Genomic DNA, 970,334 nt, shown 5'->3' with positions numbered 1-970,334 from the left:
GCTCCCCAAATTTGTGGCAGTGTAGGTTGTCCTTCAACTGCTGCCATATATATGGTTTTTCAGTCCTTCAGTAGACCTTGTACTTTTCCCTGAGTTATACGAGGAAATAATTATTGTCATGGGTTTGGAGGTTTAATGAGGTTCTTGACATAGTTTTTGAGGAGACAGGTATTTTTACAATTTGGATACTATCAAATTATTTAAGCCATAAGATTGGACATGACTATCAAGAGAGTGAGCATAGATAGGATTGAGAAAAGGTGCAAGGGCCAATCCCATCATTTAGGGATCAGGTTGAGGAAGATGAACCAGCAAAGGAAGAATGGCCAATGAGGTAAGAGGAAAACTGTGATTCCTGGAAAAAGGTGAAGAATGTGAGGTGGCGCCCGTAGCTCAGTGGGAAGGGCGCCGGCCAAATGCACCAGGGCTGGTGAGTTCAAACCTGGCCTGGGCCAGCTAAAACAATGACAGCTGCAAACAAACAAACAAACAAAAATTGTGTTTCAAGGAGAAAAGAGAGATCAATGGACTAAAAATTAATTATTGGACTTGGCCACATAAATGTTTTTGGTTACTTTGAGAGGCAGTTTGAGAACAGTGCCTGTAGCTCAGTCAGCAGGGCGCTGGCCACATACACCTAGGGTAGCGAGTTCAAACCCTGCCCGGGCATGCTGAGCAACAATGACAACTGCAACCAAAAAATAGCCAGGTGTTGTGGTGGGTACCTGTAGTCCCAGCTATTTGGGAGGCTGAGGGAAGAGAACTGCTTAAGCCCAAGAGTTTGAGGTTGCTGTGAGCTGTGATGCCACAGCACTCTACCCAGTGTGACAGCTTGAGACTCTGTCTCAAAAAAATAAAAATAAAGAAAGGAAGGCAGTTTCAGTTGATTGATGGGGAAAAAACCCTAACTGGAGTAAGTCTAAGAGAAGTCATGGGAAGAAGTTGTAGACAGAGAATACAGGCAACGGTTAGGAAGAGTTTCGTTATAACAAGAGTAGAGGAATGGAGTGGAAGCTGGAGGAAGATGTCAGGTCAAAGGAGGATATCTCTCTTTGGGATGGGAGATTTTACCCTATGTTTCTGTGCTCATGGAAATGGTCCAGTAGAGACAGAGAAACTGATGCAGTAGGGTGAGAGGAGAATTCCTAGAGTAATGTCCTTGATGAGGTGAGAAGAGATGAAATGGGATCTATTGCTCAAATAGAGGGATTGGCTTTAGGACCATAGACAATCCATTTTTAGAAAAAGGACAAAAGACAGTATCTGTGCAGAGATGTAGGGTGGGTGGATGTGATGATGGTAGGAAATTGTAGAAATTATCTCTTGAGAGCTGGTCTTTGCTTGGTAAAATAGTCAATGAGGTCACTTTTGAAAGAATCGTTTTTGAAGATTTCACTAAAATTTTATAAAAATTTTACAAAATTTATTTTTCCTTAATTTTATTAATATATAATTTACATACAATAACGTGCACAGATCTTACATATATAACTTGTGAGGTAAGACAATGTACCCTCCTGTGTAACACACACCCCAGCCCAGACAAACCCAGAACATTTCCATCAACAGAGCAACTTTCCTCCAGTCCCTTTCCATTCAATCTCCTCAACCTTTTCCCTCCATCTCCCACTGTCCAGCAATCCCAGGCAACAACTATTCTTATTTTTACCAATATAGATTAGTTTTACCTTCACATAAGTAGAATAATAAAGTATGTGGTAGAGAACTATTCCTCTTTATTATGTGTATCAGTAGTTTATTTATCTGTACTGTGGAATAGTATTCCATGATACGAATGTCAACAGTGTGCATATTTATTCTGTTGAGCATTTGGATTGTTTCCAGTTTTTGAATAAAGCTCCAATTATGAAGCTTTATTAAGTTTCCAATTATGAGTAAAGCTGCCATGAACGTTCTTGGGCAAATCTTTTTGACAACTGTTTTCAATTCCAAAATCTGTACATTGGAACAGAACTTTTCCCTCAGCTTCAGATTCACATACCTGGTGGTGATGCCTGCTTGAATCACCATTTGGATGACTACTAGGTTCCTCAGACTCAAAATTCCCAAACTGAACTCTCCCCTAGACTTGGTCCTGCTCTAATATCTCCTCTCTCAGTAATACCATCATTACCTACCTACCAGCCCCTGGTAGAAATTTGGTAGTAACTCTCAAATTTTCCTCCCTCACCTACAGTGTTCAAACATTCACCATAACTTGTTGATTCTGTTGTCTATTCTCTTTTGTAAACATCTTTTGAATCCATCCACTTATCTACTGCAGTCTAATCCATTACCTACATAAAAACTATTTTCTGACTGGCCAGGTTTTGTGGTGGGCACCTGTAGGCTCAGTTACCTGGGAGGCTGAGGCAGAAGATTGCTTAAGCCCAAGAGTTTGAGGCTGCTGTGAGCTATGATGACACTATGGCACTCTACCCAGAGTGACAGAGTGAGACTCTGTCACAGAAAACAAAAGCAAAAACAAAAATCTCCAACTATTTTCTAAAGCTCAGATCTGATCATTCATCTTTTTCCTGATCAACTCTTCCATAATATCCCTTGGTTTACCTGTACGATAAAAATCAAACTCCTTAGCATGATTGATAGTCATGATATGGCCTCCAATGCCTCTCTAGCCTGATCTCAAAGCTCTAGGCACATGGAACATGTTTCTGTTTTTCAAATGTTCTCTCTTGCTTCTGAGGCCTAATTTAGAGTTCTTCACTTTGTCTAGAATATTCTCTCTCTTCCTCTTGTTTCCCTGGCTAATTCCTAGTAATCTTTTAGGTTGCAGCTAAAATTTCACTTCTTCTGGGCAGTGCTCTTTGACCTCTCAAATAGGCCAGTTGCTCTTCTTATAATACTTCATAGTCTGCACTTGATTGTACAATAATTACTCATTGAATTTTCTTTATTTCCTTCTAGCTCATTGGTTCTCAACCTTCCTAATGCCATGGCCCTTTCATATAGTTCCTGTGGGTTGCGACCCACAGGTTGAGAATCGCTGCTCTAGCTTGAGAATACTAGCCTTTTTTTTTTTTTTTTCTGTTGCCCCCAGGCTAGAGTTCTATGACATCATAGCTCACAGTAACCTCAAACACGTGGGCTCAAGAGATCCTCCTCCCTCAACCTCCAAGTCCTCAGTAGCTGGGACTATAGGCATGCACCGCCATGCCTGGGAATATTCCTGATTTTTTAAGGAAGAGAACACGAGTGGTATTTTTATCCTGAAGCTTCTCATGTTTTCTCTTGCCAGCACACATAAACACATCGGTTCACACTTGTTTCACATTTTGAGAACTAAAAATAAAATCCTCAGCCCTCCAACTACTGAGCAGACTGAGGGACCCCATAAAAACCTTAAAAACTGAGTCCCCAGCCACGACGAGATGAAAGATAGATATGCCTCGGTGTAATCCCTCCCTTTTGAAGTTTAGACACAACAACTGACCAGCATTATTGTTAGAATAGGGATCGTAAGAGTCTCAGAATGGACTCTGGGATAACCAATAATAAACAGAACCTAAAGCCTTGCCAGGGAAGGGTTAAGTAACACCCTCGTACACTTAAAGAACAAACCACATTCTAACTGCCACAAGGTTTTCCTTTTTTTCTCTAGCAGCAAAATAAGCCTTGTGATAGGCAATATTAAAACAATTACAGCTCGTCTACAGCCAGACACTGAGTAACTGAACCCCTTGTTTCATAGCCATAACGGCAGATTTGTCAGGGCAAAAAACTGATTTCAGTAACTTTCTCCTGTTCAGAAGACCACAGACTATGGACTGGTTCTGGCCAGAGTCTGCACACTGAGCACCTTCGTGTTTTGTTTTGTCTTTTGACATATAGAGACTAATAGATATTTAAACATTAAGTCTCCCCTCCAAAGAGTGGATGGGTCATGTGTAACTTGCATGTTTATTGAATACATGTGTTAGAACCCCTTTCATGAATATTCATAGATCCTTCTACAAACTATTGAATATGTATACTTGGCCCACCTATTCAGCATAAATTCTTGTTCCACCCTCCATTCCCTTGAAGTACTTGCCTTTTGGTCCGGACCAGTGGCTAAGCTTCCCAGCCTGTCAGGACAGCAACCTTTCACTAAGTTGATAATTTCAGGGGTCCTCAAACTACAGCCCGCAGGCCACATGAGGCTGTGTGATTGTATTTGTTCCCGTTTTGTTTTTTTACTTCAAAATATGTGCAGTATGCATAGGAATTTGTTCATAGTTTTTTCTTTAAACCATAGTCTGGCCCTCCAATGGTCTGAGGGACAGTGAACTGTTCCCCTGATTAAAAAGTTTGAGGACCTCTGAAACAATAGCTTGCATTTCACATTTTATCCATCTAAACTTTGTTAAACACTCTGTTACAGTGGAAGCTCTAAATCTCTAAATGAGGACTTTCTGATTTTTAGTCATTTATAAGTAACCCATTCTAGTCTGCTTAAAGGCTAAAACCTTCTTATCCATTCCCTCGCCACATAGTATGTCTATATGTAGGTCTTTCCCCATTCATTTTGTGCCACATTTTTCTTTATTTTCAGGTCCTCTTTTAGGGTTAGACATTTTCATTCAATTTGTCTTTGATTTACTATTGATATTACTTCTGTCCAAATTCCTGTACATTATTCCTTAAACATACTCATAATTCTTAGTTTGGATTTTTATCTCATCTTCATCTTTAGTCTTTTTGCTTCTTTTTCTTTTTTTTTTTTTTTGAGACACAGTCTCACTATGTCACCCTCAGTAGAGTACCTGGCATCACAGCTCACAGCAATCTCAAACTCTTGGCCTCAAGTGATTCTCTTGCTTCAGCCTCCCAAGTAGCTGGGACTACAGGCACCCACCACAATGCCGGCTATTTTTTTGTTGTAGTTGTCTTTGTTGTTTAATAGGCCCAGGCCAGGTTTGAACCCGCCAGCCCTGGTGTATATGGCAGTGCCCTACTCACTGAACTATGGGCACTGAGCCATCTTTTTGTTTCTGTTTCATACAATCCATAACTTTTCTTTTTTTTTTTTTTTGAGACAGGGTCTCACTCTGTTGCTCCAGTATCACTGCAGCCTCAAATTCCTGGGCTCAGGAAGGCTTCCTGCTTCAGTCCTTTGAATAACTGGGACTACATGTGCATGCCACCTTGCCCAGCTACTTTTTTCCCCCTATATTTTGTAGAGACAGGATCTCAGTGTTCCTCAGGCTGGTCTAAAACTCCTGGCCTCAAGCAATCCTCCTGCGTCAGCCTCCAAAAGTTCTAGGGTCACAGGTGTGAGCCACTCTGCCTGGCTAAGGATGTCAGTTTTTTTCTTTTCTTTTCTTTCTTCTTCTTCTTCTTTTTTTTTTTTAAGACAGAGTCTCACTTCGTTGTCCTTGCTAGAATGCTGTGTTGTCATAGCTTACAACAAACTCAGACTCTTGGACTCAAGTGATAGTCCTGCCTCAGCCTCCCAAATAGCTAGGACTATAGGCATCTGCCACAACATCTGGCTATTTTTTTAGAGATGGGGTCTTGTTCTTGCATAGGCTAGTCTCAAATTCCTGAGTTCAGGCAATCCATCCACCTTGGCCTCTCAGAGTCCTAGAATTATAGGCATGAGCCACCGCACCCAACCTTGTGTGTGTATGTGTGTGTGTGTGACAAGGTCTTGCTTGCCTGTTGCCCAGGCTGGAATGCAGTGGTGTGATCATGGCTCACTGCAGTCTCCTGGGCTCAAATAATCCTTCCACCTCCTGAGTAGTTGGGACTACGGGTGCACACCACCATGGTAACCTAATTTTTTTTGTAGCGATGGGGGTCTTGCTATCTTACTCAGTCTGGTCCTGAACTCCTGGCCACAAGCAATCCTCCCACCTTGGTCTCCCAAAGTGCTGCAATTACAGCTATGAGCCACCACACCCAGACAGGATGTCAGTTTTCTAAAAGAGGTTTCCTTGGAAAATCACTTTTACACTGGGTGCAGTGGCTTACACCTATAATCCTAGCACTCTGGGAGGCAAAAGAAGGTGGATTGCTCCCAGCTCACAGTTTTGAGACCGGCCTGAGCAAGAGCAAGACCCTATCTCTAAAAATAGCCAGGCATTGTAGCGGGTGCCTGTAGTCCCAGCTACTTGGGAGGCTGAGGCCAAGAGAATCGCTTAAGCCCAAGGATTTGTTGCTATGAACTATGACACCATGGTACTCTACCGAGAGTGACAAAGTGAGACTCTGTCTCAAAAAAACAAAAAAAGGAAAAATCACTTTTAGGCTGGCATGTTGGCTTACCTCTATAATCTCAGAATTTTGGGAGGCCAAGGTGGTAAGATCACTTGAGGCTAGGAGTTTGAGGTTGCAATGAGCTGTGATCATGCCACTGCAGGCCAACCTGGATGACAGAGTGAGATCCTGTCTCAAAAAATAAATGTATATCAATAAAAATAAAGAAAAAGAAAATCAATTCCAGAGATAACTAAGTCTTCTGAATCTTCTATATTATGTCCCTTTCCTCTTCTCTTTATTATCTTTTTAAGTCTCTCCTGGAGCAAAAAGAGGGCATGGGTGTTTGATAGGGATCAGAGTTCCATAGATTTGGGATAGGTTCTATGCAAGTAAGCAAGGCTGGCCACCAGCTGTGGGACAGGGAACAATGGGGAGTTAAAGTCTAAGAGCCTTGGCAAGCAACCTTGGGAAGCAAACACTAATCTGAAACTTACAATTTGTGGGAGAAGATGAACTCAAGAACTGGGTCTTTATCAAAGGTCGTTAGGAAAGATTGACTTCAGCTAGTTGGTTCTAGAGATAGGGCCAGAAATGTTAACCCAAGGAAATAAAACACACAAACATGTGACAGCTTTTCTTTCTTTCTTTCTCTTTCTTTCTTTCTCTCTTTTTTCTTTCTTTCTTTCTTCCTTTTCTTTTCTTTCTTTCTCTCTCTCTCTCTTTCCTTCCTTCCTTCCTTCCTTCCTTCCTTCCTTCCTTCCTTCCTTCCTTCCTTCCTTCCTTCCTTCCTTCCTTCCTTCCTTCCTTCCTTCCTTCCTTCCTTCCTTCCTTCCTTCCTTTCTTTTCTTTCTTTCTTTTTTATTTTTTGAGACATTATGTCAGCCTTGGCAGAATGCTGTAATGTCACAGCTCACAGCAACCTCAAACTCTTGGGCTTAAGTGATTCTCTTGCCTCAGCCTCCCAAGTAGCCGGGACTACAACACCTGGCTAATTTTTTTGTTGCAGTTGTTATTGTTGTTTAGCAGGCCCGGGCAGGGTTCGAACCCACCAGCTTTGGTGTATGTGGCCAGCGCCCTAACCACTAAGCAACAGGCACCAAGCCATGATAGCTTTTCATAGTGCTAAATGTAGAGGGGATTACTAAATCCTTAGGTCAGTCTGGACAGTTTTTTCCCCTTCTTAACTTTGTCATCTATATATGGTATATTCACTATTATCCAGACAGAAAATTTGGATTTCTTTTAGTCCCACCCTCAGGATAGATTGATCTGCCCTTATCAGAGTAATTCCAGTGTCTTTTCTCGTGATTCTGCTATACTATGATAGTTCATTATGGTCCTAATGATGGGACTTGCCTGAGGATGGGAAGTAATTCTCTGACAACAAACCAATGGCATCCATGATCTGCTATCAGCCCAGCAAGCACGGTAACCAACACTGCTTGTAAATTATTCACAGGGACAAATGTGTCAGGGCAAATGGACAACTATCTGTCTATCTACCCCATCTTTTCCCTTTGAATTTCGGAAGTTGCAGCTTCCACTCACTCACATAAAGATAATAATCTCTAAGAGTACTACCACCACCTCTCAAAGCAGGATTTTGGATTGCGGGGGCTGCAGAAGGCCAGCTGCTCAGTTTGTAGTTCTGCATGGGCTCTGGCTCTGATTCAATGAGAGAGTGGAGGAGGGATGCACAGACTTCAGACCTTCTTTCCGATGGGCGGATCTGTTCTGTATCACAAGGCAGCATATGGACAGGCCACCAGTTGTTTTTCTGACTCCAACTCCAGTAGTCTCGTAAATTAGAATAATTCCTCCTGGCAGGGAGCATCCTGTCATTCTTCATGCTCTGTATCACTATGGTTTTTCTAATTTTTCTTTATCTTTTTATATGCTTTAGGCAATAGTTGAGAGAGATAGAGTCAGGGACTGCCAGCCAAATACCATTTAAAACTAGAAATGCCTTATCAATTTTTATTGTGATTGCAGCAGCCTGGTCTCATTCGTTAGCTCCGACTGTGGGATTCATCAGGGTGCCGTCTTTGGCTGGCTGCTCAATCTGCACTCTCCATCAGAGGACTAATCTACTCTTAAACCTGATGACTCTTAAACTGCTATCTCTCATCTTGCTTCTCACCTAAATTGTGGTCCTTTATTTTCCAACTAAAATAAATTTTTACTTGTCTCTTCCACGAATTCTTTTTTTTTTTTTGAGATAGAGTCTCACTTTGTCACCCTCGGTAGAGTGCCATGGCATCATAGTTCACAGCAACCTCAAACTGTTGGGTTCAAGCGATTCTCTCGCCTCAGCCTCCTAAGTAGCTGGGAGGTGCCCATCACAAGGCCTGGCTATTTTAGATGGGGTCTTGCTCTTGCTCAGGCTGCTCTCGAACCCCTGAGGTTAGGCAATCCACCACCCTGGCCTCCCAGAGTGCTAGGATTACAGGTGTGAGCCACTGTGCCCTGCCTCCCATGAATTCTTGTATCCCTGGTGGATGTACTCCTACCTTAATTATTAAAACTGCTAAATTAGCAAGGACCAAAGTCCTGGGGACAGGAAATAAACATGGTCATTAAAAACTTTTCAAGGCACAACTCCATTTACATTTCTTTGGTTCTCGGAGAAGACAAAGTACACCATATATTATTCAAAGATCCAGAGTATCACTTCATCTTGTAGGACCACACCCCAACTTCACACCCCAATACAGCACAGCTCCCCAGTTGGCAATGTAACTGAAGATGTGATTGGATTGTTGTAATCTCTTGGGAGGCTGAGGCAAGAGAATCACTTAAGTTTGAGGTTGCTGTGACAACACTGCACTCTACCGAGGGAGACTTAGTGAGACTGTCTCAAAAAAAAAGGATGGCTCCGGGCGGCGCCTGTGGCTCAGTCGGTAAGGCGCTGGCCCCATATACCAAGGGTGGCGGGTTCAAACCCCGCCCTGGCTGAACTGCAACCAAAAAATAGCCGGGCGTTGTGGCAGGCCCCTGTAGTCCCAGCTACTCGGGAGGCTGAGGCAAGAGAATCGCTTAAGCCCAGGAGTTGGAGGTTGCTGTGAGCTGTGTGACACCACGACACTCTACCGAGGGCCATAAAGTGAGACTCTGTCTCTACAAAAAAAAAAAAAAAGGATGGCTCGGCGCCTGTGGCTCAAACAGCTAAGGTGCCAACCGCATACACCTGAGCTGGCAGGTTCAAATCCAGCCTGGGGCCAAACAACAATGACGGCTGCAACAAAAAAATATCCAGGTGTTGTGGTGGGCACCTGTAGTCCCAGCTACTTGGGAGGTGGAGGCAGGAGACTTGCTTGAGCCCAGGAGTTGGAGATTGCTGTGAGCTGTGATGCCACGGCAGTCTACCCAGAGCCACAGCTTGAGGCTCTGTCTCAAAATAAAGGGGAAGCAACTCCTCATCTGTTCATGCTATTGTAAGTTTTCAATAGCATGTCACTATATGATCAGGACCAAGTGCTTCTGGCTGATCGGGTACCAGATAAGACCTATAAATCCAATGGCTGTCAGAATATTGACTCATGAAATTCATTTGTTTTAAGCAATGCTTTATGGAAAATTCATGTCATGTAGGATGTTTCAAGTTGTAAGGAAGGAGCATACTATCCAAAAAGGTATAGTTATTGAAGTTTCTCACAGGAAGAACATCTCTTTCCCATTATCCTTCAGGGTTTACCTAAATGGATTTGAATGTCACAGAAGTCCATTTAGGGCAAGAGCTATGACATTCCACAGAGCTTTCTATAAACTTAGAGTTTTCTTCCTCCCCAGGCAAGTGATCACAGAAGTCCACAGGAGCGGGATGTGAGAGATACTGCAGTGAAATCAGACAAGAGTGTGAGGTATCTGCATGGGTGACTTTCTTGTGACTTTGAACCTGTTTGCCTCTCGTCCTGTTTCCACTGTTTCCACTTGGTGATGATGTACAAAGATACCTTGGATATGTATCCTTGTACATCAGACAACTGCAATAAAGCAAGTATCACAATAAATATTTTAGCATCCCAGTTCACATAAAAGTTATGTGACTAGTCCATTGCTAGTATGCAATAGCACTATATCTGAAAACACAATGTACATACTTTAATTTACAAATACTATATTGCTAAAAGTGCTAATGATCATCTGAGCCTTCTGCAAGTCCCAGAATTTTCACTGGTGGAGGAAGGTCTTGCCTCCGTTTGATGGCTGCTTCACTGATCCGGTTGGTGGTTGCTTAAAGTTGGGGTGGTGTAGCAACTTATTAAAATAAGGCAGCAATGTTTACTGAAAGGAGGGAATTAACTCTCCCTTTCACAAAACATTTCTCTGTAGCATGTGCTGCTGTTTGATAGCATTTTACCTGCCCACAGGTAGAACTTCTTTCTAGATTGGAGTCAATTCTCTAAACCCTGCTGCTGCTTTATCAACTAAGTTTAGGTAATATTTTAAGTCCTTTCTTGTCATTTCAAAAATGTTCACAGCATCTTCACCACGAGTAGATTCTATCTCAAAAAACCACTTTCTTTGCTCATTCATAAGAAGCAACTCCTGGCTCGGCGCCCGTGGCACAGTGATTACGGCACCAGCCACATACACCAAGTCTGGCAGGTTCGAACCCGGCCCTGACCAACTAAACAACGATGACAACTGCAACAAAAAATAGCCAAGCATTGTGGCAGGCTCCTGTAGTCTCAGCTACTTAGGAGGCTGAGGCAAGAGAATCGCTTAAGGCTAAGAGTTTGAGGTTGCTGTGATACCACTGCACTCTACTGAGGGCAACATAATGAGACTCTGTCTCAAAAAAAAAAAAAAAAGAGAGAGAAGCAAGTCCTCATCTGTTCAATTTTATTATGAGATTACAACAATCCAATTACATCTTCAGGCTCTACTTCTAATTCTCATTCCTTGCTGTTTCTACCACCCTTGAACTCTTGAAAACATCCACAAGGGCTGGAATCAGTTTCTTCCAAATGCCTGTTGATATTTTGACACCCTCCCATGAATCACCAACATTCTTTTTTTTTTTTTATTTTTTTATTTTTTTTATTTTTGACCGGGGCTGGGCTTGAACCCGCCACTTCCGGCATATGGGACCGGCACCCTACCCGTTGAGCCACAGGCGCCGCCCCTTTATTTTTTTATTTTTTTTAATCACCAACATTCTTAATGATATCTAGAATGGTGAATCTTCTCTAAAAGGATTTTTTTTTTTTTTGAGACAGTTTCACTATGTCACCCTCAGTAGAGTGCTGTGGCCTCACAGCTCACAGCAACCTCAAACTCTTGGGCTCAAGCAATTCTCCTGCCTCAGCTTCCCAAGTAGCTGGGATTACAGACACCCACCACCACGCCCAGCTATTTTTTGTTGCAGTTGTCATTGTTGGTTAGCTGGCCCGGGCTGAGTTCGAACCCGCCACCTTTGGTGTATGTGGCTGGTGCCGAAACCACTGTGCTACAGGTGCTGAGCCACCCGGTCATTTTTTTGTTGCAGTTATCATCATTGTTGTTTAGTTGGCCTGGGCAGGGTTCAAACCCACCAACCTCAATGCATGTGGCTGGCTCTGTAACCACTGTGCTAGGACACTAATCCTCTCTGAAAGGTTTTCAATTGACTTTGCCCAGATCCATCAGAGGAATTACTATCTGTGGCAGATATTGCCTTACAAAATATATTCCTTAAATAATGAGACTTGAAAGTGAAAATTAGTGCAAGAAAAAAAAAAGGTTAAAACTAGTTATTGATTCATGGGCTACACAGTGGATATTGTTAGCAGCCATGAAAACAATGTTCATCTCCTTGTACATCCCCATCAAAGAACTTGGGTGATTAGGTGCATTGTCAATGAACAGTAATATTTTGAAAGGAATCTTCTTTCCTGAGAAGTAGCTCTCAACAGAGGGCTTACAATATTCAGTAAACTGTGCTATAAACAAATATGCTGTCATCCAGGCTTTGTTGTTCCATTTATAAAGGACAAGTAGCTTAATTTAGCACAATTCTTAAGGGCCATAGGATTTTCAGACTGATAAATGAGCATTGGCTTCAACTGAAAGTTACCAGCTGTGTTAGCTCCCAACAAGAGGATCTGCCTGTCCTTTGAAACTTTGAAGGCAGGCATTGACTTCTCCTCTCTAGCTATGAAAGTCCTAGATGGCATCTTCTTCCAATGGAAGGCTGTTACATCTACATAGGAAATCTGTTGATTAGTGCAGCCACCTTCGCCAACTATCTTAGCTAAATCTTTGGGGTAACTTGCTGTACTTTCTACTTCAGCACTTCTGCTTCACCTTGCATTTTTTTTTTTTTTCTTTTTGGATATGGAAATAGCTTCTTTCAGGTAAACCTCAGGAACTGAACAGAGTTAGGGCCTTGCTCTGGATTAGAATTTGGCTCAAGGGAATGTTACAGCAGGTTTGATCTTCTATCCAGAACAGGAAAACTTTCTCCATCTCTTTAATAAGGCTGCTTTTTATTTCCTTCCTTTCTTATCTTTTCTTTCTTCCTTCCTTCCATCCTTCCCTCCCTTGTTTCCTCTCCTTTCTTTCTTTTGATAGGGTCTCCCTCTTGTTACCCAGGCTAGAGTGCAGTACAGAGGCATCATCATAGCTCATAGCAACCTCAAACTCCTGGGCTCACGTGGTCCTCCTACCTTAGCCTATAGACATGTGCCACTGCACCTGCCTAATTTTTTCTAATTTTAGTAGAGATGGAGTCTCACTCTTCCTCAGGTTGGTCTTAAATTGCTGACCTCAAGCAATCCTTCCATCTCAGCCTTTCAGAGTGCTAGGATTATAGACCTGAGCCATGGCGTCCAGACAGTGCTTTCTTATCATCTGTGTGTTCACTGGAGTAGTGCTTTTTTTTTCCAATTTGAAAGCAGTCACTGTTTATTAACTGACCAGATTACAAAAACAATCAAGGCAGATACCTTAGTTCATTCTTCTAATAAGCCTATTGATTTGATCTTCCCTGTTACCAGCATCTCCACCTTCTACAAAGTGGGTTGTTTTTTACTTCATTCCCCCCCGTGGAGATGATAACTTAAAGGGCCACAAGAAGTTATTTGCTTCTTTGAAGCATTTTCCAACAGAATAGATCTCATGAATCAGATCCTCCATGCAGATGATGCCATATTTACCAAGAGATCGCGCAATCAAACTGTTATCAGTCAACACAATTCGTTTCTTATTGATTTTGCCATAACCACGCTTGTAGATTAGCTCATTTGCAGACTTCAGATTTGGGTACCCCCATGCAATATACGGTTCTACAATCCTTAGCATGTTAATGGAAACCTTGTTGAGCTTAACAAAAGTTCCATTGAAGATCTGGTGAAGGCGAAGAAGCTGCAACACTTTTCAGACCTTTGGACTCACACCATTGATACCACTGATCCTGATGACAAATGCCAATTTTGGTTCTGCAGGTACATAGAAGTTGCCAGCTTTTCTTGCCATCCTAGCCATCTGAATCTCAGTTCTGTACATCTGCCTATATTCTTTATGATAATGCTTAGCTTTTTCATAGATAAGCTTCCTCCTCACCTTTCGAAGCATCTTTTGGGCACATTTCTTTCTCAGACGCTTTATCTTTAGCTCTGCGAAATTCTTTCGCTTTTTCTTAAGGGTTTCTGGCACAGCAGGAACCTTCTTTTTCTTCTCTTCAACACCCTCCATGGTTCCAGCCGGAAAAAGAGCTGGAGTAGTGTTTTTAATTTCTTTCAAGAATCTTTTCTTTTGGCTGGCACAGTGGCTCACACCTGTAATCATAGCACTCCGGGAGGCTGAGGCAGGCAGATTACTTGAGCTCACAAGTTTGAGACCAGCCTGAGCAAGAGCAAGACCCTATCTCTACTAAAAATAGAAAAAACTATCTGGGCATGGTGGCACATACCTGTAATCCCAGCTACTTTGGAGGCTGAGATAAGAGGATCGCTCAAGTCCAAGAGTTTGAGGTAGCTGTGAGCTATGATGCCAGGGCACTCTACTCAGGGTGACAGGGTGAGACTCTGTTTCAAAAAAAAAAAAAGAATGTTTTTTCATTCACAATGTGGCTATGTGGAGCAAGAGGTCTACCTTTCAGCTTATCTTGGTTTTCCACATGCTGTCCTCACTAAGCCTAATTATTTCTAGCTTTGGATTCAGAAAGAGAGAGAGACCCTTCCTTTCTCTTACACACTTAGAGGTCATTGTAGGGCTACCAATTAGCCTAATTTCAAAGTTGTTTTGTCTTAGTCATAGGGAGGCCTGAGGAGAGGGAGAGGTTGGGGGATGGCCAGCCAGTGGTGTGGTCAGAACAGACACAGACTTTGTCTGTGAAGTTTGCCATCTTACATGTGTGCAGTTTATTACTGTTGTATATAGTAATATCAGGATCACTGATCATGATCATCATAACAAATATAATAATTATGAAAAATATTGTGTGATCTACCTGAAGTAAGCACTTGCTATTAGAAAATGGTACTGGTAGACTTGCCATTGCAGGGTTGACACGAATCTTAAATTTGTAAAAAAATGCACTATCTAGCAAGTGCCATAAAGTGAAGCACAATAAAATGAAGTGTGCTTATACTGATGTTTAATTTTATGTTTAGTTAGATAATATCAAGTTCATGACTAATACCAGCTATCAGTATCCACCAGAGATCAATAGCAAGGCACAGGCTGTTTCTTAAAAAATTATATATTTATATAATTTTTATTATATATTATATTTTTTCATAAGAGAGTGTAGGTTTGTTTTACTTCAAAGCCCTGCTGTGATTCTAACACTGCACAGAGAAGTTGGTACATTCTCTATAAGGCATAATTGACCAATCTTTGAGCACCACTGACTGAGAACCACTTGTACTTCAGCCTGGATCAGTTAGGATAGTCCTTCTAAAATGAAGATCATGCTGTTACTCTCCCTACCATTAAGAAAGAAACATATGGTTTGTGAGTTCTTTGGATTTTGGAGGCAGCATACACCACATTTGAATATGCTATTCTAATCCTTTTCCAGATTAACATAAAAGATTCTTGGCTTTGACAGAGCCCCAGAATAAAGGGATTTTCTCTAGTTGATCAAGGCAGATCCAAAAGCTTTATGGAGATGATGACAAGTTCCAGCCTTAAATTCCATTCAACTGGAAAAGCAGATCAGAGGCTTGGTTTTGGACACACTAAGTTTGAGCTATCTGTCATGACTCCCATTGGAGATACCTTCAGTTGGACATATGAATCTGAATTTCAGGAAAGAGGACTTGGTGATTGCTCCATTCAGAGGTATTCCTGAAAGACAATGGAAAAGAAAAATCTTCCCAGTCAATTAAGCAAGATTTCTCATTTTTCTCTTTACCTAAAAGGAGAAATGACATAGGATAGATACAGACAATGATTCACAGACAATACCTAATAGTTTGCTGAATGGTCAGGGACTTGGGAGTAAAAGGATTGAAGAGCTGTTGAAAAGGAGTTTTAGAAATCTGGTGTGGAAAATAAAAAAAAAAAAAGAAATCTGGTGTGAAGCTAGACCTCTCAGAATGGGTCCAGAATGTTAGAATATTTGTGTCCCATGAAAATGCTGACCAAAAGATATCAATTGCAAAGGAAAATATCAATGATCGGGTGGATAAAATAACTGATTCTATACATGTTACTCAGCGTCTTTCTGCATCCATCCAAGTGTTTGCATGCTGAGCTCAAAAACAAAGTGGCCATTGTGGTGGATGAAGGTTATGAGTGGGGTCAAAGACCTAAACTTCCTCTCATCAAGGCCACTGAGGCTGCTACCTCTACCAAGTGCCTCAATTTCTAGCAGTTAACCCTGTGCCCCTGACATGATACTGCACAAAACAAAACTCGGTTCACATATTTGACCTATCAAGAGCATTTGGCACAATTCATCCCTCTTTCCTCCTTGAAACACATTCTTCAGTGTCTTCTTGGCCACCCCTCCCTCCTGGTTTTCTTTCTTCTTCTTTACTTCTCAGAATATTTTTGCTGGCTCCTTCTCATTTCCCCAACCTCTTATGTTGGGGTGCCCCAGAGCTCAAACTCTGCATTTCTTTTCTTCTCTATATACTTTTCTTTCCCAGATGATCCTATGAAGTCTTATGGCTTTAAGTATTATAGATTTGCTAACAAGTCACAAACTTCAATTGTTTTTAGCCTAGTCCTAAAGTCCAGATCTATTTATTCAATTGAATACATTTCTACCTGGATGGATATTGTACATTTAATTGGTCAAAAACTGAGCCATAGATCACTCCCCTAAGCCTGTTCCTCCTGCAACCTTCCATTCCTGAATTGATCACAGCTTCAACTTTCTAGTTACTTAGACGGAAAATCCTGGAGTCAATGTTGACTCCCCTCGTCCTCTCATACTACACAGCTAATTCACCAGCAAATCCTATGGACACTAGCTTTGAAATCAACCCTAAATTTGATCACTTACCACTACCACTACCACTACCACTCTGGATCAAAACACCATGATCTCTTGTATTATCACAATAGCTTTTTAGCTTATCTCACTGCAACTGCTCTTGCCCACCAACAGTCTGTTCTCTATACTGCATCCTGAGTTTTCCTTAGAAAAATAAGTTTTCAGGTCATTCTCTACTTAAGACATCCAATGACTCTCATACCATTCAAAGTAGAAGCCAAGGCAGGGTGTGGTGGTTTACGCGTGTAATCCTAGCATTCTGGTGGGTGGATTGCCTGAGTTCAGGATTTCAAGACCATTTTGAGCAAAGTGAGACCCCATCTCTACAAAAAATAGAAAAATTAGTTGGGCATCGTGGTGGGTGCCTATAGTCCCAGCTACTTGGGAAGCTGAGGTAGAAGGATCACTTGAACTCAGGAGTTAGAGGTTGCTGTGAGTGGGTTTGACACCATGGCACTCTAGCCCGGGCAACAGAGTGAGACTCTGTCTCAACAAACAAACAAACAATCTTCTATTGAATAACAGATGGGTGCCGGAAGAAATAAAACAGGAAATCATTAACTTCCTTGAGCATAACAACAATGAAGACACAAGCTACCAAAACCTGTGGGATACTGCAAAAGCAGTTTGGAGAGGAAAATTCATCACTTTAGATGCCTACATTCGAAAAACAGAAAGAGAGCACATCAAGAATCTCACAAGCCATCTTATGGAATTGGAAAAAGAAGAACAATCTAAGCCTAAACTCAGTAGAAGAAAAGAAATATCCAAAATCAAATCAGAGATCAATGAAATTGAAAACAAAAGAATCATTCAGAAAATTAATGAAACAAGGAGTTGGTTTTTTGAAAAAATAAATAAAATAGATAAACCAATGGCCAGACTAACAAGAAATAGAAAAGTAAAATCTCTAGTAACCTCAATCAGAAATGATAAAGGGGAAATAACAACTGATCCCACAGAGATACAAGAGATCATCTCTGAATACTACCAGAATCTACTCTATGCCCAGAAATTTGACAATGTGAAGGAAATGGATCAATATTTGGAATCACACCCTCTCCCTAGACCTACCCAGGAAGAAATAGAGCTCCTGAACAGACCAATTTCAAGCACTGAGATCAAAGAAACAATAAAAAAGCTTCCAACCAAAAGATACCCTGGTCCAGATGGCTTCACTCCAGAATTCTATCAAACCTTCAAGGAAGAGCTTATTCCTGTACTGCAGAAATTATTCCAAAAAATTGAGGAAGAAGGAATCCTCCCCAACACATTCTATGAAGCAAACATCACTCTGATACCAAAACCAGGAAAAGATCCAACCAAAAAGGAGAATTTCAGACCAATCTCACTCATGAATATAGAGGCAAAAATTCTCAACAAAATCCTAGCCAATAGATTACAGCTTATCATCAAAAAAGTCATTCATCATGATGAAGTAGGCTTCATTCCAGGGATGCAAGGCTGGTTTAACATACACAAGTCCATAAATGTTATCCACCATATTCACAGAGGCAAAAATAAAGATCACATGATCCTCTCATTAGATGCAGAAAAAGCATTTGATAAAATCCAGCATCCTTTTCTAATTAGAACACTGAAGAGTATAGGCATAGGTGGCACATTTCTAAAACTGATTGAAGCTATCTATGACAAACCCACAGCTAATATTTTATTAAATGGAGTAAAACTGAAAGCTACTCCTCTTAGAACTGGAACCAGACAAGGTTGTCCTCTGTCACCTTTACTATTCAACATAGTGCTGGAAGTTCTAGCCAATACAATTAGGCAAGACAAGGAAATAAAGAGAATCCAAATGGGAGCAGAGGAGGTCAAACTCTCGCTCTTTGCTGACGACATGATCTTATACTTAGAGAACCCCGAAGACTCAACCACAAGACTCCTAGAAGTCATCAAAAATTACCGTAACGTTTCAGGATATAAAATCAATGTCCACAAGTCAGTAGCCTTTGTATACACCAATAACAGTCAAGATGAGAAGCTAATTAAGGACACAACTCCCTTTACCATAGTTTCAAAGAAAATGAAATACCTAGGAATATACCTAACGAAGGAGGTGAAGGACCTCTATAAAGAAAACTATGAAATCCTCAGAAAGGAAATAGCAGAGGATATTAACAAATGGAAGAACATACCATGCTCATGGATGGGAAGAATCAACATTGTTAAAATGTCTATACTTCCCAAAGCAATCTACCTATTCAATGCCATTCCTATCAAAAATACCAACATCGTACATTCAAGATTTGGAGAAAATGATTCTGCGTTTTGTATGGAACCAGAAAAAACCCCGTATAGTTAAGGCAGTTCTTAGTAATAAAAATAAAGCTGCGGGCATCAGCATACCAGATTTTAGTCTGTACTACAAAGCCATAGTGGTCAAGATAGCATGGTACTGGCACAAAAACAGAGACATAGACACTTGGAATCGAATTGAAAACCAAGAAATGAAACTAACATCTTACAACCACCTAATCTTCAATAAACCAAACAAGAACATACCTTGGGGGAAAGACTCCCTATTCAATAAATGGTGTTGGGAGAACTGGATATCTACATGTAAAAGACTGAAACTGGACCCACACCTTTCCCCACTCACAAAAATGGATTCAAGATGGATAAAGGGCTTAAATTTAAGGCATGAAACAATAAAAATCCTCCAAGAAAGCATAGGAAAAACACTAGACGATATTGGCCTGGGGAAAGACTTCATGAAGAAGACTGCCATGGCAATTGCAACAACAACAAAAATAAACAAATGGGACTTCATTAAACTGAAAAGCTTCTGTACAGCTAAGGAGACAACAACCAAAGCAAAGAGACAACCTACACAATGGGAAAGGATATTTGCATATTTTCAATCAGACAAAAGCTTGATAACTAGGATCTATAGAGAACTCAAATTAATCCACATGAAAAAAGCCAACAATCCCATATATCAATGGGCTAGAGACATGAATAGAACCTTTTCTAAAGATGACAGACGAATGGCTAACGAACACATGAAAAAATGTTCATCATCTCTTTATATTAGAGAAATGCAAATCAAAACCACCCTGAGATATCATCTAACCCCAGTGAGAATGGCCCACATCACAAAATCTCAAAACTGCAGATGCTGGCGTGGATGTGGAGAGAAGGGAACACTTTTACACTGCTGGTGGGACTGCAAGCTAGTACAATCTTTCTGGAAGGAAGTATGGAGAAATCTCAAAGCACTCAAGCTAGACCTCCCATTTGATCCTGCAATCCCATTACTGGGCATCTACCCAGAAGGAAAGAAATTCTTTTATCATAAGGACACTTGTACTAGACTGTTTATTGCAGCTCAATTTACAATCGCCAAAATGTGGAAACAGCCTAAATGCCCACCAACCCAGGAATGGATTAACAAGCTGTGGTATATGTACACCATGGAATACTATTCAGCTATTAAAAAAAATGGAGACTACATCCTTCGCATTAACCTGGATGGAAGTGGAAGACATTATTCTTAGTAACGTATCACAAGAATGGAGAAGCATGAATCCTATGTACTCAATTTTGATATGAGGACAATTAATGACAATTAACGTTATGAGGGGGAGGAAAAGCAGAAAGAGGGACGGAGAGAGGGGGGTGGGGCCTTGGTGTGTGTCACACTTTATGGGGGCAAGACATGATTGCAAGAGGGACTTTACCTAACAATTGCAATCAGTGTAACCTGGCTTATTGTACCCTCAATGAATCCCCAACAATAAAAAAAAGAAAACTACAAAAAAAAAAAAAAGTATTCTTTTTTTTTTTTTTTTTGTAGAGACAGAGTCTCACTGTACCGCCCTCGGGTAGAGTGCCGTGGCATCACACGGCTCACAGCAACCTCCAACTCCCGGGCTTACGCGATTCTCCTGCCTGAGCCTCCCGAGCAGCTGGGACTACAGGTGCCCACCACAACGCCCGGCTATTTTTCTGTTGCAGTTTGGCCAGGGCTGGGCCCGAACCCGCCACCCTCGGCATGTGGGGCCGGCGCCCTACTCACTGAGCCACAGTTCTGATATACAAATGAAGAACTGAACAGAAGAATTGGAAGATCCAGTTGAGAATATCTTCCAGACAGTAGGACAAAAATAAGCATCACAAAATAAGAGAGAAGAAGAAAGAAAAAATCCAGAGAACCAGTTTAAGAAATATGACATCTAATAGGTGATGCAGACAGAGAGAAATAAGAAAACTATTAGGGGCTCAGTGCCTGTAGCTCAGTGGCTAAGGCGCGGGCCATATACACCAGGGCTGGCGGGTTCGAACCTGGCCTAGGCCTGCCAAACAACGACGACAACTACAGCAACAACAATAACAACAGCAACAGAAAACTGTTAGGAAGTTTTCTTTTTTTATCCTAGGAAAGAGTGACAGGATTCTCTAAGGTATTCATCAAGGGAGGTCCCAGTACGACAGCTACGCAACAAGTCAAAGATCACAATAACTTAAGAAAATTTCTAAAAACTGAAGCCCAAGAGTTTTCAGACTGAAAGATCTTACTGAGTGCATAGCACAAGGGGCAGGAAAAGACCCACTCCCATGCACATTACTGTCAGATTTTAGGACACTGAAGACAAAGGGGAGACCCTACAAAATTTCAAAGGAAAAGGAGTCACACAGGATCAATAATCAGAATGCCTTCAGACTCCTAAATTGCAATATTAGAAGGCAGAAAGCAATGGAAAAATTGCCTCAATTTCTGGCAGGAAATTTTTTCCAATCTAGAATTCTATACCCAGTATAGTTTGTATGAAAAAAAATGTAGGAAGACATTTTCAGACTGCAAAGTCTCAAACAATTTATTTCCTTTATATCCTTTCTGAGGAAGTTACTAAAGGTTGTATACCTTAAAAACAGGAGGTCTATCCTAGGAAAGAGTGACAGGATTCTCTAAGGTATGTCATCAAGGGAGATCCCAGTATGACAGTTATGCAACACGTCAAAGTTGAGACAGGTCAGAGGCTCTGGAACAGAAATTTTTAGGAATATAAAACTGATATAATGGGCGGCGCCTGTGGCTCAGTTGGTAAGGCGCCGGCCCCATATACCGAGGGTGACGGGTTCAAACCCAGCCCCGGCCAAACTGCAACCAAAAAATAGCCAGGTGTTCTGGCAGGTGCCTGTAGTCCCAGCTACTCGGGAGGCTGAGGCAAGAGAATCGCTTAAGCCCAGGAGTTGGAGGTTGCTGTGAGCTGTGTGAGGCCACGGCACTCTACCGAGGGCCATAAAGTGAGACTCTGTCTCTCCAAAAAAAAAAAAAAAACTGATATAATAAATTACATAAATTTAAATAACTGGCAGAGAGTTTGATTGAATATGAATTAGAGAATTAAACATACACACATGAGAAAAAAATTTGTTTGAGACAGAGTCTCACCCTGTTTCCCTGAGTTCAATGGTGTCATAGCTCATAGCAACTTCAAATTCCTGGGTTCAAGCTATCCTTTTGAACCTCTGAGGTTGCCGTGAGCTATGATGCCACAGCACTCTACCAAGGCTGACAAAGTGAGACTGTGTCTCAGAAAAATTAAAAAAAAAAAAAAAAGAGTTCTTACCATAAACAAGGCGTGGTGAACAAAATAATAACTATTGCAGTGTCCTCAATAATGCTTCAGCCTCCCCTGAAGTAGCTGGGACTACTGGCACCTACTACAATGCTCAGCTAATTTTTCCTAAAAATACGGAACACTTTATGAATTAGTGTGTCATCCTTGCACAGGGGCCATGTTAATCTTCTCTGTGTCATTCCAATGTTAGTATATGTGCTGCTGAAGAGAGCACTACACATGAAAATCATTAAGTCCATGGATAGCAAACCTTTTTGCAAAAAAAGAAAAGATCATAAATTGACCACATTGCTCTGTTCTACAAGAATATGTTATCATAATAATACAAGCAATATGTATTTCTGTGACAAAATTTACATCGTTATATTGTGTTAAGAATGAGAACCACTTGTACATATGTGTTTAATCATGGTGGGGTGAGGAAAGGCAATAGCAAATGTCTACCACATGAAATGGTACTACAAGCATGTTATTTAGAGTATGGAGGGACATATGAAGAAAATCATCTAACGTTGAAAGTAGTTGCTTTTGGAGACAGAGAAATGACGGGTAGAAGAATTGAGAACTTTTTGTTTGTTTGTTTCAACATATCCCATAAAACTTGTTGACTTTTTGAAAATGAAGGCAAAAAGTTAATTGATATTTCAGCAGTATTATTTAGTATACTGCAATAGTTGTTATTTTACCATGCTTTGTATATGGTAAGGACTCCTGTTTTTTATTTTATTTATATATTTTTTATTTTATTTACTTGGTTTTTTTGAGACAGAGTCTCACTATGTCACCCTCAGTAGAGTGCTGTGATATCACAGTTCACAGCAACCTCAAACTCTTGGGCTTAAGCCAGTGGTTCTCAACCTTCCTAATGTTGTGGCCCACAGGTTGAGAACCACTGGCTTATGTTACCCTCTTGCCTCAGCCTCCCAAGTAGCAGGGCCTACTGGCAACTGCCACAACACCCAGCTATATTTTGGTTGTAGTTGTCATTGTTGTTTGGCAGGCCCGGGCTGCATTTGAACCCACCAGCTCCGGTGTTTGTGGTTGGCACCCTAGCTGCTGAACTATAGGCACTGAGCCAGTATGTTTATTTTTTTAAGACAGAGTCTCACTTTGTCGTCTTTGGTACAGTGCCATGGCATCATAGCTCACAGCAACCTCAAATTCTTGGGCTCAAGTGATTTTGCCTTAGCCTCCCAAGTAGCTGGGACTACAGGTGCCCACCAAAATGCCTGGCTATTTTTAGAGACGGGGGTCTCACTCTTACTCAGTCTGATCTGGAACTCCTGGCTCAGACAATCCACCCTCCTTGGCCTCCCAGAGTGTTGGGATTACAGGCATGAGCTACTGCACTGGCCTAGGACTCTTGTTTTTTTAATGAAATCCTTGAAAGTGTCTCAGACATTGTTAGTCATTACTAGTCTGTGAGGTCTTTGAGATGAGGTATTATTTCTTATACATCCTTACAGTTTCTTCAGAACACTATGTGGCATCATTTGTATTGTACTTGTTTTAATGTGTAGAATGTATAAGTGTCAAAAAGAACCAAGTCAAATTCCTTTTCAGGCTTAGTTAATGTATAAACAACCCTGAGTGGAATATTTCACTTTTTAAGTAAGATCTGCTCTTTTTATTTACTTTTTAAATATTTTTTTATTAAATCATAAACACATAGATCATGTATACATTAATGCATTTATGGGATACAATGTGCTGATTTCATATAGACTTAGGAACTTTTACATCCTACTGGTTAATATATACCTCATCTCGTTTACTTAATTATTGTGTTAAGACATTTATACTCTGATCGAACAGAGTACCCTTTTATAGATCCGACATGTACCCTTGCATTATGCACCATAGGTGTGATCCCACATTCACCCTCCCTCGATCTGATCTCCCTCTATCACCCCCCTCCCTCCTTTATCTTGGGCCATAGTTGTGATCTATTCTTCATATGAAAGTGTGAATGATTATAAATTGGTTTCATAATAGTATTGAGTACATTGGATATTTTTTCTTCCATTCTTGAGATACTTTACTAAGTAGGATATGTTCCAGCTCCATCCATTTAAATGTAAAAGAGATAAAGTCTCCATCTTTTTTTAAGGCTGCATAATATTCCATGGTATACATATATCACAATTTATTAATCCATTCATGGGTCAGTGGGCACTTGGCTGCTTCCATGACTTGGCTATTATGATTTGAGCTGCAGTGAACCATCTGGTGCAAATATCTTTGTTATAATGTGATTTTTGGTCTTCTGGATATGCATCTAGTAGAGGAATTGCAGGATCAAACAGCAGGTCTACTTTTAGATCCCCGCGTATTCTCCATACTTCTTACCAAAAGGCACATATTAGCTTGCATTCCCACCAGCAGTGCAGAAGTCTTCTCTTTTCTCCACCTCCATGCCAACATCTGGGACATTTTGGGTTTTGTTATGTGAGCCACTCTTACAGGTGTTAGATGATATCTCAAAGTAGTTTTGATTTGCATTTCTCTGATGATTAAAGATGATGAGCATTTCTTCATGTGTCTGTAGGCCATGTGCCTATCATCTTCAGAGAAGGTTCTGTTCAAGTCCCTTGCCCACAATGAAATGGGATTACTTGTCCTTTTCTTATTAATAAGTTTGAGTTCTCTGTGGATTCTGGTTATCAAACCTTTGTCAGAAGCATAACCTGCAAATATCCTCTCCCATTCTGAGGGCTGTCTGCTTGCTTTACTTACTATGTTCTTGGCTGTGCAGAAGCTTTTTAGTTTGATCAGGTCCCAGTAATGTATTTTTGGTGTTGCTTCAATTGCCCGGGGGTTCCTCCTCATAAAGTGTTCTCAGGCCGATTTCTTCAAATGTTTTTCCTGCACTCTCTCCAAGAATATTTATAGTTTCATGTCTTGAGTTTAAATCTTTTATCCAGTGAGAGTCAATTTTTGTTAATGGTGAAAGGTGTGGGTTCAGTTTCAGTCTTCTACAAGTCGCCAGCCAATTCTCCTAGCACCATTTGTTAAATAGAATCTTTCCCCCAATTTCTATTTTTGATAAGCTTATCAAAGATCAAATGATGATAAGTGTCTGGGTTCATCTCTTGATTCTCCATTCTGTTCCATACATCTACCACTCTATTTTTGTGCCAATACCATGCTGTTTTGACCACTATTGATTTATAGTATAGTTTGAAGTCTGGTAGCATAATTCCTCTTGATTTGTTTTTATTTCTGAGTAATGTCTTGGCTATTTGAGGTTTTTTTCTGGTTCCATATAAAATGAAGTACTATTTTTTTCCAGATCTTTAAAATATGACAGTAGTGCTTTGATAGGGATTGCATTAAATTTGTAAATTGCTTTGGGTAATATGGACATTTTAACAATGTTGATTCTTCCTAGACACAAGCATGGTATGTTTTTCCATTCATTAACATTTTCAGCTATTTCTTTTCTCAGAGTTTCATAATTCTCTTTATAGAGATCTTTCATATCCTTTGTTAGTTAAATTCCCAAATATTTCAGCTCCTTTGGCACAACTGTAAAGGGAATAGAGTCCTTGACTGTTTTTTTCAGCTTGACTATTATTGGTACATATAAAAGCTACTGATTTGTGAGTATTGATTTTGTATCCTGAGACACTACTGTATTCCTTGATCATTTCTAAGAGTTTTGTGGTTGAGTCCCTGAGGTTTTTCAGGTATAAAGTCATATCATCTGCAAAGAGTGAAAGTTTGATCTCCTCTGACCCTATTTGTATACCCTTTATCACCTTCTTTTGCCTGATAGTGATGGCTAAGACTTCCATTACAATGTTAAAAAGCAGTGGAGACGCTGGACAACCTTGCCCAGTTCCTGATCTAAGTGGAAATGATTTCAATTTAACTCCATTCAATATGATATTGGCTGTGGGTTTGCTGTAGATGGCCTCTATCAGTTTAAGAAAAGTCCCTTCTATACCTATTTTCTTAAGTGTTCAGATCATGAAAGGAAGCTGGATAATGTCAAAAGCTTTTTCTGCATCTATTGAGAGAATCATATGGTCTTTGTTTTTTAGTTTTTTTTTATGTGATGTATTATTTATAGATTTATGTATATTGAACAAACCTTGAGACCCTGGGATAAAACCCACTTGGTTATGGTATATAATTCGTTTGATATGTTGCTGGATTCTGTTTGCTAGGATCTTTTTGAGTATTTTTGCATCTATGTTCATTAAAAATATTGGTCTATAGTTTTCTTTTCTTGTTGGGTATTTTCCTGGTTTGGGGATCAGGGTGATATTTGCCTCATAAAATGTGTTGGGAAACATTCCTTTTTCAATGTTTTGGAAAAGGTTAAGTAATATAGGTACTAGTTCCTCTTTAAAGGTTTGGTAAAATTCTGGTGTGAAGCCATCTGGTCCTGTACTCTTCTTTTTTGGGAGATTTCGTATAGTTGATTCTATTTCAGTACTTGATATAGGTCTGTTTAGCATTTCCAATTATTTCTGATTAAGTCTAGGAAGTTGGTGTGCTTCCAAGTATCGGTAAACTTCTTCCAATTTTCATATTTCTGAGAATAAAGTTTTTTGTAGTATTCATTAAGGATGTTTTGAATTTCTGAGGTGTCTGTTTTTATTTTGCCTTTGTCATTTCTGATTGATGATACTATGGACTTTAATTTTCTATTTTTGGTGAGGTTGGCCAAAGTTTTATCAATTTTGTTGAATTTTTTAAAAAACCTACGTTTTGATTCATTGATCTTTTGAATAATTCTTTTGTTTTCTATTTCATTTAATTCTGCTCTAATTTTAGTTATTTCTTTTCTTCTGTTGGGTTTGGGGTTGGAATATTCTTCCTTTTCAGGTGCTTAATATGTCCCATTAAGTTATTGACTTCCTCTCTTTCCGTTCTCTTGAGGAAGGTTTATAATGCTATAAATTTCCCTTTTAGGACTGCCTTTGCAGTATCCCACAGGTTCTGATAATTTGTGTCTTCATTATTGTTTTGTTCCAAAAATTTGGCAATTTCCTCCTTAATCTTATCTATGACCCAAGTATCATTCAGCATAAGGTTATTTAGTTTCCATGTCTTTGTATGAGTATGTAGATACCTGTTATTGGTAAGTTCAACTTTTATTGAGTGATGATCTGAGAAAATAGAAGGAATAATTTCTATACTTTTAAATTTGCTGAGGTTAGACTTGTGACCTAAGATGTGATCAATTTTGGAGGATGTTCCATGAATTGATGAGAAGAATGTGCATTCAGTTTAGTTAGGATGAAATGTTCTGTAGATGTCTGTTAAATTTGAGTGTTGTATGGTGAACTTGAAGTCCAAAATTTCTTTCCTTAGTTTCTTATTGGAGGATCTATCCAAAAATGCCAAAGGGGTGTTAAAATCTCCAACTATTATGGTGCTGGAAGATATTAAATTGCTCATGTCTGTTAGGGTCTCCCTTATAAATTGAGGAGCATTCTGGTTAGGCCCATAAATGTTAATAATTGACATCTCATCATGTTGAGTGTTTTCCTTGACAAATATGAAGTGACCATCCTTGTCTTTTCTTACTTTTGTTGGTTTAAAGCCTAGTGTATCTGCAAATAAAATTGCCACCCCTGCTTTTTTCTGATTTCTGTTTGCCTGAATTAAAGATGCCCATCCCTTCACCCTGAGTCTGTATTTATCCTTTAAGGTAAGATGAGATTCTTGTATGCAGCAAATATCTGGCCTGAGTTTTTGTATCCAGTCAGCCAACCTGTGCCTCTTAAGAGGCACGTTAATTGAGAGTATTGATAAGCCTGGTAGTATTTTGGGTGTCAAGTTTTTGAAAAGTCCAGTGGACACTTTGAATCTTTTCACCACTGCGGAAATTGCATTTTGGTCAAGAATTTCAGAGTGAGTTTACTTTGATGATAGAGCATTGTGCTGGTCATTATGGAGGATGGGTCTGAGGATATCCTGAACAGCTGGTTTCATTATGGCAAATTTCTTCCACGTGTGTATGTCATTAAAGTATTTAACTTCTCTGTAATAAATGAAGCTCAATTTAGCTGGATACAGGATCCTGGGCTGAAGGTTGTTTTGTTTCAGGAGATTGAAGGTCAATGACTATCCTCTTCTGGCTTAAAAAGTTTCAGCAGAGAGATCTGCAGTCATTCTAATATTCTTCCCCTTGTAGGTTATGATTTTCTTACATTTGGCTGCTTGCAGAATTTTCTCCTTCATATTAACTTTGGTGAAGTTAATTACAATGTGTCTAGAAGATGCTTTATTTGGGTTGAGTCGTACTGGGGTTCTAAAACCATCTGCTATCTGAATTTCAGTATCTCTTGCCATGCTTGGGAAGTTCTCCTCAATTATCTCTTGGAGTAGAGTGTGCCTTTTGGACCATCCTCTTCTCCTTCAGGGATTCTTATGAGGCAAATGTTTGCTCTTTTGGAGTGGTCCCACAACTTTCTCAGGGAATGATCCATTTTTGCTCTCCACTTCTCTTCCTCTTTGAGCATTTGGGAGCATTCAAAAACTTTGTCTTCAATGTCAGAGATCCTTTCTTCTGCCTGCTCCATTCTGTTACTGAGGGATTCTACTGTATTTTTCAGATCTTTGAGGGCTGCAAGTTCTTGCCTCAATGCATCAAAATCTTTGGTGATTTTTGTCTTTTAATTCATTGAATTCTTGAGACAACTTTTGAATTGTTCCTTGAATTTCTAATTCCATCTTTACCTCCATTCTGTTGATCTTATTTGCAATCCAAATTTTGAATTCAATTTCTGACATCTCAGCCATTTGTTTATGAATGGGATCTTCAGTTGTGTCTCTTTTATCATTCCTTGGGGGAGTTATTCATGATTATTCATGTTGCCAGAGTTTTTCTGCTGATTCCACCTCACGATTATTTTTTCACCATTTGGCTAGAGAAGCCGGCAAGGTGAAATTGAATTGAGGGCTCTGGGAGTTGTAATTAACCAGCCCTTTACCAAAGAACTGGGACTGGTGATTGTGGCTTTTCCCTTAGAGCTTTACAAAGGTCCCATTCAGAACTACTGCCTGAAACTCTGGGCACCTATTTGGTGTGGTGGGGCTAGATGGCGCTGACCGGTATTCAGCTAGTCTCTGTCCAATCCTAGTGAATCAGTGGCTTTGGGCTGAAATAGCTGTGGAGATATAAGCAACTAAGACACCCCACCCCACCCCCTGCAGGCAACAACTGGAAGGGGAGAATCCCACACTCCCACAACAACACAACCAGGGTACAACCTTGGTGGGTCCCTGGGTGATTGGCCCAGGTCAAGAGTTCCAAACCAATTGTCTCAGTCAACACAAACACCGATCAGGTGGGAGAGTTCAATAGGTCTTCAGCATCTAGGCAGCTGAGGTCCACTGGCAGCTCAATTTGACCCCAGTGGGAGGGACTGTGGAGCTCCTGCCACTATCAGGGGCAGCGCTGCCACTGTCGGGGAGTGGTGCCACTGGTCTGGGGTACTGCTATGTGCAGGTCACAGGAGCCAGAAGGGAGCTGGAAGGCATTACCACTGGCGCAAGGGTCACAGGAGCCGGGCGGGGAGCTGAGCTGCCCACTGCAGGCTGCTAAGCCAGGGAGCTGGTGGGCGATGGTTTGGGTGGCCAGTGTTTGGTAGTGTGGCACCAAGATACGCTCTTTCCAACATGGAGAAAGTCTCTCCAGAGGGCGGAGCTGCTGACCCCTAGCCTTGGGCTACAGGAGCCAGGCGGGAAGCTGAAGGGTGGAGTTGCAGGCCTCAAAGGGCCTCAGGGGTTGCCGGTGCTGGGCAGGAGTTGCTGGCCATGGGTTGTGGGTCGCAGGAGCTGGGTGGGAGTCACTGGCCATGGGCCACAGGTCACAAGGGCTGGGCAGGAGTCATTCGCCCCGGGCCTTGGGTCTCAGGAGTTGGGTGGGAGTTGCTGACTGTAGGCCACAGGTTGCAGGAGCCAAGTGGGGAGCTAAGCTGCCCACCTCAGGCTGCTGAGCCAGGGAACCGGTGGGCCACGGTCCTGGTGGTTGGTAGCATGGGACCTGAACTTTGCTTTTCCCAACATGGGGCAATTCTCCCTCCCCTTGTGACTCCCCACCTGTATTAAAGTTATAGTGTCAGCACAACTGTCCCACAACTCATGAGGTGCCCTGCCCTAGCAAAAATCTGCCAAATGCTGTGAATTATGCAGGGGGTAGTCTTCCAGACTGCCAGGAGAGGGAGGAGGGGAGGCTTGGGAGTTCAGGAAAGTAGGAGAATATTAGATCAACTTTTGGCCCAGGCAAGAGACTGCCTGGGCTGGCAGCAGTATCTCTCCATGGAGGGAGTCCCAGCCCTCAGTCATTCTCTCCCCTTTGGTGAATCAAAAGGTCCTCTGTTCTCTACTCACCTCAAGTCACTCTCCTGGGAATGGGAGAGAGGAAGGATTCCCATCCTCTTTGGGATGGGTTTTGTACCTGAAATTTGTTTCCTTGGAGTCCCAGCTTGTTGCAGCAGGGGTGATGCAAACCTATCGATTCTCTCTCTCAGCTCAGCTCTTGATCTTCCATTTTATTGGGTTATTTCTGGCCATTATTTCTCCCTCTGGACAGGAGCCTCGGCTGAAAGCTAGCTTCAGTCAGCCATCTTGCCTCCTCCCATGATCTGCTCTTTTTAGTACTATGAATCTAAACTCTACCTCCAAGTCAGCAAATACCTATGCTGAGTTTGAATATGTGTCCTCCAAAATTCAAATATTGTCAATGTGGTAGTGTTGGGAAGTGGATCTTTGAAAGGTAATTGGGGCATGAGGGCTCCTCCATGGTGGGTGGGATTGGGTGACCTTGTAAAAGGGTTTGATGGAGGCAGCTAGTCCTTTCTGCCCTTCTGTTTTTCCACTATGTAAGGACAAAGTGTTCTTCCCCTCCAGAGGATGCAGCATTCAAAGCATCATCTTAGAAGAAGAGGCTGGACCCTCATCAGACAATGAATTTGCCAGTGCCTTGGTCCTGGACTTCCCAGGCTCCACAAATGTGAAAAAATTTTCTATTGTTTATAAATTACACAGACTGTTACAGCAGCATAAATGGACTAAGGCAAACCAGGAAAAATTTTTTTTGAGTACTTTTTCAGAAAAGACAGATCACATAGTTGTTTTTGTTTGTTTCCCTGTACCTTAAGGACAATATCAGATTACATACAGTTGTTTTTTTTTTTTGAGACAGAGTCTCACTATATCACCTTAGTAGAGTGCTGTGGTGTCACAGCTCACAGGAACCTCCAACTCCTGGGCTTAAATGATTCTCTTGCCTCAGCCGCCCAAGTAGCTGGGACTACAGGCACCCATCACAAAGCCTGGCTATTTTTTGGTTGTAGTTGTCATTGTTGTTTGGCAGGCCCAAGTTGGATTCGAACCCGCCAGCTCTGGTGTATGTGGCTGGCATCCTAGCTGCTGAGTTACAGGCACTGAGCCAGATTACATACAGTTTTTCATTAAAAACTACATTACTAGGCCAGGCATGGTGGCTCAAGAGGTAATACCTAGAACTCTGGGAGGCCAACGCAGGTGGATCACCTGAGGTCATGGAGACCAGCCTGAGGCAGAGTTAGACACCATCTCTAAAAAAGCCTGGTGTTGGTGTTGTGGTGGGTGCCTATAGTCCCAGCTCCTAGGGAGGCTGAGGCAAGGGGCTCTCTTGAGCCCAAGAGTTTGAGGTTGCTGTGAGGTATTACGCCACGGCACTCTATCCAGAGTGACAAAATAAGACTCTATCTCAAAAAACAAAACAAAACAAACAAACAAAAAAACTATATTACTACATTTACTAACTGTATTACATTCTCTAGGAAAAGAATTTGAGAGATTGCCAAGGTCACTCAGAGGATCAGTCAGCACCACCTCTTCAGATCATTTGTCCCAAACTAAACTTTTGTGAAAAAATGCACTCAGAGTAGGTGTGAGGAAAGAGTCACAAGGATTTATCCCACTTGAGATTAATAGCCAGTGTCGGTTGTCTCCAACTAAAGTGTTGATGGATAAAAGACAAAAACTGGTGTGTAAATTCAGCTTTCACTTGTTGAAAGAGGCTTAAAATAGAAAGGAATTCTATTTAGGTTTAAACAGTGAGAGTTGAGAAATAGAAAAAAACTTTGGTAAAGGGGTAGGTTTGAGATATTTTTTCCTACTGAAGAACCCAAATTATGGAGCTGCCAGAATAAGCTTCTTGCCTGCCTGCTTGTGTTTCTGGTATTTTGATTAATCACATAGCTGTCCTGCATCAGCAGTTTTTAATCTATAAATTTACAGCTCCAGAGAGTTAATGTGAGATTATCCAGACACTATTTAAAGGGCCAGAGATAAAAGAAACAAAGCAGCCACTTCACAGAAGCTATTTGAGTTCTTTCCTAGTTCTTAGGCACTTGGTAATTTCACAAAGTAGATATGGTATATTTGTCAAGTAAATCTCTTTCAACACATTCTCTTCCTCTCCATTTTCCCTCCTCATTATAAATGGAGTTTATATTCTATGCCTCTGATAGGGGGTAATATTTTAATTAGAACCATTCACCAGTTTCTATTTGCTATATTGATGGTTGTCTCCTGTATGGAATCTCATTTTTCACATCGTAGGTTTAAAAAAGAAAATCTTAATAGGGAATAGAATGGTGGCTACCAGAGACTGTGAAGGGAAGGAGAGAGGGAGAGAGATGAAGAAAAATTGTTTAATGGGTACAAAAATACAGTCAGAAGAAACAAATCCTAGTATCTGATAGTACAGTAGGGAAATTATCGTTAATAATAATTTTTTGTATATTTCAAAATAGCTAGATAATTTTCTTTGTGTAATATTCCCAAAGAAAGATAAATATTTGAGGAAATGGATTTTATCATTACCCTGATTTGATCATATCTCACTGCATACATGTACTAAAATATTACATGTACCCCCTGAAATATGCACAACTATGATATATTAATTAAAAACCTAAGAAGAGCATTCTCAGAATTTAAGGAACCATAGTATAATTCATAAAGCTTTTGAAAGAATGGAATCCTACAAACAGTTAAGTGCAAGAAAATTGCATTAATAATTGCCATTTAAAAATCTGTCATACAGAAGATAAAATGGTAAGACGATAAATGCCATATGCAAACTTAAAATGACTTCTCTATTAGCTTCTGTAATTTTAAATCGATTTTCAGAGACATGTTTTCTAGAGAAAATGAAAGGAAGCATTCTGCATTTTCTAGATATAAAGAAAGGAAGCACTCTGCATTCTATCTTAAATGCTAGAAGATATAATTCAATAATAACACTTTCCATTTACTGTTTCATACTTTGAAAAATGCTTTTGTGTACATAATTTGATATAGGCAGTGCGGTTATTATTATTATTTATAGATTGAGGAAACTCAAGACATGAGAATTAAAGTGATGTGGCCAAGGCCTCAAAACTACATTGTGAAGGACAGAACAAGAATTCTTGTTCCAGTGTTTCGTTCTTTACCATCTGTCAGTAAAAATTGTATCTTTGATTAAATACAGGCATTCCCATTTTATAGTTCAATATATGAAGACACAACAAAAATGTTAAGGGGTTTGTACAAGGTCACTCTGTAAGAGAAATGAACAGCTAAGAAAAATACACAGAAATCCTGACTTGAAATCCTTTCCTCAAATCACTTGACCACAATAAATATAAGAGCAAGGACAAAAGAGTTGCGCAGAACACACTGTCCATTACTGTTCCTGAAATTTGTCCTAGATAAAAGGTTTCCATTAAAATCTATTTCTTCTTGGCAAACACAGTAACCCTTTTATAACTACTCTTTTCTTCAAGACATACTAAAAACAAAAGAGAGAAATTTTTTTCCCCTGGTAAATAATAAAAATGGTCCAATTCCTTATGACAAAGGTCAGAATAACTAAATTTTTTACAAACTAAGTATAGGATCATTTCCATCGTAGATTTGCATAGCACAACAGTTATAAACTATTATGTGGCCAAATAATTATAATATTACAGTAACATTCTGTTATCTGACTTTTTTTTTTTTGAGACAGTTTCACTATGTCACCTCAGAAAAGTGCTGTGAGGTCACAGCTCACAGCAACCTCAAACTCTTAGGCTTAAGGGATTCTCTTGCCTCAGCCTCCCAAGTAGCTGGGACCACAGGTGCTGGTATCTGACTTTTAAAAATTTGAAAAGAAAGAAATCATTTATCTGGTATACACCAGCCAGATAAATGGTTGCCTCAGTGTTCTTAAATAAATAATATTAGAGAATTAAAAATAATTTGGATACTATAGTAGGAATTGGTCATTATTTGGGCCACCTGAACTTCTTCTCTATATTTAGAGTATTCCTACCAGGTAAATCTTGGTGGCAAGCAAAGGCTGCTTTCCATAATGGAAGCTGACGTCATATGTGGTCTACTCATTTTCTCTTCCTCCCTTGCAGTGAGAATGCAGGAATGTGACCTGGCTTTTCTTTTCTTTTTGTTGAGACAGTCTCGCTCTGTCACCCTGGGTAGAGTGCCAGGGAGTCATCACTCACAGACAACTCAAATTCTTGGTTCAAGCCATCCTCTTGCCTCAGCTTCCCTGAGTAGGTGGGACTACAGGTGCCCACCACAACGCTTGGCTAGTTTTTCTGTTTTTAATAGAGACAGGTCTTGCTCTTGGTCAGGCTGGTCTCAAACTCGAGCTCAAGTGATCCACCCACTGCGGTCTCCTAGTGTGCTAGGATTACAGGCGTGAGACACTGCCCCAGCGTGACGTAGGCTTTTCAACCAGACATCTGTGCTAGATCTTTGACTCAGACCTGGAGAGACAAGTAAGACAACACAGTTTGTCTCCTTCTCTTTATCTCTCCCTCCCTCTCTCTTTCCTAGTGGCAGTAGACGTTACCGAAAGCTTGAGTTCCCAGTGCATAAATGGCCAAAGAGCAAATCGTTTTGTCTGTCTTGTGCTTGATGTCTGCGGTGCTAGCTGCAGGATGACTGCTTTGTCATCCTTGGCCCAGCACTTTCCAGATTATAGCATGGAAGCCTCCAAATCCCTGGAAACCACTGAAGTCAACTCAGTCCTGGGAAAACCAACATAGTTGTAACACTAGCCAAGTTCCTCATCATATCAGTTCTGTGGCTGGTTTATCCCTTCTGCTCAGTTTCAGGCCTTTCAGCAATTCTGTTCGCTACCCAATAACTCTTTAAAAACATTTATAGAAGTATAACTGAATATCTGCTATGGTCTGAATATCTGTGTCCCACCAAAACTCTTTCTTTTTTTTTCTTTTTGGGACAGAATCTCAGTTTGTTGCCGTCGGTAGAGTGCTGCGGCATCATAACTCACGGCAACTTCAGACTTTTGAGCTCAAATGATTCTCTTGCCTCAGCTTCCCAAGTAGCTGGGACTATAGACATCCACTACAGTGCCCGGCTATTTTTAGAGATGGTGTCTCGCTCTTGCTTAGGCTGGTCTTGAACCCGTGAGCTGAAGCAATTCACCCGCCTCGGCCTCCCAGAGTGCTAGGATTATAGGCATGAGCCACTGAGCCTGGACCCCCTCAAACTCTTAGGTTGAAATCTAATCACCAATGTGAAGGTGTCAGGAGGTGGGGCCTTTAGTAAGGGTTAGGACATAAGGGCAAAGTCGTCATGACTGGGATTAGTGCCCTTATAAAAGAGGCCCCAGAGAGCTGCCTTGTTTCTTCTACCACTTAAGGACACAGTGATAAAGTGCCACCCATGACTCAAGCAATGGACCCTCACCAGGCACCAAATCTACTAGTCCCTTGATTTCAGACTTCCCAGACTCTGGAATTGTAAGACAAAATTCTGTTGTTCGTAAGGGCGGCTCCTGTGGCTCAAAGGAGTGATGTGCTGGCCCCATATGCTGGAGGTGGTGGGTTCAAACCCAGCCCTGGCCAAAACCTGCAAAAACAAAAAAACAAAAATTCTGTTGTTTGTAAGCTACCCAATCTATGGAATTTTGTTATATACAGCCCAAACAATCAAGACAGCATCCTTTTAGTAACTACTGTTCTGCTTATATCAGGAGGAGTTGGTCTTTATTATTCCTACTAAGGAGCTTGACTGAAACAGACATTTTTGTGTGTAAGCAGTTTGGGAACCTGTGCTTCACCAGTGATCCTAGGAATTATACCAGCTAAATTCAGTTCATATAATTATTTTTATTTTATTTTATTTATTTATTTTTTGAGACAGTTTTGCTTTGTAGCCCTCGGTAGAGTGCCGTGGTGTCACAGCTCACAGCAACCTCAAACTCCTGGGTTTAAGTGATTCTCTTGCCTCAGCCTCCCAAGTAGGCTGGGATGATAGGTACCCACCACAACACATGGCTATTTTTAGTGATGAGGGCTCTCTCTGGCTCAGGCCTGTCTCGAACCTGTGAGCTCAGGCAAACCACCCACCTTGGCCTCCCAAGTGCTGGGATTACAAGCGTGAGCTAACGTGCCCAGCCAGCTCATATAGTTATTACAGATACTTTCTGAGGTTAGCACACCTTTTAGTATTTTGAAAGGCTCTCAGAAAAGTATCAAATAATGATGCTCTTACTGTATTTTTGAGATTCTGAGGTATTTCTTGTAATTGAAACTATCATGAACCATTTTCCCCACAATGAGATAAACATTGACAGGATGTAAAATCATTTAAAAGTATAATTGCTGACAGAAAATATTTGATTTTCCCCATCCCATAACCCCTAAATGTCTGAATGCTTATTTCTCAAGATGAAGAATTTTTAAAGTCAGGGAAATAGAATGAAGCAGTCACCTAAAATATCTATTCGGCTATTCATCTTTGGAGCATGTATAAAAGTTCTTCATGTTTTTTCCTGATAGTTATGGCGTCCCTCCTGAAAACATCTACCTCTCATCCAGCTTCACGTTCTTAATATTCTTATATTTCTGCACTTTGATTTTCCATCCTTTGGAGAGGAAATTTTCAGTGAAGATAATTCTGCTTATAAAATGGTCATAAAAATGTTAGTACATAAATAACACATGTAATTAAAGAATAACAGAAAATACAACAAGACAAACAGAAAAAAGCATCCATAATTCTGCCACTGCTAACATTTTGATATTTGTTCTTGGAAACATTTATATCTGTAGCTATAGAATTTTTTATAATTTGGGGTCTAACTATCCATACTATTTCAGAACCTGTTTTATTACTGGTATTGTGAATTTCTTTCTAAATAGATAAAATGATTTTAAATGCGCACTTCACAGTGTACAGAAGTATCTTAATATGTCATCATCGAGTTTTTAGCTTTTATAAACAATACTGTCAAAAAATGTATATTTATCCTTGAACATTTTTCTGATTGCTTAAAAAAAATGTGTATTATAATTAGAATGTTTGTTTCAGAGGTGTGCTCATTTTTTAGGCTTTTATTATATTACATATTTTGACAAATTGCTGCCCAGAAGGGTTGTGCCTTTTATGTTCCTATCAGTCACCTGTGATGCTGTCTACTTCCACCCTCAAATTAGTAGTATTAGTTTATTAACACTAAACACTACTACTATTTTATTAACATTAAATACTACTACTCTTTTAAATCTTTATTAATTTGTTAGGTAAAAAGATATCTCATTGTTTTATTGATTGTAAACATTTTAATACACATATGCCTTTTGGCCTTCTATTTCTTCTTTTGTGAATTATCTCTGATCAGGTACCTTTTTTCTTTTTTTCTTTTTGAGACAGAGTCTCAAGCTGTCACCCTGGGTAGAATGCTGTGGCATCACAGCTCACAGCAACCTCAAATTCTTGGGCTTAAGGGATTCTCTTGCCTCAGCCTTCCAAGTAGTTGGGACTACAGGAACCACGCCACAATGCCTGGGTATTTTTTTGTTGTTGTTGTTACAGTTTTCATTGTTGTTTTAGCAGGCCCGGACCGGGTTCAAACCCGCCAGCTTCAGTGTATGTGGCTGGCACCCTACCCACTGAGCTGTGGGCACTGCCCCAGGTACCTATTTTTCTTGAATGTGGATATATGAGATTAACCACTTAATTCTGTCTTCATGCCTAGATGTTTGGTTTTTATAAATTATTTCCTCCCTGAAATAGCTTTTCAGCTGATTTCTGCCTTTTTAAAAAGTCCTCAGATTTTCAAAATTTATTTTCTTTTATCCCAGGAAGTACCATACTCAGATTGAACTACTTATTTTAAATATGGATTTTTTTTTTTTTTTTGAGACAGAGTCTCATTTTGTTGCCCTTAGTAGAGTGCCGTGGTGTCATAGATCACAGCAACCTCAAAATCTTGGGCGCAAGCAATCCTCTTGCCTCAGCCTTCTGAGTAGCTGGGACTATAGGTGCCTGCCACAAGGCCCAACTGTTTTTTTGAAACTGGGTCTCACTCTTGCTCAGCCTGGTCTGTAACTCCTGAGCTTGGGCAATCCACCTGCCTCAGATCCCAGAGTGCTAGGATTAAAGGCATGAGCTACCATGCCTGGCCTAAAGGTGGATTCTTGGAAATTTATACTGTGTATAAATAGTATAAACAAGAAGTAACCAAATATAATCTAATCAATCAGTTTTCTCTTTAGGCTAAAAATATTGTCTGCCTTTTAAAAAGGAAAAAAAAATTACATCTTTTGATTTTTTTCTTCTATTTAAAGAACATATAAACTATTAAATAGAATAATTACAATGCTTGTATTTGTCATAAGGTGAGAGTTTAGAGATGAGAGTTTAATCATTATCTCTGGGACAGTAGATGCTGCCTATTTCCTGCTTTGCCCTTATTTCCTGACCCTCACGTCTAATATTAGTTCAAAACGCGTCATCACCCACTTCGAAATCATACCTACTAGGTGTTGTTGGAGGCTGTTAATACCAATCACACCAGAGAGAAGAGAGAAACTCTTCAGGGAGTTCTTGTTGGCTTTCCTATCTTAGCTCTATTTTTAACTCTGCAATCAATGTTGATGACATTAGGCATTTTCTTTCCTTTCCTTGGCTCATTCCTCTCACACCTTGGAACCTGCTCCCAAGCTACACCCCATGCTCTGAGTGACCATATGCTCTCCATTTTTCAGGACAGTCCCAATTTCAGATATTCTGTCCTGTTGCCAAATCAGATGCCAGGCCATATGCTTTGTATTTCTTTGGGGAAATATACTTACCTTTGCTTCAGTTCCCTGAAGTTGGCTTATCAAGATTTCTATTGGTTTTGTTAGACAGTTTATTAAAAAATGTTAATCCAAAATGCAGCTCAGATGTCTTCTCCCCGGGAGGCATTCCTTCACAGCGTTCCTCCCTTTGATGCTATTCTCATCCATTAGGACTGACTTCCTTCGTTTATTTGGCAAAAATGAAGGCAAAAGGGATTGCTCCACATCTGCTATGGGTTTACCCACCTGCACTCTGGTGCTCAGGAAGGCGTTCTCTGCCCAATCAGAGGATACTGTTCAGTCCTGCCGCTGATGGTTTGAGTTGCAAACTGTAGTCTATATCCTCTTTCCCCCTCCTGGTAGGTTATAGATCTGAGTATCTTCAGGAGCGTATTTCCCTACCTTGCATGTTTTAGTCTAGAATGGATAGGAGTTTCAGGAGGGCTTTCCATTTTAGGTCCAGTTGCATAGTTTAGAGCAGGGATATCCCAACTTTTTTTTTTCCTGCCTCCCTTTGGAAGAATAAGAGTTGTCTGGGGCCATACAGTAAAGGCACAAATGCTAATGAAAGCTAATTACTAAAAAAAGGTCTGTGCATACTTTTTGTGACATCCAACGCCATACATAACCAAAAGAGTCCTCACAAAATCTGCATGAGGCTGGCAGCAGATTGGACATCCCTGGTTTAAAATATAGAGGAGAGCTTTGGTATTCTAAGGATCTGGGAGATATTTACTGGATCAGGCACATGTATATCAATTGACTTCCCAAGGACAAACATCAATTTTAAAAGCAGTATCCCTAAGAAGGAAAAGAAACATTTTCTTAACTATTCTATATACTGGCCGGGCATGGTGGCTCATGCCTGTAACCCTATCACTCTGGGAGGCCAAGACAGGTGAATTGCTTGAGCTCAGGAGTTTGAAACAAGTCTGAGTAAGTGTGAGACTCTGCCTCTAAAAAAAATAGCCGAGTGGGCTTGGTGCCTGAGCTTAGCGGCTAGGGTGCCAGCCACATACACCAGGGCTGGTGGGTTTGAACCTGGCCCAGGCCTGCCAAACAACAATAACAACTACAACTACAACAACAAAACAAAAATAGCTGGGGCAGAGAGAGCAAGATGGCGGCCGAGTAACAGCTTCCCTGCATCTGGGCATCATGAGTCTGGGAAGACAAGACTCCAGGCATCTCTGGCTGGTGGGATCTGCCTATAATCATTCCTTTGAGGATACAGGGAATCAGCGAGAGACTTTTGGACCCCAAGAGGAGGACAAAAACAGTGGAAAGCTGGCAAGTGGTTGCGTGTGTTCAATCAGCCTAATCTTGCCGACAGCTATAAGTACAGTAGCAGCGAGACTGCAAACTGGAAAGGCCTTACCTGTGAACTGTTTTGGTGTTTTTGGACTTGGCACTCAGTTGAACTGCCTTGGAGAGAGCTTGAGCAGGAGTGCGGAGAACTTTGGGCGTTGTCTATGGCCCCAGACTGAGCCGCTGAGCCGAATGGAGCTAATAGTGTTTGGCTATGGGCCACAGGGAGCCACTGGGAGAGAACTGCCCCAGCAAGATCTGCCCTCAGGGTTGCAGAGCAAGGATTGGGCGGGAGCTAGTAACCTAGTGACTGAGCAGCCTTACAGCCCTAACCCTCAGGGGCAGAGTGAGACCTGTTTTGGCACACTGGGTAAGTGGATAGCCACTTCAGCAGTGATTCCAGTCATAAGCACTTTCCTGGGAAAGCTTCTGCTTAGCAAGTTTAGAAGTTTAAAGTGCCCTTTAAGAGGGCTGAAGAGAGATTTAGGGTGTCTACCGTGTGGGGTTTGAGAAATCAGCGGAAGCCTCCATTCATATCAGCATTGTGATTAACATCTCATACCCCAGAAGACCACCTGTTGTCCAGACAATATTCAACAAGATATATATACTGCTTTGTTTTTGGTTGTTTTTTTCTTTTTGTTCATTTGTTTTTTGTTTATATTGATGTTGTTGTTGTTGTTTTGTTTTTTAATTTCAACCTTTTCCGTACAGATATTTTCTTTCTCAATTTTTCTAGTTTAAATACAATTTCCCATTGCTGCCTTTTTCAATAACTAGAACTTCATTTTTGCTAGGGTTTCTACCTCTATTATTTGGTTTTTCACCCAATTTTATCCTGTAAAGTTTTCTGTTTGCTTGTTTTGGTTTGATTTATAGCATTTTTGTCTTTTCTTTCTACTTGGTGGAGGTGGGGTACTGTGTCTGATCAGGTTAGCAAAGAGCTGCTGACCTCAAGGGAACCACCCAACCGGACACCCCCAGAGGTTGGGTTTTTTTAAGATTGTGTCAAAGTACCCTACTGTACACCTATATTGCTCTGTCCCCCTCTTTCTGTGCCTCTCTTCTTTTTGTCAATATTCCTTTTACCCACCCCCTCTCCTTTCTCTATTTTCTTTTCGTTCTTTCCTTCTTTCTTTCATCCCTTCTTGCTCTTCAACCTTCTCATCCTTCTGGTCCTATATCAAAAGGACTCATCAAAACGTTAGTCCACAGCCATGGGAACTTAAAGAGCAAGAGGAAGTGAAAGGAAAATTAGGGCAAGGAAACAGATAAATCACTAATGAGGAAGAATCAGCAGAAATCTCCAGGCAACATGAAGAACCAGTCCAGAACAACCCCTCCAAGGGACCATGAGGTAGCTACTGCAGAGGATTCCACCTATAAAGAAATGTTAGGAATGACAGAAAGGGAATTTAGAATACACATGATGAAAACAATGAAGGAAATGATGGAAACAATGAAGGAAACTGCTAATAAAGTGGAAAATAACCAAAAGGAAATCCAAAAACAGAATCAAATAAGAGATGAACGATATGAAGAATATAGAAAGGATATAGCAGAGCTGAGGGAACTGAAGCAGTCAAATAGGGAACTTAAAGATGCAATGGAAAGTATCAGCAACAGGTTAGACCATGCAGAAGAAAGAATTTCAGAGGTAGAAGACAAAGTTCTTGAGATAACTCAGATAGTAAAAGAGGCAGAAAAGAGGAGAGAGAAAACAGAACGTTCACTGTCAGAATTATGGGACTTTATGAAGTGTCCCAACATACGAGTTATAGGAATCCCAAAGGGGAAGAAGAATGCCCCAGAGGAATGGAAGCCATACTAGAGAATATTATAAAAGAAAATTTCCCAAATATCACCAAAGATTCTGACACACTGCTTTCAGAGGGATATCGGACCCCAGGTCGCCTCAACTCTAACCGAGCTTCTCCAAGACACATTGTGATGAACCTGTCCAAAGTCAAGACAAAAGAAAAGATTCTGCAAGCTGCCAGGAGTAAGTGCCAGTTGACCTACAGGGGCAAATCCATCAGATTGACCGCAGACTTCTCTAATGAAACTTTCCAAGCAAGAAGACAATGGTCATCTACCTTTAATCTACTTAAACAGAACAATTTCCAGCCCAGAATTCTGTACCCTGCTAAGCTAACCTTTAAAATTGACAGAGAAATCAAATCATTTACGGATATACAAACATTGAGGAAATTCGCCACAACAAGACCAGCTCTACAGGAAATACTTCAACCTGTTCTACACACTGACCACAATAGATCAGCAGCAAAGTAAGAACTCAGAAATTAAAGGACAGAACCTAACCTCCACACTGATGCAAAAGATAAAACTAAGCAATGGACTCTCACCAAATAAGACGAATAGAATACTACCACACTTATCAATTATCTCAATAAATGTTAATGGCTTGAATTTCCCACTGAAGAGACATAGATTGGCTGACTGGATTAAAAACACAAGCCATCCATTTGCTGTCTGCAAGAAACACACCTGGCTTCAAAAGACAAATTACAACTCTGAGTCAAGGGTTGGAAGACAATTTTTCAGGCAAATGGCATTCAGAAGAAAAGAGGAGTTGTGATCTTATTTTCAGATTCATGTGGATTTAAAGCAACTGAAGTCAAAAAAGACAAAGATGGTCACTTTATATTGGTCAAGGGAAAAATACAACAAGAAGACATTTCAATTCTAAATATTTATGCACCCAATTTAAATGCTCCCAGATTCTTGAAACAGACCTTACTCAGTCTGAGCAATATGATATCTGATAATACCATCATAACAGGGGACTTTAACACTCCTCTTACAGAGCTGGACAGATCCTCTGAACAGAAATTAAACAAAGATATAAGAGATTTAAATGAGACCCTAGAACAACTATGCTTGATAGATCCATATAGAACACTCCATCCCAAAGATAAAGAATATACATTCTTCTCATCACCCCATGGAACATTCTCCAAAATTGATCATATCCTGGAACACAAAACAATTATCAACAGAATCAAAAGAATTGAAATTTTACCTTGTATCTTCTCAGACCATAAGGCACTAAAGGTGGAACTCAACTCTAACAAAAACGTTCGACCCCACACAAAGGCATAGAAATTAAACAGCCTTCTGTTGAATAACAGATGGGAGCAGGAAGAAATAAAACAGGAAATCATTAACTTCCTTGAGCATAACAACAATGAAGACATAAGCTACCAAAACCTGCGGGATACTGCAAAAGCAGTTTTGAGAGGAAAATTCATTGCTTTAGATGCCTACATTCGAAAAACAGAAAGAGAACGCATCAACAAACTCACAAGCCATCTTATGGAATTGAAAACAGAAGAACAATCTAAGCCTAAATTCAGTAGAAGAAACGAAATATCCAAAATCAAATCAGAGTAGGGCGCATGTGGCTCATACAGGTGGGGTGTCAGCCCCATATGCCAGAGGTGGTGGGTTCAAACCCAGCCCCAGCCAAAAACCACACACACACAAAAAAAATAAATAAATAAATGTTCAATAAGAAAAGAGATGTTTAAAAAAAAATGAAATTGAAAACAAAAGAATCATTCAGAAAATTAATGAAACAAGGAGTTGGTTTTTTGAAAAAATAAATAAAATAGATAAACCATTGGCGAGACTAACGAGAAATAGAAAAGGAAAATCTCTCGTAACCTCAATCAGAAATGATAAAGGGGAAATAACAACTGATCCCACAGAGATACAAGAGATCATCTCTGAATACTACCAGAAACTCTATGCCCAGAAATTTGACAATGTGAAAGAAATGGATCAATATTTGGAATCACACCCTCTCCCTAGACTCAGCCAGGAAGAAATAGAGCTCCTGAACAGACCAATTTCAAGCACTGAGATCAAAGAAACAATAAAAAAGCTTCCAACCAAAAAATGCCTTGGTCCAGATGGCTTCACACCAGAATTCTATCAAACCTTCAAGGAAGAGCTTATTCCTGTACTGCAGAAATTATTCCAAAAAGCTGAGGAGAAAGGAATCTTCCCCAACACATTCTATGAAGCAAACATCACCCTGATACCAAAACCAGGAAAAGATCCAACCAAAGAGAAGAATTTCAGACCAATCTCACTCATGAATATAGAGGCAAAAATTCTCAACAAAATCCTAGGCAATAGATTAGAGCTTATCATCAAAAAAGTCATACATCATGATCAAGTAGGTTTCATCCCAGGGATGCAAGGCTGGTTTAACATACGCGCAAGTCCATAAACGTTATCCTCCGTATTAACAGAGGCAAAAATAAAGATCATATGATCCTCTCAATAGATGCAGAAAAAGCTTTTGATAAAATCCAGCATCCTTTTCTAATTAGAACACTGAAGAGTATAGGCATAGGTGGCACATTTCTTTTTTTTTTTTTTTTGGTGGGTTTTGGCCGGGGCTGGGTTTGAACCTGCCACCTTCGGCATATGGGACCGGCGCCCTACCACTTTGAGCCACAGGTGCCGCCCAACAAAAAATGAGGTGGCACATTTCTAAAACTGATTGAAGCTGTCTATGACAAACCCACAGCTAATATTTTACTGAATGGAGTAAAACTGAAAGCTTTTCCTCTTAGAACTGGAACCAGACAAGCTGTCATCTTTACTGTTCAACATAGTGCTGGAAGTTCTAGCCAATACAATTAGGCAAGACAAGGAAATAAAGAGAATCCAAATGGGAGCAGAGGAGGTCAAACTCTCCTTCTTTGCTGACGACATGATCTTATACTTAGAGAATCCCAAAGACTCAACCACAAGACTCCTAGAAGTCATCAAAAAATACAGTAACGTTTCAGGATATAAAATCAATGTCCACAAGTCAGTAGCCTTTGTATACGCCAATAACAGTGAAGATGAGGGGCTAATTAAGGACACAACTCCCTTCACCATAGTTTCAAAGAAAATGAAATATCTAGGAATATACCTAACGAAGGAGGTGAAGGACCTCTATAAAGAAAATTATGAAATCCTCAGAAAGGAAATAGCAGAGAATTTTAACAAATGGAAGAACACACCATGCTCATGGATGGGAAGACTCAACATTGTTAAAATGTCTATACTTCCCAAAGCAATCTACCTATTCAATGCCATTCCTATCAAATACCAACATCGTACTTTCAAGATTTGGAAAAAATGATTCTACGTTTTGTATGGAACCAGAAAAAACCCCGTATAGCTAAGGCAGTTCTTAGTAATAAAAATAAAGCTGGGGGCATCAGCATACCAGATTTTAGTCTGTACTACAAAGCCATAGTGCTCAAGACAGCATGGTACTGGGACAAAAATAGAGACATAGACACTTGGAATCGAATTGAAAACCAAGAAATGAAACTAACATCTTACAACCACCTAATCTTCAATAAATCAAACAAGAAAATACCTTGGGAGAAAGACTCCCTATTCAATAAATGGTGTTGGGAGAACTGGATGTCTACATGTAAAAGACTGAAACTGGACCCACACCTTTCCCCACTCACAAAAATGGATTCAAGATGGATAAAGAACTTAAATTTAAGGCATGAAACAATAAAAATCCTCAAAGAAAGCATAGGAAAAACACTGGAAGATATTGGCCTGGGGAATGACTTCATGAAGAAGACTGCCATGGTAATTGCAGCAACAAAAATAAACAAATGGGACTTAATTAAACTGAAAAGCTTCTGTACAGCTAAGGAGACAACAACCAAAGCAAATAGACAACCTACACAATGGGAAAGGCTATTTGCATATTTTCAATCAGACAAAAGCTTGATAACTAGGATCTATAGAGAACTCAAATTAATCCACATGAAAAAAGACAACAATCCCATATATCAATGGGCAAGAGACATGAATAGAACCTTCTCTAAAGAAGACAGACAAATGGCTAACAAACATATGAAAAAATGTTCATCATCCCTATATATTAGAGAAATGCAAATCAAAACCACCCTGAGATACCATCTAACCCCAGTGAGAATGGTCCACATCACAAAATCTCAAAACTGCAGATGCTGGCATGGATGTGGAGAGAAGAGAACACTTTTACACTGCTGGTGGGACTGCAAACTAGTACAACCTTTCTGGAAGGAAGTATGGAGAAACCTCAAAGAACTCAAGTTAGAAAGAAAAAAATCCTGTTATCATAAGGACACTTGTACTAGACTGTTTACTGAAGCTCAATTTACAATTGCCAAAATGTGGAAACAGCCTAAATGCCCACCAACCCAGGAATGGATTAACAAGCTGTGGTATATGTATACCATGGAATACTATTCAGCCATTAAAAAAAATGGAGACTTTACATCCTTCGTATTAACCTGGATGGAAGTGGAAGACATTATTCTTAGTAAAGCACCACAAGAATGGAGAAGCATGAATCCTATGTACTCAATTTTGATATGAGGACAATTAATGACAATTAAGGTCGGGGGTGGGGGAAGGAAAAGCAGAGAGAGGGAAGGAGGGAAGGGGCGGGGCCTTGGTGTGTGCCACGCCTTCTGGGAGCAAGACATGATTGCAAGAGGGACTTTACCTAACAAATGCAATCAGTGTAACCTGGCTTATTGTACCCTCAATGAATCCCCAACAACAACAACAACAACAACAACAAAAATAGCTGGTTGTTGTGGGGGTGCCTATAGTCCCAGCTACTTGGAAGGCTAAGGCAAGAGAATTGCTTAAGCCCAAGACTTGGAGGTTGCTGTGAGCTGTGATGCTAGGGAACTCTACCCAGGATGACATAGTGAGACTCTGTCTCAAAAAAAAAAAAAAAAAAAAGCCTGGTGTTGTGGCAGGCACATGTAATCCTAGCTACTTAGGTGGCTGAAGCAAGAGGATCACTTGAGCCCAGGAGTTCGAGGTTGCTGTGAGCTATGATGTCGTAGCACTCTGTCCAGGGTGACAGAGCAAGACTCTGTCTTAAACAAGATACAAACAACAACAATAAAATCGTATTCTATATATTATAACATAGCCCTAGTAGCCAATGGAGTTAGAGCTTTACATTATAATGAAGAACAGCATGAGGTCTTTTATCTTTCCCCTCTTCTATTCTGCTTTTAAATAAGGAGCTTCCCCCTAACCAGAAATGAGAAAATGGACCAATTGCTGAGCCTAATTTCTTCAAAATGAATAAAAATTTGATATAAATTGTGGCCCTTCTCTGAAGAAAAAGATATACCTAGCCAACATACAGAGAATTTTACATAGTTTCAGGGTATCCATAACCCTCTCTAGAAGATTGCTACATTTTAGGATGATTCCTTACATATTCATATTTGTGCTAGTCATTGGAAAAGCAGACATTAATCAAAGAATCACCAAACAAATGTAAAATTACTGTTGTAATTTTAGACCAATAATAGGTTGAGTTGCTTTCCCTGTTTTTTTTTTGTTTTCAGATGCACATTGGAAGAATTGTCTTGGGCCGGGTGGCGCCTGTGGCTCAAGGGGTAGGGCGCCGGTCCCATATGCCGGAGGTGGTGGGTTCAAACCCAGCCCCTGCCAAAAACCAAAAAAAAAAAAAAAAAAAAGAATTGTCTTGGGCCACACATTAAATACACAAGCACTAATGAAAGCTGATGGGCAAAATAAGTCTGTGCATCATTTTTGCAGTATATGACACCACAGATAACCAAAACAGGCCTCAAATAATCCACACATGGCCCATGGGCCAGAGGCTGGACACTCCTGGGAGAAGTCCCAGAAAGTTGCTCTGGTGAAATGACAATTGAGATAGAGTGAACTGGAAGAATAGAGAGAGTCCAGAAAGGAAACAGCATATTCAAAGCCCTTTGGCTAGAAGGAGTAGGCATACTTAGGGAATGAAGGCCAATGTGGCTAACGTACATAAATGAGAGAGAGACCTAGTAAACCTGATGCTAGAGAGAGAACTGGCTCAGGTTAGAAAGAGTATTGTAGAATTTGGTCTTAATTCTACAGCATTGGGAACTCTCCTTGGTAGAAGGTTGATATCTGGTTGTAGCTTTGAATAGAACACTCTGGCTATCATGTGGATAATGAATTACAGGGAAGCAAGAGTGGATGAAATCAGTTAGGATACTATGACTCCAATCCAGGTATGAGAGAATGATAACTGAAAGATGGCAGTGGAGGAAAAGAGAAATGTCTGGGTTCAAGGAATGGTGAAAAAGTAAATTTATAGAACTTAGAGATGAACTGAAAACTGAGAGAACAGGTAAGAAAGAGAGGAAAATTTCAAGAATACTATTGAGATTTTGGGCTTCCATAACAGGTCAAATAGTGATGTCATTCAGAGAGATGGAACTGCTAACAGAGGACCAAGTTTTGGTGGGGAAGATCCTAGGTTCATTTTGCACCTGTTGAATTTGAGATGTCTTTAATTCTTTCAACTGAAGGGTGTATCAGTTTGCTAGGGCTTCCATAACGAAATACCACAGACTAGGTTACTTAGACTGCAGACATTTATTTTCTCACCATTCTAGAGGCCAGAAGTCCAAGATCAATGTACCAACAGGGTTGATTTCTGGTGAGGTTTCTCTTCCAGGCTTGCAGATGGCTCCGTTCTCCTTGTATCTTCATATGGGCTTTTTTCTGTGCGCAGATGGAGCGAGAGAGAGAGAGAGAGAGAGAGAGAGGGAGAAAACACTGTGGTATCTCTTCTTATTATAAAAATACCAGCACTATTGGATTAGGGACCCACCCATAAGACCTCATTTAAGCTCAGTTACCTCCATAAAGGCCCTATTTCCAAATATTGGGGGGGGGGATTAGGACTTCAACATATGAATTTGGCAGTGGGGGTGGCACAATTCAGTCCACAATGAAGTGTGGACTATCTATTACAAGATAGGTAAAATCATGAACATTTAAGTCTAAGGGAACTGGATTTAAAAACATGTCCACCACAACCCAAAATGTTCATCAACAGGTGCATGGATAAATACAGTTGACCCTTGAAAAACAGAGGTTTGAACTACCCAAGTCTACTTATATGTGGATTTTTTTTCAACTGAAGGTGAGTTGAAAATACTTTATTCAAGGGATGACAATACTGGGTATATGGAGGGCAGACTTTTCATATGGAGGGGTTCCTCAGGGCTGAATGCAGGACATGAGTATGCTTGGATTTTGGTATGGTGGAGTCCTGGAACCAATCCTCTGCTCATAGCTCACAGCAATCTCAAATTCCTGGGCTTAAGCAATTCTCCTGCCTTAGCCTCCCAAGTAGGTTGGACTATAGGTATGTGCCATCACACCTGGCTAATTTTCAAATTTTATTTTGTAGAGACAGGGTCTTGCTATATTGCCCAGGCTGATCTTGAATTCCTGGGCTCAAGTGATCTTCCCACCTCGGCTTCTCAAAGTGCTGGGATTATAGGCATGAGCCACTGTGCCTGGACTGTATATTTATCTTAAAGGCAGTAAAACCATCACCTCTACAACTGTGATTTTAAAAGCAAACAAAAACAAAAAATCTTTGTTATCTTCATTTCCATGAAATTCAGGACTGATATTAGAATTCTCATTTCTTTCCTGGTGACCATTGAATACCAGCTGATCATTCTTTCCTTTCTGCTTGATACCATTATCCTCATTTACTTCCTATACAGCACACTTTCCTGATTTCCCATCTACTTCCTCAGCTACTCATCCTCAGTCTCCTTTGACAGTGTATTCTCATCTCTTCCGCCTCTAAATATTCAAGTGACTAGGGCTCTGCCCTTGGCCCTTTTCTCTTCTCCATCTCTGTTCCCTCTTTTGGTAATCTCATTCAGTTTCCTGACTTCAAAACCTTTCCTACTACTGGCAGTTGCAAATTTGTATCTCTGGCTTAGACCTCTCTCTCCAGTACTACACTCATCAATCCAACGCCATAGCTCTAATTGCCTATTTGGTATTTATATTTGGATATTTAATAGGCATCTAAAACTTTACACATTCAAAATTTAACTCTAGATTCTGCCCCCTTTCCACTTTAAACTTGCTCCTCCTAAAATTTCCCCCTTCTCAGTGTATGACAAATCCACCTTTCTAGTTCCCTCCACTTTAGAAGAAAAACCTAAAATTTAGAGAGCAAGTCTCCTGGGGTATTTCCCAGTGTTCTTCCCCATATTACATATGGCAACCAGGAGTGAAGGGTAGCAGAATTGGCACAGTAATTCCCAGAAGTTGGCAGTACAAGTTTGAGACTATTCACGATCTCCTGCCTCTTCAACAAACCCCCCCTGGCCTAGATTGTTTTTCCTTCTTTTCATTCTAGGTGATAAGAAAAATAATATAATAAACTGATTAGTTTTAGGGTGATACATTTTAACAAGATTTATGCCTTTAAAAACCTCTCTCTCTACTATGAGTTTCCTCTGTTGGCATCTTATAACAAGCTCCTTTTCCTTGCTGAATTATTCCAAAATAACAATATATATATTTAACAGAAACCTTCAGTGTTTTAAAATCCAAAACAGTAAACATTGTCCTCCATAGCATGACTAGTGGGGAATACGTTATTGAGCAAGATAGTCTTTTGGTGTCAGTTAAAAATATCATTTTATTGTACTTCTCACAAATTCTCCCTCTCCCCACAGGCTAATTCTGCTTCAGAAAGTACTATTTTAATATTTTTCTGTTTTTTTTCCTTCAGAAGAGTTTCATATTCAAACAGCCCAATTTTTTCCCCAGAAAAGTATTCTTTTTCCCTGCCCCAAGACAGGTCTCACTCTATCACCCAGAGTACAGTAGTATCATTATAAACTCACTGCAACCTCAAACTCCTAGGCTGAAGCCTCTTGAGTAGCTGAAACTACAGGAATCCACCACCATACTCAGCTATTTTGTTTTCTATTTTTTGGTAGAGATGGGCGTCTTGTTCTTGTTCAGAGCTGGTCTTGAACTCCTCACCTCAAGCTGTCCTCCTACCTCCTGGAGCACTGAAATTGTAGGTGTGAGCCACTGCACCAGGCCTAGAAAGGCCTGAATGAAGTATTCTCTCCTTTTTCATACATTTATTCAGCATCTGAAGAATTACCCAAAGGAGGAATGAATCTGTATGAGATGGCTCATATTTCAGAAAGTTTCAAAATTATTTTCACATCGACTTCCTCATTTGGTTCTACTATTACACATCCTAACACTCCTTCTATTACTATTCTCTCTTAATTCTATTATTACTATTATTGTTGTACCATTACCAGAACTGTTTCTTATCCCTGCTACAAGCTGGTACCACTCACCCTCACTATTTGTATAGCTTCCTTACAGATTTCTCTGAATTGCTGCTCTTTGTTCTAATCCATCATGCTTTCTACTATTAAAAAGAAGAACCCAAAACTGATTTATCAAATCTGGACTATTTGACCTTCCCTTCATCATTTGCTATAAATAACAACTTTACAATTTTCAAGGAGTTTTCTTATTTATTTCTTAATTCTTCTGATAGCCCTGTAAAGTATCACTAATAGCACTTTACAGATGATGCAAAAACATACAGCAAGAGAGTAAGCATCACCAAAGAAACTTAACAAAGGTAATGTGTGTTAGAACTGAGATTCAAACCCAGGTTTTCTTATTCCAGCTTAAGTATTTTTTTTTTTTTTAAACAGAGATGCTCTTTTAGAATCCCTCTGCCTACTTTAGTTCTTTACAAACTACATATTATCCTCAGCCCCTCCTGTGGAATATGACTACTTTCCGTCTTAGTACCACATTCCACATACTCCCTAGAAATAGCTGATTGGATCAAGTATAGATATTTGAGAAAAACTGAGTCAATAAAATTCCCCCTTGCAAGAAGTTGGAAATGGATCACAGAAACTGACAAGTTCTTTGCAACGAAGGCTAGGGGCTAATGTAGGCTTTTCTTCCTGTGTGCACATGTTGGTTTCTACTTCTTCTTTGTTTTTTTTTTTTTGGTAGAGACACAGTCTCACTGTACCGCCCTCGGGTAGAGTGCCGTGGCGTCACACGGCTCACAGCAACCTCTAACTCTTGGGCTTACGCGATTCTCTTGCCTCAGCCTCCCGAGCAGCTGGGACTACAGGCGCCCGCCACAACGCCCGGCTATTTTTTTGTTGCAGTTTGGCTGTGGCTGGGTTTGAACCCGCCACCCTTGGCATATGGGGCCGGCGCCCTACTCACTGAGCCACAGCGCCGCCCCTGGTTTCTACTTCTTTTTTTTTTTTTTTTGTAGAGACAGAGTCTCACTTTATGGCCCTCGGTAGAGTGCCGTGGCCTCACACAGCTCACAGCAACCTCCAACTCCTGGGCTTAAGCGATTCTCTTGCCTCAGCCTCCTGAGTAGCTGGGACTACAGGCGCCCGCCACAACACCCGGCTATTTTTTGGTTGCAGTTTGGCTGGGGCCGGGTTTGAACCCACCACCCTTGGTATATGGGGCCGGCGCCTTACCGACTGAGCCACAGGCGCCACCCTGGTTTCTACTTCTTGAAGGAGCCAAACTGACCCACCAGGGTGGTGAGAGAGAAAAGAAACAGACAACGAAAAACAAAAACGAGAGATAATTGTTTCCGGAAAGAAGGAAAGATAAACCGTGGTTCTTAACTTTCCATTCACTAATTCCACATGCTTTTGGGGCCCACATATACTTCCAACCCATCCTTCAATCTGAGATATTCTCATTTTTAAAAATTCCTATTTTATCTGAACTTGATTGAGTAGTTTTTTTGTTCTTTCTGTCAAATTATTTCTAAGACATGTTACTCTTTTCATTCATTTTTTTCCTTAATTACCTCCAATATCTTTGTTCATGTTCTGCCTAGAATGCTTTCTTAACCTATTCTTTACCTTTCAAAATTCTTCTATCCTTCAAGTCCCGGTTCAAATACCATGTCTTCTTTAATGCATTCTGTGTTTATTCCACGTGGGATGAGCAATCATTCTGTATAACTATAGCATTCAATTGGTATCAACAATATAACACACATCACGTTGCTTTATAGAATTAATTATGGTGCACATCTCATCTGGCCTACTATTGAGAAAACCTCTTGAGAGTAGAAAACTTAGCATATTAATTTTTATGTTCCCCGACTAAGCCAACATATGCCAGTTGTTCAAGTAATTGTGAGTGAAAGAGTGAGCACATGAAGGCCTTGGTCTACCCAGTTCTAAAAGGGAATGAAGCATAAGGACCTCTAAGTGGAGCCATATATAGCTAGTTTCATACAGTCGGTACTAAAGTATTCACCTATTGGTTTAGTCATACTATCTGTACTGAGATAATAAAATTACTGAACTAACAGTTATCTAAGCTATTGATACTTCAGGGCAATTAGAGGAGTGAGGTAGGTTGACATATTTAAGTTAATAGCCCCTTGCTCTAAAAGGAAAAATTTAGCCTAGTATTTCTTTCTTTTTTTTTTTTTTGAGACAGAGTCTCACTATGTCACCCTTGGTAGAGTGCTGTGGCATCACAGCTCACAGCAACCTCAAACTCTTGGGCTTAAGCAATTCTCTTGCCTCAGCTTCTCAAGTAGCTGGGATTACAGACGCCCACCACAACACCCAGCTATTTTTTGTTGCAGTTGTCATTGTTGTTTAGCAGGCCTGGGCAGGGTTCAAACCCACCAGCCTCAGTGTATGTGGCCGGTGCCCTAACCACTGAGCTACGGGTGCCAAGCCTAGTCTCTAGTATTTCTTAAACTGCATTCAATTTAAAGATAACAAACAGTTGTCATTTATTACACAGTCATTAGATGTACAATGGTGATATTGATGACAATAATAACATTGAATTTTAAATTTATTTAGTCATTCCTGGCCACATAAACTATATTATCTCTAAATTTGATTGGCAATTACAATGAAGAAGATAATACATATATATTTAAATATATACACACATATATATTTAAATATATGTACACACATATATATTTAAATATATGTACATACATATACATGTATCATTATGGTGAAACTACTTTATAATTTTTATTAAAATGCATTTGAAACATCATATGGTTAATAGTTCATAAAATCTTTTATGAGATGTTTTGTACTATTAGCAGTCACAGAGCTCACACACTCAACACACTTGCCCTTCTCTCCTTCAGTACTTGCTTAGCAAAATCCCCAGCCTGGTAAAATACAACTTCCCACCTACTCAGTGCCTACACTTCATCAACTGGAGGAAAACAAATTACCATGATAAATGGATTCACTTGAAAATTATGACCTCACACCTCAAGTGGGTTCTCAGCATTGCCCAGCAATTCTTTACAGTTCCCTGGTCATTTGATTCTTCTGCTCTTCAGATGAGTTTTTCCTTTCAAGTCTTTTCTGTCCTCCCCCCTCTCAGCTGATGACTTTGCTTTTAATTTCACTGTGGGAAAAACAAGCAATTAGAAGAGAATGTTCACAGCCTCTCACCACTAATCTCATTCACTTACCTGCTTCTAACCTTTATTCCTGTTAAGAAGATTGAAATGTTCCTATTTCTGACTCTAACCCCGTGTGTAGTCTGGGTCCTACCCCCTTTTGTCTTTGGTGTTATCCCATATCAATTTTCCCCTTTCTTAAGGATCATTAACATCAACATAAAATATATTTAATATCTCATTTAATAAAAGAAACTCTCTTTTTTTTTTTTTTGAGACTCTGTCTCAAAGAGTCTCACTATGTCGCCCTTGGTAGAGTGCTGTGGCATCATAGCTCACAGCAATCTCGAATTCCTGGGCTCAAAGCTATTCTCTTGCCTCAGCCTCTCTGGTAGCTGGGACTACAGGCACCCACCACAGTGCCTGGCTATTTTTTAGAGACAGGGTCTCACTCTTCCTCTGGAACTCAGGCAATCTACTCACCTCGGCCTTCTAGAGTGCTAGGATTACAGGCGTGAGCCACTGTGCCCAGCCTTAAGACACTCTCTCTTGATCCCATATCCCTCTGTAGCCAAAGCCCAATTTCTTTACTCTTTTTTTTTTTTTTCCAGAAAATCTCAAAGGAATTTTTTTTTTTTTTAATTTCAGTGTGCTTGTTCATTCTTCTTTGTTTGAAGTACTCCTTTTTTGTTGATTTTCTTCTTTCTCCTGCGGTGCTGGCTGTTTTTGATGTTGTTAGTAGAGACGGGGTCTTACTCTGGCTCACTGCTGTTACATACAGGTCTCGAACCTCTGAGCTCAGGCAATCCACCCGCCTCGGCCTCCCACAGCGCTGGGACTACAGGCGTGAGCCACCATGCCCGGCCCAAAGGAATTATTTTTTAATCCCCTCATCACCAACTGTCATTTTGGATTCACTCCGGATAAGACTTCCTGCCATCACTATTCCACTGGCAATACTCTCATCAAGTATACTATTGCCCTCCAGATCACTACACCCACTGCTGAAATCTCAGTTTTCATCATGCCTGACCTCTAGCGACATTTAATACACTTGGTGTTCTTGGAACACATTCTACATTGGCTTCCAAGAAACCCCTCTCCTGGTTTTCCCCCATCTCTTTGGCTCCTCCATAGTCTACTTTGTTGGTTCCTGTTCATTACTTTGACAAGAAAATTTCAAAATTGGAGTTCCCCAAGGCTCAGTTCTCCTCTATCAAGCCTCATTCCATAGGAGCTCTCAACCAGTCTCATGGTTTCAAAAACTATCCAGATGGCACTTTATCTTTCTCTTGCTAAATAATTTGTTCCCAAAGCCATTAGGTGGAAAGTACAAGGTTGGAATTAGGCTTGAGTTGGAGAGAATCACAGAAGGTATAATTGGGATTTTGAAGCCCAATCTGGGGAAGAAAAGTGTCCGCATAAGAGGACTACCTAGCAAGGACAGTCATAGAATGAACTTTGAGGGGGAAAATCCATGCAGAGGGGCAGCCTGGCATGGGCTTTTAGGTATCCACACAGAAAGCTAGCCATGCATGGGGAGTCAAAGCCTAAGCAGAATGAGAAGGGCATTCGCATGGGAAGGGTAGACAGGTGTGGGTGTCAGAGGCTGAATGGAGTGAGGAGGGCATCTGTGCAGAGAAGGAAGTGGTGGTGATGATGGAAGATGTTAGTTATAGGGGAACTGATTACATAAATAAATATATTAAAAAGTTGGAGTCAGGATCCTATTGTCAGATGGAAAAGAAGAACACTGGAATGAAACTTTTTTTTTTTTTGAGACAAGTCTCACTCAGTCACCCTGGGATTGAGTGCAATGATGTCATAGCTCACAGTAGCCTCAAACTCTTGAGCTCAAGTGATCATCTTGCCTCAGCCCCCCAAGTAGCTTGGACTATAGGTGCCTGTGACAATGCCTGGCTATTTTTTCAGAGACAGGGTCTAGCTCTTGCTCCAGCTGGTCTTGAACTGCTGAGCTTAAGCAATCCACCTGCCTCAGCCTCCCAGAGTGCTGGGATTACAGGCATAAGCCCCTGGGACCAGCTGGAATGAAACTTGTGATGTTGAATGGGAATAGAAAGTATTTGTGTGAATTCATGGTTACACATCTAAATAGAATTACAGATATATAGATTTAGAAATAAAGAGGTAAAAGTTCTGTGTAGTGAGAGGGCCCGAAAGCAGCAACACTCTAAAGTCACTGAGTGCCTCTATTGTGCAGATTTTGGCTTGGAAATTCTTCACAAAAGTAATCAGGGCTCTTGGGAAAATGGCTGATTCCAGTACTAGGGCAGCAAAAGTATAAGATAACCCTGGAACATCCATTGAGTCAGAAAGGCAACTTCTCCAGGAATGAGTGGGGTATGTCAAAAACGTCATAGAAGTGAGCTTGAAGGAGTTTCTACTGGCCAAATTTGAGACAATTTCAGCATTAAATAATGATGGAAACATTAAAAAAAGAGTCAATACAGACATAAATAAATCAACTGAAGACAAGGAAAGTTTGAATGAAGGATGGGACATTTGCAAAGTTTCAAATATCTTTAAACAAAATATTTATTAATTTTGTATTTATTATTATTATTATTATTTTGACACAGGGTCTTGCTGTGGTGCTCAGGCTAGACTTGCACTCTTGGACTCAAATGATCCTTCTGCTTCAGCCTTCTATGTAGCTGTGATTCATCACATCTGGCTCCAAAATACTTATTAATTACAATAGGGAAAAGAATAATTTTTAAGTGGAGAAACTCGTAAGATATCACCTCAATCAAGTGACTCAAATGAATATCATCAATAATAAAACAGATTGAAATTTTGTCCTGGGTGGTGCCTGTGGCTCAAAGAGGTAGGGCGCTGGCCCCATATGCCAGAGGTGGCGGGTTTAAACCCAGCCCTGGCCAAAAACTACAAAAAAAAAAAGAAAGAAATTTTGTCCCTACCACATGGTAGTATTCAACAAGAAGAATATAGGATTACTTTTTTGATATTCCTAATAAATATGCATAATCTGAATCTAATACTGATGGAATATCAAAGAAATACAAATTAGAGGACATACTTCAAAATAACGGGACTGTAATCTTCAAAAGTGACAAGGTCATGAAAATCAAAGACAGACTAAGGAATTGAATTGTTCCTAAGCAAAGTAGATTAGAGACATATTAGATAAAGGTAGCATATGATTCTGAACTGAATCCTTTCACTATAAAGAACTAATGATTTGAGTAAGGTCTAAGGGTTATGTGGGAGTAATATAGCAGTCTTAATTTCTGGATTTTGACGGTTTTATTGTGTTTATGCAGAAAATGTCATTTGTAGGAAGAATACACCACAGTATCAGGGAATAATAGGGCTTTGGGTGAGCATTCTCATTCTGTCATTCTTGGGTTAATCTTGGTCATTATTCTCAAATAATTATGGAAAAACTTTGTTGGTGCAATACTTGCAACTTTCCTATAATTTTTTGAGATTATTAAAGAAAAAAATATGCTAATGAGTCTTATATTTCTTTCTCTAGCTTGAACCTGAACCCAAGATCGTGATTAATTTTCTAATCAAAACCTTCACTTGGATGTCTAACCCTTGCCAGTGTTAAAACTTGAAACTGAACCTTAGATTGTTGTGTACCTGTCCGTGAACTCCATTTATTCCTTCCCCAGTGTTCCCACCATTTACCTAGTTACTCAGATAAACTTCTTATAATGCTTGACTCCACTTTAATTCTGAAGTCGTCAGCAAATCCTGTTGGTTCTGTCTTCAGAGTACACCCAGAATCCAATTACTTCTTTTACCTCTTCCACTACCACTCCATTTCAAGCTACTTTTGTTTTGTCTTCTAAATGGCTGGTCTCCTTGCTTCCCTATAGTTGATTCTCAATATTTTAGACAGAATGATATTTTTAATGCATAGATCTGATCTCACCACTCCTCTCCATCAACTTAGAATAAAACCTAAGCTCTTTCCATAATCTGCTAGGCCCTCTGTCATATTGGCCACCCGCTGTTCTCCCAAACCCATTTCCTATCACTTTTACTTCAATTGTTGGCCTCAAACATACTGGTTTCCTTGTTATTCTTAGAGTGCACCCTGTCCTCTCAGGCCATATGTACTAACTGACATCATTATTTGTAATAACCAAAATTATTAGGGTTTCTGCCCAGACATACTTCCTCAGAGAGGCTTTCCCTGACTACCCTATTTTAAATGGCACTTTCTCTTTCTTTAAAATGTTTTATTTTTCTCTATTGCATGTATCACCACCTGACGTTGTATTATAATGTCTATATTTGTTTGTCTGTTTATTTATTTATCTACTGTTGATGCTTTCCACAAGTATCCATGAGGGACTTTTTCTGTTAAGTTTACTATTGCATCCCCAACACCTAAAATAGGACCTTTTACCAAGAAGTACTCAATAGATATTTATTCAGTGAATGAATATAAATGGCCACTATTAAACTAGTATGATCAAATGAAAATCACATGGTAAGCTCTGACAAAGAGAGAAGAGGAGTACTTTGAAGTAGTATTTCTCAAAAGGCAGAATTTAGGGGATAAGTAAAGATTATATCTTATTGTGATAGTTGGGGATGTGGGGAGTAAGAAGGGAAGCATGGCAGGGACAGAAGTCCATTTTATGCCTACATTTCCCTTTTCTTTTTTCTGCTTATCCACTTAGAATGAAAGGGAAGTCGGGCGGCGCCTGTGGCTCAGTGAGTAGGGCCCCGGCCCCATATGCCGAGGGTGGCGGGTTCAAACCCAGCCCTGGCCAAACTGCAACAACAACAAAAAAAATAGCCGGGCGTTGTGGCGGGCGCCTGTAGTCCCAGCTGCTCGGGAGGCTGAGGCAAGAGAATCGCGTAAGCCCAAGAGTTAGAGGTTGCTGTGAGCCGTGTGACGCCACGGCACTCTACCTGAGGGCGGTACAGTGAGACTCTGTCTCTACAAAAAAAAAAAAAAAAAGAAAGGGAAGTCTTTGGAAAAAAGAAAGTTAAAATATGGAGAAATTTAACTCAGTAGCAAGCAGTGTAAAATAGTCACTGGAATTATCCCACAAATGGATGCAGCTCCATATATATCTAGAAAGGCATTTGATTTTTAAAGAGACATTTGGTTTTAAAGAGTCAGTCAGAAATATACACTGAAATATTTTTTTTATATATATACTGAGATGAAGAGTTCAGGGTTTGTTAGTGGAGGGTTTCTTAGGCCTGAAGGAAGTCATGGAGTGGGGAAGAGGATGTAGGAATTCAAAGAAACTATTGATAAAATTTACTGATCAAAGAGAAAAATAACAAATTTTACTTTGTATATTAGTGACTTCTGTCACTAATATAATTGTCAATTGATAATTATGATCAATTTATATTCCCGGTGTTCTAATAAAGGGTTCAAATTATTAAAACATAATTTACTGGGAAACTATGTTAACCTTCTCTTGGTTAAATATATCTGTGAGAAGCTTGGCTATTTGAATCCTGAAGCTACAACCAATGTAATGGAAGTTTGCATAGACAATTTTAGCCTAAGCCCTCCATTGCAATAGGTGTGATATTTCAGAGTGAAATACCAGATCAGAAAGCAGAAATTTCAAAACAAGTTTCCCCTGCTTAGGTGGTTCTCAAAAACCACAAAGGTCAGACAGTAGAAACAGATGGTATCTGGGAGAGGTGTTCTTTAGAGAAGGCCGCGCTGTATACCCTATGCCCCCTCACTGTAGTGTAGGAGGGGAGGGTGTCCGCCCCTTTACCTCAGGCTTCTTGAGTGGGACTTCTCACAGAATTGTTCACAGGACTATAGAGGGAAGGATGGGGTGCAAAGAGACTGATGTCTGATCCTCCTCAGGAAAATCTAGAGGGCCTAAAAGAGAAATGCCTGGCAGGCTCCTTCCTGTTGGAGAAGATATACACAGTTGCCTTAGGCCCAGCCAGCTCCCTCAGAGTTTGTCAAGACAAAGGATGCATGTTGCTCCCCAGTACAAGATGTGGGCTGCACAGGAAATAAAGAGCTAGTCTAGAGCTCTTTTTGACACCTGCCCAAGAGAACTGCCGGAGATGTCAACTGGGCTCTAACAGGAAGAACAATATGATATAGATTTCTAAAGAAATCTGAGGCTAAGAGAAAAGTAGCAGCAAGAGGAATAGAACATAGGGTCTGCCTCATACAAGGTGGAGGAGTTATAGATTGAGCCGCCAAATTGTAGCTGAACATCTGAGGAACTCACAAAACAGTCAGCTTTAAACTTCCGTTAGGCTCAGGGAGTGCAAAGCCATCCACTCCAGCTGTAGTCAATCAACACCTTTCTGCTCCCTTTTTCCTCTTCCCTCCCTCACTCTAACTCTGAGAGCCACTGAATAGCAGCCCCTGAGTAGGGGAGAACCTGAGCAGAAAAGGAAGAAGCAGCTGACCACATTCCCTTTCTGTATAACTTTCCTTTCTAAACATCAAACTGAAGCTGAATTTTGTCATTTTAAAAATGTTAAGACTTTATATTTTCTTAGTGGTGGGGAAAAACTAACCCCTCTGAGTTAATTTCCAGAGAACAGTTATGTTTTGACTATATATCACAACAGACCATGCTAGCTCAATGTAAAAATACACAGATTTTCCATTGTACAGTTGGTGGAAACATTTTAGAACTTGCAGGTAAAAGTCTTTGTAGGAAAAAAAAGCATTGCAAACCCAAATTTATAAAACAAAAGAATGTTACAATTCCTGTGTTAGTTTCATTCACCAGTCAGGAGTCTAGAATCCTGAAATGAATGAAATGTAGATTACTCAAACTTTCTGGAAGAAATAAATTAAAACTTTGAAAGAAAAAAATTCAGTCTTCTTAAGAGAAGGAAAAATGCAGTGTATTTTCAGCAAAACTACCCTATTTCCCCGAAAATAAGATAGTGTCTTATTTTAAGGTGTGCTCCCAAAGATGCGCTAGATCTTATTTTCAGGGGACGTCTTATCGTTCCTGTAAGTAGGTCTTATTTTCGGAGGATGTCTTATTTTTGGGGAAACAGGGTATATCAAACCAAAAGGAACTTTAAAAAACCTTTAACAACAACAACAACAAAAAAAACAAACCTTTAACCATGGTTACTAAGACAAAATAATTACTATAATTCTTATCCGAACTTCTTATATCAGCTATCCTAGATAGGATGGATCTAAATGAGGAATTTTTATTTTAAGAGAATTATATCATTATGAAACTACTTTAACTCTCCTTTCTAAAATTGTGAGAATCAATTAAGAAGAAATGTAACTGTAAGATAAGGTTTAAGGGTAAGAATGTGGTTAGAAATAAGTTTAGTTGCAGTGAGTAAAATAAAAATTAATAAATTATAAATTAAATACACAAGGTTCCATTTTCTATAGAAGTTTGAAAGTTGGCATTTCAAGTGGGAGAGAGGCTCTGCAGAGTAATCAGAGACCTAAATTCCTTGTTGTTCATTACTCCATCACTTTAGTTTAAGATAGCTGTTAGATTCAATCATTATATCAATGTTCTAGGTCAAAGAAGGGAAGAAAGAGAAAAGTCCATTCTCTGTCTTTAAAGAAAATTTGCCAATTACTTCTCATTTTATGTATACACAACTTTTTTTTTTTTTTTTTGAGACAGAGTCTTACTATATCATCCTCAGTAGAGTGCTGGGAGTCACAGCTCACAGCAACTTCAAACTGTTGGGCTTAAGCAATTCTCTTGCCTCAACCTCCTAAGTAGCCAGGACTACAGGTGCCTGCCACAATGCCCGGCTATATACACATCTTAATCTGATAAATTTGGGGTTTTGTTTCTCCTTCTAAAGTAGATGTTGAGGCAAGCAATTAAAATCTCTGACATAGAGGCAAATATATTTCTTCAGAGTAAATGGTTAGGTCTAACATCGATATTGGTAGTAATAAGTTAAAATTACTGGTAAAGATCCTTAATTATACCGTAATTTTCTTTTTTAGACTTTTTTTTTTTTGCAGTTTTTGGGCGGGGCTGGGTTTGAACCCACCACCTCTGGTATATGGGGCCGGTGCCCCACTCCTTGAGCCACAGGTGCTGCCCCCCCGTAATTTTCTTTAAATGCTTGCTTTCTTTATGTAAAGAACATTTCTGTCACTTACAACCAAAAAAGACTAATCTGTGGTCAGTTATCAGGAAACTCAGAAATTTGTGATGTTATTTAAGCTCTTTTTCATTGAGAAGAGAGGCATCTCAGTAATTTCTAACATAAATTTGTTAATGCATTCTTTCATCCTATCATTCATATAATAAACACTGAATGCCTAGATACCAAGGAAAAAAGGTGGAACTTTACAGAGCACAGGTAAAGATAGTCCTGAAAAATTAAAAATGGGCTCTGTGCCCATAGCTCAGTGGTTAGGGCTCTGGCCACATACACCGGGGATGGCAGGTTTGGAACCTACCCAGGCCTGTTAAACAACAATGACAATTACAACAAAAGAAAACAATAGCTGGGTGTTGTGGCGGCACCTGTAGTCCCAGCTACTTGGGAGGCAGAGGCAAGAGAATAGCTTAAATCCAAGAGTTTGAGGTTGCTGTGACCTGTGACGTCACTCTACCAAGGGGGCGACATAGACTCTGTCTCAAAAAAAAAAAAAAGAAAAATAAAAAATGTAAGAAAGGGGCAGTGCCTGTGGCTCAAGGAGTAGGGTGCTGGCCCCATATACCGGAGGTGGTGGGTTCAAATCCAGCCCCCGCCAAAAACCACAAAAAAAAAAAAAAGTAAGAAAGTGTTATAGGTACTCTTAAAAAGTATGTAACGAGGTATGTGGGTACAGTACAGAGATATCATTTCTACAAAAGAGAAAATGATTTACAATTTAAATACACTAATAGGTAGAAATAGAGAGGATCACACAATGAACATCCATTTACCTAACATCTACCTATGCAATAAGATATTTTGAATATAATTACAGAATACAATTGTGATTAAAAATACTACTGGATTTTGGTATGAAGTTTAAAATTATTAGCAATGGTGTATGTAGGTATAAACATCAGAAACTAATGATCCAAAGAGGTTGTTATTGTCATCAAATTAAAGAATTAAAAAGTAGGAAACATTTTCCTGAAATAGGAAAAGTGGTAGAATCTGTTTTTTCTTTTTTGAGACAGAGTCTTGCTCTGTTGCATAGCTCACTCCAACCTCTATCTCCTGGGTTCAAGCAATCCTCTTACCTCACCCTTCTGATTAGCTGGAACTTACAAGCACATGTCACCATGTACATCTTGGCTAGTTTTTTAAGTAGAGACTGGGTCTCTCTCTTACTCAGCCTTATCTTAAACTCCTAAACTTAAGCGATCCTCCAGCCTTAGCCCAGAGTGCTAAAATTACAGGCATAAGCAATCACACATGGCCAGGAATCTTTTAATAAAGCAATAGCATTTGTCATTTAACATTTCTCACTTACTTTTTATATTTGGTAGACTCTTAAAGAATTTATATGTACATCTTTTGTCAAATTTGCAGCTCATTTTTATGTGGCAAAGGGAAAAGGAACTAAAAAAAAAATGTCTTGAAGGGGCTCAGTGCCCATACTCAGTGTTTAGGGTGCTGGCCTAATACACCGAGGCAGGCAGGTTCGAACCCAGCCCAAGCCTGCTAAACAATGACAGATGCAACAAACACATAGCCAGACATTGTGGTGGGTGCCTGTGGTCCCAGCTACTTGGGAGGTGGAGGCAAGAGAATCACTTAAGTCTAAGAGTTTGAGGTTGCTGTGAGCTGTGATGTCAAAGCACTCTACCGAGGGCGACATACTGAGACTCTGCCTCAAACAACAAAAAAAATGTTTTGAAGGGAAGGCCTGGGTGTGGTGGAGAGGGCATGGATTTCCCTTGATTCAGGAGAGGAAAGTGGTAATTATCCTCCCTTTACTATGAAAGTATTTGTAAGTTTTGAAGTTGCTTTTCTGAAAAACACATATATTTAAGGAATATTTCTTACATACCAAAAACCTAGAATTTACTAGGCCTGTGACAAATACTGACAGGGATTTTGGGGTTTACTTGCATAGCTGTGTTTGCAAAGATTGGTGTAGAGAAAGTTCTTCAGGAAGGAAGAACCCTGCTAAAATGGCTGATACCACATCTATAGAGACAGGATCCTGCTTTGCCTAGTTTCTTCACATTGTTAAAAAATAAAGTTCCAGGCGGCGCCTGTGGCTCAGTGGGTAGGGCGCCGGCCCCATGTGCCGAGGGTGATGGGTTCAAGCCCAGCCCTGGCCAAACTGCAACAAAAAATAGCCGAGCGTTGTGGCAGGTGCCTGTAGTCCCAGCTACTTGGGAGGCTGAGGCAAGAGAATCGCCTAAGCTCATGAGTTGGAGGTTGCTGTGAGCTGTGATGCCATAGCACTCTACTGAGGGTGACAAAGTGAGACTCTGAATCTACAAAAAAAAAAAAAAAAAGTTCCTTTTCAACGGAGTTCTTTACATTGTTAAAAGAATTAATATAATTCAGATTAATATGGCAAACTAGGTTGACAAGGGAAGATGCATTACCTTTCCAAAAATACAAAAAGGCTGATTTATTAACTATTAAAACTGCTGAATTAAATAATCATTAAAATTATTAACTTTATTTATTTATTATTATTTTTTTTTGAGACAGAGTTTTCCTTTGCCACTCTCAGTAGAGTGCCATGGTGTCACAGCTCACAGCAACCTCCAGCTCTTGGGCTTAGGTGATTCTCTTGCCTCAGCCTCCCAAGTAGCTGGGACTACAGGCACCCACCACAATGCTCCGCTATTTTTTTTTTTTTGCTCCGCTATTTTTTGTTGCAGTTTGTCCAGGGCTGGGTTTGAACCTGTCACCCTCAGTATATGGGGCCGGTGTCCTACTCGCTGAGCCACAGGTGCCGCCCAAAATTATTAACTTTAAAAAGGGAGAAAATATATTTTGCCAAGCTTGAAAGCAAGAAAGGGAAATCTTTAGATTTTAGAAGAAGAAAAACAGAAAAACAGAATTTGAGGGAGCTGATGGCAAGTACATATTGAAGTCCAATGGATCATGTGGGTGTTGGAACTGGAAACATACTGTCAGACTTGAAATTAAAAAGGAAAAGAATATTAACACGTACAATAACATGGATAAATCTCAAAATAATTATGCAGAGTGAAAAAAGCAACACAAAAAATGATTCATTCATATATGATTTCCTTTATATAAAACTCTGAAAAATGTGATTATTGTGACAACAGATCAGTAGTTGCCTGAGGACTGGGGAGATGAGGCAGAGTGGAAGGAGAAATAACAAAGGGCACGAGAAAACTTTTTGGGATCTTGACTGTGGTGATGGTTTCACAAGTGTATACGCAAGTCAAAACTCCTCCAATTATACATTTTAAATATGTAAATTTATTATATCTCATGAAGCTGTTAAAAAGGAAAAAAATTAACATCCAAGCAAGTTCAATAGATCCTCTTTCTCAGTTATATTTATGCAGTTTATTTGATGAAGGAACTTGGTAGTTTGACCTTAGAGTCTCCCATATTCTGAATTTTATTGATCATGAAGTGCCTGTCTCAGGCAAGGTGATTTACAAAAGGGCACAGGATTCAAATCAAAGTACGAAAAAAGTGTAGTGATTGGTTCTCAGGCATTAGGTAACCTTGTTAAGTACAGATTTTTGGGGAGTGATCAAGTTGTTTTCAAGGCCCTCTAAAATCTTTCCAAACAGATAAGATCGTCATCTCATTGGAAATGTATCCTTGATCCTTGAAAAATCATATAAGGCAACTCTAGATCTTCCTTCTGTAACATACATGGAAAAATGTAGCTTTGGATTTAAGTAATAAAAAGGCAATCTCGAGCTTTCTTAAACAGCTACAAAAATTTATTGTCTCAGAGAAGTTACTAAATCCAAAGGAAGGGGTAGCCTTCAAGCTGGGTTTGAGCCCTTTCATCATGTGTCAGCTTCATCCTCAGGCTGGCTTCTTTCACAGTAGCAAAGTGGCTGCAGTATATGTAGGACTCAATTCCATCCATCACACCAGAGTAAGAAAAAGCATTTTTCATTTCCCAGCAAACACAATACGATTGGTCCATACAATTGGGATGAATTTAGGCTTATGTCAGTGCCCATGAATGAACAGGTCAAGTGGGGATGGCATTAGGATGATTACTGTACATCAGGGCTCACACCTGGATATGAGCCTAATCAAATCCTTGGCTGCCTCACCATTGCAGAGGGATATAAATGTATGCTGGGGAATCAACCAATATAATGCACATTATAAAAACAAAATGATATTCTATACTATTAAGTATCACAGTTTAAACTCTTCCATAATTGTTTAATGTTGAACTTGTTTCCAGTTTTTTGATACTAAGATTATTATAAACAGGGAGTTGCAGATCTTATTAAGGGAAACAAGACTGTAAGATACAATAGGGAATGCAGACACTTTGGCAAAAGAGAGAATGCACATCCCATACCTGATGGCTGCCATGTAAGAATGTAAACCTACTGTTAGAAAATCTTCCACTGTTTAAAGAGAAGCTCAGAATGCTTAGAAATATTCTGGTTTTTAACTGGCTAATTTTTCCCCTAAGCTTAATGCAGGCCAAAAAAAAACAAAAACAAAAAACAAAAAACCTATACACACCCATATTTATAGGTTCGATTTGGCCCTGGGCCACCAGTTTCTGTCATGTTATGAATCACGCTAGAATATTTTATAGCACCTTCTCTGAAAGTGAGAGCTTCTGTCCTTTCTTGGCCCAGGGCTGCTAAGATATGCTTAGTGCAAATGGAGAGAGAAGTGAGCAGCGCTCATTGTGGGAGGAATGCTTTGTTATTAATTCTTTGGCATGTGCTTAGAACTGTTTTCCTGGTGGTTAGGATAAGTTTGCACCAAATCACCTTCATTGTCTCTTATCTAGGTTCTCTTGTGACTCATTTCTTATCTAGGTACTCTTGTGACTCCTCTTTGGTTCGACTTAGAGGAAAAGTTCAGTTTTACAGAATGATCCCTGGTGACTAGAGGTGTGATATGTGGTCATGGGACAGGATTTTTCCTTGTAAAAAGGTGGCACATGGATTGATCCTATCACAGTAACTGACATGCCTTGTTTCCCTTAAATAGAAGAATTAACTAGCAATGGCTAAAGGTAGCACTCTTAATGCTTTCAAAGACACGTAGAACTGAATTTTGGGAACATAAAGGCTGTTTGCGTCTCATCATTTAATTTTTTTGTTTCTTTTTGGCTAAGTTTCTTTGAATGCCCATTACTACTTCAGCATTGCCCTTTTTGTCGGAAAGCTTCACTCCAGTTAGGATATATAAGAAGGCAGAAATTATGGGTTTTTCATCTGTTGACTTCCTCATGGTGCCCAGGATAACTTTGATAGCACTTTATTTAGTAGAAGCTCAGTACTTACTTGTTGGCATATTTATTAAAATCTTGCATGTCTCAGATGTCAATGGATGATTTGTATTATTCCAACTCCAACTTTATTAAATACCATCAAAACTTCCAGTATGTATTGTCACGCCTAGGGCTGGGTAAGCTTTTGGCATAGAGAAGTTAATAAAGGATCTTCTGGGACAGAGCCCAGCAGGGGCCTGCAGGCTGCACGGGAATTATCTGAAGACTTTTTTGCTTATCTGTGGTGTCAGATATCACAAAAATTATGCACATACCATTTCCCCCCCTCATCAGCTTTTGTTAGTGTTTGTGTGTTTAATGTGTGGCCCAAGACAACTCTTCTTGTTCCAACATGGCACAGAGAAGCCAAAAGATTGGACACCCCTGAGGTAGGGAAACAGAGTTGCAACACTCCTGATATGATAGTCTAGACATTAACATTAGGAAAAGGGGAAAAAAAGGAACTTGGGAGGGTAGGCTCTTTGGACAAATGTCACATTTCTCAGAGTAGCTTTTGGATATGGGTGGTGAAACGAAAGCAGGGGAATTGGAGTGGGATAAAAGGGAGAATTTTAAACTAAAGAAGTCATTTTAGAGCTCACATTACTTAACATTCAGGTAACTCTTGCTGCACTATATTACCTTATGCATGCAATCACATTTATTGAGTACTTCAGGCACGATGCATAGTAGAAGATACAAAATGAATGAAGCAGGTCATGAAGGATTCTTTAGCAGTGGTTCTCAACCTTCCTAATGCTGCGACCCTTTAATACAGTTCATGTTGTGGTGACTCCTAACCGTAAAATTATTTTCGTTGCTACTTCATAACTGTAATTTTGCTACTGTTATGAATCATAATGTAAATATCTGATATGCAGGATGTATTTAGGCGACCCCTGTGAAAGGGTCGTTTGCCCCCAAAAGGGTCGCGACCCACAGGTTGAGAACCGCTGCTCTAGGGGGATAAAATACTGCACAGATTAACAAAGATAAGCTTGAATATATTAGGTGCCTCGAACTCACTGAAACTAAGTGCTATGGAGATTCAGAAAATCTACAGGTTATTTCCGGTTGCAGGAGCTAAGGACATCCACAGTTTAAACAAGGATCAATACAATATTTGTAGCTAAAAAAGAGATGATTTTATCTTTATCTAATTTATAGTTCCGAATCTGTGACTCCATAGGATAAAAAAGGTGAAAATGAGGGCACATTTCTTCATAAAAATACACAACAGTGCCTTTGGCTTTCCTGCTCATCCTTCACCTATTTCCCCCTTCAATGTCGCCTGAATCTCATAGATGGAATTAACTTCGTGAGCACACAGACACCTAGAAAGAATAGCACAGGGTAACTGGTGAAAAAGTTCGTACTCTTTAAAGTGACTTCCTGAAGATTACTTAACATTAATAATGAAAACATGAAAACCATCTTCCCCAGTTCAGAGTTGTCTCGGAACGCAGTAACCGCTCGGCAGACGCATCCTAGTCGGGGTGGGCTCGCGGGCGTGGTTAAAGCCCCCCTGCCCTCGAGAGGTTGTCAGGGCCACCAGCACCGGCCCCGGCGCGTCCCGGCTCTAACAACGCTGGTTCTGTCAGGTCCTCACGCCCCAGCTCCTAGCGCAACGCCAGCCAGGAGCTACGCGTAGGCGCTTCTACGCCGCTGCCGCGGGGCAGAGAAGGCGCCTCCGCTCTCGGGAGCGCGCACGCCGCGCCGAGGGTCCTCGACGGGCGCGCTCCCGATCCGCCGCCTCCCCGGCCCGCCCCCTCCCTCGCCTCTTCCTGCCAGGCCGTCCCTCTCCCCTCCCCTCACCGCTCCCTCCGCCCTCCCAGGGCTCTGGCGGCGGCGGAGTGAACGGGACTGGCCCGGCCGCAGAGCGCGGGGCGGCGGGTGGGAAGCGGGCCTCTGAAGGAGTTGTACCGGCAGCGCCTGCGGAGACGTGAGGAGGTAAGGCGAGGGCGGCCTCCTGGGGGCTCGAGGAAGGCCCGGCGGTTCGGAGCCGCGGGCCGGGACTGCCCGGGGGTGTTGGCGCCGCGGCTGAGCCCGGGGAGGGTTGAGGTGGGGCTCCGGCCCCGGCCCCGGCCCCGGCCCGGGACCTTGATGCAGGAGGATCGCGGGGAGGAGAGCACGGGGCGGGTTCGGGGCTGTCGGCCACCTCACGGACGCCGCGGTTCTCCCTGGTGGCCGCTTCCCACAACCGGGGCGGGCCGGGTCGGCGCCCTTACCTGGGGGCGGGGTGGTGGCTTCTGTGGCCGCAGCCTCCAGCTGTGCCCTCCTGACATTGCTGCCGCCTCCGCCGCTGCCGCTTGCAGCTACGCTGTGGCTGCTGTCGGCTTCGCAGCCTCAGCAGCCCTGCGTCCGGGGGGCGTGTGGTTAGGGCATTAACCCACGCGCAGGCTTCTGTTCGTGACCGTGTAGCTCACTCAGCCTTCCCCTTCCTTCGCCGAGCACTTTGCTCGGCTCCTGCTGTTCATGCTTGCGGTTTTGCAGTCTGGGATGGGCTGCGTCCCGGGCAGATCTCTACCTGCAAGGAATGCTTTGCTTCAAAGTTGACCGCCTGAGCCGTGACAAACAGCCCCACTTACCACCTCGCTTCCCGGGCTGTGAGGGCTCAATGTCCTGATAACTGAGTCAAAGTTTCTGAGACTGGGCTAGTACTTTGCACTGGTCGCCAACGGTGCAGGGTTGGGCGGTGCGTCAGCCTGTGGAAAGGGGCCACCCGCCAGAGGGAGGTGGTTGGGTTCAAGGGGCTGAACTGACAGGAGTTCATTTCTGATCCTAGGGCAATGTGTCCAGGCTTGTGTGTTCTCTTTGGACTTTTCAGATAGGGTTAACTTAGAAAGGGTACTAAAATTTAGGTGAAACCTAACTAACTTGTGGGGTTGATGGTTTCATACAAGTGAACTCAGTTGCCAAGCTCATTACACTAATGCTGAGAAGAACTTTTGCTTGCTTGACGAATTTAAGCACAGTTTGGAAACTTCTTTGAAGGCCTGCATTTTTGGCAGTGGAAGGCTTAGGGATTTTTTTTTGGTAGAGACAGTCTCACTTTATGGCCCTCGGTAGAGTGCCGTGGCCTCACACAGCTCACAGCAACCTCCAACTCCTGGGCTTAGGCGATTCTCTTGCCTCAGCCTCCCGAGTAGCTGGGACTACAGGCGCCCGCCACAACACCCGGCTATTTTTTGGTTGCAATTTGGCCTGGGCCGGGTTTGAACCCACCACCCTCGGTATATGGGGCCGGCGCCTTACCGACTGAGCCACAGGCGCCACCCAGCTTAGGGATTTTTAATACGTTCGACTTTTTTTGTGCGTGGTGGGAGGTAAGCATTTGCTTGTTAAAATTCTGAAAGTACAGTTTTGTGAAAACCTGACTTTTCTCACAGTAATGTTTATATTTGGCATTTCTGTACTTCTATAAAGTATCCAGTATTTATGATGTCAGAAGATATGGACATGAAGTTTGCTTGTCAAATTGGAAGTGAATTTTGCCCATGAAAAACAGGGTTCATAAGCTTTTAGCACTGGGAAACTGGCCTGTGATTCCTTATCTCAGTGGAGCATCCTATATATGAAACTGACAATGATATTGTAAAGGAGAAAAGACTAGATGAACTTAATGTTTTACATTACCAACAAATTGTATTAAATGTTCACCTGCTTGTGGGGTTAGCTAAGACTTTGAATTACTGTACTGATCAGTTCAAGATATGCTTTGATATTATGTATTGTTTATCATCTGTAGAGAAGTAGATGAAGCCAGGCAGAGCTTATATGTGAACATATTGTATTATGTGCTCTACCTTGTACTCTAGAAAGCTGGAAACAAAATAAGTCTCAGTACTGTTGGGTCATTTAGTGAATATACAAACCAGCTTTCAAAGATACGAATATAAGTATATGAATTTTTTTTGACCTAAGTTACTAGATGAGAATTTCTAAGTTATAGTTCTGAGAATTTCTAAGTTATAGTTCTGATGTTCTGAGCATTTTTTTTGTTTTTTTAATAGTTATTTCATGATTTAGTTAATTTTTTACCTAGCACTTATAACATTCTTTTTTTGAATGACAATTTTATTAATCACGTGGAATAAGAGTTTTCATGTTTATCAGCTCACCAGTTCTAAATTTGTGACTTTTAAAAACTGTACTTAAATTTTTTTTCTTTGTCTTAACCCAAACTTGAAATTGCTCAGTTACTGTGTTCGAACTCCCAGATGATACAGGATTAAAGCTGGAAGTCCTTTTATCCATTCTTATGGAGTAGTCAAAAGAGGGAATTCTGTTCTACAAAGTAAAAATATTCTATGCAGGAGATAGCCAGGCTTCAACAGATCAACTTTAAAGAGAGTAGTAGTGAAGGAGTAAACATTTCTTGTTTGGGGAGCATAGAACTGTGACTGCATTCCAGCCTACCATGTCTCAAGTGGTGTGGGGATGATTATGACTGGATAGAGAATGTTTGGAGAAAGAAGTTGAAGCAGGGGTCCTCAAACTTTTTAAACAGGGGGCCAGTTCACTGTCCCTCAGACCGTTGGAGGGCTGGACTATAGTTTTAAAAAAAAACTATGAACAAATTCCTATGCACACTGCACATATCTTATTTTGAAGTGAAAAAACAAAATGGGAACAAATACAAATCACACCGCCTCATGTGGCCCACGGGCCGTAGTTTGAGGACCTACTCTATGGCATTCCCAGACATAGAACGTTTTTGCTTATGTTTCACAAATTTTAATAAATTGCTACATGTTTATAACTCTTGCCTTATATAAATAGGTCAGCCCTGGGTTCTGACGATAACCAAGGCTATTCCAGCTGCTGGTGTTTCAAAGACAGCTTAGGGGTTTCATACAGAGATAGTCTAATGAGCATCTGCCACACAAACGGGAGGCAGAAAATACAGACTGGAGCCTGAGGTATGGTAAAACATCATTTTTAAAGGAGAATTTTGTTGAGATTATAAAAACATTGCTTTACTCGTGGCTTTTCAGAATGGGGAATAATTTTGACTTTATGGTCAGCATTTGATTTGGGTATAAGGATGTGAACATCAGAGTACCGTAATAGGGAAGAGTTAATAAATTAAGCAGAACATACATCTCCTTTCTTCATTTACTTTCCAAATTGCTGTTATTCAACAGACAGGATTCCATAATTATTTGAGTATGGCTTATTTATGCTCATGTTGACTCTTGTTTTGGTCATCTTTGGGTGTTTTTGGTGTAATTTTTGGGGACTTTTCCTGGGAAACTTCTAGGCATATATTCTTTTGATTTAGAGGTAGATTTGGGGTAAGGTCATTAGTATACTTGAAATTCTGAGCTGTCTTGTTTTATAAATAGCCTTAAAAATAGAAAACACAATTCTTTATAAATGCAGCATGAAAAATCTGGTTACAAGGCTGTGTTGTGATAGACATAGTATAGCCAAAAATATATTCAAGAAATTTTTCTCCTCATCCAGTTTAGTAAGCTTAAATAAGAAGTAATAAAAAAGAAAGTTTTTTTCAACAAAAGCCTTATTTTCCCAGAATATCAAGTCTAACAACTATTTGTTATATTATTTTCCTTTTTGCCTATTCTAAATTCAACAAGTACTACATGCCTGTGGGCCATAACAAAAACTTAGTTCTAGTTTGGCAGTGGTCCCCACCCTTTTTGGCACCAGGGACTGGTTTCATGGAAAACAGTTTTTCCACAGATAGGGGTTTGGGGGAGAATGGGACAGGAGGCAGACTGGTTCCTAAGGGGCCATAAACTGGGTACTGGTTTATGGCATGGGATCGGGGACTTGAGGGAATTCTTAGTAATGGAGGTCCCATTGAAGGACGCAAGCTTGTACTGTGGAATTTGACTGGGAAACATCAGGAATGGAAATTTTACTTTTTTTTTGCAGTTTTTGGCCGGGGCTGGGTTTGAACCCACCTCTAGCATATGGGGCTGGCGTCCTACTCCTTTGAGCCACAGGCGCCGCCCAGAAATTTTACTTTTTATCACTCTGGTTTTTCTCTGTACCTGAATTTTCAGTAGGGTGGGAGCATGGGAACAAATACCACAATTAACCTGGATTTTTTTTTTTTTTATACTATAAATTTCTTCTCCCCTGCGAACCATTCTTTCTTTCTTTTTTTTTTTTTTTTATTGTTGGGGATTCATTGAGGGTACAATAAGCCAGGTTACACTGATTGCAAGAACCATTCTTTCTTAAGTGAGCCATTGCTACTATTAGGAGTGTGTTGTATACTTCTGGTGTGTGTGGTTGGACAAAGGCTGAGAATCTTGGCCCCTGGCAATTTTCCTTAAGCCAAATTTGTACTTCTTGTAATTTATTTGCCTTCTGGTGATATCAGTAGACATCTCTGTTTCTCTCTCTCTTTTTTTTTCTTCAGAGATAGGGTCTGTCTTTGTCTCACAGGCTAGATAGAGTAGCACAATCATAGCTCACTGCAGTCTTGTCATCCGGGCTCAAGAAATCCTTCTGCCTTAGCCTCTGGATTTCAGGTGCACACTACCGTGGTTGGCTAATTAAAAAAAATTTTTTGTGGAGATGGATTCTTACTATGTTGCCCATGCTGGTCTGGAACTCCTGGGCTTAAGTGATCCTCCCAGTTTGGCCTGCCAAAGTGCTGGAATTACAGGCATGAGCCACTGTGCCCAGTTCCATTACTTTCATTTTTTTTTGAGCCAAGAGTTTTACTATGTTGTCCTCAGTAGAGTGTTGTGGTGTCACAGCTCACAGCAACCCCCAACTCTTGCCTCAGCCTCCCAAGTAGCTGGGACTACAGGCACCTACCACAAGGCCTGGCTGTTTTTTGGTTGTAGTTGTCATCGTTTTTTTTTTTGTTGCCGTTTGGCCGGGGCTGGGTTTGAACCCACCACCTTCGGCATATGGGGCCGGCGCCCTACTCACTGAGCCACAGGCGCCACCCCAGTAGTTGTCATTGTTGTTTTGGCAGGCCTGGGCTGGGTTCGAACCTGCCAGCTCCAGTGTATGTGGCCGGCACCCTAGCCACTGAGCTATAGGCACTGAGCCCCTGTTACTTTCATTTTTGAAGAGAAATATTGGGAAGGAGCCTAAACATATAAACAAAATTGAGATTTATTGAATGATATAGTTAACATGGAGGCGACTAGGGGCTTGTTTAGCTGAACATTCATTACACTCTTCTGACTGTGACACATTTTACATCTTGATTCAGCATGCATACCTACATATAAAGTTGAAAGGAAAGTTTAGTAAAACAATAGTTACCTTTTCAGAAACCTATTGAGTTGGTTTATAATAGCTTGTAAGAGCAATTGTGCATATCCCTTCCCTTTTAGCTCTACAGATGTTCAGTGACATGATGCTGGTAGCTTGAAATTGGTCATGGTGTGAATATTTATGCTAGGGAAATCAACAAATGGTACACTCAGCCCCACTCCGCCCCTGCATAGCTAATTGTTAAATATTTATAGCATAGCACTGCTTGTAACCACACTTTAATATATTCTATTTTTTTCCATTTCATTAAAAAATGTTGGATTTTGTCCTGCAGATTAATTTATATACAGCTACTGGATAATAGCCTATAGTTAAAAAATGAACAAACTGGTAACTTTGCACCACCCTCCTAACTTTGCTTGTGAACATACTAAAAGCCTAAAGTCCAAGGTCATATAACTAGTTATTAGCAAAGCCAGGGCTCTGGACTCCTAATCTGGAGTTGTTTCTAGTAGGCTTCTCTTCTTTCCTAACCCAGGCCATTTATTGAATTAAGTTAGAGTGCTTAATATGTGCAAAGCATTGCTGTTAAAATAGTTAAATAGAGATGAATAAGGCAGGGACCTTGACCTGGGGACTTTATGCTCAGGTAGGGGATTAAATCTGGAAACAAAGATAATGAAAGGCTGAAAGTAATGGTTGGTAAAGAGATAAAGATGAGATACTACAAGAATTTAGAAAGGAACAAGAGAGTACTCTTAGCTGTAAGAATAAGAGAAGAGGTGAAATTTGAATTATGGTTTGAAGAGGGTGGTGCCTGTGGCTCAGTGGGTAGAGGCCGGCCCCATATACTGAGGTTGGGGAGTTCAAACCCGGCCGCGGCCAAATTGCAACAAAAAAAATAGCTGGGGGGCGGCGCCTGTGTCTCAAGGAGTAGGGCGCCGGTCCCATATGCCGGAGGTGGCGGGTTCAAACCTAGCCCTGGCCAAAATCCAAAAAATAGCTGGGCGTTGTGGTGGGTGCCTGTAGTTGCAGCTACTCGGGAAGCTGAGGCAAGAGAATCTCTTAAGCCCAGGAGTTGGAGGTTGCTGTGAGCTGTGTGATGCCACGGCACTCTACCAAGGGTGATAAAGTGAGACTCTGTCTCTACCAAAAAAAAAAAAAATTATGGTTTGAAGAATGGGTAGAATTTGGACATCTGGAAATAGGACAATTAGCATGGAGAAAAAAGCCTTTCTGGTCTAGGGCCAGAGGCCAATGTGATCAGAGGTATAGAGGCATGGACAGAGAGAAATGAAGTGAAATAGCTAGGCAAGAACGTGAATTAGCACCAGGTGGTTAACAGCCTAGAATGCCAGTTTTCCTTTCTGCTTTTCAGTTTATCTTTCATTTTTGACTGTGGAGTCATCTAGTACTTCTTAACATTAAACAAGTTTTATATGCTGTGCTTCTGATTAAAATATGACCCACAGAGCACTTAAGTATCCTAAGAGTAAAAGATGAAGGGAGAAATTATTAGTATTAGAGAAACAACTTTGGGTTTTACCAATCCTAAAACTGCTGGACAGGGAAAATATTTTTTTGTGAAGTGATATAGTGTTTTTTTGCTTTGCCAAATAGACAGCCTTAAATTGGCTGTAGTAGAACAGGAAGCAGTTTTGAAAGTCTTTTCAAAGGGCCTTCTAAAATGTAATTTCTAAATGACTGGATCTTAATTTTTGAAGGCAGGGCGAGTTCAGGCAGAAATGTAGAACCCCAGCTGAGCTGAGTAGCTGTCAGAATTTAGGGCAGCAACATATTTCAGAACAAATCCAATTGTGAAGGATTGATATTTTTTTGTACTCCAAGAACTTCCTTGGATTTTAGCATTTATGTATTTGACAGCCTGTATGACTGAGGTGGGGCTTACCTTGTTCCATAGGAGAATTGGGTGGTTAGAAATGAAGATAAATGAGGGTTAAGTTGTGTCTGTTAATCAAATTGAAGCACTGGTGGCAGTTTTCAGGTTTTTCTGTCTGCTGATGATTTCACACTCACTGCTTCTAATTAAAATGATGTACAGTTGATTTTAAGAAACCTTGCTTCTCTTTGACCCACCAGTTCTGTAAAGGAAAAAGCCCTCTTAGAGTGTTGCCCAGGTAACAACACATGCAGAAACTGTTTAATAGCTCATCACTGAAGTGTATGGAAAATTTTGGAAATGTTGGTAATGAAGTTGCTATAGTAAATAACCACTTGTACTTCTGGATGGTTGACAGAGAATTTTGAGGATCTAACATACATATGAATTTTGTCTTTGCTATACTGTTTTACTCATTTATGCTTCTGATGTGTAACTATGTTGTCCTGTCATTTTAAAAGGTTTTAGACATTCTAGATGAACTGCTCCACAAGATAACAACACCCCATACAGCATGATATAAGTCCAGATGCGATATACCCCAGATGGCTCACAGCAGTTGAATGATGTAGCTAATCATGTCAGCACAGGATTTTTTTTTTTGTTTGTTTGTTTGTTTTCTTCATTTTTTTGGGAGACCCGTTAAGTCTCCCAATTTGAGTTCTTTGTGATAAAATCTTTCCTAATTTTCTACTACCTTTTTTTTGTGTGTATTGAAAAGAGTGATGTTGGTGCTCTTAAGAGAAATTATGTAAACAAAAGGTGTAGACGTGTGTGTCTATCTGCATACATACATTTAGTCCTTAAAATTTGTGGTGAAAATTCAGTGCACCTGGCAAGTGACTGAAAACAAGTGATCTGGCTCTTTGAAGACTACCATGTGAAGTATTCACAAATGTGAAAGTGGTGCAGACCAATAGGAGTTTTCCTTTCCAGGAAAGGCGCACATTTAAAAAGGCAAAGGTGTAGAATTCATTCTCAGAGAAGAATTTCTCATCCTCTTCTTAACCCCACATATATACTCATATTCTGCCCTCATTATCAGCAGTAAGCAAAACTACAAAACTTTTAAAATCCAACTTATACCATTGGAGACAGATGCAAATAACAAACACTATTTTTAGAAAAAATACAAACCTGTGGTTTTCAGTTTTGAAGGTTTAAGACACATTTATCACTAGATCAACTATACAGAGTGTTTGTTCTATGCTTCAAGATGTTATAATTGTCATTTTGGGGCCTGCTGCTAACTAAGAGCATATATAAAAGCAAATAGTTGTTAAAATGTTTATTAGGTATTTCTTTGAATAGTTTATTTTTCTGTAGTCAATTTATCTTGGTTTAATACTTTGAATAGATTATATTCCTACTTTAGTGAAAAATTAGCCATTGGAGGGAACTTATGGTTGTACTGTCAGACAGAAGGGTTTGTGAGGTTGTTTTAGAGTAACTTTGTTATTTAGTAGCTATTTGCCTCATTTATTTATTATTGTGTTTTCAAAATGTTTTTCTCTCATTCTTTACATTTTAAATCCTTGTCTCATATTTGCCCTGCTGTCAACGGTCATGTTTGGACTACTGTTTTGATTTGCCTTTGTCTCAAACATTCTCTGTAGATGTCTTACCAAATTGTACTATCAAGTTGGTAGTGATTGGTATTTAATTTAATGTCTTCTTTCCACTGTTTGTTTTTTCTTAATATTCTAGAATTTAATACTATCCTAAGCTTCCTGGCAAAGTTGACAGGAAAATGAAATTAGATATTATTATTATTATTATCATTATCATTATTTATCCTAGCACCACAATAGTGAACCTACAAAAATTTTCAGCATGAGGTATGCAGCTTAATTTTTCACTAAGTCTAGACATCTTAAGTTTTTAAAAAAAAATTCTGACATGCACTTTATATTTCTTGTCAGCTTTGTCAATAGTTTTGGTAGGTGAAACAGGTTTCTCTTATTGTAGTTGGTATCCCGATCATACATTAGCCATCATTACCATTTGAAAATACCATTTGAAAAGGTAATGCAATAGTAGGTTAGAGAAACCAGTTTGTTTATTAATTAATCTGACATTTCCCATTCTGAGTATAAATTTTATCATGTTGTGTGCTCACTTCATTATGTTCTATTGAGAATATACTTTTCTAAAGAGAGGCCTTAGCAGTTTTTCAACTTTTGAGAATTTCTCTTATAGAAGAGGATGATAGTAACTTACCAAGTTTCTGTTGGTTGCTCAGGGTGGAAAAAAAGAAAAACAGTTGTTAAGTAGCTAAAAACATATTTAGTTTTGTGGAAGACAGTATAGATAGAATGGGGGATGTTAATTCTTTATCTAGTGCTACCGTGAGATTGAGAAAATAAGTAATTTGCACAGCCCCCCCTTTTGGTACTGTAATAATAATGGGTTAACATTGAATGTTTTTTAATGAGATATTACATAAGATAATGTACATTATCTAGCTAATCTTCACTGTAATCATATGACGTAGGAACTATTATAATGCCATTCCAATTTGAAGATGAGGAAATAGGCTTAGAGAAGTTCAGTAACTTGCTTAAAACCATGTGGCTCATAAATAAATAAATTCATAAACAAATAATAAATAAATTCATAAATTCTCCTGAATTAATCTCATAGTGACTTTTCTGCTACTACTGTATATTGAAGATCTTTAAATGGGATGATGATACTTGCCTATTTTGTAGGGTGATTATGAGATTCAAGAAGGATAAGATTTATAAAATACATAAATGTCTCTGGTTTATTAATTTAATTGGATAATATGTGAGCTGCCAGTGAAATCTTATATCTCATTTCCTTATATTAGTTTATAATCTGTAATCAGGAATGCCATAAAATAAACTGAACAAATGAATATTTGCAAGGCTATTATCTGCAAAGTAGAAGACAATTTTGTGTAAGTTTGGAGAACCTGTGAGTGACAGGCAGAGGAAGGCAAAAATCTAGGGATGTATTGATTAAAAAGTGGCTTGAATGATCTCTAGCAGCCTGAGTTCTTTCTGCAGTGAGGAAGAATATATGTAAATAACAGGTGACCTGTAAGATTCTTTCAACATTAATAATCTTATGAATCTTTGTTACATGTGATTTTTCTTGTATTCTGATATCCTCAAACTAGCTTGACATGCCAAAAATAGTTTTATTATTTTAGCATAAATCATCAACAATCAGTATTCTTTTTTCCTTTTCTAAAATTGTATATTTTCATGGTATATATATGCTATTTTAATATACATATACACAGTGAAATAATTATTACACCAAGCAAATTTTTTTTTTTTTGAGACAAAGCCTCACTACGTTGCCCTTAGTAGAGTGCGGTGGTGTCACAGCAACCTCAAACGCTTGGGCTCAAGTGATTCTCTTGCCTCAGCCTCCTAAGTAGCTGGGACTACAGTCGCCTGCCACAATGCCTGGCTATTTTTTGGTTCAAACCCGCCTCCTTTGGTGTATGTGGCTGGCGCTGTAACCACTGTGCTGTGGGTGCCGATCCACAAGCAAATTATTGACCTATTCATTACCTTCTATGGTTACCTTTTTTTTTGGCATGTGTGATATAAGCATCTATAATCTACTGTTTTAGCAAATTTTCAGCATTCTATACAATATTATTATAATCCTCAATTAGTCACAAGGCAAAGTGTGCATTTGAAAGAATGAGAAAGTTTCTTCACAATAAAAATAAAACAAGAAATGTCAAAATAAAATATTGAGAGGTATCAACTATCAAACTTAGTACTTAAGGAAATTGGACATTTCACACTCAACAACCTAAATTTTATTATTTTTATGATTACCACTTTTGCTATTGAGTTGTATGTATTCCTTATATATTTTGGATGTTAACCCCTTATTAGATACTTAGTTTGCAAGTATTTTCTCCTAATCCATAGGCTACCTTTTCACTTTGTTGATTGTTTTTTTGGGGGGATAGAAGCCTTTTAACTTGTTTAGTCCTCCTTGTTTATATTTGCTTTGTTGCCTGAGCTTTTATGTGATACCCACCAATGTCATTGCCAAATCCACTATCAAGGAGCTTTCCCTTATGTTTTCTTCTAGGAGTTTTATGGTTTTTGGTCTTATGTTTAGTTCTTTAATCCATTAACAAACAACATTCTTTAATTCTTTTTTTTCCTTTTTATTGAGACGAGGTGGCTCACAGCAACCTCAAACTCTTGGGCTCAAGGGATTTTTCTTGCCTCAGCCTCTCAAGTAGATGGGACTACAGGCACCTCAGACAACACCTGGCTATTTTTAGAGATGAGGTCTCGCTCTAGCTCAGGCTGGTCTTGAACTTGTGAGCTTAGGCAATCCACCCACCTTGGCCTCCCAGAGTGACAAACACTATTCTTTAAATGTCACTTCCACTTTGGTTGAACTTAAGTATGTATTTGCCTGAGTAAAATGCAGTGTTTTTTGTTTGTTTTTTTCCTCCAAGTTAAGAAGATTTTTTTGGGGGTGGGGGACGTGTTGTGGGTGAAATAGCTTAATAAAATGTCACATCTTTATACTTAATACTTTTTTTATGACTTCCCTTTAAATTTGGATTTCCTTAATATGCATTTTCAGAAGAGTGTTAAGATCATTGTGAATATGAAAGGTTATTTTTGTTTTATGGAGTATTGTAGTTTATGGCTTTTTATTTACTTATTTATAATTTTTCCAACCCCAAAGACAAGAAACTTTATGGCTTTTTATACATTTGGTTTCATTCTCTGTCATTTTTTTTTCAACAAGCATTTATTTGTAAGGTGGAGTATGGATTTTATGTTAGAGAAGCAGAGAAGAGAGATTGTTAAAGAGCTGACGGTTATATTTGGGAAACATAAATATAGTGCAGTGTGGCAAGGCAGCACAGGATGTGTTTTACAGTAAAGCTTCAGAGGAACATGTATATATCTGGTCTGGTGTTAGATAAGGTTGCCTGAAATATCAAGTTGAGTTTATAAAGAGGGATATTTTGGATAGAGACATGAAAATTTGAAGTAGTAATGAGCCTTTACCTATCTAGACCTAGTGGCAACTCTTTATCTTTCTGAAACATTGCCAAAAATAATACATACCAGATACATACCATTTTAAAAAATAACATTTTTTAGGCTTTCACTAGGAGCTTTTTATATATGGTATTTACTGTTTTTAAGGTCATAGCATATGAGAGGAATAATTTAGAAGCTATAAGATACTGCCATCAAATATATACAGACCGCAGGACATTGAGATTGTTAACAATATGATAGCAATGAAGAAATTGGAGAAAAATTATGTATGTAAAAAACTGAGTCATAAATAATATAAAGAAAACGAAAACATCCTCGGACAACCTAATTGGTTTTAAGGGTATCAATTGTATTTATATTAGTACAGAATAATAATGAAAGTTTGCCATCCTCTCTGTTACCAAGAAAAGGTTAAAAATATGGTGTGTATAATATATATATTATTCAAGGTTTCTCCAGAGAAACAGAACCAATAGGATGGAAAGATAGGGTGGATAGTTAGATATATATCTCTTAGGGGAGTTGGCACACATGATTATGGAAGCTGAGAAGTCCCAGGATAGGCCATCTATAAACTGGAGAACCAAGGAAGCTGGTAGCATGGCTTAGTCCAAGTTTGAAGGCCTGAGAACCAAGGAAAATGGCTTTCAATCTTAGGCCAAAGGCTGGCAATCTGGAGAGCCACTGGTATGAGTTCTAGAATATGACGACTGGAGAACATGGAGTTCTGATTGTAAAGGCAGGAGAAGACAGCTGTCTTCACTCTAGAAGAGAGAAGGAATTCACTTTTCCTTTGCCTTCTCTCTTCTGGAGCTAGATTGGATGGTGCCCACCTACACTGGGTGAGGGTGGATCTTTACTCAGTCCATTGATTCAAATGCCACTGTCTTCCGGAAATACTCTCATACACTGAGACACTGAATCAGTAAGTGTAATGCAGATATTCTAAAATCCAAAAAAAATCAGGACTTAAGAACATTTCGGATAAGGGATATGTACTTAGTGTGTAGACTTACTTGTCTTGAGTAAGTTAATGACTGTAGAGGAGATGTAGTTCAGTTCCTAGCACATATTTAAGTGCTCATAAATGAGCATTTAACTCCTTTCCTCCCCTCCCCTCCCCTCTTGTCTTTTGTTTTGTTTTTGGGACAGAGTTTTTGTTGCCCTGGGTAGAGTGCCATGGCGTCATAGCAGCCTCAAAATCTTGGGCTCAAGTGACCCTCTTGCCTCAGCCTCCCTGCATCTACAGGCACCTGCCACAACACCCAGCTAATTTTTTCTATTTTTAGTAGAGCTGGAGTCTCAATTTTTCTCAGTCTGGTCTCGAACTCATGAGCTCAGGTGATCCACCTTCCTCAGCCTCCTACAGAGCTAGGATTACAGGCATGACATCCTTCCTTTCTTTCCTCTTGTGACAGGAATTTGTGAAGTTTCAATAACACTTGTTAAGTGAATGTGTAAACTGTGTTAGAACTGATGTGGAACTATCTATCTGTCATTAAGCTTAAAATGAATACTAACTAGTGTATAATAATACACATATGGTCTTTAAACTAGGTGGGAGCAAGTTATTTAGTCTCCAAATTAGATTACCAGCCTGAGAAACTTTCTCTGGTTCTTGTTAGGCTTGTAATTGTTACGATGGTGATAGGTGTTAAGTATCTTAAAGATAATGTCAGTGATATGTATTGCTAAGGAGTTTAAAGTAGATGGAAAAGATTTAAAATTTATTTTCCTGGACTTGCTGCTTTCTGACTTTGTTGGTTTGTGTTGGATCAAGTTGTAAGCAGGTTGGATTTCTTCTGAGGCCTCTGTGGGCTTGCAGATGGCTTCCTTTTCTCTCTGTTTTCACATGGTCTTTCCTCTTGTGCAGCATCTTTGGTATCTCTCGTGTCCAAATTTCCATGTCTTATAAGCAGTAGGGCCTATGCTAATGGCATCATTTTAACCTAATCACATATGTAAAGGCCTTTTTTCCATATACAGTCATTCTCTGTATGTGGAATATACATAATGAATTTCAGGAGCCGAGGGACATAGTTTAGTTCGTAACAATGTTGCTTACTGTTGGTTTATTCAAACTAAGATCTAATTGAACACTATACAGTTGCACTGAAGCATTTGTAAATTAATGTCTGTTTTAATCTACAACATCTCTCCTAGTGTTTTTTCCCTTTACCTTTTCATAGCTATCCAGATACCTAGCCACATCTAGCTGCTTCCAATCCTTTAAAATATTCCACATTTTGAATTTGCCCGATTTATTCCTCCACCCCCCCCCCTTTTTTCTATTTCCTATGAGCTGAAAGCTCAATCAAAAGGTTTGTTTAAACTAAAACATTTGGGGGAACAAACACTTCATAGTTGATGCTGTATATATTGTGATTCCTTATATCTGGAGGCATGTATCCAGCTGTCCTACTCTTAGTGCTGCTGATTGATAACTGGGTAAAGTGTGACAAAATATGACACTTCTATTAAAAAAATTTACTTTTCCCCTAGTAACCAGTAAGTAATCTGTGGGATGTTACTTTGACTCTAAATACTATATAGTTTTGGTAATTGTTATTCGAGATAATGTGGTTGCCTGAATGCCATCAGTTAGGGTTGTTATGAGTAGTGAGTACTTGGCGCATATATATATATATATATATATATATATTTTGCTTTTCATCATTTGAACCCAGTTCTTATATTTGGGAAATTCTACCAACTTACAAGACAGATCCTCCTTTTCACTGGAGAAGCTAAAATTGTTAGATGTTTTGTTCCTAGCCCCCCCCCCCCCTTTATGGAAAACAATATTCCATGCAACCTAGCCCCCTTTACTTCAGGCATGAGTACATACCATGATTCCATCAATAAAATATACCTTCCTCTAATTTTTGGTTGGAAATTAGTAATATAAAGAATATGGAACTGTACAAAATCCAGTCTGATCTGATCTAGCAGTAGCTCTGATCTCATTTAGTTTCAGAAGCAACAAAAGTAGTGGTTCTAAGTGTGGTGTCTGGACTGCTGACTGTGGGTGGTGCAAGCTATGGCATCTGTGCCCAGTAGCAACAGTGGAGCAACAGTGGTGTCATCCCTGGGCAAGTTGAGGCATGCTTTTGGGCATGTTCTTGGCTGTGCGAATTAATAATTCTGGGTCCTTGATACTCTGAAGTTGTCTTTAAAAAAAAATTCTTTTATATTTAGCTATAATTTGCTTTTCTTAATAACAATGAACTCTGAGACAAATGCTTTGGAAGGATAATTTAGATTTGAAGTTGGACTCATTGGCCTCTAAAGTACCCTTATATCTGAGATTACATTTACCTACCCATATAAAAAGTTATTACATATTGGCTCGGCACCTGTAGCTTACCAGCTAGGGTGCTGGCCATATACACCAAGGCTGGTGGGTTTGAACCTGGCCCAGGCCTGCCAAATATAACAATGACAACTACAACCAAAAAATAGCCAGGTGTTGTGGCGGGCACCTGTAGTCTCAGCTACTTGGGAGGCTGAGGTAAGAGAATTGCTTAAGCCTAAGAGTTTGAGGTTGCTGTGAGCTGTGACACCTGGGCACTTTACCGAGGACAACATAGTGAGACCTTGTCTCCAAAAAAAAAGTCATTATTATATATTCTTCTTGTTCTTTGGTATATATCTTGTTTATTAATTGTCAAGTTTTAAAACTTTCATTTTATAGGTGCTCATTTTATTTCCACTGTGTGTTGACTTGGAGATACAAAGATGAATAGTTTGCCTTCAAGGATAATAAATTATATAGTGATATTAATCTTGAAAGATAAAGTGCATTCACAAATCAAATAGGAAATCATTTGTAGGGGAAGGGGTTGGAAATTATGAAAAAGGTAGCTGTTGAATTTTGGAAGATTGGTAGTATCTGGAGGTGGCTATATGGGGGGAGAAAGGATTCTTCGAGTGAAAGAACAGGATAACTGAAGGTAGGATGCTAAACAAGGGGATGTTTATGAGAGATTGCAACTGATAATATGCTTATTTATTCATATAAAACAATAAAAAACCCATTGCATTTAACATCAATAACTTCCTTTTAATGAAAGGTAACTGTTTCTAAAGCAAAATAATTTAGTGAGAAGGCAGCGTTGTTTTTCATTTTACACACATCTGTAATGTCTGGCCTAGTAGGAGAGAGCCATTCAAATAATTGCTACTGCATTGACCCTATTGTGTTGTGCTGTTTGGTTGAAGTAGGCAAAGCAAAGCTAAAGGGAGGTATATTTTAATGTTGATATTTTTCTTTGATACCACACCAGAATTCTACACTGATGTCAAAGAAATGGTGGGTAAGATTGCTAGTGCCTTAGAACAAATGAAGCTGTAGCATCAAAGTGTACATGTAGTCACAGTATTCTTCACCACCATACAAGAAATCTGGTGTGATATCAATGGTTAGTTGCCATGTAGAATCTGGCATCATATTAATGGAACTTTTTATAACTTGTTACATTTAAAATCCACTGGTGTATCTTACACTTTGAATGGATCTTTTACTGGTGCATGTTTTACCTGTGCATGATTTTGTAGCATCGATGATTTGAAAGGCATTGGCTCCCTAAGCTATGTTGCTTTTTATGATGTTGACATGTTTAATTATACAATATAAAGAAGTCACATTGGTAATATTGCTATAAATCTCATCAGGAAAGTCTTTAAACAGTGGGAAACTGTTAAGTTAATATTTGATTGAAAACTCTAATTTTATCATTGGCAACAGATACCATCAGTTATTTTCTTTGAAGTTACAGCCATTGTTTGAATATGAGAAGCTGTCTTTCAAATAATCAATTCCTTATAACCATTGTTTGTTTGTTCTTTTAAGCAAAAATGGTATGCTGTGAAGAAAGTAGTTTAACTTGTAACACAAAAATTACATAATTTTCTTTTTTTTTTTTTTTTTTTTGTGGTTTTTTGGCCAGGGCTGCCACCTCCGGCACCTGCCACCTCCGGCATATGGGACCGGCGCCCTACTCCTTGAGCCACAGGCGCCGCCCAAAATTACATAATTTTCCTCTAACAATTTCTTTTAGAAGAAATTTAGCATTTTCTTCTAAAAACTACGTTATTTTTGTGTGTAGCAGAAATACTTTGTGTACTTCCTATTTTGTTACATAGAGTGTTAAAATGTGTACTCAAAGGTTGAAACTTAATAAAATTAGTACTTTTTATTGCTTCATTAAAGGCAGTCTAAGCAAACTTAGACTGTTGCTCTTACTGTATTGCTATTTTTTATTGGTTTCATTTTCCCCCAAATACTTTCAATATGCAGTTGGTTGAACCTGAGGATGTGGAACTCACAGATACAGAGGGCCAACTGTTTATCAACCTTGCTAGTTATGACTTTAATACAGGCAGTTTCCCAATTCTGGCCCATGCAACCTACAGAGAAGTTCACTGGGGAACTTCTAGAAAATATTTCCCTCATTTAATAAAGAGATGCTTCTCTTTTTTGTCTGAATAATGGCATCTACACACAATGCTAGATTTGCTGTAGTTTTCCTGAATAATGAGGGAAGAAATGAACATATTGAGGATGACAGGTCAAAATGATAGAAAGCCCCTGAGAACTTGGTGATGTTTCTGAGCTGCTGAATTAACCAACCTGCCACTGCTGTCCTACTATTAATGTGACATAATAAAAGCTTCTTGTAGGTTAAGGTATTTTTCTGGTGTTATTTGCAGCAAAAAACAACCAAATAGATAAGGGTTTACATTTCAGTTCTGCCACTTATAAATCGTGTCATGTTGGACAAGTTACTCAACTTCTTTGTATCCTCTTTTTTCTCATCTGAAAATAAATAAGGAAGGTACTTATTTCCTAGGGTTGATTTTAAATGAAATAATTCACGTAAACCATTTAACAAGTACCACGTGTATTAGGTTTGACAATTAAGTTCTTTAACTTGCCACTCTGTCCTTATATTGGCAGCATTGTACAACTCGGTAAGGTTTCATAACCTTGATATATTAGTGTCTGACAGCTGTGTATGTGTTGACTTGTGACAGTGTCTTGCTGAGTGGTGTTCATTATTGCGTGTTTTTGTGTGCCATTGAGAGAATGTCAGAGCTTGAATTAGAGCAATGAACAAACATTCAATTTCTTGTTAAACTTGGCAAGAGTGGAAGTGAAATCTGGGACATGTTAGTCCAAGTTTATGGGGATAATGCCATGATCAAAACAGCAGGGTACAAATTGATTAAACATTTTTCTGAGGAGAGAAAAAGTGTTGATGAAGAGAGGTCATGGCTGCCAGTAACAAGCAGAACCGATGAAAGCATTGCAAGAATTTGTTGAATTGCATGTCAAAATCACTGGCTGACTGAGAGAAGCATAGCAGACGAAATAAATATTGATAGAGAAACAGGAAAATCTTAACCAAAAATCTTGGCATGAGAAAGGTTTGTGCAAAAAATGGTCCCAAGGGAGATCACTGATGAACACTGTCTGTGAGGGAGTTTTTAGCCAGTAAACAAATAACTCTATTGGAACATCCTCCCTACTCACCTGATCTGGCCCTCAGTGACTTTTTTCTTTACCTAGGAAATATTGAAAGGAGAACATTTTGATGAGATTCAGGATATCAAGGGTAATATGACAATAACTCTGATGGCTATTACAGAAAAAGAGTTCCAAAATTGCTTTGAAGGGTGGACTAGGAGCTGGCATTAATACATAGCTTCCCAAGGGGAGTACTTCAAAGGTGACTGTAGTGATAATCAGCAAGGAGGTATGTAGCGCTTTATCTAGGATGAGTTCACAAACTTATTTGTCAGATCTCATAAATTTACAGATGATTTGAAGTATATGGGAGGGTTTGCATAAGTTATATGCCAATACTAAGCCATTTTATATATACAAGGATTTGAACATCTGCAGATTTTGGTGTTCTTGGAGGATCCTGAAACCAGTACCCTATGGATATTGAGGGACTGTAAACATTACTAGCTGGGGCTGTGAAGAGAGAGTGTGTGTGTGATCTCCATTCTTAACCACCTGGTAGTGAAGGTGCCAGCCTAAACAAGTTAAGGGGTCTGCCAACAGAAAGAAGGGGGGTTGTGGAGATAATAATTTCATAGGTAACAGAGTTTCTGCTACCTTATGTCTTTGTGACTCTTTTTTTCCTTTCTTCCTTTCTTCTTCTTCTTTTTTTTTTTTTTTTTTTGAGACAGAGTTTTCCCTGTCAGCTCCGGTAGCGTGATTATAGGTCATTGCCACCTCAAACTCTTGGGCTCAAGCGATTCTCCTGCTTCAGCCTCTCAGAGTGCTAAGATTACAAGGCTGAGCCACTGTGCCCAGCCCTTTGTGACTGTTAACCACCTCTGTACTATGCTCCCTCTCTAATTTAAGAAGGTCTGTTTAAAAAAAAAGTTGAGTGTAAATGAGGGAGAAATGTAAAGGTAATACATTTCAGGATAGAACAAATACTATCTATAAAAATTTGACAGTGACAGTGTTCAAATAGTCTTAAGTTCTGATGCAGATGGGTGAGTAATACAAATCACGTGAAAAAGCAAATTTGAGATGAATTAATCTGGGATATGTTAATATAACTATGTCTTTCATAGGCTTATGGGTTATCTTTTGTTTTAATTAACCCTAATTAGGTCGATATTAAAGAATTCAGTTTAGCTATGTAGTTTCAGGGTTATGGGAAGAAATTCAGAAGAGTCAGAGAAAAGAAAATGAAATATACATTAAGGAGATGAAGCATAGGCTAAGTAAATTACCAGAATTAGTAGAATTTTCTTTCTCTTGGTAAAGAGAAAGTTAATAAGTGACCTTAATAGTAGACTTCAAGCTTGTAAAAAAATTTTAAGTTTGACTGATTAATGGCTCTCCCCCTCCTTTCCTAGAAAAGGAAATCGAGAGTGCAATAAAATACTTCAAAGATAAAGAGCAGCTTTCTGAGTATAAAGGTTGTTAAACCTGGATCACAGGGCCAGCTGTAGGTTTTTGTCAAAATGAGGTTAGATCTATAAGTCGTAATTATAGCTTAAATTATGGGCAGATTTTTAAAAAGCTGTTGGAGTTGGGATGTAATTCTGAGTCTGAATATATTTTCAGTCAAGCTCTTGAAGGTCCCACCCACCCAGCTTCTCTCCCTACTTGAATGGACCTTTGGTAGCTATTTAAGATGTTTATTTTTCCCCCATAAATAGCTCTACAACAGTGTGGGATAAATTAATTAATTGATTTTGTGACAGAGTCTTACTTTCTCACCCTTGGTAGACTGCTGTGGTGTCATAGCTCACAGCAACCTCAAACTCTTGGGGCTCAAGCGATCTTCTTGCCTCAGCCTCCTGAGTAACTGGGACTACAGGCACCTACTGCGACATGCAGCTGTTTTTCTTTTTTTTGGTAGCGATGGCATCTCATTCTTGCTCAGGCTGGCCTTGAACTCCTGAGCTTAGGCAATCCACCCACCTTGGCCTCCCAGAGTGCTAGGATTATAAGTACGAGCCACTGGACCAGGCTAACAGTATGGAATTCAAAAAATTAGAACAAACTTGTGTCCCCATAACAGATACAAAAGCTGTTTTGATTTTTTTCATTGTTGCCTTTTAAAGTATGGCTACATAAAGTTTCTTAAGTTTCACCCCCCACACTGACAGAAGTTATCTATATTATAGAAAAACAGCAATAATTTTTGTGAACATCTAGATATATATTCTTCTAAAGCCTTTTCTTCATACGCATGTGTTTCAGGGTTGTGTGACTCTGTGCTTCTATAGCATCATACATATGAATAGTGAGTTATAGTAATTATTTGTCTCTTTTCTATTAGATTTTGAGCCCTTAAAAGACATATATTATTGTTTTCATCTTTGTTTCCCCTATAAAGTCTAGTACTTCACATAGAAAATTTGTAGATACAATTTGTCTATTTTCTTACTATTACATTTGCCATGTTGCTTTATCATTTTTTCTAATTTTATTTTTAATGTTTGCATAATATTCCACTGGGTTCTATTGAGTTGAATAGCTTATCTGTTTTTGTATGGCACTAGTTTTAACAAAATTTGAAAGAAATTGAAGTAGTCATGATTCCAAAAGGCATTAAGTAAAATGCTTTCTAAAGAAGAAAAAGGTAACCAGCCTGAGCCAGAGTGAGACCCTGTCTCTAAAAATAGCTGAGCATTGTGTCAGGTGCCTATAGTCCCAGCTACTAGGGAGGTTGAGGCAAGAAAATCATTTGAGCCCAAGAGTGAGAGGTTGCTGTGAGCTGTGATACCATGGCACTCTACCGAGGGTGACAAAGTGAGACTATGTCTCAAGAAAAAAAAAGAAAGATGCTCGGTGCCTGTAGCTCAGTGGGTAGGGCGCCTGTCACATACACCAGAGCCAGTAGGTTTCGAATCCAGCCTGGGCCTGCCAAACAACAATGACAACTACAATCAAAAGATAGCTGGGCGCTATGGTGGGTGCCTGGGAGGCTGAGGCAAGAGAATCACTTAAGCCCAAGAGTTTGAGGTAGCTGTGAGCTGTGACACCACAGCACTCTACCAAGGGTGACATAGTGAGACTCTGTCTCAAAAAAAAAAAATTCTGTTTTAAGATTCATTAAAAAATTAATACCATCTCACATAATCTTGTTTCTTAATATTTAAGGCACAATTTACTATGCTCTATGCAAGTACAGGCCTCGAACCCACATGCCTGAGTTTAAATTCCAATTCTTCCACTTACTATGTGATCTCAAGTGAGTAACATAATTTCTCTGTGCCTCAGTTTTCACACCTATAAAATGATGTTAATAATACCAACCTTCTAAGGTTATTTGAGCATTAAATGAATAAATACATGTAGTACACTTGATCATCAACTGACACATAGAAAACCCTTAGTAAATAGCTAGCTGTTATTACTCCTCAGTATTACCAGCCAAGTAACTGCCCCAAGGCCTTTATACTACCCATAAGACCTTTTCTAAGAAACAAGAGAGTCATTACAAATATTATGTAATGATATGTGTCCATTGTTATAACACACATATCACATAGAATAGTTTCATTATTCAAAAAGTCTTGTATTCATGGAGGAAAGAATCCCTATTCAGTAAATGGTGCTGGGAGAACTGGATATCTGTATGTAAAAGACTGAAACTGAACCCGCACTTTTCTCCACTCACAAAAATTGATTCATTGTGGTTAAAAGACCTAAATTTAAGGCATGAAATGATAAAAAATCCTCAAAGAAAGATTGGGAAAAACAGTAGAAGATATCAGCCTGGGGAAAGACTTTTTGAAGACGTCTTCCAAGGCAATTGCAACAACAAAAATAAACAAATGGGACTTAATTAAACTGAAAAGCTTCTGTACAGCTAAGGAGACAACAACCAAAGCAAATAGACAACCTACACAATGGGAAAGGAAGGATATTTGCATATTTTGAATGGGACAAAAGCTTGTTAACTAGGATCTACAGAGAACTCAAATTAATCAACATAAAAAGAGCCAACAATCCCTTGTATTACTGGGCAAGAGAGATGAATAGAACCTTCGCTAAAGAAGACAAACGACTGACTAACAAATACACGAAAAAATGCTCATCATTCCTAATTATTAGAGAAATGCAAATCAAAACCACCCTGAGATATCATCTGACCTCAACAAGAATGGCCCACATCACAAAAATCTCAAAACTGCAGATGCTGGCGTGGATGTGGAGAGAAGGGAACACTTTTACACTGCTGGTGGGACTGCAAACTAATACAACCTTTTTGGAAGGAAGTATGGAGAACCTTCAAAGAACTCAAAGTAGACCTCCCATTTGATCCTGCAATCCCATTACTGGGTATCTACCCAGAAGAAAAAAAAATCCTTTTATCATAAGGACACTTGCACCTGTTTACTGCAGCTCAATTTACAATCGCCAAAATGTGGAAACAGCCTAAATGCCCACCAACCCAGGAGTGTATTAACAAGCTGTGGTATATGTACACCCTGGAATACTATTCAGCCATTAAAAAAGATGGAGACTTTACATCTTTTGTATTAACCTGGATGGAAGTGGAACACATTATTCTTAGTAAAGCATCACAAGCATGGAGAAGCAAGAATCCTATGTACTCAATTCTGATATGAGGACAATTAATGACCTAGTACATGGTGGGGGGTGAGGAAAGGGGAGAGCACAGAGAGGGAAGGTGGGAGGGGGAGGGGGTCAAGTATTTGAAACACCTTTTGGGGTTGGAACACAATTATAAGAGGGACTTTACCTAACAAATGCAATCAATGTAACCTGGTTCTTTGTGCCCTCAATGAATCCCCAACAATAAAAAAGAAAAGAAAAAAATTTTGTGTTCAGCCTATTTATCCTTTCCTCCACCCTAAACCCTGGCAATCATTGATCTTTTTATTGCCTCTTCTAGTTGGAACCATATAGTATATAGCCTTTTCAGATTGGCTTCTTTCCCTCAGTAATGTATGCATTTAATGTTCCTGCATGTGTTTCATGGCTTAATAGCCCTGTCTTCCCCTCCCCTCCCTTCCCTTCCCATTCCATTGTTCCATTCCCTCCCCTGCTCTCCTCCTCATCCCCTTTCTGTCTTCTTTTCTCTCTCCCCCTTCCATTCCCTTCTCTCTCTCTTCCCCTTCCCTTTCCCCTTTCTCTTTCTCTTTCCCCTTCCCTTCCCCATTTCCTCCTTTTTTCTTTCTGTGAGATGTAATTCTCTTGCTTAGACTAGAGTGCAGTGATGCAATCATTGTTAGCCTCAAACACTTAGGCCGAAGCAATCCTGTCTCCTCAGCCTCTTGAGTATTTGGAACCAGATGTGTGTATCACCATGGTGGCTAATTTTTCTTATTTTCTTTTTGTAGAGACAGGATCTTTCTTGTTGTTGTTGTTACAGTTGTCATTGTTTAGCTGGCTCAGGCTGGGTTTGAACCGGCCAGCCTTGGTGTACGTGGCCGGTGTTGTAACCACTGTGCTACAGGTGCTGAGCCAAGATGGACAGGGTCTTGCTGTGTTGCCCAGGCTTGTCAAATCCTTAGCCTCCCACCTTGGCCTTCCAAAGTGCTGGGATTTCTGGTGTGAGCCACTGTGCCTGGCTCAACTAATTTCTTTTCAGTGCTGATTAATATTCTGTTGCTTGATGTGCCATGATTTAGTCTGTTCACTTGCTGAAGGGCATCTTGTTGGTTCCAAGTTTTGACAGTTATGAATAAAGCTGCTATAAACATCTATGTTTAGGCTTTGTGTGGACATGTTTTCAACTATTTTATGTGAATGGAATACCGAGGAATATGATTGTGGAATCATATGGTAAAAGACTATGTTTAGTTTTGTAAGAAACCAACAAACCGTTTTACAGAGCGGCTGTACCATTTTGCATTCCTACCAGCAATGAATGAAAGTACCTGTTGTTCCATGTTGCATCATTTGGTGCTCCTGGATTTTGGCCATTCTAATAGGTATGTGGTAGTATCTCATTCTTGTTTTAATTTGCAGTTTTCTAATGGCCTGTGGTGTTGAGCATCTTTTTATATGTTTATTTGCTATCTGTATATATATATATATATATATATTTTTTTTTTTTTTTTTTTTTTTTTTGATTAGGTGTCTGTTCAGGTCTTTTGCCTGTTTTTTAATCAGGGTTTTTTTTTTTGGTTGTTTTCTTTTTATGTTATTGTTTTTGATATTCTTTTCCCCCTTTAAAGAGAATAACATGAAAGATTGTGTCTTAGTAATTAAGACTTGTTCCTTTGGAATTAGACTGAGTGTGTTAGAATCCTGGCTCCATCATTTAATAGCTGTGTGACTTTGTGCAGATTACATAAGCTCTCTGCACTTTAAGTTCCTTTTTGGTAAAAAGGAGTAAACTGTAATCAAAATGATGGTTAAATGAGCTGGTACATATAAAGGGCTTAGGATAAGGCCTGACCTGTAGTAAGCAATTAATAAATATTGGTATGTAGTTATTACTCATGTATTCATGGTCCGTCTCTGTTCTTTACTGTATTCCCTCTAGAAAAATTCTATTAAATTTTACTGTAAACTGTAAATTATTTGTAGGAGTATTTTTAAAATTCTTTACTATATTTAAAAAAGCACCTTGTTACCACATGCTGATTTTTTTTTGGTAAAAGATTCAAGTGATACACGATTATATATAGTAAAAAGTGAAGTCCTTGTATATACCCCTCCCCTTCTCTTCTTTCCACATATAATTACTGTTAACAGTTAATCAGTTAATAGTAGGTTGGGGCTAAGCAGATTGGTCTGATTAAAAGAAAACCCAATGTCTTAATACTCTTTCTGGGAGTATAGAAGATGTTTGTATTTTTAAACTAAATTTATAACAAGTGTAACGTATATGAAAAAGCATACACATTGTACTCATATAGCCCAATAAATTTTCATGATGGGACCACAACTGTGTGATGATCACCTAGATGGAGACAGCAAATTATTAGTACCTCAGAAGCCTTTCTGTGTTGCCTTTCAGTTACTGCTTCCCCCAGAGATAACTATCCTGACTTTTAACACTTGCTTTGAACTTCATGTGAATGGAATTATTTGGAATTTACTCTTTTGTACCTGGCTTCTTTCACTGATCATTATTTGTGAAACTTATCAATGTTGTAATGCATAGTTATAGTTTGTTAATTCTCATTGCTGTCTTATATTGCACTGTATAAATATACCAAATTCATTCATTTTGTTAATGATGAACATTTGGGTTATTTTCAGTTTTGGGCAATTATGGTTAGTGCTGCAAGGAATATTCTTTTTTTTTTTTGTAGAGACAGAGTCTCACTGTACCGCCCTCGGGTAGAGTGCCGTGGCGTTACACGGCTCACAGCAGCCTCTAACTCTTGGGCTTACACGATTCTCTTGCCTCAGCCTCCCGAGCAGCTGGGACTACAGGCGCCTGCCACAACGCCCGGCTATTTTTCTGTTGCAGTTTGGCCGGGGCTGGGTTTGAACCCGCCACCCTCGGCATATGGGGCCGGCGCCCTACTCACTGAGCCACAGGTGCCGCCCGCAAGGAATATTCTTTTTTTTTTTTTTGGTATTTTTTGGCTGGGGCTAGGTTTGAACCCACCACCTCCGGCATATGGGACCGGCGCCCTACTCCTTGAGCCACAGGTGCCGCCTGCAAGGAATATTCTTATACACATCATTTGATGAATGCATATATTAATTTCTGTTGATTGTATACCATCGAGTGGAATTACTAAATCATAGAATATGTGCATTAGTTATCTATAGCTGCATAACAAATTCCCCCCAAATTAGTGACTTAAACCAATAAATACTTATTTTGTCCCAGTTTTTGTGGGTTGGGAATCCAGAATTAGCTTTGCTGGGTATTTATGTCTCAAGGGGTAACAGTCAAGATGTTGTACGGATAAGATACGGTAAGATAGCTTGATAAGATCACTTTCTAAGATAGCTTATGCAGGTAGTTGGCAAGTTAGGCTTGTTGGCCAGAGGCCTGTTCTTCACTATGAATGGCTTCACCTGCAGGGATGTCCAACCTTTCTTTTTTCCTTTGCCGCACTGGGAGTATTGTTTTGGGCCATAAAGTAAACACACAAACACGATGAAAGCTGATTTGCAAAAAAAGGAAAGAAAATAAAAAAGGTCCATGCATACCTTCTGTGGCATCTGACCACACAGATAAGCAAAAGAAGTCCTCACAGAATCACCATGCAGATTGGACACTCCTGAAGAACAAGTGATGTAAAAGGGAAAGCAAGGAGGAAGCCAAAATGCCTTTTAAAAATTGGTCTCCAAAGTTACACCATCACTTTCTCCACATTCCGTTTGTTAGAAGCAAGTCACTAAACTGACCCACATTCAAGGGGAGGGACGTTACACTCCACTTTTTGAAGGGACAATTTTTTAAACAAATATTTTATTTAGTAGATAACATCAACCATAAATTCCAGAAAGGTTATTTGATTGATACTTCTTACAATATTAGAAAAGTTCTAGTCCCTATCCTCAGCAACACTTGATATTAAAGTTGTTCATAGATTGACATCCAATGGAACTTGAGTTTCGGTGATAAAGTATTAATTTTTTTTATTAAATCATAGCTGTGTACATTAATGCAGTCATGGGTTAAAGCATTAATGTTGTCTAAGAAATATTTATTTAAATATCATTATCTTCTTAGCATCCTTAAAAAATTGTCCCATGTAGGAAATTAGCTACTTTGCTTATACCAAGGCTTTTTCTAATGCATATGTGGCACTCTCAGGAGATGGAGAAACTGGATTCTGTGGAATGGAAGATTTTTGCCTATGTAAACACAATATTAATTTGGAGGTAAAACTGTGTGCATTTGGCAACTAAGTTAACTGGTGCTTTTCAAAAAATTGAGTAGAGGCTGGGTGTAGTGGCTCATGCCTGTGATCTTAGCACTCTTGGGAGGCCGAGCGGTTGCATTGTCTGAGCTAAGGAGTTTGAGACCAGCCTGAGTCAGAATGAGACCTTGTCTCCCTTAAAAATAGAAAACACTATCTGGGTGTTGTGGCAGGTGTCTGTAGTCCCAGTTACTCGGGAGGCTGAGGCTGGAGGATTGCTTAAGTGTAGCATTGAGGTTGCTGTGAGTTGTTACACCAGAGCACTGTACCTACTCTAGTCAGGGCCACAGAGTGACACTATCTCAAAAAAAAAAAAAAAGAAAAACTGAATAGAGAGTGAGACTACAGTGTATCATTAAAGGAAGTTGTTTTAATACTGTGAAAAGTCATTATGATAAATCTTATCATTTTACATGTTAGTAAAATATTTAATATATTAATGTATATGTGGATTAATTACATATATGTATTACAGATTGAGTATCTTTTATCTGAAATGCTTGGGACCAGAAGTGTTTTGGATTTTGGACATTTTGGGTTTTGGAATATTTGCTTTATGTATTAGTTTACCAATTGAGCATCTCTAATGTGAAAATCTGAAATACAAAATGCTCCAATAAGTATTTGCTTTGAGAATCATGTTGGTGCTCCAATTGTTTTGCTTTTTGGAGCATTTTGGATTTTGGATATGCAGTTTAGGGATATTCAACCTCTATACTATATATAATGTATATTTGTATATTAGTATAAATATTTTCTTTTTTTCTGGTTTGATCTCCTTTATTGAGGACCTTAACCTATTTGAAATGACAATGAAGTTTTTTTTTTCACTTAAATTTAAACTGATATCAGTCCATACTGAAATCTGTCAGTATTTTTCTTATCAATTAAGACTAGGAAAAAAACAAAACATTTCCAAATTTAGGAAATTGCCCTCCAGAAGACCTTTGTTTTCAGAGCCTCAAGCTATCGCCCTGGGTAAAGTGCTGTGGCATCACAGCTCACAGCAACCTCCAACTCCTGGGCTCAAGTGATTCTCCTGCCTCATCCTCCCACGTAGCTGGGACTACAGGCGCCTGCCACAATGCCTGGCTATTTTTTGGTTGCAGCCATCGTTGTTTGGCAGCCTGGGCTGTATTCGAACCTGCCAGCTGAGGTGTATGTGGCTGGTGCCTTAGTCACTTGAGCCACAGGCCGCAAGCCTCCAGAAGACTTTTAAAATATCCCAGACCAATTGGGGCTTAGTAGATTGGTCTCAGATATCATTTACATACATACATTCATTTATTTATTTTTTTAAAGAAGTCTTCTGGCAGCTCTTCTTGCTTAGGATCGCTCCTAATAGAGGTTTCTGAAACTGCAGTGTTACTCCCTTGTATTCTCCTCAGGATTTAGTAACTCAGATCGCCAGGTTACAACCTATTCTCTTTATTTACTTCTTCAATTTATGGTAGCCAAAGGAATCTTGGCATACGTATGATGGAAATACCTACTTTATTTAAGTAGATTCTAAGTGGTAGGGGAGGTGATCCCACGGGTCATTCAGGGTTGGGGTGGAATTGTAGTGACAGCCCTTCCTTGCTCAACTTGTTTGCTATGTAGGGCAATGATTCTTGACCTCTTTGGGTTTATAGACTTTATTGAAGTGTGTTTCTAGTGATAGGAGGAATGTTGGAGGCAGCTGTCAGTGCTTTCTGCCATCCTCTTCTGTCTGGGAAATAGAGACCTGGAGATGCCTTACAGTCTTTTAAACCAACTTCATTTTTTTATTGATACTATGTTGAGAATTCTGATCATCTTGTGGGAAATTCAGAAAAGCTTGGAAGGTCATAGTTACTATTATTAGTAATTATAGAATATTTTCCCTAAAGTAATTAAGAATCTTCTTTGTGATCTGCATATGTGTAGTGTAATGATACTTGCTCTCTGGAGAACTGAAGAGGCTTAAAGTACAGAACTAGAACTGGAGCATAAGTAATTAAAGCTAAACTAATATCTTGTAATTCTGATTTGTCATATCTTAAGATCTCTTGCCCCTAATAAGATATGCTAGGATAAAGAGAATAGAAGGCATCATTTATTAAGATTTTCCTGTTTATTTATACTTTTGATTGCGTATGATCAGAAATTTTCTGATTTTTTTATACTTTAGATAAAGAGCTGTATGTAGTGAGTTGATTAGGGTTTGTCTTTATATTAACTCTATGATCTCTTGACTATGGATGAGGAAATTATCCTTTCAAATGCCATTAGCTGTAAAGTGGTTTGGATTTGGTATTTGTATTGAATGTCTAATGTAATTCAAATCCAAAATTCTCCGTGTTGAAATGATCTTATTAGAAATTATTTTGGCCTTTGAAATATGTAAGTTTATCTCATTCATTCAGCAAATATTATCAGGGGTCTATTGTGCTCCTTATACTTTCCAGGGAGCTGGGACTGCAAAGATGACTAAAGTGTTGTGTTGTTATAGATGAAATAATTACAACTGATGAGATACATATAAATAATTATGTGGTATGATAAATGATAGAGGAGGGATATAAATTATGTAAAGTGTTGTGTAAGCACTGTAGAGGGAGTGATTGACTCTTTTTGGGAAAGTTAGAGAAAGTTTCTTGATGAGTTAATGGATTAATGGGTTATCAGAGAGTAGGACTGATAAAAAGAGAAAGATCATAGCTATTAAAGCATGCTCAGTCTTCTTGCCATGTGATACCCTCTTCTGCTTTAGGACTTTGCAGAGAGTTTCCATCTGTAAGAAGGCTCTCATCAAATGCTATTTATTGACCTTGAACTTCTCAGCCTCTGTAAGAAATAAATTATTTTTCTTTATAAATGGTCCAGTTTCAGATATTCTGTTGTAAGCAACAGAAAATGGACTAAAACATAGCTCATGAATCAGCCTCTGCTAGTTTCAAACTTCCGCAGCTTTCTCACCTTTCTGATCCTTCAAAGAATTAGTTAGGGACTTGCTCTGGATTAGGCTTTGTTTTAAGGGAATATTGGGCTGGTTAGATCGTCTATCCAGACAACTAACATTTTCTGTATGTCAGAAATAAGCTGTTTACCTTTATCATAATTGGTGTGTTCACTGGAGTGGCACTTTTCATTTTCTTCAAGAACTTCTCCTTTGGTTCAGCTCCTGTAGCTCAGTGGCCGGCGCACTAACCACATATACTGGAGCTGGTGGGTTTGAACGCAGACCGGGCCTGCCAAACAGCAATGACAACTACAACCAAAAAGAAAAAATAGCCAGGCGTGTGGTGGGCACCTGTAGTCCCAGCTACTTGGGAAGCTGAGGCAAGAGAATCACTTAAGCCCTAGAGTTTGAGGTTGCTGTGAGCTGTGACACCATAGCACTCTACTGAGGGTGACATAGTGAAACTGTCTAAAAAAAAAAAACCTTCTCCTTTACATTCACAACTTGGCTGTTTGGTATAAGAGGCCTAGCTTTTGGCCTCTCTCACCTTTTGACAGCCTTTCATACAAAGCTTAATCATTTTGATTATAGCTGTTGATTTAAAGAGACATATGACTTTTCCATCTTATATGGACATGTTTTGTGGTACCCCAAAACAATACAATGGTAACATCAGTGATCACTAATCACACATCACCCTAACAGATAGATTAATAATGAAAAAGTTGAAATATTGTGGGAATTACCTAAATGTGACACAGACACAAAGTGATCAACATAGTGTGGGAAAATGGCACTGATAGACTTGCTTGTGGCAAGGTTGCCGCAAACCTTCATCTTAAAAAAAAGTCTGCAAAGCACAATAAAGTGAAATACAACAAAATGAAGTAAGTATGCATGTACCTTAGTATAGCTTGAAAATTTCTAAATTATGTGTTTTATCTTAAGAATTCATGTGAAATACATGAATTTGTATTTCACCTGCCATTGTCACAGTCCCTTCAGATGGACACTTTTGACAGGATTAGGCAGGTATGTTTTAGACCATTTAACCCAATCCCTCTTCTGACTACCGCTGGGCTTGATATAGGCTTCTGACCAGTGGGCAGTCATTGTAGGAGACAGACCACTACAAAGTGAGATTAATTTGTTTGCTTCAAATCTGGACTCCACATTTAATTATCCATATTAATTAGAATAAATTAATCTTTTGATTGTATTTCTTCATCTGTAAGGTGAGAATACAATTAGTTCAGTGATTATTGTGAACATAAACAAAGATAACTAAAATGGCCGATACTGATTGGTTTATAGTAGGCATTTGGTAAATAGTAGTGATAAAATAACTGCTATTTGTGGGTAGTAACTTATTCTCAGCAAATTAGACCTTGAATGCATGTTTAAATCTGTAAAAATTACAACTGCTACATTAAACCCATAGCATATGATAGTTGTTATATTCCAGATTATGTTGTTAAAAATAGAAAACATGTTTCCTCAAACTCATATTGCTTCTTTGACCTACTCATTTCATGAAAAAAGGCTAGAATTGCCTTTATGCTCATGTGCTCTGAATTAACAGACTTGACTATGTATAAGAATATTACACAAATGCCAGGAATAGGTTTTGATTTTCCTCTGAGAATGGACTCTCAAAAATATTCTGCACATAGTTTGGGGAAAGAAGATGTATGGGTCAACAGCACTAGTGAACACCTGTTTCTCTTAGGTATTTTAAGTGTTATTTGAAATAGGAACTTTTAAAATTGTATATACTTCAGGTGTAAAACTTGATGTTTTGATAATATGATTACTATATTGAATTAGGAACTTTAATGTATCAACATTGCGAAAAGAAAGTTACATCAGGATGTAGCAAAACATACAGAAAACACTGACTTAACTTAAACTCTGTATGAGAGACTTTGCACATAGTTATCGTTTAGTAAATTTTTGTTGACTGGTCTCTTACTATACATTCATTTACTCAAATGCATTAATGGAAGTCTTAAGGTACTTAAGATTTGAATACATAAATAGGGTAGTCCCTTTACCTATGGAATGACCATGTTTAGTTGTCTTCCGTCTGTTTGATGCTAGAAGTTATAATAAGGGGCTAGAGTTTCTGGTACTAAATTATGTTATATTTTGGGGATAGAATTCTAGGGTTTTTCTTGGAGCAGTTATTATTTATTGATTTGATTTTAAACATGTACATGAAGAAAGCTATGCAAATATATGGCTTTGTGAGTTTCTTAAATTGTCTGTATCAAGTTTATTTTCATTATTCTTTCTCTCTTTTTTTTTTTTTTTTTTTTGAGACAGTCTCACTTTGTTGCCCTTAGTAGAATGTGGTAGTGTCATAGCGCACTGCAGTCTCAAACTCTTGGGCTTAAGTGATCCTCTTGCCTCAGCTTCCTGAGTAGCTAGGACTATAGGCTGGTTTTTCTGTTTTTTAATACAGATGGCAATCTTGCTCTTGCTCAGGGTGTTCTCGAACTCCTAAGCTCAAGCAATCCACCCGCCTTGGTCTCCCAGAGTGTTAGGATTATAGGTGAGAGCCACTGTGCTCGCCTTCATTGTTCTCTTGATAGAACAAATTGAAATGTATCTTTGGCTTATAGAAGTTTGATGTATTTTGACAAGATTATGACAAATTGTTGAGGTCTCATCCTTTTCTATTTTTTTTTATTATTTTTTTTGGGACAGAGTCTCACTGTGTTGCCCTTGGTAGACTGCTATGGCATCACACTCACAGCAACCTCAAACTCTTGCCTCAGCCTCCCAAGTAGTTGGGACTGCAGGTGCCTGCCACAATGCCGAGTTATTTTTTGGTTGTAGTTGTGATTGTTGCTTGGCAGGCCCAGGCTGGATTCGAACCCGTCAGCTCCCGTGTATGTGGCTGGTGCCCTACTTATTAATAAGTATTTTATTATTTTGCTTCTATCTTAAATGGGAGTACTTTCTTAATTTCTTTTTTCTTTGTTTTTTAATCAAAACTAAAGCTTTTGTTTTTAAAAATTTTTTTATTAAATCATAACTGTATACATTAATGCATTTATGGGGTACAATTTGCTGATTTTATATACAATTTGGAATGCTTACATCAAACTGGTTAACATAACCTTCACTTCACTTACTTACTGTGTTAAGACATTTATACTCTACACTTAATAGATTTGACATGTACCCTTGCAATAAGCACCATAGGTGTGGTCCCACTGATTACTTTCTCTCCATACAACCTCCCTCCTCCCCTCCCCTTCCTTTCTTCCCTCCTTCATCCTGGCCTATACTTGTGTTTTATCTTTCATAAGAAAGTGTAGTGCTAGATGAATTAGCTGGCAACTTGCAGAAGATTGAAACTGGACCCATACCTTTCACTATTAACAAAAATTGACTATCCACTGGATAAAAGATTAAAAGATAAACTTAAGACATGAAACTATAAAGATACTTGGAGAAAGTGCAGGGGAAATACTTGAAGAAATTAGCCTGGGAGAATACTTTATGAGGAGGACCCCCTGGGCAATTGAAGCAACACCAAAAGTACATTACTGGGATCAGATCAAACTAAAAAGCTTGCACAGCCAAAAACACACTAAGAAAAGGAAGCAGACAGCCCTCAGAATGGGAGAAGATATGTAGGTTATGTTTCTGACAAAGGTTTGATAACCAGAAACCAGAGAGAACTCAAACTTATTAATAAGAAAAGAATAAGTGCTGAGGCAAGAGAATCGCTTAAGCCCAGGAGTTGGAGGTTGCTGTGAGCTGTGTGAGGCCACGGCACTCTACCGAGGGCCATAAAGTGAGACTCTCTCTACAAAAAAAACAAAAAAAAAGAATAAGTGATCCCATTTCATTGTGGGCAAGAGTCTTGAACAGAAGCTTATCTGAAGAAGACAGGCGCCTACAGACACCTGACACATCATTTTTAATCATCAAAGAAATGCAAATCAAAACCATTTTGAGATATCATGTAACTCCAGTAAGAGTAGCCCACATAACAAAATCCCCAAAACTATAGATATTGGCGTGGATGTGGAGAAAAGGGAACAATTCTGCCCTGCTGGTGGGAATGCAAGCTAATATGTTCCTTTTGGAAAGAAGTTTGGAGAACACTTAGGGATCTAAAAGTCGACCTGCTGTTTGATCCTGCAATTCCTCTACTATGTGTATATCCAGAAGTCCAAAAATCACTTTACAACAAAGATATTTGCACCAGAATGTTTATTGCAGTCCAATTCATAATTGCCAAATTACAGAAGCAGCCCAAATGCCCATTGACCCATGAATGGATTAATAAATTGTGGTATATATACACCATAGAATATTATGCAGCCTTAAAAAAGGATGGAGACTTTACCTCTGTTATGTTTACATGGATGGAGCTGGAACATCTTCTTAGTAAAGTATTTTAAGAATGGAAGAAAAAGTATCCAGTGTACTCAGTACTATTATGAAACCAATATATAATCACCCACACTTTCATATGAACGATAAAACTTTTATTTTTTTAAACTTTTATAATCCTTGCTTTATCATAAACATCAGATGTTATTGAAGTTGTGTGCTATTATGAAAGGCTGATAATATTTAGCATGTTATGCACAAATTACTTAAATGACATGTGTAAATTAATTTAAGGTGTTAAGAAGGGCTTTAACTCATAGGAGGAAGGTTATTTGCTGATATTAAAAAATGAAGTTCAGGGCAGTGCCTGTGGCTCAAAGGAGTAGGGCGCCAGCCCCATATGCCGGAGGTGGTGGGTTCAAACCCAGCCTCGGCCAAAAACTGCAAAAAAAAAAAAAAAAAAGTGAAGTTCAAGTACAGAGTTAACTACTCTGGTTTCTGGGTTGATTATCATGGAAACAATTTCTCCTTTGTAAAATTTAGCTTAAAAGTGGTAATTTCGATATAAAATACTTGAGTTTTTATCTGAATTCCTTTGTTCAGAAGGAAAAACCCGAAAGTCTCCAGTTATCACTAAAAATTGTCATGAAATTCTCTACTGAATTCTCCAGTTGTGTTTTTAATACACAGCTAAATGCTATTTGTTATCTTTTTTTCCTAAGGCAAAAAAAAAAAAAAAACAAATGAGTATGAGTCCTCTCCTGCTTCTGAACATGAAGGCAGAGGTTTGCCTTGTTTGCCTTCAGCTGAGAATGTGTGCCAGGTGACTTCAGTGTTTTGCCACTGTGAATGTCTGTAAATGACTGCAAAAAGGCTGCAAATATTGATTTTTGAGGTTCCAAATAATTTTAGTGAGTAGGGAACTTAAATGTAGAAACTGTAAATAATATCAACTATATACTAATTGTGAAGCTTAGAAATTTAATGTAAATATGTATCTTTTTTAATTAGGATTTTTGTTGATATTCTGTTGTTTTTGCCCAAGTTATTATTTTCTAATTTCATATAAATCAGTTACATTGAATCTCCCAGTGATTTCAGCTTTGTACTGTGTAATTGATTTTATTGTTCATTTTTAGTTCTTTATGGAGTTAACTTCCCTGTCCCTGAGTATTTGTTTTTAAATTTTGGCTCTCTCATGGTAAGCTGGGACATATATTTAGGTGATTATTTTCAAGAAGATATGAGTGATCTAATTTCTGAGTTCTTCAGCTGAGAAGGACCTGGTCATATACATGTATTGACATTGGGTTCTTAGGTTTTGATCTTTCTGTTTTTCCCCTGGAAAGTTTAAGAATTGATGTAGTATAATCTGGCTTTTAGTTTTCCAGATGAAAAGGTTAAGTTTGAGATTAATTTGATTCTCCCCCACCCACGTTCCCACTTTTCATCTCTGTAAATAATTCTTTATTATTCCTTATTTTACTATAGGACTTAAAAATATAATTTTACCAGGCTATATATATCTAGATGTTGGCATGTTTTAATTAATTTTTCTTTTATGCTTAAAAGTCTATAGATATTCAGATTCAGATTCAGATTTTCCTTCAGTTTAGAAAAATTTCCTTCTTAATCTTTTTGGAAGACATAGGATAGTGGTTAAGAACACAAACTGAGGAACCACATTGTTTGATTTCTAGTTCCTACTATGAGACTAGTGACTTGGGGCAAGGTTCTTGACTTTTATGTGCTTCAGTTTACTCACCTGTGAAATAGGGACAATAGTAGACCTAGAGAATAATAACTGGCATATTTTAAGACTTCTTCTCTATTATAATAGCCTTTTGTATTATTATTTTCACTTCACTTCTTTCTTTTCTTTTTGTGTAATTATTGTCTATTTAGATTTCCTCTTTTGGATCTGATCATATTTGTCTTACCTTAGCATTTATATTTCGTAATTCTTTTATTCTTTCTGGGAAAAACTTTTAATTGTTAAATCATCTTTCTTAATTTGATCAGAAAAGTAATCTTAATCTGACCAGATTAAGATGTTGGCCAGATCTGCTGTGGTTTTCCTTTAGCAATCATGTTATTTTGTTTGTGCAGTTTCTCTGAATCTGAGATTCTTCTCTCTTCTTAACTTCCTGTTCAGGTTTCATGTTTGTAGTCCTCTCTTGAATTGTCCTGAAAAGATCAATTAGAAATTTTATAAACTTGTTTTCCTATATCTTGTAGTAAATCTATTTTGGAAAAAAATTTTTCATTGTTCAGGTTAGTATCTGCAGTTTAAATTCTGATATTTTTTTGAATTGGCATTTTATGAAGTATTGTATGTTTTTGGATGTGATTTTTTTTCCTGTTGATTTTTATAGTAAAAGGTCTCTGGTTGGCCACTTTTGGTCTTAGTATAAGGTAGAATTTGAGATGTATTTTAACAAAGATGGATGGATGTGGATCTTTTTTTTGGAGACAGAGTCTGGCTCTCTCACCCTGGTTAGAGTGCAGTGGTGTCTTAGCTTACTGCAACCTCAAACTCCTGGGCTCAGGTGATCCTCCTGACTCAGCCTCCCAAGTAGCTTGGGACTACAGGGGTATACCACCATACCTGGCTAATTTTTATTTTCTTTATTTTTTTTCTTTTTTTGAGACAGAGTCTCACTATGTCGCCCTTGGTAGAGTGCTGTGGCATCACAGCTCACAGCAACCTCCAACTCTTGGGCTTAAGTGATTCTCTTGTTTCAGCCTCCCAAGTAGCTGGGACTACAGGTGCCCACCATAATGCCTAGCTATTTTTGTTGTTGTTGTTGTTGTAGTTGTCATTGTTGTTTGGCAGGCTGGGCTGGTTTCAAACCCGCCAGCCCTAGCGTATGTGGTTGGTGCCTTAGCTCCTGTGCTACAGGAGCCCAGCCCCTGGCTCATTTTTCTTTCTTTTTTTTTTTGGTAGAGACAGGGTCTCACTTTTGCTCAGGTTTGTCTTGAATTCCTAAGGTCAGGTGATCCTCCTTCCTCTCCCTACCTAAAAGCGAGGATTATAGGCATGAACTACTGTGCTCAGCCCATTTTCTTACATCTATGATGTAAGAAAAACGAAGGGAGACGATGTTTCTTGAATCCCCAGAAATGACTGATTCGGGATTCTCAATATCCTAGAAAGGAACAGTAAATGATAATCATTAATATTTATTCATTTTTTTAATGTGCCAAGTTTTTTACATTTATTACATCCTTTAATCTTTCCTAACAATTCTAAGGTGGATATTATTATCCCTTATGTTTTAAATATAATGAAGTTGGAGTTTAGAGATTTACTCACTTATCGGTCATAAATTTCATAAATGGTAGAGCCGAGATTAAACCTTGGGGGTGTGTGTGTGTGAGATTCCAGCAGTTGGGTGCTTAATAGGCTTTAATGTTCTCTCATCAATATTCCAAAGGGCTTCAACTCTTACAAGTAGGCAAGTTTTGTTCCAAACTGATGTACGGCTCTATTTTACCCATAATAGTCATTGGAAGATGTGTTTAGATGCCTCTTAGTGAAAGAATTCCGCAAGGTTCTACTTAATATATTTTGGAAAATCACATTTATTCTCAATTTTGCTTATTCACAGATAACCTTTCTTATTGCTGTACTATATTTGATTACCCATTTGTTAAGCATAACAGAATACTTTTGATTTCTTGCTTTTTAAAACTATTCTTAGAGTTTCCTGGAGAGAAGAGAGCCACATTTTATATGAATGTGTTTTCAGAGTCTATCATTGTCCCTATCACAATAGGGTTGAATGAATGTTATGTAAGTTAAATTAGGTAAGGAAATTCCATGAGGAGATTCCATTGCATAATTCCTCCAGTGGTTGAGTATGTTTATTACAATTAGCTGAAAACCCTTTTCTGACATACAGATGCTTATTATGACTTAGAACCACTGTTTTAAGATTTTGAGTGTATTTGGAGACACCTAAGTGATTGATAAATAATTTCTGCCTTTCTTCTTAGGTGTTCATGCTGTAATGATGAAAATGTTCAATTCCATATCAATGTACACAGCTATGATTTAATAAAAAAAGATAAAAAAAAAAAAAGAAAATGTTCAATTCCATAGTGTTGGTTTAGATGTTGTTTATAACATACAGAGAAAGGCCATTTAAGAGCTTTAATGAAGCTGGGTGCCTGTAGTTCAATGGTTAGAGTGCTGGCCCAGTGCACTGGGGGTGGTGGGTTTGAACCTGGCCGGGGTGTGCTAAACAACAACAAAAGATCTTTAATGAGATAATAAGCACATTATTGTCTAGTTCATAATGGAGTTATTTACTAAACCAGTCCCATAATGACTTTGCACATTGTGATATTAATTTTGGCCTTTAGAGTGGGAAAGACATACAATAAATGATTCCTAGATCCAGGGACTTGACTTATGGAGAATAAATTTAGAACAGGTTAATTTTTAAGCTCTTTGGAATTTGGGATAGTATTTTGATTTGATTTAAGATGATTAATCTGATTCCATCAATGAAAATAAGTTTTTCTAAAATGAAAATATGTGTAGTAATCAAAAAGGAAATGAAATATTCTGATCAACAACACTGTACTGGGGAATTAAGATATAAATGTAATATTTTAAAATTCATTTACCAAGGAAAGTAAAAAAAAAAATTAATGTCTTCAATATAAATACTTAAAATCACAGGACATAAAAATTATGGGATTATATCAGACCTGAATTTTAAGTTATTTTACCTACTTTACTAGTAGGGTTTTGAGTCATATACTTTTTTTTATTTTTAAAAGAATTTTAATAGAGTTAGAGGGTACAATTTGAATTCCATCACATTATAATAGTAGAGTCTGGGCTTTTGTTGTATATTACATCTCAAAGGTAATTTTTTATTACTCCCACCTTTCCCTCTTTGGAATTTTCAGTGTCCATTGTATTACTCTGTGTGTCTTTGTGTAGCTATGCTTTAGCTCCCATTTATAAGTGATAACACGTGACATTTATTTTTCTGTTCCTAAGTTACTTCACTTAGGACAGTGGTCACCAGTTCTATCCAAGTTGGTACAAAAGACATTGTTTCATTCTTTCTTATGATGAATAGTACTTCATGGTATATTATATCACATTTTCTTAATCTGCTCATCAGTTGATGGGCACTTAGGCCGATTCAGTATCTGCAGTTATGAATTGTGCTGCAGTAAATATAGGAGTGTAAGTACCTTTTGATACAATGATTTCTTTTCCTCTGGGTAGATACCCAATAGTGAATCAAATGAGAGATCTACTTTTAGTTCTTTGAGGAATCTCCATAAAGGTTTACTAATTTACATTTCCACCAACAGTGTGTAAGTGTTGCCTTTTTACCACATCTGTACCAACGTCAACATCTGTTGTTTTTTTGCTTTTTAATAATGTCCATTCTAATTGGAATAAGATGGTATCTCATTGTGGTTTAATTTTTGTTTCTCTGATGGTTTGTGAAGTTGAATGTTTTTTTCTTTTTTTTTAATTGTTTTTTTATTAAATCATAACCTGGTGCATTGATGCATTTATGGGGTTCAGGGTTCTGGTTCGATATACAATGTGAAATGTTCACATTGAACTAAGTAACACATCCATCACAATTATACTCATTTCTTAATAGTTTTGAAATATACCATTGCGTTATGCACATTAGGTGAGGTCCTCCCAAATACCCTCCCTGCTCTCATGTCCCCCCTTCCTTCCCCTCCCCTCTCCTCTTCCCTTCTACTTTCTGGACTATAGTTATGTTTTGTCATTTGTATGAGTGTGTAGGTGATTATATATTGATTTCATAGTAGTATTGAATACATTGGATACTTTTTTTCCCATTCTTGAAATACTTTACTAAGAAGAATATATTCCAGCTCCAGCCATGTAAACATAAAAGATGTGAAGTCTCCATCTTTTTTATGGCTGCATAGTATTTGATAGTGTACATATACCACAATTTGTTAATCCACTCATGGATCAGTGGGCACTTGGGCTGTTTCCATGTCTTGGCTATTATGAATTGGGCTGCAATAAACATTCTGGTACAAATGTCTTTGTTGTAAAATAATTTTTGATCATCTGGGTACATAACTAGTAGAAGAATTGCAGGATTGACCAGTAGGTCTACTTTTAGTTTCTTGAGTGTTCTCGAAACTTCTTTCCAAAAAGGTGATATTAGGTTGCATTCCCACCAGCAATGTAGAAGCGTTTCCTTCTCGAAACTTCTTTCCAAAAAGGTGATATTAGGTTGCATTCCCACCAGCAATGTAGAAGCGTTTCCTTCTCTCTGCATCCATGCCAACATTTCTGGTTGGGATTTTGTGATGTGGGCTAATCTTACTAGAGTTAGATTATATCTCCAAGTGGTTTTGATTTTCATTTCTTTGATGATTAAGGATGATGAGCATTTTTTCATGTGTTTGTAGGCTATGCGCCTGTCTTCATCAGAGAAGTTTCTGTTCAAGTCACTTGCCCACATAGAAATGGGGTTATTTATTCTTTTCTTATTGATTAGTTTGAGTTCTCTGTAGATTCTAGTTATCAGACCTTTGTCGGAAGCATAACCTGCAAAAATCTTCTCCCATTCTGAAGGTTATCTGTTTGCTTTACTTACTGTGCTCTTGGCTGTGCAAAAGCTTTTTAGTTTGATTAGATCCCAGTAATGTATTTTTGGTGTTGCTTCAGTTGCCTGGCGGGGGTGGGGGGTCTTCCTCAAAAAATATCCTCCCAGGCCAATTTCTTCAAGTGCTTTCCCTGCACTCTCTTCTAGTATTTTTATAGTTTCATGTCCTAAGTTTAAATCTTTTATCAAAAAAAAAAAAAGAAAAGAAAAGAAAAAAACATCTTTTATCCAGTGAGAATCAATTTTTGTTAATGGTGAGAAGTGGGGGTCAGTTTCAATCTTCTACAGGTCGTCAGCCAATTCACCCAGCACCATTTGTTAAATAGGGAGTCCTTCCCCCACTGAATATTTTTGATAGGCTTGTTGAAGATCACATGATGATAAGTAGTAGCTGGGTTCATCTCTTGGTTCTCTATTCTGTTCCATAAATCTACTGCTCTGTTTTTGTGCCAGTACTATGCTGTTTTGATCACTGTAGATTTATAGTACAGCCTGAAGTCTGGTAATGTGATACTTCCTGATTTGTTCTCATTTCTGTGATGTGCTTGCTATTCAAAGTTTTTTTCTGATTCCATATAAAATGAAGTACTATTTTTTCAAGTTCTTTAAAGTATGACAGTGGTGCTTTAATAGGGATTGCATTAAATCTGAAGATTGCTTTCAGTAGTATGGATATTTTAACAATGTTGATTCTTCCCAGCCATGAGCATGGTATGTTTTTCCATTTGTTAACATCTTCAGCTATTTCTTTTCTCAGAGTTTCATAGTTCTCTTTATAGAGATCTTTCATGTCCTTTGTTAGGTAAACTGTCAAAGGGGTGTTAAAATCTCCAACTGTTATAGTGCAGGAAGATACCAAGTTGTTCATATCCATTCTGGTAGGGTGCATAAATGGTAGTTATCAAAATCTCTTCATGTTGGATGTTTCCTTTGACAAATATGTAGTGACCTTCCTTATCTTTCTTTATCTTTGTTGGTTTAAAGCCAATTGTATCTGCTACTAAAATTGCAACTTCTGCTTTTTTCTGGTTTCCATTTGCCTGTATTATACAAGTTCATCCCTTCACTCTGAGTCTATTTTTATCCTTTAAGATAAGGTGAGATATCTGGTCTGAGTTTATGTATCCAGTCAGCCAGCCTTTGCCTCTTTAGAGGACAATTTAAATCATTCACATTAATTGAGAGAATTGATAAGCCTGGTTGTGTTTTGGGTGTCGTGATTTTCGGATGTCTGGTGGACATTTTTAATCCTTTCACCACTGTGTAAATTGGGTTTTGTTCAAAAATTTCTGCGTGAGTTTACTTCAGAGGTAGAGCATTGTGTTGGTCATTGTGGAGGATGGGTCTGAGAATATACTGGAAAGCTGGTTTAGTTATGGCAAATTTCTTCAACATGTCTTTGTCATTAAAGTATTTGATTTCTCCATCATAAATGAAATTCAGTTTAGCTGGATAAAGGATGCTGGAATGGAAGTTGTTTTCTTTTAGGAGATTGAAGGTTGATGACCATCTTCGTCTGGCTTGAAATGTTTCAGCTGAGAGATCTGCAGTCATTCTGATGTTTCTCCCTTTGTAGGTGATACTTTTCTTATGTCTGGCTGCTTGCAGAATTTTCTCCTTTGTCTTAACTTTGGCAAAGTTAATCACAATGTGTCTAGGAGATGCTTTATTTGGAGTGAGTCTTGCTGGGGTTCTGAAACTGCTATCTGAAGTTCTGTCTTTCTTGCAATGCTTGGGAAATTCTTCTCCATAATCTCTTGGAGTAGAGCATCTGTACCTTTAGGACCATCCTCTTCTCCTTTGGGAATTCCTTTAAGATGAATGTTTGATCTTTCGGAGTGATCCCACAACTCTCTCAGGGAATGATCAGTTTTTACTCTCCATTTGTCTGTCTCTTTGAGTGTTTGGGAATGTTCAAAAGCTTTGTCTTCAGTTTCAGAGATCCTTTCTTCTGCCTGGTCAACTATTATTGAGGGATTCTACTGTATTTCGGAGCTCCTCAACTAACTTTTTTGTTTCCTTGAGCTCTGCTATCTCTTTTCTCATTATGTCCATATCTTTGGTGACTTGGGCTTTGAATTCAATAATTTCTTGAGACAACTTCAGAACTACTCTTTGGAATTCAATTTCTATCTTTTCTTCCATTCTATTTATCTTATTTGCTATCCATATTCTGAATTCTATTTCTGACATTGCTGCCATTTGTCTATGCATGGCATCTTCAGTTGTATCTCCTTTGTCATTTCTTAGAGGGGGTTGATCTACTCTGGTTATTCATGTTGCCAGAGTTGTTCTGTTGGGTCCACACCATGTTTATTTTCCACCATTTGGTTATTAGAACTGGTAGTGTGAGATTGAATTGGGGTTCCCAAGTAGTAGAGATAGCCCCTTACCAAAATGCTAGGCTTTGTAATTGTGGCTTATCTCCTAGAACCTTACAAAGGCCCCTTTTAGAGTTTTGGCCAGAGACTCTGAGGACCTGCTTGGTGAAATAGTACAAGCTAGGTCTGTTTTGATATCAGCCAACCTCTACCCTATCCTAAGAAACCACAGTATTAGGTTTAAATCTCGACTGTGAAGAGATACAAACAGCTGTGGCGCCCAGCCCCCACCCTTCAGTTCTTTTCTGCTACAGAACTTCGAAGGTCAACCTCAGAAGTTGCTGAGTGGACAGCTCCAGACCTGGGTTCCAACCAAATTGTCTCAGGCAGTGCAAACCCTGCCCAACAGAGAGGGATTCAAGGGTCTCCAACAGCACGATTGGAGCCAGGGATCCACACTCCCACCCACCAGACTCAGTCTACACTGTTGTTCTCTTCTCTGCTCACAGGCCCAGCTGGAGACAGGAGCCGCCCCTGCCCACCAGTCTCAGTCCACACTAGCAGCTAGCCTCTGCTTTCCAGACCAGTTGGAGTCAGGGACCACGCCCCCGCCTGCCAGTCTCAGTCCATTGCCTGGCAAGCCTCTGTTTGCAGGCTCTATTAGAGTCAGGGCACCACACTCCTGCCACAGGTCTCAGACATCATCCAGTAAGCTTCTGCTCACCAGCCCCACTGGAGACAGGGGACCATGCCCTAGTCCTCAGGTCTTGGTTCACACCCAGTAAGCCACTGCTTGAGGGTTCTGTTAGAATCAGGGGACCACGCCCTTGCTTTCAGGTTGCAGTCCACCCCTATCAAGCCTCTTCTCGCAGGCCCAGCAGGGCCTGGGGACCAGCCCTGTCTGCCAAACTCAGTCCACATGGGGCAACCACTCTCCCTCTGTGGGTGCCGTTAGAGCTCAGGGTTCTGCATCCTGTCCCACCAGACACAGCCTGAACTGAGGGTCAACACCCACTGGCCGGGCATAGTCATAACCAGGGGACTGCTCCTCCTCCCATCGAGTGTCCCTTTCTTTCCACACCCTCTTTCTTCCTCGTTAGTCACAGATTCTGTCCTGATGGTTGGCGGTTCACACTATGCATAGATCTCTCAGGACAAGACCAAACACTCTGTGCTCTGCAGGGGGGGCAGAACTTCAGACCTCCATGCAAGGGGGAAGGGTGGACTGGGAGTTTGGACTTGGAGGGGAAAATATCTGTTCAATTTTATGCCTGGCGGGGTGGTATCTAGATTCATGAGTGGGACCTCCCTGGAGAAAGATACCTGGAGTGGCTCTCTCCGGCGACGTAAAATGAGAGGTCTTTTGTTCCCTGCTTATTGGCAGATGGTCTGTGGCAGGCCTCCTGCTTGGGGGAGGGGTCTCCCGTCCTCTTATTGATAGGCTTTGTACCTGTAATTTGTGTTCTTGAATGCTCTTCCTTGGAGTTACAACTTGCTGAACTTTTTTCTTCATTCAGTTCCCCACCTTTGGCTTCATAGAGTCTGATTCCACTCAGTTTTTCTTCCTCAGCTCCGGAGCCTCTGCCAAGGGTTGCTGTCAGTCGGCCATTTCCCCAGAATTCCTCCTGAACATTTTTTCATATGTTTCTTGGCCATTTGTGTGTCTTCTTTTGAAAAATGGCTGTTTATGTCATTTGCCCAAATTTTACAGGTTTTTTTTGTTTTTTTAAATTCTTGCTGAGTTTTTTGAGTTTCTTGTAGATTCTGGATATTAGTCTTTTGATGGAAACATAGTTTACGAATATTTTCTCCAATTTCTGTAGCTTTTCTATTTACTCTTGATTATTTCTTTTGCTCTATAGAAGCTGTAGTTTAAGTCCTCTTTGTCTGTTTTTGTTTTTACTGTATTTGCTTTTAGGTCTTAGTTATAAATTCTTTTCCCTAGACCAGTGTCCAGAAGTTTTTCCTAGGTTTTCTTCTAAGATTTTTATTTTTTTCAGGTTCTCCTGAAAAAATTTGAGTCTTTAATTCATTTCGAGTTTATTATTGTATATGGTGGAAGACAGGGATTCAGTTTCATTCTTCTGAATTAGATATGGCTATCCAATATTCTCAGCAACATTTATTGAAAAAAGTGTCCTTTCTCCAGATATGTTCTCGTCAACTTTGTCAAAAATCAGTCAGCTGTAAATACATGCTTAATTTCTAGGTTCTCTATTCTGTTGCATTGATCTATGTGTCTTTTTATGTACTGGTATCATGCTGTTTTGGTTATTGTAGCTGTGTAGTATGATTTGAAGTCTGGCAATGTGATGCCTCCAGATTTGTTCTTTTTGCTTTGTATTGCTTTGGTTATTTGGGCTCTTTTTTGGTTCCATATGAATTTTAGAATTGTTTTTCTAATTCTGTGAAAAATGACATTGGCATTTTGATAGGAATTGCATCGACTATGTAGATTTCTTTGAGTAGTATAGTCATTTTTTTTTCTTTTTTTTTTTTTGTAGAGACAGAGTCTCACTTTACCCCCCTCGGTAGAGTGCCATGGCATCACACAGCTCACAGCAACCTCCAACTCCTGGGCTGAAGCTATTCTCTTGCCTCAGCCTCCCGAGCAGCTGGGACCACAGGCGCCCGCCACAACGCCCAGCTATTTTTTGGTTTGCAGTTCAGCCGGGGCCAGGTTTGAACCCGCCATCCTCAGTATATGGGGCCGGCGCCTTACCGACTGAGCCACAGGCGCCACCCGAGTAGTATAGTCATTTTAACAATATTGATTCTTCCAATCCATGAGCATGGGATGTTTTTTCATTAGTGTTGTCTCTGATTTCTTTCATCAGAGATTTGTAGTTCTCCTTGGACAGATCTTTCACCTCCTCAGTTAAATTTATTCCTAGGTTTTTTTTTTTTTTTTTTTTCCAGCTATTGTAAATGGGATTTGATTCTTAGCTTGGTTGTTCTTGGAGCCTTTTGGAGGAGTTCTTATGGTTTTTTTAGGCATAGATCATATGGGCAAGCAGGTATAATTTGACTTCCTCTTTTTCAGTTTGAATGCCCGTTCTTTCTTCTGTCTGATTGCTCTGGCTAGCACTTCCAGTACTATGTTGAATAGAAGTGGTGAAAGTGGGCACCATTGTCTTATGCCAGTTCTCAGGGGAAATGCTTTGAGCTTTTCCTCATTCAGTATGATGTTGGCTATGGATTTGTAATATATGGCTTTCATTATTTTGAGGTATGTTTTTTCTAGGCCCAGTTCTTTGAGGGCTTTTATCATGATGGATGCTGGATTTTATCAATTGTTTTTTCTGCATCGATTGAGATGATTATATGTTTTTTATTTTAATTCTGTTCAGGTAGTAAAGCATATTTATTTATTTTGCAGTTTTTTTGGCCAGGACTGGGCTTGAACCCACCACCTCCGGCACATGAGGCCAGTGCCCTACTCCTTTGAGCCACAGGTGCTGCCCGTAAAGCACATTTATTGATTGACTTAGGTATGTTGAACTATCCTTGCATCACTGGGATAAAACCCAGTTGATCATGGTGAATTATCCTTTTTTATGACTTGTTGGATTCAGTTTGCTAGTATTTTGTTGAGGTTTTTTTTTTTTTTTTTTTTTTGCTGCATTCTTTCCCAGTTTTTCTGGTCATATATCATAGTGGAGGAGATTTTATTCATACATTGTTTCTTAGTTCCAAAGCATTCTCTTTTAAAAGATTAGTAGTTTTGGTCATTAATTCCTTAATAGTATATTCCTCCAGAATTGTGAAAGCCAATTTAATATCTTTAATTGTTTTTTACAAATCTTAAGTACAGCAAAGTTTATTCTAAGTTTCCATGATTTTAAAATTTATGTTGATGGTTTTAGTCTCCCTTCCCTTATAAAATGGCTTGGATACATTTATTCAGGGAAATAACAGTGAAGCTGGTTGAGGGAAAATTGAAAAACCCATAAAGAAGTAATAGCTATTCTTAGAATTATTGATTCTGAAAAAACATTTTCTTAGATTCATTGTAGTGCTTATTTATAAGAAAAAAAATATGAGATTTATAGTTTTAATAGTGTTAAGTAAAGTAGTCATATATGCATTATGTTCATTAAGATTTGAGATTTTTGTGGCAAGTAAGAGTAAGAGGTAATTGAAAATAAAATAAGCTGAAATAGGTAAAGGAGATGTCTTCATATAAGTTCTTGTATAGGTGGTAGCTAACAATCTGGTATTCCTAGAATGTGAAATGCAATTTGGCAAATTATCAGAAACAGGCATAGGCATAACAGTCTGTTCCTGTTAATAATTTATCTAATGGACTAAGTCAAATTCAATTCTTGTATTTGACTTAGTCCATTAGATAAATTATTGTCTCCATTTTCCAAAGTGTGTGTTAATTTTTTTTTTAATTTATGGATGAGCTAGATATATTTTTTAAAAAATATAAACCAATAGGATAATATTTTATTAGAGTTGATTAATCAAATAGGGAGATTTTTGAAACTGCTTCCAGAGATGATACAAGTTATGTTTTGAAGATAAAAATTGTGTTATATCTTGTTTGTACTACTTTAGTACTTCTAAGATTTAAGTTTTTATACCTTTTTAAAGTTTTTTGTTTACTTGATATTTCTGGGATTTGAGGTAGTGTTTATTTTCTGTTATGTTCATTTTCTACTTGAGTTGATCCTAGTACTTTTAATAATCATGCTGTTGTGTTATTTGACACATAAATTTTAGCTATGTTTTCTTGTCCCTGCTGATTATATTTTGATTTTTATAAAAGACCATTATAGAACAAGGTACAGTCTCTCTTTTACCTTGAAACAAACAAACAAACAAACAAACAAAAAAACGAAAAGTCTTTCCAGTGTGTCCTCATTCTGTTCTAGTCATCCAAATGTGAGGTCACTGTCACTGTGGATTTGCTTGTTTGAATGAGTTTCTTTTTGGGGTCTCTCAGTAGCAACTACTAGGGCCAGTGTTTTACATGACTTTTTTTTTTTTAATTCAAAAGGAGTTTGGTTATTAATTTTTGTCTTAATCTACTCCCATCATGGTATTTAAAGAAATGATTCTTTAGTTGTGACATGTGTTTATTCCTTCATCATTTATTTTACTTAAGTACCACATAATGTGCTAGGTGCTGAAGGGAATGTGTGCTTGTGGTTTTTTGTTATTCTTGTTACATTTACTTTCTTTGCAATTATTACTTTTTTTTAATTTTTATTTTGACAAATTTGAAGTATATACAGAATCAGAGAGAAGAATGTAAATATTCTCAAGAGCTTCTATCAAATTTAGCAATTATCAAATGATGACCATACCCTAGTCTACCCCTGATTATATGAAGCAAGTTCAGGCAGTCATATCATTAAATCTGTAAATATTTCAGTATGTATAGCTAACAGTCAAGGATTTTCTCATAACCATATCACTATCCTTATACTCTCAACAATATCAATAATAATTTCTTAAAATCATTAACTATTAACTAATCAGTGTTTTCATTGTCCTTGCATAAATGGGAAATTTGAAGGGGAAGTCTCTGACACTTAAACTACTCTGTTTTTTTAAAAAAGTTGTCTTTTGGTGTTTTGTTGCATCATAAACCTTTAGAAGTTTAAGAGTGTGTGCTGGTGAGTTACTTAGTGAAAGAAAATGTCAGTGCTCTTATCGTATTCCCTTAATGGCATAATTCTGATCAGGCTATGGGGTACTGGATAACTCCTAGGGTTTCAGAAATTTTTATTTTACTCATCTTAGATACTTTATTTATGCAGCAAATATTTAACTATCTGATTTGTGCTAGGTATTCTTCTAGATGTTTGCATTACACCAATAAATAAAGCAAAGAATTTCTTCTTTGTCAATGCCATAATTCTTGTGAAAGAGATAATAAATGATAAATATTATATGAAAATATATTAGATTATATGTTAAAAAATAAGTGCTCTGGAAAAGAAGAATACATAGAGCAGGATAAAGGAGAGTTGAAATTTGGTGGTAGTGGGAAGCAGTATAAGATAAGGTGATCAGGTTAGGTCTCTGAGAGGATGAGATTTGAGCAAAGATATGAACAGGGGACTAAGGAAGGAAGCCAAGGAGATATCTGAGAGAAGAATGTTTATTGTGGTGGAACAGCCATTTTTAGAACAAGCGTGCCAGGCTTGTTTGCCAGGCTCGTTTGAGATCATTGTAGCTAGAGTTGAGTAAACAAGGAGGAGAATTGTCATATATATATATATGAAAGATGAAGTGGGATGAGGGGATAGTAAGGAGGGCTAGTTTGTAGTACCAGGCATACAATGGCTTTGGAGGTCATTTGGTTTTTATTCTCAGTGTAATTGGGGGGTGGGGGTGTTAGAGGATTTTGATCAGAGAAATGTCAGGAACTAAATAAAAAGGATTGCTATGGCTGCTTTTTAGAAAATAGCCCATAGGGGAGCACCTAAAGAAATAGGAAGACTTCTTAGGAGGCTTTTAAAATAATCTAGGTAAGACATGATAGTGGCTGGGACTGGGTAATGGCAGTGGAGATGGGGAGAAACAGATGATTGACTGGATATGATTTGAAGGTAGAATCAAAAGAATTTGCTGACTGTAGAAGTAAGGAGTCTGTGTGTTTATGTGTGTTTGTGTGTGTCTGAAGAAGAAGAGAAAGAAAAATTGAGTGTCATGACTCTAAGGTTTTTGGTTAGAGTGACTAGAAGGATGGAGTTGTTATCAACTGAAATGAGAAAGTCTGCAGGAGGCTGTTTTCTGGGTAGGGGTTCATTGGAGGGGGAAAGAGAGAAAGTTTGATTTTTGAATGAGTTGAAATGTTTCCTTAAATATCTAATTGATTTGGCTACACAACTATGCCTGGCAGATAATAAGTGTTTAATACTACATCACCACCAACAAATGCTTGTTAAAAGAATGAATAAATTGAATTCTATGTGAGCAACATTAGAGACTGTAATATTTGGCTGTAATAGTCTAGATTCTGACCTCAGTATGGCAACAAGTCTGTTGTGGCTTATGACCCAGTATTTAAATGCATGACAAATGCCAAAAGGGACATCAGCATCCCTGTGGGGACTTCAGCACCTGAGTGTCAGATACTTGATTGTTGATTGTATTTTATCATGCTTTACCTTTTAAAACACCAGCAAGCACTTAAAAATATTCTTTAGGTGGGATACTATGTATTCGGTAGAAACCATTATCAGGCTAGTACCCTGTTTCTCCGAAAATAAGACATCCTCAGAAAATAAGACCTACTTACAGGAAAGATAAGATGTCCCTTGAAAATAAGACCTAGCGCATCTTTGGGAGTACACTTTAAAGTAAGACACTGTCTTATTTTCGGGGAAACAGGGTAGATTATATTGCAAACATGAATAGTTTGCTTTTTAATAATATAAAGTACCTTTGAATTTTGTTTCCCTTGTGAGTGAAAAATTATAAAGTAGAAGAATCCTGTACGAGAAAAGTTTTTTTTTTTTTTTTTTGTAGAGACAGAGTCTCACTGTACCGCCCTGGGGTAGAGGTGCCGTGGCGTCACACGGCTCACAGCAACCTCTAACTCTTGGGCTTACGTGATTCTCTTGCCTCAGCCTCCCCAGCAGCTGGGACTACAGGCGTCCGCCACAACGCCCAGCAATTTTTTTGTTGCAGTTTGGCCGGGGCTGGGTTTGAACCCGCCACCCTCGGCATATGGGGCCGGCACCCTGCTCACTGAGCCACAGGCACCGCCCGAGAAAAGTTTTTTACGTTGAGTTTTCCAAATGAATAGTGACTCAGTTTTTAGTTTATATTTTCAACTCAGCAAGAGTTGCTCTTCCTTTGCTTTTGTAAGCACATGACATTATGTAATTTCATAGAAACTACTTAAGAAATTTTAGGCATGTCATGATATTTCCTAAATATAGACTTCTTCAGATCTTTCTTCTGAGTGTTTTTTAAATCACTGATCAATTCAATTATATAATGTAATGAATTTACTTCTTAGGAAAGTAAGGGAATTACACTGCTGAAAATTTGAGAAAAACGGAAGAGAAGAAACTCACCCACTATCATTTGGTAGGTACATTTCTTTGCAGTTGTTCTCTCCCGTTACGTTTTCTTTCAGTTATTTTAAAACTATATAATTAAACTTGGAAAAATCTCATTTTGCTAAGTGGAAAACAGTAGCAGTATACTTCTGGATATTTTTATTTTTGTTCTAATTGGTCACTGATTATCATGTCTAAGTCAGCTGTGACTTGTGCAGAAGAGTTTGAAAAAATCCTCTTTTTATAGATTTCAAATTTCTCCCTATATTTTATAACTTTTCCTCATAAACATCTTCCTGGATCATTTTACTGAAAATATTAGATATGGTCTCAGATGTAAACTGTTCTGTGTGTAAATTTTTACTGAATCAAAGGAAAATGCCCTTTTTAAAAAATCTAGTTAATTTGAGGGGTTTTCATAAATTTAAACTTTTATATGGATCTCTGTTTTGCATTTTCACTGGTTCTGTAGAACTAGGCAGATATAAATGCATATACATAGACACACACGTGCACACAGACACGCACGATATCCCAAGAAGCCTTTGGGTGCAGTGTATTTCAATTCTTCTCATGGGTTAGGAAGTATTAATATATCTGAGCAAATACTAAATGTTCTAGTAAACCGAAAGCTGTGTGCTTCAAGGACACAAGTCAGATCTTTGCTTGTAGGCTTTAACAGGAAAAGAAAACTAGTTAAGTTTAGATGATTTGGCTTCTCTTACTTAGCTGTGTCGATACTCTATCTTCTTGGGCAATGATTGAGACTCCTCTGACTGCTGATCTTGTTTGAATCAAATAGTTGAAGAGGATAACAGGGAAATCTTAGTCTTTTTCTTAGCTTCAGAAACCATGTTTGGTTCATACATTTTTTTTGTTTCTACCTTTAGTCTTTCAGTATTAGAACCAATAAATTGAGTAATGTTTTCCCTGTTAACTTAATGCCAGTTATATAGGATATACACAGTAAACATTAACTCACTCCCTTACCTTCTTATTTCTGCTTGGTGTTATACTTCAGTATACTTTTATAGAGTGCTTTATGTGACAGCAGAAAAGGTAGTCAGCTGGAATCAAAATGTTGTAATGTGTCATAATTTGTGAATCCTGGGAAAAGGAATATTCTAGTAAATATATGTCTCAACTGAGGACTTCTGGATCCTGTTTCTGGCTCTGTAAGTTTTCTTTTTCTTTTTTTTTTTTTTGTAGAGACAGAGTCTCACTTTATGGCCCTCGGTAGAGTGCCGTGGCCTCACACAGCTCACAGCAACCTCCACCTCCTGGGCTTAAGCGATTCTCTTGCCTCAGCCTTCCAAGTAGCTGGGACTACAGGCGCCCGCCACAACGCCCAGCTATCTTTTTTTTTTTGAGACAGTGTCTCACTATGTCACCCTTGGTAGAGTGCTGTGGCATCACAGCTCACAGCAACCTCCAGCTCTTGGGCTCAAGCGATTCTCCTGCCTCAGCCTCCCAAGTAGCTGGGACACAGGTGCATGCCACAACACCTGGCTATATATATATATATATATATATATATATTTTTTTTTTTTTTTTTTTTTTCTTGTTGTTGTTGTTGCAGTTGTCATTGTTGGTTAGCTGGCCCGGGCTGGGTTCAACCTGCCACCTTCAGTGTATGTGGCTGGCACTGTAACCACTATACTACGGGTACTGAACCTGGCTCTGTAACTTTTTTTTTTTTTTTTTTTTTTTATTGTTGGGGATTCATTGAGGGTACAATAAGCCAGGTTACACTGATTGCAATTGTCAGGTAAAGTCCCTCTTCCAATCATGTCTTGCCCCCATAAAGTGTGACACACACCAAGGCCCCACCCACCTCCCTCCTTCCCTCTTTCTGTTCCCCCCCCATAACCATAATTGTCATTAATTGTCCTCATATCAAAATTGAGTACATAGGATTCATGCTTCTCCATTCTTGTGATGCTTTACTAAGAATAATGTCTTCCACGTCCATCCAGGTTAATACGAAGGATGTAAAGTCTCCATTTTTTTTAATGGCTGAATAGTATTCCATGGTATACATATACCACAGCTTGTTAATCCATTCCTGGGTTGGTGGGCATTTAGGCTGTTTCCACATTTTGGCGATTGTAAATTGAGCTGCAATAAACAGTCTAGTACAAGTGTCCTTATGATAAAAGGATTTTTTTCTTTCTGGGTAGATGCCCAGTAATGGGATTGCAGGATCAAATGGGAGGTCTAGCTTGAGTGCTTTGAGGTTTCTCCATACTTCCTTCCAGAAAGGTTGTACTAGTTTGCAGTCCCACCAGCAGTGTAAAAGTGTTCCCTTCTCTCCACATCCACGCCAGCATCTGCAGTTTTGAGATTTTGTGATGTGGGCCATTCTCACTGGGGTTAGATGATATCTCAGGGTTGTTTTGATTTGCATTTCTCTAATATATAGAGATGATGAACACTTTTTCATGTGTTTGTTAGCCATTCGTCTGTCATCTTTAGAGAAAGTTCTATTCATGTCTCTTGCCCCTTGATATAAGGGATTGTTGGCTTTTTTCATGTGGATTAATTTGAGTTCTCTATAGATCCTAGTTATCAAGCTTTTGTCTGATTGAAAATATGCAAATATCCTTTCCCATTGTGTAGGTTGTCTCTTTGCTTTGGTTATTGTCTCCTTAGCTGTACAGAAGCTTTTCGGTTTAATGAAGTCCCATTTGTTTATTTTTGTTGTTGTTGCAATTGCCATGGCAGTCTTCTTCATGAAGTCTTTCCCCAGGCCAATATCTTCCAGTGTTTTTCCTATGCTTTCTTGGAGGATTTTTATTGTTTCATGCCTTAAGTTTAAGTCCTTTATCCATCTTGAATCAATTTTTGTGAGTGGGGAAAGGTGTGGGTCCAGTTTCAGTCTTTTACATGTAGACATCATTTATTCTCCCAACACCATTTATTGAATAGGGAGTGTTTCCCCCAAGGTATGTTCTTGTTTGGTTTATCAACTTTTAGGTGGTTGTAAAATGTTAGTTTCATATCTTGGTTTTCAATTCGATTCCAAGTGTCTATGTCTCTGTTTTTGTGCCAGTACCATGCTGTCTTGAGCACTATGGCTTTGTAGTACAGACTAAAATCTGGTATGCTGATGCCCCCAGCTTTATTTTTGTTACAGAGAACTGCCTTAGCTATACGGGGTTTTTTCTGGTTGAATACAAAACGCAGAATCATTTTTTCCAAATCTTGAAAGTACGATGTTGGTATTTTGATAGGAATGGCATTGAATAGGTAGATTGCTTTGGGAAGTATAGACATTTTAACAATGTTGATTCTTCCCATCCATGAGCATGGTATGTTCTTCCATTTGTTAATATCCTCTGCTATTTCCTTTCTGAGGATTTCATAGTTTTCTTTATAGAGGTCCTTCACCTCCTTCGTTAGGTATATTCCTAGGTATTTCATTTTCTTTGAGACTATGGTGAAGGGAGTTGTGTCCTTAATTAGCTTCTCATCTTGACTGTTATTGGTGTATACAAAGGCTACTGACTTGTGGACATTGATTTTATATCCTGAAACATTACTGTATTTTTTGATAACTTCTAGGAGTCTTGTGGTTGAGTCTTTGGGATTCTCTAAGTATAAGATCATGTCGTCAGCAAAGAGGGAGAGTTTGACCTCCTCTGCTCCCATTTGGATTCCCTTTATTTCCTTGTCTTGCCTAATTGTATTGGCTAGAACTTCCAGCACTACGTTGAATAGTAAAGGTGACAGAGGACAACCTTGTCTGGTTCCAGTTCGAAGAGGAAAAGCTTTCAGTTTTACTCCATTCAGTAAAATATTGGCTGTGGGTTTGTCATAGATAGCTTCAATCAGTTTTAGAAATGTGCCACCTATGCCTATACTCTTCAGTGTTCTAATTAGAAAAGGATGCTGGATTTTATCAAATGCTTTTTCTGCATCTAATGAGAGGATCATGTGATCTTTATTTTTGCCTCTGTTAATATGGTGGATAACGTTTATAGACTTGCGTATGTTAAACCAGCCTTGCATCCCTGGGATGAAGCCTACTTGATCATGATGAATGACTTTTTTGATGATAAGCTGTAATCTATTGGCTAGGATTTTGTTGAGAATTTTTGCGTCTATGTTCATGAGTGAGATTGGTCTGAAATTCTCCTTTTTGTTTGGGTCTTTTCCTGGTTTTGGTATCAGGGTGATGTTTGCTTCATAGAATGTGTTGGGGAAGAGTCCTTCTTCCTCAATTTTTTGGAATAATTTCTGCAGTACAGGAATAAGCTCTTCCTTGAAGGTTTGATAGAATTCTGGAGTGAAGCCATCTGGACCAGGGCATTTTTTGGTTGGAAGGTTTTTTATTGTTTCTTTGATCTCAGTGCTTGAAATTGGTCTGTTCAGGAGCTCTATTTCTTCCTGGCTAAGTCTAGGGAGAGGGTGTGACTCCAAATATTGATCCATTTCTTTGACATTGTCAAATTTCTGGGCATAGAGTTTCTGGTAGTATTCAGAGATGATCTCTTGTATCTCTGTGGGATCAGTTGTTATTTCCCCTTTATCATTTCTGATTGAGGTTACTAGAGATTTTACTTTTCTATTCCTCGTTAGTCTGGCCAATGGTTTATCTATTTTATTTATTTTTTCAAAAAACCAACTCCTTGTTTCATTAATTTTCTGAATGATTCTTTTGTTTTCAATTTCATTGATCTCTGATTTGATTTTGGATATTTCTTTTCTTCTACTGAGTTTAGGCTTAGATTGTTCTTCTTTTTCCAATTCCATAAGATCTCTTGTGAGATTGTTGATGTGCTCTCTTTCTGTTTTTCGAATGTAGGCATCTAAAGCGATGAATTTTCCTCTCAAAACTGCTTTTGCAGTATCCCACAGGTTTTCGTAGTTTGTGTCTTATTTTTTGTTATGCTCAAGGAAGTTAATGATTTCCTGTTTTATTTCTTCCTTCACCCATCTGTTATTCAACAGAAGATTGTTTAGTTTCCATGCCTTTGGGTGGGGTCGAGCATTTTTGTTAGAGTTGAGTTCCACCTTTAGTGCCTTATGGTCTGAGAAGATACAAGGTAAAATTTCAATTCTTTTGATTCTGTTGATATTTGTTTTGTGTCCCAGGATATGATCAATTTTGGAGAATGTTCCATGCGGTGATGAGAAGAATGTATATTCTTTATCTTTGGGGTGGAGTGTTCTATATGCGTCTATCAAGCACAGTTGTTCGAGGGTCTCATTTATGTCTCTTATATCCTTGTTTAATTTCTGTTTAGAGGATCTGTCCAGCTCTGTAAGAGGAGTGTTAAGGTCCCCTGTTATTATGGTGTTATCAGATATCATATTGCTCAGACTGAGTAAGGTCTGTTTCAAGAATCTGGGAGCATTTAAATTGGGTGCATAGATATTAGAATTGAAATGTCTTCATGTTGTATTTTTCCCTTGACCAATATAAAGTGACCATCTTTGTCTTTTTTGACTTTAGTTGCTTTAAATCCACATGTATCTGAAAATAAGATTGCAACTCCTCTTATCTTCTGAATTCCATTTGCCTGAAAAATTGTCTTCCAACCCTTGACTCGGAGCTTTAATTTGTCTTTTGAAGCCAGGTGTGTTTCTTGCAGACAGCAAATGGATGGCTTGTGTTTTTTAATCCAGTCAACCAATCTATGTCTCTTCAGTGGGGAATTCAAGCCATTAACATTTATTGAGATAATTGCTAAGTGTGGTAGTATTCTATTTGTCTTATTTTGTGAGAGTCCATTGCTTAGTTTTATCTTTCGCATCATTGTGGAGGTTTGGTTCTGTCCTGTAATTTCTGAGTTCTTACTTTGCTGCTGATCCATTGTGGTGGTCAGTGTGCAGAACAGGTTGAAGTATTTCCTGTAGAGCTGGTCTTGTTGTGGCGAATTTCCTCAATGTTTGTATGTCCGTAAATGATTTGATTTCTCCGTCAATTTTGAAGCTTAGCTTAGCAGGATACAGAATTCTGGGCTGGATATTCTTCTGTTTAAGTAGATTAAAGGTAGATGACCATTGTCTTCTTGCTTGGAAAGTTTCATTAGAGAAGTCTGCGGTCAATCTGATGGATTTGCCCCTGTAGGTCAACTGGCGCTTACTCCTGGCAGCTTGCAGAATCTTTTCTTTTGTGTTGACTTTGGACAGGTTCATCACAATGTGTCTTGGAGAAGCTTGGTTAGAGTTGAGGCGACCTGGGGTCCGATATCCCTCTGAAAGCAGTGTGTCAGAATCTTTGGTGATATTTGGGAAATTTTCTTTTATAATATTCTCTAGTATGACTTCCATTCCTCTGGGGCATTCTTCTTCCCCTTCTGGAATTCCTATAACTCGTATGTTGGAACGCTTCTTAAAGTCCCATAATTCTCACAGTGAACGTTCTGCTTTCTCGCTCTTCTTTTCTGCCTCTTTTACCATCTGAGTTATCTCAAAAACTTTGTCTTCTACCTCTGAAATTCTTTCTTCTGCATGGTCTAACCTGTTGCTGATACTTTCCATTGCATCTTTAAGTTCCCTGATTGACTGTTTCATTTCCTTCAGCTCTGCTATATCCTTTTTATATTCTTCATATCGTTCATCTCTGATTTGATTCTGTTTTTGGATTTCCTTTTGGTTATTTTCCACTTTATTAGCAGTTTCCTTCATTGTTTCCATCATTTCTTTCATTGTTTTCAACATGTGTATTCTAAATTCCCTTTCTGTCATTCCTAACATTTCTGTATAGGTGGAATCCTCTGCAGTAGCTACCTCATGGTCCCTTGGCGGGGTTGTTGTGGACTGGTTCTTCATGTTGCCTGGAGTTTTCTGCTGATTCTTCCTCATGAGTGATTTCTTTTATCTGTTTCCTTGCCCTAATTTTCCTTTCACTTCCTCTTGCTCTTTAAGTTCTCGTGCCGGTTTTCCACTGTTTTAGTCCTCCTCTTGGGGTCCAGAAGTCTCTCGCTGACTCCCTGTATCCTCTCAGGGGTGATGATAGGCAGATCCCACCAGCCAGAGATGCCTGGAGTCCTATATCCCCAGACTCATGGTACCCAGATGCAAGGAAGCTGTTACTCGGCTGCTATCTTGCTCCGCCTCCTGGCTCTGTAACTTTTTAAGGAAACTAATTTCAGTGTGCCTTAATGTCTTAGTTCATATTATATTTCCTCTTCATTTACAGATAATGTTCTAAACATAATTGATTTATAGAATTTTTAGAGCTCAGAGATAATAGAAATCAATTAGCCCAACCCTTTTTTTTCAAATAAAGAAACCAATGTGTTATTATAGAGATGAAATGCCTTTCCTGTGGACATAGTAGACTAGAAAGAACTCAAAATTTTTGGCTGTTTATGTGCATTGCGCAGCATGACATATCAAAATACTATACTACACTGCCTTTTTCCAATACTAGATGATGATCCAAAAATCATAAAAGTTTTTAAGAATTGTTTTCTTAATACCAGTGGTGGGGGGAGGGCTACAGTCAAGTGAGCTCTTTAGTGACTATTTATGTGAAGAGAATTTTTTTCTCCTCTCTCTCCCTGTCTCTTGGGCACTAAGTTGTCTTCACTGTTAAGACAAGTTTATAGAACTTTGAATCATTTAGCTGACAATTGTGGTTTTCCAGGTAAGAAGTGGCTACATAAAGCACACCATTTTATCAACCTTGACTCTTGAATAGAATGCCTATGTAACTGTAGCAGAAATACCAAGAGAAAAATCTAGAATCAAAGTCCTTATTAAAATAATTTTGAGAATATTTGTTTTTGAAATATTTTTCATTTGTTATTGCCTATGAGATATTGCTTAATAGGCTTCTTTAAGCTACGATATAATATATGGGTCAAAATTATACAGTGGGTATGTATACCTAGAGTTGAGTTATACTATTAGAATGGTAGCCTGTTGAAGTACATTTTAATTAAGTGGAAAGTTTAATTATAGAAACCACTAGATTTGTTACATCATAATAGAAGGCCTGTATCAATATCTCCTTGAGAAATTGATCTGCTAGTTATAATGTTAGCTTTTTCTGATTTTCATTTAGTCTAAATATAAAAATGTTGAAGAAATTTAAAAACCACTGAAATAGTATTGCTATGTTAATGCTGTATAATAACACTAAAAGATTTGATAGCTTACAACAGCAAACTTTTTTTTTTTTAAACTCATGGTTCTATGGGTCTGTGAAATAGACTTTGCTTCAGTCTGTGGACTGGATTCAGTTCTTTTTCACATGTTGTGTTTTAGATCTATTGTAACCTGGGGCATGTTCATCTCATGGTTGGTGCCAGATGCCAAAGAGACCAAGACAAGTCACTCAGGCACATTCAAAGTCTGCTCAAGTTGTGCTACTGATAGTCTATTGTCAAAGGCAAATTACATGACCAAGCCCTCCGGTCCCACATGCCGGAGGTGGCAGGTTCAAGCCTAGCCCCGGCCAAAAAAAAAGAAAGGCACTTAGGTTGTTTCCCCATCTTTGCAATTGTGAATTGTGCTGCTATAAAGATTTGTATGCAAGTGTCTTTATGGTAGAATTTGTTTTTTCCTTTGGGTAAATACCTAGTAATGGGATTGCAGATTCACATCGTAGGTCTACTTTTAGCTCTTTGAGGAATCTTCATTTTGCCTTCCATAAAGGTTGCAGTCCCACCAACAGCGTATAAGAGTTACTTTCTCTCTGAATCCCTACCAGTATTTTTTGTTTTGGGACTTTCATAATGTAAGCCATTCTTTCTGGGGTTAGGTGATATCTCAGTGTGGTTTTGATTTGTATTTCTCTGATGATTAGAGACAATGAGCATTTTTTTCATGTGTCTATAAAAAACAATTATAGATAGTGATTATTTTAGAGTTTATAACATACATTTTAACTAATTTAAGTCTATTTCCAAACAACATTATACTATCATGCACAAAACCCATGTATGTGTAGTATGTGTAGTGTGTGTGTTAGTACCTTATAATAGGGTATGTCCATTCCTCCTTGTTCTTTTTCCATTGCTGCCATTCATTTCCTTTATCCACATGCTATAATCAGCCAGTACGTTGTTACTCTTCCTTTTATTACATAGATCCAGGTTTTTGACCTATATAATTTTCCTTCAGTCTAAAGAACCACTTTTAACCTTTTTTTTAGGACAGGTTTGCTGGCAGCAAATTTCCTTGATTTTTGCTTGTCTTAGAACTTGCTGTAATTAAGGAGCCATAATGAGAAAGTGGCAGGGGCAAGGAAGGGTTTATCGGGCCTCTTGGGTCCTGGGAGTAGTTTGGATTTGATTTGAATTGTGCAAAGAGGTTTTAGTTTGGAGTTTTAATGTAATTTATTTTACAAAAATTTTCTTTGGCAGTTTTGTGAAGTGGCAACATAGATTGAGGGGGAGGAGATGAGATAGAAGATGGGTTAGTAGGATTCTATCGTAGATAAGAGCATAGCTTAGACGTGGGTGGTAGAAGTAGAGATGAAGGAAAATGGATAGATAGATGAAAGAAAATGAATAGTGGGGTTTATTTTGGAAATGATGCTGACATGACTTACTCATGTGAGGAGTAAAGAAGTAGAGATGAATCAAGGATGATATACGTATAAGTAGAAGGTAGTGTTATTTACTGAAATGGGAAATCTAGACTAGAAACAAGTTTGGAAGAAACATTAGGAATTCCATTTTGTTCACATATTTATAAGACTTCCACATGGAAATACCAAGTAGAGAATTGAATTCCAAGTTAGGATTTTAGAGGAGACGTTTGAGTTAGGTTATAAATTTGGGAGACTATCAGCCTATAGATAGTATTTAAACCTATGAAAATGAGAGTTATTACTTAGAATATGTGACAAGTGAAAAGAGCTTATGACTTGAACTCAGGGGATTTCCAGACATTTAGGAGTCAGGTGGAGGAGCAGCAACTTGGAGAAGTATCTTGACAGTCAAGGATCTATGGGGTACAGCTTAGAAGAGTAAAGACATGACTTCATTAACACACACTGCATTTTCAGAAAAGTTTTTCGAAAAGTGAGGAAAATGAGGACAGAATAATGTGCTTGAAGTGTTTTTTAAAAAGGATGTTAACATGCATAACAAATAAATTATGGCTAGTTAATTACACTAGCCTAGGAGTGTAATTATTCTTTCTTTTGATAGTCTTAGAAATTTTGATTTTTTAAAAAGAAAGATGGAAATTAATATGTTTTAAAAAATGGAGCTGGAAGCAAATTATTTTTTTTATTGCAAGAATAAGGGTATTAGCGTCACCTAATGGCGAAATTTAATATTGCAGCCATATTTATCTGCAACAGTGAAAAATAACCTAATTTGAAGGTGAACTACATTTCTGGGGGTATTTTATGTTATTTTATTTTATTGATGTATTTTTTTTGAGAAAGAGTCTCACTATGTTGCCCTTGGTAGAATGCCATGGTGCCACAGCTCACAGCAATCTTAAACTCTTGGGCTTAAGTGATTCTCTTCCCTCTGCCTCCCAAGTAGCTGGGACTATAGGCACCCGCCACAATGCCCAGCTATTTTTTTGTTGTAGTTGTCATTGTTGTTTGGCAGGCCTGGGCTGGGTTCAAACCTGCCAGCCCTGGTGTATGTGGCTGGTGCCCTTGCCACTGAGCTACAGGTGCTGAGCCTCTGGGGCTATTTTAGGTATGGATCAGTAGACTACTATCGTTTACTGGGTTCTATGTTCTTTGGCCCCACCCTCTTTGAAGGCCCTTCTATTATGTTACCCATCTGGTCACTGACCAGATTATATAGCATATAGTTCTTTTCTGTCTTTCAGGTTTGAGCTCAAATAGTTTCCTCATAGAGTTATTTCCTGCCACCTTAATGAAAGTTGTCCTTATATTCCCTACAGTTACTCTTTGTCAGATTATCCTGTTTATTTTCACCATACCCTTTAGAGTGATTTAGAATCAATTTATTTGCTAACTTTCTTGTTTACTTGTTTTCTTACTAATATGTAAGCTCCATGTGAGCAGGCTGCCTATCTCTATTTTATTCATTCCTATAACCTCAGGGCTGAGTAATGTCTGTTACTTAGTGCATATCTTCAGTTAAAATTAGTTGTGGGAATACGTGAACTTCTGGAAATTATAGAGTATTATTTGTAAGAAAAAAAGTATTATTTGTGTGGTGTAAAGCATTTATCCAGACAACAGAATTATACTGTATTTAATTATTGAAACATTATTTGCTACATGAATGTAATGTGAAAGAATTTTTATACATTGTTTCCTACACAAATGCAATGTGACCTTTTTTTTTTTTTTTTTTGGTGCTAAGTGGTAATGTGTCTGGAAAAGAAAGATACATGTTTTAATGAATTCTATATTAGTTAAATTCTATGATCCAGAAAAAATATTTTAAGTTATAGTACTTGGTCTTGAGAAGATAAGTTTTTTGGAATTATTTGGATTTAATTAATAATGTCAGTGAATGTGTTTTTGTTTGTGAATGTCCATTTGTGGACATTTCTGGTATCATTGTTTCCTCTATTAAAATGAACAAAAATAGTATTTCCAGAAGATATGAGAGAGGGAGTAAATTAAACAGTGGTAAATACGTTTAGTTGAGATAAGGCTGGTTAGTGCTGTTTTTCAGAGAACTGAGTTGTTCTTTTAGTCTGGAAATGCAGGGTGAAGAGAGTACATTTCCATTATGTGTGCCAGTCCAAGAAGGTAGCCTCCCTAAATTTGAGATAATTATCTAGCCAGCAGTATTCTTCTTCACATGAGTCATGTTTAAAGCTTCATTAGTTCATGTTTTTTAATTAGTGCATGTTTTTAATCAATATATATTTTCAAAAATTCCTGTGGTTTTGCCAGGTGGATGTGGGAAGAGAAGTTTGCAGAACTGAAATGGAGGTCACAGCTTCTTTACAGAAGGTTAGTGGGTCATCTGCTTCTGTGGGTACACTGAACAGTGAAGAATTTGTTTTGGTTCCTCAGCATGCTGATGATTCTTCTACAAAAGATGAAGAAAAACCTCACCTGAAGGTATTTTTTACTTTTCTACATATGGCACTGTTTTTAATTATTGTTTTTAAAACCATTTGAAATTCATCTCAAGAGATGAGTAAAATCCAATGGCTTTTCCCAAGTATTCATTTTGAGAGTAAAATCAATGATTTATCCAGAGCCTAGTTATTTTGTATGTGTATTTTTAAAGTTTTTTGCTTTACACTTTTTTGCTTTTGGTTATTTACCTTTTAATTTGGAATTTTAAGAGGAAGGAATAAAAGAGACAAAAGAAGATAAAGGGTAATGGGCAAATTCGATTTATCAGTTAGATCTTACATTAATATATCTGGATGTTTTTCTCTTACTGCTAGCTTTTAGTAGCTAATTATATGAACTTTAGAAATTAATTATTTGAAGTTAATTTTACTTCACATCAGAGACTTTTTAAATTTATGGTGATTATGTTTTAAATCAGCTGGTAATATTCCGGTATGTGATTTAAAAGTTGACTTCTCTGAATATTTTTTAAGCATATGTTTTATATTTTTAGCAGTAGAGTTTTTATTTGGATATGGCCCTTTTTCATTTTTGTGTAGCCTTTCCTAAATCAGGAAAGAGGAAGCCAGCAAACCCAGATTATATATATGCATGAGAACTATATAACTATCCTGTAGAAACAATAATGGAAAAATTAGTCAAAAGTGCTACATTTTATTTATAACTCTTACTTAGTTTTAACTGTGGCATCAAATGTGTATTACTTTATCAGTTTATAAAATGTACTGTAAAAATAAAAGAAGTATTCAATACCTATTTTATATTGTGTTGAGAATATATTGTTTTATAATATTATTTAAATTCCTATTGACTTTATTTTTAGGTATTAATATTTTAAATAATGTTGTTAAAGACAACACTTATTTACTTTAGTTTTGTGTCTTGAGTACTTTTAAGAAGATGAATCAACTTTAAGGAAATTGACAAAGCTTCTGTTGGCAGTTAGTGGTTTGTAAAGAAATCCAAATTATGTTTATTCTATGATAACAAGAAATATAACCTTTTAAATGATATTCACAGTAGACCCTATTTACTTACCTATTTTTTTCCCATTTAAAACATATAATTAAGGTTATCTGATTTTTAGGATGTATTCCTAAAAAATAAAAATAAAAATAAAGAAATCTCTGCAAATAGGAAATTCTATCAAATATAGTTGAAAGCTGCCAGAAAGTTTTTATAAAGAATGTTTTTGTGAAAATAATAGTCCTCCTCTAAGTTTGTTTGCTTTATAATTTAGGATTTTAGTGTATTATATCTGTGTGAAATTAGTTATAATTGCACAAATTCCTAGTATTTAATAACTATATTTAAAGATTTACTTTGTTTTAATTTCTTTTAGAAATGAAATATTTTCATAAAATTAAGCTTCGGAGCCAAAATAAGATTGAAACAGAATTGTCTTGTTCTATCTATAGATAGTTTCTAATGGTGATGAACAATTGGAAAAAGCCATGGAAGAGATTTTGAGAGATTCTGAGAAAGGGCAAAGCAGTCTTCTTCTTGACTGTCACAGTTCCAGTGAGATTTCAGAACATTCATTTGGAGATACTACAGCTAGCCAAACAAATAAGCCATCTCTTCAGTTAATTTTGGATCCTTCTAATACAGGTACTGTAGTAAACTTTTAGGAACTATAAGAGAAATGGAATAAAGCAATAATGAAAATTTAAAGATGAAAATTAGAAATGCTATTCTGGGTTTCACTTTTGTTTCAGAGTTCCCATTGTGGTTCTTACATTTCTGTCTATATCTACCTCATGATCAATGAGGGACATGTACTGTGTCTAGGTTCTCATTTTACCCCCGTACTTGGCGTATGATTAATCCTCAGTAGATGCAGAGTCCCGATGACATGCTCAACCGTAGCCTTATTTGCTAATTGCTCCTCAAGGGGTCACAAGAAAGTGGATGAAGGGGATGCTGTCACCAAACTGTTGGGGGACAACATGAACCACAAACCTGTGTGCAGCCCTGGCTCATAGGATTAAATGATGTCATCTGTGTAGTTCCGTAGCATGAATGGCATAAAGTATGCATCTAATAAAATATTTATCATCATCATTATTATCAATCATCAGTACTTGGAAACCTTAAACCCCAAAATAGAGTTAAATAAAATTTTAAGTCCAAGACTAATAATTATAATTTACTTGCTTAAAATGGGTGTCAGCTGGGAATAGGTTCTTAGTCTATGTTGAAGTATCTTGGAACCTCTTGATTTCTATTGAACAATGCTCCTTGAAAAGCATTTAGATTCTTTTGATTAAGTAGCTGAGGCCCAGATTCATACAAATTTTGTGTCAGAAATGGGATTAGAGGGTGGCGCCTGTGGCTCAAAGGAGTAAGGTGCTGGCCCCATATGCCGGTGGGTTCAAGCGCAGCCCTGGCCAAAAACTGCAAAAAAAAAAAAAAAAGAAATGGGATTAGAATCATTTCTCTGCAACATTATAGAATGAGTTCACTACATATATTAAGAAAAACTTAGCATATTAGAAATAGCCCAACTTTACCTTTCTTTTGGAAAACATATGTTCTTGCACTAAAACTATAAAAAATTAGTTTAATACATTCTCTGTTTCTAATATTGTTTAAAATCTATTTCACAAATTTATTAAAATAGTTAATGCTTTGGTTTGGCTTTTTTAGTCAGCATAATTATTTTCAGACCCATCTATATTGATGCATATATCAAGTTTATTTATTTTCAACATTTTTATTTTTATTTCAAATTAATATGAGGGTACAAATTTTTTGATGATATTGTTCTCACTTACAAGGTAAAGTTCCAGTTGTAAAAGAACCCCTCACCTAAGGGGTGTTCTATCTACCTTCACTTTGTGCTAGGTATGGTGGCTCACATCTATAATCCTAGCACTCTGGGAGGCCAAGACAGGTAGATTGCTTGAGCTCAAGAGTTTGAGACCACACTGAGCAAGAGCAAGACCCTGTCTCTACTAAAAATAGAAAAGTAAGCTGAGTGTTGTGGTTGGCATGGCTGAGGTAAGAGGATCACTTGAGCCTAGGAGTTTGAGGTTGCTGTAAACTATGTTACCACAGCACTCTAGCCTGGGGCAACCGAGTGTGACTCTGTCTCAAAAAAAAAAAAAAAAAATAAAAAAGAAAAGAAAACAGTGTAATGTAGGTTCTTCTGAGTTGCCTGTTATTGTTTATTTTTTAAAAAGAGTCCTCAGATAGTTGCCCTTCATATTGTGTCCAGAGTTTTTAGTTCTAATTTGTGACAGAGATAAACTATAACAGACTTATTACTTTGGTTTGCCTGGTTAGTTCTGTTAGTTTTTGCTTTAGGTATTTTGGAAGTTCTGGTACTAAGGGAATGGTCATTTATTATGTTTTCTTAATGAAACATAATGAATTAACCATTTTGTCATTGCGAAGTGTCCCTTTCCCCATGGTTAATATTTCTTGTTCTAAAGTCTAGTTTTTCTGATATTAATATAGCCAATTTATGGGGCGGTGCCTGTGACTCAGTGGGTAGGGCGCCTACCCCATATACCGAGGGTGGCGGGTTCAAACCTGGCCCTGGCCAAACTGCAACAATAACGACAACAAAAATAGCCGTGCATTGTGGCGGGCGTCTGTAATCCCAGCTACTCCGGAGGCTGAGGCAAGAGAATCGCTTAAGCCCAGGAGGTGGAGGTTGCTGTGAGCTATGTGACGCTATGGCACTCTACGAGGGTGATAGAGTGAGACTCTGTCTTTACAAGAAAAAAAAAAAGCCAATTTAGTTTTCATATAATTAGTGTTTGCATGGTATATCTTTTCCTGATTTTTTTTCTTTTAACCTGTTTGTCTCTATATATTATATTTAAAGTGTGTTTCTCATAGAATGCTTTTTAAAATCCAGTTGACAATCTTGTATTTTGATTGGATTTAGACCAGGGGTGGCAAACTACTGTCAACCCTAACAAATGATTGAGGCAAAAATCTCAATCAGTGGGGATTTATTAAGTTAAGATTTAGGGGACACACTGGGGAAAAACATGAACCACAGAAATACTGTGGTTTTTTCCTGAAGGGGAGGTTGAAACTTCAGCATTTTAAAGGCATGCAGAGAGAAGGATAAAGGAGGGTAGATGAGGTGGTGGGTATTTTCTTGTGAGCCCCAAGAATCTACGTTTCCTCAGGTAGGTGGAAGAATGTCTGATTGTGTCTTGTCTCCAGTTCTGTTACCTGTAACAAACTTGTAATTCATTATTAGTATGGAACTGGATTGGTTTTAGTTTTAGGTGCTAGACATAGGTACAATTTGTATGTGTTTGCTTATGGGAGAGTAGCAAGAAATTTCCATAGTGAATGACATGTGAGGGCCAGTTCTTCAACCTGCTCCTCAGGTTGTGATTTTCTTTTTATGCTACTATCTGTGGGCCAGATCCTGCCACCTCCTTGTTTTTGGTATGGCTTTTAAAGTAACAATGATTTTTATGTTTTTAAATGGTTGAAACTTGTCAAAAGGAGAATAATATTTTGTGACACATGAAGATTACATAAAATTCAAATTTCAGTGTCTATGAATTAAGTTTTGAATGCTGTCAAAAAAACAAAAACTGTGGTAGGTTGTTTCCTCTCTGATTATATATACACCTGAATAATATGTTAGATTTTTGGCTTTTAAAAAGCCCATATAACCCAAAATATTATCATATGGCTCTTTATGGAAAAAGCTGATGACCCCTCTTATTGACTATTTACTGTTAATATAATTTTTAAATATTTGGATCTAAGTGTACCTACTCTTTTCCTGTTTGTTTTCTGTATTGCTTCCGTTTTTTGTTTCTTTTTCCTGCTTTTTATTCTTTTAGATTGAGCATTTTTTAATCTTCCATTTTATCTCCATTATTGGCATATTAGCTATGTAATTTTGTTTTATTATTATTGTGGTTGCCTTTGGAGTTTATACCCTCAGTCACTAAGAAAGTTTTGAGAGAGACTGTGTTATGGTCTATTTCACTTCCAAGTAACAAGTTGGCAGTATCCTTTCTGATTTACCCATGTAAGTTTCAACTAGATCAGCTTGTTGATGTTACTGTGAGGGCTTCATTTGTTTCTATCTGCTTGAATTTTACGTTTCTTGATTTTTATTTATCTCAAGACTTCTTTAATGACCCATCCTCTAACCGGAATCTTTAAGACATATGCATTCTAATAATATCGTAACACTTTATGTATCTAATAAGAATCTTCTATTTGTTTCTTTGTAGACTTTATGCTTCCGCTGTCACTCATTTTGTTTATATATATGTTACAAATTCTACAAATTTTTATTCAATAGTCTGTTATTTTTTTAACTTAATTTTTATTAAATCATAACTAAATACATTAATGGGGTACACTGTGATGATTTGATATATAATGTGGAATACTTAAACTGATTAATATAACCATCACCTCACTTATTTTTGTGGTACATATATGATATACGCTTTTTTTTTTTTTTTTTTTGCAGTTTTGGTTGGAACTGGGCTCAAACCCATCACCTCTGGTATATGGCTCAAGTGCTCTACTCCTTGAGCCACAGGGACTGCCCCATTTATAATATACTCTTAGTTGTTTTGAAATGTACCCTTGCATTGTGTACATTAGGTGAGACCCCACCATATACCCTCCCTCCATTCTCCTCCCCTTGCCTTCTGTCTCCCTTCTCTCCCCTCTTTCTTTCTGGACTATCTTTGTATTTTATCATTCATGTGAAAGTGTAAGTGTTTATATATTGGTTTCATAATAGTATTGAGTAAATTGGATACTTTTTCCCCATCCTTGAGGTACGTTACTAAGAAGAATATGTTCCAGTTCCATTCAGGTAAACAAAAGATGTAAACTCTCCCTCTTTTTATGGCTGTGTAGTATTCCATGGTATACCTATACCACAATTTGTTTATACATTTATGGGTTGATGGGCATTTGGGCTGCTTCCATGACTTAGTTATTGTGAATTGGGCTGCAATAAACATTCTGGTGCAAATGTCTTTGTTGTATAATGTTCAGGGGTGGCACCTGTGGCTCAAAGGAGTAGGGTGCTGGCTCCATATGCCGGAGGTGGTGGGTTCAAACCCAGCCCTGGCCAAAAACTAAAAAAAAAAAAAAAAAAAATTTTTTTTTTGTTCATCTGGTTAGATACCTAGTAATGATATTGCAGGATCAAATGGTAGGTTAACTTTTAGTTCCTTAAATATTCTCCACACTTCTTTCCAAAGGGGCCTTATTAGTTTGCACTTCCACCAGCAGTGTAGAAGTGTTCCCTTCTCTCTGTATCCCTGCCAGCATCTGTAGTTTTAGGATTTTTGTGATGTGGGCTAATCTTACTGGAGTTAGATGATATCCCAAAATAGTTTTGATTTGTATTTCTCTGATGATTAAAGATGATGAGCATTTTTTCATGTGTTTGTATGCCATCTGCCTGTCATCTTCAGAGAAGTTTCTGTTCAAGTCTCATGCCCACAAAGAAATGGGGTTGTTTGTTCTTTTCTTAGTTTGAGTTCTCTGTGGATTTCAGTTATCAGACCTTTGTTGGAAACATAACCTGCAAAAATCTTCTTCCATTCTGAAGGCTGTCTGCCTGCTTTACTTACAGTGCCCTTAGCTCTGCAGAAACTTTTTAGCTTGATCAGTTCCCAGTAATATATTTTTGGTGTTGCTTCAGTTGCCAGCATGGTCCTCTTCATAAATTATTTTCCCAGAGCAATATCTTCAAGCATTTTCCCTGCAGTCTCTTCTAGTATTTTTATAGTTTCATGTCTTAAGTTTAAATATTTTATTCAGTGAGAATCAATTTTTGTCAGTGGTGAAAGGTGTGGGTCCAGTTTCAGTCTTCTACAGATCACTAGCCAGTTTACCCAGCACCATTTGTTAAATAGGGAATTTGTTCCCCAGTGTATGTTTTTGTTACGCTTATCAAAGATTAAATGACGATATGTACTTGGGTTCATCTCTAGTTTGTCAGTTCTGTTCCATATATCTACATCTCTGTTTTTTTGCCAAAACCATGTTGTTTTGATTGCTATAGATGTATAGTATAATCTGAAGTCTAGTAATGTGATGCCTCCTGTTTTGTTTTTATTACTAAGTAATGGCTATTTTTGTTTTTTTCTGATTCCATATCAAATGAAGTGCTACTTTTTCAAGTTCTTTAAAGCATAACATTGGTGCTTTGCTAGGGATTGCATTAAATCTGTAGATCGCTTTGGGTAATGTGCACATTTTAACAATGTTGACTCTTCCCAGCCACAAGCATGGTGTATTTTTCCTTTTGTTAACATCTTCAGGTATCTCTTTTCTCAGGATCTCATCGTTCTTATTATAGAGATCTTTCACTTCCTTTGTTAGGTAAATTCCCAGATATTTCATCTTCTTTGGCACTATTGTAAAAGGGATAGAGTCCTTGACTATGTTTTCAGTTTGACTATTGTTGTCATATACAAAAGCTACTGATTTGTAAGTATTGATTTTGTATCCTGAGACACTGCTGTATTCCTTGATCAGTTCTAAGAGCTTTGTAGTTGAGTCCCTGGGCTTTTCCAGGTATAAGATCATGTCATCTGTGAAGAATAAGAGTTTGATCTCCTCTGACCCTATTTGAATACCCTTGATCCCCTTCTCTTGCCTGATTGTGATGGCTAGGACTTCCATTACTATGTTGAATAGCAGTGATGATAATGTCTAGTTTTGGATCTAAGTGGAAATATTATCAATTTTACTCTGTTCAATATGATATTGGCTGTGGGTTTGCTATGGATGGCCTCTATCAGTTTAAGAAATGTCCCATCTTGGCCTATTTTCTTAAGTGTTCTAATCATGAAAGGATGCTAGATATAATCAAAAGCTTTTGTTGCATCAATTAATAGAATCATATGGTCTTTGTTTTTTAATTTATTTATGTGATGTATTGTATTTATAGATTTACATTTGAACCCATTTTATAACCCTGGAATAAAACCAGCTCTGTTATATTTTTTAGAAATTTAAAAGCAAGGAAAAAGTCTCTTCCACATATGTAAAACTTTTGATGCTCTTCAGTTCTCTCTAGATCATTTTTTCTTTTAGTCTAAGGAACTTCTTTTAACATTCTTTTTCTACAGTTTAGAATCTGCTCTACTAGATACATATATCCATATGGGGAATATTTCACTTCAGACTTGTTTTTTTAAACTCTATAATTTCTTTTAGTTTTTTGTGTCTTTCATTTTTCTTTTGTTAGATTTTTTTCTTTAAAATCTTGATCATTTGGGGTGGCGCCTGTGGCTCAGTTGGTAAGGCGCCGGCCCCATATACCGAGGGTGGCGGGTTCAAACCCGGCCCCGGCCAAATTGCAACCAAAAAATAGCCGGGCGTTGTGGCGGGCGCCTGTAGTCCCAGCTGCTCGGGAGGCTGAGGCAAGAGAATCGTTTAAGCCCAGGAATTGGAGGTTGCTGTGAGCTGTGTGAGGCCACGGCACTCTACCGAGGGCCATAAAGTGAGACTCTGTCTCTACAAAAAAAAAAAAAAAAAATCTTGATCATTTGTAACAATTACTGTAAAGGCCTTGTCTGCCAGTTTTATCATTTGTCATTAATCTACTGTTTCCTATTCTGACTCTATAGACTTACGAATATTGGGTTACACAGATTTATAAAATATTTCCTCAAATGCCTTTTTTTTCTCTTGCCTCCATTTTTCTCTTTGTTCGTGAAAAGTGTAAATGCTGGTGGTGCCTGGAGATGAGAAGGGGCCTGCACAGGAGATGTTGAGGCCAGGTTTATTGACAGAGGAGGGAAACCTCTGGGCAGTGCAAAGGTGGTGTCTGGTGCGGGGGTTAGTGACAGACCCCTTTTATATGGAGCTGTGGGTGATGGGCACATTCCACAGGTTGCTGGTCAGGTTAGGGTCTTTTGGCACAAACTTCTTGTGGGGGGACAAGCCAGATCTTTTGTGTCTTTGTCTTAGGAGGAGAGGGGGAGGAGGAAGGAAAAAGGGTTTATGTGTGGCTGTGTTAGGCCCCCCAAATAGTTAGGTCCCCAGTTACCACTTGAATTGCTTAATTGCCCATGCTAGTCAGTCACTGAGGCATGGTTTTACCATAGGACCTTGCAAATAATTGTCTCCAAATAAATTATTGCTAAATAAAAAAGTGCATAATAACATGTATTATAATAACATAATATGAAATAAGTAATTGTATTTATTTATTTTTGAAATATAGCATGTTAAACTGATTCAAAGGGAGAAAAACATGTTTCATTAATTGAAGAACATGCTAAATGGAAGTTCATTTTGCATGGCTTTTGTTTCTCAACAAAAAACATCAGTGATGAGCTAGCATATTTTAGTGTGATATTTAGAAGCTGGAATGGGGTGGTATGAAATGGCTTTTGTGAATTATTTATTAAAATCCTTCAAGCATAAATCTGGTAATGAGAATTTGAACATACTGCAAAGCTTGGATTGGAAGAAGGAGGAAAAGTGGTTGAGGAAAAGGAAAGGAGTTTTGTAATTTGCTGGCAAATGAGGAGAATGGCAGACTTCTGTCCTAAAGTACTGTCATCCTCCCCATGAGCAGAAATAGAGTTTTTAAAAGGAGGGTTTTCAGGTTCGGCGTATTATACTGTTTATGGTTCCGACAGATCCAAGTTAAGTAGAACAGAGGACACTCTCCTGCCCTTCTGGACTACTGGCCTGAGGCAGGGATACAGATTTTAGCTCTTGAAAAGGATAAGGGCATTTTAAAGAGACAAAACAATTTTATCCTTTCTCAGACCTTTTCCTCTGTTCCAGATCTATGTCAAGTGAGACAAGTATGGTCGGTTTTGTGTAGCATGGATGTGGGTAACAGAGGGGAAGAGTTGGAGATGAATATGGGTAGGGACACAAAGGGAGAACCTTGTACTACCTTGTATTTGTAAATGATACTCTAACCATGGTTGGGCCTTTGCTGCATCCTGTAGTTAGAATTAAAGTGAACAGATTTTTTTTTTTTTGTAAGAAATTTATTATGGGAAATGAGGGTGGTAGAATTGGGTGAAGCAGTTATAGAATCATTAATCAAAAATCATTATTTTGAGGAAAAAATTTCCATTGGAGTACTTAACTTTGTTCATGAAAGCCATCAAGCCAGGGAGGAGTGAAATAAGGATCTTGACTTTTATTATTGATATGAGATATAACATTTTAACATTGTTTATTTTTGCTTAGGAAGTTAGGCTGCTCAGTGAATGTGGGCTATGAAGGATCTTTACATTCAAGATAAACTTTTAACCAATTTTACTTTTATTTACTCCTGATTATTTCTAGGTTATATCACACTGTCTTTAGTTTTTTCTCCTTATTTTTTAACATTTGAAATTCATATTTTAAAATAAATAAATCTTAAAGAAATTTTTTCTTTTATTTAAAGAATTTATAGACAAGGTAATATTTTGAGAGATTTAAAAGTACCAAATGGCCAGTTCCAGAACTCTGAACTAAAATTTAGGATTAGCAATAAGAGAAATCCAACTGGGAGAGACTTAAATTTTGTTTGAAATATTTCATTTTTGAGGGGAGGATTTGGTAAAATTGTACTGTAGAGTTTTGCATTGAATTTTGAGTGTTTCTTTTCTTCTTTATTCAGAAATTTCTACACCAAGACCATCTTCTCCAAGTGGACTACCTGAGGAAGATAGTGTTTTATTTAACAAACTGACCTACTTAGGATGTATGAAGGTTTCTTCCCCACGTAATGAAGTGGAGGCTTTACGGGCAATGGCAACCATGAAATCTTCCAGTCAGTACCCTTTTCCTGTTACTCTATATGTGCCAAATGTTCCAGAAGGTTCTGTGAGGTGAGCTTTAATTTTTTTCTTTCCATGTGTTTTAAGTCTTTTGGGTGGTGGTGAGGATGTTATATCATAAATCAGGTGTGGAGCTTACTGTGTTCACTTACAATAGATATGCAAAGTAGATGTTAGACTGTATTTGTTATTTGAAAGGGGCATTTGCATAATTATTCCTAGCATATTATAAATGAAATAAAACTATAAAAATACTTGTAATTTGTGTTTCTCTATTGTGATGGAGCAAAATAACCCTGCCTTCATATTGTCATGTAATAGTGGTTTAAAAAACTAGAATGATTCTTAGATTTTAAGGTATTTACAATCAGACTGGAAAGCAAAATGACTTTTTCCTTTCATGCTTAATATGGAATACCATATAATGTTATCTTCACCTTGAATTTCTTTAAATGTAAACTAGATAATGTCATTCTTCTATACTTAGCTTTCCAGTGGCCTCTAACACATTTGTTGTTATATTAAAAATCTTTATCATGCCTGGCCACTGATGACCAACTGCTTTTACTTGGTCTTCTTCCCCTCTTCCTCCTTCTTTCCCTCCTGTATTAGCCTGTTTGGGCTGCTATAACAAACTGTCATAGACTGAGTGGTTTATAAACAATAGAAATTTATTTCTCACAGTTAGGGTGACTTAGAATTCCTAGATCAAAGTTCCAACATATCTGGTGTCTAATGATGGTCAGTTTCCTAACTCAACGTGTCTTTACATGGTGGAAGGGTCTGAAAGCACTGTTTCGCGTCCCTTTTATGACGGCACCGTTTATGGGGCCTCCTCTGTCTTTCTCCATCATCTTTTCTCTGCATCCTAAGATTTGCAAGAATATGAAGTTAATTTATTTTCTTGCATTATTAGACCAGTACCCCTCCTGGTCTCTCTCTTCATTTACTAAATTCTAGTCATACTACGAGCCTCTTTGTTTTTTCCCAAAAGGCTTATCAGTCAGGATTCCTGCCTTGAGGCCTTTGCATATTCTCTTTCCTCTGTGTATATTATTGTTTCCTGGTTTTCTGATGTCTTTTTCATTTCTCTCTAGTTTTACCTCAAGAAACAATTTGTCATAAGAAGTCTTCCTTGATTGTATCTCGTAACTATCCCTGTTTTTCCTCATACAGGGCCTTTTTTTCTACATACCATTTTTTTGACTTCACATTATGTTATTTAATTCATCAATTAATTTATTAATTTATTTATTTAGAGACAATATCAGGCTGTCCCCCTGGGTAGAGTGCCTTGGCATCATAGCTCACAGCAATCTCCAACTCTTGGGCTCAAGTGATCCTCTTGCCTCAGTCTCCCTAGTAGCTGGGATTATAGGCACCTGCCACAATAGCTGGCTATTTTTTTGTTTAGCAGGCCCTGGCTGTTCGAACCCACCAGCCCCAGAGGACGTGGCTAGCACGCTAACTGCTAAGCTATGGGTGCTGAGCCACATTATGTTATCTTTACATTTATTTGCTTATTAGCTTATCGTTTATTTTCATCACTAGATTATAAAGTTCATGGGAATAGATTCTTTGTATTTTTCCGTCTGTAGCTTTGGTGCCTAGAGAATAACTGGTCCACTATAAGATTCTGGTAAATATTTGCTGCGTAAACAAATAAGTGGATCAGGTCAAGGAATTTAGCCCAAATCAGTCCTGAACTTGTAATGATCCCTGAAAGTTGTTATAAGATTTTTTTCAAACCCTTTCTGGTTTGCCTTATTCTCTAAAGTTTAGAATGTGGGAAAACTTTAAGTTGTAAGTTCCAAAATAATAGCAACATAAATTTACTAAGTTTTAATTAAAAAACTTTCAGTTTTTAAGGAAGGGATGTCATAAATACATTGTTTATATGTTGCCTCCTAAAAATGTCAAAATATCTTTTAATGTTATCCTAGTTAGTTTGCATTTGCCAAATACACCTTGACAAAGACTTAGTGTTTTGACTTGCATCTTTATTCCTGGTGGTTGTCCTCCTACCCCTCGGTTTCGTGGTTTGAGATCTTGAATGTTTGAATCAATTCAGGGCTTTGGATTTGTGTAGGGAGAGTCAGAGAATTACTTGCTTCTAAATCCCACAAACTCCTTTCAGCTCTTTGATTTTGTTGAATACATCTGACTTTTTCTGGGGTAAAAGAAACCTCAGGTGAACAATGACTTGAGCTTAGATAACTTAGAGATGCTGATCTGAATAGAAGACGACTCTGCAGGGATGGTTTGTGCTATCCTGTGCTATTTCATGCTGACATTCTTTTGCTGTAACAGCAGTTATTCTGTAATAGACTTTAGAGATGGTTGGTAGAGACTTTACCTGACAATGTATACTTAGCTTTGGAGTATATGAATTGGATCATGAAAAACATAAGAATGAAGAAATTCATTCTTCATTGAGATGAAGCATTTATGTGTGTATATTAAGATTTTGAGAATATGAAGTAATTTGTTTTCTAGCATTATTAGTATCAGTTATTTTTGTGATTTAACATAGGTATGTTTATATGTTGCTCTAGTAAAACTATTCATCTTTGTTACTTGGTAGTTAATATTTTTTCCAATTTTTCATCTCTTTTCTGCAGAATCATAGACCAATCCAGCAATGTGGAGATAGCATCTTTTCCAATCTATAAGGTGTTATTCTGTGCACGTGGACATGATGGGACAACAGAGAGCAATTGCTTTGCATTTACAGAGAGTTCTCATGGTTCAGAAGAATTCCAGATACATGTTTTTTCCTGTGAAATTAAAGAGGCAGTAAGTATGACATAATACACCAATTTGCTACAGAGGTGAATTAGGGTACTACTTTTGAGCACTTACCTAACTGTCATATAAATACATTACATATGTTTGAAGTATATTTCTAAAGACAGAATTAATATTTTTAATGGCATAGAGCTGAATATGGAAAGCTAAGTCTGAAATGTCTGTGTACTAAAATGATATAATACATAGTTTAGCAAGTGTCACAGAAAAATACCACTGGATGAACTATCCTCCCTACCATAGTAGTAAACTGCAGGAATATTTTTGTGTATCCATTATTATTTTACCTTAGTAGACTGGTCCATTTGATTTGAGAAAAGGACTGTAAAAATACTTCTTTCTCTTGCATATTGTTTTCAGTTAGATATTGCGCTAGATCTGTATGATTTTCACTGGCAATTTTTTATGTGCGTTCATTCAGAGGCTAGATTTGCTCCTAACTGGCCTAATTAAAAATACAAATGCTTACATGTGCAGGGTTATCAACTTGTAGTATTTGAAGATGCTGGTGAGTTTTTCTTAGCAATTACTAATTAGTTATTTTTAGACAGTAGAAATAGTTCATAATCAAGTGGATGTTAGACACAGAGGGACATATCTTTCCTTTCTGTTTCTAATGAACTCTCCCCAAATTAACAACAGGTTGTACTATTAGAACTTTAAGTACTTGCAACCATTTGAAAGGCATTAATAAATAAATGGGTTTGGATGGTAAGGTCTCAGGTATGTTTCGTTTTGGAATTATAAATTACCAGCAGAAAATGCTAAAAGTAGCACTTATTCTAGTCTCTATTTACCACAAAAAATGAATACGCCATTATATTGACAGGAGTCTTGAGAGTTTATTTCTGGCCACAAAATGGGAATTCATAGAAATACAGATTTCTGTGAGTTTGATATTAAACATGATGAGTATGTCAGTTCTTATACCCTGCTGATCAATTTCTTTTATACTAAAACGAACCTGCACAGACACACATAATTTAGATTGTAACTTTAGAAATTCTCTGCCAGAACCCATGCTTTGTGTAAGAGTTCAAATTTTGTGTTTTGTTGTTTTTGTTTTTAGGGCTTAATGTATGTCACCACTCATATATGTATGTATATGTTGACTTCCTGCTCAAAAAGATGTGATAGAGTGAGTGAGTGAGTACAAGTGTGCTACTGTTGTTCCTGGCATATCGTAGGCAGTGAATATAAAATTGTTGAAAGGATATGTGTGTGTTTGTGAATGAGGGGAGCTATTTGTGATTCTTATAAACTCCACTACAGAGGTGGGGAAGCATATGGTAGAGTCCTGGCATTTCATGTTGGCAGCTGTCAATTAATGCACCTGTGTGGTTTCTGGATTACTGGAGCTAAACAGCAAGAGAATGAGCTTTGAAGAAGTGGAGAATCCTTGGCTTGGAGAGATAGAAACATTGCTGCAGAAGGAAATTGAAAGGGACCTTGCTGCAAGCAGCTTCTGTAACTGACGGTATGCAGCTCTTTTTTTTTGGATTATAGCATCACTTGTTAATAAGTGGGGAAAATGTTATATTTAGAGCTTTAATGGGGATAAGCAGCGGAAAATCCTATGGGAAATTCTTGGCCTTTTTATTTTGGATATAGCATTGAATACTATTACTTGTATTTGTAGGGAACATATTTGTTACATTGCACTTTGTGAGAAAGTGATTTCTATGTATTACTTAATTTTTTAGAGTAGATTTTCAAAGTTTTATATTGTGGGTACATTGTTTGAAGGTAAAATACATGACAGTGATTATTAAATCTTATTATGAGATGTCATTTCTAAGTGAAGAATAACTCGTATAAATGGATTGCTTATGTCAGGCACTATGCTAATCATTTACTTCATACTTGTGACATCCCATGACCAGGTAGTATTTATTTAGACAAGTGATCTTATGTTTCTCTTTGTCTGAGCAGTCCTACTTTATATTTGTTGTCCAGTTATTACCAATATCCTCTTTTTTATTCTCAAAAGTGTTGTGGTTTAGATGATACATGTATATGGTTACCCTTTTTTTTAATCCTAAGGCTAAGAGAATGGATGGTAAAGTTGAATTTCAAATTAAGGTCTCTGACTCTGAATATAGTCATATAGTTTTCAGTAACACCTTTCCTGTAGCTTAATTATTATGAAAAATAAATGTGGATTTTTATTTTTTGATTATGTTTTATAAATCACATAGCTTTCATTCCAGTTACCTTTGTGTTTTCAGACCCTTTTATAGGAGATGTCTAACATCTTCTCCACTCCAAAAATACGTTAGTTCGTGTGCACAAACAATTGGCACAGATACCTCATGAACCAAATGACAGACATTCTTTTTTTTTTGGAAGAAAAGGTTTTTTCTTTTTATTTTGCTTTTCCTAATCCTGGAGCATTGACAGACATTCTTATCTCTTTAAATATGTACTATGTAGCAAGGCCACTAATTTATTTGTTTCCATCTTTTTTTTGCAGAGTCTGTACATGAGATCTGAAGAAGTTTGCCAGTTAAAGGCAAGAGGTCTTCTCAAGCAAGAGACCATTGCTGTGATGCTCTAATGTTTCTGTAAACCTCTCAAGCAGCAGGAGCCACCAGTGGTAGAAGAGAAACCCAAAGAGGATTATGTCTGTTTTGGATGCTTGGGACACAAGGATTAGGGGTTTCCACAGAAGGGTTAGGACACATTTGACTTGTTACATTGGAGCTTCTTCTGCAAGACAATGCTGAAGTGGATCTTCATAATTTATGGCAAAAGAGTTGGGCAATCTAGCCAGAAGTATCTTGATGTCAATGATTTTTGTACAGAGAGAAGGATGTGTAGGTTTCTGCTAAAGAATTGCAGACAAAGGGGAAAGCATAGTGAAAAAGCCCAAGAGGCACCTATTCTGTTGCATTCTCGTGGATATATGTTATACTAAACTTTTTAAAGATACGTTAAAATCCTAGTTGATCTTCTTTAAGATTTTATTCATACTAGGCAGTATGACCATTTTCTTCAAAGCAAATTTTGATGATGTTATTTCTATGTTTTAACCTACATATCAATACTAGTAACTCTCAGTTTTATTATCTGGCGTTATGGGCAGTCAGAAATATTTCATGATAGATATCAAGGCTATCATTGGGAAGATCTTTATTCTTTTCTTTTCTTTCTTTTTTTAGAAATAATCTCACTTTGTTACCCTTGGTAGAGTGCTGTGGTGTCACAGCTCACAGCAACCTCAAACTCTTGGGGTTAAGTGATTCTCTTGTCTTAGCCTCCCAAGTAGCAGGGACTACAGGCACCCACTACAACACCTGGCTATTCTTTAGAGATGGGGTCGTGCTCTGGCTGAGGCTGGTCTTGAATTCCTGAGGTCAAGCAGTCTGCCTGCCTACCGGAAGCATGGTGTGAGCCACCGTGCCACAACTAAGAACTTTCTTGGGTTTTTTTTTTTTTTTTTTTTGAGACAGAGTCTCACTATGTCTCCCTCAATAGAGTGCTGTAACGTCACAGCTCACCGCAACCTCAAACTCTTGGGCTTAAGTGATTATCTTGCTTCAACCTCCCAAGTAGCTGGGACAACGGGTGCCTGCCACAACGCCCAGCTATTTTTTGTTGTTGTTGCAGTTGTCGTCGTTTTAGCTGGCCTGGGTTGGGTTCAAACTTGCCAGCCTTGGTATATGTGGCTGGCGCCCTACCCACTGAGCTATGGCCCTGCCAAGAGCTTTATTCTTAATGCACTGGTTTTTCTTGGGGTTGTTGGTATGTCACTATGTAAAAGAAAACCTTATTCCTTGCTTGGGAGAATATTATTAATTAATTTAGTAATTTATTTATTTTGTTGATAGCTCTGATTTGAGGGAGAGAGAATTTTATTTTTCAACAGATATTTAGTGAGTTGGTATTTTAGGTGAATGCTTTATTTTGGAAGATTATTCAGAAGTTATTTTGCTAGTCTTTTTCTTATATAAATTGCTTTTTATAACTGTTTTTTTTTTTGAGACAGAGTCTCAAGCTGTTCCCCTGGGTAGGGTGCCGTGGCATCATAGCTCACAGCAACCTCAAACTCCTGGGCTTAAGCGATTCTCTTGCCTCAGTCTCCCAAGTAGCTGGGACTATAGGTGTCCGCCACAATGCCTGGCTATTTTTTTGTTGCAGTTGTCATTACCTGCCAGCCTGGGTGTATGTGGTCAGTGCCCTACCCACTGAGGTGTGGGTGCCACCATGATTTTTATAATTTTTTAGAAGTTTCTTAGATGATTTGCTTCTTATTTAGCTCTTTCCCATGAACAATGTACTTAAGACATATTTTTCAAGGTACCTTTCATAGATTGATTTTTCTTTTTTTTTTTTTTTTTTTTTTTTTTTAGATTGATTTTTCTACATTAATTTCTTTTCTTTTTTTTTGAGACAGAGTCTTACTTTGTCATCCTGGGTAGAGTGTCGTGGTGTCACAGCTTACAGCAACCTCATACTCTTGGGCTTAAGTGATTCTCTTGCCCCAGCCTCCCAAGTAGCTGAGACTATAGGTGCCTACCACAATGCCTGGCTATTTTTAGAGATGAGGTCTCGCTCTGGCTCAGGCTGGTCTTGAACCTGTGAGCTCAAGCGGTCTACCCACCTTGGCCTCCCAGAGTGCTAGGATTACAGGCACTTAATTTCTTTTTTCTTATTGAGCAATAATAATAATGCAAAAAAAGTAACATTCACATTGTCAGGCAAGAGTATGTCTATCATAGAATCCTTTGACTCTGAGGTTCAGTATGGAGTCATCAGTTAACATCTTCTTTTTTTCCCCAAAGTCTCAAAAAATAGACAACTAATATTTATAAATAAAAAGTAAGATAATTTAAAAACACAGATCACGCCTAATCTTGTAGACAATAGAAAAAGAAGAAACACTGCAAAATCATTCTACTTCATCTGGATACACCTGATATTAAAATTGGAAAAAATATATTATTATAAAGGGGAAATTACAAACATATTTCACTTATAAATGAGGATCAATATCCTAAGGCACTTAATTTCTGAGATTAATTTAGAGAAAAGTTGGAGGGCTTCCTAGTTGGAGCCCCACCCTCCACTGCCAGAGATTCTATTCCCCTTCTTTTGCTTATCAACTTTTCTATTAGTCTGGGCACAATGGCTCGGGCTTGTAATCCTAGCACTCTGGGTTCGAGACCAGCCTGAGCACGTGTGAGACCCTGTCTCTAAAAATAGCTGGGCATTGTGTTGGGTGCCCAGCTGCTTGGGAGGCTAAGGCAAGAGGATGACTTGAGCCAAAGAGTTTGAGGTTGCTGTGAGCTATGATGCCATGACACTTTACCTAAATCAACAAAGTGAGACTCTCTCAAAAAAAATTTTTTTTTCTATCAACCTTTTTGTGTCAATAAACTGTATCCTGTCACTTGTCAAAAAAAAAAAAAATTTCTTAAGTGAACATTTTTGATATATGGTGTTTCTAAAAAAGTTGGTTTTCTTTTACCAGTATAATGAAAAGACTTTTTCTTGGAGTACCTACTTGTGATATTTATTTTAAATAAATCCCTTTGTTATTGAATAACATCATTTGGACTTTTAACATGTAATATGTATTTGAGAATTTGGAAAATACTTAAATAAAGAAGAAAATAAAAAGTGCTCAAAATTCCACCACAGTTAAGTTGTTGCATCTTCATTCCGGTATCTACATATTTCCCCTCCCCCCCCTTTAAAAATGACAACAGCAAAAAACCCAGACAGATACACAGTTTTATGTTTGATTAGTACTTTCTATAGATGCTACTTTCTGGGGAAAAATTGTGCTGTATTATTTATCAATAAACTTTTGCCTTCTGCAAAGAAAATGCCCATTCTAGATTATTGTGTGTGTGTGTGTGTGTGTGTCTGTGTCCGTGTTTGTGTGTGTATGTTGTAGTAGTATGACAGAAATGGAACTGTTTGTTATGGTATAGTTTTAAATTTTCTTTTCTTGATATATAGTAATCTCTCCATACCCATGGGTTCTGATTCAACCAACTGTAAATCAAAAATATTTTTGGGGAAAAAAGTACAGTTGCATCTGTACTGAACATGCATAGATTTTTTTCCTTATCATTATTCTATAAACAATATAACAAGTATTTACATTTACTCATTTATTATGAGTAATCTAGAGATGATTTAAAAATATATGAGAGAATGTGTGTGGGTTATATACAAATATTATACCATTTTTAAAAGGAACTTGAGCATCCATGGATTTTGGTCTATTTAGGGGTTCCTGGGATGAATCCTCCATGGATACTGAGGGATAACAGTTGTAATTGGTTATCCATTTTATTCTAAGACTATAAACATTGTTAATCTTTGTTTCTGAGGTTTTCTTCACCATTCCTTAGATTACCATTTCAGCTTATTTGCAGAATCTAGAATTCACATGAATTTAACCCTTTTGGGAGAAGTCTCAACTTCTAAGAGGTACTCAGTGTTAAATGTAGTTTGATTGCTGTTAATGAAGTTAATGTACTGTTGTGTACTTTCTAGAGACAAAGGTGGAGTCTTTTTTTTTCTTTTTTAAATCATTCTTTACAACTCTTACTCAGCTTTATTTATATACCTAGCTTTTTAAAAAGAAATTCCTGGAACCTTGCCATCTACTGTAGAAATTGCCAACTTCTTTGACTTTTTTTGTGTCGCCTTCTGATATGACAAGTTTGCTGATATCTGTAAAACAAAAAATAATGAAAGTGTTAGAAGAAAATATGGGAAAGGGGGCGGCGCCTGTGGCTCAAGGAGTAGGGCGCCGGTCCCATATGCCGGAGGTGGTGGGTTCAAACCCAGCCCCGGCCAAAAAAATAAATAAAAACCAAATTCTTAAAAAAAAAAAAAAAAAAAAAAGAAAATATGGGAAAGGGGGAAAAAGAATTAATATGATTGGCATTTGACTCTATTAATATAGGCAAAATTATGAACAGGTGTTCTCCTATTTTCACATATAATGCTTTCTTACAAATACAGTAGAATCTCCATAGCTGACCACCTCTGTACGGTGACCTCCTCCTACTTTGCACAGACTGGACATGCCTCACATGTATGTGTCAGTACATAGTTTCTCATGTTCATCACCTCCAGGTGTTGACTGGTTTGCTACAATTCCTTGTTTGGTCAATTTACAGAGGTTCTACTACACACTGAAATTGAATGTATAAAAAGTAGATAGTAGACTTCACATTTTTTGTGAGGGTAGGAAGTGAGGAATCCCCAAAGAACTAAAAGTAGTTTAAGGCTCTGTTTACAATTGATTAGGTATAATCTTCAATGGCGTATTTGTAGAGTACTGTCTTCGTTTATAACACTTAAATTATTGGACTAAGTCCAATAAGTATGCAGCCGAGGCTAAACCTTTCTTTTGGCTTATCTAGTGATTCCCTCTCATCCACTCTAAGTACACTGTGCTTACATTTGCTGGAATGTAAACTCCATGTTCTCTGCTGTATTTCTAGCGCTTAGAATAACAGTATACTGAAAGTGCTCAAAATGTATTTATTGAATGAATGAATTAAGCATTGTCTTAATTATAAGAGATTTAGGGCCTACATTTCTTCTTAATGTCAATCCTTGCTGCTTTTGTTGTTTTTACTCATTTATAAAATAAGATTATAGTGGGATAGCATAGTAAAATACTTTAAAAGTTGTATAAATATTGTAAAACAAATATGGTACTACTATAGAAGTTGAGCAGGCAACATTCCTATACAGTTAAAAGTGTTAATTAGTTAATAAAAGAGACTATTAATATGACTTTTGGAAGGCAGTCTAGCGTAATATTGATTAATGGATATTGTGGCTATTGGGAGTCAGAGGACCTCTTCTTTTTTTTTTTTTTTCTTTGAGACAGAGTCTTATTTTGTTGCCCTCGGTAGAGTGCCGTGGCATCACAGCTCACAGCAACCTCTAGCTTTTGGGCATAGGCAATTCTTTTGCCTCAGCCTCCCGAGTAGGTGGGACTACAAGCGCCCACCACAATGCCCGGCTATTTTTTGTTGCAGTTTGGCCGGGGCTGTGTTGGAACCCACCACCCTCAGAATATGGGGCCAGTGCCCTACTCACTAAGCCACAGGCGCCGCCCAGGACCTCTTCTTTTTAAATGTGATAGACTGTATAGGACAAGGTGGCAGGATATATAAATAAAACAAAAATAGAAAAACGAGTTAAGACCCCACACTTTAACAAGTTCTACTATTGAAGAGAGTGCTCTCATTGCAAGTAACTTACAAATATTGTATTTCTAGAGTTATGTGGTTCAAAGGACAATTTGAATTCACTTTAAAGTGAAGGATTTATAGGGCTGCGCCTGTGGCTCAGAGGGGTAGGGTGCTGGCCCCATATGCTGGAGGTGGCAGGTTCAAACCCAGCCCCAGCCAAAAACTGAAATAAATAAAATAAATAAAGCGAAGGATTTATTAATATTCAGAGCAGTGTCCTTACTTGTACTTTCTAATGTAAAGTATTGAAAATATGACCTTTGTTTAACCCTTCACTTTTCACCTCTTATTCAACTATAAGTGGGCTGAATAATTTGGAGAATTTTTTATGCTTTAATATCACAAGTTTGAGATGGTATAATTAATGCTTTTGCAATCAAGGAAAAGAATAACTATTGGAAAATTGTGGGGTTCATAGTACTTCACATTAGGGGAAGAATATGAGCCACATAATATAAATTTTTTTTTAGTTACTGCAGTAGGCTAATTCTAATAGAATAGATAAGACCATGGGAATTCTTTTAATTTTTATACCACAACAGCACTGAGTAAAAGTACTGGAAGCTCTTTAAATCGTATTATCATGTATCTTACTGCTAAAACCAGTATTTGCTTTATTATAGAGGCTCAATATCAGAAGCTGAGGGAAGTGAAGAGAAGTATTGAAGACTTAGGCTAAAACCTTGTTTGTGAATGTTCATTGGGAAGAATTAGATGTCAACATCATTTTAGTAATTATGTTAAGTTCCATTCATTATAATACTGCATAGTATATTTTGAATGCTATAAGCATATATATAAATAAATATAGCTTATTTTGTGAACCTAAGTTAGTTCAACACTTTTATTACCATCTTTTTTTTTTTTTTTTTTTGTAGAGACAGAGTCTCACTTTATGGCCCTCGGTAGAGTGCCGTGGCCTCACACAGCTCACAGCAACCTCCAACTCCTGGGCCTAAGCGATTCTCTTGCCTCAGCCTCCCAAGTAGCTGGGACTACAGGCGCCTGTTTATTACCATCTTAAATGCCAGAATTGAGAGAAGAAAAGCAAGAATATTTGAAAGAGTATTTTAAAGAGTTTTTTTTTTTTTTAAGTTAAAGAATCCTTTTTTAGTGAAGCTGCCATTCCTTTTTAGGAACACACTGGACATATTTTTACAGACACATATACATAAATTCATGGTGCTTGATTCTTTACTCTTTGAGAGGAAACTATTGATAGTAAAGAATTAGTCAAAATAATTTTAGGAGGCAGTCTCATTAAGAAACCCTCAACTCAGAATTCTAGTCCTAGCTCTGTCACTAAACAGCTGCATGACTTTAGGAAATTCTTTGGACCTCATTTAATTCTCATTTGTAAAAGGTATTGCAAATACCTGTTAGGCCTGCTTGGATAAAGTTATTTTTGAGGATCAAAAGAAGTAATATATAAAAATGAAGTTTATAAACCAAAACCTATATAAATGTGAAGAATTGTTATTGATAATGATAAATAACATCTAAGTTTCCTTAGAGAGGAATAACTAATACTTTGTATCCAGCACACGAGATATTCTGGCTGCTTGTACTGGGGGGTTATTTCCATAGTAATAAAATATTCTTTGCTCTATAGAATAAAATTTTTCTTAGGGAGAGATTTGTTAAAGGATACAAAATTATATGTAGATAAAGGAAAACCACTATAGAATAGAAAACCATATTTGTGTATTAGAATTTAAAATAGCTAGAAAAGAGGATATTGAAGATTACGAACACAAAGAAATGATACATGTTTGAGATGGTAGACATGCTCATTCCTTGATCTGATCACCGTATGTTGTATAGAAACATCGCTATATGTCCCATAAATACATATAATTAAAAAGTTTTTTTCCTTGACAAATGATGTGCATGCTATCTCTAAATAATGGCCAAACATAACTATCTAGAAAGGTAGTTTCTTTGAAGGGAATCTTGCCTTTTCATTAAGTATTATCTGAGAATGTCTTCAAAGAAAATTTTTTATGGTAAAGACATTGATTCCTTCTCACAATGACCATATTATTTTCTAGCCACACCTTTGATATATTTTCAAAATGGGAAAGGTTCTGAATTAAAGACATTAAGTTATTATCTCCCCTGGGTGGTCCTTGTCTTCTTGTCTTTCTTGATTCTAAGGATGCCTAGATCCTAGTTTCAGCTCCTAAACTGTAGTTCTTTTCTTATCTCTAGTGTTTATATGGGTGGTATTTACTCTTGAATTTTATCTATGTAAGTTTAAAAACATACCTCATATTTTAACTTAGGTCTCTGGGAAATGAAGTAATGCCCTGTTATTAATTTCAAAGTTAAAAATTCTGTGTAATTACTTTTTGTTGGATACTTTTAGTAATGTTTTTTTCTTAGACTTCACATTGATGAGAGTCTTTAGGCTGTAATAACATAGAGTTAGGATGGTCTACATTTACCCTGTATAGTTGTTTACCTACCTCTCTTTAATGCATGAGTGATGAAAATTTTGTCATGTAATAAGTAAATAACTGATAGTTGCTCAAGCTATATGCTTTATCTGTCAAAGAAAACTGTGATCATGGAAAGTTATAGATTGAAGAATTAGGAGAGAAGGATATCATCATGCAGTTGAAATATTTGCCTAATAGTATTTCCATTTTTATTCTTTTAGGTAAGCAGAATTTTATATAGTTTCTGTACAGCATTCAAACGTTCTTCTAGACAAGTGTCCGATGTGAAAGACTCCATTATTCCTACCCCTGACAGTGATGTGTTTACCTTCAGTGTTTCCTTGGAGGTAAAAGAAGATGATGGAAAAGGAAACTTTAGGTGAGTTATTTGGAAAGAATAAAAATTAGCATTGTGCCTGAAATATATTATTCAGAAACTTTACAATATTGGCATAAAGATTTAAACTGAGAAATATTTGGCTGGCGAATGAATATGTTTTGCTGTTCTTATCCTTTTTAGATACTTAAATGATTTTCTTAATGATTTAAGAAATACTTTTATTTTTGTAGAAAATTTAGTAAAATAATAAAAGTAGAATGAAATGCTATAAACTTATCAGTCACAACCACTTTTAACATTTCTTTTATTCCCTTTGCTTATTTCTAGGGGAACTTTTGCACAATTATATATATAATTTTTTTTCCTTTTTATGATATAATTTTTTCATTAAAATGTCCTTCAAATTATTTTTAATGGTTATGAATAATACATGATTTGACTAAAATTTAATTATATTAACCTTCTCTTGTACATTTAGAATATTTTTCTCTATTTTAAAAATAGGCAGTTAATAGGAAACAGTTATACTATGTACTATACTATTTAATAATCATCTGTGGGCATTAACAGTGTTTTTAATTCTAATGATAATTGCTAGATAGTATTTTATCTGTATTTTACAGATAGAAAAATTGATTCTCAGGTCAAATAAGTTGCTTAAGTTATTTTTGTTTGTCAGATAAGATATCCTGTATTTTTGACTTTTATTATTTTAATGAATTAATTCAGAAGAATAGTCAGTCTGGCCTAGGCTAGAATTTTTTAATTTTATTCTTTTTAGAGAATGAGGCCTCACTCTGCTGTCCAGGCTAGAGTATGGTACAATCATAGCTCACTGCAGCCTTGAACTTTTGGGCTCAAGTGATCTCCTTCCTCAGCTTTCCACATAGCTGGGATTATAGGTATAGGCTTCCATGCCTGGCTGATTTTTAAGAAAATTTTTCTTTGGAGATGAGGTCTCTTTTCTTTTTTGAGACAGGGTCTCTCTCTGTCACCCAGGCTAAGTTTTGAATTCTTGGCCTAAAGCAATCCTCTTACATCACGGGGATTATAGGCATGAGCCACTGCACCCAGCTGTATATCGTGTCAATTTTAAGATCTTGGTTTTAGCCTTGGTTAGAAGATAAAAATAAGGCTTTTGTAAATCCAGTTTAAAAATTAATAGCAACTCTGTTTTGCTAACTATTATGTAATTTACTACCTGTGGCAAGGTAGAGTTTAATACATTTCATTTCAAGAATAGAGTGCTTTGCTTAAATGCTTTGTTTTATTCTAATGTTGGAATAGTTTTTTTTTTTTTATCATTTATTGGATTATTGTATTGGTAATTCTTGTTTTCTCTGAATATTTCAGTCCTGTGCCTAAGGATAGAGATAAATTTTATTTCAAATTAAAGCAAGGAATAGAGAAGAAAGTTGTGATTACAGTACAGCAACTTTCTAACAAAGAATTAGCTATTGAAAGGTAAGTGGCTTGCTTCTAAATGCTATCAGTGTATTACTGTAATGTATTAATGTTGTTATTGTGTGAGATACACTATTGAATCTCAGCTGTATGTATTATTCCCTGTGGCTTTTCACCAGACTTCAGTTTTTCTAATTAAAAATGAGGTTGAAAACAATAATTCTTTCTCCAAGGTAGATCTAACTGGTGCATTAAAAAATCTCAATTAATAGGGGAGATAAATATGAAATGGCTTTATTTTTTCAGTAATCACTGCTTCCATCCTGGTCATATCCCTTTTTCTTACTGTTCCTTGTTTTCATGTAGTATAAATACCTTAACTTGCCATTCACTTCTGATTATTTTTCTGCTTAGCTAGGATTTTAAAAGCTTATAGATACCTATCTTTTAAATATATAAATGCACACACATATATGTGTAATGTGTATGTCAGTTCACAGAAAAGCTATTCAGAAAACAACAAAAGAACTTGTAGGACAAAGGATACCATAAACAAAGTCAATAACAAATGATGATTTTGGAAAAATATTTGGTTGGGGCTGGGTTTGAACCCACCACCTCAGGCATGTGGGGCGGCGCCCTACTCCATTAAGCCACAGGCGCCACCTGAAAAATATTTGTAATATAGATGACAGATAAGATTTGTAATATAAAAATTTCTTAACAATTGGCAGAAAAGAAAGGAGAAAAACAGGCAAGAGAATGAATAGACAAATACAGGAAGGCAGGTCAGGTGGATAGCAAATGTGTAAAAGTGTTCTGATTCACAAATAGGGAAATGCAAATCGAAGTAACCTTAATCAAATTGCAAAACTATTTGGTGATGGTGGAGCTATGGGAACAGGGTATTTTTATATTGTTAATGGAAGTGTGAAGTGTGTGTACACCCTTTTTGAAAACCAGTCTGGCAACATCTATAAAAATAAAATAATACCTATTTAGGACATTAGTCTTATCCTAGGGAGTCTATGCTAAAAGTATCACTATTATAGAGCAAGGCCCTTGGCATCCTCTTTGCCAGAGGTTCACTGAAAAATACTGACATAAAGCAGATTGATTAATAGTAGAAAAGACATACTATTTTTTTTTTTTTTGAGACATAGCCTCACTTTGTCACCCTCAGTAGAGTGCTGTGACATCACAGCTCATAGCAACCTCAAACTCTTGGGCTTAAGAAGTTCTCTTACCCAAGTACCTGGAACTACAGGCGCCTGCCACACGATGGCCTGTTTTTAGAGACAGGGGTCTCGCTCTGGCTCAGGCTGGTCTCGAACCTGTGAGCTCAGGCAATCCACCCACCTCTGCCCCCCAGAAGGCTAGGATTACAGGTGTGAGCCACTGCGCCCGGCTTCAGGCATACAATTTTAATGTGTATTCTTGGGAGCCTTTGGAATAAAGACCCAAAGAAACATGTCAAATTGTCCATTTTTATGTTCAACAAAGTATGGACAGCTATGTAGAAATATGATTGGACAAAAAGGGAACGACCTAATGTTAATAGACTGAGTGGAGAAATGCAGCAAAGCCTGTCTGTCTAGGTTCTTTTTGGCCTCTTTTGAGTATTCATTGCTGCTTTCTGGGTATAGGACAGGACCCTCCCTGGAATGAAAAGGAGGGTGTCTTAGGATCTACAGTTAAACAAGACAGGTCAGATAATTTCTGTATGGCCTGCTTTTACACAAAATAATTTTAAGTTTTATATCTGGCTTTTGGGAAAGGGGGTTCTGGCGTTTATGGCCTGCCTTAGGGAAGAGGGATTTTAATTTCTATGGCTAGCCTCAGGGGAAAGTGGGAGGACAGCAGAAAGAAAAAAACTTTTTGCTTCTGAGATCTTCATTTTGGGGTACAGTTTTCTGAGCTTCAGCATTATCTAAGGACATCTTTTTTAAGGACATTTATTAATGAACAGCATTGTTTGTAGTGGCCAGAACTGGAAATATAAACGCCTATTTACTTAACTTTGAGGACTGGGAGAAATTGGTGATAACTAAGAGAAAGAAAAAGCTATTCTTCAAGATTGCTGCAAGTGTAAGACATTTTATTTGGAAGTAATTGCAGACTTGTAGAAGAGTTTAGAAAAATAAAATTAGTACTGAGAATTTTTGTATACATTGCTAACTTGGGTTTTTAATATTTCCTTATGATTAGATTGATATTGTTCTTTGCTGTGTAGTTGATGTATCCTTCATCAGGTATGACATCTGAAGGTAGCTTGATAACCATTGGTTTCTTGCTGGTGATGTTACTTTTGATTACTTAGTAAAGATATCTGGTTTCTTCACTGCATAATTTTTATCCTGCCTTGCAACTAGTAATCAGTCTGTGAGGAGACATTATAAGATCGGGAAAATATATCAAAATTTCCTCCTTGATTTAACATTCATTCTTGGTTCTTACCTGTTCCAGTCTTTACTATGGTAATTGCAAAATTGATAATTTCCCAACTCCTTCATTTTCTCTACATTTACCAATTGGTCCATGGCATTCTGATATAAACCAGAGCTTTCCCTTCTCTTCCATTTATTTATATACTTATCGTTGGTATGGACTCCTGAATTTCTTTTCCCCCCCAGCACTTTAACTCATTATAGTACATAATTATTTTGGTGTTCAGATTGCCCCAGAGTTAGCCAGCAGGAGCTCCTTCAAACCCCATGTCTTTATAACTATTCATAGTAAATATACATATAATTAATAATAAATGTTATTTAAAAATCTTGGAGTTTTATGATTCAATGGTATATTATACCCAAACAATGCCTGAATATGTCCTTCCTTTTCTCAACAGAAAGATTCAAGCTTGATTAACTTGAATATAGAAACCTTGACAAATATAGGTGAAATACCTAATTATAAATATTTCAGTTGCCAGCTTGGTTAAACATTTACACATTCATTTTAAGTATATTATACAAAATAATATCTTAGAAATGTTACTTTTGCTTCCTCTTGTATTACAAAGCAATTTTATTTACACTTTAATAATCTTCAGTATTGTCTTCATCATCACTTAAGCTACTCTCTGAGTAATTTTGAGGCATTTTTCCAGAGCTTGTGATCCTCAGCTTCTGCCTAAGTTGTTTTAAGGAAGCAGCCTTTTTTTTTTTTTAATTGAGGGTACAAAGAATTAGATTATAACGTTTGCATTTGTTAGGTAAAGTCCCTCTTGTAATTGTGTCCTGTCCTGAAGAGGTGTGCCATATACTCTGACATTGTGCCTATTAAGTGGGAGCACACCCGTGCCCCCATTCCCTGCCCCGCACCTTGAATTGATTTGAGTTTTTCTTTTATGGGGGTGTATAATAGGTAGTCTACTGGCTTCATATTATAATTGAGTACATTGGATTCTTGGTTCTCCATTTTTGTGATACTTAACTAAGAACACTGTATTCCAACTCCATCCAGGTTAACATAGGAAACTGCCGTTTGAATCAGCATATGTTGCTATCATTAGAAATTTTAACGACACAAGTACACTTTTGTATACATTGGGATAATTGTTCTTAAAATTAATTAGAATGCATAATCACTTATAATTTTGCTTTTATTTCTTTTTTAGATTGATTTTCTTTTTTTTTTTTTTGAGATAGAGTCTAACTATGTCACCCTTGGTAGAGTGCTTTGGTGTCACAGCTCACAGAAACCTCAAACTCTTGGGCTTAAGCGATTCTTTTGCCTCAGCCTCCCATGCAGCTGGGACTACAGGCACCCGCCACAACGCCCAGCTATTTTTTGGTCATAGTTGTCATTGTTTGGGAGGTCTGGGCTGGGTTCGAACCCACCAATTCCAGTGTATATAGCTGGCACCCTTACCCCTGAGCTACAGGCGCCAAGCCTAAATTGACTTTTTAATCGACAGAAGTTGTAGATATTTATTGTGTACAACCTATTTTGATATTGTATTCATTGCGGAATGGCTAAATTATATTGATTTTATTTCAATATAACTATTTTGCTGATGCTCATATCTAAAACTTACAGTTATGGGTTTATGTATCCAATAATAATTACTGAATCTGTGTTAAATATCTTTGCTTCCTTTTCACTCATTCTGTCAGGTGAATCCTATAAACATGAGACTTAACTAAGATTTCCTCAGGATAATGAATCTTTCCCCAATAATATGTTCAGAATAGAAGAATTACCTGTGATATGAGGGATTTTGTAAATTCTCAGATTTTTCTATTTTGGAAAAAAATAAAGCTTTGCCTTTTATTGGGTTAAGTGTGGTATTTAATGTGTTTAAATCACCAACTGTAAATGGTGGAAGTTAAGGTAGTCCAGTAGGTGGCAGTGGTATCAAAAGAATGCTTTATACTTCTGAATCCTTAATACTGCTGCTGACAAAGTTACTTTGTTGTATAAAGACATTGGTGTGAAAGAAAATATTTCTTTTCTTTTTTTTTTTTTTTGCAGTTTTTGGACAGGGCTGTGTTTGAACCTGCCACCTCTGGTATATGGGGCCGGCACCCTACTCCTTGAGCCACAGGCGCCGCCCCAGAAAGAAAATATTTCAAATTACATAATTTTTATATTTTGAAGAAGAAAATAAAATTTATCATTAAAAAAACCCTTTGATAATGTAACATTTCCAACATTTACAAAAGTAGAAAGAATAATATATTGAACTCTTATATACTCATTACCCACCTACAATGCTATTATCATATACTGTTTTTCAAAAATATTAATTTTTGTCATAAAAGCCATTTCTCTGTGCATCCAGTGGTTCAGAGGTCCTCATATGCAGATACTTGACAAACTATGTTGCAGTTGTCTGTCTTAATACCTTTAAGGCAAGTACTACTTTGTTTACCCAAGAATCTTTAGCATCTAGTGCACCATGTGGGACACAGAGCTTTATACTTAGCAATTTAATCCTTACTTAGCACCTTCTCTATGCTGGCCACTGGTCTAGGTGCTATTTATGAGGTGTGGATACTATTATCTTCATTTTACAGTTAAGGAAACCAAGGCACAGAGGTTGCAAAACTTTCCCGAGGTCATACAGTTAATTTTGAACCAAATCCATCCATGTTAATAGAACATGTGCTTTTACTTAATAGTGATTCTTTTAAAAACTTGGCTAAATGAATAAAAATTATATACGATTTTATAAAGTTAAAACTTTGGCTAAATTTGTTGTAATATGGAATGAATAACTGAACATGCACCTGAAAAAAATCCTGTGTTTTTTTTTTTTTTTGCGGCAGAATCTCACTATGTCACCCTTGGTAGAGTGCCGTAACCTCACAGCTCACAGCAACCTCCAACTCTTGGGCTTAAGTGATTCTCTTACCTTAGCCTCCCAAGTAGCTGGGACTACAGGCACTGCCACAACACTATCTTTTGTTGCAGTTGTCATTGTTTTTTAGCTGGCCCCGGGACAGGATTGAACCCACCACCCTTGTTGTATGTGACTGGTGTCTTAACCATTGTGCTACAGGTGCCAAGCCAAAATCCTGTGTTTTTATAGAGAATACTATGTAAAAACTGCTCTCATATCTTACCAACTTCTAAATTCTTTTTCTTTTCTCAGTTACCCATATTGGATGTTACTTGTTAGTTATGCTTTATTTAAGAACAGAACATAAGAGAGAAAACAATAAAAATAATAGCCAACATTTAATAAACACTGTTTAATGGCTGCTGGACAATTTAATTGTTTTGCCAACATATGAGGAAGGTACTGTTATTATTAGTCATTTTTGCAAATGGTGAAACAGGTTTACTTAGGTTAAGTAACTTCGGTCACTGGCCAGAAACTGGTAGAGCTAGTATTTAAACCAAGCTGATCTAATTCCTGAGTGTATTCTCTTAAAGACTTTCTTAAAAACCCAGGTAAATATTCATTATATACCAGGGTAAAATTAATCAAGCCAGTTAGAAGACAAATGAACTGGTATTCTTTTGGTGTCTTTTCAGTAGAATTGAAAATGAGAACATACAGCTGGGCGTTGTGGAGGGCATCTGTAGTCCCAGCTACTTGGGAGGCTGAGACAAGAGAACTGCTTAAGCCCAGGAGTTGGAGGTTGCTATGAGCTGTGATGCCACAGCATTCTACCCAGGGTGACAGCTTGAGGCTCTGTCTCAAAAAACAAACAAACAAAAAATGAGAACATACAGATGTTGAGGCATTCAAGTGATTGCTCAGGAATTTCACACCCACTATGTTCTGGGAGAAAAGCTGATTGATTTGTAGAAGAGAAAGCCAACATTAACAACTGAGAGGAGAAAGCAAGATGATTATACTCTGCACTGTGTGAGACCTGAGCCTACTTATTGAGGGGATTCAGATGAAATGTTAAAGTGTGTGCACATCTATTCAGGTCAAGATCTTCCTGTGTTCCCAAAACAGAAATGGCGATCATTTCTGTCATTGACCAGCTGACGTTCCCATGGGTTTTGATATCACCACATGTAGAAATATTGTCATAGATTTTCTTGCACACTACTTTTACTTGATATGGAAAAGCCTTTCCTCATGTTTAAGACACACTGCTACTGGCACTATTACCTTGTACCCACTTGGATGCTTTCAATAGATTGCTATGCTGATATCAAAAAAAGGAGAAAGGGAAGGGGAAATTTTTTAGTCTTTGCCATCTTAGTTATCTGATTAGTTGGTTTTTGTGAAATATTTCTTCTAGTTTCATAATAAAATGATTCAGGATCAATAATACCCTATACATTTATAAAATTGTCCTCTGTATAATTCCCTAACAAGAAGAGGTTCTAATGATAGTAATTTCAGGCCTTGTGGAAGGGTAATTGGAAAGAGATTTTTTGGCTTCAGGTTTTTCTTTTTTGTTTTTTAGAGCCTCCCTTTATCACTCTTGGTAGAGTGCTATGGCATCAAAGCTCACAGCAACCTCCAACTCCTGGGCTTCGGCGATTCTCTTGCTTCAGCCTACTGAAGCTGGGACTACAGCGCCTGCCACAACGCCTGGCTATTTTTTTGCTGCAATTTGTTCGAACCCGCCACCCTCGGTATATGGGGCCAACACCTTGCACACTGAGCCACAGGCGCTGCCCTGACTTGAGGATTTTATATCTATCATATTATTGTGTTCCTAGGGGTCTGCCCTCTTGCCTGCTTTGCTAACCAGAATGAAACAATACAGCAAACAAGACATAATGATTAGGTTTGTTATAAGCACATAACTCAGTTTGCTTTGAGTAACATGGGCCAACACTGTTAGAAAGGAAGGATTTCCATGAGTCACTTTTATTTAACCCTAATTTGGGGGATAAAATCATCATATATACATTAGAAAAAATACAACACATCATTAATAAAAGATGGTGATCCTATCAGACCATACAGAGCAGTAGGTTGAAGACCTATGTATATAGGTTGATCATCTACAGAGTGATTTAGTGATGTGCCTTTAATGACAGATTTTGCTTCAGCTTTTAAATTGTGCATGGTAGCTCGCTTCAAGATCATATAATGACAAATTTAAGTGATAAGAACTATACCCCACAGAACTAGTGATTGTCAGACACATTTGCTATGACATTTTTTTGAGGAAAAGATTTTCTGGTTAAGGATTGTGGAAAAACAATCATTTTGGGGGGCTCTTCTCATAAAATAAATATAGTATGACTTGATATCACTAAATTTGATGGGTGGTAGTATTATATTTGAATTGTTTATTTTTTTTGGGCTGATTTGTTTCTTTTTTTTTTTGTCTGTTTTACTTTTATTTTTTATTTTTTTTATTAAATCATAACTGTATACATTGATATGATCATGGGGCATCATACACTCGCTTCATAAACCATTTGACACATTTTTATCACAGTGGTTAACATAGCCTTTCTGGCGTTATCTCAGTTACTGTGCCAAAACATTTACATTCTACATTTACCAAGTTTCGCAAATACCCCTGTAAGATGCACCACAGGTGTGATCCCACCGATCCCCCTCCCTCTACCCACCCTCCCTTCCCACTTCCCCCTATTGTTAAGTTGTAGCTGGGTTATAGCTTTCATGTGAGAGTCCCAAATTAGTTTCATAGTAGGGCTGTGTACATTGGGTACTTTTTCTTCCATTCTTGGGATACTTTACTAAGAAGAATATGTTCCAGCTCCATCCATGTAAACATGAAAGAGGTAAAGTCTCCATCTTTCTTTAAGGCTGCATAGTATTCCATGGTATACATATACCACAATTTATTAATCCATTCGTGGATCGATGGGCACTTGGGCTTTTTCCATGACTTAGCTATTACGAATTGGGCTGCAATAAACATTCTGGTACAAATATCTTTGTTATGTTGTGATTTTTGGTCTTCTGGGTATATGCCCAGCAGAGGAATTACAGGATTGAATGGCAGATCTATTTTTAGATCTCTGAGTGTTCTCCATATATCTTTCCAAAAGGAATGTATTAATTTGCATTCCCACCAGCAGTGCAGAAGTGTTCCCTTTTCTCCGCATCCACGCCAACATCTCTGGTCTTGAGATTTTGTGATATAGGCTAGTCTCATTGGAGTTAGATGATATCTCAAAGTAGTTTTGATTTGCATTTCTCTGATGATTAAAGATGATGAGCATTTTTTCATATGTCTGAAGGCCTTGCGCCTGTCTTCTTCAGAGAAGTTTCTCTTCAAATCCCTTGCCCAGCCTGCAATGGGATCCCTTGTTTTTTTCTTGCTGATGCGTTTGAGTTCTCTGTGGATTCTGGTTATTAAACCTTTGTCAGAGATATACCCTGCAAATATCTTCTCCCATTCTGAGGGCTGTCTGCTTGCTCTGCTTACTGTGTTCTTAGCTGTGCAGAAGCTTTTTAGTTTGATCAAGTCCCAGTAGTGTATTTTTGAAGCTGCTTCAATTGCCCGGGGGGGTTCTCCTCATGAAATACTCACCCAGACCAATTTCTTCAAGGGTTTTCCCTGCATTCTCCTCTAGTATTTTTATAGTTTCATGTTTTAAGTTTAAATCTTTAATCCAATGAGAGTCTATCTTAGTTAATGGTGAAAGGTGTGGGTCCAATTTCAGTCTTCTGCAGGTTGCCAGCCAGTTCACCCAGCACCATTTGTTAAATAGGGAATCTTTTCCCCACGGAATGTTTTTAATTGGCTTGTCAAAAATCAAATAGCGGTAAGTAGCTGGATTCATCTCTTGGTTCTCTATTCTGTTCCAGATATCTACTTCTCTGTTTTTGTGCCAATACCATGCTGTTTTGATCACTATCGATTTGTAGTAAAGTCTGAGGTCTGGTAGTGTGATTCCTCCTGTTTTGTTTTTATTTCTGAGTAATGTCTTGGCTATTCGAGGTTTTTTCTGATTCCATATAAAACGAAGTAATGTTTTTTCAAGATCTTTAAAATATGACAGTGGAGCTTTAAAAGGGAGTGCGTTGAAATTATATATTGCTTTGGGTAGTATGGACATTTTGATAATGTTGATTCTTCCCAGCCATGAGCATGGTATGTTTTTCCATTTGTTAACATTTTCAGCTATTTCTTTTCTTAGAGTTTCATAGTTCTCTTTATAGAGATCTTTCACGTCTTTTGTTAGGTAAATTCCCAAATATTTCATCTTCTTTGGTACTACTGTGAATGGGATAGAGTCCTTAACTGCTTTTTCAATTTGACTGTTGTTGGTGTATATAAAGGCTACCGATTTATGAATGTTGATTTTGTAACCTGAGATGCTGCTGTATTCCTTGATCACTTCTAGGAGTTTTGTAGTAGAGTCCTTAGTGTTTTCCAGATACACAATCATATCATCTGCGAAGAGCGAGAGTTTGATCTCTTCTGACCCTATATGGATACCCTTGATCGCCTTTTCTTCCCTAATTGCGGTGGCTAAAACTTCCATTACAATGTTGAAAAGCAATGGAGACAATGGGCAGCCTTGTCTGGTTCCTGATCTGAGTGGAAATGATTCCAATTTAACTCCATTCAATATGATATTGGCTGTGGGTTTGCTGTAGATAGCCTCTATCAGTTTAAGAAAAGTCCCTTCTAGACCAATTTTCTTGAGTGTTCTGATCATGAAGGGATGCTGGATATTATCAAAAGCTTTTTCTGCATCAATTGAGAGAATCATATGGTCTTTGTTTTTTAATTTGTTTATGTGCTGAATTACATTTATAGATTTACGTATATTGAACCAGCCTTGAGACCCTGGGATAAAACCAACTTGGTCATGATGTGTAATTTGTTTGATGTGTTGCTGGATTCTGTTTGTTAGGATCTTGTTGAATATTTTTGCATCTATATTCATTAGTGATATTGGTCTATAATTTTCTTTTCTTGTTGGGTCTTTTCCTGGTTTGGGGATCAGGGTGATGTTTGCTTCATAGAACGTGTTGGGTAGTCTTCCTTCTTTTTCTACATTTTGGAACAGGTTGAGTAATATAGGTACTAATTCCTCTTTAAAGGTTTGGTAGAATTCTGACGTGAAACCATCTGGTCCCGGGCTTTTCTTTTTAGGGAGGTTTTGTATAGTTGATGCTATTTCTGAACTTGATATGGGTCTATTCAACATTTCCACTTGATTCTGGTTAAGTCTTGGAAGGTGGCGCGCTTCCAAGTATCGGTCTAGTTCCTTCAGATTTTCATATTTCTGAGAATAAAGTTTCTTGTAATATTCATTAAGGATTTTTTGGATTTCTGATGAGTCTGTGGTTATTTCGTCTTTGTTGTTTCTGATTGATGATATTAGAGATTTTACTCTTTTTTTCCTGATTAGGTTGGCCAGAGGTTTATCTATTTTATTGACCTTTTCAAAAAACCAGTTTTTTGATTTATTGATCTGTTGTATTATTCTTTTGTTTTCAATTTCATTTAATTCTGCTCTAATTTTGGTTATTTCTTTTCTTCTACTGGGTTTGGGGTTGGAATGTTCTTCCTTTTCCAGTTGTGTGAGATGTCCCATTAAGTTGTTTACTTCCTCTCTTTCCGTTCTCTTGAGGAAGGCTTGCAGTGCTATAAATTTCCCTCTTAGAACTGCCTTTGCGGTGTCCCAGAGGTTCTGATAGTTTGTGTCTTCATTGTCGTTTTGTTCCAAAAAATTGGCGATTTCTTTTTTAATCTCATCTCTGACCCAGCTATCATTCAGCATAAGGTTATTTAACTTCCATGTTTTTGTATGTGTATGCAGATTCCTGTTGTTACTCAATTCAAGTTTTATTCCATGATGGTCCGAGAAGATGCATGGAATAATTTCTATTCCTTTAAATTTACTGAGGTTAGACTTGTGACCTAAAATGTGGTCAATTTTGGAGTAAGTTCCGTGGGCTGATGAGAAGTATGTGTATTCAGTTTTGTTGGGATGAAATGTTCTGTAGATGTCTGCTAAATCTAAATATTGGATGGTTAGGTTTAAATCTAAGATTTCTTTGCTCAGCTTCTTTCTGGAGGATCGATCCAACACTGCCAAGGGAGTGTTGAAATCTCTGACGATTATGGAGCTGGAGGAAATCAAGTTACTCATGTCTGTTAGAGTTTCTCTTATAAATTGAGGTGCATTCTGGTTGGGTGCATAGATATTAATAATTGAGATCTCATCATATTGATTATTACCCTTAACAGATATGAAGTGACCATTCTTGTCCTTCCTTACTTTTGATGGTTTAAAGCCTACTGTATCTGCAAATAAAATTGTAACACCTGCTTTTTTCTGATTACCATTTGCCTGAAATATGGATGACCATCCTTTCACCCTGAGTCTGTATTTGTCTTTTAAGTTGAGATGTGACTCTTGTATGCAACATATATCTGGCTTGAGTTTTTGTATCCAGTCAGCTAACCTATGTCTCTTTAGAGGACAGTTTAAGCCATTCACATTGATGGAGAGTATTGAAAAGTCTGGTGGAATTTTGGGTATCGAGTTTTTCAAAGGTCCAGTGGACATTTTTAATCCTTTCGCCAGTGTGGAATTTGGAGTTTGATCCGAAGTTTCTGAGTGAGTTTACTTTTGTGGTATAGGATTGGGTTGGTCATTGTGGAGGATAGGTCTGAGAACATCCTGAAGAGCTGGTTTACTTATGGCAAATTTTTTCAACATATGAATGTCATTGAAGTATTTAATTTCTCCATCATAGATGAAACTCAGTTTAGCTGGATACAAGATCCTGGGTTGAAAGTTTTTTTGCTTTAGGAGATTAAAAGTTGATGACCAGCCTCTTCTGGCTTGAAAAGTTTCAGCAGAGAGATCTGCAGTTATTCTAATATTCTTACCTTTGTACGTTATAGTTTTCTTTCGCCGGGCTGCTTTGAGAATCTTCTCTTTCATGTTAACTTTAGTGAAGCTAATTATGATATGTCTGGGGGATGACTTATTGGGGTTGAATCGTGCTGGCGTTCTGAAACTGTCTGCTATCTGAATTTCAGATTCTCTAGGCATGTCTGGAAAATTTTCTTTCATAATTTCATGCAGAAGGGCCTCTGTGCCCTTGGTGGCGACTTTATCATTCTCAGAAATTCCTATAATCCTTATGTTGCTTTTTTTCGAATTATCTGAGAGTTCTCTGAGTGAGTGATCCGTTTTTGCTCTCCATTTCTCTTCCTCTTTGAGAGATTGGGAGCGTTCAAAGACTTTATCTTCAATGTCAGAAATCCTTTCTTCTGCTTGCTCCATTCTGTTACTGAGGGATTCTACTGTATTTTTCATATCTTTGAGGGCTGTAAGTTCTTGCTTCAGTGTGTCTAAGTCTTTGGTGGTTTTGTCTTTAAATTCATTAAATTCTTGAGACAATTTTTGAATTTCTCCTCGAATTCCTAATTCCATTTTATTAATCTTGTCTGCAATCCAAATTCTGAATTCGATTTCTGACATTTCAGCCAGTTGTTTATGAATGGGATCTTCAATCATATCTCCCATATCTTTTCTTGGGGGGGTTGATCTATTCTGGTTATTCATGTTACCAGAGTTTTTCCGCTGATTCCGCCCCATGGTTATTTTACTCCCTTTGGTTTTTCCCCTGGGGTTTTATCGAGGGCCCGTACAGTGTTGTGGCCTGAGAAACTGGGGCCCTGTCTGGTGTGGTGGAGTAAAGTGGTTCTGTCTTGCTTTCAGCTGGTTTCTGTTCGATCCTATTGCAACTTCTACTCTGGCTTGAAGTCTCAGCTGTGTGGAAAAATCAGCAATTAAGTCACCCCGCCTGCCCACCTCTGGCCCCAGTTGGAAAAGGAGAATCAAACCTTCCTCCAATCGCACACCCAGGGCACCGCCTGAAAAGTCCTCAGTCTATTAGCCCAGTTCAAAAGGTCCAAATCCGCTGTCTCAATCGGCACTTGTCTCGGGTGGGAGAGTTCAAGAGGTCTCTGGGAACTGGATCACAGGGGCCTGGTGACTCCTCTGACACGGCTCACCCCAGTGCAGCGTGGAGTCAGGAGGAGCCACCCAGCAAACAGAGCAGTCTAGGAAGGTTGTCGTCTCCTTCCCCACTTTGCCCCTCCGTTGGACCCAGTCACTGGTATCTCTGCAGATGGCTAACCCAGTTGCCTGCAGTGAACAGACACTCCAGGGGTTTGCACCTGCCTGAATCACAAGGAAGTCTGCCAGGCCCCCGCAGACTGCCGCTATCTAGGAGGAGGAGATGGGGCCTGACATCTTTGAGTGTTTGATGCAGATGATGGGAAGGAGGTGTTCACTCAGGCTTAGCCCCATCCCTGATGGATGCTGCTAACAGAACAGAACAGAACAGAACAGACAACTTTGCGGGGTTCTGTCTCTGTTCCTGTCGAAATCGCCTACAGAAGACGGGCTGTTTTGAGTTCAAACGTCTTTGCTGCTGGAGATTTGCGTTCGAACACTTCTCTGGGTCGGCCCCACCCTGGAAGTTTCCCGGGTTTGTGAGCCGTGTCAGGAAATCCCCCGCTCAGCTCACCGGTGGCCTCCTCTGGTTGCCCAGGGAGACAGGGGGTGTGGCCTCAGAATATCCAGAAGTGAGCGTTCTGCCGTTAAAGAAAAAACGGCTGTTGATCTACCTCCAGGGAACTGCTGCTCTGGTGTGGGCACTCAGGTGACCCTTTTCTCCTCTGTCCCGCGCCCCAGAGTCAGCACTGAGCGGCCGCAGTTTGTGCTGGGTCCACACCCCTCAAGAGATCCCCCAAGAATCAGAACTGTTGGGGGATGGGCTCCCAGACCCCGATTGGGAGTGGTGGGGGGGAAGCTAGAGTTTCATTCAGTTTTACGCAATACTACCGCCCGGGGAGGGCTCCTGCACTGCACCGCAGGGAAGTGCCGCCAAGGCTTGATTTCCCCTCAGCAGAGTGCCCTCTCGTCGCTCACGTGTCCCAGAGTTAGCGCTGACCTGACGCAGCTCAGGCACTGTGCACTCCCTTCGAGAAATCACCCAAGGATCCGAACTCCGGGGGGATAGGCCCTCAGACCCCGAGTGAGAGTAGCCCCTACTCTCAGCTCTCAGCGGGGAAGCTAGAGTCTTATTCAGTCTTGTGCCCCGTAATGTTGCCCGGGGAGGGTTGGTGCACTGCACCGCAGGGAAGTGCCGCCGAGGCGTGACTCCCCTTCAGCCCGGTGCCCTCTCCTCACTCGCACGCCTCAGAGTCAATGCTGACTAGTCGCAACTCGGGGACTGTCCACTCCCCTTGAGAAATCACCCAAGGATCCGAATTCCTGGGGGACAGGCCTCCAGACCTCAGTGGGCGGGAGGGGAGCGCCCAGGATTCAGGGTTGCCGGCAAAGGATTCCCAAAGTTTTATTCAGCCCTATGTCCGGCAGGAGAACGCCACGGCACCCCAGTAGGGGAGGTAGGTCCAGTTTTTAGAAGGTCTCTCCCTGGAGTGTAGTGGGAGGACCTTTAATTTCTGCCCACTTGTTCAATTGTGGGGCTCTTGAGCCGGTCTCATGGGGGAGGGGGACTCCCGTCCGCCTGGTGGTGGATTTTGTACCTTTTGTTTGCGTCCTTGTGATCACAGCTTGCCTCAGCGGTGTTGATGTACATTCTTCAACCTTCTCTCTTGGTGAGGCTCAAGTCCACCAGGACACCTACTAAATTCCTGTTCCTTAACTTTCCTTCTGGACGGGAGCCTCTGTTGAAAGCTGGCTTCAGTCCGCCATCTTGTCTCGATCCTGATTTGTTTTCATGTTAAACCATTCTTAAGGTATTTTGTAGAATTTACATAGTATATATTTTTGCCTTTACTGTAGCAAACTGTTCTAGTTTTATTTAGAAAGAAGCTCAAGCTATTGACTTGAGGTTGCCTAGATGTTAGTCTGATATGCATGTTTTATTCTGTTATATAAATTAAGATATTTATGAACTTTTTTGGCAAAATCAAGAATTTCAGATGTTCTAATACTTTTTCTTAAAGAACATCATTCCTCCCCTTCTTGAAAACAAGAAAAAATTAGTGGAATGACACTGCATAATATATACATATATATATTCTTCTTCTTTTTTTTTGAGACTGAGTCTCAAGCTGTCGCCCTGGGTAGAGTGCTGGGTCATCACACCAACCTCAAACTCTTGGGCTTAAGTGATTCTCTTGCCTCAGCCTCCCAAGTACCTGGGACTACAGATGCCTGCTACAGTGCTTGGCTATTTTTGTTGTTGTAGTTGTTGTTATTGTAGCTGGCCCAGGCCGGGTTCAAACCCACCAGCCTTTGTGTATGTGGCTGGCACCCTACCCACTGAGCTATGGGCACCACCCGATACTGCATAATTTTTAAAAAGCTTGCTCCATGAGCTTATTCATTTGTCCTTTTGTGCTTTCTTTTAAGGTATAGAAAGATGACACTCTTTTTCTTTAGGAAAACGGGGTATTATATAAAAATACTCTCATTATTTTCTGATTGTGACTTTACATGACAATTGCGAGAAAGTTATTGGCATTGTCAGGTGCGTTAGGGTATGGATAACTGGCAGTCTTTATCTGTCTCTCAGTCTTAGGACTGAAACTTGCAATTAGGACAGAATTTTCAGTATCTTTCTGCTGCAAATACACTGAGTGCTGGCTTTTGCTAGTACCCAATGGAAGGCGGTAGCACCATAAATATGTGTGTTGCTCTATTTTTCAGCATCATTTTTAAGAAGTAACTTAGAAATATGACTTTTGAAAACATTTTCTGTAATGTATGTTTATAAGTTAATAAATTCGAGGTGTGATAGCTCATTTTAAAAAACTTTTTGGTTTAAAATAATTACAGATTCACAGGAAATTGCAATAATAGTACAAAACAGCTCCATGTACACTTCCTCAGTTTCTCCCATTGATAATATCATGCATAACTATAGTAAATACCACGACTTAGGAAATTGACGTTGGGATAGTCTTCAGACCTCTGTGGAGCTCTTTTTGAATCCTTCTGTGAATCATAGTATACTTCTATAATAATAATTTATTAATGTATCAGTTTTAAAAATTTGGATTTCTGTTCAGTAACTGAGATAAGAAATTATGTCTTATGCCACTTACCAGTTTATTGCCCCTTAGCTTCATGTTTATCTTCTTACCTGATCTGATTGAGCTTCAAACATTTCTTTTTCGCAGCAAGCACACTACTAAATTGTGCCAATAGAGGGTGCTGGAGGGATACTGCAGAACCAAGGGCCTTCCCTTCCAGTTTCTGATGTGCTGCGATTGTCTCTTGCTCTTGCTGCAAGGTCTGGGGGACATCCAGCTCTTCTTTTGCTGTTTGGTTCACCCCGCTGGGCACCCAGTCCCTCAGTGAGCTTATGGCATTGGTTCTGCCTCAGTGAGGTCCTCCTAAAGTCCTTCTGACACAGACACTATGTACCAGACCTAGCATCAATCACCTTGCCAGTGAGCTGGCTCCAGGAGCCCTGACTTCTGTTGCTCACCTGCCTGCCATCCTTTGCTGTCTGTACTCCAGAGGGTTGTTTCCTACTTACCTGTGGTCCAGCTTTCCCTAGGCAGTACAACAAACTTTTTTGCTATTCATTGGGGGTGCTGTCACACTCACTGCAGTGAGGTCTGAACACCAGCTTTAGAGAAAAGAGCCACACTTCCAAGTTTGCACTTCCTTGGGCTAATCTCCCTTAGCCTTAGAGTTATAATTCTTTTTATAGTTACTCTTTTATTACAGTTAATAATTCTTTATAGTAAAATTTTCCTGTTCAAATTTTGTGTTTTCTTTTGATTGGACTCCGACTGACAGTACCTAGCTGATTTGATGTCTAATGATAATAACTAGTTCCATGGATAAAGTTTCTGATACTTTTTGTGAAAAACAAAACAAAAACCCACAACTGGTTATTTTAGATAGTCTTTTAAGTGTCATAATAATGGCAAGGATAAAAACCAGTAGTTAATGATTTCTACCACATGTTTATTTTCATTTCAAGTATTTTAAGGCACAGTTTTTCGTTTTCATACTAAAGCAAGACACCCTGCAAAGGAGGTTATCTTTTATTGACTCTTTGGTGGGGACGATGGGAAGAAGCTAAAGCATGTTATTTTGCCTTGCTAAAAAAATAGCTAATGAGCAGCAATGCAAAGATTTGAATCCAGGATATCTTGCTGTTTTTCCTAAAAACATTTTCATTGGACTCTTCTGTATGACTCTTGGGGAAGTGAGGCAGGGGAAAGTATTAAGTACCTATACATAGGATATGATTATTTTATTTCACTAGTAAATATTGCTTAGTTACTGATATTTTGTCCTTATTTATAATGGTGACATAGTTTTTTCCTTTTAAAGATCTCTGGGTCATTTGAAAGGAAGAGGGAGGAAGACCTAAACATGTTATTTTATTTATTTATTTTTTGAGACAGAGTCTCACTTTATCGCCCTCGGTAGAGTGCCGTGGCATCACAGCTCACAGCAACCTCCAACTCCCGGGTTTAGGCGATTCTCTTCCCTCAGCCTCTCAACTAGCTGGGAGTATAGGTGCCTGCCACAAAGCTCGGCTATTTTTTTGTTGCAGTTTGGCCAGGCTTGAACCCGCCCCCCTCGGTATATGGGGCTGGTGCCCTACCCACTGAGCCACAGGAGCTGCCCTAAGCATGTTATTTTTTTTTTTATTTTTTTTTTTGTGTTTTTTTTTTTTTTTTTTGGCCGGGGCCGGGTTTGAACCTGCCACCTCTGGCATATGGGACTGGCACCCTACTCCTTGAGCCACAGGCGCCACCCGTAAGCATGTTATTTTTATATAGAAGGACTTGAGGCAATTAATTAACAAATGTTAAATATATCTTTCTTATAATGACATTTTATATTTATGCTTTAAATACTGCTTTGATTTTTTTATATTTTCAATATATTTTAATAAATTTATTCATCTTTTTTATTCTGTTGTTTCGCTAATTATTATTCACAAGTTTTTAGGGTTTATATACTTAGGTGAATTATTTCATTATCCCACTCTACTCTAGGAAGCTCTCTAATTCTCTTAATAACAGCAAAGCTTGATTCAACTGTTTTAAGTGAATTGAGCTTCTAGGAATCCATATTATTTTGCACATAGATGATGTTGTTTTATATTAAAACTTAATTTACTAAAAATATAAACACCAGGGTGGCGCCTGTGGCTCAGTGAGTAGGGCACTATATACCGAGGGTGGCGGGTTCAAACCCAGCCCCGGCCGAACGGCAGCAAAAAAATAGCCGGGCATTGTGGCGGGCGCCTGTATTCCCAGCTGCTTGGGAGGCTGAGGCAGGAGAATCGCGGAAGCCCAAGAGCTGGAGGTTGCTGTGAGTCCTGTGACATCATGGCACTCTACCGAGGGTGGTAAAGTGAGACTCTGTCTCTACAAAAAAAAAAAAAAAAAAAAAAAATATATATATATATACACATACACCAAAATAAGGCTTGTAGAAAAGAGTTAGCATAGCATGCTTGAAACTGTTACTCCTATCATCCCACTTGTAAGGTTGGTCCTTGACTGGCGTCTGGAAACTGACAGGAGTGACTCACTGTGCTTAAACTGTTTGTACAAGCAATGAAGTTTATGTTGAACACCTGCTTTCCTTCTGGGAGTCTAGAATTCTGGTAGGTGCTAGGCAGAGGGTGTCTGTGTGACCAAACTTTAGTAAGAAACTTGGACACTGAGTCGCTCTGAGTTTCCATGGTAGACAAGATTTCACATATGTTGTCACAGCTCATTGCTGGAGGAATTAATATTCTCTGTGACTCTACTGGGAAAAGACTCTTAGAAGCTTGCATCTGGTTTTCTCCAGATTTCACCTCTTGTGCCTTTTCTCTTTGTTGATTTAGCTTTGTGTCCAGTTCTGTGTAATAAATCGTAAGTACAACTATGTGCTGAATCCTGTGAGTCCTTCTAGAAAATCATAGAATCTGCAGTGGTCTTGGGATCCCCAACACAAGGGTGTTCTCTGTTTCTAATTTTTCAGCCAGGAATCACATCTAAAGTCACTATTTCCCTCCTTGGTGTATGTGTAGGTGTAGGTTCTGTATTTTATTTGCCTAATTAAAGGCCTATTTATGAGGTATGGGATAGCTCTTTTGGATGGATCTTTTCTTCAAAGGAGCAGTAAAATTGTGAGATGAGCTTATGAGCAAATGCATAATTAATAAATATTTGGGTTTACTATTTTCCAAGCACCCTATGTCTTTGGGTACCCAGAAGTCATCTTTCTTTTCTTGATGTACTACAAGCAAAACCTTGTTCACACAAACATACTCTGCTCTTCTGCTCCTCCTTCCCAATAATAGTAAGTGGGTGTTCAGTACTATACATTCCTCATAATACTACTCCTTCTTTAATTTGTGCACCTTAGGTAGCCAAAACTGGAGTAAAGTGGGCTGCCATAGGGCTCTGCATGCTCCTGCTAAGATCCTTCCCCCTACCCCCAGCATCTAGCCTCACTGATACAATCTATTTTATTTTGCCTGTTTCTGTCAGGATGCCTGGGTTTTCTGTCAATACTCAGATCCTCATCCCCACGTATGTTCCCTCGTCTGACTCCCATCTTTCATTGTTGTCTAACTTCCTAACTCATACCATTCTACACTCTGGAAGTCATAGTCCATCAGCTCAATTCTTTTTAGCCTCAACTTTATTTCTATATATTATCTTTCTAAAATCTGGCTTTTGCTTGAGTCCGCTGCTTCTCTTATAGCCCTTTCAAATGACGCTGTTCTCCGTCTTCCAGCCCTTGTTCCTCTGGCCTGAAGACGTGACGTGCAAGTATCTTTCTTGTTCTTTCTTCTTCCACACTGTTACTTTTTTTTTTTTAACTCCTTAAAAACTCCATGCCTTGCAGTTCATGCTGTAAGATTTTACTATCTGCTAACCTCTTCTTGCAGTTGTCTATAAAAATCCTTGGGGTTCAAATCATCCTTTGAAGATTTTAGCTCCTGGGCTCACTTTCACTCTATTTGATATTATGCTCATCTTAATTTCTGGCCATTTAAATATCTATTTAGTTGAGTTTTCTAAAGAACTCCGTTCTGACTCAACCATCTGCTTTGCATGGTTATACTCTAGAGGTTGCCATTACCAATAACTGGACCCCCTTTATAATCTCAATTTCAAGTATCCCATTCTCTGATCACCACCCCCTATCCCTCTGATTCACTAATATTTTCTCAATTCCATTAATTTTTTTTATTCCATGGAGACTAATAAGCTATGGTCCTACCATGTTTTTATGTCTCTCACCTATTTACCCATGTTTTTACTTATTTCTCAGCTAAGATTTTCTAAGCATACATTCCACTATCTATAAGTGATTCCTTTGTATATACTCCTGCAAGTCTCTTGCATTCTCTCCCATCTTCCTATTTTCCTGACATATTCCCAACTCCTTTGCACCACAATACCTGTTGTAGCTAATGCTGCTGGTGGGGAAACCAACCAACAATCATGTAATCATGCTGATTGTCTCACTTCAGATTCATGTCCATTACTTCAGGTGGGCCTCAGTATTGCCAGAAATCTACTTTCTTTTTACTAGACAGGTTATTCCATTTCTCTCTTAGACTATTTCACACCATCTTTTTAAATTTTTATCTTCTACCGTTTTTACTGTCCGCCAATAATCTTCTTTTATATTAAGGACAGTAGAAGTATAATAATAGGAGTAGCACTTTAGATAGTCCCATCTCCTTATCTACCAGTCTATCTCATCTGTACTCCCATATGCCTTCTTCTTTCTTTGGATGAAATGCGCATGCTTTTAAGGCCAGTTTTCTACTTGTATACTAGATTTTATTACATTTTGCCTTCTCAAAGACATTATTTTAGCCATTTCTCCCTCCATTGCACTTGCTCCTTAGGTTAGCTCATCCATTCTCTTGACTTTATCTAATAAATGGATGACTCCAAATCTGACCTGAGGTCTCCAAACTTACATATCCAACAACTTCAGATTTTCATTTGGCATCTCAAAGTTAATATGTTTAATAATCAAACTAAAAATTTAAGTTTTGACATACCCTAAACTTTCTCTTCTTGTAATTTCTCACAGTCATATGGATTAGTAACTTAAATCTAATTACTCAGGTTGAAAAACTTGGCATTATCTTTGATTCCTTTCTCTCTCACTTCACACCTAATTCTCGATTAAATCATATTATTTCTACTTCAACTATATAAAAAGATAATTCTCCAGGAAAGGGATAGACATAATAGACATAGAAGAAAATGTAGACTGTAGATAAAAGAAAAAATGACTAAAAAACAAACGAAGTGAAATGACAAAAAAGAGAAAGGAACTATAATCGAAATCAAGAAAGAAACCTAGTATTCTTATTTTATCAAAAAGTTAGTGTTGTTTGCTTTTGCTGTACATTTTCTTATAACATTGAATTAACATACTTTGCTGATGTTTGGTTCCACCCCATCTAAATTTGACTTACCTTTGTGCTGGAGAAACCTGGGCCCTTGTTAGCCAGCTGTAGCTATAGAGGACAAAAATTTACTTTTGTTAGTACTTTTTTGAAGTTTTTGAATTGTGTTTACATTTATATTTCATTTTAAAAATACTTGTATTTTGTCATTTATTTTGATACATATACCTACTAATATGCAAAAGCCTAAATAATGTATCACTGTCCACATTTGCTGTATTTTTTTTTTTTTTTTCCGAGACAAAGTCTCACTATGTCATCCTCGGTAGAGTGCCATGGCGTCACAGCTCATAGCAAACTCAAACTCCTGGGCTTCAGTGATTCTCTTACCTCAGCTTCCCAAATAGCTGGGATTACAGACGCCTATCACAACAACATGGTTGTTTTTGTTGCGGTTGTCATTGTTGTCCAGCAGGACTGGGCCAGGTTCGAACCTGCCAGCCTTGGTGCAAATGGCTGGTGCCGTAACGATTGTGCTATGGGTGCTGAGCCACATTTGCTGTATTCTTATTGATAAAAAGCAAAATAGTTGATTTTAAATGTTTTTAATGATGATTACACTATTTTAGATTTTGAAATTTATTGTTGTTATAATTTTAATATTGTATTTTTTTATCTGAATAGCTGAGTTCTCATTTTGTATTTGACAAGAGTTAGTAAAGTATTCATGTTTGAGTTATGGTTCCTTATATTGAATTTTGACCCTTTTTTAATGTGTGTTAATGGGAACATTATGCCCAAGGGTGGTATAGAAGTAGTTGTATGTTTCTGAAGTATATTTATTGAAAATTTAATAAATGTTTACCTCAAATTATCAACTCTTACTATAGCCTTCCCGTAGATTAAATTCTTTGTACTGGTAGCATATTAAGACAATCCTAAGCATATTTTTTTTTAGTAATTTGTCCTTGTTTACTAGGAAGTCTTTGTAGAACAAATACAATTTCCTAACTGATGAATGAAAGGAGTTTTTCATTCAGTTTTTTTTTTTAATCTCTTTGCTATTAAGTATAAATCTTAATGGAGAGAGTCCATCCCTTTACTGATGATGACACTGAAGTTAGTAAAGTGAAAATTTTAAGATCAACAACTGTGGTGTTTCCTCACCTCGGTTTGAGTCTTGGCTATACAATGATTATGAAATTATTTAAATTCTCTTTGCTTTAGTTTCTCATTTGTAAATTGTGAACGATACTTCTTGGCTGGGCTTGGTGGCTCACTCTTACAATCCTCACACTCTGGGAGGCAGAGGCAGGAGGACTGCTTAAACTCAGGAGTTTGAGAGCAGAGTGAGCAAGACTGAGACCCCCATCTCTACTAAAAACAGAAAAATTAGCCAGGTACAATTGTGCCTATATTACAGGTACTTAGGGGCTGAGGCAGGAGGATTGCGTGAGACCAGCTGTTTGAGCTTGCTCTGAGCTATGCATCGTGCCACTGTGCTTTAGCCTGGGTGACAAGAATAAGATTCTGTCTTAGAAACAAAACAAAAAACAAACAAAAACTTTCTTAAGATTGTTGGGAAGATAAGATTAACTAATGTATGTAAAGTACTTGGAATACTCTTTGACAGAAAATAAATGCTTATTAAATGATTACTGTTATTAATGTTGGTGGAACTATTACCACCACAATCATGGTTTTTACTGAGTCTAATGGTGATAACCAGGAATAAGTAGCTTTCAGAATCAAAGTTCCTGCCATTATCCGAAGGCAAAATCTGTGGCAGATTTATTTAGAACCTGTGTATCTATACAGGCAGTCCTTTGCACAGTCATAATATACATGAAATTTCTGTTTCTATGTTTTAGTTAAGTGACATTTGTCTCACAACTACATGGTTCAGATTTCTGTTACTATAGTCTATTAACTCTAATTGAATAAAGTATAGACTTTGCAGTTAGCTCTTCAGTGTACAGTTAACTATATAAATATGTGATCAGTGGCCAGTCATTTCATTTCTATCAAAGTCTGTTGGTGATTGTTCACAATGCAGTTGTTATCCGTTCATTCACAAATAGCATAGTATGTGGTTGTGTTGTCTCTTTGTCTCCTAGTGATAAATTTATGTGACATTTTACAAAAACCAAATAGTAGAAAGGGAAATTGGCTAACAAACATAAAAGTACAGCAAAGAAATTAAAAGTGATAGATAATGCTGAAAGTGAAATTACATGTGATCTGAGAAAACTGCATAATCTTAGAAGGTCTGAAAATAATGACAGCAATATGAAGATAGGATGAGACCTAGGCTAGAGTGAAGCTGTGATATGAACCATATGGAGAAAGTCTAATGAATTAAAAAAAAAATGTTAAAGTCACTTTAACTTCTTTTAGTTTGAGTTACACTAGGAACAGAAGGCCACTTATGTTGAAGTGGAGCATTTACTTCTAATTTGGATTGAAGGTTACAGTAAGAAAAAAATCCAATCAATCTTGGGTTAGCACTCAAGCCAAAGTATTGAAGCTAGTTGCCGCATTGAAGGAAATAGTAATTACAAGGAGGCTGGCCATCATATAATTTTTTTTTTAGCTTAATTTCAGAAAGAATATGGCATAAAGTTTATAATTGAAAGCATTCAAGCATCATGGCAGGGAATGACAATGAATAGTATGCGTGTAGTGTGTCAAAACTTTTAACTTCATTATAGAACCAACTTTTCAGTTGAATTTGAATAGGACATATATGGAGATGTAGAAGAAGTAGCTGACTGTGTGAATGTTGACACGGACACTATTCAGTGGACTCCAGATGTGTAGCCAGAGGAGCTTAGTGAAGACAAATTCATCTGCATAAATTAATATATGGTTGTAATGAAAAGGATGAATATCCCAGAGAAAAATGACTCTGGCAAAAACTTCACATTAAAAGAACTCAAATATTTTATAACATTGAAAATGCAAAGGATGAAATAATGGAAACTGATCCAAACTTAAAAAGGAATAGGACAGTTTGCCAAGACAAAAAAGGATACTTCATATTGTAAATTATATGAGAAGACACTGTTAAAACGATTTTTGTTATTTTTTCAAATAAAGAAAATAATTTTTAATGTTTCTAAGTGCTTTAAATGATAAAGTACTAAGTAAATAATAGTTTTAGTTTTTTTTCTATTTCCTATGCATTTATAACTGACAATAAGGGAATTACTAATGCTTTAATGAAAAAATTTAAAGGTCACAGAACAATTATACTTATTCCCAGTACATAATCATTTTGTATAGTTTCAGATTATAATCATTATTTTTATGATTAGACACTACTGCATGTAGTAAGCAATGCCTGTACATCTTTCTCTGTTTGATTCCTTTAGTAAGGGAAAAACAATCTCAATGACTCTCATATTAGGAGATTTTTCCCAACTATCTTTTTTTTTTTTTTTTTTATTGTTGGGGATTCATTGAGGGTACAATAAGCCAGGTAACACTGATTGCAATTGTTAGGTAAAGTCCCTCTTGCAATCATGTCTTGCCCCCATAAAGTGTGACACACACCAAGGCACCACCCGCCTCCCTCCGTCCCTCTTTCTGATTCCCACCCCCATAACCTTAATTGTCATTAATTGTCCTCATATCAAAATTGAGTACATAGGATTCATGCTTCTCCATTCTTGTGATGCTTTACTAAGAATAATGTCTTCCACTTCCATCCAGGTTAATACGAAGGATATAAAGTCTCCATTTTTTTTAATGGCTGAATAGTATTCCATGGTGTACATATACCACAGCTTGTTAATCCATTCCTGGGTTGGTGGGCATTTAGGCTGTTTCCACATTTTGGCGATTGTAAATTGAGCTGCAATAAATAGTCTAGTACAAGTGTCCTTATGATAAAAGGATTTTTTTCCTTCTGGGTAGATGCCCAGTAATGGGATTGCAGGATCAAATGGGAGGTCTAGCTTGAGTGCTTTGAGGTTTCTCCATAGTTCCTTCCAGAAAGGTTGTACTAGTTTACAGTCCCACCAGCAGTGTAAAAGTGTTCCCTTCTCTCCACATCCACGCCAGCATCTGCCGTTTTGAGATTTTGTGATGTGGGCCATTCTCACTGGGGTTAGATGATATCTCAGGGTTGTTTTGATTTGCATTTCTCTAATATATAGAGATGATGAACATTTTTTCATGTGTTTGTTAGCCATTTGTCTGTCATCTTTAGAGAAAGTTCTATTCATGTCTCTTGCCCATTGATATAAGGGATTGTTGGCTTTTTTCATGTGGATTAATTTGAGTTCTCTATAGATCCTAGTTATCAAGCTTTTGTCTGATTGAAAATATGCAAATATCCTTTCCCATTGTGTAGGTTGTCTTTTTGCTTTGGTTATTGTCTCCTTAGCTGTACAGAAGCTTTTCAGTTTAATGAAGTCCCATTTGTTTATTTTTGTTGTTGTTGGAATTGCCATGGCAGTCTTCTTCATGAAGTCTTTCCCCAGGCCAATATCTTCCAGTGTTTTTCCTATGCTTTCTTTGAGGATTTTTATTGTTTCATGCCTTAAATTTAAGTCCTTTATCCATCTTGAATCAATTTTTGTGAGTGGGGAAAGGTGTGGGTCCAGTTTCAGTCTTTTACATGTAGACATCCAGTTCTCCCAACACCATTTATTGAATAGGGAGTCTTTCCCCCAAGGTATGTTCTTGTTTGGTTTATCGAAGATTAGGTGGTTGTAAGATGTTAGTTTCATTTCTTGGTTTTCCATTCGATTCCAAGTGTCTATGTCTCTGTTTTTGTGCCAGTACCATGCTGTCTTGAGCACTATGGCTTTGTAGTACAGACTAAAATCTGGTATGCTGATGCCCCTAGCTTTATTTTTATTACTAAGAACTGCCTTAGCTATACGGGGTTTTTTCTGGTTTCATACAAAACGCAGAATCATTTTCTCCAAATCTTGAAAGTACGATGTTGGTATTTTGATAGGAATGGCATTGAATAGGTAGATTGCTTTGGGAAGTATAGACATTTTAACAATGTTGATTCTTCCCATCCATGAGCATGGTATGTTCTTCCATTTGTTAATATCCTCTGCTATTTCCTTTCTGATGATTTCATAGTTTTCTTTATAGAGGTCCTTCACCTCATTCGTTAGGTATATTCCTAGGTATTTCATTTTCTTTGAAACTACGGTGAAGGGAGTTGTGTCCTTAATTAGCTTCTCATCTTGACTGTTATTGGTGTACACAAAGGCTACTGACTTGTGGACATTGATTTTATATCCTGAAACATTACTGTATTTTTTGATGACTTCTAGGAGTCTCGTGGTTGAGTCTTTGGGGTTCTCTAAGTATAAGATCATGTCGTCAGCAAAGAGGGAGAGTTTGACCTCCTCTGCTCCCATTTGGATTCCCTTTATTTCCTTGTCTTGCCTAATTGTATTGGCTAGAACTTCCAGCACTATGTTGAATAGTAAAGGTGACAGAGGACAACCTTGTCTGGTTGCAGTTCTAAGAGGAAAAGCTTTCAGTTTTACTCCATTCAGTAAAATATTAGCTGTGGGTTTGTCATAGATAGCTTCAATCAGTTTTAGAAATGTGCCACCTATGCCTATACTCTTCAGTGTTCTAATTAGAAAAGGATGCTGGATTTTATCAAATGCTTTTTCTGCATCTATTGAGAGGATCATGTGATCTTTATTTTTGCCTCTGTTAATACGGTGGATAACGTTTATGGACTTGCATATGTTAAACCAGCCTTGCGTCCCTGGGATGAAGCCTACTTGATCATGATGAATGACTTTTTTGATGATAAGCTGTAATCTATTGGCTAGGATTTTGTTGAGAATTTTTGCATCTATATTCATGAGTGAGATTGGTCTGAAATTCTCCTTTTTGGTTGGGTCTTTTCCTGGTTTTGGTATCAGGTTGATGTTTGCTTCATAGAATGTGTTGGGGAAGATTCCTTCTTCCTCAATTTTTTGGAATAATTTCTGCAGTACAGGAATAAGCTCTTCCTTGAAGGTTTGATACAATTCTGGAGTGAAGCCATCTGGACCAGGGCATTTTTTGGTTGGAAGCTTTTTTATTGTTTCTTTGATCTCAGTGCTTGAAATTGTTCTGTTCAGGAGCTCTATTTCTTCCTGGCTGAGTCTAGGAAGAGGGTGTGATTCCAAATATTGATCCATTTCTTTGACATTGTCAAATTTCTGGGCATAGAGTTTCTGGTAGTATTCAGAGATGATCTCTTGTATCTCTGTGGGATCAGTTGTTATTTCCCCTTTATCATTTCTGATTGAGGTTACTAGAGATTTTACTTTTCTATTCCTCATTAGTCTGGCCAATGGTTTATCTATTTTATTTATTTTTTCAAAACACCAACTCCTTGTTTCATTAATTTTCTGAATGATTCTTTTGTTTTCAATTTCATTGATCTCTGATTTGATTTTGGATATTTCTTTTCTTCTACAGAGTTTAGACTTAGATTGTTCTTCTTTTTCCAATTGCATAAGATCTCTTGTGAGATTGTTGATGCGCTCTCTTTCTGTTTTTCGAATGTAGGCATCTAAAGCGATGAATTTTCCTCTCAAAACTGCTTTAGCAGTATCCCACAGGTTTTGGTAGCTTGTGTCTTCATTGTTGTTATGCTCAAGGAAGTTAATGATTTCCTGTTTTATTTCTTCCTTCACCCATCTGTTATTCCACAGAAGATTGTTTAATTTCCATGCCTTTGGTTGGGGTCGAGCATTTTTGTTAGAGTTGAGTTCCACCTTTAGTGCCTTATGGTCTGAGAAGATACAAGGTAAAATTTCAGTTCTTTTGATTCTGTTGATATTTGTTTTGTGTCCGAGGATATGATCAATTTTGGAGAATGTTCCATGGGGTGATGAGAAGAATGTATATTCTTTATCTTTGGGGTGGAGTGTTCTATATGCGTCTATCAAGCACAGTTGTTCTAGGGTCTCATTTAAATCTCTTATATCTTTGTTTAACTTCTGTTTAGAGGATCTGTCCAGCTCTGTAAGAGGAGTGTTAAAGTCCCCTGTTATTATGGTATTATCAGATATCATATTGCTCAGATTGAGTAAGGTGTGTTTCAAGAATCTGGGAGCATTTAAATTGGGTGCATAAATATTTAGAATTGAAATGTCTTCTTGTATTTTTCCCTTGACCAATATAAAGTGACCATCTTTGTCTTTTTTGACTTTACTTGCTTTAAATCCACATGTATCTGAAAATAAGATTGCAACTCCTCTTTTCTTCTGAATGCCATTTGCCTCAACAATTGTCTTCCAACCCTTGACTCAGCTTTAATTTGTCTTTTGAAGCCAGGTGTGTTTCTTGCAGACAGCAAATGGATGGCTTGTGTTTTTTAATCCAGTCAACCAATCTATGTCTCTTCAGTGGGGAATTCAAGCCATTAACATTTATTGAGATAATTGATAAGTGTGGTAGTATTGTATTCGTCTTATTTTGTGAGAGTCCATTGCTTAGTTTTATCTTTTGCATCAGTGTGGAGGTTAGGTTCTGTCCTTTAATTTCTGAGTTCTTACTTTGCTGCTGATCCATTGTGGTGGTCAGTGTGCAAAACAGGTTGAAGTATTTCCTGTAGAGCTGGTCTTGTTGTGGCGAGTTTCCTCAATGTTTGTATATCTATAAATGATTTGATTTCTCTGTCAATTTTTAAGCTTAGCTTAGCAGGGTACAGAATTCTGGGCTGGAAATTGTTCTGTTTAAGTAGATTAAAGGTAGATGACCATTGTCTTCTTGCTTGGAAAGTTTCATTATTGAAGTGCGCAGTCACTCTGATGGATTTGCCCCTGTAGGTCAACTGGCGCTTACTCCTGGCAGCTTGCAGAATCTTTTCTTTTGTCTTGACTTTGGACAGGTTCATCACAATGTGTCTTGGAGAAGCTCGGTTAGAGTTGAGGCGACCCGGGGTCTGATATCCCTCTGAAAGCAGTGTGTCAGAATCTTTGGTGATGTTTGGGAAATTTTCTTTTATAATATTCTCTATATTGGCTTCCATTCCTCTGGGGCATTCTTCTTCCCCTTCTGGAATTCCTATAACTCGTATGTTGGAACGCTTCAAAAGTCCCATAATTCTGACAGTGAACGTTCTGCTTTCTCTCTCTTCTTTTCTGCCTCTTTTACTATCTGAGTTATCTCAAAAACTTTGTCTTCTACCTCTGAAATTCTTTCTTCTGCATGGTCTAACCTGTTGCTGATACTCTCCATTTTATCTTTAGGTTCCATAATTGACTGTTTCAGTTCCTTCAGCTCTGCTATATCCTTTTTATATTCTTCATATCATTCATCTCTTATTTGATTCTGTTTTTGGATTTCCTTTTGGTTATTTTCCACTTTATTAGCAGTTTCCTTCATTGTTTCCATCATTTCTTTCATTGTTTTCAACATGTGTATTCTAAATTCCCTTTCTGTCATTCCTAACATTTCTGTATAGGTGGAATCCTCTGCAGTAGCTACCTCATGGTCCCTTGGCGGGGTTGTTCTGTACTGGTTCTTCATGTTGCCTGGAGTTTTCTGCTGATTCTTCCTCATGAGTGATTTCTTTTATCTGTTTCCTTGCCCTAATTTTCCTTTCACTTCCTCTTGCTCTTTAGGTTCTCGTGCCCTGTCTGAGTGACCGTGATGCAAGTAAATTTATGGCATATCAGGTACCCCTACAGCAGGCAAAGGGAGTGGAATGATGTGGTTTAGCTCGAGCATTAAGCTGAGTTATAGAGGCTGAAAAATCCAAGGTCATGGGGCTGCATCTGATGAGAGGCTTCTTGCTGGTGGGAGGCAGCACAAGGTATCACTTGACAGGTGTCTGGGCGTCCCAATTATCTTTTTGTTTTAGTCTCTTTACAGTAGGATGGATTGGGTTTCCAGCTTTTATAAAATTACGTAGTTTTAATGTTTTACATATTGCTCAAAAAAACTGTGATTGAATTTTAGATTTTATTTTTTGCAGTTCTATTTACCCCTTTCTATTATGTTATCATTTTCTCATTTTTAATAACAAAAATTTAGTATAGCAAGAGCCAGGGTTCTTTAACTGAGGTTTGGTCAGATCCTTCCTCTCTTCCATTTTTACCTGTGGTCTTCAAGGAATTGTATAGAATTCCTAATGCTTTCATGGACCAAAGGCAAAAGTAAAAAAGAAAAGTTAAAGTTTCTTATTATAGGAGATTAAGGTAACATCTTCTTTTCTTATTTTTTTCCCCTGCAGTTAAGTCTAAAGCAATACTAGAGATGTTGATTTTTTGGTGTTATGAATCTAAAGTGGTATTAAAAGCTGCTTAAATCTCTATTTTGAGTAAAAACCTCATTAAGTACTGTGGAAGTCAGAGCTTTCTCTTCTTAATGAGAATGGAAGGTGTAAAAGTAATTTATAACTGGTAACTACTTTATAGTTTACAGTGCACTTTTACTGTGAGTTTTTTTATTTCAACTTTTATGTTAACATAATGAACATATAAGCAGGTATTTGTGTTTTAGAAATGTGGACAGTAAGACTTTGGCATTTGTGACTTTCCCAGGGTTATGCTGGGAATTTATAGTCTTTTCTGTTGCTAGCTTAGGAGAAGTGGCAGGCTATAATGTAAAAGACCATACACCTTCGTAGTAATAAACTTGGGCTTAAATTCTAGTCTTTTTTTTTTTTTTGTAGAGACAGAGTTTCACTTTATGGCCCTTGGTAGAGTGCCGTGGCCTCACACAGCTCATAGCAACCTCCAACTCCTGGGCTTAAGCGATTCTCCTGCCTCAGCCTCCCGAGTAGCTGGGACTACAGGCGCTCGCCACAACGCCCAGCTTCTAGTCTTATAATTCAGTAGCTATGTTGCTTTGAGCAGACCACTTCTACTTTCTGAAATCAGGGCTGTTTTCAAACATAATTGCACTAATATCGAAGTGTCTGCCTTAAAGTTGAGGTAGTCAATAAATAGTGGCTTCTATTTTAACGATAATATCACATATCCTTCTCAAGAGGTTTTATTTCTAATTTTTGGTCAGGTCAGTTATTTGCTATATTATAAATAATGTTGTGTGTGTCTCCTCTCTGGTTTGTTAACATTCTCTACTTAATAGATATCACAGAACTGACTGTATCTTGTCTGACTTCTTGTCTACTTATTTTCCTCCCCTGCTAGACCGTAAACTCATTGAAAAAATAGGTGGGATAGCAATTTGCTTTCTCTTTTATTTACAGAGTTAATCAGAGAAGATGGAATACTTTGAACTATCTGATGAAACACCCCATATTCCATTAGGTGTTTGTGTTACTAATAATATTGATCTAATTCCTGACACATTATTCCTAATATATCTTGCTGGTCTCTGTAGGAATCCTGATGTGCTTTAATGAAGTATAATTTTGGAAATGACTAATACATTTTGATAGAAAATGATTATGTAATTTTAGTGCTGGAAGAACTCTTAAAGTTTGTGTATCATACCTCTCCTATTTGCTAGGTGAGGAAGAAGAGGCCCAAGGGGGTTAAGTGAGTCCTCTAAAGGCACATATAAGTCAGGAAAAGACCAGTATACCAAAGATAAAAAAATGAGGTGATAAGTATTACCATTTAAAGGAAAATCTAAACATCTAAGGTTCCTTTTTGAGTAGAACTTAATATGGGAATATTATGCTAAAAAAGTATAAAATTTTATCCATTTTATCATTTGTCTGGAAGTCCTTGAGAAACAAAATGGTATAAAACTTTAAATTTTCAAAAAGACCAAAAGGAAAAGTAGAACAATAATTCGAACTGTTAGCATTGGTTCCTGAGGGGCTGAGAGAGAAGGGAGAAATCTTTTTTTTTTCCTTACATACTTCAGTATTTGTTAATTTATTATAATGAGCATGTAATAATAGTTTACAATTTAAAAAATCATAACATAGTAAATTCTTCTAGAAAAACCCATGGGAGATACAAGCTGAAGCAAAGTATATGGGGACATGTGAGACAAATCTGTCTTCATTGACCTGGGTTTTTATTTTTTGAGACAGAGTTTCACTGTGTTGCCCTTGGTAGAATGCTGTGGTATCACAGCTCACAGCAACCTCAAAGTCTTGGGCTTAAGTGATTCTCTTGCCTCAACCTCCCGAGTAGCTGGGACTACAGGCGCCTGCCACAACACCCGGCTGTTTTTTTGTTGCAGTTGTTTAGCTATCCTGGGCCAGGTTCAAACCTGCCAACCTCGGTGTATATGGCTGGCGTGGGTAATCACTGTGCTGTGGGTACCGAGCCTGACCTGAGTTTTTAGTTAGAGAAACCAAATTTTGTATCTGAAAAAGAATTAGATTTTTTAAAATTCTTGCTTAGCAAGAATTTAAGACAATAGTGAAAGAAATAGTACAGTGAACTGCATGATTATCATTTAATTTGTAGAGACAGTGTTTATTTTAGGAGTTCATAGGAAAGAGACACTGGGTATAGTACTCTTATTGAAATTATGAATGTTAGAGTATTGTTATTTTGTGTACTTACTAAGCTTATATTTGGACAGAACCAATCACTTGTTTTATTCATGTAAGAAAAAGACACACTACTACAAAAGTAAACCTTTGGAAAACAATAAGGATCAGATTAAGTTTTGACAGGTCATCTGCCACTGTTTGAAATTTTGGAACTCTTATATTTAATTCAGTAATATTCTTTACCTCTTCTATAAAGTGCCCCATAGTGTATCTTTAAATTTTGGGAAGCTGCAATAAAAATAGTGTTGTAAGTGTGGGTATGTGTTGTTGGCAAAGGAACACTGTGGATAAATTATATTGCCTCTTGAGTTATAAGACCTAATTAAGAGCAATATGAATTTGGGTAAATTGCTTTTCTGAACTTTATTTTGCTTACCCGTAAAGTAGAGTTAATAATAGCTAACAAATTTCAAAATCTTAGATTTAGCTGAATTTTAAGAGCTTATGAAAATCCTTTTCAAATAAAGTGGTAGTAAGATTCCTAAAGCTTCTCTAGTATTGTGAAACACAGAGCAATGTAAAGAATTAATACTATATTAATAGTATATTGGATAGGCAGTGCCCATAGCTCAGTGGGCAGGGTACCGGCCACATATACCCAAGCTAGTGGGTTCGAACCCAGCCTGGGCCAGCTAAACAACAATGACGACTGCAACAAAAAAATAGCTGGGTGTTATGGGCGGCACCTATAGTCCCAGCTACCTGGGAGGCTGAGGCAAGAGAATCGCTTAAGCCCAAGAGTTTGAGGTTGCTGTGAGCTGTAATGCCATGGCACTCTACCGAGGGCGTCATAGTGAGACTCTGTCTCACAACAAACAAACAAAACCCACAAAAAAAAAACCAAACAAAAATAGTATATTGGATAATATCTTTACTAAAGTAGCACATTTAGTAATAAAGTTTATATAACTTCTTTTTTTAAACTGAGAATATACTGTGGCATTAACATGTTGTACTCAATGGCCATGACTGTTGAGGCCCAGAGTAATAGTTGCTTTCTGTTAATCTGGTTAGATGCAAAGTGGGAGCTCAATGTCTTACTTTTAGAAACCTCCTTTTGACTTAGCTGGGTTAACTGATCTTAACCAATATGTTTGGAATAACTCTAAGGCAAATAAAAGCTCTTATCTCCCTAGAAACTAGTTTATATCTCACTGCCTATTTAATTTCAGTCACCAATTTGTGGCCTTTTGGCGGAGGAGTACAATTTATGACTGTTGGTAATATTTTACATGCAATATAAAGATCTGGGAATTTAGATAACTTATTTCCATGTGATTTTATTATGTATCTCCATGAATTCTTATTTCTGGTGTTCCTAGAAAAAGAAGCAACTAAAGCTCTTTGTAAGTACACAGCTCAGATTATGTAGTTATTTAAAAAGAATTTTTGCTCACTGGGCTTCTATATATTCTTGATACCTTATTTCTCCTTTTTTTTTCCCCCCAATATTTTCAGATGTTTTGGAATGTTATTAAGCCCAGGTCGAAACGTGAAGAACAGTGACATGCATTTACTGGATATGGTAATGATAATCTTAAGCGCTTAACCAAGTATAGATGATAGTTATTTTATATTTTAAAAGTATTTTCTATTTAAAAATTTTGTCATATTGTCAAAATTGTTTCTTTCAGGCATATAATAGTAATTTAATTTGGAAACCTGAACTTAAAGTTACATGTGAGGGGAGCGATTTAGGACAATTTCCACCCAAATAGTCATTTGCAAGTTGAAAGCAAGTAAAAGGATAGTGTTAATGACAGTGTACTTCTATTCATCATCTTAGGAAGATGACTTTTCTTGGAACCCAAAATAATAAGTACATGATTATAATAAGTATCTCCAGAGTGAATATGTGTTTCATTTATTTTAATATACATTATAAATTTGAGTATTGTGATTAATGCTTTTGTTTTCTATAAAGCATTTCCCTTTCTTAATTTCTTCTTGATTACCTGTCCTTAGCAAAATATATTTATTGTGGGAGTGGTATTTATTTAAGGCAGGGGTCCTCAAACTATGGCCCGTGGGCCACATGCAGTGATGTGATTGTATTTGTTCCCGTTTTGTTTTTTTACTTCAAAATAAGATATGTGCAGTGTACATAGGAATTTCTTCATAGTTTTTTTTTTTTTAAACTATAGTCCAGCCCTCCAATGGTCTGAGGGACAGTGAACTGGCTCCCTGTTTAAAAAGTTTGAGGACCCCTGATTTAAGGAATGCCCTTAAAGGTTAATATATTCAATAGCTGGTAAAAGCAGCAAGTCATCTTAACTTTTAAACAAAACTACTTTTTAATAATGCAGTTATTGAAAACATTTAGTTTATGATTTAGAAATGTCATAGGAAATAACATTAAAATGAGAAAATAAGTATAAAGGTCTTTAGTGAATTGAGATTTTTATATTTATTAATAAGCACTACATGTTTTCTTTCTTTCAGCTGTGTTTTGCAAATGTCAGTTAAATATTGCTAATTATTTTAACTTTTTCTTTAAATTATTTCATGGTAATATCAACACTAATTTTCTACCAGTAATGGAATGGTCATTCAGGCTTTTGGGCATCTGTTTGTGTACCAAGTGTTTTGTGAAGGTCTGGGGTTATAGAGATGAGTAAAATATAGTTATTACCATGTGTGGGTTCATAATCTTGGGGTGGAAACCTGTTATATATGTGACTATAGCAATGGGTTAAGTACTCTCTATAGTAGTAAAATGAGTTCAGAAATATCAAGGAAGCACTGCCTGGATAGGTCAGATAAGGACAAGATAAGTTAACTTGAATGTGAAAACATAAGTTAGCTATTGATCTCTCTCTCTCTTTCATTTATCTTTACCACATATCAGTAATGAATGTGGCTTACTTAAGCCAAGCCGTAGCATTTTAGAGCTCTGAAAATTCTGTGAGGAGGTACTTTGGAAGCACATTGGCCAAAAACTGCAAAAAAAATTTTTTTTTAAGATTGTAGGTCCCAATTAATCAGAGTCTTTCAGAATTTTAAAGATGAAGGTGAATCACTGTCACAGATTTGTCCACAAAGTCTTAGTTCAGATTATAGAATTATAGATACCATTTAACTTTCTGGGGCTCCTTCATCATGGCTGTCTAATTTGCAGAACAGTCCTTCACCTTTGAGTCTGTATCAAAACAAAGGCTTGTCACAATTCAGAGAAGGGGCTTACCTCCACAGCAAATAGTTGGGCGTTGTGGCGGGTGCCCTAGTCACAGCTACTCGGGTTTATATTTGCAATTTGTTATTACCCAGTTCTGTAATTTTCGTGATATCTCTAATATGTGGTCATTGAGTCTCAGCTAGACTACATCTAATAAAAAGGAACTTACTAACTTATGTTAAAGTCTAAGGGAAAGTTCTGGTTATTACAAAATTATTTCATGATAATCACCATATAATCATATTTCTTGTAACTTTGCCTGATTATTCTTTGTTCTGCCTTCTAGAGCAAGTTGTTAATACTTCTGCTCCTTCTGTGACATACCCAAGTACCATGTGAACACTGGAAACAAATTTATCCTTCTTATACTTATTTATTCTCATGAATTTTGAAAAAGCATGCCAATTACATTTCATTTAACTCGAGCATTTGTGAGACTTTTCTGTTTGTTTTGAACAATTTTTAACCAATATAGTCCTTTCTTCCTTGTGAATATTTCTGATAAGCAAGGTGATTTGAGATTTTTCTAGGTTAATAAATCCATAATGTTTTTAGTTTAATGTAAAATCTTTGTAAAATGAAAGTCACAAACCATAGTCAGATTACTTACTCATGTATTGCACAATGACGTATTGGTCAAAGATAGCTTGTCTCTCTGACAGTGACCCCATAAGTTTATAATACTGTATTTTACTGTGCTTTTCCTGTGTTTAGATACATAAATGCTTACCATTTTGTTATAACTACCTAGAGTATTCAATATAGTAACATTGTGTACAAGTTTGTAGCCTCAAACAAATAGGCTGTACCATATGCCTGGGTGTGTGGTAAGCTATGGGTGGGAACCTGTGGTCTTCTGATTTCAAGATTGTTCTTTTTTATGCACCAAAGGAGGCAAGGAAAACTTCATCTTTCTCTACTGCACCCCTTTTAATAAAAGAATTTCTTTTGTAAAATTTCTTCAGTCAAAAGGCCATAATTAAGGACCTAGAAGGCCATGTGTGGCCTTACGGCTATAGGTTCCCCACCTGATATTCAAACCCTGATGAAATTCCCTCAGAAGACATTCTCAGAAAGTATCCCTGTGGCATTAAGCAACACATGACTTTATATATATATATGTGTGTGTATATAAATGTATATAAATAAAATAACATATAGGGTGGCACCTGTGGCTCAGTGGGTAGGGTATCGGCCCCATATACCGAGGGTGGCGGGCCCCGGCCAAACTGCAACAAAAAATAGCCTGGCGTTGTGGCGGGTGCCTTAGTCACAGCTACTCAGGAGGCTGGGGTAAAGAATCGCTTAAGCCCAGGAGTTGGAGGTTTCTGTGAGCTGTGATGCCACAGCACTCTACCAAGGACGATAAAAAAAAAAATAAATAAATAAAATCATATATAAATGAAAATAGTTTTTTGGGGTGTACAAGTAACAAAGACTCCATTTTCTTCCAATAGTAAGAATATTTTTGGTCAAAGTACTTGTAGTGTAGGAATAAGGGGCTGAGAATTTTTGATCCCTAGCTGTTGATACCTAAGAAAACCCTAATGAATGGCAAGGAACCAAGAAAAGCAGAAAACCCAGCAGAGGCAGGTTTCTTGGTACTGCAACACAATATAAACTTTGGAAATGCCTCAGAAAGTTTGTGGATCTTTACCATTAGCCATTTATTGACACTAGACAATAGCTGTATCTACAGTTAAAAATACATTTTGTGTTGTAATCCAGTACTCATGTAATGTGCATATGTGTAAAACAGTGAAAGTGAATATTTCATTTTACAGTTCCTAATCCTTACGTCCTCTGTTATCTTCTCTTGTACTTGCTCCCTCCCTGTCCCATCTCTGTCCTTTTATCTCTGATCCCACTCCTTCTGCTTCTCTCTCCATTCCTTCTTGCCTCATGGTATCTGCCTTTGTTTTTTATCTGCATAACTTATAATTTTTTAAGTTTTTTAATGGTATTTTCTCCATTTGTTACCACTTAGTAATTTCCAAACACTCTGTTTTCATATATATATTTTTTCCTGCTTCATAACATGTTATCTTGTAACCTTTTCTTCTGTGTGGCCTTTTTATGGTTATTTTCTCCATTTCTTTATTACTATTTAGCAGTTTCCAACTACTTTACTTTTTTAAAAAATATTTTTTCCCCCTACTTCATAATATGTTGTAACTTTTTCTTGTTGATGGCCTGACTTGTCATCAAAATCTTTTAGCTTCCACTGCTGAGTGCCCAATGTCTTTGGTATGTATTTGTTAATTGAAAGAGAGATTTTAATTGGTCTAGCTCACCTTTTGAGACTTAAGTATAGCAAAAGTTCCAGTCTAGACATGAATTTGGTTCTTTGGGGTCAGAAGCCAATTCCTGTTCTAATTGGAGGCCTAATTAGGAGATAAACGGGTTGGGGGAGGGCACGGGGGTTGGGGTATACGTAAGTGTGTGTATCTGTGAGAGAGAAAAAGAGAACACGTGAGTGTTTGGTTTGCTAAGTGGATATCCTTTATACATAGCCTTGCGTGTACCTTATCTCTCAAATGTAGAGTCTCTGCACTCAATCTGTGTGCTCTGATTAGTGAAATACCAGTAACATACTAGGAAAATGTAGATAGTGATTACCAAATAATACAATTTTACAGGGGTTCAGAGGAGCATGTATATGGGGGTAATAATAAAAAAAAAGGAAAGAAAAGGGCGGTGCCTGTGGCTCAGTGAGTAAGGCGCCGGCCCCATATGCTGAGGGTGGCGGGTTCAAACCCAGCCCCAGCCAAAGTGCAACCAAAAAATAGCCGGGCGTTGTGGCGGGCGCCTGTAGTCCCAGCTACTCGGGAAGCTGAGGCAAGAGAATCGCGTAAGCCCAAGCGTTAGAGGTTGCTGTGAGCCGTGTGACGCCACGGCACTCTACCCGAGGGCGGTACAGTGAGACTCTGTCTCTACAAAAAAAAAAATAAATAAATAAAAAAAATAAAAAAAAAGGAAAGAAAAAATTTCCCCTTTGTTATAGTCTAATCCTTTTAGTACTCTCTAATTGTAATATGAGAAAATTGGCACAGACAATTGAGATAGCATAGATGCCATTCTTTTGCATGTGCACTTGTATGTTTTGTGCTGTTCTTCCCTGGGACAGTTTCTACTCCTTGTATCCCTACACACACACACACACACACACACACACAACTTATATGGGGCCTTGCTTTTGATGTAGGAATTGCTAGCTTTTTAGTGAGAGTCAAGAGCTGGCTTGATCAAAGTATTAAAGAACAAAGGAGAGAGAAGAGGGAATAATATAAGGGTAGACGGAGAGAGTTGGATGTTGCTTATAAACCACAATTAGTCTAAGATTATGATTAGAAGAAAGTACACAAGTATCTGCCATATAGATAATGTAAAAATATTAATTTGGAGGCATTAATTGCTATAAATTAAATTAATATTTTAAGAATACACTAAAAATTAGGACATGAGAAGAACATTAACTTTCTCCTATGATTAGCTATTAATTCAGTTTAACTATCTTCAGTTAATTCTGTATTATAGTTTTAATAGAAATAATGTACATCCTTATAGGTGTAGTTATATGAGAGTTTTGACAACCAGTATAAGTTCAAGTTAAATATAACTTAGTGGCAATGTTAAGTTTTTGTGATTGATTATGTAAGGGCATGCCTCCTTTTATCCAGGAGGTTGATGTCTCTAGAAACTGTGCTTGAAGAAAGCTATAGCAGAATTTAATATTTATAGAAATGCTTTTGTAATGCTTTTTGTAAGATGAAAAAAAATTGTAATAAAGATAAAGCCGTTATTTGATTGTTAGTCTAAATTAGATAAATTGAATTGCTTAATGTAAGATACTGTTTAAAGAGACGATGGTGTTGATGTATGTATTATCGGTGATTCCTATTTGAATTTTATAGGAATCCATGGGAAAGAGTTATGATGGGAGAGCTTATGTCATCACCGGCATGTGGAACCCCAATGCATCAATATTTCTGGCACTTAATGAGGAAACACCAAAAGGTGACTTTTCTTAAAAAATCCCTTACTATTTGCTTTAAATTTTATATTATGAACAATGTTGTTTTGCCATATTTAAAAAAAATTTGGTAGTCATTTAAAATGAATATATTCTTTTCATTTAGAATTTGAGGTGCTTTTTTGTACTTCATGCTTCTATGGGGAAAAACCTGCTATATAAAAGAATACCCCCCCAAATATGTGAATTAGTTTAATTAGATTATGTAGAAAGTATTTGGGCTTTGTGTTTCATATATCACAATAGAATTATTTTAGTTGGGGGAATCATGGAGGAGTATGATGAAAGGAAACAAATTCTGGAGTTTTTACACATCTATGATTATTATTTAAACTATTTTTAACGGTATAGATTACTTATATGTTTTTTTCACTTATATTTTTTATTGAATAATTATTAGTTCTAGTCTTTTGACTTTGTGGCAAATATTTTTCTTGTTTTTTTTTTTTTTTACCTTTTTATTTATTTATTTATTTTTTGCAGTTTTGACTGGGGCTGGGCTTGAACCCACCACCCCTGGTATATGGGACTGGTGCCCTATTCCTTGAGCCACAGGTGCCGCCCTGGCCTTTTCATTTTTTTAAACATAAATTCTGTATTGGGAAGAATTTATAAATATCGAATAGTCATATTTATCATTTTTTCATTTTTTTATTCTCGTTTTATATAGACATCTCTTTTTTTTATTATTAAATCATAGCTGTGTACGTTAATGCGATTATGGGGCACCATACACTGGTTTTATAGACCGTTTGACACATTTTCATCACACTGGTTAACATAGCCTTCCTGGCATTTTCTTAGTTATTGTGTTAAGACATTTACATTTTACATTTACTAAGTTTCACATATACCCTTGTAAGATGCACCGCAGGTGTAATCCCACCAATCACCCTCCCTCCGCCCTCCTCCCCTCCCCCTTCCCTCCCTTTCTCCCTTCCCCCTATTTTTAGGTTATAATTGGGTTATAGCTTTCATGTGAAAGCCATAACAGACATCTCTTAATTGCCTGTGTTTTTTTGCCCCTCCATCATTTTATTTTAAACTAAATATAAAGTTTTACCCAATGAGTTATATTCTTACCTTACTGTCAGTCAAATAATAATTTATATTTAGCATGTAATGGATTACTTTGTTTTATCTTGAAACCTAATAGTATTTAGTTTACACCCACAGTAGATTTTTGGTTAAATATAGGAGCATTTGTGAATATTGATATGCTAATATGTTAGTGAAGAACATCAAAATGATAATTATTCTCTAATTTCTTATTAGAGTTTTGTGTATTTTGTATATTGCATGCATTTGATCTCACATTCAGTTGTCTAAAAGTTAATGCTAAAAAGAGAGAAAAAAGACTATAAAATTTATTTTTTCATATATTTAATATTAATAAATAATTTTTATACTCGCAATTTGTTATTTCTGGAGACATGCTTGTAAATACCAGCCTGTAACCTTCTTTCTTATAGTGGTTCAGAAAGAAAACACAAAAATGAGAAAAATAAGCCCCATTGATAAGTTTGAAGACTCAAATATAGGAGTATCCAGTTATAAAAGTACTTTCTGTTTTAATGTAGCAAATTTCATTTGGTATTGTCATATACTTTTTGTCTTCCAGCAAGAGAAAATTCTTTTTTTTTTTTTTTTGAGACAGAGTCTCACCACAGAGTGCTGTAGTGTCACAGCTCACAGCAACCTCTAACTCTTGGGCTTAAGTGATTCTGTTGCCTCAGCTTCCCAAGTAGCTGGGACTACAGGTACCTGCCACAATGCATGGCCATTTTTTGATCGCAGTTGTCATTGTTTTTTGGCAGGCCTGGCTAGGTTCGAACCTGCCAGCTCCAGTGTATGTGGCTGGTGCCCTAGCCACTGAGCTATAGGTACCAAACCAAGAGAAAATTCATTTGTAGTTTATTTGTTCGATTAAAATAAACTTTGTATAATTTTATAATACAATAATATCCAAAATATAATGTGCTTTAAATATTTTTTATTTATTTAGATAAAATATCATTCTTTTGCTCCAGGCGGGTACCTGAAACTCCTAGGCAATCCTCTTGCCTCAGCTTCCTGAGTAGGTGGGACTACTGGCACACTCCACCACTCTTGGCTAATTTTTCTATTTTTTTAGTAGAGAGGGGGTCTCACTCTTGCTCAGGCTGGTCTTGAACTCCTGAGCTCAAGCAATCTACTGGCCTTGGCCTTCCGGAGTGCTAGGATCACAGGTGTGAGCCACGACACACAGCCTATGCTTTAAATTTAAAGTTAATTTATCTGCCACACAAAAATGTTGACGATTTTTTTCTTCTTATTTTTTTTTTTTGGAGATATAATCTCGCTCTGTCTGATGCCTGGGTAGAGTGCCTTGGCATCATAGTTTACAGCAACCTCAAACCCTTGGCCTCGGGTGATCCTCTTGCCTCAGTCTCCTGAGTGGTTGAGACTAAAGGTATGCGCCACCATGTCTGCCTGTTTTTTTTATTTATTTTTTTTATTTTTAGTAGAGACAAGGTCTCACTCTTGCTTAGGTTGTTCTTGAACTCCTGACCTCAAGAATTTTCTGGCCTCAACCTCCCAGGGTGCTGGTATTATAGGTGTGTGTGGGCCTATTACAATTTTTTTTTTTTTTTTTTTTGTAGAGACAGAGTCTCACTGTACCGCCCTCGGGTAGAGTGCCATGGCGTCACATGGCTCACAGCAACCTCTTAACTCCTGGGCTTACGTGATTCTCTTGCCTCAGCCTCCCAAGCAGCTGGGACTACAGGCGCCCGCCACAACGCCCGGCTATTTTTTGGTTGCAGTTTGGCCGGGGTTGGGTTTGAACCTGCCACCCTCGGCATATGGGACTGGCGCCCTACTCACTGAGCCACAGGCGCCACCCCTGTTATAATATTTTTTAAGAACCACAATCGAAGTTTCCTTCTAATCATAGGCTTGGGTATTTGGACATTCCTTTAACTGAGAACTAAAAGCTATGAACAAAATAGATTTTAAAAATATTTAAAAAGAAATTAAGAGATTTTAAAATAATATGAAATGACTAGGCCACAGATGTAAGAAACCCAATGAAGCAGGGTAAACAAAAAAAAAAATGAAATCCATGTTTCGGTTAATCATAGTAAAACTGAAAAAGTCAATAGATATTAGCCTAGAGGTTTCTAGAGTCAATTTAAATGATGTCTGTGGCCAAGTTAGACATTTTAAATAATAACTAGAATTTTGACCTGAAACATACTGTTGTCTAAAGGTGAACCATGAGGGTACTGACAAATTTCCAGGAACTTCTCTTAAAGGATACAACACGGGGATATTTATATCAATAACATTTTACCTGTACAAGCTTAACATATGGAAGGCTGTGCTTCTTTTCTGATTTGACAGTTTTTCCCATGCAATTCACTAAAACAAGCCTAATAATTTCTAGTATCTTTTTTTTTTTTAATAAAAGGACAAATATCTGTGTTTTAAAGAGGATCTCTGGAAAATATGATAGTTTTAGAATAAAAGGTATCATTTTAACATTTTGTATTATTTATTTTTATGTTAAGAATTTAATTTGGTGAATGAAAAAAAAATCATCAGGAGATTTGGACACTTGATTAAGATAGGATAATTAGTGCCTGAGAAACATACTTGGAATACTTGGTTACCTATTTAATCATATTAAAATGTTTAAAAAATAAATATAAAAGGTAGTATGATTGTAAAGTACCTTGATTCTTTCTTGAGTGAGGAAACTTTGTTTTCTTAAATAATCAAAGATTAATAAAGCCAGAATGAAACCCAGAAAATTTCTACTACAGATAAACGAGTGTACATGACCGTGGCAGTGGATATGGTAGTTACAGAGGTGGTGGAGCCTGTCCGCTTTCTCCTGGAGACAGTAGTTCGTGTATACCCTGCAAATGAGCGATTTTGGTATTTCAGCAGAAAGACTTTCACAGAAACTTTCTTCATGAGATTGAAACAGGTAGGATCTCTTTGCTCTTTTCATATAGTAACACATATTTTTCTTCCTACCTTTCTTTTTTAATTCCAAGATAATTCCTGAAGTAGTAGTACAATTCCTCAGAAAATAATAATATTCTAAGTCAACCAAGAGAGTATTGAAAAATCCACATCTACTGCTTGGCGCCTGTAACTCAAGCGGTTAAGGTGCTAGCCACATACATTAGAGCTGGTGGGTTCGAATGCAGTCCGGGCCCGCCAAACAACAATGACAGCTACAACCAGAAAATAGCTGGCATTGTGGTGGGTGCCTCTAGTCCCAGCTACTTGGGAGGCTGAGGCAAGAGAATCGCTTAAGCCCAGGAGTAGGAGGTTGCTGTGAGCTGTGATGCCACGGCACTCTACCCAGGGTGACAGCTTGAGGCTCTGTCTCAAAAAAAAGAAAGAAAGAAATGAAAAATCCACATCTAGGTAATGTAAACTAAAATACTCAACTAGTGTAATAATTTTGTACTTTTTTCCTAGACTGTATAGTGAACATACTTAATAGAAATATTGATCCTGCATATAAAACAGCTTTTGTGCTTTTCATGTATAATTACTTTAAACCAAAAAGACAGAACACAGTAATAATGTCTGCTTATAAAGTTCTAATGAAACAATTTCCAAGAAATACCTAATTTAGATAGTTACTCCTGCCTTTAATACTAGGTAATACACATTACATAGTATGCATACATCTTGCTTGACTCATCAATAAAGTTATAAAAGTATATTAGCATTAATAAAAAAATTAAGGTTTTTATGACATCTTTAAAGTAGGCAGTGTTCGTAGATAAAATATGTAATTTTTATTTTATTGTGAAGGAAGAAGATAACAGTGAAAAATAATTTGAATTTTAAATAGTGTCAGCTTTTAAAAATCAGGGCAAACTGCTCCCTTGAATAATAGAAATCCTTTATGTTTGTTTTTGTTAGTACTCCCACTCTCTTCAGTTCTAAAATACTTGTTTCATACACTGTAATATGTGAACTGTAATGAGGTAAAAGCAAGTACAAGCACAGTGAACAAATATAGAAACCACTTATCTATTTTCATATTAAAAAACTTGTCAGGGCTCAGTTAGGCTTCATATACTAGATACTTTGAAATTATTGTGATTTTCATCTTTCGTAAAATTATTATAGCTGTGGTTTGACTCAGCTTTTATTACTGTGTGGACTGTTTTTGCAACATACTCTAATGAAGATTATATGAGCAATATTCAAAACTTCAGTCTCCCGAGCAGCGTTTAATATTTTGTTATGAGATTATTTTCCCTCTCTCCCTCACTCTGCATCCTTCTGTCCCTTCTTTTGATAGCTTAGTTTTTATGACTATCAAGGGATTCTTCATTTTGAGCCAAAAGATTATTCAGAGTTGCATAATAGTGAATAAAGGAGCTGTATAGAAAGTGGGTTGTCATTCTTCCAGTGATAATAAATGATTATGATGTAAATTATACCTCCTGGAGACCTGAAAAAAAGTTAGTTCCCTAAACCCCCCACCCCCATGCCCAGTTCAAGAACCCTAGTTCTCCCTCTATTTTATAAATATAAAATATATAAAAATTCTACCTGATATTATACATATAAAATGAAGGTAGTTTAAAAAAAATTTTCAGATTAATATGAATTAGATTACAGTGTTTACATTTCTTAGGTAAAGTCCAAGATTTGGTTGAGCCCTTTACCTAGGAGGTGTGCCATGTACCCTTATGTTGTGCCTGTTAGGTTAGAATACACCAATCCCCCTCCATCCTTCCTTCTCCCTGCTCTTCTCTCCCCACACCTGAATTTAATTGTGTTTTTTTCTTGGGTGGGTATGTAGTTCATCTACTGGTTTCATATTAGTATTGAGTACACTAGATACTTGCTTTTCCATTCTTGTGATATTTCCCTAAACAGTATATTCTTCAACTCCATCCAGGTTAATACAAAAGGTGTAACATCTTCATCTTTTTTATGGTCAAATAATATTCCTTGGTATACATATACCACAGTTTATTAATCCATTCACAGGTTGATGGGCACTTGAGTTGATTCCACATCTTGATGATTGTGAATTTGAGCTGTGATAAACATTTGAATGCAAATGTTCATATGGTAAAATGCTTTTTTTTCTTCTTGGTAGATACCAAGTAATGAGATTATGGAATCAAACGGAAGGTCTACTTTTAGCTCTTTGAGAATTCTCCATACTTCTTTCCAAAGAGGCTGTATTTGCAGTCCCCCCAGCAGTGTAAAAGTGTTCCCTTCTCTCCAGAACCACTCCAGCATCTGTAGCTTTGGGACTTTGTGATGTGGGCTATTCTCACTGGGGTTCATTGATATCTCAAGGTGATTTTGATTTGCATTTCTCTGATGATTAGGGATGATGAGGATTTTTTCATGTGTTTGTTAGCCATTCAGCTATCTTCTTCAGAGATGGTTCTATTCATGTTTCTTACCCAGTGAAAAACGGGATTGTTTGCTATTTTTTTGTTGATTAATTTGAGTTCTCTATAGATCTGGTTATGAGCCCTTAAGGCAGTGGTTCTCAACCTTCATAATGCCGCAACACTTTAATACAGTTCCTCATGTTGTGGTGACCCCCAACCATAAAATTGTTTTTGTTGCTACTTCATAACTGTAATTTTTGCTTCTGTTATGAATTGTAATGTAAATATCTGATATTAGGTGACTCCTGTGAAAGGGTCATTCTACCCCCAAAGGGGTCGCGATCCACAGGTTGACAACCTCTGCCTAAAGGGGTTTGGGCATGAGGATTGAAGAGTCTTGACACAGAGTCTGTGCCGGGGAACTGAGGAGTCAGGGAGAAGTCCTCTTGAGCAAACCTCAGGTCTGTGTTTTTTATCATAAAACAGGAGGAAGTAGATAAAAGTTTCTTATCTGACATCGGCACTGATAGAGAGGACATAGAGAATATAAGATAGAATGTCTCCACCTTTGTTTTTGCAAAACTGCAGACTTTGAGCACGATCTTTGCCTCTGGTGTCAAGAGACCTAGGATATCTAAAGAATCTTTACCAGAACTATTAGGCCTGGAATTGCCATATCTACATAAACATTCTTTCTTGGAGGTCAGTTTTCTGCCCCCCTGTACATACACAATTCACGTGCCATTCTCGTGACCAGAAAATGAGCTTATGCTCAAGGTCAGGGCATAGTTTTCCCTACAGGGGAATGAATCTTTGTCAGATTTGTAACATGCAGATATCTTTTACATTCTGAAAGCTGTCGGTTTGCTTTAATTATTGTGTCCTTAGCTCTGCAGAAGCTTTTTAGCTTAATTAGGTCCCATTTATTTTTCTTGTTGCGATTGCCAATAAAGTCTTCATAAAATCTTTCCCCAGGCCAATAGCATCAAAAAACCTTCTAGGATTTTTATGATTTCATGTGTTAGATTAAATCTTTTATCTGTCATGAGTCAATTTTTGTAAGTGATGAGAGGTGCAGGTCCAGTTTCAGTCTTTTATATGTTGTTATCCAGTTATTCTAGCACTGTTTATTGAGTGGGTGCTTTTCTCTAGTGTATGCTTCTGTCGGTTCATCAAAGATCAGATGGTGATATGAGGCTGGTTTCATCTCCAGATTTTCTATTTTGTTTCATAGCTCTAGGTTTCTATTTTTGTTTGATACCATGCTGTTTTGATCACTGTGGACTTAAGGTATAACCTGAAATCTACTAAAGTAACACTTCTGGAGTTGTTTTTATTACTAAGAATTGTGTTGGCTCTGTGGGTTTTTTTCTGGTTCCACCCAAAAAGAACTATTTTTTTTGAGTTCTCAAAGTATGCTGTTGGTATTTTAATGGGGATTGCATTAAATCTGTGGCTTGCTTTGGGTAGTATAGACATTTTAACAATGTTGATTTTTTTTGGCTTGGTGCCTGTAGCACAGTGGTTACAGCGTCAGCCACATACACCAAGGCTAAATGACATTGACAACTGCAACAAAAAATAGCCCGGCATTGTGGCGGGTGTGTGTAGTCCCAGCTACTTGGGAAGCTGAGGCAAGAGAATCGTTCAAGCCCAAGAGTTTGAGGTTGCTGTGAGCTGTGATGCTATGGCATTCTACTGAGGGCGACATAATGAGACTCTGTTTCAAAAAAAAAAAAAATACTGATTTTTCCTAGCCCAAAGCATAGTATATTCTTTCATTTATTAATGCCTTCTGCTTTTTCTTTTCTTAAGGTTTTGTAATTCTTTCTGTAGAGATCCTTCACCTCTTTTGTGTGTGTGTTGTAGATACATAAAACACACACACACAGGTTTTCATTTTCTTTGAAGCTACTGTGAGAGGTATTGTGTCCTTGATTTGCTTCTCAGCTTGATTGTTATTGGTGTATAGGAAAACTCCTGACTTGGGGACATTGATTTTATATCCCAAGATGTTAACTGTATTTCTTGATCACTTCTAGGAATCTTGTGGTTGAGTCTCTGGGATTTTCTTCATCTTCTTCTTCTTCTTCTTTTTTTTTTTTTTGGAACACTTTACTAATTTGTGTGTCATCCTTATGCAGAGACCATGCTGATCTTCTCTGTATTGTTCCCACTTTAGTATATGTGCTGCCAAACTGAGCTCGTCTCTGGGCTTTTCTAGGTATAAGATCATATCATGATGAGAGGGAGAGTTGACCTCCTCTATCCCCATTTGGATACCCTTCATATCCTTCTCTTGCCTAATTGCATTGGCTAGAACTCCAGCACAATGTTGAATAGTAGTGGTGATAGCGGACATCCTTATCTGGTTCCAGTTCTAAGTGAAAATGCTTTCAGTTTTACTTCATTCAGTAAAATATTGGCTGTGAGTTTGTTGTAGATAGCTTCTATCAGTTTAAAAAATGTCCTATCTATGCCTGTTTTCTTAAGTGTTCTTGTCAGATAAGGATGCCGAATTTTGCCAAATGCTTTGAGAGGATCATATGGTCTTTGTTTTTGCTTCTATTTATGTGTGGATTACATTTATGGGTTTGTGTATGTTAAACCAACCTTGCATCCCTAGGATAAAGCCTACTTGAGTGTGATATATAATTTTCTTTAATGTGTAGCTATATTCTGTTTCTTAGGATTTTATTGAGGATTTTTGCATCAGTATTCTTTAGGGAAATTGGTGGGTAGTTCTCCTTTTTTGTTGGGCCCTTTCTTGGTTTTGGTATCAGGGTGATTTTACTTCATAGAATGTGTTGGGGATAGTTCCTTCCTTCTCAGTGTTTTGGAATAGGTTCTGCAGTATAGTTACAAGCTCTTCTTTGAAGGTTTGATAGAATTCTGATGTATAAAGCCATCTGGTCCAGGGCTCTTTTTTTGTTAGGAGCTTTTTTATTGTTGTTGCAATTCAGTGTTTGATATTGGTCTGTTCAAGACATCTATTTTTTCTTGGTTAAAACCAGTAAGGTTGTGTGATTCCAGGTATTAGTCCATTTCTTCTACATTTCCAAATTTCTGGGCATAGAAGATTTTTATAGTAATCAGGGATGATCTTTTATATTACTGTGAAATCTATTCTTATTTCCCCTTTTTCATTTCTGATTGAGGTTATTAGAGACCTTACTTTTCTGTTTCTAGTTAATCTAGGCAAAGGTTTATCTATGTTGTTTATCTTTTTGAAGAACCAACTTTTTGTTGCATTAATTTTCAAATGATTTTGTTTTCACTTTCCTTTGTTTCTGATCTAATTTTGGTTATTTATTTTCTTCCGCTAGATTTGGGATTGGATTTTTCTTCCTTTTCTAGTTCCTTGAGATGATTTATTAGGTTGTTGATATGTGCCCTTTCTGTGTTTTGGATGTGGGCATCTAATGCGATACATTTTCTTTATAGGACTGCTTTTCCCAGAGGATTTGATAGCTTTTGGCTTTATTATCGTTATGTTCCAGGAATCTAACAATTTTCTTCTTTATCTCTTCCTTAACCCAGTTGTGTTCAGCATAAGGTTGTTTAGTTTCTCTGACTTTGTGTAGGGATGAAGGTTTTTGTTGGAATTGGGTCCTATCTTTATTCCCTTATGGTCTGAAAAGATACTAGGTATAATTTCCATTTTTAAAATTTTGTTGAGGTTTGATTTGTATACTAGGATATGTTCAATTTTGGAGTATAACTCATAAGATGATGAGAAGAACATATTATAGGGCAATTTTTATTAAATGGTTATTTTTGTATTTTTAAAATTGTTAATGTTGATGACTTTGGTAAATACCATGAGGATTTTCTCAGTAATAAAACATTAAAAATGCTATATGAACCAGGCATGGTGGCTCACGCCTGTAATCCTAGCACTTTGGGAGGCTGAGGAGGGTGAATTTCCTGAGTTTAGGATTTTGATACCAGCCTAAGCAAGAGCCAGAACCTGTCTGTACTAAAAAATAGAAAAATTAGCCAGGCATTGTGGTGGGTGCCTGTAGTCCTGGCTTCTTGGGAGGCTGAGGCAAGAAGATTGCTTAAACCTAAGAGTTTTAGGTTGTCAACTATGATACTGTAGTATTCTACCCAGGGCAACAGAGTGAGACTCTGTCTCAAAAAAATAAAAAAATAAAAGTTACATGAGATCAGTTGATAGGAATTAAAAAGATTATATTAGATTTAATTGTAATAATCAACTCTATTAAATGTGAGACTGATTAAATGAAACTTAAATATGAAGAAAATGGCTTTTAACTTTACTGCTATAATCTGTATTAAAGAAAAGGTTGAAAGCAGTGGAAAATTGACTAGGTTACATATGAAGACATACCTATCTTGAGCAGAAATACTGTAATTAAAAGGAAAAAACGGAAATATAGAGAAGTTAAATGAGTCGTTAAAATTCATTTGAGTAATGATTATGGATTATGAAATCTGAGACTATACCTCTTTGCCTTAAACAGACTATGCTGCCGTAAGGTCAGGCTAGCTTTTCCTGCAGCTGCAGAGATTAGGTTGGTTTGTGAGTAATCTGGGGGATATTGGTTTAGACTAGACACAGTTGGTAAAAAGAGGAAGTAGGTCAACATCCAGTGCAATTAACAGTTGCCTTTGAGAATCCAGACCTAGGTCATTAATACTTTAGAGGATTTAAGGGAGAATAGGAGAATAGGTTAATTTTAGTTCTGAGTGATTTTTACGTAGACACTATTTCTTTCATTCTAAGTTATTGGACTTAATGAATGACTCAGAACTAATCCGGTGCCTGTATAGGAGTAGACCACATTTGTAGGGCCAACACATAACTAGATGGGATGCCCTGTCCCAAATTATTTTTTCTTGCCCGTTTTCTTATTCTCAAATACTATATATAGCAGGACTTTTATCTGTGGGCAGTGGGGGTATACATCTTTTTTATATTGTGTATCCATTAACAGATTACCATAGCTGTAGTTATTTTTATTTTTATTTTTGGAGACAGAGTCTCTGTTGCCCTATCTAGAGTATACTGGCATCATTGTAGTTCACTGTAACCTCAAACTCCTGGATTCAAGTGAGTCTTCTGCCTCAGCCTCCTGAGTACCAGGGATTATAGGCATGTACCATCAGACCTAGCTAATTTTCCCTTTGTTGTAGAAATGGGGGTCTCATTCTTGTTCAGCCTGGTCTCAAACTCCTGAGCTCAAGTAATCCTCTTGACTTGGCCTTCCAGAATTCTAGGATTACAAGCATGAGCCACCATACTTGTTAATATGTGTTATATTATTGTTAATATGCTTTTTTAACTATTACTGCAGAGTTAAAAGTGATGTATGCATTACCATAACAATATTGGAGAATTTCAGAATGGATATGGTAGTTCTCACCACACTTTCCAGAGGCCAAGGCAGGATGATTGCTTGAGGCCAGGAGTTTGAGACCTACCTGGACAACACAGTGAGGGTTAATCTCTATGCAAAATATAAAAACCACCTTGTATACTTGTAGTCTCAGTTGCTTGAGAGGCTAATGAGGGAAGATTGCTATATTAGGAAGAGTTCAAGGCTGTAGTGAACTATGATCACACTACTGCACTCTAGGTGAGTGAGACCTTGGCTCTAAAAGTGGAACAAACATTAAAAAAAGATAGAATTCTGATTTTTGACTATATATTTATTAGTGAGTTTTATGCATGCTTATGTTTTTACATTGTTCGTTTGTGTCCTTTGAAGAACTCCCATTACCATTTTCTATAAGTCAGATCTAGTGATATTTAACTCCTTTGGCTTTTGTTGGGGGAAAGTCTTTATTTCTTCTTCATTTCTGAAGATAGATTTGTCAAGTGTAGTATTCTTCATTGGCAGGGTTTTCGATTCAATATATTGAATACATCATTCAACTTTCTCTTGGCCTGCAAAGTATCAGCTAAGAAATCCATTTATAGTCTAATGTGGGGCTCCTTTGTATATGACAAGGTGCTTTTCTCTTGATATTTTTATAAGTCTGTCTTTATTTTTGACTTTGATAATTTAATTATGCTATGGCTTGGTAGACCTTTTCGGGTTCAACATATTTGGGGATTTTGGGGTTCTTGAATCTGGATGTCCATTTTCCTCTCCAAATTTGGGAAGTTTTCAGCCATTATTTCCTTAAAGAGATTTTCCTGTCTCTTTATCTGTTTTATTTCCTTCTGATATTTTTGTAATGCATGTATTGTTTTGCTTGATGACTAATTTTAAATGACTTATATTTGAGTTCACTTATTTTTCTGCTTGACCAAGTCTGCTATTGCAACCTCTATTAAATTTTTCAATTGTCATTGTATTCTTGAACTCCAGGATTTGTTAAATGGTGTTATTGCTTTGTTTTAGTTATTTTATTGATGTATTGTTTTCCTGATTACTTTTTGTTGTCCATCTGTGGTTTCTTGTGTTTATTGAACTTTGAGAGGATTATTCTGAATTCTTCGTTGGTCATTTTGCATATCTCTATTCTTTTTATTTTTTTTATTAAATCATAACTGTATACATTGATATAATCATGGGGCATCATACACTCGCTTCATAAACCATTTGACACATTTTTATCACAGTGGTTAACATAGCCTTTCTGGCGTTATCTCAGTTACTGTGCCAAAACATTTACATTCTACATTTACCAAGTTTCGCAAATACCCCTGTAAGATGCACCACAGGTGTGATCCCACCGATCCCCCTCCCTCTACCCACCCTCCCTTCCCACTTCCCCCTATTGTTAAGTTGTAGCTGGGTTATAGCTTTCATGTGAGAGTCCCAAATTAGTTTCATAGTAGGGCTGTGTACATTGGGTACTTTTTCTTCCATTCTTGGGATACTTTACTAAGAAGAATATGTTCCAGCTCCATCCATGTAAACATGAAAGAGGTAAAGTCTCCATCTTTCTTTAAGGCTGCATAGTATTCCATGGTATACATATACCACAATTTATTAATCCATTCGTGGATCGATGGGCACTTGGGCTTTTTCCATGACTTAGCTATTACGAATTGGGCTGCAATAAACATTCTGGTACAAATATCTTTGTTATGTTGTGATTTTTGGTCTTCTGGGTATATGCCCAGCAGAGGAATTACAGGATTGAATGGCAGATCTATTTTTAGATCTCTGAGTGTTCTCCATATATCTTTCCAAAAGGAATGTATTAATTTGCATTCCCACCAGCAGTGCAGAAGTGTTCCCTTTTCTCCGCATCCACGCCAACATCTCTGGTCTTGAGATTTTGTGATATAGGCTAGTCTCATTGGAGTTAGATGATATCTCAAAGTAGTTTTGATTTGCATTTCTCTGATGATTAAAGATGATGAGCATTTTTTCATATGTCTGAAGGCCTTGCGCCTGTCTTCTTCAGAGAAGTTTCTCTTCAAATCCCTTGCCCAGCCTGCAATGGGATCCCTTGTTTTTTTCTTGCTGATGCGTTTGAGTTCTCTGTGGATTCTGGTTATTAAACCTTTGTCAGAGATATACCCTGCAAATATCTTCTCCCATTCTGAGGGCTGTCTGCTTGCTCTGCTTACTGTGTTCTTAGCTGTGCAGAAGCTTTTTAGTTTGATCAAGTCCCAGTAGTGTATTTTTGAAGCTGCTTCAATTGCCCGGGGGGGTTCTCCTCATGAAATACTCACCCAGACCAATTTCTTCAAGGGTTTTCCCTGCATTCTCCTCTAGTATTTTTATAGTTTCATGTTTTAAGTTTAAATCTTTAATCCAATGAGAGTCTATCTTAGTTAATGGTGAAAGGTGTGGGTCCAATTTCAGTCTTCTGCAGGTTGCCAGCCAGTTCACCCAGCACCATTTGTTAAATAGGGAATCTTTTCCCCACGGAATGTTTTTAATTGGCTTGTCAAAAATCAAATAGCGGTAAGTAGCTGGATTCATCTCTTGGTTCTCTATTCTGTTCCAGATATCTACTTCTCTGTTTTTGTGCCAATACCATGCTGTTTTGATCACTATCGATTTGTAGTAAAGTCTGAGGTCTGGTAGTGTGATTCCTCCTGTTTTGTTTTTATTTCTGAGTAATGTCTTGGCTATTCGAGGTTTTTTCTGATTCCATATAAAACGAAGTAATGTTTTTTCAAGATCTTTAAAATATGACAGTGGAGCTTTAATAGGGAGTGCGTTGAAATTATATATTGCTTTGGGTAGTATGGACATTTTGATAATGTTGATTCTTCCCAGCCATGAGCATGGTATGTTTTTCCATTTGTTAACATTTTCAGCTATTTCTTTTCTTAGAGTTTCATAGTTCTCTTTATAGAGATCTTTCACGTCTTTTGTTAGGTAAATTCCCAAATATTTCATCTTCTTTGGTACTACTGTGAATGGGATACAGTCCTTAACTGCTTTTTCAACTTGACTGTTGTTGGTGTATATAAAGGCTACCGATTTATGAATGTTGATTTTGTAACCTGAGACGCTGCTGTATTCCTTGATCACTTCTAGGAGTTTTGTAGTAGAGTCTCTAGTGTTTTCCAGATACACAATCATATCATCTGCGAAGAGCGAAAGTTTGATCTCTTCTGACCCTATATGGATACCCTTGATCGCCTTTTCTTCCCTAATTGCGGTGGCTAAAACTTCCATTACAATGTTGAAAAGCAATGGAGACAATGGGCAGCCTTGTCTGGCTCCTGATCTGAGTGGAAATGATTCCAATTTAACTCCATTCAATATGATATTGGCTGTGGGTTTGCTGTAGATAGCCTCTATCAGTTTAAGAAAAGTCCCTTCTAGACCAATTTTCTTGAGTGTTCTGATCATGAAGGGATGCTGGATATTATCAAAAGCTTTTTCTGCATCAATTGAGAGAATCATATGGTCTTTGTTTTTTAATTTGTTTATGTGCTGAATTACATTTATAGATTTACGTATATTGAACCAGCCTTGAGACCCTGGGATAAAACCAACTTGGTCATGATGTATAATTTGTTTGATGTGTTGCTGGATTCTGTTTGTTAGGATCTTGTTGAATATTTTTGCATCTATATTCATTAGTGATATTGGTCTATAATTTTCTTTTCTTGTTGGGTCTTTTCCTGGTTTGGGGATCAGGGTGATGTTTGCTTCATAGAACGTGTTGGGTAGTCTTCCTTCTTTTTCTACCTTTTGGAACAGGTTGAGTAATATAGGTACTAATTCCTCTTTAAAAGTTTGGTAGAATTCTGACGTGAAACCATCTGGTCCCGGGCTTTTCTTTTTAGGGAGGTTTTGTATAGTTGATGCTATTTCTGAACTTGATATGGGTCTGTTCAATATTTCCACTTGATTCTGGTTAAGTCTTGGAAGGTGGCGTGCTTCCAAGTATCGGTCTATTTCCTTCAGATTTTCATATTTCTGAGAATAAAGTTTCTTGTAATATTCATTAAGGATTTTTTGGATTTCTGATGAGTCTGTGGTTATTTCGTCTTTGTTGTTTCTGATTGATGATATTAGGGATTTTACTCTTTTTTTCCTGATTAGGTTGGCCAGAGGTTTATCTATTTTATTGACCTTTTCAAAAAACCAGCTTTTTGATTTATTGATCTGTTGTATTATTCTTTTGTTTTCAATTTCATTTAATTCTGCTCTAATTTTGGTTATTTCTTTTCTTCTACTGGGTTTGGGGTTGGAATGTTCTTCCTTTTCCAGTTGCGTGAGATGTCCCATTAAGTTGTTAACTTCCTCTCTTTCCGTTCTCTTGAGGAAGGCTTGCAGTGCTATAAATTTCCCTCTTAGAACTGCCTTTGCGGTGTCCCAGAGGTTCTGATAGTTTGTGTCTTCATTGTCGTTTTGTTCCACAAAATTGGCGATTTCTTTCTTAATCTCATCTCTGACCCAGCTATCATTCAGCATAAGGTTATTTAACTTCCATGTTTTTGTATGGGTATGCAGATTCCTGTTGTTACTCAATTCAAGTTTTATTCCATGATGGTCCGAGAAGATGCATGGAATAATTTCTATTCCTTTAAATTTACTGAGGTTAGACTTGTGACCTAAAATGTGGTCAATTTTGGAGTAAGTTCCGTGGGCTGATGAGAAGTATGTGTATTCAGTTTTGTTGGGATGAAATGTTCTGTAGATGTCTGCTAAATCTAAATATTGGATGGTTAGGTTTAAATCTAAGATTTCTTTGCTCAGCTTCTTTCTGGAGGATCGATCCAACACTGCCAAGGGAGTGTTGAAATCTCTGACGATTATGGAGCTGGAGGAAATCAAGTTACTCATGTCTGTTAGAGTTTCTCTTATAAATTGAGGTGCATTCTGGTTGGGTGCATAGATATTAATAATTGAGATCTCATCATATTGATTATTACCCTTAACAAATATGAAGTGACCATTCTTGTCCTTCCTTACTTTTGATGGTTTAAAGCCTACTGTATCTGCAAATAAAATTGCAACACCTGTTTTTTTCTGATTACCATTTGCCTGAAATATGGATGACCATCCTTTCACCCTGAGTCTGTATTTGTCTTTTAAGTTGAGATGTGACTCTTGTATGCAACAAATATCTGGCTTGAGTTTTTGTATCCAGTCAGCTAACCTATGCTTCTTTAGAGGACAGTTTAAGCCATTCACATTGATGGAGAGTATTGATAAGCCTGGTGGAATTTTGGGTATCGAGTTTTTCAAAGGTCCAGTGGACATTTTTAATCCTTTCGCCAGTGTGGAAGTTGGAGTTTGATCCGAAGTTTCTGAGTGAGTTTACTTTTGTGGTGTAGGATTGGGTTGGTCATTGTGGAGGAGAGGTCTGAGAATATCCTGAAGAGCTGGTTTACTTATGGCAAATTTTTTCAACATATGAATGTCATTGAAGTATTTAATTTCTCCATCAGAGATGAAACTCAGTTTAGCTGGATACAAGATCCTGGGTTGAAAATTTTTTTGCTTTAGGAGATTAAAAGTTGATGACCAGCCTCTTCTGGCTTGAAAAGTTTCAGCAGAGAGATCTGCAGTTATTCTAATATTCTTACCTTTGTACGTTATAGTTTTCTTTCGCCGGGCTGCTTTGAGAATCTTCTCTTTCATGTTAACTTCAGTGAAGCTAAGTATGATATGTCTGGGGGATGACTTACTGGGGTTGAATCGTGCTGGGGTTCTGAAGCTGTCTGCTATCTGAATTTCAGATTCTCTAGGCACGTCTGGAAAAGTTTCTTTCATAATTTCATGCAGAAGGGCCTCTGTGCCCTTGGAGGCCACTTCATCGTTATCAGAAATTCCTATAATCCTTATGTTGCTTTTTTTCGAATTATCTGAGAGTTCTCTGAGTGAGTCATCCGTTTTTGCTCTCCATTTCTCTTCCTCTTTGAGAGATTGGGAGCGTTCGAAGACTTTATCTTCAATGTCAGAAATCCTTTCTTCTGCTTGCTCCATTCTGTTACTGAGGGATTCTACTGTATTTTTCATATCTTTGAGGGCTGTAAGTTCTTGCTTCAGTGTGTCTAAGTCTTTGGTGGTTTTGTCTTTAAATTCATTAAATTCTTGAGACGATTTTTGAATTTCTCCTCGGATTCCTAATTCCATTTTATTAATCTTGTCTGCAAACCAAATTCTGAATTCGACTTCTGACATCTCAGCCAGTTGTTTATGAATGGGATCTTCAATCACATCTGCCGTGTCTTTTCTTGGGGGGGTTGACCTATTCTGGTTATTCATGTTACCAGAGTTTTTCCGCTGATTCCACCCCATGGTTATTTTACTCCCTTTGGTTTTTCCCCTGGGGTTTTATCGAGGGCCCATACAGTGTTGTGGCCTGAGAAACTGGGGTCCTGTCTGGTGTGGTGGAGCAAAGTGGTTCTGTCTTGTTTTCAGCTGGTTTCTGTTCGATCCTATTGCAACTTCTACTCTGGCTTGAAGTCTCAGCTGTGTGGAAAAATCAGCAATTAAGTCACCCCGCCTGCCCACCTCTGGCCCCAGTTGGAAAAGGAGAATCAACCTTCCTAGAACCGTAGACCCAGGGCACCGCCTGAAAAGTCCTCAGTCTATTAGCCCAGTTCAAAAGGTTCAAATCAACTGTCTCAATCGGCACTTGTCTCGGGTGAGAGTGTTCAAGAGGTCTCTGGGAACTGGATCACAGGGGCGTGGTGACTCCTCTGACACGGCTCACCCCAGTGCAGCGTGGAGTCAGGAGGAGCCACCCAGCAAACAGAGCAGTCTAGGAAGGTTGACGTCTCCTTCCCCACTTTGCCCCTTCGTCGGACCCAGTCACTGGTATCTCTGCAGATGGCTAACCCAGTTGCCTGCAGTGAACAGACACTCCAGCTGTTTGCACCTGCCTGAATCGCAAGGATGTCTGCCAGGCCCCCGCAGACTGCCGCTATCTAGCAGGAGTAGATGGGGCCTGACATCTATGAGTGTTTGATGCAGGTGATGGGAGGGAGGTGTTCACTCAGGCTTAGCCCCGTCCCTGATGGATGCTGCTAACAGAACAGAACAGACAACTTTGCGGGGTTCTGTCTCTGTTCCTGTCGAAATCGCCTACAGAAGACGAGCTGTTTTGAGTTCAAACGTCTTTGGTGTTGGAGGTTTGAGTCCGATCACCTCTCTGGGTCGGCCCCGCCCTGGAAGCTTCCCGGGTTTGTGAGCAGTGTCAGGAAATCCCCCGCTCACCGGTGGCCTCCTCTGGTTGCCCAGGGAGACAGGGGGTGTGGCCTCAGAATATCCAGAAGTGACCGTTCTGCCGTTAAAGAAAAAACGGCTGTTGATCTACCTCCACGGGGGTTCCCAGCCGTAGGGAGCCCGGTTGACAGCGAGTAGATTCAGTTTTTCCCAGTCTCTCGCCCGGTTGTACTGCCGCAGCTCAAGCCTTCAGGCTTCAGAGTGGGGGCGGGGTGGGAGGGAGCGGCTGGAGCCCAGAACCGCTGGGCAGTGGACAGACTCGGCTATCCCCAGTTCCCTGCCCAGCCACACGGCAGGTGTTCAGGTCTCCGGACCACAGAGTGAGGGCGGGGGAGTGCCAGGCACTCCGAGCCAGCAGGGGCTCCAAGCCGTAGGGAGCCTGGTCGACAGCGAGCAGATTCAGATTCTCCCGGTCTCTCGCCTGGTTGTACCGCCGCAGCTCAAGCCTTTAGGCTTTAGAGTGGGGGCAGGGTGGAGGGAGTGGCTGTAGCTCAGAACCGAGCAGGTGTTCAGGTCTCCGGACCACAGAGCGAGGGTGGGGTGAACGCTGGGAGCCCGGGGCTTTCGGCAGTAAGGAAATTCAGATTCTTCCCGTCTCTCGCCTGGTTGTACTGCCGTAGCTCAAGCCTTCAGGCTTCAGAGTGGGGGCGGGGTGGGAGGGAGCGGCTGGAGTCCAGAACTGCTGGGCAGCGAACAGACTCGGCTATCCCCAGTTCCCTGCCCAGCCACACAGCAGGCATTCAGGTCTCCGGACCACAGAATGAGGGCGGGGGGAGCGCCAGGCACTCAGAGCAGCTGGTAGCGAGTTCGACTCAGCTATATGCCTGGAGGTATTGTTGCCCAAGGAGGGCTGCTGCACCTCGCCTCGGGGAAGTGCCACCCTGGCGAGGGTCTCCCTCCGCTGACTGTCCTAACCTCTCTCCCGTGCCCCAGAAACAGCGCTGACCAGCCACAGCTCAGGGACTGTCCTCTCCCCTTTAGGAGCCACCCAAGAATCCGAACTCCTGGGGGACAGGCTTTCAGACCTCAGAGAGAGTGGAGGGAAGTGCTGGGTACTCAGAGTCACCGGCAAAGGAAATTTACAGATTTATACAGTTTTATGCCTGGCAGGATAACGCCTAGGCCTCCTAGTAAGGGAGGTAGGTCTAGTTTGTAGTAGGTCTTTCCCGTGAAGTGTAGTGGGATGGCCTTTGATTTCTGCCCTTTTGTTTGTGGGGCCCTTAAGCCGATCAGGTGTGGAGGGGGTCTCCCGTCCGCTTGGTGATGGGTTTTGTACCTTTTGTTTGCTTCCTTGTGATCGCAGCTCTCCTCAGCGGGGTTGATGTGCGTTCTTCAACTTTCTCGCTTGGTGTTGCTGGAATCCATCAGGTTATTTGCTAAATTTTCATCCCCTAACTCTCCTTCAGGACAGGAGCCTCTATGGAAAGCTGGCTTCAGTCCGCCATCTTCCCATCATCCCCCGCATATCTCTATTCTTTTAGGGTCAGTTATTGAAGCTTTATTAGTTAGTTGGGTATGATGGGAGAAGAAACATAATTTATATTTAATGGTGAAATTTTGCTTATTTTATAGTAAGGCAAACTTTTTTTAGATCCAGATAATATTCTTTTAGAACTGTAGTGTTAAAAAAATAGCCGGGTGTTGTGGCAGGCTACTTGGGAGGCAGAGGCAGGAGAATCGCTTGAGTACTAGGAGTTGGAGGTTGCTGTGAGCTGTGATACCACAGCACTCTACTCAGGGCGACAGCTTGAGGCTTTGTCTAAAAAAAAAAAAAAAGAACTGTAGTGTTACTCTTATAATATTTGTTCAGCATTTTGAGATATAAGTGTTCTCCGTAAAGATGTTTTCTACTTTGTGCCAGTGCCAAAATGTAGTAAAACTTGATGAGAGCAAAGATATTTTAGACTTGAAGGGGTAGACAAATGTGGAGATAAGAGCTTGGAAAATATAACACTTTAATGAACTTAGTGAACTTTTATTTCATAATTAGGCCTCTATGAGAATAAGTGTGTCAGGGAAAATAAGAGTACTTGTCTAAAGGAAGTTATAAAACAGTTCAATTCTTGAGGAGTCAGCTGAGTCAGCAGAGTGAAAACATGTAGGAGTTGGTTCTTGAACTCTTGCTTATTTGGGAATAGATGATCAACTACAAAGAAGAGTTTGAGGCAATTATAGAAACAATCTTATGAAGAAAGAATGCTTAAATATAATTTCAAATAATGTTTAAATATAATCTTAACTAATGCTATTAATGAGATTAATTTTGGAAATCTGTAACATTTTGAGGCTAGCATATTTTAATGCTTAGTGACATTTCTTGAGATAGAGAACATGTGTTGTTGAGTTAGGAATTTGAAATAATTTCTATTGGCACATCTCATTTTGTGATGAACAAATTTTCTGAACAAATTATTGCTTATTATGGAGTTTTTAAAAACTCTAATAAAATTATTTATTTATGTATTTATTTATTATTTAGTTATTGGAACATCCATCCTGAAAAGATGTACTGAATTTCACATTTGATTGAAAAGAAATCATCTGCTCTCATTTATACATGTAATGAATATATTTTGCATTTAATACATGAAATAAGTGTTTTGAATTTTATATAAAATAAGTATATCTCAATAGATGATCACAAGTAAGTCTTGATAGGAATCACTTATCTCTCTAATCTTTAGTTTTTGTATTAGAAAGTAAGAGTGGTTTAATACAACTGAAGTTCTTTTCGTCTCTAAAATTTCATGACATTTGAATTACTGAACTATGTAAAAGGTTTTTAGCATAAGTAATTCCGTGACTTTTATAGCCAAGTTAATTCAGAAGGTAAAGGCTTATTTCTAATATCTGTGGTATGGTAGTGGCCACAATGAGGATACAGTGTTTAAAATACAACCCTTACCTCCAAAATATCTCTGTGTCACCTCATATTAAGAAAGAAATTTATAAAAATTACCACTATACAAGGAAGTGGATGGTAAATACTAAATGAAGAGAATACACACAATACTATGGTGGCTTAGAAAAAGGACAGACTGCCCCAGTAGAATGAAAAGAAGTCTCTTTAAGGAAATACGTGAGTCATTTTCTGGCAGCCCTTCAGAAATTGAGAGCAGAATATATGTCTAGCATATAAGGTAATGTTTGTGTTATCACTTACATTATAATTGTGTTATCGTTTATCATTATACACTGTAGACTGTATAATGGCACAAGAAGGTAGGCCATAATATTGATTTGATTTTGATACCCGCATGAGGCTAGGTCCCCATTCTGCCATTCGGTAATTGTGTCTATGAACCTTAGCTTCTTCATGTGTGAAATGGAGATGATGATATCTACCACATAGAGCTGTTTGCTCATTTACTCATTCATTCATTCAATAACATAAAGAAGTGAATGCTTCTTACTTCAAGACAAGATTGAAGATTCTTACTTCATGGAACTTATATTTTCTACCTTAAGCAAGAAGGGCAGGGAGACAGGCATAAAAACAAATGGCAAAATAGCAGCACACAGTGATATGATGAGTGGGTAGATATTTTGATTAAGCCATCAAGGAAGGCCTCCTTGAGGAAGTGACATTTAATGTCTAAGATCTGAATGACAAGAAGGAGCCCACCATATGAAGAGCTGGGGAAAGACCTTTCAAAGTTCTAATTCAAAAATCCAAAAATGCAGATAGGCTTGGCTGTCAGGATTAAATGTTTACTATCCTTATTATTATTACCATTGTAATTATTTGTATAGGATTTTAGAGTAGACCTAGAAAGATGTGGAAGCCACCTTTGTTTCTTAGTTATTCCTCTTACTTGCCTGTCACATGCCGATTTTGTGAGGGCTTTATTTGCTTATCTGCGGTATTAGATATCACAAAAAATATGCATGGATCTTCTTTTTTGCTAACCAGCTTTCTGTTAGTGTTTGTTTATTTACTGTGTGGCCTAATACAACTCTTATTCTTACAATACAGAGCAGGGAAAAAAAATATTGGACACTTCCTGGTAGAGTCTCTCATGTCTTAAAGTGTTATATTGGGTGGTGTCTGTGGCTCAAAGGAGTAGGGCACCGGCCCCATATACCGGAGGTGGTGAGTTCAAACCTAGCCCCCGCCAAAAAAAAAAAAAAAACTTCAAAAAAAAAAATAAATTATTATATCAACTAACCTCACGAAACAACAGTTAGTAATACTTCTGTAGCATTTTCTGTGTGTTAAACGTTGTTCTAAATACTTGCCTTTTGTGTCTGTCTTAGAATAGAATTTGGATTCAGAAAAGAGAGAAGTTTAAGAAACAAGAGAGGAGGGAGAATTTGAAAGAATTGAAAGGAGTTAACAATCCTGGAGACAGAATTGAGACCGTAGGTGTTATGTTAAGTGGGAGGAAAAGCTTTTTCTTTGATAAATCTGTTCCCCAAACACCATTTTCCTGTGTTTTGTTTTTAGGCAAGGGATAGTTGGAAGGGAGGAAGCTTGCCTCTAAGAAAAGGATAGGTTTCAGGTTAGGACATGAGGTTCTAACAGTCTTACCTGTTCTCAGAAGATCCTCTGACTTGACCTTTACTACAGGAAGGTGAGTTACTTTTTCATTCTTCTCCAGAAGAACGTGAGTAGCCATCCTGGAGGTAGAAGTAGTTGCCTGTTTTTGTGCTTTTTTCCTACCACAGGCCTCTTTTAGGCTGTTGGGCTCTGTGCTAACCATGGTTTTAGCATTAAAATATCAAATGTACTTTTGCCCTCTCCTCCAAATCTCTTCTTTGCTTTTGGATATCTTAGCAGTCCTTTAAGTTGGAGAAAAGCATTTTATCAACTGTGTAGAAGTTAAAAAGCATAAAAGGAAAATTCCCTTTTGAAAGTGAATGTTGATTTCAGTCTGTTTAAAGTATAATCAGCCAGTAAATATTTTTAAGAGTAAATGAAAAATAAGAATAACTTCTAATTGCAGAAAGATGAAAATGTACAAGGTTGTGGGTAAATAAAAGCCTGTGGAAGACATTAAAATTTTTTTTTTTTTTTGCTAACTTAGCACTTGTGATTAGTATTGGCTTTCTTTACTGACACCTGTGCAGAGGCAAATCTGCTTGGAAAGGTTTTTTTTTTTTTTTCATGTGATTTTATCTATCCATGGCTGGGTGACAATATCTAATTCTGTTATATGATTTAATACACATTTTTGTTAAAAACAAGAGGTCTTGTAGGAAATAGTTCTCAAGTCAGCTATGCATCAGAATCACTTGTGACCTTTTATTTTTAATTTAATTTTCAAAATTTGTATGAACTTATGGGGTACAATTATAATTTTGTTACATGGATAGATTGCATAGTGGTGAAGCAAGGCTTTAGAGTATCCATCACCTGAATAATGTGTATTGTACTCATTAAGTAATTCCTCATCATGTACCCATCCCCTCACCCTTGAGTCTCCATTGTTTATCATTCTTCACTTTATAACCATATTTCCATGTTATGAGGTCTGATAATTAAGTTCATGAACTCATCCTAAAAAAAGTGCTACATACCCCACTGTGGAATATCAGTACAGTCACCTTCAAAGTACTCCCCTTGGGAAGCTATGCACCGATGCCAATGCCTAGACCACCCTTCAAAGCAATTTTGGATGGCCATAAGAGCTATTGTCATGTTACCCTTGATGTCCTGAATGTCATCAAAATGTCGTCAGTGCTCTTGTCATGTTATCCTTGATGTCCTGAATGTCAACAAAATGTCTTCCTTGCACTATTTCCTTTATCTTTGGGGAAAGAAAAAAGTCATTGGGGGCCAGATCAGGTAGATGAGTAAGGAGGATGCTCCAATACAGGTATTTATTTAATGGCTGAGAAATTTCTCACAGACAATGCTGTGTGAGCTGGTGCATTGTCGTTGATGCAAAAGCTACACCTTTCTCATGCCAGGATTTTCAGTTGTAATTTATGGGCTTTGTATGGTGTCCTGAGAGTATTGTATAGGAAACATTATTGTGAAGGAGCTATGCAGCTAGCAATACAAATGTTCTTGCCCACAAGGCATTAAAGAAAAACACTGAAAATTAAAAAAGGAAACTAACCAAGCAGTCCATTTTTAGAAATAGCTCTTAGTGACCTCAAAACATTAAAAATAAAATTGTTTTCCTAAGGGGGGAAAAGATTTTCCTGTTTTCTTTATCGATGTCTACTTGGTCTGCTATGCTTTTCTAATAGTCAGTTGATGATTTTTGGTGTGCAATTTGAAGAATTTTTGTAATGTTTTTGTCAATTCTTCTTGTTACTGGCCACCCTGAGCTCTTTTCATCAGTGACACTTTCTCCTCAGAGAAATGTTTAATCCATTTGTACACTGCCATTTTCTTCAAGGCATTATCCCCATAAACTTGGGCTAACATCTCCCTGATTTCATATCTACTCTTGCCAAGTTTAAGTAGAAATTTGTTTGTTTGTTCCTGTAATTCAAGCTCTTGCATTCTCAGGATGGCACATAAAAACATGAAACAACAATGAATGCCATTCAGCAAGACAATGCCACATGTTGACAGGAGCACTACTGTGAGACACTGAGGTAACAAGGTTATGAAATCTTACTGAGTTGTGTAGTGCTGCCAACTTAATCATATGGTGGGAAGTTCGTGAAATTAGTTGTTACACCTTATTTACCTCCCACGTATAAGTGAGAGCATGCAGTGTTGTCTTTCTGTGTCTGATTTGTTGCACTTAAGGTAGTGGCCTCCACTTCCATTCATGTTGCTGCAAAAGGTAGGATTGTAGGATTCTAGTATTTTTTTTTTTTTTGGCTGAGTAGGATTCCATTGTATTTAGATACCACATTTTCATTAGCCAGTCTTTGATTGATGGACACTTAGTTTGATTTCATATCTTAGCTATTATGAATAATGCTGTGATAAACATAAGTGCAGGCATCTTTTTTATATAATGATTTCTTTTCCTGTGTATCTACCAATAGTAGGATTGCTGGATCAAATGATAGTTCTATTTTTAGTTCTTTGAGAAATCTACATATGGTTTTCCATAGAGGTTATACTAATTTATACTGTCACCAACAATGTGTAAGTGTTCTGTTTTCTTGATATCCTTGCCAATATTTGTTATTTTGTGTCTTTTTTTTAAGCTGTTCTGACTTAGTGTAAGATGATATCTCATTGTGGTTTTAATTTGCATTTTCTGATGGTTAGTGATGTTGAGCGTTTTTTTCTTTTTTTGTAGAGACAGAGTTTCACTTTATGGCCCTCGGTAGAGTGCCATGGCATCACACAGCTCACAGCAACCTCCAACTCCTGGGCTTAAGCGATTCTCTTGCCTCAGCCTCCCGAGTAGCTGGGACTCCAGGCGCACGCCACCACACCCGGCTATTTTTTTGTTGCAGTTCTGCCGGGGCCGGGTTTAAACCTGCCACCCTCGGTATATGGGGCCAGTGCCCTACCGACTGAGCCACAGGTGCCGCCCCATTTTTTTCATATACCTGTCGGTCATTTGTAAATTTCTTTTGAATAATGTCTATTCATGCCTTTTGCCCACTTTTTAATGATATTATTTGTTTTTGTTGTTGTTGAATTAATTGAGTTCCTTGCACATTCTTAATATAAGGCCCATGTTGGGTGCATAATTTGCAAATGTGTACTCTCATCCTGCAGGTTGTCTGTTCACTCTGTTGATTATTTCTTTTACTGTGCAGAATCTTTGTAGTTTAATTAAGTCTCATTTGTCTATTTTTGGTATTGTTGCTGTGCTTTTTAGGTCTTAGTTACAAATTCTTTGCTGAGATTACTGTCCAGAAGAGTTTTTCCTATGTTTTCTTCTAGTATTTTTATAGTTTCAGGTCTTACATGTAAACATTTAATATTCTTGAGTTAATTTTTGTATATAGTGAAAGATAGGGATCTGGTTTCATTCTTCTGAATATGGCAGTCCAGTTTTCCTAGCACCATTTATTGTAAAGATTGTTCTTTCCACAGTATATGTCCTTTCCATTTTGCCAAAGATGAGTTCACTACAAAGTATTGATTTTATTTCTGGGTTCTCAATTCTGTTCTTTTGATCTATTTTTTTATAGCAGTATCATGCTGTTTTGCTTACTATAGCTTTGTAGCATAATTTGAAGTCAGGTACTGTGATAGCAGCTTTGTTGTTTTTCCTTAGAATTGCTTTGGCTAATTGGGCTCTTTTTTTGGTTCTATGTGAATTTTAGGATTTTTTTTTTTTTTTATAATTGTGTGAAAAATGACCTTGGAATTTTGATAGATACTGCCCTGAACTTGTAAATTGCTTTGGGCAATATGTTTATTTTATTTAATTAATTAATTAATTTTTTTATTGTTGGGGATTCATTGAGGGTACAATAAGCCAGGTTACATTGATTGCAATTGTTAGGCAAAGTCCCTCTTGCAATCATGTCTTGCCCCCATAAAGTGTGACATACACCAAGGTGGGCAATATGTTTATTTTTAATAATATTAATACTTCTGATCCATAAGCATGGAATGTTTTTTCATTTGTTTGTGATTTCTATAGTTTCTTTCATTCAATGTTTGGAAGTTTTTCCAGTAGAGATCTTTCACCTCCTGGCTTAAATATATTCCTTGATATATTATTTATTTATTTTTGTTGTTATTGTAAATGAGATTGGCTTCTTTATGTGACTCTCAGCTAGATCACTATTGTTGTATAGAATGCTACTGATTTCTTTCTTTCTTTCTTTCTTTCTTTCTTTCTTTCTTTCTTTCTTTCTTTCTTTCTTTCTTTCTTTCTTTCTTTCTTTCTTTTCTTTTCTTTTCTTTTCTTTCTTTTCTTTCTCTGTCTTTCTTTCTTTGTCTTTCTTTCCTTTGTTTGTTTGTTTTTTTGCAGTTTTTGGCCGGGGCTGGGCCTGAACCTGCCAACTCTGGCATATGGGGCCAGCGCCCTACTTTGTTGAGCCACAGGCACCACCCAAAATGCTACTGATTTCTATATGATGATTTTGTATTCTGAAACTTTACTGAATTCACTTGTCAAATCTAAGAGTTTTGGTGGGTCTTTAGGATTTTCAAGATACAAGATCATATTAAGAGCAAACAAGGATAATTTGACTTCTTCTTTTTCAATTTGGATGTCTATTATTTCTTTCTGTTGCCTGATTACTCTGGTTAGGACTTTCAGTACTGTGTTGAATAGGATTGGTGTAAGTGTGCAACTTTGTCTTATTCCAGTTCTTAGAGGCATTGCTTTCAGCTTTTCCCTATTTAGTGTGCGTTTGTTGTATATGGCCTTTATTATTTTGAAGTGTGTTTCATCTATGCCAAATTTGTTGAAGGTTTTTGTCATGAAGGATGTCAGATTTTATCAAGTGCTTTTTCTGAATTTATTGAGGTGGTCATTTGGTTTTTGTCCTTAATTCTGTTTATATGATGTATCACCTTCATTGGTTTGCATATGTTGAACGATCCTGGAATAAAACCTGGATCATGGACTTGGTAATAGTCAGTTATCTTTTGATATGCTGTTGGATTCATTTTGCTAGTGTTCATTAAGGATTTTTGTGGCTATGTTCATTAGGGATACAAGTCTGTATTTTTCCTTTTTTGTGTCTTGGTCTGGTTTTGGTATCAGACTGATACTGGACTCTTAGAATAAGTTAGAATTCCCCTCTCAATTTTTGGGAATAGTTTCAGTAGGAATGGTATCAGTTCTTTGTATGTTTCATAAAATTAGGCCATGAATCCATCTTGTCCTGGGCTTTTTTTTTTGTTGAGTGATTTTTGTGACCCTTACAGTCCAGATTCCTGTTTTCTACCCTAAAGATTCTGACTAATAGACATCAGTGTTTACAATATTAAAAACCCCAGGCCTGTTTCCCTCATTTTTCTTCATTTTATAGGTGGCACTTAAACCAGTGGCTTCTGAGGATTTATAAATAGTGATGATAGCATATTGTATGTTGTCTTTGATGAATAGTATACCATTTTGAAAAAGGTTTTAGAGTTTATTTAGGTGTGATGAATGTTTGTAATGTAATTCGATAAAGCTCCTATTACATATTTACATGTTGCTAAGCTGTAATGAATTCTAAAATGAACCAGGCAAATTACTTTACAAATAGAGATTGACTTTTTAATTATCTAAAAATATGAGAATATGAGAAATAAAAATTATTTTAATTAAAAATGCTATATTTGAAATTCAATTGCTAGGTACAATATTTAGATTCTATATGTGATCAAAGACGTACAGATTCTGCTTCTATGGGGAGCTCAACAGATAAATATTTTACCCCTATTGTAAAACTTTTATGCTACAACAAAGTTGAGTAGTTATGGCTTACAAAGCCTAAAATGTTTTCTGTCTGGCCCTTCATACAAAAAGTTTGTCAACTCCCAAGAAAGATAATTATAATGTTTGTGAATAAGAGCAGTTTTATTTCCAATCTGTGTACCTTTTCTTTCTTTTTCTTTTCTTACTGGCCAGAACTAGGATGTTCAATAGGAGTGTGACAGTGCACATTTTTGCTTTATTCTCCATCTCAGGGGGAAAGCAGTCAGTCTTTTACCATGAAGTATTTTTCATAAATACTTTTTATCAGATTGAGGAAACTCCCTTGTATTCCTTTCAGGAGGAAAGCATTCATTCTTTCACCATTAAGTATTTTTCATACATTCTTTTTATCAGGTTGAGGAAGCTTCCTTATATTCCTAGTTTACTGAAAGTTTTTAATGTGAACAAATACAGAATTTTCTAAAATGCATTTTCCATATCAATTGATATGATCACGTGGTCTTTCTTTTTTTTAAAAATTTAATTGATATGTAATAGTTGCATATATTTTATTGGGATGTGTGATATTTTGATACCTGTATACAACATGTAATGATCAAATCAGGGAACTGGGTTATTGGTCACCTCAAATGTTATCTTTTCTTTGTGTTGGAAACATTACAAGTTTTCTCTTTTAGCAGTTGTGAAATATATAATGTTATTTTTAGGTGTGATTATCTACTATACTATCAAATATTAGAACTTATTCCTTCTACCTAACTGCATTTTTGTACCTATTAACCAAAACTCTTCTTTATCTCCATCCCTCTCCCTTCTTTCACCTAACAATATGGTGAATGATGCTGATTGAGGTTTCCAAGTTTGAACCAGTTTTACATTCCCTAGATAAATCCCACTGGTTGAGATTTTTTAAAAATATAGATATGTGTGTGTGTGTGTGTGTGTGTGTGTTTGTATAGATAGATTTGAAATATATTTGATTTGAAATTGATTTTTATATAAAAAATAGCTGGATTTGATTTGTTAATATTTACTTGAGGAGTTTTGTCTGTGTTTGTAGGGATTTTGATTTGTTGTCTTTTCTGGTAATAATTCCTTTAGTTTTTGTATCAGAGGAATGGTGGCCTTGTGCAATGAGTTGGGAAGTATTCTCTTTAATTTCCTGAAAGGTTTTTTTATAGCATTAGTGTCATTTCTTCTTTATATATTTAGTAGAATTTGTTATTGAAACTATCTCACTTTAAGTTTTTATTTTCAGAAAGATTTTAACTACAAATTCAATTTGTTTAATAGATAATAAAATTTTTTCAGGATGTCTGTTTATTTCTGGAGAAGTGTGGGTAGTTCATGGCTTTTGAGGAATTTGTCCATTTAATCTGAGTTGTCCAATTAATATGTATCCGGCTATTAGTAGTATTCCTTTGTTATTCTTTTGATGTCTGTGGAGCCTGTAGTGATATGTACTCTTTCATTTCTGATATCGGTAATATATATATTTGCCAGTTTAGCTGGAGGTTTATCAATATATTGATGTTTTCGAAGAACTACCTTTTGGTTTTGTTGATTTAAAAATTTTTCTTTCTCTAATTTTATTTCTGCTGTTATTTTATTTCTTCTGCTTATTTATTTATTTATTTTTGTATATCCTTTTTCTAACTTCTTAGGGTGGATGATGAGATTATTAATTTTTTTTTTGTTTTGTTTTTTTGAGACAGCGTCTCACTATGTCACCCTTGGTAGAGTGCTGTAATGTCACAGCTCACAGCAACCTCCAACTCTTGGGCTTAAATGATTCTCTTGCCTCAGCCTCCCAAGTAGCTGGGACCACAGGTGCATGCTAAAACACCCGGCTATTGTTTTTGTTGTTGTTGTTGCAGTTGTCATTGTTGTTTGGGAGACCCAAGCCGGGTTCAAACCTGCCAGCCTCTGTGTATGTGGCTGGCACTGATTATTGGTGCCAGGACAGATTGTTTATTTTTGGATGCTGTTTTTGTAATATAAGCATTTATAGCTCTAACTGCCCCATGTATATTTTTTAGATGTAGTTCAGTGGTTTTGATTTCTATTTTTATTTTCATTTTTTAAATTTCCAAATATTTGGGAATTTTTTAAACCTATTTTTGTTGTTGATTCCCAATTTAATATGGTAACTAAACATATTTTTTCTAATTTCAATTTTTAAAGATTTTAAAATTTTTTCATTATTCAGAAAATGGTTTATCTGAGTAAATGTTCTATGTGCATTTAGAAACAATGTGCATGCTGCTATTTTTTTGGAGGGAGGTGATGTATAAATATCAGATTCTGTTGATTGATGATGTTCAATTCTTCTATATCTTGCTGAATTTTTGTATAATTTTTTTATTAATTATGGAAAGAGGAATGTTAAAGTCTCCAATGTTTTTCTATTTCCTTCATTATCTATCTGTTTTTACTTCATGTACTTGAGACTTTCTTTTAAGGTACATAAAGTTATATTATTCTTACGTGTTCTTGTTAAATTTATCTTTTTTAACATTGTATAATGCCCTTTTTTGTCCCTGGTGATTTTTTTTTCTTGGTTTGGTAGTCTATTTTGTCTTGTATTAATAAAGTAATTTTAGCTTTCTTTTGATGAGTGTTTTCATGGTATATCTTTTCCCCTTGTTTTACTTTTAACCTGCTTATATTTTTACACTTAAAGTGGTATTTGTTTGAGATAAGGTCTCACTTTGTCATCCTTGGTCGAATGCAAGGGCATCACAGTTCACAGCAACCTCAAACTCTTTGGCTTAAGAGATTCTCTTTCCTCAGCCTCCTGTGTAGCTGGGACTATAAGGCAGCTGCGTCTGCCTATAGCCAGACAAGGCAACGTCTGGCTATTTTTAGAGACAGGATCTTGATCTTGCTCAGGCTGGTCTTGAACTCCTAAGCTCAGGCAATCCACTTTGGCCTTTCAGAGTGATAGAATTATTGGCATGAGCCACTGTGCCAATATCCAAAACTGGATATTTTTTATAGAGAAAATGTAGTTGTGCCTTGTTTTTAGTATAATCTGACATCTGTCTTTTAATTGATATGTTTATGCCATTTATATCTAATATAACTATTGATATATTTCAATTCATTTGATATTTCTATTATTTATTTTTTGCTTATTTTCTATTTTTCACTCCTGTGTTCCCTCCACCTTCCTGACATCTTTTGGATTATTTGAACATTTTGTTAGTATTTCATTTTTGCTGTATCTCTTTATATGATTCTTTCAATGGTTATTCAGTGGATCCAGGCCTCTGTTTCTTGCATATAGAAATGTAATGAAAATTTAGTTAGTTTAAATGTGACCACTTAACTTTTCATGGCCGTCTTTTTTTTCTCTATTTTTTATGCACTGGACAATTTTAGTTTTCATTATTTGAGTTATTTTGAAAATATGCTTGAAGTTTGAATATGATTCAGAATTAATGCTTGAAAACAGTGAATTAAAATAGTTATATTTTCATAACTTGATTGTAGTACACGTACATATTGGAGATAATTATGTCTTTAAAATGCCTGTATTCTTATTTTGTGTTTTTTAGAACCTAATGTTTTGCTGTAAACATAATTATAATTAATAAAAAGCTATTGTAGGTAATTGGGATGTCAGAGTATCATTATATTTAATCTTAACAATTTGAAGTATGTATTGTTTCCATTTTATCAATACAGATACCATGGCTTGGCAAAGTTACATAGTTTGTCCAATATTATGCATATGATCAGTAATGAAACTTAAAATCCATATTTTGCCACTAGTCTAGTCATTATCTCACATGTATTTATTGAATATCTACTGTGTATCAGATATCATATAATCTGTTTGAAATCAACACCATCCTTGCCCTTATGATGCTTACTGTCTTGTGGATGAGACAAATATTCAATCAATAAATATAAAAACAACATGTAATTAGATTAAATGCAGTAAAGGGGAAGGACAGGGTATAATGAAAATCTTTTGATGGGAAACTTAGAGGAGGGTTTAGAAACCTCTTTGTAGAAGTAGTAACATTTGAGGTTAGGATTCAAGATGGCTGGAAATTAGTCAAGAATAGGAGAAAACCTGTATTGGCAGAGAGAAAAACATGTCCTAAGGCCTTCAGCTGGGAAAGAGTTTAAAGGGTTCAAGGAGCTGAAACAAGGCCACACTGGTTGGAGTATAGCAACAAACTGTGTGAGATGAAACTAGAGAGAGAGACAGGGACCAATTTAACCCTGATAATTGGTCTCTGAACTATCAATTTATCCCATTGATAGTTGCCATAAATTTCCCTCCTATATGAAAGTGTCCATTCAGACTACAGACTGTTCATAAGGTAAAACCTTTATTTGCATGAATTAGTTTTAATGGGTAGAGCCGATATCTCTACCTCAGTGTAACGTTGTCAGCTTTACGAATCTAGCATCATTTGCTTATCTATCTTTCCTAGACTGAAGTGTCTTAAGTTCTTCTGGTAAAAAGAAATTGAGTTTTTGCAAAATGGTTAGTAGGTTTCATTGTACTGGTTAAAACAATACTGGAGTAACCTATGTTTAGAATATCATGCGAAGAATAATGCCTTTAAAGTTTTTCAACTTCATTTGGCCCTGTACAGAAAAAATTTGCTGACTCTTGTCTCATATAAACTGAGTTTCAAACTGCAAAAATAAAAAAGTTTTTCAACTTCAGACTTACTAGATCAAATGTAACAGATATGTTTCTTTTCCTTTCAGCCCTTTTGAATGAACCATTGAAATCTTTCAGTGCTTCCTTTAAATTTCTGAAATTTAAAATATTGTTATATCTTTTTCAGTCTGAGGGAAAGGGTCATACCAATGCTGGAGATGCAATATATGAGGTGGTGAGTCTACAGCGAGAGTCAGACAAGGAGGAACCAGTCACTCCTACTGGTGGAGGGGGTCCATTGTCACCCCAGGAGGATGAAGCAGAAGAGGGTAAGAAGTTGAACTTATTTGGTTTCCTTTGTTTATATAGCTGCTTTACTTATGTCTTCAAAGGTGTGTGTGTGTGTGTGTGTGTGTGTGTGTGTATGCAAGAGTGGGGAGGAGTGAGTGGTGGTTAGTCCTAGTTTCTGCCACTCTTAGGCTAGTGGTTCTCAACCTTCCTAATGCTGCAACCCTTTAATACAGTTCCTGTGGGTTGCGACCCACAGATTGAGAACTGCTGGTCTGCTAGAAAATAGATTCTGCTAGATGGAAAAGAGAGTTTGATTCATTTTGTTCCTTTGTTGTATGGTCCCCAGTGCCCTTAGGCAAGTATTTAAATTTGACAACATCACTACTGATTTTCTTTCCTATTTTATTTCAAGTGTTTTTGAAGTATGTAGTGAAAATTCAAATTCTCTTGTGTTTTTAGAATTTCAGTTGTAGGTACTACTTTGCATTTGACATTATTCAATTCTGATTTGTTTTTTGTTTTGCTGTACCACTTACTGCTCACTTTTTTGTCTTAGCATGATATCTGCTCTGTTTACTACATGGGCACTGCTGAAAGATGCTAACCATCTCACAAGAATCACACATCATTTAGCTCTTAACTCATTATAGAAAATGGAGCTAAATGATAGATTTTTACTTTATACTCTTATATTATCTGCTTTAAGGGAATGATTTATTAACAGCAAATTTCTGAATTTATCTTCTGTTTGATAAGAAAGCATCTTAGAATTCTCAGCCTTTCTCTGTGATGAATTCCTTTCTTTGTCATAAAAATCAGTTATTTTAAACTAATATTTATTGAATACTTACTATATGCTAAAATCATTTTAAGTATTTCAAAGGTGTGAACTTATTTAATTCTGACAATCCTATGAATACACTCATTAACTTGGTTTTAGGGATAAGAAACTGAGACACAGAGAGTGCTTAAGGTCACTCATCTAGAAGTGACAAAGCTGAGATCTCAACCCAGGCTATTTAATTTTAACATTCATACTTGTTATGACATTATTCTGTCAAGTTAGCCAAGCAAATAAAACACATAAGCAACTCATTTTTTAGAAAGCAAGGTAAAATTCACACAACAAAAAGTGAACTATTGAAAAGTGTACAATTTGATGGCATTTCCACAAGGTGGAAGCTGCAGTGCCTTTCATTTCTTAGCCTTGGAGTCATACCTCATCACTTCCACAGTGTTCTATTGATCACAGAGTTCAACCTTTATTTTTCATTGTATGGGTCTACTGTATTCTATAGAAGACTTCCAAAAACACTTTGGCAAGTCATCCCCGTCCCAGATGACATGAATGGAAAAAGAACAGAGATCTCATGCAGGAGATTTTTAGGCCAGAGCTAGAAGATGTGCTCATTCTTTCCTGATAAACAAGAATTGTAGGAGCAATTGGGGAATGTAATTGAGCCCTGTGCTCAGAAAAGAAATAGATGTAAAAAGCATCTACCAGGAGGTAATCTTGAACACAAGATTTTAGGTAATGTCATGCAAAAATACCATTATTTATAGAAATAAAAAGTATGTGGAACTATAAAGAGAACAAAATTAATAGAATAGAAAGTGCTATTCAATAATAATATATAATTTAGTATCACATAATTCTGCTTTTTGCTCTAATTTAATAAAAAATATTCCTCACTTCTATATATTCCACTTACTTTGGAGAATGATAACTAATATATATTAAGTATCTGTTTGTGGCATATAAAGTATTGGATATTTAATACATGTAGTTTCATATTGTACTCATATTAAAACCCTGATAAATAATTATTGTTATCTTTATACTCATGTGAGGAAAAAGACTAAAAGATTTTCAAGATATCATTCAAGTCCATAGGGCTTAGGAGTAATATATACGCAATTCAAATCTTATCTTTCTCACCCTAAAACCTCATTTTAATTGTTTAAAAGGTAATATTTTAAAAATTACATTTATAGATATTCTAGATCTTATATATTCTAGATAACATTCATAACATGTTAGATAACATTCTGAATCTGTCTAAAATTGCAGTGTTTGGATAGAAGGATGTAATATATCATAATGTGAAAATAGAACATGAAACTCTTTCTTCCAAATAGCATTTGTTTAGGGAGCTTTCAAATGCTATTTGAAAGCAGTTTTAGAGTGATTTCAAACATGCAGATAAACTAGTACCTTGTCAGGGACCTTTAGGTATAGAATATTTAAATTATGTCAGCCATAAGTCATATTTACTTCTGTAAAAAAAATGGCTGTTGAAAAATCTACTGGAAATCAAAATATTCTTTTCTAAAGAAGTCTGTTAGACAACAAACATGAGTTAATTTCCCATGCATTTTGTATGATAAATTACTAAATGACATTCCAGTTTTAGAAAGGTATTTTATGATCCCATGATGATTACATTAGGTGTGATGAGATTTTAAAGTTGTATAGATACGTTCTTTAATGGAAGATCTATTTACTTATGAAAAGAAACATTACTATAAAACTGATAAATTTATAAGTAAATGGCAAGTCGAACGACCCCACAGTTCTGGCTTGTATTAATCTGCAAGGGATCCAGAAACATCAATTGCTAGAATCCTAAAATTGTGTAGATAAATGATTGGAAAAATCATCATTTCTTTGGTATTAGAAGAAAGATAAATTGACATAGCCATTTTGACCACAGTTGTCTTGTTACAGTTACATTGAAGTGGCTACCTCAAGATATAAGAAATGAGTGACAGAAGAGAGGTTTGAAATATTCTGAAGATAAAATCAGTGAGGCTTATAAATGACTTGGATGTCATGGGTGGTAGCAGAGAAGGGAGGAAAAATAATCTAAGGTTATATCTTAGTTTCTAGCTTAGGTGATTGAATGATCTTGGTGCCGACAAATGACATGGGGAACACAGGAGGAGGAAGAGTGGGTTTGGAAGTGGGAATAATATTCATTCAGTGTTAGAAATTGATGAGTTTACCAGAAGGAAAGAAATCCTTTTATCATAAGGACACTTGTACTAGACTGTTTATTGCAGCTCAATTTACAATCGCCAAAATGTGGAAACAGCCTAAATGCCCACCAACCCAGGAATGGATTAACAAGCTGTGGTATATGTATACCATGGAATACTATTCAGCCATTAAAAAAAATGGAGACTTTACATCCTTCGTATTAACCTGGATGGACGTGGAAGACATTATTCTTAGTAAAGCATCACAAGAATGGAGAAGCATGAATCCTATGTACTCAATTTTGATATGAGGACAATTAATGACAATTATGGTTATGGGGGGGGAAACAGAAAGAGGGAAGGAGGGAGGTGGGTGGGGCCTTGGTGTGTGTCACACTTTATGGGGGCAAGACATGATTGGAAGAGGGACTTTACCTGACAATTGCAATCAGTGTAACCTGGCTTATTGTACCCTCAATGAATCCCCAACAATAAAAAAAAAAAAAAAAAAAGAAAAAAGAAATTGATGAGTTCAATGGGTAACATTAAAATTGAACTATTTCTTCAGCTATTAGAAATGATCTTAAACTTTGAGAAAAGTTGTACAGCTAGAGCTAAAGGTTTGAGAGTCATCAGTTCAAAGCAATGAGAAGGCTGAAATTACATTAGGGGAAAATGTGTGAAAGGTGGGTTAAAAATAGATGTTAGGAAATCCTTAATGTTTAAGGGTTAGGTCCTGGAAAAGACAGCCTCAGCTAAAAGATCTGCAGAAAAGTGATGGCAATATAAGGAAAGCCAACATAGTGTAGTGATAGTATAAGGAGTAGAGATTCTTAAGGAAGGAGTGATCTGCAATGCTGTTCAGATGTAACAGAGAGGTTCAATTAGATAAGAACCAAAACTTGTTCATTGGATTTGGTTAATCTGGGGAGTCACTAAACCCTATGATGGTGATTCTAATAAAGCTGGGAAAGAACCATCATCTTATGAATTGAGGATTAGCTAGAGGTGAGGAAGGGAAGAATAGTATTCAAATTATTCTTTTAAGAAATTTGATTAGAAGAGGAAGGATATTAAACTAAAAATAATGCATTATTTCTGACCAAGAGAGGGCAATTTTAGTGTGTAAGGGACCAGAACTTCTTTGGAAAGTGAGAGCTAAAAATAGAGCAGAAAGAGGGACGGAGGAAGTGGGGTGGGGCCTTGGTGTGTGTCACACTTTATGGGAGCAAGACATGATTGCAAGAGGGACTTTATCTAACAATTGCAATCAGTGTAACCTGGCTTATTGTACCCTCAATAAATCCCCAACAATACAAAAAAAAAATAGAGATAAGTTCACCCACCCAGCACATAACCATACAATTTCCTGTCATGCTTCTGTGTCTTCTGCTTAGAAGGCTTTTTCCACTTAAGTCTAGCCGTGTAAGGTTTTCGAAAAAGACATGATAATAGTTGCATGCAAGAAAATAGTAATTTTAGCATAGTGGCAGTTTCTATACGTAGAAAATTTTCAAAATATTGTCTATGACTTTTTAATTTTATTCTTTTGTAGAGACGGAGTCTTACTTTATCACCCTCAATAGAGTACCATGGTGTCACACGGCTCACAGCAACCTCCAACTTCTGGGTGTAGGTGATTCTCTTGCCTCAGCCTCCTGAGTAGGTGGGACTAGAAGCGCCTGCCACAATATCTGGCTGTTTTTTTGTTGCACTTTGGCCGGGGCTGGGTTTAAGCCCGTCACCGTCGGTATATGGGCCTGGCGCCCTACCCACTGAGCCACAGGTGCTGCCCATCTATGACATTTTTTAATATGTTACTCAGACAAATTACATTTAAAATGCATTTAAGGGATTGAACAAGATAGTGGAGTATTTCTCTCCAATGACAGTAGCCCCCAAAGGTATCAGTTTCAACAGTTGTCCACAGTGAAATTACTTTCAGAAGAACTAAGGGAACATGAACATACCAGTGAAGCAGTAAAGCCCCTTTGGGCTGCAAAAATGAGTAAAGCTGCAGTTGGGTGGTAAGGGGATTGGTTCTCTGTGGCTGTGTTGCCCCTCCCTCTGAGCCATTACAGTACTACATTTGGAAAGTCTCCCTGGACCCATGGTTGCTACACTGAAAAAAGTAAACTAGAGGTGTGCAGAATAGCTTCTCCACTATTCTATGTCTCTTATCAGAAACTCACTCCTTCATTGAACCTTGGGGAATAAGTATTATAAGTACTAGTGGGGCTGGACCATCTGAAGCTAGCTAGGGACAAACTGAAGGGATGGAGCTACTGGAATTTGGTATGGGCTTACCATTCCTGCTGGAGAGAGAGAATGTATCAGAGAGTCTGTTTATGGGTACTACATTGCAAGAAGCACATTTCACATATCCTCTGGGCTCAAGAGCCTGAGTGGCTCTCCTGCACTCCCTAGGGGCCCTTCATGCATCTCCCACAGGTCCATCCAGGGTGACATTGCATCAGCATCAGAGCCACATGAGATGCACATCTAACCTGGGCTTGGGGCACTCTCCAGTGCTGAAATGGAATACAACAGTCAGCTCAATTTCTAAACAAGCCCACTGACATAGAATGATCATAAACAAATGTAGTCTGTGAAAACTCAAATAGATATCCAATTTGTTAATGTGTAGACAGAGGTGCATGTTTACAAAAAATAAGAATACCCTAGGCAAGGTAGTCTCACCTAATAAAACATAGTACTAGCAACTGATTCTTAAAACACGCAGGTGAATTATCTAGCAGACAAAGAATTCAGAATACCTCTATAAAGAAAACTCAGTGAACTTCAGTGAAATGCAGAAATAATCGAGAAACTGATCAGAGAAATCCAGTAGATAAAATGAAATAATAAAAGAAAAATCAAACAGAAATCCTGGAGCTGAAAAGTACAGTAAATAAAATGAAAATTTAAATAGAGGGCATCACCAACAGAATTGATCAAGCAGAAGAAAGAATCAGTGAACCCCAAAATAGGCTATTTGAAAATATACAGTCAGAGGAGAAAAATGAAAAAAGAGTGAGAAGGAGTGAAAAAACTGATAAGATTGATGGAATACCATCAGAAGAGCATATGTGTGTATCATTCATGTTCAAGAGGGACTAGAGGCTTGGTGCCTATGGCTCAAGTGGCCAAGGCGGGTTTGAATCCAGCCTGGGCCTGCCAAACAATAATGACAACTGCAACCAAAAAATAGCTGGCCATTGTGGCGGGCACCTGTAGTCCCAGCTACTTGGGAGGCTGAGGCAAGAGAATCGCTTAAGCCCAGGAGTTGGAGGTTGCTGTGAGCTGTGATGCCATGGCATTCTACCTAGGGTAACAGTTTGAGGCTCTGTCTCAAAAAAAAAAAAAAAAAAAAAAGAGGGACTAGAGCATTTAGAAAGGGTAAAAAGCTTATTTCAGGAAATAATAACAGAAAACTTTATAAACTTGGAGAAAGATACAATATCCATGTATAGAAGGTAAAAGGTAATTATCAGGTTTGACCTAAATAAGCACAAGACATATTATAATCTAACTCTGAAAGGTCAAAGACAAAGGGAGGATTCTGAAAGCAGCAAGAGTGAGCAAATAGCACATAAAGGAATTTAAATATGGTAGCAAACTTCTCAGAGGAATCCTACAGGCAAGGAAAGAATGGTTTGATATATTCAAAGTGAATCAACTGCTCACCCACAGAAGAGAAAAGCATAATTTATTTCAAATGAGGGGGAAAGTGGAGAAAGAAGGGATGGGCAAGCGCTCACTTAATGGGCACAATGTAAGGGTATATGGCATACCTCCTGGGTGAAGGGCTCAACTACAACTTCGGCTTTCCCTAACAAACAAAAGCAATGTAACCTAATCATCTATATCCTCACATTAATCTGAAAATTTTAGGAAAGTGCTGAAGGGAAAAACAAACAAACAAATAAATTTCCAACCGAGGATACTATACCCAGGAAAACTATCCTTTAGAAATGAAAGAGGTGAAGACATTCCTAGACAAACAAAAGCTGAGAGAATTCACTGCAACCAGATCTTTCTTAAAAAAAAAAAAAGAGTTCTTCAAACTGAAAGAAAAAACATCTGAGGGTATAAAACGCACAGGAAAAATAACTGTACTGATAAATTCAAAATACTTTAACATGGTAATTTGGGTACATAAGCCATTTACATCCTTAGTATAAAAGAACAGAGAAAATAAAAATCATGACTATAATTATTTTAAGGGATAAGCAATACAAAAGATATAAATAGGCCAGGTGTGGTGGCTCATGCCTTGTAATCACAGCCCTTTGGTAGCTCAAAGTGGGAGAATCACTTGAGGCCATGAGTTTGAGACCAGCTTGAGTAACATAGCAAGACTCCATTCCCATAAAATTTAAGAAATAAATATAAAAAGTGTAAATTATGTCATCAAAAATATAGGGGATTAACAGTTAAATAGTAGTGTTCCCCCCCTTTTTGTGACCAAATTTAAAAAAGTTGGAAGCTTTTCTTCCAATTTCTGGAAAAAGGATGCCCACTTTCACCACTGGTATTCAACATAGTGCTGGAAATTTTAGTAAGGGAAATTCAGCAAGAGAAAGAAATAAAAGACATCCAGATTTGAAAAGGAGAAATCAAATTGTCCTCGTTTGTGTATAGAAAACCCTAAAGATTCCACCCAAAATGTTTAGAACTAGTAAGCAATTCAGTAAAGTTGCAGGATAAAAATTCAGCATAAACAATCAGTAGCATTTCTATAAACTAATAGTGAACTATCTGAAAAAGTAATCAAGGAAGCTCTGTTACCAATAGTTACCCAAAACAGACAACCTCAACAAACTGCCTAGGAGTAAGTTTGACCAAAGAAGTGAAAGAGTTCTACAATGAAGACTATAAAGCATTTATGAAATAAGTTGAAGAAGACACAAATAAATGGATATCCCATGTTCATGGGCTGGAAGAGTTAATATTGTGAAAATGTCCATACTCAAGTTATCTACAGATTTAATGCAGTCCTTATCAAAATTCCAATGTCATTCTTAACAGAAAAGAAAAAACAATCCTGAAATTTATATGGAACCACAAAAGATTCTGCATAGGCAAGACATATTGAGCAAAAAGAATAAAGCTGGAGATATCTATCACACTATCTGACTTCAAAATATACCATAAAGTTATAGTAACCAAAGCAATACAGCATTGCTGTAAAAACAGACGCACAGACTGATGGAACAAAATAACCTATAAATAAATGTATGCATTTACAGCTAACTGATTTTCTACAGATTTGTCATAAACACACAATGGGGAAAGAAGAGTTTCTTCAATAAGTGATACTGGGAATACTGGATAGCCACATCTTAAAGAATGATGCTAGACCCCTATCCCTCTCACTGTATACAAAAGTCAACTTAAGATGGATTAATGACTTAGATGTACGATCCTAGACTATGAAACTGCTAGAAGAAATCATAGAGGAAACACTATATGGCATTGGTCTAGAGAAAGATTTTTTAATTAAATTAATATTTTGGAGGATTTTTTTAGATAGGGCCACCTCAGAAACATGAGAAACAAAACCAAAATAAACAAATGGGATTACATCAAACCAAAAAGCTTCTACACAGAAAAGGAAAAAAATAGCAGAGAGAAGAAACAACTGATGACATGGGAGAAAATATTTGCAAACTTTACATCTAACAAGTAGTTAATATCTAAAATTTATAAGGAACTCAAATGACTCAACAAGAAAAAATAGAAATTAAAACCAACCACAAATAAAGTGATCAAAAATGGGTAAACGACATGACTAGACATTTGTCTAAGGAAGATATAGAAATAGCCAACAGATACATGAAAAGAAGCTGGATGTCACTAACCATTAGGAAAATTCAAATCAAAATTAATATGGGATATTGCCTTATCCAAGATAGAAAGCTTGTTATCGAAAGATAAAATAAATATTGGTGAGGATGTGGACACAGGGGAATGCTTTAACACTGTTGGTAAGAATGTAAATTAGTACAGCTCTTATAGAAAGTAGTAGGGAGGTTTCTCAAAAAATTAAAAATAGATACACTGTTTGATCCAGCAATCCCATTGCTGGGTACATAGCTGAAGGAAATGAAATCAAGGTATCAAAGAGGTATCCGCACTTGGCATGTTTATTGTGGCACTATTCACAATAGCTAAGAAAAGTCAGTCTGGTCATCAACAGATGAATGGATAAAGAAAATATGGTATATTATAAACACTTTGGAATACTATTCACTCATTAAAAGGAATGAAATCTGTCAATCATGGCAACATAGATGGAACTGGAGGGCATAATGTTAAATGAAACAAGCCAAGCACAGATAAATACTGCATGATCTCACTCTTAAGTGGAATGTATAAAACATTGATCTCACAGAATTGAGAACAGAAAGTGGTTACTATAGAAATGGGAGACTAGGGGGAAAGAGTGATGTGAAGAGGTTGGCCAGTGTGTACAATGTTATAGTTAGAAATAATTCTGCTACTCTGTTGCACAGTAGGGTGACTATAGCTAACAATAATGTGTATTTCAAATAGCTAGTAGAGAGGATTGTGAATGATCTCACAGCGAAGAAATTATCAATATTTAAGGTGATTGATATGCCAATTATTGTGATTTGATCATTACACAATGTATACATATTGAAACATCATACTGTACATCATAAATATGTAAAATTTTTGTGTGTAAATAAAAATACATAAATTGTGTGAATTTAGCACAGATTGATTGAAGGGGGAGTTCAGCAAGTCTGTTTATCACAAAGTAATGATAAAAGTGGGTGAACTTGTCAAAAATAGCCTTTTTAGGACTTTGGAAATTGACCAGAATCACTCAACAAGTTGGGATTTATTCAAGAAAAACTACTGAAACTAAAATACTTGTGTAAGAACAGTATATTTGGTGGTGTTTTAGCCCTGAAGGCTGCTCCCATTTTGCTCATTCTCAGCACTGACTTATTGTCATGGTAGTTTTATTAGGGTGGGGCAGGCTGTAAAAACTAGCACCTTTGCTTTCACTGCTGGAGGTGGCTCACTTGATTTGGAGCAGAGCATAGAAAAACTTCATGTTTCCAGAGCATTGTTAGAAACAATAGTGATTGTTACATCAAAAGAATGAGAAGCTTTGTGTTGGAGGCAGCCTACAGTTACAATATCTGGCTGGGGAAAACCATAGGTTAGCCAGGATTTCTTTTTTTTTTTTTTTGTAAAGACAGAGTCTCACTTTATGGCCCTCGGTAGAGTGCCGTGGCATCACACAGCTCACAGCAACCTCCAACTCCAGGCTCAAGCGATTCTCCTGCCTCAGCCTCCCGAGTAGCTGGGACTACAGGCGCCTGCCACAACGCCCGGCTATTTTTTGGTTGCAGTTCAGCTGGGGCCAGGTTTGAACCCGCCACCCTCGGTATATGGGGCCGGCGCCCTACCGACTGAGCCACAGGCGCCACCCTGTTAGCCAGGATTTCAATAAGATGATCTGAGAAATTAATGGGTCCCTTGTGAGATCCTACATATTACTGGTGGTTTGGAAGGTAATCTGCATGTGCAAGTCTTTGCTCATACTCTTGAGGAAACAGAGAGGGTCCTACTAGTCATACATCCATGTTGCACATGAGGGCTTGCACATACTTGTATGATGGAGACAGGTTTTTAGAATCTGTCTAAAAGGAATGGTTTTGCTTTTTTCATTTCTATTGTATGGAGAGAATATATGTTCCAGGCTGAGTAATGATTGAAGCCTGATTGTTCCACAACCGAGTCACTTGTCAGCAAGTGCCAGCTGTTAGGCTACAAATCTGGGAATCTACAATCCAACCTCTATCTGGCCCTATTTTTTCTGTATTGGATTATTGTGATACCTCCAAATTGGTCTCCTGCCATTACACTCGTCTGGGATTTGTGTCCACATACCAACTGTAATTGAAATTTGTCAGATCACTTTACTCCTCTTAAAATCCTTCGGTGGCTTCTCATTTCACTTAGCTAAAGTTCTTTACCATGGTTCACAAGGCCAAATATTAATATAGCTTTGCTATTTGATTTTTACATTTCTGATCTCATTTCCTACCACTCTTAGCCTTATAAATTACACACCTGTCCTTCTGCTGTTTTTCATACACACCAGATGCCTGCTCTGGGCTATTACACTTGCTCTTCCCTCTGCTTGCAACTCTCCCCGCAAATAGCCATGTGCTTCTCCCTCTTATTTATTTATTTATGAGTCAGAGTCTTAATTTGCCCTTGGTAAAGTGCCATGCTGTCATAGCTTTTAGCAACTTCAAACTCTTGGCTTCAAGACATCTTCCTGCCCCAGCCTCCCAAATAGCTGGGACTACAGGTGCCTACCACAATGCCTGGCTATTTTTTTTTTGAGACAGAGTTTCACTATGTTGCCCTTGGTGGAGTGCTATGGTGTCACAGCTCACAGCAACCTCCAACTCTTGGGCCTAAGCAGTTGTAGCTGGGACTATAGGTGGCCACCACAATGCCCGGCTATTTTTTGTTGCAGTTGTCATTGTTTAGCTGGCCCGGGCTGGGTTTGAACCCGCCAGCCTCATTGTATGTGGCTGGCGCCATAACCACTGTGCTACAGGTGCTGAGCCTGCCTGGGTATTTTTTAGAGATGGGGTCTCGCTCTTGCTTAGGCTGGTCTTGAACTCCTGAGCTCAGGCAGTCCACCTGCCTTGGATTGTAGGCATGAGCCACCACGCCTGGCCATCCTCCTCTTTCTAATCTTTGTTCTCAATGAGATCTTGCCTGCTCAGTAAATAGTATGAATAATAGTAAATGGGTGAATGCATAATAATCAAAGAATGAATTTTTTATAGGATCTTAAAATTTTTCAGTACTGTGAAAAACTGGAAAAGCATAACATTTCTGGAATTGCTTTTGAAAATATGAAAAATATAAATAAAATTTGCAATTTCTCATTCTTACATATGGTCTGAATTGGAGCAAGGCATCAATTTCTGTTTTCTCTAAAATTTTTTCACTTGTGCTCTTAAAAATTTTTCACAATTTGAGATGTCATCTTGTCTTTTGAAAAATCTATTAGCCATCACCTACATAAAAAAAGCTACAAAAATCACAGAGTAGGAAGTAATAGTTTCTTTTCTTTTATAGATTAGGCATTTCATACATCTTCAATACACTTTATTATTAGTTCTGTAATTGACATTTCTGTCAACGCAAACATCAAAAGTTAGAACTGGAGGTGGCATAGAAATGTTTTCCTGCTGGGGGGAATTGGAGTATTCTTTTATTTAATTATTTTCAACAATTTGCCTGTCAAAGCAAAAGTGGAAGTTCATGTCATTCTAAATTGTCTTGCCTTAGCCTGTAATTTGATTAAAACGGATACAAATTTAAAATGACTAAAATTGCTCTTAATTTTCTGGGAACGATCTGAAGTAAAGTGAATTAGGGTGTGTTTGCACATTTCAAATGCTGTTCAAAAAAGTGTGTTAAAGGGTATCATTGAGTACAGGGAGTCTTAACAGAAATTTAAATCCACCCGTGTAGCATTATAAAGATTATGTTTAAATTACCTTGTCGCCTTTATACATTTCTACATGTTCTGGATTGCCCTTGTTGTTGAAACTTGAATTACACTGGGTATTACTTCATAAGAATTTCAAACTGGCTTTCTGTTTTTTTGTTGGCTAATACTTGCATTTAGTTACTTGTAACATAGATAGCAAGCAATAATAGGAAATTATTTTAAGGCAGCAAATACCAGTTACGATCTTTTGTCATTTATGGTATTTGTCAAGTAATTGTGAAAGTCCAGGTTCACAGTAATATTAGGTAAGTTTAACATTTGATTGTACCTTTTAGGTTTAGTATAATCTACATGTTTTTATTTTGTTTTTCTATTTGGATTGGCTAAAATGCTATTTAAAAAATAATTCCCCATGATTTATTGTGAACAGCTTTTATTATAGAAACAAGTTTGCAAATCAGAATTCTTTAAATTCAAATGAAAAGCGGATAGAGGATATAGAAAAGAAATGAACTTTTACAGAAAAGAGAATAATTATATAGCCTTTATGTGTTTTAAACTTTAACTGTTTATATACATTATCTAGATATTTTGTTAAAATGAAACCTTATTTTTGTTTTTTTAATTTTGTAACTGTAATTTATTTTCTTTGATTTTTTGTTTCTCCTTACTTTCTTTTTTTTATTTTTTATTTTATTTTTATTTTTTATTTTTTTTAATGTTGGGGATTCATTGAGGGTACAATAAGCCAGGTTACACTGATTGCAATTGTTAGGTAAAGTCCCTCTTGCAATCATGTCTTGCCCCCATAAAGTGTGACACAAACCAAGGCCCCACCCACCTCCCTCCTTCCTTCTTTCTGTTTCCCCCCCCATAACCATAATTGTCATTAATTGTCCTCATATCAAAATTGAGTACATAGGATTCATGCTTCTCCATTCTTGTGATGCTTTACTAAGAATAATGTCTTCCACGTCCATCCAGGTTAATACGAAGGATGTAAAGTCTCCATTTTTTTTAATGGCTGAATAGTATTCCATGGTATACATATACCACAGCTTGTTAATCCATTCCTGGGTTGGTGGGCATTTAGGCTGTTTCCACATTTTGGCGATTGTAAATTGAGCTGCAATAAACAGTCTAGTACAAGTGTCCTTATGATAAAAGGATTTCTTTCCTTCTGGGTAGATGCCCAGTAATGGGATTGCAGGATCAAATGGGAGGTCTAGCTTGAGTGCTTTGAGGTTTCTCCATATTTCCTTCCAGAAAGGTTGTACTAGTTTGCAGTGCCACCAGCAGTGTAAAAGTGTTCCATTCTCTCCACATCCATGCCAGCATCTGCAGTTTTGAGATTTTGTGATGTGGGCCATTCTCACTGGGGTTAGATGATTTCTCAGGGTTGTTTTGATTTGCATTTCTCTAGTATATAGAGATGATGAACATTTTTTCATGTGTTTGTTAGCCATTCGTCTGTCATCTTTAGAGAAAGTTCTATTCATGTCTCTTGCCCATTGATAATAAGGGATTGTTGGCTTTTTTCATGTGGATTAATTTGAGTTCTCTACAGATCCTAGTTATCAAGCTTTTGTCTGATTGAAAATATGCAAATATCCTTTCCCATTGTGTTAGTTGTCTCTTTGCTTTGGTTATTGTCTCCTTAGCTGTACAGAAGCTTTTCAGTTTAATGAAGTCCCATTTGTTTATTTTTGTTGTTGTTGGAATTGCCATGGCAGTCTTCTTCATGAAGTCTTTCCCCAGGCCAATATCTTCCAGTGTTTTTCCTATGCTTTCTTTGAGGATTTTTATTGTTTCATGCCTTAAATTTAAGCCCTTTATCCATCTTGAATCCATTTTTGTGAGTGGGGAAAGGTACGGGTCCAGTTTCAGTCTTTTACATGTAGACATCCAGTTCTCCCAACACCATTTATTGAATAGGGAGGGAGTCTTTCCCCCAAGGTATGTTCTTGTTTGGTTTATCAAAGATTAGGTGGTTGTAAAATGTTAGTTTCATTTCTTGGTTTTCAATTTGATTCTAAGTGTCTATGTCTTTGTCTTTGTGCCAGTACCATGCTGTCTTGAGCACTATGGCTTTGTAGTACAGACTAAAATCTGGTATGCTGATGCCCCCAGCTTTATTTTTGTTACAGAGAACTGCCTTAGCTATATGGGGTTTTTTCCGGTTCCATACAAAACCAGAGTCATGTTTTCCAAATCTTGAAAGTACGATGTTGGTATTTTGATAGGAATGGCATTGAATAGGTAGATTGCTTTGGGAAGTATAGACATTTTAACAATGTTGATTCTTCCGATCCATGAGCATGGTATGTTCTTCCATTTGTTAATATCCTCTGCTATTTCCTTTCTGAGGATTTCATAGTTTTCTTTATACAGGTCCTTCACCTCCTTCGTTAGGTATATTCCTAGGTATTTCATTTTCTTTGAGACTATGGTGAAGGGAGTTGTGTCCTTAATTAGCTTCTCATCTTGCCTGTTATTGGTGTACACAAAGGCTACTGACTTGTGGACATTGATTTTATATCCTGAAACATTACTGTATTTTTTGATGACTTCTAGGAGTCTTGTGGTTGAGTCTTTGGGGTTCTCTAAGTATAAGATCATGTTGTCAGCAAAGAGGGAGAGTTTGACCTCCTCTGCTCCCATTTGGATTCCCTTTATTCCCTTGTCTTGCCTAATTGTATTGGCTAGAACTTCCAGCACTACGTTGAATATTAAAGGTGACAGAGGACAACCTTGTCTGGTTCCAGTTCTAAGAGGAATAGCTTTCAGTTTTACTCCATTCAGTAAAATATTGGCTGCGGGTTTGTCATAGATAGCTTCAATCAGTTTTAGAAATGTGCCACCTATGCCTATACTCTTCAGTGTTCTAATTAGAAAAGGATGCTGGATTTTATCAAATGCTTTTTCTGCATCTATTGAGAGGATCATGTGATCTTTATTTTTGCCTCTGTTAATATGGTGGATAACGTTTATAGACTTGCGTATGTTAAACCAGCCTTGCATCCCTGGGATGAAGCCTACTTGATCATGATGAATGACTTTTTTGATGATAAGCTGTAATCTATTGGCTAGGATTTTGTTGAGAATTTTTGCGTCTATGTTCATGAGTGAGATTGGTCTGAAATTCTCCTTTTTGTTTGGGTCTTTTCCTGGTTTTGGTATCAGGGTGATGTTGGCTTCATAGAAGTGTTGGGGAAGATTCCTTCTTCCTCAATGTTTTGGAATAATTTCTGCAGTACAGGAATAAGCTCTTCCTTGAAGGTTTGGTAGAATTCTGGAGTGAAGCCATCTGGACCAGGGCATTTTTTGGTTGGAAGCTTTTTTATTGTTTCTTTGATCTCAGTGCTTGAAATTGGTCTGTTCAGGAGCTCTATTTCTTCCTGGCTGAGTGTAGGGAGAGGGTGTGATTCCAAATATTGATCCATTTCTTTGACATTGTCAAATTTCTGGGCATAGAGTTTCTGGTAGTATTCAGAGATGATCTCTTGTATCTCTGTGGGATCAGTTGTTATTTCCTCTTTATCATTTCTGATTGAGGTTACTAGAGATTTTACTTTTCTATTCCTCGTTAGTCTGGCCAATGGTTTATCTATTTTTTTTTTTTTTTTTTCAAAACACCAACTCCTTGTTTCATTAATTTTCTGAATGATTCTTTTGTTTTCAATTTCATTGATCTCTGATTTGATTTTGGATATTTCTTTTCTTCTACTGAGTTTAGGCTTAGATTGTTCTTCTTTTTCCAATTCCATAAGATCTCTTGTGAGATTGTTGATGTGCTCTCTTTCTGTTTTTCAAATGTAGGCATCTAAAGCGATGAATTTTCCTCTCAAAACTGCTTTAGCAGTATCCCACAGGTTTTGGTAGCTTGTGTCTTCATTGTTGTTATGCTCAAGGAAGTTAATGATTTCCTGTTTTATTTCTTCCTTCACCCATCTGTTATTCCACAGAAGATTGTTTAGTTTCCATGCCTTTGGGTGGGGTTGAGCATTTTAGTTAGAGTTGAGTTCCACCTTTAGTGCCTTATGGTCTGAGAAGATACAAGGTAAAATTTCAATTCTTTTGATTCTGTTGATATTTGTTTTGTGTCCCAGGATATGATCAATTTTGGAGAATGTTCCATGCGGTGATGAGAAGAATGTATATTCTTTATGTTTGCGATGGAGCGTTCTATATGCATCTATCAAGGACAGTTGTTCTAGGGTCTCATTTAAGTCTCTTATATCCTTGTTTAATTTCTGTTTAGAGGATCTGTCCAGCTCTGTAAGAGGAGTGTTAAGGTCCCCTGTTATTATGGTATTATCAGATATCATATTGCTCAGACTGAGTAAGGTCTGTTTCAAGAATCTGGGAGCATTTAAATTGGGTGCATAGATATTTAGAATTGAAATGTCTTCTTGTTGTATTTTTCCCTTGACCAATATAAAGTGACCATCTTTGTCTTTTTTGACTTTAGTTGCTTTAAATCCACAAGTATCTGAAAATAAGATTGCAACTCCTCTTCTCTTCTGAATGCCATTTGCCTGAAAAATTGTCTTTCAACCCTTGACTCGGAGGTTTAATTTGTCTTTTGAAGCCAGGTGTGTTTCTTGCAGACAGCAAATGGATGGCTTGTGTTTTTTAATCCAGTCAACCAATCTATGTCTCTTCAGTGGGGAATTCAAGCCATTAACATTTATTGAGATAATTGATAAGTGTGGTAGTATTGTATTCGTCTTATTTTGTGAGAGTCCATTGCTTAGTTTTATCTTTTGCATCAGTGTGGAGGTTAGGTTCTGTCCTTTAATTTCTGAGTTCTTACTTTGCTGCTGATCCATTGTGGTGGTCAGTGTGCAGAACAGGTTGAAGTATTTCCTGTAGAGCTGGTCTTGTTGTGGCGAATTACCTCAATGTTTGTATATCCGTAAATGATTTGATTTCTCCATCAATTTTGAAGCTTAGCTTAGCAGGGTACAGAATTCTGGGCTGGAAATTGTTCTGTTTAAGTACATTAAAGGTCGATGACCATTGTCTTCTTGCTTGGAAAGTTTCATTAGAGAAGTCTGCGGTCACTCTGATGGATTTGCCCCTGTAGGTCAACTGGCGCTTATTCCTGGCAGCTTTCAGAATCTTTTCTTTTGTGTTGACTTTGGACAGGTTCATCACAATGTGTCTTGGAGAAGCTCGGTTAGAGTTGAGGCGACCTGGGGTCCGATAGTCCTCTGAAAGCAGTGTGTCAGAATCTTTGGTGATATTTGGGAAATTTTCTTTTATAACATTCTCTAGTATGGCTTCCATTCCTCTGGGGCATTCTTCTTCCCCTTCTGGAATTCCTATAACTTGTATTTTAGAACGCTTCATAAAGTCCCATAATTCTGACAGTGAACATTCTGCTTTCTCTCTCTTCTTTTCTGCCTCTTTTACTATCTGAGTTATCTCAAAAACTTTGTCTTCTACCTCTGAAATTCTTTCTTCTGCATGGTCTAACCTGTTGCTGATACTTTCCATTGCATCTTGAAGTTCCCTGATTGACTGTTTCATTTCCTTCAGCTCTGCTATATCCTTTTTATATTCTTCATATGGTTCATCTCTGATTTGATTCTGTTTTTGGATTTCCTTTTGGTTATCTTCCACTTTATTAGCAGTTTCCTTCATTGTTTCCATCATTTCTTTCATTGTTTTCAACATGTGTATTCTAAATTCCCTTTCTGTCATTCCTAACATTTCTGTATAGGTGGAATCCTCTGCAGTAGCTACCTCATGGTCCCTTGGCGGGATTGTTCTGGACTGGTTCTTCATGTTGCCTGGAGTTTTCTGCTGATTCTTCCTCATGAGTGATTTCTTTTATCTGTTTCCTTGCCCTAATTTTCCTTTCACTTCCTCTTGCTGTTTAAGTTCTCGTGGCTGTGGAAGTTGCAGGCGGGTTTAGACGGATTGAACACACGCGACCACTTGCTGGTTTTCCACTGTTTTAATCCTCCTCTTGGGGTCCAGAAGTCTCTCGCTGACTCCCTGTATCCTCTCAGGGGTGATGATAGGCAGGTCCCACCAGCCAGAGTTGCCTGGAGTCCTATATCCCCAGACTCACGGTGCCCAGATGCAAGGAAGCTGTTACTCGGCTGCCATCTTGCTCCGCCTCCAAAATGAAACCTTATTTTTTAAGTGTGAGGTAGGGCCTAATCTGCTTTTCTAAAAAAAATCTCTCATTGGGCGGCGCCTGTGGCTCAGTGAGTAGGGCGCCGGCCCCATATGCCGAGGGTGGCGGGTTGAAGCCCAGCCCCGGCCAAACTGCAACAAAAAAAAAAAATAGCCGGGCGTTGTGGCGGGCGCCTGTAGTCCCAGCTGCTCGGGAGGCTGAGGCAAGAGAATCGCGTAAGCCCAGGAGTTAGAGGTTGCTGTGAGCCGTGTGACGCCATGGCACTCTACCCGAGGGTGGTACAGTGACACTCTGTCTCTACAAAAAAAAAAAAAAAAAAAAAAAATCTCTCATCTGATGCCACTGTTTTTGGTTACACCACACTTTGAGTAGCAAGAGTTTAAATTGTCTACCCATATTAACTCATTTAACCCGCACTTCCACCCTATAAGGTAGGTACAGTTATTCTATCCATTTTATGGATGAGGAAATAGATCTCAATAAATAATCTTGGCATGTTAGACACTATTTCTTTATCACTCACATACTATACTTTTCTATGTTTGTGTGTGTCAGAAAGAGAAAGAGGGATCAAGAGAATGGGGTGGGAAGAGAGAAAGAAAAAAGGGAGAGAGGAAAGGACTTTGAAATATTATTTCATTCTAGCATTTTTATGTTATCTATTCCAACAAATGAAAATATTTAAAATTTGTATTTAATAAGGAACTTACCAGAAAATTTGCTATCTTAAATCATCACATATTATCTCTCAGTTTTCATGAGTCAACTGTCTAGAGATGGCTTAATTGGGTCTTCTGTTCAGGGTCTCACATGTGTCTGTAACCAAAGTGTTGGCCAGAGCTACCATGACTTTTGAGATTTAGGATCCCCTTCAAAGTTCATATGATTTGGGCAGAATTCATTTCTTTGCAGCTTTAGAACTCATGGTAGCTTGCTTCTTCAAGACCAGCAGGAGCTATCAGGGAGAAGAATAAAGTAGAAATGAACAATTTGACATTTTTGAAAGTAGTTGGAAGCAGAATTTGAAGTATGGCTATGAGATAGACTGGAGGATGAGGTTGGAGAGGAAAGTTGAGAGCAGGCCATGGAGAACCTTAATGGAAATATTAATCAGCGTGTGCACTTTAAGTGTGTAAAGCACCGTGGCATGAACCAAGATTTGAATTAGGAAGATTAAGCTGGACTTAAGCTATGCAAAATGCAGTTAAGAACAATGACAAACCTATGATAGCTATATAAGTCTAATTTGAGGAAAGAAAAATCTGAAATAAGATGTTGGCCCTGGAAAGAGAAAATGACTTATTTTAGGGAAATAATTGGCAGGAAAAGATAACTGAGTCATACCTGTCTTTAATTGCCATATCCAGGGCCTCAGTGCTGAGTTAACTTCCCCTGGAAGAGGGCATATTTGTGTATTAATTTAATTAATTTAACAAATATTTGTGTACCTATTATATTTTTGGCACTAGGCTTGATTCCAAGAGATGACAAAAAGTTCTCTTATGGTTACTTAAATTTTAGGTGGAAATAAACAATTTACATCAGTATAGAAGTTAAAGACTGCTATGAAACATCACAATGTTAATGGTATTTAACCCAGGTATAATCAAGTACCGAATATGTGGCTTAGGTCCTAAGTGCTGTGAGACTAGTTAGGAGTGTCATTTGGGCTCTTAACCTTTTCCAATACAGAGAACCAGGGTGTTTCAAAAAACAACTGATCTAACCATTGGGTGCTTGAGTATGATAGGGTCCCATATCAACTGAACTAAAGCATTTTATATTAATTTCCTCCCCTGTGACTAGAGTTTTATTTAAAAATCTAAAATCCAAATTATCAGTGTTAAATTTATTAAGGATAGTCTTTTAAGGTCTAATCTAATTCTATACTCAATCATATAGTAATCTTTATATATTTTTAAAATACAGAAGCTTTAGTAATCTTTATATATTTTTAAAATACAGAAGCTTCTAATGAATGAAAATCTATAGCATTTAAAGAAAGTACATTAAATTTTCAGGTTTCCAGGTTGTGTGTCTTTTACCAGTAAAAATCCTCATGCAGTTTTAATGAGTAATTGACCTTTCAGTTTGACAAAGACTGTATTTTAATCAGTTCCTGTAGCAATGTTTTTGTCCTTAGAGAGTTTAATATCCTGTTTTTAACTGTTGGAAAATTCACTGGAGTCTAGTGTTTTATTTGTTGTAAGAGATAAGATTATTGAATTTGGGGGTTGAAATCTGTTTTGAATGTGTGGGTGTGGTGTATGGGTACCTAAGAGCATATAGTACTTAAATCTTATTTTTGTGGTTATTGCTAGTGAATGCCGTCTGTGATGATAATAGCAACAACAGGAGTTAACTGGCAGTGAGCATTTACACATGCCTGGGATTACTGTCAGCATTTTAGATCTGTTCTCTGTAGGTTAAAGTGAGCCCTCTCTGGCCTGTGATTCCTAGAAGTACAGTAAAGGTCTGTAGCTATGCAGAGTCCTCTTCTTCAGAGGCTTGTGTCTAGGAACACTTCCATAATTTATATGCCATTATCTTCCATGGCCATTTTGCCTTCTTTTGCTGCCAACTTAATGATTAGGATGCAGACTAAAAAATGACCTTGGTGTTATGATTCACTCCTCATGGTGATAGTGATACAGTTGCATCTTTTCAGTGAACTTTTGAATTAGAAGAGGTCTTAGATACTGCTTGCCCTCTCTTGAAGCAGAATTTCCTTAATATCTCATGCGTTGAGTGGCCACTGTGGAAGCAGATTGAGTGACTGATTCATAAAGCAATTAATTCCACTTTGTAGTTATTAATAATAATGGAATATACATTAGAATGTGTAACTCTGAATTGTCCACTTCTATTAGCCCTGTAAGGTGGCATTCTACCAATTTTTAAGATAGAAAATTGAAGATCAGAGAGGTTAACAGTTTGCCCAAGGTCATATACTTTGTGAATATTTTTCTTGCTAAGACTTTTTCTTTGTTTTTCAGGATTAGACCTTGCTTGAATCTCCTCTTTCCTCCTCAGGCACTGCCCTCATTTCAAGAAGGACCTGAGTAAGGCAAACTCCCATTGTTTATCATCCTCATGCTAGGGTTTGGGTTGGAGCCAGAAATTATTGACAGTAACTGTGACTCCCAAGTGCATTTCTGAGCAGGCCCTGGGGAGATAGGTGTCTGAGAAAAAGCCCAGAGGAGGTGGGTGCTGGTTGTTTGATTGGATCTGCATTGTCTTTATATAATCTATTACAATTAGGAAAACGTTAGTAACCTTAAATCATTATAATATTTAAAATTTAGAGTCTGACAACAACTTAGGCATTGCCTATTTGCATACAGAATATACTTGATGTATGTGTATGTGGCTTGAATTTAATTATATTGAACCATCTCATTTATAGTTCTGGAAACTGAATCCCTGAGATTAAGTGACAATGTCAGGACTAGAACCTAGGCTTCTGAGTACTTTTTAATTACACTCTGTAAACAGTTTTAGCTGGAGCAAGACTAAACACTTACTATTTACAGAAAGTTTATGAAAATAATTTATATGCCATTATCTTTAGCAGCAGTTAGTATTTAGAAGGAAAGAGCTTAATTTTTTCAGTTGGAGAAATTATGGCTCTTGTCACACCTTGGGGATGTGGTGTTCTAATGATTTGATTTTGGCATTGGGAGTTGAGTGACTCATATATCTTATAACTGCAGGGAAGAAGCTGAGCTTTCTGAAAACAGTGCTAAAACTATTACACTGGCTTTATTACTGGGGCTGGAGTAAATATTTGTAAAATGTATGTCAGCTTGAGGGCTACACAGTAGAGTACTGTTGGTGTTTTCATTAAACTGTAAATAGAGTTAAAATTGTGAACAGGCAAACTATTCAATAAAAATTGCAAGTGGTACCCATTTGCATACAGTACAATTTTTTGAGTGATATTTTAACAATAAAACTAAAGCCTAGATCTAGATAATTAGAGCTTTAATTGTTTTTTTCTTTTATACACAGATGACAACCAAGAGAAAACCACATCAGAGAAAGTTGTTGGATTTTTCATGTCTCTTTGTAGTTGCCTGACCATAATTTGCTTAATAGCCTTTACAGTTGCTTCTCTCCTCATAACTTTTGTGATTCTCCAGTGCTACTCTTCTCTTACTTGCTCCCACCAGTCCCAAGGTTTGCGTTGTCCTTACCCTTCATTTCCAGATTCCTTTCTTTTATTCTTTTCACATTTAATTCGATTTAGTGCCTGTCACATGTGAGATACTTTGTTAAATGCTTAAGATATAGGTTGTGTCTTTAAGGAGCTTTTTAGTCTAGAGATGGAAAGAGATGTGTATAAAATAAATGCAAGATATTAGCGATACAGGTACTCTGAGAAAGATGTGTTGAATTCTAGCAGCTAGAATTTGGATACCTCTTGAAGGCTATGATCATTTCCAGAGTAATAATTCTGTTGAACATTTATAATGGTCATGTTATCCAGTTAAGGGATAAAACTCTCAAATTTAACTTAAGTTCCACTTTCACTACTTTTCTGGAAAAGAGGAGGATATTTTGTTCAAGTATAATAATAAGCCTTAATTGTAGAATAATGTAGCTAGATTTCTATATCTTTCATTATGACCAGAAACCAGATTTTATGGCATAGGAGCCAGAAATGTGGATTGTGGTTTGAATTTAATGGAATGTTTGACTTTCACCTAAGTCACATTTTCTGTGCTGGGCTTTATCAAAAATTTTTTAAGGGAAAGAAAGTGTGTTATAAATTACAAAAGATTAATGTGTCAGATCTTACGTGATGTTTTCCAATTGAAGAAATAGCTAAAGAACTTTTTTTATTTCAGATTAATGTGAGAGCACAATTGGGTTACAATGTTTGCATTTGTTACGTAGAGTCCTTGTCGTAGTTGTGTACTGCACCCAGAAGGTGTGCCATGTAACCTTACGTTGTGCCCATAAATGGGAGCACATCCATCCCTCTCCCTCCTCTCTTTTCTCCCCTCCCCCATCTTGAATTGAATTGAATTAAATTGGGCAAGAATACTAGTTTTTTTTTGGTGGGGGGGAAGTAAATTTATTTCCAGTTAATGTGAGGATACAAACAACTAGGTGAAAATATTTGATTTTGTTAGGTAGACTCCCTCTTGTGGTTATGTCCCATACATAAAAGGTATGCCAACCCCTCCCCCCACCCTGTGCCCATTCAGTGAGAGCACTCCAATACCCCCTTTTTCCCTTCCCTCGTTACCTTTTTCCCCAACTTGAATTGAAATGAATTTTTTTCCTATGTGGACATGCATCAGATTGTCTACTGGTTTCATATTATTATTGAGTACGTTGGATAATTGCTTTTCCACCCTTGTGATACTTCACTAAGAAGAATGTGTTTCAACTCCATCCAGGATATTACAAAAGATGTAAAGTTACCGTCTTTTTTATGGCTGATTCTGTGGTGTGCAAGTACCACAATTTGTTTGTTAATCCATTCCTGAGTTGATGCATTTAGGTTGTTTCCACGTCTTGGTGATTGTAAATTGAGCTGTGATAAACAATCTAGTACAACTGTCCTTACCATTTTTCTTCTGGGTAGATGCCTAGTAGTGGGATTGTGGGGGTCAAATGGGAGATCTAATTTGAGATCTTTGAGGAAGAACACTAATTCCTAATACATGAGAGTGCCTTGTTAATTCGGGACCGTGTGCCTCCACTTGAGAATTTACTGTGTATACTGAAGAGTATTATTCATGAGAATATGCTACATATTTGAATGATATAAAAGTAGAAAAGGTTGACAACCATTGTTTATGGATCACTTATACTGAGGTTCGTGGTCCTCAACCCAGGTGTGAAAGGTTCTTTGACTTCTCACTGCAGTTTCATTTGCCTACTCATGCACCTACCAAGTATACATGACAAATGGGTCTTCTTTTATTCACAGTGTAGACTACAAGTACATTTTGGCCTTACTAATGAGCTCAGTTGTGAAGCCTTTACTATAGACCCTATGAAAAATGGAGACAATTGATAATTAGGGTGGATCCTCTGAAGAAAATATTAATGATTTATTCTTCTGGGTTTTTCAAGTGTGATTCATGGGATAGTTAGGATCATTAGGAAACCATATATAACTCAAACATCTTATTCAGTTGGTTTCATCAAACTTCTAAAAGTTTAATAAACCTTTATTTTTATTTGTTTATACTTTTTAATTGACAAATAATAATTATACATACTTATGGGGTACGTTTAATAAACTCATAGTGGATAATTACTACTCCCCTAAGTGCTGTGGACACAAAGATAAATAAGACATGACTCTTATGGAAACAGACCCATGAGTAGATAATTTTTGCAAAATGTGATAAGGGCAGTAATAAAATATGAACAAGGTACTGTGTGAGCTGACTAAAAGGAGCTTAATCAGGGTTGGGAATTCAGGGAAAGGTTTTTGGAGGTGAGACCTCTGTCCTCAGCTTAATTTATGTATATTGTTTAGACAGAAATACTTGGATGCCATAGTAAGGGAAGCCTTCCAGGCAGAGGGAAACTTTGCATGATGAGAAACAGCATTGTGTGCATAGCAAAATAAGTATAGTTCACTTCTAAGGGTGGAGAACAACAGATGAATTTAGAGAGAATGCTGAGGCTTAGTACCAGAGGGCCTTTATGGCATACTAGTCTTGCGTTCCTGCTTTAATTAAGGGGTGATATAAGATACATCTCTATAGGTGTGAAAATGTCTTCAAGGATGTGATTTATTATGTTATTGTTTAAAGACTTAGGAGATCATTTTTTCATACAGCTTAGAAAAAGATATCTCTCCCAGTGAAATTATTTTTTAACTTTTTATGAGTGAAATTTGTATGTGTAACCCATCTTATTTTTTTCTTCTTTGCCTTATTTTTAGAGAAGGATAGGATAAAGCTTAGTTTTTCACTCATCTGTTGCATGTTACTTTAGCTTAGGTATTCAGATTTAAAGCATCTTTTCCCACTAGCCCCAACCCTTGACTTTTCTGTTCCTATCCATTTTAGCATGTTTTCTGCTAAAGTATCTGTATGTTATGATCTATATCTATTTGGATATCTATATCTATTTGGAGTTATGTATCTATATCTATTTCCATTTTTCAACTAAAACATAAATTCTTCAAGGGCAGGAAACATATCTATCTATTCTACATTTTAAAGCTAAGCCATGTAGTGAGTGCTTAGTAGATATTTGAATGAATGAATAATGGGTCAATTGATTTTTGGCTTCATTTTACTTTTATCTGTTTTTAACTTTTGCCTCGAATACTTTCTGTAAATGGATAGGGTAGATATAAATGCTAGTGATGTGGGCTTTGTGTATCTAATCTTTTAAATCATTAAACATTTATATGTTAAGTTTTCTTAACATATAAAGAGAACATAATATTATAATAACAGCTACCATTTATTGAATGCTTACTATATGCTAGGTACTTAAAGCTTTTCCTCAAATGGATCTTCTCTGCAACAACACGTGTTACTTCATTTTGGAGGTACTTTCATCAGACCTTCTGTTAGCTGCCTTTTTCTCATCATTTAGATCTCAGCTGAATGCTCTTGTGTTAACTCTTCAGAGTCTTCCTTGACTACTCTTTGGAAAAGTAGGCTATTCCTTCTCTATCTCTCTCTCTTTTTTGAGACAGAGTGTTCGTTGGTCACCCTCGGTATCACAGTTCATAGCAGCCTCAAACCCCTGGACTTACGCAATTCTCTTGCTTCAGCCTCCCAAGTAGCTGGGACTACAGGCACCAGCCATGATTCCTGGCTAGTTTTTTTATTTTAAGTAGAGACAAGGTCCACTCTTGCTCAGACTGGTCTCAAACTCCTGAGCTCAAGCACTCTGTCTGCCTTGGACTCTCAGAGTGTTAGGATTACAGACATGAGCCACCCAACCCAGTCTTTCTCTCTCTCTTTTTTTTTTTGTCTTGAAAAGTCTTCCAGGCAGTGCCTGTGGCTCAGTAAGTAGGATGCCGGCCCCATATACCAAGGGTGGCAGGTTTGAACCCAGTCTCTGCCAAACTGCAACAAAAAAATATCTGGGCGTTGTGGCAGGCACCCATAGTCCCAGCTACTTGGGAGGCTGAGGCAAGAGAATCGCCTAAGCCCAAGAACTGGAGGTTGCTGTGAGCTGTGATGCCACAGTACTCTACCGAGGGAGACAAAGTAAGACTCTGTCTCTAACAATAAATAAATAAATAAATAAATGTCTTCCCTTACATGATTAGGCAGTGTTAGTTTTTCCATTGTCTTGCTCTAATAGTTCTTAATAGTTCTTTGAATATATCATCATAATAATTCTTAAGATACTGTATTTGGGTTTTTTTTTTTTTTTTTTGGAGACAGAATCTCTGTTGCCTAAGCTTGAATGCTGTAGTGTCAGCCTAGCTCACAAGAACCTCAAACTTTTGGTTTAAGTGATCCTCCTATCTCAGTTTTCCAAGTAGCTATAGGCTTTGGCCACATCACCTGGCTAGTTTTCTCTATTTTTAGTATAGATAGGATCTCACTTTTGCTCGGGCTGGTCTCAAATTCCTGAGCTCACTTTCCTCCTGCCTTGGCCTCCAAGAATGCTAGGATTACAGGTGTGAGCCACCTCACCCAGCAAAGTACTGTATTATTAATATGATCTTTGTTTACTCATCTTTATTACCTTCTAGAGTGTGAGTTCTTAAGGGGAAGATGGTATTTATTCTTTTCTGAATTTCACTGCATAATATATGGCAGATGTTTAAATAAATATTTGTTTAATGGATGATAATCTCTCTGAAATGTTAGATTCAGAGAAGAACAATATATTTTTATTTTTCAAATCTGCTAATGGAAGTCAGAATAGGTAATACAGGAATAATTAAGAGTGCATGAAAGAGTTAACATAGCAGGTTTTGGTCTGATAAAGAAGTCTCTTTCCAAAGTTGGTCCTTGGCTGGTATTGGGGAACTTAGATTTTTGGGAGGGTTCCCACCATTCCCTAACTTACATTCTTCGTATTAACCTGGATGGAAGTGGAAGACATTATTCTTAGTAAAGCATCACAAGAATAGAGAAGCATGAGTCCTATGTACTCAATTTTGATATGAGGACAATTAATGACAATTAAGGTCATGGGGGGGAGGAAAAGCAGAAAGACGGAAGGAGAGAGAGGGGTGGGGCCTTGGTGTATGCCACACCTTCTGGGGGCAAGACATGATCGCAAGAGGGACTTTACCTAACAAATGCAATCAGTGTAACCTGGCTTATTGTACCCTCGATGAATCCCCAACAATAAAAAAAAAAAAAAAAAAAAAGAATGGCCTACTGTACTTAAAGTGCTGTACTAATAGTATGGTTTATGCCAAACTCCTGCTTTCCTTCTTGGAGTTTGGAATTTTGATATGTGCTAGGTAGGAGGGTACTTATGTGACCAGCCCCAATTCAAACCACAGGCATTGATTTTCTAATGAGTTTTCTTGGTGGAGGGCATTTCACACGTGTTGTTACAATCTGATGTTGGAATAACTAAGTATGATCTATGTGGCCCTACTTTGAGAGGTTTCTTGGAGGCTTATGCCTGATTTCTTTGGGACTTTGCCTCTTGTATCTATCTCTTTGTTGATTTTGATTTTTATTCTTTTACTATAATGAATATTAGCTGTGAATATGGATATGTCCTGAATGCCATGTCTGCCTATTGAACTATTGATCTTTGGAATTGTTCAAAGATAGGTAATTTCTCCCTGCTTCTGATGAAAGCATGATGACAAATAATAAATAAGAAAACTATCAAGAACTTTATATTCCATTCAGGTAATTCAAATTGGTTGATTGGTAGAATGTTTGCATTGTTACTTTAGATTGAACATTCAGCAAAAATTTCTCTGAGTTATTGGTATTTAAAGTGAGATCTAAACGACAAGAGGAAACTAGCCTTTGGAAGATGGGGAAGAACTTTTCAGGAGAGGGAAAAGTTAGTGCAGAGGCTCAGAGGTAATAAAACTGCTTTGTGTGTTTAAAGAAAAGAAATGAGGACAAATGACTGAAGGATAGGAGGCAAGCAAGAGAGGAGAACAGGATAGGCATGGACAGGTAGCCAGGAGAGATCGTGTAAGTTCCTGTCATCCACAGTGAGAAATTTGTTTTCAAGTGAATTGAAGCCTGTGAAGGGTTTTAGGCTTCGAAGGATTTTAAGCGGCAGGACAAAGATTTGATTCATGGTTTTAAAACACCACTCCAGCTGTATTATCTGGAGAATGGATGTCAGTGGAGCAGACAGAAGGAAGCAGGGAGACCATTGGGAGACTCTTAACGATAGAGTCTGCCATTTCTCTGCCAGAAATGTTGGAGGCTTGGAGTGTGGTCTTGCTTGGAAAGGGAGAAAAAAAAATGGGTAGATTTGATTTTTTTTTGGGGGGGGGGGACAGAGTCTCACTTTATTGCCGTCATCAGAGTGTCATGGTGTCATAGCTCACAGCAATCTTAAACTCTTGGGCGCAATCGATCCTCTTACCTCAGCCTTCTGAATAGTTGGGACTACAGGTACCTGGCATAACACCCAACTATTTTTAGAGAAGGGGGTCTTCCTCTTGCTCAGGCTGGTCTCGAACTCCTGAGCTCAAGCAGTCTACCTGCCTTGGCCTTCCAGAGTGCTAGGATTACAGGCGTGAACTACCGCTCCTGGCCTGAGATGTGTTTTTAAGGTGGAGTCAATACAGTTTGGTATTAAATGTAGATGGCGAGGATAAAAACTTTCAAGAATAACTTGTAGATTTTTAGTTTGAACAACTGGGTAGAAAGTGCTGTAATTTATGAAAATGGGAGGAAATAAGACAAGTATGAGAAAAAAATCAATATTTTAGTTTTGAAATATTATTAGATATCCAAATGGAAACATCTAGTGCAGCGGTTCTCAACCTGTGGGTTGAGACCCCTTTGTAACAATAAAAATATATCCTGCATATCAGATATTTACATTACGATTTATAACAGTAGCAAAATTACAGTTAAGTAGCAATGAAAATAAATTTTATGTTTGAGGGGGTCACAACAGGAGGAACTGTATTGAAGGGGCGTGGCATTAGGAGGCATTAGAGAAGGTTGAGGACCACTGGTCTAGTGGGTTAATTGGATACTTGATATGTAGCTTCTGAATTTGTTGAAGTTTTAAATTTTATTTATCAAACATTTGTTGAATGCTTGTCAGTTGCCAAGTACTTTGGTAGAGTAGGGAATGCAGTGATGACTAGAACACAATCTCTTAATCAGTAGCTTGATCTAGAAAGGAAGACAGGCAATACACAGGCCATTATGGAAGATGTGTTATCCTAGAGCTATGTAGAAGATGCTTGGCAGGCCCATCAAAATAGCAATTTTATGCTAAAATCTTACTCCAAAATCCATTATTTTTTGTTGCTTTCACTATTTTATTGTTTATTATTTTTATTTTTGACAGAGTCTCAAGCTGTCACCCTGGATAGAGTGCTGTGGCATCACAGCTCACAGCAACCTCAAACTCTTGGGCTTAAGCGATTCTCTTGCTTCAGCCTCCAGCCTCCCAAGTAGCTGGACTACAGGCGCCCTCCACAATGCCCAGCTGTTTTGTTGTTGTTGTAGTGGTCATTGTTTTTTTTTTTTTTTTTTTTTTTTAAGCTAGCCCCAGCCAGGTTCGAACCACTAGCCTCAGGGTTTGTGGCCAGTACCCTACCAAATAAACTACGGGCGCTGCCCATGCTTTGCAATTGTACAGCTCAGTTTTGAATTTTAAAGTCCTTATGTGTATGAGCTGATCAATATTAAAGACTTACCCAGTCTGTTTTGGGGGTGGCTGCTTTCTGCATCCCTTAAGTAGACCTGTTTCCTCCAGAGTTTATATTCCCCCCTCCCACCCAGATAGAAAAATTGGAAACATTTATCCATGGCTTTCTCTTACTTGCTCCATCCTGCTTTCATTGTCTACATACATACGTAGACATGGAAAGATACTTTGTCTTCACCATGTTTAGTTGTCTGATTTTCTCAGTAACTCAACTTGATTCTTATATGTCATTACATATAGTCTTTAGGAGGGGATTATAAAAAGTCTGATGTGGATGAGCCTAGTCTCACTTTTACTGCTGGATTTTATGTGGCTGTTTTCACTAGTGTTGTGAGCATGTCCCCTTTCTAATTGCTTTGAGAGTATTTTCACTTTCCACATTTGATTGAAAACAGGGATCTGCTCAGTTAGGGAAGAGCTCTCATATCTAATATGGCACATGTTAGCATGTTCCTTTTATATCTATTAATTAAATTTGAGCTATCTTGATGGGTTCTTTCTTCTCTTGCACCACTTTGCCTCTGATTACCTCTAGCCCTTACTTAATTTTTTTTTTTACTAATTGATTGGCTGCCTTAAAAGAAAAATCATTCCTTGAATGATATGTTTAAAAATAATCCTTCCTTAGTACAACCTTTCTGGAAGGAAGTATGGAGAAACCTCAAAGCACTCAACCTAGACCTCCCATTCGATCCTGCAATCCCATTACTGGGCATCTACCCAGAAGGAAAAAAATCCTTTTATCATAAGGACACTTGTACTAGACTGTTTATTGCAGCTCAATTTACAATCGCCAAATGTGGAAACAGCCTAAATGCCCACCAACCCAGGAATGGATTAACAAGCTGTGGTATATGTATACCATGGAATACTATTCAGCCATTAAAAAAAATGGAGACTTTACATCCTTTGTATCAACCTGGATGGACGTGGAAGACATTATTCTTAGTAAAGCATCACAAGAATGGAGAAGCATGAATCCTATGTACTCAATCTTGATATGAGGACAATTAATGACAATTAAGGTTATCGGGGGGGGGGGGGGGAAGCAGAAAGAGGGATGGAGGGAGGGGGGTGGGGCCTTAGTGTGTGTCACACTTTATGGGGGCAAGACATGATTGCAAGAGGGACTTTACCTAACAATTGCAATCAGTGTAACTGGCTTATTGTACCCTCAATGAATCCCCAACAATAAAAAAAAAAAATCCTTCCTGTAGCAATTTATATATATTCTTTCTTGCAATCTGCCAGCTTTTCTCCTTCTTCACCACCCCCGAATTTACTTTGAATAAACTCAAGTATATATTTCTTAATTAAAAAAAATTTTTAATAGTAACAATCTACTAGCCTCGTAATTAAGAAAGCAATTTGCTTAATATTGTTAATTGTTCTTCAGGTAAAGTGTATTGGCTGCCCTAGTTCTCCTGAGTATTATTGACAGGTTTCAATGATTAATGATACTTTTTCATTAATCACTTATACTTAGCAACTACAGGGATTATTAATTAGAAACCTGTAATTATATTCAGAATGACAGTGACGACGATTTAGTTGAGAAAGAAATCATTCAAGTTGTGTCTTCTCTACGTTGAATCTTCTCTCTATAATACATCCCCTTGCTTTTGACAGTAGGAAATGTTATAACATTTCAGAAAGTAGGGATGATTTTTTTGTATTAGCTTTAATGATTGACATTTGCATATCAGCTTCTACAAAGAACAAGTAAGTATTCTGCCACTATTATGTGAGAAAGGAGAGATTATATTTAAGGTCAGACATATGTGGTTTTAGTTTTCAGCTGTCAAAAATGACATTATTTTGGGAAGTAATTAAAGCAAATAACTTTAGTACTTTTCCACATTGGCAGGTATTATTATTATCTTTACAGACCTGTGCTTCTCTAGGTTTTACATGATGAACAAACCCACACACAGTGTGGTTTGGGGAGAGTTTATAACAACCTTTGGTTGTCTGTATTATTTTTAGCAAGCATTTTTTTTTTTAAGAAGAGTAAAATTAAGAGGAAAATCTCTGTAAATCCTCAATAGTCACATTTTATCTACATTGACTTGGCAGCTTTCTCTTTTATGAGTAATTCCTTAGTTAAAAAAAGGAAAACTGAAAGGTTATGAATATTTGCCCTTAATTTTATAATTTATTTTTAACTTTATTTGAAAAATAAAAAGAATTATCTATCTATCTAATCTGTCGATCCATCCATCCACCCTTTCTGTCTATCTATATTCCTTTTATGATGTCAGTTAATACTAGTTCTGAATTTTCCCTTTTATGATTAGGATGAAAAATATTGCTAGCAGGAATAAAAAAAAATTTTTTTTTTCAAAGCACAGAGTGGCCACAGTTAAGAGAAGTCCTTAAATTACTTTTATTGAAGCATCATACATGGTTATTTTGTTTGATCTAAAAATTTACAACTATTGTATCTTCTTTTGGTATTGTACAAGTGGGTACTGCTCTCTGCATGTTAAAAATCAGTGGATAATAAGAGATAAAACAACCTGAAATGCTTTTCTTGGTACTTTGAAGTAAAGGACTGAAAACTGAGGACTCAATAACAGCAATAATAAAAATGATATCTTGCACTTGAATAGCACTGTGTGCCAGACACTTGTGTTCAGTACTTCATATGTATTTTAATTTTATGTTTACTACAGTATGTGGTTAAGACTATTCTTTCCATTTAACATGTATTTGGATAGAAGAAAGTACTATTCCTACTGTGTGGGTCTAATAATATCTGGAGTACTCTGTGTAGTTCTGTTTTTTGAAGGAGACAAATTACAGGGAAACCAAAATAGATAAGGAAAATGTTCATGAAAAGGAATTGGAGTTAGGAATATTAGAGGAGTCTTTACCAAATTCTACTTCCTAAGTTAAGCTTAGTCTCTCAGAGACTGATTTTTATGTTAAACTTCATAGAAGAAGTTGAGACTATTAGTTGTGAATTCCCTTACCTCCCTTTCTTAACATTTTTGTAAATATTTTTTCAAAGCCCCATATCGAGTTAAAAGATGATATGCTCTTCTGATTAGTCACATCCCCAAAGCTGGGCACTTTCATGTCTTTAGTAGATTTATGTGATTCCTCATCTTTCTCTCACCAGTGTTTACTTTCCATTGCCCTATGGATATGAATATATTCTAAAAATAAAGCAATAACAAAGAAATTATGTTTATTTCACATTTGAGTGTTATATATGAAAAGACAAGTAAGACAAAGTCCCAGCACTCAAAGAACCTGAATTCTAGGAGAGGGAAAGAGACATGTAAAATGTGAATGTTGTAGATCTTAAATACATGGGTAAATAATGAAAACAAACATGTTTCTATGAAAGTCTTTTAGGCTTTATGGTCAAAGTCTATGTGGGAACAAAATGGAAGGACTGACTGATTTTTCAGGGAATGAGGGTTGATAAAGGAAGTGTAATGTTTGAATTGATCCCATAGTTCTCTTTAGCTATTATATGGGGTGTTCATAAAGTTCTTATGCAATTTAAAATAGGTGTTGTAGATGACCTTTATGGATACCCTACGTATTACCCTTTCACCTCCCCATATTTCACGAGTCTGAGTAAAGAAAAATCTACAGTTTACTGTCTTCACTTCTCTCTCATTCATTCCTCAATCCCTGCACTCCAGTCTCTACCCTGGTACTCAACATTACAGGCATTCATTTGTTGAATAAAAATAGCACATGATAGCTAACATTTGTATGCCAGACACTGGAAAACTTGTTTTGCTTTAATAACTTACTTACTTACAGCTACACACTAAGATAGATACTACTATTATCCTCATTTTAGAGACAGGCAACTGAAGCACAGAGAGGTTAAGCACCTGGACCAGGATCACAGATAATCAGTAGTGGAATGGGGTTTGAAATCCAGGCAGTTTGGCTTCAGGATCCATGCATGATGAATGAATGAACAAACCTCGAGCCCTTTTATCCATAGCGGCACACAAATGTAAGGCATACATTTTTCTAATTATAATGGATTTCCCTCATTCATTTGGAAACCTTTGAACACTTTTATGTCCAGTATTAATCTGGCCCTTGGAATATAGAAATAATAGTCTCTACTGTCAAGAAACTCATAGCCTGATGGGAGAGGAAGATAGACAATTATATGTTGTGTAAAGTGCTATGGTGAGACAGGCCTAGAGGGGGAGCATTTAACCCAGCCAGAAAAGGGTAACCCATAATCTGGAGTATGATGGAAAAGGGGATTTAGTCAAGCCCCTTTGGCTTGGATAGAAGGCTATTTGTCCTTCTTTTTTTTTCCTGTGTAGAATGGGATGCAGTTGTTTTTCTAGAACTTTATCCTTTTGCATTTTTCCTTCCCGTTGTTATGTTCTGGTTGCCAGCATTCTGTATATTCTGGTCTCCAATGTGTTCTTCATTCTTATTTTTTTTACTCTTAGTTTATTTCTTTAATCCTATCTAGAAACACTGTCTTACCTAATACAGTAAAAACTTTAATTTACTTTTGTTCAGTCTCATTCTTCCTCTCTAGCAGGTAGGCCACTCATGTTTATTGGTTTCTATAACAAGGAAGATAGAGTTGAGTCACACTTTTGAGGTCACTAGGATATTAATTTCATTTTTGTTCTTCCTGAGCATTAAGGTGAATTACAACCCTCTGTTGCCCCTAATTAAGTATTTCTTTGACATGTTGCTTTAAATGTGTCTCACTTTTTTGTTTTTGGCTCTGGTTTCCAACAGTTATTAGATATTGGCGTCTGGTGCACAGAGTGGTATCTGCTAAATGCCAAATACAGCCTCTTCTAAAAAACATGGTAGGAAGAATTATAAGGAGAGGTAGGATTTGATTCTGGATTCAAAACAGGGTTGACTTCTATCTATCTATACTTACTAGCAGATAACTTTGGGCAAGTTTTTTAACTTCTCTATGCCTCCATTTTCTCGTTTTTAAGGTGGTTAAGTAGTGACTACCAATTAGGTCGTTTTGAGGATTCAGTGAGTTAATACTTAAAAACTTAGACCTGTGTCTGGAATATAGATAAAAAAGAAGACATTTGATATAAATCTGGGATTCCTATCCTTTTTGGCTGGGTTCTATTTTTCCACCCAGATATTTGGCCCCTGATTTGCTGTCGCCTCTTTCTTACTTGTTCATCAAGGATCCGGTTTTGCTTCAAATTGTGCTTATTTTCTGTCCTTTTCCTGTGTTCCCCTTTGATAATCTAGGATTTCACGGTTCTTGATATCTTTTGTTCCTGGTGGAAAATAACTTGGCAGATTGTCAGAAAGATAATACATTGTTACCAGTGATGATTTTACGGCTCATTAGTAGGGTTTATAATAATAAAATAGGTTTTTATTTCAAATGCAATAGAGATTATTCAAAAGATAAATATTCTTTCTTCTTATCATCATTATGCATACTTATTATAAAAGTTTAGAGTATTTCAGAAATACAAAACTCAGAAGTAAAAGATGTGTTCCTTAAATATTTATTTAGTGCTGACTGTGTGATAAGGTACTGTTTGTTAGGTGCTGAAACAAAGTTGCTATTAGTAGTTTGGTATATTTTCTAATATAGAGATTTATCCCATTTTTAAAAACTACTTGATAGTATTCTTTTGAATATAATTTAGTTAATAAAACTTATTTTGATGGCTTCCTGATAAAGTTTCTAATTATTACAATTAGTGATACCATTGAGAGTCCTCTTACATATATCCCTTTGGAGTATGTGTTTCTGGAGGATACATTTTAGAAGTGCAGGATACACTTTTTAAAATAGTATAACATTCATTGGATATCATAAAATGGTATATTTAGATCAAATAGTATATTAATTTAGAATCTTAATAAATTAAAAATGATTGCTTTTATTTAAATTCTACCTTCTTGTCTATTTCCCTATACTTTTAGGAAAAGTATATATTTTTAATCTTTATACTCTCTCTCAATATAATTGATGCATATGTTTCATTGTTTTATTTTATATTTATACTTGATCTTAGCCAAAAACCAGAGAAGTGATTAATTTACATTTAAAAATTATTAATGCAATGTGGCTCTCTTTAATATTCTTATTGATCATATTTTGTATGTTGTGCTTGGTACTGTGTTCATGTCCTTGGTCCAATTATGTAGTAGATTATTATTTATTTTATTGATTGGTAAGACTGTGACATATATACACACACACTGTCTATACCTTACTTTATAGACTTTTAAATTTATAGTCATATTTTTTAATCTTTTTAATGGCATCTTGGTTTTATTTTTATGCTTAGGAATTCCTTTCCCCCAAAGAGTAATAAGAACCTGAAATATATTCTGTATCAGGATTTTTTCCTGATATTCATTCATTTATTTTTTTTAGAATCTATTCTGTAGTGGCATCATCAGAGCTCACTGTAGTCTCATACCCCTAGGCTCAAGCTGTCCTCCAATTTCAGCTTCCTGAATAGTTTGGACTACAGGTGTGTGCCACCACACACAACTAATTAAAAAAAAGTGTTTTTTTTTTTTTTTTGTAGGGACAGGATCTTGCTATGTTGCTCAGGCTGGTCTTGAACTCCTCTGCCTCAAGTAATTCTTGTGCCTTGGCCTCCCAAAATACTAGGATTAAAGATGTGAGCCACTGTGCCTGGCTTGTTTCCTGATTTTCATAATAATAAATTTTTGTGATATCCAATGAATGTTTATTTCCTTTTCTCTTTTTCCTTTTCATTGTGTTTCTTGATTTTGGTCTTTGATTTAGTATGTACAACTTCACCAGATATTTTGGAACCTTGGCATATTATATAGAATAGAGTATAAGGTGGGACTGTCTTGGATTTGAATACCAGTCTATATTATAAGTACTTAACTGTTAGTCCCTGTTTGCCTGAGAAAATCTACGTTTAACCTGTTTTCCAGTGTAATTTTTAATGGTCCCCTTTCACTTTCAAAAGTGTCTCAGTTTAAAGAAAAAATTAAAGAGTTGTAAATGACAGTTGTTTACATGGGACAGTTTCTTAGTATATTGTTACGAAAGTTTCAGTTGTTTTGGTTTACGTTATTCAGTTGTTTCTGTTTATATTATTCCTCTAATACTTAGTATTCATAATATTTTATTTGCTTTAATTAAAAAATCTCATTTCTATTATTTTCATGATGAACTTGTTATAGACTTCACAGAGTTGCTTATCTGAGGTATTTCCAGAGCAGATATCTAGTGTGTACCTCTTTGTATTCATTCCACTTTCCAGAATGACGTTCACTTTTTCAGTAAAATGCCCCTCAAATTCTTATTTATTTGATATTGGTCTAAAGATGATGAAGAATTTGTGCATGTGTCATGTTTTTGTTTTATTTTACTAAATATGTGATCAGATCTTTTCATTTGGCTTTGTCCAAATCATTTAACCTAGCCCCCAAATCCTTCATTACATTAATGTTTTTGGTGTTGCATATGTATATCCCTGGATATTAATTAGTTTTTACTTGGGTCATTGGATTTTGTAGTTTTCTAATACATCCTTAATATAGATCCTTGTGGGAGCCACTTAATACGAATTGCTACTGTACTGTTACAGCGCTGAAAAAACTTTGGTACTTGTTATCTGCTGAATAGATTTTTTTGCTAGTGTATAAAATAATATTCGAGCATACTAGTCTGGTGAGTAGAACATCATATAGGGGTTTTCATTTATGTTACCATTAGCTTTGAAATGTTGGTCTCTTTAGATAAAACTTTTTATTTTTAGGTATTTTCAATTTCATGGTGGGTAAATTGTAGATGAAAATTTTCATAAAATGTTTGCTTTGAGAATATTTAGGCACTGGAGAAAAATTACATCAATGAAGTTTTTACTGTTATTTGTTTGCAGTGGGTGTAGTAAGATAAGAAGTATTTGTTTTGTCACATACAATCATACTTCTTGTTTTATAGTATACATACATATACTATAATACATAATGTAATGTTTGTTGGTTATTCTTATGTCTGCAGAGAGTGATAATGAACTCTCAAGTGGAACAGGTGATGTGTCTAAGGATTGTCCTGAGAAGATCCTATATTCTTGGGGAGAACTGCTGGGAAGATGGTAAGATTTTATTTTTCTTATGGGAAATTTTACATTAAAATTGTTGATGTTTGTTTTATTAATTATAATTTATGTATTAAAATATATTGTATATATAAAATATAGATTAATATTATAATCTATCTTAACATTAATATCTTAGTGTGCTTTGAAAACATAAAGACTAAAATATAATTCATAGATATACTTGATGATTGGCTAGATCTTCTCCAACTTACTTTTGAAAGATAGATTTGTCTTCTTATTACACTAAGACATAATATTGTTCTGGGTGGTCAGTTTTATGCTATATTGTCAACATATTTAAATGTCTATTATTGGGGTTACATTTTTTTTTCTTTACCAAGTCTGTTAACCACTGAAAGGGTCTATACGATGTAGAATTACTCATTAAACCACTGATTGTAAATTAAATCAGCTTGTTTTATTTTATACTGACTACAACTATTACTTTTCATTTTTGGGTATTGTATGTGGAGTTACAATAAAAGTTACTCTGTTTATACTTATTATAATAATTACTCTGTATTTATGATAAGTAAATTTTTTTTTATTGTTGGGGATTCATTGAGGGTACAAAAAAACCAGGTTACATTGATTGCATTTGTTAGGTAAAGTCCCTCTTATAATTGTGTCCTGTTTCCAAAACGTGTGTCACACATGGTGACCCTCCTCTCAATCCTCCCCTTCTTTCCTCTGTCTGCTCTCACCTTCCTCCACCCGCCACTGTGTACTAGGTCATTAATTGTCCTCATATTAGAATTGAGTACATAGGATTCTTGCTTCTCCATGCTTGTGATGCTTTACTAAGAATGATGCATTCCACTTCCATCCAGGTCAATATAAAAGATGTAAAGTCTCCATCTTTTTTAATGGCTAAATAGTATTCCATGGTATACATATACCACGGCTTGTTAATCCATTCCTGGGTTGGTGGGCATTTAGGCTGTTTCCACACTGTGGTAATTGTAAATTGAGCTGCAATAAACAGTCTGGTGTTAGTGTCCTTATGGTAAAAGATTTTTTTTCTTCTGGGTAGATGCCCAGTAATGGGATTGCAGGATCAAATGGGAGGTCTACTTTGAGTTCTTTGAGGGTTCTCCGTACTTTCTTCCAAGAAGGTTGTATTAGTTTGCAGTCCCACCAGCAGTGTAAAAGTGTTCCCTTCTCTCCACATCCACTGAGGCATCTACAGTTTTGAGATTTGGTGATGTGGGCCATTCTCACTGGGGTTAGGTAATATCTCAGTGTAGTTTTGATTTGCATTTCTTTAATAATTAGGGACGATGAGCATGTTTTGATATGTTTGCTAGCCATTCATCTGTCTTCTTCAGAGAAGATTCTATTCATCTCTCTTTCCCAGTGATATAAGGGATTGTTGGCCCTTTTTATGTTGATTAATTTGAATTCTCTATAGATCCTAGTTATCAAGCTTTTGTCCCATTCAAGATATGCAACTATCCTTTCCCATTGTGTAGGTTGTCTATTTGCTTTGGTTGTCTCCTTACAGATGCTTTTCAGTTTAATTAAGTCCCATTTGTTTATTTTTGTTGTTGCAGTTGCCATGGAAGTCTTCTTCATAAAGTCTTTCCCCAGGCCAGTATCTTTCAGTGTTTTTCCCATGCTTTCTTTGAGGATTTTTATCATTTCATTCCTTAAATTTAGGTCTTTTATCCACTTGAATCAATTTTTGTGAGCGGACAAAGGTGTGGGTAGAGTTTCAGTCTCTTACATGCAGATAACCAATTCTCCCAGCACCATTTATTGAATAGGGATTCCTTCCCCCAATGTATGTTCTTGTTTGGTTTATCAAAGATTAGGTGGCTGTAAGATGTTTCATCTCTTGATTTTCTATTCAGTCCCAGATGTTCGTGTCTCTATTTTTTGTAATAATACCATGCTGTTTTGATCACTATGTCCTTGTAGTATAGCCTAAAGTCTGATAGGCTGATGCCTGCCAGCTTTATTTTTATTACTAAGAATTACCTTAGCTATACAAGGTTTTTTCTGGTGCCATATAAAATTAAGAATTATTTTTTCCAATCTTGAAATTATGATGTTGGTATTTTAATAGGGATGGCATTGAATTGGTAGTATTGCCAATTCAATTGCTTTGGGAAGTATAGACATTATTATAACAATGTTGATTCTTCCCAGCCATGACTATGGGATGTTCTTCTGTTTGTTAGTATCTTTGTTAGTATCTTCTGCTATGTCTTTTCTTAGGGTTTCATAATTTTCTTTATAGAGATCCTTCACCTCTTTTGTTAGGTATATTCTTAGGTATTTCATTTTCTTTGAAGCTATTGTGAAGCAGATTGTATCCTTAACTAGCTTCTCATCTTGGCTGCTATTATTGGCTGTTATTGGTGTATATAAAGGCTGCTTATTTGTGGACATTTATTTTATAACCTGAAACATTACTGTAGTTTTTGATCACTTCCAGGAGTCTTGTGGTTGAGTCTTCCGGTTTCTCTAAGAATATGATCATGTCATCAACAAAGAGGGAGATGCCCTTTTGGCTGGAACTTCCCCATTTGGATGCCCTTTATTTCCTTCTCTTGCCTGATTATATTGGCTGGAACTTCCAGCACTATGTTAAATAGAAGTGGCAATAGAGAACAACCTTGTCTGGTTCCAGTTCTAAGTGGAAAAGCTTTTGGTTTTACTCCATTCAGTAAAATATTAGCTGTGGGTTTGTCGTAGATGGCTTTGATCAGTTTATGAAATGCGCCACCTATGCCTATATTCTTCAGTGTTCTAATTACAAAGGGATGCTGGATTTTATGGAATGCTTTTTCTGCATCTGTTGAGAGGATCATATAGTCTTTGTTTTTTGCTTCTGTTGATATGGCGAATTACATATATGGATTTGTGTGTGTTAAACCAGCCTTGAATCCCTGGGACGAAACCCTAGTTGATCATGGTATATGATTTTTTTGATGAGAGGCTGTAGTCTATTGGCTAGGATTTTGTTGAGAATTTTTGTATCTATATTCATTAGTGAAACTGGTCTGAAGTTCTCTATTTTAGTTGGGTCCTTTCCTGGTTTTGGTATCAGGGTGATGTTTGCTTTGTAGAATGTATTGGGGAAGATTCCTTCCTTTTCAATTTTTTGGAATCATTTCTGCAGTATGGGTATGAGCTCTTCTTTAAAGGTTTGGTAGAATGCTGGTGTGACACCATTTGGACCAGGGCATTTTTTTGTTAGGAGATTTTTTATTGTTTCTTTGATCTCAGTGCTTGAAATTGGTCTATTCAGGAGATCTGTTTCTTCCTGGCTAAGTCAAGGGAGAGGGTGTGATTCCAAAAATTGATCCATTTCCTTCACATTGTCGAGTTTCTAGGTATAAAGTTTCTTGTAGTATTCAGAGATAATCTCTTGTATCTCTGTGCTATCAGTTGTTTTTTCCCCTTTATAATTTCTGATGGATGTCACCAGAGATTTTATTTTTCTATTTCTAGTTAATCTAGCCAAAGTTTTATCTGTTTTAATTATTTTTTCAAAAATCCAACTCCTTGTTTCATTAATTTTCTGAATGATTCTTTTGTTTTTAGTTTCATTAATTTCTGATTTAATTTTGGATATTTCCTTTCTTTTGCTGGGCTTAGGTTTAGATTGTTCTTCTTTTTTAGTTCCATAAGATGGTTTGTGAGTTTGTTGATGTGCTCTCTTTCTGTTTTTTGGATGTAGGCATCTAAAGTGATAATTTTTCCTCTCAGGACTGCTTTTGCGGTATCCCACAGGTTTTGGTAGCTTGTGTCTTCATTGTTGTTTTACTCAAGGAAGTTAATGATTTCCTTTTTCATCTCTTCCTGAACCCAACTATCAGTCAGCTTAAGGTTGTTTAATTTCCATGTCTTTGTGTGGGGATGAACGTTTTTGTTGGAATTGAGTTCCACCTTTATTGCCTTGTGGTCTGAGAAGATATAAGGTGATATTTCAATTCTTTTGATTTTGTTGAGATTTAATTTGTGTCCTAGGATATGATCTATTTTGGAGAATGTTCAAAGGGCCAAGGAGAAGAACATATATTCTTTAGCTTTGGGATGGAGTGTTCTATATATGTCATTAAGGACAATTGTTCTAGGGTCACATTTAAGTCCCTTGTATCTTTATTTAAGTTTAGAGGATCTGTCCAGCTCTGTAAGAGGAATGTAAAGTCCCCTGTTACTATGGTGTTATGGGATATCATATTGCTCACACTAATTAAGGTCTGTTTCAAGAATCTGGGAGCATTTAAGTTGGGTACATAAATATTTAGAATTGAAATGTCTTCTTGTTGTATTGTTCCCTTGACCAATAGTAAGTGTTCATCTTTGTCTTTTTTGACTTTAGTTGCTTTAAATCCACTTGTATCTGAGAATAAGATTGCAACCCCAGTTTTCTTCTGAATTCCATTTACTTGAAAAACTGTCTTTTATCCCTTAACCTTGACTTTTAATTTGTCCTTCAAGGCTAGGTATGTCTCCTGCAGACAGCAAATAGATGGCCCTTGGTTTTTATCCAATCAGCCAGCCTATGTCTCTTCAGTGGAGAATTGAAGCCATTAACATTTATTGAGGTAATTGATAAGTGTGGTGGAGTTCTATTCATCTTATTTTGTGAAAGTCTATTGCTTAGTTTTATCCTATGAGTCATTGTGAAAGCTAGGTTTTGTCCTTTAGTTTGTGGTTGTTTACTTTGCTGGTGATCCATTGTGATGATCAGTGTGTAGGTTACGTCTAAGTATTTCCTGTAGAGGTGGTCTTGTTGTGGCAAACTTCCTCAATGTTTGCATATCAGTAAAATATTTCATTTCTCCTTCAATTTTAAAGCTTATCTTAGTAGGATATAGAATTCTGGGTTGAAAATTGTTTTGTTAAAGTAGGTTAAAGATAGATGACCATTGTCTTTTGGCTTAAAAAGTTTCATTAGAGAAGTCTGCAGTCACCCTGATGGATTTGCCCAAGTAGGTCAATTGGTGCCTACTCCTGGCAGCTTGCAGAATCTTCTTTTTTTGACTTTGGACAGGTTCATGACAATGTGTCTTGGAGAAGCTTGTTTTGAGTTGAGGTGACCTGGGGTCCGATATCCCTCTGAAAGGAGTGTGTCAGAATCTTTGGTGATACTTGGGAAATTTTCATTTCTGATATCCTCTAGTAGGGCTTCCATGCTGCTGAGTGTTCTTCCCCTTCTGGAATACCTATAACTTGTATTTTTGTATGCTTGATGAAGTCCCGTAATTCTGTCACCGAACATTCTGTTTTCTCTCTCTTTTTTTCTTTCCCTTTAACTGCTCGAAAAGCTCAAAAGCTTCATCCTCTACCTCTGACATTCTTTCTTCTGCATGGGCTAGTCTGCAGCAGACACTTTCTGCTGCATCTTTAAGTTTCCTGATTGACTGCTTCAATTACTTCAGCTCCGCTATATTATATCCTTTCACATTCTTCATAGTGTTCCTCTCTTATTTGATTCTGTTTTTGGATTTCCTTTTGGTTATTTTCCACTTTCTCAGAAATTTCCTTCATTATTTTTACCATCCATGTTTTAAATTCCCCTTCTGTCATTTTTTTTTCTTTCTTTTTCTTTTTTATTGTTGGGGATTCATTGAGGGTACAATAAGCCCCTTCTGTCATTTTTAACACTTCTTTATAGGTGGAATCTTCTGCAGTGGCTACCTCATGATCCCTTTGGGGGTTGTTCTGGTCTCATTTTTCCTGTTGCCAGGATTTTTCTGTTGTTTCTTCCTCATGAGTATTTTCTTTTTGTCTGTTTCCTTGCCCTACTTTTTCCTTTCACTGCCTCTTCATCTTTAAGTTACTGTGCCTGTGATGTAAGGTGTTGAAGTGTCTTGTTGGTAAAGGACTAAAAGGACAGGAAGAGTGAAGAGCAAGAAGGGATAAAAGGAAAAAAAAAAAAAGAGAGAAATGAGAAAGGAAAGGGGGTGAGTAAAAGGGAAGACTCACAGAAAGAAGAGAGGAACAGAAAGAGAGAGATAAGAGTAATAGTTGGTGTACAGTAGGGTACTTTGACCCACACCCACACATTCCAACATTAGGGGGGTGGGGGCTGGGTTGGATGGTTCCCTTGATGTCTGCAGTTCTTTTCCAGCTTGAGCAGACACAGCAACCCACCTCCACCAAATAGAGAAGAAAAACAAAAATATTATAAATCTAACCAAAACAAACAAATAAAAAAACTTAAGAGATAAAATTGGGGGAAAAACAATGATCAAGGCAGAAAAACTAGCAAAAATGAAGTCCTTATTAAAGAAGGAAACAATGAAAAAATATATTTACATGAAAAAACATGAAGAAAAGAAAAAATCTGGGGGAAAATTTGAAAATGGAAAAAAAATTTTTTTTGAAAAGAAAAAACTAACAATAACATCAACTTCAACAACAAAAAAAAGAAAGAAGGAAAGAAAAAAAGTATGTATATGCTACACACACATATACAAACACACACATATTTTACTGAATATTGCCTGGGCAATAGGCCATTTTTCAGGGATATGAGTTGCTAATCACAATATAGCTGTATAAGATGGAGACCAGAAGCCTCTGCTGACTTCTTTGCCCTCAAACCCCACAGGGTTGGGAGCCCAGTTCTCTCCTCAGCCTGCTTAATATACACGCCTCAACTTGCCTCAACCTTTCCAAACTGTGTCCCTTGGCTAAGCAGTGGTTATCCCAGGAAAGGATGTGTTGCTCAGATCTCTCCAGAAGTGGCTGCCTGCTTGTTAGGCATGCAGAAACTGCCTAGATTTGGCTGATCCTGCAAGGCAACTTTCCCCCAATGGTTGCACACAGCCTGCAGCCAAACAATGAAACCTCTGTTCTGCCCTAGCGGTTCAGTTCTGGCCTCTGGGTGCTGTTCAAAGTCACTTGCTCACTCACCCAAGGTCTTCCAGAACCGGCCTCACTCTAGGACCCTGAGAGTTGAGCCTGCAAGGCAGCTCTCCCACAATTAATATGAAAAGAGTATATTTGCCTAACATAGGGGGAAGTTTTTATCTTTTATATAGGGATTGTGGAAAAAATTTTAATTGCTTTTAATTCTTTAAAAAGAATTTCTTTTTAAACATTAGTCTTGAGATTTAGAGATTTTTCAAGTATCCAGAGGTATGTTAGGTAATATAGGTATGTTAGGTAATATATTTACATAAATATATTTTTATGATTTACTTAGGTAAATGCATTTTTTTATGTAGAGCCCTACACTTTGTGCTTTGGGAACAGTTTCTTAAAAGTAGGAGACAATTTGTATTATCAATGAAATTTTAAATAAAATATGTTTAAAATATAGAAGTTAAAAATCCATATATAAAAAAATAGAATTTACATACTTAAATATACCCTGAGAAAAATGTAAGGAAAAATGTTGAATACTAAGTTGAAATCATTAGAAGAAATAAAGATAATATGGAAAAGAAAACTAAGAACAGACTATATAAAAAGTTCAGTAATGGAGGTCGTTTTTGGAATTAAGATACATTGAAGAAATAAGGACACAAACAAAGCAAGTGAACTAAAGGTGGAGAGAGATGTTAAGAGAGAGAGTGAAAGAAAACATTTGTGATGGCGGAACTTGTAAAAACCACCTGAAAGTGAGAGCAAGATTTCTTTCAGATGTTGAATGTATTCAGAATGATGATGATTCAGATGATAATGATTTAGATATTATTTAAAAAAATTAAGGAATTGGACAGAATAATTTCTGGATAACTGTTACCTGGTTTTGAAAATGTATGGAAAACTTGAAAAATCTAAAGACTAGAAAAAGGTAGTGTTGACTGAGCATTTAAGCATAAAAGTCAACATTTTTAGCAGGAAGATTTTCTAAACAAAAAAAAAAAAATTAAGTGAATGGCTAAGGAAAAAAATTGAGTATTTGTTTATTGTATCAAGCAGAATAATCTTCAAATAATTCATTCTTTTTTATTGGAATAAATTTTGATTGTATTCTTCATAGTTGTATGTTACTCATCATCAAAGTGGGAAAATGTATTTTTATTTTTGGATACAAAAAAAAAACCATTTCTGTCACCCAGGCTGGAGTACGGTGGCATGATCATAGCTGATTGTAGCCTCAAACTCTTGGGCTCAAGTGGTCTTCCTGCCCCTGCCTGCTGAGTAGCTAGGACTACAGGTGTGTGCCATCATTCAGGCCTGGCTAATTTATTTTATTTTTTATAAAAACAGCATCTCACTTTGTTGCTCAGGCTGATCTTGAACTCCTATCCTCAAGAAATCCTCCTGCCTCAGCCTCCCAAAGTGCTGGGGTTACAGGAGTGAGCCACCATGCCAGGCCAGAGGATGCAGTCTTTTTTTTTTTTTTGAGACGAGTCTCACTTTGTCACCCCTAGTAGAGTGCTGTGGTATAATAGCTCACAGCAACCTCAAACTCTTGGGCTCAAGAGATTCTCTTGCCTCAGCCTCCCATGTAGCTGAGATATAGGTGCCCGCCAAAACACCCAGCTATTTTTAGAGGCGGGGTTTCTGGCTCAGGCTTGTCTCAAACCTGTGAGCTCAAGGCAATCCACCCGGCTCGGCCTCCAGAGTGCTAGGATTACAAGCGTGAGCCACTGCGCTGGCCTAGAAGATGTATTCTTAATCAAAGTTCTCTCAACCTAGTTGAACATCAGCAAACTGTGACGAAAACACAAGAAATGTAAGCTTAGAGGAAACTTGGAAGATTAAAATCACTAAGCGTAAACACACATAGCTTTCTTCCTTTTCGCTTTAATGCTCCATTTTTTTTTTAAACTGAGGAAAAATCCAGAAAAAACACAAGCAAATCAAGACAAAAATTTGTACTGTTCATCTTCATAATGACCTTTAACCTATCCTTTTTCTTGAAACTTTTCTTAATGGTTGTATATCATCTATGTATCTTGTTTGCCTCATTACTGTGGATGGAGAAATCTGCAACCTTTCTTGATGAGACCCATCTTTTAATTTCAGTTGTAGTTCTTTTTCTGAGAAAACTTTTTCAAATGGGTCAGGCTGTTGTTCTCATACTCTCATATGTAATAGCCATCTATTTCTACCTACCCCATCTCTATCAAAATTGCCCTAATTCCATTGCTGACTTCTCAGTCATCATAATCACTGACTTTTCTTCTCATCTCTTGATTTGCAGCTGTTTTTTAAATGACACCTTTTCTTTGAAATTCTCTCCTCTAGTTTTAAAAATAGAAAGAATCTGTATATGCCTAGTTTTATGAAAATCTTTTCTGAAGGCAAAGGAAATTTAACTAGATGAGCACATGACAGTTTTTTGATCCTGTTAAAATCAATCAGAATGTTTGCTTCTATAAAAGTATTTTCTTGGTTTAACTGTAGTATGAATAATTGACATATTTCATTTTATAAATACATTCATTTATCAGAAATGTATTGAGTACTTCTATGTGCCAAGCACTGTTTTAGATAACTCAGGATTTATAAGTATAGAAGATATTAAAAACTAGCGGATTACTGTATGATCAATGTATATTTGTTTTAGTTTTTTAAGTGATAAAGCGATAGTTTAGTAGAGGATGGAACTGAAAAGCTTTCAATACAGTGGAAGAGGTTCCAAACAGGTTGCCCTATGTTGACTTTTAAATAATTGTATTAGGTATCAATCTTGTTTCTAGAGCAGAATTCAGCATGTGTTATAACTACATTCCTATTTTGAAGTTCCTGATAGCTGCAATTAATGTTGCATAAAATCAGTAGCCATACGTAGTTATATTTTTATCAGAAATATTGAAAGCAATGATTATTCTTATAAATTGCTTTTTTATTTATTTGAGTATTCACTGGTCATAGATATATACCAGCAACATTTGGCTTAATATTTATTAATATTTCTTAAGGAATAGGGTGCCGGTATAATTGCTATACTTTTTACCAAGATTACTAGTAAATTTTGAGTGAGCCAGTTGAGTGAGCCATTTTGAGTGAGCCAGTTCTTCTTAAATGCCATTCTGTAAAGATAAATTGAATAGTGCCTAGGTTTGTAAGAGAAGAGAAAAGACATTTTCATTATGCCTGGCAAACAAGTGGCCAAGGGGCATCTAGAAGTTGAATGTCAATTGAGTTGAATGTTATGTTCACTGGGGACCATTTGCTATAAACCTTAATGAGTGTGTGTGTATGTATGCATATTTGTGTATGTAGAAAGAGATATTCCAACTTTAAAGCTTATTAAATTATTTTACAAAATAATCAGAGCCAATAGAATATTTAATCAAGTTGTTTGTTCTGTTTATTCTGCCTACAATGTTAAAAATATGTTGTAGTAGGATGAGTAGATATTAGGCTATTGCAAAGGTCTAGGGTGGATAAAATTTGTGGCAGTTGATATAGAGAGAAGTGCATGGACTTCGGAGAGGTTGGAAAAATATTAGTAAGGTCCATAGACTTAGTAATGGGTTATGGGGCAGAGAGTAATGTCAAAAATAATTCCTAGATTTCTGGTGTAGATGGATTATGGTAATAATCACTAAGATGAAATATCCTAGAGAACAACCAGGTTTAGGGAGAAGAATATGAGTTCACACCTGGACTTGTCAATTTTTAATTGTTTTGGAGGACAGAGTCTCACTCAGTTTCCCCAGGCTAGATTGCTGTGCCTTCCACCTAGCTCACAACAACCAAACTCTTGGGTTCAAGCAATCCTCCTTCCTGGGACTACAGGTCCCAAGGTGGGGACTACTGGTGCCCACCATGACCCCCACTAATTTTTCTATTTTTTAGTAGAGACCAGGGTTAAGGGGAGACGTATTTTGCTCAGGCTAGTATCAAACTCCTGTGCTCAAGTGATCCTTCCCATGTTGGCCTCAAAGAGTGCTAGGGTTACAGGCTTGAACCACTTTGTCCGATGGACTTGTAAATTTTGAGGGAACTTTGAGCCTCTGGACCTCAAAATACATGCTAATAGTTGATACTGCTCACAGACAAGAGAGTAAAAGAATTGGGTTACTGAGGGGAAGAGTATAGAGCGAGTACTCAGAACACTTAAGAGGTTACGAGAAGAAATCAACGATGGATTTTGTAAAGGTGAATAAAAAGGTAATGCTTTATCCTGAAACCAAGGAAAACTGAGTAGTTAACACTGAAAAGACTGTTAATGTCTCTTGAATCTAGTAGCTTGGAAGAGAGGTCATAAGGGGAACACTTTTCAAGGAGAGTTACAGAACCCATATTGAACAGAATTGAGGAATGAGCGGGAGGGAAAGAAATAGAGATATTAAAAGATGGTGATTATACAACTCTTGAGAATTTAGATGAGTAGGATGAGAGACAATATGTTAGAGAGTTACTATATTTTGGTGTATATAATGTACTCTCATGTGTAATGTATACCCATGTTTTTGACCCAAACTTTTAGGAAAATGTCCCTTGAAAAAGATGTTGGCTCTCAGCTGGGAGAGACACATCTGGGAAGGGCTCAAGCTCCCCTCCTGTAGCAACCCACTCTGTGAAGGCTGCCCCTTCCCTCTCTCCCAGGACTCCTTTTCTCTCCACCACGTCGGGGTCCACTGCCAAGATGGGCATACATGTGGTTGGCAGAGTGGGAGCTTCTGAGGCCACTAGGCTCGTGGACAGCCAGGTGGGTGCCTGGGCTTGCATAGGGAGGGCTTCTGCTCACCTCTATGTGGCTGGGCCTTGAGCCTCAGCCCTCACCCCACATAGCTGTGGCCTGCTCTCACCTGACCCCCGATCCTCTTGGACTGGAATGCTGTGCACCCATCAGGCCCCAGAAGAAGGTGCTGTGGCCCTGGGAGAGCCACTGGGCTCTTCTGCTCCTGAGCTCTGATACCCATGTATAATGTGCATCCTCTTTTTTTCCCTCAAAAATTTGGGCAAAAAATTAAATATTATACATGGCAAAATGCAATATATAGGGTTGAATACAGGTTTCTTTAACATGGAGTTTTAATTTAGTTTAATTTATTGGAGTTTTAATGGTTATAGATACATAATGATGGCTCCACTGATTTCTATGTGTATATGACATGTGGCATATACTTTAATTACTTTGAATTTTCCCTATATATTGTACATTGTGGGATTCATAATCCAGAGTACTTTGCATTTAATTTCAGAGGAAATTTGTTCTTTGCACATTGTTGCTTTTAATTAACTCAGTTTTCTACACTAAAAGTACAGAAATTTAGCTACCTTTCAGCCATATATGTTTTTCCTATTTAAAAGTATAATCAGAGTGAAACATTAAATTACAAAAAAGACGTTTTCATGACTGATGCTGATTCTCTTGTGGCGTAATATTCATTGGCAATCTCAAACTCAACTGGATAATGAAGAAGAGGCAGGTGGAAGGAAGTTCCAGGCATCAAATAGTTTACCCAGGTGACAGTCTTCTCAAGAATAAGTAATACACTCTTTCCACTTGACAGATTTTGTTTAATGTAATTATCTATAGTGTTTTCCAAATTAACTAAAATTATATTTTAATTTAACTCCATGAGATAAATTTAAAGAATTGAAATGAATTTTTTGTGTTTTATGGTTATGGAAGATCTTTGTAAATATTTCAGACAGTATAGGAAAATAAAAGGGGATTTTCCCTCTTAATTCTATTACATAGGCACATCGGAATATATTCATCCATGCTCTTTTTCTGTGCATATTTAAAAGCAAGTTTCAAGGACTGGGCACGGTGGATCATGCCTGTAATCCTAGCACTCTGGAAGGCCGAGGCAGGTGGATTGCTTGAGCTCAGGAGTTTGAGACCAGCGTTAGCAAAAGCGAGACCCCGTTTCTAAAAAAAACTATCCGGGCATTGTGGAGTGTGCCTGTAGTTCCAACTACTTGGGAGGCTGAGGCAAGAGGATCACTTGAGCCCAAGACTTTGACATTGCTGTAAGCTATGATGCCAGGGCACTCTACCCAGGGGGAAAGAACAAGGCACTGTCTCAAAAAAATAAGATAAGATAAAATAAAAAAATAAAATAAAAGCAAGTTTCAAAATTGTGTGTGTGTATTTAAAACAACACATATACTATTTTGAAACCTGCTCTTGTCTCTTAAACATAACTGTAAATAGGTTCTTTAACAATATGATAGCATGTTAAATCATATAAACTCTACCCTTTCTGCTTTGTTTTGCTTCAAGCCCATCAGTACTATTAACTTAGACTCTCTAACCCAACAACATGAAAGTTTAGTCAGAAGAGGCTGAAAGAAAGCAGAATGTGTGCAAAACTGATAATGTATTATCAGGTTAATGAGATGAATATTAATGAGATGAATTTAGCATTTACTTGAACTTGTTTGAATTATGGAAATTATGGTTTTTTTGGTTTTTATTTTTCCTGAGATAGCCAGATATGGTATTATGGGGAAAACATGGAATATATTTTCAGAGGAAAATATATTTTGTGCAGTTGTGTAGGTTCTGGGGTCAGGCTGGAGGTGAAAGAATGTGTATAATCTAGAGAAGTAGGTTAGGAGGCCAATTTTAGAAAATAAACATGTAGATTGACTTTTGGGGCTTAACTTGAAACTTGAGTCTAGGGAAAAACAAGATTATATTGTCAAGGTTTGGAGTTCAAATGGTTACAACAGGGTCAGATCAAAAGTGAGAAGCAAATTCAAATAGAAAGTCTGAGTAAAAAGGCACAGACCCCTAGATGTAAGGTAGGCACCAGGAAAAAGGTGAGGAATGGAATTACATTCACAAGTTTGAGAAATGCAGTTCAGTGTCTTTGCTAGATGGGCATCATAGCGTACCTTCTATGTCATCACTGACATTAGGATGAGAGATATTTGCCTTTGTTATGATTCTAAACACCCTTGGGAATGGGTAAGGCTGGTAAAATGCTTAATTTAGCAGGGTGCAGTTGTGTGGGTTCTGGTGATTGCAGGAAAGGGCTAGTTCTTTCCTTTTGGGGTTTGAAGTTGTAAAAGTCAGGGAGACAAAACCAGAATTGCAAATAATGATGAATTATTCTTACTATAAAACCTATTTTAGATAATTTTAATATGGAATATCCTTGATATTTAAGTTTATGCTAGAACAGAGAATTCTAAGTTAGATCATCAAGAGGTAGGGTTCCCCAGAGGACCTTTGGGTCAGGAATGTAACTGTCACAGAAAACTGAAGTGTCTAGCTTTCATGCCTCCTTTACTGTGGAACCTGCTCTTTGCACTTGGCCCAGTCAGCCTGACCTCAGAGAAAAGGATATAGTCAAGTTGTGATAGGCCTGTGATCCATTTTCATCATCCATTCCTGAACACCATCTTCCACCACATACCTCATTCATTTTCCAATTTGCTATACATTTATTTCAGGAGATTCGGATGGTTCCTTTTATGCCTTGAAATGTTGCCTATATGTATGTAATTTAAAACATTAACTATTAATCAAAAGTTCATAGGATGATTAAAGTAAATGACAGGAAGGAAACACTTCTTCTGACTCTGGAATAACATGGCTCACTAGTAAAGAAGATGAGATCAAGAAAAAAGTCAAAGACATCATTGAGTTTATGCACTACTGCTATTTTATACCCCTGCCATTTTTCTCTTAACCCAGGCTTATAATTTTATATAAACTAATAAATATGCTTTTCACTACAACAGGAGTTCAAGAGTGGTAAAGGAATTAATGGTTTATTTTCTTGTTTTTTCAGGCACAGTAACCTTGGTGCACGACCGAAAGGGCTATCCACCTTGGTGAAGAGTGGTGTCCCTGAAGCATTAAGGGCAGAGGTATGGCAGTTATTGGCAGGCTGTCATGACAACCAGGCAATGCTGGATAGATACCGAATTCTCATCACAAAGGTAGGGAGCTCTTTTCATATTATTTTCATGGGACAGTATATTAAATAAATCCTATTTTCCATAGCTCCCATAAATCATAATGCTTTGAAATTCTTTTAAAAATGTATTGTCAAAGATAAATATAAGCAGATCTTCCTGGGTGGTGTGGACAAGAGGACCCAGTTTTGGCTCTACTTTGCAGAGAATCTGGCATCAGGTGGTGCCGCTGGGGCCATATCCTTGTGTTTTGTGTATCCTCTTGATTTTGTGTGTACCGGTCTAGCAGCTGATGTGGGTAAAGCTAGAGTAGAAAGGGAATTCAAAGGCCTTGGTGACTGCCTGGTTAAGATCTATAAATCTAATGGGCTTAAGGGCCGGTACCAAGGCTTTCACGTGTCTGTCCAAGGTATTATCATCTACCGAGCTGCCTACTTTGGGTATCTATGACACTTGATGCAAAGGGAATGCTTCCAGATCTGAAGAATAACTCATATCATCATCAGTTGGATGATTGCACAGTCTGTCACTGCCGTTGCTGGGTTGGCTTCCTATCCGTTTGACACTGTTTGCCGTCTCATGATGATGCAGTCAGGGAGCAAAGGAATTGACATCATGTATAACGGCACAATTGACTGCTGGTGGAAGATCCTTTATGATGAAGGAGGCAAAGCTTTTTCCAAGGGTGCATAGTCCAATGTTCTCAGAGGCATGGGTGGTACGTTTGTACCTGTCTTATATGATGAAATCAAGAAGTACACATAAGTTATTTCCTGATTTCCCTCTGTGAACAGGCATGTTGTATTATATCTGGAACATATCTTGAACATTCTTGACAGGCTCATGGCTGTCTATTTATCAGTGGTAACTATTTACTGGTTGAAACTGGGAAGCAGTAATATTCATGTGACTGGTTTTATCTTAAACCCATTTCCATGATGATGATGGGACTCAATTATATTTTTTATTTCAGTCACTCCTGATGAATAACAAATTTGGAAAAATAAAAATATCTAAAAAAAAAAAAGTCTTACTAACGTCACTCTTGGTAGAGGGCTGTGACGCCATAGCTCACAGTAACCTCCAACTCTTGGGCTTAAGCGATTCTGTTGCCTCAGCCAAGTAGCTGGGACTACAGGCGCCCGCCACAATGTCTGGCTATATTTTTCTTGCAGTTGTCACTGTTGGTGGCCTGGGTTGGGCTTAAACCCGCCAACCTTGTGCATGTGACTGGTGCTGTAACCCCTGTGCTATGGGTGCTGAGCCTTGGTTTTCATTTTTTCATTTGAGTGATTTTATAACTACTTATCAAATTGGACTATATTTATAATTTCAAGTGTTTTCTAACTTTTTAATTAATATTTTTTATTGTATAAGATTTATGTAGTTCTCCTCATCACAATTACTCCAGTATATTTGTTAAATAAAATTAAAATGAAACTAAAAGACCTTCTATGCTGTGTCACCTTACATTTAAGTGATGTGAATTGTTGCCCATATCCTTATTGTGGCAGAAGCCTTTGGTTCTACTATAAATCCCTTGGTTATTTCCAGCAAGCTGATTTTAGAGCATATTTGTGAAGTTAAGTATTGCCCTTGATCCTAGAATCTCCCAATTGCATAATCTATTCTAAATCATGCATTTCTAAATAATAGTAAAATAATAGTAACATTTTATTTGTTTTAAAAGTCTCTGTTCATAAACGAGATTTTTGATAACCAAAGTCTTACTTCTCTGACTTTTAAAACTTTTTATCCCCTGTAATTCCTTCTTGCTTTATTTGTGTCTTTGCCTCCTTCCCTTCCACAAACGTTTTCTGAGTGCCTAGTGTATTCAGTCACTGATAAATTCAGTGTTTTTGTTTTTTTTTTAAACTTTTACTTTTTTTTACTGGTCTTTATTTTTTTATTTTTTTTATTAAATCATAGCTGTGTCCATTAATGTGATCATGGGGCACCATACCCTGGTTTCATAGACCGTTTGACACATTTTCATCACACTGGTTAACATAGCCTTCCTGGCATTTTCTTAGTTATTGTGTTAAGACATTTACATTCTTCATTTACTGAGTTTCACATATACCCTTGTAAGATGCACCGCAGGTGTAATGAGATTGGTGGGGTTTACTGGTCTTTACCATGGGATATGCAATATAATTTATTGGTTTGCAGAGGAAAAATGTGTAAAGTTGCATTTGTATTTTTTTTAAATACAAAACCAAAAGGATGTTGAGGTCTACTGATATTTTCTGTGCCATGGTACTGAGGCCTCACTAAGGTCCGATGGTCGTTTTTTCCGAATGGTATAGGAGTGGTTTAGGGAAGAGTGGAACTTGAACACCTTGGAGTGGAACAACTGTGGGGCTCACACCATATATTCACTTTAAAAATGTTAATATTTTCTTATAGTTTGCATGTCTAGATTAAGTGAATTTATAGGTTATCTAGTTTTTAATCGTCACAAAATAGATGAGTCATTTAAAAAGTCTACTGTCACAGGATAGTACATGTCAAATTATTTATCTTTAAATGCACAATGTGTTCTTTCAAGGAAGAATTAACGTTAAAATAATGAATGACAAAACAACTACTTTTGAAAATAAATTCGTGTTATAAAGAAGGAAATTTTGAAACATTGGCAACTTAAACCTCACTTTATGATTTGGTCACTGAAAACTACATGCATATCCTACTCTAAAAACTCTTACAAATTCACATGTAAAAACCTGGAATCAGAAATTTTAAATATGTTTAAAACTTGTAAAATTGTTGCAGAGAATTTGAAACTGATTGTTAAAAATATAAAAACACAACACATTCTGATATATTAATAAGAATCCCCACCTTGGCGCCTGTAGCTCAGCGGCTAGGATGCCAGCCACATACCCGGAGCTGGCAGGTTCGAATCCAGCCCAGGCCTGCCAAACAACAATGACAACTACAACCAAAAAACAGCTGGGTGTTGTGTTGGGTGCCTGTAGTCCCAGCTACTTGGGAGGCTGAGGCAAGAGAATGGCTTAAGCCCAAGAGTTGGAGGTTGCTGTGAGCTGTGATGCTACAGCACTCTACTGAGGGTGACATAGTGAGACTCTGTCTCAAAAAAAAAGCTGGGTGTGGTGGTGCATGCCTCTAGTCCCACAACTACTTGGGAGGCCTAGGTAAGAGTATTGCTTGAGGCCAGGAGTTTAAGGCTGTATTGTACCTGTGAATAGCACTGTTATCAAGCCTATGCAACCTTGCCAGATACTGTTTGTTTGTTTGGAGAAAAAGAATACCTAGAGAAATTTGGTAATTTCTTAGCCAGATTCAACAAAAAAATTGATCGTCCTAACCAAAAAAATGATGCAATTCTACGTGGGGTTGTGGATTTTTGTAAGTCCTTTTTAGTTATGATAAATATTATGATAAAATTAAAATTATTACTCAAAAACAGATTTAGAAATAAGTTTTCATACACTGTTAAACATATTAAAAATAATGACCCATATTGTATGATTCTATTTACATAAAATGTTCAGAACAGGCAAAGCTATAGGAACAGAAAGTAGACTAATGGTTGCCAGGGAATGGGAGCAATAGGAATGGGAAGTGACTGCCAACAAATATGGGGTTTATAGTTGGAGTGATAGATATGCTCTGGAATTAGATAACAGTGATAGTTGCTGAACACTGTGAATATACTAAAAGACACTAAATTGTTCACTTTAATGGTAAATTTTATGTTTTGTGACATTTTTAGCAACAGGAAAATATACAAAATGAAGTAACATATTTAATGTGGAATAGTATTTTTGTAGTGTTTTTGTGAAGCAAAGTTTCTATTTTTATCTTTTTTTATATATCTTATCTAAGTTTTTATGTTTTGTAGTATCCATAATGTGTTAGTGCAAAATAAAAATAAATATACATTTATTGCAAATTTATGCACAGAAAGATTTTCATAGGCTATAACTCTGGATATCAGATAATTTTTTCATGTAAATAATGAAATAAATAACTTTTATTAACTGCTTATGGAGTAAGAAGTACTGCTATGACCCTTTTTTCCACTAAGAGGATTTATTGATTCATATCGTTAAAGATTTCAAACCTTTGGAAAAATATAACGAATACTGTCTCACAGTAGTACTTACGAACTCTTGATAATGTAGTATATGTTTACATAGTAATACAAGTTTCATCATTTCTACCAAACATCATGGTGATTTCAAATACTTGACTTGTAGAAAAACTTAAGATCAAGAGACAGACTGGCAAAAATCATTTTCATTAAATAAAATATATGGAAGACACTTGGAGACTGGGGAATTACATTTCCTTGCTTCCTTTCCCTTTGGAGTTCTGGCTGTGATTTACTTCCTGCTGGTGGAGATCGCAGGGAGGCAAAAGCCACATTATCTTTCTTAAGCAGTGGTGGGCAGATGCCTGGTCTTTGCCATTTGTGAGGTTTTGCATTCTCAATCACTTGCCTCATTCTGTGGTATCTTTTTCTTGCAGTTTTCTGACTTGAATTGCAACAGCAGCCTTCCAATTCTCTGAACTATAGTTATGGTGGCAAACCTAAAATCTAGCAGCAATATCTCTAGTGTTTTGTCCTTCTAGCTTTTCCAGTATTTGAGTACCTTCATTCCTGCATTAAATCTTTTAAAAAAAAGCAGAAAGAGAGAGGGAGGGAGTGGGGTGGGGCCTTAGTGTGTGTCACACTTTATGGGGGCAGGACATGATTGCAAGAGGGACTTTACCTAGCAATTGCAATCAGTGTAACTGGCTTATTGTACCCTCAATGAATCCCCAACAATAAAAAAAAAAGAAAAAAAAAATCTTTTAAAAAAATACAGCAGGTTCTTTTCGCTGACTGAACCCTGTCTGATACACTTGACATGGGTTTATCTCCTTGTTGTAACAACATAGTTGTTCTACATCCACCATTACGTTCAGAAAAGAAGAAAGGAAAGACAAAGGCTGCTCAGATTAGCCAAACTTTAGGCTAAGGGCCAAGTCCTCCAGACGGTCTACTTTGTCTAAGACTTTTTGACATCAGCCACAAATTTGGGGTCCTTTGATGCTGACTTCAGACTAGCTGGCTACAAATTTGGGTGTCCCTGCAGACTCCATCAGGTTTGATAATTTGCTAGAATGACTCATAGAACTTTACAAAGTGCTATACTTACAATTATGGGTTTTTTAAAAGAATAAGTTGATACAGATTAGAACCAGGGAATGGAAGAGATACATAGGGCAGAATATGGAACAGGGAGAGTTCCAAATGTGAAATTTCCTTTATCCTAAGGGACTTGTTACCCTCCTGGCATCATCCTTAAGGACTCATTATCTTCCTGGCATTAATGTGTGGCAATACATAGTTGCAGTATTTTCAACCTAAGAAGTTCATGTAGCTTTTGTGTCCAGAGTTTTTATTGGGTTTTCATTACATAAATGTGATTAATTGGTACATTACCTACCTGGTTGAATTCAATTTCTAGGCCCCCTCTCTTTCTTCCCCTGAGAATGGGCTGATATCACATGGCTCAGGGCCCCAACATGCACATCACATGGATGGTCTCTGTGGCTTGGTTAACCTTCATCCTGAATCTTTACATTACTATTCATAAACTATCTAAGGGTTTACCATGAATCACCTCGTTAGCATAAACTATCAGATGTGATTGGAGGAGCCCACCATGAATAACAAAGAACTGCTTCCATTTAGGGAATTCTAGGTTACCTTCCATGACCCTGGACAAGATCAGATCTCTCTTTGGCAAGTCTAAATAAAGTCCACTACCCTTTTTAAGAACTTTCCCTTAAGCCTTAAACAAGTCCACCTTTTTATCTCCTTGAACCAGAATTCTGTTACATGGCTATTATCTCCATGGAAAACTGAGATTTTTTTTCTTTTTAAGATGGGCACAATACTTCTTCTCTTTACTCACTTATTCCCTCAGAAAATCCCTATTTGTATTTTTTTAATAAAGAACAAAGTGAATATAAAATGTCTTAACACAATAAGTAAGAAAGGAAGGTTATGTTAACCAGTGTGATGAAAATGTGTCAAACAGTCTATAAAACCAGTGTATGGTGCCCCATGATCGCATTAATGTACACAGCTATGATTTAATAAAAAAAATTAAAAAATAAAAGTTGCAATAAGCTAAAAAAAATCCATATTTGTATTTTTTAATAAAGAAGAAAGTGAATTGGTATTGGGTAGATAACTACCTTTGTCTGCCATAGCTGCCTCTTAATAGTGGCAACAGTTGAGGTCTATTGTAGAATAATTTCTTCTGAAAATATATGTAAACCTAGTTTATTTTAAAACAGCAAATATGTACTACTTGTTGTTTGAGATTGACTAGCAATGTATGATTAAGGTAATATAATAAATATTTCTACATTCAACTAGTAGATCTATGGTACCATAACGTTTTTCATGTTATTTCTCTTGTTAACAATATAATTTATCAAAACATTTTAATACAAATAATGTAAAATGTGTGGCTCTGATCCTATGCCTTTATTCAAGCTCTCAAGTTACAATGTTTCTGTGACGGAAAATGTAGTAGTATATTTAATTTTACTGTTTTCATTGCATTATAGCCTAAGAAAATAAGATAAATAATATCATTATTTTAAAAAACAGTTTTCTCAGGCGGCGCCTGTGGCTCAGTGAGTAGGGCGCCGGCCCCATATGCCGAGGGTGGCGGGTTCAAAACCCAGCCCCGGCCAAACTGCAACAAAAATATAGCCGGGCGTTGTGGCGGGTACCTGTGGTCCCAGCTGCTCGGGAGGCTGAGGCAAGAGAATCACGTAAGCCCAAGAGTTAGAGGTTGCTGTGAGCCGTGTGACGCCACGGCACTCTACCCGAGGGCGGTACAGTGAGACTCTGTCTCTACAAAAACAAACAAACAAAAAAAAAACAGTTTTCTCTTTTCTCTATGCTTAGGGGTAGAAATGAGACAGCAAGTGCTTATAACCAAGAATGTATGTATGTATGCTGGTGGTGAATCCAGCTGAGCTTATCAGCCACTCAGTGGAAAGAGCGTGAATTCCCGGAGGATTTTCAGTAAGAAGTGCTTATGTATTTGGCACTTTTTGGTCATGGTTCAGCAGCAATTAGTCTTTTCTTTTGGTTTAGTTAATTTTTCCTGTCTTATTAAGGGAATGGCAGTATCTCAAAATCAGTTAATAAAATAGTTCGACTTGAACAGAGTTGCTTTATAAAAAGGGTCCTAGAAAACTCAGATAACACAGGGAAGAAGGAATATGAAGTATTTACAAAAATCTTACTTATGATTTGGCTCTGTAAAAAAATAGCCTATCATTTAATTTGATAGTAGGAGTGTGCTAGTTTAGAAGTTGAAGCCACAAGTCACATTCCAAAACATTCTTTTCAGGGTGTCAGGCTGGATATAGCCTACAAATATGCTTTGTGTAGCCATCCATACATCAAAGGATTATACACTTCTGGCTCAAACTTGTACTTTCTGTTTTGCTTTGGGCTTACTGTTCTATTATTTACTTTCTATCTTTTACATATGTTAATATCTGTTTGCTCTCAAACGTATTTGATTTTACCACCGTGTCAGCCATCATATCATAGGAGGTGGCTGTCATAGTGTGTTTGTGAGTATTTGATTTTACCACTTTGTCTCCATCAGAGGAGGTGGCTGTCACAGTGTGTTTGTAACTGATTAATGTGTACCTCTCCAGCACACTCTAGTGTCCAAGGGAGCAAAGACCACAACTGTTTTGCTCTTTGTAGCATGACCTGCATCTGACATATTTTGCATGTTCTAGATGATAAATAAAACTTTTTCCCACCCAAGAGGAACATAAGGTCATCAGTTGACTTATTCTCTCCTTTTTTTTTTTTCCTTTTCATAAATTATAGCTTTACAATGGGTTAGGCCCTAGAGAAAGCTGATAAAGTACGAAGGCAGTATATTTTGTGCAGGAAACCTATCCATCTCACTGGGGAGAGTTGTACCCAATGGGTTAGTTTGGGCAGCAGTTTCTGGTGAACTAGCCTCCGTTGTTTTTGCAAGAGAGTAGGTAAGAGCCCCTAAGAATTATTTGGCCTAGAAAGTTTTGTAGAGTACTGGGTCATGTAGACTGAGTCACTCTGAGTCATGTAGGTCAAAGCCATAGCAGAATAATGAACAGGGAAGGGGGTTGGGATTACACCACAGAAAAATCATACTTTGTAGTCTTGTTAACTGTAGAAAATAAGGCTCTCTCTATATTTTTGATTGAGGGACCAAAAGATGAAGAACTGTGGAATAGATTCAAGTGAAAATGAATAGGTTCAGGAGCTATATACAAACCAAAACCTTCAATATGGAGCCAGGGATCAAGCAGGATAAGTAAGAAGAGCTGCTATATCTAACTCTATGGAAATTTATATAGATTCTACTGCCAGCATCAGCAGGAGCTCTCAGGTATAACTTGCTTTGATAAAAGTGGTAATAGTTCCATTTTAGGAGGAAATGCTGGTGCTCACTATAGAGGGAGACCCTAGGTGTAATTCTTAAACCCTTTTGCTTTTTAGCTGTGACCTTGGGCAAGCTCCTTAGCTATCCTCAGTCTCAATCTCCTCTTTTTTAAAATGGGTATAATATGATGTATGTTACAGGTTTGTTGTGAGAATTCAATATAATAATTCATGTGAATCACTCTGTACATGCCTAATACATGGTAAGCACTCACTTATGATAGGGAATTAGGAAAATTATAAAGCAGTAATGCTTAAATATTAAATAAGTGACACAGAAAAATGACATTAGAAAATATGGAGATTACTTGGGCTCTGGAGTTCTATTCAGGTTTCAGGACATCCATCTGAGAAATGAGAAAGAAAGAAAAAAGATTTGTATAACAACAAAAAAGAGAATTATATAGCACATGGATGTCTACTTGTACCACTAATCCATTCTTTAATTTATCAAATAGCATCTCTTTTGTGTCAGACACTATGTTAAGTGCTAGAGATATAAAGAAAAGTAACACTTGTACCTTATCTCTGAAGAATTTACAGTCCAGTGGGGGAAGCAGTCAAAAAGCAGAGAAAAGATGATAACATGGTTAAATTACATGGCTATAAACAAGGCATATTGGATCAGCCAATTATGCCTAAGAGCAAAGAATGGGAGTATGCCATAGAGACTGTGTCTTTATATGACAGTGCCATATATAAAGACACAGAGTTGTGCAAGGTCCTACCAGGGAAGTTCAGAATGACTCATGGAGACACTCTGGACTGTATAGTCTATGTGAGCAAAAATGGTGTCTGGGTTTTGCTTGCTGCTATAGCCACTTGCCCTGCCCTCTAGCAGATGCTAGATAGACACTTGCTGAAGGAATTAATGGAGTATATGGTGGTCATTATGTCTAGCGCTTTCATATACCCGCTTTATATTTGCCTCACACCATTTTTACCATTGAGAAAACAGGAGATGCAGAGGGATTGAGTCACATAGCTCATAAACAGTAGAGTTAATATCAGAAACCATGAAGTAGAGAACTCTAAAACTGAAATAAAAGGGATAAGTCATTGCTCCTTTTCGCTTTTAAAGGATCCTTTAGAGGGAAAAACTCTGTTTTTCTGATCACTAGTCATTAAAAGCAATAAAGAACAGGTTGGCTAGGTACCCATAGCTCAGTGCTTAGGGTCCCAGCCACATGCACTGGGGTTGGTGGATTCGAACCTGGCGAGAGCCTGCTAAACAACAATGACAACTATAACAAAATAAAAATAGCAGGGCGTTGTGGTGGGCGCCTGTAGTCCCAGCTACTTGGGAGGCTGAGGCAAGAGATTGCTTAAGCCCAAGAGTCTGAGGTTGCTGTGAGCTGTGACACCATAGCACTCTACCAAGGGCAACATAGTGAGTCGCTGTCTCAAAAAACAAACAAACAAACAAACAAAAAACAAGTTGAAGAGATAAAAGCAGTACTTTTTTTTGTACTTCATGTTATTCTTTGTATATAAATGAACATTTTAAATTTAGAAACTATTCTTTTTCTGTCAGGAAACATGTATGAACCTTTTAAGTCAGTCAGTAATAGACAAGTTCTAAAGTACCTAACTTTATGACCTCGATTTTAAGAGCAGTCTTTTCATTGTTTATTTTATTGTTGTTGCAGTTTGGCTAGGGCCAGGTTTGAACCTACCACCCTCGGTATATGGGCCCTCACCCTACTCACTGAGCCACAGGTGCCGCCCTCCATTGTTTATTTTAAAGTAGACTTGAGCCTTCCACCATTATCTGCTGCTACATGATTTTTACCATATATTTCTGAAATCTTAAGGCTTTTATTGCTTATCATTGATATTTCTTGTTATTCCCATTGAACTAGTGTTCTTCATAATTTTTGAGGTGATTTGAAAGGATGATAGGAGGATTATGATGACTTTGCTGCTCCTATAGAAACAAGCAAAACGGAATTTAGAGCTTCTGAAATGAGGATTAAATCTTAATTAGCTGGCTTAATGGCCTATTGAGCAATAATCTGACTTTTACGTACTCTGAGCCACTTGACTTGGGGGAGATTGTGTATGTTTTAGGGGTATTTGACTTTTATGTAGTATAACAGAAATGTAAGTGTGATTTCAGTAATTACATAACATGTGATATACCTAATAGGTCTGCTGATTACTTATGTAACAGAAAATATGGAGATAAATATTTTATAAAACTATAAAATATTATAGTTTTATTCTCTTTTGCAGAAGTACAAGTGTCTTATTTGTAACGTTCATACTTTATACTGTGTAAAAATCAAAAATAAACTTTTAATTGATAAGCTTTCAGGAATAACATCATCATGAGCCATTCCTCCCTGCCACTTGAATTCTTTTTTTCCAAAATAAATCTTCTCTTCTAAGAGTGTGTGTATATGTATTTATATGTGTATATGTGTGTGTATACCATTTCTTCTTCTTTTATTTTTACAGACAAGATCTGGCTATGTTGCCAAGTGGAGTGCAGTGGCTATTCATAAGTGTGACAGTGTTGTCATTTCTTTTTAAAGGATTTAAGTTCTAGTGTTCAATAGACCTGGATTTGAGTCTCACCTCTCTCTCTTCTCTCCCTCTCCCTCTCCCCCTCTCCCCCCCCCACCGCCCCCCTCTCGTGTTAATTTGTGGTCTTGGAACATTTTCTCAATTTTCTAAGCCTCAGTTTCATAACTGTAAATCAGGCATCATAGTCATATGTACTGGGATTGTCATGTGTGTTAAATAGAATGATGAAGTGCTCAAGTAACTACTCAAGATAAGCTTCTACTATCATTATCGATATGATAGTACATCATGAACAATAGTAATGATAATGGTAATAATGGATCTTGGGGTCAGTGTATCTTTCTACTTTAATAAAAGTGTTAGACAAGTTCCAATCGCATAAGTTTTACAAGAACACATGATATGAATAGTAGCTGATGAAACTAAAGTATATGAAGTGTCAGATTTGTGTTTTTCTGGGGGTTTTTTGTTCTGATTGTTGAATATTATGGAATATTTGAATCCTAAAACCTGACTTTATACTGATTATAATTTTAGAAATATACAAATTCAAGTATATAATAGAGTCCAATGATATTCTCTATAAACCACTCCTAAAGACTATCTAATATAATCAAGGCTGCAAAACAAGTATTAATCTCACTCACTCATTAATTAATTCATTTATTTAATAACTCTTGATTGTTCATCATTTATGGTCTAGATGCTTTGTGGTTTCCAGGGCTATGTAGACAAATATGTTCATACTTTTGAGGAGTGCAGTTTAGGAAAAGCCAGGCCTATGTGTGTATAGGTTAAGTATATTATCATAAAAGTTATAATGAGTGTCTTAATCAAGTGTGAGGAATGCAAAAGAGGTAGTGACAGCTATGCTCAGGGTGATCCAGGGAAGACTTGACAGAGGGTGGGATGTCCAAGGTGGGACTTGAAGTATATATCTGAGCAGGATAGAAGAGAGAATGTGTTAATTTACCTGCCATTGATGAATTATCTTGGGTTATCCAAGGAGCCTTTGAAAGTGAAATTGGTGTGCTTCTTCCTTCTCCAAGTCTCATCCCAATTGGCCAACTACATCTACTAATCATGCATCAATGCCTATCTCCTTGTCAAAGAGGAAGAACTTAATATAAGTTCTGTTAGAACAAATATATGTCATCAAAACCCTCAGAAAATGTGTGTCATATCAAAATGATATCACAGAGAATATTTAATTAGTCATCTAGGGTTGATGTAATAGAATTTTAACCAGTTATATTACAGTGTCTAGTTAATAAATGCTTAAGTACCTACTGGGTGCAAATATTATGCTAGGATGTTCATGCTTATTAATTTAAAAGTAAATTAACTGAAAAATAATTGATTGCATAAATTAAAACAGGATAAACTTGCAGACCAGAAGCACAGCTTTATTAACTACAGAAAGCATTTGCTAAAACCTGTATCAGAGAGCAAAAGGGGCAATAGTTGTAAATACTACTTGGCAATTGCTGCCAAAAATTCTTTTTGGATGGCCTGTTCTAAGATTCTGCAAGTTCTCTGCTTTTGTGAGCATTGTATGGATGGATAAAGCTTCACTGTTTTTATTCCTTTCATATTATTGGTACTGCTCAGTGGAAAGCCTGTCTTTTCTCTGTGTGCCAGCATATTATGGTAGCAGGTGGCTTTTAATAAAATAACTAAAGAAAGATTTTTATAAAGTTTGGTAGACTGTATTATAATACCAGAAATTTTAAAGAGGAAATGTTTAAATTGGTATTTTTTCTTATGATTGAATAATATTTGGTAAATATTTAATTGAAAAGTTAAATTATGGCATTAGTTATATAGTTTTTTATTTGACAGGTTTTCACAATAAATTAAACCTTATTTGTCATTTAGCCAAGTAAATGTTTGCTTTTTCTTTACATGGTTTACTTTTTAAAAACTTCATGCAGTTTGTTAGTAAAATAACAGTCAACACCAGATTTCATTGAGCTTTAGAACAATGCTCAATTACATGGCTGTTCTGATCTCTCTCAACACCTTGTCTAGTTGTAGACAATGAGATTTTTGATAGGAAGAGGTTATTCCAGCTGGATCAGTAGCATTGGTTATGTATAAAAACCACAGGCTTTTATACTGGTACATTACTGATGCGGCTATAACATTTATAGAAATTTCTTTAGAAATTTATAGTTTTTTAAAATTTACTAACAAAAAATACCAAAAAAGTGGATAAGGAGAATAAAGAGTACTCATTGTGTTATAATATAAATACTTTGAACATATAGATACTGGAAGGTCTTTATTAAAGGAAACTGAGAATGAATGAAAGAGAATCTTTAAGAAAATATACCTTTTATTTTCTCTTTTCTTGTATAATTATATCATTGCTTATTACGATTATTTTCTTCTGATCCCTTCAGGGATCCTTTTTATAAAAATTAAAATAATACTCCAGTTGTTTCAAGTGCTTAAGTGGTTTTTCTATTACTAGTAACAAATATGGGTTTTGGACTATTTTTAAACATTTAATTGTTTTCAAGTAAATTGAGGAAATGATGATTTTTCTAATGTTAACATCTTTCTCATATTAAGGAATTAGAGTGGGAGTGTACTTTTTTTTTTAATGTACTATTTTGAGGGAAGACTTTTTGAGATTATTGTTGAGCATTGATTATTCCATGGCATAACAAAATCAGTATTGCCTTATAGCCATAGTTGTATTTATAGCCGTAGAATTAAGGAGAAGAGGAAAGCAATGATGTTTTTCTTAAATTGTGCAGATTTTCAAGAGCCTGGAATCATACTTCTGTTTCCCAATTTCATAATAACTTTATTGATGTGAGCACATATTTCTAGAACATGTTTATGTTTTATTGGATAATACTGTGTGATGAGTTTTTTCCTAGGACTTTTTCATTAGCTTTGATTTACTTTTCCTTTCAAATTTATGTTTAGATGTGTTTACCATTGATTAGTGTCAAGGTGAAAAAAGGATAAGTAATAGATACCTATGAGGCAGTTACAAAAAATCTACCTTCTTCCCCCTGTTCAGTCAACACTTTTCTGCTGATGTTTTTTTATTTTCTCTTAAATATTTTTAATTTTTTACTTATCCATAAAATGATCATCAATTAGCACCCCTCCATACTTTTGCAGCTTCTTTCTTGATTGCTTCATGAATATCTTTCTCAGTATCTTCTTTTTCTCTTTTTGTGTCTTTTTATACTTAATTTTTCTCTGTCCCTCCATCATATCTTCCATTCTGTTTATTACCTGCCTCTCTTTCTTAACTGTGCATACTGTGCAGTTGACCCTTGAATGCCTCAAGGGTTAGGGACACTGCCTCCTCTTCCTTTAGCTCTGCCAACACAGTTGGAAATCTGTATATAACTTTTTGTTCCTTATCTGCTCACTATCCTAAAACCTTAACTACTAATAGCCCACTGTTGACTGCAAAGCTTACCAATAACATAAACAGTCAATTGACACATACTCTGTATTTTGAAAAAAGGATAGGGTTTTTGTGCCTGCTACATAGCTGCAGGAATGGCTTCATGAATTTCCTTATCTTTCTTCACAATGTTGCTTAACTTAAGGAGGTGGTCAATGTAGGGAGGTGGATTCATTTATCTTGAAATGGTGGGTAGCTGAAACTGTAGACCTATGGTGCATATCAAGCTGTTCAACAACTATTGTAGTGTCATGACTTTTCTCTGCTTCTTGGGAGCACTTTCAGCATCACTAGTCGCACTATGCATAGGTTCCGTGGTTAAAGTTTACAGTATTGCATTAAACATGATGAAAAATATGCTAAGATTCTAAGAGGATGCTTTTTACTGACATACGCATTTTACTAGAGCAATGAACTGCTTATGTGGAGATGATTAGCTTATAGGGGGTTTTAAATGGATGCTAGCAACACTTGAGTTCACTACAATAGCAAACTGAGGTGTGAAATTATTATAGTAGGGTAGTATGTACTACAGTTGATTTTATGCAGTTATTATTTAATGCTGCATCTTTACATTTGTTTACATTTCTCCGAACTGCAAATGGCATCATGTATGATTTGTGTGCTTAAGTTTGGATAAGTTTTAACTTTTTATTTGTTTATTCAGTAGAACCTCCATAGTTGACCACCTCCCTACATTGACCACCTCCTTAAGTTGACTTGCTTTTCATAGACCAGACATATACCTCATGTATATATCAGTGTAGTAGGCCTAGTTCCTTATATTGACCACTTCTGTATGTGGACCAGTTTGTTATAGTCCCTGAGGTGGTCAACTTACAGAGTTCTACTGTATATTGTGGTAGTAAATGATAAAATAGACAAGTATCAACATATATTTATACATTCACAACATAACTTTTTCTTAATTTTTTCAGTATTTCTAGCTGTGTGGTTTATCTGCAAGTTTTTTAAAATTGTCACAAATCTTTAAAAAAAATTTCAATGTATTTATTGAAAAAAAAAATCTGTGTATGAGTAGACCCATGCAGTGCAAACCCACATTGTTCAAGGGTGAACAGTTGTGAAAAGTAGTTTTCATTATTTGTTTTATGTTTGTTGTATTCCTGTGCATTTCTCAGATTAGGCTACTTTTCAGTCGCATGTCTTTGAGTTGACTTTAAACTGACAGAATGGTAGGCTGTGTCATCATAGAGAAACTATGTCATTTTGTCGTACTTTCTATCCCCAGGGTCTGACATTGGCCTTTAATAAACATTAATAAGTAAGTGTTGAATGACTAAATGAATCAGACTCTTAGGTCAGTGCTTCATGATTAAAAGAAAAAAAGAAGAGTTCAGTTGGCTTTAGAATTGTAATTGAAGAATTTGATTACGTTCTGAATTTTGGGGTTATTTTATAGAAAACTTCAAATTATAAACCATAGCTGATTAATTGAAATCTCATTTTTTTTTATGACATTTGGGAGTAGTTCCTGGGGACACAAAACTAGTCATTGAAAAGTTGTCTTTTTAATTTGTTCATTTTTTCACTATAATTGTTCTATTTTACTTATTACTTATGAGATAGATATATAGTTGTTAATATACAAATGCACACAAACGCATACTCCAAAATATGTATATGACCTGTGGTATATCCCTATTGCAAACTAATTTACGAGTTTCTATTTCCTTTTTTCATGAAATAGAAAAAGAAAAAGGAAAAATTAAAAGACCCCTGAGAAAATTTAAACTCTATAGGCATTGAAAAAATTAATATCCTCTATGAAATTTCTTGAGCTTCTTCAAAAGGATTTCATATAAATACCATGTTGGAGATATTATTGGTACCGTAATTTTTGTAGACATTAAAGCTTTATTCCATAAATGGACTTTTGATTTACATAACATATTATTCATTTAGCTTTATTCATGAAATTGATTTAAACTATTATGATCAGTTCAACATATTGCAATTTTAAAAGAATAATTATATCATAAGAATTCATTAGGATTTTCTAGTTTTTTTCTCTGTATTAAATCTTTATTTGTTACAGTTTCACAATTTATCAGTAATACTTCCATTAAGTACACAATAGATTTCAATTTTTTATATATTAACATTATTCCTAATGAATATTGAATAGACTAGGTCAGTGGTTCTCAACCTTCCTAATGCCACCACCATTTAATACAATTCCTGTGGGTTGCAACCCACAGGTTGAGAACCGCTAGACTAGGTAAAAGTTTCTCAGAACTTTTTATTCCTAGGTTGAAAACTCATGCATATGTATACTTTCTTCCGTAAGAGTGAGCTTTATTTGTTACTAATGTCAGGATAATTCAATCACTTTCATCCTTTGAGAAGCTGATCTTTGACATGTTTATGAAAACTACTTTATCTTCTAATAGATGACTAATTTTTAAAGACAGCATCATGAGGCTTTAACCTTGATACCTGCAAAGATATGAAAAGGAGCAATTTTCATTTGACTCTTTAAGTCTTCAGTTCTTGTCTAAAAAAATAGAATGGCAATTTTAGATTGAAAGCTTATCTTAATTTTTCTACCATCTGTCTAGTTGGTATTTAGACATTCTGAGTAAGGTTCCATTTCTTTAGAGATTCTTTAATCGAAGTTGCTGTAGCTGTCTTACTTTACTTTTCAGAGACCTCAGATCTTCTTTACTTTGAGCTTTTTAAAGTTCAGGTATTTTTAGGGCTAATTTGGGTATGTTTACAAAATTTTTGTTTCTTTCAGTCCTACAGATGTGATCTTGCATTCAAAAGGGTAATTGATCTTTATTTATACTATTTAAAGTCAAGATTTTCTGAGTAAACTGTACCAGAAATATTGAAGGAAATTCCCTAGATAATTTATATATTCTGTTTTCTTCTTGGGACTTATGATATATCTCTTGCTATTGCGCTGTAGTTTTCCCAATTCACTTCTGCCATGAAAAGACTCTTTCCCATTTGAACAGAAAATAGATTGAACTTAATCCAAGGGAAAAGATGATGCTTAGCCTTTATGATGAAGAGAATTATTGTTCATCCCAGAGGGACAGTGTAGTCTTGCATTAAGTGTTCTGGGACTAATTAATCAGGAAACAACTCTAATTAAAAGGAAACTGCTCATCAACTGCCTGCTCAGGCTATTTTACAGAAAGAAACTATAGACCTGGGTATTTACACTCCAGGTCTTTAACTGCTTTATGTCCTAACTGAAAGAGGTTATTTAAAGATTTTTAGCAGATTTTATTTTGTAGTGGTAAACTTTAAAATTTAAGGGAGTTTTTGGATATAAATTTACATAAAAGCAATAATTCTGAAGTTAGAATATTTTGGCTAATTTGTAATGCTTTTTAAAAATAGTCATAGACTAAAGGGGTGGGGGTTCCTGTTCTTTTTGCACATCTTATTAAAGCAGACAAGCAAACATGCAAGATCAAACTGGCAGTGGGATCTGTCCCTAGACTCCCCCTGCTTGGTAACCAACTGTTAACTTTTAATCTAACATATTTTTTACATCATGTAACAAGCCATGCTACTTAGAAATAATGCTAGTAGTCAAAATTTGAGTATGTATGTGAAATATATGTAAAAGTAAAAGTATATTTGTCATGCTGGATCGAAATTAGAAATCTAACAACTATTACTGAATTCATTTACTTAAATCATATTGACATTTCTGTTAGCTTAACAATTTATTTGGCTTAATTTGCTAATTTAATTTGTAAGAGTCCTTTTAAGTTACATTCATTATTCATTATATCCCTAGTAGTATTCTAAATGCTCAAGAGGATTTATAAACTAGTGTTTGATTTTATTACTAATATGTTTTTTATGCAACTTAGTTTTGAAGATCCAACGTATATTCAGGTTTTGTGGGGCCTAAAGGTTATATAATTTGGAGGGATGAGCTCTTTAAGGAAAATAACCTTTTTTGAGTGTATGTATGCTTGAAGTATCACTTCAAGCATATAATGAAGTGATCATGTTTCTTGGGGCATGTTCTAGGACACAATGAAGATTAAGGTAAGCTTCATTTTCTGCTGTTATCACAAACTGAGGAAATATTTTGAATTCGAATATTTTTCATGTTTAAGTACAGTCCAATATGTTTGGAAAGAAAAGCATAAATTGGGCGGCGCCTGTGGCTCAGTGAGTAGGGCGCTGGCCCCATATGCCGAGGGTGGCAGGTTCAAACCCAGCCCCGGCCAAACTGCAACAAAAAAATAGCCAGGCGTTGTGGCAGGTGCCTGTAGTCCCAGCTGCTTGGTAGGCTGAGGCAAGAGAATCGCGTAAGCCCAAGAGTTAGAGGTTGCTGTGAGCCGTGTGATGCCACGGCACTCTATCCGAGGGCGGTACAGTGAGACACTGTCTCTACAAAAAAAAAAAAAAAAAACAGAAAAACCTAAATTTTTTTACGTTACAACTGGGATTCAAGCATGGGCTTCCTCCATCTTCTTTGCTGCTGCTAGAGTCTTAGGTACATCTTTTTCCTAGGCAACAAGAATAGCTTTCTAAATGGCCTTCACACATGCATTTTTTCACATACACCCCTCTCCTGCAGCCTGTTCTCCATAGTGCAACCAGACAATTCTTCTTCAAAATGTTTCAGTGATGTATTTAGGATAAAGAACAAAATCTAAGTTATTTTTATTGTTTTCAGTGCTCTTCACTCATTCCTGAAGATCTAAGTTTCTCTCTGCTATCATTTCCCTTGAGCCGGAAATAATTTCTTTAGCACTTCTTATGGTTCACATCTGTTCTTGACAACTTCTCATAGTTTTCTTTTATTTGAAAAATCTCCCTTTTGCCTTTATTCTTAAGGGGCATTTTTCAGTGGATTGAGAGTATGGTTGAACAATTTTTTGCTTTCAGCTTGCTGAAGATGTCGTTCCACTGCCTTCTGGTCTTTATACTTTCTGTTTTGTATATCATTATTCCAGGGTGGGTTTTATGGGCATGTGACCTATGCATTTGCATAGGGCCCACCCTTAGGAAGGTCTAATGCTTAGTTAAATGTTTTGCTACTGCTGTGTTGAAATTCTTTATGATTATTGAACAAAGGGCTTTATATTTTCCTTTTGCACTTTTTTCTGTGGTTTCTTCCAGTTTGCAAACTTATATTTTGTATATAAAACAATCCAGAATATATTTTGTGCCTACAGGGTGAAAATTGTCTTGCTTACCTGTGCTTGATTAGTAAGTATCATCAAGACTTAAACAGTCTTCTTTAACATTTGACTGACTTCCAAAAAAGTTGTTGAGAATAGAAAATAAAATGTATAATAATAAGAATACTCATTATTTCATGGTCCTTTACGGTTTATAATTTATTTCCATATACTTTCTAATTTCATCCTGGTAAAAGCCCTAGGAGTTAGGTAAGTAATAAAGCTACCTCCTTTTTTTGATGTGTAAACGGAGAACCAAGGAATATTATATGAAACATTCTTAAATAAGTCAGGTAAATTCCTCACAGACTAAAATCTGCCTTAAGATGTTTTTCTTTAACTGTTATTGGTAAAAATAGTGACACTTTAAGCACATACTATAATTTCCCCCCAAATGTTCATAAATATCTCATTTAATTTTCTAACCCGCCATCTGAGATAAGCAATATAATTGTTGTATTACCCTTTTTTACAGACAAAAAAATCTAGGTGCAAAAACTTATTTTTATAGGTTCTATAAGAATAACTGTAGGATCTGATGCAGCTGAAATCTCTGACACTAAGTTCTCTGTCCATTCTTTTATGCTGCACTATATTCTTTTGCATATAGATGAAAATGACAATATGCAATATCTCTTTATCTCACTAATATTTTTCCATAGAGTCTTTAAGCTGTATCTGAGGTTGTAGGAAGCACCCAACACTATTGAATCAACAAATAATGAATGTAAATACATCTTTTAGCAGTTTCTGATGGCCTTTGGACTTTTTTCTTTTTTATTCTCTTCTGGAAATTGTGCTGTGGGTAAAACAGCTTTCTCTTAGTCTTAAAACATATAATATTTCTAAAGTGCCAGGTACCTATACTTTGAATTATGAATCAATGAATAAAAAAAATAAAAGACTTCTGGGCCAAAGGGGCTATTTAAATGCTATTAATATGCTTTGGGATGAAAATATGTTATAAATATTTATATTTAATAAATTTTCCACATAACCCTTTGGGTATCTTTTGAAGACATCTTTCTTTGTTTGCTCCTTCCTACTTCCCTTTCTCCCTCCCTTCTTTCCTCCTTTTCTATATAAAGTGCTGTTTTGTAAAAGCTATATTCTATCTTCTGCCTACCCCTCAAAACTAATTTTGGAACAACTTCTGTAGGTAATTTAAGTACAGAAGGTAGATTGAATGTTCATTTTATTTTTGACTTATATGTGACATCTGTTTAGTACCAAACTTTCTCTCTTTTTAGAAACAGAAGAAAAAGTTATTTTGGGATATGTAGGCCAAAGGCAAATGATCTAAGAAGAAGTCCCCTTGTTTCTAAAGGAGAAATCATCACAGTTTATGACAAAAGACTATATGTGACCAAGACCAAAGGATTTCAGAAAGGAAGCATAGCATACAATAGGCTTTTGAGAAAAACTTTACTTAACGAGGAACTAATGAAAATGTGTCTGTTTTTATGGACTACTAGAATACAGGATATATCTTCCATTTTTTGATGCATTATCAAAAAGTGTTATAAAATTGCTGTCTTTTGTAGTATTGACCTACAACAAGACTTACTATAGTGGAAAAATACTAGCTTTTATGAGACTTATTGTCAGACTTTGTGCCTTTAGAATAAGTAGAAACATTGGCTAATAGCTTTAAGTCCTGCTACTTTTCCATTCTAAACATAGCATTTAAAATTAGTGAAATGCAGACCTTTATTTCTTCTCTCAAATCTAAGTCATTTCTGTATTTCATTAGTTCTTAAATGCTTATTGATAATACAGTAAAACTATATATTGCATGGGTTTTAGGAGCATTTTCATCATATACTTTCAAACTGTAGAGCCTCTAACAATAACCATGTTTTAAATCAAAATTGGGCTTTTTTGTTTCTTTTGTAGAAAATGAAAAGGTACTGGAAAAAGTGCTGAGTAATTTTAACCACACGCAGTGCACAGATCACCTTGAAATAATACTCTTTCTGAAGTGTCTTATTGTTACTATGAAATATAAACAAGAATAAATTTTAGTCTTTTCTTTTTTTTTTGAGCACTCTATGTATATCCATTACATATGTCTGTAACATGAATGTTTCAATTTGTAGGTGGGGGGATAAAATTTAGGTCGTATTTTATTTTATTTATTTATTTATTTTATTGTTAAATCATAGCTGTGTACATTAGTGCAATCGCCTGTACCCATTCTAAGATGCACCATAGATGTGGCCCCACCCATTATCCTCCCTCTACCAAAACCTCTCCCCTCCCTTCCCCTTCCTTGGCCCTTTCCCCATAGTCTTGTGCTATAGTTGGGTTATAGTCTTCATGTGAAAGCTATAATTTAGCTTCATTGTAGGGCTGAGTACATTGGATACTTTTTCTTCCATTCCTGAGATACTTTGCTAAGAACAGTATGTTCCAGCTCCATCCATGTAAACATGAAAGAGGTAAAGTCTCCATCTTTCTTTAAGGCTGCATAATATTCCATGGTATACGTGTACCACAATTTGCTAGTCCATTCGTGGGTCGATGGGCACTTGGGCTTCTTCCAAGACTTAGCAATTACGAATTGGGCTGCAATAAACATTCTAGTACAGATGTCTTTGTTATATTGTGACTTTTGGTCTTCTGGGTATAAACCTAGTAAAGGAATTATAGGATCGAATGGCAGGTCTATTTTTAGGTCTGTAAGTGTTCTCCAAACGTCCTTCCAGAAGGAACGTATTAGTGTGCATTCCCACCAGCAGTGTAGAAGTGTGCCCTTTCCTCCACATCCATGCCAACATTTCTGGTTTTGGGATTTTGTTATGTGGGCTACTCTTACTGGGGTTAGGTGATATCTCAGAGTAGTTTTGATTTGCATTTCTCTGATGATTAAGGATGATGAGCTTTTTTTCATGTGTTTGTAGATCTTGCGTCGGTCTTCTTTAGAGAAGTTTCTCTTCAATTCCCTTGCCCACCCTGAGATGGGGTCACGTGTTCTTTTCTTGTTAATATGTTTGAGTTCTCTGTGGATTCTGGTTATTAGACCTTTATCGGAGGTATAACCTGCAAATATTTTCTCCCATTCTGAGGGCTGTCTGCTTGCTTTACTCACTATCTTCTTGGTTGTGCAGAAGCTTTTTAGTTTGATCAGGTCCCAGTAGTGTATTTTTGATACTGCTTCAATTGCCTGGGAGTCCTCCTCATAAAATATTTACCCAGGCCGATTCCTTCAAGAGTTTTCCCTGCACTTTCTTCAAGTATTTTTATAGTTTCATGCCTTAAGTTTAAATCTTTAATCCAGTGAGAGTCTATCTTAGTTAATGGTGAAAGGTGTGGGTCCAGTTTCAGTCTTGTACAGGTTGCCAGCCAGTTCACCCAGCACCATTTGTTAAATAGGGAGTCTTTTCCCCACTGAATGTTTTTAATTGGCTTGTCAAAGATCAGATAACGGTAAGTAGCTGGATCCATCTCTTGGTTCTCTATTCTGTTCCAGACATCTACTTCTCTGCTTTTGTGCCAGTACCATGCTGTTTTGATCACTATGGATTTATAGTACAGTCTCAGGTCTGGTAGCATGATTCCTCCTGCTTTGTTTTTATTGCTCAGTAATGTTTTGGCTATTCGAGGTTTTTTCTGATTCCATATTAAATGAAGTATTATTTTTTCAAGATCTTTAAAGTATGACCAATGGAGCTTTAATAGGAATTGCATTAAAATTATATATCGCTTTGGGCAGTATGGACATTTTAACAATGTTGATTCTTCCCAGCCATTAGCATGGTATGTTTTTCCATCTGTTAACATCTTCGGCTATTTCTTTTCTTAGAGTTTCATAGTTCTCTTTGTAGAGATCTTTCACGTCCTTTGTTAGGTATACTCCCAAATATTTCATCTTCTTTGGCACTACTGTGAAAGGAATAGAGTCCTTGACTGTTTGTTCGGCTTGGTTATTGTTGGTATATATAAAGGCTACAGATTTATGGGTGTTGATTTTGTAGCCTGAGACATTGCTATATTCCTTGATCACTTCTAAAAGTTTTGTAGTAGAATCCCTAGTGTTTTCCAGATATACAATCATATCATCTGCAAAGAGTGAAAGTTTGATCTGTTCTGTCCCTATGTGGATACCCTTGATCACCTTTTCTTCTCTAATTGCAATGGCTAAAACTTCCATTACAATGTTAAAGAGCAATGGAGACAATGGGCAACCTTGCCTGGTTCCTGATCTAAGTGGAAATGATTTCAATTTAACTCCATTCAATATGATATTGTCTGTGGGTTTGCTGTAGATGGCCTCTATTAGTTTAAGAAATGTCCCTTCTATACCAATTTTCTTAAGTGTTCTGATCATGAAGGGATGCTGGATATTATCAAAAGCTTTTTCTGCATCAATTGAAAGAATCATATGGTCTTTATTTTTAAGTTTGTTTATGTGTTGAATTATATTTATAGATTTACGTATATTGAACCAGCCTTGAGACCCTGGGATAAATCCGACTTGGTCATGGTATATAATTTTTTTGATGTGTTGTTGGATTCTGTTTGTTAGGATCTTATTGAGTATTTTAGCATCTATATTCATTAGTGATATTGGTCTATAATTTTCTTTTCTTGTTGGGTCTTTCCCTGGTTTGGGGATCAAGGTGATCTTTGCTTGATAGAATGTGCTGGGTAATATTCCTTCTTTTTCTATATTTTGGAAGAGGTTTAGTGGTTTAGGTACTAGTTGTTCTTTAAATGTTTGGTAGAATTCTGACGTAAAGCCATCTGGTCCTGGGCTTTTCTTTTTAGGGAGATTTTGTATAGTTGATGCTATTTCAGAACTTGATATAGGCCTGTTCAACATTTCCACTTCGTTCTGGCTAAGTCTTGGTAGGTGGTGTGCTTCCAGGTCTTGGTCGATTTCTTTCAGATTTTCATATTTGTGAGAATAGAGTTTCCTGTAGTATTCATTAAGGATTTTTTGAATTTCTGAGGGGTCTGTTGTTATTTCATCATTACCATTTCTGATTGATGAAATTAGATATTTTACTCTTTTTTTCCTGGTTAGGTTGGCCAAAGGTTTATCTATTTTATCGATTTTTTCAAAAAACCAGCTTTTGGATTTATTGATCTGTTGTATAATTCTTTTGTTTTCAATTTCATTTAGCTCTGCTCTGATTTTGGTTATTTCTTTTCTTCTGCTGGGTTTGAGGTTGGAGTGTTCTTCCTTCTCCAGTTGCTTGAGATGTCCCATTAAGTTCTTAACTTCCTCTCTTTCCATTTTCTTGAGGAAGGCTTGCATTGCTATAAATTTCCCTCTTAGGACTGCCTTTGCAGTATCCCAGAGGTTCTGGTAATTTGTGTCTTGATTGTTGTTTAGTTCCAAAAATTTGGTGATTTCCTTCTTAATCTCATCTATAACCCATCTATCCTTCAGCATAAGGTTGTTTAGCTGCCATGTTTTTGTATGGGTATGCAGGTTCCTGTTGTTATTGAGTTCAACTTTTATTCCATGATGGTCTGAGAAGATGCAAGGAATAATTTCTATTTTTTTAAATTTGCTGAGGTTAGATTTGTGGCCTAGGATGTGGGTGATTTTGGAGTATGTTCTGTGGGCTGATGAGAAGAATGTGTATTCAGTTTTGTTGGATGAAATGTTCTGTAGATGTCCGTTAAGTCCAGATGTTGAATGGTTGAGTTTAAATCTAAAATTTCTTTGCTTAGCTTCTTTTTGGAGGATCTATCCAGCACTGCTAAAGGGGTGTTAAAATCTCCAACTACTATGGAAGTGGAGGAAATTGAGTTGCTCATGTCTAATGTTAGAGTTTCTCTTATAAATTGAGGTGTGTTGTGGTTGGGTGCATAAATATTAATATTAGAGATCTCATCATATTGAGTATTACCTTTAGCAAATATGAAGTGTCCATCCTTATCCTTAATTATTTTGGTTGGTTTAAAGTCTATTGCGTCTGTGAACAGGATTGCAATGCCTGCTTTTTTCTGCTTTCCATTTGCCTGGAATATAGCTGACCATCCCTTCACCTTGAGTCTAAAATTATCTTTTAATGTAAGATGCGATTCTTGTAGGCAGCAGATATCTGGCTTGAGTTTTTGTATCCAGTCAGCCAACCTGTGCCTCTTCAGAGGACAATTTAAACCATTCACATTAATTGAGAGTATTGATAAGCTTTTGGAGAGTCCAGTGGACATTTTTAATCCTTTTGCGACTGTGGAAGTTGGAATTTGATCAAAATTTTCTGGGTGAGTTTACTTTTGTGGTGGAGGATTACGCTGGTCTTTATGGAGGATAGGTCTAAGAATGTCCTGGAGAGCTGGTTTAGTTGTGGCAAATTTCTTCAACATGTGAATATTGTTGAAGTATTTAATTTCTCTGTCATAAATGAAGCTCAGTTTAGCTGGATACAGGATCCTGAGTTGAAAGTTATTTTGTTTTAGGAGATTACAAGTCGATGACCATTCTCTTCTAGCTTGAAAGGTTTCAGCAGAGAGATCTGCAGTTATTCTGATATTCTTCCCCTTGTAGGTAATGGTTTTCTGTTGTCTGGCAGCTTTCAGAATTTTTTCCTTCATATTAACTTTAGTGAAATTGATTATGATGTGTCTGGGGGATGTCTTATTTGGGTTGAGTCGTGCTGGAGTTCTGAAACTGTCTGCTTTCTGAATTTCGGAATCTCTTGGCATGTCTGGAAAGTTCTCCTTCATAATCTCATGGAGAAGAGACTCTGTGCCTTGTGAAGCCACTTCGTCACTTTCGGGGATCCCTATTAGACGAATATTGGTTTTCTTCAAATTATCCGAGAGCTGTCTGAGAGAGTGGTCTGTTTTTGCTCTCCATTTCTCTTCTTCTTTGAGGGTTTGGGAGCATTCGAAAGCTTTGTCTTCGATGTCAGAAATCCTTTCTTCTGCTTGCTCCATTCTGTTACTGAGGGATTCTACTGTGTTTCTCAGATCTTTGAGGGATGCAACTTCTTGTCTCAATGTGTCGAAATCTTTGGTCATTTGGTCTTTGAATCCATTGAATTCTTAAGATAACTTTTGGAATTCTAATTCGATCTTATTTGCTATCCAGATCCTGAATTCAATTTATGACATTCAGCTATTTGTGCATGGGGTCTTGTGCTGTTTCTGCCCCATTGATGATTGGGGGAGTTGATCTACTCTGATTATTCATATTTCCAGAGTTTTTCTGTTGATTTCGCCTCATGATTGTTTTTCACTGTTGCCTCTGGCCGTCCTCAGAGTTGGGGAGGTGTCTCTCCAAGATTAGACCGCAGTGGGATCACTCTGTTGTTGCTGGATCTTTGTAGGGAGTGACCCTGTGTAGTTCCTCTGGGGCTGCTCTAGCTAGGGAGTTCTGGTTGTGGAAGCAGCTCTGGTTTGTGACACACCCGGATCCAGCAACAGGGCCGGGTGTGGTGCGCATAGTTCTGGGAGTGCCAGGCGCCCAGTGACTTTGGCACAGAGAGCCCAAGGCTCCAGAAGTCTCTGGCCAGGAGAAGAGCTCTGTGCAGAGGCAGGGAGGGCTCCAGCGGGCACGCAGCTACCAGAGTCCCTGTCCAGATGAACTGGCTAGTGTGGAAGCTGGGAGGACAGAGGAGGGAGGATGCAGGGTTGCGTGGCTCCCGCAGTTCCTGGTCAGGGAATGTGGAGGCTCCGTGGGTGTGAGTCACGGGTCGGGGGTCGCTACACAGCTCTTATGGAGGTCTGGGCGGCGCCAGGCCCAGGAGTTTGAGGTTGCTATGAGCTGTGATGTCACGGCACTCTACCCAGGGCAACAGCCCAAGGCTCCAGTGTGCCAAAAGCGTCTCACTCTGCCCCTAAGGATTAAGGTTGTAAGGCAGCTCAGTCCCTGCCTTTAGGCTGCTCAGTCAGTAGGTTACTTTGACCCGCCCAATCCTTGGTCTGAGACCCTGAGGGTGGAGCTTTCCGGGGCAGTTCTTTCACAATGGCTTCCTGCGCCCAGCTCAGTGGCTCAGTCTGGGGTCCCAGACAATGCCCAAAGTTCTCCACACTCCTGTTCAAGCTCTCCCCAAGGCAGTTCAACTGAGCGCCAAGTGCAAGAACACCGAAACAGTTCACAGGTAAGGCCTTTCCAGTTTGCAGTCTCACTGCTGCTTGTACTTACGGTTGCCGGCGTGATTAGGTCTATCGAACACACACAGCCACTTGCCAGTTTTCCACTGTTTTTGTCCTCCTCTTGGGGTCCAGAAGTCCCTTGCTAGCTCCCTGTATCCTCAAAGGGATGATTATAGGCAGATCCCACCGGCCAGAGAAGCCTGAAGTCTTGCCTCCCCAGACTTGCTGTTCCCAGTTGCAGGGAAGCTGTTACTCGGCCGCCATCTTTAATCTCCTCCCAAAATTTTAGTCTTTAACACGTTTCATTGGCTTATATATTGTGTCTTTCATGGCACAAATTATGTTCCATTCATGCACATGATTAACACTTTCTTGGCATTATTATGGATATAAAATTCTAACACACAATTGGAATTCAATTTTTTTTAATGGAAGTAAAACGAGACAACAATAGTAGTTTCACTAAACATTTTTAAAAAGATTAAATCATCCTTGTAGGTCAGAACAAGCAAATAATAGGATTTTATACATTTTTTGTTGCTGGTTTTAGTTGGGATGGAACATTGTTATTATACTGAATATTATTTGTAATGTGTAGATCATAAGCTGGACCATTGAAAGTCTTTTAGTTATGCTGAGTTTTTTATTTTATTTATTTATTTTTATTTTTTTATTAAATCATAAGTGTATACAATGATATGATTATGGGGCATCATACACTCACTTCATAAACCATTTGACACATTTTTATCCCAGTGGTTAACATAGCCTTTCCGGCGTTATCTCAGTTACTGTGCCAAAACATTTATATTCTACATTTACCAAGTTTCGCAAATACCCCTGTAATATGCACCACAGGTGTGATCCCACCGATTCCCCTCCCTCTACCCACCCCCCCCTTTCCCACTTCCCCCTGTTGTTAAGTTGTAGCTGGGTTATAGCTTTCATGTGAGAGTCCCAAATTAGTTTCATAGTAGGGCTGTGTACATTGGATATTTTTTCTTCCATTCTTGGGATACTTTACTAAGAAGAATATGTTCCAGCTCCATCCATGTAAACATGAAAGAGGTAAAGTCTCCATCTTTCTTTAAGGCTGCATAGTATTCCATGGTATACATATACCACAATTTATTAATCCATTCGTGGATCGATGGGCACTTCGGCTTTTTCCATGACTTAGCAATTATGAATTGGGCTGCAATAAACATTCTGGTACAAATATCTTTGTTATGTTGTGATTTTTGGTCTTCTGGGTATATGCCCAGCAGAGGAATTACAGGATTGAATGTCAGATCTATTTTTAGATCTCTGAGTGTTCTCCATATATCCCTCCAAAAGGAATGTATTAATTTGCATTCCCACCAGCAGTGCAGAAGTGTTCCCTTTTCTCCGCATCCACGCCAACATCTCTGGTCTTGAGATTTTGTGATATAGGCTAGTCTCATTGGAGTTAGATGATATCTCAAAGTAGTTTTGATTTGCATTTCTCTTATGATTAAAGATGATGAGCATTTTTTCATATGTCTGAAGGCCGTGCGCCTGTCTTCTTCAGAGAAGTTTCTCTTCAAATCCCTTGCCCAGCCTGCGATGGGATCCCTTGTTTTTTTCTTGCTGATGCGTTTGAGTTCTCTGTGGATTCTGGTTATTAAACCTTTGTCAGAGTTATACCCTGCAAATATCTTCTCCCATTCTGAGGGCTGTCTGCTTGCTCTGCTTACTGTGTTCTTAGCTGTGCAGAAGCTTTTTAGTTTGATCAAGTCCCAGTAGTGTATTTTTGAAGCTGCTTCAATTGCCCGGGGGGTTCTCCTCATGAAATACTCACCCAGACCAATTTCTTCAAGGGTTTTCCCTGCATTCTCCTCTAGTATTTTTATAGTTTCATGTCTTAAGTTTAAATCTTTAATCCAATGAGAGTCTATCTTAGTTAATGGTGAAAGGTGTGGGTCTAATTTCAGTCTTCTGCAGGTTGCCAGCCAGTTCACCCAGCACCATTTGTTAAATAGGGAATCTTTTCCCCACTGAATGTTTTTAATTGGCTTGTCAAAAATCAAATAGCGGTAAGTAGCTGGATTCATCTCTTGGTTCTCTATTCTATTCCAGATATCTACTTCTCTGTTTTTGTGCCAATACCATGCTGTTTTGATCACTATCGATTTGTAGTAAAGTCTGAGGTCTGGTAGTGTGATTCCTCCTGTTTTGTTTTTATTTCTGAGTAATGTCTTGGCTATTCGAGGTTTTTTCTGATTCCATATAAAACGAAGTAATGTTTTTTCAAGATCTTTAAAATATGACAGTGGAGCTTTAATAGGGAGTGCGTTGAAAGTATATATTGCTTTGGGTAGTATGGACATTTTGATAATGTTGATTCTTCCTAGCCATGAGCATGGTATGTTTTTCCATTTGTTAACATTTTCAGCTATTTCTTTTCTTAGAGTTTCATAGTTCTCTTTATAGAGATCTTTCACGTCTTTTGTTAGGTAAATTCCCAAATATTTCATCTTCTTTGGCACTACTGTGAATGGGATAGAGTCCTTAACTGCTTTTTCAATTTGACTGTTGTTGGTGTATATAAAGGCTACCGATTTATGAATGTTGATTTTGTAACCTGAGACGCTGCTGTATTCCTTGATCACTTCTAGGAGTTTTGTAGTAGAGTCCCTAGTGTTTTCCAGATACACAATCATATCATCTGCGAAGAGCGAGAGTTTGATCTCTTCTGACCCTATATGGATACCCTTGATCGCCTTTTCTTCCCTAATTGCGGTGGCTAAAACTTCCATTACAATGTTGAAAAGCAATGGAGACAATGGGCAGCCTTGTCTGGTTCCTGATCTGAGTGGAAATGATTCCAATTTAACTCCATTCAATATGATATTGGCTGTGGGTTTGCTGTAGATAGCCTCTATCAGTTTAAGAAAAGTCCCTTCTAGACCAATTTTCTTGAGTGTTCTGATCATGAAGGGATGCTGGATATTATCAAAAGCTTTTTCTGCATCAATTGAGAGAATCATATGGTCTTTGTTTTTTAATTTGTTTATGTGCTGAATTACATTTATAGATTTACGTATATTGAACCAGCCTTGAGACCCTGGGATAAAACCAACTTGGTCATGATGTATAATTTGTTTGATGTGTTGCTGGATTCTGTTTGTTAGGATCTTGTTGAATATTTTTGCATCTATATTCATTAGTGATATTGGTCTATAATTTTCTTTTCTTGTTGGGTCTTTTCCTGGTTTGGGGATCAGGGTGATATTTGCTTCATAGAACGTGTTGGGTAGTCTTCCTTCTTTTTCTACATTTTGGAACAGGTTGAGTAATATAGGTACTAATTCCTCTTTAAAGGTTTGGTAGAATTCTGACGTGAAACCATCTGGTCCCGGGCTTTTCTTTTTAGGGAGGTTTTGTATAGTTGATGCTATTTCTGAACTTGATATGGGTCTGTTCAACATTTCCACTTGATTCTGGTTAAGTCTTGGAAGGTGGCGTGCTTCCAAGTATCGGTCTATTTCCTTCAGATTTTCATATTTCTGAGAATAAAGTTTCTTGTAATATTCATTAAGGATTTTTTGGATTTCTGATGAGTCTGTGGTTATTTTGTCTTTGTTGTTTCTGATTGATGATATTAGAGATTTTACTCTTTTTTTCCTGATTAGGTTGGCCAGAGGTTTATCTATTTTATTGACCTTTTCAAAAAACCAGCTTTTTGATTTATTGATCTGTTGTATTATTCTTTTGTTTTCAATTTCATTTAATTCTGCTCTAATTTTGGTTATTTCTTTTCTTCTACTGGGTTTGGGGTTGGAATGTTCTTCCTTTTCCAGTTGCGTGAGATGTCCCATTAAGTTGTTAACTTCCTCTCTTTCCGTTCTCTTGAGGAAGGCTTGCAGTGCTATAAATTTCCCTCTTAGAACTGCCTTTGCAGTGTCCCAGAGGTTCTGATAGCTTGTGTCTTCATTGTCATTTTGTTCCAAAAAATTGGTGATTTCTTTCTTAATCTCATCTCTGACCCAGCTATCATTCAGCATAAGGTTATTTAACTTCCATGTTTTTGTATGGGTATGCAGATTCCTGTTGTTACTCAATTCAAGTTTTATTCCATGATGGTCCGAGAAGATGCACGGAATAATTTCTATTCCTTTAAATTTACTGAGGTTAGACTTGTGACCTAAAATGTGATCAATTTTGGAGTAAGTTCCGTGGGCTGATGAGAAGTATGTGTATTCAGTTTTGTTGGGATGAAATGTTCTGTAGATGTCTGCTAAATCTAAATATTGGATGGTTAGGTTTAAATCTAAGATTTCTTTGCTCAGCTTCTTTCTGGAGGATCGATCCAACACTGCCAAGGGAGTGTTGAAATCTCCAACAATTATGGAGCTGGAGGAAATCAAGTTACTCATGTCTGTTAGAGTTTCTCTTATAAATTGAGGTGCATTCTGGTTGGGTGCATAGATATTAATAATTGAGATCTCGTCATATTGAGTATTACCCTTAACAAATATGAAGTGACCATTCTTGTCCTTCCTTACTTTTGATGGTTTAAAGCCTACTGTATCTGCAAATAAAATTGCAACACCTGCTTTTTTCTGATTACCATTTGCCTGAAATATGGATGACCATCCTTTCACCCTGAGTCTGTATTTGTCTTTTAAGTTGAGATGTGACTCTTGTATGCAACAAATATCTGGCTTAAGTTTTTGTATCCAGTCAGCTAACCTATGCCTCTTTAGAGGACAGTTTAAGCCATTCACATTGATGGAGAGTAAGGATAAGTCTGGTGGAATTTTGGGTATCGAGTTTTTCAAAGGTCCAGTGGACATTTTTAATCCTTTCGCCAGTGTGGAAGTTGGAGTTTGATCCGAAGTTTCTGAGTGAGTTTACTTTTGTGGTATAGGATTGGGTTGGTCATTGTGGAGGATAGGTCTGAGAACATCCTGAAGAGCTGGTTTACTTATGGCAAATTTTTTCAACATATGAATGTCATTGAAGTATTTAATTTCTCCATCATAGATGAAACTCAGTTTAGCTGGATACAAGATCCTGGGTTGAAAGTTTTTTTGCTTTAGGAGATTAAAAGTTGATGACCAGCCTCTTCTTGCTTGAAAAGTTTCAGCAGAGAGATCTGCAGTTATTCTAATATTCTTACCTTTGTACGTTATAGTTTTCTTTCGCCGGGCTGCTTTGAGAATCTTCTCTTTCATGTTAACTTTAGTGAAGCTAATTATGATATGTCTGGGAGATGGCTTTTTGGGGTTGAATCGTGCTGGGGTTCTGAAGCTGTCTGCTATCTGAATTTCAGATTCTCTAGGCATGTCTGGAAAATTTTCTTTCATAATTTCATGTAGAAGGGCCTCTGTGCCCTTGGCTGCCATGTCATCAGCCTCCGAAATTCCTATAACCCTTATGTTATGTTTTTTCGAATTATCTGAGAGCTCTCTGAGTGAGTGATCCGTTTTTGCTCTCCATTTCTCTTCCTCTTTGAGAGATTGGGAGCGTTCGAAGACTTTATCTTCAATGTCAGAAATCCTTTCTTCTGCTTGCTCCATTCTGTTACTGAGGGATTCTACTGTATTTTTCATATCTTTGAGGGCTGTAAGTTCTTGTTTCAGTGTGTCTAAGTCTTTGGTGGTTTTGTCTTTAAATTCGTTAAATTCTTGAGACAGTTTTTGAATTTCTCCACGAATTCCTAATTCCATTTTATTAATCTTGTCTGCAAACCAAATTCTGAATTCGACTTCTGACATCTCAGCCAGTTGTTTATGAATGGGATCTTCAATCACATCTGCCGTATCTTTTCTTGGGGGGGTTGATCTATTCTGGTTATTCATGTTACCAGAGTTTTTCCGCTGATTCCGCCCCATGGTTTACTCCCTTTGGTTTTTCCCCTGGGGTTTTATCGAGGGCCCATACAGTGTTGTGGCCTGAGAAACTGGGGCCCTGTCTGGTGTGGTGGAGCAAAGTGGTTCTGTCTTGTTTTCAGCTGGTTTCTGTTCTATCCTATTGCAACTTCTACTCTGGCTTGAAGTCTCAGCTGTGTGGAAAAATCAGCAATTAAGTCACCCCGCCTGCCCACCTCTGGCCCCAGTTGGAAAAGGAGAATCAAACCTTCCTACAATCGCACACCCAGGGCACCACCTGAAAAGTCCTCAGTCTATTAGCCCAGTTCAAAAGGTCCGAATCAACTGTCTCAATCGGCACTTGTCTCAGGTGGAAGGGTTCAAGAGGTCTCTGGGAACTGGATCACAGGGGCCTGGTGACTCCTCTGAGACAGCTCACTCCAGTGCAGCGTGGAGTCAGGAGGAGCCACCCCGCAAACAGAGCAGTCTGGGAAGGTTGACGTCTCCTTCCCCACTTTGCCCCTCCGTCGGACCCAGTCACTGGTATCTCTGCAGATGGCTAACCCAGTTGCCTGCAGTGAACAGACACTCCAGGGGTTTGCACCTGCCTGAATCGCGAGGAAGTCTGCCAGGCCCCCGCAGACTGCCGCTATCTAGCAGGAGGAGATGGGGCCTGACATCTTTGAGTGTTTGATGCAGGTGATGGGAAGGAGGTGTTCACTCAGGCTTAGCCCCGTCCCTGATGGATGCTGCTAACAGAACAGAACAGAACAGACAACTTTGTGAGGTTCTGTCTCTGTTCCTGTCGTCGCCTACAGGAGACGGGCTGTTTTGAGTTCAAACGTCTTTGCTGCTGGAGAATTGCGTCTGAACACCTCTCTGGGTCGGCCCCGCCCTGGAGGCTTCTGGGTTTGTGAGTCGTGACACAGGTGGCCTCCTCTGGTTGCCCAGGGAGACAGGGGGTGTGGCCTCAGAATATCCAGAAGTGAGCGTTCTGCCGTTAAAGAAAAAACGGCTGTTGATCTACCTCCAGGGAACTGCTGCTCTGGTGTGGGCACTCAGGCGACCCTTTTCTCCTCTGTCCCGCGCCCCAGAGTCAGCACTGAGCGGCCGCAGTTTGTGCTGGGTCCACACCCCTTAAGAGATCCCCCAAGAATCAGAACTCTTGGGGGATGGGCGCCCAGACCCGGATTGGGAGTGGGGCGGGGGGAAGCTAGAGTTTCATTCAGTTTCACGCAATACTACGGTCCGGGGAGGGCTCCTGCACTGCACCGCAGGGAAGTGCCGCCAAGGCTTGATTTCCCCTCAGCGGAGTGCCCTCTCCTCGCTCACGTATCCCAGAGTCAGCGCTGACCTGACGCAGCTCTGGCACTGTGCACTCCCCTCGAGAAATCACCCAAGGAGCCGAACTCCGGAGGGATAGGCCCTCAGACCCCGAGTGAGAGTAGGGGCTCTCAGCTCTCAGCGGGGAGGCCAGAGTCTTATTCAGTCTTGTGCCCGGGGAGGGCTCCTGCACTGCACTGCAGGGAAGTGCCGCCAAGGCTTGATTTCCCCTCAGCGGAGTGCCCTCTCCTCGCTCACGTATCCCAGAGTCAGCGCTGACCTGACGCAGCTCAGGCACTGTGCACTCCCCTCGAGAAATCACCCAAGGAGCTGAACTCCTGGGGGATAGGCCCTCAGACCCCGAGTGAGAGTAGGGGTTCTCAGCTCTCAGCGGGGAGGCCAGAGTCTGATTCAGTCTTGGGCCCCGTATGCCCGGGGAGGGTTGGTGCACTGCACCGCAGGGAAGTGCCGCGAGGCGTGACTCCCCCTCAGCCTGGTGCCCTCTCCTCACTCGCGCGCCTCAGAGTCAATGCTGACCAGACGCAACTCGGGGACTGTCCACTCCCCTTGAGAAATCACCCAAGGATCCGAAGTCCTGGGGGACAGGCCTCCAGACCTCAGTGGGCGGGAGGGGAGCGCCGGGGATTCAGGGTTGCCGGCAAAGGATTCCCAAAGTTTTATTCAGCCCTATGTCCGGCAGGAGAACGCCACGGCACCCCAGTAGGGGAGGTAGGTCCAGTTTTTAGAAGGTCTCTCCCGTGGAGTGTAGTGGGAGGGGCTTTAATTTCTGCCCACTTGTTCAATTGTGGGGCTACAGAGCCGGTCTCATGGGGGAGGGGGACTCCCGTCCGCTTGGTGGTGGATTTTGTACCTTTTGTTTGCGTCCTTGTGATCACAACTTGCCTCAGCGGTGTTGATGTGCGTTCTTCAGCCTTCTCTCTTGGTGAGGCTCAAGTCCACCGGGATACTTACTAAATTCCTGTCCCTTAACTCTCCTTCTGGACGGGAGCCTTTGTTGAAAGCTGGCTTCAGTCCGCCATCTTGTCTCTCAGTCCTATGCTGAGTTTTTTAATTGGAATTTGTTGTGGCATTTGCTATAAATGGGATTTATCCTGTATAATCAATAGAGACTGTGGTATTTTATTTTATTTATTATTGGTGATTCATTGAGGGTACAAGAAACCAAGTTACACTGACTGAATTTGTTAGGTAAAGTCCCTGCTACAATGTGTCTTGTCCCCAAGATGTGAGTCACACACCAAGACCCTGACCCCTCCCTCTTTCTCTCTGCTATTCTTTATCAGTAGTTTTCTGAAACATTATTCTACAGTTGTGTATCCCAGCCACATTTATAATATTCATATCTCTCTCTTTTCTTTTTTTTTTTATTGTTGGGGATTCATTGAGGGTACAATAAGCCAGGTTACACTCATTGCAATTGTTAGGTAAAGTCCCTCTTACAATCATGTCTTGCCCCCATTAAGTGTGACACACACCAAGGCCCCACCCACCTCCCTCCGTCCCTCTTTCTGCTCCCCCCCCATAACCTTAATTGTCATTAATTGTCCTCATATCAAAATTGAGTACATAGGATCCATGCTTCTCCATTCTTGTGATGCTTTACTAAGAATAATGTCTTCCAAGTCCATCCAGGTTAATACGAAGGATGTAAAGTCTCCATTTTTTTTTAATGGCTGAATAGTATTCCATGGTATACATATACCACAGCTTGTTAATCCATTCCTGGGTTGGTGGGCATTTAGGCTGTTTCCACATTTTGGCGATTGTAAATTGAGCTGCAATAAACACTCTAGTTCAAGTGTCCTTATGATAAAAGGATTTCTTTCCTTCTGGGTAGATGCCCAGTAATGGGATTGCAGGATCAAATGGGAGGTCTAGCTTGAGTGCTTTGAGGTTTCTCCATACTTCCTTCTAGAAAGGTTGTACTAGTTTGCAGTCCCACCAGCAGTGTAAAAGTGTTCCCTTCTCTCCACATCCACGCCAGCATCTGCAGTTTTGAGATTTTGTGATGTGGGCCATTCTCACTGGGGTTAGATGATATCTCAGGGTTGTTTTGATTTGCATTTCTCTAATATATAGAGATGATGAACATTTTTTCATGTGTTTGTTAGCCATTCGTCTGTCATCTTTAGAGAAAGTTCTATTCATGTCTCTTGCCCATTGATATATGGGATTGTTGGCTTTTTTCATGTGGATTAATTTGAGTTCTCTATAGATCCTAGTTATCAAGCTTTTGTCTGATTGAAAATATGCAAATATCCTTTCCCATTGTGTAGGTTGTCTCCTTGCTTTGGTTGTTGTCTCCTTAGCTTTTCAGTTTAATGAAGTCCCATTTGTTTATTTTTGTTGTTGTTGCAATTGCCATGGCAGTCTTATTCATGAAGTCTTTCCCCAGGCCAATATCTTCTAGTGTTTTTCCTATGCTTTCTTTGAGGATTTTTATTGTTTCATGCCTTAAATTTAAGTCCTTTATCCATCTTGAATCCATTTTTGTGAGTGGGGAAAGGTGTGGGTCCAGTTTCAGTCCTTTACATGTAGACATCCAGTTCTCCCAACACCATTTATTGAATAGGGAGGGAGTCTTTCCCCCAAGGAATGTTCTTGTTTGGTTTATCGAAGATTAGGTGGTTGTAAGATGTTAGTTTCATTTCTTGGTTTTCCATTCGATTCCAAGTGTCTATGTCTCTGTTTTTGTGCCAGTACCATGCTGTCTTGAGCACTATGGCTTTGTAGGACAAACTAAAATCTGGTATGCTTATGCCCCCAGCTTTATTTTTATTACTAAGAACTGCCTTAGCTATACGGGTTTTTTTCTGGTTCCATACAAAACGTAGAATCATTTTGTCCAAATCTTGAAAGTACGATGTTGGTATTTTGATAGGAATGGCATTGAATAGGTAGACTGCTTTGGGAAGTATAATATTCATATCTCTTAATAGGTACTTTTGTCAATGTGAAAATTTCAGAGCTTTCCAGAACTTCAAAAGGGCCCCTAGTCTTGCTACTGCATGCTTCAGATGGTAAGCATCTTGTTTTATAAATGAGACAGACAGACATTTAAAACTGAGAGAAGGTGAATTCTCATGAAAGTCCCCCCAAATGTAACAAATAAATGAGATATAACTAAATTGTTTTTATTTTAAAAGAGGTTTATAAGACTGAATAAATAAAACACAGTAAAAATACCTTACTCTGTCCTGTCTGCTATCTTTTTCTAATGAATTTTGGGCTTTACACTAATATTTTACAGAAGTACAATACATGCTCATATTATCTAATAATATTTTCTCTTTTTTTATGTTGGTTAAATCTGTTTTATGCAAAGTTAAAATTTACAGATATAAAGACATTCCATGGATATTGGTTAAATGGTTTCTCTGAAAATTTCCAAAAGTTAGTTCTAATACCCATTTTGTATATACACAAAAATCTTAATACTGTTATACATGTATTAATGGTTTATTAGGAAGTTCTAAGGATTAGACCTATATTTATAATTAAGTTTCTTCTATTTAGAGGGAAAAAGCTTAGTTTATTGAATAACACTTATTATTGTAATCATTATTGGTTAAGTGGCATAATTTTACTGTGTGGTACAACTAGCCAACATCATTCTCATGAAGTTCTTTCTGTAGGAAATACTGCCTATTTAATACATTTGCTCTTGAACAACACCAATAATTTAATTTTTTCTTAGGACATACAGCTGTTTCCAGCCTACTCGGTGTCATGTCAGGGCATAAAATCATCTTGACTGAAAGCTTTAAATTATAAATAGTCCCATAATGACATTCAGCTTGGGCGGTACATTTATAAAAGGAGTTATTAAGGAAAATGTCATTCCAACCCATTACTATAACTAGAATCCCTCACATTTTTTGCAGCCATCTTTTGGTAGCCAGATAATATTTATATATGTAAGCTTTTAAACAGAGCAATCAAATTTACATGTATAAAAACATAATAGGGGTATTAGATAAATGGTTTCCTAAAATTTTCTCAAACTTTTCTGCCACACATACATCCCTTTTATTTATTTATTTATTTATTTATTTTTTTTATTTTTTAGAGACAAGGTCTTGCTCTGTTTGTTGTTCTAGAGTGCAGTATAGTCATAGATCATTGCAGCCTCAAACTCCTAAGGAATCCTCTTACTACAGCCTGCTGAGTAGCTGGGGATATAGGAATGAGCCACGATGCTCAGCCACAAATACATCTTAATACACGCCTTTGCCCTATGATTACTGCTTAAATATTGGAGAATTAAGACTCCAAGGCCCAGTGCTAGAAATACTTCATATATAATAAAAGAAGAAAAGAACCAGAAGATGATTTTTTTCTTGTTGTTATATTATAAGCAACTTCAGAATATTGGGTATTTAATAAAAAATTTTTTTTTTAATAAAGGGTTTATCTCTTTTATTTATTTATTTATTTATTTTGCAGTTTTTGGCCGGGGCTGGGTTTGAACCTGCCACCTCCGGCATTTGGGGCCGGCGCCCTACTCCTTTGAACCACAGGCACCGCCCCTATTTAATAAAATTTTATGAGAACTTTTTTCCTAGTGTAAATGTTGATTATAAGTTACTTGGTGTTTTTGTTTTTGTTTTTAAATACCCAATTATTTCTAGCATCTTTTAGACATTTAAATTCTGTGAGAATCTACTTTTAACCCTCAGCATATTTTTCTTTGATTAAAACTATATTTATTCATAAAAGCTTTACTATTTCTATAACTATAATGCTGTAAGTCATTTTTCTATTTTGTGCTGCTTACATATCTCATTGTTACAGTAGCTGAAAGTAGAGATAGGTAAAAGAAAGTGAATGGGAAAATCAGATAATTGTATCAGTTTGTAATACGAGTCCATGTTGCAGAGCCAAATTTATCAAGCTTTATCCTGTGTTACAATTGTTACTGAAAAAATCTGAGAGCATTGCTGATTTGAAGCTGGTATAGCAGGATGTTAGTGTTAGATTAATAGGTACATTTAACCTCTATGAATATGTGTATATGTGTCTATGTACATATGTGTGTGAACATTCATTTTGATTTAAAGTACTATCCCCAAACCCAACAGTTCATAAACATTATTGTACTGAACTGCTTAGTAGGCCAGAAATTACCCAAGATAATTGCTGATCCCTATTGCAATCTTCCAATTCATTTTTTTTTTTTTTTTGAGAGAGTCTTACTCTGTCACCCTGGGTAGGTTGCTGTGGCAGTATAGCTCAACTTTTGGGCTCAAGCGATCCTCTTGCATCATCCTTCCAAGTAGCTGAGACTATAGGCACCCACCAGAATGTCTGGCTACTTTTTCTGTTTTTAGCAGGGACAGGGTCTCACTCTTGCTTGGGCTGGTCTGGAACTCCTGAGGTCAAATTATTCACCTGCCTTGGCCTCCTAGAGTACTAGGATTACAGGCATTACCTGTTGCTTCCTGCTCTCCAATTCCATTTTAATCACATTTCTTCTTTGATCCCAAATACATTTCAATAGAGATTTTCTTTTTTAGCGAAGCTTCTCCCAGTTTAGCAACATTCATTCCTCTTGTAGGGATGTCTTGAAAACACAGTAATAAGTTTACTTTTTTCTCAATTTCTGTCTCTCTCTCTCTCTCTTTTTTTTTTTTTTTGTTTGAATAAATATGAGGGTCCATACACTTAGGTTACATTGTTTGCATTTATAAGGCAAAGTTCAAATTGTAATCAGTATGTCATATACCCCTGTATATACCCATTGGATAGGAGCTTTCCAACACTGCTCCCCCTCTTCTTGAATTTAACTGAGGTTTTATCTCGTGTGGGCCTGTACTTAGCAATCTACTCATTTCAACTAGGCACTGAGTACATGGAATTGTTGTTTTTCCATTCTTACGGGGAGTGTTCTCCAAATGCTTCCAGGTTGTTATAAAAGATACAAAATTTCCATCTTTTATGGCTGAATAGTATTCCATGGTATACCACTGTATATTATTCCCTTCATGCGTTGGAGGGCACTTGGGTTGTTTCCACATCTTTGCAGTTGTGAATTGAGCTGCTATAAACATTCTAGTGCAAATATCTTTATGGTAAAAAGATTTTTTTTCTTTTGGGTAGATACCTAGTAATGGGATTGCAGGATCAAATGGAAGGTCTAGTTTTAGTTGGTTTGTGAACTCTCCATACTTCTTTCCGAAGAGATTGTACTAGTTTTAGTCCCACCGACAGTGTATGAGTCTTCCCTTCTCTGCACCCACGCCAGCATTTGCAGCTTAGAATCTTGTGATGTGAGCCATTCTCACTGGGGTTAGGTGAGATCTCAAAATGATTTTGGTTTGCATTTCTCTGATGATTAGAGATGAGCATTTTTTCACGTTTATTGGCCATTCATCCTGTCCACATGAGAAAAGATTATGTTATTATTTCTTTCCGGTTACTAAAGGGGTTGCTCTTTTCTTATTGATTTTCTTGAGTTCTTTGTAGATTCTGGTCATTAGCACTTTGTCAGATTCATAGCATGCAAATAACTTCTCCCATTCTGAAGGTTGTCTCTTTGCTTTGTTGATTGTGTCCTTAGCTGTACAGAAGCTTTTTACCTTGATCAAGTCCCATTTACTTATTTTTCTTGTTGCTGCAATTACCAATGGGGTCTTCTTCATAAATTCTTTTCCTAGGATAAGATTCGGAGTTTTTGTTTGTTTGTTTGTTTGAGACAGAGTCTCACTATGTTGCCCTCGGTAGAGTGTGGTGGCATCACATCTCACAGCAACTTCAAATTCTTGGGCTTAAGTGATTCTCTTGCCTCAGCCTCCCAAGTAGCTGGGACTGCAGGCACCTGCTACAACACCCGGCTATTTTTTTGTTGTCATTGTTGCAATTGTCATTGTTGTTTAGCAGGCCCTGGCTGGGTTTGAACCTACCAGCCCCAGTGTATGCGGCTGGTGCCCTAACCACTCAGCTATGGGCACTGAGCCCTGAGCACCATTTCTTAAATAGGATATGCTTCTGTTTGCTTTATTGAAGATCAGGTATAGTATTCAGTGGTGATGTTTTGTATCTCTGTGATATTTGTTATTTCTCCTTTTTCATTTCTGATTGAGGTTATTAGAGATCTTTTCTGTTTCTAGTTAATCTGGTCAAAGGTTTATCAATTTTACTTATCTTTTCAAAGAACCACCGTTTATTTTGTTAATCTTCTGAATGGTTCTTTTGTTCTCGATTTCATTTAGGTCTGATCTAATTGTGGTTATTTCTTTTCTTCTGCTGGGTTTGGGATTGGATTGCTCTTCCTTTTCTAGTTCCTTAAGCTGACTCATTAGATTGTTCATTTGTGCTTCTTCTGATTTCTGCATATGGGCATTTAATGCAATAAATTTCCCTCTTAGGACTGCTTTTGCAGTGTCTCACTGGTTTTGATAGCTTGTGGATTCATTGTCATTTTGTTCAAGGAGTCTGGTGATTTCATTCTTAATCTCCTCCTTGATCCTGTTATTGTTCAGCAAAAGGTTGTTTAATTTCCATGTCTGTTGAGGACAGCCCCAAACTATACCATGAGTTCTCTCCCAGTAACTGGTGGAAATGAGAGGATGAGGGAAAAATGAAAAAGTCAAGACACAAAGAGACAGTTTTTTTAGAGAGCTGGGTCAGGTGGCAGATCACCTTCAAGTGTGAGGTCCAGTAGAAAGTTCCTCACTCTAGGCTAGCTCCATTTTTATTATACACATCACCGTTTTAATCATCAATCTAATGGGGGGAAAGCTAAACCTTTACATCATGGTTCATTGCTGGGCTTGCATTTTCTAACCAAACCATTTCTTTAACTAACTACATTAATTAGACTGATTTACCTCTTATAATTATTGCTCTAAGTTATTTATGATCTTAACACAAACAGAGCATGGGACAGGAAACACAGTCCAAGAGCAGGACATCAAAGCAGACCCAATTAGACCATGTATACAAATCTCAGGAAAGCCTTGGGGTCAGATGACCTGACACTTGTGCCCATACTGAGATGACAGAATAAAGGAGATATTTTTCTCCTTATCTTTCCTGAGAGACTTTTTCTCTCTTAATGAGAGAGAAGGTCCTCCTGTTCCAATGTGTTCTGCATTCTCTAACTCCCCCAAAGCACTCATTCTCCCTGAGAAGGCATTCCCGCCTGGCTTTCAAGCTGTTGCATTTTGCAACAGATTTTGGGTTTCTCTGATCCACTTCTCTCCTGTCTTATTCCCTTTTGCTCCTCATCTACAATCATTTTCTTAATTTAATTCTTAACCTATGTATAATATTTGAATATTGGTTTTAAGCTTATCAAATCATTATTTCTAGCAGTACAAGCACATTAAGATATGACTCTTCCCTCAAGTACCCACATGTCCACCAGCACATGACTTTGGGTGGTGATGAGTGTTTCTGTTGGAATTGAGTTCTACTTTTATTCCATTGTGGTCTTTAAAGAGGCAAGGTATAATTTCTGTTCTTTTAAATTTCTTGAGGTTTGATTTGTGTCCTAGGATATGATCAGTTTTGGAGAATGATCCATTAGCTGATGAGAAAAACATATAGTCAGTAGTACTGGGGTGAAATGTTCTGTATATGTTTGTTAAGCATTTGTGTTCTAGAGTTGTGTTTAAGTCGATCATTTCTTTGTTTAGATTCTGCTGGGTGGATCTATCCACTTCTGTCAGTGGGGTGTTGAAGTCTCTGGCTTTTATGGTGTTGTTGTTGTTATTATATTGTTCACATCAAGTAGGGTTTGTTTTATAAATGTGGGAGCATTAATGTTGGGTGCATAAATATTTAGGATTGAAATGTCTTCTTATGGTATTGTTCCCTTGACCTACGTATAGTGTCTATCCTATCTTTCTTTACTTTTGTTGCTTTAAAGTCAATTGTATCTCAAAAAGGATTGTAACCCCCACTTTCTTTTGGTTTTAATTTGCCTTAAATAATGTTTTTAACCCTTTACTCTGAGTCTTGATGTGTCCCTGGGAGTTAATTGAGTACCTGAAGACAGAAAATACTTGGGTTTTACTTTTTATCAAATCATCTAGCCTGTGCCTCTTCAGTGGGAAATTCAAGCTGGCCACAGTTATTGAGAGAATTGATAAGTAGGGTGGAGTTTTGTTCATCTTACTGTGTGGAGGTCTGTTGCCTTGTTTCACTTGTACCATTGTGTTAGCAAGGCTTTGTCCCTTAGTTTCTGGGTGTCTTTACTTTGCTAGTGATCTGTTGTGTTGGTTTGTGTATGGTAGAAGTCTGAGTACTTCCTGTAGACCAGGTCTTACGGGGCAAATTTCCTCGATGTTTGCTTGTCAGTAAAAGATTTGATTTCTCTATCAGATATGAAACTTAGTTTTGCAGGGTACAGAATCCTAGGCTGGCAGTGTTTTGTTTGAGAAGATTGAAGGTGGCAGCCCACTCTTTTCTGGCTTATAAAGTTTTAGCTGATGGTTTTGTGTTCGTAGGTCTGCTGCTGTTTATGCCTGGATGCTTGTAGAATTTTCTCTTTAATTTTGACTTTGGCAAGGTTAATGACAATGTGTCTAAGAGATGCTCTGTTTGAATTGAATCAACCCAGGCTTCAATATCTATCTAGTAAATGTATATCTGAATCTTTGGCAATGCTTGGGAAATTTTTAGGTATAATATTATCAACCAGAGTTTCCATGCCATTGGAACTCTCTTTTTTTCCTTCAGGGATACCTTTAATATATATGTTTGTATTTTCATAATTCTCTATGAGATTTCTCTGCTTCTGCTTCTTCTTTTAGAAGAGAGCCTTTTCTTCAAGCTCTGAGTTTTTTTTCTTCTCTATGATTTAATCTGTTGTTGAAAGTTTCTATTAAGTTTTGAAACTCCCTAAACGACTCTTTCATTTCTTTAAGCTGTTTCTAATTTTGTCCTTATCCTTGGAGACTTTGTCTTATCTTTTGTTACTTTCTTGAGTCACATTTTGGATTTCCTTTTGCTGGTTTTCCACTTTTACTTCATCATTTTTGCCATCTGTAATCTGAATTCCATTTCTGTCATTTCCACAGTTTCTTTACAGTTGGAATCTTCCGTGGCAGCTATATTGTGATCCCTTGGGAGAATTGATCTGTTCTCATTTTTCAGGTTGTGAAAAATGTGTGTGTGTGTGTGTTTTTTTTTTTGTTAGTTCCTCTTCATTTGGAGTTTCTTTTTTTACTTTTTTTTCCCCTACTTAATTCTGTCTCTTCATTCTTCTCTTTGATCTTCTTTGCTTCTAGGCTTTGAGGCCGAAATGGCTCTCTCGCCCTTATCTTTTCTGCTCCTAGTGTCCCAGGCTGTCACTCTGTGCTTTTGCTGGGTGGCATCATCCATCTGGAGGTGGATAGTCTCTTTTCTCTGACCTTCTGGATAGGGACTGGTGTGAAGATGTCTCTAACCTACCATCTTGGAGGCTCCTCCCCTGTCTTCTATTTCTATCTTTTAAAAGTAGTTTCTGTCAAAGGTTTAATATTCTGAGTTGTTCATTATGCTACCTAAGCACTTTAGCCACTTAACTTTGAAACTGCCTGGTGTACTGACAGATGTAAGTGCACTGATTTTATTTCTCATTTTCATTCTTCTCCTATAACATTACCCAAGAATAATGAGAAAGGAGAATATTTTTAGCTTTCTTTTAAAATACTTTATATTCTGCATTAGTTTAAGCCAACCGCATTTCTGATACTTTAGAGAATCTTAATGTTTACTCTAGATTGGGCTCTTGCTTTATAAAAGAATTCTTTGTTTTGATATTTAGCAGGAAAGGAACAAAAATGAGTCATGCTGACTGATTTAGCAAATATTATTACCTTCTACTAGGTGCCAGGCATTGTGCTTGTAGTAATGAAAGATAGTCTCAGAGAAGCTTATAGCCTAATGAAGATGATTGAACACATTCAAATCTTGTAGTTGGTGAATTAAATTGTCCAGTAAATTATTTTAGGCACCTGGAACAGGTATTTCTTGATATTCTGGTAGTACATTCCTGGTCCCAGGGTTGGAAGGTTTTAATTTTGTTCCTTTCAGTTGAAATTTAATCTTCCATCATATATTTAAAACAGTATAATCTTAAGTAAGCAATATAACATATTCATAAAGTCAGTGATGTCTGTTTATAAAGTACTTGGAATATGAGATCTTTGGGGGTAAAGTGCTGGGTCAATAGAAACATTGTCCTTTCAACAAATATGTACTGAGTATCTGTAACTAATACAATGTCAAGCTCCATGATAAAATGCAAAGATAAATGAGATAGTTGTCTAAGTTTAGATGCTGACAGTGCAGTGTATTGGTGAAAATAAGCCACAGGGGAGGTTTGTGGAAAGAGTAACAATCATGATATATGTTTAATGCTTACATGTAACAGCAGGTGTTTGTTTAAATGTATATCTTATGATTATTAACTATATTCTCTCTTGTAACTCTTTTCTATCTGTTCATAATGATATATAGTTGAATATTTCCCATAAGCTTAATGGGCACTACAAACTAAAGAATTAAGTTAGTTTCTTATCAACTTAGTTAAGTAGCATTCTTTAGCTTTGCCTTTCCTTTAACTTGTATTGCTAGTGTACTTAATCATCATTATTAATAGACATTTTAAAAATGTCAACTGTGTGTGTCAGAGCTTTCAACTTTGATTAAATGCCACACCATTTCATGGGGAAAGAAAGTCTTCAAAAATACTCTTTCCACCAGTGTTGATTATATATGTTATTTCAATTTATCTAAATATGTGGAGATTTAACATTAAACTCTTTGCACTTTTAACTCTTACAACCGTAAGAAATATAAGAGAAGTAAACCATCAAACCAATAAATGTGTTTATTTACCATATTAATTCAGTACTATAGATTTGATTGTCTTCTAAAAACTGAATTGCTGCTAACATTGTGACTATGACACCAATAACTACAATATCGACTTTTTTTTTCTTTTCTTGGAGTTTACCAGGGTAGTAAGGCCATGTGTCTTCAGATGACTTGTATGGTGTGCTGAAAGATGATATAATCTTCACTTGGTACAACATTTACATATCAAATCTCTTTATGTTCTCTTTTCTTACCCTGTAACAAATTAAGAACTACTTATCTCTAACATGATGGTAAATACTTCAATAAATATTGGCACAAATATTGCATAACAATATTTTGCTATGAGATAACAGCCAGATTATCAGAATGTACTCAAGAAAAGCCTTTAGATTGTTGTGGAAATAAAGGTCGAATATTTTTAAAAATTAAATATTTAATTTTGGCAACTAAAGATAACACCCTTTGTGTTAGAAATTTCTTGGATTCCATTTTAGGGAATGTATACTATATAAGGGCACATAGACACTGTATATATGTAGCATAAAAAGTAGAAATACAACAACTTATGAAATTGGTCATATAGGTACTACATGGATACAAATTACTATATAGTTAAGTATAATCAATTTCATCGTTGAACAATTCACTTTTATTTTGAAGATACATAAGCACTTATTACGACTATGTAAAATTATATTAAGTTTTTTTCCTGGTGTTTTTGAATGCTTATAATTTTTTTTGTAAAAAATTAGTTTTTTTTGTATAATGCTAATAAGCATGGGTTAAGAATAAAGCAAGATATAGCAAATCATTCATCTAAAGGACGGTAATGGCTGTTATTTATTTATTTATTTTTTGAGACAGAGCCTCAAGCTGTCACCCTGGGTAGAGTGCCATGGCATCACAGCTCATGGTAACCTCCGACTCCTCAGCTTAAGCAATTCTCATCTCAGCCTCCCAAGTAGCTGGGACTACAGGTGCCTGCCACAATGCCCAGCTATTTTTTGGGTTGTTGTCATTGTTGTTTGGCAGGCCTGGGCTGGATTCAAACCTGCCACCTCTGGTGTATGTGGCTGGCACCTTAGCCACTTGAGCTACAGGCGCCAACCCATGGCTATTTATTTTAATGAAAGGCAACAGAATTATGTTAAACTAGGACTAAAATAATACTTGTTGCTTTTTGTTTACCTGGTAAGGTAGTTAAGGGAAGGAAGTATATGTTTTGAATGCATTCTCTTTTGATAGAGTTATTGGAATCTATAGTATGTATAACAGGAGGCTTTACCTAATCAATACATGCCGCAATTGTCCTTTTCTAGGTGCACAGAAAATCATGGCACTCTTTCCCACCACGCCATCTGATCTTCTCAACTCTTCTTTACTAACACACAAGAGAAACCGATGGCTTTAAGGGGAAGGAAAAACTAAAAAGGAGATAGATAAAAGGTATAAATAATGGTATGACGAGAGACATACACAGGGGCCCATTTACAGCCAATTATTTTTAGTCCATAGACTACTGGAGAAATGTGCTATGTAGCAATATACATTATATTTGTCAGTGAATCCTGTTCATTAGTTATTAGCTGGCAACACATGAAACTAAAGACTTTTCTTAATCTCCTAACACGAAGAATGTAAATCTAAAATTTTTATTTCTCAATAAAGCCATCTCTGCAAAAAATTTTAATTAGCATTACTTCTCAGTTTAAATTCTTCAAAGGCCTTATCACTGCTTGCCGAATCTTCATGAATTTTTTCCTGTGTGAGAACAGGGTCTTAGAATCTCAAACAATAACTAGCATGCACTTGGCCTTCAGTAGATTTTTAATTTAATTGAACTCTTACTGGATGAATCTGGGCACATTTCTGCAGTAAGTGGATCTTTCCTATTTTTAGTGTATTCTAGGGAATACCAGTGAAGAGTGGAGGTCAGAAACAAGTTAGAAGAGCAGACAATCTAAATTTCATACAAAATGAATACTTGAGTTCAATTCAACAGACATTTATTGAATGATCAACATTTCCCACTATTCATGGAGGTCAGTAACATTAGGGTTGTCAAAGCCACAGTGTTGAATATGTATAGAATGTTGAAAGATATAAGTGATATAAAAAATACTTCAATTTTAGCTGGGTGTTGTGGCAGGTGCCTGTAGTCCCAGCTATTTGGGAGGCTGAGGCAAGAGGATTGCTTAAGCCCAAGAGTTGAGGCTGCTATGAGAAGTGACGCCATGACACTTTACCCAGGGTGACAGCTTGAGATTCTGTCTCAAAAAAACAAAATTTTCAATTCTTATGCTGAAGTTTTTGTTTTTTTGTTTTTTAATTTGGACTGCAGAGATAACTCAAAAACAAAAGCGTGAGTATTTCAAGTTTTCTTTTGAAAACTGAGTCATAGATGTTGCATTTCAAGCCAAGTGAAGGTTTGATCATTCTACACTTCATGGCTTTTTTAAAATCTAGTTGCTATAACAACTTTGATATTTCTTTGTTATTTTTAGTACTTCAGTTGCCATAACAATAAGATATCTTTAAAAAAATAGTGATTTTCTAAGGGAAAAATTTCTTTCAATTAAAAATGAATTTGAATCAACATTTTTTTCCTATAATGTGAACCTTTTATTTAAAATAGGATTGTGTTCCTCTGTCTTCATAAAATTTTAACAGACTTTTGAAGGCAATGTTTTAAGGTTCAACTTTTTTTTCTCTGCTTTTACTGTATAAAAATTGGAAGGAGGGCAGCCCTGTGGCTTAAGGGAGTAGGGTGCTGGGCCCATATACTGGAGGTGGCGGGTTCAAACCCGGCCCTGACCAAAAAAAAAAAAGGGAGGGAAGTAGCTGTTTTGAACCCTTCTGTGAGTTAATATTAATTCTTGATGGGATTTTGTTGATAATAAAAGTCTTAAACAATTTCCAGATTTGTTATTCCAGAAAGTAGGAAAAGATGGTGATTGATGGATAGCTCTTAGCTGTGAGAAATTTAAGAAAGCTTGGAATTTCCATTTTTCCTGTGTTATTTTTAAGTGCATTTTCACTCTATTGGCATACTGAAAGTTACCACCTCACTTATTTCTCACTAGAAATAACTGACAGCTTATATCGGAGCTATGTTGCTTTATTCATATAGCAGTACCTTTATTTACTCTTTGAGAAAAATATTCTTTTAAGCTTAGCTTTTGATATTCAAACCTCTAGAAAATGAAAGGTAGAAAATTAAGAGGAGAATGTGGGAATACTGCTATGTTTGCTGTGAAAATAGAGTCAGGAAACACAGGGATCTGTATTTTAGATTTTAGATGTCTGATTACTTGTAGAAATTAAATCAGTATCTGTGTGTACACCTATATATGTATATGCATGCATGTTGAACCCAATAGCTACAAAGGTATTATTGTATTAGAAGATAATATTCTAATTGATATTACCAGTAATGATTCTAGCTTACTAGGAAAATATTACATGATTTTTGGAATTCCTGGGTTTAAGAAGTCAGAGGAGTAGAGAATCTATCTGAGAACCTTATAAGTGTCAAATTTGATAGAATGAAACAAAATTTTAAAAACTGCTTTTAAAAAGCAAAGCCCTTCAGTTATCTGGGAAACACAGGATCTATGCAACTAAAGTTTTTATGTACAAAGGCTAGGTAATTCTTAGGTAATTTTGTTGGTAATCAGAATTTTCCTAGAATGTCTGATAAGGTTCAGGCAATGATCTTTTAAAAAGAAATGTTGAAGGAGGTGGCAATTCAATAGAAAAGAGAAAGTATTGTTATTAATTTCCTAGTCTTAGCAGGTTACTTATAGTTTTAGTTTTTTAAGGAAAGACAATTAAACAAAAGACCTTACTAATAATAGAATAATATGCTTATCTTAGTATTGGTGAGCTTTGAATGAACAACTTCTGTGCGCCTTATAACCTTTATTTTTAATTTCTGATTTTCATAACTAACTTTCACAGGTAGGTGCTAGTATCTCCATTTTACAGATGGAAGCTGAGACATGAGAAGAGAATGATATACCCAAGGCCTAATAGTTAATGAGTGATATAGCCATTGTGCCACATTAATCTGTCTGATTCTAAAGCCTTGAGACTTTTCTCTAAGTCATAGTCTCTCCTAGTCTTCAAACTTAATAAATGTTCATTAAAGGTAACCACAAACCCAGAGGAAATTTTGGAAAGAAAGATCATACTGCGTATGATTTTATTTTATTGCTTTACATACTGTTTTTTGGCCAATTACTGTAGTTTTAAACAAAGATTGTATATTTGAGAGTTTCTCCAAATAAAAATAAGGTAACACATAAATTAGTATTTTCATTCTCCATTTTATTTTGTAACTGACCAAATATAATGGAATCTCTCAAAAGCAGCGGTTCTCAACCTGTGGGTCTGTATTAAAGGGCTGCGGCATTAGGAAGGTTGAGAACCACTGCTCGGGAGTTTTGCTTACTTGACTAATTTTTGTTGCTGCAGTTTTTGGCCGGAGCTGGGTTTGAACCCTCCACTTCTGACATGGGGGGCCGGCGCCCTACTCCTTGAGCCACAGGGGCCACCCCCGGCTAATTGTTTTTGATCCCAGCTAGCTAGGGCAACGTCCAGGATGTAAAACTGGCATTTAATAAATCTTTTTTTTTTTTTTTTTTAATTGTTGGGGATTCATTGAGGGTACAATAAGCCAGGTTACATTGATTGCAATCGTTAGGCAAAGTCCCTCTTGCAATCATGTCTTGCCCCCATAAAGTGTGACACACAACAAGGCCCCACCCCCGTCCCTCCGTCCCTCTTTCTGCTTTTCCTCCCCCCTCCCATAACCTTAATTGTCATTAATTGTCCTCATATCAAAATTGAGTACATAGGATTCATGCTTCTCCATTCTTGTGATGCTTTACTAAGAATAATGTCTTCCACGTCCATCCAGGTTAATACGAAGGATGTAAAGTCTCCATTTTTTTTTAATGGCTGAATAGTATTCCATGGTATACATATACCACAGCTTGTTAATCCATTCCTGGGTTGGTGGGCATTTAGGCTGTTTCCACATTTTGGCGATTGTGAATTGAGCTGCAATAAACAGTCTAGTACAAGTGTCCTTATGATAAAAGGATTTTTTTCCTTCTGGGTAGATGCCCAGTAATGGGATTGCAGGATCAAATGGGAGGTCTAGCTTGAGTGCTTTGAGGTTTCTCCATACTTCCTTCCAGAAAGGTTGTACTAGTTTGCAGTCCCACCAGCAGTGTAAAAGTGTTCCCTTCTCTCCACATCCACGCCAGCATCTGCAGTTTTGAGATTTTGTGATGTGGGCCATTCTCACTGGGGTTAGATGATATCTCAGGGTTGTTTTGATTTGCATTTCTCTAGTATATAGAGATGATGAACATTTTTTCATGTGTTTGTTAGCCATTCGTCTGTCATCTTTAGAGAAAGTTCTATTCATGTCTCTTGCCCATTGATATAAGGGATTGTTGGCTTTTTTCATGTGGATTAATTTGAGTTCTCTATAGATCCTAGTTATCAAGCTTTTGTCTGATTGAAAATATGCAAATATCCTTTCCCATTGTGTAGGTTGTCTGTTTGCTTTGGTTGTTGTCTCCTTAGCTGTACAGAAGCTTTTCAGTTTAATGAAGTCCCATTTGTTTATTTTTGTTGTTGTTGGAATTGCCATGGCAGTCTTCTTCATGAAGTCTTTCCCCAGGCCAATATCTTCCAGTGTTTTTCCTATGCTTTCTTTGAGGATTTTTATTGTTTCATGCCTTAAATTTAAGTCCTTTATACATTTTATAAATCTTTTCTCACTCAGGGTTTCACTTGCATCTGGGCTGTTGTGTCTGTGAGTATAGACATTGAGCCGTGAGTCAGATGTACTGATTGAGTGTGAAAGTAAGCACAGGCTAGGTGTGCTTATTCTGTCCACCAGTATTCTTTCTTAGAAGTTTCAGAGGCCCTTGTTCTTGATAGCACAGGGTTCTGGTATTTTTCTTTTTAAGTGTAAATACATCATAGAATTTCCTAGCATTACCTAACAATTTACTCAAATAATTTAGGACTTTCATTTGGTCTTTTTGCACAGAAATGGAACACTTGATATATGGAAATGTAATCACAGCTTTTATCATTCTCTTAGCTTTAACTTACACAGGTCTTAAATGTTTACATTTTGATGAGTTTTGACATGTGTGCATGTGTGTAACCTACATCTATCAAGATACAGAATGTTTGCCTCATCCCTGAAAGTTCCCTTATGCATGTACCTCCTGTCAGTCAGTTCTTGACTGGTATGTGCACACACTCACACATGGGTGTACACACACACACACACCACCTGAGGCAACTACTCTTTTGATTTCTTTCAGCAAAACTTATTTTTTCCTATTTTAGAACTTCATATAAAATCTCACAGTCTGTACTCTTTAATGTATGGTTTCTTTCCTTTTAAGATGCATCCATATTGTGTGTATTATTACTTTTGTTCCTTTTTATTGTTGTATTCCATTTTATGGGCATATCACAATTTGTTTATTCATTCCCCTATTTATGGACACGTGTGTAGGTTATTTACAGTTTTGGCTGTTCAATTTTACACATACCAGTATGAACATTTTAATGTTGTTTGTAGACATGTGTTTACCTTTCTACTGGATGGAACTGAATTGGAGATAGAGTAAATTTGAGTAATGTAAGAAGCTCCAAAATAGTTTTTCAAAGTTGTCAAAATTGAGCCATTTGACACTACCACCAGTAATTTATGAAGATGTCAGTTGTTCTGTATCCTCCATCACTTGTCAGTCAGTCTCTTAAGTTTTAGTCATTCTAATGGGTATATTTTGGTATCTCGTTGTGGGTTTATTTTGCCTTTTCCTGACAAAGACATTGAGCACTTTTTCATTTTCTTTTAAAAAAATTTTTTTTATTAAATCATAATTGTGTACATTAATGCAATTATGGGGTACAGTGTGCTAGTTTTATATACAATTTGACATACTTTCATCAAACTGGTTAACATAGCCTTCACCGCATTTTCTTAGTTAATTGTGTTAAGATATGTATATCACAGGTGTTGTCCCACCATACTACCCAAAGCAATATACAATTTTAATGCAATCCCTATTAAAGCACCACTGTCATTCTTTAAGGACCTCGAAAAAATAATACTTCATTTTATATGGAATCAGAAAAAACCTCAAATAGCCAAAATATTCCTCAGAAATAAAAGCAAATCAGGAGGAATCACACTACCAAACCTCAGATTATACTATAAATTGATAGTGATCAAAACTTTTTCATTTTCTTAATGGCCATTTGTAAAGTGTCTGTTTAGTTTTTTTCCCTAGTTTTAATTGGGTTATTGGTGCTTTTATTAACAAATTGTAGGAGCCAGTTATATATTTTGTATGCAAGTTCTTTGTCAGTTGTTTTGCTAATGTTTTCTTCCTATCTTTCAGTTTACTAACTTGTTTTCTTAATGATGTCTCTTGATAAGCAGAATTTTTATTTTAAATATAATTTATTACATTTTTGTTCATACTGAATGGTTTCAGTATCCTAAGAAATATTTGTGTATTCTTATATAATGAAGATCTGTATCACGAAATATTTTAAATAGGGAAATGACATGATCTAGTTTGCATGTTAGAAATAATGTTCTGTCTGTTTTGTGGATAATGAATTGAAGAGAGACTACAAATGGTAAGGCACTGCAGTAGTCCAAGCACAAGATGATACTAGCTTATCTAGGGTAATAACAGTGGAGATAAAGAGACGTTAACAGATAAGGAGAGTAATAGAGGAAATAGATAGTTCTGAATGTATGCACCTTTTGGTACTGTGTAAAATGTATTAAAAGACAACTTTTACTTTAACCTCTATTTGTTTACTTCTATGACACAATGTTGTGTATGCAGTTCTCTCCGATAGTCATTACCTACTCTTTATCCTATTTGCCATCCTATTGGCTCTCTCTTGCTTAGCTTTCTAGGTCCTATTGAGTAGTTGTTTGCGTTGACTGGCTGTTTAGTACCAAAATATTGATAAATATAAAAGAACATGTAAAATGTATCTAATATATAAATAAAAGATCAAATGCCTATGACATATTATATAATAAAGATGTATGGTTTGGGCTGTTAAAAGTAGTTTTGAAGTAATCTCAAATTATGATTCCTCTTAGATATTTTCTGATTATCATTCATCAGTTGAACGGAGAAGGAAGTCGTTGATAATGATTATGAAAAGAAAGGCAATAATAGAACACCTAATGACCCTTAAAATGAAGAAAATTATGCCTAATATAAAAAAAGAATGCTTTATATAATGAGCTATGTAAATATATCTTAGGTAGTATTCTTCGTCATTAGAGCTTCACATTATAAATTGGTTTCTGCTATAAACATATCAAAAAAAAAAGATAGAAAAGAAGAATAGTGAAGGGTTGGTAGAGTCAGTTGCTAAAAAGAAAAAAAAAATTACCTTTTAGAGCTACCAAAGGTTGTTTTTTTTTGGTTTGGAATTTAGTAGACAGAAAGAAGGAGGCTTAGTGGGTTAAAAATTCTACTTCTTTAAACTCTCCATCTCATATTATCATATACCTTAGGAAGGATGTGCAATTATGGAACATTTGGAATATTTCTAGATTCAAATCCCTGCTAGTGATCATTTTTTGGAAATAAACATGTCAAACTAATGTGATCCTGTATTTGTAATTCTCTAAATGAGATTTTTTTGACATTTCCCTAATTTTAGGAATATGAGTCAAATTGTTTTGAAAGTGTGTAAATACTATACTTTTTCTTTTCTTTTTTTTTTTTTTGTGGTTTTTTGGCCAGGGCTGGGTTTGAACCCGCCACCTCCGGCATATGGGACTGGCGCCCTACTCCTTGAGCCACAGGCGCCGCCCTAAATACTATCCTTTTTCAATGATTTTATAGAAAAACTTAGTATTTAATTTTTCTTTATATAGAATGTGGGACCTATCTATGTTCATGAATATTTATCAATGATAATTTATTTTGTATATTTATCATTATTGTACTATAGAATGTTAGATCTGATCTTATCTGATTTTAATACTTTATGTTATCTCTAAAAGTCAAAATATTCCTCTGAAAATAGGACATTTTAGCCATTCTGTAGTGTGTTTAAAATTGACTTTCAGACCTAAACATGGTATTAATTTTAAGATTATTCTCACCTGTCTCATAAATATTTCTGATAATGAGAAATACACTTACCATTCTATATTTTATCTAAACTCCCAAAGATTTTGGCAATAACCATGCTTCCTAAATGGAATTCAATATGGATGAAACAAAGTGTTTCTATTCTCTAGAATTCATTTTTTTATTGGTAGATAATAGCTCTATGTATTTACGGGGTACATGTGGTACTTAGATAAATCAGGGATATTGGGATGTTTATCACCTTAAACATTTATTATTTCTTCTGTTGTCAACATTTTAAATCTTGTAGCTACTTAGAAAAACAATAAATTCTGGTTAACTATAGTTGCCCTACTGTGCTATCAAACACTAGGACTTATTTCACCGATCTAATTTTATTTTTGTACCCATAACCAATCTCTCTTCATTTCCCCCCATCCATACCCTTTGGAGCCTCTAGTAACCACCATTCTACTCATCATCTGCAGGAAATTAATCTTTTTGGTTCCCACATATGAGTGAGAACATGTAATATTCCTATTTCTGTGCTTGCTTTATTTTACTTAACATCCTCCAGTTATATCCATGTTTCTGTAAATGATAGAAGTTTCTTTTTTATGGCCAAATAATATTCCACTGTGTATATTCACCTCAGTTTCCTTATCCATTCATCTGTTGATTGACATGCAAATTGATTCCATATCTTGGCTGTTGGGAATAGCATTGCAATAAACATGAGAATGCACATATCTCTTTGATACATTGATTTTCTTTCTTTGGTTATATATCCAGCAGTGGGATTGGTGGATCATGTGTATGTCCTCTTTTCAGAAATGTCTATTCAGATCTTTGGCCACTTTTTTTTTTTGAATTGTCTGTTTTTTAGCTGTTGAGTTGTTAGAATTACTTATATATTTTGGTTATTAATCACTTGTTGGATGAATAGTTTGAAAATATTTTCTCCCATTCTCTATGTTGTTTCTTTACTCCGTTGATTATTTCCTTCACTGTGCAGAAGCTTTTTAGTTTGATATAATCCCATTCGCCTGTTTTTGCTTTTGTTGACTGTGATTTTACAGTCTTACTAAAAAAAAAAAAAAAAAAAAACCCTTGCCCAAGCTAATGTCATGAAGTAGTTTCCTACTATTTTCTTTTAGTAATTTTATAGTTTCAGGTTTTACATTTAAGTCTTTAAGCCATTTTGTTTTGGTTTTTCTATATGGTGAGAGGAGTCTAATTTCATTCTTCTCCATATGGATGTCCAGAATTCCCAGCATCATTGTTCTTTCTTCAGTGTGTGTTCTTGTCACTTTTGTCAAAAGTGAGTTGGCTGTAAATGCACAGATTTATTTCTGGATTATCTGTTCTGTTCTTTTTCGTCTATGTGTCTGTTTTTTTTTTTTTTTTTTTTTTTTAGCAGTTTTTGGCCGGGGCTAGGTTTGAACCTGCCACCTTCCAGCATATGGGGCTGGTGCACTACTCCTTTGAGCCACAGGCACTGCCTTCTATGTGTCTGTTTTTATGCCAGAACCTGCTGTTTTAGTTACTATAGCTTTGTAGTATATTTTGAATCAATTAGTATGGGAAGCCTCCAACTTTGTTCTTTTTGCTTAAGATTGTTTTGGTTATTTAGTTTTTTTTTATGGTTCCATATGAATTTTAGGATTCTTTTTTCTATGTCTATAAGGAAGGTAATTGGTATTTTGATAGGGATTGCATTAAATCTATAGACCACTTTGGGTAAAATTACCATTTTAACAATATTAACTTCAGTCCATGAACAGGACATATCTTCCCATTAATTTTTGTGTATGTCATCTTCAATTTCTGTCATCAGTTTTTTATATTTTTCCTTACATAGTTCACTTCTTCAGTTATATTTATTCCTAGATATTTTATATTCTTTATAGTTATTATAAATGAGATTAATTTCTTGATTTCTTTTAGATCATTTGCTGTTGATGTATAGAAATGCTCCTGATTTTTGTATGTTGATTTTGCACCCTACAACTTTACTGAATTTGTTTATCAGTTCTCAAGACTTTTTAGGGGAGTTCTTGTGTTTTTCTAAATATAAAATTATGTATGCAATCAAGTAGGTTTGGCGTTTTTTTATAAATTGGATGCTCTTCATTTCTTTCTCTTGTGTAGCTCTGGCCAGGACTTCCAGTTATATAGAACAACAGTGGTAAAATCAGGATCCTTATATTGATCCAGATCTTAGAGGAAAGGCTTTCAGTTTTTCCCCATGCAGTATATTAGCTGTGGGTTTGTTGTATGTGGCCTTTTTTGTTTTAAGGTATGTTTTTTTCTATACTCAACTTATTGAGAGTTTTTATCATGAAGGGGTGTTGAATTTTGTTAAATGCTTTTTCAATATCTACTGAAAAGATCATTTGATTTTTGTCAATTCTGTTAATGTGATGTATTACGTTATTGATTTGCATATGGTGACCCATTCTTGCATCTCTAGGATTATTTTCACTTGATCATCATGGTGGATGATCTTTTTAATGTGTTGTTGAATTTGGTTTGCTCATGTTTTCTTAAGGGTTTTTGTGTTTGTGTTTTTCAGAGATATTGGCCTGTAGTTTTCTTTTTTCCAGGTCTAGATTTGGTATTAGGGTAATGCCTGCTTCATAGAATGACTTTGGAAATATTGTGTCCTCTTTTATCTGTTTGGAATAGCTCATCTAGAATTGTCATTAGTTCTTTGTTTGCTAGAAGTCAGCAGCTTTAGGTTCCCAGCTTTTCTTTGATTGGAGGCTTTTTGTTACTTCTTCAATCTCTGTTTCTTCATGGTTGACTCTTGGTAGGTGATATGTATCCAGGAATTTAATCCTTTCTTTTTTAAGTTTTCTAATTTGTTGACATATAGTTATTCATAATTGTCTCTAATGATCCCTTGTCTGTATGCATTTCTATGGTATTCTATAATTTTAATATTTCCTTTTTCATCTCTGATTTTATTTGGGTCTCCTCTCTCCCTTGTTGTTGTTGTTTTTTTTTGTCTATATAAAGCAGTGGTTCTCAACCTTCCTAATGCCGTAATTCACTGGCAAAGTGATAATGATGACATATGTACTTCACAGAGTTTTAAGGGTTTTGTAGAGAAAAAAATATATAAAGCACATAGCACAAGGCTTGGCACATAGAACATGCTCAACAAATGTTAGTTGTCTTCCATTTTTATCTTAATTTTCCTGATTTACTTTAATTATGAAATAATTTATAAATTAAGTTTATAAATTTAAAAGTGCTGGCTCTGTTTGATGTTTAAAAATAATGAAAATTTGTGTGTAGTAAGTAAAAATAAATATTTTCAATGTCTGTCATATATTCAAGTTTAATTTGCTTTCTTCTAACTTGGGTATGTGTAGTTCAGCATTTTTTTTTTTTTTTTTTTTACCCTTTGACCCTTTTTCATATGAGGTAAAAAGTGGACTAAGTAATCTTTCTATTTATTCTAATGCCTATAATCTTATAAGATCATACACCTTAAATATTTCTCTGAATAGATTTTTCTGTAGTGGTATTAGTTCCAATGTTTTGTTTGTACAGTTAAATATTTGCACATCAAACTCAGCAATTTTATGTGAGTTTGGCAGGGATTAGAAAGATTTGTAAATGACTTGTAACTTCTGTTTATCAAAGTATAACTATATATTTTAGAGAGAAAAACCATTAGTCACATCTCTTGAGTTCATGAAAACTTGGCTGATTTTTAATAATTAATAAGTTTTTTCTGCCAATGAGCATTAGATTACTGCTGAGTTTTTAGAGTCAAAGTACCTTGTGGTAGTTCTTTACAGGGTTTAAAGGTGTATGCCAGTTTTTTTCTGTCCTGTCCACAGGAAATCATCCTTATAGATGATAATAAGGAGATTACCTCTAAAAGTTCAAAAATGCCATTAATATATTGTAGGGATTGGTCAGTTTCATTGTCTTCTTTTGTCAATCTTGATCGGAGCTTGCCGAGTAAGTCTATAAGCCTGCATGTGCCTGGCAACTGTTACCTAGTGACAGTTTCAGCTGCAGTAGCCATTGGCTGTGCTGTTGATTGGGGCAGGAGGACCGAGTCACCTTTCTCATGGTGAGTTCTTCTGCATCAGCCCTGAATGAGGAGGAGGAGCAGGGCTCGGGCTCAGGTGGAAGCATTGATGCTGAGAGATTGCGAAGAATATACTGACAGCATCTTTGTAACTGCATCACAGTAAATCGGACTTCTGAATCAAGCAGCCCAGCCTAACAGCTCATAAGAGTGAATGTAGGTGAGAAACATTACCTTATTCCTGTAACAACAGAACTATTTTGTGATAAGTTAAACTAGGAATGTCCAAGGAGAAATATCCTATGGCTATTAAAAAAGAAGAAGGACTTGCCTGACTTGGTGGTTCACGAGAAAATAACTTTCAGAAGAATGCTTTCTACTAAGCTGCTTCATTGTTCCTGGAGGAAATGTTTTTACTTCTAGTGCATGTTATTTCTTCAAAAGGTATGACAATAAAGACTCACAAGAGACTCTCTGAAATGCCTATGGTTTAAAAAAGACTTGGCAAATGTTAACCTGATATCAGAATGACCTTGGAAGCCTTTTGGATGCATTCTATCCTGCCAGCCTTTCAGCATTTCAAACTCTAGGTTTGAACTCATCTTGATGCTTAGAAGTATTTTAAAACAAGACTTACAATCTACCTAATGACCCCTGTATTAATTGAGCATCTGCTCAAAATAGAATACAGAAATAGAAGAGGCATTTTCTTAACATAAGGCTGCTACATAACTGCAAATATAATAAACAAGGTAAATTTCCATTTTCAGAAGATTTGGTTGAAGTAGTGATTTAATGTGTTAATCATCTACTGAAAATAGAAAAGGTATAACAAATAGAATATGAAGCCTACTAGAAATACCAAAGTAATAAATAATGGCAGCATTTCTAGTCAGATAAGCTCAGAGTGTAAAGTTTTTATTATTGTCTACATTTTATATATATTAATGTAAATAATGTGAGATATGAGTATGATTGCAAAGGTAACAAATAACATTGAGCTACATATTATCATGCTTCATTGTAAGGAAGGTGACATATCAAATAAAATAATGAAAGTTATTTTCCGTTATGGATACCAAATTAATAGCAAAAAAATATATTTTTGCATATTATAAAGGAAGAAGTATAATTCACATTGCTGTTAGTAGCACCAGTAATTATAATGGACTAAAACTGTTTTTCTCTAAATGCTTAAAAATGCAGAATTAAAACTTCAGAAGTCTACCATATTTTGTCAGGTTTTAATACATTACTTCATTACATATTATCTTCCCTATTGGAAATATGCTTTTTTCTCATGCAAATTATCAGGCAATCTGGGGGTCTTTTACCTCTCCTTTATGCCTATAAAGAGATGAGCCTTTTAAAATTAACCTTAATGGAGTTGTTTTTCTTAGATTTTAAATCTGAGAGAGAAATAGATCATAAAGTTGACCTACCAGCATCAAACCTTGAGCTGAACCCAAAGACAGTCTTTGCCACAAGGAACTTTTTCTTAGCTTTTCAAGCAAATCTAAGATCTTACTTAAATTCAAAAATATGAATGCATTTTCATCATAGTTGAAGCAAAAAAACCTGAGACAATTTAAGACTTTTTCTTTTCTCATTCTTTCTAGTTGATCTCTAAGAAACTACCTTTCTCAGGAAAACAAACGACCCACAGAAGCTTTTCTTCCCTGGGCAATTGATTTACTTTTCCTTTTACAGATTTAATTTTTCTTAGTACAAGATAATAAGAAATCCATTTTCTCTAGAAGTGCCTTGTGTCTGCAAAAAGTTCTTTGAGAGCACTGACGGAAGTTAATCAGTGACCTCTTTTCACCCCCTTTCTAGCTTACCTCTCTCCCTCCCCCTTCCCCCCCCAAAGCTGAGGTGTGTCACTGCTGCACTGAGGGTGATGAAGAGACTTGAACACTCTCTGGGACTTTCAGCTGTGACAGAAGCTCTGACACTGCCTACTGAAGCAGGTTCTGAAGCTCTCATGTGCAGCGTTTAACAGATGCTGAGCAGGGCACCTGGTTGCATTAGCCAAGACTGCAGGTTTCCTTAATTCCAAGCCATGAATGAATCCAGGTGGACTGAATGGAGGCTCCTGAACATGAGCAGTGGCATTGTGAATGTGTCCGAACGCCACTCCTGCCCACTTGGATTTGGCTACTACAGTGCAGTGGATGTCTGCATCTTCGAGACAGTTGTTATTGTCTTGCTGACGTTTCTGATCATTGCTGGGAATTTAACAGTTATCTTTGTCTTTCACTGTGCTCCACTTTTACATCATTATACCACCAGCTATTTCATTCAGACGATGGCATATGCTGACCTTTTCGTTGGAGTTAGCTGCTTGGTTCCTACTCTCTCACTTCTCCACTACTCCACAGGTGTCCACGAGTCACTGACTTGCCAGGTTTTTGGATATATCATCTCAGTTTTAAAAAGTGTTTCTATGGCATGTCTTGCTTGCATCAGTGTGGATCGCTACCTTGCTATAACCAAGCCTCTTTCCTACAATCAACTGGTCACTCCTTGTCGCCTGAGAATTTGCATTATTTTGATCTGGATCTACTCCTGCCTAATTTTCTTGCCTTCCTTTTTTGGCTGGGGGAAACCTGGTTATCATGGTGACATTTTTGAATGGTGTGCCACCTCTTGGCTTACCAGTGCCTATTTTACCGGCTTTATTGTTTGTTTACTTTATGCTCCTGCGGCCTTGGTTGTCTGCTTCACTTACTTCCACATTTTCAAAATTTGCCGGCAGCACACCAAAGAGATAAATGACCGAAGGGCTCGATTCCCCAGCCATGAGGTAGATACTTCCAGAGAGACTGGACACAGCCCTGATCGTCGCTATGCCATGGTTTTGTTTAGAATTACCAGTGTATTTTACATGCTGTGGCTACCTTACATCATTTACTTTCTTCTAGAAAGTTCCCGTGTCTTGGACAATCCAACACTGTCCTTCCTAACAACCTGGCTTGCTATAAGTAATAGTTTTTGTAACTGTGTGATATATAGTCTCTCCAACAGCGTTTTCCGGCTAGGCCTACGAAGACTGTCTGAGACAATGTGCACATCTTGTTTGTGTGTGAAGGATCAGGAAGCACAAGGGCCCAAACCTAGGAAACGGGCTAATTCCTTTTCCATTTGAAGAGGACTATGTAGTAAATCAAAGGAAATCTGACAGTGGTTTTGGATTGTAGTCTTGATTCATGTGGAAATTTGCCATCATACATATATTTACTTGAATAATTGACTCTGAAGTGAAGGATGAGACTAAAGGTTTCTTTTCTTTTTCCTTTTTGTGGAAGAAACTGAAGAAAAGGATGTATAGAGGGTTATCTCATAAGATAATTATAGCGTGTGAGTATAATTGTGCAGTAATAGGAAAAATTAAGCAGTGAGGATGAAAAAAGTATCTCAAACCTTATGTAGGACTTCAGCAAGCCCCTTGGCATCTGTGTCTCTGATTATATACTCTCTGCCTCTTTGTCTCTCATTTTGTCTGTCTCTGTTTTGCTCACTCTTTGGGTTTTTGCAAGTTATGACTTACGTAAATTGCCCTTTATAGAAAAATGCTACGTATTATTTTTGTGATAAAGAATAATCTTTTGCATCAAAGTGTACCTTTAAACACACTGATCTGCCACCCATAAGTAGTCTCTTCATGGAGGATGTGCAGTAACATTGTATTTTATTACATGCCACATAACCACCTTGCTTGTGCTTTTATTATCTACAATGCAACACAAATTGTCTGTTATAAACAAATAAAAACAGTATTTTTGTTTCTTCTGGGTAAAATGACATTTGCTTTTTACCCTCTTCCTAATAGCCTGCTTTTTTTTTCTCTTTTCTTCCCGATCTGTATCCTTTGGTACCTTCAAAGTGTCTTAGCTAATGATAGAATCTGCAGTATAAAGCAACCGTAATGTTAAGTAATTCATTCTTTCCAACAAAGCAATCTGGTAGTCTGTTAAATATTTTTAATGATTTTTGGAAACGTTTTTATCTGGTTCCTTTTAATTATTTCATGTGCCTAAAAGTGATGTCTTTTTTTGTGATAAAAAAAAGCTTCATTTTTCAAGAAAACCCACAAATAATTCTAATGCACATGCAGAGTACTCACCCAGCAATGAGATATCAATCTTAATGCTACTTGGAATGTCCTGTTTAAAAAAAAACAAAACAGAACAGTGAAACATTAATCTTTTTTGTGCTAGGTCTATAATATCTTATGCTGTGTCCACTACTCATCCTTGTGATAGGTGTTTGCACATACAGCAAGGAAAATGTAAATTATATTATGTGATCTGTGCCTAATTGTTTTTTTAGCACAATATATAGATCAATGTTGTTTAAGTTGTCAACATTGGGAAAAGTGTATACAAATCTTATTTTAAGAGAAAAATACTTTTGTGTAGTTATTCAGATATTTATATTAGACAAAGCTGCTAAAAATACAATATACTTTATCAAATACAGATAAGAGTTGTCAGTATTTTCTTTTGTAATGATCTGTTTTCAAATGCAGAGATTAACTTATTTTTTAGTTTGCTAAATGAGATTGTGTAATTCATTGTCAGGGGTTTAGACGTAGCAAAGTGGCATTTGGGGAATTAGTAGTGAAGCAGGTATGAATAGTAAAACATCTAAAACTTTACTTTTTTACCATAAGTTTCTTGCCTGAAAGATATTTTAAAATTTATATCAAACTACTGAGTATTTTTCTTCTCAGCATTTTTGATTTCTTTGTTTTATGAATGCATTTAATGAAATGTGCCTATGACTCTTCAAATTAAAAGCCAACCAACCATGTTTGCACACTGGTGGTTTGACTTCAGAAGTCCTTTATTAGAAATATTGTCATTTTATTGAGGTTGTTCTGAACCCCTGTATATTTTTAAAGATGTACAAAAGTATTAAAATAAAGAATAAAATAGTATTCTATATACATGAAAATCAGACTTTGCTTCAGTTTAATGAAATATTTCCTTAGAATAAAAGGTTACTTGTTTGGGAATCAAAATTTAATTGTTGTACACTCTGTAGCTTGAGTTTATATTATTCTTATTCCCTCTTTGCCATTGGCATCCTGGGTGAGTTAAAGTGTGCCTTTTAAATCAGACTAGTACAAGAAAATCATAAAGTTCAAGGAAACATGGTACTGCTAACTTTTCAGGTGTCATAAATAAAACCTTCATTATTGTATGTATTATTTAAGAATCAGGTTTTGTTTTCTTTAGGGTATAAATATAGTTTGAAAAGATCCAGTATAGATCCTGTGTACAGAAATTCTGAGGCCATGTTATTGCATTTTCCTCTTCTGGCTTTCCCTCATAATTTACTAAGTGTTAATATTACATATGTTATAACATTTAATCCTCACTACAGCCTTTTGAGATAGTAGTGTTATCGTTCTCACTATAGAGAAGAGGAAACTAAAGAAAAGTGATTTATTCAGACTCACTCAACTAGTCATTGACAGAGGTTCCTGTGCACTCAGCAGGCCTTGAGCCAAAACCTGTACACTTCACCGGTATGCTGCCCTGCTTTCTTTTCGTAAGAAAATCTTATGTACTTTCAAATCTTTGTACCTTTGTACATTTCCCTTACAGAATTTCTCCAAGTTTAATTTCTCTTTTCTTACCGCAAGTCTTTTGCTTCATTTCTTTTTTTACAGTATCTTTTTCTTTGATCTTACATTTCTTTTATTAAAATAGCAATCTGATAAGCTCAAATTTGCCAGTTTAGTCTACGATCAAACTGAAATTCTTGATATTACTTTTGTTCATTTTTATTGTTTTCCTTGAATGACTTTTTGAAATATTTGCAAATTTCTTTTTGAAAAAGAAATTTTGAAGGGGGAAAAGTGGTAAAGAAAGGGTTTATCTAGGCTGAAAGAGGCTGAATGAGACAAGTGCTAGGATTAGGTTCTTCATTTACTGCCGTGTTTCGTGTGCATCTCGAAGGGAAGGGACTTAATTTCCTTTTGACATATTTTAATGTGTTTATATAATAACAATACTTATTTGGAAGCTCCTCTGTCTTTTTTAGGTTAGTGTGTTTTAAGAATAGGAAGCATACCCATTATTCCTGTCATTATATTCTGTGGTGATTATCTAGTTTGGTTATAAATGATAGCCAAAAAATAAAATGATGCGGGTGGCGCCTGTGGCTCAGTGAGTAGGGCGCTGGCCCCATATACCGAGGGTGGCGGGTTCAAACCCAGCCCCGGCTGAACTGCAACCAAAAAATAGCCGGGCGTTGTGGCGGGCTCCTGTAGTCCCAGCTGCTCAGGAGGCTGAGGCAGGAGAATCTCTGAAGCCCAAGAGCTAGAGGTTGCTGTGAGTCCTGTGACATCATGGCACTCTAGTGAAGGAGGTAAAGTGAGACTCTGTCTCTACAAAAAAAAAAAATAATAATAATAAAAAAACAAAATGATTCTCTATTCTTTTACTTAAGCCTTCTATGTAGGTCACTATGAAAGTTTTGAGACAGACTGTATTATGGTCCATTATTTGACATGCAAGAAACACAGTCAAGAGCATTCCCTCTGCTTCATCTGTGAAAGTTCAACTTACTCTGCTTACTGATGTTGCTGGGAGGGCTTCATTTGTTTTTGTCTATGCTGATTTTATGTTCCTTTATTTTTGTGTATCTCAAAACTTTTATAATGATCCACATATTATTTGTATAGTTGTTTCTAAAGTTATGGAATATTGGAAGGCTTTATAATTTACTAACATATGAAACCTTGGCTGAAATCTAAGTCCTCATAAGCTGCTTGGCTTTCAGGTAAGTTACTGAACGTTCCCAAACCTTAGTTTGGGCATTTGGGGGGGACAAAAAGGCAGACACTTGTACCCCACATTCGGCTAGATTTGAAGGCTTAAGAAGATTTTATAGTCTGTATGCCCAGTACAGTTCCTGGCACATAGGAAGTGTTCAGCATGTGGTGATAGCTGTTTTATTATCTTCTTGAATGCCATGTTTATCATCATCACAATTTAAAGGTCACTAATCCCACTTCAAACAGAATTAATACATTGCACATTAGGGTTTTCTAAGAGCATTTTTATCCCCTTAAATCCGTTAGGCTCAAATTTTGAGTTGAACTCGGATATTTTTGTATTTTTTAGTTTTTTTGCAGTTTTTGGCCAGGGTTGGGTTTAAACCCGCTACCTGTGGCATATGGGGCCGGCACCCTACTCCTTTGAGCCATAGGTGCCACCCTGAACGCGGATGTTTTAAATACGGAAAAGTTTCATAATTTCTGAAAGCTCATTTCTCAGGAATAATTATTCATAAAGACATCATTTGAGATTAAAGATAACACATCAAAAAGGCATTAAGATGAGATAGTCTGGGATCATTCTGAGATTAACCCACCTCCTTATTATGTTAAGTATGCTTAAATATCTTTTTTCTCAATAGGATGTCAATAGTAGGAAAGGGTTGTCCAGAGATGTCTTAATATTTGTCTTCGCATTTTAATTTTCCTCATTTATTAAAATGGAAAATGAGCTATTTTTTCCACATAATATTTATTACTCAGAAGAAAGATTGATTAATAAGCTGATTTGCTTTACAGATACCATTAATTACATGAGTTTTAAAAAAGATGAAGTTGTCTTACAGTTCCTTTCTTTGTTCCTCCCCATTCTGGAAGCTAATCTGTAGATGTGAATAAGCTATAATTATGTAATGAACAGATAAAAAAAGCTTAAGATGTGGGGAATCTGTTGATACAACATTCTGAGCATAGCATCACCATGTTGGTAATGGGAGCATGTGTTAGTGAGTTGATACCATATTCTAAAATATGTAGGTTCTAGTAGATTCTTTTTTCTCTGAACAAAACTTTATTTTACAATTAAGGATATGTAGAAAATGGTGTATTCTGTAACCAAATGTATAGATATTGAGGAAAAGAAAATGGCTAGAAAAGATCCCTTTTTAATGTTTCTTATGAAAGATTGATTCAGTGCTAGTTTTACTCTATAATTTGAAATATATAGAATTTTTTCAATAGTAAAAGTGGTTGTCTTTTAAAAAGGTTAAAAATGATGTAATAGGCTCAGCGGCTGTGGCTCAAGCGGCTACGGTGCCAGTCACATACATCTGAGCTGCTCGGTTCGAATCCAGCCCTGGCCCGCCAAACAACAATGATGGCTGTAACCAAAAAATAGCCGGGCGTTGTGGCAGGCGCCTGTAGTCCCAGCTACTCGGGAGGCTGAGGCAAGAGAATTGCCTAAGCCCAAGAGCTGGAGGTTGCTGTGAGCTGTGATGCCACACACTACCGAGGGCGACAGTGAGATTTGTCTCAAAAAAAAATTTTTAAAAAGGCTCAAGAAAGAAGTTGAACTAGCCTTTTTTTCTCTCACCTCTCTTTCTTTCTTTCTTTTTTTCTTTTTGAAGTAGAGTCTCTCTGTGTTGCCCTCAGTAGAGTTTCATGGCATCATAGCTCATAGCAACCTCAGACCCTTGGGCTCAAACAGTTCTCTTGCCTCAGCCTCCCAAATGGTTGGAACTACCACAGGGGCCTACCACAACTATTTATTATTATTTTTTTTAAGAGATGAGGTCTCACTATAGCTTAGTCTGGTCTTGAACTCATGAGTCAGCTGATCCGCCCGCCTCGGCCTCCCAATTACAGAGGTGAGCTGCTGTGCCCTGCAGCCTGTTCTTTAAAATTCAAAATTGTAGAGTATAGAAAGAGATGGACAGTACCTTTGTCTGTGATTATACCTGACACAAAGAAGGGTGGTTCTTGTGTATGCTCTATGTAAAATACAATTTTGAGACATTTACTTATGTCCCTAATAGAGTTTGAAGTTTAAAATAGACATTACTAGATCATGCATTTTATACTAATAGCTTCTTTACGGTTATTCCATGTATATTTTAAGGAAGTTTTTAATTAAAAATGCAATATTAGTCAGATTGATGTTGTAAGTAACAGGTTTGGAAAGAATTAAAAGAGAATTTGGGAAGGAGGATGTTTAAAAAATCCTGAAAATCCTCATGTTAATATAAAAAGCTAAATTATATTTGGATTTTTCTTATGTCTATTATTTTGGCAAAGAAAGATAATTCAAAATGCTGTTTTTGGAATTGTTTGATGTTATCAGTTTCAAAGTAGAGCAAAATGTCTTATATGTAAGAAACTTAGATATAATTTATATCTTATTTTTTATGAAACGGTCTTCTTGCCATAGATTGATTTTAAAATGTACTTTATATTGTAATAGGACAAATATATATACACTCAAGTTTTCACTCTCTTACAATAGATTTTGAAAATAAAACTCCCCAAATTAGTTTTATTTCATTCCCTATTTCTGTTGCCCAAAGGCAATTTTAAAAATTTATAACATGTCCAAGATTATAAAATTTTACTTGATTTTTAGGTGTATGTATTTGGGAATAAATCTGGAAAAGTACATTTTGAAAATTTGTATTTAGAGTTCTGTGTTACTGAATGGGTCTTGGGATGGCTTGTTATTTCAGTCGTCAGTTTCCTCTATCAGCTCTCTTCTTTCTTGGTCTATGAATCTGATTTATGCTTATAATTCAACAACCAGTAAACTTTATTAGAGGACTTTATCTTGATTTACTTTTATTAATTTTGAAGTCCATGACATCCAGTGGTAGAAAGGGGGCAAATTAATGTGTATATATGGGTGTATTTGTATTGTAACACTTTTACTTACACCCACTGCTCTTAGATGGGAGGAGCCCTGTTCTCTCAATTTGCAAGTAGGCTATTTAGTTATTTTCATCATAGTTAGAGGTACACATTTTTAAAGAAAACATATTAAGGTTTAAAGCAGTAGTTCTCAACCTGTGGGTCATGACCCACAGGAACTATATTAAAGGGCCGCAGCATTAGGAAGGTTGAGAACCACTGGTTTAAAGTAACATTCTTGTGTGGAATTAACCATGGTATATCAATTTTGGAATAGTATAATAATAAGGGATATATTCAAGTGACTTGATATATCACAAGGAAAATGAAAACAGGTCCTTGCTCCTCTCATGTGTGAGGGTTAAGAAGTTATTGGAGGCTGGGAGTGAAGGCTCATGCCTGTAATCTTAGCATTCTGGGAGGCTGAGACAGGTAGATTGCTTGAGCTCAGGAGTTCGAGACCAACCTGCAAGAGTGAGACCCTGTCTCTACTAAAAAATAGAAAACTAGCCAGACAATGGTGGCACATGCCTGTAGTGTCAGCTACTTGAGATGCTGATGCAAGAGGATTGGTTGAGCCCAGAAGTTTGAGGTTGCTGTGAGCTATGATGATACCATGACACTCTACCCAGAGTAACAGAGTGAAATTCTGTCTCTGAAAAAAGAAAGAAAATAAAATAAATTATTGGGAAAAACCTTCAAAATAAAATTTGAAAAAGCTTAAAATGGTTTTGAACATTTATAATGCCCTTGACATTATGCATTAGGTATAATCTAAAAGTGTTTGCGAGTAAACATGATCTCATTTCACATGTAGAATTCTTGAGATAAAAGTTTTTTAGTGACCTTAATGAAATCATATAATGAGACAGGTATACTACGGACTATATATCTTATGTAGCAGTAGTATTACCTGTAAAATGGTTCTTAGCCAGGCGTCGTGGCAGGCGCCTGTAGTCCTAGTTACTCGGGAGGCTGAGGCAAGAGAATCGCCTAAGCCCAAGAGCTGGAGGTTGCTGTTTGCTGTGAGGCCACAGCACTCCACCGAAGGTAACAAAGTGAGACTCTGTCTCTTAAAAAAGAAAAAGGTTCTTAATAATGTACTTATGCATGGCTGGTAGTAGAGTGACCTGACCTTTCTTTCTTGAGTAGAAAATGAAGAATTAGTTGATATGGAAAAATTCCATATGAAATTTTATCTTTTAACTTATAAAGTAGGAATATTTATTTTAAAATTAACTGTAAGGCCAGGTGCAGTGGCATGTAATTCCAGCATTCTGGGAGGCTGAGGTGGGTGGATTGCTTGAGCTCACAAGTTCAAGACCAGCCTGAGCAAAAGCAAGACCCCCCCATCCCTACTAAAAACAGTAAAACTGAGGCAAGAGGATCGCTTGAGCCCAAAGGTTGAAGGTTACTGTGAGCTATGATGCCACAACACTTTACCCAGGGCAACAGTTTGAGACTCTGTCACAAAAAAATATAAAAATCAATCAATAAGTAAATAAATAAAATTAACTGTATATTGAAGACGAAATTTTGAGACATTAATATTTCTTGAAACAGTTTCTTATTTGTATTTTATTGTATTTTCTTATTTGTAAATATTTAGGATACTAAAAATTTCTTACTGTATTTTCTTATTTGTAAATATTTAGGATACTAAAAATGTACCTCTCCTTTTGAAAACATGACAGTCATTTGCTGAGTATATTGAGAGAGATGTAGACTGACTTGAACAGTATTTTCTGTGTATTTAAAAAGTTATAGTCTTAATTATGAAGAATTGTTAAAATCACATTATTTTCATGTAACTACTTTTAGAAAGTAATCATGTCATAGGCCTGGACTTTTTATGTTCTGAAATTTCTTTGTAATAGATTTACAGTGATGTTGAAATCATCATGTGTTGGATTTTTCTCAAGCATTATGATGGCAAAGGTTTTCATATTTCCTGCTACAGTGTTTTTTAAATATAGGGGATGCCCAAAAATATATTAAACATTTTAGAAAAGGAAAAAACTACATTAAAATAGTAATACTCAATGTATACTAGTAACAAAAGGTGAATACCCGTTGTGTTTGACTTCTACAGTTATAAGCAGTGCTCAAAGTGATTACCAACAATGTCCAGACACTTCTGATTACAGCAGACTATTGCTTGAGTAACGTTGACCAAAGTATCCACTTGTATCACTTGCATAACATTTCAGTTCCTTCCCAGAGTACTGCCATTGTAGCTGGTTCTCTACTGCACACCACATCCTTTAAGGTCTCCCATACTCATGCCTCCATTATCATTGTACTTCTCCAATGTTCTCACATTTCAAATACTACTTCAAAGTGGTCTTGTGCTCCTTGAATGACAACCATGTTGCCATTTTCTTTGACTACGGTGCCTATTGTATGGTGGTGCTAGCATTCATTTGATTCCACCATCTTTTGAGTGAACATCATACTGCACATTGCTATGTTAATTGAATTCGACTTCAAAAAGTAATGTGTAGATCACATTTCTTAAAATCTGTATATGTTTTTGGGGCACCCTCTGTATTTGTATATAATATATAAAATATTCAGGGAACGATATTAATCTAAATTAGTGATGTTTTAAATAAAACCTTAAATAAAACCTTTTAAATATATAATTTAGTTTTATTTCAATAAACTAATATACTTACAGAAAATTAAAGGAATTCAAATTAGGAGAACACAAAGTTATCTTGTAAATATCTTTAGATGAAACCTTTTCTTAAATATTAATAGTTTATGGTATATGTATCAAGTGAATGTATATAAATTTCACTGAGTTACTTGAAATGTTTATATTCATAAATATTTAAAATTTCCACAATTATGGCTACCTAATTTATGCTACTTATTTAAAGAGTTTGCAAGACATTGCTAAGTCCAAATTCTGATTTTAATATTTTTGGCATTCCAAATCAAGTTAGGACAATGATTTATTGATTGTGTTATGTCCAGGGCATAAATTATGGTTCTGTATTAATCCTGGATCCTGTTAAATCGATGAATAACTTATTTAATTGTGGGGACAGATTATCTAATTTGTAGAATTTGAGGGAGAGATTGCAGAAAAGTCTTAGGAACAGGGCAGTAGTTTGAAGAGTTAGTGGGATCAATGCATTTAAAAATATGAGTTGATGGGCGGCGCCTGTGGCTCAAGGAGTAGGGTGCCGGTCCTATATGCCGGAGGTGGCAGGTTCAAACCCAGCCCCGGCCAAAAACCAAAAAAAAAAAAAAAAAAAATATATATATATATATATATATATATATGAGTTGATCTCAATATTTATCCATTTGTTTGGATGTTATAGCTACAGGAACCTTGGGATATTTATGAAGTTATTGAAGTAACAGGAGAGGAAATGTTTAATGTTCAAATTAGTACAAAAGAACTGTGTGGAGAAATATACAGTATCACTGGGCTGCAGTATATGAAAAAGAAAATATCCTTTATGTGGAATAAATCTGATTCAAAAAAAATTATTACCTTAGGTGCAATTAATTATAAGCTCTGCAATTTGGATAAGACTATTAACATGGGTAGAATTAGCTTGAGGGACTGCACATAGAACACATTCTACCAACTTAGGCGTCTTCCTAGGCTACTTCTGAAGTTGTTTTCCCTAATATTCATTACCTGATTATAGGTGAATATCACTATATGAAGTCTGTTATTAAAGACAGATTTTAACTTTCTGCCAAATAATCAAGCTAATCATATTATATGAACCTGATGTTTTCTTAATAATAAAATCATTCATTCATTCACTCAGGTATTCATTAGGTTGTTACTTTGTGCCAGGGACTATTCCAAATTATTTGCAAGATAATGAGATTTCTACATTAAACAGATTTTCAGTCTCCCAAGAGCCTATAGACTACTGGGGATATATGGAGTATATATAGATAACAATAGGATAAGATAAGGGTTGAGAATTTCCAGTTCACTGCTTACTATACATAAAATTTTATTGGACCATAGCGGGGCCCATTATGTATTGCCCATGGCTGCTTTCATGCCACAATGGTGGAATTAAGTTGCTGTAATAGAGATTTTACGTTGTGCAAATCCTAAAATATTTACTCTCTGACTCTATACAGAAGAATAAATTTGCTAGCCCCTGATAGAAGACATTATAATGGCCATTTTGTGTTACTCACGATAGAAGGTTGTGCTTTTCTAATTGTTAAAGAATCTCATAAGAAGGAGTGATTACTGATTTCAGCTTGATTCATTCAGGCGTCAGGAAAATGTCTAGTGTGTGGGTCAAAATCCAGACATTCATTCATCCTCTGTGATTCAGTTTGTCAACTGAATACTTTTCTCTACTGAAACAGATTTCCTCTTTCTAATTAGTTCTTACCTTACAATGTTAGCCTGCATACTTACATTTAGGTCATGTTCCTATTTGGATAAAGTTCTTTGCATATAAACCTTGATTTCTAGTCTCTTTACTCTTATTAAGTATAATCGTATATTACCTATAGGTATGTAATGAATAATAATCAACATTGGATATAATTTTTAAGCATCAGAAACATTTATTAAACTTCTCATCAATAAATGATAATCTTATAGTTTGAAAGAGTTAATTATAATTAAGCAAGCCTTTTTTTTAGTACTTTAATCAGTAAAACAGAAAACTAACAAACAGAATATGAATATATAGGAACCAAATTTGTATGCAACTCTAAAATGTATATGATTTAAGAGAATTTATAATTCTTCATTGCTGTATAACATTATTAGTAGGTCTTGTTAATTTATAAGTGAGGAAATAAATCTATATAGTCATACTTGTGGCTAAGATTTATTATGACACTAGCAATTTTGTGTTTTCTGATGTTGTTAACTAATGGATGAAAATACAAACCAGTTTCAAGTGAGCCACAATTTATATTTATATAAATTAAGCATTTTAGGAAACACTGCTGATTCAGTTAATCACAGGTATTTGATATATTATTAAAATATGCCTTGGTTAGTACTATTGTTTTAAACTAATCCATTAGATAGTTTGGGTTTTCTTCAAGTTTTGTATGTGAGTGAGAAAAGGAATAAAGGATCCTGTCATTCATTTTGAAGATAATACTTTATTTGGTCTATTAGAATAAAAGCAAATACCATGTTACACTGGTCTCTCATTATCCATGGGGGGTTGTTCCAGGACACCCCATGGATATCAAAATCCACAGATTCTCAAGTCCCTTATATAAAAACAGGGTAGTATAACCTGCATACATCCTTCTGTATATTTTCAGTCTTCTCTAGATTACTTGTAATATCTAATACAGTGTAAATCCTACGTAAATGGTTATGATACTATATTGCTTAGGTAATAAAGAAATAAAAGCATGTTCTATACATATACAACCATCCTTTTAAAAAATAAGTGTTTTAATGCTGTGGTTGATTGAATCCACAGATGCAAAACCCATGGATATGGAGAGCTGATTTTATGTGCTGTTCCAACTCACTGAGATTTTAGAGCAGCAGTTCTCAACCTGTGGGTCGTGATCCACAGGAACTTTATTAAAGGGCCATGGCATTAGGAAGGTTGAGAACCACTGTTTTAGAGGCATCATTTGAACCCAGATTGTCTTGGTGAACGCCTTAATGCTGTTGATCATGTTTTCCCAAAACTAATGAATAGGATAATTTTATGTAAGATGGTGTATACAAAGATAATAAATAGTCATGTTTCCATTAATTTTATTTATTTATTTATTTTTGAGACAGAGTTTCACTATGTCACCCTTGGTAGAGTGCTGTGGTGTTACAGCTCACAGCAACCTCAAATTGTTGGGCTTAAGTGATTCTCTTGACTCAGCTTCTCAAGTAGCTGAGACTACAGGAACCTGCCACAATGCGCAGCGATTTTTTGGTTATAGTTGTCATTGTTTTTAGCAGGCCTGGGCCAGGTTTGAACCCGCCAGCCCCAGTATATTGGGCCAGTGTCCTTACCACTGATCTATGGACGCTGAGCCCATTACTTTGATTTTAAATAAAAGATATCAGAGAATCATTAGGTCCTCCTACTTTTTTCAGAACAGGTAATAGGATGGTGGGTCTTAAGAGATGTGGTCAAGGATTTCTAACAGAGATAATTGAGTGGCAAAATACTGTCTTCACTTTTTTCTGTACTCAACAACTGGCCTTTCTGTAATCAACACCTTTTAATTTCTGACAACTCTGTAAAAGAATGAGTTATATATGAACTAATCAGCATAAGCTTGGCTCTAAATTCTGTTTCTTCCTAGTTCTCCCTTTGGCATAACTTCCTCTTTTCCTTCTCAATCAAGATTAATTTTAATTGTGTTTATTTTTAACTTTTAAAGAAATATTTCTCCTGAAGGAAATTTAGAAAGTATTCAGAAAGATAAGAAAGAGAATAAATCATGACTGTTTCTCTTACCCAGATTTAATTAGGTTTGATAATGACTTATGACTATATGATAGATTTATTACAGCAAAAGAATATAAAGCAACATTAGGAAAGGGAACCAGGTAGAAGCTTTTCAGGGTCTTCTCCAGGTAGATTCATAACTGTACATACGCAGTTCTTTCAGGAAATAGTTGTGACAACACATGCAAGGTATTGTGTACCAGCGAAGCTCATTAGAGACTCAGTACCAAGGTTTATTGGGGGTTGGTCACACAGACATTCTCTGCCTAGCACCTACCAAAATTCTAGATTCCCAAAAGGAAAGCAGATATTTAATATAAACAATTTTGTTTGCATGCTCTAGGTGCAGTGACCCATTCTTTTCTTTTAGGGGATAAAAAGATCAGTGTAGGGAACAGTTTATTGGCCAAGTTCCCAGAAGCCAGCTATGGGCCAAAGTTGCAAGCAGGTGTTCTAAGCATAGGTGATCGCAGATTGTTAGATTAACCTTTTTTCTATATATTATTATGTCATATTGACATTTCCTAGAATATATGTTTCATAGTGTGTTTTAGGATATTGGTGTCCAATTTCCTCTGTGCATAACAAGAGGAGTCATTCAGTACTCCTATGTTCATGGAAGTGACTGAATGATGACCTGTTTGGTAAGATTTTTATTTTACAGCAGTAGACTTTTCATTTGTAATGTATCATACCTTACTACTTGTGTTAATTTTTTCTAGATTTTGTTATATGCCTTTGCTCAGAATGGTTAACATTTGCCTCTTTTTTCTCATGATCAATAATTGCAAAATATTTACTCAATTATAAAGAAGCTATGCAATTTATAGAACCTAGTTTTCTTCTGTTTAGTATTTTAGCCATGTTTATGATTGTATGGTCTTAAGAGGAGAATTAACAAAAATCACAATTTGGAAAATTAAACTAATTAAATCTTCATAATTGAAATTTAATGGATTATGTTTTATTTAAGTTGTTGCCAAAAGATTGCTTATTTTAACTCTTAATTTGATGTAATCCAGATAAATATTTTGGACTTGTCAGAGGCGTGTATTTTATTTTCTAAAGCTTATATATTGAATTATAAAATTTTAAAAGACCAAGAAATCTTTAAGTCCTCTGTTTATTCATTTTGCAAGTCAAAGTGTAATTAAATATGCAATTATTTGATACCATTTACTATGAGTAATTTTATCGTTTGTATTTTTTAATTAGCTTTAAATATAGAAAGATTTTACTACACGTATCTTTAGCATTTATGACATATTTTGCAGAGATATTTTCAAGACTGCCTTTTAATGGAGGTTTTTAAGATGAAAGATAATGACCTTTGGGATTTTTATTTAAGTGCACTTCTGCCCAAGGACAAATGAATGAGTTGATGACTTTTCAAAATGATCTTTACAGAGTTATAATTTTATAACGTTCTCCCTATCCCTAACTCATTGTTCTCTTTAAATATTTCCACAGAGAACCCATCTACTCTCAAGGATTAAAGTATCATCCTTTTGCCAAATGTTCCAAAATAGAGGTCTCTAAATCTGGCCTTGTACCTTTTTTCCTTTCATGTGTACTTAGCTGCCTTCAACCTTCTTATTCTGGATTTCTCAGAAAAATTGAAACCCAAACAATTACAAAGGGAAAGCATTATTTCTAACTCCTATTCCTTAAAAGTGATCATCTCTTTTTGTTTTGTTTTCTTAACATTATTCATAACAGTATCTTCCTAGATTTCCAACATAGAGCCCTGTATGTTTAATAAATGTTTATTGAAAAAAGACTATGAAGACTTTTTCCTTACTTCCTATTTCATTCAGAATCCCATTTATTCAATTCTTTCTTCACTGTCAATTTCTTTTCTTCCATTGAAAAATCATGTTCTTTCAATCTTCACGTATAGTTTTATTATATTCTTTATGTGCTTTGAATTGTAGGAACTTTAGGTTAACTGATGATTTAGGGATATAGCTTCTTACCCTAAGAATCCTTTTATAACTAGTAAGGTTGCCTCTTGAATTGTTAGGCAACTCTACGACTTAGCAGATACTTCCTAATTGTGAGCCAAAATCTTCTTCCTTGAAATGTTTACCATTTGCTCCTACGGTCCTATGTCCATGTGATCGTATATGTGGAGAAGCACAAAAATAACTCTCCCTTTTTGATACAAATCTTCTGGTATATGAAAGCTACCGTTTATATCTTCTTTCTCAGATTGAACATCTTTATTTCTTCGACACTTTGCCCATTCTTTCATTTAGCAAATATTTATTGGACACCAAAAGGTGACAGTCACTATTTAGATTCTGAGAATATGGTGAAAAAGAATGGTAAGCTTGCTTTTCATTAGGCTTACATCCAAATAGAGGTAAACAAAAAGTATTCCAGATTAAGGTACCAATGAGTAAAAATTAAGACAATTTCAGACTATGGTAGATGCGATGGAGAAAATAAAACCGGTTTTAGGATAGCAAAGTCATGGAGATGGTAGACAACTTCTCTGTGCACTTTGGTTGAAAAATATCTCATCATTTTTGTTAACTTCCACTACAACATGCAGTACAACATTTGGTACTTTTCAAATTCCTATACTGACAAAATTCTGGTTTGCTAATGTCTTCTATGTACGTAGGAAGGTAGGAGCTTCTTAGTTATGTGTTAGATGGAGATATTTTGGACTACCATATCAATAAAGCCACTTTTAAAAAAGAGGACGTGAGTATTTATACTTTGGGGGTTACTTTTGGATTTACACACAGTATTCTGTGGCCTAGTTTGGTCTTACAGTGGGACTAGTAGTTGCCCTACTTGGACGGTGGACTTCCCTTAGTTCAGCCCCAGATGTACTTAGTTGCTTTAATAGCAAGTCACCCTACTTTGTAGTGAATTTTCATCTTACCTATTTTGAACTTGGAAAATCAGTTTATTGAGCCTACTTGCTTGGCCTTTTTCCTTACTTACTCAGCCCTTCCTTCTAGTTTTATGTGATCTTTTTGAATCTTGTAACAGATTTGGAAAGCTTACCTTCTCTGTTGTCTTTCAAGTCAGTAATAGTGATGTAGTAAACAGAAGGGTACCTGGGCAGAACTGAGTAATAAGCTTTCTTATATGTTGGGATTTTTTTGTTTTATTTTTTAAAATTTTAAAAATTTGATTTAACTTTTTGAGGAAAGGTCTCATTATCTCTCAGGCTGGAGTGTATGATCATAGCTCACTGCAGCCTCGAACTCCTGAGCTCACATGATCCTCTTGCCTGAGCCTCCCAAGTAGCTGAGATTACATGTGTGCTCTACTACATTTTGCTAATTGTTTTCATTTTTTTTTAAGAAACAGAGCGTCACTCTGGTGCCCAGGCTAGTTTCAAACTCCTGGCCTCCAGTGATCCTCCCACTTCAGCCTCCTGAGTAGGTGGGACTAAAGGTATGAATCACCATATATACCATTGCTTTATCTAATTAGCCTATTTCCTATATTGCCATACATCGATCTATAACTCTACCTAAATGTGTTAATATCTAGTTCTCAGTCTTCTTCATGAAGTCTTTCCCCAGGCCAATATCTTCCAGTGTTTTTCCTATGCTTTCTTTGAGGATTTTTATTGTTTCATGCCTTAAATTTAAGTCCTTTATCCATCTTGAATCAATTTTTGTGAGTGGGGAAAGGTGTGGGTCCAGTTTCAGTCTTTTACATGTAGACATCCAGTTCTCCCAACACCATTTATTGAATAGGGAGTCTTTCCCCCAAGGTATGTTCCTGTTTGGTTTATCGAAGATTAGGTGGTTGTAAGATGTTAGTTTCATTTCTTGGTTTTCAATTCGATTCCAAGTGTCTATGTCTCTGTTTTTGTGCCAGTACCATGCTGTCTTGAGCACTATGGCTTTGTAGTACAGACTAAAATCTGGTATGCTGATGCCCCCAGCTTTATTTTTATTACTAAGAACTGCCTTAGCTATACGGGGTTTTTTCCTGTTCCACAATTGCAACAACAACAAAAATAAACAAATGGGACTTCATTAAACTGAAAAGCTTCTGTACAGCTAAGGAGACAACAACCAAAGCAAAGAGACAACCTACACAATGGGAAAGGATATTTGCATATTTTCAATCAGACAAAAGCTTGATAACTAGGATCTCTAGAGAACTCAAATTAATCCACATGAAAAAAGCCAACAATCCCATATATCAATGGGCAAGAGACATGAATAGAACTTTCTCTAAAGATGACAGACGAATGGCTAGCAAACACATGAAAAAATGTTCATCATCTCTATATATTAGAGAAATGCAAATGAAAACAACCCTGAGATATCATCTAACCCCTGTGAGAATGGCCCACATCACAAAATCTCAAAACTGCAGATGCTGGCGTGGATGTGGAGAGAAGGGAACACTTTTACACTGCTGGTGGGACTGTAAACTAGTACAACCTTTCTGGAAGGAAGTATGGAGAAACCTCAAAGCACTCAAGCTAGACCTCCCATTTGATCCTGCAATCCCATTACTGGGCATCTACCCAGAAGGAAAGAAATCCTTTTATCATAAGGACACTTGAACTAGAGTGTTTATTGCAGCTCAAAAATGTGGAAACAGCCTAAATGCCCACCAACCCAGGAATGGATTAACAAGCTGTGGTATATGTATACCATGGAATACTATTCAGCCATTAAAAAAAATGGAGACTTCACATCCTTCGTATTAACCTGGATGGACGTGGAAGACATTATTCTTAGTAAAGCATCACAAGAATGGAGAAGCACGAATCCTATGTACTCAATTTTGATATGAGGACAATTAATGAAAATAAAGGTTATGGGGGGGGAGTAGAAAGAGGGAAGGAGGGAGGGGGGTGGGGCCTTGGTGTGTGTCACACTTTATGGGGGCAAGACATGATTGCAAGAGGGACTTTACCTAACAATTGCAATCAGTGTAACCTGGCTTATTGTACCCTCAATGAATCCCTAACAATAAAAAAAAACCAAAAAAAAAAAAAAAAAAAACTATGAATACAAAAAAAAAATCTAGTTCTCATTTTTTCCTTTTATTTTCAATTATTTTATGAGATGTTTGTCAAAGAGAGTGAAGCATAATGTGTCAGAATGCACTCGAATACAAATGATTTGGATTTTAATTGTTTCTTTCATTTTTTGTTACCTGTGTAATACTGGGCATGCTACCCAGCTTCTCCGACACTTGGTTTCCTAACAATTGCTCCTGATTTATAGGAATATGTGAGATAATGAATACAAATCACCTATCACAGTGCCCGTAATATAAAAGAACCTATGAAATGTTAGCAGTACAGCTTTAATCTTTGTTGTTATTGGCCTACAGATTAAATATAGTCTCTTGGGCTTTCTTGGTCTAAAATACCTTTAAATGCATGTGCACACATACAAATGTACAGAGTTAGTTTTTGCCATTTATTCTTAGGGATGGACACAGTAAAAACATTTTTATTTTTTTAAGTCTCATAAGCCATCTGTCTAGAATTTTACTAGATGTAGCATCAAAGTTACCATCTCTGAAATCCATATGTTCTTACTGAAAGCTCAAAAGTTGTCTTCTCTCTAATCAGTTATCATCTTTTCTAGGGTCTATAATTTCTCCAAGATTAATAATACTACCGGAACTTTTGGTAGCTATTTTGGGGTATCTTTGAGACTAGTTAAAAATGAGGCATGGCATGGGAGGCAGAAAGTAAATTTGGGAATTACTTGAGTATTTTACTTAGCTATGGTTCTCAGGTGTTTGTTGGAGACTAAAATTGTAGCAAGGAAGAAAAATAAAATTTCTGTTCAATATAGAAATAACTAATAAATAACTACTAAACGACATAGCTGTTGCATAAGCCCTGTAAATATAATAAATATCCATTATTATTATTATTTTGTTTAACTCCTTTAGCAACTCTGTATCAACTATTAGAAATTTGCCTGTCCTTGCTTGTATATATCTAGGAACAAGTTACTACTTTTTAGTTTTACAAGTGAGGATGGTAACCATCTGAACTTAGATGGGTCAGCGCACATCTAAGTGGCAGAACCTATAGAAGTCAAATCTAGTTTTTTATCTAACTTCAAACTCACTTTTTCCCACATAACCCATGCTGCCTTCCTTTTCCTCCTATTATTTGAAAATTAATGTTATACTGATACTGTATAGTAAATTGAAACTACTATTATTTTCAATGTTATTTCTTTTTTTTTTTTTTTGTGGTTTTTGGCCGGGGCTGGGTTTGAACCCGCCACCTCCGGCATGTGGGACCAGCACCCTACTTCTTGAGCCACAGGTGCCACCCAAAACTACTATTATTTTCTTTCAATAGCCATTTATCCCTGAGAAGCTAGTAAAGGTTTGTTACAGAGAGAGTCAGAGAATGGATGAGTATCATGAGTGAATTTGACAAATTTCTCTAAATAAGAAAATGTTAGCCTTTTAGAAGTATTATGAAATTATAAATCTTACAGTTGAAGAGAACTTCTTGGTTGTGAGGTTTTGTTTTTTCTGACCATGTAACAATCATATGTGGTCTTACTTTATAAAGAGGCAATTTTCGTATTTCTGTGTCTGGAATATTTTGACTGAAATTTAAGATCACTTCTTGCTTTTGTTTACTTATTTACTTTATTTTTTTCTTTATAACACATTGTATTTTAAAAGCTACTTTTGTGTTTCTACAATCTAATGGTTACACAAATCTGATATGTGCAAATAAGGATAAACAAATAGAGATTTTAGAATTCTTCCACATGTAAAAGATGCCTTGATGCTACAGTTATAATAAAGAGATCCTAAGGATATACTAAAATACTGAAAGAGAGTTTTTGTATGAAAAAAAATAAGTACAAGTAGACCTATTTTATGTTAATTTTTCTTTAATATTGTTGGACTTGCATTCTACATTCCTCTAATGTAATCCTGCTAGTGTTATAGTATAAAATATAGTTATCTTCTTTGAGTTTAAATGAATATTGATAAGGTAAAATTAAACAGATTCTCTATGATAGAATGGATAGATATTTTTGTATAAGTGTCTAACAGTGAATTTCAAATAATGGCTAGTTCCTGAGAATGATACTGAATAATAAATAAGTACTTTAGAACCCACAAAGAATTTAAAGAAAACATTTTAAGACCCAGAGAAGAAAAAATAAAAACTAATATTTATGTGTGTGTATGTATGTTAGATCATTCCAGTTATCTCTTACTAGAACATAAAGTTTCCTGAAGGCAGGGAGTGTGTCACCTTCCTCACTGTTTTTCTCTCACTTAGAGCAGGATGCCACATGAGATATGTGCTCAATAAGTATTCATAGAAAGACTATCTTGGCTTTTTTTTTTTTAAGTCTGTGATTTCATTTTATTATTTATTGAGACTTATTTTATTCTTAATTTTGGATTAATACAAGGGTACATATGATGAGGTTACATTGTTTGTGTTGGGAGTTTCAGTTGAGTCCTTCACCCAGATAGTATGCCATGTACCGCTACATTGAACCCGTTGGGTGGGAATTTACCAAACCTTTTTCTCCGTTCTTGAATTTATTTTTTATTTTTGCAGTTTTTGCTGGGGCTGGGTTTGAACCTGCCACCTCTGGTATATGAGGCTGGCGCTCTACTCCTTTGAGCCACAGGCGCCGCCCACTGTTCTTAAATTTAATAGGTTTTTTTTCTCACATAGGCCTATAATTGTAGATCTACTAGTTTCAACATAGTATTGAGTATATGGGATGCATGGTTTTTCCTTCTTGAGGTACTTTACTTAGGAGAATGCTTTCCAAAACCATCCAGGTAGAAATAAAAGATGCAATGCCTCCATCATTTTTTATGGCTGAATAGTATTCTGTGGCATACATATTCCACAGTTTATTAATTCGTTCATGTGTTGATGGGCACTTGGGTTGTTTCCACATCTTTGTGATTGTGAACTAAGCAGCTATAAACATTTGAGTGTGCATAGCCGCATGACAAAATGAATTTTTTCTTCTAGGTAGATAACTTGCAATGGGATTGTAGGATCAAATGGAAGGTCTACTTTTAGCTCTTTGAGGATTTTTCCATACTTCTTTCCAAAAGGGCTATGTCAGTTTGCAATAGTCTACTAAAAAGGAGGGGAATATTTTTGCTTTTGAATAGATTATACTGATAGTCATTTAAAGTTTTGCCTGAATACTTTTAAAAGTTTATAATTCTTTTCCTCTAAATTTCTAGATGCTATTAGCAAAATGTTTTTTACAAAAGCCAATAACAAAATGTACGTATTTGAGATAACTATACCAAACACATGCTTGTGTTCATACACAAGTCTTTTTATCCAGTATTAGAACAATATAACAATAATATAACTATGATGTATAATAGTCTTTCATAAATTTGTAAATGTCAAGTAAGTATGATTTATTGTTCCAGATAAGAGGCTCATGTAATTGTATGCAAATATATTGGTGACAAGGGATATTATTTTGCTTATCTAATATCAGAAACTTGCCTACATTTCTCTAGTAACAAAATTACTACTTTCTAATAAAACGGATCTTTTGTTAGATGCAAATTAATCCTTAAAGCCACTAATCCAGCATTTCTTAGAAGTGTAAACTATGCGCAGCTTACATCAGATTCACTGGTAGAGTTTATCTGATTACAGATTCTTAGCAACTACCATAAACCTTCAAAAGCAGAATATTTGGGATATAGTTCTCTGAAATGTGAATTTTTGACAAGCTCTATAGGTGATCTCTCTGCACTCAGAAGTTCGAAAATCATTGTAAGAATCTTTGCTGGAAGTGTTTCTACCCTGGAGAAAGGATGGATCCTGGAAGCTCTGTCAAAAGAATAATTTACCACAAGCTCTCTTTCTCACAAAAGTTCCAAAGCAGTTAGTCTTAAGACACTAATTGTATCAATTTGAATTAGAACTAAACATACACTGTTTTCTAAAGTTGATAACCTGGAACGAAAGGGGAACTTCTAAATTGTTTCCTAAATCAGTCCTCATAGGAAAATTGCACTCAGTTCCTGACAATATCCCAGGAAATGTCTCGGCTGCCTTCACTGGTGATTGTTAATGAGAAACAGGGCTTACCCTTTTAAAGCTTAGTGGGGGGCCAGCTACTATTCTACTACTTAGAATTGAGCTGCCTAGAGAAAAAAAATATATATATCACTTGCTCTCCAGGTCTACAAGGTCTACAATAGCAGAGCTTTCTCTGGGTGCTGTTTCAGACTACATGAGCCTTGTGTGTGTGATCATATCCTGACTATAATATTGTCAAGTCCTCTCTTCATGAAGCTGTCATCCACCTTAATTATATTTACTAGTTGCACAAGTCCACTACTGCATTTGACAGGTATCTATCTAACTGCTCTGGTTCCCCATCTCCCCATTTCACAAAGTAGTTACCACTTCATATGTTGATTTACATTATTCTCACCTCTCTATTATCAACTACAAACTGATTCTGAGTTTCAGGGCTTAAGATTGGCACTCTTACATTCTAGTTCCCCCAAAGTCAATATGATTTCACACAGGCACACTGCACATGTAAGTTTGTATCAGAGAAGTAAATGGTAATGCTGCCTTTTGTATACAAAGATGGTGACGTTGAATTAATTTTCCAGATGTAATTATGAGTTTTTATTGATGCGCCCATGTTGTAATATCTAACCCTCGTTAACCTTAAATTCAGGGCATTCTAAAATACAGTGGTTAGTAATAGAACAAAGCACACCAATTAATGTATACGTAGATTAAATCTGTGACTTCACTGGCATTGTGCCTTAGTCAAATTAACTGCCAGAGAAATTGGATTTTGCATCTGTATTTGCCTCAGATTCTTAATCAAATATTAAGAGTGCTGACATTATATATTAAGCTTTTTGTATTTCCTGAAGTAACTAACTAGTATGTGGCTTATATTTCGCAAATATTTAGGGAAAAAACCTTGATGTATCGATACTGATTATGTTTTAATACAAGGGCATTTCAGCTACTTTGCATGGGTTTCTTTGGAAAGAATTTACTAAAATTTTTATTTATTTGTTCTTGTGTATCGTGTTTGTGTTTGAATTCAGTCCTACTGAGTACATAGCTGTCTTCTTACTGAAATTCCTTTTGGATTGAATGTGATTATTGCATTAATGATATATTAGTTATCTTGAAAATTTCTGTCCAATTCTATTAAAAAATTTATTACAAACCTGTTATGTGATTCAGGTTGGAGATATGATGATGCTATTAAGATGATGTTTATCATCTTTAATAGAAAGTAAAACTATTCAACTTTAGAGCTTTTTAAAAATATATACAAAATTATCTATTAAAGGACAAGTAAAACTATTTAAAAATAGAAAAAGTAAAACTATGCTTTCAAATACTCAGGTTCCAGAATGCAGAATTTATTCCAGGAGTCAGAGAGCCCAGATAAAAGACTGTTATGTATTGAATGTTTGTGACCTCCTCCACTGTCTTTCCACTTCATGTATCTAAGTTCTAACTCCCAATTAACTGTGCTAGGAGATGGGGCCTGTGGGGATGTAATAAAGGTTAAATGAGGTTGTAAGGCTGGGGCTATAATCAGGTAGGGATAGTTCCCTTATAAAAAGAGGAAGAGATGCCGGAGTTCTTTCTCCATCCACTATGTGAGGACACAACAAAGAAGTGAGAAGGAAGTCATCTCCAAGCCACAAAATCAGCCAGCACCTTGATCTTGGACTTCTCAGCTACCTAGAACTGTGTGAAATAAATTTCTGTTGTTTAAGCCACCCAGTCTAGGGAGTATTTTGTTATGGGAGCCAGGAAAGACTTAGATATTTAATATTTGTGAGGTCTCCCTTAGAGTCCCTAACCTCAAAGAGTCTATATTTTAAAATTAATTTTAGATCCTCGGTGCCTAATGTGATCCTACTATATAATAGGTAGTTTATAAATACTACATTGAAATGAATAAATTTATTCAACAATTTTTTTTTTCTTTTTGAGACAGAGTCCCAAACTATTGTCCTGGATAGAGTGCTGTGGCATCACAGCTCACAGAAACCTCCAACTCTTGGGCTCAAGTGATCGTCTTGCCTCAGTTTTTCTATTTTTAGTAGAGACGGGGTCTTGCTTTTTGTTTGGGCTGGTCCCGAACTTGTGAACTCAAGCAATTCACCCATTGCAGTCTTCCAGAGTGCTAGGATTACAGGCGTGAGCCAACATGCCCAGCCTATCCAACACTTTTGGAAATTATACATATTGTACTGTCATTTTGTATTCGTTGATGTTTTAATTTTTAATGGTTCTATTGTTTGTTTGAGCTCATTTATTTCTTCAACTAGATTATCACCTTTTTAAAAACTTATAATATCTCCCTTTTACCATAAAAGCCAGTATAATGGAAGCACTTTGATTAACTAAAGAGAATTCCATTGAAATGCCACTATACTATAGCTTTACTCTCTTATTACAATTGATTGGATTGTCTTTGGCAATTATTCTGTATCTTTTCAGAAATCATGACTGTGTTTTTAAGGGAGTTAATACTTTGGACTCATATATTGTTTTGAAAAGCTTGTTTCTTGTTAAAATGTCAAGGATACAATTATTTTTTTTTTTTTTAAGACAGGGTCTCACTATGTCACCCTCAGTAGAGTGCTGTAGTGTCATAGCTCACAGTAACCTCAAACTCGTGGGCTTAAGTAATTCTCTTGCCTCAGCCTCCCAAGTAGCTGAGACTACAGGCGCCTGCCACAACACCCGCCTTTTTTTTTGTTGTTGTTGTCATTGTTGTTTGGCAGGCCTGGGCTGGGTTCGAACCCACCATCTGCGGTGTATGTGGTTGGCACCCTAGCTGCTGAGCTGTAGGCACTGAGCCAAGGACACATTATTTTTTTGGTTCTTGCAATGATGTATATCAAACAATTAGGAGTGAACAGTTAAGGTAAACATGATGATCCTACTTATGGAGGTAAACAGATGTGTTACATATGAAAGGATGCCAAGCAAGGATTTATGGTCCCTTGAGGTAGATCAAGTCTTAAGCCATTTTGTACTGCTGTATATGGATTATCTATAAACAAAGAATTAAAAGTGTAAACCTAAATACCCATAGTTAAATGAACTTTATAAACCTTTCTAAATTTGAATTTTGGCTTGGAGTCAGGAGATGTGAATTGTGGTTTTGGCTCCAGCAAAGGTTAGCAAGGTGACCTTGGAAAGGTAAGAGTTAAATACTAACTTTTTCGTGCATTCATGATACTTTATGAAAAGGGCTTTTCAACAAAGTTCTCAGTATTCTATGTAGGAAAAGATCTCATATATAACAATTTTCTAATCTTCATTGTTCTGAGTTTAAATGTAAAACTAGAAAATATTTAAAATTAGTTATGCCTCTGTTTTTATGTTTATTATATTAATTTTGTTAAATTTTAATAGTAAATTTTGGAGCAATTTACTGACCAATTGAATATCTTAGCTATTTCTTCAAAATTTGAATATATTTTTATAAAAATATAAATTAAAGCAATTGTAAAAAAATTTAAACTAATTTTAGGCTTTTTAATACATGTAATATTATTGGTTAAAGGACAAAACAGAAGATATTTATGGATAAAAATTACAATTAAGAGCATATAGAACATAAAGTATTTATGAGTGTAAAATGCTCTGTAGCCCCTATGTACAGCTCTTGCAAATAGTCATGTTAATTTGTGAGTACCTCCACAAACACAGATTAAAACATGGAGTAAGAAAATGGATACTTGACATTATTGGGAAATGATACTTGGCTAAGTAGGGATTTATTGCATTCATGGTATCTGAGAGGAAGGATTTGACGAGTTAATTTGTGTTTTAGCTCCACAGCAATATCCTTCTCTGTCTTCAGCAGCAACACAACCAGCAAACATTCAGGGTATTCTGCTATATGACCCCCTTTTATTTTGAGGACTTAGGGCAAGAGATGTGGAGAAGCATTTTCTTGGGGCTTGCTGATGCCACTTGTGAAAGACCTCAGGGGTAGAAGGCATCTATGTGTTCTTTAATAAATTTAATTGGGGTTATTTGTGATAGCTAGGGCCCTCTGAAACACAGGCTCTGTGGCAGTGTCCCCTTTTCTAAGATGTAAGGGTTGTTCCCCTTGAGTACTATTGTCGCTGGAGCAGGGTTTGCTGAGATATCAAATTTATGCATACTATGTGTAATCTCAACCAAAATATTGGTTAAATTAAAGTATTATTTGGGTGCCAGATAAAATATCAAAACTTATTACATGGTGGGCTGCTCTTGCACATCTCTACAGCTAGTTTATATGTTGTGATGGCAACCAGACTATCAAAAGTATAGGAACAAACAGCACTGCAAACTAAAATTATCATGTTAATAAACAAATAATGTTCACTGTGCTTTTTTTTTTTTTCTTTTTTATTGTTGGGGATTCATTGAGGGTACAATAAGCCAGGTTACACTGATTGCAATTGTTAGGTAAAGTCCCTCTTGCAATCATGTCTTGCCCCCATAAATTGTGACACACACCAAGGCCCCACCCACCTCCCTCCTTCCCTCCTTCTGTTCCCCCCCATAACCATAATTGTCATTAATTGTCCTCATATCAAAATTGAGTACATAGGATTCATGCTTCTCCATTCTTGTGATGCTTTACTAAGAATAATGTCTTCCACGTCCATCCAGGTTAATACGAAGGATGTAAAGTCTCCATTTTTTTTAATGGCTGAATAGTATTCCATGGTATACGTATACCACAGCTTGTTAATCCATTCCTGGGTTGGTGGGCATTTAGGCTGTTTCCACATTTTGGCAATGGTAAATTGAGCTGCAATAAACAGTCTAGTACAAGTGTCCTTATGATAAAAGGATTTCTTTCCTTCTGGGTAGATGCCCAGTAATGGGATTGCAGGATCAAATGGGAGGTCTAGCTTGAGTGCTTTGAGGTTTCTTCATACTTCCTTCCAGAAAGGTTGTACTAGTTTGCAGTGCCACCAGCAGTGTAAAAGTGTTCCCTTCTCTCCACATCCACGCCAGCATCTGCAGTTTTGAGATTTTGTGATGTGGGCCATTCTCACTGGGGTTAGATGATATCTCAGGGTTGTTTTGATTTGCATTTCTCTAATATATAGAGATGATGAACATTTTTTCATGTGTTTGTTAGCCATTCATCTGTCGTCTTTAGACAAAGTTCTATTCATGTCTCTTGCCCATTGATATAAGGGATTGTTGGCTTTTTTCATGTGGATTAATTTGAGTTCTCTATAGATCCTAGTTATCAAGCTTTTGTCTGATTGAAAATATGCAAATATCCTTTCCCATTGTGTAGGTTGTCTCTTTGCTTTGGTTATTGTCTCCTTAGCTGTACAGAAGCTTTTCAGTTTAATGAAGTCCCATTTGTTTATTTTTGTAGTTGTTGCAATTGCCATGGCAGTCTTCTTCATGAAGTCTTTCGCCAGGCCAATATCTTCCAGTGTTGTGCCTATGCTTTCTTTGAGGATTTTTATTGTTTCATGCCTTAAGTTTAAGTCCTTTATCCATCTTGAATCAATTTTTGTGAGTGGGGAAAGGTGTGGGTCCAGTTTCAGTCTTTTACATGTAGACATCCAGTTCTCCCAACACCATTTATTGAATAGGGAGTCTTTCCCCCAAGGTATGTTCTTGTTTGGTTTATCAAAGATTAGGTGGTTGTAAAATGTTAGTTTCATTTCTTGGTTTTCAATTCGATTCCAAGTGTCTATGTCTCTGTTTTTGTGCCAGTACCATGCTGTCTTGAGCACTATGGCTTTGTAGTACAGACTAAAATCTGGTATGCTGATGCCCCCAGCTTTATTTTTGTTACAGAGAACTGCCTAAGCTATACGGGGTTTTTTCCACTTCCATACAAAGCGCAGAATCATTTTTTCCATATCTTGAAAGTACGATGTTGGTATTTTGATAGGAATGTCATTGAATAGGTAGATTGCTTTGGGAAGTATAGACATTTTAACAATGTTGATTCTTCCCATCCATGAGCATGGTATGTTCTTCCATTTGTTAATATCCTCTGCTATTTCCTTTCTGAGGATTTCATAGTTTTCTTTATAGAGGTCCTTCACCTCCTTCGTTAGGTATATTCCTAGGTATTTCATTTTCTTTGAGACTATGGTGAAGGGAGTTGTGTCCTTAATTAGCTTCTCATCTTGACTGTTATTGGTGTACACAAAGGCTACTGACTTGTGGACATTGATTTTATATCCTGAAACATTACTGTATTTTTTGATGACTTCTAGGAGTCTTGTGGTTGAGTCTTTGGGGTTCTCTAAGTATAAGATCATGTCGTCAGCAAAGAGGGAGAGTTTGACCTCCTCTGCTCCCATTTGGATTCCCTTTATTCCCTTGTCTTGCCTAATTGTATTGGCTAGAACTTCCAGCACTACGTTGAATAGTAAAGGTGACAGAGGACAACCTTGTCTGGTTCCAGTTCTAAGAGGAAAAGCTTTCAGTTTTACTTCATTCAGTAAAATATTGGCTGTGGGTTTGTCATAGATAGCTTCAATCAGTTTTAGAAATGTGCCACCTATGCCTATACTCTTCAGTGTTCTAATTAGAGAAGGATGCTGGATTTTATCAAATGCTTTTTCTGCATCTAATGAGAGGATCATGTGATCTTTATTTTTGCCTCTGTTAATATGGTGGATAACGTTTATAGACTTGCGTATGTTAAACCAGCATTGCATCCCTGGGATGAAGCCTACTTGATCATGATGAATGACTTTTTGATGATAAGCCATAATCTATTGGCTAGGATTTTGTTGAGAATTTTTGTGTCTATGTTCAAGAGTGAGATTGGTCCGAAATTCTCCTTTTTGTTTGGGTCTTTTCCTGGTTTTGGTATCAGGGTGATGTTTGCTTCATAGAATGTGTTGGGGGAGATTCCTTCTTTCTCAATTTTTTGGAATAATTTCTGCAGTACAGGAATAAGCTCTTCCTTGAAGGTTTGATAGAATTCTGGAGTGAAGCCATCTGGACCAAGGCATTTTTTGGTTGGAAGATTTTTTATTGTTTCTTTGATCTCAGTGCTTGAAATTGGTCTGTTCAGGAGCTCTATTTCTTCCTGGCTGAGTCTAGGAAGAGGATGTGATTCCAAATATTGATCCATTTCTTTCACATTGTCAAATTTCTGGGCATAGAGTTTCTGGTAGTATTCAGAGATGATCTCTTGTATCTCTGTGGGATCAGTTGTTATTTCCCCTTTATCATTTCTGATTGAGGTTACCAGAGATTTTACTTTTCTATTCCTCATTATTCTGGCCAATGGTTTATTTTATTAATTTTTTTCAAAAAACCAATTCCTTGTTTCATTAATTTTCTGAATGATTCTTTTGTTTTCAATTCCATTGATCTCTGATTTGATTTTGGATATTTCTTTTCTTCTACTGTGTTTAGGCTTAGATTGTTCTTCTTTTTCCAATTCCATAAGATCTCTTGTGAGATTGTTGATGTGCTCTCTTTCTGTTTTTCGAATGTAGGCATCTAAAGTGATGAATTTTCCTCTCAAAACTGCTTTTGCAGTATCCCACAGGTTTTGGTAGCTTGTGTCTTCATTTTTGTTATGCTCAAGGAAGTTAATGATTTCCTGTTTTATTTCTTCCTTCACCCATCTGTTATTCAACAGAAGATTGTTTAGTTTCCATGCCTTTGCGTGGGGTCGAGCATTTTTGTTAGAGTTGAGTTCCACCTTTAGTGCCTTATGGTCTGAGAAGATACAAGGTAAAATTTCAATTCTTTTGATTCTGTTGATATTTGTTTTGTGTCCCAGGATATGATCAATTTTGGAGAATGTTCCATGGGGTGATGAGAAGAATGTATATTCTTTATCTTTGGTGTGGAGTGTTCTATATGCATCTATCAAGCACAGTTGTTCTATGGTCTCATTTAAGTCTCTTATATCCTTGTTCAATTTCTGTTTAGAGGATCTGTCCAGCTCTGTAAGAGGAGTGTTAAGGTCCCCTGTTATTATGGTATTATCAGATATCATATTGCTCAGACTGAGTAAGGTCTGTTTCAAGAATCTGGGAGCATTTAAATTGGGTGCATAGATATTTAGAATTGAAATGTCTTCTTCTTGTATTTTTCCCTAGACCAATATAAAGTGACCATCTTTGTCTTTTTTGACTTTAGTTGCTTTAAATCCACATGAATCTGAAAATAAGATCACAACTCCTCTTTTCTTCTGAATGCCATTTGCCTGACAAATTGTCTTCCAACCCTTGACTCGGAGCTTTAATTTGTCTTTTGAAGCCAGGTGTGTTTCTTGCAGACAGCAGATGGATGGCTTGTGTTTTTTAATCCAGTCAACCAATCTATGTCTCTTCAGTGGGGAATTCAAGCCATTAACATTTATTGAGATAATTGCTAAGTGTGGTAGTATTCCATTCGCCTTATTTTGTGAGAGTCCATTGCTTAGTTTTATCTTTTGCATCAGTGTGGAGGTTTGGTTCTGTCCTTTAATTTCTGAGTTCTTACTTTGCTGCTGATCCATTGTGGTGGTCAGTGTGCAGAACAGGTTGAAGTATTTCCTGTAGAGCTGGTCTTGTTGTGGCGAATTTCCTCAATGTTTGTATATCCGTAAATGATTTGATTTCTCCGTCAATTTTGAAGCTTAGCTTAGCAGGGTACAGAATTCTGGGCTGGAAATTGTTCTGTTTAAGTAGATTAAACGTAGATGACCATTGTCTTCTTGCTTGGAAAGTTTCATTAGAGTAGTGTGCGGTCAATCTGATGGATTTGCCCTTGTAGGTCAACTGGCGCTTAGTCCTGGCAGCTTGCAGAATCTTTTCTTTTGTCTTGACTTTGGACAGGTTCATCACAATGTGTCTTGGAGAAGCTCGGTTAGAGTTGAGGCGACCTGGGATCCGATATCCCTCTGAAAGCAGTGTGTCAGAATCTTTGGTGATATTTGGGAAATTTTCTTTTATAATATTCTGTAGTATGGCTTCCATTCCTCTGGGGCATTCTTCTTCCCCTTCTGGGATTCCTATAACTCGTATGTTGGAACGCTTCATAAAGTCCCATAATTCTGACAGTGAACGTTCTGCTTTCTCTCTCTTCTTTTCTGCCTCTTTTACTATCTGAGTTATCTCAAAAACTTTGTCTTCTACCTCTGAAATTCTTTCTTCTGCATGATCTAACCTGTTGCTGATACTTTCCATTGCATCTTTAAGTTCCCTGATTGACTGTTTCATTTCCTTCAGCTCTGCTATATCCTTTTTATATTCTTCATATCGTTCATCTCTGATTTGATTCTGTTTTTGGATTTCCTTTTGGTTATTTTCCACTTTATTAGCAGTTTTCTTCATTGTTTCCATCATTTCTTTCATTGTTTTCAACATGTGTATTCTAAATTCCCTTTCTGTCATTCCTAACATTTCTGTATAGGTGGAATCCTCTGCAGTAGCTACCTCATGGTCCCTTGGCGGGGTTGTTCTTGACTGGTTCTTCATGTTGCCTGGAGTTTTCTGCTGATTCTTCCTCATGGGTGTTTTCTTTTATCTGTTTCCTTGCCCTAATTTTCCTTCACTTCCTCTTGTTCTTTAAGTTCTCGTGCCTGTGCACTAAGGGTTACAGGACCAGAAGGGTGAGAAGGTTTAAGAGCAAAAAAGGGATGAAAGAAAGGAGGACCGAGTGATAAGAAAAAATAAAAGAAAAATAGAGAAAGGAGAGGGGGTGGGTAAAAGGAATATTGACAAAAAGAAGAGAGGTATAGAAAGAGGGAGACAGAGCAATATAGGTGTACAGTAGGGTACTTTGATACAACCTTAAAAAAAAACCACCTTCTGGGGGTGCCCAGTTGGGTCGTTCCCTTGAGGTCAGCAAGTGTTTGCTAACCTGATCAGACACAGTATCCCACCTCCACCAAGTAGAGAGGAAAGACAAAAATGCTATAAATCAAACCAAAACAAGCAAACAGAAAACTTTACGGGATAAAATTGGCTGGAAAAACCAAATAATAGTGGTAGAAACACTGACAAAAATGAAGTTCTAATAATTGAAATAGGCAGCAATGTGAAATTATAATTAAACTAGAAAAATTGAGAAAGAAAAAGGATCTGTATGGAAAAGGTTGAACTTGAAAAACAAAACAACAATCCACAACATCAAAATAAACAAACAAACAAAAAAACACAACCAAAAACAAAGCAGTATGTATATGTTATTGAATATTGTCTGGGCAACATGTGGTCTTCTGGGGTATGAGATGTTAATCACAGTTCTGATACGACTGGAGGCTGCTCATTTCTCAAACCCCAGCAGGTAGACACCCTAAATCTCTCTTCAGCCCACTTAAAAGGCACTTTGAACTTGTTCACTTACTGAGCAGAAGCTTTCTCAGGGAAGTGCTTGTTGCTGGAATCACTGCTGAAGTGGCTATCCACTTACCCTGTGTGTCAAAACTGGTCTCCCTCTGCCCCCGAGGGTTAGGGCTGCAAGGCGGCTCAGACCCCGCCCTTAGGCTACTTGGTCGCTGGGTTACCAGCTCCCACCCAATTCCAGCTCTGCGACCCTGAGGGCGGAGCTTGCCGGGGCAGATCGTTCACAATGTCTGCCTGTGACCCAGAGCCGAACACTATTAGCTCCGTCTGGCTAAGCAGCTCAGACTGAGGCCCTAGACAAAGGCCAAAGTTCTCCGCACTCCCGCTCAGGCTCTCCCCAAGGCAGTTCAGCTGAGTGCCAAGTCCAAAGACACTAAAACAGTTCACAGGTAAGGCCTTTCTGGTTTGCAGTCTCGCTGCTGCTGAACTTACAGTTGCAGGCGTGTTAAGACGGATTGAACACACGCGACCACTTGCCAGTTTTCCACTGTTTTAGTCCTCCTCTTGGGGTCGAGAAGTCTCTCGCTGACTCCCTGTGTCCTCTCAGGGGTGATGATAGGCAGATCCCAACAGCCAGAGATGCCTGGAGTCTTATATCCCCAGACTCACGGTGCCCAGATGCAAGGAAGCTGTTACTCGGCTGCCATCTTGCTCTGCCTTCCTGTTCACTGTGCTTTGAAGCACCTTGGAGTTATTTTTTCTTGGTTATAGCCACTGTTGTCATGTTCAAATTTAGTAGTCATTGTTTAACATTTCATACTGTTGAGCAATGAACTAAGTGTATTTTTATCTCATTTCTAGAATAGGAAGTAGGAAAGGAAGTGGAAAGTTTTCAGGTTAGTGTTGTTTCAAAGTCATTAAGTAGATGATAGATATTTCACACGAGTTTCTGGTATTTGCTCCCTAGAGGATTATTTTCGAACTCATTTCTCAAGGTCCTGAGATGGAGACAGGTACTGGATATCTGGATAGTATTTTTCCTCTGCTAGTATTGTCATAGTTGTGGCATATTTTATGTTTAAAACTGATGTAATCATCATCAGGTAATATTGTAATATAGAATAGTGTCCCTTATATAATGTGTGAAAATAGTAAAATTATATTTATTCAAGAGAATATTGCCATTTATTTTGTACTTAACTCTGTGTAAAATTACTTCTTATTGTACCCATATTAATAAGATTTGCAGTAAGTGCTTTGAGATCAGTTTTTTCATGAATGAGTGCTTAAAGACTGGTTCTCCAAAGATATTTTTTCAAGCACTTATATAAAACCTGCCAAATATATTTTATAAATAGTCTCCATTCTCATATCTGAGTGGTAATAATATCATTAACTAGTAATAAGTTTTATAACTTCTTTAATTTGCTTCTGTGATTAAGAAAATATGTATTATTTCTATGTGAAGTATTATTTATGAGGCAGCATAATATTTTGTCAAACAGTAGAAAATTTATCTAGTATGTACATATTACCTTCTATTTTCCCATGTGTAGTTTTCAAGTATACCTTTTTGAATTTTAGTCCCCTATATGATTGATTCATATGCTACTTTGTTTTTAAAAACTCAAGGGAACTGTCTCTTAATTTTTTCCCGTGTATTTTGGTTTTTGATCCTTTCTGGCAAGTGTTTTTATTAAATATAAAACTATTTCCCAACCTCAAGTGCATTCATATATGGGGAAATGTAACTTTTAGAATGTGCTAAACTTATAAATGAATAAAGTTTTGGTTATTATTTCTCACTTAAGTGGGTCTTAAATTAGGAACCAACACTATAGTACAACCTCTGTGGTTGATCACCTCCCTACATGGACCATCTCCTTAAGTTGACCTAATTTTCACAGACTGAACATGCACTACATGTTCCTTATGTCTACCACCTCCATATGTTGACCAGTTTGTTACATTCCTTTGGATGGCCAGCTACACAGGTTCTACTGTATTTGCTATCTCTGAAATTTCTTATTCAGCTTTTGTCTGTTCTTAGTTGTATTTTGAGTGACTATCATACGTATTTCAGGTGCTTGCCACAAGTTTTTAATATATTTTGCTGTTTGATATAAAATTAGTCCAGGAACTGATTTTAGGAACACCTGCATCCAAGAACATCCAAAGCCCTAGACCTTGGGCTTTAATGCCAATACCAGCCACCTGGGAATCTTATTAAAATGCAAGTTCTGATTCAACATGGTTGAGATGGGCCTGTTAATCTGCATTTCTAACAAGCTCTTTCGTGATGCTGCAGTTTCCCATCTAGGGACTATACCTTGAGTGCAAAGTATGGGTTACATCTATATGTCAGGTGCTTCTTACTGCATTACCGAGTGTTACGGGTCTAACTTGTTCTTAGGCAGTGATTCTCAAACTTTAACGTGCACCAAAATTACTTTGAGAATGTTTACTAAAAATATACATGCCTGGTCTGTTGTGGTGTACTTTGGAACTCAGGAGTCTGCACTTTTGAAGTTGTGGGCTTACACCACACTTTGAGAAATAGTACTTTGAAGTTTGGAATTCTCATGGAAATTCATGTCACCTTCTGGAATGACAACTTGTTAAAGCCAATGATATGGTGAAAAGCCCAGAGGTGATCGCTTTGAATGCCAGTGTAGTATTTGGTTAATGGGAAGCAGTGATATAATTTTGTATGCTTTTCTTTTCTATTCTATTGCCTCAGGCTGAGGGTTCATAATTTATTATAATATATCAATGGTGAAGACCATAGCTCATTCACTTCCCAATTAACCCCGAAGGGGTCTCAACTGGATAATTGGTTAGAAGTAACAAATGAGCAGATATATTAAATGTTGTTGAATGGATCATCAGAGTTGATTCTTTTCTTGGATTTTCTGACCAGGATATTCACCTCTCTCTGGAAAACATCTTCATCTCTGTCTAATATTACTTTTTACTATATATACCAGGTGTCATAAGACTAGCCTGTTCCACATATAAAATACAGAGTTGGTTCTCATCTTTAAAAAAAAGTTAAGAATTCGGGTAACCAATGAGTTATTTGTCATTGTGGTTTAAAACAGAAGTTAAATTCTGAAAGTATGTCATTCAAAGAGAATTTTTTTAAAAATTACATCTTTTAATAACTTTAAAATTGATTCTTCATCTCCTCATGTCTCTATTTAAAGGATGTGGGTGGTATTTATATAATACCTAATTGATTCTACATAAATTATTTAAAACAAAAGGGTTATACAGAGGTTGCAGTTATTAGATAATCTTACCAGAAACAGTGAGTGCATTTAGAATACTTGGTTCAGCAAATTGTGTAAAGTCAGCCAAAGTGATTTAAAAGCTTTATTTAGGATTAATTCATCATCTGCTTAAATTTATTATCTCATTTATTCACTAATTTGCATAGTATTTTGCAATTCAAAAATTTTAAGCAAATAGTGGTGTACCTAAAATGGATTACAGGCTGAATCAAATTAAAGCAGACTATAGTCAAGGCCAGCCTGGACACAAGTGTGGGATTAATGACAATGTCATTCCTTTTCTGCTCCTCTGCAATTAACATGTAACATAATCCTCTCTTGGGTGCAAATACTAGAACTAATGACATTTGTGAGGTTTCTCTCTGTTGTGAATTTTCTAGTTTATAAGTAAGCTAAGAATTACCTTCACAATCTGTAATATTTACAACTCTTAACACAAAGATAGTTAAGATTGGGGATGAAAGAGTCTCTACTAATATTTAAAGTAGACCTAAGCAATTTACATTGTAGTTTGGGAAGGAGTTTCATTGAAATTTGAGTAAAGATTTTCCTTTCATGCTCTCCAGAATAATATTAGGTCAATTGTCAATGAATTGAAAAGGCATCATACTTTTGTAGCTATTTCTTTGACTTAAGAGATCATAACAATGGAAGAGAAATGTAAAAAGTATATGTGTTTAAGTACTGTTACATTTTTTTCTTTTACTTTTTACTTTATTTTTATTTTTATTTACTTATTTATTTATTTATTTATTTTTATTGTTGGGGATTCATTGAGGGTACAATAAGCAAGGTTACACTGATTGCATTGTTAGGTAAAGTCCCTCTTGCAATTATGTCTTGCCCCCATAAAGTGTGACACACACCAAGGCCCCACCCCCATCCCTCCTTCCCTCTTTCTGTCCCCCCCCATAACCATAATTGTCATTAATTGTCCTCATATCAAAATTGAGTACATAGGATTCATGCTTCTCCATTCTTGTGATGCTTTACTAAGAATAATGTCTTCCACGTCCATCCAGGTTAATACGAAGGATGTAAAGTCTCCATTTTTTTTAATGGCTGAATAGTATTCCATGGTATACGTATACCACAGCTTGTTAATCCATTCCTGGGTTGGTGGGCATTTAGGCTGTTTCCACATTTTGGCAATGGTAAATTGAGCTGCAATAAACAGTCTAGTACAAGTGTCCTTATGATAAAAGGATTTCTTTCCTTCTGGGTAGATGCCCAATAATGGGATTGCAGGATCAAATGGGAGGTCTAGCTTGAGTGCTTTGAGGTTTCTCCATACTTCCTTCCAGAAAGGTTGTACTAGTTTGCAGTCCCACCAGCAGTGTAAAAGTGTTCCCTTCTCTCCACATCCACGCCAGCATCTGCAGTTTTGAGATTTTGTGATGTGGGCCATTCTCACTGGGGTTAGATGATATCTCAGGGTTGTTTTGATTTGCATTTCTCTAATATATAGAGATGATGAACATTTTTTCATCTGTTTGTTAGCCATTCATCTGTCGTCTTTAGAGAAAGTTCTATTCATGTCTCTTGCCCATTGATATATGGGATTGTTGGCTTTTTTCATGTGGATTAATTTGAGTTCTCTAGAGATCCTAGTTATCAAGCTTCTGTCTGATTGAAAATATGCAAATATCCTTTCCCATTGTGTAGGTTGTCTCTTTGCTTTGGTTGTTGTCTCCTTAGCTGTACAGAAGCTTTTCAGTTTAATGAAGTCCCATTTGTTTATTTTTGTAGTTGTTGCAATTGCCATGGCAGTCTTCTTCATGAAGTCTTTCCCCAGGCCAGCATCTTGCAGTGTTTTTCCTATGCTTTCTGGAGGATTTTTATTGTTTCATGCCTTAAATTTAAGTCCTTTATCCATCTTGAATCAATTTTTGTGAGTGGGGAAAAGTGTGGGTCCAGTTTCAGTCTTTTACATGTAGACATCCAGTTCTCCCAACACCATGTATTGAATAGGGAGTCTTTCCCCCAAGGTACTTTCTTGTTTGGTTTATCAAAGATTAGGTGGTTGTAAAATGTTAGTTTCATTTCTTGGTTTTCAATTCGATTCCAAGTGTCTATGTCTCTGCTTTTGTGCCAGTACCATGCTGTCTTGAGCACTATGGCTTTGTAGTACAGACTAAAATCTGGTATGCTGATTCCCCCAGCTTTATTTTTGTTACAGAGAACTGCCTTAGCTATACGGGATTTTTTCCGGTTCCATACCAAATGCAGAATCATTTTTTCCAAATCTTGAAAGTACGATGTTGGTATTTTGATAGGAATGGCATTGAATAGGTAGATTGCTTTGCGAAATATAGACATTTTAACAATGTTAATTCTTCCCATCCATGAGCATGGTATGTTCTTCCATTTGTTAATATCCTCTCCTATTTCCTTTCTGAGGATTTCATAGTTTTCTTTATAGAGGTCCTTCACCTCCTTCGTTAGGTATATTCCTAGGTATTTCATTTTCTTTGAGACTATGGTGAAGGGAGTTGTGTCCTTAATTAGCTTCTCATCTTGACTGTTATTGGTGTACACAAAGGCTACTGACTTGTGGACATTGATTTTATATCCTGAAACATTACTGTATTTTTTGATGACTTCTAGGAGTCTTGTGGTTGAGTCTTTGGGGTTCTCTAAGTATAAGATCATGTCGTCAGCAAAGAGGGAGAGTTTGACCTCCTCTGCTCCCATTTGGATTCCCTTTATTCCCTTGTCTTGCCTAATTGTATTGGCTAGAACTTCCAGCACTACGTTGAATAGTAAAGGTGACAGAGGACAACCTTGTCTGGTTCCAGTTCTAAGAGGAAAAGCTTTCAGTTTTACTTCATTCAGTAAAATATTGGCTGTGGGTTTGTCATAGATAGCTTCAATCAGTTTTAGAAATGTGCCACCTATGCCTATACTCTTCATGTTCTAATTAGAAAAGGATGCTGGATTTTATCAAATGCTTTTTCTGCATCTATTGAGAGGATCATGTGATCTTTATTTTTGTCTCTGTTAATATGGTGGATAATGTTTATGGATTTGTGTATGTTAAACCAGCCTTGCATCCCTGGGATGAAGCCTACTTGATCATGATGAATGACTTTTTTGATGATAAGCTGTAATCTATTGGCTATGATTTTGTTGAGAATTTTTGCGTCTATATTCATGAGTGAGATTGGTCTGAAATTCTCCTTTTTGTTTGGGTCTTTTACTGGTTTTGGTATCAGGGTGATGTTTGCTTCATAGAATGTGTTGGGGAAGATTCCTTCTTCCTCAATTTTTTGGAATAATTTCTGCAGTACAGGAATAAGTTCTTCCTTGAAGGTTTGATAGAATTCTGGAGTGAAGCCATCTGGACCAGGGCATTTTTTGGTTGGAAGGTTTTTTATTGTTTCTTTGATCTCAGTGCTTGAAATTGGTCTGTTCAGGAGCTCTATTTCTTCCTGGCTGAGTCTAGGGAGAGGGTGTGATTCCAAATATTGATCCATTTCTTTCCCATTGTCAAATTTCTGGGCATAGAGTTTCTGGTAGTATTCAGAGATGATCTCTTGTATCTCTGTGGGATCAGTTGTTATTTCCCCTTTATCATTTCTGATTGAGGTTACTAGAGATTTTACTTTTCTATTCCTCGTTAGTCTGGCCAATGGTTTATCTATTTTATTTATTTTTTCAGAAAACCATCTCCTTGTTTCATTAATTTTCTGAATGATTCTTTTGTTTTCAATTTCATTGATCTCTGATTTGATTTTGGATATTTCTTTTCGTCTACTGAGTTGAGGCTTAGATTGTTCTTCTTTTTCCAATTCCATAAGATCTCTTGTGAGATTGTTGATGTGCTCTCTTTCTGTTTTTCGAATGTAGGCATCTAAAGCGATGAATTTTCCTCTCAAAACTGCTTTTGCAGTGTCCCACAGGTTTTGGTAGCTTGTGACTTCATTGTTGTTAAGCTCAAGGAAGTTAATGATTTCCTGTTTTATTTCTTCCTGCACCCATCTGTTATTCAACAGAAGATTGTTTAGTTCCCATGCCTTTGGGTCGGGTCGAGCATTTTTGTTAGAGTTGAGTTCCACCTTTAGTGCCTTATGGTCTGAGAAGATACAAGGTAAAATTTCAATTCTTTTGATTCTGTTGATATTTGTTTTGTGTCCCAGGATATGATCAATTTTGGAGAATGTTCCATGCGGTGATGAGAAGAATGTATATTCTTTATCTTTGGTATGGAGTGTTCTTTATGCGTCTATCAAGCACAGTTGTTCTAGGGTCTCATTTAAATCTCTTATATCTTTGTTTAATTTCTGTTTAGAGGATCTGTCCAGCTCTGTAAGAGGAGTGTTAAGGTCCCCTGTTATTATGGTATTATCAGATATCATATTGCTCAGACTGAGTAAGGTCTGTTTCGAGAATCTGGGAGCATTTAAATTGGGTGCATAGATATTTAGAATTGAAATGTCTTCTTGTTGTATTTTTCCCTTGACCAATATAAAGTGACCATCTTTGTCTTTTTTGAGTTTAGTTGCTTGAAATCCACATGTATCTGAAAATAAGATTGCAACTCCTCTTTTCTTCTGAATGCCATTTGCCTGACAAATTGTCTTCCAACCCTTGACTCGGAGCTTTAATTTGTCTTTTGAAGCCAGGTGTGTTTCTTGCAGACAGCAAATGGATGGCTTGTGTTTTTTAATCCAGTCAACCAATCTATGTCTCTTCAGTGGGGAATTCAAGCCATTAACATTTATTGAGATAATTGATGAGTGCGGTAGTATTCTATTCATCTTATTTGGTGAGAGTCCATTGCTTAGTTTTATCTTTTGCATCAGTGTGGAGGTTAGGTTCTGTCCTTTAATTTCTGAGTTCTTACTTTGCTGCTGATCCATTGTGGTCGTCAGTGTGCAGAACAGGTTGAAGTATTTCCTGTAGAGCTGGTCTTGTTGTGGCGAATTTCCTCAATGTTTGTATATCCGTAAAGGATTAGATTTCTCCGTCAATTTTGAAGCTTAGCTTAGCAGGGTACAGAATTCTGGGCTGGAAATTGTTCTGTTTAAGTAGATTAAACGTAGATGACCATTGTCTTCTTGCTTGGAAAGTTTCATTAGAGTAGTCTGCGGTCACTCTGATTTATTTGCCCCTGTAGGTCAACTGGCGCTTACTCCTGGCAGCTTGCAGAATCTTTTCTTTTGTCTTAACTTTGGACAGGTTCATCACAATTTGTCTTGGAGAAGCTCGGTTAGAGTTGAGGCGACCTGGGATCCAATAACCCTCTGAAAGCAGTGTGTCAGAATCTTTGGTGATGTTTGGGAAATTTTCTTTTATAATATTCTCTAGTATGGCTTCCATTCCTCTGGGGCATTCTTCTTCCCCTTCTGGAATTCCTATAACTCGTATGTTGGAACGCTTCATAAAGTCCCATAATTCTGACAGTGAACGTTCTGCTTTCTCTCTCTTCTTTTCTGCCTCTTTTACTATCTGAGTTATCTCAAAAACTTTGTCTTCTACCTCTGAAATTCTTTCTTCTGCATGGTCTAACCTGTTGCTGATACTTTCCATTGCATCTTTAAGTTCCCTGATTGACTGTTTCAGTTCCTTCAGCTCTGCTATATCCTTTTTATATTCTTCATATTGTTCATCTCTGATTTGATTCTGTTTTTGGATTTCCTTTTGGTTATTTTCCACTTTATTAGCAGTTTCCTTCATTGTTTCCATCATTTCTTTCATTGTTTTCAACCTGTGTATTCTAAATTCCCTTTCTGTCATTCCTAACATTTCTGTATAGGTGGAATCCTCTGCAGTAGGTACCTCATGGTCCCTTGGCGGCGTTGTTCTGGACTGGTTCTTCATGTTGCCTGGAGTTTTCTGCTCATTCTTCCTCATGAGTGATTTCTTTTATCTGTTTCATTGCCCTAATTTTCCTTTCATTTCCTCTTGCTCTTTAAGTTCTTGTGCCTGTGGGATTTGCGGGCGGCTTTAGACGGATTGAACACTCGTGACCACTTGCCGGTTTTCCACCGTTTTAGGCCTCCTCTTGGAGTCCAGAAGTCTCTCGCTAACTCCCTGTATCCTCTCAGGGGTGATGATAGGCAGATCCCACCAGCCAGAGATGCCTGGAGTCCTATCTCCCCAGACTAACGGTGCCCAGATGCAAGGAAGCTGTTACTTGGCTGCCATCTTGCTCCGCCTCCAAGTCCTGTTACATTTTTAAGAGGAATGGATTTCTAATTAAGAAGAAAATCAGGGCAACTTTTGTACTGATGGTGGAAAGTCTGTGTTATAGACCACTGTGAAGTTGTTTTCATTTTCTGAGTTTGTACACGTATAGTTTGAGGTGTACTTGTTCAGACAAAATTACCTCATCAAAATGTAACTTCACGAATATCTCTTACAAGAATGAAAGTATTTTATTATCAATTAGAAATTTTATATCACCTAAATTAACTCATTTACGATTTAAGTGCTCCTTGTTGCCTAGAAGTTTGCTAGCCAATGCATTAGCCAGTGGCCACATTGTTAGAATAGGGCAGTGGCTTGAGGTAGTTGGCAAAATAATTGAAGAAAACAAGGTTTTAATAAGAAAACGAAAGTATGTATTGACAACTTGCACCACAAGCTGGACCCCATCCTCATGAATGTAGGTACCATGGAAAGCACAGCATCTTGTTTTTATAATACAACTTTGAGGAGTATCAGCTACTTTTTGAAAGTCTCCCAAGGCCTTAGTTGACTCTGTTCTCAAGGAACCCTCCTGCAAGTTCTTGAAAACAACCCACCTACAGGGTCTTAATCGGCCTCATTTCATAATAGCTGGTCAATCTGACCCCGACCAGCCCTAAATAGCCTAATAGCATCTATCTTCTGCCTTGCTTATATCTAGCTAGCTATCTAATAACATGTGGCTATTTAAATTAACTAAAATAAAATTAAACTTAAAAATATGTTTTAAATGTTAAAAAAAAATTTCAGTAGCTCAATAGTCACATGTGGCTAGTGGCTACTGGATCAGACAGCAAAAATATAGAACATTTCCACCATCACAGGAAACAAATTTTCTTGAATAGCACTGGCCTAGACTTTAGATAAGCTAAATATTCTAAAGAAGAGTGGTTTAAAGAAGGTAGAAGTTTATTTTCTTTCTGTGGAAATGAAGTCTGGAGGTAGAAAATCCAGAGCTAAGTGAGGTATCTCTATGTGTAAAGAAACTAAGCATATTCTTGTCTTATGCTATCTACCATGAAATTTTCTCCCTTGTGGTTCAAGATATCTGTTCCAGCTGCAGCTAATGAGTCTACATTCCTGCCAAGAGGAATGATGGAAAAAGGAGAAGAAAAGCGTTCCCTCTCTTTAAATATGGTTTCTTCCAGCACATGGTACCCCATGATTGCATTAATGTACACAGCTATGATTTAAAAAATAAAAATAAAATAAAAATAAAGATGGTTTCTTACTTAACTACCAAAAAACACATGTGACAATATTCATGTGACCAATATTAACTGTGAGGGAAGCTGGGAAATGTCTTTTATCTGGTTAGTGATGTGTTTCTCATGAGAGGACTTGCTGTTGTCAAGAGCCAATGAGAAAAGAAGTTTAGTATTTAGAAATTAATTTAAATTGATTTTTCCAAGAGTAAAACTCTTCTGTAATATGTTCTAAAACCTCGGAGAGCAATAGGAAGCAAACAGCATTATCTCATTTAAGTGAGATAGAGAGATCATTCAGAAATCATAAATTTGGTCAGATAATCACTCCTGTGTGCATTTCTCATGCACATAGAGCTTACTCTCTTATATCCTAGATGGAGACCATTACTGATACAAGCTTTCTTTTGGAGTTCTTATTTTGCATAAGAGTCTTTGTGATTTTACTTGTGAAATTTCCTAGGAAATCTTATCTGTGAATCTGGTAAGAGTGAAGACAGGCAGTATTTTTAATAGACACAGTCCAGTAGTCCATTTGTACAATGAAGTTACTGGTTATATTCTGCCTCACTATTTACCCCCCAAACTAAAATTTCAGAAATGAATTCTTAGTTGATATTGTCAGCAACTTTATTAAAACATTCTCTACCCTTAGGTATTGACTTAGGATTGTATCCTGTGCCTTTGCTCTGTTTTCCTTCTTTATCTGTCCAGTTTCACTTGTATACTGCTAAACCTTTTATCTGTCTACTGGAACTTTTAAAAATTTTGCTTTCTTTAACTACAAAATTATCAAAAGTCATTTGCATTTGCTGCCACCCACTCTGTAAGAGCTGCAGTCTGGCTTCTGCCAGCAGCATGTGTCTGTGAGTGCTTATTTGAAGATCACCAATGACCCACTAATTAAAACTCCAGTGACCCCTTTTTTGTCTTTGTATTCTTTCCTCTCTGCCACAATTGAATTGCTGACCACTTCTTGAAATTTTCATTTCCTATTAGTTTCCACTGAGTGTTCTTCATTCCACCTGAATGGCACTTGTTAAGTATTTTCCTTTTCTATAGTCCCTCAGTTTAGTCACACAAAGCTCCACCTGAAATAACACCCATCTGCCTGTTAACAGATCCTGCCTGTGGTTTAAGGCCTGGTTTCATATGTCTGCTTCATATGCCATCTTCCCTTTAAACCTTTAAGATAAAAGTATTCTCTCATTGCTGTAGTTGTCTAATTCCTACTTGGAGTATTTTTAGGATGCATTTTTTCCTTGATGGTATGATTTTTTTATCTACCCTATAGATATAAATCACTGGAGAAGGGCCATTAGTGTAGCTTCCTGAGTGATGCATTGTTAGTAACCTTTAAAAATAGCAAAACTTCTGTAAGTTGACTACTCAAAGGACTGTAACCAACTGGTCAACAGGAGGTGATCAACAGAAGCATCTAGACCTGTTATACTGATATGTACATGTGGTTCATGTCCAGTCTCTGAAAATTGGGTCAATTTAAGGAAGTGGTCAATGTAGGGAGGTGGTCAACTATGGAGGTTCTACTGTATTTCTTTAATGTGCTATTGTAGGCAGAATTATGGCTTCCCATAGGTGTTCATATCTTAATCCCTGGAACCTCTGAATATGTTGCATTAGGTGGCAGAAGAGAAGTAAGATAGCAGATAGAATTAAGGTTGTTAATCAGTCAACCTTCAAGTATGGAGATTAATCTGGATTATCCTAGAGGGCCCATTGTAATCACAAGGTCCTTAAAAATGAAAGAGGAAAGGGCAGCACCTGTGGCTGAAAGGAGGTGGTGGGTTCAAACCAGCCCCGGCCAAAAACAGCAAAAAAGAAAAGAAAGAAAAAAAGAGGAAGGTAGAACAGAGTCAGAATGATGCCTCGTGAGATGTTCTCAATTAGCCCCTACTTTAAAGATGAATGAAAAGGACCAAGAAAAAGGAATATGGGCCTCCCTCAAACGCTAGAAGAGGCCAGAAAGATTTTTCCTCAGAGCCTCCAAAAGAAATGCAGCCCATCTGACACTGGCTGCAGACGTCAGACTTAACTATATACATATTCTGAAAATTCAGAGCTAATGGGATAAGAAAAACAGGAATAAATAAATAAACCAATTATTCTAAAACATCCTTAATTCCTTTCAGAGGGAATTTATTCATTTTTGCACTATTTTTTCTAGTTGTTTTACAAAGGCATTCTGTGTAATGTATTTATCTCAGTGAGGAAGGAGCTTTGAAATGATATGTTGCTATCTTTTTATTTGAATTTTGTAATCTGTAAAAGATAAGAGACCTCCATTGATGAATAGAGCTGCTTAGTAGGAACTCATAATATTAATTGAATTGAGTGACCAAATGGAATTGGTAAATAATGTTTTTATTCATTCTCCTAAGAAATGAACTACTTTTAATTCTTCAAATATACTGTATTCTTATTCCCACCTACCCTACTTTAACCCTCCTCTCACCAACTCTCCTCTCTTATAGAAATACTTCCTTTACTCTAGAGCTTGCTTTCTCTTCTCTTTTGAATAAATCCTAGTGATTCTTGGTTTAAATGTTAAACCTTTTGTGAGGGGTTTCTTCTTTCACTCTGTCCCCCATTGGTCAGGTGTTAACTGCTCTGTGTTCCCTTAACACCTTGTACTATACCTCAGCCTTAAGACATTTTAATTCTTTTCATTAGACTGTAAACTCTACGAGGTCAGGGACTATGCCTTTTTTCCTCACTGTTTAATTCCTAGGCTTTGCATAATGTATTATATATTTAATAAATTTTGGATGACATTGATGAAATTTAGTAGTAATCTCAATGGCGTAAAAAATAATACATTCTATTGAGGTAGGTATAAAGTATTGTTTTTAGTGCTTGTATTTATTTCTCTGTTGAAGTTCCTATCCTTACTTAGTATTAAAGTTAATAGTAGTTTGGTAGTCAGAACGCAGTTGCTAATAGTAAAAACTACTTTTAAGTAAACCACTTGAAGCTTATCCAGAATTCAAAGTTGACATTTAACCTCAAGACTTAATGTTTCGCACTTATGTTTGAACTTAAACCCCCTCTTTGGGGTTGCTGTTTTTATAGTTAGATATTATTTTTCAAGAAAATGATTTGATTTTTCTATGGCTTTTCTTTATTGAGTCTAGTATTTTTGAAAGCGTATGTTTAGAACATTGTGTATTTTTTTTTTTTTTTTGGAGAACATGGTATTGATCTGTTTCTTGCCTTCTGAAAATAATACTCTGTTGGTGATTTGAAAGAGTTTATGTGGAATTAAGTGGGCTTATGTCTGTTGATGGACTCCTGCAGATAAAGCCATAACTACTTTCAGCCATGCTGTTTTTGTGTTGATGTCCTGTTTTTTCTCCCTGGGCAATAGATGCTGTTTCTTGTAAGACAGAAACATGGTAGGGAAAGAAATTTGTTCTGTTTTACTGCTATTTAAAGTGCTAGCTACAGAATAACTGCTGCAGAACTGGTTAGGAGACCTTAATACTCTGTTCATCTCATCCTCAGTGGAATTATTATTATTATTGTTTTATTAGGTACAAAATTTCTAGCTATACTTTGTAAGAAGTTTCATGGTTTTCCATGTGAAATGAAACGATTCTCTGAAAATTTGGGCTAACATACCTGTTTTCACAATATTAATCATAAGATTATTTTTCTCTTGTTTAGATGACTAGTAAAGCTAATATACTTCCTCTGATTTCATTATTAATGTAAAATTTGAAGTTGGCCTGTAGAAAGAATTCCTAGCAGCCCAAATCATTGGCCTTTTAGAAATTCTTTTAGACTACTTTTCTCCTGCTTTTCACCTTATATATGTTTGCTTTCTTTTTTTTTTTTTCTTCTTTCTCTTCTTCTTCTTTTTTTTTTTTTTTTTTTCTTCAGTTTTTGGCTATGGCCAGGTTTGAACTTGCCACCTCTGGTATATGAGGCCGGTGTCCTACTCCTTGAGCCACAGGTGCCACCCATATGTTTGCTTTCATTCCACCTTCCCTGTGGGTTTCATTTACCCTAGAACCTAGGTTACTAGGAGCCACAAGAGGTCCTGGTGCCTGTACCCTTTCTTTCATAGTCAAGGAAAATGGGGAGGGTTTTGGTGTGCGTACAAACAAATCAAAGTGGGGGAGACTTATGTGAGTCAAGGTGATAATCTTTGCCAAGTCCTGTCTACTGAGGAGGTTCATTTTCTTCAGGGAAAACACCTTTGGTGAGGAAATAGCCTACTTTCTGGCATTTATCACCCTATCTACTTCTAATCTTGTACCCAAGGAGCTTCTAACTTCCTTGAAGCATTTGGTATCCTCCAGCTGGGTTGTAAAGCTGAAAATGTTTGCCCTAGTCTCCGGATGCTTTTCACCCTATGAGTATTTGATGGAAACTGCTTCCTTCTGAGGTGTGTATACCTTGAAATCGCATTGTTTCAGTTTACCTTCTTCCAGTCTCACAAATTTGGAGTTAAAGTATGTCAGAGAATAAAACGTGTAGTTTCTGTGGTGATGTGAGCAATCTTTGTGGCTACTAAAACCATATATTTTGTTTCAACTATTCCCTTGTTTCTATTGTTCCAGAGCTTTCCCCTCATCTACCCATGGAATCATTGACCTTAGTAGAGATAGCCTAAAACAAAGGAGTCCTTGCTCAGCTCTGATGTTTTTACTTGTTTATTTTGACAAATTATTGTCTTAATGGAAAATACACATACAGGAACAAAATTCAGAAGGTATAAAAGGATATAATTATACTTAAATTTTCCCCTCCTCTTTCTTCCCTGTAATCCCCAATCTCTCTTTCCCTCTGTCTCTCAGGTCTGTGTACACAAGAAACAGTTTATACTCTTGTACATCTTGCTTTCTTTACATAACCATGTTGGTACATATAAAACTACCTCACTATTTTGTCATCTGTAGTAATCATATTTTATTGGTGGATATTTCTGTTCCTAATCTTATGCTTTAACAAATAATGCTACAGTGACTAGCCCTGACATATATCATTTTCTACCCATATCAGAAGGATAAATTCTCAGGAGTAGAGTTGCTAGGTCAAAGACTAATATTTAAACTCCACGTGTTAAATTAGATTTTCTTGGGGGGGAGTGATTTACAAATTATAGTCGTAAAAGTATGGGTTTTTTTCCTGAGAGAATTGAGGATTTTCTAAATTCTAGAAATTTCTCAATATACATTAAGAACTAAATTTGAAAATTTATACATAATTTCAGTATAAACTGTGGTATAGAAAGGACTTGGGATAACACATTAGCAGTTTTTGCCAGGCTAGAAAAAGAAATCCTTTTCAGTGTTGTGGAGAATAGTAATAGGTCAGTGTCTTCATTCCTTACCTCCCATTGCAGAGGCTGAACTTCAAAAGTAGGACATAGGGAGGTGTTGGCAATGACAGCGATAGTGATATTAAAACAACCTGTTACTTTCTTCTCCGAAGCTGCCTGAAGTAATCTATGAAAATGCTTCGCTAAAAGTCATTCAGGTCAAGAGGTTCAAACCTTCGTGTTCACTTTAAGAACATACGTGAAACTGCCCAGGCCATCAAGGGTATGCATAAACAAAAAGCTACCAAGTATCTGAAGGATGTCACTTTAAAGAAACTGTACTATTCTGACGTTAACAATGATGGAGTTGGTAGGTGTGCCCAGGCCAAACAGTGGGGCTGGACACAGGGTTGGTGGTCCAAAAAGAGTGCTGAATTTTTGCTGCCCATACTTAAAAATGCAAAGAGTAACGCTGAACTTAAGGGTTTAGATGTAGATTCTCTGGTAATTGAACATATCTAAGTGAACAAAGCACCCAAGATGCAGTGCTGAACTTACAAAGTTCATGGTTGCATTAGCCCATTTATGAGCTCCCCTGCATATCAAGATGATCTTTACTGAAAAGGAACTAACTGTTCCCAAACCAGAAGAGGAGGTAGCATAGAAGAAAAAGTATCCCAGAAGAAACTGAAGAAACAAAAACTTATGGCATGGGAATAGAAGCAACATAAAATAAATGCAAATAATAGTCAAGGAAAAAAAAAAAGAAAACAAAAAACAACCAGTTAGGTTCAGGAGATAATCAATCTGAGAGCAGGCTGGGCGCAGTGGCTGATGCCTATAATCTTAGCACTCTGGGAGGCTGAGGTGGTGAATTGCGTAAGCTCAGGAGTTCCAGCCAGACCAGCCTGAGCTAGAGGGAGATCCCATCTCTAAAAATAGCCAGGCGTTTGGCAGGTGCCTGTAGTCCTAGCTACTCACGAGGCTGAGGCAAGAGTTGAGGTTGCTGTGAGCTACTATGGTGCCATGGCCTTCTACCCAGGGTAACAGAGACTCTTATCTCAAACAACAACAACAAAAGAATGTGAGAGCAGCAGAGTTGTCTGAGCAATCTGACCTTCTAGGGAGAGAAATTTAAAAATACTAGTAAATTGGCCAAAACCTATAAATAAAGAATGGAGGCTACAGAGTATCTGAACTCAAGAGGCTACAGCAAGATTCAATGTCATTAGTGTGATTGCTAAGAGGATTAGCCAAATCTTAGTGGACACAATCACAAGATGGTTAGTGACCAAGTTGAATGGCAAATATCTCAGATGAAGCCACCCAATTGCCTGGCCACTTAGCAAGTGAACCAGCACCTGTCTCCTCTTTACCACAACCATGAAACAGCTGTACCTCCTCCTTGAATCTAGTTGCTACCCCAGGAAAGAAGAAGTAGAGAGATTCTTCAAGAGGTTGAACTTTTAATTGAATGATTATTTACCTGAAAGAAAATGCTTTAACTAGGAGACTGAGTTATCTTTAGTTGGTAAATTTTTGAAGACTTCCAACCCTCCCTATGCCCATCACTATTAAAGGAATTGGATGCTAACAAACAAAATGATGAAAATTGTTAAAAAAAAAGAAATTACATATTTTCAGCTACATGCTCTGGGGCTGGAGGGTTTGAACCCACCCCAAGGCTTGCTAAACAAACAAACAACAACAAAAAAAAATAGCCAGGTGTTGTGGCGGGCACCTGTAGTCCTAGCTACTATGGAGGCTGAGGCAAGAGTATCACTTGAGCCCGAGAGTTTGAGGTTGCTGTGAGCTATATGCTATGGCACCGAGCGTGACAAGGTGAGATTCTGTCTCAAAAAAAAAAAAAAAAAAGAAGAAGAAGAAATTACATATTTTATGTGTATCTCAGTCATTGTATGTAAATTTTATCAACCCTCTTCAAAACCCCCACACACATGCTACTGGGGAGTAATTATCTCTCTGGTTATTTCTGCCACATATAAAGTATACCTAAGAGAGAATCATAGATTGCAACATACACAAGTTTCTATATTCTACTAGCTTTAATAGAATTCTGTTTGAATATAATTATAGTATCTTCTGATTACCTGCAGCTAAAATATTTCATCGTATATTTACCATATCACAGTTGCCTTCGTCTGGTCTCTTCTCTTTTCATCAGATATGATTATAGCTAACCTTAACGAGTGCTTGTTATTTGCCCAGTACTGTGTCCATACTAATGCTTTGTGAGGAAAACTGACACAAATAAATTAAGGAACACAAATAAATTAAGGAAGGCCCATGTGGAATTTGAAATTGAAATGCACACTCTAAACAGGGAAGCTATATTGTGTACCACTGTCTTGCATTTTTTGTTTTAGCCCTTCCTTCTTAACCTTGCTGTGTTTGTGTAAATTCTTTGTCTTCCCGTATTTTCTCTCCCCCACCCGCCCCTTATCCTATTTGTTTTTCTGGTCTTTCCATGTTGTGTGAGCTCATTTTCCTGCTTTATCACCTGAAGTCTTTCTGGTGCACTAATTCCCAGTTCTCTGAGCCTGTTCCTTATGCTCTGCTTCCCCTCCCTCCCTTTGCCCTTTTGTCATTGGCAGCTTCTTACAGATTCCCTTGCTCTTTCTCTCTCTCTCAGTCTAACAAATACTGCTTAGAAAAAGCAGCAACCTTGTTATTTGAACAAAAGAACCTTGTTAGGGTCAGCTATTGATTTGCTTAACTGAAAAAACTGATTAGCTACTTCATATATTGTTGAGTAGTTCTATTTAACGTCAGGATAGCTCTGACAGTGACTGCCTTCAAATTAATTTTAGTTACGATTCCTATCTCAGAGGTCTTGTCTATTGAGTGATTGCTGCAATATCTCTCAAAAAAGAAGATAAAATACCTGAAAGTGAATTACCTCTTAGTCTTGATTTACTTCAAGATGCTGTTAGTTTCATTGATACTACTCCCATCACATTGAAAAAAAAGTTTTACATTTTTATTTCATATTTTTAAGTTTTAAATTGTGCTTAGCACGGTGGAAAAGATGATATAATTTAGTCCTTTATATTTCTTTTTGCTCTGAATTCAATGGGTTATATTTTTTGTTTAGTTTTGAAATATGGTAATTTTGGGTAAAGGGCTCAACTACAACTTAAACTTTACCTTAAAAATGAAAACAATATGACCTAAACATTTGTAGCTTCCCATCAATTTCAATTTAAAAAAAGAAATATGGTAATTGAGAAGTTAAGAATAAAAAACGTTAGCTAAGGAATAATGATATAGGAATGTATATATAAACCTAACTGCATATATTAATAGAAATATGCTTATGCCTCTATAAATATTAACTATCTGTGATTATGTAATTAATTTTATTGGTTAAGTGTGTTTGTTGATAAAAAGAGCTTATTGAAATTAACTGTTTTATAATCTTCCCTTTAATGATTTCCCATTATTCCTGTTCAGATTCCAATAAATTAGATCCATTGATTTTATAGGTTTGGGGGGAATACTCATATTGTAACAGAAACAGTATTTTAATCGTGACTAGTGTTACTTTCTTATCACAAAACCTAAGAATTGACTCTTGATGTTATTTAATGCCAGACTATGAATAAATTTAGTACTACTTTTATTGTTTTCTATGTGTTATCAATTTAAGAAGTCTCTTTACAGAGGAACATTCTTCTAGCCAATGTTAGTGATGTACAGTTTTTCTTTAGATTCTAAATTGCTCTTGTATAACATTAGGAATTTATTATTTTTTATAAATGGAATAGGTTTTCTGATTATTAATAATTTGTAATTATCCACCTCCATTTTTTTCTTTCAATCATACAAAATATCACAGCTCAACATATTCAAAGAAGTGTGAAAAAAATAAAAAATGGGTTCCTTTATGTAAGATCATTACCATATATAATACATTATGACCTAGGAATTAGATTAGATTATAATACAGTTCATATCTATTTGATGAAATCTTATATAACTTAGAAATTCAAATTAAAAGTTCCTGGTCACTTTTATATGAACTAATTTTAAAAATAATAGTGTAGTAGAAAGATATTTGTAATCTTCATAGATGTTCAAATTATTGTGTTCAGTTGCGATGACTTAGAACATTTAGGAAAACTAGAGGCATATTTTGGTATAGAAAAAAGTGAAAAGTATAACATGTGGATTATTACTTGTTTGATTTCAATTTGATATTTAAAAGTGTCAAGATTATTTTATTTTATATAGAGTTAGAAAGTTTAGACATATCTAGAAATCTGGGTTTTCAGTAGTGAATTTTGACCTTAAACATATATTGATGAATGTTTCATTATTCTGTTAATAGAAAAAAAAAAGAAAAAGAAAACACACACACACATTTGCTTGAGTCTGAGCGCTGTCTATCCATATTAAGCCATGCTATCTTAGGCTACCACTCTGAGCCTCAGTTTCCTCAATTATAAAATTAGGATAATGATAGTGATTATCCTATTGAATTCTTGTGACAGTGAAATAATAAAATGTTTAACACAATGCCTGGAACATAGTGAAGGTCAATAAATGCTGCGAATAGTAAAGGTAGCAACAGTTGTATCACTTATCTTTATAGCTTTCTCTCTCTATGTAATCTCTGTTCCTGAGACTCTTTTCAAATATCATATATAATAATATAAATAAATCTTAGAACTTTCTAGCTTCTGGACTCTTTATTTAGAGTTACAATGATATAATCACAAAATTTTAGTGCTACAGGGGAATCATTAGAATCCTTTTACCCCAAATTCTTATTGTACAAGTGAGAAAATGATATTCAGAGTGGTGATCAATGATTTACCTGATGTAAATTAATTGTGGCAGGTTTCTTGATAAGTAGGACACTGTTCATTGTACATCCTGCCCTTTATTTTCATTTTTATCTTTTTTTTGAGACAGAGTCTCACTTTGTTGCCCTGGGTAGCGTGCTGTGGCCTCATAGGTCACAGCAACCTCAAACTCTTGGGCTCAAGTGATTCTCTTGCATTAGCCTCCCAAGTAGCTAGGACTATAGGCACCTGCCACAACATCTGGTCTTGAATTGTGAGCTCAGGCAGTCCACCTGCCTCAGCCTGCCAGAGTGTTAGGATTACAAGCATGAGCCACCATGCCAGGCCTTCCTGCCCTTTAATATACTGTTCAATTCAGGCATTTACTGATTCTGTTAATGTAGTTGATTCATTTGATCCCTTGTTGTGATCCAGATACTGTGAACAAAATGAAAAACATAAAGTTTCCACTCTGTAAGTAAATATTCATACTGAAAAGGAACTGATTCACAATCACAGTACTGTGATAAGTATTATAAAGGGTGAGGTATAATAGGTACAGTTAGAAAAAGAGATAGACACTAGTTTAAGAACAACTAAAAGTAAAAAATAGCTCTCATAAAACAGTAGCACAAGGGCAAAAACAAAGCAACTAGGTAGTAATCAGCATGATGACTGGTCACGTATCATGTATCAGTGTTAAAATTGAATGTAAATGGTCTAAATGCCCCATTTAAAAGATCTGGATTGGCAGACTCAATGAAAAATAGAACCCAACTCTTTGCTGTTTTAAAGAAAGCCATTTAACTCATAAAGATTCTCACAGATTCAAAGTAAAAGGGTGGGAAAAAATGTTTCATGAAAATGGAAACCAAAATTGAGCAGGAATGGCTATTCTTACATCAGATAAAAAAGACTTTAGGCTCAGTGCCTATAGCTCAGCGGCTAGGATGCCAGCCACATACACTGGAGCTGGTGGGTTCGAATCCAGTCCAGGCCTGCCAAACAACAATAACAACTACAACTAAAAAATAGCTGGGCATTGTGGTGGGCATGTGTTGTCCCAGCTACTTGGGAGGCTCAGGCATGAGAACTGCTTAAGCCCAAGTGTTTGAGGTTGCTGTGAGCTGTGATGCCAGGGCACTCTACCAAGGGTGATATAGTGAGACTCTGTATCAAAAAAAAAAAAAAAAAGACTTTAAAACATATTTAAGATAGATTATAGAAAAGGATAAAGATAGTTGTTACATAATAATAAAGGGATGGAGTAAACAATAATATATGTGTATAACAATCCTAAACATCTATGCAACTAACACAAACTCCTGGATTCATAAAATAAATGCTGGTATACTGAAGAAAAGAAATAAACAGCAACATCGTAATACTTTAACACTCCACGGACTGAACTAGACAGATCGTCAAGGCAGAAAATCAAGAGGCACTGGACTTAAACAGAACTCCAGAAGAAATGGACCTAACAGACATTTATGGAGGATTCCACCAAAAAACTACAGGATATACAGTCTTCTTATCTAAACATGGAACATTTTCCAAAGCAGATCACATGGTTAGCCAAAAAACAAATCTCAGCAAATTTTTAAAAATCCAAATCATACCACGTATATTCTCTGACCATCATGGAATAAAACTAGAAAATTCTCAGAGGAACTCTCAAAACTACACAAATATTTAGAAATTAAACAACTTGCTGCTATACAATCCTTGAGTCTATAAGGAAATCAAGATGGAAATCAAAAGATTTTTTAATTGAATGACAAAAGCAGCACAAGTTACCAAATCTCTAGGATACAGGGAAAATAGTGCTAAGAGGGCAGTTGATAGCACTAAAATGAAAGGAATACAAATTAATAATTAATTATTAAATTAATAATAAAATTTGTTAGTCTTTCAAAGAAGACTAACAAGTGGCTAATAGGTATATGAAAAAATACTTAGCTTCATTAATAATCAGGGAAATTCAAATTAAAACCACAATGAGATATTAACTTCTACTTGTTAGATGGTTATTACCAAAGAGAGAAAAGGTAGCAAATGTTAGGGAGGATGTGGAGAAAAGGGATCCCTTGTACACTGTTGGTTGGTATGTAAATTAGCACAGCCATATGGAAAACAACATGAAACTTCCTTTGAAAATTAAAAGCAGAACTACTTTATGAGCCAGTGTTCCCATTATTAGGTATAAATTCAAAGAAAATGAAATCAGTATATAAAAAAGATACTATGTATTTGAACTCCCATGTTTATTGCAGCATTATTCAAAATAGGTATAGAATCAACCTGTACATCCATCAACACATGAAGGGATAAAGAAATGTAGTATATATATACAATGGAATACTATTCAGCTTTTGAAAAGGTAGAAATTCTGTCATATATGACAATATGAATGATCCTGAAGAACATTATGTTTAATGAAATAAGCCAGACACAGACAAATATAATACCACAGAATATCACTTATGTAGATTCTAAAATAGTTGAACTCATAGAAACGCAGTAAAATGGAGGAATGAGGGTTTGGGGGGATAGTGCGAAAGGACACAATGTTTCAGTTAAATAGGAGGAATAAGTTCAAGAGATCTAGTATACATCGTGATGACTATAGTTAATAACTATTGTATACTGTGCCTGTGGCTCAGTTGGTAAGGCGCCGACCCCATGTACCGAGGGTGGCGGGTTCAAACCTGGCCCTGGCTGAACTGCAACCAAAAAATAACTGGGCGTTGTGGCGGGCGCCTGTAGTCCCAGCTACTTGGGAGGCTGAGGCAAGAGAATCGCTTAAGCCCAGGAGTTGGAGGTTGCTGTGAGCTGTGTGATGCCATGGCACTCCACCGAGGGCCATAAAGTGAGACTCTGTCTTTACAAAAAAAAAAAAAAAAAAGGGTAAATTTTGTTTTCTCATTAGGAAGAAAATGGTAAGTATGTTAGGTAATACATATGTTAAATTGCTTAGCTATTCCATAATATATACAGGTATCAAAACATCATGTTGTACACCATAAATATATATAATTTTTACTTGTCAACTAAAAAAATTTAAGGAAATATGTGTGGAAACATAAGAAATAGCTAAAAGAATTGAAAAGGTTGCATCTGATTCCGACAAGAATCAGAGTGCAGATGGATGGGACAGAATACTTAGGCTTTTCACTGAAGTCTAATAGTATCGTACTGTTTTAAAGCCCATGTACATGTATTGCTTTCATAAGATTTTTCAAAATTAAATTTAAAAAGTAAAACAAAAAGTAGCTGTAATAATTCTGTTAATATGGTATTGCCATGTTATACTGATGCTTCCATTATATCACTGAAGACATGCAGAATTCAGCATACACTATATTTTTAAAAGAAAGTATCATAAAAATATATATATATTGAAAAGTACCAGTATCCTATTACATATAGTATCAATTTTTGTTATCTGCTTTTAGGGAACAACTGTAGTAGGTAATTGATACTCCTAGATAACTTAGATCACTTACAAGAACAGATAATTAAGTTTGTGAACTGATCCTAGTGGAAATACTACCTACCTCATTGCTGAATATCATCACTACAGTCACCTTCTGAGTACTCTCTGGGCTATTCTGGTGACCATAGAGATTCACCCATGAGGTATGTAGCAATATTTCCAGGATGAGTTTGCGAACTTAGTTGTCAGTCTCTCAGAACTTGTGTAGACAGCTCGAATGGCGCCACCAGGAAAAGAGTTCCAAAATTGTTTTGGAGAATAGACTAGTTGCTTGTGTCAGTGCATAGCTTCGCAAGGGGAATACCTCAATGATGACTGTACTGATATTCAGCAATGAGTTATGTAGCACTTTTTCTAGGATGAGTTTAATTGTCTGATCTCATATTTTAGTGTTATCAATCAAAAACACCATTAGCAACTTTTTACCATAGTTGCTAACAAGTTAGAAAAAGAAAGAAGGAAGGGAGGGACGGAGGAAGGAAACTAAAAAAAAAAAAAAACCTAGCAAAACTGATTTCCTGTCTTGGTATACTCTTTTAGTGATAATAATAGTAAAAAGACCAGAGAAAAAAAATAAAAACAGTAACGAACTGGCTCAAAGTAAATTGGATGAGTACTTCCTCATCCCTAAAACTCTATGATAAATTACAAAACTGTTTCTGATTTTTGAATTTTGATTTAGTATTATATTTTATATACTATATTTGATATTCAACATAGTCATCTTTTCACATGAGTCTTTTAAATGTGGAAACCACAGATTATTCAATTTCTTATCTCCAGTGTCTTGCACATTTTATGTGCCCAGTAAAGGCATATTTTATTATGAATAGTTTTCCACTACCTATGAAATAGCATGTTTTAGCTGCTTTTCAAGAGTCTTAATTTGCAAACAAATGAAAAAATATGTAAGTAGTATGACAGTTTGAATAAATAGGAGCATTTCTTTTCCCTGATTTCAGGTATGTATGGTTTGTGCTTAACGAAAAACGTCAGGGTTTTTATTATCACTTAGCACAACCATACATACCTGAAATCTTTCCTATATGTAGTTCCAGCTTGTTGTTGCTGTAAAAAAAGGCCTCAGGCCTCTTATCTATTTTTTCTAAATTCCACCACTCTTCCAGAGAACATCTTTTAAAGGTGTTTTTATATAGTAGGCTTTCAATATGTCTCAAATACATATTTAGTAAATATGTATTTCCGTTTCACAGTCTTGTACTTTTTCTCTGAACCAGTACAGTTGTACAGTTTACTTTGCTGTTGAATCTCAAGGTTATTTTCTTATTAATATGGTTTTCCATAAATTTCTGCCATATTCTGTTTGAATCTTGATTGCTTTTTAGCTAAATGGTACCACAGCAGAGAAAAGGTGGTTAAGAGCTGAAGAATTGGCATGTTATTTGCAATTGTGTATTCTATCCAGCTGTCTGTTTGAGCGAGATGTTTTCTCCTGGGAGTGCTAAAGAAATTGTTACAGGATCATTCCTGAGAAAAAAATATTCATAATGATGTATCTGTGGACACATCTAGACCAAGGGTATCTCATGGAAATGATTGTCCTTGCTGAACAAAACTAAATATTTTTATTTGAAAACATTTTTTTTCATCCTGGAAATAATGATATTGAACACATTATATGACTAATGAGTGGTGACTGATATACAAACATGCCTACTTTATTATTTCTGTATAGTATGCAAGTCCTGTTGAGTTGTGTTCATCTTGTTAGAAATAAAAAAAAAAATCCAGCACATTTGCATTTTGTGTTTAATTAACTTGGAGCGATGTATTATACTGTCTTTTAAAAAATACTGGCAAAATTTTAAGAGCCAGTTCAGAACACCATATAAATAGGGATGAACAGAGTCTATTCAGGGCAGGGTAATTAGAGCATTTTTGGCTAGATCTCTGAGTAAAAATAGCTAGTCTTGGTATTGGAGTAAGGTAATTAAGATCTGAAGAATAATGATGAAACCCTTTTGCCCAGATACACTTTCTTTAATTTTGATGCCTTATATTCAAAATAGTGAACACCAGCCTAGAAATCTCTATGTAAACAAAACTAGCCCAGTGAGTACTGCTGAGTGAGATAAATTGTAATTCCTTATTCTAATCCTTGCTAAATGGAAATTACATGTGGTCTAGTAACATAATAGCTTATAAATTAAAAACCTGTCTTGCCTCTCTTTTGTCTTTTTCCAATTTTATGTATATCTCTATATATAATCCCTGAACCCTATCTCTTCTTCTTTTTTCCTGCTCCCTCAGGTAATATACAAGAATGCATTACAGTAATGTAAATTGCTAGATTTTTTTGCGATCTTCTTAACTTTCTAATAGATTATTTACTATTCTATCCCCCCGAAACCTTAAAGACAAGCATCCTTCAGTGAACTGTTGTCACCCCTTTTCTTTTCTCCTCTTTTAATCCATGCCTTGGAAATCCTTTATTTCTATCATTATAATGTATACAGTGATTCACAAACATATAATTCTGGTCTTTAAGTCTCCTGAACTCTAAAACTGTATTTCTAGCTGTTGCCTGGATTTCTATACATGAACTGTAGCAGCATCTTTTTTTTTTTTTTTATTGTTGGAGATTCATTGAGGGTACAGTAAGTCAGGTCACACTGATTGCAATTGTTAGGCAAAGTCCCTCTTGCAATCATGTCTTGCCCCCATAAAGTGTGACACACACCAAGGCCCCACCACCCTCCCTCCATCCCTCTTTCAGCTTTTCCTCCCCCCCCCATAACCTTAATTGTCATTAAGTGTCCTCATATCAAAATGGAGTACATAGGATTCATGCTTCTCCATTCTTGTGATGCTTTACTAAGAATAATGTCTTCCACTTCCATCCAGGTTAATACGAAGGATGTAATGTCTCCATTTTTTTTTAATAGCTGAATAGTATTCCATGGTGTACATATACCACAGCTTGTTAATCCATTCCTGGGTTGGTGGGCATTTAGGCTGTTTCCACATTTTGGCGATTGTAAATTGAGCTGCAATAAACAGTCTAGTACAAGTGTCCTTATGATAAAAGGATTTCTTTCCTTCTGGGTAGATGCCCAGTAATGGGATTCCAGGATCAAATGGGAGGTCTAGCTTGAGTGCTTTGAGGTTTCTCCATACTTCCTTCCAGAAAGGTTGTAGTAGTTTGCAGTCCCACCAGCAGTGTAAAAGTATTCCCTTTTCTCCACATCCACGCCAGCATCTGCAGTTTTGAGATTTTGTGATGTGGGCCATTCTCACTGGGGTTAGATGATATCTCAGGGTTGTTTTCATTTGCATTTCTCTAATATATAGAGATGATGAACATTTTTTCATATGTTTGTTAGCCATTCGTCTGTCATCTTTAGAGAAGGTTCTATTCATGTCTCTTGCCCACCTATATATGGGATTGTTGGCTTTTTTCATGTGGATTAATTTGAGTTCTCTATAGATCTTAGTTATCAAGCTTTTGTCTGATTGAAAATATGCAAATATCCTTTCCCATTGTGTAGGTTGTCTCTTTGCTTTGGTTGTTGTCTCCTTAGCTGTACAGAAGCTTTTCAGTTTAATGAAGTCCCATTTGTTTATTTTTGTTGTTGTTGCAATTGCCATGGCAGTCTTCTTCATGAAGTCTTTCCCCAGGCCAATACCTTGCAGTGTTTTTGCTATGCTTTCTTGAGGATTTTTATTGTTTCATGCTTTACATTTAAGTCCTTTATCCATCTTGAATCAATTTTTGTGAGTGGGGAAAGGTGTGGGTCCAGTTTCAGTCTTTTACATGTAGACATCCAGGTCTCCCAACACCATTTATTGAATAGGGAGTCTTTCCCCCAAGGTATGTTCTTGTTTAGTTTATCGAAAATTAGGTGGTTGTAAGATGTTAGTTTTATTTCTTGGTTTTCGATTCCAAGTGTCTATGTCTCTGTTTTTGTGCCAGTACCATGCTGTCTTGACACTATGGCTTTGTAGTACAGACTAAAATCTGGCATGCTGATGCCCCCAGCTTTATTTTTATTACTAAGAACTGCTTTAGCTATACGGGGTTTTTTCTGGTTCCATACAAAGCGCAGAATCATTTTTTCCAAAGCTTGAAAGTACGATGTTGGTATTTTGATAGGAATGGCATTGAATAGGTAGATTGCTTTGGGAAGTATGGACATTTTAACAATGTTGATTCTTCCTATCCATGAGCATGGTATGTTCTTCCATTTGTTAATGTCCTCTGCTATTTCCTTTCTGAGGATTTCATGATTTTCTTTATAGAGGTCCTTCACCACCTTCGTTAGGTATATTCCTAGATATTTCATTTTCTTTGAAACTATGGTGAAGGGAGTTGTGTCCTTAATTAGCTTCTCATCTTGACTGTTATTGGTGTACACAAAGGCTACTGACTTGTGGACACTGATTTTATATCCTGAAACATTACTGTATTTTTTGATGACTTCTAGGAGTCTTGTGGTTGAGTCTTTGGGGTTCTCTAAGTATAAGATCATGTCGTCAGCAAAGAGGGAGAGTTTGACCTCCTCTGCTCCCATTTGGATTCCCTTTATTTCCCTGTCTTGCCTAATTGTATTGGCTAGAACTTCCAGCACCATGTTGAATAGTAAAGGTGACAGAGGACAACCTTGTCTGGTTCCAGTTCTAAGAGGAAAAGCTTTCAGTTTTACTCCATTCAGTAAAATTTTAGCTGTGGGTTTGTCATAGATAGCTTCGATCAGTTTTAGAAATGTGCCACCTATGCCTATACTCCTCAGTGTTCTAATTAGAAAAGGATGCTGGATTTTATCAAATGCTTTTTCTGCATCTATTGAGAGGATCATATGATCTTTATTTTTGCCTCTGTTAATATGGTGGATAACGTTTATGGACTCGCGTATGTTAAACCAGCCTTGCATCCCTGGGATGAAGCCTACTTGATCATGATGAATGACTTTTTTGATGATAAGCTGTAATCTATTGGCTAGGATTTTGTTGAGAATTTTTCCATCTATATTCATGAGTGAGATTGGTCTGAAATTCTCCTTTTTGTTTGGGTCTTTTCCTGGTTTTGGTATGAGGGTGATGTTTGTTTCATAGAATGTGTTGGGGGAGATTCCTTCTTCCTCAATTTTTTGGAATAATTTCTGCAGTACAGGAATAAGCTCTTCCTTGAAGGTTTGGTAGAATTCTGGTGTGAAGCCATCTGGACCAGGGCATTGTTTGGTTGGAAGATTTTTTATTGTTTCTTTAATCTCAGTGCTTGAAATTGGTCTGTTCAGGAGGCCTGTTTCTTCCTGGCTAAGTCTAGGGAGAGGGTGTGATTCCAAATATTGATCCATTTCTTTGACATTGTCAAATTTCTGGGCATAGAGTTTCTGGTAGTATTCAGAGATGATCTCTTGTATCTCTGTGGGATCAGTTGTTATTTCCCCTTTATCATTTCTGATTGAGGTTACTAGAGATTTTACTTTTCTATTCCTCATTATTCTGGCCAATGGTTTATTTTATTAATTTTTTTCAAAAAACCAACTCCTTGTTTCATTAATTTTCTGAATGATTCTTTTGTTTTCAATTCCATTGATCTCTGATTTGATTTTGGATATTTCTTTTCTTCTACTGAGTTTAGGCTTAGATTGTTCTTTTTCCAATTCCATAAGATGGCTTGTGAGATTGTTGTTGTGCTCTCTTTCTGTTTTTCGAATGTAGGCTCTAAAGCAATAAATTTTCCTCTCAAAACTGCTTTTGCAGTATCCCACAGGTTTTTGGTAGCTTGTGTCTTCATGTTGTTATGCTCAAGGAAGTTGATGATTTCCTGTTTTATTTCTTCCTGCACCCATCTGTTATTCAACAGAAGATTGTTTAATTTCCATGCCTTTGTGTGGGGTCGAGCGTTTTTGTTAGAGTTGAGTGCCACCTTTACTGCCTTGTGGTCTGAGAAGATACAAGGTAAAATTTCAATTCTTTTGATTCTGTTGATATTTGTTTTATGTCCAAGGATATGAACAATTTTGGAGAATGGTCCATGGGGTGATGAGAAGAATGTATGTTCTTTATCTTTGGGATGGAGTGTTCTATATGCATCTATCAAGCACAGTTGTTCTAGGGTCTCATTTAAATCTCTTATATCTTTGTTTAATTTCTGTTTAGAGGATCTGTCCAGCTCTGTAAGAGCAGTGTTAAATCCTCTGTTATTATGGTATTATCAGATATCATATTGCTCAGACTGAGTAAGGTCTGTTTCAAGAATCCGAGAGCATTTAAATTTCATGCATAAATATTTAGAATTGAAATGTCTTCTTGTTGTGTTTTTCCCTTGGCCAATATAAAGTGACCATCTTTGTCTTTTTTGACTTTAGTTGCTTTAAATCCACATGTATCTAAAAATAAGATTGCAACTCCTCTTTTCTTCTGTATTCCATTTGCCTGAAAAATTGTCTTCCAACCCTTGACTCTGAGTTTTAATTTGTCTTTTGAAGCCAGGTGTGTTTCTTGCAGACAGCAAATGGATGGCTTGTGTTTTTTAATCCAGTCAGCCAATCTATGTCTCTTCAGTGGGGAATTCAAGTCATTAACATTTATTGAGATAATTGATAAATCTGGTAGTATTTTATTCGTCTTATTTTGTGAGAGTCCATTGCTTAGTTTTGTCTTTTACATCAGTGTGGAGGTTAGGTTCTGTCCTTTAATATCTGAGTTCTTACTTTGCTGCTGATCCATTGTGATGGTCAGTGTGTAGAACAGGTTGAAGTATTTCCTGTAGAGCTGGTCTTGTTGTGGCAAATTTCCTCAACGTTTGTATATCCGTAAATGATTTGATTTCTCTGTCAATTTTGAAGCTTAGCTTAGCAGGGTACAGAATTCTGGGCTGGAAATTGTTCTTTTTAAGTAGATTAAAGATAGATGACCATTGTGTTCTTGCTTGGAAAGTTTCATTAGAGAAGTCTGCGGTCACTCTGATGGATTTGCCCCTGTAGGTGAACTGGCGCTTACTCCTGGCAGCTTGCAGAATCTTTTCTTTTGTGTTGACTGTGGACAGTTCATCACAATGTGTCTTGGAGAAGCTCGGTTAGAGTTGAGGTGACCTGGGGTCCGATATCCCTCTGAAAGCAGTGTGACAGAATCTTTGGTGATATTTGGGAAATTTTTCTTTTATAATATTCTCTAGTATGGCTTCCATTCCTCTGGGGCATTCTTCTTCCCCTTCTGGGATTCCTATAACTCGTATGTTGGAACGCTGCATAAAGTCCCATAATTCTGACAGTGAACGTTCTGCTTTCTCTCTCTTCTTTTCTGCCTCTTTTACTATCTGAGCTATCTCAAGAAGTTTGTCTTCTACCTCTGACATTCTTTCTTCTGCATGGTCTAACCTGTTGCTGATACTTTCCATTGCATCTTTAAGTTCCCTAATTGACTGTTTCAGTTTCTTCAGCTCTGCTATATTCTTTTTATATTCTTCATATTGTTCATCTCTTATTTGATTCTGTTTTTGGATTTCCTTTTGGTTATTTTCCACTTTATTAGCAGTTTCCTTTATTGTTTCCATCATTTCTTTCATTGTTTTCATCATGTGTATTCTAAATTCCCTTTCTGTCTTTCCTAACATTTCTTTATAGCTGGAATCCTCTGCGGTAGCTCCCTCATGGTCCCTTGGCGAGGTTGTTCTGGAGTCGTTCTTCATGTTGCCTGAAGTTTTCTGCTGATTCTTCTTCATGAGTGATTTCTTTTATCTGTTTCCTTGCCCTAATTTTCCTTTCACTTCCTCTTGTTCTTTAAATTCTCATGCCTGTGGACTAAGGGTTAGATGAGTCCTTTTGGCACAGGACTAGAAGGATGAGAACGTTGAAGAGCAAGAAAGGGATGAAAGACAGGAGGAACGAGCGAAAAGAAAAAAAAAATAGAGAAAGGAGAGGGGGTGGGTAAAAGGAGTATTGAAAAAGAAGAGAGGCACAGAGAGAGGGAGACAGAGCAATGTAGGTATATAGTAGGGTACTTTGATACAACCTTAAAAAAACCCCACCTTCTGGGGGTGCCCAGTGGGGTGGTTCCCTTGAGGTCAGCAGCTCTTTGCTAACCTGGTCAGACACAGTACCCCACCTCCACCAAGTAGAGAGGAAAGACAAAAATGTTATAAATCGATCCAAAACAAGCAAACAGAAAACTTTACAGGATAAAATTGAGTGAAACACCCAATAATAGCGGTAGAAACACTAGCAAAAATGAAGTTCTAGTAATTGAGAAAGGCAGCAATTGGAAATTATAGTTACTGTAGAAAAATTGAGAAAGAAAAAATCTATATGGAAAAGGTTGAAATTAAAAAACAAAAGAACATCAACAACATCAAAATAAACAGAAAAACAACCAAACCAAAGAAAAGAAAAAAAACACACAACCAAAAACAAAGCAGTATGTATATGTTGTTGAACATTGTCTGGGCAATACGTGGTCTTCTGGGGTATGAGCGTTAATCACAGTGCTAGTACTACTGGAGGCTGCAGATTTCTCCAACCCCAGCAGGTAGACACCCTCAATCTCTCTTCAGCCCTCTTAAAAGGCACTTTGAACTTGTAAACTTGCTGAGTAGAGGCTTTCCCAGGGAAGTGCTTGTCGCTGGAATCACTGCTGAAGTGGCTACCCACTTACCCAATGTGCCAAAACTGGTCTCACTCTGCCCCTGAGGGTTAGGGCTGTAAGGCAGCTTAGACCCTGCCCTTAGGCTACTCAGTCATTGGGTTACCAGCTCCCGCTGATTCTTGCTCTGGGACCCTGAGGACGGAGCTTGCCAGGATAGATCACTCACAATGGCTCCCTGTGGCCCACAGCCAAACACTATTAGCTCCATCTGGCTCAGCGGCTCAGACTGGGTCCCTAGACAACGGCCAAAGTTCTCCATACTCCCGCTCAGGCTCTCCCCAAGGCAGTTCAACTGAGTGCCAAGTCCAAAGACACCAAAACAGTTCAGTGGTAAGGCCTTTCTGGTTTGCAGTGTCGCTGCTACTGTCCTTACTTACAGTTGCTGGCGGGTTTAGACCAATTGAACACACGTGACCACTTTCCAGTTTTCCACTGTTTTAGTCCTCCTCTTGGGGTCCAGAAGTCTCTCGCTGACTCCCTGTATCCTCACAAGGATGATTATAGGCAGATCCCACCAGCCAGAGATGCCTGGAGTCCTATCTCCCCAGACTCATGGTGCCGAGATGCAAGGAAGCTGTTACTCGGCCGCCATCTTGCCTGTGGTCTCAAAACTTTTTAATTCATTCATCAACTGCAGGAGGCTTAAAAATGCCACAGGCCAGAGGCTCAGCCTCAAACTTGGCCCTGCAGAGGAAAACTCCAAATCCGATTTCTTCAAGAACTGCTCACACACTGCAGCATCTTAAACTGAATGACTTTGGAGTCAAGCATCATTCTGCATTCTCTCTAACCATCTCATCTCCTCTATTAGAGAATACTAAGAGCCTTCACTATTTCAGTTCATAACACCATCAGTAACTTGATAATTTTCAAAATTTTACAAGGCCAACCAAAATTCATGTCCATTTTTCTTATAGAGCATCATTACATTTATCTTCTTCATTCCATTTGCACTGCCTATTGCTAAGGTTCAGACTCACACATCCTCTGTCCAGGAATATAGCAATTGTTGCTGTTAATCCTTGTGTGTGCTTCTCCCCCGAGTCCTTTCCATTGTTCATGGATCTTCTTCCTTTTGATATGAGGACAATTAATGACAGTTAAGGTCATGGGGTGGGGGAGGAAAAGCAGAGAGAGGGAAGGAGGGAGAGGGGTGGGGCCTTGGTGTGTGCCACCCCTTCTGGGGGCAAGACATGATTGCAAGAGGGACTTTACCTAAGAAATGCAATCAGTGTAACCTGGCTATTGTACCCTCAATGAATCCCCAACAATAAAAAAAAAAAAGGAATTGGTCTCATGATGCCATTATCTTGTTTAAAAACTTCCACTGGGCATTTACTGCCTCTTAACTCAAGACCATAATTTTCAGCCTCATTTGCAAGGCCTGTTCCAATCTAACTGTTTAGCCTCCTTTATAAATGGAGTGGAGTTTCTTCCTGAAATATGTTGCATTTTTGTCCATCTTCTCTTTTCATATTGTATGTCAGCTGTATAAGGGCAGTATTTCCTTTTAGTCTGTTTTATTTTCTGTTTTATCCCTAGCAACTAAAAGCAGTATGGGGTACATAGCAGGTACTCAGTAAATATTTGCTGAATGAATGGATAAAGTAAATGAATAAAAGAAGGAATTGGAAGATGTCTTTAATGAAATTCACCTGTTTCTTTCTGTGCTTAAGTTCTGAATAAGAGTCCTGTATCTTCTTAGTAAATTCTATTTGCTTACACTAACTTAAGTGGATTCTATTCTTTCTAAATAATTGATCCTTGATTGACATAGCACAAGTTATGGAGGCAACTTGGATAATGAACTTGGTTTTAGATATCTGTTTAATTTTGGGAAGAGCTCCTTGTAGCTTCTTTTAGCTTTGCTTTGTTATTCAGAAAGTATAAACAAACAGTACCCCCACCTCAAGGTGGGGTTGTCCCACAACCCAAATTTGTGGTGAAGGAGGAGACATCCTGATTTCAATAGAACCACTCCTTAAATGGATAAAGAGTCTCTCTAAGGGCAGTGCCTGTGGCTCAAAGGGGTAGGGCGCTGGCCCCATATGCCAGAGGTGGTGGGTTCAAACCCAGCCCTGGCCAAAAACTGCAAAAAAAAAAAAAAAAAAAAAAAAGAGTTCCTCTAAGACTTCACAATAGTATGCTTTTGGTTGCATGTAACAAAAAAAGAAATTTAGTAAGAGAGCCATGTATTAATTATAACACTTATTATAGCTAAATAGACCATTTATCCTAAGATACTAATATAGTACAATAATTAGTTGATTTTCAAGGTACACAAATTTGGTTGTCAAGCCACAGTAAAACTATCCCCCATGTACTGTCTGTGTCCATATCCATTTTCGTACAACATAAATAACCAAAATTTAAGGCAAGAAAATGAAGCAGAATAATGATGAAAATGTGATGTGAAAACTTTGAAATTTTAACTAGTACTCATGTTTTTTAAGAAATCAAGACTGGAGATGGGGCACTCCAGATTCCTAACGTGATAAAGCATTTCTTCTTTGAATAGATATTTAGAACACCACTAATAGCCAACTGTATAGCTTCAATTTTTTGGGAAAATGTGATAAACAAAGGACAGCTTAGATTTTAAGCATAAAGTCAAGAAATATATATATATTTAAAGGTACAAATGGCTACAGATTAAGAAGGATGGGATCTGTTTTTTTTTCCCAACCACTTGGGCAGAGATGTATGTTTTCCATGAAAAATAGGTGCTGACAAGTATGCAATTTTCTTTGGTTATAAAAGAACCTAGGAAGCTCATATGGGATGCTAAATGTTTATAATTAAGTGATCTTGCTTTAAAACGCACAAATTTAGAACATAGGAACTAAAATAAATTAAGCCATAATTTCCACCTAAGAGAAATTAAAATTTAATGCTTTTTTTCATGGTTACTGGAGTAATTGTAGGTATATTAAGCATGCTTGTTTCATCTGATGAAATTTTCTGACTCTCCATCAAGTCAAAGTCTCTGGTTAAATTTTCTCCTGATGGGCTTTCTAATAGTGTGGGACTTCTTTACATAATTAATTATATTTTGAAGTGTTTTAGATGATAATTTTTCTTCTATCTCTATTTTTTAAAAATTTAATTTAATTTTTAAAATGCCAAATCGTAATTGTACATGTTTATCAGGTACATAATGATATTTTGATACCTATAATGTGTAATGTATAATGTATAGTGATCAAATCAGGGTAATTAGTATATCTATCATCTCAAACTAAATGACTTTTAATGAACAATAAACCAATCTTATTTCCAAATAGTTAGGAAAAAGAAACAATTTATTCATTATATTTAGTTTGCTTATGAGAAGCTAAGACCATTTCGAATACAACATTTTTTGCCTTAGCGTTCTATTCATAGTGATAGTGAATAATTGGCATTTTCTTCAGGACAGTGGTAGTGTTAGTATTACCAATGCTTATGGTTTTTGCTCCAGTCACTGGCTTCCAGCAAACATGTTTTTGTTATGTATTTTCCAACTAACATATGATTTCTGAAATGTATGGGGGGGAAGGTGTTTTAGTCCATTTTACTCTAACATAGGAACATATGGAAAATGAATGTATACATAAAAAGTCAATGCTTAATTTGGTGCTGTAAGACCATGCTAGAATTTATACATTGTTCTTTAACACATCACCTTCTCAGAAGTGCAAGCGACAACTGATATTTATTGTCCTGCCACATTTAAAAAGACATAATTTTAGAGCATTAAGACAAACTGGTAAGTTTTCAGTCTTTCTCTAATCATTAACTTTGCACATGGGTAGCAGGCCAAGAATTTAGACTTGGAGTAACCAGGTTAATCATAATTTTTGTATTCTGGATTTTTATGACTTACCTGGTGCATTAGGGGATCTTATTGACAGTGATGTTAAATGTACACCTTTTTGGAGCCCAAAATGCTGAAGACATTGCTTTAGGTTAGATTGTTCTGCTCAGAGATGAAAAATATACAATTATAAAATATATGTTATTCAGGATTTGTGTTTTCAGTACAGAGATGTATACATGTACATATATTTTCTAGTTCTTGCTTGCATTTTTCATCTATAATACCATGGAATTAAACTTTTCTGGTAGCCCCAGTTTTCCTTGAGATTGAGTTCCTATCATAGCACTATCATGCTTGAGGGTCATGGGTATGCATAAAGGAAGGTTTCATGGCACTTGTTAATGTTATAACCAACTAGTCTTTTATTTAAATTTTAGTCATTCATATAAAGTCCATATGGCATCCTTTAAGTATTTATTTATTTAAAATTTTTCCATTAAGTACTTTTAAAACACTGATTCCATGGCATGCCTCAATAAGTTTTTTAGTATAATTTAAAGTATTATTTACTTTGATCTGCTTTGAAATATAAGGTCTATATGGAATAGATTATTTTTTAGTTAAAGAAATAAACTTTGAACCTATTAGCTGTTGTCAGTTACTTCTATTATAGGCTAAACTTTATTACTAACATGACTACTATAGGAATATTTTAAAAACTTAACATTTATTCATCATTTGTCTATTTGGATATGAAATTTTTCCTAATAATAACACTGATATTATCTAAAATTGTTAATTTAGATAGAATCCTTTATCTAAATTGTATAGTATAGGGCTGAGCACAGTGGCTTATGTCTGTAACTGTGGCACTTTGGGAGGCTGAAGCAGGAGGATTGTTTGGGAAACATAGACCCTGTTTCTACAAAAATGTTTTAAAAATTAGCCAGCTGTGGCGATATGCATCTGTAGTCCCAGCTATTTAGGAGGGTGAGGCAAGAGGATTACCTGAGTCCAGATGTTGGGGATTATAATAAGCTAGGATGACACCACTGCACTCCAGCAACTGAGCAAGACCTTGTCTTTAATAATAATAATAAAACTAAATAAAATGTAATAAGTGGAGTGTATATTTGAGATACTCTTTATATAAAAAATTATAAAGTCAAACTAATAAAGTAAGTTATACACTTGTATTAGGGTGGAGACTTATGAGGAACTCACTGCAAGGGTAGTTAAAAATTTGTCACACAGAGATTAGGATATATAAAAGTAAAAAAGTTTATCTTCTGGTTCAGCACCTGTAGCTCAATGTCTAGGGGGCCAGCCACAAACACTGGAGCTGGTGGATTTGGACCCAGCCTGGACCTGCCAGACAACAATGACAATTACAACCAAAAAACAGCCAGTGTTGAGGCGGGCACCTGTAGTCCCAGCTACTTGGGAGGCGGAGGCAAGGGCAACAAAGTGAGACTCTGTGTCAAAAAAAAAAAAACAAAAAAAGTTTATCTTCTCAGAAGGAGAAAGTGAGAGAGAGAGGATGGAAAGAGGGGGAGAGAAATAGAGATGAGAGATGGTGCAGTGCCCCCCCCCAAAAGGCAAAGGGGGTGCTGGTTCTGAGGCTAAGTGGCTTGCCATTTTTTTATGGGGACAAAGAAAAAAATAGTGATTGCTGACAGTTGATAATAAAAGTGGGTATGTGAAATTGCTACAGCTGCTTTTCTTTTTTTCTTGGTGGCAAGCTGATACCAGAAGTGGCTGTCTTTCCCTTGGAGACAGGCTTATTGCTGGGGTGTGATTTTGCCCTTGAGATATGGCTTTGAGCATGAGGAACTGAAGCCTGAAACTTGCATCCCTGTTGTCTGCTCCAGAACTCTTGAGGGCTCTAAAAGCAAAACCCACTGGAGCGGTTTATTCTTTAAGTCTGGGAAATGTAAAGGAGAAGAATTTGCATTTATTTTATGTCTGCTTAGCTCTTTTCAGAAGTGAAAACAGAACACCCACAGGGTGCCTATTATCCAGAGAGCTCAGAGGATTGATTTTAGCCTTTACTGAGAGATTATGTGGTTAGATAATTTTTTCTGTTATTTTAGCAAGGCCATCCTTTCAACTTGTAGGAATGTGTAGTTTATTTTGGGAGGACATGTAGTGTCATAAAAGTCAAAGGAGGAGAGGATCTTCAGAACTACAAACTGGTAACAGTGAGTTCTATCCATTTAAAGGTGAAAGTTCACCTTTCCTGTAGGGCAGGAACCCACAGGTAAATCTATAATGAGAAAATCAAGAAATGGTGACATTAGCATATGAATATTTAGGTATAATTTGGAGCTCATCAGTTATTCTAAAAAGAAATTTATTGGATAGTCTCTGTAATTAAGGGGAAGGGCTCAGATACAGATATGAATTATTTCACTAAGATATAACATTATTATCATTAGTGGGATATGGGGATGCAATCTAACTCAATTTTTTAACATGTTATTAAAATTGTTTTTATTACATCAAGTTATGAATTCATGAGAAATATTTTGTTTTATAGGGAGAAATTTAAAATGATTTGGTTAAATATTTTTGAAGATGCAAGTTGAGAAAAACACTAACATGTTTTGCAATATTTTTATATCCTTGAAAATCTTTGTAAAAGCCTATATTTTATTTGTAAGAGAGCCAGAATTCTCTACTGACAAGTAAATAGATAGGTGATAAAACATTATAGATCTGGAGTGAACGTTCTATATTACTGCAATTCTTGGGGGGCTATTGATACAACTTGGAGAAAGGGAAGTTTTTTAAAAGTCTGTATCTGTAGATACAAAAATAAATGCTGAAAATAGAAATACATTGTACAAGTCACAGATGTACCTGTTAATGTTTCCCCTTCCTTATTATGATGTAAAAAGTGAGCTATAGCTGTTGAAGGTATGTGCTATTTGATCATAGTAGACTCTTCAAAATGGTACTTAACTCAGTAAATTATTTTATACCTTCACAAAGGTGTTTTGAATTTTGTGAATGTTATTTTGCATTGACACAATTTTTTAATATTTATCAGTTAATAATATTACTAATTTTTAGGCTGGGTGTGGTGTTTCACACCTATAATCCTAGCACTCTGGGAGGCCAATGCGGGAGGATCTCTTAACCTCAGGAGTTTGAGACCTGAACAATACTAAGACTCCATGTCTACTGGAAAAAAAAGAAAAGAAAAGAAAAGAAAAAATTAGCCAGTAGCATGGCAGGCACCTGTAGTCCTAGCTGTTTGGGAGGCTGAGGGAGGAGGATTTCTTGAGCCCAGAAGTTTGCAGTTGTTGTGAGCTATAATGATACCACAGAATTTTTTTAAACATTAAAGCTGTGTTAAAGTTTTAGAGGAAATATTTTGTGGCATCATTTTTTTTTTTTTAATCTTGAAAGACTTTGGATTAGATTTGGGTATTTTAGACCAGTGGTTTTCAACTCAGGTTGTGCATTAAAACCACCTGGAGAAGTTAAAAACAAACAAAAATACATATTAAAAGAAACAATGCAAGCACCTGAGATATGATCACCTGAGATTCTGATTTAACTGGTCTAAGATGAGACCCAGGGAAGAGTATTTTTAAGTAACTCTCCAGGTGTTTTTGATGTGTGGCTAGGTCAACAGAGCTTTGAACTATTTATATACAGTCTCCCTTATTATCTGTGGGTGATTTGTTTCAGATGTCCCTATGTATGCCAATATCCATGAATGCTCAAGTCCTTTATATAAAATGGAATAGCATTTGCATATGCTTTGCATATCATTCTTTATATAATCTCTGGATTACCTAATGCAATGTAAATGTTATGTAAATAGTTGTTATAGTATATTTTTTAACTTGGATTTTTAATTTTTTGAAATTTATTGTTTTATCTTTCCCCTAAATATTTCTAATGCCTAGTTGGTTGGATCCTTAGATGTGGAGCCCGCAGATATGTTGGGCTGACTATGCTCTGTACCCACCTCATCTTGGATGTTAAGTATACATGTAGTACAGCCATGCTGTACAGCTCAAGGAGGCACCATTACAGTATCTTCTGGAAGCAAGAATGCATAAGGAATGACACTTTCTCCAGGAGTGAATGGTGCCTCCTGGAGTTGTCTGTTGGTTGTATAAACAAGCTAGTGACTTCAGTAATTATTGATAAAGTAATAATAGGATTGCTGATAAAGGAATATGCAATATGGCAGTAGTCTTTTCTACCTTCTTATTGAATTCCAAAGTACATACAAATAATTCCCTTGATAGTCTTTCTCTATTAAAATAGGTCACATATATGGAACAGTAAGACTGAAAAAAAAAGTGTCTCTTACCATAGCTGAGGATTCAGAAGATACCAAGAAGAATAATAACAGCTGGGTATGAAATTAAAATTTGCTTGGGGTTTTAGAACTAAGAGAGTGAGGAATGGTTAGGTACACCTGAAAGGCTTTATTATCATTACTGATTATGGAAATGTTACAGCAAACTTGAGCAGGAAAATACTCATGATTATAGGAAGAAATGCCTCATTAAATGCCATTAGAATAAAGAATACATGTTATATCCATTGAGTCTCCTGCTAATGTGACATATTGCTAACTTCGTGGGTTCTTTACATTTTAATCATTGATGATGCAAAATCACTGGGCTTTAACAACGGTTTGATTTCAAACCCATTTATGAAGCTGAATCGAAAGTGACTTTAGGCTCTCAGCACCACTGTGTGTGCTTTATTGTGGTGAATATCAAAACAGTAGTTAATTATAGTAGTACCATTTCTGTTCTTCACTTCATTATCTCTGTCTTGCACTATTATTTTCTGTTGTTACTGGCTATACAGCATCAGGCCTGGCACCAGTGAAGTGTGAACACAATGCCAGCTCTGCTTTCAGCACAAGAATAGAAAGGCAGATGGCAGAGTTTACTATTTATAGTGGTAGCCAATCTGCCTGAGGTGAGTCCTGCTGAAATGGTTCTTATCAAGAATGTTTTCATTTATTAAAGGGATAAGGAAATGAAAGCCAAATAAAAAGCCTCAGTCCCCAGGACTCTGCCAGCAAAACTCTTGCTATAGATTGCAAAGCAATTTCAAGTATTGATTAGACATTCATGAACTGAAAATTTATATGTTTAACTCTCTATTCCCAAAATAAAGACTTCAGGCCAGCAGTATCCTTTGTGGCAGAGCTAGAAGCATTTATTGTTCAGTGAAGTTGTGCTGCCATAGCAACTGATGCAGTGAATTTTAATTATTAAGAACAAAATTGGCTTATGATATGAACTAATTGTTTAACAGCAGCAAATATACTGTATAAACTGTGAATAGCTTTTACTTTTTCACCAAAAATAACACAAAATAACTGCTTCATGTTTAATACTTTGTATTGTTTTTAAAACATTCATTGTTCAAAACTCTGTTAAATATTTTATAATGTCAATTAGGGTGTTGAGAGAAACTTAGTATTTAAAACTTAAATGGCACATGAATTTGTAGGCTTTCTTATCCACTATGCATCCTATTTAAAAACTGTTTTATTCTCATGAATAAACTGAGTTAGTAATATTCTCTATTAAAAAATGTAGGTATTTCATATATAATGTGAAATATAGCAATGAATTACCACAGTGGCTAATAAAATTCATATTGCACAGAAAATAACTTTGTATTATTGGCTCAATTAATTTGATTCAATCATAATAATAAGATAAAAATATTTTGAGTATATATAGAAATTTAGCTGATTTATTCCTAAATTATTATAAAACGTGTTTTAAATTATAGTAAAATATCTGTCATGAGAGTTTATTGGTTTTATTTATATGAAATAACAGATGATTTCAATTTTTCATTTTTCCGTGGCTTGCACTTTGATAGAAAAAGCTTGTAGAAAACTCCATTTAGAAAGAGGCAGCTACAATCTAAGGAAAAAATTAGGTTTCTTGCTTTGTGAATTTTATATTCCTTTTTTAAATATAGCAAAAAAGTAATAAGGACTTCTGTTTAGTCACAGCAGATTAAACACATGCAGATAGCTCATGTCTTTCTCAAACTCCTGTAAAAGAAAAATAAAGGAGTTTTAAAATAAATATAATGACAAGGGCAAAGAGATTTGGAGAAGAGGTGTGTTATAGTATCTGGAAGCTAGAATGCAGATGGATAAGTTCTAATTAATGTAGATCTGAAAAAGCTCAATTATAAGTTTGCAGTGGGGAGAATTGACAAAAACCTGATTTGTATACGAGCACCTCATAATACTTAGAAATTGGAAACATGGGGGACTAATATAAGTAGGGGGTTAATTGATGTTAAAGTTTATGTAAGCAGCTTTTGGTTTCCAAATTTCATTCTCCTCACCTTGCAACTGGGCTATAGTACCTCTTCTAGTTGGCAGAAGACTACAGGTATGTGTTCTGTAAAAGGTAAAATAAGGCTGCTGGGACTATGGACAGCATAAAATAGAGAAAGTGGAAGGCCAGATGGACACTAGATTGAAGTTAAAGACAGTAAGTGAAATTTTTGAATATCGATGAGATTTCAGTCTGCTGTTAGTTCATATCTTATTGATAATCAGACAAATATCCTTGATACAAGAGCATGGAAGCGTTTTCTTTAGCAAATCTAAGAAGTTCAAGAAAAGACTTTCCTTGGAGGCTTCCCAAAGAAAAGGCTCAGTCAGATCATCCTTCAATGAAGACCACTGTCAACAAGCCCCATACATTCTATTGATCTTCCACTTAGCTTTTTGGTGCCCTATTCTTAAATATGAGCAGACAGCTGTATATAATTAAGCATTGGAAGAAAGCATTTGACATTTAAAAAAAAAGATCAAAACAAGGAGATGAAAGTAATGTGGAGAACACAGAGACTATGCCGGGAATAGAGGAAAAGGAAGCTAAACTACAATTAGTATTGTGAGAGGTAATAGAAAATGAAACAAAATCAAGATTTTCATACATAGTTACACGCTTTCCTGTAGGGACATTCAGGGAATTTAAATTTTAAAAGCCAGCACAAAATTTTTAAAATAATTGAATAAAGGAAGAATTGAGAAGATTAAGTATATCTATTAGAAAATAAACAAAATAAACAAAAATACAGAGAGATAGGAAATAGGATAGACAATACACTTGTCTAAACAACAGACAATAAAAAGAACAAACTTGCCTTACACAACAGCATGGGTGAATCTGAAAATTATTGAGTGAAGAAATCATTCACCATTGTACAGACTTCCCTTTATATGAAGTTCAGGAACAGACAAAGCTGTTATCACAGTGGCTGCCTGTTAGGGATGCTATGATATTGGAAGGTGTATTGATATGGGGGTTGTTCCCCAAGTGTACATGCTTGTAAAAATTCTTTGAGCTGTTCAAGTTTTAAGTACTTTACTGTATGCTATTAGCTCAATTAAAATAATAGAGAAAAAAAGGGAAGACATAGCAATCAGTGCAAGAGATATAACAGTTGAACAATACGCATTCCAGAATGAGATAAAAATGACAAAAATAGAGGGAGGAAAATAAAAGAATTACATCCAAGGATGTTTTGGGGGTATGGAAGACATAGTTTCCAAAATGAAAGGGCACAAGTATCCAGCATATTGGATGAAAGTAGATACCAAAACTCATTATTGAGTAATTGTGGAATCCTAGAAACAAATAAGAGATCTTACAAGCATCTAGAGAGAAAAAAATAGATTTTACTCTTTTTAATAGAAAAATGGAAGTTAGGAGACAATGGGACAGCACCTTTAAATATCTTAGGGAAAATTATTTCCATTATCTAGGATTTTATGCCCAGTATAATTACCAATTATGAACATAGATTAAATATGCGTTTAGGCATGTTAGATAGGGCTTCATTCACTTTCTCAAGAAGCTACTATATTATGCACCACCGAAAATAAGAGAGAAAACAAGACAAGAGGCAGACATAGATATAGGAATTAGGAAATTTACCATGAGAGGTAAAGAGAAAGGAAAATCCCAACCTGACAACTGATTAGAGACCCTATTGAACAAACAGTTTACATCAGAAGGCAGAAGGATCTAGGGAGAGTTTTTTTTTTTTTTTTGCAAAGATCAAACTGATAGATTATTGAAAGTATTTAAATCCATTGAGAGAAGATTTATAAAACTGGGAAGTGTTTTGGGTACATAAAAAACTAAGCAGACAAGGAAAGAAGACAACTGCCTATGAGCCCTGGAGTTGGAATCTTATGTGGGAAAAGAGAAATAAAGATAAAAATACATTACATGATTAGCTACAAATAGGTGGTGGAACTACATAATTCTAACAATAGAAAAGCCCCATCCATATAGTATATTACATACAAAGGATTACCTACCATAAAGCAGCAAAAAAAAAAGAGTGAATCTGAATCAAAAATACAGTATCAAAAACATAATGTGGAGTGAGCAAAGCAAGTTGAGAAATATTAGGTTTCTAAAAACTCAGAAAAAAACTATGAATATAATATAAATATAAATCCATCCACAACTGACCTTAAGAAGTGAACGGTACAAATATGATGGACTCCTCCTATGTGCACCTCTCTGGCACCATCTCTTTGCCTGAAGGTAACCACTATTTTGAAGTTCATGCTTGTCATTCCTGTGTACATCTCTTATACTAAATACAGTTGACTCTTGGACAACACAGATTTGTACTCCATTTGTATGCAGATTTTCTTTTACCTCTGCCATTCTGAAACAGTAAGACCAACTCCTCCTCCTCCTCCCCCCAGCCTACTCAATGTAAAGACGATGAGGATGAAGACCTTCCTGATGATCCACTTAATGAATAGACAATCTTCTTTATGATTTTCTTAAAATTTTGTTTTCTCTAGCTTTATTGTAGGAATACGGCATATGTAAATATAATACATATAACATACAACATATTTGATAATCGACTATGTTACCAGTGTCTTCTGGTCAACAGTAGGCTGTAAGCAGTTAAATTTGGGGGGAATCAAGAGTTATACATGAAGTTTTGATTGTGCATGGGGTCAGGGTCAGTATCCCCAACCATCATGTTTAATGTCAACTTTGTATATGTGTGTGTATCTAAACAATATATTTGGGTATATATATCCCTAAATAATATTTAGCAAGTTGAATGTTTTTAAGCTTTATATAAGTGGTGGTATACGATATGTATTCTTCCACAGTTAGCCTTCTTTTTTTTTTTTTTTTTTGAGACAGCGTTTTATTCTGTCACCTAGTTGGGAGTGTCTGTTCAAACTCCTGGGCTCCAGCAATCCTCCTGCCTTGGCTTCCTGAGTAGTCCTGACTACAAGCATGTGTGACCATACATAGCTAATTAAAAAAATTTTTTTTTCTTTTTTAGAGTCAGGGTCTTGCTATGTTACGCAGACTGGACTGCAGCTTGCCTTTTTAACTGAAAATTAAAAAACTCCAGTGCTCCCCCATCCATGGAAGATACATTCTAAGACCCCTAGTGGATGCCTGAAACTGTGTATGTGCCAAACCTTTATATACTGTCCTTTTCCTATACACACATCTATGATAAAGTTTATTTTATAAATTAGGCATAGTAAGATATTGATAACAAAAGTAATAGAACAGTTATAACAACATGCCAGCATCACCACTCTTGTGCTTTTTTAAAAAAGTAAAATCAGGGTTATTGAACATAAGCAATGCGATATTTACTTCTAGAGATTTCTTCAGGCATTTGCTAGAAGCACCTGTGAGAGGAAGGAGCAACCAACCAAATTCACAACTCAGAAACTTCAGAAAAAAAAAATAGGCTATGTTTCTGATCCCTTTATCTGCCATTCTCCTAAAAGGAGAATTCCTGGGCTAGTGATATAACTACTGATATAACAATAGTTAATATGATGGCCAGGAGGTGGGTAGCAGGTACAGTGTAGTTTGCTTCATTGACGTTAAGCTCACACCATGGTAGAAAGCTGAAAGGGGGTGAAAGACTTGGGGCAGGACCCCCCACTCTGCCCGGAGCTCTGACGACCCCAATCAACCGCAAGAGACGGCGCTTGATGCAAAAACGCAAGAGGATTTTTATTCCAACATGCTGGAGCTTGACCCACAACTCTTTTAGAAGCCGAGGAGTCAAGCCCTGCACAGCAGTTTTTACAAGCTTATAAAGGCAAAAACTACAAAGTAGGCGGGAATAGCAGACATAGCAGGGGCTCTCCAGATAAGAACTCTGGTTCATTATTCAACTGTCTTAAGACAAGACTAACAGTCAAATATTTGCTTAATAGTAAACATTTGCTGCAGCTCCTGGGGCTATCTCCTGGAACAGTTACAAAAGGTCACATTCCTATGGTAGGGAGTGAGAGGTGGTCACATTCCTATGGTAGGGAGTGAGAGGTGGTCACATTCTCATGGTAATATTTTCTTTCAGGGGCATAATTTATATTCCTTTGTTTTCAGGAAAAAATACAGGGTATTTAATTCCACTGCTTAATTTGACACTAAAGATTAAGTATTAGCCAGGCACGGTGGCTCACACCTGCACTCTGGGAGGCTGAGGCAGGTGTATTGCCTGAGCTCACAGGTTAGATTCCAGCCTGAGCAAGTGTAAGACCCTGTCTCTAAAAATAGCCCGGCATTGTGGCGGGTGCGTATAGTCCCAGCTACTTGAGAGACTGAGACAAGAATCATGTAAGCCCAAGAGTTTGAGGTTGCTGTGAGCTATGATGCGACAGTGCTCTACGAAGGGTGACAAAGTGAGACTATCTCAAAAAAAAAAGGTTAAGTATTGTTTAGTTTTATCCATCTTTTGTATTTAAGACAATTTGCATACATCTTTTAGGTATAGCTGCAAACACTATTATCTTTTGAAATGTTATCAGTGAAAATATAATGATATAAATTTACAAAATAGAGAATTTATCTTTTTTGCTGAAAAGAATGAAAACTGGGATCCTAAAGATTAAAATCTTTTGGGAAAATGAAAGATAAAGAGAGTAGAAACATAGCTTATTTCTTTCAGAAGTTTCTGAGCTGGGACTTTGCTAGGTCATTCCTCTCATAGCTGCTTTTAGGAAATGCTTGAAGAAATAACCAGAAATCATTTATTTACCTGGACTAGAGGGAAGGATTTCTGTCCAGCAGTGTTCTCAAAGTTTAGCGTTGATCAGAATTGCCTGGAGACCAATTTGTTAAAGCACAGATTCCTGGGCCATACCCCCAGACTTTGTTATTCAATACAATTGGAGTATAGGCTGAGATTTTGCATTTTTTACTATTAATAGTTCCCAAATGATGGTTGTTAGGAGCTCAGCTGAGCTGGTATAGAGTGAGAGCATTGAGCTGCCAAGTGTCCGAGTAGCCGATTAAAGCAACAAGTCAGAAATTGTAGATTTAAGCCTTTTATCACTTACTACTCTGGGATAAGCAAGAGGCTAAAACTGGAGGAAGCACTAATGCCCCTGTTCCAAGTTTTCCCTTGGAAGGGGACACCTGCTGATAGTTAGGTGGAGCAGCATAGACCTGGAGGGCTTGTTTCACTGCTCAGGGAGCCCAAAACAAAAGGCTCAGGCGGGGCTGGAGGTGGGGCAAGAGAGGGGAAGACACAGGAGTGGAACAGTCCAGAGTAGTGGGGAAAAGTGTATTCAAGGTTGTCCTGTCCTTCTCTCCTGCCCAGGAAGTCTCTACAGAGGAACTTGAAGACCTCTGCTCAAAACCTCAGATAAAGAGACTTAAGAATAAAGGTTCCTGGGCTAGCAGTGTAAATATGTGACCAAGCAGGATAGGCCAGGTGGGCCCAAGTCCTTGATTGTAACTTCCTCCAGGGACTACAGAGTTTCCAAGTTCAGTGTCAGGAGGGCAGCTTTCCCCATGAAGCCTGCCAGGTAAAGCCTTTGCAGTTGCCTATAATCAAGCCTGAAAAATCACGCATGTGTTTTCTTTTTTCTTTTTTATTTATTTATTTTTTTTCACGCATGTGTTTTCAAGGAAGAGCTGGACTCCCTTATGACTAATGTTGTTGGCTAGGGAACCACCCGTTGGGAATCACTGTTTCAAATTCTAAAGTGCAAGAGTATCTTTTTTTTCTGCCACTCACAAGTTCATGCCTATTTAAGATATTCAACATGTGGAATTGTCACATTTTCAAAATTACACTCCTGTATCATTTTAAAATAGCTTTCTACCATCTGTTGAATAGTAAATATTAGTCTTGTCACTAAATGACAATATAAAATGTTTGTAGCATGATTACATGGTACACCTTAGTGTACTTGAAATTATATGTAAACCTCCCCTGTTGAAAAACTAAAGTACTTAGATCCCCATTTGTAAAGCAGTTGTCTTCTACCTAAAACGCAGCTTTTTGTGTTTTAACAAACAGAATAGTGGTTAAGAGGTCAAGCTCTGAAGCCAGATTCGCTAGGTTTCTGGCATAACTTTGGCTCTTTCTAGCTCATGAAGTTTGGACAAATTATTTAACTGCACCATTTCTCAGTTTCTTCATGTATAAAATGGGAATAATATCTTCTACCATATACGGTGGTTGCTTAAATTGTTATAATTGAAGTATAAAGAACAGCATCTGGCTCATTGGTGAGCACATAATCAATGTTTAACAGCTGTCTTTAACGTTATCGTCACCATTAATATCTTTTACCCTTGGGAGGGCTTTTATGTTGCCTTAATTATTTTATTTACTATAACATGAATCATTTGCTGTAACCAGGTATATCTTTGCTTCTTTTTTTGTTTTTTCAAACAGCTAATAGTTATATTTAGGTGATCTCTGGATAATATTTAGCCTTTTGCAGTATTATTGATTACTAGGACCCCCTGCTGCTCACAGATAAAGAGTAAAATATAAAATCTAATCTAAAAAAGAGTAAAATATAAAATCTACATACATGGGCTCTTTAGCTTTGAAGTGAGTAGAATTTTTAAAAAACTATTTTTACTTTTCAGATATGTACCTGACCCCGAGCAGGTACTCTATAAGAAATTTTTGAGATCAATTAAATACATTATTTGCAACTTAGCTGATTTTTTTCTCTGTTCCCAATAATTTTCTTTATAAATTTATTCTTTCATTGTAACATGTATAACATAAAAAACATTGCTATCTAATTTCAGAATTTTTCCTCATCCCAAATGGAAACACCCTACAACAAATTTATTTTTACAGTAACAAACTTGTTTTTTATGCAGAGATTTGTGAAAGTTGAATTATATAAGACCTACTAAACAGTGTGACAATTTTCCTAATTGTCGATGTTTAAAAAAAAAATCTTCTATTGATTTTGTCAATAGAATCATAGTGAAATACTTGGAGTAGTTACAGTCAAAATGGCTATTATTAAAAAGGCAAAATATAACAGATGTTGGCAAGGATGAGGAGAAAAGGGAACTCTTACACTGTTGGTGACAATGTGAATTAATGCAACCTTTATAGAAAATCATTTAGAGATTTCTCAAAAACTAAAACTAAAGCTACCATATGACTCTGCAATCTCGTTTCTATATATGTACCCAAAGAAAAAGAAAATTAACATATAAAGAAGATACCTGCATTTGTATGTTTATTATAGCACTGTTCACATTAGCAAATATATGGAATCAACTTAAGTGTTTATCAATGGAGGAGTGATAAAATATGGTATATATACACAGTAGAATACCATTCAGCTGTACAAAAAAAAGAATGAAGTCATATCTTTTGCAGCAACATGGACGGAACTAAAGAACATTATCTTAAGTGAAATGACTTGACATAGAAAGTCAAATTCTGCATATTCTCACTTATAAGTCAGAGTTGATAACATAGACAGATGGAAGCTGAGTGTGTAATGATGGATAGTGGAGACTTGGAGGGTTAGGGAGGTAGAAGGGCAGTGAATGATGGGAGGTTGCTTGGTGGGAACAACCTACATTGTTTCAATAATGTACAAGCTGAAGGCCTTGACTTCACCACAGTGCAGTACATTAGACTCCTACCCGATTGATATATACAAATAAAAAATAAATGGAAAAAGGAAAAAAATAAAGGTTTATTAAAAATTAATAAATCAAGGGAAAGTGGTCTATAGATATGTAAAAAGTCAGATTAAGTTAAGAATGACTAAAAAGTGGTTGAAACTCTGCAGGGGTCCTCAAACATTTTAAACAGGGGGCCAGTTCACTGTCCCTCAGACCGTTGGAGGGCCGGACTATAGTTTAAAAAAAAACTATGAACAAATTCCTATGCACACTGCACATATCTCATTTTGAAGTAAAAAAACAAAACAGGAACAAATAACAATCACACTGCTGCATGTGGCCTACGGGCCATAGTTTGAGGACCCCTGCGAGATGTATCATTTTCTGGCCTGCTTTTTTTTTCTTTCTTTTAAATAAAATAATCTCAGTTGTAGAGAAAGGAAAAATGAAAAAAAAAAAAAAAAAATTTTTTTTTTTTTTTGAGGCGGTGCCCATAGCTCAGTGGGTTGGGTGCTGGCTATATACACCGAGGCTAGTGGGTTCAAACCCGTCCCAGGCCAGCTAAAACAACAATGACAACTGCAACAACAACAACAAAAATAGCCGGGCGTTGTGGCAGGCACCTGTAGTCCCAGCTACTTAGGAGGCTGAGACAACAGAATCGCTTAAGCCTAAGAGTTTGAGGTTGCTGTGACACCATGGCACTCGGGGACAGCTTGAGACTCTGTCTCCAAAAAAAAAAATCAAATATTGATAGACAACGTAACAAAAATTTGAAAAAATGGAAACTTCTACTAATTATTTATAGATTGTTGGAGATCTCAAAACAGGTTGATAAACTGCAGCCTGTAGGTCAAATCTAGTCTTCTGCCTATTTATATATGGCCTGAGGGCTAAGAATAGTTTTTTTAAAATGTGGGGGGAAGTCAAAAGAAGAGTATTATTCTGTGACATGAGAAAATTAATATTTTGAAAGTCAAAAGTTAGAGTCCATAAATGAAGTTTTAGTGAAGAACAGCCACACTTAACTTTTGTTCAAGGCTTCTTGTGCTACAAGGACAGAGTTAAGTACTTGCACCAGAGACAGTATAGCACACAAGGACTAAAATGTTTCCTGTCTGGCCCATTATAGAAAAGTTTTGCAGACTCCTGCTCTAGCCTGTGGGGACTCTTTTGAGCTCTATGAATAACCTTGTGCTTTCCTTCTTTCGTGTTCTTCCTTTAATGTTGGCACTCCCTTGACTGTCTCTGTGTGTCAAAAGACCCACTTAGGAGGTTTCATTTCCAAATGAATATAATTGCTTCTATCTTTCTAGGCAGAGAACTTGGTTTGTAGTTTTCTTTGTAGTGGAATACTTTTTTTTTTTGTAGAGACAGAGTTTCACTTTATCACCCTCAATAGAATGCTGTGGCATCACACTACTCACAGCAACCTCCAACTCCTGGGCTTAGGCAATTCTCTTGTCTCAGCCTCCCAAGTAGCTGGGACTACAGATGCCCGCCACAACACCTGGCTATTTTATTTTGTTGTTGCAGTTTGGCCGGGGCTGGGTTTGAACTCGCCATCCTTGGTATATGGGGCCAGTGCCCTGCCCACTGAGCCACAGGTGCCACCCTGTAGTTGAATACTTTCAATGTTCAACTCTCCATTTGGACATTTGTGAATTTATTTATGAGAGAGGATAGCCGAGAAGGGTGAGGTCTAGAAGAACAGATCTTCTCAAGGAGACCACAAGGATACACATGCAGGGTCCTCTCCACGGTGACTCAGCTCTTGGGAATTTGTAAACTCAACTTCCTGAAACTTGGAAATTTCCAAGTTCTGTGAAATCCTGTAGTTCTGTAGGGGTGGGAATAGCATCTCCTGCTTGATTCAAACTGGCCAATGAGAAGGGTACCTGTGGGGTGGAACTTTTTGACTGTCAATAAAAAGGTTGAAAGACCAAGGCAGTCTGTGAGCGCGGCCATTTGGAATTCTATGCTGTAAGCTCCTGGCTGGTGAATAAAGCCCTTCCTCTTATAAATGTGGTATTTGGGTGCTCTTTCTCTCCTTTGGGCCTTGTCTTCCTGCAACAATTATATTCACATTTGAATTCCTTACAATACTTGAATAGAGTCAGATAAGAAGTGGGTACTGGGGGCAGTACCCGTAGCTCAGTCAGCAGGGCATCGGCCACATATACTGAGGGTGGTGGGTTCGAACCTGGCCCGGGCCAGCTAATAAACAACAATGACAACTGCAACAACAAAAAATTAGCTGGGCGTTGTGGCGGGCACCTGTAGTCCCAGCTACTTAGGAGGCTGAGGCCAACAGAAATATCACTTAAGCCCAACAGTTTGAGGTTGCTGTGAGCTGTGACGCCATAACACTCTACCCAGGGCGACAGCTTGAGACTCTGTCTCAAAAAAAAAAGAAACAGGTACTGGAACTAAAATTTGATCCAAACTATCAAAAGTCAAGCATTATACTTACTCCAAGCACTTATTCCAAGATAATTTGCTAAAATCTTTACATGTGTTTTCCTTTGTCTTATTATAAAGAACATATACTTAAATATTTTTTAACAAGTAAATTAATAAAATATATATTATTTAGCCTGGGACTAATTATAGATAATAGCATCTTTTAAAAATCAGCGCTTAGAATGTCCACCTTAACTCATTAGCTGATCACGATGTAAGTACTCCATAATTTATTTTTGTCTCTGGAATTTAGTTTTGACATTTTGTCAATATGAATGCTTTTCTTTGGGAAATTTATTTTCAAAACATAAAACTATTTAATTTCCTGTTTTTATTCTACTTAGCTTCTCCTTGAAAAAAGAGAGCTTCTCGCTACGTTTAGACTAATGCAAAAAAGTAAGTTAAGCAGACTAGTTCTAATTTAAATTGTTATTCAGAGATCCAGTACTAACATATTTATATTTAAGTGGATTTGAGGCTTTGTGAGAGTTTAGATAAGTGGAGTAAGAGTGGGTTTCTGGGAGTGTTTATGATGCTTTGACATTAGCCATTGATTGGTGGACTGACTGGATGACAGAGAACTTAAGGAATGCCATGAGTGTAAACTGCTTGAAAGCAACATTTGCCTGACCTGTTCTACTTTGTTGTTGTAGATTGTTATAATAGACAAATTGGTAAATTTTAACTAAATGGATAGTTAAAAAAAATAGAAGAATAGGTCTTAGTGCAATGATTATAATGCCAGACTTTTGATAGTTTGAATGATGAAGACAACAAAATTTAATTTTTAGAAAGGAATCAGTAAGCCAAAAGAAATTTTACCTAGTGGAAGAGGATGATTTTGGTTGTTGCCATTAGCATGATCCTGATTTTGTAATCATGGTAATTATTTCATTTTTCTTGTTTAGTGTTTTGTAAACATTTTTGACATTTCATATATGATCTTAGGAGTTCAATGGAAGTCTATAATATAAATATAAAAATTAATCTCATTGAGAATTCCATGTGATGTACACAATTGCAAGAATTGTATCAAATGGCAGTATTTTTCATCCTAATAGTGATATAAAGTGCTTTATATACATTGTCTTCAGGTTTCCCCGACAGCTTAGTTTTTATTTTTTTTAAACCTTTCAGTAACATGGAAAATTATAGGCTTAGAGAAAAGTGAAGTGGCTTGCTTTGGTTCAGCCAGCTGTTGATTTAAATCTAAGTCTCTACTTTGTCTACTAGCAACCTGGAAACTAGATACTGATATCTGTAGTTTTAAAAATCACAATCCTCACTTTATGGGAGCAAGACATGATTGCAAGAGGGACTTTACCTAACAATTGCAATCAGTGTAACCTGGCTTATTGTACCCTCAATGAATCCCCAACAATAAATAATAAAAAATAAAAAATAAAATAAAAAAATAAAAATCACAATCCTCGATTAGCCTGTTTGGAGTTTGGCCCTTATAAAAAATTTCAAGTTCTGATACTATAATCATTTGCTCAGAAGGAACTAAATTCAGTAAATGGTAAACACTAAACATCAAAAATAGAGGCACTTGATAAAATAGAGGATTTCCAGTTAAATTTGAATTTCAGATAAGCAGCAAATAATTTTTTAGTATACATATGTCCCAGACACTGCATGGGACATATATACACTAAAAAAATTATCTGAAATTCAAATTTAGTTGGATATCCAGTTTTTTGATTTGCTAAATCTATCAACCCTAATCCAAAAGGTGGCCTACATTGACCTTTGAGAAAGTTCAAAGGATGCCTTTCACTATCAAAAAGCACTTTTATTACATGAACATTGGCCAGACTGTGTTTTTTTTGATCCATAGTCTAATCTTTCCTCCTCTCTTTATTAGCTGGAGTTCTTTATACTATATATATTACATATTGAATGTCCATAATCTGAAAATTCAAAATCTGAAATTTTTTGAGTACTGACTTGATACTCAAGGGAAATGCTTATTGGAGTATTTTGGATTTTTGATTGAAGATGCTCAACCAGAAGTATAATGCAAATATTCCAAAATCTGAAAAAATTCAAAATACTTCTGGTCCAAAGTATTTTGGATAAGTGATATTCACCCTCTGCTGTATGTATTTATGTATGTGCTTTACAAATGACATATACATTATCTATTCCTACTATACATACTTTTTGTATATGTAGATATATGTGAATAAAACATGGAACACATACATATGTGTATACACATATATCTCCCTTTTTTTTAAGCTAATTTGCCCATATTAAGATTCTATTCCTTTCTGCTTTTTTACTTTTTGTAAGCCATCTATTTGTGTCAACCATCATTTCCGCACCCATACTACCCACTCAGCTTATCCTTTATTAGAACTCAATTTTTTTCCTCCTAACCTTGTGTTCTAACTCCTGAATTTAATGCCATGATTATATATTTAAGTGTTTCTGTATCTTATATCAGAAATAAGCAAGAATGGATTGGTTACTTAATTATTTCAAAATAAACCTTTCTTATTTCATGGAGTCATTTGGGGATGGAAGGAAATAATTGACCACTAGTAGATTTAAGTAGGAAATTGAAAGATTACATTATTATTTTATGAAATCAACAAAATGAATGTTAAAAAAATGAAAGAAGATTAAAACCAAAAATAAACAACATACATAAATTATATCTATAAGTTTATAGTACCTGTCACCATTATACTTGAGATGTCTGACCAGAATGTAACAAGAGCACACAGTTGCTAAGAAAAAAAATGCACATTAATATAATCCAGAGGTGGAAAGTCAAAATTCCTACCTTTGTAATAATGTAGAAACAGAGCATTGGTCATAGATGTTGGTATTCTAATTAGGGATTTGGTCCTCAAATTAGACAATTTTAGGGAGGGTGGTAATTGCTAGCTTTCTTTGTTTTGTTTGGGAGTTGGTTTGTTTGTTTTTTTACTTATATGGAAGTAGAGCTTTTTAAATGTAATATAGTTTCAAATGTAGGTGACTTTGTTTTTTTCCCTATAAGAGCTTTATTTTCCTTTTCACTTGGATTTAAACATTGGTTACTTCAGGTGTCCAGAATTGAATTTCATTGAAGATTAAATTATTTAAAATTTAAAAAGAAATAGACACACACAAACACAAAGAAATGGATATTCATTTTGCCTGTAGAGTGCAATTGTATTCAGTTTTGTCAGTATCTTTGGATATGTGTGAAGGAAAATGAGATTCAGATTTTTTAAGTGTCTTCATGAAATACTTGTTTTTAGGAGAGTGTAATTTGTATGTATTCCAGTAGATTGAGTTTTTGGATTAAAATGGGGTTATGATTCTATGAGTTGAATCTTACGTGATTGTGTCCTAAATGAAGTTATTCTTAGATGTCACTTTTTCCCTTTGGAATGTAAAGTGTTACTTTCCTAATGAGAATGCATGGTATTCACTCTGAGCGACCCTTACTGTTGTAGTTAGCATTATTCTAGTTTACTAGACCTTCCTAAATTATTATGTTTCTTCTTATGAGATGTGATGTTTTCTCTTTCCTCCATAATTTTGTGTGTATATATATATCAAGCAAAATTACCATGACAACCTTATTTAATGCAAATTTCTAAATTTTTCTGGAATGCACTCAATCATTTTTTAAGGGAGATCTCTTTATATCTCAGGATTTCAGGATGGTCCAGAAGGCCTGGAACTCTGCAGGTCTAGACTGTTAGGATCTCTGAGAACTGCATGCTCTGCATGTTATAGGTACTCAGTCAGAAATGATGGCTTATGGCACAAACTGCAGGAGCTACATAATAGCCAGCAAGCAAAGATACCCAATTAGTTGGTAATTGATTTGCCAGAGGAAGTCTATTTTCAGCCTGACTAGTTTCTATTATGAGAGAACCCTGGAAGATGCAGTTGGTGCCTCCTAGGTGTTTGGTATCCTTTTGGGAAAACTGAAATGTTCATTTCAGTGAGAACATTTTGGATCTTCTATATTTACGTATTTACAGACGCTTATGTCCCATTTCTACAAACTGTCCTTCCTGAAAGTCAGTTTTCTCATCTAGGGAAAACAGTTTTATAAAACATGCAGTTTCTAAGAGATTAAGGATTAATTACAAAGGGGCAAAAAGCCCATTGTGTTTAAGAAAAATGCTCTGACAGCAGGTTGTCATCTTTTAGAATTGCTTCTCAGTTTTTCATTAAAACAGAAAACTCAAATTTCTTCATGAATTTTATAGAGAAATTGAGCCTGTTTTAAAATTAAGTTGAATATATATAATTTTATAATTAAAATGTTTGACCTTGAAAATTTTTTTCAATTTTACTATTATAGAACAATGCCTACATATAATAGACTGTCAGTGAATATTTGTTAAATGTGATATCATGTTAATGGAATTCATAAATGCTACAATAATATAAATAAGTGTTTTCTGTACGAAATCTTGTTCTTATTTCCCCTTGGGTTTCTACCATAACATTTTTTCCTTCTCTTTCTAAATATTCTTTCCATCAGTATTTTAATTATTGATAAGGGATGAGGTCTGCATATGGAGAATTGATTCAAAATAATTCCAGTGTGGAGGGGAGTGGCAAAAAATACAATTTAAATTTAATGTATGATCTGTTTTCAGTGTCTATATTATGTTCCTTAAAAGGGCAGTTTCAGAATGAAAAACTCCAGCATAAAAATAATGTTAATTTTATGCAACTGTGTGTTGTGTGAGAGAGACAGAGGTAGAAAAGATGGAGCGAAGGGAGAGTTAGAGGAAGGGAGGGTATGGAGAGACAGAGAAGAAGGGTGAGGGAGGAGAGAGAGAGAGACAAATGTGCCACCTATGAAATTGTGACATGTTCCCAGGATAACTGAGAATGATAAATTAAATAAAAAGAAAAATACATTTTTCTTTTGTATAAGAAGAATTGTGCCTTTTTTCTTATAAAAATTGATTTTCATCAAAAAAAGCAATAATAGTGTTAGCAAGTTCAAATAGTAATTTTTAGATCAAGCTTGATATTTGCTTTTAGATAATAGCCTAATTCATTGATTAGAGGAGAAAAACCATCTTTTAGGACCAACTATATATTGTGTCAAAATAAAAATTGTTTATAGTCATTTTAAGGACATTTTCTAAGACTTAGCAAGATAATATTGTTAATTCTTTTCAAAGGGAGGTAGAGTTATCTGCATTACTGCCAAATACAGTTTTACCACAGACCTTTTAAAATAATTTTTTCCTTCTAATAGAGAAGAGGGCATATTTGGATGTTTATTTTAAAACAATTATCTTTGGTAATATGGGATAAAAATAGTTGTGCCCAAGGAGGATTTTGAAGTTGTAAAATATAAGCAGTTTTTGAAAATTTACTTTGCTGCTTCTGATGCCAGTTTTTTGACTGAATAGGCCAACAGTCTCATTGTTTTCTTTCAAGTATCGTGAGTTACCTTTCCTCTGTCCCTCATCAAACCATAAAGATAATTTCATAAATGTCTTTTCAGCTGAGATTTTATACTTTGCCAGTTTTTTCTATGACTTACATGAAGTTTCAATTAAAAATAGACTATAAACTTATATGTGGGTGGCAGTTGAATGAGTTGCTATGACAGTTCATATTATGAGATTCAACCAAGTATTATACAAAGAAGCTTAACAGAATTTGGGAAACATAGAGCTATTTGCGTACTAATGATTAACCTTCTTTAACTTGATTGGGGTACAAGGGAACATACTTTACTCTCAGGGGACAGAGTCTTACTGGGGGCATCAGTGGTGCTTGTAGCTCTGAACTCACTACTACTAAGAATTGATCTTCCTAAAAATACTTCCCTTTCCCACTTGTGAATATGACTAAAAGATGTTGGAGCAACTGAGTCTTGTGTGTATCTTCCTAGTCCTCTACAGCCAGGCTTAGAGGAGGTGCGTAAGAAATGCTAATACCGTCATTCAATTCTGCTTCAGAAAAAATATTTATAATTTTTCTTTCTTTATTGAATGTTCTTAATCTGATTTTGACATTTTCTACACTCTGTATTTCTCAAAATAGGTTTGGAGTATTGCAAAATATAACTGAGTGTAGATCAAGCAATTTTAATATTCTATTATTAATGTGCTTTGGACATTAACTTAGATATTGGGTGGGAAGGTAAACAGCATTTTAACTGGGTTCTAGTTTAAGAAAAGGTTTACATTTATAGAACCTTGGCAACTAAAAATAAGAAGAGAAAACAAAAAGGAAGAATGTGGGTAGCTATATATCTATTAGAAGATGGCTAATAAGATTCATTTGGGTAATGTGAATTCAGATATTGGAGAAACCATATGTATATGTATATGTATTGAGTTTATTTTCACATTTCTGAGAGAAGCTGTGCGTGGATGAAACGGATTTCATTCTCTTGCTTATGAAATGTTGATTTTTCAGAATGAAAATCTGCAAAGCCAGAGTTGAAGAGCTATGAGTTTCACCCAGGAAACAAAAGTGTATGTTTATTTTTCCTAAATCACAAGAAAGGTTCTTTTCTTTCCTTTCTTTCTTTTTTTTTTTTTTTTAGACAGAGTTGCAAGCTGTAACACTAAGTAGATTGCTGGGCTTAAGTGATTCTCTTGCCTCAGCCTCCTGAATAGCTGGGACTATAGGTCGGCCGCCACAACGCCCGGCTATTTTATTTTATTTTTTATTAAATCATAGTTGTGTACATTAATGCGATCATGGGGCACCATACACTGGTTTTGTAGACCGTTTGACACATTTTCATCACACTGGTTAACATAGCCTTCCTTGCATTTTCTTAGTTATTGTGTTCAGACATTTATATTCTACATTTACTAAGTTTCACATGTACCCTTGTAAGATGCACCGCAGGTGTAATCTCAGCAATCACCCTCTCTTCGCCCATCCTCCCCACTCCTAACCTTCCCTTTCCCCCTTCCCGTTATTCTTAGGTTATAACTAGGTTATAGCTTTCATGTGAAAGCCATACATTAGTTTCGTAGTAGGGCTGAATACGTTGGATACTTTTCTTCCATTCTTGAGATACTTTACTAAGAAGAATATGTTCCAGCTCCATCCATGAAAACATGAAAGAGGTAAAGTCTCCATCTTTTTTAAGGCTGCATAATATTCCATGGTGGACATATACCATACATTATTAATCCATTCGTGGATCGATGGGCACTTGGGCTTTTTCCATGACTTAGCAATTATGAATTGGACTGCAGTAAACATTCTGGTACAAATATCTTTGTTATAATGTGATTTTTGTTCTTCTGGGTATATACCTAGTAGAGGAATTAAAGGATTGAATGGCAGATCTATTTTTAGATCTCTAAGTGTTCTCCAAACATCTTTCCAAAAGGAATGTATTAATTTGCATTCCCACCAGCAGTGTAGAAGTGTTCCCTTTTCTCCACATCGACGCCAACATCTCTGGTCTTGGGATTTTGTGATATGGGCTCATCTTACTGGAGTTAGATGATATCTCAAAGTAGTTTCGATTTGCATTTCTCTGATGACTAAAGATGATGAGCATTTTTTTCATATGTCTGTAGGCCGTGCGCCTGGCTTCTTCAAAGAAGTTTCTCTTTAAGTCCCTTGCCCAGCCTGTGATGGGATCACTTCTTTTCTTGCTTATAGTTTGAGATTTCTGTGGATTCTGGTTATTAAACCTTTGTCGGAGACATAACCTGCAAATATCTTCTCCCATTCTGATGGCTGTTTGCTTGCTTTACTTACTGTTTTCTTGACTGTGCAGAAACTTTTAGTTTGATCAGGTCCCAGTAGTGTATTTTTGAAGCTGTTTCAATTGCCCGGGGTGTCCTCCTCATAAAATACTCGCCCAGACAGATTTCTTCAAGGGTTTTCCCTGCACTATCTTCTAGGAATTTTATAGTTTCCTGTCTTAAGTTTAAATCTTTAATCCAGTGAGAGTCTATCTTAGTTAATGGTGAAAGGTGTGGGTCCAGTTTCAGTCTTCTATAGGTTGCCAGCCAGTTCACCCAGCACCATTTGTTAAATAGGGAATCTTTTCCCCACTGAATGTTTTTCATTGCCTTGTCAAAGATCAAATAACAGTAAGGAGCTGGATTCATCTCTTGGTTCTCTGTTCTGTTCCAGACATCTACTTCTCTGTTTTTCTGCCAGTACCATGCTATTTTGATCACTATCGATTTATAGTATAGTCTGAGGTCCCTTAGTGTGATTCCTCCTGCTTTGTTTTCATTTCTGAGTAATGTTTTGGCTATTCGAGGATTTTTCTGATTCCATATAAAACGAAGTATTATTTTTTCAAGATCTTTAAAGTATGACAGTGGAGCTTTAAAAGGGATTGCATTAAAATTGTATATTGCTTTGGGTAGTATAAACATTTTAACAATGTTGATTCTTCCCAGCCATGAGCATGGTATGTTTTTCCATTTGTTAACATTTTCAGCTGTTTCTTTTCTTAGAGTTTCGTAGTTCTCTTTATAGAGACTTTTCACATCCTTTGTTAGATAAATTTCCAAATATTTCATCTTCTTTGGCACTACTGTGAACAGAATAGAATCCTTAACTGTTTTTTCAGCTTGACTATTGTTGCTATATATAAAGGCTACCGATTTATGAATGTTGATTTTGTAACCTGAGATGCTGCTGTATTCCTTGATCACTTCTAAGAGTTTTATAGTAGAATCCCTGGTGTTTTCCAGGTGTACAATCATATCTGCGAAGAGCGAAAGTTTGATCTCTTCTGACCCTATATGGATACCCTTGATCGCCTTTTCTTCCGTAATTGTGGAGGCTAAAACTTCCATTACAATGTTAAAGAGCAGTGGAGACAATGGCAGCCTTGTCTGGTTCCTGATCTGAGTGGAAATGATTTCAATTTAACTCCATTGAATACGATATTGGCTGTGGGTTTGCTGTAGATGGCCTCTATCGGTTTAAGAAATGTCCCTTCTATACCAATTATCTTAAGTGTTCTGATCATGAAGGGATGCTGGATATTATCAAAAGCTTTTTCTGCATCAATTGAGAGAATCATATGGTCTTTGTTTTTTAATTTGTTTATGTGCTGAATTATACTTATAGATTTATGTTTATTGAACCAGCCTTGAGACCCTGGGATAAAACCGACTTGGTTATGATGTATAATTTGTTTGATGTGCTGCTGGATTCTGTTTGTTGGATCTTGTTGAATATTTTTGCATCTATATTCATTAGTGATATAGGTCTATAATTTTCTTTTCTTGTTGAATCTTTTCCTGGTTTGGGGATCAGGGTGATGTTTGCTTCATAGAATGTGTTGGGCAGTCCTCTTTCTTTTTCTATATTTTGGAACAGGGTGAGCAATATAGGTAGTAGTTCCTCTTTAAAGGTTTGGTAGAGTTCTGACGTGAAGCCATCTGGTCCTGGGCTTTTCTTTTTAGGGAGATTTTGTATGGTTGATGCTATTTCAGAACTTGATATTGGCCTGTTCAACATTTCTGCTTGATTCTGGCTAAGTCTCAAATATTGGTCAATTTTCTTCAGGTTTTCATATTTCTGAGAATAAAGTTTCTTGTAATATTCATTAAGGATTTTTTGAATTTCTGAGGAGTCTGTTGTTATTTTGTCGTTGCCATTTCTGATTGATGAGATTACAGTTTTTACTCTTTTTTTCCTGGTTAGGTTTGCCAAAAGTTTATTTTATTGACCAAATCAACTTTTTGATTTATTGATCTGTTGTATAATTCTTTTATTCTCAATTTCATTTAATTCTGCTCTAATTTTGGTTATTTCTTTTGTTCTACTGGGTTTGGTGTTGGAATGTTCTTCCTTTTCCAGTTGCTTGAGATGTCCCATTAAGTTGTTAACTTCCTCTCTTTCTGTTCTCTTCAGGAAGGCTTGCAGTGCTATAAATTTCCCTCTTAAGACTGCCTTTGCGGTATCCCAGAGGTTCTCATAATTCATGTCTTCATTGTCGTTTTGTTCCAAAAATTTGGCAATTTCCTTCTTAATCTTATCTCTAACCCAGCTATCATTCGGCATAAGGTTATTTAACTTCCATGTTTTTGTATGAGTATGCAGATTCCTGTTGTTACTGAGTTAAACTTTTATTCCATGGTGGTCTGAGAAGATGCAAGGAATAATTTCTATTCCTTTAAATTTACTGAGGTTAGAGTTGTGACCTAAGATGCGATCGATTTTGGAGTAAGTTCCGTGGGCTGAGGAGAAAGAAGTATGTGTATTCAGTTTTGTTGGGATGAAATTTTCGTAGATGGCTGCTAATTCCAAATGTTGGATGGTTAGGTTTAAATCTAAAATTTCTTTGCTCAGCTTCTCATTGGAGGAGCTGTCCAACATTGCCAAAGGAGTGTTGAAATCTCCGACTATTATGGAGCTGGAGGAAATCAAGTTGCTCATGTCTGTTAGAGTTTCTCTTATAAATTGTGGTGCATTCTGGTTGGGTGCATAAATATTCATAATTGAAACCTCATCATGTTGAATATTACCCTTAACAAATATGAAGTGACCATTCTTATCCTTCCTTACTTTTGTTGGTTTAAAGCCTATTGTGTCTGCAAATAGAATTGCAACACCTGCTTCTTTCTGATTACCATTTCCCTGAAATATGGACGACCATCCTTTCACCCTGAGTCTATATTTGTCTTTTAAGGTAAGATGTGACTCTTGTATGCGGCAAATATCTGGCCTGAGTTTTTGTATCCAGTCAGCTAACCTATGCTTCTTTAGTGGACAGTTAAAGCCATTCACCTTAATGGAGAATATTGATAAGTCTGGTAAAATTTTGGGTATCGAGTTTTTCGAATGTCCAGTGGACATTTTTAATCCTTTCGCTACTGTAGAAGTAGGAGTTTGATCAAAAGTTTCAGAGTGAGTTTACTTTTGTGGTAGAGGATTGGGCTGGTCATTATGGAGGATAGGTCTGAGAATATCCTGAAGAGCTGGTTTGGTTACGGCAAATTTCTTCAACATATGAATGTCATTAAAGTATTTAATTTCTCCATCATAAATGAAACTCACTTTAGCTGGATACAGGATCTGGGGTTGAAAGGTATTTTGCTTTAGGAGATTAAAAGTCGGTGACCACCCTCTTCTGGCTTGAAAAGTTTCAGCAGAGAGATCTGCGTTCATTCTAATATTCTTCCCTTTGTAGGTAATGGATTTCTTACGTCTGGCTGCTCTGAAAATTTTCTCCTTTATATTAACTTTAGTGAAGCTAATTATGATATGCCTGGGGGATGTCTTATTTGGATTGAGTCATGCTGGGGTTCTGAAACTGTCTGCTATCTGAATTTCAGAATCTCTTGGCATGTCTGGAAAATTCTCTTTCATAATTTCATGGAGAAGGGCCTCTGTGCCTTGCATGGCCACTTCATCACTTTTAGGGATTCCAATGAGGCCGATATTAGCCTTCTTCAAATTATCCCAGAGCTCTCTGAGAGAATGATCTGTTTTTGCTCTCCATTTCTCTTCCTCTCTGAGTGTTTGGGAAAATTCAGAGGCTTTGTCTTCAGTGTCAGAAATCCTTTCTTCTGCTTGCTCCACTGTGTTACTGAGGGATTCTACTGTTTTTTTTCAGATCTTTGAGGGCTACAAATTCTTGCTTCAGTGTGTCTAAATCTTTGGTGGTTTTGTCTTTAAATTCGTTAAATTCTTGAGACAACTTTTGAATTTCTCCTCAAATTTCTAATTCTGACTTTTGAATTGCTCCTCGAATTTCTAATTCCAAATTTTCCAACATTCTATTAATCTTATTTGCAATCCAAATTGTGAATTCGATTTCTGACATCTTGGCCAGCTGTTTATGAATGGGATCTTCAGTTACATCTGCCATATCTTTCCTTGGGGGGAGGTTGATGTATTCTGTTTATTCATGTTACTAGAGTTTTTCTGCTGATTCTGCCCCATGATTATTTTACACCGTTTGATTTTTACCCTGGAGCTTTGTTGAGGATCTGTACAGTTGTACGGCCTGAGAAACTGGGGACCTGTTTGGTATGGTGGGGCTAAGTGGTTCTGTCTTGTTTTCAGCTAGTCTCTGTTTGACCCTAGTGAAACAGTTACTCTTAGGTTGAAGTCTCAGTCCAGCAATGAAGTCACCCCGCCCCCCACAGGCAACATTTGGAAAAGGAAATTCAAACCTTCCTACAACCACACACCCAGGGCACCACTTGAATAGTACTTGGGCTATTGGCTCACTTCAAAAGGTCCAAATCAATTGTCTCAGTTAGCACCTGTCTCAGGTGGGAGAGTTTAAAAGGTCTCTGGCAACTGGATCGCAGGGGTCTCGTGACAACTCAGATATGACTTGCTCTCGTGCTCCGTGAAGTCAGGCGGACATACCCAGCAAATAGATTAGTCTGGGAAGGTTGATGCCTCCTTCCCCACCTTGCACCTCTGTCACACCGAGTCACTGATAGCCCTGCAGGGCTGTGATCCAGTTGCCTCTAGTGAACAGATTCTGCAGGGGTTTGCACCTGCCTGAATTACAAGGAAATCTATTTCTGCTCTGCCAGGCCGCTGCGCTCTGCCTCTATCCAGCAGGGGGAGGAGAGACCTAATAACCTCGGATGCTTGATGGAGGCTCAGGGGTGTTCACTCAGTTCCAGCCCTGCTCCTGATTGATGTTACTGACAGAACAGAACAGAACAACTTTGTGGGAATTTGTTTCTGTCCCTGCTAAATTCCCCTGCAGAAGGGAAGCTGTTTTGAGTTTCCAGAGCCTACGTCTCTGGCCCTTTCTTTGCTCCTGCGGGTTTGTATTTGGTTAGCTGTCAGTTCTGGCCTCCTGCCTTCTTTTGTCTATAGGCTAACAATCCCCTGAGGGCTGGGTGCGTCTTATGCTCAGTAAAGCAGATCTCTGTGTCAGCCCCACCCTGGGAATTTCCTGGCTCTGCATGTGTGTTTTCTAGTCCCCACGCTCCACCTAGGCCAGTACCGCCTCAGGCAAACCCTTTACTTACGGGGCTGTGTTTCTGTCCCAGATCTGTTTCGTGGTGGTTGCCACCTGAGAATATACCCAGCCTCCTCTGGTTGCCCAGGGAGACAGGGGATGTGGCTTCGGAATATTCGGGAGTGAGCCCTATTGTTGCCAAAAACGGCTTCTGCTCTTCGCCTCGAGGCACTGCCACACCTGTGTGGTTCCCTCTAAGGTGACCGTCCTCTCCTCACTCCTGTGCCACAGAATCAGCACTGACCAGCTGCAGTCCAGGCCCTGTCTACACCCCTCGAGTAATCACCCAAGAATCTGGACTCCTTGGGGACAGGCCTCAAGACCTCAGAGTGAGAATGAAGGGGTGTGCTGGGAGCTCAGAATTGCAGGTAGAGAATATATACAGTTTTATGCCTGGCAGAAAAACACTGTGGCACCCTAGTAGGGGAGGTAGGCCCAGTTTTTAGAGGGTCTCTCCCGTGAAGTGTTGTGGGAGAACTCAGCTTGTTTGTTTGTGGGGCACTCTGAGCCATTCTCATGGGGGAGGGGACTCCCGTCTGCTTGGTGATGGATGTTGTGCCTTTTGTTTGTATCCTTGGGGTTGCATCTCGCCTCTGCGGGGTTGATGTGCATTCTTCAAGCTTCTCTCTTGGTGCAGCTCTAATCCACCAGGTTACTTGCTAAATTTCTGTCCTTTAACTCTCCTTCTGGACAGGAGCCTCCTTGGAAAGCTGGTTTCAGTCAGGCATCTTGTCTCTGACCCACTACTACCATATTAAATGGGGAAGAACTGAAAGCCTTTTTTCTAAGATCTTGGGCTCAGATCTGCTGAGGTATTGGAGGCCCATTGCAGGGGTGTCGTGAGGCCGCATTCTCACACCTTTCTTGGTCCACACAGACACTCCAGAAGCATCCAGCCTCCAAAGCAGCCTGTCCTGGGATCACTATTTTTTGATTGTAGTTGTCATTGTTGTTTGCCAGGTCTGGGCTTGGTTCAAGCCTGCTAGCCTCAGTGTATGTGGCTGGCACCCTAGCCGACAAGAAAGGTTCTTAATTTTTCATGAGGAAATGGGGTTATCATTCTCCCTTATTAGTCCTGTGTATTTTATAAATGTTTTGTTTTGCTCGTAACCTAGTTTTTAATTTCACTTAAACACATCACGGTGAACATTTTCCCATGACACCAAATATTTTCCAGTGATATAATAAATGGATAATATTTTTGGTAAAGCCACTATGTATTTATATTTTCCTGTTGCTGATTACTATTTACTGGTATAATTTTTAATATTCTATGAAGTATACATAGAATCATTTTTATTTTGAGAGCACTATATGCTGAGTTTTTACAGTGATATACACATAAAATATTTTTGCTTTTGTTTATTTGTCCTTTCACGTATTGTATGTTGGAAAAGAAATAGTTCTAGAGGCCCACATTAAGTAGCCTAGTTAGTAAACTTCTAAAATTAGCTTTCTTAATAAGACTAATAGAACTGAATGGGGGCAATAATAATGTTAATTTGTTTGTTTTTACAGATTACTTATAGCTTAGATTATTTGCTCTATTGTCATCAACGATATATGTATCACCTAATGTCATCATTTGTTTGTGTTGCTATAAAGGAATACCTGAGGCTGTATATTTTATAAAGAAAAGCGGTTTAGTTATGTCACAGTTCTGCAGGTTGTACAAGCTATATTTTGTGCTGCTTCAAAATACAGCAGAGAAAGTCAAAGGGGAAAGCAGGTACATGCAAAGAGGGACAAACCTGAGCATAGTCCTGACTTACAGCAGGGGAAACTAATCCATTCCCCTTGAAAACAAATCCAGTCTCCAAAGAGTGAGAACTCACTACCACAAAGTTTAAGTTAAAGTATAGCTAACCTATTAAGTGTAAATATATTGAGATAGGGATTCATATTTTCTTTTAAAAAAATATATGTGTATGTGTGTGTGAGTGTTTGAAAAATACACCTTCCCCCATACCACTGCTGGTCTGAAGAATGGCTATATGAAACTAAAGTTCTAAATATAAGCAAAGTTTATATATCTGTTGATGATATAATTTAGATATTACTCTTTGCTTCCCTGTAATGTGCCATATATGATAAGGGGAAATAGGATCTTTACTCTTAAGCCTTTTCCATAGGAGGCTCTTTTAAAGATGCCTCTTTTTGTCATGGTGAGGTGGGGACAGATAGAACCATTAGAAATCCTTTAAGAAAATATACGAAAAGGATTATAGAGATGATTAATTATTTTTCATAAATTGCATCTTTTGGATTAAAGTAAAGCAATCAAATTAAGAAAAAGCCGGGGGGGCTCAGTGCCTGTAGCACAGTGGTTACGGCACTGGTCATATACACCAAGGCTGGCGGGTTCAAATCCGGCCTGGGCGAGCTATACAACAATGACAACTGCAACAAAAAATAGGGCATTGTGGTGGGCACCTATAGTCCCAGCTACTTGGGGAGGCTAAGGCAAGAGAATTGCTTAAGCCCAAGAGTTGGAGGATGCTGTGAGCTGTGATGCTATGGCACTCTACCAAGGGCGACATAGTGAAACTCTGTCTCAAAAAAAAAAAGAAAGAAAAAAAAGAAAGAAAAAGCCAGTAGGAATTTTATTAAATTCACTTTTAAAATTGAATTTTGACATAGTGATTTAAAATTAGATGGACCTGGATTCATATTCTCATTCTAAGACCTTGCTAGCGGTGATGTTTCTTTGCATGTAAAAAGAGGGTAGTATAATAACGGTAGTTTTCTCCTGCTGGTACTTAGTAAGCCAGTTCTCTGTGAATGATAGCATTGATTATTCTTAAGGAAGTGATGAAAAGATTATTTCTTATACCATGGAGGTGACTAACAGTATGTAAACTGGCTGGGCATGGTGGCTCATGCCATAATCCTAGGACTCTAGGAGGCTGAGGCAGGTGGATTGCATGAACTTCTGAGTTCCAGACGAGCCTGAGGAAGAGCCGTCTGGAAAATGAAAAACTGAGGCAAAAGGATTGCTTGAGCCCAAGAGTTCGAGGTTGTTATCAGCTATGATGCCACAGCACTCTACCCAGGGCAACAGTGAAACTGTGTCTCAAAACAAAACAAAACAAAAAAAGTATGTAGACCGAGTAATCCTATGGTCTTTTAGAGATGGGGAATTTCTCTGCAAAGTTTGTGTATATAGTCATTATATTAGTATTTAAACTGATGTAAGATGGATCAGTTTATTACCTACTATATTATATTTGAAAAGAATCATATTTATTTTGTCTTTTAGTGAGCTTAAATTTAATTTCTTTAAAACAATCTAGTCAAAGGTGATCTTAAAATGTACTTTATGTTCTATGAAAGTCTCTGTGGTGCCCAGTTACCAGATATAATTTGGCAGATCATGTTCTAATTTCTTTTTTTTTTGTAGAGACAGAGTCTCACTTTATGGCCCTCCGTAGAGTGCCATGGCATCACACAGCTCACAGCACCCTCCAACTCCTGGGCTTAAGCGATTCTCTTGCCTCAGCCTCCTGAGTAGCTGGGACTACAGGCGCCCGCCACAACGCCCGGCTATTTTTTGGTTGCAGTTCAGCCGGGGCTGGGTTTGAACCTGCCACCCTCGGTATATGGGGCCGGTGCCTTACCGACTGAGCCACAGGCGCCGCCCCATGTTCTAATTTCTTATAGTGCTCGTTTTAGTTCCTTTTATGAACCTTGATTGTGTAAGTATGTCCTAAAACACCAACGTATTAGGAGGATTAATGCCTGTTAAATTCATCTCTGCTCTTGATGGCTTGGCACGAGTGCTGCTCTCTGTGAGTGGGATATTGCAGTTTAGAAGTGACTTTATGGGTCATTTCCCAGGTTGATGTTGCATATGTTCACTTGAGAACCTGTGTGAGTAATCTCTCAGGGTGAAAGTAATTAAGAGAAAGCATGATCTGCAGAATAAAGCCAAGTAATCTGAGGTTCTGTTTTTAAACTCTTTGCTATATAATATTAATTCAGTTGTTTACCTTCCTAATTTATTCACTTGTTAAATGACAGTTTCTGTTGTTAAAGTGCTCTAGAGTTCTTTCAAAATCCCATTTATCAGAATATTTAAGAATATGAATAGAAATAATGCAGAAACTCTGAACTTGCTTATATAGAGAACGTCTCATTATATGGTTAGTATTAGAGATAAATATAATAATCCACCTGATTTTGTCATAACAGTTTACAAATGAAATTATTATTTAAGTTTTCAGAACAGAAAAATCTCAGTTTTTCATCTGTTTCTGAGATGTACTTTTTTCATTTCCACATAAATTTGTGGGGGGCTTCTGTATGCCACAAGTCTTCCAATATTCCAGTATTGGCAAGGTTCCCCTCATTTTGTTAACTACTTCATCTTGGCTGGAAAGCTTAACTACTACTAAAGCTTCAGATTCTATAGCTTTACTGCTTTTCTGATATTTAAGTTTAATATTTATTAACTACTTGCTGTTATTTTAGCTACATATGTTTAAATAATACTAAAAGTACACTTGAATCTCCAGTTAGCATATTTATAAGCTTAGTTAGAAGTGCCAAAATAAAAAAGATTTAAAAACAATTTACAACTACAATGTTGGTTTAAATTGGGAAAAAAAAAACAACCAAAAACTTCACAATAGCTAGATTTCTTGCTATTGTGTTTATCCCATTAAGATTTAAAAATTCAATGACTGATTTGATATCCAAATCACGTAGTTTAGGCAGATGTTATACAGCATATGTTAAGTCATTTTGTTAATATCCCTGAATCTCTGTCCTTGAGTATTGTGTCAACTGGGAAGTGGATACTGAAAACTAAATTAATTAATTGAATTATTTATCAGAGAAACTCTTATGCTCTGAAAGATACCAGCTTCCCTCCCTTTTCAAAGTGGTTCATGGAATCATAATTTCTGTAAATATCTGTATATGCCTTTTTTCTCAGTTCAGCCATGGCAAACTTACTATAAAAAGCTGTTGCTCCTAGGGATATGACAAATGCTCCAACAATATGAAGGAGGCCACACATATGAGGTTTCATCAAGTATTTGGAACAGTGGTAGTTACTGTCCTTGATGGGTATGTCAAGCTTAACACGTTCTTCCAGGCTGATAGAGGACAAACTGTCCAGTAACTTTTAGTTACTCCTCCTATAGCCTCACGATGAATTGATTTATAGGCAAATTCGTTATGTTGTTATAGTTTCATTTGTATCAATGGTATTTTTCAAATATAATTACTTTTGCAAATTGGGCCAAATTCTTGGTATTTTTAAAATTGGGCTTTCTCTCATTAGCCTTTTTTGAGAAAGGCTTTGTGCCTTTTCTTTAATTTTCTGGGATTTTTTTTTAATTTTTTTTTTTTTTTTTTAATTTCAGCTTCCTTGTTCATTCTTCCTCGTTTGAAGTACTCTTTTTTGTTGTTCATTTTCTTCTTCCTCTGGCGATGTTTTTGATGTTAGTAGAGATGGGGTCTTACTCTGGCTCACTGCTGTTCATACTGGTCTCCAACCTCTGAGCTCAGGCAATCCACCCGCCTCGGCCTCCCACAGCGCTGAGACTACAGACATGAGCCACCACGCCCGGCCAGTTTTCTGGGATTTTTTTAAGAGTATCAAACCTACTTAATTTGAAGTTTACCTCCCTTTTAGGTGAGGTGTCTAGAAGTGTTTCTTGCACTTAGGTAAAATTTTTCTCTCTGTAACCTGGTAGCTGTACAACTGAGGTCAGTTTGATTAAACATCTACCATGTCTGTGTCCCCTATGACATTTGTAAATGACCTGTTTGAAATTTTGTGATGTTTTTAAAAAACAGTGCTTGTATTTGAAAGTAAATATGACATAACATGTTTCACAGGATAAAGGGTTTGTTTCTTATTTATACACTGTAATTCCGTGTCATTTCCCTTCTAAGAAAAAACATATTTGTTTTAAATAATTTCTCTCAATTTCAGGCAAAGTGTATTTCTAGTAGTTAAAAGTTATCATTTTTCCTCTAAATTAAAGAAATGATTTTCTATGAGAAGAAAAAAAATTGGGGTGGGGTGGGGAAGTGTTAGTTAATTTACTCCAGATCATAACTGTTCTAAAGGGAGAAGATGAAAGTCCTCTTTAAGTTTGGTTGGTAACATAAGTTATGTTTGCCTTTTGGTGCCTAATAATTCTTGAAGAAATAATAAATAGTGATAGTTGCATAACCTTTTTTGCATTGTTGTAATTTAGTTTACACTTGGAGTTTCCAAGGCCAGAGTGCAGGGAATTGTTTATTGCTCCTTAATTAGGTTTCCAGCAGTTAGAATAAGCAAAAGGGTGCCTGGCATATGCCATTGCATTATGTCCTGATAGGCTTCCCTTAGTTGTGGTTAAAGCAAATAAAAAGTGAGTAAACATTATTTCACAACCATATTTTCCATATAAATGGAAATCATCTTTTTTTAGAGTTTAGGGTTGAAAAGTAATAACATACGCATTAAATAAATGGAATATACTGCATGTTTAAAGCCCTTCAAAAAGGATTACAAGTACATCAAAGTATAAATTACATTTCATACACAATTTCAACTGTTATTCATCATTGCTTATGCTACTCTTAAATAATTCCAACATACCAACATTTTTAGGCTTTAGAACACTCCCTAATGTATTTATAACATTAGCTTCATGGCAAAAGTCATTGAAATCATTTCTCTTAATCATGTAATCACCAAATATTTACTGAATATATGGTCTGATTGTATGTAAAGTGCACAGTTTGTTTCAGGATTCATTCAGCAATTATTTGTTGAACATCTATTATATGCAAAGAAGAAAAATATATATTTCTTTTCCTTAATATTTAATATCATTAGTGAAGATATAGGTATATATAGGAAGACAACTAATAACTCATGGCAGTGACTTATCAATATTAACTCTCAATTTCTGGAGAAGTTTTGAAGAGAGAAAAAAGATCACTTTTGGTTTGGAGTATATGTAAATACTATCAAAGGTGATGGAATCTATGTGCCTGAAGATGATTTTGATAAGGAAAGGATTTTGGGACTATGTTGTGTTAGAGAAGCAAGAGTGAAATTATAGGAATGGGAAAGAATATGTCTCATAGTCTTTTTTGGGGAATGTCAGTAGATCAGTGTGTTTGGAGTACAGGGTTCATTGTAGAAGATCAGTGAATGGTTAGAATGGAAAGGCGTTAGGGACTAGATTTTGTAAGGATATGTATTTGGACTATATTGTAGGAATGAAATAATAAAAGCCAGGTTCTTTTGAGTTTTAAAAATAATATCCTTACATATATCCAGCTTAGAAAGATTAGAATATACTGATAAAATAGAAATTAAAAACACATAGTGATGGGTATTAGAAATACTCCATGAAATAACGGAAAGAATGACTAAAGGCAGGAGACCAATTAGCAGGCTATTAAGATGGTCTTCTTTCACTCTTGCCCATTCTGTACTCTTCCTTCCCCATTCTGTACTCTTCCTTCTCATTAACAGCTTGTTTTAATGGCAGAAGCTTAAAATCTAAGGAATCAAAGGCAAGAGAAGGATGCAATCTCAATATTAACTCTGGGGCCAGATTTAAACTGTTGAAATAGGAGGAGACATTACACTTTACTTTTCTTTCTTGATCTTGAGGCAGTTTTTTACTGAGCCCTCAAGAAATTTGAACTATTTCTAGATGGTAAAGTGAAGTTAAGGTGCCATTGTGCTAGTTTATGAGTGTACATTTAGCCAAGTACAAACCTATGGGAACATTACTGGTGGTGTGAAGGAGGAATAGGCAGATTTATGTTAATGAGTTAGAGGAATTTTTGTAGAGGGAGATTCACATCTCTAAATTTTTCATCCAGCCAAAAATTGAGCACAGCTTGGAATCTTTATGTCTGAGAGCAAGCTGTAGGGTTGTTATGGTCTTTAATGCAAAGGATCTGATCTTATCAGTATACACTCTTGAATAACATGAATGAACTGACAAGTTCATGACTAGTTGCAAAGGGACTAAAATGCATTCACATGTGAATCTCTGTGGCTGGAAAGGTTAACCTGACAAGCTTGTTAAGCCCCTTTGCCATTGCCCTTGATTGATAATGCTGTGATTCGCCCATGATTTCCTCAAGGATAGCATGGAGGTTAGTTACCCTTAGGACCAAGCTTGACAGTCGCTCATGGTTATAGCAGGTTAAATATCTTCAGTTTGGAAATTACTGATCACCTCGCTGATGCCCTCAATGGGGCTGATTGGCACAGTGTCTATCTGCTAGATATAAATACTACTTCTGTAGATTTGATGGCCTTGTGTATTTCTTGCTTAGATACTAGTTCTATCCTGAATCAGTGATATATTATATACCACAAGACTATCCTGGGAATTCTTACTCCTGTGACTCCACCTCAGCCCCTTTTTACTACTTCTGCCACTTCAGGGATCTGCACCTTCACTATGGCCTCGACATAAGGCCAGGTTCTAGCATCCACCTGAGCAGTTCACACTTAGATCAGAGGCTGTAACTGAATTATCTCATCCTGTTCTTATGGTCAATTGTGAGAGCAGCCAGCCCAAGCTAGGACCTCAGTGGTTCCTTCAGCTTTATACCAAGCTTGAATGAGCTGGAGATGTTGCCTAAGAATTCTAAACCTTTGGAAACAGCCTGTCTAAATTCCTATAGAAGTTATAGAGCTGTTCTTAAGAGCTATGCTTTACATTGGAAAAAGAAGATTGCTTTGCTAGGAGGGCTGTCTGCTTTCTGATTGGACACATCTGCTTGGGGCAATCAAAGAGCATACAGTTACAGTGCTACCTCCTCAGCACTCTTCTTCAGAAGAAAAAGCATTCCATCAGGTTAATCCTTGGATTTTAACTGTCCTCCTGTCATAAAGTTATATTGCAGCCACTTTTTCATCATTACCTAAAGGGGAAGGAGATAAGGAAAACATTCTCCTTTCCCTGAAGAGTTTTCATTAAAAATATTTTAAATCATTAGATAAATGGAAGGGCAATTCATCCTTACTATTTTTTGAGGCAGTGATGTGTCTAAATCAAAATCATTGTAAATCTCCCTGCAGTTTAGTTGTATTTACCTCCTTTTTCATACAATAGGTCAGCCTGGAGCTGCATGCCAGCCAGCTCAGTGCTTTCTGTAAAGGCTGTTCTGCTTGTTCAAGCCTAAGGAAACTCCTTATTCTGTTTTATAGGTTTATTGCTATTGAATCCAATATATATACCTTAATAAGTTTGCCACTTTACCCAATTTAACTTCGCCTCACTATCATGGTTTGCCAAGGTTTATTAGGGAGACATAAATTTGCCTGTAATTCCATTGACCTCCATAGGAGATTTGGCTAATTTTTCTAAACAAATGAAAACAAATGAATGTTTAAAGATAGAAGTATGTGAACCTCTACTCCAGAACAACTCTTAAGTGACATTTGGAAATGCTACTTTTGAGTATATATTTTTTATTAAATCATAGCTGTGTACATTAATGCAATCATGGGGTACAATGCGCTGGTTTTATATACAATTTGAAATATTTTCATCAAACTGGTTAACATAGCCTTCATGGCATTTTCTTACTTATAAATGTTAAGACATTTATATTCTACACCTAGTAAATTTTTTGACCATACCATATCTCTTAAAACAGTTTCCTACTTTCTTATCCATAATATGCTAATGATACCTTATATTTATTATTCCTGATAGTGAAATTTACTAGTACCATGGTGTTGGGAGATGAATTCCTGTGGATATTTTACAAGGCTGCAAGAAAACTAAGAAACAGCAAATCTATGGATTTATGGTTTAAGAAATTGTTTTCTTTAATTTTATTTCTCAGTCATTATGAGTCTTGAGTTCTAGACAAATGTAGATGTGTTTCCCTCAGAGAAAATGATGGACGTAATCTGAAGGTAACAGTGTAGCTCTTTGTTAACAGAGAAAGAAGGAATAACCCATCCAGAAATAACACATCCAGTATAGTTTTACTGCCAAAGTTAAGTAAAATGAATGATTCTGTCCCAAATGCTAAAAATGGGTCACTTAGTCTTCTTTTCCAAATTGTGATTTTGTTACTTAAGTATTTACTTAAATTAAATACTACATGTTTTATACTCTAAAAATGTCATTTTATTAAATATGTTGTGAAAAGAGGTACTGTATTACCTATCTATTGCTCATATTATCATGAACATAAGTCTTAGAACTATTTCAAGATAATAAAATTTCAACTTGAGTATATCTCAACCAGACCTTAAAAAAAAAGTACTGATGCACAAAAAATAGATGTATACATTCATAACATTTACTTCATCAAAAAAGAGATGGTAAATATTTAAAATTCAAATTATTTTATGCTGTGTGCAAGATATAGGATCAAATTATTGCATTGTCAAGATACTTGTCTGCATCTTTGATAATTCAGAATAGAGTATTACTAAGTAAACTCACTCTTTGCTAAGAACAAACTGTACTGAACTGTTATCATATAGGAATATGCTTAAAGCATTCTTTGAAGTATTACTTTTTAGTTTAGATGTCTCCAAAGATGATAGTTTTCTTCTGAGTGAGGTTAAAAACAAAAATGGGGAATTGGACAGAAGAGATAGTTTCAGTTGAGCTATTCTATTTCATGTCCTTCCTAATGCTCAATCTTTCTGGTTCTGGCTCTAACAAAGTTATCTTAATGAAAATTAGGGTTGAAAGAGACAAAAGCATAATCTGGGAACTCTAATGGGTTTTGATTCTGCCAAACATCCATGTATACTTGTGGAACTGGTCCTGTGAGAATGGAGCTGGCATGTGTATCCAAAAAGGTTCTCTTTTATGAAAGCTGTATGTTAGGATTGGTAGTTGTAGTTTCCTTTTGGATTTCAGTGGAGAGAGTACTATGGGCTTTTGTGAGACTTTTTACTTCTGTGTTCCCTGATCCTGTAGACTAAACTGAAGTATATATGTCTATGTCTACCTCTACCAAAAGGGTACCTAAATATAGTATGCACTGCAGTCTAATATGTTAGTTCAAGTTTTAGTCATATAAAATTTATTCACTTGGTGGGTGCCAATTCTATCAATTAAGAAAAGAATTTAAGAACCTGTAAGTAGAAAACAATATCAGGAATGGTAGAGTTAAGTGGGGAATTGGAAGGAAAATCTATTTTGTAAGTCACATGTTAATTGTGATGATTCTCTCTGGGATATTTTATTTTAACACTGATCTAACATTTCTATATTCCCTTTCTCCCTTCCAGTGTTGAATTGGAAGGCAAGTCAAGAAGGTCTAAAATATGGAACTTCATGTTTTTAACTTCATATTTGAAAAATACAACTTTAAAATTACCTTCTTAAAGTGTAGCTACTATTAACATGTCTTAAGATCCTACAACGTATGGAAGGATGAACATGGGCTTTAAAAAATTAAGACCTGGGATGAGTTTCAGCTGATACATAATTTGTGAACTTATATACATCAATTATCTTCTCTGAACATTAATTTTCTTCTGTAGAAAATGAGATGAACACACTCACCATCTCTGATTTATAGTTTTATTTCAAGATCAAATAAAAAAACTGCTTTAAGAGGGATAGGTAGAAAAGATCTTCTAAATAAACTGTCATTCTTAAAACCAAGGGTTTTCAGCCTTGACACTATTAGCATTTTGGCTAGATGATTCTCTGTTATGGAGGGCTGTCCTGTACATTGAGGCATATGTCACAGTCTGTGTGGCTTCTGTCCATGCCAGTAGCATCCCCCTAGTAGTAAGACCCCAAAGTACAATATAGCCAGACATTACCCTGGGGGGCAAAATTGCTGCTGGTTGAAAACCAAGTAAATTATTTAAAGCAACTTACTCCTAATAATGCAGTTAGTCTACTTTTACCATGGTAGAGTTCTTATTTGTGTGTATATTGTCTTAATTTAGATTTGGTCGGGGAAGGGGGATGAAGGCCCTCTGGTCAAATCTGACCTGCCTCTTGCTTTGTAATTAAGTTTGAAATTATCATTTGCATATTGCCTATGGTTGCTTTGTGCTATAATGGGAGAGTTGAATAGCTCCTACAAAGGTGATATTGGCAACAAACCTTAAATATTTATTATCTGACTTTTTACCAAAAATATTTATTGACGTATTAGTGTTTTTAAAGTATTTTGACAGAATATTCTTTGCCATGCACTGAACCATGAGCTATAATGAGTGCTTACATTTAATGTTTGGTTTTATGTGAAGGTTTGGTGAGAAAAAAATTTCAATTTGCACAAGTATGTAAATTAGGTCCAAAATTAAATTTAATAAACAGTTATTGCATATGTCTATGTTGGATGCCATATAGACATATAATATAGCATATTAATTAAAAGAGCAATTTACCTATGATACCTAATACAATATAAAATAAATAAATAATATAATAATTAAAAATTTAAAGAGCAAAAACTTTGGAGCCAGGTTGCTTTGGTTCCAATCTTGAAACGCCTCTTCTGGGATCTAGGGCAAGTCACTTAACCCCTGTGTGGCTCAGCTTCCTCAGCTGTAAAAGGATAATATTAAAGCCTATGAGGACCAAGTAAATTAGCATATATAAAGCACGTAGACCAGTGTTTGTTATTTAATAAGCACTGTGATTATTACTATGATACCTGAAAATTTCCAGAAATAAACTTAATTGATTTTTGGCTTCTACAATTCATTACTTAGCAGTGCAGTATGAAGATGTGTATGTAATAGTTGTTTTTACAGCAAAACGTGGGCCTGTAACTTCATTTAATTTGTTTCTTTCCCTGAAACCAGCATTCTCAGTGGCACAGAATATACCTTTTCTGTTCTGGCTGGCTCCTGTACAGAAATGGATGCAGAGAGGGGAGGACTTTGGAGTAGCATCTAGCTAGGCTATGTGTTTCATTCCAGTCAGAAAATTAGTTTTAAATTACACACACAAAAATGTCACCCCGGGTCTTGCCACTGGTAGGAAACAAATTAGCTCTGAAAAAAACACTATGGCTTTTTCAAAATGTTTTATCACTTTGAGTGCCTTCCCTGGTTATTCCAGCTCACGTAAAGCTCCACTCTGCCTCCTAGAAATGCATAGTTTAATATAATTTTCTACTTATGGAGCACCATTTTTTTTGGTCAAGGCACAAAGATGATTACAAATGATCTTTAAATCTCTTGTTTAATACTAATAGTAATAGTTTCTTTATTTTCCTTTTTAGTAAACTAAAAACAGAAGGTCAGTCAGTAAGTATCAAGATGAAATTTTTATTCCTACTCTTTTCTTCCTCTGGGACATATTGGTTATGTTAGGGTTGCCACATATTATGATTGATCAGCTAGTAAACAATTATGGAAGGCCTCTCTATGCAGTTAGCATTTATTGACCATTTGGATGAGTCAGCCTCTCTACCAGACACTTTACATGTGTTGCTTTGTTTAATCCTCAGAGAAACCCATGAGATACTTTTATCACCATTTTTCAGGTGAGGATAGTGAAGCATACAGAAGACAAGTAATTTGCCCATTGTCACACATCTGGCAAAGTAGACTGTTGGGGTTAAACCCAACTGTGTCTGATTCCAACATTTGTAACCATTCTGTTTGTCTCTTTATACTCTTTTCTTGGTAGGCAGAGCAGGTGAATGTAATTCAAGGACTCTGATTGGATTTCTGGCAGGTTTTGGAAAGTGTCTTGGAAAGCTTTTGCTGGGTTAAAAATGTCAACTTCAGAGAGGTTAAATATATGTAAAGGAGAATAACCTCTTATTTAATATGTTTAGAACTGTCTAGATCCTACAGATAGGAAATTATTTAAAAAGTAGTAGACCTGAAATGAGGTGGGCCACCTTGAACACATGCCTTCTAGGATTAACTGCCTTCTAGTCCCCACAAAAAGTTATTTTAAAAGGCCATGTTATTCATCCTCTTTAGCACTGCAGTTATTTTCCCCTAGAAGACCAAATATTTTTCATACCTTTAAAAGGACAGAAAGCATGTGTTTTAGAGTATGTAGGCGGTAAGTTTGGAAGAGAGATACTGCATTTAGAGAGGGATCAGTGATCTAATAGATTACTAGAATGGATTATTTAGGAGGAGATAGGTTTGGTGGGTAAAATGAGGTTTTTGATGTTACATTCAGGCAACTAGAACATAAAGAGCTGGGCCTGGAATCTATTTTTTTCTAATTTAGGAGATACTTTTCACTCTTGAAACACATGTGACAAAACATGGGTTTTGCCCGTATCTTCCTACTTTCACTGCACTTAATGAATGTGCCCAGTTATATGTTGACACGCTATATTACCTATTCCCAGCAGAGGGTTTTGTTTCTTTTTTTTTTTTTCCAGAAGGCAAGAAAACTTTACTGAACTTTGGAATTCATGAAAATACTCTTTAGATCTATAAGTGGGCCCTAGCAGGGTTTTGTTTCTTTAGATTTTAATTATCACTAACTTCATTGTAGGATCCTCTGCTTTTTTTGTATTCAGCTTATTGCGTTCACTTTTTTTTCCACAAATTTTCCCCTTCCTTTTATGAGTTCTATTGCTTATCTTTGCTTCCACTTTTTTTTTTCTGTTCTCCCCTGAATTCCTTTGTGTACATAAATATTAAGCTGATTGTCATAATATTTATAAGGTACTCATTGTCTGGACTTGACACAGTTTGGAATTTTCCTAGCACATCTAAAGTTAAATTTCAAATACCAAACAAAGCTGTGCTGCAGTATAGTTAAGAACCAGTGACAAGCTTACATTATACCAAGGCCTTATTTCCCCACACCCCCAGTTGCCTTGTGTTGGAAATTTGAGCACAGACTGTTTTGTGAGGAAGGGAAGGTACTGCAGTTGAAAAAAACAAAGGTGGAAGGCAGGGTGATCCTTCATAAAGCTAATCACATCCATTCATCACAAGAAAAATGTGGTAAAAATTTGGCTATTTTTGAATGGGGTCCTTTTTACTGCATATCTAAAGATTTAACATTTTTTGATTGTTTAATAAATGTGAAATAGTAATTTGTTTTTCAGACAAGTTAAGTGTTGATCTTATGGCATAACATTAAATTAATTCCTCTTTCCTAATTAAGAATCTTAAATCCCTTCAGAATTCTTTCCAAAAAATTCAAAGATATCTCAGTGATGTTTTCAGTTATTAAATATCCAGTTGGTGAATACCTTTTATTGAATCTTTTTTTCTCTGGGGTCAAGCTTTAGTAATTCCATTGTTGTTAACCATTTTGTTTTTTGTGGGTAACCCGAGATAGTTTGAGGACGAGGGATGGGAGATGGAGAAAAGTCTGGCTGGAAAGTTGTAGTCTCACCTATAGAAAGTTTTGGAATATCTTCATCAGCCAGGGGTTAGGGGAAATTCTTTAAAGGACAGGTGCTAACTTTGTTTATTTCTCAATCATGGTGACTACAGTAGGTAATAATTTGTTAACCTCCTGTGAGTTAGTTTCTTTAAATACTCTCCTTTTAATTTGGAGGTTGTGTTGGATGCTATATAGAAGAAAGGTGGAGGAGGAGAGTTGCTGGTGCTAATCACCTTTCACCCTGCTCTGCTTTAGTCTCTCAGAGGATGAGCATCTTGGTTGATGTTTTGTGACATTTTTTCAAGACTCGTGATCTAGCAGTTTACCAAATGATGGGCAGTGAACCATAGCTTTCCGTGTTATAATTGCGGAGTGATTCAAACAGGATCCTTTTTCTTCTTTGTGCCTTATATTCCTCTCATTTATACAATGAAGATTATAGAATTGCTCCTGGATACCTGTTGAAATAATTGCAAAGAATACCTATATATTTTTGTCTTTGTAAGGATTTGAATATTGAGTTTAATTAAATAAGACTTTGTTGAGAAACTTTTGTGTGTGTAGGCAAGACTTTTTCCCTAAAGGTACAGTGATCATTTTGGAAAGGCAAGACACAGCTAAGGATTTGTTCTATAGGTGTTTTGTAGAAATGGTAGTTTTCACTTGCTATTGGCCACAGGTTTGAAAAGAGTATAAACCAACCATGTAAAAAATTTTCTAGCATCTCTCAGTCCCAGAAGAGTTTCACCAGCCTTCAAAAGAATTTATGAAATGTGACTATAATACAGTTTAAATTTAGCACACGAACTTTATGGACACCTTGTATAATGCGTCTGATATTTTTTATTATGGTAAAACATATTTATCATTGTAATCATTTATAAGTGTATAATTCCATGACATTAAATACATTAACAGTGTTGTATAACCATCACTAGTATCTGTATCCAAAACTTTATCATCATCCCCAACAAAAACTCTGTACCCATTCCAGGGTGTACAACCTGTGCCCACGGGCTGCATGCTGGCTATTTGAGGACTCTTTTGCTTATCTATGTTTTTGCATATCACAAAAGGTATGCATGGATCTTATTTTTTTTTGCTCACCAGCTTTTGTTAGTGTTTGTGTATTTAATGTATGGCCCAAGACCTAATGATGGCCTCTTATTTTAACAATTTACAGTGGAGGAGAAAAAAGGTTGGACAACCCCGTGGGAAATGGTAGCTCTCCTCCCCTGCTCGCACCAACCCATGGTAGCCTCTATCCTTCTTTCTCTCTCCATGAATTTGCAATTCTCAGTACCTCATATAAGTGAAATTGTATAATATTTTTCTTCTTACATCTGCCATTTTTCACTAAGCATAAAGTTTTCAAGATCCATCTATGTTGTATATAGCATATATGAAAATTTCATTCCTTTTTATGGCTGCATATCATTCCATTGTATGTATATATCACATTTTATTCATTTATTTTATACCAGAGATACATGAAATGATTATATAATAAAAATGTGTAATTGTGATTTAATTAGGGATACAGGAAAAATGAGTAGTAATATTCTTTTATGCTTTAAAACATGAGCTTTGCATCCAGACTATCCGGATTAGAAACCTGGCTGCACATTTACTATGTGAACTTGGGCAAGTTTCTTAGTCTGTCTAGGTCTCATTTTCCTCATTATAAAATGGAGAAAATTATGGTCTAACATAGAAGGGTTGTTGTGAGAATTACATGAGTTAGTATATACATAGTGCTTACAACAATGTAGTATTATAATAGTTTAATGCTATTTTGCTATTTGCTACCATTATTATTAGTTGGGGAGGACTTCATAGAAGGGATCAAAAATAAGTCAGACCTTAATGAAACTCTGCAGAATTTGATTATAAAAATGATTCTAATCCTTAGAATCTTCAGGTAAACGTAGAGAGAGTGTAGATGGTATGTTTGTGTAGGAAGTCAAGTGTGACATAATGGCTAAACAGAATAGCTTTGGAGTCCAACAGAACTCCATTCAAATCATAGCCCTTTCATATATTCACTGTGTGACTTTGAGTGTAACTTTCCTAAGCCTTAGTTGTAATGTATGAGGTAATAATATTGGTGATAACTTTAGGGGATTATTATGAAGATTGAAGGAGAGTGTTCAATGTATAATACTTGGCATGTTACTTGGCAACAATAAAACTTCCAAACAGTGATAGACTCTATTAATTTAATACTTTTGGTGATCAAAAAAAAAACAAACAACTTTTGGTGATCACTATTTGTGTCCTTATTAGCATTATCCACATTAGATCATAGCAGGAAATATTTCTGGAAAGGTATTTAGGGAGGTAAAGAAAGGGGAGTTGTAACACCTATGAAATATCTTTAAAACGGGAATTTGCACTTAAATTTAGGCAGTAGGATGCCAGGGATGTTCTCTTTGAGAGAAAAAGAAGAGAGAGAGAATGAATGTGTGCATGTGTGTTACAGTGTTTGAGTGTATGTGTTTGAGAGTGTGTGTGTGTGTGTGTGTTTTGACAAGGACATTAAGCAATAGGGGCCTTACTGAAACTGGCGATTTGGGGAGTTTACACTATGGAGATAATTTGGGGATTGTGAAAGAATAAATAAAAGAGAACAAAACAGTTTACAGAATTTTTAATAATGGAAGGAAATTAGTAAGAAAAAGAAAATACCTGGAGAAAATGTTTACATTTATTGGGTATTTATTATTTGCCTGGCACTTTGCTAACGTGGCTATACTGACCATCATTTTATGTTCATAGTAACCTTACAACAGGAGATTCTGTTATTGTCTCCATTTTATAGATGAGAAATCAGGGGGCATAAAGTTGTTTAAAATCACACAGATGGTGTGGTGGAGAGAGCTAGTACCCCCAAATCCCCTCACTCCCCCCTTGCCCTCCATAGTAATAACATTGTCATCTGGGCATGTGACTATTCAAAAGTAAATAGCGCATTTCCTAACCTTGCTTGCAATTGAGACTACGTTGTGGCCAAAATTAAAAAAAAAAAAAAAAAAAGAATTATGGATAATTAAGGGAGCCGTATTAAGAGTGAAGCAGCTTGTATCCTCTGCCCCCTCTGCACTTCTCTGTTCTCCCTTTCTCCTGTCATACACAAATAACAGTTAAAGCTCATCTTTTTTTTTTTGGCCGGGGCTAGGTTTGAACCTGCCACCTCTGGCATATGGGACTGGCACCCTACTCCTTGAGCCACAGGCGCCGCCCATACAGTTAAAGCTCATCTTAAACCACAGTGGCCAGGGCCGCACCACCAGAACAGCAGAGCATAAAGCAGAGAAGGAGCTCAGCCCTGTAATCTCAGAACAAAGCTCCACACTAGCCATGGACTGCCAGTCTTTGGGCATTTATGTTAGAGAGAAAAAATAAATTTCCTTGGTGGGATTTCCTCTTACTTTTTCATTGAACCCAAATCCTCACTTACAAAGATCACTTGGTGCTCTGACCCTGGAGCCTGCTGCACCCATTGCGTATGCTGCTTCATTGTACACGTTACCTTGGCAACTCACAGATGCCCACCAGTTTTATGAGGTGAGAAATTGTTAAAAAAAAAAAATGAACTGGTGTTGTTGCAGTTCTGAAAACCAAGTTTATTAAGGGTAGGCACATGTCCAGAAATGAATTCAAGAATCCAGTGGTACATTTCCTCAGCTTCTGTGTGTAAAAATCAAACCAGCAGAGAAGCTTGAAAACTGCTTTTCTGCCTCCTGCATTTCTTTTTCCTTTGCACAAATGTTCCTGGTCTGAGAAAAGTCACCCTGCCACACAGGAAGGAAGTGAAAGACTTGTTTAATTATCAAGATCAGGAATATATAAATGGCTTTTGGAAAAGCGACATCTGTTTTTAAGCTATGAGCCTGTGTAGTTATTACCATGAAAAAAGTAAATTCTGGATGATAGAATAGAAGGTAAATGTGCTTTTAGGTGCCACAGAACTATTATTCTATGATTGTTACTTTGAGCAATAATAAAAAGATGTTAGAATTGTATCAATTGATCAGTTGTTGACAGGCAATAAGTAGTGGCTAGAACTGAAAAGAGGTTACCACTGTTATATATTTGTAGAAATTCTCAACATGAAATACTTTCTAACCAAACAATCCTGTTGTTCTCATCATTACTTTTAGAGGTATCACAGTGAGGACGAGTAGGTTTGGGCTAGATAAACTAGGTTTATTTTGCCTCTATGCTGGATAGGTTGAATGAGCACAGAGCTTAATATCTCAGTGATTGGTGCCTAAAGATACTGTATTTAACATCAGTGACATGAGCATACAGTGTAAGTGCTTGCCCCTAGAGGATTTCAGTATCACATAGTCTAAGTCATGTTGTATACCAGAGCTCTTCAGACAAGTGCTTCTTATACAGTTGAAATTTAAATTGCGCACAATCTCAAAGGGTCAATAAAATTTAAAAATTTGATTAACTCCAAATACATTGAGAATTACCTAATTTCAGTGCTGGGACCCAAATGAATTCTAAACTATATTTACACTGCTTCAACATGGTGGCTCCATTTTAGCTGCAAGTAGAAATGCTTGTCTTTTCTTTCAGAAATAGTCTCAGTTATTTAAGTTTAAGTTATCCCAAATCTTTCTCTAGGAATAGCTCGCAAATAAAATATAGGAAATTTTGATGTACCCTGGGCAAGGTTTTGCTCTGCTTTCCTAATCTGATGGGACTGTGACAGCTTACAATTAAACATTTTTAGAAACATTCTCTGCTAAATTAAACTCAGATCTAGGTGATTTACGTGTGCATTTGAGGTAATGTGGTGTTGAACATAGACTGTTGCATAAGAAGACTCACGTGGACTGTGGAGGAAGAAGGGAGTGCTAGTGCTGTCTTGGAACTTGACCTTTGTAAAATTGGAAATGTAACAGTTCTTCATCTTGTTGAAAGATTAAGTGAGATAACATGTGAATGTTCCTTAAGGAACAAATGTTAGATGTTATTACACTTGGCCTGTTTTCATGTTACAACTTGAAATTTCTTTTAAAGTCTCTTAACATTGTGTTTTTAAATACATAGAAGTCAGAGCATATGATTTAAAGAGTCTATTTCTCAAGTCAAACATTAGGAATTCAAGAGACTACTATTTTGGTGGCAAAGTTTAAGGCAGAAAAAAACTGAAGATCATATACCTTTAAGTTAAAAAGCAAATAGTTTTTCTCTTTTAGTAGCCCTTATACAGAATCATAGCAGGTTGAAACTATGAGATCTGGAGGTAATGAATTGAGCCAATTCTTTGTTTTGTGGTTAAGTAAACTAAGATCCAGACATTAGTCAGCTTTATCAAAGTCATGTATCTAGTTAACTGCAGAAAAGGCAGAACCTCTTGAATCTTAAACTCATTTCAATTTGCCATTATTTTTTGAACCATTTATTTTAATATAAGTAAAACTCCTAAAGTCATTTTCCAGTGTCAAGGGGCTATTTGAAATTAAATCTGGCTTTAAAAAATGTTACCATTAAGAGTAGCTGAGATTTTACTTATTTTTATCATTGTATTTGATCATAAATGGGGTCCTTGAAGGAAGTACAAAAGGATTTTGTGGTTAAAAATAATAATTACTGAATACCAATTTTTAGGTTAGATGTTTTTCAAGATCCTGGGATCTTTCTTGTAAAAAAATTATCCTTGAGAGAATTAATCTGTTATCTTATTATGTTGTGATATATATTATTACCTCACAATGATTATAATTTTTTCTTCCTATTTTTGATATGTGGGATATATGGGTATAAATTGTAAGAAATGTCACTATTGGTCTCAAACTTGTTTTATCTTCTTTGTCATAAAATATTGAATGCAAAAAAAAAAGAAAAGTTGTTGATAATAAGTGCAGAGAAATATTCAGAACAAGGTAAAGCCAAACCCAGTAACAATCTTATTAATTTAAACTCTATTAAATAATACTTGGTGAATAGTCTCTGAACTAAAATTTACCTTCCCGTTCAGAATTCTGTTTTCATTGCCTATGCAAAATAATAATGTGAACAGGATTAGGAAGAGAATGTTTTAAATCATTAAAGGAACAAAATGTCTCTGAGCAGCCAACCTTCAGTAGTTGGGAATACTGATTAACACACACATATGAGGCATGCTCATTATAGGCAGCCTTATCTGGTCATTACAGCAGGTCCCCCAGGACCTTTCTGTTACTGGGTAGAACTCTAAAGTAATCAATTTACTTTTCTTACATTTATTCTGTAATTGGAAATTTTACAAATTTAAGTCATGTTTTTTTTGTGGCTATTGCCCTGATAATACAGTTGACTTTAAGCAAATAACCATACATGATATATAGTACAAAATTGATATTAATATATGAAAAAGAAAGATGGTGACAAAGTTTGTTAGAAAGTATCATGCTTTCTAGTTTTTTCATGCTATCATTTTGATAAGAAAGTTTAAAATCTTTTACATTTTTTTATTGATCTGTGTCTAAAGGCATGTCTTGATCTTGTTCTTAATGGAAGTTGACACAACCTTCTTGGATCTCAGAACTAGTTTTTTCATTTTTGCATGGGGCAAACAGAAATTTTTCTCTCCTATTGATGTGAAGATTGAAGCCTGAAAGAGAAAGGACATATTGGCAGTTCCATTTTTCAAACAATATAGCCCCTATTTAAATTGTGCCAGTTTTATTTTTCCTTAAGTAGAACAATGAGATATTAAAATGGCATGGTATTTTTATTACTTAGAAAAAGACTTAGTACGTAGTCATTATTATTACAGGTATTGATGTCTCATGTTATTCTTCATGAATATCATTACCAAGCAACTGATTGGTTGTTGTGCCATTTAATTTTTGATCATGTTATACTTTCCCAGTATCTAAATAGCACAAACAGAAATGAAAATAGCCTAAGGTTCAGACTTCATTATTTGGATTTAAGAAATTAGTCAAGCTTTTCATTAGGCACAAGGGAGGGGAGTCTGGATTCTTTCTTTTAAGTTTTTATCCAGATAGATAATGTTTTGCCTGGATAATATATTTAGTACATGAAGTGTCCTTCCACCCTCTCCCCTGCCTGGTCTTTTTCTAGACTTAAGAGGATGCTAGCTTTGATCCCTGTTGTGTGTAGAAAATAATTTCTAACTCTCCAGGCTTTTCTGGTTAGCATAACCAGGGGAAAGATAAAGATTTAAGTTGCAAAACATTGATTGGCAGTTTCTGCTTCTTCCCCTTCATCAGTCCACTAGAAGTTAACACTTCCTACCCCTAGAGTCAGCATCAGTCTGTTTCCTCCAAGAGCGTTATTTTAGTTCGTATTTAGATGCATCTGTGGCATTTGATACTGTTACTCTTTCTTCTCCTTGGATGTCCTTATCACCATTGTCTTCTAGTTGCCATTTTTTTTTCTCTCAGTCATTTGGCAGCAATTATTTATGGTGCCTTCTTTCAAGAGCCTGTGGATTTAAGTGACGAATAAAAGACACAATTGCTGTCTCAAAGAAATTATTTTCTAAGGAAGGAAATGTGCCATTTAAGAGTTTCGTGCTTTCATGCCATTATCCCTGCTAGTTCTTCTACCTGCGATTATCTTCTTCTTTACTATTATCACTCTTCCTCACATACAGAAATCCTCTTTACATTGCTGTGTACTTTTGAAAATTTAAAACATAGCACAGATACGTGATGAGTAAATGCACAAATTCTTTCTTTTATTCCAAGAACAAGATCATCTTGCTCTGCCACTTTCTAGCCATGTGACTAAGATGTGATTTTAACCCTTCTGGAAGTTCTGCTTCCTTAGCTTTAATGGTGACGTAGTAATTATTTTGTGCTTCATCAGATTGCTATAAACATTAGGTGAGGTAGTACTATATAATCAAATGCTTGATAAATTAGCAAACATTAAACAACTAAAGTAATTTTATTTCCTTCAGTTTGCCCTCTTCTCCTCTCTTACTCTCTTCCTGGCCTTTTTTCCTCTTCTTTTTTCTCTTCTTCATGTGACTTTGTCTTTCCCCAACTCTTCCATCCATTTCTAACAAAGGAAATCCCATCCTCAACCACTATTAAATCTTACACTTTTCTGATTTCTATCAGCATAGATTAGTTTCGCTGATTTGAGAACTTCATACAAATGGAAATACACCGTGTACTCTTTTGTTCCTGGCTTCTTTCATTTTGTATAAGTTTAAGTATATGATTTCTCAACCCTAGTGACATTTTGGAAAGGATAATTCTTTGTTGTTAAATGGTGTGTGTGGGGTGGTGGGATAGTGCCCTATATCCTAGAGAATGCAGAATCCCTGATCTCTACAGACGAGATGCCAGTGACAGTCCTGTCTCTCAATTGTGATAATCAGAAGTGTCTTCAGACATTGCCACTTGTCCTCTGTGGGACAAACCACCTTGGCTGAGGATGACTGACTTACCATACTATTTTTGAAGATCATCAGGTTGCTGCATTATGTGTCATTTTATGGTTGAGTGGTATTCCATTGTATCGTTATACCGTTTGTCTATCCATTTACATGATGAAGGACCTTTAGGCTCTTTCGTGTATGATCAAAGCTGCTGTATGCAGTCCTGTATAGAGTTTTTTTGTGGATATGTTTATTTTTCTTTTGGAAAAATATCTGAGATGAATATGTTTAACCCCCACCCAATATTTTATTAGAAGAATTTTCAAGCATCAAAAAGTTGAAAGGATTTTTTTGTGAACTTTCATATGTTCAGCATTGATTCCTCTGTTAAAATTACTATATATATATTTTTATCACATATCTATCTACTCCTCAATCAATGCATCTTGTATCTTGCTGAATTTCAGGGTAGGTTACAGATGCCCGTATAGTTAGTTGTTTTAACTTTTTTAAAAATGCCAGTTTTCCAAAATGATTATATAATTTTAATTATTGTTCTGACCCTTCTAATTATTTAGCAGTTCTATCTGTAGGCTCTACCATGGGAAATCTTAAGGTTTGCTTTTTCATGGAAGGCAGAAAATAAAATAAGTGAAGTAGATGGAAAGTTCATTCCACCCCCATGTTTGTATATCTGAAAGAGCAGTAGTCAGTTATAAAATGCAGAATTTTAAACAAGGTCTCGAATATAAATTTTATGTAGGGGAAAATTCTATTGAAAAAAATGCAACAGAGATCTATTACTGGTATTTTTATTGTAGGCAATTATTGATAACAATTGCATTTTTTACTTGTTTGTTATGTATAGATGTTTATATTTAAAAGATATTTTATTCGACCACTGAAGTACTTATAAATGGTTTACTGTATTTATAACTTTTTGACCTATTTGTTTATGCTGTTTATATTTAATCTGATAGCTCAACTGAAAGGTAACTCTGTATTGAGATTGAACTAGAAGATCTGTAAGGCATTCTCCAGATTTAACATCTTATGATTCACTGACCATGCAAATTAATTCTAATTGTTGGTATTGAAGATACATGTCCTTTTGTAGATCTGTAAAGGTTATGTATTAAAGTCTAGTTGTTAAAAACCAGAACTCTCTCCAGAAATGAAAACTGGTAAAGAATGTTGTCAGTGCAAGAACTTATTATATACATTTGTAGTCCACAAGTATATGATTTCACAGGGTTATTGAAAGTATTTTTTAAAACCTACATATATATAAAGTGCTTAGAATAGTATCTGGCAACCTGGTAAGTGCTATGTTAAGTGTTTACTTTTGCCCCCATCAATTCCACTGTGGATTCAGCAGAGGACCCTATAATAAGTTATTTTTGTCCTAAAAATAGTATACTAGGTTTCCTCTTACAGTTATTGAAGAGAATATACCAACAATTTAAACAGAAAAGATGCAGTTTCCTAGCAGCTATGAGATATTTTGAAGTCATTCCAAAGCCAATCATTACAACCTGAATTTAATCTGTTTAACACATAAAGAAAGCTGTTTCATAATACTCTGAAACAGATTTATAAAATGAAAATGCTGTGGCATCAAATATTAATATTTTGGTAGCAGCAGGCAGCCCAAATGTTAATGGCTGGTATGCATTTGAAGGCCTACTTAACTGATTTTATTAGGACCATTTCTCAGAGCTGGAGTTATAAATGGGCTTATAAATGAGGAATTAGCCATCCCTCTAGGGAACAGCAGTTTCTTTGAAATCTTAATTAACCATTCACAGTGATCTTCTCTTCTTTCAATTGCCAAGGCTTGGTTAAATGCTAAAGAAAACATCATCTAATTGGAAACAGCCTAAGTAGTCCAGCTTAGAGCACAGTTCTATTATTAATTGAAATAAATATAGTTGTCAAATGAAAAATAAATTAAAAAATAGTATAAATTTTTTATACTATGCCTGTATAAATATTTTCTTGTCCACTGTACTTTAAAAAATTTACACCATAAAACTAGGAAATTCTTTTAAAAAGCAGAAATAAATATAACAAACACAGGATATTTCATGTTCATAAAGTTCATTACTTAAACAATATGACTTTTAAAGTACTACTTCATTCTCTTCTACACAGAAGGTCACAAATTGAGGCAATACATTTGTAAAGAAGTTATTACTAATTTTAACAAAATATAAGTCAATCAATCCATTGTAAAGTGGTATTGAGAAAAGATAATAAATGTAGTGGAATGAAAACATATAGTTGAAAATCTAGCAACCTTTTTATATTACTATTTTTTTTTTTCTTTTTAGAAACACAATCTCTAGGGTCTTGCTCTGTCACCCAGGCTGGAGAGTGACTGCCAAATCATATAGCTCACTGTAACCTTCCATTTCTGGGTTCGAATGTTCCTCCTGCTATATTTAAGGAAGCCCAGTGGCTGGGACTATAGGTGCACACCAACATGCCTAGTTTAATTTTAGTAGAGCCAGGGTCTTGCTATATTGCTCAGACTGATTTCAAATTCCTGGCCTCAGGAGGCGGCGCCTGGTGGCTCAGTGGGTAGGGTACCGGCCCCATGTACCGAGAGTGTAGGTTCAAACCCCAGCTAAACTGCAACAACAACAACATTGTGGCAGCACCTGTAGTCTCAGCTACTCAAGAGGCTGAGGCAGGAGATCGCCTAGGCCCAGGAGTTGGAGGTTGCTGTGAGCTGTGTGATGCCACGTCACTCTACCTAGAGTGATAAAGTGAGACTTTGTCTCTACCAAAAAAAAAAAAAAACCCTGGCCTCAGGCAATTCTCCTACCTCAGCCTCCCAAAGAGCTAGGATTATAGGCATGAGCCACCACATCCAGCCAACCTTTTAATTGAATATTTTTTTTTGCAGAGATTTAGCATTATATTTTGTGGGATAAATTCTATGTTATGTTATTACTTTCTTCAAATGGATACTATAACCAATGTGATTTTCTTTCTTTTTTTTTTTTTTTTTGTAGAGACAGAGTCTCACTTTACTGCCCTCGGTAGAGTGCCGTGGCGTCACACGGCTCACAGCAACCTCCAGCTCTTGGGCTTATGTGATTCTCTTGCCTCAGCCTCCCGAGCAGCTGGGACTACAGGCACCTGCCACAATGCCCGGCTATTTTTTTGTTGCAGTTTGGGCGGGGCTGGGTTTGAAACTGCCACCATCGGCATATGGGGCCGGCGCCCTACTCACTGAGCCACAGGCCCCCAATGTGATTTTCTTTAAAAACTTATAAGAAGGATTTATAAAAGAGACAGTTTTGTGATCAGTTAGACTTACTGTAGACTTATTATTTTGAAATTATTTTACTCGTGCCATACAATTTTCCAACATAAATAGTAGAACATCTGTAAGTTGACTACCCAAGGGACTGTAACAAACTGGTCAACATATGGAGGTGGTCAACATTAGGAACTAAGCCTACTATACTGATATGTACATGTGGTGCATGTCTGGTCTATGCAAATTAGCTTACCTTTAAAGGAGGTGGTCAATGTAGAGAAGTGGTCAACTATGAAGGCTCTACTGCATATGTGGTTATCTGGTATTAATTATTGAATGAATAAAATACAGACATAGCACAATTAAGTACTCAAACTTCTAGAAATAAATTATGGAGACCTTGTCTCCCAAATACATTTTTTAAGTCATTTTTCAGATTTAGCAAACATTATGCCTTCTATATGCCAGGCATATTTGCATAGTTATATTTAATGTTTAAAACAATCTTGTGAGGTAGAGGACTGTGTTTTGGGCAAATGAAATAACATGTATATACAAACACATGTGATTATAATATAGCATGACACATTGGATAGGGTCAGAAAATTTTATGCTAATTTATGGGAAACATGTTTGGAAATTGAATGAAAAATAGGCTAGAATAATGGAGTCAGGACAGTTCCTGGTGGACATTGAATGGCAACGGAGTCTGAAAGAGTTCATACTTTTTTCTTTTGTCTAGGAGTCCTTGAATAGACTTTTGTGCATTTGTGAATATCTTAAAATTATATATATGTGTGTTAGCATGCACATGTACTAGTACATACATATCCTTACAACATGGTTACTGGGGAAAGGGTTCGTAGTTTTTGTCAGATTCTGTAATCTACAATGTTAAGATTCACTGAAGGAGATCTGACAAAGCCATTTAGAGATTCTGATTATGTTATGATGAGATAGAATTGGTGTTTGTTTACTTTTGAAGAAAGATCATTTTGGCAGCAAGGCCAGGGGTCAGTATCTCATACCATATACAAAAAAGAACTCAAAGTAGATCAAAGACCTAAATGTAAGAGCTAAAACTATGAAACTCTTTGAAGAACACATAGGACTAAATCTTTATGACCTTGGATTTGACAATAGTTTATTATGTATGAAACTAATGTACAAGCAACAACAACAAATCGGATGAATTGGACTTCATTAAAAGCTAAAACTTTTTACATCAAAGAACATCATTTGGAAAATGAAAAGACAACCCAGAGAATGAGAGAAAACATTTGCAAAACATCATAGTCTAATAAGGGTCTAGTATTTGGAATGTATAAATGTATTGTATTCTGTGTAATGTATAAAGATGTAATGTATTCTGTATACATTGCATAAAGAATTCTTTATACAACCCAATAATTTTAAAAAACTGCACTTCAGATGGCACATGAAAATATGCTTAACATCATTAGCTATCAGAGATATGCAAATCAAAGTGTTGGTGAGCATGTGGAGAAATCATGACCTTCGTACATTGCTGGTTGGGTTGTGAAAATGCTGCAGTGGCAATCTGCTTTAGAAAACAGTCTGTATCTATCAGTTGTTACCGTATGACTCAGTAGTTCTACTCATAGGTATGCATAGCATACCCAAGAGAATTGAAAGTACCACCACATAAAATCTTATACGTGAATATTCATAACAACATTGTTCATAATAGCTAAAAAGTGGAAACAATTCAAATATCCATAAAGTGATGGATAAATAAAATGTGCTATGTTTTTGAGCAATAAAAAGGAATAAAGTACTAATACCTGCTACAACATGGATGTACCTTGAAAATGTGCTGAAAGAAGCTAGTTATAAAAGACCACATATGAATAATTTGATCATATGAAATTTTGAGAATGGGTAACTTTATTATTAGTTTTTACATATAAAACATGTTTTTATTAGATATAACTACAGTTTCTAAAACAAAAGCAATTAGAACTGTGGCATTGTTTTCATTTTTATGAATCTCTTTAATGTCTGGCTGGACTGGCCAGGTGGCTCATGCCTGTAATTTTAGCACTTTGGGAGGCCAAGGTGGGAGGACCACTAGAGTTCAGGAGTTCGAGAACAGCCTGAGCAAGAGTGAGATCCCAGCTCTACAAAAAACAGAAAACTTTGCTGGGTGTGGTGAAGTACACCTATATTTCTAGCTTCCAAGGAGGCTGAGTTAGGAGGATAGCTTGAGTCTAGGAGTATGAGGTTGCTGTGAGCTATGACGATGCCACTGCACTCTAGCCAGGGTAAGAGAGAAAGACTTTGTCTCAGAAAAAACAAAACAAGTTTTGACGCCTGTAGCTCAGTGGCTAGGGCGCCAGCCACATATATCAGAGGTGGCAGGTTCGAACCTAGCCTGGGCCTGCCAAACAACAATGACAACTACAACCAAAATATAGCCAGGTGTTGTGGCAGGCGCTGTAGTCCCAGCTACCTGGGAGGCTGACAAGAGAATCGCTTAAGCCCAAGAGTTTGAGGTTGCTGTGAGCTGTGATACCATAGCACTCTACCGAGGGCGACATAGTAAGACTCTGTCTCAAAAAAAAAGAAAGAAAGAAAAGAAAAGAAAGGAAAAAAACAAAAGAATGGGCAATTTTCTAAAGACTGAAAGTAGGGGGTAAGGACTAAGAGGAATGACAGTATTGGAGGGTGATGACTAAATGGTATGAGGTTTATTTGGGGAGGTATGAAAATGTTTTAAACCTGAACTTGTAGAATTCTGTGAATATGTTAAAAACCACTGAATTGTACCTTTGAAATGGGTGAACTTTTTATTTTCAGCATGTGGTTTATATCTCAAATTCATTTTTAAAGAAAAAATATTATAATATTTTTGGTAGAGGAAGCTCAGATCCTGAAATAAGGTTGGGCAATAGAAACAAAGGAGAAATAGTGATAAATTTGAGGATCAACAATGAGAAAGAACAGATAGGTTTTTGTTAATGAAATGACACTGTCAGGAAGGTGGATGAATATCTGGTAACTCCCAAGTTTTTGACTTGCAGGACTATGTAGCAAGTAGGGGCTTTCACCACGGTGGGGCAGGGCCATGGAAAGGAAAGAATGCTTTGGGAGAAAGATGATGAGGTGTTTTTTAGGACACCGAGTTTTTGAGGTATCTGTGGGGCAACCAGATGAAGATGCTCAGTAGGCACTTTAAAATGTAGGTCTGAAGCCTGGGGATCTAATATGAGAATCATTAGTGAATGGCTTAAAGTTGAGGCCTTATGTATGTACAAAACCATGCAAAGAAAGTGTTGATTAAGAGGAAAAGGAGAGCAAAAACACATAAGGATTTTACAAAAGAAAAGTTGCCAGCAAAGGAGACTGAGAAGCTTCAAAGAAGTGAGAGGAGCCAGTCTGCCCCTGCCTCTAGGCCCAGCTATAAGGGTGGTTGAGCTGGGAAGATTGTTTGATCCCAGGAGTCCAAGTCCAGCATGGGCAATATAGTGAGAACCTTTCTCTTTAAAAAAAGATGGAAATATTTAGCAAGTTACTGTCCATTTCACACAATATGAGCTCTGAAAAATATCCTTTGTACTTGACAATTCAGAGGTCACTGTAATTTTAAGGAGCACTTTCAGTGGAGTGTTGAGGGTAGACTCTATAAAGAGTTTAAAGGAGGGTTTCTTTAAAGATAGGATAGAGTTGGCTTTATGAAAGACTTGTTTTCCCTAATTCTTTTATGCCTTAAATGCTAGGAGGTTTTTCTTTCATCTAAGCATTTCCAATCCATAGTGCTTCATTGTTCAAAAAAAAAAAAATAAATAAAAATCACATGTGCTTTAATCCAAGTTGGTTTTTCTTATCATAACCAAAAATAGCAATGCAAACTATAGCATCTGTATTATACACATTTATTAGGATTCTCAAATTATGTAAATCTCTACCTCCACACACAAAAAGGATTTGTATCAAGTTCTATTTATAAAGTCAGGAAAATTCCATTCACCAGAACCTTAACTCTTATATTTCTGAAGTGCTTTTATAAAGAAATGGTCATTAATAAAAAACAACTATTTTATTCACTGACAGTATCCTATCATCTAGCTAACCGACTGTCCTTTGAGGGCAGTTGGACTGAATATGACCATGTTGATCAAAGTTAGGATTGTTATGTCCTTATCTCATATGCACATTTCAGAGCCCATCTTTGACAGATCTATCTCATGCTTACCCAAAGAATTCCTTTCCAAGAGAATCAGAAGCTCTCTTCTTTCCTGCCCATCTGTATCTCCTAGGAAATGAAGTTTCAGGGCTTCTTGAAATTCTGGTGTGTTCTAAGGTAGTGGTTTTCAAACTTTTCTACCCTCCCTACATCTATATTTGCTTGTCAGAAACAAAAGTTTTCAGAAATGATTGATGAAATGCACTGAGGTATTAACTATTTCTTTTTTCTTTTAAGCCTGGTTATGACCCAGTATGCTGAATAGTAGGTCATAATCATTACTCAGTAATAGAGTTTTTTTAGTATTTGTTGTGGGTTTTTTTTTTTTTTTTTTTTTTTTTTTCAGGTAAGATTTCACTCTTTCACCCAGGCTAGAGTACGGTCATAGGTCATTGTTACCTGGGCTCAAGTGACCCTCCCACCTCAGCTTCCTGAGTCATTAGGACTACAGGTACATGCCACCATGTGCAGCTATGTAATTTTTTTTTTTTTTTTGTAGAGACAAGAGTCTCACTTTATGGCCCTCGGTAGAGTGCCGTGGCCTCACACAGCTCACAGCAACCTCCAACTCCTGGGCTTAAGCGATTCTCTTGCCTCAGCCTCCCGAGTAGCTGGGACTACAGGCGCCCGCCACAACGCCCAGCTGTCTTTTTAATTTTTGTAGATACAGGTCTCACTGTATTGCCTAGCCTGGTCTTAAACTCCTGGGCTCAGAGGAATCCTCCTGCTTCGGCCATCTAAAGTTCTGGGATTCTAAGCATGAGCCATCATACCTAATCAGTAATGGAGATTTAAAGTTCCTATAGCTCCAGCCTGAGCAAAGTGATACCCTGTCTCTACTAAAAATGGAAAACTTAGCTGAATGTAGTGGTGCATGCCTATGCCAGCTACTCAGGAGGCTGAGGCAGGAGGATTGCTAGAGCTCAGGAGTTTGAGGTTGCTGTGAGCTCTACTGAGGCCATGGGACTCTAACCTAGGTGACAAAGTGAGACTCTGTCTCAAATAGAAAAAATAAAGTTCCTACAGCTCAGTGAGGAGCTCCAGGAATGGCCATATGCATGTACAATGTTTGCTAACTTACATTCTGTTTACTGTAACACTATCTTAGAAGTTTGAGGTATGATCTGGCTTCCTGGTAGCATCAGAAGGCTCTAGGAGTTGACCAGCTTCCAGGTTCTACAATTATTGCCCTTGTGCTATGGAGAAATAGCAAGAGAATTTAGTCTCAATAATATAAGTTGAATGCTTACTATGTGTCAGGTACTATAATTGATACAGATAATATCTGATCTTAAAATAATTTTTGAAAATTAGAATTATCCTCACCATTTTGGTAGGGTTGTAGGGGGAATGAAGAAAACAAAGCTAGAGACATTAAGTAACTTGTCTGAGTATGTATAGTGTGTAGGTGGCCCAAGAGTTTTTTTTGCTACCATATGCTGTCTGAAAAGTGCATTCCATTCTGAAGGGTCATCTTTAGTGCTCTTGTTTACTGTGCCTAAAGAAGATTGAGAGACTGCAACAATAAAAGCCCCAAACCGAACTTGGATACCCCAGCCTTTAAGCATCCTCCCTGCTTAAGTGAGAACTCAGGCAATGTCAACATGTTGCAGGAAGACAAGGCCCAACATAGGGAAAGAGCACCCAAACACCATGTTTATAGAGGAAGGGCTTTATTCACCGTCCGGGAGCTTACAGCATAGAAGAATTCCAAATGGCCATGCTCCCTAACTAGCTTGGTCTTTCTCTGTTTCTCTACAGTCAAAAAGTTCCAACCCATAGGTACCTATTTCATTGGCCAGTTTGAATCAAGCAGGAGATGCTATTCCAGCCCCCACAGAACTACAATATTTCATAGAAGTGGAAATTTCCAAGTTCCAGGAAGTTAAGTTTACAAATTCCCAAGAGTTAAGTCACCATGGAGAGGACTCTGAAGGTGTATGCTTGTGGTCTCTTTGAGAAGACCTGTTCTCCTAGACTTCACCCTTCTTGGGTATCCTCTCTCAAATGTAGTCAGGTCAAAACCTAACCTTCCTGGCAGTCCCTGGAGCAAAAGTTGAGATCTGCACAATTGTATGTGGAATTCTTTGAAGCCAGAATCTTTAGAAAATGTTCAAGATCATGCCCCTTGTGCTTTCTACTGGCATTTCTCTATAGCCCAAGGTTGGGATAAAACCTTGTTTATATCCCTTATGAAAGCATGGCTAAAATAAAACATTCTTGGTAATGGGCTCAGCCACTTTATACACAACCTGAGCATCACAGAAGACAGATGGAAGAAGCAAAAGCATAGCAGTTTTCTTTGTAATATTTAGTCATAAGGCCAAAAAACTTACTCTTGGAGGCAGGTTTTACAAACTGCATTTCCATATTTCTCTCCTCCTCCATTTTTACTCTCCCACTCAAAACATGTTTTTCCTATCCCCCTACAAGAGAAAAGTCTGTGACCAAGAGATTGAAGGCATATGATGTAGCTTCTGTGTTAAAATCTAGATCTGTACTGCCCTATAGTGTAGCCACTAGCCACATGCATTATCAAGCACTTGAAATGTGGCAAGTAACAAATGCTGTAAGTGTTAAAACTTTCATATTAGATTTGAAAGGTTTAGTATAAAAAAATGTAAAATATTTTGCTAATAGTTTTTAATATTGATTACATGTTGAGATGAAAATATTTCAGACACACTGGGTTAAATAAAATGTATATAAAATTAATTTCTCTAGTTTCTTTTTACGTTTTTAATGTGGCTACAAGAAAATTTTAAATTATTTATTTGGCTCGCATTTGTGACTTGTATAACATTTCTTTTGGACAGTATTGATTCTGAATCAATGCTGTAGAAATCTCACACAGCCTAGCTTTGACATATGGCCTATTACCAAGAGAGCTAAATTTTGCCCATTCTTTTCTTCTGAGTCCTGTCTACACCCTTGCCCTAGTGTAAAGGAGTGGTGCTTTACTGGATAGATAAGGCACATAAAAATAAATCAGATTTGCCCCAGCTGGAGGTTAAGACAATTGGTCTTGGATTGGGTAGGGAAACCAGGCTGGTGGAGCCCAGAGGCAGTGGATTTGCTGACTTTATTTTGTGAAGCAAGTTTAGCAAAGTTCAGAATTTTCCCATCATGACTACTTATGTGGGTTTTTTTTTTGTTTGAAATACCAAATTTTTCCAAAATAATTCTCCTTATTTTTTACTTCCCCTGTTTTACTTGTTCCCTAAGCATGTACTTAGTCTATTTAGTTTACCTTCAAAAACCACCAAACCCTTGGTGAATCTAGCTTTGAGTGGTGGGATGGCATGATGTCAATTCCTGAGCCTTGGGAACTACCCTTCTTCTATGGTTGGTTGCACAAAATAAATAAATAAATGTTACCACTGAAAATTGTTTCAAAGGAAGTAGTCTACCATGCATATGTGTGCACATGTATGTGCACATTAAAGAAGTTTCTACTTAAATTTTGTTCCTTTAACCATTCTCTAATTGAAAGAATACAAGAAGAAAAAAATCACATTTTTCAATTAAATAACTTACAATTTCATCAAAGAAAGACCAATAGTTCTTTTAAATATGAACCATTATAATCAGGTACTATAATGCCTACTAGTTTCTGAAATTACATTAAAAATTTAAAACCCTGACCCAACAAGAACAGAAAATTATAGACCAATATCACTAATGAATATAGATGCAAAAATATTCAACAAGATCCTAACAGAATCCAGCAGCACATCAAACAAATTATACATCATGACCAAGTCGGTTTTATCCCAGGGTCTCAAGGCTGGTTCAATATACGTAAATCTATAAGTATAATTCAGTACATAAACAAATTAAAAAACAAAGACCATATGATTCTCTCAATTGATGCAGAAAAAGCTTTTGATAATATCCAGCATCCCTTCATGATCAGAATACTTAAGAAAATTGGTATAGAAGGGACATTTCTTAAACCGATAGAGGCCATCTACAGCAAACCCTCAGCCAATATCGTATTGAATGGAGTTAAATTGAAATCATTTCCACTCAGATCAGGAACCAGACAAGGCTGCCCATTGTCTACACTGCTCTTTAACATTGTAATGGAAGTTTTAGCCACCACAATTAGGGAAGAAAAGGCGATCAAGGGTATCCATATAGGGTCAGAAGAGATCAAACTTTCGCTCTTCGCAGATATGATTGTACACCTGGAAAACACCAGGGATTCTACTATAAAACTCTTAGAAGTGATCAAGGAATACAGCAGCATCTCAGGTAACAAAATCAACATTCATAAATCGGTAGCCTTATATATACACCAACAATAGTCAAGCTGAAAAAACAGTTAAGGACTCTATTCCATTCACAGTAGTGCCAAAGAAGATGAAATATTTGGGAGTTTATCTAACAAAGGACGTGAAAGATCTCTATAAAGAGAACTATGAAACTCTAAGAAAAGAAATAGCTTAAAATGTTAACAAATGGAAAAGATATCATGCTCATGGCTGGGAAGAATCAACATTGTTAAAATGTCCATACTACCCAAAGCAATATACAATTTTAATGCAATCCCTATTAAAGCTCCACTGTCATACTTTAAAGATCTTGAAAAAATAATACTTCGTTTTATATGGAATCAGAAAAAACCTCGAATAGCCAAAACATTACTCAGAAATAAAAACAAAGCAGGAGGAATCATGCTACCAGACCTCAGACTGTACTATAAATCGATAGTGATCAAAACAGCATGGTACTGGCACAAAAACAGAGAAGTAGATGTCTGGAACAGAATAGAGAACCAAGAGATGAATCCAGCTCCTTACTGTTATTTGATCTTTGACAAATCAATTAAAAACATTCAGTGGGGAAAGGATTCCCTATTTAACAAATGGTGCTGGGTGAACTGGCTGGCAACCTATAGAAGCTTGAAACTGGATCCACACCTTTCACCATTAACTAAGATAGACTCTCACTGGATCAAAGATTTAAACTTAAGACATGAAACTATAAAAGTCCTAGAAGTTAGTGCAGGGAAAACCCTTGAAGAAATCTGTCTGGGTGAGTATTTTATGAGGAGGACACCCCGGGCAATTGAAGCAGCTTCAAAAATACACTACTGGGACCTGATCAAACTAAAAAGCTTCTGCACAGCCAAGAACACAGTAAGTAAAGCAAGCGAACAGCCCTCAGAATGGGAGAAGATATTTGCAGGTTATGTTTCTGACAAAGGTTCAATAACCAGAATTCACAGAGAACTCAAACGTATAAGCAAGAAAAGAACAAGTGATCCCATCACAGGCTGGGCAAGGGACTTGAAGAGAAACTTCTCTGAAGAAGACAGGCACACAGCCTACAGACATACGAAAAAATGCTCATCATCTTTAATCATCAGAGAAATGTAAATCAAAACTACTTTGAGACATCATCATCAGTAAGATGAGCTCATATCACAAAATCCCAAGACCAGAGATGTTGGCGTGGATGTGGAGAAAAGGGAACACTTCTACACTGCTGGTGGGAATGCAAATTAATACATTCCTTTTGGAAAGATGTTTGGAGAACACTTAGAGATCTAAAAATAGATCTGCCATTCAATCCTATAATTCCTCTACTAGGCATATACCCAGAGACCAAAAATCACATCATAACAAAGATATTTGTACCAGAATGTTTATTGCAGCCCAATTCATAATTGCTAAGTCATGGAAAAAGCCCAAGTGCCCATCAATCCACGAATGGATTAATAAATTGTGGTGTATGTCCACCGTGGAATATTATGCAGCCTTAAAGAAAGATGGAGACTTTACCTCTTTCATGTTTACATGGATGGAGCTGGAAAATATTCTTCTTAATAAAGTATCTCAAGAATGGAAAAAAAAGTATCCAATGTACTCAGCCCTACTAGAAACTAATTTATGGCTTTCACATGAAAACTATAACCCAGTTATAACCTAAGAATAGGGGGAAGGAGGGCGGCGCCTGTGGCTCAAGGGGTAGGGCGCCGGTCCCATATGCCGGAGGTGGCAGGTTCAAACCCAGCCCCGGCCAAAAAACTCACACACACACACAAAAAAAAAAAAATAATAAAAAAAAATAAAAATAGAAAAACTAAGGCAAGAGGATCACTTTAAAAAAAAAAAAAAGAATAGGGGGAAGGGGGAAAGGGTGGGGAGGGAGGTGCGAGGTGGGCGGAGGGAGGGTGATTGGTGGGATTACACCTGCGGTGCATCTTACAAGGGTATATGTGAAATTTAGTAAATGTAGAATGTAAATGTCTTAACATAATAACTAAGAAAATGCCAGGAGGGCTATGTTAACCAGTGTGATGAAAATGTGTCAGACGGTCTATAAAACCAGTGTATGGTGCCCCATGATCGCATTAATGTACACAGCTATGATTTAATTAAAAAAATTTTTTTAAACCCTTTAGAAAAGTAAGAGTATTTTCATTGTGGGTAACTATTTTCTTTAAAAATTTTTAATTAAGAAAGAATTGGTTTAAAATATGCAACTGTAAGTTTTTGTTTTTACTGTATTGGCAGTTGTATATAAAGGTCACTTGTCCACCACACCCACAAAGTCTTTCACATTGGGCCCTGATATTTCTTCACCTCATTATTTTTATTTATTTATTTTTGTGTGGTTTTTGGCCAGGGCTGGGTTTGAACCTGCCACCTCCGACATATGGGACCAGCGCCCTACTGCTTGAGCCACAGGCGCCGCCCCCCACATCATTATTTGTAATGTAAATGCCAGAGAAATACATTGTTATTTGATGAGACATAGCATGGTACTAAAATCTCAAGTGTAGGTTTATGTCAATATGCTCATTTTGAAGCTACTTTCTTCTGTGACTAGAAAATGTTCTCAGATATTAACCAATTGATCTTTATTTGGCACTTGATCAGAGGAGAGACAAAGTTGAGATAAACATTCTCAGCATCTTTGTTATTCACCAAGAAGAATCTTTATCTGTTGACTGTTTTCATGTCTTCAGAGACCATAGACCGGTCTGCTATATCTTAATTTGATCTTGTTTTCTAGGTCATCAATTCAGCTTTTCTGTGCCTCAAAGGCTTGGTATTCTAATGATGGTGTCTGTCCATTATTATCTAGATGTTCTCATTTTCCTCTCACTCTTTTAGTTTAGATCACATCTTTCTGATTCTATTTATAACATATCTGTAGCTTTTAACTAGTAATTGCTTACTTTTATTAAGTAAATTGAACACAACTAGCTCTCAAATTCAAATGTGACTAGTTTATGTCAAATATAATACCTTTCAGACCAAACTATTCAAAAACCATTTAAACAAGAGTAAAGTCACATGTGAAAATACTCAGGAAGAGGTTTTTCTTATCCTGTGATTTTAGTAATCTGGGTAGGATGGCCAGATTTACCAAGTAAAAACACAGAATGTTCACTTAAGTTTTAATTTCTGATAATCAACAACTAATTTTTTAATATAAGCATATCCCATGCAATATTAAATTTCATGCAGGTTAACTGGGCATTCTATATTTTATCTGACAACCCTAAAGCTGAGGCAAAACACATTAACTTTCAACTCTTGTGAAATTTTAAGATTATTAAGTCTCCCGTTGAATTGAATATGTTCTCTTCATAGAGCACTGATTCTTGTGGTAGTTGTCCTACGAAGTCCCTCAGTGAAATACAAAGATAACAAGTTAAGAATTCTTCTACTCATGAAACACTGTTGTGCTCCTCTCCTCACGTCATCCTTTCCCCCCTTTCACTTTGCTGAAGTTTCCTTGAGTCTTCCTATGTGCAATGGTCCAGTGGTGTTGCAATAGCTGCTCTTAGAAGCTAGAGCGAGACCACTCTTTTGCCCCACTTTCCCTACTCCATCTTCCTAACTTTCAGGGATTGCAGATATTTCTCCTAGTGGCAAAAACAGAGGTGTCTTCTTGGCAGATACTCAGGATCACAGTCCTGTTTGTATCTTGGTCGTTTAAAGAATCAAAACCAACCAACACTCCTTTCCTCTCCCTGTGGCTCTCAAATTTGCTGCGTTTGTGAAAGATTTTCTGGTTTATGCTGTCCTGATTTTGTTTTAGAGCTGCATCATTTACATTATGATCTTGAACACAGTATCACAACATAATCAGCAAGAAATGCTAACCTGGAGGAGTGCTGTTTTCAGTGGCTACTTAGATAATTACAGTGCTGCATCTTCTTCATAAAACATTTCAGCCTAGGCTGAAGTGAATGTAGATTGAAGCAGAATGTGTGCTTTATAAATCTGTGTAAAGGCTACTTTGATCTTTTTTTTTTTTTCGTAGAGACAAAGTCTCACTTTATGGCCCTCAGTAGAGTGCCGTGGCCTCACACAGCTCAAAGCAACCTCCAACTCCAGGGCTTAAGCGATTCTCTTGCCTCAGCCTCCCGAGTAGCTGGGACTACAGGCGCCCGCCACAACGCCCGGCTATTTTTTGGTTGCAGTTTGGCCAGGGCCAGGTTTGAACCCGTCACCCTCGTTATATGGGGCCGGCGCCTTACCGACTGAGCCACAGGTGCCGCCCTTGATCTTTTTTTTTTTATGTATCCGGATGGTAGCCACTGAGAACTAAGGTGTCAAGACTTGCTCCAGAGTGACCTCCAAGTAACCCCTGGCAAAGTAGAGTTTTGAATAATGAAACCATCTGTTCTTTGTGGATGAAAATGTTGTGAATTATGGCATTGTCTGTGGCAGTTGTCCCATCATATAACATTCTGTCTTTTTGATGGTTTTTATAAACCTTCTTCCTAGGGAGTCAGCTCAAAGCATTTCACATGGCAGACATGAGTGCCCAACAAAGGAAGATTTGCCCCATCCTAGCTTTCATTTGTGGCTCAGTAAGAGACATGACTCACCTTCAATTGAGCAGCAACTTAACCTCTTTCTTTATTCTCTGACTTTCAGCCTTGGTTCACTACTTTTCTTCATCATAGATGGAATCACTTATTCAATGAATATTTGTTCAGCACCTACTAGGTATAAGTTATTAGATTGTATGTACTATAAGGTGCTATCTAGTGGCCATGAGCTTTCTTTCAGTTAGTGGAAATAAGATATGTTTTAGTCCAAGGCAATATGTAAATTTTTATATAATTATTGTAAGAACATAAAGCAGATATTTTCATGTGGGATCATTTGGAAAGCACTGTGGAAGATATCTGATAAGCCCTTGTAAGTGAACAGGATTTCAGTAGAGGAAATAGGGCCATCCAGGAATTACCCAAGAGTACTGAAACTTAAAAGAATAGTACAATTTTGAAAAATGGGATGTGAGTCTGATGGAATGGCAGGATTTTTTTTTTAACATAACAAGGGAGACCATATTCGCATGGGATTGTTAGAAAAGCACAAAGCATGTGGCTTAGAATCCTACATGAGAACAAAACAGTGCTTTAGGTAGATTAACCTTAAAGTACTATACAGGATAATTGAAAAAAAACCAAAATGTAAGCATTTGATAATTTATAGCCTGTTGAAATAGTTTAGCCATAAAGTGATAATGTCCTGAATGAGATGGTGGTGCCAGAAAAGAACATGTGGTCTAGCTGACCTAAACAATGTATGGTTTGTATAAAGAATAAAATGTTTATATTGTGAACTACTGAGTGTAATTTTCTGTCAACCACTTAAAAATTTGCAAAAATGAGAGAGCTTATATTTGCAGAACCAGGTATAAATAAAAAAGCAGAGCCAGACAAATTCCTAGAAGGAAACCTTCTATCAGCCTCATAGTCCCTGGATCAAGTCAAAGTACCTTCCACAAATGGCAGTTTACTACTTGAAGAAGAAGTGGAATTATTTTTAAATTTCTTAACATTTATAGCAGTTGTATTTCTTTCTCCTTATTAGAAATTCAATCTTTAGAAATTTTCCTTTAGCCCTTGGGACTATTAGGAAAAAAAATTACATAAAATTCTGTGACCCACCTGGCTTATAAATCAAAACTAAGCACATATATTGATGAAAGGGGTAGAGAGACATTTCAAAAGTGTGAAAGACCTTAACTATAAACTATTTATATCTCTAAATGGTCTTAAAAACCAACAAATAACCTGAGCCTATTACATACCATAATCTAGAGGTCCATGAAGTAAACATTTCCTGATTCTTGCCTAATCTTGAGACCAATCTACTACTTCAGGCTATTTTATTGAGAAAAATTTAGCATGAAAACTATGAAAGATATTTTAGATTTTAAAACATCAGATTTAACTAATTTGGTTGTACAGGGTTTTGTACACATTAATTATGTGATTCATCCCTTGTCACTTTAAGGTAATCAGAAGGATTCGAAAATAATGCAGCATCTGAAATATCTTTATCTTTTTGATCACTTTTCATACAAAAGAAGTAAAACTCAGTAAGAAACACCTTTTTGATTATTTTGGATGAATCCAGTAGTGGTAGGATTTCTAATTTCTATTTCAGGATAGAGATATACTTTGTTGTTTCTCTCTTTCTGTAGTTTATATAACATTTAAAATTATTTTCCATGTCATCTTTGGTATTAGAAATAAAGACATTTGGTATGCATTTTGCTATGTAATTTTAGTTTGGAAGTCTATAAGTCCTTTACATTATCTTTCGTTTTGGTGCAAATTATTTCCTTTTGCTATTGTTTTTGACTAAATGATGTTGGAAGAGAATTTAAAAATCAAAGCAAAAATTATGACGTGAATCTCTTCTTTTTGAGGAATGGATATTCTTCCTATTCCTTATTATGATTTATTAGCACTCATTTACTCAGTTCTTTACCTACTAAAGTTCCAGGCATGAGAGAAACAAAGATAAGTAACAACTGATCATGGTCCACCTAGACGTGATCGTCAAGTAGGGGTGTTCACACGTGGATACCCATTAATTAAAATAGCAGCATGGAATCTCAGTGGGCCAATTGGTTAAGGACGGAAGAAGGAAAGAAAACTTGCACAGTAACTTTTTGTATACATCAGCTCAAGAGATGGCAGTGAAAGTTCACTCCATTGAGATTAAAATAAAAAGGACGTTTAATTATGTAGGACATTCTGAAAGGAGTTTTTGACTTAAATGTGAAATGGTAGGTCTGTTAGACTAGTAATTTCCAAGTAAAAGTTTGTGGACTTTTGCTGGTGGCTACATAGATACTTGTTAAAATACAGATTCCCTGGAAGTACTATAGAAACTTTGGTAGATTAAATCTAGATAGGATTTAGGAATATGTGTTCTAAAATAGCTTCTCAGGTGACTTTGATAATCAGAATATACTTTAGGTAAGATATAGGAGAAAGACACAGATGGTAGTTGGAGTCCCCAGAAAGGATAAGATTTTGAGCAAACTGCAAGACAAGAAATAAGCAGAGGAAGAGAAAGCAAAGAAAATAAAAAATAATAGACTGTGTCCAGGAGCTAGAAGGTATTTACGTAGTCTACTGACTCTTAGAATGGTAGTCCTTATTTCTGAATCCATATAGAGAAAGAGCATAGAATAAAAATCTTTAGGCTCTACTTGTGATTTGGCTTTATTCCAAAAAGGATTAATCAAGTTTCAAATCTGCCCTATCTCCAAAAGATTTCTTCTACTTCTAGAGGAGGTATAATCACAAGATCTATAGGAAAAACAGAAATTAACCATCTAGAACTGAGAAAAATAAGGAAAATAAAGTAGCAAAAAAGAAAGTTGTAATATTTACCAGAATTTACAAAACAAAAAATTGCCCCTGTGTATGCTTACTAGATGGAATTGGGATATTTAATTTATAGAAATGACCTTTATAATTGATGACTAGAACTATTATAGTATCTCAGGAACAAATCCTTCTGTTCTTAGCCATTGTTATTTCTTTTGTTATTACTGTTGTTGTGATCTGTGCATCTTCTACTCCTAAGTGGCTAAAAATGTATGTTAGTGGATACGTGCTGTTATAAGAAGGAACAAAATAGCAATTACATAACCTGCTTTGTTTAAAAAAAAAAAAAAAAAGCCTTTTTAAAAACTTGTAGTCCACAATATAACTTTGGGTGCAGTGGTTCACATCTATAATCCTAGTACTTTGAGAAACTGAGGTGGAAGGATTGCTGGAGCCCAGGAGTTTGAGACCAGTTTGTCAATGTCAATGTATTTTCTCATGATACTTGGATTTTGCTGACCCCTTCCTATCTACAGTGCTCAGCCCTGTCCCCATCTCGTGTGGTGTGGAAGGTCACTTTCACCACTTAAATTCTTGTATAATCACTTTTTCCACTGAATTTCTGTAGCTAACATTGCCCATATAATTTATAAGGCTGTTAGCATATGTTTCTTTCCATTGATACTTATACCATGTCTTATCTTTACAAGTTAATCTTAAGCCCTTTGGGATTTGGGGACATTATAGAATGTGTCTTATGCCTTCTCAATGCCCCTGATCCTACTATTATGTTTTATACATAACAACTATTAAATAAATGTTTGAATGGTAATGGTTTTCATATAGATGTATACAGCTAGGCACATATTATTCAAATATGTGAATTAAAGCATCTTGTAAAAGTGATATAAATTACACTTATAGATTTCTGAGGTAATACTGATCCAGGAAAATATTGGCATCATTTTTGGTAATTTATTGAAGAGATATACAAATATAAAGGTCAGCAAAATACTGGAAAATTTGAAGAGAAGTATTTTCTTTCTGCTCCCACTTCAGGGCCTTTGCACATGCTTTCTCCATTGACTGTAACACTTTTTCTAACTATTTGTACTCTCATTCAGAGAGACAAATTCACTCTGCCCAAAATATTAGCTCTTACCTCACTATCTTATTTTATTTTTTATAGTAACCAGCATTATATACTTGTTTGTTTAATATCTTTCTCCCACTGCTAGAATATAAGCTCCATATGGGCAGAGATTTTCTTTCTTGCTAACTATTGTATCTTCTATATCTAGAATAGTAATTCTTAGTAAGTGCTCAGAATTCATGAATGAATTTGTACTGTAAAGCACATAAAAAAGCTCAATTTTTCTGTATATTCAATTTGAGAAGATGTAATTGAGTATGAAGAGTTTCAAAGAGAAGCACCTGAAATGATTGAAGGAGTAATAGAATGTTTTTCTAAAATTATTTGAAATTATTGGGCGGCGCCTGTGGCTCAGCGGGTAGGGCGCCGGTCCCCTATGCCGGAGGTGGCGGGTTCAAACCCAGCCCCGGCCAAAAAAAAACCACACACACACAAAAAAAAGTGAAATTATTCAACTTACAAAAGCTTACAAAACAATTACTGGGTGCACACATACTAAAAATTACTATAATTATAAAATGTAGCAATTAAGTTATAATAGGCATGTTTATTAAATCCTAGTTTTATCAGAGGCATTACTTTAAGTTTTTTTTAAGTGTATTATTTTTCCATGATGAGTAATTAATTTGTAACTCTTTCATTAACATTTTTTATATATATTTCAAAAGACTTTAAAGAGCTGATAAAAATTATAATGAATAATTTAATAAGTAATGCAAAGTTAGAAATATTTCTAATGTTGGAAAATAATATCATGGATTTCTACTACTGTGCTTCATCCTAACAGGAGTTGCAGGGCTTATTGTTGTCTGGTGATAAGAGTTATAAGACTTTCAAGTATTCCATTTAAACCTTAATTTTGGAACAATAAGCTATTAGTAACCAGGAAAATGAAAGCATACCCAAATATGGACATAGAAGTATTTGGTAAGTGTAGCTAGAGTCTAAAAGTAACCATAGGGCTTGGGGCCTGTAGCACATTGGTTACAGCACCAGCCACATACACCAAGGCTGGCGGGTTTGAATCCGGCCCAATCCGTCCCAGACCAATTAAACAACAATGATAACTGCAGCAACAACAACAAAAAATAGCGAGGCTTTGTGGCAGGTGCCTGTACCAGCTACTTGGGAGGCTGAGGCAAGAGAATCACTTGAGCCCGATAATCTGAGGTTGCTGTGAGCTGTGATGCTATGGCACTCTACTAAAGGTGACATAGTGAGACTTTGTCTCTAATAAATGTATAAATAAAAATAAAAATAACTGTAGAAAGTCAGCATAGTCATCTCTCTTTCCTAAATTCCATAGGATGACTAGGAAATGTAGGCTATGCCCATAGGCTTCAGTGCTTCCTAGTCTTCTTGTCCCAGAAGAATGCTTTATTCTATTCAAATATTACCCACTCCCATCCCAGCACTTCTTCAGGAGCACAATACCCCCCCAAAAAACCCATCGTGAGTATTCATTGGTATATAAATTCACTTCCTCCCCTTTCCCTGAAGCCTTTAGTTCTCATTGTTGCCACTTTCCCTGACGAGATTTCTTTCTACTTGAAGCCAGAATATGGCTTATATTTTTGACCTTTGTGTCAAGTTTTAATTCTGAGGCATTTGGCAACATGTGTGTGCGTGCAGTGCCTGAAAAGTAGCTTGCTTATGACTTCATTTAGTTGGGCTTTATTTTTTGTGTCCATATTATCCCAGTTATGTTAAGACTTACCTTTCCTCTATATTCAAGGAACAAAGGCTGTTAATGATCCAGTCATTTCATGTTATTGTTTCTAGTTCATGATTTTAGTAGTAAGATTGAAACTAGAAGATAATTTTATATTTTTTCCTTTCTGAGAGGTTAAGGACTGAAAATGAGAGGTTATTCTGAGCTATGAATGAAAAGGAAGCAGAGTCCAGGTTCTGTGTGGGCAATGTGGCCTTTATTCATTCAGGTGAGAGTGGGCTGAAAAGAAGTCAACACGTGGAATAAGGCAAGGTGGGAATATAAGAGTTGGGGTGAGGGGGTAGGGATTGGTGCACTCCTTCCTTCCTGGGCCTGATGGTTCTATTTGGGTGGGTCCTACATTCGGCCCTATCATCCCTGTCTTTTTAGTCTATTATAAGGAGGCAGAGTAATGGCTGTAGTGTCTTTTGACTGCTTCCTGTGGGTTGAAGGTCAGTGTGGACTGCCTATAAGGAAGAAAAAGGAGGGGGAAGGGAGTGGTGGTTACAGGAACACTCTTGCGTCTTCAGTATGAGCTGGTTGATATCCTTGTAGGGTGAGGACATGAGTGGTTGTTTTTCTGGTGATCACCTGGTCATTAAATTGGGAGATGAGGTGGAGAGCTACTGGTCCAAAAATGGGAATGAGAAAGATCATAATTAATGGCCCTAAAATAGGAAGTAGCCAAGCAGGCCAAGAATTGAATAAGAGCCAGGGATTAGATGATTTAAGATTTGTTTGTCTCTCTTTGATTTGTTCTCAGAGTTCTTTTTTTTTTTTTGTAGAGACAGAGTCTCACTTTATGGCCCTCGGTAGAGTGCCGTGGCCTCACACAGCTCACAGCAACCTCCAACTCCTGGGCTTAGGCGATTTTCTTGCCTCAGCCTCCCGAGCAGCTGGGACTACAGGCGCCCGCCACAATGCCCGGCTATTTTTTTTGTTGCAGTTTGGCTGGGGCCGGGTTTGAACCCACCACCCTCGGTATATGGGGCCAGCGCCTTACTGACTGAGCCACAGGCGCCGCCCGTTTCTCAGAGTTCTTTTACTTTGCCTGTGATTATTTCTGACTGGTTGACAAAGAAAACATTCTTTTCCCAAAAACATGCATATGCCTCCTTTTTGTGCTGTAAATAAATCTAAGGCTCAGTGATTTTAGAGGACTACTATGGCTAAAGAATTAATTTGGGATTGTAGGGTGACTAAAGAGTCTGCTACCCTTACCATATCTTTGTTAAGTTCTAGGTAGAGTTGGTGGTAAAAGTTGGTTAATGTGCTAATGCCTGCAATGCCTGTACCAAGTTCAGCCACTATGCCTATTCCAAGGAGTACAGGGAGGAAGATGCCTCTTTTTTATCTGAAAGTGGGGGGATGTATGAGAGCCTGAGTTAGGGAGGAGCCATTCACAAAAGAGACTTGGAGAGTGAGGAAAATTCGGGGGCAAAGACTGGTATGGTTAGCATGTAGGCAATGATAGATGGAATGGCTGCAGAAGAAAAATGTTCCTGGAGGGGCACAAGAGGAATCAGATAAGGGAAAAGTTGAGTTGAGGGAAGAGAGATCAGGTTTTATAAAGCCTACAGAGTCTCTTGTACCTGTGAGATTGAAGCAGGTTAAATTGGGGGAAGGTAGGTGTGGAAAGTCTGTAGTTATGGGGCCAAACAGAGCTGTGTCATTTTCTGCCAGAATGGAAGAGTTGTATGTGTCAGGTACAGGTGTGCAATTGAAAAGATTATGGTATAGAGAAAGGCACATCCAGCATCCTGAAGGAGAGAGGAGAGAGGAAGAGTTAAGGGCAACTGAGAAGAAGGTGTTTAAAAGCTGGGGAATAAGGGAGTATTGTTGTAGGTCTTTCAGGACAGTGAGGTCTCATCCTTTTTAGCAGTGTTTCTCAACCTTCCTAAAGCTGCAATATATTTTCATTGTTACAAAGGGGTCGCGACCCACAAGTTGAGTACCATTGCTTTATAGGGTGGAGGAGTTATACTGGAAGAGAGTTTTTTCATGATTTGTCTTGTTTCTTGCTGATGTGCTCTGTCCTGAACTCCTTCTCCACCTGATAATCCTACATGTGTGAGGTATGTCCAGTAGACAGTAGTCCTCTGGGGCATCCAGCACTTGTTATTTTGCCAGTTCAGTACTTCTTCCTCCATAAGAACATTCAGAGGCTTTGGTAACATCATAACTATAAGTGTAGCTAGCGAAAAAGGGGGTGTGAGGTAAGAATCAGGCATAGTTGACATAAGAATGGGGGTTGGTAAGGTATTCACAGATATACGAGTCTTGGGTAGCATGAAAACCTGTGCATTCAGTCAGGGTTGATGGGGATCAACCTGGATTGACAGGAAGGGTAACCAGAAGGAAAAGGAGTATGAAGGGGAAAAGTTGGGTTTCCTCAGGGGGGAAGTCTTAGAAGGTGACTTGTAGCCATAGATCTTTAAAGGCTTCAAAGAGGTCATCCCAGCTTTGAACATATGAGAATAGCCAGGTTTCTCAAGAAAAGTTATGGAGAAAAGGGAAGAATCATGGAGGAATATTATACATTTATGGGGAAGTGGACTCTTTGGGGATCCTGATTAGTTTTAAGGTGGCGGGGATAGTATTTGCAATTTTCAGTGGGGGTCTTCCAGTGTTGGAAGTTTTTCTGTAGGACACAGCTTTATTTGGGATCAGTGGATCCAGACTGGGGAGTCCAAGAGGCAAATTGCTGTGGGGGTGCTATACAGAATTGTATGAGGGCCTGTCCAGTGATGGGGAGGGCAAGGGAGATTTTAGGAAAACCAGTCCTGCCACTTGGTCTCTGATTTTCTCTGCCGAGGGTTGGGTAAGAGCTGGTTTATTGTTTTTCTAAGTTAGTCCCTAGTTTCCTGGAGGATGGGAAAATAGTTTCCTGTGATAGAGTCTGAAGGGGGTCCAGGGCCCAGAATAATAGTTGTTCTGTACATTATTTCAAAAGGTCTGTAAAAGAGGGATTTGTGAAGGGTAGAGCGAATGTGGAGTAAAGTGATGGAGAGGAGCTTAATCCAATCTTGTTTATGTTGGAGCACTAATTTGGTGAGATGTTTAAGAATGTTCATTTGTTCTACTTTCCTTGATGATTGGGGCCTGTAAGGCACATGTAAGTGCCACTGGACTCATAGGGCTTGTGAGGTTTAGGAGGTGATCTGGCTAATGAAAGCTGGGCCATTGTCGCTCTGAATGGAGCTGAGGCGGCCAAAACTAGGAATAATGTGGTGGAGGAGGGTGGAGACAACTTCATTGGTTTTCTTGCCTGTTGTCAGGAAAGCTTCGACCCACCCTGAAGTCTATATTTTCATACAGGAAGCATGTGAGTGAAGTTAATCTCCCTGTCTTCCAGGGGTTTCACCCTGGGCCTGATGTGTGGGAAAAGGGGTTGTTTTTATGGCCCTCCCGGGGTGAGACCTGGGTGCAGATTGTACAAGAGTGGGTTATCTGTTTTAAAAGGGAAGATAGTCATGGGTGAGAAAGGAGCAGAGAGAGAAAAGTAGAAAGAGGCTTGAAGCCCATGTGAAGGCTATTGTGGAGGGAAGAGAGGACATTCTGTGCTTGGGAGGAAGAATAAATTTTCCCTGTTGAAGGAACCATCCTCCCCGCATGAGAAATTGCTGATAATTGTCCTCTGTGTGTGTGTGTGTGTGTGTGTGTGTGTGTGTTTGGATGTATACACCTGAGAGAATTTATTGAAGGACAAGTACTTGCCCTCTGGGATGGGGAGGTGGGTAGAGATGTTGAACTGCCCATTTGGCTTCTATATCAGCTTTTTGGTTGCCTTTGGGAATTGGATGTGTTTTATTCTGGTGGCCTTTACAATGGATGATGGCCACTTCCTTTGGGAGAGTGGCTGCATTCAGGAGGTTTTTTGTTTTTTAATTTTTTTATTAAATCATAAACACATAGATCATGTATACATTAATGCATTTATAGGGTACAATGTGCATTCAGGAGGTTTTTAATGAGTGTGGCGTTGTGGATAGAGGAGCCTTGGATGGTAATGAATCCTCTTTCTTGCCATATGGCTGCATGGTGATACATTATTTGGAAAGTATACTTAGAATCTATGTATGTTAGTGCAGCAGTGTTGTGCGAGTTGTAAGGGTTTAGAGAGGGCTAAGAGTTCTGCCTATTGTGATGAGGTGCCAGGGGGCAGAGTAGTAGGGGCGATAATGTGGGAAGAAGATACAATGGCAAAGACTGCCTTGGCAATGGAGTAAGTAGTGGGCATAGAAGAATGGCCATTGATAAACCAGGTGTCTTCAGAGTTAGGTAAAGGAAAGAGGGAGATGTTGGGAAAAGGGTGTAGTGTTACTGTGATTAAAGACCAGCAATCATGGAATGAGTTCTGAAAAGTATGAGGGTCATGTGAGTGGAGGGCAGTTAATGGAGATGAGGGTCATATGCCAGAAGAGGGAGAAAGCGAAGGTTTGGGGTTTTCTATAAAGAGGATTAGTAGCTGGAGTAAGCCAGGTGCAGAATGTAAAGATGCTAAGTGTTGGTGTTTTAAACGGGATGGAATGTTATGAGGGGTAAGTAGATATGTGGGAGCATGGCAGGTAAGTTTCTGAGCTCCAGGAAAAGGAAGGAGATGTCTGCCACCACTTGTAGGCAAGGGGGCCAGCCTAGGGCTGTGAATTCTGTTTTGAGAGGTGATTGGGAGGTGATTATTGTGAGGTTTCTGGTTGGGTCCCCTATTGCACATCCTTGGTGTTCTGACCCTCACAGATAAAATGGATAGCAGGGATCAGGGAGATGGAGAGAGAGTTTTTGGGACAGAGAGGGTTGTAGAGAGAGGAAAGAACCTGACCAAAGCTGCTGCAGATCTAGGAGGTCTGTTGGGGGACCTTTAGCGGTGGTGTAGAGAGGATTAGCTGAGTCTGCGAAATTGGGAATATAGGCTGTAAAATATCCTAGAACCCCCAGGAAGGAGAGGAGGTCATTTTTTGTATGGGGAAAGGGGAAGGAGGAGATGGCCTAAATGGGGTCAGGGGGAATGAGTTTTTTTCGTTCCTATAAGAGGATGCTGAGGTATCTATCGGACAGAGGATTGGTTAACTGGGCTTTGGAAGGGGATACTCTATATCCCTTGGTGGTGGTGAAAAGAATAAGTGAATAGTGTCTTACTGACAGGCATTGGGGAAGGGCTCCTTAAGAGAAGGTCATCTTCGTACTGAAGAAATGTGGAATTTTTCAGTGAAGTTAACTGTTGGAGGTTGGCCTGAAGTGCCTGACCAAAGTAATGAAGACTGTCTCTTAAGTCCCCATGGGAAAACTGTCCAGGTGAGTTGTTGGCTGGTGGAGGATTCAGGGTTGGTCTAGGTGAGGGCAAAGATGGGTTGGGAGAGCTCATGGATGGGGATGGTATAAAAGGCATCTTTGAGATCTAAGACTGTGCAGTGGGAGGTATTGGAAAGAATGATAGGAGGGTATAGGTATTAGGGACTACTGGGTAAATGGACTGAACAATTTCACTGATGGCCCATAAGTCTTGTACTAACCAATATGAACCATCAGTTTTTTTTTTACAGGAAGGATGGGAGTGTTATAGGGCAAGTTAGTAGGATTGAGAATACCGGCTGACAGGAGTTTGAGGATTAACACCCAGAAGGGCTGCCATGGGGATTGGGGATTGTTAAGGGAAGGATATGAATATTGGGGTCGAAGGGCAATGAGAATGGGTGAAGGATGGGAGGCTGAGGAAGAGAGGTGTCCCACTCGATGGCATCTACTGGGAGGTTGAATGGAGAGAATGGAGGGGTTGTAAGGGAGAGATAAGAGAGGAGTAGGATGGGTAGTGAGAAATGGGAACCAGTGGGAATGATCAGGGTTGCTTGTAATCTTGAAAGGTTATCTGTGCCTAGTAGGGGAATGCTGCATGAAGGAATGATAAGGAATGAATGTGAGAAAGAGTACCTGGAAAGTGAGCACCACAGGGTGGGGTAGTGTGAAGGCATAGCACACTGCCATCAATACCTATCCTGGAGATCTCTGTTTGTTGTAAAGGATCCTTGTAGTAGTGTAAGGTGAGGTAAGTGGCCCCAGTATCAATAAGCAAAGAGATTGGAAGGCCGGGCGTGGTAGCTCATACCTGTAATCTTAGTACTCTAGGAGGCCGAGGCAGGTGGATTGCCTGAGCTCACAAGTTCAAGACCAGTCTCAGCAAGAACGAGACCCAGTCTCTGAAAATAGCCAGGCATTTGTGGTGGGCGCTGGTAGTCCCAGCCACTCAGGAAGCTGAGGCAAGAGAATCATTTGAGCCCAAGAGTTTGAGGTGGCTGTGAGCTATTATGCCATGGCACTCTACCAAGGGCAACAAAGTAAGGCCCTGTCTCAATTAAAAAAAAAAAAAAAAGAAGAGATTTCTTAACCTTCCACTATCAAAGCTACTTAGAGCTCAGTCCTGGTGATCATCCAAGAGCCTGCTAACTCTCTGGGAACTGTCTGTCTTCAGCGGCCAAGCTCATGAGGTTGGGAAATTCAGCCACATCCTGGGAGTGACTGCAAACCGGATCCTCAGATGGACCTGGGCAGTCAGACTTCCAGTGAGGACCTTTGCAGGCTGGACACAGCTTTGGGGAGGTTGTTGATTTGGGCATTCTTTGGCCCACTGGCCAGCTTTACTGCACTTGAAGCATGGTCCCGGGGATTACATTGGGGACCAGCCTCGACACGCAGTAGGTTTACTTCCATGTGGCCTGGTGATATGAGGAGACCGGAAAATTATTAGAAGGAGTTATAGAATAATAATATAGAGAAATAATAGACATAGACAAAGAAATAGTTTTAAGAGCAGCAGGGCTCAGAGGGTGGCACACCCTTCTTCATGAGGTTTTCAGTATCAGGCTGAGTATCAGGCTACCTCTGTATTTATTTCATACATCAGTGTTACAGTCATTAATCTTATGAAAGTAAGACAAACAATCCTGCCAAAGTTCTTATTGCACTTGCTTTTCTAATAAGTAGACTAACTCTACAGCTCATTACATTAATTGCATGGATTTATTTACTACTTTTTACTTTAAAGTATTATGGTCTTAATGTAAACAAAGTCTTGATAAGGAAGCCAATCAGAGGCTGACTCAAGGACCAAATTCTAACTGACCCAGAGTCACACACCACAGATGTGATGTTTTAATACTCTGATAGTCCTGTGTCCAAACAGACTCCTATCAAGGTGACAGAAGAAAAGAGATCCTTCTGGGCGGCACCTGTGGCTCAGTGAGTACGGCGCCGGCCCCATATACCAAGGGTAGCAGGTTCAAACCCAGCCCCGGCCAAACTGCAACAAAAAATAGCTGGGTATTGTGGCGGGTGCCTGTAGTCCTAGCTACTTGGGAGGCTGAGGCAAGAGAATCACCTCAGCCCAAGAGCTGGAGGTTGTGGTGAGCTGTGACGCCATGGCCCTCTACCCAGGTTGAGAAAGTGAGACTCTGTCTCAAAAAAAAAAAAAAAAAAAAAAAAAAAGATCCTTCTTCTCTTTATCTGGTCTGGAGCAAGTCTTCTTGAGTTGGACAAAGTTTAAAGAATTCACATTTTTAACTCTTAAAAACCACTCCCTCAGAGCACACAGCCATGCCCTGGCAGAAAGCAGCTTCAAGGCCTCTAGCCAGCTGCTGCACTGCAGCTGCAAGGGGATGGGGGATATTCAACATGCTATGCCTCAGAAATATTCAAGTGACAGGATCTTGCACTTTGTGCTCAAAGCTAGGAAAATGGGTCTGAATCGAAACCCCCATAACTGTCTCCCTTTGTCTAGACTTTGTTCTCTATTCTTAATACTATTTCTAATCTACTAACAAGTAATAATTGAGTATTAGTTTCAAACTTATAAAATAAAAGCCCTGAGGGGGCTTCTCCTTGTTCCAACCTTTTGGCACCAAAAGGAGAAGTTAAGGACTAAAAATGAGAGGTTGCTCCAAGATATGAACAAAAGGTAGTAGAGTCCAAGTTCTGTGTGAGCAACATGGCCTTTATTCACTCGGGTGCAAGCAAGCTGAGTTTGTAAAAGAAGTTAGCATGTGGGGCGGCGCTGGTGCCTCAAAGGAGTAGGGCACTAGCCCCATATGCTGGAGGTGGCAGGTTCAAATCCAGCCCCGGCCAAAAACTGCAAACAAAAAAAAAAAAAAAAAAAAAAGGGAAAAAGAAAAGTCAGCATGTGGGTTAAGGCGGGGTGGGAATATAAGAGGTCGGGGGGTGGGGGGGATAGGGATTGGCATACTCAGTCTTTCCTGGGCAGATAGTTCTATTTGGGAAGGCCCCTACATTGGGCCCTATCTCTTTTATCTCTGCCTCTTTGGAATTTTGGGCAAATATCAGGGCACATAAATCAGACTCACCACTGCATGCTTACACTACTTTGTAATGTTTCCCGTCCAACATAGAACTAAAGGAGGATCCCTGTGGAGTAAAAATAGAAGGCATGTTCTAAGGTCAAATGTTTTTTGCTCTGAATCATTTATCAGGTGACTTACTGTAGCTAGGAATGGTCTACACTGACATTTTTAATGACACTAATAGATTGGCATGGTACTTATAAAGTTGAAAAGATTTTGTGGTAGATGTAAAATAAATCCCATGACAAAATAGATTAATAAGAAAAGTTGCTGTCATTTTTAAAATACGGCAAATCAGTGCTTAGGTAAGGTATTCATTTGTCGGGATGTGATTTTTTGCACTTGTGCTGCTGCTGAGATTAAATATGAAAACAGTCGTTTTCACTAAAATACCTTTCTACTTGTTGACAGCCCAGAAATTGTTTCATAAAAAAAAAAAAAAATAGGGTATGGTCATCCAAATCTGTCTTCATAATACTTGTTGACACTTGTGCGCTGCATTCATTTCTTTCTCACAACATGAAAGTAAGTGATGATTCTCTTCAAATAGGAATGAAGAGAATTGTAAACATGTCAGGATGTATAAGTTATACTTGGAAAAGCAGCTTTGAAATACTCTTGATAGCATCCTCTAAATTGAACCTACTTTAAAACGATAAAAAGTTAAACAAGGTGTTTATCATGTTTTTAAACGTGTGTTTAAAACCTCTTAGAATGGTTTTAAACTGCTCTACAACAAGCTGAATTTTATCCACTAGAGATTGATATCTTTTTTGAAGGTAACTTTAGTCTTATGATTTTAATGGTTTAGAAATTAAAGAGAATCCTTGAAAAGTAAATTTAGTTTCTGTGTGGTGGTAGTGTCAGAGTTGTGGAGTATGCATAAATTAAATAAAATTTTCAGACTTTATTACAAACCTTTCATTACTTTGTGGTCTGATTCAGCTTTTTTGTGTATGGCCCAGCCTGACTTAAGACAGATCTCAAGGATTTTGCCTATGAGTTATATTTTGGTGGTGATGGTCCAGAAGGGAGGCATGTTCTTAGGACAGTGGTATTTGTCCTTTCTATAACTATGATTTCAACTCTTCTCTAATCCCTGGGAACTGAATTCTAAGGTAATGATGGAAATGATGACTGCGGTGGCAAATTCAGCTTCTACTCTACTTCGTCCTTCCTCTCCTCCTTCTGCCTGTGCCTATATACACTTTTCTCTACTATATTGGTTATATGAGAAGCTGGGGCCAGAGTGTATATCAGTTAATAAAAACAGTGCTTTATCCAAATAATTACACATTTTGCTTTTACTAATGGATTGCTAGAACAAGGATAATTTGGGACAGTAAGATATATGGTTGGAAATTAAACATGGTTTGTATGCTTTAATACATCTTCATGCTATAAATCTCTAGGGCAGTTTGTTTTATAAACTCCCCAAACAGTTGTTCATTATTTAAAGTTATAAATATAGAAAATTGTCTACAACGTATATGTTCCAAAAACTTGAATAGTTAAGTAATAATTCTTAAGGAAAGGGGGAATGATTATTAATAATAACATTTATTTAACAGGTATTCAATTTATACTAGGCAACGTACTAAGCACGTTGCACACATTATTTTATTCTAAATAACATTATACATTTGGTATTATCATCCTATTTTACAGATGAGGAAGCTAAAGTTTGGCAAGTTTAAATAACTTGTTTGAGATCCTGTAGACATTGAGGAAAGCAGAGATAGAATCAATGAATTTGGCTCCAAAGCTACTAAAACTTTGTGTTGGACTCTGAAGAGAAGAATAGGAGAGGCATTGACTGAGAAGTAAATGGTGTGGCAAGTTGCAAGTCTAGACATTGCCCATGAAGGAATGACTTCTTCCCTCTTCTCAATTATCTGGAGACAATTGGCAGGACTTAGGAAGTCTCGGCTTTTGGGAGCCTTCTAAGTAAATAACTTCATATCAGTTTGGGTTGTATACAAACTGGTTTTTACTACATAAAAATAAAAGGTTTTCACTTGCAACTCTTTAACCAGATATTTTGATGGTGAATTATTTTGACTTGTTTTGTCCTTCCTCATTGTTAATTTTATTTCTTATAAAAATTGGCCACTACAATCGGAGTTAAGTCTAAAAAGAAAGGAATTAATATTGAAGAGAAAAATTGTTCTGTCTTCCTTTTGTAGAGTGTTAAATTTGGGTATTCTTACTCAAACATTTGTTGAATGAATGAGTAAATTTGGAGGATTATGTGTAGATACTAAAATATGTACTCTTTCTGCTCTTGACTGTTAATGGGTAATTGAGAGGTGGATTAACTTTAGCTTTTGCTTCAAAACACAGTTAATTTTCTTTAGATTTTCACTAGTCTAGTACACAATTTTATTCCCATTAGTCTGTTTACAAAAGTCTGTTATACCTCTTAATCTTTACTCATATGAAGGGAATCAGTGAATAAGGTTGCAAAATAGTTCATTTAGTCTATAAAGTGAAATTACAGGAATTATTCCTTACTGAGAGTAATATATAAAAGAATAAAACTCTAGAAATACATTTATGTAGAAAGCATTTAAAAATAATCTTAGGAAGGGAAGTTTTCTTAAGTAAGGAATAACTAGTGATGCTATTTTCATTTCGTTTTGCTCCTTTATTTCTTAAACAAGGAAGATCAAGTACACTTAGGGAGAAATTACCCAGTATTATGCAAATTTACTTCCTAGAAATTTTTGATCAATTTTTCTTTCTCTGAATTAGACAACTGGTACCACTTAAACACAGTGTGATACTAAATGTGTAAGCAGTTTCTGGGAAATACAGTCCAATTATTTCTCTCTCTTAAGGTACTGAAAAGTATGAAAAGAGTTATCCTATGGGTGTCTGCTCCTGAAATAGTTCAGCAATGGCAGTAGTAACATTTTCACTGGTCATCTTCCAGGTAGTTTATGAGTGGAAACTATTGCTATATGGGAAGAGAACCTGGGTAGTGAAAACTCTGGTCTCTTTAGTTACCAGATTTTCATACTTATACTCTAGACCAGATAAAACAAAATTTCATGATATATCTCTTTATACATTACCTTTAAACTTAACTTTGTTCTGCATCCCCTTCCTGCCCCCAAATGTTTATCATTAGAAACTGCATTTACCTTGAAAAACACAAACTTTCCTTTTGTAGGAGAAAGTTAGGCACGCTTTTTGAGAGTTAGGTATTCTTTTACCTAAGTTTTGGTGATTTTTTTTTTTAAGGGCTTTTTTTTCCTTTGAGACAGAGTCTCACTCTGTGTCACCCTGGGTTGAGTGCTGTATCATCATAGCTCACAGCAACCTCAAACTCCTGGGCTCACGCAGATCGTTAGCCTCCTGAGTATCTGGGAGGGACTACTGGTGCCCATCATGGTGCCTGGTTAATTTTTCTGTTTGTGATGGAGATAGGGTCTCACTCTTGCTCAGGCTGGTTTCCAACTCCAGAGCTCAAGCAATCCACCTGACTCTGCTTCCCAGAGAGCTAGGATTACAGGCGTGAGCCACCTTGCTTGGCCTTATGGGCCTATTTTAATTTGGCTTTAGCATTCGATTACTGTAAGCCATTAGAATTTCCTCTAGATTGATTTGTAATATCTTTGTTGTTTGCTTGCAAATTTGGAATCTTTTCAGTTTGGTCTTCTTACATGATATAAGATCTAATTACCACCCAGCATGAAATAGCATCTAAAATGAAAAAGGCAGCTAGAGAAGGTACTGGTTTGGCTTAAAGCTAATCAACTGCCCCCTCTTCTTGTATACTTCTCAGCTATAATGAGGAAGGGAAAGGGCATTCATTAAAATAACTCATATATTAAACTTTTTTTTCCTTTCTTGATTTGAGACTAAAAGAGGGATTTGTTGAAATCTTTATGGATGCAAGACATTAAACAATGCTTTTAATTTGCAATTAGTAATCTTTGATGCTTCTTTCAGTTGTATAAAATATTTTCACCATCAGAGTTGCTATAAGTAGTCCCATCTGATTTTCTTGATCTTAAAACAAATAAACATTTCCTGGAATAAAATAAAATCAAGTGAATGATTAGTCATTTCTTATGAAGCTTAGAATTTTACTTAATTTTTAGCTTTTGGGCCCCAAATATGTCTAAAAAAATCTCTAGGTTTGTCTTTAAAGCATATGTCATCTTAATATAGTAGCTTATAGGCTTATAGGCTTTTTGTTTTGTGGATTGAGTTGTATAATTAACCTAGCAGGGGGAAAAATGGGTAATATTTTTACTTTTTAAATGACTTTGGTTCAAACTTAGATTTATCAGATTGTCAGATTTAAAAATTATATGTGATATTGGGTAGATGTGGGCATATAAATACTCTACTATTGTTTGGAGTAAATATTGATAGAACAATTTCAGAAAGAGTACTTTTATCAAAGTTGGAAATGCATATACCTTTTGACCTAGCAATTCATGCTCAAAGACTCTTTCTTTGAATATGTTTATAAGACATATGTATAAAAATGTTCTTTGTGTCTTGGTGCCTGTAGCTCAGTGGCTAGGGTGCCAGCCATATACACCATGACTGGCGGGTTTGAACCTGGCCTGGGCCTGCCAAACAAGGACGACTACAACCAAAAAATAGCTGGGCATTATGGCAGGTGCCTGTAGTCCCAGCTACGTGGGAGGCTGAGGCAAAAGAATTGCTTAAGCCCAAGAGTTTGAGGTTGCTGTGAGCTGTGAAGCGACAGCACTTTACCGATGGTGACAGTGAAAAAAAAAAAAAAGTTCCTTTTGATGTTGTTACATAAGTAGAAAAAATACAAAAAGTATGGTTGTTAATGGGAGAATGTTAAGTAAATTATGATATCTATATCTAAATGTACTTAATTTTTTAGTAACTCCTAAAGAAAATAAATGGCATTTGCATATCTTGATAAATGAACAGTCTTTAAGTTATCCTATTTAAATAAAAGATTCTTACAGATCATATTGAGCAGGGAGAAAAAAAGTAAAAGGAACAGATAATTTGCTTCTATGGAGATGTGTGTATACAATATGTTTCCCTCCTTGCGCACACACCCCCCATATAAACATACATACACACTCACACATCTATAGATAGATGGGCGAATGGGTATAAAAGAAGCAATAGGTAGCACTTATCTCTGAGAACTGGGACTAAGGGTGTGTTAGAAAGGAGGTGTTAGTGTGTGTGGGAGTTGTTATTTATTTTTTTTTGTGCTGTTTGAATTTATTACAGTGTATACATTGTTTCTCATAATCATAAAATTTTAGGAATTTATAAGAAGGTCTATTTTTTCTTCCTTTTTAGGAATCATCCCAGGAAAGTGTTATCACTCGAGATATTCATCGTACATTTCCTGCACACGATTACTTTAAAGATACTGGAGGAGATGGTCAGGAATCGCTTTATAAGATCTGCAAGGTAGGGGTCTCTATCTCACTTTTTCTAAATTATTAGAAAGCAATTTAAGGATTTCTAAGGAACATTTAGGAATCTAAAGAAATTTTAAGAATCCATTTAAGATTTTTTTTCTGTCTTCTTTTCTTTTTTGCACTACACTGTATTCCCTGCTCTAAACACACACTACCAGAGCTTCAGTACTGAGCGCAGACGGTGACCTTTTTGGCTGTGTACTCCCTACCCATGTGAAGGAGGAGGCAAGAGGTACTGCGTAGTCTCAGTTTTGTTGTCCTGCTGGCAGCAAAGGAACAGAAGGTCCTCTTAGGCTATGTTGTGAAGGCTCAGAGGAGTCTCAGGTGACTCTGCCCTTTTGACAAGATAATACAGCACTTGTCTCAATTTTTTTTTTTTTTTTGACAATAGGCGAGTGTAAGAATCAATGTGGAGCCTATTATTAAGTACTGGCAAGTTCTCTGATAGGGTTGATATGTTCTGAGCTACATCACACCATACATCTTTGGGCAGTTTTTGTGTTCCATTTTGAAATCTTTCTTCTTCCTCTATATTAATTGGCCTAGGGGAAAAAATTGTTTTCTGTTTTTCACTATATGTGCTCTGCTTAGATACAAAAGAGTCTGTTTCCGTCAGTGGAGAATAGCTATTATCTTATTAATTTCTCAAGGTTATATCAGAAATGCAGAATGAAGTGTTTGTTTCTTTGTTTCTTCCTGCCATTCTGGTAGAGGTTGTTAATGACTAGTGAAATACATAAAAATTTGCTACTATTATGGAGAAAAAGGCAAATACCATAGTCCATTTATAAGTTTGATAATCAGTTCCTGACTAGTCAAATTTAGTCTTTTTAATGAGTAGCAAATATTAGCAAGTAGGTAGTCAGAAGTATACTCAAAAATCTATTTCATTTTACATTTATTATTTAAAAAAGCAAGCTCATATAAAAGCAATCACCTACATATTCTAACCAAGTAGGTTTGATGTTTAATTCTACAAATGGCACAGCTTTCATTAAAGTCCTTCTTGAGTATTGGTGGTTTTGCTCTCTGCCTGTTTCTGACTTTCTTTCTTTCTCTTTCTTTCTGTCATATTTTTTGATCTAACACATTTTGTAAGATTATAAATGCACACTGATCAGAAAATCTATTTTTATATGAATATATTATTCAGAGCTAGAAATACATAAGTAACTTAAAATTTGAGAGTATACTGATCTCTGAAAAATGATACATTATCCACATTAAAAAGTACCAAAGACTATTGGACAATGCCAAAAAATGTGCAGTGTATCCATTATATGCTTGTAAAAGGCAAAGGTATTTATTTAAAATCTTTTTCTGCCACTTTGAAATTCTACAAGCTAATTAAATTCTGGCTTGTGTAAAGAAGCTAGGAAAATTTATATAGTTTCTAAGTTTATTTAGAAGGGTCTGACTTATGGCATATGGAAAAACATTTTTCCCCTAGCAGTTAGTATATTTTCAGCTTGTCAGTGATTTTCCCTTCAGTTTTTCTCTGATTGATACTAGACTTTCTTCATATAACTAAAACAGATGGTTCTAATGTGCTTGCAGCTTCTGACTTAAAATTTTGCTCCATTGTAGTAAAAATAGTATTTGCCTCATTATATAATATTTAGAAGGGAACTATCTGAACCATTACTAAACACAAAAATAATAGTTAAATATGCCACCTTTAAAAAGTTGGTACTCTTTGCTTGGAATTGCAAATAATAATCTAACAATAAGTTCTTTAGAAAATATTTATTAGTACATTTACACAACTCTTACAGCTATTTTAGGTCATCAGTATATATTTTACTACATGATTAGATTGTTTTAAAGCTCTTTCCGAGAAGAATATTATAAAATGCAGATCTAAGATACTTTATAATTGACAAGTAGCTTAAATTACACAATTTTTTGCAGATGTGGAAAACAAAGTCATATTCCAGATAATAAATGGAAGTTGTGAAGGCTTTTAATATTGTATTAAAATATATATACATATAGATAATTTCCCAACAGTTTTGGGAAGATAAGATAATGGAGATAAGCAGAGATATATGTTAATTTCCACAACATTTGCTGGGGTCCTACTTGGTTTGTGACTGACCTAATTCCTTTTCCTTCTGATCTGCTATTGTTTAATAGTCCAGTGCTCATGCCAGGAAACCTTAGATGGTGGTAATACAGCACTTGTCATAAACTCATAAATAGGATAGTATACTTATGAGTAATTTAGAATTAAGTATTCTTCTCAAGCTTCTGTATTTTCCCTTCTTTCCTGTTTGTTTCTAATTTGAGCTGTAGTCTTTTACTTTATGGTTCCCACACCATATCCCCTAAATCTGCTATGTGTAACCTTTATGCCACTGAATGCAATCTATTCCTAACATTATTATTTCTAGTATAATAACTAGATAATGCCTTATACTTAGCAATATGCCTTTGAGTTTCCATTCTGTGTATCCTGCATAGAACTGGATAAACAGTAATACACTGATCCTGGGTCAGCCACTTGTTATATAATCTATAAAAAGGACAGTTTTGCTTTTTCATTACGATGCTTAATCTTTTTCTTTTTCTGTACTATTGCACTGATCACAACCTCCAATATAGTGTTAAAGTGAGGCAATGGTAGTAGATATCTTTTTCTTGCTCCTGATTTGAAAAGAAATACATCTAATGATTTACTACTAAGAATGGTGAATGTTATTCACAGCAGCAGCACAATTATAGACCTTTTAAAAAATACAGCGCCTTCCATGTGTTAAAATAATTTTGCATTTGCAGAGTACTTTCACATATATTTCCTCACATATTTCTGACAATTCCTTATCCCTCAAATCTATACTAGAGTTACAATATGCTATGCTCTTAAATTGAGCAGAAATCAATTCTGGTTTCAAGGATACAACAGTTTGACTTTGTAGTTGAAAAGTTTTCTTGGCTTTGGTGAAATGAGAAATGATCTAAACTGTCAGATTAGAGGGAAGACTGTTAAAAACTTGCTGTCATGTTTTAATGGTCCTGTCAATTCCAGTTTTGCCTCTTAATATCTTTTTCAGAGTAGGAGGAAATCAAAATGGTTCAAAGCTTCTTCTGTTGTCATAAATTTACATGGGGAAAGTTGAGCTGAAAGTATAATAGGACAGAATCTGTAAGTTTCTGTAAATGAAAAGGTTCGCAAACATAGTTTTCTGCAAATGAAAGGTTTCTACAAATGAAAGGTTTGGTCCTTTGTTCTTTCCTTCACTGTCTTTCCTATTAGTTAGGTCAATAACATATTTAACCCAGGAATGGATTAACAAGCTGTGGTATATGTACACCACGGAATACTATTCAGCCATTAAAAAAAATGGAGACTTTACATCCTTCGTATTAACCTGGATGGACATGGAAGACATTATTCTTAGTAAAGCATCACAAGAATGGAGAAGCATGAATCCTATGTACTCAATTTTGATATGAGGACAATTAATGACAATTATGGTTATGGGGAGGAACAGAAAGAGGGAAGGAGGGAGGTGGGTGGGGCCTTGGTGTGTGTCACACTTTATGGGGGCAAGATATGATTGCAAGAGGGACTTTACCTAACAATTGCAATCAGTGTAACCTGGCTTATTGTACCCTCAATGAATCCCCAACAATAAAAAAAAAAAAAATATATGTATATATATTCTTGAAAGAAGGAAAAATGTACTACCACTTGAAGTATCTTTGGCACTTGTATAATTTTCCATATGATATAAAAATCTGTTTTAAGTTGGGAGACAGGTTGGTATAAACACATTGCACTGGGTACCAGGAGGTCTGGTTTTAGTTTTGATTCTTCCACTAAGCTGGTCTAAGACATTGGGAAAATTACTTTTTGGATTTCCTTATCAGTAAGGATATGGGGTCTGATAAGACTAATCTAGTTCCAATTTGCTATGATGCTAAGTATTTAACTTTTTTTCTTGAAATACAAATGACTGAAGAATGTAATAGTTAAGTCTTGTATCAGTTATTAGTACTGTTTCTTAATACCAAGACCATAAGGGGGTCTCTTTTCTTTAACTCGAAGACTTACTGGCTTTATGTTACTGTTTTGAGTTTGTCACATCAAATGGAGCCCAGCTAGTGGTTTTTAACGTGTTTCTCTTTATAAGACCTAAGACCAGTCAGTCATAGTAAACAGGTAAAATATTATTCACAACAGTGACTTTTTGATATACAATTTAATTTGTGCATATTGCTTTTTCTAATTTATTGATTAGAGAAACTGCTTTCCAAAGAAGAGGATACTGCTGTGAATTTAATAGGTGGGATTAAATATATTACAGAGAGATCAATACCTTTATTCATCTAGATTAATAATTTTGATAGTATAATGGTTTGAGCAAGGACAAAAATAAGCTTAACCCTTGTTTTATCAAATATTTTTATCAAAAAGATTGGATTTATTATAAAAGCTAGAAAATTTAAGATGCTATTTTGACACTGGTGAGTGATCTGGAGAATTTTGAAGAATATAATTGATTATTAACACTTAATATGAGATATTATATATTATTTATTTTGTTTTTAAAATGAGATATTATATATTACTTATTTTGTTTTCTAGACTTAGTGGAAAACCTCAAATAATATAAGTAACATTATGTAGGGAGTATTTGGAGTTATGGGATGAGTTATTTTTCACTTAGTTGATATTATTTTCAATACATTTTCTAGCTATTTGACTAGTTTTAATTCAACCCTCTTTCTTGGTTGCCTGAATGAGCCCCAGTTTAAATGGTAGCGTTTTTTAACAAATGATAGTCCAGTATTCTTTTGCTAAGGTGAAAGAGAAGCAAGCCTAACTCCATTTTGATATAATTCTTTTTCCTGAGAATCAGTGGGAAGGCAAACTGGGCCTGATTCCATTCCGTTGTTTTGTTACATTTTATTGCATTTTAAGAAAACCAGTTCTGCTTGCCTCCCCACCCATTGCATGGTATTTTAAGTGTACCTGGTTAGAATCGTTAGAATTATCAGTATTGTGTAGAAAGTCATTAACTACTTTTGTGACAACAACCCTCGTGATTATGTTAAGGTAGTCTTCGTGCCATATGTATATGATATGGAAATGTTAAGACAGCAAGTTTGATTCCACTTTACTGTTTACTCCTTTTCTGTTATATTCCATTACCTTCGAAACTGTTTCCTCTTGTTTGCCCTCCCACTGTATAATTGTGAATGCATTTAACTAAAATAGTAAGTTACTGACTGCACTCGTGATTATATCTTTGGTGATTGTCGCTTTTTGTAATCATGCTGTTTATGACCCCCACCTGTGCATCCCCCTCCCTACACTGTCTTAGGACATTGTAGATTGTATTTGTTTTGTAAAAAGAATTATTAAGAGCTCTCGTGATCATAGCATTGTAAACTGACTAAGCTGCCTTATCCTTGTGATTTCTCCTAACTGCTGTTTTATAAGCTTGCTTGCACCCTGAAAAATTTTGCCTTATAAAAGTCATAGCCTCAGACAACTTGGCGCTGCTCTCCGAAACTCCATGTTGAAACACTGAGGCAGTCGCTGGCCAGCTCTTCCTTTGAGCCACAGGTGCTGCCCCATATGTGTTTTTGAATCAAATACACCCAAAAGGATTTAGTTTGGAACAGTACCTTGGGGGAATCAGGAAGTCCTTGGAGAATTGAGCAGATTTTTTTTTTTTATTCTCTGTATACTTCCTCTCTCCCTTGAGTTTCTAGTGAGCTGCTTTGAATTATGGCAACTTTCCAAACATAGATTGCTGAGGAATCTTTTGAGCCCCTGGGGCCACCTACTTTGCCAGCACATCTTAATGAGGAGAGAATTAAGTGGTTTCAGCAGATCTTTAAGGACAGCAGGGTAGTCTCAAAGCGAATTATCTTCCTTAAAGAAAAATGGATTCTTGTAAATCTTGCAAGAAGACTTGGAGAATCATCCTAGTGTTTTGACCAATATAATCACAATAATAAGAGTAGAGACTTGTGAAACTGTGTGGTTTTATGTAGGGATCATGGAGATACCTGCCCTTTTCTGTGATTGGTTTACTAAAAGATTAGCTCACAATTATGGTAGATTAATAAGAGAAAGGTTTATTTCCAAAAACCATGCTCATGGGGGGAATCACAAGAAAGATTACCCTATGTCTCCCTGATGGTCAGAGATCTTTATAGATGCCTTTTAGAAGGGAGTGGGGAGAAATGTGGAAAGTATAGGTGTAATAAGTGGTTGCTAGGCGGTGATGTGTAGGAATAACACAGATTGATTTGTAAATTAACCTGAGAGACAGGTACTGTGTTTTGTTTTATTTTATTTTATTTATTTATTTATTTTAAAGACAGGGTCTCACTTTATCACCCTGGGTAGAGTGCTCTGGCATCACAGCTCACAGCAACCTCCAACTCCTGGGTTTAGGTGATTCTCTTGCCTCAGCCTCCCGAGTAGCTGGGACTAGAGGTGCCTGCCACAACACCCGTCTATTTTTTTGTTGCGGTTTGGCCGGGGCTGGGTTTGAACCCACCAACCTCGGTATATGGGGCCGGCACCCTACTTACTGGGCCACACATAAATTAGTTGATATTATTTTCAATACATTTTCTAGCTATTTGACTAGTTTTAATTCAACCCTCTTTCTTGGTTGCCTGAATGAGCCCCAGTTTAAATGGTAGCGTTTTTTAACAAATGATAGTCCAGTATTCTTTTGCTAAGGTGAAAGAGAAGCAAGCCTTCTCTTAGCACACAGGTGCTAAGTATTTCAAAATGTTGCAAGAAGACGAGGCCCAATGGAGAGAAAGAACACCCAAACACTATGTTTTAAAGAGGAAGGGCTTTATTTCAGCTGGCAGAGTGGCGGCAGACCCAGAGTCCCAAAATGGTTGTGCTCCCAGGCTGGCTCAGTCTTTTCCTTTTGATACCCAGTCATGTTCTGTCCTAGGGGTACCTTTCTTATTGGTCAGTTTTGAATCAAGCTGGAGAAGCTGGCTTGGCTTTTACAGAAAGTGTTAGTTTCCAGGTTCCAGAAAGTTAAGTTTCTACAAATTCCTGAGAGTTGAGTTACCATGGGGAGGACCTCTTAGGTGTATTCTTAAGGGTTCCTCGAGAAGAACTCTGTTCCCTTAGACCTTACTTTTTCCGGGGTTCTTCTGTCATTACCCACCTTTTTGAGATCCCAGATACATTTTAATTTGGGATCTCCCTATCAGCTTGCCCCTGCAGGAGCTGGTAGTGTTTTATATAGAACAGTGTGATAAGGTCTTTTTGTTTTATTTTTTGACATCTGTCCCAATTATCCAGTATATAGCCCTGACTACTAGTGGGAGAAGACAGAGAATGATTATGCTAACTCTGATGATGACTTGTACTCTTTTTAGTAAGGTTTATAAATTTTTTAAGGGTTGAAAACTTGTCTTTTTATAGGTTTTCACGGATTTATCATTCTAAGTCTATACCAATGTCTGTTTTTTATTTTTTTTTTAACTTTTTTTTATTTTTGGGGATTCATTGAGGGTACAATAAGCCAGGTTACACTGATTGCAATTGGGTTTTTTTTTTTTACCATGCCTCATGTGACTTTTACTTGGTTATTAATTTGGAAGACTAGCTCCAAGGGTTACACTGCCCCACAGAACAATCTGTCACTACTATTCTTTTTTTTGACAACGTTATATCTTTGCTGTAGTCCTCACTGTCTCAGGTGCCTTCTGTCTCACATTTTTACCTTTCACATTCGACCTTACACCACTTTTCTGCAAAATCTAAGACACAGAGATATTTCTGATCTGTGTGTTACAGTTTCTTTCTCATCTCCTTCTGCTGTAGCACCTTCACATGGCACTGCAGACATTAAACTTCAGAGTCACTTGGCTCAGCTTTTCTATTTCCCTGGTATGGACCAGCATTCAGATTTCAGGGACTGTGACTCCTCTCCGGTCCTCTACTGAGGCCTTAATTGTACTCTGGGGGAGGAGGGGGTTCTGTGGGGTTGTAATATACATAGAGGTTTTCACCTTTCTCTGTGTCACATATTGAGTATTATATCAGATTATGAGTACAAGTTTCCTTGTGGGTGTCTTCGCATTCATAAAAACTCTAAAAGGGGCACAATTTGTCCTTAGTGGTGTGGATGTACAGATCACAATCCTTTCCAAAAGTCCAAAGACCAATTAAGACAAGTTGTGTGAGGAATTTCCTTAGACTTCAGCTGTGTGTTAACCAGCCAGCTGCCAGTATGTGGATGGAGCAGAGGGCATGTTGATGGCCTTAAAAATTACCTTGTAGGAGTTATCTTTATCTGTTTTTGCTTCCCACTGGGGGCAAGGATCCCATCTACCTTTGCTGCTGTAGGTGTGGTCAGGATGATGGTGTAGGGTCCTCTCTACCTTGGTTTGAGGGGGACAGAGTTCTGATCTTTGACCTAGGCTTGATCCCCTGGAGAGAAAGGGTGTACACACACAAAAGACTAAACAGAACACAGTTAATTACTCTTCCTGGGGCTTCTAACTGCCTGTTCAATTCAGTCTCTCCCAATTTTTTTTAGGAGTCCCTAGTAAATTGCAGAGGTTTGGTGGAGGCCTGTTATTTATTATCTCATCAGGGGAGTACTCTGACCTCTCAGAAGGGGTACATTTAATATTGAACAAGACTAGTGGTAAGGCCTGTACCAAGTTAATCTTTGCTTCCTGGCAGAGTTTACCAATTCCTGCTTGTATGGTTCTGTTCGTGTACTCTACCCTGCCCAAGCTTTGAGGCCTATATTCCAGATATAATTTCCAGGTGATACTCAAGGTTTTGCACATCTTCAAAAGGGGCTTCCCTGTAGAACTGAATTTCAGGCAGCAGGGATGGTCCCTGTTTAGTATTGTGTTGGTTGCATATCATGCAATGCTGGCTGACTTTCTTGGCAAGGGTGCCTACAGGGGAATGTAGAAATATCTCCCCAGAAGCTAATTAATTTGCTTTTTCTTCTGTCCTAAATTCATGGCATCATGCATACAACCTCTATAACCAACCTCAGATTTTTACACAGTAAGCTTTGATATTTGGTGAGGCATGAGTTGGTCAACCAATGGTACCCCTTGGTGTTCATAACAGTGACCACTGTGTATGGTACCCAGACTCTTGAATTTTGTCCCAAAGTCAATTTATCAGCCTCTTGCACCAGCATGGCAGTGTCTTCAAGTGTTCTTAGGCACAGGACATCCTTTCTAGAACCTGTCAAGTTGCTTAGAGAGATAAGCAACTAGTGTTGCCCAGGAAACTACATTCTAGGTGAGCACTCCCCCAGCTGTTCTGATATATACAGTTCAAAAGGCTTAGCCAGGTCAGGGAGGCCTAGCACCAGGGTTGCCTGCAGTTTTTCCTTTAGCCTCTTGAAGGCTTTTGTTTGGTTGGATTTCTATTCATTTGCCCCCTACCCCAGCCTCCTGCTTTGTGGCTTCATACAGTGGTTTGGCTAGTCTGTATATTACACATAGTCTTTCATAGAAATCCCCAGCATTTTCATCTGGCTTCTGTATGACCTCACCCATCTTGCATATGTTTGTGGCTTTATGGCTTTCCTACACTGACAGGGATGAAGTGAAGGTTGGGTCCAGGTAAGAGAATGAAACCATAGAGCAGTCACCTACAAGTATCTACAAGCTCTGGATTTCAAGGCTAAGGTTCACACAGTGAGAACATCAGTATTTTTTTTTTTTTTGCAGTTTTTGGCCAGGGCTGGGTTTGAACCCACCACCTCTGGCATATGGGGCCAGCGCCCTACTCCTTTGAGCCACAGGCACCGCCTAGAACATCAGTATTCTTATTTATAGTCTTAGCACAGTTCTTAAGGTAATATCTAGTTTTAAGAGTCCCTCTGAACTGATCCATAGTTCTGGGCAATTCAAATGAATATTCCTGAACATCATTTGGGTGTGGGGCCACTTATGAGGCTGTGTTGAAGCCATACCACTTACTGGGAAATTTTTATTCGGGATCCAATTTTTCCTGAGCTATCTATTTAGTCACAGCAGATAGCACATAATACTGCACAGATTTTTCCAGTATAGCCAACAGGTGACTTTTGTTGAGCCTTATGTCTGTAGAGCAAATATAATTACTGTATATAATTCTATATTCTTTGCCTAGTCACTTAGTCTCATTTAACAGATCAGTTTAGTTAAACAGTTATGTCTCGTTTTATGAGCTGGCATTGCAGACAAGGCTGGAATCTAATACAGGTGGCCACAGTTTTTGCCTTTTGAACCATTTCTCTTTCTCTTTAATTTCTCACTTTACTAAAAACAAATTATAGCAGAACTGATTTAATTGCCAAAATAAACTGTACTTTCACTATACTGGTCTGATTATTTCCATCATGTGCAGTAAGAATAATTATTAGCCATCTAGGCTTCTCTTCCTTTTAAAATTGGCTTTGCTGGAACCTTTTATAAGGAATTTCAGGTTAGACTTGAAAGCCTTCCACCAGCCCAGGTTTCATCTGTGCCATTAGATACTTGTATGCATTGGGTAAATTCCTTCTTAATTGAGGTCCCAAAGCAAATCGTGATTCCCAGACCTGTCAGAAAATGACATTCCTTACTGACTGCAGATCATATAATGTTATTGATGAGGTATCTGGCTAGTCTTTGCAATGGGCCTTATAAAGTCAGCCTTAATTCCTTAATGCAGTCTGGACACCTCTGAAAATGCTATTCCAGTCACAGCCTTGATAAAATAACCAGTGCCTTTCACTGTGGCCTATAGAACAAAATACAGTTACTTTGTTGTATATACAGTGCAAATAACTATATTGTCAGAAATTAGGAATACTTATAAATGGTTTTCAAATTCCAGAGAAATCAAGGAGAGAGAGAAAAATAAATGTTTTAAATTTTGCTGCTAAGCATTACTGAAAGCTACAATACCTTAAAAGGCAAAAAACGGTTTTCTTGACTTGTGGAAAACTGAACAAAGAATCAGCAATGTTCCAAACAAAAAGCCATTACAAATTAGCTTGGTTCCATGTAACTGATTTCTGTTCTGTTTGACGTTAGGTTAGCAATACTCATGGACATGCTAGCTTTCTAATTAAATTCCTGGAAGTTTGCCTTTAGTCTGATGGTATTTAATCTTCAAAGTCATCAGAAATTTGAATTTGAGAGAACTTGCCAGCCTTTTCTAGTACTTTCTTTGAAGAACAAACTTTGGACTTAGCCAATTACAAAAATACTTTCAGAGATGAGTTAAAATTATTCCTGACAACACACATTAAGACAGACTAATTTTCTTTTCTTTTTTCTTTCTTTTTTTTTATTTTTTGGAGACAGAGTCTCACTTTGTTGCTCTCAGTAGATGCTATGGCCTCACAGCTCACAGCAACCTCAAACTCTTGGGCTTAAGTGATTCTCTTGCCTCAGCTCCGAGTAGCTTGACTACAGGTACCCACATAATGCCCAGCTGTTTTTTGGTTGAAGTTGTCATTGTTGTTCAGCAGGCCTGGGCCGGGCTCGAACCCGACAGCTTTGGTGTATGTGGCTGGCATCTTACTCACTGAACTATGGGTGCTGAGCCAAGACAGACTATTATTTTATACTATTAGAACATATATAAACATAATCCACAGAAAATTAACCAACATTTCATATTTGACAATATTTCCTATACATTTTTAATATAGCAAATAAGCCTAATATGTCTTTCTCAGACTTTCAGTGGTCTTATTATTTCAAAAAGATCAAATGTAGAGTTTTGATTTTGGAAGGTTTATCAAATATTAAAGGCTTAAAACATTTGTTCACACAGGATTATAAGCCAAAAGATTCTAAAGGCAATACATAGTCAACTGGATCACATGCAAATTTCTTCACAAATTTCTTTTTATAAGCCTTATTCAACCTGCACAGGCAATTTACAAACATTGTAAGTCTTCTGGGCTGCCCTGCCTTTTGATTTCTTAAATAGCCATTTCGTTTCAGGACAAAATTGACTACATAAGATCCTTTCTTACCCAATGCCATTTTCTTTTCTAATTATTTTTATTATCAAAAAACTACTTTTCACAACACAGGATTTCAGTTTATTATGATGTTAATTATTCACTTGGCTAAACTGATAATTAGAAGGTTTAAAAGGCAAGAATTTTATAGACTTAACATTTATCCCAGAAATAAAAACTATAGGCTAACAAACCCTCAGGAAGGTTAAGCATTTGCCCATATCATACAGATAGGAAATTAATGAAACTGGCATTCCTTTCAGGCAGGTATGCTAACTCCAGAGTCCATGGTTTTTGTGCCTTTTTTAATTTAATTTAATTAATTTATTTATTTTTTACTAAATCATAGCTGTGTACATTGATATGATCATGGGGCATCATTCACTAGCTTTACAGACCGTTTACTAAGTTTCACATATACCCTTGTAAGATGCACCACTGGTGTAATCCCACCAATCTCCTTCCCTCTACCCACCTCTCCGCACCCTCCCCTCCCTTTCCCCCTTCCCCCTATTCTTGGGTTGTAACTGGGTTATAGCTTTCATGTGCAAACCCTACATTAGTTTCATAGTAGGTCTGAGTACATTGGGTACTTTTTCTTCCATTCTTGAGATACTTTACTAAGAAGAATATGTTCCAGCTCCATCCATGTAAACATGAAAGAGGTAAAGTCTCCATCTTTCTTTAAGGCTGCATAATATTCCATGGTGTACATGTACCACAATTTATTAATCCATTCATGGATCGATGGGCACTTGGGCTTCTTCCATGACTTAGCAATTATGAATTGAACTGCAATAAACATTCTGGTACAAATATCTTTGTTATGATGCGCTTTTTGGTCTTCTGGGTATATGCCCAGTAGAGGGATTGAATGACAGATCTATTTTTAGATCTCTAAGTGTTCTCCATATCTCTTTCCAAAAGGAATGTATTAATTTGCATTCCCACCAGCAGTGCAAAAGTGTTCCCTTTTCTCCACATCCGCGCCAAGATCTCTGGTCTTGGGATTTTGTGATATAGGCTAGTCTCACTGGAGTTAGATGGTATCTCAAAGTAGTTTTCATTTGCATTTCTCTGATGATTATAAATGATGAGCATTTTTTCATATGTCTGAAGGCCGTGCACCTGTCTTCTTCAGAGAAGTTTCTCTTCAAATCCCTTGCCCAGCCTGCGATGGGATCCCTTGTTCTATTCTTGCTACTGCATTTGAGTTCTCTGTGGATTCTGGTTATTAAACCTTTGTCAGAGACATAACCTGCAAATATCTTCTCCCATTCTGAGGGCTGTTTGCTTGCTTTACTTACTGTGTTCTTGGCTGTGCAGAAGCTTTTTAGTTTGATCAAGTCCCAGTAGTGTATTTTTGAAGCTGCTTCAATTGCCCGGGGGGTCCTCCTCATAAAATACTTGCCCAGCCCAATTTCCTCAAGGGTTTTCCCTGCACTCTCTTCTAGTATTTTTATAGTTTCATGTCTTAAGTTCAAATCTTTGATCCAGTGAGAGTCAATCTTAGTTAATGGTGAAAGGTGTGGGTCCACTTTCAGTCTTCTGCACGTTGCCAGCCAGTTTACCCAGCACCATTTGTTAAATAGGGAATCTTTTCCCCACTGAATGTTTTTAATTGGCTTGTCAAAGATTAAATAACGGTAAGTAGCTGGATTCATCTCTTGGTTCTCTATTCTGTTCCAGACATCTACTTCTCTGTTTTTGTGCCAATACCATGCTGTTTTGATCACTACTGATTTGTAGTATAGTCTGAGGTCTGGTAGCGTAATTCCTCCTGTTTTGTTTTTATTTCTGAGTAATGTCTTGGCTATTCGAAGTTTTTTCTGATTCCATATAAAACGAAGTATTGTTTTTTCCAGATCTTTAAAGTATGACAGTGGAGCTTTAATAGGGATTGCATTGAAATTATATATTGCATTGGGTAGTATAGACATTTTAAAAATATTGATTCTTCCCAGCCATGAGCATGGTATGTTTTTCCATTTGTTAATATTTTCAGCTATTTCTTTTCTTAGAGTTTCATAGTTCTCTTTATAGAGATCTTTCACGTCCTTTGTTAGATAAATTCCTAAATATTTCATCTTCTTTGGCTCTACTGTGAATGGGATAGAGTCCTTAACTTGACTGTTGTTGGTATATATAAAGGCTACCGATTTATGAATGTTGATTTTGTAACCTGAGACGCTGCTGTATTCCTTGATCACTTCTAAAAGTTTTGTAGTAGAGTCCCTAGTGTTTTCCAGATATACTATCATATCATCCACGAAGAGTGAAAGTTTGATCTCTTCTGACCCTATATGGATACCCTTGATCGCCTTTTCTTCCCTAATTGCAGTGGCTAAAACTTCCATTACAATGTTAAAAAGCAATGGAGACAATGGGCAGCCTTGTCTGGTTCCTGATCTGAGTGGAAATGATTCCAATTTAACTCCATTCAATATGATATTGGCTGTGGGTTTGCTGTAGATGGCCTCTATCAGTTTAAGAAATGTCCCTTCTATACCGATTTTCTTGAGTGTTCTGATCATGAAGGGATGCTGGATATTATCAAAAGCTTTTTCTGCATCGATTGAGAGAATCATATGGTCTTTGTTTTTTAATTTGTTTATGTGCTGGATTACATTTATAAATTTACGTATATTGAACCAGCCTTGAGATCCTGGGATAAAACCGACTTGGTCATGGTGTATAATTTGTTTGATGTGTTGCTGGATTCTGTTTGTTAGGATCTTGTTGAATATTTTTGCATCTATATTCATTAGTGATATCGGTCTATAATTTTCTTTTCTTGTTGGGTCTTTTCCTGGTTTGGGGATCAGGGTGATGTTTGCTTCATAGAACGTGTTGGGTAGTCTTCCTTCTTTTTCTACCTTTTGGAACAGGTTGAGTAATATAGGTACTAATTCCTCTTGAAAGGTTTGGTAGAATTCAGACGTGAAACCATCCGGTCCCGGGCTTTTTTTTTTAGGGAGGTTTTGTATGGTTGATGCTATTTCCGGACTTGATATGGGCTTGTTCAACCTTTCCACTTGATTCTGGCTAAGTCTTGGAAGGTGACGTGCTTCCAAGTATTGGTCAATTTCCTTCAGATTTTCATATTTCTGAGAATAAAATTTCTTGTAATATTTATTAAGGATTTTTTTTTGATTTCTGAAGAGTCTGTTGTTATTTCGTCTTTGTTGTTTCTGATTGATGAGATTAGAGATTTTACTCTTTTTTTCCTGATTAGGTTGGCCAAAGGTTTATCTATTTTATTGACCTTTTCGAAAAACCAGCTTTTTGATTTATTGATCTGTTGTATTATTCTTTTGTTTTCAATTTCATTTAATTCTGCTCTAATTTTGGTTATTTCTTTTCTTCTACTGGGTTTGGGGTTGGAATGTTCTTCCTTTTCCAGTTGCATGAGATGTCCCATTAAGTTGTTAACTTCCTGTCTTTCCGTTCTCTTGAGGAAGGCTTGTAGTGCAATAAATTTCCCTCTTAGAACTGCCTTTGTGGTGTCCCAGAGGTTCTGATAGTTGGTGTCTTCATTGTCGTTTTGTTCCAGAAAATTGGCGATTTCTTTCTTAATCTCATCTCTGACCCAGCTATCATTCAGCATAAGGTTATTTAATTTCCATGTTTTTGTATGAGTATGCAGATTCCTGTTGTTACTCAGCTCAAGTTTTATTCCATGGTGGTCTGAGAAGATGCATGGAATAATTTTTATTCCTTTAAATTTACTAAGGTTAGACTTGTGACCTAAGATGTGATTGATTTTGGAGTAATTTCCATGGGCTGATGAGAAGTATGTGTATTCAGTTTTGTTGGGATAAAATGTTCTGTAGATGTCTGCTAAATCCAAATGTTGGATGGTTAATTTAAATCTAAGATTTCTCTGCTCAGCTTCTTGTTGGAGGACCGATCCAACACTGCCAGAGGAGTGTTGAAATCTCCGACGATTATGGAGCTGGAGGAAATCAAGTTGCTCATGTCTGTTAGAGTTTCTCTTATAAATTGAGGTGCATTCTGGTTGGGTGCATAGATATTAATAATTGAGATCTCATCATAGTGAGTATTACCCTTAACAAATATGAAGTGACCATTCTTGTCCTTCCTTACTTTTGTTGGTTTAAAGCCTATTGTATCTGCAAATAAAATTGCAACACCTGCTTTTTTCTGATTACCATTTTCCTGATATATGGATGACCATCCTTTCACCCTGAGTCTGTATTTGTCTTTTAAGTTAATATGTGACTCTTGTATGCAACAAATATGTGGCCTGAGTTTTTGTATCCAATCAGCTAACCTATGCCTCTTTAGAGGACAGTCTAAGCCATTCACATTAATGGAGAATATCGATAAGTGTGGTGAAGTTTTGGGTACTGAGTTTTTCAAAAGTCCAGTGGGCATTTTTAATCCTTTAGCCAGTGTGGAAATTGGAGTTTGATCCAAAGTTTCTGAGTGAGTTTACTTTTGTGGTATGGGATTGGGTTGGTCATTATGGAGGATAGGTCTGAGAATATCCTGAAGAGCTGGTTTTGTTATGGCAAATTTCTTCAACATATAAATGTCATTAAAGTATTTAATTTCTCCATCATAAATGAAACTCAGTTTAGCTGGATACAAGATCCGGGGTTGAAAGTTATTTTGCTTTAGGAGATTAAAAGTCGGTGACCACCCTCTTCTGGCTTGAAAAGTTTCAGCAGAGAGATGTGCAGTCATTCTAATATTCTTCCCTTTGAAGGTAATGGTTTTCTTTCTCCTGGCAGCTTTGAGGATTTTTTCCTTCATATTAACTGAATTTCCTTCATATTAGTGAAGTTCATTATGATATGCCTGGGGGATGTCTTATTGGGGTTGAGTCGTGCTGGGGTTCTGAAGCTGTCTACTATCTGTATTTCAGAATCTCTAGGCATGTCTGGAAAATTCTCTTTCATAATTTCATGCAGAAGGGCCTCTGTGCCCAGCGAGGCCACTTCATCTGTTTCTGGAACCCCTATGATTCGGGTATTCGCCTTCTTCGAATTATCCCAGAGCTCTCGGAGAGAGTGATCCGTTTTTGCTCTCCATTTCTCTTCCTCTTTGAGAGTTTGGGAGTGTTCAAAGGTTTTATCTTCGATGTCAGAAATCCTTTCTTCTGCTTGCTCCATTCTGTTGCTGAGGGATTCTACTGTATTTTTCATATCTTTGAGGGCTGCAAATTCTTGCTTCAGTGTGTCTAAGTCTCTGGTGGTTTTGTCTTTAAATTCGTTAAATTCTTGAGACAGCTTTTGAATTTCTCCTTGAATTCCTACTTCCACTTTGTTAATCTTGTCTGCAATCCAAATTCTGAATTCGATTTCTGACATCTCAGCCAGTTGTTTATGAATGGGATCTTCAATTGCATCTGCCGCATCTTTTCTTGGTGGGGTTGATCTATTCTGGTTATTCATGTTACCAGAGTTTTTCCGCTGATTCCACCCCATGGTTGTTTTACTCCCTCTGATTTTTTTCCCCTGGAGCTTTGTCGAGGGCCCGTACAGTGTTGTGGCCTGAGAAACTGGGGCCCTGTCTGGTGTGGTGGGGCTAAGTGGTTCTGTCTTGTTTTCAGCTGGTTTCTGTTCCACCCTAGTGAAACAGATACTTTGGATTGAAATCTCAGCTGTGGAGAAATATCAGCAATTAATTCATCCCGCCCCCCACCGGCAAACAATTTGAGAAGAAAAATCAAACCTTCACCGTGCACCCAGGGCACCACCTGATTTGTCCTCAGGCGATTGGTTCAGTTCAAAAAGGTCCAAATCAATTGTCTCAGTCTGCACCTGTCTCGGGTGAGAGAGTTTAAGAGGTCTCTGGGAACTGGATCACAGGGGTCTGGTGACTACTGTGGTGTGGCTTGGTCCAGTGCTGCGTGGAGTCAGGAGAAGCCACCCAACCAATAAATCAGTCTGGGAAGGTTGCTGCCTCCTTCCCCACCTTGCACCACTTCACATCCAGTCAGTGATAGCCCTGCAGTTGGCTGACCCAGCTGCCTGTAGTGAATTGGTACTCCAAGAGTTTGTACCTGCCTGAATCACAAGGAAGTCTGCCAGGCCGCTGCACTCTGCCTCTCTCCAGCAGGAGGAGGTGAGGCCTGACAACCTCGGGCACTTGATGAAGGTTGAGGGGTTTTCACTCAGGTCCAGTCTCGCCCCTGATTAATGTTACTGACAGAACAGAACAGAACAACTCTGCAGTTCCCCTGCAGAAGAGAAGCTGAATTGAGCTCCACATCAGCTTGTCTTTGCTCCTGTATTGTCTATAGGCTGACGATCCCCTGAGGGCCAGGTGCGTCTTAGGTTTAGTAAAGCAGGCCTCTGGGTCAGCCCCACCCTGGGAGTTTCCCTGGTTTGCAAGCTGGAGTTACCTCAGGCAAACTCAGAGTCTCTGGTTGCCCAGGGAGACAGGGGTTGTGGCTTCAGAATATTGGGTAGTGAGCTGTATTGCTAGCAAAAGAGGGCTGGTGCTTTATGGCTCAGGCAACGGCCGCTCCGGTGTAGCTCCCCTCCTGCCAACAGTCCTCTCTCCGCTCCCGTACCCCAGAGTCTGCACCGACAGGCTGCAGCCCAGCGCTGTCTACACCCCTCGAACAATCGCCCAAGAGTCCGGACCCCTCAGGGACAGGCCTCTAGACCTTGGAGCGACAGCAGAGGGGAGTGCGGGGAGCGCTAGAAGCCTGGGGTTGCGGGCAGAGAATACACAGTGCTTTACATAGTTTTATGCCTGGCCGTATTGTCACCAAAAGACGGCTGTCGCACTGTGCCTTTGGGAACTGCCACTCTGGTGCAGTCCCGTCTCCGCCAACCTACCGGGACTGGCCTCCAGACCACAGTGTGAGCGAAGGGGAGTGCTGGGAGCTCAGAATTCCAGGTAGAGACTATATACAGTTTAAACAGTTTTATGCCTGGCAGGAGGACACCGTGGTACCCTAGTAGGGGAGATAGGTCCAGTTTTTAGGGGGTCTCTCCCATGGAGTGTAGTGGGAGGACCTTTGAACTCTGCCCGGTTGTTTGTGGGGCACTCTGAGCTGTTCCCATGGGGGAGGGGACTCCCGTCTGCTTGGTGATGGATTTTGTACCTTTTGTTTGTATCTTTGTGGTCACAGCTCGCCTCAGCGGGGTTGACGTGTGTTCTGCAACCTTCTCTCTTAGTGCAGCTCAAATCCACCAGGTTACTTGCTGAATTTTTATCCTTTAACTCTCCTTCTGGACGGGAGCCTCTGTGGAAAGCTGGCTTCAGTCAGCCATCTTGTCTCCTCCCCGGTTTTTGTGCCTTTTGTTAGTGTTAGATGGATGGTACTTAAACAGCAGGTCAATATTAGCAGAGTTATCATAAATGGAATCCAAAGAGCTAAAAATATATTTTTGTCAAGCTAAATACTGAAATGCAAAGAAGAAGATTACTTCATGTTCCCAATACATACAAATGTCTCATTCAAAAAAATAATAGTAATGAAATATTAGTAGACTCTTGACCAATATACTTGGAGATACTCAGACTTTTAGGGAAGATAAATGTTTTAATTTATTTTTTCTCTGGGGCCACTAATGCAATATGATTCCGAAGATAGACCAAGGACATGCTTAGGGGTGTCACAAAAGAAAAATGAATTCATCATTAATGATTTCACATTTATCACATTTATTGATTAACATGTATGAAACCATCCTTGCATCCCTGGTATGAATTCAGGTTGATCATGGTACATGATCTTTTTAAGCGTTTTGAATTTTATTTATTTATTTATTTATTTTTATTAAATCATAGCTGTGTACATTAGTATGATCATGGGGCACCATACACTTAGTATGATGAAAATGTAGCATTTTGAATTTGATTTGCTAGTATTTTGTTGAGGATTGTTTCATGTCTATTCATCAGAGATATTGGAGTGTAGCATTTTTTTGTTAGGTCTTTGCTTTTGGTGATAAGATAACACTGGCCTTGTAAAATGAATTTAGAAGTATTCCATCTTTTTCAGCTATTTGAAGAGTTTGAGAAGTATTGATGACAGCTCATTGAATGATAAATTTAACTATGAAACTATCATATTTGGGGATTTTCTTGGTAGGAGATTTTTTATTACTGATTCAGTCTCCTTACTCTTCTATTTCTTAATGATTGAATCTTAGTAGACTGGATATGTCCAGGAATTTATCCATTTCTTGCAGATTATCTAATTTTTTGGTATATAATTATTTGTAATAGTCTCTTACAATCCTGTATTTTTATGTATTAACAATAGTATTGTTTCTTTTTTTTGAGACAGGGTCTTACTTTGTTTGCCCTCAAACTGTTGGGCTGAAGCAACTCTTTTGCCTTAGTCTTCCAGGTAGCTGGGACTACAGGTGCCCACCACAATGCCTGGCTATTTTTAGAGATGACATCTCGCTCTAGCTCAGGCTGGTCTCAAACTTCTGAGTTCAAGTGATCAGCCTGTCTCAGGCTCCTAGAGCGCTGGGATTACAAGCATGAGCCACCACCCCCGGGCCTTGTTTTGCTTAAGTCTTCTGTTATTTTTCCTTAGTCTAGTTAAAGTCCTTTATTGTATTTCTTTTCAAAAAAACCAATTCTTTGTTTTATTGATCTTTTCTGTTGTTTTTCTGGTTTTTATTTTGTTAATTTTTGTTCTGATCTTTGTTATTGTTTCCTTGAAGTAATTTGGGGCTTAGTTTTTGCTTTTCTAGTTCTTTGAAGTACAAGATTAGGGTGTTTTTGACATATTTCTTCTTTTTGATGTAGGTGTTTATTACAAAATCCTCTTAGAATGGCTTTCACTATATTCCATCAGTTTTGGCATGTTATGGTTCCATTTTCATTTGTCTCAAGAAATTTTTAAATTTTCTCTGTCATTTCTTAATTGACTCATTGGTTGTTCAGGAACATATTGTTTAATTTTAATGTATTTGTGAAATTTTAGAAGTTCCTCATATTGATTTTTCATTTTATAGTATTGTTGGAGATCTACATTTTTAAAGAATCCTGAATTTTAGACATCTTTCATAGGGAAGGAGGAGGCTTGAGAATATATTTATCACTTGTGTAATAGGCTAACAGAGGCTTGAGAATATATTTATCACTTGTTTAATAGGCTAAATAAATAATATATTTATTAATCTTTCCCTATGAAAGATGTCTAAATAATAATGAATATAGTAATATAAATATTATAATAAATATATTTATCTTTATACATAAATAAATATTATTTATAATATTTATAATATAAATATTTATAATTATCATGTAATCTATATTAATATTAATACCATTAATCATATACCATATGATTATAATTATATATTATATGATTATAATTAATATATTTTATTTATATTTTATAATAAAATATAAATTTTATTATATTTTATTTATTCATATTTCTTTAATAGGGAAAGATGTCTAAATAATAATATGTTTATTAATATAAATCTTATATTTCCTAGTTCATGGAAAAAAGTTACAACCTTATAATCAGAAATACAACAAGTGAGACAGGATTAGAACTTTCACCCTATTTCTTCCCTTTTTTTTCCCCTTCTATATTCTGCCTGTTTCCTTCTGCCAGCCTGCAGGATACACAAACATACATATACCAACATGCACACATACAGACACATGTGCCTATGAGCTCTGGATAAAAGCACAAATTATGCAATCAGAAATAAAACTATATAAATCAAAGAAAATTAAATAAGTAAAAGGATACTAATAAGTCTTTCAGTTTTCAAAATTAGGTAAAGCTCTGGAAATTGTGATAATGGAGAAAAGCTTCTTTCAGATTTGTTAGGTAATGATTCCAGTGATCTAATTTTTCTGTCTTTAGATGAGAGTGTGATAATATCATCATTAGCAGAAAAAGGTTAAAAGGGAACTATCATTCCATAATATAACTTTATTATTGAGTGATTGTCCTTCTACTCACTGAAAGACCAGTGTTTATAAAATTAAAACTCATATAAAATAGATAAATCTAGTGGCCAAGAGGAGTGGATGCTATCAGGTATCAGAGATGGGCTATTTTCTAACTTGAATAAATTATTTGATAATTCCTGGTAGTTAACACAGAAAGAAAATGCTGATTTATATAATATTAATTATCCTATTAGCATACCTTTTCTTAAAAAAAAAATAGGCACTTTTTATTTTTCCTACACAAAATTAATTTAATTGCATGGATCCCAGTATAGGTTGGAGGGCTCTATTAGAAAACTTGAAGGTTAAGATGATGTTATTAATAATTATGCTGAGAGAACAGATATATGGTTATACTAGCATGGAAATTATGGGTAAAATGGTAGCTGGTAATTTCCTTGTGTCTATACAATAGATGCATAAGTGCTGCCTTACATGGACCAGGATTCTTGAGTTTAGCATGTTGAAGATTAAAGGGCTGAATATGTAATGTCAAATATTAACTCAGTACAGATAGTTATATAAAATACTTTGCTTCCTCATTTTTAGCTTCATGCAGGGATAGATATTAAAGACTCTAGAAACAAATCCTGTAGCATGCTTTTCTCAAAAAAATGAGCAAAGGGTAAATTTTAGTGATATAAATTATACCTCAATAAATATAATTTATTAATAAAAGGTCAAAAATTCTAAGTGATTAGAGTTTGTTTTTTAGGTTTTTTTTGCAGTTTTTGGGTGAGTAGAATTTTAAATAGCTTCATGATCACATAGTTCTTAGATGTTTTGTTCTAACATTTAAAAAAGAAATTAATTCCAATCTTCCACAAAATTCTGTCAGAAATAGTAAGAGAGAACACTGACAAATATGTTTTACAAGGCCAGCATACCCTATAGCAAAATATGTCAAACATATCTGAAAAAAGTTAGAACAATATTGTTCATGAAATACTCTCCAATATAAAGAAGAGTAGCAAATCAAATCCAGCAAAATAAAGGATGCTACATCTTGACCCAGTTATGCACGATCGGTTCAGCACTTGAAAATCAGTGAAATTTACTTTATTAACATGAAAAAGTAGAAAATAATATCATTGCAGTGAATTTATAAATTCAGTATCCATACAAGATTAAAGTACTCAGCAAAGTAATAATAGAAACTTCTTCAACCTAATGAAGGACATCTATGGAAAAATGACAGCTAACATTAGAATTAATGATAAAAGACTGAATGACCCCTAGAATCTCAAAGAAGACAATAGATGTCCTTCCTCTTTCATGAGGTTTATTCACTGTTATATTACAGTACAGTGTAATACTGGAGTCTGCAGAGTAGGGCAAGGAAAAAAAGCATACAAGGCAGAAGCAAAACTGTAACATTCACTGTCAACATGGTCATGCATGTAGAAAATCCTGAGGAATATTTTAAAAAGCAATTAAAACTAATATGTAAGTTTACTAAAGGTATAAGATAAAGGTCAGTATAAAAACAAATGAATATCTATGGACTAACTACAAACAACTGGAAAATGAAATTTTAAGAAGAGTGCTTTGGCCTGGACCAGAGACTCACACCTATAACCCCAGCACTTTGTGGGTTCAAGGTGAGAAGATTGCTTGGGGCTAGGAGTTTGAGGCCAGCCTGGGCTGCATAACAAGGCCTCATCTCTACAAAAATTTTTTAGAAATTAGCTAAGTGGGATGTGTACACCTGTAGTCCCAACTTCTCCTTAAGCTAAAGCAAGAAAATTGCTTGAACCCAGGAGTTTGAGGCTGCGGGGAGCTATAATTATGCCACTGTACTGTAGCCTGGGCAACAGAGCAGACCCTGTCTCAAAACAAAAAACAAAACCCTACATTTCTAATAGCAGGAAAATATAAAATTTTAGGGGGAAACTTTTTAAAAGATGTGTAAGATATCTATACTAAGAACCGTAAAGTAGGTTCGGCACCTGTAGCTCAGTGGCTAGGGCGCCAGCCACATACACCAGATCTGGTGGGTTCGAATCCAGCCCAGACCTACCAAACAATGACCTATAACCAAAAAAAAAATAGCCGGGCATTGTGGGGGGGCGGGGGGGGAAGTGCCTGTAGTCCCAGCTACTTGGGAGGCTGAGGCAAGAGAACCAATCACTTAAGCTCAAGAGTTGGAGGTTGCTGTAAGCTGTGACACCATGGCACTCTACCCAGGGCGACAGCTTGAGGGTTTGTCTCAAAAAAAAAGAAAAAAAAAAAAAAAAGAACCATGAAGTATTACTAAGAGAATTAAGGAGGATCTGAATAAATCGAAAGATATTATTCCATGCTCATGACTGGTAGAATATATTGTTAAGATACCATTCCCCAAATTTATTTATAGAGTCAACACAATCCTAGTCAAAATCACAATAGCTCTTTTGGGGAAAAAATAAAAGGTTGATCCTAAAATTTGTATGGAGGCCAGGCGCGGTAACTCACACTTGTAATCTTAGCACTCTGGGTGGCCAAGATGGGAAGATTGCTTGAGCTCAAGAGTTCGAGACCAGCCTAAGCAAGAGAGAGACCCCTGTCTCTACTAAAATTAGAAAAACTAGCCAGGTGTTGTAGCAGGTGCTTATAGTCCCAGCTACTTGGGAGGGTGAGGCAAAAGGATTACTTAAGCCCAAGAGTTTGAGGTTGCTGTGAGCTATGATGCTACAGCACTCTACCCAGAGTGACAAAGTAAGACTGTCTCAAAAAATAAATAAAATAAAATAAAATCTGCATAGAACTAAAAGGAGCCTAGAATAGTATAAACTATTTTGAAAAGGAATAAAGTTGAAGGGCATAGTCCACCTGGTTTTTAAATTTTTTTCATTTAAAAGTGAATCACAGACCTAATTATGAATGCTGAAACTAAAAGACTTCTAAAAGAAAATAGGGAAAAATGTTCATGCCGCAAAAACATGCACATATAAATATTAACTATAAAAGAAAAAACTACTACATTGTATTGCATCAAAATTTAAACCTGGTACTTGAAAGACAGATTTCAGAAAATGAAAATGCAAGCCACAGACTGTGAGAAAATATTTGCAATTCATGTATTTGGACATTGAAATGGTCTGCATGTTTGTGTCCCCTTAAAATTCATGTTTTGAAATCCTAAACTCCCAAGTTGGTGGTAGTAGGTAGTAAAAGGTGAGGCCTTTGAGAGGTGATTAGATAAATGAGGAAGAGCCCCTGTGAATAAGAGTAAATGTACAAGAGACCCAAAGGAACTTGTTTTCCCCCTTCTACCATGTGAGGACATATTGAGAAGGTGCCCTTTCTGTGAACCAAGAAACGGGCCCTCATCAGACACCAGATTTGCTAGTGCCTGCCTCACTCTTGAACTTCCCCAGCTCCAGAATTGTGAAAAATAAACTTCTGTTATTTATTAGCTACCCAATCTATGATATTTAGTAATAACATCCTGAACAGACTGACTTATAAACAAAATATATGAAGAACTCATGATTCAATAATAATGAGACAAACAGCACTGCTAAATGATTGGGCAAGAAATCGAGTAATCACAAAATAATATCAATAACCCCAAAGCACATGAAAATATGTTTTATGTATTAATCCTCAAAAAAATGCAAGTCCAAACCACAGGAATGAATAAAAGGAAAAAGACTGGAAGTATCAAGTATTAACAAAAATGTGAAGCAAGGGATACTTCATGCATTGCTGTAGGGGTGTAATAATTGTATAACACTTTGTAAAACAATTTGGCAGTTTCTTATAAACATATTATACTTAACATTTGAACCTTGAACCACTCCTTGGTATTTACTCAAGGAAAAGGAAATCTATGGCCATGAAAAGCGGTGTGTGTGTGTGTATTTGGTTTTATTCACAAACTGGAAACAGGAGAATGGATAAACTGTGATATATTCCTAAAATAGAATACTACTGAGTATTCTATCTACTGAGTATTCTGTCATGGTGAGGTTACATAAATGCCGCAATTCAAGGGACTGTGCAGTTAAAATATATACATTTCACTAAGTATAAGCCAGACATCAATACAATTTATTTTTTAAGTAAAAAAAAAACAAGGGTTCCAGAACTTACACTCTTGACTACTTTGTCAAATGAGGGATACTACGTTTGCCCTCTCTATGGTAAGCCTTCCTAGTTATTTTTGATAAACTTTGCTTGGTTAGAAGTAATTTTTATACTCAGAATATCACAATACATTCTGTTAAGCAGATGGAAAGCTCACTAAAATGGAGCACAGCACATAGACGGGATCTTGGGATGGTATGCCTATCCTGGATTCCAATAATACTCTTTGGGATGTTGATCTTTTAAAAATAAAAAATAAAAAAAAAACGGTGCTGCTACATTTAATTCTATTTTAGGGGTCATTTTTTTACATTATAATTCCATATATTTGAGGTACTATTTAATATATATTAAGTATACAACCATATTCCTTTATTTGTCTGAAGGCAAATAGGTGGACCTTAAGTCGAATGGTATGATAGTTACTTCTCAATGAGTGCTATATTTCCTATGGATGGGCCACGTTGGCTATATTCCACCTGCTCTGGTTAGAATTATGTTAAAGATATGAACCAGGGCACCTATAAAACCAAATGTATATGTGATATAAAGCTCTCTGTTAGCCATTCTGCAAAAAGTACAGGGCAATGCCAAATATTTGTAGTTTACCTTAGTTGTAGGTAACCATTTTTACTCATCAGCCATGTGGAAAATATGAGAGTAGCTTAGAGTATCTTTGAGAACTTCTGGTTCTAAAGGGCAATTTTTTGTCTGTCAGAATAACAGATCTGCACTACACTCTCCACAGCTTCCAGATTTCTCTTTTATAGTGCATTTGAATTCCCATATTGAGAAGGAAGGAATCCTCTCAAACTCATTTTGTGAAATCAATATCACCTTGATACTAAAGCCAGGAAAGGGCACACACACGTACACTCACACACGCACCCACACACAAAAACTACAGCCCAATCTCCCTAATGAATATAGATGCAAAAATCCTCAGTAAAATTTTAGCAAACCCAATTCAGCACATCAAAAAAAATAATTGACCAAGTAGGCTTCATCCCAGGGATGCAAGGATGATACAACATACTTAAATCCATAAATGTGATTTCCCACAAAAATAGAAGCAAAAACAAAGACGTATGATCATCTCAAAAGATGCAGAAAAGGCATTTGACAAAATTCAGTACCCTTGTATGATGAAAAACTCGTGACAAAATAGGCATAGATGAAACATCTCTCAAAATTGTAAAAGCCATTCACAACAAACTCACAGCCAACATCATAGTGATTGGGGAAAAGCTGAAAGCATTCTCAGAAGTGGAACAAGACAGAGATGTCCACTGTCATCACTTCTATTCAACATAGTGTTGGAAGATCTACCCAAAGCAATCAGGCAAGAGAAGGAAATTAAGGATATCCAGGTGGGTATAACTAAGGCCAAACTATCTCTTTGTTGATATGATTTTATATCTAGAATACCCATATCCCAAAGATTCAAAATTCTTAGGATCAATGTGGGATAAAGGAACATCTAGAACTGCTTTAGGACAGACATACTGTGCTAATGGCACACACATTCAAGTTGAATGATCAGTGGAATCATGGTGGACGCCCAAGGACAGGGACAAGCAGCAGGCTGGTGTGAGCTAACACTTAAAATCTGTGAATATTAATAATATTTCTTTCTCTTCATCTCTTCTCTAGGCCTACTCTGTGTATGATGAAGACATTGGGTACTGTCAAGGGCAGTCTTTTCTTGCTGCTGTGTTGCTTCTGCATGTAAGTATTTTCCATGTGATAAATAGCACAATACTGCCAATTTTATTTTCTTTTTTTTTTTTTTTTTTTTTTGTAGAGACAGAGTCTCACTGTACCGCCCTCGGGTAGAGTGCAGTGGCGTCACACGGCTCACAGCAACCTCTAACTCTTGGGCTTACGCGATTCTCTTGCCTCAGCCTCCCGAGTAGCTGGAACTACAGGCACCCGCCACAACGCCCGGCTATTTTTTTGTTGCAGTTTGGCCGGGGCTGGGTTTGAACCCGCCACCCTCGGCATATGGGGCCGGCGCCCTACTCACTGAGCCACAGGCGCCGCCCTGCCAATTTTATTTTCTGCTGACTTTGTTCCTCCTCCTTATTTCCCATTTACCTGTTGGAGATTACATAAATCTTTTTAAAAATGTATCTTAGGTGATAAAGTAAGAGATCTGACATGAAGAGTAGCCCACTTTCTCAATACAACTAATTTTTCTGGTTGGCAGAGAATAACTGCTTATTTGGAGTTATTTTTAAATAGAACAGTCTAGAATTAAAGAATTCAATGTGATTGCGCAAAATTCAGGACCTGGACCATTATGAACCACTATACCAGGGCAAAGAAGTATTTTATCGTTTCTGTCATTTATTTTTTTTTTTTTTTTTTTTTTTTTTTTTGTGTGGTTTTTGGCCGGGGCTGGGTTTGAACCCGCCACCTCCGGCATATGGGACCGGCGCCCTACTCACTGAGCCACAGGCGCCGCCCCTGTCATTTATTTTTTTATGCTCTATTTCCTGTCAAACACCTGCATTTGACAGAACATTTATTGAGCATCAGTTGCCAGATACTGGGCTAGGAACTAGGATTATAAAGATAAATTATTTGGTGGCGCCTGTGCCTCAGTGAGTAGGGTGCCGGTCCCATATACCGAGGGTGGTGGGTTCAAACCCGACCCTGGTGAAACTGCAACAAGAAAAATAGCCAGGTGTGTGGTGGATGCCTGTAGTCCCAGCTTCTTGGGAGGCTCAGGCAAGAGAATCGCCTAAGCCCAGGAGCTGGAGGTTGCTGTGAGGTGTGATGCCACGGCACTCTACCAAGGGTGACAAAGTGAGACTCTGTCTCTTAAAAAAAAAGATAATTTATAATTTATGTTCTCAAAGATCCCATAGTCCAATAGGGGACACAGATAGTATAGGCATATACTTACTATTTCTATTCTTTATTTTCCTGATTATAAAACTAATACATGCTTATTACAGAATGTAAAGTGTGCTAAGTGAAAGTGATCCATAGGGCAAGCGAATAGAAAGAATTACCAACCCCGCTATCTCAGAACTTTCAGGATAGACTTTGTGGGGGAGGTGGCAGCTTTGCAAAGAAACAGTTGAAGTTGGGAAGGCAAGAAGGGAAAGGGAGGGAGTAGAGAATTCTAGACGCAAGTAATAACACGAGAAATGTATAGAAACACAAAAAGGTATAATATGAAATTACAGTTTACTATAGGAATTGTGTGCAGGGAGCAAGTATGAGGTAAAAATGGTAAGATGGGCAAGAGCCAAATCATGTAGACTATGTAATCATCTTAAAAATGTAAACTTTATTCCAGAGCTAGTGAGGAGCCATTAATCAATGTGAAGCATGGGAATACCATGGTCAGATGTTCATTTCAGATAAATTCTTTCCATACCTTTGTAAAGGATGGATTAAAGCAAACAAACTGCAGAAGTAAGGCCAATTATAAAATATCAATCTCAGTAAGAGATGTTGAGTCTCAGAAAAAGCAGCAGAATTAGGAAACATGTAGGAGGTAAAGTTGGTAGGTTGACAGATGGATTGGTAAAGGAGAGGCCAACGGTGACAAACCTAGTTTTTGTAGCTTTGGTGACTGGATAGATGTAGTATTTTGAAGTTGAAATAGAAAATTTATCCATTGGAATTGAATGGAGGAAAATATTTAGAGCTTCATGATTAATTTTGTTTTCTTTTTTTGAGACAGTCTCACTATGTTGCCCTTGGTAGAGTGCTGTGGCATTTACTGAGCTCACAATAAACCTCAAACTCTTGGGCTTAAGAGATTTTCTTGCCTCAGCCTCCCAAGTGGCTGGGACTACGGGCACCTGCCACAATGCCCAGCTATTTGTTGGTGTTGTTGCAGTAATCGTTTTTCATTCTTTGAGTTTTGGATATTTCTGGGACATCAAAGTGGAGCTGTCCACCAACCTATTAGATACTGGAATCTGATACGAGAAGAGAAATCAAAGCTGAAATCATGAGAGTAGATCTTCCAAGAAGAATAAACAAAAAGAATAAAGTCCAGAAACACCAAACATTTAAAGGACTGATAAAGGACAAAGCAATGTATAGTGCCAAATGCAGCAGAGAGGCTCACTAATTTTAAAACTAAACAATTTTCTTTGGATTTGGCATTCTGGAGATGAACAATTACAGTAAATGCATCGTCTGATTCTGATAACCTTATTGTAATGATAATGACAGCAGTACAATGGTTCTACTGTGATTATTCACTTTATCTTACTTAGAGGTTGATTTCTTCTTTTGCATTATCATCTGTTTATGATCTTACATATCTTCTCCTCATTTTTCTTCTTTCTTTGGTATCTTCATATCCCATCTTTTTGGGACTCTTTATGATGATCAAACAAATTTCAATCCCAAATTCTCAGGGGTCCTTGTTCACCGCTAAATTCGTCTAGTACCTAGAATAGTCATGTCCCTACTTCAAGAGATCATAAGCAGTGATCATGGGTGTGTTCAAGTTTTAGAGCCATCTTTATAAAGGAAGCATTTTTAATCTCTTGGAAGTTGATGTTTAAGCCGTAGGTGGTGAAGCTTTGTTTTGAACAAAGTAATCTTTGTATAGCATTTTTAGCATTTTTGGCCTCTAGCCCTATTTAACACATTATAATATATTGATTAAAGTTCAATAAGAAGAACATCTTTTGAGAATTATGTTCTGAGATATGACTTAGATTAGGCTTAGATTAATTGTAAATTCATAATTATTTGGGAACACCCTCACCACCCATATACCCTGAGAGAGAGAAAAAGAGAGAAAGAGAGAGAAAATAAGATTCAAATAACTAGAAATGTCAAATACCCAGGATTTTTTTTCTATATTATCTGCTTTACCATTATAAGGACCACATGGCAAATCAGCTTTTGTAAATTTATTGAACACAATAGATTCCAAATTATGTCACAAGATGGACAAAAATTCCATCCAGTCTCTCACACTTTCTATATTAATAGAATTATGCAGTACTTCCCTGGCTTATAAAAATAACTTAAAATATAGAAATGCTTTCAAAATCCTTAAGGAAACATTGACTAATACTCAGTATAGTATAAATGAAAAACATATTTTAATTTTTAATTAGCAGTGTATGTGATAATCCTGATAATCAACATATTCCATTAACTGACCAACCCATCCATCAACCAATTTGAATAGCATTTTTCTGTTATTTTTTTTTTTCTTACCATATTTTTGCCTCCATGGGTTAACCATGTAGAAGAATATAGGCTGGTGTAAACAATTCATCAAAGACACTATTTTGGATTCCAGTGAGATACCTAATTAGGGTCTCACTGACTAATTTTTTATCAGTTACATAAGCTATTGCTTCTTTTTGCTGCCAGACATCCTTTGACAGCTCCATATTAATCATTGTCAGAGGCTGCTTCTTTTCAGGATGCTGCCTTTCCTTACCCATGGTCATTTATATTTCACATTCATTGCCTAATAGGAAAGAAAAACTAAAAAATGAAAGTATGTTTGAAAACAAAGTTTTGAATTTTTAGATTTTGCCATATCTAAGTAGTTTTAAGAAATAATCAGCCTATTCTTTTGCTTAGAAATTTCTAGATGCTTTGACAATAGCCTTGTAACATGTAGTTTAAGCAATGATAATTATTTATCACTGTAGATGCTGTTATATCCATTTATGAAATTAGAAATTTATCATTTACAGTTGGAGAATAATGTTAGTACAGGTTACTTGCAGCCATTATAATGTTCAACTGTCTTTGAAATTAAATGTGCAATACCAATTCTTAATATCATTATAGTCTTAACTGGAGGTTAAATAATGCCCTATTTTATATATTTCACTTATTCTAAAAATCATAACATTTTAGATAATTTTAATATATTTTTCTACCATATTTATTGTCAAAGTTTTAAATTTTTTTCTTGAACATGTACCCTTTCAGACACCTAGAAAATTATGTTCGTTTTAATGTAATATTATTGTATGTATACTATTATGGCATGTATAGAAGCTTTACTACTACAGAAAGGATTATGTTTGAATAATTCAGAATATTTAGAACTATTGAATTTTCTAAAAAACTGAGTAGGCACAATTTAGGAAACTAATTTGTGGTCTTCTGATAAAGATATGCATGCCAAGAATTCTAGCCCTAGATATATACCTTAGTCAACTTTATGCACGTGTACACCAGAATACATGTATTAAAATTGTCCTAGCATCAGTGTTTCTATACTCAAAACATTGAAACAAATCAAATATCCATTCTTAAAATGTCCAATATTAGAATTTTAATTAGACATTAAAATGGCTAGATTGTGGTATATGTATATAGTTCAAATGCTATCAGAAATAAAATGAATGTTTTTCACTACATTGGTTAATATGAATGAATCATATAAACATAAGATTTAGTAAAAAGAAAAAGATTACATTTCATATGATTCCACTTTGTATAAAATAACAGGCAAAACTAAACTATTTTTAGGATACTATATAGATGTAAAAACTTATTAATACCAATAAGGTTGATAACTGTTAAGGTCAGGATAGTGATTTCTCTGGGAAGGAATTAGGGGTTTTAACAGAAAAGAAATACAAAGGGACCTTCAAGGTATTATCAGTATTCTCTTTCTTAACTTGGGTTGTAGTTACCTGAATTCTTTATAATTATTTGTTTTTATTTTATAATCTATTACTCATTAATGTGTACACATTTAACCTGTATGCATTTTTCTGTGTGTTATATTTCAGAATAAAAATATTTTAAAATTATGGATCCTTAAATATATTCTCCAAAAAAGACAGAAAGTCAGATTTAGGATAAGATTTAGCAAATGGACATAAGAAATGAGAAGCAGGGGTACTTACTAGTTTTCTTGAAAATAAAGATTTCATGGAATCCAAGGCGACAAGACAGAGGCTTCTAAATGCTTTTATGTGTGTATACATAAGTAATAGGATTTGTGACATTCAGGGACTCTGTTACATGTGACAGAACTGTAACTCAAAATTAAATTAAAAAGGAAATTTATTGACTTGTATAACTGGGAAATCTAAGACAGATTTTGACATGGTTGGATTTCAGAGTTCATATTTTGTTATCAGGAAATCTATGTTCCTATCTCTGTTCCTGAGTTTTATTGCCTTAATTATATGGGTAGGCCATAAAGTGGGCAAAATGGCTGCCAGGATTCATATCCTTTCAATTTTATAAATTTAAAAGAGACCATCTTTTGCTATAGCTTTTGTACTAAGAACAACGATGACAAAAACCATTGCTTCTCTTTCTTCCTGTTGGATGATGTACTTGCTGGAAGAGTTTTAGTGTATTTTAGTAAGTCCTTGTATATTTCCAGGTCACTTTTCCTTGTGGTTCAGGAGAAAGAATCATTCATTTTTCTTATTGAGATAATTGTTGCATCAAGTGCTTTTGAGCCATTTTCCAGCATTTCTCTGTACTGTTAATATAGTCGAGATTTTTATCTTTAAAAAAAAAAAATCCCTCCCCCCCCCCCCCCGCAAAATCCTCTTAATCCACCTGTTTAGCTACTATATTACGCTTCTCTGCCCTTTAGAAAGTCCTCCAAAGGATAGGAAAAATCACAACTATGAATTTGAATAATGGTTTGTCACATCTCATTCGTGACACCACTTGTCAGGGCCTAGGACTGGCCAGGTCTTGGGCCCAGCTTAACTAGGTTCCAGACGCGGACTGCTAAATTACCTTGCTCAGCTTTCTTAGGTGCCTGAGGGCTATCTTCTTTAGCTGGAGAGGGAGAGAGAGTGTCTGACAGTAAAGTGGTGTTCTTAGAATAGATAGCTCTTAGTCTTTTAGTACAGCTTGGTAATCTTCAGCACTGAGAGACGCCGTGCTAGTGTTCTGCAGGCAGGACAGGAGACAGAGTCAGAGTAAGCAGGTCCATGAAAGAATGTGCACGCTCCTGACTGCCTTCTCCTCCAGCCTAATAAAAGGCTGATTTCGTGCCTCTCAACAGCACAGGTGAAGAGACTGCCAATTTACCACTGCTCTCATCTGGCGAGCTCTCATGCTTGTTAAGAGAGCTGAATCCCTCTCCCTGCCCTTTCCATCAAGGTGTTCCATTATTGAGCTATACAGGTATTTCTTATAACTCTCTCTCCTCCTAGCCATAGTCTATACAGGCTGCTACAGTGGTTTAACACTTTTTAAGTTACATGACCTTGGACAAGTTTCTTAAACTGAGCTTTAGTTTGTTTCATTTATAAAATAGAAATAATATTATCACTCTTCTAATGTTATTATCAGTATTAAGTCCCTCACATTGTGAGTATAAAGAGTCTTACTTATTTCATACCTGGTACAAAAAGAGTGTGGTCATGAGATTAAATCCAGGCTTTCCATAATAGACCAATAATTATTGGAAAATCATTTAATTTCTCTGAACTTCACTAGTTTTACATTTAAAATGTAAAAATAAGCTGACTAGCAGGATTTATTTATTTTTTTTATTGTTAAATCATAGCTGTGTACATTAGTGCAATCAAGGGGTACAATGTGCTGGTTTCATATACAATCGGAAATATTCTCATCAAACTTCATGGCATTTTCTTAGTTATTGTATGTAGACATTTATATTCTGCCTTTAGTAGGTTTCGCCTATACCCATTCTAAGATGCACCATAGGTGTGGCCCCACTCATTGCCCTCCCTCCACCTAAACCTCCCCCCTCCCTTCCCCTACCTTGGCCCTTTCCCCATAGTCTTGTGCTATAGTTGGGTTATAGCCTTCATGTGAAAGCTATAATTTAGCTTCATAGTAGGGCTGAGTATATTGGATACTTTTCTTCCATTCCTGAGATACTTTGCTAAGAAGAATATGTTCCAGCTCCATCCATGTAAACATGAAAGAGGTAAAGTCTCCATCTTTCTTTAAGGCTGCATAATATTCCATGGTATACATGTACCACAATTTGCTAGTCCGTTCGTGAGTCCATGGGCACTTGGGCTTCTTCCATGACTTAGCAATTATGAATTGGGCTGCAATAAACATTCTGGCACAGATGTCTTTGTTATATTGTGATTTTTGGTCTTCTGGGTATAAACCTAGTAAAGGAATTATACGATCCAATGGCAGGTCTATTTTTAGGTCTCTAAGTATTCTCCAAACATCCTTCCAGAAGGAACGTATTAGTGTACATTCCCACCAGCAGTGTAGAAGTGCCAATATCTCTGGTTTTGGAATTTTGTTATGTGGGCTACTCTTACTGGGGTTAGGTGATATCTCAAAGTAGTTTTGATTTGGATTTCTCTGATGATTAAGGATGATGAGTTTTTTTTCATGTGTTTGTAGATCGTGCATCTGTCTTCATTAGAGAAGTTCCTCTTCAAGTCCCTTGCCCACTCTGAGATGGGATCACGTGTTCTTTTTTTGCTAATACATTTGAGTTCTCTGTGGGTTCTGGTTATTAGACTTTTATCGGAGGTATAACTTGAAAATATTTTCTCCCATTCTAAGGGCTGTCTGCTTGCTTTACTTACTATGTTCTTGGCTGTGCAGAAGCTTTTTAGTTTGATCAGGTCCCAGTAGTATATTTTTGGTACTGCTTCAATTGCCTGGGGAGTCCTCCTCATAAAATATTCACCCAGGCCGATTCCTTCAAGAGTTTTCCCTGCACTTTCTTCAAGTATTTTTATGTTTTCGTGTCTTAAGTTTAAATCTTTAATCCAGTGAGAGTATCTTGGTTAATGGTGAAAGGTGTAGATCCAGTTTCAATCTTCTACAGGTTGCCAGCCAGTTCACCCAGCACCATTTGTTAAATAGGGAATCTTTTCCCCGCTGAATGTTTTTAATTGGCTTGTTAAATATCAAATAACGGTAAGGAGCTGGATTCATCTCTTGGTTCTCTATTTTGTTCCAGACATCTACTTCTCTGTTTTTGTGCCAGTACCATGTTGTTTGGTCACTATCGATTTATAGTACAGTCTCAGGTCTGGTACCGTGATTCCGCCTTCTTTGTTTTTATTGCTGAGTAATGTTTTGGCTATTCGAGGTTTTTTCTGATTCCATATAAAATGGAGTATTATTTTTTCAAGATCTTTAAAATATGACAATGGAGCTTTAATAGGAATTGCATTAAAATTACATATTGCTCTGGGTAGTATGGACATTTTAACAATGTTGATTCTTCCCAGCCACGAGCATGGTATGTTTTTCCATTTGTTAACATCTTCAGCTATTTCTTTTCTTAAAGTTTCATAGTTCTCTTTGTAGAGATCTTTCACATCCTTTGTTAGGTATACTGCCAAATATTTCGTTTTCTTTGGCACTACTGTGAAAAGAATAGAGTCCTTGACTGTTTTTTCGGCTTGGTTATTGTTGGTATATATAAAGGCTACAGATTTATGGGTGTTGATTTTGTAGCCTGAGACATTGCTGTATTCCTTGATCACTTCTAAAAGTTTAGTAGTAGAATCCCTAGTGTTTTCCAGATAAAGGATTGTATCATCTATGAAGAGTGAAAGTTTGATCTCTTCTGACCCTGTGTGGATACCCTTGATCACCTTTTCTTCCCTAATTGCAATGCCTATACAACTTCCATTACAATGTTAAAGAGCAATGAAAACAATGGGCAACCTTGCCTGGTTCCTGATCTAAGTGGAAATGATTTCAATTTAACTTCGTTCAATACGATATTGGCTGTGGGTTTGCTGTAGATGGCCTCTATTAGTTTAAGAAATGTCCCTTCTATACCAATTTTCTTAAGTGTTCTTTTTTTTGTTTTATTAAATCATAACTGTATACATTGATATGATCATGGGGTATCATACACTCGCTTCATAAACCATTTGACACATTTTTATCACAGTGGTTAACATAGCCTTTCCGGCGTTATCGCAGTTACTGTGCCAAAACATTTACATTCTACATTTACCAAGTTTCACAAATACCCCTGTAATATGCACCACAGGTGTGATCCCACCGATCCCCCTCCCTCTTCCCACCCCCCCCTTTCCCACTTCCCCCTGTTGTTAAGTTGTAGCTGGGTTATAGCTTTCATGTGAGAGTCCCAAATTAGTTTCATAGTAGGGCTGTGTACATTGGGTACTTTTTCTTCCATTCTTGAGATACTTTACTAAGAAGAATATGTTCCAGCTCCATCCATGTAAACATGAAAGAGGTAAAGTCTCCATCTTTCTTTAAGGCTGCGTAGTATTCCATGGTATACATATACCACAATTTATTAATCCATTCGTGGATCGATGGGCACTTCGGCTTTTTCCATGACTTAGCTATTATGAATTGGGCTGCAATAAACATTCTGGTACAAATATCTTTGTTATGTTGTGATTTTTGGTCTTCTGGGTATATGCCCAGCAGAGGAATTACAGGATTGAATGGCAGATCTATTTTTAGATCTCTGAGTGTTCTCCATATATCTTTCCAAAAGGAATGTATTAATTTGCATTCCCACCAGCAGTGCAGAAGTGTTCCCTTTTCTCCGCATCCACGCCAACATCTCTGGTCTTGAGATTTTGTGATATAGGCTAGTCTCATTGGAGTTAGATGATATCTCAAAGTAGTTTTGATTTGCATTTCTCTGATGATTAAAGATGATGAGCATTTTTTGATATGTCTGAAGGCCGTGCGCCTGTCTTCTTCAGAGAAGTTTCTCTTCAAATCCCTTGCCCAGCCTGTGATGGGATCCCTTGTTTTTTTCTTGCTGATGCGTTTGAGTTCTCTGTGGATTCTGGTTATTAAACCTTTGTCAGAGATATACCCTGCAAATATCTTCTCCCATTCTGAGGGCTGTCTGCTTGCTCTGCTTACTGTGTTCTTAGCTGTGCAGAAGCTTTTTAGTTTGATCAAGTCCCAGTAGTGTATTTTTGAAGCTGCTTCAATTGCCCGGGGGGTTCTCCTCATGAAATACTCACCCAGACCAATTTCTTCAAGGGTTTTCCCTGCATTCTCCTCTAGTATTTTTATAGTTTCATGTCTTAAGTTTAAATCTTTAATCCAATGAGAGTCTATCTTAGTTAATGGTGAAAGGTGTGGGTCCAATTTCAGTCTTCCGCAGGTTTCCAGCCAGTTCAGCCAGCACCATTTGTTAAATAGGGAATCTTTTCCCCACTGAATGTTTTTAATTGGCTTGTCAAAAATCAAATAGCGGTAAGTAGCTGGATTCATCTCTTGGTTCTCTATTCTGTTCCAGATATCTACTTCTCTGTTTTTGTGCCTTCTTAAGTGTTCTGATCATGAAGGGATGCTGGATATTATCAAAAGCTTTTTCTGCATCAATTGAAAGAATCATATGGTCCTTATTGTTTAGTTTGTTTATGTGCTGAATTACATTTATAGGTTTACGTATATTGAATCAGCCTTGAGACCGTGGGATAAATCCCACTTCATCATGGTGTATAATTTTTTTGATGTGTTGTTGGATTCTGTTTGTTAAGATCTTATTGAGTATTTTAGCATCTATATTCATTAGTGATATTGGTCTATAATTTTCTTTTCTTGTTGGATCTTTCCCTGGTTTGGGGATCAAGGTGATGTTTACTTCATAGAATATGTTGGGTAATATACCTTCTTTTTCTATATTTTGGAAGAGGTTTAGTAATATAGGTACTAGTTCTTCTTTAAAGGTTTGGTAGGATTCTGACGTAAAGCCGTCTGGTCCTGGGCTTTTCTTTCTAGGGAGATTTTGTATAGTTGATGCTATTTCAGAACTTGATATAGGCCTGTTCAACATTTCCACTTCATTCTGGCTAAGTCTTGGTAGATGGCGTACTTCCAGGTATTGGTCGATTTATTTCAGATTTTCATATTTGTGAGAGGAGAGTTTCTTGTAGTATTCGTTAAGGATTTTTTGAAATTCTGAGGGGTCTGTTGTTATTTCATTGTTACCATTTCTGATTGATGAAATTAGAGATTTTACTCTTTTTTTCCTGGTTAGGTTGGCCAAAGGTTTATCTATTTTAATGACCTTTTCAACAAAACAACTTTTGGATTTATTGATCTGTTGTATAATTGTTCCGTTTTCAATTTTGTGTGGTTCTGCTCTGATTTTGGTTATTTCTTTTCTTCTGCTTGGTTTGGGGTTGGAGTGTTCTTACTTCTACAGTTGCTTGAGATGTCTCATTAAGTTATTAACTTCCTCTCTTTCCGTTTTCTTGAGGAAGGCTTACAGTGCTATAAATTTCCCTCTTAGGACTGCCTTTGCAGTATCCCAGAGGTTCTGGTAATTCATGTCTTGATTGTTGTTTTGTTCCAAAAATTTGGTGATTTCCTTCTTAATCTCGTCTATAACTCATGTATCCTTCAGCATAAGGTTGTTTAGCTTCCATGTTTTTGTATGGGTATGCAGGTTCCTGTTGCTATTGAGTTCAACTTATATTCCATGATGGTCTGAGAACATGCAAGGAATAATTTCTATTTTTTTAAATTTGCTGAGGTTAGATTTGTGGCCTAGGATGTGGTTGATTTTGGAGTATGTTCCATGGGCTGATGAGAAGAATGTATATTCAGTTTTGTTGGGATGAAATGTTCTGTAGATGTCTGTTAGGTCCAGACGTTGAATGGTTAAGTTTAAATCTAAAATTTCTTTGCTTAGCTTCTTTTTGGAGGATCTATCCAGCACTACTAAAGGGGTGTTAAAATCTCCAACTACTGTGGAACTGGAGGAAATCAAGTTGCTCATGTGTGTTAGAGTTTCTCTTATAAATTGAGGTGTGTTCTGGTTGCGTGCATAAATAGTAATAATTGAAATCTCATCATATTGAGTATTACCTTTAAGAAATATGAAGTGTCCATCCTTATCCTTCCTTATTTCTGTTGGTTTAAAGCCTATTGTGTCTGTGAATAGGATTGCAATGCCTGCTTTTTTCTGCTTTCCATTTGCCTGGAGTATAGATGACCATCCCTTCACCTTGAGTCTATATTTGTCTTTTATTGTAAGATGTGATTCTTATATGCAGCAGATATCTGTCTTGAGTTTTTGTATCCAGTCAGCCAACCTGTGCCTCTTTAGAGGACAATTTAAAACATTCACATTAATTGAGGATATTGATAAGCCTTTTGAGAGTCTGCTGGACATGTTTAATCCTTTTGCGGCTGTGGAAGTTGGAATTTGATCGAAATTTTCTGGGTGGGTTTAGTTTTGTGGTGGAGGATTACGCTGTTGTTTATGGAGGATAGGTCTGAGAATATCCTCGAGAGCTGGTTTAGTTATGGCAAATTTCTTCAACATGTGAATGTCATTGAAGTATTTAATTTCTCTGTCATAAATGAAACTCAGTTTAGCTGGGTACAGGATCCTGGGTTGAAAGTTATTTTGTTTTAGGAGATTAAAAGTCGATGATCATCCTCTTGTAGCTTGAAAGGTTTCAGCAGAGAGATCTGCAGTTATTCTAATATTCTTCCCTTTGTAGGTGATGGTTTTCTTTCGTCTGGCTGCTTTCATCATTTTCTCCTTCATATTAACTTTAGTGAAATTGATTATGATGTGTCTCGGGGATGTCTTGTTTGGGTTAAGTCATGCTGGAGTTCTGAAACTGTCTGCTATCTGAATTTCAGAATCTCTTGGCATGTCTGGAAAGTTCTCCTTCATAATCTCATGGACAAGAGACTCTGTGCCTTGTGAAGCCACTTCATTGCTTTCGGTGATCCCTATAAGATGACTGTTGTTTCTCTTCAAATTATCCCAGAGGTCTCTGAGGGAGTGATCTGTTTTTGCTGTCCATTTGTCTTCCTCTTAGAGAGTTTGGGAGCATTCGAAAGCTTTGTCTTCAATGTCAGAAATCCTTTCTTCTGCTTGCTCCATTCTGTTACTGAGGGATTCTACTGTGTTTTTCAGATCTTTGATGGCTGCAACTTCTTGTTTCAATGTGTGAAAATCTTTGGTCCTTTGGTCTTTGAATTAGTTGAATTCTTGAGATATCTTTTGGGTTACTGCTTGGAATTCTAATTTGAACTTATTTGCTATCCAGATTCTGAATTCAGTTTCCGACATCTCAGCTACTTGTTTGTGCATGGGATCTTGTGCTGTGTCTGCCCCATTGATCCTTGGGGGAGTTGATCTATTCTGATTATTCATATTGCCAGAGTTTTTCTGTTGATTTTGCCGCATGATTGTTTTTCGCCGTTGCCTCTGGCCATCCGCAGATTTGGGGAGGTGTCTGTCCAAGATTAGACCCCAGGAGGATCACTCTATTGTTGCTGGATCTTTGTAGGGATTGACCCTGTGTAGTTCCTCTGGGGCTGTCCCAGCCTGGGAGTTCTGGTTGTGGAAGCAGCTCTGGAGTGTGACACACCCGGATTCAGCAACATGGTGGAGGTGGTGCACACGGTTCTGGGAGTACCTGGTGCCCAGTGACTTTGGCACAGAGAGCCCAAGGCTCCAGCAGTCTTTGGCCAGGAGAAAGTTTCTGTGCAGAGTCAGGGAGGGCTCCGGAGGGCACGCAGCTACCAGAGCCACTCACCAGATGAGTGGGCCAGTGTGCAGGCAGGGAGAGTACAGGAAGGAGGATGCAGGGTTGCGTGGCTCCCGCAGTTCCTGGTCAGGGCATGTGGAGGCCTGGTGCGTGTGGGTCACAGGTTGCGGTGGCAGTGCAGCTCTTATGGAGGTCTGGGTGGCGCCAAGCCCAGGAGTTTGAGGTTGCTATGAGCTGTGACGCCACGGCACTCTACTCAGGGCAATAGCCCGAGGCTCCAGTGTGCCAAAACCGGTCTCACTCTGCCCCTGAAGGTTAAGGCTGTAAGGTAACTCAGTCCCCGCCTTTAGGCTGCTCAATTACTAGGTTACTGGCTCCCATCTGATCCTTGCTCTGTGACCTTGAGGGCAGAGCTTGCCGGGGCAGTTCTCTCACAATGACTCCCTGCGGCCCACAGCCAAACACTATTAGCTCCATCTGGCTCAGTGGCTCAGTTTTGGGCCCTAGGCAATGCCCAAAGTTCTCTGCACTCCTGCTCAAGCTCTCCCCAAGGCAGTTCAACTGAGTACTAAGTCCAAAAAATGCTGGAACAGTTCACAGGTAATTTCTTTCCGGTTTGCAGTCTCACTGCTGCTTGTGCTTATGGCTGCCGGCGAGATTAGGTTGATCAAACACACACAACCACTTGCCAGTTTTCCACTGTTTTTGTCCTCCTCTTGGGGTCCAGAAGTCCCTTGCTGACTCCCTGTATCCTCAAAGGGATGATTATAGGCAGATCACACCAGCCAGAGATGCCTGGTGTTTTATCTCCCCAGACTTACTGTGCCTAGTTGCAGGGAAGCTGTTACTCAGCTGCCATCTTGAATATTCTCAACTCTTGCAGAATTTTTTTTGAGACTCAAATGGACTCATGAATGAATATGTCAAATAATGGTAGCTGCTGCTGTTATTTCAAAAATTAATAATTATTTTCCCACCAATTTTCATTTGGCCCTTGGTGCAACCAGTTTAAATTGATTATACATAGGAACCTAATATACAATAGCAGAATTTTGTAGCTTAAAGTTAAATAGGCTTTAAACTTAAATATACCTAATAGCTATTTAACTTAAAAATGAAAATAAATTACTAGAAAGTTTCATTCAATTTGCTTTTTAATATGTAAACAAAACATGAAGACTTCATGAGCTTATCATTTCAAAATAGTCACTAGTATCCATCTTTGTTAAGAAAATTCAGAATTGCCTTCATAGAAAGGGTAGGTCATTCCAAAATTATGGAAAACACAATCATCTAGAATAGGAAATTTAGTTTTATACTAAACGTGAGGATTATTTTTTATCAAAATATAATTTTACTTCAAATATCTTGATAGATATTAATTCAGGCACATATTAAAGACTTACAAGTGCTTATGATTTATTGTGGAGAGGAGCAGTGAAGGTTGGAGACTGTTTCTATTCAGGGATTGTCTTTCTTGGTACAGATGGCAGATCATTATCAGCATTTGTTACCTAACAGTGATTAGATCATGCTTGATTCTCAGATTATGCCTGTGAGGTAGGTATTTTGTTTTGTATTTTATAGATGATAGATGATATTTTGGCATCTTAAATTATAAGATTTTAATGTTTATCTCCTTCTCTGCCCAGTTAAATGACACTGATTCCATGATACAGTTCCTATTCACAGCAAAAATGTATATTCTATGTTAGAAACCCCCTGTGTTCCAACATCTTAATAGTTCATTTAAAGGAATATTGCTCAATTATTTCTTTGAATTGACTTTAGACCAATTGTATATCATTGACAAATTATTTTAATTTTTTTTTCTAAATAGGCAGATGCACAATACTGTATTTTATAGACCATAGATGATGAGCTGCATGTAGTAGGGTGAAGTTTAATAGTACAACCAGGTATAAAGTCTTAGGTCTTGGTTGACTTTCTTTATGCCAACCGAGGGACAAACTTAATAACCAATACAAAATATAGATAATACAAAAGTTTCTTATATTTAGCATTTATAATAATATTATAAAACATTAAGTGCTAATATAGTTGCATTTGGCTACCCTTTGCTTTCAACTTTCATACCAATCCTTACCTTCAATGTTTTTGTTGCCTCTTACCTTGCCAATTACCAACACTTTGCCCTGCTCATATGGCATGGCTTCATTGAGAAAGGCAGATATATTTAGAGTTGTTAATGTTATCTTAGACAAACATTTAATACATGATATTTATTGAAGGCTCTATGCTAAGGATTGTCAGGGAGTAGAAAGTTGAAATAGTATCCAGAAGTTAGGGGCACACAATAACTGTAGTGCATACAATAAAGAGTTTTGGGATTCAGAGAAAGCAAAGGTCAAACCAGGTTAAGGAAATAACAGAGGGACCTTAAAAGATCAGTAAGATTTTAAAGGCAGAGCTGTGCTATAGAATATATCTCAACCCAGTCATCCACCCTGAGCTTGTATGCCTTAACTACAAGGAGAATTTGGAAAGTGCAACTTGTTACTACCTGATTTATAAAAAGGGTGGGGAGGAGGACAGGAACATTGTTCCCTGCGATACCCAAGAAATGCTGTCATTTATATGAAATGCAGCACATTTCCACTACTTTAGAACTAATATTCTAATAAATCCTTTTAACAGTAGTAAAGTTTTATAATTTCTACTCATGCATTTATTGATTGTTTTTATTATTTGAAGTACCTTTATGCTTATTGATGTAAGATATAAGTCTCTATCTTTAAGGAGGAAAAGAGAAGGGAAATTTATGTTTATTGACCACCCAAAATATACACATGTTGTTTCTCATGTATATTTAATTTAATCCTTACAGGATACCTATGACACAAGTATGCCTAGTTGTAATTTTTTAGAAGTAAACTATCTCAGGCATTGGAAACTTACCTGTTCAAGGTCACCCAGCTAGTAACTAAAAGCTTATCTGGAATTCATACCTATTGGTTTAATTCTAAAATAATATTTTTTCACTGTAGCACCTTTTCTATATTCATGATTGATTTCTGGGCAGAATTTGAGGGGAACATAGGTCCTTGTAGATTATGCTTTCATACAGAAGAAAAGTGAGCATCTTTACTAAATCAATCCCCCTTTGGTCCCCTTTGGTATTGTAGACTGATGGGAGATTGGTTCCAGGACCCTGTAGATATTAATACTCAAGAATACTCCAGTCCTTATATAAAGTGCCTATAGCATTTACATTTAAGTTACACATATCCTCTCATATGCTTTAAATCATCTCTTGATTACTCAGAATGCCAAAAAGAATGTAAATACTATGGAAATAGTTGTTATACTAATTTTTATTTGTATTTTTTTTATTATTGTGTTGCTGTTTTATTGAGCTTTTTTCCCAAATATTTTTTATACTTGGTTGGTTGAATGCACAGATGAGGAACCCACAGGTGCAGAGGGCTGACTGTGTTTATAATCCATTTTTCTCCCTTTACTCTATCTTCCATATATCACCAGTGACCTGACTAAAAATAAAAATCAGATCCCCTGCTCAAAACTGTTCAGTAATTTCTTATTACACTTAGAATAAAGTACCAACTCTTCATTACAGCCTGTATCAGTGCTGTGCTGGAGCCAGATCATATCAACTTGGGGGGAGGAGGCAATTGTTAAATGTACAGGAATTTGGGAGTCAGTTGTTAATCACTGCCATTGTTAAAAATTAAATGATATAACTTACAGTTAGATAGCTTGTTAAAAATAAAAGTAATAAATACTTAAAGTTCATTACTTCTTAATTATTTTATCACTTCTTACTGTTACCTATGCTCTTGAGATTTTTTACAATATGTTCTTAATTTGTGTAGTAGATATAGTATGTAACGGTGTACTGCTGCTGTACCACTGCTGTGAATTACTTCCCAGCTCCAGTCTGTGTATTTTCTAGTATTTTCAGAGTTATGGATAGTGGCCAAACATGGCTATTGCTGTAGCAGGGCCCCCTTTACTCAATTCATTTCTGGAATAATAATGGTATTTTATATATTTGTATCAACAAAATTGATAATTTATTGTCAGTAAATTTCTCTGCCATCATCGAAGTCATTAATAGCTACTAGCAAGTGAATATTGTTTATAATTTTCAAAATACGTTTTCATACCATACATCTTTTGTTATACAATACCACCCATATCTTCCTTAAATATGCATTGTCTTATCCTTTATAAGCAAAATACAATTACAGCTCACTATGTGAATTACTTTTATTCTTTGCTGTGTAAGTATCAGTTAGAATTTGCTGTTTAGATATATTTTATGCATTTTTAGATACTTGTTTTCATTTCTAAAATCTTTGATATTTTTGCTAAATTTTATATGCTTATCCTGATTCTTGCTACTAATAATGAATACATTGGTTGAAGAAAGAGAAATACCAAGGAAGCTTAAATTTACATGCTAAGTAGATCCCATTAATTTTTAAGCTAGAAAGAAAAAAAATACTTTAAAAAATTATATTTTCCATTAACTTCTCACTCATTTATTAGCAGTTTTTTTTCTATATTCACAGGGGTTCATTTTAGTCAGTTTTGTGATGAGATAATATTTCAGATCCCATAATAGCTTATTATATTTGATCTTAGTCTTCACAGGTAAATGGTATTGATTCTATCCCAGTTAGACTGGTCTTTTATAAGTTTTGTCTGCTATTTTCATGTGGCACATAAACTAACTGAAAATTTAAAACCTGGCTATATGCCAAATCTAGACAAAAAAGATACTAGCTCCATTACTACTTCTCTCCCCCAAATAAAAATAAAAACCAACATTATCAGTTAATATTCACAAGTTTTTATTTTCTAGGGACCAAATTCATATTTAAATGGTTTTGTTTTTAGACCTTATTAAATATATTATTTCCTCTATGTGAAGAGAGTGAGGTGGGAGTGTGGGTAGAGAGAGAGATGATATTTAAGCTGCATGTCTAAAACAAGCAGAAATTTGTGTCCATTTGTCATTGTTCTACCATTATCTTGAATCTGGCTCTTACCTTCTTTTCCACACAACCAATCTTCCGTATCCAAGGACTTCTGTGTTCTTCTCAGACTCAAGTAGAGTTTTCCTATTTACTCATCCTTTGGGGGGAGACACTATACCCTTATCAATGTATCTCCAAAGCCTATGAGCGTCTACTTTGCATGTGATCAGTGACTGTATGAATGCTGAAATCATTATTGACTTCAATGACTTTACCACATTCAAGGAGATAAAGAATTATTCTCCTTATAAAATTATCGATAGTAAAATATTCAACTAATTGTCATTTGCTTGGAAAAAGAGTTGTTGATCATTTTTTCATGTATTTGTTGATCTTCAATCTATCTTCTGTAGAAATGTTTCTGTTCGTGTCTCTTGCCCAACTTTAACGGAGTCATTTGATCTTCTCTTGTTGATCTGCTTGAGTTCTTTGTAGATGGTGGTCATCAGTCATCAGATGTGTAGCATGCAAGTATCTTTTCCCATTCTGTAAGTTGTCTGTTTGCTTTGTTGATTGTGTCTTTGGCTGTGCAGAAGTTTTTTTAACTTGATCAGGTCCAATTTATTTATTTTTAATGTTGCTATGAATGCAATGGGATCTTCTCATAAGTTTTTTTCTCTAGGCTGATATGTATAGGGGTTTTTTTTTTCAATAGTTTCTTCTGAATTCTTATAGTTTCATGAACTCATGTGGATAAAAGACTTAAACCTGTTTAAGACAGGATAAAAGACAGATTTAAGCCTTTTATCCTCGTGAGTTCATTTTCGTTAGTGGTGAGAGGTACAAGTTCTATTTCAGTCTTTTTCATGTAGTTATCCAGTTCTCACAGCACCATTTATTGAATGGGGATTCTTTTCCCCATAGTATATGTTTGCTGTGTTAAAGATCAGATGGCAATACGGGCATGATTTCATATCTGGATTCTCTATTCCAATTCAAAGGTCTATGTCTTTATTTTTATGCTATTACCATGCTGTTTTGGTTACTGTGGCCTTGTAGTATAGCCTGAACTCCAATATAGTGATACTTCCAGATTTTCTTGTTTTATAGATCGATTTGATTAAATGGGGGTCTTTTCTGATTCCATATGAAATGTAGAGCAATTTTTTTTGATAACTAAAATATCACTTAACCCCTGTGAGAATGGCTTACATCATAAAGTTCCAAAACAACAGATGCTGGTGTGGATGCAGAGAAAGGGAAACACTCAAGCACTGTTGATCGGACTGCAAGCTAATTTATCCTGTATGGAAAGTAATATGAAGATTCTTCAAAGAACTTAAAGTAGACTTACTAGTGGATTTAGCAATCCCACTAATGGGAATTTACCAAAAGGAAAGAAAGACATTTTATAAAAAAGACACTTGCACTCAAATGTTCATAGCAGCACAATTCAGTCGCCACAAAGGACGTGAAAACAACCCAAGGGCCCATCAATGCATAAATGGTTAATAACATGGATATTTATACCATGGAATACTATTCAGCCAAAAAAGATGATTACCTACTATCTTCTGTAACAACCTCAATGGAATTGGAGACCATTTTCCTAAGTAAAATATCACAGGAATGGAAAAACAAACACCACACGTATTCAATACTAAATTGGAACTAGTTGATCAACACCTATGTAGACGTAGGGAAGCAAAACTCAATGAATTTTGGGTTGGAGAGAGGGAAAGAAGGGGAAGGTAAATTCCCACCCAATGAGTACTTTTAATAGGTTTATTACACACTTTCTAAGTGAAGGGCAACTATAACTTCTACTTAAAATTTACAGAAGCAAACTATGTAACCAAAACATATGTACCCTCATAATATACTGAAATAAACTTTAAAAAATTAAAAAAGTTGAGAGAGAGAAACTTAAGTGAATTATTTTCTCGAGGGTAGTCTATAGTTATCTCACATGTAGTGTTTTATTTTATTTTTTTGTTTGTTTTGTATAGCTATTTGAGTAGAGAGACCCGAGACTAAGATGAAGGGACTTAGATCTCCGTGGTAAGAAAAGTATCATAGGCCATATATGTACAAATTAGTGTCAGTTGAGGTGTTAATGATAGAATTGCTAATGGAGTAGAGAATATAGTGTACTTGTACTCTACATAGCTGATCAGATAAAAGCTAAAATACATTTGCTGACTTGAATACCTGAGGTCAAAGACCAGAAACTCTGAAAATGCCTCAGAGAACTCAGTTAAAAATGAAATAAGCAAATATTTAGAGAATCAAAATAATAGGAAAGTTACTTATTTAACTTTAGGAGATTTTATTTAAGTAATTTAGGTTTTTCATAGTTTATAAATAGATAATTGATGTGGCTTATTTGTGTAAAAGCTTAAACAGTTACTTTTTTAAGTAGATGAATAGAACTCTACTTGATTCAGTTATTCAGGCATGAAGTTAGTCTAACAAAGGTATGAAATATCATAATCTGCCAAATTCATATTTTGAAGGAAGTGATATTTAAAGTAGATTCTTACATAATAGTTACATCCTAGGATACTGAGCAGTTGACAACATCTTTTTCTGTCTGTTAGGTGTAATTCTAGAATATTGGACGTGTCCCTTCTGTATTCTTTCAGTTTATTGATACCATAATTTAGAGATTTGTTCAACTTCAAACTTTTATTCTCTGCTCAGGTAAATATACCTTGAAAGGGTTAATATATTAGATTTTATTGCTCATTTTCCTAGAATCTGTTTTTTATAGAAAAAAATTAGTAACTTTAAGAAGATTCTGGGAAGATTATATTACATTATCTATCAAAATTAAAAATGCATTTATCCTTTGGCCCAATAATTCCTCTTTTGGAAATGTGGCCTATCCCAAGCCCATTCCTTCATATGTAAAAAAAATGATGCATATACAAGATTGTTCATTGCAACTATAGGTGACAAAAATTAGGAGTATCCATAAATAGAAAAATACTAGTGGAGATATGGCTAAATGAGCTATGGTACATCTACATAATAGAATACTTTGTAGCTATTTTTAAAAGGTAAAGAGGCAACTCTATATACTGAGGTAGAAATATTTCTAATGTACATTGTTAAGAGAAAAAAATCAAGATGCATAACTATATATATATATATATATATATATATATATATATATATATAGAATGTTATCTTTTAAGTAGGAAAGGGCTAAAATAAAATAAGAAGTGTAATTATTTTATTTGCATAGAGAAACACTCCAGGATACAGGATTAAATTATTATTATTTTTTTTTGAGACAGTCTCACTATATCACCTTTGGTAGAGTGCTGTGGCATCACAGCTCACAGCAACCTCAAACATTTGGACTTAAGTGATTCTCTTGCCTCAGCCTCCCAAGTAGCTGGGACTACAGGTGCCCACCACAACACCTGGCTATTTTTGTTGTTGTTGTTGTCATTGTTTAGCAGGCCCGGGCTGGGTTTGAACCCACCAGCCCCAGTATATGTGGCCGACTCCCTAACCACTTACCTACAGGCACGAAGCCCAGGGTGAAATTATTACACTTGATCTTAGCCAAAAGGCCGAGAAGCGATACCAGGATGAAATTATTAAGAGTAGTTATGAGGTTATGCAAAAGAGGGTGGGGTAATAATCAGGAACTATTGTATATAAGGAGAGGAAGGAGTGAGACTTTTACCTTTATATCCTTTTACATTGTTTGACTTTTTTAATCAGTTCACTGTGTTTCTTATTTTAAAGATGGTCTAATTAACAAATGACAACATGATTAAAATTAACAAAAGAAGGCAATTTATCTTAAGTGAAGGGACTAGAAGTTATGAACATAAATTTTACCTATCTTATTCTCCAGAAGCCTGACTCTGAAGGACTTCATTTACTACAGGCCTTCAACTATTTATGCAGAGAACTAATAGCATGAAAGAACTTTTTGACATTGTGGGCAATGCAACCTAATCATGTTTTATATGTCTGTATTTTCCTGTAGATGCCAGAGGAACAAGCATTCTGTGTTTTGGTGAAAATCATGTATGACTATGGTTTGCGAGACCTCTACAAAAATAACTTTGAGGATCTTCATTGCAAATTCTATCAGTTGGAGAGACTAATGCAGGTAAATAAAGATTGAAAGTTTTTTATTATTTAGGGATTTGTTAAGTTACAGAAAAAGCCCAATAGAATTGGTAATAAATAATGAGTTATGAAAGTTTAATCGAGTACTACAGAAAATGTGAATGGATTTGGCTTCTGACTAATACCTACCTTAGTCTAACTATAATAGTAATATACTTATTTAGCCATTTGGCAACTTTAAAAATAGTCTTTCTTTTTAAATATTCAACTTTAATAGACTTTGGAGTCAGGATATGCGTTAAGCCAATGAAGATATTATCAAGTATCATTTGTAAAGGAATGAAAATATTTGAAGAATAAAAATTGAAATACCTAAGAGCTTTCATCGTACCACTACCTAATCTGGATCTACATAGAACACTTGGAAAAGACAGAAAGAATAAAAAACACCTAAAATACTGTAATATAGGGGCATATTTTAAATATTTTCCACATAACCTTCTAATTTCAGTATTCTTATATTTCATAATATCTATTTGTAAATGTATTTGTAAATGTATTTGTAAATGTATACATGCAAGAAACATATATTCTTTTACATGTTTTAAATATTACATGATAAAAAAAAGATTGTGAATAAGTGCAAAATGATTGACTAGAACTGTCAAAAGGAATTACTGAGTAGCTTCGAAGTTCTACCTGAAGTTAGAAATCTTAAATTTATAATGGGCTTATTCTCTAAAGAGAATAAGTGTTGGGAGTGTTGGGAACCCAAGAGAAATGTGGAAGAAATATATGGCTGCAGTGATTCCATACTGAAGAAAGGTAAAATGGTTGGGGAAGAAGGTTAGTAAGATGTGAGAATAGAAGCAGCCAGAAGTTCATTGGCATGACCTGTTAGGAGAGCCACAGACACCTAAAGAGTGAAGTGAACCCATTAGAAGACTGAATATTAGAAGAACAAGGGAATAGAAGACAGAGTTTACAATGAGGTTAAGGACAAGCTTTATTGAAGGGAGTTTAAGAGGATAGAAGACCTTTAAAGTGGGCAGCACCTATGGCTCAGTGAGCAGGGTGTCGGCCTCATATACGGAGGGTGGCGGGTTCAAACTCACCAAACTGCAACAAAAAAAAATAGCCAGGTGTTGTGGCAGGTGCCTGTAGTCCCAGCTACTCGGGAGGCTAAGGCGAGAGAATCGGCTAAGCACATGAGCTGGAGGTTGCTGTGAGCTGTGATGTTATGGTACTCTACTGAGAGCGACAAAGTGAGACTCTGTCTCTAAAAAAAAAAAAAAAAAGAAAGAAAAAGACCTTTAAAGTGAAGAGGAAGAAGAGGGAAAGATATAAAATGAGCCATAAGGAAAAAGACATGGGCATCGAGGGGGGAAATACTATGTGGAAGAATCCACTAACTGTGAGCAGAAAAAGTAATAGGCTCTTTTTTTAAAGATTTGATTTTACCAAGAAAATGTTTGGAATTATTCACTTTTTACCTTTCCTTTATAAAAGTTCATTTTTTTCAAATGTATGTATTCCTAAGGACTTTGAGAATCAGATAACTATACCTATTAAGTGAAGAGCAAGTTTGTGGTACTGTGAGGAAATTCAACCACATTTTTCTGATAACACCTTTTTTCTGTTAACTGGATGACTGTTTGGATACCCATTTAAAGTTCCTGACAGGCACCTTTGGGTGTTTGGCAATGACAGCATCTAGTGCAAGAAATGATTTGTTTTAGTTTTTAATTTGTGTTTTTGTGATCTATTTATGAAAACAAAATGAAGGTGGCATTTTATAAAAGGCATTTTATAAACAAGCATTTTACGTTTCAGAACAAAACTTTCTTTGCCTTTGTCTTTCAGTCATAAGAATAGCTATGCTTTACTTTTGTCTTCCATGCTTTTGAATGGTATTTTGTTTTTTAAGTTTAGGGGGAAAATAAAACTAGCATAAAGGCATTGTTAAGAGATATCTAAGTGTATTCCCTTGTATAATTTCTTTGTTTGCCATTTCTATTATGTTGAAAGTAGGTTTTTAAATATCTGATTATGCTTTGAGGTTCTCCATTTGCTGAAATAATATACCAAGAAGATATCATAGACCACAGATAATGTTGGTATTAGCTGGTTTCCAAAGAAATATACATGTTTTTTCTAGTTAGTTAAGAGTTCAACTCTGAATGGGGACACTGTGACTTGACCCTGGAGTCAAGGTAGTATTCATTAGACTGCAGATGTTCTGTCAGAATGAGCATTCCCCAAGAAACTGGAATAGTCAAGTGAGCAAGAGATGACCTTTGCTAGTCATTTATAATAAGTCTGTTTTTATTTTCCTCAATTATCTGTTATAGACTGTATTCCCATCTCCTATCATCACTCCTGTGTAGTTACATAAAATCCAACCAATACTGTAGTAAAGTTAAAATGATCATAGAAAGCTTGTTATTAAATCATAGTTGTGGGAAAGCATCTTCCGTGTTCCTCTTCCTAAATCTTCCACTTTGATTTTTAGGAGCAGCTACCAGACCTGCACAGCCATTTCTGTGACCTGAACTTGGAGGCTCATATGTATGCATCCCAGTGGTTTCTCACTCTTTTCACGGCCAAGTTCCCACTCTGCATGGTGTTCCACATCATTGACTTACTGCTTTGTGAGGTAGAGTGACTCCTGTCTTTCAGACATAAGTCAAAATAGAAAATACTTTCCTTCATTCTCTTTTTTTCCTATTACATTAAGCCATAAATACTCATTGACCAAAAAGTTCTATTTGTATTTTTAAGTAATATTTTAATTATAACTTTATTATTTGTGAGGAATGAAAATATTAGGGCATATATAATTCCTACAAAGTAGAATGAGATAATTAAGTCTACATAATTTAAATTCTTAATAAGCCCATATCTATGTAATGTATTACAAATATAAAGGACTTTTAAGGTTCAATAAATAAATTTAGAATAAAGTGTCTTTATTATTAATGCAGTTATACTCGAAGAGTAAATATAAATGAGATTTTTACAAGAACTCATTCCTCAATTTATAAGATATCCTTTTATGTATGATGTTGAGGCTCCTACCAGATGAAGTTAGTTTGTAAAAATCTTAGGTGTTTGTGTTTATTTTGTTATTTTTGGTTTCTTAGGTGGCTTTATTTACTTTACTCTTTTAAGAAATGAGCAGTATTGCAATACATGCATATTATATTGCCATCAAAATGTTTTGACAATCTTAGCAGTAATAGGAAAGTTTCTTGATGGGAAGTATGTATTTTTAATAGTAGTATAAATGTCTATAAAATATAGCTGTGTTTAAAAGCAGAAGTAATCAAGTATAAACTTCTGTGCATGCTTATAAGTTTAATATAGACAGTTGCATGTTATTATACTTTTGTTTTAAGTAAAAATTCCTCTTTCTTAAAAGAAAAATCTATTTTAATCATGCTAGGAATTAGAAGTGAAGTGTAAAAACAGGATTTTAAAAGAAAAAAATGTGTAAGTGATGTAAAGCATAACAGTGTTATTTCTCAGCCTGCTACAGCAATAATGATATTGTCTGTAAGAATAGCTGGGCTTTTGCTCTTCAAAGGCTTTTTTTAGAGGTTGTACAGTACCTGAAGGTCACAGAACACTTTGTAAGAATGTAAGATTTTTAGTCATTTGTGACATATTTTGATAAAGAAGGATGGGGTGGCTTACTGGGTTCATAGAATAAGTTCCTGAATCCTGAATATATAACAGCTAGTGTATTGATAACACATTAATGCTCCTAGTCTTTTTACTTAGAAATTAGTTTTATAAAATGCCTTTCTAAATTTACCTTAAAGGAAGAATGTACAAACAGGAGCTAAAACCTTATTCAAAGTTAGCATGGTGTGACTTCAACTTACATAAAGCATAGTTAGGCATTTGTACTAAAATCCTCTACTTCGCCTGATTATTCATATTAGTGTAGTGACCAGTTCTGATTCCCTAATTTTAATTCTTTAAAAGTAAAAACCAAATTATCTGGTTCTACAGTCTTAAACTAATACCAAAGGTTTTGGTAAATAAATACTTATGGACTTTATTATGTACTAAGCTGAGTTTAGTATTACATGGTATTTCATAAAAATTGGAAAGTACGGGTGTGACATTTTAACAGTCTTTGCATTATACATAGTATATAATGTGAGCTTACAAATGTTTGTCGTCATTGCTTCACTTTTTTGCTGAAAGAGATTATCTAATTTTATACTAGATTGGTTCTGTAGTGTTCATAGGAAATGGAATGAAATTAATGTGCTTAATCATAACCAGCTAAATGAAATTTCTCAATCACTTTTGGTAGAATAATAACGATGTTCTTTAGTTCACTGGAATGGTGACTTCCTAAAGTTGTCTCTACCTGAGTGATGGCACAGCTGGCATCAGAGCACTGCACATGGGTCTTCAGGAGCCTAGGTTCATAATTTCTCAGGAAATTTCATCTTAAAGATACTTGAATTTCTTATATCAGTTACTAAGAAAATTAGCAACATTTATGACAGAAAAGTAAATCTATAATCTTTCTCATCACTGTCAACTGTGATTCATAATCACAGTGCTTGAAAGATCATAATGTTCATTAAAATAAATAAAACCATCATAGATCTATGATGTTTTTCCTCTCCTTAAACCTGTGCTCTATAGCTGTTTAAGGATATTGCAGAGCTTTTCAAAACATAAAGTAGTTTATAATCATAGCATCATGATATCAAGAGAAATAAATAATAACATCCTTTAATAGTAAATAATTTTTCAAAATAAATTTTATTGGGAACAGTATTGTAGTGTGCTTCAGGACATTTGTTCTTTCCACTAACTCATCTTTGTCAAGGATTATGTTACAAAGGAAATTTTTGAATAAACTTTTATTTCCTGCCTGTCTGTGTTTTTTCTCTGCCCCTTTCCTTCTTGTAGTTAATAAAATATTTATATCAAAAGCTGTTCCTTCATATGCTATGAAATATTCTAAGAATGGAAATAGTAACATAGTCTTAAATAGAATCATACAGAGGTGGATTTTTTTTTTTTGTCATAGTCTCTCTTTTTAAGAAAACAGTTTAAATCTTGATGGTTATGCATTAACGTTTAGTTACAAATGGAAGGTTAGGAAACTCTCAGATGGAAAAAAGTGTTGATTTTCCAAGTTTATCATTCTGCCCCAAAAATATATTTGGTCTGCAGAGTATTTTGCTCAAAGATCCTATTGCAAAGTGAAAAAGACTTTGAGACTTTATTCTTAGAAGGTACATCATCATGTCATTCTTCCCTAAAGTAGATGCTTTTAAGGATTTCTTCATTCATTATGAGATTAAGAATATGAAATAAATTTAGCAGACCAGGGAAGAATTTTATAGTTTGACTATGCAGCCTGAGACAAAAACTGCTAGTTATTAATAATTTTATTTTAAATATTTGCTTAAACTTGAATATATGATGACCTGGGTTAATTCCAGGATGATGGATGGCAAGAGGATTTGAAACTAGAGTTTAAAAGTACATTTTCTTATATTTAGATGAGTGAAACTCTGTGTAGATTGTCTTTTAGTCAATAATTGAAATGAAAATCATTTTCAAAGACTAAACCTATGTCTTATTGTTTGTCTCTATCTGTTTGGCAAGATAAGAAAAAGGGTAAACATATTAAACATTCATAGTTTAAATATTATGCTCTTAACCCACCAAGAATAAAACAGAGTAACTTTTATAGCAGAATAAAAGAAAAATTAGTAAAATCTGATGATTTTCGAAAAATCAACATAGTAAAACAATCAGTACAGATTAATAAAAAACAAACAGAACATTATCTCCATTTCAGAAGCCCTTCTCCCCTTCACTGCCTCTTTTTTTGTAACTACCCCCTGAAGAATAATCACCATACTGACTTTTTAACACCATAGATTAGCTATTTGATTTTGAACGTTATATATGTGCAATATGAACTCTTTTGTGTTTAACTTTTTAAAACTTCCATCATGTTTGTGAGATTTATCCATATAGTTGCATCTAGGCATGGTTCATTTGTTCCATTGTGTAAATATAGTACAGTTTATCCATTCTCACATTCTATTGTTGATGGGTATCTGAGTTGTTTTGAACTTAAGGCTATTTTGAATAGTACTGTTATGAACACTGTTGAATTTGTCTTTCAGTGAACATACCTGTGCCCCTTATGGGTATACACCTAGGAATGGAATTGTTGGCTCACGGTGTACAGATGTCCAGCTTTACTAGATCTCCCGAACACCCTTCCAGAGTAATATGAGCATTACCTTTTGAGTTGCTTTTATTCAATAAAGGTCTTCCTGTGTTCGAGGGCAAGTTTTTGTTTTGTTTTTAGATAGCAGATACTGGGTCAGATTAGAGTTCATGAATATGTAACAAAATTGAACTCATTTGGTGATTGAAGTGATTCACTTAATCTCTGAAGTTGCTTGCAGATGGAGAGTAAGAGCTGGAATTAAGAGCAGAATGACTTTTGCCCTTATATGAGAGAAGTTACTGTGATGGAAAAACATCCAGCAAAGTTTTGAGTTTCAGAAGAAGCAATTTAGAGACAATATGACATTCAAGTTAGGATATTGGAGTTTTTAGTCAATTCTTCTTGGACCACTTTGTTCAAGTTACTTGACCTATGTAAGTCTTAAGTTTCTTTGTAAAATGGGGCTAACACTACCCATCTCCCAGGTTTAGTATAAGGATTAAATGAGGTTATGACATAAAATGCCTACTACATAGGAATTTAATTAATATTCAATTAATAATAATATTACCCTGTATTCTGCTATATCTAGCTGTATAGGTCTTTTAGTTGCTTAATTTCTTTAAATTACTAGCTTTCTAATCAGATTTTTCCCTTCTAATGGAGAGCTTTCTTTGCTAAAAGTAAATTTTTACCTGGTGACCTTATCAAAAGCTTCATTCTATTTCCTTTTCCAGTAATGATTCAAGTAGTTCTCCGAGAGTGTTTTTTAATTCCCTTTCATCTTCTTTCAAAAGACTTAAGGAAAACACCAAGGTTTCTTTTAGTCTTGACAGGATAACTGACAGTGATGTTTGAATTTGACTTTTCCCAGATAGTTCAATTTTTAGAGTACCAGATATATTCAGCTTTATATAGTAACTTGGTATTTCATGAAATTTAAGGAAATCTTTGACCCTTTAAATTAGACTATGTCTCCTGCTCCTCTTGTCTTATGATGATGAAAAAATAGCAGTACTGCATTTTCTGAGTTAAATATCCCTTTCAGGGCAGTTTTCTGAAAGTTATTATCTAAAGAGTAGATTCATTACGTAATACTCTCCCCTCCCCCCCCCTTTTTTACTCCCCAAAAAAACCTCATCAGAATCTTCTACAAAGAAGATTAAGACCACTGCCATAAACGTAAATGTTTCTAAAAACTCTAGCAGGTGTAATTTGCCAGAGTAGAGGGAAAAATGCCTGGGCTAACCAACAAATAGGCAATATATGCTACTTTTAAGTTTTACTTACAAACTGAAATTTTCAGGACCAGAAAACTCTCTCTCTAGACTCTTGTTTTTGAGTGGCACCTGTGGCTCAGTGGGTAGGGCACCAGCCCCTTATACTGAGGGTGGCAGGTTCGAAACCGGCCTCATGCAGCAAAAACAGCAGTGACAACTGCAACAAAAATAGCTGGGCATTGTAGTGGGCTCCTGTAGTCCCAGCTACTCGGGAGGCTGAGGCAAGAGACTTACCTAAGCCCAAGAGTTGGAAGTTGCTGTGAGCTGTGATGCCATTGCACTCTACAAAGGGCAACAAAAGTGAGATTCTGTCTCAAAAAATAAATAAATGAATAAACTCTTGTTTTTGGAGCTCAGCTCTTTTTCCATGTAAAGAGGTCTTTATGGTTGTTACATCAGTTAATTTATAATTCTTTCTGTGTTTTCAAGGGAGGCAGAAACCTCAAGTTAAAATGGTAGAACCATTGTCTGTTTTGTGGAACTTTTAGAAGAGCATTCCTTCATTCATTCAACATTCATTGAGCTAAATACATTTAAATCTAACCAAATGCCTAGCACCATTCCAGTTGAGGGATACAACAGTAAAGAAAAAGCAGATAAAATCCTTGCCCTGATAAAGAGACAGACATTATTTTGCTTCAAAAAACAGACCCATTTGGCTAGGTGCAGTGGCTCAGGCCTGTAATCCTAGCAGTCTGGGAGGCCAAGGCAAGTAGATCCCCTGAGCTCACTGGTCCAAGACCAGCCTACACAAAAGTGAGACCTCGTCTCAAAAAATAGCTGGGTATTGTGGCAGGCACCTGTAGTCCCAGCTACTTGAGAGGATGAGGCAAGAGAATCACTGGAGCCCAAGAGTTTAAGGTTGCTGTGAGCAATGACATCATGGCATTCTACCAAGGGCAACAAAGTAAGACTCTGTCTCAAACAAACAAACAAAAAAACAGACCCATATCACTTTGAGAACTTACAAAGACTTGAACCTGCTTCAATTGCCTGGGGGGTCCTCCTCATAAAATACTCGCCCAGACCTATTTCTTTAAGGGTTTTCCCTGCCCTCTCTTCTAGTATTTTTATAGTTTCATGTCTTAAGTTTAAATCTTTAATCCAGTGAGAGTCTATCTTAGTTAATGGTGAAAGATGTGGGTCCAGTTTCAGTCTTCTACAGGTTGCCAGCCAGTTCACCCAGCACCATTTGTTAAATAGGGAGTCTTTTCCCCACTGAATGTTTTTAATTGGCTTGTCAAAGATCAAATAACAGTAAGGAGCTGGATTCATCTCTTGGTTCTCTATTCTGTTCCAGACATCTACTTCTCTGTTTTTGTGCCAGTACCATGCTGTTTTGATCACTATTGTAGTAGAGTCTGAGGTCTGGTAGCATGATTCCTCCTGCTTTGTTTTTATTTCTGAGTAATGTCTTAGCTATTCGAGGTTTTTTCTGATTCCATATAAAACAAAGTATTGTTTTTTCAAAATCTTTAAAGTATGCCAGTGGAGCTTTAATAGGGATTGCATTAAAATTGTATATTGCTTTGGGTAGTATGGACATTTTAACAATGTTGATTCTTCCCAGCCATGAGCGTGGTATGTTTTTCCATTTGTTAACATTTTCAGCTATTTCTTTTCTTAGAGTTTCATAGTTCTCTTTATAGAGATCTTTCACGTCCTTTGTTAGATAAACTCCCAAATATTTCATCTTCTTTGGCACTACTGTGAACGGAATATAGTCCTTAACTGTTTTTTCAGCTTGACTATTGTTGTTATATATAAAGGCTACCGATTTATGAATGTTGATTTTGTAACCTGAGATGCTGCTGTATTCCTTGATCACTTCTAAGAGTTTTGTAGTAGAATCCCTGGTGTTTTTCAGATATACAATCATATCATCTGCAAAGAGCGAAAGTTTGATCTCTTCTGACCCTATATGGATACCCTTGATCGCCTTTTCTTCCCTAATTGTGGTGGCTAAAACTTCCATTACAATGTTAAAGAGCAGTGGAGACAATGGGCAGCCTTGTCTGGTTCCTGATCTGAGTGGAAATGATTTTAATTTAACTCCATTCAATACGATATTGGCTGTGGGTTTGCTGTTGATGGCCTCTATCAGTTTAAAAAATGTCCCTTCTATACCAATTTTCTTTTTTTTTTTGTAGAGACAGAGTTTCACTTTATTGCCCTCGGTAGAGTGCCATGGCGTCACACGGCTCACAGCAACCTCCAACTGCTGGGCTTAGGCGATTCTCCTGCCTCTGCCTCCCGAGTAGCTGGGACTACAGGCACCCGCCACAACGCCCGGCTATTTTTTGGTTGCAGTTCGGCCGGGCCTGGGCTTGAACCCGCCAACCTCGGCATATGGGGCTGGCGCCCTACTCACTTAGCCACAGGCGCCGCCTATACCAATTTTCTTAAGTGTTCTGATCATGAAGGGATGCTGTATATTATCAAAAGCTTTTTCTGATTAAAAAGCTTCTGCACAGCCAAGAACACAGTAAGTAAAGCAAGCAAACAACTCTCTTAATGGGAGAAGATATTTGCAGGTTATGTCTCCGACAAAGGTTTAATAACCAGAATCCACAGAGAACTCAAAGGTATAAGCAAGAAAAGAACAAGTGATCCCATCGCAGGCTGGGCAAGGGACCTGAAGAGAAACTTCTCTGAAGAAGACAGGCGCACTGCCTACAGACATATGAAAAAATGCTCATCATCTTTAATCATCAGAGAAATGCAAATCAAAACTACTTTGAAATTTCATCTAACTCCAGTAAGATTAGTCTATATCATAAAATCCCAAGACCAGAGATGTTGGTGTGGATGTGGAGAAAAGGGAACACTTTTGCACTGCTGGTGGGAATGCAAATTAATACATTCCTTTTGGAAAGATGTTTGGTGAACACTTAGAGATCTAAAAATAGATCTGCCATTCAATGCTGTAATTCCTCTGCTAGGCGTATACCCAGAAGACCAAAAATCACATCATAACAAAGATATTTGTACCAGAATATTTTTTGCAGCCCAATTCATAATTGCTAAGTCATGGAGAAAGCCCAAGTTCCCATCAATCCACGAATAGATTAATAAATTGTGGTATATGTCCACCATGGAATATTATGCAGCCTTAAAGAAAGATGGAGACTTTACCTCTTTCATGTTTACATGGATGGAGCTGGAACATATTCTTCTTAGTAAAGTATCTCAAGAACGGAAGAAAAAGTATTCAATGTACTCAGCCCTACTATGAAACTAATTTATGGCTTTCACATGAAAGCTATAAGCCAGTTATAAGCCAAGAATAGGAGGAAGGGAGAAAGAGAGGGGAGGGAGGGGGGATATGGGCAGAGGAAGGGTGATTGGTGGGATTATACCTGCGGTGCATCTTACAAGGGCATATGTGAAACTTAGTAAGTGTAGGATATAAATGTCTTAACATAATAACTAAGAAAATGCCCAAAAGGCCATGTTAACCAGTGTGATGAAAATGTGTCAAACTGTCTGTAAAACCAGTGTATGATGCCCCATGGTCACATTAATGTACACAGCTATGATTTAATAGAAAAAAAAAAAGAAGAACTTACAAAGACTTCATGTATAAAAATGCTACGGAGAAAAATGAAGGAAGAGAAATAAAGCAACCTCAATAAGGCTGTTTGACAATTGTAATGACTTTTGGTTTCACTGGACTGAGATTGGAAAGCATTGGAGGATTATAGTTTAGGAATAACATGTACTGATAGGCATTTTATCCCAATCACTCAGGTTTCACTGTTCAAAAAAGATTGTAGGATATTTAAGGGGAGAAGTAGGAGACCAGTTAGAAGGAATTGCAGTAATCCATGTGAGAAATGATGGTCGCTTGGAACAAGATAGTGACAGTGGAGGTGGTATAAGAAATGGTTGGATTCTGGACAAGTTTCAAACGTAGAGCCAACAGGATGTGCTGATGGATCAGCTGGGGGAAGTTTTATTGATTGCATATTCTCATTTAATGTGGTGATGAAAGAGAAGGCTGGCTGGGTTGATAGTTTCTATGTTTCCGGGAGCATTTTGGAAACAGATGACATCGTGGAGTGACTGCAGAATGCTATTGTTATGTGCTTTATTCTGGCAATGCTTATATTGCAATGTTTATTCTAGAAGCAGGTTTTGGTAGATTGGGGAGTATGTAAGGTCAATATTGATATCTTTAAATAAAAATATACAGATGGGATAATTATGAAAGATGAATAGTAGGAGAGTAAGTATGTCAAACCTAGTACTTTTAAATAAGGATACTTCTACGTGCGGATATTTTGCTTCATAAAAACATACTTATGTTACTTTGAAGACTAAGAAAGACTTTTATACATCAGATCTGTTAATAACCCCTGCTGTATTTATTTGTTATATGTTTAGTTCTCATGCTCAGGAAGAGGATCACTGACTTAAAGTTATAGTGTGATAGATTTTTTTCCTAAGAAAACTCTCCTAGTTCATAATGAATTCAGATAACTGAGTGATTTCATAGTATTTTTGGAGCAGAAAAACTAATAGCAATTAAACTCTTAATACATAGATTGAGTAAAATAACTAAACATTAATCTGTGATTAAATATTTAAAACATAAAAAACATTAATGCATACATACATCAAATTCTTCTGTATCTTAACCTCTCTGGTTAAGTAATAAAACAGTACCAACAATATTTGAAACTTTATATGTACTTCTCTCTAACCATGCCCCCCTTGGCCTCCTCACAAGAATCATTATACAGAATTCAGTATTTATCATTGTTATGCATGTCTATATGTTTACTACTTATGTATATATCTCTCAACAATTCATAGTTGAACGTATTTAGGAAATATTACTGTACTTACTAGTTTAATCAATTATTCCTCCAAATAGGTCTTGAACATTTTATTCCCTCTCCATATCATATTGTGTTTATTCAGTAACTTGTAACTGGTCTTCCCACTTGTCCACATGTGTCTTCCCATCATTCTCCATAGCATCCAGAAAGAATTTTATAAAACACATATCAGGTCACGTCACTCCTCTCTTGAATACTGTAAATAAAACTCACGTTGTTTCACTTGACCTATAATCTTTCCTTTCCTTTCTTTCATTGGGATCCAAGGGCCAATTTTCCTGTTAATGGTTGTGATTCAGCACTAGCCCTCTTCTAGTTTCTGGAACATTTATATCTTTTCAGGTTGAAAACACTTACATATTCTTTCTCATCTGCCTAAAACGTATTCTTCACTCTACATGGCTAACTCCTTCCACTGTAAGGCTGCATGTTACTGCCTCTGAGAAACTTTCCAAGATTGCCCGTTCTTAAGTAGGTACACCCTTTCACTTTCTCTGGTAGTAACCCATGATTAATGCTTAATTATTTATTTTAAAGTACTTTTCAAATGCCTGTTTCCCCTCTAGATTATAAATTTCCAAAAGAAGGGTATGTCTTTTTGTATGTCTCTGAATACCTACTATCTAACTTGACATATGGTAGACACACATGAAATATCTGTGGAAGGAAAATAGGAATGAAGATGTAATGGACAAAATTATTTTTATCATCTTCATTTAAATCCTACAGGCTGAAAAATAACTTTGCTCTTCAGTTTTAAAAGGAAAAAAAGTAAGTCATTTTAGTTAAGATATTTTAAGAATAGAAAACCAGACATAGTAGTTCAAAAACAGTGGGGGGGTTATTATATTAGAGGAAATCCAGGAAAAGTTGATCAAGTATACTTTAGGAAGGACAGGCACCAGAGTAACTCCAAGCACTCACCTGCATTCCTCTTCATTCCTCTCCATGAATCAGATGTTCTGCCTTCTTTCCTCACCTATTTCTTTTCAGCTTTGTTTTATATAGGACCTAAAACATCTCAGAAAGATCTACATGACCTTTCAACTCTAATACCGATGGCTCTTGGCAATCTTTGTATGTGTCTTTTAGATAAAATTCTTGAGGGAGAACTTGATGGGTCCTGCAACTATTTTAAAATAAGTCTGTATAGTCATAAGTCACAGTATGAGTCACCTTAGGGCAGTTGTCCATCTCTTGTCCAGTCTGCTGTGGAAAGGATAGGATTGGGGTGAGTCACATGACCTACAACCCACTCAACACAAACCGTACATGGAGCCAGAATTCCTGAGAAGAGTCATTGGTGGATCAGATACAACAAAACATTTCTGGTATACGTATAGCTTAAAACTAAAATTCTTAGTGTTGGCCATGTTGAAAGTAGGTGTCTGATAAATATATTAAATAAAATTCTAATGCATCTCAAAGACAAGCTACATATTAGGTGTAGGTATTTATTGACTTACAGTGTGAAATAGCATAGTTTCAATATAGGGTATAATCTTTAAACTTAATATTTGATCCTCAAGTTTGACGTGGTAGCTATATTCAAAATGTTTTTCATAAAAAAGAAATCATTTTCATGGTATACGTCTGTAGGGAGGGTTTTGAGTAAGTGCAGTATGCAACTTTGACCTATATAAATTATTTTAATGATCATCTGCAAAGCTATGATGTATTTGAATGCTTCCCATTGTCTAGACCTTTGATTATGAAAGCATCTTCTAATTAATACTTGTTGAATGACGACCATTGCAATTACTGATACTAATAACATTACTGCAATTTATAAATTATTTATAGTGTACACCAGAAAATGAACTCTGTCATACAGTATCGTCTGGAAGTAGATTGGAAATGAGACCTCATGTTGGAGAGTAGTTACTTGCCTTTACCATCTTGCTTTATAAGTACTCAATTTTAACTGATAAACCTCCAGACTTCCCTTTTTAAGTCTCAGCGATTTGAGGACAGAATATTGACTGGTTTTTTCTTGAGGGTATTTCTGGGCCACACACTGTGCTAAAAAGTTTATCTGCCTTGTCCCACTGGTTCTTACCTTTTTCAAACAGATCACAGACTTTTACATCCACCATGGTCAGGTAATTTAGAAATAGGTTTGGGTTTTTGTTTATTTATTTTTTTTAATTCATATTCTTGTCTAGCAAATAAACAGATGGTCTTTGTCTCTTTACTTTTAAAGTTGAGGTCTTAATCAATTCTCGGCATCAGTTTGGGTCTTTTAGCCTAAGATTCTCCCAATCTCATATACTAGATATTTCTTCTGTGCTCTGGCAGGATTTCTCCATGTTAAATTGTTTCTCCTGATGCCCCTGTTGTTATTCTCTGGGTGTCCTTTATGGGTACAGTCATCCCTTAGTATTCACAAAGGATTACCCCACATCCCATGGATACCAAAATCCAAGTATACTCAAGTCCCTGATATAAGAAGGTATGGTATTTACATATAGCCTATACACACCTTCCCATATACAAATCGTCTCTAGATTACTTATAACACCTAATACAGTGTAAATGCTAGTAAATAGTTGTTATACAGTATTGTTTTTAATTTTTTTATTGTTGTATTTTATTTTTATTTTTAAAAAATATTTTTCAGCCACAGTATTTTGAATCACAGATGTGGAACTGTGGATAGGGAAGGCCAGCTCCACTTTATCACCAGCAACCATTGTTTGGCATTTTTAAAATTATTATTACTTTTTTTTTAGAAACAAATTCTTACTATGTTGCCTACGCTGGAGCAAAGTGGCTGTTCACAAGGGTGACCATAACAGTGTACTATAGCTTCAAACTCCTGGCTTTTAACGAGCCTCCTTCCTCAGGCTCCCAAGTACCTGGGACTACAGGTGCTTGCCGCAGTGGCTGCTGGTTTGACATTTTTATCCAAACGATAGTTTTGATCATCTTTCCAGGGCGCCTTAATTATATCTAGTCATACAATATTCAGCTACCAGTACTACAGTTTCTGATTACATTGGTTAAAAAGAAGCATAATAGAAACTTCTGGTTGCCTACTTTTTAGGTTGTCTCAGAAGCTCTTGTTTTTTATAAGTCCACTTGACATTTTGCCTCTTATCCCTGTCCTAGTAGTATAGCCCATTTTACTCTTCTTTTCTGAAGGATAATGCCAAAATTTTTCCCATAATTGAATAGAACAGTTTCCTGCTGGTCCCCTCGCTCATTGACCTATTGGATTTCAGCTTGGACTACATCATAGTCGGGTAGTTATTTCTTACTTAAAGCACCTGGTAGTTTATTTCTTACTTAAGGTATGGTCTACTTGTTCTCCTAATATCCCAATGAAGTAGGTACATACTATTTTAGACTAGTTCTCTTAGTTGTACTAATTGACAGGCAAAAATCTATCTTATCCATAAGAATCCTTAATACAGAGAAAAGTTAGTACATTCTTTGTGTTCAAAATCTGTTTCCTTGCCAGTCTATTTAAAAGATCATTTATTAACATGATTCTTTGTAAAAGAACAAAAGATATCCAGTAGTACTAATAAAACCTCTAGTTTAAGTGCCTTCTTTTCCCCCATTAAACAGAATCAGAGCACATTTTATCTAATATTTAATAAGCTTTCAACTTGAAAAATAAACAGCTTAAAATAAGGGTTAAAGCTAATAGTGCCTATTACAATATGAATCAACCTTGAAATGTTAAATTTTCAGGAAAACAGGTCACCCATAGAAGGTCACCTTTAGATATTACTTTGCCTACTCACCTATCTATATGTACAATCTAATTCTCATCTCAGATCTTTTTTATTTTTTTCAAAAATTGTTACAGTCACTTTCTGTTTATGTCTAGTGGAGAACCACATGGAAATTTTACAAACATTCCTTGCTCTATAGGACTCTTTTTCTTAATAACAGAAGAATATAGTGAAATAATCCAATACTTAGCTGGGCGTTGTGGTGGGCGCCTGTAGTCCCAGCTACTCGGGAGGCTGAGGCAAGAGAATCACGTAAGCCCAAGAGCTGGAGGTTGCCGTGAGCCGTGTGGCGCCATGGCACTCTACTGAGGGCAGTAAAGTGAGACTCCGTCTCTACAAAAAAAAAAAAAAAAAAAAAAGAAATAGTCCAATACTTAAGGAAAAACAAAGTCATACCAATGAATCTTGAAGATTATATAAAGTAATTCTTATTACAAAGTGGTAATCAAAATGATGGATAATGGTATAGGTGCAAGTCTATAAATTAATGTAATGTAATTGAGAATTCAGAAATAAATCCATATATTTATGGGCAGTTTTCAATAAGGGCACTGAGATAATTCAATAAGGAAAAAATAGTCTTTCCAAGAAATGTTGCTGGGACAATTGGACATTGGTATAAAGAAGAATGAAGGTATACCCCTGCCTTTCACTGTATATAAGAATTAACTCAAAATGGATAATTAACCTAAATGTAAGAGTCAGAACTATAAGACTCTTAGAAGAAAATAAGTGTAAATCTTCATGACCTTTTATTAACTAGTGGTTTCTTACATATGACTCCTAAGGTATAAGCAAGAAAGGAAAAATAGATAAATTGAACTTTTTCAAAGTTACAAACTTTTGTGTTTCAAGGGACACTATCAAGAAGGTGAAGAAACAATCTACAGAATGGAAGAAAGAATTCGCAAGTCACATATCTGCTAGTGGCCTTTATGTAAATAAAGGGGTATAGAGTTACTTATATAAGTAACTCTTATTACTCAACAATAAAGGCAAGTAATTCGATTAAAAATAGGCAGATAGGGCCGCACCTGTGGCTCAGTGGGTAAGGCGCTGGCCCCATATACCAAGGGTGGCGGGTTCAAACCCGGCCCTGGCCAAACTGCAACCAAAAAATAGCCAGGCGTTGTCGCGGGCGCCTGTAGTCCCAGCTGCTCGGGAGGCTGAGGCAAGAGAATCACTTAAGCCTAGGAGTTGGAGGTTGCTGTGAGCTGTGTGAGGCCACGGCACTCTACCCGAGGGCGGTACAGTGAGACTCTGTCTCTACAAAAAAAAAAAAAATAGGCAAATAATTTCTTTTAAACAGACAGGTCTCACTATGTTGTTTAGAATGGAATATAGGAGCTATTCACAGGTGCTAACATAGCACACTGCAGCCAAGAACTCCCAGCCTCAAACTAGCCTGCAGCCTCAGCCTCCTAAGTAGCTGGGACTATAAGGCTTGTGCCACCACCCCCAGCTTAAGGATCTTATAAACATTTGTTCAAAGAAGATATTTAAATGGCTGATAAACACATGAAAAGATGCTGAACATTGTTAGTTATGAGGGAAATGCAAATCAAAACCACAATGAGATACTTCTTCACACCCACTAGAATGGCTATAATAAAAAAAGTAGAAAAAACAGTGTTGATGAGTATGTAGAAAAACTGTAAACTCTCATAAATTGCTGGTGAGAATGCAACTACTTTGGAAGTACCTTATAAAGGTACCTTATAAAGTTAAACATAGAGTTACTAGGGGACCCAGCCAGAGAACGAAAAACACATGTTCATACAAAAAATTGCTTATGAATGGTCATAATAGCATTATTCATAACAGTTAAATAAAAAACCTACATGTTCATCAACTGATAAATGAATAAACAAAAAGGGGCACATATTATTCAGTCATTAAAAGGAATGGTGTACTGATCTCTGGTACAATGTGGATGAACCTTGAACACATGATGCTAAGTGAAAAGCCACCTCCAAACTCCACATATTAAATTATTCCATTTATATAAAATTTGTAGGAAAACCTTAGAGATAGAAAGCAGATTCATTTTTAGGAGCTAAGAGAGGAGGGATTGGGAATGCCTGCTAATGAGTACAAGGTTTCTGTTTGGGGTGATGGTTATATACTATTGTGAACGTATTTTTATAAAAACTACTGAATCATACAATTTTAAAACTCAAACTTTATGGTATTTGAATTCTGTCTCAATTTTTAAAAATAACGTAGAAGAGCATTGGGGAGTGCTTCTTAAACATAAAAGTTCTAGAGACCTTCTTAGATCCAAGATTCTTTGCGGATGTGGCTCTGCATATTTAACAAACACCCCTAGGTTTCTTTATTTTCTAAAGTGTAAGGGATGCTGATTTAAGAGTCATATGAATACTTATACACTGAAATGTATTTGTGCTAAATGATATGCATTTTTTGATCATTTTAATAAGCAATAGCAGTGGCAGTGAAGAGCTATTGGGTACCACATTCTGTCCCACATGAGAGTTACCAACTGACATAGGCATGATCCTTTCTCTTGAGGAGTAAGAAAAGTGAGATGGAGAGCTGTATGATAGTGCATTTTTTAAATTTCTTTGAATTCATTACTTTGGCAAATTCTAGGAGGTAAGATAATAGTCCCAGGTAATGAATTCAGAGAAACACAAAACATAAGGGAAACATCCAGCAATGGCTCTGTGGTTGCTGTGTTTTTAGTATTTATCCTGGGGTAAAAACCTCACTATGTTGATTTGTTTCAAGGCTTTTTTGGTCAGATGTTACCATGGGTCTATCAACAAAGCCAAGTTGACAGAGAACAGATGCATATTTTAACAGCTAAACTTCCTCAGCCCTAGTATCTGGATCAGATTTATTTCACAGCAATGCTGTGGCAGGACAAATTATAATTAAAAATAGGCAGACATTTGATTTCATGAGATTTAGGGGGAGGATAAGATGGAACCTTTTGGAGTTAGCAGTTGTCAAATAGGGATGAAGGTACATGTGCATTTTCCCAATACAGAGTATTTGGGGACTTACTTAGATTTTTACTTTCCCTGAATTAGAAAATAGTGTATATGATCATCAGTAGTATCCTATACATATTAAGCGTAAAAATTTCTTTTGAAAATCTACAACTGAAAAAAATAAAAATCTACAACTGTTCTTTTTCCTCAATTATCAAAGGTTTTTAAAAATCTGACTCACAAATACTGTTTTTTTTGTTTGTTTTGTTTTTAGAAGAGAAGCCTGGCTTGATACTCAATTCTTTATGGTTGATGCTAGTTACTCTTATTTTGCCTACTCACCTAACTATATGTACAATCTAATTCTCATCCCAGATCTTATTTTTTTTTCAAAAATTGTTACAGTCACTTTCTGTTTATGTCTTGGAGAACCACATGGAAATTTTACAAACATTTCTTGTTCTATAGGAATCTTTTTCTTAATAACAGAAGAATGAATATAGTGAAGTAGTCTAATACTTAAGGAAAAACAAAGTTATACCAATGAATCTTGAAGATTATATAAAGTAATTCTTATTACAAAATGGTAATCAAAACATGTGGCAATGGTATAGGTGCGAGTCTATAAATTAATGTAATGGAATTGAGAATTCAGAAATAAATCCACATATTTATGGGCAATCAGTTTTCAACAAGGGTACCAAGATAATTCAATAAGGGAAAAAATAGTCTTTCCAACAAATGTTGCTGGGACAATACTAAGCCTATTTCTTTCTTTAGCAATAAAAATAGACGATTAAGCTTAAAAGATTCTACACTTACATAAATGGTATGTTATAATGATTTTGTTTCAAGCCCAGTAATATGTTGTGGGCAAATACTTTTTTGAATTAGGGTCTGGAAATATTGACTGTGACTAGCTTTTCTCACTTCTCCTTTTTATCTCAAACTTCTAGGAGTACTGTTAAATGGCTAGCCCGCCCACAGTATCCTCTACCTGGGAGGAATGTTCTATTCTTTTTTCTATAGGGTGGAACTTCAGAGGCTTGCCCCAGGCTGAGCCATTGGCCAACACTGACTGTGCTCTCTTTTAGGCTAGCCATAGTACTTAAGAGACAAAGAACTAACAGACATTTTGAAAGGAGGTAGGTTGGAGTGATCAGATACAAATAAGATAGACTCTTTTATTATGTTGAAACAGTGGAATTTGCTTTTTTTGTAAGTAAAAAATTATTGAATATTGGCAGTTTCCTATGGTTTAACCTATTTTACACTGAAAATAGTGATATGTTGGAGATAAGGTCATCAGAATAAGTAGCATCTAATCCAAACTGAGGGAATATCCACTGGTCAGTCCCACTATTGCAGGGCCATAGTAGTCACTATTTATATAATAAATGGAGTCCACAGTGATGTCTTTTTGACACATGTATTGAGTGTCTTAATTGTCTGGCAAATAGTCTCCCCAATTTAAGATAGGCATGATGGTACATGCTGTAATCCCAGCTACTCAGGAGACTGAGGCAGAAGGATCACTTGAGCCCAGGAGTTCAAGACTAGCCTGGGCAACACAGCAAGACCCTATTTCAAAATAAAAAATATACTGACATTGTAAATTTCTTATTGCTTTTTTAAGTGTGTCCTCCTCCAGCACTTGTCCCTTTTATCTTTTGCATCAAGTATACATTTTAAAAGTATGTGATATAAGACCAATTTGTCTAACAGTACTACATTTTGTGGAATTATGGAGGACGGAACATATATGCAAAATGTTTAGATGATATTTACTTTTATAGTCATTTCTCTTATATGATTTCTTTGGGGAAGAAAAAAAGAATTTATAGACTATGTTGATGTGTTGCATCATGTCAGCAGGATAACTAAATTTTTGAAGGATAGGTTAGGAAAGGTTCATATGGGAATCGAAAAGGACTCATGAGTACTTTGAAAGGCATCAAAAGGAGTGAAAAGGTAGATGACTATTCTAGGCATTAACCTGGGACAGACTAGTATTTATTCCAGTTAGAATGATGACAGGAAAGCCAAAAAAGGAGTAGCATATGCTTCCAAATTGTTTTGAAGTGAGGCTTTGTCTTTGTCTCTGTCTCTGGAAAAAATAGCTAATATCTCATAAATTCAACATCTAAGGGGCCAGAGATACTCACCATAAGGAATGTCTTCTTACTCTTTTATGAATACTTAATATGTACTGTCACTGAGCTAGTCCTAAGACACATGGTTAATAGAATTGACATCGTCTTTGCCATCTATGGAGCTGACTGACTGATGGGCAGACAGATAATAAATGAATGCAAAAAAGTATATGATTTACATTATAATAAATGCTGTGAAGGGAAAGTACAAGTTGCCTCAAGATTTCATAACAAGGAAATCTATTTTAGATTAAGGTTTCAAGAATGGTCTCTCTGAGTAAGTGACATTTAAAGCTGAGATCTTAGAGATGAGTAGGAGAAATCCTGGTGATGAGTAGGGGAAGTACATGTGTGAGGCTCTTAGGTGGGAGGATCTAAAAGGAAGCCAGAACTTCTAGAACACAGCAGTTGGCCAAGAGATAGGTAAGACCCAAATTATACCAGAGCTTGGTGGCCAAATTAAGGAAAACATAGGATTTCATCCCAAGTGCAGTGAGAAATCATTGAAGATCATTAAGCATGGAATTACACAGTCTAATTTAAGTGTTTCAGAGATGACTATGGCTGTCGTGAATGCACTGAAGTAGGTAAGGAGATCAGATAAGGATAGGGAGAATAGTTACGGGCGCTGATGCTGGTTAGTTGGAAGCGTCGGCAATGTTTGTGTGCAATTGAAGGCAAAGCTAACTGTAAGTTAAACTCTTAAGTATTATTAATCAGTATTATTACTGCTGATATTTCACCTGAGAAAAAAGCCTGTCTAGGACAATGGAAAACATGACTCCCCTCCCCACCCCCAAAAACCACTACATACGTAGTTTGAAGGTTGAGAAAGAGAAATATTATTGCAAGGAAATTTTTGATGAGGTTTGCGGTTGTGGTCAACATTGTTTACCTCTGAAATATGATTTCTATTTCCATAATTCTTCTCCACAAGTTTTCTGTTTGGGAAAAGAGATTTAGTGGAATTTAGACTTACAAATTAGAAGCATCAATAATGTATAATCATTCACCTCCCTTTACTTTTTATTTTCATTTTTAACCTTTCATTTTTCCTTTCATAACTTTTATAGAAATTGTATCTATGGAGTCTCCTTTCTGTCTTTGAATAAAGAAAGTGCAGGTGCCTTATGTTTCCAAGAATGAAATAACCTCTGATATAATTAACGTCTGTCTGCTTTCTGGCTTGCCAGGTTAAAGAAAGGAAGGGCTCATTTAAATTCTTAGCAGTGTTTTTACTCAGCAAGCCTTCTAGGTTTTTATTGTGTTCTGGGACAGTGCTTGGAAGCGTTTGGAATCAAAGAATAAGATGGGGTAGCAAAAAATACATATAATCCTACATAAGTTACAGTAGATAATACCAAGAATTATAGATTGAAATCAGTTTTGAGGGTAATAATGATTATTTTAAAGTCCTTAACTCATGAAATTAGATTTGTGTATTTGCTTAATAATTTAGCACTTTTAATTTTCCCTTTGAATTTTTACTCTCAGAAAATTGTTTACTTGAGTTTGAGGTTTTCTTGTTAGGATTTTTGGGCTAGTACCTTTATTAATAAGCTCTACTTAGAAATTGATTTTCAGCAGACTTCTTATAAATTAGTTTCCTTTTTTATTTCCTCATATAATTTTTGACCAGCAAGGCTGATTCAACGTAACTTCATCTTTAGTGAATTATCAAAATGAAGTTTTTTTAAATTATCTGTCACTATTATAAAACTAGTTTGAAATTTTGAGTCATTTTCTAAAAGATAATTTTGACAGCTTGATTTTTCTGACTTTTTAAAATTATTTTTTTAGCTTTCTGTTGTCCAAACCCAATTTTTCTTTTTGTCGTTTCTTCATTGATACATGGTGCCATCTGCTGTTTATGGGAAGTATTTTATATTTTGAAACATGAGGCAGAATTAGAAATAGGTCTAAAATGAAAATGTAAAATTGGTGAAATGGAAAAAAGCAGAAGTGTGACTTTTTTGAAACTTTGTGATCTATTGTTTATTTGTTTGTTTTTAATGTAAAATCATTTTTTAAATCTGCTTATCTCTAGTATTTATGAATCACAAGATTTTGTACTCATATTCTGTGTCTTAATTTTGTTTCCTTTGTTCATGTTACCTTCTTCCCAGAGTAGCAGTTCTCAATCCAGAGTTAACAGTCAGTAAACATTTGTTTGTTGGTTGTTTGACTAACTTTTTTTTTTTTTTGTGACTACATAGTCATCTCTCTTTTCTATAAATGGCCACTTGCAGGCTGTGCAGCTTCAGGCAAATAATTTCTCTTCTTACCACTTCTGTTTCTTCCTCTGTAAGAAGAAGATAATATCCATTGCTTAGGGTTGTTTTGCGGGTTTAATGAGATAACACTTGTCATTTGCCTAGCCCAGTCCTTTTCTTTCACTGAAATGTTCTTTTCAGGTTCAGTGAATTTCCCTTTTACCTCATTTCAAAGACACCTTTGTCAAGAATCAGATTTTGTTGCAATAGAATCATAAGCTCTTGGAGCTAAAAGGAACGTTTTAGCAAGCGTGCCTCAAATTTTAACAAACATTATTACCTGGCAATCCTCTTGAAGTGCTAATTCAGATTCGGTTAGTGGTTCTGGGACAGGGACACTGATAGTCTGCACACCTAACCACACCTAAGCCATGCTGATGCAGAACACAGAACACACGTACAGTAGCAAGGCTTTAGAAAAACAACACACACACAAAACCAACTAGTAAAGATCTTGGCTTGCTTTTTCATATGAGCAATCTCTGTACCAATCATCAGAACTGTATTTTTTGTAGAGGGGAAAAGGAATCTAGAGTCTCACTCCTGAAGACATTCCTGACTAATTTCCTATTCTTTACTCTCAGCACTGAATTTTGTTACTCAACAGTAACATTTTGGTCAGTAGTAACATTGTTAGGAGAAATTATTTAAGAGAATTATATTAAAGCCCAATAATTTATTGCCTGATTGCTGTGACCTACAAATATTTAATTGAAACCAATTCAAATTTTAACAAACTTTGTTTGTAACCTGTTATCCAATTCTTTTCTCTTTAGATTATCTTTAAAATTTTACAGCACTGCAAAATGAAAAGCTAAACAAATTAGCCCCAGTAACTCAATATAAATTCTAGAGCAACTGCTTAATGCAAATATGGCTTTTTTTCCCTTTTTTTAGTGAGTTGAATATTCAATGCTCCTCTCTTGATGTTTAGATTTTCCCTCATACTGGTTAATTATATTTAAACCAGATAATGTTCACATTTCCAGCACTGGAACTGTGGGTTCTCCAGGATATAGTATCTATCCACATTATTCTTTGAGAAGGAATCCTTTTAGTTTTAGCCAGGTAGTCACAGAGTGTTCATACCTGAGGTCATCCAGCCCAGTTACACAAGAGCAGAGTCCTGAAGGAAATTAAAACAGGTGTAAAAGCAATTCTGCTTGGAAACAAATGGATTGATTAAAAAGTAAAAATTAGGACGTATGAAAAAACATAGTGCTTGAAAACATTTTTCCAGATCTTATGTAGAAGGACAGTATTGTTCTTCCTTCCCATCTCCTCTGACGTGACAGGAAATGGTATCTTAACTCTTGTCTGTGCTCTCACAGCACTGATGAGATTACAAAGAGGTCATGAGGCCAGGTACAGTGATTCACGCCTGTAATCCTAGCACTCTGAGAGGCCAAGGTGGGTGAATTGCCCTGAGCTCACAGGTTTGAGACCAGCCTGAGCCAGAGTGAGACCTTGTCTCTAAAAATAGCTGGGCATTGTGGTGGGTGCCTGTAGTCCCAGCTACTCAGAGGCTGAGTAAAGAGAATTGCTTGAGCCTAAGAGTCTGAGGTTGCTGTGAACTATGACACTACAGCACTCTGTCAGGGGCAACAAAGTGAAACTCTGTCTCCTAAAAAAAAAAAAGTCATTTGGCCCACTGGACTTTCTACAGACAGGTATCACTGTTCTCCTGTCTGTGGATATTTAGATATTCTTCCAAAGTGAGTGGTTCTCATGTTTAAGATGGCTAGAAATTCTCTTGCTTTTTTTTCTTTTCTTTTTTTTTTCCAGACAGAGGCTTACTTTGTCACCTTGGCTAGAGTGCGATGGCATCATAGCTCACAGCAACCTCAAACTCCTGGGCTGAAGCAATCCTCTTGCCTCAGCCTTCTGAGTAGCTTGGCCTACCGGCTCCCACTGCAAGGCCCAGCTAATTTTTCTATTTTTAGTAAAGACGAGGTGTTGCTCTTACTCAGGCTGGTCTTGAACTCCTGAGCTCAGGCAGTCAGCCCATCTCTGCCTCCCAGAGTGCTAAGAGGCATGAGCCACTGCTCCCAGTCCAATTTTCTCTTGCTTCTTAAACCATCTGTGGGGAAAAAAAAAATGGATAACAATACCTTCAGAGATTTTTTTTTTCCAATAGGGAGTCCAGAAAGCAAAACCAACCAACAAAATGTTATATTCTAATACTCCAACTTGATAGTTTTCTTTTCTGTATCAATTCTGGCTGTCCACCTTTTCTGTCATTAATAGATTCACCTCCATTTAAGTTGGCAAGATGCCTGGAAACTATTGTAGCCTTAAAAGGCTAGGTTCTCGAGGCATATTCTGTAAACGAGTCTTGGTTTCCTGACTCTGACCTGGTGATGTTGGTGCCTTTCTTGTGATAGCTTCTGGAAACTAGAACTTAAAGACTGCCCTATCTCTATAAATGTATTCAATCTGTTCTTGTTTTGAAATCAGAAAAATCAAGGAACTGTGTTTCTACTATATTCACAAAAAGTATTGTTAGACTTGGAAGGTACGTCACAGGAAGTTTAATGTGAAACAGATCCACACAACGAAGCTATGGATCTGTAAACACTGGAACAGAATACTATTTGGCTTTCTGTTTATTTTCCTCAAATTCTTATTATCAGCATCTGTTTCTGTGTTTGGGATTTGACTTCCAAAAGCCAGAGTGGGTACACATCTAGAAAGCCTGTCCAGCTGAGTGAACTTGCATGCTCTAGCTAATTGAGACTATTAGACATCTATCAATGTCAAAATTTCTACATCATCAGTGCAACAAGTGTTTCATTGAAATAACTTTTTAAAACCCCAACTGGCAATTAAGGAATAAATGCCAAAGACTAAATTAGTCAGCTTCTATCATTTTCTATAAGGATAAACTATAAACTACTCTCCGTTCTATCCATTTTTAAAGTGTCTTTTAATCTATTTCTACTAAGGTACTGGCTTCTTCCAATTTCCTATTCATGTAAGCTTTTAAGACTGAGTTATTGATAAGATATAATTGAGAAAGAAGACACTATTTCTTGAAGTTAAACAAGAAATGTATAGGTTAACCTTTATCAAAATATGTAGCCGATTCCTTGGAATCTTAAGCAACTGAAATTAAAATTCTCGGAAGCTCGGTGTTGTGGACTTTAACATAATAATTTGTCAGGATATGTAGTGCTTAACTATGTCAGACACTGTTTTAAGTGCTTTACATGTAGTAACTCATTTAATCCTCACAACAACCCTATGAGGTGGGTGCTATTTGTGAGGAAACAGGTAGCATTTGAATGACTCGCTCTAAGCATATAGGAAGAGATGAAAAGTTGATTCAGAGCTAGGAAGGCTGGCTCTAAAATCTACCACACTCTACTGCCTCTCCAAAAAAGGCTAAAGGTGGGCTTCAAGGGAATGATACTTCTTTTATGTCACCTAGGTATCTTTAGAACTGATAACAGCTGGGACCAAGATATGGAAAGTTGCACAGGTGAAGGGAGGAGAGCTAGCAACAGGGCGCCTGCCTCCCTCTCCAGCGTCACTCCTCACACGTATCTCAGTCTTCCCAGATCACACACAGTCTCCGAATGCAGGTGCTGCTTCAGTTTCCTCTTAGCATTGTTTTCCTCCCAACACTGTAACTTAACCAATTTGTGTTTATTCCTCAAAAACTCATTCAGGCATCCACTGTTTTGTGAAGCCTTTCCCAGTCTACACAAAAAGGACAGATCTTTCTATTTTTGGACTACCCCCATGCTACATACATCCCTCTCTCATACTTTGATTTATTCATTTGATGACTTTAAATTTAGCACTGTAATGCAAGTGTTCTAATTGTGACAGACCAGAGAGCAACTGAGGCACTAGAAGGCAGGAATAACATGTCTTTATTTAGCTCAGGGCAGCTGGTGAGCTAAGTTACATGGGAGGTCTGTGCTTATCCAGCTCCTGGTGGTCAGGGAGCTGGGCTACATAGAAGGTCCACAATTCACAATCCACACAAAGGGAAGGTCCTATAAACCTTTATACCCTGTGGGGGACAATAATGCTAATGTGCCAAGCGGCAGTTCCAGGAGCATGACTTCACTGTACACAGTTATGGCTATCTAGGAACACGGCACTTTCCCATGGCTAAGAAGCCCTAAACAACTGTGTTTCCCATGGGGGAAGAAAGCCTAGACAGCTTTTTCTTGTCCCATACCCAAGGCCATGGGTGAGAAAACCCAAACAACTTTGGCCTTATAAGCACTATATGCCAAGCACTATTCTAGACACTGGGGAAATTAGTCCAAGTTTCTGACTTAATGAAGCTAAATATATAAGTTTTTTAAAAAGCAGGCTATGGAGCAGAGAAATGGTATCACCTGATATCTCTTTTAAAGAAGTTACTCTGCAGGTGTGATGGCATATGCCTGTAGTCCAAGCTACTCACACTTCGCCCAGTTGTGTGCTGAAGTGTGCTATGCTGATTGGGTGTCCACACTAAGTTTGTCATCACTGTGGTGACCTCCTGGGAGTAGGTGGCCATCAGGTTGCCTGTGGGGGGTGGGGGCAGTGAACTGGCTCAGGTTGGAAACACAGCAAGTCAGAACTCCTGTGTTGATCAGTAATGGGGTTGTTGCTGTGAGTAGCCACTGCACTCCAGGCTGGGCAACATCTCTAATAAAAATAAATAAAGATGTGGCTCTGGCTATGGGGGCCAAGAGAAGAAGTAAGAGATCAGAAAGCTGTTGTATAATCTAGATCAGGAGGTAATGGTGGCTTGGGCTAGGGTGGGAGCAGTGAGAATGATAAGAAATAGTTGAGGCTAGGCATGGTGGCTCACACCTATAATCATAGCACTCTAATCAAGCACAGGTGGATAGCTTGAGCTCACAATTTCGAGACCAGCCTGAGCCAGAGGGAGACCCCCGTCTCTACTAAAAATAGAAAAACTGAGACAGGAACATCACTTGAACCCAAGAGTTGGAGGCTGCTATGAGCTAAAATGCCCTCTACACAGGGCAACACAGTGACACTCTGTCTCAAAAAAGAAAGAAAGAAAAGAAATAGTTGAATGAATTTGGGATATATTTTATAAGTAGAGCCTATAAAATTTGCTTACGGATTGATTGTGGGTTGTGAAAGAAAGAGGCGGTGCCTATGGCTCAGTGAGTAGGGCTCCAGCCCCATATACCGAGGGTGGCAAGTTTGAACCCGGCCCCTGCCAAACTGCAACAAAAAAATAGCTGGGCGTTGTGGCAGGCACCTGTAGTCCCAGGTACTTGAGAGGCTGAGGCAAGAGAATCATGTAAGCCCAAGAGCTGGAGGTTGCTATGAGCTGTGACAGCACAGCACTCTACTGAGGGTGACAAAGTGAAACTCTGTCTCAAAAAAAAAAAAAAAGAAAAGAAAAAAAGTAAGGATAACTCCAACATTTTTTTGCTTGAGCAACTGAAAGAATGCAGTTACCGTTACTCAGGTGGAAAAGATTGGAATAAGACCAGGTTTATGGGGAAAATAAAGAATTTAAGTTTAGACATGTCAGATTCCTATTACAACATCCAAATAGAGATCTTGAGGCAGTTAAATATATGAGTCTGGAGTTTAGAGGAGATACTGAGGCTAGAGATGTTAATTGGGAATCATCAGTATATACTGTATATTTTAAGCCACGGGATTTGATGGGGTATGAGCATAGGGGTCTTAGAAGATGGTAGTGTTCCAAGTGGAAGGTAGGTCCAGTAAAGCTTTACAAAGCCTTAGCCAAAGAAAGGGACAGGATTTAGGAGCAGGACCTCATTTCCAAAAAGGGGACTAGAAACAATAAAATAAGGTCCTGCATAAACAGGCCTAGAGAATTGAGCAGGTTTTCAGGACAGCAGCTAGACTAAGGTTAGAATCCAGAACCATAACTCAATTAGGAGATAGAAACTTGGTTTTAGAAGAAAGTCAAATGCTATTTTTTTAATTAATTAATTAATTTATTTATTTATGAGGGACAAGATCAGAGATGGGCTATATTGTATCTTGATGTTTGGCCTCTTGAATATTGGATTGTAGAACTCCTTACTTTCTTTTCAACTGAGGATTGTGCCAAAACTTCTCTTTCTATCATGGGTCAACCATAACTGGAGGCAGATCATGGGTTGACCTTTTTCCATGTTACTTCAACAAAATAGATTATTTGTAGTATGGATTTTTTTTTTTTTCTTTTGGAGACAGAGTCTTGCTTTGTCGCCCTTGGTAGAGTGCTGTGGTGTCACAGCTCACAGCAACCTCAAACTCTTGGGCTTAGATGATACTCTTGCCTCAGCCTCCCAAGTAGCTGGGACTACAGGCACCCACAACAATGCCCAGCTATCTTTTTGTTGCAGTTGTTATTGTTGTTTAGCTGGCCCAGGCTGGGTTCGAACACACCAGCGTCTGTGTGGCCAGCACCGTAACCACTGTGCCACAGGCGCTGAGCCCAGTATGGATATTTTTTACTATTTTATATGTTTAAAATTCTTTTATCTTTCCAGCTAATTCTTTACATTGCTTTGGATCACATATTATATGATTATTCTTTATTTTTACAAAAGTGGAAAAAAGGTAGTCTTTAATCCTTCTCATTTCATTAAGAAACTTAAAGCCAGCTTGCTCTCCCTTGAATAGGAAGCTTCCTGATTTTCAGTCCCTGAGATTATAGGGTCAGCTCAATTAATTTTAAAAATCAATTAAAAATTATTAAGCACTTATGTATTTCCAACTCTGGATTGTCTCTGAAGTTTTTCTAGAGCAGTAAAACATGTCCCTCACCTGAATGATTTCCTGTGTTGTGAGAGAAATGGACATATATAAACAACTAAGTAATGTGACATGAATGTGGCAGTGACTCTAACAGAAGATATATGGACAAGGAGCTATGCGAACATTAAAGCTGACATTAGTAAAACTCTTTGAGGGGTTGAGCAGTCAGGCAATGTTTCAAGGAGGTGATTATCTCAAGCTGAGCTTCTGTCCTGGTCAGTTGGCCATCTGAAGGAAGGAAATAGGATCTCTACCACAAGGAGCATAAGAAATTAAATCCCAGGGCGGCGCCTGTGGCTCAGTGAGTAGGGCGCCGGCCCCATATGCCGAGGGTGGCGGGTTCGGACCCAGCCTCGGCCAAACTGCAACAGAAAAATAGCTGGGCGTTGTGGTGCGTGCCTGTAGTCTCAGCTGCTCAGGAGGCTGAGGCAAGAGAATCGCGTAAGCCCAAGAGTTAGAGGTTGCTGTGAGCCGTGTGACGCCACGGCACTCTACCCGAGAGCGGTATAGTGAGACTCTGCCTCTACAAAAAAAAAAAAAAAAAGAAAGAAAGAAATTAAATCCCAGCTAGAAAAATAGCAGAGATTCATGAAATAATCAGAAAGAACTTTTCACAGGTGACTTTCACCCCAGCAGTTTCAATGGTATTAGTCGCAGGGGCAGAAGTGGAATGCCAGCAGGCAAAATAGTGACATGGAATAAGGAAATGGGATACAAACTTACTTGTTGTATAAGGCCCCCCTCAGTTTGATTTATACCAATATTTCTACATTTTTCTTCTTTGATTTCTCTTTTATTATTTTTTTTATTTTATTTATTTATTTATTTTTTTTCCCTTTTTTTTTTTATTGTTGGGGATTCATTGAGGGTACAATAAGCCAGGTTACACTGATTGCAATTGTTAGGTAAAGTCCCTCTTGCAATCATGTCTTGCCCCCATAAAGTGTGACACACACCAAGGCCCCACCCACCTCCCTCCTTCCCTCTTTCCGTATCCCCCCCATAACCATAATTGTCATTAATTGTCCTCATATCAAAATTGAGTACATAGGATTCATACTTCTCCATTCTTGTGATGCTTTACTAAGAATAATGTCTTCCACGTCCATCCAGGTTAATACGAAGGATGTAAAGTCTCCATTTTTTTTAATGGCTGAATAGTATTCCATGGTATACATATACCACAGCTTGTTAATATCCATTCCTGGGTTGGTGGGCATTTAGGCTGTTTCCACATTTTGACGATTGTAAATTGAGCTGCAATAAACAGTCTAGTACAAGTGTCCTTATGATAAAAGGATTTCTTTCCTTCTGGGTAGATGCCCAGTAATGGGATTGCAGGATCAAATGGGAGGTCTAGCTTGAGTGCTTTGAGGTTTCTCCATACTTCCTTCCAGAAAGATTGTACTAGTTTGCAGTCCCACCAGCAGTGTAAAAGTGTTCCCTTCTCTCCACATCCATGCCAGCATCTGCAGTTTTGAGATTTTGTGATGTGGGCCATTCTCACTGGGATTAGATGATATCTCAGGGTTGTTTTGATTTGCATTTCTCTAATAGATAGAGATGATGAACATTTTTTCATGTGTTTGTTAGCCATTCGTCTGTCGTCTTTAGAGAAAGTTCTATTCATGTCTCTTGCCCATTGATATATGGGATTGTTGGCTTTTTTCATGTGGATTAATTTGAGTTCTCTATAGATCCTAGTTATCAAGCTTTTGTCTGATTGAAAATATGCAAATATCCTTTCCCATTGTGTAGGTTGTCTCTTTGCTTTGGTTGTTGTCTCCTTAGCTGTACAGAAGCTTTTCAGTTTAATGAAGTCCCATTTGTTTATTTTTGTTGTTGTTGCAATTGCCATGGCAGTCTTCTTCATGAAGTCTTTCCCCAGGCCAATATCTTCCAGTGTTTTTCCTATGCTTTCTTGGAGGATTTTTATTGTTTCATGCCTTAAATTTAAGTCCTTTATCCATCTTGAATCAATTTTTGTGAGTGGGGAAAGGTGTGGGTCCAGTTTTAGTCTTTTACATGTAGACATCCAGTTCTCCCAACACCATTTATTGAATAGGGAGTCTTTTCCCCCAAGGTATGTTCTTGTTTGATTTATCAAAGATTAGGTGGTTGTAAGATGTTAGTTTCATTTCTTGGTTTTCAATTCGATTCCAAGTGTCTATGTCTCTGTTTTTGTGCCAGTACCATGCTGTCTTGAGCACTATGGCTTTGTAGTACAGACTAAAATCTGGTATGCTGATGCCCCCAGCTTTATTTTTGTTACAGAGAACTGCCTTAGCTATACGGGATTTTTTCCGGTTCCATACAAAACGCAGAATCATTTTTTCCAAATCTTGAAAGTACGATGTTGGTATTTTGATAGGAATGGCATTGAATAGGTAGATTGCTTTGGGAAGTATAGACATTTTAACAATGTTGATTCTTCCCATCCACGAGCATGGTATGTTCTTCCATTTGTTAATATCCTCTGCTATTTCCTTTCTGAGGATTTCAGTTTTCTTTATAGAGGTCCTTCACCTCCTTCATTAGGTATACTCCTAGGTATTTCATTTTCTTTGAAACTATGGTGAAGGGAGTTGTGTCCTTAATTAGCTTCTCATCTTGACTGTTATTGGTGTATATAAAGGCTACTGACTTGTGGACATTGATTTTATATCCTGAAACATTACTGTATTTTTTGATGACTTCTAGGAGTCTTGTGGTTGAGTCTTTGGGGTTCTCTAAGTATAAGATCATGTCGTCAGCAAAGAGGGAGAGTTTGACCTCCTCTGCTCCCATTTGGATTCCCTTTATTTCCTTGTCTTGCCTAATTGTATTGGCTAGAACTTCCAGCACTATGTTGAATAGTAAAGGTGACAGAGGGCAACCTTGTCTGGTTCCAGCTCTAAGAGGAAAAGCTTTCAGTTTTACTCAATTCAGTAAAATATTGGCTGTGGGTTTGTCATAGATAGCTTCAATCAGTTTTAGAAATGTGCCACCTATGCCTGTACTCTTCAGTGTTCTAATTAGGAAAGGATGCTGGATTTTATCAAATGCTTTTTCTGCATCTATTGAGAGGATCATGTGATCTTCATTTTTGCCTCTGTTAATGTGGTGAATAACGTTTATAGACTTGCGTATGTTAAACCAGCCTGGGATGAAGCCTACTTGATCATGATGAATGACTTTTTTGATGATAAGCTGTAATCTATTGGCTAGGATTTTGTTGAGAATTTTTGCGTCTATATTCATGAGTGAGATTGGTCTGAAATTCTCCTTTTTGTTTGGGTCTTTTCCTGGTTTTGGTATCAGGGTGATGTTTGCTTCATAGAATGTGTTGGGGAAGATTCCTTCTTCCTCAATTTTTTGGAATAATTTCTGCAGTACAGGAATAAGCTCTTCCTTGAAGGTTTGATAGAATTCTGGAGTGAAGCCATCTGGACCAGGGCATTTTTTGGTTGGAAGCTTTTTTATTGTTTCTTTGATCTCAGTGCTTGAAATTGGTCTGTTCCGGAGCTCTATTTCTTCCTGGCTGAGTCTAGGGAGAGGGTATGATTCCAAATATTGATCCATTTCTTTCCCATTGTCAAATTTCTGGGCATAGAGTTTCTGGTAGTATTCAGAGATGATCTCTTGTATCTCTGTGGGATCAGTTGTTATTTCCCCTTTATCATTTCTGATTGAGGTTAGTAGAGATTTTACTTTTCTATTCCTCATTAGTCTGGCCAATGGTTTATCTATTTTATTTATTTTTTCAAAAAACCAACTCCTTGTTTCATTAATTTTCTGAATGATTCTTTTGTTTTCAATTTCATTGATCTCTGATTTGATTTTGGATATTTCTTTTCGTCTACTGAGTTTAGGCTTAGATTGTTCTTCTTTTTCCAATTCCATAAGATCTCTTGTGAGATTGTTGATGTGCTCTCTTTCTGTTTTTCGAATGTAGGCATCTAAAGCGATGAATTTTCCTCTCAAAACTGCTTTTGCAGTATCCCACAGGTTTTGGTAGCTTGTGTCTTCATTGTTGTTATGCTCAAGGAAGTTAATGATTTCCTGTTTTATTTCTTCCTGCACCCATCTGTTATTCAACAGAAGATTGTTTAATTTCCATGCCTTTGGGTGGGGTTGAGCATTTTTGTTAGAGTTGAGTTCCACCTTTAGTGCCTTATGGTCTGAGAAGATACAAGGTAAAATTTCAATTCTTTTGATTCTGTTGATATTTGTTTTGTGTTCCAGGATATGATCAATTTTGGAGAATGTTCCATGGGGTGATGAGAAGAATGTATATTCTTTATCTTTGGGATGGAGCGTTCTATATGCGTCTATCAAGCACAGTCGTTCTAGGGTCTCATTTAAATCTCTTATATCCTTGTTTAATTTCTGTTTAGAGGATCTGTCCAGCTCTGTAAGAGGAGTGTTAAGGTCCCCTGTTATTATGGTATTATCAAATATCGTATTGCTCAGACTGAGTAAGGTCTGTTTCAAGAATCTGGGAGCATTTAAATTGGGTGCATAGATATTTAGATTTGAAATGTCTTCTTGTATTTTTCCCTTGACCAATATAAAGTGACCATCTTTGTCTTTTTTGACTTTAGTTGCTTTAAATCCACAAGTATCTGAAAATAAGATTGCAACTCCTCTTTTCTTCTGAATTCCATTTGCCTGAAAAATTGTCTTCCAACCCTTGACTCGGAGCTTTAATTTGTCTTTTGAAGCCAGGTGTGTTTCTTGCAGACAGCAAGTGGATGGCTTGTGTTTTTTAATCCAGTCAACCAATCTATGTCTCTTCAGTGGGGAATTCAAGCCATTAACATTTATTGAGATAATTGATTAAGTGTGGTAGTATTGTATTTGTCTTATTTTGTGAGAGTCCATTGCTTAGTTTTATCTTTTGCATCAGTGTGGAGGTTAGGTTCTGTCCTTTAATTTCTGAGTTCTTACTTTGCTGCTGATCCATTGTGGTGGTCAGTGTGCAGAACAGGTTGAAGTATTTCCTGTAGAGCTGGTCTTGTTGTGGCGAATTTCCTCAATGTTTGTATATCCGTAAATGATTTGATTTCTCCGTCAATTTTGAAGCTTAGCTTAGCAGGGTACAGAATTCTGGGCTGGAAATTGTTCTTTTTAAGTAGATTAAAGGTAGATGACCATTGTGTTCTTGCTTGGAAAGTTTCATTAGAGAAGTCTGCGGTCAATCTGATGGATTTGCCCCTGTAGGTCAACTGGCCCTTACTCCTGGCAGCTTGCAGAATCTTTTCTTTTGTCTTGACTTTGGACCGGTTCATCACAATGTGTCTTGGAGAAGCTCGGTTAGAGTTGAGGCGACCTGGGGTCCGATAGCCCTCTGAAAGCAGTGTGTCAGAATCTTTGGTGATATTTGGGAAATTTTCTTTTATAATATTCTGTAGTATGGCTTCCATTCCTCTGGGGCATTCTTCTTCCCCTTCTGGAATTCCTATAACTCGTATGTTGGAACGCTTCATAAAGTCCCATAATTCTGACAGTGAACGTTCTGCTTTCTCTCTCTTCTTTTCTGCCTCTTTTACTATCTGAGTTATCTCAAAAACTTTGTCTTCTACCTCTGAAATTCTTTCTTCTGCATGGTCTAACCTGTTGCTGATATTTTCCATTGCATCTTTAAGTTCCCTGATTGACTGTTTCATTTCCTTCAGCTCTGCTATATCCTTTTTATATTCTTCATATCGTTCATCTCTGATTTGATTCTGTTTTTGGATTTCCTTTTGGTTATTTTCCACTTTATTAGCAGTTTCCTTCATTGTTTCCATCATTTCTTTCATTGTTTTCAACATGTGTATTCTTAATTCCCTTTCTGTCATTCCTAACATTTGTGTATAGGTGGAATCCTCTGCAGTAGCTACCTCATGGTCCCTTGACGGGGTTGTTCTGGACTGGTTCTTCATATTGCCTGGAGTTTTCTGCTGATTCTTCCTCATGAGTGATTTCTTTTATCTGTTTCCTTGCCCTAATTTTCCTTTCACTTCCTCTTGCTCTTTAAGTTCTCGTGCCTGTGGACTAAGGGTTACAGGACCAGAAGGATGAGAGTGTTGAAGGGCAAAAAAGGGATGAAAGAAAGGAGGACCAAGTGATAAGAAAAGAAAAAGAAAAATAGAGAAAGGAGAGGGGGTGGGTAAAAGGAATATTGACAAAAAGAAGAGAGGCACAGAAAGAGGGAGACAGAGCAATATAGGTATACAGTAGGGTACTTTGATACAACCTTAAAAAAAATCCACCTTCTGGGGGTGCCCAGTTCGGTGGTTCCCTTGAGGTCAGCAGCTCTTTGCTAACCTGATGAGACATAGTACCCCACCTCCACCAAGTAGATAGGAATGGCAAAAATGCTATAAATCAAACCAAAACAAGCAAACAGAAAACTTTATGGGATAAAATTGGCTGGAAAAACCAAATAATAGCGGTAGAAACACTAACACAAATGAAGTTCTAATTATTGAAATAGGCAGCAATGTGAAATTATAATTAAACTAGAAAAATTGAGAAAGAAAAAGGATCTGTATGGAAAAGGTTGAACTTAAAAAACAAAACAACAATCAACAACATCAAAATAAACAAAAAAAAACATCCAAACCCAAAAAAAAAAAAAAAAAAAACACACAACCAAAAACAAAGCAGTATGTATATGTTATTGAATATTGTCTGGGCAACACGTGGTCTTCTGGGGTATGAGGTGTTAATCACAGTTCTGATGCGACTGGAGGCTGCTAGTTTCTCAAACCCCAGCAGGTAGACACCCTAAATCTCTTAAAAGGCACTTTGAACTTGTAAACTTACTGAGCAGAAGCTTTCCCAGGAACGTGCTTCTCGCTGGAATCACTGCTGAAGTGGCTATCCACTTACCCAGTGTGCCAAAACCGGTCTCACTCTGCCCCTGAGGGTTAGGGCTGCAAGGCGGCTCAGACCCCCCACCCTTAGGCTACTCAGTCGCTGGGTTCCCAGCTCCCACCCTATTCTAGCTCTGCGACCCTGAGGGTGGAGCTTGCCGGGTCAGATAGCTCACAATGGCTTCCTGTGACCCACAGCCAGATGCTATTAGCTCCGTCTGGCTCAGCAGCTCAGACTGGGGCCCTAGACAACGGCCAAAGTTCTCCGCACTCCCGCTCAAGCTCTCCCCAAGGCAGTTCAACTGAGTGCCGAGTCCAAAGACACCAAAACAGTTCACAGGTAAGGCCTTTCTGGTTTGCAGTCTCGCTGCTACTGAACTTACAGTTGCGGGCGGGTTTAGACGACTTGAACATACGCGACCACTTGCCGTTTTTCCACTGTTTTAGTTCTCCTCTTGGGGTCCAGAAGTCTCTTGCTGACTCCCTGTATCCTCACAGGGGTGATGATAGGCAGATCCCACCAGCCAGAGATGCCTGGAGTCCTATCTCCCCAGACTCACGGTGCCCAGATACAAGGAAGCTGTTACTCGGCCACCATCTTGCTCCACCTCCATACTCATAGAATTTTTAATGAAGATAATTTTGATAGCTTATCTTCTCTAAAATCTCTTCTATCATCAGTTTTATAAAATTAACCTGTCGATTTGAAATTTTTTGCTTAGCTTTGAGCATATGCTGTTTAGTTTATTTAGCCATTAATCAGTCAAAATTTTATTACATTCAAATCTCCTATTTGCATTGTTACTAAGTTTAACTCATTTTCATTGTATTTTTTGTAGATTTTCAAGTAGTCACCTGCATAGCTATTGTATTAAAATAGCATACTACCTGTATACAAATATGTTCTTATGCATACAGACATAAATCACTGAAGACACTTGCAAAATTTGACACAACCTGGTTTCAAAACTTTCTTTTTTTTAATTAATTTTTTTATTGTTAAATCATAGCTGTGTACATTTGTGCAATCAAGGGGTACAGTGTGCTGGTTTCATATACAATCTGAAATATTGTCATCAAACTGTTCAATGTAGCCTTCATGGCATTTTCTTAGTTTTTATATGTAGAGTTTCAGCAACTTTCAAATAGTCCCTCACCATTTTTTGCTGCTGGCAGATTATGTGAATGGATATGTAAAAATAAATCTGGAGTATATCACAATTTTCATGTTTTTATTAATCATTGTATCTGATATGCATACTATATATCTGTATTTAAATACACAGAATATAATGCTACCTTGACATTTTAAGTACTTTGTGAAATTTTTTGCCCAGTACAAATAAAATTTGGTGTACTGATTTATTCACTGCGGAAAATGTCAACTACCTTTTCTTAGCAGATTACCTACATGAATATTCTTGAAGGGACTATTCATTAGGGAGTTGAATATTTTGCATTTGATAATGTTTACATGATCAGTATTAACAGTTGCCAGAGAGATTAACATTATTTGTCCTCCCTCATTTCTAACAAAGCAAAACAAAACAAAAAACACTTTTCTGAGTACAGATGAATATCAAGCTCATTTTTGAAAATGTTTTAGTTGCTTTTGCTATTATTATCATTTGCAATTAGAGTCTATATTTCTTAATTAATCTACAATTCACATTATTTTTAGTGACATTTAATTTTGATGTTTGATTTTAAGAACTTTGCACAAGTAACCTTTGGAAATTTTTTAAATATTAGGAAATGACTATAGGGCAGCAGTTCTCAACCTGTGGGTCGCGACCCCTTTGTAACAATGAAAATATATCACAGCATTAGGAAGGCTAAGAACCACTGCTACTCAGGAGAGTATAAATTAAAAAAAATTTTTTTAAATGAGCTTGCTAGAGGCATTATGCTGTGATTTTCACATGTAGCTACATATTGGAATCACATGGAAAGCCTGAGCGTTCCACCAGATCAATTTATTAGACTTTGGCTTATTTTTAAAGCATCCTGGTTGATCCTACTATACAGCTGGCTTGAAAACTCTTAATGCTTAGTTCTCAATCTGGACCCATGTTAGAAATTCCTGGGAAGTTCTTAACAATACAAGTGGCTCTGTTCCCCTGGACCCCTGTAGAATTTGTACTCACTTGGTTTGTGATGGAGCCCTGCATTAATGTGTTATGAAAGCTTCCAGATGATTTTAATAAACAGCCATGGTTGAAAGCCTCTGGTCTCATGGAAAGAGAACTGAATTAGGATCAGGAAACTTGGTATTCCAGTCCTAATTCTATAAATCACCTAGCATATTTGAACTTCCTTTGTAAAATGGAGGTAGTAATGGCTTATATTCCTGACTGATACTGTTACAGTTGAATAAACAGTATATGCAGAAGTTCTTTGCAGTAAAGTGCTATGCAAGTGGGAGCAATTATGATTTACCATATAATGGCTACTCTAAAATGATATGTTTAGTTTGACACTAAGTCTTGTATTCTTTTTATTTATTTATTTATTTATTTTTTGCGGTTTTTTGCCTGGGCTGGTTTTGAACCCACCACCTCTGGCATATGGGGCCAATGCCCTACTCCTTTGAGCCACAGGCGCCGCCCAAGTCTTATATTCTTCTTGGCAGAAAGATGCTAGGTCTCTGAGACAGAAAGAAACTTAGGCTGCTTGGCTATCTCCAGGGTATATCATTATGATTCTTAAAGTTTATGGCATTTTTATGCATACTAGGCTGCTAAGTGGCTATAGGTGGCCAGGAGCAGAAGATGGGAGAAAAGAGGACTCACCCCAACTGGTGATTTAAAAAAACAAAAAAAAATAGTGAGTTTATATAATTAGTAACATCTTTCTTACACCTTCACAGAGTCAAACTCTTGCCCATGGTACTTGTTCTCAGTGTCTATCACTTCTGTCCCTATTGTCCTAGTGTTTAAGCTTCAGAAATTTACCCATATATTGGGTGAGGACAGAGAGAGAGGAAGGATCCCCAAAGGTAAATACACTTATGAATGGTTTCCCAGCATGACACAAACTTCAGGACTGTGTGACAGCAGGAACTTTCTCACTTTGGAAGGCTGAGAGTTTACTATCCACAGCATTCTCTGATGTGTTGGTCTTAGTACAACCTCTTAATGGATTCATCAGCTGTTTCCAAGCAAAATACCATACCATTTGTTAAAGGTTTTAAAGGCTTCCAAACGTATATTTGACTGTAAGTTCTTGACTATTTTGTTTTGCATGATTCTGCTTTGGGAGTGCTTCAAATATAAGCCCTTTCTTATCTTTGAAGTCTGTGATTAATATGTGATTGGTTGTCTTCCTGGGAAAATCAGCCTGATGCAACCTAGTTTTCAGATTCAGAAGGGAGAAATGAACCTTTCCCATCTGGGACAGAAGAAGATGAAAGATAACATGTCTGAATTTTAATGTTACTGGCCAGGAGCTTACTTTTCACATAAGAAAGGAATCAAGGGTGACGTGTTAACGGATAACCTGAAAGGGAGGGTCACCAACTGAAGCTATATGTGTAGCTGATATTAAGAAATTGCAGGGGGGTGGCGCCTTTGGCTCAAAGGAATAGGGCGCTAGCCCCATACACCGAGGTGGCGGGTTCAAACCCAGCCCCGGCCATAAACTGCAATAAAAAAAAAAAAAAAAAGAAATTACTTGGAGCAGTGTTGTGTGCTTTTTAATTCTCATAAAAGTCCAGTTCCTTGATTGTAACAACTCTATTCATTTCATACTTTCATTCAACTAATAAAGAGCACATACTCTGTTCCAGGTAGTGTTCTGAGAAATAGGAATACACCAGTGAGGAGGCAGGTTTCTGGCCTTATCTAACTTAACAAAGAACTAGAGACAAGCAAATGAGTAGTCACACAATCATAGGATGAGTGCTGTGATATAAGGAGGGTGCTTGGCATGGAAGGTCAAGAAAACATTTCCAGAGGAATTAACATCACAGCTCCGACCCAGAAGAGGAGATGAGTAGTCAACTGAGAGAGAAGGATATTTCAAGTAGAAAGCACATCATATAGACCAGAGGTTCAGAGCACAGTCTATGGAGACTTTCCCTGAGAAGGAGCTATTTTTCATTTCCCCAAAGCTATGAGATCACCAAGGAAGATAGAATTGGTGGAGAGTAGGTACCACAGTGAAATCCCCACATGCAACAGTAGAAAAGGTGCAATTCCATCTCAACATGGAACAGTGTCAGATCATTTAGTAGAAAGTACATGATGTGGTAGCAACCAGCTCAGGGAGTTAACGGGGGAATTAGCATATATTTAATGCTCAAGTTGCTATATTAACACATGCCTTGTAATAAATTGTTACTCTCTCGTGTTTTCTTTAGTTAATAATCTTCTAGGGCCATATTTTGTCTGAAGAATCTAATATTAAAATATCTCCCATAATTACTTCAGCCAACCTTTAAAACAATCCTATTTTGACTTTAAATGATAGCTTCAAGCTTGGCAGAAACATACAGGATACCAGAGTCATTTCAAACATGATCTCTGGAGACAAACTACCTGCCTTTGAATCCTAGCTTCAACTATTATTAGTGTGTGATCTTGGACGAGTTAATTAACCTTCAGTAATATACTTCAGTTTCTTTACCTCTTACAATTGAATTAAATAATACACATGTATGTAGATTGGGCTCGGTTGCTCATGCCTGTAATCCTAGCACTCTGGAAAGCTGAGGCAGGAAGATTGAGATCAGGTTTCTAACAACATTAGAAAAAGTTAGCCATTGGTAATAACACATTCTTGTAGTCCTAGGTACATGGGAGGATGAGGCAAGGAGGATCACTTTGGCCCAGGAGTTGGAAGTTGCAGTTAGCTGTGATGAACCCACTGCATTCTACCTTGGGCAACAGAGTATGAATCTGTCTCCAAAAACAAACAAACAACAACAACAACAACAAAACCCTAGTAATATAGATAGTGTTCTAGAATCAACTATTGGTATATAGGAAGTGTTCAATAAATGTTTTTTATTTCAAAATATGAAGGGGGTACAAATGTTCTTGGTTACATGGTTTGTTTTTGTAATGCTAGAGTCATGGCTGTAAGTGTGCCCATTACTCAAATAGTGTTCATTGTAGCCATTAGGTAGGATTTTGACTCTTTCCTCCTGCTTTCTACTGAGGTTTACTTCCCTCTGTGCACATGTGTATTCATCAGTCAGTTCCAATTTAATAGCAAGTACATTTGGTGTTTGTTTTTCCATTCCTTAGATACTTCAACTCGGATAATGTTCTCTGGTTCCATCAAAATTGTTGCAAAAGAAATTAATTCATTTTTTATGACTAAGTAGGTACTCCATGGTATACATATGCCACATTTTACTTATTTATTTACTTAATTATTTTTATTTTTTATTTTTGGAGACAAAGTCTCACTTTGTCACCCCCAGTAGGTCACTCACAGCAACCTCAAACTCTTGGGCTTAAGCAATTGTCTTGCCTCAGCCTCCCAAGTAGCTGGGAATACAGGTGCCCGCCACAAAACCTGGCTATTTTTTGTTGCAGTTGTCATTGTTGTTTAGCTGGCTTGGGCTGGGTTTGAACCCGCCAGCCTCAGTATACATGGCTGGCACCATAACCACTGTGCTATGGGCACCAAGCCCATATATCACATTTTATTAATCCACTCATGAATCAATTGCGAATTGTGCTGCAAGTGAGAGTGTAGGTATCTTTTTAATAAAATAGCATCTTTTTATTAAATTTATTAAATTATATTAATGGCATCTAGTAGGATTACTGGATCAAATGGTGGGTCTGCTTAGTTCTTTGAGGAATATCCATACCGTTTTCTATAGAGGTTGTGCTAATTTGCATTCCCATCAACAGTGTACAAGTGTTCCCTTCTCTTTGTATCCACACCAGCATCAATTGCTTTCAGACTTCTTAATAAAAAAACATTCTAAAAAGGTTATGGTGATATCTCATTGTGGTTTTAATTTGTGTTTCCCTGATGATTAGTGATATTGAGCATTTATTCATATGTTTATTGGCCATTTCTCTATCTCCTGTTGAAAAACTTCTGTTCGTGTCTTTTGCCCACTTTTTAATGGAGTTGTTTGGTTTTTTCCTTGCTGATTTTCTTGACTTCTCTGTAGATTCTAGATATTAGCCCTATATCAGCTATATAGTTTACAAATATTTCCTCCCATTGGATAGGTTGTCTTTTTGCTCTGTTGATTATTTCCTTAAATGAACTGATCAATAAATATTAATAGTTGATACCATCACATCTCCAGTTTTAGCTCATCAGTTGGAATTGGGTCAAGTTTCAACTTCCAGAGAAGATTCAAACTGCACTTACCCAAGTTATTCCTGCATACCTTGATTACCCATTATATTTTTGATGTGACGAGCTGGGAAGTTGTCTGTGTAAGATGGCTTGACACTTTGTACCAAATAGTGCTTTTACTTGTTCTCTAATCTTGGCATGTGACTAATTCCCCAGTTGTATTGATGTTTAAAAAAAAAGCTATTTCTGGGTGGCGCCTGTGGCTCAGTTGGTAAGGCACCGGCCCCATATACCGAGGGTAGCGGGTTCAAACCCGGCCCCGGCTGAACTGCAACCAAAAAATAGCTGGGCGTCGCGGCGGGCGCCTGTAGTCCCAGCTACTCGGGAAGCTGAGGCAAGAGAATCGCTTAAGCCCAGGAGTTGGAGGTTGCTGTGAGCCGAGTGATGCCATGGCACTCTACCGAGGGCCATAAAGTGAGACTCTGTCTCTACAAAAAAAATTAAAAAAAAAAAAAAAAAAAGCTATTTCTGGGTGGTGCCTGTGGCTCAAAGGAGTAGGGTGTTGGCCCCGTATGCCAGAGGTGGCAGGTTCAAATCCAGCCCTGGCCAAAAACTACAAAAAAAAGACATTTCTTTAAATCTTTAGAATACCTCCCTATAATGTTGAATACATAGTTGGTGCTTTATAAATATTTATCGAATTCTGAGTAATGTGTTGTAGGATTTTTTAAAAGATCATTTTTGTTTGTTTGTTTTGGCTAGACATTATGGCTCATGTCTGTAGGCCACACTTTGGTAAGCCAAGGCCAGAGAATTGCTTGAAGCCAGGAGTTTGAGACCAGCCTATACAGTATAGCAAGACTATCACTTAAAAAAAAAAAAAAAAAAAAGCTGGACATGGTGGCATGCACCTATACTCCCAGCTACTTGGGAGGCTGAGGCTGGAAGATCACTTGAGTCAAGGAGTTTGAGATTGCAGTGAGCTATGATCAATCCACTGCACTCCAGCCTGGGGGACAAAGTGAGATCTGTCTCAAAAACAAACAAACAACAAAAAAAAAATTAGTTTTTTTTTTTAAAGGGATATGGGTACAAGAACTCTAACAATAGAACTCCTGTACTTTCTGACTTTTGGTTGGATTAGGGGTCAATGGGAAATAGAAGCCTAGAGGAGAGAGAGAGCATCAAGATCAGGTGGTAGTTAGTAATTGGTAGAAGTCCTGTGTCATTATGAAGAACATGGTAACACTATGCAGCCTGGGTTGATTGATCACTGCAGCTAGAAGATAATGTAATCAGGTTCATATCACGACTTAAGGGGATTTGAGGAGAGGAGGAGTCATTGCCAATGTCCAATGGCAATAGGGCGTGTTTACAGAGACTTCATAGTACTGATTCAGTAGTCTGATTTTCAGGTTTTATTCCCCATCATTACCCGGGGTCAGTATGTTATCTGTTTATATTTTTACTTCCTTCCCTACTCAGAGTTCTTGAGTGTATGGATGACTTATCCATCCTTGTAAATATACAAATGCTGTTCATTTTAAGCAGTCCTCAAAATGCCTGACACATAGTTTTGATGAGTACATGTCAAAATCTCCGATTTGATGTATTTCTCTCATTTTGCTTGCCTTGTTTCTACAAGTTTTATCTAATTCAGATATCATTAACCTCTTAGAATTCACCCATAATAAGGACTTTCAGCCTTTGTATATATACCTCTTTTTAGTATTTTATTTGTGGAAACAAATGCAAACCAAGATTAAAAAATGACTTATGACTAAGCACATGTATTTGTGCTAAATTTATCTGTCATCCCTCCCTGATCTTGAACTCTTTCTTATTCACCACCCGTTTATGAAACATGAATCTATAATAAAATGGAAAATATATAATTAAACTAGGAAGGGTGGAAATCATCCAGCTTTTGTATATTTTCTATCATATTAGTAAATTAGTAGTGGAAACAAGGGAGAACTTAGCCACTAGGGTTTTAAAAAAGCATGACTTCATTGTTCTGGGCAAAGATTCCTCAAGTAATATGTGGACAAATAAAAAATGGACAAATGGGATCACATCCAGCTAAAAAGTTTCTATACAACAAAGGAAAGAAAGTAAACAGACAACTCACAGAATGGAGGAAAATATTTACCAACTATCCATTTGACAAGGGATTAATAACTAGAATATATAAGGAGTTCAAGAAATTCAATAGGAAAAACTTAAATAATCTGGTCAAAAAATGGGAAAATTTTTGAATAGGCGTTTCTCTAAAGAAGACATGCAAATAGCTAACAGGCATATAGTAAAATGCTCAGTATAGTCATCAGAGAAATGCAAATCAAATCTACAATGAGAGATTATCTCATCCCAGTTAAAATGGCTTTTATGTAAAAGACAAGCAATAACAAATGTGGTGAGAATGTGGAGAAAGGGGAACCTTCATACAGTGTTAGTGGGAATGTAAATTAGTACAACCCTATGAAGAACAGTATGGGGGTTCCTCAGAAAACTGAACACGGAGCTAACATACAACTCAGCAATCCCATTGCTAGACCTATATCCAAAAGGAAGGAAATCATTATACTGAAGGGTTATTTACTCCTATGTTTATTGCAGTACTATTCACAATAACCAAGATTTGTAATCAACCTAAGGATCCTCAATGGATGAAGGGATAAAGGAATTGTGGTACATGTATACGATGGAATAGTATTCAGCCATACACACAGGAAAAAAAAAGAAAAAAATAAGCCAGACCCAGAAAGACAAATCTCACATGTTTTCGCACATTTGTGGGAACTAAATATTAAAAACAATTGATCTCATGAAGACAGAGAATAGAATCCAGGGAGAGAAGGATACAAAGGGGATGTTAATGGTTACCAAAATATAGTTAGAATGAACAAGATATAACATTGGAGAGCACAACAGGGTGGCTGTAGTCAATGATAAGTTATTGTATATTTTAAAATAACTACAAGAGTAGACTAGGAGTTTTCCTAACACAAAGAAATTATAAATGCTTGAGGTGATGGATACTCCAGTTACCCTAACTTGATTATTATACATTTTATGGCTTTATCAAAACATTAGATGCACCCTATAAATATGTACAACTATTATGTACCCATTTTAAAATTTAAAAAAATCATCTTAAGTCAATTTGCATACAAGGCTACTGTGAGAGTCTGTGGAAAAAATATTTTTCCTTTAAGTGTTTCTTGATTTTTTTAGTGTTGCACTCCTGACCTCTAGTGGACATGAGAAGCACAAAACAAACCCCCAAATAGCTTGTGTAACTACAGCTTGTATACCACCTGAACTTTCAAAGAGCTTAAAATGTGAGAAGAATAATAAAGTAGAAGCCTTTTTGGTTAATATGTTACAGTGGTTTTGCTATAGAAGATATATTTAAGAGTACCCAGTATTTACTTCTAATTATCTGTCACTTTCACCTTTTATCTTTGAAGAAATACATCACTTTATGTATCATAGGAAATTTAACAAAGAGAAGCTAAAGGTATTCTCTTCTGGTTACCTGTTACTTATTGTACATAATAACTTAACAGCAATACTAGGTGGCTTTAAAACAGTGATTTTACATGAGATATACTGCTGTCATGTAGCCCACTGATAGGATGAACTAAGAAGGGCACACCACCACTTCTATGGTATTTGTTCCCAAGATACATAATCTGAATTTAATCATAATGAAACATCAAACAAATTTAATTGAGGGACACTTTATAAAATAATTAGCCATCAATCTTCAAAAGTGTCAAGATCATGAAAGATAAAGGCTGCCCCAGATGAAAGGAGACTAAGAAGACATGGCAACAATCGCATCCTAGATGAGAAAAGGAAACTAGTAAGGACAGTTGATAAATTTTTAGTACTAATTTCTTGGTTTTCATCATTGTACTGTGGTCACACAAGCTGTCGACAACAGCTTAAATTTTTCTAAATTTAAAATCATTTAAAAATAAAAAATATTTAAATTAAAAACAACCACTTATGTTGCTCACAATATCATAAGTCAGGGATTTGGGAAGAGTTCTACTGTATGATTCAGCTGTGATCCATGTGCTATCATCTGTATTACCTAATTTATTTCCTGGATGACCTCCTCACTCACATATCTAGCACCTCGGTGATCCAGTCTTTTTTCCTTACTGACTACATCTGGTCCTCCAGACCCTCTTGCCATTGCTTCTTAGAGCATGGGTCTGGGTATAACTGCACTTCTTATATGGTGGCTGACTTCTAAGAGTGAGTGCTCTAAGAGATGGGACTTGGAAGCTGTCAACCTCCTAAGGCTTGGGTCCAGAAACCAGTGCAGCTTCACTGCCTACCATATTCTATTGGTAAAAGCTATAGCATAGTCTTCCCATATTTACAATACAGGACAGAGACCAAACCTCTTTCTCAATGGGAGTGTGAAAGAATTGTGACTATCTTTAATCTATTTGGATATCTAACCAAATTCTCACTGATTTAGCAGTCAAGATGGAATTAGTGAAAAAAGCAAGGATTTGTTTTAGTCTAACAGATCTAAGTTATGGTCCTGGCTTTCCCATTTACTAACAGTGAGATGTCTCTAAGCCTCAATTTCTTTGCCTCTATAATAAAATGATAGCAATAACACATATGCTGTCAAATTGTTGAGAGGATTAAGGGGAAAAATATATATATATAAAAAATACTGGATATAAAAGGCAATAAATACCTGAACCTAGTAATAATTGCTAGCATTCAAGGGATACTTACCAAATATTCGATTCATTCGCTATGTGTATACTTTTTATATGCTATATCTCATTTAGTCATTGCCTCCTCCTGGGATGGTGTGTCCTATTTGTATGGGTCAGAAATCTACTCCATTTACTTTGGCCACTTTTGATTTGATAGTTGATAATTTGGGTTTCTGCCTTGTTGTTAGGATTTTCAATATTTCCCTTTTATTTCCGTCCTGAAAGGCCCTGGTGCTGATGCACGTGGTACTTTTTGACACTACCTTTTCGGCATTTGTTCAGTGCTGTCAGAGGAGTTTCTGACAGCATCTCACACAATCTGTCAGCTCCCTCAAAACCCATGATTGCCTGCTCCTCAAAGCCAAAATGTTCAGTGTCTTTGTTTCAGTAAATGCTGTACTGTCAACCTTTATTTTATGCAAGATTGTGGGTGCTCAATCATTGGCCTACCCAGGAACACCGTGATCTGCACTTTGGAGCAATTATTCAATTGGGGCGATTACTTGTAGGTGTTCTTTAAAGCAAAGATGTTTCCAGACTGTGACTGAATTTTGAAATACCAATATCCAAGTCAGTTAAGGAAGCACTTCTTCATGCACGCAAGGCTGATTTGTTGTCATTGGAAGAAGGTGGTGACCCTTTCTTTCCACAGTAAGCTGGGGTTTTATTGCCTCATATCATATAAGAAGTCACCTGCTTTTTGTGAGTTTTTTCGATATGGAGACAAATAATAGAATTTAGTTTTGGTAGAAGTCATCTTTTTGTTATCTTTCTACTCACTGCTCTCAAAATTTACTTATCTTTAAATGGAAGGAATCATTTTAACCCTGTAGGACAAGGGTCCTCAAACTGCGGCCCGCGGGCCACATGAGGTGGTATGATTGTATTTGTTCCTGTTTTGTTTTTTTACTTCAAAATAAGATATGTACAGTGTGCATAGGAATTTGTTCATAGTTTTTTTTTTTTTAACTGTAGTCCGGCCCTCCAATGGTCTGAGGGACAGTGAAGTGACTCCTGTTTAAAAAGTTTGAGGATACCTGCTTAGGAACTTGAGGACATAAATAATATGCAGATAAGGGATTTCTTCATTTGCTCGCCTATTCTTTGAGCTGTCTACTCTAACTTAGTAGTTTTAGAGTATGACTTTTAGAATTTGGCTACTTAGGTTAAAATCCTAGATCTGCACTTACTATCTTAACATCCTTGAGTGTAAAATGGCATTTAGGGTTATTGTAGGATGAAGTAAAGACATATTTTAATGTAATTAATTAATTAATTTATTTTTTATTGTTAAATCATAGCTGTGTACATTAGTGCAATCGCCTGTACCCATTCTAAGATGCACCATAGATGTGGCCCCACCCATTACCCTCCCTGCACCAAAACCTCCCCCCTCCCTTCCCCTTCCTTGGCCCTTGCCCCATAGTCTTGTGCTATAGTTGGGTTATAGTCTTCATGTGAAAGCTATAATTTAGCTTCATAGTAGGGCTGAGTACATTGGATACTTTTCTTCCATTCCTGAGATACTTTGCTAAGAAGAATATGTTCCAGCTCCATCCATGTAAACATGAAAGAGGTAAAGTCTCCATCTTTCTTTAAGGCTGCATAGTATTCCATGGTATACATGTACCACAATTTGCTAGTCCATTCGTGGGTCGATGGGCACTTGGGCTTCTTCCATGACTTAGCAATTATGAATTGGGCTGCAATAAACATTCTGGTACAGATGTCTTTGTTATATTGTGACTTTTGGTCTTCTGGGTATAAACCTAGTAAAGGAATTATAGGATCGAATGGCAGGTCTATTTTTAGGTCTCTAAGTATTCTCCAAACGTCCTTCCAGAAGGAACGTATTAGTGGGCATTCCCACCAGCAGTGTAGAAATGTGCCCTTTCCTCCACATCCACGCCAACATTTCTGGTTTTGGGATTTTGTTATGTGGGCTACTCTTACTGGGGTTAGGTGATATCTCAGAGTAGTTTTGATTTGCATTTCTCTGATGATTAAGGATGATGAGCTTTTTTTAATGTGTCTGTAGATCTTGAGTCGGTCTTCTTTAGAGAAGTTTCTCTTTAAGTCCCTTGCCCACCCTGAGATGGGGTCACGTGTTCTTTTCTTGTTAATACGTTTGAGTTCTCTGTGGATTCTGGTTATTAGACCTTTATCGGAGGTATAATCTGCAAATATTTTCTCCCATTCTGAGGGCTGTCTGCTTGCTTTACTCACTATGTTCTTGGCTGTGCAGAAGCTTTTTAGTTTGATCAGGTCCCAGTAGTGTATTTTTGATACTGCTTCAATTGCCTGGGGAGTCCTCCTCATAAAATATTCACCCAGGCCGATTCCTTCAAGAGTTTTCCCTGCACTTTCTTCAAGTATTTTTATAGTTTCATGTCTTAAGTTTAAATCTTTTATCCAGTGAGAGTCTATCTTGGTTAATGGTGAAAGGTGTGGGTCCAGTTTCAATCTTCTACAGGTTGTCAGCCATTTTACCCAGCACCATTTGTTAAATAGGGAATCTTTTCCCCACTGAATGTTTTTAATTGGTTTGTCAAAGACCAAATAATGGTAAGTAGCTGGATCCATCTTTTGGTTCTCTATTCTGTTCCAGACATCTACTTCTCTGTTTTTGTGCCAGTACCATGCTGTTTTGATCACTATGGATTTATAGTACAGTCTCAGGTCTGGTAGCGTGATTCCTCCTGCTTTGTTTTTATTACTCAGTAATGTTTTGGCTATTCCAGGTTTTTTCTGATTCCATATAAAACGAAGTATTATTTTTTCAAGATCTTTAAAGTATGACAATGGAGCTTTAATAGGAATTGCATTAAAGTTATATATTGCTTTGGGCAGTATGGATATTTTAACAATGTTGATTCTTCCCAGCCATTAGCATGGTATGTTTTTCCATCTGTTAACATCTTCGGCTATTTCTTTTCTTAGAGTTTCATAGTTCTCTTTATAGAGATCTTTCACATCCTTTGTTAGGTATACTCCCAAATATTTCATCTTCTTTGGCACTACTGTGAAAGGAATAGAGTCCTTGACCATTTGTTCGGCTTGGTTATTGTTGGTATATATAAAGGCTACAGATTTATGGGTGTTGATTTTGTAGCCTGAGACATTGCTATATTCCTTGATCACTTCTAAAAGTTTTATAGTAGAATCTTTAGTGTTTTCCAGATATATGATCATATCATCTGCGAAGAGTGAAAGTTTGATCTCTTCTGACCCTATGTGGATACTTTTGATCGCCTTTTCTTCCCTAATTGCAATGGCTAAAATTTCCATTACAATGTTAAAGAGCAATGGAGACAATGGGCAACCTTGCCTGGTTCCTGATCTAAGTGGAAATGATTTCAATTTAACTCCATTCAATATGATATTGTCTGTGGGTTTGCTGTAGATGGCCTCTATTAGTTTAAGAAATGTCCCTTCTATACCAATTTTCTTAAGTGTTCTGATCATGAAGGGATGCTGGATATTATCAAAAGCTTTTTCTGCATCAATTGAAAGAATCATATGGTCTCTATTTTTAAGTTTGTTTATGTGTTGAATTACATTTATAGATTTACGTATATTGAACCAGCCTTGAGACCCTGGGATAAATCCGACTTGGTCATGGTGTATAATTTTTTTGATGTGTTGTTGGATTCTGTTTGTTAGGATCTTATGGAGTATTTTAGCATCTATATTTATTAGTGATATTGGTCTATAATTTTCTTTTCTTGTTGGGTCCTTCCCTGGTTTGGGAATCAAGGTGATGTTTGCTTCGTAGAATGTGCTGGGTAATATTCCTTCTTTTTCTATATTTTGGAAGAGGTTTAGTAGTATAGGTACTAGTTCTTCTTTAAATGTTTGGTAGAATTCTGACGTAAAGCCATCTGGTCCTGGGCTTTTCTTTTTAGGGAGATTTTGTATAGTTGATGCTATTTCAGAACTTGATATAGGCCTGTTCAACATTTCCACTTTGTTCTGGATAAGTCTTGGTAGGTGGCGTGCTTGCAGGTATTGGTCGATTTCTTCCAGATTTTCATATTTGTGAGAGTAGAGTTTCTTGTAGTATTCATTAAGGATTTTTTGAATTTCTGAGGGGTCTGTTGTTATTTCATCATTACCATTTCTGATTGATGAAATTAGAGATTTTACTCTTTTTTTTCCTGGTTAGGTTGGCCAAAGGTTTATCTATTTTATTGATCTTTTCAAAAAACCAGCTTTTGGATTTATTGATCTGTTGTATAATTCTTTTGTTTTCAATTTCATTTAGCTCTGCTCTGATTTTGGTTATTTCTTTTCTTGTGCTGCATTTGGGGTTGGAGTGTTCTTCTTTCTCCAGTTGCTTGAGATGTCCCATTAAGTTACTAACTTCCTCTCTTTCCGTTTTCTTGAGGAAGGCTTGCATTGCTATAAATTTCCCTCTTAGGACTGCCTTTGCAGTATCCCAGAGGTTCTGGTAATTCGTGTCTTGATTGTTGTTTAGTTCCAAAAATTTGGTGATTTCCTTCTTAATCTCGTCTATAACCCATGTATCCTTCAGCATAAGGTTGTTTAGCTTCTATGTTTTTGTATGGGTATGCAGGTTCCTGTTGTTATTTAGTTCAACTTTTATTCCATGATGGTCTGAGAAGATGCAAGGAATAATTTCTATTTTTTTAAAATTTGCTGAAGTTAGATTTGTGGCCTAGGATGTGGTCAATTTTGGAGTATGTTCCGTGGGCTGATGAGAAGAATGTGTATTCAGTTTTTTTGGGATGAAATGTTCTGTAGATGTCCGTTAAGTCCAGATGTTGAATGGTTGAGTTTAAATCTAAAATTTCTTTGCTTAGCTTCTTTTTGGAGGATCTATCCAGGACTGCTAAAGGGGTGTTAAAATCTCCAACTACTATGGAAGTGGAGGAAATCGAGTTGCTCATGTCTTTAGAGTTTCTCTTATAAATTGAGGTGCGTTGTGGTTAGGTGCATAAATATTAATAATTGAGATCTCATCATATTGAGTATTACCTTTAACAAATATGAAGTGTCCATCCTTATCCTTAATTATTTTGGTTGGTTTAAAGCCTATTGCGTCTGCAAACAGGATTGCAACGCCTGCTTTTTTCTGCTTTCCATTTGCCTGGAATATAGATGACCATTCCTTCACCTTGAGTCTATATCTGTCTTTTAATGTAAGATGCAATTCTTGGATGCAGCAGATATCTGGCTTGAGTTTTTGTATCCAGTCCGCCAACCTATGCCTCTTTAGAGGACAATTTAAACCATTCACATTAATTGAGAGTATTGATAAGCCTTTTGAGAGACCGGTGGACATTTTTAATCCTTTTGCGACTGTGGAAGTTGGAATTTGATCAAAATTTTTTTGTGTGGGTTTACTTTTGTGGTGGAGGATTACGCTGGTCTTTATGGAGGATAGGTCTAAGAATGTCCTGGGGAGCTGGTTTAGTTGTGGCAAATTTCTTCAACATGTGAATGTCGTTTAAGTATTTAATTTCTCCATCATAAATGAAGCTCAGTTTAGTTGGATACAGGATCCTGGGTTGAAAGTTATTTTATTTTAGGAGATTAAAAGTCGATGACCATCCTCTTCTAGCTTGAAAGGTTTCAGCAGAGAGATCTGCAGTTATTCTGATATTCTTCCCCTTGTAGGTAATGCTTTTCTTTCGTCTGGCAGCTTTCAGAATTTTCTCCTTCATATTAACTTTAGTGAAATTGATTATGATGTGTCTGGGGGATGTCTTATTTGGGTTGAGTCGTGCTGGAGTTCTGAAACTGTCTGCTATCTGAATTTCGGAATCTCTTGGCATGTCTGGAAAGTTCTCCTTCATAATCTCATGGAGAAGAGACTCTGTGCCTTGTGAAGCCACTTCGTCACTTTTGGGGATCCCTATAAGACGAATATTGGTTTTCTTCAAATTATCCGAGAGCTCTCTGAGAGAATGGTCTGTTTTTGCTCTCCATTTCTCTTCTTCTTTGAGGGTTTGGGAGCATTCGAAAGCTTTGTCTTCAATGTCAGAAATCTTTTCTTCTGCTTGCTCCATTCTGTTACTGAGGGATTCTACTGTGTTTCTCAGATCTTTGAGGGATGCAACTTCTTGTCTCAATGTGTCGAAATCTTTGGTCATTTGGTCTTTGAATCCATTGATTTCTTGAGATAACTTTTGGAATTCTAATTCGATTTTATTTGCTATCCAGATCCTGAATTCAATTTCTGACATCTCAGCTATTTGTTTGTGCATGGAGTCTTGTGCTTTTCTGCCCCATTGATCCTTGGGGGAGTTGATCTACTCCGATTATTCATATTGCCAGAGTTTTTCTGTTGATTTCACCTCATGATTGTTTTTCACCATTGCCTCTGGCTGTCCTCAGAGTTGGGGAGGTGTCTGTCCAAGATTAGACCCCAGCGGGATCACTCTATTGTTGCTGGATCTTTGTAGGGAGTGACCCTGTGTAGTTCCTCTGGGGCTGCTCTAGCTAGGAGTTCTGGTTGTGGAAGCAGCTCCGGTTTGTGACACACCTGGATCCAGCAACAGGGCTTGGGGTGGTGCGCATGGTTCTGGGAGTGCCAGGCACCCAGTGACTTTGGCACAGAGAGCCCAAGGCTCCAGCAGTCTCTGGTCAGGAGAAGAGCTCTGTGCAGAGGCAGGGAGGGCTCCAAAGAGCAGGCAGCTACCAGAGTCCCTGTCCAGATGAAGGGCTAGTGTGGAAGCTGGGAGAACACAGGAGGGAGGACGCAGGGTTGCGTGGCTCCCGCAGATCCTGGTCAGAGAATGTGGAGGCCCGGTGGGTGCGGGTCACATTCGGGGGTTGCTGCACAGCTCTTATGGAGGTCTGGGCAGCGCCAAGCCCAGGAGTTTGAGGTTGCTATGAGCTGTGACATCACGGCACTATACCCAGGGCAACAGCCCAAGCCTCCAGTGTGCCAGAACTGTCTCACACTGCCCCTAAGGATTAAGGCTGTAAGGCAGCTCAGTCCCCACCTTTAGGCCGCTCAGTCAGTAGGTTACTTTGACCCGCCCAATCCTTGCTCTGAGACCCTGGGGGCGGAGCTTGCCAGGGCAGTTCTTTCACAATGGCTTCCTGCGCCCAGCTCAGTGGCTCAGTCTGGGGCCCCAGACAATGCCCAAAGTTCTCCACACTCCTGCTCAAGCTCTCCCCAAGGCAGCTCAACTGAGCGCCAAGTCCAAGAACACCAAAACAGTTCACAGGTAAGGCCTTTCCGGTTTGCAGTCTCACTGCTGCTTGTACTTACGGTTGCCAGCGTGATTAGGTCGATTGAACACACGCAACCACTTGCCAGTTTTCCACTGTTTTTGTCCTCCTCTTGGTGTCCAGAAGTCCCTTGGTGGCTCCCTGTATCCTCAAAGGGATGATTGTAGGCAGATCCCACTGGCCAGAGATGCCTGGAGTCTTGTCTCCCCACACTCGCTGTTCCCAGTTCAATGTAATTAATTTAGATCTCAGCACACAGAAAATGCTCTGTGGGTGCTGGCTTTTGTTTTTTGTTTTTGTTTTCGAGACAGAGTTTCACTTTGTCACCCTCAGTAGAGTGCTGTGGTGTAACAATATGCAGATAAGGGATTTCTTCATTTGCTCACCCATTCTTTGAGCTGTCTACTCTAACTTAGTAGTTTTAGAGTATGACTTTTAGAATTTGGCTACTTAGGTTAAAATCCCAAATCTGCACTTACTATCTTAATATTCTTGAGTGTAAAATGGCATTTAGGGTTATTGTAGGATGAAGTAAAGACATATTTTAATGTAATTAATTTAGATCTCAGCACACAGAAAATGCTCTGTGGATGCTGGCTTTTGTTTTTTTGTTTTTGAGACAGAGTTTAACTTTGTCACCCTCAGTAGAGTGCTGTGGTGTAACAGCTCACAGCAACCTCCAGCTCTTGGGCTTAGGCGATTCTCTTGCCTCAGCCTCCTGAGTAGCTGGGACTACAGGCACCCACCACAATGCCTGGGTATTTTTTTGTTGCAATTTGGCTGGGGCCGGCGCCCTACCCACTGAGCCACAGGTGCTGCCCAATGCTGGCTTTTGTTATTTTTTTCTTGGGGTTGGACCTTGTACTATAAATAATAAGTGGCCACAGCATATTACTTGATTTTTGCTTTAGTCTTGATTTTTCCAATTTTTTTAGCCCTTTGACTCCTACTAGGTATACTTGTTTGCCCCTAAATAACAAACAGATGCCAAAAAGGGGGAGGTGTCTTGAAAATGTATGATGTCTTCTGCTTTTAAAAATGCATTTCAAGAAATATATTTCAGCTCAATTAGGCAGAGTTTAGATTGTAGAAAAGTAGGTGAAAAATAAAGAAATGGTAAAGGACTTAGTTATTGGAGGCTTAGAAGAGTGAAGGATGGTTTCTCTTATCATTCACATCTTGTTGGCTAGGAGATTGTGCTGAGGACCATAGCTTGCGTTGATGTTATCATTTTGAAACCAGCCGATTTGTAGTGCCCCACTTTTAAACTGCTAGACAGTTGTTCTGTGGAAGATTCCTATAATTTAATGATACCTCTAATTACATTTCTAAATAAAAATAAGTCTTATTTAAAAGAATATTATAAAATATTTAATAAAAGTATCCAACTACAATTGCTTCCTTTAGTGTACTCTTAAGAAATCAGGATACGGGCGGTACAGTGAGACTCTGTCTCACAAAAAAAAAAGAAATCAGGATACATTTTGTAACGCAATAGGGAACTTGATAGAATAACATATTTTTCCTGATTTCCCACAACTCAGATGCCTGTATGTATCTTATTAATTTGAATAGTCTGGCTACTCTAGTCTAGTTTAGTTTAAGGCTTATGAAGTCTTCACTTGATTTTTCTGAGTCAAGTCTATAGCTTCATATAACCAGGTACAGTAATACCTTATTATTTTGAACTTGTTGAAAGAATTTACATATGTGCATTCTTCTTTAGCTTCCTAAACTTTTTTAAAAATCTGCTCTCTATTTAAAATACACATTCTGTTTTCTTCTTAAGCACAGTATTTTAATACAATGTAATTCGTAATTCATTGATGCTGCTGGATTATCATTGCTGATAATGACAATTGTCACCAGTACTTAGTAACTAACTATTGAAGGGTTATTGGCTCCCCCAAGTGGGCCCAGATAGCTATGCATTTTGTCAGTTAAAAAAAAAATAATAATACAGTGTAACCTGGCTTATTGTACCCTCAATGAATCCCCAACAATAAAAAAGTAAAATAAAATAATAATAATAATAATAATACAGTATCTCCTAGTTTTGTGAGATCTAATATTTTAATTCTGACAACTGTTTCTACAGGCTGTCTATCCCTAACCCCATCTAGCACATATTTTGTCTTATAGTTTGCCACTTCTGATATCCATAAAGTCGTATCACCAAACTAATTAGAAGTATGTGTAAAATAAAAATTTGGGCCGGGCACAGTGGCTTATGCCTGTAAACTTAGCACTGTGGAAGGCTGAGGCAGGATAGCTTGAGGCTTGGAGTTCAAGACCAGCCTGAGCAAGAGTGAGATGCTATCTCTACAAAAAATAGAAAAATAAGGTGGGTGTTGTGGCACCACTCCCAGTTACTCAGCAGTCCAAGACAAGAGGATCACTTGAGCCCAGAAGTTTAAGGTTGCTGTGAGTTGTGATGATGCCACTGCACTCTATTCTGGGTGACAGAGCATGACCCTGTCTTAAAAAAAGGAAAAAAATTGAACAGAGTTTTCTCTTGGTGTTTGTGAAAGCTATTTTGGCTGTTTATAGATCTTTAATTTTTTTATTTCTAAGTTCTTGTTAGTGTTTTGCATACCTCGATTATTTAATGGTTTGGTTTTGACATAATTGAAGAAAGGTCTGCCTCCCAGTACAAAATAACAATTAAGAACCACTAGCCACAAAGCATTTTCGGTGTGCCAAGATCTGAATTAATTACATCAAAAGTAAGTCCTCATTTCATCCTATTCTTATTGTAATTTAATGAGGATTCCATAAATTGTTCTTGTTGGTCTTGCAGGGGAAAAATTAGTCCCAGAAAATTTGGGATATCTAGTATAGGTTAATCATTTGGTCATCAAATAAGTGCCTTCTGTGTATATTGCACTAGCACTATGTGGTAAAAATGTCACTAGACTAAACATCAGGAGGCTTGAGGGCTGGTCCTAGCTTGCCACTAATCCCATATACCATATATAACCATGAGCTAGGCATGTTCATATTCTGAAAAAATCAGAATCAATGAGATTTCAGTATTCCTTTGAACATAAGGAGTTGGGGGGAAACATTTGACATGGAGGTTGAGAATACAGTTAAGTTGGTTGAACATGGAGTGAAGTTTCCAAAGAATAAAATGAAAGGATTTGGGAAGGAGAGGAGGGGTGGGGAGCTGGCTTCAGAGAAAAGACAAAAGCATTATGAAGATTAGAAAGGTACAGGTAAGAGGGGCTTCATTTTGAGCAGTGGCTAGAAAATAAGAGCTGGAGACATGGTAGATTTATTCCTGACGGCAGGTTGATGAATTCTTGGGTTGTGAGAATTCACTGCTGACTTAGCAGTTGCGATGTGGAGGTGGACAGAAAGTGAGGGCAGGACAGCAGATCTTTTACATCCTGATCTGCATGTTTTTGTGGCAAGTGAGCAGCAGCTAATGGGTGAGGACTCAAATTTAGATTAAGAAAATGAATTTTGCTTAATTATAATTGAAGTTTTTCGATAGTTTCCTTCCCTTTTTCTAGTTGGTAAATTGTGATCAAAACCAGTCTAGGATCATTTCTTAGTGATGGTGATGGAACAGTGTCAATCTGATTATCTTCTGGCCTGACTATACTTAACTTCCTACTGCTTCTGTTTTTTAAAGAATTAGCTGAGTAAACCCCAAACCAAAAATATTTTGTTCATATTTTAACCAACCAAATATTTTGTGTTTATCATTTATTCCTTCCACCATTATGTCATGCTTTTGGTATCTGAATGTTAAAGGTTATAACAAAATCATAACAGGAATGCACTCTAAGTATCTAGGCCTATTCTCAATTCTGGAGGAATTTTGGAGACGGAAAAGTCATATGTTTATTAGAAGTTCTTTACATAATACATTTGACACAGCTTCATATGCAAATATAGATTTTGTGACCAAGATGAAGAAGGCACATGAAATAGAGCTCAGATTCATGGGCGATGCTAACTCATACTTGAAAGATCTTTCTTCTCATGTATAATGAATGGCTTGCATGTCAAGGGAACACAGCATATTTTGTGGCAACCTTATTTCTGATTCTGTTATCTTGGTCATACATAATTCTCTCTGTCTTGAATTTAATAGCTCAACATTGCTTTATAGTCATTGGCTAAACCCAGATGTCAAAATTCACTTTCAACATGGCTTCCCAAGAAGTTGATTAATTTGTTTATTACCAAGGAAATATTGCTGTGGTTTTCAGGAAAGAAAAGGAAAAGATGCTGTTGGGTCTGTGTGGCAGCATAAAAAAATAATTAAATAATTAAAAAAAGGAAAAAAGAAGTCTGTCAGATATCCCCTAATTACCACTTACAGTAATACAAATGATACTTGAATCCAAGCACTATAAAACAAATAATAAAATAATAAGAACAGTAGTGGAAATAGTGTGGTGCTTATAACTCCTCTTACACAATCTGTGTGTGCCACTCATCAACAACACTGTTTGTTGTGTCTCATTTTTCACCCTGAAGCCCAGAATAGGGTTAGGAATTTCGATTAATAATTTTAGATTTCTGCATCATTCTGCCAGCTTGAGCAAGAAACTTCACTTTCACAAACCTTAGACACATGCAAATAATCCAGAATGGATTGAAAGAAAAAATCTTAAAAACAATAATTCTATGTGAACATTGATTAAAAAGCACCTAAAATTTGCAATAAGCCACTCAGAGAAGGAAAATACCTTTTAAAAAAATTTCATTGTTTGTTGTTATATATGAAGATGAAAACAATTAGGAATTTTATTAAAGACATATGAAAGTTTTGGGAAAATACTTAATAAAATACCGATACATGTCACAGTATTGATTTCCACTTTCTTTTTCTATTTCAGGGTTTGAACATAATCTTTCATGTAGCTTTGGCTCTCCTAAAGGTAAGTCTGTTTTTATTTTAAGTTATCAAACTATCTTACCTTTCCCTTGGAACTGAAATAATTTAATTTACAATCTTTGACTCCCTCCAGGTGCAGAGGGCCAAAAAAGATGACTTCTCAGAAAAACTCTGATCTTCTCCCCTCCTCTCATTCTTTTTTTCTTGTTATTTGAAGTTTGTTTTTTTTATAATCTAATTTTGCTATCATGGCACTTCTTTCAAGAACATAAAAAGATCTTTTTTAATCATATGAGTTGGATGATACAAGAGAAAAAGTGAAAACCCGTTTTCTGTCAAAATGATGCCAGCTTTTTTGTTAAAACACTTTTTGTTATAATAAAATTCCAGAAGGTACCTAAACATGTAATTGAATTATTTAAAGCCCCTATTAATATAATAATACTAACTAAAAAGGAAACTGCTACATTTCAATTTGCAGTTCTTCCTCTGCTAGCTGGAATTCTAAAGTAAGACACTTTAGAATTCAATTATAATTACTATATTAGATTTTATATCAACATATCAATACAGCTTTAACAGTTTGGTAACAGCAAGACATTCGCTACAGAGTTGGTGAAAATAACCCATTCTGATTTTCTCCTTCAGTCAAAAAGACGTTCTGTTATTAAAGGCAGCAATTTCCTTGTTTATAGGCTTACCTTTCTGTCAGTAAAAAAGTGGTTAAAATCATAGACACTGGAGTTAAATTTAGCTTTAATTTTAGCCCTACTGTATGACCTTAAGGTAAATTAAGTGCTCAGAGTCTGAGTTTAGAGATAATAATAGAAACTGACTTATGGGATTATTACAAGAATGATACATAAAATCATAATGATACATAAAAATCATTAATGTAGTGTCTAGAAAATTCTACTGCCTAATAAATGTTAACTGTCACTATTGTTACTATTGTTATTTACAAAGTAACTCAGAATTTATTCCTAGATACCCCTCATTCTTCCCAGTCCCTCAAAAGATAATGACTTGATTCCAGAGCAGGGCCCTTTGTATCTTAGGAGAGCCTTGATACTTAACCATTAACACACCTTGATTCTAAACAAAGGCATGAAACAGTCTGAGCCCTCTGCATTCGAGAAATGGGGCTGTTCCTCATCAAGTTTGTAAAATGCACTTTATTTATTAAATCATTTATGTTTGTATATGAACAATTCTTCTACAGTTATTTTAGAAGTTAGGAAAATATCTAAAATACTTTAAATGTACTTTAAACAAAATAACACAAACATATTTGCTTATGTCTTTTAATGAAATTATGGCCCTTAACCTTAGATTTTTTTTTCTTTCATTAAAGCAAATCAAAACCAAAAACTTGCTAACATAAGCAAGCTAACAAGCTGAAATAAGACTTCTAGAATGCCTAAGCATTGACAGTGTTATATAATTCAGACTAAAAATAATACTAGACGATAAAAAATAGTGTAGGGAAGTCCAACAAAGTTATGATTTTTCCTGTCATATATAATTTTCAAAAAAAATTTTTTTGTGACCTATCTTTACTGGTGCTCTCACCACATGCTTGGTTAGTCTTTTGCGTAACCTGTGACCCATAACCTCTCTGGATATGAGGTTAATAGTCTGATGTGTAAGTTTGATACTGTGTTTATTTATCTTACTGATTTACATATTGGCGTGGTTGTATTATTATTTGTTTTAGCCATGTTAACCCAGACATGGCCTATGAAGAAGACATTCTTTGGCATTGGGCAGAGAGGCTTTTTGTATCTTCTCTAGCAATACATGGACATGCTTCTAATATTATCTTGGAGAATTTGGCTAGTTAGAGAAGATAAAAGGAGAGCCTTCTCACCACTAGTTATATTTGTATAACTTCCTTATACAAATCCTGAAGCTGGCTCCCTATAGAGACAGTGTATATAGGGCTAAAACAAGATGTACTTCAATCAACAGCTAGCCCCCATCTAGAAAAAGGAACAGCCAAACACATATGGCAATGACTTTCAGCTTCTAATGTAGTATACCAGATAAAATAATGTGCATTTGTTTATATCAAAATAAAAAGCTAACAACGGTGGCATGCACCTTTAGTCCTAGCTACTTGGTAGGCTGAGACCAGTAGTCATCTGAGGCCGGGAGTTCAAGGCTACAGTGCACCATGACTGCCCCTATGAATAGCCACTGTATTGCAGCTTGGGCAACATAGATGTCTCTAAAAATAATAAAATAATTTTTTTTTTTTTAATAACAAACTTTGGGGAAGTTCAAAGTGCTTATGAACTTAGCCTAACTGATTTTCAGTGTAGCCATGGAGGGATTTTAGATTTCTATGTATTAGAAGCAGTTCTTGTGATAAGGAAACTCAGAAAGAGAACTAGCATTTCTTGAGCATTTAGTCTGTGCTAAGTACTAAGATGGGTTATCTACCTAACAGACATTAAATATCTAAGTGTTATGTAAAACAGTAAATTGTGCTAGCCAGAGAAAAACATCTAATTCTCCCCCTGCCCTGTTGATAATTGAGGTTAACAAGGCCGAAGATTGCCTAAAGTCTTGTATCTGTTTATAAATCCTAAGTTACTCAGTCCCGTGGATTCTACTTCTTGAGAATTTTTAGAATCTTCCCACTTTTCTCCTATTCTTACTTAGGTAATATTGGCTACCCTACTTGCCAACCTAGATTATTGCAGTGACCTCTTTCAGTCATATTGAACACCTACTGAGTGCCAGGGACTGTTCTGGGAATTAGAAACAAAGTGTTAACAAGGAAAGACCCTGCTTTCATGGAGCTTACGTTCTGATGAAAGAAAGATGGTAATTAAACACAAATGAATGTGATTATTTTAGATCATGCTGAGGTTTATGAAGGAGGCAGGTATGAGAAGACAGTGGCTTAGATTTGGGTGTTAGCCCTGGAGGCAAAAGAAGTATCTGTTCTGGGCGGCACCTGTGGCTCAAGGAGTAGGGCGCCGGTCCCATATGCCGGAGGTGGCGGGTTCAAACGCACCCCGGCCAAAAACCACAAAAAAAAAAAAAAAAAAAGAAGTATCTGTTCTTCCTCCATTTACTCTTGACTGTTGTCAAGTCCATTCCCACATTGCCACCAGAACAGTCTTTTAAAAACAGATTTTATTATTCATTATTTAACAGTATTTACTGAACACCTATTTGGAGAAAGATACTATGTGCTTGAATGGATGAGTGAACTAAAGTAACAAAGATACTTGCCTGCATGGAAATGACGTCATGTTCTGGCAGGAGCCAGTTAATAAACAATAAACATAATAATATGTGAATATAGTATTTTAGAACTTACAGTCTTATGGGAAAAAGGAAGAGTACAGCAGGGTAATAGGAGCCCTGGTAGGTAGCAGTGTTAATTAGGGTAATCAGATTAGGTCCCATCCATAAGGTGAGATTTGGATAAAGTATGGAAGGCAGTGAGGCCATGCTCTGTACCAGAAGTGTGACTGGATGTTGAAGGACAAGGGAGGTCAGTGAGTCTGCAGCAAGGGAGTGAGGGAAAGGTGGTGGGAGCTGGGATCAGATAAGTAACTTGTCCCATTGCTTAAAATCCTTCTGAGACTTCTCCTTGCTGTTTGGATAAAGCTCACAATTTAATATATTCTACATGGTTTTCATGATCTGGCCCAGTTCACCTCTCCATCGTCAACTGCCCATTCTCTCCCTTTCTTTTGCTCTCTCAGTCAAATCAGAATGAACATGCTAGCCTCTTTTCCACTAAGAGCCATCACAGGTGCTGTTCCTTCTTTTGGGAACACTTTCTCCCTCTCTTCAATAAGCTTATTTCCACTTCAGCTTTAGCATCAATCACTACTTTAAAGGAGTTTTCTGTGCCTCCCTCAAACTTAGGTCATACAGGGAAACCATAGGCTCCCCTAACTTAGCTGCTTGGAAGCCCTTTGAACACCAGGATTGATACACACTGAAATGGTTGGTTGGTTTTTCCACTGTAGTTGACCTCTGTGTGGGGCATGTCCACTCCTGGTGCCTTCGTATAGGCGTGCCTGGCACATAGTAGGCACTTCCCAAATATTTACTGACTGGCTTTACTTGAAAGTCAAATTTAGAAGCATAGGTTTTAATTTTCCTTAATTCCTCATATATATATACAAGAAAAAGAATTTTGCCAGCACAACTGTTTATTTTTAACTCAGATCTCCTTTGCCTTTGAAATTAATTGCTCTAGTTCACAGTATTTTACTGCTTTTATGATTATTATCAAGCTATGATGTATACATTATAAAATTTACCCTTTAAAAGTATATAATTCAGTGGTTTCTAGTACATTCACAATCTGTGTACCCATCACCATTTTCTAATTCTGGAAGATTTTCATTGCCACAAAGAGAAACCTTGTAACCATAGCAGTCATTTCCCATTTCCTTATCCTGTTCTGTCTCTATGGATTCACCTATTCTGAACATTTTATGTAGATGGGATCGCGTAAGTGGCCTTTTGTGAGTGGCTTCCTTCCCTGAGCATGTTTTCCAGGTTTATCAATGTTGTAGCATGTGTTGGTCCTTCAGTCCTTTGTATTGCTCGATAATATTCTTTCGTGTAGATAAATCACATTTTATTTATCCATTTATCATGATGAGCATTTGGGTTGTTTCCATTTTTAACTATTATGAATAATGCTACTATAAACATTTGTTTACAAGTTTTCTTGTGTACGTATGTTTTCAATTCTTTTGAGTATTTACCTCGGAACAGAATATTTGGATCATATGGTAATTCTGTGTGTAACTTTTTGAGGGACTTCCAAGCAGTTTTCCAAAGCAACTGCATCATTACATTTCCACTGGCAATGTGTAAGTGTGGTATAAGGCCTAAAATTAAAGACCAGTATCATATGCTGCCTTGACATCTGCAGGAAATCAGAAAGGCCTCAAATCGCTTAACTAGAGGGTCTCCTCCTCACTTTGGTCCTGCAGGCACATACTTGTACATACATGTGCACACATGTACATGCATGTGTGTATGTACACATGTAGCCTAACAACCCTCCTTGTCAAAAGGATGAGGCAGTGTTTTTCTTCAGAGATAAGGTCTTGCAATAGTGGAGTGAAAGTGCAGTCTTGGTGCACCACAGCCCCAAACTCCTGGACTCGGGTGATCCTCCTGCCTCAGCCTTCGCAGTAACTGGGACTACAGCCACACACCATGTACCCAGGGGCACTGATCTTTTTTATCCCTGAGTAGCAGGTTTTAGTTCTCTATCAACCTGCATCATTAATCAAATAAGCTAGTCACATCCTCCATGGGAACCAGGAGATATCTCACTCTCTTGATACTATAAAACCTGCCCCCTGCAGCCCCTGTTCTTGAATGCAACCCTTGTGTGATGCTTTCATCCCTTGGGACTGTGAGTTTACATGATTAATTAACCGGTGTTAATCTCATCTGTCCAGTAGTCAGTGTGTTTAACTATCCCTAAAACCCTAGAGCAGGAATTCCTCCCATATCAACAGGGTAAATGATGATTAAAATAGTGAAAGTTCTGATTCCTTCACGCTTGTGCCAACACCTAGCCACTGTCTACCTTTTATTATTATTATTATTGTTATAGCAATGCTAGTGAATGTAAATTGACATCTTGTAGTTTTGATTTGCATTTCCCTGATGTCTAATGAGAGTAAACATTTTGTGGTGTGCTTGTTTGGCTATTTGCTTATCTTCTTTGGAGAAATGGCTATCCACATCCTTTGCCCACTTTTTAATTGGGTTACTGGCATTTTTATTATTGAATTGTACCATTTTTAAAATATATTCTGTATATTTTATCCCATTCTGTGGGTTGGTTTTTCATTTTCTTGATTATGTCCTTTGAAACACAAATGTTTTTAATTTTGATAAGGTCCAGGTTTATTTTTCCTTTTGATGTTTGTGCTTTTGGTGTTATGTCTAAGAAATTATTTCCTAATCCAAGCTCATAAAAACTTTTTCTTTCAAGGTTTTATAACGATGCCTCTTACATTTAAGTCTTTGATGCATTTTCAGTTAATTTTTGTGTAAGGTGTGAGGCAGGGTAAGATGGCTGAAACATGTCTTTCTCTTAAAAAAATATATATGTTGAAGTCCTAGCCCTCAGTTCCTCAGGAGGGAAGACCACATGAGGGTACTGGGAAAAGGTGGCTTTCTACAAACCAATATGCCGAGGGGACAACTTTATGTGGATGTCTAATTGCCCCCATGTCTTCTGTTGAAAAGACTATTCTTTCCTCATTGAATGATCTTGATGTCCTCGATAGAAATCAGTTGATCAGGGCGGCGCCTGTGGCTCAAAGGAGTAGGGTGCTGGCCCCATATGCCGGAGGTGGTGGGTTCAAACCCAGCCCCGGCCAAAAACTGCAAAAAAAGAAAGAAATCAGTTGATCACAGATACATGGTTTCATTTCAGAATGCTCTTTTCCCTTGATCTGTGTATCTGTCCTTATACCAGTACCACACAGAATTGATTACTATAACTCTGTAGTAAGTTTTGAAATCAGGAAGTGTGAATTTTCCAGCTTTGTTCTTCTTTTTCAAGTATTGTTTTGATTATTTTGTGTCCTTTACATTTCCATATGAATTTGAAGGTCAGTTTATCAATTTTGACAAAAAAGGCAACAGATTTTTTTTTTTTTGGAGATAGAGTCTCACTATGTCACCCTTGGTAGAGTACCGTGGCATCACAGCTAACAGTAACCTCAACTCTTGGACTTAAGCAATTCTCTTGCCTCAGCCTCCCAAGTAGCTGGGATTATAGGCACCTGCCACAATGCCCGGCTAGTTTTTGGTTGCACCTGTCATTGTTGTTCAGCAGTCCCGGGCCGGGCTCAAACCTACCAGCCTCAGTGTATGTGGCCGGCGCCCTACTCACTGAACTACAGGCACCGATCCAAGGCAATAGAATTTTAATAAAGATTGCATTGAATTGCTGTATCAATGGGGAGTAATTTCATCTTAACATTATTGAGTCTTCCAATCCATGAACATAGGATATTTTCACATTATTTGTTTTTTAAATTTCTTTCAATGATATTTTGTAGTTTTCAGTGTACAAAAGTTTGTACTACTTTTGTTAAATTTATTTCTAAATTATTTTACTCTGTGATGCAATCGTAAATGAAATTGATTTCTTAATTTACTCTCGCGGCTTTGTTACTAGAATCTAAAAATACCAGGTGATTTTTCTATATTGATTTTATATTTTATAACCTTCCTTAACTAATTTTCCTTTCTAATATTTGTGTGTGTGTGTGTGTGTGTGTGTCTTTCTCTCTTAAGATTTTCTATATACAAGATATGTCATCTGTAGAGATAGTTTTACTTCGTCCTTTCCAATCTGGATGCATTTTATTTCTTTTTCTTGCCTGATTGCTTTGACTAGAATTTCCACTACAATAGTGAATAGAAGTGACAAGAGCAAACATCCTTGTCTTGTTCCTGATCTAATTTACCTTTTTTCAGAAAAGTTTTGTTCCTTAGAACTTCCTTAAAACCATTATCATTAGTGCCTCCTTGATAATAGACCAGATTAGAGAGACAAAATGTTATTTATTAAAGATCAAAATTGCTGTTCATAGGCATAATAAAGTCCTCTTATTCTGAGAAAATCTCCATTGTGCTCATGCATATTATTTTTTAATGCATCACATTAGATTTATAGGAAACCTGTGCTTTATTATTTTTTCTAAAGAATAATCTTTGTATACTTCTGGGTTTATATAATTTACTTGCTTAACTTTGAAAGTTTTCCTCTCAGAGATTGTTTGTACCTGCCTATTTCATGTACTTTAGTGTTCAACTTTTAGAAAGGCTTTCACATTATATGAGAAATAGGAAATATATTTGTATTACAATACTAATTTGTTTATTTTCTGTTGCTTACGTGGCTCTGATTTACATTTCAAATAAAAGTTAAATGTTTAACTATACCTAAACTTACAGTTAAACTTAACTAACCTTTTATCAGTAGCTTGCTACTGTAGATCTTATTTCTGTGTCTCCATCTTCCTTCCAAGAATCTGTCTGGAATTCCATAAAAGATAGCCTTTCGTATTCATCATTTTATCCCCTGTCTAAGCCTTCCAGCAACTGTGACAAAAGCAAGCTCTACCATAAGCCATGCTCTGTGTGTCCCATCCTGCCACTTCTGCTTACTTGCTCAGTGCCTCTTCCATGACTAAAATAACCTCCCATAATTCCTTTTTAGGACCTTTAATAACCTCTCCATATTGTAATCTTCAGTAGCCATCCACCAACTCGTCTACCATTGTCTACATAAAACTTTCCTCCAAGGACCCATGGAATGCATTTCGTGTATTAACATTTATTAGTTTGTTCATTAGCAAATGGCTTTTTAACATCAGTTAGGAGCCAGGCACTGTGTTTTATTATAAGGGATATGGCAATAGAAACACAGATTCTTAAGTTGTTTAAAGTAGTATCTAACAGTCCCCTTAATGCACAATAGCAAATATCTCCCTATCACTTCCCTCTTCCTCCAAAGAAATCTGCTTGTCAGTCTAGAAAATGAGACTGTCCCGATTTATTTTGGTTATGTCACAATATTTTAAGTCCCAAGAGCAATAGAACTCAAAGTGATTTTTTATGGCATCATAGCTCATAGCAACATCAAACTCTTGGGCTCAGGTGATCCTCTTGCCTCAGCCTGCCAATTAGCTGGGACTACAGGTACCTACCACAATACCCAGCTAATTTTTCTATTTTTAGTAGAGATGGGGTCTCACTCTTGCTCAGGTGGTCTCCAACTCCTGAGTTCAAGCAATCTACCCGCCTCAGCCTCTCAGAGTGCTAGGATTACAGCCCTGAGCCACTACAAAAGGCACAAAGTGATTCTTAACCATTCGAATACTTAAGAATCATTTAAATCTCAAGGAGCTTGTTTAAGATAAACATTAAGCCAAAATAAATAAATAAATAAATAAAAATAAAATAAAGATAAACATTCCTAAATGCATCCCCCTCCCTCCTCAGACTCTGATGCTGACAGTTCCAAATAAAAAGGATAGGAATACTAATGTGTTACTTAAATCAAGGACTCTCAGCCTAAACTGTATATTAGAATCAGCTTTTAAAATTTTCTGATTCCTGAGTTGTACCCCAGAGCAATTTCATTTGAATATGTAAGTGGAACCCATGCATCAGTATTTTTTAGAAACTCCTCAGGTAATCCCAGTGTACAGCTAAACATCCAGTACATTGTGATCAAACATTCAGAATTAAATTATCCAGATAGTGTAATGAGGGAACAAAAAGGGAAGAAGAGAAAACACATCTGCAGTTAGAGTAAGCATTCACAGTCACACTTAGAAACCCCATAATCCTCATTTCCACTGTTAGTGGTTGCTAATTTGTTTTGTCTCAATGAGTCTGCATCTCTATGCTCATTTTTAGGATTATAGCAGGTGCTCAATGAGGCCTGTGAGAATTATTGGTGGTTTCCTGAGGTGTATTAGGGAGCTTCTTGAAAAGGAAAATAAAGGAGACACTTGGGTTGGAGTATGCCTTATGATTTAGCTAATTCACATTGGATTACTGAGTGATTACTGAGTGTTGCTTAAGCCATAAAACTTAATTTAGTAATCTTAACTTATCCACTGATAGTACCCTCAAATGGGCAGAAGAGGAATAGAGAAAAAAGGTTTAATAGAGAAACAAAAGCAATTCCAGAACTAAGACCTTTATATTTAAGGGAGTGAAAACCTAGTTATTCTACTTTGGCTATACTTTGAGGGTCAAAAAAAAAACAAAAATCCGAGTTATTATTTAGTCCCATGTTGGTTTGGTAAGTATTCCTTTGCTCTTTCAAAGTTCAATTCCTCCTTCTCTTTCTGTTCACATTGGAAAGAAGGACCAAGTCCTACTTAAGAGACTTTACCTGCTTTTCTTACTACAGGCTTTATTTGAATACCACATAGGGTTAAAGGAGAAGTAAAGAGCAAAACACGTTGAAACTAAAAAGTGGATTTCAGTTCTGCATCCATTCTTCGATGCATCAATTTGGGTTAGAATTTCTTATGTCTGTGTACAAAGCTGGTGACATAGGGATGGACTGAAGATAGGAAGGTAGTTTCTACAGTTAACATTCAGATTATAAAATTAGAAGTCTAAAGACCTGGAAAAAATGAAACAATTCCTAAGCGTTATTTTAGATTTGCAGTGATTTTTGCAAGTTTGATTAGTTTCGTAACTCCATGAAGGAATGTCTATTGTCCTGTTGGTGGCAGTAAAACACTACTTCTTGATAAGGAAATGTCCTGTAATAGTGCCGCACTATGAATTCTGAGACACTGGTCTATCTTTATTTTGTTTTCTTTTTCCAGTATCATTGGATGTTTGAATATTTTGTCAGTTTTTTAGTTTTCTCTGTCTTCAGTTGATGACAGGCTAATTTTAAGATGCTGTTTAGAATTGTAAGGGTCTTATGCTATATATGTAGAGTGGTATGAAGCAATATTGTGGTAAGTTAAAGCAATTCTAAAGCAGACACTAAAATAGCAAAACAGAGTTTTAGCTAATAAGTCAACAAAGGAAATAAAATAAAACCATTAAACTATTACATCTAAAAGAAGCAGAAAAAAGGGAAAAGGGGGAAGAGAAAACATATGTCAAAATCATGACCTAATCACACCTCTAGCCAGCCTAAGAAAAAAATATGAAGACAAAAATTATCAATATCACTAATGAGAAAGGTGATAGCACTATAGAATCTACAAACATGAGAAAGGAAAGTAAGGGAATATTATGAAAAATGTTAGGACGATAGATTTGACAACTTAGATGAAATGCGCAAATCCCTTGAAAAACACAAACTGCCAAAGCTCACTCAAGAAGAGAGACATGACCTAAATAACCCTATACGCGCTTTTCACAAAACATTTAATTTTGTAACTTAAAATTTTAGTAACCAGAGGAAATAGAAGCATGATCACGAGCACTAAATTCCATTAACAGAGCAAAATGGTATATTGATCTTATTTTTTAAGACGTTAGAAGCTCTTGAAAGAAAAAGCATAAACTGAATATAAAAACAGGAATTTTCATGGTTTACCACCCACCTAGTCATACCCTTCTAGAACAAAAGCAGTCTGCCCGTGGTATCACTCTGTTCTTGTGCAGTTCTGTACTCTTTGGGTCTCCCGCTTCTGTGCCTATCCTTTGAGTGGGTTTCTCTTTTTCCTCAGCTTTCAGCAATAGGTAAGTCCAGGAGCTGTCTGCATTTTTACATTGTAGTCTCGACTTTTGAGATGTCATAAATTCACTTTCCAAAGAAAGTAATTCCTAATTTTTGTCCTAACCCAAATTCCAATTTTATTTATTTATTTATTTTTTATTAAATCATAGCTGTGTACATTGATATGATCATGGGGCATCATACACTAGCTTCATAAACCGTTTGACACATTTTCATCACACTGGTTGACATAGCCTTCCTGGCGTTTTTCAGTTATTGTGCTAAGACATTTACATTCTACATTTACTAAGTTTCACATATATCCTTGTAAGATGCACCACAGGTGTGATCCCGCCTGTCCTCCTCCTTCTACCCACCTCCCCCCTCTCTCCCCTCCCTTTTCCCCTTCCCCCTATTCTTAGGTTGTAACTGGGTTATAGTTTTCATGTGAAAACCCTAACATTGTAATGGAAGTTTTAGCCACCGCAATTAGGGAAGAAAAGGCAATCAAGGGTATCCATATAGGGTCAGAAGAGATCAAACTTTCGCTCTTCACAGATGATACGATTGTATATCTGGAAAACACTAGGGACTCTACTACAAACTCTTTGAAGTGATCAAGGAATACAGCAGCGTTTCAGGTTACAAAATCAACATTTATAAATTGGTAGCCTTTATATATACCAACAATAGTCAAGTTGAAAAAACAGTTAAGGACTCTATCCCATTCACAGTAGTGCCAAAGAAGATGAAATATTTGGGAATTTATCTAACAAAGGACGTGAAAGATCTCTATAAAGAGAACTATGAAACTCTAAGAAAAGAAATAGCTGAAAATGTAACCAAGTTCCAATTTTTTATCTCAGTGACTCTATATAAAATCTTCAGACGGGGCAGCCAAGGTGGCTCATGCCTATAACCCTATCACTTTGGGAGGCTGAAGCAAGAAGTGGCTTGAGGCCAAGAATTTATGACCAGCCTGAGCAACATAATGAGACCCTATCTCTACCAAAAAAAAATTTTTTTGAAAAAAACTCAGCTGGGGGTGCTGCACATGTCTATATGCAGCTACTGAGGAGGCTGAGGCAGCAAGATTGCTTGAGCCCACCCAAGAGGTTGCAGTGAGCTATGATGATGCCACTGTACTCCAGCCAAGGCAACAGAATTTCAAAAAAGAAAAGAAAATTGAGAGCAGCCAGGTGTGGTGGCTCACGCCTGTAATCCTAGGGCTCTGGAAGGCCAGGGAGGGTGGATTGCCTGAGCTCACAGGTTCGAGACCAGCCTGAGCGAGAGCCAGACTCCCTTTCTAAAAATAGCTGGGCATTGTGTCAGGCACCTGTAGTCCCAGCTACTTGGGAGGCTGAGGCAAGAGAATCGTTTGAGCTCAAGAGTTTGGGGTTGCTGTGAGCTATGACACTACAGCACTCTACCGAGGGTGACCAAGTAAGACTATGTTTCAAAAAAAAGGGAGGGAGGAAAAAGAAAGAAAACTGAGAGCATACATGGAAGTAGATTTCATTCTTCTTTATCATCCAGGGAAGAAAAAAAAAAAACCTTCAGAGGCCTTTGATATTTCCTTTTCATTATCACTTTTATTATTTGTATATTATATATTATTTACATGTGGGCCAAACAACAACTTCAGGGGACACTGTTAACAAGACTGTGATTGCACATCTGTATGTCATGTTCCCAATTATTACACTGTCTTCATCTTTTCACTCTCCCATCAAAAGTCTTAGAGCTGTAGCCAGGCGTGGTAGCGGGTGCCTGTAGTCCCAGCTTCTTGGGAGACTGAGGCAAGAGAATTGCTTAAGCCAGCGGTTCTCAACCTGTGGGTCGCAACCCTTTGTAACAATGAAAATACATCCTGCATATCAGATATTTACATTACGATTCATAACAGTAGCAAAATTACAGTTATGAAGTAGCAAGGAAAATTTTATGGTCCTCATTTTACAACATGAGGAACTGTGTTAAAGGATTGCGGCATTAGGAAGGTTGAGAACCACTGCCAAGAGTTTAAAGTTGCGGTGAGCTGTGATGATACAGCACTCTCTGAGGGCAACAGTAAGACTCTAGCTAAGGAAAAAAAGAAAGTCTTTTTTTTTTGGAAAAAAAGAAAGTCTTTGAGCTGAACTCTAGCACTGCATCCTGAAAGCATCTTTATCTCACAGATCATCTCCTCTTTTTGTGATACAGACCCTTCCTAGCCTCTGTGTTGTGGCTTAAAACCTTCTTTAAAGAATAGTTCAAACTCCTACAGAACATCTATGTTCTGTATCATTCATTTTGGCATTAGCATACTGTCTTTTATTGTTATTTAAATGTTTCTATGCATATATCTTGCATTTTCCAATTAAATTGTTTATTTCTTATAAACAGACAGAGGCTTACATTTTACCCCTCTAGAATAGCAAGTGCAGTTCTGCATGTTGAGCAAGCAGCCTTAATTCCATACCTGAAGCACAGAGTAGTGAAGGACCAAAGGATTATTAGCCTCATGTTTGTATCAGTTGTTTTATTTAAGAAGTCTGTGCCCATCTAAAGCAGTGTTTGACATAGTTTGGATTTTTCCCTAAAGATTTATGCTTTGTTTTTAAGTTTTATATTAGAAAGAAACCACACTAACCCTCACTTTTTTTTTTTTTTGAGATGGAGTCTCACTCAGTTGACCTGGGTAGAGTACTGTGGCATCATCATAGCATCCTCAAACTCATGGGTCAAGCGATCCTCCTGCTTCAGCCTCCCAAGTACCTGGAACTACAGGTGCCCACAATGATGCCTGGCTAGTTTTCATGATTTACCACCCACCTAGTCATACCCTTCCAATCACAATGACTGGGAGAATAAATCAGTAGAGATGGGGTCTTGCTCTTGCTCAGGCCGATCTCAAACTCCTGAGCTCAAGCAATCTAAACCATCTCAGCTTATAAATCTTTTTCTAAGATTATATTCGTGAGCCATCATGCCTGACTTCTCACTCTTTTTGATTAATATTTATTACATGTTTCTGCAGTAAACACCAGGTCTCTTCATATAGATTACAAATATTGATCCCTTTCGTTTGAATACAAAAGTCCCAGGTTTCCCAAATTTAAAGTTTTTGAAATAATCATGCCAGGTGTCGTGGCTCACACCTGTAATCCTAGCACTCTGGGATGCTGAGGCAGGAGTTCGAGACCAGCTTAAGCAAGAGTGAGACCCATTTCTAAAAATAGCTGCATGTTGTGGCAGGTGCTTGTAGTCCCAGCTACTTGGGAGGCTGAAGCAGGAGGATTGCTTAAGCCTAAAGGTTTGAGGTTGCTGTGAGCTCTGACACCATAGCACTCTACCTAGGGTGACAAAATGAGAGTCTCTCTCTCTCTCAAAAAAGAAAGAATCGTGCCCTACTTAAGATTCTCCTCAATTAAAATTACCAGTGTTAAGTATGACTTCACACTGTTTCTATCCCACTTCTTCTAAATTTGATAGATCTTCACTGACTCCTAAATATTGAAGACCGAATTAAAATTATTTGAGAAATTAAATAGACTGAGTTAGTCTATTCCTCAAACTAATTCATCTTTTCACCTTCCATTCCACACTGCCCAGATAGATGATTCCAACCTTGTCATGGATCTGTACTCCAGCTAAACTGGAAGTGGAATCAAGATTAGCTATGCACACCCAGGCTTGTCTGCTTTCTGTCCAGGAATAGCCTTCTTCTGGCCCTTCTAAATTGACATGTTTTACAATGTGGAAAGCTTACATCAAACTTGTTAACATAACCAACACCTCACTTACTTATTTGTTGTGGGAAGACATTTATACTCTACTCTTAATAGTTTTCCACATTGTATATCAAATTAGCACATTATACCCCATAAATGCATTGCTGTACACAGTTATGATTTAATAAAAAATTTTATGAAAAGAAAAATAATAAATTGGCATGTTTTTCAAGTCTAGCTCACATCTAACCTCTGATCATCACTTACCTTTGTTTTTATACTCTCATCCTTACATACAGATAACTCTCAGAGAATTCTGTTTTATTATATAGCTTACTTGCTGCAGTAAGTGCTTTTAAATACCTGCTTTACTTAAATGCTATTTATAGAATTTGAGGGACAGTTCCTTAAAATATTTCTACATTTGTTAACTCTTCTCTGGGGCAGCTGTGCATTTCTGCATGGGTGGCACTTTGCGTCGTAAGAGAGATTGAGATTAGACTTTTTGTGTGTATGGTGGATTGGGGTGAGGGTGGGAGGGAGTATGAAAGGAGGAATCTAAATACATTCCTAGCTCTTCATGAATCAGTTCTTCATTACATAACTTTATTATTTAAGTTCATGATATTCAAATAGCCTTGTAACAATGTATTCAAATCTGTTTTAATCCTCAATTTGAAATTAGTGATGCCATTCCCTGTTGAAATTGAGAGGTGACTAGACGTCTTTGCCTCTTTAGTATTTTTTCCCCCTTTATTAGACTAATTATAGATTTGACTCATTCTACTCTGTCTCCCTTCTCTTTAGCATTCTGTTGTATTGCATTTATCTTATATCACAGTTCTTTCCTTTTCTTTTTTCTTACTACTCTGAGGCCCCTCCTCTGTTGTGGTAGGAAGTGGAAGAGGATGACTCCAGCAGATGTGGAGTGGTAGTGGGAACATCCTCTGCGCAGACATGGTAATACGGTTATAATGGTTCAGAGTTGAGCAGATGAACTGAAAGAGGTAACTAAGACAATCATGGGCCATCAAGCAAGACTGGCCTGAGGTGTATATCAGGAACCTAGTAGCCAAGAATGGACTAAATTGCCAGGAAAGAAAATCAAAATGAGTAAAAAAGAGGCATCCTGGAGATGGGGGTCTGTGGGGAGCAGAGTGGGTGCTTATCTGGGACTGGGCTTTTATGTGTTGACCAGCTCTATGCAAGGACTTGCATTGGAATGGAATCCTTCAATCAGTTTCATCTTGATTATTAAATTTTAAATGCCTCTTTAATTACGAAATAATGAAAGGTGACATATTTCAAATAGGACCCATTGTATTCTCAGTAGCATTTAAATAGGTTCCTGGAAAGTGCTTATTTTTGTATGTTTTTTTAGGCTGAGAATATACTGCAGTTTTTCAAAATACAATCATTTCATATAAGTGATTTTAAAATAGAGAATGAAGTCTTGCTCTTAGATTGAGGTTAGTTTATCATTCAGCTACCACTGATTGTAGTTATCTTGACTTTGTATTTTCTGTTATGTTTTAGGCAATTTTAGGATAAAGAGAAGAAATCAAAAGTTCTTGTAGAGCACACTTGCTGCTGAGGCATTCTTGTTGGAAAATAATGTCTTTTCATTCCAGAGCAAAGACAGCAAAGCTGACTCTGGTATTTGCAGAGCTAAAGTAGTGATGTCTCTTTTAAGAATAGGACCAGCGGGAATCCATTTTTGTCAATGGTGAAAGGTGCAGGTCCAGTTTCAGTCTTCTGCATGTGACTAACCAGTTCTCCCTGCACAATGTCGGGGCGTTCAGCACACCGCCTGAGAGAAGGGCTCAACTATAACTTGAACTTTACCTTAGAAGTGAGAACAATGTAGCTTAACAATTTGTACCCACATATTAATTTGAAATTTAAAAAAAAGAATAGGTCTCTTCTGAGACATGAAAAAAGAAAACAGAGTCCAGATGCAGTGTGGGCAACTAGGCTATTTATTCACTCGGGTACAAGTGAGCTGAGTTCAAAAAAAAGTCAGCATGAGGGGCAAAGCAGGATGGGAACACAAAGGTCCAGGGTTTCCAGGTTGGTGCACTCATCCTTTTCAGGGAAGGACTTGTGTACTTGACCCTATTCAGTGGGCTTTTGCATTCTGCTCTATTTTGTGGGCCCATGTGCTCAGCCCTGTTTGGTGGACCCCAGCGCTCAGCCCTATTTGGCAGGCCTTTGCACTTGGCCCTATCATCCTGGTCTTTTTAGTCTATTGTAAGGACATGGAATCATGGGCGTGGTGTCTCTTTGGCTGCTTCCTGTGGATTTTGGGTCATCATGGGCTGCCTATAAAGGGAAAGAAGGGAGGGGACAGGGGAGAGGGTGGTAGTCATAGGAACATTCCTGGGTCTGCAGTTTGAACTGGTTGATATCCATACAGGGTGAGGATATGAGAAGTTGTTTTCTGGGTGACTGCTGGGTCAATAAATCAGGAGATGAAGTGGAGGACTGTTCATCCAAAACTGAGGATGAGAAGGATCAGAATTAGTGGCACTAAACTAGGAAGTAACCAAGGAGGCCAGGAATCGAATAAGGACCAAAGATGAGATGATTCAAGATTTGTTTGTTTCTGTCTGATTGTCTGGGAATTCTTTTACTATGCTTGTGACTACTCCCGACTGGTTGACAAAGAAACAACATTCTTCTCCCAGAAAAATGGATGGGCCTCCTTTTTCTACTATAAGTAAATCTAAGGCTTGACGATTTTGGAGGACTACTGTGGCTAAAGAATTAATTTGGGATTATAGAGTAACTAAAGAGTCTGCTCCCTTTTCCATATCTTCAGTGAGTTCTAGGGAGAGTTGGTGGTAAAGGCGAGTTGATGTACTAATGCCTACAAAGCCTGTACCAAGTCTACATACTATGCCTGTTCTGATCAGTACAGAGGAAGAAGGCTCTTTTTCATCTGGAAGTACGGGGATGCATCAGGGCCTGAGTTAGGGAGGAGTCATCTATAAAAGGGACTTGAGGGGTCAGGAAAACTTGGGTGCAAAGGACCAGAGTGGTTAGCTGGCAGGCATTGAAAGATGGAGTGGCTGCAGAGGAAAAATGTTACCAGAGGAGCACAGCAGGAGTTAGACAAGGGAAAAGTTGAGTCGAGGGAACAGAGATCAGGTTTTATAAAGCCTATAGAGTCTCTTGTACCAGTGAGATTGAAGCAGGTTAAATTGGGGGAGGGTATGGGGTGGAAAGCCTGTAGTGATGGGGCCAAACACAGCTGTGTTATTTTCTGCCAGAATGGAAGAGTTATATGTGTTGGGAGTGAGTATGGCATTGAAAAGATGTTGGTATAAAGAAAGGCACTTCCAGCATCCTGAGGGGGAGTGGAGAGAGGAAGAGTTCAGAGCAGCTGAGAAGGAGGTGTTTAAAAGCTGGGGAATAAGGGAATGTTGTTGTGGGTGTTACAGGACAGTGAGGTCTAACTAACCCTTTATAAGGTAGAGATGTTGTACTAGAAGAGAGGAGGTTTTTTTTGAGTTCTCCTGTTTCTTGTTGATGTGCTATCTCCTAGACTCCTCCTGCACCTGATAATCCTACATGTATGAGGTATGTTCAGTAGACAGTAGTCCCAACCTCACCTCCAGGACATCTAGCGCTGGTTATTTTGCCAGTCCAGTACTTTTTTCCTCCGTGAGAACATTCAAAGGCTTTGGTAACATCATAGCAGTGTGCTGGCATGTAAGTGTGCCTAGTGAAAAAGGGGGTCTGAGGTAAGAATCAGGCATAGTTGACATGGCAGTGGAGGTTGATAAGGTTTTCAAAGAGATATGAGGTTTGGGTGGTAAGACAACCTGTGCCTTCAGTTGGGATGGATGGGGAGGGGAGATGGGCCAAGACTGACAGGAGGAATAGTAGCCAGAAGGAAAAGAAGTAGGAAGAGGAAAAGTTGGGTTTTCTCAAGGGAGAGTCTTAGAAGGTGCCTTGTAGCCACAGATCTCTAAAGACTTCAGAGCAGTCATCCCAACTTTGAACATGTGAGAGTAGCCAGGCATTTTGAGAAAAGTTATGGAAAAAAGGGGGGAGGAGTGTTATACATTTATGTGGAAGTGGACTCTTCAGGGATCCTTATGAGTTTTAAGGTGGTAGGTAATAGTACTTGCGATTTCCAGTGGGATCTTCCAGTGTTGGTAGTTTTTCTGTAGGACATAGCTTTATTCGGGATTGGTGGGTCTAGATCCAAGGGGCGAACGGCTGTGAGTGTGCTGTAGAGAATGGTGTGAGGGCCTGTCCTATGAGTGGATAGCGTCCTGCAGGGCAAGGGAGATTGGAGGAAAACTTGATGTCCTGCCAGTTGGTCCCTGACTTTTTCTGCTGAGGGTTGGGTAAGAGTTGATTTGTTGTTTTTCTAAGTTTGTCCCTGGTTTCCTGCAGGATGGGAAAATAGTTTCCTATGATGGAGTATAGAGTGGGTCCAGGGCCCAGAACAATAGTTCTGACATACATTATTTCTAAAGGACTATAAAAGAGGGGTTTTGAAGGGGTAGAGTGAATGCGGAGTAAAGTGATAGGGAGGAGCTTAATCCAATCTTGTTTGTGTTGGAGCCTGAATTTGGTGAGATATTGTTTAAGGATGTTGTTCATTTGTTCTACTTTTCCTGGTAATTGGGGCCTGTTAGGCACATGTAAGCACCAGTGGACTTAACAGAGCTTGTGAGGTTTCGGAGGTGATCTGACTAATGAAAGCTGAGCTGTTGTTGCTCTGAATGGAGCTGAAGAGGCTGAATCTAGGAATAATGTAGTGGAGGAGGGGGGAGACAACTTCATGTTTTTTGTCTGTCGTGGGGAAGCCTTTGACCCACCCTGAGAAGATTCGACTCATACTAGAAGAATTCTATATTTTCATACAGAGGGCATGTGAGTGAAGTCAATCTGTCAATCTTGTCTGGGGGTTTGGCCCCAGGGCCTGATGTGTGGGAATGTGGTGGGGGCAGTTTACAGCCCCCTGGAGTGAGACCTGGGTGCAGATTAGGCAAGACTGGGTTAATGTTTTAAAAGGGAAGATAGTCATGGGTGAGAAAGGAGAGAACAAAGGGTGTAAAAGAGGGTTGAAACTCATGTGAAGGCTATTGTGGAGGGAAGAGAAGATATTCTGTACTTGGGAGGAAGGAAGAATAAACTTTCCCTGTTGAAGGAACCATCCTCCCCATGTGGGAAGGTGCCAGCAATTGTCCTGTTCTTTGGATATATACGCCTGAGAGAATTTATCTAAGGACAAGTACTGCCTATTTGACTTCTATATCAGCTTTTTGGTTGCCATTGGAAATTGAATCTGTTTTATTCTGGTGGCTTTTACAGTGGATGATGGCTACTTCCTTCAGGAGAGTGACTGCATTCAGGAGGTTTTTAATGAGTGTGGCATTGACAATAGAGGAGCCTTGGGTGGTAATGAATCCTCTTTCTTGCCATATGGCTGCTTGGTGATAGATTATTTGGAAAGTATACTTAGAATCTGTGTATATGTTAATGTAGCAGCCTTGTGCGAGTTGTAAGGCTTTAATGAGGGCTAAGAGTTCTGCCCTGTTGTGAAGAGGTGCCAGGGGCAGAGTAGTAGAAGTGATAATGCAGGAAGAAGACACAATGGCAAAGCCTGCCTTGGTACTGGAGTGAGTAGTGGGCTTAGAAGAACTGCCATCAGTATACCAGGTGTCTTTGGGGTTAGGTAAGGGAAAGAGGGAGATGTTAGGAAAAAGGTGCAGTGTTACTGTGATTAAAGGCCAGCAATCATGGAATGAGTTCTGAAAAGTGTGAGGGTCATGTGAATGGAGGGCACAGGACCGGGGATAAAGTGGAGGTTAGGATTTTCTATAAAGAGGATTAGGAGCAGGAATAAGCAAGGTGTGAAAAGTAAAGATGATTAAGTGTTGGTGTTTTAAAAGGGATGGAATGTTATAAAGGGTAAGTAGATATGTGGGAGCATGGCAGGTAAGTTTCTGGGCCTCCAGGAAAAGTAGGGACATAGCTGCCACCATGTGGAGGCAAGAGGACCAGCTTAGGGCTGTGAATTCTGTTTTGAGAGGAATTCTATTGGGAGGTGATTATAGTGAGGTTTTTGGGTTAGGTCCCCTATTGCATATTCTTGGTGTTCTGACGCTGAGAGGTAAAATGGATAGCAGGAATCAGGGAGATGGAGAGAGAGTTCTTGAGACAGAGAAGATTGTAGAGAGAGTAAAGAACCTGACCAAAGCTGATGTGGGTCTAGGAGGTCAGTTGGGGGACCTTTAGCAATGATGTATAGAGGTTTAGCCAAGGCTGCAAAATTGGGAATACAGAACCCCCAGGAAGGAGAGGAGGTCATTTTTTTGTTTGGGGAAGGAGTAAAGAGGTGATGGCCTAAAGGGTCAGGGGTAATGTGTATTTCTCGTTCCTACAAGAGGATGCCAAGGTGTGAGACAGAAGGAGAGGTTAACTGGGCTTTGGAAGAGGATGCTGTATATACCTTGGTGGTGAGGAAAGACAGTAGTGAATATCTTTCTGGGAGTCAGTGGGGGAGGGGCTGCGCAAGAGGAGGTCATCTACATACTAAAGAACTGTGGAATTTTCCAGTAAAGTTAACTGCTGGAGGTCAGCCTGAAGTGCCTGACCAAAGTAATGAGGACTGTCTCTAAATCTTTGTGAGAGGACCATGTAGGTGAGTTGTTGGCTGGTGGAAGAGTCAGGATCAGTCCAGGTGAAGGCAAAGAGGGGTTAGGAGAGCTCATGGATGGGGATGGTAAAAAAGACACCCATTACTGTGTAATGTGAGGTATTAGAAAGAATGGTAGATAGGAGGGTATAGGGATTGGGATAACTGGGTGAATAGGCTGAGCAGTTTCATTGATGGCCCATAAGTCCTGCACTAACCTATGTGAACTACTGAGTTTTTTTATAGGAACGATGGGAGTGTGGTAGGGCAAGTTAGTAGGTTTGAGAATATTAGCCAACAGGAGCGTGAGGATAAGGGGTTTAACACTTCTGAGGGCCATGTGGGGATTGGGTATTGTTTAAGGAAAGGATATGAATTTTGGGGTCAGAGAACAATGGGAATGGGTGAATGATGGGAAGCTATAGAAGAAAGAGAGGTATCCCATATAACAGGGTCTATGGGGGGGGGGGTTGGATTTAGTGAATGGACGGGTAGTGGGGAGGGGTTAGAGAGAAGTAGGATGGGTAGTGAGAGGTAGGAGCTGGCAGGTTTGCTTGTAATTTTGAGAGGATGTCTCTACCTAGTAGAGGGATGCTGTGTGAAGGAATAATAAGGAATAAGTGTGAAAAGGAGTCTGGAAAGGGAGCACCACAAGGGTGGGGTAGTGTGAGGGCGTAGCAAATTTCTATCAAACCCCACCACTAAGATCTGTTTGTTATAAGGGACCTTTGAAAGAGGGTAGACTGGAGTAAGTGGCCCCAGTATCAATGAGGAATGATATTGGCTTACTTTCCACCAGAAGAGTTACCCAGAGTTCAGTTTTTGGGATTGTCCAAAGGGGCTCCTATACCTCTGAGACCCATCAATCTTCAGTGGCCAAGCCCAAGAGGTCAGGGTATTCAGCCAGGTCTATAGTTAGGGTAGAGGTAAGGATGACATATAAATCATGCCAGGTCAGACCATATGATTGGGTTAGCTATTTGAATTCTTGAGTGTATTTTGTGGGATCTGTGGAGAACAAACCTGTTTTCTGACTTACGTGGGACAGGTCTGAGAGAGAAAAGAGGACATGAACCCTGAGGATACCTTCAGTTCCCACAACCTTTCGGAGGGAGAACAGAGGTGGGGTGGTCTAGAAGCAGAAGGTCCAAAGGTGTGGCCAGATCTAGTATGAGGTGGGAAAGTTGGGCCTGCCATCTTCTCTTTCCTGTCTCAGGCAGTGGAGAGAGGGAGGACAGGGTAGAATTCTGCAGTTAGGAAGGAGGCTGGTGGGGGGGAGTTTGTGGGAGGGAGCTTGAAGGAAGATAGGGGAGACTCAGGAGGTTGAGGGGATGCTGGTTTGGCCTGTGCAAGAAAAATTTGAGAGGATTCATAAGATGAACACAAAAAAGGAAGTTTCAGAGGAGGAAGGCCTGGATGTGAGGAACATCCGACCATTTGCCCAATCTCCAACAATAATTGTCGAGGTCAGTGAGGATTTAAAAGTCGAAGGTGCCATTTTCAGGCCATTGTGAGCCATTGGCTAGTTTGTACATAGGCCAAGCAGTATTACAGAAAAAGATGAGGTGTTTAGATTTAAGGTCAGGTTAAAGGTGTAGGGGTTTGAGGTAACTTAAGAGTCAGCCTAAAGGTAAAGAAGAGGGAATCTGTAACTGAGTGGTCCCCATATCAGAAACTGGCAGTAGAGGTTAAAAGCGAGAATGAAAAGGGAACTTACAAGAGGAGGAGGAGAGAGGACTGAGGCTGGGGGTGGGAAGGTTACCAGGTGACCCTGGTGGACCTCTAACTAGTCTGAAAAGAGTGGTGCAGGCCCAGGGCAGGGCATCCTCATGCACTCAGCACTGGATGGGTGAATCCGACTTGCTGGGGAAGTCCGTGACCTGTGCCAGATTTAGGGAGCATGGACGGTCAGAATTCTCGGCCTGGAAATGGAGGAAGAGTAAGAGAAGAATGGTAGAGGAGAGTAAGAGAAGGATGGGTTAAAAGGCTCAGACAGGGGCTGACTTGCTAATAAATGAATGGATTCCAGTTCAGGGGCAGGGGAGTCCCTTGTTTCCATTTGTCTCGTGGGAACAAGAGTTCTAGTCTGGAGATGGGGTGTATCTCAGCCCCTGAGAGGGTTTTCCCACTTCCTGGGTTTTCAGCACCAAAACGAGAGGTTCTTCCAAAAATCTTGGGTGTGAGTTGGCTGTGTTCGAAAAGGAAGTCAGCATGAGGGGCAAGGTGGGATGGAAATAATATAAGGGTCCAGAGTCTCCGAGTTGGTGTACTCATCCCTTTCAGGGTAGGACTTGTGTACTTGGCCCTATTCGGTGAGCTTTTGTGCTTGCTTCCATTTTGTGGGGCCATGCACTCAGCCCCATTTGGTAGGCCGCCTGCCCCGGGTTGGGTTGGAGTGATATTAGACTTTTAGTTCTTGAATGTTGGCTAGGTTTTTCAACTTTCACTTAAATATAAGGGCATCCTATCATCATAGCATTATAACCTGGGGTATCCCTGATAGAGAAGAAGTAAATGTAAAAATAAATGGGAAGTTCCAACTTAATTATTTTATTAATTCGTTTATCTAGCCTGACTAACTCCATTTTGAACATGTTACTCATTTACTTGTAGTCTTTATCTTCTCTAAATGCAATTGCTTGCAGAGAAGACAGATGGAAGATACTTCCATTTACCACAGTGATTTTTGTGTCATTTCCTTGAATTTGATTTCAGTCTGTTTTTTTTTTGAGACAGAGTCTCAAGCTGTTGCCCTCGGTAGAGTGCTATGGCATCACAGCTCACAGCATCGTCAAACTCTTAGGCTTAAGCAATTCTCTTGCCTCAGCCTCCCAAGTAGCTGGGACTACAGGTACCCACCACAATGCCCGACTTTTTTTTGTTGTTGTTGCAGTTGTCATTGTTGTTTTAGCTTGCTGGGGCCAGGTTCGAACCTGCCAGCCTTGGTGTATGTGGCCAGCGCCCTACCCACTGAGCTATGGGCCCTGCCAATTTCAGTCTTGTTATTAATAAATTCTCAGCATCTGCCCTTTTGCTTGAACAAACTTGTTGATCCTGTATTTTCTAAAAGGTACATTTTAAGTTAACATTAGTTTGGGGGCATGCTGGCATTGTTTAGAAATCTCTGAGAACTTTAATGATTGGATTTTGCAATGTTTATTTATTTATTTATTTATTTATTTTTAGCAATATTTATTTTTATAGCCAAATAACTTACTACTTCCATAAACACCTACACTTTGTTCCCATGTGAAATGGAAAATGTTTTATTTTACACTCCTCTCCCTATTATATTACAAAACAAATAATAATTCCCAGGCTCTATGATATCCATCCTGCAAAGGTTGTGTGCCTGTCCATTGATTCACTTCCAGAGAACTAGACCTGTTTGATGATTAGAGTCCCCACACTCCCCAAATCAAATCCACATGTTTCTTTAGGAACATCAAACTGGTAGTGAGCAATATGCTAAACAACATTGAGTTTTATTTATTTTCTTCTGTTATGCGGTTTTACTATGATTTCTTTTAGAAATCTATAATATCGCACTTGCTTTCATTTTTACCTTTCTTCTTACTAATTTAGGCATTAATTAAAAGAGTTATACATTACCCCCTAGTTTAATAGATGCCTTTTAAAAAATTAAAATTCATATTTTAATTTTATTCATAGTATATTTCTTCATTCGAGCATCATTCATTAATTCATTCATTTGCTTAATATTTATTTAAAGAATCTTGTGACTACAGTGACTAAAAACTCTTGGATACTAGAGATGCAAGAATGAGTATATTGAGATTAATCTCTCAGGTTCCCTGAGAAGTAGGGAAGATAGACAGGTATACAAATAATTACCACAGAAAAGTTCTTATTGTAGAGTCATAAAAGAGACAGGATGCAAAGGTTGAGGAGGGATGAATTAAAAGAGAAAGTGACGTTTAACATTTAAGTCTTGAAAAATTAGCTACAGGAAACAAGGAATGATGTTTTAGGCAACAAGAGTAGTATATATAAGTAAGAAACAGCATGTTTGGAAAGTTCCATGAGAATATTGGGCATGAGGGGCCAAGGGGACAAGTGTAAATGAAAAGGTAAAATAGGTCTAGCTTGTTGGAAGGGTGTGTCTTACAGTAAGGGGTCATGCTAACCCTTGTACCTGTGGGCCAGAGGATACCTTCGAACCATTAGATATTATGTTTTAGGAAGATAATTCTGGAGACAGCAAATAAGGTAGAATGAAATGTGAAGATCCTGGTAATAAATAGGAAGACTAGTTAGGACACTGTTAGCATAGCCCAGAGGAGACATAATGAAGTCTTCTTTAACCAACGCTGAAACAGGAGGGGTAGAAAGAGAGGGACAAATTGAGCAGGTGCTGACTTGGGAGAGTTGGATATGGGGAATGATGACACCAAGAATCATTATTATTGTGCACTTTTCTTTTTCTCTTCTTCTCTTAGAAACCTATCATTTTCTCTCTTCAATTTTAGGAAAAGAGATAGTAAAAAGTGTTCTTCATAGAGGAGGCAGCTTACTAGACCTTGTATCTTTCACTTATGGCTCATTTAGTGATAAACAGGGTATGCTTAAGCAATTAAATAGTGATACCAGATCAGCTTTTATGTTCAGGAACAAAAAATAACTTCACATTCAAGAAAGATATATTTTTAAAAGTTCTTATATTTCCTAATTTTCAAATACCACTACAATATCCTCTGCATGGTCAGCTTTAATGTATTATCATTTGAACATCATTGATAATTAGACTTGTAGAGAAAGTGACCAAACCAAGCAATCCTTTAATCAACTTTGTGCATCATAGTCAGGAACTTCAAGCCACTGTGTTCATTCATCAGGGGAAATTCTCTGGGAATACTGTTTCCTGACTTGGTAAAGAAGTCTGATTCCTTCTACTACTAGTTTAATCTTCATAAAAAAAATTATCTTCATAAGCATTACCTGCCTGCTATCCAGCATAAGCCCATCCTGGCATTCCATTTTCATCATCAAAATCTGGCCTCAGATGTACCCACTGGCCCAGAATGCACCTCCTTCCTGGGCACATTCTTATACATCATCTTGTGGACCCTCAAATCTGTGGGTTTTGTCTACAACATAAAATGTAGTTGAGTATAGAGAACACATTACGTGCAGCTTTGTATTCTACTAGTGCTGAGCACGGTTCTGGGCTCATGGTATGCACATTGAGAATTGAATATGTTCCCTTTTATCATTTGCTCCTAAGCTCATTTATTCCTCTCTATCCCTACTTGGTTTAAGAGTTGTTTCTATAGTAGTTGATTTGTATTGTTAATTTCCTTCTCCTTCCTAAAGTAGTTGACAGTTACATAGCATGTATTATCAGAAGCTTACGGTATACTAAATACCAATTTATGATATCTTTATTTTTAAATATAGAAGCTTCTCTTCTCTTTACCAAAAACCACAGTGACTCAGCTACTTGCATGTCTAAAATGGTCTGTGCATTTTTCTGTGGGTAGTCAGTCTTTATGATGGTTAAAGATCAGTAGCAGCCTTTTTGGAAGCATAATGTTAGGTATTAACCAGGCATTCTTAAGAAATCACTGTAGTTAACCAGACAGACCAATTTAGTTGGACTGTGGTCTGTTTCTTTAGTATATATATGCATGGGTTGAGAGGGGGGGAAAAATTAACATTTGAAAAGGATATATTTTAAGATGCTCTTAAATTTCCTAATTTTTAAATAACACTATGATCTTCTCCTACTGAGTTTCTTCATTTATGAAATTAAGATAAAAGAACTGTCTCACTATAAAAACGTATGATAACTGGGAAGGACAGAGACTATAAGCTAACTTTATTCAAATCTGCTGCAAGGGAATAACTCTATTCATTCCCCAGCAAACCCTCAAGTTGCTATGTTGTGCCCTGTGGGTTCTCTTGGAGAAAGCAGAAGCAATAAATATTAAATCTATAAATGTCAAGGGGTCCCTTTAGTTGACTCTTGGTTGCTAAAGGAAGGACAAGTTCAAAGCTCTATAAACTATAATCTTTTAAAGCAAAAATGAATGAATGAATGGAAGAAGCTGAGACAAGAATCTTGTGTTTGTTTTCCTCTAATACCCTTTTGCCAATAAAGGTTTTTTTAAGTTCATGCTCCTTTCCACTGTGAGCCTGCCCTGATATTTTCTGTTGCATAAAGATAATACATAAGAAAAAAAGTAAGAGATCAATTTCAAATAGTGATAAATGTCATGAAAGAAACAATACAAGGACATCTGCCGTGTTACTGCCCTGCATGTGAGAGGGATGATAAGAGAAGGAACCCATGCAAGACATGGTAGTAAGAGCAGGCTTATGTTAGCAAAATGATTTTGGAGCAGAATGATTCGGCAGAGCTAGCTGTATGAAGACCAGAGCAACAGCAAGTGTGAAAGGACTGAGGTGGGAAAAGTTGTGTGTGTCCAAACAAAACAAGGTTGCTGTGGCTGGAGCAGAGTAAGTGAGTGAGTGAGATATAGAGAGGAAGTAAATGTGGTCAGAGCTGCAGGGCCAGATCAGCAGAGACATGCAAGCAATAGTGCAGTGTCCTCATTTGGGTACAGTGGGAACCCATTATAAGTTTTAAGCAGGAAGAAATTTTGTCTGATTTATGGTGTTAGACATCATTTCGATTAAGTTATTCTGGTATGTGGAATGCAGATTGAAAAGGGATGATAGCAGAAGCACTGAACCTAGTTAAGATGATGTATCAGCAGGCCAAGCAGGAAATGATGGTATCTCAGTCCAAGGTAGTGACAATAGAAATGGAAAAATAGGACAGATTCAAAATACATTTTGTGTACAGGGGTGACAGGACTTATAGATGAACTTAATTTGTGCTTCCAAACCAAACTGGTATTGATTCACCCAGTGCAGCCAAGCTAGACACTGACCCTGAGAGAAAGAAGGGCATTTACTCCGTGGCACCAGGCAAGGAGAACAGGTACCTAACACATAAGACCCAAACTCTCTGATGGCTTAAAAGCAAGGATTTTTAAAAGCAGGGATACATTTCAGAAAAGCAGAAGTTACAGGCAAAATCACAAATCAATACCTGAGGATTATTTATTGATTTGGCTCTATAAGGTGGCTTATCTTGAAGTGCGGGCTTACAGGTCATAGGTGGAGTCAGAGATTCTTTGATTAGCAGTTGGTGAAGGAAGCAAGGCCATCTCTATAAACTTGGGGTCAGTAGAAAGGAACATTAAGGTTTTGCCTATGGGCATAACTCTTTCCAGGCCTCTCAGGAAGAAATTTAGAACAAAGAATAGCTGTTAGAGTTTAGTCCTCAATGCTCCCTCATCTGAGGTCAACTAGTGGTTGCATTTTCCATCGTGTAGGGACCTAGGTTCTGAAAAAACAACTCAACATATATGAAGGTGGTGGCGTTTAGTCTCTATAGAGAATGAAAACACTTATTGTCTCTAACTTGTTTGGGTTACTATTGTCTTGGTCTTCATTTCTCAAGGCTAGCTAGATGCTTGAAAGGGACTCAAGACTTTTCCTTTATGTCCATGCTTGGGGGCCTAGCAAGCCCCCTGAGCTCCATCTCTGCTCTTTCTCATTGGAAGGTTGAGTAAAAGTAAGAAATCAAGGATGTTGTGGAGATAGGGCAAACTGATTTTGCAAAACGTGAGCAGTTCATTTAGTTAAGCCATGATATTAATGGCAACTTCTTATAGGCATGAAATGAAATTGTTCAGTGAAGTGGGTGGCATAAGTCTGGCCCATACCAGGCACATCAACACTCTTTTATTAAGAATTTGTATTCTCTTGGGCGGCACCTGTGGCTCAGTCGGTAAGGCGCCGGCCCCATATACCGAGGGTGGCGGGTTCAAACCTGGCCCCAGCCAAACTGCAACCAAAAAATAGCCGGGCGTTGTGGCGGGCGCCTGTAGTCCCAGCTACTTGGGAGGCTGAGGCAGGAGTATCACTTGAGCCCAGGAGTTGGAGGTTGCTGTGAGCTGTGTGAGGCCACAGCACTCTACGGAGGGCCATAAAGTGAGACTCTGTCTCTACAAAAAAAAAAAAAGAAAAGAATTTGTATTCTCACTTTCCTACATATTTTGGTCACCAAATCTAAAGCAAATGATTCAAAAGTTTATTGGTGAATATTATATGAGATTCACTCATCAATTAGTTTAGTAAAAAATTCCTCCTGTATGCTGGGAAAAGACTGGAAAATGAAGTGAATACTATACCTTCTGTAGAGAAGGAAAAAATTATTTTCCCTCTACCCTTTTAGAGTTCTTAGGTGGGACCTCCACTAACAAAAGACAGATTAATAAGACCAAAACAGTTTATGAACATGTATACCTCATATATGGATGGGGGTGCCCATTTTAGAAGTAGCTTAAAATTCAGACTTAAATATCATCCTCAGCTGAAACAAAGAAAGAAGGGTATGTGTGGAGCAGTTACACAGAGAAGACCAGAAAAGACACAGTAAAGAGGAGTTTACACAGGAGTTACATTTCTTATGCAGATTTAGGTTGCTATCTTTTCCACTGATAAGAATCGTTCATGATTTAGCGTTCTTCTCTTCCTGGTACAGAGGGGAGATAATAATATAATCTCTGTTATGAATAGAGATTTCCTTTATAGAGTTTAACTTCCCTTACAAAAAGGTAATTGTATCTGTTGTTTCTCAAAATAATCAGCTTAAAATAATCCTTTGCTGAAGAGGCATATTTGGGGATGGCATATTCTGGTCTCCTGCAGTACCCTAAAGGAACTTACTATTAGATAGGCAGATTATTTCACTAGCAATATAATTATATAAATCATGAAATTACACCTTAAATCAGGGGTCCTCAAACTTTTTTTTTTTTTTATTGTTGGGGATTCATTGAGGGTACAATAAGCCAGGTTACACTGATTGCAATTGTTAGGTAAAGTCCCTCTTGCAATCATGTCTTGCCCCCATAAAGTGTGACACACACCAAGACCCCACCCCCCTCCCTCCGTCCCTCTTTCTGCTTTCCCCCCCCCATAACCTTAATTGTCATTAATTGTCCTCATATCAAAATGGGTCCTCAAACTTTTTAAACAGGGGGCCAGTTCACTGTCCCTCAGACCGTTGGAGGGCCGGACTATAGTTTAAAAAAAGAAAACTATGAACAAATTCCTATGCACACTGCACATATCTTATTTTGAAGTAAAAAAAAAAAAAGGGAACAAATACAATATTTAAAATGAAGAACAAGTAAAGTTAAATCGACAAACTTACCAGTATTTCAATGGGAACTATGGGCCTGCTTTTGGCTAATAGGATGGTCAATGTTCAGTTCTATATTTGTCACTGCTAGTCGTAACAAGTGATGCAAGTGTGCATCAGTTAGTCTAGATCTGGTTGGAGATTTCAGATGTTTCATTCTGGAAAAAGTCTGTTCACAGACATAAGTGCTGCCAAAGATGGTTGCCATTTTGATTGCATGGTTCCTGAGATTAGGATATGTCTCAGAAAGGAGAGGTGCACAGAAATTAGGAAGGCTGCTTGACTTGAATGCGTCTTTCAGAGAGTCACAATTCTGCAGTTCAGCCAGTTCCATTTGGTAAATCGTATCCACATTTTCAATGTCAATAGAAAATGGGTTGTGGAAAAGCTATATGTCCTGTTCATGGAGATGAAGCTCTTTAAATCTAAATTGGAACTCCTTTTGCAACTTTTCCAGTGAATCCACACGTTTTATTTGGGAATGCAACCAATGGATTTTCCGCTAACGGATTTTGAGTTGTGGGGAGATGGCAGAAATTTTCCTCCTTCACTTGTTTGATGAGGAGGCCTAATTTTACTTCAAATGCTTTCACATGTGATTGCCTGGCACAGATGAGCTTCCCCTTTCCTTGAAGTTGCACATTGAAACTGTTGAGTAGCTCTGTTACCTCTGTCAGAAAGGCAAGGTGCCATTTCCATTCTGCATCATTGAGCTCTGGTACTACTTTGTTTTTTGAAAGCAGAAAAACTGTAATCTGTGGAAGTAAGTTATAGAAATGTTTCAAAACTCTCCCTCGACTCAGCCAACAGACTTCTGTGTGGTATGGAACATCTTCACAGGCAACATTTAGTTCAGACAGAAATTCCTGAAATTGTCTGTGGTTTAGTGCATTACCTCTAATGAAGTTAACACAAGATACCACAGTTTTCATAACAGAGTCCCACTTCAATGATTTACTACACAGTGCTTGTTGGTGGATGAGGCAGTGTATGGCTATTGGATGAGAATGGTTATGTTTGTCCATCTCTTGGTTAATGCGAGCAATTACTCCTTTCTTAGATCCCACCATGCTAGGAACACCATCAGTTGTCATACTGGCTAGTATGCCCAGTCCAGCTCTGAACTATTCATAGTTTGGCAAACCTTTCATAAATATCCTCTCCTGTAGTTGTTCCTTTGATGCTTTGCAGTGCAGCAAACTCTTCTGTGACTTCGAAATAGTCATTCGTCCCACAAATAAAAATTAGAAGTTATGCATAATCACAAACATCATTACTTTCATCGACTGCGAAGGAAAAATAGGAAAGATTTTTTTGCGTAGTTTTGCAAATGCTGATGCAAATTGTCTCCCATTTCTTCAATCCTTCATGTAATTGAGGGTCCTGAAAGACTCACTGTACTAAATAAATTGGTCTTCTCTGGATACATCTCTTTGGCGACAGAAAGAAGGCATTCTTTAACAAATTCTCCCTCCACGAATGGTCTGCCAGTGCACGCTATTAGCTTGGCAACTTGAAAACTTGCTTGCAGTGATGAAGTATTTAGCCGTTTCTGCTTCACAAAAGTATTTTGCTGACTTGTCAACGTATATATCAGTTTTAATATTTTATCTTTTCTCACTTCTCTGACAAAACAATCATATTTATCTTTACGTTGAGTTTGATAGTGTCGACACAAATTGTTTTCTTTGAACACAGACACTATATTCTGGCATATCAAACACACAGCTCTTTCCTTGTACTGCATGAAAAAGTAATCATAAGTCCACTGTTCTTTGAATATCCTATACTCCGAGTCAATTTTTCTCTTTCTTGATATTATTGTTTCCTAGGGATTCCAAATTGCTATTAGTAAAATACATATACATATATATATATATCTATATATATATATACAGTGCTCCAAAAACAATATACCAGCAATAACTTTGCTCACACAGAGACATATAGACTGCACTGCCCATCAATGCAGTCTGATCAGTGTCTCATCAATGCAGCCTTGCCAGTGCCCATATGGTGGAACTCCGCTTTTACCTCAGGCTCACACTGGTGCGGTGTGGGAACAGGCACGATTACAGAGCCAGTTCCTCCACCACCTTTCCAGTTCATACTACCCTGTGCGAACTGCACTGCGATCTGTGAACTCTCACAGGAATCTGATCGCATGGGTGAGAAGACTTCCTTTTATCAGAAGAAAAAAGGCATATGTGCCTTCCCTTTTTCTACAGTGGAATCTGATCACATGGGTCTTCTCACCATCTCTGAGCAGTGAGAGTATGGCCATGGCTAAACTCGCACTGCTCAGAGATTGCAAAAGTGTGAACTGGGGCTTACACAGCACACAACATACAACATTATACACAACTGAATAGCAATCAGAATATAAACGCACTTACTATCAATTAAATTGGTTTTCCTACTCCTCAGTTGTCTGCAGAGCCGGATTAAGTTCCCATGGGGCCCTAGGCAGATTACCAGTATGGGGCCCCCAGGCAATAGCACTGAGCACTGACCATTTGCATTAACACTGATCACTGACCATTTGTGATAACACTGACACTGACCATTTGCGATAACACTGACTGCTGACAATTTGCATTAACACTGAGTGCTTACAATTATCATTACCTCTGAGCTCTGACCATTTGCATTACCTCTGAGCACTGACAATTTGCATTAGCACTGAGTACTATTTGCATTATCACTGTGATGCAACTCCCCTAGAAACCACCCCCAACCAACTAACAACTGAAAAAAAGGCTCTCCTAACTTCAAAAAAAGGCTCTTCTAACTTCAAAAAAAGGCTCCCCCTTATCTGCAAAAAAAGACCCCCTAACTTCAGAAAAAAAGGCCCCCCCTTAACTGCAAAAAAAGGCCCTACTAACTGCAAAAAAAAAATAAAAATAAAAATAGATCTCCTAACTTCAAAAAAAGAAATAAATCCTAAGTTGTTCTTACCTCTGTCCTTAGGCAGCAGCAGGCTTTGCACAGGCAACCTGGTGACTCCTCTGATTACACCAGAGACTGAGAGAAGTTGAGAGACAGACAGAAGGAGGGAGTCGGAAAGTAGGGGGGGAGTTGGAGAGTTTGGGGCACATTCCATGCATGCACTCTGCAGCCCAGGATGAGTGGGGAGTGGGCTGCTAAGCAGAACGGCAAAAACTCCTGGTGGGGAGAGACAGAGAGAAGGAGGGGTGGGGAGAGACAGAGAGAAGGAGCAGAGTTGGAGAGTTGGCACACATTCCCCACATGCGCACTGCAGCCTGGACGAGTCGGCTGCTAAGCAGGACAGGAAGAGCAGCAAAAATACCCAGTGGGCCTGGACAAGTCGGCTGCTAAGCAGGACAGGCAGCTGTGGCAAAAACACCCAGTGGGTCGGATAAATGTCCTCAGTGGGCCACATGTGGCTCGCGGGCCGTAGTTTGAGGACCCCTGCCTTAAATAATTAAGAATATTAAGGCATGCTATGAGAACATTTCTTTATCATCATTTTTGCCCCACATGACCTAATTCATTCCCATCTTTCATCTTGTTAAAGAAAAATATATTAGTGATATTTGTTAAAGCATGATAAAGAAGACTTTATTCAGGACAATCTCAATAGGTATGGGGATCACTGCAACAGGGTCTGGCACTGGGGAGAGACATTGGGCTTATTGTCCAAAAGAACACCAAGTTGACTAAATATTAGAAAGGAGAGATTTATTGGGAATATCAGTTTGCAAACTGGAAAAAGATAATCTCAGTTGTGTACAAGAGGTGTTCTTCCTTTGAGGAGGGAAGTGGCAGGTTGGATTTTCATGCATCATGAAGCCTGTATTAAACAAGAGAGTCATACATATTCAGCAGGTTTGGAGAAAGCATTACACATGTTTTATGAGGGGAGCTAAATACATGCGCAATGCGTAAATATGTATATAACATACATGTTCACTTTAGGGCAGGTTTTTAGCATAATGATGTGGAATTTGGATCTTTATGTCAAATTTGATATGAACTCTAGGACACAAAGGCAATTTGTATTCAGCCACTATAAATGATGGCCAAAACTGGCTTACGGTCTGTAATAGATTTTCAGAAGAGAATGTTTGTAAGTCAGGTCCTCTATCCAGTCAGAGCTACAGTGGTGTGGGTTGTAAATCTGAATTAGGAGTGGTCCAATTACTCCTATTGTTAGGGAACTCAGCAAGAGTGTGGTATGTCTTGTAGCCATAGGAATTTAGAAATTTACCATGCCAGTCAGGCCTTGAGCCTTTAATGCATAGATAACTTTTGTTCCCTTAATCTTCAGGTTCATCATAGTTGATAAAAGGGCATCAAAGAGTCTGATTTCTCAGATCACAGACTCAACTCCAAATGTGTGATAGGCAAATGGGGATTTATAACGAAGGAACAGTGTGAGGGTCATTGGATGGGAAATTACTAAGAGATATCAGAGATAAGAAGGATTCTGACTAAACCAGCCTAATGTGATTCTTGCTTAAGACCAGGCAAGGTGATCAACTATCACCTGAGAGATGGAAGAGGAGAAACCTGATCAGACATCAAGGGTGGACAGATATCAAGGATGTGGAGGAGCAATAGGGCAGGGAGCATCCTTCTTGGCATTTCTCAAATTCTTCAGTTTAAATATCCAATATGCCAAGATGCCATATTTTAGGATAATGTGTTCTGAATTCCGTAACTACCCTGTTTCCCCGAAAATAAGACCTACTTACAGGAAAGATAAGACGTCCCCTGAAAATAAGACCTAGTGCATCTTCGGGAGCACACCTTCGGGACACTGTCTTATTTTCGGGAAAACAGGGTAGCTACATGATGTTGGGTTGAATTTAAGTCACTTAAATTTTCTAAGCCCAGGTGCTTCCTATTTAAATGGCTGCAGTTGGTTGTTAAGATTAAATACAATAATGCATACTAAAAGTTTAGCATATAGTTCGTGGCCCTTATAAACAGTGAATAAAGTTTCATATTTATAGTCATTTATGTACTACATTTATGATGAGCCTGCAGGTTGCTCTGTTAAGCTCTGTTTGGAACCAGTATGAGCATGTAACAAGTAAACAAGCCCGTCAAGGTGGAAAGACCCATACAAACTTGTTCACTTGTCATGCCAGAAAGCCTTTGGTAATGCTGAGTGTGGACAAGCTCAACAGGGACGTCTAGTAAAAGTGGAGGAAAAATCGCCTCTGCTCTTACTTTGCTGCCACCTCTGAAATTCTGAATCCATTGGAAGCCGTGTATGTGTGTAAGGTGTGGAATGGGGTGGAAGGAAGCTGTATAATCATTACCACCTTTGTTTCAGAATATGAACTTGTCTATTTATTTAAATCTTGACATAATCATTTCGTAGAAACACTTACACATAGCTCCTCTACTGAAAATATTATTTATTGCAGTGATTGCTGGTAAACTATACCTAACATTCTATATAACATGAAGATGACAGGGATTGCAAATCTAATACAGTATTAGACATGGACCATACGAAGAATGTAGAGTCACGACTTGTCAAGATAAGTACAGCACATCATTATTTTTAACAATGATGACAATACACACACTTAAAGATAAAAAACAAAATGCTGGTCTAGCTTGACAAATCAAAGAATTGTCTAGATGCTATATGTCATAATTTGTTCAATTTAAAATTAAAGAACAGGCTTCTGCTAACAAATGTTTATGCCTTCTGCTTAAGCTTGAAAATAAGTATGTGCTGGGCAGCGCCTGTGGCTCAGTGAGTAGGGTGCTGGCCCCATATACTGAGGGTAGAGGGTTCGAACCTGGCCCCGGCCAAACTGCAACAACAACAACAACAAAAATAGCCGGACGTTGTGGTGGGCGCCTGTAATCCCACCTACTTGGGAGGTTGAGGCAAGAGAATCACCTAAGCCCAAGAGCTGGAGGTTGCTGTGAACTGTGATGCCACAGCACTCTACTGAGGGTGACAAAGTGAGACACTGTCTCTAAAAAAAAAATAAATAAATAAATAAAATATGAGCTTTATATATACTGTCCAGGGAAGAGGATGAAAGAACTGAGATAACATCCCATTTTCAAGCCCGTGTCACTAATATGGCTTCAAGAAAGCAACTCTTATGTAGACACTGTAGCTGAGTTGCCAAAGGTGTAGCTTCTTGAACTATTTGCTTAAAAAAGAGAGTGCTGGGCGGCGCCTGTGGCTCAAGAAGTAAGGCGCTGGTCTCATATGCTGGAGGTGGCGGGTTCAAACCCAGCCCCGGCCAAAAAAAAAAAAAAGAGAGTGCTTATCTATTAAAAATTGAGAAGGCAAATGTGCTTTTTTTATCACAAGTGTGTGTTTAGAAGTGACTATTATCAAGGCCGACTTAGTAGTTACCTCCTTTCAACTCAACTCTAAGAATCTTAGGTTCTTTCATAGTAGATGGCAGGCTCAGGCTCCAGACAAATTCCATATAGAATAAAATGGTGAAGCATAGTCTTCTTAATGAGATAGTTTCTTTATGGGTTCCATTAATTGAAAGATAGGAAATTACAGTGCAGGAAATGCTGGATTCCCTCCCGTGCATCTGTGTTCTGAGATCTTGGCTTCCTGGCTCTGCCTCTGACAAGTTTTATGATTATGAGTGGTCACTTATCTGCTGCCTAAGTCTTTTCATCAATAGGATAAACATATTAGACCTTAATGTTTTCTAGGGTCTAACAAGATTCCATTATTTTAAGATGTAATTATATCTAGAGTGTACTTTTCAATGCGGGCAGCACTGTCAGAGACACTGGCCAAACAGCTATAACCTTGAAGGCAGCAGGCAGGATTGGGAACAGTCTAGAATTGTCCAGAAATGAGCTCTTAAGAGTCACAGTTAGCAACAGGAACAATTAGCCATCAGCTAATTTTTAAATTTTTTTCCTTGCTATGTTGCCCTGACTGATGTCGAACTCTTGGCCTCAAGCAGTCCTCCTGCCTCAACCTCCCAAATCATTGACATTATAGAAATGCACCACAGCACCTAACCCAGTAACTTTTTAAAATTCCTACTCCACTTTTTGGACTAATTTATAACTCACACATTTTTTTCTTCACGTGTTCCTTGATTTATTGCTGAATCTCAACAGTGATAAAAAAATTATTCCGAGTTTGGGGAGGAAATGGAGGAAAGGCCCACTGAGATGAGTGACTCTTCTAGGGCTTCAAAAATTCCTAGAATCCATTCTTCCATTTCACTGAATGATATTCTCAAAGAATTATTTTACTTGATATTGATCAACATCCTACTATGAAAGGATAACCTGAAAACACAGCCAGGACTAAAAATTACGGAAATTTTGAAAGCAAGGATGGTGGATTTTGAGGGGAAGTGCGGTGGAAAGATTGGGGAAACTAAAACACATGACCACCTATAGCAGTGCCTTTAGCATGGCATTTTGTTTAATATGCCTAAAAGTTTTGAGGTTAACCTGGTTTACTCATTAAGATATCATATTTTAAAAAATACCATATTTTAATTATTGCATTTAATACATAATATATGTAATATAAACTTTTTTTGTGATCATCAAAGCCAAACCATATAATTCTAAAATCTTTGATTAACTTTACTTATTTTACCAGAATCTTCTTGGGCAAGAAGTTCTTTGTTTCTGGTTTATACAAGAAAAAATAAATGCTTCTGCTAGTACTCTGTGAGACCAAGTTAGTTGGATTGAAACATTTCCCCTGCCCTGACAAAAAAGTCAACCAGAAAGCTAAAGAGTAGCTAAGTTATTCTTTCCTTTACAAATCAGAGTGCTCCTTTGTTCTTAAATGTGAAGTGTCTATGGCAGCACTATTCATTTTTGCCTCATAGAAGCACAATCTTTTCAAACAAAATCTAATACAGAGCATCAATAGGTAAAAAAGGTAAAAAATGGGGCTGTTCCGTGTGTGTGTATGTAAGAAGCCTCTCCCTTATAATCTCCCTCTTCCAGCTAAACCCATCCCTACCCTAGTCAGCCCATTAAACATTTCCTCCAAAATCTCACTCTTTCTTCTTCTCTCCCTCCCTCCCTTCTCACTCTGTCACTCTGGGTAAACTGCCATGGCATCATAGCTCACAGCAGCTTCAAACTCTTGGCCCACCCTCCTAAGTAGCTGGGGCTACAGGTGCCCACCACAATGCCCAGCTAGTTTTTTACTATTTGTAGTAGAGACAGGGACTTGCTCTTGCTCAGGCTGGCCTTAAACTCCTGAGCAAAAGAAATCCACCTACCTTGGCTTCCCAAACTGCTAGGATTATAGGCATGAGCCACCGCACTCAGCGTATGTAATATTCTAAAGCTTTTGATCATTTTACCTTAAAATTTTTACTTTGATTGATTTATGTATAGAGACAGTCCTTTCTCTGTCACCCAAACTATAATGCAGTGGCATGATCATAGCTCACTGCAGTCTTGAACTCCTGTGCTCAAGCAAAGTGGATCTTCCTGCCTCAGCTTCCTGTTGAGCCAGGACTGTAGGTGTCTATCCCCATGCTTGGATATTCTTTCTCTTATTTTTTATAGATACATGATCTTTTTATGTTGCCCAGGATTGTCTTGAACTCCTGGCCTCAAGCAATCCTTGCCCTTCCAAAGTGCTGGAATTATGGCATGAACGACCACAACTGGCCTAAAATCTTTACTTTGTGTAGTGTTTTTGACACGAGGTCTCACTATGTTGCCCATGTTGGAGTGCAGAGGCTGGTCACAGGGGCAAGCAGCACACCACAGCCTCAAACTCCTGTCCTCAACTTATCCTCCCACTTCAGCCTCCCAATTAGTGCAAACTATAGATATGGCTCACAACGCCTGGCTCTACCTTGTATAATTAAAAATATATATATTTTTGGAAGAAATAAAAGGCTTGACAGCAATATATAAATTTCTCATATAGGACATCTTATTAAATAATACTTTAAATGTTTATTTATTTATTTATTTTTGAGATAGGGTCTTGCTCTGTCACTCAGCCTGGAAGTAGTGGTACAATCATACCTCCTTGTAACTTCCAACTCCTGGGCTCAAAGGCTTCTCTCACCTCTGCCTCCTGAGTAGCTGGGACTAATGGTTGGTGCCATCAAGCCTAGGTAATTCTTTTTTTTATTTTTGCAGAGATGCAGTGTCATTATGTTGCCTAGGCTGATCTTGAACTCTTGGTCTTGTGCAATCCTCTTACCTAGGCCTCCCAAAGTGCTGGAATTATAGACATGAGCCATTTACTGAGCCCTAAAAGTTTAATTTTTTTTAAGTTGTATTTTTCTGAGATTCTAGAAAAAGACACCAAACCATATTTTGCTAAGGGAAGCAGTATCTCCCTTCCTATTTCTTTTCCTTCAACCCCAGTTTTATAATTAATTTATTTAACTGCAACTACAGAGATATGTATGTGTATATATGTATATATATATATGTATATGTATGTGTATATATATATTTCTTTTTTTTTTCTATCTGTATTTAGATGGGTAAAAAATAAATATGTTTCTATCTGGTTACTTACAGATGGATAACTCCTATTTGTCAGAGTAGAAAACTAAGACTCAGAAAGAACTTGCTTTCTCTTAGCCCTCTTTCTTTTTATACCATGCCATAACTTGTAGGAAAAACTACAGAATTGCAGAATGAAAATGTGAAATATGGATTAATTATTATGATAATTAACCAGTTATTTGTTTATCTTAACTGGTTAATTGTTAGGATAAAGTCAGGAGACTGTGCCTAGAGATGATCTTATCTTTTTGTCTTTGTTGGGCTACAAATGATTTTTCACATTAAAGAAATTATTGATTTCTCGTAACACTTTAGCACTGAGATTGTAAAATTTTAAACTACGGGTAATTCTCAGTTATATTATTACTAGGGAAGAATTAATTTGACCAGAGATTATCAGAACAATGTTTTGAACTATTTAAGTGAGGTTTTATCAAGGTCTATGGCAGAAGGAAGCTATTTTTGATTTGAGAATCTCAACTTTTCTAGTTCGTTAAATATATACTCTTAACATTCTGTTATATTTTTATGTTTAGTCATGTTGTGTGTATGTGTGTTTATAAAAATCTTCCTTTTAATTGTGGCCAAGCTTTCCAGCTTGCAGAAATGCTTCTACACATGCTGGCATTACAAAAGTCATTATTATTGCATAAACACTTCAACTTAAGGGTGTGTCATTTCTTGCATGCTTGGTCCTTGTCTCTTACGTCCATACTCTATCAGTGTACCCTAATACCTCTGTTCTGCGGAGATTTCAATAGTCTAACAGGGATTGGAGCATCCTTCTTTAACACACAGTATAAGATGGGTGCTTGTTATTAGAAAGCAAGAGTGAATAAAGGTCAGCCTTTGAGATGGCTGGCTGGCTGATTTTCTGTGAACTTCACATGTTAGGAAAAGCTAGTTCATCTGTCTGTGGATTTAGGATTCAACAGCACAAGCTGTCAGACTAACACTGATTGAAGGTGGACTGGGAGGGGAAGCACATCTGTCCAATGGCTCGCCATTGGCTTCTTATTACAGCATTCTCCCCTGAGACACGCTCTGCATGCTCATTCACCTACCTCCTCCTCTTCCCTCCCCTTCCTTTCCTACCCCTTCATTACTGATTCACAGCGAGAGGCAGCAGCGGCGTCGGCGTCAACAGCAACAGCGCTGCTTGTCACGAATCAAGGATTGCAATGAGCTCATCCTTTTCTCCTTGCAGCTTCACAACTGCCCCGGCTTCCTGGCTACTGCTGCTGCTGTCTGCTCACACACACGCACGCACTCTCACGAGCTTAGACGCTTGTAAGCAGCTTGTCCGTTTTTACACATGTATCTGAACTCTTCTTACATCACTCCTGGCCATTTTCTTACATTTGGTTGCTTTTGGTGTTTTTTATTTAGATCGCTATTCGATTTCATTTTCATTCCTCAGTCTACTTTGGGGCTCTTGCACAGTGGATAGTACAGCCAAAATGTTTTTCTTGTGGATACATTAGCTGACAATTCCCACCACACACTGGCTTGTGCGTCCTCCCGGGGAGACCTAAGCCTGGCTCCCTTCCCATTGCAGTTTTTAAAATTGTGGATAAGAGATCTATCTTTCTCATTCTGGATACCTACTTACTGCTCATGGAAGAAGGGGCGCCCTGCCCAGCCCCAGCTGCTAAGCTCACACCTCCTGTCAAAAAGTCCCAGGACATGCACGACGAGAGGAGCAAGCTGGTGAATGAGTATGCGTGCCGCGTGCTGGAACTTCTGGGGATGGGGCATCGTCTGTTTGTGCCTCGGCTGCTGGCGGTGAGACTGTTTTTCATTGCACTTCATTTATAGGGAATCTGCTACCCTCTGTGAAAATTCCTTGTATCTCTGGAAGAGGCTTATGGTCTCTGGTTTTCTTTTCCTTCTCCTGGCTCTACCGGGAAGGAAGTGCTGAGTGGCCACTGCTGTGCAGCTCATTTGGAGCCTAGTCCACACCACTCCTTAATTGGCTACAGGAGATCATGGCTCTTTGCTCAGAGCCCAGGGTCACATTAGTGGCATTATCTCTGTGGCAGCAAAAATATGGTTTTCTGTCTGGCTCGACTCAGCAATAAAGCAGAATATCCAAGCTCTTCATGTAGCATTCCTTATTTATGTCTCCAAAGGGTTAAATTTTACAACAGACAGAGCCACTTATCTAGACTAAGTGTGGTTTGCTTTCCAACCTCCTCATTTGAATGCCAATTTGATTGTTCTGTTTTGTTTTGTTTTGTTTTGTTGGTAGGGATGTTATCACCTAAAATATCTTTGGGTAAGAAATTGTACATTTCTCTCCAAAGGTGATTGCACTGTGTATCTGTGAAACAGCTGAAAGCTGCTGGGTCTGGGCTGTGAATCTGGGAAGTCTGACTTGCTTGTTATTTGATTTTCCTGAATAAGAGAAAAAGAAAAATCATCCTTCTTCATTTCCTACCAAGGGTTAAAATTAAATACCCACAATTGCTGTTGCAGGGTTTCTCTTTAGTGGCTTAAAAACTATACCAAGCAACTATTCTATAATGTAATTGGTCTACAGTAGTCCTATACCAGTATTTGGTAATTGAACAAGAATAATTTAGCTTTGTCTGTTTTATAGAATTGGTATTAATACCACTTCAGACTGTTTCCTTATGATGGTTCTCTCAGATTGAAGTCTTTCAGTACATTATTTATGTGGCTGAATTTCTTTTCTCTCATATATCTCCTAATATAATTATCTTTACAATTACTAGTTCAGTCTTATTGTATGTATTTACCTGCAAATATAAGCTCTTCTGTATAATCATAGGAGACATGTTAGGTAGCCATGTAAATAAGGAATTTCCCATCCTGAAGTCTGTTTATCATTGCAAAACCAAGTTAGAAGCAATGATTATTGTGTGAGCATAAGGCTTTGTTTTTGAAAAATATAGTTCTTTTGTCATGTAAGGCAGAAATTTATAAAAAAAAGCTAAATGCCTATGTTTTAATGCCTAGGTAAGGCCATTGTTTCTTGAATCACATTTTTTCCTTAATAAAGGAGAAAACTGAAGATTCATGATGCTATTAAAAAGGAGTTTTGCTTTTCAAAAAATGAAATAAGAAGGATTTTGTTTCAGTTTTGATACTATGAAGTCCTAACATACATTTCAACCAATTCTCTGCATCTCTGAAGAATACTAGCTTGGTCTGATACAGTTCTGTATCTTCAAGACTATTTAACTTTGTGACTTAAGGGTTTCCACTGGTAACTTTCCAGTAATTCCTCTCCCTGGCATTTATATTTTCAGTGTCTTGAGGAAAACATAAATTGATAACTAATAATATCTCTAATTCTCAACTCTGCATTAGGGATGAATTTTAACTGTTTTCAGTTTAGAAAAATTAGTCTGCGATAAAATTCACAGGGAGTTAGATTCATAAGCTTGGGGTCTTTGGGGGGTTGTATATACTGCATGTCTGTAAGTTGCAATTGAACAAAGTCTGTTTGGTTGCCAAGTTAGGTATCTAAGGTAGTACATCTTTTATTTGGGGGTTCTAGGATTCAGAGCATAGGATGTGTTACATGTGAAAAGCATATGGTGAGTTTCTATAGGGCCATTTGGAAATACCTGGCTTTGTTTTTTGTTTTTTTTTTTTTTTTATAGAGACAAGAGTCTCATTTTATCGCCCTCGGTAGAGTGCCGTGGTGTCACACAGCTCACAGCAACCTCCGAATCCTTGGGCTTAGGCGATTCTCTTGACTCAGCCTCCCAAGTAGCTGGGACTACAGGCGCCCACCATAACACCCGGCTATTTTTTTTTGTTGTTGCAGTTTGGCTGGGGCTGGGTTTGAACCCGCCACCCTCGGCATATGGGGCCGGCACCCTACCCGCTGAGCCACAGGCGCCACCCATACCTGGCTTTGTTATACACAGTTGCATTTGAAAGATTATTGGTAGAGCCAGGATACTTTGGGGAAATCACAAGCCCTTTAATTAATAATATGTCTGAAAATTGGGATCTGCTATCCAGTGAGTTACTGTTCAAAGTTTATCACGTGTACTGGGGTGGGTGGTGGTGGGGGTACAGTTGTTCAGATTTGTGTTATTGGATTGGCTAATGATGGAGGATCGATGGCTAATCTGCACAGGGTGGTCCTAAGAGGAATCCTGCCACATTCACTGTTGTAGTATTTCCATTTCTAATCAAGAGGGCAAGTACTAAAGTTTAAAATGTGTCTCTGTGCTTTTTTAGTCACATTTTAAACATGAATGCTTGTGGGTTAAAGATGTACAGATAACCTTTTTACTTTAAAGGTGCTGGGAATTTGATTTCATTACAAGATAAGTTTAAAAAAAAAGCCAACAAATGAAGACGATTTATCAAGACAGTGTTATGAATTTGGACTCTAAAATTTATTTATCATTCCCTGCTTCACAGAGACCCTCAAACTACTAAAACACTAGACTTCTAGAACTCCTTGTTGGAAGAGGCCACTAATTGAATAGAATATGCACATTTGGAATTTGCTCTGTAATGGTACATCCAGTAAAGGATAATTTCCCTTTAATAAATCAGGTACACTTCATTTCAGATACTACCACAGGTCATATAGTCTATGTGCAGACTCACCAAACACGTTTCTTTAATGAAATTGAAATGCTAAAGCAGGAGATACACTAGAACTAGCTAAGTAATGTTTTCCTTTTTTAAAGCCTCCACAAATATTTCTTCTTGTTATTGAGAGAGGGTCTGACTCTGTTGCCCAGGCTAGAGTGCAGTGGTACCATCAGAGTTTACTGCAACCTCCAACTCCTGGGCTCAAGTGATCCTCCCACGGTGGCCTCCCAAAGTGCTAGAGTTATAGGACTGAGCCATTGTACTCAGCCTAAAAATGTTTTTTAGCTGAATAGAATCCCATTAGATACCATAACATAAAAAAGCCATTTAGGATAAAAAAACAGTGAAGGTAAGAAAGAGAACCATGCTTGATTTTTTTTTTTAAGTAATCCCTGAAAAGAATTAAATCTAGAATTTGTTGCTTATTAGAGATTCTTAAAGAGATTTATCATCCAAGAATAGTGAGAAGTTTGGAATAGAAGCGTCTGGAGATAACACCCAGACATTAGAAGTATTTCCACCCACCCTGTCTTTAAAAAATCACTTTAAAATGTGATACACTCTTGCACTGAATTTTTCAGTGGGAAAAACATATTCAAAATGGTTATCAGCCATAGCATATGGTCAGAGTCCATGCTCTATAAGTGTGTGAAATTTGGAGAAAGAGGAAAAACTTTTACTGTGCTCATGTTTGAAATCTTCTCTTTCCTCTTTGGATTTTTTTTTCTTTTTGCCATGCCATGGATTTTTTCATGTCCCTTCTATGTCATAAAAAGTTATTGTCATATCATTATATATTAAAATTAGTGTTAGCTGTAGTTTCAATACTGATACTCTGAGCACTTTCCACAGTGACTTCAAAGGACTCTCAGATTAAGGAGATTTGATATATATAAGTGAATGATCTAGTATATATCTAGCTGATATTATATAAGTAAATGATCTAGTCTCTTCAGTGGCCATTTTAAAGTTTCATTTTGATCAGATTTCTTATGCTGTCAAACTGCATACTATTTTGTTTGTTTTTGAATTTGTGGATTTTCTTAAAACATTAATTTTAAGAAGGGATGAAAGAGCAGAGGAGAAAATATGTCTCACATATTTACTTACGGCTAATAACTATAAGAATTGCTCATTAAAGACAGACTATAACTTTTAAAAGAAGTTAAAAACCCTGGCTCGGTGCCTGTGGCTCAAGCTGCTGAGGCACCAGCCACATACACCTGAGCTGGTGGATTCGAATCCAGCCCGGGCCCGCCAAACAACAATGACTGACAGCTGCAACAGAAAAATAGCTGGGCGTTGTGGCAGGCGCCTATAGTCCCAGCTATTTGGGAGGTGGAGGCAGGAGAATCACTTGAGCCCAGGTTGGAGGTTGTTGTGAGCTGTGATGCCACAGCACTGTACCCAGGGTGACAGCTTGAGGCTCTGTCTCAAAAAAGAAAGACGTTAAAAACCCAAAGCCAGGTGCCATGACTCATGCCTATAAACCCAGCAATTTGAGAGACTGCTGTAAGAGGATCACTTGAGGCCAGTGGTTTGAGACTAACCTGGACAACATAGGAAGACCTTATCTCTAAAAAAATGACAAAAGAAAAAATTAGCCAGATGTAGTGCCACATATTCACCGCTACTTGAGAAGTTGAGGGGAAACCATTCAAGATCAGGAGTTTGAGGCTGCCGTTTGCAGTGAATGACTACATCACTATACTCTAGGCAAGGCAATACAATGAGATCTTATCTAAAAAAAAAAAAAAAGACACACAGAAAACGAAAATCCAAATAGCGAAGTTGCCATGCGTATTTCTTATCCCCCAAAATCTAAAAATCAGCTTTTGTATCAAGATAAATCCTAAATCTACTCCCTAATTTGCATTGTATAAATATTACTTTTTAATATTGGGTATGCTTGAAGTGGAACCTTTAGTAAACTCACAGAGCAGATTTATGTTGATATCTACTGGGTGCCAGGCAGTTTACTTAATTCATTTTACTGAGGTAAGCACAAAGGGTACTTTCATTAACATTGTACTTACCTTTCCCTCCTAATATTTTTTCCTACCTACTTGAAAGGAAGACTTATTTAAATAGCTGTGATTTATTATTAAAATTGAAGAAGAAGTAATGTCAACTTTGAAGATGTACATGGTAAACATGTTACATGTCATCATTAAAAAGAATTTGTCAGAAAGTTTAGGAAGCAAAAGGTGTATTTTAGTAAAGCCACTAATTTCCAGAAGTTATCCTTTATTAATTCTTATCTAAAAGCTGATAGAATTCTTTCCCTTTTTTTAACAGAGAAAAAAAATATGTCATTGCTTATTCAAATTACCTAATTCTTGTCTGTATTATCTTCTGGCTGACATTACTTACCAAATAATGTGAGACAGTAGTTGCATTTTCATTATTTTAATCTTCCCTCACTATTGTTTTGCAGACAAAATAGAAGCTCTCTGAGAATTTCCCAGTTGGAGAACAGCCTTTTCATTTTAAATTGATATTTCTAGCCTGATGGGATTCTGTGTAGGGAGCACCTATGTATAAACTAAAAGCAACACCACCTCTTTGGAGTTTATGGTTTGGTTCTTGAAGAGTTATTCTGCCTCTTTGGGGTACATTTTTAGGGATCTAACCATTACAAGATCATGTCTTAAGCCTCTCTTTATTGTCAGGGTAAAGAATTAATATTCATACAATTATAACCATTAACTAAGTTATCTCCATAACCAGCTTATTAATAATTAGTATGTGTGGAACTGGTTCTAGAGCCCCAGCTGAAGCCATTTTATTTTTGTAGATAGTATTGCTACATATATTTTGGACTAATATATTACATTAATGTTTAATAGTTGTGAAGCATATATATTTAACAAAATAATATGTACAATATGATTCAGATTTTGTTAATTTATTTTGTTAATTTATTTAACAAAATAATATGTAATTTTTATTTTAAAGAAAGGAATATCTTTAATATCAAGTATTTGAGAATGAAGTAAGGTAAGGCATTTTATGAGTTCATTTGTCAAACTCTAAAAGAAATTATAAGGGATGATAATTTGGTAAATTATCTCTGTGTTTCTCTAATATGTTCAAATATGGATATTTTAGTGGCTAAAAGCAGTACTCTTTTAAACTTTGATTCAGTTTAACAAAATCTGAATCATATCGTACATATTATTTTGTTAAATATATATAAGATGTGTGTATAAAGATGTAGAAAGAAGGACTATAAGTAATGTAACAAAATGTTAATTATGTTTTTCTCTGGATGGTGAGACTTTATGTTAGTCTTTTAAAAAAAATTTTTTTTTTCCTTCAGGCCAAGACTGTGTGATAAGGAAAAAGAATATTACCTAACATATGACCCAACCATGTAGATATATACACGCAGATCTCTCAACTCTTGGCTGTAGTGGGACAGCCGGGCACCTGTAGACCTAGCTACCTCTTAGATACAGTTGTCAGAACATGGAGAGTTATCCCTATAAGCTTATAATCTACTTATGGGATTACAAAGATGATACTTGAGATGATACTTAATGATGATGGAAGACTCGTAAAGATAGGAAATTGGAGGGAAAAGCCCATCAGAAGTAAAGTAAGACTACAGGTTGTCTTCTAGAATACCATCAAGCAAGGTTTCCATTCCTGTGTTTTTTGAGTACTGGCAGTTTTGTTTTTATTCACTGTATTATAATCCCTAACAAGAATGTAAGTTCTTCCAACTTAGACTGCCTGCTTTATGGAATTGAAAATGTCAGAACAGAGTACTGCTTTTGGCCACTAAAATATCCATATTTGAACATATTAGAGAAACACAGAGACAATTTACCAAATTATCATCTCTTATATTCCTTTTAGAGTTTGATAAATGAACTCATAAAATGCCTTACCTTACTTCATTCTCAAATACTTGATATTAAAGATATTCCTTTTTTTAAAAGTAAATTTATTTGAGGTTAATGTGGGGGTACAAGCAACCAGGTCAAAATATTTGATTTGGTTAGGTAGAGTTCGTCTCGTGGTTATGTCCCATGCTATTCCCATTTTATAAATGGGAAAACTTATCAGCACTATGAGTTAGCCAGAGTTGGAGTTAAATTCATTTTATTCTACGCTGGGCATGGTGGGTCATGCCTATAATCCTAGCACTCTGAGAGGCTAAGGTGAATGGATTGCTTGAGCTCAGGAATTCAAGACCATCCTGAGCAAGAGCAAGCCCTTGTCTCTAAAGATAGCCGGGCACCTGTAGACCTAGCTACTGAGGAGGCTGAGGCAAGAGGATCACTTGAGCCCAGGAGTTTGAAGTTGTGATCTGTGATGCCATGGCATTCTACCCAGGGGGACAAAGTGAGACTCTCTCTCTTAAAAAAAAAAAAAAAAAAAAAAAAGTCAATTTACTCCATCTTTGACAACCTTATTTGAGTACCTTTAATGTGCCAAATACTTTTCAGAGGCTGAAGTTAGAGAATTGAATAAGATGCAATTTCTACACCTTTGTATACTGGGGTCACCCTGCTTGTGATTGTCAGAGCTCCTCCCTTCTTGGGCTCACTGGAGGTAGGCCAGACGTGAATTCTGGAGCACCAAGGAAAGCCACAGGGTACTCTGGCTTTTGGTATCCAGAGACTCAATCTGAGTTGGATGTCAGCCCCACCTACTGGAGAGCCCCTTGTTGCACCTCCCCTGAGGTTATAGCCTTCTCCAAACAGCATCTCTGCCTACATGGACATTCCTGCTTGACCCAGAGGTCTAGTGTGTGAGAATGTAGGATTCTTCATCCTTGATCCCATTCTTTCTGCTTTTGTATGCACTAAAAGGCTGGACTTGAAATTAGGCCTTGGGCAGTATTAGGAAATTAGGTAACTATATTACTGCCTGTTGCAAAGGGATTGCCCCCTACTATTTGGAGGCCTTTGTTTCCAGGAAACTGGAAGTTAGCTTCACTGAAAATAGAAGGGGTACTCTCACAGGCCTCTTTGGTAGTGAATAATAGGCTAATCCTAACTCCCTGCAAAGTCTGTAGGTAGCCTCTTTTGAATTTCCCAAACCATTATCAGAGAGCTAATCATAGGAAGTGATGTTACATGTTAAAAAGGAAGACTAGGGATATTATATGTCTGGTGTAACTGGTAGCTAGATGGTTTCCCAATAATTCAGCATTTGATATTTTAGTTAGAGAAACTCTCTTTCAGTCCAAAGTTGTTTCCAGTAACTACCTTTCCAATTTTGGGGAACCTGCAGCCTTCTGATTTCAAAATCTTCAAGATCATTTTTTTTTAAAGCACCAAAGGAGGCAAGAAAAGTTCATCTTTCTCTGCCTACCCCTTTTAAGGAAGGGATTTGTTATGTAAAATTTAGATTCAGTCAAAAGGCAAAATTTAAGGATGAGGAAGACTGCAAGTTTCCTTAAGGCCAGGGGTTCTCCACCCCTTCCTGTGAAACTACCTGTTATGTTAATTAATATATTCTTTCCATTGCATATTTCTCTTTAAAAGGCAGAAGGAAAGAAAAAAATATCTATAGCAAAAGAGAGATGAAAATGAATTTCATTCATTCATGCTGTAAGAAATTTTGAGTACATCCTGTCTTCTGAGTGTTGTTCTTATTGCTGTGGATGTGGCAGTGAACGCTACAGTTAGGGAGGGGAAGAAGTGGAACAGATGGCCTGAGGGGAAGAACTGAAGTGCTCAGAGAAGGCCTCACTCAGACCTTACTTTTGAGCTAAAACCTGCATCACAAGAAGTTGCTGTCCTTGTGAAGATCTGGGAGAAGAATATCCCAGGCAAAGGGAACAGCAAGAGATGTTGCCTTCAGGTTGGAGTGAATTTGGTGTAGACAAAAACGGAAAGAAAGCCTGCGTGCTTGGCAGGTTGAGAACAAGGAGAGATATAAAGTTTAAGATGAGGTTGGAGGGGAAAGCAGGGACCTCAGATCATGAAGGGCCTTGTGGGTGCTGGTGTGTGGATTTTATTCTGAGCACAGTGGGAGCCATTGAGGGCTTTCACCGAAGAGTGACAAGATCTGAAAGAGTATCATCTGGCTGTAAGGACAGTAGATTGTGGAGAGCAAGAGCAAAAACAGGGCAGTTTGTTAGAAGGATACCACAGTGGCTCAGTGAGAGATGACAATGACTTGGACCAGGGCAGTGATAAGAAGAACTCAGGCTCTGCTATGAGCAGGAATTTCTCTGGCTTCCTATATATTTTTTCCATGAAATCTTTAGGGTTAAATCAACTTTACATTTGAATTTAAATAAAGTAACATTTGAGTTAGCCCAGAGTTCTATAATATCTAAAGACTCTCGTTTTTGTTTTTTTTTTTTAATTACTGAAGTTTTGATAATTAAGTACAGACTCTGAAACATCTCATTTGTTTTTAACAGCTAATTTCTTTTTGGTTTACTCCTATGTACCTATTTATCTAATTCTACAATATGTACAAATCATAGTATTTTCCAAAGGATGTTTTATAGTTGTTAAAATTCTCATTGTCTCTCTTATTACAAAAGTGTTACTGCAGAAAATAGAACAAATATAAAGTAAAAAAAAAAAACATTTTCCTACCATCCAGATAAACATTTTGCTTTGTTCCTTTTCAATCCTTTTTCTGTGCACAGATTTATTTCCAAGTGGTTGTTATTTCTTAAAGAAGTAATTCTTCAAACAATAGCTTTCATAAGAATCTATAGTTAAGTGGTTTGCTTTATTTACTTTTTCTTAGCATCCTTTATGTACAGGATCAATTTCTTATTTTTCTCACTGAGCTGCTGCTATCATTAGTTGAAAAGCCATCTTCCCATTAGGTGTTTATTGTATAACTCTGATATGCTTTGATTGCATTGTCTAAAATGTTCATGAAGATAAAGTCACAGATTTGTCCCAGAGTTCATTTTTTCTCCTGTACTGGCCTTGTTCTTTTCCCAGTGATGTAATTTGGTAAGCTTTGCCATGATCCACCATTCTAATTTTCAGGCAATGTAAGTTAAATATGTTAAAGTATTAATTAACTCTTACATTGTTTATATGATTTATGATGATTTATCTCAGCTAATAGCAATGTCATCTAAATATTGAAATGTTGGAAGTATCTTCTAAAGATTTTTGGAACTCACTTAAATCTTAGCTATAAAAGTATATTAAGGAAAATATAAATTCTTTTTGTAATGTGTTTGTCTTGAATGTTGATTAAAATCTAATGATAATTCTTGGTGATTATTCTGCAGACCTCAAAGGAAGACCTTCTGCAGGCTGATTTTGAAGGTGCTTTAAAGTTCTTCAGAGTTCAGCTTCCAAAGAGATACAGGGCAGAGGAAAATGCAAGAAGATTGATGGAGCAGGCTTGCAATATTAAAGTAAGATTCATGAATATATATATAATACAGGTGGAATTTGAATGCCGAAAAACATGGCAAATTATACATAACTTTTTTTCTATATGTTGTAGGGTTTGACTGTATTTCAGGTGATATTGTGTGTGAACTAGTCTCTTCCAGACTTTTTCGTTTGGCTAGATATGTGTATTGTAGCTGTACCTTCTACAGCTTTAGAATAAAAGTTGACAGGTTCAGAGTGTAACAATGGGAAGACAAAACATTTATCTTGTAGGTGGGGCTCTAGAGTGGACTACTGTGATAGTTGTTTCCATGGCAGCAGACTTAGTATTTAGCTTTTGCCATCTGTTTTAAGATTATTTAGGACAAAGCAAGAAAAGCCTATTCAGGCAGTGCTTTCATTTCTCTATGGGACTTGGTAGTTTGCAGATCTCTTGATCTGCCCTTTCCCATCCCACACCAGCCAAATGTCTATAGATGTGTTGGTCCATGTCGTATGTCTAATAAAACTAAATAAATTTTATAAGTTAATTGAAATGAAAAACTCTATTTAGAAAGTTGTGTTATTAAGGTGAGAGAGCACACTTTTGAAAGATTCGAAATCAATTTACTAACATTAATTCTTATAACAGTTGGAATAGGTTATCTTCTCACCTAACCATAATATAAATATACAATTGTTTCCTAAACAAACAAAGATCCCAGGTCTTATAGATCTTACATTCTCACAGAAAGAAACAGACAATAAACAATTAACATAATAAAAACTTATTAATATGTTAGAAGGCGATAAATAGCTGTGAAAAAAGAAAAAGTAGGGAAATATAAAGGAGATTAAATTGGCAGGGTGGGGGAAGGTTGTGATTATTAATAGACAGGGCAGACTTCATGGAGAAAGTGAAGGAGAGGAGGGGTCAGTCATGGGGATTTCGGTGGGAAGACTATTTTCGATGGGGCAACAGCCAGTTTAAAGGCCCTGAGACTGGCTCATGCCTGGTGAGTTTGAGGAACAACAGGAAGGCCAATGTAGCTGGAATGGAATGAATGAAATGAGAGTAATGGGAAAGGAAGTTAAAGTGCTCACCAAGAGCCAGAAAACGTAGGCCATTGTAAGGACTTAGAATTTATTTAGAATGAGGTGTAGAGTCCTTGCAGGGTTTTCAGTAGAGGAGTGATATGACCTTTCTGAGGTTTTTAGAGTATCAAAATGGTTATTTTATTAAGAATAGACCATAGGAAAGTAGAAGTAGGAAGATCAGACAAGAGATTTTGCTGTTATCCTACTAAAGATGATGATAGCTTGAACCAGGGTGATAACAGTGGAGATGGAGTTGGAGGTTGGAACCTGCATATATAATGAAAGAGAACCTGCAAGATCTCATTATGTGTTAAATTTGAATGTAAGATAAAAAGAATAGTCAAGATGACTGCACAGATTTTGAACTGAGCAACTAAAAGATAAGAGCTGCCATCAATTATTAATTAAGCTTATTACTTAAAATAGGGTGACGCCCGTGGCTCAAAGGGGTAGGGTGCTGGCCGCATATGCTGGAGGTGGTGGGTTCAAACCCAGCCCCGGCCAAAAACTGCAAAAAAACAAAAATAAAATGTACTTTGACACAGAAGTTTAGGCAGCATATTCACTGTAACACTTATCTATGTAACACTATTCTTTTGAATTTTAACCTATTTTAAAGTAATTTACGAATGTTAAAAATTACAGTTCAGTATTAAAAGTAAATTGAGCAGAAAAATTATATTTCTTTCAAATGAACTTTATATTCCAAGAGATAATTTTTCAAAAGTTATCAAGAATGATGGTATCTGACGTCTTCATTCTGAAATACAAACTCTTCAAAAGACATCTGCATTTCAGAAGTCTACCTTTGTTAGAGTTTGATAGTATATTCTAGTGGGTGTGGTACCTTTCAATTTTGTGCATGGTGAGGTTGAAAAGTAGGCTTCAGCCAGCTGGTTGTTCCAGAGATGCCAAAGAGAAATATTGTAAACTGGGTCAATGCTATAGGAATCCTTTAAAATAAAACATTAATTTCTAATAAAAGAGTAGAGAATTAAGAGGTACAAGTAAGGTGGAAAGTTAAATGTTTTCAAGGGAAATCTAATAGCATTGGCAAGTCATTAAGGACAAAACCCCAGGAAAACTAAGTAAAAATCTGAAATGTATGGGAAAACTTTTTTTTCCATTATCATTTATGAAGTTCCTCAAGGGATGTGGAGGTAGCTAATAATTGTCAATCCGGAAACATGGGATCCAAGGGACATAGAAACTTAAAATGTTAGAAAACAAGTTGAAAATATGATCTGAACGGACTATTCCTAGAAAGGAAGTGCTTTGTGCAACAAGAATATTTTTTTTAGACATGAACGGGCACCTGTGAATATTTTTAGAAACTTCTAATAAAGTTTCTAAATTAATTAAAATGTTTTATTTTATTTTTTAGAGACAGGGTCTTGCTCTATAACTCAGGCAGGAGTTCGGTGGCCTAATCATAGCTCACTATAACTTCAAACTCCTGGGCTCAAGTAATCCTCAACCTCAACCTTCCCAAGTAGCTGGGATTTCAGGTGCTTGCCACTGTGCTGAGTCTAAACATTTTTAATAATTTAATAATTTTTAAAATTTTTAATAGGTTTTGTGTGTTCTTTTCATTATCTTAGGAGAGTGACTTCTTAAATATTTAAAACAGTACCCAAAGGACATCATTTTGATTTATAACATATGAATGTAGAGTGAATGACTATGAGACAGGTGGGAGGTGAAACTGAAAGAAGGAAGATATAAGTATACAGTACGCAGGGATTGTGCTGGGACTAGAATGTAGGTCTCCAACCCAAAGGTTTAAAATTGCCTTTAAAACTGAAACTTTTATATTGAGATCTTGATTATACATATGTATATAACATACATATGAGGATGGGCAATTAAGTTTGCAACTCATCCTAGAATAAGTGGTATATACCTCATTGCTGAATATCACTATGGTTACCTTCAAAGCACTCCTTTTGGCCATCTGGTGACTGCAGTGATATTCAGCAATGAGTTATATAGCACTTTTTTAGGATAAGTTCATGAACTTAATTGTCAGACCCATCATATGATGACAGCCATTCCAGATAGCCATTCCAGAAAACGACTTCCAAAATTGCTTTGAAAGGTGGACTAGGGACTGGGATCGGAACATAACTTCCCAAGGGGAATACCTTGAAGGTGACCATGGTGATATGCAGCAATGAGGTGTGTAGCACTTTTTCTAGGACAAGTTTGTGAACTTAATTGTCCATACCTATCTGAAGAAATACATACCTTTTCAATGTTTGAGACTCTCTGATGTTTTCTGTTCTCCTGCATTAGATTCTATTTCATTTTAAAGTTCTCCCATCACCCCAAGAAAATCTCCAAACCAAAGAGCTGATCACAACCCACTAAATCGATTTCATAATGGCTTACAGTTTTGAAAACAAACTAAAGCCTTTCCCATTATTCCTGCTGCCTCCTCCTTTCCAGTTCCTGTCTATGCAACGAGTGAAAGGCAAGGTGTCACAGTGAATAATAGAAGTGCACACATGGGTAAGGATGTGAGTCGTCACATCATCCTCATAGTGGGATATGCTGGCAGTTGGAAATTTTACCAGATGATGGATATATTGACCAAGGCTACATGTTAGAGCACTCAAGAACAAACGTCATTACCCACATGAAATAGGCAAAAAAGCAGAACTCATAATTTCTCTTATCCACAGCCTATTTAAGATTAAGGATAGAATTTCTGCCAAAAGTAATAAAGTTTTTCTTTTTCTTTTCTTTTCTTTTTTTTTTTTTGAGACAGAGTCTCATGTTGTCACCCTCAGTTGAGTGCTATCTCATCACAGCTCACAGCAACCTCAAACTCTTGGGCTTAAGCAATTCTCTTCCCTCAGCCTCCCAAGTAGCTGGGACTACAGGCGCTGCCACAACACCCGGCTATTTTTAATTTTTGGTTGTAGTTGTCTTTGTTGTTTGGCAGGCCTGGGCTGGTTTCAAACCCGCCAGCTCCGGTGTATGTGGCTGGTGCCCTAGCCGCTGAGCTACAGACACTGAGCCTAAGTTTTTTTTAATTTTAAATTAATTTGAAATTTTCAAAGTTGGTATTTTATAGAGTTATACCTTCTCGGAGTAGACAAGTTTGCATTTAATCACCCACCAAAATGAAGAATATTTTTTTAACTTAAAAAAATTATGTATGACCAGTGATTTCAGAGAACTGACTGTTTTTTAAATAAATATAGCAGTTTCAGGTAAAAAAAATAACTTATTTTGTGAAGCCTAAAACTCAGAGGATTGTTTTTTTCTTTTCTTTTTTTTTTTTTCTTGGCCTATTCTGAGTAAATGACAGGACAAAGCTATTTTTCTATTGTCTTTCGGCTGTATTTGTACACTAAAGCTTTATTCTAAAAAGTAAATCGAAACTTTATTTTAAAAAAAAAACTTGTTAGCCATTATGTGGTTTATTTCTGTGAGTATACCAATAAGATTTATTAATTAAGTATGTTATATTGGATAAATAAATTTATTCTTCTCAAAGCTGTGAATCATTAAATATCAGCTATATTTTTTGGTAGATCTTAAACTGCTAATTTAACTAATGTGATTTTTAAATTTTATTCATTTATTTACTTTATTTATTTATTTATTTTAGAGACAGGGTCTTTACTCTGTCACCCAGGCAGAAGCGTAGTGGCCTGATCATAGCTCACTGTAACCTTAAATTCCTGGGTTCAAGCAATCTTCCTGCCTCAGCCTCCTGAGTAGCTGGGACTGTAGGTATGTGCCACCATGCCTGGCTAATCTTTTTATTTTTTTGTAAAGACAGAATCACTCTGTGTTGCTCAGGCAGATCTTGAACTCCTGGCCTCAAGCAATCCTCCCAATGTGCTGAGATTATAGGCGTTAGTCGCCACACCCAGCCCTTATGTGGTTTTAAGTTATTCTGATATCCTCTTATTCCTGGTTAAAAACTGCAACAACCACAACACAAAAAGAAAAGTTAGCTTCTTTACTATGGTACAATCTTAGATTTGTTAGGAAAATCAATATTTCTGTAGAACATTAAAAGTCATGAATGAGATACCTATTTATATTCAAATGTATTATACATATAACCTTTATAATGATCTAATTACTTGTTTTTGCACATATTTTTACTCAATACCATTTATATTATATTAGGTTGAATCAATGAAATTACCATTCTTATTGGTCAGAAACTGTCAGATTAGATGATATATATGATTTAATTCAGTATTTTATGCCTCCTTATAGTTTAAACAGATGTTATGTCTGTCAATGAAGAAATATTAAAAGTTTAAGTCCTTAAAATATAAGGGAATACATTTAGCTGACATTGCTCTGATAAAAAGGATGAACTAATAGAATATTATCTGTTTCTTAGTTCTATAGCCATGTAAAGCTTTCTGAGACTTACTGTCCAAAGACTAGGAAATAAGTCTTTTTTTTTAACATTAATTTTTGTTTAGAATAATGTTGCAAGTGCCATATTTATGATGAATTTTGTTCATAGCAAAGTTCATAAGCACATTATCTTAAGTACTTTGGTGGTAGATCTTCACATATAGAGTGTTTTGAAATATACATTAGCCTATTTCATTTGCATTTTATTATTAAAATAGTTTAAACAGTGAAGTCAGACATTAACCTAAAAGAAGGGAATTAGGAAGGAAAAATCATTTTCCCAGTGCCTCTCGTGTGCCAGCAACTATGCAAGAGGGGCTAAAATGAGACCTGAAGTATTTATCAGGAGTTAAGGAGTGTATCAATACAGTGAAGGCTGTTTCATGCAGAGAATATACAGAGCCAATATAGGTAAGAAGTATGGCGTCATCCAAGACCTAATTGTGGGTCATGACTGGAGAGCAGAATGCTAGGAGGGAGAAAGGAATGAGGAGAGTGGACAGAGAGAGGACTAGGGAGGTCAGCAGGGGCCAGACAGCTTGTGCAGAACCTAGTAAACCATGGTAAGCAATTTACATTTTATCCCAAGTGGTACTGAGGGATTTTTAAATAGATGACAAATTAGCACATTGTGTTTTAGGAAGGTTCAAAGTCTGTTGCACAATCTAGTGAGAGGTACCAAAGTATTGTTATAGTTTGAAGAGAGATGGATGGATTCCAGAGATATTCAAGACATTAGTATTAACAGATTTTAGTGATTAAATATGAGCCTTAGGACAGAGGAAGAGAACTAGTGATGATACTGAGGATTCTTACTTAGGCAACTATAGACTAGGCGCACAAAGAAAATAAATGAGAACAAATAATAAGGATGGAAGAAATGAGTTTAATTTTTAATGTGTTAAGTTTATGGTATATATCCGCAGACTCATATCCAAGTAAACAGAAATACCTAATAGGGAGGTAGATATTGAAGTGATATCTGAGCTAAACGTAGACATTTGGAAGTCATTAGCATTGAAACCATGGGAGTGGGTGCATTCTCATAGAGGAGTATATAAAGTGAGCAGAGAGAAGGGTCAGGGATGCATGCATTAACCTGTAAAATATGGGCTCGGGAATAGCAGCTGGTGAGACCAATAAAGCAGGAAGAAACCCAAGAGCGTGAAATGTGAACACTTAGGGAAAAGTTGTTTGTTCTCAAGAGGAAAAAATGTGAGTAAGTGTCAGTTGTGCCTTGGGGTCATGTAAGGTACTGAGGAGTGGAAAGTGGCCATTGTGCAATATTTAATGATCAAAAAATCCTTAATGGCCTTAGTGAGAACAGTTTTAATGGACTGAGGAAGTATAAAAGCTAATGATTAAAAAATAAACAGTAGATGAGTAAATGGAGAAAGAAGATGAGGTAGCTTTTCTAAGAAAATTTGTATGGGGAGAAGATGGGAAATGGAAGAGATACTCAGCAAGCCAGAGAGAGAGAGAGAGAGAAAGATAAGAGGCTATGAGGCTAAGATGAATTTTTGGAGGATAGAAAGAATATAGGTAGCCGGGCGTTGTGGCGGGCACCTGTAGTCCCAGCTGCTCGGGAGGCTGAGGCAAGAGAATCGTGTAAGCCCAAGAGTTAGAGGTTGCTGTGAGCCGTGTGACGCCACGGCACTCTACCGAGGGCGGTACAGTGAGACTCTGTCTCTACAAAAAAAAAAAGAAAGAATATAGGGTGCTATAGCTCAGTAGTTAAGAGCGCTGGCCCTGCAAAGTAGGGGCAGTGAGTTTGAACCTCACCCGGGCCTGATTGGAAAAAAAAAAAGAGTAAAATCTAAAAAAAGCTCTCAAAATTTTTATTCTCAAAAATCTTAATTTCTTCATTGAGCACTTACTGTATGCTAAGCCCTGTGCTAGACCCAGGGAATATGAGGTTGAACTCTTGGGATAGATAGTATTATGAAGAAGATATTGATTAAATAATCACCTTAACAAATACATACTTACAAAGTGAGATAAATGCTCAGAAGATGTATGCAAGGACATGTGAGAGCAAAGAGCAAAGGAACCTGACTTTGACTCAGTGATTTAAAGCTTTCTTGAACTAAAATTATCAGGCATTCCAGACTGAAGGAACAGCATGTGCAAAGCCTGTGAAGAAGGAAAGAGTATAGGAAGTTTAGAAACTATGAGAAGGTCAGTATGACTATAGATCAGAGACTAATGAGGGTTGATAACCCAGGATCAAGACCATTCCATATACCAGTGAGAAGGAAAGGCCCACTGGGAGAGAAAATTTGAAGATTAAATAAAGAAAGAGGAGTATATCAACAGAGAGAGGCCTCTAAGGAGGGTTAGGGATTTAACCTCGAAAGAATGGACCTTTCTTTCATTATAGTAGGAAGGAATAAGCAAGAACTGGATGGGCATAAAGGTGAATGTATAGTTTTCATGAGGAGGAAATTGAGGATATTTCATTTGAAGTTTTCTTAGATCTTCAATCTAAGATGAAGGGAATGTGGTGAAGTAAGAGGTTTTAAAACCATGGAAAAGCTTTCGGATGGACATTGTAAGAGCAAAAGAACTGACCGGAAAACCGTAAGTTCATAGGGGCAAAAATCTGAAGTGATTCATGAGCTTCTCTAGAAACATTCAGCAGTCCAAATGTATATAGAAGTCTGACAATTAAGTTCAAGAACTCCTTCTAGAAAAAGTGCTACAAGCTTCATTGCTGCATATCACTATGGTCACGTTTGAAGTATTCTCCTTGGGAAACTATGCACTAATGCCAGTGCCTAATTCACCATTCAAAGCAATTTTGGAACTCTTTTTCTGGAATGACCATTGGAACTGCTATCGTATGAGGTATGACAACCAAGTTTGCAAACTTTCTCCTGTGTGCTTACCTCAGCAACACTGCACAAACAACTTGGTAATGTTTCATAACCTTGGTATATCATGTCTCACAGCTGTGTTCAGTGTCTTGCTGAATGACATTAATTATTGTGTGTTTTTGTATGCTGTACAATGGTATCTCTCATGGTCATTCCAGAAAAAGAGTTGCAAAATTCCTTTGAAGGGTGGACTAGGTGCTGCCACCGGTCCATAACTTCCCCCAGGGAAGTACTTTGAAGGTAACCATAGTGATATATTTAGCAATGAGGGATGTAGCACTTTTTTCTAGAATGAGTTCACAAACTTTATCAGACCTCATATAAAGAAAGCAAAGAGTTATTTTAACCCAAGTTAAGGTTTGCTAGCATGAGGCAAAGGAAAGGCAGTGGGTCCAGGGCAATGTTATGGTGTGTTATAAACTCTGTCTTGGTGGGGGATGAAAAGGATGAGAGAAAGAAGCATCCCTAATTTGTTGCTTTTGCCGATTTCCATGCTATATATACTCCCACTATGGTTTCAAATTTCAAACTATCAATGACTTAACCACTTCACACAATTTCTGAATATTAACAGTCACTTCTAAGCTGGTAATTGCTGACTCCAACATACCACAGGGTCAGGGACATGAAAAGTGGAGTCTAACTAGTAAGGAAAAAAAAAAGTGAAGACAGGGACTGAGAGACTGCAAGAAAAGGCATTGGAGGAAGTGAGCAATGAATTGTTGAATTCCATGAACAGTAAAAATGGTAGAGGAGAGGATATTTCTTGGACTGGTGATTACCCAAGAAAAAAGCATTTTTTCTTCAAAAATTTTTATATTTTAAAGATAACTATCTGATGTTATAAAAGGTAATAATAATGCTCAAAATTTTCAGTTATCTGCTCAGGTTACATAGGGGCAGCAAAACCATCCCAATTGCTATTTTAGCAATCGTGGCCAGTTTCTAGGATTTGTGTTTCTTTGTCCTACTAAGAATGCCACCAATGCTACCATTTTCCTCTGATCACATGATCAAAAGTAGAAATGCATTATAGGAGGAATAAATAAAGATCATAGAGTCGGGCGGCGCCTGTGGCTCAAGGAGTAGGGCACCAGTCCCATATGCCGGAGGTGGCAGGTTCAAACCCAGCCCCGGCCAAAAAACAAAAAAAAAGAATAGCAGACAGCAAGAGATTTATAAAAAAAAAAAAAAAAGATCATAGAGTCAATGAAAGTCGGGGTATGAGGAGGGCCCTTGTGGTGAAAAGCAGAATCCTACTCTCATACAACAAAATCGTCTTCCTGCTCCATGCTGGGGAGAGGTAGCGACCAGTGAGATGTTACCATATTAACTACTTGCCTCAGAAAATTCTAATCTCTGCTCCAGCTCAATTACCTATATATTGTGCTGGACGATTCTCCACTGTCCCAGAGAGGATGAATATAGTTTGATAATGCCATTCACAAATCATGTTTTTAATGGGATACTGGTAGATTCCATCATCTAGACTTTAATATTTTTTCCCTTTAAGACTGCCATCTGTATAACAATGGTTTTGAATTTATTTGAAAATAAGTTTCACACTAGAGCAAAACTATAAAAATCATTTATATAAAAGCAATTTACCTCTGATTTCTTCATGTTGTTTGCTGTTTATTGCTGGCTGTTGTTGCTGTATATAAATAAGAATGAACTCTCTGAAGTAGAGGCTTTCTTTGAATTAGCAGTATGGCTCCACAGAAGCTCTGGTCAGCTCCATGAATCTAGAATGTGTGCCCTTATGTACATCATCGAAAACGTTCATTTTTGATGAAACCACATCTCATGTTTCTTTCCTGTAAAGGCATCTATATGCTGACAGCTACAATTGGGATATTTGGTTTAAAGTGTCATATCTTCAGATGGAGAAAGTTTATGATATTACAGGATCAGAGTTGTAAAAAACAGATAATGAAATATTTTCTGTATCAAAGCATTTGCCTTCTTTTTTCTTTGAGGCTCCTATTAACCTTCCTAATTCTTGGTGCATCTGAGACTTGTGACTATTGGGGCTTTTTCCCCAATCAACACAAAAAAATGTAAATGTTGGATATACTCTGGAACTGTTGGTAATTGGTGGAGAAAATAGGCCATAGCTGCAAAATTCCCAGGCATCAGGCACCTTCCACATTTAGAAAAACTCAGCCTTTATGGTTGTTCCTAATTTCCTAGAATGCATTTTGTCTCCTTTATTTGCTTTTGCCATTTTATTTGTACCCTATACCTATTTATGCCAGTAATTTTCTGTCAGTTCCTTAAAAAGAAAGCCATATAGACATTTTAAAATTATCTTTATGGATGAACTGGTTATTATATCCATATTCATATAATTAATTAAATTTTCCTACCCTAAAGAAAAATAAGTAGATATAAAAATTAATTTATATAGGGCATCTCTTTCATTAGCAAAAGAATAGTAAACCATAGGAATAAAGCATTATGCCCTTTTATACATTCCAAAATTGGAACCATGTGCTTTCCACATATAATTAACAACAAAAAAGAACAACAGGATTTCTGTCTCACCTAGTAGTTTCTCTCTCTTTTAAAACTTTAAGTATTCTTTTTGCCCCTATACCTAATTCACTCCCAGCAGTCTTGTAAAGGCTTATTAAGACTAATGCTTAGATATATAAATGGGAGTTCTAATATTTCACAAACCTTTTGAGGTGTTTTGCCAATTACCTTTCATTGAGTACTTGTGATTTATATTTATCAATGTTGGTAAATAAAATTAAAATTTGTCTTCCCTGTTGAGAACAATGTAATCAATAATTTTCCCACAACTAGTTTGATGATATCCATACTTCTTTCATTTTTTACTTTTTTACTAGTTGAATTCATACTAAAATTATATGTGAAGTGTGCTTCATGGTTTGTTTGGCGATCTGATTCATAGAAGAAAATAGGAAAGGTGCTCCTCTGTCTCTTTATGGCTGCTCCCTGGAATTTAATTTCACTTTTTTAAGTGAAAAGAGGTTGGCTAATGGGTACAAACATACAGTTAGAAGGAATAAGTTCTAATGTTTGATAGCTATTCCTCTGTTAACTGTCGTTAACAATAATTATATATTTCAAAATACGTATAAGATTAGAAATGTTTCTAGCACAAAGAAATAATAAATGAGGTGATTATATATCCTAAATACCTTAATTTAATAAAGTACACATTGTATGTGTCAAAATATCACATGTATCACATAAATATGTATAATTATTATGTATCAATAAAAATTAGTTAATATAAATGTGTTAAGTTTTTCGAATGAGTTAGGATAGGAAGGCTAGGCCACTGAATCCTGAGAGTTTAGTGTTCCAGACACTTAAACCACAATTGTTTCAGATATCAGTGCCTCTGCTCTGGGGAATATAAAGTATAATTATGTTTATATTTACTTCTGTTCTCATTTCTCCAACTTTTGGATCCATTTAGCATTTAGTTGGCAAATAAAATCTAATTAATACTCTGGAGGAATTATTTCTTTTCTCCTTTCTTCCCCAACATTCCAGCCTTTTTTTTTTTTAAATGGTAGAAGCAATATGTAAATGAGCATAGCAACCCAAAAAAGATAGGGGAAATTTTTAAGTGTGTTCACATGTCTCCAACTGTTGTCAAGTTTTCTGAAGCTCTACTTCAAGGCAAATAAAACTACTGAGGAGAAAATTATATTCCTTGCTGTAGTTAATGGTTGTGATTAAATAGGCCATCTTTTCTCATTGCCGAGTCCTCTAGCTTGGGGACTTTCTGTTACTAACACTTGTAGAAGGAAGGAGCTATTTCTTTTGCCTGGAATGTCTACCAGGGGTGTCCAACCTGCACAGGCTGCATGCAGATTATTTGAGTATCGTTTTGCTTGTCTGTGGTGTTGGATAGCATGGAAAGGTTGAGCACCCCAGATAGCCTTTGCCTTTTTTCTCTCCCTGGGGATCTTCCTAATCAAATCATTACTCAGTAGTTCACATAGTCTCAAATACTCAGTTTTGGTTTTGCTCATTTGATTATTATAACATGAAGAAATCGTGGAGTACCAACCATATGAAGAGGTAGTAAAGTGATAGGTAATTTTGGCTAGGGGAATTTATAAGTGTTCTAAATTTCATTCTCTTTCCAGGTACTGCTTTATCTCCTGTTCACCCTTAACCCTTAGGGTCACTGTATTTCCTATTAACTCTTAATATTTTTATCCTGAAAAGTTTAAGCTGAAGTTTTCCCAAAGTTGGTTCCTAAAGAAGGCATATTTTTGTTTCTATTTCTCCTATCTTCCCCGACATTTATATTTGTATTAGTTTTCTACGGCTGCTATTATAAAATAAATATCACAGATTGGGAGGTTTAAACCCTATCTCGTAGGGCTGGAGGCTAGAAGTCCAATGTCAAGATGCTGGCAAGGCTGGTTTCTCCTGAGGCCTCCCTCCTTGGTTTACAGTTGGCCATCTTCTTATGTCTTCACATAGTTGTTCCTCTGTGTCCCAATCTCTCTCTCTCTCTCTCTTACAGACAGGGTCTCACTATGTTGCTCAGACTGGAGTACTGTATTCACAGGTGCAGTCACAGAACTCTACACCTTAAATTCGTGGGTTCCAGCAGCCCCCCTGCCCCTTTGTCCTGTAGTTGCCATGCCTCTACCCTGACTCTTGCCTCATGCCACTGACCCTGACTCTTATCTTTTTATAAGGTCACCAGTCATATTGGATTAGAGCCCACTGTATATGGACCCCATTTTAATTTAATTGTCTCTTTGCAGGCCTTATCTCCAAATACAGTTACATTCTAAGGTACTGGGGGTTAGACTCAACATATGAATTTTGGTGGAGAGGGCACAATTCAGCACATAACAGTGTTGTTGTCATAGTCAGTTGAGTGCAATTTCTTCTCAAATCCTCTGAAGATATTTTCTTCTGAACATGAATCTGGCTGAGCAGCTCTGAGCAATACCTCCAGCATCTAATTACATAAGACACCTTCCTATTTTTGTCAGCATAGTCAAGTTCTCCTATTTTCTCCTAAACTCTCAGATGATCTAAAAATCCTATTTTTTTACAGTTCCACCCTCTAGTTACATCAGCCCACTTGGTTGGCAAGGAATTTCCTCTAGCATGCATGTTAGCTTGTTAAAAATTCTAATTTACCTTATATACCCTGTTCTAGAATGGTCTTGTTGCATTAACTTTCTTATAGTCCTGCCTTTATATTGTATCACATCTTATACAAACTAAAACCTCCTTTGTTCCCCTCCTTTCCTAAAAGAGAGGCAGTGAATTCTACAAGTAAATAAGTTCTATCTTTGCATAATGTCCAGTGGTAGACAAAGTCTACTATAACATGAAGAGTATTTTACGAGCATGATTTGAATACTAATAGCCCAGGGATTTGCTTTATTTTGTAAAATCATTTACATAAAAACTTTTATTCTAAAAAGTTTTATTTTACCAAGTTTTAGTATGGCCATTGTTTTAAAATGCTAGATGGCATTTTTCCTGTGAAGGAAAATTTTGGAGAAGATTATCTGACATAATAGGTAAGATTTTCTTGGAGACCACAGAATTCCTGGTTTTAGGCCCCTGAAATTACTTGTCTGGCCTGTGGAACTTCCTGGTAACTGGTCTCTATGGCTTTAGTTTTTGTCCTCTCTAGTTTCCTCTGTATACTGCCACCTGAGTTGTCTGCCTGGAAAACCAACCTCGTCGCTTGTAGGCCCACACTGCTGTTCCCTGTTCCCACATGCTCAGCTTGACACACTCCCCCTTCTTTCACACCAATATGCCTTGCCCTTGTCACATCTTGTTTCTTCTGCCTGGAATGCTTTCCCTCAGTGGGGTGTATGGAAAAGGTAGAGGCTTTGGAAGCAGACAAGTCTAGATTTGAATTTTCATTCCAGTCCTTATTGACTAAGGCAGCTACTTAATCTCCTTGAGTTTCCTCATCATGAAATGAGGCTCATACCTACTGCACAGGGATGTTCTAAAAATTAATTAAACTAAGCACATGTGTGATGTAGTGGCTAATGTATTTATTCATTCCTTGACCATGTGGTCAGGCAAACTCCTATTTAGGACCCAGGTCAGACATCATCACCTCTGGGACCCATGGCTGTTATTTATTCTGACTCTGGCAATTCCTATACTAAATGCTACTGTAGAATTAAGAACCTGGTTTTATGAAGCCATGTTGTTGGAGTTCAAATCTTGCCTTCTCTGCTTATTAGCTGTGTGATCTCTGGTAAGTTACTTATACTCACTGTACTTCACTTATCTCTTTTGTAAAATGGAGGTAATAGTATCTGTAAAATAGGATTGCTGTTGGGAGGCACCTGTGGCTCAAGGAGTGGGGTGCCAGCCCCATATACCGGATGTGGCGGGTTCAAACCCAGCTCCGGCCAAAAACTGCAACAACAACAAAAATAGGATTGCTGTAAGGATTAAATATGATATATAGAGAAGAAAGTTAGCACAATGCAGCACATGGTTATTATACAAAATGTTATCCATTATTACAATGGTCTTACTGGGTTGGTTCTCTCATTAAGTTCCTCTAGAGCGTGACTCTACTTTGCTCCTCTCTAGATGCCTTCTACCTGATCTAACACCTAGTGAAGTGATGGAGCAAAGCAGTTCATCTACTATTTATTCATGTTTATTCAATTACAAATCATGTTAATAAAAGATAAAGAATATTGGGCTTCAAATTCTCCCTGAAAATACTTCTGGAAATAAACAGAAAGATCCTTATGCATTACACTTAATGGTACTGACAGTTTCTTCCTATAGAAAAATGAAATAAAAGGTGAAATTGGTCTGAATTTCACTTTTAAGAATGGTGTCTATTTTACTGTATAGCTTAAAGGGATTATGAAATATATATTTGTGAATTTTCTACCTGTACAGACCTTTAAGACTTTGATAGAAAGACAGCTTCTTCCTTGATGCTGTAGATAGCCAGAAGCTCTCTTTTATATCTCTTAGATCTTTTTGGATCATTCATTATTCATTGATTTTAGAATACTAAAATTTTTCAAATCTTAATTTACATAAGCTTCCTAGTTGTCTATGGTCAAAATATCTGCATGGAAAGAATTAAGGCTAGGATATATATGACACAGACTTTAAAATAGGGTAGAAGATCACATTAATAGAGTTTGTAATCAAAAACTGTTAATATAGATCTCAAATGACAGATCTCAGTTCCTTTTTTATGTATGAACTATTAATCACATTTTTAATTTCATATGAAATTTACTTTATGCATTTAAAAATTATTTATATTTTATTATTCATAAATTAAATTTAAGGAATGTGATGAGTATATCTGTGTATTTATCCTTGCACTTTGTACCAGTTCTCTATTGCTGTGTAACAAACCACCCCAGACTTACTGGTTTAAAACAACAATTAATGTTTTTCACAATTCTGAGTGTTGGCTGGGTGATTCTTGTTATGGTGTCTCCTGGATTTACTCATGTGGTAGCATTCAGCTGGTGGAATACCTCTTTACTTGTGCTTTTTCTTGCTTAGATTCTTCGTAGCACTGTGGTTCTCAAAAAAACAAGACCCAATGTGCAAACATTTACCAACCTGTTAAAAACACTACACAAGGGAAATGAATATCAGGAGACATGATTGATTGGAAGCTGTTCTTACAAGAATCTACCGCATATATGCATGGAAAATTTGTATTTCAGTACATAAATAAAACATTAACTTAGTTTTTGAGGAGAGGGCTTAATGTCTGTTCTGGAAGGAGACTTCCTTGCCATTTAATAAAATTTACTTGAATTTACTATTTATTTAATAATATGCTCTTATACAGTTTGAATTTAGATTTTTAACCATGAGCTGTTACTTTTTTTTTTTTTGCAGTTTTTGGCCGGGGCTGGGTTTGAACCCGCCACCTCTGGCTTATGGGGCTAGCACCCTACTCCTTTGAGCCACAGGCGCTGTCCAGGAGCTATTAATTTTCAAATTTAAAAAAGCCAAAAACACTTCACTGAACTAGTGAATGAGTGTACCTGGCATCAGTTTAAGTTCTCTGATGGCAGAAGCAATAAATGTTATGAATTATTAATAAAACTTGAGTAGAGACACTCTGATTATAAAGAACATCTAGCCTATAATACTGATTTTATCATACATTAGAAATTTGGGTTTCTAGAGTTCACAAGTAGGTCAAAATTTTTAAAGTTTTCTACCTCATGGTTATTAAAAGTTTATAGAGGATTCGAGAAAATGCCCAGTTAAATGTTTGTGGAATTTTATTTTCACCAGATTTTGGTATGTTTCACTTATACTGTGTACTACATATAGCCTACTGAATAATTTTGACTCTAAGAAGAATTGTTTAGACAGCATAAATCAATGAGGAAAGAGAAGAATACATTTGCTTTTAAATATGAACACCTTAAGAAAATAGCACAAGAGAATATCGAAAGATTTAGAAAGAAATCTGGATATCCCAAAATACCTATTTTCTTAGCCAAAATAGAGTAGCAATTGACCTTTAAATTGACACATTTCAATTTCAAAAGAAGTTAATGTTGAATATTGCAACTGATTTTTCAAGATAAATGTCACACATTTTTTTCTAAGGTGAGTCCACTTTTTTTTTTTGCAGTTTTTGGCTGGGGTCGGGTTTGAACCCGCCACCTCCGGTACATGGGGCCAGCGCCCTACTCCTTTGAGCCACAGGTGCCACCCAAGTCCACTTCGTTTTAAAGAAAGGACAACTTGGTATTCTTTAATTGAAAATATTAAACCAAATGAAAGCTTTCCACATGGTATCAGCCTAACTAGTGTTGTGCTGTAGTCAGACTCTTTCATTGGACCTAGTTCATCTATTCTTGTTTTAATTCATCTTTTTAACCTTTTTTATCCCAACATGTATAACTTTTTATGGGTAATGTATTTAAACTCATTTTAATATAAATTTTTTTAATAGATTTTTTTTTATTTCAGTTTTCGGCCAGGGCTGGGTTTGAAGCTGCCACCTCTGGCTTATGGGGCCAGTGACCTACTCCTTAGAGCCACAGGTGCCACCCATTAATATAAATTTTTTTATAGGTAATGTATTTGAACTCATCTTAATATAAATTTTTTCATGGAGGACTATATGTAGATGGTCTCAGGGTGACTAAAACAGAATTAGTTTTATGTTTAGGTAAAAGGGTACAACTTTTTCTCCTGAAGAAATAATTAGACCTGGGTGGCGCTGACCCCACATACCAAGGGTGTCGGGTTCGAACCCGCCCCCAGCCAACTGCAACAAAAAATATCCAGGCATTGTGGTGGGCACCTGTGGTCCCAGCTAACTCAGGAGGCTGAGCCAAGAGAATCGCCTAAGCCCAAGAGCTGGAGGTTGCTGTGAGCTGTGATGCCATGGCACTCTACCGAGGGCAACAAAGTGAGACTCTGTCTCTAAAAAAAAAGAAAAAAGAGAAAACAGGGTTCCTCAAACTTTTTAAATAGGGTGGCCAGTTCACTGTCCTCATACCTTTGGAGGGCCAGACTATAGTTTAAAAAAAAACTATGAACAAATTCCTATGTACACTGTACATATCTTATTTTGAAGTAAAAAAACAAAATGGAAACAAATACAATCACCCTGCCTTATGTGGCCCGCAGGCTGCAGTTTCAGGACCCCTGGACCTGGGCTAGGAGAGTGAGGGGGGGAACAGGAGAAGAGATTATGTAATATATTGTCAGTATTGGACAAAAAAATACAGTTGTAAAAAGGAGGAAGACAATAGAATTGGAAAGATCTGGTATTTTCTCTTTTGAAAAATAGGATTCCTGAGTAGAGTATTGCATTTGTCAGGAAAACTGCTGAGTTAGACAGAATTTCACACGCATGCTCAGAGATACTTGCTGCTGTCAAAGGTACACAACTTAATCTTGCCTCCTTGGCTTTTGTTCCCAACAAAACACTAAATGAACTAGGCCTGAAAATAGATCCAAAGAGATCCTTCCCCAGAGATGGTTGCTGATAGATCAGATGAAATAAGTGCCAGGAGCACGTTGCAAAAGGAGGTCATGGGCCCAACTCAAGCTCTCTCCAGTAGCCTCTTCTCTCCTGACCTCTGTGTCAGTCACATCCATGTGCTAACAGTGGGCACCCATGCAGCAGCTGCCCCTGCCTTCCTCCCTGTGGCTCTGTATGTTCCTGCCTCTTGTTGGCACATCTGCAGCTCTAGGTCTCTTTCTATAGCTTGCTACTCCTACATACTTTTCCTTTATGATTTTATACAATTTGCCATTTTTGTTTGAGGGCACCGCATTGGCTGATGTTAATTTTGTAATGATAGCAACCACCATAACAATTATAGTCTGCTTCTTTGGATGCCTGGCATGTTTATCATTTAATCATCAGAAATAACACCTTGAAGTAAATACTCTTACTGACTCAATTTTATGTATCAGGAAAAAGGCCCTGACAAAGCCTAGTTGGTTAATTAGGGACACAGCCAAATTTTTAATCTAGGCAGTCTGGTTCCGGAGTCTGTGGTTTACTGCCCCTTTGGTACTCACTGTTTTTTGTATTAATTTTATACTGCATTGTAGAAGGCAGTCAAAATTTAAAAGTTATTTAATGTTGCTAGTATTTATCGGTCACTTGCAGGATTCAAAACTACTCTAATGTAGTATGGTCATATTAAATTGCATTACTCGGGCACGCTTGTGGCTCAGTGAGTAGGGTGCCGGCCCCATATTCCAAGGGTGGCGAGTTGGAACCCAGCCCCGGCCAAACTGTAACCAAAAAAAGAAAAAATAGCTGGGCGTTGTAGCTGGCGTCTCTAGTCCCAGCTACTCGGGAGACTACGACAAGAGAATCGCCTAAGCCCAAGAACTGGAGGTCGCTGTGAGCTGTGACGCCATAGCAATCTACCGAGGGCGACAAAGTGATATTGTGTCTCTAAAAAAATAAATAAATAAATTGCATTACTCATTCCTTTATTTAATAAGGATTTAGCATTTACTGTATACCTATGTCTCGGTGTTACATAGGCATTCTACAGAAAGGATTCCTCTTCTCAAGCTTACAGGACAATGGAAGAAACAGATAACACAAGATAATGTTTAATTTCAAGTTGTGATAAAGGTGATAAAAAGAAAGAGTAGATTGTCACAAGAGAGAAAATAGTAGGAAGACAACATAAATTGGAGAATGAGGATCAAGGAAAATTTTTTGAGAGAATGGTGTTTTAAATCGAGGCCCTAAAAGATTAATAGTAGCTAGCCGGCTGAAGGAGAGTAGTTTAGTATAATAGAGGAACTTTTATTTCTGACAAAATAGTGGACTTTATGTCAGTATAAGTCCTGGATAGAATAATTAAAATACGTTTTTAAGGTGTGGCTGAGTTAGTAGGTAAATAAGGAAAATCTTTAGAAGCCAGAAATTATGGGAAAAACTGAATCCTGAGATCTAAATAAATTCTGTGCCTGTGTTTTGCTCCCTGGGCATTTGCCAATCCCTGGTGGACTAAACCATGGGCTTTTATAGACCTTGTGCAGGAGACAAAAGACAAAGGCAGGACTTTGAAAAGGCTTCTCTGTCAATAGGTAAAGTAGTGGGAAAAAGTCCATTCCCTGTATATACCTCTTTTTCCCACAGATATACAATTGGGATAAGCGTCTGTCTTAGCTTGAGTGCTTGAATGAGTGGGAGTCATATCCATCAATTACATTTTTTTGTACAAAAATGTATTTCATAGTAAAAAGAAAACTATAAAAAAACCTCTAACAGGAACTGTTATATTACAAGGCCCTCAGGCAGGCATTCATTTTGACCTTTTTCAAGAAACTAGAAGGCTGGTACAGATAGAGCAAAATAAGTGCTGGAAATGAGATTGGAGATGAAGCCAAGAACCAGAAGCCTGTAGGGCCTCAGGCCTTGGTTAGGATTTTGGATTTTATCCTGAATACAATGTAAATCTTTTAAAGGGTTTCCAAAAGATTGTCTGAATTATGTGAGAAAGAATGGACTGAGAGAATAAAAAAGTAAGAGAGCCATTCTAAAGGAGGAAGTAGAGAGGAAACTGCTTCAGTGAGAGATTTGGCTTGGATTAGAGAAAAACGGAAGAAATTAATGTATTCAAGATACATTTTGAAAGTAAAATTTATGTAATCTGGTAAATTGGATGGGGGACTTGAGAGCAAATAATACTTTATACAAGGTTTTTTTCTGAGCATCTCACTTGCATAACTGGTTATCCAGAAGTCTTTAGTCTTTTTCTGAGCTGAGGAAGTCAGGAAGAGATATAGAGGAATGAAGATCAAGAGTTCAGTTTTAGAAATATTGAATTTTAGAATTACTAAGTTTTGTAAGAAATGCAAATGGAGATCATACTGCTATTTGATATAATAAAACTAAAACCCTTTATGTTAGCTGAATATGATCACTCAAAGTGACCTTGGAGGTTACATGTTGAAGGTGAAGGATCACCATCAGTCAGAATTCCTAAATGATTACATAGTTCATCCCCCATCTCCACTCTTCTGCCTCCTGAACTTTGCATGAATAAAAAATAAACAAATGTTGTCTTAAATCACCCAGATTCTATGATTTCACTGCCTTGGCAGCTGTCGCCCCATTGAAAAACGTTAATTTTTTTTCCAGGACATAATTTTATGCCCGTTCATTTATTTTCTCTCTCTTTTTTTCTACTTATATTTCTGTCATACATTACCAGGCAATTTGAGTAGATTAGGTTGCTAGTACATTGGTACAGGTTGTGAGAGAAGTGGAAATACTTGAACTATGAGATATGATTTGACAGATATATTACAAGTGTTTTCTATTCTCCAAATAAAATAACCCTCTCTCTCCATCTGACCCAGTAATTCATTTCAAAGATTTGTTCTCCTGTAGCCATTTCTTTCTACCTCCTAATAGAGTTGATGATCTCCCCCTTGATCATCTCCCCCTTCTTGCCTAATTTAATAATTAAATTTACACACTGGAATACCAAAGTAATCATAAATAAAAACTAATACTTTTTTTTAATCTTACACCTCTGATAGTAGATGTCACAGGATATTTCATAGTAAACACTTTTGAGGGAGATACAAAATGTGTTAGAGGATGTGTATGTCTCTTAACAGGACACCTTGAAATGAGAACATCCCCTCTAAATCTTTGGCCAGTGGATTAGCTTCTCAGGTACACTCTTATATCACCTTCCTATTATTTACTTATCAGTAAATAATCTTATATCACCTTCCTATTATTTACTTATCAGCTCCTTCTCTTAGGGGAAGATATGAGGTAAATTCAGTTCTACATGCTGAACACCCAGCATGATTCCTGGCAAATTGGTATTGTAAGTGTATCTCTTTGGATGAAAACCAAATGAATGCTGAAAGTAGTATGATGTATATCTGACTAACAAGGAGAGTGTTCCTTGTAGAGTGCAAGTTTTCTGGATTATTTATTAGAGGATTTCTTTTAAATCACATCAATAATGTGTCTATAAGATACAGGTCATTATCCAGCAATTGAAAATATTTTTATGAAAAACTTCTGACTATGATAATGTTTATTATTTAAGGATCTTACCTAAAATTTTTCATACCTTTTTTTTTGATGAATATATCTTCAATTTGTGTACTGTAAAAAAGTTATTAGATTATTCTTATGACCAGCAGAGTTCTGCAAGAATTAGGTAAATCTCACACACAGGGACAGGTAGGGCACATGCCCCTGGGGGAACACATTCCGGCCCTGTGGACATATGCCTCCTGTTCAATTCCAGTGGCACATGGTTCTGGTTGAAATCCAAAAGCAATAGGAGTTCATTCTCTGAACCTAGTGTTCCTCTAATTTAGAATGGTGGCATTTTTGGCTTTTGGAATTATTTTCTTTCCTATTCTTTAAGATGATAATAAAACCTGTTCTCACAGGGGTTGTGATGAGCAAAGTTAAATTCAATTCTGAATTGTCATATGTGAAATATGAAAGCTTTTGTCTATGTGGTCTTAGTTTGCAGAAATGTAATTATCCTAAGTAAGTCCTAATTTCTTCCAGCCATACTAATGCCTGGCTCTGGAGAATGGATAGTCCCTTTATAGAAGTAGATATATTATTAATCACTTTAACCTTTTGCAAAACTAGCAGTAGGAGCTATTTGAATTGATACAACTTTCCAAGAATTTCTAGCTGGCTAGGATAAATTCTCATGACTTTGGTATAACATATGGACGTTTAAACATCCATGGATGTTTAAATTACATTTAAATATAAAGAAACACTTGAAATAAAAGAAGCAAATTTATTTCACATGACTAATGTTTCTTGATAATCAGGGGTAAAATGCATAATATTGGTCATCAGAACTGAGGAAGGCGTAAACTACTGTATTAGAACAAACCCAGGAGTGTCTGTATACCCAGAATCCCTTTCTAAGGAGTCCTATGTATAGTCTTTTGCCAAGAACATCAACTCTAAGCAGATACACATAGGTGACCATGGCCTATATTCCTTAATCTTATCATCTTGACCATGTCTCAGAGAACATTTGACCTAAAGCTGTCAGGCTGTTTGGAGGCTGACTGATATGATAACCTGGTAAAAATTCTTTATCTAACTGATGTTTGTGATATAGTAGACTGATCAGATAGATGCTCTCTCTTAGGACATTTTAATTTGAAGCATGGACAACTATTGGATAGGAACCCAAGTCAAGTGTTTTACCATAAAAAAAAGGCAGATAAAGAGGACATGCGTCAGTAGAAGCCATGAGTAAGCAAGAGTGATGAGTAAATGGGAGCTAAGTCATGAAGTGACTTAGTATACATTAAGTATTTGTGTTGCTGGAGGTGGATACAAAGATTTCAGTCTATATCTATAGGGGAAGAGGATGGCCAACAAATTATTGCTGCCAAGGGAATAAGAAGCTGACCACATCATTACTTATCTAACCCTGGACAAATTAAAATTACATCTTGAAATTTGTGAGGTCCCTATGTCCCATCTATGTCTCTATGCTTCTCATGAGCCTACTTAACGTGCCTTTCACAAGTTCCCATAAAGGTGAGCCATGCGGCATACTTTGTCCTTTATTTTCATGTGAAACCTTACAGTATCTTTCCCCACAAACATTGTTACCTCTCTCTATCACACATACCTCCACACACAGGTACTTGAGATAACTCGAGTGAGCCTCTATTCTTTGTAGGCAAAGGATCCTAATTTACACAACTGATCTCTGAGTATAATGCTTATTATATTGGCTCTGTGACTGAGGCAAGGACTGATAAACATAGCAGTTTTGTACCCACCAGAGAAGGTATAGATTTTGAACCAGAAAAGGCAACGTATATGCTTACAATTGTTTAAGAAAGGCAATGTGATATTAGGGAGAGCCCAGAGAAACGTGGGTAATAAAAATAACACAACTTGGCATTGAGGAGACTATAAGGAAATGTGCATTGAACAAAGAGCTTCGGAACAATATTTCTTCTTTCTTTCCAACTAGATTATAGGTTTCTGAAGCATTCATTTTGGTATACCTCACCAGTACTCAGGAGAGAACTTTGTACATCATAGGTGAAATGGTATTGAGCATATAATGTGGCCCAGCTATGGTTTTGTCTTAAAGTTTAGCAGCAGCTTTGAATTAGCTGGTAAAAATATTTTAAGCTGAACTGAAGAGAGAAACATGAGTCAGAGATAAAAGTAGAAATTCCAGAAACTTCTGGGAGAGGTAGAGATAGTGTACAACACCCAAGAAATCATGGGAGGAATTTCAAGAAACGAGATAAGAAACTGCCTTTCTCCTTTAGAGGACCAAGGCCCAGAACGTGACTGTTAATCTACAACATCTTCAGAGCACGTACAGCATAGCCTGTGGTGAGAGAGTATAATGTAGGAGATGGGATAGTGGAGGAGACTTGGCAAAAAATAAATTGTAGATTCTAATTTTAAAGCTACAGGGCAAAGATCACAGCCTGTTTTTTTTGTCTCCCTTATGAATCATCCAATTGTGCTAAGAGAACAAAAGAAGCAAAAGGAATGATATCAATGAAGACTTGCCTGGGCAAGATGGAAAACATGAGGAAACAAGTAAACATTGTATCTTTAATGTTAGGCAAATGTTAGAGGAAAAGCTTTAAGTAGGGCTATAAGGGATGATTGAAAGCAGCAGTATAACATTATTGTCCATAGAACAAAAATTACAGGGAATATAAAGGAAAATATTACGTTAAAGTGATAAGCAATATTAACTCGCTTGTCTTAGTTTATAAGGGATCAAGTGGACAAAAAATAAGAAGGAAAATACCAGTCTGGCTGTGGTGGCTCATGCTTGTAATTCTAGCACTCTAGGAGGCTGAGGCGGGTGGATTGCTTAAGTTCAGACCAGACTGAGCAAAAACAAGATCCTGTCTCTAAAAATATCTAGGTATTGTGGTTGGCGCCTGCAGTCCCAGCTAGTTGGGAGGCTGAGGAAGGAAGATTGTTTAGCCCAAGAATTTGAGGTGGTTGTGAGCTATGACACCATGGCACTGTACTGAGGGTGACAAAGTGAGACTCTGTCTCAAAACAAGGAAGGAAGGGAGGGAGGGAGAGAGGTAGAGAGAGAAAATACCCAAATAAAAATAATGAATAAAGCAAATATTTGGTATTTGTCAGACTTTGTATCTTGAAAACTAAGAATAGACCTCTTTGAGTGTCAAATATTACTAAAACATTCACAAAAATAGACAATAAGGAAAATTTCAATGAATCTAAAAAGGCAAAATGAATACATGTAGCATTCTGTGATGTCACTGCAATAAAATTAGAACTTAAGAAATAATTAGAAAAAATTATATCACTGGACCTTTTATTTTTTACTTTTTAAATTTTTTTTTGACTTTTTAAAATTAAATCATAAAGAGGTAGATCATGTATACGTTAATGCATTTATTGGGTACAATGTGCTGATTTCATACACAATTTGGAATGCTTATGTTGTACTGGTTAATACATTCCTCCCCTCATTTACTTAATTATTGTGTTAAGACATTTATACTCTATACATAATAGATCTGACATGTACCCTTGCAATATGCACCATAGATGTGATCCTACCATTCAACCTCCTTCCATGTGACCTCCCCGCTCCTCCTTCATTTTGGACCATAGTTGTGATCTAGTCTTCATATGAAAGTGTGAGTAATTGTAAATTGGTTTCTTTTTCTTTGTTTCTTTTTTTTTAGAGACAGAGTCTCACTTTATCACCCTTGGTAGAGTGCCGTGGCATCACAGCTCACAGCAACCTCAAACTCTTGGGCTTAAGCGATTCTCTTGCCTTAGCCTCCCAAGTATCTGAGACTACAGGTGCCCGCCACAATGCCTGGCTATGTTTTTGTTGTAGTCGTCATTGTTGTTTGGCAGGCCTGGGCTGGGTTCAAACCCACCAGCTCCAGTGTATGTCGCCGGTGCCCTAGCCACTGAGCTATAGGCACCAAGGTGATAATTTGTGCTCTTAACTTTAAAATATTTTTAAGTCCTGCTCCCATACAAATGTCCTCTTATCAGACTATTCAGTTACTTATTAGAATGCCTTAAGCTTGGACAGAAAGCTTTTATCTAAAAGTCAACCACTGTGTTTTACTGGATGTACCTTTTATTTTTCTATTTTATTTATCATATTTTAGATTACACTTTTGGATTAAAAAGCCCCATATTAAACAAAAAAGAAAATCTTTCAGAAATAGAAAGTTTAAAATGTGCTCAGCATATGCTTCTTCCCATCCCACCAAAAAACAACTCAAGTTAATCAAGTGATACAAAGCATCAACCCAGAATTGTTTCTACCACTGCCCAGGGTGGCTCTGTGTGCTTATTGTCATCTGCTTTTACAAGTCTCTCAACGATTTCCCCTTATAAGAAGCACCAACTTTGTTCATAGTAGTAATATTACACCCCAAACCCCCCTTGTTCTTGTTCTACATGGATCTCAGGGCCTGAGATCTGCGGTTTATGGGGCTTTGGTTTGTCACACACTGCCACACCCCATTAAAGGCATTACTTTTTGTCTCTTGGCTTTGAATTTTCTTTCATCTTTTCCTATTTCCTCCCTCTTCTCTTCCTTTCATTTTTTAGAATGTAATTTGTGTTTTCTTTTTCAGTTAGCTAAGACTTAGGCTTTCATTTCCCATTTGAAAATCAGCAATTAGATAGTAATCTCTAAAGCCAGTTCTAGTAATCTGTGAACTCATGCTACAGTATATTTTTGAATAAATATAATTATTATCTTTTTATGATAAATTCATCAGTGGACCATCTGTTAAAAACAACTCAAGAATCTGAAAACTCATTATAATCCTGCCTCTGAAATCCATGGATGCTGCTGTACGGAACTCATTGATGAATTTGAATATCCAACATATGAATAATACTGACATATGTATTCAATACCTATAACAGACACCCACAGGTGACTTATGAATAACTGATTTGTGATTTCCTAATTTTAAGAATGTATGTATATAAGAATGTTTAAGGTGTAATCTGAGAGCAAGAACCTTCTCAATTACTTTGAGAAGTTCTTCATAAATGTTAATTCAATGATTCATTTGTAAGTTGTGAGATAATATCGGTAGGTTCTGAAATCATAAAAAGTATTTTAAAGAGTCTAATGGTTAGAAATCAATTGGGGATGAAAAATGACTCCTCATAATAGTTTCAATATACTGTATGTTCATGGTTCACAACAAAGAATCATCTATGTGCTGGGCACTCTAGCCTGGATGGCAGAGCAAGCCCTTGGCTGTGTAAAAAAATACAAAACAAAACCAAAAAACCAAAAGAGTTATCCATCCCAAAATATTAATAGTGCAAAGATTGAGAAACTGGGCTCGGCGCCCGTAGCTCAGTGAGTAGGGCGCTAGCCACATACACGGAGGCTGGCGAGTTCGAGCCCAGCCTGGGCCTGCTAAACAATAATGACAACTGCTACCAAAAAGTAGCCAGGTGTTGTGGCAGGTGCCTGTAGTCCCAGCTACTCAGGAGGCTGAGGCAAGAGAATCAGTTAAGCCCAGGAGTTTGAGGTTGCTGTCAGCTGTGATGCCACCGCACTCTACTAAGGGTGACATAGTGAGATTCTGTCTCAAAAAACAAGAAAGAAGATTGAGAAACTGTTCTATATCTAACTCTCTGACTCAACATAATCTTACAGTTTAGAGCACTGATTTCCAACTGGCATGCTGTAGCATACTGGTGTGAGAGGATCTTGGGTGTGCCTCAAAAAATTTTTAAAGATCATTAATTAAATTATTTTTGGGAGAAGTTCAAAACACAATAAGTATATTCTTTTTACTCTTTGTCTTTGATCAACGTAATTTAAGTGTGCTGCTGAAGTTTAAGTGTAGGTTCTAGTGTGCTAAGAGATAAAAAGGGTTGAAAAACATTGATTTAGAGCGTCTTCTAATATTAATTCTGTATAAATAAAATAAAGATCTGAAAAACATTGATTTAGAGCGTCTTCTAATATTAATTCTGTATAAATAAAATAAAGATCATTAAAATGTCATAGTTCAGTCATGCATATCATTACAAATCGTCTGGTGACTCTTGGGCTTTTACTCTTACCTGGACAATTAGACTGTCTCAATGGATTCTTGAGTTTGGTCTGAAACATTTTAGTACTATGGAAAAACAAGAAGAGAAAACACTCAAAAGATCCTACTATCTGGTAATAAGTATCCCTCTCTGAGCAGGTTTAAAGATTGAATAAATTTTTCCAGAATAACACTTCTTCTTTATTTATTTATTTTTATTTTTTTATTTATTTTTGTAGAGACAGAGTCTCACTTTATCACCCTTGACAGAGTGCTGTGGCATCACACAGCTCACAGCAACCTCCAATTCCTGGGCTTAGGTGATTCTCTTGCCTCAGCCTTCCAAGTAGCTGGGACTACAGGTGCCCACCACAAAGCCCAACTATTTTTTTGTTGTAGTTTGGCCGGGGGTTTGAACCCGCCACCCTCGGTATATGGGGCCAGTGCCCCAGAATAACACTTCTTATATAGCGAGCAGAGTCCTGGACTAATAAACTTAAGTAGATTTGACCAACTGTTGAGTCCAATGCTGTTACTTCATAATAAAGAAAGAAGCTGCCTATCTAAGCTCACATGGTATACTGATTTCAGAGCACCACAAGGCATGATTATAAACCAGATATGAGGCACTTTTTTCAACTCCATGACAGTGTTCATTACAGATGTAGGTTCTTTGCACGGTTGTTTCATGTAGGTTCATTTATGGTTCTCACTAGCTTTTGAATCAAGTTTTAGTTACTTGATCAGCACTATGGACTTAAAGAAAACTTGCAAGCAACTGATTTGGTGAATGAGGGGATTGACAGTTGTACCTTGACACCATTTAGACAACTTGCAATATGTAGTATAATGTGTAAAAAATGAAGAAAGGAAGAAGTAGAGAGGTAGGATGGGGAATTTTCCCTTGAATCTTTAAAATGATAAAAATACATATTCCACTTCCTATTTCTCCTTCCCCCCAACAGTTGAAATTCTACATTAAATTTTCCTTCTGTATTTGCCTATTTCCTTTTTAATGGGTTTCTACTGTTAGACTCAGTAGATAAAACAACATTCCTCTTTACTCATTGAATTAATATAGTAAGATCTGTTAAAAAAAAACTTATTATTTCAAAATATTGACGTTAAAGAATAGATTTTTTAGGGTGGCGCCTGTGGCTCAAAGGAGTAGGGCGCTGGCCCCAAATGCCAGAGGTGGCGGGTTCAAACACAGCCCCGGCCAAAAAAAACTGCAAAAGAAAAGGTAAATAAATAAATAAAAGTTAAAAAAAAAAAAAAGAATAGTTTTTTTAGGAATTTCATAGTTTGTTTTTCCCCAGATTTATTGAAGTATATAATTAACAAATGAAAATTGTATACATTTAAGACGTACAACATGATTTGGTATATGCAAACATTGTGAAATGATTACCACAGTCAAGCTAATTAACACGTCCAGCAACTCATAGTTAATTTGTGTGTTTGTGTGCATGTGTGGTGGGAATACTTAAGATCTACTCAGCATACAAGTATTAGTATACAATACAGTATTATTAACTATAGTTACCATGGTGTACCTTAGATATCTGGAACTTAATCACCTTATAAATGAAGGTTTGGCTTTTGGACCAATATCTCTTCATCTCTCTCATCCAAATGCCAGAGGTGGCGGGTGACTGGCAAGTGACTGGCAACCACCCCTCTACTCTTTGCTTCTCTGAGTTTGACCTTTCTAGATTCCATGTGTAAATGAGATCATGGACTATTTGTCATTCTGTGTTTGGTTTCTTGTACTTTGCATTATGTCTTCCAGGTTCATGCATGTTGTCAAAAATGGCAGGATTTCCTTTCTTAATGACTGGATAATATTCCATTGCATTTATAAATGTATGCACCACATTTACTATGTCCATTCATCCATCAACCAATGCTTAGTTTCTGTATCTTGGTCATTGTGAAAATTCTGCAGTGAACATAGGAATGCAGTTATCTCTTCAAGATACAGTACTGATTTCATCTCCTTTGGTTACATACCCAGAAGTAAGATTGCTGGATCATATTGTAGTTCTATTTTTTTATTATTATTATTATTTTTATTGTTGGGGATTCATTGTGGGTACAATAAGCCAGGTTACACTGATTGCATTTGTTAGGTAAAGTCCCTCTTGCGATCATATCTTGCCCCCAGAAGGTGTGGCACACACCAAGGCCCCACCCCTCTTCCTCCTTCCCTCTCTCTGCTTTTCCTTCCCCCGCCATGACCTTAATTGTCATTAATTGTCCTCATATCAAAATGAGTACATAGGATTCATGCTTCTCCATTCTTGTGATGCTTTACTAAGAATAATGTCTTCCACGTCCATCCAGGTTAATACGAAGGATGTAAAGTCTCCATTTTTTTTTAATAGCTGAATAGTATTCCATGGTATACATATACCACAGCTTGGTAATCCATTCCTGGGTTGGTGGGCATTTAGGCTGTTTCCACATTTTGGCGATTGTAAATTGAGCTGCAATAAACAGTCTAGTATAAGTGTCCTTATGATAAAAGGATTTTTTTCCTTCTGGGTAGATGCCCAGTAATGGGATTGCAGGATCAAATGGGAGGTCTAGCTTGAGTGCTTTGAGGTTTCTCCATACTTCCCTTCCAGAAAGGTTGTACTAGTTTGCAGTCCCACCAGCAGTGTAAAAGTGTTCCCTTCTCTCCACATCAACACCAGTATCTGCAGTTTTGAGATTTTGTGATGTGGGCCATTCTCACTGGGGTTAGATGGTATCTCAGAGTTGTTTTGATTTGCATTTCTCTAATATATAGGGATAATGAACATTTTTTCATATGTTTCTTAGCCATTCGTCTGTCTTCTTTAGAGAAGGTTCTATTCATGTCTCTTGCCCATTGATAAATAGGATTGTTGGCTTTTTTCATGTGGATTAATTTGAGTTCTCTATAGATCCTAGTTATCAAGCTTTTGCCTGATTCAAAATATGCAAATATCCTTTCCCATTGTGTAGGTTGTCTCTTTGCTTTGGTTGTTGTCTCCTTGGCTGTACAGCGCTTTTTAGTTTAATGAAGTCCCATTTGTTTATTTTTATTTATTTATTTTTATTTTTTTTGTAGAGACAGAGTCTCACTTTATGGCCCTCGGTAGAGTGCCATGGCCTCACACAACTCACAGCAACCTCCAACTCCTGGGCTTAGGCGATTCTCCTGCCTCAGCCTCCCGAGTAGCTGGGACTACAGGTGCCCACCACAATGCCCGGCTATTTTTTGGTTGCAGTTTGGCCAGGGCCGGGTTTGAACCCGCCACCCTCGGCATATGGGGCTGGCACCTTACCGACTGAGCCACAGGCGCCGCCCCATTTGTTTATTTTTGTTGTTGCAATTGCCATGGCAGTCTTCTTCATGAAGTCTTTCCCCAGGCCAATATCTTCCAGTGTTTTTCCTATGCTTTCTTGGAGGATTTTTATTGTTTCATGCCTTAAATTTAAGTCCTTTATCCATCTTTAATCAGTTTTTGTGAGTGGGGAAAGATGTGGGTCCAGTTTCAGTCTTTTACATGTGGACTATGTTGAATAGTAAAGGTGACAGAGGACAACCTTGTCTGGTTACAGTTTTAAGAGGAAAAGCTTTCAGTTTTACTCCATTCAGTAAAATATTAGCTGTGGGTTTGTCATAGATAGCTTCAATCAGTTTTAGAAATGTGCCACCTATGCCTATACTTTTCAGTGTTCTAATTAGAAAAGGATGCTGGATTTTATCAAATGCTTTTTCTGCATCTATTGAGAGGATCATGTGATCTTTATTTTTGCCTCTGTTAATATGGTGGATAACGTTTATGGACTTGCATATGTTAAACCAGCCTTGCATCCCTGGGATGAAACCTACTTGATCATGATGTATGACTTTTTTGATGATAAGCTGTAATCTATTGGCTAGGATTTTGTTGAGAATTTTTGCATCTATATTCATGAGTGAGATTGGTCTGAAATTCTCCTTTTGGGGGTGGCGCCTGTGGCTCAGTCGGTAAAGCGCCGGCCCCATATACCGAGGGTGGCGGGTTCAAACCCGGCCCCGGCTGAATTGCAACCAAAAAAAATAGCCGGGCGTTGTGGCGGGCGCCTGTAGTCCCAGCTACTCGGGAGGCTGAGGCAAGAGAATCACTTAAGCCCAGGAGTTGGAGGTTGCTGTGAGCTGTGATGCCACGGCACTCTACCCAGGGCCATAAAGTGAGACTCTGTCTCTACAAAAAAAAAAAAAAAAAGAAAAGAAATTCTCCTTTTTGGTTGGGTCTTTTCCTGGTTTTTGGTATCAGGGTGATGTTTGCTTCATCTGATGTGTTGGGGAAGATTCCTTTCTCCTCAATTTTTTGGAATAATTTCTGCAGTACAGGAATAAGCTCTTCCTTGAAGGTTTGATAGAATTCTGGAGTGAAGCCATCTGGACCAGGGCATTTTTTGGTTGGAAGATTTTTTATTGTTGCTTTAATCTCAGTGCTTGAAATTTGTCTGTTCAGGAGCTCTATGTCTTCCTGGCTGAGTCTAGGGAGAGGGTGTGATTCTAAATATTGATCCATTTCCTTCACATTGTCAAATTTCTGGGCATAGAGTTTCTGGTAGTATTCAGAGATGATCTCTTGTATCTCTGTGGGATCAGTTGTTATTTCCCCTTTATCATTTCTGATTGAGGTTACTAGAGATTTTACTTTTCTATTTCTGGTTAGTCTAGCCAATGGTTTATCTATTTTATTTATTTTTTCAAAAAACCAACTCCTTGTTTCATTAATTTTCTGAATGATTCTTTTGTTTTCAATTTCATTGATCTCTGATTTGATTTTGGAGATTTCTTTTCTTCTACTGACATTAGGTTTAGATTGTTCTTCTTTTTCCAACTCCATAAGATGGCTTGTAAGTTTGTTGATGCGCTCTCTTTCTGTTTTTCTAATGTAGGCATCTAAAGCGATGAATTTTCCTCTCAAAACTGCTTTTGCAGTATCCCACAGGTTTTGGTAGCTTGTGTCTTCATTGTTGTTATGCTCAAGGAAGTCGATGATTTCCTGTTTTATTTCTTCCTGCACCCATCTGTTATTCAACAGAAGATTGTTTAATTTCCATGCCTTTGTGTGGGGTTGAACGGTTTTGTTGGAGTTGAGTTCCACCCTTAGTGCCTTATGGTCTGAGAAGATACAAGGTAAAGTTTCAGTTCTTTTGATTCTGTTGATATTTGTTTTGTGTCCCAGGATATGATCAATTTTGGGGAATGTTCCATGGGGTGATGAGAAGAATGTGTATTCTTTCTCTTTGGGATGGAGTGTTCTATATGCGTCTATCAAGCACAGTTGTTCTAGGGTCTCATTTAAATCTCTTATATCTTTGTTTAACTTCTGTTTAGAGGATCTGTCCAGCTCTGTAAGAGGAGTGTTAAAGTCCCCTGTTATTATGGTATTATTGGATATCATATTGCTCAGACTGAGTAAGGTCTGTTTCAAGAATCTGGGAGCATTTAAATTGGGTGCATAAATATTTAGAATTGAAACATCTTCTTGTTGTATTTTTCCCTTGACCAATACGAAGTGACCATCTTTGTCTTTTTTGACTTTAGTTGCTTTAAGTCCACATATATCTGAAAATAAGATTGCAACTCCTCTTTTCTTCTGAATTCCATTTGCCTGAAAAATTGTCTTCCAACCCTTGACTCGGAGCTTTAATTTGTCTTTTGAAGCCAGGTGTGTTTCTTGCAGACTGTAGTTCTATTTTTAATTTTTTGAGGAACCTCTGTACTATTTTCCATAGTAACTGAACAATTTACATTCCTGCCAGCAGTATACAAGTGTTCATTTTTCTCTATACCCTCACCAAAACTTGTTATCTCTTGTATTTTTTAAAATAGCCAGCCAAACAGGTATGAGGTAATATTTCATGATTTTGATTTGTATTTCCCATATGATTAGTGATGCTCAGCACCTTTACATATAACTTTTGGTTATTTTGATATCTTCTTTGGGAAAATGTGTATTCAGGTCCTTTGCCCATTTTTAAATTGGGCTGTTTGAGTTGTATGAATTCCTTACATATTTGGGATATTAACTTCTTACCAGTTATATGGTTTGCAGATGTTTACTTCTGTTCTATATGTTGCTTTTTCATTTTATTGTTTCCTTGGCTGCGCAGAAGCTTTTTAGTTTGGCATAGTCCCATTTGTTTATTTTTGCTTTTATTGGCTGTGCTTGTGGTGTGATATCCAACAAATCATTGCCATCTGGATATGATGGCTCACACCTGTAATCCTGGGAGACCAAGGAAAGAGGATCCCTTGAGCTCAGGAGTTTGAGACCAGCCTGATCAAGAGTGAGGCCCCATCTCTATTTTTACTTTTTTTTTGCAGTTTTTGGCTGGGGCTGGGTTTGAACCTGCCACCTCTAGCATATGGGGCCAGCGCTCTACTCCACTGAGCCACAGGCGCCGCCCCTCCCATCTCTATTTTTAAAATAGAGAAAATCTAGTGGGGCATTGTGGCATGTGCCTATAGTCCCAACTACTTGGGAGGCTGAGGCATAAAGGATTACTTGAATGCAGGAGTTTGAGGTTGCTGTGGAGCTACACTGATGCCATGGCACCCTAGCCTAAAGCAAGAGTGAGACGCTATCTCTACACACACAAAAAAAGTCCTTATTCTGTTATCCCAGAATAAAGACAGATTTAAAAAAAATTGAGACCAGTGCCTGAAAACCTGCTAATTCATGCACTTTAGCCAAAATAGGCGTAAAGGAGATATTCATCTATAGCATGCATTTTCTTCCAGTGGTTTTATGGTTTCGGGCCTTATGCGTAAGTTGTTAACCCATTTCAAGTTAATTTTTGTTACGGTGTAGGATGACCACTCAATTTCATTGTCTTGCATGTGGAGGTCTAGTTTTCCCAGCACCATTTATGGATAAGACTATTCTTTCCTCATTGTGTATTCTTGGCACTCTTGTCAAAGATTAGTTTAGAAATCTAGTAGTTTCTTTTTTTTTTTCTTTTGAGACAAAGTCTCAGTTGCCCTTGGTAGAGTGCCATGGCATCATAGCTTGCAGCAACCTCAAACTCATTGGACACAAGTGATCCTCTTGCCTCAGCCTCCCAGGTAGGTGGAACTACAGGCACCCACCACAATGCCTAGTAACTATTTTTAGAAATGAGGTCTCACTGTAGTTCAGGCTGGTCTCAAACCTGTGAGCTCAGGCAATCCACATGCCTTCTCCTGCATTGGCCTCCCAGAGTGCTGGAATTACAGGCATGAACCACCATACCTGGCCAAATCTAGTAGTTTCTAAGCAGAATCATCAAGCTGTGGTTTTACTTCTTTCATGGTGAAACATTATTTTGAAAGGACAAACCAGAGGTATGGCATACCCTGAAACTGGTGATTTGAAAAAAAAAATCACATTGTTATTAGAGAAAGAGATCTATGGCGATCACTCTTAGAAGTAGTAATTGGGGTATTGAATCAGGATACACCAATTATCCTGATCCAATAACCCAATTAAGTAATTAAGCTTTTGAGTGTAGAAGTGAGTATAATGATCATTGTTTCAATAAAATAAAAATATTAATGTGCTAAAGTATCATCTCATTTGGTGCTAGTGGGAAATGCAATGCTTAACCACTATTGCTAAGTCAGTAAGCCTCTCTTACAGCCTAATTACCAAGTTAATACTTTTTTTTCTTTCTCTTGTTCCCTAATTTTTTAATTTATCTTTTTCTGAAAACCTGCTAATTTCATGCACTTTAGCCCTACAGAAGGGAATGTTGCTTAGCAACTGCCTAAATAACTAATAGGCCTATACTTAGTAAAGGTTTGAAAGACTTATTTATTTAAAATTTACCTATTTGTGTATTGACCATCACAACTAAGAGGACGTTATTTCACTTTGTATTTCTTGTGATTTCTAAATTTTTGTTATTAATTTGTACTTGAGTTATTTGCACCAAAAATATTGTATTTATTGTAAATGTCTCTTTTCTCCATTTAACCTCTTGGTAGCATTGTCCTGTTGGTTATTTAGTTCATACTGTATTTTCTAACAAAACACCCTATCAGTGATGTATGCTGAGTAGAGAAATGTTTTCTAATTCATTGGATACAGAATTCTGTGATACTGCTTTTTAATACTGTGCTAGTTTTTTAGAGGAAATATTTTAAGGTTTTGGAGAGGGAATTACTTAGAGATTAAATTGAAGTGGTTGATATTACCTATGTAAAGTTTCTAATTTTGGCTTTTGGCCCAGACTTATCTCAGAAGAGTCATCTAAGCTGAGGGTGTTCTAAGGCTTGGGGCCTGACATATTGCAATGTCCTTTGAGACTCCTCTTAGCCTTTGTGTACACACTTGTCTGATATTTAAGTCTTCCCATTATGACATCCAAGACTTCCTTATTATCTAAATTTCAGCCCTATTTTCTTCCCTCTGCTCTGTTCAACTGCCTTAGGATAAAAACAAAACACCAGCAAGTTTGCTTACTGCTTCCTTTCTATTCTGTGGTATTGAAAAGTTAGAGACCACTTACACAAAAAGATTAACAATAAGAAGAACACTGGCAATGTATATTAAAAGTGCTAAGCAAAGGGCGGCGCCTGTGGCTCAGTCAGTAAGGTGCCAGCCCCACATACCAAGGGTGGCGGGTTCAAACCCGGCCCCGGCCAAACTGCAACCAAAAAATAGCCAGGCGTTGTGGCGGGCGCCTGTAGTCCCAGCTACTCGGGAGGCTGAGGCAAGAGAATCGCTTAAGCCCAGGAGTTGGAGGTTGCTGTGAGCTGTGAGAGGCCACGGCACTCTACCGAGGGCCATAAAGTGAGACTCTGTCTCTACAAAAAAAAAAAAAAAAGTGCTAAGCAAAGCTGCTTTAAAACTAAACTGTTGTGTGCTTTCAAAGAGAACTTTTGTTTTAGAAGGAAGCTCTTTACAAAATGGCTGCTTTAGAATTCAATCTTGCAGAGAGGCTTTGAGCAAATTTCTGAAAGAAAATGGCTTATTTTCTTTCAGAGGAAAGAACTCCTGAGATATATTTTACACAGTGGTTAATTACACTCTGTACATATTATAGTTGGGTTTTTTTAATGGAATACCTTTAGTAAGATGTTACCCTAACATGAAGTATTTTTTAAACAATATAGCTTCAATACTAAAACAGTTCATCTACTATTGACTGACATAGGGCTCACTTATAAGCTACAATGGAAGACATTATACACTGTGCTCATATCATATTAATATTGTCAACCATTGGGCGGCGCCTGTGGCTCAAGGAGTAGGGCTCCGGTCCCATATGCCAGAGGTGGCAGGTTCAAACCCAGCCCCGGCCAAAAAAAAAAATATATATATATATATTGTCAACCGTTGTCTAAAGAGAACTATTTAGGATAACTGAACTTAAGTTTAAAGATACATACTTTTTTTTTTTGATACAGAGTCTCACTTTGTGGCCCTGGGTAGAGTGGTATGGTGTCACAGCTCACAGAAACTTCAAACTCTTGGGCTCAAGTGATCCATCCTCTTGCCCCGCCTCCCAAGTATTTGGGACAATAGGTGCTCACCACAACGCCCGGCAATTTTTTAGAAATGGGGTCTTACTCTTGCACAGGCTGGTCTTAAACTCCTAAGATATATACTTAATTGTCTGATATAAATGCAGATAGTTCAGGACCAAAAAAACTCTCTTAAAAATAGGTGTGTTTGAGAGAGAGAGAAGGTGGAAGGGGAGGGCAACAGAGACATAGATATGCCAACATGTTGAAAGCATTTAAACTTCAACTATAACATATATTTTTTCCCTTTTTAACATTCCTCCCCTATCTATCTGTTATCTATCTAAATATAGAATATATTTTAGATATAAAAAATAAACTGTTGTTACTAGACAGAGAGAGTCCGGCCACCTGTCACTGTCAGCCTATGCAGAGACAGGGATAGGTCCACCTAACTTTTATTTGTCAGAAGGCCAGTGATTCTGGAGAACAGTGAGAGTAGCCTCTCCAAGACTGTTCTGTTCTTCCATTTCCAAAATCAGTTTTATACATGACAGCTCAAAGTAAAAAGCATGTTAACCCTTATCTTAAACAACAATAATTGGTATAATCTATGACCCATAATAAAAGATCATTGATATAATCTTATGACCCAAAAGAACATTCCAATTCAAAAGTTAATCTCCTACACCAATTGCCCTAACCTACTCCAGATATACACTTTTAGATTAAAGCTGAATTTACAAAACAGCAGGAATGGGAGACCTGAGGTGAAGGTCATATAAGACCTAAACTGACCAGACCAGCTGTGTGGTTTCAGCCCTAGCATCACTGACTCCATCTTATTCTCACTACATGTGCTTTCACGGTCACCCAAATGAATGAAATTCAAACTCACTGGGCATTGCCACTGTAACTATTATGACCATTGTTCAAAAATTATATAGACTTTTAAATTATTTCATTATTAGCTAATTAAGCAATTTACAATTACTCATAAAACAAATATAAAGCCAATTTTTTTTTTTTTTTTTTTTTGAGACAGAGTCTCACTATGTCATCCTCGGTAGAGTGCTATGGCATCACAGCTCACAGCAATCTCAAACTCCTGGGCTTAAGCAATTCTCTTGCCTCAGCCTCCCAAGTAGCTGGGACCACAGGTGCCTGCCACAATGCCTGGCTATTTTTTGGTTGCAGTTGTCATTGTTGTTTAGCTGGTCCGGCCCGGATTCGAACCCAGCCAGCCTTGGTGTATGTGGCCAGCTCCGTAACCACTGTGCTACAGGCGCTGAGCCTATAAAGCCAATTTTTAACATCATTGAAGACACCACTGACATGTCACATGTTCAAAGAATGCTGATTGCTTTGATCCGCATATTTTCTATTGTAGCAAATTGTGTTGCACTTTTTGGTAACTTGATGAAAAATTGGTAGTCTGCCTTCAGTCTTCCTTTTATTTTATTTGCAAATACCATGTACGTAATACTTTTAGATGCAATATAAGTCCTCAGGTCATATTTTCAATATATAATGATTTCATATTAAGGACAAAATACTAAAAGAGAGCAATATAGAATCCAGGTTTGGAAATTTAAAAGCTTCTATTTCAGGATTTCCAAGTGGGCTGTTCAAAAGTAAGTTGAGGGGCAGTGCCTGTGGCTCAGGGGGTAGGGTGCCGGCTCCATATACCGAAGGTGGAGGGTTCAAACCCAGCCCCTGCCAAACTACAACAAAAAAAAATAGCCAGGTGGTAGGCACCTGTAGTCCCAGCTACTTGGGAGGCTGAGGCAAGAGAATTGCCTAAGCCCAGGAGTTGCAGGTTGCTGTGAGCTGTGTGACGCCACGGCACTTTACCGAGGGCTATAAAGTGAGACTCTGTCTCTACAAAAAAAAAAAAAAAGTGAGTTGAATCTCCCTTCTTCTTCTCCCCTGTATTCATCTTATGATGAACTTGATGTAGGTGGACAAATAACCTGAGCTTTCATAATCACGTATTTTGGGTTTAATCATAGCTATGATTTACTAGTAGTATGTCCTTAAGTTAATTTAAACTCTTAAGGCAGGTATCCTCTTATGTAAAATGGGGATAGTAAAAGCAGCTGTGTATTATTATGGAAGAACAAAAAGAAATAATGTAGTTATAGCTCCTTGTCAGAAAAGTAGAGTTAAATATGTATTACTTCTCTCCTCCTTCCCCATTCACTCCTACTACAAACTCAGTTGATACCTTTGCAGTGAAGCAAATTACAGTCTTATTGGTCAGTTCTAAACTTCAGGATAAGCTACTACTCTAAACCATTACATAGGGAGTTTCTTTTGACTCTAAGATACGAATGAACAGTGGAAAAACTTTGTATAATACAGATTATGAAGGGTTATTTATTCCCACATGATAGTCCATATTAATGGTGTTTTGTTGTTCAGGTTACAACAGATAAATACCATTATACAACAAGTGCTCTCTTTGTGTCCTGTTCTTGTACACAATTGCTCAACTTGTTAAGAGGTAATTGATTGAATTCTGTTTGCATTGTGGTCAGGAAACTGGAGAGGGCAGCAAACTGTAGGAGATTGTGCCCTCCCCCCATTATCAGGCTTTCACCACACCTGTGGCAGTCATGCTGACTGACTCCTATAAATTATCAAATAGCTCCCAAATACAGCAACATTCAGAAAGATTTAGTTGCTTAGAGAAAACTGGTAGAGGAATGGTATTGTATGTCACCTTTATTTGTCCCTCTTAGATTTGTATTAATTGAACAGAAAATAAATAGAAAGAAAAAAACGGAGACATCAATTGTGAGAACATCTTTTGCCCCATCTCACTTCTAAAAAGTTACAATTTCATCTTCTCTTCAATTTTTGGCAGGTAATCTTGCCATTCTGGACATCATTTTTATTAATATTAATAACAGTAATTAATAATAACAGCATATATATAATATAATAACAGCAACTAGTGCATTCCAGAGACCATACCTTGCTGTGGGCTTTTACATTTACTATCCTATTATTCCTCATAATATCTGCACTGTTATTATTTTCTCATTTTATGGTAAGAGAGTTTATGTCATTTTCTAATGATCATTATTATAGACTGAATGTTTGTGCGTCCCCCCCAAATTCATATATTGAAATACTAACCTCAATCTTATGGTATTGGGAGAGTCATGCCTTTGGGCATCAATTAGGTAATGAGGGTGGAACTCTATTGTGTGGAATTAGTGCCCTTATAAAAGAGACTCTAGAGCAGTGGTTCTCAATCTTCCTAATGACGCCACCCTTTAATACAGTTCCTCATGTTGTGGTAACCCCCAACCATAGATTATTTTTGTTGCTACTTCATAACTGTAATTTTCCTACTGTTAGGAATCATAATGTAAATATCTGCTATGCAGAATGTATTTTCATTGTTACAAAGTGGCTGAGACCCACAGGTTGAGAACTGTTGCTCTAGAGTGATCCCTTCCTCCTTTTTCACCATTTAAGAACAAAAAAAAAAGACTAGTTATGAAATCTACTGGCCCCTTGTTCTTGAACTTCCCAGCCCCAGAATTGTAAGAAATAAACTTGTGTTCTTTATAAGTCTCCCAGTCTATGGTATTTTGTTCCAGTAACAGACCTGATGGACTAAGACAGTCACATAGCCAGGGAGTGACAGGGCCAAGTATCAAACCAGATTTTTCTTTTTTTTTTTTTTTTTGGCCGGGGCTGGGCTTGAACCCGCCACCTCCGGCATATGGGACCGGCGCCCTACACGTTGAGCCACAGGCGCCGCCCCTAAACCAGATTTTTCTAAACTCTGAAGCCCATGTATTAATCATTATACTACATTTCTATCTTCTGATGGCTAGAATGGAGGCTAGGAAGGCGGGAAGCCTCATCACCTTCTAGTCTTCAGCGACTGCCCTGGGCCTAATTTATTGACCTGTATTTGAAACGTATCACAGGTCAATTCAAATTTGACTTTGAAACTTCTACAGCTGTGTCCAAGATCCTTTCACCACTTCAGTCAAGCTAATTTCATTGCAAAAAAATATTTCACTTTGGCTATCCAAATCCAATTCATCTTTTCGATGAAGGCTTCCCTGTCTATAGAGGGACTTCATTGTGTTAAGATCCTGTATCATTTCTTATTGTATTACATGATAGTCCATTTTCTATTCTGTAACCTCTGTGTGTGTGTGGTGTGTGTGTGTATGTATGAAGGAGACATGAGTGTGTAAGAAGCAGTAGTTTTGTCACATGGCTGATTCTGGTATATGTTCACTTACTTTCCTTATCATGCTGTAGTGATGAGAGGCATGCATGTTGGACCAGACATACATCCTTTTTTTTTTTTTTTTTGGCCGGGGCTGGGTTTGAACCCGCCACCTCCGGCATATGGGACCGGCGCCCTACCCGCTGAGCCACAGGTGTCGCCCTCATTTTTGAATCTTATAAGCTTCATTCCTAGAAGTGAGAATTGAGTCAAATCACTAAACTTATCCATACTTTACTAAATATTAGCTGCTTCTATTATCATAAATCTTTTTGGTAAATATTATCATACTAGATTAAATGTCTTACTATATTATAATTCTTTAATCCCTTCTAATGTACATTATAATCATTTAATAAGTATTAAATTGCTTTTTTAAAAATTAAGATATAATTCACATACTATCAAATGTATCACATTTTAACTGCAGAATTTTAGCCACATCCACTGAGGCGGGCTGACTTTATGTAACATAATGCGGGAACCTGAGGGCCCATTGGAAAGGAAGTTATCAAGGCTGGAAGAAGAATTTGAAACAAATGAGCACTTGAACAATACTCTATTGCTGTTCCCTAAACCTGCCTTCTGATCTTGTGAGAAAATGAATATGATAACATCATGTGGCATGGCTTGAGTTTAGTGTTACTAACATTTTTAAAATAATGTTTGAATGCTTTAGAAATATAGTTATTTGTAATTGGAATTCAGTTGTGTATTCTGCTCAAAATGAGAGAAGGTGAAATATTACTCACATTTTCAGATATGTCTGAAACTGTCTTCATTTCGAGTGATAGCAAATATCAGTGAACACTTACGAGCACTTGGAACATTTATTTTTGGTTAGGTGAAGTTTAGTGTGAATGTGTTGGTTTGTTACTTGTGGATTTTAGTTACAAATGAGGTAAAAACGTGAATTGTTAGAGTTACAGCTATTCTTTCATAATCTGGAATCTACCTCACCCTCATTCTTTGTAGTGAGATGCAAATGAGGGAGTAAGATACCCAGTATACCTGTTAAGCAAGTATTTGGGTCCCACTGGTTGGCTTAAAGCTGGGGATTTTTCTTTTCTTTTTTTCAAGAATCTGTGTTTTCTGAGGTTTTAAATTTCTTCACAATTGCTAGGAGAGATAGGAAAGATAATGAGCTGAATGGCTGGAATTGAATACCAGAATAATGAGGTTCTTTATATACCAGAGCACAAGTTTAAAGAAAATAAGCTTATTTTTCTTTTACTTGTTCTTTTCCCATTATAAAAACTCAGTAGGGGTCACGAGACTATCCTGAGTTCCAAAATATTCTGAAAAGCTTTCTTCTATTGATACCTCTATGGTTTCTCATTCACATTTTATCTTTTCTTCCCCTACTCAGAGCACATGGGCTTTTTTGGGTTTTTTTAAATTTATATTAAATCATAGCTGTGTACATCAATGCGATCATGGGGCACCATACACTGGTTTTATAAACAGTTTGACACATTTTCATCACACCGGTTAACATAGCCTTCCTGGCATTTTCTTAGTTACTGTGTTAAGACAATTATATTCTACATTTACTAGCTATAACCCAGTTATAACCTAAGAATATGGGGAAGGGGGAGAGGGAGGGGAGGGCGGGGGGGGGGAGAATGGGCAGTGGGAGGGTGATTGGTGGGATTACACCTGCGGTGCATCTTACAAGGGTACATGTGAAACTTAGTAAATGTAGAATATAATTGTCTTAACACAATAACTAAGCACATGAGTTTTTTACTGTATACTACTAAGTATAAATAGAAGCTTGCTTGGAATATTGGTTTTCTGTGATTAAGAAAGTACTTATAGGACTTTGTCTTTCTTATAGTTCTTTTTTTTTTTTTTTTTGAGACAGGAAGAGTCTCACTTTGTTGCCCTCTGTAGGGTGCTGTGATGGCATCATCTTAGCTCATAGCAGCCTCAAACTCTTGGATTCATGTAATCCTCTTGCCTCAGACTCCAAGTAGCTGGGACAACTGGTGCCCACCACAACACCAAGCTAGTTTTTCTATTTAGTAGAGACAGTCTTGCTCTTGCTTAGGCTGGTCTCCAACTGCTGAGCTCGAGCAATCTACCTGACTCAGCCTCCGGAGTGCTAGGGTTACAGGTGTGAGCCACCACACTGGCTTTTTTGTAGTTCTTTAGTACAATGTGAAAACTAGAAACGTTTTGTGGTTTTGGAGGTCCTTAACACAGTAAACTTTGTAAGTGTTTGCACTGACTTATTGAGGAACTTCTGGAAGGATGTTTATGAATGTTTAGATAAGGGCCCATCAAGCAGGAGGACCAGAGTCTCTGCAGGGCTCTCCCTATACACATGGGGGACCTGGGACCCCTTTCTGCCTTCTAGACCATATCTCTGCTGTGGTTGTTTTGCCCTCCTTTCCATCTGATTTTATGGCTGTCATGATGAGAATGTGAAAACAAATGAAATATGAGACATGAGTAAAGGGGTCTTTATAGCCACTCTTCCTGAAGTGAAAAAAAAATTTTTTTAATGAGGTAGGATAATTTTTTTAGGATACTTATTACTTTGGTGGATAACAAAATACTACTCCCTTAGTGAAAATACTTTGCCACATTTGGTGATAACACAGAAATAGAATAATATACATGCATTCAGGTTTTTCTTGATTTTTGTTTTGGCTCTTTCTAAATTTGACACTTGAGAACAGATGTTCCCTGAAGGCCAAGAGATGGTTTATTTGACTTATGCTTACTTAGTATGACCCAGGTATGTTTTTGTTGAAAAATACAGATTGTTTGGACAAAATCAGCCACTGGGATGGGATACTCTTTCAGTTTAAAATCTTAAAACAGTACTTAAAAATCATTGTTGAAGATATTTTATTCATCGAAATTTATTGTAAGGTCCAGAAAGGGTTTTGAAAATTATTTTATAGTCTGTTTGGTCTTTGAATAGAAGTACTAATGTAGCTAATAAGAAAAATAATTATTGGGGCGGTGCCTGTGGCTTAAGGAGTAGGGCGCTGGCCCCATATACCGGAGGTGGCGGGTTTAAACCTGGCCCAGGCCAGAAAAAATATATAATTATTGTCATTGAATTCTCTTTCTTAAGCAAAAGAGTTGATGTTAGAAAATTCAAACTAGGGTATTAAGTAGACTGCACATGTTGAGACACTATCAATGTTGGGAGAACTTTCTTAATATCTGGGATTAATGTTGCCCTATTGTTTTTTATTCTGAAACAGTTTGAAAAGGTAATTCCCCCTTCAAATCTCCCAATAAATCTATTTAATGGAAGGAAATAGGACACATTGGTTTTTACTCTTTCTGTACACATGTAAAAACCAGTGATTTATTCCTCTCAATTTACATGACCAGGAGGAAATTGAAACCTAGGGAAGTTAAATAACTTGCCCTGCAACAGACAGCTAGCTAGTTCCTGCTTGAACTGGGGGCCATCTCTTCATACTTGGTTACCAGGAATGCCTTCAGTTTCTGTTGCCTGTTTGGATTGTACAGTCCTCTCCTGGTAAATTTTAGAAGCAGATGGTGTTATCCTCACCACATCACCTTGATCTCAGGTAATGCTTTACCCTCTGCCTTTTTTTTTATGCACAGCTGCAAAGTATGGAGTAGAAACTCAAACTCGGGTGTAAAACAATCACTAGAAGATTCAGTGGGTGTCAGTCCCCAGGGGGTGAAGGGGCCGGTTTAAAGTCAGAGTAAGAAAGATGTCTTGTGAGGGTGTTAAGGGGCTGTATGTAAACACAACTATACTTCTGAAGTTTGGGAGGGTGTTGGTGTAGCTGTTATTAATATTTATGAGACTGAAGAATATACTTTGAAAAGAGAAAAAGTCAATACAGTACAGCAACAGTTTTTCTAACAGATCATCAGTTTTCAAAAAGTATGTTTTTTGTTGGTACAAGTACATATACTACATTTAATCATTAAAAAAAAAAACTTGAGGGCGGCGCCTGTGGCTCAGTCGGTAAGGCACCGGCCCCATATACCGAGGGTGGCGGGTTCAAACCCGGCCCCGGCCAAACTGCAACCAAAAAATAGCCGGGCGTTGTGGCGGGCGCCTGTGGTCCCAGCTGCTCGGGAGGCTGAGGCAAGAGAATCGCTTAAGTCCAGGAGTTGGAGGTTGCTGTGAGCTGTGTGAGGCCACGGCACTCTGCAGAGGGCCATAAAGTGAGACTCTGTCTCTAAAAAAAAAAAAAAAAAAAAAAAAAACTTGACTTTTTCTGTCCCCATTCTGAAGTAAAAAAATTCTTTTTTAAATTTCAGGTTAGTGTGAGGGTGTAAACAAGTAGGTTACAGTATTTGCATTTGTAGGTCCCTCTTGTAGTTGTGAAGTAAATTTTAAGTAAATTTAAGTATAACAAAACATGTAGATTGTAAATCATACTCAGAAAGTCCTATATGCTGTGGCTATCAAAGAGGATCTCTTGGATTTCGTAATGAAATGTTATTAGTAAGTTTAGTCACTCTGACGAATTCAAACAATCTTGTGAAGGTAATAAATCAGGTTTTAGAAATATTTATCTAAGCATCCATGTAGAATTTTAAAAGGACTGAATTATCTGAAGGTGTTAGCTTTTTTGTTTGTAAAATTAAAACCGTTTTTACAGCCTTTCATTGTGTTTCTAAAAATGCTTTTGCACTTTAATAGTCCAACGCCTTAAATGTTTTATGAGTTTAATACACAGCCTGTCTAGGTGCTATTTGATATTGTTTTCCCAGTTCTTTTCTCCTGGGCTGTAAGTGTTCTTAACGGAGAAGATTACCTGTGGTTACACTGACCGACCTCTCTCTGAGTGCACAGGCAACTGCTCTAGTGCGGCTGTAATTCTTGTTTGCCCCTGGGTGGTTGCCAGCAGGGAGCAAGGCATTGCATTATGGGAAGCAGTTTCTTTACCTTCCACAACAGGTGTCTTTGTCAGTGCACCTTATTCAGATATCAGTGTGTGGAAGCCCTGCGTCACTGTAGCGAAGAAAAATATGAAAGAAAGAAAGCTTTCACATCTAGAAAATGGTGCTGCAGGATAAATCTGAAATCTTCTGGTGCTAGTGAAGGCATGAAGAGGCTCACAGTATCTTTTAAAGTACTCCTGAAAAGATGATTTAAAAGGAACTTAAAAGGTATGAACTGGCCTGGACACCTTATACTATCTTGTCTCCCTATTATCATTTAATTTTTACCTGGTTAGTCAACATTAAGATAATGTGAAGGAAAAAAATGTTAATGAAAATAACACTTAAAAGACAAAGCTGCATTGTAGAAAAAAGGGTCAAACACAGTTTGAAGCTATCTTAATCTTCAGGGTTTGTTTAAAATATTGCATTTTTTTTAAATAAGCCTATTAGATTTGCTTGTTTCCTAGCAATAAGGTGTTGTGCCCCCTTTCTTGTGTGCATGCTTTTCTTCTAGAATGCTATGCAAGTTGCAAAACTCTCCTGATTACATTTAAATGGAACAAGGTACCATTTAAGTAATGTTAATCTAGATGAAAATACCTTTGGAAAACATGGGAAAACAGACACTGTAGATCTCATTCTGAGTTTTGTTTTATGAAAAGCAAAGAAATTTGGACAGCGTAATGCTGCTGTTGGTAATGAAGACTACACATTCCAATCGGTAGCTGTATTTCTTTAATTTTAGATGAACATTGCCAAATTGATTTCTAGTTCTAACAAATAATTTTTCTTATATACTGCAGTGTCATGATCTGCAGGGAAAATAGTAGCCAAATTAGGAATATCGGTAAAGCAACTTTTAGGCTAACTTTATCTTCTTTTGCCTATTTTTACATACTTAATACTTTTCCCATCAAATTCCCATAAATTTCCTGGTAATTTAGACAATTTTATAATGATAATTATGGGCAGCTTTCAAACTTTTCATCTGGAAACATGGAGGTTCATTTAGGGTCTTCAGCTGTACCTTAAAAAACACTTCTGGTGGCGAAGGCACCAACAGTTCATGGCTATCTGCTGATTCTGGTAATTAAAAGAAACCTCTAACGTTAAAAATAATCAATGAAGAGAACTTTTATCACTGGAAGAGAAACAGTTAGTTTGTAAATGAGATCCTTGTGGTGTTTTCTGAGTAACAACAGAAAACCAAGTGCTGTTTAAAATACTTGTTTTTTTAAGAGGGGAAAAAAGGGAAGTGATGATTGATATTGCTGTCTCTGTTTCATTTTATATTTTGGTACTTTTTTTTAGCAGAAATACTCAAAAGGAAAAAAGAACCTTTTTTTCATACTTCAGGAGACAATTAACTGCACCAAGAATTCTATAAATTTTGAGAAATTAAAATGGTTTCCATCTGTTTATTTTCTAAGAATATGAAAAAATAAGCTGTAAGAACATTAAGAAAAATCTACTTCTCCAAGAAAAATCTTCATATAAATAATACTGAAGTAAGAAGATGAACTATTACAATTTTTTTAATTACCAGAAATATAACATAAACCAGGTTTTTTTGTTTGTTTGCTTGTTTTTTGCTACAGGATATTTCTAGTTAGGAAACTTTTCTTTATTTCCTTTATTGATGTTTAAAGAAGATTTCCAAAACCCGAATTTTCCAGCTCTGTGTTACGAATTCAGAAGGTGTTTATGGTACATACTTCCTGCATAGATAAGAAACCTCCTTTAGTTTCCACTGGGGGTGAATTGCTAGTCAAGCCTGTGACAGCAGCTGCATTTTTCCTCCTTTTTTCCTTTCTGGATGTTTGACACTCCACCCCCTCGAACTCAGGTGGGTGTGTACATTGGCACTGTGCTGCAGTATAATTTTTCCTTGGATAGTCTGGTCTGGAGCTCGGGCAGCAGCTGCTGCTGTGGAAAGGCCATCTGGCAAGATGATGGAAGAAATCTCCATTATGGTAGCCTATGACGCCCATGTTTTCAGCCAGCTACATGATGAAGACTTCCTCACTAGTCTGGTGGCCATCAGCAAGCCCAGGTCTATGGTAGGTGGTACACTGCACACTACTCTGGGGCTGTTTTATCTTTTCTAATAATGTAGCTATGTTCTGTAGGAACTGGAGCATAATTTCTTCAGAATTAAGATAGAACTATTGCTGTTGGCTTTGTGTTATAGGCTACTATAAAATCCACAAGTTTCCAACAACTTATTTACATAATTAAACACTTAAACCACATAAATTACTAGTACATTTAAAGTGTTAGGCTAATGCTTTCACGGGCAATAAGGTTGAGAGGAATTTTTAGTGCCAAATATCACTTTGTTCCAGGTGTTTGCTTTTATATATGTGTATGATTAGGTAAGGGCTACTTTCAGTCACACACATATTATATAATCTAGTTTCTTCGAGGGGGAACATTTCTCCCAGTGGGCCATAATATCAGCCTTGAGAATTGAACTACCTAAAATCAGATTACATTTAGGGTCTTAAATTTTTATTAAGAAAAACTATTACAAAAATAACTTATACAAACGGTCTATAAAACCAGCGTAGGGTGCCCCATGATCGCATTAACGTACACAACTATGATTTAATAAAAAATAAATAAATAAATAACTTGTAGTACAATTTTACTATGTATTTTGATTTGGTATTTGTAAAAAAATTTTACCATTCTCTAAATGTCTTGTTGTGCATGCCCTGGCATAATACAACAGTGAAGTTTTTGCAGGTATTTGTCGTTCCTTCCCTTAGATGTCATCATTATAATAGCTATTGAGTTTAAGATATCAGTGATCCATACCTTCTGAACAATATTTTTAAACTATAATTGTAGTAACCATTATATTTAATAGGACTCATCACAAATAACAGAATGAAAGAATATATGACGGGCAGCGCCTGTGGCTCAGTGAGTAGGGCTCTGGCCCCATATACCGAGGGTGGCAGGTTCAAACCCAGCCCCAGTCAAACTGCAACAACAACAACAAACATAGCCTGGTGTTATGGCAGGCACCTGTAGTCCCAGATACTTTGGAGGCTAAGGCAAGAGAATCGCCTAAGCCCAAGAGCTGGAGGTTGCTGTGAGGTGTGATGCTACGGGACTCTACCGAGGGCAACACAGTGAAACTCTGTCTCTAAAAAAAAAAAAAAAGTTATATGACAATTTCTTCAAGCAATAAATTGTAGGAAAAAAATAAAAGGGAAACCCCTATAATCCTTGCCCTCTGGGAGGCCAAGGCAGGTACATTACTTGAGCTCAGGAGTTCAAGACCCATCTCTACTAAAAATAGAAAAACTAAGTGGGCATTATGGTGGGTGCCTGTTGTCCCAGATACTAGGAAGGCTGAAGACAAGAGGATCACTTGAGCCCAAGAGTGAGCTATGATGCCGTGGCACTCCATCTACTGTCTCAAAAAAAAAAAAAAAATCTCTGAACTAATTGGGGGAAATTTGACCACTAATTAGATATTTAATGATACTAAGAGAATTGTTTAATTTTTTTATGCAATGATATTATTTTTTAAATGTTGATTTAGAGATACATATTGAATAGTTAATGGATAAAGTGAACCGTGTATAGAGATTCAAAACTGATGCAGTAAGATTGGTGACATGAATGAAACGGGATGACTGTATGTTGAAAATACAACTGAGTGATAAATACATAGGGATTCATTATATTCTCTCCACTTTTGTGGATGTTTTATGGGGAAATTTGAAATTTAGTCTTTTGGAACCAGAACCATTTGGTTTTGATTCATCTGGAAAAAATCCCAAAATTATAAAAGATGAAATATCATTTGCTTTTGATTCCATATTGAATTCACATTGAATATTTTACTTTGTCTAACATGAACACTTTAAATCATATAAAATACTCATTCTACAATGTAAAATAAATTGCTTCTCAGTCTAATCTGTTACTATACCGTGAAACAAATTACAATCTTGCTAACTTAACAAAATCCTCTGTAGATTTTAGTTGACTATTATGAAGGGTATTTAATCCTTAGTACAGAATTACATATTTTTTTATAATTGGACTTTGTTTTATATGTGAGGTGTTTCGATTCCTGGAATGATAGAACTTCTGATAGGTACAGTGGTTCACAGGTGTGGAGACTGAATCTTTTCTTATTCATAAGTAGCCCTATGTCTTCCTAATGTTTTTGTGGACACCTGTAGTAGAAAATACATCGCAAGCCATTACACGCACAAGACTGAAAGAAAATTGATTATTGAATTGTTTAAAAACTTAATTGTTTTTGAGCCACTAAACTGATTTCAGAAGTCTCTCAATCCATACTTTGAAAAATATGGCTTGCTCCCTTAAAAAATGCATGATGATGCAAGAAAATCACAGAACCCTTTACATAAATCAACAGATAAGAAAAAAGAATAAGGAAGCTAAGCTAATTAAGCTAAGCATAATTTCTCATGTCATCCATACTCACACATTAAGAAATGACCTAGCTCAATATTGTATTTACTAAACTTAAGAAAAGCCGAGAATCACTACTAGTAGAACTTAACAATATAAATAAGTTGGTGTGTGGGGTGAAAATTAAAATGGCTCCAGAAACATTTAGAATGGTTCCTTGTGGGACACAGTATTTCTGCTTCCCCTTAAGTCCAACGGATTACTTTAGTTGTTCACTGGCTAAAATTAACTGACTTGTGCACAGTGGCCCACACCTATAACCCTAGTACTCTGGGAGGTGGAGATTGGTGAATTGCTTGAGCTCTGGAGTTCGGGACCAGCCTAAGTAAGAGTGAGACTCCATCTCTACTAAAAAGAGAAAAACTACAGGTGGGTACCTGTAGTCTCAGCTCCTCGGGAAGCTGAGGCAAGAGGATCATTTTACCCAACAGGAGTGTGAAGTTGCTGTGAGCTATGATGATGCCACAGTAATCTACTGAGGGTGACAAGAGTGAGACTGTCTCAAAAATAAATAAATAAATAAATAAATAAATAAATAACTGGGCTTGACATCTATAGCACAGTGGTTATGGCGCCAGCCACTCACACCCAGGCTGGCGGGTTTGAGCCAGAGCCAGGGCAGCTAAACAACAATGACAACTGCTGGCTCAGCACCTATAGCTCAGCGGCTAGGGTGTCAGGCACATACACAGACACTGTTAGGTTCGAACCCGGCCCAGGCCTGCCAAACAACTGACAACTGCAACAACAAAAATAGCCAGGCGTTGTGGCAGGCGCCTGTAGTCCCAGCTACTTGGGAGGCTGAGGCAAGAGAATCGCTAAAGCCCAAGAGTTTGAGGTTGCTGTGAGCTGTGGCGCTACCGCACTCTACCAAGGGCAACATAATGAGACTCTGTCTCCATAAAAAAAAATAAATAAACAAATTGGCTTATGTTTGGAGGGAATATTGCCACCACCCCCTCCCCTAAAACACACACAAAAAAGTATCTTTAAATTCATCTTGAGGTGTTCATACAAGAAATAAAAACAACTGTTGGATGAAATCTCTGGAGCTTTCCTGTCAGGGCCTTCTGTCTTTGAGTAGAATGGCCAGCAATTCTCTACCACTTCTGCCATTTTAGTTATTTTTTATAACTGAGAAGAAATAAAAGGAAAAGATCATACCTATTACATTTATTGAGTTCCAAAGGAGTCTGTGAATAAGTATTTAAATTCAAAATGCATGGTCTAATGCGTAAACATTGAAAAATTTGAACAATTCTAATTACCAGTGCTTGCTTTGGTAAGCTTCAATGTTTCAGATTAAATGTCAATTTATATTCGGAATTATTTCAACTTTCTAGTCTGTAAAGGAGCTATTGCTTTCAGAAGTATGTTAGTAGGTGTTAATATGTACTATTGTAAACATTTAGGGTTATTATAATGTGCCAGGTGTAAATAGAATATTCATTCCTTAAGAGACACCACAGTCCAGTAAGTGATCAAAGCAAAATAAATATTTATGAGGTTATCATAGGATAGAACCAAATGAGAATAATTACTATTAGTTGGACAGTGTGGAAGAAGCCTCCAAAAGAGGGTTGAAACACTTAAGTTAGGCTTTGAAGGTAGACCAGGTGCTTGCCAGCCAGAAAAAGGGAATAAAATTATTCTGAGAAGGGCAATAGCTTGTGCAAAGGTTGAGAGGTTAAAGCTATTTTGAGACTTTACACAGTCCTGGTCAGGCCCAGGGTCTCACATCTGTAATCCTAGACCTTTGGGAGGCTGAGGCAGGAGGATTGCCTAAGGCCAGGAATTAAGAGGGAGACCTTGGCTACTAAAAATCGAAAAATTAATTGGAGCTTGGTGACACTCACTTGTAGTCCCAGCTACTCAGGAGGCTGAGACAGGGGGATTGCTTGAGCCCAGGACCTTGAGGTTGTAGTGAGCTATAATGGTATGCCACTGCTCTAGCCTAGAAAATAGGGCAAGATTCTGTTTAAAAAAAAAAAGTTGGCTCTTTACCTGTAGCACAGTGGTTACGGCGCCAGCCACATACACCAAGACTGGAGGGTTCAAGCCCAGCCCGGGCTAGCTAAACAACACTGACAACTGCAACAAGAAAATAGCTGGGCGATGTGGCAGGTGCCTGTAGTTCCAGCTACTTGGGAGGCTGAGGCAAGAGAATTGCTTAAGCCCAGGAGTTTGAGGTTGCTGTGAGCTGTGGCGCCCCCACACTCTACTGAGGGCAACATAGTGAGACTCTATCTCAAAAAAAAAAAAACAAAAAAGTTACACAGTCCTTAGTTTGTTTGGTTATTCCTACTTATCAATAAAGTTTTCTTATCTGAAAAGTGAGAGATGTAATAGTACTGCCTCATTGGATTACCGTGAGGATTAAATGAAAACACTTAAGTATTTAACACAGTGAAAGCTCTTACTAATTGTCTCCTCTTCTACCTTGTTTTCCCGAAAATAAGACAGTGTCTTATTTTAAGGTGTGCTCCCAAAGATGCGCTAGGTCTTATTTTCAGGAGACGTCTTATCTTTCCTGTAAGTAGGTCTTATTTTCGGAGGATGGCTTATTTCCGGGGAAACAGGGTAATATGGGAAGGGCTGTTCAAACTGCTTGGAGAAGGCCTAGGGAAGGAGTGGGATGAGTAGATAATGCGCTAAGGAGACTGCAAGGAAGGGGAAAGGACAAAAGGAGAAAATGAACTAGTTGGGCTACCCTGAAGAATTACTTGGCTTAGTTAGGGAATGGCTATCAAGATATCAGACCTACAAGAAACTTGAAACCTTCTGACCTGAAGATAGTGCAGAAGAGCTTAGGTTTGAGCTCAGGTGGGTGAGAAGGCAATGTTAAACCAACATGGGCCAAACCATCTGCTGAGTAGGTGGGATCAATTACTGAGGAGTAATCTGGCAGAAATGGATTGACAAGGGCCACGTTGGCCATGGAAAAAAATTAAAGGTTATTAATGCAAGTGAAAAGAGTTCCACAGAGGTCTTGACTTAGACACTTGACAATGCCAATGTGAATAAAGAAATTAGTCCACTTGCTGGGCTTCGTGGTGGGCACCTATAGTCCCAGCTTCTAGGGAGGCTGGTGCAAAAGAGTCTCTTGAGCCAGTGAGTTTTAGGTTGCTGTGAGCTATGACATCACAGCACTCTACCCATTGTGATGGAGTGACACTCTGTCTCAAGAAAAAGAAAGTAATTAGTTCATATGTGTTGGTTAGTTCTTGCAATGCATAAATGCATGAATATTATTTAGAAAAAAGCAGCAACTGACCTATCTGAGAAGAGTGAGATAAGTTGCAAATTACTGTAAAATTCCCATTTTTTTTATTTCCTTGCTTATTTTTTATTTTTATTTCTTTGTTTTTTGTTGTTGTTGTTGAGACAGAGTCCCACCCTATGCCCTGAGCAAGAGTGCAGTGGCACCATAGCTCACTGCAACCTCGAGACTCGGGCTGTAGGTATCCCACTGTCTCAGCCTCTGGAAGATGCTGGGATTAAAGGTGCTCACCCCGGCACCCAGCTGGGTTTTTCCATTTTTTAAGGAGTCAGGGTCTCACTCTCCCTCAGGCAAGTCTTGAACTCAGGAGCTCAAGCAATTCTCCCTCCTCAGCCTCCCACAGTGCTGGTATTACAGGCATAAGCCACCACGCCTGGTTAAAATTCCCATCTTATAAAACTGGAAAAATTGTTGTGATGTCAGTTATCTTTGAGAATGGGAATGTCAGATATCAAGAATACAATGAATAAAAGATGACATATTCTGGCTTTACTGTGTGCCACATCTAGAAATTTGAGTATCACTGTAAGAGAATTAACTGTCCAGTGTTTGGAACACTGTCCTTTAACAAAAGCTGTTTAACCAGACCATCACATGTCTGTACAATATTGGCACTGGGTAGATGTTCTTAACTGACAGATACCAAAATAGCAGCACTGTGCCAGCAAAGGAAGAGAGCTCTTTCTGAGAGCTACAGTTTCTCTGATCTATAAATGGGAGATGAGGGTAAGCATTCTATAATTACTTCCTCCTTATCAGGTTGGCAAAGAGAGGCAAAGAGATTTCAGCAAGCATGCCAAATTAAAAAAAAAATTCAGAGCAATATACATATGTCAGAGATGAGGAAAACAATAAAATCAATACAGTTCTTTCTAACTCTTTGCTGGATATACATTTCAAATATTATAATGAAACATAATAAAACCAATTAAGATTCATCCACATTTTTAAAAGTTATCTGAACGTTTTTTCTTCTCATAATGATTTAGCATATGCACATCTCGGCACTATTTTATCAATTTCAGTTTAGTCCAAAGAGTAAATTCTTCCCTTATTTGGTTTATCATTTCTGATGAGTTCTTATGGTTGCAAATGATAAAATCTTGTGCTGTCTTAAAAGGTTTTGTCATGTGGACACTAGAGTCTGTTGCCTTAGAATCAAGGCTAGGTGGCAGAGTTGGCAGACATTCTCCCTGTTTGTTGCCATTTAATAAATTTCTCTCCCTCTCTCTCTCTATCCCTCTTGCCTTTTCTCCCTCTCCCCCTCTCCCACTACCACTCTTTCTCTCTCCTCCTGCCTTTTTCCCCTCTCCCCTTCCCCCACCCCTTTGAAATTCGGTCTCAGTCTATCATCCAGGCTGGAGTGCCTTGGCATGATCATAGCTAATTGCAACCTCAAACTGCTGGACTGAAGGCATATTTCTGCCTCAGCCTCCTGAGTAGCTGGGACTACAGGCATTGACCACCAGGCCTGCCCAATCTATGTTTTTGTCCAGATAGTTTTCACTATGTTGCCCAAACTGCTCCTGAATTCTTGGCCTCAAGGGATCCTCCCCAAGCTCTGGGATTACGGGCATCAGCCACGGCACTAGCATAACTTCTCTCTTCTACTTTATTTATATCTTTCTGTCCCTGGGTTCTTGGCTTTTTTTTTCCCCCATGGTAGAATTTTGCTGCCATATAGCATCCAGATTTATAGCTCTGCCATATGCAGAGAGTTAAGTTGCTATCCCTGAATCACAACTCTAGCTTCCTTTGCCAAGAATCTGAATAATGTTAGGTGAGTTGAGATATTATAAAGCAAAGCCCCTTAGCACAAATTGGAGCCAAACTGCGTGGGTCCAATCCCACCTCACCCCCAATATGCTATTTCATTTTGTATACGTTGCATAACCCCTCTGAGCTTCATATTTACAAATTTAATTTGTAAAATTTGGAATCATGTTAGTAGCACCTATAGGATTGTTGTGAAAATTAAATCAGTTAACATATATATAAAGCACTTAAGAATATGTGGAACATAGAAGTTTACATATATTAGTTATTATTCCAAACTGATTCTTCCTTTTAAAAAATCTTGAAATAAAGAGATTAACTTTTAACAAGATTTTGTAAATAAATTTACCATCCAAAAATTATTTAGGTTATTTTGCTATAAAATATGAAATTACTAAACCAGCTTCTATTCTAATAACTATAACTTTTCTGCATTTAATGCTGTTTCAGATGTTGACAGTTTTTCTACACTTGATACTAGGGTAGGGTTATTTGTAAGTCAGTTCACAATACCTTTTTATAGGCTTGGTTCCCATAGCACAGCGGTTATGGCGCCAGCCACATACACTGAGGGTGGTGGGTTCGAACCCATCCCAGGCCAGCTAAACAATGACAACTGCAACAAAAAAATAGCTGGGCATTGTGGTGGGTGCCTATAGTCATAGCTACTTAGCAGGCTGAGGCAAGAGAATCGCTTAAGCCCGAGAGTTTGAGGTTGCTGTGAACTGTGACACCACAGCACTCTACCCACAGCGACATAGTGAGACTGTCTCAAAAAAAAAAAATCATGGGCGGCGCCTGTGGCTCAGTGAGTAGGGTGCCAGCCCCATATGCCGAGGGTGGCGGGTTCAAACCCAGCCCCTGCCAAACTGCAACAGAAAAATAGCCGGGCGTTGTGGCGCACGCCTGTAGTCCCAGCTGCTCGGGAGGCTGAGGCAAGAGAATCGCATAAGCCCAGGAGTTAGAGGTTGCTGTGAGCCGTGTGATGCCACGGCACTCTACCTGAGGGCGGTACAGTGAGACTCTGTCTCTACCAAAAAAAAAAAATCATGGCTTGGCGCCTGTAGGGTTCTGGCCACATACACAAAAGCTGGGTTTGAGCCCAGCCTGGGCCTGCTAAACAATGACAACTGCAACCAAAAAATAGCTGGGCATTGTGGCAGGTGCCTGTGGTCCCAGCTGCTCAGGAGGCTAAGACAGGAGGGTCGCTTGGGCCCAGGAGTTGGAGGTTGCTATGAGCTATGACGCCACAGCACTACTGAGGGTGAGATCCTATGTTGAAAAAATATATATATATCTTTTTATAGAAGATGTTATAAGAACAGTTGTCATGAAACATAATACATTAATTTTTATTTAATTGTTTTATAAAATCATACGTTGTCTTTAGTGGTTGAAAGCATTATTCTAGGGTTTTTGTTTGTTTTGTTTTGTTTGTTCATTTATTGAAACAGGGTCTCACTCTGTCACCCTGGGTAGAGTGCTGTGGCATTATAACTCACAGCAACCTCAAACTCTTAGTCTCAAGCTATCCTCTTGCCTCACCCTCCCAAATAGTTGGGACTACAGATGCTCCCCATGACACCTGGCTAGTTTTCTATTTTTTTAGTAGATATGAGGTCTTGCTATTGCTGAGGCTGGTCTGGAAGTCCAGAGCTCCAGCAATCCACCTGCCTTAGCCTCCCAAAGTGCTAGTATTATAGGCATAAGCCACTGCGCCCAGCTGTTTTGTTTTGTTTTAGCCACCTACATTTGCATTCATTTTAATAATAAAAATACTCATTCTTCTGTTGTTACATGCTACATTATATTATTGGTACTGGGAATCTAGGTATAAATAAGAAGGACATGGTAACTATTGTGAATGTTCAGAAAGGTAAGACACAAACATTAGCTAGAGATAAATGTTATACAGAGACTTAAAATGGAGGGATATAAACAAAGGTGGTAATTACTTGAAGGTTTTGTATTGAGTAGTCAGCGAAGGCCTCATTGTTGTCATTTAAGATCTGAGTGACATCCATGGGAAAATTAGGAAAAAGTATCTCAGGCAGAGGAAATGTCTTTAGAAGTCCCAAAGTGGTGAAGAGCTTGATACATTCGTAAAACCGAAGAGTCTGTATGGTTGGAGCACTGTGAGCAAGCAGCAGACTGCTAAGATGAGGGAGGGGGAAAAAAATTAAAGCCACATCATGTTTTGATGGCTTTATAAGTCAGATTAAGTAGTTCAAGTTTTATTCCTTATATTAAATATTGTATTTTAAAAATCTAATGGATCAAATTTCAATAGAAATTTTAAATGATGACTGAAGAAACCAGTATTGTTTCAAAACTCACCACAGTGTTGAAGCTCAATATGAAATCCAGTTGTATTCAAATTATAATAGCATTCACTCTCAATACAAGGACTTCAAGCTGATTTATAAACAGAATTTGCAACAACCAAAAAAAAATAAAATGCTGTAGCCATGATAATGGTTATGCCCATAATAGGATTTCTAGCAGCCCAAAGTATTCTAGAAGCCTTCTTATCTGACAAAGTCAGGACTGTAGTTGTTGGTTAATAGAAACAGTTGCTTCAGGAGAAGCAGTATAAAAAATGGTACATTCTAACTTATGTATTTATTTTAACTTAAAACATATTACTCATTATTAATTTTATCATAGAACCTTTAATTCCTTTTCTTTCCATAGGAATTCTGAAATCCATATGCTTTCTCGTTTCAGTTTTCTTAAGAAGCACAATAAATTAATATACTTGTGAAGTAATCTACCAGCAAAATTTATAGAGATTTTTATTTTATTTTTTTTACATTTTTGATGGTTGCATTGCTACCATTTAATGTGACAATGACTTGTATTGAAGCACTCATCTTTGGCAAGTTTTTCCAAACCATTCAAATTAGTGTTTATACTAGCAGGGGTCCTCAAACTATGGCCTGCGGGTCACATGAAGCGGTGTGATTTTATTTGTTCCTGTTTTGTTTTTTTACTTCAAAATAAGGTATGTGCAGTGTGCATAGGAATTTGTTCATAGTTTTTTAAAACTATAGTCTGGCCCTCCAACAGTCTGAGGGACAGTGAACTGGCCTCCTGTTTAAAAAGTTTGAGGACCCCTGATAGAAATAATAATTCAGTTTCTTTTTACATTCATTTATGGACATAGGTTTGGAAACAAATACAATTAACTTTTTTTTTTTTTTTTTTGCAATTTTTGGCTGGGCTGGATTTGAACCCGCCACCTCCGGTATGTGGGGCCTGTGCCCTAACTCCTTTGAGCCACAGGTGCCACCCAACTTTTTTATTTTTTAAAGAGCCAGGTTCTTGGTCTGTGTGGTGGGTTGGAGTGCAGTGGCAAGATTTTAGTTCACTGCAGCCTCTAACTCCTGGCCTCAAATGATCCTTCTGCCTTGGTCTGGCCTCCCAAAGTGCTGGGATTACAGGCATTAGCCACCATGCCCAACCCAGTAAACTGTTTTTAAGCATGAACTCAGTTGTGGAAACAGTGACAAGAGTTCAGCATGCTTAGGGTATCACACTTCTTGGTAGAGGAAATGGAGATCATTAGTTAATCTGGCCAAGTTGTTGAAGAATACTTGTATCATATTTTCTTTGTTAGATATTGCTGCACAGGAAAGAACATAAATCTAAGGTATACATAAACAGTAAGCACCCTTTATCTTTCCTTGTAAGTTTTTGGGTGGCTCTGGTTGGCTGGTCTTGGCCAGGCATTAGCTGAGTATAGCTGAGTTTAACTCCAGGCACAGATTTAGTTAGATCAGCTCCATACTTCTTACTCCTCTGTGATTAGTAGGCTGCCTGGGGCATGTTCTTGCAGCAGAGTTCGGAAGTTCCTAGTTCAGTGGAAACACCTGATATCTGTTGAATGCTTTGGCTTAGATCTAGCACACTTTGATTTTTGTCTTGTGTTCCATTGACCAAAGCAAATCAGAAGGCCACTTCCAACATAGTGGGGCGGGAAGGTGTACTCCAACCAAAGAGGGTAGAGGAAGGGGAATTGACTGTTCATGGAACAATAACCTACCACTTAAATAATGGACCTTTCATGTGATCATCATAGTTAGGTTAGCTACATAAAATATATAAACGTTGTGTTTCTCAATAGCACACATAGGTAATATTCACCAAAACTGTAGGGGTGAATACATATACAGTGTATATTTATAGATTTGTCAATCAAAAATTGGAAAATGGAATAAAATATAAATGGAAATTCAAACTTACCAAACTCTCTATTCCCCTTTTCATTTTACTTGGAATTTTGAAATGAGTTGGCACTCTTCTTTCCCATTCCTTCCAAAGGTAATTAAAACCAGAAATCTCTTGCCATGAAATTCTAGGATGTGCCAACATTGTTATCCCAACCTGATTCATCTTTATAGCCCAAGGATTTGCAAAAATTTGGTCAGGGGGAGATCATGGATTTCTTTGGCAGTCTCATTAAGTCCAAGGACCCCTGATCAGAAAATATTTTTATTTATTTCTATTTATTTATTCATTTAGAGACAGAGTCTCACTATGTCGCCTTCAGTAGAGTGCTGTGGTATCACAGCTCACAGCAACCTCAAACTTTTGGGCTTAAGTGATTCTCTTGCCTCAGCCTCCCGAGTAGCTGAGACTACAGGCACCCGCCACAACACCTGGCTAATTCTTTTTTTTTTTTTGGTTGCAGTTGTCATTATTGTTTAGCAGGCCTGGGCCAGGCTTCAACCTGCCAGCCTCAGTGTATGTAGCTGGCGCCCTACTCACTGAGCTATGGACACTAAGCCAAAAAATGTTTTTTGTTTGTTTGGGGGTTTTTTTGAGACAAAGCCTCAAGCTGTTGCCCTGGGTAGAGTGCTGTGGCATCACAACTCACAGTAACCTCCAACTCCTGGGCTCAAGCAATTCTCCTGCCTCCGCCTCCCAAGTAGCTGGGATTACAGGTGCCTGCCACAATGCCCAGCTATTTTTCTGTTGCAGCTATCATTGTTGTTTGGCGGGCCCAGGCTGGATTTGAACCTGGCAGCTAAGGTGTATTTGGCTGGTGCCTTAGCCGCTTGAGCCACAGGCACTAAGCCCAAAAAAGTGTTTTTAAATGTATAAAATACATAAGATTGCAAAAGAAACCAATTATATTAAAATGTAATCATAAAATAAACATCAGGTTTATGTTATAGTAATATATTCTTTATTAACATATTACGTAACAAGATATGATAGCAAACATATTAAAACTCTAAAATAATAAATACAAACTATTTTGATAAATATGAAATACATCCATAATGTGAATGAAAATATCTGTAAGATCTGTTGGTGGCAAAATCACAAATACTATAGTGGGTTATTGCCTACATTTATAATTGAAGCAACTGATCAATTTCAGTTAGAGTTTCAGGAAAACAAAGATTTTTTTTTTTCTGTCTAAGCTCTTCATGACCCCCTAAAATAACCTTTCTTTTATATTATCCAAGGCACAGAGGTTTTAGAAACCTTTCTTTTCTTATGGCTCGCTAGGAGAGATCTTGACCAGGCCTTCCAGTTTCTCTCTTCCTCTTGACTATATGGAAAAATACTTGTGGAACTTGTATGATTATTTGATTAACCTCTGCAAACCTGTAATCTTCATGAGCAGAGCTGTCTGTTTTTGTTTACCATTGTATCTCCAGCCCAGGATTGTGCGTGGCACATCATCTATACATGTTTAATGAACAGTATTGGGGAGAAAATCATAGCTCTACATTATCATGGTTTGTGACAGATACATTCGTAAGTATGTAAACACTAAGATATGGAAGGTTGTCTTTAAATCTTTAGACCCATATACCTAATTTTTATAAAAATAGATTGTGGAATCAGGTTAGAGTTAGCTGAGTACTTAATTAACTCTTTTTTTTTTTTTTTTTTTTTTGTGGTTTTTGGCCGGGGCTGGGTTTGAACCCGCCACCTCCGGCATATGGGACCGGCACCCTACTCACTGAGCCACAGGCGCCGCCCTTAATTAACTCTTAAACGTTGAAAAAATAATGCAGTGGTTCTGTTACACTTTAATTGATTTATAACATGCATACCTCCTAAAAGCACAACACTTTAAGCTTTGAAAAACCTTCAACGAGGTAACAGTCTAGTGTGGGAAACAGCCACGTAAACATTTGTGAGCCAGTGATGTTAGAAATGCGTAGGTGCCCCCTCTCCTTTGTGCTTCTGTCACCTCCTCCACCCTGGGCACTCACTGATATGGAATATTCTATCTGCTTTCTGAGTTTCTGTGTGCTAATGTCCATTTTCCTCATAGGTGTTTTTATTTCTCCTTTTTACCTTACATAGTGCCTGGCACACAGTGTTAGCAGTCACAGTGTCCCTAGCCAGCATTGAATAAATAGAAGAATGATGGAGGGGGGTATTAGAATTAGAGGTATTTTCATAAGACATGGGCACTTTTTTAGTACAGGTATTTTGATTTTTAAACTTTAATAATTTTACTTTTTAAATAAGCAGTATATTCACGTGGTTTCAAAACTTCAACAAATATGAAATGGTATCCACTGTAGTTTCCACCCCATTCCTATTGTCTCAGCAATGTTACTAGATTTTTTAAAAGGTATCCTTCTAGAAACATTTTTTTTTTTTGGTTTTTGGTCGGGGGCTGGGTTTGAACCCGCCACCTCCGGCATATGGGACCGGCGCCCTACTCCTTGAGCCACAAGCGCCACCCTCTAGAAACATTTTTATACATATAAGAAAATTGGTGTATGTTCTTTCCCTTTGTTTCTACAGAGCTTCTGCTATCCCATTTTATGTTTTATCCTTTGCTTTTCTCACTTAACAATATGTATTAGACATTTTTTCATGTCTGTTCACAAATGGTGTCCTTGTTCTTTTGAAAGTTACAGAGTAACTCCCTATATGTAGGTAAGTAGGTTGTTTTCCAATATTTTGCTGCTACAATGCTGCAGTGAATTCTCTTATGTATCCTCATTTCATAGGAGTGTGTGAGTACATCTGAAGGTGAAATTCCTAGGAATGAAAATGCTGAGTTGAAGGATATGTGCATTTGTAATTTTGATACACAAGGCCAAATTACTTTCCTTAAAGGTTGTGTCAGTTAATATGCCCATCAGCAATGCATAATCCGTGCTTACTTAAAGATGGAAACTTTTGAGCAGAATTCTAAAGAAAAAATAGAAATTTGTCAGGTTGTCAGGGGGAGGAAAAGATGTTTCAGAGAGAAGGAATTACACTTTGAGAGGCACACAGGAGAAAGAGGTAACACAAGAATTTTAACTCGTTCCATCTGGCTAAAATGTGGAGTGTTGGGGAGGACCAGGAAGTAGTGAGAAAGTAGGTGTTGATTGTGAAAGCTTTTGTGTGTCAGACCAAGTAACTGATATTTTCAATGCTATAGATCAGCGTTTTTCAACCTTTTTTTTTTTTTTAATCTCAAGGCACACTTGAACCTATAATTAAACTTCCTTGGCACACTTAAATTATGTTGATCAAAAAAAAAAAAGTTTGAAATAAAAAAGAATAAACTTACTGAGCTTTGAACTTCTTTCAAAAATAATTTAGTTAATGATGTTTAAAAATTTTGTGGTATACCTAAGATTCTCTGATGGCACATTGGTTGAAAATCACTGCTTTTGATGAAGGTTTTTTATTTTTCTTTTGAGACAGAGCCTCAAGCTGTTGCCTTGGGTAGAGTGCTGTGGCATCACAGCTCACAGCAACTTCCAACTCCTGGGCTTAAGCAATTCTCTTGCCTCAGCCTCCCAAGTAGCTGGGACTATAGGCACCTGCCATAATGCCCAGCTATTTTTTGGTTGCAGTTGTCATTGTTGTTTGGCAGGCCCGGGCTGGATTTGAACTCACCCGCTCTGGTATCTGTGGCTAGCACCTTAGCAACTTGAGCTACAGGCACCAAGCCCTGATGAAGGTTTTAAGTAGGTAAATGGTCAGTAAGGTTGATTAATGAATATTACAAAATGAATAGCTGTTTGTATTTACTTAAATGACTCTTGTCAAAATGTTCTATTCCTTGTTATTTGTGCATTTTAATGTATTTTTTACTTGTTAAGAACTAATGTTGATGGTAGAAAATTTGGAAAATACATAAGAATAAAAACAAACACAGAAATAAAACATTTTATTTGCTGATAAATTTACTACTCAGAGGTAATCTCTTTATCAAAAAATTCCTGGGGTCCAGAAAACAATAAAAGAAAATCAATGTATGTACTAGGTAGGTTAGAAAATATAGATCAGGGCGGTGCCTGTGGCTCAAAGGGGTAGGGCGCTGGCCTCATATACCAGAGGTGGCGGGTTCAAACCCAACCCCCGGCCAAAAACTGCAAAAATAAAAAATAGATATGAATATAGATAGATCAGCAACCTCAAATTCTTGGGCTTAAGTGATTCTCTTGCCTCAGCCTCCTAAGTAGCCGGGACTATAGGCGCCCGCCACAACGCCCAACTATTTTTGGTTGCAGTTGCCATTGTTGTTCAGCTGACCCCAACCCATTTCAAACCTGCCAGCCTTACTTTTCCTCTTTGTAACATTTCACTAGAGATACTTCCTAATCAGGATTTTAATAATTATCAGTTACACAGAATGCCTAGAAGGTCAAGTTTCAGAAAGTTGGAGTCCTCTGTTTATACTCAAAAATCCTCTTCTGGAATAATCCTATTATTAATGGCCAAGAAAGTCTCCCACTTGTAGAGCCTGTTTTAACAGTTTGTGGCAAATACTTCCCTGACTGTTCTTTGAGTATAGAAGTTAAAAATATCTCCAAGTCACTAACGCTCTGTTTGAGCACATGCATTCTACTGCTAGAAAAGTGCATTAATGCACCTGCACATCATTTTTTTGCTTCATAATTATAGCCTGAGAATTATAATGGAGGAGGGCTGGTGGGGGGATTAGTAAGAGGAAAGTCCAGGTATGTTTACTAAGCTATCAAAGTACTCCAAGCTGGTAGATTATGACCACAATTTTGATAATTCGAGATTCTGTATCTACAAGGCAGTGTTAAAACTGCACAATATAGGATGAACACTGGAATCAGAATAATTCCTCTAAGTAGTTAAAATTTGAACAAAAGCTCTACAGTGCTCTCCATCCTAACAGTCACACTTATATTAATTTGATTCCATCATGTAAAAGGATCATTTGTATTGCCACTGCCTGGAAGGTGCAAATTGCTTTCTCTCTTGGGTGTAGGCTGCTCAGCTTCCTTCCTATTAAAGTGGCAGAAAATATATCTTCCACTTAAAGTGGTTTAATGTCATCTGTAAATGGGTAGTCCAATTTGTCATTGACTTGAACTCTTCAAAAGAGATTTGAAAAGCAAGGTATAACTTAGTGCTCAAGATAGTTATGCAAGAATTAAATATTTTCAATGGCCAGCTTTCCTGGTGATAGGAAGGGTCCAAAGAGGAGATTAAGAGAGAAGCCTGGAAAGGATCTAAATATATTTAATCTAGTTAAGAGGGGCATGGCTGAATTAAATTCACTTCCAAGGTCATTTTTCTCCTAGGAAAGACTTTCATCTATTACTTTAGGATAGGTGTTCACACATCCTTATTACTGATAGAAATGGAGCTTGGAATACTACATTTGATAAAGACAGAGTTATTGAGACTAGACCCAGGTTGGTGGTTACAGACACATGCAAAAGACAAGGACTTTTTCTCATCCTTATCAGGTCAAAATATGGCAGCTATTCTACTAAAATTGGTCAAATAAGCAAAGAGAATAAATGAAAGTTATCCATTTTGTTTCTGTTAAGAGGAAATAATAAAAATGGTTCAACTCTCAATGGATTTAAGTATAAAGTATTGAGTTTCTAAAGACTATGCAAATTTGGAGTGATATTAATATTTCACTATGAAGTGTCACTCATTCCATCTGCCTAAATTTTTTTTTTTTGAGACAAGAGTCTCACTTTGTTGCCCTCAGTAGAGTGCTCTGGCATCATAACTCACAGTAACCTCAAACTCTTAAGCTCAAGCAATCCTCTTGCCTCAGCCTCCTGAGTAGCTGGAACTACAGGCACCCGCCATAATGCCCAACTATTTTCTTTCTTTCTTTCTTTTTTTTTTTTTTAAGAGACGGAGGTTGTGCTCTAGCTCAGGCTGATCTTGAACTCCTGAGCTCAAGTGATCCACCTGCCTCAGCCTCCCAGAGTGCTGGGATTATAGGCATAAGCCACCACAGCACCCAGCTGAAAAAATAAATGTTATGTCTTGATTCTGTACTGACTTTGTATTAGAAGTTTTAGAGTAGGGGAAAAAAAAAAATGAATGAACTCACAAATTGAGATGAAAGAGAATTGACATAATAAGAAACATAAAAGACAGAGTATAAATCCTATGGTATGATAGACTGGGTTTCATCTTTACAGCACTAATATAGATACAGAATAAAATAAATAACACATATAACATTTTAAATCATTTAATCCTCACAACAACTCTACAAGGTTAGTGCAAATTTTTAGGTTTATTTTACAGACAGTGAAACTAAAGTACAGATTAAGAAACTAATTCAAGGTCACAGTGGCTGGAAACTAAGTCAGGATTTGAATGCAGGCACTCTGGCTCTAGGGCTGTGCTATTAATCATTCAAAATACACATTTGTGCTTTGTACTCACCGATTAAATAGTAGACTCAATATTTCTTTGATTCCGTATCCCTTTGATTATAAGAATCTGATCTTTTCTACACTTCAGCACTTTCCCAGGAGAGTGATTAAGTTAGCTGTCAACTCTATAATTACAGTTTTTTTAATTTTTAAAGCATGGATTTTTTTTTTGTTTGTTTTTTGAGACATAGTCTCATCTTGTCCTGCTTGGTAGAGTGCCATGGCATTATAGCTCACAGCAACCTCAAACTCTTGGGCTCAAGTGTTCCTCTTGCTTCAGCCTCCTGAGTAGCTGGGACTATAAGCATCTGCTTCAACACCTGGCTATTTTTAGAGACTGGATCTTGCTCTTGCTCAGGATGATCTTGAACTCCTGAGCTCAGAAATCCACCCTCCTCAGCCTCCCGGAGTGCTAGGATCATAGGCATGAGCCACCATACCTGGCCTATATTTAAGTTTTTTAAATAGTAAAATAATTGTTTGTCTAAAATCCAAAAGTTTCCTGCTTGGCTTTATGCTTTATATATAGAAAAAGGAGTCTTGTTCTGAGCAAGTGTATTTACAGCGACCATCCAGTGTCACATCTTAACAATATCTTAATAGATTTTTTGCAATTATAAGCTTAATGAAGCCTTTTAAAAATGGAGTATTTATTATTACTTCGTGCCCAGTAATGCGTTAGTGCTAAGACTAAAAATAAAAGCGAGGTAAATGCTATGCCTGCCTTCATTAGGACTTAAAATCTAGCAAGCAAGATAGGTATTAAACACATACTCACCTAAAAACGGGTATGAGTTTTTGCAGAGAGAGGGAGCATCGAGCCCTCTGTGTGTATATAGGGAAACCTCATCTAAATTAGGGGTCCTGGGTTCTATGGGAACATACAAGGAGAACTAATTTAGGGTGGGAGGAAAGAAGCATCAAATGAGTAGGATTTACTCACCAGAGAATGAGGGTAAAGAGAAGAGTGTTCTAAGAAGAGGAGAAAATATATTCAAAGTCTCAGAGATGAGCAAAAGAAGAACTTAAAGAAGTTAAATAAATGGAACCTAGAGTGCAGGGTAAGGGGAGCAAAGAGGAGTTTGAGATTGGTCTAGAGAACACAGTAGGAACCAGATGGTGAAGAACCCTACTGTTCTTGATAAGGAAATTGGGCTTTATACAAAGGGCAATGGAAAACTGCTTAAAAGATTTTAAGCAGGAAAGTCATTCATTTTATGGCTTTGTCAAAAACACTAGGCTGGTTGGGCAGCGCCTGTGGCTCAGCGGGTAGGGCGCCGGTCCCATATGCCGGAGGTGGCGGGTTCAAACCCAGCCCCGGCCAAATTAAAAAAAAAAAAAAAAAAACACTAGGCTGGCTCAGTGCCTGTAGCTCAGTGAGTAGGGCACCAGTCACACACACTGAGGCTGGCAGGTTTGAGCCCTGCCCAGGCCTGCTAAAACAACAATGACAACTGCAACCAAAAAAACAAAGTATTTTCATCAATTCTGCTTTGACTCTGTCCTTTTACTTTTCCTTTCAGATCTGAATATAGATTTCATCATGAGGCATATTTTAGTCATCATTTTACAGAACATACTTGATGATTCCTATGATGTGTTTTTTGAAAAGCAAATCATTTTGTCATCTTAAGGGTAATATAAATGTATTATGGAAAAATTTTTAACATAGAAAATGAGCAATAAAGAAATCATAATCACAGATGCCATGATCTTAAAACACTTGGAATATAGCAAGAGTGGAGGGTTCAGGGTGGCATAGAAGAAATCCCACAGAGGAGAAAGTGCTTACTGGGAGAGGGAAATTTGGGGGGGTCTAGTAATAGTATTCAGATTTTTGAAGGACAATTGTGTGGAAGTTGCAGAATTGTGATTAAGGAGTAGAAATACTAGAGATACAGATTTCAACTCAGTATGGGGGGGGGTGTTAGAATTAGAACTATCTACCAGAAATTTAGCGAATTCCTCTGAATACCTAATAAATTACTACATGTGTTCAAGCAGTGGCTAGTCACTTAGTGATACTCCTGAGGAAACCCAAGCATTAGATAGGAAGTTAAATTATATGAACTTCAACCCCATAATTAAGAATTTTACATTGGAATCTTAATTCATTACAAGTATTGATGTACACACACAGTAGAACTTCCATAGTTGACCAGTTCTCCACATTGACCACCACTTTAAGTTGACCTAATTTTCATAGACCGGATATGCACCATTGGAATTTCCTTGTGTTGACCATCCCTGCATGTTGACCAGTTTATTACAATCCCTTGAATGTTCAACTTACAGAGATTCTACTGCAGTTGATTTAAAGAATAATTCCTGTTTGAAAAGGAAAAGCAACTTAAGTTGCTAGGTGTCACTTTGAAAAGATACTTAAAGTATTTAACTGCTTCCCTGGTAGAGTAAAAATAACACAGTTTAAATTTAAACTGCCTGTGATGTCTGTCTGCTTCCATTCTTTGGGCTACTTTAGCGTTCTGAATCTCTAAGTTCTTTTAGATTCCAAGAAAACATTTTATTGTTTTTTTGGTGTGTGTTTTTTTTTTTTTATTAAATCATAGCTGTGTACATTAGTATGATCATGGGGCACCATACACTTGGTTCATAGACCGTTTGACACATTTTCATCACACTAGTTAACATAGCTTTCCTGGCATTTTCTTAGTTATTTTGCTGAGACCTTTACATTCCACATTTACTAAGATTCACATATACCCTTGTAAGATGCACCGCAGGTGTAATCCCATTAATCCCCCTCCCTCCACTTACCTCCCCCCTCCCCAAACATTTTATTGTTAATGAAGGGGTATTTAAATAGTATCAGTAGACTAGTCAAGTTTGCTTGGTTGCATGCAACAGATATCAACTCTAGCAATTAGATGGAAAAAAGAATTTACTGAAAAGCTGTTTGGCTTAGAAACTCAGTAAGAGTTGTTAGGAGTTTACTTGGCTGACAGTATACAAGTTCTGGAGGTCACATCAAGGGGAATCTTGTCTGATCTCTGCTGCCGTAACATCAGTGAATCTTCACACATTCTGTTTGGGCAGTATATAGGAAAAACTATAGCTTTTTCTCTAGGCCAACTGAAAGAAAAGTTTTTTCTTTGTACTGTACCACTATTCTTGATACTTCTGACACCAGTCAGATGTGTGGGGTATTCCCCCTCCCCCCAACCACCAGTTCTCTGCAAACATTAACTGGGTATGCTACAATTTAATTCTGACAGTAGCACAGAGTTAGGGTAGAGCCCCCAGATTAAGGGCTCAATCCCTATAAAGATTGTCTCCTATATAACATGCCAATTGCAAGTCCCAGGCTGTGACTTGTTCTTCTGACCAAATCAGGAGTATCTACAGCCACCTCCTCGAGCTCTAATTTGTTAGAAAAGCTCACAGAACTCATGGAGACACGTATTTACATTTTAGTGGTTTATTACAAAAAGATGCAACTCAGGAACTGCCAGATGGAAGAGATGCATAGGCAAGGTGTGGAGAAGAGGCATGGACCTTCCACGCCTTGTCTGGACGTGCCACTCTCTCAGCACCTTCACATGTTCACCAACTGGAAAGCTCCCTGAACCCAATCCTTCTAGGTTTTTATGGAGGCTTCATTATGTAATCAAGACTGGTTAAATCATTGGCCACTGGTGATTAAGTCAATCTCTAATTCCTCTCTCCTCCCCTCCAGGGGAGGAGGATGGTTTGAAAGTTTAAACCCTTTTGGGCCTCCTAGCACCCCTTTCCTTAGGGGCTTTTCAAAAGTCACCTCAATAAGGTAAGCCAGGAATGATTGCAAGGGGCTCGTTATGAATAACAAAAGACACTCCTTCCACTGACTTTATGTTCTGGAACTATTTCAGGAAGTGGGGGCACAGAACTAATATAACAAAAGATGCTTCTTTTATCACTTAGGAATTACAAGGGTTTTAGGGACTCTGGCAAGGATGAAGACCAAAACGCATTTCTCAGCCTGTCCCAATATCACAAGTATTCTGAATTATGTGCTTAACATTCAAAATTTAGGAAATGATTGATAGTTTTATGGTATAGCTGATCCTACCTGTAACAACCTTTAAGCTTCTCTAAAGGAAATAACTATCAGAGGGAGGATCCAGGCCTTCTAAGAGCCAGTCCAAAAAGGACTGAATGGAAGATGATGTGCTCTAGATCTTGGTAAGGGTTTATCCATTTCATTGCATGTAAGTTTTATTCCAAAAAAGACAAAAAACAATGAGAAATCTCTAATAATATGTATATTGAAGTATTTAGAACAGCGGTTCTCAACCTGTGGGTCGCAACCCACAGGAACTGTATTAAAGGGCACGGCATTAGGAAGATTGAGAACCACTGATTTAGGAGAACATGTACTAATGTCTGCCACTATGAATTGCATCAAACACAAAGTGGGTAGACAGATGGATAGAGGGACAGTGATAAAGCAAATACATTAAAGTGTTAAAAGTAAAACCTGAGTGATGGGTACATGGGTGCTCATTGTAAAGTTCTTTAACTTTTTCTGTGTGTTAGAAATTATTCAAATTGTTAAGAAAAGGGGATAAGAGTGTTTCTCGGGGGCAGGGGGATTCTGTATATTGAAAGTTCACTACACATCTCTGCTTCTGTAAGATTATAATAGTAATAGTTCTAACCATTATGTAATTAAAATAAACAGTTAATTGGGCTAGAAAACTTATTTCTACCTGGCCATTTTAATTTCTTAACCAAAACAATGCATATATTAAAGTTTGTTATATTGGCCGGGCACAGTAATCCTAGCACTTGGGGAACCTAAGGTGAGAAAATCACTTGAGCTTAGGTGTTTGAGACCAGCCCAGGCAATAGTGAGAGCTGTCTCTACAAAAACTAGAAACAATTAGTCAGGCCTGGTGATATATGCCTATAGTCCCAGCTACTTGGAAGGCTGAAGTGGGAGGATTGCTTGAACCTAAGAGTTGAGGTTAGGTTGCAGTGAGCTATCATACCACTGTACTCTAACCATGCAACAGAGAAAGACTTTGTCTCAAAAAAAGTGTCATATTATAAATACTTTATTATAAATAGAAAAAGCTGGACAAAAATATAAGAAAAAAGAGATGAGCTATGCATGGTGGCTCACACCTGTAATCCTAGCACTCTGGGAGGCTGAGTCAGGTGGATTGCTTGAGCTTAGGAGTTTGAGACCAGTCTGAGCAAGAATGAGACCTTGTCTCTACTAAACAACAACAACAAAAAAAAGAAACAGAAAAACTAGCTGGGTGTAGTGGTGTGTGCCTGTAGTCCAAACTACTTGGGAAGATGAGACAAAGAAGATTGCTCAAGCCCAAGAGTTTGAGGTTGCTGTGAGCTATGATGCTACTCAGGGTGACACAGTGAGATTCTGTCTCAAAAAAAAAAAAAAGAAAGAAAGAAAAAGAAACAAATGCACAAAAAGAAAAGTTGGAACTTTTAAAAGTATTGATCCACTTGTACCAAGCAAAATTATCAGGTGTTAGTCATGATATTAAAACAGTCAGAATGAGCAAAGTATACAATATAGGTCTGAATATAAGAACCAGGTGAACAAGTCATCACATTGTATTACTTGTGCCAGTAAAGTTAGTAAAGGAAATGTTAGGACCATAAAACAAGGAATAAAACCCTGAGGCAGATAAAACGTTTTAAAACATAAAAATAGATTTTTTTTTTTTGCAGTTTTTGGCCAGGGCCGGGTTTGAACCCACCACCTCTGGTATATGGGGATGGCCCTACTCCTTTGAGCCACAGGCGCCACCCCATAAAAATAGATATTTAAATTTATGTTCGTTAAGTGTACATTTATGGAACATACACTTTATGTCACCTGCTATGCTAGGTGTTTTGTCTAGAAAGAAATAAAACCGAAACCTGCCTTCAAGTTAAGAAGAATGGGAAACAACTAATACAGGAGAAACATTTATTTGATTAGCACCTACTTTGTCCCAAAGAGGTAAAAGGTACATGCCTTTTATGAAGAAACTAAGGGTATGAGAAGTTAAGGAAACTAAGACTTTAGAATTAAGTGACAAAGGTGACATTTATATTCCAAATTCCAACCTCTGACTCCAGCAGCTGTGTTTTTTCCTCATTGTTTGTATCCTCTAAAATAAATTCTCTTATGTATTAGAGGTATAGAGGCAACAGAGCAATTCCTTCTTCCTCTTTCTAGAATTCCCAGAGACACACATGTGCAATAAGTGTAAGAGCTCTCTAGAAGGCGGTTGCTTGTACCTGAAGCTTCACCACCCCATATACAGTAGAATGACATATCATTCTATAGTGTAGGTCATCCCTATAAAAATCTGGATTTATTAAATGTGCAGGTAAATATATGAGATTTTATACTAAAATTATGAATTGAAAATGTGAGTATATATCAGATATGCATTTTTCTGTGACATAGACCTATAAATTCTGCTATTCTGTTTGAGTATTTGATAGTGGACTTTGAGATGTATGACAGTATAACTGGGAAATAGAAAGATTCATGTAGGTGATGGGGAGAGAGAATTCTGAACAAATAAATTAGTACTATTACTATACAAAGCAATATAGTACTGGATGTAGGTGGATTTTTTTTTTTTAATTTCACTTTAATATGATGGACAAAGGATTAGACTATATTGTTGCATTTGTTAGGTCAAGTCTAGGTTGTAGTTGAGCCTAGAGGTATATGGAGGAGCCACATACCCCTACACTGTGCCCGTTGGGTGAGAGCTTATGAAACCCTGGTCCTCCTCTTCTGTCCCTGCTCCCTCCCCCTACCCCCTTTCTCCTCCCCTTTCCCTCTTCCTCCTCCTTTCCCCCCCTCACTTGAATTTAATTGTGTTTTTCTCTTGAGTGGGCATGTAGTTGTTTGTGTACTGGTTTCATATTAGTATTGAGTGCATTGGACATTTGCTTTTCTACTGTAATGATACTTAGGAGGGTATTCTTCAAATCCATCAAGGTAAATACAAGTGATGTAAAGTTTCCATCTTTATGACTGAATAGTATTCCATGGTATACATATGTCATAGTTTATTTACCCATTTGTGAGTATAGGCATATAGATTGTTTCAATATCTTGGTGATTATGAATTGAGCTGCGATAAACATAATAGTGCAAATGTCTTTGTGGTAAAATGATTTTTTTTTTCTTTTGGGTAGATGCCTAGTAATGGAATTGTGGGATCAAGTGGAAGGTCAATTTTTAACTCTTTGAGAATTCTCCATACTTCTTTCCAAAAAGGCTGTATTAATTTGCAATCCAACATAACTGGAGTTTTAAAAATGATTGCAATTTGAAGACTTTGTACTGAAATGTTGCTGAGAGAACTATCTATAGACTGTTGAATTTAGTGGAGAACTATCATGGAGTTAGTTTGGAAGGCAACTGTTAAACAGTGTTACTTTTAGGGAATAATTTAAACTTTATCATTATAAAAGGGTTTGAGATGATAAAAAGCTAAGCAGTTTGGATCAAGTATATGGCATGCTTATTAGAAAGCTCTAAGATCAGGTGTGGCAGCCAGTGAAGTGGCTAACAGGTTGATTCAGTCACAGTTTGTATGGATGATAAAGGTAAAACTAGTAGAATTCCATATCTAGTTGAGAATCATTAATGTTTATTTCACCCCTTTGTTGAATGATACTGCTATTTGCATGTCCATAATAACTAAGGACATTGAGTATCATTTCATGTGTTTGTTAGCCATTTGTTTATTATTTTGGGAAAAATATCTATTCAAATCCTTTGCCCATTTTGCAATTGGATTGTCTTTTTGCTCTTGTATAAAAAGAGGGTAAGAGTTTTATATATTTTGGATAGCAAATTCTTATCAGCTATATGACTTAATTTCTCTCATCGTGTAGGTTGTCTTTTCAATTTCTTGATAATGTTTTTGTACAAAAGTTTTAAATTCTCATGAGGTCTCAGTTTTTTTTAAGAAAGCAAACCTTTATGTAATTTAATAATGAGTACAAACTGTTCTGTGGTGTCTGTACAGAAATAATATTATATAATAGCTAAATTGGATGCAAATTTGTGTGAGTTGAGTAATTTTGTTATCTTTACCAAACTTTATTTTTCTGTAAAATAGGGTCTCATTCACCTATAAAAATCTGGGGAGGGATTTTTCACTAAAGCATATAACCTTTTATAAGACCAGATAAATTTCATGAGCATATTATCTACTTAGTAATGATACCATCTTTCTTACTAGATTTTGGGATGTTGAAAACCTCCCAAATACTCCTGTTATATAATTGAATCAAAATTTATTATTATAAAAGTCAAAGCTCTCTTGACAATCCTATGGTTCTTCTAAGTTGCTGAATATAGGCACATGACTGAGGGCTAAGAGGTGCTTACTGTGTCCAGATGTCAGGCTATGCCTGCCTTTGATGATGTAGAACAGACATAAAGATGACCATGGAGACGGGGATTTTTCAAATCTCCAGAACCAGGACTTGTTTTATTCCAGATATCCTAGTTTTCCCCTGAAGCTTCTGTGATGTGCTGATTAGGCTCCAGGTAGTACAAAAATCCCTATTCAGTGTGGAAACTTCCTCTTATTGCTGTGTTTTTGGTACTCCCTTTCATGGTAGCTCTTACTCTTGGCAGCCCTGTTTTTGCTTTATAGGTCAAGTGAGTAAATTGGTAAGATTTGATTTTTGCCTTAGAAAATTTAAAGTATATATTGAGTGGGGTAAGCATTTATGATTTTGTGAACGCATTGTTTAGATAAAATCAAAAATACAAAAGATTGGGCAGCGCCTGTGGCTCAGTGAGTGGGGCGCCGGCCCCATGTGCCGAGGGTGGCGGGTTCAAACCCAGCCCCGGCCAAACTGCAACAAAAAAATGGCTGGGCGTTGTGGCGGGCGCCTGTAGTCCCAGCTGCTCGGGAGGCTGAGGCAAGAGAATCGCCTAAGCCCAACAGTGAGAGGTTGCTGTGAGCCGTGTGACGCCACGGCACTCTACCCGAGGGCGGTACAGTGAGACTCTGTCTCTACAAAAAAAAAAATACAAAAGATTGGTCAAAGGCTGGCAAGTGTTAATGAGATGCAAGCCATGTGCTCCATATCCCAATGAGACAAATAGTTGTATTCTAGTTTTCCCAGCCAGTGGCCTCTCAAATTTGTCTCATAAAAGGGACTGGGCAAGAGAATATGGACAAATGAGCACACATCCATTGTCCTTTGAAAGCAACTCAAAGATATGCCCAAAGAATCAATATTTGTTTTATCTTTGTGTAAGCTGGAATTGTCTGTTTATAAATGGCCAGGATATATCATGCCTTATTACAAGAGATATCAGAAAAAGCCAAATATGTGGTCTTGGATCTCAAGAAGTTTCAGTATTCTCTGAAAAGAACACACCCACATGTAGAAATGTCTTATAACCAACTGCAGATGAATAGGGCACGAACAATCTGTTTGGGACAGTGCCAGCTGCATCTAATTAGCTAAGTTTATTTCATATGGAAAATTGATGTCAGTTTAAGAGATGAAGCATGCAAATTAGTTGAAAATAGCTGTGAATTCCAGTCTCTTCTAAGATGGTCAGAAATGGATTCATTTAACAATGAAACGTATTTCAGATATATGTAGTCTGTATGTTTTCAATTTTTTAACCTAGAAAATATTGAAAACAACTGAAATATATTCCATTTAAATGGCATCAGTCTCTGATTGCCTTCATTTCCATCATCTGCTGTTCCCCTCATTAAGCAGCATCAATATTCAAAGTTCAATTATTGCTTGGCACTATGTGAAAGCGTTTGTCTCTTTATTAGAGTTAACACAGCCTGTACTCTGGAGTCTAAGTAGAGGTGGCCAGCATAGTTTACCTCTACATGCTATTTATAAGAGACAGATATACCATAATGTAACTGTAAGGATTTAGATTGTTTTCCCCAGAGGTTTTGACTTGCATTTGATTGCCTTGTAAATGAGGTAGCAGCACTAAACCTGTGTTTCTAGAGATAGAAGTATGTCTCTGTGGACGTCAGTTAGGACGGGCAGTTTCTCTTGTCTTGCCTGAAGAACAACATACCTTTTCTGAGATACAATCTTCCTGATAAGGTAAATATGTGTAGCAAACCCTTACTTTGTGGAAATTTTCCAAGGCTGTAACTTCTGTGGTAGAGAAAAGGGCAGTGTCTTCTGACTTGTAGCTCTTCTCCTGGTTAATTACCAGCCATGGTCCTAATTTAAACTGGTCAGCAATTAAGTAAATACCTAGCTGCTCTCTATAAATGAGCTGTTTACAAAAGGTTTTTTGTGCTATATAACTTATCTTAAAAGTTTCCCTGGAGTAACCATAGGAACAGAAAAAGGACAGATTTTTACTTAGTGTTGTTTTAATGGCAGTGTTTGTATGGAAAAAAAATGACAATTCATTGTTTCAGAAAATAGTCTTAACACCTGAAAGATAGAAGCAAATTACAAAAATTCAGTAACTTTGTGGAACAATCTTTACATACATAGACTTTAGATACATCTAGTGTCCAGGATAGATTTCCCAGCATATTTATCTACAACAGATCTTAAATATTGAAAACTAACAGAAGTTGTTGCATACATTTTTCTATAATTAGATAAGAACATTTTTATTGCTGGTCTGCAAACAGTTCATAAAGATAGTTGCTGCCTAAGATACTTTACAGTTGACAAATGTTGAGGGATGAACTCCATTCTTTATTTTCTAAAATGTGATCTCATTATCCTAAAATTCAGTGTTTTTCTTATATACAGTCTAGGATTGAGAAGTCCAAGGCCAGCAGCATCTATGCCTCCTCACAGCTGCTGCCATCTGTGAGTTCAAGGAGTTGTTGAGCTCCTGCCATCTCCCTGACAACAGGGAAGAGGAAGAGAGGATACACCCTCCCTTTTAGGGGCACAAGTATGAAATGGCATAGATCACCTTTCTTACTGCCAGATTTAATCATATGGCCACATCAAGCTTCATGGATGACTAGGAAATATAATCTTTAGATGGATAAACAACCATGAGCCCAGGTGACATTCAGGAGAGAGTATTACTAAAGGAAGAAGCAGAGAGTGGATGTCGGGGTACGTTCAGTAATCTGTGCCACAATAACGCCTCTAAATAAATGCATGTGAGTCTGTGGGCACAGACCTAAAATAGGACTAGAAAGAGCTGGTGAAGCTTTATATTAATATACGACAGGCTTCTTTATCTTCCTTACTGTTTGCAGAGAATTCTGGCTAGATTTTTTTTAACTTTTTTTTTTAGCAGCTTTATTAGAGTATAATTTATATGCCATAAGATTCATCTGTTAGTACTATTTGGTCTTTAGTGAACTTACAGAGTTGTGCATCCGTCATCACATCCAGTTTTAGGATATTTCTATCACCACAGAAAAGCTCCCTTGTGCTCATTTGCAATCAATCTTCATCTCGTCCTCAGACCCTGTCACCCCTAACCAACTATAGATTTGCTTTCTGCGGGAATTTCATATACATGGAATCATACAATATATAGTCTTATACCTGGCTTCCTTCACTTAACGTGATTTTGAAGTTAATCTTTGCTATTAGTAGTTTGTTCTTTTTTGCTGCTTGTATCCCACATTTTGTTTATCTGTTTACTAGCTGACGGACTTTTTAATTGATCCCAGGTTTTGGCTATCGTGAATAATGCTCCTATGAACATTCCCACATAAGTTTTTGTGTGAACATATGTTTTCATTTCTCTTGGGTTACTGCCTAGAAGTGATATTGCTGAGTCGTGTAGTTAAGTTTATGTTTAACTGCTAAGAAATTGCCAAACTGTTTTCTAAAGTGGCTGTAATATTTTACATCTCCATCAGGAGTGTATAAAGATTCTAATTTCCCCATATCCCTAATAACGCTTGCTGTCATTCTTTTTTATTATAGCCATTCTAGTGGGTGTGTAGTAGTATTTTATTTGAGGTTTTTATTTATGTTTTTAAGGATGTACTTAGTAGCCATTTGTATTTTATTTAATTAATTTATTTTAATTTTCCTTATTATTATTTTCTTTTGAGACAGAGTCTATGTCGCCCTCGGTAGAGTGTCATGCTGCCAAAGCACATAGCAACGTCAAACTCTTGGGCTTAAGCAATTCTCTTGCCTCAGCTTCCTAAGAAGTTGGGACTGCAGGCACCCGCCACAATGCCTGGCAATTTTTTTTGTTGTAGTTGCCATTGTTGTTTGGCAGGCCAGACTGGGTTTGAATCTGCCAGCCCTGGTGTACGTGGCCAGCACCCTAGCCAATGAGCTGTAAGTGCCAAGCCTGTATTTTATTTTTTAATAAAATATCTGTACAAAGCTTTCCCCACTTTTAAATTGGGTTATTTGTCTTCCTATTGAGTTATGAGAGTTACATATATATTTTGGATATAGTTCTTTATCAGATATATGATTTATAAATGTTTTTACCCTATCTGTGGCTTTTGTTTTTATTAGTGGTATAATAAAACCATATCTCTTTTGAAGAGATACAGTTTTGATTTATCAATTGTTTTCTTTTACAGATCATGCACTTTTTGTCATGTTTAAGAAATCTTTGCGTAATCCAAGGTCACAGGGATTTTCTAATGTTTTCTTCTAAACGTTTAATAATTTTAGCTCTTACATTTGGGCCTATGATCCATTTTGCTTTAAATTTTTTTTGTATGGTGTGAGTCCGCATGCGTCTTTTAAACAGGGATATCCAGTTGTCCCAACACTATTTGTTGAAAAGATTATACTTTCTCCTATTGAATTTCCTTACCAACTTTGTTGAAAATCATTTGATCATAAATATAGGGTTTATTTCTGAACTCTTTAGTTCTGTTCCACAGATCTACATGTCTCTCTTTTCCTGGCTAGATTTTTAACACTTTCTGGGCTAAATCCAGAATATATAAAGAATTCTGTGACTTTCGGTAATATATCTGCACTTACCTTCTTGCTTTGTCATCCAGTCCTATAAATGATGGGACCCGAAATGATCTCAGAACACTTAAACATCACTGAAGAGAATGATTCGGGAACTGAACAAAGTTTTATATTCATAGGCCAGATAAGTAGAAGATAAGAAGCACATCAGTTTGGAAGGCAAAAAGACCAATGAAGTTTTTGTTACATAGAATACAACTGGGGCAGCGCCTGTGGCTCAACGGGTAGGGCGCCGGTCCCATATGCCGGAGGTGGCGGGTTCAAGCCCAGCCTCGGCCAAAAAAAAAAAAAAAAAAAAAAGAATACAACTGGTTAACAAACCTAAATAGACAGTAGCTTAGACAAAACTCATCTTCTTTGTTCTCTTTCATTATCAGTCCAAGTTTGGTGGCTGCTTTGAGCTCAGACTCCTCCTCTCTTATTCTGCTGTCTTCAGCTATGTTGCTGTCACCTTCATTGTCAAATGCGTTTACCACCACATTTTCTAGGTCCACATTCCAGATGGAGGGAAGGGGCAAATGGAAAAGGGAGAGCATGTCTCTTCTTTTGAAGGAAGTTTCACGTATTAATTCTCTCTCTCTCTCTCTTTTATTTTGGCAACGGAGTGACTGTCGCTCTGGGTAGAGTGCCGTGGCTTCATCACAGCTCACAGCAACCTTAAACTCCTGGCCTCAAGCGATCCTTCTTGCCTTAGCCTCCCAAGTAACTGGGACTACCTGCCCTCGCCAAAACGCCCAGCTAGTTTTTCTGTTTTTAGTAGAGACCTGGTTTCATTCTTGCTCAGGCTTATTTCAAACTCCTGAGCTCCAGCAATCTACCTGCCTCGGCCTCCCAGAGTGCTGGCATTACAGGTGTGAGCCACCATGCCTGGCCCATAATAATTCTACTCATTCCACTGGTGAAAATTTATCACTAGCCAAACCTATATGCAAAGAAAGCTTGGAAGTATAATCTTTAGCTGAAGGCCATGTTCTCTGCTAAAACATACGTTACTAAAGAACAAGCAGAGTGTCTTAGCCACCTCAGTCTGCCATAACAAAGCACTATAAACTGGGATGGAGTAAACAATGAGTATTTACTTCTCACAATTCTGGAGGACAAGCTGTTCAAGATCAAGGTATCAGCAGATTGTTTGGTGAGAACTTTCTACCTGCTTTCAGGTGCTTGTCTTCTCCTTGTGTGCTCACATGGTAGAGAGGGAGCTTTCTGGTCTCTCTTCCTCCTCTTGTAAGGACACTAATGGTCATAGGGGCTCCACCCTCATGATCCATCTAAACCCAATTACTTCCTAAAGGCCTCACCTCCAAGGGCTACAACATCTCAATTGTAGGGGTGGGAAGGACACAGACATTCAGTTCATATCAGGGAAGATGCATGTTTAAAGACAATTAGGGGCACCCGTAGCACAGTGGTTACGGTGCCAGCCATATACATCGAGGGTGGTGGGTTCAAGCCTGGCCCCGGGCCAGCTAAACAATGACAACTGCAATAAAAAAATAGCTGGGCCTTGTGGTGGGCGCCTGTAGTCCCAGGTACTTGGGGGACTGAGGCAAGAGAATTGCTTAACCCCAAGAGTTGGAGATTGCTGTGAGCTGTGACACCACAGCACTGTACCGAGAGTGACATAGTGAGACTCTAGCTCAAAAAAATAGATAAATAAATAAAGGCAATTAGGAAGATATGCCTCCAATTATACTAGTGTTATATATAGCTAAATCTATAAATATGTATTGATAGTTATATTTATGCATACGTCAAAGACAAAGATTGAATTACATTTCAGGTACTGTTGTGATGATCACAACAGTGATCCTTCAATAGGATTTCCAGAATTTAATAATTAGTAGTAGTGGAAGCAGTCATGGTGTTATGACTTAAAAATTTAATTTTAGGGTGGCGCCTATAGCTCAAGCGACTAAGCTGCCAGCCTCATACACCAGAGCTGGAGGGTTCGAATCCAGCCCGGGCCTGCCAAACAATAACAACTACAACCAAAAAATAGCCAGGTGTTGTGGCAGGTGCCTATAGTCCCAGCTATTCAGGAGGCTGAGACAAGAGAATCGCTTAAGCCCAGGAGTTTGAGGTTGCTGTGAGCTGTGACTTCACAGCACTCTACCCAGAGCGATAGCTTAAGGCTCTGTCTCAAAAAAAAAAAAAAAAAAAAAATTAATTTCAAAGCTGAAAATGCCATTTCTGTTTTCTAAACATAACCACTGCAGATTTAACCTGCATCATTTGTAATTTTTTGAGCTTCCTTGATTTAGTAATTCTTCACTTCAAAAAATACCTAATAAGTGCCTGTCTTATGCCAGGGATACTATGGTGAATTGTATCTGGAAATACAATTATATTTGGCCTTGAACAAAAAGCATAGTCTTTTCATCCTGAAATAATACACTTTGCATAATAATAATAAGCCTTTATAGTTTAGAAGTGTATTGTGAAGTATTGTGTTTTGGAAAATCCCAAGACCAGAAGTAAGGAGACTTACGAGCATGTCCCAGATCTGTCACTTGTGAGGCAACTAGGGTTGGCCTTAGTTTCCTCAACTTAAAAATGAGGACATTGATTATATACTTTCTATAGTCTCCTTTGTTTCTATGATTCTATAGCTGTAGTTTATAATGTATATATTATATATGCAATATATGAGTTCTGACAATTAAGTTTGCAAGCTTGCCACCATGTGGTTACGTTGGCAGCACTGTACAAACAGATCGGTAAGGTTTCATAACCTTGGTATATCAGTGTCTCACACAGTTGTATTCTTGTCAACATGTGACAGCATCTTGCCGGGTGGCGTTCATTATTGTGTGTTTTTGTGTGCCATCACAAGAATGTTGGAGCTTAAAAAAAGCAACAAACATTAGTAAATTTTATGTTAAATTTTGCACGAGTGGACATGTTAGTCCAAGTTAATGGGGATATGGCCACAAAGAAAATGGTACTGCCCAAATGTATTAAACATTTTTCTGAGGTGTGAGAGATTGTCACTGATAAAGAGAGATCAAGGCAGTCAATAACAAGTAAGAACTGACAAAAATATTACAAAAATTTGTTAAATTGTATGTCATAATTGCCAGCTGATTGTTAGAAGCATAAAAGAACAAGTAAACATCAATAAACAGGAAAACCTTAAATGAAAATTTTGGCCAACAACACATGGCTCTTGCATCATGATAATGCACCAGCTCACACAGCACTGTCTGTGAGAGCATTTTTAACCAGTAAACAAATAAATGTATTGGAACACCCTCCCTACTCACCTGATACGGCCCCAATGACTTTTTTATTAACCCAATGATAAAGGAATTTGAAAAAGAACACATTTTGGTGACATTCAGAACATCGAGGGTAAGATGGTAACAGCTTTGGTGGCCTTTCCTGAAAAAGAGCTTCAAAATGGCTTTGAAGGGCACACTAGGCACTGGCAATGGCACATGTTTCCCAAGGGGAATAACTTCAAAGGTGACCATAGTGACATTTAGCAATGAGGTCTATAGCACTTTTCCTAGGATGAGTTCTGAACTTAATAGTCAGGCCTGGTATTTTACATTATGCTTTATCTATAATCTGTATGTTTCTGTGATTCTATAGCTCCAAACATCTGTAATCTATAGTCCTAAAGTATTTACTGCAAACTACTCCGAGACATAGAATCATAAAACAATGGTAGTTATGCTCAGAGATTCTGTACATAAAAGAATTCAAATGGAGCATGGTGTTTATGGCATACCTCTGCTCCACAATGTCTGGGGATTTTTCTGGGAAGACTTAAATAGCTACAGATGACTTGAAAGGTTTGGGTGGCGCCTGTGGCTCAAGGAGTAGGGCGCCGGTCCCATATGCCAGAGGTGGCGGGTTCAAACCTAGCCCCGGCCAAAATCCAAAAAAAAAAAAAAAAGAAAGACCTAGAAGGGCCAGGCCAAAATCACCCAGAGGTTGTTCACTTTTGTGTCAGGTACCTAAAATGGGATGATCCAACACAAGTCTCCGCTGGGACTACTGACTAAAATATGTACTTTGGCTTCTCCATGTGACTTGAGCTTCCTCACAGCAAGATGACCTAAGTATCTTACTTGGCAACCTATAGCTCCAGAAGCTAACTTTCTCCAAGGTAAAGTTTTTACGTTATGCAATAACAGAAAATATTGTGGAAGAATAAAAAAATTCGGAAACAGGTTTTTTTTTTTGTAGTTTGGCCAGGGCTGGGTACGATCCCACCACCTTTGGCATATGGGGCCAGCGCCCTACTCACTGAGCCACAGGCGCTGCCCACGGAATAGTTTAAAATTAAATTTATGAAGAGCATTAAGTATCCACTAAGTAGAGTTATAAAGTTGCAGTTACCATGATCCTAAAACTGGCCTTTATTGAATGTACACTATGTGTTAGACACTATACTATACCATAAGCACTCTTCTGGATTACCTTAATTATTTTTCACAACAACCTTTTGCACAAACCTAGGCTTAAAGGAGGTTAAGCTAGGTCATAATGCTATTAAGTAGCTGAACTTTGAGACTCAAAACAGATCTAACTCCAAAGTTTGTGGCTTAACTATGATTATGAACTGAATTGTCCCACCATCCCCCAGATATATATGTTGAAGTCTTAACCTTATAATATTTACTCTCTGAACCATATATTTATTACTTTATTATAATCTGACGTGTGAAATTTTTTGTCTTGTGATATGTGTATCTTGCCATCTCCATGAGCTTCCTAAGAAGTTCATTGCATCTTTTTAAATCATCTCTGGTTAGTAAAATTCAAAGAATGCATTTGTAGGTAACCACTAAATTTATATTAAGCTGAGTTGTGATTTTAAGATTTACATATTTTGAGTCCCTCTAAACACCATTATTGAAACACGATTGAAATCAATATGAGAAGTGCTGTTTTGATACATTCACTCTGCCTTCCAATTTGTTTTATAGTATAATTTACATTTTATTTTTCTCCAGAGAGTAGTTTTTCTTCAGCCCTTAAGGGGTTTGGCAGTGGTAGTAGGGCAGCACCCTGCGGTCTAAATTGGGTGGGTGTTCAGCCCTCCCCAGCTTTACAGAATGACTCCTGTCTGCCTTGCCATGAGGGGCGCAGCCTGCACATTAACACAGTTCCACATACATCTTGGGAAGCATATGGCCATCAAAGACACTCTCTTCAGAAATATCCCTGAGAGCTGTGGCCTCGACCATGCTTCAGATGATGAGCATCTTAAAACGGCCTTGTCCTTGGGCATGTGCTGGATGTCGTTCATGCACCAAATAGGCTGCATATGGCCATACCCCTTCTTGGCATGACTGTTGTTCCTTCTTTCTTTATCATTTCGGAAGCAAGGACCCAAGAACTGCCTTTCAGTTTTTTAAACTATTATTTCTTTTGCAGACATTATCTCTTTAGACAGTGACCCTCTCTCCTAGCACTGTTTTCTTACCATGGCAATAAAGAACATGACCTATTCATGTATCAGGAAAGTTTCTGGAGAAGGACTAGGCATTTGATTATTTTGTAAGATATTCATTGTCTCTTCTATCTGAAAGAGCAAGTGACAACATTTTTTTCTACAACTGGAACTTATATTATTCACAGTTCAAATATATGAGCACTTTTTATTTTCTGGTAAAGAAATTGAGTGTAGTGGTTAAAAGTGTGGGCTCTGTCTGGAATCAAATCTCTTCTGTACCATTTACCAGGTGTGTGACTTATAGGGAGATTGATTTAAACTTGTACTTTGGTTTCCTGTTCCATAAAATGTGGCTAGTTATAAAGCATATCTGTAAAGTTGTAAGAATTAAATAAGATAAAGCACATATGTTTATAACAGCACATGGCATATAAGTAAGGTTCAGTAAATGCTAGTCATCATTACAATTACCTGTTGGGTATTTGGATATTGAAAACAACTAAACTCAACCTTCAAGCTAATGATGTGTACAAAGCATAGTATGTATTCAGTGAATGTTTGCTGGGTAATAAAGATACAAAAAGTATATATGGAGACTTTCTTGAATGCTGTATTTCATAAAACAATGAAAGGTTTTAAGTAGTTGTTTTAAGTATATGGTACCTTCTCTACAGTTTTAACAGTGAACTTGGCTTGATTCAAAGTCCAGACCCAGCCAGGTGCTATGGTTTACTCCTGTAATCCCAGCACTTTGGGAGGCTATGGTGGGAGGATCACTTGAGGCCAGGAGTTTGAGACCAGCTTGAGCAACATAATGAGATCTCACCTTTACAAAATATTAAAACAATTAGCCAGGCCTGGTAGTATGTGTCTGTAGGCCCAGCTACTCAAGAGGCTGAGGCAGGAGGATTTCTTGAGCACAGGAGGCTGTAATAAACCATGATTGAACTACTGCACTCCAGCCTGAATAAAAGAGCCAGGTCCCATGTCTTAAAAAAGAGAGAGAGAGAGAGAGACAGATTCCAGACCTTTCTCAAAGTGCTTTCTCTGGCCAGGCATGGTGGCTCACGCCTGTAATCCTAGTACTCTGGGAGGCTGAGGTGAGTAGATTGCTGGAGCTCAGGAGTTTGAGACCAGCCTGAGCAAGAAAGAGATCCCCATCTCTACTAAGGACAAAATAGCCTCAAGAGCTTGAGGCAAGAGGATCTCTTGAGCCCAAGAGTTTGAGGTTGCTGTGAGCTATGACGCCACAGCATTCTACCCAGGGCAGTGGAGTGAGACTGTCTCAAAAAAAAAAAAAAAGTCCCATCTGTATAATTGATACATACATATTATTTAATACAAATTGCATAATAATATTAATAGCTTGAGTATATTTCATACAAAGATTAGATTTAGATTCATACAAGATTTAGAAGTCTTGTACACCCCTGCAAGAATTATAGGTCCTATAATTCTTTTTTTTTTGAGACAGAGTCTCACTCCACTGCCCTTGGAGAGTGCTATGGTGTCACAGCTCACATCAACCTCAAACTCTTGGGCTTGAGTGATTCTCTTGCCTCAATCTCCCAAGTATCTGGGACTAGACATATCCGCCACAAAACCTGGTTATTTTTTGTTGCAGTTGTCATTTGTTGTTTAGCTGGCCCGGGCCGGGTTCGAACTGCCAGCCTTGGTGTACGTAGCTGGCGCTGTAACCACTGTTCTCCAGGCGTCAAGCCACCTATAATTCTTTTTTTTTTTTTTTGTAGAGACAGAGTCTCACTTTATGGTCCTCGGTAGAGTGCCGTGGCGTTACACAACTCACAGCAACCTCCAACTCCTGGGCTTAGGCTATTCTCCTGCCTCAGCCTCCCGAGTAGCTGGGACTACAGGTGCCCGCCACAAAGCTCAGCTATTTTTTTGTTGCAGTTTGGCCGGGGCTGGGTTTGAACCCGCCACCCTCGGTATATGGGGCCGGAGCCCTGCTCACTGAGCCACAGGCGTCGCCCTATTCTTAATGTTGTCTTTGCCTCTCTATTCTTTCCTGGTTGCCTAATCATTCCCTATATTCCTGCCAGAGTGCGAAATTCCTTTCATTAAAATCCTTCAGTGATTCCCTAATTCACAGCATCAAGAAGTCTGAGCTCCTTACCATGCCCAGTAAGGCCCTTCTTGTTGCCTCTCACTTACTTCCCACTGATTCCCCTGCACATCAGTCTTTCCTTAGGGTATTTATTAATATGTCTCCCTTTGTCCAGCTATCCTGCAGTTACTCATTTTTCCAGGCCCAAACCTTACTACCTCTGTAGTACAGGTTCTAACTCCCAGGTAGAGTAGACCATTGACTCACTGTACCACAGCTACTCCATACAGATCTCAGTTAGTCTTTTGACAATTTATGGTCTTCATTTGTTTTTGGATATATATCCTCAAATAGCCTGGTATCTAGTGTCTTAAAGGTAATGACTTGTTCTGCATCATTGTATCCCTTGCACAGTGCAGTTATTCAGTTCACATAAGGGACGGGATGAACAGATAGGCAAATGAGTGAGATAAAAGAGAAAAGGATTATTCCAAACAGAAAACAATATAATACTAAAACAGTATCAGTAAAAAGTCTATAAAGATTTAACTGTGACGATTGTAACTGTGACTGTTACCTAATTATCTACCTCGAGCATTGCAGGGGTAGAGCCTTGTGGAATGCCAGGAATTATTCTAATGACTGTCAAATGATTGGCTGAAATAGATTCTCTGATCTGCAATATTTTGAAAATTTATTGCCAGTTTTTCTCTTTACATAGAAGCTTCTTCTATTTCCCCCCTTTCTTTCCAGAATTTATTTTCTTTAAATTCATTGATGTATTCAATTCACTTACTGAGTACCCACTGAAATTAACTATAATATAATGTAATGTAATATGACATAATATAATATTGGGTGCATTTTTCTTTCTTTTTTTTTTTTAATTTCAGGTTAATGTGAGGGTACAAACAACCTGGTCACAATGTTTGAATTTATTAGGTAGAGTCCCTCTTGTAGTTGTGTCCTGCCCCTAAAAAGTTCCATACACCCCTATATTGTGCCTACTAAGTGGGAACACCCCGAATTCTTCCCTTTTTCCCCTTCCTTCATTCCCCCTCCTCCCGACTTGAATTGAATTGCGTTTTTCTCCTATTTGGGGATGAATTAGATGGTCTACTGGCTTCATATTAGTATTGTGTACATTGGATATTTGCTTTTCCATTCTTGTGATACTTTACTGAAAATAATGTGTTTCACCTCCATCCAGGTTAAAACAAAAGATGCAAAGTCACCATCTTTTTATGGCTGACTAGTATTACATGGTATACATATATAGGACCCAATCTCTTCAGCAGCTAGAATGGTTAAAAACCCAAATGAATATGAAACAAAGTACAAGTAGAGGAATGTATCAGGTTCCAGCTGATCAAATGGAGAATAGTTTGAGTTTTTAACCCATATATAATGGGTACTTCCGATTTGATTACAGCCAGAGATGTTTAAAAATCATTCCATTATTGCCACCTTTTCTAAAACAGAATAACAAAGTAAGCAAAATGGGTATTCTTAATGCATAATTTTATTTATTCTCCGGGTACTTCACAATATACTTTGACTTCTTACTGACCAGGCTGAGTGATGGGATATACGTTTCCAGCAAAAGTTGATATGTTCTTATGTAATAAACATTTCTCATTTCTTCTAAAAGGGAAAACTGATTGTTTTTTGCATTATATTTTAAGAATAAAATTCAGAATCCTCACTGCTAATAGTGAGATTGATATTCTAATGTTAAATACTTTGGTTCTAAGCCTAGCTTTGAATGCTTTGAATAAGGGAAATCATTCCTTATGACTTCTAAGAGATAGTGGCTTTTTTCACTGATCCTCTTTCAGGGGATTTTCTTTGTGAGGCTTTTCAAGCTTAGTAGAACCTAGTAGTTTGAGCCAAATCAAACAAGCTTTGGCCCTAGAAAGACTTATATGTTTTTTTAAGAAGAGATTAGTTAGGGAAGAGACAGTATTGTCATGTGTTTTACAAGGCTATACTAAACCAGAATTAGTCATCTCAGCCAATTAAAGTATTTATGCTGTGAGGAGAAAGGGCAGGGAATTTTTGCATCTATGAGGCATATATTATTGTATTCCGCTTTTTGTCTAAAGATATTAAAGATTCTGATTAATTAGTAAACTATAGCCATATTAAGTTTTATAGGCTAATGGCACTTTTTTCATTTTTTTTGAGACAAAGTCTCAAGCCGTTGCCCTAGCTAGAGTGCCATGGCATCATAGCTCCAGCAACCTCCAACTCTTGGGCTCAAGCGATCCTCTTGCCTTAGTTTTTCTATTTTTAGTAGAGATGGTGGGGGCGTCTCACTCTTGCTTAGTCTGGTCTTGAACTCACGAGCTCAGGCAATCCACCCACCTCGGCCTCCCAGAGTGCTGGGATTACAGGTGTGAGCCACCGCACCAGGCCCTAATGGCAGTTTAGATGTGTCTTTACCGCCTTCTAATCAGTCTCCTAGGTTCTATAAGAAGCAAAAAGATGAGTTCTATTTTATACCAGAAGACTTTATTTATATTTAACTTAAAAACATTCAACTGTATTTTTTTTTATTACTTCCTGTTTGAACCTACAATGGAGTGGCAGAAATGCCATGTGAAAGATTGTGTGTGCTGGTTTCTCTGGTTGAAGACATTGTTTGCCTTCCATTTTCTATCTAAGTGTAAGTTTTTGAGATTTGCCTTCTAAAATAAGATTTAAATTAAAGTTTCTTCGGACTGACAAGGTATTTTTAGTTTATGGTTATTTACCTGTCCAGTGAAGTTGTGAGCTATACTTGCTTAAAACTCTACAATTCTGTGAGCTCTGAAAGATGGATAACCAGTTAGACGGTAAACAGGAGGGTAGAATTGGTAATCTAGGAAGGACCTGGAGGAATCATCTCATACTTTTCCTTCTCTGTGTAGGATTATATCAGAACCACTCTAGGAGGCAGTCCTTTAAAGTTCTTAAATAGGGATATTTATTCCCCTATTTAACAAACTTTTTTAAAGAATTCTGAATCAGGTGCCATGTTTGACTGTCATTTTAGCCACCGTTAATCTGGAACTCTTTCTCAGTCTTTCTTTGCCTTTCATAATGCTGATACTTTTGAAGATTACAAGCTAATCTAGTGGAATGTTCCTTAATTTAAGTTTGATGGTTCCTCAAAATTAGATTTAGGGTATGAATCTTGGGGCAGAAAATTTAGAGGTGATGCTATATTTTTCTCATCACATTCATTCTATCAGATGGATTGTAATTTTAATTTTTCTCATTATTAGTGATACTCACTTGACTAAAGTGATTCCTTCAAAATCCTGCACATAAAGTTGCTGTTCCCCTTTATGACTAACAAGAATTTTGTGGGGAAGTACTCTAAAATTATGTAAATATCAGCTCAGCGCCTGTAGCTAAGTGGGTAGGGCACTGGCCACATACACCTAGGCTGGCAACTTTGAACGACTAAACAACAATGACAACTACAACAAAAAATAGCCGGGCACTGTGGTGGGTACCTGTAGTCCTAGCTACTTGGGAGGCTGAGGCAAGAGAATTGCTTAAGCCTAAGAGTTTGAGGTTGTTGTGAGCTATGACATCACAGCACTTTACCAAGGGTGACATAGTGAGACTGTGTCTCAAAAAAAAAAAAAAATTATGTAAATATCCAATTTCCTAATCAAACTTTGATTTATTTCTAATTCCTCATGCCAGACTGCACCCTCCCATGGATACTTTCCTCATTCTGCCTGAGCTTGGACACACCAATGCCAGGCTGCCACTCTGTGTAAACACTGTCCTCATCCTTCTTGGGCTCTGACACATCACCCAGGGCCATCCATTTGCGTTGTTACCTTCCTCCTGTCTCTTAAACTCAGTCTTCTCACTCCAGACCACTGTGCACTGTTTTCATATGTTTGGATACAAAAGAAAATTGGATGACGAGAATACTCAAGAATTTACCCCAAAGGAGGGAAACCAGAGCAGAGGTTCTCTAGTTGGTCACTAGACCCAGACCATCAACATGCCCTGGGAACGTCTTAGATAAGAAATTCTTAGGCTTCATCTCAGACCTGCTGAATTAGAAACTCTGGGGACAGGACCCAGCAATTTGTGCTTTTACAAGCCCTCTGGGGGATTCTGACACAAACTAGTATTTTAGACCCACTGTCCTAGGGAGAGATAGTGTCTCAGTTTCCTGTTCTAACCTGCATCTACGTTGTTGCTGGCATAATGAAGACTCTCTGGTTATTAAGGCCTTGGGGCCTTTTTAGGGTTTTGGATCCATCCCAGAAATGAAGGCCTCTCATATAGATTAAGACTAGAATACCTCTCCAGTTCAACCCGCCATCCATGGAAAGCCCATTCCTCCAAGGGAAATCAAGGAATTGTAGAAGAATTAAATATTGCTTTGTTTTTTTGGTTTAGAAACCTTTTTATGAAAACCTAACAGAAATAGTTAAAGTAGGGATAAGAGATGATAATGTCAGTATCAAAGCAATGGCAAATGTACAGTTTTTATTTATCTTCAGTTCACTTCTGATGTAAGAATGAATAGTTAATTAACTATTACTGGCCATGTTTTCTGTAGTATCAAAAATATGCTTCACAAATTTGACTTCTATGCAGACATGGAGGGTTTATATTTCAGGTGAATATAATAGGTTCTGTAGAAAACAATTTAACAAAGTCTTATTTCTTTTTCATGAGTGGCATGAAAACATAACCAAAAAAAATCTGTATTTATAATAGAGAGCAGAGCATAGTCAAATTCACCATTGGAAACTTCATGTTAACTGGATTAGCCAGGATACATTCTTTGTTTAGATTCCTGGGTCAGGTATAGTCTGCATATTTTAGCTTTCAGTCAGCAAAATGGGATAATTATGACATAGCACCTCAATTAAAAAGTACTTCCAATTTAAATTAAAAGTTCCTTTCAATTAAAGATAATTTTTTTTTTTTTTGAGACAGAGTCTCACTATGTTGTCCTGAGTAGGATGCTGTGGCATCACAGCTCACAGCAACCTCCAACTCTTGCCTGAGCCTCCCAAGTAGCTGGGACTGCAGGTGCCCACCACAACACTCGGCTGTTTTTTTGTTGTAGTTGTCATTATTGTTTAGCATGCCTGGGCCAGGTTTGAACCTGCCAGCCCTGGTGTATGTGGCCAGCACCCTAACCATTGACATCTGTGATTTTCTTTGTTCTCAAGGAAAGCTTTTGTTGTTTTTCCATAAATTATTTGTAAATTATTTGGGTTCTCTTTTTTTGAGTTCATTTGATTAATAGTTTTGAGAATATCTAGTTATAGTTTTTTGACTTTCTGTAAGACAATAGATATATAAATATATACCTACTCAATTTTACAAAGCCTATGAAATGAAGTAAATCACTTAATATGGATTTTGGCTTAATTTTATCTCATTCTTACATATTTGACTTATAAGTAAACCCTTGAAAATGTGTCTCAAGAAATCATTAGCATTGAAAAAGGAAATATAAGGGTGGTGCCTGTGGCTCAAAGGGATAGGGCGCCAGTCCCATATGCTGGAGGTGGTGGATTCAAACCCAGCCTCGGCCAAAAACCACAAAAAAAAAAAAAAAGGAAATATAAAAAGCTTAAAATTCAAAAACTTGTAACAATAGATTTTTAAATTCATGAATTTATCACTTGTGATTTCAACGTTTTTTGTGAGATTAGCTTAAGAGCCACAGCAATGCAACATTTTGTAATTTTGCAGAAGTTCTGATTGTCAATATGTGCCCTATGAGGCTGGGAAAGTAGTAAGTCTTGATGAGCCCATGAGGCTGGTAAAGTAGTAAGTCTTTTTTTTTTTGTAGAGACAGAGTTTCACTTTATTGCCCTCGGTAGAGTGCCGTGGCGTCACATAGCTCACAGCAACCTCCAACTCCTGGGCTTAGGCGATTCTCCTGCCTCAGCCTCCCGAGGACTACAGGCGCCCACCACAACGCCCGGCGCAGTTTTTTTTTTTTATTGCAGTTTGGCCGGGGCTGGGTTTGAACCCGCCACCCTCGGTATATGGGGCCGGCGCCCTGCTCGCTGAGCCACAGGCGCCACCCGGAAAGTAGTAAGTCTTGGTGAGCCTGGTTGTTTTGTCAGTGTCTAGGTTTAAATTTAACTTTGCTTCTGGGTGACAATGTATCCAAAAGATAGCCAACTGGTTGTGCTGATAAGTACATAAAGTACAAGGAAATGATGGTTTTAGGAAGAAAAGAGCAGTTTAGATTAAATTGAAGTATTCTTTAACTTGGCACATTTCACTGTAGCTTTCCATCTATGTTATGAACCTAAATTATAGTACATTTCATAGAGACAACAAAGTGCTTTCTAGAGCTAACTTAACTATTATGCTAGCCAGGAAGAAATTTTACTGAGAATTAGGAAATGCCAGAATTCGTTTATTACTTTGGTCTTATATTTACAGACTCACTCTGTGTCTCAAGAATTCACTTTCACACTTTCAATTATTAATCTGCATTTTATGGCTTAAATGATGTGTTGCGCTATAAGTGACATGGAAAAAAAGTTTTAGGACAGCCTGCATGTATATCAGGTGTATGGTGGTAAGGATTGGGAGGGAAAGCTCCCATATCTCTTTATAAGACTAATTTAAAAATAATAGTACTTCATTTGAAAAAATGGATATCTGGCAGTTAGAATCTCTTGTAATAAATGTTGATATTGTAAGTACCTGCTGTTAGGTGATAGGAGATAGGTTCTCAATATGTGCTTCCTACAATGAACAGACTTAGGCACAGACATGAATCAACAGTGTAGACCAGACGTCCTAATCTGGAGTCTCCATAATTTGTTCTCATTTTATTGTCTTAGAAATATCACAGGAGATTGCAGTAAGAACAAGAAGCCCATTTAGGGCTCAAAAGTCTATTAGAACACTTCCTCCTTATTCGGTTAGCTAATGCTCTTGAAACCATTTTGTTAAATTATAGTAGAAAATGTTCAGGTTTTGTATTTGCCTGAGGCACGTGTGAGTAGAAGTCAAGTTATAGTGAACAATTTGGGATTACAACCTCTCCAGAAAGAGCGAAAAGTAACTCAAAAATAAATTGCATTGTGGACATGCAAAACAAAAGGGTATTTTTTTCTTTTTCTACCTTATGTTTTATATGATGACATTCATTTTAGGTCATTGACAAGGATATTTCCCTTAAGCTAAAAACTTATAACACAGATTTTCATTTATAAATAATTTTGTATGTATATTCTAAAAGCCCTTGGATGTATAGAGGAAATGAGTAATCTCTAGCAAGTTCTGGTCTACCCTTTTCATTTAAGAATAGCTAAATAAATACAAGTATACCTTGCTACTCGCACTCAGGAACCAAGGTGATTTGGAGAGCAATACTGCATGTTTGTAGAATTGTCTGCAAAGGCTTTTTAAGTCTAGATATCACCATGTTAAGTCCACTGTTCCAACTGGGAGTGTAACGGACAGTCTTCACATAGTTTCTTGCAATAAAATATAACTAGTTAATATTTAATAATTAAATGTTAAATGAGATCTTTCCTTACTTACTCTCTCTCCCTCTTTCTCCATTCATCCTTATTTCAATTCATTCCTCAGTACTTTTTCCACCATTTGGGGGGAAGTTGGTGATGTCAGAGTGAGTGGATGAGTGTACTCTTGATTTCTCTGCATTTTCCTATCACAGTCATTCTTTATAAAATGATCAGTAATATTGCAAGTTTGAAAGACAGCAACAGACTAGACCTCAAAAAATCTCTTTGAGTGTTCTTCCTCTCACTAGTTATATAGTCAGTTTCCCCTTTGTAAATTATTACAGTGGGGAATTTATTAGAGAAAACATCATTTAAAAATTTTAACAGCTACTATAAACTGTCATTTGCAGCTCTCAGCTGACATTCAAACAGCTGCAATCTGTAAGTGAGCGTTTACTTTCAGCTGCTGGAGGTCTTTCAACTTCTGTTCCCATGGAAATGGAGACAGTAGGATGGGTAGAAAGGAAGTGAGGGTGAAATACATATTTCCCACTGGGTGCAGTGGCTCTTGCCTATAATCCTAGCATTCTGGGAGGCCAGGCAGATGGATTACCTGAGCTCAGGAGTTCAAGATCAGCCTGATCAAACCAAGACCCATCTCTACTAAAGTAAGAAAAACTAGCTGGATGTTGTGACTGTTAACCTGTAGTCCTAGCTACTTGAGAGGCTGAGGCAAGAGGATCGCTTGAGCCTAAAAGTTTGAGATTGCTGTGAGCTATGAGGCCACAGCTCTCTATGCAGGGCTACATTGTGAGACACTGTCTCAAAAAAAAAAAAGAAAAGAAAAGAAAAAGAAAGAAAGAAAAGAAATATATATTTCCCATACCTTATTTTTCATGTCTTCCTATAGTTTTCTGGTATATGTACACCATGGAATACTATTCAGCTATTAAAAAAAATGGAGACTTCACATCCTTCGTATTAACCTGGATGGAAATGGAAGACATTATTCTTAGTAAAGCATCACAAGAATGGAGAAGCATGAATCCTATGTACTCAATTTTGATATGAGGACAGTTAATGACAATTAAGGTTATGGGGGGGAGGAAAAGCAGAAAGAGGGATGGAGGGAGGAGGGTGGGGCCTTGGTGTGTGTCACACTTTATGGGGGCAAGACATGATTGTAAGAGGGACTTTACCTAACAATTGCAATCAGTGTAACCTGGCTTATTGTACCCTCAATGAATCCCCAACAATAAAAAAAAAATGGGGACATAAATGCCACCCTTTCAACCCCAAATTTTGAAGGGCAGTCATTCATGTGTACACTGTATTAAATGAACCTTGAGGAGGCCCAAAGAGTGATCTTATGGCCTTTCCTTTACCTGTTTATGGTCAAACCCAACTTCAAATACATTCTCATTTCATCTGCTCTCCACAAAAAAAAGTGATTGAATATTGTTTTCAGTCAATTTTTAGAACATCAGATTGATATCACTTTTTCCAAATGAGAATTCTCTTGAACATACTCTTTTTTTTTATTTTTATTAAATCATAGCTGTGTACATTAATATGATCATGGGGCACCATACACTTGGTTCATAGATCGTTTGACACATTTTCATCACACTAGTTAACATAGCTTTCATAGCATTTTCTTAGTTATTTTGCTGAGACCTTTACATTCCACATTTACTAGGATTCACATATACCCTTGTAAGATGCACCGCAGGTGTAATCCCATTAATCCCCCTCCCTCCACCTATCTCCCCCCTCCCTCCCTCTTTTGCACTGCTGGCGGGAATGCAAATTAATACATTCCTTTTGGAAAGAGATATGGAGAACACTTAGAGATCTAAAAATAGATCTGCCATTCAATCCTGTAATCCTTCTACTGGGCATATACCCAGAAGACCAAAAATCACACCATAACAAAGATATTTGTAACAGAATGTTTATTGCAGCCCAATTCATAATTGCTAAGTCATGGAAAAAGCCCCAGTGCCCATCAATCCACGAATGGATTAATAAATTGTGGTATATGTAATACACCATGGAATATTATGCAGCCTTAAAAAAAGATGGAGACTTTACCTCTTTCATGTTTACATGGATGGAGCTGGAACATATTCTTCTTAGTAAAGTGTCTCAAGAATGGAAGAAAAAGTACCCAATGTACTCACCCTTATTATGAAACTAATGTAGGACCTTCACATGAAAGCTATAACCCAGTTACAATCTTGAACATACTCTTACTGGTTGTTAGGTATGTCTTCATTATGTGTTAAAAATATATCATGCATGGTGTTTTTACTTTCCTCTTATGTTTATTGACTCCAAGATTAAAGAAATGAACTTGCATAGCATAAAAAAACTTCTCAAATAGTCTCATTCTTATCCATTACTTTAGAAATTCCCCACAGAACAGAAGTAATTTTGGCTCTATCAAACATAGCAGGGGAAACCGCCATTTTCAATTAGTTCTCACTGTTTCCTCATTTAGGTATCAAAATTTACTATGTTAAGCAGATTCCTCCGTCTTTCCACTTATCAGCTGTGTGTCATCACATATCTCTAGTAATACCCATACTCATGGAAAATATATAGGCTAGTCTTCATGTGTTTCTTTGATTCCAACATTCTAATTAATTATCAAATTCCATTTGAACCGTAACACATTAGGAATATACTTCACTGAATAAATCGGCTTTAGGCATCTACTAAGTAGTCGGTGTTCTACTAAGTATGTTAAGTTGAAGCAGATACCAAGTTTAAGTAAAGTAGGATTTTTCCTTTAAGGCATTTCAATGGGGTTTGCAAAATTCATAGTCTAGGTAAAGCTCATCACAGCCATATGTGATTATTAAATAAGTGGTATTGGATAATTCTTATAAAGTTCAGGAGGGGAGAGATTACCTGGCTTAGCTGAAATAACCAGCGAAGATTTGCTTTAAAGACCTCTCATTTTTTTATACCTTCCCTTCTGTTTCTACTGCTGCCTTCTTCTCAAAGGCCTTTTCTCTTGATCTATTTTCATCATTTCCTAAATGTTCTTCTGATTACCACCTTTCTCCTTTTTCTTTATCCTCCTTTCTAGTTCAGCAAAGCCATCATTTCCAGATTAATAGTCTTCAAAGAGCAGTTTTGATCTTTTTACTGCCCTGTATTAATACCTCAGTGACTTCTTATTACTACTGTGACAAGACAATTCTAATATCAAATACCCTGCCTCATAAGGCTGGTAAGCTACCAAAACCTTTTAGTATTTTGGGTTCTTTCATGTTCCAAATTGCTGCTCATATCCAGAATGGATGTAAACATCTGTTAAGACCATCTGCCTAATTTTTATTTCAAAAAATGTGGTCACTGAACTAGCAGCTACCAAAATAGGTTTCTGCTTTCATCAATTGGCAGCAACCTAAATTGTCTATGATCTGGCTTCAGTGTGTTCTTTCCAGCCTGCTCTGCTCATGCTCCATGCCAGGTCATCTGTCTCCTCACCCAGATGAACATAATTGCTTAGCACATTTTTGTGGGCCCATATTTTTTAGCCCTATTCTTTTGCTTATGGAAGTTTCTTTCAGAAACGTGAAAAGAAATAAGCAGTAATGAGTGGTTCTCTCCATCTGGAACATCTTGCCCCTCCTGGTACCTCTCACAGTCCCACTCTACTATAATTTACATGAAAATATTCCAGCCTATACAATGTGTGTGTTAACCTCCACCTTGGACATGACTGATTTAACATTTGAAGCACACTGATATGGGAATATACAGTATAGGGGCTGACATCGGAAAGACCCTCATCAGGAGATAACTACTATAAATGTATCCTACTTATTAATATATTTAAATCTACACTGGAGAGTTTTCAAATTAGCATAAAGGATGTCAGAAATAACTTTAAATTGGATTGGCTAGAAGTACTATATGGGCTCCCTGGCCCTACATGAATTGTGTGTAAGGTTCTTACAATCCAAGCACCCTAAAACCTGCAGGGCGGCACCTGTGGCAGAGCACTGTGCTTCGGCCTGTTGGCTGCCACCTCACAGAAGATGCTTCCTGCCCCGTAGGAAGGTAGTGGGGAAACCTACGGTCATGCCTATCTCCAATCCTTGGGGCATGCTGCTATATCTACTCTCCTCATTTAAAAAAAAAAAAAAAAAAAAACCTGATACTTTTGACTAGTCAATAGCAAAACTTCCCCTCCCAGTGTTTACCTGCTTGTTCCTCATTAAGGTCTGTACTACATTTCCTGATGGATTTGTGAAATCACTTTCCTCTAAACCATCATAGCGTGAGGTTTATATTTCTGTTATGACATTAATAAAATTTAAAGTCTATTGTAAGTTTCTTGATAAAGGATAGTATTGGTATATCCTACATGGCACATAGCATCATGCCTTATATACAGTCGATACTTATTAATTAACGAGCAAATACATAAACTTCCCAATTCTGTAAGGACCAGATTCAGCACTGAGTCATGCAGACACTAGGAGCCAATGTGTGTGTTCCCAGAGTTCCATTAATTCAGGGTTTACAGTTCTCAGGGGGGCAGCAGTAATTGTCCATAACTGCAGGAGCTCTAGTTAGCCGTCAGTGCAAGGACACACTGCGACTGCCATCAACAGTGGAAGAAAGCATTGTTAGCTGTGTCGCATTTCTAAGAAATGCTTCCTTAGTGTATTTCATGCTGCTGTCCTGCCAACTCTGATGGTGAATAAGGACAAATCTTTAGGACAATTAACATTTCTTAGTGTATGTCTCCTAGCCAATTTGAGGCAGTGTATATAACTAAGCAAGTAGATGCAAAGTTTAAAGTAAGAGCAGAAGACCAGAAGAAAAAATGAAAGAGGCACCATTATATAGCACATAGATTTTTTTAAAAAGCAAAATAAAATGCTTAAAGTTAGTAAAATAGAAAAAAAACTTAGTAAAATGGCAATATGGTATAGTATAGTAGTTCAGAGCAAGGACTTTGGGCCTGGACTGCCTAGATTCAGATCAATCCCTACCTTGCTAGCTCTATGACCTTAGGCAAGTTCATTAACATTTCTGTGCCTCTGTTTCCCCTTCTATAACATAAAGATGGTAAGAATAGCACCTACCCATAGATGAAAGGGTAAAATAAATTAATACATGTAAAGCACACTCCTGGCACATATTGCTGGATATGGTTACTATTCCTGCCGTGTTTGGTCAAATCATTGCTTTAATTTCAGTAAGTTTGCAGTCTTCTGTCTGTTTTGCAGTACCCTATCCCAAATGAATAATCTTCCTGCCTGAAACCCCCACAAATTGGTGCTTATACCTTTCTTGTGGAATGTATCACATTCTATCCTCAATTACAGTATTATTTGTAAGCTTCTTAAAAGCAGAGACTGTCCTCTTTGTCTTCCTCTCAACACCCAAGCATAATGATTACGTAACAGTGTTGTTTACACAATAGCTCTTTAGTAAGTATTTGGGGAAACTATGGACCTCTGTGAGGCTGATCCCTAGAGGCCCTTGGACTAGTTCATGTGACCTCTCCTACCTCTTCAGACTCAGCTAGCAATTCCTCCCCTCACTGTTAGTCCAGCAACTGGCCTTGGTTTCCTCACACATGTGCCCTTCTTTTTTAGACCCAGTTTCATGGGTGTGTGACCTGTGCAGTCACATAGGTCCCTGTGCTTGGTTTGATGCTGCATCACTATCTTGAAGGTCTTAGTTTTTGAACAAGGCACCCTTGATTTTTATTTTACAGAGTTTGCAAATTGTGTAGCCAGTCTTGCCCTTTCTCATCCTGTGCTCGTTGTTCTCCATGTTCTACTCTTTCTCCCCACTCCTCACTGGTTAACTTCATCTTTAGAGCTCAGTTTCATTGTCACTCCTTAGAGAAGCATTCACAAGTAGAGTCATCTGTTAATATCCCTCCATCTTCACTTCTCCCTCAGAGCACTTACACTAACTTTGTAAGTACAGTATTTGTTTAAACTGTGTGACTATTTTTTTTTAACTTCTTTAATTTCAAAATATTAATTAAAGGGGTTCTACAAGTGTTTTTGTTACAAGGATATCTTGTATAATACTTATGTCAGGGCTTTTGGTGTGCTTATCATCAGAATATTGTTCATAGCACCCAATAGGTATGTTTTTATCCCACATCCACCCTCCTACCTTCTTGGTTGCTCATGTCCTTTATATCACTTTGTGCCTGTGTGTGCCCATCTATTAGCTCCCACTTACTAAAGAGAACATATGGCGTTTGGTTTTCCATTCCTGTTGCTGCAAATGACATTATTTCATTCCTTTTTATTGCTGAGTAGTACTCATGTTGTGTGTGTGTATACGCAACATTTTCTTTATCCACTCATGAATTGAAAGGGCATGAATTGAATCAACTTGTGTTAATTCTACATCTCTGCAATTGTGAATTGTGCTGTAATGTACATTGAAGAGTAGGTATCTTTTTGGTAAATGACTTAATTTCCTTTGGGTAGATACCCTGAAGGGTGTTGCTGTATCAAATGGTAGGTCTGCATTTATTAGCTACAAATAAAATAAAATACATAGGAATATACTTAACACAGGAGATTAAAGACCTCTATAAGGATAACTACAAAACACTAATGAAAGAAATTACAGGTGGCACAAACAAATGGAGAAATATCCCTTGCTCATGGATTGATAGAATCAACATTGTTGTTCTTTTTTATGAGACAGCATCTCATTATGTCGCCCTCTGTAGAGTACTGTGGCATCACGACTCATAGCAACCTCAAACTCTTGGGCTTAAGCAATTCTTTTGCCTCAGCCTCCTAAGTAGCTGGGACTACAGACGCCTGCCCCAATGCCCAGCTATTTTTTTTTTTTTGTATTTGTCATTGTTGTTTAGCAGGGGGCCAGGTTTAAACCTGCCAGCCCTGGTGTATGTAGCAGGCACCCTAACCACTGAGCTACAGGCACTGAACCAGAATCAACATTGTTAAAATGTTCATACTGTCTCCAAAATTTACAGTTTCAACACAATTCACGTCAAAACATCAGCATCAAGAGTTCACAGATCTAGAAAAAATAATCCTAAACTTCATTTGGAACCCAAAAAGAGCCCAAATAGCCAAAGGAATCTTAAGTAAAAAGAATCTGGAGGCATCACATTATCTGATTTCACATTATACTAAACAATGTGATTATTTCTTTAAAGACTTTCTCCCCACCAGACTATAACCTCCCTGAGGGGACGTACTGCATTTGTTCTGAGATGAGTATGCCTGCCACATAGAAAATACTCAGTAAATACTTGTTGAATGAATGAATGACCAAATGATTTTTACAGGGGTAAGTTATTTGGGGTAAGTTATTCTTTCCAAGTTAAAAAGTTTATGTCTAAAAATGGCAATGTCATCATCCTGCAGTTTAGTGCTGCTGGGGATGACTTTAACCAGTTTTATTTACCACCCTAAAGGTAGATGAATACAGTAAAGTTTCTTCATTTCTCTTTCTTTTCCACAAGTTATCCTTCTTGGATAGTCTGGTATAGTGAAGTTGAATCTTCTTAAACACAGATTTACTCAGATTATCTTATACTTTATTCTCAAATTAAATTTTTTGCAACGTAAGTGTCTATAGCCTTCTGCCTACTATAAATATTTTTAGCAAGAAATATCTATATTTATTTTCGATGTAATTGTCAATGACAACTGACATAGAAGTACTGCGTCAGGTTACTGAGCACTCTGATGGAAAGGCCAACACTATTATAGTGAACATAGCATTTGATGATGATGGAAAACAGTGTCCTATTTAGCTCACCATCATTCTTTCTCTCCTTTCTCATTGTCTATTTTTTTTTTTTTTTGTAGAGACAGAGTCACACTTTATCACCCTCAGTAGAGTGCCGTGGCATCACACAGCTCACAGCAACCTCCAACTCCTGGGCTTAAGCGATTCTCTTGCCTCAGCCTCCCGAGTAGCTGGGACTACAGGCGCCCGCCACAACGCCCGGCTATTTTTTGGTTGCAGTTTGGCCAGGGCTGGGCTTGAACCCGCCACCCTCGGCATATGGGGCCAGCGCCCTAACATTGTCTAGTTTTAAATAAGCTTAATTAGCTCACTCTGAATACATAGCTGTATCAGCTTTCTGTGGCCCAATTTTGAAACTACATCTGGTTAACTTAGTCCCTGGAATCAGACCAATACCATTCCACATGTAACCAGCTTTATGTATTACATAGCATTTTACTATCTTAATTTTTAGCTCTTGGTAGTCATTCTGTTACTCTCCAAACACAATACTAAAAATTTTTAGTGATAAATTTCTGACCAAAACTCATTTAGAAATAGACTTCTACTTGTGATTTGCAGTGAATTTTGAGAGCTTCCCTTAGAAGAAAAGAAAGAAAAACATCCAACATGGTATGCTGATTTAACATACTATTGTTTCTTAATTTTCTCAAAGAGAAAAAGAATCAGAATTTCCATAATGTAGCCTCCAATTGAGAGTAACTACTGTAGTGAGAGAAGAATTTTTATTGCTTAAAAGAAAAATAGGTTAAATATGTTTTCTGTCTCTTTCAAGTGCAAAGAATCTGGGAAAAACAGATTTAAAAACCAATAGAACAAATAATTATGATCCAGCAGCAACTGTTGCACGTGGGTGAAGAAAAGAACCCAGTTTATTTGTACAAATCAGTATGGGATGCAGCGGGAACAGAAGGAAATAACACAGTATAGAAAATAAAGCACAGAGAACAAGGTGCTCCCCCATGAAGATGGAGGACAGACAGTGCTCCGCCTAGGCACTGCCTGATCCCAGTACCCTAAGGTGATTTTCTGTAAGCTGTAAATCTCCTGAGTGGTTTGTGCTCTCAATGCTTTTTTTATTTTTCCTGCAGGCTGCAAAGAGGAAGAAAATATATCATTTCAATCTGTTCTATCTTAAAACTTCATGGAATTTTAAGTAGGCTTTTCTCTGAGTTAAATTCCTGATTTAGTCATGCAAGGTTCTATTTGACCATCTCTTTTATTTCTAGCTTGCCCAGATAGGCCAGGGTGAAAGTGTTTATGTATTTTCATTTATTTATTTTTGAGTTCTTACTCCATGCCAGGTAATATGGGAAGTGTCTTAGGTTCATTATCTCCCAGCCAGGTGTTGAAATAACAGTGTCTCCATCCTTGAATGGATAAACTGAGTTGCAGCAAGCTGCCTGCTGCTGAGGCTTATCAAAAGTCCTGGGCATGAGAACTATGCATGCTGGCTGGATGACAGGTGATGGAGATAATGGTCATGAAACATACTGCCCAAGGCTTTACTTTTGATGTTAAAAATACCTACTGGGTCTGTCTTTATTATGATGCCATGTTAGTTAGTTTTTTGTTTTGTTTTGTCTTTTAGACAGAGCCTCACTCTGTTACCCAGGCTAGAGTGAGTGGCCTCAGCCTACCTAACCCCAAGCCCAAACTCCTGGGTCCAAAATGATCCTCTTGCCTCAACCTCCCAAGTAGCTGTGACTACACCTACCACAACACCCACCTAAGTTTTCTCTTTTTGGTAAAGATGGGGTCTTGCTTTTGCTCAGTCTGGCCTCCAACTCCTGAACTCAAGGGATCCTCCTGCCTTGGCCCCCCATAGTGCTAGGATAACAGGTGTGCACCACTACATCAGCCATTAGTCTTTTTAAGTTTACTCAGTTTATAAAATGAGTGTAGTTACTACCCAGTTCATCTTTGTTAGGCTTTCATAATATAAAATGTATTGAGTGCTTAGGCCAGTGCTGTAGCATACCTATGTGCTCAATAAAAGGAGATGCTCATATTAGGTGTTGTTTGTGTTATCACATTTCAGAACAAGAGAGCTAAGAGGTTTAAATGAATTACTTGTAAAATTATGTAACTAGTACTTAGCCCAGCAAGGTTTCAAATGCAAGCCTGTTTAACTTCTAAACTGCTCTCTATGTACACTATCAAAGAAAAACTATGTTGCTCAAATAATTGTTCTGGAAGAGAATGGTTTTTTCCCTTCTTTAAAACTTGGTTTTATCCTTTATATCCAAACTGCTTATATAAATAGGTTCTTAAAATATGTTAGAACATTAAAAATATTCCCTCTTCATCTTACAGATTTATTCTCTGCTAAAGTTTATTTATAAAATTGTTGTTTGATAGAGTAGATATTCCCTTAGACACTGGCGTTGTGTTCTCAGGCCAATTCATAAAAGCCCTCCTAGTCTGTCTCTGACTCCTCCCTCTCTAGCACTTAATGTTATAATTCAATGGTTTTCCAAGGCACAAGGTGTCAGAATTGCCTGAGGAGCTTTGTAAAAATAGAAGTGCCTAACCATATCTCAGACCTTTTGAATGACAATCTTAGGGTGGATGTGCTGGATCCATCCCAGAAGAACCTGGAGGCAGGGCAGGGCATGATGTGGTAAAGGAACTGGAAGAAGTCCAGTGTGGCCACAGCCAAGACTGGTTGTCTCTAAACTCTTTTGATTCTGCAGCCCTGTTAATAAAAGTCATTTGAGCCCGTATCTCCAATGTATATATATTCATTTTTTAGTAAACTATATACCTACACTATAATAAAATAGACACAAACACAGATACTTTTTAAAAATGAGGTTTAAATAAAAGAAAAAGAAATTCTAATAATCACTTTTTGCCTTTTGTACCTATTTGGATCATTTTATGTACTCCCTGGGGTAGGTGAGCCACACTTACAAAATGTGAGCATAGAGAGCAAAAGAAAGAGATAGATAGAAAACAGATTCTATAAGACCAGCAGAGCAATGTCAAATATTTCTTTCTTTATCCTAAATACAATGGGAAGTAATTAGAAACTTTTAGGAAGGAGTATGACATCAGATCTGCATCTTGAAAAAAAATTACTTTGGCTGCCCAGTGGCAGAAAGATTTGAGCATGGATGGACATGGGGAGCCCAGTTGGGAGGTTATTGTAGTTGTCTTGATAAGAGGTGAATATAGCTTGAATTAGGACATTGCTAATGAAGTTCAAAAGAAGACAAGTTAGAAAAGTATTTTAGGGGCGGCACCTGTGGCTCAGTGAGTAGGGCGCCGGCCCCGTATGCCGAGGGTGGCGGGTTCAAACACAGCCCCAGCCAAAGTGCAACAAAAAAATAGCTGGGCGTTGTGGCGGGCGCCTGTAGTCCCAGCTGCTCGGGAGGCTGAGGCAAGAGAATCGCGTAAGCCCAAGAGTTAGAGGTTGCTGTGAGCTGTGTGACGCCACAGCACTCTACCCGAGGGCGGTACAGTGAGACTGTGTCTCTACCAAAAAAAAAAAAAAGTATTTTAGAGGCATACTGTATAGAATCTATTGACTGATTGCATCAGCATGGGTGGGGAAAAGGTCAGAGGTGACTTCTGTGTTTTGGGCTTGAGCTTCTAGATGGAAGATGAACAGTGGAAGAACAAATTGGGGATAAGGAGTGAGGCATTAGTCCAGGTCTCAAATGTGGACCACCCAGACGATAAGATGAAGTTAGCAATTGTATACATAGGTTGAGTTTAGAAGTTCTGTTCAGGAAACTATAAATTGGGGGGTTATCAACACAGAGATAGTTCAGAAATTCCTCTACCTCCTGATATTATTTATTAACAGAAAAATTCTAAAGTGTAAGTGCCAGGGAGTTCACAAAATTGTACACAAGATTAGATTTAAGGAGTGGCTATGAGCATTAGAAATGAACAGGTAAGCAGATTCTATGAATTACAAGTCTCCTGAAGTTGCTATAGCTTGAGACCAAACAGCTTATATTAGAACATGCTAAACAAAGTAGAAATCAATATTATAGAAGCTCTCAGAGGCACTTTGAGCCTATTACCTTTTGGAGTAAGCTAACGAACATTGGGAAGTGGCTCACATCATCCATGAATGAGTCTAGGAGCCTGTCACAGGTGCGCACACCATTAGCCGTGAGTGGTGGGAAAGCTGGACACACACGGCAGATGAGATGAAAGCACGTGCCGCAGCACAGACCATGTGCTACTAGGAATTCAGGGAGACAGTGTCTAGTTCTTCTATGTCTGTAAGCCTTACCAGTTATATTAGAGTTGCAATAAGAAATATATATGTTCCTTGTCCCCACCCCTTAAATTATCGTGTTCCTTAAGCATTAGGATACAGCTGATAATCATTTATAGACACCATGTTCTCTGAAGGTTTCTCCCTCTAGTCAGTCACATGGGGTAAAATATCCTTGGGCTGATAAATTCCCTCTCCTGCTAAAAGCTCGGAAAGAGTCAGCCACTTCTTTTGCTGCTTGCTATGAAGAGGATTAAGTGTAGGACATGGTTCCTCCTCTGAGATGTCTTCTCTTGATTCCTTTCCATCTGTTTCCTCCAAATCCTTTTTTTTTAAGACATAGAGTTTCATTTGTGGCGTCACAGCTCACAGCAACCTCCAGCTCTTGGGCTTAGGTGATTCTCTTGCCTCAGCCTCCCAAGTAGTTAGGACTATAGGTACCTGCCACAACGCCCGGCTATTTTTTGTTGCAGTTTGGCCGGAGCCGGGTTTGAACCTGCCACCCTCTGTGTGTGGGGCCAGCGCCCTACTCACTAAGCCACAGACGCTGCCCATTCTTTCCAAATCCTTTACACTACTACAATCTGTTAAAATTTCATGTACCACTAATCTACTTCATGTCCAGATCTCGGTAAGTCCTTGCAGAAGTGACTGTGTCTCTGACTTGGAAGCACCCCCAAACCACACCTATTTTCAAGGATTGTGATACTGTATCTCATATCTTTTTTTTCCTCTGTCCAATGATTAATATATTAAATGGGCTTCTTTATATTCATCCTAAAACAATTATCTGAAATGGACAAGAAAGGTACATAACAGCTAGTACTTTGGGCCTATTAATATTTTAGGCACTTGAACTTCTGACCACCAGAAATCTTAACTTTGGAAAATATTAACCTCAGTCATACCAGCCTGTAAAAATAATAATAAACAGTGATTCACTTTACCACCATCTGTATCTACCAATACTTATTTTTGTATTTTTAATTTCTGAAATAGAGAAGCAGATTCATCAAGCTGAGAATAATCGCTCTTACTGACTAGTCCAATATTAAATTTGAGCACAGGGGAAATGCTGTATTTTTTAATTGGGCAAAGAAGCTTGTGTAAACCAGTCATCATGAAAATCTTCCTCCCTGAGATGCTTTCCCCTCTCTGCATCACCGCATCTCCCAACCCACAACCCACAAATTTCTACTTGATCATCTTTGTACATTTTATGAACATCTGTTATTGCACCCATGAAACTACATGGTAATTACACATGTTCTGAGCATTATTTGCCTTAATCATCTAGTCCCAGGCAGGAGAGCAAAGCAGTTGAAGTAGCAAAGTAGCTAAAGGCAGTAGGGTCTGTGGCCAACTGGATCCTATTTCTGACTCTTTACCAGCTTTATGACCTTGGCCAAGTTACCTTTTTTTTAGTAATACTTACTTGACAGAACTGTTGTATGGATTTTTTTGTTGTTGTTGAGACAGAGTCTATGTTTCCCTTAGTAGAGTGCTATGGCATCACAGCTCACAGCAACTATTAGGCTCAGGCGATTCTCTTGCCTTAGCCTCCCAAGTAGTTGGGACTACAGTGCCTGCCACAATGCCCGGTTATTTTTTTTATGGCAGCTGTCATTGTTTAGCTAGCCTGGGCTGGGTTCAAACCCACCAGCCTCGGTTGTATGTGGCTGGTGTTGTAACCACTGTGTTACAGGTGCTGAACCTAAATATAGATTTGTTTAAGTTATTGATTTAAAACTGTTAGAAAATTTTTTAACATGAAAGACTCCCCTACCTTTCTTTTCTTTTTCTTATTTTCTGAGACAGAGTCTTGGTCTGTCTCTCCGGCTAAAATACAGTGGCATTGTCATAGCTTGCTGCAACCTCAAATTCCTGGCCTCAAGCGATCTTCCCATTACAGCTTCTCAAAGTGCTAGGATGATAGGTGTGAGCCACATACCATCTCATACCTTTCTTAATGCCAATCCATAACAGAGCAGAGGGAAGCAGACATCAGAATATAGTGTGATGCTAAAAACCTTGTGTGCTGTTCCTGGCTTCTCAGTGATTCTCAATACAAATACCACATGTTCTCAGGCTTCTACCCTTCAAACCTCCCAGCCTCCAGTACCCAGCCCTGGTTTGGAATGATGTGTGGGCTTCCTGGGTGTCACAATGACAAGAGGGCACTGTGGCCGTTTAATAGGTGAAATGATAAATGCAGCCAGGGGCACGAGGTCTCGGAAATGGGCCGTGCAGTCACCACAACCAAAATTGTTCCACCCAAAGTGCCAACAGTACCTTACCTTAAGAAACTCTGGTAGCACCTAAATTCTTTTCTCTACGTAAATGAGAAAAACAACTTTTCATAAAATTGATACATGACTGATAAAATGAGGATATACCAAAGGTCATGCCATATCCTTTATAGAGCATAGGCCAGGTTGAAAAATATTCATGTTTATATTCTGCCATGTTGTGTCATTTTTCTCTGTTCTGTGTACAAATTTCCTTATGTTAGTAAAATAGGTGTGTTCCAAATTAGTTATGTTAAGAGTTCTTTTACCCCATTAATTACTATCTAAAGTGGTGTTGAAAGTACTTGAGCTCCTAAATGTACAAAGATCCCTTTTAATAATAAGGAAACCTAACCAAATCTTATATGTAAGAGTAGAATTATGTTTTATTAAAAAGAATTAATGCCTGTGAATTTCAAATATTAATAAATATTAAAAATGAGACGATGAAAGTAAAAATACAAAACAGGACAATAAGCTCATTGTGTTATGATTACTAAGATAAAGATTATTAGGCAGATTCATCAAAAATTAACTGGTAGGCAACAAAAATAGCATATTCAATCTAGCAGTCATATATAAAAATAAGAAAGTTGAGTTGAAATCAGAAGACAGAGAGCACCGGGAATGAAGAAAGTGGGGAGTATCCGTCTCAGTCTTGCCCTCCCCTGTCTCCAGCTGAGTGTAGCATGACTGACCCTGGGAAAGAGTTCAGTCAAGTGAGTAATCACTGTGTTTTCTCTTTTCCTGTTATTAAAGGTCATTGCTTAACACCCCCTCACGATGCCCCCCACCTCTCCCCTTTGTCTTAAATGTACCAGGCTTTTTTTTTTTTTAATTTCCTGGTAACCTGAATAGGACCTACTGTCATCATTAAGTGCCAGGAAAGAGTTTTGGTGACAAGGAGTGGAGTTAATAAAGCTTCCCCAGTGATTTAGAAGTCCAACCCACTGGGTAGTGACATCAGGAGTGTACCAGAGATGAGAAAGCCTTTTTGATTAGGTGCAGTGTCCATCAAAGTCCTGGTCATGAAATCATTTTAGAGGGTCTGAAGAGGCATTTAAAAACGGAGTACAGGCGGCGCCTGTGGCTCAGTGAGTAGGGTGCCAGCCCCATATGCCGAGGGTGGCGGGTTCAAACCCAGCCCCGGCCAAACTGCAACAACAACAAAAAAATAGCCGGGCGTTGTGGCGCGCACCTGTAGTCCCAGCTGCTGGGGAGGCTGAGGCAAGAGAATTGCGTAAGCCCAAGAGTTAGAGGTTGCTGTGAGCCATGTGACTCCACGGCACTCTACCCGAGGGCGATACAATGAGACTGTCACAAAAAAAAAAAATGGAGTACAATAAAATACAACAGAAAATATCAGTGGACATTGTGCAAATCTTCCACAGGAGCTGGGGACAACTTAATAAATACCACACATAAGAGACAAAGCAGAAAAGGATCAAGTGAATGTGCACATTGGTTGGAGGGACAGTTGTTTTTAACTTTGGCTTACTTCTGTCTAGTTTGGTATTCTGGTATTTATTGCATAAGGGTTAACAGTTCACAGTTTATTTTATATTGATAGAATTTGCAGTTATAAAATAAAGGGCAGGGGAGTTTTTATCCTTTTTTTTTGAGACAAAGTCTCACTATGTTGCCCTTGGTAGAGTACGGTAGTCTCATAGCTCACAGCAACCTCAATCTCATGGGCTTAAGTGATTCTCTTGCCTCAGCCTCCCAAGTAGCTGGGACTACAGGCTGCCACTACAATGCCTGGCTATTTTTTGTTTTTGTTGCACTTGTCATTGTTGTTTAGCTGGCCTGGGCCAGGTTCCAACCCGCCAGCCTGGGTGTATGTGACCAGTGCCCTACCCACTGAGCTATGGGTGCCACCTGGGAGTTTTTAATCTTGATTTCAACAGAAGTGTTAAGACTTTCAACTGAGATTTGTTTGTGAACATTTTGCGACTTATTTATAATATTTCGTTTTAGTTTCTTGTTGCTACCATAACAAATAACTACAAACTCAGCTACTTAAAAGAACATAAATTTATTATTTTATGGTTCTGTGAGTTAGAATTCTTACGTGGGTCTCACTGGGAAGCTTCCTTTTCTGGAGGTTCTTGGTGGACAATCCATTTCCATGTCTTCTCCAGCTTTTGGAAATGGCCCACATCCCTTCGCTTGTGGACCTCTGTACGTCTCCACCTTCAAAGGCAGCAATATCAAATTTCTTTGACCTTTCTTTAGTAGTAACCTCTCCCTCTGAGTGAAGTCCTGAACGACTCATATGATTTCACTGGGCCCATCCAGATCATCTAAGTCTTAGATAGTGGTTCTCAACCTTCCTAATGCCTCCTAATGCCACGACCCTTTAATACAATTCCTTATGTTGTGGTGACGAACAACCCTAAAATTATTTTTGTTGCTACTTCATAACTGTAATTTTGCTACTGTTATGAATTGTAATATAAATATCTGATATGCAGGGTATATTTTCATTTTTACAAAGTGGTTGCGACCCACAGGTTGAGAACTGCTGAAAGATAATCTTCCAATCTCAAGGACCTTAACCTTAATCACATCTGCAAAATCCATTCTACCGTGTAAGGTAATATATTCACATGTTCTGCAGATGAGAAGGCAGACATTTTGGGGAGGCCATTATTCTGGCTACCATGGTTGTCTATATTGACTCCAAAATGACTGCTTCCTTGTAAAATAAGTATGCATATAAAAATAGCTAATTTAAAGAAAAAATAGTAAGTAAAATGTCTGTGGCTACGGCAAAAATAATGAAAGTGGTCTTCAAATGACTATACTTTGGGAAACGCTTCACCTGAGAGGTGGCCTAGCAATAGAGAAGAGCTGAGTGCAGACCAGAGAGCCTGTAGACCCAGCTGGACCCCTGTGCACTCCGCTGTGATAGCTGGCCCTGCCCAGGGCTCTAACCACAATCATTCAGCATCCTCATCCCAAAGAAAGGGATTGCACCAGATACAGTCTCCAGACCTCCCTCCAGCTCCAATTGTTAATTCTGTATAAATCAGTGGTTCTCACGACCCACAGGTTGAGAACCACTGGTGTAAATAGAATTTATGTTAGGACTTAAATACAGGGCCAAACACAGTGTGAAATATCTCTAAACCTCATAAAACAATTCAAAAGGTAAAAACACCAGTTCTATTTTAAATACTGCTTTACCTAAATGTAGTTACCAAGCATAAAATGACAAGCCTTGGCTGATTATTTAAATGATTGTTGTCATAGTTGTTAGGGGTGGTCTTGTCATGATTGGATATCCTTTTTTTTTTTTCTTTTTCTGTTTGGTTGGTTGTTTTTGATAAATATTTTTTCAAAGTGAATGTTCATTATTAGTTGCATTCATCACACAATTATAGATTCTTTGAGAGCATTTCCTAAACTTAGCAAAATAGGAAGTACTAGAAAGGTGGGGGGCAGGCAGTTGGTAAGACAGGACCCCAAATCAGGTAGACATTGTAAAGAACTGATTATTCTTACCTTCTTCAAGTCCATACTTACTTATCGGTTGTTTCAATTCTAATGATTTTTTTTTCTTTTAATGACAACTACATATACTGAAGAGGTTTTTATCCCTTTTTCTGGCAAAAATTTCAAGCTTTATATTCCCTAAAATAAACTTTGCCTTGAAATATAGTTTAAAAAACTGAGAGTATGTTTTCTTTGCTTACTTCATAAATAATGAAAGTCGCAAGCAGCTCTCCTGGCTCTTCCTCCTCCACCCTTTCCCCCCTTTCGCATTGTGCCAATCACAGGTGGATGCTCCGTATCACCCCACAGCACAAGATAAATAAGCTTGGAAGGTTTCCTAGCAACATATTGTTCTGGGAACCTGCTCTGTTTCCCTGAACAAGATGAAGCCAAACATCCTAGAATCTCAGCCAGATGGGAAAGGATTAGCTTACTGAGAGTGTTTAATGCATTTTTTTTTACATTTTACTTTGAAATACAAACCTCTTAACATAGGTAACAAGACTGACTTTTAAAAGGACCCCCTTTTACATGTGAAAAGAATGTGGTAATAGTTTAAATATTAAAAATATGGTTTCAGAAGAATTCTGCAGGGACAAGCCTGCAATATGTAATTCAGTAACTGATAAATGGATCCACTTTAGAACCCTGTAGAAAATACTTCCACATGGGAGTGCTATTCAGCCTGGTACCTGGTGGTATGGTATTCCAGTTGCAAAAATATTGAAATATTTCCTATCTGGTGGGTGAATGGAGCCCTGCTCCTGCTTCTGTGGAAATATGTGAGATACCTTGCCACTGCTTAAAACCCAGAGACATCCCTTGTCTGTGTCAATCCAGGACTACTTCAGTGCTAGTGATTTGCAACTTCACCTTAAGAGGCTATTTTTTGTTCTCTGAAATATAATGCATATAGAGAAAAGAATACTACAGGAACTTGAGACCACTATCAAAGCCAAGAAAAATAATGTCATTGTCTTGTTAGAAAAATAATGTCATTGTCTTGTTACACATGATCATGTGTATTTCCCCTGTTGATGTCATGATCTGTGAGGCTCCGTAATAGGCAAGTGGTGCTTTCCTTTCTTAGTTGGTCACCGTACAGCTGAAGGTCTCTGGAGATGAGTGATAAAGAAATTAGTGTTTTGGCTCAGTGCCGTAGCACAGTGGTTACGGCACCAGCCACATGCACCAAAGTTGGCAGGTTCGAACCCGGTAGGGGCCAGCTAACCAACAACGACAACTGCGACAAAAAATAGCCAGGTGTTGTGGCAGGTACCTGTGGTCCCAGCTACTTGGGAGGCTGAGGCAAGAGAATCGCTCAAGCCCAAGAGTTTGAGGTCACTGTGAGCTGTGATGCTATGGCACTCTACCCAGGGCAACATAATGAGACTCTGTCTCAAAAAAAAAAAAAAAAATTAGTGTTTCTCATGACAGCATTCAACAGTGGCTTTGGAATCCATTTACACCCTGGGACATGTTCTCTTTCTTTGGGGAGACATTCCCCAATTAGCCAGACGAATATTCTCATTGTGGTTATTGAACGGTCTGCAATATCTATTGGGTTTGATTGAGTTTGTGAAACTTCCCAATTGTTGTCAAAAGCAGATAATTTTAGTACTTCACAGGGCTCCCGAATGAGAAAAACAAAGTACAGTAATTAGAATCAAATGGGGAATGGCACCTGTGTCTTTGGTTTTTATTTAACAAATTCTCTGGCTAGATTCCAGAGAATTGAAACTGTCTTCATCCCAGAAAACTGGAAGAACATTTTATATTAGTGCTTTCCATTTTCTTTTGCTCTCTCTCACACATATGTAAACGTTTTCTAAATATCGTAGTTTGAATTCAACAGTAAACATTCTGTTAAAGGGCTAGGATGGGGCAATTGCTTCGGTAGGTTTCCTAGCAGATACTGAGAGCAACTCAGCATTCTTCCCTTTCCTGAGTCCTCAGGAAGTCAGCAAAATAGCATGTTTATAATCTTAAAACAAACAAAAAATGATTTTCCTTTATTTCTCATCACTTATTTTAGGACCTGAACATTAAGGAAAAAATTTTATTTAAAGGAATTATACATTTGATTTTGATTGTCTAAGGAGAGGCTAAAAATAGATATAATCTGTAATATGGAATCAAATACGTTGATTTTGATTGAATGCTTATTTTAAAAATGTTTTAAATTTCCATGGACAGGCACTGTTCTAGATACTTTACCTACGTTACCTCATTATCGGGTAGAAATTTGTTTACCTGTCATTTTACAGATGAAGAAACAAACTAAGGGAGGTTATGTATTTTTAAAGACAGTTACTGCTATGGTTCCCAGGCTAGAGTGTAGTGGTTATTCACGGGCATGGTCACAGCACACTGCAGCCTCTGCTCCTGGGTTCAAGTGATCCAGCTTCCCAGACTTCCCAGTAGCTGGGACTCTAGGTGTGCACCACTGCGCCCAGCTAAAAGAGGTTAAATGGTTACCAAGGGCCTTTATAGTGTGTTATGCTTATTTATTTTTAGCATTCTCAGACTCTGTAAGATTCTAGTGTTTTTTCAGAAAAGAGTAAACTACTATCTTTTGATGATAACATAACTTTAGCAAGAAAGAGATGAGTTATTTAGATGATTTTCTATTGTCACATATAGCATAACAATCTTACATTTCTTTGAGTGTTCAGTGTGCTCAGTTTTTCCTATAAAATATTTTTCCATCAATGAATTATACATAAAGATAGTTAAAATTAATAGCCTATTAAATATATTAACAAGAAAAAGTCAAGACATCAGCAATTTTGTAGAAGTGGACAAATTATGGCCTGTTTTGTAACTAAAGTTTTATTGGAACACATCCATACTCGTTCATTTTTGTATCAGCCACAACTTTTATGTAATGACAACAGTGTTGAATGGTTGTGACCTATAGTCCGTAAAGCCTAAAATGTATACTATCTGGGTCTTTATAGGAAAAGTTTGCCAACCCTAGCTCTAGAATCTAGATTTTCCTCCTTTAGAATGCCAGACACTTAATTGGGAAACACATTGCATATTTTTTTCCCTAAATCATGTCCTTGTCTAACGTGCTTTCTCTCCAATCCCTGCAGGTACCAACCAAGAAGCTGAAGAAATATGAGAAAGAATATCAGGCAATGCGAGAGAGTCAGCTGCAGCAGGAAGACCCGATGGATAGATACAAGGTATGGGAGGCACTTGGCGCCTGTCAAAGCACCTAAAGCAGCAGTATGACAAGTTCAATTCCCTGTGTTTCTCCTTGACTGATTTAGACACTCTCTGGTCATGCCAACTGTCCAGGTATGCTTTTATTTCAGGAGACTCCTAAGTAGCCAAACATAATATTTCTTCTTTTTCAGTTTGTATATTTGTAGGTAACTCCAGCTGTTGCATTTATACGGGGAATCTTCATAAGAAGCTGAAAGAAAGAGAGGGAAAAAGAGAGAAAGTGGCTTTCTACTTTCAAACATGAGGAAAAAAAGGAAAATGGCAATACGGTCTTAACTGTGCCTGGTCACATCCACAAAGACTTTTAGAAGGTGAACTATTCCAAGACTGGCACAAGGATGTTTGAAACTTACCTCTGTGTGTAGCAAATGTTAAAATACAAACTCACTTGAAAGGAAAAATAAAAACCACAAAGGTATATGGAGCATAGTAATGGTGTTTATTGCAACATTTATTTCCACAAATGAATATAGGAATAACAGTGACATTTGACTTACAGGTTGCAGTTTCAGAATCAAATTATTTTAGTTTAATATCTTAGTTAATTGCAGCATTTTTTAAAAAAATTCAACCATTTATGAGGATCAATCTCTTCAATGATAATTAGCAACACTCTTGCCAGGGTGCAGTGTTAGGAAATACTAATTTCCAACTTGTTTTTTTAATGAAATATTGTGGTCTCTCTTCAACATGTTTTAATTTTACTGATTTATACAGATGTATAACAGTTCCCTCCCCCTCCACATCAGTTCAGTAAGATAAAAGAATATTGTGTTTTCTGCTCCGAGTACCAATGCTAAAATGTTCTACCAAGAAAAGTACTGTGGTGGCATTATTAAATCACCCACAGTGAGGTGACTTCCACTTTGTAATTAGGATTGCCTTTATGTGGCCAGAGAGCTGAATATGGGCAGTCCACAGTTCATCTTGTCTCTGTTGCTGAATTTAAAGGCACGTGGTAGCAGGAGTATGGATTTTGTGGTCAGACAGCCCTGCATTCAAATCCTGCTCTTTTTCTTTTTGGAGCACTGAATTTGGAATCTGAGTTGGGGGTTTTAATCCCTATGCCACTGTTCACTATGTTGGGCTAGTTATCGAATGTCTTCCTCATATGTAAAGGGAGTATTCCTTAACAGATTATTGTGAGGATGAGGGGTATTGTATGTTACTCAGCACATTCTTTGGTGTTCAATAAATGGTTGCTATTAGTTTTATGAAACCTCCTACTATGAATTATCCAAGTTTTACTAGAATAATATTACTTGATATGGGTCTGTCCCTCCAGTCCCTCTTTGATCATCCTTGTATTTCTTCCAAGTATTGCTACTCAGCGGTCTCCTCTTGCTTATAGAACTGCCCCAAGAACTGATAAAATCCTGGCTTGGCGCCTGTAGCTCAGTGGTTACTGCACTAGCCACATACACTGAGGCTGGCAGGTTCAAACCCAGCTCGGGCCTGCTAAACAACAATGACAGCTGCAACAACAACAACAAAAAGCGGGGCATTGTGCTGGGCACCTGTAGTCCTAGCTACGTGGGAGGCTGAGGCAAGAGAATCACGTACACCCAAGAGTTTGAAGTTGCTATGAGCTGTGATGCCACGGCACTCTACCGAGGGCGACATAGTGAAACTCTGTCTTAAAAAAAAAAAAAAGAACTGATAAAATCCCACATTCTGCTATTGTAGATAACTGTTAACCAATACAGTGCTAAAAGATAGGGTTTGAAGCTAATTCCCACCATCACTATCCCCTCCATATAACCAATTTATATGTAAGTCACATAGCATGCTGCTTTAGAAAGGCTTGAAGGTAGTAATTATAGAATAAATATTATTGAGCATCCAGAATGAAGCTTTCCTACTGCTTGTATCTTTCCAATTTTCTTATTGCTGCTGTCATTATACATAAAATCTGAGAAGAGTGTTTTAAAATGAAAGAGAGAGCAAGGAAGCACATTTAAAAGCAAACTTATTATTGTGTCTGAAATCCTTTTGACTTCAAAGCAGGTATGCATAAATAAGTAGTATGAAGCATATTATTTTTTAAGTACTTATTACATACAACATTATAACCTGTAAGATTGTCAGTGTGTATAGTTTTTATTGAGGGATCACAAGTAGAATTAAACTTTTTCTGTTTTTAAAGCAGCTATTTTAAGTTCAAGTGTTTTGGCTTCTTAACTGCACATGTCAGATCTTTCTTTTGTATTATTATAATAAGCTTGTCTACATTATCTAAGTAATATCTCTATACCCTTTTTTCTATACTGTTTTAAAACATTTAGGCATTTTTCCTGGTGATATACTTGGCAAATTCATAGCCCTCAAATTGTAATTACATTTTCAATGTGGCAATTAACAACGCAGTTTCCAACTATTAAGAGATTGAGTTTTTTAGATGATCAATATGTAGTTTTAGAAGCTAATTATAATTATCTTCCTGATAAATTCCTTTTGCAAAACTAAAAAAAGGAAACTAATTATAATTATCTTAATTAGAGTTGTGGTGTATCTTAGAAAATATCTTTTAACATTTTCTAAATTTAATCCCATCAAGAATAAGATCTCTGTCCAGGGAATGAGTGCTTTGTTTGTAATTCGTAAGTCTGAGACTAGCAGTCCTACTAATGAAAACTCTTAAGAATAATTTAGGAAGATCTTTGAAGGCACTGAGAACTTGTTCAGTAACAACCTCTCTTCAACATTAGGATTTATACTGCTTGAAATGCCATGTCTACCCCCTAGCTTGCCAACTGACAAGAGAGTTGGGAGGATCATGGGAATTTTTTTTAAAAACGTCATACCATAAGATGTTCCAAGAAATGTTTTAGTTCAAAGCTATTTCTCTTGGACGTGGTGGCATGAATAAAAAGGCTATTACACGGGAGCTAAAGGGGATTGACGATCCCACAATGTAGAAGCAGCCCTCAGCAGTCACATTGCTTGCTTTGTCTATCTAAACATGTGCTTTGTGTCTGTTTTTATGGCATAAGAAATATCTACATTCTCAGGTTGTACCTTTGTACTCACTTACTTTAGCCAACACTTAAATCTCAACCACGAAGAAAGAGATGAAATAGGGTTGGCATAAATTTAAATTTTAAAACCCTAACCGTCATGAATATGTGCTCGAATTAGGTAGCAGTGATGATTGTACAACTTTGTGAATATACTAAAATCACTGAATTATACATTTTAGAAACATGAATTTTATAATATGTGAATTACATCTCCAAAAAAAATTGCCTCTAAGCAAAATCCAGAATGTTCCAAGCTGATTGTATCTGGCCCACTTTCTTCCTTTTGTGAACCCCAAGTCACATCAGAAGTATTCGTGTAGAAGACATATTTATGGGAAGGAGACTTGCCTGTTGAAATTGGAGTAAATAATGACCATTGATCTTATGTCTACCCCTATTTATAGAGGAAAAGCCAACATTCATTTTTAGTGATACCAATTAATTTCCAAACAGAACATGTTATACACATACACACGTGTATGCATATACACTCTACCTGTGCTACCTAATCTTGGCACCCGTTTGTATTCGAAACTCAGGGAACCCCGCAATTATGGCCTTTAATGTACTCCTTCTGATTCTATTCATGACTAGATTCAAAGAGACAGAAAGGAAACTTAATTGGAAGAACAACACAGAATATTTATTCTAAATCTCTTTTTTATCCTTCTTAACTTGGATCTAGCTAAATTTGTGTAATATTTATTTGTTTACTCTGATATTTTGATTTGTAACTTTATTGATTGATTTCAAATGATAATTATTTGGCTATAGAAATACATTAAGTCTTGGCGTGTGTCACACTTTATGGGGGCAAGACATGATTGCAAGAGGGACTTTACCTAACAATTGCAATCAGTGTAACCTGGCTTATTGTACCCTCAATGAATCCCCAACAATAAAAAAAAAAAAAAAAGAAGAAGAAAAAGAAAGAAATACATTAAGTACATTTTCATTTTTGTACAGGTTTCCAGAATACACACATTCATCAATATATGTAGCTATTTTAGTATATGCTAAAAATTAGTAACAAATAAGCAGTTAGCGATTTCAGAAAATAAAATATTGTTTCCATCATGGGAGAAGTTAGTTTTCTAGTGACATAATCGATTTATGGTACTTTTTAGAGCACTGCAGCCTTTGTCTACCTTTGGAGAATGATATCCTTTTCTTATTTAATTAAAGAACTACTTGCACAAATGTGGGTTAAGCCTTAAAAAACACAGCTAATTAATTAAATTCAGCGAACCTCCCAAAGCATAATAAAGGTTACCTGTTCTATATGGGAAAATACTAGAAACAATCTGGAATGCTTAAACTCTCTGGGATTTAGGACACAGATGGTATTATAAATACATAATTTCTAATTGAACTCTCTTATCCATGTTCAGTATAATTAAATTTGGAAGGTTTAACTTTTCTTGAGGTTAGTTAGACATCATAAATTTTTTATCAAAATGTAATTGAAACAGAAAGAAAATGATACCTCTCAAGTTTACACAGTTTTTTTTTTTTTTGCATGTACTAATTGTTGTAGAGCAGTTGTCCCTACATGAAATTTAAAGTTAAGCTATTTAGTTATACATAGGAAAAGTAGTACAAACAAAATATTTGAAGTAAAGCTTAATTATACTTTTTTGCCATCCTTACATATCTAATGAAATGATTTAGGGCAATTGTTACATTTTTTTAAACTTGAAAAATGAGGTTTAACTTATGCCAAATTTCTTACCTATTAAAAAAGAGGGGAGGATGCCCCCCCCCACACACGTTGGGCCCTTTTTAGTGTTGGGCCCTTCCTTACTCAAGAAACTCAAGATAACTGAAGCCATCTTTGAAAAATGCTTTTCAATCACTGGAAATGAACTTAAATTTCATTACTTTTTCCAAATCACAGAGAAACTATTGTTGGTTTTTGGAAATATTATGTTATGAAAAGCTTCCGTGGATGATAACAGATAAGAAGATGTGTTTGTTTTGGGGGGATAGGAGGTTTTTTTTCTGTTTATTTGTTTGTTTTGAGACAGTGTGTCACTCTGTCACCCTGGGTAGAGTGCTTGTGGCATCATAGCTCATAACAACCTCAAACTCTTGGACTCAAGCAATCTTCTTGCCTCAGCCTGTCAAGTAGCTATGACTACAGGCGTCCACCACAATGCCTGGCTGGTTTTTCTATTTTTAGTAGAGACAGGGTCTCACTCTTGCTATGGTCTTGAACTCCTGAGCTCAAGCAATCCACCTGCCTCAGCCTTCGTGAGTGCTAGGATTATAGGCACGAACCACCACAGCTGGCAAGAAGATGGTTTCTATTTGATTGTGATAACTTGATGATGAACTCTAGAAGTTTGCCAGTCTTTTGATTTTGGATAACCCAGTAAATTCACAGTTGTAGGATGGTGAAGATGTAAACCTAATCCTTTTGAGGCTTCTCAAGTAATGTAGCTTAAAAGGAGCGGGTAGTTTTTGACAGTGCTGGCCTGCTGATTCCGTTATGCTTGCCACTTGGGAGAAGTGTGTTAGGCACATTAATAATTTGTAAGTATGTTTATTGATGATCTTCAGAATTACCCCAAAAATTCAATTTTTAGAAAGTTTTCTGTCTCTGAAAATATTACTGAGAAAATTATAGGAAATTAATATGCTTCTACATCATCTAGAACCCATTTGTGTTTTTAAAAATTGATTAGTGGGCTAGAATAGAACAGGAATCTGCAAACCATGGTCTGTTTCACTGCCATTTTTTTGTTGACTTGTTTTTGAGACTGAGTCTCACTTTGTCGCCCTTGGTAGAGTGCTTGCTGTGGAGTCATAGCTTACAGCTATCTCTAACTCTTGGGCTCAAGTGATTCTCTTGCCTCAGCCTCATGTGTAGCTGGGACTACAGGCCCCGGCCACAACACCCAGCTATTTTTAGAGGCAGAGTCTCACTCTGACTCAGGCTGGTCTCGAACCTGTGAGCTCAGGCAATGTACCCACCTCCGCCTCCCAGAATGGTGGGATTATAGGCATGAGCCACCACGCCCAGCCTTCACTGCCAGTTTTTATAAATAAAGTTTTATAGGGACACAGCCATACCTATTTGTTTACCTACTGTGTATCGCTGCTTTTGCATAATACTGGCAGAGTTGAAAAATTTTAACATAGACCACCATAGGCCTAATATATTTATTATCTGCTATTTACATTAAAAGTTTGCTGACCTCTGTGCTAGAATGTAATCTAAGATTGATTTTTAAATGCTAAAAGACATGAGGTCTGGTTTGCCAGCTGTCATTTATTACTGATAAGATTTTGGTTTTAATTTGACATTTAATTTTTTTTTAATTCCCACCAGAAAGATAAGATTGGATGTGAAGATAGAACAGCTTCAAATATCCAGATTTTCTTTCTGGAACCTTCATTTATGGATAATATAGGCATTTAAACATTTCATCTATAGGCATGTGTCTTTGTATGTCAAAAAACTGTCAACTGAAAATTTAAATATGATGATTATCAACTCTTTTAAAAGAGGTATCCAAAAGAAAGAATGTGAGAGCTGAGTGTGTTGTTAGTAATGAAATTGCTGGAACATGTTTTAGGGAAAACATTTTTTCCTGACCTCTAAATGTCTTCAAAAACATGTGCCAAGAATTCATCATAGCAGCAGAAAACACACCCAAAATATTGAGCTAGGTTTATAAGGCCACCTCCCTTGCCATCATTTTTTCCTTTAACCTTAGTTTATTTTCATTTAATTGCCAGTTCACATTTCTCTGCTTTTATACTGTGACGTTCACCATCCCTTGAACTGCTTCACTCAGACTTCAGCTCTCAGATATGAACAAGATCTGGCATCAGTTTTTCTTTTGCACTTGCCTGCCCAGCAGTTTCATTCTTTCACCTGAAGATGAACTATTTTGCAAGCTTTCTGACTTTGTCATATAAGGAAGTTCCTTCCACCCAGCTTTAATAACACAGTATCAACAACTCACACAGAAGTTTCTCATAGTCCCACATGTAGCATTTTCATCATTCTGCAAGCTGCAAAGTGGCGTGCAGAGAGGGAGGAGTTTTAGCCTATGAGTTTTCCCGAGTTGAGACTTGCCCACTGGCTGCCTCAAGTGTACTTTCTCCTGCTGAATGTTTGCAGTCACAGGGAGAACTTAGAGTGTGTGACACTCTAAGGAGAAGCCAAAGAGCCTTCACAACTGTCTGTTTTTGTTATTGCCATTTCATAAATATATATATTACCTATATATAGGTGTTAAATTTCATTGGATATTCTTTTTTTTTTTCAATTGTCTTTGTACCTATGATTGAAAACGGTAGTTGCTCTATGACTTTTGAGGAGGTAAGTTTTTTATCTGTGTGTGTCTATGATACTGATGTCTGTCTCTTTGAAAAATGCAGTATCCTCCTCCCAAAAGTTACTAACCAAACTTTCCCAGCTGTACATTCTCTATGCAAGAGGGGAAGGAACTAATGAGGACAGTTGTCTGCTTTTTGTTCCAGTGGTGTGAATTGTGTGAGATGGAGTATGTTTCAGCCAGTGTGATAGGAGTTTTCAGGGTTGTGTAAGCAGCATCTCTTGTAATCTTTTCTGAAAGACAGTAGGGAAGCAATTTGCTGCCTTGTCCACAGGCTCTGAGCCCTCGGCCCACCTGCTCATACAAACTCACAGCATGTGAGTGTCTCTGGGCTGACTGAGGTTACCAGGGCTGCCTTTAAGTCAGCCTCCTATGCGTAGCCCTTGTCAACATTTCAAAATGAATCAAGCATGGCTACTAACTTTCCCAAGTCCATCCAAACTTAGCTCTCTTCTCCATTCTATTGCAAAGGTAAACTTTTTCTTGAAGCTATTTTCAGGACTGAAAATAGTTTTGGATCCTTGGTAAAGCCTGGAAAAGACAACCAAAGTAATGTCATCTGTGTAACCCTCCATGTAAGTTTGGACAAGTTCTTCATAGAAAATCTCCATCTCAGTAGCAGTGTTTGAGTGTAGTGTTCAGTAGCACTGGGACACCCTGCTACCATCTCAGGTTCATACTTTGGAGGACGATACTGCATTTTTGGCCCCGTAGCTTGCTTTCCCACTTGTCTGTGAGTGCAGAGCAGGAGTCTGACACTTCCCACTGTGTTGCTTGCTTTGCAGACACTGAATTGAAAGCTTCATTGCTTAAGCAAAAGCGAGTAGGTGTGCCTCCTAGGCTATTTTGCTTGGTAGGGACTCTCACTCAATTTTTCCCAAGTTTTTCTCCACGATTGTCCCTACAATGGCTGTTGCAGCAGCCATTGTCATGAGAAGTTACCTGTCAGAATTTCAGCTGAGTTCATATTTCTCTCTTATATAATACATGATCATCAGACTTCTATCTCTAATCAGTGGTGTAGTAGCTACCTGGTTATGTTTTTTTTAATACTTGAACAAAGTACTTTTCCACAAACATCCTGTGAATTTACCTGGAGGGTTTTTTTTTTTTTTTTTTTTTTTTTTAACTCAATTCTGAGCAAATAACTGTAACCTGAAAAACTGGTAGCTGGAGCACTTTACTTGTGCCAAGCTAATGCAATGTAAATAATAGTTGAGGGAGATTTTTGTACTTTGAAGTTCTACAAGTACAATTTGAGTATAAATAGGGTACCTAACTCAGGAATAGATAGAGAAGTAGTCTTATCTTAGTCTCTTGAAGGGATTTGTCAAGAAATGAGAACAAACTTTCCTCGCCTCGGCCGTCTGCATTGTGAAATGCATTGTGTTGAAATCGTGCTGGGTATTGCTCCTCTTTCCTGCGTAGAAGGAAATTTATTGAAAAAGTTTCTCAAAGCTTTTTTTAAAATCTAAGTTTTCTACAAGTATATACATTGTTTCCACAAAGGGGAGTAGTAGTTATATTAGAAATAAAGACTAACGGGCAGCGCCTGTGGCTCAAAGGAGTGGGACACCAGCCCCATATGCCGGAGGTGGCGGGTTCAAACCCAGCCCCGGCCAAAACTGCAAAAAAACAAAAAAAGAAATAAAGACTAACTCTCTAGCACATGCTAGAAATTGGGTTAATTCAACTGTAGACATGCCCTGGCTTTTTAAAAATATATTTTTTTAGCTTCCACATTTATCACATTTCTGTGGGAGAATAGAACTTCTGTAGATTGAGGGAACAGACAGAATTTGCTGAGTACAAGTTGCCCCTATAACTATGAATATTATCAGGAATATCTGGGGAAAGGTTCCTGGCAAGGCAGTACTCGGGGGTACATTACATCTTGGTTACAAAGGAGCAGATAGTGTGGTCTCATGTAGAATGTGACCTTCTAACAGTAGCAGGCTTTAAACATTTTCTCATTTTGGCATTTATCCTTCCAGTGGAATTGAAATTTCGAATTACTTTTAAAAAGCTTAAAAATCCTATTGCAAATGTATCATATAAACTCATTTTAGAAAACTTGAAAACCTTTTTAAAAGGACAAGGAAAACAATAAAGATCATCTACTAACCACAGTTAATATCTGTTATTCATGTTGTTATAAAAATGGGATTTCTCAGGTATTTGTCCTTTTTTCCTACAAGATAACATAAGCATTACTCTGTTATTAGATATTTTCTCTCATATTTTAACACTAAGTGAAATGCTATTGTGAATTTATTTACAAGTATTTAAGTTTGTTTTTTTCTTTTTTAGCATATATCTTTTTCAAGAATGTTTTAACATTCCTCTGCTTTTTCCAAAAGATTGCTTTTATCCCAGTCTGCTTTTTCCAGAAGAAAGGACAGATATGGGCCCTGGTGGCTGGTTATAATCAAAGGGCAGGTTTGTCCTTAAACTTCTCCAGTGGCCTTCCCACTGTAGGGATCCTCTGCCTACTGGAAAGTCTCAGACTTTGCATTTACCATCTCTTCCTTAGCCTTTCTTCAAAACAAAACAAAAAAGAAGATGAGATTTGCTTCTTTCTGTATAACAATGCCAGCTTGTTCTGTAGACAATAAACTTAACCTTACCAGGTATGCTGAGTATAATACACTATTTTCCAAAACATGTATTTGTCTTCTGGTTTTGTATCAGCGCTTTATCTGAGTTTTTGCCACGGTTGCAGAAAAGACTGTTAGGACTGCAAATGTGAAAAACAGGAAGGTCTCATCACATTGAAGTCTTTCCTGTCAGCTCTCTTTTGAATCTCCTATAACTGCCTTCTATGGAAGGCACTTTTGATACTTTGCAGTGAAATCGCTATTCCAAAAATACAGGTGTACATACAGAATTCATAATGGCTAGTTAAGGGGGAGGCCTTGCTCCAGTAATAATATAAATCTGCATAAATGTTTAAAATTGAAGGATGGCAGAAAATGCTCCCTTTTACCCATTAATTAATGACTTGGCTCTTACATTATATAACACTGTTGCAGATTTTTCCAGGGAGTTCAAAAGAGAAAAAGGCTCAGCAATTTATTTTACTAGGAATCCTTTAATCTGAAGTTTTAAAAAATCTAAACAAACATTTAGAGACCTTATCATAAGGACTGTTGTTCTCTCTAACACAAAAAATAGGTGTTCTGAAAGATAAATGTACTCTTTACTTAGAGAATAAAAATGTCAGTTGATAGCAAAGTCATAAACCCATGTATCTTGATTCTTAATTTTAGTGTTCCTAAATACACACTCAACTAATTTGAACCCTGGTCTTGGCAAAACAATTCAAAGAAATGTCTAATGGTTTTTCCCTATTTCATTTCTACTGTATCTTACGGTTTCTCTTGAGGTCAAGGGTGGGACTGCTGTACATGTGTCAAGGAATTGCCTTTGTCTTATGTTCTAGGTCTATATCTATGTAGGTATAAGTTCACAGGACTGGGGTATGTTTGGAAGTCTTGTCTTCGTGGCACATTTTTTATAACCATGTACCATCTGAAAGTTTGAGGGACAGTTGTAAGTTTCACTGGGGAGAGTGCTGCACCTGCACCGCTAGCTAAACTCACTGTTGTTTCCCAGACAGCAATCCTGCCTTCCTGCGCCACCTACGCCTTCCCCTTTTTACACCTTCAAAGTTCACTTTGCTGTTGCTGTTTGTTTTTCCTCACCAGTTTCATTTATTTTTGCTCTAAGTCCAACCATTAATGACCACCCTCTGGCTGTTGCTCTTTTCCTACAGAGGGAGAACCGAAGATTACAGGAGGCCAGCATGAGGTTGGAACAAGAGAATGATGACCTCGCCCATGAACTAGTAACCAGCAAAATTGCCTTACGGAATGACCTGGATCAGGTAAACCTGTCATTCATTAGGTAGGAATGAGACTGTAACAACTTCCTCTGGGACCAGGACCCAAGTGCTCCTACTGTGGCCCCACCCCCAGGCTTGCTTTGTTCTTGAGATGAGAGAGCTTCTTGATTAGATGAATGGATGGTGGCCGGTGGGATTGCTTATGCTAATTGGAGAGAGTGGGAAATGCAAGCCTTTGAGAAGGGCTTGGGTCATTCTCACATAGCATGTACAACTTACCTATATCAGTACTTTTCCTCTACTAAGGGCAGCTGGCATAGTTACTTGAGAACATCGTCACCAAGAGTACATCTTACTGATAGCACTCCAACGTTAGGAGGCACCTTACTTTTTGTTCCAGGAAGAAATCTATAATAGATGTGAAGTTTTATATGAAATATAAATATACCTTAAGAGTTGGATTGTTGCAATGCAGGGCATCATAGTGGCTAAGAGCAAGAATAGCTGGGTGTGCATCTCGGCACTGCCACTTATGAACCACGTGATCCTGGGCAGTTCTAACCTGTCTACAGTAAGAAAATTGTCCCTGCCTCATAGGGATGACATAAGAATTAAATAAGGTGAAGCACTTCCAAAGTATGTGTTCAAACAATATTAGCTGTGCCTAGGAAGACTTTAAATTGTTTAACGTTCCTGTTCTTTCCAACAGTGCTGACAGTCTTAGGACCTCCTGTTTTCTGTTGCTGGCTTTTTCAGAGATAATTGGCAGCATGGAAACAGTTCTGTGTGGATTTAAAATTGCCACTCTATTTTCTGACTCGTAAAAAGAAAATATTCTCAACAGATGGTGCAGGGTCAGAAAAATTTAGAGTCAGGCTGTCAAGCCTATAAAAAAAGAGTCATTACCTGTGGTGTAACTATGCACTGACAATATTTAAAATATAAATCCAGTAATAATATAAATCTGCATAAATGTTTAAAATTGAAGGATGGCAGAAAATGCTCCCTTTTACCCATACAAACAGCTGATTTTGCAGCTCAAAAGTTTAACCACAGTAAGAAGGGAGATAAGACCACTGTGTAGGAAAATAGTGCTACCAGGGTGAGGAGGAAACAGAGCAAGTCAGCACTAAACGGAGTTTGGAAACAAACCTAAAACTGCTGCTTGGGACAAAGGATATATAGAAGGTAGAAAAAGCAGCCCAGAAAATGAATGATTTTTTTTTTTTTTTTTTTTTTAAGTTGTGGCCCTTTTAGCCACAAACTCCATTTAGCCAGCCCACTTGGAAGTTGTTAGAAGTGGGATGGGAAATGTGTGAATCGGATAGTCAGAAGTAAAGAAGATAGAGGGATTCCCATTCAGGCAGAACCAGACTTAGCCTGCTGCACTATGTAATGAATGCATTAATGTAATTACTGTGCTAAGTCAGCACTGTAGCTAGTTTTAGTTCATATTAGCTTTCTGCCGCCACTGGACAAACACTTAATTCTGCCATTTTGAATCTTTTGTCCATTAATAGTGTTCTTGAGCTGGCCAACCAAATGAAAACATTTTCAACCAGTTGGACTCAGTGGGGATGCAGCAAAATGAACGAAGGAGAATGAGAGGAATGTAGTCGGTAGTATTTATTAAACCTTTGAGAGGTTTATACAAATAACAAAATTGAGTTTTTACTGAGTATCTACTATGTGCCAAGAACGGAAGATGGCAATTTATCAGCATTATCTCATTTCTTCTCCGTAATGACTCCAGGAAGCAAGTATTATTTCAGTCCCTCATTTTATAAATGAAGAAACTAACACATATATACTTTTTGGGTGAAAAGTGCTAGATAATCCTCTGTATTATATATAAAGCCCATTAAAATGCCTTTCAATAAATAAAAGGCAGCATTTTAGTAGATACAAGGAATTAAATTGGCATAGTTAAAACCAAAAATATGAAGTAAACATTGCCACCTCATCTCCAGCCCTCACCTCTAATAGGCTAATGAACACGAATTAGACTGTCAGTGAGTCTTGCTGGTTCTAAGATTGTGAAGGGATTTCCCCAGTATTTATTATAAATATATTCTGTGAATATAAATATAAAACCAATCTTTAGTAGGCTTTGAGATGGCAATGTATCATCTTTGTGAAAGGTGGGACATTACTAATCAAGTTCAGTCATTTCTTTAGAAGGGGAAAATAATAGTGATAGCATCTACAGAATTGGAATCACTATCAAAATATAAAAAACTGATCATATTTCTTTAACCACAAGCCAATCTTAGTCAAATCAGGACTGTCTAACAAAAATATTCTGCCACTCATTCATGATCTGAATTCTGATATATGAGATCAATTAAATTATGGTACACATAAAAAAGTTATGAGACATTTCTGTTTATAACAAATAAGGCAGCGGCCATCCCTGCTCATTAGCAACTCCTTTGAGATAAGCTATCAAGTCTGCCCTTTTTGCCTTTTACTTTATGCTGGTGAAGGTCATTTTTGTTCTAGGGATGTACTTCTTGACATTCTGCAAATATTCCGTCAGTGAATCGTTTCCCCAGGCAATTCGTTTGTTGTTATTGGCATCTGTGTAAGGGAATCCAGCGGCCTGACCCAAAGAGACCATGGAGATTGGCGCCAGTCTTGTGTGTGTTTTCCTTTTCCAAGATGTGGCACTGAGCACATTTTTGAACAAAACTATTCTTGTCTTTCTTAACATCACCCATATTTAATTCTCTCTTTGGTTGCTAATGGTATGAAGGTTTCATGCTTAGAAGCTAGATGTCCTGCTCTCTCCATACAGTGGAACCTCTGTAAATTGACCACACAAGGGGCTGTCACAAACTGGTCCACATGCAAGGTAGGAACTAGCCCTAGTGTACTGATAGGTACATGTGCATGGACTGATCGGTGCATGCCCAACCTATGAAAAATAGGTGAATTTAAGGAGGTGGTCAATGTAGGGAGGTGGTCAGATAAGGAGGTTCTACTGTACATCAAAATGTTACTACTGGGAATCTCCAGGTGGTAAGATTAAGTCCAGTTTTTATATTCATCTTTATATATTTTTTCTAATTTATGGAAAGACCTTAAATTACTTAAGCACCCTTGGTTAAGTAAAAATGAGCATTATAGTTTTTAATAATTAGAAAAATAAAGTGCCTTATAATATGCATATTACATATATGAATATAATATTAAATAATATGTATAACTTTAATAATCAGAAAAATATTATTTTAAGAATAGTTTCACCACCAATATAATCTTTTCTGTGATTCAATCTAGAATAACTGCTATTATGGGTACTCCCGAAATAATTGATTATTGAATACCTAGGTACTTTATGTAGGTACTAATAAGCCCCTAAAGAAAAAAATAGCATCATTCCTCCACTCTCTTCTTTCCTCCCTCTACACCTCTCTTTCCTTCTCTTTAAAAAAGAAAAGACTTGGACTCTGCCTTTTGGAACTTAGCCTGTGAGTGAAAGAGAAGGCTGCGCCTGCTTTCACCCAATTTGCCTACTACTTTTCCATTCCCAGTTTATCCAAATCAGATCTTTTAATTAAAATAGCAAACCCTGGGCTGGGCATGGTGGCTCATGCCTATAATCTTAGCACTCTGGGAGGCCAAAGTGGATGGATTGCTTGAGCTCAGGAGTTCAAGACCAGCCTGAGCAAGAGCAAGACCCTGTTTCTAAAACTAGCCTGGCATTGTGGCAGGCGCCTGTAGTCTTAGCTACTCCGGAGGCTGAGGCAAAAGGACTGCTTGAGCCCAAGAGTTTGAGGTTGCTGTCAGCTGTGATGCCACAGCACTCTACCAAGGGCGACAAAGTGAGACTCTGTCTCAAGAAGAAAAAGGACATTATAAGAATTTGGTAAGTGATTTAATAATGACAGTGTTCCATTCGATCTACTTATCGAATTATGGTGAAGGTATTACAGTATGAGTTCAAAGATAGAATTTGTGGATCTGTTTACTGTTATGTTCATTTAATATTAAAGATAATTTCTACTTAAGGGGGTTTAGCTGTACAAAGATCCAGAAATCCATTTTTAGAGGGAGACCTAAGTTATTTCAGATCTGGTCCTATTCTGATGAATGTATGAATTGCTCCTACTTCATGATTTAACATAGAGGAGAAACCTTGGATGACATTTCCAGGAAAACTACCTCCTCCCATAGAGGACTTAACAACAGCTGCTGCAGATGTCGGATGTGGTAACAATAGAAAGGATGAAGCTGCCTTACCTTGACCTAATGAAGAGTATTCCGCAAAAATGTGTAAAAAAAAAAAAAATAGATCTTCTCAGCATTTAGTTGTTTCAAAAAACTTTCCTAGGGGTGTGATATTTTTCCCTTTTTGGATAGTGGTTTTCAAAACTGTAAAGCAGTTAGATGTAAGACATCTAACTTACAGATGTAAGACATCTAACTGTAAGACATCTGCAAGCTTGTTGCCGTACGTCAGTATTGCATTGTTTATTCAGAAGTTTACAGTGGCAAAAATTTTAGATAACTGTCTTTTCCAGAGACCAAACTTAAAAATCATTTATTTCAGACTGTCACTATATATTATAAAAAGATGACTTTCTCTAAAAGAGAAATTGCTGAAATTACTGTAAGAGGAGGTTTCATTATGATCTTCTTTATTAGCAGGGCTCAGACATTCTGGGGTAAACTTGAACCAGTGGGCTACAGTTATAGAGGATAGATTTGGTTAGTTTTTAAGAACACTGAAATATCAATGCAGCTGCTCTCCAAATGCTACATGACCATCTGCCAGAGACTTTCGGAAGAGTCTCCTTGCTTTGTGGCTAACAACCTCAGTCATCTGGCTTGCAGATCTAGATATCTTCCAATTTATGAAAACTTAACTTGCAACGTATATGTATATATTGGATGTCTACCTCTAATTTTAATATTTTCACTTGCTGTGTAGATTGCCTCCCCTAAAATCATATTCATAAGTACAAATTTTAGAGTCTTAAAGACTTTAAGGGACTTTTTCACCTTCGCTATTTAACAGTTCCAAATGAGCTGCAAACAGGGCTCTATCCATTGGGCATGGGCCGTCAGGAGCTAGAAGACAAGGACAAAGCAGCTGGAATGTAGTTTCTCTGCAATCACCAGCAGACTGTGCTGGCCTGGCCATCTGGACGCGCAGGAGATATGGCAGAATACAGGCAGAGGCCACTTGGCCAGTCCTCAGCCTACTGTGCTGGCCTGACCATCTGGGAATGGGGTAGAGAGGGTAGAGTACAGACAGAAGGTCACCTGGCCAGTTTTCACCATTACCTAGATGCAGTTTTGCTGCTATCAGCCAAGGACAGCTTCTTCAAATAAGTGCCTCTCCTCTGCATCTGGGTTTTCTCTGCCCATCCTCCTGTGGCTCTCTTGTTTCCTTCATTCCACAGTCTGCTTCTACAGTGACTTTCTACATCCACTCATTAACCAAATTACATACAGATCCCCTGCTCTGTACTTGGCATTGGGCATGGTGTTGGGGATTTAGAGACGAACAAAAGAGACAGGGGTCCTGCCTCCTGGAGCTTAAAGTCTAGGGGGCAGGACAAATCAATCACATTTATACTATGTCTGAGCCATACTATTAAGGGAAATATGAAAGGTGCAGATGGGGAAGCTAATTTAGATGGGGTGAGGGGAGAAGTTCGGGGCGTGCTTCAGTGCATTGTGAACTTGGAGCTGAGGCCTAAGGATGACAAGAGAGCCTCAGAGTGGAAAACAGACATTAGCAAGGTGAAATGTACTCACTGTGCTCTCATAGTTAATCGTGGCTCTGTGTCCAAGTTAGAACCAGGCTGCCCTCTTTGAGTTCCTCTTGGCTATTCTAGAAATACGGTCTTTTCTTCCTGGATTCCCAGTCCATATTTCACTTTTCCTCTTGGCTTGCTCTATCATAGGGTTTTGGTCTTAATTTCTCTTTACTATACTCACCTGCGTTAGTGGCCCTGAGTTTCTTACCTGTTATCCACAGATAAGCCTGTCCCTCCTCCTCCCTGAATCCAGCCCCACACACCACCAATGAGAAGCTTCTCTGCGAGGCTCTATCCCTTCATCAAGTCCATCTGCACAGTGTGATGCTGTTGTGACATCTAAACATGTTTGAAAAGCATTTAGAGTGTAGGCTTTGACATTATTCAAATCTGAATTCATATCATGATTCTGAATATTAGATGTGTGACCCCAGACAGTTTATTTGATCCTCCAAACTTCACTGCCATCTGCAAAAGTATTGTTGTGAAGATTAGAAATAATGCATGCCAAGTGCCTGGCACATAGTTGGCATTCAGTGAAAGCCACCACCCCCAGGTGAACTAGGAAAAAGAATGGCTTGCAGTTATTTTGGAACAATAACTGGAGATAGAATTAGAGAAAGTATACATACCATCCTTGCTTTTAAATGACTGTCGCTACGTGCTGATTTGCAGGCGGAAGACAAGGCAGATGTGTTGAATAAGGAGCTCCTTCTGACCAAACAGAGGCTGGTGGAGACCGAAGAAGAGAAGAGGAAGCAAGAGGAAGAGACTGCCCAGGTAGAGCATGTGTGGGCTTTCCTCTACTCAGCTACATTGGGAGGGAATTGACTGTTACAAAGAAGTAAAATTAAACTTATTTTAAATCAAGGGTGATGTGGAAGCAGTAAATGTAAGTTGTTGAGTCTACTCACTCAACATTTTTGTTTGACATTTTTGACATTTCTTCTACCCTTGAACAGCTTTTAGGAATTTGCCTTTACTGAGATGTCTAGCAGGAGTGTTGAATTTTCTCTAAGTTTAGTAATTTGAAATTATGATCCAAGAGCTTTGACGAATCTGCAAATTTTTTGTCATATCTCCAAGATAATTGACTTCTCTGAAGTAGTTTATGAGCATTGTTAAGTTGAGAGCCTATGGAGATCTCTGCTGGGAGTTGCCACACAGCCTCTGCCTCCATCACTCAGGCTTCCTTTTCCTGATTCATGGCTGAAGGAGTGTCAGCATTCCTGGCAAAGCTCTCAAACCTGTTTCCAGGGGGAATAGAAAGAAACTCTTTGAGAACCAGCCTTGAAATAAGTACCCTACACTCTTCATGTGAGCTCTAAGGCTAATAAGCTAAAAGATACCACTATTTCAAAGGGGTATAGCTTAGGGGCAGAGAGGCCTCCACCTATGGAGGTGAAACTTGTGTCTTCATTAGGAAAGAACAGGCTGTCCTCACTCCATCAGTCCTGGCCACAGGGATGATGCAGATTAGATTATGGGCTCCATTTTCTTCACAAACAGTTAAAGTCCCCTGCCAAGAACTTGTCTGAATTTTGTTAATATAACTAACTTACAATGTGAAACAACTTCTTAGATCATGGTTAATTTATTCTAATGAGTTTCATTCTGAAATGTCAGTAATACTGAAAATAAAACAAAGCATAAAGGATTTCAAAGACCTATATCCAAGCAACCCTAAAAAAGTTCCAGTAAACTTACACATAGAGGGATGTGTCATTTAGCACCTTCAAGGATTTTCAAAAAGTGTTCCATGGGGGCGGTGCCTGTGGCTCAGTCGGTAAGGTGCCAGCCCCATATACCGAGGGTGGCGGGTTCAAACCCAGCCCCAGCTGAACTGCAACCAAAAAATAGCTGGACATTGTGGCGGGCGCCTGTAGTCCCAGCTACTCGGGAGGCTGAGGCAAGAGAATCGCTTAAGCCCAGGAGTTGGAGGTTGCTGTGAGCTGTGTGATGCCACGGCACTCTACCGAGGGCCATAAAGTGAGACTCTGTCTCTACAAAAAAAAAGAAAAAAAAAGTGTTCCATGATTTCTTTTTCCCCCTTGGGATCTGATTAAATGAGTCTTTTGGTATATTTTTTTAACATCAAAATTTTTTAAGTCCTGATTACCTACTTTGTAGATTATTAGGCCTCTTGATGGGTTTGTTTTTTCATTACCTCCTGCTTTCTCTGGGCCACTTCAGTACTTTAGGTAAGGAATACAATTTTTGGTGAATAAATTTAACCCTTGTTCTACCTGCCCCATGGTTCAATAGACATATATTAGCCCTTGGTTAATAATACCTAAAATGTGACACTTGAGTACTCACCTAGTATATGGAAAGAACAAGATGCTTTGCATTCTGTCTCCCTGTTCTGTGTGCGTGTAACCTGTTCTAGTCATTATGGTACCCTTGTGAGATAGAAATTATTCTCATTTTCAGATGAAGGAACTATGGCTTAGAGAAATTTAGTGACACTTGCTCAGAGCCTCTCAGCTCTCTAAGTCTGTCCTAAAGTTAGTGAAATCTTAACACAGGAATGTATTTTTTATGTCCTCAAATTACATCAGATCAAGAATAGAGAGTAGGCTTGGCACCTGTAGTTCAGTGGTTAGAGGGCCAGCCACATATACTGGGGCTGGCGGGTTCAAATCTGGCCTGGGCCTGCTAAACAACAAAAAAATAGCCAGGCATTATGACGGGTGCCTGTAGTCCCAGCTACTTGGGAGGCTAAGGCAAGAGAATTGCTTAAGCCCAAGAGTTTGAGATTGCTGTGAGCTGTGACTACACAGCACTCTACTGAGGGTGAATAGTAAGACTCTGTCTCAAAAAAAAAAAAAAAAGAATAGAGATTAATGTAAACAATTAAGTTTGAATCAGTATAAGCTCTAAATTGCTTTTAAAATTTTAGAATCTAGAAGATACAAAAAAGTTCAGAAATCTTCTAATGATAAGGAGTCCAGTTATAAATTGCAATAATTTATCAATTAACATGCACAAAGCATATTCTATTAGCAACTTGGGATGCTATGGTGCAGAGTGTGTGTCTTTATTCTGATTATGTACTTAAAGATTAAGTTTGTCCAGACAGACCACAGAATTGAAGTTTTTGCAACATTCATAATTCAGCTTTTCAGGAATAGTAATAAGTACTTGCAGAATGTGTTACTTTAACGTCTAAGGTCACTGTTTCTTTAGTCCTTAAATCTCCCATCCTTCTCAAGAGCTCTTATCCTTCTCCATCTTTTTTTTTCCTTCTCCATCTTTTTTGACTCTAGTCTCCAAAGCCTCTTTGTTCCTGCCATCAGAGAGGTAACAGCAACAGTAAAGGACTATGAATAGGAAGTCTGAAAATGTCTTTTTCAGTCATTTATAATACAGTATCAAGAGTAACAAATGTAGCAGGCAATGTTGTTGCCTTGGTATTTTGTTTTAGGCTCTAGTAAGGCTGAAGGTAACATCCAAATGGACACTTACTTAGCAAAATGTTTAGAAAAGCAAACATAAGCAGTTTTATACATTTGCTCACATATCTTATACTTTTACTGGAAAGAAAGTAGGATTTCCACATCTCTGGAGATGATTGGATTTTTCAAATTATCAATATGTAGTTTCAGTGAAGAAAATGTATATCGTTGTTACCATTGTCATTGACTGTGAATCGGGACAACTTGATAGAGATGTTTGTGAAAATTCATTAAGATTCTTTCTGAATCTTGATGTTTCTCATTCCTTTCAGCTAAAAGAAGTCTTCAGAAAACAGCTAGAGAAGGCAGAATATGAAATAAAGAAGACGACAGCCATCATTGCTGAGTATAAGCAGGTAATGGGCTACCGGGGCACGTGGTCCTAGGTACAGTTTTTTGCTATAAAGTAATTATTTTTGTTGTTGCTTTCTTTGGGGGAAGAAAAAAACATTTTGTTCTTAGAGTTTTAAGAACAGTTTTCTGGATTTATTAAATTTCGTGGCTCCCTCTCTCCTTTGAAATGGACGGTGACTGAACATACTTGCTGATAACTCTGGAGGTCTTTTTGACCAAAATAATCTGTTGGTTGTTACAATGTTTGGTAGATTTAGAGGAACAGGAAACCTGTGATTACCATTGAGATCCTGTCTCTGTTTCACTCAGCAGCTAATTTCCAATAGGTCACACTAGTAACATGTGCCTCTTGTGATTGTATTCAACAACAATGGCTAGGGGATCCGGTGTGTCCTTTGTTGTCACAGTACAGAATGTGGGCGCTCTTTTTCCCACAAGGCTACGTGGCCTTACCCATGCAGGCAGGAGTCTTTCTACTGTGAACCTTAAGATGATCACTCTCCTTGACGATGTTTCTGGCCCTATCACGCAAGTGGTCTCAGAAAGCCCTCATTCCAGCTCCAGCGGTATCTTCCTGTTCTTCCAGTTGTCTGGACTTGGGAAGGACTCCTCATTGCTGAGAGACCCTGAGTGGACTGCTCCAGTTCCAGGTTTCTGGAATTAATTAAGGCACTGTATGCCGTCTTCTGATCCAGAGATCTCCTTGGGGGCTTCTACCTCACATGGGACTTAAAAGTCTAACGTTTACTGCCTTTACTTTTTAATTGTATTTCTGCTTACAAGTGAAATTTATGTTCTTGTGGAAAATTAGAATAGTGCAGAAAAGCACAAAGAAAGCAAACCTCCTTTAATCTTGCTAACTAGAGATAATCATCCTAATATTTTTTTTTTTTTAAATGTTGACTTTTATTTTTATTTTTGTTTTTATTTTTGCAGTTTCTGGCCGAGGCTGGGTTTGAACCTGTCACCTCTGGCATATGGGGCTGGCGTCCTACTCCTTTGAGCCATAGGTGCTGCCCCATCCTAATATGTTGAGTACACATTGTTGCTGTAGAAATAAATGCTACATTGATACATTTATAATATATACAAACAGGATGGATTAGATTGTTCATCCTATTTTTGAAACTAGCTTTAGTTCACTTAATACATTAGGAACATCTTTCTGTAAGGAGTCGTCATATCTATGAAAGATTGTTTAGAAATAAGATCTCAGAGCTGTCTTACTCTTCTCTGATAATCAGCCTATGTCTGTTTCATGCCAGCTGCCTGTGAGGCTCAATACTTTAGCAGACAAAAAGATGAATCCATTCAATCTCTTCTCCCTCACAATCTTATCTTGTAATGGGGGAGACAATGGGGAGATAAATAAGAGGAAAGGGAACTTACTATATGTGGGAAATGAAGAAACCCTTCCTGGAGAAGGAATTATTTGATCTGTGCTTCAAAGGCTGGTGAAACTTGGATATTTGGAGACTCAGAAGGAGAGAATGGAAGTGGTAGAAGGAGGGAATAGCATGTGCAAAGGTGTGGAGGTAGATTAGTGAACAGAAAAAAATGTTATTTGGTAACAGATTCAAGTATAGAAAAGAAGCATTAGGGCCTAGATCAAGGCAGGTCTTTAGGGCTGAGGAGTTTGGGTTTTATTTCCATTGTAGTAGGATTTTTTGATCAGGATAGTGTTACAATCAGGAACATATTGTTGGTGCTCATATGTCCCAGTGAGAAATGTGGAACCAAGTGGAGAGATCCACAGATGAGGACATAGACCAGTAAGAGCCGAATACCAGAATCCAAGTGAGAAGAAATAGGTCCTAGAACTAAATAAGTAATAACAAAAGTGAAAAAGAAGGAAACACAAAAGATAATCATTTTATTGCCGGGTGCAATGGCATGGACCTATAAATCGCAGCTACTCAGGAAAGAGAAAAAGAAGAGGTAGTCATTTTTTGTTAAATAAGGGATAACATTGAGTAGATTTTAGATTTTGAATTTGGGTAACTAGGGAAAAAGATCCTTAGACATTAACCAATATGAGGAACATTAGAAGCCATGTGCTATGGAACTTGCTATCACTGCAAATGCGTTTTTTCAATAGCCAGATTATATCAGGGTGGCCACCATATGCAGTACTCTTCAGGCAGTAATCCTTGGGACTATCTTGAATATCATCTGGCAAGCACTTCAAGCAATGCAAAAGGCAACAGACCCATCTGCTTGAAGAAGATAATTAGGATGTAAAACATAATCTAAATGTATTCTGCATTAGAATTGGCTATTGTTGGCTATATTTCAGAATGTTTTGGTTTATTTAAAAGGATTTATGGTTTACAAGAACTATCTTTCTGTTTTGTTTTGTTTTCTTTTTTTGGGAGACAGAGTCTTGCTCTGTCACCCTGGCTTGGGTATAGTGGTGTCGTCATAGCTCACAGCAACCTCAAGCGCTCGGGCTCAAGAGATTCTCCTGCCTTAGCTAGAACTACAGGCATGTGCCACCAAGCCTACCTAATTTTTTCTATTTTTAATAGAAATGGGGTCTCACTCTTGCTCAGACTGGTCTCAAACTACTGAGCTCATGCAATCCTCCTGCCTCAGGCTCCGAGGCATGGGCCACAGTACCTGGCCTAATTTTCCTTCCTTCCTTCCCTTTCCTTCCCTCCCCTCCCCTCCCTCCCTGTTGTCCAGGTTTGGATCTGGAAAAACTGGAAACCACACTCAAAAAGTAAGCCCTGGTCTCCAGAGCTATGTTTGATAGACTAGGATTTTTAAAAATGTCTGTTTTGACAATAGAGATAGACCACATATGTTTTTAGCACAAATTATACTTTAAAATTTGACATCCACTATTTTTTTCATTCATTTTCCTAAAATAAAAGATTATTAGTCGACGGATTTAAACATCCAATATTTATTGGATTTATAAATAAATTTAGAAATAACACTTATTTAAACATATTTTTTGAAACAGTTATTTCTACCTGTTCTTAATAGTTGGTAGCATCTTATTTCAGAATCAATAATAATAACAGATTTTATTCAGTGGTACCTGTAGCTCAGTGGATAGGGTACTGGCCACATACACCAGGGCTGGAGGGTTTGAACCCAGCCCAGGCCAGCTAAAACAACAATGACAACTGCAAAAACAACAATCAAAAAATAGCCACGCATTGTGGCGGGCACCTGTAGTCCCAGCTACTTGGGAGGTGAGGCAAGGGAATCGCTTGAGCCCAAGAGTCTGAGGTTGCTGTGAGCTGTGATGCCACAGCACTCTGCCCAGGGCAACAGCTTGAGACTCTGTCTCAAAAAAAAAAAAAAAATAGATTTTATTTAATGAGTACTTATTATTGGGCAGGTACTGGACTAAACCTTTCTACATACTTTTTTTCCCCACTTAATTGCCACAGCACAGCAATTGTGTGAATTTTTAATTCTGAGGAAAATAAGCCTTAGAAAGACTAATAAATTTACTCAAGGTCACAAAGCTATAAAGTAGCACAGTTGGACTAGTGTTAAACTCACTTTGGCTGTAACACCCAAGCTTTTAATTTCTATGCTATGCTTCCAAAACACTTGATAAGAGTTTTGGTCTATTATTTTCTGGTCATTTTAACTTTGTTTTATTCTCTCAGCCATTACTTAAGGACAATTTTGTGATGAAAACAGATACTGTGGCTGTGAACAGGAGCCATTTCTGGTTCAGAATGCTTTTCATCTGACTTCCAGCCTAGTGCCTTGTATAAGGTAGACACTCAGCAAAGATTCTATAGATCGATTCCAAAACGAGGTCAGGAATTCATTGGAACCAGTTGCGGAAGGCTAGTGATAGAAAGAAGCCAGGTCCATCCAGTGTGTGTTTCCTCTAATTAAGATAGTGTTGTGCTTTCCACATGGAACTCTGAGGCTTTCTGCTGCTCATTTCAGAAGTGACTGGCATTTGTAGTGCTATTCATATGCAAAATCCCTTCTAGGATCAGATATGCTATAGTAATATATGAGTTGATAAATAGTTATGTGCACATGCTGGAAAAGTTCCGTTTTCTAGTAAAAAACTCTTCTTTCCCTTAGATCTGTTCGCAGTTAAGTACCAGGCTGGAGAAACAGCAAACAGCCAGCAAGGAGGAGCTGGAAGTGGTAAAGGTAAGGAAAGAAATGGCTCCGGGGTAAAATTTCTCCCAAAGACACACAGACCTATGAGTACCTGAAAGGACACCCCAACACCCCCCCACCTAAAGGATTCAGGAAGTTTATCCTCTCATCCGGCTGCACCCACCTTCCCTAAAAGGGCAGTCAGGGGCAGATAGCAGCAAAGGCGGTAGGATTTGTGCTTTGTTGTAAGAAGTGACTGAACCACAGAGTTTGATGAGCTGGGTAGCTTTCTTGGCTGCTGTGAACCTGCGGGCCCTCAGCAGCCCACATCTGACTGTGCTGGAATTGATGGGGCTTCAGCTTGGGGCGCAGGAGAATCATCTCACCTCTTTCTTTAACAGTCAATCCCATGGCAGTATAGAACTGGGCTGGAAAAACACAAGTTGAGTAACTGATTCTTTCACCAGATTTTTAGAGGTTTGTTTTAAAGAAAACCTGTGGCATTTGTGTATATGCTGCCCCTGGTGATAAAATTCTCTCTATTCGAAGAAAGTGATTGCTTATTCTATATAACCAATAGTAACCAAATGATGGTTTTCTTGTTGTTATTTGTTTTTTGGGGTTTTTTTTGAGACAGAGTCTTGCTCTATCACCCTGGGCTAGAGTACAGTGGTGTAATAATAGCTCACTGCAACCTCAAACTCCTGGGCTCAAGATATTCCTGAGTAGCTGGGACTATAAGCATATAATCACAATGCTCAGCTAATTTTTTCTATATTTTTGTAGAGATGAGGTCTTGCTCTTGCTCAGACTGGTCTTGAACTCCTGAACTCAAGCAATCCTCCCATCTTGGCCTCCCAGAGTGCTAGGATTGATTACATGCTGGGATTACAGGTGTGAACCACGCACCCAGCCTGGATTGGTACTCTTTTTAATGAGACAGAGTCTCACTCTGTCACTCCAGGTAGCGTGCCATGGCAGCATACCTCATAACAACCTCAACCTCCTGAGTAGCACCTGGGACTACAGACACTTGCCACAACCCGCGGCTGCTTTTGCTATTTTTAGTAGAGCCAGGGTCTTGCTCTTGCTCAGGCTGGTCTCTAACTCCTGAGCTCCAGGGATCCTCCAGCCTTGGCCTCCTACAGTGCTAGGATTATAGGCTTGAGCCTGGATTGGTATTTTTTTATTATTATTATTTTTAGTCAGAGTCTCCCTGTATCGCCCTAGGTAGAGTGCCTTGGCATCACAGCTCACAGCAAACTCAAACTCTTGAGCTCAAGCGATTCTCTTGCCTCAGCCTCCCAAGTAGCTGGGACTACAGGTGCCCACCACAATGCCTGGCTATGGTTTGGTATTCTTAAAAGAAATGTTGGCACAATCAGCTCTTTAGACCAGTGTTACATAAACCTGAAATTATCTTATTTGAATATATTCAGGTTTTACACTGAAATAAGTAAATAAATGTTTCCTAAGCAATTTGCCATATAATTTAACAACATTTCTAAGTTTTGTTTTGTCTTTTGCAAACTAGAGGTAACATTACTAGCCTCATAAGATCATTTTGAAGGTAAATGAGATAATGTATATAAAGTGCTTTGAATAGTACCCGACATATAAAGACCTTGTATTCAAAAAGTGTTTTTTTCTTAGTCTACGAAACATCTATGTGAAATCACTAGTGATATAGGCTTGGTGGTCTCCCCTCCAAACCTGCTCAAATTTTGGTTTCCTATCTTCCCTCTCTGGTCTACCTTTGTGCTTCTTTCTAGATAGGATTTATGACTCATTGTACCTTACAGGCATCCTGACCAAGATTAAGTTAATGAAGTGTTTTGGCATAAAAGGTTAACTATCCTGAACTGAAACCTTTACGAAAACAAAAATTAAACAAGGATTTATATTGATCAGTCAATAAAGAGAATCTACTGTGCGTAAAGCTGTTAGACCACCATTCTGTTATAGAAATTACGTAGGAAAAAGAGCTTAAAATTTCCATATTAGACAAGTTTCATACATGCACATGAAACACGTAGGAAACAGTATCACTCTGACAGCCAGGGTTGCAGAGAAAGGAAAATCATAAGAACTACAGACCAAAGAAGTCTTTATGGAGGAGATTGGGCTAAAACAGGATGGGTAGAGCTTAGTTTGAAGATTTTATTTTTTTTCTTGAGACAGAGTCTCACTGTTGCCCTCAGTAGAGTGCTGAGGTGTCACAGTAACCTCCAACTCTTGGGCTCAGGTGATCCTCTTGCCTCAACCTCCCAAGTAGCTGGGACTCCAGTTGCCCACCACAATACCTGGATAGTTTATTCTATTTTTAGTAGAGACAGGGTCTCACTTTTCTCAGTCTGATCTCAAACTCCTGAGCTCAGGCAATCTTACCTGCCTTAGCCTCCCAGACTGCTAGGATTACGTGCTTGAGCCTCATACAGCCTAGTTAGAAGGATTTTAAAAATACATTCTGGAAGAAACAATGTGAGTGGCTGGGCATGGTGGCTCATGCCTATAAGCTTAGCACTCAGGGAGGCCAAGGTGGGTGGATTGCCTGAGCTCACGAGTTTAAGACCAGCCTGAGCTAGAGCAAGACCTCATCTCTAAAAATAGCCGGGCATTGTGGTGGGTGTCTGTAGTCTCAGCTACTGGGAAGGCTGAGGCAAGAGAATTGCTTAAGCCTAAGAGTTTGAGGTTGCTGTGAGCTGTGACACCACGGTACTCTACCAAGGGCAAGAAAGTGAGAGTCTGTCTCCAAAATAAAAAAAAGAAAGAAAGAAAGAAAAGAAGAAACAATGTGAGTGAAAACCCAGACATATGAATGAGCATTTCTGTGTCTCTTTGTGGAGACTGATGTAATTAGAATATTACATCAGTAATTTCTTAAAGATAAAGTTCTTTATTATTAAAGAACAGAAATGAATATTGTATAAGTAGATAGAACTACCTCTGAAAGGCCATGACATTCAGGAAGAGGATTATAAACTTGTTTTAGCCAGAATCAAAAACAACTAAAATTTATTAAACACTTACTATGTACAGCATCCTAAGGCTTTATGTGTATTATCCGTTTAGCTCTATGACTACCCCAGAAAATAGACACTATTGTATCTTCTTTTTTATTGATGATGAGGCCCAAAACAGGTCATTCATTTGGTCAAGGTAACACAGCTGGTAGAACCAGGATTTGAACTCAAGCAGTCAGGCCCTACTGTCTATACCAGTGGTTTTCAACCTATGGGTTGTGACCCCTTTTTAACAATGAAAATATGTTGCAGCATTAGAAAGATTGAGAACCACTGGTCTATACCCTTAGCCATAGAGTATACCCCACCCCTTTCTCCTCTTCATCTCATTTGGTTTGATGTGACAGCTCATGGATTTTCCAGTTTCTCTGTCCACCTTCCTCTGTCACTGTCATCCCCCCAGTCCTTCTACTCCCTAATCAGAGTGAGCAATCCTAAATATAAACGTGAACGTATTACTGTGTGTGTCAGTTGAGAATTAGATGGATCACATATAGGAAATCCAAAATAACATCGGCATAAACACAAAAGGTATTACTTCATGTAAAAGCAGTGTAGGGCTAGAATTTTAGGCCCTAAGGAGATGTGAGGATGTAAGAGCCTCCTTCCAGCTGAGTGAGCTCTTGCTAAGCAGCCTTCTTAAAAGTTCCACAGCACCCTTCTGCTTATTTATCAGAGCTTATTTTCATGACCATTCCTAGCTTCAAGGGAATCTGGGAAATGTCACCTTTATCTAGATACATTGCCAGCTCAAACAAAACTAGGGTTCTGCAAGGAAGGAAGGAGGAGAGGTGGGCGTTGGGTGGGAATCAGCAGCACTCAGCACATTTTAGCATGGCTGCCAGACTGCAGCTCCACACAGCTCAGGATTCTGTCCTCAACATGTAGTGTGAGGCTTGGTAGGGAGAATGAATAAATTTTCTATAGGATAAAATCAGGATTCTGTAGCATGGTATTTAAGGGCTTTCACAACCTGGCCATGGAGAACTCTCATCTCACTTCTTACCTCTGTTGCAGCACTTACTTTCTGCTACAGCCATTTAAAATTTCTTGACGTTCACTGAAGGTGGGGCCGTGTCTGTGCACACGGAGGTCTTCCCTCTGCTGGATGTTATATCCTTCTTCCTTCACATGGTTCAACCTAATAAAATTGCTCACCCAGCTTGGTAAACTTTTAGTTATTTAAGCTACTTCTTTAACATTTTATTTCATCAACAATAACTACAGATCATATATGTACAGTGTGCCTATACTGAGCTAATTTTATTTTCATAGGTTTTTAAGTAAGGGAGTGACAAGATATTTTTAAAGTATCTAATGACTATGAACCTGGCAGGAATATGAATAGTGGCTTATGGAGGGGATAAGAAAGGTGACTTAGAAGGTGTCTTTTAGGGATTCAGGCCTGAAATGAGAAGAGTGTGGACATGTCAGAGGAAGAAATTAATGATCAGCTGGACATGGGATGAAGGAGAAGCTAATGAGAGATGACACCAACATCTTCATTCAGGCCTAGGTGGTGGAGACAGGCACAGTGACATGGAAATGTGGTGGAGAGTTGCTTTGTGTGTGTGTGAAGAGAGGTGCATAGTGATGGTTGTGGACATATTGAGCTTGTTGTCCAAAACTAGGACACCTAAATGGAAATAATGTGTAATATCTTTTATCTTTAATAAACTGCTTTTGAAGATACTGTAAGAAAATAACAACACTATTGTTTTTGAAAGAGTTGCTGTTTAGTGCCATGTGCTTGATTAGCAGTCCCGGCATGTGGTACAGTTACTTTCATTACTGAATAATAATCCTCATTGCTTAAAGCTGGACAACAGGACATGGGCATTGTTGCAAAGATAGATTCAGCTTAGTTAGGATAGCCGTCTACCGTAGGCAAGTTACTTAATCTCTGAGTTTCTTTATGTGTAAGCTTGGGATGATATGAACATGATAGAACTTATTTATGCCGTCTCTCTAGGACTAAATGACATTTTATAAGTAGAGCATAGGATACGGAGTTCAGCATCTAGTGAGAGTAATGATGGCACAAAATTTCTAAAACAAATCTCAAAGAGATACTTTCTGTTCCTAGTGTATTTCTAGAAATACCATCAGAAAAAAGGAGCCCCTGTCTTAGATAGTTGGGTTTGGGGCTGACTGTGACCATTTTGGTTACAGCACAAGAAAAAGAATTCTTTTCAGAAATGGGTCTGTGTCTGATAACAATAAGCAGTATTGTAAAAAGAAAGCATATACTATGTTAGCGAGTGATTTAGCCTATGGCATACAGTTTGATGTTGGTTATCTCTTTTGGATATTTTAGGGTAAAATGATGGCATGCAAACATTGCAGTGACATTTTCAGCAAGGAGGGCACTTTGAAACTAGGAGCCATAAGCAGAGAGGACCAGGGAATTGAAACGGATGATGAGAAGGACTCGCTTAAGAAGCAGCTGAGGGAGATGGAGCTGGAACTGGCACAAACCAAACTGCAGCTGGTGGAAGCCAAGTGTAAAATCCAGGTTGGTGATTTCATAAAGGAATGTCGAGAAAAAATAAATAGTTAATGGTCCAGGTACTCTAGTCATTTAGAATATGTTTGCCTAGGTCAGCATCGTAAGATGTTATCACGTGTGATGAATACATTTTCTATCCTGCATGATCACTCTTTCTATCGTGTATTTTTAACATTGATTCAAAAAATTCATGTTTTAAATAAAATTTTAATAATTAAAATTGTATCTTGTGAGAATTTAGGCATATTCCTTTTTAGTTGACCCTGATATTTTTTTGCTAAATTCTCATTGAATTTAGTCACTTTGGTTGCTGATCCTAAAAATGAAAGGCCAAACCCTTTGTGCTATCCCTACCCTGACAGCTGAACGTTAGCTGACACCGTTCTTTTCTTTGGAGTTTCAAATTTTTTTTTTATTGATACAGAGTCTCACTTTGTCGCCCTTGGTAGAGTGCTATGGTGTCATAGCTCATAACAACCTCAAACCCTTGGGCTCAAGAGATTCTCTGGTCTCAGCCTCCCAAGTAGGTGGGACTACAGGTGCCTGCTACAATGCCTGGCTGTTTTTTATTGTTATTGTTTTTTGTTTAGCAGGCCCGTCTGGGTTCAAACACACCAGCCTCAGTGCATGTGGCCGGTGTGCCCTAACCACTGAGCTACGGGCGCCGAGCTCTTCAGAGCTTCTTTTTATTGTTTGCTGATTTTGCCAAATCCCTTTCCCTATTGTCTCTTTCCATATTGGAGGATAACAATTAGAAAAATAGTCCTGGCTTCTGATGGACTCTTCTCCATTTCCTTTCCACCAAGTATAGAAAGATTCTCATCCACAGCCGTGTCCTGCTATGGCACCAACCCAGATCCCACTTGCCATTCTCAGCCACACATCTGCTGTGGACCTGGTATCTTCTCTAGGGTAAAGATCTCGTCTTTGGAATTGTTATTCACTCATGCTTACATTATCAGTAAAAATCCAAGCCCTCCATATGCCTACATGTATTTGTGGTTTTAAAATGTTATCTCAGGTTGCAACCTGAACCAAATATGGACTTTACCCTAAATTGCAGGGCAGAAAAAAAAGAATACCATGATGTTTCATTTTACCATTCAGAGAAAGCACTAATTTTGGTTTTTAGTGGTAACTCTTTTAGTTTTAAACTTTTTCCTTGCATTAAGAAGCCAATTAAATTTTGCCTGGGTTTTGTGGGAAGAAAACTGGCTACATAGACACCTGGGGATTCCAAAAATCTGTGGTCTTAATTTTTTTTGGCAGAGAGAAAACAATTATATAATTCAGATGATTTTTTTTTCTTTAATTAGGAACTTGAACATCAGAGAGGAGCCCTTATGAATGAAATCCAAGCTGCAAAAAACTCTTGGTTTAGCAAAACCCTGAACTCTATTAAAACGGCCACAGGCACCCAGCCACTGCAGCCGCCACAGGCCACCCAACCACCCAAGGAGAGCACATAGTTCCAGCCTCACCCAAGCACAAGAGCACAATGATCAAAGCAAAGGAAACCTAGGAGGATTCTTCCTGGTGTTCCTTTGAAGGAAAGTCAAGGAGGCCAGAAAGCAAGCCAGGATCTTCAATAGCTCTCACTCTTTCTTGTGTGACACTTTTCAAGGGTTGTTGTTTAAAATGACCTATTTTATGTTGAATACCTATTTTCCAGCTTCTTCGTAGAAGGCCACGTTCAGATCCATCATAGTATTACACATTATTTTATATGCCTAATGGTTAGTTGGAAAACAAATAATTCAGAACTAAATGCTTTTTATTTAGAACTAATTATTCATAATTATTTTTATTATACATAAAAATGGAGACACTGTTATTCCAAGGTTGAGGAGATAGGAAGATCTTTGTCATAAAAAAAAATTGAAACTCAAACTTCTTAATTTTTCAGGATTTATTTAGATAAAGCACACTGGGGCTGGTCATGACCATGGTCACATTTCCACACGGAAGTGACTCCCAGGGTAGAAATGATCCTGTCTGAAGGGAAGAACAGACAAGGGATTGAACAGTCCCCAAAGATTACTAGTTTATTTCCATTTTCTATTGGGTACATCTGGGAATGAAGTGCCAAGAACTGTATAACAGACGGGCTATTAAGAATACAGACTAAGTAAAAGGAACTGAGATTTTGATAAATGCAGTATAAAATCATTTGGGCTCTGGTGTTCTAACAAATCCTTTTAAGAACTACATATAGGATTTGCGAGCCCTTAAGTATGCCTGAATAGGAACACAGATGTGACTGCTGGCAAACGTAAAGTGGATATTGCAACTCACAGATGCAGGGAACTTTCCCCAGAGAAGCCTAGAAAGGTCCAGCTTCAGCCATCGTGCTTAGAGTGGCATACAGAGCGTGATAGAGTATTTCATTTAACTTTGACACATACTTGCTAAGGAAACACTAATATTCTGTAATTTTGTTAAAAGACATGCTGTTGAAATTGGGAAATAGAGGTCAGCCTTACATTATCTTAGTTTAATGTTGGACAACTTTTCTTGATTTCTGTACTCTCTAAAATGTGCCATTGGTACCTGTAGATAAAGAGATACAAATGTGTTTGTAACATTTTGAATGACTATAAAACCTTTATAGACATACTTGTCTCACAGAAACGTAAAAAGCTATTGTTTAAAAATCGGTGAAAAAAATTTTCAATTATATTTAACATGCCTAGATAAATAGTTCTTGCAAGAAATTCTTTGGTAAGAGCAAAAGTAATTTTCCTGTTTTTTAAGCCATGTTGGAGGCCTCTGATCTTTTCACACCAACCAAACTCTGATCAGATATGTACAATAACATTTATTGACACTCATCCTTGGCTTCATTGTTGAGTATTTTGTTTGCAAAGGATCTTAAACTCCGTAGTGCCAGAGTGAGTCTCATCTGTGCCGTATGTTGCAATTAAGTGACACACTCTTAGACACAAGAATTCAGTAAGAGCCATCTCAACCCCAGGAAGATATACCAAGTTGCTTGTGGTGGATCTTTTCTGCTAAAGTAATCTTTAAGTTCTAAAAAGTGAAATCCCCTTCATCTGCACGTTGTTTAGATCATCTCCATACGTACAACAATTTACATGGTTGTTGTCTGTTAGACACTCAGCAGATAATACTTCTCTTACAGAAGTCTTTTTATTTTGTTCTAAAATTGTTTATCATAACATTTTCTTTTTACCAAAAGGAAAAAGAACCCAGCACTCCAAGAGTCTATGTTGACTTTAATATTCTCTACATGGTGGTTTAGATAAGCTAATTTTTTTTTTTTTTTGGTAAAATAGCTAAAAAATTTTTATCTTGGTACTTGTTTCTGTAAATCATTTAGTATAGTCTGTTACCTTTACCAGTACTTTATGCTTTGATTGTATGAAGTTCTGTGCCAGTTGCCTTATCAAATGGCCAGCTAAATTAAAGTTGCTCTTTTGTGAATTTCATAGTTCGGTACAGAGCTCCTTTTAACTTCCAAAAATAAATACATTCCACAGAATGCCTAAAGTATAGATGAGGGAGAAAAAGCATACCTGTAGGTCAATTTCTTATTTGTAGACCTGGTTCAATTCCATAGTCTCCTCTTTTTTTTTCTTTGAACAAAATCACTAGGTGCATACATTCCAAAACATTCGATAAATCTACCTTTTGAGTTTTCTTTTTATTCTTTCAAAAGTCTATGAGGGCAGAACCTACATGTTTTTTCTTCTCCAGTCTCATATCATACTTGAGTATGTCTTTTGGTACCATAAATCTAAACTGTCCCTCACTGCAATGCCTTTGAGTCAGTAGTGGCAATAGGGAAAGATTGAAAAGAAAGAAAATTCACAATTTGGTATGTGATATGATTGTTCATATAGTATGTTGTAATGGCAATATTCCAAACAACGTGTCCTCTACTGCCTATTGTTTGAAAATGCGTGCATCACAGCATGAAGTAACTACTAGTTTTAATTTCACTTATTTTAAGATACATTTGAGAATTGCACCTCTTCTCTTGAATTACATTTAGAAATCAATCAGCCAAATACCCAGGAAATTTTCAAACATTCTAGTGTTTTTCATCTATTCCTATAATGTAGTCTGTATAAAAGATATCTCCAAAAATCCAATAGTTGCAATATCTGAAATGTGATCGTTTATCTTTTTATTAATTCTATAGAATAAATTAAATTCAACTTGATAATTTAGTTCATTAGCTTTTATATCTTGAGAATCTTGCTTAACACATTCTTTAAAGCTGAAAGAAACCAAGCTGAATTTTGCACTGCATATGTTTGCTAGCTTCCCACATGCTGAGCCATGTCATAATTTGGTTATATTTAGTTATGTATAATTTAATGCAAAAATATTCTCAGTTACCTAATGCTCTGTTTATGAGGGCCTATCAGAAACACTAATAGGATTATCATGTCTTTCTAGACAACAAATATCTCTCTTCTCTCTCAGCTATTAAATTAGTAATTTGTTCTTCATTAGCTTCCTTAAATTTCCCTGATCAAGTAGAAAAGCAACCTTTCTACTGATGTTAGGATATTTAAGAGTATTTATCTTGTTTCATTTTTTAAAAAATGTTCAATCTTTTCCTTTTGTGTATTAATATTTATTTTTCTCCAGCCCTTACTCCATTTTCTTAAAACAGTTTTCAGTTAATACATATAACTGGTGGCTTCATTTCCTAGCTGAAGTGAGAAAAACAAGATAATACAAAAATTGGGGCAGAGGAAACTTAAGAGTAGACCCTTGGCCAGGCAAGGTGGCTTATGCTTGTAATCCTAGTACTCAGGGAGGCTGAGGTTGGTGGATTGCTTGAGATCTGGAGTTGAGGCCATCCTAAGCAAGAATGAGAGCCCATCCTTATAAAAAATAGAAATATTAGTCTGGTGTGCTGGCACACACATGTATTCCCAGCTACTTGGGAGGTTGGGGCAGGACAATTGCTTGAGCCAAGGAGTTTGAGGTTACAGCAGTGAACTATGATGACACCACTGCACTTCAGTCTGGACAACAGAGGAAGACTCTGTCTCAAAAAAAAAGAGAGCAACAGAGAGCCCCTTAATGGAGTCAGTCACCCAGGGTAAGAATTACATGTAACTAGTGTAAAGGATTGACTTTTTTTTTTTTTTTCCTCAGCTGAAATCAGTCTACTAACTTATTCCACCAACCTTGTGCATCAGTCACTAAAGTTGTGTGCTTGTCTGATTTTAGGGTCTGGCCAAAAGGACACTTTTAATTACTTAGCAAGATGATTCTATCATATAACTTACCCTTAAAATAGCTCTGATTCTCTTGCTTCAATTACAAATAAACAAAAGAATGAAGAAATTCTGTTGTATGATTTAAACACTTTTAGGAGAGTGTGTATGTGTGTGAGAGAGAGAAAGAGAGATTGGTGGAATTTTAGATAGAGTATTCCTCCCTCCCGCTTTTGTTTACCTAGGTGCCATGCAACCAAATACACATTGAAATGTCAAGACAGGATGATGAAAGCTGTAAGGCCAGAAACAGCTCTGTGGTCTGTGTTTCCTACTATTAGATATAAAACTTAACTTCTCTCTAGTCAACATTCTGAAGGTCACACTGAGAACTGTCCCAAAACTTCTTCTCTCAAAGTGGCTTCTATATAATAGAGACCCTTTAACTTAGTCTCTAAATTATCTTTCAGAATCTGTCCAAGTGAGGACTTCAGTGTGGGCTGTGCCTCAATTGGAGATGCTGTCCTTGGGTTGTAATGGAAAAAGTGGATATTTATGAGCTTTTGGTCAGTTGTGTGACATTTCTTTCTATGTTTCCTCCTTAAATACTACATATCCAGCTTATCTTTAAATGAATTTGCTACCTGCTATAAAAACATCTTCATTAATATATCCCATTCTAACTTACCCCATTCATGGTTTTATCATTAGTGATATTCTGAAAAGCTTTATCTAAGAATCATCAAGAAATAGAACATTTTAAGTTATTTTCCTATTCATTAGCAATTAACATGTAAAATCTTTTCCACTATACCATAATTTTTAATAACTAATATATATGGTATAAGATGTAAAAACTGAATTGTGCAACTATAAATGCATCAAAAGACTCTGGTGTCATGAAAGCACAAGAATAAAGCTGGAGATGGTCCCAGAATACAAGATGTCCCAATAGCCTTTTGCATCAGTTTGTCTATTTTTGGTACTTTACATAATGCATGGATCCTTAGTTCAAATGAGGGGAAAAGTTTCTTAGCTTCATTTCCTTTCTTTTAAATTCTCACCTTTCCCTTGCCAAGGAGGTAGTAAAAACTCTGTACTATTTTCATGAATTCTGTAATTTTGCCCATGACATTGCTAACAAAAACAGGTTCTAGGATAAAGGAGTTGATTAGTCCAAACAGTGCTAATTGACGACAAAAGAAACATTAGTGATGGACCTCTTCCTTTACAAACACTGACCAATTAGATGTTTCCATAGCTCCCTGTATTATGTATAGTACACTCTATAAATGTAAATGTAATGCTTGTTTAAAAAAGTGCAATTTATTGTACATTGTTCCAACAAATGTTTACTTTTATAATCATTATGAATTTGAACTGGATTAGTATCTTGTTTTCCTGTGTGAATGAAGCCTTGTGCAATAAACAAATGCAACCAAGAAAGTAACAAGGTGATTGTTTTTGTGAGCCAGTGATGTTCTTAATGCTTTGTGTTGCCCTGTAGCCCCATTGAATAGTAATAAACATTCGTTCTTAAGTCCATTTATGTCTTTCTGAATTTTTTTTTAGTGGGCTTTATTCTGATTCATTTGAACCCAGTGCTTATGTAACTTTCTTTTTTTTTTTTTTGAGACAGAGCCTCAAGCTATGTGCAATGACGTCACAGCTCACAGCAACCTCCAACTCCCGGACTTAAGAGGTTCTCCTGCCTCAGCTTCCGAAGTAGCTAGCATTTCAGACGCCTGCCACAACGCCCGGCCATTTATTGGTTGTAGTTGTCATTGTTTGGCAGGCCCAGGCCAGATTCAAACCTGCCAGCTCTGGTGTATGTGGGTGGCACATTAGCGGCTTGAGCTACAGGTGCCACCCCTAGGTAACACTTCTTACCTGGCACTACAGTCAACTTTGAAAGAAAACATACACAGAATATACCTTGCAAAATCATATCCTATACAGCACCACTGCAGTGCCCTATTTTCCGCTCTATTGAAGTTCCTTGGTTTCAGTGACAGAAAACCTTGAAAGCTAACTTAATAATTTTAAAAGTCAATTAAAAGGAAATAGAGCCAGTTACATCATGGATCCCAAAGACCAAACAGCTGAGTCTGAAGAAGCACTGGACAAGGACTGGAATGTCAGCAGAACCCCAAGCAACAGCTCTATGATCACTCTTCTGCTCATCCTGCCGGGTGATACTTGCTTTATTCTTCCCACTGAAAACAAGCTTGCTCTGCTTCTAAGTAGACAACTACCAAGATCATCAGACAACTACCAGAGCATCTCAGGGTACCAATTCCAAATTATTTATTTATTTATTTATTTATTTTTATTAAATCATAGCTGTGTACATTAGTATGATCATGGGGCACCATACACTTGGTTCATAGACCGTTTGACACATTTTCATCACACTAGTTAACATAGCTTTCCTGGCATTTTCTTAGTTATTTTGCTAAGACCTTTACATTCCATATTTACTAGGATTCACATATACCCTTGTAAGATGCACCGCAGGTGTAATCCCATTAATCCCCCTCCCTCCACCTACCTCCTCCCTCCCTCCCCTCCCTTTCCCCCTTCTCCCTAGTCTTACAAATTCTTACAAACATTTGATTGGCTAATCCTGGATCAGGTGATTCCTGCTAGTCTTTCAAGGTACAGCAAGGAGGGTGATATTGTATAATTCAAATAGAACCCCACAAGCTCTCCTGAAAGTGAAGGCACTTTCAGAGTACAGAGAATCCCAAAGGTGTATTTGCCTTTGTATTTTGTTATGGAAATCCTTAGAACCTAATGAAAGCCAAGAGATTGGTCAGCTCCTCTTAGAATTCAGCATGTATTTAAAAATATTGATCAGAGGTTGTAAAATTACAACTTTGTGGCCCAAATCCAGAACCACAGACGTCTTCGTTTGGTCCATGGAGACTTTTAAACAATGAGAAATTTTACATAAAAGGTAAAAAAGGTAAAGCGGTCAAAATTTTTCAAAAGTGCTCATTTGGACAGCATATACTAAAACTGAAATGATACAGAGAAGGCTAGCCTGGGCCCTTGTGTACAGATGACACTCAGATTTTTGAAATATTACATATTTTGTGCAGTCGCTGGAAAGTCATGCCCCTATTTGCTGACTAGTCCAGTAGAAACACTGGAGTCCAAACAAAAAGAAAAAAAAATTATTTAAAAATTTTCCATGGAATTTACTGGTTAGGAGGTCATGTGTGGTCTTGATATGAGTAGTAAGAACACAGGAGGGTGACTGCAATAGGATAAGTGAAAGAGAAAGGGGAACTTTATTTTGAAAGGAAAATTATCCAAAACTTGGAAATAAGGCAAGGGTCCCTACACTTACTCTGCACATTAACTTACAGCTTTTTCCCAGTACAAATACCAATCCCTACTTTCTTTCCAGTGGAACAGATATGCCAAAGGTTATAGTTTATTACCCTGTAGGACATTAACCAGTTAGTTAAATCGCCTATAAAATGCCCATCCACTGAAATACACTTTGAAACAATTTTAACATATTACTGCTTCCTCATTAACTAATGATTTGAATAAAATATTTGTCACATACATGTTCATTTTATATTTGCATGAGCGTCTTTTAAAGTTTATTTGCAAGGAAAGTTTACAGTGAAATCCAGGCTTTAGAAGAACTAGCTCAACAAACAGAAATTATACCAAATATTTAAAGGAAAAACACCGCTTCCAAATTTGTGGAATCTAGAATTAGTTTGTTCGTGGTAGGAAAACTGCAACTGTCACACATATCATCATGTTTTTGCTTGACTGATTTCAGGGAGTCTAATTTTATAGGAAAGCTCAGGCTCATTGATTTACACGTGTGACTAGAACTAGACACAATAATCCCGAAGTGTGTGTGGTGGTAATGTCATCATTTTTGGTTTATGTCGGGATGGAAAGTTTCTTGTTTTTCTTGACTTTGGGATCCAAGTTACCCAATTACTCAGAATGGCAGCAGGACAAGGAGTTGATTTTGCTTCTACATGTTAGACAAAAGGACAATTACAGGATGTGACTAGACAGATGCCAAATTGATTTTCTGTTGTTGTTGTTGACTCTCAAGGATGGGAGATTTGAGCCGTTTTAAGAGAGGAAAAAAAGGGGAACCATCACCATCCTTGTAGAGGGGAAAGGAAAGCAGAAAAGTTAAGAGTCTGAATTAGGGAGTAGGAGTCCTGAGAAAAAAGAAAACTATAGAACAAGTTGGGGGAGGATTCCTTCCTTCTTGATGTTATTAAATAATTTCTGTAGTGTAGGTACCAGTCTCCCTGGAGGTCTGGTAAAATACAACTGTGAAACTATCAGGTCCAGGACTTTTTTCTGTTGGAAGGTTTTTTATTGCAGCTTCAAAATCATTACTTCATATTGGTCAGTTTAGGAGTTCTGTTTCTTCCTAATTGAGCCTACAGAGATTGTGTGTTTCCAAGAATCTGTCCCCTCTTCAATGTTTTCCAGTATTTGCACAAAGGTTTTTATAGTACTCAGAATGAGGTTTTGTATTTCTGTGGTATTAGTTGTAATATCTCTTTTTTCTTCTTCTTTCTTTTTTGAGACAGAGCCGCAAGCTGTCACCCTGCGTAGAGTGCTATGGCATCACAGCTCACAGCAACCTCCAACTCCTGGGCTCAAGCGAGTCTCCTGTCTCTGCCTCCCAAGTAGCTGGGACTACAGGTGCCCGCCACAATGCCGGGCTATCTTTTTTCATTTCTGATTGGGCTTATTAGGGTGCTTTTCTGTTTTCTGTTAATCTAGCAAGAGGTCTGTTGATTTTTATCTTTTCAAACAACCAACTTTTTGTTTCATTAATCTTCTGTATTTGTTATCTGTTTCATTTAGTTCTGGTCTGATCTTAGTTATTTCTTTTCTTCTGCTAGGTTTGGGATTATTTGTTTTTTCTTTTCTAATTTCTTGAAATAATTTGTTAAATTGTTGATTTGCAATTTTTCCAGAGTTTCTGATGTAGGCATTTAAGGCTATGAATTTCCTCTTAGGACTGTTTTTGCTGAATCCCACAGGTTTTTGATAACTTGTATCCTTTTTTGTTTAGATCAAAGAATCTTAAGATTGCCATCTTAATTTCCTCCTTGACCCAAAAATCATTCAGCAGTAAGTTTTTTAATTTCCATGACTTTGTACAGAATTGTTTCTGTTGGAGATTATTTCTAATTTTATTACACTGTGGTCTGAGAAAAGACATGGTATAATTTCTATTTTTTTGAAAATTTTCAGACATTTTGTGGCCTAAGATGTCAATCATGGAGAATATTCCATTTACCGATGAGGATAATCTGTAAAGAACTCATGCAAATCAGCAAGAAAAAAGCAAACCACCCCATTAAAAAGTGGCAAAAGACAGAAACAGAAGCTTCTTTGTTTTTTTTGTTTTTTGAGACAGTCTCCATCACCCTTGGTAGAGTGCTGTGATGTCATCATAGCTAACAGCAACCTCAAACTCTTGAGCTCAAGTGATACTCTTGCCTCAGCCTCCCTAGTAGCTGGAACTACAAATACTTGCCACCATGCCTGCCTAGAATTTTCTATTTTTAGTAGAGATGGGAGTCTTCCTCAGGCTGGTCTCAAACTGCTAAGCTCAAGCAATCCACCTGCCTCAGCCTCCCAGAGTGCTAGGATTATAAGTATAAGCCACTGAGTCAGAGTCTGGCTAAACAGCAGCTTTTCAAAGGAAGACAGACTAATAATGGTCAATAAACATCATATGAAAAAAATGCTCAACATCTCTAATCAGGGAAATGCAAATCAAAACCACAATGAGATATCAGGTGAGATAGCAACTCCACTAAGAATGGCTCTTATTAAAAAGTCCCAGAACAACAGATGCTGTCATGGACACAGAGAGAAAGGAATACTTACACACCGTTGGTGGGACTGCAAACTAATATAACCTCTATGGATAGTAGTATGGAGATAACACAAAGAACTAAAAGTAGACCTATCCTTTGATCCAGCAATCTCACTATGACGTCTTTACCTAAAGGGAAAAAAAGACATTGTATTCAAAAGACACTTGCACTCAAATGTTTATAGCAGCACAATGCACAATTGCAAAGACATGGAAAAAGCCCAAGTGCCCATCAATACGTGAGTGGATCAATAAAATGTGGTGTATATATAACATGGAGTACTACTCAACCATAAGAAAATGGTGATCTAGTATTCTCTGTAACAACTTGGAGGGAAATGGAAGACCATTATTCTAAGTCAGGTATTGCAAGAATGGAAAAGTAAACACTACATGTACTCAATTATAAACTGGAATCAGTCAATCAACATTTATATGTACAAATGGAAGTAAAACTCAATGGAAATCAAGGGTGAGGGAAGTTGATGGGTAAATTCACACTAAATGGGTACAATGCACACTAACTGGGTGATAGGTACACTTACAACTTTGGCTCAAAACATACAAAAGCAATTTGTGTAAACCTTGTAATATTCTGAAAATAAATAAGAAACTCTAAGCATAGAAAAAAGACAAGCAGAAAATTAATCTATCATCCTCAGCATGCCTGAACTTTCTGTCACCACCAGCCACCTATTCCTAGCCTGGGGCAAAGCCCCGCACCCTCTGGTAACTGGTAACGACAGGAGATGAAGCCAGAGGACACTTTCAATGCCCTCCCTGGACAGCATCATTAACTTTATGTGGTCTTCAACTATACTAAATACAAATTTCAAAGCATTAAAAAAAATACACAGAAATTGCCTTCAGAACATACACTTATAATAGAGCGTAAGATTTTAGAGATGGGCAGTTCTATGACATTATAAGGTCCTAATGTATGGTCATGAATGTAGATGGCTGAGTAATAAAATTAGAGCTGATATTTACAGAGTACTTAACTATTTTTAGGGACTCTGCTAAGTGGTTTCAAGTTGAGTATCCTGAGTTTAATTTCTAAACAATGTTAGTAGGTACTCTGGTTGCCATTTAGGCATTAAAAAAAAAAAAAAAAGACTTCTAAGAGTTTAAATAACTAGCCCCAAGTCACAGCTAAGAAGCAGCAGAAGCTAATTTCTAATCAAGAATCTAAAGCCTTTGCTCAACATTATAGACTACTTCCCAAACCTCCCTGATAATCATTTGGGAATGTTAAAAATAGATCAAGTCTAGTAAATTAATTAAAGCATTACTTACCAATTGTCTAGTGTGCTGGTCTCTATTCTAATTGCTACAGTTGAGGTGAGCAAAGAGACCCTGCCTCTGGAGCCTAAGTTCTAGTGCAGAGTTTCTCGAGCTCAGCATTGATAATACTTTTCTGGGTAACCCATGCATTGTAGGATGTTTAGTAGCGTTCTTGGATTCTACCCACTAGAAAATCCAATAGTATTTCCCCAGCAGTGTCAACCCTAAATCTCAAATATATGGGGATAGGGAGTGCAAAATATCCACATTTGCTCCCAATTGACAATAACTGTTAAAATAGTAAAAAGAGTAATAAATTTCAGGTGGTAGTATTATAAAAACCAGCAGGGCAGACATGATAACTCACACCTATAATCCTAGCACTCTGGGAGGCAGAGGTGGAAGAATCCCTTGAGCTCAGGAGTTCTAAGCCAATCTGAGCAAGAGTGAGACCCATCTCTACTAAAAATAGAAAAAAATCAGCCAGGTATTGTGGCAAGTGCCTGTAGTCTCAGCTACTCAGGAGGCTAAGGCAAGGAGGATCGCTTGAACCCAGGAGTTTGAGGTTGCAGTGAGTTAGGCTGACTTTGTGGCCCTCCAGCATGGGCAACAGAAGGAGACTGTCTACAAACAAAAACAAAACAGGGTAAGAATGTAGAGAGAAAGGGTAAAGTCAGTAAGGATGAAATTCATAGAATGGTTGGTACCATGGTTGTGATGTGTAAATTTGGCTACCCAACTCCCAAGTTAACTATTCAAACACTAAGTGTTACTGAGAAGGTATTTTGCATATGTAATTAAAGTCCTTTATTAATTCACTTAAAGATTATCCTGGATAACCTGGGTGTCCCTGATTAAATCAGTCAAAGGTCTTAAAATCAGGATGCGTTTGGTTTTCCTGAAAAGCATGGAATTTTTTACCCTGCTTTTGTCTTCTTCCCTCCTTCATTTCCAGGGGACAAAACCTTCAAACTGTTGGGGGAGAGGGGAGGGAGGAACTGCCTGCATCCTCCACTCCTGCTTGCTTGGCCTGCAGATTTTGGTCTTGCTTAACCAAGTCCAATTGTGTAAGCCAATTCCTTGCTATAAATATCTATTCACCTCCTACTGATTGTCCTTCTGACTGAAACTTAACACAGCCTGGACAAACCTCCCTAGTGTTACTTTTTAGAGACATAAATACATTGAAAATACATGGAAGAGCATTCTGGGTTGGGCAAAGAGAAAGCAGAGTACAGGCTTGAAGGCGAGAGCAAATCTAGTGGGTTCAGTGGGTTCAAGGAATGGCAAAATGCCAGACTGTTTAAACCAGAGAGGTGGGAGATGAGCTCTGGTGAAGGCAGGAGGCTCATAAAGGTGAGATAAGATCATATGAACATTAAAGTTCACAGTAAGCAGTTTGTACTTTAAGCCTAATAGGAAGCTGTAAGAGATTTTTAAGTAAAGGGATATAATGATTTGAAAAGATTTCTCTGGCTGCTTTGTGGAAAACTAACTATAAAGGCACAGTGGGGAAACAGAGAAACTGGCGAGGAAGCTAAAAATTCAAACAAAATAATAATGGCTTGATCTTGGGTGCATAGGCTAGGAAAAATATCTTTTCCTTCCACTCAGCTTAAATTTATTGGGTGAGGTTCCTGTAACAAAATAGATTAATTATAGCATACAAATCTTTTTAATGTAAGTTTCACATGACAAGGGAATCTTCATAAAGAAATGAAGACCCAAAGAAACAGTTAAACCTTAGTGTTTCTTATGGTAGATGTGATGAAGAATGGAGAGTTCTGGGAAAATCCGATAGGGCAAAATGAATGATATAGGGTTAATAAACTGAGGGCAACTTAGCAGGGTCTGATGTTCATATTCCTGCCTCTGTGTTTTCAGAGGTAAGGATGCTCCTTTCCTTCAGGTATAACGACAGCACCGCTCACAGGAAGGTTTAATGACCTGCTTTAGGGGAGCACGAAGGAAGATCAGACACATTCTTGCACAAGAATTCCTTCAGTGTATGGCATCTTAGCATATTGACAATTATCACAATTGTGCAATTGCCACAATTGTCAATGTGCTAAGATGCCATATTTTGAGGTAGCATGGGGTTCATCCTATCAGGTGTTTCTCAACATATTTTGAAGAGGAGGCTGCTAACTCTCAACATATTTTGAAGATTAAGCCAGCAAGATATACCATAAAATAGGTTGTAGGGCATGAGACTGAAAACTCAAAAGTATGACTACTTAGCATGAGCAACTAAGATAATGTGATGATCATTCACTGCATTAGGTCAAGCTTTCACCCAGTGTAATGGGATATTTGTTCTTATTATTTAATAATTCCAGGTTACTGGTTGGACATTTAATTAATTAATTTATTTATTTTTTTGGTAGAGACAGAGTCTCACTTTATGGCCCTCGGTAGAGTGCCATGGCATCACACAGCTCACAGCAACCTCCAACTCCTGGGCTTAAGCGATTCTCTTGCCTCAGCCTCCCGAGTAGCTGAGACTACAGGCGCCCGCCACAACACCCAGCTATTTTTGGGTTGCAGTTCGGCCGGGGCCGGGTTTGAACCCGCGACCCTCGGTATATGGGGCCCGCACCTTACCAACTGAGCCACAGGCTCAACCCTATGGTTGGACATTTAAAAAACAGTTGAATTAATATACAATAAAATACACAGCTCCCAGGAGTTCATTTCATGAATCTTGAGAATTGTTATCTAACGGTGTAACATTCCTAGCATCTTGGAAAATTCTCCTCTGGACATTCTGTATAACCTACAAAAAGTTTCTTTTGGTTATAAAAGTTTATAAAAGTTTCTTGTAGGTTATACAGAAGGTCCAGAGGGGAATTTATATTTACATCACACAAATATAAATGTATGGCTTAGTATTTCTAAAGTGAACTCAGCTATCTAACCAACATGCAAATCAAGAAAAGGAATATAACCTGGACTTCAAAAGCCCCCTGGTGGCTCATTTTTATCATTGCCCGAACAAGGCTTTGAGGGTTTAGACGTCAACGCCATTTCTTTTGTGAAATTCATGCAGGCTGTTTCGGTAACCCATTCTGGACAGTTATTTCCGATTCTTTACTACGATCACAGCCTCCATTTTTCTAGTAGCTTTCTTCCTTCTGACTTGCTGATTCTAGTCATTACATTGGGCGATCTAAAACGTGCGGGCTATTTGACCTCTCAGGGGTAAGATTTCAACCGTGTTGTAGATATCTTGATGCCAGAGCCTAAAATAATCTGAAAAGTGGGCTTTCCGGGATCTCCCTGAGTCAGGGAGGCTAGAACCAGGACAGAACACATACCTAGGAAAAGCAATTTGCTATTCTCTTAAACGGTCAACAGGCTCACGAATCCAAACCAAAGTGAGCACCACACTCTTTGAATGGCCTGAAAAGGTCTGAGGCAGCAGGAAAGCGCGCTCCTCAAGTTCCAGAGGCAAAGGCGGGACGGAAACTGCTGCCACAGGAACCTCACCTTTTATCAGCCGCCTTAACCTTAACCCGGGCAGGTCACGTGCCCAAAGCAACCACATCCGCTACCGCGGCCAATGATGACGCCACCACGCTGGAGATGCTAGACCTCCGTGACGTCTCCGGCGCGACAAAACCCACTGAAAATCAAACTGTTGCCTTCAGGAAACCTCCACGCCTAACGCATTCATTCATTCTCACTTCCACAGAGCTAGGCTGCTTCCTTTCCCCTTTCTCTCGCGTAAGCTCACTAGCTTAGACAAGATGGCGGCCTGGAGTCCCGGAGAGGACGGAAACAAACGGCTCTCCAGCCAACTTCCGACTCGGACTCTGAAGACGGGTACGCTATTTCCGGGGCCGGGTTAAGGCAGCCTTTCCGAGTTGCGGCTGCGCAGCCAGGGCAAACGCGGTTGAAGTATAATACATGCTGTTGTCAGGGCGGGAGGAAGAGGCGGGTTCTCCTCCCGAAGTACTGGTTAGCTCGCGAGAGGTTGACGTTGCTAGGAGGCTCGGCGGGAGGGCGGGGCCAGGCTCGACGGGGCGGGGCTGGCCGAGGCGGGCGGTGCTCCCGGTGGGCGGTGGCGGCGGCCTCGCGAAGGTTCCAGAGCTGCAGCGTGCGGAGGGTGGGCGGTGATCGCGCGCAGGTCGGGTCGGGTGTGCGCACAGGCTGCGGACACCGCGACTTGTGCCGTGGAGTCTGCCTTCGGGGTGAGCGCGCTCGCCGCGGCATTTCCTCCTCTCTCCTTTGCGTGGCTGCAGCTTGGGCCTTCGGCCTGACCCAGCCCCACTATGGCTTCAGCTTTGGAAGAGGTAAGGGGTCCGGCCTCATCGTACTCAGGCTCCCCTGATGGAGCTGCTTCGCCGGTCATTCGCTCCCATCGCGCCGTTTGTGTGTTCCGAACCGCCCTGCGGTGACCCGATCTCGCGCCTTCCCCCGTGGCCGCCTCCTTAGTCCCTCTCGCGTTGTTGAGGCCCCAGGTTTCCCCTCCGGCTCCCACCTGGCTCACCTGCCGCGGCCCCTGGCCCCAGGTCCTGGTGCGGGTGGGCGGCAGGGTGTGAGTGCAGGTAGTGCCGATGGGGGATGTGTGAGGGCTGGTCACCTTCACGTTTCCTCCAGGCCCTTTCCTCTCCCGTTTTATTAGCTTTAGGACAGGACTCTTAATTAAATTAAAGATGTTTGTAAAAATTGAGTATCATTTCGTGGCAGAAGGCAGTTGGAGGGTGAGAGGTCTTTGTCCCAACACTTTCTTAATATCTGCTCAGTGCATGAGAGTAGCGGTGTTACTTGGGGCAAGTTATTTTCTTCTTCGTGCCACAGTAGTATCCATTTCGTAGGATTGTTAAAACATTAAGCATTATTTCTAAGTATTTAAACCAGTGCTTGGCAGATAGCAATCTGCTATATAACGGTGGGAAATTGGCCTGTTAAAAAAGCTCTCTGAACTTCTGAACGGGGAGAATGAACTTTTTTGGAGACTTGGTTAAGTTACAAGATGGAGATATGACTTGCATTGCTCTTTAGGATGCAAAGACATGGTGCTGTTTGTTACAGTGTCTAATAACTAGATTTGCTTCCTGGTAATTTCCCCGTTTATGAAGAACGAATACTGGGAAATCTCAATACCTTTAAGAAAAGAAATCTGTTGTAAATGAAGAGAAATTAGGAGGTACATGTGTCTTAAGTATTAGTTGGGGTAGCTTACTACAAGTTTAAGATAGGCCTTGGGTACCGTGTGCCCTCAGAACTCTGAGGTGGCTTTACAGTCACACATGAGATAGTTCAGTGATATTACTCTTCTTAAAAGGAAGGAACTTTTCTCAATTTAGGTATTTTAGAAATACGCATTTAAAAGCACTTCATTTTTGTTTGCTTGAACTAAAATTTAACTTTTTAGCCATTTTAAAGTGTACAATTAAGTGGGGTTTTGGTATATTATGCACAATAATATGCAGCCATCACCACTGGTTTCAGAATATTTTTACCACCCCACAAAGAAACCCATTAAGTGTCTTTTAAACAATTGCTCCCCATTCCTCTGTCCCCTAACACTGACAACCACTAAGCTACTTTCTGTTTTGTAGGTTTGTCTGTTCTGGGCATTGCATATAAATGGACTCAAACTATATATAGTATTAGGGTTTTGGCCTCCTTAGCATGTGTTCAGGTTCACCCATGGTGTAGAATGTATCAGTACACATGGCACACTTTTATACTTCTTAGGCTTTTTATGAGTGAATAACACTCCATTATATGAATATTTAGCACATTCATTTTGTTCAGCCATTCATCAGTTGGTGAACATTTGTGTTTTTGACTATTATGCTGCTGTGAATACTTGTGTACACATTTTTTTGTGTGGGTATGTGTTCAAGTCTGAGAGGTATCCCTAGGAATGGAATTGCTCCATCATAATGGTAACTATTTGAAAAACTAGACTGTTTATAAAATGGCATCATTTTTATTTCCACAAGAAATGTATGAAGGTTCCAGTTTTTCCACATCATTTGTTATTTTCTGGAGTGTTTTGTTACCCTAGTGCTGTCAGGTGGTGTCTTGAGGATTTGATGTGCATTTCCCTAATGACTAAGGATGTTGAGCATCTTTATGTATTTGATGACCATCTGTACATTTTTGGAGAAATGTCTGCCTATGTCTTTTGCCCATTTTTGAGGCGTTTTGATTTTAATGTCTCCAAGTGAAGAATTTGGAAATACATTAGAAGATAAGCTTGACTATCCATGGGTAAAATGAAAGGGAAATACTAGGGCAGCGCCTGTGGCTCAAGGAGTAGGGCGCCTGTCCCATATGCCAGAGGTGGCGGGTTCAAACCCAGCCCCGGCCAAAAACCAAAAAAAAAAAAAGGGAAATAACTATTTTTGTATATGGAAAACAAATGAATACCAAGGCTGTAAGGAAAATTAAAAGATAATAGATAAAAAATTGCTCATCTAGGACCTCTTAAAGTATGTATGCAGAAGCACCACCAAAGGGATCACCTGTGCTGGTTTCAAGTCTGCAAATAACAGAACTGAGGAACTACCTAAAATGGGCCTGGTTTAAGTTGCTTTAGTGGATACCTTACAAAAAAGTACGTTTGAGCCAAACGTACCAAAACTGGTAACATAAAAGGGCCTCGGAATTCCTTACTTAATTCCCAGTTTTTTCCTGCGTTTGCTAGAAAAAGGATTCCTGTTCCAGTCAGAAAGCAAAAACCTCTTGTACCAGACTATGGATTTGGTTAACAAAAACAAATAAAAATGCACCAAGCCTAAACAATACACTCGTTTTACTTCTCAGTATGTTAATTTTTTGGTATTAAAATAAATGTGATTTCTTTTTTGAAACCATTTTAGTAAAAAGATTACTTTGAACTAAAACATCTTGGTTTTGTGCTCAAAAGGTGAATTTGCATCTTATTTATTTTCTTTGTGTTAGTAATGAGTTTTTCTTGGGAGGGTAGAGTATGGACAGGAAGCTGGGCACAGTTGAACTTTTAATACCATCGTATCTGTTACTGATAGGCCTATGAGTTAAATGAGATAATAAAAGACTTAGGGTAAAAGAAAAGCATTGATTCTATCCTTGCATTTTATAAGTCTATTTGGAAACAAAGGCTTTCAAACTCTTGTACTTCTGATGCTTCCGATAATTATACTGAGATATCAAGCACTTAATGATTTTTATTTTGAGCTTCTGATATAATCTCGGGTTATAATATAAAGACTTTTCTGATCCAGTTGCTGGTTGTTGAGCCAGATATAAAGCCATTGTAAGAAAAATGAATCAGGCTCAGTGCATGTTCTCAGTGGTTAGGGCGCTGGCCACATACCCCAGAGTTGGCCGGTTCGAACCTGGCTGAGGCTTGCTAAACAATGACAACTACAACAAAAATAATAGCCGGCCATTGTGGTGGGTGCCTGTAGTCCCAGCTACTTGGGAGGGTGAAGCAAGAGAATTGCTTAAGCCCAAGAGTTTGAGGTTGCTTTGAGCTGTGACACCACAGCACTTTACAAAGGGCAACATAGTGAGACTCTGTCTCAAAAATAAAAAAAAAAATGAATCAGCTTGAAAAGACCTTAGGCTATTTGCAATATGTGAGAACATAATAAATGGGGGGAAAATTACAAGCCCATTACTTTTCTGTATGTCTTTAACTCTTGAACTTCATAAAATGTTGGCTTTATCTTTAGAAAGCAGAGAATTTTGGTAGGTGATGTATTGGCAAGAGAAGAAAACAAGAAACAAGGTGGCTTTTCATATTAAGTTTCCAAGAGTATTTTGTTTAAATATTCTGTCTAGGTTTTCCCTTCTGTGCAACGAACTTGTGAACTTCTGACTGTATGATTGAACAAACTTCAGAACAAGATTTTTTTCTTAACAGCAGAATAAAAAAATTTTTTTGTCTCTAAAATTCATACTTTTTTATGTTTGTTATGTGGATAGGAAAGAAGATTAGTGAGGAAGACTCACAGTAAAGCTTTCATTACCCCAGTAAAGTTGCTGTAGCATTTCACCACTATTAGTGTGTGTTCTCACATCTATTTTGTTTTAATACTGTATTTTAAAAATTTCTAACATCTGGTAACACTAGGACTAGATGTTATAAAGAACTATATAAACTTAAAGAAAAATTCTGTTCTACTTTAGAAATCACAACTTTCTTATAAACTGTGCTAATACAAAGACAGGTATCAGGCTACAGAGCTGGATAATTTAGGTTTGATTGCCTATTGTTTCAGATTGTTAGGTTTTCTTTTTTAAAAAGGAAGCTTGAATAATTTATAATTAGACAAGTTGGAGGAAAGAATTGAAGTAGCAACTCAATCCTAGAAATTTAGATGAACTCCTTAATTCTTAGCTTATTTCAGTAAATTGAAATAAATAATAAGCACCATATCAAACCATTCCCTTATATAGCTAACTTACTTTTGTTTTTAAAACACAGCTACAGAAAGATCTAGAAGAAGCAAAGGTGTTGCTGGAAAAAGCCACTAGGAAAAGAGTCCGTGATGCCCTTACAGCTGAAAAATCCAAGATTGAAACAGAAATCAAGAACAAGATGCAACAGAAATCACAGAGGAAAGCAGAACCTCTTGACAACGAAAAGCCAGCTGCTGTGGTTGCTCCCATTACAACAGGATATACGGTGAAAATCAGTAATTATGGTATGACTTGCACCCTTCCTTTCAGTTCTTTTGTCTTGGAGCAGCCTAATCCTCAGTCGTGATCACTAATTTTTAAAATAGTTTTGAGTGTGTGTTTTGGTGGCTTGGAAGAAGACCCATGGTTTTTATTTAACAAAGTGCTTTATGTTTTAAGTGATAAAAAGGAAAAGATATGTTGTAGAACAATGAGAGTTGTTCTCTAACAAGAGGGTAAGATGAGTTAGTACACAGATGATGAGTAGCAACGAGGAAGAAACTATTCTGAAATACATCCAGTATATATGGAACACAGCTGTGTTGTTTAGTCCTATTTTACCTTTCACTCAGCCACAGCTGTCAGATTAGCAGAGGAAAAGAATCTAGCTAAATTTAAGAAATATTTTTGAGCATGTAGTATGCCACTATTGTGCTTAAACTTATAGATACAGAACAGTAACTAATCCAAATTCCTTCTCACGGTGGGATTAGGACACAGACATAAAACAATACCACACTACTCCCCCTCAGTGGAATGTAAACTTTTGTTTGGAAGCTTTGCAGCTGGAATCTGAGTGGTGAGTTTTCATTAGGACTAAGACAAGTCTTATTTCTGTTTGTGCTCACGGTATCTAGCACATAATAAGTACTTAATATTTGAGTACTAAACTGAACAGAGATTTATAAAGTATTATTGGAAGATGGCTGAAGAAATAATGGATGTGAGGAACACTCAGGGAGAATTAGAAGACAGTTGAGTTTGAAGGGTGAATAGTATGTTCAGCAAGAGGAAAGGAAAGAAACTCCATGAGCAAAAACATGAATTAGACACTTGACATAATGTTTTGAGTATTGTTATGGTGAAAAGCACTGTGCACGCTATGCTTAGGAAAAGTTCTGTGAACTGGGGGTGATTGCTTGTGCCTGTACTCAATCCTAGCTACTTGGGAGGCTGGGGCAGGAGGATCTCTTGAAGCCAGGAGTTCAAGGCTAGCCTGGGCAAAATAGAACCTGTCCCTTAAAAAACAGAATAAATGTACTGTAGTGCTATAGGAGAAGCACCCCCATGTATGTCAGTTGACTGTAGGAAATTGCTCTGAAGGTATTTTATGGCGTTTTAACGAGGAACATAGATTTTTGTTTAGAGAGAAACTTGTCAGTTGGAAGATGGATTGAATAAAGGGGAAGAAACTAGATGAAGCTGTACAGAAGTCTAGGTCATCTTTGATTAACACTACATTCTATAAGACTAAGTGAGGACCGGGATATGTATGTGTGTGTGTATGTGTATTCTTGATGAATACAAGATGCTTTTTGTGTGGTTGGCAGAATTCCTCTAGGTTAGAGACTAATGTATATAATTTGATAACATATACTGTAAAGGCATTTAATAGATATTGGTAGGTTAGTCAAATTAGTGGGTCTGAAGAACTAGATCTTTTCAATATATATTCTACTTTCTCCTGGAAAGGAATTGAGAAAGCTAGGATTGCATTTGTTACACTGATTACAGAATAGAAATGATTATGAAATTAGACAATACATTTCCCCCCAGTTTTTGGCCGGGGCTGGGTTTGAACCCACCACCTCCAGCATATGGGGCCTGCGCCCTACCCCTTTGAGCCACAGGCGCTGCCCGACAATACTGATTTCTAGCTATCTAGTTTAGTAGAGCACTATTTTGCAGTAGGACAGAATTATCAGAATTATTTCTGTGTAAGGGCTAAATATGCAAATCTTTTTTTTTTGTGAGAGACAGAACCTCAAGCCGTTACCCTGGGTAGAGTGCTGTGGCATCACAGCTCACAGCAAGCTCCAACTCCTGGGCTTAAGCAATTCTCTTGCCTCAGCCTACCAAGTAGCTGGAACTACAGGTCCCCGCCATGACGCCCGGCTATTTTTTGGTTGTAGTTGTTATTGTTGTTTGGCAGGCCCAGGCTGGATTCGAACCCACCAACTCTGCTGTATGTGGCTGGTGCCTTAGCCGCTTGAGCTACAGGCGCCAAGCCTAAATGTGCAAATCTTAAAGTATTTAACCATCATTTTTATTTTAAAGAGTAAGAAGAGCCTGGGCTTTATATTCAGAACTTAGACTTGAATCTGAATTGTACCTATTGTTAGAACCTAATTTAGGGTTAGGCAGAGTGCTTTGAGGCTCAGTTTCTTAGTCTAGAAAATTTCCTTTGTTTTTTCATGTTTCTAATACCGGTTTCTCATTTTTATTTTACTGTTTTATTATGAACCATGTGTATTTGCCGTTTGACAGGTAGTTTCAAAGACTTACTTATGGCACATCTTTTTTGTTGTTGCTAGGATGGGATCAGTCAGATAAGTTTGTGAAAATCTACATTACCTTACCTGGTGTTCATCAAGTTCCCACTGAAAATGTGCAGGTGCATTTCACAGAGAGGTGAGTAACATTAAGAAATTATCTTCGCAGAGGAAGGACAGTGATCATTAAGAGTTTATCTTACGGTGCTCTTTCCTTTGCAGTTTCTAAAATTCTCCTTAAATTTGCAATTTAATTATTCTTTACATTTACTTTGAAGGAGGTGGGGTGAATGTTAAATTTATCTCGAATGGCCAAATGCATACCTTCAAATAAGGCTGATAACTTTTTTCCCCACAAGAATTATAGCTACCTTTTCTAGGACCAGAAAGTTAATGTATGTACTATTGTATTGTAGGTCATTTGATCTTTTGGTTAAGAATCTAAATGGGAAGAGTTACTCCATGATTGTGAACAATCTCTTGAAACCGATCTCTGTGGAAGGCAGTTCAAAAAAAGTAAGTGTTTTTTGGGTCATAAAAAAACTTCATTAGATTGGGACTTCATTAAATTGAACCTTGCTGATTTAGAATTGAGGTGAACTAGAATTGATTTCTCCTCTAACAGGGACCAGCAAATTATAGCCTGCTACCTATGTTTTTAAATAATGTTTTATTGGAAGATTACCATGTTTATTTGTGTGATGTTGTGGTTGCTTTTGCAGTACAGCGTCAAAGTTAAGTAGCTGCAACAGACCATGACCCATGAAGCCTAAAATATTTACTGCCTGACCTTTTATAGAAAGTTTGCCAACTTCTGTTTTAGAAGAACAGATTATTTCCCTCCTGATTTTTTTTTTTTTTTTTTTGTGAGACAGTCTCAAGCTGTCACACTGGGTAGAGTGCTGTGGCATCACAGCTCACAGCAACCTCACACTCTTGGATTTAAGCTATTCTCTTGCCTCAGCCTCCCAAGTAGCTGGGACTACAGGCGACGCCACAACGCCAGGCTATTTTTGGTTGTAGTTATCATTGTTGTTTGGCAGGCCCAGGCTGGATTTGAACCCTCCAGCTCCAGTGTATGTGGCTGGCGCCCTAGCCGCTGAGCTACAGGCGCCAAGCCTCCCTCCTGAATTTAATCCAGTATTTGTATAAACTTTTGAAGTGGATAAGGTAACACTTCTGTGTTTTAATGCCAACTTTACCACTTATTGTGACCTTTGCTAGCGTAAACACTCCATGCCTCAGTTTCCCCACTTATGCAGCAGTTATAATTTATTCACAAAGTTAAAATGATACACTGAAATGAAATGTTGTATGTAAAGTGCTTAAATGATGGTAGTACTGTTAGAAGCACTGTGTGTAATGATGGTAATATTGTTAGAAGCACTGTGTGTAAGATTCTGATATGTAAAAGGAGGTTTTAAGCACTTAGCCTGATTAGAGTTAGTGGAAGCCATAAAGATAATGAAAATGTTTTTTAAAAACTTTTTTCTTGGCTGGGAGCAGTGGGCTCAAGCCTGAAATCCTAGCATTCTGGGAGGCCAAGGTGGGTGGATTGCCTGAGTTCACAGTTTCGAGACCAGCAAGACCCCATCTCTAAAAATAGGCAGGTATTGTAGGAGGGGCACCTATAGTCCCAGCTACTTGAGAGTTAAGGCAAGAGAATCGTTTAAACCCATGAGTTTGAGGTTGCTGTGAGCTGTAACGCCACAGCGTTACAAAGTGAGTCTGTGTCTCCAAAAAATATATATACATTTTTTTATTTTTCACTAATTCAGATAATCCTTCTTTTCTCCCTAATTTGAATAAAGGAGGTTTATTGCATCAGGCACAATGGACATGCTATTCAGCCATCTGTTTATAGTTTCATAGCACAAAGGTGGTATTAAAATACAGTTTATTAATTAGTTGTGTCTTTCTGCACTCTTCATCCACCAATCACATAGTTGAAGGAATACTTGAAAGATTTCATGGTCATTGTTGACAGTGTATTTTGCTTTCCCCTTTCTCACTTTCCATACCCCTTATCTTGCCCTGGTACTGCCTTACATGACCTGATAGCTTGCCTGTCCCTGACTTACTATATTTCTCCTCTAAGAACTATAACCCACAATCCTTTTCTTCTTCAAACCAAGATCATCCCATCTTGAAGCCATTTTACTTGCTATGCCAACTGCTCAGAAAGGTCAATTTTACTTATTTATGGTCTTTCTTCTCCATGAGTGCTCAAAGTCTGGCGTATTCCTAGAAGGAATATTGCTAGCACCCAGAATAAATCCTCTAAATACTGACATTAGTTTGTTGAATAAATAATTGTCTTGTAACTATTCATGCTTATCTTCACATATTCTAAGTTCTAACTGTTTTCCTGCATTTCTTCCAGGTTAAGACTGATACAGTTCTTATCTTATGCAGAAAGAAAACAGAAAATACACGATGGGACTACTTAACTCAGGTTGAAAAAGAATGCAAAGAAAAAGAGTGAGTCTTAGAGAATTTTCTTTAAGATTTTTAATCTATTTTTTTCCTGGGATTAAAGGTTTTTAGTGGTTTGTTTTTAATGGAATAATAGAGCTGTGTAGTCCATGGTTTGACCATTTACCTTTTGATACCCACTGACTTAAGCTGATTTGTCTTATATTTTAACTGTTAGAACCTACCTGGAGAGGGCCACTTGTCCAGCAAGTTGCTTTTTAAGAAGATCTTTGTTATGCTTGGCTCTTTAGTTCATAAGGGTTCTTAACTCTGAGTACATTGCCACATATTCCAGGAATTGCCAGATATTCCATTTTAGTAGCTTCAGAGAGACTCAGATACCCATGTACATCGAATTCCTCAGATGTTCTGAACATGTAGCTTCACTGTGACTGGTTTAGAGTAAAAAAGATAAGAGTATTTTATCCTTCTTAATAATGACTGCTTTAAAAAGTGTTTACTCAACGATACTTCCATACTGGGTCAGTTGTTCCTCTGCTTTAAATTTCCTCCTGCAGTGGTAGTATACTCCATTAAGTCTGGGAGCTGTCCACATTTCTCTTTTTCTCTCTGGTAGCCAGCCTGCATTTGGGATGTGGTTGGCTAGACTTAGTCTTATTGGACTATGTGGGGAATTGATCTTAAATATATACTGAATTACCTGAGTATAGGATTCTGTCTCATTGTATCCCCAGTGCTTTAGTACAGAATCTGGCATTTAATACATGAATCGGATTAATTGATTAAACGTAATTGTTACTTAGCCCAGCCGGGACATTCACTGAACTAGAGTTACTGACCACATTAATTAAAGACAGTGCTCTCACCACCATGCCCAGATCCATGTATCTCAGGCTTAAGAGGAGGACTTTTCAAATTAAAAATGTATGAGCTTCAGTATGAACCCACATGTAATGTATGTTTTTTTTCCTTCAATAAAAGTATTTTTTTTTTTAGGCTCAGTGCCCATGGCTCAATGAGTAGGGCGCTGGCCACGTACACCAAAGCTGGCGGGTTCAAGCCCAACCCAGGCCTACTAAAAACAACAATGACAACTGCAACCAAAAAACAGCCAGGCGTCCTGGCGGGTGCCTGTATTCCCAGCTACTTGAGAGGCTGAGGCAAGAGAATCGCTTAAGCCCAGGGGTTTGCGGTTGCTGTGAGCTGTGACGCCATGGCACTGTACCGAGGGCGACATAGTGAGACTCTATCTCAAAAAAGTATTTTTTTCAAATTATGAGGAAACATGCTTTAGCAAGTCAGAAAAGTAAACACTTAACCTGCTAAAAATCCCACTGCCCCAAGAATAACCCCTGTTTTGATATGACCACTCTTGAATGTACCAAGTATGTGCATTTTGGGGTATGTATTGTTTTCATTAAGATGAATTTGAATTATGTTCTGATTATGAATATCTTTGGATACTCTTCTCTATCCTTCCATTCGTACCAGTGTTAAAACCTAAATTGTATCTTTCCATGCTTTCATTTCTTATTTATTGTGCATGTTTTCTTTTTAATAGAAAGCCCTCCTATGACACTGAAACAGATCCTAGTGAGGGACTGATGAATGTTCTAAAGAAAATTTATGAAGATGGAGATGATGATATGAAGCGAACCATTAATAAAGCTTGGGTGGAATCAAGAGAGAAGCAAGCCAAAGGAGACACAGAATTTTGAGACTTTAAAGTGTTTTTGGGAACTGTGATGTGGATATATTGATGTTTCCAATAAGGGAATGTTGGTGAGGTGCATATATAAATTTGACCAGTAACTATTTACACAACCTCCTTCTAAGTAAGAGCAATGAATTCTCCATTTCCTATTGGAGGATTTGTTGAAATAAATATGCTTATTAAACATTTCCTGAAAAGATGGTTTCATTAGTATACTGGTCATTTTCTTGAAGAAAGGGTCATATTGCATTATCATGTGAAATGTAAAAAGCAAGTCCTGCCTAATGAAAATGCTACATTCTATGTATTTTGGTTCAGCTAAGAGGTAGAAAAGTGAAAGTATGTACCTTTGAGTTCCTGACATCAGCTCCGACCAATGTAAGAATAAGTAAGAGTAAAATCTGAATTTTTACATAAAATACAAATCTGTGTCTGTACTTGACGGTCACAAGAGAGTGGCTAATCCCTTATCAGCTTAAGCAATGCATATATCATGCACTGATAATCCACTCACAGATATTTCTATCTAGATACAAATATATTTGTTTATGAATATAGACTAGAAACTAGTCAGGCATAGATAAATATCTTTGTGTAGAACCAATTAACAAGTCTCGCTGTAGGTCAGATAGCCTACAAAAGTAATAACCATAAAGCAAGAAAAGAATTGAAAGTCTGTCCTGTGTTCAATAAAGTTAAAATTTTCTTCAATGGAACAGTTTTATTATCTGTCCAGGATTATGTCAGAAAAGTCAGGTTTCTGGGGGGAAATTTTTTATTGCCCCTGTAATCGAGCCAGAGCAAGTTGCCTATGATCTCCATTACTACATTGTATTTGAGGTAAAAGGCAATGATGTTAACCCGGGAAAAATCTAAATGGACCAACCAAAAACTGCTATAATTAAAAAGAAAATTTGGAAAAAGTAGTAGGATTTAAAATTAAAATACAGAAATAGGCTATACATGTATACAGGATAGCTGTTAGTGAATATTGAAATCCACTGTACTGCCTTTGTAATGAAGGTATTGGCACATGAATAAACGGACTATTGGAAGAGAACAGTAGAAAAACATAAAGCATATGAAAGTTTCAGAATACAAAAGATTTCTCATGATACTAAGATAACTAAAAATTGCCATATGGATATATTCCAAACAGACCGAAGATCTGACTATAAAAAGAAAGCATATAAACACTAGAAGACATGGGTGAGATTCCACTATGACCTAAGAGTGGGGGAAAACTACATATACGTGACTTAAAATCTAGAAGTAAAGCGAAATACTCATCACTTTTAACTACATGAAAATAAATGCTTACATGGCAAGAAAAACTCCACCATAACCAAAATAAGACACACTGAGGGGATTCCAACGTTCATGAAAAATACTTTATAGAAAAATAAGTGTTAATAATCTTTATATTAGTAAAGATGCATACCTTGTTCAGATGAGAAATACTGAAAAAGAAACCCACACTGTGTTTACCTTTTACTTGAAAAACTCCAGAAGTTTAACATACTGATTATGGTGAGTCTAAGGAGAAATAGGAGACATGTACACGGGAATAGAATGAAAGCATTAAACTTGTGTTAATATTTGTGAAAGAGTGGTAACAGTTAATGAGAATTAATTACATGTACATTTATCCCTGACTCAATTCTACTTCTAGGCTCACTCTGAAAGAGAATGGTGGCAAAAATTTGTAATACATGCGCAAAAGAGGAGAAACACCCAATGTCAGGGAATATATCATAGGACATCCACAGGAAGGGAGTCACAAAAAGTAATCAAGGTGGCTTCTGTGTAGCGATCACTAGGACAGAGTAAGGGGAAAAGCTAAATGCACAGTATCATAGTATTTGTACTACTTTTGTGTAAGAAAGGGTGAGAAATGTAAATACATGCACATATAGCTTATATATTTTTACATACATATATACATTTTTTTAATTTAATTTTTTTGTTGCTATTAGTTTGTTTTTTTGCAGTTTTTGGCAGGGGCCGCTACCTCCGGTTCCCTATTTAAAAAAAAACTTTTTTTTTTTGAGACAGTATCACTTTGTTGTCCAGGCTAGAATTATATGGTGTCAGCATAACTCACAGCAACCACAAACTCCTGGGTCAAAGCAATTTTCCTTTCTCAGCCTCCTTGGGACTACAGGCAACTACCACACCACCTGGCTAATTTTTCTATTTTTGGTAGAAATTGGGTTTGGGTAGTGCTCAGGCTGGTCTCAAAACTCCTGAACTCAAACAACCCACCTGCCTCAGCCTCCCAGTGTGCTAGGATTACAGACAGGAGCTACCAAGCTTGGTCATTGCTTGTATTTTATTTTATTTTATTTTTTTGTAGAGAGAGTCTCACTGTACCGCCCTCAGGTAGAGTGCTATGACATCATAGCTCACAGCAACCTCTAACTCTTGGGCTTACGTGATTCTCTTGCCTCAGCCTCCCGAGTAGCTGGGACTACAGGCGCCCGCCACAACGCCCAGCTATTTTTTTGTTGCAGTTTGGCCGGGGCTGGGTTTGAACCCACCACCCTCGGCATATGGGGCCGGCGCCCTACTCACTGAGCCACAGGCGCCGCCCCATTGCTTATATTTTAAAAAGAAATAATAAAAATTGGTACCAGTAGGATATGGAGGCTATACTGTGAGTGTACATTTTCTACAGTTTTGACTCGAGAACCATCTAAAATTTAAATGAAAGGGAATGTAAAAGCCCTACGATTTGAAAACCTAACATTGAGTTCTAGCTGCTATAATGAAATATTGTAGACTGGGTAACTTATAGCTATGAATTTTATTTCTCGCGGTCCTAAAAGCTGGGAAGTCCCAAGATTTGGCACCAGCAGGTTTGATATTTTGCAAGGGCTTCCTTTCTAATTTGAAGATGGTACGTTCTCACTGTATCTTCACATGGCTGAAGGGAAAAAGGGACAATTCCTTCCCTTAACCTCTTACAAAGCTGCTAATCCCATCCATGAGGGTAGAGCCCTCAATACTGTTGCACTGGGTATTAACAATTTTGGAGGTGCACATTCAAACCATAGTATGTATATCAAGTTGACAGTATAAACAAGGTACTTGAAGTAACTTTAAATCACTATTCTGGCTGTTCATTGTTAGTGACGTAGACTCTCAGGACAGTAAGAATCACGAAGGAATCAAACCATAATCACTAGTATTAGCAGTAGTAAAATTAGTAGTATATTTTAACTTCATATATTTTATAATAAGAGTACAAAGGCTGACCATTAAGAGCTAGGATATTTACATAAAGACAAGTACAAAAATACAAACTCACCATTATTTTTATCTTTACAATAATACTTCCTAGCAAGGCCCACCAAAATAAAATGCGACAATTCACTAGCAATGAAGAGCCCTAGTGCTCAGTATGGTCTCTAAATACCATCTCCTACGAAGAGGATCAGGACCTCTGGAAAAATTGAGGCAGGAAATGTACAAGGTAGGCCCCAGTTAGGAGGCAAAGAAATATTGAATAATCTGGTATCAAGTCAACAGATTACAGGAGCCAATTTAAGGGGCAGATAATGAGACAATCTGAACATCAACAAGAATGAATGGACTGAAACCCTAAATAACAAAACCTCTAAGTTCATAATGACAGTGAAAAATAATGTTACTATTTTCACTGGCTACAGCACCAGCTCATTTACTCTGAAAATTAATAGAGAATCATGCATTTGTCTTACCTTGAAGAAATGTGTTTCAGGGAAATAAACTTGGTAACTTGGCAGAAAAATGCAGCCATTACAGAAAAAAAAAATTGAGTTAGGAAAACACCACCACAACCCTTAATGAAATAATAGATCAGGGTAACAATCGTTATTAAAATGTGAAAATCAGTAGGCAACAGGTTAATGAAGGTTGAAGTTTTAAATGCTGGGACCAGGCTGACCCCACCTGAATCCAGTCATCAACCTAGGTACCATTATAAGTTGGACAACCAGACATGGGCCTTTTGATGTGGCAGAGCATAGGCACAGCTGATGAAAATTTGTCCCAAAAAAAACATGAATTTAGGCCAGCTCTGGATGTAGCTACCACTTCATAGGAAATTTAAAGGACAGAAAAGGACCAAAACAAACAAACAAACAGCCAAGGGTTGGACATTCTACAGAATGACCTGGTTGCTCTAGCAAATGACATAAAAAAGGGAGTGGAAAAAGGGGCTTATACAATCAAATGACATACAAGGATTCAACTACGTGCTTGGACTCATTCAAACAAACCAAAAGGATGGGGGTTGTTCTATCACTGATAAGCCAGAAATCAGCATATTTGATTTGATTAATCCTTGTTACTAGTTGAGATATTAAAATACTCTAGTTCGTAAGGTGTCATAAATTTAGGAAATATCAGTACAAGGTATGTCATAATCCCTCACAATTTAACATCCACCTGAGTTCCAGACTCTGCTGTCCAGATACACATTAGGTTTAAATAAGATGACACAGTCATCCCAAACATTGCAAGACTGAAACCCAAACTCACCTATCTTCCCCTAAACCCATTCCTTTTTTCCATCTTTTTTTTTTTTGAGACACTCTCACTCCATCACCCTTGGTAGAGTGCCATGGTGTCGTAGCTCACACCAGCTTCAAACTCCAGTGCTTCGGTAATGCTCTTGCCTTGGCCTCCCACATTGCTGGGACTATAGACACCCACCACAATGCTCGGCTAGTTTTTCTATTTTTAGTAAGACAAGGTCTCATCACTGCTTAGGCCGGTCTTGAACTCCTGAGCTCTGGAGATCCACCCACCTCAGCCTCTCAGACTGCTAGGATTACAGGCATGAGCCACTGTGCCCAGATCAAATTTTTTATCTTACAGTTGCCTCTACAATCTGTGTAGGCACTCTTTATCAAACCTAAAGGGACATACGGATATGATCAGTCTCTTAAGACTTACCCAATTTTCTCTCCTAAATACTTGTAATTACTTTTAAATCAATCTGTCTTCGCTCTCCTTTACTCCTACCCCTTACCTTCAGGCCTTCATACTCCTGAACAACTAAGGCACCCCCGTAATTGGTTGTCTGGCCTATAGCCTTTTCCTCTCATGGCCATCTACTACACAGCTGTCAATTGTATCATTGTAGAGCAAACTGATGTCATTCCTTTGCTCAAACTCCCAAATATCGAGTATTCAAGTCTTAACTCCTTGGCGCGATTTCTGAGAATCTTCCTATCTCGTGTTTCACATTTCCGATACTCTGGAGTGACTGCAGTTTTGCTGCTCAGTGTCTTCTCCATGCCTTTGCGTCTGTGTGCTTTTGTTCCCACTGTTCACAGAATGAAATCTCATTCCTTGCTTAAGTTCTCCAGGAACATTTTCCTGCAGTTAAGTAGGTGCTTCCATACTGCTGTTTGTCACTGGACCATGAGACAACCTTCTCCTACCCTTACTCATTTCCGTTACAGATTAAATAAACATGGATATAGGGAATGTGTACTATGCACCAAAACTTGTCCTCTTTGGATAGATTTGTAGGGGATTAGAGAAGAATATATATATATATATATTTTTTAATTTGGCCGGGGCTGGGTTTGAACCCGCCACCTCCGGCATATGGGACCGGCACCCTACCTGCTGAGCCACAGGCGCCGCCCCTAGAGAAGAATATTTTGTTCTAAAGGCTCTTAAACATGGAACAAGAAAACACTTCATGGTTCTTTTGTTCAGCCAGCACCGAAAGAAGTTGATTAGATAATCTGGAACATTGGCATTGCCTTCCAACCTAGTTTCTCTAGCAATAAACTAATAGTAACTTGAGCTCTGAAGGTCAGGTAAGTTAGCCCAGACTACAAATTCCTACAGATCAGCTGCATGTCAATTAGATTATTTGTAATGCTATTTTATGAAGTAATGCTCCTAAAAAATACAAAAACCAGCCAGGTGTGGTGGCTTACACCTGTAATCCTAGCCCTTTGGGAGGTTCAGGGGAGGAGTGCAAAATCAGCCTGAGAGATATGGTGAGACCCCCCATCTCTACACAAAACAAATTAGCTGGTGGGGTGGAACGTGACTATAGTCTCAGCTACTCAGGAGGCTGAGATGGAAGGATGGCTTGAACCCAGCAGTTAAGCAGTTAGAGGCTGCAGTGAGCTATGATGACCCCACTGTACTCTAGCTCAGTGACCAAGCAAGACCTTGCCTCAAAAAAACTCAACACTCCTCACCCCAGAAACCCTCATATGTTACTAAAAGATGATGTGTGAAGGAAAAGGAAAGCATTCAGAACATATTTTCATAGAAAATGTTTTTTATTATTCTACTCTTTGCACTGTGTATGGGAACAGTATGTTTAATCTATTAAATCCAACAGAAAAGATAATTCACTGACAGAATGAAACATTCAGATTTCTTCATTTAAAATTTAAAAGTAATTTAACTATACACAGCATCAGGTAGACTGAACAACACTGGGCCCCCAAAGAGACTAGGAGTTTGTCTAGAAAAGTCTCTTCTTGCCAGAACTGGCTTCCCTGCAAGCTCAGTGGGTTCTGGAGCTGATTTACCACATGGCTCTCTGGACCCCAGAAAGCTGCCCATGGTCAGCTAAATGACGGAAGACGATACGACTAAGCCTCCAGCGCCGCTTTACACCACGTGGACGGGACGTCATAACACATCGATTTCTGATTCTAACGGGACAGCTATCCCGGGGAAGGGCAGCAATTTCTTCATCGGCCACTTCCTAAAGGAGATGACATTATCATACAGATCACATATATTTATTTATTCTAGATGCTTAAGTCAACGGTTAGAGGAAGACAAGAAAGGGCTAGATTCATCACTGGAGCCAGAGTTTAGCCAAAGGACCCTGGACACAGTAGTAAACCTTAACTTCCAAGTAGAAATAGACCAGAAAACTACCAAAAATGCCTGACATCCTCCCAATATGATTTTTAACACAGAATCACAAGAATCTACAAGTTCTAAGTATAAGCCTAGTAATTTTCACAAACAAAACATACCCGTGTAACCAGCATAAGATTATGAAAGAGAATATTATTAGCACCCCACAGGTCCAATCTGTTGTCTCCCTCTAGTAACTAATGCTGTGGCAACTAGCTAACCTCATTACTAACACCATGGATGAGATTTTCCCTGTTGTGAATTGCATATATATGTAACCAGAGAGTACGTCTTTTTTGTTCATTCCAGTTTGGCTTCTTTACTAACACATCACGAGATTCACCCATATTGTTGCACATGTAATTTGCCCATTTTCATTGGTGGCAATTTTCATTGTTTCAGTATACCGTAATTCATTCATGCATTCTACAACTTATGGTCATCTGAATAGTTTCCAGTTTGAGCTACCATGAAAAGGACAATTCTTCCTTAAGTCATTTGGAAACATGTGAATGTATTTCTGTTGCCTCCTTACATAATCTGCAAATAATGACAAGTTTGAAACCTTAGGCTACCTATCATGGAAGAGGAAATATGGCTTAGGATGAGACTGGGGAGGGAGGAAAAGCGGGATCACACAAAACCTTGAAGTCTCTGGTAAAGCTCCTGACTGCTGGGGAAGGGGGAGTCATTGGATGAGATTCACATTTAAAAAATTCATTTGCAATGTAGAGAATGAATCTGGTAACAGCAAAATGATAAAAGGGTGAAAATCAGGGATTATAGCAGTAGCTTGAGCTAAGGTTTTAGCAATTGAGATTTATTCTTATGGATGTACTTAATTGTGTGTGGGTGTTAAGGCGTGTATTGGTAATAGTTTAACCTGACAAGTGTGCTAACAAGTATGATCCTGAGCTAGACTGTGGAGGAAGCAAAATAATTACACTAACACATTCAAAGGACACAAATGAGAGAATGTACATAAAAGCCACTAAATTAACATACACTAAAAGCTTATGCATGTATTACCTTTCCGTAATATGCAGAGCACTGTCTAAAACACTATGATTGAGTCAGTGAGTAGCAGACAATAACTGCTGTAGAAAGAACTGGAGAGAAGAAATGACTGGGCTGGAAAATCGAAGCAAGGTTTCCTAGAGGCAAAACTTAAAGAATGGCTCCAACTTGTTTATTTATACATATGCTTAATTATTCCCAAAAAGACTGAAGGAGGAAAGCTCAGTGGGTTCTGGAGCTGAAGGAGGAAACTGGGGCAAAGAGAAAGGAGAGCAGAAAAGATAAAAGTGCAGGACACAAAAGTGCATGCTGGGGAAGTCTGGAAGTTTGTTAGAAGTGGGACATAAAACTCGACTTACAAGCTACTTGGCAGGCAACAGAGAGCCACAGTCAATTTCCAGGAAACATCCCTTATAGCTACTGCTGGTACTGATACCAAAGATATTCTTCGGGGAGGGGGGAGGTCTTCATAAATAATGTACTCGACACCTCCCCAGCTTTTTCTGAGGTATTATTGACAAATAAAAGTTGCATATATTTAAGGTGTACAATGTCAAGATTTAACATATATGTATACACTGAGAAACACAGAGAAATGACTGTCACAATGAAGCTAATTAACACATCCCCCACCTCACAGTTACCTTTTGTGTGTGTACGGTACTAACACTTCAGGTCTCTCTCAGCAAATTTCAAGTATACAATATACTACTACTGAGTATAGCCACCATGCTGTATGTTAGATCTCCAGAATTTATTCATTTTATAACTGAAACTTTATACCCTTTTACAAGCATCTCCCCATTCCTCTCTAAGTCCTCCCTGGTAACACCCATTCTACTCTCAGCTTCTGTGACCACCCCCACCCTGAGCTGAGATTCCAAGGGGTTGCTTACTACTCCCTAAATATAGGCAGACAACTTAAATGCTGTTACAGTAAAAGCCATAACAGAGTGGTCCAGGGCCCTCAGTTTTCTGCTTCTCTGTATTAATCCAGGGAAGATTTAAAAGAATCCATAGTAATAAATACAATGTATATCATTCTGCCAACTTTTATAAATGGTATTTTTTAAATATCTGAGCACTTGATAAGATGTGTGGCCTTGAGTTTGATTTATACTCTCTAAGAAGCTTCTTGCATGATTTATACTCTCTAACAAGCCTCTTGCAGAGGCTGTGATACCACTTAGATGCAGGACCTTGTGCTTCAGAAAGCCAAGCAGGTTGACATTCTCTTATTCAGCATGAGCAGGAAGATAAGAAAGTAACCCTAAGTGGAAAGCTACCTCAGCACACAGAGCGTGTCCAGGGAGAGCAGAAAGACAGGCTAGCTACAGGCCTATGTAGGAAACTGTGTGTGCCACATGCCAGGCACCCCCCCACCCCCCCCCCCCGAATCAGCAGTGCCTTCCAATGACTTTAGAGTTGAAAGGTTCAGAGGAGAAACCGTAGGTGAAAATGACTGCCCAAGTTGTGTGGCCATCATTCACCAGTACTTTTAAAGATCATATGATCAAAGACTGAAAGGCTACTTAGAATGGAACAGTTGCCTTAAACCTGAAACGTACCAAAATCAGTTTTAAGGCTATTTGTTCAGGCTATATTGACTTGGACTATCTCTTCTTATTCCCCAGAAATTATATTAATACAAATTTACAACAAACATTATAAATAGTAACCTGATGTGAGTTAATGATCTCTGGTAGAAGGTCTCATCTTACTTAGCTAACCTGAAGATCTTTTGGCAAGATTGTGTTCTTCCTGAGTGAATTGATACGGAGCCTCTCGTCTGCATATTCATAGGCCATTTTTCGTCTCTTCACATCTCGCAACATTCTCCAGTCTACATAGTAACCTCGAACTTGGCCTGAAGCTGATGAAGGACCCATCTAAAGGAGACAAGGAACATGTACAGGACAGTAAGACGAGGCTCTTTGAGTGCTCCTGAGCCCTGCAGTCCTCGTTCAGTCACTACTCATGACCTAGTATTTTCTTTACAGCTGTTTTGGATCATTTCAACAACTTGTAATAGGGTTCCTTAATTCTGAATATTAATAACTATTGAACATAAATATGAAGTCAAAGTAGTAATAATATAATGCCAACAACGTATGTGTGAAGGTCAAAGATTTTTAGAAATTTCTAATTTAATTCCGTTTGACCTTTATTCAATAGTCATCTTTCAAAAATAAAAAAAGGGCTGAGCAGGGTGGCTCACACTTATAATCTTATCACTCTGCGAGGCTGAGGTGGGAGGACAGCCTGAGCTCAGGAGTTTGAGACCAGCCTAAACAACAGCTAGACTGTCTCTACTAAAAATAAAAAGGTAAATGGACATTGTGGTGGGAGCCTGCAATCTCAGTTACTCGGGAGACTGATGCAGGAGGATCACTTGAACCCAGGATTTGAGATTGCTGTGGCTAGGATGTCCTTTTGCCTTTTGTTTTTATGTCCTTTGCCTACATTTGTACTGTAATGCATTTTCTTACCAGTTAATAACAGTGCTTTAGTAAGACTGCATTCTATTCTGCTCTGCACACATCCTATCCTATCCCCATTTCTCACCCCTCTTCACCTCCTAAAATTCTTCCATTGGGCCCTCTCATTTCATTGTCTACCATTATCAAAATCTAAATCCTCAACTTCTTAACATCTCCTTCACGCTTTGGTCTAATCAGTGGTTCTCAACCTTCCTAATGTTGCGACCCTTCAATACAATTCCTCATTTTGTGGTGACCCCCAACCATAAAATTATTTTTGTTGCTACCTCACAACTATAATTTTGCTACTGTTATGAATTGTAATGTAAATATCTGATATGCAGGATGTATTTAGGCAACCCCTGTGAAAGGGTCGGTTGACCCCCAAAAGGGGTCACGACCCACAGGTTGAGAACACCTGGTAGCTGAATCTTGAATCCCTCCTGACAGCTTCCCTAGTAAATTTCTTCTCCCAAGACTGGGTCTGGAGGTAGGGTACATAATGTTTTCCTTGGTCATCATTGCAGCTTCCAGACCTCCTTCCTTCTGGAAACCTCCAGGCTTCGGCTCTCATGCCTTTGGGCTTACCTCCCACTACTTCTTGTTGTTGCAGTCATCCACCATAGCCCTTTCATTGTTCCATGATTTCGGATCGTGGCTCACTATCACTCTCTCCAATGTTTTTCCTGTCTTGATTCCTGATTTCAATATACATGAAATCATACTCATCACTCTGATCTCTGAACTCATCTTCAAGGATTTTGTTCTCCATTCTTTAACTGTCATTTCCATACCCTAGGTCTTTTAATACCAATAAATGCAACCTATTATCTCAATTTTGTGTATCTTATTCTCCATCACTTCTTTCTAGCTTGCTCATTCTAATACCCTAATAACAACCCCTCTGGGACTTTCAATCCATTTATCCCACCATCTTTTACTGTCTTTTAGCTTTTGATTTCCTGTCTTTCTCTCAACCCTGTCTGCATTCCACAGTCTATAAATACAATGTTCTCTTGAATCCACTCTCAACTCCCTGGCCATCTCTCACTTCTCTGTACTTACTCCCAACTATTCTTTCTGTACATTCTCAAATACTTCACATGGTCTGCCTTGCCTTAAATTGCTGACAACCTGCTCCACATCCTCATACTCAGTTGATGACTTTGTGTTCTCCTTAATAAAATTAGAACCAATCAGAAGAGCATTTCCATAAACTCTACCACATCTAGTCACTTATCAACATCTGTATGGTATGTCCTGCCCTCCCTCCCCTGAGACCTGCTCTGCCAATACAGTAACTACATATAGCTAGTAAGCACTTGTAATGAAACTATTGCAATCGGGGAATGCAACTCTTACTTTCTGTTAATTTAAAAATTAACACCAAAGCAATGTAAACATTAAACAACTTTATTGTTTTGATGTAACTAATTTTCCATTCTAATGGTGAAAAATTTAGCATTCAAACTGAGCTATACTTTGAATATAGGATACAAACTGGACTCTGAAACTCCAGTGTGAAAAAAAAATGTGAATATCCCATAAATCCTTTTTATAATGACATGTTAAAATAACAATATTTTGGATATACCTGGTTAATCAGAATATTATATCAAAATTAGTTTCACTAGCTTATTACTTTTTTGATGTGAATAGTAGAAAAATTTTAAATTAGATATGTGGTTCACATTAGATTTCTATTGGACATCACTGCTGCAGATGAACTGTCAGCGTCCCTAAAGCCAAACTTCATACAGAGACCCCTTTGCCTCTTGCTTACACAAAAGTATAGTTCCAGCAACTCTTCCTTTTCTCCTATATATCATCAATTTTTCCCTCTCTACTGATATTTCCCTTTAATACACAATCATGCTTTTACTTCTGCCATGCTAACGGAAAACTCACACTTAATCCACTTCCCTCTCCACTTACTGGCCCATTTTTTTGCTCCCTTTATAGCAAAACTCCTTCTAAGGCTTCTCAACACTCAGTCTCCAGTTTCTTTCCTCCTATTCTCTCTTGAACGGCTTCGGCCCCATCCAGCCACAGAAAACTATGACCAAGGTCCCAACAACCTTCACGCTGCTCACCCTTACTGCAGCCTTTTTTTGACCTGTCAACTGAGCAAAGTTGCCCACTCCTTTCTCCTTGAAGTTCTGCCATCCCTTGCTTCCGGGCCATCCCACTCCTGGTTTTCCTCCTCCACCCTCGCTGACTGCTCCTTTCAGTCTCCTTTGCACGGTTCTCATATCTTAACATTGGAGTCTCTGAGGTCTCAATCCTCGGACCCCGTCTCTTCTCTGCTTACACTTACCACCTTATAAACAGGATTCAACCTCACCATCTTTCCACGCCAGTTACATGCTTGCGAAAACCAAATTTACAAATGTAGCTCAGACCTCCCCTGAGCCAAGCTGGTTAGTTAAGTAGAGAGAAAACCCCCGGGACTGGTCAGCACTGAGCACCACAGTTGGCAGAGTCAGTCGTGGCGACCGGCGGGTTATGGGGTTCAGGGGTGACAGATAACGGTGGGAATAAAGGCGCGGGCCTGACCTGCCGGAACGTCCGCAGCAGCGAGCCCAGCATGAAGGCCGCCATCTTGTCTGCCGCAAACGTCAAACAGCCGCAACTTTATTAACACTACCGAGCCCAGAAACACGCGAGGGGCGGGGCCTGGGCCGTAGGGGCGGGCTGGGGCAGCGGGAGAAAACGTCGCATCCAGAAAGGCGGGGTTAGTTACGGGATGTGAGCTCTCGCGATACTTCACGGAATTGGCGCGTATTACTCCCGGTTAGGTGTCCGCGTTAATTACCTTTCTCCCACCTTTTTCTTTCTTCCCAGTCTACCAGTTCATCAGTACCAATTTTTGTACCTCTGCGTCCTTCTGTGTCCCTCTCAACATGCTGCCGCTCTATATCCTCCACTCAGTTTAGGGTGCTGCTTGCCAGAAACCTAAGCGTTATTACCAACACCTCCTTCTTTGTCATCATCTCTTATAGAGCTTGCAGATCTCTTCTTTCCACTATAATGGTGGTAGTGATGGTGATCATGATGGCCAGCAATAAAGATTGTTCTGTATTTTTATTTATTTTATTTTAATTTTATTTAATTTTATTTATTTTTGGAGACAGATTCTCAGTCCTTGATAGAGTGCTATGGCGTCATAGCTCACAGCAACCTCAAACTTGTGCTGAAGTGATTCTCTTGCCTCAGCTTCCCAAGTAGCTGGGACTACAGGCACCTGCCACAACGCCCTGCTTTTTTAGAGAGGGGGTCTCCCTCTTGCTCAGGCTGGTCTCAAACTCCTGAGCTTAAGCAATTCACCTGCCTAGGCTTTCCAGAGTTCTAGGATTACAGGCGTGAACCACTGCATTGGCCTATGTCTGTATTTTTTAATGTATTATATTTACATTGGGGTTTTAGATGAAAAGGTCCTTAATATTTTGTCTTGCTGAGGGCAGCATTAGCATTTAAAAACTTTAGTTTTTCAGTTTGTAGTATAGGGGACCAACTTTCAGGTTATCTTTATAGCAGCTGTCCTTCCTCTGGGATCAACCTTGGATGTGCCCCTTTTCTTTTATGCATGTGCCACCCGCCTGCCATTCTGATAGAGGAGTATCAAGGATATGTATGTTTCGGTATCTTAGATGTAGTGGATGGAGTGAGGACATATCCAACTGCTAATTACATCTGCTTTGTTACACAGGAGCCTTCTGGGAGGAAGGAGAGCTGAATGCAGATTCCTCTTCAGAGGTTCAGGGTTATTGGAACTTGTCTAATGGACTGGGGAGGGTCTTAACTGGAGTCAGCTTGCAGGAAAAGACAACATAACCTCACCCTGTAATGATAGAAAAGTATTAGACCAGAATCAGGCAAGCATGTGTTTCTAACTCGACCCCATGTGATATATTAATTCCCTCCTCACAGTTGAGGGCTGTCTTCTGTAATTAGTTGGAATGGGAGAACCAGCTTTATGCTCTGTGGCCTTTTGCCTCCTTTCTGATAAACTAGTCCTGAAAGCATTCTTTTTTGTGTGAATGTGTAGGCTGTGTTTTTATTCTACATTATTGCTATAACAGAGAGCAGATCCAAGAGTCTACCCGTACAATCTCATAGAAAGAATGGTTAGGAGAATTATGTACACCTAATGGGTACAGGACTTAAGCCAGATCTTCCTGGAAAGTGGCTGGAAAGACTCAGGCTTAAGCCACAGGACCAGGTGGACCTGGTTGTTAGCCCTGTGAAGGACAGCTAAGACGTGGTGGATGAAGAGGTAGTCTGGGATCCAGAATTCTTCCCGGCAGTGGGAAAGTTCATGCTGGTGCATTGCCGCCCTCCTGGCTCTTTAGTGGTTTATTATAAAGGATATTAGAAAGGACATATATGAATAGCCAGCTGGAGGACATGCACAGGTCAAGGGATGTGGAGCTTCCATCTCTTTCTTGGCACACTATTCTCCAGGAACCTCCACATGTTCACTACCTAGAAACTTCTGAACACATCTTCAAGCAGTATTAGAAAAAAATCTGAATTTTAAAAAAAGATAGTGGTACAATATACATAAAAAAGAATTTACTGCCTTAGACATTTTAAGTGTACAGTTCATCAGCATTATGTTCGCACTGTTGTACAACCACCACCCATCTCCAGAAATGTTTTCTCTCTCCAAACTGAAACTTTGTACCATTAAACAAAAACTCCGCATTCCCCTTTCCCCTCAACTGCCGGCATTGCCATTTTACTTTCTGTTCCTGTGAATTTGACTGCTCTAGGTAGCTCATATAAGTGGAATCACAGAGTGTTTGTCCTTTTGTGACTGGCTTCTTTGACTTACACTGTCTTCAGGATTCATCCACATAGCAGCATGTGTCTATACTTCATTCTTTTCTATGGCAAATAATATTCTGTTCTTTGGCTATACTCCATTTTGTTTCTCTATTCATCTGCCGATGGACACTTGTTTTGCTGCTACCTTTTTGGCTATTGTGAGTAATGCTGCTATGGCCATGCGTATGCACATATATAATATTAGCATCTATTAGGCTGTGTTTTTCACTTTATGAGAAGAGTAAAGCAACTTAATGGTGCAGGTGAGGCAGTAATCTGTGAGATACTCATACTGAGCTATAACTCCAGGGTTCTCTTTAATTAACTATGTTGGTTTTGTATATCAGCCTAAGACTTCTCTCTCCCCCAATGTACCCTCCTCCCTTAGTCTGTAGAGAAGCGTGGCAGGGCCTGAAGAAGACTCACTTTGCCTCGAGTTCTCCGAAGGACCCTCCGGTTTTCTCTGACCATTTGACAGATTGTGAGGAAGGCTGTTGGCCTTACTGTGCTAGATTATTAGAATCAAGAGACCCATCATCATTCATTCGTTTAATCATTCAACAAATATTTAAATACCTATTATGTACCAGTGTGTACCAGTGGGGGGAGGTAGGGGGCGATGCTGAGAAAAATCCCTGCTTTCTGTTTTTTCTAGTCAACTGAGGATTATAGATAGAGAGGCAGGTGGAAATATCACCCAGGGCCAGTTGTACTACTTTTCCTTTTTCCTTATGTTCTTTCCTTTGGAGGCTTTGAAGTACTTTTTGGTTAGATAGAATAAAATTTGAGTTAAATATTTTAAAATGTGGTTGTGAGAGAAAGTTCTCGTCATATTGATTATAGATCTAATAAAATAATGATTGTACAGAAGAAATGGAGAGGTTAGGTAACCTGCCAAGCTCACTATATTAGACCTGGTCTTATTCTCTTCTTTTTTTTTCCTCTGAGACTTTTTTTTTTAAGAAGAGGAAACAGGTTAGAGAATTAAAATTAATGTCATGTAATTTTATTAAGAGCAAATTAATTTTTAGAAAACTTTGTTGTTCTAATAAATTTTTTTTAAAAAAATCTTAACCAACTCGATCAAATACAAAATTCCATCATAAATTCCCTTGTATAAACCTAGCCCATCTTGCACAGACTATCTGCAACACGCTTAAGCTTTGTGTTTTGTCCTGAACTTTCCCAAGGCCTGTGCTCTTCATCCTCACTCCACATTGTACTCTGAAGTGGTGGCTCAAGGTTAAAGGCCTGACAGTTGTCACAGAATCCTTACCTATAAAATGTACCACTAATATATAGATTTTATGCCTTTTCAATCAATATTCCAATGAGATTTTTCTTAACAAAATAATCCTAAAACATATATAAAGGAAAAAGTAGGTGGGAGGGAGGTAGAAAGCTATGACATTTTTTGAAAAAGAAATTCAATGAATAGTCTTGCCCTACTAGATATGAACGTACTGTATATTTTAGAGCCACAGTGAGGTACTGGCATGATAACCAAAGATAGGTAAATAAACTAGAATAGATAAACCAGATAGAATTTGGTTATATATTAAAGGAAGCAATAATATCACGGAGCAAGTGGTATTAGAACAACTGTGTAAAGATTTGAGAGAACTTTTAAGATTATACCTTTATTTCTTACCCTATATTAAAATAGATTTTAGATAAAGCACTAAATACTAGCAAAGGCTTAAAAAAATACAGATGAATAGATTTTTAAACATTTAAATCCCAGTAGACAATTCTCTGAATGTTTAATAGCATTAAAAGTGTTCAGCCTCACTAGTTTCCAAGAGAATCCAAGTTAGAACAATGAGATCAATTTATGCTAGCAAATAGCAAAGGTTTAAAAAATTTAGTGTTGCCATAGGGGTGGGGAAATGGGTAATTTTATGCCCTAGTGGTAAGAATATAAATTAGTATAATTCTTTATAACTATTAACACATTTATGTACTCTGAGGAATCCATTCTAAGGACATGCTGGAAAAACTCTGAAGTTTGTATGTAAGGACACTTACCATGGAATTAAGTGTCCGTGGTTAAGTGTGACACAGAGGAAAAAAAAGTCTAACACTCATAAGAGAGTTAAATGAATTAAATAACATGTTATAATCTGATGGGTTCCACCTTTTAAAATACATATATTTATAGAAATAGATGAATATATTTTTAAACATAGGTGTAGATTAGATAGGTAGAAAGAAAAAAGATCAGCAGGAAATATACTCAACCACTAAGAGTGAAAGTGAGTGAGCAGATTACTGGGTTTTTCAATGGTTTTTACATTTCCCCATTTCCCTATTAATTTGTATTAGTTTTAGACTCACAAATATGTTGCAGTTGATTTAAAAATATTGACTTGTTCTTGTCTTCTTAATGCTTTTATTATTTCACCCAAAATATTTGAAAAATGTGTTTTTTAAGGGGCACGATGAAGGAAGGGTCTTTATTTCTGCTCCCCATCAATATCCTCTGCTTGTCCTCGTGGGCAGGCACGGTCAGTCAGAACACTGACCAAACCAGCAAGAAATTAAGAACTCAGGGATGCTTGCATCATTTATATTTAGTACCAAGTCATTCACTTTCCCCTTTGTCTCCATTTCTCTGGCTTTTTGTGTCTGCCATCAGATAAATTGTGTGGCCCTTTGATGTTTGATCCATACCTAATGCAGGTTTGATCATTTCCTTAACTCCCCTGTTTTGGGGGAGGATTAACTCATGCCTTTTTATGATTTTGTGGCTGGTAAGTAACATAACTAACTTGGCTAAAGCCCTGGATGTATGTTTGTCCAAGAGTCTGGCCCACGGCAGTCATCCTTTGTCCAAGAGTCTGGCCCAGTCATCCACTCTGCAGGGCTTCCCAGTGATGCTGTTCTTCAAGAGGGACCACACATGGCAGCCAGGTCTTCCATATGAGAGCTGGATATGGTTTGACTCCAAAGAACCAGCCTTCTTTGTTTAGGAGAGGGTACTCCAAAGACGAGGAAGGCGGGAATGAAGGAAAAGAACCTGTGGAAGTGGAGAAAAAGTCACAGGGACACACACACACACATGCATTTCAACTTCAACCCTGGCCCTGAAATGTGTATGAATAGTGGGTGAAACCTTTGTTCTCATTAAACACCAACAGCCCAATAGCAATCCCATTAGTGTATCAGTTTGGTTTGGAGGTGGGTGGCCTTAGCACTTCCGGAAGCAGCCACAGGGTCCACTGAAGCTACATGCTGTGTACTGTATTGGACACAAGATGGCAGTAATATGACATCTGAGCTCCAACTCCCAGCCATCTCTAGCTGTTCCCACACACCGGGCTGATGCACACTGGAGACACCACAGGCACACTTGTCCATTCAGCTGTCCTACAGATAAAATGACACTTTGTCTATCATCAGGTGGGATCTGTGTTTGAGACTGAGTTTTCTTTTGCAGGCAGCACAGGCAGCATAGGCTCCTTATTCAAAAAGTGGGAAAAAGCTTTTTCCTTTATTTCCAGACTCTCAACTGGTCACCAGTTTTTTATTTGCCATTTATCATTGTTCTAAGTAAAGAAAAACCAAATCATTAAATTTAATTTTAAATCATTACCGTGGATTTTACCACTCACCTTCATATTGTGTAATGGCAGTTCACAGCTCAGATGTAGAAGCATTTAACTCATAGGCAGAATCATTGATGTGACACAATTTTTATTTTGTAGCTTGTACACATCAGTGCTCCTTGTTCTTACCAGAATGGTGGAAATGCTGGGTAATACTAACTTGGTTGCTTTTATTTCACTTCTTTTTTTAATTTCTTTTATTTTTTGAGACAGAGTCTCACTTTATCACCCTCGGTAGCGTGCTGTGGCATCACAGCTCACAGCAACCTCTAACTGTTGAGCTCAAGTGATTCTCTTGCCTCAGCCTCCCGAGTAGCTGGGCCTACAGGTGTCCACCACAACGCCCGGCTATTTTTAGAGATGCGGTCTCGCTCTGGCTCAGGTTAGTCTCGAACTCCTAACCCAGGCAATCCACTCACCTCCGCTATTTCACTTCTTGTTATGTGCTCATTCTACCAGTATCTTCTACTTTTGACTTACTGCTAAGGGAGGACTAAAAGGAAAAGGAACTATTTTCCCTTTAAAATATCATTGCCTTCTTTCTTTGTAGGAAGCAAGTTCTGGCAGCCTCTCAGGGACACCAGTGTCTCAGCCTTGAACATGGTCCTCTCACCTTGGACTACCTTTGAGTCTCACAAATCTTCCACACGTCATAGTCCACCATGATTCTGTGCTGATGGGGCATCCCGTGAAGGGAGAAGCGAGGAATGATGGGCACACATGTCCCCTCTGCTCATGCGCATGTTCCGTGGTTCCACTGGATTTCACTTACAAGACACAAGTTCAAAAATAAAGTTCTTCATTTCAAGATAGTGACAGGAGAGCATTAAATAAGCTCAGGGATCCTCTGGACTTAGGGTTCTGTGTGACACATAGCTGATATGCCCATGGAGCCAGCCCGGGTCACAGGCGGGTGTGATCTCAGCCAACTGCACACCCATCTTCCCAGTCCAGAGTTGCATCTCCAGTGGGCGTTTTCATCTGGGGGCCACAGCATGTTAAACTCCACACGTGCCAGTCTGAGCTTGTGAGCATCCCTTCCTTCAACAGACATTTACTGAGACTTCTGCTGTGTACCAGCACTGTTCCAGGAGCTAGGGGTAGGCTGTGAACCAAACAAAGTCCCTGCCTTCATAGAGCTTAGGCTTTAGTGGCAGTCAATTCACAAATAAATAAATATGTGTCAAGTGGAGATATGCTATGAAGTAAAGCAGAGCAAATGGAGAATTAGGGAAGGAGGTACTGCTATACAGAGACCCAAAGGGCCTACGGGAGGGAGCTGGGGTTCCAAGCAGAAGGAACAGCAGCTGTGAAGGCAATGGGGTAGGAAGGAGGTAGCTGGAGTTGAGTGAGAGAAGGTGAAGGTAGGCAAGGTCAGAACAGTGGGGGCCTAGGGGAGACCACCTGGGCTTTGTATTCTCAGCATGATCTGCAGTAAAGATTTCTCTAAATTGCTTGCTCTGTTCTAAATTCTCATTGTCTTAATTTTTTTTTTTTTTTTATTGTTGGGGATTCATTGAGGGTACAATAAGCCAGGTTACACTGATTGCAATTGTTAGGTAAAATCCCTCTGGCAATCATGTCTTGCCCCCATAAAGTGTGACACACACCAAGGCCCCACCCACCTCCCTCCTTCCCTCTTTCTGTTTCCCCCCACCATAACCATAATTGTCATTAATTGTCCTCATATCAAAATTGAGTACATAGGATTCATGCTTCTCCATTCTTGTGATGCTTTACTAAGAATAATATCTTCCACGTCCATCCAGGTTAATACGAAGGATGTAAAGTCTCCATTTTTTTTAATGGCTGAATAAGTATTCCATGGTATACATATACCACAGCTTGTTAATCCATTCCTGGGTTGGTGGGCATTTAGGCTGTTTCCACATTTTGGCGACTGTAAATTGAGCTGCAATAAACAGTCTAGTACAAGTGTCCTTATGATAAAAGGATTTCTTTCCTTCTGGGTAGATGCCCAGTAATGGGATTGCAGGATCAAATGGGAGGTCTAGCTTGAGTGCTTTGAGGATTCTCCATACTTCCTTCCAGAAAGGTTGTACTAGTTTGCAGTCCCACCAGCAGTGTAAAAGTGTTCCCTTCTCTCCACATCCACGCCAGCATCTGCAGTTTTGAGATTTTGTGATGTGGGCCATTCTCACTGGGGTTAGATGATATCTCAGGGTTGTTTTGATTTGCATTTCTCTAATATATAGAGATGATGAACATTTTTTCATGTGTTTGTTAGCCATTTGTCTGTCGTCTTTAGAGAAAGTTCTATTCATGTCTCTTGCCCATTGATATAAGGGATTGTTGGCTTTTTTCATGTGGATTAATTTGAGTTCTCTATAGATCCTAGTTATCAAGCTTTTGTCTGATTGAAAATATGCAAATATCCTTTCCCATTGTGTAGGTTGTCTCTTTGCTTTGGTTATTGTCTCCTTAGCTGTACAGAAGCTTTTCAGTTTAATGAAGTCCCATTTGTTTATTTTTGTTGTTGTTGCAATTGCCATGGCAGTCTTCTTCATGAAGTCTTTCCCCAGGCCAATATCTTCCAGTGTTTTTCCTATGCTTTCTTGGAGGATTTTTATTGTTTCATGCCTTAAGTTTAAGTCCTTTATCCATCTTGAATCAATTTTTGTGAGTGGGGAAAAGTGTGGGTCCAGTTTCAGTCTTTTACATGTAGACATCCAGTTCTCCCAACACCATTTATTGAATAGGGAGTCTTTCCCCAAAGGTATGTTCTTGTTTGGTTTATCAAAGATTAGGTGGTTGTAAAATGTTAGTTTCATTTCTTGGTTTTCCATTCGATTCCAAGTGTCTATGTCTCTGTTTTTGTGCCAGTACCATGCTGTCTTGAGCACTATGGCTTTGTAGTACAGACTAAAATCTGGTATGCTGATGCCCCCAGCTTTATTTTTGTTACAGAGAACTGCCTTAGCTATATGGGATTTTTTCCGGTTCCATACAAAACGCAGAATCATTTTTTCCAAATCTTGAAAGTACGATGTTGGTATTTTGATAGGAATGGCATTGAATAGGTAGATTGCTTTGGGAAGTATGGACATTTTAACAATGTTGATTCTTCCCATCCATGAGCATGGTATGTTCTTCCATTTGTTAATATCCTCTGCTATTTCCTTTCTGAGGAGTTCATAGTTTTCTTTATAGAGGTCCTTCACCTCCTTCGTTAGGTATATTCCTAGGTATTTCATTTTCTTTGAGACTATGGTGAAGGGAGTTGTGTCCTTAATTAGCTTCTCATCTTGACTGTTATTGGTGTACACAAAGGCTACTGACTTGTGGACATTGATTTTATATCCTGAAACATTACTGTATTTTTTGATGACTTCTACGAGTCTTGTGGTTGAGTCTTTGGGGTTCTCTAAGTATAAGATCATGTCGTCAGCAAAGAGGGAGAGTTTGACCTCCTCTGCTCCCATTTGGATTCCCTTTATTTCCTTGTCTTGCCTAATTGTATTGGCTAGAACTTCCAGCACTATGTTGAATAGTAAAGGTGACAGAGGACAACCTTGTCTGGTTCCAGTTCTAAGAGGAAAAGCTTTCAGTTTTACTCCATTCAGTAAAATATTGGCTGTGGGTTTGTCATAGATAGCTTCAATCAGTTTTAGAAATGTGCCACCTATGCCTATACTCTTCAGAGTTCTACTTAGAAAAGAATGCTGGATTTTATCAAATGCTTTTTCTGCATCTATTGAGAGGATCATGTGATCTTTATTTTTGCCTCTGTTAATATGGTGGATAACGTTTATAGACTTGCGTATGTTAAACCAGCCTTGCATCCCTGGGATGAAGCCTACTTGATCATGATGAATGACTTTTTTGATGATAAGCTGTAATCTTTTGGCTAGGATTTTGTTGAGAATTTTTGCATCTATGTTCATGAGTGAGATTGGTCTGAAATTCTCCTTTTTGTTTGGGTCTTTTCCTGGTTTTGGTATCAGGGTGATGTTTGCTTCATAGAATGTGTTGGGGAAGATTCCTTCTTCCTCAATTATTTGGAATAATTTCTGCAGTACAGGAATAAGCTCTTCCTTGAAGGTTTGATAGAATTCTGGAGTGAAGCCATCTGGACCAGGGCATTTTTTGGTTGGAAGCTTTTTTATTGTTTCTTTGATCTCAGTGCTTGAAATTGGTCTGTTCAGGAGCTCTATTTCTTCCTGGCTGAGTCTAGGGAGAGGGTGTGATTCCAAATATTGATCCATTTCTTTCACATTGTCAAATTTCTGGGCATAGAGTTTCTGGTAGTATTCAGAGATGATCTCTTGTATCTCTGTGGGATCAGTTGTTATTTCCCCTTTATCATTTCTGATTGAGGTTACTAGAGATTTTACTTTTCTATTCCTCGTTAGTCTGGCCAATGGTTTATCTATTTTATTTATTTTTTCAAAAAACCAACTCCTTGTTTCATTAATTTTCTGAATGATTCTTTTGTTTTCAATTTCATTGATCTCTGATTTGATTTTGGATATTTCTTTTCTTCTACTGAGTTTAGGCTTAGATTGTTCTTCTTTTTCCAATTCTATAAGATCTCTTGTGAGATTGTTGATGTGCTCTCTTTCTGTTTTTCGAATGTAGGCATCTAAAGCGATGAATTTTCCTCTCAAAACTGCTTTTGCAGTATCCCACAGGTTTTGGTAGCTTGTGTCTTCATTGTTGTTATGCTCAAGGAAGTTAATGATTTCCTGTTTTATTTCTTCCTTCACCCATCTGTTATTCAACAGAAGATTGTTTAGTTTCCATGCCTTTGGGTGGGGTCGAGCATTTTTGTTAAAGTTGAGTTCCACCTTTAGTGCCTTATGGTCTGAGAAGATACAAGGTAAAATTTCAATTCTTTTGATTCTGTTGATATTTGTTTTGTGTCCCAGGATATGATCAATTTTGGAGAATGCTCCATGGGGTGATGAGAAGAATGTATATTCTTTATCTTCGGGATGGAGTGTTCTATATGCATCTATCAAGCACAGTTGTTCTAGAGTCTCATTTAAGTTTCTTATATCCTTGTTTAATTTCTGTTTAGAGGATCTGTCCAGCTCTGTAAGAGGAGTGTTAAAGTCCCCTGTTATGATGGTATTATCAGATATCATATTGCTCAGACTGAGTAAGGTCTGCTTCAAGAATCTGGGAGCATTTAAATTGGGTGCATAAATATTTAGAATTGAAATGTCTTCTTGTTGTATTTTTCCCGTGACCAATATAAAGTGACCATCTTTGTCTTTTTTGACTTTAGTTGCTTTAAATCCACATGTGTCTGAAAATAAGATTGCAACTCCTCTTTTCTTCTGAATTCCATTTGCCTGAAAAATTGTCTTCCAACCCTTGACTCGGAGCTTTAATTTGTCTTTTGAAGCCAGGTGTGTTTCTTGCAGACAGCAAATGGATGGCTTGTGTTTTTTAATCCAGTCAACAAATCTATGTCTCTTCAGTGGGGAATTCAAGCCATTAACATTTATTGAGATAATTGACAAGTGTGGTAGTATTCTATTCGTCTTATTTTGTGAGAGTCCATTGCTTAGTTTTATCTTTTGCATCAGTGTGGAGGTTAGGTTCTGTCCTTTAATTTCTGAGTTCTTACTTTGCTGCTGATCCATTGTGGTGGTCAGTGTGCAGAACAGGTTGAAGTATTTCCTGTAGAGCTGGTCTTGTTGTGGTGAATTTCCTCAATGTTTGTATATCCGTAAATGATTTGATTTCTCCGTCAATTTTGAAGCTTAGCTTAGCAGGGTACAGAATTCTGGGCTGAAAATTGTTCTGTTTAAGTAGATTAAAGGTAGATGACCATTGTCTTCTTGCTTGGAAAGTTTCATTAGAGAAGTCTGCGGTCACTCTGATGGATTTGCCCCTGTAGGTCAACTGGCGCTTACTCCTGGCAGCTTGCAGAATCTTTTCTTTTGTCTTGACTTTGGACAGGTTCATCACAATGTGTCTTGGAGAAGCTCGGTTAGAGTTGAGGTGACCTGGGGTCCGATATCCCTCTGAAAGCAGTGTGTCAGAATCTTTGGTGATATTTGGGAAATTTTCTTTTATAATATTCTCTAGTATGGCTTCCATTCCTCTGGGGCATTCTTCTTCCCCTTCTGGAATTCCTGTAACTCGTATGTTGGAACGCTTCATAAAGTCCCATAATTCTGACAGTGAACGTTCTGCTTTCTCTCTCTTCTTTTCTGCCTCTTTTACTATCTGAGTTATCTCAAAAACTTTGTCTTCTACCTCTGAAATTCTTTCTTCTGCATGGTCTAACCTGTTGCTGATACTTTCCATTGCGTCTTTAAGTTCCCTGATTGACTGTTTCATTTCCTTCAGCTCTGCTATATCCTTTTTATATTCTTCATATCGTTCATCTCTTATTTGATTCTGTTTTTGAATTTCCTTTTGGTTATTTTCCACTTTATTAGCAGTTTCCTTCATTGTTTCCATCATTTCCTTCATTGTTTTCAACATGTGTATTCTAAATTCCCTTTCTGTCATTCCTAACATTTGTGTATAGGTGGAATCCTCTGCAGTAGCTACCTCATGGTCCCTTGGCGGGGTAGTTCTGGACTGGTTCTTCATGTTGCCTGGAGTTTTCTGCTGATTCTTCCTCATGGGTGATTTCTTTTATCTGTTTACTTGCCCTAATTTTCCTTTCAATTCCTCTTGCTCTTTAAGTTCTTGTGCCTGTGGACTAAGGGTTACAGGACCAGAAGGGTGAGAAGGTTGAAGAGCAAAAAAGCGATGAAAGAAAGGAGGACCGAGTGATAAGAAAAAAAAAAAAAAAAGAAAAATAGAGAAAGGAGAGTGGTTGGGTGAAAGGAATATTGACAAAAAGAAGAGAGGCACAGAAAGAGGGAGACAGAGCAATATAGGTGTACAGTAGGGTACTTTGATACAACCTTAAAAAAAAAAAAAACACCTTCTGGGGGTGCCCAGTGGGGTGGTTCCCTTGAGGTCAGCAGCTCTTTGCTAACCTGATCAGACACAGTACCCCACCTCCACCAAGTAGAGAGGAAAGACAAAAATGCTATAAATCAAACCAAAACAAGCAAACAGAAAACTTTACGGGATAAAATTGGCTGGAAAAACCAAATAATAGTGGTAGAAACACTAACAAAAATGAAGTTCTGATTATTGAAATAGGCAGCAATGGGAAATTATAATTAAACTAGAAAAATTGAGAAAGAAAAAGGATCTGTATGGAAAAGGTTGAACTTAAAAAACAAAACAACAATCTAGAACGTCAAAATAAACAAAAAAAACAACCAAACCAAAAAAAACCCCAAACAAACAAACAAAAAAAAACACACACGCAACCAAAAACAAAGCAGTATGTATATGTTATTGAATATTGTCTGGGCAACACGTGGTCTTCTGGGGTATGAGATGTTAATCACAGTTCTGATACGACTGGAGGCTGCTAGTTTCTCGAACCCCAGCAGGTAGACACCCTAAATCTCTCTTCAGCCCACTTAAAAGGCACTTTGAACTTGTTCACTTACTGAGCAGAAGCTTTCTCAGGGAAGGCTTGTCGCTGGAATCACTGCTGAAGTGGCTATCCACTTACCCTGTGTGTCAAAACTGGTCTCCCTCTGCCCCCGAGGGTTAGGGCTGCAAGGCGGCTCAGACCCCGCCCTTAGGCTACTTGGTCGCTGGGTTACCAGCTCCCACCCAATTCCAGCTCTGCGACCCTGAGGGCGGGGCTTGCCAGGGCAGATCGCTCACAATGTCTGCCTGTGACCCAGAGCCAAACTCTATTAGCTCCATCTGGCTCAGCGGCTCAGACTGGGGCCCTAGACAAAGGCCAAAGTTCTCAGCACTCCCGCTCAGGCTCTCCCCAAAGCAGTTCAGCTGAGTGCCAAGTCCAAAGACACCAAAACAGTTCACAGGTAAGGCCTTTCTCGTTTGCAGTCTCGCTGCTACTGAACTTACAGTTGCGGGCGGGTTTAGGCGGATTGAACACACGCGACCACTTGCCGGTTTTCCACTGTTTTAGTCCTCCTCTTGGGGTCCAGAAGTCTCTTGCTGACTCCCTGTATCCTCTCAGGGGTGATGATGGGCAGATCCCACCAGCCAGAGATGCCTGGAGTCCTATATCCCCAGACTCACGGTGCCTAGATGCAAGGAAGCTGTTACTCGGCTGTGATCTTGCTCCACCCTCCCTCATTGTCTTAATTAATGGTGTTACTGGGAATCACAGTCACCTTTGGCTCCTTTTCTTTCTTACTATCCTGCGCACCACTGCAAACCTCAGCCACACCTTGTGGCTGTTCAGCTCCAAATGGGCTACTACCACTTAATTCAGCTGAGGAAAGATGTGCCTTGGGTTTACATCAGGCATCTCTCCTTCCTTGCCCTGGGCTTCCTTGCTGTTGATATGGTCCCGGAGGAGCTAAGAGCCTGCTCAGCAGCAGACATGTATGGCGACCGGGGGCAGGGCGGGTGGACTGCCCTGGGGACCCTCCAAAACCAACAGGGTTGGAAGCGTATGGATAACACATTTCACAGGGCTCCTCAGAGGGTCTCAGGGAGAGATCCAGCATCAGTCACCCATGGCAGGGGCTAACTTAGTAGCAACTTATTGCCATCTTGGTATTTCTTTTTCATTCTTTCTTGTTCTACTGACCTGATCCCTTTCTCTTGCTCCTGAATAAACTGCTTGCATCAAAGTCTCTGTCTTGGATTCTGCATTTGCAGGCGGTAGGGAGGGAACTCGGGCTCAGATAACAAACTTCCATCCCACAGATCAACCACATCTTGTCGATTCTACTTCAGAGTATCTCCAAATGTTCACCTTTCCTATTCCCTCTCCCTACTTCGGGCCCTCTTTATCTCTTTTTTGCCCTCCATTTTTTTTTTTTTTTTTACACTTAACCCATTTTCCCACAAAAACATTCACCTTTCAGCCACCAGAGTGAACTTTCTAAGACACTACAACTAGTCACTTTTGGTAGCTCCCTATCATCTACAAAAAATGTTCAAGTTAATGTACACAGCTATGATTTAATAAAAAAATAATAAATTTACATTGCAATATAAAAAAAAAAGTTCAAGAACCTTAACATGGTGTTATGATGGCGGTAGCTCTCAGCAGCACCTTTATTTCCCACCGTCCCCACCAAACTCCTCCAGCCACTCTGGATCTTTCATCCCTCCCCTTTCCCCTTCAGTGGGTCTTCCTGCCAAAGTCTTTCTCTCTGCCAGCCTTTCCATTTGCTGCATTTTAGTTCAGCAAATGCTCAGCTGAACATCAGGTATGTGCCAGTTTCTGTCAACCAATGGGGTGAGGAGCAGTTGACAAGATGAGGGGAGTCATGGTACAGACCGTGTCACATGTCAACACAATGTAAGTGTTTTTAGTTAGGATGCCCCAGTTTAGGAACCTGAATATACTTTTTTTTTTTAACCAGGCTAGAACCACTGTTGTGTTTTGGTCAACAGAAAGGAAATTTTACTTTTATAGAACTTGAAATTGCGTGGAAAAATAAGGTTCTGAGCAGGGGGAAGTGTATGAAAAGTCTTTTTCATTTTTACATTAATCCTAAAGGCTGATGCCTAATAAAGATAATTCAATTGACAGTTTGCACATTTTACATTAGGAGTAGCGGATATGGGACTCAATTTCCACTTACTATGCCTGATTTCAGAAAAAAAGGTGTTAAATTTTCTTCCCTGCAGTTTCAAGGAGATGCTTGCTTATTTGTTTTGATTTGTTGTTGCAGACAGCTGCATGCAAAGAAGTTGTCTTTCCCTCTGTCTTGTTTTTCATCCACACATTCCATGTGTCCTTGACTTGAGCACTTGGCATTGTTAACTTTCCACCTTCCCGGGTCTGACTGTAGGGCACTGGAAACAGTGTGCAGGTTGAAATCATGGGACATGTGGGCCTGACCTCCAGCCCACGAGGTTTGCCAGGCTGCATTGCTTTTTTATAATTCTGCTGTGATTCTGAGATGTCAAGTAAGTCGGTGCTTGAGTTAGGAATGGTTTAGGATAATTTTATTTAACCAGTGAGGCATAGCTCAGCAGGTAATTCTTAACCCTTCCACCTAGCTCCCAAGGTTGATAGTCCCAGTCATGGCCTTGGTTTTTCTGTGCAGAAGCTGTCAACTCTTTTCCATCTTAGTAACCTGCTTCTTCTCAGGCTCGTTCCAGTTCTAAGGATCTGGTTTACTTCTCCTCATTGCGTTAGTTTCCTGTGGCTGCCACAGTATATTGTCACAAACTTATTAGCTTAAAACAACAGAAATTCATCCTCTCACAGTCTAGAGGCCAGAAGTCCAAAGTCAATATACCAGCAGGGCTATGTTTCCTCTAGACTCTAGGGGAGAATCCTTTCCCACCTTCCCCACCTCTTCCTTTTCCAGCTCTGGCGGCTCCCAGCCCTCCATGCCTTGTGGCAGCAGCACCCAATCTGTTTCTGCTTTCACCGGCCTTCTTTCCTGCTGTGACTTGGCATTCTTTTCTGTCTCTGATTAGAACATTTTCATTTGGATTTAGAGCCCATCCTAATCCAGGATGATCTCATTTCAGTCTTCACTTTATTTGCATTGCTAAGATCCTATTTTTAAATAAGGTCATATTCTCAAGCTGTGAGTGGACATGAACTTTGAGTGGGTGCTATTCACCCCACCACACTCACCTACTTTAACTTTAGTAAAACTTCAATGGAGACATCTCTACTTCCTCTGTCATCTGCTTTACCTCCTTCCTCTATTCTCCACTCCCAGTTCCTCTTTCCTAATTAACCTGTTTGAGAGTTACTCATAATTTCTGTGTACAAGACTTGGCCATTCTGCATTTCTAAAGAGATGTGCAAAGGTAAGCACATATCTGTTCTTACAGCGCTGTACCCAACACAAGTGGAATTGTAGAGAAAACGCCAGCACACTGAGTTCAAATTAGGTATGGGGTCCTTTATTGGTTAGCCGACCAAGACTGATTCATAGCCCAAATTCTCAGCAAAGCATCACAAAGGAAGGGGTTTTTTATACCTTTTTTCAGTTGAGGAGGGAGGCGGGAGGTGGGATCTTTGCAAGGTTAGATTTACAGGGCTGGGGTTGGCTAGTTAGCAGGGGAACCAGGATAGGAACGCAGTTTTACAAGGTCACTGTACTTACTCCTCTTCGCAGGGTATGTTTGTTTAACAACCCATTTCTGCAAGGCCTACTTGGTGAAGGGGAGGAGCAAAGAATGTGCAAATTGGGGTCTGTTTGGCTTTCAGCAGAATTGAAGGGAAGTCAAAGTCAAGGAAGGATGGATTGACAGGTTCACATACAACTCTTTGTACATTGTGTTTGTATTAATTTCCTCAACTTAGTGGAAAGTTCCTTAAGGAAATGTGTTGTTTTCAACTTAATATCCCAGCTTCTAGCAGAATATCTAGCAGGTAGCAGGTGCTCATAAACTGAATCTCGGTGGTTCAGGCTCTTACCTTTGACCATGTCCTAACTGGACATTGCCATTCTGAATGGGAAAGACCTGGCCTGGCACAAATTCTCTCTTTGCTGCTTGGACCTTCCCCTCAAGTGCAACTTCTGCTGGCCTCGTACTCTAGAACAGAATGCTCTTTCCTCTGTTCTCCCAGGCATAGCAAAGACCACAATTATGATCATGATGGGGGTGACCTTTTGTCTCTTCCAGAGGAGAGAAACAAAAGTGTTCATGAGGACAATAGGGAGAGGGAGGGGCTTTCATAAGCCTCTTTAAAAACATTGTCAACACAAAGAAATGACAAATGTTTGAGATGATGGATACTCTGATTACCCCGATCTGATCACTATACAATGTATATCTCAAACATTACTATGTGCCTCATAACTATATACAATGATTGCATGTCAATTAAAAAACTAAAATACATTTTTAAAAGACAGAATCATAAAGCGTAAATCTCGTCCATCTAGTAAGCATGCAAAGTCCAGAGGACAGAGGTGAGGCTTGGGCCCTGTGTTTCTGGGAACAAGCGGGCTGCCCGGCACAGAGCCAGCACAGACACCCTGGCTGATGGTGATGTTCACAGATCATATTCAAGAACTGCCTGAAAGTCACTGTGGCCACTCTGGAATCTTCCTACCTACTACCTGGAGACGCAAGGGCCCCTGGGGCTACCTGGCCTTTGTGGGTTGCAGAACTTCTGCCTCAGTGGAATTCAATTTCGGTGCCCAAGCCTATGGTCTTCTTGACTGTGAAGCTGACCCTGTTGCTGGCCTCTGCTCCCTCCTCCCTTACCAGAGGGAAGCCTATACTTACTCTGAGGTTTGAAATCTAACTCCGTGCCCTTCAAGGCGCTCTTCTCCAGCTGAAACAGAATGTTTTGTGTGGTTTCAAGGAAAAGGTCACACCCATCTTCTTTTGCAGTATTCTTAATCAATTTTTGCCTGGGGAGGTGAATAAATAGTGGATAGGAAAGTAAGGTATTTTTTTTTCCTTTCACATTATTTCTCCTTGTTCTTTTTTCTTTCTCCTCTTCTTGGCTTTTCTAAATTCCAAACACATCTGATTAAAAAGGCAGAATGTTAGCACTTTAGCTCAAATGCATTGCTTTTAGTAGCCATGGGGACAAACATATCAAAGAGCAGTAAGTTAATGGGATTCAAGGGTGGAAAACCTCTGCCAAGCCACAGGATGAGTTCTAATGATGCCAGCACAGGGCAGTTGTCCCCTTTTCCTGGAGAAGGGTCCAGGTGACCCTCACAGGCCACTCAGAGCCCCAGAGCAGTAGAAGTGTGTGTGGTATCACTCTGTCTGTAGTCCGTGCCTCTTTACACTGCATGTCTGCCAAACAGACCCTAAAATTCCACCTCTTCCCCAACATCCCAGCTACCTTATGTTAGAATTGTTCCTGGATATGTCTAGTCTCCTGCTTGAGTATACCAGTTGTCAGTCAAATCAGGGGCATTTGCATTTTGTCCTATTGGCTGTAGAGAAGGAGATTAAAATTGTATTTCTAGGGCGGTGCCTATGGCTCAGTGAGCAGGACGCTGGCCCCATATACCGAGAGTGGCGAATTTGAACCCGGCCCCGGCCAAACTGCAACAAAAAATAGCCGGGCGTTGTGGTGGGCGCCTGTAGTCCCAGCTACTTGGGAGGCTGAGGCAAGAGAATCGTCTAAGCTCAAGAGCTGGAGGTTGCTGTGAGCTGTGATGTCACAGCACTCTACCAAGGGCGACAAAATGAGACTCAGTCTCTAAAAAAAAAAAAAAATTGTATTTCTAGATGTACTTTTTTTTTTTTTATTGTTGGGGATTCATTGAGGCTACAAGAAACCAGGTTACACTGATTGCATTGTTGGGTACAGTCCCTCTTACAATTGTGTCTTGCCCCCAGAAGGTGTGTCACACACCTATCCTTTGCACTGTGCTGTCATAAAGAACTAATATAATCTTCTTGTGTTATTCACCAATTGTTCCCCATCTTGTCTGGGAGTAGAATTTGTGTCATAACACTCTCTGGGGTTTCCCACAGTACACCGCACAAACCTTAGGTGCCTGGTAGGCATTCAGCATTCAGTAAACCCCTTTCAATCAAGTAATTAAGTTACAGGATTGGGTTCTACTTGTTAGACATCTGCTTTCAGGGTTCAATATGGAAGTTTATGTTCCTCCTTGGATTTAGTCGACTAGTACCTGTGGTGTCTCTGTCCTATATGAGGAAGAGAGGAAGGGAAAAAAAGTATAATGGTAACTACCCAAATTAAATAAAATAGAACTGACTCCATCTCTGTAGGATATAAGCTGTCAGGTCATGTTTTCTTAATGCTCATTAGTATCCTGCACAGCACTGAGAAATCTGATGTACATTCCTTAAAAGGATATAAAGATTCACGAATAATATAAACTATCATTAATTCATTTACTTCTCTCAGAGAACTACAGGGCAATACTTTGTTAATATTGACTCCCTTCTATTACAGGGAGTGCTGATCTTTCTTTCCCTCCAAAAATGTAAACCAAAGGGATAGGGATGATGATGATTATAAGTCTATCTATTTTATTCAATTTTCCATCCCCCAGCTCATAGATCAATCCCTAGCACTTAGTATACAAACTCAAGGAATATTTGTAGAAAGAAGGCTGGGTACAGTGGCCCATGTCTGTAATCCTAACAGTCTGGGAGGCCTGGGTGGGAGGATTGCTTGAGCTCAGGACTTTGAGACCAGCCTCAGCAACAGCAAGATCCTGTCTCTACCAAAAATAGAAAAATTAGCAGGGCATGGTGGTAGGTGCCTGTAGTCCCAGCTATTTGGGAGACTGAGGCAGGAGGCTTGCTTGAGACCGAGAGTTTGAGGTTGCTGTGAGCTATGATGACATCACAGTAGCCTAGCCTGAGCAGTAGAGTGAGAGTCCATCTCAAACATATATATATATATTTGTAGAAATAATGAATAGGGTTCATGTTCTATTTGATATAGACTTACAAACTATGGCAATCAGGAGGTAGAAATTAGACTTGTCTTCTCATACATTTGAAATCTGCCCTTGGCGTGTGACCTGAGGCTGTGACTCCTACCCTGGTTTGATCCAGGATTCTGTACAAAACCTCAGCCTCAGGCCTTAGTTAACCACAGGGTCTGCTTCTGGAAGAAGAGGAACATTTCAATAAGACAGGAAATGGTGACTCAGTAGGAAAAGCTGATGTAAGGAAGATGTGAGAACAGGCCCACACAAGTGGAAGAGTACTTTTGTCTGGGAATGACCACGCAAGTCTTTTGTGGGATTCTCTTTGTCCTTTTTGTCCTTTTTGCTTCTTTCAGTCATCCTTTACATCTCTACTATGATAGGCTGGGTTTTGATTACTATTGATTTTAACACTGGGAAAGTTGAAAGAAGATTGACACAAGTCGGTAATGATACTGTTTGAATCAGTAAGTCTTGGTGATCTTCACTTCCTCAGATGTACACATGAGGTCGTCAATCTCAAAGTGCTCTCAGGAGGCCAAATGATCATTAGCTCCAAGATGGTGAGACCAAACAGGAACGCTTACTGAGGCAGAGCCAGTCCTGTCCTGTTATCCTTGTCCCCAGGCCTTCCTGGCCTCCTGTTGTCAGAATGCAGTAGGACCTTGACTTGTCCCTGTTCTCTGATAGAGAAAATGATGAGTTCTGTGACTCTAACACTATCTTGCCTGTTATGGTGTACGTTTATTACCACAGGAATAAAACTTGGGTAAAAGCGACCATCTAGAAAGCTCTTTGCATTTAGACCTGCCAGTCCAGGAACCAAGGGGGTTGAAAAAAATGAACTGGTGGACATTATGGTGTTTAAAAAGGTTATTACATAATCAGTGATCTCTGGTCTATACACGAGGAGGACAATTCAGGATGCTCTTGCCCTTAGTTTTCAGTCCTGAGTGGGAGATAGGTGGGATCCCAGGCTCTGGAGCCTGTCTGAGTTGGCTCCACCACCCACTTGCCTTGAGCAAGTTGCAAGGGCCCTTTGTCGGTCCTGATTAACACCCTCCTCACTGGGTTGTCGTGAGAATGAAAGGATTTAATACTTAAATCACAGAAAACAGCACTTAACCCAGAGTGAGAGTCCTATAAATGGTCTATAATTATTATCATGGAGATATTCCTCTTCTAACTATAGGCCACAGGCATCCTTTCCTTCCAGTATTGCCTCATGTTATAAAATGGCAATTTCCATATCTGATTGACATCCAGTTTTCTGGCTGTTACCCCCAAATGAAAATCTCTGGGCATTTCCAGCAAAGGAAAAGGAGTAATATTTAGGAAGAAAGCAGAGAAATGGTCAAACAGATACATGTAGAGAAAGCAATGAATTCTTGTATTTGCTCAAAAACCTTTATTACAGATCTGCCATATGCAAAATATGATATTGTACAGTGCCTGCAGGAGGTACACACTAAAACATTTACGGTGTATACGTGTGTGCATGTGTGAGTACTTGAGAGTGTGCACACACAATATGACTCCTGCCCTCAAAGCACCTGTATCTGGCTTCACCAGGAGGCTTTCCCTGGGGATCCCAGGCAGGGTTATGGCTGCTCCTTGGTTCACCCGTAGTATCTTGTACTCCCCTCCAATACTCACCATCTGAACAGACTTTGTGTAAAAATAGCCTCTGTCTAGAAAATCCTGAGCACCACAAGCATAGAAATTGTTTCTTCTTGGCTTTTGTAGCACCCAGAAGTATGTTTGCTGGACGGGGCAGTACTGGAGAGAGCTGGGAGAGGGTAGCTCTCTAGGGTGGATCTCCCTCTTTTCCTGCTGGCTTTGATGTCATACTCTTAGCCTTGGACCACACTAAAAGGACTAATTGTTATCCTTGACCCTTCTTGGTGCCTCTTCACCTTTGAGCTTCCTTCCTGTGGTTTTGCCTCTTGGACCTCATTGAGTCAAGAGAACGAAGGAGAAATCCCTTCATTCTCTTGCTGTGCTCTTTTCCAACACAGCACACCTCGAGGAAGCTCAGAGGGCTCAACCCTATAATCATAGGCTTCTGGGCCTCCAGGACATCAGGTGCTCAGGCCCTGGCTTTTGCGTTCCTTGGAGGGGATCTCTCTCTTCAAAAGACTTCTCTCATCTTCCAATGAGAAGAGAAACCTAGCATGGAGTGTAACTGGGGGGTTGGCAGGGGTCTGGCCAAAGCTTTAACCAAAGAACTTCATGATCAACTGTGTTTACCTTAGTCTTTCTTCCCTGGTCTTCCAACCAGACTCCTGAGCGCAGTGTTCTCAGGGCCAGCCATTCCCCGGGGGCAGCAGACCTATCTAGCTCATCCCTGAGCTGAGTCTCTGTAGCTTCTGGCTTCTATCAGCAGCTGGAACCTTAGGGCTTTCTGAAAGTAACCGCACAATGTGTGTCTGCAAAGTGTTTATGCCAAACACAATCTCATGCAGATGTTCATAAACAGGCTACCAGTCACCAACCATCTTCCTGTCAGTCTGAATTGCTGTTCATTTTTCCCATCCAACAGACGGTCACGTCCTCCTGTGACACGCACCCTCCCTCATCCACACCGCCCACCAAGGTGCCTTCTCCACGTTCAGGTTCACACACTTGCCATGCACCCAATGCCTTCTGCAAAGATCTATCTCATCTCTGTCTCCCTCTGTGGTTATGTTAGCCAGATCCTTCATTGGTAATTGTTTTTGAAGCTTAGCTTAAAACCTCTCCCCAAACCACAGTGGCCTGGAAGAAGGTAAGGCTGCCAAAGCTTAAGAGTCATGATGTCTGCTTTCCCTCGCCTCGGGCCATTTTCTCCTTTCTGTGGAACATCTTGATGGAAAGGTAGACAGATATTTTTCTGTGCTTGTCTGATGGTTCCTTCTGGAACATAAACTAAAAGCTCTAAAGTTCGTATGGCACCTTAGTGCTGTGACAGAGGCTCATTGGAAGGCTACTGGATGAGCTGCAGTTGGTTTTGAACTTGGCTAGACCAGCAGGATTCCTGGGGGATGTGTTTTTGTCCTTTGCCATTGCCAAGGGGCTAATTATAAGAACCAGGCCAAAATAATAACTCTTGAAATTCTCAGTTTTACTCCCCAGCTTATTCGAGTCAGTGGTGATTTGGTTTATATGACATATCATTTGATGAGAAATATATTCTTAAAAGGTCACTTTCTACTTCTTATCTCCAAATCTCCAGACTGGCCCACACTGTTTCTCCATAGCCAACACATCTATACTCATCATCACTACTTCTCACCAAGAGTCAGCTTCTCTCCCGGGTCTTAAAGGATCCCCAAAATCTGGCTCCTACTCATGATTCCAATGTACTTCTCACCTTTTAAACTCTTGCTTTGATCAAAATGGTGCTTCTTGTTGCTTATAATTTTCTGATACTTTTACCCTTCTGACAATTTCTTCTCCATCTCTTCTTCCTCCTAAAATACCAGTTTCCTAAAAGTTCTGGTGTTGGTCTTTTTTTATCCTTCTCATTTTATACAGCTTCTTATTTACCCCATGGCTTCCTGATCACCACCTCGTCTGTATCTTTATCTTTACAGATTTCCATCCAGAAATTCTGAATTCTAGACCCCTGTAATCTTGTTGTAACTATCTTGGCTGTCTCAGCAGGCACTTCAAACATAACTTGTCCCAAACCGAATTCATGTTTCCTCTTCAGCTTGGTTCACTTTCTTCATTTCTAGCCTAAGTCAAAATCTGGGATTCACCCTGCATTTTCCTCCACTCCTTACTTCTCACCTAAAATTAAAACTCTTAATCGCCCTCGATTGCCTTCTCCATCTCAGAAAAGTTTATCATCACACTTCCAGCTGCCCGAGACAAAACTCTTGAAGCTTCCTTGCAAGCTCCCTTTCCACCATTCCTACATCTAATTTATCAGCAAGTCCTATCAGTTCTACCTCCAAAATATTTCCAAAACGTCACTTCTTGTTGAATGAATCCAAGTAGTCACGAAGTTCTGCAGATCATGTCCTGTAACTTCTCCACAGCTGTTCCTTCCCCTCCACAGTGGTGTTCTTTCTTCAGTTTGGACACTCTCCCTCCTTGGCCAGACCATCATAACTACCTCCCTATCAGGCTGTCTTCAGTCTTACTTCCTGTAAAACTGTTATTGATTCATTTCAACCACATTTATGAGTGACTAAAGTGCTTGGGAAGCATCTGTGAACAGGGCAGATATGATGCCTGCCTTCATGGGGTTTACTTTTTGGTGGAAAAGCCAGACATTCTGTACTTGTAAGAATGACAAGTGGTGGAGCACCCCAGAGGCCAGGAGCGCAGAACATGGACATCTCACCTCGCCTGAGCCGTCCAGAAAGGCTTTTCAGTGAAAGGAAGTTTCCACTGAAAGCCGAGGAATAGTAGGATGCAGCCAGGTGACAGAGAAGGTGAGGATAAAGTAAAACATCCCCGTCCGAAAAGTCATCTGCTGTCAAAGCGTGCGAGGAGCCTTCTCTACACTGTTGAAAGTTTGATCTTTTCATCTTTTTACTTGAAACTTTTTTTTTTTTCTGATAAAAAATAATTCACACTCAGTGCAGGGTATTTGGGAAATACTGAGAGATACAGAACAGGAAGTGACACCCACTAGCAACCCCACCATCCAGAGAGAAGCACGTTAACATGGAAGCACACGTCCTTTTGGCTTTGTCTATACACATACACATCTTCAAAATGATCAGTTCACATTGTAAGTCACAGAGTATTATTTCCTTTCTTAAAAACTACCTATGGCTTCTCAATGTCTAGGACCCAAGAGCCTAGACTCAAGTCCCTAGCCCAAATCTTAGCAATGACTGTTTGCTGAATGGAAGGCTAAACGCATGAGTGAGTGAGAGAATACACGTATGAGTATTAGCTCCACACGCTCTTCCTCTCCTTCCTTACCTATTTGACAAAGCCTCCTTCCAAGGCCCAGCTGTCATGATAATACACGTCTTTAGGCACAGATTGTTATCATTCCTCATCAAAGATCAGCTGCCTAACAATGCTTTTTTTTTTTTTCATTTTTATTTTTGAGACACAGTCTCACTATGTTGTCCTGGGTAGAGTGCTGTGGCGTCACAGCTCACAGCAAGCTCAAACTCTTGGGTTAAGCGATTCTCTTGCCTCAGCCTCCCAAGTAGCTGGGATGAAAGGCACCTGCCCCAATGCCTGGCCATTTTTTGGTTGCAGTTGTCATTGTTGTTTAGCAGGCCGGGGCTGGGTTTGAATCCGCCAGCTCCGGTGTACATGGTCGACGCCCTAACCACTGAGCTACAGGCACTGAGCAGATGCTGTTTTTTCTATATGTAGCATTTACACTTAGAAGTCTCTGGTGCTTAATTGCCTGTGGAGGCACATGTGTGGCAAGGTGTTTCTCTGAAAATTTCCCTCCGTGGTGTCAGAGGCAGCTGGACTCATCAGTGGTGATTTCTTTTAGTTGTAGAATCTCCAGATCTTCTCAAAGTAAGAGGCAAACCTGAGCTCTGATCTTTACACACTTGTCCTTCCTCTCTCCTTCTGTGTCAGTGCTTGTTTTCCCTGAAGCTTCACTGAACTCCTCCATGAGCTGCGGCTGTCCCCTGTACCTCTTGTTACCTTCTCCTTGGCACAGTGCCTTCCCGGCATCCTTCTCCACTGCGTGTCGGCTGCTGCTGAGACAGGCGGGAACACCCAATACTTCACTGCCAGCAAAACGTCTATCTTAGCGGGCAGAACTTCGCCTTCTACAAGGGTTTATTGGGGATGTGTGCTCATATACACGCACAACAGAAGAGTATTACAAAACAGGTGAGTATCTGTCAGTGACTCAGCTCACTGAGGCTGTTAGTGTCAAAGCTGCCACAATGGGTCACTATCTGAATAACTCACCAACATTTATTAACCATCTATTGCTGTAGTAGGCCTGAAGGGGGTCAGATAAAGGGGAAAATTACTATAAACTCATGTCACTTTGCTAAGTGCCAGGTACCAGGAATGGTGCTCGGCATTAAGTTAACACTCTTTGCCCTTTCGGAGATGGTCTAGCAATTTCAGTGCTTGATGGGTGTTACGGAGAAGAAGCGAGACTGATGGTTTCCCATTCCCACCCTCACTCCTTGTGCCCCTGGCACAAATTCCACCGAGGTCACAAGGCTTAATGAGCTCCTAACAGTAGAGTTCCTAGAAGAGGGGGCTGCATACTAAGCCCTGCTGGGGGTTCCCCCAGCATGCCAGCATTGACTATGGTGGGGTTCAGCCTCATTGACTACACTTGGGTTCAGCCTCATTAACTACAGTCGTGTTCAGCCTGGTCCTTTCCAGATTGCTTGCTTCCTGCTGAGCTCTTCATTCATTGTGGAAAGCTGGTCTGGAAGCTCATAGTATCAACCTTGAATACTAGGAAGAAATAGCGAGGAAGTAGTAATGTGACTGTTGAAAAACAAGATTGAATAAACATTTACAGATTAGAGTGCTATTTTGTGTCAGGATGCAGGATACAGAGGTAACGTAATATTTGAGCATGACATTTTGAGATCACAAGGAAAAAGAAAAGAAATGTAAAATCCTCTAAGTAACTGAAGGGCAGTGCAAAGGAGGCCATTCCATGGGCTTAGCTACCGTTTGTCAGCAGCTTACTATGTGCTAGGCACTGTTCAAGTGAGTTGCACTAATGATTCATTAATCCTCACAGCACCCATGGCTAGATGCTCCTGTGAGCCCATTTGATGGGTTATACTATTGAGGCAAGAGAGAGAGGATTTTTTTTTTTTACATGTGCACAGGCATACACAGAGAAAATGCCTTTCCTTTATTTTTTCTGTAAAGTTGGACACTGAAAATACAGGATCCAGAGACCGTATAAGACCTTATATGCCCAAAACCAAATAAAGAAGTGGTGGAACTGAGGTGTGGTAGTTTAATCAAAAGAAGGGGAGTGATTATGTCTGCATCCTTTGGAATTTCTCCTGCTTCCATCTGAGCTTACCTGATCTGGAGACCGGTTAGTAAATGCTGTGGGAGTGATGTTTTTAAAAGGAGTTGTAAAGCGGCTTGTGGGTGTTTTCCATTACCATTGTGATCGAGATGTTGCCGCTCAGGCCCCAGAAGTCACAGTCCTTTCTTGGTTATAGACGTTTCTCCCCAAATGTGAATGTGCCATTTGATCTATGAGCAGCCATATCCAACTTAGCATGAGCTGCCACATTGATTCACTTTATTTTCAAGACGTAGAGCTCTGTGTAGACAGAGGGTAATGGAGGGCAAAGAGAGGGAAGGGGTTGGGGAAAGGGACAGAGGGAGGTGGATTTACTGAGCACCTGCTGCAGGTGGGCTGGCAGACAAAAGCCCTTCAGAAAAGCCTATGACCTTGAAACTTTAGAAGAAGCATACCCTTGAAGATCAAGATCAAAGCAAAGACACCACCTTTCAGAGCCTCTATTCAACTTTGTCAAAAAACATAAGAAAAACTAAGAAAATGCCAGGAAGCCTATGTTAACCAGTGTGGTGAAAATATGTCAAATGGTCTATAAAGCAGTGTATGGTGCCCCATGATCGCATTAATGTACACAGCTATGATTTAATAACAAAACAAAACAACATAAGAATAGGCTCGGCACTCATAGCACAGTGGTTATGGCTCCAGCCACATACACTAAGGGTGGCAGGTTCGAATCTAGCCTGGGCCAGCTAAACAACAAGGACAACTACAACAAAAAATAGCCAGGCATTGTGGCGGGCACCTGTAGTCCCAGCTACTTGGGAAGCTGAGGCAAGAGAATCTCTTTAGCCCAAGAGTTTGAGGTTGCTGTGAGCTGTGATGCCATAGCACTCTACCGAGGGTGACATAGTGAGACTCTATTTAAAAAACAAACAAACAAAAACATAAGAACAGAAAAGAAGGCAATCAGAGGATCATTATTTAAATGATATAATTTTTTATAGAGAAGCTTGTGAAAAATCTATGAAAAATCATTGGAATTAATAAGAGAATAAAAGCAAAAAGTCTAAGAGACGCTTAAGATCTCTATGGAGAAAATTATAAAATTTTATCAATAGAAGATAATAAATAATAATAGATAAATTAAGGAGAGAGAGAGTCCATGTCCATTGATGGGAAAACTCAATATTATGACCAGAACATGTGCGTTCCCTATACTGGTTCATAAGAGCTGCCACACTGAAGTACCAGGGACTATGTGGCTTGAATAACAGAAATTTATTTTCTCACACTTCTGGAGGCTGAGAAGTAGGAGCTCACAGTATCATTCAGCAGGGTCAGTTTCCTTGAAGCCTCTGCCCTTGGCTTGTAGATGGCCAGGGGCCTTCTTGTGTCCTGACTTGTCTTTTTCTGTGGTTAATACATATCAACAGAAATAAATGGACGAGAGTAAATGTATCAATACTGTGGCAGATGGACAGATCCCAGTAATTCCTACTTACTGGTGTCCACACATTTGTGTCATTCCTCGCCCTCCCCCCGACCCCTCTCCCAAGTATAGGCAGAACATGTAACTTGATTTTAGTTAATGGAATATGACAAAAATGACGGGATCAGTTTTACAGTGGTATGAGACCCCACGTTAGCAGACTTGAAAGACTCCTCTCAGGCCTTGAAAAAGCAAGCTGCCTCCGACAAGGGTCACATGGTAGGAAATTGTGGGCAACTTCCAGGAGCCGAGACCCTCAGCCAGACAAATTCAAGGAAATGAATTATGCCAAAAACCTGAACGAGCCAGGAGGTGATTTCCTCCCCAGCCATCTTTTCTAGACGGGAATGCAGCCCAGCCAACCCTTGGCTTGCAGCCTGTTAGACCCTGAGCAAAGGACCCAGTTAAGCTACACCTGAACTTCTGGCCCACATGAACCGTGAGATACAAACATGTGTTGTTTTAAATCACTACATCTGTGGTTATGCAGCAGCAAAAAATGGGTATAAACAGGGATAAAAACATAACAGTGATAGAAATAAAGCAAGTTGCAGCAAGAGACAATTCTACATACTGCTTAAGCTTACATATAGACAGAGGAAGTAAAAATACAAAGATTTGTATTGAAATGATAATCACAATTTCAGGAAAGTGCTTCTTTTTTGAGAGAGGGGGAAATATGAATCAGAGAGGCAAGAATGTTAACGGGGTTTATGTTTTATTTCCTAACCTGGGTCCCTAGGCAGCTTACAAGATATAACAGTATTTATAATACTGTTCTCTGTATATTTTTGTATATCTAAAAGATCCCATAATTTTTAAAAAGTCTGTCTTCAGCTCTAGGCTCTAGCAGGGATGACATTGGGTTGACAATGAATTTTGCCTACTTTATGACATTTTCCAGACTTGTACTTGGCAAGAAGAACCCGTGAAGCTAGGTATGGGGGAGAGAGGAAGAGGGATGGCAGTGTGTGAAGGTACCCCGAGGGAGCCCTGCCCCTCAATCGCTCAGGGAACCACAGATGGCCTCAAGTGGTGACCTCAGCAGTTCCACAGCAAGACCTTGTCATTACCTGTGGCTTTGCCCTTGCATGGAATGGAACAGTTGCCTGCACAGCAGCCTTGCTGTAATCCTACCCTCAGAGAAAACAACAATTAAAAAAACTAAAAAATAAAAACCAAATGTTAGCAGTTAGACTATTAGGGGAAATCAAAATTGTGTTTACAAAAAAAAAAAAAAAAGGCCTGAGTAGCATGGCCTGTAAAGGAAAATTTGAGATGGGAGGCCACAACCCAGTGGGTAAGGAAAATTATCGAATTTTCCTATCATTTTTTAGCAGTTAATCATCTTCAGGGAAGAATAGCAGGGTAGTTCTTCTTCTTTGTTTTTAATACTCATGAGGTTTGGGAGATGTTATGATACCTTGGTTGCATAAAAGAACCTCTAATTTCCAGAGCAGACTTTGGGGAGATTTCTGGAGGTGTGCTTATAATGTTTAACAGGCAACTCTTCAGGAGGAAGGCCATTTGTGCTGGTATAAATACTCCCATAATGGCTGATTTTCAAGCTACCAACGAGACATCACTGAATGTGCAGTTGGAAAGAGATGCTCCTGGTCAGCTGCTGGAGGCCCACGGAGGCTGGCTTCACCATACTGCTTGTTTCAGTCTGTTGCTATTGTGGGCTACCTGAAGCTGGGTAATTTATAAAGAAAAGAGGTTTATTTTACTTAGTCTATACAAGAAGCTTAGTGCCAACATTTACTTCTGGTAAATGGGCCTCAGGAAGCTTTTACTCATGTTGGAAGGTGAAAGGGGAGCAGGTGTGTCACATGGTAAGAGAGGGAGCAAGAGAGGGGGGAGGGTGCCAGACTGTCTTTAATAACCAGATCTCCAGTGAGCTAACAGAGTGAGAACTCTCTCATAAGCGAGGGGCCTCGACAGCACAAAGTTAATGAGGGATCCACTCCCATGACCCAAACACCTAACACCCAGCCCATCTCCAATGGGGGGGATCAAATTTCAACATGAAGTGATGCAGGTGGCTCAAGTCTATGATCCTAGCACTTAGGGAGGCAGAAGTGGGAGGATCACTTGAGGTCAGGAGTTTGAAACCAGTGTGGGCAAGAGTGAGACTCTGTCTTTACCAAAAGAAAAAAAATTAGCTAGGCATGATGTCATGTAGTTCCAGCTACTTGGGAGGCTGAGGCAGGAGGATCCCTTGAGTCCAGGAGTTGAGGTTATAGTGAACTATGATTACACAATGGTAATGCAGCCTGGACAACAGAGTAAGACTTTGTTTCCAACAACAACAAAAGTTAAAAAATTAAAAGTATCTTTTTAAAAAAGTCAAATTTCAACGTGATTATTTGGAAGGGACAAACATCCAAACTACATCACTGCCGGATTTCCTTCCTAACAAGATGGTGAGCTCCGAGCTGCAGATCCCAGACATCTGTAGAATGACCTCTGTTATTCTCCAGATACAGACGTGGTGTGTGTGTGTGTGTGTGTGTGTGTATCCAGTATCTGGTATTCAGAATACATAAAGAACTCTTACAATTCTACAATAAAAAGACAACCCAAATTAAAAATGGGCAAAGGATTTGAATAGACATTTCTCCAAAGAAGATATACAAGTACTCAATTGGCACATGCAAAGATGTTTGATATCATTAATCATAATTGAAATGAAAAGAAAAACCATAAGATACCACTATAAGATACTACAAGACACTATAAAAAAAGACAAACTATAAAAAGCGTTGGCAAGGGCATGAAAAAACCCAAATGACCTTATATATTGCTGGTGGAAATGTAAAATGGTGCAACCACTTTGGAAAACTGGCAGTTCCTCAAAAAGTGAAATATATAATTACCATATGTCCCAGGAATCAATTCTACTAATAAGTACATATCCAAGATAAATAAAAACATACATTTACACAAAAGACCGGACACAAATGTTCATAGCACCATTATTTATAATAGACAAATGTGGAAACAACCCAAATTTCCACCAACTGATAGATGGATAAACAAAATATGGCATATTGGCCTGGTGTGGTGGCTCATGCCTGTAATCCTAGCACCTTGGGAGGCTGAGGAGGGTGGATTGCTTGAGCTCAAGAGTTCAAGACCAGTCTAAGCAAGAGTGAGACAACGTATCTGCTAAAAGCAGAAAAATAAGCTAGGCGTGGGCTGCACCTGTGGCTCAGTGAGTGGGGCACCAGCCCCATATACCGAGGATGGTGGGTTTGAACCCAGCACCAGCCAAACTGCAACAAAAATATAGCTGGGCATTGTGGTGGGCACCTGTAGTCCCAGCTACTTGGGAGGCTAAGACAAGACAATTGCTTGAGCCCAGGAGTTTCGGTTTGCTCTGAGCTATGATGTCACAGCACTCTACCCAGGGTGACAAAGTGAGACTGCCTAAAAAAATAAACAAAAAACTCCCAACTAACCAACCAATCAAACAAATAAACAAACAAAATCCTTCCCAAAACATAATGTAACATTTCTATATGATGAAATATTACTCAGCTATAAAAAGGAATGAAGTATTAATATATGCCACAATATGGATAAAACTTAAAAACATTAAGTGAGCTAAATCAGGCACAAAAGACATCATACTGTATGACTCCGTTTATGCAAAATGTCCGGACTAGGCAAATCCATAGAGATACACAGTACATTAGTGGCTGTCACGGCTGGGGCAGGGGAAATGGGAAGTGACGGTAACAGGAGTGGGGTTCCTTTTAGGGTTGATGAAATGTTCTCAGATTAGATAATGGTGATGGCTATACCAGTTTGTGAATTCAGACTAAAGAACCACTAAATCATGGACTTTAAAAGGATGTTTGCATGAGTATTTTAATAAAAATACAGGCAAAACTTACTAAATGCAGAATACAAATGCCTACATACAGTAACGAAGAAAATGCCATGAAGGCTACGTTGAACAGTTTGATGAGAATATTTCAGATTGTATATGACACCAGCACATTGTACCCTTTGATTGCACTAATGTACACAGCTATGATTTAACAATTAAAAAAAAGAAAAAGAAATATTTATGTGACTATGTCAGAGCTTTGAGAGAAATAGGACAAAGCAAATCAGTAGAATAGTAAATAGTTTGCAATTATAAAGCTATTTTATGATTATGAAATTTCCATGATTTTATCTCCTCCTGCCCTCTTGGTCTAAATGACTTATTGAGTAGCTCAGTGCTTCCCAACTTTGGCTGTACACTTACCCGTTTGAGAACCACCTTAGGAGCTTTTAGAAAATATGGTTCTTGGGTCTAAACCATGGCCAATTGAATCAGAATACCTTGTTCTCTTTCCCCCAGCACTGCTAATTTCTCTTATTAAAGCTTCCCAGGTGATTCCTATGTGCTACCCAGACTGGGAGAACTAGGGAAGACCAAGACCTGGGCAACACTGGGTCAGATCATGTGGTGATGCTTTAGCAAGTCTTTTTTTGTTTTTCTTAAGTCAGGTTTATTGAGGTATAATTTATACATGTTAAAATCTACCTTTTAAAAATGTACAGTTCAGTGAGTTTTGACAAATGTGTAAAGATGTATGACAATCGTCACAATCATGGTAGACGACTTGTCCATCAGTCCCTTAAATTCCTTTGTGTCCTTCTGCAATCAGTTCCTCCCCCTGCATATTAGATGCCTACACTAGAACACTATACCATGTTAAAAAGCATGTCCTGGAACGTATTTGTAAGAAAAATGTAGAAGAATTTACTATGTAAAGAGAAAAGAGCAGAAAAATTCTCTGTCTTAATTGTTTAATGTTTTATACATGTACACAGATATGTATATCTCTACATATAATTTGTAGAAAAATATCAATTATAGAAAATAATAGTTTTCTTTTTCATATTTGTCTACATTTTCCAGTTGGTCTATAACAATAAATTACTTTTATAATGAAAATAGCAACCTATGGGCAAGTGATGTCAGGTTGCTAAGAACCAAACTGTCAGGTTCCAGGCTCCTAGCTGCAAATTCAGCCCTCTGATCCCACAGATTTCACACCATTGGCTCGTAGCAAACTGTTACTGCTGAAACAGATTAATAAGAAGATATTGACTTCTCCTGAGATGGATATCAAAAAATATTGACCCAAGAGAAGAATCAAGGTCTTTCATTGCCTTGAAGAGAGTAATAAAATTTCCTCTTTGCTGAATGCCATAGTCTGTTGTCTATTTTTACAGGTGCTTGCACATATAAAGTCAAAAATGGCTCATTTATGTATGAACTATTAAAGACTTGAATTCAGAATCTACTACAAAGGAAACAGGGGCAGATGATCCTCTGGGTACAGAATAAATACAGTTGGTAGGGGGAGAGAGAGAGTGAGAGAGTGAGAGAAAGCGGGTGAGAGAGTTGTGTCTCAGTGGAGGTCTGTTCTGGTTTGGTTTCAGTTCCTTTCCATTCAGCAGAATCCTAATTAGAGATATTAAGACACATCCTCCAAACAGCCCAAACAAACTCCAAACAGCTGAGACCAGCTCTAGGTCTCCAAACTAGACACAAATGATTCAGGGCTCCTTGGAGTCAGCACGTTTGTCTACTGGGTTTTTGACGATTTCTTAGGACAAGTATAATTAGAGATGACTGCAGATGACAGCAATTGGAATGCTTTTTCCTACAGTTTTCTCAAATATAAGAAAATGGTATAATAACATGTTGGTTGAAACATCATTTGAACCAGCGACTTTTTTCCAGGTTGTTCTGGAATAGGTTGTGCTATTTGGACAAAATAGTTTCACGTTTGACTATTCCCTAGTTTGTGTATAGGCTGTTGTATCATTTTTCCATTGTTCCATAGCAAACTTTTCCAAAATGTAGTAACTTAAGAAAACCATTTATCTGTTCACAGTCCTGTGGTTGGGAATCTGGGCTAGGCTGAGCTGGGATACCTCACCTGTACTGTCTAGGCTCACTCATATGTCTGGGGCCTGAGCTATGATAGCCAGGCTTCTCTCCAAGGGGGAGCTGCAAGTTCACTTAAGGCCCAAGATCAGAATGATAATGTCACTAAGTCACAGTCTACTGGGGAAAGGAAATAACAAACCTGGTCCAAGTTTGTGCAGGAGGGAAACAGACTCAACTTCTTGGGAGGAACTGCAAAGAATCTACCATGGACTCACACCCCAAAGACAATACAGTGGAACTAAAAGAACAGAAAGCTTTGGGATCAAGCTTCCCTGTCTCAAAATTGGCAGGCCATGGCTCTCCCATTTCCTCCTGGCATTTCCCACAGAGCTCTCTCCTTTTTCTCAGCAGCCTTCCAGTAAAGTGCATTGTTACTAAGAAATGTGTTTGTCAATGTTGAATCCTTTAGAATGCTTGAAGCTCTAAGGAATGAGCGGCTTTCTTACAAGAGAGTTGAGAGGTAGTTAATTCAGCAGCTTACAAACATCACCAAAACCCAAGATTCCTTCCATTTTCTGTTCTGCCATCTTCAGTGTGTTTTCTTTGTCTTTGGCCAGCACCCCTTATGGTTGGCACACTGTTGTAAGGCCACAGTTGCAGGTGTTCTGTGCAGATATAACATTATCTATTTCTTCTTCAAGTCATTTCTTTTGAGTGAAGAAATTTCCTAGAATCCTCATCAGTATCCTTTTCCTATGTTTCATTGACCCCAAATTCACTGTATATTCTTGGCTAAATTAGTCACTGGCCAGAGCAATGAAATTACTCTGGTTGGCTTAGATCAGCAAATGGTCTACCAAAACCCAAGATCAGGAGGAGGTGAGTAGATATCAAAATAAAATTGGAACATCAAACAGAAGCCTGCAGTCAGAAGTTCATTGCAACACTATTCACAATAGCAAAGATGCAGAATCAGCCTAACTATCCATCAACAGATGAATGAATAAAGAACGTGTTATATATACACAATGGAATATCATTCATATTACTATTGAATAGTAGTATTCGTATAATACTATTCATATACAAGAATGAAATCACATCTTTTGCAGCAACCTGGATGGAACTGGATGCCATTATCTTAAGTGAAAAAGATACATGCTTCATGTTTTCACCTATAAGCAGGAGCTAAATAATGTGTACCCCTTCATAGAGTATAGAATGGTAGACAATGGAGATTAGGACAGCTGAGGACTCTGAGGGATGGATGATGGGAAATTACTTAATGTGTACAGGTAGGCTATTCCAATGACTGGTACCCTAAAAGTCTGGGCTTCATTGCTGTATGAGATATATCAGTGCAACAAAAGTACACGTGTACCCCACAAATTTATACAAATAAAAAATTGAAATAATATAAATTAACAAAATTTGGGTTCTCTTGAAAAAGAGGAAGGATAAGATTTTGGGGGAGGCAGATAAAACAGTGCCTGACATTGGTTTTAGGCCAAATATATTTGGGGAATTTGCTTTGTCCTTGGGCATTGTGAGAAATAAATCTGTCGTGATGGAATTTCAGGGTACTTAGCAAGTGCTTTGTAATACTGTAGGTACCCAGTCCTCATTCTCATGAGCTCATGCTGAAGTCATGGAGACTCTGCCTGGACACATCTAACAGCTCACACACACCGCAATCTCCAGATGAGGGATTCTGAGAAGAAATCCTCTAACTCTGATGATAGTGAGGTCACCTGTCTTAGAGAGTTAAGGACAACTAGATCCAAACTTGATCCTACAGCCTATGAGAATTCCAAAGCTCTGCCCATCTCCATGACATCATCAACTTCTGTGAATTCTGTCCTGGGCAGGGTGAAGGGGCTTAAATCCTGTGGTCATTTCTGTTCCTGTCTTGCTTCCCTTGGACTCTACTGTACCATCTTACATCTTAATGGCCATTTCCTTCTCTTTGTGCAGGGCTGACCTAGATGTGTGACCTTCTTTCCTTTCCTTGGGTCTATTCCCCACCCCATCCCAACACAGTTAAAAAAGTATTTTTGTGGGTGAAAGACTCAACTTAAGGTTTGGGAGCAGGAAGGGGGATTTCCACAAAGCAATGCAAACAATGCAATATTGAATAGACATTCTTGTTCTTGAAAGTAATTTCATTTCCATGGACTGTCCCACTGGCCTCACTCTTCCCCAGGCCATGTCCTCACCACCTTCACAATCTTTTCTGTTTTCCCACAGCCAGTTCCCATTCATTTCATGCAGAGCAGTTGAGCTTATTTTATTTTGTTTTACCTTTTTGGCTTGCTTGTTTCTTTGTTTTATTGCAAACCCATCTTTAGGATCCTAACCATTTTCCTGAACAAAATGAGTTATCTTCCTAAAAGAAACTCTGTTAGAAAAGTAAAAAAATTCACTTTAATGCAGGTGATTACAGTAGGGAAATCAGAGAAGACCTCATGGGATTGACTTCAAGAAGTGGGGGCACATCACCGGTGAACAGAGGCAGGCAGGGCATCCTGTTTACTAGGGCCTGGGAGGCGTCTGAATTGGTTGAGACTGATGGTTTGTATTTGTAAATAGCAGGGGAAGAGTTTGGATATGGGATGCACAGGGAGGGTGTGATGGGGCAATTATAGAGAACTTTAGACGCTTACTTGCATAAATAATGGGAGTTTCTGGAGGATTTTGGGCAGCAGAGTGACATGTTCAGATTTTATGATTCATGGATGAGCTCCGTGTCCCCCTGTCCACCAACGTCTCTTCTCCCTTCCTTTTTTTACTCATAGAGCTCCTGAGCTTTACTTGGACACGTGACCATGCTGTGATAGATATGCCAGCCTATCTGGCAGCTATGTGTAAACATGTGACTAAATTTTGGCCAGTGGGAGGCAGAGGAAGCAATGTATGCCTCTTCCAGGATGTACCTTTATCCAAAATGTTAATTATTCTCTAATACCAAGAAATAGGGCTCCTTGGAGCAATGGTTGAGTCTAGAGATAGGGAGCGAAGTGAGCCTGGCATATATATCTTGCTGTGCCAGGAAGTAAGGAAATTCTGAAGGAGATGGTGAGGGCATGTTAAAAGCACCAGGGAACCAGTCTGAAAGGCTCCCCTGGCCAAATCTGGGGCAATATGAGAAAATAAATAATGATGGTAAAGGAATATAACCTGTAGAACAGGAAAAGAATGTGAGTTTGAATATAGGTAAATAAAACAATTAATTCATAAAAGTAAGATGAGAAAGAAAAAGCCCTTCTTTATGGTACATTCCATCTAGTAATCATAAAAAGAAGGACAGAATAAGCAAAATTACTATTTGACAGCTACTATAATAGTAACTGTTTCAGGCAAGAATCACAAAGGGTGTTTAAACTAGTGGGTGAAAATATAAAAAAGAAACAGGATGTTTACATGGTTTAAAAACGTCCTTCCACAATATAACTATTAAATAAAAGGGGGGAAATAGTTACCATAGAGAAGCCCAGCAGAGATCACCTTAATCAAGTGATCCAAGGTAATGTCGTCAACATGGGCACAGACTTTTATTGAAAGCTGCATTGAGGACACTCTACTTCTGGAGCGGTACTGCCAAAAACATATAACCTAAATCCACACATGAAGACACACCAGGAAAACGCAAAGTGAGGACATTCTGCAGAATAACTGACTTTTATTCTTCAGAAATGTTAAGATCATGAAAGATAAAGACTGAAGAGTTGTTCCAGTAGACGACTAAATGCAGTGAAATGTTCCTGGATCAGACTCTGGGTCAGGGCATTAGAGAGACAGTCAATGGAATTTGAATACAGTCTGTAAGTTAGACAATAGTACTATGTCAATATTAATTCCTGACTTTTACTGTATCGAGGTTATGGAAGAGTATGTCCTTGTTTGGGGGAAATATTATACACTGAAGTTATTTAGCGATAAAGGGGTAAAGAAGGTAAATCATGTCTTTCACTAGTTCTCACATGTTTTAGGGAAAAAATAAGGGGACAGAATGAATGATAAAGCAAATATGGTACAAATGTTAACATTTGGAGAATGCGGGTGAAGGGTGTGCAGGAATTCTTTATAATTGTCTTGCAATTTTTCTGCAAGTCTGAAATGATTCTGTTTTTGCATTTTTAGGAATGAGCATGCATACCCTTCTGCACTCATCCTCCTGCCCTTCCCATGGTCAGGGAGACAAGCCTAGAGAGTGGAGGCCATGTGCTAGGGAGGGTAGCACTGCCTTACCACCCCTGGACCACCACTTCTATTGTTACCTGAGAAAAATCATCCTCTATCTCACTAAGCCACTGCATTGGGGGAGGGGGGTTGGCAGAGTTGGCAGAGTTCTGCGTCCTGCATCTGACTAATACAGGCTGGAAGGAGAGGCTGGAGGAAGGTGGCTTCTTAGGAGTTGGGGCACTGGTTTAGTTCTACCTATTGAGGGCCTGGAAGATGGGGTCATGGAGAGAGCTGATGAAGACCACTCATTTAGGGAGAATTAGTGAAAGGAAAGAAAAATAGGAGAGCAACTCAAGAGGGTAGCAGAGGCCTAGGAGTTGCTAGAGCAGATTTTCCTATCAAGAAGAAAAAAGGTCCAAGGGAGAAAGATGTTTCAGGGCAAGGGGACTTTCTGGTGACCCCAATTCATACCTCACTAGTCCCCTCTGTATACAGCCGGCTCTGATTCCAGGGGCAGATAACAGAACTATCTGTGGTTGTAATTGAAGAAAGGCAAAAAACTATAAACCCACCTGAAATCAGGTAAAGATTATTATAGCCTATTCAGTAGAATATATAAGAAGAATAAAAAATGATAATAATCACAACAGCTGCTAATGTTTATTGAGTCTTCACTGTACCCTTGGAACCTGTCCAAGGTCTTTACATGTATCAACTCATTTAGTCCTTGTGATAAGCATAATACACAGCTCCCTAGTTTACAGATGAGTAAACTGATCCTTAAAGAAGGTCGAAGTTCATTTGCAAGTAGCAGACACAAGCTCCAGGTAGAGGCAATCTGATTCTGGGCCCACTGTCAAATTTCTGGGGGCAACTGTTGATCCCCCATCTTTTCTGTTCTATTTCTTCTCCTTTGTCTCCAACAACATATTATGCTGATGTAGGTGAACTGAAAACACACGGGCTTGTTGTTGATCTTCAGAATCTACTTCCAACAGGACAGGAGAGGAATGGAGGGTACAGAAGAGCCACAGGTGTCGACCATGACCTGTTGCAATAGCTTTGGTTCATAGAAAGGATGAAAGTCTTGTCCATTTGATGGTGAATGAGGAAAGGTGACCCCATAGGGGCACTGTCCTTTCCTGGTCATGGAGTTCTTGTGCGGTTGATGACAGGAGGCATTTGGGAAGGTAGGGAGTGGGCTGTGGGATCAGGGCTCTGGGTCTCCTGTTGTCAAGATCAGCAGAGCCCTGCCATTCTCAGGTGTGAGAGGACGGAGGAAGGAAGGGTGGAGTCACAGGAAGTTCTGTCTCTGAGGGTCTCTGCTCATTTGTTTCTGTGCTAATGGTCTTTTTCTATTTTCAAAGTGGTAGGCAGTAAGTCTCCAGATGCCTGAAACAGGAAAAAAGAGAAAGAAACTTCATAGACACACTTTTGGACCCTGAGACCAAGCTCCTGGCCAGGAGACATGCAAACTCTTTTAATATCCTTATTCTGGATCCACTTAAATGGGAACAGTTGCCAGTAGCCAGTATTTTTAGCTGCTGTGTAATCAAAGTTAAAAAAGAAGGGGAAAATGTATATATTTTTCTTTCCTAGTTAGAGTAAGAGAATGAATTGCTCATTATCTCTTAATGGAATCCCTGCCAGGAAGGGAGGAAAACACCCAGGAGTCCCCCTTTGCTCCTCCTCTGGCCTACACCGGATTTAAACCCAGGGAGGGAAGCCAAGGAGAGAACAGAAGGAGGGACCAACCAGCACCAAGGTCCGCAGCACAAAGGGCCAGGCCTGCAGGAGGCAGCTGTGTTGGAAGTCCTGCCCAGCAGCCCCCAGGTAAGAATGCAGTTGCCAAAGGCTTTATTTCTGAGAGGCAGGAAGGTGGCCAAGTGGGAGTGAGCACAAAGGCTCATGTGTCTCAGTTCCCGAGACCCCCAAATCCAGGCAGTGTAATTAATTTCCTAATGAGAAGTTAGAATCAAGTTAGGAAATATTTCTCAGGATCTGTGTACTGCAGGGCTAAATGTATTTACCTTCTTATCAGGTCAAATGTAGTCTGTGTTGTAGTAGTTTCTGCCTGGAGTAATACATTTTTATATAAAAGTTGCCTTTAAGGATAGCATGTCCTTCTCATCTTTTCTTCTTTGTTGATTTTTTTACAATGTCAAAGAGATTTTTTTTTTTTGGTAGGGGATGTGTGTGATTTCTTATCTGATATATCTCACTATTCTTTTAAATCCTAAAACAAAACTTATTTTAGTTGTGATCAGGAAACTATTATAACTTTCTTTTTTTCTGGCTTTCCTGTGAATCAATTAAGTCGATGCTTGCAAATGAATTCTTTAATAGCTTTGACGTCTACCTGACCATTTGATTTTGCAGATTTCCATTATTATCTGTAAGAGGACAATTTCTTTTTTTTTTCTTTTCTTTTTTCTTTTTTATTGTTGGGGATTCATTGAGGGTACAATAAGCCAGGTTACAAGGGGGACAATTTCTTTTCTTCAAATTCCCATATTATTACCCTCGCAATGCCTCAAAGAAAACATTTTGAAACATCTCAAGAAATTATATCGTTAAACTAGTTTTGGAGGTCTTACTTTTTATTTATTTACTTATTAATTTTTGTGGCTAGGAGAGATCTAGGGGAAGGAGGGAAAAAAGATGAGAGAGAACAGGCTTACTTAAAAGCACACAGCTTGAGTTGCTTAGATAAGCATTAACAAAAGAACAAGTCCTAACATAACACTAACAAACCACCTACATCTGGACACAGGTTGGCCACAGTCCCCAAAGCCCATTAGGTTCTTGGAAAAGCCAAGGTGTCACCAAGATGTCTGGTGTCTCCTGCTTAGCCAGGGCTATGTACTGGCAGCTGGCAGCTGGCAGAGGACAGGATCTGGATGGAAAGATTCAGTGCTTTCTGGCAATTGTTGCAGACTCAGAATCAAGGTGACAGTGTCTGATTCAGAAATAAGTAGAGACTATCTTCATTGATAGAAGGGTTTTTACCCCCACCCCATATAGGGGGGTGGAAAACATCTGGCATTCTTTTATACAATTTTGAATCCTGCTATGTCCCCAAGGTTGTGGGCTGCAGCTGACTCCTGAAGGAGGGAAAATAGAATAGATGATTTCAAATCATCTTGTGGCTTCTGGTTTTCCATTCCAGTGGCATTATTCTGTGGTTTGAAATGTAGGGTAGACTGAGCTCTGTTCCTGAGAAGATGCCTGAAGAAATAGTGCCCAGGCCCAGTGGAAACTCCTGTCCCTCCATCACTCATTCCAGAGCCTTGGTTCATCGAGGGTCTGGATACAGACATGAGATCATGGTTTAGGTTCTGTGGCAGCATCTGGAGCCACAGTCTGTGAGTGGATGATGCTAAGACCCCGGGCCTGATCTTCTGGATGGATAGAGGCTTTGCCTGGCTCCACCAGAGTGGACTCACTGCTAGTGCCACCGGGCTACCTTTTGAATGTGTATCCAGCAAGTGTGGGTGGAACGGTGCAAATCCTTGGAAATTAGCAAAGCCTCTTCTTGAGGCTGGAACTTTAAAATTATTTCAATAGGTGGAAAGTGCATGTTAAACTAAAGAAAGGAATTGCAACTTTTCATTTTGTGCCTCTCTTCATTATCATTCTGCTGAAGCAGTTTTTTTTTTTATCGGATGCCCCTTGTGCCCATGGGGAACAGGGCTAATTGTATGAAGCAATACTTAAGTCATTCTGGGCCTGGGTGTTTGGTGGACGTGGAGGAGGAGGGCTGCTGAATTTAGGCCCTGTGTCTGTATTTTCTTTTTTGAGCATGAGCCTGGTCTCATGAAAGCTAACCAAAATTATTTCTGCAAGAAAGTGAACATCTTTGCCTGATGTTCAGGAAGAGTTTGTTTGTTTGTTTGTTTGTTTTTTGTTTTTTAGCAGGCCTGGGGTGGGTTCGAACACACCATCCCTGGTGCATGTGGCCAGCGCCCTACCCCTGAGCTATGGGCGCCGCCTCAGGAAGAGCTTTTAAAGTGCTTTGCACAGAGCCTGGCACCTAACAAATGCACAGAAAATGGTAGCTACAATTATCACCAACTGTTTGAGTCTTTGCAAGGCAGATTAAGATTTGGTTGACAAAACAAATCAGAACAAGCCTGTGGCCACCCCTGAAAAAGTGATAGAGCCCTGTGGCTGGGTCAGGACACCATCCTTTATCTTTTCTCACTCATGGTGGGTGCGCAAACTTGATAGAAAGAGTTCTCCAGGAAAAGGGGTATTGCAGAGGGGTGTGAGAGCCATCTCTGAGGACTTCCTGGGCACTCCCTGGGTATATCTCACCAAACTAGGGGAATACGGGAACATATTGATGCCTGGAATATGACCATATTATGCCTTATCACTAAAAATCAAATTTTCATTTTCATCCGTACCTAGCTGTCTCATATCCTAAATGAAATGCCTGTGCAGAGTTCAATGTCACAGAGACTAAAAATAAAAGCATTCATATGTACTTGGTTCAAGTGGAGCTTGACCTAGGAAAAAATAGACCTGCCTTGTATATGGTATGTTTTTGCTTACTGAAGGTGAAAGAAATACACAGGTGAGATTTGTTGTCTAAGGTCTCTGGTCCAAGAAGAGTTGGGCTAGTGTAGATTCCTCAGCCACATGCCAACTTTCTCTCCTGGACCAAGTACTTGGGTCAGAAGACCCCTGAGTCACCCAGGGCTCAGGTTGTAGGTCATTAGCAAAATATGCCCAAGAGAATTAAGGAAGGAGAGACAAGTTTGCCAGCAACATTTTGTGATATTGATGTATCCCCAGACACCACCTCCCTCATTTTCCTTCAGTGTTCAATAATGTCCACCCTGTCATTTGGGAAAAGAATGTGCTCTTAAGTGACTCCACTGGAAATCCATGATAATAGTTTTTCTAAAACCCAAAGCAGTGCTTTAATTTGCTTGTGGTTAACTCTAAAGGCAGGATGAGGTAATGAGGGAACCAGAGAAAGCCCTGACTTTAAGTATGAAGAGCAGCAGCTAGAAATTGGCTAATGCTCTTTTTGGTGTAAGTAGTATTTTTTTTTCTCCTGACGCAGGGTGTGTGTCCTTTGGAAAAAAAATGAGATGACACAGAGACCATCCAGCCCTAGGTTTGGAAAGGACCATCAGGATTCAGGGTCCATTCTTCTCCCCTGGTCGTGGCTTGGCCAACATATCTCCCCTACAGATAGAAGTCTTGGTGCACTTTGGTGTTACTTAGAAAGAGAATTCTCTAGCTTCTCATGAGAAAAGACTGGGACTCAACCTCCCTGTGGGGGAAACATAATTCATCTTTCTAAGGGATCATCCATCGCATTGCTGAGAAGTACAGGCACAGGATTTAGTTATTGATTTATTAGTGTTTAACTGAGCAACCAGTATACCTTGGGTTTTCCTTATTTTCAGAAGAAACTCTCTCAAAAATATATACCAGGGAAGAGGACATTTAGTGTTCTTTTTCCTCATATAAAGGACATATGAAGTCAGACGATTATGTTCACAGACTCATCCTAGAAAAATGCTACATACCTCTTTGCTGAATATCACTATGGTCACCTTCAAAGTCCTCCCCTTGGCCATGTGCTGATTGTAGTGGTATTCAGCAAGGAGGTATGTAGCACTGTTTCTAGGACGAGTTTGTGAACTTATTTGTCAAGCCTTGTATAGCAGAGAGATGAAGAACACACACATGGGCAGTGGATAGACCTGGTGTGTGATCACAGTTCAGCTGTTTATTAGCTGTATGTCCTTGGGCGAACTTAACCTTACTTAACCTCTCTGAGCATCTATAAAAAAATGCTATCAATTGACTATCAGGATTTTGAGGATCAAATGAGAGTAATTTTTACAAAGCGTATGGCACAATGTCCACCATCTAATAAACACACACACAAAATCCAGTGCTTATTATTATCCACGTCACAAAATAGTACTTGGGCAGGACTGTGCTATGAGGCTGAGGGTACGGAGGAGATCAGCACGGCATGGCTAATGATATCTCTGAGCTTACAGAGTTATGGGGTAGAATTTACATGCAGATTTGGGAGCTGTCAATATCTGTAAAAATGAAAGCCATGGGGTAGATGCAGCTACCAAGAGAAAGGAGAGCCTCCATGAGGAGCCCTGCAGTATCAGTGTCTGTCTGCAGGCAGAATCAGGGAGCCATCCCCCAGCTCACGGTCAGTAAGCCCCTCGAAGAGCCTTTTCTCAAAAAAAAAAAAAAAAAGCAAGACAAGGCAGCACATTTGTCCCCGAGGTTTAGTGTGCCTCTGTTTCCCACTTTCCCCCACCCCCTAACACTTGTCCTGCAGTCAAAATTAAAGACAAGATCGGCCTCAGTAGCACAGTGATTCTTGGAGATACCTGGTTTCGTGGACATACACTTCCTGTGTAAATGCCCTGCGCTTCATGTGTTCCTATAGCATTCGCCCTGCTTTCCCTGGGAAACTAGCCCTCGATGAATACTCTACTGGGAAACGTGTCATCCTGCTTATTTCTTGGTGGAATTTGGTGCTCTCTCGGCCCCCTCCCCAGCCTCCCGGAGCTCAGTCTGCGGTTTGCTGTGCATGCTGAAAGAGGAGGTGAAGTCATTCCTTCCTCACGCTGCTACTCAGGGAGTCTCTTCTGCCACGTGTTGGAGTGGGAGCCAGCGGGCTTCTCCTCCTGACTGCCTCACTCGACAAAGTAGGTTGAGGATTTCCCCCACTCTTCTCTTCTTTTGAGCGATCACCCTGTCCAGGAAAATCTGAGTGCAACTTGTAGAACCTGAGAAGCCGTAATTAGCAAGGACATCTTGTTACAACTCAAAAGGACAGGCAACACCCAGGGCCCCTGTGGAGACCCCTGAGGCTTCTCATATTCCCAGCTTCAAATACAAATACTGTAGACCTGGGCTTTGGGCAGCCTTGCTGTGGTTCATGGCAAGGTGTTTTTTTTTTTTAATTATACCTTCAGAACTACTTCAGAAAACCTCTGCGCTCCGTTTATATCTCGGAGAAGAGTGAGTCACAGGCTGGGGGTGGGGTGGGATGGTAGGAGTGAGCAGCGAAGTCTGCCTTTTTAGTTCTATTGTTGTCTGGGAAGGAGGTTCCTGTGCTCCCACACACACGGTAGGTGCTGTAGCGATCAGTTATGTCCTACCTGGGATGGCAGAAGTGTGACATCACACACCCAGGTTTGAGTCTGTGGCCGTATGCTCACCGGGTGCACACTTTGCCTCTGACCCTCAGTTCCCATCTTAGGATCAAGTGGAAAATCTGTGTGGCTGTTTTATCATTGGGCCGAACATTTGCAAAGGGCAATTGTGAAAACCATTATTTTTATCCACCTGTCTTCCAACTCACTCTCCTGGCTGTCCCACTTCCCTCATCCTCTGACAAAGATCTCAAGCAGATCCAGAGCTTTTCTTGTTGCTTTTGTGAAGGCAGAGCCTCAGTCTCTCTCCCAGGCCCCATCTTACTGGGACCTGAAGGCAAATAGGAGGGAAGGGGCTGGTGGTTGGCGGGTGCCTTCCTTCTGCCACTTCTTCCGACTTGCGTGGATGCTTCCAGCTTCCCCAGACTGCTTCCTGAGGGGGTGAGGGCTAGAAAAGAAGGCCAAGGGCACTGTTATTCTGCTGGGGCTGTTGTAGTCCCTTCTGGTCTTGGATGCCCTTGTTATGGTAAATGCTCCCATTCTGGCCACCCTTCCTTTGTGGGAACTTTTTGTGAGCTCTTCTGAGATTCCCCTCTCCACCTACCTGGCGCCTAATGCCCTGGGCATGGCACACTTCTGCTGAGCTGTGGCCTATACCTTGGCTGCCCTCTTAGTGGTTCTCATGTGCCTCATTTCTGTGGCATCAATATCGAGGGCACAGACCTGTCCTACTGTGGCCTCCCTCCTCTTTCTTCCAAGCAACCTGTTTCAGCTGAACCCCCACCTCTGAATTTCCCTGGGTCAGAATCAAGTACTGGTCTCTTTGCCCACAACCCCCTCTTCACCCTGACTCCACCCTAATCCCCTAAACCTCTCGTAGCTCAGCTCTCTTTGAAATGTGTGAGCACTTTAGCCCACTATCTAAACCCCAAGACAACAAGGAGCATCCCCCCGACCATTCCATGACACCTGAGAGGTGTAGTCCAGGGCCTGAACATAGTAACTGCTCAGAAAAGGTGACCTGTTATTATTATCATCATGATGGCAGGAGAGCCAGGAAGGAGTAGGAAGGCCAAGGGAAAAGAGAAGGAAAAACTCTCACCTGGTGCCATGCTGTTTAGTTCCGGTGGTGGTACATCCCTTGGGTACAATGTATGGTAAATCTGCCCAAATGAGGGAATTGCCCTGGGGACATGGACACAACTTGTTTATATCAGAATGTCAGTTCATGCAAAGTAAGCACAACCAGGTGGACGTGGGTTGGAACTTTGGCTCCACCACTTACTAGTTAGGCACCCTTACTAGTTAGGGAGGTTTTCACCCGTCAGGCCTGGTTTTCCCACCTTGTGAATGAGGAGAGTAACCGTGACCTCACATAGCAGCTCTGAGGACTCCCTCTGAGGATTAGTGCCCCTGGCCTGCCTGGCACATAACAGCAACAAACAACATTTAATATTTAATACATTGTAGTATTATTATTTTTATAGTAATTCTGCCAGGACTCTTCATGCACTATTCCCTCCACTTCCTGATATTAAATAAATGACTATTAAAAGTTGAACATGTTATACAATATGAGAATTTGGCTTAGTGATTAGGAAGGTGCAATTGTCTTTTCCAAGCAACATAGTTGAAAGATGACCCACAACACTGGCATCACCCTGCGTGTCAAAAAGACAAAGAAAGGGAAATCATATTCGGTCCTTGACTAAAAACAAAATAAACTTTAAAAAGTATTTCAGGCACTTACTAGGTGCTGGGCAGGGCTGGCTGCCATCCACATCCGATGCAGGGGCACAGGCTCTACCGTTGCCACTTACCGGTGATGAGCTGAGGCTTGGGGTAAGCTGCCATCCCAGGCCAGGCATCCCAGGCCTGTCTGACCCGTCTTAAACCACAGCCTAATTGCCTTGCGTACGGCACAGCCACAGGAAAGGCCTAGGCCTCCTCACTCCTTCAGATTCCAACACAAATGATGACAATCTCTAATTAGTCGTAGAAACCCCTTGTCCAGAGGCAGACGAATTTCTAGATGACTGCCATCGTGCAAGCCTGACTGGGATGCGCCTGTGACGGAGGCTCCCGTGAGTAAATATGAGGTGACAACTAGGTCCCTTGTGGTATGCCCTGACTCAGCTTGTTAGTGAGTGAAAAATGCACACCCTGGATGGGGGCTGGGGGCCTGGGGGAAATGGGCTGGGAGAGGGGTCCTTCTGCTCTCTGATGGAGGTGAAGGTCACACCTTCTCCTGGTGGCAGGGGAGGCAAAACCTAACTCCCTGCCCCAGCCTGGGTTGCCTGGCCCGACCGAGCAACCAGGCCACTGTGCACAGATGGATTTGAGAAACAGTGACCAAACCCCTCAGCAGGTGTGTGACTGAGTTCCTGCCACAGAAGGGCCTCAAGACGAATCAACCAGGGTCCTGTCCTTAAGAGACTCACAACCTGGGGGGGGAGGCAAGCTGTGTATAAGCATAACTGTAACACGAGGCAAGCCACCAAGAGAGCAACAGAGAGGAAACAGTTACCAGCACATTTCTCTGAATGATTAGTGGAAGTAAGGCTAATTAGTTCCAGCTGGGGAGAAGTAGGGGAAATAGGAGAAAAATTTTAGGGAGAAGGTATTTTTATTAGAACTTCTATTTTGCTGGTTCATGAGTGGGAGGTTGAGAACAGAACTCTGGCCCTGGAGTCAGTGGACTTGGGTCTGCCCTTCCTGGCTGAAGGACTCAGGACAACTCGCCCAACCACTCTAGCCTTGGTCCTTCACCTGTGCAAAGCAGCATGACCTAGTAGCGATGAGCATGGACTCTGAAGTCAGATTATCTAGGTTCCAATCTTGCCACTCTTAGATGAGTGCCTCTGGGCAAGGCATGTAGGGTAGTGACGCCTCAATTTTCCTATCTGCAAAATGGGAATAATAATAGTTTATTCCACAAAGGACTCTTGTGAGAATGGGATGAGTTAATAAGTGTGAAGTACTTCAAATAGTACCTGTCACATAGAAGGTGCTCTGTGTGCAGCTATTATTGTTGGTATTATCAAGGCAAAGCATAAGATTAGGACTGTTGTAAAGACTGGGAATCAGGGGGATCAAAGCCTTGCACATAGTAGGCCCTCAATCCAAGAGAATGTTATTCTTGTTATTACTGAAGTGCAAGTGAGCCTAGAATTAGAAGTGAAGAGAAGGGCGTCTTAGGGAGTGTGAACCTAAGTGTAAGCAAAGAGGGGAGGCAATGTGTGAAGAAGCAACAGAAAATAATTCAGTTTGGATGCTCAGGAGAAACAGGAGGAGTTCTTTCTACTGGTTTCTCAGCTTCCTGTGGACTCTCAGAATTAGTTGGAAAAGCCAATTTCTGGGCTGGGCACAGTGGCTCACACCTATAATCCTAGCACTCTGGGAGGCCGAGGCAGGTGGATTGCTTGAACTCCAGAGTTTTAGATTAGCCTGAGCAAAAGTGAGACCCTGTCTCTACTAAAAATAGAAAAACTAGCCGGGCATTGTGGTGGGCACCTGTAGTCCCAGCTACTCGGAAGGCTAAGAGAAGAGAATCATTTGAGCCCAAGACTTTGAGGTTGCTGTGCCTATTGAGCTATGATGATACCACAGCACGCTACCTAGGGGGATAGAGTGCGACTCTGTTTCAAAAAGAAAGAAAGAATGAAGGAAGGAAGGAATTTTCCTCCACAAACCTCCATGGTCTTTTTTTGCATGTTTTTCTGGATATAGGCTTCCCGGAGGCTCTTCTTCCATCTCTCCAAGAATGGGTCTCCAGGGGTTGTTCTGCTTCCCCCTGGGACTCCTGCTCTGCTCTGTGCTCCTCTGTGCTTCAGCCCCGGCCACTCTGGAGCCTCCCGGCTGCAGCAACAAGGAGCAACAGGTCACCGTCAGCCATACCTACAAGATCGACATGCCCAAGTCCGCCCTGGTCCAGGTGGAGGCTGACCCTGAGCACCTCCGTGACAATGGGGCTTCCCTCTTGGCTCTGGAGGAGGCTGGGGAGGAACAGAACATCGTCTTCAGGCACAACATCCGCCTGCAGACACTGCAGAAGGACTGTGAGCTGGCAGGCAGTGTCCAGGACCTCCTGGCTCGGGTGAAGAAGTTGGAGGAGGAGATGGCAGAGATGAGGGAGCAGTGTAGTGCCCAGCGCTGCTGCCAGGAAGCTGCCGGTGAGCTTACCACCTGACACATATTTGATGAGCTCTTTCTATGTGCCAGGTCTTCCACCAGCCTTAGGAGCACCGTGAGCTTGGTGTGTTCTCACCTTTCACTCTGGGTTTTCTCTAGGGGGCCATATCCTTGCCTATGTATTCATGTAATCATTGGTAGTGGCTCCAGAGGTCATCAACAAGCTTGATCGGGGGGGACCAGTGGCTCCCGAAGAGAGTCTAGACTCTTAGACTAATGTTTCCAGATGGTATTGCTTCCAGGGACTGTCTTACCTGTGGACTCAATCTCTACTCAAAGGAGGGGGTGCAAGAATTTGCATTTTTAACAGGTTTCCAGGTGATGCTGATGCAGATAGGGAAGGGGAAAAGCAGTGGGATATAGAAGAAAGACAGAGGATCTCTGCGCTGGACGGAACTGGGTTCAAATCTCAGTTCTGCCACTTTTTGGCTGTGTGACTTTGGACTATTACCCTTACATTTCCTCAGTTGTCCAGTAAGGATAATTCTACCAACTGGTACACTTCTGAGAGCAAGAGGTAAGGTATAGAAGATTCCTGGTCAACAGTAAATATTCAGCAAATCGTAATTGTTTTTATTAGTAATTAAGTACTACAATTTAATTTTACAAATAGTGAGGGTTCCCCTCACCTTTTAAAACACAAACTGCCCAGGCTAATCCAATAATAATGAATGGTAGTTTGGCATAGGTTTTCAGGTTCCAAAACATTACTATGGTTAAGAGCATCTCTGCCAGCTAGAGAAAAAGGCACCAGGGATACTGCTGTGAATATCTAGCATGGAATCGCCTCTGAGGAGCCTCCACTTTGTAGGTGTTTTTAGGAAACAAGAAGCAGGAGTTGTGGCCAGAGAAGAGAGAGCTCTGGCTGTTCTGCCCTCCGCTGCCTCTCACCCTGCAGGGCCAGAGAAGGGAGCCTGGTGAAATCCTTTCTTTGACCTCTCACGCCCAGAACTGGGACTGGGCTATTTCTTAGCTTCTGTAGTTCCACTTTTCCTGATTTCATTTGGGCTCATTTCACAAGGTCGCAGCCTTGCTGGGTCCAGTCACATTCCCTCCCCGCCACCCCCATGATAAGACAACTCCAGCCTGCCTAGATCTCACCTGCCTCCCCTAGCCAACCCTGTGACAATGTCCGGGTAGAACATTTAAGCCCCAGTCGTAGAAAGGCATTAAAAAAAATGACCACCAGTGAGAGGGAAATTCATATGGGAAGGGAGAGAAAAGAAGGGTGGTTCGTGCAGTTTTCTAAGTAGGGAAAGTTGGAAAAGTGTGCAGACTTTGCAGGTCAGAGTCTGGCCCAGGCTCCTGGAGCCGCACCATACTCCAGAGAAAGAGCCAGGCAAGACCCAGAAATCATCAGCCTGCTCTTTTATTATTATTATTATTATTGTTATTAAATCATAGCTGTGTACATTAATGGGATCATGGGGCACCAGCCCGCTCTTAAGGGTCTCCAAGAAAGGAGAGTCCCCAGGCAGAGGAATTCCCCTGAGCCGCCCGTCTACTGTTTCCTTTTCCCTCCCAGATCTGAGCCGACACTGCAGCGACCACGGGACTTTCTCCCCGGTGACCTGCAGCTGCCACTGCGAGCAGGGCTGGGAGGGCGCCGCCTGCGAGCGGCCCGCCTGTCCCGGAGCGTGCAGCGGCCACGGGCGCTGCGAGGACGGGCGCTGCCTGTGCCACGAGCCTTTCGTGGGCGCCGACTGCGCCTACCCCGCCTGCCCCGACAACTGCAGCGGCCACGGCGAGTGCGTGCGCGGCGTCTGCCGCTGCCACGAGAACTTCATGTCGGAGGACTGCAGCGAGCGGCGCTGCCCCGGCGATTGCAGCGGTCACGGCTTCTGCGACACCGGCGAGTGTTACTGTGAGGAGGGCTTCACGGGCCTCCACTGCGCCCAGGGTGAGAGCAGAGACGCGCCCTCCTCACGTCTTGCCCTGCACCCTGGAACCATCAAGTCACACTGTCCTATTTGGGGGTCTCCTCCTTTGACCTACATCAGAATGGAGGGCTTGTGAAAATACAGATTCCTGAGCCACACCCCCAAGTTTCTGATTCTGGGGTGGTGCTCAAGAATTTGCATTTCTAACAGGTTTCCCAGTGATGCTGATGCTACCTTGGGGACCACTGGTCTCATGGTCTAAAGGCTGTGTGTGTGTGTGTGTGTGTGTGTGTATTTATTAACTTCATACCGGATAAGAACATCTGGGGGATCAAGCCTGGTGCCTCACACAGGCCTGCATCCCCCCAGCCATCATAGTGTTAAGTACAGGGCAGGTGCTGAGGGAATGCTCAGTTTGGAGACCCACCCTCCTGCCTCACTCTCTCCCCTCATACCGTTCTGTCCACAGTGGTCGCCCCTCAGGGCCTGCAGCTGCTCAAGAGCACGGAGGATTCCCTGCTGGTGAGCTGGGAGCCATCCAGTGAGGTGGACCACTACCTCCTCAGCTACTACCCCCTGGGGAAGGAGCTCTCTGGGAAGCAGATCCAAGTGCCCAAGGAGCAGAACAGCTATGAGATTCTAGGTTTGCTGCCTGGAACCAAATACATAGTCACCCTGCGCAACGTGAAGAAAAATGTTTCCAGCAGCCCACAGCATCTCCTGGCCACCACAGGTGAGGAAGCAGCCAGATGTCAGGTTTCCCTGAGGAGGCCTCATGTTACATGTTTTCTCCCCCATTGTCCCCACACATCCCCTCTGCTAACCAGCCCATTGCCCTGATTTGGGGTTTGAAAAGCTGCTGCAATCCTAGGTTCTGGAGAAGAGTCCCAGTTCTCTCTGCCCTTCTCCTGCTCTCTGATCAATCATTCCTCCAAACCAGTGCTGGCACCCTGCTGGATTGGGGCTCAAGGGGTCCTCTCTGTCTCTGAGATTAATTAGTCAGGCTGTACCCACTGCAGCCACCCCCTCATTCTCTAAGACCATTTGGGAAGCTCAGGTTGGTATGAGTGAGAGACTACTGAAGCCACCGGGGTCAGTCACCTTCATTTCAGCATGAAAGACAGGACATATATGGGTCACTGAAGAAAGTTTAAGGAAGAGGCTGTTCCCACAGGTGTGGGTAGGGTTTGGGTGGTGAGGTATTAAAACTAGCATCAATGTGGATACACCCCAGCCTGAAGGAACAGGAGACGGATATTGGTTCTTGGACCCAGGGAGGGCTGCAGGAAAGGGCTGCTTGATCGGCTGGTTTTGGCAGGGGGATGCAGGCAGTCCACTGTGCCCCTCAGGGAGGGAGTGAAGAACAATTGTCTGAACTCTCTCTCTTGTTCACTGATCTGCTGGTCACTCCCACACGCTGAACACAGATGCCAGAGGGCCAGGGGACCTAGCTGATTCAATTCATAAAGGTCACCTCCTGTGGTGCAGAGCAGGACGGAGGGTGGTAGAAACTGGATCTGGAGGGAGAAAGTCTCCAGTGCCACCAAATGCCACCAAAATGTTTGGAAGAATAAGCATTAACTGCTTACTCTTTAGAAATTCTTGTTTTCTCATGAAAGTTCTTAAAGAGCGGAGATCCTCAAGGATTTGTTATCTGAGTGACTTTGATTTATTCTTTCACTCCAACACATTTTTTATTGAGCCTGCTATGTGGGAGGCACCATTGTAGGTGTTCTGTCTTCATTCTGCCCTAAACTCCTGGGGAAAGATTCAGGGAAATCCAGATGGATGGACTTTGACATGCAATTGTCTTTGCAGAAATATCAGGCTGCCTGTCCCTTTTTGGTGGTGGGAATAGGGTGGCAGTGGGGATGGGTCAGTGTTGGAAAGTGCCATGAGAGACTTGGCATCCCAAGGGCACGATTTGTGATTGCCTTTGCCAATGCCCACCAGCCAGAGACTCCTAGGAACACATCTGTAGTGGAACTTGGATTTCTTGATTGTTCTAGCATGAGAGGCTGCACATCCCTGGAGCCGTGAGAGCCTCTCAGTAGGAGTGTGTTAGAACTGGGGCCTGTGTTAGGTAATTTGGAGGGAGGTTTAAGGAAGCAAGGATTTGCTTTGAATCAGATGCTGTCAAGAAATGGGGGAGGTTCTGTGGTTGTGTATCTTAGTGAATCTTGTCTAGAAGGAGGGCGGACAGGAGGAGCTAATGCTGGGGCTGGTGAAGGAGTAGCAATCTAGCCGGGACAGCACCCAGAGCCTCCAGAGAAGGACGGGTGTCTGCTCTGAGGTGTCTTGCTCTCAGGACTTGTAAAACCCTGCGAGTGTGATGTTTGTCTTTCTGTCTAATCTCAAGTTAAACCCATCCTTATTTGCTCCTGGTGAGAGAGACCCTTATCCCCATCATAATCTTGAATGTCCTCGTTTGCAAATCCTTCCAATTCTCGGAAGCCTTGCAGGACCTCTTCTACAACCTTGCGTCACCTCCACTACTCACCTGGTAATCCGTACCTTGGGGAATTCCTTCTTGAAAGGAAGTCTAGAAACAAAACCTGGAGGCTGGCAGAGGGAAGCCAGTGGGTGAGAGGACATGCTTTGGAGAAAAGGCCCTATGAGCCTCTTTATCTATTGCAGAGCGAGGCAAGGACATTCAGGGCCAAAGGGCCTCAAGGTCACTGCCTGATGCACAAATTCCCTGCCGTACGTCACTGACAAGGGGTTGTCAGCCCAGGTGGAAACACCTCCATGGAGGTATAGGTGGGGATGTGACAGAGGAAGTTGGATAAGGCTGAGAATTAAGGAACTTGTCTTCCCTCTTAAACAAACCCACAAGGCCAGGCTGCATAGCTCAACAGAGTGCTCCCAAAAGACCTCAGCCCTTCCAACCCCTCCAAAAAAAGCTCTCCCTTAGAGCCATATCAGTTATCCATTCTTTTGTATTAATCATTATAAAATTTCATGAAGTTTTTTCCCGAGTGGAAAGGTGAACATTTAGCTGACAATGTGCATGCTTTACAATGAATGAATGGATACAGTAACTCTCCTTCCTTGCTGGGCAGATAGACTGGGCAGCATGAGAATACTAGATATTTGGTGGAAATGCTAAAATTTGGTGGAAGGTGCAGAAAGGATACTGAGAGGGACCAATTTTGCCTTGGGTTAATCCTTAGAGGACAATTTAAGGTAAGGCTGTAATTTGGGAGATGGAAGAAGGATCTGGTTGTATTATAAATGTTATAATCTAGAAAATTTGCAGTGCGTTTTCCTTCACATGTCAGGGAGGACTGGCACTTTTCATCCTGAGGTCATCTTGGAGGGCAGGGTACCTGCAGTGAAAGGGGGAACATTTAGTCCAGAGTCTGAGCCCTGGGCTGAAGGGCTGGGGTGGCTGGCCTGAGGGTATAGACAGCCTGGGCTTGACCAAAGTTGGCTGGGACAGGAGGGCTGCCTGTGCGGCATCTGATTTGGGGAGGGACTGGGGCAGTGGAGGCTTTCCCAGAAGACAGTCTGCCCTCCCTGGAAAACCAGAAAACCAGCAGCTTAGTTGCTACTTTGGTAGCGCTAAGACACCTGTAAAGGCCTGTGTTCTGGGCTGAAGCCAGCTCTCAATATGCCTAGTAAGGGAGCTGTCTTGGTAGCCAATGGCATGTCACAGACCTTCAGGACTTCCACTCTTCACTGCTTTCTCTTGCCTCTCTCACCTCCGCCCTAGACCTCTCTGAGCTTGGCACTGCTTGGGTGACCGACGAGACTGAGAACTCCCTTGATGTGGAGTGGGAGAACCCCCCAACCGAGGTGGACTACTACAAGCTGCGGTATGGCCCCATGACGGGACAGGAGGTGGCGGAGGTCACTGTGCCCAAGAGCAGTGACCCCAAGAGCCGATACGACATCACCGGTAAGAGCCAACACTGGGGATGCTGACTTGGGGACAGCGTATGCAGAAGCTACAAGCTCTGCACTGCTTAAGTGTGTACAGAGTGTCCTGGGGCCTTAGGAATCACACTTGATTCCTGACCCTGAAACTCCTAGATGTAAGGTCACTCTGGAAACTTGCAGACTGCTCCAGCATCAGAGCCCCTCATTAGTAGATTACACGTCTGAGATGTTCTCAGAGTCAGCTAACCCTCCTGAAGATCCTGACTGTGTCTCAGGATGGTCTCGATGGTGTACAGACATTCTTTTTGGAGGAACTGGTGTGTGTGTGTAGGGGGGCTCTTTTGAGATTGGTTTGTTGAGCTCAATGCACAGAAGGGTGGTGTCAGAAGACCCAGGTAGGGCGCCGAGAGCTGGAATTCACACAGCCACTAAGGGAATGAATGGGTCTGCAGGGATGGATCAACTCTTACAATGCTTAAAGTTTATCCAATTTCCAGGGCCTCTTCGAAGAGAAATAATACTTCCTGAGGCTCTGGGCCCAGGAAAGTGAGGGGCCCTGATACTTATTAATTTCAGGGTAAATTCTTCTGTGGCACTGTGTCTTGCCATCTAGTCCCTGAGTGCTGTCTTGAGAGAACATCTTGAGGCTCTCAGTGGTTGTGGGGTGGGGAGTGAGGGTGTGTGCCTCACACCTGCTGCTGTTTGCTTGCATTGTGCCACCACCAGCGTCTGCATATTTGTGCCAGGAGGAACAATCATTCAGATTGCTTCTACAGAGAATTAACTTTCAAAAAAGAAAAAAAAATCCAGGGTAATTATTACAATGAGATGGAAAGAAACCTTAGAGGGAAAAGAAATGTTGGGGGCAGGAAAACATTTGGGGCTGTAAATAAAACTGGGACATAAGTGCTGCGTGGCCCAGCAAAGAACAGGAGCACTGCTGGCTTCATATCCTCTGACCCCTCCCCAACCCCGAGGATAGGCCCCCTAAGTGAGGCCTCCTATTCCACTCCTGCAGTGGGTCTTTATTTGCCCCTCCATAGAGCTTTGTCTTTGGAGGGGGAAGCATAACTGCTCTTCCCCTCCTCACGGGAGGGATCCTGGGCAGATCGTGGGGGAGGCGGTGGTGCCTGTGCTCACATCCAAGCTGGCTGCTTGTTTCCAGGTCTGCAGCCCGGGACAGAGTATAACATCACAGTTGTCCCAGTGCGAGGAGAACTGGAGGGAAGGCCGATTCTCCTGAATGGCAGGACAGGTGAGAGCTACTGGAAGTACTATTATCGGTTAATTACATTCAGAGTCTGATGTTTTTCTTGGCTGACTCCTCTTTGGATAAAAATTCTGGGATTTGCCTGTCAAGGATTCTATCTCTTTATGTACTAACATCTATTTTAGGGGGCAGTGGAGTGGAAACAAACTTTTCCTGTTTCAATTTTTTTCTTGCCATTGAGAATCTCCCCCAGGATCATGGGATCAAAGGAAAAGGCGATTTCTGACCCCTTGCTGCTTATTTTAACAGCTTCAATCACTGCCTTATTTTGAAGGCACTTATTGTTCTGGATGTAGGCACGCAACTCCATATTACCTAAAGCAGCAGTTCTCAACCTGTGGGTCGCAACCCCTTTTTTCCATTTGTAACAACGCGGCAATTAGGAAGGTTGAGAACCACTGACCTAAAGACAGGTGATCTATCATTTTCTTCTTATCACACCTGCATTTTTTCCTGAGGACCACACTCAGTCTGTTCTAGAATGTCAAAAGATTTTAAAGACCCCCACATGGCAATAGCAATATATTTTTATATTAGAAAATATATAATAACAAAACATTATAGATCAGTTAACACTTAATAATTTCTTATTTACCAATCAGAACAGAATTTGAGAACAATGTAGGCATATAATAATGTATAAGACATCCTACATCACTTTCACATTTCCTCCCTCCCTCCCTTCCTTCCTTTCATTCTTTCTTATTTTTGAGACAAAGTCTCACTCTGTGCTCCGAATAGAGTGCTATGGTGTCACAGCACACAGTAACCTCAAACTCTTGAGCTCAAGAGATTCCTTTGTCTCAGCCTTCCCTGTAGCTGGGACTATAGGCTCCTGCCACACTGCCTGGCTAGTTTTGCTGTTTTTAGTAGAGACAGGGTCTTGTTCCTGCTCAGGAGATCCACCTGCCTCAATCTCCCAGAATGCTAGGATTACAGGCCTGAGCCACCTGGCCACAGTTTAGTTTTTTTTTTTTCTTCGCAGTTTTTGGCTGGGGCTGGGTTTGAACCCACCACCTCCGGCATATGGGGCTGGCGCCCTACTCCTTTGAGCCACAGGCGCTGCCCCCACAGTTTAGTTTTTAAATAATACTTGAGCCCATATTGAATTGTGAACCTCCTGCAATAACTGTGTTCCGGCCTTCTCTAAGTTGGGAACCTGTGATCTACAATGTAATGCCACCGGTGGAGGAGAATCCTTGGAGCCAGCAAAGAAGGAGTCTTTGAATTTTGAGTCTTCCTTGAAAAGGTTTTTAGTTTTTTCCAATTCAGTCCTGAAAGTAGCTAGTTGGGGTGGTGGAGAATAAGGGGTGAGATGGTGCAAGAATTGAAATCACCATTTTATCTGCTTAACAGATTGCATATCTGGAATATGAAAGAGATATAGTTGAACAATTACAAAGGATAAGATAAAATTTAATTTATAAGCTAAACTGTCTAGACTGTGCTGCCTGTCTGAACAGTGGACTATTATCTCAGTAAGTTGAAAATAAGTTCTTCCTTGTTTCTGGTGGTTTTCTCTCTAGCTGTAAATTGAGAGCTCACTATGTTCCAGGCATCATACTCACTGAACACTTTTTGTGACTTACCTCATTTAGTTCTTACAGAAATCCTATGAATTAGGTACTATTATTATTTTTAGGTTGTATGTAAAAAACTGATGCTTAGAGAAGTTCAACTCAAGATTGACTACTTAGGAAACGACAGAGCTGGGGTTTGAACTAGGATGTCCCAATCTAAGCCTTAGGGCTTAGCTACAAAGCTAAAGTGCTTCCTGCTTTTCCCTTCCTGCAAGAGGTAAGCACAGTCAGCACAACATAGAACACTCCATCTCTGGAAGTAGGTTATCCTTGTACACCAAGCAATTCTCCATTGCACACCAACTGGGTGTCCTGTAATTCAATTCTGACACTATCTACCTAGAGAGATAGCATCAGATCCTGCAGGTTAAGAGCTTGGTCCAATAAGACTGCTTCCACTTCAGATGCATAATTCATTATTATGTTTTTTTAATAACTCTGTCTCATTTTCTCCCTGTACTTGCTTACACGGTTCTTAAGATTTGGTTTTTAAGATTTTAAAAAAATCTCTGTTTTCTCCAATACCTGTCCCCAGGCTGTGACCTATACTCCTGACCAACTGGCTATAAATCGTGGGTTCCTAGGACTTCTTCTTTGGGTTCCATAATTTGCTGGAAGGCTTACAGACTCAGAGAAACACTTTACTTACATTTACTCATTTACTAAAAAAGGATCCAGATGAACACCATATGGAAGAGAGGCATAGGGCAAGGTACGTGGGAAGGGGCATGGAGCTCCCACGTCTCCTCAGGGAGCACCGCCCTCCAGGAACCTCTGTGTGTTCAGCGAGCAGGAAGCCTCCAAACCCTATGCTTTCCTGGCTTTCATGGCAGCCTCATTGCGTAGGCTTGGTTGATCACATCATTGGCCACTATTATTCTCACTATTTCCTGTAGCCAGATTATTCTTGGGGTTTCCCAAGAACAGGCTTATTTCTCTGTGTTGTGTGTTTATGTTGTTACCCCAGCCTAGAAAACTGTCTGCTATTATCTTTAGTTACCAATTCATTCAATTCAACATTTATTGCAAGGTACAGTTAGGCAAAGAAGATATGGTCCCTTTAGAAGCTTCCTGCAGGGTTCACAGCAATGATACCATTCATCCTTCCAGGCTGAGTTAAAACTTAACTTCTCCACTAAAGCCTTCTATGATCACATTTAATGTCAGCCATCTTCGCCTTAGTCCCTGAGAACATTTAAGGACATATGGTCTTGATTTGCTAGTTAACCTTTCAAGTACTATGTATATTATCCCAACTAGAATGTTACCACTCAAGTAGTGTTTTTATTGTCAATTATATCCAATTAAAAGCAGGATGGAATATTTTATGGGATTTCAAATAAATTTGTGTCATATGTCTGACCAACATAAAAAAGGAAAAAGACTCCGTAATTTCTAATGTCAGGAAATACTTTCAAACCTGACTAGACTGTTAATTAACTTAGGGATTTAAAAAAAAAAAAAATCTCTGTTTTCTCCAAATGTTTTACATCCCACAAGATGGAAAAAGACACCGAATCTTAAGAACCGTGTAAGTAAGTACAGGGAGGAAATGACACAGTTCAGGTATTTTCCACTTAACAAGTCACCCAGTGGAACCACTACCATGAAGGAGAAAGGGTTGACTGAGATTCCTCACCCTGTTAACACACTCAGAGTGCATTGGAGCACCTTCCAGAAAGGTCAGCCCTCAGAAGTGGGCCAGCTTCAAGAGTAGCAAGGACAAAGCGCAGGCCAGGCCAGTGTGTCTTCAGGGTGTATGTCCCTGGACATCTTCCTCTGATCCCCTTCCTGCCCCCGGGCAGCCACACTTCATATCTATTAGGCGGGCCACAAACTGAGAGGTAGCGCCACTCTTTTGCCCTCAGTTTTTGTATCTATAAGATGAAGGTCTGGGCTAAATGAATTTAAAGTCCTCTCTCTTGCTTATTTTTTAATTTTTTTTTTAACTTCTATGATTCATGCCTCCCCGTGGGGAGTATAAAACAAAGCATGCTTGCTGTATTATAATTTCACAAGCTCCTGTGCACGGTGGAATAGGTGGCATAGTTCATTTACTTTTTTTTTTTTTGCAGTTTTTGGCCAGGGCTGGGTTTGAACCCGCCACCTCTGGCATTTGGGGCTGGCCGCCCTACTCCTTTGAGTCACAGGTGCCACCCATAATTCATTCTCTTTTCAACAATTTTTGGAAACTTTTCCCCTTAGATTATGTTCTGCTGAAATAACAGCTTTGCTTCTCTTATCTTTTTCATTTTTTACTGATCTGTGGACAAAGGTTCCGTTGAAATGGCTTTGTTTCCTAAAACGTTCCTTCCCAAACTCCACATTCCAAGATGAGCTCCCTGTCAATAGTCAGAACTCCTGTCTTCACACAGCTAGGGGCTGAAAAACCATAATAATCTCTATTCTGTGAGTAACCACTGTATTCTAGTGGGCTTCTGTATACGGTGAGACTTTATAAATATTATCTCTGAGCCCTATAATAGTATTGCAAGCAGTATTATTCTCATTTTTTAGACGAGAACATTCAAACCTACATTTAGGAGACTCAGAGTGAACTAGTGAATAGCTGAGCTGGCAGCATTTGAACTTGAGACTGAAATTGCTAATCTTTCCAAAAGCAAAGTTCGAGGACAGCAAGAAGAAGGCTTGTTCTCTCTGAATACCTGCTCTACAAATGGTGCCTTCTGAATAACTTTGTTGCCACAGTGGAAAGGCAGTAGAAAGAGGAGGCCTGTGAAAGCAAAGTCATGAATGCATAGGTCCATTCAAAGGCACCTTGTCTGCGAAGCAACCTTCAAACTAGTAACACAGGCCACAGATCCCCTTTCTCTGCCCCTAAGCCTGTAGCTCATAGATTTTACATCCTGGTTGCGTCATTTTCCACTACACCAACTGGGTGATTCACAGGTGGCCACTGTGAATGGAGAAACCTATTCCTAGTGCCTGTGGCCATGTGCTGGAGGGTCGACATGTAGTGTGTGTTATAGCCTAGACCAAGAATAGCTACTCCTCACCCAACCCTGTGGCGAATCTTCTTATAAAGTGGAATAAACTTTCCTAATGTAAACAGAGCTCCCAACTAACTTCTATATACTGTGTTCAGGTTTTGCAAATTAGATCTCTTTAAAGGGGAGGGCCCATCTTTGTTCTAACTAACTCAGGTCCTCAAGCTTCCATACATGTACAAAGCTTTTGATATGTGTACTGAAAGTCCCTTGTATCAGGCCTTGGATGTCTGGCTTTAAATCTCTCTGCCCCATCAGGGCTGCTAGTATCCAGTAGGTGGGAAGTTGTATCCTGAGGAGGACCTGGGGGCTGAGCCAGGGAGAGCCTGTCTTGCATTTGTGGCTACAGGTGTGACTCATCTGTGACTTGGCCAGCTACTGAAGCTACTGTAAAGCTTCACTGTGTGGAAAAACTGCTAATGATTCCATATTCTTTATTGGCAGAGAGGGAGGTTTAAGTCTTGCAGAGCTGATCTCTTCCAGCTATGTGGCCTGTCATGGAGGTCCCATCTCTGAGGCTTTCCTCCCTTTCCTGTATCTATCTTGGCATCTGATTTCCATCCTGGGGATTTTCAAGGAGAAGGACAACTCAGTGAAGAGCCCCCTTCTTGTTTAAGTTGTTAGGGAATTGAGAGAAGTTGTGGAGGGAGAAGGCAGAGAGCCCTTACTTCTAGGCTGGCCTAGCCTCTAACTGGCTCTGTGAGCTTATAGAAGTCATATCACCTTTTTGGGCTTAAACTTCAGATCTTCTATAACCCTGGAATTATATGATTTTGTTTTACTTGCCTTCTCTCCCTCTTTTTTTTTTTTTTTGGAGACAGAGTCTTACTGTCTACTCTGCGTGGAAAGCCTTGGCATCCTAGCTCACAGCAACCTCAAACTCTTGGGCTCAAGAGATCCTCTTGACTCAACCTCCCAAGTAACTGGGACTACAGGTGCCCATCATAATGCCTGGCTAGTTTTTCTATTTTTAGTAGAGATGGGATCTCACTCTTGCTCAGGCTGGTCTCAAACTCCTCAGCTCAAGCAATCCACCTGCCTTGGCTTGCCAGAGTGCTGGGATTATAAGTGTAAGTCACCCTGCCTAGCCTTACCTGATTGCTTTTTAGACTCCAGATGCCTTTCCCTGGTTCTTCTCCATCCTTTGAGCACTCTGAGAGCTCTGGGCTGTTGCACTTTCTTCAGTCCACCGACATGGATGTGATTGATCTCTCAGCACACCCAGGCAGCACGGATCCCACACAGCCATTGACCTGGGCTGTGGTTTGCAAAAGCTATAGCTGTAAGCACCGAGCTAAGATGAGGAGAGGGAATGGGTGGCACTGCTGGGACCTGGGGCTGCATGGATGGGGGTCACTTTGGAGGTGGCGAGGCCCAGGGACTTTAAGAGCAGAAATGTTAGGGTGTTCTTGCTCTCTTCTTCTCACATCCTGATTTCTCTGTTCCCAGTTCACCACTAATTTCTCTAGCCTTTGGCATGCTCTGAATTGTGTCTTGCATTGAAAGAAGCAGCAGGCCAAGAGGGGAGCCTTCTCTGTTGCTGTGCACTCTTTCTCCTGAACATTCTCTCAGAGGCTGCTTGAGCCTGCAAAGGTCCTTGACATCCTCAAGGACCATTGAGGATAGAATGGTCATAGAAAAGACCATTTTCTTTCTCTAGTTGTCTCTCCAAATGCTAATCTATTACTGCTGCTAGACTTCAGATTATAGCAGCCTTTCAGATCACACTTCATTTAGAATTTATTATTATTATTGTTTATTTCAAAAGAAAAGGCTGATGATAGTGCTGCCTAGCTATGGTGATACCAAGTGGAAATGTCTTTGTTAGGTAGGAATGAGTTTAGATGCTGGCCCTACTATTCAACCCACAGCCCTGCTGAATCCCCAGCTCTAGACAAGCACTCACTGCATGTTTGTGGAATGAGTCAGCCACTACCACTGGCCAGCTGAGTGATCTTGGGCAAACTATCTTAACCTCTCTGAGTCTGCCATAGATTTAGTGCTCTAAAAATGGTAGCCATTATTCATTTTCCAAACTAGTACTTGGGAAATCTGATAAGTGCTTTGTGTTGTTACAATAAGATTGGATAGTAATATATGAAAAACATGCAGAATTTAGTATATACTCAATAAATAGCAATTGATTTACTAAATAAAACATGCACTGCCTCTTGTAATGGAATATATTTCATTCCTGGCACGCAAATGAAATGCTGCCATTGTGCTTGGCAAAGGTACATTGTAGCTGATATTAAAAAATGAGGCTGGCTGGGGATGGTGGCTCACTCCTGTAATCCCAGCACTTTAGAAGCCTGAGGAAGGAGAATAGCTTCAGACCAGCCTGGCAACATAGAGAGACCCTATCTCTACTAAGATTTTTTTTTTTTTTTTTTGAGACAGATTCTCATTCTGTTTCTCAGGCTATTTTTAAAAACATGACAGTATATGAAGTTATAATTTCTCTCTGGAGAGCCCTGGGCTGAGAGAACAAGAATAGCATGAAAGGAAGGAAAAATGCTTGGGTGTCCAAAAGAAGATGTTTTGTGTGTCATTGCCCAAAAGAATACAATCTGCACGTAGGTTGGGTTCTCATGGCATGTCTAAGCTTTGCTCTGTGCACCATCCTTGTCAGCAACCCTGATGGACGTGCCCAGATGGCTTACTTATTAAGTTCTCAAGTGAGAAGAGGCTGGGAAGAAAAATGAGCATGTTGGATGAAAGACTAAATTATACATGGAATCCATAAGATAAAATCTAACAGGAATAAATGTTGGGTCCAAAAAAATGTATTACACATGCAAAAAAAAAAAAAATGAGGATGATGTGGCTTAGCAGAGGGGTTCCCAACCTTTGACGTGCATCAGAAATCACCTGGGGAGTTTTATTTATTTAACTTTTAAAGAGAGATGCCATGGCTTATGGGCGATCTTCTGAAGTAGAATCTCTGGTGGTAGTACTTGGTTGACAAAGGTTGAGAACCTGTGGGTTAGCAGAGACATATGTGGAAAAAAATTAGTTTTCCAAGGCCATGGGTTCAGCATGGTATCTAGGACATAGCTGAAATACTACTCTACGTTGATCCTTTTTGAATGTGAACTACATATAGGCAGAGATTTCTGGTTTTCTCACTGATGACTCTTGAGTGTCATAATGTTCCCTGGCATAATGGACATTCAATGAATTGTTGAATGAATGAACTGAGTTTTGGGGATTTTTATTTGAAAAGAGAAAAGAATGCAACTATATATAAGTGCCAGGTCTAGAAAGTATAATTTGGGAGGAATGGATAGGAGAGGTAATGTGAGGAGAATTAGGAAGGGGAATGATAGCTTTTCTTGCACCTTTGCTGGGTGGTTTCCTGGAAGAGGCATTAGATGCATTCTGTATGTGTACTGAGGGCAGACACGGTTGAAGGGGCTACTCTTCAAGTGGCTACACTTGAAGCAGTCTTTTCTAATGGATTCAGGGGTCAGAAAGTAGAATGGATTGTTTTGTTCATTAGGGAGGTGTTTCTCAGTTTCGAGTTCAAACAGGAACCAGTTGTCTCTCCAGATGATGGAGAGAGCTTCTTGCATTGTGTAGACCATTGGACTAGGTCAATCATATCTTTAAGCATCTATGATCTTGACCAGCCAAATGGTTCCTCTGATGTTTCTTTCTCATGTATTTTTATGAAGAAATTGATGGTCCAACCAATGTGGTCACTGATCGAGTGACAGAAGACACAGCGACTGTCTCCTGGGACCCGGTTCAGGCTGTCATAGACAAGTACATGGTGCGCTACACCTCTGCTGATGGGGACACCAAGGAGACGGCAGTACACAGGGACCAGAGCAGCACCACCCTGACGGGCCTGAAGCCAGGAGAGGCGTACAAAGTCTACGTGTGGGCTGAGAGGGGCAGCCAGGGGAGCAAGAAAGCTGACACCAAGGCCCTCACAGGTAACAGAAGAACAGGAGCAGAAACAGGCCTCCTCGCGGCAGGGAGCTTGATTTTTGAAACAGGAGGTCACTGCTTACCTGGCACCAGCTCTTTTGTTTGCAGGGCTGGCAGGAAAGGTTATAAAAGCAATTTTGAATTTCATAATTATGAATTTTTTTCCTTTTTAACTTCAAACAAAAAAAGAGCAGCCTTTTAATTTGATACAGAAGGTCATACTTTATTTGGGTTGGCATTCCATATGCAAATTAGAGTAACATTTGCTAATTTTCATTTTTTAGATGTGGAAACTCAAAACATTGGGCTGACAGTGAATTTGAATGCTTATCTCAGTTTGCAGTGGCTGTACAAGCACTTTGCATATAATCGAGAGCTCTCTTGGAGACTGTGGAAATGGTTTGCATCCTGAGTCAACATTCACCAAATGTACTGGTTCTGCCTTTAAGTTTTCAGAAACCGTGAGGTGTTCATACTTCACCCAGTCGCTGCACTCAGCTCATGCCTGCAGCGGTCTTGGGACTATATGGGATATAAACTGGCTGTTTTTTCTTGCTTAAATCCTCTAGTGTATCCCTGAATTCAGAGCAATCTTATCCTGGAGCCCACTTGAGTTTTCAGAACACTTGGCAGGAAATTAGAAGGAAAGGATTCACTTATTGTTTGGGCTTTGTTCTGGATAGTCATTGAATATGGAGACCCTCAGAGAAGCAGTTAAGTAGTTAGGAATATGGATTCAGAAGCTTGAGTATTCAGGTTTTAAATCCAGCTCTGATATTTATTAGCTGAGTGGCTTGGGCAAGTTACTTCATCTGTTTCTCAGTTTCTTTTCTTTTCTTTTCTTTTCTTTTCTTTTCTTTTCTTTTCTTTTCTTTTCTTTTCTTTTCTTTTCTTTTCTTTTCTTTTCTTTTCTTTTCTTTTCTTTTCTTTCTTTCTTTCTTTCTTTCTTTCTTTCTTTCTTTCTTTCTTTCTTTCTTTCTTTCTTTCTTTCTTTCTTTCTTTCTTTCTTTCTTTCTTTCTTTCTTTCTTTCTTTCTTTTTCTCTTCATCTGTTTCTCAGTTTCTTCTTTCTTTCTTATTTTTTTTCTCTCTCTCTCTTTTTGGAACAGCCTTCCTCTATTGTTCAGGATGGAATGTGGAGTACAGTGGTGTAATCATAGCTCACTGAAGCTTTGAACTCCTAGGCTCCTGCCTCAACTTCCAGAGTAGCTAAGACTACAGGTGTGTGCTCCATACTCGCTAATTTTTAATTTTTTTTTTTTTTCTGGAAACAGGGTCTTACTATGTTGCCCAGGCCAGTCTTGAATTCTTGACCTCAAGTGATGTTTCTGCCTTGACCTTCCAAAGTGCTGGCATTATAGGTGTGAGCCACTGCCCATCAGTTTTTTGTTTGTTTTGTTTACTTTGACATAGAGTCTTGCTCTGTGACCCCCTCTAGAGTGCAGCAGCATCATGAGCACTCTCTGCAACCTCAAACTCCTGGGTTCAAGCCACGATCCTCCTGCCTAAGTCTTGTGAATAGCAGGGACTACAGATGTTCACCATTGTGCTCAGCTAATTATTCTATTTTTAAACAGAGATGGTCTCAAACACCTGAGCTCAAGCAATGCTCCTACCTCTGTGCCTGGTCTCAGCTTCTTATCTGTAAGATGAGACATATTAGTGTCTCCTTCATAGGATTATCAGAATGCAACACAAGTGATAGCAATGATGATTTCTTGGCATGCTAAATAGCATTTGGCCCTTGAGATATTTCATGGTACACAGCCATGACAGGTTAGGTGATCTTTGGTGGGTTGGTGGTGGGCAGGTCTGTGAGAGTGGTGCGTGGATGAGGATGAGGCCAGCGCAGAGTCCTGGGTGCTGAATTGTTTGTCCTTATATGCCGGATATTCATGGTGCATGCTGAACTCTGTGCTCTGCAAGGTAAGTCATTGTCTGTGGCCATGCAGTCCACCCAGCTGGCCGGCCTGCAGATTTTTGCACATAGTTGTGTGGAGTTCTAAAACTCAGGCGCCATCACAGAAAATGCAGCCTTTTAAGGAAGTGGCTACTGAAACAGGATAATAAAACCATGCCAACCATACTCCCAATTGCTTGGATTTTTGACTCTAAGGGTTTATACTTTGAAAAGAAAATAGCATCCCATATCTCAAGTGCCATTAGTAATAACAATCCGTTTTTGAGCATTTACTGTTCACCGTAACCTATGAGGTAGGTACTGATATTTCTTTCTTCAGAGAGATGAGGAGATGGAGACCTATATTACTTGGCTCATCCAAAGTTAGCTATCAGGAAACTGTGGAGCCCAGGTTCTAACCCAGTTTAATCACATGGAAACTCGACGTGATTCTATAAGTAAGATTATTTTTATTAACCCAGAGCTCAGATACCATCACTTAAAAAATCTCCTGGTTCCTTGGTCACAGACAAAATGTTTTGTCTGAAAAGAACTGGCAGCTCCTACTTCTAGGATATTTTTCTTCCCAAAGAACATATTAGAGCAGATGCAGAGATTTATTAAATATAATTGCTTTCAGGTACAAGAAGTCAGGAAGCAGACAACTGTATTATATAAATTCAGGGTAAAGGACAAATTTGAATGTGAAGATCAAGTCTTTTTATCCTAAAGCAACTTGTGAGAAACATTTATATCTATATAAATGGTGGCTTTGCCTGAAAACTACTTCTTGTTAAATGTGACAAACTCATTCTTTGAATTTCAGACCCCTTGCTTAATTCAACCTTTTAGATAGGTCAATCATTGACATGTAACAGACTCTGAAATTTGTTGAGGTCATCATTTTGGCCTTTTAGGAACTAGAGAATGGTAAAAGCTGCATTTTTCTTTTGTTTCTTTCTTAAAGAAATTGATAGCCCGACAAACCTGGTGACTGACCGGGTGACAGAGAATACGGCCACTGTCTCCTGGGACCCGGTGCAGGCTGCCATTGACAGGTATGTGGTACGCTACACCTCTGAGGATGATCAAGAGATCAGACAGATTCCTGTGGGGAAGGAGCAGAGCAGCACCGTCCTGACGGGCCTGAGGCCAGGCGTGGAGTACACGGTGTACGTGTGGGCCGAGAAGGGCGCCCGGGAGAGCAAGAAGGCCGACACCAGGGCCCCAACAGGTAACAAAGGAGAGGTGGGCAATTGGAATGCGTTTTGAGTTGTGAATTTGATTGTGCTTTGTATCAAAGGATGTAGCCCTCGCTGAGAGTCTTTGGAATTAGAAGTTTTAGAGATCAAAGACTGCTCTAGTGTTGATCTCAGCGGGCTGTTCTTCCCTGACCGCGATGAGCTGTTTTTGAAACCACTTGGCCCACTAGAAGGAAGATGTCAAGGGGGAGAGTAGCTCTGTTTTGGGGGGGCTTATCAAAGATGTGTATAGATCTGGTCATGGTGAAGCTTGTCATAATACTTTCAGAGTGCCCATCAAGGAAGTAGCCCTTGATAAAATGATGAATCAGGTACCTTAAACATCATGGCAGCTGTTTTAGTTGGTGGTCTTGATGTCCATACGCTGCTAAAAAGACATTGTTCTTCTCACATTTCACAGAGCTGAAGGCCAAGAAGGAATGTAAAGTTTATAATGGTTTTTCCCCTGACATTGAGAGCCTGGGATGACTTTCTCCCTCAACTCCCACCAGAGGCTCAGGGTGGGAGTACCCCTGCCTTGTACTAAAAGGGCTCTGGCAGATGAAAGTCATGGAGACGGGGTGGGGGTGTCCTCTGTGGCTTCAGAGCTTAGGCTTTTCCACACATTTGCCTTTTAGACATTGACAGCCCCCAAAACCTAGTGACTGACTGGGTGACAGAGAATACAGCCACTGTCTCCTGGGACCCGGTGCAGGCTGCCATCGACAGGTACGTGGTGCGCTACACCTCTGCTGATGATGGAGAGACCCAGGAGGTTCCTGTGGGGAAGGAGCAGAGCAGCACCGTCCTGACAGGCCTGAGGCCAGGCGTGGAGTACACAGTGCACGTATGGGCCGAGAAGGGGGCTCGCGAGAGCAAGAAGACCCACACCACGGCCCCAACAGGTAATGCAGCATGCCTTATCACTGTGTCATTGCTGCGCTCGTGGACTGTCCGTACTGGTTTTCCTTCTCTGACCTTGGCATAAAGGGAGGCTTTGTGAAAGAGCAGGTTGGTATTCCTCATAATATATTGTGTGCCCTTCACTGCCTTTTACTGGCTTCTCTTAGAACTCGGGGCTCAGATTCTGGTCTCCAAACTTTGGTCTTTAAAGATTGATGGCTATTATTTATAGTCCTTTGTTCTTCCCCTGTCTAAGCACCATGTTTGTTATTAAAACATTAAATGCTTCTCTCCACATCCACGCCAGCATCTGCAATTTTGAGATTTTGTGATGTGGGCCATTCTCACTCAATGAATCCCCAACAATAAAAAAAAAAACATTAAATGCTTCATCTTGATAAGGAATAAATATGAAAAGCAAAGTAACTACCAGGCTGAGGGAGCCAGACGTATGGACTGTGGTCAAGAAACACTGTGTTTTTAAGCTCCTCGCTTTCCCTGCTTGTTTTTGTTTCCTTTAGTCCCTCAGATGTAGCCTTTTAATCATTAAAATGCTCCTTTCCGTGTAATCCTGAATACTTGATTTACAGTTAAAGCTTAGGCCCAGTTGTGGGCTGCCTGCTGCCGGCAGGGGACCAGCTGGGCTTCCCTTTTCTCTCTCCCTCCTTGTACTTCCAGCACTATTTATCCAGCTTGCTGTCTATAGTTTCTGATCCATCTTTGCCTGGCACTGTAGGGAGAGGTAAACTGAGGAGAGGCTGGGATCTCAAAGGAGAAGAGGTGAAAGGTCAGGAGGAGGAGCCAGGGGTCATGGAAGGTCTCGGTTGAGGATAACAGTCACAGGTGTTTGGGCCTGTTGTGGCTGCTGAATGTTGAAGCTGACTTTCTGTTATGAAAGTCATAACAGACTTTGTGGTCTTCCTCTTTGGGGAAGGAGGGTCTCTCACTACAGTATCCTGTGGGCAAACCTCTGTCTCCTATTGGTATTTTATCCCCCTTTCCTCTATTCACACTTTAATGCCTCTCTGGTGGGGTCACTGTGTCCCTCTTGGTGGGCCTCTTGGATGGCTCCTAGAGTGGCACCCGGTGGGCCCCACATGTTTGACCTACATCTGGTCCCAGGGAATTTGCATGTATCCTTGATCCATTCACCTGGATATACAGGTTTTTTGCAATGTTACAGCCCTTTTTAGCTCTGCATCAGAGCAACTAGCCATTCTCTTGCCTCAGATATTTTAGGCATGTCAGACACCAGCCCAGTTTCTCAAGCTTTGGGCAAAGTTTCTAGCCTTGGCTCTATTGATATTTGGGGCTTGGTAATTCTTTGTTGCAGGGGTCTGTCTTGTGTGTTGTAGGATGTTTAGCAGTATCCCTGCCAGCTCCCCATTACATGCCAGGAGTCTCCCCATCCCATCCTGAGGTGTGACAACCCAAAAGGTTGCTAATTGTTCCTGGTTAAGAAGTACTGTTTTAGGATCTACAGAGCAAGCTTCATAAGGGATCCCACTGAAACCTATGGGACTCACAGTGAAACTTTCCAAATAAATCTGCTCTTTGAGTCCCACTTCATTGACCTCTCCAGGCTCTTTTATAGGCCAAAGATAGAAAGTCAGTCAAGGGTCACAAAACTGTTGACCTTACCTTGGTTGTGGGAACTCAGGTTGGAATGTAGATACTGATTTTCTTGGGGTCACAGCCTAAATGAACTTATGTGGTAGGATCTATGAACAAATGACTTTAGGAAAATGGCTTTGTAAGAAACTATTTAGAACAAAAAAATGGTACTTTTTTTGGTGAATATGAATACATTTTTGAGTACCTTCTGTGTGTGTGGTATGGAGGAGCATAATCTCTTGCATTTATAAAGAATTAAGGTATGGGCCAGGTGTGGTGGCTCATGCCTGTAATCCCATCGCTCTGGGAGGCTGAGCTGGGTGGATTGCCTGAGCTGAGGAGTCTGAGACCTACCTCTATTAAAAATAGAAAAATTAGCCGGAAGTTGTGACATGCACTATAGTCTTAGCTACTTGGGAGGCTAAGGCAAGAGGATTGTCCGAGCCCAAGAGTTTGAGGTTGCTGTGAACTATGATGCCATGGCACTCTATACAGGGCAACAAAGTGAGACTCTGTCTCAATAAAAAAAGAATCAACAAACATATTTATTAACCATGATAGCTTCTGGTCATTGGGCATCTACTCAGTGCTAAGAACTATCATAAGAGACAAGTTTTTTCATTTTTAAAATTGATACATAATAATTCATGTATTTATAGAGTACATGTGGTATTTTCATACATGCATACAACGTGTAATGATCAAATCAGTGTAATTAGAATTTCCATCACCTTAAACATTTATCCATTTTTTTGTGTTAGAAACAATTCAAATCTTCCCTTCTGGCTATTTTGAAATATACAATAACTTATGATTAACTATAGTCAACTGACTGTGTATTGAACACCAGAACTTATTATTCCTTCTACCTAATTTATTTCTGTACCCATTAACTAACTTCTCCTCCTGCTGCCTCCCCTACTCTTCCCAGTCTCTGGTAATCATCATTCTGTTCTCTACTTTCATGAGATCAATTTTTTTAGCTCCCATATATGAGTGAGATCATGTGATTTTTGTCTTTTGTTCCCGGCTTATATCACCTAACATAATGACCTCCAGTTCCATCCATGTTGCTGCAAATGAAAGGATTTCATACAGTCTCTGTGTAACTTCTCTAGCTGTGTCCAACATCAGCAGTGACTGTGGGCGCCCCAGTGGTCTAGACTGCAGACATTTGTGGAGGTGGCAGCAGTGGGGCAGGTCATTAATGTCCCTGTGGCACTCCTATATTCATTTCCCCACACTAGGACGACTTAGCTGAAGGGATCCCTCTTGGAGTGAGGTCTGAAATGGGCTGCAAGCAGCTGCCTGTGGCTGAGTTCCAGATTCAAATTCATTCTGGGCTGGGAGACTAGGGTCTTAGGCACAGGGTCTTGTGAAGCTGTTGTGGCACTTAGGTCTTGTGTCTTAGGGTTGCTGTCTGTCTGCGATTGGATCAAGCCTTTCTATAGCACCCAGACCAGGACTTTGAGGCACCCCCTAGTAGCTTGGGTCCAGGGGATAAGGTTGTAACTGTGATTCTATACTTGAGGTGCAGGGCACAGCCTCAGCCCAACTCCAGGGAAGAAGCAGTGCTCTGGAGGTTTGAACCTAGGTGGAGTGTATGGCTGTAATTTGGGAATCTGAGTTAATAGGGCTCAGTGGCAACTGGGTTCCTAGGGATGAGGGATTGTGTAGTGGTGATTCTAGCCCAGTGTTTTCAACCTTTTTTTTTTTTTTTTTATCTCACAGCATACTTGAACCTACAGTTAAAGTTCTGTGGCACATTTAAATTATGTTGATTTTAAAAAAAGAGTTAAAAAGAATATACTTGACTGTGCTTTGAACTTTTTTTTTTTTGGCCGGGGCCGGGTTTGAACCCGCCACCTCCGGTATGTGGGGCCAGCGTCCCACTCCTTGAGCTACAGGGTGCTGCCCATGTGCTTTGAACTTTTTTTGAAAAATAATTTAACCAATGATCTTTAAAAGTTTTCACAGCACACCTAAGATCCTCTCACGGCACACCAGTGTACCACAGCACACCATTTGGAAATCACTGTGACCCTGGGAGAGTGAGACTTGACGGTGTTCTAGGCTGAGTGTGGCCAGGTGCAGCAGCAGCAGGCACCCAGCATGGCCACACACACTGTTATTTGGGCCCCAGGGGTCAAGGATCAGCACAGCCATAACTCCACTCCCTGAGGAGGGGTGTCTCAGCAGGTCAGACCCTCTGGGGGACAGTCCAGCTCCAGGGAAGCAGGAAAATAGAGCTGCTGGCCTTTAAAGCAGGTGTCTCAGCTCAGCCACTGCTCTATTAGTAAGACATTGTAGTAAGTACCCAATGTCCCTGCTGCCCTGGGACGCTGGGTACTTACTACATCAGTTCAGCCCTGGGATGCACAGCTGCTCAGCTTGCCAAGGCACTGATTCCCCAGGGAGTGATGTGCCACTTTAGCTCAGCCCTAGGGGTGTGATGGGTTTAGGCAGCCCAGACAGTTTCCTCAGGAGCCAGTCCATAGGTTCGGCTCAGGGCTCCAGGGGCAGGGTGCAGCCTGGGGTAAGAGTGTAGACAGAGCTGTCTTGCCAAAGCCATTCTCCCAGGAGGGAGTGCGCAGCTTCCTTTCCAGCCCTGGGGATGGGGAGTGGAGATAAGGGGAGCAGTTCCACTGGTGCTTGCCCCACAGGGAAGGGTGGAACAGTTGCTCAGAGCTGAGCTGGGGTTGTAAGACCACCGTGCAAGGGTGGCTTGACAGTGGTTTAGCCTCAGGGATGAAGGGGAGCCATAGCAACTTTCACCCAAACCAAGGCACCCTCTAGCAGTAGCTCCAGTTCTGAGTTGGTATAGTACAGTCGCTGTGTGGCCATAGGGGACAGGGCACAGCATCAGCTCCTTCCCTGGGAGGAGCACAGTTGTGTGGCCTCTAGTTTGCTCCTTCAGCTGGGCTTAGAGCCTATGAGTGCTGCAGGGGACCCCCATGGTGAGGTTGTAGGTGTCCACGTGGTGGGGGGTGTGGCTGGGATCCTCCTTCCTATCTCTGTGCCATAAGGAGACATTTCTCCTGGTTCCTGGCTTATTCTGGCTGGAAGATGGGGTGGTTGGACCCCAGTGTTTTCTTCCATTCTCTTTGAGGTTATACTGAGTTTCTCTGCTTACCAGGGTTTCTGTTACTCCTCTGACATACTTTGGTACTCTTCTTTACTTTTAATTTAATTTAATTTATTTCTTTGAAACAAAGTCTCCCTCAGTTGCCCTGGGTAGAATGCCCTGGTGTCATATCTCACAGCAACTTCAAACTCTTGGGCTCAAGAGATCCTCTTGCCTCAGCCTTCCCAGAAACTGGGACTATAGATGTGGGCTGCTACATGTGGCTGGTTTTTCTATTTTTAGTAGAGATGGGTCTCATTGTTGCTGAGGCTGGTCTCAAACTCCTGAGATCAAGCAATTCACCTGCCTCAGCCTTCCAGGGTGCTAGGATTACAGGCATGAGCCACCACGCCTGGCTGGCCTCTCCTTTAGTTATCAACATTGTCATTAACATGCAGCTGTTTATTTGTTGTTTTGACTCTTGGGGTATGGGACAAGGGCTAGGAGGTTCTAATCAGCTATCTTGGTGATGTCTCTCCAGGGGACATATTCTTAACTCATATAATACTCATAGTAACTCTATAGAACATGCACTAGTATTATCTCCCCTCGCCTTCTGTTTTTGTGTTTTTTTTTTTGTTTTTTTTTTTTTCGGCCTATAGAGGGGACTTGAGGCAGAAAGATTAGTTTGCCCTTGATTGCATTTTGAATTATACAGCGAATATTCTGTAGCTTCAGAGCTGTAAACACTGTAATATCTAGCGGTTTCAAAGCCCCTTTTCTAGGTGGTATTTTTGTCTTAGTTTACAGAACTATCTAGAGAGAGGTGTACAATAACTATTAACAATCCCATTTTACAAATACAGCAGTAAAGCAAGGTCACAAGAACAAGTTGGTAATTTACAAAATTAGATACATGCATGGAACATTCATGCTTGAAGGGGTCCATGTTACCCGAACCCCAGATTTTATCAATGAAGAAGACGAGGCCCAGCCAGGCCACAGCTGGCTGATGGCAGAACTGGGATTTGACCCCTCGTCTGCTGGCTCCATTGCAGGGACATCCCTCTGCTTTGCCACTGTGGGCTAGGACTAGAACCCAGCTGTTCTCACTCTGGGTGTTGTACTCACCCCACTCTCCTGTGCTGCCTCCTGGAAGATCCAGAGATCCATCTGTGGACACGAGGTCTATGGCCATGAAACAACTGAAAACCAGCAAGTTATGGGAAACCATCGGAACGGGAACCTGCCTCAATACAAGATGGCTATAGCATTGATCTCTCTGTTTGGTACCTATTATTATAATTGTGTTTATTGATCAGCACTGTCCTTTCAGACATCGACAGCCCCCAAAACCTGGTGACTGACTGGGTGACAGAGAATACAGCCACTATCTCCTGGGACCCAGTGCAGGCCGCCATTGACAGGTACGTGGTGCGCTACACCTCTGCTGATGATGGAGAGACCCAGGAGGTTCCTGTGGGGAAGGACCAGAGCAGCACCGTCCTGACGGGCCTGAGGCCAGGCATGGAGTACACAGTGCACGTGTGGGCCGAGAAGGGGGCCCGCGAGAGCAAGAAGGCTGACACCAAGGCCCCAACAGGTAATAGAGCATTGTGCTTTCAGAACATGAGACTTGTCATGCTGAGTCTGTGATGGTCAAGTTTTATTTTCCTTCTCTGTCATTGATAGAAACCATTGATTTATGGAAGAGCAGGATGGTATCCCTCCATAACAGACTGCACACACCACACCTCCCTTCCCTTTAACTGGTTTCCTTATAAGCCAGGCCCACATGGCCATCTCCAGGCTGTGATTGCATACATGGTCATGCCCATCAACTCCTCTTCTGGCTGTGTGCATCTTTTGCTGTGGGCAGTGTTAAGGCTCTTTAGTGAGTTCATGAGTAGGAAGGGAAAGTGAAAATCAAATATGATTATTGAAAATTTGACCTTAACAATGTAGAATTCACATCTGCCATAGCAAGGAGATGTATGTAGTTTGCTTTACTACAAACGAACCATATTATAAGTATAAAATTTGACTGTAAATTACACTGATTTCTCTGAAGGAGAGGAATATGGTCTAGGTATAGTGAAGAATGGAGCAGTGATCTCTCATAGATGGGATGAGTGAGTAGTGACAGGGTACATGTTGACAGAAACACCCAAATAAGAAAGGCACCCATTCCTTTCTGTGGAATGGTACAGTGTACGTGGGCAGAGTTCTGGGGGGTATGAATAACTCCTGTTACATTCTTTTTTTTTTTTTTGCAGTTTTTGGCCAGGGCTGGGTTTGAACCCGCCACCTCCGGCATATGGGGCTGGCGCCCTACCCCTTTGAGCCACAGGTGCTGCCCACTCCTGTTATATTCTTATCTTACTATTGTGAAAGAGATATATGGCCACATTTTATACACTGATTTAGCCAGCAAACAGCATGACAAGCTAGTCTATGATATCCTGAAGAATATTTAAATACGTTTTATTTTTTGCTGAGTTACTTAACGATGTGTACTGAGCATTTTCCGTGTGTCCTATCTTCCCCTGGGAATACCAGGATGCAGCCTCTTCCTTTAGGAGCTTACATTTGGATCTGGCTTTTAGAATCTTCCAGTACAAAATAGGAGGTCTTTATTTGACATGATGCTGGACACAAAATTATTTGATCCTTGTGAGCAGAGACCGCGTCTTCTTTAACTCTGAATCCTGCACGCTGTCTAGAACATGCCTGCATAAAACAGGTGTTCATTAGCCCTCACTAAGTGTTTACTCAGTAGCCTTTACTCAGGAGGGGTAATAGGTCAGGTTTTCAGATTCTGGTATATTGTAGTTTCTACTTGAGGAGCTCAGTATATCTGGGGAAGGGAAGATGTTTGTCTGTGAAACAGCTAAAAACAGAACAAGAGCCTGTGAGATGCAAAACCCACAAAACATGAAAAGGTCTCATCCCAAGCAAAAGGGCCACCAGTTTCTATACTCTGAGGCCTATTATTGGTGTGTGTTGATCAGCATTTTTTCCTTTTAGAAATTGATAGCCCCAAAAACCTGGTGACTGACCAGGTAACAGAGAGTACGGTGACTATCTCCTGGGACCCGGTACAGGCCACCATTGACAGGTACGTGGTGCGCTACACCTCTGCCCACGGAGAGACCAAAGACATTCCAGTGGCGAAGGACCAGAGCAGCACCATCCTGACGGGCCTAAGGCCAGGCGTGGAGTACATGGTGTACGTGTGGGCCGAGAAGGGGACCCAGGAGAGCAAGAAGGCCGACACCAAGGCCCCGACAGGTAACAGGAAGGCAAATAGGGGTCGTTAACTCAGGTTGATCCTTTGCTCCTGAATGATGATGCAGCTTCCTTTGGGACTGGTAACTGTAGGGGCCATGGGCTGTTTTAGGAGAGTTTACTATTAAAAAACTCATTCACCTAAAGAAAGAAAAAAGCACAGGAATGGACCCAGTACTGAGCAGTCCCATGAATATCGTTTTTTTTTTTTTTTTTTTTTTTGGTTTTTGGCCGGGGCTAGGTTTGAACCTGCCACCTCCCGCATATGGGACGGGCGCCCTGCTTACTGAGCCACAGGCGCCGCCCAAGTCCCATGAATATCTTAAAAATTTTCCAAAGCTAATTTTTTAAATCTTATGCCTCTCAGCTATAGAAAATTATAGAAATAATGTGAAACCAATATAAAATTCCTAAACCATTGGGTTGAAAATCTGTTTGGTGGCAAGATGTATGTGTTTGACTTAGTAGATGCCATGTATAACTATTAAATTGGGCAGCTGGAGCCCTGTGTTCATTTCAACAGGCAACTGACTTTTAATGAGCATCTAAGTGCCAAGCCTGGTGATACAGTGGTGAATGAAACAAGTATGATCTCCACTGTCTTGAAGTCTACTGGGAAAGATAGATGATAAATAAGACAGCAAATTTCTAACAGTAAATTTCATGACAAGTTCTATGAAGGAGATGAACATGGCATAGGTATAGGAATAACAGGGTAGGGATATTTCATAGATGGGGTGAGTGAGTAATAATAGGATATGCATTGATAGAAACACTCAAGAATAGTTACTTACACACCAAAGGAGAGCATTCATCTTAGTGGAATGGCAGAGTGTATGTGGATCAGTGCTGCTATGGTAGTTTGCTAGTCCAGGAGACACTGGCTCATTCCATATTGTTGCTGGGTCATCCCCGGGAAGTTGCCCTCCTTTATATAGTCTCCATCCCACCCACATTCCAGCTAGTGGACAGGGCCATGGTGATAGGCAGGGTGCAGTTGGAACATTGCAACATCCATTTTTCCCATGTTCCATTGGCAGATTTTGCTCCCAGGGAGGTTGGGAATTGAGGCCCTTAGTGAGTGGCAGTGTAATAATTCCTATTACACTGTCCTGGCTAACACAGTAGCTATTAGCTACCTGTGGCTATTTAAATTTTAATTAATTAAAATAACAAAAATAAAAAATTATTTATCTCCACTATTTCCATCACCGTGGAGAGATCTACTAGACAGTGTGCTTGTAGAAGAAGGGGAAAAGTGGCCATTACTGGCAGAGGGAAGAGTATGTGTCCTGGCTCTCAGCTATAATAGCTCCTGAGATAGTTGAAGAATGGAAGAGGCTGGTGATGTTGGGGCACATAGGGTGAGGGAGCTAGCGGCCAGAGATGAGGTGGGAGAAACTGGCAAATCACAAGGAACCAAGTGGTGTGCTATATTTATTATAAGAATAAATAAATATAACCAACCAAGTGTGTTGTATTTATAAAAGAAGAGTGATGTGATGCCATTGCTCATTAAAAGCAATTTTTTTTATAGAAAAAGATGGAAGCTTTACCTAGATGGAGTTGAAATACATTCTTCTTAGTCAATTATCACAAGAATGGAGCAGCAAGTATCCCCTGTACTCAATACCTATATGAACCAATAGATAAACAACGACATGCCCACATGAGAGAAAAACACAATTTAATTCAAATGGTGTGGGGGAGGGAAGGAAAAGGGGAAAGAGGAGGAGGGAAGTTGATTGGTAAGCTCTCACCTAAGGTGCATGATGTAGGGGTATACAGCACACCCCTTGAGTGAAGGGCTCATCTACAACTTGAACTTTACCTAACAAATGCAAACAATGTAACCTAATTACTTGTACCCTCATATTAATCTGAAAATCCCCCGAAACATTTTCCAGGCCACAGGGAGGAGAAGAAATGTAAGAGATGACATGGGTAAAAGTGGGAAGATTAGTAAAGAAGCTACCAGAAAAGTCTGGATGTGAGATGGTGATGGTCTGGACAAGTGTGGTGGCAGACATGATAGAGAGGAGGGGATGTCTGGGAATCTGTTTTGAAGTATAAATGACAGTACTCGTTGATATTTGAGATGTGGGATAAGAAGAAAATGAGGAATCCACTATGAGCTGTGTTTCTGATTTGAACAACACACGTGCTGGGGTACCATTTTTGGAAGAGGATGGCAGATAGTAAGTTTGGGGAGGAATGTTAAAACTTTTAAATATTTAAGTTGAGATACTACTTGTATTATGTTTTTAAATACTAAGCACACTGTCCAATAGATCTCTCCACTGTGATGGAAATAGTGGAAATAGATTTTTTTTTAATTTTCGTTATTTTAATTAAGATTTCAATCGCCATAGGCAGCTATTTGAAGTTGAGATACTTGTTCCTTGGCTAATTGAATGATTTATTTACTGATTCCACAAATTCTTACTGAGTGTCTAATGCCATATGCAGTGGTAGAAACAACTAGAAAACAGTCAGGAGCAATGAGCATCCAGCTGGCATTTAAAACAGGGACATGAGCGAGATCACCAGAGGGAAATGGCGAGAGAGGAAAAGATGGAGATTTAGAAGCTCCAACATTTGAAGATTGCTTACAAAGGACCAAGGAAGAGGGACCTGTGTTAGGAGGAAAATTGGGGAAGTGTGTAGTCATGGAAGCCAAGCGCTGAGGGCGCCTCAAGAAGGACCGAGTGGTTCAGCTCTGCCAAATGCTACTCAAAAGTGGTTACGGTTGGGGATGGCAAGTGTCCAATTAGTCATGGTAACACTGAAGTTGTTAGTGACCTAAACTAGAAGATTTGGTGGTGTGGTATAGGTAGACGCCACATATGATTGCCTGAGGGGTGAAGCTAAGGTACGCAGGTGTTTGTCTGTCAGTTCAGGGATACAGAGAGAGAATGATGTGGGGAGAGATGGGAGATCCTACAGCCTGCTTGAGTGGGACTCGGGGTGGAGAAGAAGAGACTGATGACGCAGGAGGGGGAAGGCAAATGAAAGGAGAGAACTTCCTGAGAAGATGAAAGGGCTAGAAATTCAGAGCAAAGAGGACCTGGTCTTGGTTTTAACACATGAACTCAGCAGGAACGTGGTCAAGACTCTTCATTTCTCTCGGCCTCCACTCTCTTTCCCTTTGTAAGTCAAGAAGTTTAGAAGATGTGACTACTTAGCTCTTGAAGTCTGTGAAACAAAATAACCATATACCATGAAGATCATACAAGAGGGTTTTTGTTTTTGAGACAGAGTCTCCCTATGTTGCCCTCGGTAGAGTGCTGTGCTGTCACAGCTCACAGCAACCTCAAACTCTTGGGCTTAAATGATTCTTTTGCCTCAGCCTCCCAGTAGCTGGAACTATAGGCATCTACCACAACACCTGGCTATTTTTTTGTTGCAGTTGTCATTGTTTAGCTGGCCCAGCCTGGGTTCGAACCCATCAGCCTGGGTTCGAACCCATCAGCCTGGGTGTATGTGGCTAGTGCCGTAACTACTGTGCTACAGGCACCAAGCCAAAGAGGTTGTTTTGACAGCAGTTTTGATGGCTTATCTTGTGGCTGAAGAGGCATGTATTATTATTTTGGTGAGAACCACAAGGACAAAAAATTTCTATATGAATAAACTGGGAGAAGATCTGATTCTTTCCAGTTTTAGGATCCATGGTTTGCTTCCCCCCAAAATGGAACCTTTTGACTCCTATTTTAAATAGAATTTTGCTGTCATTAGTGATAACTTGAATTGAGAGCTCCTGGAAATGGGGGTAGGATATCCTTCCTTGGTTTTAAAGTTTAGCCTTTTCTTAATCTTTTAAAAAAGATATTGACAGCCCCCAAAACTTGGTGACCAACCGGGTGACGGAGAACACAGCGACTGTCTCCTGGGACCCGGTGCAGGCCGCCATCGACAGGTACATGGTGCGCTACACCTCTGCTGATGGAGTCACCAAGGAGGTTCCTGTGGGGAAGGAGCAGAGCAGCACCGTCCTGACGGGCCTGAGGCCAGGCGTGGAGTATACAGTGTACGTGTGGGCTGAGAAGGGGACCCAGGAGAGCAAGAAGGCCGACACCAGGGCCTGGACAGGTACTGAGAGGGACTTGGACTGGGAAACCCTTCCTACTCACCTGGAGAGAGTCTTCCTCCTTGAATGGGAGGAGAGGGGAGCAGAGAGGGCAGGTGATTTACCTGAGGACATTCTTCAAAGTGGTTACCTTTTTACCTTTTTGAGATAATATGTTAGCACGCCAGTTCAGATCAGATGGCAGAATGTTGAGAAAGTGGGGTGATGGTGGTGCAAGAGGAAGCCTCTCTCACCCCTCTGCCTAGCCCAGCACTCAGGCTCTCCACCCCTGCTGTTAGAAAATGGATGGTCCCCTGCTCCAGCCGTGGAAGAGAGAGGCAAGCACCCCTTCCATTTCCAGCTTCCATGGTGGGGGTGCTGGTGGAACATCTTCCTCTGTTCTGTCTCCAGCTGAGGGTGAAGACTCTGGGACTACATGTGTTTTGTGTGTGTGATGGGGCCTCTGCTTCCATCATGGAGCATCTTAGAGATCAGGCCTCAGAGGGACCTGGAAAAGGGTACTGTGCCCACCCTGGGGTCTGTGGACAAGGTCTGTCTGTCCAGTCCACAGTCAAGTGCACCGAGTGTGGCCACAGGAGTTAGAGATGCCTTGAATTTCCTTATGCTTCTGAATAGTTAAAATTAATTGGCATTTTTTAATACAAAAAATGAATGTTTATAGTAAAATTTTTAAAATTAAGCAAAGCTTTGTAACACACACACACACATACACAGCGCTTCTCCGCATTAGGGACCCCTCATAACCAGTGTTGCTCTCTAGAGGTCCCAGCAGCCACATCTCCCTGCCTCCTCCCCCTCCTTCCTTTCTCCCCCTCTTTCTTCTTTGTCTTTTCTTGGTTGTACTATTTCTATTTTTAAAGATAACTATAATGAATTTATCATCTTTCTACTCCATAGAAACTGGAAAGTAACTAAGCCAGACATCTCAGGTCCACAGCCAGGGGAGGGCCGGACAGCGAGGTGGCAGAAGCTAAAGATATTTAAATCATTACAGTTTTGTTTTGATTATGAAAGCAGGAAATTCAGTTCTTCCATGTGATAGAAAGAATAAAATCTATGCCAGATGCCATGCTTTTGGAAATCAAACCAAGCTGATAGTACAGAAACTCAAAATTTGTCAAAACATCCTAATTCAAAACAATAGCTGTCTGAGTTCTATCAAAATACTATAATTCAGTTCTCCACTGAAATGCTACTGGGTGGAAAATATCCTGGAGACATCTTTTGGAGAACTTCTAAATTAAAATAACCTTCTATGATAATGCTTTTTTCAAAATGGAAATTTCCATATATCTTACTTGGTTAAAAAAAATGAAAGCGCTGTCTGACCAGTTATTAATGGTGTTGCCTAGTATTTCTGCTGAGCTTCCGTTGTGCTGGGCTGCAGTGTACACTCCTGTACCCACACATTCCCCCTGGCGTTTGGGTGGGGAAGTGCGCAGAAGAAAAACACCCTTCTTTTTCTGTATGTCTTTTCTATCCTTCTTCTTCTTCTCTCTTTCTCCCTCCCCCTTTATATAAGGACAGTTTTCCCCGTCTACTTCCATTTCTTTCTGTACTGGTTTTGTATCTAAAGCCACCTACTTAGATATGTAAGAAAGATAATTTTGTATCATATTTCTATACAACTTAACTTCTATCAGTAGTCTCCCTTCTGCTGGTTGGTCAGAATCTCAGTAAATCAGGGGTCTGCTCCTTCCTCAAGGCTGTTTGTTAAGTCACCAGCGACAGGCCTTTCAGCTGTCTTTCATTTCAGCTGTGTGTGCTGAGCCGCCCCTGGTGTCTGAGTACAGGGCCCTCTCAGATCAGCCACTCTTCCATCTTTCCACATCACCCGGGAGCCCTGACATCTGTGAGATTGCACCTGCTACACTGTTCATACCCATCACTCTCTGCGACTTTTCCTGGGAACTGGGGGCCCAGATTCTGCACCCTGGCACCCACCCAGTGCCCCGTTCCTCTTGTCCTCTTGTTTTCAAAGGGGCGGTACTTTTAGAAACAAAGGTCAGAAAGGATGTGTGGCAAGGAAGACAAATGGAAAGGTGTGTGGGGAGAAAATGTAAATCGATTTCTCAAAAATTACCTTGCCTCAGTTGTATCTTAATAATGGTAATCCCCTGACTTTTTACATACAGAAATTGACCCTCCCCAAAACCTTCGTCCATCTGCTGTAACACAGGCTGGGGGGGTTTTGACCTGGACACCCCCCTCTGCTCAGATCGATGGCTACATTCTGACCTACCAGTTTCCAGATGGCACGATTAAGGTACTGGACACTGCTTGTCTTTTCTCTTGGTGCCTCCTCTTCCCAGCCTCTGGGTGAAGCCGCTGAGTGGGGCCAGTCAGCTTGATTGCTGGCTGAGCCATATTGATCACATTGCTGGCCGCACACATCTGCCCCAGGTTATTTAGTTTATTGTTGATCTTCCCAAGTAAATGTAAGTTCCATAAGGCAGGAAATTTTGTCTGTTTTGCTTATCGTTGTATCTAAAGTGCTTAGGGCAGTGCTTAGCACATGGTAAGTGCTCAATAAGTATTTATTGGTGAATTGATTAACCCTTATTCTGAAGGTTATATTTCCTCCTTAGAATCTGAAAGCCAGCACAGTTTATAAAAACTTGTCCCAATGAAAAATTATTATTCTCTCTCCTTGGCAAGAAAGAAGGGAGGAAGGAAAAAAAGGAAGGACCTTTTGGTTTATTTTTTATCTTACTTAATTCTTATCGTACCCTACTAGGAAAGTTAGCCCTCCGTTTACAGGTTCAGGAGGAAGTTTATTGAAATACCGGTGATCTCTGTGTTTCACAGATATCAATGGCCAGTTTCACCTCTAGTATTAATGTCTGCTTAGTCTGTTGGCAACATTTTACTCCCCATGGTGGCTATGGTCACAGCCCCAGTGCATATCAGAAGGCAAGAGTCCCCAGGAAACCTGGCTGGTCTGGAAGCAACAGTGCTGAATCTCCACCACAGCACAGCCCTTCAGAGAAGTGGCTGGGACACGCTGGGATTCTGGACTACCACTGTGCCTTCAGAGAGACAAAACACTGTGCCCTCTGAGAGCTGCTATTGTTAGCCCCAGGGAATGATATTAACACCTAGGGTGCTAGGGGGCAGTCAACTGAATAACTGGATGTTTACAACTATCTCCTTTGGTAGGAGGTGCAGCTGGGACGAGACTACCAGAGGTTTGAGTTGCAAGACCTTGAGCAGGGCGTCACCTACCCTGTGTCCCTGGTTGCCTTTAAGGGTGATCACCGGAGCAGGAGTGCAGCTACTGCCCTCTCCACAGGTAAGGCGGAGTCTTGTACTCTGACTGACAAGCATTGAGAGGCCAGACAAGGTGTCCAGCGAGGAGCAGGTGCATTCAGAGTTAGGAAATTCTTTCAGTCTGAGGAAATGAAAATGGGGCTATGTTCACAAGAGACCCATCCCAGAATGGAGAGACTAAGAAGGGAGCAAAACGGAGTGTTATTTTGTGGTGGAGTTGGTTTGAGGGAGGAATGATGTGAACTTGACCTTATTTCTGGTACGTTTGGGGAGTTTGATAAGAACAGAATAAGTAGAAAAATAAGATGTGAGTCAAGAGTTGGAGGAAGCAAAATAGGTTATAAAATAATTTCCAAACAAAATCCATTGTTTTAAAAATGGGGAAAAGCCCCACCTTCTTTCTCCTTGTCCTTCTCCTAATGATGCTGTCCCTGTGCTTGGCTCCCAGTTGGCGCCCGATTCCCACACCCTTTGGACTGCAGTCAGGTTCAGCAGAACAGCAACGCTGCGAGTGGTCTATATACCATCTATCTGCATGGTGATGCTAGCCGGCCCCTGCAGGTGTACTGTGACATGGACACGGATGGAGGCGGCTGGATTGTGAGTCACACAGTGCCCATGGAATGTTTGGGGGAACTATTCTTTGTCCATGAAAGAGAGTAGCTTTGGAGACTTACAGGTATATTTAGAAAGGGTTCTCCCACTGTAAGGAGAGAACCTAAATAATCCTAGAATGGGTGTTAGTGGAAAAACCAAACTCTACAAAATAATTTGAAGAGGTTTATTCTGAATCAATATGAGTGACCATGGTCGGGGGGAGAAACCAACCAAGAAGCCTTGAGTAAGTGATCTCAAGGTGATCGAATTATTATAGTTTAGTTTTATACATTTCAGGGAGGCAGGAGTTACAGGCAAAGACATAAATCACTTTGAGGAAGGTATAACATTGGTTTGGCCTGAAAAGGATAAAAGGATATGTTCACAAGAGAGCCTACCTTGTCTATCCTTTTTAGGATATCTTAAATCAGGGCATTGTAAGTCATAGGTGGATTTAGAGATTGTTTAATTTGCAATTGGTTAAAATAGCAAAGCATTTCTAAAAACTTAGAATTAGCAGAAAGGAATATTTAAATTAAGACAAGGGAGTCTGTTAATTATTGTGTGGTGTTATGCCGGGATCAGGCTGCAAGAGGAAGACATAGTACACTGGGTCAGAATGACTTGCAGGGGTGAGTGACTTAACTCTTACTTGACATTGCCTTAGGTCTTATTTATAATTTTGTATCTTATTGCCACAAAGAGTCTGTTCGGTCAGTCTTCCAATGCTGGTCAGTTGTTGTGCCTGAACTCCAAAAGGGAGGGGGTACAATGTGAGGCAAGTCCAACCTCCCATCCTGTCATGGTTGGAAACTCAATTTTTAAGACTTCTCTGGGCTCTCCTACACCAGAAAGGATCTGTTCAGTCAGTGGGATGGGGTCGGGGGAGAAGATTAGGATTTTATTTTTCATTTACACAGGCTTGGTTAAACTAAGGCTGAGGAGTAGAAAGGCTTATGGGTTTATCATCATCTAAAAGTGCCCTATTTGTATGTATTACCTGTATCTTACCCTCTTCAAAGCAGTATCCTAAATTTGATGCACACACAATAGCTTTAGACTGAGAGAGGATTATTTTTCCTGTTTTATGGAGAGGAAAAGTGAAGCCTACAGGCCAAAGTGCCTTGGCTAAGTCACATACAAGCTCAGACAGTTAAGTTCAAACTCTTCCTAAAAAAAGTGCTGTATACCTCCTTGCTGTATATCACCTTGGTCACCTTTGAGATCCTCCCCTTAGGAAGCTCTGCACCAATGCCAGTGCCTAATCCTCCCTTCAAAACAATTTTGGAACTCTTTTCTGGAATGGCCATCAGAGCTGTTGTCATACAAAGGTCTGACAATTGAATTCGTGAACTCGTCCTAGAAAAAGAGCTACATACCTCATTACTGAATATCACTACACTCTCCAGATGGCCAAGGGGAGGACTTTGAAGGTGACTGTAGTGATATTCAGCAATGAAGTATGTAGCACTTTTTCTGGGATGAGTTCCTAAACTTAATTGTCTGTTCTTATAAATTAATAACAAGGCCAGGACCAGGTTTCAGGACTCTGGCCTCCTTGCCCACTGGTCTTCCCAGTTGGTCATCTCAGGTCATCCAGGATGGAGATGTGTGACCTCTTTGGAGGGGTCAGAGAATCTGAATCAGAGCCTGCTGTACCTGGCTCCACGGTACAGAAACAAGACCTTTTGGACTTTGATTTAAAAGACTAAAGCCTGAAAGACGGAAATTTGGGCCGTGTTCTAATCATCCCTTTTCTGTGTAGAGATTTTATTCTCTTGGGTCATTGTCAGCTTAGACTGCAGGGCACCTTCTTTGATTGCATCCGCCTGCTCCAATTATACGATGCGCTGCACTCAGATCCTTCCATCTCCCTCTACCTTGTCTGTTCCTGTGGCTGAACTGATAAAGTTTTCACTGCCCCAAACCAGTGTGCAGCCATAACCTGCTGTTTCTGCAGCTCACTGTGGCAAAGAGAAAGCCTGATCTCATCCAGCTCAAACTAGATTCATTTACACGTTTGCCCAGGGGCCTGGGAAACTAAACATACTTGAGCAGCCATGAATAAAACGATACCATCTGATGAGCTGCAGTAACGAAAACTTATTATCTGCACAGTGGCATCTGACGGTTGAAAGGCAGTAATTGGATTGGCTGGGGGAAATTCCTCATAGATTTATAAAAATAGCAGAACAGAATGTAACCTGGGAGGTCTTCTACCTCTCCAGACCCATAGGGTGGTTCCTGCTGTTTTTCATCAGCATCACTGTGACTCTAAGCATTCTGTCCTTCCAGGCCTGAAGCCCAATTTCCTGCCTTTGTGCCTATAATTGACCATTGGCAGGACATTTGGTTTGTGTCATCTAGCGTGGCTTTTTTGAACACCGAGTTTGCATAGGGAGGGAGACATTTGTCTAACCAACCTTTAGATAGAGATCTGTCAGCTAGTCTGCCTGGGAATACCCACGATATATTGCACAAATATTTATTGAGTGCCTACTATGTGTCAGGCACTGTTTTCTATGTTCAAGATCCAGCAGTGACCCAAACACACTAAAATCCCTGCCCTCAGGGACCTTGCCCATGCAAATGTCCTTTATACAAGCACAGAGGTCAATTCCAGAAATAATAAAACCACTCTGCGTTCTATCCCATACCAATTGCCTCCACACTTCTTTCCAAGAACTGTTTTCTGACCTAAACACCTGGAGGTAAGCATGAACCAAGAATCTGTAGGGTTTTCCTTAAAGCCACTATGCTCCAGAAAACATGGGGAGTCCTGAAAATTCCACCGAATGTTTTATGGGCAGTTTTCATGTGTTTTTGAGTTCAAGAGTCCTTTGTCACAGAAAGACAACCTATCTTACTTTGTTCTTTTTTATTGTGCTTTTAAAATCCTTTTAAGGCAATTCTTCTGCATCCCAGGCAGCAGGAGCTCAATTTGATGAATAGGCCAGAAGAGCTCTGCCCCCAGGTACACTCTGTGCTGGTGGGAGGCTGCAAGGAACATGGAGGAAAGCCTAAATGCCTCAAATATTTCCATCTTTGTTTTCCTCCTTGAAAGCTTTAAGGACTATATCAGAGGCCTTTCTGGAGATGTAGTGTAGAACCAGATCTAAAGAGGTTTTCCTCCCTTGAAATTTATTTGCTAAGGGACTTTTGTTATTCCCAAGTAGTTCCTTATAGGGTGTTTGCACCTTATAGGATAGGAATGGACTAGATTCCAAGTGAGTCAATTAAAGATGCCTGATAAGGATGTATAAATGGTTCTCGAGGGTAGGTTCATTTGGAATCTGATATAATAAATGCAAACCAACATTTATTGAGAGATTATAATAACTTATTATATTTGTATGTGCCAGGCTCTGGCCTAAATACTTTATGATTTACTATGATTAATGACCTTGCTGAAGCCTTAATTTAAGCCTGTGACAGAGGGGCTATTAACATCTTGATCTAATAGCTGAGAAAAGTGAAGCTTGACAAGGTTAACTAACTTGCCCAAGGACATAGCTAGTAGAGGTAAGTGTAGAGCTGGGTCTAAACAGTGATGCCAAGAGCACCAGAATCATTTTTGAAGCTCCATTGGCCAAACTGAGGCATTTTTAAGAAAAAAAAATCAGCTGGAAAGCCATCAAGCTTGGGCATTGTGTTTATTGATTTGTAATGTGTCTGTCCTAGGAGGCAGGATTGGATTTGAGCCTGATTGAATTTGACCTTGTAGTGGGAACATGACTTGACACAACAGGTGTGGACCCAAACCTTGGTGCCACATCTGTACATCTGTGCTAGAATTTCACTGTCTAAGGCACAGGGTGAGTCCCAGGGAAAGGGCTGGGACAGGAAACCTTGGTAGGAAATTAACAAGTCCTGAGAGTCTTAAGCAATGCTATTTGAGAAACAGAGTCAGTGACGCTAATATTTTTAAACTTTCTGACTGACAGATGAGGAGATGTGTGTGTTACCTTTGCATCAGCCACTACATAAAATAGCATCACAAACGCTTGCCCCAGGGCCAGCACTCCGCAGATGTGCACTGAATGATTGTTACATAAGTGAATAAATGAGTGGAGAAAAGAGAAGCAAGCCAAGAAAGGAATATAGTATCTTTCAAACATGGACACTTGAATCCAGGGGGAAGTGAGTGATGTTAATGTGGTGTGTAATTGTCACAATCACCCCCAAATTCAGCAGCTCTTTTCCATTTATAGAACATTTTTGTACATACGGTCTCATTTAGTCCTCCCAGGAACTCTGTGAGGCAGACTCTTCTTCCCCGCTTCCAATCCTGTTTTACAGTGAGCTGGCTGAGAGTCAAGAATGGAAGTGACTCCCTCACTAACCCCTGCCAGGAAGTATCTGTGGTCTGACCTGAGCCTGGAGCTTCCCCGCCCCTGGGTGCCTTAGTTCATTCCCCCCTGGGCTTGTGCTTCAGAAGGAGTTACCCGTGAGTGCCCAGATGGAGCTTTCAACACTGTGGCAGGGTAACCTGGTCTCTCCTCCCTCCCTGTCTCTTTCCAGAGAAAACTGTAAAGAAAGCACAAATATCAGGTGGTTTACCTTACCAAATTGAAGATAATGTGTTTTACTTCAAGGCACATGCTGGGAAGTCTGGTGGGAAAGAAGAAGATTAGATTTTGTATTGGGGCTGCTGCATTTGAATGAATACAAAGGGAAATAGGGAGAGAGAAGGATGCAATTCCAACCTTTGGTTAGCAGGAATCAGCTCTGAGGTTAGTGAGGATGGCGTTTAGTCTGGCTCTCAAGGTCATGAGGAATTACATTTATTATCAGTTCCAACAGTGTACACAGGTGTGTGTAGCTTTTCAGTTCTTTTGAGGTTTACTTCATACAAAAGAGTCTAATTTACCTGGACTGGAACTGCCTCCCTTCTCCAAAGAGAGGAATTTTGAAAAATAAAGAGGCCCATGCTCTTGTGAAATGGTACCCAACGCTGTCTTCATTTGCTCACTTCTCACTCACTCAATGGCCCATCCAGTTTGACGTCTTCCTTTATTTCTCACTAACACTAATTTCTGTGTCACTAAATTGTAGAGGCACTTTTGGCCTCAAGTTCCTTGACCTCTCACCAGTATTTGATACTAATACCCATACCTTTCTCTCAGTGGCTTTTGTGGTTCCACATTTTCCTAGTTTTCCTTTTACACTTCAGTGTTCTTTCTCTTGTCTTAATGAACTCATCCTCCTTGGTGTGGCTATTAAAGACTAGAGGTCCTCAGGTTGAATCTAGGCCATTTTCTCTTGTCAGCCCTTATCCTCTCACTAGGTGGTGTCATCCTTTCCCATGACTTCATTTTACTCTTTAGGTCGCAGTGGCTCTCTGTCCAAGTTAGGATCGGTTGGGCTGTGCTGCAGTAACAACCAACCCCAAATTCCAATGGTCAACAAGTAAAGTTTTTATCTCATATGTGCAACATCTTCTGTAGGTTTGGCAGCCACTTATAAGTGATGAACCAGAGATTCAGGCAGTTTCTGTCTTGTGGCTCTGCCATTCAACATGTGGCCTTCACCATGGCACCTGGCAATGGGACAGAGAGCACAGAGAACCCTACCCACTCTCCTGTGCTTGCACATACAGCCTTTTGGCTTGAAATATAGCTCCAACTTAAACACAAGCAAAGCTGACAAAGGACATTTTCCCATGTTCCTGGGGAGAGCAAAGTGAACTAGGACTTGGTGAACTGCTAATATTGTCTCAGACACATTCCCACCTAAGTCTCACTTAGACTTCTCTTTGGAACTTTAGCCCTTATGTCACCTGCTCATGTGCCATCTTTGTACATGTGGATGCCTCGGAAATAACTCACACTTAGCACATCCCAAATGAGCTCCTGACGCACTTATAAAAGCTCATCCTTGCTCAGAATCTCCCATCTCATTCAATAGCTGAGAGAATAGTTGTCTGCACACACAAACCATAGAGCCATCCTTGACTTCCTCTTCTTCTATTTCCATGTCTTGTCTATGAGCACATCTGTTTAATTACCTCCTGTCCTCAGGGCAGCCCCAGTCCAGGCTGCCGTCCTCTCTCACCTGTCCTCTACAGTGGTTTCCTAACTGTCCTGTCATTTCTACTCTTGCTCCTGGCCACTCCATTCTAGCCAGTCTGTTCTCTACACTGCAGCTGGAGGAATCTGATCAATATCTCATTTCCTGCTTAAAAACCTTCAACATTTCCCATCACTCTTATAATGGGCCAACATATTCACAGTCCCTGTTCAAGCCCCACCAGGACTGACCCTGCTAATTTTCCAGGTCCCTTCCCATCCCTGCCTCAAGCCTCAGCAACACCAACATTGGCTTCTTGTCTTCCTGAAGCTCCTGCCACATCCTGCGCGGGGCATTCCTGACTCCTCACTCAGGCCCTCCTGTTTCAGGCTCTCACAGCCCTCTTGCATCTTTCCTTCATAGCCCTCATCAGTTTGAACTGCATGTTTGTTTGTTTGATTATTTAATCCAGCAATTTCATTTCCTGTGTTATTATCTGCATAAGGGCAGAGACCATTTCTGGCTTATTCACTTGGCACATCACCTTGCATAGTGCCTAGTACACAATAGATACTCTGCAAATATTTGTTGGATGAACCTTTTTTCACCCTAAATATTACAAAATTGCTATGTTAAGAATCAAGTGAGTTAAAATATAATTCCCGTTAGGGTAGCGAGCTAGTGCACATAGGTTTGAGAAAGATTTCTCCGGACAAAGATTAGGATAAAAAGTATAAAATTTATTTTATCTTCTTACAAGAAATGAGAGCGTAAAAGAGAAGGGGGAAAGAGTGAGAGAAGAGAGAGCAAGGAAACAGTGTGGCATTCCAAAGAAAGAGAAGAGGAAGGTCAGCACTGAGGCCAGGTGGCTTGTTGCTTTATGGGGACAGAAAGAAGGAAAAAAGTAGTGATTGTGGTCAAATTAACAGTGTGTGTCAAACTGCTGTATCTCTCCTTCTGTCTTCTTAGGCCAGTACGAAAGGGGCAGAAACACTTCTCATTGGTGGTGTGCTTCTGCCCTCAAGATACGGCTGAGGCCTGAAACCCTGCTGCTCTTTTCAGGAGCTCCAAGGCTGTAAAACATGTTCTCAAAAGCAGTGAGCTGATGAATGTAAAGAGAAAGATCTACACTTCATTTCTATCTGCTATTTTCAGGGGTTGTGAAAACAGAGGGGGAAAAGGAACAGAGAGCGGAGAGTGAACTCTTAGGATTTTAGCCCTTCCCGAGAAACTATGAGTTAATAACCTTTCTATCATTCTGCTGTTAAGACCAAACCATCCTTTCACTTCCTATTTTCTATTTAAGAGTGAAAAAGACAACATACAAGCATAACATGCCCCAGTGGAGTTGAACAGGAGTTGAAGGTTATGGGTGAGAGCCAGCAGAGGTATGGCTGGAAGGTCCTGCCATACGCCACCCACCACCCACCACTAGCAACCAAAGCACAAGCCCCCCCCCCCCCCCCCAAGTTTCTTCCTGCGGAACTGAAAGAATTGATATTTCTTGGGGACAGGAACTTTGTCTGCCTTTGTTTGTCCTGTGTGGTTCAGTAACTAGCATACTGCTTTGCACCTGAAAAATGCTTATTAATACTGTAGAACCACTTCGTGAATCTACTGGTATATAAATAAAAACCTTTCTAAAAAAGAAAAAAAGGTGCACTAGCTGGAGGAGGTCTGCATATGTGCAGGCTCTTGACCTCTCCTGTCTCCCAGGACTACCTGGGGAAATACAAATATTGTACCCCTTCTGCTCAGTCCCAGCTGTTCACTGTGTCAGAGTGAATTGTCCATCTCCCTTCTCAGGTCTTCCAGAGGCGGAACACCGGCCAGCTGGATTTCTTCAAGCGTTGGCGGAGCTACGTGGAAGGTTTTGGGGACCCCATGAAAGAGTTCTGGCTTGGTATGATTTCTGAGAATATCTAGGAGGGTTGGGGTGTGGAGGGGTGATTTTGCCTTTGACAAGCGGGGCAGGCTGCTTAAAGGAGCTCCCCACATTCAGGGAGAGGCCCATGTGACAGGGAACTGACCAGCCTGTCCAGCAGGGGGCTGGTGGGCAGTCCTGAACTCTGGACTTGTCAGAAGGTGGGACCGTCACTGGGAGTTTTACATATCTGCTATCTAAGCTCTATAAGATCTGCCCACAGCCTTAATTTCTTAGAAACCACAATCGTAGAAAAACAGTTGATTGACTAGAATTCTGGGCTGTAACTGGGAGGCTATTCTGGAGTCCCTAAAGCCCTGCCAGTGAGGCCAGGCTCTGTGGGCAGTGTTTCCTTCTTCCCTTCTGCTCTCTTCTGGAGCAGATGTTCACAGAGAGTGAAATAGCCAAAAGCATCAACTGGGAAATGAAGAATTAAAAAAATCATAATCTGAATGTGCAGTGTCTAATAGAGCAGATGATATTTGTGGTTTGCTCGGGACAGAATCTCCAGAGACCTTAGAGTAAGTGGCCCGTCTGCTCCTCTACTTAGTGAGTTAAACGGATGATCAATAGAACTGCTTCTGTTTCAGAGCCATGGAGACAATGGAGGCAGAGTCATGTCGGGGTTACCCTGCCCTCCTCACCACTTCTTTCCATACCCAGGGCATGGTTTCCACACACCTTAGCATGACTGTGCTAAAGAAATCATAGGGCGAGAATAGGAGCCACCCCCCAGAAAAAGTGTTGGGAAGGCCCCTTATTAGCAGAGAAGGAAAAGGCCAAGGTGACCTTTGGTTCTGAAAGCCTCAGACGCAAATGGTGAGTGCCTGCTTGCACACATTGGTCGATTGGTTATTGAAAGGCCATTTATTCTTTTTAGGACTTGACAAGCTACACAATCTCACCATGGGCTCTCCTACCCGGTATGAGGTGAGAGTGGACTTACAGACTGCCAATGAGTCTGCCTATGCCATCTATGATTTCTTCCAAGTGGCCTCCAGCAAGGAGCGGTATAAGCTGACAGTTGGAAAATACAGAGGCACGGCAGGTGAGAAAAATGTCTCCTTATTGCTAGGAAAGGAAACATTTGCAGTCTGTTGTCTGATGATTGGTTTGCCATGGTGCTGGCAGGTAGAATATTGTTCTATGGAGGTGAATTGTCCTCATGGACGATTGAAGGCCTGCTCCCTGCACGGGGTTGGGGGTGAACAAAGTAAAATTAGAACTTCCCCGAAGAAAAACCCTTTTCTTGTACTCCCCCAATTCAGAGTGTTGTACATTGGTGGATGAACCCACATTCTGAGCAATTTCATGGTGCCTTTCATTTGGTTGTAACAATGTGGCAGTCATTTTTGTCTGCACAGCAGTGTGTGTGTGTGTGTGTGTGTGTGTGTGTGTGTGATTACATAAGCATTTTGCAGCACTTTGCTATAAAGACAGAAAATGAAAGCGTTGACTCAAACTGTAAGTGTAGGTCTCATTAACATAACACAACCGTGACAACGCAGAACTGAGCATTTCTGCGGAGAGCCAGGGAATCTTCAACCTCGACCAGCTGCTCATTGGACTTATGCCAGATGATGGTGTTCATTTGTGAAGGAAGAAAACGAAATTAGGCAACGTGAATGAAATAGTGATAGCAGCAAACTATTTAAGAGGGTAAATGTGGTGGTTGTTTTAATGATTTTTAAACCCTAACAAGTTAAGTCTGTTGTTTGACTTTTGCATGTTCTTGACTTTGGGGTTACCACGTTGGAACGTATTACTTGCCAAATTGACTAACTGTATTAGACACGCTTAGACTCATGGGTAAATAGATGCATAAAGCTGTAAGGTCACCTTTGCAGAGAGTTATGTGGTAAGAAACCCCAGGAACTACAGGAGTGTGGAGCAGGTGGGTGCAGTGATGGTCACTGAAGAGGCAGAAGGCAGGTCCTCCAGGAGCCGAGTTGGATCTGAAAGGAGGGTGGAGCTTAGAGGCAGGAGAAGAAGGGGCTCTCCAGGAGTCTAGGTGTGGGCAGGACTAAGCAGAAGGAATTGAGGTGGCAGAAGACTATGAACAGAACTTCTGAGTGTCTGGGGCCTTGCTCTGAAGTGGCCAACTGCTAATGCAATTTGTGATCTTATAATTTCATTCAAAAAATCATATGTGTTTTATATTCGCTGTTGTTTACCAATGCCTAGTAGGTGAGCTTAAAAAACAAAACTGCCAGTAGAGCTTTTCTATATATGTAATCCTACATTTACTACATTTTGAATATCTTACAGAATAGTCCCTGAGACTCAAATAGTTTCTCTAGCAGTCAGGGAAGGGATGAGTTTGGTGACATGGGGGCATGACAGGAGACACAAGGGAGGAGTTGGGGCTACAGATACAGGAAAACTGTTCAGGATTCTGAGAAGGGGTGCAGTGGGAAAAAGTGTGGAAACAATTGTTTCAGGGAAAAAAGTTATCCTTGAAAAGAAGGCATTGCAGCTGAAGAGGCTGCATGGTTTTGGGTCCTGTCACTTCTTCCTTTAGTGGTTCTGGGTCTTGTGGGCTGGAAACAGGCTGAACTACATCCACCCAGGGCGTAATGGAGTCCTGTGTCACTTAATGGCAGGGATACATTTGGAGGAATCTGTTGTTAGGTGATTTTGTCTTTGTAGAACATCTTAGAGCATACATACACAAACTGAGTGGAATAACCTCCTGCACCCCTAGGGAATGGAATAGTCACCTACGCACCTGGGTGGGATAGCCTGTTAGTCCCAGGCTATAAACCTCTGTAAACTGTCATTCTACTCTGTGGGAAGTTGGAACACAATGACATTGTATATCCAAATATAACAAAACATAGAATAGGGACCTTAAAAATATAGCATACAAGTTAAGAAATGGTATACCTGTTAGTGCACTTTCCATGAATGGAGCTTGGTGGCCTGGAAGTTGCTCTGGGTGAGTCAGTGAGTGAGTGGTGAGTGAAAGTGAAGCCTGGGACACTACTGTACACTCGTGGAGACTTTACAAACTCTGCACGCTTAGGGTACACTAAATTAATAAAAAAACTTTCTTCAATAATAAACTAATAAATTAACTTGAATGTACTGTAACATTTTTATTTGGTAATCTTTTAAATTCTTTTTAACTTTTTGACTCTTGTAAGAACACTTAGCATAAAGCACAAACACATTATGTGCACAGAAATAATCTCTTTCTTTATGTACATATTCTATAAGCTTTTTTCTATTTAAAAATCCTTCCCTACTTTTTTTAACCTTGTAAATATTTTTTGTAACAATTAAGACACGCACTCACGTTAGCCTAGGCCTATGCAAGGTCAGGATCATCAGTATCATTGTCTCCCATCTCCACTTTTTCTCCTCCTAGAAAGGCTTTTGGGGGCAATAATAAGCATGGAGCTGTCATCTCCTGTGGTGAGAATGCCTTTTTTCTGGAATGTTTTCTGAAGGCTGTTTTACAGTTAACTTTTTTAAAAATTATTTTTTATTTTGGGCAACCCACTCAGGACTCTTTCTGTTGTGTTGGAACTTTTCCTATCTTCTTCTAATAAACTATTGCTCTATTATTTCTGCAAAAAAAAATATATATATATGTATGTAATTTTATTTTTTAAGGTACTGGGTGACTAGGAATAACTTTTTAAAAAAAATAAGTAGAAAGGCACACATTTTAAAATAATGATTAAAACGTATGATACTAAATACATAATAACATGATCACTTATTATTATCAAGTGATGTTTACCGCACTAATTGTGTGTGCTATACTTTTGCATGGCTGGCAGCTCAGTACGTTTCTCTACATCACCATAGACACATGAAGAATGTGTCGCACTACGTTGTTAGGGTAACTATGACGTCACTAGGCTATGGTGATTTTTATAATCTTATAAAGATATAACATTATAAAAATGGTGCATTGTAATGTTATGGGACCACCATCATATATGTGGTCTGGTGTTGACTGGAACGCCATTATACAGTGCATGACTCCATAGAACCTGAAAGTCAGGCACAGAAAAAAATACAACTGGGAAATGTAGATGGACATCCATGCGATTATAGGGATATAAACTGAGTAAGAGGAGACTTAAAGATGCTGTTTTGTAGGGCTAAGCACACTGCCTGCCTCTTCCTTGCTGGCTGCCTCACCTCTAAGTCAGCTCGGACTACATACCCGGCAGCTGATTCCAGGCTCTCTCTGGTGCAATAGGGTATGCACACCTCAGTCTCCCTTAGAGCCCTTGGGCCTCCTCCTTCTCTGGTCTCAGTCTGCCTGGAGCCTAATCTGGTCATCCCTTTGGTTTTCAATACCAGTTAGGTTCAGCCTTTCTTTCTCAGGCTAAGGAGTGTCAGTCTTTACAGGCTCCATTCTGTGGGACCTTCCCTGCATATGATGTGAAGCTGGGTATTTCCCTTTGGTTCCTGTGCCACACATGTTTCCCCAAAACCCAGTGCCCTTTTTGAGCTCCAGATTGGGGACCTCGCTCAGGCCCATCTTCCCAGGCTGCTCATCCCTCCCCTTCCCTCGACCATGAAAATCTGCCTTTTCCGAAGCTTAAAATAATCCAGTAAATGAACTGATGCTAATGGGAAAGTGAGTGAAAGGGAGTCAACACATTCGTGAATTAATGGGATTCTCCTCCCAGGTACTCTATTTGCATTTTAGCTCTGATTAGGGGATAATTCCTGTTCTATGGTTGTTCAGGCCAACAGTGCCAGTCAGTGGAGGATGTATTTTTTTAATAGGGCGTATTTTTGATTAGCAGACGTTCATATAGCATTTAGGCAGCACTCTGGTCTTCCCCTGTGTACTATCATTCCTACTTCTCAATTCTGAATTACAATGGTGGGGTTAGTGGAGTTTTAGCTTTCCTTATATATGCTGATTGGTCCATGAGGAAGGTTTTAAAATGTAGGAAGTTTCTGGCTACTCATGTCCTAAATGATGAGGCACGATTTAGAGGATGCAGCATTCCAGGGGAAGGGGAACATTCTGGTATCTCGGGCAGGAGGCAGCTCTCACCAGCTTCTCACTTCATTATAGCTCTGGTTAGAGCTGACAGATGTGCAGCACTGGCAGAAATGTGCAGCACAAGGCTTGTACCCTGCTCAGACTGTCTGGGTGGGCCCTCAACTTTTGACTTTCACTGAAGCCATATTGGAAATGCTGTTTTCCTTCATGACACAAATGCCAGCAAAATACTGGTGTGTGTGTTTAAATTCTGATTCTGCACCTTCAAGATGATATTCACCTATTCAGAGATTGTGATGAAAAAGGAAAGAGCTGCACATCAAAATGGTGCAGAATGACTTCTATGGGCTCAGACAGGTGACTTCAAGTCCCACTAGTGTGGGACTCAGTGGTACCCAGTCAGGAGTGGGTCCACCTCCTCGAGGCACTTGGAAATATGAGTAGAAAACTCTGAGCCTTTGGTGGGCTGGGGTTAGGGATGCCAACTATCCACAGTGGAGAATTATTCTACCTCAAATCCCAGTGCCTCACTTGTTCTGAAGTGGATTTTTAAATACTGGCACTTGAAAAAGAGAAAAAATTGATGGGTAGATGATGGACAAAAGGGAGCTCTCGAAAGGGTATAAATCACTCTTTTACTCTCCCACTTTTAATTCTGAGATAAGACATTTGAGGTCAAGATACATGGTCCTGTGTCTGTATGTGACTTACAGGGGATGAGATGTTAATGGCTTCTCCTGGTCTGAGAGCAGGCAGCTGCCTGGGTCGTCTTTTCTGTCCCAAGTATTGCTGGAGGAGAAGAGTGGATCTGAGGGTGGCGTTTTGATGAGAGATGATGACTAGCTTGAACCCACCTTGACTTTGGGTTCAGACCTTTAATGGGACTGCCACCAACCCCTCCAGCTCCCTGCTCTCATTGTGCACACTCTGACCTCAGGATGGCTTCGGTTTCTAGAAGATAGACAATCCACCTGCAGAAAAATCTCAAGCATTTGGGGCAAAATCTACATTACCTTTCTTTATCCCAGTGCCCGTTTAAATAATCACGAACATATCTTTAAGAAAATTTTTGCATAGATTCTTAGAAAACAGCTCTAAGAACTTTCTGTGCAAGTGAGGTAAGCTGTGCTTATTTAAAGTATGTCACTGAGGTGGTGTCACATGTTGTTTTAAGGTGTAGTTAACTTTCTCTAAGAAATCTGAAGGGAGGAGGAAATGTGCATAACTAAAGTGACAATGCCCCTTTGTCACTTGGTGACCAGGCGGACACTGTTCTGCTGCATCTGTCTGGGAGGGGCCTCTGTGCCCGTTCTGGGTGAGGCTTGAAGAAGCTGCAGTTTGAGATGGCCAAATTGGAGGGGCAAATTGGAACCTTCCCTTTATACATGTTACCAACTCTTCACACACCTACCTCACCCCTCCCAGCTAAGTGTTGGAGAGCAAGGCTCTCCTCATTTTGGATTCCCAGAGCCAAGCACGTACTGATCCATAGCGGGTGTTAGGTACATGTTCCCTGAATAAATGAATGACGTTGTAGGCCAGAGGCTCTCCCATTTTAGCCTGAACAAGGATCATCTGAGGGGCTTGTCAAAATGGAGATTTTCAGGTCCCACCCTATAGTTTCTATAGGTCTAGGGTGGGGCCTGAGAATGTTCATTTCTAACAAGTTCCCTTGTGATGTGACTGCTGCTGGTCTGGGGGCCACACGTGGAGAGCCACTGTTGTGGAGGCTCCTTCTCGCTGGCGTAATTGGAGCCCCTTGTTGAAATAAAAAAGCTACAGGTGGAGTGGCACCTCAGAAAGGCCTCTGGACTTGGGAACCTGGGAACTGAGATTTGAGTCCTGGCTCCACCATTTATGGACTTTGGGACCTTAACAAGTCCTTTGAGTCTAACGTTTGTGAGTTTGCTTCTTTGTGAGACTAAGAGGTGCCCTCCCCTCCTCTCAGCCTTGCTGTGAGAGTCAAGTGAAAATATATGCGTGAAGATGATCGGTAAACTCAGAGATGAGATGCAAATGTGAGTATTGTTATTGCAGGGACAGAACTTGATTAAGCTTGTGATTGATAAGGATTCTTATTGCTTTTTATGAGCTGGAAAAGAAAATAGGCTTATAAAAGGATGACAAATATGATAAGGAACTAGGAGAAATATGAGTAAAATAAAGCAGATTTTTAGACAAGGCTGCAGTGAGGCGCTGAATTGTACAGATGTCCCCAGAACGGCTCTGCAAGTTCAGGGGTGTTTGTGTATGTATGTGTGTGTGTGTGTGTATTTATGTGTGTGTATGTATGTGTGTGTGTTAGGGTGGGTGGGAGGATCCATATGGAGAATTTTTCTCAGGAGTGGGAATTTGGACTAATGAAGGGCAGAGAGAAACCCCACGGAGGACTGGTCACAGCAGAGGTTGCCTGGTGGGGACATGGGGATGCAAGCTTGTGCATAAGGTATAACCCAGTTGCAGGCCTGCAAAGCAAGGAAGAGTGACTCACCTCTGTGTGGTAGGAAGAAGGACATGAGGCCTGCGATGATGAAAATGAATGTCTTAGGTTCAGGTGGGAGAGGGGCCTAGGCAGGAGCCGTGGGCATATATGAGTGGCCTGCAGGAGGAAGGACTTGAAGGGGTTGTTGAACCAGCTCAGAGGTTTCAGGTCTGGGTGACTAGATGGGGGTGAAGCTGAGCCAGGAAGGACAGAGAGTGGGGTTCTTGTTGAGAGATCGTCAGGGACTATGGGAGAGTTGATATGTTTGGTTTTGGATATTTGACATGATTGGGAACTTTCAAGTGAAAATGCTTTTATGGTAGTTACAGAAACAGGCCTGAAGTTTGGGTGGTAGGCCAGGAAGGAGAACCTGTTCACCTGTGCCATGCTCCCATTGGCCATTTTGAGAGAGCAGCGACTACCTGTGCTACATAGCTGACTGACTCCTTGGTGTTTTCGATGCCTAGAATTCTCCCTGCCTTTTTGATCACACCTCAGTATCTCTCACTTTCTGTCTCTTCTCTCCTGCAGGGGATGCCCTTTCTTACCACAATGGATGGAAATTCACAACTTTTGACAGAGACAATGATATTGCGCTCAGCAACTGTGCCCTGACGCATCATGGTGGCTGGTGGTACAAGAACTGCCACCTAGCTAACCCCAATGGGAGGTATGGGGAGACCAAGCACAGTGAGGTAGGTGGCATGTAAAGATCTTTTCTGTCCCAGGCTCTGTCCACATTCAGTCCCCAAAGGGATGCCCTCCAGGCCTGTCTGGTAGCCTCTCTCCTTCTGGGCTTCGAGGCTGGGCAGTGGAGTTTCTTCTCTGGGCTCTGTGGTCTTGAGGTCATGTCCTTCCTGCCCAGTGGCCATGGCCCCTTCCTGCTCTACATTCCCACCAGTGCTGCTCACTCAGGGACAGGTTGTGGGAAGCTAAGACTGCCCACTGGCATGTAAAGACATATGATGTGAGTCACACACCATCGCATTTTACTAGTTCACACATGGACACTGTCAGCTCAGACTGCTATAACAAAATGCCACAGACTGGAGGGCTTAAACGCCAGACATTTGTTTCTCACAGTTCTGGAAGCTGGGGAGTCCAAGCTCAGGGTGGCAGCAGGTTCAGTTCTCCATGGGGACTCCCTCCCTGGCTACAAACGGCTGTCTCTGGCTGTATCCTCACATGGTAGAGAGAGAGGAGCTCTGGCCCCTTCCTTTTCTTATAAGTATACTTGACCCATCATGGGGTTCCACCATCATGAGCTCATCTAAACCTGATTACCTCCCAAATCCCCCACCTTTAAATACCACCACATTGGGGGAGCAGGGATCTGCCATATGAATTTTGGAGGGACACAATATTCAGTTCATAACAGACACTTCCTTATCTCGTCTAGTTGTTTTAGACACTTCCTAATCTTGTCTATTTTTTTTCAAGTTTCTTGATCATCAGAAAAACAAAGCCCTTTCTGCTTTAGGTCAGACACATCCTTGGGTCCACTTCACCCAAAGCCTGCCCAGAGCAGTGTGGCAGCCCACTTGCTCCATTTGAGGAGTGTACACACAGAGCTGGGAGTTCAGGAGTCTCCTCTCCCCACCCTCACTCTGAAACTTTCCTACCTGTGATTTCTTGACCCTCCGCGACTACTGTATATCATCTATGTTAGCCTGAATCTGTGAGCTACAGGGCATCTCCAGCCAGCTCCTTCTTAGCATCTTGAAAATTGCATCGTTGCTTCTACTCACCATTAATCCTCTTCCCTTCTGGAGTGCCCATCCTGGGCTTTTAACTGCTCATCCTATACCCTGATCCTAAGCCTTCAGGAAGCCATCTCTCCCTAGAACTCACCTTGTGTTAATATTACTGTAAATATTAACACATCTAAATTCCAAGTACATTTTGATTACTTTGGCTCTGACCAAACTAGGAGGACTCCCAATCTTTCTGTGATTTTTCAAACGGAAGAAGAAATTTTCCCTCTACCCGCCTGGGGGAAGCCAAGGAGGGCAGGTCAATGAATCAAGGTGGCAGCTCATGGGCCCACTCAGGGAATCCTGTGATAGGAGATCAGATATTTGAAATGAGCATCCAGCATGCCCTAAACCATCCCATATTTGCTAATAAAAGACATTCATCTGGTTAATGTGCTTTTCACAGTCTGCGAGGCATTTAGCTTCTTGTTTATTATTTACCTCACAAATTAAAATACATAAAATTGGTCACTTGGGCTCTTTATTGGCCAGGTTGCAAGGTTATTAAGTGAATTAAATATTATTGCACTCACCAGTCAAAAGACATAAAATGAAATTTAGTTTTCAGCAGGCTATTTGTTACCCCAGAGCTAATATCTAAACAGTCTAAATTGAAAATGATTTTACACAATTGGCCAATTAATACGTTTATTTTTGCCTTTAACTTTTTGGAAAGGAAAAGAGTGAGGCAAAAATAATTTGCTCATTGCTGGCCAGGTTGACCCCGAGTTAATCTCATGGCGCTCGGGCCCTGTCACCCACCTGCTGGGTGCTGGGTCACATCATGTCCTCCCTCGGAGGCTTCCATGTCCCCAGCCTGTCTCGCCCCAACTTCCCAGCAGAGGGCGCACGTTCCCAGCGCCTGCCCTGACCTCCCTTATCCTAATCCAGTCACCTCTCCCGCTACTCGCAAGCAGCCAGAGAGTGGTTTCCCTGGTAAAGAAGGATTCTGTCGCTCCGTAACCCACCCTACCTTCTGTTGATGTGGCTTTTTTTGTGTGTGTGCAGGGGGTGAACTGGGAGCCATGGAAAGGACACGAATTCTCCATTCCTTACGTGGAGTTGAAAATCCGCCCTCATGGCTACAGCAGTGATCGCGTGGTGGGCAGGAAGAAGCGGACGCTGCAAGGAAAGAGGAGGACACTCTGATGGCCCATTTTGAGCGACAATTGCAGGGACACGACCAGCCGGGGCTGGGGGCTGGGCAAGCTTGGGATGGGGTGGGGCATTGGTGCCTGGTGGATGGAAGGTGGAGTGCTCATAGTGCTGGTTTCTAAGAAGGCTAGATAACCCCCAGACCAAAGCAGGTCCTCCAGCTTCCAATCACCAAGATTCCTTCCTGTCACCTGCATTTTTTTCCCCATCTTGATTTTTAGGGGGCCTGAAAATCAACAAAATAGTAGTTGCACAGGATGTATGGGAAAGACAGTATGGAAACTGCAGGGATTTTCAGCTTGTCTTCAGTAACAAATATATTGGAGTAGGACAAAAATGAATCATCCCCCACTTCACTGATTGGAAATTTCTAGAAACATATACATACACACTTAAAGCTCTGCTAATCCAAATCTTCTCTCTAGGAAGAAGCACCAAAGAGAGGCTCTGATTACCTAGGGTTTGGGACTGAGGCAACTGGATGTTTGTTTCCTCCTTTTCCCACTGGGTTTTGAGGGGGGGGAAAAAGGCACAAATTCCCCCTCTTTCATATTGCTGGTGTTAGGGAGAATAAAGAGAATAAAAAGGGGCCAGGATGGATTCACATTTAGCTAAGTTCTGACTAGTATCCAGCATGCTGGAAACCAAAGCTCCTATTTTACTGCTATTTTTAAATGCCCTCTTTTGGGTCATTTGCATAATTACTTTCATAGATCTGCATATGTTGTGAATAAATTCTCACTCATTTCAAGTGTAAATAATTTGACTCTCTTGATAATTGGTACCTCTCAAAGTCTCTCCTGTGACCCCCTTTCGTCCCTCCCTCCCCAAGGCTCGCCACTTCTGTGTGACCCCTGGGTTTCCTGAGGCTGCCAGTGCTGTGAGTCTGACTGTTGATTGGAGGCTTGGCAAGGTCAGCTCCTTCTTGTTTATTTCCTATCATTTTGGAAGGTATTTTTGCAGTGAAGTCAGTGACCATTGAAGTAACTTAAATTCCTATTCAAGAAAAAAATAATAAACCACTTGATTTTTTAAAAAAAATTGCCTTGTGTTATTTTCCCCACTTAAGTGCACTTGAATTCTAAATTTAACCTAAGTGCAAGTGAAGGTACAATTTGTGCATTATAATGGAATTTGGTTGGCTGCAGTTTCTTCGTGATGGCAAATAATAACGTTTGGAACACAGAAGTGAGTGGGAAGGCACGCAAATGCCCTAAAAGCTGCACTGCCCTCCAGGACCAGAGCGGAGCTTATAGCCTAGGTTTCTCCAGCTTTCAAGCTTGGGGTGAATGCCAAGCCAGGTGAGCAGTCTTCCCCTCTCTTTCCCTCCACCTCTCCCTTGAGATACCTTGAACAGTGCTGTGGTAACTGCTCGCTTTGCCGATGGGCAGTCTGAATGAAGTTCAGTTTCATTGCTGGTGCTGATCATTTAAACTGTGTGTGCATGTTGTTCCTTCATTCAACAAGAATTATTAAGTGTCTGCTTTGTATCAGGCAGTGTGTTGGGCACTGGGGAAACAGGTGAGCAAGAGGTGAGCTCATAGAGGTGGAGCAAGACAGACACCATCCTTGTACTAATGGGGCTTGTGTATTGTCTTCTTTCATTGATTCCGCAAGTATAGACTAAGCCCTATTAGGTACCAGGTACTATTCAAAGCATTTTTGTTACACCAGTGAACAAAACATATTATCCCTGCCATTGTGTTTATATTCTCCTGGTGGAGACTGACAGTAAACCACATAGAAATGTATAATTTCAAGGAACAATAAGTGCCATAGAAGAGAAATAAAGCAGGATGAAGATGAGGTGGTGAACGGTAGTGGACTACAAAACCTTCTCTAAGGAGATATCGATAGAAACCTGCCAGACTTCTCTAGTTTGGCTCCAGCTTTGTCAGGGCCTGAGGCTGAACTGATTTCCTTGTCTGTCTTAAAGGTCTATCTGCACAACTTCCCAAGTCCAAGTCCTCTTCTAGGGTTCCCCTCTGTTTTGTAACCCTGTTTGCAAGTGGAGTACTCACCTTTGTGATTCTAAAACCTTAGGCTCACAGGTCCAGTTTTTTAAAGAAAAACCCTCTCCAAAGTGGGTCAGATCCCAAGGACTGACCAGAACCAGGGATGGTGGATAATAGGTGGTACTTCTCAACACAGATTTCGGGGCCCCTCCCTGGACATTCTGGGTCAGTAGGTCAGGGCTGGGTGAAGACTGCTGCTGAACTGGTGACCACTCCTTGAGTAGCTGTGGCACAAGGGATCACCCAGGGTCTTCTTGCTCTGCATGTGTCTATGGTGGCAGCAGACCACAAAGTGTACACTCCCATGTTCCCTGACCCCAGGGCTCCTCCACTGCTGGCCAAGTACTGGAGTTTCTTACATTCTTCTGCCTTTAGGACTCATGGTGCTGCAAGGGAGGAGACAAAGAAAACCTTAGTTGACCCTTCAAAGGTTCTTCTGGGGACAGGGCAGGAAGTCATTTTCAAAAGGTCTTTGGCTGAGGAAAACATTTCAAGCCTACACTTCTGTGCCTCATTTCACTTTTACGTGACCAGCACAGACAGCTTCCATAGGTAGCTGAATATGGGCCAGCAGAATGAGTTTCTGGCTAGATCTGCTTTTCAGAGATGGTCAAACACATCTTTTAAAGCCAGCCTTTAAGGTTTTGAAGCTTACAGGGACAATTTCTACCCTTTAGAACAAACTAAAGCAAATGGAAGCTCTCCCAGACCCTATAGGCAATCCAGGTACTAGGGCAGAAGCAAAGGTGGATGTCTCAACAACATTTGGTAAACTTCCAAAGCATTGTCTGCTCCCTGTGGGAAACAAGTAAGACAGTGATGGACAAAACATAGCTGCTGCCTCTGAGCAGCTCTTGGGTGGTGGAAGAGGCAGCTGTGGAAGTAAATAGTGATCGTGGGTGCACAATGGGGAGAGGGAGTCAACAGGGGCTGGACACCGTGAGCAGAGTGGGGTGACGAATCCTGCCAGGGTGCCAGAGGGAGAAAGTTTCATGGGGATGTGATGTTGGCAAGGATGAGCGGCCAGGGGAGAAATCAGAAGCTTGAGGGGAAGCAGGGCACCTGTGGCAAAAGACACTTGGTGGCACAGATGGGAAAACATGGAGTGTGGCATTTGAGGGAGGAGATGTAGTTTCTTGGTGGGGAGCCACCCTGGGCAAAGGGCAGGATTCTCTCTTTGCCATGGCTGTGCTGTGCTTCTCAGCTCTCACTCCTGGTGGACTCAGAGGGAGCTGTTATGTGCACAAATGTTCATGTCCCCTCTGCAGACCCCGCTTCAATGTGTCTCAAGTAAGTCTCCTGCATCTGAACTTCCTAAAGCTCCCAGGGGGTTCTGAGGCACAGCCAGGGTTGACCACCACTTAGATGAAAGCATTTGGACGGTTGGGAACACTCAGAGGTTTTTAAACCTGGGAGTGATGAGGTCAGACTTATATTTTGGAAATATCAGTCTGGTGATAGCAGAGAACAGGGTCAGGGGTGTTAAGGGGAGTTTTGGAGAAAGAATGAAGATTCTCAGACAAAGTAAGGGCTAATGTTGTAGTTTAGGCAAGAAATAATGGCTTTCTTGGCCAGTGGCAGAAATGGTGGGAAGGAGAAATGAGGGCTCAGAGGAAGGGTCATCTAGGAAGAAGAATCAATAGGATTCAAGGAGGGCAGGCAGTGAGGGAGGAGACTGTCCTTTCACTGCAGAGCTGAGAGCTGGTTGGGTTCTTGATAGCAGCTGCCTCTGGGAATAGGGTCCCAGGATTTATGGTTTTTAAATGAAGATAAAAACTCCTGTTTTAACTTTGAATTCTCTGGGATTGCATGAAGGAAGCTAGGGAATGACTCAAGGAATTGTGATCAAGGGAAGAAAAGAACCAGGTGTGGAGAACTTTACCTAAAAACAAACAAACAAAAAAAGAACCAGGTGTGGTGTTTGGAGCTGTGGACAGAGAGAAATATGCAAATGACAGGATGACTTGGCAGAAGGAAAAACAAGTACAGACAGCGAGAGGCTTTTGGTGAAATTTAGTCAGTTGCTGGCAAAGGTCCTTAACTAAAAAAATTCCAAGTCATTACTTTAAGCCCTTTGTAGGGGGAGGAGGAGGGAGAACATTAGGAGGGGGAGTTAGGATCAGTAGTGAGCTCAATAGGTTTCAGCTGGCAACCGAGCAAGAGGCTGCTACCTGCAGCCTGGCCAGGAGGTGGCAGTGTTGGCCTGTTGGGAGCTCTGCAGCACCACTTTTTTTTGAGACGGAATCTTAACTTGGTCACCTTTGGTAGGGAGTTGTAGTGTCAGAGCTCACAGCAACTTCAGACTCTTCAGATCAAGGAATTCTCTTGCCTCAGCCTCCTGAGTAGCTGAGTCCGTGACAGTGCCCGCCTATTTTTACAGCGGGGGAAGGGGGTGGGTGTGGGAAATGGTCTCGCTCTAGCTCAGGCTGGTCTCAAACTCCTGAGTTCAGGAGATCCACATGCTTCGGCCTTCCAGAGCAGCACCACTTCGCTTTTTGATCAGGACATGTGAAAGGTGTAAGCCGTGGCGCCCAAAGCAGAGGCCACAGCAGAGATACTCAGGTCAGGTTTATTGAAAGCGGAAGGTGACCCGCCTGGGTAGTGCAAAGGTGGTGTCTGCGCAGGGTTGGGTGGCAGTTATAGGTCCCTTTTATATGGGGTCATATCAAGTGGGCAAATTCCACAGCTTTCCTGGAAAGTTAGGTCCTTTGGGGACAACTTCTGGTGGTAGGCTAGCCAGATCCTTTATTTCTTTGTCTTAGGAGTAGAGGGGGAGGAGGGGAAAGGGTTCATGTGTGGCTACGTTAGGGCCCCCAACAATAGGTCCCCACTTTTCTTCTTTCTTGGGTAATACTGTTTGCAGAGTCAGCCAGTGAGGTTCAGCTTAGCATCCAGCCTGCCTTTGGTGTTTGATATGGCAGTGTCATTGCTGGTCTGATAAACAAAAAATACCTGGGAACTACCTTGAAGACATTACCCAGGGAGAGCAAAACCCTAGCCCCAGACCAGGTGTATAGGGCTGGTGGTGTGGGAAGTGGGGTGGAAGTTGTTAGCCTGATTAAAAGTGAGAGGGGCACCCCTGAAAAGGATTTCAGGCAGTTTCTAGCTTGCAAGTGAATTCACTTCCCCAATTCTGTCTGTCAATTGGTTGTTTCTGTGAGGGAAATGTTATATAAAGACATTAGGGCCAGGGATGGTGCCTGTGGCTTAAGAAGTAGGGCGCCAGCCCCATATACCAGAGGTGGTGGGTTCAAACCCAGCCCTGGCCAAAAAACTGCAAAGAGAAAAAAAAAAGAACAGGTTAAGGTGGTGGCTCATGCCTGTATCCCAGCACAGAGGCCAAGGAGGGAGGATTGCTTGAGGCCAGGACTTAAAGGCCAGCCTGTACAAGAAGGAGACTCTTGTCTCTACAAAAAATAGAAAAATTAGCCAGGCGTGATGGCAGCGCCTGTAGTCCTAGCTACTTGGGAGGCTGAGGCAGGAGGATTGCTGGAGCCCAGGAGTTAGAGATTGCTGTGAGCTATGATGATGCCACTGCACTTTAGTTCAGGTGACAAAGTGAGACCCTATCTCAAAAACAAACAAAAAAACCATTCTCGGGTTAGCCCACAAAACTCTATTTATTCCCTAACCACACAAGTCTTCTCATTAGAGCAAGATCACACTCTATTATAATTGTGTGTTTCCCTGTACTTCTAGTGCTCCACCTCTATTCTTCCTCCATTAGACTTAGGCTTTATGAACCTAGAATTATAACTGTATTATTTATTGTTGTATCTTCTAATATCTAGCCTGGAGCCTGAAAGATGAATCTCAGTAGTCTTATAATGACAGAAGTAGAGTATTGCAGTGTCATAATTTAAATAAAAAGAAAAAACAAAATGGAACAGAAAGACTTCTTTATTTTGGAGAGTAAAGAGAATTAGGTTTATACTAATTAGAGAAGGATAAGAAGGTAGATGGTGCTTGCAGTGGAACATATGAAGGAGACATTTGGTGTGAAAACTTCTGGGCAGACCCTTGACTGAATTCACCAAGTTTCTGACTCAAAGGAAACTTGACTCCTACAAGTTCAATAGTCTCTGAGGAGGCAAAGTCAGCAGATCAACCTGGGCCACGATGCCCCAGTGTACAGAAGGAGCACTGGGACAGTCTGAAGACTTTGGTTTCCATTCCAGATTTGGGTAAGTTGGCTTACTTTCTCTGGACCCCATCATCTTCTTTTGTAAAGTGGGAATCAAATGAGATAGTGAAAGTGCTCTTTACATATTATAAGGGATTCTGGAATGCTAAGATAACAGGATTGGATCTCCAGTCTTCACTATTTCATTCAAAACATTTTCTTTCTTTTTTTCCACAACATTTTCATTTTCTTTCTTTTTCCTTGATAGAGGTGTATCTCTAGCCAGCCCAAAGATATATTTGCTATGAATGGCCACTGACATGATTATTATGGGTCACAAATGGAAGGAAAAGAAAGGGAAGAGTGAGAAACAAAGGTTAGTAAAGGTCAAGGAGGATCCATGTGCATTTCAGACAGGGTTTCCCAGGAGATGATATTGATTGAGCCGTAGCCGGTGTAGGCGGCGGAAGACGGGAGCAGGTGATGCATGGACTGTGCCCCAGCCCTCCACGGCACCATTTCCTAAATGGCGTTCCCTTTTCTCCCAATATGTTAAGAGAAAAAGAAGTTTAATGGTCAAATAAGTTTGTGAAAACTCTAAGCTACGTGGAGTTACGTGAATTTTTTTTATTATAGTATCTGTTGGAACCTTTCATGTGACACATGCATTGAAGGTCTCAAGGGGGTAAAATGGGGGAAGGTATAGATATAGTATACAGTGTTTTGCAAACTTATGTGACTATACAATATCTTTTGTTGTTTTGGACATGTAGATAATATTTCTCAAGATGTGTTTCCGGGACCACCTGCATATCTAGAATGCTTCATAGTAGAGCAGGTTGCCTGGCATTACTCCAGACTTAATAACCAGCCAGAAGGGCAGGGAGGGACTGGGAATCTGCATTTTTAAGAAACGCCCTAGTGGTTAATTTTTTTTTTATTTGACACATTTATTTAGCATATAGTATGTGCCAGGCTCCATGGTAGATATTGGAAGACACAGGATTGAATAATACAGTTATAATTCTAGCTTCATAAAGCTTAATTATAATGGGGAAGTAATAGGGGTGGAGTTCTAGGAGTGCAAGAAACACACTATTACAATAGGGTGTGATCTTACTGTGATGGGGAAGACCTGTGGTTAGGGGAAGATCTACCATAGGCAGTGATGGTAAGTGAAGAACATTTCAACAAAAATAGGTTAGAAATCCCCCATATAGGATAGAATGGCAGGTCTATTTTTAGATCTCTAAGTATTCTCCAAACATCCTTCCAGAAGGGACGTATTAATGTGCATTCCCACCAGCAGTGACCTGCCATTCGATCCTATAATTCCTTTACTAGTTTCATACCCAGAAGACCAAAAATCACAATATAACAAAGACATCTGTACCAGAATGTTTATTGCAGCCCAATTCATAATTGCTAAGTCATGGAAGAAGCCCAAGTGCCCATTGACCCACGAATAGACTAGCAAATTGTGGTACATGTATACCATGGAATATTATGCAGCTTTAAAGAAAGATGGAGACTTTACTTCTTTCATGTTTACATGGATGGAGCTGGAACATATTCTTAGCAAAGTATTTCAGGAATGGAAGAAAAAGTATCCAATGTACTCAGCCCTACTATGAAGCCAATGTATAGCTTTCATGTGACGTCTATAACCCAACTATACCACAAGAATATGGGGAAAGGCCAAGGTAGGGGAAAGGAGGGGGGAGGTTAAGGGGTAGAGGGAGGGTAATGGGCGGGGCCACACCTACGGTGCATCTTAGAATAGGTACAGGTGAAACTTACTAAATGCAGAATACAAATGTCTACGTACAATGACTAAGAAAATGCCATGAAGGCTGTGTTGAACAGTTCGATGAGAATATTTCAGACTGTATATGAAACCAGCACATTGTACCCCTTGATTGCATTAATGTACACAGCTATGATTTAACAATAAAAAAAGAAATCCCCCATATATCAAATAAGTATGGCATGCCAGACCCTGAAAGATTTGTGAATGTCACATAAAAGCTGGTGCTTCTTTTGCATACTATATTTATTCTGAGAACAAGTGGACCAGCTGGATTGATGTTCTAAGGGAAACACCTGTAAGGTAGAAAAGCGGTTGCTTCGGACTCTCTCCTGACTTGGCCACCAGGTGGCAATGTCACGCCAGGGTGGCTTGGTTGTGGGTGGAGGTAAGGCAGATGATTAAGCCACCTTGCCTGTTGCAGACTGCAAATTTGGAGACCTTAATTCATGGAGTATCAGTAATCCTGCAGGTTAGTGCAGTGTGTGGTGAAGTTAGGGAACATAA

At 38.1% G+C, this 970,334-nt stretch overlaps 5 protein-coding genes, 1 long non-coding RNA gene, 3 other non-coding genes and 2 pseudogenes across 24 annotated transcripts; 6 read left to right on the top strand and 5 right to left on the bottom strand.

Annotated features, from left to right (window-relative positions):
* Positions 1–13,134: 13,134 nt before the first annotated feature.
* LOC128596331 (60S ribosomal protein L7-like) lies at positions 13,135–13,896 on the bottom strand (annotated as a pseudogene). Its single transcript, XR_008383108.1, has one exon. The product of XR_008383108.1 is annotated as a 60S ribosomal protein L7-like (transcript).
* Positions 13,897–22,349: 8,453 nt separating this feature from the next.
* Positions 22,350–22,456, bottom strand: LOC128597857 (U6 spliceosomal RNA). The gene has a single exon (XR_008383411.1). It is a non-coding gene; the product is annotated as a U6 spliceosomal RNA (small nuclear RNA).
* A 12,616-nt stretch (positions 22,457–35,072) lies between these two features.
* Positions 35,073–70,997, bottom strand: LOC128595942 (uncharacterized). The gene is made up of 4 exons (XR_008383014.1): positions 70,588–70,997; positions 49,116–49,232; positions 36,985–37,170; positions 35,073–36,120 (listed from the first exon to the last, which is right to left on the bottom strand). It is a non-coding gene; the product is annotated as an uncharacterized LOC128595942 (long non-coding RNA).
* Positions 70,164–824,313, top strand: RABGAP1L (RAB GTPase activating protein 1 like). 13 transcript variants are annotated; one of them, XM_053605153.1, is made up of 27 exons: positions 70,173–70,309; positions 122,060–122,130; positions 133,906–134,076; positions 135,516–135,708; positions 144,701–144,911; positions 147,482–147,656; positions 158,562–158,719; positions 160,034–160,144; positions 194,770–194,836; positions 200,401–200,503; positions 204,326–204,492; positions 234,590–234,731; positions 273,163–273,256; positions 287,890–288,040; positions 508,569–508,682; positions 536,314–536,388; positions 559,041–559,166; positions 561,639–561,782; positions 619,287–619,328; positions 671,423–671,551; positions 787,021–787,113; positions 798,301–798,411; positions 804,816–804,920; positions 807,871–807,954; positions 812,018–812,089; positions 817,379–817,576; positions 818,887–824,313. In XM_053605153.1, exons 3-27 carry the CDS (start codon positions 133,939–133,941, stop codon positions 819,037–819,039), a joined length of 3,156 nt encoding a protein of 1,051 aa, XP_053461128.1. In that variant the 5' UTR covers positions 70,173–70,309; positions 122,060–122,130; positions 133,906–133,938; the 3' UTR covers positions 819,040–824,313. The 13 variants fall into 13 exon arrangements, with proteins under 13 accessions (XP_053461129.1, XP_053461127.1, XP_053461132.1 ...); XM_053605154.1 differs by lacking the exon at positions 122,060–122,130 and having other exon boundaries at positions 70,164–70,309; positions 133,906–133,965; XM_053605152.1 differs by lacking the exon at positions 122,060–122,130 and having other exon boundaries at positions 70,164–70,309.
* LOC128597892 (U6 spliceosomal RNA) lies at positions 208,990–209,096 on the bottom strand. Its single transcript, XR_008383445.1, has one exon. It is a non-coding gene; the product is annotated as a U6 spliceosomal RNA (small nuclear RNA).
* On the top strand, positions 288,146–288,781 carry LOC128595610 (ADP/ATP translocase 2-like; annotated as a pseudogene).
* GPR52 (G protein-coupled receptor 52) lies at positions 349,828–352,339 on the top strand. The gene has a single exon (XM_053605166.1). The coding sequence runs from the start codon at positions 349,974–349,976 to the stop codon at positions 351,057–351,059; it is 1,086 nt and encodes a 361-aa protein (XP_053461141.1). The 5' UTR covers positions 349,828–349,973; the 3' UTR covers positions 351,060–352,339.
* Positions 824,314–825,763: 1,450 nt separating the features above from the next.
* Positions 825,764–825,867, top strand: LOC128597921 (U6 spliceosomal RNA). The gene has a single exon (XR_008383467.1). It is a non-coding gene; the product is annotated as a U6 spliceosomal RNA (small nuclear RNA).
* Positions 825,868–833,491: 7,624 nt separating this feature from the next.
* CACYBP (calcyclin binding protein) lies at positions 833,492–845,276 on the top strand. Of its 2 annotated transcripts, none has more exons than XM_053605952.1 (6): positions 833,492–833,767; positions 838,374–838,593; positions 840,883–840,979; positions 841,257–841,356; positions 843,224–843,321; positions 844,838–845,276. In XM_053605952.1, exons 2-6 carry the CDS (start codon positions 838,488–838,490, stop codon positions 844,992–844,994), a joined length of 558 nt encoding a protein of 185 aa, XP_053461927.1. In that variant the 5' UTR covers positions 833,492–833,767; positions 838,374–838,487; the 3' UTR covers positions 844,995–845,276. The 2 variants fall into 2 exon arrangements, with proteins under 2 accessions (XP_053461927.1, XP_053461926.1); XM_053605951.1 differs by lacking the exon at positions 833,492–833,767 and adding an exon at positions 834,070–834,237.
* A 6,093-nt stretch (positions 845,277–851,369) lies between these two features.
* MRPS14 (mitochondrial ribosomal protein S14) lies at positions 851,370–858,071 on the bottom strand. 2 transcript variants are annotated; one of them, XM_053605949.1, is made up of 3 exons: positions 857,935–858,071; positions 854,629–854,787; positions 851,370–851,720 (listed from the first exon to the last, which is right to left on the bottom strand). In XM_053605949.1, exons 1-3 carry the CDS (start codon positions 857,977–857,979, stop codon positions 851,538–851,540), a joined length of 387 nt encoding a protein of 128 aa, XP_053461924.1. In that variant the 5' UTR covers positions 857,980–858,071; the 3' UTR covers positions 851,370–851,537. The 2 variants fall into 2 exon arrangements, with proteins under 2 accessions (XP_053461924.1, XP_053461925.1); XM_053605950.1 differs by lacking the exon at positions 857,935–858,071 and adding an exon at positions 855,967–856,082.
* Positions 858,072–907,633: 49,562 nt separating this feature from the next.
* TNN (tenascin N) lies at positions 907,634–962,889 on the top strand. Its single transcript, XM_053606717.1, has 18 exons — positions 907,634–908,042; positions 909,587–909,961; positions 910,411–910,674; positions 913,657–913,842; positions 914,989–915,078; positions 923,359–923,622; positions 926,484–926,750; positions 927,396–927,662; positions 933,675–933,941; positions 935,366–935,629; positions 939,452–939,715; positions 941,849–941,979; positions 942,873–943,005; positions 943,432–943,583; positions 951,396–951,492; positions 952,394–952,561; positions 959,505–959,668; positions 961,736–962,889. The coding sequence occupies exons 1-18, from the start codon at positions 907,634–907,636 to the stop codon at positions 961,874–961,876; spliced, it is 3,903 nt and encodes a 1,300-aa protein (XP_053462692.1). The 3' UTR covers positions 961,877–962,889.
* Positions 962,890–970,334: the final 7,445 nt, after the last annotated feature.

This window comes from Nycticebus coucang, chromosome 10 (assembly GCF_027406575.1).
Source record: "Nycticebus coucang isolate mNycCou1 chromosome 10, mNycCou1.pri, whole genome shotgun sequence".
Classification (NCBI taxonomy): Eukaryota; Metazoa; Chordata; class Mammalia; order Primates; family Lorisidae; genus Nycticebus; species Nycticebus coucang.
This window is presented reverse-complemented; position numbering and strand designations above follow the sequence as displayed.

Excerpts from the sequence above, each read along its gene's own strand:
- MRPS14 (XM_053605949.1), bottom strand. The coding sequence starts at position 857,979 with ATGGCGGCCTTCATGCTGGGCTCGCTGCTGCGGACGTTCCGGCAG. Across the intron at positions 854,788-857,934 it reads TGCTGCGGACGTTCCGGCAG|ATGGGTCCTTCATCAGCTTC; the intron begins GTCAGGCCCGCG and ends TGTCTCCTTTAG. Across the intron at positions 851,721-854,628 it reads TCTTGCCAAAAGATCTTCAG|GAAGTGGCCGATGAAGAAAT; the intron begins GTTAGCTAAGTA and ends CATCTCCTTTAG.
- CACYBP (XM_053605951.1), top strand. The coding sequence starts at position 834,217 with ATGGCTTCAGCTTTGGAAGAG. Across the intron at positions 834,238-838,373 it reads TGGCTTCAGCTTTGGAAGAG|CTACAGAAAGATCTAGAAGA; the intron begins GTAAGGGGTCCG and ends TTTAAAACACAG. Across the intron at positions 841,357-843,223 it reads TGGAAGGCAGTTCAAAAAAA|GTTAAGACTGATACAGTTCT; the intron begins GTAAGTGTTTTT and ends CATTTCTTCCAG.
- TNN (XM_053606717.1), top strand. The coding sequence starts at position 907,634 with ATGGGTCTCCAGGGGTTGTTCTGCTTCCCCCTGGGACTCCTGCTCTGC. Across the intron at positions 908,043-909,586 it reads CTGCTGCCAGGAAGCTGCCG|ATCTGAGCCGACACTGCAGC; the intron begins GTGAGCTTACCA and ends TTTCCCTCCCAG. Across the intron at positions 923,623-926,483 it reads TGACACCAAGGCCCTCACAG|AAATTGATAGCCCGACAAAC; the intron begins GTAACAGAAGAA and ends TCTTTCTTAAAG.
- GPR52 (XM_053605166.1), top strand. The coding sequence starts at position 349,974 with ATGAATGAATCCAGGTGGACTGAATGGAGGCTCCTGAACATGAGCAGT.
- RABGAP1L (XM_053605152.1), top strand. The coding sequence starts at position 133,939 with ATGGAGGTCACAGCTTCTTTACAGAAGGTTAGTGGGTCATCTGCTTCT. Across the intron at positions 204,493-234,589 it reads TCTTCATGAGATTGAAACAG|TCTGAGGGAAAGGGTCATAC; the intron begins GTAGGATCTCTT and ends TATCTTTTTCAG. Across the intron at positions 234,732-273,162 it reads GGAGGATGAAGCAGAAGAGG|AGAGTGATAATGAACTCTCA; the intron begins GTAAGAAGTTGA and ends TTATGTCTGCAG.